The sequence below is a fragment of the Cygnus olor genome, chromosome 17 (genome assembly GCF_009769625.2).
Source record: "Cygnus olor isolate bCygOlo1 chromosome 17, bCygOlo1.pri.v2, whole genome shotgun sequence".
Lineage (NCBI taxonomy): Eukaryota > Metazoa > Chordata > Aves > Anseriformes > Anatidae > Cygnus > Cygnus olor.
Genome location: NC_049185.1, coordinates 11,338,722 through 12,407,380, shown reverse-complemented (window position 1 = coordinate 12,407,380; position 1,068,659 = coordinate 11,338,722). Strand labels below are relative to the sequence as shown.

General features: G+C 48.1%; 32 protein-coding genes, 7 long non-coding RNA genes and 5 other non-coding genes across 122 annotated transcripts; 17 read left to right on the top strand and 27 right to left on the bottom strand.

Annotated features, from left to right (window-relative positions):
- Positions 1 to 7,774: 7,774 nt before the first annotated feature.
- Positions 7,775 to 52,923, top strand: ATP2A2 (ATPase sarcoplasmic/endoplasmic reticulum Ca2+ transporting 2). 2 transcript variants are annotated; one of them, XR_005825066.1, is made up of 21 exons: positions 7,775 to 8,620; positions 9,685 to 9,702; positions 9,790 to 9,872; positions 17,808 to 17,912; positions 20,766 to 20,904; positions 31,751 to 31,831; positions 33,626 to 33,711; positions 34,615 to 35,079; positions 37,721 to 37,809; positions 40,333 to 40,435; positions 40,972 to 41,103; positions 41,190 to 41,312; positions 41,489 to 41,707; positions 43,006 to 43,341; positions 43,578 to 43,798; positions 44,473 to 44,675; positions 45,105 to 45,190; positions 45,640 to 45,773; positions 46,805 to 46,922; positions 47,037 to 48,581; positions 52,142 to 52,923. XR_005825066.1 is itself a non-coding variant. In XM_040576913.1 (20 exons), the coding sequence occupies exons 1-20, from the start codon at positions 8,503 to 8,505 to the stop codon at positions 47,304 to 47,306; spliced, it is 3,129 nt and encodes a 1,042-aa protein (XP_040432847.1). In that variant the 5' UTR covers positions 7,775 to 8,502; the 3' UTR covers positions 47,307 to 48,678. The 2 variants fall into 2 exon arrangements, 1 of the variants encoding a protein (XP_040432847.1); XM_040576913.1 differs by lacking the exon at positions 52,142 to 52,923 and having other exon boundaries at positions 47,037 to 48,678.
- LOC121079533 lies at positions 48,206 to 61,892 on the bottom strand. Its single transcript, XR_005825071.1, has 2 exons — positions 59,028 to 61,892; positions 48,206 to 58,835 (listed from the first exon to the last, which is right to left on the bottom strand). It is a non-coding gene; the product is annotated as an uncharacterized LOC121079533 (long non-coding RNA).
- A 2,063-nt stretch (positions 61,893 to 63,955) lies between these two features.
- ANAPC7 (anaphase promoting complex subunit 7) lies at positions 63,956 to 72,671 on the bottom strand. 2 transcript variants are annotated; one of them, XM_040576922.1, is made up of 11 exons: positions 71,292 to 72,671; positions 70,739 to 70,925; positions 70,295 to 70,414; positions 68,732 to 68,843; positions 68,328 to 68,481; positions 68,080 to 68,222; positions 67,607 to 67,724; positions 66,959 to 67,155; positions 66,272 to 66,496; positions 65,687 to 65,837; positions 63,956 to 64,834 (listed from the first exon to the last, which is right to left on the bottom strand). In XM_040576922.1, exons 1-11 carry the CDS (start codon positions 71,390 to 71,392, stop codon positions 64,645 to 64,647), a joined length of 1,698 nt encoding a protein of 565 aa, XP_040432856.1. In that variant the 5' UTR covers positions 71,393 to 72,671; the 3' UTR covers positions 63,956 to 64,644. The 2 variants fall into 2 exon arrangements, with proteins under 2 accessions (XP_040432856.1, XP_040432857.1); XM_040576923.1 differs by lacking the exon at positions 71,292 to 72,671 and having other exon boundaries at positions 70,837 to 70,925.
- Positions 72,672 to 72,676: 5 nt separating this feature from the next.
- Positions 72,677 to 77,577, bottom strand: ARPC3 (actin related protein 2/3 complex subunit 3). The gene is made up of 7 exons (XM_040576927.1): positions 77,213 to 77,577; positions 76,247 to 76,346; positions 75,373 to 75,449; positions 75,021 to 75,089; positions 74,642 to 74,768; positions 73,982 to 74,076; positions 72,677 to 73,202 (listed from the first exon to the last, which is right to left on the bottom strand). The coding sequence occupies exons 1-7, from the start codon at positions 77,216 to 77,218 to the stop codon at positions 73,140 to 73,142; spliced, it is 537 nt and encodes a 178-aa protein (XP_040432861.1). The 5' UTR covers positions 77,219 to 77,577; the 3' UTR covers positions 72,677 to 73,139.
- A 526-nt stretch (positions 77,578 to 78,103) lies between these two features.
- GPN3 (GPN-loop GTPase 3) lies at positions 78,104 to 82,494 on the bottom strand. Its single transcript, XM_040576925.1, has 8 exons — positions 82,333 to 82,494; positions 82,147 to 82,255; positions 81,870 to 82,037; positions 80,984 to 81,108; positions 80,211 to 80,326; positions 79,451 to 79,547; positions 79,155 to 79,283; positions 78,104 to 78,584 (listed from the first exon to the last, which is right to left on the bottom strand). The coding sequence occupies exons 1-8, from the start codon at positions 82,378 to 82,380 to the stop codon at positions 78,522 to 78,524; spliced, it is 855 nt and encodes a 284-aa protein (XP_040432859.1). The 5' UTR covers positions 82,381 to 82,494; the 3' UTR covers positions 78,104 to 78,521.
- An 897-nt stretch (positions 82,495 to 83,391) lies between these two features.
- DENR (density regulated re-initiation and release factor) lies at positions 83,392 to 89,425 on the top strand. Its single transcript, XM_040576926.1, has 7 exons — positions 83,392 to 83,500; positions 84,499 to 84,518; positions 84,764 to 84,848; positions 85,469 to 85,552; positions 87,221 to 87,337; positions 88,301 to 88,440; positions 89,154 to 89,425. Exons 1-7 carry the CDS (start codon positions 83,395 to 83,397, stop codon positions 89,196 to 89,198), a joined length of 597 nt encoding a protein of 198 aa, XP_040432860.1. The 5' UTR covers positions 83,392 to 83,394; the 3' UTR covers positions 89,199 to 89,425.
- Positions 89,426 to 89,968: 543 nt separating this feature from the next.
- CCDC62 (coiled-coil domain containing 62) lies at positions 89,969 to 104,792 on the top strand. Of its 10 annotated transcripts, none has more exons than XR_005825067.1 (15): positions 89,969 to 90,051; positions 90,192 to 90,347; positions 90,615 to 90,807; positions 91,440 to 91,606; positions 92,335 to 92,436; positions 92,768 to 92,936; positions 93,022 to 93,123; positions 93,979 to 94,067; positions 95,085 to 95,188; positions 95,786 to 96,520; positions 100,270 to 100,450; positions 100,617 to 100,748; positions 102,407 to 102,499; positions 103,524 to 103,833; positions 104,602 to 104,792. XR_005825067.1 is itself a non-coding variant. In XM_040576917.1 (14 exons), exons 2-13 carry the CDS (start codon positions 90,312 to 90,314, stop codon positions 102,491 to 102,493), a joined length of 2,094 nt encoding a protein of 697 aa, XP_040432851.1. In that variant the 5' UTR covers positions 89,969 to 90,051; positions 90,192 to 90,311; the 3' UTR covers positions 102,494 to 102,499; positions 104,602 to 104,792. The 10 variants fall into 10 exon arrangements, 7 of the variants coding, with proteins under 7 accessions (XP_040432851.1, XP_040432850.1, XP_040432849.1 ...); XR_005825068.1 differs by having other exon boundaries at positions 102,386 to 102,499; XR_005825069.1 differs by lacking the exon at positions 103,524 to 103,833 and having other exon boundaries at positions 102,386 to 102,499.
- Positions 104,658 to 127,448, top strand: HIP1R (huntingtin interacting protein 1 related). 5 transcript variants are annotated; one of them, XM_040576912.1, is made up of 31 exons: positions 104,658 to 104,792; positions 111,320 to 111,383; positions 111,791 to 111,933; positions 112,127 to 112,183; positions 112,509 to 112,589; positions 112,747 to 112,823; positions 113,162 to 113,223; positions 114,319 to 114,459; positions 114,654 to 114,711; positions 114,798 to 114,873; positions 115,065 to 115,202; positions 115,294 to 115,425; positions 115,731 to 115,914; positions 116,005 to 116,093; positions 116,358 to 116,474; positions 116,875 to 116,976; positions 117,132 to 117,326; positions 117,520 to 117,667; positions 117,867 to 117,953; positions 118,243 to 118,350; positions 118,498 to 118,634; positions 119,425 to 119,535; positions 119,657 to 119,715; positions 120,013 to 120,043; positions 120,177 to 120,239; positions 120,743 to 120,843; positions 121,237 to 121,342; positions 122,151 to 122,274; positions 122,360 to 122,421; positions 122,591 to 122,794; positions 122,874 to 123,779. In XM_040576912.1, exons 8-31 carry the CDS (start codon positions 114,342 to 114,344, stop codon positions 122,919 to 122,921), a joined length of 2,598 nt encoding a protein of 865 aa, XP_040432846.1. In that variant the 5' UTR covers positions 104,658 to 104,792; positions 111,320 to 111,383; positions 111,791 to 111,933; positions 112,127 to 112,183; positions 112,509 to 112,589; positions 112,747 to 112,823; positions 113,162 to 113,223; positions 114,319 to 114,341; the 3' UTR covers positions 122,922 to 123,779. The 5 variants fall into 5 exon arrangements, 4 of the variants coding, with proteins under 4 accessions (XP_040432846.1, XP_040432845.1, XP_040432844.1 ...); XM_040576911.1 differs by lacking the exon at positions 104,658 to 104,792 and adding an exon at positions 107,332 to 107,535; XR_005825065.1 differs by lacking the exons at positions 104,658 to 104,792; positions 122,874 to 123,779 and adding exons at positions 107,346 to 107,535; positions 124,243 to 124,324; positions 124,563 to 127,448 and having other exon boundaries at positions 115,731 to 116,093.
- A 339-nt stretch (positions 127,449 to 127,787) lies between these two features.
- On the bottom strand, positions 127,788 to 142,688 carry VPS37B (VPS37B subunit of ESCRT-I). The gene is made up of 4 exons (XM_040576924.1): positions 142,519 to 142,688; positions 133,966 to 134,137; positions 133,243 to 133,325; positions 127,788 to 132,089 (listed from the first exon to the last, which is right to left on the bottom strand). Exons 1-4 carry the CDS (start codon positions 142,621 to 142,623, stop codon positions 131,592 to 131,594), a joined length of 858 nt encoding a protein of 285 aa, XP_040432858.1. The 5' UTR covers positions 142,624 to 142,688; the 3' UTR covers positions 127,788 to 131,591.
- A 6,149-nt stretch (positions 142,689 to 148,837) lies between these two features.
- Positions 148,838 to 162,871, bottom strand: ABCB9 (ATP binding cassette subfamily B member 9). The gene is made up of 12 exons (XM_040577541.1): positions 162,784 to 162,871; positions 160,730 to 161,413; positions 160,232 to 160,346; positions 159,700 to 159,830; positions 158,135 to 158,340; positions 157,381 to 157,578; positions 155,656 to 155,784; positions 154,509 to 154,697; positions 153,749 to 153,922; positions 152,228 to 152,387; positions 151,631 to 151,767; positions 148,838 to 150,592 (listed from the first exon to the last, which is right to left on the bottom strand). The coding sequence occupies exons 2-12, from the start codon at positions 161,334 to 161,336 to the stop codon at positions 150,254 to 150,256; spliced, it is 2,385 nt and encodes a 794-aa protein (XP_040433475.1). The 5' UTR covers positions 161,337 to 161,413; positions 162,784 to 162,871; the 3' UTR covers positions 148,838 to 150,253.
- Positions 162,872 to 168,779: 5,908 nt separating this feature from the next.
- OGFOD2 (2-oxoglutarate and iron dependent oxygenase domain containing 2) lies at positions 168,780 to 174,105 on the top strand. Of its 4 annotated transcripts, XM_040577545.1 has the most exons (7): positions 168,820 to 168,959; positions 170,104 to 170,214; positions 170,672 to 170,811; positions 170,960 to 171,059; positions 171,910 to 172,034; positions 172,528 to 172,785; positions 173,429 to 174,105. In XM_040577545.1, exons 3-7 carry the CDS (start codon positions 170,746 to 170,748, stop codon positions 173,699 to 173,701), a joined length of 822 nt encoding a protein of 273 aa, XP_040433479.1. In that variant the 5' UTR covers positions 168,820 to 168,959; positions 170,104 to 170,214; positions 170,672 to 170,745; the 3' UTR covers positions 173,702 to 174,105. The 4 variants fall into 4 exon arrangements, with proteins under 4 accessions (XP_040433476.1, XP_040433479.1, XP_040433477.1 ...); XM_040577542.1 differs by lacking the exon at positions 170,672 to 170,811 and having other exon boundaries at positions 168,780 to 168,959; XM_040577543.1 differs by having other exon boundaries at positions 170,104 to 170,811.
- A 661-nt stretch (positions 174,106 to 174,766) lies between these two features.
- Positions 174,767 to 178,959, top strand: ARL6IP4 (ADP ribosylation factor like GTPase 6 interacting protein 4). 3 transcript variants are annotated; one of them, XM_040577547.1, is made up of 6 exons: positions 174,767 to 174,904; positions 175,341 to 175,531; positions 175,901 to 176,236; positions 176,675 to 176,792; positions 177,772 to 177,841; positions 178,076 to 178,959. In XM_040577547.1, the coding sequence occupies exons 2-6, from the start codon at positions 175,354 to 175,356 to the stop codon at positions 178,130 to 178,132; spliced, it is 759 nt and encodes a 252-aa protein (XP_040433481.1). In that variant the 5' UTR covers positions 174,767 to 174,904; positions 175,341 to 175,353; the 3' UTR covers positions 178,133 to 178,959. The 3 variants fall into 3 exon arrangements, with proteins under 3 accessions (XP_040433481.1, XP_040433483.1, XP_040433482.1); XM_040577549.1 differs by lacking the exon at positions 174,767 to 174,904 and having other exon boundaries at positions 175,034 to 175,531; positions 176,007 to 176,236; XM_040577548.1 differs by lacking the exon at positions 174,767 to 174,904 and having other exon boundaries at positions 175,045 to 175,531.
- A 138-nt stretch (positions 178,960 to 179,097) lies between these two features.
- On the bottom strand, positions 179,098 to 315,117 carry PITPNM2 (phosphatidylinositol transfer protein membrane associated 2). Of its 19 annotated transcripts, XM_040577523.1 has the most exons (28): positions 314,685 to 315,063; positions 299,993 to 300,092; positions 274,760 to 274,915; positions 248,240 to 248,412; positions 232,669 to 232,883; positions 231,009 to 231,130; positions 229,098 to 229,331; positions 221,593 to 221,916; positions 218,479 to 218,574; positions 214,834 to 214,938; positions 213,883 to 213,953; positions 210,602 to 210,846; positions 209,940 to 210,129; positions 208,794 to 208,913; positions 208,298 to 208,509; positions 203,175 to 203,350; positions 202,643 to 202,813; positions 199,782 to 199,931; positions 194,706 to 194,870; positions 192,435 to 192,641; positions 190,518 to 190,666; positions 187,834 to 187,950; positions 186,995 to 187,111; positions 186,494 to 186,642; positions 185,592 to 185,741; positions 185,319 to 185,502; positions 183,873 to 184,001; positions 179,098 to 183,584 (listed from the first exon to the last, which is right to left on the bottom strand). In XM_040577523.1, the coding sequence occupies exons 4-28, from the start codon at positions 248,315 to 248,317 to the stop codon at positions 183,237 to 183,239; spliced, it is 4,224 nt and encodes a 1,407-aa protein (XP_040433457.1). In that variant the 5' UTR covers positions 248,318 to 248,412; positions 274,760 to 274,915; positions 299,993 to 300,092; positions 314,685 to 315,063; the 3' UTR covers positions 179,098 to 183,236. The 19 variants fall into 19 exon arrangements, with proteins under 19 accessions (XP_040433457.1, XP_040433456.1, XP_040433460.1 ...); XM_040577522.1 differs by lacking the exon at positions 274,760 to 274,915 and having other exon boundaries at positions 314,685 to 315,075; XM_040577526.1 differs by lacking the exon at positions 274,760 to 274,915 and having other exon boundaries at positions 194,706 to 194,867.
- Positions 315,118 to 317,054: 1,937 nt separating this feature from the next.
- MPHOSPH9 (M-phase phosphoprotein 9) lies at positions 317,055 to 345,326 on the bottom strand. 3 transcript variants are annotated; one of them, XM_040577185.1, is made up of 25 exons: positions 345,190 to 345,326; positions 343,287 to 343,419; positions 342,340 to 342,490; positions 340,878 to 340,967; positions 337,314 to 337,834; positions 336,303 to 336,426; positions 335,179 to 335,307; positions 334,238 to 334,328; positions 332,875 to 332,981; positions 332,358 to 332,483; positions 331,103 to 331,539; positions 330,059 to 330,217; positions 328,857 to 328,944; positions 327,858 to 328,073; positions 326,963 to 327,010; positions 326,524 to 326,588; positions 324,702 to 324,803; positions 323,901 to 324,038; positions 323,028 to 323,203; positions 322,087 to 322,251; positions 321,629 to 321,749; positions 320,731 to 320,834; positions 319,647 to 319,858; positions 319,033 to 319,101; positions 317,055 to 318,412 (listed from the first exon to the last, which is right to left on the bottom strand). In XM_040577185.1, exons 2-25 carry the CDS (start codon positions 343,391 to 343,393, stop codon positions 318,311 to 318,313), a joined length of 3,648 nt encoding a protein of 1,215 aa, XP_040433119.1. In that variant the 5' UTR covers positions 343,394 to 343,419; positions 345,190 to 345,326; the 3' UTR covers positions 317,055 to 318,310. The 3 variants fall into 3 exon arrangements, with proteins under 3 accessions (XP_040433119.1, XP_040433120.1, XP_040433121.1); XM_040577186.1 differs by lacking the exon at positions 345,190 to 345,326 and adding an exon at positions 344,088 to 344,875; XM_040577187.1 differs by lacking the exon at positions 335,179 to 335,307.
- Positions 345,327 to 345,547: 221 nt separating this feature from the next.
- On the top strand, positions 345,548 to 349,993 carry MTRFR (mitochondrial translation release factor in rescue). 6 transcript variants are annotated; one of them, XM_040577099.1, is made up of 5 exons: positions 345,548 to 345,634; positions 347,203 to 347,297; positions 347,441 to 347,751; positions 348,390 to 348,631; positions 349,658 to 349,993. In XM_040577099.1, the coding sequence occupies exons 2-4, from the start codon at positions 347,288 to 347,290 to the stop codon at positions 348,600 to 348,602; spliced, it is 534 nt and encodes a 177-aa protein (XP_040433033.1). In that variant the 5' UTR covers positions 345,548 to 345,634; positions 347,203 to 347,287; the 3' UTR covers positions 348,603 to 348,631; positions 349,658 to 349,993. The 6 variants fall into 6 exon arrangements, with proteins under 6 accessions (XP_040433033.1, XP_040433032.1, XP_040433034.1 ...); XM_040577098.1 differs by having other exon boundaries at positions 345,556 to 345,634; positions 348,390 to 348,630; positions 349,661 to 349,993; XM_040577100.1 differs by having other exon boundaries at positions 345,559 to 345,634; positions 347,203 to 347,342; positions 348,390 to 348,630; positions 349,661 to 349,993.
- Positions 349,944 to 365,354, bottom strand: CDK2AP1 (cyclin dependent kinase 2 associated protein 1). Its single transcript, XM_040577105.1, is given in 5 exon segments — positions 349,944 to 350,772; positions 353,550 to 353,676; positions 354,541 to 354,647; positions 365,054 to 365,223; positions 365,225 to 365,354. Coding segments are annotated over 5 exon segments (525 nt in total). The 5' UTR covers positions 365,278 to 365,354; the 3' UTR covers positions 349,944 to 350,704.
- Positions 365,355 to 367,828: 2,474 nt separating this feature from the next.
- Positions 367,829 to 377,933, top strand: LOC121079410. Its single transcript, XR_005825012.1, has 2 exons — positions 367,829 to 368,022; positions 369,482 to 377,933. It is a non-coding gene; the product is annotated as an uncharacterized LOC121079410 (long non-coding RNA).
- On the bottom strand, positions 373,641 to 409,459 carry SBNO1 (strawberry notch homolog 1). Of its 3 annotated transcripts, none has more exons than XM_040576606.1 (33): positions 409,369 to 409,459; positions 403,184 to 403,317; positions 402,486 to 402,590; positions 401,433 to 401,742; positions 399,640 to 399,681; positions 399,161 to 399,261; positions 397,950 to 398,046; positions 396,691 to 396,851; positions 395,903 to 396,036; positions 395,677 to 395,767; positions 394,600 to 394,761; positions 393,904 to 394,039; positions 393,725 to 393,830; positions 392,297 to 392,450; positions 390,637 to 390,819; positions 390,413 to 390,510; positions 389,660 to 389,811; positions 388,873 to 389,070; positions 388,404 to 388,574; positions 388,141 to 388,310; positions 386,955 to 387,086; positions 385,612 to 385,747; positions 385,103 to 385,215; positions 384,927 to 384,998; positions 384,368 to 384,467; positions 383,767 to 383,841; positions 383,359 to 383,505; positions 383,186 to 383,280; positions 382,874 to 382,966; positions 382,313 to 382,450; positions 381,527 to 381,603; positions 380,766 to 380,959; positions 373,641 to 379,965 (listed from the first exon to the last, which is right to left on the bottom strand). In XM_040576606.1, the coding sequence occupies exons 2-33, from the start codon at positions 403,313 to 403,315 to the stop codon at positions 379,823 to 379,825; spliced, it is 4,218 nt and encodes a 1,405-aa protein (XP_040432540.1). In that variant the 5' UTR covers positions 403,316 to 403,317; positions 409,369 to 409,459; the 3' UTR covers positions 373,641 to 379,822. The 3 variants fall into 3 exon arrangements, with proteins under 3 accessions (XP_040432540.1, XP_040432539.1, XP_040432541.1); XM_040576605.1 differs by lacking the exon at positions 409,369 to 409,459 and adding an exon at positions 404,945 to 405,293; XM_040576607.1 differs by lacking the exon at positions 399,640 to 399,681 and having other exon boundaries at positions 409,369 to 409,438.
- Positions 409,460 to 410,414: 955 nt separating this feature from the next.
- Positions 410,415 to 431,220, top strand: LOC121079364 (U11/U12 small nuclear ribonucleoprotein 35 kDa protein-like). 9 transcript variants are annotated; one of them, XM_040576487.1, is made up of 8 exons: positions 413,235 to 413,379; positions 413,709 to 413,803; positions 415,858 to 416,014; positions 417,155 to 417,371; positions 418,137 to 418,221; positions 418,552 to 418,611; positions 428,490 to 428,738; positions 430,026 to 431,220. In XM_040576487.1, the coding sequence occupies exons 1-8, from the start codon at positions 413,235 to 413,237 to the stop codon at positions 430,824 to 430,826; spliced, it is 1,809 nt and encodes a 602-aa protein (XP_040432421.1). In that variant the 3' UTR covers positions 430,827 to 431,220. The 9 variants fall into 9 exon arrangements, with proteins under 9 accessions (XP_040432422.1, XP_040432426.1, XP_040432421.1 ...); XM_040576489.1 differs by having other exon boundaries at positions 413,313 to 413,379; positions 417,056 to 417,371; XM_040576490.1 differs by lacking the exons at positions 428,490 to 428,738; positions 430,026 to 431,220 and adding exons at positions 419,621 to 419,811; positions 420,935 to 423,187 and having other exon boundaries at positions 413,322 to 413,379.
- Positions 411,437 to 413,353, bottom strand: LOC121079368. Its single transcript, XR_005824996.1, has 2 exons — positions 413,217 to 413,353; positions 411,437 to 411,685 (listed from the first exon to the last, which is right to left on the bottom strand). It is a non-coding gene; the product is annotated as an uncharacterized LOC121079368 (long non-coding RNA).
- On the bottom strand, positions 424,984 to 429,310 carry RILPL2 (Rab interacting lysosomal protein like 2). Of its 2 annotated transcripts, XM_040576498.1 has the most exons (4): positions 428,872 to 429,289; positions 427,954 to 428,105; positions 425,755 to 425,865; positions 424,984 to 425,303 (listed from the first exon to the last, which is right to left on the bottom strand). In XM_040576498.1, exons 1-4 carry the CDS (start codon positions 429,211 to 429,213, stop codon positions 425,279 to 425,281), a joined length of 630 nt encoding a protein of 209 aa, XP_040432432.1. In that variant the 5' UTR covers positions 429,214 to 429,289; the 3' UTR covers positions 424,984 to 425,278. The 2 variants fall into 2 exon arrangements, with proteins under 2 accessions (XP_040432432.1, XP_040432433.1); XM_040576499.1 differs by lacking the exon at positions 424,984 to 425,303 and having other exon boundaries at positions 425,836 to 426,352; positions 428,872 to 429,310.
- A 968-nt stretch (positions 431,221 to 432,188) lies between the features above and the next one.
- On the bottom strand, positions 432,189 to 456,464 carry RILPL1 (Rab interacting lysosomal protein like 1). Of its 2 annotated transcripts, XM_040576497.1 has the most exons (8): positions 455,970 to 456,464; positions 452,408 to 452,558; positions 447,119 to 447,237; positions 445,714 to 445,932; positions 442,211 to 442,383; positions 441,675 to 441,767; positions 437,509 to 437,596; positions 432,189 to 435,044 (listed from the first exon to the last, which is right to left on the bottom strand). In XM_040576497.1, exons 1-8 carry the CDS (start codon positions 456,273 to 456,275, stop codon positions 435,039 to 435,041), a joined length of 1,155 nt encoding a protein of 384 aa, XP_040432431.1. In that variant the 5' UTR covers positions 456,276 to 456,464; the 3' UTR covers positions 432,189 to 435,038. The 2 variants fall into 2 exon arrangements, with proteins under 2 accessions (XP_040432431.1, XP_040432430.1); XM_040576496.1 differs by lacking the exon at positions 437,509 to 437,596.
- A 2,473-nt stretch (positions 456,465 to 458,937) lies between these two features.
- On the top strand, positions 458,938 to 464,944 carry TMED2 (transmembrane p24 trafficking protein 2). Of its 2 annotated transcripts, XM_040576484.1 has the most exons (5): positions 458,997 to 459,242; positions 460,149 to 460,341; positions 460,759 to 460,779; positions 462,480 to 462,587; positions 463,436 to 464,944. In XM_040576484.1, exons 1-5 carry the CDS (start codon positions 459,063 to 459,065, stop codon positions 463,558 to 463,560), a joined length of 627 nt encoding a protein of 208 aa, XP_040432418.1. In that variant the 5' UTR covers positions 458,997 to 459,062; the 3' UTR covers positions 463,561 to 464,944. The 2 variants fall into 2 exon arrangements, with proteins under 2 accessions (XP_040432419.1, XP_040432418.1); XM_040576485.1 differs by lacking the exon at positions 460,759 to 460,779 and having other exon boundaries at positions 458,938 to 459,242.
- A 301-nt stretch (positions 464,945 to 465,245) lies between these two features.
- Positions 465,246 to 472,054, top strand: DDX55 (DEAD-box helicase 55). Of its 2 annotated transcripts, none has more exons than XM_040576479.1 (14): positions 465,246 to 465,422; positions 465,686 to 465,736; positions 465,825 to 465,911; positions 466,186 to 466,277; positions 466,391 to 466,453; positions 467,172 to 467,321; positions 467,804 to 467,993; positions 468,097 to 468,194; positions 468,659 to 468,790; positions 468,912 to 469,004; positions 469,566 to 469,680; positions 470,439 to 470,607; positions 470,948 to 471,240; positions 471,732 to 472,054. In XM_040576479.1, exons 1-14 carry the CDS (start codon positions 465,315 to 465,317, stop codon positions 471,897 to 471,899), a joined length of 1,809 nt encoding a protein of 602 aa, XP_040432413.1. In that variant the 5' UTR covers positions 465,246 to 465,314; the 3' UTR covers positions 471,900 to 472,054. The 2 variants fall into 2 exon arrangements, with proteins under 2 accessions (XP_040432413.1, XP_040432414.1); XM_040576480.1 differs by lacking the exon at positions 468,097 to 468,194 and adding an exon at positions 468,251 to 468,333 and having other exon boundaries at positions 465,249 to 465,422.
- Positions 472,055 to 472,074: 20 nt separating this feature from the next.
- Positions 472,075 to 478,421, bottom strand: EIF2B1 (eukaryotic translation initiation factor 2B subunit alpha). Of its 3 annotated transcripts, none has more exons than XM_040576481.1 (15): positions 478,394 to 478,421; positions 478,041 to 478,070; positions 477,724 to 477,786; positions 477,319 to 477,482; positions 476,809 to 476,918; positions 476,288 to 476,367; positions 475,956 to 476,135; positions 475,762 to 475,863; positions 475,533 to 475,669; positions 475,331 to 475,447; positions 474,740 to 474,852; positions 473,809 to 473,877; positions 473,284 to 473,359; positions 472,956 to 473,081; positions 472,075 to 472,519 (listed from the first exon to the last, which is right to left on the bottom strand). In XM_040576481.1, exons 3-15 carry the CDS (start codon positions 477,728 to 477,730, stop codon positions 472,364 to 472,366), a joined length of 1,437 nt encoding a protein of 478 aa, XP_040432415.1. In that variant the 5' UTR covers positions 477,731 to 477,786; positions 478,041 to 478,070; positions 478,394 to 478,421; the 3' UTR covers positions 472,075 to 472,363. The 3 variants fall into 3 exon arrangements, with proteins under 3 accessions (XP_040432415.1, XP_040432416.1, XP_040432417.1); XM_040576482.1 differs by having other exon boundaries at positions 476,812 to 476,918; XM_040576483.1 differs by having other exon boundaries at positions 475,965 to 476,135; positions 478,394 to 478,420.
- Positions 478,422 to 481,952: 3,531 nt separating this feature from the next.
- TCTN2 (tectonic family member 2) lies at positions 481,953 to 492,812 on the top strand. 2 transcript variants are annotated; one of them, XM_040576477.1, is made up of 18 exons: positions 481,953 to 482,121; positions 482,452 to 482,565; positions 482,847 to 482,920; positions 484,000 to 484,195; positions 484,424 to 484,524; positions 484,766 to 484,962; positions 485,197 to 485,320; positions 485,921 to 486,056; positions 486,751 to 486,816; positions 487,501 to 487,629; positions 488,278 to 488,355; positions 488,651 to 488,731; positions 489,123 to 489,234; positions 489,631 to 489,734; positions 490,153 to 490,309; positions 490,998 to 491,123; positions 491,632 to 491,720; positions 492,521 to 492,812. In XM_040576477.1, the coding sequence occupies exons 1-18, from the start codon at positions 482,037 to 482,039 to the stop codon at positions 492,634 to 492,636; spliced, it is 2,085 nt and encodes a 694-aa protein (XP_040432411.1). In that variant the 5' UTR covers positions 481,953 to 482,036; the 3' UTR covers positions 492,637 to 492,812. The 2 variants fall into 2 exon arrangements, with proteins under 2 accessions (XP_040432411.1, XP_040432412.1); XM_040576478.1 differs by having other exon boundaries at positions 485,921 to 486,065.
- Positions 492,813 to 493,269: 457 nt separating this feature from the next.
- Positions 493,270 to 511,106, top strand: ATP6V0A2 (ATPase H+ transporting V0 subunit a2). 3 transcript variants are annotated; one of them, XM_040576474.1, is made up of 20 exons: positions 493,270 to 493,507; positions 494,612 to 494,690; positions 496,108 to 496,205; positions 496,768 to 496,905; positions 497,434 to 497,534; positions 498,262 to 498,388; positions 499,499 to 499,581; positions 499,939 to 500,032; positions 500,362 to 500,574; positions 501,000 to 501,150; positions 501,931 to 502,070; positions 503,041 to 503,198; positions 504,699 to 504,789; positions 505,089 to 505,207; positions 505,665 to 505,875; positions 506,407 to 506,526; positions 506,814 to 506,933; positions 508,137 to 508,254; positions 508,854 to 509,025; positions 509,927 to 511,106. In XM_040576474.1, the coding sequence occupies exons 1-20, from the start codon at positions 493,391 to 493,393 to the stop codon at positions 510,027 to 510,029; spliced, it is 2,553 nt and encodes an 850-aa protein (XP_040432408.1). In that variant the 5' UTR covers positions 493,270 to 493,390; the 3' UTR covers positions 510,030 to 511,106. The 3 variants fall into 3 exon arrangements, with proteins under 3 accessions (XP_040432408.1, XP_040432410.1, XP_040432409.1); XM_040576476.1 differs by lacking the exon at positions 493,270 to 493,507 and adding an exon at positions 493,595 to 493,833; XM_040576475.1 differs by lacking the exon at positions 493,270 to 493,507 and adding an exon at positions 493,595 to 493,997.
- Positions 511,107 to 511,298: 192 nt separating this feature from the next.
- Positions 511,299 to 570,874, top strand: DNAH10 (dynein axonemal heavy chain 10). Of its 3 annotated transcripts, none has more exons than XM_040576861.1 (78): positions 511,299 to 511,630; positions 512,689 to 512,834; positions 513,638 to 513,743; positions 515,097 to 515,212; positions 515,717 to 515,909; positions 516,611 to 516,768; positions 517,499 to 517,729; positions 518,386 to 518,576; positions 519,030 to 519,228; positions 519,956 to 520,150; positions 520,786 to 520,956; positions 521,698 to 521,874; positions 522,204 to 522,377; positions 522,701 to 522,870; positions 523,592 to 523,743; positions 524,141 to 524,305; positions 525,009 to 525,216; positions 526,095 to 526,251; positions 527,260 to 527,733; positions 528,190 to 528,348; positions 528,747 to 528,863; positions 528,936 to 529,038; positions 529,265 to 529,443; positions 530,125 to 530,336; positions 530,646 to 530,802; positions 531,216 to 531,449; positions 531,549 to 531,671; positions 531,821 to 532,054; positions 532,562 to 532,785; positions 533,268 to 533,537; positions 533,627 to 533,810; positions 534,092 to 534,226; positions 534,830 to 534,982; positions 535,554 to 535,742; positions 535,852 to 535,998; positions 537,213 to 537,404; positions 537,574 to 537,692; positions 537,866 to 538,024; positions 538,338 to 538,473; positions 538,599 to 538,721; positions 540,035 to 540,169; positions 540,478 to 540,694; positions 541,163 to 541,282; positions 542,192 to 542,337; positions 542,762 to 542,914; positions 543,478 to 543,738; positions 544,411 to 544,583; positions 544,964 to 545,057; positions 546,188 to 546,355; positions 546,679 to 546,867; positions 547,365 to 547,536; positions 548,462 to 548,665; positions 549,456 to 549,536; positions 549,970 to 550,167; positions 550,822 to 550,983; positions 551,520 to 551,694; positions 552,543 to 552,724; positions 553,491 to 553,627; positions 554,538 to 554,755; positions 555,140 to 555,361; positions 555,989 to 556,136; positions 556,662 to 556,941; positions 557,331 to 557,560; positions 558,658 to 558,931; positions 559,377 to 559,481; positions 559,978 to 560,132; positions 560,871 to 561,025; positions 561,262 to 561,445; positions 562,070 to 562,270; positions 563,621 to 563,830; positions 564,227 to 564,322; positions 564,998 to 565,169; positions 565,669 to 565,800; positions 566,306 to 566,517; positions 566,600 to 566,767; positions 567,044 to 567,224; positions 568,323 to 568,468; positions 568,733 to 570,874. In XM_040576861.1, the coding sequence occupies exons 1-78, from the start codon at positions 511,399 to 511,401 to the stop codon at positions 568,877 to 568,879; spliced, it is 13,767 nt and encodes a 4,588-aa protein (XP_040432795.1). In that variant the 5' UTR covers positions 511,299 to 511,398; the 3' UTR covers positions 568,880 to 570,874. The 3 variants fall into 3 exon arrangements, with proteins under 3 accessions (XP_040432795.1, XP_040432797.1, XP_040432796.1); XM_040576863.1 differs by lacking the exon at positions 568,733 to 570,874 and adding an exon at positions 568,137 to 568,169 and having other exon boundaries at positions 568,323 to 568,356; XM_040576862.1 differs by lacking the exon at positions 549,456 to 549,536.
- Positions 569,141 to 654,309, bottom strand: CCDC92 (coiled-coil domain containing 92). 7 transcript variants are annotated; one of them, XM_040576865.1, is made up of 8 exons: positions 654,267 to 654,309; positions 653,723 to 653,874; positions 628,025 to 628,088; positions 594,339 to 594,518; positions 588,179 to 588,322; positions 573,825 to 574,032; positions 573,447 to 573,488; positions 569,143 to 572,028 (listed from the first exon to the last, which is right to left on the bottom strand). In XM_040576865.1, exons 6-8 carry the CDS (start codon positions 573,952 to 573,954, stop codon positions 571,253 to 571,255), a joined length of 948 nt encoding a protein of 315 aa, XP_040432799.1. In that variant the 5' UTR covers positions 573,955 to 574,032; positions 588,179 to 588,322; positions 594,339 to 594,518; positions 628,025 to 628,088; positions 653,723 to 653,874; positions 654,267 to 654,309; the 3' UTR covers positions 569,143 to 571,252. The 7 variants fall into 7 exon arrangements, with proteins under 7 accessions (XP_040432801.1, XP_040432799.1, XP_040432804.1 ...); XM_040576867.1 differs by lacking the exons at positions 594,339 to 594,518; positions 628,025 to 628,088; positions 653,723 to 653,874; positions 654,267 to 654,309 and having other exon boundaries at positions 569,141 to 572,028; positions 573,825 to 573,971; positions 588,179 to 588,794; XM_040576870.1 differs by lacking the exons at positions 588,179 to 588,322; positions 594,339 to 594,518; positions 628,025 to 628,088; positions 653,723 to 653,874; positions 654,267 to 654,309 and adding an exon at positions 587,079 to 587,214 and having other exon boundaries at positions 573,825 to 573,971.
- Positions 654,310 to 686,071: 31,762 nt separating this feature from the next.
- Positions 686,072 to 688,352, bottom strand: LOC121079496. Its single transcript, XR_005825044.1, has 3 exons — positions 688,209 to 688,352; positions 687,520 to 687,692; positions 686,072 to 686,254 (listed from the first exon to the last, which is right to left on the bottom strand). It is a non-coding gene; the product is annotated as an uncharacterized LOC121079496 (long non-coding RNA).
- Positions 688,353 to 694,432: 6,080 nt separating this feature from the next.
- RFLNA (refilin A) lies at positions 694,433 to 725,082 on the top strand. Of its 2 annotated transcripts, XR_005825082.1 has the most exons (4): positions 694,433 to 695,036; positions 705,144 to 705,253; positions 707,095 to 708,655; positions 712,165 to 725,082. XR_005825082.1 is itself a non-coding variant. In XM_040577006.1 (3 exons), exons 1-3 carry the CDS (start codon positions 694,818 to 694,820, stop codon positions 707,426 to 707,428), a joined length of 663 nt encoding a protein of 220 aa, XP_040432940.1. In that variant the 5' UTR covers positions 694,433 to 694,817; the 3' UTR covers positions 707,429 to 725,082. The 2 variants fall into 2 exon arrangements, 1 of the variants encoding a protein (XP_040432940.1); XM_040577006.1 differs by having other exon boundaries at positions 707,095 to 725,082.
- LOC121079557 lies at positions 695,063 to 705,252 on the bottom strand. 3 transcript variants are annotated; one of them, XR_005825084.1, is made up of 4 exons: positions 705,153 to 705,252; positions 704,512 to 704,602; positions 700,829 to 700,936; positions 695,063 to 698,589 (listed from the first exon to the last, which is right to left on the bottom strand). It is a non-coding gene; the product is annotated as an uncharacterized LOC121079557 (long non-coding RNA). The 3 variants fall into 3 exon arrangements; XR_005825085.1 differs by having other exon boundaries at positions 695,063 to 695,385; positions 696,159 to 704,602; XR_005825083.1 differs by having other exon boundaries at positions 700,829 to 704,602.
- Positions 725,083 to 734,202: 9,120 nt separating the features above from the next.
- On the bottom strand, positions 734,203 to 957,427 carry NCOR2 (nuclear receptor corepressor 2). Its single transcript, XM_040577005.1, has 40 exons — positions 957,124 to 957,427; positions 889,239 to 889,450; positions 875,904 to 876,031; positions 866,814 to 866,994; positions 846,281 to 846,460; positions 840,018 to 840,131; positions 828,877 to 828,933; positions 824,578 to 824,630; positions 813,878 to 813,944; positions 808,644 to 808,831; positions 807,377 to 807,473; positions 805,213 to 805,391; positions 802,371 to 802,425; positions 800,307 to 800,405; positions 786,781 to 786,905; positions 785,705 to 785,877; positions 781,612 to 781,674; positions 772,274 to 772,416; positions 767,292 to 767,439; positions 763,875 to 764,439; positions 758,722 to 758,842; positions 757,609 to 757,849; positions 753,514 to 753,669; positions 752,871 to 753,010; positions 752,689 to 752,794; positions 751,913 to 752,017; positions 750,903 to 751,006; positions 748,408 to 748,558; positions 743,918 to 744,070; positions 743,443 to 743,529; positions 742,716 to 742,993; positions 741,640 to 742,003; positions 738,907 to 739,134; positions 738,506 to 738,751; positions 738,235 to 738,384; positions 737,655 to 737,795; positions 737,385 to 737,547; positions 736,271 to 736,703; positions 734,496 to 734,639; positions 734,203 to 734,344 (listed from the first exon to the last, which is right to left on the bottom strand). Exons 2-39 carry the CDS (start codon positions 889,341 to 889,343, stop codon positions 734,598 to 734,600), a joined length of 6,129 nt encoding a protein of 2,042 aa, XP_040432939.1. The 5' UTR covers positions 889,344 to 889,450; positions 957,124 to 957,427; the 3' UTR covers positions 734,203 to 734,344; positions 734,496 to 734,597.
- LOC121079558 lies at positions 775,109 to 781,601 on the top strand. The gene is made up of 3 exons (XR_005825086.1): positions 775,109 to 776,835; positions 778,817 to 779,048; positions 779,687 to 781,601. It is a non-coding gene; the product is annotated as an uncharacterized LOC121079558 (long non-coding RNA).
- A 4,002-nt stretch (positions 957,428 to 961,429) lies between the features above and the next one.
- Positions 961,430 to 1,013,197, bottom strand: LOC121079554. 2 transcript variants are annotated; one of them, XR_005825081.1, is made up of 4 exons: positions 1,012,929 to 1,013,197; positions 1,012,396 to 1,012,569; positions 964,998 to 965,122; positions 961,430 to 962,455 (listed from the first exon to the last, which is right to left on the bottom strand). It is a non-coding gene; the product is annotated as an uncharacterized LOC121079554 (long non-coding RNA). The 2 variants fall into 2 exon arrangements; XR_005825080.1 differs by lacking the exon at positions 961,430 to 962,455 and adding an exon at positions 963,448 to 963,689.
- Positions 1,013,198 to 1,014,952: 1,755 nt separating this feature from the next.
- On the bottom strand, positions 1,014,953 to 1,033,525 carry SCARB1 (scavenger receptor class B member 1). Of its 2 annotated transcripts, none has more exons than XM_040577169.1 (12): positions 1,033,317 to 1,033,525; positions 1,029,510 to 1,029,667; positions 1,027,671 to 1,027,812; positions 1,027,005 to 1,027,208; positions 1,026,645 to 1,026,740; positions 1,026,194 to 1,026,306; positions 1,024,346 to 1,024,512; positions 1,023,735 to 1,023,853; positions 1,021,988 to 1,022,061; positions 1,021,099 to 1,021,150; positions 1,020,506 to 1,020,652; positions 1,014,953 to 1,015,465 (listed from the first exon to the last, which is right to left on the bottom strand). In XM_040577169.1, the coding sequence occupies exons 1-12, from the start codon at positions 1,033,434 to 1,033,436 to the stop codon at positions 1,015,343 to 1,015,345; spliced, it is 1,515 nt and encodes a 504-aa protein (XP_040433103.1). In that variant the 5' UTR covers positions 1,033,437 to 1,033,525; the 3' UTR covers positions 1,014,953 to 1,015,342. The 2 variants fall into 2 exon arrangements, with proteins under 2 accessions (XP_040433103.1, XP_040433104.1); XM_040577170.1 differs by lacking the exon at positions 1,014,953 to 1,015,465 and adding an exon at positions 1,016,966 to 1,017,547 and having other exon boundaries at positions 1,033,317 to 1,033,517.
- Positions 1,033,526 to 1,035,538: 2,013 nt separating this feature from the next.
- Positions 1,035,539 to 1,041,226, bottom strand: UBB (ubiquitin B). 2 transcript variants are annotated; one of them, XM_040577172.1, is made up of 2 exons: positions 1,041,209 to 1,041,226; positions 1,035,539 to 1,036,313 (listed from the first exon to the last, which is right to left on the bottom strand). In XM_040577172.1, the coding sequence occupies exon 2, from the start codon at positions 1,036,305 to 1,036,307 to the stop codon at positions 1,035,618 to 1,035,620; it is 690 nt and encodes a 229-aa protein (XP_040433106.1). In that variant the 5' UTR covers positions 1,036,308 to 1,036,313; positions 1,041,209 to 1,041,226; the 3' UTR covers positions 1,035,539 to 1,035,617. The 2 variants fall into 2 exon arrangements, with proteins under 2 accessions (XP_040433106.1, XP_040433105.1); XM_040577171.1 differs by lacking the exon at positions 1,041,209 to 1,041,226 and adding an exon at positions 1,036,835 to 1,037,024.
- On the bottom strand, positions 1,040,033 to 1,040,104 carry TRNAA-UGC. Its single transcript has one exon. It is a non-coding gene; the product is annotated as a tRNA-Ala (tRNA).
- Positions 1,040,546 to 1,040,617, bottom strand: TRNAD-GUC. The gene has a single exon. It is a non-coding gene; the product is annotated as a tRNA-Asp (tRNA).
- On the bottom strand, positions 1,040,831 to 1,040,903 carry TRNAF-GAA. The gene has a single exon. It is a non-coding gene; the product is annotated as a tRNA-Phe (tRNA).
- Positions 1,041,227 to 1,041,390: 164 nt separating the features above from the next.
- TRNAD-GUC lies at positions 1,041,391 to 1,041,462 on the bottom strand. The gene has a single exon. It is a non-coding gene; the product is annotated as a tRNA-Asp (tRNA).
- Positions 1,041,463 to 1,041,658: 196 nt separating this feature from the next.
- Positions 1,041,659 to 1,041,730, top strand: TRNAA-UGC. The gene has a single exon. It is a non-coding gene; the product is annotated as a tRNA-Ala (tRNA).
- Positions 1,041,731 to 1,043,730: 2,000 nt separating this feature from the next.
- Positions 1,043,731 to 1,059,787, bottom strand: DHX37 (DEAH-box helicase 37). The gene is made up of 27 exons (XM_040577168.1): positions 1,059,645 to 1,059,787; positions 1,058,751 to 1,058,920; positions 1,058,476 to 1,058,588; positions 1,057,792 to 1,058,110; positions 1,056,933 to 1,057,081; positions 1,056,340 to 1,056,432; positions 1,055,780 to 1,055,876; positions 1,055,211 to 1,055,324; positions 1,054,401 to 1,054,502; positions 1,053,787 to 1,053,901; positions 1,053,374 to 1,053,469; positions 1,052,701 to 1,052,777; positions 1,051,838 to 1,051,976; positions 1,051,501 to 1,051,577; positions 1,050,685 to 1,050,917; positions 1,050,153 to 1,050,264; positions 1,049,456 to 1,049,562; positions 1,048,637 to 1,048,825; positions 1,048,127 to 1,048,251; positions 1,047,763 to 1,047,879; positions 1,047,472 to 1,047,644; positions 1,046,963 to 1,047,077; positions 1,046,627 to 1,046,764; positions 1,046,182 to 1,046,276; positions 1,045,665 to 1,045,738; positions 1,044,728 to 1,044,825; positions 1,043,731 to 1,044,137 (listed from the first exon to the last, which is right to left on the bottom strand). Exons 1-27 carry the CDS (start codon positions 1,059,751 to 1,059,753, stop codon positions 1,044,058 to 1,044,060), a joined length of 3,426 nt encoding a protein of 1,141 aa, XP_040433102.1. The 5' UTR covers positions 1,059,754 to 1,059,787; the 3' UTR covers positions 1,043,731 to 1,044,057.
- Positions 1,059,788 to 1,059,969: 182 nt separating this feature from the next.
- Positions 1,059,970 to 1,066,009, bottom strand: LOC121079627 (BRI3 binding protein). The gene is made up of 3 exons (XM_040577166.1): positions 1,065,769 to 1,066,009; positions 1,064,815 to 1,064,917; positions 1,059,970 to 1,064,165 (listed from the first exon to the last, which is right to left on the bottom strand). The coding sequence occupies exons 1-3, from the start codon at positions 1,065,964 to 1,065,966 to the stop codon at positions 1,063,747 to 1,063,749; spliced, it is 720 nt and encodes a 239-aa protein (XP_040433100.1). The 5' UTR covers positions 1,065,967 to 1,066,009; the 3' UTR covers positions 1,059,970 to 1,063,746.
- Between the last annotated feature and the right edge of the window lie 2,650 nt (positions 1,066,010 to 1,068,659).

Below are 1,068,659 nucleotides of genomic sequence, written 5' to 3'. Positions count from 1 at the left end.
AGGATTAACTCACAAAACGTGGATGGCATTGCCAATAAAACAGCTAGAATCATTTCAGCAACCTCATTAAAAAATGAAGTAGTCTCCTTTTATCCCTTTAAAAAAATCTTTTAAGCTTTCCTTGACAAAGAAGACGAGATTTTTGAAAATCATGTGATAAATGTCTTATAAAGCTATACTAGAAACTATCTAGGGTGACTGGAGAAGGAACAGGACTGAGAGCCAGGAGACGATTTCTATTTCTAGTTCTGCCATAGACTGTGTGACTTTGAACCTCAGCGCCTGTTTTTGTGAAATGGGGATGATAATATTTACTGTTCTCTCAGGGATATTGTATAATATCATTTTCATCAAGGTTTATGGAATGCCTAGGATCTTAGATTAGAAGAAGTTTCAAATTATTAATAAAATAATAGAAACCACAATATCAGCACTACTATTAAAAATAATGTTTGTTAATGTTATTAAATTATAAGCTTGATAGCACGGTTCTCAAGAAAAACCCAACCTGGTCATAGCAGGAATATCATTCTAACACACTTCTAGGAACAAGAAAGCTGCCAGCATAGTTTCAACACGGGAGTGGAAAAGAATTCGTGAAGTTCTCTGTCTGAGCAATTGTAGGTGGTAGAAATGAATATCTTTTCAATAATGCTTTGTGACACAGGAGCAGAAGCAGCTTTAAGAGCTGAGCAGTATTTTTAAAATATGACTCAGGAGAGGTTTTCTTTTGCTAACAGAATTGGGAAAAAAAATGCAAAAAAAAACGCCCAGGAGTCAAACAATCTTTTAGAAACCAGGAACCTTGAAATAGAACAAGTATTGTAGGTCAGGATAATTTGAGTTCACATGTAACACCATTGGCACAGAAGAAATCTATGCATAATAAACAGAGAAAAACAGACCTGATATATTGGAAGCCTTGAGCTCTAAGAGATTAATCATAAGAATTTTTGTTTTCTGAGTGACCAAAAACTACCACAGGTAATTTGGGAGGTTAAAACCCCCTTCAACAACCTATCATTTTCATGAAATACCTAGATAGATTGTATTGAACAGCAGAAATGAGATAAGGAAGCAGAAACATGAAAGATCAATACAGCAGTTATTCCACTAAAGCAAAATGCATTCAGATTTAGTTAGAGTCACATTAACAGAAAATGAAGGCAGTCCTGCAGCTTCTCTTTTCTTCCTGGACAGCCCACATTAGGAAGCTGATGTGAGGACCTTAAGAAAGGTAGGGGAAGGTGACAGACACAGTTTAATTGCACCCATTAATTGCACACTGAAATATCGCCTTTTTAAAAATAAAACCCACAGACTGTGGGTTACACAGATTTCTGATGGTTCAGACTGGAAGAATTTAACTGGTAAACCAAACAGAGCATTTGGGTTTGATCTCTGTTTTTTTCCTATGTCATGGGAAAGGAAAAATATTCAACGTAAAAGAATTTTAAAGATTTTGGAAATTCTATATAATGTATCACATGACTAACAAAAGGGCTTGTTTGATGGTATAGCAGAATTTTATCAATGTCTGCAAACTGAAGTGTGTTCCTTCAGTACGTTGGTAGTAACCGAAAATGAAGTAATCTCCATGACTAAGGTGCTACTCACCTACATGGAGCACATAAGGATGTCGTGCTTTCAGTCTTGAAAAGTCATAGAGAGTGTGACTTCACTGTGATTCAGCGAATATATTAAATGATAGATATGCATTGCACAGGGGAACTGATCATGGCACAGTACTATAACACCGAAAAACACCCAAAATATACTGTGTACATACCACCCTGATTACAGCCTCTGATAGTGGCAAGAGATGCAAAACAGAAAGTTTTAAAAATAAGTAGTTCAGATAGTTCACTTCAACCTAAGACTCTTACTACACTGAGCTTAAGTAAATAGAAGGTGAAAGGACAAAAAAAAATTGGCACCTATGAGCTACGTTCTGTCTGTCATGGCTGCTCACAGACTAATATGAACATATGAAAAGTATGTACTTTTCTCAGCCATCCTTCTTTCTTTCTCCCATCCTATCACAGGCAGGATTGTGCAAAGCACTGTGTATGAGTAATTTCCATTCTCTTTTCCTTTCAGTGTACAAGACTGGTTCTGTCCCCATAAATATCTACAAAGCAGAAAAGGAATTTGAATTTATAGTGCCCCTAGAGACGGATACAATGGTACTATTAATCTACAGTAATTATTGCCCTACCTTGTAGCTGGTAGTTTCTAGGACTTGTCATTAGCCTGCTAAGCACCAGACTAACTCACTTATACCTGATTAGTATAGAAACAATGTGCATTAAATGTTCAAGAGAGCACACAGTAAAATCTGAATGCCATGGTTGCATTTCTAATACACTCAAGAATCACAAAAAGAAAACCATCCAAAATAATTATCTTAAGTTTTAATACTGTGAGAAACCAGGCTGCGTTGTTTGTTTGTGTGTCCAACTTGGAGCTGGCACTCACTGTTCTGAATGCCAGAGACTGACGGCTTCAAACCTGAAGCAACTTCCTTGCTCTGAAACCGGTGGCCCGCTAAATTCTACAGGTAAGTAATCTGTAGTGTGACCACAACTATGACATCCCAGTTAGCCATCAGCTTGTTACAGACATAAAATATAGGGCAATTTTATAACGCCTCCCAAACAGCAAACTCTACCATTTGATCAATATTGTGGCTGACCCCACATCCTTACGAGCTTGGCAGTATCCCTAGCCACTTCTACAGATAGCAAAATTGAGCTCCAGAAGCACACAAGGGATATTTACAAAGGAGAAAAACGGCAGCTAGCTGCCAAATTAATCAGAATTAGACCTTAATTAGATGGAAAATTCAGGTCAGGATGAGAACATAATTCAAATCTCGTGGGCACCGACCAGTGTTTTATTTCTAAAGTTGTTGTGCATTTTTAAGATAGCAGTCAAGCCGATTTGCCTTTAAGAGAAATGACTCGGCCAACAAATAAAGATAAAATTATTTTTTCAGATATGATGGGTCTTGGTTCTGATGCTCTCTCCCATACTTCTAGATCTCCTATTGACGTCAGTATTAGGACAGGCAGATTTTTCCAAACAGGGAAATGGAGATGATCGTGGTAAATACTCTAGTGGATACTTCAGTGAGAAACCAAGTGACTATCAATAGGACACAGAAATAAGTGAGGAAATCTACCAATGCAAACTGTGATCTCTTATTGCTATTGGCACCAAGATCAGAATCTGGCTCGCTGTCTCTTTTACACTACCAAGGCAGCAAGCAGCTGCTCTGTGCAGGAGCAGTGATCCAGTTCTAGAAATCTCCCAGCAGCAACCCTACCCTTTGTGTTCACGGTCTCTCAGGTCTCTATGGTAGTCACATTCTACCTGCTGCTGATACAGGAATGCACGTTGCCTAAGCAGAAAACAGATAAAGAGTAAACTCAGATTATCTTAATTGTCAAATTTCAAACTCATATTTAATCCCTTTTCTACTGGTTTTGTGTAACTGTTTCATTGCAATATTTTTTGCGTTTTGCTGTTTAAGCCATAAGCTTCTTAAAGGGAGAGAGGGGAAAAAAAAAAACCTTGACATAATACCACGAAATCAAAGAGCAAGCTGACTGGAAAAAAAAACGGTTACTATATTTAAACTGCATTATCCTATCACAGATTTGCAGTTTTTAAACCTTTCCACTTTGATACAGCATTTTTGCAGTATTTTAATACGTTTTGGTAGATTTCAAGTGGCTGAAATATTTTAATAACTGTAATTTAAGAGGAATAAAATAGTACCGTGGGAGGAAGAAACAATGCCCCCGTTTGTCACTCATGAAGATGTGTGTTTGAAATCATCTGGGGTAATAAGAGCAATGAGTCTGGTGGTTTCACCCTAAGTCTCATTAGGCAATTAGCCAATCTGCAAAAATCATTACACATTTTGGCACAGTTAAGTAGTATAACTTTGTGTCCACTGAAAGAGATCCAGGCCTGGAATAAAAGGCTACTGCTGGTCAGCACAACAAACCGCCATTTTGTGTGTGGGATGCCTCTCTCTGCTGCAGGTAGATCCAGTAAAAACTATTAATCTTTGAAACTTGAGCTTGAACTTGATGTTTTTGTGTACAACAAGACATAACCCACGTTACAACCAGTAACTCCGCTGCGAATCTGCTTTGCAGCAATATGGCTGAGTTAATGTTACTGCAATTTGAAGGAAGGCATCCTGCAGTCCTCTCTCAGGCCAAATTCCCATTTACTTCAATTAGTAAGCATTACAGGAACAGTTTTAATACTGCTGCCTGATGTGTTGGCTTCTTCTTCTAATATATTACACTGAAAAAAAAGATAGCAGGCCAAATGTATGAATGGTGTACTTCCATTATGTGAATGGAATTTCATCAAGGCTAAAGCTTGTTGTGCGCCTTTCCAAGGTAACACTAAAAACAAACTGCAACTTTATTTTGTAACAGCAAATTAAACTGGTTTCCCTCTTCCTTACAGATGGAGAACATAAAGCTATCTCCACATGCTGGAAATACTAGTCTCCTGGAAGCTTTCATCGGGCTTGGACAGCTTAGGCAGTGCTGAGGTGCCTTCCTTCTGATTGGGGTCAAGATAACCATATTCTTTGAGAGACAAGACAAATTTCTTAGGAAACTTTGTGAATCCCTTGATAACAAAAGATGGGAAGTAAGACTGTCTTCAGTTCACAGTTTTAAGTTTATATGATATCAGTTTATGCCAAAATTATCAGGTGCAGATTCTGTTGCAGCATCTACATGGGTATTTGTAGTTCATTCTGCACTATGTTGTGTAGGCCAAGCACTGTGTCTGCAAATATTTTTCAAATTTGCAGTTGACAAATGATCTTTAAGGATTTGAAAGGTATCACTTGTGTAGAAATCCTCAGTGATCAGCTAGCATCAATCTTGCACATCTGTGGAAAGGTGGGGAAACCACCATAAAGGAAATGCAGAGCTTTATTGTGCTCTGGAAGAGAAAGTCCTGTAGAGCAGTCCTTGATTCAGCCATTCTTCTCCTGATGTTCACTGAGCTGTAACAACACCCGGTGGCAGAAAAAACACAGGCAGAGGACTATACTTTCGGGTTCTTTCCACATTTTATGTAGGGTCTGTGTTCAAAAGATGCAAAAGAATGGGAAGGATCAAGTCCTCTGTTCTCAATGGAAGAGAGAGAAACAAGGGAAGCGGAGTTGTCAAGCTGTAGCTGAACTACTGAATCCTACAGAATGCAAAGAGTTTACCGGGATTTGGTAGAATGCAAACTCTACTCTCCTAGCCACATTTCTGTCTGTTAACAAGTTGAAAGGACACCATATCTACTTTTTTTTACACATTCTGCCAAGTTCTAATTGCACATGCCATTGTTCTGGTATGCTTAAATAATTTTCCGTAAGCCTTTTTGGAGGCAGGCACAAAAAGGAAAACAATAATGACATACAAAATATATAACAAAGGGAAATAATTATGAAATATGACCAGTTTTTTTCCTAATACCAGTTTGTTTTGAAAATTGTTACTGATGCTTAATTATATTGCTTTTTCTATAACATTTACAAATAATACTTCAAAGTAGTAAGAAAACAAAGTGCATGACTTTCAAGTGCTTTACAGGGGTTCTTGTATACAGTCTAGTAAAATATGCTTGTGGGGAAAAATATTGGTGTGGTAAATGTATTTTTACATAATGTTACATATAATGTAAGCTGTGTTAATGTGGTAGAAGATTGGAAACTACCCAGACATACCACACTGTCAGTCAGTGAAATATATTAATTGAAGTAGCTGGGCTTACTGTGTATATATCCATTGTGGAAATGACATGTCTCTTAACGTTGCATATGCACATACTATGGGGACCGACACTGAGCCTATCATTTGGAGGTGTTTGATGATAGAGGTACATATGTACTTGTGTGTTGGCAAACTGAAAACTTAGGTGTGGCTTAGCTGGGCCTGTGACAGGCATTCATCAGTTGTTCTGTTGGCACTGTGTTTTTTTCTAGGACATTGTTTTGTAAGAATATGAATTTCAGATGCACGTGTACCTTCTGATTTCAGTTATGTTTTTGGGATGATGGAATCATGTATTCATACAGTATCAATAAAAATATCAAAACAGCAACAAAAATAGACAGTAAACTGTATGTAAACTATATAGATTCTCATGTTGACATTCTTGCCCCTGTAACAGGGTATGTGTACGTATATGCAGGGGATGCAGTGGTACAAGAAGCAACATAACTGTATTCAAGCAACATTTGGCCATGCAGATTAATCCTGCTGCTAAGCAAGATAAAATTAATACGAGCATGCAATAACTAATTCTCATACTTGAACTAGGTCATCTGATTGTAAGTCATGAATTTTATTCAGAACTGCCCTGTGAAGTGCAGACATGCAGTCAAGAAATCCTTATCTGGACATTGGCTGGTTACACAGGAATCTCTTCTAGGACAGCTGTACTTTTGCTAGAAAGGATAGAGGGCAACACACAGCTTAGAATGTCATCATTTAATATTGGCTGTCCCCTCTCCTCACTTCTCGTGCCAATACAGAGGTAAGATTAAGAGATTTTCCTTCCAGATCAGCCAGTTCCTCATAGCACGATACTGTGGGTGGTTTTTAACACTGGTGGATATGCAGATTGTATGTAGGATCTGCATTTATGTAAGCCAGGACACATGTACAGATCAGCTTTTGCGGTTGCACACGCATACACAGGAGCGTTGGTTGGAACCGAGTGCGTTTAAGGGAAGGTATTTATATTGTGTCCTGTATTGTTTGCTGTGTGTTATGTATAGCTGGTGTCACTACTGTCGGTCAGTGCTGATCCCTCTAACAGCTTGTGTTGTGTTCCCTGAAGTTTCTGTGAATTGCTGGGGAGGATGGCTAAATCAGTCAGTTTTCTGTATTCTATATTAGTTTTTCAGTCTGTGTCACTTACCAAGATACTGCGCTGAGGAGGGCTGGTATCTCACACCACACAGGCTGCTGAAATCACACCGTGCAGTTTATACCTCCTCATGTTATCTCGGTGCAAGCCAGGGCTGAGTGTGCGTGTTACGGTTATGCTGGCGGGGCAGGGTGCGACGGCTGGAATGGGAACTGGGGAAGGCTCGTGGGAGGCACTGCTCTGTCAGCACAGGCCCCATCACGGCCGGGGCAGGACCTCTGGGGTGCAAACCCCTCGGTGCATGCACAGGGGCACACACCTCGTGATTTTTTTCTCTCCTCGGGTGGATTCAAGGCTGGACGAGGTTCCTGTCACCACAGAAGTGGAGACAGTCCCACTCCCACCCTTGGGTATTTGAAGCTCCTGTCACGACACAGGCGGGGGCAACCCCATACGCGACCCCAGTCACGACAGGCCGCTGCACTGAGGCGCCTATCGCCTCATCCCTCCCTGCTGGGCGGCATCCCCTCGTCCCCTCATCCACCAAACACGGGTCGAGACAGGACCAGGAGGCGGCTGCGACCCGGGGCCGGGCCAGCTCGCCCCCCGCCTGCGGGCCTCATCCCCGGCAGGGCGGAAGCTCTCCCGCCGCCGCATGAGGCCTGCAGCGCCCGCCTCCGCCTCCTCCCCCGGGCGGAGGGCGGCCGCCCCGCGTTGCGCAGGACCGCGCCAGGCACCGCCACCGCCACCGCCATCGCCTCAGCGGCCCGGGCGGGGCCCCGCCATCCCCCGCCCCGCTCCGCTCGCCCCGCCAATGAGCGGCGTCCACATGCCGCGGCGGCGAGTGGGGCCCCGGGCGGCCCAGCTCCCGTAAGTTACATTAGAGGAGCCGCCGCCGGTGTGCGACCGGACCCAGAGAACCGAAGGGGGGGGGGGGGGGTTGAACGAGCCCGCAGCCGTAACGGCGGCCTTGGGCTGTTGAGGGGAGGATCGAGGCGGTGTGTGTGTGTGTGTGAGGGGGGGCGTAGCGACCCTTCCCCGGCGGGAGGCAGCGAGGCGGCTGCGCCTTTTTGTGTCCCCCCCCCCCCCCTCCCCGCCTCTCGGAGCCGTTATCGCCGTCCGCGGGGGCGGCTCGGAGCTCGGGGAGGCGAAAGGCGAGGCGGCGAGGCCAGCCGGCCGCGCTCTGCCCCGCGCCCCTCAGGCCGCAGCGGCTTTCCTCAGCTAGGCTTCGGGGGTGCCCGAAGCCCCGCTCGGCTCCCTCAGAGGGCGTGTGGGGTGGGAGGGGGGGCGGGGGCTTTTTTTTTTTTTTACATCGGTTTTCCCCCCCCCTCCTTTTTTAATTTTTTTTTTTTTTTTTTTTTTTTTGCTTCCCCTCCTGCCTCCTTCGGAAAGAGCGAGGCGGTGAGGTGGGCTCGAGGGCTCCTGTGGTGCGGGAGGGGTCTATGGTGATAGCACGGGGGCGGTGGGGGACAGAGCCAGGCGCTGAGGGGGCTGAGGAGGGGGCTGAGGAGGGGGCTCGCCGCTGCGCCCGCCGCTGACGAGGAGGAGGAAGAAAAAGAAGAAGCCAGGCACCATTTGCTGCTCCTTGTCCCAGCCATGGAGAACGCACACACAAAGACTGTGGAGGAAGTTTTGGCTTATTTCGGTGTCAACGAAAGCACTGGGCTCAGCTTGGAGCAAGTCAAGAAGCTGAAGGAGAAATGGGGCTCCAACGGTAGGTGAACCGGCCCCCACAGCCCGCTTCCCTCAGCCGCGGGGATGCTGTCGCTGGCATTCGTCTTCTTTTCTCCCTCCGCTCCCTTTTTTCACTCTTTTCTCTTTTCTGCTCATCGTTCTCGGGGCCCGGTTTCAAGGCCTGACGTGTATGTATTTGCAAAGCCGGCATCTCTTACAGGACCCGGAATAGGAGCGAGGGAGAGAAGATGGCTGACTTGAACTCCACCTCGTGGGTTTCTTTCATACCCCGAGCTCGCAGGGCTGCTTTGGGAAGGAGGATGTCACCTCCGTTTCCTTTCACCTTAACGGTGGGAAATCTTCTTCCATTCTGAAATGAAACACCGTGGGTTTTTTGTCCGTCTTGACCTTCATTTTTCTATGCTTTCTGATACCTTTCTGTCCCTCATTTTACATTCTTCTCTGGAGTCGGGACACAAAATTCATCAGATAGGGTGATTTTTAAAAAAAATCTTCATTATTTGGCCTTACTAGTCCCTTTTGAACTCTGATGGCATTGCGTAAAGATGAAAAGCTGTGAGAAGATCATATGTATTTCTTTTTCTTTAGCTTTAACTCCCCTTTCATGCCTCTTGTATTGCTAAATGTAGTTGTGGGGAAATAGAGAGCAGAAACGAGAAAATCCTGAAATGGAGAAAAGCACTTGAAATATTTTGAACCAAGTTCCTTCTTTTATTTTTTTTAAGTGGTTGTGGAGGAAAATTCTTGTCAGAAAGCATTTGAAAAGCGTTTTAAGCCTTTGACCCTTTGTATGCAGTAACAGCAGAAGTCACACAGCTGGCTGGAGTGATGACTTGGCTGAATTTACAACCCTTAGCAGCTCCCAGCTAACCTGTATGTGTCTTAAAATGCAAGACTAGCAGGCCTATTCAGTTCTTATAATGAGAAGAGCCGCTTTAATTGTTCTTAAGGTACAGCTCTCAAACCCAACTGAGTTGGGTGTACAATGCAGAAGCAATATCTGGTGGATACATTATAATACTCTAACATTTCTTCAATGATTTCTTCTCTTTGACATGCTTCCTGAAAAAATCTGACTGACAGAATTACCAGCTGAGGAAGGTAAGCATTTTTTGAAATCTTCTAGTTCTTGTCGATAGTTCATCCTTTTTTATATTCATGACTAAATGTCATCTTTACACATTGCAGGAAAAACCTTACTCGAGCTTGTGATTGAACAATTTGAAGACTTACTAGTTAGAATTTTGTTGCTGGCAGCTTGCATATCTTTTGTAAGTATGAATTGTTCTTATTTCATTGGCTTGTATATTGCAGACTCAGAAATGACGTATGTTCCAACATATAGGAACTGTACACACCTCTTCAAGAGGTAGAAGCATAAGATACTAAGTAAATCACTCTCTTTTAAATTGGTTGCCTTGTGAATGGATTTTTTCTATGCTAGAGAAGAAAGTTTCAGGGAATCTTTCACTGCATGAGTCAGAAGTACGTAACTACGCTAGGCAGGTATTTTAAAAGTACTTCTCATTCAACCCCGCTTGCTTATTTGAAGTGGGGTTTCCCAATGCTTTTGTTGGCTTTGAAAACTAACCTTGAGTAAGTGTTTAACTGGTCATCCTTCTTGCCTATGAGTTAATTGTTATCAAGCTCAATGTATAATCACTGCAAGACATTTTTGGATGCAGTGCGGACTGTAAATAGAATTTACATGGCGAATATTCCAGTTGCCTTCCCTTCCTGATAATAGCAAGGTGACAGTTGTTGCTTTTGACAGTGACAAGAATGATGACGGCTGTGATGGCACCATTGTTGACCAAATTTGGTAACTGACCTTTGGATAGTCTAGTCATAAAATGAACATTTTGCTTTGCGTACAGGATTAAAAGAACAAGAATGAAACTTTTTTTTTTAAAAGCACGTTTAGTTGGTCATCTTATGTAATATGTAAAGGGCATGCGTTTACAGAAAAATGGAAATCTGAACGAAGTTGTAAGTCTAGAAGGAAGATGAAATCTATGCATCTTAGGGAGCTGGATGACAGGAAAAAAAAGTGCAGAATATTAAATTGTTTCGGTAGAAATAAAAGTTTATAGTAGACTTTGCCCTCAAGTTGTAATTAACTACTTGGAAAAAAAAACCTGCAGCTGTTGGGGGTGTGGAAATTGTGACTCTAGCTAAGGGCAAGGTAATTAGATGGGCAGAGGAGAAACTGTTCTGTAATGGGGGAGGATGTGGAGATGGGGGAAGGGTTGACCTGTTGTGGCTGCTGCCGCATGCCATGGTGCTGATCCTTGACCAAGGGAAGCTTTATCTATCCCCACACTGACACCTCCTTTCAAAATGCGCTGGGTTTTGGTATGTATATACCGTAACCAGCTGAGCAGTGGTTGGTGGCATTGATCTTGGCTGTGGAGACATTGATGCTTTACTCACTCCTGTTTCCTGGGGAGGAAATCGGGCTGCCCATAGAAATTTGAATAAACAGGTCATTCAGAAACCATTTTTCCTCTTCTCTTTCTCATTTCTTTTCCCAGAGGATGGAAAGGGGATGAGATAAATGACAGTACAGAATATTGTTAGCCTTTCCTTCCAAAATATATTATTTTGTTTTTATTATAACCAAGTGAAGAAACCAACTTCACCAAACTTAAAGATTTCATTGCTGAATATGAGTATTCAGTACAATACTAGACAGAAGTCATATAATACACACTGCCAAGCACGCTTTGCAAACTTTATTAGTAACTGGATTCAATTTCTTTTTTTCAGTATGCCTAATTTTGCTGCCTAATTAAGGGGAGACTGTAGTCGAAAGGAGTGTAGGGTGTATCTGGGTTCTCTGCTTTTGTGCAACTGGCATGGTGTATGACCTTGGGCTACTGCTCTGCCTTTTTCTCTGTCTCCTATTTAAGAGTTATGGCTACCCACTGTAGGATTATTTTGGGAATAGCAGGGATTTTCCTTTTAATGAAATGTAAAGGAAAAAACTTGATACGTTTTATTACAGCACTTCAAAAGCACTCCCCCTTCCTGTTTGTTTCTGGCTTTTTCCCTGTTCAGAATGTGATCATTGTCTGATTTTATTTTGTTTTGACACTTTTTCTTGATGAAAGCATATTAGAGACTTTTGTAGCAGCTGTAAGGAACTGTTGAATGTGTTCATAGATTGTATTGCTGTAAAATTGGGTGGAATTAACATCAACTAAATTCTAGGGTTCCTGAAAACATTTGAATAGAGTGTGTAGCTGTGTTAAGCATGTGGACAGTAGTTTTTCCATGAGAGAACATGAAAATATGTACGACTCCATTATTTAATGTAGTAAAGTTGAGACTAATAAATTATGCTAAGCCATTCTTATGGTAGAGCAGCTTAATACTAGAAGTTAACTTAAATGCGTGTATTACGCTGTCTTTTGCAAGCTTTAGGAATTCAGTCTTGCCGTTTGTACTGTTGGAAAGCATGCAAAAGTTCCTGTACCGTAGAGATCTTGAAATGGATAATTAAACTTAAAATGGAGTCAGCTAAATTTGTGTTGCTTTAGGATATTGAGTAATACCACTGATAGCTGCTCTTTCATCTAATGTGACTTTGCCTTTCTTGGGGACAGTGTCAGACCCCTCAGACTTAGACGTGGGACTGGATGTGCGGATTCACACTTCAGTTCAGTGACTACTTCTTACTATAATTTATCGCTTGATAGACACTAAACTACAGTACTCAGGTAGGGTGTTGGATAGTGTACCAACAGAAGTAAGACTGGATGATGGCTCTGGTTTGAAATAACTTCCAGCTGAAGACTTATAGACCTGGTGTGTATCCAAAAGGGAGTTTCTGTCAAGATGCTTAAATGAATTGTTTACTTTGAATGACAATGAATGGGGGAAAATGGCTTAACGAGCTTGGGCTTAAGGATGAATGACCCCCAAATCTTGCTAAGTCTTTGAATTACTAGCAAGGGGGCCGAAAGTTGAAATTAAGCATGAGCATAGAATTGACTTTATTTTTAAGCTTTTCTGAGTTTGTCAGTAAAACTTGCTTGAATTTGAGCAGTTGAGTTTACTGAGGATCAGATGGAGAATGTGCTTCACCATGCTAGTGGCAGCAGGTTGGCATTGCGTGCTTGCGGGAAAGGCATGGGTGCTGTTAGGGCAGTGAAAGCAGTGGAGTTCTTAATTGTCAGTTTAAAGAAACTGTTGAACTGGAAGGTTCAGGTGTGAGAGATGGGACCTCAAGGTATGTTAGGGTACTAGTTTGTATCATGGAAGCTTCTCTGGTAATTGTGTTGTGATCTTAAATCGTATTAGATTTTTACTATTATGATTGATGGCTCAGAAAAAGTCTTTAACATCAAGATCTGCCTTCAGCTACATTTTTGTGTAGAAACATCACCTATTACATACCATAATATTCTGTGTTCAGAGTGCCTTTTGTGTCCTCTACTCCCACAAGCCCTGTCAGGTATGTGTCAGTAAAATAAATCAGACTAACAGCTGAATCCGTGTCACCCTAGCTGATCGCGGGGGTCATATGCTGCCTGTTGCCTTGGCTGCAGATACCGTATGCTACATTCCAAGTCGGAACTGCTGTTACAGATGTGCCAAGTTAGTAACAGCTTCAATTCTTACACTATTGTTTCTCCAATATTTTTACTGGCCTTAAGTATGGCTTTTGAAGAGAAACCGTGTAATTTCTGATTCGAAGTAAATGGATCTACACACGCACTCGGATCTTGTCCCAGTGTTTTGTCAGACATGGTGAAGCTTTTACAGAGGTAACTTGAGAAATGCATCTCAGTGGTTCAGGGGCCTTTGTAGCTTGACTTTCTAGGTGTAAGTAAGAGGATGTTCAATTTACCATGAAATCCAGCTTTTAATTCTTGCTACTTCAATAGCACACACCAAAATCTACAGTATTTACATTAAAAATAAGCTTGCTTTGCTCTATAAATCACTTCAAGTTGTAAAATGTTACTTGTGCCCCTGATTGGGAATAATGCTTTGAAGAATGTGATGTACGCTTAACTGTACAGTCTTAACTCTGCATCACGTTTCTGAGTTTTCTCCTACAAGATGAAGTATGTGCTAGAACTAGCAAAAGCTTGTATTTTAGTTAAATCTTCAGCGTTCTGAGAGCACTCCTCTTTAGTTCAATTACTTCTGTAATGCCTGAACTAACTTAAAAGTGAATGTTCTGGGTCTCTTTCTGCTAGTGGATGTGTGTGTTTAGATTAAAACGATATATTGTGATTTAGGCTGGAGAAGTTGATTATATCCTGGAAATTAGCATGAGTATAGCCTCATCTGTGTTAAAAGGTGAACAAAGCTGCTGGTGAAGGGAGTTAGATGTGCCAGTAAAATGTTGCAGGCTTTGCCCTGGGATCACCCCAGAGCTACCTGGTAAGGTCAGGAGCTGTATGTGACACGAGATAAGGGTTGCTGAAGTACATTGCATTGGCATGCTTTTAGCCAAGCTCAGATTACTCAATAGGACCCGAGACACCAAATGATAGGTGGGGTGACAAAGGAGTAAGAAGCAATTGTGATTCCATTTTAATTTGTATAAATTAAACTAAGTACTCTGTATCTTTATTTTCACTGGTTTTGCTACAGTAATCACAGGAATGTACTTGCATTTAGAAGTACGGAGAAGCATAAATGTTGGGTATTTACAACCTGCTGACCCAATAAAATTCTTGATTTCTTACTAATAATTCTGGTCAAGATTTCTTGGGTAGCAATTAAAAATAAATCTGTTAGCAAATTGGGGATTTTACCTTTATTATTTCCTGGTGTTCAGGATAACTGTCAAGTAACTAGAACAAGTATCAGAACTGCTAAAATAGCTTGTATCTGCTTAAAATTAAGTAAATTTGTATTGAGAAGAAAAATCATTGAAAAGACTTTTGAGCAGTAGTAGTTAGCACTCTGTCCAGAATGTACTGAATCTTAACTCAGTGTGCCCTGTGAGAAGAGCGCTCTCTTAAAAGCTTTCTGTAGTTCTACATGACTAGCTTTAATTAGTCTAAGACTTTTTTTTGTCAGGATGAGGTCTTAATCTGCTTGCTCACTTCAGAGTTTCCATTGTCAAATTGAAAACCAAACAAAAAAAAGCCTTGTTAGGTTGCTGACAACAAACTGTTTGCTTTTCCTCTGTTAGTAGGTACAGCCTGCTGGGCAACAGAATTTTATCTTGAAACTTCCATTCTTCATTTTATTCTGTTTCTGTTACTTAATGACAAATGGACACCTGAGGCAGTTTGCCACCGTAACTTAACCTCACAATCCACAGATATTAATTTGTAGAAATGCAAAAGGCTGTAAGGACACTTCTGTTCTTGTAGCTGTATTGATCAGTAGTCTGCCTCATTGCTGGCTGACTTCTGCATTGTACTTCTGACCCCGTTTCTTTAAATAACCACAAAAATTAAGTGCTGTTTGCCTGTTGTTGCATGTTTTTGGACTTAGTATCCTGCAGGTCCACTCCATTATGCTTTGGATAAAGTAGGCGTCTGTAAGCCATAATTCTAGCAACACTAAATCAGATGTGCTGAATGAAAGTTGTCCTCAAAGCTGCTTATGTTAGCTGTTGGTATGGGACTGGTAGGTCTTGCTATTGATTTCCCTTATGCTGTCAGGCTTCTGTTTCTCTTGAGCAATTATTTTATCTTTTTCTTGCTTTTTAAAACTTAAATGATAATTTTTCCTACTGACCTGAACAGTACAGTGGAGATCGATGATGTGGTAATTAAACTTTTCTACATGTGAGTTTAAGTGGCTAAAATATGGTGGGGCCCTTCTGAGTAGCAGCCAAAGGTCTTTCATGGAAAACCTCTTCAGGGTTTTAAAGTGTGCTAATGGAAGCTTTTTTTGACATATAATTCTTGCCCAGGGCATTGAGTCTAGTCTCCACTAGGCTTTGACTTAAGATCTGTTACCAAAAATGCATAACGAAATGCTCCTAAACTTATGTGTATTCCTTGCTCTACCTTCTGAGCTTGCTGTGTTTTTGTTAATTTCAGGCTACTATCAAATAATAACCCTCATTTGTTAGTACAGTAAGTCTTGTAGGTCACAAATGTCCTCAGTGGAGTGCTAATGTAGCAGTAGTTTGCTAGAGCAAAACCAAGGACTCGCATTCAGGTGTTCTGTTATTTACACGCCTATGTTTGCACTCTAGAACTACACAGTGTAGGTTCTGTTCCACAGTTAATAATTGTGTGGAAACTTTGCGGGCGAGATGTGTGCTGCTCGCCTCCAGGATTAACTGGGTATTTCATTTTAATCTAGTTACAGATTGATAACTTTGCCAAACAAGCAACAGTGAAGATCTAAGGCAATTTAATAGATTTGTACCGTTAGGATCTCTGAGTTCATCGGCTCTTTTTGAAATAATGGCTTATTGAAAGAAAGATCTCAAACTTAATTTTGGCTCTCCTTGATGTGCGTGGATCATGCTGTTCTTGTAGCTGCTTTCCTTCCCTCTTGAAGTTGCAGGCTTTCTTGGTGTTGTTTTACAACCCACATGGTCTTCAATCTGCAAAGATTATGGTTTAGTATTATGTAAAGCAGATGTTTTACTCCAGTTAACCTTGCGGTTGTCTGCTCTGTTAACAATGCTAGAAAATGATTGAATTTCCTTGCTTTTTTGGAAGCAGGATTGGCTGTGTGGAATCCCAATAAAGAAAAGGAGGGAAGAAACAGATACTAAGCAGCTTTTCTGATGGTGTGTGGCTTTGTATATGCCAAGGAAACTGGGACATGCTGTTAGCCATTTCTATAGCTCTGCTAGAGGCAACAGTGCTGGTGAAGAGTAAAAGCTGTCCGTGATATAAGGGGTAACGTGTTGAGTGAAAACTACTGTGTAGGCTGCGCTTCAGCGGGTCAAATGGCAGAAGCTGTTACTGGGGATTGAAGATACGTGGTGTGGGAGGAGGGAAGAGGCATCGAGATGTGAAGAGCATAAGAATTCCTAACTAAATCCCTCCCTCTCCAGAGGGATTACGCAGACCCTCCAAATAATGCATTGCCAGTTGGAGTGGTTCAGTCTTACTAATCGTAACCTGGGTCTTGCAAGTTTATTCTTTTGTCATAAAATTTGTTGTTGCATTGGGTTTGCTTGACAGTCTGCTTTCTGCTTGAGGCTTTCATGCTGCTGCTCCTTCTTCCTTTTAACGTCCTGGAGTGTTTCACAATTGAGCAATAGCTCTGAGCAGCATGTCAGTGGAATTATGGTGCTTGCTTTAGTAACGGTTTGCTCACTGCAGTCAGTGATTCAGAGTGCTGCTGTTGCCTGACTACCAGCCCTAATTATCTCAACACGTTGTTCCTATTTACTGTCACTTTCCAGGCTTCCTGTTGCTCAATATGTTGACGAAAAAGCTCTTCCTCTCTGGTCACATTAGCTTGACTTTTCTTCAGTAGCTACAGAACTCTGCAGAGGCCCTGACGCTTACCCATTCTCCTGAAGTCAAATGAATGGCAGAAGCCTAAAACTAGAACATAATTCGAAAGCAAATGAATTAAAATCTTCTTGGTGTCTTTTATGCAAATTTTCCAGTTGATTTACTTAAAAAAAAAAAAAGTTTAAATTTTATTGGATCCTTGGCTCCGAATTCAACTTCAGATGTAATTGTACGGTTCACTTAAATGCTTCAATAGAACATCACTTATATTTTAATTAGTAGATATTTATTTTTCATATCTACTTACTGAAAATTTGTAAAGCTATTTTAATTTGTCTAAGTTACTGATAAAGAACAATTTAGTTAAAATTCAGAATCTAGCTATGCATAAACCTTAATCATGCAAAGCTTTAGTGCTCTAAGTAGTCAAGCTAATCAGTCTGCATCTTGTTTTAGACAGTAATGAAAAATTTTTGCAACTTTTCAGTGCTGTAGCCATTGTCACGACTTCTGCTTTCGGTTTTGAAGCAAGAGTAGCAGTATGGTTCCCAAATAAATAGCTTTCTCCTTTAAAAGAAGAGCAGGCTTCGGAATGAACTTTGTACTGTTTCAGTAAAGATTCTTTTTCTCCTTTTCCATTGCATATTGCCAACTCCTTCAGGAGCTACAGCTTGGAAGATTTGAGGGTTCTTCAAAATTGCTGAAGTCTGAGGAGTTGAACCTCAAGCTGAAATTTACGGTGTCTTAGGTTCGCAAGGTGTCTATGTAAATCACTTGATTTAAATCGGTGTTTCTCTCTTACAGGTCCTGGCCTGGTTTGAAGAAGGTGAAGAAACAATCACAGCGTTTGTAGAGCCATTTGTAATCTTACTTATATTAGTAGCCAACGCAATTGTGGGAGTGTGGCAGGTATGCAGATACCTTTACAATACCAAGTCACAAATGTCGTGGAGTTTCTTGGTTTAAGAGGAACTGTGCGCTGTAGTGTCAGGTGCCTCATACAATGCAAGCAATACGTATGGGTAGATTTAGATTTCTGAGAGTCTATGTATCATATAAATTCTAGACAGAAAGCATTGGCTAAAGGTGAAATGAAAGCTTCAGAAGTATTGCCAACAAGGCAAAGTGCCCGTCAGTGTGTTTAGCCATACACTGATCAACGCATCAGCTCAACAGTCTAGAATGAAGTCCTGAATTCAGGAAATAAACATTGCAAAGCTAAGAAGCAATCATTTTTATAGGTTTACAAAAAAAGTGGCTTTGTCCCAGCTGAGGAACAAAGGATGAAACACTTGTAATTTTGTTTCCTGTCTGTTTCCTTTTGAGAACAAATACTAGTTTTAGTGCATTTGTTGACGGAATTAACACAGTATTCTTCTTCTTCAATTACTACAGTTCTTAATTCTAAAATAATATTGGCAATAATGTGTACTGACACTTCTTAAAATAGTCAATTATACGAACAATTTTGTTTTGCCAAATTTGATCACTTCAGATGGAACATTTTATTAGATTTTTTTTCTGCAGATAAAAAGTATTATGGGGTTTTAAGGTAACTTAAGTCCCTTGCAGATTTTTTTTAAAGGGGTGGTGTTAATGTAACATATGTACTTGCTATCCTAGCAAGTTAGGCTTCAGGCTTAAAAAAAAAAAAAAAAAAACCGCAACAAACCAAACAAAAATGCTGTCCAAAATAACAATGAAAACTAAGGGAGACACCTCTTAGCATGTTAAAACATGTTGCAGTCGAGCCTAAACACTGTTAACCACCAGAAGTGTCTTTCAGTGGCATTGCTACATGTTTCTACCCTTTGCTTTGTTCAAACACAAGTAGCAGAATATCGATTTTCTAGTGGAATCCTGCTTGCTGCACAACAGCTAGAGCTGGTAATGGACAAAGAGGTGATGTAGAGTGAAGAATGATAGCAGTGCACCCTTAAGTGTCACTTTGTATTCAAATCTTCATAAAGCAGTTGTGGAAGAATTAATCTTTAATAACTTGAAACTTTGTGTTACAATTCGGCACATAATAATCTGAAGCCTGAAATGTAGGGTAAAGCTATCCGTTTAGTTTGGGAACTTGGTTGTGTAGTTGGATAAACTCTTGTATGGAATAATTTTTTCAGATGTGCTAAGTGTGCAGAGAGTATCTATACATCTACATGCACCGAACTTAATTGTGAAACAGAATTGCTGCACAGATTAAATGACTCATTCCCTTGTTTTAATGGGCATGGAAAAAAGTCACAGTACGTAGTCTCCACCCATAACTGTATCTGTTTCTACAGGTACTGTGAGCAACTGAGTCATTGCCTTAGCTCTGCCCTTTTCAACCTTTCTTTCCATGTGCACATTTCCCAAAGCGCCATCTGCTAGTACTTAAGTGGTTGACAGGTCAGCGTACCTACCTTCCAATCAAGCAAACTGGGAGCAAAAAGATATGGTCTAAGATGCTGAGCTGACTATCCTATCTGAATCATGTAAATTCTTTCTCATTTCTCCTTTTTGAAGTAAAAGTTATATTTAATGTTCTCTTTGTGAGACTTTCTCTTGTACCTTAAGGTTTTGCCTAATGTTAAGTCTTAGCTAATGAATGGAGAAGTAATGTCAGCATTATGTTGTTGAGGAGCAGAATCAATTTACCTGGTGGAATATGGGCTAGTATTACTAACAGCTTTTGGGACCTGCACTGGTACCTCTTCACGGCCTGGCACAGAGCTGTACCATGTAAACAAAAGTCCTTCAAGGTAGCTTTCGTGAGCTGCTTTGTTTTGTGGAAACACCTCATACCTCAACCTTGGACTTTCTGAGGATTAAGTGTCTGCTTTGATACGTGCTGGGTCAAGTTTTTGCATCTAGAAAGCTTGGTATCTATTTGAAGTGAAGACTTTCTAAAAACTAGGTGTACGAGCTGCACCCTTACCATTTTCAGGACTGTATGATGCTTGTACTTTCAAATTGAATGGAAAAATGAGAAATAAGTTGTTATTCCTTGAGCTAAAGGAGCAGTAATGATAGGCTGTTGGTTTCTCACGTTGCCCTATCTCTGGGTAGCATCACTGCATTGACAGCAATCTCTGGTAGTGTTAAGCTGAGGAAACTGCAATTGAGATAGGAAAGTTATTGTGCTAGTGTTTGTGGAAATAAAAACCTGTGTGTGGGGATTCATCTAAGTTTGTAAACTGCTAGACTCTGGGGAAGCTTCTTGTCAGTGTGCCTAAATTTCACCTTAGTGTGACTTAATTTGCTGAAATGAAACTGATAATAATGCTGTTGGGGAAACTTTGAGTATCTTAACTTGACACTTCTATTAGTAAGTGAAATTCAGTGTTGCTAGCCCACTCCAGTCTGAATGCAAGCTGCTCCAGCTAGTAAGGTACAGCTGAGACAAGACTAGGATTACAACTCATGGATATACTTATGGCTGCTTTTTGACATGAAAAAAAATCACTGTTACATAGAATGGTTTGTGCAGTTCTCTATAACAAGACATGAAGGATTTTCTTGATAGGAAATACTGCTGAGTTTGAATAAACAGCATCTAGCTTCTAAATGCCCACCAATATCTGAATTACACTGTAATGATTTCCAGTCAGCAACATCATAAGGGGATGGGTCACATAATTTTTGTTGTGAATAAATGTAGCTGAGCTGAGTCTAGTAGTATTCATACGATACTGCATTTGAAAAGTCAGGTCTGACATAGTTACCTTTTCTTACCTTGGAGGCTTTTTTAATTGCATGGTTTTTTTTGTCTTTTAGGAAAGAAATGCTGAAAATGCTATTGAAGCTCTTAAAGAATATGAACCAGAAATGGGTAAAGTATATCGACAAGACCGAAAGAGTGTTCAAAGGATTAAAGCAAGGGACATCGTCCCAGGTGATATTGTAGAAGTGGCAGGTAAGGCTCATTTATGTGGTACATACATGTATTAGTGTATATTGGAAAACTGTTGTGGGGGCCTTGTCTTAATAATTTGAGGCCCTGGGGGGAGTTCTTAGAGAAGTCTTAAGTATATGCTTCACTTAAAGAACAACTTTGCTTCTGTTCATCTGTAATTACTTTAAATGTGCATTTGCACTGAGGGGATTGTTTTTCAAATTGCCACTTAGTTTAATTAGCAGGTCTAAAAGCAAAGCATCTTAATTGGAGTACAGGTTTTAAAACACTTGTCACTACTCTAAAACTGTATTTTCTGCAGTCTGGGTTCAGACTATCATATAACTTGTCTGTTTTCTATCACAACATTTTTTCCTTGCTCTTAAATGTGATGACTTAAATTTTGAAATGCAGAGATTTTTTTTTGTTTAGTCACACTCTGTCCTTTGGATAAAGAAAGCTATAATTTAATTTGAAATTTTTTCCAACTCTTACGCTTGCAGCGGCAGTTCTTTTCAATTTCTCATTACAAATGTCTTCCTCTGTCCTCAGCTAATATGTGCCTGGCATGTGACATCGTTGGTTTCTCATCTTTGATAATGCCTTAGCACATCTTTCTTTTATGTATTGCTGTACAGGAGGCTGCAAATAGAATAATTATTAAATAAAGTAGAGCATCCTGTTCTCTACTGTGAGCATTTGAACCCCATGCATTCATCGCTTCTTTTTAAAATAGATAAATAAAGCCCTAGATCGAAAGATTGGACTCTTGCATCAATGTTTTCAATAGACTTGTCCTAAAAGATGTATCTTTGTCTGGAAGGAGTGCCAAAATAAAAGTATGAAATGAAAAATGTAAAACTCTTTCACTTTGGTGATAATGCCACAGCAATATCTCTTTCACTAAATTGGACTGGTCAGTGACTTTGTTTCTGATTTCTTCCCAGATAAAAGTGGGTGGTTCTTGTTAAATGTCAGGAGTAATTGCATACTCATATTTCGTAGGTCATTATCAACTGTTAACTGAGCGATTGCTCCTTCGGGAGTAATTTAGGGTGTACATCAAACTATTTCTTTTCCCCTAGCCTTCCTTTGCTTTTAGAAGTGGTAGCTGTCAAAGGTGGAGATAAATATATACCCTTAAAATTGACTATCCTGCTGTTTTAATTAGTAGGCAGAGAGAGAGTATGCACTCGAAATGAAGTTGGTGTTGGCTGGCTGCCCAGCTTTCATTCCTTGAGAAACTTTAATGTTTGCTAAGCCCTGTCCAGAGTCTCAGTCCTGTGCACAGGATGATTCAGCTATGGCAGCTCTGGCTGAGGTGACTGCGAGTGAGCGTGAATCTCGTCAAGGCTGAGGCTAGTTTGCTCTTAGTGTCCGTGGGTGAAGAACAAGTACAAATACAAAGTGCTGATAGCTGAAATAAAGGGTGAATTATGATACCTTGTCACTTACTCTGTTTTACCTCACCATTACCGTATTCTACAGTCAATTTAAATCCATGAGTTCTGCAGTGAGATTTTGTTTAAGCAGCTGAAGTTTTCTTTCTCCCAGTTTTAAATGCTTGCAATAGACCGGTAGTTCTGGAAGCAGTTTATCATGGGAGTATATTGATTTTTTTGGGGGGTACTTAAATTAGTATTGGTAGAACGGCAAACTGATGACTGTATTTTATACAGGTTTGGGGTATCCAGCTAAGGAAAAATGTTGGATTTTGTTGCTCTGAGAGGTGCCTAGAGCACAGAAATTTCCCAACTCGTTCTTTGTTATTTCAGAAGCGGCAGAGAAATCCCATTTTCATCTTGCAGAAAAAGACAAAGCTCAGGTTGTATGTGAAACAGCTGGGGGATGTGCAGGCTTTACTTACATTGGTGTGCGTTGTCAGTATCAATAAAATCAATTGCTTGTGACTTTAGACATCTCTTTGGAAAATCTTTATCTGAAGGAGAAAAATGAATTGGAAATAAATTGCTGACTAGCATACCTATATTGCTAGGCCGTCTTTATCAAGCATGGTACCCTATTTTTCACAGGGGAACTACTGCATTATTTTAAAATCTGATTGTAGATCAGTGATAGTTTGCATGTGGAATGGATTTAAAAAAAAGGAAACTTAAACTAGTATGCTTAGTAGAAAAACAATTACCCAGCTTTTGTGATTGTCCTTTAACATAAATAGTCTAGCCTGTCGACTGACTGTAGAAGCACATACTAATTAAAACACTCACTTAATCTGGTGGGTCAAATAGTCCTAAGCTAGTTTTAAGCACTCATTTTTCTTATATTGGCAAATATAGTCAATTGCATCTTCAATGAAGGTGACTATATGGGTTATATTAAGTACGTCATGTGGTTGTTTTATACAGAAAACAAGTGCTTCAGTGTAATATGAACGCTGATATCGAAACAATATAAATTCTAACTTGTAGTCAGACAATGATGAAATTTTAATCGTATCAAACTCAGAAAAGCTCCCAAGCAAGTTGAGAAGAGCAATACACTATGTACCACCGTTAGTGTCAAGACCTGGAGGTGAGGGAGAGTGTGTGCATGCCCGTGTCTCAAGCGCAAGAGTATTGTGATGGCCTTTGACATGGTGTTTGCAAAAAGATGACCATGTAGGGAAGTGACGGAGCACTTCATACTAGGATACATATCTGGGTATGGAATTCTAGGCAAAGTGCCAATGACATTTGTGTGTCCAGGCGAATATCTCTCAACCGAGTGGTGTAAATAACCAGGTGATAGGTTTCTCCCCTGTGTTGATATCTAATTTTAAAGAACTTTCTAAAGGTCTTCTATTACAGAACAGTTAATGCTATAACAGCTTTCTTAACTTGATGTAGTTACATTGGGGTCTGATGCAGAGAGAACTTGCTGTAGGAATTGGTGGATTGGTATTGCAACTCATGCAAAAGTATACATTTGTATTTGCTTCTTTACACCGCAAGAGTTCTCTGAGAATAAGTAGCATTGAACCATTTCCAAAATCATTTGGTCGTTCTTGTAGTTTTGAAGCCATTAAAGATAACCTGTGCAGTTCAACATAACCAAAAGGCAATACAATAATGGGTAATACCATTACTCTTTTTTTTGGCTCCTTAGGCTATTCCACGGAGCTTGACTGTGTTCATTACATAGAAAGCCACGAGACACAGTAGTCTAAAATAAAGCTACATGAAGATACTTCGTTTAATTGGTCCGTCAACCAGGGAGATGGATGCTGGTGTATTTGACTTGAAGTAATAGGGGGAAACTGCAGGTCTGCATTGTCACTGTGCAGTAAATGTGGAGTACCTTGAAATAGATTAGGCCATCTATCTCTTGAGGGGTACTGTCTTATGCTTATCTTGGGAATCAGTGTGCACGCAGGCACTGTGGAGCGCTTGATGAGCAATTACTGGTTATTATGCCTGGCAGCTAACATTCGACATAAATGCCACACTATAATTTTGCAGGTGTACCAGCAGACAGCTGATGGTTTGAATGCTTGGAGACTATGCAGACATGAATTGCTTAACTGTATACGTTCAGAAAATTTTCTTCCACATCTGCCTAAGCAGAGCCAGTGGAAAAGATACTGTATAATCATCAGGAAATCTTTGGGATGGAGTTGGAGTTTAGGGGTTTGGGATATATGCCTTAAATTGGCTTGCAGAGCTCTAGGGGGCATAGTTCTCAGAACTGTAGTGTTTAAGGGTTACTTAGCTACACTGTTTGTTTCTTAGAATTGATGAACTGAAAAAAAAAGTCCAGATGCTGTCCTCAAATGGCTTTTCAGTGTGCCTGTCTTAAATGGATTACCACTCTGCTCTAAAACCTTAAGTTTATTGGAGGATGCACTCTGAATTGGTAACTAGTCGCTGCCTTAATAGATTAAAGATGTCCTTTGATGTTTTGAGTTTGTTTGCCTTGGTTAAAGTAATATTTTAAAGAGAAACTTAAAACAGTAAGGCTTCAGTTCTTAAAGTTTTATATGAAGCCCAGTCTGACAAGTTGGGATAAACTGGTTGCAAATTGCTTAATTTTAAAAGAAGCACATTGTGAATAGTAATGAATTTTGTTCGCTTTTGTTGCATTATCCTGTCTAAAATGTTCTGGTTTAGATGGGGTATCTAATTAGATTTCTGTGATTTAATAAATGGATGTTTACTAGTTGTAATTTGTAAGTGACCAAGCTGGAGTCACAGTCATCCCTTTTTCCCTGAAATGCTGAATAGTGGTTCCTGTCATCTACTGTTACATCTGTAAGTACTCAACAGCTTAAAAACACACAGACTTCCCAGAAATTAATGCCTATTTAATTGGTGGATATGCTTGAATACTCAGTTTTAAGTTTATACCTGGCATAAAGTATGCAAGTGCTACTTTCCAAAGCTTTTAATTCCAACTGCAGAATATTTCAAGATACTTTCTAAAGCATAAATACTTTATAATTAAGGGAAGATATATTTTGGCATTAAAGTTGGGAAGGAATATTCTTGAACTGAATTACGTCAGACTCCAATGTGGTTATTAAGGAGCCACAGGTTATCCGTGTAGTATGAAGAGCAGACATCGATTTATTCTAAAGCAACTTGGTCTCTGCATCTGTGTTACTTTTTTAATGACTAGAATTGATCTTCAGTGCTAAAGATACAGGTTTATTTCTTGTGGAAAAGTAGCTGGAAGGGGTGAGGGTGGCATACAAAACACCTACAACACAATGGAGTGAGGCTTCAGTCCAAAGTGTTGACCTTCTGGTAGCTGTCCTAAAAGCATACTGCTGAAAGCAGCTCTTGATATGGGGGGGGAAAAGTCAGCTGTAGGTATTTCTTGCCTAGCGCAAATTATCGGGTTTGCCTCGTAAAAATGAAGCACCAGCTGTTCTGCTTTTTCCATAAAGTACTGCTTTTGCACCGGAAAAAAACATGGAAATAAAATCAGTGGTTAATAAATACATGTATGGATAGTACATAAATCTCTGGGCTGTGGTGAACATTTTGGCTGTAGGACTCTTCTAACACATCAGAGGCAGTTCTGAGATAAGAGTGCAGTCCAAACTTCACTCGGTACTCCAGTGACATCATTACCACATTGGTGGTTATGCATGAGGTTCAAGTCAGGGCACAGCCTGAGCCCGTGTCACTCACAGCACGCATTTGAAAGTTTAACAAACTGCTCTTGTTTTTTTCCTGGTTCTTACAGCAGTTTCCTCTGGAGTTGCTGAACTGTTAGTAAAAAAAAAAAGTGAATGTAATTCTATTTTAATTGTTGGTATTCATAGTATATCTGGTGTTCTATACACTGAATAGAGCTGATACTGCAGTGGGGTTTTAATATAAGCACAAGTAGTACCAAACAAAATGCTTGATCATCAAGATAATGTTCAGCTAATACCGTAATTGCCCTCGCAAAGCAAGCCTTTCCTTTTTTAAGACTAAGGAAAACTTGCCCTTTGGTGCTGTGCTGCACTTCCAGAATGCTTACTGTTTGTTCTTGGATTGCCCAAATGCAGTCAGATTTGGAAATGGGACTTCAGCTTCAGCGGGGAGATGTCACCTGCTGCTCTACCTGATCTGGCAAAAGTTGAAGCTTAATGTAATGGTTTCTTCTTTCTGCTATTAGGTATTTTTATAGGCTGGTCACAAGAGTTTCCAATCTAGAAGGTGGTGTTATAAATAAATCCACTGATTAAAAGCTGAAGCTAGACTAAGTCAGATTAGAAAAAAGTGCAGACTTACAGGCTGGGTATCACATTGGCACAACTTATGAAATGTTCTGGTGCCCTCTTCAGAGAGAGTGACACTTAAATATGATTTTCCAAAATGGAAGAATTAAAATAGGAGTAATTTGTCTTATGTACTGCTCAATATAGTATATACTTTTTCTAAATAAAAGCCTCAGTTCTGACTTTAAAATATTTTGCTCTCAGAAAGCTGAGCTTTTTTCTATTTTTCCCTGTCTCCTTGGTTGTCATTGATGAGAATGCAATATAAATAACTTCTGTATGATTTTTTTCTTCTACCTCTAACAGTTCTTAGGTTTGGATATTAAGACCTCTATATGCACTGTGCAGTAAGCTCCAAAGATAATTTCTGCCTGTCCAGAATGGAGAACAGCATGTGGTAGAGAGGGCTGTTTTGTGAATGCTCTCTAATCTGTAGCATGTGTCATCAATGCAAAAAATTGACTCAGAATGTATTGTTTTGCTGTCTTGGCAGTAAAAGCAAATGCTGTTTTACTAGTATGGTTAAAACTGAAGGGACCACTATTTTAGTCTACACCTTCTTGAAAAGAAATCCATCTTAACTGTCTTTGGGTGTAAATTCAGGTTTACAGTGTATTTCACAGTCACTCCTCATTTTGATAACTTGACGCTTCTGACCTTGTATGAAAGAGTAGGTGGACTTAAACTTCTTATTTTGAAGACTTCCTGATTTTCATAGCGTTTTTATTACGCCCTATAAAGGAGATGTTAAATTTTTAACCTGTTGTTACAGGAATAATTTGTGGTCAAACACAATAGGAAGACTGGGTTGTACGTGAGAGGAAGACTAGTATGTGAGGAGGGAAGATGAGCTAAGCTGAGTTTGTTAAAGAAGTTTAGTATCAAAATCGTGCTGCAACAAATAAACTTCCAGATAGAAGCAGTTCATTATGCTCAGATGTGAGTTGCAATTGTTACTGTCTGTCCAGCAGAAAATACTCAGCTCTATCTAAGGTCCCATATTGTGTTACTTAAGCCTGCTCATTTCAGTTCTTAAAACTTGTGGTGGTATCTGTACTTTGGGGATTCTTTTGATTGCTTGTTTCAATTACCTCAGTTTCATTGGCAGTTAATTAGTAAATACTCCCCACTGGTATGTATTATAAATTAGAAGATAAACTCTATTTTTGGGCAAGAGTGGACTTGGAAATAGCAGATTCTTTAAGAGGCTAAAGATCTCATTAGGAAAAGTGGCCTAAATAACTGTACCCATAATAGTATGTAATGTTGGAACAGATAAAGAAAACGGTTCTTAACCCTTAATGTTCTGGCAAAAAAATAATACTCCTCTTTTCTTTTGATGGCTTTAAGCAAGTGGCTTTAGGTTTTTATTTTTCCTCTAACTTCATGATTTATAGAACATGTCTCGTCACTTTGTAGCTTCCTGGGCTGTTGGAACCATAGGCTTCAGGGTGCTAAGTGCATTTCTGCTGTAGGAGTCTCCCAGTAACTGTGTTCTGACAGTTCTGAAAACAAATGTTTAGTATTACTGCTATCTTGGAAACTGGTAAAGGGATATCAGTTCTCAAATTAAGCATTTCAATAATGAATTGATCATTCCAGGACATGGTCACAGCGAGACATTAGATTGGGACTTAATGTGTTCTACACTTGAAGTCAGTTTGAGGACTTGAATCATTCAGGGTTACTTCCCAAGTCCAACTGGGCAGCCTGTGTGCTGGATTGTCCTTAAGGCTGTTGTTCACGAGGAAGCCCTCTTTAGGGAACTGCAGTCACATCCGCAAATGGCACCTGTTTTACTTGAAGTGTGCTCCTTTGCCAAGTAGAGTTATGCCAGGCTTCAGATTGAACACATGTAAATGATTGCACACACATGGAGTGGAAATTGACCCATAATGCTACCATGGCACTGGGAGGAGTCAGATAAGAAGTGGGGAGCTTTGAACTCCAGAAGAAAGGCTAGGGGGCTAGGTGTAATCAAGATAACATTGCTAGGTAGCTGTAAGTAGCTGTAAAACTCAGTATTTGCAGGTATTAAATTGTCCATATTTTCAGTGAGGCAATATGTCTTGTTTAAAATACTTTTAACTTGTATTGCAACTAAATGTGAGTCCAGTTTCTGTCAAGGAGTAGAAACTGTAAATCATCTGCTACAGTATAGATTTGCATGCCGTTAAATAAGTGGCTTTTTTTGACCCCTTTACATGGACTAGACTTTTTTAAGATTCCTTTGTGGGATAAAGCTCAGTATTATAATGCCAAAATACTATTTGGTGCGTGAACAAAAGGATTGTGAGGAAGGCTGTAATGATTTGAACCAAGCTCTGCTCTAACTGTTCCAAGAAGCAGTCACTTTTATAGTTACAGAGGCTGTTTTCTTGGTTGTTAAGTATTTGTCTAAACTATGCTTTAAGAATACGTATCTAAATGACTTCAAAACCAGCTTATTTGATTTTTCTGGAGCTGCCGTAGAAATCAAGTGACTACTTGGCATTAATTTTTTAAAAATAATAGATGAAAATACTTCTGTAACTGACTTGTGCTTTTAGGCTTAAAGCTATGAGGTTATCTGAAGTTAGACTGTAGCAGCTCTGTGTTAAGCAACACAAATACTTATTCTCCTAATTTCTTGTTGTTTTCCAAGTTATGGCTTTGGGTAATACTAGTAGTTGTTCTCTGGTCTAAAATAGATTAATAAAAAGCAACAAAAGCAACATGAGATTGATTTGTGTTAAAGTATATGGAAAAAAGCCTTCTACTTGTAGATGAGATCTGTGCTAGACTGCTCACCAAAGAATTTCCTGTCTATCATAGGATAAATTCCTATCTATAGTAAGTTTCACTTATGCTCATGAAAGTGTATTTGAGACCATAAATGACTTAGTGTCGTAGCTGTTTTGCAGAGAGCTGCTCAAAATAGTTCTGTAATAGATCCTGATATAAAGTTGTTTGTTTTTTTTACATATTGGAAATACTTCGAATGTTTTACTCCAGCCTTCTCAAACGGAGGTGGTGAGGGAATATAATGCATCTTACCTTAAATTGTTGAGATAAACTTACAAGCAGCAGTATTGTAACATTAAATGCTTCAGTTCTGATGATCGAGGCAATAATAATCGTGAGTAGCTCTTGTGGCAACGTTGATGCTTGAATATCAATCTACAAGAGCAGGAGTCTCTCCTGGCACGTCAGATTTTTGTGAATATTGTGTTTGAGTTTGAACAATTTAGAGCTATTTGGAAGTAGTGGACTGGGAGATGACTCTTGCACACTTCTATCCAGTTACTTCAAGATACTTGTTTGCAGCTGCTTTTTGTATTAAGAAGTAATGAAGACTTCAGCATAGTCTTGGCAAATGCGGTAGTGTATTGGAGTGAGCCGTAGCTCTCCAGCTGCCATAAGAACTGCAAAAATGTGTACGTGGATTGACAGGCATTATGCCCCCATCGCACTGAGGCATTAGCCTGTTGTTCAGTGATATCTGAAAACCAGCTGCAATTACATGTCTGCATATGAACTTCCCCACGATGTCAGGAGAGCATATTGAATACTTCTGCCATTTTTGGCTGAGGTCACTGTTTGTCTAATGCTATTTTCCCTTGCTGCTCAAGGGCATGGTGGCTTAAATTAGTTTTCACGTACTATAAAGATACGAAAAGACAATTTGTGGCTATTTATGGGATCCCTTCATATACACATGCTTATAAAAAGATGTGCAACTCCTCAAGCTAAACTGCTCAATCTCTGCTGGTTTTAATGGTGGTTGGGGCTTTTTTGATGTTATAAAAGGTCACGTGGTGCAAATTTACTCAATGTTCAAAGTAGCACTTAATTCTCTTCAGCATTTTGTTCCTTAGCTTTCCTGTCTGAATGATTGTATGTTTTAAGGCTGTAACACCATTGCTGACTTTCTCATGGCGTTATTTGTTAACGTGCATCATTGCTGTTAGTTGCATAAGCAGTTCCTGCAGGAATTGCAGCTTGTTTTAATTTTACTGCTGGGACGCAGTCCATTTACTGAGAAAATCATCTCTTATTAGCTAGTTATTGAAGCATTCTCCCTTGTCCCTATGCATTCTTTTATAATAAAAATGAATTTAACACTTGAATAAGTGCATTGCTAAGTCACGTTAGGAATAAATGTGATTATATGCATTTGTTAGAAATGCTGATGTGTAAATGTAGACCCCCCTCAAACATCGGTCAGAAATGTGACAACACACCTTTTTAGCAAGTTAAGTTGCTTGCATGCAACCATTTATTTGAAGTAGTCACAAAATAGCGAGGCTTAGTTCTTTTACTTTCCTTAAAAAAATAGGAAATAGTCTAGATAGGAGAAAGTAGCTCTGGCAGCTGACTTCATCACTCTGTCATCTTTAGGAGTGTGCTGTTAACTTTTCTACCACCTGCTGCCTTGGTATCTCAAACACTTAATAGAGGAGGTGGTTTATTATTATTATTTTCATCCAGTGTTGTGCTCTACAAAATAGAAATGTATGACAAACACAGCATAGAGTTCTGCCAAAATTTTATGGGGATTTGGACTGTGGTATATTTCATACAGTAGCATTACTGAGAAGTAAAGCTAGTTTATGATCTGAATTTAGCTTTCAATTCTAAAATATCTGGCAGTATTCAAAGGGTAACATTAAAAGAGCAGATCTGCATAAGCAGTTTCTAAATAAATAAACATGGATAATGTTCTGATCTTTGGAGAACAGAAAACTGACTTTGGGCATAAAGAAAACAACCAGAAAACTGGCCAGGACGGCCTTTCTGAAAAGGGAACTTGATTCAACTTATAAATAACCAAAATTTGTAGCTATGTATTTTGAAATTGGTATCTTTCTCCTGAGAATGTTCTCCGTTTGCTGTAATTAGTCATGTGATTAAAAAAACAAAATAGTGATTTGCAAAATGTTTCTTTGAGGTTAGGTAGGGGTAGAGATCTTGAAGACAAATATACAATTTTCAAAGTGTATATTGGATACGCATAAAATTAGAGTATTGCAAACCACAAAATCTGTAAGAAGCTGTTAATAATCTTAATAACCTAAACAGTGGAAAATTCATTTTCCTGGCTGATAAAGCTAATAGTAGTTTGGTTAGAAATCTCACCAAAAAAAAAATAACTTTGTCTTATTCATTTCTTTGTAGTTGGAGACAAGGTTCCTGCTGATATAAGAATTACATCTATCAAATCTACAACTCTAAGGGTAGACCAGTCAATTCTCACAGGTACGAGTTCTGTGACTTTGGGATAATTATGTGTACATTTGGAAGTGACTTTTTACTGTTCTAGAATAATATAAACTATTTCACTATGGACAATCCAGAAGCTATAAAAGTGCAATGTTGCACTTAAGTGCAATATATTTCTGATCTAGTTAAATCTTAGCGGTTGAATGCGTTAACTTTGTCGTTTGTGTTCACATTCGTGGGATGAATATTCTTCTGAGACTTATAATACCTTTTTGGTATTTTTTTAGTCAAGAAGCACAGGAATCTTGTGGGAAACAATTTCTTTCCTAGTTTATGCATTCTTCTAGGTCTGAACATCCTGTCACTGCTTGAATATGAAAGTATGGAAATCTTACTAAATGTCTTCTGTAACACCCATTTTCTCTCACAAGAGCTTCTAAAATACAGGCAGCTGTTAAATTGCTGTTACTAAAGCCTTATTTGCTGAAATTCTGTCCATGCACATTCATGTGTTTTCCGATACTAGCTCTCAAGCGCAGGAGCTAAATTTAGAGCACTTTCAGATTAGTTGAAAACAAAACAAAGTAACAGTACTTCTGAAGCTTCTGAATATAGGAAAGAAGCTAGGAATCAACCAAGCATGTTATAAGAGTTTTCTCAGATGGAACATGAAGATCTATCTGCCTGTTTTGGTAGCATAAATAACAAATGTCAACTAGCTCTGAATTTTGAAACATAAATTTTTGATGAATAATTTACTTTTTGATCCTTAAATTCGTCTTGAAAAACAGGCTGCAAATTTTCTTTGTACATATCCTGAATAGCACAAGACTGGTCAAGCTTACTTATGTTTAGCATAAGAAAATGTAAGCACTCAATGTTTGTAAAGCTATCAGAACTGGAAGAAGTAGAAGTAGTCAACTGGAATCTTGCATAAGGGAAATAGTGAATTCCCTACCATTATTTAAATAACTGAAAATATTTACTTTTTTTAAAGAAAACACTTTTTCAGACTCTTTTAATTTGATATTTGAGTCTTCTAATTAATAAAACAGGGCTAAAGTCTAAGATGCTCATCAAACCTTTTAAAAGCAGGAAGCTTTGGCTTTCTTAGGCTTACAAAAGGTAGTATGCTTTTAGCTTCAGTCACTGAGTTACCACTATTTGAAATCTGATGTAGTAATTTACATCTGTTCTTACTGAAAAGCAGCTTTGTATTCCTGTGTGATGTTTATGGAAATTGATACATTGAAGGTTTTTATGGAAGAGATTTCAGAAGGCTTCCAGCTGAAGGAGTTAACTGACAGATGGCTGCATAGTGTTAAAAAGAGAAAATCAAGGTTTGCCAATAAATGCATAACTGGTAACGTGTAATTATTTAAATGAGAATGTAACTCTTCCAATGCATAGAGAACATAAACGCTCATGAATGCATGAGAAGCACACAGTGACACTGAAGTAGAAAATTCTTGGTGAAATAATGATGAGAGGTTATCCTTGATGCAGTAGAGCTTGCTATGTTAAAGGAGGGAGTGGAGTGACTGCCTGTGTGACCACTTTAACATCTCTTTAAAGACGTGGTTTATGCTTCGTTGATTCTAACCCTATAAAATGTTTACTTAAATCCTACCTTATTTTCATTAAAAGCTAGCTGTTCAATTCTTTGGTCAGTTGAAATATTTCCTATTTCACTTAAGCGATTAAAATAATTTGAAGAAAGCAGTTTGACACACATTCTTTTTAGGACTGAAGATTATAACTTTTGATTCCCTACAGGACTCAAGATGATAGATGTATAATCTCTTCTTAAGGCTGTTATCTTCATTTTAGGTGAATCTGTGTCTGTTATTAAGCACACTGACCCTGTACCTGATCCTCGTGCTGTAAACCAAGACAAAAAGAACATGCTATTTTCTGTAAGTTGTTTTGAATGTTTTAAAACATACAAATTGATACAGATAAGCTGATAAACAAAAGTGAGGAGAACTTAAGGTCTGAATCTAAAGGCCATATGACTTTTGTCTTATTCTCTGTGCCATCTGTACGTAGTCTCCATGTGCATCAAACGGAATGAATTAAAAGTTAAAAGTAACTTTTAATGAAAGCTGTCCTGATGCTTGTTGAAACCAGTTTATATGAGGACACTTTTGTCCTATACGAGAAAGTCTTGAAGGCTGGAGTACATGCCCTTTTAAAGTACGCCTAAATGACTACTTTTTCTAAAGTAATTGTTCTCAAGACTGATAAGAAAGCGTACCTGAATTGTGGTATTGTGTTGTTAAAGCTGAGAACTAGCTTGATAAAACAGAAATACAGAGTTGATTTGAAATTTGTTTGAAGGAAGTGTTGAATGCCTTTCAGACACTGAAATAGTTCTTACTGTTGGTGAACTCCTTGTAGAAAACCTAACTTCTTGCTCAGGTTAAACATGTTCACACAATCCCACAGAACATGTCTATTACTCACAGTAAATAACATTATTAGGATTGGTTCTTGCCAGGCTAAAACAAAACAAACCCACTTAAGATTCCAGTAGAAATAGGTACTGCTTGCTTAGCAGCTGGGTTTGATTTTGGTGCTTATAGTAGACCAGTATGGGTTCGTATTGGGCCTAATTTGTAAATAGAAATTATTCTATATTCTCTTGCATATACTGGGGGAATGTCATTCTTCTTCTCTTCTCCATTTTCCATATCCTAAGTAAAACATGTTCTCTCTAGTCTGGCCTTGTATAAGTGTGTGTTTTATGTTTTCTTTATTAAAAGAAACTGTTTACAGTTTGAATGCAAGTTGTTTTCTCTTCCCTTTCTGTACATTAGGGTACTAACATTGCTGCTGGTAAAGCTATGGGAGTGGTTATTGCAACAGGAGTAAACACTGAAATTGGCAAAATTCGTGATGAGATGGTGGCTACTGAACAAGAGAGAACCCCTCTCCAACAGAAGCTGGATGAGTTTGGAGAGCAGCTGTCTAAAGTCATCTCACTTATCTGCATCGCTGTTTGGATAATAAACATTGGTCACTTTAATGATCCTGTTCACGGTGGCTCCTGGATTCGAGGTGCTATCTATTACTTTAAAATTGCCGTTGCTCTTGCTGTTGCTGCTATTCCCGAGGGTCTGCCTGCTGTCATTACCACCTGCTTGGCTCTTGGAACCCGCAGAATGGCCAAGAAGAATGCTATTGTTAGAAGTCTTCCCTCCGTAGAAACCTTGGGGTGCACCTCAGTTATTTGTTCTGACAAGACTGGTACCCTGACCACGAATCAGATGTCAGTCTGCAGGGTATGTTGAATTGGCTTGCTCTGTTTTTCTTTCTCTCCTCAGCCATTCAGTTTGAATTCTTTTGATCAGGAGTTTTTTGGTTCTCATATCATGAAGATCTTGCTTTATTTTCCTAAGATAAACTTCTACTTTTAATTCAGTTTTCCAGCGTGTAGTGCTTAAAGGCTTTTATCTCTTCCCTTATTTAGTCATGGCCAAAAATAGCTGTACCCGCATTTGATGAAAGGAAAGGTTTTTTGCAAGCAGATTCCTATTGGCTGTCTGTAAGCACGTCAGACTACCGGCAATTAGTTGGTATGATTTGTCCAGTTTCAGAAAGTGGTAGGATATGTAGAAGTGTAAAAACATTCACTTCGACGTAGGAAGATGACAATGGTGGAGAAGCTTAGCAGTGAGAAAAAGGCAGAAGGTTTACTAGCAGTAGCTTGGATGGTCTGAGTTATCTTTTCTACTGTTTCCACCTTTATTTGGTTCTTTGCTAGCTGCTGTTGCTCTGATGTAGATCCCTATATTGGTTTCAATATGTATGAGTAATCCGACAACTTGAGGAGCTGTTGACCCTGTCACCTGCATTGCCAGGGTCCTCTTCAATGTATGGTGCGCTTTTATGTAAGCGTAAGTGATGTGTGCGCCTCCCTTTCTGCTAGTATTCTTTCTTGTGATGATTAATCGGAGATTTTTATAGATAGTCACCTGATACAACACATGTTGTGTTGCCAGTTTTCCATGCTTCCCATGTACTTGATATTCTGAGCAGGAATTTTATGGAGAAAACACTAAGTTCTTTTCATAATTGTAGATGTTCAGCAGCATAGCAAATCTATGACATCAAATGTTTGTTCAGAGTCATTACATCGGGTTAGAATTCCAAATGTGTAAATGTTGAGCACTACAGACGGGTATTTTTGGCAAAAGTTTATAAGTCTTAACCACTTTATTCTCATGTGATTGATTTTTCTTTTTAATTGGTGGTTGACTTATTTTACATGCTTAAGTATTGTAGTATTTATACCTAAGAGACACAAAGCAGCTGCTCATCAGTATTCCAGAGGAGGTTACTTGCAGTAGAGTTGCATAACTGCCCTAGTCTTTGCAGAGATTTTTCATCACCAAATGCAAGCTGCCAGAAATGAAGATGCCAAAAGCAGAAGGCTTCATGGTTAACTCATTTAAGAACCTTCAGATGTGTTTACGTAAAAACTCAAATGCTCTACTCCTTATATTCAGAGGGCTAAATATTCTACATCTCTAGCAGTACAACTTACTGTGTCAGGCAGCTACAGAAAAACTTTAATTGCTTGATTTTGCAAAGCACAGCAAAATCCTAACATCTGTAAACTGTGTATTCAGTTTCACTTGAAGCAGAGAGATGACCTAGCTTTTAAAGTAGTATTTTCACAATAGTAATTCCCTTTGCAGTTACAGTTTTCATAGTGTTAAGTAGTAACTCCTGAGTGTCCAAAGCAATGTTTCTTTAGGGGAAGATTTGAAGTCTTTGTTTTAATGTCCTCCTGTCCTGTTATCTCCCACAAGAACACATTTACTCTGTTTTGTGGCCTGTTAATTTATCTGCTTGTTTAGCTTTTTGGCTTTTAAAATTACTTTGAAGATTACAGGGACTCCAGACATTGCAGATCTAAATACTAGGCTGTATTTTGTGAATGCTTGCCTGAAACATAAGGCAGCACAGTGAGGGGAAACGAAGATATTAAGATGAGGTATAGCAAAATGGCTCATAGTAACCAACTAGTAAGAAGTAGTATTAAAATACACTATCAATCAGTGAGGAAACTTTGTCCTCTACTACCAGCTAGTCCTGGTAGAGTATGACAACTTCAGGTGCCATGTTTTTATCTCCATTTTCACTGATTTGAATCTGCTTGCAGCTCTCCCAAAATGGAAACGGAAACAAAGGAAAGATGAACGGATGCATGTGTCTTAGAGCACAAATGCATCCTTCAAATTAGTGTATTCATTTGAAAATAACTTCAGTCTGTGCTCTATGGACACTTGAGCTGTCTAAATGGTTCTAATCAACCAGTGTAGACTGATTGTAGATTAAGTCATTGCAAAAGACTTAAAGAAACGGTAGGAAATGCTTTAACTGGTGTTAAGGGAAGCTTGTAGTCTGCCTCTTGCCTTAAACCTTGCCTGGTACATACAAAAGCTTCTTTTATTTGTAGATTCTTTGTATTTTTGCTTTGGTAAGAATTGTCAGTGTACAAGCTGTCTTGTGCTGCTTTTGATTGGAACTGCTACTTCAAACATACACAGGAGAATTAATTTATGAGTCTGAAGCCAAGGAAGAACTTAGGCACGGTCAGGATTGTGAACTAGTCTAGTCCTAATAGCTGAAGTTAAGTGTGCGCTCTATAGGAATTTTTTCAGCTCTTCGATCTACTTGTGCCACAATTCGGTTTTCAAATAAGATCTGCTGAACTGAAGTGCTGTGTTCTGTACTTCATGCTTCAGTACAAGGAGCTGTTCAAACACGTATGGGAGTGAAGTTCAAAGTATTGTCTGGTTTTGTCTAGTTTGTTTACTGAACATGGACTTGCTTCTTGTACCTGCATACTTAAGGTTTAAATCTCATGCATTAATTATTTTTCAAAGGCAGTAACACTTCTAATTCTAATTTCAGATGTTTGTCCTGGACAGAGTCGATGGAGATAACTGTTCTCTGAATGAATTTACTGTAACTGGTTCAACATATGCTCCCATGGGAGAAGTGTAAGTGTTAAACATTTCTGTTTCCTCACTGACTGTTACTTTAGACTAGCAAAGTGATGTGTATAATACTCAATATTAATAAATGAAACTCAACCAGAGTGCAAACTGCCTCAGAGAAGCTAGGAGATTTTTCTTAAAGTATCTTATGAATGCGCTGAAGTTTTCTTAAATTTACTGTAAATTCTTCTGTCCTGCCCTCAGCAGTTTGTGGGGCTTGATGCTTCTGTACTCGGATAGGTCTATGTGTTTGTCTCAGCCTGTGGCATTTGAGCTGGTATTAAACCCACTCACTTTGAAAAGGCACAATCCATTTATGTTTTACTTTTATCAGTTTCAAGTCAAGTCTCTACTAGTGGAATAGATGGTTCATCCTGACAGCTTCTAGAATCTTAGGGTTCTGATTCTAGAGGGAGAGCCTCTTTCTATTAGGTTGTTCCTGCTCCTTGTCTTTGGCCAGTCTTTCACATATTTTTATCACTTCAGTTTTACGGAATTAGAATTCTGCTATGTGTAAAGTAGAACTAGATTCAATTATTTTAAACATCTCGACCTTATGGAGTTTTACATACAGGCCTGTGACTTCATGCAGTCTTCACCAATCTCAGTAGCAATTATCCCTGTATCAAAATTAATGTTCTCAGCAGCTGGAAATCTTAATTCCCCAAGTCTCTTTTTGTTTCAAAGCTAATTGCTGTCAAAAGCTTATGCTTCTGTTTCAGCAGACAGAATTAGACAAGGTGACACTCTAGATCCTGAAAAGCATCTAGCTGTTATGCTTTTGCTGCTCTCTCAAGAACTACAGATAAAAGAAATAATTAAATTCAGTGAGGTGACAAATGTGACTATAAGAGGAGTCACCAATGTATATTAATGTATGTTTTTACTTGCTGAAACTGGGGAAATATGAACAAGTGTGTGAGAAGCACTGTGTTCATGTACATAGCATTTTGTAGTGACTGATAAACTTTCCTAGTGACTGATTTCTGTTAGGAGACTGTGTCCTGAGGCCTGACAAAACACTCTAAACTATTTGACAGTGTGCATGCTAGTTTGCAAAACGAGAGCACAAAAGTAAGTGATTGTTAAGGACTGCAGCAAAAGCTAGTGGACTGCATTTCTTCACTTTTAGCTAATCAAAAAACCTGAAGCTTAAGAAAAATCTTCACCTAGAACTGACCCCAGCAACTTTGACTCCATGTGTACTTGTGTTACTTCAGACATTGTGATTGCTGATAAGGAACAGGTGGGGGAAAGCTGGTATAACAAGTTAGGGATATTCAAATATGCTGGCTGTCTGCAAGTTCAGAACAGGTGAAAGCAGGATGTACCAGCTGTGATAGACGATGTGACAAACTGAGAGCTGCTGAGAACTTTAAAGAGTTAAAAGCTTAGAGCTGCTAAATTTTGCTTATGACTGTAGGATTATATGCAAAATGGAACTTTAAAGCATACTTATTTTTTAAGATGCATTTTGTTCATACGCTCTTATGCAACACTGGATTTTTTTTGCAGTACTACAAGAGACTGAACAAAAAGCTTACATAATCAGACGTCATAGGCTATGTTAAGCATTCTTATGGAGCAGTGATCCATTTCTTTCCATCAGATGTTTTTCTCCTTGAGGGCTTTAATAAGAGATGTTACATGAGAATTATGTCTTGTTGATTCTGGTAAAAATAACAGCATTGAGCACTTCTTTTATGGTTCCTTTGTTTACTCTAGAAGTGTGCTGATGCTTCACAAAATGAGTTCATTTATTACCCATTTCCAAATGTGAAAGCAAAGAAGTTCCTTTTATTTGTGATGCCTGAATGGTATATTACTTCAGGAAAATGTACCTTTGCTTTTCCTAAAGAGCTCAGATATTCATCATTAAGTATATATAACTACTAGAAAAGAGTATTTCTTTGCTAGTGGAATTTGTATTGTGAAATGACCTAGCTTTTTGTTGGTTTAGGAGATTCGCATACAGCACAGATCAATTTTTAAGAAATGACCAAGACAAAACCTACTGCCTGTCCAGTTCATGCATAGCAGTAAATCTGCAGAATGTGCAGTGAGACTAAGGAAGTTAAGCTCCTAATGTATCCGGCAATATCCCTTTCCTTGGAACTCCCCTACAAGTTGTACATGCTGTAATACTGATTTCATATTCTTCTTTCACTGAACTCTTTACTTCTGTACTGTGTTGCTGTATGACAGTTGCTGGAGGAGATAATCTTTTGTAATTCAGGTAGTAATTTCATCAGTAATGTTGTTCTGTTCATTTCTGACTTACCTAAAATTCGGATTTCACCTTTATCAAATTTATATGATAGACGTGTATCACAATTTATTTTTATTGTGTCAACTAACCGCATATCTCTTTAAAGGTATTCGGATTCTCTGGTGAACTCTGTAGTTCCAAGTCCTTAATAAGCATTGTACTAAATGGCAATACAGTAGAGGGTTTAAAGAGGGGAAACGTGAAATGCTAATACTAAATAACTAACATAAATTTCCCCCTTTTCATCCTCTGGGAAGGCATAAAGATGACAAACTTATTAAATGTAGCCAGTACGATGGCCTTGTGGAACTTGCAACAATCTGTGCGCTCTGCAATGATTCCTCTTTGGACTACAATGAAGTAAGTACATATCCTGGAAATATCCTGGAACAGAGAGGAGTGTGAGAATGAGGATAAATGTTTGTTCTCATCTGTCTATGTAATACCTTTCAGTGGTAAATCCCCTTCTATTCAAGGAAGAGTATTTAGGTCTTCTTAAGTATTAATTCTGGGAATGACTTGTTTGTTGAACACTGAGGAAACTTAAGCCAGGCAGTAAGTGTAATCTGGAACTTAGAGATTCTTGCTGTGTAGAATGCACTGCCGCTTTCTTGCTTTGCCTTGCCTCCTTTAAGGTTGCTACATCTAAAAACAACTTGAATACTTGATAAAATACTGACATCATTCTCTGCTGGTATTGAGAGGAAAGGCTTGAAATTTTCTACAAGTTAGACTCCTCAAAGTTGCTTTTTAAAAATAGTTCTGCTTGTTTCATAAGCCATATTAAGACTTGTTAAGCATTTTATTCCATTGCGAAACTTGAACTTTGTCTCCAGTAGGTTCCAGTTGAGGGTTAAAGTAAACTCTTGTGTTTGTTTGCTTTGTGTTAACTAAAGGCTAAGGGAGTATATGAAAAAGTGGGTGAAGCTACAGAAACAGCACTTACCTGTCTGGTTGAAAAGATGAATGTATTTGACACAGACTTGAAAGGACTTTCTCGAATTGAACGTGCAAATGCTTGCAACTCGGTCAGTACTCCTTTATCTGGAATTCATTGGGGAGTGAGTTTTGTTATATATATTATCTAAACGTATTGTTACTGTCGTCTTAAAAGGTGATAAAACAACTTATGAAGAAAGAATTCACTCTGGAATTCTCAAGAGACAGAAAATCTATGTCTGTCTATTGTACACCAAATAAACCAAGCCGCACATCCATGAGTAAGATGTTTGTTAAGGTACGTGCCATGCCGGAGAAGTGCAGTTATGAAATGGCTGCAAAGACAGCATAACGTTAGAAATTATGGCCAAACTAACTGCAGCTTGGATGTGAAGAACTTTGGTAGTTTAAGCAAATGCTGTGTTGGAAAGGAATTTTTTTAACTAAGATTTTTTTCTTTTTTGCCTCTGCAAGGGTGCTCCTGAAGGTGTCATTGACAGATGTACACATGTCCGTGTTGGAAATGCTAAAGTAGCACTGACCACAGGAATTAAGCAGAAAATAATGTCTGTTATTAGAGAGTGGGGAACTGGTAGAGACACATTGCGTTGCTTGGCTCTGGCAACCCATGACAATCCACCTAGAAAAGAAGAAATGAATCTTGAGGACTCCTCAAACTTCATTAACTATGAGGTAATTTTAGTAAAATGTCCTTTTAACATTTCTTCCTCTCCCAAACTGGGAAATGGTGACTCCTTATGTTTGACCCTTTTCTTGAGGTAGTTAAAGCTGAGAATGTCTTACTGGGTGTTTTTGATGTCAGACACAATAATTAGCCACATCTGTGGAGGGAATTGTCAGTTTATAGAACAGATTATATGTAGCTCTGAAGAAATTCAAAGGATACAGTCTGGGAATGTTCTATGGTTTCTGGTAACTGTCCCCCCCTTTTTTCCCCAGTTAATTTTGGGTTTAAAAGAAAAATGTGTATTTGTTCTTGATGGCTGGTTATACGTGCTGTCACTTGGCTAAAAGCAGGAGAAATCAGCTAAAAAGCCACCTACAAGTTTTACTATTTTGCATATATGCATACAGTCCTGAAGGTCATAAGACTGTAAACTGTTTCAGAGACTGAAAAACCTTCCCAAAAGTGCATTGTGGTTTCGGCTTCAGTGATTTTCAGTTTGACGCTGCTCAACTGCGAAGACCTCTGGGGATTTTATGATGAAACCTAACTACCATTTTGTGCTCTGAGGATCGGGTTTACTTCCCCTCCTCTGCACTGTCATCTGCGAAAGCTGTCCATGATTATCATCTTAGCTACTCTGTAATTTTCCAATGAAATCTGTATCAAGGACTTGGGCTGGGGTGGAGTGTTGGGGGGTGTGACAGCAGTTGGTGAGTTTTGGCTTGTGCACTGTGCTGCTGGCTCTGATTGTGAAAAAGAAAGACTTGACTAAGTTGAATTTGCAAGGGTGACAATTAGATCACAGCTAATGAAATGAGCATATTTGAGGCAAGATTTGAAAATGTAGGATCCCATTTCAGTGTGTGCTTGTGCTCTCGGAATTAACTATATGTCCTCCCATGTGCCTCTCAAGCATGTGATACCATGTAGCGTTGTGATTCCGAAAGCACCAAATGCTGCCTCGCCTCCTCTTACTTGTCAATGTGCATATAGATGTGTGACATTTTGCTTCTCCCACTGTCTGAATTAAGTGTCAGACCTAAAGCGCTGTGAAAATTTAGCCTGGTGAAACAGGTAATCCTTCCAGAATGAAAACAACAAGTATATCATGCATAATATATTGGCTTTGGCTAAACATCAAGTTGACGTAGGCTTCAGTGTCCAATTGCCCAATATAGAATATTGGGAATGGGAGTAAACACAAAGGTCACTATGCTGAGATGTATGCAAGTAAAATGATTGTTTTGCAAGTGTCAGATATCTACAGGTTTTTGTGCTAAAACTCAGTGTTGTATTGTTTCAGACCAATTTGACCTTCGTTGGCTGCGTGGGTATGCTGGATCCCCCAAGAATTGAAGTGGCTTCATCTATAAAGCTGTGTAAACAAGCTGGTATTAGAGTTATTATGATTACTGGTGACAATAAAGGCACAGCAGTAGCTATTTGCCGACGCATTGGTATCTTTGTGGAAGATGAAGATGTGTCTACAAAAGCCTTTACTGGCCGTGAATTTGACGAGCTCTCACTTGCTGCCCAGAGAGATGCTTGCCACCATGCCCGTTGCTTTGCTCGTGTGGAGCCTTCCCACAAATCTAAAATTGTGGAGTTTCTTCAGTCTTTTGATGAGATTACAGCTATGGTGAGGAATTGAACTTTTTACTTGATTTGAAAGGCAGATACTGTGTTTAAATCTAAATTATGCCCTGTCAGACTGATGCATTGTTCAGGACTTGTGCTTTTTCCTGAACTCCATCTCGTAATAGTTCTGTGCTTAAGTGATTTGTGAAGATGTAAAATACCAGACACTATGCAAAATTCCTTTCTTGTCCTATATACAAGTGTCTGTTCTTTTTCAACTTTAAATTCTTGTTTTAGACTGGTGATGGTGTCAATGATGCCCCTGCATTGAAGAAAGCAGAAATTGGAATTGCTATGGGTTCTGGTACTGCAGTGGCTAAAACTGCTTCTGAAATGGTTTTAGCAGATGATAACTTCTCTACTATCGTAGCTGCTGTGGAAGAAGGACGTGCAATTTATAACAACATGAAGCAGTTCATCCGTTACTTGATCTCTTCCAATGTTGGAGAAGTTGTTTGGTAAGTTTCAGGTGTTTTCTTTGGGCTAGAGTAGCGATGATGGAGTCTTTTATTATTATTATTAATTTACTTCCAGTATTTCTCACTAAAACCAGAGAAACAGGTTCTCCAGGTAGTGGCTCATTGTGACTGTGTGGAATGAGGTCTGTATACTTCTAGGGTCAGTAGCATTTACTGGAGAATTTTAGCCTACCACGAAAGATAAGCGTTGCATTGCATATAATACTCTAGCTCGGTAGGTGGCTAAAATGCTTTACAGTTATTTCTGTGTTTGGAATACTTCTCTGTGGAACTTAATTTTAAAAATCTGGTATTTCAGATAACATAGCCACAGATACAACTTAAATGTTTCTGTAACTTAAACCTCAATTTACAGAAGAACGTGTTGTATGTGTCCTGGGGAGGAATTTTGCCCCAGTGCCACAGAATGTGAGTGTTGATCTCCTAACTGTTGCTTACATCGGAGCATACTTTCTCCCAGAGCTGAATATAATACAGCATTTGTCTTGCCCTATTTTTTGTAAACTTTAAAGCGTTAAAAGCTTTAATGCTGTTTGTGATACGAAATGGATAACTCCATGTGAGAGAACAGAAAGGATGCTTTAAGCTTAAGCATTAAAAAAATGTATTTGCGTTCACAAGAATAAGCTTATAATTGGTGGGTTTTCTTATAGTATCTTCTTGACTGCTGCCCTGGGTTTTCCTGAAGCTCTAATTCCTGTCCAACTGTTATGGGTAAACCTTGTGACGGATGGTCTCCCTGCTACTGCTCTGGGCTTTAATCCTCCTGATCTTGATATCATGAATAAGCCACCCCGCAACCCTAAAGAGCCACTGATCAGTGGATGGCTATTCTTCCGTTACCTAGCTATTGGATGTAAGTAGTAAGAGCTTTCTTATTTTTCTTAAGTAATTACAGCATGTAGATTTTTTGAGGCCCACTTTGAAAGCTATGTTTAATATTTGCTAAGTTCTGAAAACTAGCAGTAGATGATCTGTAGAATTGGTATTATCTTTTGAGATTCACTGTTTTGTGTATTTGCAAACAATGCCATGATAGAATGGTAAAGCAGTATTTTTTCGTTGCTAACAACAGAGGCAGAAAATCATAGTTGCCTAACATCAGTAAGACATCTACCACTTCACCAGAATCTTTTGATTGGATTCTAGATTTATCTTTTAGATAAATTAGTCTATTTTTTTTACAGTACTTGGAGGTCTCGAAGTAGAAGTTCAGGTGTGGCAAGTGAGATCTTCTCTTGCATAGAGTTTACAACACTGAAAAAAGTTCTTTGTTTTCCTTAAGGTTATGTTGGTGCTGCCACAGTGGGTGCTGCTGCTTGGTGGTTTATTGCTGCTGATGGTGGTCCAAGAGTTACCTTTTATCAGCTGGTACGTGCTCTATTTAATTTCCGGGGGGAAAGGGGCACATTCCTTTTATACTTTTTTTTCGTGAAATGACTGTAGAAAAACAGTAGCTTATTTTTAAAAAGTTTTATGTAACGAGATATTCTTTTGGACTTGTTAAAGTAAAACTTATTTTAAAGGCTAATCAATTTTGATCAAGCTCAAAGGTGGCATACCTGAGCTTCTAAACAATTTGGAGGACTGAGTGGTGTCTTGTAAGTAAAAGACTAACAGGAATCTTTCTAAAGCTGGCAAAAACTTTTTGGTTTTTTGGTGCTTGTAGTGTCATATTAGACACCTGTCTCTCCTGTAGTGTGGTGCTTGTAGGATTCATATTAGAAGTTTTTTCATAATACTACTTACTTCCTAATAGCTTATTTTACATTTTAAAAGTTAACAAGCTGTAAAAATGAGTTCACGTTGTTCTGTTGTAGAGCCATTTTCTGCAGTGCAAAGAGGACAACCCTGACTTCTCTGGTGTTGACTGTGTCGTGTTTGAGTCTCCGTATCCAATGACAATGGCTCTTTCTGTACTTGTCACCATAGAGATGTGCAATGCTCTCAACAGGTTTGTATCTCTGCATCAGAAAGCAAAGCTTTTGCGTAGCTTATCCAAAATCACACCTTCTATGCAGTTTGGTTCCGAGTGTGTGGACAGCTCAATGAATAATGAGTCATACTTCCTTTCCAAATCCTGGCAGTGCAAACAAAATGACTCTCTTGTAGATAGCATTTGAGATCCCTTATCATAAGGTGTATTTTTAATTCTGTCAGTTCATTCTGGTACTTTACTAAGCATAAGCAACTGATATATTTTCCGTTACTTTTAATCTGAGCTTAATTAATCAGATTATCCCTCCCATGTGATATCAAGGAGAACTAAAATAAGAATGTTGGAGATACGGAAAATAATTTTTCCTGCCTGAAGGGAGTGTGGGTTTAGCCAATTAATGTTGTTATAAATGGAAACCACTAAGTAGCACAATGTCAAGGGTATTTTCTTCAAATATCTTAGAGGTCACTTAATTTTAAAAACCAACTTTAAATGAAAGTGTACTGTGGTAGTCCTACATAGTAAGGTACTGCTCTACATTTGATGTTCTATATCTCAGACTCCCCTGCAGATTGAATCTGGAGAGTGGATTTAAAGAATAAGCATTAAGAAGGTGCAAGTACAGGGCCCCCTCTGTATTTCCAGTCTATAACTGAATTTTGGAGGAAATGGGAAGGGAGGAATAGGGCCCCAGCAGCTGACAGACAGGAGGATTCTGTCTCATGCTGTTGTACCCAGCATTCCCTCTTCACACCTGTGGAGATGGTGTCAGGGTCTTAGCAAAAAAAAAAAAGATTAGGTCAGGAATGGGCAGAATGCACAAAAGCTGTCAAAAACAAAGGTGAGACTGAACTGTGGCCACTCTGCGAAGCAGTCTTCCAGGGTGATTTAAAGTTGTAACCTACTTAAACCATGTTTTGGTGTCTTTTCCTTCATGACTAGGATAACAGGGGCTTGCCTTGCTGCTCTTTCCAGCTATTTTCTGATTTATTGAATTTCCTATTGGTGTCTTGTATGTACGCACATGTACCGTGTTTCTGTTGCAGTCTGTCAGAAAACCAGTCCTTAATGAGGATGCCCCCGTGGGAGAATATCTGGCTGGTGGGCGCTATTTGCTTGTCCATGTCACTCCACTTCCTTATCCTTTACGTGGAACCGCTGCCAGTAAGTGCTTTATATCCTCATCCCTGAGCTTGGAGATGGAGCAAAAACTTGTCGGGAGCTTAAGGCAAGGGGTGGAGGAGGAGCAAAAGGTGTAATACTTGGCTTTTCTTTCAGATTATCTTCCAGATCACACCTCTGAATGTGACGCAATGGCTGATGGTGTTGAAAATCTCACTACCTGTCATTCTGCTGGATGAAACACTTAAATATGTGGCCCGTAACTACCTGGAACCTGGTAAAGATAGTGTGCGGCCTGCCACCAAACCGTGTTCTTTGTCAGCATGCACCGAAGGAGTTTCCTGGCCGTTTGTGTTCATTACTATGCCCTTGGTTATCTGGCTTTACAGCACAGACACTAACTTTAGTGATATGTTCTGGTCTTGACTGACATGGTGACAGTTTTACATTGAAAGAAAAAGTTTAACTTAATCAATTTTTTTATTGTTTAGAGCAACTGTCTATTTCTGCTGAATTTTCACATGAACATATTTGCCGGTGATGGAGGTTTCATACTCTAGATTTTGGTTTTTTGCTTTTTTCTGACTTCAGTGGGGGCAATATATTCCTCTTTTATACACAGTTAAAGTGTCCATTGACATGTACAGAGAACTAACACTATTTTATGCAATTTTTTTGTAGATGAAAAGCATGTACAGTGTTCTGTTCAATAGTCATCATGTAAAAAAAAAGTAAATTTTTTTGAGCCAGCGGACACTATCAAACTAAATTGGCAGCAGATTTTAGGGAATGAATGTGTGTTGTCTAAAACTAAAAAGAAAAAAAAAAGCATGTAACTGTTTGTCTTCTGCATGATCATCCAAACTTAATTTGTCATACAGTCAGGTTTTATTTTTTCATAAGCCGAACTTTCTGCACTGGGTAGAGAGTACTGCTACCTTGGTCAGGATTTCTTCTGTTTCCCCTCTTCCTGCTCCCTTGCTCTTGGTTCTTGACTGTCCTTGTTTACACCAGTTTCTGTATGAGGTATGCCTAATCTTGCTCGTGCAGAAAATACCATTCCAGGTGCAGCCTGCTGGGGTTCTTCCATATTCTCAACACACAGTTTTTTTAAAGATTATTTATTTAAGTCTCTATTGTATTTTTATTGTAACAGACCTTATTTTGCCAGTGTTGCCCATGATGCAGGGATAGGGAGGTTTACTTCTGTCTACTTAAATCTAAACCAAGCCTTTTTAACCAACAAAGTCTGTTTTAATCCCAAAAGAGGGTTTAAGTTGAGTTTTAATACCTGAATTACATGTGTCAGATCTTTTTTTTCTTTCTTCCCCCCTTTAAGATCAAAACTTGTAATGAGACCTGGAAAAATAACTTGCACTGCATAGCTAGAAATTGGATTTCCTACACTTAGGGCACTAATGCTAAGTTGTATACATGGAGTTACTCTGCTGGCCTGTTGTTAGCCTGACTTGAAGTAACAAGCTCGTGTGTGTGTTTTGTAAAATCTGTAAATAGCACATGACCAAATTGAACATATTGTATAGAACTATTTTTATTTTAATGTGGCACTAACCACCTTCATTATTACGGTAAATGTTAAAGCATGTTTTCAAATTCAGTCCTGTATCAACAACGTGTAAGTCATTAACAGTCCTAACTGTGGTGTTTTTCTCCAATGCCTTCCAACTTTCATCGACTAAAGTGAGTATTTCTCTTCCATTTCACCATGCCAGTGGTGACTTGCTGTAAAATAGCATATGCTGTATACATGTTGAAGAATAAATAGTAATTTCCTTCATTCCCATGCTGTGTTTTGTCAAATTCTGCTGTGCTACATTATTATCACCACTTTAGACTCTCGTTCTGTGGTGTGAAGCTCAAATTACTGATTCTGAAGGTAAAGCGCTTGCTTTTGTTTTAGTGCATTTTAGAGCAGCCAGGAGCCTTAGCGTACCCCAAGATCCTACAGCTTTTTTTTGTCTTAAGTTCGAGATAAAATTGGATAAATCTGTAACTTAAGACAAACGACAGGTGTTTATATGACTGTTCAGTGTGCAGAACACTAGTACTCGTGGTCAGGTGCTGGTTTACTCTGAGGCTTTTTCCTCCTCTGAAATGGGGGAGGCCCCTCTGAGCACACCAGCCCTTCTCTAGGAATAATCCACACAGCGCTCAATGTGCAGGTGCTTCTCTGCTCCTCTTTGCAAAAACAGCTTATTGTTTTCAGTGAATGGAAACACTTTGAACAGTGGTCATACAAAAAGACAAAAGAACAGTCTTGGCTTCACAGGATAGTCTTTGAAAATCGTACTAGGGTCATAATGCCTTTGTTGAGTAGCAGGTGCTGTGTTATCTTGTGTTGGCTCGAAATCTGCTTTAATAACCAAATTCAAACAGCTTTCTTACTCCTCGTAGCTTTTAACTACCATTTTCCTCTCTGCTCTTTTAGTGCCAGCTGGAATCCAGTGAGCACAGATTAATCCTTTTGGTTTCAAGCTTTCAGATATATTCAGATATACGTGCCAACCTCAGAATACAGACCCTATTTGAAAGTCCACTGCATTGCAAATACTCACTGTTTATGTAAATGTTGATATCCTTTAACAGATGCTGAAGTGACTCAGGTAGGGGGAGATAGATGTGATGATGTAAGAGGTGTTTTGTAGAACTGTAAGCATTGAACTCACTTGAATGCCCTCTATGCAAGGAAGAACCTGTCTTTGCCAACCTGGATGTTATGCATACCACAAAACCGATGGCCAGCACCAGTCAGATGCTGTCTGAATACTAACTGAGCATTTTAAGGCTTGAAACGGGAAACTTATAGGTCATGTTATTTAGCATTCCTTGCGATCAAAATGTGTATCCAAGTCCACTGTCACTTGTTGGAAACAATGCTAGCAAACCTGCTCCCAGAATTGTGGCTAGATTTTTTCAAGGGGGCAGGGACAGCCACCGAATCTTTGAGCAATGGCTCTGTGTACACCTCTAGAGCACCCGTGTTGGTGGGCTTTTCTAAGCCACGTATGTGGCAATATTTGTGAGCGATTCTTCTTGTACAGTTCTTTTCCTGTCTATTACACCAAATAATGCTGCTATACAACACCTTTCTCCGCATCTCTAAGACGCTGAAGGGGAAAATGGATAAATTAAAATTCAGTCTTTTGACACCTTCTGTTGAATCTTTGTCTGGCACACTCATTTGTGCATGTTGAAGACAAATCTTGCTGAGGGCTCACTCGTATCAGTCATCTCAGGGTCTCACTTGCAGTAGGAGCCTTCTGTTTCTTGGAGTTTACCTTTGAAAGCTAGACTGCTGCTGGGTGAATGGAGTGGTGTTTATCCCTCCTGACTTCTGCAACCTCAGGAGCCTGGTTTTGTAGGGTATGCCTAAAGAGCCCAAGCAATCTTAATCTACCTTGCTTTTCTTTATTATTTTTAGATGTCTCCTGGTCTTGCTGTCTAGCCTTCTTTGCAGAAGTGGAGCAATAGGGTTCCCTATGATCAGTACTAAACTATTGCTGATTCAGTGGCAACTGCTGTTAGACTTCAGTACTTCTGTTCTCCAGGTGTTGCCACTATAAGATGTAGGCCAGCCTGGTGTGGTCTGGACTGGCCAAACAGCAAGACCTACCATGTGCTTCTCCCCCTGCGGTCAAGCACCCAGCCCTAAAATTGCTCTGCTGTGGGCTTTCAGGTTTTATTTCCCATCTTAATTTTAGAAAATAACTTCATACCTTTTGTTTCCCTTTGCTCTCATCTCACTGAGCTTCATCTCTCTGGTTTTCTGAACTCCTCACACCTTGCTGCTTATTTTCTAGCATGTGAGGGGTGTGTAAGATTAACATTGATTGTGACTGATGGTACCATATGTGAGAAACACCAGGAAGGATCCCAGCTTATGCTGGGAAACCAGTGGGTTTTGCTATGACAGCAGTGCCTCCTGAATTAAGTGTTCTGTAGGCTGGTCCAAAGCAGAGCAAAGATGATGGTCAGGCAGCTGCAGTCATATGCCAGCAACATGGAGACAAGGGCTTTTATCTTTGTTGTGCCCCAGGTGCTCTCAGCTTTCCAATGGGAGTGATTCAAAGTACTGGTTTTGAGCTGCACAACTGGCTGCTCCTTCCTGCCTGTACCCAGGCACTAAAATTAGTCCATGGTTGGTTTCTCAAAGCATTACTGCAAATACATCAGTATGAAAGAAGCTGCAGAAAAATACATACCAGTCTCTCAAAGTGCTGCAGAGCTGATGGTTGTAGAGAGGCCGTTCTGGAGAAGGCTCATGGTAAGAAAATGAGTTTTTAATCTGATGATAAAATGCAGTACAGCAGTCCTCTGTCACTGTTCGAAGAACACAGCTGATGCACAGAATGTACATGGTAAACTGCTTAAAGATGGTTAAATTTGCTGAGATGAAGGGAGGTAAAACTGATACAAAGTTGTCTGTCTTGCACCTGTCTTGTTTACCTTCTTGCACTTCTAACCATTAACTGTTTCCCTAATCTCTGCTAATTACATCCTTAATTACATTAATATTATGCATTCTCAAATCTTAGCAGGAGAGCCTAAATTTTAGTGTTAAGCAGTGTTTTGAAGAGCCACCATTTAGTTCTAGGCAATCAGAGTACACTTTTTCCAGACCCAAGGCTAACCTTATGCTGTATTTCAAGGGTAAAGTACAGTAGTAGTTATACTGTACTCTACCCTTTGCCTACGCATTAATCTGTGTAGTTTAATGACTTCTTCAGAGCTTTCCTACTGCTTCCCAGAATAAGCTGCATAACTTGAAAAAGGGACATTGTTAGGTCACTTCAGGGCCAAATTTGCACTATAATGCCTTGATCAGAAGAACACCAAGTTTTTTTTTAAAAGGGGAAAAAAGTAGCTCAAACTGGGTACTATGAGAAGCTGAAAGAAAGACAGATGAGTCTCCCGTTACTTTTTACTATTACCACTAGTCAGGCAAAGAAATGCAAAAACTATCCAAACATACCTCAATTCTTTTTCATTTATGGTCTTCTGGAGGAGGTGCTGACTTTGATGAAGGGAGCTCTGCTAAAATCGGAAGAGCTGAGACATAATCCAGAGTGTCCTGGGCTTTAAGAACAAAGTAACCTGAGAGTGTCCCTTTAATGACAGAGCAGTCATTATCAGACTTAACATTCTTTCTTCTGTCACTGTTGATCTTAGTCTTGCTTTTATAATGATACTTTGCATTCATCCTTTTATTAACTGTTTCCTTTTCTTTCTTTCCTTTTCAGCAATACTGGAGTAATCGCTTCTTAAACAATTTTGCAGAAATGTAAGGTTGTTTTGTTGCGTGCATGTGTTTTTAGCAACACATCTACCAAAACTTCTGCATGTATCATGTGTAAAGATTCTTTGCTTTCCCTAAAAACAAAACTCATTGTGTTCTCTGTGGAAGAAATGTGTGGTACCATTAGGACTTCAGATGTACAAATGTGCAATATAGTTACAGAATTGGAAACTCTCTGCAGAGAAGTTTGGGTTCTGTGCAGCATGGAGAAGAGTTTGTTTATCTTTGAACAAGAATCGCCGAGCTGTCAGCCAATTTTCCATATTCCTGTATGTAAAATGTCAGTTTATAAAATGTACAATATCAAAACTGCATGCCTTCGGTTGTAGACAAATCTCTGTATTGTATCATCCAAACATACTACTTATAACAGCTTATGTACAATGCTATCCTATTTATAAAACTCATTGAAAAGATTACAGATGAATGTTAAACTGTAAGCCTCCAGTTCATACCTTTGGATTTTTTTATCATGTGTGCAAATCAACCTGTTTTGCACTGTAATGTAACTTATTTAAATCTAAGGCAGTAAGACAGATGTTGGTGCAATACAAAATATTGTGATGCATTTATTTAGAAAGCAGCAAATGACTTAGCCAGTTACCACAACTGCATGTATGACCTTTAGAACTTGTAAATAAGATCAGTTGTCTATTTACATGCTGACAGTAAGAAGCATCACACCTAGTTTCATTTGTATCAGGTAAATAAATTTATTCTACAATACATACTTTGTGTGTTATTTTATGCACTTTGTTTTCTGCAGGTACATGCGTACATACTTCAGCGTGCTCTTGTATTAATGCCAGGATGACACATATTTGCACCAACAGCATTGCAATCTTTCCTTCTAGAACTATGCAGATGCCAGCTGCTCTTCCAGCAGTATTGACCTCCTCGCTGGTGTGACTTCCTCTGTCCAGGGGCTTGTGTGTGTGTTTAAGGGACACTGTCAAGTACTTCGATCACTCAATTTTTTTTAAAATGCTCCATTGTTTGTAAATCCCTCTGAGAAACTTAAAATAAACATTTCTTTCCCAACTACATCTCTATTTTTTGTCCTTCTCCATTTCCTAAATTGTCCCAGCCCTCAGTAGCTGCTAGCCTCTACCCCTTCCATAGGTAAAAGGAAGATTAACCAAGAGTGCCTTTGCTACGAGCCATGAACAGCCTGCTTACGGCTGCTTCTGTTAGTCATGGATTATTCCCTTCCTCAAAACTTAGGCAATTTTGCCGGTAAGCACGCTCCAGCAGTGCAAGTCCCACCAGGTCACAGCGTCAGAGCCCTTGTTACAGCATTAGGCAAGGCTAAAGCACTCCGAAGGGTAAAAGCTGGGTTAGCCAAGTGTCCTGTAATGCTCTGCTCTGACTCCCATAAACTACGTTTTGTTTGGAGTAAGCGGAGGGAAGTAAGGGCACAAGCAGAGCCTCTCTAACTATTAAACTGCAGCCAACTTCAAAGGGGAGTAATGCGTTTTAAATTAACTGTAATGCCTCTCGAACTAGCCCATGATGCCAGCAAACAGCGTTATCCAAATTAGGTGACATGTCTAAGCCCCTTCAAACACAACAGCACGAGGTTTAAAAATACTAGAGCTGAATTCCGCGGCTGAGCTCCGCTATATGATGGTAGGCGCTGCATTAATACATAGGGCTGGAGGAGAAGGCTGCTTCCTACTATGGTAGTGTTGTTCCCAGCAAGCTGAGCTCTGCTCCTAACCTCTGGGCCAAGGCTGTCAGAACCGAGTTCAGCACAGCTTTTATCTGCAGCTGCAGCTCTTCCCTCCACCTTATTTATAGACCGGCTCCTGCGCACACCAATAGCACTGTCACCAAATAACCTCCCGGAGCTGCTCCCAGCACAGGCCAACAAACAGCAGCGGTCCGTTACACTGCACAGACACCTGAGCTAAACTATTAAAATCATTTGTTCAGCCCATTAGGGAAGAAATTGCCCCATTAACAAACATCTCTAGGCTGGTGTTCAGGAAACGATGAGAAAAACAAAGCTCTCTATCGACTAAAGGCAGCTGAAGTCCAGTTTCTCGGAAGAATGCACACACGTAGTGTACCAACAGCTTGTAAAAGTTACCCCTGCTGCCCAGCTGAGCTGGTACCCTCTTCTACTTGCATCAATATTTGTCAACAGCACCGATACCAAATGTAGACTGGTGATTATATTAATTAATCCATTGTTCAGAAAACAGCTTCAGCTTCCACTCAGTACTGCTGCCATGGCTAGTTACAGTGCAAGGATGGTTTCAGCATTTCTGCGTTGACAGCACAGCACTGGGGAGTGAACCGAGACCAAACCCTTAACTTATCTTTAAACATTTTTTTTTAGTTATGATCTGCAAGCATAACTAGTCCCCAAATGAACTGCAAGCAGCACTTCTGGAGTAGAGCCACACAGAGAAAACTTTGCGAAGCTCAGTGGGTTGCTAGGTACTCAAGTGCGAGAGCATGTCGGGTAAGAGATGCTGAGATAAACAGCTTCATCCCCCCCCCCCCCTCCTCCTCACCTCGCTGCACAGCCCTGGCTCCAAAGCACCGCATGGATGGGCCCCGTTCTGACGGCTGCGGAGGGAAGAGAAATGGTTCCCAGCACCCTCAGGCATTACAGGCAAATTACATCAAGCTCCAGTACAGGGGGCAGAAAACAGCCCCGTTTTACACTGAGGTGAATGTGATTGCGTAAGATCCAAACCCACAGCCACCCCCAGGCTGGTGGGTGAGAAATGAGGAAAGCACTTGGTAGAGGAGAAAGCTCATTTGTTTCACAATCTCAGCTCTGAAAAAAAAGCCTCAGGAAAAACTACAGGCCAAGCCCGCAGAAGCTGCAGAATGAAGACGAGCATCCCACCCTCTGCTCAGCCTGCAGAGCCCTGAGCACCTGAAGACAGCTTTCTAACATTTCATCCCCAACGATTCAGCTGCTCTAAACCAAACTCTACTAGAGCACCGGGTACCTTCCTCACCACCGGCCAACTTCTTTCCCCAGCAATCTAACACAAGCCTGCTGCTGTGTTGTTTAATGCCCAAACTGAAGACGCACAAACAATGCCAAAGAGAACCAATCTAATTGCAGTCATGGCCTCAGGTTCTGCTATCAGCCACGGACACCTCAGAAGCAGTTAACTGCAGCCGAGAGCCGAGGCTCTGCAAAGCCCGTGGGACGCTGCACAAAAAGCTCTTAGCTAAGTGGGGCAGCATCGAGAGCGGCGACCAGGGGCTGACATGGAAAATGTAGGTCAGCTCTACTGCTGCTGAAGAAACCCTGCAAGTTCACCTCAAGAGGAAAATGGGCTGGGCTCTGTGGCAGAGCGAGACGCCCTGCCATGCCCCCATGGCGTGCAGGATGTCTCCTCGCACACACACACAGCCCTGACAAGGTCGACCAGCCCCGACTGCCAGGAGCAGAGCCCAAGAGACTGCTGCTTCAAGGCGCCCGCTCCAACCAATCCCACTTGGCCTGTCATCGGCAGTCACCAGGCTCGGAGTGCTCAGGAGCCTTCTGACATCGGTTTAGCGGGCTCAGCTATTCACCTAACAAGGTCAAGCCCCCTGCTATTTGTTTAAATAGAGACAGAGAGACCTAAATTCATATGGTAAGAGTTATCCCCATCAGCCTCCTGGAGCAGCTTGAGGGGAATGTGCAAAATCATGAGAGCACCCAGAAACTTCCCTTTTAATTAGTTCTTTTGGAGGCAGTACAAACTCACACTTGCACATAATCCTAGGAATAACACAGGATTTTGCTGACATCACCAGCTTTAAGAGCAGAGGGGTAAAATTCTCTAGCCTTGCTCTTCAGCAATGGCCAGCCTCCAAGAGCTGCTTGGCATGTCCAGCTCAGTGTTTCTCTGAGACTGAGCACTACCATAACCAACTGAAATAGACTTCAGCAACAACAACAAAATCCCCAGACCTGATAAGCCGGGGCTGCTATAAACCCATGCTATTTTTGCAGGTGGCGGAGTCAATTTTTCCTACAGAGGCAGGCAAAGAACACTGCTTTACTGTTGGGGTGAGATAACATCAGAGGCTAACAATCAAGCTGCGACCAGCTCATGCATTCAGAACCAAGTCACACAGCTCCAGCGCATTGTGATTGCAAAACATCGACGCTTTGGTCTTGCGCTTGTTCCTGCCCTGCCCTGCATTCAGTGAGGCACGACACCCCAGACAGAATTTGTAACTTAAAAGTCAGTTTCTCTTATCATTGCCCTCCTGCAGGACTCGAGCACTAGCAGAGACCTTCAGTTGAGGTTTGAGACCAACCTTCACCAAGCAAAACAGGGGCAGGCAGAAAAGCTCCCCCCACCCCTGAGCTCACCCCAACGTGTGTCCTTTCTGCTCCTGGAAGAACAAACTCACTGTCCATAGCCAGGCTGATGTGCAGCTGCCATGCCAACAACAGCCCCTATTCACACTGCAACTCCTCAGTTTTCCAAGAATTCTTTCCCCATACTCCTCATCCCACCACACCGCAAACAGCAGCTCTAGCCCTGTCCTGCAGTGGCTGCCTTGCCCAGGGCACACTTTGTCTCATGATACAGGTACCAAATTCTGTGCCATCGTAAAATCTAGGCCTAGGGTTTGTGGACATTGCCAGCTTCTTCTCAGGACATCCACCACGAGGCTTTGTACCTTCGCTGAACTGCTAACACGAGAATCCACCCACCCGTGCTCACAAAACAACCGGCAGGTGCTGGAAATCTCAGCCTCTGCCAGGCAGCACTGGCTGGCTACGGACTGCTTGCCAAAACCGTGCTGCTCTTCAACACAGCTCCCAGGCGTTTCACAGATCAAAAAGAAAACCAGAAGGAAATCGCTGTAGCATTGACTCAATCTCCAGTCCATCAGACGATGCATGCAAACCGCAGCTGGCCTCTCAGAAAACAAGGTCAAGTTCCCAAAGCACCCCGAGCTTGCTTTAACAAGTTCTGTGCCTTGCGGAATTATGGAATCTCCCAGAGCGACACTGCAGACCTTTCCACCGACATCCCAGCATTGTGTCAATCAGATTCCGCAATAAAACAGCAAAAAGCTGCAAGTAACATGCCAAAACTAGCCCGAAGAATGACTGTGTACACTGCGCAGCACTAGATCTGTATCAGCGCGTGGAACAAACAGAGGAAGGCGAGTGCTGCTGGTGGCTGCCCACAGCAGTGGGGAACAAGATGTTCCCTTAGTTTGGGTTGAGGGACAGACATAATAAAGGTGTTGAAGTAAAATTCAAGCACCTAAAGTCCTGGAAAATTCCTTTCTCCAGTTGACGCTGACCCCGGAGCACACAGACTCCCTGGGATACTTCTCTTTTCTTCCTGGAACTGCTCTGACACCTTATGTTGCCTTTCTGCGTGCACTTGGAGCTGCACTGGTAAGACCAGTTCAGCATTTAGCTCTTCCTATGCTAATCAGGTTCCACACGCTCATTAGGCAGTTCTCAGCCTGAAGCACAAGGGCTTTTTTTCTGACAGACGTATGCTGGAAGACTTAACACCATCCAGCCTTTCACAAAATGGAGTTGCTGTTGCCCTGCTTTTAAAGCATAATGGGATTAAGAGCTCGTCTCCTCCCCTCACCAGCTGCCATTTGTCTTTGAAGTCTTCATCAGGACACTTCCATCTCAGTGAAAGCCCCACTGGCAATGTCCCACAGAACTACTCAGTTCCTCTCGCTAGCATCCTAGTGAAAAAGCAGCCGTCACGGGGCTGGCACTAGGGCTAATCCAGGGTTAGAAATAGGACACACGCTTTTCCCTCCCCTCGGGGCAGGGGTGAGGAAGAGCAGCCTCACCCGCAGCAGTTTCCCTTCAGGCCAGGGCTGCGTGCCCAGGAGCTCCGTTTCCTTCCCAAGGCCAAGAGCCCAGCAGCAAATGAGGTTAGCCCCTGAAAGAGTCTCTACACCCGTGTAAGGCCAGATGGTGCACGTTCTTCCTTCTGCCATGTAAAACCTCTGGATTTATGGCACGGATGGTAGATCACAGCACAAAGGGAGATCAAACCAACCTTCTTCCTATTCGCTCTTTTCAGACAATAGAGGCAGCAAGAACAAAAGCTGAAATCAAAGCACAGCACGGGAAGAGTTAAACCCCTTTTGCAAAAACTCAGATATTTCCAGGGCTGGAGTGTTACTGGGTGGAAGGTCCTTAAAACTTCTTAGAGCCCAACATTTCAGCGAGGAAAGCGAACATTTGACAGAATCCTGCAGCCTTATCTAATTGTCTGAGTTGCAGTGTGACATCCTCTGCAGAACAGACAGTGGTCAGCTGGAGCCACCTTCCTGCCTGCCTATTAAAAGCTGTCCTAGAGAGCTGAGGAAACATTAAAGTCAATCTCCATACACAGTTTCTCCTCTTGCAACAATCAGCAGCAACACCAGAACCCAGCAGTTATCTAGGTCAGCTTGAATTTACACTAACACAGGAGTTACTATTTTTCAGAATAATGCCAAACTTTCCCCTAATTAAACAGATATTTCAGCAGATGAGACAACTGAACTTACAGAAGGCATGAACTGCATGATCTGGGCCACTTTGGAAGTTGCCTGCATTCCAGGTCACTCAGGTCTACCAGACTGACAGCCCGCTCAATCCATGCGAACGTTGCCTCCTTCTTGCTTTCACTGTGGACCTAAGGAGGAAAACCAAAATCTGAGGTTAGGCTATCTGCCAATTTGGTCTGCCTGCACCATCGCTGGCTACCAGCCCATCAAATTTTCCAAGGCAGAAAAGCTCCTAGTCATTGACTGCAGATACTCGCTGGCTTCCCAGCAGACAGGCTTTACAAACATTTATTCCAAGAATCATATGGACTGCAGCTTACCCAGACCAACCAGGGTAAAGAAGATTCATTTTATGCATGCTGCTGTTCTTGCTCTACTGATGTCATCACGCTGAAGTTTCCTGGAAAACCACTTAGTATCCAACAAGATGAAGCCAAGTTACCAGCTTCAGCTCTTCAAACCATACTACACATCAAGGGAGAACACAATATATTAGACAATAAACATTAGGCAAAAAGCAGAACAACAGAAATCTGATAAATAGTTCAGGGAAAGAGCTGGCATCTTAGTGACCTTTACAGCAATGCACAAGCAGTGTGCTGTCTCTCCAGCCAACACAGGAACGGGGCCTTTTGTGCCGCCAGATCAATCCAAGCTCTTGGATCAGATGCCAGCATACAGATGTCACCTCTGCCAACTGCTAAACCCTCCCAGCCCAGGGAGCCCAACTGGGAGATGTTCCAAGCCACCAAAACCCCTCATTAGCTGAGCATCGTGTGCTGCTGCTGCCTGCCCATCAGGCGACTTTGATGTAATTGGACTTTCTGTTCTCTGTAAATATTTTAGAAATTTATGTCAAGTCCAAGTCTCAGGATGTGGGCTTTTTTCCCCTCTTTTTCCTCTAGACAGGCATTCTGAGGCTCACCGTGCTCTAAAACACACATCTGACAGCTAAAAAGAAGCAAGTTGAAGTGACCAAAGGCAAATTTTCAGAATGCGAGGTCACTTTTTCCTGCCAGGCCACGCACTTGTTAAACATAATAACGTAGCCAGGACACAAGCAGGACAGCCAGTTCAGTAGATGTCATCTATTGTCCTTTAAGAAATGGTACTGTCTGTGAACGGACAGATGTAGAAAACTCAATCCTTTTTAAAACCTGTATGTCAGGAATTATACTGCTGTTGTTAGATCCCCAAACCATCTGCATGCATCAACATTTTGATAGGCGGACAGAGAAAGAAGGAAAAGGAAACGAATCTCCAAATCTCCAAACTTACGAAGCCCTTTGCCTCCCCCGGGAGCTCGTTGGAAGCAGGGAAGCTGTTTGAAATGAAGGCTTTTACAATGTAAACATCTGTCAGCGACCCGCCACCGTGAAAGCTTCCCCTGCACATTCCATATAGAGTATTAAACAACCATTAGCATTAATGTTAGCTAAGTATGCGCAAGGCTTGAGACAGCAAGTGAAAACATAGATCATTCCTTCTGTTTAGCTGTCATCAACAGTGATCGATGTGGACTAGCCAAATAGCTTTGCTTAATATATAGATATAGGACATTTTTATGTTGAAATTCTCCACGTGAACAGTTTATTCTTCACCAAGCTGTGTTTGCACCAGAATACATCAGAATACCTTCTCTTTTTGCACCCAAACACCCAGCTCTGTGTACCTCCCTGCCTCCTCCTGACCAGCTTCCAAATGACATCTTAACCAGTTTGCCAGTTCTAAAAACAACCAGAACTGCAGCAGCTGCCCAGTTCTCTCCCTTTCCACATCACCACACCAGTATTCTTCCTATCTTGTCATCCTTCCCTCCAAGATCTGGTCACTGAACCGTCACAAACCTGTTAATTATCAGCAGGGCCTCAGGCCAAAGCTCCAACACAGCAATTCAACAGCATCACAGTTCCCAGCCCCCTCCTCTTCAATATCCTTGAACCAAACAGCCTTTTGTGGGGCCACAAAGCAAGCAGATAAAAAGTAAAAAAAAAAAATAGGATGGGAGAGGAATGTGAATATTTCTGAGGGAATTTCAGGAATCTTGTCACAGGATTACTTTTCAAACTGTTACCCTGGCAAAGCGGGCAGTACAGGAACATGACTGGTAAGGGAATAATTCCTTAAGCCCACACTGAATCCTTTCTGTGAAGAAACTACTACAAAAGTGACTGCAGTGTAATTGCTTTTTACTGGGTACTACATAAAGTTGTACCAATTTACTACAGTTAATCCCACCTAAGACCACTAAATTTAAACCCCCTGGAGACTGGCATTAATATAGATGCTTTTTTTAAAAAGATATTTGGCTACAATATACTTGTGTAACTTGAAATCACAATAGCATGACACAGCCTTTGAGGTTTCCTTACAGTTGACATCCGAAGGGAGAAATAGGGTTTGCTGAATAAAAAATATTCCTTGCCTCTATCTTGGACAGATCAGTTTCCACATCACTGAGCTCCTGAAAAGTAAGGATAGAAGAATCACTACAAAAAACAGGCTTAATAAGACAGTTATTGGGGAAAAAAAAAAAAAGAGCTCTAGTTAATCAAAAATCTCTCCATAATCAGCAGTAACAGAAAAGGAAAAAGCACCTCAATTAGACAAAAACATTTATATTGGCCAGCAGTCCTCAGTTCTTTTCATTATCTCTGCTTCACAGTTCCTAGATTCTCAAGATCTGGAAATCAGAATTCTAAATACTGCCAATATTTTAGTTGTTATCAGCACATCATAGAAAGCACTGGCAAGTCACTTGCTACACAACATATATTAGATAACTCCTAGCCACATCATTGATGCATGATACTTTTAGATTCCAGTAAATTAAGACTTTTACCTCATACCCAAGTCTATGTAAAGGCTTTAGATTTGAAGAAATTCTGTCCCCTTATACCACTTCTGTATCTTGCCTATCATAAAGCAGTCAGGAATTAAGAACCTGTTAATGATATCTGTGATTTAAACGTCAAACAGCTCGCAGGGTTTCAAGCAGTCACTCTATCCTTACCCAACCTAGAGGCTAGCACTGGCAGACGTGTCAGTGCTGTAAAATACAACTGGATAGCAACAGCTTCTTGCCTCCCCTAAAAATTGCTTCACTTTTGGGAGCTTACATCACAGATTTGACACAGCCTGAACTTCAGGTTTTGGCTTTGCGATCTTTACTTCTAGGGTGCAGAGCACATGATTAATGGACAGAATGAGATCAGCTACTTATTACAAGCTAATTGTTCCAGTCCCTAAGCTAGAATACCAGTAACTAAATTTGAGAGTACAAGATTTCTGCAAAACCTGAGATCACATTCTAAAAGTAGAGCACTCATGAAGGCTCATTAATAGGCAAGAACCCCCTTAGAATTCTCAAGCTGGTGCTAAGTACATCTGTCTACATAATCTCAAATGCTTTGGCACATAGGATATTTTAAAGTTCCTTATTCTCTTACAGTACAATTACTAGCAAAGACTACGAACAAGTGATATAACCCTAAAAAATCAGGTCCTTACAGAAGCATTATTTACAGGCATCTTTTCACTGGAATTTTCACTTCCATTAAGGAGCAAAATTCTCAGAAAAATAAAGCAGCAAGGATTTGATTCCATTTTGACAGCTGTCTTAAGGTGTTCTTTGGTGTACCTGGACTTGTTTGCTAAAGTTGCACATAAGGACACAGTTTTCTTTACAGCATGCTCATTTATCTTGTAGTTTCATCTCTATTCTACAAGAAGAGGTTATCAGATTATCTACAAAAACACTACAGAATGATTTAGTAAAACTGTGGTTCTCAGCCTTCCTGTTCTATGCAAATGTTGTTTCAGAAAAACGTGTTAAGAGTAGTGGTCTCCACCTGTGACTAGTGATGTATTTCAAGGAGTCATTAGAACAAAATAGCCAAGCAGCTCACAAAATCTACATCATGTACCTCATACACATCTCTCATCAAAAATTAAATGTGTCCTCTCTTCAGTTTAATAACACTAAAAACTCCATTCTTTCATCCACAGCGGAGGTTTGAAATAACAAGAAAGCTAATGAACCTAGCTAACTTTCAGACAAAGAATACAATTTGATGAAACCTTGAGTGTGAGGAAAACACAAGGGAGGTGAAAAAAGAAAAAATGCTTTGAATTTGCTTGTACGTGTATATTTTTATACCATTGTTGTCTGATGGAAAAACACTTTTTTTAAAGAAAAAACAACAAAAAAACCCCTAAGATTCAGGCCTCTCATACACCAGAATGCAATTAACAAAGTGTTCACTCTAACTGAAATACAGCCATTTAGTGTATTTATTTAATTAAGGAGCAGTCACAGTTTCTGCCAATTCAATCACCAAGATAGCAGCATTCTGTTCTTTTCTGTTCTTCTCATATATTCTTCAATTAAGCATAACTCAGTTTGATATGTTGGAAAGTCTAAAGCCCCCAGAATTCCAGAGAGAACACACACCCAGCTGCTTTTTTTTTAAATGGATAAACTATTAGACTCCTTTGTAAGATGTGACGTAAAAAAATATTTTCAAAATAGACTATAATAGGAATAACTGCCTAGTCTTTTTGTTGTGCATCTTTCTAATTCATGTAGTACATGTTACAGAGGAAAAGAAATTTTACCCTTATCTGCATTGTACTTCCACGATTAGGGGGAAGCTTGTTTTCCATCTCACATATTTGTACCAAATAGGCATTTTTCCTCCAGCTGATACTCAGATCTACTTTTTAGTCTTGTAATAAAGTCTGTCTGCTCCAGCATTAACTGTGGTAACAGAATAAATACAAAAGGAATTAAATTGTCAAGATAAAAAGATGTTTTCGTAAGACTAAGGAAATCAGAGCTGTAAGAAAAGTAAGAGCACAAAGTAATTCCTCCTCCCACACATCAAGCCCACAGAATTGAAAGTTTCTGGATTACACGAAGAAGCTCACCCTTGAAGAGATGATGCTGAAGAGAGAATGTTGAGAATCTGTACGCAAAGCAATGTAACTTGGCTTCAAAAGGTGAAGGAAAACACAGGAATTCAAACATTATCTCCCAAAAACAGGAAGTATCTAAACATGGCAAAACCAAGACAATACATACTTGTGTAATTTTAACATTTTTACAGTAATGCATGTGGAAAGGGATGAATTCTTTTTATATCATTTTAATTGTCATTGCTGTATGCTGAATGTGAAGTGCTTTGAGTCACTGATGAAAAACCATTTAGTAACATTCTGAAATAAAACTAAAGAGCATTTAAAAATAAATTTTAATGTACAGACTTTATGTGATTATAGGGTTGAGTTAAGGACTGGGCAAACTGCTGTAATTCTCCAACACTGGTACAATTCTGTACACACAAAAATCAGTCAACTACAAAAATGTCCTCTAAGTCAAAGCGGCATGGCGTATCAAACTTCTCCTTTACAGCACACAGGAGATAAAAAGACATGCCTTATAAAAAGACAAATTAATTCAACAAACACAGCAAGAGAAAAGTGCTGCTTTCAGCCACACGGAAGCAACTCCTCCAGACTTCAACAGGAGTGTGAGCCCAAAAGGTAGCATACAAACCTTTTTCACAAAGGAATACAAACCGCTGTATTTACAAATCAATCAAGCACACTTAGCCCTGAACACAATTTAGACAGTTCCCATCATAAACAATAGGCTTATTATGCACTTTAGATTCTAATGCTTTTAGTTTTAACAGGGATTTTTTTTGAAAGTAAAGTTGCAAATAACCTCCAGTACAGTTAATCCCTTATACTTAATAAATAAGAAGCATCAAGAATCTTCATGGCATTGAGATGCATAGAACTATTAAATGGTTTCAGAGTCTATATTAAAAAAAAAGTCTTTGTTACTGCAAAAATCACAGCTGAAGTTCTTCAAAGAAGAATGGCCCCAGTGGTATGTTCATGTGCCAAAACAAGCCTCAGGAAGAGAGGCCATCACTGCATGCCAAACCACTGTTCTTGATCTGCCCACTGGGCTGCTTCACTATCACTGCCTTCCAAGTCCCCCTCTTCTCCACTTCCCTCCATATCGTCCACATCTTCTTCCTGGGTTGCATCTGTTGGACTCTCCTCTTTTTCCATTTTCTGCATTCCTTCTAGTGACTTCTGATCGTTTGGATCCAAACTGAGGGAAAGAAAAGAAAAGAAAGCATTGACTTAAAACTTAGTATTTTTTTGTATTTGTAATGCTATCATAAAAAAAAAATCATCTTGTTTTCTGCACTTCCTGTTTAGCATCACCAAGAGTTTCAAATTAGTAAACTTCACCTCAGGCTGACAATAACACCAAGTATTGCATCTTTATACAAAACCATTTTGAGCCTCACGAATGCACTTCTCTAAACATCCCACTCTTTAAGGAAACTTAGTCAACTCCTTCAGACAACACTAATTATAAAGCAATGTGGAAGTAATAAAAATTTAAATGACTATGACTAAACGCATCATTTACAAGATAAAAATAGCTGATCCATTTACGCAACATGAGTTTATTGTGGATGTAATGTGCTAGATTTAAGGTGAGTTTAACTTTTTGAAATCGAAATATGTAACATTTAACATAACTTTATAAGATAACATTTAGGTTCTTTATTGAATCACCTATTTAAATTTACATAATAGCTCATGCTCATAGAGCACCTTCTATTCTAAAGGAACAGATCCTAAAATTGCCAATGTAATAATAAATAAAAAAATCCATGCCTTAATCCTTTTATCAGTCAAAGAGCTGTATGCCTGGTGACATGTTTACTGTTAATACCATCCCTAAATTTTGCACTTCTCAGTTCAAAGCCTTACGAGCAACTAATTCATTATCAGCCTATAATGCGTTATGTTTCTGTTTTAAGGGAGAATGATGTAGAGCTAACTCTGCTGCATATGCCCTAACCACTTAGTGACTCAATGCTCAACTTTTTACTTGAAGTTGATTATTGGTTCTTATAAATATGCTGCAATTTTGGAGTCTCTGGGTTACCTTAGGGCAATACTGTACTGGTCCATTGCTTCCTGGTATTCGTTGACAGCTACAAGAAAGTCTCCGAGTATTCGATGCAGAACACAGTCACTCTGATTAGCCAGTGCGTTCCTCAGCAAAGCAATTCCATCTTCATACTTTTGTTCTCTACCTGTTTATTTGCAAAACTACAGTTTTAATTAATAGTTTAGACAAATCTATAAAAGTCAGAGTGTGCAGTAAAAGCCATCACAACACACAACTATTTCTTCCCTCAGAAGTGACAGCATGAAGGATAGTAGCAATATACTTTTTGTAAGCAGTAACTGCTACACTCATGACTACGTACACTTTGAAGTCAAAACATTTTGTCTGCAATTGTTTCAAGTGCTGCAATGTCAGTTGTGAGATGCAATTAATTCTTGTGCTTTTCCCTTCAGAATAGAACTGACAACCCCCTGGGCTGCAACATCACTATCACATTCCTCGCATTGATGAGGCTGCATAATACTACAAAACATAACTGATGTTTTAATTAAGTTGAAAAAGTGGAAAATTTGGAAAAAGAAAAGTGGAAAATGAATTAAGTGGAAAAAGTGAACTTACTAAGAAGTTCTGCTTTCTTTACCACAGCTTTAATGTAATCAGGTCTTTGTGTCAGCGCTTTGTCCAATAATGTTTTTGCTTTTTCCTGTGTGACTGGGTCTTCAAGACAGACTGTTGCTAACAGAGTGAGGGTCTGTGCGTTTGCTCCCAGAGTTTTATATACATTATTTGCCATAACCATAGCTTCTCGGATACTGTTAGATGCTAGGTAACATTCGATGAGACCTGATGATGAAAAAAGAAAACATTTTAACATTACTTTTAACTCTGCAAGAAAATGCATATTCCTCTGAAAATGTATTTTCCTTAACTACTTACCATATAAATTTGTTCCTATTTAGGAGACAGTATGACAAAACGAAGTTCCCAGTGCAACTAACTATCCAGTTACCATCATCTGAGACTGATTTGATCAAAACATCGAAGTCTCTTTATACCCAGATTAAACAATTTAAAAACAAACATCTTTTTTGAAAATCATTCTTATAAATACATGTGTTCTCTGGTATCTCTCATCTAACCACTTAACAGTTTTGGGGGTAATAATAATTTATTTACTAGAAAGTCACCAGGAGAAAAAAAAAATAAAATCTCCTATTTCCTTGCTTGACAATAGCAACAACCATCATCACCACCACCACACCACCAAACCAATGCTATACGTTTGAGTAGCTTCACTTCACTCACCTTCATAGCAATCCAGCCTGCAAGGCGCAAGACGTATCGCTTCACGGAAGTGTATAATTGCTTCCTGTACCCGGCCCATGTTCCTAAGAGCAGCTCCTTTCAGCAACAATGCTTGAACGCTATTACTATTAAGCTGGATAGCTTTGGCTCCTAAATATAAGGCACGGGAGTATCGTTTACTATAGAAACTATGACACCTACGGAAACACAAGACAGATTGTAAACATGTACTGCCTGCATGCATTCACAGAGGCTTAGAAGAGAGAGGGAAAAAAAAAAAGATTACAAGCAACTGTTGAGCTTCTTGGATTTCAAGTTAAAAATATATGTTCAGGTAAAAACATACTTTTCTTTTCAAAAGCTAAAAAAAAAAAAAGAAACCAACAAGAAAACATCAATATGAATATTAACCGTTACAGCTATTTAATAGATCATTGCTATTGCACAGGTACAGTAAATCAAAGAGGTTTAGATGTACTGGAAACAACCAAAATAGGTATTTATTGCTAGCTAAAGTTACCCCAAAACCAGAACATAGTTAGAAAAGCACCCTCTGAACAAAAAAAGCTGAATCCACTGTATAACTGTAACCCACCTCATGCAGCAAATCAAGAGGGTCAGGGTAAGAAAGGAAAGAGAACATCTTACCCAGACACCACCCAGGGCTCTGCATGTTGATCAGAAATATTGAAGAGACGGCAGCCCAAGTTTTCCACATCCTCCAGTCGACCTTCCCGTGCCAATAAATAACCATATACATCCATTCCTGAAGCAAAATGTTTGAAGGTCAGTCATCAAGAAACAGAAAGCTCATTCACAACAAGAAACAATAAAAACAAACTTCTTAATTAAATTATTTTTAATATATATGCTTCTTTGGCAAACCACATAAATGGCTACCATACCTTTTAATTTTAAATGACTTACAACACAAACACCTACTATGAACCGTGCAAGTACCAGCAACTGGTCAATGTACACAATTTCCAAGTGTAAATTCTGAATTAAAAGCCAGGTACAACAATATTCAATATTCTACTGAATGTTTGTGTGTATCTGCTACTCTAATGTTACTCACCAGATCATCACACCAAGTAAACTTTTTTTTAGGATTTACTCACCTTTTATTAGGTAAGGATCCAGCATTTGTGCTTGTTCAAATTTTAGAATAGAGTTTTTATTATCTCCAGCTCTGAAATACAGGTCTGCTAAGCTCCCCAGTAAATCTACATTATCCCTCAGCAATGACTTTTTCTCTAAAGAGCTTTAAGAGAAAAGAAACGGCTGTTATTTATACAATGTCATTTTAATGTAATTATACATAAATATTTTATATTATTTGATTACATCATGCTCTTTCAACTCTTACCAAATGGTATTGATTGCTCTCGTGTTATCTCCAGTATGCACAAAAGCATATGCCTTGATCCACACTGAAAGCCAGTCCAAGTTAGGAATACTCTGAATTACATTCATCGTCATAGAGGCCACTTCTGCACCTTTCACCGACAGCGAGAGCAAACCTATTCAGAAAGGTATAAAAATCAATTTCAGTCACCATAAACTGCCTTTAATACAAATTAATTGTCTCAAGACCAGGAACTCCATCCCCTGGCAAGCATAAACAAGCAGTTTGTCACAATGTTCTTTATAATTTGCATAATACAGGCATTATATATTATATGCAAATTGCAGTCAATTACCTAATCCTAAAGATAATTCAGATTATAACACTTTTCAGTGCTGAAGTACTTACAGTATGGAGAAACCTACCTAGTATGGCATCAAGTGCTAATGGGCACTGTCTCAGTACTTCTTTGTAGCTTGTAACGGATGAGCGTTCTTGACCCGCTTTCTTGTACAGATTTGCCAGCATCATGTTGATCTGTAAGGAACACAACAGCACTAGAGTCAGGTATGAGAAAGGAGAAATCCTCACTAAGAATAGGTCACAACTTTGCCTTCAAGCATTGCTCCCTCTCTCCTGTTCTGGGTAGAAGTTATAATTGCCAGCTTTTCTTCTGAGATCACTATAACATACCATATACTATAAAATTAAAATTGATTATTCTGAGCCCAAATATAAAATTTGTATTCTTCTGTATTGACATAATACATCCTGAAATCTCAGTATTTTGCACACGATGTCAAAAAATGGGCAAGTATTTTACGTATGATGCCAAGAAGGACCTGTATACCCATTACATTAACTTTCAGTGTACGTCTCTGACCAATAGAAGTTTTAAAGAGTTTAGGAAGGCAGAGAAAGTTTCCGTTCAGCTTCTGAATAAAGTCATGATTGATGAAAGAACAAAAACGATTTGAGCTCTACACAGCCCAATTACTTTTCTGCTACAATACTTCATTTTACTAGTGTGTATAGGTTAAAAGTTTTCTTTCCTTAATCTTTTCTTCTTTTTCTGCTCTGCAATTCGGTCTTTAAACAGAACACCTATACATTACCAGAGCCTAAGCCACATACACTGCTTTAAGATAAAACATAGTTGATTGAGTTGATGCATTTATCTTTTAAGCCCTTATGACATAATAGAGCCAGAAGGCACAGACTCGAACATATTTAACACTGCAGTCCACAATGGGATCTAAATATTTAGCGTTATCTAAACTGTTATTAAGAAGGATGGAGTGAATTGGAAAGACAGAGCATTGGCGTTCCTTCTATTTGCCAAAGTCTTCATCCTTTCAAGCATCTCGCGTTGCTCAAACCATACAATAAGAAATGATGTGCTACTCCCTACACATTCTGGATTCAAGAACGTATTAAAACACTTGCTCAATTTTAACAATCACAGTTTAGCAAGTTCAGTTGACTGCCTAACAGTGAAACAGCACAGAACAGTCAGCCTTGCAAGGTAACTAGGCTACAAGTGTATCCCCTTCAGCTCCAGCTGGTGACAGCATGCCTTTCCTGTCCAGCGATACACAGCTCTTCCATGGAGGCTAGGACTCTGCCTAGCTACATCCACAAAGTAAAGTACGTTACGTTAAACCTGTACTTGGCTCTCACTTTTAGAGCCCCACTTCAAAACCAGAGCAAATTTTTCGGATATCTTGCACTCACTCGCTAACTTGCCGTAATTGAACAGCTTACAATCATATAAACTTTTTTCCTGGTAGAAGTGACACACATTTGTTGAGAGTAATCACTCTTTGCCCTATGAAAACTACTCATAACAACATCCAAGAAAGAATGGACGATGGATGGATGATACAGATTTCAAGCTCTATTATACTCAGAAACGACACTGTTTTACTGGCCTAAGGATTAGAAATACACCGACCAAGGACTTGTGACAAACATCTGCCAGAACAAACCTTTGGGGTTCTCTGTCTGGAAGGAATCCCATCCAGAATAGCAATGGCATCTTTATCTTGCTTCAGCATTGTATAGCATTCGGCCATTTTATATTTCACTTCAATTTCAGACGGTAAACACTGAAATAAAACACAAACATTAAGCACTTTACAGTCACATAAGAAACGTAAATAAGGTCTCCTCATAAAATGTTTAAAATATGTTAGAAAAGTCTAGTGCAAGAAAGTTAAAAACCCAACTGACTAGTTCTCATGTCTTCAAAAAGCATGAATTGCACATATAAAAAACTCACGTTCCAAGACCAAATTAAGCTTTCCATTAGAAAACATGCTTATTTGACATGATAAATCCACAATCTAACACTACATCATTAAATCAGCAACATTAACTGAACAGAGGGGGCCTGATCATTTTATGCAGCACATTAGTCAGTTTTGAAATACCTGGCTTTGGGGGGTTGATGCAGCATTCCCAGTAGAAGGTCTTACTTTTGAAGTTTTACTTAAAGCCTTTTTCTGCTGCAAGGCCATTGTGTACTTACTGACAGCATTTCTATATTCCTTATCATGGAAAAGAGAATCCGCGTGATATACGAGGAGTTGGTATTTCTGAGATGGTGAAAACAGTTCCCTAGGAAAAAATGCAAACAGACTGAGTTCAGCTAAGAGCCAAAGAGATTCCAAAGCATGTGAAGCTTGCTTTGCCTGCCTTCAACTTCCAAATGTTGCTGCTCCCTTGCTGCACTGGGAGGGCCCCTGGCTAACAGGTACAACTCCTCACAAAGGTGCTACCTTCCCATGCTGAGCAGTAAGGGTTTCAGAAGGGGATTATGGGGTTAATTAGTACCTCAAACAACTCTCCAAAACATACAGGCGCACAGACCACTGTAGGCAAGGAGAGCCCTAACACTGAGCTCTCCTCCTCCTCCTGCCCCAGCCCCTGCCCGCAGGCTCCCCGCGGGCCTCCCCCTCAGCCGCCGGCGGGAGGGCCACTCACGGGTTGTTGCCGCTCATCGTCAGGAGAAGCCCGCTGAGGAGCCGCACGTTCGAGTGGAGCCCGGCGGAGGCCATCTCCCGGACGTGCTCCACCACGCTCATGACGGCGGCGGGAGGGCACGGCAAGGAGAAACGGAGCCGGGAGGGGACTGAGAAGGGACCGAGAGGGGACCGGGAGGGGACCGGGAGGAGACAGGGAACGGACCGGGGCCGCCACCGCCGCTTCAAAATGGCGCCGTCGCAGGGGCCTCACGCGACGCCGCCTCCGCCGCTGCCCTGACGGCAGGCGCGCGGCCCGACAGGCGCTCGGCAGGGCAGCCCGCGGGCGGGGCCAAGGCCCCCCGATAGCTCCGCCCGCGCAGCGGCGCCTTCCCTCAGTCGGCTGTAGGGTAGGCGGGTGATAGGAGTAGGCGATTGTGTCAGGCTGGGCAGTGTGTCATAGGGGGCTGGAAGAAGCCTTCTCCGGCTCAGCAGTGTTTTGTGTAGAAAGATTTAGACTCTGTATCTGCAGAGCTCTTAAACCTAGCCGTTTTTCCTCTCAAAACCGAATTTTCTACCAAAACTTCATTAGCTATTGGCTGTGGCAGCTAAGTGTGACAGAGGTCTTGGAGATGACGGAGGTTCTGCCTGTAAAAATAGACAGCTGAGAAGAAAGACCCTTTAAAACCTTTAAAACCTTTAAAAACTTTTTTCTTCTGGGACACAGGCAGAAGAAACACTTTAACTTGAGCCACCATAACTATGAGGCATGGAACTGCCTCTCAGAGGGGTCGACCTCACACAGCAACAAGATAAAACAGACGCGTTGGGATTTTTTTCTTTCATCAACTTAATTTTTTCCACTCCCTTACCTACTGTGAAAGGGAGTAAAACGTTGAAAATGTAAAACGTGGCTACTCTACAAGCATTACTGCTACTGAAAGCAGGAGGAGCTGTCAGCTCGAGGCCACCACAGCTCTCAGTGACTGTGCCGAGCAGCCCAGTGTTAAGGAATGCAAAGTATGGTGGTGCTGTACGGCGGCAATGAAACAAGCATTGCCACAACGTTTTGCCACAACTGCAATTTTCTGTCTAGAAAATAAAATGAACTCACATTTGCAGATCTTCAGGAAGCCATCAGATTGATCAAAACAATTTTTGCTGCTACCATGTGCCATTATGTTTGACCAAATCTGCCATCACAAAGGCAGCCTTGGACTAAGGTGTATGTAATCTGCCCGCATTACTCTTTGAAGAAGTTTTAGTACGAGGAAGCACTGCTCTGCAGATGTTAAATAACTGGGACATTGCTGGAGACTACAGCCTGTGCATTAATCCTGTTTACAATAAGAATGATTCACTTCTTTCTGATTACTTTATCATTACACAATAATGATGGCCTTTTCACCAAAATTTTGATTTTATTTCTTTGAAAGCTATCCATAAGACATAAAGCAGTTATCACATTAATTACAAGCTAAGTTTATTGAAAAAAGGTAAAAATCATTGTACTTTAACACGTGATACTGAGACTCTAGCCAGCAGAGCAATTACATACGCCCCCAGGCACACACATTTCTCCTGTTTAAACAAAAGCCCTGTTTTAAATGCTAGCTGTAACCACTGATAATAAAGCAGCCTGCATCTGAAACAGCACATTAGAAATCTTTTATTAAGCACCAGCTTAATATTTGCTTACAGTACTCAATGATCTTTTTGCTTTAACTTCTTTTTACCTCTCATTGATTATTTTTTTCTTCATAAGCACTTAATTCTTCCTTGGTACAAAACATATCCAAAAAAAAAAAAAGGCAAAATCCTTTACACATGTTCCTGTGGAAATGCTTAATGTTGTTGCTGCTTTGCCTCTTCACTGCCCAGGACCTGACAGACTCTTGTTCATGAACTGTCTCTTCACGAAGCAGATCCACCACTGCAGAAGAAAGTACAAAATAAGAAAATATGCAAAAGCAGTTTCAGTGCAGTAAATGAAATAGTGACTTGCAAGTATTCAACCACTGACAAATAACAAATGTTATGGGTCCAATTTTGCACATACAGTTTTCCCTATTGGTTTCTATTGGAATTTAGGAAAACAAGATGTCAGGAGTGGATCCAGTGAGTTATAACATAGAGCTGCAGACTCTGAATTAAAGCAGGATATTATCCTTTCTACTATTTCAATACTATTTTTACTGTTTATTCTGTGTATGCATCAGAAAGCTATGCCTTTGAAACTAAATTTGCCTAAATACTTTCAATGTTAAAAACAGTCATATTTGCACATGAAACATATAACCAGGAGGTAATTCATGGATTGATTGGCTATTTTTTTAATCTGGGTATGAGGCAAAACGGTCTACTTCAAGGAAGCTAACAGATCAGAACCACTCAGGAAGATAAACAGCATTTCTCATGCCCACAGATTTCTGAAAACCTTGAGTCCTTAGCCAACAGTATGCAACACTTTGAAGAACTGATTGAGACACCACTTATTACTATCCTGCTTTTAAAAGTATCCAAAATCGTCATTTGCTGTCTTACAATATTACAGATGAAATGTATTGAAAATTTACAGTCTGATAGCCTTATAAAACCAGGGAAGCCTGCTCCAAAGTTATCCACATCTGATCACTCACCCCATCATTTCACTTCTCTGAAAAAACAAGCAAGCCTCTCATTAAATCTGTGTTGATCACACCAAAGCCTTACCTTACTAGGCTTGTCACTCTGAGGATCAAATACTTTTTCACAAAGCCGAAGACCAGTTTCTTGCCTGAGCTGCTGCAAGTAGGCTCTCATCACCTCTGAAACACAGCACAAGCACAAAACAGCACCAAGTGAAATTGAATTTATCATGGAAGCATTGGACATCAATGCCTACAGTGGAAACTGTGAGCTTTCACAGCTTTCAGCTTGCTGGCTGGCTGAGTTGGTTCGTTCAATGTACAGCCACACTTGGGATTTTTATATTTAATTTTATATAATATTAATATAATTTTATATAATTATAAAATCAGTAAAAAGGATCATCCAAACCATTTTTTTCTCTTTGGTACCTTTGCCCATCATTGTGGACTTCCTCTTTTCCCAGTGCAGAAGTTAGCTTGGGCTCTGTTACAGAATTTATCTAGCAATTATGTTGATGCAAAAGACTCAGACCCCTATTGCTCTGTTCTGTTGAATTTATGGATCCAGGGAAGTTTTTGAGCCCCTGAGGTCAAAAAATCCAGCTCATGCAGCCCGCAGAAGACAGAGCTACAGATTCAGAAGATTCAGTTTTCAGGGTCACTTTTCTAGTCATAGTCACAAAAATGCAGCTGGTAAACTATGGGCCAAAGGAAGCCTTCAGAGTTCTTGGTTTAGTCTTACCTTCCTCCTGCTTGTTGGTAGGTTTGGCATAAATTGCATTAAGTGGAAAGCCAGGTTCCCCAGGGATTGGGAAGTTTGTGATTCCTAGTGTGTACATCTCCTTCTCTCCTTGGCCTTTGGAGTTACACTGGAAGAACCAGGCAAATAATTGATTAAAATTTACAAACAAGAGCCTTAGACTCAAATATTTTACCAGACACTAAAACTTAAAGACTCATCAAGATTAGCATCACGACATCTCTTTGGAGATCCACAGCCTCAAGTATTTGTGGCTCTGACAACTGGGACTATGGTGAGCAGTGTTAGTTGTGCCCCTAGGAGGAGAACATCAGCAAATACTCTCGAGTACAATCCCAGAACAGACTGTTTCCCTGCTTACCTTTTGCAGCTTTTTCAAGCACTCAGAAATGTAGAGAGTTATGTAGATCAGTGTTCTGTCAGCCTCATTCTGCAAAATAAGAGCGCACACAGAGCCCAGACACTGTTAGACTACAGGATGCTTTATGGAACTGGTAAAAGTTTGAAACAGGAATGACTTCAAACCATTTGGGATAACAATTTCCTCATCAGAGAGGAACTTGTAATTCATAACATTTATCCAATTAAAAAAATTAAGCGGGAGGAAGGGGAGGTTTTCTTATCTAATAGAACTATTTAACCTGCACAGAAATGTATATCTGTACCACCAAATATCCAAGACTTACTGTATATACAATATCACAAAAAATTACCTTAATTTCATAATTTTTGAAGAAAACATTTGCTTTGAAGTAGTAGATGGCTTCATCTATAATATCTACATCCTTAGCTTAAAAAAAAAAGAAAAACAAAGTTAAACGGTGTACCAGTACACCACATTTGATCATAACTTTTATTCACTGAAGTACATAAACAATGGTTCTTGCAAAAGCAAAATCATTTACAAAATGCAGAAAACTGGGCTACACTATAGTGTTTGCTATGTGAAAGACTGGTGAACTCAGACCGTAATATTTAAGTTTCCTACTCTTAGCAGGAGTTTTAACTCCCTTTTCTTCTTTCCACCATGACTTCTCACTTCACAAAGGGCAGCAGTTCAACAGTTCCCCAGTTTCCTACCAGCTGAGTAACTTGAGTGTTCAGTTTTGGGATGCCCAAGACTAAAGTTTTGGGTTTTTGCTACCCTACAGTGCTGCCTTTCTTCCTCATCATCCTGTAGCTTCAGAGCAGCCAAGTGTCCTCAGCCTCAGCCCCAAAGTGCAAGTTCTCTGCAGTTAAACCTCTGCTTCCTCTGACATGAGAGGGTTTGCACCACCACGTCCTCCTCAGAGCCTGCTGACAAGCACGCTGAGACACTGGAGGAAGTGTGAAAATAGTAACTGTAGGCTTCCTTTTAATTACTAAAGTAACCAAATCAGGCAGACCTGTTCCAGATAACAATTGTATGATAATTTTCTATGGCTTGTAACACTTCAGCATCTGAAAACGTCATCTACAAAGCAGTCCATTTCTAAGCCACAACTCCTCTCCTCACTCTTACTGTCTGGGACAGTAAGGGTCTGGTCTGGGACAAACTGTGAAATGACTTCAAACAATATGCAAAGGGGCTTTCAGAGATAAACTTACTTTCCCGGGGCGCTGGGCCTTTGAACTGGCTTCTGATGGGTAACAGCGCCATGTTCCCAACTAGCTTGGTATCAGAGTCCATTAAAGTTGAGTGGTAAGCCTACAGACAGGGGAGAAGGCTTGTTATCAATGCCACTGAAAATGGGCATTTCAGCATCCCCTTGGCAGCACAGACTGATCATGGCTCTCTCCTGTATCCTCACCGAAGTCAGTTTTGTTGGTTAGCTGTGCTTCCAGCAATCTTTCTTTGCACAAACAACTTACATTTTTTAACTGAGCCCATATCTCAGCACCATTCCGGTGATGACCATCCCCCCGGACACCATTTATGCTAGCGATGGTGGAAGACAGGACAAAACTGGTCCATCCAACCCATGTCCACTGCTCCATCCCTGGGCTGCCTGAACCCAAGTTGCAGGGCTCCACGGGAGGAGCAGCCCTGCAGTGGAGCATTCCACAGGTCATGAAATTGGTCATTAAACGAGTTAGTTACTCCATCATTAGAAAGGGATTTTGTTGCATGTCTAGCTAATAATAGTAGATAATAATAACTAAAATCAGGCTTATCGCATACATGCTGAAGAAAATTTCTGTGTACTACAACAGGTGTAAGCGGGGAAAAAAACCCAGCCCTCTGAATATGACACTTCCTGGAAAATTGGCTTTGACCAAGTGACCATTTAAGAAGCCTTCCCCGCCCCGCAGCCCTGCCTTTGCGGGGCCGTAGCAGGCTGCCGCCCTCCCACGGAGGGGAGGAAGAAGAAAGAGGAAGATGAAGGCTCCGGCCTTGCAGCAGCCTCCCACCGACACCAACCCCCTCCAAAGCGCCAGGCTCCAGCGGCTACGGCCCCGTTCCTCCCCTCAAACCCGGCCCCGTTCCCTTTTCACCCCCGCCCCACAGCCGAGCCCCGGCCCCACAGCGCCCGGCCACGCCCGGGCCTCCCGCGGGCTGCCCGGGCCCCTCACCGGCATCTCGGAGGGCAGGGGGCAGCTCGGCGGGGCCGAGCGGCTGGATGCCAGGGATGGGTTCACGGCAAGCCTTCCTCTTCCTCTTCCTCGGCCGCCGGGGCTGCAGGAAATGAGGCAGCAGGGCGGTGCGAGCAGGGGAAGCCGCAGCCTGCGCCGCCCCGAGAGGCGCCGCTCCCGGCTGGGGAAGGAGCTGAGGTGGGGAGCGGGGTGAGGCGGAGCGGGGTGAGGCAGCGCGGAGCCAGCCCCACCGGGGTGGGTTTAGGGCGGTGAAGTGTTTGAAGAGACCCAGGTTCGTCTGGCACTAGCGACCCATGGCCCTCCCTGGGAGCCAGTGTGTCTAATTTCACCCATAAATGACTCGTTGCGTGAGTCAGGCAGGAAAAATTGGGGGGATTTGAAGCTGAAGGGCTCGGGCTTTCATGCGCCATGAGCAGGACACGGTCAGAAGGATGCCCCAGCCCGGCTGGATGGGGCTGGGGGCAGCCTTGGGTCTGTGAGGCCCCTTTCCACCCAGACCACTCCCTGATTCAATGACTCAGCCCTAGGATGTGCCAGGGTGGAGGTGAGCTAAACCAGCAAAATTTAATTCAGCCAGATCAGGCCCCGACGTGGTGGGATTAACCCCAGACAGGCATCAAGACTTGCCACATCATGAGGTTAACCTACTCTGTAACTATTAAAAAATGAGTATGTTTTTTGACTCCATGTTTCAAAATCCTGAAGAACTATTACTTGGCTGATGTTCAGGTTTTCTGAAAAAAAAAAACAAACAGACCCAAGGCCCCTTTCTTAATTTTTAATACACAAACTATATATCCTATATAGTGAGAGGTGTCATGCCTATACAGAGGCACCCACTGAATTTAAGCATTACATAACCATGAGACCTCTATGGAAAATGTTTTAATTCAAGGACTCCATGAGCAAAACTCATTCCTTAGGGTTAAGGAAAAGGCAAGGTTGATAGGTACTTGGACATGAGCAGCAGAAAAACATCCTCCAATTCAGCTGAAAGTAGCTGAATAAATAATAAATTGGTCTAATACATTTTAGGAGAAGAAATACAAACAAAATAAAATTGAAACATTTAAGAGAATCCAGGAACTTTCTGTACTTATAAAAGAACTAAAAACAACAATATAGTTCATAATATTCTGTCATATAAACTGACCTATAACCCACTTCTCAGTAGAAATTTTAGTTATCTTACAGATAAAACATCAAATATATTTATACAGCAGTGGATTTTTTGTTGTTTTAAACACACAGGCAAGGTATTTTCTTCCTCTTTCTGAGCATCTATTTTTCACTCATTTACATGATCTTGAAAATACTCATCCACAAGAGCAGATTTATCTTCTTCATATTCCTGCCAGAAAGAAAACAAAAAAGGTAAAACCTGACTTTTCCCAAATGGCTGTTTTACATTGTCTGTTCTGCGATGCTTTATTTTAGAAACCACATGAACAATGTCTAACATTGTTCCATAAAACAAATAGCAAAACTTTCTGAAATGTATTTTCATGTATTTTACATGATAGATGTATGACAGATATAGATTAGGAATAACTTTACAACACGAGATACAGATGCAGAATTTTTTAGGGGAGTGTGAACAAACATGCAGGAAGAGATCTTAATTCTCTTAATGGCCCTTTCTGACCTTTAAAAGTTAAAATTATATTATTTTTGAAAACAAAAGCATTACTTTCAACACAACCATTTGAACGGTACTTGCACACGCAAGACAATATTAAAGAATCTCATTTTTGTAACGGTAAATGAAGATGATATAAGCATTGTCACTAAAAGACTAAACATGGCTTATTTTGAACCATATGAAGGCAATCATTTATTAACAAGGCAAAGAACACATTTATATCATGATTTGTATTATGGAGCCCTTCTATTTTTCATCTTATCATCAGAAGTACCTTACCTTTGGTTCTTTAAATTCAAGATCTTCTCCATACTGAATGGTAAGGTCTATGTGCTGCAGAACTATGTTTATACTTTCCTCATCAGAGCGATCAAAAGGTAGAAATCGAACCATACCATAATCATCAATCTAGAGAAAGGATTCAAACGACATTAGAAGCAGAATGCACTAAGTCTCCTCACAGCACTCTAAACCACTGCCTTATACTACACTTATATTTTCCTTGCCCAGACTGCTAAAGCCCTTTGAAGGAAAACTGCAAACTAATGGTAGTTCCCAGATCAGAATATACGTACCAATCCACATATGGATTTAGTCAGTTTTTTAAACATTTTGCTTTTCAGTAGATTTGTAGAATCTTCAATCATAGAATACATATCCGGATCTAAGTACCTGGCAGAAAGAAACTCATCATTAACACCGACATACAGAATGCATGAGTCACTATGCTTTTAGACAGCTACCAAAGCCACCTATCCTTCTGTGATCTGAATGAACGAACTTATTATCATGGCAACTTACAACCCCTGTTAAATATAGATTTTGTAATTATTTTTAAATTTCAGATTATGATTGCGAGTAGAAAAAATGTGTTGTTTTTTTAAATTTTCTTTTTACTAATATACTTTTATACTTAAGAAAGCTTTGATGAAGACCACAGGGAACACTATGTTTTCAAATTGTGGTACAAATGTAAAAGTAACACAGAGGTAATTCAGTATGTTCAGTACCAAAACAAGTTAGGATCACCTCTAGTTTAGGTTTTCAAGGAGGTGCAGTACCCCAGAATGTCATTCAGAATGATGCAAGTTATTCAAGATAATTTTTTAAAGAAAAATCTAGAGATATGTACACACATGGAGCTAACCTTTTGACTTTGACTAAACTGTACACATCCTATCCAGGCATTTAAAGACCACAGTTGATGCAGAACAAATCCGTCTTTTACCGTTCCAAAAAGAGTATATTTTAAATGGGGGAAAGATTAGACTGAATTCTGAGTGAAATTTACCTCAAGATATCACACTACAGAGTAAGTAATGTTTTGGAACTTACTTTTCTATTTCCTTCTTAGCTTTCTTGCTCAACAAATCCATTTTAGTCATGATGTTAATCTGTGGAATCTCTAAAGAGATCATTGCACTGAGTGCTGCCAGAATTCCGGAGATAAACTGAAGAAGTATGAAAAATAATATAGTTAAGTACAGAAAAACACAAAACCATCACGCAGGTCACAATCTACTATACAGCAAGTCTAGCTAATGAATACATGAAACATGGGCAGGAGGCCAAGTGGGGAGTCATTATCTCTGTTAGAAAAGGGAGGTGCCAAGGTTCCCATCTGCCAGCTGTTTCCAGAGCTTTAAATCTGGATCTGTCACTGAAAAGGACTAACAAAACTCAAAGCCCTTCTCAGGATTCTTATTGCTGGATAAGGGAAGGGTCATGCTCTCTCTCCAGACCTGAGAAAGCTCTCATAGAATCACAGAACAATTTAGGCTGGAAGGAACTTTTAGAGGTTATATATCAGTCAGATTAGGTCGCTCGGGGCTCAAGTTTTGAACAACTCCACAAATTTACATTACGCAGCCTCTCTATGCCCCTGCTCCCGCCTGACCATTCTCACAGTGCAGGGTATTTCCTATACGTCCAGCTGGAACATTCCTTTCTACAACCTTTGTCTGAGGCAGCTAAAGACAGCAATCAGATATCCCCGTTTAGCATTCCTTCCTTCGGCCTAAACAAACCCAGCCCCCTAAATCGATCAGATTCCTTGTTCTACATCAATATGAACTTTTACAATTGTTTACAAGATTTCAAATGGATACCTTAAAAGATTCCACCATAAATTGAGAGTCAACGAGAAACACTCCACAGACACGGAATTCCCACTGCTGAAGCTGCTCCACCAGCTGTTTCATCACTGGCAAATGTGTATAGAGTTCGATCTGACCTAAGACACACTTAGAATATTAATATGCAGAAATGTAAAGCTAACAGAAACATTTCAGTTATCGGTTATAGAAACATGGGCATTACACTTAGTATGAATAACAGCTGATAAAGAAAGCCCAATCTTTCAAACAACTGTGCCTGTATTTGGATGAAATTATACTGGCAAAATGGAAATGAATTCAAAATTTTCTTTTCCTCCCTTAACCTCCACTTAGTATTAGTTAGTAGTTACCATAGTTTTCTCACACTACATGATGCTAACAAAAGTCAGTGCTGTCACCCAAATTAGAATGGAGACAAGTTCACTTCTGAAGCATCTGGAAGCGACTCTGACAACTGTTAATAATACAAAAAAATACATAAAAAGGAGGCTGAAGGAAGACCTCATTGCTCTCTACAACTACCTGAAAAGGTGGCAGTGAAGAGGGTGTCAGTCTCTTTTCTCAGGTGACAAGCAATAGGACACAAGTTGCACCAGGGGAGGTTTAGATTACATGTCAGGAAGAATTTCTTTGTGGAAAGGGTGGTTAGGCACTGGCCCAGGGAAGTGGTGGAGGTATTTAAGAGACGCGTGGATGTCTCGCTTAGGGACATGGTTTAGTCACGGGCTTGGTAGTGTTAGGTGATGGTTGGACTTGGTGATCTTATGGGTCTTTTCCAACCTAAATGATTCTATGATTCTATGACCAGCACAGAAATCATATTGAAAACATTATGCTGCGTCCAAAGCACAACACCAATACATAAATGCGTGTTTACCTGGGCAATCAAACAGTATGTAGTCGTCCTCCACGTGCCCCAGGCTCTCCTCCAACCAGTTGAAGTTATTGGCGAAGTACTCCATGCAGAACACCAGGCCCCCGTTGGGGCCAAACCGCAGGGAATCATCCTCCATAACATCATCCACCTCGATCAGCTCGCGGATATCTGCAACGACGGGCACACACGGCGCGTCTCCGGGGGGGGGGGGGTGGGGGGGGTTCTCACACCCCGCCGCCCCCCCCGGTCCCCTCAGGAACCCCCCCGGTCCCCTCACCTGCCATCACCGGGTACCCAAACAGCTCCGCCGCCGGGTCCAGGTTGACCACCTGCACGGCTCTGCCCAGCGCCTCGCAGTGCTGCACCATGGCGGCGCAGTACGTGCTCTGCAAGGCACACGCGAGCCGTCAGCGCCCTCCTCACCGTCCCGTCCCGTCACCTCACCGACCCTCGCCCCCCTCACCTTCCCGCTGCCCGCCGGGCCCATCACCAGCTGCGCGTAGCGCGGCATGGCGGCGGCCCGGAGCGGGGGGGGGGAGTGGAAAACTCCGCGAAACGGCCCCGCTCGGTCCCTCCGCCGCCCCGTAGCTGGGTCCGGTCGCCTCACGGAGCGGCTCCGCCCCGAGGCTCTCGCGAGAGGGCGGCGGCGGGGCCGGGGAAGGCGCGGGGCCCGGGGCCTGCAGCCGCCGCCGCCGCTGGAGGAGGGGGAGCCGCGGCCTGAGGGGGCCGCCCGGTAACGGTGCGTGCCGCCCGGCTTTACCTCAGCCCCCATTCCCGGTCCCCGGGGCCCTCCTCCTTGTCCCCGGTGCCTCATCCCCGCACCCCCTGTTCCTCCTGCTTCTCCCTCCCGCCGTCGCCCCCGCGCCCTCCCGGCCCTTCAGGTGCCCCCGCCGGCCCCCAGCCCCTCACGGCACCCGAACCCCATCGCCTGCCGGTCCCGTTCCCTCAGCGCTGTCCCGGCCCCGCGCTGCTGCCTCTCGATTCCTCTTCGCGAGCCCTGGGATGTGTGTGCTTGTAAACCCTTGCGAAGTGTGGCAGGGGGTGAGGGCGGTTTGCTTGCGGGGTCTTTTTGCGTTTTGTTGGCTTTGGCGGTGTCCCAGGATCAGATTTGGACTCTTCAGCTGATAATCTAAGTGATCTCTTTAGTTAATTTGCTGGCGGTCCCTCCACCTTTCCACACAGCATGCCACCGGTTTAACATAATCCCTCACGTTTCGCTTAAAACAGTGTGTTCCATAATCCCACGTGCTCTTCTTGCACATCTTTCTTTATTTTACGCTACGTTTTTTGCCACTTTGCCTTCTCTCTTGCATAGTACAGTTCCAAACTGCTTGGAAGCTTTTGCAGCCATTTTCCCCTCATGGTTGCTCCCTGATTTCTGCTGCTGTTCTTATGATCACACATCTTTTCTCCGGGCCTTGTGCTTCTGTCAGTCTCCGAGGCTTTTGCTGAGTACAGAAAGATGTGAATAACACAGAACTGTTTCGTTTCATTCATTTAATTCTGTGACCCGCAGGCTTGTGACATGGCCACAGACGTAGCTGATCCTGTGGTCCCTGACTGCAAAGGAGACGTAAGGAGCGGTGCCAGGTCAGATGCTGACTATCCTCTTCGGGTTCTCTACTGCGGAGGCAAGTGCTGAAGGGGCAGTGGGCCACGATTCTTGCAGTGTGCTGTTTGTGAGGGCAGCCTAGTGGAAAGAGTGAGAGAGTTGGAGATTTTCTTCTGGTCAGCTTTTGTTGAAAAGATGGGCCATGGTCAGCGTGACCTTTCTGAGCTTCTTTCTGAAGTAGTTCATGTGGTGTATTTTATCCAAAGCGTTTTTGGTGAAAAATGGGGGGCTCATGTAAAAGTTACATTAGTAGGAGTGGTGCTCAGACCACAAACTTCTGAGCAGATTTGTTCCTGCAGAAAGCTAGTAAAAAGCTAGTACCTTTAGCACAGACGAGGTCTCTGAACATCAGTATGATAATAAATAAAGTAACTGTTGCATTGCGTTTACAATTCTGTTTTACTCATTACATTTGTAGCTATGTAGATGAATTTTTAAAATGAAACAATGTATTTATCTAAAACATATCTGTCAGGATTATTTATTTTGCATTGTGCTTGAACACAGTTGCAGGGGATTAGAAAAGAATCCCTGCTGTGTGTGTCTGCACAGTTGGCTTGGGTGTGTTTTAAAGTCAAGCCCATCCAACAAGTTACCCATCTTCTTTGATGAGCTTGGGCCTAGATTTTCTCGGATCTTTGGGACATAGGTAGCTCTTGGAAAATAGAGAGCTATCTGAATCATGTGGTAATTTATTAGGCATATTTTTTGCCTCATGTAGAACTGGTGTTTCTTTCTGTATCTTTTCCCCGAACTATATGCATCTTCTTCCCTTCCTTCACTGACTGATTGCTTTTGCTGTGATAGTTTTATTCTAACACACAGCATGTGAGCAAATGACTAATGGGAGGAATGGTATCAATAAAATAATCTTTCGAGTCAGCATGAGGTTATAACCAGAAGTTACAACATAAGAAGTCATCCCTGACTTCAAAATACCAATTTGAATTAACACCAAGGTTGTAAGTTGAGAACTTTTTGTAATTTGTTTTTTTTTTCCCTCCCCTCTTTCTCCAGTCTGTTCACTGCCAACAGAGGTGAGTTATTTTTTTGTTTCTTTCTGTCCTATGATTTCTATGATGATTCTTTCTGACCTTTTCTGGCTTTTAATTGTGGTAGTTCTGTGCTTCAGCCGCTCTCATCTTTAGCATGCCATGAGGCTCCTTATGTGCTACTAGAGTGTTGGTATTGAGTCACCCTAAAGAGAAATGGCTGAGCTAAATAGAAAATGTATTTTGCTCTATTTGTTTGTGACAACATTCCTGTGTCCTTTCTTCTCTAGTACTGCGAATACATGCCTGACGTGACTAAATGCAGACAATGGTTAGAAAAGAATTTTCCAGATGAGTTTGCAAAACTTACAGTAGGTAAGAATCTTTCTCCATTTTCTGGCTTATATGTGTACTTAAATGTATTCAGAAGTCTTTGAGCTTGTCCATTTCTCACCTTTCCCATCTTCCAGTTGTCTGAAAGTTAAACCGTTTTCTCAAAAGTCTAGGGTGTTTTTGGATGCTGTGAAAATAAGTTTGTCAGAAAATCTCAGAAACGACATTTGATCTTTATTAAGGTTTCTGCTGTAACCAGTCATCTGTGCATTTGTTTCCTGTCAAAGTTAATTTATCCAGTTTTATGTCTTTCCAGTCGACAGTGGATTGCTGGAGGAAAGGTCATTAGTGATAGGGAACTTGTCGATTTAGAATTTAAATGTTAAGACTATTGTTAATTTCTGTCCCTTTTTGGAAATTATGCAGAGACTGTATTGAAACTAACTGTATCCTCAAGCTGAATGTCACAGATCTAATTCATCCCAGCACTAGAACGAGGTTGTAATATGCATCAGTCAAGGAACCGTGGCGCTAAAGCAAGCCACTTAAGGATCTATCAAAATGTCACTGTGCCTTACTTCCTGTTTCTGTAAGGTCATGTGGTAATCTGACCGCTAATTTTGTTCTCTTTCTTCTCACCACTCCGTTCTGATGTACGTAAGAAAATTCACCCAAACAGGAAGCTGGGGTTGGAGAAGGCCAAGGAACTGCAGGAGAAGAGGAAGAGAAGAAGAAGCAAAAGAGAGGCAAGGTCTAAATAGTTGTTTGTGGAATTGATTCATGAACAGTTTGGGACATCTTTTTCTCATCTGTAGGCCTGGACGAGGCATGGCTTTCTTGTGTTTTGGTTGTGTTAGCTACCCTTCGACCCCGCGCAAAAGATACCAACTGGAAAAAGCGTATGTGGTAGCAGGGTTGGTACAGCGATGTGTGCTGTGTTAGTGAAGAGACCTGGGTTGTGTATCTGATTGTCCCGTCATTGCAGTGGCACTTATTCAGGGAGTAATTCTTTCCATCCTAAAATCATCTGGCATACCTCCCCAAATGCCTGTTTTTACCCTATTTAATGTGAGCTTATAGGTTGCTTGCAGAGTAGAACAAAGGTTGCTTGCCTCTAGAAATGCCTCATGATGCTGCTTTTGCCTTTTTACCTTCCATCCCTCCCCAGTATTGTTAGTTATTTCTGTTTAACGAACATACGTTCCATCATAAATCAGAATGCTGTGGTTGTTAATATGTATTTGCCTGCTTATTGTCAGCTTTCTGTAGTGCTTCATAAATGCTGGTTAACAGCCCAGTAGGATTCAGATTTTAAGCCACATATCACTGCAGACGTTTTATTTTTGTGTCTTGGTAACCAGTTATGTTTACTTTGTCAGTGGGATGTGTGTAGTGACAACAGTAACTTAGAATCTGTAGCTTGGATGCTTCTTCCAGAGACTTCAGAACATTTTCTTTCAACATTATTTTATTGTGTGGGGTGCTATGACTAGTGTGGTTTTAGTTATAAAATAAGTATTTAAAATCATTGGAGATTTTCTCCTAGAGTCTCAAGTTTCATGTAACTTAGGGTGTGGTGTTAAGTATGATGGTACAAGATACTCTAGAAGAGAGGGTGAAGAAAACGAGCAAAAACTTAGTGCAGTTGTTGACTGAGGAAACTTTGAGATAACTGATAATCTAAGACAATAAATTGCTATCAATTTATAGTAATGTAGAACTGAAAGTGCTGCACATTAAGGGAGAAAAAAGTATTCTCAAGGGGTTAGTTTGCTCATAAATTCTTGGTGAATTCCTGGCTTTCCTGGTGAGAAGGCTCTAGAACAAAACTTCGCTTACCCTGGGGTGACTTGAGTTTATACAAAGTCAACTACTGTGGCTGGCTTCTGTTTGAGGCATATTTTTTTCTACCACCCCATATATATAAAATGTTTCATACGTGTCCTGCATGAATATCTAGAACTTAACGTGCTGTTTAACCCAGCAGCCCGAGTAGGCAGGTTCTCCTGGCCTTAGTGAATGGACATGAGTAAGTTGCTTTGCGTCAGACCCAAACCGTAAGGATGTTAAGCTCATGAAAAACATTAAAGTAACAATTCATTCCTAAGATTACTACAAAAGAAAAATCCCTGAAAAAGGGGGTAAATGTAGACCAAAGTAAAGTGTTGGGGAGCCCCCATTTTTATCATTGTAACAGGGTCCTGATGTGCGTGCTATGCTTTAATGCATATTTGACATGCGTAGGTTATTTTTTGTAATACAAGGCTTTTCTGTGCAATGTATCTTTGCTTACATACATAGATGGGGAGAGAGGTTTCTTTGTTTACAGGGGTGGTATCTGACTTTACAGTCTTTTTTTTCTTTAAATGTTTTGTCATTTAACCAATTATGTAATCTTACCTTCTGTTTTAAAGGTGGAAGAGGTCAGATAAAACAGAAGAAGAAGACTGTACCACAAAAAGTTACGATAGCTAAAATTCCTAGAGCAAAGAAAAAATACGTCACAAGAGTATGTGGCCTTGCAACCTTTGGTGAGTTGACTTTTGTTAGGTGTATTTTGTTGCTTTTAGATGTGCCTCTAACCAAATATTACCTAGAGTCTTGGCTTGTTTCCTGTGAGTAAAAAAGGTTTCAATTCTGAAAATATTTTCCACCCACTGTAGGTATCTTGTCCTCTATTCTGTTATCTTCCTTTTAGTTTGTATTTCTTCACAACCTTTTTTTTCTTTTTTTTTTTTAAAGTTAACTTAAGGCTGGGTATTGTCTTTTATTCTCTGCTGGTATACCTTGTCTGAAATATTTAACCATTACTTGGTTAATTCTGCTTAATTCTGTCAGTCATTACCTGTTTTTTTTAAAAACTTGTAAATATGTTATTCGCTTTGGTCAGCTGCAGACATCTTAGCCACTTAGTGTTGTATCTGTAATAACATTTTGTTTCACACATGGATCACTGGTTTTGTCAAAGTTTTAATCTTGATTATATTAAAAAGGTATGTTATGTATTTCCTGCATAAGAGTTTTGTTGGTTTTCTTCAGGGACCAGTACTATTGAGTTCAGATCAAGCTACTGAATATGTATATTTGTGTTGGAAGCCAGTCTCAAAAATCAGTGTGACATGTTTCTAAAAGAAACATACTGAATCAATTCTGTGGGGAAGAAATAGTTAAATATCTATAGAAGTTACGCAGAACTGGAAGGGGTTTTAATCTGCGTTTGTGTTTTTGGTGAGTGCGTGCAGCCTAGACCTGCAGAAGCAGAATGTCTAGATGACTTTTAGTGATTTTGGCCTTGAAGAGTTTGCTAGATTTGTTAGGTCAGTTGCTTTGTATGTAAACATCAGATTTTTGCTTTTATTGGAAATTATATTAAAGTTTTAACTGTAAAATACCACTAGTCTTTCAACAGTTAAGATGTAAATTTTGGTTGTAAAATTGAGGAAAAACTGGTATGACAATGACTGTACTTACACTGCCAATTTTCCCATAAACAGAAATCGATCTTAAGGAAGCGCAAAGGTTTTTTGCTCAGAAATTTTCCTGCGGTGCCTCAGTAACAGGAGAAGATGAAATAATCATTCAGGGGGATTTCACAGATGACATTATCGATGTAATACAAGAGAAGTGGCCTGAGGTAATAAACAATTTCTTTTGTAAGACTTCTAGTTTTGCACAGTAGCCTGTGACTTTTCCAGTGATTTTCAAAAATGGGTGTCATCTTCGGTAGACTGTTGTGCAAAAATAAGACCAGTTGTTGCCCTTCCTCCTACATATGAACAATTAGGTTAAGGAGTGATTAAAGTTGAAGCTGAATGTTGCTTCCATTGTCCAAGAAACATTAAATCCTTAAAGATATAGTGCAGTGAGGAAGGTGTATCAGCGTAAGAGCTGTCAAATATCTACAGCTTCTTCCTGACCATTTCTTAATGGTGAATGCCTAAGTGTTCTTGTGCTGCCATCCTGTTTTTCAAAATACCTTAAAATATTGAAAAAAAAATTGTCCTTCAGAAGAAGAGGTGAACTCATTTTGCGTTGGGCTGAAGTGTAGATGGTTGAGAGGTTTGGTTGCACTGCTGTAGGTGCAGACAGTTTCTTTGACTCTCCCTTGTTCTGGTATTTCCTGGTTTGAATTCCTTCTGAATAACTCTGTAGGCTTGTCCTTATGCAGAGCCTCGTAGGCTCAGCTGTGTGATACAGGCATGTGTCACTCGCTTGGTATTTACAGCAGGGAATCTCAGATGGCACCGTGTGCTTCTCCTGCACTTCATTACATGTACAGTGAAGAATATCGAGTGAGATGCATAAGAAGGAAATATACTTAACCTGTTTTGGCTTTTTTTCCCGTAGGTGGATGATGACAGCATTGAAGATCTTGGAGAAGTCAAGAAGTGATAGTGAAAGACTACCTTTATTTAATTTTATGGTTATTAATGATGTAGCCAAAGTGAGGCTTCTAAATCCATTGACTCTGCAGTGAAACTGTGGAGAACCCGTATCCTTGGCATTTTCACTGTTCTGTATAGGCTGCTTCTTTTTTTGTTGTGATATTTGCCAAAGCTAAATTGGGGTTCTATCATGCTTACGCATGAAGTAGATTTAAATAAAATTACTGTTCCTCACTGAGTAGTGTTTGTGGTCTGTAGAGCTACTTTCCATCCTAAGCTCATAGGAAAATAGTAATTTAATTAAATGTTTATTTTTCATCTGCTGCCCTTTCTGCTAAGTATTTAAAGTATGTATCCAATGTACAGAAACTCATACCTCTGACTTACCTGCGTAAAGTCTGACTGCTTGTTTGCTTCTGCACACTGCATTCACATGGAAGGTACAGTGAAGTGAAAGCTTTACAGCCTTCCAGGCTCCTAGCAAAGAGCTCTGAGCACAGGTTTGGTGCTCTGTATTTCGCTGCCCCATTTAAAGACGTTAAATGCTCCCTGGTGACGTTGTCTTGGAATTGCCACTATAAACTTATAAGAGTTCAAACCCATTGTGTACGTTATCCTCTGCCAAGTCCTTTTCTCTGCGATTTTTGATGATAAACCCGTAGATGCAACTAGATTTAATTAACGCGACAGCCGCCTCTCTGCAGCTGTTCCACGACAAACCCGAGGGGGGCGCTTACCCTTCGCTGACAGCGCGTGGCGGGCGCGGGACTCGAACCCGCGGCCCTTCCCCTCCGGGGCGGGGCTTCTGCCTAACGGCCACGGGGGCGGGGCGCAGCCGTGACGTCAGGGCGAGGGCGCCGGTGGGTTTGAAGGGGGGGCGGGAGGGGCTTGAGGGGAGGGGGTCGCCGCTTCAGGGTCCTGTGGGGGGCTCCCCAGGGGGTTTTGCGTTTTTTTCTGATTTTTTTTTTTTTTGTCTTTTTTTTCCCCCCTTTTCTCGCAGGGCTGGCGGATGAGAAGGCGGCTGGGTGGCCGTGCGGCGCCTCAGCCAGCGGGAGCCCCCGAGGCTCCATGCCGGCTGCTGCCCGCTCCGGGCTAACGCCTGGCAGCGGCCCCGGCCCCTATGAACCCGGCCCGGCCGCGCTCCGCTTCGCCTCAGGTAAAAAAAATAAATAAATAAATAAATAAATAAAACGAGAACCGGCTCCGTGGGCAGGGGGCTGCTGGAAACGTGAAGCGCTCAGCGTGCTGCTGACGGCTTCGGGCAAAGCCCACAGGTGGCACCAGAGCCGCAGGGAGCGTTTAGGGGCGGTCTCTGTTCCTAACACACAAATATTTCAATTTCAACCGACCCGGAGTTTGTTATCAGGAAACTGGGTCGCTTGTTCTTCGTGCTGAAGTGTGTCCTCCTTGTTGGCTTTCCTAGAAATTCAGCCCGAGCTTTGAGAACAGCACCATTGAGAAACAGAGGCGAGAGCTCCAGGCTTTAATCGCAGAACTGAAAGACCGTGATGAGGAGCTGAACGCCATGGTTGCCGTGCACCAGACGGAGCGTCTCGCCTGGGAAGATGATCGGCAGAAAATACTGACTCTGGCGGAACGATGCGCCTTATTAAACAGTAAGCGTTGTCTGTAAAGAATAGGTCCCTGGTCTTTTAAGCACGTTTGGATGCTCTGAGCCCTTAATGACAGCGTTGCATCTTGTAAGGAACCATTTCTTACACTTCAGCCTTACGTTTAGCTGTCTTCTTTCTGAGATCAAAACTTCTACAATGGTACTAAAATGGTCTGATCATGTAGCACGTTCATTTGAATTTGTAAATTGCTTCTGTGGACTCTAAAAAATAACTGATGAAGTAACCATGGCGAGAGGGAGCAACTTGCAAGCATGCCGGTGGTCTGCAGAGCCCTGTGCCCTGAGGTTCTGCTGCAGAGCTTTGATATTATCCACGAGCCACCTGGACAAATCACCTGGCGGCTCCGAACAGCCTTGTTTGACAGCCATACCACAGAGGTCACCATGGAGTTTGTATTCTGTCTGACCTGGGTAACTGGAATCCTGATTCGGAGTGCACAAAGTGAACATTCATTTCTGAATTACATGATTTTAGTTGAACACTCATTTAATTCATGGACCCGGGATTAAATTACTGTCCATACATTAACATAAAATCACCATCCGGTAATTAAAATCTCAGAAATATCTACCCTGGTTTTTCACAAATACCTTGTCTTTTTTTTTTTTTTTCAGATGAACTGAACAAGAGAAATGACGTTATAAAATCACTAACCAAAAAGTTAAAGCTCTTAGAATCTCAGCAGAGTGACAGTAAGACAATATGTGAAATTACGCAACAGAAGTTTAAAGAGCTGTCTCAAAAACTAACAGACGTGACTCTTCACTGTCAGGGTCTGGAGGTAGGAGTTGAATAATGGTCTGATTTTGCAGTCCAAGCATGTGTGGAATGCCAGTGACACTTGTGAATTTCACTGGTGAATGAATATTTCAGATTATCAGGCTCCTGAGTTGTATTTGTCTTTCAGTACAGTAATCTTAGATCAACGTATCAACCTAAATTGTGGGGGGGGAAGAAAAAAATTATTTCCTAAGCTAGGATTTGGAATTTGATGTTTGTTTGCTTAGTTTTGGAGAACATTGTTCAGAACCAACTTGCTTCCAAAAATCTCAGGCACCATGACTTCATGTTAACCCCCAAAACTGTACTGATACTTCACTGGGAAGTTCCAGAAAGTCTTACTTACGCCACTGGTTACTATTAAGAACTGTTAATATCCTGTAACTGGTTTAAGGATATGAAAATAAGTTTTTATTTTATTATTTTTTTTAAGTGACTTGGCAATGATGTGTTTATTGGGATAATTTTTCCCCATGTCCAATACGTTAAAGCAGTATTCTGTGTTTTCATCTATCTAATAGTTTTAAGGAATTCAGGCTATTAAGGCCCTTGATCACAAGCAAGTTTAGATGTAAAGAACTGGGGAACAATTTTTATTCCAGCGTTCTTTTGTCCAAATCCTCTGTTGCCATTTGTGATTTTTAAATAAAGTTGTCCATACATTTGCTGGCAAAATAGTAACTTTGAATTAGTGAAGTAGAAATTGACATTGTCACTTCTGTTCACTAGGAGGAAAATCAAATTCTCCGCTGCTCAGTTTTGGAACTGTCTGCTAAAAAAGGCCAGCTGCTAGCTAGAGAACAGGAGCTTCTTAAAAAGCTTGAGCTGAAGGTAACATCTGTTGTCTCATCAGGCACTAACTGTGATCAAAATGCAGTGCATTTATTGGTGACTGACACAGTGCTTTAGTCTGTGTTGATTTCACATCTGTTTAATTCTCTGGCTTGACTGAGAAGGAAAAAGTGGTCAACAAACAATAAACTGGTTTATTTTCATAAAAAGGCATGTTTCCTGGCTTTGATTTTTTTTTTCCCCCTCAAAAACCCAGAAGGAAATTTGTGAAGTAACTACACCTACTGCGGTAAGGCATACTGTTGTTTTGTCAAGATCCATATGTGAAGGTAAAACAATAATCAGGAATACGTTTTATTTCATATTTCAGGGAGAGGCTATACTTGAAACAACTGATTACATTACTGAGTTTACATCTAAATTGAAGCTGGAGAGTGCACTGCGTGCAGCAAAGGCAGAAGAATTCAGTCTCAACAAAGAAAAGCAGGATCTCAGACTGAGACTGAGAGAACTAATACTTGAAACAGATGAGCTGAAAGGTAAATGTTAATACTAGGCACTTAATTTAGTATGGACCAGCGTGATTCCTTTTCATTCTGGGAAATACTATGTTTTGTTTTAAAGATGACCTCTGTGAAAAGATGAAAGAAAATAATAAGCAGGAGGAAGAAATCATTCACCTCAAACAAGAAAATGCCTCCTTGAAGAATGAGCTTGCGCTTAATGGTAAGTGCGGGCAGTTGGCTTTTCAAGCCTCGGCTTTCAACAGATCAGAACCTTCTACATGACAGCAGTTCACTGGAATCTGAGGGAGGCAGCTTTCTTGACATTTAATAAAGGTATATGCCCTTGTGTGTTATTCTGTGAAAGTAGTATCTAGGACTTCTGCAGAGACAGTTTATAAAATCTTGTAAAAGCACAAAGTTTACCAGTGTGATGATGTGTGGAGGAGTAAATGGTTCAGAGGATTCCCTCTTGAGAATTTTTGAGACTTTCATGTCTCTCGTGGTATTAATACAATAAATGAGGGTGGTGTTCTTCCTTCTGACTTAGGTTGCGTAGAAGTTGGTGATCTACTGAAAAGATGCAACATGCAAAATCTAGAGCTTACGCCACATGAAATTACTAGCCCGTTCACTCCCTCCTGTGGGCAGTAAGCAGGTGTTGCTGTTGAAGCAGCAATATGTTCACAAATTCAGTTTGGTACTTTGGTACTCACTATTTCCCAGCACTTACCTGTACAAGGCATGTTTTAGAATTAATTACTAAACTTGTTTTCCATGAAAGAATGTAAACGTGGAAAAGAAAAATATATCAATCAATGAAGTCAAATATTGCTACTAGTAAAACTAGATGCTGGTTTATGTGAAAAGCCCAAAGAAAATACTTAATAAATCTGTGAGACAACTTATTATGTTTTTGTTCAGAGGGAAAAGAGATCCTGTTGATCTGAAGAAATGCTTTTATTTTGTTTAGGTACTTGTTTCTACTGCTACAGACATGCATAAACAAATTTGCTTGACTTGTGTCTATTCACTTAAAGTAAGTAATTTGAAAACTATATAATATGTTTTGAAACAGTTGAGAAAGCAAAGAGAAAGGATCAACTTCTTCAGTTTGCCAAGTCTAAACAAGTACGGACTGACACAGAACTATCAAGTTTGCGACAGGTATGACCCTAATTGTGTTTCTACTCTTAGATTATAAAGATGTTTTTCAGTAACATCAGATTTCTATAGAACAGTATGAAAGTTAAAACTGTCTGTTCTTAAATAAGAAAGAAAAAAAAATCAAATTTGCTGTTGCTGCCTTGTTGAGATCACAACAAAATGTTGATTTTTTTGTTGTTGTTGTTGTTAAAATTAAAAATCTGTGATACAAATCCTTGTATTTACACGGGCTTTTGGCCTCTATTGTGTAGTTGTATCTACTTAGTTCTGCAATGAGTAAACATCCCCGCAGCACCCTGATGAGGTAACAGTTCATCAGTGTGTGTATAACCAGAAGGTGCTATGCTCCGAAGTCATCTGAAAGGCAGTGGGAGTTGGGTGTGCTGGCTCACGAGTGCCCAAGGTGAACCCCTGCAGCATAAAGGGGCAGGGTGTGCCAAAAGAGCTTGCTTCAAGGGAGGCTTAAAACCAGTGTTTTCACCTGCACTTATTTGAGGTTTCCAAGGCAAGTTCAATTTTTTTTTATTGCAAATAATTGATCAGTGTGTTATCTTTCAAGTTAGCTATACAAAATATTCCGTGCAGTGAAAACCAAAACTGCAGTTTGATTGATTCCTTGTCCTGTAATTTTGCTTTGAACAACATAATAACTTATGCTGAGTACCGAATAGCAGTAATGATACTGTATTTTTGGTTCATTGTGGTTCAGTTATAGAAGACCACTCCAGTCCTGTAATAAAAATACTGTTTATTTCAGAAAAATGTTTTTGTAAATGCATGGAGAGAGAGCCCCTTAGATTTGGATGGCTTTGACAATAGTTTGACTACAGATACATAAAAATGGTTCATTTAAAAACAAACGCACAAAGTAACAACAACAAAACCTGCATGTATATTTTAAAAAAAAGTTTATAAAAATATTTTGAGGATATATTTAGAAGACAAGCAGTGTGTTAGTGCCTGACAGCAGTGTTCTTGCATTCCAGAACTTCATTAATGTGCCTCACTATCTTTAAGCAGATCTATGTAAAACAGCAGCGTGACTTGCAGTTTCTTCATGTCAGCTTGGAGAACTCTCAGGAATTAAGGCAAAAGCATGAAAAGGTGGCATATGAAAGGAGGTATAGAAATCTTTTTTTTCTTTTTTATATATATATGTACTAATTTACTCTCCAAGAAACTTCACTGTTGAGCCACAATTGGCATTCTGAAATAGATGTTTGCTGTGTCAAGATGGCTTTGCTGGACTTGACCACAGATATCCAGTGCAGTTGTCAGATAGCTGTTTTACATTGTCAGGACACCATGAGTATCAGTCACAGAATGAAGCATTATATGGAGGTCAGAAAGTTCCTGATCTTTTTTAAAAACTGGAATATTCTGGTGGTACGGCTGTTAATCTGGCCCGCTATTCCACATTTGAAAAACAAAGTTCAATTTGCTTTCAGATTAGGAAATTGGTACACACCCTGAAAGTTCAAATGAAATTATCAGTTGGATAAAACATGAAGGAACTCTCAAACTCTTTTTACAAAGTAACATGGTCAAATATGGGCAGGCTTCTGTTGGGTTTGGGCAGGATGCAGCTGTTTGTTAGTATATAAGCCACTGTAGAACCATGGCTACAGCCTCTAGTTAATGTATAGCTTTATCCAGAGTAGTTACGTATGCTCTTTAAATACACTGCTTCTGATGGTTTCTTTTTCACACCACTGTAGCATAGGTACGGTATTCCCTGCTCCTGAAAGTAACAGCCAGACAGAGTCAGTTAGGACTGACGGTACCCACAGGGTACATGAGGATCATGGAACTGCACAAGTTCTGAAAAGCAGGGTAGAAAACACCTCTGAGATGTGTGAAGTAGATAATAGACTGTTACTGGATGCATCAGGCTTGGAGAAAACTACATCAGCACACTTAAATCGGTGTCAAAAAGTTGTGAAAGGCTTGGCAATGGAAGAAGAAGAAAAGCAGGATGTTGCATCAAGCTCTGATGAGCTAGACAGCAAGCTATTTTATGAGGCTAACAACATGAGGCTGTTGAGAAACAGGGAAATCTCCGAGAATGAAGTGGAAAGCAGAGACCAGCAAACTTTTGAGTCATCGTCACCTGAATACTGGCTTAACATCACTTCTTGTGTAGATTCGCAAAATACCTTGATCCAGAAAGCCACATCTGACAAAGCTGATAATGAAAATAAAACCTGGGAAGAGAGAACTGGAATTCTGTTTGGCCAAAAAAGCAAAGAGACTTCTGTTGCGATTCACGCATCTGAATCTGATTCTTTTAGTAGTAACGTCATCATTAAAAAAGATGCAAGGTGGAAGCCAATATCAGATCCAGAATGGCTGAAGATTTTCAAACCTATAAAAGAAAACGGAAGTAAATTGCAGAGAAAAGATTGCAACTGTCTCAAGACTGCAGAAGAGATGAAATATGCCAGTTCAAAAAGGTTACGTACTTGTTGCGTTTAAGAAATAGACAGGGACAAACTAGAGTTATGGAGAAACTTGACTGGACAAGCTCTCAATAATTTGTATTATTTCAGGGGACGTTTAAAGTAACTGCTGTCTTAAAATTAGACCACCAACTTGAAAAGTGGCAAATTTAAAATAAGTTAAAATAGCTCTAAGGTATCATTATTCTATTTTTATGCTACATAACTCACCAAATAAACCAGTTGAGGAGAAAAATGCAGATTTTCAAAAATCTTTTGATTTTTGGAAATCCCAGATGTTGCTTGTAAATCTGGTGGGTTCCGATTCAGACCAGACATGGACTTGTACAGTGACGTTACTGTAAGGCAAGAAACAAACCCAGATTTTGTGTGATGTTTTACTGACTGTGTTATTTCTGTTGAGAAATCACACAGCAGCTGGGCGAGAATGTAGGACATGGCTCTTCCGTGCAGGCTGCTTTCCTCACTGAGGGCAAGAAAAAGAGATGGCAAGATTTAAAGGACAGCATCTTTGTTTGTGGGGCTTTCTCCCTGTGTTTATACTGGGGGAGGAAAGCGGGACGTGTGGTTGGGGACAAGCAGAATGAGGTTTCTAATTCTGAGAAGTGTCAGAAAAATACTGAAGTGTCTTAGTGGCACTGGAAGGTGTCTAAAGTATAAATGCTGCTTTGCAGTTATAGAAGTTGTTTTTATGCCTGCACAAGCAAGGGCATTCAGAGCTGTGACTGTTTCTATGGATTTTTTGTGCTGGTTCCTCTTCGTCCTTTTGGAAAATTGACTGGCTTTCCAGTTAGCACCTCCGCTTAAGAAAGATTTCTGAGGTTTTGCAAAGCTACTTCATAACTGCTTTTTAAATGGGCGAAGAAGAGGTAGCTTTCCAGCTGATAGCTACATGTACAGTAAATGAACAGCTGTTTAAACCTGAAAAGAGTTTTAACCAGCAAGTCTGGCCCAATATCCAAACAATTTAATGTTATGGAAGGGAAATATCTGATTGTACCGATGCTTTTCTTCTATATTGCTTTTAAAACAAAAATACTATAGAAATCATTACTGCAGTGGGACAGACCTGTTCAGAAACAAGGTGAATGGGCAGCCGCTGGAAAAATAGTGCTGTCTTGGCACATTTCCACTCAGCTTAGCTGAGCTTCACGTTGTGTATTGGCTGTTTTTAGTTTCCACTGTCCACAAGTCATAAAACAAGACTTCCCCTTACGTCTGCCCTCACCTTTCTGTATTTACTCTGTCCGGCAGCACAAATGACCCACTGTCACCCCTACAGATCTCTTTTGAGGCTGAATCATTCAAACTGCTTTCATTTTTTGACTCGTCCTTAAGAGGATGTTAGGGGAGAAGGAAAAAGTAAACTCTGGAAGTGCAGACAGAATGGATGGGAGGGCTGCTTTAGCCAGTCGGAGTTCGCTGAGCTATCAAGTTTTGATCCTAGGAGCTCTGCGAATTGGAGACGGTTTGACTCAGTGCCTGCCTGCTCTCCAGCCATTGCTGATTCTGGTTTGCCACCAAATGCGTTCTCACCCTGTAAATGGGAAGGAGACTGTGTAGTATTGCAGTCCTCAGCATGGGCATCTTGTTTGGCTACTGCCATTAATGCCTTAACACAACATTCCTCCTAGGACTTGAATCTGGATCCTCCAGTTTCCCACTGCTGGCCTCATAGTGCTGATGATGTATTCTGTGTGTAGGGAAGGGTGCTGGCACCTCCCTGTCAGCCCAGCAAATATTTTTGACATGAGTTCTTGAATTCTGGACAAGCCAACAAGCAGGCTATTAACTCTGCCAAATACCGTAGCCAGCTGCAGGAGCGATCGTGAAGTACTGTAAGGCAGGACTCCTTTCTGTGTGCTCTGGCTTAAGTGACTCCATTTACGTTGGACCAACATTTCCAGGCTTGGGATGTTTATCTCAGTTCTGTTTTTAAAGACAGCAGTTACTTGTTCGGTGTGCCCCTGCAGGACTAAGCCACCCGTTCCTTGAGCCAGCTCCCTGCCTCAAAATCCAACCCGTTTCTCCCCACTCCCTCCCAGCCTGTGCAGTTCTTCAAACCTGGCTGTGCTCACTGCCTTACCTCTGTGCCCTGCTGCGAGGAGCTGCAGCTTGTTCTGTCACAGCTCTCCAGAGCCTGCTCTTGTCAGAAGCTCGCAAACATGAGCTCCTCTTTCTTAAAAGCCTATTGTATCCCCGTGTTTTACAAGAGAAGTGGAACGAGACACAGCATACAGTTCTCAGCTGGCATCTCTCACAAGGGCTTTTTCTTAGGTTGAGTGGCATTTAAAAATAAACTTTTTTGTAGCAGCCTGGCCAGGTATGGAAACCAAAACAAGTATCTAAAGAATACACCAAAACAAGTATCTAAAGAATACTTAACCAAACATTGGAAATTTGCAAACAGTCTTCTTTAATGGATGTGTATTTAACTGATTCAGGCAGTGCTAGCAGTCATGTTTTGTTCAGAAGAGTGAGGAACATGGAAATGTTTTATTTGGGGAGATGGTTGCCGTTTTATTTACTTTTTGAAAACTTTATGAAGCGGAAATAGCAGCTGAAGATGAAATGCACTGCAGAGCTCAAACCTGCTAGCAGAATCCAGGGCACGTCTTTGAACAAGTTGCAGACTGCATTCAGTGTGGAGGCCAGGTGATTTCAGGGAAGAATTTCTTACGTATATTTGGGCTGCTGCTGGGTTCCCGTACTGCTTGAGCAGATGAGCCAAAACAGTTTCTAACATGCTGCAGCCTTTGTTAGTTCTAGGCTTGATTTGTGATCAGTTGTTGCTGGAGCTGGCAGAGGGATGTGGTACGTTCTGATAAAATTCTGAGTTAAGCCACTGAAATTGAGAACTGTTTTTCTGAAGGTTAGGCTTGAATCAAGTAAACTTTTAGTAGGGGAAAGTTGTGAGAAAGTTTCAGTCCTTATACATGCATATTAAGGGTTACAGACCCTATCAGGGCAGGCTTGTGATGTTTATAAGTCAGTGTTGGGACAGTAATAATGTTCTGGGCCTGATTTGTTGCTTTTATTGACATTTAAATTGCTTTTCAGATACTCCTAAATATACTCAGATACACCCAGTGCTAAATTAATATTTTGTTTTGCTTTAAAACCTAGGGGAAGACGCATGCCAATAGCTTGTGTGCTTCAACTCCACTCTGAAATCGTAGTCAGGCAAATGACTTTTGGGTTTAATCACAGTTTACCCAAACTGAACTTTAAATGTACTGTTTCCTCCTGTATTTATAAATAAATATAATAAAGCCTCTTTAGGAAAGCTCTCCCATGATCTCCAAAATGAGATAATGGCTTTAAATGTCTGAAATTCTCTTGAAAAAGTATACCTACAAATATTAATTTGCCTAAATGGTGATTTCAAAAAAAAAGAAAAAAGGAGTAGTGTATGAGAGAAGGAGTACCACCAGAGTACTGGGAGGAAGTAGATACTGCCTTTTGTATGCTCTTTGTGATATTAAATACATATTCTAGCACACGGCAATATCTTTGTTCTTGAAACTGGTTGAATGTCAAACCCTTGCCCTCAGAGACTGAAGCTCGTCTAGTGAAGATGTCAAACATGGAACAGCTCTGAGGAACAGAGCAATCTCACACGTTTGGTTTTCTTGGGTCCAGGCCCATAAATATTTTTTGTCCCTTTATTTTTCTTTGCAAGTTTAAAAAGAATGGTGATGCTGTTTCTGGCAATATCTTATTTTTAAATTTTTTTTTAACAGTGAAGAAAATGTGGATCTGAATTCTTTTCACTTGGATTCTCCCCGTTGTTTGACTTCCACCCAGAAAGGAGACAGACCTCAAAGATGTGAGAAGTTCTCTGATGCAAACTCCCCTCTGGACATCGGTAACCTTTCAGTGATTGAGCCAAAAAATAGATGCTGCAATCCTACCATCAACAAAGTGAGTACTTTATTTCAGAATGTGTTTTATTATTTTTATGGGCAATTGTGACTGATTTTGAACTGAGGCATTTTAAAATGGAAGTGATGATTCTTGCTGTTATAAGTCTTCAGCCTATTCTAGAAAGATGATTTCATAACTGTGGCTCGCTTTCTGTCTCCTCCAGGATGCCCGTTACCCCACAAGTAAGCTGCAGCGTGCGTTGGCCGAGTCTCAACAGATGGTTGCTGATCTGGAGCTTAGCACTCTCCTCCACATGAGCCCTCACTGCAGTCCAAACAGCAGCAGCATTAATACGGTATTTATTGCTCTTCTGTGACTAGATTTAGGTGGCTGGGAAGAGTCACTGTGAACACTGTGCTTGACCTGTGTGACAGCATTATAAGCAATATCTTCCTCGTGCTTTGCAGTAGAGAAAACGCCTGCATGCCTTCATATGAAATGCTTGGATTTTTTTATAGGATTCTTTATGGCTCCTCAAGGTCGTGACAGGATTTGACTTTTGCATGTGTCTAAGCAGATGGAAGGAAGAAGGCATTTTGGAGCAAGCTGTAGGAGGTCTAGAAAAAAGCAAGCACAAGTATGACTTGCACTCAGAACTGGTTTATTATGCTGGCTATACTTGTGGAAAGGAGGACAGTACGGGAAATGGTGATATATAGAATAGTTTTGTGTCTGAATTTAAGCCTGACTCTCAGTGTAAATAACCTTTGAATTTTTGTTGGTTAATAGTTTTAGTTCTTTCATTCCAGGGTCAGAGAGCATACTGAAGGGGCAAAGAACCCGTATAATAGCTGTCACAGCAATGCATTTTATGAACATGAACTCTGATAGGAAGTTTCTGTCCTGAGTATGTGAGCTACAGGAGTAATTGGAGAAGGGGGCACTTGTTTGTTTTCATAAATAGCCTTAAGAATTTCTGCTTCATTTGACAAGATTTGTAACAAAGGAGATTGTATCACTTGTCACTAGGACTGAGTAAACTTGTGTTGATATGTATCACAAAGGGAGAATTTGGGCTCCTAATGACAAAGCTGCATGCTGAAACTTCATCTGTGCTTTCCTCTGGAAGTATTACCTCTCCCTAAAAATGTTGCACTCCGTAAGGCCTTAGATGAACTTGACCAGAACAATGTTCCTGTAAGTACCAGACAAACAAAAGTAATTCTGATAACATTCAGAACCAAAAAACCTTAGTTGTGCTGGGACCGACTGATGGAGGATAAAGGTTGTGTGCCAGCATTTGCATAAGCTGAAAGGATATTTTGTTCAGAAGTTCATCTGCAGGATTTCATTCAGCCTGAAAGACGGCAACAGTGTAGTCCTTTGCAAAGACTGTCTTGTGGGATGGATTCCTGAAAAGCCCTCTGCAAAACAGTAGTTGCTTGTGGCTCTTGCCCAGCCCCATCAGATGTCTGGCTCCTGCTCTGATTGGCATGCCACAGCTCGGCTGAACCAGCCGTCCTTTAGGCGAGAGCACGACTCTGCTTTACAACCTGACACTGCGTTTTTGAGCTTGGGAATTGGCTTCTCCTTTGGAATGGCTGTTGCTTCGGCGGGTAGAAAATAAAGCACGCTCATATTTGCTGGCAAGGGTAGCTTCTGCACCACATCTGTAGAACTTTGATCTACTTTCAGAGCAGTTCTGGGCAAAAACTTGTCAAGCATGTTCTGGTTAATCTATGCAGGCTAACTAATCTGTGCTTAAAACCAGGTCTACCTGAGGCTGTTTTAAACTGCTCTTTAAAACACGATACATGTGAAAAATAACCCTTAAAATTTAATCAACGAGAATTTGTGTCTGATGAATTCTGTGCCCTTTTTGGGGGAGGGGGGAGAAGAGGAGGGAAATAAAAAGTGTACCATTGCTGCCTGCCAGTTTGAATCTGGGACCTCTGTAATTCTTATTGTCTGAGTTCCTTGATTTCCATGTAGTGTTTTTGCATTACAATATAGACAACAGAACTTGCAGAGACTCTTCACAGGACGCAGTTATCTGGTGCAGAAGAAAGAGGTGCTAAGCTTCCGTTCTTTTCTCTATGATATTTTGTGAGTATGCTTTTCTTTTTTTTCCCTCACTTGATTTATTTTTGTTTGTTCTCATTATAAATGCATCTGCAATATTAATACAAGTCTATGGGCTTCTGAGATGAGCCTGGCACAAGACTGTAAGTGCACTGCTCTGAATGCATTTCCGATAAAACTCTTGTGAGTACTGTAGCAGCAAACAGATACTAAGGCAGCCAGTAATTCCTTTAGTCAAATAATTAAACTTCTCTCAAGCATGTTTCTAACGCTTCCTGCTCAGAAAAAGTCTGGGCTGTCAGATCTTGCAGGTCTGTTCCCGAGCCTGCAGCCTTTGTTGTACCTGCACACAGCTTATTGTAGTTGGAGTCCTTCTGTGTGTTACAGATAACAGGATCAAGGATATGATCATTGTTGAATAAGAGATTGGGAAGTGTTTTTCAATGCTACGGCCAAGGGCTGTTTTAGCATATTGTTCCAGGGCTCAGAGCTCCAAAAGTAGAATGTATTGAGTAGAGCTGTTTCAGAATATAAAAAAAAAAAAAAGCAGCCTTGCCCATACCAGATTGTTTTTCCTTTTTTAAATCAGGAAATTTCTCACTATCTGATTATTTGTTCTACCAATGTGAGCTGTATGCTTGCAATAGGCACCATGTCGTCTGGTTCTGAGGACAAAAGGGTAACCAGATATGGTTAAAATACAGAAAAGCACATGAAACTGAGTAACAGCTAGCAACAATGGGGGAAAAAAATAGCAAAAAGGAAATCGTCCAGTGCTGACACAACCCAGGAGCGTGTCTGCAAGGGGGAATTATTACACTGCAAGCTGGAGTGTGAAGCTGTGTGGCACTGGCTTTCTTGTACTGGTTCTTCATGGGGACACTGGGGATGCTCTTACGCAATTTTGGTCCAGTGGAGAGCTCAGTTCTTTTCTCAGTATATTCAAACTGCACTCCCTGGTCTGTGTCTCTTCTGTGGAGCTGAACCTCTCGTGCCCCTGGGGAGTGGTGTTGGTTTACAGCACCCCGACGTTCTGCTGTTTCGGCAGGTACGCTTTGCATTAAGCGCAGAGACACTGAGTCTTCTCTCAAAGTGAGTTGGGTCTGCTTACTGCACGCTAATGGGGCTCTCAGAGGAAATGGATGCTGAGTAGCTGGAATGCCCTGCCTCACTGTGCTGTAATATTCCTGTGTAGAGATCTCTTCTTTTCCTATAAAGATAAGCCCCAAGCTAAAAGAAGCAGGAGGGTTTGTAGATCGAAACCAGCGCTGTGACTCGCATCCTGAAACCACTGATGGTAAAAAGTTTCAGGAGCAAATCCCCAAAATTGCTGAGCACCGTGCTGATGCAGCAAAGTGGTAAGCACATGCTTAGCCTACAGAAATAATCTCATTTGCTTCAAGTGAGAAAGAACTGATGGAACAAACGTACCCACAATTCACTGTAAATCCATGACCAGGTTTAGTGACTCTGCAAGTCACTGGCTGCTGAATAAATCTTAATTTTTTCTCTTAATAACAGGCATTGAATCAACTGTGATCAGTTAAAAACAAAGCAGCTTTTGCAGGTTTAGAAGTAACTAACATATTCATGTAATTTCGTATTGAAAAGTGATGGAATTTATTTTTTTGATCGCTTTTAAATCACCTGATGGCAGGTGCAGTGCTAAACATTAGGTTAATTTCCTGCTGACAGTGATTTAGCTATTTTCATCAGTCAGTCATTTTCTCTTTAGAGAGAAACTGAGTTGGGGAGATCTGAAGAGCCACGCAAAGGAGGAAAGGGTTGGGAAAAAGGACCTGTTTGGTTTTGGACAGTGTAGCGTGTGCCACTGCTTGTAAACTGTGACTCAGTAGCAGGCCAAGGGCACAAAGATCACTCCTTTTTGCAAAACAAAATGAAAACATTTTATTTCATAACACGCGAGTGGTATCCCTGAGACTGTTGTCCTTCTGTGAAGCGCTTCATTTACAAATCTGTCTCCTCTTTATATTTTTACTGTAGTTTTTGGTCTGTCTTCAGTATGAAAATGTATATAGTAAATTGACATATATGTGATTGCTTAATGTATTTCAGAGGAAATAAAAGCCTTCTGTCTTTTAATACAAGTCTTTAATTTTCTGCAGTGGATGAAGACATTTCCATTATAGAATTATTTTTGAGAACTGAAGATCACCAACCCGTCAGCTACAATGGAAAGTTACCTAACTTTTTTTTCCATAGTCCTATGAGTGTTTGAAAGACTCACAAGTGGCAAAAGATGTGACTCTGCTGGAATACATTTCAACTTGAAATAAAACATGAGAATTATGCCAAGGTAAACAAAACTATTTTTTATAGCTGTGAGGTCAGGTTAAATACTGGCTTGTTTTTTTAAGAATCTTCAATGTGTAATTGTTACCACACAGCAACTATTTTTCTTACCTTTTTTATGGTGGTTCAGAAATAATTTTAGAGTATGACACAGCCAAGCATTCATTTTTGTTAGTTTATTGTTTTTGTTCTGAACTTCTGGCCATGTAGAGATGAATAATGTTTATAGGAAGTTCCCAATTAGTGTTGTAACCAGGAAATGCCTCCTACATTGTTGAAATTGGACAGCTGTCACCCACAAGGTGGGCAAAACAACTCTTCCTCAGTCAGCAGCTATTTATTCTAACAAAAGCTTACAGCAAGATCAGGTGTTTGTGTGGACTGCTTTAGCACTGTATGGCAACGGCTAACCATAATGTGACTGGCTTTTTAGCATTTAAACTCTTTTTTATCTTTGACGACTGAGCAAGACATTTAATTTTCAGTTTGAACTTTTTTTAATGAAAAGGTCAAATAAGCTAATAAAACAGATTCTTTTCTTACATCCTTCTTGCATATTTCACATGCTGTCCAGCACATCCAGTACTTATTATGACAATTCTCCGGGACACGCGACACCAATGGCCAGAAACACGAGCGCAGGGCAGGCTCTGGGTGGCCACTCAGCCACGTGCGGCTTACGGGCAGCCTGGGGCACCTCTGCCAAGTCCACGTCCTTGTGCACAGTGCCAGCGCTTTCACTGTGTGGGGGCAGCTGAGCAAGGGGAGTCTCTGGCCCCATCCACTGCCACGAATTAATTGCAGTGAAATAAAACACTTGCACCATGGTTTCCCCTTGTTAACTTTCACATAATTCTCCGCTTTCTCTTTAATTACCTAAATGACAGCCTGCTTTCCATCCCGTACTAATGGCCTCAAAATTAGTTGAACAATTCTGGTCACAGCTGCCGTCCTGCAAACTTTCCCTCCTCTGCCTACAAGCATTACAATCGGAGGGAGTCTCTTGCTTCTTTTTTTCAGGAGACAAAGGCTATTTTCCACAAGCCTTTAAAGCACATTTGATTCCTGTACCTGCAGAGAAAATTTCTAGGCTCAGTCTTCAAAATGTAATGCTATGGGTATGACAAAAATTCCCCAGAAAATGTCTCTGACAGCAATAGCATGATGCTCACCCTCTAGCTGTCCAGCTGCCACCCGACTGGCCAAGTCAAAGTCAAACCCAAGAGAAATTCTTGCAACTTCCTAGCATGAGCTGCGCTTTCTGGCTTAAATGCATTGTGTTAGCAGGCAACTGTACTGAACCCTCTTGTGAATTTAAAATGCTCAGCTGCTGGCATTAAGATCGGAGTGGAAAAGTGAGCTCAAGTGATATCACAAGGATCAGAAGAGCCATAGGATTTCTTGTTGGGGCTGCCCTAGATTTCTGTTGCTGTATTTTCCTGTTGAGTTCCTGCCTGTGGAAAGCACAACCCTCCCACAGCACCCGCATGCCCTGGTTCGCGGTTGCTTTTCCAGCATGCGTGGGGCTTGTTCTGGAATGGGAAGAAGTGGAATATTGGGGCAAATTTATTCAGGCATTAAGTGACTTACAAACCAGCTGTATTATCTACTGCACTCTGGAGCTTGCATTGAAAGTCAAGCTGTATCAAACTTGGCTGCCTTATTTCTGGAAGCATTACAAATACTCCAGGGAGCGCCTTTGCTATTGTACTCTCATACTGAATTATTATTAAAGAAAACAAAGCTCCTGTTCAACTGCAGCTTTCCACAGGGGTGGACGAGCCCTCTGCTGCTTGGCCGTTCTGAATGGAAGGCTGAGACGTGGGCAGTGATGAAACTGAGTCCCTGAAATGTGTGGCAGGGTTTAGGGAAGGGTAAAGAAGGGCTGCAAAGGTGGTGAAGGGCCTGGAACACAAGTCCTGTGAGGAGCGGCTGAGGGAGCTAGGGGTGTTTAGTCTGGATGAGGCTCAGGGGAGACCTTATTGCTCTCTGCAACTGCCTGAAAGGAAGGTGTGGGGAGCTAGGGGTTGGCCTCTTGTCGCAGATTACTTGTGGTAGGACTAGAGGGAAAGGCCTCACGTTGCACCAGGGGAGGTTCAGGTTGGAAATGAGGAGACATTTCTTCTCAGAAAGAGTGGTCAGGCATTGGGATGGGTTGCCCGGAGAGGTGGTAGAGTCACCGTCCCTGGGAGTGTTCATGGAGAGGTTGGACGTGGTGCTTGGGGACATGGTTCAGCGGGTGACATTGGTGTGAGGGGGACGGTTAGACCAGATGATCTTGAAGGCCTTTTCCAACCGTAGCGATTCTATGATTCTTCTGTGAAGGGGCTGACTCATGAGGTGAAAGAAATAGGAGAGCTTGGTCAGGGCGTCGGGGCACAAGCCCCCAAGGCCGTGAGGCGACGGCGAGGTGGCCGCGTGGGGCCATGTGAGACCGTGTGGGGCTGTGTGAGACCGCGTGGGGCTGTGTAAGACCGCGTGAGGCCGTGTGGGGCTGTTTGGGACCGCGTGGGGCCGCGCAGGGGCGGGTGGCGGCCGCCAGGGGCGCCGTGGGGCCGGGCGCAGTGCGCGGCCGGGAGGAGCCGCGGGCGGCGCCGCTCGCTCGGTGCCCGGTGCGCGGTGCGCGGAGCCCGGTGCGCGGAGCGCGGCCCGCCATGAACAGCATCAAGAGCGTCCCGGCGCGGGTGCTGAGCCGCCGAGCGGGGCACAGCCTGGAGGCGGAGCGGGAGCAGTTCGACAAGAACCAGGCAAGGGAGGCGGAAGGGGTTGGGGGGGAGGACCGGGGATCCCGGGGATCCGGTCCCGGTCCCCGCGGCGGCTCGGGGCTCGGGGAGCGGCGGGGGCGCTGCGGGACCGGCCCGCTCTGTGGGGCAGCGGCGCTGCACAAGGGGCCTGGCAGGGGGTGGGGTGGGGGAGACTGGAGGCCACCGGGCTTTGGGGACCCGCTGTCCGTCTGTCCGTCCGTCCTCGCTGCCGCTTCCTCCCCCGTGGGCACCGGGCTTCAGCACGGGTTTGTTCTCCCCTTTCCCCCCCGCGTCGCCCACCCTGCCCCGGCCCCCGGGCTGGTTTGGTCGCGGAGAGCCCCACCGAGAGCAGGTGCCGGTTTCGGGTGTTGTGCCATCACGGGGCAGCTCGGCCACGCTGGGTAAGGAAGTGGCGATTGTTGGGTTTGGGGAGCAACACGGGAAAACCTGCAAGTCCTGTTCCTGCGGGACCTGTCTCCTTCAATTGCCCCACCGGGCAGCGCTGATAAATAACTGCGGCGTGAGCGCTGCCTCGTGCACCCAAGGGCAGCCTGTGCTGGCCGGGCAGGAGCGCGTCCCTCCTCCTTCCTTCCAGCCCTTCCAGCTTTTCCTTCCCTTGGCCCACGGCACGCGAGCAAAGTCACATCGTACAAGCACGCCGTGTCCCTGCACGGATGCAACTTCGCTTGCACGCCTTGGGCAGAGCTGCTTACGTTGGACGCTGCAAAACGTCCTACAAAAGCTTCATCCTAAGCAGAGCCTTTCCAACATCCTTACGGGGGTATCGATCTGCCTCTTCCATCTAATTATAGCTGCGGGGATGGCTACCGGGCAGTTGAGGCTGGTGGCACGGTGGATTTCACGTCCCCACGATGCTGCGGCACCGGGAGGCTGAAACCAAGCGCTGCCCCATCGCCTCTGCCCCGCGCCGCTGGTGCAGGCGGGGTTGCTGGCCCTGGTGTGAGCCTGGTGCTCGTGGGCAGTGTGGAGGCCACACACTTTTCCTGGAGATGCTTTTTGAGGTCTTGGTGAAGGTGTCCCCCTCAGAGCGGCTGCGTGTGGGAGCTGGGACCCTGCTGTCCCCGCTGGGCCCTCCCGCTGCAATGTCATCGGAAGCAAAACTTGTGCTTTTCTGTGCCCAAGTTTTTCCTTCTAAACACATGCCAGAAGGTAAAAATCCAACCAGCTAAGCATCCACGAGGTGTATAGCACACATGGCTTCTGAGCGGTACTTTTCTGGTATGATTTGGGGAGGAGAAGTATTAGGAAAGGAGCTCCGGAGAGGATCTGCAGCTTGGCTGATCCAGCAGCCCCTGGGTCGCCCCAGGGGAAGTTTCCAGCCTGACATCCTGCTGCCAAAAATTGTCCTGCTGCCAAAAATCGCTCCCCGCTGTGGTGTCGGGACCTGGCATCCACCTGCCGGGTGGGGATTGCGGCACCACAGGATGCCAGGGCTCGGGGGAGCTGTGGGCGGGGAGGATCACGCTGTAATTAAAAACAGCGTGGAAAGAAAGGGTGGATGTAAACTGCGCTCCTTCATTTGGGCGCTTTGATCCCGGCTTTAGTCACCAGCTTGGTACGTGAGGGCTGTGAGTAAGGTGTTCGGGCTGTGCCCGTGTGGGTTCCCGGGGCCTGCAGGCAGGCAGGTTTCGGGGTCTGACCCCCCCCTAGCTATCAGCGCTGTGGTGGCAATGGGCAAATCGTCCGCAGGTTGCATAAAGGTTTCAGCCAGGCTCTTTGTGCACCCACGCTCACAACCAGGACGTGTCCGTCTCCAGATGTCTCTGTTTTGAACCACTTTTTTGGGGAGCTCCTGGCCAGCCCGGGGAGGCAGGAGAAGCGCATCCAAGCTGCTGTCCCCGGGCAGTGGCATCGTTTTGGTGCTACCTTGGTTTAGTTGGGACCAAGTCGGATGCGGCATTTCCCATCATAGCAGTGGTGAAGGTGGGCTGGGGGCTGCTCACCTGCTCCGGATGTAAATCAGCTCAGTTCAGCCCTCAGCACTGAATCACTGAGTAAGAAACCAGCCTCTCCAGCAGCCCCCGGGCTCATGGGCAACGAAGGCAATAAAACCACCTGCGGTGGGGACTGTGGTCTGGTTTTGGGACAGGCAGGCTGGTCCCAGCCTGTCCTGCTGGGCAGACATGGGTGGACGAGCTTGCATCCCCTGGGATGGATCATCCCCTGGTGGTGTTTCCCTTGTCCCGGCCCTGTGGGGATCGAGGCTGAGCCTGGCTCCCGCTGGTGATTGGGGCCGAGCTTGCTGTCACTCCTTTCAGGGCAGGAGATGGCTTTGCCCTGCTGCCCCCTGTGCAGAGCGCCTCGATAAGATGCAATAAACCACCCTTAGGGGCTCGTTAGGAGCCTTGGGGCTCGTTAACCTTCGGGGTTAAGAGGATTGCATGAAGTCGCCGGCTTAACTCTGCTGCTGCTTTACATGGCAGGGGAACGCCAGGGCTTCCCCGAGCGCAAGCAAAGCGAAATCACTGCGGGGTGGTTTTGCTGCCGTCGTGCCCAGCTCGCCCTGCGGCCAGCAAAGCCTCACTGGGGAGGCACAGCTGTTTTGGGCTCACTTTGGGCAATTTGGGGTGTAAACGCCTTCAGCATCACCCCTGTGGCTGGGCGGTGGTGATGCGAGCCCCTGAGCCTGCACCTGTGTCCTGAGGGCTGCTCGGCCCCAAAATGCTGGTACGAGGAGCGCGGTTAATGCCCACGGGGGGATCAGCTCCGTGAGTTTCTGGTCCTGGCTGACGTTTGACGGGACGGCGGCGTGCTGGAGCTCAGGGCACCGGGTTCCTCGTGCATGAGCTCCTCTCACCGTGCAGAATGCCAGGTGACACAAACCTGGGGCTGGTGTCGGGAGCCCCGCGTGCTGCCGGGAGGTAAGGCTGGATCAGGTTTTATGGCTTGTGTACAGGGAGGGACTGCATTTCTCTTCCGGCACGAGCGCCAACGGCGTGCTTGCTTCCTGCCTTCCTGGCCACTTGGTTTTTCCTCCATGAAGGCACCGGTGACAAAGGGCTCACAGACGCAGGCATGGCCCCAGCGCTCGTGCCAGGGTGGAGCAGCCCGGGACGGGGAGCCTGGGACGGGGAAAAATCCTCGCGGTTTCCAGCAGCTCGGTTTTGGAGCCTGGCGTGAGCTGAGAGATGCAGCTGGCTCCTATTTTTGGGACAAAACCATAATTTGAAGTGTGATTAAATCCATTAGTATATAGATAATCATCCTGATAAGGGCGGCATGTGGCACTCCTCTCCATTAACCTCACTGCTCCGGATTGTGGCGTCGCAGCCCTGCTCCCTCCTTGCTCGGGGGCTGCGTTTTCCCGGAGCCGCTCGCCTGCGGGGCTGCCATCAAAGCCGTGGAAAAACACCCAGTTCAAAGGCTTCTTGTGATTACACAAACAACCCGAGAATTTGGCATCTCGCTGTCGTGCTCTACCACTCGCCGTCGCTGAGTTCAGGCTCCAAAAATGCCGTGTGTTTACCAGGCCAGCCGAGGGTACCAGCAGCTCTTGTCGAGCCGCCAGCCGTGCGCCGACGGGGAACGGGGAGGGCTTCCAACAGGCTGCTTTGTTCAGGGATAAAAAAAGCCTGGGTTTGCGTGTCATGAAGGGTTTCAAAGTGACAAACATGCTGTAAAATTCAGAGTAGTCCCCAAAAGCCCCGGGTGGTTGGGCCGTTCCCAGCTGGCAGTGCACCCGGCTCTTGGGTTGGGGGGGATGCGGGTTGGGGACGGGGTGGCCCCGAGGTTTGCTGCTGACAGCCCATCTCTCCTCCTCCCGCAGGCCATCAGCATCAGCAAGGCCATAAATACGCAAGAGGCACCGGTGAAGGAGAAACATGTGCGCCGTATCCTTTTCCTCGGCTGCCTGGTGGTGTCCCACCAGGGACGAGCTCCAGCCTCGTCCCCAGAGGAGATCTGATGCCTTTGAGAAGTGTGGTGCCTGGGCAGGAGGGTTTCGTCCTGCAGGAGGTTTGGGGTGTGGGACAGCTTGGCTGGGGTGGCATCTCGGAGGTTCATCCAGCAGTGAAAATGCAAAGGAGGGAAATACTTCACGGGATGATTTCAAATGCTCGTGGCAAGAAAACACAGGGGGCCCTGGTGTACCCACAGCCAGGACAAATAAATGGGGGTTCGTCTGTGGGCACAGCTCCATGCTGGTGGCCTCTGAGCCCATGGTGAGCTCTGAGCCCGCAGCGCGTCCCCCTGCAGCCTCACGTGTGTGTGTGTCCGGTTGGCCTTGACTGCCGGGAAGGGATCATCCTGGGGACGCACCATGAGAAGGGGGCCTTCACCTTCTGGTCCTATGCCATCGGGCTGCCCCTGCCCAGCAGCTCCATCCTCAGCTGGAAGTTCTGCCACGTCCTGCACAAAGTCCTGCGCGATGGCCACCCCAACGTGAGTGTCCCCTCCCAAACATCCCTCCCGCCAGCTCGGTCTCTTCTGGGGGAAGCGCGTTGCGTCCCTTGGCAAAGCACCCCGTTAGCTCACAGCCCTGAAACCTCCCCAGCCTCTGGCGTTTGGGGTTGAACTTTGAGCTTTGCTGAGAGGGGCCGGATCCCCGTGCCACTACTCCCACTTCTGCCCCTAGGTCCTCCAGGACTGCCAGCGGTACCGCAGCAACATCCGCGAGGTGGGAGACCTGTGGGTAAGTGGCAAAGCTGGGGAGATCGGAGGTCGGTGCCTTGCTGGGGGCTTGGGGGTGGGTGCCGGGTCCCAGCGGGGCTGGGACTTCCCTGGGGAAGAGATTTGGGTGGGGGCTGAGCCCCGAGCACCCGCAGGGGATGGAAGGGCCAAAAAGCATCACGTACATGGGGAAAGCAAGCCACCAGCTGAAATAACCTGCTGGGCAGTGGGTGTGCGTGCAGCGAGGGGCAGGTGGGAGAGGGCGAGAGCTGTGGGGCTGCTGTGGGTGGCAGGTGGTTTTCTGCATCACTCCAGATACCCCAATTTTCCCCTCGTGTCTCCATCAGGGCCATTTGCACGACCGCTACGGGCAGCTGGTGAGCATCTACACGCGGCTCCTCCTCACCAAGATCTCCTTCCACGCCAAGGTGAGACCCTCCGCAGCGTCTGCACCCCAGAGCTCCCTCCTTGCTGGGGCACCCAGCGGGGTTTGCAGGGGCACGTGCTGCACCAGCAAAAATATTAGCAGCAACAGCTGTTTTTTTTGTTTGTTTGTTTGTTTGTTTGTTTTTTCCTTTTACAAAGCACCACGAGTTCCCCCCGGGCCTCGAAGTGTCGGATGAGGTGCTGGAAAAGACGGCGGGGACGGATGTGAATAACATGTGAGTGTCCTCGTGGGAGCAGTGTGCTGCCCGGGTGGGGGTATCCTGTTAACAAAACGGCCCTGTTAAAGGCAGCCGGCGGCGTTTTTAAATCATTCCTGGTCTGTCAGGGTTCAGCAGTGCCTGGTTTCTCCCAGAGCAATGAGACACAGTGTAAACACAGGGAGCAAACACACCAAAGTCTTGTAAATCAGAGGGAGGTGGGGGAAAAAAAGGACTCAGCGGGAGGAAATGCAGCCTGGAAAAGTAGCGTCCTGTAGGAGCACCTGTAGCAAGCATAAACAGCTGGAGCAACGATATCCGTGCTGCACAGTGACCCGTTTGTTTTTTTTTGGCAGCTTCCAGCTGACGGTGGAGCTGTTTGACTACCTGGACTGCGAGCTGAAGCTGTCAGAGTCAGGTGAGGAGGAGGCAGGTCCCTCCCGGCCGCCCCAGGGCTCTTGAGCAATAGTTTCGCTCTTTGGTCAGGAAGCAAGTTCCAGTTTGGGTCCTTTCTCCTCCTCCTCCTTCTCCTCCTCTTCCTGGAGACTTTGGAGAGAGTTTCTCAGCTGGTTTCCCTGTCGCTGTTCTGTAGAGGCAGTTGTAGGAAAATATTTCAGAAATGTGGCTATTTTTAGCACACCTGAGCAGTGCAAAGTGTTGCACAGCGCTGCTCTGAGATGCCTTTTTATGCCTTTTCAGCACAACGATGTTAATTGTGCGCATTACCCAAATCCTTTCCACCCCCCAAAGCAGAGGACGGGGGCTGTGTTCCTTTATAAATATTCATTTCCTCATGTTGAAATGCCTCCAGCAGGGCTGGTGGCCCCTGCCCGTGTTTGCTTCCCTTGCCTCATTCTCCAGGAATTTTGAGATGGCTTAAAAATGTGGCGGTTTCTTCCCCTCCATCACACGTCAGGAGTATGATGCTGCCCTGGAGAATGGGGCGCAGCGGAGGGGCCGCGCTCCCGGCTTCGTTAGCCATCCACATCTCCTTGACCCAGTTATACGGAGCATTTATATTCATAAATATTTCAAAGCTGAGCGGGGAAGAAGTCAGTCGATGCGCTGGCTGGATTTCTGCCAGGGGAAGGGATCCATTTCGGTGCCGGGGCGGGCGAGGCTGCGGTGACAGCAGGGCCGTCCCCTGCCCTCGGATCCTGCCCCGGCTCTTTGCAGGATTAAACAGAGCAGAGCAAAAACCATCACCTTTCCTGGCCACCCCTTGCGGCAGCGGTTACTGATGGCAGCTGTCCTGCCCATTTATCATCCCGGGTTAAATCCCTCCTATTTGGGGTCGGGGATATCCGTGGCAGAGCTGAGCCCCCATTGCTTCTGCCACCAAGGTCTATGTGGGTGTTTTTCTTGCACGGAGCAGGGTTGTTCCCCGCTCAGTAGGACGGGACGGTGGTTGGCAAAGCCACAACTGTCATGGTTAATGATCAAGCCGAGCCAGCCAGAGCCAGGTGGCTCTGCAAACACGTCCCTGGCGCCTCACCGTGCTCTCCCCCTCCAGTTTTCCGGCAGCTCAACACCTCCATGGCGCTCTCGCAGATGTCGGCGGTGCAGTGCCGCCTGGCCCCCCTCATCCAGGTGATCCAGGACTGCAGCCACCTCTACCACTACGCCGTCAAGCTCATGTTCAAGCTGCACTCCTGTGAGTCCCCACACCCCACGGTTCCCCTCGCTGCATCCCCCGTCCCTGCCACCGCAGTCACCTGGGGATGCCCCGTGCCCGCCCCGGTCCCACCTGGCCTTTGTAGCTGGAGGGATATGGGCACGTGGGAATAAATTCACAGCCCGCGTGGGGCAGAATTTGCAGTCACTGCTGTCTCCTTCCCATCACCACAGGTCTGCCAGCTGACACGCTGCAGGGCCACCGCGACCGCTTCCACGAGCAGTTTCGCAGGTACCCGGGGCTGACACAGGGCACTGGGGTCCCTCCAAGCCTCCCCGCATCCTCTTCAAGCTGTGTCTCTTTCCTCCCCCCTCCAGCCTCAAAAGCTTCTTTAAGAAAGCCTCCGACATGCTGTATTTCAAGCGGCTCATCCAGATCCCCCGGCTGCCAGAGGTACGGCGGGGTTTCAGCATGTGATGGTTTGAGAGGGTTTTTAGGGTGCACAGGGGTGTCCCCACAGCCAGGGGGCCTGGGTGTGCTGCAGAGGGACACGCCGGCACACTGTGGCAGTGAGGGGCCGCCTCCCTCCCCGTGGCACTCCCCAAAAGCCATGGAGGTGTCACCGTGACTTCTTGTCCCCCCAGAACCCCCCAAATTTCTTGCGGGCGTCCGCACTGGCAGAGCACGTGAAGCCGGTGGTCGTCATCCCCGAGGAAGCCCCCGAGGACGAGGAGCCGGAGAACCTCATCGAGATCAGCACAGCTTCCACCACAGAGCCCCAGGTGGGGGCACGGGGATGGGACGGGGACGGGGAGGGGCAGAGACCCGTGGTGGGGGGCAAGGACTCAGCCTGATGCCCTCTGTCGTCCCCAGATCACCTCGGATATATTTCAGCAAACCTTCGGGCCACCCAACGGCATTCGGGATGACAGGGACGCGCAGATCGAGAGCCTGAAGAAGGAGGTGGACACGCTCCGCGCGGAGATGGAGAAGATTAAGCTGGAGGTAAAGCTGGGCGGGGGAGCAGCTGTTTTTCAGCACTGTAGTGGGGAAACCCAGATGGGACGTGGCAGGATTGGGGCACAGGGTCCTGGCACCCTGTTTTGGGACCTCTCCCAGTGCCAGCACCCAGCTCCCAGGGAAGCAGACAGGACAGAGGACAATTTTAGGTGCTAAAAGGAGACTTTCCTGGGGCATCTCGCGGCTGCTTTGCCCAAACTGCAGCTGGGCACCTGGGTGGAGGTTTTGTGGGGTAGGGTGGGTGCTGGCACCCCCTCGGGGCAGCACCCGAGCACCGTTTGACCCCGCAGGCGCAGCGGTACATCACGCAGCTCAAGGCGCAGGTAAACAGCCTGGAGGGCGAGGTGGAGGAGCAGCGCAAGCAGAAGCAGAAGGCGCTGGTGGACAACGAGCAGCTCCGGGATGAGCTGGAGAGGCTGCAGCAGGTGAAGCAGGACAGCGACCGGTCCCTGCGGCTCTGCGCCGAGGCAGAAAGTAGGTGCAGGGCAGCTGCTTCGCCCAGCAGCACCCGTCGGCTGCGGGAAGCCCCTGCGGTGGGCGCTGATGTGTTCTCACCCCCTCCAGAGAAAGCCAACGCCACCGAGATTCGCTACACGAAGCTGAAGGAGAAGCACAGCGAGCTCATCAACACCCACGCCGAGCTCCTGAGGAAGGTAACGCCACTGTCTACAAGGACCAGATGCTGCCTTTGTCCCCGTCACTGTGTCCCCACAGCCCAACCCTGCATCGATCCCATCCTCCTGCACTCAGAGCCCCCCGAGCATCCCTTAAATTCGTGTCCACCACCAGCCAACACTTTGGATGCCATGAAAAAGGCATCGCCCCTATTGCCCCATGCAGCATTCGGGCAGAGGGAGGGTGGAGGTGGTTTTGTGGCGAGGGTCACCTCTCCGAAAGAGCCCCGTGTCCCCGCGCAGAACGCTGACACGGCCAAGCAGCTGACGGTGACGCAGCAGAGCCAGGAGGAGGTGGCGCGAGTCAAGGAGCAGCTGGAGTTTCAGGTTGAGCAGGTCAAGCGGGAAGCAGAGATGAAGGTGAGCAAGCCCGTGGGGCCACGGGTCCTGCCCCGGCCCGGCACGGAGCCCATCGCAGCCTGGGGCACGTGGCAGATGAGGGGTGGTTGGGGGCAGTGCCTGGTCCAGGAGGGAAGGAGCTGCCCCGGCTCTTCATCAGGGTGTTATTTAATGCGTGCTTTGTTCACCTCTTGCCCACTTCTGCCATTTCTTCCCCCAAGAAAATGCTGCGCTCCAAACCGCTGGGTTCGGGTGTTTTCATTCCAGCAACCTGGGGGTTGCTCCCCAAACTCCTGCCCTGGGAAAATGAGCCCTTTTCAGGAGACCCCCCCAATTCCAAGACCCCCAGACACCATTCTGCTCCCACAAACCGCCACCAGGCTCGTTTCCACTGAGCCCTGGCGTGGGTTTTTGGTTGCAGCTGGAGGACCAGAGCGTGCAGATGGAGCAGCTGCGGCGGGAGCTGGACGCCCGGCGGGACGAGCTGGACCAGGCGCAGTGCTCGCTCAGCCACGCCAAGCAGGTACCCGGGGAGCACCCAAATCCCTGCTGAGCCCAAGAGCAAGCTCGCCGGGGTCTCTCAATGTGTGTCATGAGCTGAACATGTTCTCAGCCCCCGCTGTGTAACCGTGGGGCAATGGCCGGTGGGTGACAGGGGTCTCCTGGCCCTACTGGCAGGCAGGCACGGAGCTCAGCGCCCAGGTGGAGACCCTGCAGGCTGAGAAGGAGCAGCTGAGGCGCTCAGTGAGCGAGAAGGAGCGCGAGCTGCTCTCCACTCGCAGCCTTGTCCAGGAGAAGGAGCTGCAGCTGAGCCAGGAGGCCGACAAGGCCAGCAGGGAGATCTGCGAGCTGCAGGGCAAGCTCCTGGAGAAGGTACGGGGCTGCGCCCCTCGCTCGGTTTTGGGGAGGGTGCTGAGCATGTGGGGGCTCAGCCAAGCTGGTGCCAGACGGATGTGACTTGCACCACCAGTAACGGGATGCTGGACTCTAATCCTACAAAAGGGGCTCTTGGTGACGGGGTCCCTGTGCCCCGGCTGCGAGCCCACACATCCCTCCCGCCCCGCAGAGCAACCAGGAGCAGAGCCTGCAGCAGAAGCTGCTGGACGAGCAGTTCGGCATCCTGCAGGAGGCAGTGCGGGAGGCCGAGGGCATCCTCCGCGACGCGGTGGCCAAGCTGGACGACCCGCTGCATGTCCGCTGCACCAGCTCCCCAGGTACGCCCCGCAGCCCCCCCTCCCCCCGAGACAGGTAACGTGGCATCCCCCAGGCATCCTCTCCCACCAGACATTAAGCCTGAGGAGTTTGGGGTCTGACTTCCAGGGAGGGAATTTTTAGCTCTCCCTGAACTGGTCTTTAAGGGTTCCTTCCAACCCAAACCGTTCTGTGATCCTAATGAAGCTAAATTCCTTGCAGATTACCTGCTCAGCCGTGCAGAGGCGGCGCTGGAGTCCACGGATGCTCTGGAGAGCGGGCACGCGCAGTACGTGGCCTCCATGGCAGGTACCTGGGTCTCGGGACTGGCAGCATCGCTTGAATGTTGCTTTAATTTTTATATATCCAGCAGCCCCTGACCATTCTGGGGCTGTCAGCAAGCATTCACTACCTGTGGCGGGGAGAGGACACAGGGGCTGGAGCTGGTGGGTCCCCACATGCTCGTTTGAGGAGCCATCTGCAAGCTGGAGGGGTCAACACCAACCTCTCCAAGCCCTCGTGCTGACCCTCGGATGCCTTTGAGGGGGGTGACGGTGCCCTGGGCCGGCTGTGCCTGACCCTGTTCTCCTGCTGGCAGATGCTGCAGCACTGGTGGGGGCTCTGGCTCTCTTCACACACCTAACAGCTGACACCATCGTGAACGGCAGCGCCACGTCCCACCTGGCTCCCACCGACCACGCTGACCGTGAGTGGATGCAGCGGATGCTCCGGGTGGGGTTGTGCTTGTGGGGGTTGGGTTTTGGTGCTGTTTTTGGTGCTGGACCCTTCGTCGGGTGGACGTGGGACATCCCTGCGCAGCGAGGGGCCCGCCACTGACCTGTCCTCTCCCCAGGGCTGACGGAGACGTGCCGGGACTGCGGGCAGCGGAGCCTGGACTACCTGGGCGAGCTGAAGGACAAGCAGACGCTGGGGCGCGCTGAGCTGGGGGACGTGCGGCGGGCGCTGCGAGGTGTCCTGGGGCTGGCCCAGGTAGGAGCTGGAGCCCAGCGCTCCCCTGTGTTGGGTGACTTGTTGGCAGGGGGATTGCCTGAAGGAAAAGTCAAAGCAGGTGGTTAATGCAGGAGGACGTTGCCTCCCTTTGTCCAGGTGGGATGTTTGCTCACAGCCTGCTGGCTGCATCCCAGGGAGACAATGGAGAGCTGTTTTTTATTTTAAAAAAAAAAAAAGGAAATGTGGCTTTTCCTGTTGCCCAGAGCTGAAATTGGAGATGCTGGGTTGGAGTGAGCACTTTGGGGTGGTTTGTCCCCATGACTTGCAGGTTATAGTGCATTCCCTGAGCCCTCTCAGCTTCTGAGCACTGAGACACTTCCTGATGCATGGGGATGGTCACCCTCAGATCAGCTGAAGTCTTTCAGCTCAGTACCTCTGTGGTACACTCCTGTGATATCAAACTTCCCAGCTTTCAGATATTTCTTCTCACAAAGCCTCCTGTTAGTCTTTTCCGTTAAAATACTTTGAATTCAAAGGCCATCAGCTCTCTAGAGCTCTGCCATGTTAGGTCTGCCACAACTGCACCTGTATTTGAGTTTTGCCACCTTGGTTTGGGATATTTCCTACCTCTGAGGTCCTTGTGTCGTGTTTGCTGCAAGGTGCTGACACACGTGCCTCTGCCCTTGCTGTCTGCAGAATGCTTCTTCTGCAGCTTTATTTGTTTAGGGGGAATAACAAGCTGAATGCCTTCTTTGGTTTTATTCTTTACAAATACTTTCTTCTCTTCCTCTGCTGAAAACCCCCTGGCTGTTGCTGCCTCCTCTGGCAGGAGCTGAGACCGAAAAGCTTGGACATCAAGCAGGAAGAGCTAGGGGACATGGTTGAGAAGGAGATGGCCTCCACCTCTGCGGCAATTGAAGACGCTGTCAGGCGGATAGAGGTGAGACGAAGCCATGGGATGGGCCCATGGGCAGCGAAATGTCCACTGGTGCCTCCTCTCCTCCTGCAGCTCTGCTTGCAGCAGTGTGGTATCCCACCTTCCCTTTCCCATTTCCCAACAGGAGATGATGAGCCGGGCCAGGAACGAAAGCTCTGGCATCAAACTCGAAGTGAACGAGCGGTGAGTGTTGGGGGGGTTTGCCATTTCGGTCCTGCAGCGGCTGTAACAGCGGGGCTGGGTGGTGTTCTGAACCCTCACGTGCACACTCTGGACCTGCATTTTTCTAATGCTGAGCATAAAATTGCCTTTGGAAGGGAGGGCCTTCATGTTGCACATCTAAGTTAATATTTGATGGCTTCTCTGTGGGCTGCTTAAAGGTAACCTTCAGCAGGGTGGTCTCTGGAAAAGACTCATTCATTAACGCAGGCCAAAGAGGGCTCTCCTGGATGCTCAACCCTTTTTCTTGTTTCCCTACAGGATTCTGAACTCCTGCACGGACCTCATGAAGGTCAGTACTGCAGGAGCTGAGCTTCTCAGGGGGTCACAAACTACACAAAACTGTCACTTCCCACCACTGGCAAAATCGATCCCTCTGTATAAAACCCGCATCAAACACCAAAACCTGTTCTTCCTCATTCCAGGCCATTAGACTTCTTGTAATGACATCCACGAACTTACAGAAGGAAATAGTAGAGAGTGGCCGGGTAAGTCCTCCCCTATGCTCAGCCCCGTGCACTGATGTGAAATACCCACAATTTCCCACAATTTGCAGAAACAATTGCAGCGTTTCCCACAGTTTGCAGAAACACCAGCTGAATTTCTCACTTTCCCCTGTTAGTGGCACGTTTGCAGCCCTGCTGGCTGGAGATGGGCTGCTCAGCCCCGTGCTCTTTGCAGACCTTGCAGTCTCCTTTACAAATCTTTGTTCGTCTAAAGATGATGGCCCAGACGTGTCCTAAACCCAAACCAAATTCAGTCTCAAGGCTTCAAAGTTAGTTTTCTTGGTCCATATTTAAGTAGGCCAACGAGAGCAACCTGAAGGGCACAGAAATGATGCCAATCCCTTGATTTATGGCTTTATATATGGCTTTATACATTGTTATATCATATGTGGATTTTTATGTATTTTAGTATGATTTATGGATTTATTACATGTTTATATGGTAGAAAGAAGCTAATGCAGGCCATAATATTCTCATAACAACAGGGGGCAGCAACAACTCAGGAGTTTTACGCCAAGAACTCACGCTGGACTGAAGGGCTGATCTCTGCCTCCAAGGCGGTGGGCTGGGGAGCCACGCAGCTCGTGTAGGTACCTGGCTCCAGAACATGGCTGTTACCCCACTCAGATACTCCCTGGCTGCTGGAGGGGTCGTGTGTGGGTGGTTGGGGTCAGGGCACCACGTCCTGAGCTGTGCTGGTGTGGAAAACATAGGGGCTCGTTTGGAAAAAGCTGTAAAAATCTTGTCTGCCCTATTGCAGGAGCACAGTCCTGCCCCCTGTGGTATTTTATCCCCATCCAAAACTTCTGGATCTGGGGTTTGAGTAGTTTGCTTTGTAAATGAGCTTTAAATAACGAGACAAAGCTGTGGTTTCAACATCTGATGCTGATTTCTGAAAGTATAGTGGGAGGCAAATAGCCCACACTTGTGCTGCAGTGCGAGGTGAGTGTCTCTAATACGATCTCTCCTCCGACTGCAGAGAATCAGCAGACAGAGTTGTCCTGCACACAGGCAAATACGAAGAACTGATCGTCTGCTCCCATGAAATCGCTGCCAGCACGGCTCAGCTGGTAGCTGCATCCAAGGTGAGCGTCCCAGCAGGGCTGGCTGCACACTACGTGGCAGGTTTTAAGTCCTTTTGTTCCCATCGTTTTGTTCCAGGGATGCTCTCAGGCACTGGTGCGTGGCAGTCCTGCCCATGGCCTCCTTCCCAGAGAAGGGAAGCTCTTAATTGGAAGGGGATTATTAAAATAGGAAGGGGATTATTATTTTCAAGTTGGTTTCTGCTTTTAATATGTGTCTTCACCTGCATTAATGCTCCCACACTTCGCAGGGCTTGCCTCTGAAATGAAGCTAAAACCTCCCATCTTCCTCCTGCCCGGCTGATTATGTAAAGAAAATGTTCATAATTAGTGAGAAACCCAGGGGGAGGTACTGCAGAAGGTAGCATTGAGAGGGATGAATTTTTGGTCCTTACCACTTTTCCTCTTCATGGTGATGGAGATGTGTCAAGGTTTCAGTGAGCAGAGGGTTGGAGGGAGGTGGGCCGAGACTGATTTTTGTGGCAGATGATGTTAAAGTGAAGAACGGGGTTGTGAAAAAATTATCTGTGCACCAGTGCTGCTTGTTTGTGTGTCCTTGGCTTGGATGGGAGCAGAGGTGGCTTAGTGTCCCCAGGCTGAAGGAGGTCACCTTGTCCCTGATAGAATCAGCAAGTCCATTTGTCCTTTTCACATCTAGGTTGTCATTCCCACTTAGACCACTCTAAGGTGCTGTGATCGGTGTCCCTGCTCCCATGCAGGATTTGGCCGCCTTGATGTGCACCCGTGCCCCCGAGCCATCAGGCTTTGGGGCCACACTGGGGATCCGCGGCCATCTGTGTGTTCGTTGCAGGTGAAAGCCGAGAAGAGCAGCAGAAACTTGGGCAAGCTCCAGGAGTGCTCACGCAACGTCAACGAGATGGCTGCCAACGTGGTGGCTTCCACCAGGACAGGGCAGGAGCAGATCGAGGAGAAAGGTGAGGTTTGGTAAAGCAGGAAGGGAAAGCTAAAACCCTCAGTTCCTTTCCTGGCCTGGCAAACACCCCCTGCTTTTCTCCCCAGACACCATGGACTTTTCAGGCATGTCCCTCATCAAGCTGAAGAAGGAAGAAATGGAGACACAGGTAAAGCCTCCACCCGGGGAGGAAATGAGGGCAAATTTGGTGCTGCCATCCTCAGGCAGCGTTCATCCTCTCTGTGGGGGACAGCACAACATTTTTTGGGGGGGTTATTGCATTCCCATGGCAGCTGCTGCCGGGCACTTGGGGAACCAGACATGCTCTTGTGGTGCAGGTGAAGGTGCTGGAGCTGGAGAAGTGTCTGGAGGGCGAGCGGGTGCGCCTAGGTGAGCTGAGGAAGCAGCACTACGCCTTGGCTGGCGCCTACGACGCGGCGGAGGACGGGGAGACCAGGCCGGCGCCGGCCCCCAGGCGAGGCATCCTCAAGAAGCCGGCCCTGGCCCAGAAACCCGGCCACGTCCTGGGGCCGGACAGGGAGGTAGGGCCCTCAGAAGGGGGACACGGGGCTGGGGCCACATTTGTGCCGTGATCTTTGGCTTTGTCCCCTCTCGTTGCAGCCCGAGCAAGACACCAGCCTGCACCGGGCGCACGCTGTCAACTTCTAGTGGGACTGAGGGGACGGAGCTGGGGCCCAGCCCCGGGCTGGGGGCAGCCACAGCAACGCTCTTATGTCTGTGTTTTAAACAGATCGCCTTGCCTCTGCACTGGTGTGCCTTCGTGTGCGGGGGGGGTCTCCTCCCTGCCTGGCCTCAGAAACTGGATTTTTTTTTTTTAATTGACTTTTATTTTTTTTTTTTTCACTCAATTCCTCTCAGTAGAATTGTTGGGGTCCTGCAGCTCCCCAAGCAGTGCAGGATGCCGTCCTTGTGGCCTGCTGAGCAGCTCGCCCAGTTTAATTTAATTTGGGATTCTTTTGGGTTGATTTTTATTTTATTTTTTATCAGCACTAGACATTTTCAGTAAATGTAGCGCTCTACTGTACTGCTTAGACCCTTTCAAAGAACTGTGAAATGTTTTTAAAGTAGGAAATTGCTGGGCTTTTCTTGCAACTGTTTTTTTAAATTCCCCTTTTTCAGGAATAATTTGACTTTGTTTTAGCGTGGGATCAGCTCTCAGCAGAGAAGGGGAATTTAGCTTTAACAGGCGTGAGGAACGTTTTGTAAGGGAAAAAGCAGGTATTGACACACTGGCAATAAGGATACAAACATTTTTATTTCCTTTTCTATTTTTTATTACTAGAGCAACAGCAGGGGATCAGTTGCATTATGTTTTATATGTAAGATAATTAGCAGAATTAAACCTAACTGTGGCCTGTGGGAGCCAGGGGACATTAAACGTGGCGAAGTCTGCAGCAATAAGGAAACACTGATGGGAAGCGATGGGGGGCAGAGGAAACGTAATCAGCTGTATCTTCTCTTTGAACTACTACCACGATGTAGATTATTAAAGCAGCAATATTTAAATGAGGTGTGGTGCTTGGGCAGCAGCTGGGGTTGGTACTAAAGGGGTGCTCCAGCAGGTGCCAAATTGCAGGGCAGCGCTCGCTGAGGTGCCTGCTGGTGGGGAAACGCCTCGGAGGCGTTCAGTGATGGTGCAGGGGTGGGATGGGTGGGACATGGCTGTGAGCTGGAGGCTGCTTGCTGCCCCTCTGGGCACACCTGGGCAGGAACAAGACACCATGAAGAGTTTTGAGCCATGGTGGCTTTGTGGCGGACTGTACGTGTGATGAAAGCTGTGGCTGGAGGCACAGGGCCGGGCACCTGCACCCAGGGCTTGCTGCCGGCTGCAGGGCACCCGCCCAAAGTCAACAGGGAAGTTTTTGGCAAACCGAAGGGTTACTGACAATTTATTTGAAATTGCTTCCGCTTTCTTCAGCCCCAGGAGGACAGGAAGGAGATGTTTCAAGGAATCTCATTTATGCTGCTGGGCTGAGTTTCACTTCAGCTCCTGGCGCAGCTCAGATGCACCAGTGAATGTGGACACCTGAAGCAAAGACACCCACGCGAGGGTGAGCACAGCACCCATGTAGATAAGAGGAGTACCTTTAAAAAAATAATTATCTAGAGTCAACATTTTCATCCAGTTCCTCATGACACTAAGGCAATTATGATAAAATTTCATACAAGCCCCAGTACAAAGCATGTAGTTCACATGATTAACAATAGGCTGTAAACCTGTTAAAATTACAGCTTGCTATATCTAAAGAATGAAACCTTTACAAGGTGTTTTATTATTCAATGTTGTAGCCGCCTCTTGAAGACCTGAGCTTTCTGAGGTTGCACATCACAAAACAGATGTTACCAGGTTATGAACAACCAACCCTGGCAGCGTGGTGAGCTGTAATTCTCATTTCCCAACCCATCATACCCAAAAAGAAGAGAGCCCACATCTTGAAAACAGGCTTTGGTGTTAAATACTGGTGTCACTGGGCAAGACAAGCAGCTAGCTGAATCCTGCAAGCTACAGCGAGTGCTTCTCCAGCCTGACAAGGCGCATCGTTCCTTGGAAGGCAAGGAGAACCTTTTATCTGGGGCAGCACTGGAGGAGAGGCTTTAATTTATTGGGTGACCAATAAATACCACACCGTGCTGTCACGTTACCGCAATGACCGTGGCCAGCCCCGTACTTCTAAGTTCCGTTTCTTTCTGAAACCCTTTCTCTTCACACAAGGAAGTGCTTGCTGCAGTAGCTTGCAGTCTATTTATAGGCGGTGATAAAGCTGTATTTGCTGGGAGACTGACGTCATCCTGACCACTCACACCAGCACATCTCATAATGGAAATATTGATTAATCAAGAATGCTAACTTTTAAATTGCGCTACCGTAAATCTAGCCACAGCTCTATTTAAAGTTTAAAGAATTCAAAAGCAAAGTGATGTTGGCTTTAAAAGCAGTCCTATGGGTGAATGGAACTTGTTCAACAACACTGCTGTTTCATTATGATTTACTTAAATCAATACTTGCAGAGGCTGCAGGTAAAGTGACCCATGCAAGCATGTACAAAAAGTCAAAAAAATAACAGCAGAAACCAGCCCCAAATGCCACTTAAAACATAACTTATATTCTAAAGTAGTTTTATATCAAAATTAAGCTTGTTGTCCATTCTAAGACTTCCTCAATTGCCATAATTTTTGGAAAGTATGTGCTAGTCATAGCAGCCATTAAAAAAATAAACCACACCACAAACCGTCTATGCAACGGTTTATTCTAAGATTCCATCAAGACACCCTGCTGTACAGGATCCAATTTGCTAATGAGTTTTAAATGCCATTATTGTATCTGTGGAGCAAGGAAGATGCTTAGAACTGTGCCGAGAACAAATTTTGCTCAGTACTTGCAACAAAAACAGTGGAAAATAACCAAGAGAAAGATGTGAAACATGACAGTCCGCTCCCTCCTACCAAGGTTAGTTCAGTGCAGTTTATTTTTCTTGAAGCAGTTTTCAAGCAGCCTCTTATCAAAGCCCTTCTCTCCCCCACCCTTTGGCTCCCTCGGCAGCCAAATCTCATGTAACCACAAATGAGTTTGGACGCAAGCACACAAAACAGCTGAAGTTCAGTACCTGCACTGCTAAAGAGAGCAAGGTTTACAAAACACAAGTCTCTTAGATCACTGAGAAGAACAACTCCATTGAAAGTAAGCACACAAATAGAAAATGCTGCCATTACCCGCTCTAGGAAATCAGGTAAGAAAGAAACTTCTGTAAAAATGTTTTTAAGAGCCCTTAAAGCCATGAGCAGCAGCCACCCACTTGCAGGGTGGGTTATTTCCCTTCTGAGCCTAACCTGCAGGGCTCCAGGTAAGTGTGTGCTTCTGTGCAATGCTTCTTGGTGCAGGCATTCCCTGAATGGCCCAACTGGGAAAATTGCTTGGGAAGTAAAGAAATATCAGCCAAGACAGCCATTTTACAAACGCCCCCAGGGTCAGCTAGCTTAATTTAAAACAGCATGATGCAAAGAGGCCGTATATAGCCCTTGCAAAACGTCACTGGTAGCGTGAGACAGCTAACACACACACACCACCCCAAAGGGCAGCATAAATTTCCACAGCACGGTCAGTATTTTCTCTCCTCAAGCAGCGGTCTCCTTCCCCTGCCAAGAACCACATCCACTTTGTTGACCCCATCCTCCAAGGAACGTGGCTGCCTTCTTCCCAGCCTTACCAGAGGGGCCAAGAACATGCCCCAGGCTGCCCAGGACCAGCCTTCGGGACATCAGTCAGGGCACACAAGTGTCATAAAGCTTCACTGAAGCTTCACGTGAGAAATTCTCTCTAAAGAAATCAGTCTGAAAAGCAACACGTGTTTCAATCGCAGTGACAAAGCCTCAGAAGTAAACAGACAAACCTGTGGAAGATTCCGTCGGGGTCGATTAACGTAAGAGGACTCAGATTAGAGGAACAAGTGTTACAGAAGGATGGGTGTAGGCTTGCGTGACCTCCAAAGCCAGCTTCCAAAGAGAAAGGAGGGCTCAAGACATGAAACACTACCAGTACATCACCAATACACCACTTAAGGCTTTGTTACCCGTTACACAACCGACATGTAGGTCCCCTACCTGGCAGCATCTCACCGCACCGGCTCTCTCTCCTTTGGCTAAGGAATAATCCCACCTAGATCAATGGTTTAGCACATGGTGGCCCCATGGAAAGGCATCCGAACACCCCCATTTCGGAACAGGCACACCTTGAGGCTTGGTGCACACCAAAACATGGGTGTTGCTGCAGATTCTTAGAAGAGCGGCATTACGGAGCTGCAGCTTTTACATAACACCACCTCCTTCCCTCGCCCACCTGCACTGAGTCAGCACAGCAAGCTTTCTGTAGTTGTAGTTTCCTATTTCTGCATTAGAAGAAGGTGATCAAATCTCTGCAGCCACCACAAATGGAACACATCAAGAAGAAAAAGGAAAAAAAAAATAAAGGGATTTTCTCCCATATATTATTATCAGTTATTCTGCAGCAGGACTTCTATTTTACATTGCTATTAAAATGACAGATGTTACAGAAAATTACATCAGGTTCTTTCTGTCGTCTGACTCATATTCCTAAATAATTTTGCATGACTCATTTCTCCTCACTTGGCTGAAATCTAAGTTTTTCCTTTATTAACAAATAAAAGCGGGCTTCCCCCTTCTCTCAGCTTTTCCAGGTCAAGACTAGACACTTCCACTGTTCTAGGTAATTGCAGGAAACAAAACTGCAGAGATTTGACCTGGCAAAACAGCCCACCCACCTCTTCGCTATGATTAAGGTGTGCAGAACCTGAGTATACCTGTCCTGTATTAGCTGTGCACACACCGTATATCCAGTCACTAAGAAGATGAGCAATGGATTTATTATGAGCAGTTATATTCTTGTAAATTTAAGTTCCACATTCACCTACAACTGTATGTGATGTACATACATCATTAGTATTAAAAAACATGAGCATTATCTCCACCATTGAATGAAGCTGCAATGGGAACATGACACCAAGAGATATGATATTTTATTTAAAATCAGACCACAGTAGATTACAGAAAGACTTATTATGCAAACAAATCCACTGTACATTTCACAACTTGCTAGGCATATAAAATTGCCCCTTTATTCAACTGTCCAGCATTACACAAAGAAACCATTCAGGTGCAGGACGACTCTACCTCCTCTGAACTCAACGTTTGCCAAGAAGCTCTGTGTTCAGGCTCGAGGAATTGTCAGTTGGAGCTCTACGTCTAATTCACTATTCCAGTTTGAGAGGGCAGAAACGTCCACAAGAGGTGGAGACTGAGGTTGTGAAGTGGGAGCACTAAACAAAACGGCCACCCACGACTGGACTGTGCCCAGGGCCCTGCCTCCTGGAACCGCATCAGAGCTTGTATCCTAAAGAGTCCCTCCAGGGTCACGGTACAACCGCGACCTGTGTGGATCAGCTGTGTCAGAACAACTGACTCCGCTTCCTCCGAGAGACAGCACTGAGGTGCAGTGAAACTCATCCTAGAGTTAGAACCATTCAATGCTGACCATCATTCCAAAAAAACCCCAACAACCCTAACCACATACAATTGAATTAGTCATAACTTACAAAATCTGCGTACAAAAGACTGGCAAACGTAATGCCATCCAAAGAGAGCATTTTCAACCCTACCAACACTCTAAAGCCGTGTTACACATCAAGTTTAAAAGATTTTTCTCCGCTCCAATTGCTTTGGGGAAGTATATGCTATTTGCAGCAGACATGAAAAATCCTCAAGACAACATAATATATATTTTGGCAAGCACACTGAGCTACCCCATCTCAAGTCTCAGCTTGCCTATGGCATTTTAATCTCACTATCTTATAAACAGTGCAAATTAGTACAATTCTAAACATCCTAGCCATAGCAGAATTTATTAACTATAACAGAACAGGAGAAGCTGTCAAAGGGCAATGGTTCAAAGCACTGACAAAGCTCTTGCCCGACTCATTCAGATTAGTGTTCTGTAACATTTTTTTTCTGAAAGGATTTAAACAGCTTTCCACAGTCATCTTTCTCCTATACCCTTAAACATTACCAGCAGTCAAGTATGTATTTACAGTTTGTGCGCACACACACACAATTAATGGCAAAAACATTTTCCATGAGCAGCTGGATTTCAGTTACGGGACTGCTATAACTGAAACATCACATTAGTTGTATCACTTATGTTCAAACTAACCCATCAGTGAAGGCAACTATACGCTCACAAATAGCAGATACAGCCTTTCTTGATTCTAACGTATGAGGGTGAGATTTTTGTTTTCATTTTTTAAAGAAAGTGCTCTTGAAGAGCCCTTAAATTAGAGTTAAACAATGGCTATTCATATGATAAAAATGCTAGTATCCTAGTATTACAATCACAGGTAGTGATCCTAAGGCACATCAGCCACATGCATATGCAATAATGCATTGTTTTGCTTTCAGACAGAAAAACTGCATTAGCTTTGTCTGTATTTAGTTAGCACAAGAGTCTGTTTTTAGATAAAGTATCCCTGAAAGATCATGTTATCACAAAAGTTACCAAAAGACAGAAAATTTAACAAGTAGTAAAAATACTTTTGGACTACTAATACCAATAAAGTTAGATACATAAAATGCAGTGCAAATTCACAATACACTTATCGATCACCTCCATCACTTCTGAGGATTTGCAACTCTCAGAAAAAAAGTTGTCACTTGATAAGTGTAAAATATACCTGGTTGTTTTTATTAAATGTTAGCAAAACTAATTTGGGATTGTTTTAGTTTGTGTAGCAGGCTCAACGTATGAATTTCTATACTCAATCACCACCCTGATAGCCCCCACCAACTTTTATTCTTCCTAGGACACAAATCATTTCTACAGCAGATTTATGTTTAGCATTCAGATACGACAGTTGCCATCCAAATACCAACACTAATAGCACAGCAAAATTTTTTGAAACAAGTCATGATCAACCATGCTTACACAAATGCTTCAATGAGAAAATAATACCAAGAAAAGATATTACACTATTTTAAAAAACACATCCTGTACCATCACTAGATTACAGAAAAAACACACTTTGCAAACAAATCCAATGCACGTTGCTTCACAAACTCCCCCATCTACAGAAACTTTCCAGATTTACACTGGGGAATTGGTTCAGATGCCAGTAACACTGACCAACCTTCTGCCTTTTGTCTTCAGAAGGCAAAACAAGCCAAATAACCATATTTTCAGAATAGAGAGTTTCCTGTTATGAGATTAATTTCAGATCAGTATTTGCTAGCAACCACCACACTCCAGAGGAAATGATTAAGGGACAGTCAAGGGCCTTATGTAAAGAAAAAAATGATCAGATATTCTATTTTTGACTGAAGCTGTTCGTAGCACAGACTTCCAAACAATGTAGTGCATTCCAGGACAATGATAAGAATGTTTTAAAATAGTGAAGAAGATATGGCAGATTCTGGATCATGTCTTCCTTAAGTTAGCATGAATTAGTTGGAAGTTGTTTGTGGGTATGAAAAATTGATAATCAATGTGGACATATTCTGCACAAGCAACAAGTGTTAAGATTTGCCTCTCCCAGTGCTAGATTAGATTACCAGCGCGTGCCTAGAGTCATATTGAGAATGAGATCTGAACTCCCCTAGGCAGCCTCCCTCTCCAGTGGTATAAAAAGTCAAGAAAGGATTATATAAGAGGCAAACAGCTACCATGGAGTTCAAATTTTTTTTTCTGTTTTGACTGCTTGCACAGAAATGTTAACTGCAAATTCCAGATAGATAAGCAGGCCAAAAACTGCAAGACGGAAGGAAATGTAGAAGTTAAAAACAGTTCTGCCAAGCAAGAGATGGGAGTTTGAGGGACAAAATGAAGTTGTGGGTAATTACATGATGTGAAAATCCAACACTTAATTAAGAAAATACCCTGCCTGGATTCCTGGAATCACATGATATCAAAAGCTAAGCACCGGTGTATAAAAAAAATTAACTTCTGTATCCAAGGTGTGGAAAAAAAAACATATGAAAATCTTAATAGGTAAAGAAATAAAAATTCCTGGTAAAATTTCTATAAAACCCTAAACTGGCTCTACAAACAGTTTAGTTTAATTTCAAGAGACCAGGACTTTCAGAATATCAAACTATTTAGGAATGGGAAGAGTGCGTACTTTTATTATGAAAAGTCTAAGGTAACAACTGAAATGTAGAACTGAAACTCTTGTAACTTTTACTGTTTAAAAACCATAGAACATTATCTGACAACAGTTTCAGCTCAGTGAGCTCTGAAAGTGTTGTGCACCTGGCCACAAATGCCACTGTCTGGGCACACTGCAAAGGCTGCTGATGCAGTCCCCTCCAACCCTTCGCCCAGCATTCAGATATAGCCGTTACCATCCAAACACTGGCACTGGTAGAGAATTCTTTAGAGAGACAAATAGCTCCCGCTTGCTACACACACATCCAGCTGCGACGGGAATACATCAGAACAGAAAAGGATGCTGATTTACCATCGCTAAAGAATTTGGAGATTTATAACATCAGGAAATCCACTGTGCACTGTTTCACAATTTGATGGATTTAAAAAATTTAGCCCCTATCACCTTCCTAGAAAGTTCTTGCTGTCACTGGTATTTGAAAACAAAAATAATCACATTTACTAAACACAATTTCAAACCTCTGTGCCAGAGCTCAAATTTTATACTCCACTGTGCAAAAAACAGAGGCTTTCCATTGCCTATGTTAAGTCTCTGACAGGGAGAGAAAAAGGAAATATAAGCACCAATACATAAGTCAGGCGCACCAAAATATTCACTGGAGGATAAAACCAGGATGTGGTGGGAAGCGAGGTGGTCTTTGGGGAAGAGCTGGAGGATACGGTGGTACGAACTGAGATGGGTATCCTGGCTGTGACACTTGACTTGCAGACTGAGCTCCCGGTCGAGGTGGGAGAGGAGGATATGGAGCACCTGGATAAGAAAGAGCCGGTCCTGAACTCATGGCTGCAGTAAAGGGAGTAGGAAAGCGTCCTGCTGGGACTGAAGGCGGAGGGGGTGGTATTCGTCGGGGCACAACTGAAGGAGGAGGGTTTGCATCCGAAGTGTAGGAATCTTGAGGTGCTGGTGTCGTGTCGGGTGCTCTCGGCTGAGCCAGCGGCTGAACCTGCGGAAGTCTCTGTCCCTTCAGCACCATCTCTTGGAGCTTCTCAATTTTTACACGTCGCAGGTGAGCCAGTTTACGCTTGCTCTGGTACTCGTCAATGAAGGAATCCAGTGGTATTTCACCATCAAGAAAATTTTCTGCCATATTCTATCAAATATGGAATAATCTCTTAGAAAATGGCATACTCTGAGACAACCTAAAGGGCTTACATCCTAAAAATAGTGTAATTTTGCCTGTGATTTTCCAGCTTGCATATGGAGGATGACTGGCAGACTAAGAATTCTAAGCAGAATTTTGAATTAATTATTACTTAGAAGCAGTGGGAGTTAAATACCATTTTTGCTGAAATTTATGCTGAAGTAACAGCAGTAAGAACATCTGAATCTGTCTCTGAACATTTCCCTGATCATCAGAGGCAGGACTGAATCAAGCTCAACAGCTTTCCAGATTGCCAGCTAAGCTGAATTATGGTTTAGTACTGCTTGCAATGCCAACAGAAACACTGAGAACTCTACAAGCCTCACTACAGTGAGGTAGATTATTGCTAAACCAGATTTAATACTCATGCTTACTTGTGGAAAAGCAAAGCTTTGGGAAAATGATGTTTTAATAATCAAGAGAGGTGACCACACGTATAATCATGAAATTCAACTTGCCCTGGGAATGTTTTTTTGTAATCACAATTCAAGGCCAATAAGCAGATCTTTTCCCTGATGCTAACAAACTATGTAGTTATACAGAATGTCCTACAGGCAAATCCACTAACAAAACTAACCATTCCCGTTGCTCTAAAAACAAGCCACCCTTCAAGCACTTGTAGTGACCATTGGCACCTAGACAGGTGCATTGAAATCATAATGGAATATTCCACCAAAACTACTGCAGAGTCATCCCTCTCATCTTACAAACCAGCACAGGCAGTCTTTCATTAGGTTACTAATTGACATTTGTAATGGATTAATACATATACCAGACGAACACCATTAAAAATATTTCCACATTTAGATGCTATTAGTTTGAAGGCAATGCCAAGGAACTAAGAGAGTTTGGCTTTCTCTTCTGAAAAATAGTGTTGTGTCTTAAACCTCAAAGACCTTAAGAATAAAAAAAAAATTATTCAAAAAAAGCGTCACTGAAATCAAATGACTGCTTATGGAAGTTCAAAGCAAAGACCAGACCATATACTTAAAAATATCCCTTTAGACTACTTATTACATGTTCAACGGTATTATATACTTCAGCTACCCCAAGACTTCACTAATGGGTAAAAAGTGGCAGAATTGAAGTGTACTGTCATTACCTCCGTGTCTTCCTCAATCTTAGCCCCCTCTGTCTGAAGGAGTGCTAGCAGTGTCTCCAGTGAAGCATTACTGGATTGTCTGTCTGTAACGGCATGAAAACAAGTGTAAGTGACAGCTGTTTGTAAGTGACTTTTAACTGAAGCTATAAAGTATCATCGAGCATAAAAATCTTCTCAGGCACATCTGTATAAACAGCATACTCTGCTGATCTAGACAGGATGACTGTCAGACTACGGTGAGACAATACGACATTTAAGTAGTTAGGAATATTGTCACAGTGCTAAAACCAGAAATTATAATTTATAATAATGAAAAAAGTACTTCAGCAAGTGCAGTATCAGACGCACAATACTTCATAATTCGGTATTTAATGAGAACATTAAATACAAGATTGTTTGATTTATGATTAATCACTGGAAATTCAAAACGGGTTTTACTATTTAGCAAGGTGGGCAAACTTGGTCATTTAGCAAACAATAGCTACGTAACCACATCAGTAACAAGGAATCTGTAGTGCATATTTCTGGGTGTAAGAGATATTATTTCTGGGTGTAAGAGCCATTAGGTGTATGATCTATTTCAGAACTACGTGAGAGTAAGTTTTGATTTTATACCCTAATGCACAGAACTAAAAATGAGGGAGTGAAAAAAAAAAAAGATGCACGACAGATTTAAATTCAATTAGAAAAGAGCAAATCATAATAACCAACAGAAAACGTTACCTAGTTTTGTTTTCTTTATCTGGTATGCTTCAAAAAGAACTTGCAGCTCTTGATATTTTTGAGTCAAATTTGCTTTCAAAGACTCCAGCTTCGGCTGGAACAGAAGATTGTCCTCTGCCAGACTGCGGTTGCTGGCAAGAGTCATGTCCTTGCTGTGTTGAACATTTTGGGCCTGCAAAAAGAAAGGTGTGTGAAGTGACAGCGACAAACGATATTAATCAAGATTAACGGTTATGTAGACAACACAGGAATTTCAAGACTACTACATAAACAGCAAAAGTAAGCTCTCTGCAGAAACAGTACTACTGCATTGGAGCTGCAAATAACAATACTTTGGGACTTTTTATTTGTGAATGTCTCCTGTTTTGGCAGGTATGGTCAGCTCCAGCTATTGTGCCCATTTCCACTCTCTCTTCTGCGCCAAATCTTTCCTCGCAAACTCTATTTCTGCTGCTCCACAATATGCTATTTTACTAGAAGAAATAAGGCCTATGATGCAAACAGCACATTAAGGACATCTACAAACACAAGCTCGCACACAGGGAACATCCCCTGAGCAATTCCACTATGAGCGTGGTTCTCCCTGCTCAGCCAGCACCACCCGTGAATTCATCGCTTCTGAGCAGGAGTTACCGCCCACCTGAGGGCACCTTCCCACGTGTATTTTTAACCCCCACATGCAGCAGATGGTTCATTAAGCAGTATTAGTTCCACCTTGGAGAAGAATTACTTTTATTCCAAGCATTTGAGGAGTTTGTGCTGTGGGAAAGGACTCCCAAGAGGAGCCTCCCCTCTGACAGGGGCAGTGGAGCCGGCGACGGGCCCTGCAGGTAGAATGGCTTTTGCTGGGTCAGGACAAAAACGTGAGTTCCTGCTACACCAAACGGCCCTCAAGAGACCCGTTTCATCCCATTGTAGTGGTTACTGACTGGAAATCAGTGCCTGGGCACCCATTTGGACATCTCTGCTCCATGGCAGTGGAGCGCAATTTGTGTCACCTGAGTTTCCTCTAATTCTTGTCACAAATTTATGTGAGGCCTGACCTGTTGGCTGCCACGGCCTTGTGAGATCAGAGTTTCTCCAGAATATTCTTCCCAAACGATGTTAAATCAAACCTGGTTTAATGCCAAAAGCCTGTGTTTCAGCTCAATCCTGCTGCTTAACATATCCTAGCCCAAAGACATGGTTCTTAAGGAACAAATGACAATTTCCATAAAACCACTGTCAGCAAGATTCCCAGTTTGCTCACACACGCACAATTTTATCAAGACAGTCTTTAGGAGCTTTGGGAAAGACGAGTGTTCAGAGAAGCCTGCCCTGGACGTCACATTAGATTCATTAAAAAAAATCAGACATCAAAAAGAAGGGAGGAAAAAGCAAAGGATCTGATTTCAGTCTGAATCAACAAGTGGGCTAATTTTCCCATGGCACAACAGACTGATTCTATTAAACTTTCTTCAAAACCAATTAAATGTTTGGTGCACTTCTCGTGACCTCCTACATTAACGTGCCCCTTCTACCCCACCTTCAGTGCAGAACAGTGCTTTCTTCCTTTCACACTCCTGGGGGGACATAGGAGAGGCACACCTTTGAAAGGGCAAAAGAGGAAACCTGAATGAGAGGAAACCTGAAAATCCATGAAAAGGAGAGGACCAGAACTCGTGTTCCTGACAGTCTGAGCACAAGGACATATACAACAGGTGAAAATATTTCCCAAGCGTAGCAACAGTGTCTTCAAAAACAGTTACTTGCTTTTAAAATATTTATACACTGCTTTAACCTGCTAACTTCAAATTTAACTCGGTATTGCTTAAATACATCTTTAATACTTAAATACATCCTGAGATATTGCTCCTCAAATACCCAAGTTTTATTCTTTTGTGCTGTTCTTGCTAAACCACTCAAAAAAAAATATCATCAAGTCAAGGATAATGCCGAGTCCTAAACTGTGCATCAATCAAAATAAAAGTCTATTCCAAGCTGTACAAATGGGAGGAACTATTTGTAATACTGTTTTGGCTTCTCAGGATTCTCACATCGAGCCTAAACAAGCTTTCAACCCTATGCTTGTGTTCAACTTGAATACTTTCCAAGAATAAAAAGAAACTCCTCTCTTCTCACTTTTGATTCCAATGCAAAATAATTTAAATTAAACTCGTTGCTTCCATTTGTTTGTTCTCTTATGATCCAACGCAGTTAGACTCAATTTTAGTAAGCTGAAGTCCTTGTTTTACATTTTTTCCTAACAATAATGAATGGAAACCAAGTACACACTATTTAACAGCTTAATTACTGACATCCAGCTTCTTACCAAATTACCTGCCATCACCACAAGTTTTGTTAACTAGCTGTCTTGTGAACTGCCAGCCAAAGAAGATTGCGTGCAAAAAGATTTGTGTTTTCTGATGCCTCTCCTCTTTCACCATTTTAACGAGCAAACTACTTCCTTCAAGTGACTTAAATTTGATCTGGTGATCACATTTTCACTGCTTGTAGGGCTGACATTCTCATTTCAAAGTAGTTGTGCAGTCAGGCTAGGAAGACGAGTTTTATGAGCGGACTTTGATCTTTCTTCAGGACGAAGAACATGTTATGTACATTTTTTTCTAGAGAAGAAAAAACAGTGGAATGAAAGATACGCAAATCTATAAACGTTTCAAGAGTACAAATCTCTGGGAAAGGGTATTACTCAAATCATACATGTAATAAGGAAGAGAAGAACTCCAGGTAAATAGGCAGAGTAAGAGAAAAGGCTTCTTTAAGTGATATAAAACTTAGGCTACTTCTTAAATAACTCTCCTCCTCAGGTACCATAATGTACTTAACCATGTACATAGCGTGCAGCCGGGCTATGGACGTGAACAAGGAGACAAACACCTAGCTTTCTACGACGACTTGCTGAAGAACTTCACTTCTGAATCATCATGAATGCGTAAGATGAATAAACATCATCATAATGGGATATACTTGTCTCGTAGGTGTAAGAAACAAATTAATATTACAACAGCACTTGGAAAGTCAGAGTTACCTGGTTTGATGGCAAACAAGTACAGGTAACCCACCTCCGTCTGACACAGTGACGCCCTTTCCTGACCTTGCCACCTTATGTCTAGCAATTACGAACTAGTCTACACTTAACTGAAAGTCTTAAAAATATTTGTTTTAAAGATGACAAAAAGTTGAGCTATTCTTAATCACATTGTAAGTTACAGTGCTTGAAATTACACAAGCCTTAATGACTCAACTTCTTCTGTATTATAGCACTTCCAAGAAGGGCACGTTTTTCTACAGAAACTGAACAAAAAACACAATTCATATTTAATGTTCAGGTGTTACTCTTGAAGTCTTCACTTCCAGCTTTAGTCTCTGCATCAAACTTCTTTTAAAAACATGGGCAGTTAAACAGATGAGAAACTTGTATTAGATCTTGCTCAAAACCATGAGAAGAATCAACTCTTCAATTACAAGGTAAACTTAAGAACAACTTCTTTCCAAAAACGAAGGTGAAGACCCATTCACCTATTTGGGACATTTTAATGCTTCACTTCACTGGAAGAAGTTTGGGGAGGGAGTAAATTCTAATTCCTAACAAACAGAACTAATATAAACCCAAGCCAATGCAACTTTAATACCATCACAATTTTACAAACCAGAACAATCTCTGGCAAAGATGTAAATTCAGTGTAATAAACTTCTCTGCAACTGTTCCACTACATTTAGAAGTTAATTCAAGGACTCAGAAAAGCAAACACTTAAATTTGCCTAAAAAGCCCTAAAGAAAAGCTTTCAAAAATGTTGCCTGATTTAAAACCAAAAAAATAAATAAATTGCACAATCATCCAAGGGTCAAAGATACAGTATAGCGTGACCAGTCTACTAAGAGTACCAATGCAGCACAAAGCACGCTTTCAGCATCCATTCAATAGCTGTAACAGAACAAGGAAGGAATAAATCCAAACCAAGTTATTTTGTTGTCAGATCTGCTCTGCAACAAAAAATTGTATTAAGAGGGAACTGCTACTGCATCAGATGTTTGCCTGCCTAATGGAAGTAGAGCGAAAAAAAGTTACCAACAGAAATAAGCTAAGAGCACGCAACCCTAGCAGAATTGCTAAGATGACTGTTGAGGTCGTGTGCACTTCATCAGGCAGGAAACCTGAATCTGAAAACAGATGAAAAATACCAGCCAGAATCATGAGACATAATGAGACAGGGCGATATTAAAGTAGAACATTTTTTTTTAACTTGTTTTCCTTTTAACTATCAAAGTCTCACTATGAATTCTGAATGGGACGAACAGGGCAACACGGAGCTGCTTACAACGGGATTTTGATGGCAGAGGGATTGCTCAACACTGAGATGAGCACTCGAAACCAAACTGTGGGCAAGGCATGGTAATGAAGTCACATACACATGGAAGTTAAAGACAAAATCAGGGATTATGAAGTTATTCAAAACTTAAGATGCTTAAATAGTTTCTTTAATAGACATAATTTGAATAGTTTTACTCAAGGATTTACTTAATAAGCACTTGTAAGAACAGGCAGCAGCAACGGCTTTGGGAATGGAAAACCTACTGATCTCCTGAACTGCAGCTTTGTTTCATCCCACTTTTAAAGTGAAGAAAAGCGCTGGACAAAGTTAAAATACAAGCAAGTACTAGGACTAGCTTAGCAACATTTTTACTGTTTACCATTTATTCCAAAATGTTTGCCCTAAGAGTGGTTTGTTCAAAATGACTCTGAGAAGCATCCCTCCTGTTGATCTAAGGTACGCTCCCAGTAGAACACGTCCAGACCAGGTCCTTCTGCCACGGTCCGAGCAACTGAAACCCCAAGGAGCCACAAAGTGCACCCAGTGCTGCTCTAATTACAGGCTGGCTTTGGCAGGCGTCAGGACAAGTAGTCCACTGGTACTTTCAAGAAAAGGGCTCTCGAGGAGCTACAAATAAAACAAACACTCAAACTCTCTCTTTCACTTGCATTACATACTTGTAATTTAGGACTCAAATGCGCTGTCACACTGCAGAAGTATAACTATGCACGGTTGGAGTGACAAATTAACCCTTGAAATAGGAGCCAACAGGTGCAGAGGAGGAGAATAAAGACATCTTTTACAGAAGATTTAGGAATGCTTTTCATCAAGTACTGGTGAACCATAACGCACCCTCTAATGGCATCTGTTTGGTAATAAATATTAAGACATATTCCAAAATAATTAGGTTTGCTAAATTTAGATATTCTGATTAGGCAATTACTAGCTTAAAAATGAGAAAATAGAGTTTAAAAGGTAAGTTGCAATTCCTAAATGTTTACTCCTGCTGCCCAGAACTGCGGTTTGTGCCCAGCAGACACAGGCAGGTTATTCATTCCGTGCTTAGCTAGAAAAGAAAATCCTATAGTTGTCACCAAGTCTAATTCTTAACTTTGTAGCTAAATTTCATGTTTGGCAAACGAGAACATAACCACTCACACCATGCGGTTTTAGGACAGGATAAGGAATCCAAGAAATCTGGGCATGCATTCACATCGTTTGAACTCAAGACTTTCTGCGCTGCCCGATCTTTTCGAACAGCTTTTGAGAAAAGGGTACACTTGAAAACCCCTTCTATGCCTGCCAGCGTATTCTGAAATGCTGGAACGAGAGGAAGGCGATGCATTTCTGACGACTTCATTTCATACGATTAGGGTTTTGAAAAGCAAATAATTTTGGCAGCGGATATTGAGCATTCAGTAACACAATGCTGCACTGTTAAAAGCACAGTCCTAGTACAGGTCACGAGACGACCAACTCTCACCAGAGAAATTCATCGAGCTACCACCAGCATCCCATCACAAACTCACCTGCCCTGTTTAGAATTACCATTCTGAGATTGACTTTTACAAACAATGTACTTCTATTTCAGGAAGATGAATACCGTCGATGTACTACAGAAATTAACCTCAAAGGATTATCAAAAAACCTCCTCGATTTCAAAAGACGAGGAGTACCAGACAATTGGCTTCCTTCCTCTTTCTGCCAGACAAGATGTTCGTTGTTCAAGCGCTAAAAGCCCAGAGGCTTCAAAAACAACTTTGCAGACAGAAAAAAAAAGCAGCTTAGCTCTTTGATGCCACATTTTTACACACCTGGGGTTATAGCATGAAGGACACTGCCTAAGCACATTACCCTGGTGAAATATATCTGCACGCTAGCACACGCACACACACACATATATATATATTTATATATATATATGCCTACACCCCCACAATGACATATACAAATCCTGCTCAAGCGCTGCACAGGAACACATTCCCTCTGGAGCTGGAAGGAGCCTATTTTTAGCTATTAGCAAGAAAGCCAAGTGGTTTTCCAATCCCTTCTCTCTGTGAACAAAACATTGTTTTTCTGAGCCGGGTTTCCCTCGCAACGACGAGTACAAAGGTTTTTTCAATTACGGGATAATCAGCTTTAGCCAATTTTGCCACTGAAAATACGAGTGACCTCAGAGAAGTGACTCAGGAAACATGATTTCATTGGCATGCCCCAATAAAATTACTAATTTAAGGACTTTGGAATAACGCTACAACCTAGATACATCCAGACTGAAAACCAAATACCTACACAAGCAGCAGTGAAGTTACCATGGTTCCCCCTTAATGTTCAGGATTTCCCTCTCTCCCTCTTCCTGCCACATACTTCATTGTGAAAAATCAGGAGCCAGCAGCACAAACCCAAGGAGTAAACAATTCAATGAAGGCAGTAACAAAACAAGGAAGTATTTGAGCAATTCCAGGATAGGTAAATGCTTTTGAGTTGAACAGACTCTGGTAAAAGCCTCCGTGCACAATAAAAAAGGATTATACCCAACAGTAGTATAGCCCTATTTCCACACAGCTCAAACACCTTCAAACCTAGCCACACTTTCCTAACACCACAAAATATTCCCTCGGGCCCAGAGAACTTTACTCTACAATTTAAAAGCCTTCTGTTGCCAACTAAAGAGGGAAACCGGAGGATCAGATTGAGAAGACGGTGTAATCCCGCAGCGAGAGACAATCTTTGCCACGAAGGTCAAGAGGTTTTTTGTCACTTCTGACCCACAGTCTGAAGTGTGCGTTGACTGAAAACAAGAGGCTGGCTGGGCCAGCCCACCTACCGCTGTACCTTGCCAGAGGTCACGCTGCAATCAGCAGCACTGCACCCATTCATATCTGCACCAAGTTAAGCCCGTTATGACCCGCTGGCTTTCCTTAAATCCTCAGTCTTGCCGCAGAAGGGTTCTCCTGCCTCCCAGTGAGACGCTGGGGTCTCCAAGATCTTTTCACGTTTTACTTTTTACAGCAGCATTTGTTTCTTCAACGATTTCTTAAGTCCTCAACGTGTAAGCTTGTACGGAAAGCTAATACATCCAACCCCATCTCGCAAATCTATTTACACAAAGTTCAAAAGAAATGCTGCACAAAAAAGCAAAGAGCAGCTTCCCCAGGACTCCTCGCTGCCAGCCTCGACCCTCGGAGGGCCCCTCCGTTGTCTGCGATACTTTAACGCTGTGGTGATCCTGAACCGCTTCCTTGGACGTACTAGAAGGGCAGGGATCGTACTTCCAGGAAAAGCAACAAAAAGGGATCTTACCCAATAGATGAGGCTTTTTAATTAGCTATGCCTTTTTTTTTTTTGTTTCCCCTGGGACTTTGGTCCTCTAATTTAACACAAAACCAATAACACCAGATCCTGGCAAATACAGTACACTTGCTTCTTTCAAAAATGTTCACAGCAGCAGCGGATCCATCTTACTTGCCGTCAGCTGACTGCTCGGAGCCTTTTCGGGGCGTTTGGTGGAGCACAAAGCTGGGGAAGGCTGCTCCCAGCACTGCCCTACGTTCACCCACCGGCACCCAAAGCCCCCGTACAGGGGGCCCCGCGGCAGCGAGGACGCAGAAGAACGCTTCTTCTATTTGGTCTCAGCAAGCCCAGACCTGAACCCATGGTTTTGGGGCTGGGGCGCTGACAAAGAGGCTCCAAGAGGGCACAAAAGGCCCCAGGAAGGCTGACAGCCTCCCCTATTTCGCCTCTTTTTGACTTAAAATCGCGCTGAGCTCGAGAGCACAACCGGGACCAGCTTCACCCCACGACCCCCCCCTCCTCAGAGTCCGGGCACAAAACGAGGAATGCGTTAATAGGAAAAAATTATATATATAAAAATAAGCACGATACCATCCGCCTCTGCCTCATTTAGCCCAAACCGAGCGATTTCAGCGCTGCCAGGCCCCCTCCTCTGGCAGCCGGCCTCGGGCTTGGCGGGGGCGCCGGGGATCGGGGGTGGCGGCAGACAAAGGGGGGGGGGACCGGGAGGGACCGGGAGGACACCGGGGGGGCCGGGACGGGGCTGGAGGGGGGGACCGAGGGAACCGGGAGGGAGCGGGGGGAACCGGGACGGGGCTGGGGGGACCCAAGGGGAACGGGAGCGGACCGGGGGAGGGCCGTGGCACGGAGCCACTTGCGGCCGGAGGGCTGAAGGTCGCCGGTACCCCCCGGACACCGAGCGGCGTGGCGGGGGTCGCCGCTCACCTCCTCCATCTCGCGGGCCATGTCCTGCAGCCGCTCCTCGTCGTCCAGCAGCGCGCTCAGCTCCTGCAGGCTCAGCGCCTCCAGCCGCCGCGCGTCCAGCGCCATGGCCCGGCCCGGCCCGGCCCGGCCCCGGCCCGCTGCTGCCGCCGCTCCCCCCCCCCCCAGCCCGGCCCCGGTTCCCCCCCCGGCCCCGCTCCCGCTCCCGCTCCCGCCGCCGCCCGGAAGTGGCGCGGCCCCGATGGCCCGGCCCGGCCCCGCCCCGCCCGCGGCGCCCCCTGCTGGGAGGGGCGGGGCGGGAGCAGGGGGCGGGACGTGCCGCGGCCGGGGCGGGGGACGCTGGGGCGGTGCCTCAGGGGAGGCTGGGGGGGGGGGCAGGATGGAGGCGCTGTGGGTCACTGCCTACGGCCTCCAAGGGCTTGGATGGGGCATTGGGGCAGGAGAAGGGCCTGGAGTGGTGGTGGTGCCCCAGGCTGTGGAGGGGTGGGTGGGTTTCCCTCAAGGTGCCAGGTCTTGGCCCTCAGAGCCGCTCGGTGCTGCCTGACCTGAGGGGCTGTGGGGCTCACTGAGGCGTCAGGGCTTGGTGCGTCCATTTTGTGGTCACCCCGCAGGCCCCCGACCAGCTCCGAGCACCCCACGAGTCGTGTGCTGAGCCGTCACGGCATGACGGTGCTGCTGCCTGACAGGCCATAGGCATCCTTGTTCTCCTTTTGTGTATAGCTGCAGCTGTAAATGAGGAAGGAAAACCAGTAGAATTATTTAATTCACACTTCCTTACCTGGTAGGGAGTTGGCCACAGCAAATCTCAAAAGAGTGACTGCGTTATTGTCCTCAATCCTAGGCCGAAAACCTATTTACGCTAAAAATAGCTAAAAATCGCATCTTAACAAGCTTCAGTACTAGTCCTTTTGTCCATCTGAAGCACTTCCTTCATCAAGCATGAAGGTCAAGAAGTGATCTTTCTTTCACGATGTATTTTATAGTGGATTTAAACAATTTTGAAATAAAACCTGCAAGTTTTACATTAAAAAGCATCAGTCGAAACATCATGGCTCAATTTGGTTTGTTTCTGATTTATATCCGTTAAGTACACTTGCAAATATATATATATCAGTGACATTTTGCTATGTACTTTGTGGTAACACTTTGGAGCAGTAGCTCTTCAACTACTGCTGATGCTGGAGCATAGATGATACATACAATTATGCCTGGAAATAATGAATCGTGTAAATATAGCCTAGGCTGTATGAATCTCTAGGCATGCACCACCTTCTGGCCTGCTTTCGTAGCTAATTGTGTGTGTGGGTGCGCCTGGTTCCTACTGTGTAACTGGAGGGAGAACCAGGATAAGCACGTGAGCCAAAGGAACAGTGTGGGAAATGGCCATGGGGTCCTTACCCTTTGTATTTGGCTTTTTTGATCTATCTAAAGGAAAAAAAATCAATGTGGTGAACTGAATCAATCTGTGATGTAATCCTTCTCAAACAGAATGACATTAGTCACGTTCGGGAAGTGACCCAGTACTTCCTGGCAGACCTGAACGAAGACATAGCAGCATTGTGTTTGGTTTTTTGTCCTACAACTAAACTCAGCTCTCCATCTCCCCCAAAAGCCCTCTCTGTCACCTCACAGGTCGCAAAGCCTGACAGTAACACGCTGCCAGCGGCAGGCTTCCTGGCCTTCTGGCTGTTTAGTGCAGGGTTCTGTGAGCTCAGTGCATTCAGAGGCAGGTAAGAGAGGTCAAAGCATCCGGCAGCTGAGCTTGCCTAGGGTGGGGAGACCGTGATTAGCGATATGGGCATGTGTCTGCTCTTCCACGTCAACATGCCTGCGTATCGCTGCGCTATGTGCCAAACTCCTCCTTGTGGGGGTGCTCTGCCCGGAGCGAAGATGAATAAGCAGCTGTACCCCTTGGCTGTGACATGGCTTTTCAGGGCCACTACAGCCTGACCTTGTTATTTAAAACCAGCAGATAGCTGCCATGTCAACATGCTATCGCATGCCGTATTTGCACATGCCCATCAAAAAGACAGAGTTGTACCCTGGTGTTAAACCAGTCTTTAAATCTCTACATGCATGCATGCAAACACATACACATATGTGCGGACACACACACATAAACAGAGGAATTAGCTGAGGGATTAAAAGAAGCCCCTTCTTCTAAAGAACATTAGTGATTCTAACTTCATAGCATAGCAAGATAATTGGTATGGGGGGAGCGTTGTTTAGAAGAGTCTGACTCAGCTTCGTGTTGTAAATCTAGTTTTACCACTGCCTCTCTGTGTGATCCTGAGCAGAGTTCTCAGCTTCCCTCAACCACAGGGCCTTTTGCTTAAAAGGAAAAATCAAAATAACCTCTCGGACCCATGCAGAGAGTGGAGGGGAATAGTTCACAGTGAATAGTGCTTGTGGAGGTACTGTGGGTGAGTATCTCAGGTGAAGGGCACTACAGTATTACCATAATTGTATTGTCAATATGCTGATGGGAAAGATGATTCTATATTACAGTGACCTTTTAAGGGGATCTTCTACATAATTACATAATTTGTTCTTGTTTATTTTGCATAGAGTTGTTTCTGGAATTGTACTGCTGTAGACGTCAAGGAATTGATTATTTGAATTTGTCAATGGTAAACAATATTTAATTAGTTAGGAGCCATATAATGCAGAACAATTAAGTCCTCAGAAAATGCACAGGGAAAACAGAACTCATTTGTGCTCAAGTACAACATATATTGAAAATACTGTTTCTCCCTGTGTAGATAAATTTGCATTCTGGAGGTGCTGGAGAGGAATGTCAATATTAAACATCTGGTCTGCTTTTTAGTACTCTGACCAGAATCTGCATGTGATTGAGAATTCAAGTTTGGCCAGAGAAACAACTGAGGTTGACAGACAAAATAGGGGTCAACTGCTTTTGTATAATTACCTATTCTACTTGGATAGGTTGGAAGGTGCCTTTGCATTCAGCAGTCTTCACGAAAGATTAAGGTTTTGTGACAGCACATCACTTCAACAGAATGTGAGGGATAGCAGATAAACTAGGATTTTAGGCTACAGGGATTATCAAATATTGCAACGCTGCAGTCTGAGATTTATCAGCTGCCAAGCCCTGGTTCCTCTTTACCTTTGCTAAATTCCTTTTGAAAGGTGACAGTACTCATGAATGTTAAGAATGTAAGCAGGCAAAGTACAGAAGCCAGGATTTCTTATTAGAAGAGAAATAGAACAAAAACTCTGGGAAGACTACAGTGGAAGCCGTGTCATGGTGAATAAGAAGTCAGGCCACAGTCATGGGGAGAACTGGCATCCAGCCCGGTTTAAATTAAATGTTAGTTGTTTTGTTTTTTATTTTTTTAACCTGAGCCTAGAGATTTCCTTCTGTCACCTCACATCTCTTTATGGTCAATAGCACTGTGTCCATGCATATTTATTAGATTTAGACATATTTTGCAAGTCACCTTCACAACTTCTTTTCTTTTCCTGGACAAACTGGTTGGTTACGTAGAGACTGAATTTGCAAGTCTAATCTTTGGAGCTTATTAACCCGTTTTAGTCTGGTTGCTCAATAGGTAGATAAGTTTTCAGGCTTCTTTGCAATTTCATTTCCTCATTGAAGTCCACACTTGTGTCTAGATTTCACAATTTAGACTCCTTCACACGTGAAATTACCTTCATATCCAGCCTCCTGGGGGAGAAACAGCAGTTCTGCTGTTAGTACTTCTTTCATTTAGAGAGCCAGAGGCGTGAAATGAGCAGGTTTATACACCTGCATACACATTCTTTGCCCTAAGCTCCCAGTGACGCTGGAGGAGATGAGGCAGACGCTATTTCTCCTCCCCACACTAAGGTGCAGCTCCAAACCTGAACTGGAAACACTCTGGGTATTTATTTGCTTGTGGTATTTCCAGCTCTGCTGAAGGCCTAGAAAGCCCAGCCGCTGAAATGCACACAATTGCATATTGAGGCAGAGTTTGGGGTGCTGGGAGACAAGTTGTAGGAATAAACACAGCTATGTTTTTTCCATTACACCGCATTTACATTTACCTTCTCTGTGCAAACGTACAGGGGTAAATACATATTGTTTGGGAATCGCTAAGACTGTAGGATCTGCTCTTGAACTTTGTCTTGGATAGGGTTCTCCAATGTTTAAATCAAATAAAGCTGTGGCTATACTTATTACAGGGCATGGTTTGAGCTTATTAACAGTGAGAAAAACAACCTATTACAGAGCATAGAGTCAACCTTTGTCATCACCTGTGCTTTCAAATGACCATTTGCTTCCAACTCTGCTGTGACAGTCTTTAAGCTGTGCTCCACGAGTTAAGGTTTCAGCGAAACCCATCTGAGTTCCCTGTGGAGAAAAGACTCTCCCCTTCTAGGAGAATAAACTTAGCTGCCTTACTGTCATCCAGAAGTGCCTGAACAGATCTTCTTTGTGTTCCCATGTAAACATCAGCTCCGAGCAAACATGCAGCCACAAAATATTACGTGTCAGGGTCTCAGAGGGAACAGCGGCCTTTTCTCCAGAACAGCCTGAAATTTGGAGACTGCACACAGGCCCAAGGACAAGGGCAGCTCCAGATATAGCACAGAAGGAACTGCCACTGCTGCACCAAGTTAATACAGCCTCACTCTTGGGCTTTGCTTGGCCAACAGGCATCTCTGACACCAATTTTTACGTTACAGACAAACCCTGAAGAGGAGACAGTGCTCCTATGGAAACTTAGCACAGTGTTTGTGCTCATATTCTAATTTAGCTTTCCAAGGAAGTCTTTATGAGTTCAGGCACTCAGTTCCCACCCAAGGTTTCTTCTTCGGCTCCCTTGGGAGATCCAGGCTGTGCATGAAAGAGAGCAAGAGGTCTGAAAAGAATGCTTTCAGCTGTACCAGATATGACACTCCTCGTGAAAACAGATTGAAAAATGCTGAGCAAGCAACTTCTGCTTACATGGAACTGCAGATGAATGCAGCACCCCCGTAAGGTAGGGGAGTCCCATCATAAAAAGAAGTCATAGCTGGAATGATTTTGTAAAGCAAGATTTCCTCTGCAGTTACAGGGTTTGTACAGGTTTGGGAACAGGGCCAGCAGAAATGCCTGTGTTAGATTAGTATTGCTGGAGCCCTGGTGGTGTGTGGAGCTCCCACCACGCTTCCAGGCCCTAAGAAAACCCTTACAGCTTTAGCCTTCCAGCAGATCCACTTGTCACGTGCCAACAGCACAATAAAAGGACTTGTTCAAGCCCCAAGATGTAAAGCTCAGTGGAAGAGTAGCCTCGAGTTATCTGGATGCAAAAGAGAGAATTCAGCACCTGTGGCAGTGAACAAAGGCAGGCCCTGTTATCAGCTTGGCCTGGTGCCACCACAGAGACAATCTGCCCATTCCAATTCCTATTTCAATTGAAGCTTTTTGGACCCGAACTGGGAGTACAATGCTGGGATTATCATCACAACAAGCTTGGAAAGCGGGGCTCCCTTCCCCAAATTCACCGTAGCCTTTGCAATAAAACTAATCCATGGGTATCCTCAGATTCTCCTTATTGCAGCACTGCCTGGGAGGGCACATACATCAGGATCTAATTCTCTTTTCTGCCACCTCACATAATAATGAGCATTGTCCTAACAGCACTTCCCAGGGTGTTGGCTTCCCTAATTCCCAGGTTACCTTACTTTATTTTTTTTCCTTCCAGTTTTTCTATTAAGCAGCAATCAATTCCACTTCTACAATCTGCTGGCCATGTTCTGCTCAGTCGTTGATAAGAACGCAGAATTAATCGCTTGCCCTCCAGCACTGGGTGGAACCCCCAACCTCTTCACACCCACAGTGAATATTGTCATCAGGCAGGAACATACTGGCCATTTACTGAAACGGTGAGGAGGAATGATTTCAGTGAGCTTTTGCAGCGTGATAGAGGTTTCCCAAGTGGAGGAAGGTAAGACAAAGAGAGCTCTCTTCCTTCCGAGGCACAGATTTGCATCCTATCATGAAAGCAAGCAGCTGAAAAGACTCCAGCCACAAAGCCCTGTGCTTTGAGAACGGGTCAGACTGCCTGTCCTTTTGTGTGAGACTGACTACCAGATGGGATCCGGGATGAAAACAAGTTCTTAAACAGGCTATACCTAGTGCTATGGTTCACGGTCATTATCAGATGCTGAAGGCATTTACATACCTCATTCTCTGTAGGTTTCTTGTTATTCCCCATGAGGGAACCAGAACATGTGTGGTATGCAGATGTATCCATCCATCATCCCAGATGAACATTACCTTGAAAACCCAGATGTTCTGAATGCAAAGAACACCCCCCACTAGACTGGCTCAATGTTGAGTGGCAGAGGTAGTATTTTATTTTTTTTTTTGAGCATCCCTCCTCAAGGACACTAAAGAGTTTGTAAAACATCACTGAACGAAAACAAAACAGTGCCAACAACAAAACTGCAAAACTGCCAAAAAGTAAAACACAGCAGCATTCAAATATTGAAAAACATGAGAGCTAAAGTGCTTGAGATCATTTCTTAACTATGCACAGTCTGAGTCAATCTTTCCCACATAAAAGCCAGTGCTATTTTTCAATAGCATCTGCCTGGCTGCATAGGTTTCTTCACCAATCTATGGCAGCATAACACTACTAAGCCAGAGCCATCACACAAAAGGACTAGGAGCAACATCTTTCTTTCCCTCTTACTAAAAGTTAATAAATAGTACTCAAAGAAACACATTTCACAGTTCAGGCAGCGGAAGTTTGACTTCCAGGAAAGTGACTGTACGGATTTCCCATGCAGTGAAATCACTTGCATTGCCTGAAGCTGAACAAAGCTTTGGTGGGTTTTATAAAGTGCTGTCTTTTAGTATTTTATGCCTGTCTTTAGTAGTGTTTTTTCAAACCAGCACCGGGGTTGTGAGTTTAAAAAAATACTGAAATAACAGACTGAATTTCAGTGGACACTGGAGCCAGACAGACATTGTACAGTGCACACAGAAATATAATAATTAAAAAAATCCCTAACCCAATTATGGTAAAACTCTTCGTCCTTAAAAAGAAAACCAAACACCCACCAAGCACCAAGAGTAAATCTGAAAGCAACACCTGCCTCCTGGTCCCCTGGCTCATTCCAGGAAGGATGATTACTACATGAAACAAGCTCAGCAGCAATGGTTGTGAGCCTGAGCCTGCAGGCACTCAGTGCAAAACTCTCCCAGCATTCAGCGCCATGGAAGTGATCCCATTTTCACCGAAGCCGAAGGGAGCTCCCTACAGACTTCAGCAGACTTTGGACTGACCCCATAGATTGACAGCAGGAGCAGGACCTTGTTTTACAGTCGCTGCTTTTCTACCCAGCCAAGAAAGCCACCCCCTGAAATTCCTGGAGGGGTTTTCAACCTTCCCCTCCATGCATGCATTTAACATCCAGTACAGTTAATAGCAGTTACACATGCATATCAATGGGAGAAAAGTCCCAGTCGAGAGGAATTACTGGTAGTAAGAAAAGAAACCCGGTAGAAATGCTGAGAATTGCTAAAGACCCAACTCCCCAATCGGTTTCCCTGTTTAACCAGCAGGCGTCCGCCCACCGGGCTGTACTGCAGGAAGCTCTATAAGTGCGTGGTTTTGTGTGCACGGGTGCATGGTGCACGCGGGACGGACGAGCGGGCAGCATTGTGCGGCGTGCCGGCCTGTTGGCAAGCTGCCTTCTGCCTCGGCATCCCAGCAAGCGTCTCGAGCGCCAGCCCTCGCCGCTCTCACTTGTGAGCTGTGTTGTTATAATCGTCCTGCACCGCGGCCGGGAGGGAATGGTCTATCCTGAACTCTTCCTCCAGCCCGCTGGGTGCCTTCGCTGAATCTCCCCGGGCTTCGGGTTGGTGGCCGCCCGTGCCGCCTGCCTCGAGCCCCAGGATCTGTCTCTGCACCAGCTTGGAATAAAGACCTCCTTCTTCCATCAGCTCCTTGTGCGAGCCCTGCTGCACCACGCGGCCCTTGTCCAGCACAATGATGTTGTGTGCCTTCTCCACAGTGCTCAGCCTGTGAGCTATGACGAGCACTGTGTGGTTCTGCAAGTCGCCGTAAATCGCCTGCTGAATCTGCGTGGGAGGAAAAGCTATTAGTGCACGAGCATCGCTGGCACCGCTTTGGGAGGGGAGAAGAGCAGCTTTGTGGCTCTGTGTTAAGAAATCTCTGGGCAGGAGGTTTGCTCTCCTCTGGCTACGCAGAGGACACGAGAGCAGGACTCCCTGTAGCACTACCAGCACCGGCATATCCATCCTGGCTCTCACTGCCTAGCCACAAATCCTCTCAGTCCAGCCAGCTCACGGATGCGGTATGCATCCATCCACTGCCAGGAAAGGGCTCTGGTGGTTAAATGACAGGTCTGCTCTTGCAAGCTGGGCTCTTGTTAGAGCTGGGATGCAAATAAAGGCCACGCAGTGTTGGCACAGACTGCGGGAAGCTGATACCTGGGAAATGCGGCTGCTCAGAGAGGTGGGGCTGTTTCCTGGGAGGATAACAAGGCAAACCAAGAGAGCTGTTTTCCAGCCAAGAGACAGACAAAGGCACTAAGATCTGAAGGCAGGCAGATGGCCACCGGGCACACATCGAATTGACACCCCCAGCTATCCAAAACCAGCCCCAGGATGGCATCAGATACCACGGGTGATGCTGAGGGCAGTGCCCAGGCCTCAGCCCACGAGCTGCCCCACAGGATCAGACTGCTCCACACCGTGGGCCAGCAGTGCTCATCCTCCAGCACCAGGAGACCCACCCTCACACCAGCATTTTGACCTAGCTTTTCCTTGTGAGGATGAACCAGGCAGGCCAAACTCTGCTGCTGGTAGAGCCGTTTGGTTGTCACATCCCAGCCAGATAAACCACGGCACGGCTCACAGAGAGCTCAGGGCCTTTCCTGCAGGCATGGCTGGTTCGGTGCCTCAGCTGGGATTTCAGCTCGGGTAGTCCTACCCTGCCTACTGCAGAACCATTTTTAGAGTCTTCCTCTGTGTCTTGTGCTAAAAGGCTGCACGGTGTTGCTGTATGCCAGCTAACACTTTGCACGCTTCAGCGACTGGCAGGGATCCCAACCTGACTGGGCCTGGCAGGCCCCGACACCCGGGTCGCCCACTCACCGCGTGTTCGCTCTCTGCGTCCAGCGCGCTCGTGGCTTCGTCCAGGATTAGGATGGGGGGGGTTCGGATCAAGGCCCTGGCAATAGCCACTCTCTGCTTCTGGCCACCCGACAGCTGAGCTCCTTTTTCGCCTGCTTCTGTTGGATCAAGAGAAAGAAGAAAGGGGCAAAATAAAAAATGAAGAGCTGCCACCAAGTTCAGCGCCCAGCCAACAGCACCAGGATGATGGCATGCTTTGAAGCAAAGACCGGGTAAATGCTACAGCTCCTGCTCACTTAGCAGAGCAGTTTAAATGTATTAAATAACCACAAGGTTGCAGCCCTTCCCTCCAGCAGCAAGTTCTCCAAGTCCCAGGGTGTGAGGGACTGATGCTCATGGAAACAACCAAAGGAGGAAGTCCCCGAGCCTGGGAGATCATCCAGGTCCCAGCTTCCCTCTTGCCCTGACCCATGTGGCCGCGTTGCTGCTGTCTGCCCCTAGAAGATGGGCTCTGGAAGCTTTGAAACCGAGGCAGCAGTGAGAAGCTGCACCCTCTCTGCCTTCTCATGTTTCCCTAAGCACAAAACAGCGTCAGTGCAAACGGAGGGATGTCAGTACCTGTGTGGTAGCCGTCCTGTAGCTCCGTGATGAAGGCATGTGCGTTAGCCTTCTGGGCAGCCTGAACAACCGACTCGAAGGAGGCCGAAGCTAAGCCGTAGGAAATATTATCAGCAATGGAGCGAGCAAACAGCACTGGCTCTTGGCTCACCAAGGAGATCTGCAGAGAGGAAGGGACGAGCAGGCGGTTGGAGCCGGAGATGCAACGTCTGACATCTCAGATCATCAGCATTTGTTCCTGCCAGGTAAGGACTTGAGTGGGCAGAGCCCCGCCATTAAACTGAGACACAGAAATGCCTCAACATGAGCTTCCAGCAACGCTGGTACTGACAGGGTGCTGGGAGGCTGTTGCATAGGAAAGAAAACGCATGCAGTGCTGGTATGCTGGCACCTGGGATGGGCACCCCCTGTCCAGGACCCTGCTGTGGTTTTGCTCCAGGCCCATCATTCCCAGCACTGTCTGCTCTTCCCAGTATGGGAAACCAGTTGCTGGGACGAGGCAAGCTGGACAGACCTTCTCCCAAAGTCTTGCTAATTTCCCATTCAAGGCTAGTTGTCACAAATGGGCCCTGTGAATAAGCCCTCCTGCGTCTTTTAATCCAAAATTAGGAAGTTCTGGACATAGCTGATGCAATTCCTTAATTGCTTAGCAACGGTCTCCCTGCCCTACTGTACAGCCATCGCTGCTCACTCTCAAATTCAGCCTTTGTTAAACAGTCTATATTGAAATAAATTGAACCCTCCAAATTATTGCTCAGAACAGGACGTGAAGAGAGCCAGCAGGATACGGTCATATTTTAATTGCCTTCTCCCCATGCTCCTAACACCACACCAGGCCTGCTAAGCTGAAAGACTTGCTTGTCTTTTAGTTTTCACTCAGTACAGGCAGGGAATGTAAATTAGTCACACTGACTTTGGCTTTCCAGCCTGCTTCTGATCAATTGTTTTCAGGTTTTCCTGCTGACTCGCGAGGCCATTCACTCTGAGGGCAAACAAAGCGGGCAGTTACTTGCAGAGGAGATGGAGACTGATCTGTGCTGACACGCAGACAAGAGCCAAGGGGCCCGAACCCCTCTGCTGGGCAAAGCACCCAGCCCCTCCACTGCTCCCGCTGCTGCTGGCATCTCGAGCAGTTTAAATCCCAAAATCTCATCTGAGAATTACTTTAAGATCTTAAGGTAGAACATGCTGGAGGACTGTAAAACACTTTTTCCAAACTCAGCTTAGACTGTAATTAATCAAACAATGAAAACTGTATTTCTAATGGGTTGGCCAAACAAATACAAAACAAAACATGTTGCTTGTTCTGGTTTTGGAAGACTTCCCCCTCCCCACAAACCGATCGCCTCCCCTTTCCCTTCTGCCCCCACAAATTATCTAAATTTGTTTCCTGGACCACCTCCAGCTTTCCGGACATTTTGGAGGTTGCCAGCTCGAATCCACAGCCACATGCAACACTGCCATCCATCCCCTCCGACCACGGCAGGCGCTAGCTAGAATACACGTAGCAGTCGCTCGTACCACTGAGTGCAGGTACTTGTGATCGTACATGTTAATGGGATGCCCGTCGAGCAGCACCTGCCCTTCTTGCAGAGGGTAGAAGTTCTCCAGGATGTTGACGCAGGAGCTCTTCCCGCTGCCTGATGGGCCCACCAGCGCCGTCACTTTGCCGGGGTGCAGGGTGAAGGACACGTCCTGCAACATGGATGGGAGATTGTGGTGAGGTGCTGGCCTTCACCGGGGTCCTGGGGCAGTGTGCAGAGGATTTAGCCAAATTGTGGCCCCCCCACCTCGATGGCGAGCTGCTTCAGCCATCTCGCCTGCAAAAGACTAGCTGTTTGCTCCTCCTCCCAGCTCCCTTCCTCCGAGGAAGCAAGAAGCCTGCAAACTCACTTTGAATTTGCCTGCTTGCGTGGCAGGACCTCCAAAAACTGCACTGCTTTGCTGTCTCGCCCTGCCCTGTGACCCCAGCCCCTCTCTCACATGGAAGCAGCCTGAGACAACCTGGCACAAAGCCCTGTACCATGCTGACATGTTCAATGTCTGAGCTGGGAACAAGGGTCTTATTAATAAAACTCTTTCCCTGTAAGGAAAGCCAGCCCTAGACACCCACTGTTCATTATGATCTGTTTGCCAGCATGCCACTGAGCCTGCCTTTGTGCATCTCCAGAAGGGCAGCTGACCTTCCCTGTGGGCTGGGGATCAGTCATTGTCGTGACAAAAGGATATCGTGATAGGAATATCCTCCCAATGGGGAGCTCTCCGCACTGGTGGGGCTCACCTGGAGGACCTGCGTGGCGGAGCGAGTGCGGTAGGAAAATGTCACGTTTCTGAACTCCACCTTCCCATCCACGTGGTCTGGGGCCAGCGACCCGTCGTTCACCATCGTTGGCTTGCGATCGATAAACTCGAACACCTTCTCAGCAGCTCCCACTCCTTGCATCAGGCCACTGTAGACAGAGCCCACGGACTGGAAGGGAAGAGGCAACGATGAAACCCTCTCACGGGATGGAAACAGCAATCATGGCCACTCGTAAGGAGAGCGGTCAAAGCGTTTCCAAATCTACCGTCTGACGTTAACTGGAGGCAGACAGAGAAAGCAAGCTCTTACCCCCACCCAAGGTATATTTCTCTCTGGAATAACGCCCCATCACGCTGGCCCTTCTCACTGTTAAACCCAGAATTGCTGAACAGCCTGTAGTGCAACTGCCCCTCCCATCGGAGGAAAAAAAACCCAAACCGTAAGAAACACACACCAAAACCACAGCCTGAAAACACCACCAGAGCCTGCAGTTATCAGCGCAGATGGTGAGAGCTGGGCGAGCTGTCTCCGGCTCTGCTCTGTCACTGACGCACCACTGAAACCAAGCTTGGCTGCGAGGAAACCTGGACTTGCTAATTTCTGCCTCAATTAGCCAAACTGACACCTTGGCAAGGGGGAAGCAGCCCTGGGTGGGCTCCACCATCCCACCCACAATCCCATCTTGCTAACGCGCTGCCAACGCAGCAGCTTGCAGCCTGTTCCAGGGAAGTCTTTTTTTTTTTTTAAATAATGTAATTAAGCTCTTAATGAACCCTGAAATTTAACAGGCAGCCGCACAATCTCTGCATCCTTCATACCAGGAAACGTGCTTGGGAGACAGCCAGGACTCTCCTGTTCAGCGGGGCCAGCCCAAACCTTTTGGTGCTGATTGCCTTATTGGTGCTGAGCTCCTCTGGGCGCTTTCAGGAGTCAAGGCATTAGCAGAGGCCTTATTCAAGGGGCCATAATGGGATGGGAGCGGGGAGCAGAGGACACACAGGTGGGCAAAGCCACCCGTGTGGTAGGGTAGGCAACACCAGGTCTAGTCCTGCAACTGCAGAGACTGGGAACATCTGGAAGACAAACATCACCTTGATACGGGGTGTCCCAGAGGGGTCAGGCTCACCTCCATGCAGTCTCCCAAGACAAACTCATAAATGATGAAGGATATCAGGTTTCCGCTTGTCATTTGCCCAGAGATCACGAGGTGCCCGCCGTAGTAAAGGATGCTGACCTGGACCACCAGGAGGGTCAGCTGAAAGCAAGCAAACACCCCCAAATCAGCAAGGATGACCGACGTTTTGGTGTCGCTGCAGTTACCCACACAACAGCCCACAGTTCAGGAGCTGACATTTATTCTTTGAGCCCCAAACCAAGCATCCTTGACACTGCATGGCTGACAGCAGTGAGGATGGATATGAAAAGGGAAAAACAACTCGGGTACCTGGGATGGGATCTTTCAACAAAACAGAGTCCAGAAGGGCAACAGCCAAGGAGGGAGAATTTATCTGAAATAGCAGTGCCTCATCGATGTCTCTTGGGCTAACATCCTCAAGGATAATAATCCACGCTCGAATTATCCAAGACATGCAGTCACCTCGCCACTAAAATAAACTGTTATAGGACTGTGACACATTTTAATTTAGAGCACCAAACCAAGCCAAGAGTTAATGCACAAAACCCCTGCATATACAAGTCCCTGCAGCACAACCTCAGCTCTCGCTTGAGATCAGTGTGTGGGGGTGCCACCTACTCCGCAGAGACAGCTCAGCCCTGATGTGACAGATAACAGCCCCGTGCCTTTAGTCAGCCTGTTTCTTTCCACGCAATGCCCAGTGCTCTGCACAACGTTTGCCACGCAGGCTGCTACAGGGTTACATGAACGTCCAGAGCCTTCCCAGGATCACAGGCGGTGGGAAGGGCTGCTGGCTATAAAGTCATGCAGAGGAAGATACTGGGAAGAAGTTCCTTTTCTCTCCACCAAGATCTGACCTGAAGATCCCCAGTTTCCTCTGAGAAAGGCTCCGCTAGGGCTGTGCTAAATCTGTCAGCTTCTTTTTACGTGAGCCCCACAGGAGCAGTTTTGATGGTTTTGGACTCGTTTGACTCAGCGGGATCCGTTCTGACCCAGTTCTTGCCGCTGGCTTCACCTGGATGTGCAGGAACAATGCTAGAAATGCTCTGCTTTTGCTTCCAGCCTTGGGAACCTGCAAGCCTCCCACAGCTGTACGAGGGCGTCATACCTCAAAAAACCTTTCAGCAGCATCCCTGAACGCGCGTGGGTAAGGGCAGCCCGACGCGAGGGCTTTGCGCTGCCTTAGCAGCCAGTGCAGAAGCCCCGGACCATCTGGTCCCAAGCAATGAAAAAAACACTTTGAAAAAAAAAAAAAAAAACACAACAAAACAAAAAAATCAGCAGCCTCCCCTCGCCACTGCCCCCACACAGAAGATCTCTGTTTCTGAGCAGAGTCTCAACCAACGCAGAGGCTGCTTCCCGGCTGGAGCAGCCGGAGATGAGCTGGCACAGGCATGCAATGCAGCAGCCCGAAAACACGGGGTTTTCCACGACCTTGAGCAGTTATCAGTGATATTTTTATTTACAAGAGAAAGCAGACTGTTCACCGGCATGATGCAATGCTGCCCTAAGGGGGAACGGAACATATTTTTGATGAGTTCAAAAAAAAAAATAAAAAAAAAAATATCAAGAGATGGTGGTTTACTGGCAGAGACACCAAGGCTGGGCTCATCCCAAAAAGCTCCCTGAGAGCGTGGAGCAGCACGGACATCACACCACGTGTGGTTTGTCACCTGAAGTGATGTCCCCCGCCCATCCCTAGTGCTGGTCACCTACCCCGCTGGACCACACGTAGTAGGTGTAAGCCAGGGCCTCACGCTTGTTCAGTTTGTACACCTGCTGCAGCTTCTGCCAGTACACGTTGGCCTCTGCCTCCTCGTTTGCAAAGCTGCGGACGGTCTTCATGGCAGAGATGGTCTCCTCAGCAGTGTTGTTGGCCTTGGCCAGGGCATTCTGCACGTCCTTGGAGAGTTTCTGCAGGGAGAAGAAGCAGAGGGAGCTCAGCACACGCCCGGCTGCCTGTGGCACCTCTCTCAGGCTCAGGAGAAGGCACGGTGACATTTTCCAAGGCCATGGACTGAGCCAAGGCTGAGCACTGGGACGTATCCCCCACCTTGGGACAGCGGGAGAATGTGGTGCAGGACTCGCATGGGCCACAGGCCGTGGCATGAACCACGGGGGACAGCCCCTGGCGTAGAAAGGTAGCTTGGGGCTAGGTTTAACCCTCCGCCGGAGTCATTCCAAAGGGAGAGGAGAGGACAGACAGCATGTATACGAGCAGGCACATATGGAACATCTCGTGGCCAAGCTACCTCTCCCGTCAGCTCCCGAGCACGAAGATAACAGCCAAGCCTATGCTCATCTGCCCATGCAGGTGCAATGCTGCCTTCCTGCCCCCACTGCGGGCAGCAAAACACCCAAATATCAATCCCTCCAGCTCCAAGGCCGCCCACAACCCCCACAACAGCTTCCCAAGGGGACCAGCCCAGCATTGTGGCACACGACAGCCACAGCAGCCCCTCCTGCCTACCTTGTAGTACTTGCCGTAGACGTCGGACACCAGCATGATGATGGGGAAGCCCATGAAGGTGACGAGCGAGAGCTTCCACGAGAGGCTGAACATGAAGAAGATCACCCCCGTGGCCTTCACGACGTTGCGCAGGAAGATGTTGATGTTCTGGGAGACCAGGTCGCTCACGATGGTCGTGTCCGACGTCAGGCGGGAGATGACGTCCCCTGCAGGAACGAGGGGTTGGGGAAGGGAGAGGGGGGACACGTCACCATGGCAGGTCGCTGCCTGGCCGTGTCCCGTGTCCCATGTCCCATGATGGGACCACACACAGCGGTCCTGGCAGATGGAGCTCCTCATCCAGCCCAGGGCCTGGCTGGGGGGCAGCCGAGCAGCATGGATGGGGATCCACAACAGTGGATGTGAAGCAAAGCAGAGGAGCTCAGACTGCTGGATGCACAAGGGACATGAAGTGCATCCAAAAGCACAAACTACATCCTCGTGTCACTCGGGACATCTGCAGAACAAAGGGGACTGCCTCCGCACTACACCCTGGAGGGCACCCCGTGGGCACACAGGCTGCCACGTGGGTGCATCGTGGGTGTTCACTGGGCTGAACACCCCTCTGGAGCTGTCACCCCAGCCCCCAGCTCATTTCTGAATGATGCCAGGAGCCCTCCACGAGCCTGCCAGGGACTGCTGGCACCTTTCCCTGCTGTCCTCGCAGGACCAGAAGCACCCCTGGCACAGCACGCCCCGCAGAGCACGAGGCAGCTTTGGGTTTAGCTGTGTGTCCTGCAGCCTGGAGGAAGCCCAAGTGACCTGGAGGATGTGGGTGCGGCGACTAAGGACAGAGCTCCTGCAGTGGAGATGAACATTAAGAGCCAGCAAACACCACCCTGCATTTCTAAGCACTTGGCCAGTCTTCGAGTGCAGCCAGGGCTGAATCCCCATACTAAGCAACTGCTAGTCCAGGGTTACTGGATCCCACTTCCAATAACATCTCCAGTGTCCTCAGCTACCAGGGCAGCTTGCAGCGATTGCTAAATACAGCGGTAACCTCAAAACTAAAAATATCGCCGGGAAGAAATTAAGTGTGGGAAAAGTTGCAGCCGACTGGGACCACGCCAGAATGACACAGCCGGGGACAGGACTGAGTGGCAAGCTGGGAAAGCCACAAGCAAGCACAGCAAGCTTTACACGCTCAAGGTTTCCAGTGCCTGGAGCAGAGATGGAGGGCAGCTATCAGTGGGAAGGGAGGTGCAGGAAGGGGAAAGGAGGTGTTTTGGGGATGAGATGGCCAGAGATGAATGTGTCAGCCCCGGGGTTGCTGGATGTCAGGTTGGTCAGTGGCAGAGTGACATCCTCAAGGTGCTGTGCAATCCTGACCCCATGGCAGGGAGGTACCCAAAAGGTTAAAAAAAATAAAAATAGAGCTTTCTATCCCCATTTCTAAACATGAGCATTTGGGTGCCACCTCCAGCTACTGACAGCTAATGCCAGGAGGGCAAACCAAAGGGAAAAAATACCGTAGGCTAGGACAGGATGGAGGGACTAGAGCAAACCCAGGGGAAAGGGGAACCCACCTGTGCGATTCTCATCAAAGAAACTCATCTCTTGGGACACCAGCGACCTGAAGAGGCAGTTGCGGAGGCGGATGTTCAGCCTTGCAAATATGAGCGTAAAAACGCCGCCCCGGATACCTGCGGCAAATGAGCTAATTGCAGATAAGAAACGTTATAGACCAGTGGACACGAAACCCACTCCTCAGCAACACAAACACACCAATGCCCACGCCAAGGGCTTGGGCAATGCTGTGCCGGTACTGTTTTCCACCCCGGGAAGTGATGGTTTTACCAGCCCATGCCTCCACGGGGTGCTACCAGAAGGGGACACTGGTCCTAACCCCAGTAATGACACCCGTCAGGAAGGGACACGGTGCTGCCAGGACAGCCTTCCCTGGGGGGCCCGTCCCCTGTGCCTGCTCCTGCTCCGCCACCGTGGGCAGACGGATGAGGAGGGCTATGCGATGGCCTCCCCACCACCACCACGGCCTCGCAGCGCCGCGAAGCGCCGAGAAGCCAAAATGCATCCCTGGGCTCCAGCCCCCGCGATTACCTTCCTATGGCGAGCAGTGACATGACCAGCACCGCCGTGGAGAAGCGGTCCATGCTCTTCTGCACCACGATGCCGTCGATGGCCAGCCCTGTGTAGTAGGGCAGGAAGGTCTCTCCTGCACAGAACCACAAGACAAGAGGTTACAGACCCACCACACACAGGACCAGCACGGAACCTGTAATCCCAACCACGAAGGCCCTTGGACAACCCCATCCCCACCATGGAGATACTCCTACCTCACACAAGATGGAGGCACGGTACCTCACATGAGATGTACCAGGAGGCACAGCCCCTAGTAGCGCACAGAGATGTCCCATTTCCCATTGCATTTTACCCCCCACTATACATTTTGCCCCATTTAATTCTTCCCCCAGCCCATTTAGGAGGTGCCACCCATCTCAGGAGCAAGCCCAGGGTGCCACTGAGCCCCATGCATGGCTCCTTCCCTCCTGACGAGGGGCAGAGCACCCCACGGCCCCCTCCAGCCCCTTCGCTCACCCAGCGCGGCCACGAGGAGGAAGAAGGAGGCGATGCCCAGGAAGAAGGCGTCCGGCTTGGTGTACGACAGCAGCTTGTGGATGGTGGGACCCGCCGCCTCCTCCCGCTTGTCCCGCGGGGCGTCGCAGCTCTCCTCTGCCTCGGTGCGGGACTCGGAGCTGGGCCCCAGCGCCTCGCGGGAGGACGTCACGCAGGCCAGCAGCTGCCACAGCCCGAAGGTGGCTGCCAACGCCACGTAGGTCCAGGCAAAGAGCCCCCAGAACCAGGGATCCTTGATGGTCCTGCGCACCTCCGAGTAGAGCAGCAGCTTCACCATCATGTAGATGCCCATGAGGAGGCAGACGACGGCGATGAAGGTCCGTGAGGCCCTGAGGCGCCGTGGGCCATAGGCCGTGTTGGTGGCGACCCCGATGGCAGCCCCCAGCAGCACGCAGCTGCGGTAGAGGCAGCCCCCCCAGACGTCCAGCAGCGAGTTGAAGATGTTGAAGTGCCGCAGGTCCTGCAGGATGTCCCGGCCGCCCCGGCCGTGGGCGTAGAGCAGCGTGGTGACCGCCACATCGGCCCCGCTCAGCGCCAGCGTGCTGGCCACCGCCTTCCAGGCACGCATCCTCCCGGCCGGGCTGGGAGCCACCGAGGCGGTGGGGGGACGGTCCTAGTGCAGGGAGGACATGGCCACGGTGTCCTCTGCGTGGGGTGAGAAGAAGGGGATGGGGTTGGTGTTCGCCACCGGGAGGTGGTGGGGAAAGGGGAGCAGGTTGCAAGTGCCTGTGGGGCAAGCCGTGGCAGCCACCCAGCATCCTGATCCCAAACACCGCTCTCTGTTCCTTCGTCCCCTCCTCTTCCCCTCTATACACGCTCTGAGATATTTCATGGAACTGGAAGCCCAAATGAAGACAAATTCCCCCTCCCAGATGTCTCCATCCATCCTGAATCCTGAGCCTGAAACCTCCCCCTGCATCTCGGTGGGAAACTTCATCCTCTCTTACTGTGAAGGCTTCAGGCCCACCCCGAGGTCCCAGCTGAATGATGCTGGGACACGGGCACAGGACCACAGGTCCAGGACATCTGTGCAGCCCTCAGGCCCTGTGCTACGGAGCCGTGGGGTTACTGAACCCAGACATTTGGAATCTGAGGGTCCCTCCCTGCTTTTCCTGGGATGAAACTGAAATCAAGCACTTGATCAAAACCCTACTGAAACCTTATCAAAGCATAAGGGAGAGCAGCTCTGCTTTGCAACAGCTTCTCCTCTTAGAAAACCAACAAAAAAAACGCATTATCTTCAAAAAAATGCATTATCAATGATGTCTTGAGGTCCCTTCCAACCCCTACAGTTCTGTGATTACAGCTCCAGCAGCCACGGCACCCTCCCAAATAACCATTTGGGGCAACCCTCTGAACGTGCTACATAAAATCCAGAGACATGCAATAAAAAAAATCACGAGGGAAAACTACAAAGCAGCTGGAAACCCACACCCACATCCCACGGGAGAGGGAGGCTCCGAGGCGGGACACCGCCCTTGCCGCCACGCGTGGCTCCGACCCCACGCAGGGATGCTTGGGACCAGCTCCGAAGTGACATAAAAAGCGGTAAAAAAAAATAAAAATAAAAATAAAAAAGCGGGACTTCCTTCCTGCCCACCTGCGCCATGCCCAGAGGTGCTGCGCTTCAGGACGAGGCAGCGTGACCGATCCACGCGAAAGCCGCCCCGTGGAGCAAGGAAGGGCCGTACAAAGTCCCCTCGCGATGCGTGGGCACCGGGGCGTTGCGGGGTCCACGGAGAGCCCGGAGGGCTCTCCGTGGACCCCGCAACGCCCCGGTGCCAGTGGATGGGGCCTTGCCCCATCCCAGCCCCCAGCATCCCCCCACCCCACCTACCCGCGCAACCCACGCAGGCACCCCCGTTTTCCCACCAACCACCACCTCCGCCCATCCCTCCGTGCTCCGGCCATTCCGCAAAACCCCCCAAAACCAGCGCGGAGCCCCAAAAACCCTCCCAAATTCCGCCCCCCCCCCCCCCCCCCGGAACGCAGCGCGCCCCCGCCCCGCTCCCTACCTGCGGCGGCTCCGGCGCCGGCGCGCCCGCTGCGGGAGAAGGTCGCGGGTGGGCGGGGCTTATCCCAACAAGCCACGCCCACCTCCCCTTAGCCACGCCCACTCGCTGCGGCGCTTTCCCGCCGGCGCCACCGTGCGCCGGGAACGGGGGTGACCAAAGCGGGGCGGGGGGGCACCGGTGTCGCCCTCCAGCGTCACCCCACCGGTGTCCCCCAGCCCCGCACCGCCTTGGCCAGGGCAGCCTCAGGGTCCCCCCCCCCCCGCACCCTGTAAAATTTCACAGAATTTATTTTATTTGGGTAGGAAATAAGAGGGAAAAGATGAAAGGGCCCTAAACCAGGCTTGGTGGGGTTTTAAATTGACCCCAAATACAAGGAAACGTCAAATCCGGCTTGATGGGGTTTTAAATTAACCCCTAATAATTAACCCCTGCTACAAGGAGTGCTGTGAGGGGTCCGTTTTCAAGAAATCCGGCTTATAAATGTTTTTGTCTTCGAGCCGGGACAAGCTCGTGCCATCCAGAGGGCTGCCAGCGCTCGGCCTCTTCCCCGCTCAGCACCCAGGTGGGTGACAAGTGACAGCCGGGTGGCCTGGATCACCTGTGGTCAGGGGTCCCAGCGCTGGACTTCAACAGGGTCCGCAACCCCGGCAGTGTGGGACCTGCGGGAGTCCTGGAGTTCACCCCACGTCTGGGGAGAACAGAAGGAAGAAGTCAGTTTCCTCTGCCTGGATAACCAAAAAAAAAAAATGAAAATCTCACGTTTCGTTGTCGATTTTAATTCTGCTAATGAGCGCTTACAACTAAACAGCTCGCTTCAAGCCATCCCCACGGCCACAGGGATGCAGCCAGACCTGGCGTGGCTCTTCCCGGGTCGGGCTGCCGGCGGGGAGGGCAGATCTAAGCCGTAGGAAGCAGACTGCAACCTGGCGAACGCCGTCTCCTTTCTGGTCCTTTCCCCCTCTGCACCCAGATCGCCCCCCAGGCCTCAGCGCAATGACTCCCGTGTTCCAGGTGGAGGCTCCTGGCACTACCGAGCCCCCTGCTGCCCCCAGACGAGGATGGTGCCACTTCTCTGTGCCGTAGGGATGGTCCAAACCCGGACCAGGAAGGGACGGAGCAGAGCCCCTTGTCTGAACCTTCCCCTTCCTCGCTCCCCAAGACAGAGCAGGTGAGTCCGTGCCCTGGGCTCCCACACAGCTGGGACAAGACCCTCGGGAACAGTTCGCTCTGCTGGCCCCAGCCCCGCAGGACCCCCGGAAAAGCCCCAGAGGCTAACTGGTTTTCTTCCCCCCGGCCATGCTCTGCTCAGGCGGCAGGACTGTCTCGATTTGGAAGGACACAAACTGGCCCTTCTTCAGCTTCTTCAGGGGAGAGGCGCCGTTGCTCCCGAACACGTTGTCTTCCACTTTGAATGCAAGAGAGGGCAGGCCCCGGCTTTTCCTCTTCATGCTCTTGCGCTCCCGCTTGTAGGCTGTGGTCATGTTGGCGATCACCTGTAAAGCAGATGGTTTGGGCCTTGAGGCTGCTTAAGAATCAGCTCAGCCCTGCTGCAGCTCTGCTGGCAAAAGCTGTAGCGGCAGCGGCAGCGCTGCTGGCGGCACCTCGAGGCACGGGAGGGACCAAACGAGGTCTCTCCACCTCATCTCATCACCCCCAAACTCGCAGAACTCATGCTAAGAAATGACGATTTGTGGCTGTGCTCAGAGTTCTCCATCGGTAGAGGGCAGAATGGGATCTAGGCTGGAGCTTCGGGAAGCTCTGAGCACCTCCTGTCAACCACAGCTCCTGCTCCTGCCCTGCTCCTGCCCTGTTTGCAGGTGGTACCAGCGACCCAGACACCAGACGGGGCAGGAAACCTCAGTGTGTCCTTGTCTAGCATTTTTTGGCACACAGGTCTCCCAGCACTTTCCAAAAGACACTGAGGCAATTTTTTGAGGCAGGAAACCTTCATGGGAGAGAGCCCACAGGCAAGGGACTCCTGCGGGGTGGCATTTCTGGACAGGCAGGGGGCCCAGCTGCAAGACTTACAATTTCTTTCACGGCGTTCTGCTGCTCCTGAACGGCGGCTGTGAACGGAGGGAGGCCGTCTGCCTTGCTGGAGCTCACGCCCTGCTCCTTAGAGTCCTTGACAAAATCCACCTGCAAGGCACAGACACGTGGGCGTTACCCCGTCACCGCGCCGGCAGCAAACCTCCTGCACAACTCCGCTCTGCCGAGAAGTTACCTCGGAGGACAGGCAGACGTATCTGTTGAACATGAGGAAGAAGGGGGTGTACTTCGTGGCGGAGTTGACCGAGGTGCGGAAATCGAAGAGCACGGGGTCGAGGTGGGCGTCCCACTCGCCGGGCTTCTCGCTCACCACGCTGCAGATGGAGGATCTGAGCAGCTCGGCGCTGCGGTCGTCCAGGCTCGCGCAGTCGGCGGGGTCTGCAGGGGTGAGGATCTGTGAGATGTTCCAGCGCTCGCACAAATGCCGGCTGACCTGCAAAGGTCACCGCAGCAGTGAGCGGCGCCCCCCCCGGCACGAGACACGGCCGTGCCACGTGGCTGCAGGGGAGGGGACTCACAGCGCTGCTCGTAGCAAAAAAAGACTGGAGCAGAAACACTCCCAGAAGCCTGAGGTACTACAGGAGAGGGAGAAAGGTGTTGCTGGGCATGGCAAGCTCCCTGGAGAAGTCGTGGCCTGACCGAGTGTTTTGCAACAACCTTTGTTACTGCGCTTGAGGCTTCTCACAGCACTGGCAAACTGGGTTAATCCCAGCGCAGGGCGGAAAGCTTACGGGCATCATCCCACAGGGCTCTTCCTTCCGAGCAGAGAGGCTGCAGTGCGGCTGCAGGACTTGCACCACCTAACTGCGGCCTCAGATCCCTACAGCGTGAAAGCTTTGGAAAGCACCTACTGCTCAGGCAACGGGGCTGGGAGGTGGCAGCACCAGCTCCTTGCACCCCGTGCGCGGCGTGCTGCGGCTCTGCCAGTTGGACCTGCTGTCCAAAAAAAGCTTGAGATCACGTTGCTCTTCCCTGAACCACCCAGCGTGTGACCTACCTCCTCGCAGAAGTCCCAGCTCTGACTGGCGTAAATGTTCTTGGACGCTCCGAACCTGAAGGAGAAGAGGACACACAATTGGTTTTACTCCACAGGTCACAGGGCAGAGCAGCTGATCCTCACAGGAAATAGGGTACAAAAGGGACAGAGGGTCCCCAGTGGGGAGAGGCAGGCGTGACCTCGCCTTGCCAAGAGCAGAGAGAGCTCTGCTGGCCATATCTGTTCCAAAACAGCCAAGCCCGTTTGTTCAGGAATGATAAGGCAGCAGCAGAAGCAAGCAAAGTTTCTTGCTCTGAATGCAGCCTCTGCTGGCTCCACGCATTTTCCACGAGGTACCGTGGTGAGAGGCACCACAGGAGTGCAAAACAAACACCTCCTGGAAGGGATCAGGGTACAGTTTCGAGCTTCTGCAGGGAACTGGGGCACAAACTCTCCTGACCTTGGAGCTACACAGAGAATCACTTCTGCCTCTTTCTCCCTTCCCCTGCTAACAGGAGGACACCAAGCTGCTCCCAAGCACTTTGTAAAGAGCAACTGCGAGGCACTGCATGACCTCTCCTGCGGGAGAGAGGGCGTGCTTTTGTGGGGAACCATCTTGTGGACACAGATTCTATCTGCAACACTTCCCAGCGTGCCCCACCTCACTGCAGAGGCGCAGTGTAACTAACAAGAGAAGAGCCCACCTGTAAAAAATTGTAGCTAGGGCTTTAGCCACTGACAAGGGATCTTTCTTCTGCAGAGGAACAGCCTCAATCCACTTAGTGAAATAGTCGGTCACAAGGAGGACATGTGTATTGCTCTGGCTTGTCTCAGGAAAAGGTCCTGCATAAACAAGCACCAAGAAAAATCAACGTGATGCCATATCATCGCCCAAATGAGGAAGGTAAAAACCGAACCCAGCAAAACAATCGCTGCGACAAGGCAAACAACCCCGATTCTGTTCGGCACTGCCATTTAGACAGTACAACTCTGTGACCTTTGTCATCAAAAATCCACCCATCACAGCCTCAATCCTGAGAAGTAATACACGCCCACAACTCCCATTGTGTGTCGAGTGGGAACCGTGCCAGTCACTGGATCAGGTTGCACCTCGGTAAGCTGCTACGGCCTCCGTGACACCTCCTCACCGCAGAGCGAGGTGGCTTTCACTCACATGTGGCCCTAAGTCTGCCACGCTTCCTGATGGCTGGCGCGGAAGCCTTGAAGAGCCTGTTTGACAGCCGCAAACACTCACCGTGAACATCTAATCCCAGCACTTCCCAGGGAGATTCCACTTTAACAGGTCTGGCTTTCCGTGATACGTTCTTGTTGTGCTCCGCGTTCTGGCACGTTTCGCACATTTTGATCTGGAAAAGGAAAAATTCGTATCAAAGGACTCTAAAATAGGCTGACAATTTCTGTCAGATTCAGACTGAACAGGTTATGAATGGGTAGGAGGGGCAGTAACTGTGAGCAGCTTCCTTCTACCCTTTAAAAATAATGGGACAAAAGAGAAAGAGGACAAAAGACAACAGGCTGACACAGCTCACCTCTGACAAAACTCACCCAGACAGCTTTTGCAGACACAATAACCAACTTTCTGAATATGATCTATAGCAAAGACATTTCTCACCCCACTTTGGAGCAAATATTTACTGTATTTTAAACAACTTCTACTGGCTAGAAAAACTGTCAGCCCCAGGGTGCTGGAGGGGCATGGACTCTCGGATCATGCAACGTAACTGCGGTTCTCCAAAGCAGGCCGTGCCACAGAGCCCTGCTGCAGGGGACTTTCAGCAATACTCCGGGCGAGGCATAGCAGCCCGGAGGAGCTGACAGAAACAACAAGCACCTCTCATTGCAATAGTTTAGCGACCTGAGGAGCTCTGGCAGGAATCCATCCTGCTCAAAGCCAATCCCAGTTCCCATGCTGGCCAAAAGTGCCCTGCATGAGGATGCCTACCTGTGTAGGCTTTCTCAGGCTCAGGGGAAAGACACCCAATTTATCCAGCTGTCTCAGGCTGTTCCAGCAGTTTCACCTAGCATGTAGCTTCAAAGCAAGAGCACCAGAACTGAAACCACCCCTGCATTAGGGCTCTTCCAGCTGCTCTCTGGGGTCTCCTGCCTGAACGCCTCGGGAAACGCTGGTGGTGCCGCACTCACCCAGTCCACCACATCCTTCACGATGCCCAGCCAGTAGTACCGGCTCTGGATGCGGTGCACGGTCTTCTTCTGGCCCAGGTGGTTCCCGATCTCGGTGAAGTGGCTTTCCAGGAAGACCTGCCGCCTGCGCTCGGGGTCCACGATCACCTCGCGCTTCTCCTCCTTCTTGGGCCCCACGTAGTAGAGGCAGCCGCCTGCGGATGGCAGAGAGAAGACATTTTCGTGTCACGCGCCTTGTGGCAGCTGTCCCCCTGCCCCAACCCCACAAAAATCCCCCACCCCACAGAGACAAAACCCTGCTACGGGCAGCATCACCCCCCCCCCACCACCACCACCTGGAGGCCCCCCCATCCCAAAAGCACCTCACAGACCCCCGGGGGGTGGAGAATTCCTGTCAGCACCGTGCCCCCCCCCTCCCCCCCCTCCGTGAGGCGGTTGTGTGTGTGGTGGGGGGGAGGGGTCGCTGCCCACCGTCGAGGACGAATTTCTGGGCGTAGCGCTTGAGGTTCTTCCTCTGGATGGAGCAGAAGCTGGGCGGGAAGCAGCCCTCGGCCAGCAGCCGCTGGATGTCGGCGAACTTGCTGCTGGGGCCGCCCGGCTCGGCCGCCGCCGCCGCCACCACCTCCTCCTCGGCCACCTGCAGCGCCGCCTCCATGCCTGGGCTGAGGGGACCGTGACGGGGCCTCGCGCGCGCGCGCGCTCCCGCCTCCCCCCGCCTCCCCCCCCTCCCCCTCCCCCCCCCCCCCCCCCCCCGGTGAGCGCGCACCCTGACGGGAGCGCGCCCTCACACCGGACCTCCGCCCCTCCTCGGGAGGCGGGCGGGCGGACCCGCCCGGGAGCCGGCGCTCACGGTCCGGGCGGAAACATGGCGGCGGCCCGGCAGTTCCGGGCTTGCTCCTGCTTCTTCTCGGACAACCTCTTCGTGAGGCGCTGCGGGCTGCACGTCCGCTACCGGCACCGCGAGCAGCTCCGCAACGACTACGGGACGGTAACGGCGGAGGGCTGCGGGCCGCGGGGGGGGCTCGGGGTCCCCTCCCGGGTCGCTGCTCACCGCCCTGTGGGTTGCAGGCGCTGAGGGAGCGGGGCTGCGGCAGCCCCGAGGCGTTCGAGGCCGTGGTGCGGGAGGTGAGCGGCGGGGAGACGGGGGGGGGGGGGGGCGGGGGGGGACAGGGGGGGCCGGGGGAGGCCTCGTTGCTGCTCTATGACTGCCTGAGAGGGAGGTGTGGGGGGCTGGGGGTTGGTCTCTTGTCGCAGGCAGCTGTGGTAGGGTAAAGGGAACGGCCTCACGTTGCGCCAGGGGAGGTTCAGATTGGAAATTCGGAGAGGTTTCTGTCAGAAAGCGTGGTTAGGTATGGGGACGGGTTGCCCAGGGAGGTGGTGGCGTCACCATCCCTGGGGGTGTTCAAGGAAAGGTTGGACCTGGTGCTTAGGGACATGGCTCAGTGGTGACACTGGTGGCAGGGAGATGTTGGACCAGGTGACCTCGGATCTCATTTCCCACCCTAACAATTCCGTGATCCTGCTCGGTTCCCTGGCTCCCCACGCCAGCGAGCTGTCACACAGCCGCCGCCAACCTCACCCCTCCTTCCTCATTTTCCTAAAGCATGCTGTAACTAACCTCACGGCGGGTTATTAACGACGAAAAGTTACCCAAATCAGCTGCTGCTCCAGCTGTTTGGTCTGCGATGACAGATCAGCCTGTTCCGACAGCACTTAGCAGTAATCCTTTCCTGACAAGTCTGGTCTCCTTCCTAGCAAATGTCTTCATCCTGGACAACGCTTGTACTGGCAGAACATAAGCCAGACTCTCAAGGCGTAGGCCGGTGACTCACGAGGTGTCAGAAATGCCTGAAAGGGTTGAAAACTTGCAGCTCCACATGACACATCTGTGGAAAGACTTCAGTTATTTTTTTAAGCCATCCGCTGTGAGAGTATGTCTCAAATCTCTCTTACGCATTTGAATTTTTAAATATTTATAGGGCTTGTCTTGACTACAGAAAAGCAAAGGCACGCACTGTCTTCCAGAGGTACCCTAAACAAAAATAGCTGGTTTGAAACAATGAGCAGGTTCTTTGAATTGTTTTAGTTACCCATTTTGATTTTCTAACCAGATGCTTTTTGTTTATTCCTAGATTGAGGCAGAAGTGCAGAGAAGAAAGCAGTTAATCCATCAGTCGGCAGAACGCAAAGCCATCATCGCCAGCCGTTACAAACGAAAACACCCTGAAGTGTACATTCTTCAGGTAGACACTGGGTTTGAAATCTGTTTTGCACCCAGGGAGCTGGCTGAGAGTTTATTTTTGCAGTAGGGAGCCCTCTTATCATCGGGATTATGCACAGTTTTAGAGCTGTGGCACCCTGGCTCGTTCTCCAGGCAGGATTCTGCCACGTTTGTAGCCAGATGAGGGTCATTCGTTGTTGAAGCTGCACCAGCACCGGGTACTGAGCTCAGAATACCATCAGTATTGGATCTGAAGCGTCATTGCGGCACACAGGGTTAGTGAAGGCTGAGGGACAGCTACAGAAATCAGCGTTTGTGCCCCTAACACACAGAGAAGTTCCGAGTTGCTCTCAGCTGGAGGGTGGCAGCAGGCTGCCTGCCTGTGTGCACTCCCCCCTACCCCCCCAAGTTGCTCTGTTGTGCTGAGGCCAGGACAAGATGCGAAATCCTTTAGGAATGACTTTGCATTTATCCATTAGGTGTCCATGCTGTGAGTCAGGCTCTTTCCCGTCGCGTTACGGATAAATCTGGTCGGTTATATTTAGAAATACCCATGAACTACAGGAAAACGCAATTTACTAAACCACTAAAGACAGCAGTATCATTTTCCGCCACAAAAGTAACCCAAGTGTCACCATCAGCCTTGCTCCCTAGACTCTATAAAATTTCTGTGCCTTTGTGGAAGCCCGTTTCCCTCTGGGGCTGTAAAAGACAGTGCAAGCTAATTGTGTGTCTGTTTGTATTTGTCTTCCTTCCCTGGATGCCAGGATTCATTCCTGGCCCCGGAATTTTTAGAAATCGTTAGCTACTGCAGTTCACCAGATGCTCATCTCGATGGCCTCCTGCGCTACACCGAGTCCTTCTCAGGTAAAAAAAAAAACAACCCATCATCGACAAAGAGCACCCGCGTGACGCCGAGCCTCAGCGATGACAGCTGTTTTCAAGCCCTGTCTTTAATAGCTCAGATTTGATACACAGCTGAGACGAGCAGGATGTTATTTTCTGCCTGATGAGAGTCTCTGGAGAGGCAGTGTTGTGCAGCAGTTGTGCTCTGGATGAGATCCTGTGTTCTGCCTTTCCAGTCCCAGCCTGCTGATGTCTCAGCAGAGGCTCTCGCTGCAGCAGGGCTGGGGTTTTGGTTGTACCGTAACCTCACAGGGGAGCCCGCTGAAGGAATCCTGTTTGCTAGGGGGGCTTGGTTTTCCCTCCCCAGTGCTTTCCCATTTCAGACAATCCCCCTAGGTTAGTCTGAGCTGACATATTTTCAGTCTGGCTTTCAGGCTTTTTAAAAGAGATCTGGGTTTTCAACTTCCCTGGTGGCATTCATGAAGCTCTCTTCCGACCAGAAATGCTGACAAAAGCTGAAAAGTTGTCTCCTCAAAACAGAGAAAAATGTGTGTGCGTGCAGAGCTCTGCTCTCCAGAGTTTCTCAGAGCGTTTCCGTGGCACCTACAGCAGGCATTTAAATCGGTGCCAGGGCTCACGGCTGGCTGGAGAAGCCTGGAAGCAAGGGGCCAGCGTGCAAAATAACAAATACATCCCAGAGCCGATCCTCAGGACCAGCGCCAAGCCTTTGAGCAGCTGGAGCACGACGCGAAGCGTGTGGGTGCTGCGTTCTCACCAACACGAGCACGGTCTAGCTCGGCAGCACAACGGCCAAGCATACTCCTGCCTGTTTTTTTTTCCCCAGCATAGAGCATCTCCCTTCTCTTGGCAGATAAGAGGATCTATCGGCTGCCAGTGCTCACGGAGGAGTTCTGCCGAGCCTTTGTTGAGGAGCTGGAGAACTTTGAGCAGTCGGACATGCCGAAGGGCAGGCCCAACAGCATGAATAACTATGGGGTAGGACTCAGCAGCTCTCGTGCTTCTTTAGGGGGAGTGTTCGTGAGCAGACTTTGTATACCTCACTTCACCGTCCTTTCTGTTCCAAAATGTCTATAATCTGAGTACAGCTTTGTTTGGGTACAGCCTCCTTAAAGTGAAAGCGCTGAGGGAATGTGCGTGAGTTGTCCCGAGACAAAAGGACAGGGAAAGGCAGGGAAAGGGCATGGGAGCTGCTATCTCAGAGCAAAGAGCACGTTGCATTTAAACAATACACATTTAAATCGAGGCGTCTGTTTCTAAAGAACACTCACCTTTTGATTTTACTCTTTTCACCACCGCTTTCCACCTGATCTTCTTTCCTCTCCCTGTAGCTGGAGTCTTTGTTCTTTGGTTCTTTATCTGAGCAAGCAGCAGCGTTGGAAGAGGACAAGGCAGCTCTGCAGCTTCTCTGATGAAGCAGCAGGGAAACCAGCTGTTGGTCAGCTGCTCCCAGCTCCTCTCTTTGTGGCAGGTCTTGCTCAACGAGATAGGGATGGATGAAAACTTCATCACGCCCCTGCGGGAGAAATACCTGCGGCCCATTACGGCTCTGCTTTACCCCGACTTGGGGGGCGCCTGCCTGGACAGCCACAAGGCGTTCGTGGTCAAGTACGCGCTGCACGAAGACCTGGATCTGAGCTCTCACTATGATAACGCAGAAGTCACCTTAAACGTTTCGCTGGGAAAAGACTTCACAGAAGGCAACTTGTACTTCGGGGATTTCAGACAGGTACTGGGCACATTCCTCACCTGGATCCTGCTTCTGTTCCCCCCTAATCCCAATTTCAAGGCACAAACTGTTCTAAACCACAGTTGTTCGCTTCTGACAGTCAAATCCGCCCTGTCCCTTCCCCTTTTAAAAAATGTAGTGGTTATACAGGAACCTTTTCTGCTGCAAACAAGATCTCAATGTTCAAGCTAACTGCAGCCGATTCAGAGAGGAGAGAGCTGTTGTAGGAGAAGCTGGAGTGAAACAAACCAACCCATCTTCCCTTAAGGGACATAACGAGCAGGGAGGTGCTGAGAGCGAGGGAAAGAAGTCATTTACTTCATGTGAGACTTACGCCTAATTCTGTAACCCCTGTTCTCAGGGGATTCTTCACAAGAGAGGGGTTAAAAAAAACACCATACACTGGTGAAAGAGTTATGTGATTGAAACTGTCTTTAAGTTCCCTCTGGACCTGTCACTGGGAATGCCTTACCTGAAAGCAGTTGTACCAAACTGCTGCCCGGCCACCACTGAAGTGGCTGCGTTTGAGGTACAGCCCATCCTCTCCCTGTTGCTTGTTTAAGAAGTCAGAATTTCAACTCGCTGGACACTGTTCTTCAGGGACTTCCTGGTGTAATGCCGTACCCGCCTCCCTTTGTTCCAGGATCCCAGCCCTGTGCCGAACTACATCGAGGTCGAACACGTGGGGACGCAGGGGCTGTTACACAGAGGAGGGCAGATCCACGGGGCGCTCCCCATCGCCTCGGGGGAACGCTGGAACCTCATCGTCTGGATGAGAGCCTCAACCATCCGCAACCGGCTTTGCCCCATGTGCAACCAGAAGCCCGAGCTGGTCGAAGCAGAGGGGTTCGGAGACGGCTTCACGGAAACTGAGGATGACGTGCCTGAGACTGTGGATCTCTGTTCGCTGTGGTAGCAGGTGGTAGGGCATGATTTCTTCGGACCAAGTTGCCTGAAGCTGCTTTCTGTCCTCTCGGGCTGCACTGACAGACTCTGGTGGATGCGTGAGTCACGTCACAAGTCGCTGTCACCTTGGCAGGGGATGCAGAACCAGTCCTGCCGGGCTGGGGAAGCCGGCTGCGTCCCCTGCTGGTACTCAGGCAGGCAAGGGCTCCCCCTCGGCGTGGCGTGGTGGAGGGATGCTTGGAAGATGTGGAAAGCCTTCAGGTGGAGTCACTGCAAGGGCTCTGTGAATATTTTCAGGGGTACAGGAAAAATAAATGAAGCTGCTTGGCCTTTGTGGAGACCTCTGTGCCAACAGCAGCATTGCAAGGCTCTGTAAATGGAAAAGAACAGTGCAATAAAACCACATACCCCACAGAAACAGTGCAATAAAACCCCAAATTTGCCACTTCTCTGCTATTTGCGGGGAGTCCTGGCCTCTTCCAGGAGAAAAGCTTTTGGTTGTGGGGCAGCAGTGAGAGATCTGCCCCAAACTGAGCTAATGGTGGCTCAGAACAGGCTGCTGGGAATGGTGTGGAGTTATCACCACCGGAGGTTTGCCTAACGCAGGCGCAGAAAAATCCATCAGGAGCAGCACAGGAAGCGTTGATCCCCTGGGGCGGCTGAGGGGGTGCCTCGAGGGCTCCACGAGCTCTTCTGAGCAGGGATTTCCCTCTCAGAGATGCCGCGAGCGTCGAGTAAGCGAGGGGGAACGGGCCTTGGGGAGAGAGCTGGGGGGTACCTGCAGCACAGCCGGGCTCTGCAGAGGGAAGCGAGGGCAGGAATGTGACTCCCTTGGGACAGGTGGAACCACAGAACGCCCGTGGCAGTACCCAGCTCCTCCCCAGGGGGCCCCAGTGTCTGGAGGGGCTTTCCCGTTATTCAATTATTCCCTTATTCACCTGCAGGAGCTGCAGGGAGGGGGCTTTGTGGCGGCAGGACCTGGGGAAGGCTGGATGGGGCAATAACAAGGGGACGATAACAGTGGGGCACCAACAAGGGGACGATAACACGGGGACAATAACGATGGGGCACCAGCGATGGGCCCGGCCGAACCCCGGAACCAAAGAGCGCGGCGCTGTTGCCGGCCGGCACCGAGCGATGGGGACCGGAAGTGAGGGGGGGACGGGACCGGGCCGGAGGAGCGGCGGCGGTGGCGGCGCGGCCCCGGCCCGCGGTGAGGCCGGGGGGGTGGGGGCGCGGGAGGGGAGGAGGGCGCATGCGCGCGGCGGCGGCACCGGGGGGCGGGTGAAAGGGGCCTTAAAGGGGCCGCGCGGCCGGGGCCGAGCTCTTAAAGGGGCCGCGCCCCTCTTAAAGGGGCCGCGCCCTGCGGGCCGCCGGCGGCCCCTGGTGGCTCCCTGGGATCCTTGGGGGGGGGGGGGGGGGCGTCGAGGTGTGCTGCGGGCGTCAGGGCGGTGATTAACCGGGGGTCCTCGCGCCCCTAATTAACCGGGGGCCCTGGGAGCGGGCCGGGCTGGGCGCAGCAGAGCAGCGCCGTCCCCCGGAGCGCTGGTGGCTGCCCGGGGACGAGGCCGTCACACGGCTGGCCGAGGCCGGCCAGGCTTCGCTGGGTCCGGGCAATTTCGGGGATGCTGACGGCGCTGTCCCCGCAGGGGCTGAGGCGCCATGGCCCGCAGCCAGTCACGGAAGCGATCGCGGAGCCGGAGCCCCTCTCGCAGCCGGCAGCGGAGGAAGGAGAAGCGCAGGAAGAGCGGCAGGGACCCGCAGCCCGGCAGCGGCTCGCCGGGGGGGCGGCCCTCAGGGCCTCACAGGCGCAGGTCGAGCTCAGCAGCCGCGAAGGAAGGTGGGGAGAGGTCCGCGACCCCACCTTTTTACCAGGTTTTCTCGGGGGCAGGTGGACAGAGGGGGCCCCGGTGGGAGAAAAGGATCCCTGCCTGCAGCTGAATCGCTGTCCGTCACGTCAGCGCGCGCTTTGCGCCCGTTCTGGTGGGGCTCTGGCAGGTGCAGAGCCCCGCGGCCCCCTCCTCGCGCTGCGCTGGCAGAGCGGCTCCGCACCCTGACGTGTTCCAGGTGGCAGCACAGAGGGGCTTTGCCCCGGGGACTTTGTCTTCGGGCTGGGAGAGCAGGGCAGCAACAACTGCAGGGGATAACGGGAATCCCTGCTGCCACGGGGCCAGAGCTGCTCTGCTCACCCTCTTCTTATGCATTGCAGAAAAGAAGAAGGAAGGAAAGAGCAAGAAGAAGAGGAAGGCAAGCACGTCTTCCTCTGAGACATCTTCCTCCTCCAGCTCCTCCTCCTCGTCTTCGTCTTCTTCCAGCTCCTCTTCCGAGGACTCCAGTGACAGTGAGCCCAAAGCAAAGAAGAGTCGACACAGCAAAAAGAAGCAAGCAAAACACAAAGAGAAAAAGAAGAAGAAGAAGAGAATAAAAAAGAAATCCAAAAAGAAGTCAAAAGAAAAAGCTAAGGAGGAGAGAGCCAAGGCAGAAGTGGTGCCTGGCCCCTCGCTGGAGCAGTGGCAGAAGGAGTCGCTGGTGGACTCCGGGCCAGGTAACGATCGCATTTCCCTCCTGCTTAGCCAGAGCTCAAAACATTGCACTGGGGAAAGGCCCCTGCGTGTCTCCCCTGTGGGATCCACGCGGGGTGTCAGTAGCAGAGCTGTGCACAGAGCAGTCCCTGACTCTCCTCCCTCCTAAGTGGCTGCCTTTGAGCAACACCAAGTAAAAGTAAGGAGCTACGGGCATAGATTGGTGAGTTGGTTAGCTCTAATTGTGGCTGTAAAGTGGAAACAGAGAAGCCAAATGAAAAGACACAGTCAGCAGTACCAACCTGGCAGAGCTTTGGGGCCGTACAGCAGCCATTCCTTGGTGTGGTTTGTCACTGAACCAGAAGCACCGCCGTGGATCCGGTGCTGCGTTCCTGGCTGCTCGTTGCAGGCGCGCTGCGGTGCCCCACGAGCACAGCTCTGACTATCTTGACACCTTCCAGTCCTGACAGACGAACAGAAATCCCGCATCCAGGCTATGAAGCCGATGACGAAGGAAGAATGGGATGCCAGGCAGAGCGTCATACGGAGAGTCGTGGACCCCGAAACGGGGAGAACCAGGTATGGGCCCTTGGGGTAGAAAGGAAGCAGCACGTCCCCGCCCAGGCGTTGTGGGGTGGAGGCCTGGAGGAGGCTGTTCTGCAGCACTGCAGTGCCTGCACGGAGCCACGTCCCCTGCGGCAGCAAAGGCCTGAGCTGAGGCCTCGCAGATCCCTCCCGTCAGCCCTGCAGGTGGCACGTTGGACATTGGGCACTGAAGTGTGACATCGTGCTGGGTCCCCATGCAAAGGGCACTGGGCTGCCTCCCAGCAGGGAGCTGCAGGCAGCAGAGCTCCTTCTTATTTATTCCTTGGGGTGTGACCGGTTCAGCTGTTTCCCATTAAACGGGGCCCTGCCCCTGCAAATCAGGAACCAGAGGGGTGATGGTGCCTCTATACCGCCCCCCCCCCCCCCCCTGCTTCATGCTCCTGCCTTTCAGAGCTGAAAAGTGCCGCCGCTCCCAGCCAACGCTCAGCCCGTTAGCACCTGGGGCTGAGTGGGCAGGGAGCGTGTTCTGCTTGGGGTTACAGACAATCAGCCTGAAGTTCGTTTGGCTGCCAACTAGGAATGACCCAGTTTTTAATAAACTGCGTCCTCCCAGCGAGCAGAAAACATCATGCTGAAGAGAATTGGGCATGACAAGTCCGGTCTTAAAATAGAAGGCAGCCTGCGGGGCTTAGGGAGGTGTGGAACTAAGGTCAGTTCCCCGGTAAGCACGTAATGAAGACAATTAATTCCTGCTTGTGGTTGGAGGTGGGAGCTGCCTCTGACACTGCTGGAAATTTGCTCGGGCAAGATGTTCTGGGACCTGGCTGCCTTTCAGGCCCAAACTGGCTCCCATTTATGAATGGCCCCTGCGTGCTTTGGGCAGTCAGGAGCAGACCTGAATTCAGTGTAAAAAAAAAAAAAAAAAACAACAAAAAAATAAGGAAGGGGTTTTGCAGAGGCTGGGTCTGAAGCAGTAGCTGTCACAACTCGTGGCCCTGTCCTTGTCTTCCAGGCTTATTAAGGGAGATGGAGAAGTTCTAGAAGAAATTGTCAGCAAGGAGAGACACAAAGAGATTAACAAGGTAATGGGGGGGCTCGTCACCATCACTGACCACTGGTGGGTAGGGTGGGGGGTGGCCACAGCCAAGAGGGGCTGCTGCACCCAGAGACGTTGTTGTGCCTCCTGGGGACCCGAGTGGCTCTGCCAGGGCAAAGCGAGCCCTGGCAGCCCTGCAGCGGCCCCAGCAGGTGGGTGCCGGTAGTTTTTTGTCCTCGGGAAGGCCGTGCTCTGAGCGCCCGTCTCTCTCCCTTTCCAGCAAGCCACCCGGGGGGACGGGCTGGCCTTCCAGGTGCGGACGGGGATGCTGCAGTGAGGGCCTGGGCTCCAGCCGTGCCGGGGGCTGTTCTGCAGGCACCAGCCTGGGTGTGAGCCCTGACGAGTGGAACCCTGCAGGCAGCACCGCATCAGGAGGCTTCCCGGGGGCAGTTTCCACCCGCTCTGTAAGTTACTGACTGGGAAGGAGAGCACCTTTAATGGTTCGTCTCCCAGTAACCCCCCCTCTCTCCCCTCTCTCCTGACTGGGGCCAGCGTGGCTGTAACGCACTTGGGTCCTGCTTGCCCTGGTGCCCCTGTTAAGGTCCGAGTTGCTCAGCAGCACCGAGAGGTGCTCCTGCCCCTCAGCTCTGGGCTCTGGCTGGCAGGAGGCATCGCTGTGGCCGGGCTATGCACCAGGGCTGCAACACTGGCAGCTGGCTGCCACGTCTTCCCTTCAGGGGCTGCTCTCGGTCCCATCCTTGTGGCCCTGTGCGTACCCAGCTCGTGAGCCCTTCGTGCTCACCCGCCCTGCTTGGAGCAGAGCGCCCGTGGTGCTGCGTGGCTCTGCTCAGGCTGCAGCACCCAGCCTGAGCCCTCGAGTGCCACCCTGCGCTGTGCCCCCAGGGCAGGGGCTTTACTCATGCCCCTTTCCCACAGTGCAGGTCCTGGGCAGCAGCAAGGCTCTGGGGGGTCTCGGGGCCCCTGCCCACAGCAGCTGTGATGCAAACGGCCATCATTTTTCCCCACTGCAAAGTCCATAAAGCTACGAACTGTTAAAAAGTGGTAGTTAACGGACAAATGAGTCCTGCGGGACTGATCCGCGCAGAAGCCCACTGTGTTGTGTTCGTGGCTGTAACCCTCCATTAAAGTGGCGCCTGCTCCCGTCCCGGGCTTTGTGACTTGTGTTTCTAGCGGCTCCCAAAGAAGCAGACGAGAGACGAGCCTTCCCATTTCTTTTAATCTGTGTAACTCACAATGATACCGTACACAAAGCACACCCAGGCATTGGAACGATGCACTAACAGCAAGGAGGAGAAGGAAGTCGTACAGAAGGTTTGTCACACACAAGCACGTCACCTGCACGGTGCTGCGCACAGAGGGGCGTACCCAGCGCGGCCCGGGAGCGCCGGCTCGGGCTGCTGCTCGGCCCGGGCCGCGGGCGGGCGGGCGGCCGGCGCCCTCGGGCATTGCCCTCCGGTGGGTCCCCACACGCGCGTCTGTTACCCACCCCCCCCCCCCCCCGAAGCAATTTTTTATAAATAAAATATAATTAACATCGTCGAATATAAAATTGACAGTCGAGGGTATCGACAGGCAGAGGGTGCTCAGGACAGGGAAGGGACCGTAAGGCTTCTAGAACTAATAGGAAATGCAGCAAACGGTGGCAATACCTGAAGAAGGGGCTGCTACAGCAAGCACGGCGGCTGCTGGGCGGAGCGGGCGTTTGTTAGTAACCCTTTGGCTAGTTACTGCTCTCGGCTCGCGTATCGGACACTGTAAACGTTTTTGGTATCAGAATTTCGCCTCATCTGATGGAGTGAGCTGGCCACCCAGGGAAACAACTCGGCGTGAATGCATGGGGTCCTTTTTTTTTTTTTTTTAAAAGACTTGAAAGGGACAGCGTCAGGTAGAAAGTCTGGCCCAATAGTTCCGTAATACAAAAAGCTGCTTTTTATAAAAATCTGAGCTCCACAGCAGAGTTTGATTCCCATGGAAACAATTAAAAAAAAAGGAAGAAAAAAAAAAAAAAGGAAAAGCCTGAGGCAGCCTGTGCAGTGCGTGCTGTATTGTGCTAATGTGCGAGTACAGGACGTGGGCTGCAGCAGAAGCAGCGCGACTGTCAGCGGTCGTGCTGGTGGCTGCCCAGACAACAGCGACAGGGAGGAGTACGGGAAACTTTTAATAAGCTTTCATTTCAAAGCAAACGCGTTCTTTGTAACAAAGATAAGTTAGGTCTTGAACCTGACAGTGCCCCTTTAGTAAGGATGGGATCATACATTCATCTTTCCCTCACCGCATCCAAGTGGATCCTCATCCGTACACGTGGAAAGACATCGGGTCACATGCATCGCTCTCCGAAACAGCTCAGAACAAACAGGTTACAGACACAGAATTCAACTATTGCTATTGTTCTTTGAGTGAGTAGCACGTTGATCTTTGCTTCAGAGAGATGAGTGCCAGATGGGGGTGTCTGAAGATAGACTGATGCAGACTGTGATGGACTGAATCGGTGGAGAAAACTTATTGGCCTATTTCCTGGTAACTACACCCACGTCATCTGGTATTATTGCAGCAATAAAGGTCCTGCTCTACAATTGCTTCTCCATGTTGGATTTGTACAATGGCAACAGATGGGGGGCCGGGGAAAGGACCCGGGGAAGTTTCAAGAAGCTCAATAACGGATGAGGACGGAGGTGCTATGATTGTCAGTCTAACTGGTTAGTAGCTGTTTAAAACATGAAGTGATGGAGAGGTGAGTATAATATTGCACTTCTGCATTCATTGACAGTTACATTAACTTGGTCCATGAAGTAATTGCTTTGTACATAATGCCTGAAACAAAAAGCTACATTTTTAAATATTAATAAACCCTGAAGGTTCCAGTTCCTCCAGACATTTCTTCCTCTACATAAATAAATAACTTTCCATTTTTATATATCCACTTTTTATGTTGAACATTTACATTCGCCTCTGTTTTACACTATCTACACATAAGAAAATGTGAACATCTCATCAGCATTGGAAAATGTACAGACCATGCCTTGGTTGTGGGCTTTGAGGAAAAGTCGAATTTTGCAAAGGCCATATCCAAATTTGCAGAAATTGTTTTGTGATGTGGTTTGGTGACTTCACAGGACGGATTGTGGCTTGGCTTCCTACTCGGATGGCAACTGTTTGATAGAACATTCGACTAGCAAAAAGCTGTGGGACGATTCACATTGTTTGGAAACCCAGTAAGCTCCGGCTGTACATTCAGAGAGAGCTTAGCTGGGCCCACAGAAAGGGAAGTCAGTTTTCGGTAATAAAACTCATCGGATACATTCTGCAATTGAATAATTATCAAAGAGAAGTGGTTAAGCAGTTTGCAGTCAGGCTGCAAGGACGTGGGAGATGCACTGTGCGGGCGGGCAGCTGGGTTTGAGCGCCCCGCAGGCAGCTCAGCACTGTCCCTCCGCTGGCGGCGCAGGCAGCGGGCGCACTGCGTCCGCATCGACGCCCCGAACACGAGGTCTGCCTTGGATGCCTGATGAGTTTAGGTTTGCCTACTGTGGCCCGGAGCCAAGTAGCAGAGCAGTGTTCACAGTGCTGTGTGTCTCAGTGCGGCCGTCCTGCACTTCATATTGAAACAGTTAATAAAATGAAGCAGCCAGTCTAAAAAATTTTGTTATAAATAAGATCCTTGTAAGTAGAAAGTGATATAAATACAGGTAAGTGTGGTGGGGGAAGCAGGGTTACACACAGTCGAGGAGCTCGGTAGGACTATAAAATCTCCACGTGAAGAGGCCAACTGGAGGCTGTAAATGGGCACCCCGAGCCCCCCGGGGGGGTGCCCCTCTGGCCCGGGAGGTGTGTGCAAGGAGGGAACCAGGCCCCTTGCCGCGGCCAGAAGTCCCGGCCAGGCTGACCTGGGGGGGACAGGGCTACGGGGCTTTCTGGAAGCCCCCGTTCTAGGCACTGTTCTCCTCTGCAGCACGACACACCGCTCACCGTGCGCGTCTCGGTGTTACCAGTGGGGGTGCCGGACAGCAGCGACGGTTTCCCCCACGCACCGGGCAGCTCCGTCACCTCGCACCCAGCCCCGGCTCACTCCGGCAGCACACAAACCATCGGCTCAGGCACAGCCGCTGAGAAACACACCAGGAAAATTAAGATATGGCCTTTTCTTAAGCTCGCCTGACTCTGTTGGCACACTTCCTTACAGTCTCCTTACTGCTGGAAAAACTTCTGCACAGAGTTTTGTTTTTTTTTTTAAATATATACATATACATATATATACGTGTGTGTGTGGGCATATGTATATGCACGTGGTTGGATATATACACACACACACACACACACCCTGGCTTAGCAATATTTCTTTGTCATGCACTACAAACAGTTAGATGTAGCTACATGAGATGGTAACAGGTTTCCATTCTAAAAATCATCAGTGCAAAAAACAATGAGGTTTTACAGTTCAGTAACTATCGGTAAAAGAAGCGAGTCTAGTTCCCATTGAAGCTGCTACTGAACTTGGAGAGAACCTGGGAAGAAGAAAATGTCTCAGAGGTGGGTGTTGAGAGTCAGACCCTGCATTTGGATGAGAAGAACTGCTTGCAAATATATGGTAGTTAGTTTTGGAAATAATATAGAGCAATATTTGGAGACTTTAACAGCAAATTAAGTGTCTGAGGCTTGTACAGCTCAGAGTTGCTTGTATTCTTCTTTTAACAGGTCAACACGTTAAATTCCATCAGCTTCTAAAATGTCTCTTTAAAAAATAACAGTAATAACGACCCCACTTGCTTGGGCGTGAATCTGCCGACATTCTGCCCCTACCAACAGCATCTTTCTGCTTTGCCACTGCGCGTACTCCTTGCGAAAGTGGCTGAACTTGAAGCTCCTCGTACAGGTAAAGCTCTCAGTTGCTCTGCCTGGTGCAGCCCATGGTAAATCCCTCGCTTGGGGCTGTCTGTGCCGGGGAAGCAGCGCGCTCACTGAACCCCAAACCCACCCCGTGCCAGCACTGGCAGAGCACCTCGGTCTGACTCCTGGGACAACCAAGAGCAAGTTCCCCCAGCCTCATCCCCGTTCCTGTGGCTCTGAGGACAGCACTCGGTCACGCGTATCGGAGCGATGGCTAACAAGGCGAGGAGGCACATATTTACAGTCACTAAACCTGGATAAGAGAAGGAGGCAGGAGAGAGCGCGATCTTGACCTGGAGACTTTTCCCCCCCCGATTTCCAGCTGTTCCTTGGGCTCATGCTGCACAAACCTGACGCTCCCGCTTGCAAGGCCTGAACGTTCCGTGTGGGAAACATCCCATCTCTTCCCAGAACACCACGATGTTATTAGAGTAGCACCATATTTACCCTTCCAGCCCGTAACGCCGGCCTCGTCCCTCTTTCCTTTTGTTTTCCCCTCCGGTGGCTACAGCCGACAGTCGCTGGCTCTGGCTTGGCTACTTCTGCCCCAAGAGGCCAGACTCCAGGCGGGATGCTGTGCTCCGGCCCCAGCACCCCGTGGCGATGCTCATGCTTCTTTGGCTGCGTTCCCTGTCCCTCTCCTTGTCGCTGTCGGACTGGCTCTGGGTGCGCTCGGGGCGGTGACCGGCGCTGCCGCCACCGGCAGCTGAAGGCTGGGAGGAGATGGTGCGCAGCAGGTGGTTCCTCTTGCGCAGGAACTCCGTCTGGCTGGGCAGCCCGAAGCTGCCCTTCCGCAGCGCCATGCGCGTGGTGTTCTTGGCAGGGCGCGAGCGGTGGTTGTACTCCAGCTGGGCCAGGTGGGCCGCGTACCCCTCCGTGATGAACTGCGAGACATGGAGGAGAAGGGCAGGCGTTAGAGGGACAGGACGCGTTTCCCCGCTAGGCTCTGGGAGCTGAATGCTTTTGCTGTGCCAGGTTCACCGGGTGATGAACAAGACATGCAGCCACCCAGATAGACGTGACAGGTCCTGCTACATGGGACCTTCCTGTCTTGAAAAGCACCAGGTCAGAGAGCAGTTTTAGGGTGACCAAATCCCCACTGCTCTCCCTCCCACGGGAGGCCCTTGGCTTTTCGGGCAGCACCCAGGTGGCTCCTACGAGCTGGCTCCTACCTGACACTGGCTCTGCAGCTTCTTGGTGGGTCGGCCAACGATGTAGATGTGGGTGGGCGGGAGGCTGATGGAGCTGTACACGGAGATGTCCTTCGTGGAGCCGTATGCTGCATGGATCCTCATGTGGAGCTACAGGGAGAGAAAGCAACACGCGGTCAGAACATACGGGCGCTCCTCGCTGCTCAACAGGCAGGGCTTCTTTTTTTTTTTTTTTCTAAACAGCATTTGTAGGAATCTCAGGTCAATAACTTATGTAAGTTCCCAGCTGGATAATGCACCGCTGAGCAAAGCATTAATTAACAGAGCCGGGGATGTTTACAGGCCGGAACAAGAGGAGTAACAGCAACAGGAAAGCAGATCTCCTCTTGCTGAACGGCTGCGGTGCCTTGAGGTCCGCAGGGGGCAGGGATGCCGCACACTTCACTGCCTGCTTGCCGCTAGGGGAGAGGAGTGTTTTGCAGCCCCCTGTGCAGCCATCAGCAGCACGGAGCCTTCCCCTCCGCTGGCCATGCTGCCACACGCGATACCGCTGCTCAGCGCTGCGGGACGGAAGGAGAAGGGACAGGCAGCGACACACAACTGCCTTGCGGGGCTTCATCCGCCTGCACTCCCAGCGGAGAGCAAAAGCAGCTCCTGGCCAAAGCCTTCATCAGGGGGTTGAAGCAGGGGAGGTGCTGACATTGGTGCCACCACAGACCAGGCTGCTTTGCCCCCAGAGCTGCAGGCAAGCCAGAGATATGGACTCTTTGGCCCTGGTCACAGATTTGTCCTCCCAGAGGACAAGGAAGAGCAGCGAGCACGGCCCTCGTGGCAGCGAGTCAGAGACAGCTGCTCCTGCCTCCACGGCTCAGGCCAAAGTGAGAGTCCAAGGGTTAATGAGGGGGTTCCCTGCTCTTCAAGGCAGGGCACAAGTGCTCTGGAAGCTGACAGCTACTTCACTTGCCAGGCAGAGAAAAGCTTGTTTTATCTGGAGCTTTTCTGAGCCTCTGGGCTGAGTGACATTACGACCTCCCTGGGGTGAATGCTCGGGAAGCTGCTCTACGCAGTCTCCCGTCAAGGGTAGGTGGTGCAAGGCCACTCCCTGTGGCAGCCCCACGCCCTCCAAAGGGCACCTCAGACCCGCAGGTCACACGACGGGCAGACAGAAAGCCACTGAGCAGGTGACAAAAGCACACGAGCAGGGAAGGGGAGGCACTGCTCCCTGTTTCACTTGGCATTTGGCGTTGGAAGAATCAGTGATGAGATGGGACAGTGCAGAGCGGAGATGACAGAATTTAACAGCACAGACACTTTGTGGAGCAATAAAAGGATGAAAATAAAATGAACAGAGATTAATCTTCCACTGCAGGTCGCAGTGCTGCCAAGAGACTGGTGCTGACAGGGGCAATTGGACGAGCAGCAATCTAAACCCGTGCTACGATCATATTTCAGCAGACGCAGGCTTACGTCTGTGATGAGGGATTTCAGGAAGTTGGCCTTGTGCCGCAGCGGGTCGTGAACGAGCCCATCGCAGAACGAGACGATTCCATGGGGGAAGTTGTGCTGTGCTAACCACGCTACCACCCTCTGCTTCTGCATGTCGGGGCGGCCTGTGACGTAGATAATGAGGTAGCCAAGGTCTTGCCAGTGCCTAGAAGAAAACCCACAAGTCCAGGGATTACAGACCTAGAGCAAAGCTACGGGCAAAGCAAACCGACTGCCCCAGCCCCTGCCACTCACCGTACAACGTCGACCGCTCCAGCGCGGACTTTGGGGTCGCTGCCCATGATGGAGACACTGGCTGCAAAGGAGCCGTCGATGCTGAACACCACAAACTCCGTCCCCTTCGGCAGAACTGTGATGTAGCTGTCGGCATAAGTGTGGTCACCCCTGAAAGGGAAACAGGTATTTATAGGTATAAAGATACTGAGGCTCTTTCAGGAGTACTGAGTGCACCAAAGCAGCCCCAGACCTGGCCCAAAGGCTCTAACAGCTGTGCTACCCTCGGTTAGAGCAGCGATGGGCAAGGCAGGAAGGACTCTGTGTTGAGGTAGGGTGGGAAATAGTGCTCCGGAGTCCTGGTGTCAGTGCCCGTCAGTAACTCAAAACACACTCCCAGGAGAACATAGCCGCATTCACCACTAAAAAGATGCTCCTCTTCTCCCCCTTCCAAAGCTGAATGCCAGCAACTGGAGCTGAGCTGAAACCTCTTGGGCTGTGAATTACCATGAGAACAAAGTTCTGCCTCTCAAGGACAAGTTTATAGTCTTTAAAATATGCTCGGCTGTGCAGTTTTGCAGATGACAGTGAGGCCATACACCTATGGTGCAAAAGGCGTGCAAGCTCCTGCAACCAGAGCTCAATTACCATCCTGTTCATGATGTAAAAGGCAGAATAAAACATGAATCTTCCTTTTATAGCTGTAGAGTACAAATCATTTTGCTCCTGTTGCTGGCAAACCGGGCTCTGAACACACCCAACAATCAGAGCTGCCACGCAAGGAGGGACTGTACTCTACAATTATCAAATTCCTCTTTTGTTCTGGGTTACAGGTCTATGACTTTGTCACGCAATCGCATGGCCTGTTTCAAGCCTTTTTTGTCCTCTTGCAAACTAAGCCACAGCCATCCAAGGTACATCACCTGACCACCATCTTGACAGGGTACACGCCAATGCCCAGGCGCCGATTCTCAGGGATGACGTAGGAAATTCTGCCACTGCTGTTGCTGATCTCAGTGTCAAAGTAAACCCACTCTCCTGACGGCGGCTGGGTCATGATGTGGATGTCCACCTGGGGAGACAGCAAGTCTGGGTCAAAAACAGCGATAAAGATGAGTTGTACAATGGGCCGAGCACAGGGACCTTCCATCCAAGCCCCTTCGTTCAGCTGGGCTGGGTCCTGCTTCCACCCTCTGTGCTTTGCAAGGTCCGAGCTGAGAAGCAACTGAACATCGGGATGCTGGAATGAAAGCCAGCCTCCAGGATCAGTGCTGTCCCTGGTAGGAGGCACCACCCAAGCTTGAGCAGGGGAACCGGGCCAAGGCACAAGGGTAGGAAACCCAAGCAGGCAGTGAGGGAGCAGCCTATGCCCCCGTCCCCTCCTCTTTTCACCACACGGCGCACAACCCCATAGCAGACTGTACCTTTTCTCCCGTGAGTGTGACCATATCTAATGGACCGTACATAAACCTTCCAGTTAAGGTCTGGGGCCCATCTTCATTAGCAATGGTGTCGTTTATCCTGTGGTTGGCTGTGACATTCTACACAAAGCAAGAAGAAAAAAAGTTCAGTGACGAACAGTCTCAGGGGGAATGCCAAATACGACTGCACAAATCAGTGTGTGGGTTTCTCTGTCATTCCCCACCCTCTCCCCAGTTCAGTTCACTCACAGCTCTCAGCTTCACAAAATAATTTGACCTGTAGGGGAGGTGAGACTTTGTGCCCTGCACCGATGGCGGGTGCAATGTACGTGGCTGAAGAGCCCATTTAAAAGGCAGTTTGTATGTGCAATGCTGCTGCTGTCCGTTAGGTCTTACACTTTCGATTTAAGAGGCAATACAAACAGTTGCCAGAGAAATTTGCTGACATTGTTTCAGCTCTAGCAGAGAACTGCCCTCTTTCAGGAATCAGAGACATTTCCTGGGAACGAAGGGCATTCACATGGGACTTGTGTTCTTGAACTTTGGAAGAAGCTGCTTCTCCTTCCCTGACCTACAGCCACACTCGCTGCATTTTACATGGAGTGAAGGCCAAGACCTTGCTGATACAGATCTTTTGGGTGCCTTTCACAACTATCTGAGTGAAATATCACTAACATACATCAGCAGCATAATGTCTCTGTCTATATATCATGGCAAGTGCATGGACAGACACAGGTGCCCACGGTGGCTGCCTTCAGCACTGTTCTTGCAGCCCAAAAGTCAAGCCCCCGTAGGTGACAGAGTGCCCTGCTGCAGCAGAGGCAGCCCCCAGCCCCCCTCACCCGCAGCTTCACGTGTGTCCTCTTGCGGAGCCACTTCTCGCGGGGCTTGGAGGGGGTGAAGACGGACACCTCCTTCCCATCCAGCTCCAACACGCTCGAGTTCTCGTGCCTCATCACCTGTGGGAGGACAGGTCCCGTCTGCATATCAGCCACTTGCACAGTGCCCCCCTCATCCTGCCTGCACTTTCCGCATCTCCCCAGCCTGTGCTGAGGGAGGGCAGTGCCTGGACAGAGACGGCCGAGTTCCCCTGCCGGGCATTTGGTTTGTCAGCTAGCACTTTGAGAGGCCGCTCCCTTAAGTGCAGGGAAAATCGGTTTCTTCTGAACTAGCAAAGTCTGTGGCCAGCACTCATTTAATCCTGGCTGGGATGCAGGTAAGAAGGGCGGGTTATTTAGACCGTCAGGAGGTACAAAACTGGCTCAAACACAGCAGAAAGCGCTGCACTTCCCTTCCTCCAGGCATTCACTAGTCCCATGGCCTGGCAGGGACTGATCTCCAGGCCAATAGGTGTCACTGCATGGGAACAGAGATCCAAGAGGGACAAGGTCACGTCCCCCAGCCAGCCTTTGGGAACAGCTCCTGCCAGCCAGGGCACAGGCAAGAATGGAGAAGGAGGAACCTGGAGAGAGGAGGGTTATATCCTACCTAGGTTGCTCTTCAACCCCAGAAGGGAAAGGGAAGACTAACACCACAGACCTCAAAGGCGAGGAGGTGTCTCAAAGGCTGCTCTAAGGCTGGGAGGTGACCCTGCAAAGAGAACTCCAAAATTGGCAGCAGTCTTTTGTGACCCTGACCCTCCAAAATATTAAGAAGACTCTTGTGTGTCAGCACAAGCTGACAGCTACAAGCTCTTGAACGCAGCCTGTGGGGTCAGCAGCTCTCCAGCTGACCCAGGCAGTAGTGGTCTGGCACGGACCAGCTCGCTTTGCAGAGCTGAAGTTGTTTTTCTTCCCCGGGAAACAGAAAAAGGACCCCAGGGAGGGTGAGATTGCTGGGGAGGGATTTCACAGAAATCCAAGGCAAACAAAATAACTAGTTTTACCGAAAATTATTTAAATCGGGAATCTATTTTGAGTCCCATTTGGGGTATTTTAACAAGATTCAGTCTTTGGAGGCTAACACTATCCAACAGCTTTCTTTTACACTTTGTCCAGAGACTAGAAACAAGTCCTTATTAGGGGAAGAAGTGGTGTGGTGCTCTGGAAGGACAGCAAGAGGGGAGGGCATGAGAAAAATGACAGTCTCGAGGCAGAGATGAGCGAGTAGAGACAAGCACTGGGGAAGCAGGACTGCCACACTGCAGAGGCAGCCACTGGCAGGCTTTGAGCAGACGGAGAGCTGCGAGATATGAAGTACCACACTGTGCTGCAGCCCCAGGTTTGGGCTGAATCCTGAGTAATTGGCTGTGCTATTTTGGGAGGGGGGCCTTTCACGTGTGAGACCATCGCGGCTCTTCCCACTCAGGCACAAATTACGGGTCCCTCACTGCCTTCAGCCCCGCTGGGCTAAGTTTGATGCAGGGCTGTGGTTTCACAGCAGCTGAGCTGGCGAGGTACATGCAAGCAAGGAGACGTCTCGCTGGGCGAGATACAGCCAGAGAAGAAAGGGTCTCGCTGGATTATCGCTACTGCTCTGCTGCCACCAGCACCGACATCTCTGTTGTTTATGGTTCGCACACAATTTGGAAAACAGCACTGAAAGAAAGTTTGCCAACAGAGTCATAAATAATTGAGAGCTGCAGTCGAGGAGGCTGGAAGAGAGCGGGGACAGCTTAACAGCTGAGCTAACACAAAGCAAATCCAAGCGCCGTAGTGGGCAACACAATCCACAGAGTTGCTTTTTGTTTTGTTTTTGTTTTTTTTCCACTTCCATGCTCTAAGTACCTTTCCTTGAGGGGGTTCATACTTTGTAAGGCAAATAACTCCCCTTCATCCCCCAAGGAACTGAAGAAAAAAAATTGTTTAGGAAAAACATATTTTAAACAGTGAATTTAAATCTCAGGCCAAATTTAGGTTGACAGAGTCTGAGGCATCGGACTGCAGAAATCACCATTTACCTAGCCCCAGGAGAACTGCTTTGTACTGGAGGAACGAAAACAAAATCCCAGCACAGTGATGATGGTCTGGGTTCCTAGAGGAGACCGCAGTAACTCAGAAAGCCAAAATGAGAAACCCAGCCCTATCTATCAACTCATGTCAAACTCATACAGAACTTCGTCGGTTTTATTGAATTTGGTGCTTTTTCTATTTAGACACCAACAAGTTTCTTTAAGTTTCGGACTTGGGATCCAAACACACACAGAGAACAGCTCACTTGCAAGAAACAAGTGCCTCCATCATTTGCCACTGTGGTCTGATGGGAAACAGCCCCAGGCTGCTTGGCTCACTCCAAGGCTCCTTGGTGAGGCTGCCTAAAGCCTGCTTTGATGACAAAACCCAGACCTGAACTAACCGGGTGCAACAGCACCCATCCGTTAATTTTGCATGGGTGCAGCTCTGCTAGTGACGCAGGTCAGAAACAAAAAGACAGGGAAGAAGATGGACCTGCCCAGAGGGTATTTTCTCATCTCTACAGATCAAGAAGAGTCATGGAAGGTACAGTGGAAAAATAAAAATCCTCCCCCCCCTTTTTTTCCCAGCAGAAACAGATCCCAAGGGAGATCAGGGTGGGAGGATGACCATACCTGTCTCAGCAGGAAGGAGACAACGTCTGTGGACTCCCAGTAGCTCGCGTGGAAGAGGTGAGGTAAGGCAACCGTGGGGAAAGCCGTCAGGGCGTCAGGACAGTAGAGAGCATAGTCGATCCTTTTGGTTCCCCACCATTTGGCAGCAACTAGAAGGAAAAGATTTGTTCAAAGCGGGTTCATGTGCACGCACAGTCTGTCACAAACGGTATTTCAAGGCGCTGGCCCCTCGCTCCAGGTAGGCCAGGAAGTTGCTCCCCTGACGGTCGCACTGTTAAGAGGGAACAACCAACCCGGGGCTTATTGTCTGCTCAACCCGAAGGAGGAAAACACGGAGGCAGCAGCACTTGAGCTCTCCTTTATTTAAGGACATACAAAAGCACTAGGGGACAGGTATTAACTCGCCGTTCATCCAGACCACAGGGAAGGGATCCAAGGCTCACATGCAGCGAGCCTGGGAATTCACGATCCAAAGCAGAAGACAAGACATGTCTCCTGTGGGATGTGGCAGGAAGGATGTGCATGCTCTGCCCACTGCAGTGTGTGCCCAGGTTATCTCCAGCCCTGCTTCAAACTCCTTTAGCTCTCACCAGGGAGTGAAAGACTCTTTAGCACCCAGATCTCAGCAACGTTGCACAGGATCTGAATGCTGGGAGCCCACGTGAGATGTTAAAGGCTCCACAAGGCAGGGTGCTACGGCACATGCTGCCAGGATTGGCAATCCCCAGTAAGTCCTCGTTGCCTTCCGAGGCCACCATGGTGCAGGTGACAGAGACGCCTGGCCCAGCTCTGGGCCAGGGGCTCTGGGACTCCACTGCATGGGAGACTTAAAAATACACTGAGATTTGGGTGGGCAAAGTTACAGAAAATTCAGGAAAGTTTCTTCCACCGAACAGCTCACGCACAAGTGGCTGACAGCCACCATTCGCACACCACCACACTTCAACACTGCCCTGAACACACACACATCCTTTCCAGCTCCAACACAAGCACGTTTCAGCCCAAAGCCTCTGACCCTGACGGCGTGGGCAGCTCTCCCAGCAGCAAGGAGTCCTCAGCTCCTGCACGCTCTGGCCTGGAAGAGCAGCCACGGAAAGGAGAAGATGGGTCAGGTGAAGACAGCAACAGGAAGAGCTGAGTTTGCATGCAGCTCGCAAGCTGGGGTTTTGGCAGAGTTTCTCCTCAAACTTGTTTTTCTCTGTAACAATTTTCCCTTTTTATGGACTTCCAGGAAAGCTGCCAGGCATAAGGTACAATCCAACAAAGCCTTCTTATTAAGGGAAAGCTGCTGGTGATGAGCCCCGATGCTGAACTTAAGAAATGGACCCATCAGCTCCTTCCAGAGCCCAGCACAACCACTGAAAAGTGCAGAGACTTACAGCATCAGCACTTCCCCATGGCCCCAAACCTGGTGTGCTGAACGCCCAGGCCACCTGAGGACATCCTAATGGCCCTCGAGATTTTGAAGAGCCAGGGAAAAGAGAAGGAGGGCATTGCTGGATCAACACGGCTTTTCCAGATCACACAGGCACCTCCTCGCAGCCACTTCTGACTCCCTGCCTTCCAAATTGGCAGCTCCTGGTCACATCCCAACCTTTCGTTTCTCATGCAAGTCCCCAGCTTGGGTAATTCCAGATTCTTTGTACGAAGCAGCCAGGATTAACTCTTCTGAGCTCAAAAGACAATACGAGGGTGGTAGAGGCAGAAGTGTTGTCCCCACAACTCTGCCTAGAAGAACTCCTGCTCTTGCCAGATGTTAGCAGTGTTAGGAGTGACCTTTGGAGCAAAGTGACAGAAGTACTTGTTAAAATGCAACCAGAAATTGCAAGTGCCTCAGTGAAAGCGCATAGATTTGTTGTGAAGATCTGTGACCACTGAACGAGAGGAGGTTGACTGGAGCAGGTCTCTCCAGAATACCTTTCTTGATGTCCAGGTTGGGTATCCGAAGAGCAAAGTCTGCATCCTGACTTGACGGCCCTTTGAGTTTTCTTCCCTTTGAAGGGACTTCCTCATGTTTATGCTGCCTGGGTCTCTTGGATGAAGTTTGGGTGGGGGATTTGTGAGGGAGTGCAAGTTGGGACAGAAGGCTAAACCCTCTACAATGGTTAAGGTGGTGTTTGGTTTCTAAAAAGAAAAATAAATACAAAAGCAAACAAAAAACAGAAATCATACTTCTTACAGCACACACGATGCAGGCAACACCACTTCCATCCTCCAGAAGCTCACGCTGCGAGGAAGCTGCACCCTGGGGAGGGCTCCCAGAAGGGAAGCGCCATTTTGCAGCACCCTTGTGGCCTGCAGGCCACATCCAGCCCTCAGTGTATCAGCTTCAGGCAGCCACTGCGCTAACATAATTGAGCATATGAGCTGCAAGGCCGGGGCTGAGGGGTTGTGCCAGTACGGGGAGGTGAAGGAAGGGGCTGAGACACCCTCACGGCAGGGAGAAGGAACGGGGCTGGCCACAGGCCGGGTGCTGGGGACAGGCATCCTGTGTGGCCCTGTGCTGCCCAGCATTTCGGCAGCTTCTCCCTGCACCTGCTGGGGCCTCTGGAGCGCCAGGCATGTGCTGAGGGCTGGACTTCTCCCCTCTGGTGTCACAGACAGGTTTTGATGGCTGTGAAGTGTGCGCAGGAATACCTCACACAAAACGTAAGTCAAAATAACTGGAGGAAAGCCGTAAGACTGCCCAGACCTCTGCAGGCAGGCAGGGGGATGCGCTGATGGACACGAGGGCAGCAAAAGGTGCCCCCCCCGTTCGCCAGCGGGTTCCCCACCTACGCAGCACGAGCGCCGTGCAGGCCTGACCCTGCCCTCAGCTGGCGGAGGCAGGATGGCTGCGGGGCCTTACGTGGGGCCTTCAGGCACCGTCCCACCACAAACCCTTCCTAACAAACAACGGCAGCCCCCAGCTTCCCTCCTGGGCCGACCGAGCTTGGCAGCTCTCCGTGGGTGTGAAACAAGCACAAAACAAACACCTTCTCCCCGAGTAGCCTTCCTCCCGTGCAGATTAAAAGTTAGCAAGCAGCTGGCGAGAAAGCTCGTCAGGACAAATACAAGAACGCATGCTGGGCTTACAGCATCGGCTCTCGGATGTGCTTCAGGGAAGAAAAGCTCATTTATCCAAGGGCAGGTAGTGTGTTCCTGCTGCAAAGGTCGCCTCAAACAGGACAAGAAGCCTCTGCCCCATGCCCACGCACTTCCAACAGCTCACACTTGCCTCAGGGAGCGTTACTAAGCTCGGTAATTAATTACGAAGCAAGTTGTTCATAGCCCTGTAATTTAACGTGCTGGGAACGGACTATCTCTAAGTTTTCACCACCTTCTGGGACAGAAGTTTGGGCTGAAGGTTTTTTGGTTTTTAAATTTGTTTGGCTTTCAGCCTCTTTCCATCTGAGTTTATCAGAGGTCCGTGAGGATATATTCTGTTAATCTCACACCTCAGCTGAAATGAGGAACGGGCTGAATTGCTAACAAGGGCTGTTGTCCCTCACTATGTTAGCTGGGAAGCTATACAGGTTTTGATAAAAAATAAAAAACAACATCCTTTTTCTCCTCACTCTGCTCTGGGACATGGCTCATAATTGACTGACTCTTGGAGCTGCCCTCCAGGCTACAGAAGAGCTGAATTTTCGATGCAAAGTAATAAATAACCCAAACCTTTTCCTGCCTTTCAGCATTACAGAAGGGCTTACTTGTCCCCTCCTCTTGCGGATCACGTTTAAGTAATCTGCATCAAGCCACGCACCACATCCTGCATTATTAATCTAGAAGTGCTGATCCCCAATAGTTCTGCCAGACTCTTATCAACAGCAGTGCACAAACATCCCTTTGGGTTAACCCTCACCACACACAGCAGCCAAATGGCGCTCAGAGTTATCAATTATTACCATTTTTGAACAATTTACACCATAATCACCAGCACAGTCCAACATGCATAACGCGGCAATGGCCCCTGTGTCATAATCTGGCTCCTCCAGGGGGTACGATAACACGCAGCACTGACTAGGACAAAATCAGGTGAAGGTGAAATAGCTCCAGGTTTTGTTATAAATGGAAAGCATACCCCAGACAGACAGACAGACGGACAGAAGCTGCGTGGCTCTGAGCCAGAGCGGGACGGCTTGGTGCACGGCGCTGAGACAGCGGTGTGGTGGCGAGCAGAAGTGTCAGAGGGGGTGAAACACTTACTGTTGGCTATGTTGGAAGCAGTGTAACTGTCTGCCATTCCTGAGACCTGGCTGGCAATGCTGATCTCACTGGCTCTCCGGAAGCCCCTGAACTGAGGGGCTGAAATGGGGGTGGACAGGGACGCGCTTTCCATGAAGACGGCACCATGAGACTGAACAACATCTGCTACAAAGTTGAAACAGGGAAATCAAAATATTAGACCAACAGACAGAGGCTGGGCAAGATGAACTTGAGAGGAGGAAGAGGAGGCAAACAAGGCTCGTAGATGCAAAAACCTTTCAAAACTGATTGGAATGAAAAACATTTCATTGGAGCTCTAGTTTGAAAAGGAAGCAAACACCACAGCAGGCAAAGAGGCATGTGGCAGGAAGAGCAGTCTTTGATTGAGAAAAGCAAAATAATTAGCTAAAAAAAACAAATCCAAAACCCCAAACCAAAATCCAGGCAGACTTATTTAAGCAGCAAGAACAGAACCATGTGTCATACATACAGATGTGAATATATACAACTTTATATATTCACATTGAGACAAAATAATAATCAGGGGAAGGAGAACAACAAAAAAACAACCTTTAAAAGGGGATATTTGTTTTCTTGAAACATTTAGACTTAAATGAACATCTCCAGGATAGAAGCATTAATGCAAAAAAATATCAAGAAAACATTTTCATGCCTGGCAGGGACTAAATTTGAACTTGTATTTTATTGCTGATGGATACAGCCAACACTCGTTAAACTAAAACAGGGGCTATTGAGGAAAAAGGAGCCTGGTGCTGAGCACTTACATCTCCAATCGGTGTTGGTGGATCGGGGAGCGCTCAGTCTCTGTGAAAACAGAGCTTCTTTTGTACAACATGCAAGTCTGGATTTTAGATCCCAACCTGAGGTTTACCAAGTGTGGCTTAACCCTCTAGTACATAAATATAGAAAAGGAGGATTTAAAGGCATGCTCACGTGGACCTTATACATGTATTAGAGGGAAATGGACCTAAAAACGTTCAGGACTGGCAAACCAAGAGATGCTGAAAGTCAAGATAAAATCTCTGCATTTCATTTTTCCCCCTGTAACAGTGGTATGAGCACCCACCCCTCTGTGGATGCTCTGAGGCCAAATTAAACGTCTCTGGGACATCCTGCACTGCAGAGGGTTTGTAGTGCCAATACCACGTGCTTCACAGCAGGCAACACAGGTATGACAGTAACATGCAGAAGCAAAGCTATTTACTATCGCTTTGATGTTGCCCATCTCTGTTGTACCTGAGTAGCAGTATCTGAGCTTTTTTCCAGACAGGGCAAAAGTTTGTGCCCAGCTGGGCAGTGGACGCCACGGGGAACACAGGAAAATTACTCCCCTGCACCAACATCCTCCACCTACTTCAGCCAGTTTGGCAATCCCTGGATTTGATCCCAGTGTGCAGCTGACACGAGGCGTTGTTTTGGCAACTGGTTTATTTTAATACAGATCTTTTTGCTTGGGGCTACTGCTCTGCTTCCTCCGATCTTTCAGTTCACAGCAGCAGTGTCTGTGCCCACACAAATCCTGCTGCAGCGGAGGGAAAGAGAATGTATGAAGCAGAAAATGTGTAGATAAGTGTCGGTAAAAGAGTTCTGTTCTCTGCAGGGAAAATCAGGCCACAAGCTGCTCTGTGTAAAAGCTTTGTGGACTGCAAGATCTGAGTCCTAGCGGGAGCCTGACCTGATGATGAGCTTCACACACTGCCCACGTTGTGCCTGAAAGGCCATTACCAGCATCACTTTCTCAGCACTTTCCTCCACTTTTCACCTTGCCTCAAGCTGCTGGCTGTCAAGGCTGCTACCAGCATCCACAGCCCAGCCAGCCCCACTAGGCCAGCACAGTTTTCTTCCTGCAGAAAGCACCAGCACGAGGCAGGAGAGACAATTCGACCAGAGGCTGTGCTTGGGGAACATGAGCCAAGCCAGGAGCTGGCTGAGTTCAACCCCACAGACAGGGTAAGGGGTCTCACTCCCACTGCAGGTACCTACTGACTGCGTGACCCGGCACAGCCCCCTCACCTCTCCGAGTTACCCCTTCTTCTCCTTGCCTGTACAGACTGTGAGATCCTTCTGCAATTATCCCTCCCATCACACGGGTGCCCCGACACAGCTGCAACACAGATGATGACTGTCAGCTCCCCTGAACTCGGTCAGATGCAAGGAGAGGTTTGGCTTTGTCCAACTAGGAAAAATGCCAGGCTCAGGTTTAGCTTGCACCTACCCGCGAGGCCTGAACTTCTTTTTCTCCCTTAAAAATAAACATCTGTGGCTTGAATTAGGAAGCAGCTGGAGTCTTACACCAATGCTACACAGAAGGAAAGGCTGGGCCAAATGGGTTGATCACGGCTCTGGCTCTTTTAGCTTATCTTCGCTTAGCTCTGTGTGAATTTTACCTCCTTTTTTCATGGGCCCGGGAACTGGAAATAAGTAAAGTTAAAAACAGTGGCACTCTGGGCTTGCTTTCTCAGTCATCTGGCTTTCTGTGCCTAACTGCGGATTTCTGAGTCTGAAGAAAAAACAAAACAAATCAACACAAAAAAAACCCACTTCAACAGCCCCTCCAGCACCACGCTAGCTAGTGTCACCACAGGAGTCATTCTCACTCGTATAAAAACCTAATCTGTTTTACTGTTACCAAGCTGTGTGTCGGTGGCAGGAATCTGCTCTGTAGAGGCTGACATGCAGCCCAACTGCAGCGTCCCTGCGTCCAGCCCACTTGGGTTACTGTCATGTTTCTTCCTTTTCCCAAGCTATGCACCCTCTGTCCCTGAAAGATTACAGTTTCTAAGAAAAATGAGGGCCAGGAAAAAGCAGGGCAGGAAACGTGGGCAGAAAACTGCCCCTTTAGCCAGGCTTCCTCAACCCCAAAGCTGCTGTGACAGCGACTTCCAGATAAAACCCTGTGACCTGACTCACAGGAAAAAAAGAAAAGAAAAGAAAAAAAAAAAACGAAGAAACAAACTAAGAACATCTTTCCTAAACTCTGTGTATTCCTTGTACCAAATCCCTCGGGCAGGAAGGTTCTTGCCTTTTTGAAACCAAGGGGGCTGTCTGTGGGAATGATGTGACCGGGGCAGGACGCAGCAGATGCTGCCACACCGGCACAAAGTGACCAAGCCCCTGCGACTGCTCCTGCTCCAGAAGGGCCCTGTGTTCTGCTTTTCACAGGTGGCAGCCCGGGAGGTTTCTCCAGCAAACACTTCCAACCCAATCCCGATGCCTGGAACAGGACCAGCACCAGAAAGATCAAGTTTAGCCACCAACCATCAAGATTAGCTGTTCCTTCTGGACATTAGATACAGGTGGACAGAGGTGCCACTGGTTTACTGCGCTGGCTGAAATGTGCTTTGTACCATGTCTGAGAGCAGGCCTCACCAGAGCGAGGAAGATCCCAAAGCTGGAGACCTGGCTCGAGTGGCACCCTGAGCACCCCTCTCCCGGCAGCACATGGCAGACCGATGCGTGAATTGAGATTTAACTGCAATACTACAAGAGCTGCCATAAGAAGCAAAATCACTTTTTTTTTTGCCTGGCTATGGGTCCTTAATACTCATTTCAGTGCTGTACCTTTTTGTTTATGGACCCATTCGTCGATGTTCTTACTAATTGTTTCGCACTCAGTGAACGGCACTGGGCCATCCTCCTAATGTACTGCTGGCACCAAGTTAAGTCCTTGGGGCATCCAAATGGCACGTTTCGGTATATGCTCTTTGCAGGCTGGGCTGTGCCACCAAAGCAGGGAATACTGAAAGCAGTTGAAGATATGGAAGGTTCAATAACAAAACAAAGAAGCCAGCCAGCTGCTCAGCACAGGCCAGACCCTGCCTGCACCAGTCACTAGCCAGTGCTGGGCACTCTGCAATTGCTACCCTAAGATCAAGAGCCACACAAATTTCAACACAAATTTCCGTTGCCCTTAAGTCGTTATGATTCTGGAGATCCATTCCCAGTGGCTGAACTAGGAATCAGCACCTGCTGCAGTCAAACCAAGCACCGCTTGGCCACGTTGTGCTCTTGAAACACAGGGTAGAGAGCAGAGAAGCTTCTGAAAGCCCTGTCCTGACAGCAGGATGTATCAGATAACAGCTAACGGGCATTTCATCACTGACCTCCAAAGTGCTTAATTAATAGTGCCAGATCCTTTCCCTCTGCTTTGTTACAGAACATCACAGCACGGGCAACATGGCAACTGCACACCTGAAAATCATCAGGGAGAGACTATCTGGGATAGTCAGCGATGTTGCCATCCTGTATGACCACATAACGTAACTGGACTGCTCATGAACAGCAAGGGTCAGCTTGTTAAACAAAAATAATAAAAAAAAAAGGCGGCTGAATCAGGCACCCAATGCAAAATAAAAAAAAGGTGAGAATGGGCAAGTAAGACACAGGAAAGAACCAAAACAAAGTCAACTCTCATTAAAATCACAGATGCAGCACCAGCCACCACCAGAATAAATGAGGCCATGCAGCATTTACAACGGTAAAATAAGGCAAAACGAATGCATCAAAGTTTGCTTTTTAAGGCAGAAGTCGCAAAATTAATTTTCAAAAGCCAACACATACAGCTACCTTGGGGTCTGAAAGCCTCAGTCAGTGTATTCAGCAGAGCCACAAGGACTGTCCAAACACGATACTCAAATGGACAAAATCTGGTCCGACAGGCATTAGACTTCTGGCCACGATGCAGTGTGGCTGAGCACTGGGGAGTTGCACGCTGTGGACAAACCGAGCTGTTCCCAGGGGATCCTGCACATGAGCAGGGCCACCCGGGGACTCCACGTCTCTGTGCCAAAGCCTCTTCCCAGCAGCACAGCCACCACAGAAGGAAAAAACCTGAGCATGTGGCAGCAGGCTCCCCTTCCAAACTCAGCACTGTAATGCCAACTCATTCTTTTTCCTGCTGGGTCTCCCAGACCCCAAGCACGATCCCAAGCAGTTTGTTCATGTGGCACAGCCTGAGACACAGCATGAAGATTTCAGCTCCAGGAGGTAACAGTGTGATCTCCAAAAAGCACCCCAAGTACCCAAGACAACAATACAAAAGTGTAGATTACACACACTCAGCAAAACCGGCACTTTTATTGGAAACATCTTGCCAATTCAGTACGGGAACGGGGATACTTGTTTCCATGAAGCTGTCCTGGTGCTGGAGAGCACCCAGAGGGCTGCTTTCCATGAGGAGGATGGGATTGTTCTGGATTGTCTCAACTAGAAGCAGATGGGAAAATAAAAAAAAAACAACAAAAAACAAAAAACAGAAGGACAAAGAACAACAGACATGCGGCCACAAAGTGTTAACATACAAACAGTTACAACTGAGCACTTCAACTATGAGTCAGGGTCTTCAATGAAAGGAAAACCTTCAAATAGAGGAAAAGAAACAAAACATGGGTGACTTTCCATATAGACCCACATCAGAGAGATTAACTGGTAGCAGAAGAGAGCAAAATGATGGCATTTCAACAACAAAAGAAAAAAGAGTCTCTTAACCAGCTCCTCCAAATGAGCCGAATCCATAAATACCCAGCAGATCCAGAGAAATCTTTTTTACTACAAGGAAAAAAAAATATGCTCTAAGGGAGATTTACTTGAATGAGACTCAGCCTACACAGTGCAAAGCACAGGAGTAAGCAGGGATGTGAATTTGATTTCACTCTGCATGTCGGTTATAATCAAACAGGGACCCAGCATTAGTACAGATGGCAAAACAAGAGCCTAAGAGGCTTCCTGAGCCCTGGACAAAAATAAATAAATAAATAAAAGCCAGCTATCTGTGCAAGGAAATACACACAAATAGTGTTACAGAATGTTTAGTACATAACTAATTATAATTGAGCACCTGAATTGCACACGATCACTAAATCATATCTCTTAATTACAGCAACAATTAACTTTTCTGGAGCACCTTACGGTGAACGCTCCTGCTTTAGCAGTGGCTTTGCAAATCATGGTCAGAACAGTCCTCCTGGGTAATGCATAAATCTCAACATAATTTTTACTCTAATGGAAAGGAATAGTCCGTTACTTTATGATAAGCTAACGAAGAGGCTTCATCTTACACAAGAAGAGAATGTAAAGTTGCTTTTTTGTCAGTCCTATTCACCATGCCAAAGCAGCGTCTCTTTTAATAACAAAGCTCAAACCTGGAGAGGGTTCTGAAATCGTTCTACCCTGCCCATAGTTGAGCTAATTGCTGTGTAACTCCTCTCCATTACATTACATGGAAGTGTCTCTCTAAACTTAGACACAACCAACTTAACAAAGGTCTAGGGAGGCCCAGTAAATTAATAAGATCACTGCTTGTTGCACAGAATGATAACCAGAATGAAAGTTGCTCAATGGCAACGGGGCTTTTGCTTCAGGCTTCGCTGAGAACAGGTGACTTGAAATATATTTAAGGGGAAGAAGGTAAGATGTTCAGGATTTTTCATTTTAATTTCTATAAGAAGCCACTTGCAGCTGATATCTAAAGCATACCCCCAAAAAAATCTGCTTTTCAAGTTGCTACAGATTCCCCAAGCTGTTGTAACTGGACTGGGTACAAATGCAGTTGTGGGTGGATCCATTTTTAAAAAGTGTTGCAGCAAGATCTTTGCCAAATTTGATGAGTGAGTAGGGCCTGCAGAAAGTATTTTATTCACTCCATTAAACATGGATTTTAGTTTATGCCCATTTAAACAAATCAGATTCAGCAATTAAAACAATCCTTAAAGATACAGATACATACAAGACCACTGTTTTGCATTTTCAATTTAAAAGTGATGCAGAGTATCATTTTTTTAATTCACCTCTGGATACATATTTCTCTTCATTTGGTCCTACATGATTAAATAAATGGAAAGTTACCAGAGTTTTAGAGAAAAAAAAATCCCAATCCTTCTAGCTGATGGCTTTCGTATTTGACTCTTGTTTGCCAGCATGATTTCTTGTATGCTGTAAATCTAGTTTTACAGTAGAGACTCTTAATTGCTCTGTTTACTGTAAGTAGGCTTTGACTAACAACCTACATGGGAAAAATTATGGTGAAATAGTTCTTCCTGCCCCAAAGCCTTGACCCTGCAGGGAGCCAAAGCTTTAGGTGAAGCAGAAAGGTCAAATTTAGTTCTGCACAGTGCTGAGCTTCCTGAAGAGCTCCTTGCAATGAGATCTTGCACTGAAATGGCAACAGACCATGAGAGTCTAGGCACAGAAGTGAGGTGAAGATGGTAGGAAATATAATTTATTTAATTAGATCAACTGCAAGAGCACTGATGTAATGGGAGCTGAGGCAGGGCATGGTCAGGACACAATTGCTTCAGATGCAACCCAGGCAGCCAAAAGGACATGCACACAGCCATTTTAGATATTGTTACTGCTGCAATTGGGCTAGAGCAAGTGAAAAGGCCACTGGTGGCAGAGGAATCCTAGGTGTTCTAGGAAAACAGTGTCTCACTGGCAAGGTGGCAAAGGCAAGGCACTGTCACCAGCCCACCCGTGTGCAGTAGCCAGTCCTTTGGCTGGTTCCATGAAAAAGCAAAGGGTGCAACCAAGTAAATCATCTCATGATGTCACTATTGACTCTGCTCCTTCCAGTCTTCACTGGCGTCCCAAACATCAAGGTCCTAAAACTCAGCCAAGTTAATCATGTTTCATCCAGTCCCAACCACAAGCGCTAGCTTGGGTATTAAACAGGGACCTTCAAAGAGAGGTCACCACATTTTGACTCTCAGCAGCTGCTGGCCTTTGTGTGACAAACGGCAGGCATTTGAGTCACAAGGCACTGATTTTGTTGGAAGAAATCTACTTTTCCAATAAAGCAGGAACAAGGTTAACATTACAGGGCCAATTCCCTTTCTTGGCCTTTCCAATTGCTTTGATAACCTCATGTGAAGTGTGGATATAACCCTTCAGAAAGCTAACATGAATCCAAAGTGACTTACCCAGAACAGCAGAATTGCCATCACCCAGTGGGAACCTCTGGTAACGGGGAATATTAAATGGGGGCAAAAGGTAAAACTTTCTCTCCAGAAGAGGCTCGAGGCGTGAAGCAGATGGGTCTGCAGGGTGGAACAGGTTATAGACCTGCTGGCAAGCTGGTCTGAGCTGAAAGACTAAAGAGATGGAGAAAAAAATATTCAAGTATCACATGGCTATTGGTTAGGTTAGTGTAATTATTTGTGTGTAAAACAGGTAACAGTTAAGTTTACAAAAACAGAAAAAGCACTGAAGATTTATCATCTCCCTCATGTTCCAGTTTAATCAATGGAAACAATTTATCAGTACATCATTTACAGATTCAAAAATTTCACAGTATTTTTAATGTTTTGAAACTAAATGACAAATACATTGTATCATCAGTATCGGCTAGAGCATACAGTGATCTGATTCCTTATGGTGCAGTAAATGTTATACATAAATATTTGTTTTTTACTGGTTTACTCAGTGAGCTCAGCAGTTTACATCAGGACTTACTGTCAAGAGCTGGAATGACAGTTTTTCGTAGTGCAAGAACCAGACCCAGGGGAGAACCAAAGAGGAAGAAGTCCGTGATCTCAAACTCAAACTTTCCAATATTTCCTCCGTCCAGCATAGTGGAGCTACTAGATCGCCTGGATCCCGGGTCATTTCTGAGAACACTAGAATGTAAACTAGAAGAAGAGCAGAAAACAAAGACAAAATTTTATTCATGTCGGTTTTTCATAATTGATGACCAGATAAATGATCAACTGTGAGAATTCTGTCTCTTAAGTGAAGAAACAGTGCCAATCAACCCACCATGCCTCTTCACTGTAGTTTATTATCCAGCAAAGTGTCCCCCCAAACAATGACCCCATTTCATTTGCATAATGTAGACTGTACAAATCCAAGCGTCAAGTGGGTTCATTTACACACTCCATGCTCCTCAAATTTTTTTATTTTTTTTTTAGGAGTCAGAAACTTGGTTACTGCTAGCAGAACAGTCATTGGCAAGCTAAAATAACCAGCAAAGCAAAATTACTAGAGCACCAAGGGAAAAAGCAGATTTACAGCGATTCACTCTATTACGCACATCACTGCTATGCTTTCTAGTTGTCAACATTTGAGTTCCTTCCACCACCTTACTCTCAAATGTTACGGAAAGTTGTGCTTACCCATTTCTTCCTCGTGCAAGTAGTTGGACAAATGTTACAGTATTAAAAAGGAAAGAGAAAAAGAAAATGTGAGGGGAAAAAGAAAAAGAAAGATCAAAATCTGCAAGAGGGTTTCTAAGATCCTCGTGCACCAAGTTTGAACCACAATTTCCAAGCATGTGCATGGCACACACTGGGAATGGAAATGTGGGGTAATTAACTCAGTGACCATGGGGTAAATTGTTTTTATCATGCACCCAGGACCCTCCCACCTCTCTTTTGCCCAGGAGACCACATGTGCCAAGTTGTTACCACTCAAACTACCTCTTAACCCCAGCCCAACAACTCCAGGTAACTGCACCTAGAAGATACAGAATGTGTCTAAGCTTTTTTCTGTTCCTTCCAGTTGTCAAATCTCCTTGAAAAACTCAACCTGTGTGCAGTGCAGGATGGCCAATACAGAGGTTTAAAACAGGGATTTGACGTCACATATCCTTTGGACACTGAGACAGAGGAAACAGGAACCCTCAGATAACAAGCCTGGGAATCCACCCCCGTGCTAGGAAGCAGTGTTTCTTTGCAGGTTAGATCTGGGATAAAGCTGAAGTGGCAGATGTGTAACACTAATAACCTGGTTCACAAAAGGTTTTCTGAGATCATTCTCTCACGACCGAAAAGCAATAAGCTGCAATTTCTTTTCCTCTCCAGGTTCTGCAGATTCAGACTGCAGCCTTGCTGGGCTCTCACTGCTACAACTGCAAGTGGAGAGCTGCAGACAGACTACCAGCAACATCTTAACAGGGTGTTTTCAAACACTTTAACAGGCATCAGAACAGAGTCTATAAAATATGTAGGATAAATGAATACCACAGCAGTTGGGCTGGATAAAAGGTTTACTGGCCTGAAGTCAGGGACGATGCAAATGGAAGTCTCTACCCAGCCCCACGACGAAGTCCCAGGTGCTCCGCAGCACTTGCCTGGCTCTGCGTGCCACAGCACTGGCTCACTGCTGCTGCTTCTGAATGCGGCGTGTGCCTGCCCAGCTGGGCACTGCCGTGCTCAGGGAAATGGGGATGCTCACTCCCCACCATCTGGAGCCCTGGAACCGTTGCACTCGCTCACCCCTGCGCATGCTTCCCCTCTGGGATAGCTGTTTTTCAGTAAAAGAAAAGCTGCAAATATGCAGATGGGAAGAGAAGCGGGTTTCACATGGACCCAGTTTTCTTGGCAAACAGCACGTTGCCCCAGAGACAGCACCTCTGCTCTGCTGGCCGCTGCTCCCAGCGGTGCTCAAAACCTTCTTTCTCCTCGTGCCCCGCTGCCAGGTACTGCCTAAAGGAGCCCGCACGCACACCTGCGGTACTATTCTCCTGGTTACCATCCGCAGGGAAATAATAAGCTGACTTATGCCAGACGTACAGATCACAGAAAGTCAAAACAGTGATGTCAAAAGCGAGAGGAACAGGAGGTTACAGCAGTGACAGCTAAAATGAGTATGTTCCCAGTTCCGTGATGTGAACGAGCCTCCCCGAGATCACACTGCCAAGATGTGCAACACTGAAACAGATTTAAAAACAAGCCACCTTCAGTGAAGCTACAATTATTTTAGCTGTCAAGACTGCAACACATTAAGTTTGCCGTGTGTAAGGAATACAAAGTTATTTAGAATAAGTTGGGTTTTGCCAAAGACAGGGCAGCGGCAGCGTGATCCGAATGAACGCACCACAGAAAGGATCCTGACGACGGACGTGTTACGGCAGGGCAGGTACGAGGCTTTTTGTGTATTTGCTCCTCATCCCGTGGCATCTCTTCGTGGGGAACGGAAGAGAATGAGAACAGCCGTACCGCTAAGCAATTTGGACAGCTCCTCTCGTTTTACCAGGAACTTGATAGTCTTTTTTGCAATCAAAAGAAACGAGAGCCAAGGGGAACTCTGAATCCATCATGCTCCAAGCAACCTACAGCGCCCTGTTCTCCCTTTAAAAAGCAGCAGATGTACTGTGTGCATTAATTAAACAAGAGCTTATGGATTTCAGAGGCAAATCAACTCATTTACAATAATACAAGTACAGCACAGCCAGAAATAATGTAGTTGTGCAGAAGGACTGAATTTAAAAATAAATGTGTGATTGTAATCTCCAGATGCTGCTCTGGCTTGCTGGGCATTATCCCAGAGAAGCGGGTAGGTCTGATACATGAATAAAAATGAGTGTCTTTGGCACAAGCTGAAATCTGCAATAGGCACAGACAGAAAGGCCCCCATATGCCAGGCTGCCAGTATGCGGTGCCCATTAGGAAAACTTGGCTCTGCTCCGCCAATCTCCTGCACGAAGCCGTGTCACATCAGAGCTTAGTTTTCATATGGGAAAATCATTATTTAGTGACAGCGGGAGCGCTGGGGCACTCAGCCCATGACTGCGCTGCTCAGCGATGATGGCTGTGAGCATGAGGTCTGAGGACAGGGCCAGGTGTGACACCCTGCCAAGATGCTGCAGTGGAAGAGGAGAACCCCCTGCCCCCGAACCACCCCTGCGCCAGGGACCGGAGGGGGAGAGGATGCAAAGACAATTCGTGGCATCAGGCTGCTCTTTTTCATGAATTAATCTTGCTCTTGAGATGTGGGAGAGGCTTATTTTTGACCCAAGGTCTAAAGAATGATTAAAAAAGATACGAAAGCCCCAAAGAAGTAAAGGTGCAGAAACCCATCAGCGCACTGAACGCTGACGGCCCTTTCCAGGCTCCCCTCGAGTGCTTCCTGAAGGGAGCAGCCACGCTCCTTAGGAGATGGAGCAAGAAGGAGCAGGACAAAGCTATCTGAAGAGACAGATGGCACCGTGCAATCCCTCAGCCATCGCAGGCCCACCGCTTCTGCTAAACCAGATGCAAAAATACAGCAAGACGCCAGCCCACTTCCCTGCGCTCAGTCTGTGCTCTGGAGGTCAAGAACAAGGAAGAGAAAGCACACTTTTGCATGACTCATATTTTCTCCTGTAATACAGGAGGCTGGTTCAACAAGGTATGAACAATATCTGATTGCCTTTTATTAACCTGCTAGAAATAGCTGGGAAGCTTATTGTCTTTTTTTGTTGTTTTTTTGTAAATGCAGCTTATCTTTCTGAATATAGCAACTCTGTGCCCCGATGACGTTCCCTTTGGTGTTTTCTCTCTCCTATGAATCTTTTGCAAAAGGGCCCCTGACGTGGCAGGACAACAGGAGCCCCTGGGCTGGAGCAACAACTGCAATTAACGAAGAAGCAGAAATTCAAGACAGGATTTCAGCTCAGTACAGGACAAAAAAAACAGCCTTGGACACAGTTACAATGCAGATAACAGCGTTTGCTGGGGGGAGACATTGCTCCTCAGCACCTGGGACGTGGGGGGAAGAGGGATTAAGAGGATGATGCAGCCTGTCTGGTCCTGTAGGAGAGAAAGGGATGGGCTATCCAGTTCCACAGGCGAGGCAAATGAGTCAGAAAAAAAACAGTCAGAAAAAGCCTCTGGGCTTACAGAAGTAATCCCTGAATGATCAGCAGCAATGGAAAGACCGCTATGAAAATTTTATCAGTTATGTTAACAGATATGTTTCTGAAAGTCCATTTGAAGAAGCTTTGCAATGTGATACTGAGGGCTTTGACAGTGAGTAACATATCTGAAACATGACCTTGGTGCAAGGGTGCAGCCCTGGCAGGGGACAGAACTCAATCCCCTGTCCCTGCTTCATGCAGGGGCTCAGGTCACTTCGCCAGATAGTCATGTAATATAGTCATGTAAGTCATCAAATAGTCATGTAAGACAGCAGAGAGACAACAATCCTCGTGTGTAGGTGAAGGCTGCTCCCTGAGTCAGCCAACCATCGAGGGCTGAGAACTTCTTGCCTAGAGCATCTAACTATCCCGGCAGCATAAACCTACTCCTATGACAGGAAAGGGCACTGCAATTCAATCTCACACTTGAACTACGCCAAAATTAAAGGACACTCAACACATGCTCAGCTTTCCCAACAACAGGTCAGCTTTCAAAGATGCTTAGAAATTAAAGCAACACTCGATCCCCAATCCTGCTTCACTGTTTTCACTCACGTTATTTATGTATTTGCTTTATGACCTCCCTGCCCACGGCAGGGGGGTTGGAATTAGATGATTTTTAAGGTCCCTTCCAACCCAAACCATTCTATGCTGCAACTGCAGCACAGCAAAAAAGCAGTTACCTGACTGCCTGGGTTGTCAAGAGACAGGATGAAGGGCTGCTTCCTCCCATTGTAATACAAAGGCAGTAGAGCAGCTGGATTCTCTCCCTGCCACTAATGGTGCTGTTAATTTTTTTTTTGTATATACAACACACTCAATGAAATCTATACTCCTCCAATCTAAAATTACACTTTCCTCCACCTTCCTTGTCACAGGATGACAAAGCAACATTCAAGTTTCCTAGGTGCATTGATCTCAGCTCCAGAATATTGCTGGTTCTGTTTCTTCTAAATCTTACCTTGAAAGAAAGGCTTGATGCTGCTTGATTGTGTCCAGTTCGTAGGTGGATGAATCACTCCTTTTTCGTGGCAGCTGCTTCTTTGGATCTTCTCCATTGCTACGGGGAATATCGATGTTGCTCCTGCTGAGGTGTCTGCTGGCTTCCAGATTAGAGCCACTGGAGCAATAGGTGTTGTTCACTGTTATTCCAGGAGACAGGAGGTCGGTATCCTGGGATTTGAAATACATGGATTTACCACTCTGGCAGCTGAATCAGGAATACACCCACATTTATCTTCCTCCTTCCATCCTCCCCTCCCCATCTACACAAAAATCCCATTCAGAGCAAAGCCACCAAGTCCTGAGACATGCTCTAGGACATACCTGTTGGCCCGGCCACCAAGTAAGAAGAGAGTCTTTGGTCTTTCATGCAAAGATCCTTACTAAAATCAGGGGCCGTGGAGGCGTTGTGGCCAACAGACCCATTCCCAACAGACACTGAGAACCAGCATTACCTGGACACTCACAACACTCCCTCGCCGACTGCTGTTCTGGCTCTCGGACACTGTCTGATTGCTGTAGCATAAGGCATCAAATCCCAGAATTCCTCCAACACAATCTCCTACCAAACAGACCTGAAAAAGGCAACAGAAGTGGGGCGGGGAAGAGCCCTTTGACTTCAGTTGAGAAACGACAGTTAAAAGGAGTGCTGGATTATACCTGGGAAAGCTGCTGTAACAGGATAACCAGCGCTTTTACCAGTAAATCTATTTTGTCAATGAACATCCATTCAGACCCCTACTAGCTAACACAGCTAATATGTTCTGGCTGTCCCCACCAGCCCACTGGAACAGGGTGAAAGCAACACAGAGTGCTGACTATGGCCCTAACTCCAGCCTCAAAAAGACAAGCTCTATTCCCTCCTCACCAGCTCTCTGTGCTACTTCAGGCAAGCTTCCCTGTGCCTCTGTTCCCTGTTTGCGCTGTGAGGAGATAATGCTGTCCTGCCTCCAAGTGTGTTCAGCAGATAGGCACAATACAGCACTGAGACCCCTGAGCAGGAGAAGGCCGTCTGGGGCCGCAGGGCTGGGAATAAACTTGGGGTGGATAAATCACACTGCAGCAGAGCAGTGGGTACAGCCTGTTCAATAACTTAAATCCCACTGGGCCAGAGAGTGCCTTTGCTCACAGAGGTGTGATGCTCAGCCATGGTATTTACAGGGCGCAGCAGCTGTGCTGTCTCAAAAAAGAAATCCACTTTTGCAACAGGCAACCCCAGTGAGAGCTGCTGAAGGTCCTTTAAAGACAGGAACACTCAAACAGCCTTGGTTTGCAATGGGAGTAGAGATCACATTTAGTAACAAAGGTAGCATTCCTGATTTGGAAAGGTGTGTCATGCTGAAAATTGATTAACTTCACAGCTTTGTAGCTTCATTTCTGAACACAAGCTCTGACTTTGTTTGGAATCCCAAAGGTTCAAGACAGAGCAAAAGCAATAATCTCTCTCTCTTTCAGAAAGAAATGGAAGCACGCTTTCTTACTGCAGCTCAACACTGTCGTGTTTCCATCCCTCCTGAGAGAGTAACGAAAATAGAGCTTCAGAAGGAAATTGCTTCGCTTGCTCTTCCTTTCATTGTGGCTATAAACAGCTGCTGGCTCACCTGGCCATTGAATGACATGCCCTCCTGGGATCTGATGAACTCGCTGTAGGCCTGGTTGGCTCTGACGATGACTGTGGCTACTGCTTCTTGGTACTGCGGGGATGATGTCGCTAGCAGAGGGAGTGCAGCAAGGGGAATGTGGTCCTGGCTGTTGGATAGGCAGCCTTCATCATAGCTATATGGGCTGAGGCTGGAGAGGGCAAGAGAGATTGGAAATACTCAGCCTAAGATGCAGAGTGGGGAAAACCATTTACAGACAGTACAGTTAGTAATGAGGATCGCTAAAAAAAAAAGCAAAAAAAAGCACCAAGATAAAAAAGGCCATTTACTCCAATGTGAATGGTTGAGAGCTTAATAAATCTTTCCCTCCCATCAAACGTAAATCTTCAAGGACAACATACTTACAGTGATAGAACAACCCTCAGACAAGGAATTAAAGCCTTAGTATTTATTGGATTAATTAGAATAAATCAATCACAGAACTCTTGCTGCATGATTACTGTATTCACTGCAGCTAAGTATGAAATCGAGATTGAATGCCTCTCTAGTATATTAAATAAGTGCATTCTCAAAGTGTGGTCAGAGCTATCACTACCACATACAGAATATTTCATGGATAAAAAAAAAAAAAGGCAAGCACAAAATTTAACCCATCCACTTACCTGGACACCAGCGAAAAGGCTTCGGAGCAGATGGCTGGGCAAGGGACTAGCCTGATGGCAATGTGTCCAAGAGCAGCTGGGTAATGTACCCTCATCACTGTGTCAAACACGGTCGTGATGGTGTTGACATCCCCTTGCTTAGAGCTCTGATCACCACTTCCCGAGTCCAGGATGTTTCCCCCGTGGAGTACCAAAAGGAGGACATGGATTTTACTTGGCTGCATTAACGGCTGCACTGACTCGTCCTAGGTGGGGATGAAACAGAACACAGTAGGAAGGCTTGTTCTGCAAAGAAATTGTATTTGTCCCATGTGCATTTTATGCAAATTTTATCACATTTTCTCTCCCCAGCTAATACATGGTACCTATAATACGTGCATTAGCCACATCAATGCCATAGAAGGATGAAATGCCTGCTCTCAAACACAGTGGAGATGAGAAAAGAAAGCTAGGGAAGGAAGAGAGATACTTAATTCAGAGGACAGTGCAGGCACAGGAACAAAAGAGCATAAACTGATCCTGAATAAGCGTATGCTGAAAATAAGGTTTCTTAAGGCGGGAAGCATGAAAATTTAGAATAATCTCTCCATGTTTTGGGTAAGAAACTAAACTGTCTTGAAGAGGGAACGTGCTTAATTTATGGAAATGGTCCTCAGATACACCTAGATGCAACAGCAGAGAACCTGACTCCTCCTTTCAGGTCTTATTTCCCACACAGGTGCACGCACAAATGCCCACACAGCCTCAGTGTAATTGCCTGTCCCAAGCAGGTGGAATGCTGAAAGTCAAAACCAAGTTAAATAAATTGCAACCAGGCAAAACATGGCAGAGGTAAAGACTTTGCTTTTGTGAGTTAGGGTGGAAAATAAAGAACTAAAGGATGGGTGTTGCTCTATGTTGGGGTGCTGTGCTCAGCAGCAGCTGACAGTAAAACCTGTATTCAGCAAAATTAACAAATGAGGTCAAACAGGTGTGCAAGTGGGAGGTTACTGGGGAAAGAAGATGTAAGAAGAGATCAATCACTGCCTCTGCTTGCCTAAGAGAGAAATTAGAAACATGTTTAAGGCTTCAGATTTGCTTGTATTGTTAGAAAAGAGGAACTGAAGACAAAAAACTTAAGTTTCCTGTAACCGAGGACTGGCCAACATCTGTCTGGGAGGCTGCTGCATGAACACAGTAAGGGCTTTTATCACGGCTGTCCAGGTACTTTGCTTCCTGCATCGAATAAATTCCTTGCCTTAACAGACAGCCTGTAGTTTGTATCTGAACTGGAGAGGATTATCACCACCAGTACAGCTGTACACCCAATTCTGATGCCCCAAGAGCAGGTACAACAACATCCACTTGTGCTGGTTGCACATTATAACACAATGGAGCACAAACTATTTTTAATATCTGTCCACTGTCAAGGCTTTCAGTGTTAATGGCTCCCATGCAGACTCAAATCCCACTACCCCTACACCTCTGAGACATGTGGAAGCAGGAGGTGCTGATCTTTTCTCCTGTGTCTCATCCCACAGGCTAGCAGAGAACATTTGAGAACATCCTGGCTACCTCCCCAGAGGAAAGCAACTCCCTGTAGCCATTGGGAGGGGGTAAGGAAGGGGTAAGAGGCAGCAGGATTTTCTATTTGGCAAATTCTTTTCATTTTAGCATCTTTAGTCACCTGTTGTCTTTTGAGCAGTAACTGAGCCCCTGAGGAACATGCTGGTGGGAGGGAAGCATGCCCAGGCACACATTAGCAGCCTAGCAGCTAGCTTGCATTTTTACCAGATAATGTTAAAGCATGTGTTAATACACAGCCCACCAGAAGCATTAAAATTCACATCCAAGTCTGTAACAAAGATTTTCCAGACTTCCTGCGCAAGAATGGCCTTTAATTATTTAGTACCATTACATTGTGTTAATGTCTGCTCTTTAAACCTCTGATTCCAGTTTACAGTGCTTGCAAGGTGAACTTTTGCCTGGCTGGAGGCATGGGAGGAGTTCTCTCTACATCTCAGCACCGCTTTTGCTTTCAGCCAAATGTTTAAGTGCTCATTTGGAGAACAACATGAGTCACCAAGCTCAGGTCATCTGGAGGCTTATCAGCAGTCATTTGGAGGCACCTTTCCCTTCCAGTTCATTAACCTCTGCCCTTAAAGGAAGTGGGGAACACGCAAGCAACTGCTGATTAGTTTGGGGTGGAGGTGGCTGTTTCGAACTTTCTTGTGAGATCTGGAGTCACTTAAGACACCTGATTCTTGGACTACCTTTTGGTAAACTGGAAGTCCCCGCAATGGTGGCTAGGAATTTTGAACTGTTTTAGTGGACTATTTGTGAACAACTACAAATAGCAGGCATTTTCACTTCACTTTCAAGCTCTTTTTCTAAAATGAAGCCAGAAATGGGAGGAATCCAAGCCTGTGTAGCAAGACAGCAACTTCTCTGCACCTTTTCAGCCTCTAGGTGAAATTTTAGGGCTGTAACTTGTGGATGGCTTATGTTGAGTGGGCTGGAGCCATTCCCATACCCAGCCACCCACTCTCCCTATAGCCCTCGGTCTCTAAAGCAAAACCAAAGCACCATGAACGTACAGCTTGGCATGCAGAATAGTACCAAAGACCATACCACACTCATGGTCTTTGACTGTGACATAGCTTGGGCTCAGCAGGCACTCTGCAAGCAGCTACATCTGTGCAGCACAGATGCTTGCAGGGTAGGATGAGTACAGCCACTCCATGACACGCGGTCTCGCTAGGACTCTGAATTGTAAAAGCCTGTATATTCAAAATCTGGAAAGCCAGGGGGGTAATTATTTATTATTTTATCCAAAACTCTGATACAAGCTGTGCTATAACTGGTTTCCAAACAAGTCCCTGAGCAGCTCAGAGGAGTGGGCTACAGCACAGCTGTGTCAGTGGGACTACGGCAGCCTGCACCGTGGTGCTGCAGGAACACGGCTCTCCTGCTCCCACATCTCCACCAGCTCATTTGGCATTATCAGGGCAGCTCTACCAGCAGTGCCTCAGGCAGCAGTTATCCCCACAGGATCTGTGTTTTTTCCAGCTGGATACCTGACACTGCCTGCAAACGACAGAGAATTTTCGATATGATGTTCAAAAGACAGGTGAAATAATCCCTCAAGCCTAGCCATGGAGTACAGAGCATGCCAGCATGGCTCCAAACAACACACAAAGACAAGACACCGCTCGCAGCAAAGGAAACAGTTTACCCCATTTACCCCACAGGGAGACTTTCCAGCAACAAGGGATCTCATTATAAGAAACCAAAGCACTTACTTCAATGATGCTGAGCCTCTCTACGCTGGAGCCAACGTGGTACTCTGCTGATGTCTCATGATACAAGTCACCTGGAAGCACAGAGGTTTTAAACATCAGCACTGCAAGACACTTTGGCAAAGACGGTCTTCCCATACAGGCAGATTGTGCCAATGCCTCTCAGCCTTTTTGCCTCATAGCGCTTTAATTATTTCATCTAATTGCCCTCTCTTTCCCACCCGCCTCCCTCCACCAGCAAAGCCTGGGCAATGGCAGGTCACTTATTTTCCAGCAATTTCTCATAACCTCAGTAAGCAACAGAACACGAGCACGCTATTCTCTCATTACAGCAACCCAGCATCCTTACTGCATTAAGCATGGCAACAACGGGAAATCCCTGCACAATTGTCAGAAAGGATCAATTTGTGGGGAAAATAAAAGGAATGGTTTGAACTGTTCGGGGGGAACAGAGATCTGATGTGTTCGTGTGTCTGTGCCTAAACAGACCGACTTTGTACCAGAAAGCCTAGGTGTCAGCTTCTACTGTGCTGCTACATGAATCGATCTGGTTGAGGAGTCACCTTCTTTTCGAAACGAGCAGAAAATAAAACCAAGGCAGGTACAGATAAGAACAAAGGATGGAGCAAGAGGAAAGAAAAGCCAGGAGAAATTTGAGTAATTCAAGACGGAGCTGGAATATTTCATCATTATATGAGAGAATCCTGGCTGTGGCACAAAGGCACCCAACCAACGTGGAAAATAAAGAGAATCGAGAGCTTCCTTATCCCAGCGCCCACTGGGCAATTCTTTTTCAGCAGCACTGGGCAGTCATTTTTGTGCTCTGTCTCAGCTTTTCCTCTTATGAGACGAAGATAACAAGTTTTACGTTTTTCAGACTGGGGCTGTAACAATTACCTGGAAATACTGTGAAATATCACACGCAGCTTTGACTAAAAAAAAAATAAAAATTACCCTGGACATCATCGCATTCTGGGGTTTCGATTTTATCCATCAGATCATTGGAACTCCATTTGGTTATTTCTTTCGGGAACATTTCCTCATTGTCAGACAAGTCCTCTTTAAAAACAGATGTTTTGAGAGTCACACACATACAAATATGTATACAGGCAAGAGCACAGAACAGAATTTTAAACAAAAGACCCCACAGCTCTATGTAATCTCATAAACATTTGAATGGTTTAAGTCATAATAAAACATGAGACTTTACCAGCTTTTGTTAAACATAGCTTTTGTTATACAATATATTCAAAAGCCTATTCTGAAATGAAAATAAGACCTTTTAGTTGCATGTTGGTAAACAAACAAAAATCCTAAGATGTGGAAAAAATCCTATGGATTTTTAACACTACCATTTGAGGCACCAAGTTTGATGTTATCCTTGCCATGCTTTCTGCTTGGCACCACCTTGTAACACCGCTCGAGGATGCCAGAGCAGCCAGTAGGTTCCAGTATAGGAGAGGACAAAGCAACGTTCACTACTAGGATCCTCCCTGAGTTGTTTGAAAGCTAAGTGAGGTCTTTGGGGGAAGCAGCGATAAGGATCACTATTGTTAATAGGACCGAATACCTAAAAAGGCATGAGTAATAAAGGAAACATAAACTCCCTAGGCTATCTTTAGCCCAATTTCCTTAGGAGACAAGACCACACTGCCTGAGTGTCTGCCATTTCCCTCCTACCTCGAGATCCTCTTCCCTGGCTAATTTTACTACAGTTGATAAAGAACGAGGGTCCCAAAAATATGATGTTCCTAGAAGCGTAACAAAAAGGAACAGGCATATGAAGGGCAGTCCCTATAAAACACCCCCCAGCAATATCCAGAAAGGGTAACAGCCTTGCTCTGTATGAGCCCCCAGAGGATCAGTGCCAGGCTGGGGGACAAGGACAGCAGGCTCGTGCTCTACACCCACACAACACGTGGAGGCACTGCACAGCCCTAACTGCCAGCAGCAAAAGCCCAAATTGGGCTTTCTGGTGAAAGAAACAGAGCCCAGAGCCCCGGAGCTGCCGTTTGAACCCACAGCAAAGCAAACAGCAGCAGTTCAAGTCTTACAATGATGCTTTTGGTATGAGCTGCTGGTTTCTTTTTTTTTTTTTTTACATTAAGGATGCATCTTTTACTGTTGCAGAGGTTAATTGGTTTCTAATTTATTTATTGTTCTGTGCTTATTATTTCTTTCCTGAAAATTTTGGGCTTGTAAATTTAATAAAGAGCTATAAACATAATAATAACAGCAGCATTTACAGATGTCTTGACAATCTAAAAAGCTGTAATCTTTAGAGACCCAGCCTCGGATTCCCCCTTGTTGCTGTACAGTTACTAAGAAGACAATTAGTTGGAAGAATCCTAGAATCAGGAACAAAAAGACTATGAGATATATTATTCTTTTCAGCATATCTGAGCTAGCAGCTCAGATCTAAGTGCAAGCCAAGCAAAGACCAGTCATTTTTAGGAGTTTCTATTTACACATTGACCATAAAAAGACAGCAACCTGGAAACCTGGTATCAGCATGCCATTTCCTTTTTCAGCTATGGAAAAAGTCTGAGTAAATCCCCCATTCCCTGCACGAGGCAGTGCAGAGCTACCTGTTAAGAGCAAGGGGAAAGCATGTGCATGCGACATGCGTGCTGGCAGAGAATTAGGGGGAAGATAGCACTCCAAGCTCCTTCAGCAACTTAAGCTAAACGTTGAACTTATTTCCACGAGAGGTTTAATTACAGCTCTTATTACTGCTTAAGTGATCACTGAAAGGGATACTACTCCTGTTATTAGCATTTATTACAGGATAGAAATTAGATATTACTGTATTTGTCACCATCTTTACCATAGCATGCCAGTGCACGGGGATGAGTGGGAAGCCCAAGACAAGGCGGCTTCCCAGGCTCGGGGTACGCCCACTGCACGGCAAGGAAACACGTGTGTATTTGGGAAGCACTGCTGAGGAACTCGGCTGGGTGTCGGCTCGCATCCTGATCCATGCCAGTTCCCGTGGCACCGACCCTGAAAGCCTCCTGGGCAGGATAAGCCGCACCGGTGCTCAGCCCCTGCTCGCAGACCCAGAGCCAGGAGCTGACACCTGCATTGAGAGGTCCCTCCCGAAGAGAGGGCTGTGTTGAACAGCACGCTCATAAGCCAGAATCCCATTAAATTAGGCAGACTTTTCAAACCCAGCTGTGCGGGGACTGCAGAGCACAGCCTGTACGTAAAGGGAGGTGCACTGTGTACGAGCAGAAGAGGAGCTGCTGCTTTTCCTTGTAAACTCCTCAAAGTATTGCAACAGAGGGGCAGATGCCAACCGACCGCAGCACGCATTTTTGTTAGTTCTCCTTCCCAGGCCCCTCAGGAGCACTCCAGGGATTCCCTGGGGGCCTGCATCCCAGGCAGAGCCGTCTCCATCTCAGTTTTATTACTGAGTAGTTAAAAAGCCAAAAAAAGAGGGTGGATAGCAGCGATGCCATTTCAATGACTCACTCCCCTTTTCTTGTATGTATATTGCTACAATAAATCCCTACAAAGTTTTTGTAGATGCTACATAAGTTAATAGAGACACTTAAATGAAGTTGGCCCTTCTCTTTCTGGGCAAAAGACACATTCATCACCTTGATTTACAAGCACACTGGCCACTTGAGCTGCTATTGTGCAAGTCCCAAAAGCATGCCGCATTTTACCCCAGAATTTAGGATGTGTGCCTAAATACTTGATGAGACAAGTCTTCTGGAGCACGACACTATCAATTTTTTGAGACTGAACTTTAGCTGAACATTACTGAATTTCTGCTTTACAAAACTGGGGTGTGATCTTCTAACAACTCCATTTCACAGAAAGGTCACCAACTCCAGCTGCACGCGTTGCGCACAGAACTTAGATTAGCATTACGAGCCGAGAGAAGGGTCCATCTGTTGTCAGCAGAGATGGAGCCTCTCAGGCTTAAAACACACATTAAGTACAATGTATAAAATGAACGCAGTGGCACAAAGCTTCTTCACAAACATGCACAGAAAAAGAAGGAAAAAAAAACACCACAGCTTTCTCCTAATATGAACAGTCAAAATTATTCTGGGAATTCTGCAATGAACACTGATGAATTTTGGCACATGAATTACCCCACTGCATTCATTACTGTATTTCTAGGAACAGGAGAATAAGGAGTTAATAAGGCAAATTTTGGTCTCTTCAAGCCCAGACAGGACAATTAATCATACCTTTTACTGATTAAAAAATAATAAAAAAAATCTCGCCTTACTGAATCAGAATCATTAAGACACACCCACCGTCCAGTTAGCATTGCTGAATTTTACCCACACATTTGCACCAAATCAAATACAGCTCCAAAAGCTTACGACTGCTCAAGATCACTTCAGACATATCACACAATCTGAAACGTTGCTGTTAAATATAAGAGTCTGCTGAGTGATGCTGGGGAAGCTCGAAGAAGCTGCACTGACACTGCACACAGCTTGGTTAGAAAGGAACAGACTTTAAACAAAGCCAAAAAGTCTTGCTTCCTTCCCCACTCACCCCCCAGCCTCTCATGCTTTCCGTCCTCTTCCCCCACCATTTCAGGTAATAAATGATGGTAATTTAGGCTCCACGTACCATGTGCATCAAAGTATTCATCATCTGAGCTGTCATCCGAATCCCTGGCAATGCTCTGCATCCTCCACTCAGAGATACTATGGCGTGAGGGACTTGCTGGAAGAAACAAAAAAGCCTTATGCGATATGCTACATTGACAAGACAGAGAGTTCCCAACATGATCTTTGCTGGAGGAAGAGTCGTGTGTTCTCTATGAAAATTCACTGCTGCAATATTAAAAACACAAAACCCCGATGATGCTGGTGTGATGTCAGTGTACCGTTTTACAGATCCTGTTTGTTTACTGTTGTTATAACCTGCCAGCAAGACGTTACATTAAAGCAAGCTGTTTGTATCACTCTTAAGCTATTTTGAATGGCAGCTATTTATAATTGTTAGTAGGACGTGCAAAATCAGCTGGGTTTTAAAGTTTGCAATTAGGAAGGAAGCAGACTGATTGGAAGCTTTCTTCGTGCCTTTAATCAGCACACAAGCCAAGCCTCTGCTTTGCTAACTTTTGGGTGGGTAGCTCAGCAGAGCAGCCTGGATAGAAATAATCTGTTTTCTGGAAGGAAATTGCTTCCACACAAATTGGATTAGAGATCTATTTAAACTTTAAACTTGAATGATTTAAACAACATGTTATCCAACTACTTCATAGGGGAGCTGACAGAGCAGCTGTCCTGGTGTAGCGAAGAGAAAACCCAACAATCCCTCTGGTTCCTCCTCACTCTCCTTTCCTCACACCCACCTGCTCCCTTTTACTTTCCCCTCCGGAGCTCCCTGCACCATATATAAACGCATTACAGCACTATTTTATTCAGATATATTTTAGTAATGATGCAGCCTGAACTCTGCTTGACTGAACGTGTCCCAGAAACGCAGTCCGATGAAGGAAACTGCTCAAAGAACAGGAGACACAGTTCCTCCCCTCTTTCAGATCGCTCTTGCATGTCACAGACGGAGCACACACAAAGCCCTTGCAGCAGCCACCCAATCTAACACAGCAAAAACCTGAGGAGACTGACAAATTCCCATTTAGCGTGTGCAAAGACACTGAAATGCTCCAGTTCCTGCGAGAGCTGCACGAGCTCTTTCAGGCTGTTGTAACAGCATTGAACATGTGAGCAAAACGCTTCTGATTCTAATTTTGCTCCCTGATTGTCACATGCAAAGACGCCGGAGACCCTGTGCAGTCATCTAATTGCAGCTCAGCGCCGGCTGGGCAGCCCCCAGCTACCCCACCGCCCACCCCTCTGGGAGCAGGGGGAGCTCGGCAGAGCAGCGCTAATTCACGCCGGCGTGACGTCAAGGCACTCGCATAATAGTTGCTAAAAATAGAGCACATAACAACATATAGGACGGCGACAAGGGTCCTGCTATCACCAGAGGTCTCGCTCGCATGGTATAGAAAAGACTGAGATCTTCTGGGGAGTGGCGGTGCTTTTTTCAGCAGAAGGTAGCGGTTCATCGAGACAGCCCTCCTTGCTTCCATATGTTAATACGCTGCCAGCATGAAGAAGGATTAAAATATCCGTGTGACGTACTTCTCAGCACATCACAATTCATTTCTTTCATTACTTTTTCCTGTAAAAGCCGAGGCAATCTGCAGTTTAAAGCAAATTCACGCTTTGCTACCAGCGAAAACCTTTAAGTAAAACCCTAAAAGGTCTTAAGCTACAGCTGCCAATGAATGTGTCAGCACTGGAAGAGGGGTTTCATAACAAAGAGCATAATGAGAGATGGGCACATCGCTATAAAATCCTGGTGCAAGAGAAGTAGCCAGCATTTTTATCTTTATCCAACAATTTATGAAGCGTCTGGTAGGTTCTTCCCCAGGGCTCACTCTGGTGAGTCATCACGAGGCAAAACTACTGCTCATATCTCATTCACCCTGTGATGAAATCAGTGATAGAGTGGTAAATAAAAATTGAGAATCAACTCCCAATATTTAGTACATATGAGAGATGGATAGATAAGCTTCGCTCACTCAGATGCCCCTTCCACTGTCACTGGAAGAAATGCTGCCCCTTGGGGTTTTCAGAAAATTCAAGATTTTTTTCCCCTCTTGCTGCGAGAGCTATTACCCAGATATCAGCTGTGCCTGACTAAAAGGAGAGGGAACTGTTGAATATTCAAGCCTTCTTTCTGTCACTTGCTGAGGATTCACCCCTTTGTACAGAATGGTTCAAAGAAAGGAGGAGTTTAACATGGGGGAAAAATAAAAGAAAAAAAAGATAAAGGTGACTGCTGGTGGAGAGGTGAATGATGACGTTCAGGACTCAAAGCTGAGCCCTTACAGGGGCTTTAACAGCAAGATCCTGAAAACTTGCTGAATGGTATTTAAAGGGGAACGTAAACTTGATCCATGGTCTCACCTAGTCCCAGACTGGGAGTTTTGGTCCCCAAACAGCCACCACGCAGCATTACCACCCACGAAAGGCAGCAGCCCCCACCCACCCAGTTTCAGAGTACGGTGACCTGCCTTAATTTCTCCAGCAGCCGATGCGGTACCGTGCTGTGTAAGCTGTGCTGTGGCACCCACGGAGCCAAACGCCCGCTTTCGAAATGAACGGCATGTGGTGAGGTGTAACCACAGCCCAGGTGCCCGGGGTGCCTGTTGGTAACTGCCTCCTGGAAGACGGGAGCAGTTAACAGCCACCCGCTGCCGGGCTGGTTCCATAGAGCCAGGCAGGTCACAGCACACAGGCAGGCATCCAGAAGGGAACATTCCTGAAGGATCAGGACTTGTAAAAGCCACCAGTGGCTCGTGGGTAACAGGGACTAACCTTCTCTGCACTGCTTTGTTTGTCATCTTCTGACACCCAGCACTGCCACCCAGCTCCTTCCTGCTCTTCTACCGTTTTTTATAATTCCTCTGCTTTTGAGATTTGTAAGAAGTCTGCCACATGTCACTTTGAGAGTCACACTTGTGGGATAACTACAAACATTCCCAGGCCCACAAGAGGCCACCTGAGAAGACTGAGCCTACAACACCAGCAGAAAAAGCCTCCTATGAGAGCTGAAAGGACTCCCAGGAGAAATGTGTGTTGTCCCAAAAGTGCTGCCATGGTCACGCTTCTAAAGCCCAACCTCCACACAGTTCAGAGGAGTAAATCATCATCAGCATCTTACCTCCTCTCTTTGAAGACCGTGAGGACTTGGAAGAGGTGGACCACTGCTTGGTGAGTGATCTCCCAGAGGCTGTTTCACTGTTACTAGCAGCATCTTCTGTGTCCACAGGTGAAACCGTGTCGGCCTCAATATCCTTCTCACCAGGAGTGTCCTTCACTCCATGCTGCTCAGTATCATTTTCGCTGCAGAACTGGGCCATCTTCTGAGCCAGCATCAGCTGTGCCTCTTTCTCCAGCTGCCGGATATCCTCAATGGTGAGCCCGTACCACTCGTCCTGCCAGCACCATGCCTGCCGATGTGCACGGACCATGACCTTCCGCAAGCCTGCAAAACCAGAATGGCCCAGTCACGAAAGCTACAAAACTGCAGGAAGAGATGCGTTCCCTTCCCCTAAACCTAAAGACACCGTGGCATTGATATTACAGCAGTGTCGACAACATAATGATGCAAGCCGCAGAAAAAGATTCATTGCTTTTATCGACCGTGAGGATGGCAAATTGGTCATTTCTGTAGTGTAGCTCTGCAGTTCTTGCTAACCAACCATCCACTGAAAAAGCAGCTGGTATTTTGCTACTGCTTTGAACTCTTGGGAAGGGATTTCCTAATTCCAGATCCATGACTTTGCTCTGTGACTGCCTGCTCCACAAGGAAAGAGCCAGGCACAGACCACATATGTCATTCTCATGAAGCTCTAGGAAGTTGCAACATTTAGATCCAGCCCTCAAAATGAGGCATGTTCCCAGAAAAAGGAAAAAAAAAAAAGCCAAAACCAGCAATTACTGCTTAAAAAAAAAAAGTAAAAAAAAAAAGTTGAGAGATTCAAGTGGTTCCTTCATGAATACAACACAGCCCACCACAGTATGTGACATGACAGAAGCACTTCCCACACTGCTTGGTGCTAAGACAACCAAAATCTCTCCTTTTCTTGGAAACCTGGTTTCTGCAAATGGTTTCTATACATCAGTGAAACAGCATCACAGATATGAGATAATGGGATGGGAAGCAAAGGAAGGGAGGGAATGAAGACGCTTCATTTTGCAGAGACTGTCTTTCTTCAGCAGCATGAGGAAAATGAAGTGTGTAAAGCTAATTTAAAGTATTATTTCAATGTGTCACATATCTGAAAGGAAGAACCATCTCAAAAGCAACACAAAGATCTCACAACAAGGCAAGAGAAACTTTCCACCAAGACTTAAGCATATTGGCTAACATCATCGTATCACCAAGACTTTTAAAACCGAGTATTCACTGTGGATTTTTGACAATATTGCTGCTTAAAAGCTCATGCCAGGTCCAAGCTGCAAACAGCTATTTATTACTGATAGGAGCACACAGCAGTAACGCTGCTTTTTAAAAGCTTCTATAAATACTGACAAACTAATCCTCAGGTGCCCTTCTGAAAAATCAATAAATATTGTTCCCCTTTTCATTCTCCTGGGAAACTGAGGCAGAGAAGGGTTGATGGACATGCCAAGAGCAGCAGTGGGTTTATGGATCTACAGCTCTCCACTGCAGAGCCTGGACAACAAAGCCAGCAGGCCGGGAGCCCAGGCACTCGCTCTAATGAAGGCCCTGGCTGAAGACCACAGGCCGCAACACCACCGCTGCTATTACGCACCAGAAAGCGATCAATAGGCTACATTAAAATCATTTCAGTTTCTAGAGTGGCAGACTGAGTTCTCTAAGCACCACCAGAAGTGAAGATGGCTCCCACAAGCCACGCTCCATTTCCAGGAGCAGGGCCAAAGCTGAAGGGTCCCACTGCACGCAGGGTTTCTGAGCTGGTCCCAGCCAGCAACGTTCACTTCACTGTGGTAAAGAAAGTCTTAGACCTCACTGCTGCCATAGTTTCTGTGATCTTCATCCTAAATATCCCCTTTGTTTTCAGCAATTACTTTTTTTTAAGCATAAAAAGCTTGTTTTTATATATTTATTTCCTTCCAGGCCTCGGCACTTTATTTTCTGCGCTGCACTTTGGCTAGTCCTTAATGCCACCAGCTATCGCCAGTCACCCTATCAGGAGGAAATAAGCAGAGAGATCAGCAGCTAATAGGATGGACCAGCTCAACCTGAACTTCATTTGCACAGTAAGATTAAATCTATCAATATTTTATGTACTTCTCTGCCTGACTTTCAGATGGGAGCTCCATGTAACAGAGGCAAGTTTGAGCCACCAGACTGCGACCTTCTGGGGGCAGAGCAAGGGGCATCAGCAACTTAATTCTGTTCAACCTTAGTCAAGATTCAGAGTTATTTCCTTCACCAGATTACTTTTTGCAGAGCTACGGCAGAATGTTTTAGCCTCTTCACCTCCTGTTATGATTGACAATCAGCAGAGCTTAAAAACCAGAGATTAAACTCCCATCACATCCACCCTGAAAGCCAAGAAAACGTTCCCTTGCTGTAATTCAGTCCCTCACACTAGAGCCATTCTTTAGGCTTTTTCGTCTACAACGCGCAATTCTGCCTCGCTTCAAACACCTTGAAAACAGACTGTGATCAGACACAGAGGCCAGCGGCCCCCTCGCACTCATCCAGAGGCTTCCTTGGCTGCAGGGCTCAGCAGGATCGTGGGCCCCCAGCCTCTACTCACGCTCCTGCACCCAGCCACAATGCCACCAACTCCTCAGAAATTCTGTGTGAGGGCACAGATGCCACCGACTGCATATATTTGTTTTAATGGACTAACATCCTAGGGAACACAAAAAACACTTGGGGCGATAAAGTTCTCCTTAAGTTCTTCTCTGCCTTCTCTCATGTCATCCCTTAGATGACCAAAAAAAAACCCCAAACCTATCACTACCCATCTCCCAGCCTCCCAGGCCAACAGAACCCACAGACCTCCCCACACTGCTCATGTCAGGCTGATCAGACATCCCAACCACCCTTTCTTAAAGCCTTTTCTTTTGAAAACAAGATGGCATTATCCACCATTCTAGATCAATTATAAACATAAAACTCGAGATTATTTTCCTAGCCTCCAGCCTTTACCTGGGACATGTCAGCGATGCTGCTTTTTTCTTTCTCAAGCACAGGGAGAAAACCTGGAAGAGAGTGAGGCTGTCCAGGTACAAAAGCAATTGAAAAATAAACGTCATGGCTCGCAGAAAAAAAATCTCCACTGCTAGCAGTGGAAAACTTGAGCAGTCCCTGTAGGCACACACAGCACTGAGTACATCGCTGAATTCTACTTCAACTTGCAGCACTGAAGCCTTCCAGTGGGCAGCAGAGACCCAGAGGAAATGCGAAGTGTCCCCACGCAGCTACATGAATTCAAGATCCAGCTACAAATGACGGACTTCACCTGTCAGGACATGGCTTCCCTCCCCATGCAATGGAAAAAGTTGAGTTTTACAGCAGTTTTTCCTTAAAATGTCGGGGAAATCATGCTTTTTATTTGGAAAGTGAAGAGGGGATAGATCAGACCCACGAAACAGAGCATAACTGGGAGCAATTTTCTTTTTAACAGATCAGAGATGCCCATCAGGACAGTGCTGAAGGCAATTTGTGGGCCAGTTTGCCTTCATTTTTCTCTCTGGCAGGCTGGGAGGTGCAAAAGCCTCCTGCTCAGCCCGAGAAGTCACTGTCCCATGCTCAATCCCACACGTGGTGCTTCCAAGCTGTGTCTCACGGCCGGCTGCAGCCCCCTTGCCAGTTTGCCTCACAAGCCTATGACATGCTGCTGGGCTCTGGGAGCTGGCTGGGGAGGGCAGGAGGGGTCCAGCATCCCACCCACCACCTTATTCCAGGCCGGACAGACCCAAGAAGCCCAGTGGAGGGCAGGCTCCGGGCAGAACAACGCTCCTGTGTCCCACCCAGGTGCCTGTTCCCTTCTCACATAAACATCTCCTGTCCTCACAGAGCAAACAAAATCAGCTATGTGGAAGAACAGGGGGTAGGAGGTGGTCTCCCAGAGAGGTCTTTTCGCTGTGAAGGGGGAACTGAGAGCACAGGAGAATCAGGGCAGATGTTAGAATAGGTTTTCCCTTCCACCCGGTGTGCCCCATGTTCATCTCAGGCTTCTTTTCAAGAACTGAAGGACAACCCCCCAGTCTAGGGCAGGCAGGTCACCCACTGAAGCCAGTCCAAAATAAAGGGAACAGGATTTGTATAAGGATGCAGGTAAAAGCTGATTCCACTAATGTCAGTAGTTAACAATACTTTGTTATTTCTCTACAGAGCACAACACTTTGGTTAAAAAAAAAAAAAAAAAAGGAAACCACACATGCACATATGTACACATGCAGATTGAGTTCAGAGGTACTCGTCATTTCTGTGTTGTTTTAATTACAACATTTCCCACTGCGGCGTGCAGAAAGATGATCTGTGAAGAGTCTAGCAGGGTGCAAACACTTAAATCACTCACCCTTCAACTCACCACCTCAACAACTCTGCCGCAGAGACTGGCTAAATCCTTGAAGTGCTGACTTTCGTAAGTGATTTGCTTGCATATTGTAGTGTTGAACTTAATTTCACAAAAGGAAGTGTAAATGAACATGAGACAAGCCAGGATAGATGAATTTAAAAAGCCTTTGTCTACAGTGCTGGATTTGTTTTTCAATCTGAAGTAAAAATAGCAACTGCAGAAAAAAATCAGTATTAAAAAAAGAAAAAAAACACCACTCCAAATCCTGCCCAAACCTCTCTTAACTATCTGCATAAAGCAACTGTTCAGACACCCATTGATTATGTACCCAGTAGCAACATCCCAGAGCATTTTATAATGCACTCACACAACTTCCTGGCAGCCGATAAAGGATGCCTGATTTTCCTCAGGCAACATTATTTTGTTGATGGTCACAACAGATCCCATAACCTTGTCAGTACAGTTCTGGTTGTCTGACTGTTCTGATCAAGGGTAGCAAGCAGATACAACTCCTGGTTGCCTTATCTTCCCTTGCTCAGGCCACTCGCAAAGAGAAGTGTGTGGTCACACCTGCGTGGTGCTAACCACAACCTGCCTTCTCTCGAAAAGGCGAAACCCGGCTGCAGGCCCCAATGAGCAGATCTCATTTAGATGAGCTTTCGCATTTTAGTGCTCAAGTGAAGCAAAATTTCTGCAGAAGAGCTTTCTAAAACCTCTTCCTCTTCATCACTGTGCGACAATTTGGGTATATTTAGCCTAAGATGCACTGGCTTAGACAAAGCTCCAGTTACTGGGCCGGGAACACACTTTGCCATGGTGTATAATCAATAACCCATACACAGTCAACACACTTGTTAGCAACAAAAGAACCAGAGCCCACGTGCACAATTAGGAAGCAAGTGGGAGCAGAACATTATGCAGTGCCAGTCCAATTAAACTTAAATTCTATGGGAAAGGAGTAAAAAAGCATACAAATATTACAGCCAAGTAGACTAATAGCCCACAATTTTAGTCTGTGTCTCAGGCTGTCAAAGCACTGAGTAACTGTCCAATTAGTCATCAGAAAAAATGGCTGTTGCACTCGGAAAGACTGAGAACATTTCAACACCATCCCCCAGAGTCACTCCCTCCACACTCAGTAGCCTTTCCACATATTACAATCCATCCATCACCTAACTCAGAAGTTTTCTTCTTTCAAGTCATTCTCTAATTTTAGTTTGCACCACCTCAGGAAGAGTTTTATTCCTACTCTTGGTTTCTGCCTCAGTTTTCTTACCATCTTGACGACCCCATGCAGGAAGGGCTAATTCCCCAAGAAACAGGCTCATGGAGCCAGGAACCAGCAGAGAGATGTCAAGGAGGGGCTGGCAGACAAGAAACTCCTGGCACCTGAGCAGCTTGGTCCAGTAGCACAACACACAAAGGTCTCCACCTGCTTCGGGTCATCAGCTGAAACCCCAAAACTGGCATCACTGTCTAAGTCATGTCTTAGCCCCCATCCTTCCAACTTACACATCCTCACACCTAGCTAGCTGTCTTTTCTACACAAGCCCTGATGCTTTTCCCAGTCACTAACAGCTTGCCCATGGCTATCCCACTGCATGGGGAGGATACACGTCTCTGGGCACCCAAAGCTTTTGCTTTCATTTTTCACTCACTCAACTTTGTTGCGCCTTAAAGACTTCTCTGATTTTATGCATCTTAACCACTTTGAAAAACAGTATTTGCCATCATTATAACAGAGTGGAAAGGCTTTTGAAAGGCAGACAATGAGCTGGCTCGGCTCTCTGCAAAGCCTCAATCAAGAGGGAAATGGCAGGCAATCTTTTATGAAATACAAAAGAAACATTTCTAAGAGACCACAGTTTAATCTATGCCAAACACCTCTGAACAACTGGAAGAGTCACATGCTTCTTTCTCATTTAACAGATACAATGGAGTTGTTATTCTGCCCCCATGTTTTGCAGCATACACTAAATTAACCCGTGTCACTGAAACACCAAGGGAGTTCATTGCAGAGAGGCACTTGTAATACAGCCTGTAACAGGTAAAAACTTTCATCTAGGCTAAAGTAAAGCCAAAGGAGCTCTAGCAAAGGGAACAGACTATTCGGAGAATGGTGTGCACCATTCACCACTGCTCCTTCAGTGTTTTTCACACTAGGAGCTCCATTTAGGAGCACAGTGTAACTAAGAAGAGCTGTAAAATCATTTATTTATTCCAGCATCAGGCACTTCAAAGAAGCTTTGCGTATAGAAAGGGACAGCTACCCAGGTCATGCAGGAGAATTCACTGCGTACAGAAAGCAGGAAGCATCATTTACAAAGTCTTTCTTTGGCCTTTTCTTTGCCAGAGGACAGCCATAGCTCTGAACTTCTCTCAAGATGGGAATGTTTCTTTAAAACATTCTTTAAATTATGCAGCTGGCCATAAGGCTTGTCTCCTCTGGCAAGGCTCAGAAACTGTATCAGTTGTGTTATAGATTTTCTGTGGAGAACAAATTACTGCAACCACCTGCACAGTCCCCACTTAGTTACTTCTGGGACACAAACAATAGGCTACCTCCTTAAAAGCATTGACCTAAGAATGATACACCAGTCAAAGCAGCACATTTACTCACAACCAAGAGCTGTCACTGACCCATGGAGAGTTATAACACAGCGAGTTGAGGAGCCCTGAACACCACAACCTGGAGATGTATGGCCGCATAAAGACCCACCTGCCCTACTGCAAGCTAGTGACGCTGCAGGGACTGGTTTCCTGGAACCACTTGTGACACAGAGTTGAAGCTCATTTCTTTGAGCAGCCCTTGAGGACGTTGTCCAGAATAAAGAAAAAATGGCAGATTTTGAAAAAGATCTACGTTAAACAGACAAATCCTGATTTGAAAAAGAAAATAGACTTGAAACCCTTTCAGTAGCTACATGTGATTAGGACTTATACATACCACAACCACAAGTGATAGAATAACGTTCTTTTGAACTGACCGACAGCTCTGCAAAAGAGTAATCGGGTCTGAGAGTCTTTTCACAGACATGCCTTGAGATACCATACATTGCACGTACCTCACCATTGTATTTCAATTTGGAAACAACATTAAGGAGTTGATTGTAAACCTTGCAAGACTATAAATGCTCACCAACATCATGGATAAACCGCTCAATTTTCGACTGCATCCCCCAGTATCTGAACTCGACTTTACAAAGTTTATATGCACACATGATTGGGTATTTCCCAGGGTTGTTCTTGTACTCTTGAATCCAATCTTCTGAGAGAGGGCCTCTTTTAGTCTTTACTGATTTATACAGCTTTGGATCCTCCTCAGCTTTGTATTCATGTGGAGGGATAGGATCTTTAACAATATCAATAGGATCTGTAGGAAGAATACAAACAGTTAGACATTTCCTTTGCCTGAACAAAAGAAGAAAGTACATTTTCAGGAGTTATTTCTGTTTTAGTAAGTACCAGAAGCATTACAACAATATGTGTTTTTACTTAAACAACTGATAGTTAAATTGTTTATAAGCTGCTGCTGGGTAGTGATCCACTCTACCAGAGGAGTTTCTGTGCACACTTCCAGCAAACAGAGGCTTTGCTGTAAACATTTTTGCCCAGCGACTACAGGTCCACAACAGATCTGCTCATGCCATATTTCCAGCTCCAAAGAGTTCTTTTGCACTTTCCATCTCTCAGCTTTTGTAGTATCACTGACAGTATTACAGCTCTGCCTAATCTGAGACACTTAAATACACCTACCCCTTTTTAGTACTGTTATGGAATAGATATCACCACTGAACATCTTATCTTTGGCGTCCATCAAGTGAGGTTACTGTTACCTCAAACTTTACTGTTACATCAGATATACTACAGAAGGCAGAAAGTTTAAAGCAAGTCCAAATCGTCCTCACTAACACTTCAACAATGAAGAAGTGGAAAGTGCAATGGAGTGAGTGAACATATTTTTAAAATCTGCATCCCCCAACCCAAACCTAAGCAGCAGAAGTTTGGATTGAAGGGCAGGATCTCACTTCCCAAGGAACAACAGCTCTCCCGACACTTCTCTGAGAGGCAGCATGACTCAGGCCTATTTGTTCAGGACTGAAAACCCAATCAGATAGGCTTTGGAATGTGGACAGTCAAACTGAAGTTCAAAATGAAGCAGTTTAAACCAAGTAACACTCAAGTAAAATTGCATGGGGTTACCACCGTGGCCAGCATGTCAACAGAGCTTAAGGAGTCCGAGCAGCCACTAGGTGTCCTTCCCCAGAGCTCCTTCTGGGTGAGCTCAGCCCTGGGACTGCCAGAAGTCAGCCCGAGCTCAAGTCACTTCTCCAGCCTCAGCAGCTTCAGAGCAAGGGATGCTTCGGTTCGGTGAGGCTGTAATTGCCAGCACTCCCTGCTATGCAGCTGGGCCTCCAGCAGATGCTATGGGCATGGGCCATGATGGACAGCAAGGCAGAGGAACTGCTCTAATGCTTGCCATTTTCTGCCTTCTGATATGATGTTCCGTTCTACCTTTTCTTTTGTTAAATCCTTAAGTATATCAGGTTCATTAACCCAACCTCCCAAAGACAGCTGTGGAGCTGAAGTGTTAACTTGCATAAGGGCAACAGGAGGGGAAGCAAAAATTAAATGCACCTTCATGTTTTGGAAATGCAGCTAGGAACGTTCTTTCATATACCCAAAGGAGATATTTAATTATACAGCTATATTTTCCTCTTCAGTAGTTATTTCTATTTATCATCCCCAAAATCATTAGCTGTCCAAGTTCTCTCAGGAACTGCACAAATAATAGAGAAAAGCAGCAGCTTCATTTTACAGACAGGGGGATTCAAATGGATTTCCAGGTGCTTTACATCAAGCCTGGAAGAGAACCCAGCTGCCCTCTCTCTACTCGATGTAACCCTACCCAGCAGGCACACCACTGATGGGGTTCACACAAGGGTTAGGAGTGGAAAGGACAGGCCAAGGAGATGGGGCATACCAAGGAAAATCCTTTACACAGCAAAAAGCAGAATGAAGGAAGAAGTAAAAGAAAAGGGCTACTCACCTAGAATGGTTTGTCTTTTCTCTGCAGGAGAAAGGTTGAAAACGTTGACGTGCTCTCCTGGATCAGTTTTGTAGTATGTCTCAATATCAATAGAGAACTTCTCCACAAAAGGGCACGTATACCTGAGAGCAAGAGCAATACAGCTTGGAGTAAATCCTGCTCAGTTTCGCAAGCAGAGAAAATGCTTTCCTAAGATGTGTAAAATCAGCCTGAAATCCGAGTCAGCCTTCACTCATATTTTACTTCAGATATACTTAAAATACTGACTGTACAGATTAGAAAGATTTTCTTTATTAAATTCTTAAGATAGGAGCTTGCCTTGGACTTGTGGCTTCAGTGGAATAGCTCTGGTTTAGTGAAACCCCAACCTCACAGCACAAGGGGGTTTGCTCCCCCTGTGCTGTTACATGGATTTATGGGTGAAAAGATTCCAATGCTCCCACACTGTTTGGGTAGTCTCACTTTGCAGAGACACTGACAAAAGCCTGTGGCTTAGTTTGACAATGTCTCCTCCTAAAGACAATTATCAGGGCAGACCACATCTGAAGGAGCAGTGTTCAGCAAGGAGATAACTTTTGGGTCTGCTGTATTAACAAGTTTTGTTATCCGTATAGATATGACACCAGGACACCTTGGAAGTGCATTTTTAGCAGGAAAAAAGCAGAATTCTTGCCTGGAATTTGCAGGAGAATAAAATACAGACTGGTTCTGCCCAAGACCAGGTTTCCTGGCCAGGTTACTGACTCACAGACAATTCAAGAGGATGGATAAAAACAAACTGAAAGTGGACTTTAATCACTGGAAAGTCACAAGTTTCATATTATTTAGTCATGAGCAACTGTCCATACACACACACTGACTATCCACCTTTCCCCAAACTCACGTTACTTGTAGAGGCCAACTAAAACGGAACTATGAAAGTTACCTAGATTTCTGACAAAAATCAGAAGATCCTAAAGCCTTTTTATTATGACAGATGACAGAAACACCACACTTGCAAACCCGGAATAGGGGAAATGCTCTAAACCAGAGTAACTGGCATACAGGCTATTTAGTCCAGGGCATCTGAAGTCCTCCCAGACAAAAATCAGATGAAACAAAGAAGAGCAATCACCTCCCTGAAGCCTCTGACTCTCTTCTCAGAGTGAAAACCACTGGGCATAGGTTTGTTATTTTCTAGCTAAAAGACAGTAAGATAGTTCCCAGAAAAGAAACATCGTATTTATTAACAATTTTTAAAGAATTTTCTCTCCCTCTTCTTTCCCTCTTAGGGCAAGTGAGTCCTGTTTTATTTGATAGTGTTCGACATGACAACTTTCCCATTACTGTGTACATTTATAACTTCACTGAGCTAGCAGATAACTGCAACGTTAAGTAGAACACAGTGCAGGATACCAGACTAAATAAAAACCATTCAAGATTTCCCACGCTTTGATGGACAAAACAGCTCACATTTTAAAGCAGCCAGTCACAAATTCTCAAGTACACATGCAGTCAGCCCATGCAACGCTGATGCTTCTGAGATAAAGCACAGTGTAAGAATTTCAGGACTCGACACATGTTTCTCTAAAGGATATTACTGGAGATGTAAGAGATGCCACCGCATCAAAACCTCTCCCTGAAGTAGGGAAACACCTCTGGTCATTTTTCTAAGTTTTACCTTGTCCTGGTATAAGGATATGCATTCCACGATTCCTCTTCAACTCGCAGAGCTGCCTTGGGCAATATTGACCGAAACCAGCTGGGTATGTGCATACCAATGTGGTACACTTTGTGAGTATACTGCCCGTTGCCTCCTGGTCCATCCATGTACGGCCTGTTTTCCAGGATCTCTACTCCACTGCCTTCCCCACATGTCTCCTCTCTGCTCTTTTTCTGAAAAAGGAAAATATATCACACAGTTAGGCTTTCCAGTGTTTTGTACATACCAAGTCTCAAAGCACATGAAGATCGGGGTGGTTTCTCAGACTCCTGCTGATCCTGGTTTTATATAGCCACAAGACCTGTAGCAGCACCCTGGCAGTAAGATTACCAAACCTTGAGATCATAAATGACAGATTTAGATACTCATCTGGCCAACAGAGGAACCGGGATGAGATTTATTACAGATCCACTACAAATCTGGATTTGACATCTCTAAAGCTATGAGAGAATTTGCATGGAGACCTCATGACACAAATCCCTCCTCTTATAATAGGTAACACATTGCTCTTTCCAGGAGCACACTAAACCTTGGCTCCAGCTTTGAACCACCCAACGGCACAAAAAGCTTTCACATCAGTGGATGACATGGCGAGGGGGAATTTGTCCAACTTGGCACATTCTTGTGGTGGTGTATCAGCGTGAAGAATCATACACACACACACAGCACAACACTGCAGTAATAAAAACTGTTTTATGACCTAAACCCACAGGATTTAGGGGCTTGTTGCTTGTGGTCTGGCAGAGCAGCAGCTCTCCAAGAACAGCTTGGAGACTACGCTCTGCTAATTAAGATATTTAGAAGAAAGAACTCAAGTTTGCCAGAATGCACACAGTACCCCCTGGCAGCTTCAATATTTTGGCTTATTTGTAGCACTGTCCCTCATTGAGGGACCTGGCAAAAGCTCCCTTAAATAAAACAAACAAATAAACAAACAAAACACCTAATTCCAGTGCTTCTAAGAAGAGCTAGAGGCAAACCAAATATTTGTTCAGCTATAACACGTTTCAGCAGATTGGATGATGGATAGCCTTCATCATTTCCAACCAACAGATTCATATTGTTAGTGTTTTTGAGTTTTTCAGTTACTGTCTCTGTTTGAGAGGACAGTACTCTGGAAATTAAGGAAAAAAATGGAATTATACACAAGAATCAACTGTGAAATATAATGCAATAACAACCTCTCACTTCTGGCAAACAAACAATTCCAAGGAAAACAAGACTTAACAGAAAATGATTAATAAGATGCAAGCGATCGGCTTCTCATCTTTTGAGGACAGGATGATAAGCCAACAGAGCTATTTAAAAAGAGGGCTATTTACTTCTAAATAACTCTCAAGCGATTTTAAATTTAAACAGCTGCAACCAACAAATCTAAATAACTGACAATCTAAATAGTCATTTTTTCCTACCTCACAAACTGTGAAGTACCGCAAAAGAGAAGCACTTTCTTAAAGTTTATTTCTAACATTCAGCTGGCAGTTCATTAAAACACACATCCTCTTAAAACAAATTACTGTCTTTCAGTTCTTATATAAGCATTGACCAAGTCCTGTACAAATATTTATGACAATAACATTAAATAATCTTGATGACCCAAAAATCTGGTTAACTCGAAGGTCTTGGAAAACGAAGCAACCCAGCAGGCATGGCGAATGTGTCAGACAGAATAAGAGCGCAGCATCTGCTCTGAACAGTTGATACAAATTATGGAGATCTAGAGTCTTACTATATGGCAGAAGCACGTGGAAATCATAAGCAGAGGAAATACAGATTCTCCTTGTGCCAAATTACCACATGTGGACTCCTACATCAGCTAGATTGAAAACTACTGTTCCAGGTTATGTGGTTACCAACAATTCCAAGTCCAATCTGCCGGTCCTTGTTTCGGACCAAAACCCATTTAGGATTTTTCAAGAAATCCACAGCACCGAGTGGACTCAGCACCTGCTAGGATGGTGCAAAGCCAAACCTGCACAGAAGAATCCTGTCCCTAGACTTACAGCTGCTTGTATTGTAATGGAAAACCAAAACACTGAAGATTTATTTTGTTTTAATAGCCACAGTTGAAATTGAAATTAAAATGGATAAAAACACTCTTAGGTTTTCCTTGTGGGAACGTGATTTCATGCTTTTCTTTTCAGAGGTATCTCCGAGAAATGCCTTATCCCTCTCCAATAGTTCTCCACTTCTCTGTCTGATCGCTGGAGATGGGGCATGGTGTCACGCTCCCAACACTTGGAGAGGGAACGAAGAAGGGAAAACCCCAAATTAACTGAGACTCTTTGGGGAAGTCAGTTTGCATCCCACTTCTGATTTCTGGTTATTTTATTCACTTCTGCACACCTGCAGGAGACCACGAACCCTGTTCTGAGAGCAGTGCATGCTTCCTCCCTCAGCCTTTCCAGATGACCAGCTCCAGCCCACAGCCTCTTTCACCCAATTGCAAACCTCAAGCAAGTTTTGGCCCTATGTGTTCCTCCTGCTTGTCACTTACCTACACAAAAGAGGACAGGGGACAGCAAGAATATTCTCTTAGATGAACGTGAACTAAGAGCTGCACCTCTGCATGACAGAAATCAGAGCTGCAAAGTTTGCATCTTGAACTATCTTTTGAGCAAGGACTGAGTTAGGTCAAACTATATTCAAAACATACCACAATTTATCACTGGGAAGAACACTACAATCAAAGAAAAACTCTCAAGAAATCCCCACAAAGCTCCCTCCCAGTCCTGCAAGCTCTCAATTAGCATACAGAGAGGGCTACAAGCACAGCGAGGTCAGGAAGGAACAGAGGGGCCAGGTTGGATAGTAAATGGTACAATTACTAACCTGTCATAAAGACAAAAATAAGACACATATCTCAGACAATAAAATAAAGACATCAGCAACGCACACTCAACAGACCAGGATGATACTCTGCGCTAAGTGGTTCAGCGAAAGTACACCACTTCTGGAAGTGAAGAGCAATTTGCTTTCAGCCATATAGCCTCTTCACGTCTATTGTGACTCAGCTACAGCATGGAGAGGGCTCGTTACAAGGAAGTGGTCTGTAAACAACAATTAAAAAATAACCATTGATTAGGAAAACATTTGGCTTGAGAAGTGTCTGGCAAGCCCTCTCCAAAGACTACCCGTCTGCTGGGAGTGGCTGCTGTGCAGGCATTTTAGGGTCAGTCTCTAAGGTTTCAGCCTCGTAGACCTTGCCCCTACAGAAAGAAGATGCTTTATTTAGCAGATTACCTGTGTTACTGCTACTTGCTACTGACAACAGCATTTTCCCTTTGCATAAACATCTGGGGAACAGTCCCCAACAAAATCAAAGAGTAGCTAACAGCCTTTATATGCAAGACATCTAAGCTGTAATCACAGTAAACCATCTTATATTGTATTACAACAGGAAATCCAGTCATCCCTTTAGAAGTCCCTCTCCTCTGCTGATGCCACTCGATGTTCTGCACAGCCCCATCAATAGCTTTCCAGGACAGATGGTGACACAGATCCCTCCTAGCTAAAGTAATAGTATTAAATTACTCATAACAGGGAACCCAGAGAAGCAGATGCACCATGATTAGCAAGAATGCCAGTTACTTAAAGGGTTCTATTAAAATAAATCTCTTGGCACAGCAGCATAGCATGGGACACAGCACATGACCTCACCATCACAATTACGGAATGAATAACTCCGATGAATGTCGTTTAAACATCGGGCTAGCCTAACCCCATTCATCATCTGTCCCTCACAGTGGGAGACAAGCGGCTGCAAACAAAGCCTTTCACGAGCGACGATGGGGTGATCAGCTTGCAGGTCCTCCATCCCCTTGCCCAGCGAGACACACGCCTGGTGTTTCATCTCCAGAGTAAAGCACAACTGTGTATGGGCTCAAGTCCACACACAGAACATCTCTGCAAAGTCTACGGTTGTGTTGCAAATGGTTCAGTGCTTTCATTTCTTCTATTTTTATTTTTTTTTAATTGTAACTTACTACTTTGAGCAATGCTGCAGAGGAGTAAAGATGGGGTGGGTTGCATGGTGATAGCAGGCAATCCAAGCATTGTTCTAGCTTTTAAAAACAGGTTACAGCTATAATCTTACCTTGTTTACCACTGATTATTGTTTACACTTCAACTCCTCAATCCAAATAAGTTAGACAGTGATTATAAAGGGTTGACATGCTCCAGCTTCACGGTGAAGTTTCTTGGTGCGTTACCGCAATATATTTACACAGTGCCGGTGGCTTATTTCAATGACCCATGAGAGTTTTGATTTGAGATTATTCAAGTTATGAAGACTGACAGCGCTACACTTGGTAGACCTATTGTCCATGAATAATGAGGACACAAAACCATTGTCTGGAAACAATAACCAGAACAATTTTTTCCCCTCCAGCTCCCATTAGGCAACGGGATATTTTGACAGTCCAGACAAATTCTCCTGGGAGAATCCATTAAAATAACACTCAAGTCTTGGGATTTCTCATCCCATTTGGACACAGATGCAAGAAGCTTACTGCTGGTAGATGGTTTCAGCTGATAATGATAGCAAAGGCATCTACGTATCCACTGAACAAGAACACGACAGCAAATTTCCCCAGAGGATCCTGCTAACACTTCCTCATACTGTTGTGGCAAAGGAGGCTGAGATAACATTCTCTATGGCCAATTACTGGGTTTTGTCGTTTCAGATCCGAAGGCTACCATAAGTGGCAATGAAAACCCCAGAAACAGCCTTGTCCTTTGGGAACCAGAGAACGCCTAAATTGCTTCATGCAACTCACCAGAAAACAAAATTCCTGAGGCTGCTTAGGATGGATGAATCTGGCCATTTTTGGATAGCTTTTAAGACCTGGTTTCAGCAATCAGAACTTTTTCCCCAGTTCTGTTTTAGAAAGGAAGACCAAAGGCTCTGAAGATGTAAAGAGCTGAGGAACAAAATTTAGGATGGGAGATCAGTAAGCTACCTGTGTTCAGTTTCTTCTATATGTTAAGGGAGAAGTATTCCCAACCATCTCTGGTTGGATGTCATTTAGGTTGACCATGATTTCACTCTTCTAATTGATTTTCCAAAGCATTGCCCCCTTCCCATCACCAACCGCCTGCCCCTGATGTGCTCCTGGCACGCACTAAGAAGGTGCACACACTAAGGGGCACACCAGGGCTGCACACACCAAGAAGGTGCCAGTTACACCACAGCTGGTGCATTGCAGGTGCATGTAGTGTGATTGCTATTTTACACCTTTCTTCCCTCCCCTCATGAGAAGATCCCATCCCTCACAGTTTTTTCACTATTTTGTTAGGTCACAAAAGTCAAGTGTTAAGTTTAGGCAGGAAATGAAATTCCCTCCCCTTCACTTTTATGCTTAAAAATTACCTTTTTCCCCCCTCGTCCTTGATAGACAGGAGTTCAACAACCCTTTCAAGAAATGCTGGGAGAGCTTAGAAGCAATGCAGCCTGTTAGCTGGGCTCACTGTGGCTATACCAACATTGAGCACCACAAATAAAACAGCACGACAACAGATGCACAGCTGCAGCCATAGCTGCTGCAAGCCTGAATTACACAGCACCTAAAACCAGAAGGCCAACGATAGAGATGCTGGAAAATACCACGAGGTCCCGAACCTAATACATGGCTTATTCTTCGCGCATTTTTCCAGCAGAGGATTTTTGTACGTGGATAACACGCACACTGACTGTGTGCACACACATGGGTGTATCCTTTCTGTCTTCAGCTGTCTCTTGCCGCGGTATGACTCAGCGCTGGGTTCTGTTAGCCACTCCTTTTTGATCATTTGAACTGACATCTAATTCATTACGAGCAACCAGCTTTCACCACCACCAACCTCCCGTCTGCTGACACAGATATCTCATAGACCAGGCACCGCTCGTGCTCAGTATTTACTGCAGGTACTCCAAAATCAGGTCTTTGACCATGAAAACAAAATGTTTTTTTATCCTAAAAGCGTAGTTGAGCCTTATGCCTCAAACCATTTTTTTCCCCAAAAAATGCATGTGTCAAAGACCATGAAACATTCAGTCAAGGTGTTATCACCTGAATCAGTCTAATACCTGAGGAAAAAACTTTGTTATTGCGAAAAAAGAAGGGAGCAGGGGAGACGGTGCTCTTCCACTCTTACAGAAGCCAAGAAGGAAAACTTTTGATCAGATCAAAATTGGCATAATTTTATCAGTGCACGGCATCTTCTAAGAGCAAACAGGAAGTTACATGAACTTAATTAAAAATAAAAAAAACCCGCCCATACTGTTACTAATACGTTAGGCTGCTGAAGTAGAACAGCACACACAACCTTTGGCTGTCAGTCGAAGGCTTTTGTACTACACTCAGTAGAGCAAAGTGCCATTAGTGCTACGCATTAGAGAGCACAGGCTCGGCAAGGGAGCAGCCTTTTAAAGAGGGAGAAAGTAACTTGAAGAGACAGAGCTGCTGGCAGGGCTGTGTGTAGCATGCAGATCTTTCAAGCCCCATTTCAACAAATTAACTGTGATGTGGCAATCTTCACCGGGCTTGAGTTGGGACCCAAGATACAGCAAAACAGTCTGCAGACACTCAGCAGCCCTGAAGCAAGGGAAGGCAGGTCAGCTTGTCTGCTCCTGGTGTGCAGGAGTCGAGTGCATGCTTACTGGTTGTATTGGGAAGACAATATTAAAGGAGGCAGGAGAGAGAAACCTTGTTCCCCCCTAGGGCTGGGTTTTAATGGTACTTCTGAACCTGTGCTTTGTGAAGTACAAATCAGAAACAATCCATGTCAAGGGGGACTGACAGGCCTGCAGCAACATTGCTGGAGGATAGTGAGGAACTCATGAGTTTGGTTCTTGTTACTCAAACGCAAGGCTTACTGTACCTCTTTGTGCACAGCGACGGTGGCACTACCCAACTGGCAAACCAAGTTCCACCGCAGTGGGATTTCCCACTCTCTACATCCTCTGAGAAGTTGCGGACGCCACAGGACCCTGATTTTGTATACACCACTTATTTATACATATACACCACATTATGAATGCAGGCAACTCCAAGCTGCACCATCCGTTTCCATGGCAATGGGACTGCATCAGCAGTCGGCTGGGTTGAGTTTAGGCCGTCCTCACCTCGGCTCCAGCGCTGCACACAAATCCCTGCTGCTAACACAAACCAAGTGATGTCACCAGTAACCATGGTGCCTGCGCCGTGCTTTCCATGTGCCCTTTGCGCTCTAACATGCATCCTTCACGCATGACAATTGCTTTAATCCAATTAGTGATTGTAAAAAAAGACTACACGAAGGCCAGTGTCAATACTTATTTAGCAAAGGAAGGTTAGTTCGAGTCAACAGGACAACAATCCGAACACGAAGCTCTACGATAGCACTTCCACTTCTCATTGCGCTGTACATGTAGGAATGACCTGAAACTGGAGAGAGGGGAAGGAAATCTGTTCCTCGTCAATAGTTTTAGTAATGAAGGCAAAGGAGCAGATGTTTTAAATATCCTCTTTCTAGGTTTGATCAATAGCTGGGCAATGCACAGTGTTTCCTTCCATCTGGGCAGTATCTCTTATCCCAAACATCAGCACTTCGCCGGCTGAATATAAAACCTGGTCTTAAGTGCTCCTACCATCCATTCGAAAACAAACAAAAGGAGTCCTAAAGCGAGAGTGAGTTGTAAAGAGTGCACATGGAGAACTCAGAAGGCTGCCCAGACAGGCAGGAACCCGGCCACCATACCACGAAAAGACCCTGCCATCTCCCATGCTGCTGTAGCAGATGGCCACACAGGACAGCTCTATCACGACAGAGACATTTCACAAAGACCTAAGACTTTGCTGGCCACTAGCACAGCCTCGTCCAATTCACTCTACCCATTAACAAACCACCTTCACGTCTCCATCCAAGACTGGATTTGGAAGGAATGCTACTTCTTGACAGATCAGAAATCAACAGCATCAACTCTGTGCAGGAAAGGGCTGTCCTGCATGCTCTGCGGCTGGGGGTTACGCTCAGAGCCACCAGGAGAGCCAAGCACCTCCTGCCCTTCCCCTTCCAGCCAGTCTGGTTTCACTGGGCGTACCCAACCACATTACATAATTTGGTAGAAGATTTTGAGAGTAACCATAAAGTCGTTGTCATCTGTCTTCCCAATCGAGCATCGCACAGATGTAATTTCCAGGAAGGCTGACCATTTAGGTCCTCCCATGCTCTGCAGGGAGCTGCCCTCTGATCACCTCCCTGCCAGAAGCAGGGATATTATGGGGCTCTTCCCTCGAGTTTGCCAAGCAAGAATTGGGACTATCACACACTAATGGCTGGCCTTTTGTCCCCTGCTTCAATCACTGTGTAATGCTGCCTCCAAGGAGGCAGTAAACACACCAGGAGAAAGAAAAGGATGTCATCCCTGAAGGGTCTTCCTGTCAGAATAGCCACTTTCTGGTGGGAGGTATTTTAGTGTCCAGGAGATTCTGGGTCTGCTCCTGCCACCCCTTCGCTCTCCTGAGAGGTGCCTGAGGTGACGGTCACAGACCTTGGCATCGCACCCAGCCCCAGGCATGACCAGCAGCTCCACCAGGCTCCGAGGGCAGAAGGGCATCGCCACCAGGAGAATTCAAGATACAGGGAGAATCCTGCAAGAAATCCCAGCCAGCAGAAGCTGAACGAAGCTGGACCTGCAGAAGGCCCTGTCCCAAAGAAAGGACTGTTCTCACCCAAGCAAGCACAGGTTACTTGTGCCTCATCTGCAGCACCATCACTCTTGGCTGCTTTTCTTGCAATGTAAGACATATTCCTAAAAAAAGCCCTAAAAATTAAAGCTGGGACAGGTTGTCATCAGCAGGCTCTTGCAAGACAGAGCACAGGTATGCACAGCATCAACTTGTAAAATATTGTATGCGCTGCATTATTTAGAATCGGGTCTAGAAATTAATGAAGCTGTTTGTACAATACCAGAATATTTTGAGGACAATCAATTGCACAGGACTATAAATAATTTACAGCATTAAGAGAACCGTTCTCATGGCCACTCATTAATCACTCCGCCTTACAAAGACACCCAGCCACACTCCTACAGAGCCAAGGCTGTATGTGCCAGAGGCACATGAATTAGGAATCACTTTATTATGGAGATACCTCAAACTTGTTTACCCCACACGCTCCATCTTTCAAAATGTCTGCTACACTTCCAGCACAATATTTCATCTTACCTCAAGTATTTCCTTCCCTGTCTTTAAATGGATTTTTCACTGCGTTAGCTATTCCACAGACACTGTCCGTGAGGATTACTGTCCCTAGTTTAGAAGGAGAAAAAGCAAGTTGCCCATTATTATGCTGTGAGTCAGAGATGAAATTTCAACTCCCTGTTTTGGATCAATTCTGATCCTCCGACTACATCCCAAATTTTAGGAACCTAGTGCAACTATTCCCCAACAGACTGTACACTAAACTACCAGAGGACTGGCTCAAAGAAATCCCCAGAATTTTCCTAATACCTAATTCATCACTTGCCTTCAGATCTTAGAAGTAAGGACCTAATCCAGATCAACAATCAATATTTTGTTCACAGGTAGACAGATCAAATTTTCTTTCATAAGAATAAAAATGAAAAAGAAGGAAAAAGGATTTTTGACAGCCGCAAACCCAGCAGGATTATCAGTGCTGCATCTTTTATTAAAACTAGTACAAATCTGAAGTTTAAAATCATGCTTTGTTATAACCTTATCTCAGCTTCACTGAGTTTTGTTGGAGAGCAGAAGCATGCAGACTGTAAAAGCACCATAGCTCATTACTCTAAAATAAAAACTTTCTTCACCAGGTATGGAATAGCAGCCAATTTAAGAACTGTTCCAAGATAACGACTACAAAAGAAAAAAAAAGAAAAAAAAAAGGAAAAAGTTTGCTATTTCTGTAGGGTTTTCCAAAACATTAATCCATATGGTTGTCAATGTCAACTCCTGCAAATTGGACTTTAAGTCTAGTAACACCAAATGCAGCCCTCCCTTGATCCAGAAGCAATGCAAGTGTGAGCATCTCAGTGTCCTCTTTCATAAGGGCACAAGCCTTTGTGATCACAGACAAAAGGTTATGAAAACCAGAGGAGGAAGAGAGAACATAAGAGTCACAGGTTTTGAATCCTGTAGCATAGAAATTCACTAAAATCCTCAAACCAGGATTTTGCTTTTAGGAGACTCTGCATCTTCCAAGGTCTCCGGAGCTGTCAGCGGTGTCACCTGCTTTTGAAATTAAAGCATACATGTCTATCTGTCCAGATGGCCAAGGCATCTGCAAACGAAATGAAAAAAATAATCAGCCATCCTGTTCTTCGGTGTCCAGAGATGAAGGGTTGGTTTGCTTTCCCCCCCTCAATCTTGCACCATCTGCTGAGCCTGCTGGCAATTGCCAAGTGTAGCTAACAGTTTAAGGGACAAGACTTTTGCACCCAGATATCAGCACAAGGCCTCAAAAATTACCGAAAACGTGCTTTGTGGTGGAGCCTGTTCCCAAAGGCCCTGCCTGATTGCTACAGCCAAAGAAAGGAGAACGCAGGGCAGCGCGGGGGTCTGGAGCCCGCGATGACCGACACACCACCGCTTTTTGGAAGGGAGGAAAGCGACTGGCGGCGCTCCAGCAGCACTATGACAGGTGAGCACAGCACACCGCAGATGCTTGGAAACACACTCTGAATTTTCAGCAAAGCCAATAAATGCAGAGCCCTGAGGGACTGTAGAAGACGGGCCCATGTTAAAAGATGCGAAGAGCCCTCGACGCCCAGGATCCCGGCCAAGTTCAATGGATAGTGCTGAGCAGATGGTTTTTCCTAAAGAGATTGCCACAAACAAGGGCCAGAGTCCTTCCCCAGCTGTGGACCCTCAAAGTGCTGAATGACAGAGTATTACTGTTACTAGCTCATAAGGATGAAGTAGCATCTTAAAATAACTCCCAAGACAATCACTAGGTCCGAGCGAGTCTTTCTAAAATACGCTGTCTTGGGAGGAAGGTCACAAGTACCCAAAGAAAACTGCTTGGAGCAAGAGAGGACTGAAGCTGTTTACAACAGAGAAACAGAGAAAGCAAGCTGTGCATGCTGGTATAAATATAAGATTTAATAATGTGAGGAATCCTCTCGTCTTATGCAGGGGTCAGAAGGGCAATGGTCTCTCGGAATTCCATGCCATATGGAACTGCAGTAATGAATGGTATTAAGACGATAAATGGGCTGACCTTTGGCTAATAACATACTGATCTTCCTACGAATGCATTCAGATCTTGGAATATAAGCTTTTAGGAGACAGAGACTTAATATTAAAATGTGTGTTGTTTCTGGGGCAAAGGGGAGACACAGAAAGTACATTCCCTAAACACACAAGAAAAGAAAGCATATGTTACAGGACAGGATAGCTGCTGAGACAAATATGCAAACATCTAGAAGAGAAATAATTAAGACTTCCCTTAATAAGATCTATCTAAAGTGTCACAGAGAAAAAACAGAGCAGTCCTATCCTTTGTGACCAAGAGGCTTCACAGTCCTTGCAGAGACAGAAACATTGCACATGACTTTGGGGTGATACACAGAGTCAGAGAAGACATCCATGACAGAGTCCTTGGTTCAGCATTTCTTCAGAAAGAAATCCCTCCAGATGCTTGGAACAGTCCCCTCCATCAACTGTTTGTGCTTCATTTCGGGTCTCCACTGCCAGCACTTACCCCAGTAGCTTTCTGCTTATGTTAGGACAGGAGCCTGCAGTTCCTCCAGTTTCTCCTTGCAGTCCTGTGGGCAAGTCTGCAGGTCAAGTTTATCTAGACATCTCTCCCCCTTGGAAGCAGCAATGGGATTTTAAATGTGTGCATACAGATCTTATGAAAAAAATTACACTGTAAAACTCTTATCTAGAAAAGAGATGCAAAGAGTGATTTCACTGGTTTGAAATATTTTTTGCCTTTTATGCACCAGAACAACAGGCCACACTAGACAGGAAGATCACTGATTCTGAGTTCAGATATAAAAATTAGTATGTTTTAATTGGATAGAAAAAGAGAGAAAAGTGCAGCTATGATGAAAAAAAAACAAACCACAACCACTGTGTACATGGAGGAGTTGAGACCTAACTGCTCCGTGGCTAACGCAGCAAGGGCTCCCAACCCAACCACGCCGACAACACTGCATGAGAGGTTTCCCATGAAAACAGTGATATTGATAGACTAAAATTTAATAGAGGAAAGCTATTCAGTTTAGACCTGCTAGGCTTCAAGCAACTGAAAGGTACATTAAGCCCTTTGCTGTAATGTAAAATTAACTTATTTATGGAAGAATCTAAGTGCTACTTAAAGTACTGAAACCACTGTCTCTGTAGATAATATTTCAGAAGCTAGCAGAAAGCAATACTTGAGAGACTCCTTGTTTCTCCACCCTCCACCTCCCTCAGAAAAGAGGAAAAAACCAAAAGAAAGCAGCAGGCCACTCATCTCAGTTTTCACAGGTTTACAAACCAGCTTGGGGAACTTTAAGCATAAGAGGAGCTTCAGAGCAACGTGGGCACGGACACAATGATTTATTGTATGTCTCGCCTGCCGAGAGGCACAGTGTACCAACAACAGTTTATAATAATGTGCAATTTTAATTCTCCCATCCTGCAAACATGGTAAATGCAAGTACAGCCTGTCCTGGCTCAGTGGAAGGATCCTTTGCTACTTGGGCATGACGCTGCTTACATCAAAACCAGTGGAAATTTTGTTATGGCTTGCAACACGACGGAGGGACTGTTTCTTCCTGAAAGGAGATGAAAGGACCTTCCACTGCAAAGGCAAAAACCTCCATAGAAACGTCTTTAAAACGTGACCACAATATTACAGCTTGAGTCTGAACATCCATGCCAACATGGCTTGGAGGGCCTAATTCTGCAAAAAGGGTTCCCAGAGTAACTGCATGGAGCAGTTGTTTCATCCCCAGGTGGGAAGATCTTTTTGGAGATCTTTAGTTGGGAGGATGCTGAAATCCGGGAGAATGATTTGATTGCTCTTGAAAGAGCAGCTTTCTACCAACTGGTTTGGAGCTTAATAGGGAGCTTCACTCATGAGCTTGAAGTTAAATGAGTGATCAGCTCCAAGGACGTGCTTAAGACTGCCTAAAACCCTTGAGGAATACTTGTGACATCTCCTTTTTACCTTGTTGGAAAACTGCTTCTTACAGAACGGGCTGATTGGTGTCTCCAGTGGTAACAACACCATACTGTATGCAACAAATGTCTTTGAAATGAACCTTTTGCTCTTAAGAATCGCTCCTCTCCCCAGGAACTACTTTAAATGGTTCTGTTCTACACATTTCAGACAAACATTTTTAAGAAATGCCTCTACACTGCTGTTTTATACAGCTATCTCTGCTTGTTCCCCTAAGGAGGCTCAACCTACACGGCTTGCTTCTCCTGTGGCCTCCCCACACATTTCAGAGGCAAAATAAAAGACAGACACGAAGCACTTTCCCATTCTCTGAAAGGAACGCAAGTCATGCTCCCCACTGCTCTCTCCCCAGCAGCTGTCTCACAGACAAAACCTCCACTTCTAAATCACACTGAAGAAAAAGGACATTTTATAGCATGGTCTAGGAAAAGCTCCCATTGAAGCCAGCAGGAATCTTTCCACCAATTTCAAGAAGCAGATCCCTACCTAATACTAATAAACAGAACATAAACTCCGTATACTACTGTAAGTGCCTTTTCTGGTTTTGATAATTTTATTTTTTTATTGTTTGAGCTAAGACTACTTTCAGAGTAAACTGCAGCTAACTTTTCCTCTTGTACTACTCATACACATAACAGAGTAAAGTCTCTTGCTTGCCATGTACTTCACTTCTGTAGCTCACCTGCATCTTGGGCTACATCCAGCATCTCTTATTGCCCTGTGCCGGGTAGGTGGAGGGAGATCAGAGACGTGACAACATCACTTCCCAGCACACCAGCTACTGCACCTGACCTATGAGGAAAACTAATTTTGCTGCATATCAAAGAATTAGAAAATTAGAAGCAGGGCTGGATGGCGGTGTAGTTTCTGATGTAGTTTCCTGGGCCAGTGAACTTCCCCCCTGCACGAGGCCCTAACGGCATATCCAGTCCTTTGACATGAAGATATGGCCAAAATCACTGTCAAGTGAACAAAGTGGAGCCCAGTGCTCCACATTAATTATTTTAACGGCTGAAAGTGAACAGCAAACTCATCCCACTGACCAAGTCGTCCAGAGTCACATAGTTCGTCTGACAGCAGGCCTCACGCAGGCACTCCCCAGTTAACAATTCATCCTCCGTTAAATTAGGTGGGCTCTTCCTCCTTAATCACATCGTTCTCCTGCACGCTCTGCCGCTCGCTGAGGAGTTCTGCACAGCTAACACACTGCTTCCATTAGCCAGCTCTTTATTTAAAACAGCTGGGCTAAATTTGGAAGAAAAAACTTGTGACAAAATAGTTACATCAATATTCAAAGCTACTACAGCATCAGGAGAAGCTAGACAAAAATGATGCCACCTAGGAATAACGTTTACTCATTTATGTTTGCATTTAGGCTAAACGCACAAAGATGATACATATCCTGTAGTAGTGTCAGAAAAAAACACTGTTATCACTCGAAAACACGTACCATACGCTGTTTTGGCAGTCAAGTCTAAGTGTAATAGTCCACAAAGAAATATAGTTGGATGGTTGGGGAAGAGAAGGGGTAGAATTGTGCTTTTGTTATATTTTTTTCCTTAAATTTAAGTCATTTTAGGTTTTAAACCAAAGTGGATTCTGCTAGCATTCATCCCACCACAGAAAGAGGAGGTCTACTGCCAACTCAGTATTAGACGTGTGCTTTGTTGGATAAGCAAAATTAAATTTTATTTAAGGTGCGGGACAATGAAATAACTCTTCAAATTCATTTCCTTTTAAAAATGCTCCCAGTTGGATTTCAAACACTGGGAGAACATGGGCACAGAGGATTTGAGTTATAAAAAACCAACATTTTTATTAACTGTTTTATTGAAGAGAGGGGATTTAACAAAAAGTCCCACCAGTATTCAACAGCCTATTAAAAATAACATAAGTTTTATGCCTCAACTGATTAGTATCTGTCTCATAGTGGCACATAAGAAATACCACATCTAGATTTTTTTCCCCTAAATTCCAAGTTACGCCTGTTTCTTCCGTGCAAAAGAGCACAAGCCTTTGGTTTGCAGATGGAGCTGGCATCACCAGTTACGACAGCCTGGCTGGGAAGCAGTGGCTGCGTAAGCCCTACAGCCCAATCACCTCCAGTTCGGTACCCAAAGCCCTAGGCTCAATACTTCCCTTCTCTTGAACGGCCTATCCGTGAGCCATTATTTCCCCAGGCAGGACGAACAGAGATTTTCTAATTTAAGGACAAAAGGAGGCAGAACTTCAGCAATTTATAACTGGAAGTTTGTATTCCTTTTTCCCCCTGCTCAGAAAACCGCAAATTTAAAATAATTCATTCTCCACATGCTCTTCCACACAAAGCCCTGTGTCAGCCTGCACCAAACACACCAGCAGAAATATTACTGACCTGTATCATGTACAGCTGCGCGATTCGATATTCTTCCACGCTCATTGGAAGAGGAATACGATACTCCTTTATAAGCATTTTGAATACAAAATCTTTTGTCCTCTTAGAAACACAATCCAGAAGCTTTTAGTAAAGGCTCCTTAAATAATGGCAAGCAAACGCATTGAGGATCCCTGAAACAGAGCAAGAGAGAGCAGCAGTTATTTTCCATTCTTATTGGAGAACATCCTACCAAGAAAAAAATAAATAAATGAGCTCAAACGTTAATTTTTGTAATAGCAATAAGCTTAATAGCAGAGACAAGAATCCCTGGAGTGTTACCAGACCCTTAATATCAAAGTGAACAGAATCTTTTAGAGGAATTTTGATTTGCTTCATGGGACACCATTAAAGCTATTACCCTCCTGACCTTTGCCACCGTATCAATCAGACTTTCATATGCAATAGCATCTCCATGGTAGAGATGTGACAAAAACTCAAAATGAATAGGCAGACCTTTTGTTGCTAGACAATAAAGTATCTCTCCAATGTCAGCAACACACCAGAGATGCATCTACTCAAACGTAGCAGGTTTTATCTTCTCGCGTTCATTCAGCTGCAAGGAAAGGCAGTAATTGGACTCCTTCAACCCTCAGAAACTCCATGGCGAAGAATGTCATTTGGATTCTAACAATGAGGACACCCAAAATGTATTTTTCTTCCCTCTTTTATTTGGAATTACTGTCTTGGTAGGATCCATTCTTTTCCACCTCCAAATAGTCTACAGGCAAAATCCTCCCATCATCGATGGCAACGTCAAGACTCATTTTTACACTCTTGCTGCGTAAGAATACAGCCAAAGATCAAAGTGCAAGCAAAATATCCCATCATACCCAGCCCTGAGGCAATTTAATAAAATTATTGCTTAAGAATATAGGGAATATAGCATTTACTACACTAAGGGTTAAAGCAGTTTCAAAACAAATGTCCTTAAGATTCCCCAAAGGCTGTAGATAAAGGCAGCGAAATAATCTAAGGAAGGGGAAAAAACAACACTAGGGAGGAAGAGAGGGCACAAGGGGTGAAGTTGCCTGCTATCAGCACTTTGATGGCTGCTTTCCTAGCACAGAAAGCACTCACCTGGTTCCTTCTCATCACCAAAACTCCCCTTTCTGCTGTGCCTGCTTACTGGGAGTCCCCGGAAACAGCTGCTGGAGGGAACATGGCCCCAAACCCTATACCTGGGGAAAAAATCCCCTAATCAAACCACCGACTTATCTAGCGGATTAAACTGCAGCCTGGGAACCAGGAAACTCCCCCCCCGCTATCACGGCTATCCATACATCTCGCTGTTTGCACAGCACTTCACTGACCTTTTACGAGGTTCAGAGAGGTTAAAACACATGCCCGTGGTCACAGAGCAACCAGGGACGAAACGCTGCGGTGTAACCCAGGTCTGTGACTCCTGATCTGCTCCAACCTCTCCGCCACACCCGGCCCAGCACCGAGCTCATGCAGGGGCACAGACCACCACCACCACGGGCCAGCCACAGGCTTTGCACAACCTGGGGCTGCTCGCTGCCATTCGATTGCTGCGTTTCTGGTTTGGCCGTAAAGCCCATCCATCCTGGACCGACTCTTCTGGAACGAGCTATCCGTCTGGTGCCACACCAGCTGAACAATTTATTTTCAAATTCAATTCCGTTTCATTTTATTGCTGTCAGAGTAATCTGTGTGTATGTATGCGTGGAGGGGGGGAAATAATAAATAATAATAATTTATCTTTGCCATGCAAACTCCGTGGAAAACAGTTCTGGGAGGGCTGCGCTCCCCAACGCTGCCGTGCCTACACGCAGGCGTCTGCATGTCCGCACGCACGTGCAGGATTTCCTCCATCAAGCTAATCCTCCAGAACAGGTGGGGATAATCTCATTAGCTGGGTTTTAATTAGTGTCATGGCAAAGAACAACAATAACCTCCGTAAGATGGATCTTAAACACCATCCCAGATCTGCACTGGTGAGATGCCAGGATCCCAACTCTTGGAGCTAATGGCAGTGGGAGACTCAGCAACGTGGCTGGAGCAGTTCTTTATACTTTAGAGATCTTTGAAAATCTGATTTAAAAGCTTCTCCCCCCAAAAAAATGCTCTGAAAGTGATTCTCCTCTCACCAAAAGAACGTCAGTCACGTCTGCCTGTGCTGCTTGCTAAAACCAGGATATTTCCTATCGATTGGAAGAGATGAATAAAACAAAAATACAACCTTAAAAGCAATGAAATGGCAGGAAACCAGTACCAAGAAGGAAAAAATGTGTTTATAATGAAGTGCCAGGCAGGCAATAATTCAGATGGCCAAGACACGGGAGAGACTGCTTTATTACAGGCACAAAACCCAACCGTTTTGGCCCCAAGCAGCTCAGCAGCAGCCACCGACAGCCACCGACTTGCTCGAGTGCACCAGGCTCGAGGAGCATGGCTGGTCCCAGCCACAGGTCCTGGTCCAGCTGGCTTCAGCTTTCCACTTTCCTGTGGTCAGTAGGGTTTGGTTCAGCCTGCAGGTCCCCAAGGGGCAGCGGGACCTGCTGCGGAAAGGCAGCGCTCCCAGGGACTGCTCCGGCAGCTGCCCTTTGCAGCCGGACCCGAAGGCTGGACAGAAAGCGGCCCTGGAAATACCCTGGGCAATAGGAAGAGGCAGCTTTCAACCCCACACTGACTGTGAGGGAGGTGCAAAGAGCATGCAGGACAAACCTGCACTTTTAGGCAACTCACAGTGGCCTCCTTCCAAAGTCTTGGGGCTTTACGGAGAATCAGAGCTCACCAAGACCGCTTACTGTACTGCCCAAACAAATCAGAGAGCACGGCAAACACTGCAGAGAGAAGAGAGAGCCCTTCTGGGAGACGGGGAGCCACGACACAGCTTTGGAAAACACGTCTCACAACGTGGTTTGTGTCCCTGGCACTCACCCCCATCCAGCCGCGTTTCGATGGCAGGCTGGGTTTCGGCTGCCCGGCCTCCGAGCACCAAGCTGCACCTTCCACGGGCAGCACATTCGTGCAGGCCGTTATTCAATTTGTACACAGAGCTGTAGTAACTGTGCGAGCCAGGCGCATAATTTTATACCTCAATTATTTTAGAATCAGGCTCTCAAAGCATCATAATTATGCCACAGAGTCAATATCCTGCCGCGATGAGTCAGGTCCACCTTTGAGCTGTTGTTTCAGGCTGGATGAAGGCTAAGGCACCGTGTGCTGCATTTCCTTCTCATTTTCACATTTTCCCTCGCAACAATGGCAAGCTTCTTAAGGAGGTGCCCTTTCTTTAAATGGGGGAACCATCAGGATCTGCAGAAGCTGAGCAGATCGAGAGAGCCAGCGAAATCCTCAGCTTAGACCCCGAACCTGGTGTCTGGGCAGTCACTTCGGGAGCATCAGGGCCAGCCTCCCCGTTGCTAAACGAGGTAGCAAAGGGCTGATGACAACCGACAGCTTGCAATTAAGGACTAAGAGCTAGTGTGTGAAGGGTATTTAAACTGGGCTATTTAAGTCCAGGAGGCCAAACCATGGCCAGGCTTGACAGGCTGGCCCTGAAGGGCATGGAAATTGAGCGTTAGAACAAAAATCCTGGCTCCTCTGCACGTCAGCTGGGCCCGGCGCAGGAAAACCGCTCACACCAGTACATTGAGGCTATAAAAGGCCCGTTCCTGCTCCGTTCCCAGCTGACTCTCCGAGCTGTCACCTCAACAACTGATTTTTGACCAGCTCTCCTTTTCTGTGCCCCGGTTGCTGGGCACAGGCTTTTTTAGGACTGGAAGGAGCTAAAGCACTCCAGCCACAACACACCTCATGCCAGGGCCGCCAGTTTCTGTGTTCAAGAAGGAAGAAATAAAGTCCTGGAAGCAGAGAGCAGCTGTAATGAGCTTTTCCTAGCCTCACACAGGAGGCTCGTTTTACACTATCATAAAGTTTAAGGACTCACGCTAGGGAAGAAAAACCCATCACGGAGGGTCACACAGCAGCCAGCGGCAGAGGCAGGTCCCAGCCCTGGGACTGCGGTCTCAGGCTCTGATAAACCATTGCCTGCTCAGGGCTGTGCTGCCTTTTGAAGCTGGGAAAGCCTCTCACTCATCAGCTCAGCTACTGTACAATTTTCCTTGGAATATTTTCACTGAGAAATGACAGATATTAAAAAAACAAAAACCTGTAAGAAACAGTTAAAGGTAAAAGGACAAGCAAAGATATTACCTGGAGTCCTCACCTACCTTCCTAAAGACTTTCTTTGGGTTTTCTACATCTCCTTAACCCCCTAAACAAATGCCTCCTTGAAGAAAGTGATATTTAAGAGATGTTAGCGTTGGTCCCAAGTGTATCAAACACTTGCACCTTTGGGAAGCAACACCAGGCTTAGCAGCCTGGCCACCACCACCCCGCTGCAAAGTTCCCTGAAGGAGAATACGGTGCCCTCACAAGACGGGAAGTGCTGCATACATATTGCACTCTGATTTATTTATGCCATTAGAAGAAGCTGCAGAAACGTAAAAGATCCCTAGGACTTAAGTCAGCATTTTTTAAAGGCAGCCTCAACACTCACACCTTGATTAATGCAGCAGCCTCCCTGCTGGCCCAAAAGCAGCCTTGCTCAGCCCTACCCATGCAGAATATCACTGCTGCAAAGACCCTTAGTTATAATTTTGACCGTATCACCCCTCTTATTGGCACCTCTTTGCCAGCAGTATCTCCTTTACCACATCAAACCTCTACTCACTCTCACCTTCAACCCCTTCAGTCCATCCCTCTCTCATTCAGCACTTAGTGGTCGACCCCGGTTTCCAAGGAAGGCTGCCAGCCTTCATTTCCCTGAACAAAAAATCCCAGAGAAGCTCCGTTTGTCCGTGCTCTCCCTGGCTCTCAGAAGAAGCTCCCCGTTAGCATCTGGGAGGCATCACTGCCAAACCCTGCTCAGCACCCTGGCTGGCCAGCGCCTACCTGACCCGCGGCAAGGGCTGCGGTGCTGCAGGGCACAACCCACCACGCCAACCAGCCTGGCCTCACGACTGCCAGCCCCATCCAGCTGCTGTCTGACGGCGAGGGTCTCCTCGTCTGGGAAGGCGTGATGCTCACTGCAGGATCGGCTGGAGCACGACTGTCTCCTCCGATCACAGGAATGGCCATCGCTACGTAAAGGTCAAGGGGAAAGCACAGTTTATGAGGGCTTTCCAGGCAGATGAATACTGAGTGCTTGTGCTTTATAATCCCCTCCTCTCTACCCTGCTGAAGTGATCACCCTGCACAGGCTGGCTGAAAGGTTAAAAAAATAAATAAAATCTATTTTGTGGCTATTTGTGGCTACCATTATTCGCAATAACACTCAACGCTGCATGCAAAACTCTCCCTCACACACACACACGCGTGTGCAATATATAAACTGAAGAGACAGAACGAGAGGCTTTTTTTAAATCAGCAGTTTTCAGTTTTAGTAGTCTGGTCATGTCTGCTGACTGGCAGCTACGCAGATTTAAAAATTCATCAGGCCTTGAAAAAAAAATAAATTAAATGTTAAAGTTCCTTAAAAGTTCACGGCTCATGCTATTACTGATTGAAGGATACCGTGTCGGTAAGTAATGTTCTTTGTAATCATTCATCTTAATCATCCATCTCATCTGTCACATCTTTTTTAAATAAAGTTTTTTATGCAGATGCTTACGCACCCGAGTTTCAAGACTGAGTTTAGGTCACGCCCAGAAGTGAAGGAGAAGCTAGTGAACATTTACTTGCCCACATCACAACAGCATCACCCAGCCCTGGGAGCCCAGGGCTCCTGTCCTGCCCCCACCGTGTCCGGCCATAGCCTGCAATGCAGTCAGTAAAAAAAAAAAAGGGAAGGGGGGTAAATAAAATAAAAAAGGAGGAGGAGGAAAATGCAAGCATGCCTGGAGAACAATTTTCCTCAGGTTTAAGCTTCAGGACAAGCTCGCCAGGGTATTTCAAATGCAGGTAGCAGTGCAAAGGGCTGAGGACAAAATGCTGCTCGAAAAGGAAGGCACAGAGAGTGAACACAACTCGCATTTACAGTACTTAATCTTTTTTCCATTATTAGATACAATTTGACGTCACTTATAGAATTTAAGAGCTCACTGTAAAGCAGACGTTTATTACAACAGAAGGATGGAATCGGTCCAAATGCAATATAGCTACACTGGAGCTATTAAATCTTGTTATAGTTCACTGGGCAGCCAAATACTAGCTTGAAGCAATGAGAGGGAAAAAGAAAAAAAAAATCATCACACCACACCAAAGCACCTACACACCCTTTTCTCTCCTTAAATATTCAATGATATTGTGCTGTCTCTTCGGATTTTCCATTCCTGTTACTTCTTTAACATTCGGGGAGAAGCACAAACCTGACTCCCTCCCTTCGGCCTTACAAGCGATGCTGCAGTGGTGCTCAGCAGCCAGCCCTCTACTCACATGCTGACTTTAAGGGGACCAGGTAAAATCCATCAGCAGAACTTTGGCTGGAAAATTAATGTTTCAAGTCATGCCATGCCTGGAGGTTATACAATAATGAACTAATAAAGAAGCCATTAAAAGGACTAATATGCACAGTGAAGTCACTGATGAGTTCGGAGGGAAAGACAAACCAGTCTCTAATCCTTTTGCTGATGCTGAGGGATAAAACTGAATATTAAAAAGAATGCAATAGAAATTAAAGGTTAAAAGTTTCCAAGTAGTCTCTGTGCTCTGCACAAGCAGGGCAGCTGCAAACCCCTGAGTTCGGTGGCCTTGCGCAGAGCCAGGCTCCTCCACTTGGCTGAGCTGCAGAACCCGGGCAGACCCTGCTTTTCCCCGGCTGCTCCGAGCCCAAGTCCCTCACTGTTACCTGCTGAAAACAGGCAGAGATTACACACACGCATGTAAATAGAGATGTGTCATATAGATTTTATGTATATCTGTATATATAGACACGTACATGTACACACACACAGAAACAAAAATAAAAGCACTGACGATGTGATAACTGCAGTGTGTTGGCTGAAAACAGACTGCAAATTGCTGGGGTGGGATAAAATACTGTAAAGAAAATCTATGCAACGCTACAGGCATACAGTGATGGACAGTATTTTGCTTTTATCTGGGACACGTCCATTAGCTGAAGGCCACTGCCATGCAGAAGTCTGGGCACTCAATGGGCAGTGGTGGCAGGGAGATGGGATGCTGGCCAAGTTAAATAAATAAATTAAAAAATTAAACACCAAACATGCCTAATTTCTAAGATAGCCCTGGGAGACTATTGCATTTACACCTCACACCTTTGGTTGCTACAATCCCTCATCCTGAAGGAATTGAGGAGAGTGAACAGAGAGAGCACTTAGTGCAGTCTCCACTAGTTTTTCAAGACCTTGCCTGGATTAAAGAAGTGAAAGAAAAGCCAAGAACAAGCCCAAACATAACCATGCTCTTCACGATCCATGGAACAACCCTTACACCTAGCTCACAGAAGTGCTGGCAGCAGCATGACACAAAAATTTAACCAGGAGAAAGACAAAGAATGAACCAGAGTCAAGGGACGACCTCACCTATCTAACTCAAGCCATCATCCACCTCTCTCTCCATTAGCTGCTGCATTAGAAATTGCATTAACACTACAACATACCCTCTTTTTTTCTTTTTTTTTCTTTTTTTTTTTTTTTTATAATTACATTATTATAATGACAAGAGCAGGAAGTCACGAGAGCTCCTACTCTGTCATCTTAGCAGTCACCACGCATGCAAGTAATTTCAAGGGTAAGAAGTTCTGGGAGCAGCCAGGCTGAGGTGCAAGAGCTCTGCAAACCTCTGCTGTGCAGCCCCCCAGAAGGTGCTCAGGATGAGCACAAACCTACCGTGCTCAGACCTGCTTTGAAAACAAGTGGTCTTACAGCTAGAGCTGCTCAGGAACCAGGTCTATTTCTCTAAAAAAAAAGAAAAAATTGTGAATGAAGAAATATACTTCAAGCTGCAAAACCAAGGAGTCTCAGTCTGCAGATTATTTACAGATGTAAAAGGCTTTTGCTGCCTAACCTAAGTTATTCTCACTACAGTTCATGCCTCTCCTTTTGTGCCAGTCTCAGGAGAGGTTAACTATTCTTCTGCAAATCCCATTTTCATATTGAAAAATATATGCCTCTCTCCCTCGTCTTTCTTCTGAATTACAAACTTTCAGTCTCTCCTCAAGGGTCACATTTTCCAGCCCTCTTCTGATCCTTCTGCTTCTTTACCCCTCCTCCCACTGATCCACCACCACGGCAGACCTGAAGAAAAAGGATAACATTTCTTTCATACATCTTTCATATGACTTTTGCTCATATATATTCCTGCATGCCATTTGCCAATGGCATAAAGCAGCTGATGGCCACTCAGTCCAAAACCCATTGCAGCCTCATCTCATCTCCCGCAGAAAGGCAACCACACCAGTCATTCCCCATTATACGGTTTATTCATGGGTCTTTGCAATCATTTTACCAAATTATAGCCCATTTCAGACGATTGCTCAAGGTTAGTTTGAATTTTTATCCTGTCCTCCGAATACCTGCAGACCCACTAAAGCTGACTTTGAGACACTAGATGTCTGTTTCCAGTTTCGGGATTTGAGTCAGCACTGAACAGACCCCAGACCGCTTCCTTTGTAGCTCCCTATCACACTGAAAGGGGACATCAACCACAACTCCAGTTTTTCAGTAGTTACAGTCTAGATAGAAATAACATTTTATTACCTCACTTATGCAAATATCACGTGGAAAAGGGAATGAACATTCACAGCTGGTTTTAAAAGACTATTTCATAGAGGGAACACTGTATGATTGCAAAGTCAGTGTTATAGCGCCGTAATATTTCATGCTGGTTTCATTAGGCTGAGATTTGCCTTGCCTAAAGGGAAGATAGGGAAAGAGAAAATAAGTCCTACTCTATCAGAGGAAACTTGGAATGACACCTAGATCCTTGCACAAGAAGGCAGACAAACACAGCAGTGAAGCTTGATGAACAACGCTGCAATTGAGATGGAAAGTAAGAGGCCATTTTGCACAAGAGGGGTAAATGTTTAATATCTCTATTGCTTCTTTCATCCATAACATCAATAGATTAACACTGTTTCTGTGGCTGTGTAATTTCTTTGGAGTTTTGATCTTGGAAATAATTACACTAAATATTTCATAAGTGCCTTTGAAAGTTTTTTGGTTAATAAAGAAAAAAGAATTGCTAGCTGCTCTCAGATTGCAGCGGGACAATGAAGGTGCACGGATAATCAATAACCATTTTCAGTTCATTATTCAGCATATTTTGGGCTGGTGCTATTTCTTTCCCTCTACCATTCCGCATCCCACATGCGGAGTGACAGAGCATTTTTAAACCATCAGGTCTTACCGCTTTTGAAAAGCATTCTTAATGCTAACCACAACGTGGAACCCCCAGCCTCTAATAACGCCTACAAAATTTATAGCTTTCCAGGGTGCTTTCAGCTGAGCAGATTGCAAGCTGGGGCAGAGGAGGCCAAACTGAACTACTTGACGGATTGTTGGAGTTTCTTCTTTGGTGTAGATAACAAATCGCTGCATTTCTTCAGCAACTCCCAAGTGCATACCAGCTCAGACTGGATCTTGCATTAAGTTCCCTTTCAATTTGGGTAATTTCTGTTGCTTGTCCCTCAACTTTTTAATAAGATGAAAGAAAGGCGAAGTTTCTGTTCTGTTAAGTCACTTCACTAGCCCCTACATATAGCAAAAATACTCACTCATATTTTACTTGTATTACCGCTTGGCTGCTCGGGGCCATCATGGGGCCGGGCCCTTTTCCTTGGCCCCTGATCCAGCCACTGCATTGGGACTACACTTGCACCTCCATAAAACTTAGGGCTTTGAAGGTGTTCCCTGGACTTGTGGGATATATCTGCCAGGAAGAGAAATGTCATTGCCTTGCTGTTGGAAGGGACTGAGCAGAGTCACAGCTCCAGCCCTGCCAGCAGGTCTGACTGAGGAGAGCGCAATTTCTGCGTGCTGCTGAGTGAGACACAACTCAGTCATGCGAGGAGTAAATCAGGAGCCTTCTGGCAGGAGGAGAAAGTCCTGCCAGGAAGAGGCTGACCTGCCTTCCCATCGGAGAGCACGCATTTGCTAAGCTGAGGCAGTATTAAAGCCCTAAAAGAGGGCAGCTTTTCCCAAGGATTACACACTACTGGGCACTACAGCTATTAAATCCAAGCCTGGCCTAAGCAGCCTTGATTGCTAACCCCAACGCGAAGAGTTATTTTCCATCAGGTATCCAGGGGCGATCTCCAGGCAAGATGCCCCACAGAGTTCGCATAATGGCAAAGGACAACTCCTGGTGCTGGCTCTGCCCTGAACAGCCCGGTGACTGACTGACTGCTGGAGTGCTGCTGGCTGCCAACATTTCCCTGCGCTGCCGCCCCGTCACCCCCGAGCAACAAGGCCCGCAGCACCCGTGGTCGCCATCCCAGGCCCAGGGCCATCGTCCTGGACACCGCCGTGCCTCCTGCACCTCAGGAGGTGAGAGGCCACGAGGCGAGATGGAGGCCTGCAGCTCCATTTCTACTTCTCGTCAACTGAGGGGGCTCCACTGGCTTCTTCCAAACCAGAGTGCCTGCGACAGCCATCGCTATGAGAAACCCCAGTGACACTTCCAAGCGTTAACCCGTGTGCCCAGCCTCCCCTGGGAACAGCCAGCCCCGTTCCACCCCCAAAAACCACCACAGGACATGCTGTGATCGCTTAAAATATAGCCAGAGCTGGAAACTGAATCTGGGACTTAGGAAGGAGAAAGGCACACGGATGAACCCATCGGACCACATTCACTTGCTGAGAGCATAAGCAGAGGGAGATGAAGCCATGTTGCAGAAAATTCTCTCCTCAAGAAAAATCAAAACCTCTTGATTTTACAGAGTGAAGTTAAATTGGAATCTGCCCGAGACATCAGCATCCCCAGTATAACCTTCAAAATCCCATAAGATCTTGATTTATTAGTTTAGCTAGAAACTTGAGGGAAAGAAAAAAAAAACTATTTATTGGTGCCTTCTTTTTTTTTTTTTTTTAAATAACCAAGTTTTCATGGCAAAGAAATGAAAGTGGACACTTTTACAGACACAATGCAGGAGGCAAATTGAACATATTCTTTGCAGTCAGATACAGCTGGAGAGACAAGATGACAAAAAATGACAAAAAACTGCTGTACGGTATTGGAAGGGAAAATAAAAGCCAAATAACAGCTACACCTTCCATGCAAGCAAACCTTGAGGATGAAAATTAAAAAGCACCCACAAGAGATACCTGCAAAGCATTTAAAGTGCTAGTTTAAAACAAACAACAGCAAAAAACCCACACATTTGTCTTCACCTACTTGCTATGTTTTGCTTTTTTAAATCACCTCTTTTTCTCTGACCACTTTCTCAACAGCCCTGTTATTTCTCCACCGCCACAGTCATCCATCTTCTGATTCCCTCCAACACAGAGAAACCTTCACAAACCTCAAGGCAGAGGACACCTGCAGGAAAGCCGACCATAATAAAACACCCAGGTGCTGAGACAGAATTGGACCAGCGGAGGCTGATTACACCGCCGAGTGACATTGTCCCTCCCAGGGGGGAAGCCAGCTGCACCTTTGTATATTTAACTTCTGCATGAGCTTTTCTGAGCACAAAGTACAGCGTGTTTCTACAGAATACTTATAAACTCTCCTCTGATTAAACTCGGGGCCGGCTATACAGCCTTGCGCTTGTTTGGATTTCTCGACATGCAATTCAATTACTATTCCTGTCATTTTGCAGACTCGTTGTGAAACAAAATCCAATAAAATAGGGAAAGAAAATGGCACTGTGGAAGGAACATGAGCACCTCCAGCCAGTCTGGACACCCATGGGCTGAACTCCCCCTGGTTGGGCGCTGCCCAGAGGGTTTTCTGCTGCTGCTCTGAAGTGGAGGGAAATTGCAAGAGGGGCAAAAAGCAGGGAATTCACTACAAGCCAAAGACATTGAGCGCTGCTACAGAGACAATTGGAGGTACGAAGGTAAGTTCTGGCAAGAAAAAAGAGGAAACAACACTGTTTGACTGAGTCACCCAACTGGAGTGAGTGTATGCAGCATGGAGTGGCTGCTCCAAATCCAAAAGAGCAGCACTGCCTGGCTGGTGCCCAGCTGTGCTCCTTGCAACCACTGCACAGCACTTCACAGATGCATTAAAGCTTTGCCCTGGCCTCAGGAGCTAGGGCAAGTATCATTATCCCTCATCTGTTGGGAAAATTGAGCTACAGAGAGAAGTGATCTGGCCCAGCATTCAAAAGAAAATTAGTGAGAGCCAATTCAGGAGTTTCTGGGTTCTGTAAAAACTTCCTTTTTTTTTTCCTTTTAAATAAAAGGGGAAGTCAGAGAGCTCAAATAAATCAAGTTTTGCTGATAACTGGCATAATTCTGCAAGACTAAAGTAAAGACTAAAGCCCACCAGCTGCAGGGAAGTGCCTGGAAGCCTCAAGAACTTTTCTTTTTAGAAAGATAAGAAGCAGATAACAAGCACAATCCATGGGCTTGACTCAGTTGCTTGAATGCAGCCTGCCACAGCCTGTGGCTTCACGGCCCTCAGGACGAGCACGGCCACAACTGCATCCCTCCCTCTCCTACAAGGGCTACGAATACCCTCAAAGTTTCTGTAAGTGACAGGGATTAAACCAGCCAGAATGAAAAGACAGTTAAATCCTCACTTCAAGCAGCATCCTCACAGAAACTTGTGCAAATAATCCTTGCTGTGGATAATGATATCAGACATAATTAAGTTTTGCTCTGAACCCAACAGGGACATTAACATCTTGGGAATCACAGAAGAAACTAACTTTTCAGTTGTCAAATCCACATGAAGAAACTCTGAAGCAATTCCTGCCTCCTGCTTTAGCCTTTTATTCTGGCCTGTTCAGCTGAAGAACTCCTCTCCATAGCCTCTCCCCACTCCCTTGAGTTTCAAAAATCCAAGGGCTGAGTTTACTCAGACTCCTCTCATGGAAACAATGCTATTTCCTAAGGAGAATTTCTGGATGTAACAAAGCGTTCAACTGCCCAAGACCACATATTGTGGTTTCAGTACAACAATACGAGCAGAAAGTCTTCCTAAGGGCAGATTTTCATGTTCCTTGAGGACTTGTGTGGAATTCCGTGTGGTTTAATTCCTCAAATTAAACATGATTTCAATTGTCTTCTCCAACCAAACATTAAACCTCACAAGTCAATCATGGTGCCCTACAACAAAGAGTCATTCTGTGCCCATGGGACAAAGGAAAGCTACTTAATGAGGACCAAAGCTAAAAATCTGTTTCCTGACCTGCAACGCCAGTTCAAATAAACTCTTCTCCTCTATTCCCCATCAAATATCCAACCTGTGTCTGGAATGTCCTTTTTTTAAGTGTCCTTTATAAGAAAGCATTACAAAAACAAGTCCAGAAAAAAAGAAGTCCACGAAGGTTTATGGCACAACATTTTCCTTTTCATTACAAGTAACATGGGATGAAAACCTTACTCCAGCCTGACAACAGCTGAGGAGGCAGAGCACACAGCAGAAAGTGTCAAATCCCATCAGTTCAGGGACAGCTCTGAAGGCCTCGACTGCCTCGTGCACAGCTCCTCTCTCCTTAAACCCCTCCTGGCCCCATCAGGGCAGGCACACTCATCAGGTTGTCTCACCTGACTGGTGCAGTTTCCAGTCTTGGTTGTACAGTTCTTGCTCCACTCTGGCCCAGTGTTTTATGCCTTGAGAATTTCTCATCCTCACTATTTCTGCTTCATGTGTCAGCTGTCAGAGAGCAGGAGCGCTGCACGGCTTTTGCGAGAGCCTCACATGCCCTTCATTAAAGGGCATTACAGCTGTATTTATATCTGACATAAATCTGCTTTGTAAACAGTGACCTGATTCAGGATCTGGACTTTCTTAGACTGCGACATCAGGAGCGCACGTGTGCTGGCCCCTAACGGGCAACACCAGACCTGCCTGGCCCCGAGAAGAGGCACTGCCCACCTCCAGCCGCAGCTGTTTTGCTTTGCTGCAACCCTGCAGGTTACCTTCTTCCGCTGCCCATCTTCCTCGCTCGCTGCGAACGTGATGGGATCTAGGAGAGGAGCCAAGGGGCTTGAGATGTCAGCTTTGATCAGAATACGGCACAAAAAAAAAGGGGAAAGAGAAGAGAGGATGATTATTCTGAGCAATAAGAGTGACCTCCATGTTACAGGTAATGCAAGTGTCCGAGGGACAGTTAAGTTTGGGCAGTTTAGGCCAAAACACACTGCAAGTGCTGTCTCACCGTCCGACCAGAAATAAGTAGCTGAACTGAAAATCAAAGGCGTGCTCTCACTCCAGGCACCAGACTGTTTTCTCATCTCATTTCTATTTGCTGCCAATTCAAAACGCTATGACAAAAATGTCAGCTCATTAGTCTTGTTCTTAGAAGTCTTAAGCTCTTATATATGAGGTTGGTATTATCAACAGAGTCCATAAATTGCAGCTAAAGTCCATAAAGGAAGCAGTCATGACACAACCCCAATTTAATCTGAATCAAGTTGCTACAGTCAAAGAAGTGTTTTCCACAATGGTAATTAATTTTTAAAAGAATGGATGAAAGGGGTTCTCAATTAATAGAATAGGGAGACAAGCTAGAGACGACTGTCCATTTTACTAATACTGCAATTTAACAGCTATTCAGCATCTAATAACTTCTCATTAAAAGTCAACCCTCCCCTTTTTCCAGCAGATTAGCTCCCCATTTGTCAAACACAATACAGCCTCATTAGCCTAAAAGTTCAATTTCTGCTTTCCCACAGATTTGCTTTTATTTTGCTGGTATCAGTAGGCTAAAACCCTGAATGACAGCAAAGTCCAGAAACCAGTAACACAAACACTGTTTGTTTTTAACGAGTTCTGGATGGCATTTCGGATGTCACGTTCCCAGCAACTCCAACTGCAACACCACATACAAGCAGTTGGAGCAAGAGCCAGGTAGGAAACCCCTGGGTCCTCTTACACAATGCACAAGGCAAAGGAATGTCCATGAGCTGGAGCTCACCTGGAAGAGGAGACTAGGGCTGCCTTTTCCCAACGCCTGTTCCACCCAAGGAACTGCCCCGTAACACTGCACAGCCCGTCTGGAACTGGAGGGTATAGCTGAAAAGGGGACATACAGCAATTTCTGCTTTTACCACAAGTTTCAGTTGCCATTATCTTGAATTTTCAGATTCAGGATGTTCTTCACCTATATAACACAGAGGTGGATGCGTTGTTCTGCGGGGTTGTTTTAACCACCACTGGTGCTCCACAGACCTCGCAGCAGGGCGGGCTGGCAGCAAGATAACTCCTAGTGGTCAGAGCTCAGGCAGGACAGCAGCCACAGCCCTGCAGTACAGCACCAGCACCCTCCACTCAGCACCTTTAGAGAAATGTATACCTAGACATACCACGAACACAGGCAGGAGACACATTAGCAGAGAAAAGCTCCTGCCAGGGCAACCCTAAAATAAATAACAACAACAAAAAGCCCCCACACCGTGATGCCAGCAGGGAGGACTGGGCTCTGTCGAGGAAGGCACCACACAAGAAGAGTACGGCCGCACAGCCGTGCGGCGGTGGCTGGGCGCATTATTGAGACCTAAGACCTCAGCGTAGAAAGAATCCGTCTGCACGGATTTCACTGCAGGATCAGAGCTCCAGGAAGTCCCTATGAAAGATAACAGAAACTGAAAGAGGTTACAACTAAGGCTAATACCACCCAAAAGCTAAAGCAAACAAAAACATTCCAGTCTATCGGCTTTATCTGCAAAAACTATTCAGCTGTGTTTAAAGCTGTAACAGCCATATGCACGGGCTTCAATACAAGGGACACCTTTCCCCCAGCTCCTGCTGTTGTAATTCTAAGGAACGGATCCAGACATCAGCAGAAGGGGAAGTTCAGGATATATACAGCATCGGTTTCCAAGAGAATATTTCTCGTGTTACGTGAGACCAACATTTTTAGCCAACTTGGCAGAAAATAGACAAGCTGCAAAGCTATCCTAAAAATACCAGTCCTGCTAATTACAAGAAAGAAAAGCAAAGCATAAGCAACGGCAGCGCTAACAATCCATACTTTTAGTGACACCCTGCTAACAAATTTTTTTTTTCCTAAATCCACACCATTTCTAAAAGATCATCTCAGTTGCTCGGGTGTGCAATAGATGTTTCTAGTTTTATGTCATGCAATTGAGACAAGCCAAGCTCATCTCAGACTGACTTATGGCTTCATCTGTGTGATTTACTAACATGTTTGTCCTCCTCCACCTCTCCTCAGCACAGGGAATATTTGTTTTCTTATTCTGGAATTCAGCTGCACTCAACAGGGACCTTCGCAACACACCCCCAGGTGCAGGCAGGGCACCAAGCCACCATGGGAGGAAGAAATGCTGGAGGGAGATCGGGAAAAAAAAAGAGAGAGAAAAATCACCAATGTACACCAGCTCCACGATCCATCTCACCGGGCAGGGTGTCTGAGAGCAACACACTGCATGCGTCAAGGATGCCGATAACTCACCCGAGCAGTTACTTGTATCCTCCCTGCCTATACAGGAAGCTTTTCCCAAACCCCAGCCTGCCGGAGGCAGGCTTAAATCTTAGCATAACGTGACAAAACTGTCTCCTACCAGGAGCAGGAACGCCATCTGAGGCACAGCATGCCAGCTGGAAGGAAAGGGGATCACAGCATCGATATCTGAACTGAGGAACTTTGGAGCTGAGGGCAGGTCTTCGGCTCGCCCAGACCGACAGCTCCAGTGGGGTCTGTGCAGCCGTGGCACCTTGCGGCCGAGAAGCTGGCCCACGTCTCTGACCTCTGTTCGAGGCAATTCCTTGCAAAAACAAAGCAAGCAGAAAAAAAAAAAAGTGGCAGGAAGGAGCAGAAAAGGGTAGTTTGAAATTGCTGACCTCACGCCTCCCCAAGAAGCACGAAGTACGAGGTCCTAACCACTCTCCTCGCTGCTCTTCCCCTGAAGATAAGTGCTGGAGACCACAGGCCATCTGCCCTACTGATGTCTTCCACTCATTCACCACAACTTCAGTGTAATTATACAGAGAAAAGATCAGAGAAGAAAGCAGAAAAACGTTAAGACGACATCAACAACCAGAACCCAGAAGCTTATTCTCTCTGTTCTCCCACTAAAGCAGGAGCTTTTGCCAACGAGCAGCTACCCCTCCTTCCTGAGGACAGCACCAGACAGCCTCAGCATTTTTAATAAACTGATAAAGATCAAAAACCTCCAAAAGCTTGTAAAAAGCTTAACATCTTAGCCTGGGCTGGAGGCGTGCTGGTGACAGCCCGAAGCACAAGCCAGAGCAAACTCGGGCCTGTGCTCCTGCGCTGAGGGTTGGCAGAGCTCGCAGGAGTCTACGGCTGCAAAAGAAAACTTATTTTTGTCACTGAAATCAGCAAGGGTGACTCACAATAGGCTCGGGAGCCTCGTTGATGAGTTTTTTTTTGTTATGCAGTCACTTTTCACCCTTAATTTTCAAAATACTTTGAGTGACAATAACGACAATAGAGCATAATAGCCATAATTAGCTAGTGTGAGAGAAAACTTCCAAGTTCCAATCTAACCAGAATTACTACTTCTAAATAGGCCTCACAAATGAGTAACGCAGTCAATCCCCGTTGAGCACTGAAGCTGGAAGAGAACAATCTCAGGGGACTGTCCGTCACCTTCAGCACGGTCCCAACAGCCCTGGCAGCAGAGAGCAGGAGCAAGCACTGCTCAGACGGCCGCTCTGAGGGCAATTTACTGCTGAATAAACCACTGGAAGCATCTCCAACTTACCAGATAAATGGGTCAGACTGGACCAAAATCAAACAAATCGCTGCCTTCTCGAGCACAGGTTAATGTATTTTTTTTTCTAGCAGGACTAAGAAGGTAGAAAGCACACGGGCAAGCTTTGAAAACGACTTGCCAACCGATGGCTCGGCATGCACCTTTTGGGAATCCTTCCCTCGCACATTCTACACAACCCAAACCGCTCTCTTAAAAGGACTGAAAGCACCAGCAACACTGAGAAGCCAACGCGAAACTTGCTCCATCGCCTTGTGTTGTCAGAGGGCAGAGAAAGGCAAGGAGCAAGTGTGCAAAGAGACAACTATGTGGATGTTACTTCAGCCTTTCTTTCACCTGCGCTGCTCCCTGGGCGCAGCAAAGGCCAAAACCCAGCCCCATCCCCAGGGCTGTCCCCAAATCTGTGTGCTCCCCCCCAGGCAAGCGCTACCTGAGCACCAGCACAGACCCTCTCGGGTTCAGTGACAAGCATCAAAGGTTTGAGCACCCCATACAAGCAGGCTCGTAAAGGCAGCAGTTGAATTTAGGACAACCACCTCCGCTTCTCAAAGCGCCAAAGTTGGCCAGAATCTTTATTTAGGACTAAAGTCCAGTAGCTTTCCTCTGAAGAGGGGATAACATGGAAACTATTCTTGCAGAGTTTATTTTGAGCTGAAAATATTTTCCAGTTTCATGTTGACAAGCTGGGATTCTAACCACGCTGTGTTACAGGATAACGACTGAATTTCCAAGGCCTGACATGGGGAAAAGCAGAGAAATCTCCGTTTTCCTCTTTAAGGTGTTTGTTCCTGCAAGAATTTTTATGCTTTCAAAATAAGGTCATGCGCTCCTGCAGCACAAAAGGGCCCCAAAACCAGACCACAGCTGATGCCATCTATCATCCCAGGTAAACTGTGATGATCAGATTAGCCAAACAGTTATACACTGACCGTATCTAAAGGAGAAGGAAACAATTTTCTCAGATTCCTCCCCCTGGCAATCACCTCGGTGATTTTCCAAACAAGCGAGCAGCGTCAGCCTCCCAAACACGTCCCAGAGCTGAGCTCCTCTGGGACTCAGAAACAAATTCCTTCAGCCCTGCTGGAAGCCCGGGTCAGCCTGTCACATGTACTGAAGAAAACACTTTGCTAGAAGGACGCAGTAAAAGCATGCATTAAAACCTCTCGTTTTATCCACACCTCCTGCGATGCCTTCAAAGAGCATTCCTGCGAGTGGCTACAGAAACCCCCCGGGAGAAAACCTTCCACTCCTCACCCAAAGCAACGTGCTTTGGTGCTGCGCGAGGGGAGGTTGCAAGGGCAGAAGGGACGATTTGCTGCGTCTCTCCAGCACCTTCCCTCCCCAGTGGCCCAACACATCTTGCTTCAGAAGTGCTGCCAGCCTGAGGACACCCACAGGGGGAAAGCCAGTGAGCGCGAGGAGGTTTTGAAGGTCCAACGCAAAGGAACAGAGCGAGCTGCACAGCACAGCAGTGGCACCAAAGGCACGCCTCCGAAATCCCACCTGGGCTCCTTATTCAGGCTGTGAGGTACCCACGGACCAACGCTAATTACCACTTGTACTCTTACTCAAAGTGAAAGGGGTTAATTAACTGAACGCATACGCGTACCTTCGGAGCTCAGTCCCGGCAGCTGGAGGCACCTGGGTGATCTGCCACCCCCACTCCTTGGAAGCAGCTCCCCGAGGGGGCACGGAGGACGAGCGCACGCAGCGACAGCAGCAGCGAGCAGGGCACTTGTGGCTCTTCAGCTGGGAGGTGGCAAAAAGCCTCGCTCGACACGGGACCATCAGCTAGAGGATACCACGTGCATATTTTTTTGTGTGAACAGGAAGTTGCTGCTTTGCTGGAACACAAGGTGCTTCGTTTTTCCCCTGTAACACAGCCCTGTTCCTGCAGGCAGAGCTCAAATATCTCCGCTGCCCTGCTCTCAGCGTTGAGAAATGCTGTCAAAGGGACTGCTGGGGCTCGAACTAGGGGTATCGGAAAGAAATGCCATCAAGTTTTTATTTTAAAACGCATTTAGCTTTGTGCAGAGAGCTAAGAACTCTCCCTCAGCTCCCTTAGATGTTCTGGCACGCAGCAGTTCTGCAAAAGGCGGCAGAGACAAACCTTTCCCTCGACAGAAACGCGCTGCTCGGGGTCAGCCACACGGGTCCCTGTCCTCTTCCACTCCCAGAGCAGCAACGCCCTCCCTGGGACTGCTCTGAGCAGGCATCAGCACCAGGGGCTGCAGAGCACAGCAACCATCCGCAAGCTGCTTTTTGGCTTACTCTTCTCAACTCGACGGGATGGAGGAGGCGTCCGGTTCGGGCTGCAGTCTGTAAGTGGCACCTCTAGTTACTGTGACCTTAGGCACTCCGAACGTTAATGTCAAGCACCCTCTGCCCCTTTCCCGAAGCATGATTCAGGCACAAATTTAGCACAAGCTAAGCAATTCAGAGGGTGACTGTGCTGCAGTCAGGAGGGTTACTACACACCGCCCAAACCCATGACATTTCCATAGAAACCACAGTGGGAAAGAGAAAAGCCTCAAAAAGCTGACAAGAGAAAAACACTTGCTGAAGTAATTCTGGAGGGAAAAACACACGCGCGCGAGGTCCTCCCCGGCTCTCCAGCAGAGCGGGCACTCAGAGGTAAGAGCTAGCATCACTTCGATGCCAACAAAACTTGGTGAGACCCACTTGACACCACTACACACCCCTGATGCAGAGGCTGACCATCCAGAGCATTATGCGGCAGAAGAGGAGAAAATTTGGCTTTTTAAAAAGCATCAGGTCAAAGCCGAAGGAGTTCTGGCTTTCACGATTTTAGCTATTAAGAGCAGTGCCACACTTTGGTCAGCGTGCCATTAATTTCCTCCACGTTTCAGTCCCTCCCGCTGTCTGATGGCAATAACCACGCATACCCCGGGGGGAGATTTCAGAGGACAAACTTGCTGAGCATTCCAAGCAGCACTCCCTGTTATCTGCAGGGGTATTTTTGCTGTTAATGTGTCACCAAACATAAAGGAACCTCCTTAACTTTTTCCAAGATTGGGTAAAGTCTTCCAGAATACATGTGGGATTGATTAAGCAAATAGATACTGGGAAAAGTGTAATGGAAGCAATTGATTCTTTTGGTCAAACAACCTCCCTGCTGAGAACAGGAATAAAATAAAATTAAAAAATAACATTACTACCAGGTGCACACATTTTCAGCTGCAAGCTAATAAGCCACTCCCAGCAAAAAAATAGCTTAAGTATGTTCCATTACACACTTGCCCACTCCAGAGAAGTGTTATGTGACATCAAGGAAAAAAAAATCAGTCAAGAAAGCGATGGCTTTTAAATAATTCAGGATGCTCTGCTCTTGTTCTGGAAACCAGTCACATTCCAGTGCTTGGCAGAAGCGAGCCGGCTCTACTGGGAGCGACGCAAACATGCACGGAAGGAGGCTGTTTGTTCCAAACTGAATCACTCGGTGAGATGCCTGCTGCATCTCCAACCCTTTCCAGGCAGAGGAAAAACATCCCCAGCTTGCCTGGTGCTCAGCTCAACCGACTGCACACCCCAGCACCTTTCTCCAAAAGCCAGAAGGAAAAGCCACGCCGAACTCCACGAGGTTCGAAAGCAAATCTGCACGCGAGCATTTCCCAAAAGGTCGGGGAGGTTTGGTTCAGGCTCGTTAGCTCAAAGAACAACACGATTCTCGCGTCGCTGTCGGTGGGACGGTACAGAAATCCCTGTGACAAACACCCTCAGCGTGCAATAAAAAGCCAAGTCGCTTACCGTGGCACAAGGCGAAGCTGCCGGCAGTGCTCGCAGACACAGCGCACCTCGAATTAACGTCGCTGGCTCCAGGCACACGTCTCGGCTCATGTGCGACCTGCACGCCACCGAGGCTTCGCCGTTCTCTCCGCTCAGCTCGTACGTGTCTATGAATCGCGCCAGGCATCGAACGGGGAGCTGCACGAGCACGCGTGCGACGTGTGCACCTCGCTCTCCTATCGGGGCTGTGCTGCTGTGAGACGATTGCCCCCGTTCCTCCCTTTGGCAAGCCAAAGCTTCCCTGCTAGCATCCTTCACAGACAGCACATGACTTTCTGCCTAGGAAAAAAACGGGATTGCTTTTTGGGTCTTGAAAAATACTTCAGCCCGACGGATGCGTTTTTCTCTGGAATTAGTTTCTAAAGATACACTCGAGCTGCCACTTCATCCAAAGCAGAGCTAAAGACACTAAACAAGTCAATACATTAAATGGTTTGTCTTGTTAGAGGCTTTACAGCTATTTAATAATGAGTTCTGGTAACTGCTGCCTGTATATGTTTATTATTGTATGAGAGTCTTTAAAAAAAAGCCCTGTGTAATGGCGCAACCTCGCCTTTCAGCTGCGTAAAAATTCCATGCTCCAATCGATATCATCATCATTAGCAAGAAACTAAAAAAAGATCAGCAGAAGCTATAAAATACAGTAAATTACATTCTGGAGAACAGCTTTACTGCCACCATATTTTACAGAAATCCTATTTAAAATTCGCACGTGGAAAAAAAAAATAGGTACACACAAAAAAGCAAATCTGGGCAGGAGACAGAGCAAATACGTTGTGTTCTCTGATGAGTGGGATAATAAAAGCCGAATGGTAAACTCCGAGCTGACCTTTAGGGGTCAGTCACATTTTCCATGTGCTGTTAAATATCGCTTGCAAAGGGGGGGCAGCGGGGGGAAATCAATTCAGAAAGAAAGAAATAATGCGCGGTGTTTACACGGAGCAACCAGCGAGAAGTTGTTACTTTCCAAACCAGAGCGAATCGCCCATCGCTTCTCCGGACCAGAAGAAAGCTTCGCGTCCCTCTGCCGATGTGTTGGCACTTAAAAGTTTTACACACCGCGGAGTCTGAGCCTCCGAAAGCAGGCAGGCACTTCCATCACGCAAACTAACACACATTCCTCCCTCTCCCAGCACGGAGGCACTGACGGGCACGGCAGCTGAGTTCACAGAGCACGAGAAGAGCGTAAGCGTTTCTTCGGCCAATAAAAACAAAACTCAAAGCTACAAATATAAACCCAACCTGGACCACGAGCCTGCTGCTGAGGAACGAGCCGTTTACCCTTCAACTTCAGCCGTCTTCCCAACCAAAAGGCACTGAAGGATGCTGACACGTGTTACCCAAGTTGCTGCCGCCTCATTACCTGGACTAAGGAGCCAAGGCTTACACCACAAAGCCCCCCCCTTCGTTATCTCACATCAGGAAGAAATCCAGAATTTATCGGGAATACCTAGTTATGAGAATTTCACCTTAAATAAAAACAAACGGGTCCGAAATGTAGGTGAACTTACTCCAACTCTATTCAGCGCCGCACGAAGTGCCAAAAAAAAAAAAAAACCCAAAACATAAAAAAAGGGTAAAAAAAAAAAAAAAAAGCCACTGTTTTTTCTGGCTGCTGGTTTCACACAGGCCCGGAGCAGCCGCAGGAGCTGCCTCGCACAGGAGACACTCGCTGGGTGCTCTCGGGGGGGTTGCAGCCCATCTCGTCGGAGCTGCCGTGGGGCCGTGGCCACCCACCCTCGGCTGCCCTCGTCCCATCTGCTCCTCTCGCCCCCGGCCATGGTTCCCTTGGTCTGGCTCCTCCAGGCTGAGGCTAACGTGGGCCAGGCTTGGGCAGATGGAAGGGAAGGAGATGGAGGCATGGTTAGAAGGAACTGGGATGCCAGGAACCAAACCAAGCCCGAAGGCATGGGTTGTGGGGAGGCCACCTGCTAGTCTCAGTCTGAGTGGATGGTTCTCGTTTTATGGTAAAGGTGGTTCTCGTTCTAAAGATGCTCTTTGATGAAAGGACTCGATACCTGATATAGGGAAAACCCAACTCTCAGAGTTAACAAGCGAGCCGTAATTCCATTTATTTCCATTTACTTTGCTACGCCAGGCGAGGCTACCTTCAACACCCAGTTCAAAAAATCAGAAGCATCCCTAATTTAAACCTAAAATAGGGATTCGAGACAAAATAGCCAGGTGATGCTTGCGTGCAGAGCAAATACAGCAATACTCCATTTCTCTCTGAAAAGTTGGCTTTTTCGGGTTGGCTTTTTCCAGGGATTTTTGCGTAACGGCACGCTTTTTCCCTTCTTACCTTTATGCCAGCTTCTCTAGAAGGAAAGCAAACAAGCCACTGTGACTAATCCTTAGCTTTGCCAGCTGACAGAACCAATTACATTACCACACCGTGCTTTAAAAAAAATAAAAATGACAATTTATTAGGGGGGGAGGAGAAAACGTGATGCTCCGGGGGATCCTGCCCTGGTCCCTCCATGCTCCCCCCGAGGCATGGCCCGGTGCTGCTCCCTCGGCCCCAGGAGCCTGCCCGGTTTGGGGACACACGCCGGGCAGAAAAGCCCCGTTCAGGCACAAAAAGGGAAAACTGTCTCTCTGCGATACAGGAACCGCCACGGTAAGTTGCCATGGAGAAAAGGGAACTGCTGAAGTGTCTTGAGGTACACGGTGCCGAGAGACATTACTGCAAAAGCCAGAGGGAATACAGAAGCAAATGGATTTAAGTGCTCCCACAAACCTGAAGCTTCCAGACAAGAAATTACCAGTAATTACTAATAATATAATTTTCATGCAGCACTCATCAGTACAAACCAGTTCTGTCCTCACAACAAAGAGGAACAACAAAAGCCACAAACAGTTACCAAATTAGCTTATTAAGATCTCTGGGATTTTTTGAACCTTCATAACCATCAAAATTGGTCTGAACGCACAAACACGATTACAATAAAGAGGCCCAGATATTTTCTGGGCACAGCAGCAGCAGATGCAGCATCAACCCGCAGGCAGCGGGCGCTCAGGAAGCTCTTTCACGGGCACGACGGCTGCTGCCCCGGAGCCGCTGCTCGCCTCCCGCGCTGCTCCTCAAGCTTAGGAAGCTGTTGTTGCTCCTTTTCCACACTCGCTCCTCTATTTAAAAAATAAGAAAGCACACACTGAATGGCAGAGGTGGCTAAGCAGACTGTACAGCCCACAGCCCACAAGACAAAGCTCGCAGCAGAGTTAAGAGGTGCTAAGTGGGAGAGCCCAACGGGGGTTGCTGATTTTCTTCCCATGTCTCTCCCTGTTCCCCGTCAAGGCACGGCCCCGTAAGGCAGGAAGCCCAGCCACGATCAGGCGCTCGCTTCGTTAAAATCCAGGCACAGCAACGCTCGCTATCAACCAAAGCAATCTTCATCCGTCCAGCGGGACCTACGCACATCAGAGATGGAACCGCTGGGATGAGAAGCCCCCACGGTGCCTGGCTGGCTCGGTGAAGAAGCTGCAGTCACCGCACCAGCAAGGCGAAGAGGAGAGAGGTGCAGCGGGATGGAAGCAGCTCGCTCTGCTCCAGCTTCTGGCCAGGAAAAGGGGAAGGGGAAGAAGAAGGGGAAGAGGAAGGGGAAGCTGCACACAGCTCGCTGTCCCCAGCCACCAGAGCAGCAGCCAGACCAGGACGAGGACGCAGCTCGCTCCAGAGACGTTTTTAGCACTCAGGGAAGGGCTAACTATCCTGTACGGCTGCATCCACTCAGTTTCCAGAATCTCAACCTCTCTAATGATAACAGTTCCTGGAAGAGCACTTCTAACCGAATTAGAGGACGTCTCACGAGCATGTCCTTGGCAGCAAGAAGCCCATGATGTGGGAAGACGCCTGACTGCGTGATCCAGGCCCTCCCTAATTCAGTTACGTGCCCCGTCGAGCAGAGGTGAGAGGCAGGTGTTGGAAAAGCAGTCTGCACTCAAAGTCGTGGTCTGTGGGTTGTGTGCGTGTGTTTTTTCTCCCACGCACCCCATTTCTTTTAAGTAGTGGAATGAGTTGCTGGTCTTTCACCTTTACCAGCACCAGCTGTGCTGCTGAGAAAGGTGCAACGCTCATCTCCCATTGAAGTTAAAGCAGGGACCCAGTTTTGTTGGAGGAGGGAGGACACAGAATGGAAGAAGCTTCATCCTACACTAATTGGGTTAGGCATTGCCCAGACATGCTTGCTCAAGGAATTTCTATGCAGTGGAAGAAGAGATTTCCCACAGCGACAGATACTTTGTACAGTTGTCCAAACTAAAACATCCATTTGACAGCGGATTCAGCCCATCCTCGGACACACTCGTGCTCTGAAACATGCCCTTAAAAGGAGAGTTGTTCTTTTGCATTAAGCAAAGCTGTGTTAAAATGTTTGTTTCCAATGGAAGAGGGAGACAGACATCAGGAGGAAGCAAGCTGCGTCTGAAGAGCAGAATTTCTGGCAGATGGGTCAAGAGCAGCAGCTGTGCTCACAGAAACACGCGCATCTTTGCATACTTAGGGTTGCCATTTGGAAAACATCACAGAAGACAGCCTACAGCAGGGGGAAAGGGGGCCATTTTTGGCAACAGGTGTCAGGATACACTTCTCTTGTACCTTTCCAGGGGGTGCTGCAGACGGACGGCCCGTTGAGCAGGGAAAAGGTCAGCATTAACAACAAAGCTGTTCTGGTTAGGGCAGTACCTGAAATACCCTGCAGAGATATCTATCTTAATTGTGGTGTGATCGACACGTTGCCTGTGTCCAAGTCGAGCTGCTGCTGTTCCCAACCAGGCTTCAATTTCCTTGGCAGCCCTCCAGCCCCGTGCTGTGCTCCCTGTGCACGTTGGCAGCACGTCTCTCCTCCCCCAGGGAGAGGGTGGAAGTTACCTTCAAAATGTGCACGGGGTGTGAACAGGGAGAACAAAAGGCTTCCATCAGAACAAAGAAGTGACACATTTTGGCCTGCGCCCTTGATGAGAAGCAGGTGGCGAGCACAGGGATGACCAAGGAAGACTGAAGCTGAGGAGCTGGCATCCAACAAGTCTGCAGCGCAAGAACTTGTGTTTAATTTCTACATCACCACATCCTACTGTGCCCGCTACACGCCATTTTCTGCAGCAGAGCCAAAAAGCAGTGCCACAGAACTCTGCGAGGCAGGCACGGTCGAGGCAAAGGGCTGCTGCTGGATTTACTAACCTGTGTCACGGAAAGAGCTACAGATGCCTTATCATCGCTGAAATGTTACAGAGATAACGTGTGTGTGTGTTAGCTGCCTCCTGGAAACGCAGCTAAGGGCACTTCTGTGCTTATCCTGCGCCGAAAGCAGTGCATCAGATCTTTTAGGCTAACAAAAGTCCCAGGCACCCAGCAGAAAATGAGAGCTTCAGCAACAGCACCACTGATTTTGAAACAGCCTGGCCTCAGCAGGCTCTCTCTCAAGCCTCCTCTCCCTCCTTTCAAGATGGTATAAATGGGTTATTTTCCACAGGTAGGGCCAGGAAGACCCAGGAATTGTTACAAGCAGGATCTAAGTAATGAGTTTGCCAAATCCCACGTGCCAATGACACTTAAAATGCTGCCCTAAACACACGGTGTGGTAACAGTAATTAAATAACCAACAACTTTGTACTGCTGTGACCTTTTCCTTGAAGGATTGGGAAGTGCTTAGAGGAGATGCTTTTGTCGTGCCGGCACAGCTTGGCCATCTCGCATCCCGAGGCCGGGGAGGCAGCTCTCCCCTTTCAGAGGAGCCCTGCACAGGTTAATGAGCTCTCCTGCCTTCTCCCTTACAGCTCAGGGATACAGAGGAATGTCAAGTGTGATGCTGACATCTGGTACAGCAAACACGTACAGGAGGGCTGCAGTAAGAGGAGGAAGGGCATTAGAGAGGATCGTGTCAAAGCCAGAGCCAGTCCTGCGAGCCTTTTGTAGGTGAGCGCGCCGAGGATTACTCCTGAAAAATCAGCCTGATGTAAAGGAGAAAGCGGGGCAGCAGGAGGATGACTCCGCCAGCAACACTGATTACAGACAAAAATAAATCACCACCCTATTGCAGGTGCCCTCAGCACCATTTCTAAAGATCACCCTACTGAAAGCCTGGAAAGAGCAGCAGGACTCAGGAGAAGGAGATCACCTTGAGTTCAGCTCCGGCTGAACCCCATTCTGCGGGACAAATCCCATAACCTGCAGGTTACCCCTTACCCCAGCCAGAGCCAGCACCCAAAGAGCTGGCAAGCACGAAAGCCAGTTGCTGCATCAAGTATTCAACAGGGTCAGCTCTTGGCAATTGTTATTCCGAGGACCCGGTCCTTCAACTACTCGCTATTTATGCACATTGCTCATCTGAGCACGCCTCGCACTTGTAAGCATTCACAAGGCTCCAGATAAGACTTGCTCTATTCATAAACAGCGAAGCTCAAACAGAGAAAAGATCCCTGCGTTATTCAGGGCTATTGAGAGAAGGGAAATTAGATAGCAGGTACCGAGAGAAAGCCCGAGCATGTGTGTTATGTATTTAAATGGAATCGACGTTTCTTCATTGGCTTGGGGTTTGTTTTGTTTTTTTTCTTCACGGTTTAGGGGATTTCTTTGGCTTTGGTGTATTTTTTTTTTTTTCCCTCCAGAAGGCTGCAGTTGCAAAGGTAAGATTCTTAACGAAAATGATCAAACAGCTACTCTTGTCACAGCGGGAGAGGAAGAGGGTAGGAGAGGCTGAACGCCACATACGCGACACGAGCAATAGCCGAGCTTACTGGGGCTAACAGGAGGAGGAAAGTCAAGGTAGAAACCAAACAAAAACAAATAAAACCACACGATCTAGAGAGTTTAGACATTTAATGTATTGTCACAGGAGACAGATTGCCCAGAACAAAGCAAACACAGAGGAGGACGCACGATGCAGGGTGCTCAGGCAGCGGTGCCGAGGGTTCAACGCTTCCTCGCCGTGTTCCCCAGCCCGCAGCTTGGGCTGGACACGGCCTCTGCTCGGGGCTTAACATGCCAAGGGGAATTCTCTTCAGGGAACACAGTAAGTAATAAATACAAAGACAAGTCAAGAAATTTGCTATCGTATCTTCTTAATTCCTTACCTCATTAGCTCAACTGTAAACTAACCTTTTTTCTTCTGTTAAGATTTTCCCCCTGTAACTGCCATATTGCCATATCACGTTCTTGTTCCACTGTCATTTCAAGAACTTATCCCCCTCAGTCCAAGAACCAATTTTGTCACTTTAAGCCCCAAACCTGCAAACACACGTGCTGACAGCTTTCCTGAAGTTGTGACTACAAACGTCGGCAGGGAGCACAGGCAGGGTTTGTGCTGCTTCAGGAGAAAAAGCAAGCGAAGCCCAGCACACCTCCACCTTTAGAGAAACCCTGCTCCGCCAGCTGCTCAGACTGAAAGCAGCTTCTCACGAAAAGGCTTCAGCAATCCCCCGCTCCCTCCTGCTGCACAAAGGGAACCGATCCACCTGGAGCATCGCACCGCATTGCGGGCACTTCTCTTCCAGGAGCGCATACTCTCGATTTTCATCCTCTGCTTTACATGGGCGCAGTAACCTCTCTCCAGGCTAAAACCCACATAAAGCAGTTACAGGTCGAAGAACATGCAGGAACAGCAAAATAAAACTAGCATTTCTGACATTATTGGGCTGGTGAGTCATCAATTAATTCTTGTTTGTCAGCTCCTATAAAGGCCGAGATCTTCAGAGGCAGCTGGGGCCAGCAGACCCTTGACTGAGCAGGCAGCCGGGCTCGGGCCAGGCTGCCCAGAGGCACCAGTGCCCTTCCTCCCCCTTTAGCTGCCAGCAGAGGCAGGAAGGGATTAGAGAGGAACTCCAAGTGACAACATCCTTCCCTCCAGCCCTTCTCCCAGCTCCGACCTCCACCACGAGGCGCCCAGCACAAACCCCAGCAGCGTTTCGGCCGGGCCAGGCGCTGCCATCAGTTCTGTCCCTCCAGGGAGGCGCCTCTTCCACCACGAAAGCCTGGGGCTTGGCTTTTGTCCCTGGCATAGGGTTCCCTCACAGCTGTGCTCCGGATTCAGAACAGGACCATCCGTCACACGTCCAGGAGCCCGTCACTGCAGGCAGCAGGTCTAACCCATGCCCAAGCCCCGCGCAACAACAGCTGCAGATCAGAAAGCACCACTGCAGATGAGAGGCAACACAAAACCCAGCTTGCTTCAAGCTAGGCACCCTTATTAAAATCCTCTTGGTCAGGATGCAGAGGGAAAACGAGGGATGTATTTGCATTTAATGGCAGGGACCGCATAGTAATTGGCAGTCTCTATACCCCGCCTCACAAATATAACTCGTACTGAACGCACGCTTTATTTCTTTTATTCTTACGTTGGAGTTTTTCTTTTCCTAAGGCAACCCACTGAGCCCTTCCCATGCTTTTCCTTCTCCCCTACCATGAACTCTGTTTGAGAATAGTTCTGCGGAACAGAAAAAAAAACTGTCCCCTGCTGGAGCCAGCCAGATCAGACTATTTTCTCTAAAGGTAACAGCATTTAAATATAATAGTAATCTTTCACAAGCAGGAGCTAAGAAAGCTGGTGATCAACAATACCAAAAAAAAAAAAAAAAAGTACATCTCAGGGACGAAGAATCAAGTCTCTTATACCTGAGAACAGTTTCCACACATGCCCATCGCCTTGGAAATTTAGATCAGCTAAAAAAGCCCCACCACATGGGGAAAGGAGCTTGTTTGGGGCTTTCTCTAAGTGGGATCAGAGGCAAAGTGTTCAGAAGTCCTGTTAAGAAAGTAGCAGCCTCTTGACGTTTAAGTGGCTTAATGCTTTTGGGAAGCGGGCCCCGAGTACACTGGTGACCCAGGGTGCTACTGGAAAATTGTGCTTCTGGTGCTTAAGTTTTCCTAGAGCCACCAGCTTCTAAGTTATAGGATAGCTTCAGAGCAATAAAACCTCACGTTGAGCAGCTTGAGTTTTCCCGTAGCTAATTATCAAAAGCCAATGTTGGCAAGGAGCATTACGTGCTTATCCAGTGGAGTCAATAAGAGATTGCTCATTTGTGCACATTTTGAAAGGGCAACCCCGTCTGCCTCGCCTGTCTTTCACTGTTATATTTAAATACATTAATATTTTAATCTTCTAAAAGCAAAAGCAATTTATCTCTTCTTTAAAAATAAATAAGGTGGGGAATGCGATCATTTTTAGACAGTGGTATCTAGAGAAACATTTTAACACAGATGCAGACACGCTTCAATACCCCTAAAGCATACAGAAAGTCAGATCCAAAGTCACGCAGGACTAACAGTTCCGGATGCCCAAACTCACACCTTTCACAAGGAGCCAGGCTTTTAAAAGAAAAACCTGCAACCACGAACTAATCTCTTGAGAAGACAGGAACAGATAGACTTCTATCACTTCAAAGAAATAGATCCTCCCATGTTTTACAATAGGAGAGATAAATAATAATAATAAAAGAGACAGGAAGAGACAGACAGACATCTGGGTTATGTTCTAAATGTAATTAGAAGCCTGACAACAGGACAGAATAATGTCAAACAAATTACAAGCAATGTGTTTTCATTCACAGGGTGACAAGTCAACAGGCAGTCAGTTAATTTTAAGACTGATTATGTACCAACTCCTTAAATAAGATAAACACACTCACATACACGGAAAGCAACAGGGAGTCCAAACACACCATCGATTTCCCTTTGGGTAAGGCTGAACATCGCAGTTGTATCCGAGAAATAACGAGAGAGAACATTTTAGGAGTTTTGTTTGTTTTAAAAGCAGTTGCCATTCCCTTCAGGGTGCCCAAGCCACCGTGCTTCAGAGCCCAGGCTTGGGGCTGCTGCACATCCCCAGCGCGCACCGAACACTGACACAAGCTGCGTAGGAGAAAATCAGGTATAAAGGCACTATGGGGCACAGCTCCCACGGACAGTCCCACCTGATGTGATACCTTTTGGGAAGAAAAGCAGCAGGGTCCTGAACAAAGATCTTTGGAGAGCAGCACCCTGACGCTGTGTCAGGTGGCTCCAGGCTCCCCAGCGCCCCTGGGCACCGCGCAGAGGCAGGCAAGGGCTCTGCCACATGAGCACACTTGGGGGCTTTTGCACATCTGCTCTTTTATTTTGTTTTGTTTTCCCCCACCTTGGTTCCCCCCTAGCCCATCAGGGTAGGGAGATGCAGCCCCTCGTGAGCAGAAGGGAACCTGCTAGTTGGCAACTGCATGCATTTGATGGTGGTTTTTGCCCCTTTTTTTTTTTTTTTTAAAAAGCAATCAATTTATCAAGTAGCAAAGGGGGAAGATGCCCAGCCCAGGCAGCTGGGAACAAGCAGTTGCAGAGGGCATCTTTTCTATTTTCTTGCAGTGATAAGAACTCCCTGTTTGTTTGAATGATGGTGGCTTCACGGGAACACCAATGCAGAGCCAAAAGACGACAGCTGTGACGTAAATAGAGGAAAAAGCAAACAGACTCGGTACTACGCGTTAAGGCAGCAACGGGACACGATGGTGGAGACGCCAGGCTGCAGGGAGAAACAATGCAGCAAGACAGAATGACAGATGAAAAAAGAAAGGTTACAAAAGCAGAACAGACTAGAAAGGCACTTATAGGATAATAATCCTTGCCTCTGTTTCTAATTATATCTGTAATACTTAAAGCTGAAAGGATTTTAGAAGGCCAATTTACTTTTCGTCCTCTGTGCCATTTTCTGTTGGCGTTTGCCCCAAATGCCTGAAGACAAATGGTTGGTTTCAGCATCTGCTAACACACGCGTGCAGCTGGGGTGAAACACTTCCCAGGAAACTCCACAAGGGACGGAGCCAAACCGGGGATGGACACAGCCCCAGCAGACCAGGACAGGGCAGGAGGTGAGGGGTGGGCACAGGGCTGCAAGTGCGTAGCGCTGGATGGCAGCACTCACTGCACCGAGTGGTAGGAAAAGGAGCCACTGCCTGGGGCGTGCTAACCACCTGCAACGGTCTCCAGATTTCTCGAGGATTTTAAAAAGGGCAAGGGTTTATTAGGAGAGTGCTGGTAACATTTCCTCACTGCTCTGTCTCAGCTTTTGAGTCTGGCTTGCATGGCATTCTCTGGTCAACAAAGCCCACAGGGCAGGCACCAAGGCAAGCACAAGAAGAGAAGCATCCCTGGGGGTTAAAATCCTCCCACTGTGGCCAGGGCAGGCTGGGCAGCCCCCATCAGACATGTCCCTGTCCTCAAGCCCGCCCATGGAAATGCAAACCCAGCAATGCCACTGCAGCGACTCTGGGCACCTTCTGGTGATGGTCTTAAACCAGAAAACTGTGGAACAGCACTAGACTGTAAGTTAGACATCAGCTCAAAACACTGTGTACTGGATTAACCAAGTAGAGATAAAAATTGTAATCGCAGAGCTATTCGGAGCAGAGTACTCTGGAGAGGAAGCCGTACTTAGCTTATCTCCTCACGAACAGTAGTACTTTGGTTTCATCTGGAGCGTTGTCACTGTAAAGAGACGCAGCGCTCTGAGAATTTTAATGCCTTATGCCCCGCTTCAAGAAATCAACCCAAGTTTCAGAACACCAAAGCCTGTCCCAACAAGCAATCAGGACAAACCATCACAACTAGAAACATTTAAAATTTGGAAATGCACAAACATAATGAAAAATGCAGCAGCACTGCCAGTACACTGAGAATTAATACTGCTATCCGGAGGGAAGGGGAGCATCTCTACGCTCACTATTTGCTGCATGATTCACCTGAATCTCTCTGCTAATTAGCGTTTTCTACCAGAAGTAGGGGGAAGGGAAAGACTTTTGGAAAAGAAAAACTACACCAGAGATGTTGTTATAACAGTTCTGAATATTTCGGGTAATGCTTCAGATGCTGCAGTGAGAGATCTTACCCAACAGCTTTTGGAAACAAGGCAGTAATATTTGTCATCATCACCTTCCCCAGCTCAGTATGCTGAAAGCTGAACAGAGAAAAAAACCAGACAGCCTTGGAACAGTTAAATGTTCGGGGGGGGTTGTTTTGGCTTATTACCGATAACTGAACCAAACCAGAAAAACAGTCTGAGGGGACAGGCTGCGTCCACCGCACTAAACCTTGTCCCACAACAAAGATAAACACACTTTTGCAAAAGGAAGAAACTGTTCTAACGTTGTTGAGATTTCTAAAATTATCTTTCCGACTGCCGAGCCTGAATCCTGTACTCCTTACAAACAGCACTGCCCGAGACTCGTCCCCCCGCAACACAACGCGGCATCCCCACGGCCTGCCCACGCCAGGAGGCTCGGTACATCCAGGACATACCTGCTCCTGGAGAGGGCTCTTCCAGGTGCTCTTTTCTTAACCTGAAGCTTATGAACAAAGGGCCCCACTTCTTCCCCAGTCAGCCACGGGTCAGATCCCAAACTGAGGACAGATCGGAGCCAGCATGAAGCCCGCGTGGAGCCGGAATGGCATGAGGGGCCCAAACCAGCCAGCCACTTCCCAGAGCCACAGGGAAAGGCATCGGCACTACCGCGTTGCACTTGCGATTATTTTAAGCAATCAGCTTTAGAAAAACACTAATAAATAAGGTTCATTACTCCTTTCGCATAACAGTACAACTTGTACTTAACCTTCCTGTCACTAAAGAAATATTACATTTAAGAAAGCATCAGAGTATCAATTTAACAACTGAGCAAACAATACCTTCACGCTGTTATGCCTGTTGACCTTTGATTTACAGCTACATTTTTGTCAGGTTTCTTTTTTTTTTCTCCCCCCTCTTTTTAAATTAAGATGCTTATATCCTGACAGGTAACAAAGTTCACTCTATTAAATTAACATCTGCCATCAATAATGCACTGAGAGTCAAACATTTACAAAGCATCAAAAACAGGTGACCGAGCATCGAACGGTCTTCCTCTGTATAGGTTAAGAAATGAAAAGCCAGTCGACACCTGGAAGCTAAACACATCTTGCACACATTTTTGGTCTGTGAACAATGGGCTCCAAATGCTTGGCTTTGGGGCTGCCGCCAGAGGAGCCCAGCGGGACGGCGCAGGCTCCTCGCCGTGCTGAGGTGACCAGGCTGGACGCATCATTGGCCTCATGTGTAGAGCACTGACTGGTCTTCCACGGCAATTTTGATTAAAATAAAGTTTTCGAGAGCAGTCCTTCTCCTTTCCCAGCCCCATAGGAAGCTTTACACAGGGTTCCTGGAGACTAATCCTGCCCTCTTTGCCTTTTTAAGATGGGAGAAAGAAGTTCAGCACTTTCTTACGCTACATGAGCGGGGGTATTAGCAGAAACCAGTCCGTGGCTCGTATGGCCTTGGCTTCCCTGCTGGTTAGAGCGTATGTGCTGGGTGTAAAAAGTTGTATTTCTTTGCATGAATCCTTGTAGCTCACTCCTATCATACACAAGTACCCACTGTCACTTCTGCACCGTTTAAAAAAGGCAAAGGAAATGAAATGAAGTTATCCTCCTAAAACAAGCGCTTTTTTTGTGCTAAGGCCTTCAGTGAAAGAAATATAAAATGCGATTGCAACAAGAGCTCGGATTGCTGCTTTAGACTCTAATGGCTTCATAACAGTAATTAAGGCTTCTTCCTGACTTCATAACTATGCCATAATGCATTTATCAAAAGCATATTACCACAATGGACACATTCACTCTTTCTGCAATATTCTGCAGCTCCCTTTGGACACTATCAGTAAATAAAATCTTATGTGGTCCAATTAAAGAAAGCATAAATCCAAATCATTTCTCTGTGGCTATCTTTGTTTTGAATGCACTGCTCTGTCAAATTTCTAAAGGGAAAAATGTGCAAGCATTTTGAATATAAAAAAAAATTCCCCAGAACAACTCCAGGATGCTGAGTCTTTCTTTTCTTAAGAGCCATAGGAAGGAAGGAGGAGCATTACTCAGGAGCTTTGTTTTTATCACAGAAGGAGAGGTTTTGACAGCAGAGAGACTATTGTCAAGTGCATTTGGACTCACGTCAAGTTTCTGCCTTGACAAATTGGACTGGGAGCCCTCTCACAGTGAAAGTGCACGAGAGAACATAACACGCAACGCAGAGCCATTTCTCCACTCCAGTGAGCAGCAAAAGGGAATTACAGACCTCTCCCCCCGTCCAATTCCCTCCAACGGGCTGCAACAAGCGCAGCAGAGCGGCAGCGCTCCGCAGGGACCTGCTCACGTGCGTGTGTCCTCCCACCAGCCCCTTGCCCACGCAAACCCCACTATTTTATTGTGGGGAACACACGTCGCTGCTGCCAGCTGAGCTGCAGGAGAAGCGGCACATGTGTGAAGCTCACACTGTGTAATGACTGCTACCAAAAGTGCAAATGCAAGTGGGTGAGTATTGGCATGAACTATGCTGAATGTAGCTAAAATTAGGGCTGGCAATATGGGGAATCCATAATATCCTCTGCACCTGGGTAGCTCAGGGGACTCGAGCCCAAACATGCTTTAACTGGAGGCTGAAGGGAGGGGGAAAAAGAGGGAAGATGCAAAATACACATGACCTTCCTCACCGTTTTTTTTCCTCCCCAGCAGAAGAGATTTTGCATTAGCCATCCTGCAGAAACAACAGCTAGGGTGGAGATATTTGGGAACACATTACCATTTCTTTGAGCAAACGAGATATTTTAAACCTAAGTGGTACTCAGTTCCAGCAGCAATTCTCAGTCCTTGAGATACTCTTTTTGTTATATGCTTCTCCCACATCTCTTCACCACTACCCTAGGAAAAATTTGGCAATTTGTTCAAATATAGATCAATTATTATTGAGTACTCAAGCCAGAAGTAGCAAAACCCACTTCACATAAGGGAAGCAGAGTGCTTAGCATCCCTTACTAGTTAATCTGTGTTGGGTGCAGAAGGTTTTACACCGAGGAGCTCTGACTGCTCCTTGGTGCAGGGACAGCTGTGGGCAGGAACCAGACCAGGCCTCTTCACAGTGTAGTTCTGCTCCTCTAAATTTAGTACCCTATGCAAAAACCAGCACCGCATTTCCCTAGCAGCACCCGAGAGGTGAGGCACAGCAGCACGCAGAGGAGCTCTTCGTCTTTTTTTGTCTGTGCGTTGTGGGGATAGGGGGTTGGATCTGTCAAGAAACCTTCTAGAAACCCTGGGGGTGAAAGGAGAGAGTACTAGAACTGGCCGCAGCAAATGAAAAGCGTAATTCAAAATACGGACATGTGCTTCACCAAGGTGAAGTTCTATTAACTACATAGGAAGGAGTTGCACCAACCTCTATTTAAAGAGAAAATAAAACCCTAAAAAAATAAAAGCCCTAGGTTCAGCATTATCCAGGGGCTGTTCCTGAGGCCACCAGCCAGAAACTGACTACCATGCTTTCATTCAATAAGGTACTGCCACAGCAAAATTACCTCTTGGTGCTAATGGGGTCTTAGTTATAAACCACCTCTTTGAATAAGAGAAAAATTAAAAAAAAAGCACTTATCAAGGAATTTACTACAGATTTCCTTTAATAAGTCCTTCCTCCCATTCAGTGTTTCCCAACAGGAGCTGGCCTACCAACTATCATCACAAGTAATTTTTCCCCACCAGGGAGACAGTAAAATAAAGAAATTCAGACCATACAAATGCAGCTTTCATCTTGGGAGAAAGTTATTAGGGGCCTTCTCGCTGCCTGGCTGACGTCTGTACCCATCACTGGCCCTTTCCTTCTCCACTAACTGCTTGCAGAGGTAAAAAGGAAGAAATGCTGAACACGTAAGGCACAGTCAGAGACTCAAGATACACATACTCATTTAGCTTTATTTATAGTAGCAATTATTTTAGTTAGTTAGTTTTATTTACACTAAGAATAATAGGCCCAAAGGCTCCTGGCAAAAGCATCCTGCTAGGGCAGCTAGCTAAGTTGCCATCGTGCCATGCCAGGTATTCCCTGTCCGAATCGCCTATTCTTGGCATATCCCAGAAAAGAAAAAAAAAGAAAAAAAGGACAAAAAAAGATTCCCCTCTAATTTCCCAGAGCTCCTGACAGTTCCTACCTGCTCGGGCTGCTCTCTGCCAGCTCCATGTCGCTGCCAGCCCGGATCTCTTGGCCAGTGCCCTACTTCAAGAGTGCGTGCGGGGCAGCCAGCCTGCAGAAACCCCGCAGAGCTATCAGTAGGGCCACGCAGGGAACGCACCGACAGGTTCCTATCCAGAGCTCAAAATGCCTGGAAACCCCCCCTTTATTTCACACTTTTGCAGCAGGTGGTGATGGAGCACATCGTGCGCCCTGGGGCTGCACTTGCAGCGGGGCGAGCACGCGTAGCCTCCCAGGTACAGACCCCCAGACAAGAGCTTGAGAGCAGCTGCGTGGCACGACGAAGCGCCTGAGGAAAGGAGCACTGCCCATCCTACAACCCTGGTGGTGTGAGAGCCCTGCAGAAGGACATCACACTGCTGCAGAGAAGCAGCCTGGACAAAGCCAGGCTGCCTGATTCAGGCTCCGGTGCGCCCATGGGGACAGAGGCAGAAGCAGCAGCCCTGGGCCAAGAGCTGGCAGGGCAGGGAATAACATCGGTTTTTCCTCAAGCAAAGCCCAGCCTGGCAACTTTTGTTCCACTGTCCTTCAAATACATAAACACACTCCTCATAAGGAGTTTACCAAGAATAAAGGAACTAACTCTAATAAAGTTTTATTGCTTCCTACACCCGGTCCTCAGGGGAGGACCGGCAAAACTTTGTGGGCAGCCCTAGCAAGAGTCTCAGATTATGCTGGGACCTATCTACAGTGGAAAAATAGATTCCTGCTGATATGCTGGCAATCGGAAGTGTCAAACATATTCAAGATATGTTTAGCCCCAAACCAGAGAGGAAAAAAAAAAAAAAAAACCTTCACCCTCGCTTGTAAGCTGGTCACACCCTTGAGTTCCCAAGAGCTCGTAAAATCCTCACAATCCCTTTGGAAAGGAACCACAGGCTGCCCTGTGGCCAGGGAAGCGCAAGGTTTTGCAAGAAGAAGGGAAGCCACAAGGAACTGGGTATTGAAGGGCAGGCAAAGAGCACAAATTCACGTCAGGGCCCAGCTACAAACACAAAGGAGTAAAAATCAGAAGGGTTTCTGCCCCTTATATCCACAAGGCACTTTATGCATAGAAAAGCACAGCGCTTTATTTATACAGAAACCGTCTTTTCAGCCTGCACCACTTAGCTATCTATTATCAACCCCAAAACAACAGGGCACAGGAGACTACTTTAATGAACAGCACGAGCAGGAAACACAGAGATATGGAGCAAGCTTTAAAGCTCAAATGATTCAGGCACTGTATTTTACAGGAGGTCATTCCCTGGGCCTTTATACTTCATTCATCAAATTACATTTGAATTGGTGCAGTCATCCTGATTCAAGAAACCATAATGCACCTTTCCCCTTCAAAAAGGGGAAATAAATACTTTATTTTCAAAGCATTTTGCACCAGAGGATCTCGGAGTCCTTCCCTGCCACCGTGCTTTGTAAAACCACAGAGGCAGCCAGCTGCTTACCTGCGGACGGCCATCAGAGGTGCCAAGAAATGCTCTGCCCGGGGTGGCCGGCATCTCACATCCAGTGCTCAGCCCCTGTCTGAGCCACTTACCCGGGCTGCTGCCTGTAACAGCTGGCATCTCACAGCCATAGTATTTTTCTACTGCTTCCACTCCTCAACACCCCGGTGTTTGCTCACGAGCCGTCCCATCACGAACAAACACGCTGCGGCTCCACGGCAGCGGAATTTCTGCAGAAAGTCATGGTGAGCAGCGCTGGCTTGCCAACCACCTGCACCACCTCCCCCTTTAACTCCAACCCAGAGGCATGTTACAATTGCATTATTCCTGCTAAATAAAATTATTTTCCCCTGTTCCAAGACATAAAACAACCGCGTTATTATAGTCATAGCTACCGTGATTTAATAATTTGAACAAAAAGACACACACAATGATAGGAGCATATTAAGTAGCCCAGCACTTCATTACAGCTGGAACCAGCATTTATGATCCCCGAAACCAAAGATGGTCTTGAAAATTACGTGCCCAAATGCGTCACTTCAAAATTACAACTTAATCATATAATATTCAGCGCGGAGCTTTAAAAAAACGCTGATCGCCTTTTGTTTTTTTCCAGGGTGAAGAAAAGCCCTGAGATAATAAATCATTTAATGCATCGGTGGAAGCAGATTACTTACGAAACAGGATTTGCAATGCAAAAAGTGAATCATGAAGCATCACCTTCACACTTCACCCTTCCTCACGCACGGCTGCTGAAGGCTGCCTTCCCAGCTCGCCCACCGCCTCCCACGGCGGGTCAGGGACGGGGCCAGCAGCCCATTCCTCCAGCATCCCTCTGCACAAAAGGGTTTGTCACACTCTCGGAGCCACGCGAGGAACGAGCCGAAACGCAAGCCAGCCACCCCAAATCCCCAAGTGCCACGAAAGCCCTGGGCCAGCTGTACGGAGAAGCTAATCTAGCAGAACACTTCGGGCACTTAGCTACAGCCCAAATCCAGTTCTTCGCCAAGACCGAGGACAATATGTTATTAACTGAAGTTTAATTATATCCACAAACACACATTTCTAGCTGAGGCACACAACCACAGCTTCGTAGATTTGTTTGCTCTTCTAGTGGTCCCATTAAGAAATTAGTTTTGTGTTCACTTTCGTAGTCCAGAACACGCATTTATCTGGTATTCAATTTGCTCCTGTTTTGTTTCCATAGGAATTTCACTGGTTTCATATTAATTAAATTATGTCAGCAACAGACAACACTTCACAAAGGACCCTCTAATCAGTGGCTAACAAGGGCGGGCTGTAATACAGCATTTGTGTAAAATTGGTAAGATTATTTTCAAAAGACAAAGCACAGTCTCAAAGAACACACTGCCGTCTCCCCACCTATCAAGCGCAGAAATTAAGTAGATCTTAATTATTACGTTTGCAACGCTTTGGATAAGGTGCGATCGATTTCCAACCGGTGTCACTCCCTGTAGGAGGAAGAATGGAGCTACTCGTAATCTATGGACGATGCGTTTTGCTTTTACGAGAAGATCTGCAGGAAGGATGAGTCAGCAGCAGACACCTAGCCAGGTCTCCACAGCCAAGCAACAACGCCACAGGAGCCTCAGCGCGGAAGCCTTCCCACTCCGAAAGACCCGAGTGTAAGAAAAGGCTGAAAGGCTGCCCACTCTCCCCAAAACAACCCGATAACCCAACTGCCGCAGGGGCAAGGCAACTAGCTCTGCATGTTTTATATCTTCCCACACTCTTTCAAGTGCATCGAGTGCATGTGCGAGCAAAGAGCGCGCGCTCCCTTCTAATGGAGGGGGCAGAATTCATTTAATGACACCGATCTTTAAAAGTCAGCGGAGACTGCACAAATGGCTCATTCGGGAAATTCTTCTTTCTGAAAGCTTCCGTGCACCATAATAAAGCAACCATTGCAGGCATTCATTTATTAATACAGAAAGATTTATTTATGAGAGATCTGCAATCAGCTTAACCTCTGAAAGCGCAGCCTGATGTAGCTTAGCCCCTGGCTAGAGTTTTTCGGCTGCTTTTACGTCAGGAAGCGGCGCCCATTAGCTCCGGGATGAGCTGAGCACAGCCCAGGCAACACCCGGGCACTCGCTCGACTTGAGGCAGCCAAAGGCAGCGGGCACCCAGGCTCTGCTGCGATGCTGGGCTCCGACAGGGCAGAGGGACAGCAGGCAAGGAGAGCTAGGAGGTGGCACAGCCTTCACGAATGCCGTGGTGCAAGCCCTGGAAGCTAGAGAATGCTGGCTGCTTTCCCTTAAAGGCTGCTAACGTGAGGCTACATTACCCAAACCCTGCCCTCCTGCTAGAGGCAGGCCGCTCTCAGCTGGTTGCAGCACGGAACAGGCAGCACCTGCACATCACCAGGCCTCTGCTGGGCACAATGCTGCCAGAGCTACCGGCAGCAGGAGGTTTGGCAACGATAGAGCCACTTTATTCCAAGCAACGGTACGATTAAGTTCACTTTTATTCATGATATTAGCTAGCTTACATTTAAGAGCAAGAGAACGGCACTGGGAGCTACTTTGATTCGTAACAGGCAGCTACTAAGAAGTGAGGAGGGAAGTTTTCCCAATTTTTATTTTTATTTTTTTGTGGGAGATGTTCTTCCATCATTTCACAAAGCCCAAGGAGTCAGGAAAAGCATACTTTAGGTCCTTAAGGAAGCAGATCCACATACCACCTCAACAATCTCATAAAAGAGACAAGCCCAAATGAAAGCATTGTCTATTTCCCAAGTATCTGGACCCCAGCCTTCCTCAGCTTGGCTTTTATCACTAGCAAACAGCCCCGGTGATAACGGTGAGGCTGAGGACAGCTGCCTAGAGAGACAGCAGGGACTGCTGAACACAGTATGAACTCAAACACAAGTCTCACCACAGCAAATTCAAAAGCCAGAGCAGTTTTTCCACCCGTGGTAGCCCAGGACTGTAGTTTTCCTTCCTGCCTTCCACCTCCTGAACTTCCTGCCATCCTGTTTGGGGAACTCCTTCGTCCCTGGCCACGAAGGGCAGAAAGCAGCCATCGCACAGGCGCGAGCGCTCCGCAGCCCTTCCAGCACACCCAGAGGGCTGGGCCAGCCCCTCCAAGTTATTGCAGTCCGGCTCTGCAGGGCAGCAGTGCCCTACACACCATGGTTTTGCCAGGGGACACCCTCTCTGCCCCGCTGCTCCTGGCTCCGCACAACGCAGGCGCTGGTACCGGGCCAAGACTGAGCATCCGTGTCCTCAGAACGCAGGGGGAGAGAGAGAACTGCTCAGCGCTGCCTCTAAGAGAAGAGAGCCAACAATTACAGTGGATGACATCTTGCACGTAAAAAACCTTTGAGATGTTAATGTTTGTCAGCCCCAGCTCTGCATCTCCCCCAGAGCCTGTCCCCTGAGCCCCAGGAAAAAGCAGCAGGGTGCTCAAAGCAATGGGGAGCATGGGCCAAAAGGGTGACATGAAACGAAAAATGGCTCAAGAAGCTTGTTCCACATGCAGAGGAAATTACCAGGAAGGACAGAAAGTAGTACCAAAAACGTCCACCTGAAAGAAGAGCATGAAACAACTGCCTAAGAGGCGTCATGGTCACCACAGCTGCTGGCTCCACAAGCCACAGGGATGCCCTTGGCCGCTGCTGTTGGGGCAGCAAAAGGGACGAGAGGGCTCAAAAATCCTCGAAGGGTTAGCAGCTGGGGGGGCAGTCACCTCCCAAGGGCTTGGGAGACCCTAAACCACCCCAACAGGAGCATCTCTGCCCACATCCCCTGCTCCCACCTCACGCGGTAGCTCCTCACCAGCGGCTGATTAAAGCTTGCGCTGACATCTGAGGACTCAGAGGCAAATCGAAAACCCTACACTTCTTAATCTGATTCATGCTTTTTTAATGACTGGAGTTGGTATCATGCGGAAAGCGTCTTTTGCAAGACAGTACTTTGACCACTGCTGTTCATAAATATAAAAAGACTTGCTAATGCTTTGCTAAACTCCTCACAGAAGTATTTATATCAGCACCCCTCTATTTTTTCCAGCAATAATCTAATTCATGTGCCTCTTATCTTAGCCATGAAACAGAATGTTAAATCCAAGATCACAGCTCATTTAGATAAATGGGATTGGGCACATCCAGCAAATCATCCCTGCTGTGACATTTCTACTATTGACAGAGTTATTTCCAGACCCAGCGTGGGCAGGGAACTGGGAGGACTCGCACACTTCAGCACAGTCCCTGCCCCTCTTTGAGGTTAAACAGGAACGGCCAAATTTTCAAAAGGGCCTGTACCTGGGTCTGGGCACGTGTTAATAAGCGTTCTGGCAGCCTTTCCCAGAAATAACCTTCAGCAGTTACCTAGAAACATAATCCATCAAAATAAACCTCATCAAAAAAAAAAACCACTTTTCAGTGGTAGATTGCATTCTAGCTATATACAGAAGAATTAGTACCCAAACTAGAGCCATTGATCAAGGAAATGGAGCAAATTAATTTCAAGATTATATATGAACTGTCTAAGAAAATAATCACAAACAGTGCTGGCTGAAAGCTTCCCTTCCATCATTCTTTGTTACTCGACCTCAGTCCTTAAGAGCAAACCCAAACCTCAAAGGACCTGAGAGCACCCAGGGGAACCTCAGCACCTGGTAGGTGATGGCCTGAAGCAAGCCTATTGCTCTGGAGCTTAATGCCCAAATTGCTGAGAGCAGATAAACCAATCTAGTCGAGTAAACTGAAAGTTCTCCTTCAGCATGGAGCCATTCCCCTTTCCTCTAGGACTCCTTCCCCACGTTCCTTTCTAATCTGAATAAATATGGTATTTGCATCTCCCTCCTCTTACCCTCTTTTTTTTTTTTTATATAAAAAGAAAGGCAAACACGACTGCTGGGATGATGCAGATACAGCACGAAGATTTTCTTCAGATCCTCGGAGCGCTCCTGATCTGCATATTGATTTTTAGTCATCATTCTTCACAAACAAACTGGATACACAGGAGGGTTTGTCAACCGATCTGCTGGAGCAGCTTTCTGCCTGCTCACAGCCAGCGGGGCCGGGCACGGGGACTGAAGCAGACTCACCGTGGCAGTAGGCTCTGCAGTACGAGAAGTGGCGCTTTTTGGATCACTTCCACTTGAAGCTTTCGAGCCGACTCGCAGTCAGAAGTGGTCGCAGCCGGTCAGCCACACCCGTCACAGCGCTTTCAGCGCTAGGGTTATCTCGCTGATAACCTGCAGGCACCCCGGGGACAGCCGAGCCACGTGCACATCCCCATGCTGATGTTTCATGGGACATAAACCAAACTTGGCTGCAGCACGCGATTTCCCAGCATTGCTCCTGAGCACTGCGCGAGACGTGCTCCACTCGGTCTTCAGCAGGGAAGACAGCGCTGATTTAGGGGAGCGGACGTGCTTTGTATACAGATGCAACACAACTGCTTGCTAATACCATTAACAGCTGTACACCTTCCTAAGAACCAGATTTTGAGCCAAAGGAAGCACACCTCACTATTAAGACAAGGATCTCTACACCACATGCTGCAGAAATTAAGTTATTCCTAAATCAGGGAGCTGGTACTCCACTAAGACCCATCACAGGTGGTCTGCTTCTAGGAATTTAACTGCTGTGGGCCAGTCAAAAAGACACACGGTCTCAGGATTTCCGTACATTCTCCTACTCGGGTAGAATTCACGCTCTAACCCTTCTCTGCAATAAGCACTTACTGGCTCTGGATACACGGCCAGCCCCTGCTGCCCATCTGTCTGCTCGGAGGGAGGTGTGGTGGCTCCACCTATCTAAAGTCCTAGGGCAGGTTCTGCTCAAGTCTATGGAGTTTTGCTTTTGGCCTCAGTAGCAGTGCAATAAGACTCTAAACAGGTCCACGGACAACAACGTAGGGCAACCTGAAATGAGTGCAAGAAACCAGTACTAGGAAAGAGAAGCTCCAAGGAGCACAGTTTCTGCAAATAAGGGTGTTTTCTATGCAATAACAAGAAGTTAACATCCCTCTTATCTGCATAACACCAAACATCCTTTGCTTCCCAAAGGCTTTAAGGCAGCAGTTTTCAGTTACTTTTCCCCCACCTCTACCTCCCCTGGCATTACTGTTCTTCCTGGGAAGCCTGCTGGCAGCCCCTGGGAGGTCTCACTGGAAACTGTGAATTAAGTACTTGGTTGTCCTGGCTCTTTCACAGTTAGAAGGACATTTAACAAGTTAAACCCACATTTATTTCCGTCTTACCAGCAGAGTTTTGGATGACTAATCAAAAGACTGAATACATTCTAAAGATCTAATTCCCCCTTCACTATTTATACTAGTCAATGTCACTTTGACACGATGCTGGCTTTCGACTGCAGCAAACTTTCCCACTTAACAGCCCCATAAAACGAATGTGCTCTTACAAGCAGACAGAAGTGCTTTTCGCTCCATCTCTCCCTCTCCCGAGTCAGCTCCAACTGTCACCAAAACCACAGTAAGCATTTTCCTTCTTGGGAACTCTGTGTTCTTGCAGTAATATTCAGTGGACCAGAAGAGTCCGGCATCAGAAAAATATCTGATTTCTTGGACTAACTGCCAGAGAACCTGTCTTGGCCAGATAGTTATTACTACCAAGAACTAAAAATTCAGCTGAGTAGGTTAAAGATGCCCTCGGCAACTAATACTGGCATCGCAAACAGTGATCAAGCATTCAGACACTGCAGATACAGCTTGGGCCTATGACTGCTCCTTAAAGAGTGTTTCTTCCTGCAGTTTTTTGTAACCGTGAGCAAAATGTTCACTTTGTAAGTTAGTGTAAAGATGTGCAGAACGCCCAGCCGTGAATCGCTACCCCTACTTCAGTAAAAAGAAAAGCAGTCGATAGCTGTGCAAGAACCTTTCATATTTTTTTATCTGTTTTTAGATTCGAAACGGTATTTTGCCTTAAGTCAGACTAAGCATTTAAATCAAGATTGAATTTATTATTTTTATGCAGTTTGTAGCACCTTAGACCTACCTTGAAGTACCGACCCTGAGAGCATCCTGCACATCTTCCCCTGCAGGGAAGAGAGCTGCCGCACTCAGACGGCGAACGGCTTGCCCACACGTCCCTCGGCCGTGGCAGGGACCGCTACCTCTGGGCAGCGCTGAGGAATAAGAAAGAACTGGCTTGTAGGAGTCAGAACAGATACAAACTGGCTTCCTAAAAATCTGCTCAAGGCAAGTTTCTCCCAGATCATTTCAACCATGTTTTCGCGTCCCAAAGACTGCACTTGTGTGTTGGAAAAGATGGAAACCACCTCTGAAAACTTCCCAGCAAGTCACGTCTCCACCCTGATCTCTCTCTCTAAGGAGCCTTCAATCACTTCATGAACCGTCCCTTTCTACCATGCTGCTAAGGCATCATGAAAGAGAGTCTGCAAGCACATGTCCTGCTGTCTGTCCCCTTCAGGAAGGGTCCTACTCCACTTCACAGGAAGGCTGCCATTGGGAATTTTATCACAAATTACATAGCACCTCCTCTGTGCTATGCCCAGGACAACCTTCTCTACAGAGCTTTTCCATGAGGGGTCGTTCATCAGGTCTTTTTTTTTTTTTTTTAAAGAATCTGGGCCAAGTCATCCCTGCTGTAGCTTTAATGACGTCAATGAGCTACAGCAGGGGTGAAATTGGGCCATTATTTTTTATGGCCATATGTCACGTGCCCATTAAAGAAAAAAATGCAAAAAGATCAAGCAAGAAGAGTTATTGAATCAAAAGACTATCCTGTGCAAAGATTAACGTCTAGATGTGGAAAGTTTCTCCTTTGTTCCTGCTGTGCATTTCTGAATGTAATAGTTTATGGAAAAAGAAATACTTCTGTAGCATCAAGGTAAATGCAGCTCTGTAGTGACAAATTATATTCACATTTTATATCCTGTTTTGATAAAAGTAACAAAAAAAAAATCTTTACCAGGAAAAGGCCTCTTGAAAACTCAACAGAAGAAGTGACACAGTTGCCAGTAACTCTTCATTTCTCCCCGATAAGCCAACATTAATCATACTCTGCATACCACCAGCCAGTAATAAAGGCCACTGGACCTTGTTTTGAGCTCATTTCTTAGTAAAACCTAACCAGGATTATACAAATGTCAAAATCAAAAAATATGAAACAGAAGTCTAAACCTAAGCAGTGTTTTCTGTGAATACTCAAAGCCTTGAACACCAACGTGGAAAGGAACACAGCTGGGGAGACCAAGCCCGCCAGATGTAGGGCACCAGGCGTGAAACGCAGCCGTAGCAGCCACCGCAACCCATCTGCCTGCCGCCAATCGGGGCAGAATCGCAAACCGCACCGCGTGCCTGGAGCGGGTGTGCGTGATGTATTTTCCACCGACCGTGCCCCAGACCATTGGGTCCTGCCCCAGGCTGTCAGCAACGACTCAGACCGGCCAAACCACAAGATGCATCACAGCCAGCGAGACCCACGGGCAGAAATTCTCAGCCCCGTATTTAAAAGCCCACTTTACTCACACGCTCAAAGGTCACTTAACATATTAATGCTGCTCACTCATGATGAACAGCAGTAAAATTACTCACCAATATGCATATTGACAGGACTCTGCAAGCCTTTAAAGCTAGACAGTTTTTTCAGAAGCATCCAGGAACAGCACCAGATCACAGGAGTGTGGTGTCCAGAACCTCTCCTTTGTAGGTGACTTTTCATTCAAAGCTTAATAGGAGATTCCTCTGAAATGCTTGACTAATTCTCCAACTCTCAGCTTTACTCAAAGACTGTCTTTCTTTTTCTCCAACTGCTTTCACTTATAATAATGAGTTGTTTTCCTCACAATAAACCAGAACAATTTGGGGTTTTGCTTTTTTTGATCCCTGACCCCCCCACCATTCCAGCACCGGAATCAAAATAACTTGAGATGGAGAACGTGTGACCTCCCAAGCCTTTATTTACAGTATCACAAACCACAAGGGAAGGATCTGTCCGAGTTTTCCAGCTGGAATGGGAACAGCAGGGAGAAACGTGCTCTGGTTTTTGCGGCCGTGATATTTAACACATCACAGGAAAGGAGGATGGGGAAGAGGAGGAGAATTAGAAGCACGTAACGATGCCACGGAAATATTGGATGAAGAGGTCTCCGTCAGGCATGTAGGTTTATGTGATTACATCCTATCACCCCAGAAATAAACAGCTTTATGCATGCAAATATAATTACAAAGCCATTCTGACACATTTAATGGTGCTGCTTCTTGACTTCTACGTTACACGAGATCTGAAGATACAGAAGCCTTCTGGACCTCACCAGCCCTGAATTTTTATTAGATCTCTAATGATCTCTCTTCACGCTGCCACCCCCCAAACTGCTACAACAGAGCCTTCATCAAAAACAAGAAGCCTAGAAGCAGTGGAATCTGCCTCAGCTATTTAAACAGCGCAGACAAACATGAGTGAACGAGGTTTAGGTCTATAGAAAGTTACTTGCAGCAGGAAACCGTCAGTTTGTGGTTAGAGCCACACCAGTGTTACAGTTCTTTCCTCCCAGTTAAATACGCATGTCCAAACAGTTCCTCATGTTTAGGGCTTCTATTATAAAAAGGAAGAAAATGACTGAGAAAAAAAAGAGAAAAGCCACCCTAGATCCACCAGAAATTTCACGTCAGACCATTCAGGAGACTACCTTTTTTAATAGGGATATTTCTGTGCCTTTCCAAATATTTATGACCTGGACTGTCAGGTCTAACTCAGCTCACCTGTAACCACCTCCTACCCGTACAAGGCCCCCAGTCCCCCTCCCTGACCTGCTAGCAGCCTAGCCCCATAACATGTGCCACCCTAACCCGTAACCTTTACACGCTGAGGTACGGGAACACCGCGCTTGTAGTGCTGTTATGCTACCAAACAGGGTTCCCCTCCTTGCCGGTACAGCAGCAGCCCTCACCCAGCTTTCTGAAGTGTTATCACCTCAATCTAACTCACTGTACAGTGTTTTTGCAGTATGCAAAGGATCCAACTTGATGACAGATTGCACAGAATTCAGTCGGTTTCCTTAAAGCCAGCCCTCACAAGGGGTACTACTGTCATGTCACAGGTCATGCAGCAAGGCCCCTGGCAAGTACAGGGCAGAGAAAAAGTAAAATTTTGCCCCAGTTCGTCTCCATGTAGAAGGGTACAGGGCTCTGGGAGAGGAAAGCCAGGCTCTGCCTCTTCTGACAGAGAGGCACTCACTCATCCCATCCAGCTTCTGCTCTTGCAGGAAGGGAGGAGACAAGAGGCAGTGCAGTGTCCCTGACAGCTGGAGGCAGGATGCTGAGGGATGGTGCAGGCGCCTCCGCGGCTGCATCAGCGCCCTCCACCTCCCCTTACCGTTTCCACAAGCCGGCTTCTCGCTCAGGTCCCACAGCCACGATAGGAGCATCGCAGGCATTCAGATCCTGCTCTGCCTTTCTGCTTGTGCCAGGGATTCAGGTCACTTCCCTAGATTTTTAAATAATTCCATGCAAAATACTCCCAGGGATGACTTCCAGAGGACCGTCCTCCCGTTATTTTTGCTGGGTCCTGCTTCAAAGCCTCCGGGCTGCACAGGGACGCTGATAGAATGCTACAGCATTTTCCTGCGCTGTGGAGATTGTTATTCGGCCCTTTGTTTTCACGAATGCTGCATTCCCTCATGATGTTTAAAACCCATTTTTCTTATGTTCCTCACCTGCCAATCCAGGGACATTACTTGCTCTCCAGCAATGCAAGCAGCACGGATTTGTTTCGCTGGGAACAACACTGAAGGCACTTTCCCCTCACCTGCCCAGGCTCTCAACCACCACTCGGGCACCTCTTGGAGAGGAAGATCAGCCCTGCGGAGTGCTGAGTCCTTCAGGCAAGTGAAAAGAGCCGTGCCACAGTCCCAAAGCAAAGCGAACCTTAAACATCGCTAAGGATTGCGGTTCTTTGCTGTTACCGTTAATCCAGAGAAATACTCTCCTCTACAACACCCTACAGGGGAGCAAGGGGACATCGAGTGATCTATGGCAAGGGAGGCATAGTTTTTGAGACAGAGATGTCCTCCCTCAGCACGGGAGCACAAATTCACATGGCAATTAATGCCACTACATCAACTCCTCTGGTAAAGCTGCTGACAGCGGCGTCTGTTCCCGGAGAGACCTGTCCACAGCTCCACCACAGGGCTGCAGTGGGCAGAAGAGAAGCTGCTGAGCTCTCTCTCGAGAGAAAATTAGGTATCCCACCGAGGGACAAGCTGAAGCATTGTGAGCAGCCTACTCGAGCCAGCCCTGGGCTCTGCTGATGCTAAGAGAGGCTTCAGGAAGGGAGTCAACACGGGGAAGGGTAATGAATTCACTGGGAGCCAATTTGCTGACAGGAGATAATTAAAGTATTCAAGTGACCCTTAATTTTCAAGGATTTCAGGTATTGCATGTTAATACAAAGCTGGTGTCACCGTGGTTTCAGCATAACTGCTGCAACTCAGAAATGTGTTTTCAATTTCTCTGGATTTCCTCAGTCTGATGTGTGAGCAGTCTCAGATCCAAACTCATTTACCCCTTCTCTGCTCTTCCCTACAATCCATTACTCTTAAACCAAAAGTTGGGAATTTTGAGTTTTAGCATCCTGCAGCAAAACTGCAAAATTGCTACGTCACCGTGTCACTGCAAAGAGAAACCTTTGGTGGAGTTAACAGTTAAAAACACTTTTTGACAGAGGGGAAGAAAATAAGTGGCAAGAAACTCACTGGAGGAAAATAAGAAGATGCAGAACTACCCATTCTGGTAGTCTAAAGGCTGACACCCCATCTACTGAAAAAAATTCCTGTTCAGCCACTAATTTTGTGCACAGTTTTAGGAGTGTGATACACATTTCTAGAACTCACACAAAGAAGGTTTAGTGGGAGCTGGAGACGCACACAGTGAACCCGCAAGCAATACTTCAGAGGTTAGAGCACAAGGGAGTAGCAGGTACATACATTCATAAAAAGAAAAAAAACTCTTAAGATTTACTTCTCAAAAAAAAACAACCACACAGGGTACTCACTTCCCCATCTACACTCTACTATGGAAGTTTTGCATGGCAATCCTCTTGAAATGTAAAGCAAGTTAGAAGTTCGGACGATGGGGGAAAAAAAAGAGGGAGGTAGAAATTAACAACAACGTTATGGCAGCACCAGAGGCTGCATGCTGTTTATTTCAGTACAAATAAAATGCAATAAGGTTAAGTGTTATGTTTGTTATTTTTTTTCCGGGGGGGAGACCCACTAAATATTTAAGTACACGCACAAAGTTTATGTTAATTGCACATCCTGCACAGCCATTTCCCCTTTTGATCTATTTATTTGAAAGATTTAAAATAAACAAGAATACTGACTGAGCAGAAAAAGGTGGGGAGCACGAGTTTTCCTCAAAAAGAGGTTTATCGCCAACACGTCTACGTAATTTAAGCCAACCACGTCCTGTGACTGCCAAGCCCTTCTCAAAGGCAACTCGTACAGCCATTCCTCCAGACTCCATTTTATCACGTTTCCCCTCGGCGCATATTCAAGTGGAACCCAAGCTAAGGTTAATCCCCTCTCTCACCAGCAAGCTAGTATCCACCAGCCTCATTACCATTCTCCCTAGTAACATGTAAATGTTTTCTTTTTCTAGTATAGGAGAGAAAGAACAGCCATCCAGCTGAACTGCCAGAACCTACCTTCTGCAAAAAATCTCTCTAGATGCTTCTGAATGCAGGAGGGAGCAAAGACAGCAGTGCTGGAAAAGGATGTCACTGTTGGTCCACATGTGTCAACATCCTAAAGAAAGATAAAGCACAGTTGCTTAACTGCCTTGCCCATGGGAAATCAACAGCAAGAATAAAGCTGCATTATTTTCACAGTTATACCATGCTAATGGCTCCTATGCAAACAACATACAGCTACAACATTTTATAATTGCACATCAGAGTTGCTCTGCAGACATCCCTCCGGTATGTCAGAAATTCAATACGTGATGGTAGGCGGCAATGAGCACCTCAGGGATTTAAAGTGCGTTCCAAGCTATGAGTCATCGCCATCTCTAACTCATGGAAATTTAAAAAAAACGAAAAGAAAAAAGAGAATAAAAACACACACACCGCACTGACCACTCGTTTGCTCTCTCTGCACAATATCACAGCTTCCCCCCAAAGCACTTCCCTTTTAAGTAGAGTGCTGAATGCTTTTCACGAAGGGGAAACCATCACAGACCTCACTCCAGAGGAAAATTAAAAAAAAATCATTAAAATCAAAAAGAATTAAAAAAAATCAACACAGCAGCATTCTTCCAGACAGCTCCCTGGGGAGCGGGCAGGATCCCATGTCCCAGCAGCGGAACCAGAGCTGGGGCTGCCTCCGCAGCCACCCCCAGTCCTTTCACCGCGGCGGGGCCAGGCCCGCAGGACGGCGAGGGCAGGGTAGGAAGCAGCAGCACCCACACAGCTCAGAGCTGAGAGACGCCAGGCCGAGGTGGCCCCTTTACACCTCGTCTCGCCACCACTGGCTTCCCTTCAGGGCTGCTTTTGTCAGGGGAGCCAAGGGCCGGGGGGCACTCGCATGGTTTGCCTCGCCAGGCCGGGCAGCACGCTGCTCTCCTGCAGGACTCCTCCAGGCAGAGTCCCGTCGTTACCAGGAACCTCAGGGAACTATTTTTAATGCTGCTTTTACAGCATCTGGCGAGCACTTCGGGTCACACACACACACACGTGCTCCCCCCTCTTAAATCCTCCCAAGGACATTCAAGATCCTTTAGGTCTTCTTAATTTCCTCAGCCTTTATTTCTGCCTTCGGTCTTGTCCTCGGTCCCTCTGCCCCTGCTGCCACCCAGGTGGGGGGAAGGACAGCAAAAGGCCCCAGGGAAGCAGGACAAGGGACCAGAGCACCTGCAGCCTCCCCCAATGCCAGGGGGCCGCAATATTCCTGTCCCTTTTGAGGACAGGCGCAGCCATCCCTCCTGACAGCAGGAGCTGTGGTTTGCACTACAACATGCAAATCCAGGTCCACACGCAGGCAAAAAGGCCTGGACTTGAAACGCCAACAAGAACAAGGCCTCTTCCCTTCCCTCGCACACTCCTCAGGGAGAAAAGCAGTGCTAGGATGGCCAGGGACCAGCTGAGTACCTCTCAGAGCAACCCCTCTGCTGGGACCCAGATCCAACCTCTAAGACCAGCACCCAGAGACAAAGGGTTACAAAAAAATATAACACCAGCACACTGCTTCATGAACCAAAGGACCTGGAACCTTTGGAAAACATGGGTATCTTTAGCTGTGGCACCCCGCTTCAGTCAACAGATTTAGGTCTCATCAAGACTTAAAAAAAAATAACGTAAAAAGTGGGATTGCTCTTTATGCTTGTACCTTCCTGCACAGCAACTCCAAAAAATAAAAGTGCTCGCACGGGTCAGATTCATCCTGGAGGAAGAGCAAGCATGAGTAACATTTCAGGACCATTAATCTCGGAGATCTCACCAAGAGCAAGCAGCCAGACAGCTTAAAAATATATTTAGTCCACAAATGCTTATTAACGTCATTTGCTGATTCACAGCTGAGCCAGTCGCACGGGGCCCAAACGGCACTTCTGCTTTCCCAGCCCGGGCAAAAAATAAAATAAAAAACGTTGAAATGGTTGGACATCAAGTGGCTGAACCTACCTCCAAACCTTCTGCAATGCAACTATTTGCTCATGCACACAGCACGGAGGCAATATTCACACCACACAATGATATTAAAGGACTTCCTTAGCTTTGTCAGGCACTCTGGAAGGTGGAAACACCAAGTATTGCCCGCCAAGCTATCCAGGATGGACTACAAATCAACGCTGGCAATCGCACGGCCAACGACGCGGCGTCACACGCTCACTAGATGGCCGCAGTGCTGGGTTATACAGATGAATTTGTCTTCTGTCCCTTCACTGACTGCAGTTCTTCCCCAACACTAATGTGGTCCAGAGCAGATCACATTTAAAACTAACTCTGCAGGCTTACAACAAGACAACCAGTGAATAATTACTATTCTTAAAGTTACATCTTGAAATCAACTGAAGAACTACTTGACAGAAGATTTGGTAGATACAAACCTCTGTAAGGCAGGTTTCAGGTCTCCGCTCTTTGGGGCGGACATAAACCCGCTGAATTCTCATGGAATTCCCAAGTCAAAAAAATTTTGAAATGGAAGTTTAAAAGGGTTTATTCCCCTACTAGTATACGTGATGCCATGATTTAAAGCCCAAAGGATTTTTTTCCCTAAATTACTTATTCAAATCTGTACGATGGAGATGTATTTAAATATAAAATTTTAATCTCGCTTTGCATTTGAACTTGTGCTTTTCTGGAAAAGCGTTTAGTCAAATTCTTCATTTTAACCACTCTAACACACCGATCTGTAAATAAACAGGAATCCTCACACTCCCTTTCTTTTTTGAGAGGATTAATTACATTCACAAGGTTTTACAGACCAACATACATCTAGCCAGATCAGGTCTTCCCACTTTTAATGTTTTACAATAATTCACTCCTCAGCTGCATCAGGATTTGGTAATGTCCATTCCACGCTTGCCGTCACCAAGTAGACGAGTTTATAAAGCCGCTGGATACGCCAGACGATATCCTCCCAAAGGGCACATCCACCGCACTGTACGGTTAAACATACAGTTTATTTACACGGTGCCAGCCCAGAGCCTCATCTCAGCGGCTCTGCAAAGCAAAGTGCAGTTCTCGGAATGAGCAGGGGCGTGTAAGAACAGGTTTCGGTGTTCAGTTGACCCATCACGGGGACGACCCTGAAGGTCTCACCACACAGCTACACAAAACTGCACAGGCGGCCACAAAACCTCCTCAGTTTTCAAGCAAAGCCATCTTCCTACCTGCTTCAGCCTTTCTTGTTTCGGGGTTGGGTTTCTTCCCTTTTTTGGAGGTTGGGGAAGGATGACAAACTTTCTTACTTTCAGTGACAGCGAGTCTGAAATGATTACTCCAAACAGAAAGAGCTCTCTATGCACTTGCTAACTGTACCGAAATCAAAAGTGATTAAAACCAAAGCATTTCTGAGCAACAGAAACCGAAACTACACCCTTTGGAAAAATGTAAACACCAGCATTTTCTCTACAGTAAACACTGAAAGTAACAGATAATGAACAGAGCCTAGGACATTATGACACATATATACACCTTTTTCTGGAATAATCACACAGGATTCACCTTGATTGCATGCCCAAGTCAGCACTTTTTAAACCCAGTGCAGCTTGCAGAGGCCTCACTGATGCTATTCTTACTTTTATTTTTAGGCATGAGAACAGCTTACCAACTCAAAATTTAAACTTAAATGTTATGCTTAAATCTTAATTTTAAGTAGTAAGGCTCTTATAGATTAGTAGTAGTTAACCCCACCCACATTTCAAACACGTAGTGGTACGTGGTAATCAAATACAAGTTCAAACTGCTTCTGCTCCACAACTGCACTTCTGAAACCCAGGGGACCTCGGGTCCCTGTTAAACAAGGGGCACAGTTGTCCAAAGCAACCGAACAAAACCATTTAGAAGTGCAAGTTAACGCAAGAGTTCCCAAAAAAGCTAGAAAAGCATTGTTATTCCGGGTCATCAGCAAAAGAGGATCATTACAGGCTTCCTCCCTTCAGGCAAGCTTCTCTCCAAGGAAGTCCTGGGGAGCTGGGGTGGCTCGGACCTGAACCCACAGCGATCACATCTGGCCTTGGAGCAGCCCCATGCACATCACATGAAGGAAATGAAAGACGCAGCTGTCGGCGGACAGATTCACATGAAAACACACTGTGCGAGGAGGATGAGGTGCCACCCAGCAGGTGGCAAGCAGCTCATTTTTAGCTGAAACATCAAAAACACTGCACTACACTGGTAGAACTGGCATTTGCCTTTCCAAGGAGGACGATTAATTGCAAGATGCTTTCTCCTGGCTTCTGAAGGCTTGTCTGCTTAACCGAAGTGTTGCACACCAGTTACCTGTCCTCCTAAGAGGCGCAGTCAGTGCCACCAGTAAAACACTTCATACTGGTGGGCCGGGCAGAGCCCCCACCCTGCCATGCCTGGACAAACACTCGGTGGCAACCCCAGAGCAGCACACGCTGGCCTCGTGCCCAAGAGCAGAGACCTGCATAAATCCAGCCACATCCACACGTGCAGCAGCTCTTGCCCTAGGAAACACCCAGGCTCAAAACTGCTCCTAGCAAACACTACAGCTGCTTGAGCTCAGCCTACTGCCTTTGTACCATCTGCATTACTGAATACTTAGCCCTAAAAAGTGTCGGCTGTGCTCAAACCCTGCCTGCCCACGGCTCGCAAGCACCAGTTTCAGACGATGGGGAGTCAGAGGAGTCCTTCATCCTCAGTGAAGGTGTTTTCCATTCTCACATCAGTTAGTCACCCTAAAACAATAAGGGGATATAAACGAGCAACTAAAAAGCAACAAAGCAGGGAGAAATAATATCAAAATCCTAAATAACTCTGTAATCACATGAAAAGGCTCCAGGATGTGCCAGGAAACAGAGGAAATTAATGAACAAGCAAGACAAACACAGCGGTTAACTAGAAAATATGAGCAGCTCAGAAAGGCACCCAGATAACTCTTCCCACCTGATGCCTGTAGCACCTGGCCCCTCCAAAGCTCCCCGAGGTGGCATTTCCCCAAGGAGCACCGGGTCCTGGCCTCGCTGCCAGCAGCCAGCCCCAAGGGGAGGGAGAGAAAGCAAACAGTGAAAAGGTTTCCAGACACGCTCTGGATGTCCCTATAGCTGTAGAAAAGCTTTTCACCTGCAAAACCCCCACCCTCCTCCAAGAAAATGCATCAAATATACGTACGCAGCTCCACTCTCCGTCACCCAGTAAGGTGGGAAGGGTTCAGGTGTATCACCACACACCAAAACCTGCTCCCCACACCCCCCAGGACACCTCACCTCCCCAGACAGGCGCCGACCTTCTGCCTCCACGGCAGGATCCCAGGAACCTCAAACAGCAGCACCTGCACCGCGCGGGCATGGCATTGCCCTGAGGTGGGCCCTCACGGATTCAGAGCTTAAAAGCTGCTTTTACAAGCATTTATTTACAGCCAGGCTCCCAACTTCCCCCTGCGAGCAGCATAACCCAGGTGATTTTTTCCACGAGTGAAAGCACAGAAGTGGAGGAAGGGAAAAAAGCCTCGTGGTGGGCTCAGCACCTGCGGATGCTGAATACACCTGATGTGTTATGCATGAGAACGCTACCACCACATAAAGATTTCTAAGTGAATCGGCCAGACAGGGTCTCTACAGCCTGCTTTAGGAGGACTTCATCCCCACACCAAATATTTGGATCCAGCCCCGTGCTTTATGTTACTTTCCAGTCATTTCTACTGCATGTATTTCAAGCAGAGAACTCTGCATCAGCTTCCACCTTGCCCTTTCCCATATAAAGGTGGCAATTAACAAAGAAATTAGTCAACTATGCAGCATTTCACCTTAAATAAAACGGCTCAAGCAATAATACACCATTTAATCCATACTTGACAGCCAGGGAAGAAACACTGTGTCTCAGTAACACGCTTAGAGAGGGTTCAAAATCCATTCTGTAGGCCTTGATGGAAGCCTGTCCTTGTCAACGAAAGCCACAATCCATAATAATTCTCGGTATTGTGCTTTTATCCTCCTTTTTATCAGAGCTCATCTGCTGATCAATGAGGAGTCCCAAGGAATAGCACTTTGAATTTCAATGTCAACACAGCAGTACTGTGGTAATGATTGAAAATATTTACATATTGCCTCATTGATCGTGGGGTGTTCTTTTCCAACCATCTGGCTACTGGGCACTCTTTTTTTTTTTCAGGGCTTTAAGCAGTTATAAAGCAGGTTATTTGAATGTCTTCGGAGCTGATGTCCAGCGTTGCACCTGAACCAGGCTCTCCTGTCATTTTTAACCCGAAATATTAGCAGTAGCATTAATCCATTTCATCACATTTCAAGGGAGGAAAGAATTCTCCTAAGGAGAACAAAACCAAAAAGCCCGCAGACACATGCTCCGAGCCTACCGGAGTGCTATGCCAATTCAGCTACAAGGTCTCATTTTTAATGTGACTCAAGGGTGTCACCACTTTGACAACAGATGAGTCAAATGGAAATATGTCACTCATTCTGCACTCTTTGCCAGCCTCGAGATAAAGCAGCCCTGGAAGGTTTGTTTCTTCCACCTCCAGATGGAAAACCTTCTGATAGCTGCAGTGCCGAGCCCCTGGGCTCTGGAGCACGTGGCTGTGCTTACACCACCTTCAGGAACTGCTCGAGTTGTCCAAACCAGGCGGCTCAGGCCAGTCGCTGCCACGCAGGCTGCAAGGACGAAGCCTTGACGAGCACCCAGGAGCCTTCCTCACCTTCCCGGGCTGGGGTCTGCACGCCCAGACCCACCAAGTGATCCCCGGCCGCAGCAGGCTGCTCACCGCCCCACCGGACACGCAGACCTGGGCTACACGCAAGAAACTGCGACGAGAAACGGGAATTTAACCTCAAGAAAACCCAGGCAAAAGCAAAAAGGAGGAAACATGGGAACAGACGTGCTCCGTGCAAAGTGGTCGCATTCTGCACGCTGCACCGAGCCCCGGCCACAACACTGCTTGTGCTGTGCTAGCTCCTGCCTCGCTGGTGCCAGCTTTCCAAATATATCTTAAAAAAAAGCTTTGAAAAGCTCATCTGCATACAATCTCCTGCAAAGTTTAGCAGCAGGCTAAATGAAACGCGCGGGAACGACTGACATCTACAAGTTTGCTGCAGGAGGCCTCTGCAGAGGGCTGGGTAGTAATATTAAGAAGGCGGTTCTCAAACAGTTGTTGAGCTGATTTCAAGGCTTTTTTGATGGCTCCAAGCCTGTTTATAATCAGGAGGAGACTCTCTGAGCTGCTGGTGCCACACACTTGATTTAGGAAAAAACGGAGATCTAAAAGTCAAATTATACTCTGCCTTAAACCAGGAACAGGAATAGCCTCTCAATACCGTTCAGCTGATGATTCTGATAATGATGTTTTTAAGATAAAACATTCTGATCTCTTCTTCAGTTCTACTTTACCAACAAGGAGTAAAACACAATTTTTTTTCTGGTTTGTTTATGAGACACTAACTGATAAGCTTTGCTACCCAGGGTCCTCCCCCTGCCATCCTCGCCCCGACACAGCGATGCTGCATTTCCAGTACTAGTATTTCCGAGCAGAGCCTCAAATACCAAAGCATGCACCCTCAGCACGCCAAGTCCAACCATCTCTGCTCTTCTGACCAAAGTGACGCCTTCAAACTTGGAAGCCAACACGCAGGAGCTGTCCTGAAGCATCAGCCTGTTAAGTAGGCTTACCCCGTTTACTTCCCTCAGACGGCGATAGTGTGTCAGACAAACGTGCCCTCTTGAAATGCCTATTTATAGCAATTAAATGTAAACAAAAAGCAGCATTAGAAGTGGTTTTCTAGTCCCAAAACAGAGGACACATTGTGTCCACGCTGAATGCGTTTTTAAGGATATTCACTGAAGGACGTTTACCATCTGTTGAAGTTAAAACCTGGAACAATGTTTTACAATCCGGATACAGGTTAGACAAACAATGGGTCCCAAGAGCCTGGATAAACGATGCTTAAAAACAATGGAGAGAGGGAAAACAAACGAGCTGTTTGCTCTTCTCATTTTCCATCACTTTGCTTTGGTGGACTTGTACAAGGGGCCTAAAAGCACCGTGCCAGCCCTACCCAAAAAAATACGAGCCCACCGGGAAACTGGGTCCATCCACCTGGCCCACACCACTGGGTGCTGGACCACACGCCAGAGCCACTGGGATTTTTACTGCCCCTTCTCCCAAGTCGTGCCCTGCAGCATCTCCCACGCCTGCTGCTGGTTATCTTTGCTCAAAACAGAAGCCATCTTCCATCTCTGTTTGTAAAAAGCCCGGGAAGTCAGGCACGGGGAGTGCTATAAAGGAGATGAGGATGACAGAGAAAAAGCAAGCGCGAGGCCTTCCTCCCCCTTCTGTTCCTTCCCACCAAATATCTCCGAGTTATTTACATCCTCACGTCCTGAACTCCCCCTCCAGTTTCACAGTTTGCAGTTAACCGCGTGCTGCTGGAGATAACACATGGTTAGCTTTCAGAATGTTTAGGCTAGAACACCCTCCGAACGTAACGCCAGGTCGCCAAGCCCACAGAGGGAAGTATTTCCAGCTGCAGAGACTGAGGAGAAGCTCGCGACAGAACCACGAGGCTCCTTCTCCCCAGCACCCGAAGGGAACCAACCCACTCAGCGCAGTAGGTTGACTAACAGCTTGGGAACGCCTACAATTGGTTCTCAACCTCAGATCCAGCAAAAAAAAAAGATGTAAATATTTAGATTTCGATTTCATCGGATATGATAAATATAAAATGCCTATTTCCTTTGTTAAAAAAATAAAGGAAGAGAAGTAGCACTAAGGTAGGTAAACCACCCACACAGGCAAAGCGATTCCATGGCATTTCTACCTTGAGGAGGTTACCTACGTTACAGTACCAATCGTAAACCAAATTACAATCCCAAGTGAAGTTACACCCCCTGCACTGGACACATAAAGCATAATTACACCCATGCCCACATATAAACGCATAAGCAAAACCCTTGGTTGCTCACTGCAGGCAGCCAGTGCCTGACAGTCCCTACCTGCGCAGAGAAGCCAGGGCCCTTCGGGGTTCCCGGTGCCGCCACCGCTCTGCCTCCGTCCCAAACCAGCTGCAGGAGCCCCGGGGGCAATCACCGAGCCCCGCAGCAGATTTGTCGTGGCCAACCTGGACCAGACACCCAGGAGAAACCGAACTACAGCTTAGCACAGCTGTGCTATAAGAGCCTGAATCCTTCCACAGCCTTTTAAAGCACCTAATGGAATTACAGCCCCACCATGCAGCCAGGTTAACAGTCGTGCAAATACCAAACTTTGCTGGAGCTGCAGATAACAGGGCCTCACCCCAAACGACCAAGATATGCCCAGGCACTCGACGTGCCAACGTGATTACACATTCCCGCCTTCCAAATTAGTTATTGCTGTTAACAAGGAACGCCTTCAGGTCATTGCTCCGTGGGTTAAGTCAGCTAATACGCCTGAATTGGTGTCCCGGGCTCGGTGCTTCTTACGTAAGTGCCGGAGATCCAAACAAATCACAGCTCACGTCCTGGGCCGTCACAAGAACCGCTGCCGTGAGGATGGACCAGGAAACTCTCAGCTGATCGCTCGCTGCTCCCTTTCCTGAGCACCCACGGCAGCGATGAAGCTGCCTGCCCAGCTGACACCATGCCCCCTCTCACCACTGGCTTGCCCTGGCCCCAGCCAGGCTGTGCCAAGTGGGGAAAGAAGCCCGAGGAGAAAGCCCCCCGTGAACCCGAGCTGCATGAAGGCACAGAAAGGATGAGGTGAATCCCTTTCCCTCGTGGCGCTGAGGGAGGCTCTGCAGCCTCAGCTTGTCCGCTTTGCTGCGGAGGGGAGCTGTAAGGGTCCTGCTCGCTGTGCTCACCTGGCAAACAGAACCGAGTTGGGACGAAACCCCGCACAGAGCCCTCCTTACCCAGAGCATTCAGCACTCTTTTTTTTTTTTCGTGAAAAACACTGAGGTCCGCAAGGATGCAGGTTTCGGGATGCTGTAAAGCCCTTCCGATCTACCTGAGCGAGATCTCCTGGAGGCTGCTTAAAAATGCTTAAGAAACCCGGCGACAAATCTCCCGTGGAGCCCTCAGGCACTAACTGGGCTGGGGGAAGCTTTAGAGCAGCCGCAAAGGGTTACATTGGCTGCTCGGCCGCCCACGCTGCTGCCCTGACAGCTCTGCTCTGCCCAGCCTCTGCATCAGCCGAGGTGTTCGCCTTCCTCCCAGCCTCTGCGGTGCGGCTGCAGGCAGCGTGCTGCCCCACGGCAGCCCTGACCCCAACGAGCTTACGTTGAGCCCCAGCACGCCCGGCCGGGCTGCAGCCTTCGGCAGCCTCGCCACCATCCCTGGCGCGCTGCAGCCCGCACGTGGAGACGCTGCTGGACCGCTCGGGAAGAGGCGCCGCGGTGCAGCTCCTGAATTCTTCGCTGCAGAGCCAGCACCGAGGTGCTGGGGACTCCGGGGGATGCTGACTGCGTCTCCTCCCGCTGTTCTTTTAATTTAAAATTAAAAATAAATGAAAACTTTCCTCTTATTATTTTTTAATTTAAAAAAAATCGTTCACAGTTACACCTGCAAAAGCCCTCACCTGCAGAAAACACGCGATCACTCACGACTTCAGGCGCCCTGTGTACCGACTTGGCACTGCGCTGACCGAAACTCCCCGATGTGACAGGATCTGAGCTAGCTCCGTGCTAAATTGCGTTGCTGTTCCTACATTAACAAATGATATTTACACGTTCCTATTTTGTTCACTTAAAGTTTCACAGAACTCTTGGCACAGACGCTACCAAGAGAGAAGCCACGTTCCCTTTCAGGTCCTGCGTGAGCTCACGCTCAGACTCCTCAGCCCCAGCACAATGTTGTGGTGTGTGGATTTCCTCCAACATCCAGGAAACAAAGTTAAAAATAAAGTGTTTTATTTATTCCCTTCCTCGCCCCTCACCCTCCAATTACTCCATTTCCATTCTCTTTGGATACTACAGAATATTGTTGAATATACGATGCTTTCGGGCTCAAAATTAAATTTAGACATATCTCACTAATTTGGGGATAAACAGAAATATTAATTGCATCGTATCTATATCAGCCAGCTTTAAATTTAAATTAGAAGATATCTTCACCATTTAGAGAAATTGACTACTAAGAAAATCATGGTTTTCTTATGTTGCTTTTTGTTTCTAAGAAAATTAAAATCAAAGAAATAAAGAAATCGATATTCATTCCTCCTCCCTTCTCAAAGCAAGGCACGTCTTTCGTAGAAGAAGCCTGAAGAAAAACTGCCAAGAATTGTTTCTCAATGGATCGTGCCTGTCCTAGAACTGGTCGCTATCATGAATAAGCGAGAATGGCATGAGTCAAGCGACATCCAGGAGTCAGCAGCAGCTTTCATTTGCCATTTTCCGAAGCTTTCTAGTCAGGCTGCCAAGAAAAAAACTGAATGGCAAGATTTTTATTTGGGTGTGAGGGGGACATTAATGCTGGCTTGGACTGATGGAAGGCACCTTCTTTATATGAGGGATGTGATGCTCTGTGGCCAATTTGCAGAAGCAGTAACAAATTTTGAATTTAAAAAAAATATAAGGAGAGACTATCTAAATTCAAAACCCCTCAGCACGACTGTCAGTTATAAGTTTTGAGAATTTCTTTAAAAAAATAAAAAAATCAGGACAAGGTCTTTCCAAACTGGTTGCTGTCAACTAAAATGAGAAGTTAGATAAAACTCCCACATGCCAGATGGTAAATCACAATAAACGCTTGGGCTGTTAGATGCACAACAAGCAGCAAGTGCATTGAAATGCACCATCAGAAGCAAGCCCGAAATAGAAAGGATATTTTAATAAAAAGTTATAATCTGGGGGAAAGTTCCTTGTTGAGCTCACCAGAAGCAAAAATCCTGCACCGAGGGCTTCTCGCTTTCCTCACCACCTCATGTAACTAATGATTTTAGCAGAGTTATCTCAGGCTACTGTCAGCAAGAGCCTCGGAGTTCCCTATTTAGGCATCACTTTTGACCCTTTCTGCCAAGTTACTTAAAAATACTGTTAAAGTATACCAGAAATTTGTTTACTCAAACCATTACTGTTTCCTGAACACAGATGCAAGAAAAAGTTATATTAAGAAGATAAAGAGCTGCTACTGTATGCTGTTTAAATGGCAACAAAAGCATCTAAGGGCCATAAAGGGAATAGTAAGGGAATTAAAACGCATTTTTATGCATGAAGATGGCTAACATCCGTACATTCATTAAAGTGATATCAACCATGCTTTTAATTAAAAGTTAGTGACAGAAACTTAAATATGATTAATGAAATCTAACAGCCTACCAGAAGTCAGCTCCATCAAAAGCAAGAAACACAACAAGCGGCGTTTTCAGCCCTTGCTCATTTCCCATCCCTCTCAGAGATGCTGCCACAAGCAGAATATATCGCAAGGACAACAAAGCAGCATTCCTGTGAAAAACAGCAAGCTAGGGCAAGTTTGCAACCATGTTTTCGTGCTTGGTCATTCTTGATTTTGTGTATCCCAAGGAGGCGTTTCAGGTACCGAGCAACCCAGGGCCAAGCCGAGGAGCTGGTGACCTGTCAGAATAGCCAGCTACGCAGCCACCTCTCGAACGTCTCAGGCACGAGGTCTGCAAAGGACAGGAAAGGCTGTCCTACAAACACCAGCCTCCTACTCAACAGTGGAAAAAATCACTCAGAAGCCAGCGCTGAACTCTGTGACACAGTCAGTCTTCTTGTGTTACTTGGGGGCACAACACAGTCACGACAAAAATAAACTACACGATAAAAATACAGCGCAAGCAAAAAGACTAGACACAGGGAGGGAATCGGTATGCGAAAAGGAGTCCTACAAACCATGTATGTTTCAACACAAGACCAAACCACTGCCCATTTAAGTCACAATACCTGTGTGAAAGCTGATCTGTGACCATTGCCCTACTGAACTATTGTCCCGTGCAGAGCCAAGCATTTGCAGATTATGTCTTCAAGACTTAAGACTTTTTCTGGCATCATATTATCTACTTTGCTGCTTCCAGAGCACATAGAAGATGGAAGTTCTTACTTCAGAGCAGTTATTAACAAAGGAAGAAGTTGTTTTTGTGTGGTTTTTCTTTTTAAATGCACAATTCGAATAAACTTTGTCTCAACCACAGCATTTCAACACAAAACGTTGATCGGACTGCGTTGCGTGGCTGACTGCACAGGGCACTGCTCTGCACCGGGAGATGGGCTCCTCGCTCCTGACTCTGCTCACAATGTTGCAGCCCAGCACCCGCACCTCGGCACGCTCCTCCGTGCTTCTGCTGCTTCTTCAGTGAAGCAAGAGGGGTTGGGGAAGTGAAGGAAGTGACATTAACCCTCCTGCAGCTGGGCAGGGAGCTAGAATTGCTCATGCTGTAGTCTGCTGGCACGGGGCAGCAATGAACGCTTCAGAACCAAGCCCAGGGTTGTTCAGGGGCACCAACACTGGGCCCTTTTTATCAGGTTGAGCCCTTTTTGTCAGGTGGAGAGGCAACAAGGGACCACCAGGCCCAGCAGCCTCCCAGCAGAGGGATCTCTTCTTGTAGCCCATCATCCGGCTACAGAACAGCACCGCTGCTTGTTCTGAAGGGAAAATCTCTCCCTCCCGCCCTCTCTGGTGCGGACACTGCCTCAGGAGCCTGGCCGATGTCCCCAGCCACTCACCCAGCAGTTCACCGGGGGTGCCTAAGGCCCAAAAACCCATGAGGATCTTCCCAGGCTCTATCTTAAAGGTGTTCCTCCTGCACGGCTGCTGCAGGTCTGGCCCCTGCTCTCCTGAGGCAGACCCCACAGGCACAGGCAGCACCTTCATCCTCTCCTCACAACATACTTCAGGGACTCTTGGGCTGCTGCCGCCACCCTGACCCTTCCTGACAACACCCGGTGCCTTGCCAAGAACTAAATTCAGGTAAATTCAAAACCCAGAAGTGCTAACTGGGAAATCAGGATGAGGAGGGCCATAGCCAGAGTGAAGCACCTCACAGCACGTGCTATGGCCTCATGCCTGGCGTGCTTGAGGGCTGCCCTGACACCCAGTGCAGTTTTGTGCGGCCACGATCCCACGACCCCACACTGAGGGTGTCCCTCTGCCGAGCGTGGCAGGGGGTTCATGGCCGGGGACTGAGGAGAAGAGCAGCGTCTGCTCCCCGCCAGTGCTGAGGGGAAGGCTGGGGCACAACCAAACCGCACTGACGCACCGGCGGGCCGTGTCCAAGCAAGGTTACGCTCGCTTCCCAATTTCACGTGAAATAACTGAAAACCGAGGCACGGCGCTGCTATGGCTGCAGCGCCAGGCGCATCCCTCCCCTGTCATTTCTTCCGATATTCGGGAAACTTTCCCCGCCGAAGCATCCCGCTGACCGCAGGAGACGACCAACGCGTCCCATCCCAGCCCATCCCCGTCCCCCCGACCCCGCGGCACCCCCGGGAGCCACCGGCCGGGCACCCCCCGGCGCCGCGGCCCGCAGGGGCCGTTCCTCCACCGGCCGCCTCAGCCCCGCCGAGGCCCCGGGGAGGAGCCCGCCGAGCCGAGCCCAGCCGCCCCGGCCCCTCGGGGGGAGGCTGCAGCCGCCCCTCGGGCCCGGCCTTTCCCTCTTCGCCCTCCCCTCAGTTCCAGCCCCCCTCCCGCAGCGAGGCACGGCCCCGGTGCCCGCCAGGTGCCGGTGCCCGCCCCGCCGCCTCCCCCCCCACCCCAGCCCCGGTTCCTCACGCACCGGCTGCTCCCGGCCGCGGTTCCCGCTGCCGATGCCGCCGCGGCTCGGCGGCTTCCTACGAGTCGCTGCGTGCCGACATGCCGGCGCTCCGCTGGCATAATCCCCCGGCGAGGGTGGGCCGGGAGCAGGCGGCGGCGGCGGCTCCTCGCTCGCTCGCTCCCTCGCCCGCCGGGAGCTGCGGGGGGGAGAGAGGCGGGCGGGCTGCCGCAGCTCGGCGCTGCGGGGCGGGGAAAGCAGCGGGGAAGGCGAAAAGCCTCAGCGCACCGCCGCTGCCCCAGCCCCTGCCCCTGCTCCTGCCGCACGGTTTTATTCCCCAGCCCGAGCCGTGCCCACCGCCGCGGGGAGCCGCCACTTCCTTCGGCGGGCCGGAGCTCCCGCACGGCGGGCGGCTGAGGGGGGGGCGCCGCCTGCCGGCCGCGGCTCGCCCCGCTCCGCCGGGGCCGGGCGGTGGAGGCGGGGTGGGGGGGGAAGCCCAGGAACGCGGCCCTCCGGCCTGGGGGAGACGGCGTTACACCTGAGGCTTCGCTCCCTCCAAAATCCGGGGGGGAAATCACGGTTTCAACAATTTCTTGCATTCGGAAGTCTCGGAGAAACAACAGCAAAATGGGCTGTTTTAACTTTTAAACTGTTGTCAGTTGTCTGCTTTTGTTTGTTTAAGGGTGCATCGCTTCTCCTCCCTGCTGCAGCTGCAAATTATTATCAGCAAGCAGCCCGTTGGTAAATGCTGGGTAATTCCAAACTCACCAGCCTCACGGGAGCTGCACAGCTGCCGTCAGCTCCGTGCTTTGGCCTCAGCCTCAAGGACTTGCACACATCTCATCGGGACCTGCTCCCCCAGCTGCTCCGTCTCAGGTCCCATCCCTGGAGGTTACCGATGCTCCTGGGTGCTCAACATACCGTACTCACTAAGCATCATCTCTTTTGTAAGGACTACCTGCATTGCTGCTGTAAAATCTAGTCACTTTTTATTTATTAAGAGATAAAGTTCCCAGTGAAATGCAGACCATAACTAAAGCTATCAATGGTATAGAGACTTTTTGTTTGTTTGTTTTCTATAGAAGGGGACAAATAAAGAGACTGTTTTCCAACAGTTAAATCTCAATAAACGTTACTACTCCTGCAACTCTCATCACAGAGAAACTATGCACGGGAGGGTCTCGCAAGGTCAGTCTGAGACTAAGAAAAGCTGGAGATCTGAGCAAAACCTAGTAGGGTCAAAGAGGTGATGAATGTCTACATAGCTGACAGGTGCCAGATGGAAGAATGCAAGAGGAAGACCATTAAAGTCCTGCTCAGAAGAAGCCTAAGTTTCTGCTTCTCTAGGCCTTATTTGTCCTCAGCTATGGAAAGAGACAATATGTTTGTGTTCAGGCAAAGAATTTTGAAAGGGCTTAAAATTTAAAAATTTAAAAAGACATTATCCAGAAGAGTGCACAGCAAGTGCAGTCATATTTCCCAAACGTGCCCCACTTTTTTTTTTTTTTTTTTTTAACGCTTCAGGTCTGATTTTCAGAAGCACTAAGCATTCAGGCCTCCCACTGATTTAATCTGGAACTGCAGATTCTCTGCCCCTCTGAAGAATCAGGCTGAAGGCACCATACTGAAACAGGTCACCCTAAGCCAGACATTTATTTGAAAAGGTTGTCCTAGAAGTTTACGAAGAGCAACACTTAGATATTATTTTTTCCCTTCAGTGTTATAATAGAACAGAAATAGCCTAAAGAGCTCCAACAGATGGAGGAGGACTTTTGATTAAAAAATAAATTCTGACTCACACTTCAGTTTTCTGGATGTAATAAAAAAGTACATGAATATGAATAGCACTGGAGAGAATGGAGTGAAAGTAAAGGGAGGTTATAAGGAAAAGGCAGTGAAAGGGCTGAACCAATTTACCTGCTTGTTTCAAATGCTTGTCAGGGAAGTTCTGTTTGGTTTTGCTGCAGTGCTCATGAAAGAACAAGACCATTAATAGACCCACGTTAAGTTTTCTAGTGCTGGATTCCTTGTGAAAAATGCTGCTTGCTGAATGCTGCTTTTGAAGGATACTTCTAAATTCTGCCTGTTAATAATTTAAAATGGTGGAAAAAACTTGTTCAGCTAAATACTGGAGTTGCACTGGGAAGTCAATGTTCTTTTTTTTTTTTTTCCCTCCCTCAATCCCTCTTTTGAGGGAAAATGTTAATTAAGAATATGAAATACCATGAAAATTCTGAATCTATTGATGTAGCCAGGAAGTATATTCAAGCAAGTCATCTCCAAGCATTCAGGCCCAATTTCAACATTTTAGAGTAAAAGCGAAAATGAGTAATTAGCATCCTTGATTTCTCACCAATTCTAATCTTATATTAAAAGCAACCCACATGGCAGAAGTGGAGGCACAAAACACTTTATATAAAAAAAATAAAAAGACTGTGCATGGGTAGGACAGTTCTTCATTAAATATCTTAAAACAAAAGCACTCTAATTTTAGAAACAGACCTTCACAAGCTTCCTTTATGACAGCTATTCTGGCCTTTCCACTGCAAAATAATCACATAATTGGTGGCTAAACATCTTGAACAAGGACAGAATTTGAAACACACAATATGATTAAAACCTACATTATCGCTGATGTAATATCCCAGAACCTATTATTGTTCTTGGGCTAGAGGAAAGAATCTAATTAAACATTTATTTAATATTAAAATGCAAACGAAAATATCAATGTTGAACAGTAATTCAACAACATGCCAACTAGCAAGTACATATTTTTCACCAAGAAAAATGCATGTATGTTCACAAAAATAGCTTGGATTTCATTTGGAAATGCGTGCTTATAACTGCGGTCAGAACACTGGCGTGGCACAAAACCCCTAACTAGCATATTAAAACAGGAGCTTCGGCTGGGTAGCTACAGGTCCTGGGGTGTCGGCTGGAGTTGAGCTGCTCATTGGGAGACAAGCTGGCCGCTGTCAGTCTCATTAATCCCGGTCCTCGTGATATCAAAGTATTACTCCCTGAACTGTTGGGAGACACCAAATAATTTAGAGCAGTATTTTACAAACATAGCCAGAGGCGGCCAAACCAGCAAAACATATACCAATTTGCAGCCAACCAGCCATAATGAAAGTATTCCTCACAGTTTTTTGTCACAATGAAAAATATCCAAGTTATAAGACTTAAATTAAAAGGATTTACTATACAGCAGTGGTTATCTAACACTGGTAATTCATGTTGCCTTTTGTATGAAAATTCAAAATTTACTATTAGCTATATTTACAACATAGCATAGATATTTATAAAATGGTGAGGAAAATGAAGTGCAAAAAAGATAACACGGTCATTTTCCAAAAACAAGCTGCCTTTTAGTTTCTTCTTATTATACACTGAATATCATTATTTAAAAATAATTAATATTTCTAAAAATATTACAATACAGGATAAACATCGATTCCTCAACAGTAACAAAAATATGTTTAAAATATAGGCGGCTGTTTGAAGTACAAAATATTGCTGTGTGTAAAGGGTAACATAGTTGTAAAACTACTATTTAGGGTTTATAAAAATACAAAACAATTCTGCATTTACTGAGTGCATAATTATATATTAGTGCAAAAAAAAGCTTATTTGAATTCAAGAGTGAATTGTCAAAGATTTGCAGAGGTACGTAAAACATGAAATCTTTTCAGAGTCATGCGTATTGATCCCAAATCCCTGTTAATCCTTTCCAAGCGATCTTCCAGGGCTTCCTAACAGTTAAAGAAAAGAAAGGGAAAAAAAAAAAAAGGATTTAATAACGTACAACAAAAATCCAGTGATCCTTCTAAAATGAATAAACTACTGTTATTCCTACATTCAGCTAGAATCCTTTCTGATATATCGTTAGCATATTCTGTTAGCATCCAAAAACTAGAGCCAGACCTGTAGATTTATCATATTTTTTTTTTTAATGTGTGTGTATTTGTGGGTTGTTGACTTTTTTCTTTTCCTTCTGCTCCCATTCCCTTTTTTTCTTGGCTTGGGCATTCCGAGTCAGACCAATAAAAATATTATATAAACATATAACTATTATTTTTTGAATTATTGTCATAAATCACAAACTTACACCTTTTACAAGATAATTCAGAGTGTGTTTATGATTAAATTGAGGTAAATTCCCCTTTATCTTTTAATGCTTTAAAGTCTAGACACAGCATTTTAAACAGATTCACAATTCAGCCATATTCAGGAACAACTCTCAGTGGAATAGTAATTTCCATAGTAATTGCACTTATATCGATTTCAAAATTTGAACTTTCATGTAAACTAGGTATCCTCAAATTGTGGAAGAGCAACTGAAGAGAACAGTTGTAGGTAAAAGTTTTTGCACCTGATTTAATCTTGCTTGCAAAGTCATTCTTCCAGCAGAACAAGGAATTCGACTCAATGCAGCCTCAATCTAGTAACAGAAAATATTTCAGATGTAAATTAGAGCTTCAAGAGCCAATATATTCCTTCCTAACTAATCTTACAGAGAGAGAGGGGTGAGGTACATAGGCTACAGATACATGTCCAATACTGTTCTTAAACAACAACTTATGTTACCATAACACAATGCCACACCAAACTAATACAAAAGTTAATCGTATAAGTAGACACTCAAGGAGCAGTTTGAAGAGAGCGCTCTTAGTTGCCAAAATAACCTTCCTTGTTCGAAAGGCTGAGTTAAGCCACTGTCCATTAACGAAGAAAGTAAGTTTACTCCAACCCTTCCATCCACACTGTGTTCATGTTAAAATGACTCTCCTTTAACAAAATTAGGAACAGGAAAGGACTGTAGTGTCAGAAGCAGAGCAGGGAAAGATAATGGCACATTCCTACATTAACGATGGAAATTACACGTGAACTTCAGCCATGCGTGGGATAGGTTATACAGCTATACCCCTCACCTCTCATACAGTAACTATGTTTAGTCACAACTTTAAAATAAAAAATCATCTTTGCCTGTTGCTTTTCTTGAGTCAGCTCATCAAAAAGCCTCTCCGTTTCAGCCAGAGTCTTAATCCTCGGTGCATACTTGAAGTCTCCCTCACAAGGTGACAGCAATGGCTCATAGTTCTGCGCTACGCTCCTCTCATCCCATGCTGTTGCCTTCTTCATTCCAATATTGACGGATTCAGCACAAGAGCCATGTCTGACACCTGAATGCTGCCTTCCTATCAACAAAACATGGCTCTTTTATTTGTTTTGTAATTGTCTATTAAATTATTAGGTAGGATAGAAAAAAAAAAAAAACAACAAGAATAGCAGCGTGATCTTGGAGGTATATAAAATGATAGGAAGTAGCAAAGCCTCATTTGCTTGCCTTAAGCAAACTTCCCAGAAGAATGCAAAACATTTGGATGGGTCATCTTTCAGCGATCTTTATAAAACAGCATATTTTTTTTGTTAACAAACGGATTAATGTATTGTGCTCATTAAGAATTACTGGTACAACATTTCTAAATATCACCATGTAGACTAGCTGTCATGAAAACACCCATCTAAATAATTACATTAATAAAAACAAAAGCAGAACATTGTGACAAGAATTAGAAAATTAGAAAGATTTGGTTCAATCAATCATTTCAAAAAAATTTTAAACAACTGGCTTTATTATATTTACTCTTTCTGTTACTAAACATTGCATTACAGATAGGAATTTTATTAGTTTGACTGAGTATGTACATCTTAATATAGACTCTAGTAAGATATGCATTGCATAACTGAGTTAAGCATAGGGAAACATATTGCCCTTCTTTCTCAATTTAATTATTTTTGTTTTTCTGTTGCGTTTGTGCACACACGCATATACATAAAAATAAAATCCTGTATGAATGGTATTTCTCAATCTACAGTAATAAGACAAGATAGAGATGATTTTTGGAAATTGAACCTCATAGACTAACATGTCAGCTTTCTATTTAAACAGCTGTTACCAATGTGGAAGAAATTATGGTAAAAATGTTTCTGTTGGGAGATAAAGTACATTTTATAAACTCAAAAAAAAAAGTACAAAGAAACATTTTCCCCTACTTTGGAGGATTACCTTCTGTATCATCTAGTGAGAGAAACTGGAGCCTTTTTCTTGGATTATTGTGCTGTAAAGTAGAGGCAGGACCAGTTTCCAGGTCATCTAGAAGTATGTCAAATCTACAGAATGAGAAGCACACAACAGCTACTCGCTAGAAATAATTCATCAACTGATGCAGTATTTAGCCCAGACAGTTAAAGGTAGGAAATAAACTAATTGTTTATAAAACAATTTCCATAGTAGTACCATATCCCAACACACTCCCAACTGCGTATACCAAAATGCTTCATTCATGTGTCTTTCTTCTGGAATAGGCCAAACCATCACTCCTGAACATACTCAGCTCCCACACAGTCATTCTCAAAAACCAGAGTGGTGCTACACATTTCTTCTTCCTCACACGTGTCCTATACTTTAATCTTGCAGCTAAGCTTGCTCTCTAAAACTCTACAAGCTTTGCCAAGCAAAGACCTCTACAGAAACCATATTATGTAGCCCGGTTACCACAAAATTCAGCTTATGCATCTTCTAATATGCTTATAAATGACGCAATAGTAGATACTATTTTCAACTTTTATTTACATTTCGTGATAAGCTGCCTGTAAATCTGGACTTACTCCACAAAACAATTCTGTTATAACCTTTTTGTCACCGATCAATGTCATTGCAAGATATGTAACAATAAACACAACACCTCTCCTTGGTAAATGCTAAGTTACAGAAATCATTCCAGATTTTTCTCGCCATGTTTTAAGAAGTAAAACTTAGCTTTATGTTTAGAAATCTTCACATGACTCAGATTTTCCACAACTTTTTAAATGAACAAAAACCAGCAGGAACAGTATTAAGCCTGCATAAACATACTGCTGCTATTACAATCGTCAGAACACAATTGTATTCACAAAATTCATACCTTGTCACCGTGTTTTCATTTTTGCTAAGCAAATGGCTAAATCCAGGAGAGAGGTTTTCTTTTGGAGATCGTTTGGGGCTGTACGTCACAGACACTGGCGCCAACATTATCTCTCGTCTTGCTGTGAGAGACAAAGTACATTCAAGTACCTAAAATTCTCCCTGCTCAGTGTTTCCCATTCACGTGATCTTATGTTTACATCTTTAAAGGATGCTTTTCAAAGCTGTCTATGTTTATTTAAATTATATGAAAAGGTCATCACAATACAGAAAAATTAAATTCTTGTGTTTTCTATGATTTTAGAGCTTTTTTTTTCCACATTGTCTACTAGAATAATGCAGAAATCATACTTTTATTTTTCTTTTTTCTAGAGCAACCTTCCATTATTTATATACCTTCACTTGTGTGCGTGGGTGTGTGTGCAAAAAACATGACCCAAACTTCAGGAAAGCACTTACTTGGAGTATTCGATTTCCTGTTTGAAGGAGGAAGGGATGATGACCTCTGGCCACAAGGGGAGCTGTACCGTTTTGGTCTGTGTTGGTCTTTACCTTTCTCTGGGGATAGGTTAGCAACACAAGAAGTTTCAACAAATCCAACTGTTTGACGTCGAGTTGTTGTTTCTAATTAAAAATAAAAAGCGACTACATTAATCAATACTTTTTGGATACAAGAGCTCACAAATGTTCTCTTGTACTCAGCTTTTACAACTGCACTTAGACTGCCTCGTGCAAACATTTGTGCTGTTTTACTTAAGACTCATTTCCTGCCCATCATATTCATGAAACTGATAGTTTTCCTAACTTATGAAAAAGGGTGCTTTGCAGCACGAGGGACATATGATGTTAAATAACAGACAACGAAAAGCAGGACAAAAGCTTCTTTTGGTTAGGAAGGCTGGAGTACCCGCCTGAACCGAGACCATAAGCATTTAAGAATGACTCGATGTTTTGTAACTCCAAGGCTTCCCAAATCAACATTATTAGAATGTCTCAGTGCAGTTCCACAATACATATGCCAGCTTTCATAATAACATTCTGATACAGCACTATGGGAACAAAACTAAAATGGATTTAGAGCCAGCCAGAACTCTGTTAGGGCTCCATTAACTGTTTATAAATACTACGTTATTCTTAGAAAAAGGACATCAACTACTCTCTAGCTTGAGACCTAACAGCAACCTTTGCATTCCTTCTATTTTAAACAAGTCCTTTAGCTGTATCATTTTGAATTTTCTTAGGAAAACTTCAGAAATCTGCATGCTAAAAACCACATTCATTTCACCCCATCACTGAAGACGGATGGGCCTTCATGGTGAGAACAAAACCAAAAGACATGCAAACAAAGAAAGGCCCATAAAGACAAGTTTAGGAATATAAAAATAAATAAATAAAATTACTAGCTGACGTGTCTTCTTTTTCTGTCTGTGTACCCCAATCTTTAAACGCTTTTCCTTCTTCAAGTTCTTTAAAGGCTTTTATAATTGGTGCTTCTGACATCCCATTTTCCTTCTTTTCAATTGTGTTTGTTGAAGAGTCTTCTTGTGAGGAGTCCTTTTCAGGAGGAGAATGGTGCCTTAAAGAAAGGAGCAGGAAGAAAGATAAAATTTTCCAGCTTTATTTCAGCAATCCAAAAGCAAGCTGAACAGAAAAACTGGGAGAAATTTATTTTGAGCTTTACAGTTGCCGAAGCAAGATTTTTAGAGTTGTTCTTAATTTCAGCCAAGAACCTCAGATGATCGTATTACAGCCAATCCAAGAATCCAAAATATGAGTTAAGCTTGATAATTTGACATCTTCTTGAAAGTAAATACATACCGACAGAGGTTTTAGAAACTTCTGAGGAAGAAGGTAAACTACCGAGAAATGAAACTACACCTGAAGCTTCACACTAGCAGCAAGTTGCAGCCAAGCACATCAGCTCACGTCATATACAACAGAGCACTTCTTTGTGTCCAGGCTCAGAGTAGAATTGGACACAAACATGGAGAGCATAAAGGCAGCAGCACAAGATGCAGTTAAAGCCTTCTGATATTTCAAGGAAGGTACTGAAGGCTACAGCTGTTTCTTTCATACCAGGTTCCTTCATACTAGAAAGAAGGTTGTTTTGCTTTTCAGGGATGGTTTAGCATCTATAACACCGAGACATGTTTTAGAACTCTACTTAGCATCCGCAAAATCTGGAAATATGAATCTGGTTTATTTTCAATAAAATTATGTTTTAGAATTGTTCAACTTCACATCACAGTGGAGACTGAAGGAAACCAGCTCACCTTGAAGGAATATAGGTTTCTTCTAGTCTGTTGTCTTTCGGGCTTTCCTGGACTTCCAAGGGCTGGCCAGTGAAGATTGAATACTCTGCTCCTGGTATCAGCCACTTTCGCCTGCTGACATCAGGTGTTGCCAACTTGCTGTGGGAACAAAAAAAAATTCTGAATTATGAATGGTTTTGATTTTTTTTTTAAAAAAAGAATAAAATAATATTATTTATTTGTTCTACTTAGAAACAAATAACAAATATACGATAACTTTGTAAATACTGTAGAAAAAAAGCAGCTTTTCAGGTCTTTAAGACATGGAAGCACCAAAACAGAAAAGAGACCAACTTCTTATGTCCTTAACATACATTCACAATCCACACTGGAGTATGCATTATAACTGAACTTCCACACTACTCACAGGATACCTGTACAAACTACAGTTAGAAAAATAAAAAGCAGTAATCAGCCTCCTAAATCAAAGACATAAGGGCACAAAGAAAACTTCTAATGTCTAATTGGACTATTAGATTTTATTCCCAAGATCTTTGCTCAGCATGGAGATCTCTATTCATCTTAGCAACTGAGACCAACCTTCATGTAGGAAGACTAGAGACAGTCTGCCAAATAACACATGCATTATCTGATTTTTATCTTTTTAATAATTTCTTGGCATACGAAGGCTTGGGATTACATCACATGTGTTTAATCCAGTTTAGCGTATGGGCTGACATCTTTATCCATTGTTACCCAAAACACATTAAAAGTATTCTAAAGCACATGACCTGTTTTCACATTACTGGAATATTCACTTACTTGGCACAAGAGGTTCTTAAACGACTTTCAGTAATATGGCGAAGTTTCAACATATTTTCATGTTCTACCTGCTTGAGCTGAGCTTCAAGTTTTGAAATTGTCCTAATGTAGAAGTAGCAAAGATGCATAATAAGATGATTTAGAATATATAAAGAGACATCATATTTCCTGGAGTTTACTCATTTTTATTCAGATATCCTGAGTAGAGCAGAAGAACAAGAGTAACTACGAGATTTCTATCTATCCATAAATACGTAGATAAATATGTGTTTGTATTCTAAGTCAAATAAGTTCGGTGACCTAGCTAGAAAGACAAGACCAGGAGATATTGCTGTGGATCAAAGCGTTCAACTCCTAGGGGTTTTGGGAGGGGTAAACAAATGTTTTTCCTCCCTGAAATGAGGAATCTACACAAAGGACTCCCTGACTCTGATTTTAGTGGGTGGCTCCTTCTCATGTGTGTCACTCAGGTAACGACCAATCTGCTGCTCATGCAGTCCACATCTTCAGTGCAACACAATTTTAGGCACTCCTTGCTCGGAGGATAGAAAGTCAGGGTTTTGGAACAGGATGTAAAAATTGCTTTTTTCCACTTTATGGGTATGGAATGATCCCTAGCTAGCAGTATCAACAGTCAGGCAAGAAAAATAGAAGCACTAATAGAAATACCATACTGAACTTTCTTTCACACTATCTTCATTTCCTCAAAAGTACAATAAAAATTGAAGGCAAAGTATTTTTGGCTTCTTTCTACTCCATCCTTAAATTCTTGCTATTCATTCTTTCCATTCTTTTTCTTTAAAAATCAGGTGATCTGAGTAACAAAGGATTGCAAAACATATGCCTGAAAATTGCATTTGCTTTTTCTGGTTTTAGTTTTAACTTTACACAGGTTAATGCCTGGTTGCTATGACATTTGGAATGGATTTTGAGGTGAAACTTGTAGCCACACATTTCTAGAAGAATCATCAAAAACCATGCACAAAAAAAAAAAGATCTATTTCTAACAGGCTTGGTTTCAGCTGCTCATATAAAACAGGAACGAAAATAACAGCACATGTCCCCCAAAAAAGCTCAGAGGGAGATGAATGACGTCACACCTCACCTCGCTGCAGTACTACAATGCCTGCCCTAGATCCCTCTCAGAAGTCCTCTCCTCCCACACTTCTCTAAACTCCACTGAACAACTATGCTTATGTTTAACACCCTTGACTAGGAGTAGCTGAGAAATCCCAAACTGGAGGACACGTCCGTAGCTGTAAAACCCTTGATGGTCATGACTCTTGCCTAGTGCCTGCCCAGAAAGCATAAAGCTCAGTACGTATCTGTTGTCCCAACCACGAGACAGATCCAGGCAGCATGAGGGACATCCATAGCAGGCGTTATTTCTGCTATATATGGAACACTTTCTGTCCTTTATTCACATTCAGGAGCCATAATCTTGAATAGTGGATTCCTGCCAGCATCCTCGCTCCTGAAAACCTGCATAGAGACTGGTAAACTGAAGATGGGGGCTCCTGAGGAAACAACTTCAGTAGCAAAAGCTTGAGCAGCAGATTGGCTGGGCTACCTGACTGACAACAGAGAGGAAGCAATTGGAACCCACTGGAAGAGGTTGTGATCAAGGAGGTAAAAGTACACACCACATTTCTTAAAAATAACAAGATTCTTCACATTTGTGCAAAGCGACGTAAAGCAACATGAAATACTTCATAAGATGTAATTAAAATTGCAAATATACAGACTTGATAGTCTAGGACTAAATGTTTGGGCCACAGGATACATTTCATATTGTTAAAATAGTAATAACATTCACACTTACCTTTTCAAATCAGAAATCTGGGCGTTTGCATCAAGCAATTTGTTTTCAGTTGCATTTAACGTATCCTACAAAGTACACAAGGAAAAAAGTAACAAGTCTAGAAACTACATAAGTGTCTACAGAAGAAAAAAAAAAGTAACTTCAATCTTGAAAATAATACACTAAATATGCCTTCCTATTTGAAATAGAGTTCCATTAAATTTCTTTGGCTTTGACTTCACAGTATTTTTGCTGTCTACAACTAGAACACAACATACTCTAAACTCAGTCTTCTTCCCTTTCAGGGACTCTGAAGGTGCAGTAAAAAGCTTTCAGGAAAAAGATATATGGATATTTCATTTTGTCTTTTCCTAAATACTTACGTTAAGTCAGTTAATTCTATGATACATTACAAAAGATTTTACCAGCTTGGGTTTTTAATTAACTAGTGCATACTTACCTTTACTCTTTCATGTTCTTTTCCAAGGGACTCATATTCTCCTAAAAGCTAAAACAAATGAAAAACCAAACAGATACGGAGAGTAAACATAACTAACATTTTTGTTGAGTGCTATAAAATAAATTCCTTGTCTAACATGCTTATAAGCACTATGGGATATACAGAGTGCATTTAAATATTATTTGTTAAGTTCTAGCATCTTCTAATCAGAAAAAAGTTATAGAAGGGACAAGAACTACATGCACAACATATTTCTAATTGTCATATAATTTATCTTTAAAAGGAAATGACGAAGCTGAAGGAAACAGTAGAACTCTTTACCGGCTTTAAAGTTGACTTTGTATTTTGAAGTTTATTTGGAAAATAAATAAATATATAAAGGATTTAAAGCATCAAGTTGCTTTTCCACCTAGTACCCATTTTTCCAAAACAAATCAAACATTCCATAAAGCTGTTACTGAAGAATCAGAAGAACAATTGCTTTGATTCAGTCTAAAATTAACAGTGATGACTTACAAAAGAGATTCAGTCCATTCCACATAAACTCAGGAGAACAAAAAATAACTTGTCCTGAAATTACTTCCTATATTACCTCTACAAAAAGATGAACTAATAGTGCATAAAGTAATAAAATACCTGAGAAAGGATACAGCAAATGTTATCACATCAAGTAAATAATTGCTGCCTTATATAACTGTTTTAAAATATCTATCAAGTCTGTAGTATAACCTAACACCTAGCCTACAAAGTAGTCTACTGAATATTTCTGTTCCCTCAGATGTGCATTAAGTCTTGGAAAACTACTCAGAGTATACCACTGCAAAAACACCCAGGACTTGCTGTGTTGGTAAAATGCAATGCAACTGTAAAAATCATTTCACATTTTCTTACTTACGTTTTGAAACATTTTATTTTCTTCCTTTAACCTTGCATTTTTATTATCGGATAATTTATAAGCTTTTTCAAATGCTTCCTCTAGATCTTTAAGCCTGGATTTTAGTCTACTGATTGTGTTATCCTTCTCTTTATTATTTGTGCGCATTTCTTCAATACGTTCCTGTAAAACTTTGGAAGTATTACTAACAGCATAAAAGCGTTCTCTCCAATCTGTCTGTAGAAGAAACACAACATTAATTATAATGCTTACCTAGCAGATTTTTAGTTCAGAAACTAAAATCATCCAAATAGAATAGTTCATCTACAGATGTACAAGATTATGCTCATTTCTGTGAGGTATAAAGAACGAAAATCAAGAGTCAAACCCCCAAAAGACGTATATTCATTTTATATAACTTAAAACATCTAGAGGTTACGTCTCTAATCCCAACTTACTGTCTTGCTTCCCAGCATAGAAAAAAGTCTAAAAGGTAGAATGAATTAGTCTCTCCAGACATTTAACTTCCAAGACAGAATGCCCTGTTCTTTCACCAATAAATTCAACTATGCAGTCATAAACAAACAGGTCTGACCTAGCCAGAAAGACTGTATAAGTACACTTATACAGATAATATTTTTGCCCCAGTGCAAATGAGATTTCCTCTTAATTACACAGCTCTAATTAGAAATCAAAAAGGAAGTAATTAGATTTTTTTTTTTAATTGATTCTGGTTTAGAGTGAGACATCAGAAACAAATGACAATATTTAACTATTAAACTTCATTTGGCCCCTATAAAGGATTGTTTATAAACAAAAGTGATTATGATTCATGCAAGGGTCCTTAAGAAACACGGCTAGGAAGTCGCCTCTGTAACATACTGCCTGATGTCATATTAAGAGAAAGGTTGAAAATAAAATACAGAAATACAGATTAGCTTAACAATGAATAGGTGCATTTCTTACCCTTTCAGTTAAAAAGCAACTTGAATTAATATGTCACCATAAACATACACTTACCACTTGCTTTTCTAGCATATTATTCTTATTTTCAAGGGCTTTTATGCGAGCACTTGCTTCATTCAGAGCTGCATCTAATTGGTCACACCTACTTATAAGATAGAGAATACAAAAATCTCTTAAGCTTTCAAATAATAAATCTACCTTTTATAGCTGCCTTTCCTTCCTCAAGCATCCCCTCCAATTTTGGTTCCCAGCCTGGGACTTCTTCCCATAGTCTACAGCTGTTGCAGCGAGCACCCAGCACCTCTGCACGGAAAGGCTGCGGTGCTCGGAGGGCAAGCAGCAAAGTGGGAACATTTGCTCAGAACCATCTGGAGTCTGTGCACAAGAGCTCCACGACCAGAAGCAGCTGAGAGGCACCAGAGTGGAGTTCCACTTGAGCTAATTGATGATGCTGTGTGATAATTAATGACTGAAAGCATACCACAAGCTTCTTGTAACTCAGTAAATGACTGCTCAGAAGTCACTTTTCATAGGTAGAACCCACTAGTGCTAGGAGAGAAGTACAAAAGAGTCCCAGCTACCCACACACGTTTTCAATTACACTGAACGCCATAAATTTTGTGAAGTATTTTAACTGTCTAAATTTTTAATATGTATTTTGACTGGCAGTAATGATATAAAATCACATAGAACTTCTACAGCAATCACCCAAGTGGCACCAAGTACACAGGTGAGGCACACAGCCTCCGGCAATAGTATCTGGCCAAAGAGCACTGACCGGTAAATTGGCTTTGTAAAGCTACCAATGAATTCAAGACTTTTCCTGTAACATCTGGAAAACATCTGGTAGCTTTGGTGTGAAAGATAAAGTAGGATGATGTTCACCAGCATGACAGGCAAATACTATCTTACAACACTGATACTTCCATTACAGGTTGCTTAGGACTACCTCAGCCTGTCAGCCAGCTGTTTTTAAACAAAACTCATCCTACCTTCAGCACAAAATCAGGTCAAACAAGACCTCTGATCCAAACATCCCACTTACCGCCTAACAATAATTTTAAACCAATCTTAAAAAGATACATTAGATAACGTAAAATGTGCGTCTAGTAGTAAAATATTAGTATCATAGATGCATGAAACATTCAGAATTGAGGAATGACAAACATTTCAAGATATTCTAAACAAGCATATGTAGTTTTTAAAGTAGAAATAATATCCTGTAACAGAGAAAGAAAAAGATGGATAAACAGTACCTGTCAGCAAGATTTTGATTGATTTTCTTCAAATCTTCAGAAGAAGCAGCTTTCTGGCTTGCCTCTAGCTGCTGTTTTAAGCTATGTATCTCAGCATCATAGTAAGCTCGTAGATCAGCTATGTGTCGAGCATGTTTTTCCCTCAAGTTCTGCCTAATCCTATATTCAAAATTAAGAACAAAAAAAAGTTTCCAGCTACCAACATGACCACGCACTGCCAGCTACACTGATTCAGACATAATGAACTCAGCACATAAATATCTCTTGCAGAGCTTTGTTACAGTCAAATTGAAGGAAAGAAAATTTGTCATCTAAAGCAGTGGTGTCAGACACCCAAGGCTGGCATGGAAGTATTCACATTAATAGCACGAAGCTTAACTCTTTCTCCCCTTTTCTACCCAGTAGAAAATATGCACAAGAAATGAAATGGGAAACTCACAAATTGAGCTGTCTTGAAACCATGGCCCTCTGCATGAGCCCTCACACATGGAATATATGCCACGTCTGCTTGTCGCTGTGCAAATCATGAGAGCTTCAACAGTGATTGGGGGATATTTATTTTTCCTAAGTACAGGAATTCTGTGCTTATCCTACCATTTGACTCTAAATTAAAAACCATACCTACCACAGAACTTTGAAATTCTCTACCTAAATCAACACCCTCATACAGCCTATGAAGTAAACATGTATTTTTATTTTAATGTATACACAGAAATAATAAAAAATATAACATGGAAAACTGTTTTGTGTTCCAGTTAAGGCTCTGATATTCATGGGGATCAAGGAAGACGGTACAAACACCGTGCTTTAGATTAACTAGTATGGTCTCAAAGACATTTATAAGAAGCGGAAAATGACCGTTCTATCTCCACGCCATTTCTACTTCAGGAAGAAGAGAAAGAAAGAAAAAAAAAAGCAATGCCCAGCTACATTCTAAGCTCACAGAATGTGCATGTTTTGTTCATGTCACCAGTACTGTTCTTTCATGAAGGGACTAACTCTACAACTTAAAAGAAAAAAAAAAAAGAAGAAAAAAAAACTCACTTTGACATTATAACAGGATCTTCAACAGATGTCACTGAAAGATTATATTCTGGTAAACTGTTGTCAGCACACTGAGTAATAGAAGATGGAGTTAGAGTTAATGTTTCTTCCTCCTCAGGGTTGAGTAAAATATCACTATTAGCATCGGTATACGCCATTGGAAAAGGACAGCTGGCCTTGTTTTCATTTGGAATTGTATGATTTTTCCAGAGGTCCAAATGCACAGCTCTGCTACCAGCAGGATATTTTGGAGAATCATCACACTGAGATGAATTGCTTGTCCGTGAAAAAGAGTCTGTATCACAATGACTTGAAAATCCAGGTTCTGCCATAGAGTCTGGAGAAAAAGGAGTAGTCTCTTCAGGAATATTGAAAAAGCAATGTCCTGGATTCTGCTGACCGGGTTTCATATGCAGGGTTGGGTCCAACGTCAAGATCTAGGAAATATGTTACAATACTAAAAAAAATTGTTTTAACTTTTGGTCATGTAAACGGAATTAATCTGAATACATTAGTCATCTATATAATGTATTGCAGGAATTATAATGAATATTACTACAATTATTTGATATTTACAAGCAAGTGCAAAGATGAAGAAATCTGCAGCTCAGAAGATGATACATATACCTAATGCTTGCAACTTGTGTTTCTGAGTTTCTGGCAGGAATAAAAGATATATCCAGCATCTGTAGCTGTCCAGAAAATTTCAGTCATATATATAAAAGAATTAGGATGCTTGCTTGCAGGCTAAAGCAATAACATTGTACAGTTACTAAAATCACTTTGTGGATTACATAAACAAGACAGACACATAATAGTCACTCTGTAGCCTTATACATTATGTGCACAAGGAAAAACTAAAGGCTATATCCTGGAAATGGGTACAAAAACAGATTTGATAAAGAATATTCCCACAACCCATGCCTATTCACTGTCTGAGGTGGAAGGAAATTGTCTTGTAGGAAGTAGAAAGAAAACCCTGCTTCTGCAACTGCAGTCCCATGTGCATTTCTGCAGCTTCAGCAGATTCACCCCTGCATCACCTTCAAGGGTGTGCTGCAAAGGTGCTCGTTTACCCAGAGTGTTCCCAGGGGTTCTTTTCAGCTGGATCCCCTCCCAGTCTGGTTCATCGCAGCTGCAAAAATTGCTGTTCCAGCATGGCACTGGAGGTGGCAGCAGGTGCCAATTAACATGAAAGCAGCCTGTAAAAACTATCATACCTTCAAACTGAGATGTGGAACAAAGATAACGTTACCTCTGGTGGGTGACTTGACTGGGAAGAAGGCATAAAATTCATGTCTGGCAGCTGCTTGTTTTCTCTCTGTCTTTTATGATAAATATCCTTCAATGACGATAGCTTCATTTCATCAGCAGAAGATGACTTAAACAGGCAAAATTGCTACATTAGTCTTTCTGAACACAATCCTTCATCCCCAGTTAAATAACTTTTTTTTTGGCCAATGAAACAGTTCAGAAAAAAAAAGGCTCTATTCAACGCACCCAATTTAAAGAACTGTCGTTAATGAGGCAAATACACCTTTAATATACTAGTTAGTCTCTTCTTGTCTCTTACACCATTTCTTTTAGATGACAGAAGAAGGTCAGTAAATTCCAAGTGGAGGTAGCCAGGGTAAATGAATAATGAAGGAGACAGTGAGCTAACAAAAGGAGGCTTCACGGAAAACTCTTCTGAAGGGCTGATTCTTTCCATTTGTAGAAAAGGAGAAAGATGACAAATATAACACATCTTTTAGAACATGCACAAAGTTTACCTGATCTGGTGATACTTTTGTGGAGAAAACATCAGTGAACTCACTTCTGAGGTTCTCTGGTAAAGAGTGATACATGTCCTGTTCATCTAGTTTCCAGTACGAAAGTCCTAATGAAAAGAATCATTGGAGAAAAAAGGTTACAAATTTCAATCTCACAGCTATGGAGCTGGAATCCCCAAAACCATTAGAAAGATGTTACTCTGCCAGCTAACAAGAGTAGTGTATTAATTATTAGCATCTATTGCTTAGGGATTTTACTGAAGTATTTGTTAGCAGAAGTTACAAAAATCTCAACGCAAAACATAAGCAACATACATAATCAGTATTATATCACACAGCATCACTAATTAAAGGTGCAAATTAGTGAAAATATATACTCTTGGGTGTTTGAGGTCATATCCTCATTTACTATTAACTGCCACATTTCTAACAATGCCAGTATAGCTCTTAAAGCTTATACTGCCAAAGGAATAATTCTAGACAGCCACTCAAGGTTACAAACTCTTCAGTTTGGTGCTCAACAGCACACCATAACATGCAAAGAGACAGCCTACCGGGACCCACCTACTGTGGCATGGCACAAGAGGAACATTTAAACAATCTTTATCCCACTTCAGTTTCTTATATGTGTGGTTGTGTAGAAGCAATATACATCATTTGCAGGGCTACATCTCCGTATCCCTGTTTGTTACTGAAGTGGATTCACCATGTTACGATCAAAATACATAAACTAGTTGTTTGGCCTTGACAAAAAATAAATAAATAAATAAAACACCCAATAAAACTGTAACAACAAAACCACACAAAGCTCCCCCGAAAAGAACAGAAGCAAAACCTCACTAAAACAAAAAACAACCCCCTTCGCACAGACGCACCCCAACATAAAAAAAAAAAATTAATCCCCACATTACACACCGCATGATTTTGTTCTTGTTTATTCACAGAACTACTGAATCATTCCTTTGACTTACAGGAATTCTGCTTCTATTACCATGCACTCCTGTGATTACTAAACCATCAGTGGTGCTAATATTTTAAAAGGTCATTTCATCCCCTACCATGATTTTAACAGTAATTACATTGTGAAACAGTTTTAAATACAAAGCTCAGCCTTGAAGCACTGAGAAATTTGAAGAAAAATAAAATTGCCCAAAGTCCTGCATCTGCCAGCAGTGATGCACAGGAGCCACCATCAGTTTGAAACAAGACTAAGAGCAGCAGAATTATACTGTATCAAAAATTAACAGCTTTTCTGTGCTTATACCCTCCGTACCTCCCCAGAAGTATTGGAGGTATGTTCTAGTAAGTTCTAAAAACAGCAATCAACAGAAAAGGAAATTTAAGGAGAAGATATTAACAATACCTGAAGCTTCGGACACTAAGGAATTTGGGCTTTCAGTTGGTTGATTGAGGTAAAAAGTGTAAGGTGGCAAAACAGCGTCAGTAGAGTTTGTCTAAAATTAAAAAGAGAACACAAACTTATAACAAAAACTGCAAGGCAAGAAAAAAAAATTGAGAGTCTAATTTTAAAAAACTGTATGTAAATGCTGTTAGCCTTTTCACACAAACGGATTAAAGTTAGTTATGGTGATCCGAACCTATACAATTTACATTCAGGGCAATCAAAGCCAGAAGGGAAACCAAGATAAGCCATATAATTAAATGATACTGGTAGTTTCTAATTCATGTGCCAGTCCACTTATGGAGCATTTTTTAGATGAGGTATTATAAAAATACACATTTTGGACCGTCATCTAAACTTTCCTGCTCCTTAAAAGGTGCGAGTATATAGAGGGATGATGACTTACCGATAGTGTTACTCCTTCCTCATCCTAAGACTGGAATTTCTTATATTCAGCTGTTATGCCTCCACCTACCACAGATCAGGAGGTAACATTGTCTACCATCTCAGACAGACAAGATACTACATACCCCCGTGTAAGATACTACACATCCTCCTTCTCTTCACTCCAAACTTCCTCCTTCCCTTCACTCCAAACTTTCTAGACAACCCCTCAGCTAAAAAAAAATGGAGTTTAGAACTAAAACACAACTTTTTGAATTATGTAGGGTATTAACTCAAGGCTATTCTGTCCCTTTTAATGTTTTTCTCTAGGTATTCTCCTTTGTCTAAGGAGGAAGAAAGGAAAGTGAAGGGGCAACAACTGAATTCTTACAAAGGAACCCAAAGACAGATTTTTTCTTTCAAAATCTGTGTTTCTGACACTAATTTCCACTAGCCAATCATGCTTCCACTGACAATAGAAGACTAGAGAGAGAGCAAATCCAAACTGCTATGATTACCGTTTCTGGATCACCCTCAAAGTGACCACAGGAAAGAAAACTGACCCTGCCTTGTATCAAGTGATTCCTATTTTCTAGCTCTCCTATTCTCTTGTAGGTGGAGCCTTTCAGAGTTTCAGGAATTATTTCCTTTAAAATAGCATAGAGACACTTGTGACAATTAATATACTCAAAGTAATTCTAAAAATTCACAGTTACATGTATGATGAATACTCATACAATCATGTTGCATACCGTCCTTTTGGGTTGGAAATGTTTTATGTGGTTAAACTTCCCAAAATAATCAGATTTGTGAACATACAGAAGGAAATATTGAATTGTGGGGATGGGGAGGAGGAAAGGGACACACACACACAAAAAAAAAAATCTTCTCAAAAGAAGCATTTTGAGCCTATTCTGTAATCACGGCAATAGGCGTTACCACAAATAGTTCTAAAAATACAAAATTTCTCTTGAACTTTTATTGTGTGGGTTATTTGTTTTTTAGTAACCAGTGCTGCAGCTGCATTTGGAGTAGTTCAAATTAGCCAAACCATGATCATATACAAGCATAAAATTTAGTATTCTTACATAAACAATACAAGAAAGAAAAAAACTTGTTTGGATTTTAGCCTAAGAGTTTGCTAAAAACACACACAAAAACACTATTAGTCCTGAACCAAGTGGCTAATGCCTCAATATGCAAAAAGTGGAGCAGCTTGCATTAAATTCCGTATACCTAAAAGAGACATCACCAGCTGAAGTGGAAGACCAACATCTGTAAAACAAAGATGCTTTAAAAAATGATGGGACGCAGTAAGTTACCATGACCTGATGATTTAGTTGAGAATGTGACTGTTATCTCTACAAGGAAAGAACGCGTGCCACTGAGGCAAGCTAAGACAAAAAAAACTAGGCAAGGAATAAAACAAGCCAAAAGAGCAGTATGTGTAGCTATGGAACGATCCAAGCAGTAAACTCTGCCCACGTGAACTTTAGACGTGTCAATGGAAAAACCACTACTCAAATGCTCAAAGTATGAAAGCAAACACTGAATCAAACACTGAATCAAACACTGAAACTTACTATAACTCTAAAAAATAGGAGTGACGAGAATAAAATTTAAAAAATAAAACTAAACTTACATTCTCCAATGGTAATTTCTTTGCTTGCTCATTTCCTTGCATAGAGGTTACTTGTACTTCTTCTGCATTTATTCTTTTGGGTTGGTTTTGTTTCAACTTCTGTGCCCATGATGTTAAAGACTTACTAGATGATAAGAAACACACACATACACCATAAATACATATTCCCCTTTTCAATGGAGAAACAATTCCTACAGAAATTAACTTCAATAGAAAGGAGGAAGAGAACAAGCACATCAATGGCGTTATGATCTACCTTGTACGTTGAGATAACACATCTCCAAAAGCAATCCTCTAAAGAAAGCTGGTTCTGTGTTTCCTAGCATACTAGCAAGATGCAAGTTCATTTTCACGATTCTCCATTTTTCCAACAGACAGAATGTTTTTATCTCTGCAAAATACTATCACGGATTCACAGGCAACATGCTGCCCATGTGAGCTCTGATATTGGTCATGGCTGTATGAAGCCACTGCCTTTAGTCTAGCCTGACAGGGAGAGTGACAAATTCTGTGCGACTAGAGCAGAGTTTGGTCAGTTATTATGGCTTCCAGATGAGCCAAAGTAGCTAAAAAAAAAAAAAAAAGTTTACTAGATCCACGCACCTACTGGACACAGCAAAATAACAACAAAAATTAACTAAAAAGAAAATAACAACAAGAATAGAAACAGTCACACATTTGGCTGTTGTCTGATACAATTTATGACTGTAATACATGCATATAAGCTGGCAAAAAAAGGCTGAGTATCATAGCTAAATGTGTCATATAAAATTGGTAATCAGCATCTACAAGAGATAAAACACTGCAGAAGTAAATATGCACCACACAGAAACGTCAGACTAAAGAAACACATTTATCTACCAAGTACCTTAGGTTTTGGGGGGATTTTCACGTGTTTACTTTAGTTTTTTTAGTTCTTACCGTCAAGAAGTTCCATTCAATTCCTATGTGTTTCTAATTACCAAAAGGCATTTACGGAGTGGGGACTGTATAATAAAGTTTACCACTTACCTGTTTTTTTTCCCACATTGCGCTTCATTTACCTCACGTTCACATTCAACAGGAAAACCTAAAATATCATTCCTTCCTGATGAGCAGTTTTCCTCTATTTTTTTTGGTAAAAGTTCTCTTGTATTTTGAACACTGGCTACAGCTGCATTGCTCTGCAATACTGCTGCATCACCCTGTCCTTGACAAGTTTTCTCCGTGCAGTCTGTGCACTTGATAACGTCATCAGATTTGCTAGCGTTCAGTTCAGAGGCAGAAAGGGTGCCATACCCACTGTTCATCGAAGCATCATTTGCAAAACATTCCTGATACAGATCAGATGCATTTGGCTGAGTTTCTGATTCATTAGATCTAAGCTGATTGACAATGCATTCATTTTCTTCAGAGACTTCAGATTGCATCCCCATTTGACTTCCTATTGACGAAAAAGTGTCTGTAACCTTCACAGGCAAACTTCTGCTCTTGCCAACACCCCAATTGCTGATCTGCAGTTTCACTAACTGCCTTATTTCATCCTGAATCAGCTAAAGAATAAAAACAAAAGGTAAAATTCCCATGAGATCATGCTACAAGTCATATTTATATCTTGATCCATCTTCAATTCACGTTATTAGTGAGGGACTTAGTGTACTTCTTTCAAACAATTCCAATTTTTCAATGTGTCCACATCTCATGCATAAAAGTAGATATATGCATACTGTGCATAACAGTAAAAGGTGAACGGTAACAACTCTGTATCCAAGCAGTGAATTACAGGTCTCAGTAGTCATTTAATTATGTAAAAAAACATGCATGCGTGTATTGGCTACATGCCTTCAGAACTACAGTTACCTATCAGCCACCTAAAGAAATACCAGTTATCCAGGCATATCATTAGAAGTGGACAAAGTCCTTGGCTAAATTTAAGCCTAAAAGACTTCATAATTTGGATTTACATATTTAAAGATTGTAAGGATGCTTTAATGGAAGAATAAACCATTACTCTGTTACACGAATAGGAATAATGTACCTCTGTAAGATTATTCACATAAAACGTGGCTTCAAAATATCTGATTTAAGTAATGCATTATTGGGTAGTTCATTTAATAAAAAGATTTACGTTTTGATTTATTGGTTTTTGGTATCTGATAGAGCGGAGCAAATCTATAACAAGGTCACCTGAAGAGACTTAACAGGTTGTTTAGTCTGCAATGCCTGCAAAGAATTATTTCATATGTATATAAACTCATCCACTATACTAAATTGTTTAGTAGTGTGCTAGTATACTGAAATAACTAATTTTTCTGTCAAGAGCTATGAAAAGACTTCATGCTAGTGCCCACGGCTGTGCCCTTTGGCCAGGGAGCTGCACTTCCACAGAGCAGTACTGCAGTTACTGAACTCTCTGTGGGCGCACAGCTCCTATTACACATTACAAGACCAGAGTATATGGTAGCTTTCAAGAACACATTTCAAACCAATTTCTCCCTGGAAAAAGAAAAACTCAACTTTCAATAATTTTAAGAACATGAAACTCTAGTACTGCTTTATTCACAGAGCTACAGTACATTACTCACATACGAATAGCAGGTGCAAAGCACAAATTGATCAAAACTCATCTGTTCTTTCAAAATAAGAAATTTTTTAAAAAGGCTTAATTCTAAAGGAACCTACATGTAATGCTAGTCAGAATCAAGCCTTGTATGTTCTACAAACTTGCAAAACAATTAACAACTGAATTTCAGGTCACTCTTTCTATTAAAAAAAAAACAGGGATGATGTTTCTGCAATAACAAAGTTTTTGGTGATTTGAATCATGACCAAAGCAGTAATTTAGGATTTAATTCTGTGACTCAACTCTGTTGAAGAAGGTAGGGAAGGGAGAATAAAAGGGAAGAAACAGAGTTGTGGGGGAAAAAAACTGATCAGATTCCCTGCTGGCGTTTAATCTTTGTCAATAGTACTTTGCAGGAAAGGTGAAAGACTATTATTCTAATTAAACAGTACTTCTACTTCTCCTTGCGTAGTCACAAATAGTTTCAAGAGAAGGAAAGACCTAGGAAAATGAAATTTAAGAAATTTGTATAGAGTTTTGGGATTATAGGTAGGTTTCTTATGTTTTTAAATTTTCTTCAGTAAATCCTGATTTTAGGATGATACACAGTTGGTGACAGGATGTCATTAGCACACTTGTATTTTACTGTACAATTTGCACCAGCTGAGGGCTGACCCCAGCGTAATTCCAAAATGAACTCAAGGTCTTTTAACTCATATTTTGGTATGACGATATATTTTCATAAGTTGGTCTTGAAACACAGCATAGAGCAAGTCTTATCTCAGAGCCACGTCAATGCTAAAGCAGCATCTTGCTTTTCTACCCCCAAATAGTAGGTTATTAAATTGGGGTTTTATATTTATTATTATTAGAACACGTTGAATCCCCTGTGTTTTAGAAAATTCACTAGCCTACCAGTTTAAGTTTGGAATAGTTCCATCTGGTTTACCTAATGCATTCATACAACTGAAAATATGTTACAGCCATTGATTTTTACATTTAGTGAGGCAGTTCATGCAGTTAGTTAAGTCCCTGCTGATATCACGAACTAAACTCTTCCAGAGGTAGCCTTTCCTATTAATAAAGACAAAAAAACAGCAAAGGCAACACAATGGATTAGTCAAGACTACCATTAGCAACAAGTGAATCAAACCACTACAGTAAGAGGAAAAGAAATACGAGGATAAGGAAACACTGGTGGGACAAAAGCAACAAGATGGGAGAGAAAAGAAAGAAAGGTGGAGGGGGAGAAACAGGAGATAGGATAAAAGGACAGTACCTCTTGTTAATTCAGTTCAGGAACTGTTGGTTACTACTAGTGTAGAGGGCATCAGGAAAGGGAAGGGAAAAACAGCAACCAAAATGATGAAGACATTAGGTATTACATAGTTAGAGAATACTGTCTTTTATACATACATATACATTTCTTCTGGTTTAATGGATAAATACACTTCAGCAAAAATGTGAATCTTCGTGTGAGCCATCTTTCTTCCTTAGAAAGGAGACTGTTTAACCAAAGGGTGAAAGAGGTGTTCAGCTATTACAGTGAACGTCTTCCTGTGCTATGTACTGACTAGGGAATGACAAGTCGCGCAACATTTTCTGATGAAAAGAAAACTGCATTGTTTCAATATTAGAAATGATACAGTCTAACAGATAACATAAAACAGCTTGTCCAATAATTGGACAAAGTCCAATTATCACGCAGGCATTCTGAGCCAACCTTTTTGACAATAAACACCTGAAAACAAATAATCCAAGAATCTTCACTTCTGAAATGGTTCCTACCAGTTACTTGTTTAATTAGCCAAGGTTATCTCAAATATGCACCCTATAAATTGCCAGTCCAGTCCCAGTAACCGACTGCCTGAATTGTCAGGCCCAGTACATTTACAGGAATGGAAGGGAGGGAAAAAAAAAAAGAAAAAGAGTTCCCAACACTGTAGTGTGCTGTTTTGCATGGCAGTTGGGAAAGGAAGAAAGAAAAAGAAACATTTAACCTAACCCACCCACATGAACAAATCATTACTCACTTGGATTTGATGGTGGAACTGTTCTTGCTGGGCAACTATTTGTTCCTGGCATTGCTTCTCTACCAGTCTCAATAACTGCAGCCACCTTGTCTATTAAATCACAAAGTAAAATAATTAAGGCATAGTCATATTGAATCTCTTACCTTTTACTCTAGTTACATAATGGCTTTGCAATCTTATACTTAGGCGTTGACATAATACAAATTTTTCATAACATCCCTCTGGTTGTGCACCCCACAATACATGCAGACCCCTGTCACATCAATCACAGCAAACAATTCACTATAGACATATTCACTGGAGAAAAAAAAAAAAAGAAAAAAAAAAGACCCCTCTACACAAAAAGATAGTATGTCCCTACAATTAAGCTTGGCTTTTAAAAAAATGAACAAGGGAAGTGAGTTATTCTATTTAAAAAAAAAAAAGAAAAAAAAGAATAACTTAAAAGAAAACACAGCTGGCAGAAAAATACAGTTGAAGTTTGGAAACGCAGGTTCCAGTTCAATAAGATCCAGGCAATCTTAAAATTGATAATTAAGTATCCTCACATCCAGTGAACCACTTGCTCCAATACAGAAAATCTTCTTTTCGACAATTCAGCCAAAGAAAAAGATGCATAACTGTTTAGTGAAAACTGAAATATAATAAATAAATATATAGGGTTCCTAACGTGTGGTATTCTCTGAATTTTTATAACTAGTTTTATGCTAATGTTTATGGAGCCTGGTATTTGATGCCTAGGACACAGGACATAAAACACGTGCCTAAATGCAGATATCTACAATCTTTTCTTGGAGCTGTTAAAGAGCACCAAATTAAGCATCTGTCAGAAGACATTTTATTGGAGAGCAGCCAGAAAGCTCAAAAATTCTGCAAGAACCAGCCCATGGTGTGGAAACTTGATGTTCCCTACAGAGACTAAAAATAATGATAAAATATAATTTTTTTTTAAAAAAGGAAAATAGGGATTGTGAGAATCAGCTCATTGCACCAAGATAATGGTTTTTGTGTTGTTTTAAATCTGAAAACAAACTAATAATCTACGCCTCTTTACAAACAGAATAAATAAATGATGCAACTGAAACAGATTCTTTTTTAGAAGAAGAAAAAACAACTACTTTCTAGGATCTCTTCAGACTTCATCTTGAAGTGCTGCAGTTTTAGAGGTTTAAAATTTTCAGTTTAAAAATTTGCAGTCTCTATCTTAACACTGAAAAAAACATTCACGCCAGTATCGTAATTGTAGAACACTCATACATAAAAAGCGAAGATGAAATCGCAACAAAATCCATCCACATGATTAGTTCACAGCACTGTAAAAGCATTTGTCCCATCACAAAGAACAAAGATGTATTTAATCTCTTACTGCTAAACTGTACTATCACTAGATCCGTCTTATACAATGCAAAGCTGATACAATATTATTTTTTTCTTCTTTTATATAAACATGAATATCAAATACCTCACAGTTCTTCACAATTTCTGAGTCAGCATTTCCAACGTTCTGGATATCTCGCACGAAGGAGGAAAGCAGCTCAATGGAACCAGGTATTAATGGGGACCTGCTACTCCCTGAGTAACCAGAAACCCCATTGGGATTGGACGAGGGACTTCTGGCGAAACATGAGGAAAAACATTTGAATTATTTATTGTGCCACCTGTCCAACATAGTGGCCAAAATAATATACCACAGACCCTATACAATCATAAAAGAATTATATGCTTAATTTACATTGTGACCCTAATCATGCTGAAAAAAGCGACTTCCATAAGAACGAGGTTATTTTTCAAGAAAGTGTCACAGAATCTACAGTGTTATCTTACATACCATTTAAATACAGAAGCTTTCCAAGACAGACAGCATAAGCAGCACAAATGTTATTGCTCACTAGTACAAATGTCAATAAAGACAGCTTTTCATCAAATCTATATGCTTCTTCATAGACTCTAAGGTTCTAAGTTTACAGATAGAAGCTTCTGAGAAACAAGTTACAAAATTCAAGACTACTGCCTCATTTTGAGAAGCTGTACATGCAGTAAGCGACTTGTAATTCTTACCTCAGCAAGTCAATGAAGAAGAACTTCTCCTAATCTGACACTTGGGCCATTAGTCCATATTTGCCCTTCTTATTCATTGAATATAGCTTAGACATTGAAAAGAAAAACAATCCCCTCCCCATTCTAAGTTGCACAAGGCAACAGAAGTTATAAAGTTTAAGGAAGATTTTAACACTTCTTTCATTAAGGCTTCTCATTAAACATTTTACCTGCAATTGTAAAGAAAACTAAAATACATTAGAGTATTACATATTACTTCACCTTGGTAACAACGTTATATCAAGCATACTACCTATGAAAAACAAAAATAACAGAAGCATTTGTTAGTAATTCCTTCAACATATCATTTACCTGTTACAATTCAAATTGCAAACAGAGCTGTGGGTATTTCTTACATCAGAGTCCACAGAAGCTGAAGGGACTTCTTGCACAGCATTCACCAAGTCACGGTTTTCCATATCTTATGTCCCAGCATGAAGTGACCCTGCAAACATAAAGAATGAAGTATCACCCTCCTATTTCAAAAAGCCATTGGACTTTGTTGTTTGAAGAAACAGAATTTGATTAAAGCAGCAATTTTTTCAGCCGAACCACCCCAGGAAACGGTGGCATTCCAAACCCAACCTCTCCTCCTGCCCTGCGCTATGCCTGCAAATAGCTGCTAGTTGGTCAGCATTGTACTTGCCGCGGCTCCTCTAACTCAAACAGAAATCCCCATCACACGTTGAGGCTGGGACATAAGGGGGTCTCTGAATCCCAGTACTGCAAAGTTGTGGGGTTTATTTGTTTAAAATCTGGGACTCCGCAGTCCATTTCTGAGACTTGTGTGAAGCACAATTAAAGAACGGGCCTATTGTCACTGCATTTACATCTGCAGAAGGGGGCTCTGTGCCTGCACTGCACCGAACACACTCCTCAGAAACAAAATCAAGAGCTGAGCTAGGCTGCAGCTGACCGGTTCTACCACACAGTTACGTGAACACTTGTTTTATTATTACTGCAGAATGTTGATTCAAAAATGCATTAGAACTGGTTTGAGATAATTCACTTCATTGTAAATTGGTAAAAAAGAAAAGAAGTCAAACAGGAATCACAGTTGAAAACACCACAAATAAAACACGTGCACACAAAACACTTGAGCGATGGACTTACAGCACTCAAAGCAGCAGTTTACAAGAACGGCAGCATAAAAACATGCTTCCAGTATCTGTACTTCCATCGAGAAAAAGGCTTTGAAACACGTTGGTTATTCAATTTTCCTACAGTGCTTATTTCAGCATCTTCTATGCCCTAGCGAATTCACCCTAAGCTCTACCACTGCAGAAAAACCTTATGATCATCTTGCAGATGGAGAACAAAAAGAGGCATTAAGAAATAAATGTCACCCTGGCGGTCTGTGACAACACCAGGAATAAATCCTCGTTGCCTCACGGCAGCCTAGTGCCTCCAAAGTGTGACCATTCCTCACAGGGCTCACAAGGACACGCAGGTTTAAACTTTAATTATTTTTAAGTATCCAGAGCCGTATCTCACAGAGAGTTTTGAAATATAAAAACTCATTTCTACACGAATTAAATTGATGGACAACCGCTGCCTCCTCCCTGTTTCCCTGGAGCCAGGGGCTTTAGCACGTTCTCCAGGTGGCTTCTCCAGCGGTTTCCCTTGGGTATGGCCGAAAAGGGGCAAACTGGAAGGAAGTTACCCAGAGACACACACCCCTCTGACAGAGATTTTGGAGATAAAGCGGGGGGGGGCGGGGGGGGAAAAGCTTTATTATTTTTATAACGGCGCAGAGTCCCGAAGAACTGAAGGTTATGAGGCGGCAGAGGCACCCCGAGAGCAGCTGGGCGCCAAGGGGGGGAGCTCTGGCAGCCACCGGCGTCGCCCGGGGCCGAGATCCCCCCTCAGGGCTCCGCAGCCCCCTCAGACCCCCGGCACCCCCTCAGGGTCCCCTCACGATCGCGGCGCCCCCTCACGTTCCCGCCCTTCGCCCCCGGCCCCGCGCGCAGCCGCAGCCCCTCAGCGCCCCCTTACCGCGCCTCGACCCCGCCCCTCCTCGCGCCATAGCCCCGCCCCCGCCGCGCTCCCATTGGCCGCCCGCGCCCTCGCGCTCCTGTTGACAGCGCCGCGGCTCGCGATTGGCCGGCGGAGCTGCCGCTCAGCTAGGAAAAAGGGGCGGGGCGCCGCGGGCGGCCTGGCGGCGCTGGGGGCTGCGGCCCCGCCGGGTGCCCCCGGGGCTGGGCCGGGCCCTTACCCGCATGGCCGGCGGCGGCCTCCCTCGGCGGCCGTTAAGCGACAGCCAGGCTTGGCCCCGCCCCGTCGCCGCCGATTGGCGGTCGCTGTTCGAACGCGGGAGGGGCGGAGGGAGCGCCCGCCGGGGTTCCGCTCGCTGATTGGCTAGCTTGGCCGGCCGCCAGGCCGCGCCTCCCTCCGCGATTGGCTCGGCGGAGAAGGACGCGCGCCGCTGCGAGGGGATTGGCCAGCGCGGCTACGCGCCGGACGGCTTCCCGCAATCCGATTGGTGGAGGGCGGGGGGGAGGGCGTGTACGAAGCTCGATTGGCTCTGGGAGGGTGTCGATCAGCCCGGCGGTGCCGCCGCCTGCGGGGGCTGCGCGTGCGCGGATGCGAGCGGGCGCGTGAGGGGACGCGCGCGCATGCGCAGTGAGACAGGGGGGCGGCGGCCATCCCGGGGCGCTGAGGTGAGGGCGGCGGGGCCGGGACGGGACCTGGGGGGCGGGACGGGACCGGGCTGCAGCGGGCCCGGCGGTGCCCTGAGGCCGAGAGGGGGCCGGGCGCGGTGACCGCGGGTCCCCGCAGCCGTGAAGGCCGTGGTGCGGCGCCGCTGAGGCCCCGGTTCCCGAGCGGAGCCTCCTCAGGGGTCCTGCCGCCGCTGGCGCCGTTCTTGTGGGCCCACAGCGAGCCGCTGCTGCCGGGCAGCGCCCCCGGTAACCGGGCTGCTGGGCAGGGGCTCGCTCAGAGCGAGGTAGGGGCTCCGCGAAGTTCGTCTGCGGGTTTTTTTTTTGCGGTTAAAATAATAAAAGAGTTGCCTTCTAGTGCCGCCAAGTGGAGGTGTTTAATTGCAAATAAAAGCTTTCCTGAACTTAACGTTGGCTTCATCGGTGATGTTTAGCTTGTATGGGTATTTACTGCTCGGTGCTGCTGCTGCTTCGTGTGCTGAAGTATTTTCTGCTGAAACAAATGAAATATTTCAAGCATGAAATCATTTACTAACTGCTTACCTAACGCCTTGTTGAAGAATGACACTCGAGAGCAGTAGAACCTGACGTTCCTCATCCTCCATGAGGGGACGAAGCGTAGTGCCAGCTCCTGGGGCTTTGTTAACAACCTGACCGGGAGGAAATCACCGTGTGAAACCCTGGTGGTCTCCTTACCTCTTGGTTCTTTCTCCCTCAAAGCTCTCTGATGGGTTGCATGGGAAGTTACGAGAGTAGAAAACGAAGCTTGTTAACAGGGTCAACACGGAAGGATGCTTCTGATTTGAAATGGAGCTCACCCCATCAGACCACTCACCAAGTTCTATGTACGCTGTATAGCCTGACCCCAGCGCTTGGAAAACAGCACCTTAATGGGGCAAGTTCAAAAGATAAATCCAGATTGTCTAATCCGTGTAGGTAGGGATTACTCAGTATCCCGTACTAGCCTAGCATAAAATAAAATCTCAGAATTCAAAATCATAGATTAATCTAGAACTGCAGATGTACGTCCCCAAGTTCTGCCCTGTACCACCAGGCAGCTGTCTTGACTGACCAGTCATGCATCGTTCTGAAAGGTAAAAATCCCCCTTCCCGTTCTAACTTTAACTGCTCAAGATGTGTTCTCCCAAATCTGACTGTAATATCCATGTCTTTGGGACGGAAATGTTCTACTTTTTTTTTTTAATCGTTATTGTTTTGTTTTCCTTTCACCTCCTCTTTGCAATCTTCCGTGACTTAAAGCCAATGAACATAGGAAGTCAGGACATGAGGTCAGTTACAGTACGTAAATTTGCTGCTTCTTCCAGCAGGTTTCTTTCACTAGTTTTGAGAACTGTTTAAGGCAACCTCAGAGGATTCCTGTACCCGCAGCAGTCCCCCCCGATGTAGTTCAAGCACGTTTTGACAGGTGGATTGTAGGTACTCTTGCCAGCAGGAGAGAACCAGGGTGCACGTGGAGTGTCAGCAAAGGCCTTCCTGTTGGCCTGCAATATAAATTCGGTATTCTCCAAGTGGGGTAGGAATACTGATTTAATTTATTTACTGTTTTCCAGATCCATTTCAACAACACAAAAATAATCCTGACTATTTTAGGAAACCTAATTGCAATCAGAACTGAAATCCCATGTGGAATGGTAAATGTTTCAAGGCAAATATCTATGAAACCAGTTCAAAAAGCCTTGAAAATAAATCTGTAAGTAAATAAAAATACCACACAGGATGTGCAGCTAAACTAGAACATCTTAAAAGAAGGATTCTGATCCTAAACCCTATTCCCTACCTCTGTTTCAGGTTTCTTTCCAGAGAAACTCTATCTTCATTTCTGTATGAATGTTCCAAGTTTATTGCATTTTACATTCTTACTGAGAGAAGCACGTACAGCATCTTGGAGGCCATGGATTTTGAGGAAGCAGCAGTTTTCCCTGCTCAGAATGCCCTTGTTTCAGGCAGCAGGAAAGAAGAACTCTCTCAATCTCCTTGGACTAACTGAGGCAGAATTAGAAGAACAGTTTGTAAGAGGTGATGGCCCAGGAGGTCAAGCCACTAACAAGACAAGCAACTGTGTTGTCTTGAAGCATATTCCATCTGGGATTGTAGTGAAGGTAACGACATTTTATCTCATTAAGTCACAAGTTGCATCATGTCCTCCAGGTCTCCGTTTATAGTGGAGCATAATCACAGCGCAAGCGTCACAGAGGAAAAGTTTATTTATATGTATTGTAAAGAACCTCAGCACAAAGCAGTTTTGGTTAACGGTAGATAAATAAATGTGGGGTCGCAGCCCATCTTCCTAGCCTTGGCACGCAGTACTATTTTGTAGTTTCAATAAATTGTATCTCCCTACCCTATCGGTGACAGCCTTTGCGTTTCTGTCTCCCACGTGAGTCAGTTAAGAATGTACTCATTAACTCATCATAATCTGCAAATTCTTTTTAAGCATTACTCTTAGGTACCTATTGTGGGTTAATACTTTTCAATTAATCTGTACTTCCTTATCATAAGAAGGAGGAGACACAGTTCAGTTAAACTCAGAAGCAGGCTTCCAAGGTAATGTGGAAGCAATCTTGTTTGCCAACAGAATTACAGATTAATGCCAAGGCTGGTCTGACAAGTTCCAGTAGCAAGTCACTATCAGGCAGCCTCACCAAAATACATCATCTGGATACAAAAGTTCTAGCAGGAAAACAGAAGAATACACAGGTCAAAGTTGCAATAAAAGTGTCCTACTGTGTTTCTTCAGTGTCATCAAACAAGATCAGTGGAGCAGAACCGAAAGATAGCCAGAAAAATCCTCCAGGAAAAAGTTGACCTCTTCTACAAAGGTGAAGATAGCGATGTTTTTAAAGAGAAGAAAGCATCAGAGAAGAAGAAGCAAGAGAAAAAAAGAAGAGCAAAGGCAAACCTAGAGAGGAAAAAGCAGTTTAAAGAGATGCTACAATTGGATAGCAAATAAACGTGGAGAACCAACTGGCTCTAGTAGGGTAAGGGAGAAGTTTGTCATGCCTAAGCACAGTTTTCCTACTAACTATAATGTAGGGTTTCATAAGCACAGCTGAAATATTGAGTAGTGACCTGCTATTACAGTAAGACTGAAGTGTTAAAAGCAGTATGTGTTCTTACATCTGTCTGCCATCATCTCATTGCTCATATTTAGTAATCTGTTTTCTGCCAAGTTCAAAAGATGATAAAAAAGCAAGCAGATCCTTCTGCCTGATAATGATAACTTACGCTGTTTCGTAGGAGTTCCAGTAAATAAGGAGACCAGACCGTAAAGGTCTTTCCATCCTTACTCAGACAATGCCTCCACTGATAGAAATCCTTCAGAAACAGTGGCCAGGTTTAGATGAGAAATGAAAAGTTGCTTTGTGCTGTTGGTTCTGATGATGGAAACAGATGCACTGATACAAAGAGCCACCAGTCACGGGCTGTCTCCTTCAGCTCTGTTAGCTTAACTGCCTGCACAGATGCTCCATCCCTCTCAATTCTGAAAGAATTTTAAACAGTAGCTTTACAACTCTTACCTAGAGTGGTGATGAGCATTGCTGGGGAGCCAGGGAAGGCGTTCCTGCAAGCGAGGGCTCGTCAGACATTTTCTTCCGCTTCAGAGGCAGAATTAGGTCATTAGAAGTAAAGAACAACCTGCATTGGGAGCTGCCTGCTGAGGCAACAGAGTCCAGTTCATCCAAGCTGTGAAGCAATTAACTTTTCTTCTTAATACTATATTCTCTTCAGGGATCCATAGCTCCATATGTGTTAGATATCCCAGATATCTTGTCTTCCTTAGCATTTAGATTTGGTTGTACTCTAGTGAACAACAGTTCTGTTTATGCTATGCTGCAGTTAAGCTTGGGTATTTCTGTAACTTCACTCATTTTGATAGTTTCCCATTTTATGCACCTGCTTTTCCTTTGTTACTGTTACTTTGGCGCCACCAGTGAGGTATACTTTCCTATTTTAATACCGTTAAAATGCTAATTGCTTAACCAGAGCTTCTCTTTAATTTTCGGACAGAACCCTCACAGGCTGCCACTGCGTTCTGCCTTTCAACAATGAAGGGAGAGAGCTTCAAGAACCAAAGCTGTTATACGTATTTTGAAAGCAAGGTACACTACTAGCAGCTGTACCACCCGCTTAGAGACATCGAGCGCATCAAGGGAAACTCCCCAGCAATCCGCAGGCCCGTTCCCTTGTCCTGAATTTGAGCCTCCTGCATGAAGGTTAAGTCTTTGCTTCTCGTACATTGAGTATGGATCTGATTAAAGTGACTGTAGATACTTTTAGTACAAATTGTTAATGAAAATAAGCTTTATTACATCAAGTAATAAATACATACAAAGATGCAAATAACAGTTTTAGTAATTTATCCAGAATTTTCTTTTTTTTTTTTTTTTGTCAAACAAACTGAAATCTCCTGCCTTAATGTAGAAATTAGCCTTTCAGGACCTTGTTATTATTTAATAGGTTTCCCTATTTTCCATATAACTCATGCACTTTAAATGGACTTCAAAGCACTAACAGTCATGCAAATGTTTATGCAAAACGAACAAAAAAGGAAAAGTAAGAGGAGGGGAAGGTTATTTCTAAGCAGGGTCTATGCTGTATGACAAATTGTGACATAGCAGACTACTAGGTACAGCATGCTATTCTGCATTTATTAAAAAAAAATCCTTAGAGCTTATGTCAAACTTTGAAAGATTGACCATTTGGGGTTAAGTGAATATAGTGAAAATTAAAATAAACAGAATGGGACTGTGACTGGGTAAAAAGAGAACTGAAATATAGCCTGGGAGAGAGAGCATTCCTCTGCATGCAGTTCAGTTTTCATGTTTTAGAAACATTTAAGGGAGTTTTAATGTCTTTACAAAATGCAAACCCTCAGTAAGTTGAAAAATCCTTGTTTTATCATTCTTAACTATACATTTTTGTAAGGGCAAAAAAAAGAAAGATAAAACATTCAAAATAAAGGAATTTGTCTGAACGTTTCAAGAGTCAGAAGGAATAGGTATTACTTTTTCTTCATTAAGAGATGGAAAATCTTGCAACTGCATTGGTGGGCTAGGATCTTGCGTTTCGCTCAGTCTCAGCCAAGCATTCCCGAACTAATCCTCTAGCATGAATAATGCCTGCAAAAGAATTGGACATATTTTACATGATCTCATTAAGGTGACACTTGCAATGACAGTCCACAGAAAGGTTTACGTATTTCTGTCCTGAGTTGCTAAGGCTACCACAGCTTGCCACAGAAAAGGGAGAGATCCCTCACTTACCTAACATCAGCCGCTGCTAAAGAAGTTTGCTTTCCCAAACTGGCATTATAAATTGAAAATAGCCCAAACCAGCCATCAGAGCATTATGAGCTCTGTATGTCTGCAGTGAGAGCTATATCTTAACGTGCAGTGCAGGCCCATTTACAATCAGGGACTTAGTTAAAAAATAAATAAATAAATCTTACCAACCTGTCAGTTATTTCGCTACAATGGGGTGAAAAACAAATCCAAAGTTATTTAGGGAATCATTTTAGCAAGGTCTAAAAGTCTTAATTAATACCTTGGAATAGTTTTCCAAGTGGATGCATCAAAATCCAAGCCTTCAAAAAGTTGCTTAAACACAAGTTGCATCTCTTGTAAATATAAGAGGATTTTTTTATGCTGTGTGTGGAAAGTCACCTCCTAACTGGCTCAGCTCCCAGTGTAAATCATCGCTGCCTTACATGCTGCCATATCTACTCTAATCTGATAGACATAATGTGGAATTTTCCACTAAGAGTCCTGTTGCCTTGAGTTTCAGCAACCTGGACCTTAAGTCTTAATCCTGGATCTGAATCTAGATTCGTGTTCACAGAGCTGCCCAAAGAATAGAGCTCGGGTTAGATCTTACAATAGGAGACCGACAGATTTCTCTCCAACAAGGTTATGTTTCAATGTCAGGAAAAGACAGGTGATTTCTCTGCTCATTCGTGCTCCTTAACAAGGGTGGACAAATGACAATAAGGCAATAGATGAAGTTTAATCTCTATTTAGAGGTAATAGATTCTGTCTCTAGAAGGCTGCTGGCCCAGAACAGCCTCCACGTCCAAGGAGTGATTTGGGACTTGACGTGTGCCAGGCTTTGCAGAGGGTTAAATCGACACAGACAAGTAAAGCTGCATCCTGCAGCTGTGGGAGGCAGAAATGCACACTCAAACCAGTATGCTGGGCCTGGATCTGGTGGCAGGACGCCCGGTTTATGCAGCAGAACTACCCTGAATTATGTAGAACGCTGGGAATTTGGCCAATTTTAGAGGTCAGCAGCCTTTGTGCTTAGAAGCAGGTGGAGCTGAGGACAGGGACTTTATTCAGCAATAACCTCCACATGGCCATGGAGGCTGCCGTCACATGGTTACTCTCAATCACTTCTACTCTCACACTTGCCCATGCTCCTTCAGCTACATGGCTCCCAAAATGCAAAGAGAGGTACGTTTGTGACCAAAAGATGGCAGCAGAAAGTACTTATTTTGGATTTTTTGCAACATTTGCAAGTCTGTCGCAGTGGCAGCACTGAATCTTAAACCTACATTAGCTAAGTAAATACTCACTGCAGGAAGGAGCAAAACAACTTTGTCTCACCGAACCGAACCGTTCCGTTCAAAGAACGTCTGCATCTCTCCCGGTCCCTGACAGGTTGTCCCTGTTAGCCTATTGCCATTTATGATCTATTAATACTGACTCAGGCGATGCAATAAAGAGAGACTCCAGCAACATTGATTTTAGCTGGGCCAGATTCCACTTACCACTCATCAGCAGACTTTATTGCATCCTTTCCCAGAACAGCTACTAGTCATTTTATTGCATGTCACGGCAGATATATTACTCTCCCATAATGGTTGAGCCTTAAATAAAGCTTTGTAGTCCTGAGTGAACGTAAGGGGGCGTTGCGAGGTGGTGAAGTTAGTCTGTTACAATAACATTCCTGTTCAGGTTCCAATGCATGAGCCAAACTCAGCACAAGGACCAAGGAAAGGGAGGAAAAGGTAACTACACATACTGGCAAAGGACAGGGCTGCCAGCGCAACCATTGTCGGTGGCATTCAGGGTCACTCCAGGAGCTCGAGCAGTGGAATGTCCCACTGCTCCTTCAGAAATATCCCTTGCACGTCCCCTGCAGGGGACAATGTCAAGCTGATGTCAGCAGTGGGGAATGTGGGGGTTTCTTTTACACTGCGAGGAAAGGGCATTTCTGTGACCCCTTTTAGCTGACTAAGCAAAGCTAAAGAGACCTCATCAGCCAGGCCTAAAAGCTTCTGCGTCCCTTACGAGCAGACTGCTAATGACATCCACTTGAAGCAGGTAATGGAGCCTAAGCAGCCCGACGCTCCACGGAGAGCAGGAACACGTCTGTTTGACATCTCGGTCTGAACAGCTTTCGCTGATGAAACCACCTTGTTTTGCCTGTCTCTCTCTCCAGCAGCCTGAGTGATTTACCACCGTGTAATATTTCTCTAATCAAAATGCACTTCAGTAAAGGTTCTTGGGTCAAGTAGGTGGGTGATGTTTATGAGAGGAAGTAAACGATGCTTGGCTGTGTATTTCTCAGGTTAGGGAGGAAAGGCAGTAGAAGGGGCGAGCGAGTGACTAGGAACCTGGCAGAACACCGCCAACTGACAACATAAGGGTTCTAAAATAACTTTGAACTATTAACTGAAAACCCCCTTGTGCACATGAAACGCATTTGGCCACTAGTTTATCTATCAAATCCAGCAAGAATAGAGTATACCAAAGTTTCAATTACTGGTTAATACACCTCGTTTACTAACAAGCTCCAGACAGCTGTCCGCTTTCAAGGAGAAGCACTGTTACGAAGCTGTATACAAGCAGTCAGCACACAAAGGGCATGGGACATTTAAAAAAAAATCAAACATTACCTCGTTTTAGCCTCTCCATCGCGCTTTTACTCCCAGCGTACGTGGGTCTGATCTCTTTCCCTAATTCTTCTATGATAGCTAGAAGTTCTGCATATTTGCTTTGCGGTACTTGACTGCTGCTGGTACCCTGTAGTTGAAAGTAGATTGATCTCAATTGAACACTGCTAAAAACAAAACAACAAGAACAAACAGCAACTGGAAATTCACAGAGGACCAGAAATAGCCCTGGAAGCCATTTTTTTTTTTTTAATAAAATTTCGCATTTGTTACGTAAACATTATTTTCTTTTTGCCCTTCCTGCTACAGTTGGACACAATGCTACGTGCCCTTCCAAAATCAGAATTAACTGGGAGGATGCAACTACAAGATCGGAACCTTACGTGAAACAGAAGTTAAATCAGGTCTACAAAACCAGCAAACAGAACTACTTATTTAACCCTCTTTCTGCTTTTATCAATGTTCAGATGTACATTTTGTGGAGGAGTTAGCTAGGTAGGGAAAGTGAGGCGTAAATAAAACAAAACTGCCCATATGATAAGGGGAATCCTATAAAGTGGTTAACAAATTTCGCAGAAAGAAACCAGCTGGATTCCTGAAGCTGCCCATAGGAATGTCTGTAACACGCACTTCATGAGACTGTAAATCTTACGTTATCAGTTTGCCCAAGGAAAACAGTTAAAGGTGTAGGAATATCACTTTTCTAACAAATAATTTTTTAAAATGCCACAGCCCTTCCTAGCAGAACATAACTCAAGACATGGTTCACTGTGACTCAGAAGGGACTAACAGTTAATTAGTAACTAATCTCACCCAGCACTCTGCCTAGTCTAATTTGATCCCAAGACATGTGCGATGAATCAGTCTGCCATTTGGGTTTGATTTCAAACCTTGGTGGGAGGGAGGAACACCTCAGATTACAGGCCACAATCCACGCAAACCATGCAAACGTAGGGTCGGTGACCTGGTTAAAGCAAAACAAGCAGAGCTGTACCTGCATCCCTTGTGTATACCCTAGGGATGGGGGTCCGTAGTCGTTTATAAGCTGTCTGTATTGCGCAGACGTTGCCATACTTGTGGAGGGAGAGTGAACACTCCCAGCTGTAGAGAAAAAAAGAAAAAAATCTGTTATTATGTAAAGATGGATTAGCCGGTTACCTTGGGACACACCCTAGGTAGCTTTTCTCTTTTCTAAAGCCGTAACCTCTCACCTTTGTCCAAGCCGACTAACGCCATTCCAGAGCCACACTGTTCGCTAGGAAGAGAACAGTTAAATGAACGCTTCCCTAATGTTTGCTGTACATTTGAAAATGGCACAGCCTGCAACATTATCAGCCCAAATTGTTTGCCTAAAAGTGAAACGGTGTAACATGACAGGTTGTTCTGCCGAGACAAACCAAATATTAAGGAGCCCTATTTTTGCATATATACATTCCACAGAGATGAGTCTAACGTACTGTGCTATTTTTACTTTTTCAGTGCAAGTTATCTGAAAGCAATTTTGCAACTCAAAGTGTCATCACATGGTCAATGCAAGTTACCCTCGGTACTATTTTCAGCTGATGCCAAAACTATTCATAGAGAACAGTCGGTTGAGGTATATATCGGATCTGCTGCTCATTTTGTGACATCGGAGGTGAAGAGCACTAGCGTTATTCCTCTTTGTGTGATACCAAACATTTTTAGCAAGCCAAACAGCGCCGCATAAACCTAAGGAAAAATAACATCTCTTTGGGTTATGGTTACTTTTTCTAGTGTTATAAAAAAATATGTATATACATACCAGGTTTTGACTCAGCTAAGAGTTAAAGAAGCAGACTCAGATGTGATCATTGGCGAGCTGCTCCAGAAATGAGGAATCAAAACACCTCTCCACCCCGCAACGGGAAGAATTTGGGGTTGAGAAGCAACCTTTAGATTTTTCTTGAAGGCCTTAATTATGCTGCCCGTTTTACAACCGCTTTAGAGGACCTGCTGGTTACAGACTGCGCACTCAGGACTAAGGCGATGTTCGACCTAGCTGCTGCTCTTCTCCACTCTTGCAGCTAAGTGCCCCTGCATCCACTGATGCTGCTGTCTTCGCCTGCAGGCACAGACACAGCCTGCCTGCTGTCGGAAAAAATCTGCCCTCTTACAAACTTCCTTGCTGAAAATTCCCAACTGCCTTCCCCACGGGGAACAGATCTTATTCACCAGCCTTCATTTGAATCTAAATTAAACTGATGCCAAAAGTCACTGGGGCTCAGAACTATGTAAATCACTAGCTTTGTTTAAAAGTTGCAAGTGATTTCATTCCCTGTTTCCCCTCACTACAAAAAGAAACAGAAAGCCAGTAGTTTGTGAAAAGCGCCGCTGAACAGGCTCTCCTCCTCAGTTGGGAAGTCTCTTTCCACTTCAGAATTAATCACAGGATATCATTGTGGTGGCGTCTTTGTTACGAGAAGAGAGCGTGTTCTTAATTTTAACTAGACGTGAAATCCTAACGAAGGTAAACTGGGCTGGTCACTAGGTCAACTTAAAAAAAAAAGAAGGTTTCTCTGTCTTTAACTAAGCTGGTAAATTTTCTGGCATTACGTGTGTTTCTGTTACTACAGTTTCACGTGGAGCTAATTGTCACATTTTGCTGAAGAATAGTAAAAAAAAAAAAAAAAAAGAAACCAAACTAAACACACCCATGGAGTACGGCTCCTGCACTGTGAAGAAACAGCACGGATGCCAGCTCTGCTCTCAATCAGTTCTTCACATTATCAGCTCGAAATGCATGCACAATTGCAAGATTTCTGTACTTACAACTCAGCCAATATTTCACGTCCAGATGACTGAATTTCAACACTTATCAAACGCGGCACAACAGCAAACCGCATCTTTCCTCCAAAGATTTCAAAATGCTCCATAAACCTTAACGAACCCTTTGTGCTATAAGGTAGGAAAGTTTAATTACCTCGATTAAGTAAAGAAAGACTTAAGCGATTTTTCCTCACGTACAATAAAACAAAAGACCCGTCCTGTAAGGACTTGTTCCTAAGCTGTTACTGCAGGCAGTCACCCATCATGCACACAAGCCCTGGGAGCTCCAAACTGGTTCTGAACCAAGGCCAGGACTCAGATGACCAAGCTCAGGCATCCCGCTTTACCCACTCAGCAGAACAAAAACCAAGACCGTTTTCCACCACCCTCTCAGTTAATGACAATATAGATGGTAATTATTTCAGGTCATGCTGAGTGAAACAACGACACGTGCTTCGTCTGTGCGAAATAACACCACAGGGCTCGTCTAGGTAAGAGAGAAAGCCCTACTAGAAACACGACGTGGCAAGACAAAGCAGCGAATCCGGGGCCAACCCAAGCTTGGCAGACGCAAGGCACTGCAGTGGACAGGAGCTGGCCTCGGCATGGGAGCGCGAAGCCGGCAGTGACTCAGTCGGCACGGAACTACGAAAACAAACGAGGAGAACTTGCAACAGGCAGCGATGAGTAAGGACCTGCCGCTGGAGTCTGAGCATCGCTGCCGATGGGAATTAGCAGGCAGCTCGGTAGCGGGTGCCGCTTCGCAGCCAGGGGTGCTGTATTGTCTCCCGTACCCAGGCGTATGCAGAGCTGTGCTGCAGACACTAGAGGCCATCGCTGAGTACGGCGTGCCCTGCCAAATGACAGATCGTGGTAACCATGGTGAGTTTACCCGTTTCTTTGCAGTCTGCATCAAAAATGTAATAAGACATAATGCCATGCGCCGACCACTTTATCAGCAGCAGCAGGCCCTGAGAACAAAGAAAAGGATTTGACTTGGCCGTGGCACCAGGCTCCGCACACCCATGCCAGAAGTTGCGCCACTCAAACTCTGCTGGAGGGAAAGGAAAATGAAAAATCCCCGATTTCACCTCAGTTTGGGATGATGCAATCGTGAAACTGAAATTAATTGTGGGGGTATTATTATCTCGCAGAGGTAATGGACCTTAGGCTTTTTGACCTATCGCTCCGTACGTTAATCTCGAGGAGAAGCCCTGGGTCTTAGATGACTATTAGTCAATTAACCCGAAATACATCTGCCATCTGCATGTCTGAACATCCTGTACGTCCCAGATCTAAAAAAAAAAAATATCACCAGCTACTGCTATTACTGTTAGGAAGCAAAATTAGGCCAGCGAGTCTCGCAGTCAAGACCCAGTCAAAAATCAGTTTGATGATTAGGTATTCACTAGAGAGGAAAAAAGGAGGGGGGATCTAAACTGAGGCTTGCTATCTCATGTTAAAATAACAATGGAGACAAGACAGTTACGAATTGACAGAATCGAAAAGGGAGTGTGCTTGGCACTGAATTCGAGTGACACCGTGTATCACCTCCCAAATTGTCTTAGCGCTTGCTGCTGTTTAAAACCTAAATTAATATACACACTTTCCTCCCTCCGCTTTCCTAATTAAATGTATACAAAACCTTTTATATACCCATTTATTCTTGTGCCAACAATGTCTTTTATTTCCGTATTCACACAGAAGACTGACAGAAGTGTTTTTTTCCCCACAAAAATACAGTGATTTTCTCGTTAATCAATATTACCCTTTACCAATGGGTGGGGGAGGTTTACAGTACAGCAAAAAGAAATTAGACTTTTTTGGCAAGATCTCTTCCTTCCAGCGGTCTCTCAGAGCCCCACTGAACACCCTGGAAGACAAAGGATCAAGAACCAACCTTTGTTTCCCTGAACTCCCACTGACCAGGAATCTCCCCACTAATTTCAGATAGGTTTGTAGGGATCCACTCAGTTCCTCCGCTACTGCTTCCGAGCCTGAGCAGCAATTTGCTAGTCTTGAGTTTTAATTCTTAATTGCTGTTGCTTGCTGGAGAAGTAACTGGAAAGGCAGCTTACTGTGCACCCCACAAGGAAGCGGTGGGAACAGGAACGCTGGGGTACTCTCACCTGATCTGCTCCCAGCAGATGCCATGGCATCCACACAGCTCCAACAGCACCCTGTTTAACTTGCACAAACAGCAAGGAAAAATCAGGAATAGTTCCTCAACTCAGTGAGTTACTCCCATAAAACTGACTTAGGCAAGTAGAGCCAACCCCACTGGATATGTGTTTCTCTACCACCTGCACTTTGTAAGGTCCTATAAAGCTGCAAGTGTAAGCTGCTGCCATTTTACCGACTCTGTACTCGGGAACACGACAGTATCTAAGAAGAGATCCCTGCAGGTATGCAGTATGAGACAGCCAGGAGTTTACCTGCGAGGATGTAACTTCTGCCCTAAAATGGCCAAATTTGCAGCGGAACACACAAGGAGTGTTCATGTGAGCTGCTCCCAACGTACACCGCGGGGCAAGTACCTTCCAGCCCAGGGAGAGACGTAACCCCATCGCAGCTGTTTCTGCAACGAGTCTTTGCACACAGCCTGAAACACGGTTGTAGTGTTCTGCCTGGCTACGAGAACATTTGACTCCCTAGCCCTCCGCACACTTTGGCTGAAGTTCAGCGAGAGCTCCCTGCCATCCGTGGGACACCACATGCGTGTCTGCACAAGCAGATCTACTGCACAGCCAAGCAACACGCCGAGCTGTACAGGAGCTGCCAACCCAGAGCAAAAAATGCTGACAACCCCCATTTCCCCCAGCCCTCCAATAAATTTTTTTTTTAATTTAAAATAATGGAACCCGTTCTCATTCGCACAAAACATTCCTTACAGGACTGGCTGTGAAAGTTATATTTTCACCCACTATTTCCCCCCTCAAACAGCCCATGTGGTACAAACAGACCTTTCTTTGAATAAAACTATTTCATTAAAAAAAAATCCAGCACACACATATAAATATGTTCTCAAGAACTAGGACATTCTTTATCGTAACAGCCAGAGGCCTTGCTCTTTTGATCTGTCACACTCTGGGCCTTTCCTCTGGTAGTCTTGTTCCATTTAATCTTTCCATGTGGATAACGGCCATGTTTTATGTCTGCTCTTTCTTCCTCCTCCCTTTTTTTTAATCAGAAAAACAAAACACAGTCCCTCAGACTCCCCACCATTCTTCTTTTCTAGCTTAAGACGGGCAGTTTCTACATTACCAAGTTATCTGGCACAATGGGAATGGTTCAAAAGATCGAAGAATTTAGGATGTGTACACCACATGTAGCTGGAGTGAGGGGGTAGGATTTAGGTCTAGATTTCAGTCAGGTCCCCCAGGCCGAGTGTCTGCACCATGGATATGGCTCAAAGTTGCCTTTGGTTTGGGCCCTATGTTCCCATTAAAGGATGCAGTGCCAGCGTTGCACAACTGGAGCGCAGCTTCTGGTTTACTTTTATGCAAAAGGAATGAAGTTTGCATGAACCAAAACCACCCTGCAACTCAACCAACAAGTGGTGGGTGGGGACGATGAGGAGATTTGCTGGTTGAGAAAACCATACCGTTCATTGCTTTGAACCTAAACGCTCTGGTAGACAAAGCCAAAAATGCCAGTTTTCTAAATGTCCCAACAAGTCCACTCAAAAACTGCTAATTCTGAAACATGCTTACTGTGTTTCTTTTCAGACTGCTCTTAACCTTGCATGGATTTCAAGTGACCAGAGAACCAGCAAATTTCAGTTTGAATCTTGAGGGTTTGGGGACAGAATATCAGCTACGTATCCTAAAAACTATCCCCTCTGCTAAGATGTGAACACTTTGCTCCCTGCATTGCTTATGACAGCATTCCTTCCAGCACTCCCACTCTAAAAACCAGCTTCTCAATCTGGACAATATGAAACTTAAGCTGTCTGTAAAGGGCGACAAGGAAGGCATTTGCTCATGCAAGTGTGCACTGCGGTCTTAATAAGGAATGACCTAGTAGTGTGCTCGGTTTCACCTCGCAGGACTGAATGAAATTGGTCTCTCCAGTTGCAAGCAACAGCCCTGGTTAGCGAAGTTCTTTCTGGTTCACCTCTCAGCGAGAATTTGTGCTGTCCACCACGAGGCTCCTGGTCGCTGTGAGGTGCAGCAAGTGCTCTGACAGCCCCGTTGGTCTCCAGCTGCCTGCTGCGCAGGTCACCATTCAGTAACAGGCAGCCAAGGCACAGCTCCTTCCTTCCCTTGTCACAGTCTGACGGAATTTGTTTCTCCAGATCCTACACACGCAGGTTTTTAAGCTTTATTACAGGAATAGGGTTTTGTCTCAAAGCCTGCCATTTTTGCAAGAATTAGAATAAAACCAAAGGAACACCCCAAGCTCTTTCTGCTGGCTTCTGGATCTTAAAACTACTGTTCTCAAACCAGTTCCTACTCTGTATAAAATGCTGGTTAATATCCACAACAGAGCCAGAAAATGCCTAGAAACAGGAAAATCACAGAACTATAGAATCACAGAATGGTCTGCATCAGAAGGGACCTTCTGGTTCCGACCCCTGCCACGGGCACGACTCCTGCCCCTGGACCGGGCTGCCCCTGACCCCATTCAGCCTGGCCTTGAGCACCCTCAGGGACGGGGCACCCACAGCTCCTCTGCCTCGCCGCTCTCTGAGTGAAAAATTTCTCCCCAATACTTCATCTAAACCTGCCCTGTCTAGTTTAAAATCATTCCCCCTGGTCCTGTCACCACACCCCCGATTACAGGTCCCCCCTAGGCCCTGCCAGCCGCAGGCCCTTCTCCTCCCCAGGCCGCGCGCCCCCAGCTCCCGGCTGGCCCCGCAGCGGAGCCGCCCCAGCCTCCCAGCACCCCGCGGCCTCCTCTGGCCCCGCTCCAGCAGCTCCGCGTCCTTCTGGCGCTGGGGCCCCTCCAGGTGGGGCCTCACGGGGGCGAGCAGAGGGGGACGATCCCCTCCCTCGCCCCGCTGCCACACCGCTTTCGATGCAGCCCAGGGGACCGTTGGGTGCTGGGCTGCCAGCAAGCCGTGCCAGCTCGTGTCATCTCAAGCCTGGGCAGCCCTGGGTGGCAGCTCTTCCCTCTGAGGTGTCGATGGCACTACAGAGCTCAGGGTCACCCACAGACTTGCTGAGGGTGCCCACAATCCCACCGTGCATGTCACCGACAAAGACATTAAATAGCACCGGTCCCAACACCGCCCTGTGAGGGACGCCACCCGTCACTAGTCTCCACCTGGACATGGAGCCGTTGACCACAGCTCTGTGAGAGCGGCCATCTGGGCAGTGATTGCGACCATCCAGCCGAAATATAAACTAAAAACCAGCAGTCTACAAACTACACGGCTGGTGTAAAGCTCTCTGCTCCCACTGAAGCCGGTGGAGAAGCCCCACTTTACCTCAGCGCAGCGGCTGGCCCTCTCACAGAGGAGCTGAGTTAAACAATATAAAGCACAAGACGAGGAGGATTGTGCCTTGCAGGATTCAGTACAATAAGCAAGAGAATAAAAACAAACTGAAATGCTGCTAGAAAGGGTAACAGAGGTTCCCCTGGTACACGGCAGGGCCAGGTGAGGCTGGAAGGAAAAGCCACAGCAGCACAGGTCCTGCTTACCTGCCGTGCAGGGCAGGTGCTTGTGCGGGAGGTTAAATGGGGCTCCCCGAGCACAGGCAGTTTGGAACTGACAGCACTACACGCAGGGGCCTGATTCGCAGAGCACAGGCTCCCCAGGAGGGAGGTGAATAATTTGGGCAAAACACTACAAGCCTGGCTGCAGGCACCCCTGAAGGGTGTCACCACTGACCAGGGCAAGGCGAGGAGGAACAGGCACCGAACCCTGCTGTGACACCACGACCTCCTTTCCCACAGCCTGGTGTGAGGCAGAGCAGTCCGCACCCGGATGCTCCCAGCATCCTGACTCACTTGCGGAGCAGCTGCGCTTTCCTCACCTGCAGCCATCCCCGACCTGCCCACGGCCCCACGGAGGCTTCCTCCCAAACTGCCCCCGTCCCGAGGCAGCCCCTCTCCCCCAGGACTTCAGCCCAGGTTTCCCAGTCCCCAGCACGCTCCCATGCCAGAACGGAGCACAGTCACCCACCGAGCACAACTGCTTCACCTCACCGGGCCACTCACTGAGCGCAGTTTAAGCACGATTTCGCAGAGCAGCCGCTCTCGGGCTAAACTTGAAAGGAGTTAGCTCTGCAGAGAGGACGCGGCTCCAGGAGCTGAGCAGACGCTGCCTGCCCAAACACTCCTGCACCAGAAGCCCTGCACTGCAGGGAAGCAGCGTTACCTCCCAGAGGAAAATCCCTGCGCGATCCACAGCTGGCCAGAGCCCTCCGTCGGCTGAGACCAAAATACTCAGCATGCACACGGAGAGGCTTCTGCAGGGCTGGTTTCAGGCCAAAAGGGACAGATTTCCTGTTTTCCTCTCCTCTGCAGGACGGGGGAGGGGGGTTCCTTCACCCCAGGTTTGGAAGCGACCCTCGGATTTCTGCTCCTGGCTGGGGGCGTTCAGTGCAAGGACAATAGCGAAGCAATCTCCTCCAACTCAGAATCAAGCTCCAGAAAGGAGGGGGCCATCTGCAGTCATATCACTCCAAATGCGATATGTGCAACTGCAAGGACTGCTTTGTCTAACTCCCTTGGCCTTAGGCCACGGTGCTGGCAATACCACTAGCTAGAGGAAGAGCTGGTGCGTGAGGATAATGGCAGAAGACAGGGAGGGAAGAGAGAGCCCATTTTGGATTCCGAGGAGGACGTTCTTTCATTGAAAAGATTCTGGGGGTGTTGAGGACGATCCGAACTGAGGAGAGAGGACAACTTAGACAAGAATAGTTCTAACATGACAGCGAACTGCCGCTAACTTGCCATTACGGGGGGGATAAAAAAAAAATAGGAAGGGGGGGGGTAGGAAAGATAAAACTGCATGAAAGAATCTAAAACCCCGATCGCAGCAGGAGCGTTAGAAAGCACACGGGCACGGCAGCAGGAAGACCGGAGGCAGAAACTTCACCGCTCAGCTCGCGCTGTGAGCGGCATGTTCGCAGCCCTCGCCGGCGGAGCAGCCAGCCCCGGGTCCCCCCGCGGCACGACCTAACCCGCACCCCTCACCCACCATCGCAAAATACCACCTTTGTTCCCCTTGCAATTTTATGGCTGTTCCGGAGCGCCAGGCACAGGTTCTCGCGGGAGCCAGCAGGAGAACGGTTTCCCTTGCTGGGCTTTGTTTTGTTTCTTTTTTTTTTTTTTTTCCCCTCCGGTGACACTTCTGCTTTTTGTCAAAAATCCTGAGCACATCCCCTGCTTCCTGACCCCTTCGCGGGGCAGCGCGCGGCCCCACGGCAATCCCCACGCTGCCGCCCGGCTCGCCGAGCCCTTCAGCGCTCGCAGCCCCACCGAGCTCAGCTCCGAGCAGGATCAGAGCTTCTCCTGCACGCAGGCAGCTGAGGCACGGGGACCTCGGCTCATGCACCAGCTGGTGACAATTCCTCGCCGTAAAATAAGACCGCCGCTCTCCCGGTAGCTTGGGCAGAGGTGCATCTCGTTAATCCCTTTCGTTCATCGACATCCCAGGATTACGACCACGCACCGGGGCAGATCTCCCTCCCTCCTAAACCAAGCATCCAAACTTTCCCTTCTCAAAAATAAAAGAAATTAAAAAAATCAGCCTTTCTGCCTGCGGATGGACTGGTGGCATCCCCGCAGGCTGGCGCAGGAGGGAAAGGGAGACGGGAATATTAATTTTAAGTCAGCACCAACTTCTCCATTTTGGTTCTGTTTAATACGAGCGAGATCCCCTCCAAATATCCCAGCACCAAGCGATCGCCGCTGCGGCTTTGTTCGGGCTGCAGTGGGGCAGCCGCGCACCCCGGGGCACAGACCCCAGCGGGCACCAGCGCCCGCCTGCCCTCACCTCTGGAAGGCGGGCGAGGGGGGGGGGGGGGGGGAAAAGGAAAAAGTTAATCCCATCAAGGAAACTTTTTAGAGAGGAAAGTTGGAAAGGCTCTGTATGGATCCAAGGGGGTGGGGGGGGATAAGGAGTGTTTTTGTAGGAAATAAAGAGGAATTCCTGTGCCCCCCCCCCCACTTCCAAAAATATTTGGGGGTGAGCGGGGAGGGCTCGCCCGCCCGGGCCGCCCCGCCGAGCCCCGGTCGCTGAGGGGCAGCGGGGACCGAGACCCCCCGGCGGCGGAGGGCGCGGGGCCGGGGTCCCGGGCGGCCCCTCAGCTCCTGAGGAGCGCGGCCCGGCGGCGGCGGCGGGCGTGAGGCGAGGCGAGGCGCGGGGCGAGCGGCACTTGCGGCGTCCCGCCAGCAGCGGTCCTCGCTGAGGCGCCGCCGGAATATTCCTGATCCAGATCAATCAGCCGCCCCGGGGAGCCGGGCATGGAGGAAAGCCGGCGGCCGGAGGAGCCCCCCCCCACCCCCCGGCGGCGGCGGAGGCGGCTCGGGGGCCGGCCCGGCGGCTCGCGGCGCCCCCGCGGAGGGGCGGCGCGGGGCGGCGCGGGGCGGGCGAGCGCCCGGTAATGGCGGCGCGGAGCCGGGCGCGGAGAGCTCGCTGCCCCGCCATAGCGGGACCGGGCAGAAAAACTCGAGGCCGGGGCTCGCCGCGGGCTGCCGGGGCGGCACGGCGGGGCCCCCGCCGCACGCCTCCCAAACTTGCCACCCAGTTGCCGCCGCGGACTTACCCGGGGTGAGGGGAGTCCCGGGGATGTGGGCGTTCAAGTTGGGCTTGTAGGACATTCCCAGAGACATGGCCAGCGGGGCGAGCAGGAGGAGGAGGAGGAGAGGCGTCCCGAAATTCACCGAAGCGTCTCCGCGTCTCCCAGACACTTTGGGTTGTTTACAGCGGTAGCAGGCACCGGCAAATATGGCCGTCAGTTATATTGACACCCACAATGCAATATATCATCCATACATCATGAGGAGACGCCGATCCCAAAACTTTGGGGGAGACGAGGCAGCCGCCCGCCGCCCGCCGCCGCCGCCCCGCGCACCGAGGCGCGGCGGGGGCGCGGAGGGGGCGCGGCGGCGGGGGGGTGCCGCCGCCATCCCCTCCCAGACAATGGAGCTCCCCTCAGGGACGCCGCCGCCGGAGGAGCCGGGCGGGGAGGGAGGGAAGGAGGGGAGAGGAGGAGAGAGGAGGGCTGGCGGCGGCGGCGGCGGCGGCGGCGGCGGCGGGGGGGGGGGGCCGGGGGGGGGGGGTGCGTTTTAATGAACTTCGCAAAGTTCGGCCGCAAACTTCGCCTCCGCGGCGGCCCTGCCCGCGCCGTGCGCCGGGGGGGCCGCGGCCGCCAGCCCCCGGCTGAGGAGAAGGGCTGCCGCCTCCCTCAGGGCCCGCACGCGCCGAGCCCAGCGTCCCCCCCGCCTCTCCCCCCACCAATTTCGATGGAAAATACCTGTTGATAATTTTAGAATATTGTATATATATATTTTTTTTTTCCCCTCGGATGCCGCCAAGGAAAAATCTGCCTTTCCTTCATTTTTCTTTTTCTTTCAGACCACTATTTTCTACCCGCCTGAAGGTTGAAGGTCGACGTAGATTAATTAAAAAATAAATATTTTTGTTCACAATTGACTCATTTTCTGCTTGCGAGCAGCTGTAAGCTTGCCCACCAAAGATATATATTTATTTTTCTAAACTTGCAGGAGAAATTATGAAGCTTTTTAGCCTGCATCTGCCACTCCACAACTCATCTTCTATCCTCTGTCATCGTTAAATTACTTGTTTTTTACCAATGTACAACCACTCAGGACCTGGACAGCCCCTCCAAGGGTACGCTGTTCGACCTGAGACCCCCAAGGTGAGACCCCCAAGGTGAGACCCACATCTGCCTTACCAGAAGCCACTCCGGGACCGGTGAGGGCGCCTGCAGTTTTATTGCCCAGGCTAACGTCTGCCCAATGCTATCTGCTGCTTTTAGTGCCAGAGATGGCAAAGGCAGGGAGCCCAGTCCCGCTCCTTGGAAGTCAGGGGCAAATTCCTTTGAAGTGACGCTGGTTTGGGCCTGTAGCATCTCTGGTCGAGGACTGCTCCGCCAAGGGAGGCAGAGAGCATCTCCCTCGCACTGACACAGAAAAAATCACGGGGCAGCTGGGTGATTTCCTCAGCAGGGAGGAGAATCAAGCAAGCCAGATGCTGAGCTCCCCTGCTCATGCCATAATGACTGCACACGGCGTGAAAGAAACCTCTGAAAATTAGGACTGGTACCAGATAAAATACATTAATTTGTTACAGTTTTGTATTTTACCTCAAATCCTCACTCTTACAAGTGATCTGTGCTCTCTTCTCTTAGAGAGGGGACCTGAGAGCCCCAAGCACAGAATTATATGCAAGTGACAGTATTTTCACAGCAGTGCACTAGGCTTTAAGAGTGTAATTCTCATCAGAGTCCTGAAAGATAGTGCAGGTAAACCCTCACACCCTGCGCTGTGTCATTTAGAAGTCTGCATCCCCAAAACTCCGCATTCAGATTTGTAAATCACTGCCTGCCTGCTGGTTCCTGGACAGGCAGTGAAGTCCTGCAGGCGAGGGGCATGCCACGCTGGGATTTTCCATGGCTGCGCGGTTGTTTACAGCCACACCAAGTGAGCGCGAAATGGGAGTGTTCAGAGCTTGCCGTGTTTTTCACGGCTTTGCACCAACTCTAAAAAACTGCGCTCAGGGCAGTGCTGTGAAGAACAAGACCTCCTGTGTTTTGCCTGGTTTTATAGTGATGGCTTAAAAATATACAGTATTCCGGGACATGGGTGGGGTGGCATAAGGAGATGATCCTGTAAAGATCAACCTTTCTTCAGCCCAAGTTATTACTAGCTTTGGAGCAAACTGTGACTTAGCATGAGATGGTCAGGCTTGTAGGGCCAGAGTATTTGCCCCGTAAGTGGGAACCCAGCAATACCACAGCATTGCTCAGTCTCAGTATTTTACGTCTGCTCTGCTGGTCTCCAGGCACAGGTAGCAGTGGCAGCATGAGCCACAGGACCCTGCTGAACGACAGCCTTACTGCTTGGCCTCTGAAGTTATGCAAGCTCCAACTGCCTTTGCTAGCTGCCTGTTGATTTTTGCAGATACTGCGTACGTTGGCTTGGGTAGGAAGTACCTACAAGTTCTTCCTATCTGCCAAGTGCTCTGTGGAGTTACTGAAGTTATTTTGAGCCAGGTGTGACCACAATAAAACCACCACCATGCCTGGGCCCCAGGATGACAGTTTAGCTGGGTGACCACAGATTCGAGCTCCCTCGGAGGGGCTGCCTGCAGTTTAAACTTCTTTTGCATCACGGCATGGCTTGGCACTGCTGAGGGTTTTGTTCTGCCCCTGCATTGAGTGTAACAGCTACAGTTCCAGCAGCCTTTGTGCTCCAGGCTGCTTACAGCAAGCTGCAGGTCTCTGCGCTGCAAACTGATGGCACAGCCTTGTTTACTGACAGCAAAAGCAGCTCTTAATCACCGAGTGGCCAAGTCATAGTGCAGGAAATACAGCAGAGCAATTTTCTCTCACACGTGACGTTTTCAAGCCTTCTCCTCGCTAAGAAGTAACTTAAAAATAAATGTTCTTATGTTTTTCAGCAAGGGAAAATGGACAGTAAGAGGTGCCTGTCTCTGCAGTCATCTGCAAGTCCGCTCACACACTGCCACAAAGCCTCCCATATTTTCCAGGTACGTCAACCTCTTTCTCAGTGGTGTTAAGATCTGCAACTTTCACCATGTTCCCCCCTTTTTTTTTCCTTTGTATCGTCTCAGTTTCCTCTCCTGGTTTGACTTTCTCACCTCTGCTCCTCCCAAACCACTGGGAATACTCGGCAGCCAGGGTTTCCACAGAGTGAGCCTTCCAGCCCCTGCTCAGCCAAGCTCTGACTGACATCGAGGAGGTTTTCCCTTCGCAAAGCTCTGCGAGGTTGGATGCCGTACCCCTCTGGCAAAGGTGTAGGGAACGCAAATGCAAAGTGTGATGTTGGAAGGCGCAGGCAGCTGGCTGTCAGGACGGCTCTCCAAGGCAGAGAGGGGCCTTGGCCCACGCTTTGAGGCAAACTCGTTTGTCCCCTTGCATCTGGAAATCAAACTAATAGCCATCAGTGCCTGCAGAGCTATGCTGCAGCACACTCGGAGACCTGCGAATACAGAGTGTAAACTAGTCGTTTCTTATCTTCTTGGGTTAAATTATCAATGAGAAGAATGAAAAATGGCACAGCAAGCCCCTGTTTTTTTCATGGTATGTCATCGACATGTAAAACATTACATGTGCGCATTAATTTCAATGTAATTAATTGTTGTCAAGTTTAATGAATTGAGTGACTTGGGGATGTTCTGACACTCACCACAGAGACCCGTGCAGCAGAGAGGGGAAAGATATGGGAAGTTTGTTCCTTTTTCTGCAGGGAGTTCATATTTAAATACTTATCCTCACATTTCCAGGGAGGCAGCATCATAAATAGAATAATCATAAATGTACCCACAAGTTTCTGAGCACTAATTTAATCTGCAAGTCTCCAAACTGTTCTTTGGTGCTAAAACTAAGATGAACATCCAAAACAAAGTGAAAAGTCTCTGCTTGGCCCAGGCTGAAAACGAAGCTTTTGAATTCCTGAGTGTGGGTGGGTTTAACCCCTTTGAAGAGCACAAGTGGTCGATGCATACCCCGAGGCTGCTCCCTCCAAATCGGTGAGGCTGCAGGCTGGGAATATGCAGTGACTGCAGCAGGATTTACCCAGTCTTTGGGCAAAGACATGCAAAGCAGCTTCCTGCAGCGCTGCTTATTTTGGCTGATACGTACCAGCAGCTCTGGGGGCTCAGCACCACGGATAACCTGAGGAAGCCCAGGCCTGTGTCGTGCTGCGCTGTGCTGCATGTACAGCTTGGGCTTCGGGCCCCTGCTGTGCTGCACAGCTCCGTGGCTGCAGGCTGACCCTGGCCAGCTCACAACAAAGGAACCTGCAGGCGAGTCCCACTTCATACCAGCGATTACACCACCTGCGTGGCCTTGCCTTTATCTAGAAGTGCAGAAGGTTCTCATGTGAACATCCTTTCTGTTTGACAGAAAGGACAAGCAGAATTGTTTTCTTTCGAGAAAAGCCTGTAACAGCTTGAATGACTGAAAATGGGCTAACTCTTTACACAGACCCGGCATGCTGCACGCTGATCAGAGAGCCTTTCAACGCTGAACAACTCCACGTTCCCGGCATCTGAAGGGACGTAAGTGTATCTACACTATTTTCTCTTTGTTTTTAGCGTTAGCTCTAACAAACAACATTTTAAAAGACACTTTCCAGAGCCAAACACCTTCCTTACTGATGGTACTGAACCAGCACTTCCTGGTGCAGAACACCTCCTGCTCCAGGCCCTGCTCCAGGGATGCTCCTAGGGTCGTCTGGGACGCTGACAATGAGGGCAAATTGTGCATTTTATCCTTTTGGGCTCCATTGTTGCTCCCTTATCAGCTTGCTACAGCTCCTCACGCTGCTGTCTCTGTTCCCTGCAACTGCATCCTCCTGACAGTCCAAGATTTCCGTCCTGCTCATTTTGTTTCCAAGAGAGAGCTGACAGCCCTTGGTGTCCCTCCACTTTAATCTGCTTTCTGGCTGATGTTAGCTGCTTACTGCCCCATCCTCATCAAAATGCACAAGGAACACTCGATCCTGGATAGAAATAGATTCCCTAGTTCTACTCTGATACCTTTTCTCCCTGAAATACCCCTGAAAGGACTGGATTGCTCCCCCCAGCGGGAAGCAGCCCTGAGACCCTCTGCAAGGGGGGCTGCGATGCAGCGTGACGAATCCAAGAACTCTGCCGCAGCAGCAGCGAGCCAGGCCCCAGGAAATCCTCTTCCAGCGCCTGGCCCGCATCAGCAGACAGGCTCGCTATGATTTTGGATATAAGTTTGGACGCCTATTCCGGACAGACTCTCCCCAGAAATACTGCCAGATAAACTTTTTCCCAGCCGAGCCCTGCTCCCCACTTTCAGATGGTTCCTCCCAGGCCAGATGCCATATTATCTGGAGCGACTTTTCCCTCCCAGCCTTGTTTTCCTCCTACTCCTGAGCCCTTTGTCTGTCTGCCAAGTGGAACAGCCCTGCCAGGCAGACAGCTGCTCAGCATTGCTGCGCGGGTGCTGCCCTATGGGCCGAGGAGCTGCTTCCAGGCTCGTTCCATCTTTGAGGGGGATGCTGTGCCTGAGAAACGGCGTGTACAGGAAGGAGGGAAAAACCAGCACCTGTAAAGGTGTCAAAAGAGACTGGAAATGTTTAAGATAAAGAGGCCTGAATGCTACTTGGGTTTGCCTTAGAGACAGTGTGGGGAACAAGGCTGCTCTCTCCTGCTCTGGCTGGAGGTCTCCCTGGAGGACCACAGCCCGGCAATGAGAACTTTCCAAGCCCTCAGCCACAAAAGCGCAGGCCTGGAATCTCTCTAATGAGAGTTTTCCTCTTTGCCGTTTGCCGGGCGAGCAAGCACCAGGCACCAATATCAAAACCAGCCAGATTCCAATGAAAACCAGCAAAGAAAATAAGAACAGAAAGGAAATCGGTCTGCTGGTTAGGAACAGGCAAATAAAGGCACGGAGCCCTGCAGCCAGCAGGACAGCCCTGCTGGGAGGGAGAGGCCGGGAGCTGCGCCGAGGCTGTGGCCACGCGGCGTTCCTCCTTCGCTGCTCGCAGGGACAGCTCACCGCCTAGCCCCACGCTGCAGAGCATCCCGCATCGTCTTCCCAGACAGGCAAGGGCTCCACCCTGCCTGATGCCTTCAGTTTGCCTGCGAGGACTCTCCCTTCTTGCCCTGCGGGCTGGACTCCTGCTTCCCTCCCACTCCCGAGCCCTTGAAGGCCGTGCCAAGGCGGGCGGCGCGGCCCAGGGCGCAGTCAGCTGGCACCGCTGCCCTGCCTCTGCCTCCCGCCCTGTGGGCCCCGGGCGGCAGCACCCCGCCCTTTGGCTGGGGCAGACGAGGTTTGGAGACTTGCTTTCATCCCAGCCCTGTCTGGGAAAGCTCCTGAACCTGCTCGGCAGCTGAGAGTGGAGGGATCCACAGCAAAGCTGGGCGCAGGGCGCCTGAAGTGCTTCCCGTACGCGGGCTGCGACCAGCGGTGTCAGACACCCACGTGCCCAAATCGAGTGGTGCGCAGTAAGTGGGCACGTGACAGCTGCGAGGTCTGCAGGATCTCGTTACCTTCTGGAACCATGCACTGGGGTTAAGCTTTTGGCTTTTGCGGCCTCACAGAAAACCTTCCCAGTGCAAACCAACTGGCAGCAGACCAGTGAGATCTTCCTGAAACAAATGATGGAGGGACACCAACTCCCCTGTCCCTCACAGCCTCATTGCGACATCAAGCTTCGAGCCTGATGGAGCATCCCCAATTGTTTTGTTATTGGTCATTTGAGCAGAGGAAGTGGAAGAGAGAGTAGAAGCAAAGCCCAGGGCTGGAAAATGGAAATGACTGCGAGGAAAGGAATGTGGAGCTTCACAACAACTTGGGGAGAGGAGAGGAGAGCAGGGAGAAGGGGGAAGGAGGAAAACCCGAGGGTAAATCGCAGCAACACCATTTCAGGTTTTTGCAGAGCATGGTCTGAAGTCAGTGATGGGCTGTGGTCTCCAGGCAGGCTGTGTGATACTGCCTGCAAACCTCTTCTCCCCATACAAAAGCAGAGAAAGGCTCAGGTTCCCCCATGGTCTCCCTGGAGCAGAGATGCTGTGTGTTATCCCCATGGAGCCACCAGCCAGCCTGGCAGCAGCTGTGCCACCTCAGCGGGGGCTCTCCATGCACAGAGAGCAGGAGGGACAATCCTGGATGTGGAGGATATACAGCCCTGGCAGATGCTCGTCAGAGGAGTGAGCATCGCCTGTAATTTAAATAGTGCAGGCTGAGGCTCGGAGACCTGACAGCGGTCCCACACGGCATGGCTGAGGCAAGGGCCCGGTGGAAAGCCCCCAAGGCCCTGAAGGAGCCACTGCCCTCCTGCTGCTGCCCAGAAGAGGGAGGCCACGGCATCCTCCCCTCACCAGGAGCACGCTGGCCTGGGACAGGCTTTTCTCCTGCCAGGGAAGGGAGGAAATACCAGCGTTGGCTCAAGTCCGCTCTGAGAATCGGCAAATGGCCAGTGGCATGTGTGTGATTCGGCTGCTGTCCTGCAGCCCCGAGGCCCAAGCTGTGGATGGAGGAATTGAGTCCCCTTCCAAAACCAGCAGGTAGGAGCTGTCACCAAGAAAGGCCCTGTCCAAGAGGTGCAAGCACGGCGCAGCGCTGGGCGCTCCCGCAGCCTGGCCTCTTGCACTGAGGGCAGTGCCGGCAGGTTGTGGAGGCAGCGGCAGGCCCAGATCTGCACTCTGGTTTTGTTGCTCACATCTACGTTTTTATTCACTCCAACTAACTTCAGGGGAGATCTTACCTAGAAGTAATTAAATTGCTTGCACCCTGGTTTATGACTTAACTTGGCCACTCTGGCTAAGCTGATACAGATCTCTGTTTCGTGCCCTGAAATTCACTGCGAATTCAGCAGGCACAATCAATTCTCCTGGCTTATAAATGTGTAACGGGACCTCACGTAAGGAACAAATAAACTAGACCTGGACTTCCAAGGGTAGAGGCCATCAGCTCACTGGCTGCCTTTCTGGCATTTTTAAGGCGTATTAAATATATATATATATAAACAAACACACACAAACAAACAAATAAAAAACAACCACTCTCTTAAGACATTTCTCCCTTACACACCAAGGTCTACTGCTTTATGAAAATTACTAAGTTCTGAGGTTTGGGTATCTTCATTTATTGCTGAAATCTTGGCATCATCACTTTTCTGGATTTGGGGAAGAAGAGAATAAAAATCAATATAAAATGATTCACAATGACAGGATTAGATTAGCCTGTTTATCCCAAACCAGCACTTTGGACATAGGAAAGATACTTCCGTGCTATGCACAGAATATAAAGGAGTTGATACTTCCCAATCTTGATACAGCTTTCATAAACTCTTCTCCCCTTTTTAAGATTACTGCAGTTAGCATTCAAAGAATCCCGTGAATCTGCTCTTAACTACCAGTCATGCCAATGTAATGAACCAGTGAAACACCCTCTATCGTTTAAGTGGTTAAGTGCCAGGTGCCTAAACAGATAGCAACAAAGATATTTGGCTTATTACAGCACAACTTCTGCTACTCTGAAGGATCCTAAGATGGAGCAACAATTCATATGTTTAATGCTCGCAGAAGTTTTGCTGAAAGGCATTCCAGTGTAAACAACCTATGTGGGTAAGTTCCACAACAGAAAATTAAAGGGAAAAAAAAAAGTAGTAGTCAGTTTAATTTATTTAACATTTTTTTTACCAAAAAAACCTCAATACATAATTTGTGTTCCACAGTTTGTCATTTTTGTGAATATAAATCATTCTCAACACTATTTTATTGCCAGGCACTCACAATTCTGCCACTTTGTATGAGAACGGTTGGCCTGTACAGGTATTGTCTGCTCAAATGGGGAACGCGGGGACATGCGGTGTAACACTGTGCTGTAGGGTGAAGTTTTTAAGGTTGGCAAACCTTTCCCATTAGGATAGGCAACAACAATAACAAAAATAACCATACACAATTCAACTTAAATGTTACATGTCTTTGGAATTTTGTCACGTTGGATTATTAAAGCTGCAGACTGAAGTAGCATTAATAGGGAAGTCCTGCTTTAAAAAAATAGCGTATCCTTACTGCAGAGGTAGTCTCACAGCAGAAGTTATTGCAGGGGTGCAATACAGTCCCTCCACAGGATTGCCAAAAGATGCTGAGGCAAAGAACACCCACCTCAAATAAAATTCAGTATGCTGTGGGACTTTATGTAAGTAATTAATAAATCAAATGACCTGGCAAATAAAAATGCCATCATGTGCCTGCAACGAATCTGGCATTTTACTGAAGTCAACCTCTCCAAATCAGAAAGCAGATAGGTAAATATGCTTGCAGAAACGTCTCTTTATCCTTCCCAGTGCAAATCAAACATAGGAAAACCATTCCTCTGCAGGTGACCTGTCTAATTATGCCCTACGAGCAACTAGGTTCGGAAACACTAGCCAAACTTAGTTCTTATAAAGCTTAACACATGTTGATTCAGCTACTTCACCACTGGAGGAGTTTTTTTTTTAAATACACCATTTAAATCTGGATGTATTTCTATGTTGGTTAAGCTAACCGCCTAAGTGCATCGAATCCTTTCCTTTCAGTCTGTCCTCCCAGCACAGCTACTTTTTTTTTTTTTTTTCAGGAAAGAAATGCCAGTCTTTTACACGCGCAGCGTGGAATTCTGTGAAAACCTGCAGTGTCAGTTCGTAACACAGCAGACTGAAATTCTGTTTGCTAGTTTTGGCTTCAACTTAAACCTGCCCAGCTCCTATTCTGCAAGCTTATCATAGCCTCAAACTTTGTCCCCTCAAAAAATGGTTTGGGACCAATTAAGACATAGTGAAGCAAAGCTGATTAAGAAAGTTCTTACTAGAGGTTTTTACTTATCAGCCAATTCAGCATAAGCTTTTAGAGGTAATTTGCCCTCGGCTGTTCTAATTGCAGCTGAGACACTCCTATTTCCAAGTCTTTTCTTCTCTCCTTCATGTTTTTCTCCTCAAAAAGAGAATTGTTGCCTCTCAAACTGGGTGTACAACCTAAGCAGCAAAGGAGGCCAACACTGCTCTCGGCTGTCTGAAGCGTCAGCCCCGGAGGTTTCCCATGTCTCATTCTGCACTCATGCATGTTTGTGGTTGCATTACTTCATTACTTCTGCCAACTTTGTCAGCCTTTACCATGAGACTCTGCGACACAGAACCATGCAGCTACCAAAACGCTTCTTTCTCAGCATTCATTTTTAAGCCTGTATTGACCATAGAAACTACCAGAAGTATTTTGCTGCTATTTGCAGCTGTACGCTTCTTACAATGACTCTCCAGTCAATGGACTTTGCAAACCACTTAATTCTGGAAAAAACTGTATGGGCACAGTCCATCCCAGCATGAGCAAAAGGGGAAGGACAAAGCTGGTGTGACAGCTGCTGGAAGCTTAATAAGCTAAATTAGAAACAGACAATTCAATGAAATTCTCATCCATCTCTAACTTAGATCCAAAGATACGTGTTTTTATCTGGCAATTAAAAATGTGCACCATTTTCCAAAGGTATAGAAATTCCATTACCTCTGTTTCGCACATTTACGCATTACAGGAAGCTCAAAACTTTCCCAGGAAACAATCTACAAGAGCAGCATCTTTTCTACTGCCAAATTATCCCTCTTTTCTAGAGTGCTTTTAAGACAGTTAATATTTAATATGGATATAGTAATCAACCTTTTACATGTTAGGCTAGTGGGCAGGTTCTGTTGCTGATGTATTTAATTACCTAGAACTCTTCTTGTAGGAGCTCACTGAGTGCATAATTTGAGATACCAGTAGGTGGAAGAAAACTGAAATTTACCTAGGACTGAAGCTTAAGATCTGAAATGCACTGAAAAGACTAAAGAAAAACAAAATATGTTTCTTTCTGATACAGGCACTAAAAGCGAATAGTACAAGTCAACTGGAAGGTAGTGGGAACCAATTTCTTGCAAAAAAATGCATTATACACTAAAAATATCAAATAAAAACACACAGCATGAAAAGGACCGTGGAAGACAGACAACTGATAGTTTTGAAAAAAATGATGACAACGTATAAACATCTACAATGTATGCAGACATCCCTTGGAAGTTTTATATATGCTATATATATTTCAAAGTACACACAAATGGCCTATTTGGCAAGTTGAGAAAATAGGAATACATCTTGGGAAGGTCATGAAGAAAAAAAACACACAAAGGAAAACAAGAGTTATTTACATTCATTAATTCAGTAGCCTTTAACATCTCTATATACATACATATTCTTTCTATATATGTACAAACTGCAATAGGATCTGAACGAAGCTTATTCCAAACGCAAAAGAAAAATACAAAAACCCCTTGATAATTCACTTGACAAATGTTTACAGGTTGCAGAGCTTTCTTCATTTACAAAGAAAATACCACACATCGAGTAGACAACTAGCATCTTTGGGGAACTTTAAGTCCTTACGAGAAGTGTATATTCCTAACGCACCACACAGCAATTGGAAAAAATCCGAAAACTTGCTGTGCAGAGTGGGTTTTTAGGGGTTTATAACTGCATTTGCTGTGTCAGACACATCTTAAGTATGAAACTGGTTAACAAGTCAATATTCAGTAGCTGTCAAGGGACGTTTAAAAAAAAGAAAACCCAAGTTTTTTTATCCCTTCATTTCTCAAGTCAACTTAAAGAAATATCCTCCCCTTCTACAGCATGCTTCCAGAACTCACCCAGTACAGGAATTACCACCAGCATCTTACATTTAGGCTTGCCTCTGTTATCAGAAGCATCTATCCTTTATACATTTAACATCCATTTCAGATGCTGATTTTTGTGAAACAGTTCTGATGTTCCAGAAGTAACAAAGATATAGATACAATTCTAGCCTTATAATTTATATGACGTGACAATTGGTCTCTCCTTTTTCCTCCCTTTGAGGATGCTTTTCTTACAGGCAGTGCTGCAAGATGTTAACACATAGCTGTCCTTATCTCATCCATAGTGCTATTCATAATCCTTTTCTTCCCCAAGTCTTACCAGCAGTTAATACAAAGACATATTAGCAAATAACAATTTAAAAGATCTAGCATGATTTTTTAAGAGAATGTTTCTGTAGCTTGAAGACCATCCTTCTTTGATGTTAACCTTTGGGATGTTGCAACACTCTGGACTGTGGATGCAGCTGTGTTAGTAACAGAATGACAGAGCCAAGGAATTGATAGTGGCAAGTGGGAGAGAACATGCAAAGAAGAGCAAGTAGGGGGAACCCGTTACTGGAATAGGAACAATTCTTACAGCTCTTTTAGTATGGTTTTATTTTTTCCTCCAGGTAACACAAGCCTATGGAAAATTTAAGAGGGATGAATGAACAGTATACACCTTCAAATCCTGAAATTAAGTGGTGGTGTTTAGTTATCAATACAGGTAACATCCAGTTAGTTGTTGCTCAACCCAACCACCAAACTTAACATAATCGGGTGAGAAGAGCACTCAGGAGCTGAAGCGTACTTAAATAACCACTCATTACAAGAATTGCTATTTCATAGAATCAGAGAATAGTTTGGGTTGGAGGTTGGAAGGGGCCTTTAAAGATCTAGTCCACCCCGCTGCTGCCAGCAGGGACATCTTGTGAATTTACTACTCCATTTTACTGAGGATTAAGATGGAAAATACCATGTCACCCTCAGAGTACAGAAGTTATTTCTACATTGATTAAAAAAACAACTGAAGTCCACATACACTGCTTGCTGTTACTAGCAATTTGGTTCACTATCTGTTGCAATAGTAATCTGTCAACATACTTCTCAAAATCCCATTGCTTTTCCTGGAATGGATGCCAAATACATCCAATGGTGGGTACATAACACATGAACATCCTCCCCCACACCCTGTCTGTGGTCTTGAGTTTTCCAATGCATAATCAGCTTCTACTGATATCACAGCATTCAGGCAAGCTTCCCTTCGCTACCAGAGGATTAAAAAAAACCTCAAGACACACCTACCACCTGCATTACAAGTACTTTATAAAGACATAGCAGGTGCTAGAGCAATAGCATGCATGCCAATTTATTCTGGATCTGTATTTCCAGTTAGTCAGAACTGTGTGCAAGAATAACCCCCCGACCATTTCAAGTCGTGGAGCTGAGGAGAGCAGGCTGAGTGCCTTCCCCAACAAGCACGTGCACCATTACTACATGGGGGTGCTGGCACTGGTAGCGCTAACAGAGCCTCAAGTGAAATAATCCATGCAAGGGAGCTCACTTCAGCCTGAAGTGATGGAACTTCTGGCCCCATTACTTACGGAAAAACTCTGTGACACTTGAATCTGGCTCCCTGAAGGTTTACAAAATGACACGCTACGATGAATTGCTGCTCTGGCAGGAGACCCTTATTTAAAATTTGCATCAAGGTTTAAATACAGTTTACCTCTTGCCTCACTAATGAGTTCAACTGAAATATTTGGACTGCAAGACAGAAGCCTGGCTAAAGCAGACCAGAACATGCCAAGTCCTGTAAATTCCAATTGTAAAGACTTGTTAGTTTTTTTTTTTTTTGGAATACAGTGATTGCCTAAACAAGACTCCACTTCTTGTTAGTACAATAACTTTTATTTGACATCTACAAGATCATTATCTTGTAGTTTTTTTGGACAGGTTTATACAATCTCAATTTTTCAATAGTGCAACCTGTGCAAGCAAGAAATGACAAACATTGTCCTTCACTTTCTTATAAACATCTACTATTATAGGCAAAACAAAACTTACCCATATTATAGATAAGTGACTATTCACATTTGTACATTACAATTTCTTTTAAACAGCTCCAGATAAACTCTACAATGTCTTACAACATATTGAACAGTATTCAAGTTACTGGGTAACAGAAACAGCACATACAGCGGAACCCTCAAGTGTTTCCCATTCTCTAATTTACAGCTCAAGTAAGGTTTCATCTTACAAGTGACAAATTAAATTACATTAATGAAGTAAAAAATATAAGATTGTATGCGAGATGGAAGTGAATTTGCACTTAAGTTTCCATAACCACCTCGGATTAAGGAAATGCTTCAATTTAAGGAAAAATAGGCATCCAGCCATCTTTGCAGTACACATTAGGAATACCATTAATACATTAAAAATGAACTAATTTTAATTTAAGATGTTTATCACAAAAAGAACATGTTGTAGACTCAAATATATAACCCCCAGGAGAGAACCAGAAAAAATGCAACACCTGGGTATAAACACTATAAAAATGCAATAACCAATGCTGTACAACTAAGATTGTGTTTCTCTCTGAATTCCTGTCTCGTGTATTTATCCTGTCCATGCCCGTTTCCAAAGACATGCACTGTCAAACAGAAACTGGGAAGGAACCTGAATGCATGATGTGCAACCTCTAGGTTTCATGCTTTTATAAACTTATAAATTGAAGAGAAAAACCCAATATATATTTTCTATATATATACTCAGTACATGCATTCAAGGATATCTCCCACAGCAATGGCATTGATGCACTGCGTTAAACCCTGAGCACTGTATGACAAGATAAAAATAAAGCCTGCTTGGGGACTTTCAAGCATTTTCAAACAAATTGTGGTTTGTAGCTTAAAAGGCCAAAAGTAAAAGCAAACAGGAAGCACTACAGAGAGCATAAGGAAAGACAGATGCACCACCATGAACAACTGCTGGCTTTCAGTTCTACCAACCTTTTTAGATCTCTTTATTTCCCAAAGTATTTGAGAGCACACAACTGAACTGAAAAAGTTATATTTCTTTGGAATCTGTCCCTGATTTTTATGCAAGTGATATGCTTTTACAGCCTTTTCCTCAAACACCAAAGTCAACACCTGTAGTTTGTCCTCTTATGCATTGTTGAAATTGGTGATGCTTTGTGGGTGATGCTGCTGCCATATCTGCTGCTGTTGTACTGCAAGCTGTTGAGACTGGTCTGACGTCGACAGGAGGTTTACAAGGGGCGATACACAATTTGCAGGAATGATCAAGCCTGAAAACAGCAAGAAATCAGTTGTTTCACAAGCATACAATTTTGTTCCTTAAAACTTCAGGCCAAAGGCTGATGATTCCACCATTTAATTTAGGCAACACAACGGTGCCTGTTTCTAACATCAATCTAACCAAGCACAGCTACAAGCTTTGCCACGTAAAGCCAGAATTCAGCTGTTGCTGCTTTTTAGTCTCAACACAACAGCATGAAAATTGAAACACAGAACACCTAGTTTCAACATCTTATAAAACTGGCACTATTGTGACTTTACAGATAATGGAAAGTCAACATTTGGAAAAAAAAAAGGAGATTTCAGGCTCTAGGGTATCTATACTATGAGAGCTTCCCTAAACGGTTTAGCAACAAGACATTACACACTTATCTCAAAGTCACTCTAAGCTACTGGTTACATGTGCTCAAAAACCATGAAGGCAACCATTTCAAGGGCTCACTGTTACTTGTGAGAAATGGAAAAAAGTTGAGCCCTTATTGTTTCAAAGGCAGGCTGGCTGGAACATGCTGAATTTTGGTGCTTGTGAATGAAAAGAACTGAGAGAATAAACGTTCCAAAGCCTGTCTTGAAAAAGATTCTTCCTTCTTTAACTTGAGTCCAAACAGTGTTTGTATCCCCAAATCCACATTTTAATAGTACCTTCTGCCCCTCTTCAACATACACACAAATAAGCCTTTTCTCTTGTAAGCATCTTCATAAAAAATCTCCTACATGGCTCTGAGGGACTTCTAAGTTACAGCCACCTTCTACCTCAAAATGGAAATAAAGGAGCAGACAAGCCACTTACCTACGATCCTCTGACCGTCTTCTGTTCTTAGACGAACTATTTGCATTTTCACATTTGTACCACTCACAGAGGCTAGAACGCCTTCTACTTTTGTCCAGACGCTCAATACTGAACCACACAAGACATAGTAAGTTCGACAGCGGAGTCCCACTTCACAAACTAATCCCAGGCCTGCCTTCTTACAATTGCCTCTCCTAGAGGAAAGAGGAGGAAAAAAAGCTTTCAAACCAAAGTTCAGTTAAAAATAAGCCTTGCAGTTATTCAATATTATTCAGAGTTAAATAAGTGCTCCAAGTATACAGTAAATGGAGGATACTCTATCCACAGCCACAGAATGCTTCTGCTGGGAAAGTTTTGAGAAGTTTTTGCCTATTTATAACCTCATCTTCACAATGTACGGCTTTAAATCAAAGATACTACTCATTTAAATCCACTAAATCTGTTACATATGAAACCAGTACCTGATCAGCAAGTTTCAGAAGTTCTGATATTAACCTGAATGTTTTGCCATAGTGCTGTTCCTCTGGAATGAGGACATCAGCTGCTGAGTTCAGACACTGCTAGAAGAGGTAGCATGAGAGCAGCTGTTGCTGAACAACTATTTTGTCTCTACATGAAGTATGAATATTCCTCCCCTCCCCCAAATAATACCTGAACTATTCTACCACAAACAAGGTCTCACAAAGACAGAACACCACAAATGATAAACCAGTTCAGGTAAAACAGCTGAAGAAAGCATCTATCTGCATACAAATACTAACCAATAAGCATGTGTGCAGGTGTCTGCAGAAGAATTGTACTGCTCTAACCAGTGTGGTAGAGCATCTTCAGAAGGTACCTGGAGAAGTAATTCAAAGCAGAATTAGTAAGACTGATAAGTAAAACACATCAAGACTATAATAGAACAAATCCAATTTGTTCATTATTATGAGAAAATGGGGAGCACCAGTGGTGAAAAAGGTACAGTATTCTATAATTCCAAGAATATTCAATCAAAATGCAGTCTTGAAGGATAAACAAAATACTTAACACAGTAGAATCTCAGGAAGAATCGTGGAATTTCAGAGTTTTCCAGTAATTAACCTAATTTAAGTTTCACTTCAAAAAACAATTAACATCAAGAAGTTGTTTTTAAACAGAAGCTAGGTATATGACCAGCCTCTAACCAAAATAATCCACTGCAGTATTTAAGAAAAAAAACACAAACTCATTAACAGTAAGCAACTGAAGCATCAGAATCATTCCTTAGAATACACCATACGTAGCTGCTTATTCAAGAACATGCCTGTACACCTTACAGAGAAGTAAGGCTTTTCCTTGCCAGCCCTGAAAAAACAACTCATTTTATATTACCACAATACAAATTACTTGTATTCAGAAAGCTTTGGATATAGCAATACTGAAAGCCATACTTGCAAAACCTCAGATACAGGCTGTGCTATGGAAAAACAATCCATATCTTTGATTTGACGCAACTGTATACAAACATCAGAGAAAAAAAGAAAACTCTTTTTTAAGTTTGAAACTAGCATCATTTTAATAGTTACCTTCTTATATTTCTTTTTCAGGTCTGCACATGTTTCTAGTTTGAGTTGTTTCCCAGTATTTGGTCTGTATACTAAAAAAAGCTTCTTTTTAGGATTCACTTCCTTCACAAGAATAGCAGTTTTCTTGTTATTTCTTATCTGGAAAAAAAATAAGTTTCAACATGCTGACAAGCCCTACGTTAAACAAGTCCATACTGTGTTCTTAGCCACACTTGATAATAGCGTATGCTCAATAAATAACAACTTTAACGAGTATCACTATATCAAGTTTTCCTTATAGTGAAGGCACCTGGCTTTCTTGATGAAGGTTTTAAATGAAAGCTCCTCACTTAGGCTCACAGTTCTATCCGCAAATACCCAGAACTATTAAAAATGAGTGCTTCATACTTAAAGAGTTTGAAAAAAACTTAACATGATTCTTGAAGTAAAATTAAAAGCATTCTGAATAAACTGAACAGTGATTGACTTGAACATTACATTTTTCAAACTAGACAGCTTATTTGGTTAGCCCCAAAACAGACTTCTCTGAACATACTCATAGACACAAGCAAAGGATCTTACCTGTAGTGATAAATAAAACCCATCGTCTGGACCTGTCTGTTCTGCCCAGAGCTTAGTTGCTTCATCCCAAGACATTCCTCTCTCTACGCTGATCTAGAAGAAAGCCACACAGGGGCATTTGAAAAGGAACAGGCATTCGAACAGTTACAGAAATGGGAACTAAAGGACCACAGAACCTACTATCACCCAGTGAAAGGCACGGAACCCCTCACTCAATGCAAGCTTAGCTCATCACAGTATTTTAAGAACTTGCTTTTCAGTAAGTTTTACTAGTTCATACCAAAGAGGGGGAAAAAAAGGAAAAAAACTTACTGTGTATAATTCTACATGTCCAGAGGTAGAATATCCGGGAGTTAAAAACTTCTTAACATCTGCCTTCCTTACTTTCTCGTCCCCAGAGCCCAAATCTTAAACGGAAGGAACAGCGTTATTCCTCTTATCTTTTCTTACCTCATTGCAAGAACATTGAGATGTTGAGTACTCACCTAAGATGCCCATATCATATCTTCCATTCTTTTTAGCATTTTGAATAACAGCATTTAACGTGTCAGAAAAGTACTGGAATAAAGCATTCTGCTGATGTACTTCCATACCAAGAATTCTATTCAGAAATTTTCCTATATTGTTATAATCTAAGAATAAGAAATACATACATCAGGTCAACAAAGACTAAATTTAACGACAACAAGCTTTCAATGAATATTCAAAGCATCTCAAAAGGACTACTTAAATCCATTCTTTCAGAAATGAAGAAAACATTCAGAAATTCTTCAAAGAAGTTTTGTGTTTTTTTTTTTTTAAAGATAGTTACGAATTCAGTTCTGCTGTTAGGAATCCACTATCGTAATATGAGCATACAGGTGATTTTTCACCTGTAGGCTAAAAACAAATACCTTTATCAAGCGTTAGAATTCCAGATCTGTCTTCTACATTTATCAAGCCTACACCAATCAATCCTTGACGAACATCTAGGGGGAAAAAAAAGTTAGATCACAGCTGCTTTGACATCTAAAAATAAACCAATGACGTAACAACTTGTTTAATCAACCTTGTTTCAAGATTGAATCCCAAAACTTCGATACCGCCAAATACATCGCTTGCAATTACTACGTAATATATTGATAAGTAAGACAGAACTTCGCCTTCCGTCCTTTCAGAAAGCACAAGTAAGGAAAACTACTAATGACATTATACATGAACCCACAGGAGAACAAGATACTTTAACTTTGACCATTATCTGTTATAAAAGAGCTGTACTTAATACTTTGGCCAACCTGATACAGAACATGCGTTATATTGATTGAGAGAGTTCACTTATCTTGTTTCATATGTGAACTTCAACATTCAGCAAAAATACATAGGAATAAAATCCAGTGAGAACCAGCTGATCGGTTCAAAGAGCAACAATATTTTCTAGCTCTAGAAATACCTGCATTTTCTGCATTCTGCAGAATGACCAAAACCAAGTAATTAAATCCAGTGGATTAAAATTACCTTTGAAGAAGTCTCCAGGAAAATCAGGTGGCGGAGAGACCATTGGGGAGTCTAAATTCACAATGGATTTCATAACAATCTCTAAAGCATTCCTGCCATACTGCATAAGAAAAAAAGTTGTTTTAACAACATGATTCAGTGTTTGTGCCTCAGCTCCAAGCATACACGGGTTAAAACAAGCATTTCTGATTCACGACAAAACTTTTCACTCTTTATTAGCTTTTCAGTTATAAGTTACACTACATAACAGCCCAGTGTTAATTTCTAATTACAATTGCCAAATTAATCTTTTAATTTTAAATGAAAAGACATCATTCACTTCTGACCTGGATTGTTAGCAGATGCAGAGAAGTAACTTACATGCGTATTTCTGCTCTATGTTTTCTGGCTATTTGTAAAGCCACGATCTTAATTCTATTTCAAGAAGAGGCCTTTCATCAGAAAGTAGTAGTTAAAAGTATAAAATGCTTCACATGAGATGGAAGAGATCCTTCCTCAACAGGTCATTTGTGGAATAAGCACCACAGCATGAACTTTCAAACAAAAATAGAACTGTCACCTTGTTGTCAAAATTGAATCTGCTGAGGTCTCGAGTTTCTGTAGCCCGTCTGTCACCATGGGTGAGGGCTCCCTGTTAAGACACACCTTTGTGATTAGAACAAATTAAGGAAACAATAACTTAAGCTCTATTTTCTCAAAAGAAGGATCAGATTTCTTGGAAGGATCAGATCTTACCAAGCTTTCCAGTCTTTTTGCAACTATGGATGCAAATCTTTGCTCTCCAGCCAACTCAGAAATTAGGAATACATACTCTGGAGCAGTCACTTGGTTGGACCTGTGAGTCCTTCCTGGATAGTTAAATAGAATCACATATATTAAATAAATTCCACTTCAATGAACATTTGAATTGTTGAGAATTAAGAAAATAGTTTAATCCTACTGAAAATCAGCTTCTGCTGTAATACAACCAATGGAAAGCAGTACAAAAAATAGAGTTTTGGTAACTTCATAAAGAGATTTGATATATGCAAAACAAACTAAGCTGTGGTGTAAATTTGTTCACTAGGTTTCTTTCAAAGCTTTTGAGACTATTAGCTATGACTATTAATGAAGGTGATTCTGCCCCAGGTGAAGGAGATTGGAAGGGTTCCTTAAGAGGCCACTTAGTCATTCTTCACATGAATTAACTGTAAATTTAGCATTACTGAATCTGCTAGGAGAAAGATACAAGAAAAGCTATTTACCAAACTGCTGTATTGCTCTATCCGCACTCCATGGCAACTCCAGAGTCATGTGAACTCTCCGCCTCTGATTCTTAGCTCTACGGTCTGCTTGCAGTGAGATACCAGAGCTGGCAGCCTCCGAGATTATGGCAATGTTCTTTTATTAAAAAAAGAAGATATTTAGTAATAAAGCCGAGATCAAGTTTCAGTTTTCAGTTTCTAAGAAAAAAATGATGTTAGAATTACTAACATGTCTGGAATAGTATCACTGTCATTTGGTCTTAGTATCTCAAGAAGGGAAAGAGGAGAGGGAAAGAAAAGTCTGGTTCTCTATCAGTTAGAAATGCTAACAATTTTTTTTTGAGAAAGTGTTTTTCACTTTCTGGCAACACCTTTCTATGCAAATGAAAAAAGGCAGTTGTTACAGTCTTGCCATTCTAAAGGACACATTTCTCTGATGAGAAGAGAAAGAAAAGAGAAGGGAGAGAGGGAGACCTGTTCAACAGCAAGCAACAGAAAAGAATTACAAAAAGTTGTGGCTAATACCGCATATGGAAGAACACGTGGCCATTTTGGTATCTGCATTTGACTTGAAAGAATTTAAGCTCTTGGACTGTGTGCAAGTCACTTACAGGAACATGAATATTTCCCCTCGAGTGTAATAACAGATCTCAGAAGTTCCACGCAACAGCTACATTTACTTGATTTGCCCTCTTGTGGTAGCATACCCAAGTGAATCATTTATGGTGTTTGTTTTTTCCTCCTCCTTTTATCAGCTCCAATTCTATTATTTTAGTCATTATTTCCTTTCAGAGTACAATTTAAAGGACAAAAGCTATTGCTCTTTCCAGCATTACTTCTCCATCTATGTTAAGGTTAACAAACTCCCACCCATTCTCATTGAAACTTCTTCTCCCCCTATTGCACCAAGTCAACCTAGTTTTTCCCCCTCTCAACTGTTTTCTCTTTGTAGCAGAAGTACACGTTAATCCAGATGAAGGAAGCTGGAAGACATGGAAGGTTTATCTGCTTTTTAAACACATGCTGTTTCAACAAGACTAGTTTAAGGGTGCTAGCTTTCCAACTGGCACATTTGTACATGCCTCCTAGGAACAGGCCTCCATGCCCACCCAAACAAGAGCCTGACCTATGAAGAATGCTGTAGCCACATATTAGATAGGACTACTCATCACACTGGTTTGAAAAACAGAATGCACAGCACTGAATAGGAAATGCTTTCTAGCTGGTACTTATCGTACTTAAAGTCACTTACAGTGAGATAAAAGTAGACTGAAATATTCAAGTTGTTGCTCTATGTGACTGACTCATCTAGCAAGTTCTTCTAAATCGTATTTAAGAGCTACCTTATCTCCATCCATGAACCTCTGCTTTTCTGTGATGTTCAGAATTTCAACAGGCACATCAAGTTCAGATCTTGACTCATAAGATATGCTGCCATCATCATTGCTCACAACTCTCCCTTTGCGGCCTGTCATCTTTAAAAACAAAAAGGGAACAAACTCATTATGGTAATACCAAAATTATTACATGACCCAAACTTCAAGCAGTGATGCTATTTATTCATATACCAACCTTAAAACACAAATTACTGATTCTGAAATTTACCAAGTACAATACTCCAAGCACAAAGCTACCTTTGAGAACCTGCATTATATTTTTTGCTTGATGTCATTATCTGCTATGTGGAACACTTATTCAGAGGTGGCTCAGGGAATCAAAAGTACAACAAGAACATACCTATGAAGAAACATATACTATACCACTGTCCATAGCAGAGTTGTTAGTCATCAAATAATTCTACAGACTACTGTTGAAGTTATGTCTTAAAATGAAGAGTCTAATGCCTGTCAGAAGTGAAGAAAAGCTCTCACATACTAACATACTAGCTTGCTATTTTTACTCCTGACAACAGCAACTGGGGACATATAAAAATGCTCACAACTCCAGAGGACTCCAAAGGTACTAAGAAAATGAGCTAAAATGGTAGCTGAGATTGTCAATGATTTTAACAGCGTCTTTTAAATCATGATGATGTTTCTATCTGAAAGGGACAGGTAGCTTAGAGACATGTTCCTAAGATTTTTGAGAAAGAGATATGATCGCTCATCTGACTTTTCACAAATTTGGTTTTATTATACAGGTTCTTAATCTTTATTGCTCGTATGTACCAGCTTCAAACTGACAACAGCTAGTTTGAACTATATACCGCTATTAAGAGAAACAGAAACTAGTGTTATTTATCTAATAAGAAACCACTACCAATCTCAGAAATAACCTGTTCATCCATCAGAACTCTTCCCTGTATTCCAGTAAAATCTTCAAGTTTCTCCTTCACGCAGGGGCATTCAGCAAAAATAGGTTATATTCTCATACCCGTGAGATGTCTAAAACTGATGAACAACTTCTCTTTTCAGATACTTAGGCAATACATAATCTTGGATGACAACAGTGATTTACTGCTGCCAGATCAGTAACATACAGCTGCAGTAGAAAAAACACTATTTTCTCTGAACGTAAACATCAGCCTACCTCTGCAACATTTTCAGGACCACCCAGTTCATCTATAAGCTCATCCAGTGTATTAGGTGGAAGATCTTCAGCCAGCTTTTCCAGTTTATCAAGCAGTTCTTTCTTCATTTGTTGGGCCCTTTCAACAGCATCCTGACTTGTTACAAAGCTGCTGTTTGCGTTACTGTTTGCTGAAAATTAAGAGGAAAACCTTTGATTAGAATTTCACTGCTGAATTGCTAAGGTGAACCAAACAAGTGAATTCCAAAGAAATTTATTCTTACCTGATGTGTTGGTGCTAGAAGTAGTGGTACCAACAGTGGAAGTAAAACAGCTAGGTCGTTTTGAGCCAAGACCAGAAGCTAATAAGGCACTTTGTATAGAATCTGGGTCTATACTTTTCTTCTTTTTCTTGTCTTTATTTTTTTTATGCTCTTTTCTAATTAGCCAGGGATCTAGGATTAAATGAAATATTTTCAAAAAGTTTACAAGAATTTAACAAAAAAATGCATCCCTTCCTTTGAAAACCAATGTTCTCATTACAAAAGGTGACTTACAGAAGCCTGAACTTTAGTGTGTAAAAATCTGCCGAAGAGATGCAGATCACTCTAGAACTAATTCCTGTCCCAGTAGGATTTAACTACACACTTATCATTCACAATCGTATTTTTGGGTCACTGAAATATTTAAGGCTTTACGCTTACTATCTGTAAGTACAGATACCTGCTTCATGAAGCACTTAAACTGCCTTACCATCTTCATCATCTTCACTGGATTCATCTCTGAATGGGTTGAAGTCGTCATCATCTCCAGAACTCAAAAATCTGAGGCTCTCATTGTCACTTTCTTCATTGTCTGAAGCATCAGACTCACTTTCACTCTCATCAGAGCTGCTACCTGCAAGGCCACCTGTTTTACGAGCTTTTTTGGCTTCTCTGCTTACTTCTTCACCTAGTTCCATCACCACCCCAGGACAAAAAGGTAAAAAAGTTAGTTTAGACCTTGTAGTCTACTTTTGACATTTGTTTTCACCGCCACTATGTACAAACTGAAAAAATATTCAACATTAAAAACAAAATTGTTTAAAATAAATTTAAGTTTTTCCAGTAAGCCCTCCCCCCAACACTTTTAAAATCACTTTTTTTTTTTTTGGTAAAAGTATCACCAGCCTGTGGAAAGACGGTACCAGGCTTCTCTTTTCTTAGTCATGAGAACAAGGAAGCAGTTATTTGCTTGACTGCATCAGGAAGTGGTCTGATATACAAGCTGCTTTGGGACACAATCCCACACTAGTTATCAGCCCAATTTTTGAATGAAGTAATAACTAAAATTTACAGACTATTATTTTGGCAGCAGTTTTAAATCTATTAACAGAAATTTGTAACAAAAGTCTTAGAGACCTGTAATACACGCTCTTTCATGAATATTGGTACTGATGCTTACATTCCCATAATTTATTTTTTCCCCTCAGAGTTCACTTTACAGCAGTTGTAAAACTGCTATTTTCACTTTGATATTAGTGTAGCAACTCAAGCGTTACCTTTCCGTTTCTTTATTTTGTTCTCCTTGCAAGGGCTGTCTCTGGGTGAATTGTTGTTGCTTTGAGCAGTCAAGTCAATTCCCAACAAGCTAAACAGTTTCTTCCTGTCAGGAGCTGGAAAGTGCTTTTCAATAAGAGACTGGAATACTCCTCTGTTTAAGGAAAAGAAAGTTCAGTCCAATTTGCATTCATCTAAAGTAGAAACTTGTAACATTTGAACAGCTTGACTTCTGTGAAGAATTATTCCTCGTGAATGCAATTACAGATGCACCCTGTATAATTATCACCCATGTTACTGTGTTTGTCACCCTCTAAAAAACAGTGGTAGGAGACATTTACTTTACAGCACTGTTACTTTTAACTCATTAAATTGGATTTTGGTGTCAAGTGTTATTGCTACTGACATTTTCTTACTGCTCAACGTTTAAATGATAGATTAACTTAAATTATTAAGATCTTCAGCAAGGTAGTCTCAGGGTTGGATCTGGCTCATCTGATAAAAAGTTTTTCTGTAAATGCAGCATGCGCTTGACACATCTACCCTCCCTCCCACTTTGAGGTAGAACAGTACCAGCTGTTCCACCTGAAAACATCATTTAACATGGCATCAGCAGAACCAGGAACTAAAGAACAACTCATATAAGTAATCCTGTCAGACTTCACATACAGGCAGCTTAAGCACAAATTGCTACATGTATTCCAGTTTTCCAGTCACTTTGCTAAAGCGCAGTCCTGACAAACATCATATCTTACTTTGCTGTAGAAACAAAGTCATTCAGTTCACCACCACCTTCCTCCAAAGCTTCTAGCGTCCTTGCTTCTCCTGTTGACTGCAGGCCAATAACAACACACTAAAAGACAAATTAACACAAGGTACATGTTTCAATACCAGAGAGTACAAAAGCATGTTGCTACCATGCCTTTTAGAATATTTGTTATAAACAAAAATATTTAGAGGTAAGTCTTCATCAACTTACTTTCCCATTTTTGATTTCTTCCCGAGCTAGCTGCACCACCCTCTTCACTTTAGATGCTATGCAAAGGTACTTGAAAAACCTCTGATGAGCTGACCAAAATTGACCCCACATAGACTTTTTCATTCGTTGTTCTGCATCAATAAGATCAGCCGCTTGTTGAAACCTTTCTCTAGCGCTGACCCACTGAAAAAGAGAATGTTAATTGCTTTGTGTCACATTTCAAGGCTATATAGATACATTCTGTAGTATCCAAATAAAGACAGAAGAGAAGTGTAAAGTTAGGATACTATGGGACTGCAAGTCAAGAAACTCCTTGTACATCAAAGCTCACAAAAAGAAAAGTTATGGCTCAGTAAAGTGAAAATGTAATTACTTTCATAATGAAAAGCAGATATTTACATTACTGCCAATGCAAATACACAGTTTTTTCTAATTATCTACTTTCTCCATTAATATATTCAGGCTGAGAAAGCCAAGAGAACTGCCCATAATTAGGCATAAGCAACAACCAAAAAAAGAAAACTACTGCTTTCACATTTACAATGTTTTGTTATACCCTTTAAAACTTGTCTAAGACAAGAATGTTAAAGTAAGACTTCTGCATGCTTTTAAGTAAGCTTTGGATACGAGTCTAATGACTTTTAAACAACTTCATAAAGTAAAATGCTGTTTTGAAGTTGATGTTATAGCTGTCAAAGAACAATTTTAATTATTGTAGCTATGCAACACGAATACTGAGTCATGCTTAAGCATTTATTCAGCAGGTAAAGACCCTGTTCATTTTAAGCTATATCCAAGGAACAATTAAGTCGTGTCAGGAAGTTCAGATTCCCTATTAGGAAAAAAGTTCTTCACTGAGAGGATGGCAAAGCACTGGAACAAACATCCCAGGCAGGAAGGAGATCATGGCTCTAAGCCTGTGTTCAAGAAGCATCTGGACAACACTCTTACATATATGGCTTAACTCTTACGTTGAGCTATGTAGAGTCAGGAGTTGGGCTCTATGATGGGTCCTTTCCAACTCAGGATATTCTCATTCTAATATTTTTCCTAATACAGTGGTGATGCTGTACAAGAATGTGTACAAATGAATGTGTTTTGTGGACAACGTTAAGAACAAGAGATAACCAGCCAAGAAATAAACAAAAACATTAAAGGCAACGACAGCTTTACCAATTTAGACTTGATCCACTGCACATGTAAAACTACTGTCCTGCACTGTTTAACTACAAGCACAGCTCTACCATACTGCTTCTGTGAAGAAGTGTGTGCAGTCTGTCTAGTGCTTTTGCAGCTTGTTTTCAGCTCAGTTGCCTAAAGAGGGAGGACTGCAGCAACTATAACCAGCAGGAGAACAGCGTAATCTAAGGCAACAGTGACTAAGGTCTCTGAAGCGCTGCTAGAGGGCTGTGAATCTGTCAGATACTGGAAGATGCACCCTAAACTACAGCTTTTATGACTCCAAACAAGAACTAGCAGCTTTTGCCAAAGTCTTAAATGCCAGTCTTTAAGCACCACTAAGATGGTACAAGTAGATGCCATTCCTGTCTCTCAACAAGCAACAGGACTATACTTTATTTCAGAAGCATTTAAGTTTAATGCAAGTAACTTCAACCTCTCAGAACTCAAGACAGAACCAAATTTAAAGAAGCGTTCTTACCAGTTTCACAGATTTATTGTACATTTTAACATATTCCTGTGAAAGCAGAACTTCATCAATTTTGAAAGTTACACCTGAAAAACTCAACTGTCTAGCTATGTACATTCCTCTCAGTTTCATATCCATAGCAACTATTTCCATGGCACCAACACCTCTAAAATAAAACAAAAAGTGAATGTTAGCATTTTCAAGAGCAATGATTTGTTAAAAACACAAAACAAAATTCAAGTTCTTTACAAATAAATAGCATGCTTACATATGTGGAGGAATGTTTTCAAAATCATTAGGAGTGTTTAACTAAACAATACTAATAAAGAAGGTCTTGAAATCTAGCCTCCACATAAAACTACATCCCTGCTCCATGAGTACTACATGTACTCCAACAGGTATAAAAAACTCAGATAGCTACTTTTTCCCCAAAAATGACCCAGCATGCATTAGGATATCAACTTATTAACCGTAAGCGAACAAAGAAGTTGGTCCAAACATATAACAGAATCTTTTATTGCAATTTTATGAACTCCAATGAGGACTTAAAGTAATGGATACAAACTATATTAAGTTATTCAGATTTATGCTGGTATGAAAATAATTAAGTTACCTAGTAACTTAAGTTCTCTTTAACAGAAACACACCTTCAGCAATACCTCAAGAGCACTGAAGTCAATTGCAAAGCTAAGCTACTCACAAGCTCAGGCCTGTAATTTCATTATTGCTCATTTGATGCATACTCAGTAATAAAGCAGAGACTACACTTGCACAGTCTAGAAAAAGCATGCATCATGTAGATGGTATGTGAGAAGATGCATACTAAGCCCTATTGTAGCATTCTGAAGTGTTCAAAAATCCTTGTCAAGTAGGCAAAACAGAATATATTAAAATGCTCACCTACCAAAGAATGCAGCAGTGGCATTATCTCCCGACCTTGCACATTTAGTTTTCTTTGAAAGGTCTGAAATACGAAGTACCTTTCAACAGCACACGTCATTTCTCTGAACTGGGTTCTTATACCAGAAAGCATAAGAACAAGACTTCTTACTGTTAAGCTGCCTAAGCTGAGCGCATAAACATTAGAGGGCTTTTGCATATAGGGAGACGCTGACTATACTGAGTGTACTCAGTATATACAGTGTGTTTTCATGATTAGCAACAAAACATTTTCACCTCATACCACCACCCATGTTTTGATAGGGCTATTCTCCTAGCCAGCTTCTAAAGCTCTCAAAATCTTCTGCACGTAAGGGAAGCATCTCATCTTTCACCACGTAAGATAAATTACATTTTTGCTAGATTTAGAAGCTAGAGGCAGAAAGTCCTCAGTGACAGGATGAGTTTGGGGAGGACTCTGTGTGAGCAAAGACAAAGGAACTGGAAAGCACATTCAATCACAACCATATGTGTTCTTGCTATAGCTCTTCAAATTATTACCTTCTTTCGACAGCCTGAATAAAGTCACTGAATTCCCTAAATGGAGTTCCTTCACCCCATATTCCAAGACGGTTCATGTATGCCATATTTCTTGGCTCAGATGCACCTAGGAGAAGAACACACTTTGTACCAGTGCCAGTAAAAGCATAGACATTTAACGCGAACCAAGTAGTACATACCTGTGGCACTAGCATAAACAACCCTAGCTTTTGGAAGTTTATTTTGAAGTTCCAGTACAGCCAGACCTGTTTTTGTCGGTTTTGATGAACCAACAGGACACAGATTCTTGGCTTTATGACACTCATCAAATACAATCTGAACCATAATTAAGGAAAAGGTTTGCTCCACTGATTTTTTTGTGTGAACTGAGAGTTAAGAAGAGAAAACAAGAAAGTCTACTAATTAGAGATAGGTTACAACAGTAAATTGCACTTTTTACTAGTCACATTTAACAATTAAAACTTTAGGAAAAAATATTCAGCTAGTATTTAATAACACAACTACCCATACTCTTCAGAATTGGATCTGTTAGTGTCGTCGATACTCCCAGACAAAAACACTTAATATATTGGAGAAAGGGAATGTGTAAGCTTAAGATTCTTAAATACCATTTTAATTTTGTGTTCTTTATAGAAAATACAAAAGCTCATCTCTTGTACAAGAGTTGTGTGGTAACAATATGACAGTCGTAGACTGCCATGAAGTTTGTAAGACTTCAAGTCTACTGTCAAAGCATGAATGCAATTCATTATTGTGTGACAGTACTGTGAGAAAGAACAAATACAAAAGTACCAGAAAATAAAAACATGGGATTGTCTTTAAGGATGTGCGCTCAAACAATAGCTTTGTTACAACCAACTCCAGATAAAGGATACGACTCCATCAAAGTCTTCACCACACCAGTGAAGAAGCTGCTTTAATCTGGTTTTGTATTTACCACCAGACTGACTTTCACCAATAAGAGAGGAATACGTGGCAAAAATGACACCCTTCTTCACGCTTCCATTGTGTTTGGAAGAAATCTTCCCATACTTGAACTGCCACAGAGATAAGAAAAATTATTCAAGGGATTCCTCCTCAGGACCATCTACCACCATATGACTACGGCATGCTGGTGTTCTTAACCTTATGGTTTGTATACTTTGAAACCCCTGGACCCTACATCGCGCTTGGGGTATATCTGGCTTATGGGAAGTTGGTTAAGAGGTTTTACAGCACTCTGCTTAAACATATACTTAAGAAAGACTAGATCTGAGGCCTCGAAGATTAACAGCCAAGTTCTTCAACTTGACGATTTCCTTAACTTAAAGACAATTAACATTTTTGTTCCAATGCATTCCTTAAAGCTAGAGAGTGTATTTATGGCTGCTACTATAACTGACAATTTCTAGAAGCTTTACTGTATTTTAGAAAAAAGCAAAAATACTAACTCAAAAGGAATTTTAAGTTCAGACAGTGAACTCAACCAGTAATCACACTTCACAATTTATGTAAGTGGCTAATCCTAAGCAGACAGCACAGAAAATAACTTCACACGCTGCTGCCGCTTTAATACATTCTGAGAAAGTCTATTATACAATAATTATACACAAAGCGTACTACATACAAACTCTGCACTGGTGGGGTAAAAATGAAAAAGTGCTACAAAGTCTAAATGATTTAAGGATTATTTCAACTTCTAGAAGACACTCTACTAGTAGTATCAGTAGTGGTTTGAAGAATAATGTTTAAAAGTCGCATGCTAAGATTTAATCCTACAAGGGGCCTATTTACATGATTATCTTAAAGCACTGCATGGCTCTCACAAGATTAAGGCCTGTCAAACAAGACCTAGACAGCAGTTTTATTGAAATTAGTACGTTCTTGCTCTTAAAACAGTTAACACGCACAACTTGTCACACAAGCGTACCTAAAGTTTTGCCTCAACTGTACATAGTAAAAAGTTTCCACACCTTGTTTAATGAATGAACCAAAATGTTTTTTGCTCCAATATCTCTCAAATCTCTTTCAGCATCATATTTCAGATCATTCGACACGCTAAACCTGAAGATATAAAAAAGCATTTAAGTTACAGCAGTTCAAAAAGCAGTTGCTAAAACATTTCTCAGAAGAGATTACACTGAATTTAAGTGCTATAGTTACTACAGTGTCTGCTCTAACAAGTCCTTACACACTTACCAGACTGCTCTTTTTCTGCCTAACAAGTAATTTTCATAGATTATCCCAGCTATGGTCCTTCCTTTTCCTACACCAGCACCATCACCTATCAAGAATCCAGCTCTGTCTCCATTGGGCAGGAATGTTTCATGTTGCTGTAGGAGAAAACAAAAACTTGTACTCATTCTCCAAAACACATCACTGCGGATTGTCATAAATAAGCCAACATAAGAAACATCCTATCGGATGAGACCAGTGGTCCACCCCACCAAGCAGTTTCTGACAGCATGAAGAGGTTTTATTGAGAGAGCGTATATGAGCTTGACTGCTCTACATGGTCCTGATCCCTGCCTCCTTTCCTCAGCACCTGGAACTGCTGTAAAGGATGTGCATCTGTCTAGTCCTTTTAGCAGCCACTAATAGATCATTTTTTTAAACCCTTCAATACAGTCACTGCTTACTGTGTAAAGATTCTCTTATCAGTTTCACCAAGCTCCCATTTGTGCCCTTTTTGTGGGATCTGATGAACAGTTCCACTGCCTTCTTGATTATGTTATATTATATATATGTTATGTTATATTAAATCTTGATTTTCATCCCCTTTTATTCTTCCCTCTTCTCCAGCCTTAGGCCTACCCTTTAAGTATCTTTTCAGGAAGCAACTTCTTCCTACGACCATTTTAGTTGTCCTCTAACCTTCACTACCTTCCTGATTTACAGAGAGCTGCATAGCCAGTATCAGACATGTGCTCACTGAAGTTTTCAATACAGCAGTAAAACACACAAAAGAGACGTAACATCTAGCATACCTGGGCTGCATAAGTGATCGCTTCAAGTTGCAAAGCTGACAACCAGCCATTATCAATTGTTTCTTCTGATATCGATGTCTGGTACCACACATCAGGAGGAGTTACACTGGATAACGAGCTGGTTTCCACTACCGGGTCAGGATGACGTAGACCAATTTTTACTGGTTGGAAAAGTAAGGGGAGGAAGGAAGAGGATGAGAACATCATAAACAGATCTGTTGCTACAGAAAAGGTTGGTTTATTTACTAAAACAAACTGCAGTTGACCACTGCAAAGGTTGAACTCAAGAAATACACTTCAATGTTTACTCAAGTCTAAGTTGCTTTAAATTATCACATACAAAGGAATACATCAACCTGGGTTTACATAACTGCAATTCTTAACTGTTTCTCTTTTAACCACCTTCCCCCAATTTTAATTAGGCTGTATAAAAGCTCGTTGTATAGAAAATTAAAAATATTTATGTACTCGATATGTTTGAAACTGCCCTGAACTTTGCCTTCTCCAAAAAATAGAGGCAGCCTCAAATGTCAGAATCACAAAAGCAACATTCTTCTAACTATTTATACAGGGCTGTTTTTAAGTAGTACAAGAAGAGAAAAGATTTAGAACAGACATGGTTTAATTACTGACAGATATCATCTCTGACAATAAAAATTAACCATTTAGCTGCAAACCCCACACAATTTTTTTTGCTTTACTTTTAGAGCTGATCATCAAGCAACTAGTAAATAAGATTAGGCCTTTTTGTCCCTAATTACAATAAAGAGGGGAAAGGAGAAAAGAGAGGAGATGGCAATTAACAGCTGTAAGAGATTTGCTTCCTTTTTAGAAGAACAAAAAGGCAATTCTAAGAAATAAAAGTCAGGAACAATACAGGAAGAAAGCACTTAGGGTAAACTTCGCACTGAAAGACTCAAAATGGATTTTAAGGATAGTAGTGACCACTCAAACTTTTTATAAGAAATTCCTCTGCTGAGGCAGAAAACTTAAAGGTAAAAAACCCGATTTCAGTTCAACTCTATTTATGAAACAGGCACTGCTTGATGAACTCCTTTCCTATTAAAGGAACATTACCTTCCAAAACTAAGTGCTATAGAAGAAAAAAATCCTAGGAAAAAAACACCATAAATTCAGATTTTTTCTTCATTCAGATAGAAACCTAAAGGACTTATGGTGTATGCTATTCACTCTTCTATAGGTGCTAAAAGATATCAAAACATTTCAGCATTTTAATGCAATTAAGCTTTAGGTCATACATTTTATTGGCATGTACTCAGCGTAAGTTTCTGCGTGGCCCATTTCTTCTTCATCTTCTTCCTCAGGTTCCTCCTCCTCTTTCACTGCTGGCACTTTCTAGAATAGAGGAATATCTGCATTAGAGTACTAATAATGTGCTGTTTGACTATGTCCTGAAAATTAAACTGAGAAACGTAATGAACATAAACTTGCACTTGACTGTTTTCTTAGCACATGTAATAGAGCAGCTGGGCAAACTACAGAAGGAAATGTACATCTCTTAAGCTCTGAAGAAATCTTCAAACACAACGTCATGGAGCTTCCTCTCCCTTACAGAGGGAATCACTACTACAGCATTTTAAGTCCAAGCTATGACTTAAAGAAAGCAACAAGTTAAAAACCTAACTTTCAGGTACTCCCATGAAGTCTCTTCTAGTTGCACATTCATTGCACAATTTCACACCTTCAGGGAACAGTCACGATAATAACCACAGTTATATCCAGTATTCTCCCAAACTTGACAGTTATCCATTTTTACTGTGATTTTGGTTAATGTAAATATACTAATATTTTAAAACACTCTCTAGACAACAACTCGAAGTCTTTCACAATTAATATTTAATATTTCAAAATTTGCCCAAAGAAATTTTTTGTGCCAGTTACTGAGGAGCACTGCTCATCACAAACTTCAACCCAATTCCATCAGTGATGATGATGAAACTCTAAAATACGTTCTGGTGCTGTAAACATCTATTAAAATTTAAGGCTATTGAATGATACTCTTATATCTTAAATATCTTAAAAAGATACTTTATATCTTAAATCAAACCACCCAAAACATCAGTCATGCTAGAGAAAGTCTCCTAGTTTTCTTGTTGCTAGTTACACAGAGATACTTTAAAAGAAAAAGGTCTTAAAAACACACAGCAAGTGAGGTGTTTATCAGCTGTAACTGGAGCACATCCTTTCGCGTCCACACAGCGAGGTCCTGTTAAAGATAACTTCAAGAAGTTGCCATTTAGTATGCAGGCTGCCTGGTCTACACAGCTGTTAGTTTTAGTCATCTAATCAAGTACGCTTAGTGGAGAAGCAAACCTTTTGAAGAAACAGATGCACTCAGTACAATTCTACCACAACAGGCAAATACAAGTAACCACCGAAACCAGTCACAGTTGGCTGGGGCCGATAAAATATAAACTCATTTAGCAGATTAACTACTTGTACTACTTACCATAGTAGGTGAAAAACTTCTCATTTTAATATCATTTATCCATATTCTTGCTACCTCTTTTGTGGAAGCCTCCTTCTTCACTGCACCATTGCTTAGATCAGCTACAAAAAAAAAAGAAAAAACACCCGCTGTGTTTTACAGGAATTCCCTCTAAACGCTGACTCAGATTTCAACACTTCTCTTCCAGCTCATTAACAGAGAAGGACACTACTGTTCAGTAGGACACAGGTGCTTCATAATGCTATCAATATTTGTGTCCAAAAATAACGTGTCTGAGCACACAAGGAGTTAAGTCCCACTACTACTTAAAATTTCCCATGCAATACCATCACATCTGACACAGGCGTGCATTAGTTTCAAAATAAAAAAAGAGACCTTCACCAAATCTAGACATAGTGTTTAGAAGCACTCCACCTTGTGAACCTCGGGAGTTTAACAACAAACCAGAAAGCCCCGTGTTTCAACAGAAATGAACATACCTGGTTTGGTGGCATTTACTACCTTAGGAACTACAATTACGTCTAAAAAAAAGAAAACCAACTTTGGTCTCAATTGTTTAGAGTTTATAACAGGATCCTTCAAGATGGAGATTTACTAACTTGCCTGTCCTCACCCACATTTGGAATCAACTAGCAATAGGGCTCAGTACAGAATTAAAAGAAATTCATGCAAGGATACATGTAAAACAATTAAAGGAGCTGTCAAGCTTCCATGAGGTCAATAGTCAATACATATATTAGATTTCATGCAACTGACCCTAGAAAACAATTAAAACAATTGCACAGAAAGCATTTGCCTCAGAGAGGCTGTATAATTTTTTTTTTTTTTTTTTTTTTTACAATCTAGAACTTCTGCTGCCTGAGTTGTATGAAAAGACCACGCTTCCTTCCACAAGCTTCTCTGCCCCGAGTTTTCTACAAGTACTTACCAATTTTTTTAATTATTTTTGAATAATAACGAAAAAGGTCCAAAACCACAAGCACATAAATAAGACTAGAAATGTGGTTCTAAAAGTTGTGTCTCCTTACTTGAGGAGATGCATATTCAACTACTTTCTGCAGCTGTGCCATTACACCACCTATTGGGTCTTGATAATTCCTTATTATTTACATGCTTCTGTTAGCTTTCATTTAGTACAAAGAGGTAAGTCGGAGATCCTATAAAACTCTTTCCTGTTCTCCCTCACTGCTTTTCCTGCCTCCCACCCCTCAACTTCAGTTGGTTTTTCAAGTTCAATTTTTGTCAACCACTTCAGAACAACGAGCAAGGAGGAACATTCTTGTTTCCATCCTAACAGCTGGCTTCGTTTAGAGCGCATTCTACCTGCATATGAAAAAAAGGCGTACTTTCAACTCTGCCTATAAAAATCATTTATTTCAGAGACAATGATAAAATAGTAACACAGAAGAAGTCTGTGTACCTCTCAGGAAAAACAGCAATAGAGATATTTTCAAACTCAAGTAGCCCAACCTTACCTCATGCTAAAAGCAGAATAACTCAAAAAAATGAAACCAGTACATTTCATGCAATACTTTAGACATCAAATTGCAATTTAAAAATACATATGCATGCAGTTTTTCCCCTTTTAAGCTAATCATGCAAGTTAACTACATGTTAGAAATAGCATACAAGAAAAGACTATGAAAGGTATCACAAGGTGAAGATTTAGAGCACAGTAACAAAATACTTCTGGCTCATAACACCATCTTTAAGCGGTAACATGGAAGCAAAAAGTTTTCAGCACTTTTTTTTTTTTTTTTTTAAAACACAACAGGTCTGATGCTTCCCATGAAATATACAGGACTACCACGGTTCTCCTTTCTTGGGAGATACTTCAGAGAAACACCGTATGATAGGAGTACTACAGATCTTTTTTGGAAGATGCAAGGGAACAAGCCCATCTGTCATAGTTCCACAGCAAACATACAGCAGAACAAGAACTCATAGGCTCAAGAAAGCTACACCATCAACTTCAGTAATGCCCACAAATTAATTTTACGAATTTGCCAGCTGCATTTTAAAACATCATCTTCCTCATTCCTTATGGTAAACTGAAGGCATAACTTTCTTAAAGCCTGTTATTTTGTATTACTTCACCCCAAATTCTAACACTATTAGAGTTTGAACAGAATTTATAAGGTTTCTGCACACTTTCATTCTACTGTGACATTCCAAAAATCAACCAAAATATAAGATGCACAAATATCTTCACACGAGATTATTTTACCATTTATCCAAAATCCTGTAATTATGAATAAAGAAGAACACTCACTTGCTGCTGTTGCTACTGGTTGGGCAATGTTAGGAGGTGGCTTCAATTTCATTAGTTCATTAAGACTATTATTCTTCAGAAGATCTTTCAGCTGAATCTGGTCCTTCGAAGGTGCAGTGGTCAAGGCATTCCGTACTGCTGGTGCTGCAACTGAGGGTCGAGTAGTTGTGCTGGTCTGAATGATTTTTGCTACAGTAATAGTCTGCCTTGTGGTTGTAACAGGTGTTGTTTTTGTCATCACTATTGTAGTCCCCAAAGTTGGAAGCTGATTTATTTGATTCAGCACAAAGGTTGTGGTGGATGGTGGTTGCTACCAACAAAGAACCAGGGAGATTTTTCAGACGGCAGTGAAAAAAGCAGACTATTAGCCTTTCAGCTAGAACACAAGAGTCACCATTTACGAACTCTGTTAATAAGAATTGCCTTGTGGTACAACAGGCTGAGCACAAAGTGTCTTTCAAAACATCTACCACTATATTGCTGTTCATGTTTTCGCATTTTTTTTTTTTTAAAGGCAAGGTAAAGTAAATAAATAGGATGAAGGATTAAAAGGCACAAAACATAACTTCCATGGGTATAGAAACTCTAAACTGAAAAAAATTTCCAACATACAAACTATCTCCATAGTTGTGGAAGTAAATAACTTGAATTACTTCAAGTACTTGGTGCAACCTTTCAGACACACTGCAGGTCTGCCTTTTATATTCTCCCTTCAGGTGCAACTACCACACTTGTGGTGCTCAGAATTATCTGCAGTCACAAAAGGTGATGCATAGTTCAGGTACAGGATTCAAGTTCCCAAAGCTTTCATATAGCCAGAATATGCATGCAGGGGGAGTTAAAGGCACATTGGACACCCCAAAACGTTTTTCTGCATGCTGCTTGTCCTCTTTGGTGCTCCTTGTCACGAAAATCCTATCAACCCATGGGTCTGTTCAGCTTTCACAGGCTCAAAATACACAATACTGATATGATGGCTAACTGGCATGTTACGGTCCCACGTCTTTTGTGACATTTCACTAACGTACACATACAAAACCCTGAAGTTCTTACCCGAACATTTAATAAGGCTGGAGTCGATACAGTCTCTGGTTCTTGTTTCACAGCAGCTGTGGCCTCAGTTTCCAAGCCTAGCTCTAATGCACTAAGTGGCACTGACTGCAGAGGGAAGAAAGAAAGAATCACTAGGTACTGGTATTAGCAGGAAATCAAATTCAAGTCTGAACACCCACCCACAAAATGAAAGTTAATAGGGAAGTCCTTAACTGAGCTTATTAACAAAGGCTGCACTGAAAACAAAGGTCATCAAGTGGTTATTTCCATCCAGAAAAGTTGAAGACCATTAGTTAACTGCAGAGAAAACGTTATTAGGTTCGTGACGTCACTGACATCTTATAGGAAGCAGCCAGAGTCCAGTGATATTAAGAGTGCGCACATTTTAAGGGAGAGCAAGACGACTCCAGTAATGCAGAGTTCTCTATGGACACATGACAGTACTTCCCCATTTAACATAATGAAACCAGGCAAGTTAAATATATGACTATACTGACCTAAATAGCGTGTTTCAGATTGCGTTAGTATAAAGTTTAAAATGAATTAATAAGTCATTTTCCAATCTCAGCACTATGAAGCAATAAATTTATGAAAATTCCACATTCTTTGAACATTTGCTATGGACCCTCCCTCCTCTCCCAATACATCAAGTACAAGCTCTTATGTCCTCTAGCAAACAACAATGCTCTTGTTTTAACCTGCTGAACAGCTGGAGTTGGAGCTGGATTTGCAAGAACCACGTCCGGAGAGTCAATATCAAATAGATCATTTGGACTGATTCCACTCTCACTCAAAGCAGCAAGCAACAGATCTTGTCCTGGCTCCACCATCTCTAAAAAATTAAGATCATAAACGCAAGTTACATTTAATTGTGACTTACTGTGCATGTGCACACACATTTAAAGTTTCCTTCCCTAGACTTAAGAACACATGCAGTGCAGTCACCTGCACACATAGTTTCACTTTCTGTATTTGCTCCGGCTCTTTTGTTCATTTCAAAAAAATATTCTACAAATCTTCTCAATATGCCCAAACTTAGAAGCAGGTAGGAAAAAAGTTTGCTACGCAGAATGCCATGACGCTCATTAACTTACAGAAAAAAGATGGCCTTTTTAGTCTTCATCACACTACATTTTTAAGCATGACAAGAAATATCAAGTGGCAGAAGTGGCGAGACTATTATACTAATGATGCGTCTGTCAGTAAAGCACACCGCATGAGGGAAGCACAATTAAAATTCATTTAGTTTATCTTGTAACAACAATTTAGCGATAAAAAGCTTGTAAGGGAAGCTTTTATTTCTTGCGTACCGTTTCATTAGGTAGTAATTCATTCATGGGAGAAATTTTGTTTTGCATAGGGGAAAGAACAAATGTTCCATATAGCAGTACGTTAGCTACACATTAAATAGGACACCAGCATCAGGTCACAGGCTCCTTCACGTGTAGGACAAGCAAAATTAATTCCAAAAAGCTACGCTAGGCAGTGTATAAACTTCTGAAAAAGCCAAATGCTGTTCAAGACAGATGTGTTTTGCTCTCCTAAGGAAGTCCTAAGAGAAAAACTGAACTTCACTCGTTACCTCAGCTGTTGCTTACATATTCCGAAATACACCTTAAGCAGAAATTCATCTCACTTGCTTTCCGCACCACCACCACCCCCCATTGGTAACAAAACAGAAAACTAACAAAGCTGAACGCATACTTTGAAGCAGATAAGAACACAAAAACATTTGCCATTTCAAACACATTCACAGATGAAGCAGCATTCAGTCGCTTATCCTTCTCTACGGGTACACTAAGCCACAGCCAGCTGGTCGGTCACACACATTACCTAGCACGTTTGGCAGAACAGGTAATTCTTGTAGTAAATAAAGCCTCGGGCATTTAATTCTTGTTCTTCCTAGCTCTAGGATGCCCAATAATAGGGAGAGACCTTCTTCTAGTGGACCAACTCTCAGACGGTGGCACCGCAGCTGAAGGAGTGGACATATGGTACAGGGACAAAGGGGAAGATGTACTTTTAAGCCTCAAAGACTGTTCTGTCCAGAAGAATACCAAAGCAACAAAATCGGTGGAGCTCCTACTAACCCAACGCAATCCCATTAAAGGCCATTTGCTATGTCAGAACTATACTCTGACCTTTTTTTCCCTAAGAAAAATAAGGCACTTGAGGTGATCAGCTAAGTTGGCAGAACGGCCTACTTTGTAGTTTATTGGCACGGCAGATCTGAAGATAGCGAGCAGACAAGTTACGTGTCAGCTCCTTCAGAGGATGTCACCTCCCACGAGTCCATCTCCTGGAGTCCTGAATGGGTCAATAAAAGCGAGTAAAAGCAGACTGCTGGCTTTACCTTTCAGAAATATTAAGCCCCCTATCTCAGAAAAGGGGTCTATAAATGCATACAACCATTGAAATGGGAAGGATAAATCTAATTTTCATCAGACTAAAATACTGACCGATCATTTTGTTTAAAGGCTTACAGCGCTGTTCCCTGATTATAAACTGGTGGGAGGAGAAAGATGAAGCCTGCAAAATGAAGTTTTGGCTTCTCGATCCTTTTGGTGTTCGGAACTTCAGCCATTGCAGGTGAGTTTGTACAGTGGGGGGAATTAACACTGGTCACCCCTTCAAACTGGCGGCCCTGAAACACTTCACAATTGTAACTTTGCAGCATTCATTTGGGAAGGAGCAGGCACTCTTCTGTACAGCGCAAACACCTTTGCTCAACACAGTCAAACAAGAACATCTAAATGTACAAAAAGAGCGACAGTTAGGTCATTGTTCAGCCTGCACGTAGCTTTCCTCGAGCCCTCTCTAGAGGGAGGTATGGCTAGAGCCCAGTTGAGAGATACATATGCCCCTCTTTACAGAACAGGGGCAGAGGAAAACAGAAGCTTGGAGCTGTTTACTTCAGTATTCTTTTGTCCTAGTTCTCTTTAAGATAACTTCTAGTCTAGTATTGCAATACGAGGCAAGGACTTCCTATGAAATTAAGGCTCAAACCGAGGCTAGGAAAAATAACAGCACCACGCACACAAACGCACCTTCCCCAACCACTCTAAAATGGTGCCACAACCTATCAAGTCTGTTTAAGGTCAAGTTTAACATAACAATTGCCCTGAACACTTCCTTTTTAACCCTTAAAAACACAATGGCTTGGATATTTGAATCAGTCTGAGTTCCGAAAATCAGTCACAGAAGTAATTTGTTAATTGCTTGCTTCAAAGTTTCTGCGAGATGAGCAGCAATAAAAACTAGCATAGCAATTCCTAGAATTCCAGAGTGCATACGGTCAGCTCCGAACCCCCACTTTCCTACCAGAGCTGTCTTCATACGAGAAATCCCCCAGCTGTATTCCTCCCATGCTAACTCCTATTTTAACAGTCTTAAAAATTAGCTTTGGCTGGACTGTTAGCAACCGTTAGGAGAAACAACAGCAATTGTTTACTTGTCTGTCAGACAGCTTGGACAATGAAAGTTTGACTAACTAGTTTCATTTATTTTGTTTCTGGATGGTAGGAACAAAGCTGCATTGTTTGAAACTAGAACAAAAGGAATTCTGAACTTCTAGAATTTTTACATTAAAAGCCCTGAATACTTGGCACCAGTTTTAGATTTTGTGAACCTTCCAAGTGCCACCGCGCTGCCACCCCCCCCTTTTCTCCCATGTAGCTTTAGATTAGTAAGGAAGAGAAGGTTAAAAAAAATATATAGGAAAAGCTGCATCTTGATAGCTTATTTTATTTTTTGTGACATACACTAGTCAAGCCTAAAATGTTATCAGGCTGAAACAGCCCCATAATCTTGCAAGGTAGGAGGCTTCCTAGTTAACATAAGTGAAAGCAACTTTATCAGGCTCTGCAGCTCAGCTTTGGCAATACTATATAAGGACCTGTTTGCCACATCTTAAAAAACTCCAAAAGAAAATATTTATAACAAAAAGTTGTGAATATTACAAGCTGTTCCCTGAGCATTTCACCAGTCGAAGAGCCGTTCTGAGCATGCAGAATCTTGCAGACAAGGTTGTCTATGTTTAGTCAGGCTGTCCAGTGTCACAGAGCAAGAACCAACCTGTTAGATAAAACTAAAAATATGGATATATAAAATTTCAACGGTAGTATCCCAGCTATTCTTTGCATTAAAAAAGAATACAACCTGCTGCCATTTCAAGAAGGCCTAGGAAAATATACCAAACATTTTTGTAAGGTGCTATACTGCTGAAGAACACGGCCTGAAACTTTGACAAAACGACAGTTTCCCTACCACTGTGCATTATGTAAATAATTTCTGATTTAAAGAAACAAAACCAGAATGCCATGTTTAATATTACAACATGTATCCATGCCAACCTGGCTCTCTCCCTCCCTCCATTTTAGCTTTGTTAGAAAGACAGAAAACACAAAAAAAAAAGCTAAAACACATGGTAAGCAACCTGCTCTCCACGTCCCCCAAGAAGAGTAGGGTAGAATCTGAAACCATGAAAAGGTTTCACTCCTAAATCTGTCAGTTACACATTGTAACGCTCTATAGGGTAAGAGCCTATAAAAGGCACAGAACTACAGTATCACAACTTAGCCTGAAGTTAACATCACAATCAACTAGGGAAGCTATTGCTAAACCCTTCAGACAACCTGCCTCCGGCATGCCCAACCTGCAAACTCGGTTTTAATGCTCAGCCTGCGACAGTACCACAGTTAAGCAACTAGTTCTCCTTTTATTAGGAGGAGCTTTCAGTGGAACACACGTCACTTAAGCTATATTAGAAGCCATGTGAGGTATCATGCAAATCGTGATGCAGCCCAGAAAGGCAGATGTGTCCCCCACTGCCTGACCTGTGCACTACTGGCAGCAGAAACATTTCACAATCCCCTCGGCAGCCTCGCACAAGAGACGTGTGAGGGCTGTTAATTCCCAGTCCCACTCAGTGGGGTTCGCTGGATATCCATGTGGGTTCTGCTCATCCCAGCTTTTGCCTCTAGAAAGTAGCCTGGGTAACAACAACAGAAACAAAAAACCTGAGCTCAAACCCAATCCCTTCTGTTCCTTTCCAGTCACTACCCAATCAAGGAGTACAAGGCTAATTACCCCACTCACCCATCCTTACACGCTTCAACCTCAGGACTACTGGTTAACGTTGCAGGTAAATGTACAAAGTTATCTCTAGATTTCTGTGAAAATCAGTCCAGCCCTGTAAATACCCTACCAGTTGTTCAAACACTACTTCTCTCTCCAAAGAGAAGCTTAGGAGGACACGAGGCACAGCTCAGGATACCACACCGTGGGATTCAACCCTGCCCTAAAGCTCTCTCCCAACTGCTTTATGAATTTTACAGCAGGCAGGACGTACAGAATGAAGATGGGAAATCCAGTTTTTTTCCTTAATATTAGAAGGCTGAACAATACAACGATTTGGTGTGAAATCAGCTTTCAGACTAGATGTATGGAGGTTAAGTTAACTGACAGGAAAGGTTTTTAATTAATAAAAACCCAGAAGAGATGATCACAGCACCTGAACACCAGAACCCTTCCTCAGTTTTGCTGTGGGAGTCAGTTCCAGGTGTAACCCAAGGCGCAAGCTCCTAGAGCAGCTATCAACCAGTTCTGACACCAAAGAACTTGTCTGAACAGTAAGACAAACTGCCCACATTTTATTTTTAAAGACTAAGATCACTTTCAAATATAACAGCACACCAGCAAGAAAGATAACAGAAAAGAATCTGAATGTCAGGCTGTTACACAACTACCGTAGTAAATTATTTGCTTGACATCATCATCAATTCAAGTCCTTCAGTTTAAGAAACTAGCAAAATATCCAGGCATTTTTACTCGCTACTTTAATCCAGACAATTTATGTACTTCAAAGGCAAACAGTCTATCGCTGAGTTAATTCTTAACTAGAGGTTTTGTGTTTCTGTGTAAGAAATCGTCGTTTATTCATGCTAATAATCTAACAGATTAATTTAACTGCTTTTTACGCGTAAGGTACTAACCTAACCTTCAGCGGGCACCAAAGACCAAGAACCACGGCGCAAGCACCTAGAGAAAGAGCTCCGTACTCCTCGTTTCTCCCCTCCAACAAAGCGCGGAACCCGGCCGGCTAAAAATAACAGCGGGACGAACGAGAGGGAGCCCAGCGAGGCCTCCTCTCCCTCGGCCCGTCAGGGACGCGGGGAGCGCTCCCCGTGGCAACCCGGGGGCGAGGCGAGGCGGCCCCGCAGGCGGCCGGGGGGAGCCGGGGGGGAGCCGCCGCCACGTGGGGCGGACAAAAACTTCCGGGTTGGGCCCGGAGCGGCTGCGTAACCCCGGTACCGGCGGCTGCTTCGGCTGCGTAATGCCGGTACCGGGAGCTGCCTCGGTGCGCGGCCCCCACCCCGCCGCCGCCGCTCCGAGGAGCCTGAGAAGAGGGGAAAGGGCGCAGGGCGGCACCGCGGGGCACCGGGAATCCCCTCCGCGGGCGGCACGGCGGCCCCGCAGCCCTGAGGCGAACGGCGGGGGCCGAGCACAAAGGGCCGGAGGGAGCCGCGGCGGGGAGGCCGGGGCCGAGGGGAGAGGCCGGGGACCGAAGACAGAGACCGGGGGCCGAAGGGAGGCCGCCCGCCCCCGCACCGCCCCGCTCCTCACAGCCCCCGGGGGCTTCGCCGCCCGCCCGCCCGCCCTCCCGCGGCCCAACCCGGCCCCCGCCCCGCTCCCAACCGCCCCCCGGCGAGGCCCGGCCCGCGCCCAGGCGCCGAGGCAGGCCCGGGGCCCGCCGCCACCCCCGGCCCCTTCCCCCCGGAGCCCCCCCGGGCCCCGCTGAGGCGCTGAGGGAGCCCCGGGGGAGGCCCCTGCGCGCAGGGAGCGCCCCTAGGCGGCCGCGGGGAGCGGCGCGGGGCTCACTCACTCGCTCGCGTCTCGCTCCCGGTCCCGCCGCGGCCGCTCCCCGCAGTGCCCGCCGCCGGCCCCGCCGCTCTCTAACTGCCGGCCGCCATCTTGGCCCTCCCTCCCCTCTCACAGGGGAGGGGAGGCCGGAGGGGAGGGGGAGGGGGGGAGGGCCGCCCGCCGCGCCGCCCCACGTGACCGCCGCCGCGCGCCGCCCCCACGTGACGCCAGGCGCTGCCCGCCGCTGGCGCGAGCGCGGCGAGCACGTGACCCGCTTCCCCCCCCTCCTTCTCCTCGCCCCCCCCTCCAAGGCCGCGCGCGCGTCACGTGACCGCCTGGCGCCACCGCCTCGCGCCCCTCCCCCCGCCCCCGCCGGGCGTTTTGGCGCGCTCCGGCTCGCGCTCGGCCATCACGTGACGCGCCGCTCCTCTTCCCGCCCCGCCCGGGCGGCGGGGGAAGGCAGCCGGCCCCCGGGGGAGCGGGGGGGGAATAAAAATAAAAATTAAAAAAATGATAATAAAAAAACCGGCGAGCGGCTCCCGCGTTCTCAAAAAGCGCCGGGCCCAGCCCCGGGGCGGCGGCCGGAGCCGGGAGGGGCCGGGCCGGGCCCGGTTCCCGGGGGTGGGGGAGGGGAAGGCGGAGGCGAGCGGCTGCAGGCGGTCACGTGATCCCGGCGCCTCCAAGATGGCGGCCGCGGCGGGGACGCGAGAAGCGGCGCTCTCGCGAGACCCGCCTCCCGCGGGGCATCATGGGAAGGAAAAAAAAAAAGGGGGCCCGGGGCAGCGCGGCGGGGTGGGAGCAGTGCGCATGTGCGGCGGCAGGGCGAGGGTGGTGCTCGCGCGCATGCGCGCTGCTGAGGCGACGGGGAACTGTGCTTGTGCGCATGCGCGCTGCTGAGGCGCCGCCGGGGGGGGGCGCTGTGCTCAGGCGCATGCGCAGTGCTGAGGCGGCGGAGCGGGGCCGGTGCTGAGGAGCCGCGGGGGGGTCGGCCCCGGCCCGCCGCGACCCGCGGGGCCGTCCGGGGGTCCGCGGGGCCGTCCGGGGGTCCGCGGGGCCTGGGCACGCTCCTGCGCCCCCCCGCGGTGGGGATCGCCCCGTTCCCGCCGCTCCCTGACAGGAGCTGCCCGGCCCCCTGAGGAGAATGCGGGCGAGGCCGGCCTGGGGGCGCCCCCCGGCCGTGCCCCCCCACGGCTCGGCCCTGACGGGTGTGCTGCAGGGTGTGGAAACGGCTGCCGCAAAGACCTGGCTGCTTGAGACCCCGCCGGCTGCACAGGCTGGCTCCACATCTGGAAAGAGCTTTGTGCCACTGAAAGCCCTCAGACTCGATTTTTTGCTAAAAGGAAGTCTTCCGTCAAAAGGTTTACCCAGTTGTGTAAGACTGCAGCCATTTCGAAGGATTTTGACAAAGTTGAAGCAGGCATAAAGCGTGGGTGGTCATGAAATCTGCTTAAAATGTTAAGGACTGCTCGTTCAATTTTACCCAAGTCCACCCCCTTCTTTTTATTACACAAAAAACAAGCAATAAAAGTTAGGCAATTTAAGGTTTAAGTAATTTAGATTAATCAGTGACGCTTCAGACACTAAATGGAGGAAAAGATGACAGACGTCTGGCCAGAGATGAGAACAATTTAAATGGCACCTCACATCTCGACTGTTGCCCTCTACGCACCTCAAGTAAAGGCACAAAGAAGTCCAGGTCACGTGCCGTGTATTTAACGCTAAATGCATCTGTACGGCTCCAAACAGTCATGACAAGAAAGTGACATTTTTGATGTCTTGGGTTGAAAAGAGGCCTGGGAGCAGTTTATGATCATCCTCGACTGGGAGGTGAGTAACCCGCTGGTGGCACTGCTACTCCCTGCTCACGTGTAATTGCCACATGAAGAGGTGTCTGCAGCACTATTTCCCTATGACCTGAAATACGAATTAAGTATGTCACCGAATGTATTTTGGTTAGAGAAAATATTTTTTACCACTGGGCAGATGCTACTGTGAATGTATTTTTATAATCAGGGAAATGTAATTGATGCCTACTAACATTTTACTGTACGACTTTGTAAAATAACATTGCTTAGTGTAGCACTTAGCAGTTACCCTCCAGGCATTTATTTTTACTTGCTTTCCAAGGGAGAGGTACAGTGGCTGAAACACCAAATTGTCGGCATTTCATCTCGTAGAGAAGTAATCTGCGTAAATGTTGTGATGCTTCATTGCAAATTTGACAGGCGAGAAAGTGAGACGTGCAGCAATCACTCGTGCTCAGTGGGAAATATTTAACAAGCACGTCTTTGCGGCGTATCTGAAAGAAATTGAACTTTCAGATTCAGAGGCAACCAGTCCTAAAAAAAAAAAAAAAAGAAAAAAAAAAGCGTTTAAGAAACGAGTTGAAGTGTTAATGGAGACTGGATGTATTTACTCTTTAAGATTTTCTTTCCCTTCTGAGCAAACCCAGCGCCTTGCTCGCTATTTCTCTTGCTGTCCATTTCACGTTTCGCTGTCGGAAGGCAGCGCTCCGAGGAGCTGCTCCGACGCTCTCGGGGAGATGAGATTTGGGTGCCTGGGTTTCACAGCTGGTGCGAGGAGGGAGCCCCGCTGCTCTCTCCGGAGCACCCGGGCAGGCCGACGCTGCGCGCCCGGAGTCGCTGTGACCGGCACCGGCGGCAGGCGCAGCCCCCGTGGGCTGCGGCCCCATAACGCTGGAACTTCCCCTCGGCGCCGGCTTTTTGGCCACAGCTCCCCGAGGAGCTGACGCGGGGAAGCCGGCCCGTCCTGCGGGCTCACAGCGTGAGCGCCCCGTGCTGCGGAGCGGAGGCCACCTGGGGCCGACGCCGTTTTCTTTGTTGCTCTAGAGATGAGAATTATTTAGCTTGCTTTGCCCTCTAGTGGCGGCCTGGACGGCTTCGATGCAAACCCGCTTGCTTTGTTTAGTATACATCCATAAAATAATCAAGAAATACCTGAGATTAAAAAATAAATAAATAAATAAACTGAGCAAAACTATAGGAAAGGAATTTCCAGAGGTTGCCCAGGGTATTACGAGTACAATTCCCGAATTACTGCAGGAAGGGAATCGTCGTTAACAATGTATGCGGGATTTTTCCCCGCGACATCGTAGTCATGTCAAAAGCACGGCGTGAATCGGGGTGGAAAAACCTGCTAAGGCGCCACTGGGCAACCACTCGCCACGGTGGAGGCTCAGGGGTCGCTTGGCTGCCGATGCACGCCCTGGGCACGCAGATAGCTGCTGTCAGAGGAGTCTTGTCAGGGAAATAGGGCAGAAAGAAGAGAGCCAGGCGGCGCCTTGCGGCTCGGTGGCACCGCTCTGCCTACACAGCGAGGAGGCCGTGCGTGGCAGCTTCCCGCCTGCATGCTGACAACGGAGAGGAGCGTTCAGCCTCCCGTTGGTGCCCCCCCCGTGTCCCGGGTTTTATTGCTAGTCCCGTCCTGACATCGGTAACTTCCCGGTATTTCACCGCAGGCGCTTCGGGCTGAGGGCAGGGCGCTGACAGCTCTGCAGGCACTGCAGGCGGCAGGGGAGGCCCCGCCGTTTCCTGCTCGTTTGGTCCCGGTCCCGGTCCCGGTCCCGGTCCCGGTCCCGGTCCCGGTCCCGGTCCCGGTCCCGGTCCCGGTCCCGGTCCCGGTCCCGGGGGCGCCCTCCCCGCCCCCACCCACGTGGCGCAGCCCCGCGCCTTTGGGGGCGGTCCTCCGCGCTCCGCCAATCAGAGCGCCCGTTGCCCTTCGCGCGGGCCAATCAGCGCCCGCGGAACGCGCGTTTAAACGCCGTTCCCGGGAGCCTGCCCCGGCTCCGTTTGACACGGAGGAGGCGGGGTCGAGCCACGAGAGCCAATCAGAGGGCGCGGCAGCGCTTACCGACAGCGCTCTGAACCAATGGGGCCGCGGCGCAGGGCGCGGCGTCTCCCCGCGGAGCAGTTGGCGGCGGCGGGGGAGCTCCCGGGGAGGGCGGCGGCGGAGCCCGGCCGCGGGGGGCTGCTGAGCGCCGGGCCCGGCCGCGCCGCCGCCGCCATGGCGAAAGGTGCCGGGGTTCGGGGAAGGGAGGCGGCGGGGCCGGGGGCGGCGGCGGGGCCTCCGCGGCGCGGGGCAAGGCGGCGCCCGGGGCAAGGCGGCTCCCGGCGGCGCGGGGCGGCCGGGGCGCGGAGGCTCCTCCCGGGAGGTGCCGGCGGGACTCCTCCCCCGCGCGGTGTGCGCAGCTCGCCGGGAAGGGGCTGGGCCGCCGCGGCTCGGCCTGCCGGGAGGCAGCGAGCCCTTTAAACATGGCGCAGGCCGCGGCTGGCGGGCGATGAGGGCGGCCCGGAGGCAGCGCCGGCCGTGGCTCAGCCGCCGCTCTTCTCCTCTCGCTCCTAGGGAAGAACATGCCCAAGGCCAGGGCGGGCGGCGCGGAGGAGGCGAGCCCCGAGAACGTCGAGAGGAAGGGCCCCGGCCGCCCCCGGGCCGGTGGGGTAAGCGCTGCCCGGGCCCGGAGCGGGGCGGGAGGCTCCCGGGGGTTGCCGTGCCCCCCGGGTCCCCCCGCGGGGCAGGAGCGGCCGTGCGGAGCCTCAGCTCCCCGGGAGCCGGATGTGTGGGGCTCCTGGGGTGGGTCAGGAACGGGGGGAGTGCGGGGGGAGCTGGGCTGCGGCCGTGTCCCTCTGTGCCCTGCTGCCAGCTGCCCTGCGTGCGCCGGGTGCTGCTGTCAGCCAGCAGGCAGGCCCCAGGCTGGGCGACGTTCGTGACAGCGTCGGTGCCCTGTGGTCGTTCTAGAGGCGTCTAGCCAGAGGTTGGTAATCCCGTTGCATTTAAACCTCTGTGGAAATAACCGTGGGTATTGCATCAAAACCCAGCCTTTCTCAGCAGTTCTTAACGTGCTGTGCTGAGAAAATGTTCGCTCTGGGTCTGAAGCCTGGCACAGACAAAGACGTGGCAGCCGTGCCTCTGTGGCTGAGAGCGCAGCAGGCAGGGAGATGGGAACGGGGGAGGAGGCCGAGCTGAAAAAGTGGCTGTTCGCTGCCTGTTAGCAGCGTGCTCAAAGCCAGGAGGCTTCGTTGGCAGGTGAACTGCTGCAGTTGGCTGCTTCTGGCTTTTTCCAGAAATGCTGATATTTCAGGTTCTTGCTAAACCTAAAGATTTTCTCAGTGCAGGATTCACTGCTTGCGTTTTTTAAAAGGCAGTGTTTTTGCAGTACTTAATCCTTAAAGTACTTTTTAAAAGAAGCAAGTCTCATTTCTTGATAGACTCTTTGGTAATATTTCAGTGGGAGGGAAGGCTCCAATGGACTTGCTCCTTCTCAGGTTGTTCTGCTGTAATCTTAATTCTTACTGAAACTTATTTATGGTCTAAGATTTGAGCCTTTAACTGATCTTACTTTGAGTGTTACTGATGTCGTATTAACTATTAAAATTATCTTCTGTATTCTATTGCGTGCTTTGTTTGCTTTACTAGTTTTATGGGACAGCATACACTGGAGCATTAGTTTAGTCAAGAGGCATCTTTGAGCTATTTTGTTTTTTTAACCAATGGGAGCCTTGGTGTGCTTAAAAAGGATGCAATTTTTTTGTTGTTTCATCTGGGCCGCAGTGCCTGTAAGTGCTTTTAGTTGAGTCGAAATATGCCAAGGCAAGCTTGTTCTGGCTGAGCTGCCCCTGTTTGCCCAGATGCTGAGGCTCGCAGTCGCAATCCGTGTGCCCTCTGCACGCAGCACGGTCAGGCCTGGCCAGGCGGCAGAGACCATAAAAGCAAAGGCGGCCCAACTCTACGGAGCTGCTAAATCTGTACTCCTCGCCGCTGATGTTCTCAGAGCCTGAGCCCCCACACAAACCCTGGTCTCTGTGGTGTTTAACCACACCGGAGCTCTTCACCACTTCCCTCCTGGGACCAAGCGTTTTGCCCAGGCTCTCTTGTGTTTCTTGTGCCATGAACAACGTCTACGCTTTACTTTGTGTGTTATAACGGATAAAGAAAAGATAGCATTGTTTATCTCCCAGACCTTACTGAGAGATGTCGCTCAAGGTAGGCTGTCCAAAACTGATTCCTGTCTTCGGTGTTGCTCAGTAGAGCGTATAATTAATGGCAGTGATATTTGACGCCTTATGAGAGTGTTCGGGCAAGCTCGTACCTCTCTGACTGTGAGACATACGTCCGAGGCTTGGGCAGTTCTTGCTGTGTTATTTGTACTTCTCTTGGCTTGCACTCTGGGTAGCTTGGTTATTTTTTTAGTCCCAGAGTTCATGTTCTGAAGCACAGGACGGAAACTGTAGTTATGAAATGTGGTAGGATGGGATATTCATGTGAGCGTCGTCTTGAACTGAAAGTTTGCATTAGTAAAGTTCTCCAAGTGCTTACCACAGTTATGTTTTCATGTAGTAGAAATAGCAACGGTAGCAAACATGCGGCATTACAGCAATATAATTTCCGTTGGCACAGTCAGCTGTCAGCCCTGTTTTTGCTGGGCGTCGTGGATGCCAGCTGGAAGTTCCTGGCACGTCTGTAACGTACTGACTTTTGTGTGGCTCTGTTTTAGGAGAATGTGTTTATCGGTCAGTCCAAAATCTACAGCTACCTGAATCCTAGCAAAACTCCTGGTGCTCGCCCCCCACTTCAAGAAGAAAACTCGGTCATGTATCACGAGGTGAAATGTCAGGGCAAAACACTAAATGAAACCAACAGAAAAGGAGATGGTAAGCTTGATATTTGGATTACTGGCTTTACGAGACATTCTTTTTTCCCCCTGGTTTCAGAACTTCAGGAGACCCGGCAGCTCCCCTGCCCCAGTCGCTTTCCCAGTCCTACGGCTCTTATCAGCAAACTGACTCTGCGGGGGTGATGGTGTCCTTATCCTTTTCAAAACTTAGGTCATGGATTTACGGGGCATTGATGAAAAAACAAATTAGCTGGTTTCTGTTTAAAGGTGTGGTTGTTAACTGTAGTAATCTGTCAAAATGTTCTGATGCAAACAGTTGTAGTCAAGTAGTGTAAGCCCCATTTAACGCAGGGAGCATGAGGCTTTCTGGGAGCTTACAAGCTTTAGCTCCCCAGTTTCAACAAGAAGGTGAAGGTGGCTTTAGCCTGTTCTGCAGTGGAGCTGTCGCCTTTCAGCTGTGCTTCATTTCTCTAGGGAGATTGAAGCATCTGTTTTGTCATGTGGGGCTTCAGCCTGGCAATTTGCCTTATATAAAAACTTTATTCAGTCTTAAGGCATGCTTATTTACCTCTGAATCAGTGAGCTGAGCAGGAGGATGTGGTCAGCTCAAGGTACGATGCGCTCAACAAAGAAAATGGAATGGGTGTGGATTAGGCTTTTTCTTGCAAGTGCCTGTCCTTTGGGTTCCTGAGTGGTATTGACCGCTTTGTACCAGCGTGCGAGGCTATCGATCACGGCAGTGCAGGATCCAGAGACTCGCACTCCTTCAGTGCGGGGTGCTGATTCATCAGCAGCAACTTGAACTTAGAACGCCGAAGGCGCTGACTGGCAAACTGAGCACTTGGCTCAAATACCGCGCTGAAGGTGCTATGGGCTCAGGTCAGGTTTGCTGCTCGGTTTTCCAGTCAGGACAAAGTACTTGAGCTCTGTTTTACCCTTTCCCTTTCTCTGTTCATGCCTCCCTCTGTGCTGCATGTAGTGTAGCAATGACTACTCAAGAGTCTAGTAACGGTCTGTCTGGGTTCTAGCACAACGAGATTGTATCATTCATTCCCTTCCTCTTTCTCCTGTTTGACAGAACTAGAAACTTGGACTAGAAACCATTGGAATTCATTTAAAAGCACTCTGGTGTAGATGATCTTGAGTTCAGAGCCTTACTTTATTTTCCTGTCACCAGAAAAAAAGAACGGTAGCAATATAATTGAAGGTGCTATGAAACCAGACGACCAGAAAGATAAAGAAAGTGGGTGCAATACTTCAGTACCCTCTTCGGATCAAAACCAAGAAACTGCAGAAACTGAAAAGACACCCCTGCCTTCCGATGGTGCTGATGAGACCAATGCAAAGCCAGCTCAGAGAAAGATGGTTAAAACAAAACGTGGACCAAGGAGAAAGTAAGTGGCTTCCGAATTGTAAAAGTTGTTCTGCTTTATGTCCTTTTGCACTGGGGGGCGTTTTCTACATCTTGTGCTCAGGGGCTACAGTCAGACTTAAAAAAAAGAGAAACATTATTTATAAGCAAATGGCTATGTTTGAGGGAACAAATTTTAAAGATGACTTTTCCTCAAGACTAGCATGTTTGAAAGTATAAAATAGCACCCAAAGTAAAGTACGTATCTTCTTGCAGATGACCTTTTCTTGCAAGCAAGGCTTGTGTATTTTAACTCAACTGAAATACTTGCTGATCACCTCTAGAAAATGAAATTAACAAGCCATTAAGACCTACTTTTCTGTTGACAAATGGGAGTGTTTCTGGTCAGAAACAGGATATTGGATTAATTGCAGATGGTGGCTTTCTGGCTGAGCTGGAACCCTTTCTCATGTCATTGGAGTAATATAACCTAATATTATTGAATTCTTTGCCAAACAGTTTTTATTACCTAAATTTTAGAGAGCCTTCTGGAAGGGCCAACGGGGTTTCAGAATTGTAATGTGACTTTCAGTTGATTTCCAGTGGTATCTTATTCCTGTGGATAAGGAACTAGTAGAGGATGTAGCTCTTGGCTTGGGAGGAAGAGCAGTGATGAGAAACATTGATTCATACTGATCAGCTTTCAACATACCAAGCTGAAAGCAAAATCTTTTCTACAGATACTTGTTCTAGAGGTGTAACTTCAGAAATGGTCTGATGTGTGTTCCCTATTTTTCTTCTTCCCTAGAACGCAAGGAAGAACACCAAATCGAAAAGTGACAGATTATTACCCTGTTAGAAGGAGTTCCAGGAAGAGCAAATCTGAATTGGAGGTAGTGCTTCTTGTTAACATCACATTGCCTGTAATGTTGCCATTTAGTTGAACATTTGAGAAGGTGCATAACTGTCTGTAAATGGTTTCCACTGGCAATAGCCAGTTCACTGGAAGTATCGTTAAGAACGCTAATAAAATACAGAACTGTTGATCCATTTCTTTTAGGATAGAATCTACGTTTTTGGGGGTAGAAATCTGATTTTAGGAGGATGGGATGGTTTGGAAAAATGAATGTCACTGGCTAATCATTTCCTCTTAGCTGTGGTACAAACTACAAAAACTATGAAAGAATAACGTGGTCTTGTGTTTTGTCTCGTTTCTTCCCCAGACTGAGGAAAGGAGGAAAATAGATGAACTAATTACGAGTGGGAAAGAGGAAGGAATGAAGGTAACTGCAGTGCCAGCCTGAGTAGCCATGCACAGTCTGTTGCTCTTAATCTGTTTAAAGAGAAAGTTGCAGCACTCGGAACTGCTGCAGTTCCTTGGTAGAAAGATGAAAGTGGAGCGCACACGTTTCATTTTGAATGGGTAATATTTGACTCTGGAGACCATATTCTTCCAAAAATGGGGTTAGATATATCCCTTTAATTGTAATATGTATGAAAGGTAATGCCCATGTATCCACTGAATGGTAACAAATTCTCTTATCCTGTCTGCAGCTAGTTGCTGTGGGTTCTTCATTATGGCACTGAAGCTAATTGATTCTACTGGTTCTCCTCCCAATGTTAGCAAATGTTAGCTATTGGCACCAGCTGCTTACTGTTTGGGTTACTCTGACCACCCCTTCTAGAGTTTAAAGCGGAAGTAGCTCCTGGAAGTGCAAGAGAGCTGTGATTCTCAAAAAAAAAAAAAAAAAAAAGCAAATGCCACCACCAAAAAAAAACTAGCCTGTAGTTAACACTGGATCTTCTAGGATAGTGACAGGAGAACTTTCTTGGAGTGGGAGAGTTGTCCGGGTTAGGCTGTGGGCACAGGGGGAGTAATAAAATACACTAGTGAGTGACAAATTTCTGATTGATCTTTCTGTACCTTTGACATTTTTTCCTGTGCCTGCTGATGGTGCCCTTGAAATGGAAAAGCTTAGTCCCTCAGTAGGGGTAGTTTAAAAGGAAAAATGGATAACTTCTGTGTATGTAATTTATTTAAAGTGATTCTTAATTCCTTGATTAGATGACATTTTTTCAAAATCCATAATTCATAGGTTGCATTCTGAACTCATCCTGTTTCTTCCATGATATCATGCATTGTGCTTCCCCGGCTCTGTCTGCAACGCACAAGTACCATGCTGTAGCAGTTTTTGACAAATGTGATGCACGCCCATTTCCTAGTAAATGGCATATTTGCAGTCATGTAAATACTTTGTAATTTCCCAGCTGATTTTCTTTTCAACTCAACAGATTGATTACATTGATGGCAAAGGGAGAGGCGTAATTGCTACTAAACATTTTAATCGAGGAGAATTTGTAGTTGAATATCATGGGGATCTCATAGAGATCACTGATGCTAAAAAGCGGGAAGCTGTGTATGCTCAAGATCCATCCACAGGCTGCTATATGTACTATTTTCAGTACCTCAGCAAAACGTACTGGTAAGCTTCTTTTGACTTAAGTGTAGTAGTTGAGTGGTAGAAATTTTGAATGCTGGTTTTTCTTGTGTTTTCATACAATTTTTTTATTGGGAGCCATGAATTAGAGAATCTTCTTGGAGCACTGTTTCACAGTCCAAGAGCCTCCTGTATCTCAAGGCTAAAAGGAATGGCGGATGACTCAAAGCCCTCTTCCCTGAAGCACAGCACAAGCTATGTGGAAAGCTGTATCTGCTTGGATGAGACTTACAGCTTTGCTGTGGATTTCTGCCTGAACTCACTGTTCTGTAAAATTGATTACTTCTCCTGAGTTGTAATGACTCTTTTGAAAAGCAGTACGGACAGACCCTGGAAGAGCAACACCTCCTTCAGCCATACTTGCCTGGGTCTCTTTTCTCTAGTACCTGGCAACAACCTCATGTGCATGCTTTACCACTGTTTGCGGTTTTATTTACCCCAAACTCCAGTTCTCCTAAAGCAAATGCTCAGACAACCTTCTTTCTTCTTTGGCTGATGCTACTGTAGACTGGAGCGTGGGTTAGTTAACCTGTCTATTAATTACCTTGAAGAGCTCTGTATTCTGAGTATCTGTCTTGCAGTCTAGATGTCATAGCAATAGCTGCCACTGCAATTCTTAGGGCAGCGAGGCACTAGAGCTTTAGGATGAGCGTCTCTGGAAGCGGGACGTGTAGCATTTGGGTATTCTCAGTCTCCTCTGTGAGTAGAGGCTTTTTTCACTTGCTTACTCTGTGGAGACTACTTAGCTTTGACACAATTTTCTTGAGGGAGATTTTTTGAAGGTATCAAGCCTTTCTGGTGTTATCCTGCGTTTGGTTGTGCTATTCCTCGGGAACAATTGAGAGCTTCTTAGAAACAGGCAACTTGAGAACATAGTCTGAAGCATTCATTTTTCTGGTAACTTACAAATCTCCCAGAATTACTTTGGTTAACCTACATAGTTATCTTACTGTTTAAACATATGAATATTCTGTAATGATCTTTTCTTTTTTTTTTGAGGCTTGCGTGAATTCCTAAATCTTTATCTGGCTTGCACTTTGGTTTTTGTCCCCTGACGTGACTTGTGCGTGACATGGAGCAATCCTGCACTCTGTTCTTGTTCTTTCAGTGTTGATGCTACAAAAGAAACTAATCGTCTGGGAAGACTGATTAATCACAGCAAATGTGGCAATTGTCAAACAAAGCTCCATGACATTGATGGTGTGCCTCATCTCATACTGATAGCTTCCAGAGACATTAAAGCAGGTGAAGAACTGTTGTATGACTATGGAGACAGAAGCAAAGCTTCCATTGCAGCACATCCATGGCTGAAACACTAACTCTTCATCTTTGGGTGTGGTTTTGTGTGTGGGTTTTTTTTTGGACTGAGCGCTCTACAAGGAGTCAGTGGATTTTTATTTTATTTTCTCCTGCGCTCATTTCCCTCAGCTTTCTTAGTGGACTGCTTATGGTGTTCTGAGCTCCTTGAAAACTACCTTTTTGCTTTGCAGTTTTTAAATTCCTACTACAGATTTCCAGGCAGGCTTGAGTAATTGACATTAGATTGCCAAAACTCTTATATTGTAAAAGGAAACCCTCCCTAAAAACTGAACAGTTTTTCATAGTGACCAGTGCTACCTGAGCATGCGAGGACTTGCACAGATTGAAATGTAATCATTTGGGTTCTGCTTCTACTTTTGCAATGAAATCTCATGCTCCGTTTTGTGGGGTGATGAACTTGGCATTAGCTTTATGACAGCAGATGAACTTTTGTATGCTGACTCTTACATCCAATGGCTTGTCCGCTTGTCAGACTTTTTTTACATCCCAGTGCTGACAGGATTTTTTTTTGAGATGATGCTATTGTTTCTATCATTCTCAAATAATCTGTGTTAGGGATCTAAGTTTTTTCCAGTGCGGTGTCTCCGGCAATGAACTTTAAATGCACTTGTGCTGAGGGAAATGGATGGTCAAATTGGCTGCTTTCATCAGAGAAATGACTCCAAGCCAAACGTGGATGGATTTTGATAGACTGGGTTGATACTGATTACAAATGTGGAGCTGTAACTTCACAGTGAGAATCAATGCTTGACATTACTTATTTTCTAAATTTGAGATGGTACCTTTTTATAGTTGACGGCTGATTCTTGGAGGTGTCTCCTAGAGGGTTTTAAAGAAGCAAAAGAAGCTCTCTCCAAAAATTTTTTATTGCCTTTCTATGCTAACTAGCCACATCAGAAGCTATTTATTTACTGTGAATGCTTGAAATAGAGCATAGTGGTTCCAAAAATAGGAGTCATCTTCATATGCAGCTTCGAACTGTAATGATGGAGTTCATGCAATGAAGAAGGTAGATTCCTTATTGTCTGTCCAGCACGGTCTGGTCCCACTGTCTTAAATGGGAGCTGAGCGCTTAGCATCTTACAGATGTTTGTAACACGACTGTTGGAGAACCAAATGTGTGGTATAGGCGGGCAATATACAATGCAGGTCCTTTATGTTAAAGATTAATTCTTACCGGTTGGAATTTTTGCCAAGGCAGGCTTGGCATGTGTGTAGATGAAGATGGCTGTGAGCCATCAGCCACGCTTGCTGCTGGAAGATGTCAGCAAGGGATCTGTGGCTCTGTTAATGTCTTCTACTCCTCATGTCTTGAAGGCTGCAGCTGCTCCAGCTAATGCCCTCTAGGACAATCTTACATGCTTGCCTATGTGATAGGTTAGACAGCAACAACATCATGGTTGTATGCTCCAGCAGCAAGAGAGGTGGCTTAGTGATGTATTTTTTAAATTAAAAACTTGAAGACAATGTCTCTGTAAAATAAAGAATATATTTATTATTGATGAAGTGGCTGCTATAGTACCTGTCTCCATTGCAGATCGTTAGCATTTTGAAAGAAAGCTGTGAAAATCATTAGCCATTAAATGCTTAATGTTATTTACCATTTAACACTAGGCAAGCTCAGCAGAGAAAGCCTTTGTATTTTCACAATTTCTGAAGGATTAACTGGAGACCTGTTACCTTACATGTACTGAGTTACAAGTAAGCTGCTTTGGCTGACTTGTTCTAGTTGGCAGTGATTTCTCTCCAGTCTCAGTAACAGAGACGCTACAGCAGTGTACAGTACCCTGTCCTAGTAGAGTGCTTCCCTGAAGTCAAAATTGGAATCACATGCTTCTTTATTTGTTCTTTATTTAAACATTTGCTTGTTCTCTATCAGGTTAAATAGCTTAAAACCTCTGTTCTTCGGCATCACTTTCGTAAACGAGAAAGGGAGAATCTCTCCCTATTTTACATAAACAGGAAAATGTCTTTTCTGAAATGCTTAACTGGTAATCAAGTAGCACTGCATCGGAAGATGGTAATAAAGCTGATATTGCACTGAGAATGTATCTTTTACTTTTCTAGGAGCTATATATACAAGCGTATGTGTATATATGTGTGCATATACATGTTTGTGTATATATTTCAAAATAATTTTAACAGGAACATGCAGTTCTGATTTTATCCTTGTGCCTTATAGGAAGGATTCGTCTTCTAAATAAAGTTTAAAGCACTTAGCAGGGAAAGATGCCCTTGGCTTGGGAGTTAAACGTCTTTCATAAGGCTTGTTCCTCTTTACCAGAGGCAGCAAGGTTGCTTTAACAGGGCTTCGGCCCGCCATAGCCAAGGAATTTGCTTCTCTTCTGAGAGAAGCTGGGCAGTTCACTTGACACCAGATGGGATGCAGCTGTGATGGTGCCAGAAAAGAATTGCTCCAAGAGGTTGGGGTGCTCTTCTGTCCACTCTAACTGGTGAACCCCTGCTTCTAGTTTTCAGTGAAGAACATCTTCAGTGGCAACTTGAATAACTGCAGCATTCGTTGTCTCCTTCAACTAACAGTAAAGAAGGGCTATGTTACAGTCTTCTGTATCTCCTCGTCAAGCTGGTACTCTTACAGACGTCTGTTTAATTTCTGTACTTTATCTGAAGTTGTTTCATTAAGATTTGATAGTGTAATTACTGTGGTTTTGGGCACCTTCCCCCCCCCCCCCAAGGATCCTGGAAAATACATCTTTGGATGAACCACCCAGGAATTTGCATTTCAGAACACGTTTATATCTTTCCCATTCAGAGATGTATCCTGGCTGTTGCCAATGCCTGATACTTTCTTCTTTTCATTTAACTATAAACCCTTGAAAGAGGATACAGTGACTTCCTTCCCTGCTGCCACGCTCTAGAAAATCTCAGGCATGTGAGCAAGGCTTATCAGTATTCTGAAGATGACAAAGTTACTTCATAATTTCAGTGATAACTTCAGTGCACTGGCTGTGTTAAATGTAAACTAACCTACCTAGGTCAAGCATCTTTGTCACATTGCTAATGGACAGTTGCCAATAAATTCTGAGCCTGCAGTCCTACCTTCTGCAGAGCCACATTCGCATTGTGTGTCTGAGCAGATACAAGGTGCCCTACATTTTTCATGCTGCTAGCATACGAGAGGGAATCAAAAGACTTCAGAACCCGCTTTTATTTCTGAAGGGCGTAAGATCATAGCTGGGTTCCTGTCACTTCTCTTTTTGTCTGTTCTGACTCTACTGCTCTTGAAATTCTGCTTTTCTAAAGGTAGAATCTAATTGGTATTTTTCAAGCTTTTTCTACTCTTCTGTTTGCCCTATATCATTGCCAGTGATAAGTGTCATTACTTAAGCTAATACACAGCTCCTATCGGCTAACTGAAAAGTAGAGCTTATGAAAAATAAAACTGTCTACCACATAAGGCATTCGGCTGTCAAATGAAAGGGCTGGTGCATCTGTTCCAGTTTGAGTTTGTCTGTGCCTCTGAACTGTTAGCAGTCCTTGATGTGTGCGAAGCACAATGCATCAGCTTTTCCCTTGCTGGGCTGTTCTCTATCTTTCATCTTGACCCCAAAGGGTTGCTCCTGTGTATGCCCCTCTAATGCAAAGAGGGGCAGAACAAAAGCAACCGGGACCCTTTCTTCAAGCAGTTGTGTGTTAGGGTGAAGTAGGGAATTAGGTTCCATATAACATCAGTGAGAAGTACAATTGGAATGGGTGCTTCTTTCCCAGCGCTTTGCTATGAAGGCACTTGTGAATGGCATATATCCTCTATAAATAAAATCTTAATCTCATAAAAATCATTTTGGGCTGAGCATTTTGATAGGCAGACCAGATAAATGTGTGGCCACAGGCTCTTTTAATAAGAATAAAAAACCACTCATACAAACATTTATTCTTTCCAGATGGGTAATGTCTGGCAGGAATCCAACAATGCAAGAAGTGTCAAACAGTTTCTAAAAAAGTAAAGTAAAACCTTCTGTGAAAGAATATTATACAACAGAATTCTTAGGAGATTGCTTATTCTCTACAGTAAGAGTGATGTTTTATTTTCCAGTCCTTGACTCCTAACTCCTTCAGAGGCTTTCAGCAGTGCTATTTCTGAACACAAGGGGTTAAAAGTTCTCAAGGATGTTCATTTTCCGTGTTTAAAAGAGAACCTGCAAAAGAAAAAAGTACAGATGGAAAAGAAGGATCATACAGTGCGACTGCTGTGTCCTGCTATTTTGGGGAACTTTTAAGGACAAGCCTTGAGCGTGTGGGTACTGCATAGAGCTGCGTGCATACAATGTAAACAAACCTCCAGAGACAGCTGGCATGAGCTTTCATGTGCTAACTGGACCCAAATCACACAGTTTTGTTCTGAAATGCTGATTCTTTATCGAAAAAAGTGATACCCTGCTTGCCAGGGTGGAGCTTGCTTTCCTGTGGAGTACTTTTTCCACAGGAAAGGATTTCCCTATCAGGTTTTAATTTTATAGAGAGGAGAAAACAATGTCCAGCTAACTAGGCCAAAGTTCAGATTTTATCCCTGGATTCACTAAGTGTGAGGCGTGTCCTTGTCCCATGTTCTGCCAAAAAAGTTGGAAAAAACAAACAAACACAACTTACAGACGTTTGGTGATTTTCTTCTCTTCACTGTCCTTTCTGGTGCTTGGGCTGCTGCCACAGGATTTTTTTTCCAATTTTTGAGTTTGATCCTTTGTCTGTGAGATGATCCCACTGGCAAGAGAAGTGGATTTTTTTTTTGTGTGTGTGGTTTTGTGCATAGCATGGTATAGCATTGCTGTCCCCAATTAGTCCTTCAGTGGGCAGCCTGGGACACGGGTGAAGGGGTGTTCCCAGGACAGGAACGGCAGCCTGGCCCACTCCTTTTACTGAATTACTCATATTTTCCTTGAATAACTACTGCATTGTAATTTTGCTTAGGCTATGCTGTGATGAGAACACTAAAAAAAGTAATGAGCTGACTTTTCAGTGAAGGAAAAATGGCAAACCATAACACAAGTGAAAGGGAAGTGTAGTTACACACTGGGTTTGTTTAAGAGTCCAAAGACAAAAACAGGATGCAGACACAAATAGTGACGTTCTGCTTGGGTGGATCCATGGTACCTTCAGCGCAGCCACGGAGGCTCAGGCCACGCAGCTGGGAACAGAAGGGAGATTCCCAGCTTTCCCTGCAAGGCAGGTGAGTGTTCCTCTTTCCATCCTATAGAGCAGAAAAGAAAGGCTTTGCCTGAGCTGTAGATTTTGTCAGGCTGCTGTCGTGCTGTTAATACTTTACAAGGTTGTAACCACATATTCTTCAGCTTCACCAGCTTCTCCTGCTTGGAATCAGGCTAAAATTTTACCAATTGCATATTACACTGTGTTTTCGCAGCATGCTAACTTACTACCCTGAGCTGACCTCTTCTATCTGAAGAACCGAGCGGATCAAAGCTTGTTACTGCAGTAGCTGAAGGCCGAAAGTAGCTAAGCAGCACTGGTTTCTGGCCATCAAAAATACATACATTTTAGAATACATGTTCAGATTTATCCTCTTCCCCTGCAGTTTTATGTGAATGCTTAAAGGGAATGTGGTTTTTGGCTTAACCTGTAACACTGTATGAAGAGAAAACCACATAGCACTACTTGAACCGAAAAGTAGCCTTGATGCCTTTTCTAGGTACAAAGCACCGTGACATTCACTCAAAAATGTAAAACATTCATACCGTTAATTTTTAACTTGGCGTGTAGTAAGCTGTATAACACAGCTAGGAAATCAAAGGCAAGAAGCTGTTCCAATGGTTACACTGCAAAGGTAGTCAGCTGGGACGGGGAAGTTGGCGCCTCACTATTATGTGAGAACTGCTGCTGTGCAGACAGTTTGTAAACTGACTTTTTGGATTTAACTTTAACTTCTTAGCTTAACTTGACTCTTACAGACGAGGCAAAGGGCAGGCTTAGCAAATCTAAGAGGTTGTTGCTGAGATATCTCAACTGAAATCTTATGTGCTCAGACATTTTGTCTAGATTAAAAAGTAATTTCTTGCCCCAAAGAGCTTATAATACAGCCAGACGATGAGGGGCACAGGTGGGTGGGGAGAACAGCCTCGTAGGTGAAGCAATTTGTAGCACCAAGAGAAAGACCCTTCCTACATCCCATCCTTTGGACCACACTGATTCTCCCAGGCTGTTCCCTTTTAGAAAGACAGAGATCCTTCTCTGAAAGAACTTGTTTTGCATCATTTAAGTGTCTTACACAACTCCCTGTTGGTACTCTTTAAAAAATAAAATCTTCTCAATGATAATGAAAGGACTTAACAGTCTGCTTCCTACGTTAATGCAACACTCACTCTGGGGACAAAGGAACAGTAGATAAGCTAGCATACCCCCATCTGTACCCAACAGGCACGTTGGAGGAGGAAGGAAATTTTGACTAAAGTGAGATGGAAATCCCCATGATCTTCTGGTATGTGGCTTTAGACAAGAATAACACGTGTGCAACTGCTGTAACTATGTAGGTTAATTTGTGTGCATGAGAATCCAGCTTGTGTGTGGAGTTGCAGTAACCGTATGTGGGCTTTCAGTGGGACAACCACCAGAGCAGGCGGCTAACTGCACAGACTAAGAGGGAGTTTGGTTTTAAAAATACGTTGCATAGATACTTCACTGTTCCCCCATATTTCTTTGCTCATTTGTAGGCTCTTAGGAGCACAGATGTATCTTACATGTTTGCACAGTGCCCAGCCCAAATTAGATGCTCAAACCTGCAATACTTTGATTTGATAAGCTCCCCAGACAATGTTGTTAGTTCTTTGCATGCTGTACCTTTTATAGCACTGTAGCTCCTCTTGCACCACTAGAAGCTGAGCTTTCAGCTGGTTACGCTCCTGTAGCACTTCTCGCAGCTCTTGTAACGTGAACCGAGGGCGATTTGGATCCGTGAGGTCTATTACCATTTTGTCTGGTCCAAGGTTGAGCTGTAAAATAAAGGGGTGAACGTGATCTTGTAACCTTTCAAAAACTGGGCATTCCTAAAGTAAAGTCTCAGAATTTTATAAATCATAGTAACTCTTAGTATCTGTTTTTCACAATCCTGACTTTTTTCAAGCAGTTATTGTTTTTCATATTTTCTGTCTTCCCAAACCAAGTAGGGGGCCTACCTGTGAGGCTCTGACCACATCTAAAACCAGCCTGTTCCAAAGAGTTTGCGATCTCATTTGCCAGGAAGCTGAAAATGAAAGCAACTTTTCTGGTGGTGAGAGAGGCTGAGAAACCTATGATCACACCAAAACGCTGTAGCAGAGAGAACAGAATTCTGCTTTCTTAAGGCCTTTTTATTAATGTCTTTTTTTTTTTTTTAGTCACCTTCATCAGCTTCCTTGTGCAGAGCACGAAAGCTTTATTGTACGATAAATGGCAAAGTGTCTGCATGGGACAGACTGGTGCTGAGAGCTGTACAACTGTGGATTTGTACTCTGAAAACCTGTAGCTGCGTGTTTAAACTTCTGTGGGCTCTACACGTAAACCTGCAGCGAGGGATCCTCAGCGGGGGATCGTGGCCCCTCCGAGACCCCTTGGGCTGCGACAAGAGCCTGCTGACGGCGACAAAGGTACCCTCCAACCCCTCTGGCGTTAACGTGGGTTTCCTGACAGGCGTGTGGCGGCTCCCAGGGCCTGTCCCGGGGGCAGGGACCCCCGCAGCTCCCTGGCAGCCCCCAACCCCCGCCGGGGTCCCGCACCCACCTGCCGGGCGCTGCCCGGGGCTCCCTCTCCCCTCAGCGCCTCCACCTCCTTCCTCAGGCGGTCCCGCTCCAGCCGCAGCCGCTCCTCGGCCAGGCTGCCGCCGCTCACCAGCGCTTCCAGCATCTCCAGCACCCTGACGATGCTGAACTGCAGCCGGGCCGCGGCGGCGGACGCCCGGGGGCCGGCGCTGAGCTGCAGCAGGTCCCGGCCCACCACGGAGGAGATGTCGTACACGTCCTCGGCCGTCAGCTGGAAGGGGCTCTTCTCCAGCGCGCTCTCCGCGCCGCCGCCATCCTCCTCATCTTCCTCCTCCTCCTCCTCCTCCTGCCGGCCGTGCTGCATGCCCGCCGCTGCCTCCCTTCCCCGGGGCGGGCCGGCCGGGCGGAGCGCCCCCCCCCGCCGCCCTCCTTCCTCCTTCCCGCGGGGGTTTCCATGGCGGAGCCCGCTCCTCGCCCTGCCCCTTCCCCTCAGCTCTCGCCTCAGCTCGGGGGCGGGCTCGGGGGAGGCGGTCGCTGCTCCTCGCCTCTTCCTCCCGCCCGTGGGGCCGCGCCGTGAGGAGAGGTGAGGGGAAGGGAAGGGAAAAGAAGGGGCCGGGGGGAGCCCTCAGGTCGGGGGGCTCCGTCCCGCCGAGCCCCGGGGCCCTCAGCGCCCGCCCGGCCCGGCTGCAGCGGGGCAGCGCCGGCCGCAGGCTCCGGGAGCCGCGAGAGGGCCCCGCTGGGCCCCGGGCTGGCTTTGGAGGCTTTTTTTTTAAATTTATTTCTAAGGATTGTTGTATTCTGGGAAGAGGTTTTCAGCGTAACGCCGTGGGAGGTGGCCGGCACCACCCCGTGAAGGGTTTCGCAGCGTTTTATAAATGTTTGTGCTCACGCGAGCTGATAGCTGCTGTGGCGGCAGAACGCTGCTGCTGAACAGGCTGGGCCTCAGCACAAGCCCACACCAGGAGTGTACGTAACGCTGTGGTGTCCTGCTGAAAAATTAGGATCTAACAGCAGTGACATGACCGGTTTGTCATACTTTCGGGGATTCTTGGATGAAAAATGCTGTACGGCAGTGCTAGAAGTGCTTCTCACACTACCTGCTTCTGTTTATAAAATGTCAGCAGTGACCTGTGAGTATGTGTAATGTTTTTCTTTTTCTTTTTTTTTTTCCTCTAGACAATGAATGACTGGGCCCCCATAGCAAAGGAGTATGACCCCCTCAAAGCAGGGAGCATCGATGGCACGGATGAAGAGCCCCATGACCGTGCCATATGGAGGGCTATGCTGGCACGTTACGTACCCAACAAAGGAGTTACGGGAGATCCTCACCTCACCCTGTTTGTAGCAAGGCTCAATCTTCAGACAACAGAGGAGAAATTAAAGGAGGTCTTTTCCCGGTACGGAGACATCAGAAAGATCCGTCTGGTTCGAGACTTGGTCACAGGATTTTCCAAGGGTTATGCGTTTATTGAGTACAAAGAAGAACGTGCTCTGTTGAAGGCCCACAGAGATGCCAACAGGCTGGTTATCGATCAACACGAGATCTTTGTGGACTTTGAACTGGAAAGAACTCTTAAGGGATGGATTCCTCGGAGGCTTGGAGGTGGGTTTGGAGGCAAAAAAGAATCTGGGCAGCTACGGTTCGGAGGACGGGACAGACCTTTCCGAAAGCCCATCAATTTGCCAAACGTGAAAAATGACTTCTATGGAGAAGGCTCAGCAGAGAAAAGAAACTGGTCTCGAGAGGGAACAAGGGACTGGAGAACAAGGGACCGAGACCATGAAAGAAGCAGAGAAAAGAGATGGCCAGAAAGGGAGCGGTCATGGGCTTGGGGTGAAAGTGAGAGAGAGAGGGACTCCAAAGAGGAGAGGAGCAGGGGAAGAGACAGGAAGGACAGAGACAGGAAAGACAGAGAGAGAGACCGGAGCAGAGAGAGAGATACCAAGAAGCAAAGAGATGATGATAAGCATCGATAGCTGACAGCACCTCATCTTATGGGAACGATGGGAAGTTTTATCCTCCCCTTCAATAGTGTGAGCCAAGTCCTACTGCCCTTAGTGCTGCCCGGGACCTGCCTCTGCTGTCCTGGTAAATGAACTGGCATGGAGGAGGTGATGCAGCAGGTTCCCGTCTCCGCAGTCTCTCGATAAAGCTGCTGCACCTTCTGGAGGACATGGACATGATTCAGTTGCAGATGTCACCATCAGCTTGGGGCTGTGCGCTGCGTTCCCTGAACCATCAGTGGTCATGTTACTGTCTTGTGCCTATGACTTCCACCTGCTAGCAGCTCTCTGTAGTTTGGTTCCTAGTGCAGTTACGATACCTTTTGTTGAAATTGTTCTTCAGAGAAATTAAACTTTTCTATTAATATTTTGAAGTGGTAAATACTGTAAGAAACTCACTACATGTACTGGCACCCCACTGAAATTGAGTACACACCTCATTTGATACTCATTTTGCTGCTTGGATTAGTGTTCGTAAGAGAGCTCCATATTTAATTCTTTACGTGTCAGATGTTCACACTCATTTTGTGAGACAGATGCCCTTTATGAAGTCACTTGTGAAGGAATAGAAATGAAACAATAGCAGCAAACTAAGCTTTTGAAAAATGTGGCCTAAACCAGACGCTGAAGGGAAGTGACTTTATTTTCTTGAAGATACTGGGACAGGTGAGATCCTTTGTAATACTCCATCCTTAACTAGTTCTGTAAGGTGTGAGAAGCATGTAATAAGAAATTTATTTTTAACATCACGGGAGGGTGTAATTCCCTTTATTAGAGGAATGCACACCACACAGGAGTAAGCAGGTCAGAAAACATCCCCAGTCATTATGCGAGCGGTCACTGAAGGACGGTGTCATGGCTCGATGCTGTGGTTGCAGCTGCATCCAGCTCTCCTTTCCTCCTCTCTGCAAGTGAAGTCCTATCTGCGCAGGGTTTAAATCTTGTTCTGGCAACTGGGCTTGCTGCTGGTTCTAGCTGAATTGGGGAAACTAGAGGGCAAAGCCCCCTCTATTTTCTGTCAGGATGTGTGTACAGGATGTGTATCCAGACATGCATCTTCCACTGAGGAGCTTACAGTGCTCCTCAGTGAAACGGAAAGGATCTGTGGTGTTCTTTGCCATCATCAGCAACTCCTAAATATGTGCTAATATATTTTAAATCATATTTTTGGCAGTTTTTGAATGGCAGTATCCTAAACCTTGCTCGGTTGGAGGCTGTATTTCCATTTATAAGCCTTTTTCAGGAGAGAGAAGACAGACCTGTACACTGCATCCCCAAAACAGGCAGTATTAGACTTCCACAAAGAAAAAGGACACAAGTCTTGCAGAAATGCTTGTTTTTCAGAAATATTTATTAAACCGTTAAAATTATTTACTGCCCAACCAAAACAAAACCAAAAAAAAACTTCAGTGATCCTGCACTTTGGAGACAGGATTGTTATGACCCATACCTGACAACATCCCGGCCCCTTTTTTAAAAGCAGATTTTAGTTAATATTGAGAAACTACACGACAGATCTTCAACTCTTTACATACTCATCCCTATGTGCCATCTTCTCAGATGACGCTTGGTGTGTATAAACTCAGCGCTTCCAACGTGAGAAGGAGGAGCGAGGTGGTTAATACTAGCAGGTCAGGAGTAGTGACTAATTAGATTTTTGAGGTAATGGGCTACAGAGATGAACGGGGAAGGTTGTACTGCTTAGTGCCATTGTTCGAAATTGGCTGCAGATTCGACCCAACAATAGCGCACTGGGCTCTAGCGTATGGGACTAGCTGTACGTGCACTAGGCCAGGAGAGTTTTTAATACATGAGCTTAGATGCTGGGGGAAAACAGTTCAGCCTGGGGGTTTCTATTATCCTAGCTCAGTGCTCTTAGCTGATTTGAAAGCGATGTGCTTATCCAGGCTGGGAATCTGCTGCATTCTTGCATTGTTTCTGATCACTGCACCTCTTCTGAATGTGTCAAATGACTGTAAACTACGCTAGGGAGAGACAGGAATCATTCACAATTTATTTAACTGCCTGATACAACTGTAGTGTGCTTTTTATTCCTCCGCCCCCGTGCGGAAGTGAAGTCAGGACGTTAGCAACTTAAGCGTTACAGTAAGACTTCCCCCATGTCAGAACTGACTCCCATGGCAGGGGAGAAGGGCTGCTCTTTTATGGATACAGCTTTCTGGAAGCATAAAACTCATGATGTGTTACCAAAACGTAACCAGGCAAAATTATCTCTGCCTAATATTAGCATCAGATGCTAGTGTCACTATTTCAAGTGGAAATGCCTTCCGTGTAAGGCCACATTTCCCCCTCCTGCCCCGAACGGCAATGATGCCTGGCAGGCACAGTAAACACTTCTCTACCTAGGACCCGCTGAGGGTCTGTGTTCAAACGTAGCAGTTACAGGCGGGAGCAGAGCAGCGTTCAGCCCACCGCGGCAACAAAATGGTTCCCTGGCGCAGCTTCCCAACAAGTGAACCGTTTGCTGCCCATACACATTTAGGAAGCCGGTTGTGGATCATCCTGGACTAAAAACAACTGCCCTGCACTCAGCACCGGGCTCTTCACAGAGCAGATGCAGTTGCTGCACTGCCACCAGCAGCCCCCAGCGCCAAGCAACACGTGCACAAGTTGCCCGCAGCCTTGCTCTAACTTGAGAAACTCCTCTCCAGCAGTGCTCTGCTTCAGCACAGGCTCTCCTGGCAGGCAGCAACGTTCACAGGTGACCTCCTCACCACCTCCCTCGTGAGGAGCAGCCAGGGGGTGCATTTGCGCTCTCCCACCGGGGCAGAGCCTGGTGAGGTGCCGAGCCAGGGTGCCACACGCAGCGGTTACGCTGCATGGAGCTTTAGTGTTAAGTGTTTTTTTTGTAAGCACAACCTCAGGCGGTCCCAAGGGTCTCACACTTAATTACAAAGCAAATCTAAAACCCACCTCCTGGCAGTTCAGCCGTGTTCACATGCGGGGCTTTAGGGGACAAATTAAGGCCCCTGTGATTGTGGGTTACCCAAACGTCAATCAACAGCAGCAGAGCAATCTGCATATGCAGAATTTGCCCATTCTGCCACCCAAAATAGTGTTCAGACTAGTCAGAAAAAAGGTTTTGAGTTGGGGTCATCTCTAAGTCAGTTAAAATAGCTCGTGTCAGCTACTTGAGGATGTCTTTTACTCTGAGTTAGGCAGTCTTCTCTAGGCAGAAAAGTGGAGTCTGACTTAAATCTAAACCTGGCTGTGGGAAGGGGACCTAACTCCTTTACAGCAACTGTCTGCTACTCTAGGGGGGAAGTCCCTGGTAAGAAAAAAAAATAAGTGTTAGAATTCCTCATAGTAAGCAATTTGTTTTCCATTAATACTGCAGAACTCATGGCAAAATGCAAGGCACGCTCACCTCGTACATTGGTTTCTTCATGCTTTAGGCACTATAAGCAGCAAGGGAAATGTATACACTCACTATCCCTCTCAAGGCTACTCCAGTTTATCGATTTGTATCAGGTGAATTTCCAGGTGGTTACTCTGCAAAACGCAGGTGCCAGCTGAATGTAACAGGACAGAGCAGTGCTAAGACCTGCCACGGAGAACGGCCAGCTGCGGTGTTTTCCTCTTGAAAAAAATCCTAGCAAATTAAGAAAAAGCAAACAACCCAAAAATTTAACAAACAGGGTAACGGAGTCTTTGCCAATAGATATTGTACACTGCAAACAAACTTCTATTAATGGCACAGGTCCTTTTTTTTGGTTTAGAGAAGCTCGTGTTACTGTAGTTAATGCGTGAACAAGAACGTAGACTTGTTATTCAGCACGAAACAAGTCATCTAGAAGCTTCAACGTCCCAGGGCATCGATGACTGTTACTGCAAAGCTTGGACTCTGTTTTCAACAGTCACCAAGTGAACAGTGCGGGATCCCTTTGGAGGAGTACAGCTGAAACACAACCACCGAGGTGTGCAAGGCAAATAAAAACGACGAGCTGCCAGATTTGTTCACAGAAGCTTCTTGTTACTAGACTGTCGAGATCTACTGCAGGAAGCTGACCACCTCAGGGTTTTAGTCACAGGTGCTGCAGGGCTTCTTGTCCTTGTTCGGTGTAGGTGTCATCTCTATTTGAATTTGACCATTCGCCAAAAGTATCCTGGAAGTGGACATTTTTCTGTGATGCCTGCATACGTCTCTTATCACGAGAGAAGAAACTAAACCTTCCGGGTAGGAAGGAGGAGGAAGGGAGGGGAGGGAAAAGAAAGAAGACTGTTTACCGTCTTGGAAACACTTCAAACCCCCGACACGATACACAGCACAAAAAAACACAGAGCAAAAAAATCCATTTGCATCTGCAAAAACTAAGGCAGTGAAGCCTGGTGGGAGTGCATGTCAAAATGTTATTAGAGATGAAGTCATTGCAATCTCAAGCAGCTTTGCTACGGAAGCTTCACATAAGCTCTAAATGCTGTTGACTCTGCGAGGTGCAGTTATTGTTTTAGGTGTGTAACCCGCCCCTTCCCCAGCCCTGAGATACAAAAGCAACAAAATACAACACGTTAGTTTCTCAGCATAAGTAAAGTGGTATCTTTAGCATTAAATCTGTATAATTTACCATGAAGCAGAAATAAAGAGTATTTTTAGGGGTGCCAGCAGGGAAATTCTTAAGATAAAAGAAGTGAGCCTCCACAATTTTTTTTCCAAGTGAACAGATTTTGATACATAGACTAGATTCCTGCAAAAATAATTGAACAAATGCACATGGGCTCTCAAGAGTTTGCAGGATGAAGGCTCTGAACAAATGCACACAAGTGTGCACGTCATTTCCTGTCACACAGCTTGGGTGCTCTAAGATAATGACGTACGTGAACCAACAGCCATTAAATACAACGACATACTGCCAGCTGACAACACAGCTAAAAAATAGTCGGAAAAACCCTTAGTGTCATTCTCATTTGTATGGCGTGAAGTTACTTGATTAAGCAAAGTCAATATTCACAATGAGTTCAGTACAAGAGCTGTTAGTGCAGTGTTTAAGTCTGCTGAGAAATGCAAAAGTTTTGGTTCCAGCTGCCGAGGGTTCGATTTGGCTGCATGCCCTTTTGCCCTCACTGGTGCACTTTAGGGGGAAGCACTGTTTTGCTTGCACAGGACCACGCACAACGCGGTGCTGATCCAGGACAGGAACTGCTAAATGCTTCTACAGTAAGAGATTACACAAATATAAGCGCAGCTCTTACAGCAGAGGGACTATTTCCCAGGGCATAAACCTGGCCCTATGTCTATACCCCACTGTCATCAGCGTTCCTCCTGTGCCCGCGCACCCTTCAGCCTCCGCTCAGTACCACGATCCCAACCATCCCGGCTGTCTCGTGCAAAACAGGGCATTCTGCCTCTGATGTCACATAGGAGGGTGAATTTGAGCATCAGGTGAGGCTTAAGGCAGCTTTCCCACAAAGACATCCCATCATATGTGCAGGTAAGGACACTGATAATTATTTATAAGCTGTTCTTGACTAGAAAGTGATATAAAAGGCTACACAGGTGCACTGCAAGGTAACGGATGTTGCTAGCAGGACCTGAACTTTTGCATTTCCTGGCTTCAAATTGCAGCCTTAACAGTGAAATAAGTCTTTTGCACTTAATTAGTCTCGTACTTTTCTACCACTTCCATCACAGGAGCTGAAATTCACACACATATGCTCTATCTTTTCAGGGCCAGGTCCAATTCCAGCTGACACGTGATGTGTGCAGTCACTAGGGCTTTCTGCTGGGCACCTTCAGTCCTGCGTGGTCAGGCCAAGCACCCCAAAGTCCACGCAGAGGACTGCTCTATTTATGCAGTAAGTTTCAAATGTCAGCCTTCAGTAATTTTTCACTTTTTATCATGAAATAAGAGAAAAATGTTTTCGTAAAAATCTCTACACCAAGCAGAAGGATTAGGGGGTTTTATTCCTTCTGAAACAATGAAAATGGTTCTTACAACTTGAAAATGTTTATGGAGGATGTTTCAAAAAAGCATATTTGTGGAGAGGAAGGGAAATCTGAATACTGTGTTGCTGCTGTAGATATAAAGACCTCTAAAGCAGCAGTTCTAATGCAAAAAGGGTTTGGTTTAACAATTATCAGCAAGCACCTCCTCCAGGGACAGCCAAGAATAGGGTGACAGAATTGATTACTGAGTGTATGCTCTATTCCAAAATACGTAATGAGAGACAAAATCTACAGTGCGTAGAGAGAAAGAAAACATGGAAGCAACAACCTATAATTAAAACTGGAAATTACTGTAGGTATCAGCCACTACATTCTGCAAATCTAATTGATTTGTAACAAGTCATTAGAATGACATTTATTTTTTTTAAAGGCATTCGTGTGAATTATGAATAGGCTGGCTTAGTAAGCAAAATTAAGAGATTCTGGTTAAAAATGCATATTCCAACAGTTTTCTAAGGAGTAATGATTGGTTTAGCATGGTAACAGTAAGGCAAAAGGTGATCAAATGTCAATAGTTGAGGATGAGCACGGAGGACTATGACAAGTTGTGCACTGACTGGTCATTCTGATTGGCACTTTGTGCTTCTGCGATCCCACAGGCAGCCGATGAGAATGCAACCAGCAGTGCATGTTAACAGAGGGTCATGCAAAAGGAAAACATGGTACCAAACATTTAAAAAAAATTCCTACAAGGGACACAAGTCTTCTTATTGGCTGCAATGTGGGATCATCTGGAATCAATCCAGCTGCTACCATGGGCATTATGGCTGTAAAGATCCTGGTCAGGAAAGTACAGACACAGAAGAGGTAAGACTAGAGCAAGGGAAAGAAAAAGCATTCCATTAAAAAGAAAAGAGGCAAACATGATACACGGGGTTACTTTGAATTATCACACAGGACATACTACAGGGAGAATCACCTAAGACAGCTCTTCTCAGTGAAAAACTCTCATTTAGAAAAAGCAGTCACTGAAACAGTTTAAATTGCTCTTGAATTTCTAAAAGATACCACTTTTCCGTTGTGAGGCAGCCTGCAGTCTGGGTTGGATTTCATCAGGGTATCACTACCTCTAGCAATGCAGAGCAGAGTGCACATTTTTCTTCCCAAGAAACAAACAGGCACGGACATAATGAAATGAACGATGAAGGTGTATGTTAAGAAATACAAAACAGGACTGTGCTGTGACTACCGGCTATTTGCACAAAAAACAGGGTTAGACAGGACGGGCATTACAGTTAAACGACTTTACAAATTAACGTTCGTTAATAGTTGATAGTTTCGAGTTAAAAACCAACACCACAGCTGAAATCTTAAAATCATCTCCTGTGCAAGCTACTTGGTTAAAGGGCCTTGGTACCTCTTCCAGAAGAGCCTGCATTGTTTCACATGCAGAAAGATGCTAACTGCAGGCAGCTCGGTACTGGTTTGAGACCTTGCAACTACTCCAGCAGAAAGACTTTCTGGCTGGCTAGCAGCAAGATCATTTCTTTGTAAGGATTCAGCACTTTCACTAGGCATTGGACAATTCATGCAACTTAGAGGCTGAGAGAGCATGCCAGCTGGGTGCTCAACGCCCAGCCAGCCCCACGCAAGCCTGCCAACACACCTTCATCCGTACCTGGAACACCCTCTGTTTTTCTAAGGGTTCTCCTCAGAGGTTCTCCCTTGTGCCAAATATTTTTTTGAACTGTGGACTAATGTCAATTGAAAATCAAGTTGAAATCACGAGAGACATTTCACTTGTGACCAGCTCTCCCCAACACAGCCACCCTTAACTGCTATTCTTAAGATTCCAAATGAAAACAAACAAACATTGTTCTACCATTAGCAGTAGCTAGGACTTGTACTTTTACACATTGTGGCACACTCAGTTAGCTGCAGCAATCAGGCAGACACATCAGCTTTTGTAGGCTGCAAGAATAGGAAGAAAACGTATGGCTGTTTCAGGCATTACATCAGTGACAAACAAGCACGTATCCGTGAAGAGAAAACAAAAGGGTGTTTTCTGCTCAAAACAGAGGGAGCATTTTTAGTCCTTGTACTCTTCCTCCTCAATAAAGCCTCCTGGTTATGTTATTTCATCAAAATTCTGACATGTGATGTGGTTGAGACAAATGCAGTATGATGAGATCAGAACCCAGTTTGCCCCAAACCTGTAAACTCTGGCAGTGAAAAAATGTGGATTACTGTGACTTCTGTTTCCTTTTCTTTATGTGGGTGCTGCACAGAAACATCCGAGCACATCTTAGATGGCACAAGCTACATATATCTAATTCCCTGAGATACTACATGGTCAAAGAAAAAGGGACACACCACACAGGCAAGGATAAAAACTTCTCCTGAGATGACAGCATCAGTCTCTTACTTCTGTATTTCAGCTTTTTGTTTAGTTAGGAGGAAAAGCCTGAAACAGAGGGCAAAAATAAACTACTTTCATTTATAAAAGCACTCTGCACGCAGATATCAGCCTTACGAGTTTTCCTCACGCCATTAGGGTACGCAGAGTTTGTGTGTCAGCCTGTTACAAAGGTGTCATAGGTGAGGTGCTGAGAGTGTTCGGCCTGTGACAGGGAGAAAGCAGCTCTGGAGACAGCTCACAGCAGGCCAGGAGTGCAGGTGGAGGTGTTAGAACAGGACAGGACAGACGCTACACTTGGGTTCCTTGTTTCTCCCAGCAGTGAAATTTCCTGACTTTTTAAAGCCGACAGCTACACCCCTGCCACCAGCCCCTTCTTAACCACTCTGAGGACTGCTTGGGTTGCAGGAGTAACCATCTACAAGCACAACTCTGACGAGACACACAGCAGAGGGGGGCAAGGAAAATAAACCCACACTTGGCAAATCCCATCCAGACAGGCTGCAAAAACACGATAAATCCGAAAACAATTACTGTCCTTCAGGTTACTTAAGTAGAAGGTTTTATCTTCCCTTACTTAATGTGAAGGCTAAGTAAGGAGAGAGCAGAAAAACTCGGGGATGGAAGATGGCAGCTAAAGAACGTAATTCCATCCCGACAGCAGGCTCAATACGCCCTTTCACTGTCCAGCAGAAGAGGACTGTTACCTTCTCTGAAAGGGGCCAAAAGAACACGTTTTCACTTTTTATTGTGCGAGTTTTCAATTATATAAATTTAACCCAGAATCTGAGAAACAGGAAGATTAGATAGGCACCTGAAAATGTGCATTGATCAAATGGCCTGACGCTCCGCGGGTACTCGCTGATAAATTAACTGAGAGGAAGAAAGCAGCAAGCACCACAACTAGTTGAAGACCCAAATGTTCCTCCTGCCACGGCTCCCTGCACTGTGATGTCTGCATGCAGACGGCAGAGCCAAGGCTGACACCCAGTCAGCGTGTGCTTTGACTTACAACATCTGGTTACGGTTTTGTGCTGCCTTTGCTTCATAAATCGAGCATGGGAACTGCAATCAACACAGACTGGGTACGCTGAAAAGAGCCACCCCCCCACAACAGGGCAAGCTTTAAAAAGTACTAAAATAAATTTAAAAGAAAAAGAAGCATTACAGGGGAGAGATCTTGTGAGACAAAGTAATATTTCCATGTTACAGAATGAGTCCAAACTCAAAGCGTGTTTTCCAGTCATACGAGAGGAAGGGCTCTCAGCAAACAAAGCAGCACAGAGGGAAGCTGGAGACTCTTGAAATAATCAAAAGTGCCCTCCTGACTTTATGGTATTTTGGACCAGCACAGATCTTCCCATGAAACTTACTCTTACAGGGCTGCTGCTATTATTAAACAAAATCTGGAGGTTATGGACATGGAGACAGGATGGAAGAGCTTTTTATGTTGAAACAAATGATTGTTCCAAAATCATTTATGCAGTTAAAAAAGCTATGCTTCTGGTATCAGAAGAAAATCCAAAGACTTGCTGTGAGATTATGAAACTTAATTTGGAATAAATCTAGAAGGAAGGAGTTTCGACTTCACTTTTGGGCAGCACCATTAAACACTTCACCAGGAGAGGGTGGGGTTCTTTCTAGCCAAGAAAGCTGGCATCCTCTCCAGCAGGGCAGTTGTTCAGCAAACAAAAGGTTTTGTGCTGTAACAGTCAGAATCTAAAGACTTTGATCAACAGGGAAACAAGCCCAGCAAGGTCATGGTGAAACCTTATTCTCCACACCCAACTGCCAGAGGTCTGCAGTTGGCTTTACTTGTGAACATCTTCTTTACACATCTTCTGAGCATGACCTGGGGGCCAGTGGTTTGCGACATTCCACCACCTTAGGGACTGTGCGTTAAGGAGCTGGGGCTTGTGCTTGAACAGGAGCAGTGCTCCTACAAGCCTTGCATGCTGAGATTGGTGCTGACTTCAGTTCTGGGCACACAGGACAGGCTGAGTGGTGCTCTGGATAACACCACAACTATTAACACCTCCCTTTGGAGTATGACTGCATGGTGGAGACAAAAAAAGTCCTCTGGGAAGATCAGGTGTCTGTCATTAAGAGCTCACTGGCTCATACAGCTATAATGAAACAAAGCAACACATGCTCTTTTGGCTAGCCTGAATTGCATACTTAGGAAAGAAACAGAATTGGAGTGGGCTTCTTGCACACATCCATCTTGCCTATAAACACAAGCACATGGAATAGTTTTATTCTGTACTGCTGTCTGCATGGAGGGAGCAAATGGTGGCACAGCAAAATCTGAGATTGGAAGCTCACCTATAAGTAGGCTGGAGTTTTGGCCAAAGCCAGCTCTTGTTTCATGACACCTATCCAACGTTCCTTTCTGAAGAAAACACCTGCAGACATTCAGGATCTCTCCCATATACGTTAGGGATGTGGCTATTAGCATTTGCAGACTATATCCAGTATGCTTAGAAAATACGCTACTTACAGTCTTTTGATTCCAGATTCAGGCTGAGTTGAGGGTTTTGATTGAATTATGGGCGGAGGTTGAGGGGTTCTAGTTTCTTCTTCTGTTTCCTCACTTGAAAGAAAGAAAAGGTAATTAATATTGTCCTCCAAGCCATGGAAGCACTTTCAGTTCTAAAATTCAATCTGAAGGTGGACTGTTCATGAAGAAAGGGTCTCCTTTCAGTATTTTCTTCCCATTTTGAAAAAAAAAAAAAAGTAGAAGAGGAATGCATGGAATGTTCTATAATATGTTCTATTATATGTTCTATTATATCCATTTTAGACCCACTATTACCCCCATTTTTTAAGTTCAATTTTTTAAAATGCTTCTAATCTTTCCAAGATTCAGGGGGAATCTGGGAGCTGGGAGTTAGGGAAGGATATAAGTTTTTCCCAGTGTTGAGAAACCAGATATAAAGCTCATTGGAGACTATTTAAGAGCACATTTATTGTTTCTAGACCTGCCCTATGGCTCCTCTGTGCATAGCATGCAACAGGAGAGAAGACCTAACCTACCTTTTGTAATATAAAAGCTCCTCTTGAAGTAGAAACACTTTAGATTTCAATTCATTCCTCTCATGAAGGACATCCCGGAGCTCCTGCAAAGTGAATCTTGGACGATTTGGATCTTTTAAGTCCATTGCCATCTTTTCCGACTCCGAGAGGCAGTCGTCATTGTTCGGTTCTGGCTAGGAAGCGAAACACAGGCTTTAAATTCACTGTGCGAATGCATTTCTGAGGAGTTTAAAATATTTATCGGTCTAATCCCCGACCTCTTTCTTTTCAGCACTATTAAATATTGTTTTAAGAGGAACAGCAGTTTTAAGAGAAAAAACACAAGTGTTTTTTATTTTATTTTTCATGTTAAAAACTGTCAGCAGGAACAGCTCAGAGATCTGATCGCTTTGTTCTTTCTTGTGCTCAGATCGACTGATGACACACACAGGGCTGGTGATACCATGGCAGCTCTCTGAAAGACGATCTGAGCGCTGTTCTACCTCTCTTCCCTCGCTGCTCGGGGAACCTTGCAGATGAGGATGACCTAAGTGACCTTCAGTCAAAGCCCTGTGCTCACAGGAACCTTTCCCAGAGTTGTATTTTTGGGACAACAAACACACAGCCCAATTGTTCCTAGCAGCCTGAAGACTGGGTCCAAAGTGGGCCACCACACAGGTGTAAGCTTTCTTGTGGAGAAACTCCTGTGGAATCCAGACTGCTAGAAAGCCTATTGAAAATGTACAGCCTCATTTTTGATAAACAAGTCTGTCTAAGGAATTTATACTTTTAACAAATAGGGTAAATCAAACATCAGCCTTTTATATAAATACTGAAAAAACAGCATCGCGAAAATCATAACAGTTCCTTCCAGTTCTCCCACAAAGAGAAAGCTCGTTTGGATGTAAATATATTAAGTGGAGATTTAAGTTCTTATTGCCTTAATGCCTTTATTTAAAAATGCAGGATTGGTATTAGCACTAGGATCTAGCTACGAAGTGGAAGAAACCTGCAGACAATACAGCAGAGCAATGTTCATCTGTCCATTTGTTTGATTCACCCCATGAATCCAAACGCATTCCTTTACACAGATTGTACTAAATAAAGATAGATGCACAAGAGGTTCAAAGGAAATTACCCAAACGCTTTTCTTCTTCACCCTCCTAGACTAGAGTCTGATCTGGCTTATACAAATAACCTTTTTTTTTTGCTAGATTTTGCTCAAATCAGCGAAGACCGAGGGCCAGTAGCCAATGCAAATGTACTTGCCCGAAGCCAACAAGCGATGTCCATGGCAGAGCACGCAGCTATTCGAGCTGCACGCTTGCCACTGCAATTCCTGTCTAACCATCAGCCTGGCACAGAAAGCGGGGAACGGCTCTAATTAGAAGAGGCACCATTGCCACGGAACAGATGAGTTAGAGAGAGGTGAAGAATGCATCCTTTCTCCCCAGAGACTGAAGACACTTTCACTCCTGCTGGCTTCGGGCCTAGGCTCGGTGGCCCCGTTTACAAAGCGGGGTGTCCTGGCTGAATCAGCAGCAGTGAAGTCATCCTTTCTGCTTTATTAATACACTGCTTGCCCAATTCAGCAGTGACATGTTAACAGTGGCTGTTACATTCCTGGGGGTACCAGGGCACCCCATCAGCCTTTGCCTCTGCTTCCTGATGTATGGCCCTGCCTCCTACAAGAGAATTAGATGGTTTGCTCTCTGCTGCAGTCCCTCAGGCACGTAAAATGCTGCTGTGCTTCTTCAGCAGCTTGGTACTGGAGCTCTTACCAACACAAGCAGCCACACAGCTCTATACCATAGTGCTCCTTGAAGTTCTTTCATCCTGTAATATCCCTTATCCTACTTCTTACTCTAAGAGCAGCATTAGGAAAGGGAAATACAGCACATTTGCTTGAATAAGACAGAAGTAGTGTCACATGCACAAAGGAAAGTAATAGGAACCATGAAGAAGACTAAGGGATACAGCAGAGCGGAGAAACATCCCCTTGGATTTGCATTCTTACTACTCTGATCTCAGCACCAAGCCAATTTGCAGATTTTCATTTTGCCTGTTCCAGCAAGTATTTGAGTATGCAAGCAACATTTGCTTTTCATGAACATTTGTGCTAGTAACACTTCACTGCACGAATTCTAGTGGGAAGCAAAAGCAGGAATAGGGCCAAAGTTGTTTCCTCTAAAACATGCCTTCAAATATTTATATGTTGATTCTGCAGCAATAGAGCAGCTCTGTCCCAACAATTAGATCAAAATGCCATAAGCAGTGCAAGAACCAAGTGTGCTCTCACTCATTTTCGCAGCACAAGACCCCAGCTTTCCTGTCACTTCTTGGATTAAGGAAATCCTTATTCAGTTGTGAACAATCAGTGAGGCAATGGATAGAAGCATGGTCAGGAAGAACAGAAAGCACAAGTCTCTGCAAAGCTTGTATTTTCAAGTCTCTGGACACATACTCATGGGTTGCAGTGAAATGCTGTGTTATTTGTTGGTCACAATACAGCATAGCATGGAACTGTGACTGCACTGTGTTTTGTTTCTACCCCAAAGGCTTATAGCTATTAATTGTAAAGCCACGGTAAATGAAACCCGGAAGATACAAATACAAAAATTAATCAACAAAATACGCAACAAGCAGTTGTACCGGAGTTGCAGAAGGACGTTAAAACCGAGTTGCTCAAAACAATATTCAGAGGAAGGGGGAAAACGCCATTCTTCTCCAGACGCAGAGCCACAGCTACCAAGCTACAAACGCACAGCACAACTTTGGTCTGGACGTGGTAATGGCTGCGTCTCATGCATGGTTTAGACAGGAACCATTCTAACCGCAGGGCTCCTCAGCAGTCACAGACCCAGAATGACCATCACGAGCATCACAAGATTCATCTCCCTGAAATGACTGAATGCCAGAAGCCGGACTAACGTTCAGGCCTGTTCGTCCCACTGCAGACCAAGATGTGAGACAAATCTGGTGTTTGTAAAGACTCCGCAGAGACTTTTGTAAAGAGTGTTTGTAAAGACTCTTGGAGACGCTGTTCCTAGTCAAGTCACCGGCACAACCTAGGCTTGCCTGCGCACACAGCCAGGGAGAGCTTTAGCAGGGTGACAGCAGCCAGCCCTCCCTTCACCCTTTGTTTTTCATTCTTTACGTTATGTCCAGAGGCCTGAAGAGGACAGGTAGCATTTTAAGATTATGAAACAGAGCAGAGATTTCAGGCAGAGCAGGCATATTCCACTGCATGTGAGCGTTCTGCCCTCAGGCACTGTCTGCCTGCAGAGTTCTGCATTGCCTCTGGGACCCCTTCCGACACAATTTCTTTTCTCCTGCGGTTCTCACGCCACCACTGTCATAGTGCTGTGCACCTTCAGGACCTGTTGGGGCTTGCAGATTTGCACGCTCAACCACCACTGCTCCTGATGCACATCGATCACATTTAGCCAAAGAAGAGGTGCTTGATACAAAGACTGAGGATCTGTAAAAGGCTGATTTTAAAAGTGATTTATACTGCCTCTTACCTTTATTTCCTCCCCATTTTGGTTGTCCTCACCCTGCAGTTTTTCCCTCAGTTTCCCCAGCTCTGCTCGTAGGCTGCCCATCTCCTGCTCCTTGGTTTGCAGATATGCTTCTAACTCCACCTTCTGCTCAATCAGCGCCTTTCCCTGAGCCTCAACAACAGTGATCCGGTGCCGCAGGTCGTGGTTAATTTTCATTAACCTGTTCTGTTGCTGCTGAAGCTGCAAATGTAGAAGGTCAGTAGAAGTTTAGTATCCATTCAGCCATCAGCCATAATGGCCAAGTCACAAATATTACGTTAAAGACCAAGTACTGAGTTCCTGTTAAATCTGATCTGGAAAATTCTCCTCACCCCCTCATTCATTTTTTAATCTCTTATCATCTAATACCGTTGCAGGCACCAAAGCTTCTCTAAGTGCTTTCTAGAGTAAAAAAAGAGGTACTTTCCCCAAAGCACAAGGAATTCTCCAGCTAAAACCAAATCCATCGCTTCCAATATGTTGTTTCAAAAAAGCAAAATTCAAGGACAGGGTGGGTTACAGGATTCTGAATCACATCTTAAACCCGGAGCAGAAAAGAGAAAGACAAGGCAGAGAAATCCTTACTATTCAATTTGTAAGCACTTTCCTTTGAGCCTGTAGGTGAGGCTGGGAAGCAAAATACATGTAAGGAGGTCATAACACAGAAAGAACCACGACATCAAGTGATCGCCAAGGTCACGATGGAGTCTGTGACTCACTTAAGACTAAATAAACTCTTTTATCTTAAATCTTTTGTGCACTCCCCATCCCCTCGGGGACCTTCTGTTCGTTGCTGGCAAATGTTAAGTGACCCAGGCTGGGCTCAGGCCCCTTCCTCCCTCCCTCCTTCCCCTTCTGTGTGCACAGAGGTAATCCACATCGCATCCCCGGCGTGCGAGTGCATGAGTGGAGTCCCTGCTGCCAAACTCTGTGGACAGTGTATAAAAAATACGTAGTACCTGCTCACCCAAAGCAGGGGTGGATGGGAGGGTTGAGGCATGGGGGTGCTGAGGGAGACTGCACTGCCAAAGCAGAGATTCGTGAAGCCAGAGCAAGTTACCTGTCCTGCTTCCATGAAAGGAGGGAGGTGTCAGGTCTTCAAGGAAACAAACAAAACAACAACCTGTCCTTCTTCCTCCTTCCTCCCTTGTCACACTGGTTTCCAGTCACGTTCCGAGTGTGCCTGGTCCCTCCAAATGCAGCAGAGGGCGTGTGCCTGCACTGCCTGCCTAATCATTTGAGGCATTCCACAGTTATGCTGGACACGTCAGTTTCTGGACTGATAATCTGACATTGCTTAAAAATTCCACGTTAACTTACATTTGAAAGAAGGCTACAGAAGCATGGGTGAGAAGGAAGGGAAATAGGAAGAGCAAGAGCCACTTACAGCCTCCACATCCTCATTTTTAAGTCCGAGTTCCCGGTCCTTTGCCCTGATTTCATCCCTCTGTTTATCTACGACTTCCTTCAGCTTCTTCATGACTTGCCGCTCTCTCTCTGACATTCCTGGTTAAAAAAAGGAACACAGAAAACAAACTAAGGACAAGCAGGAGCTGCTGAGACTGAGAACAATAACAGTGAGAAATATTTGGATAAAGACTCTGCAAGGTGCCTGCTGGTGGAATTAAAGAGAAGCTGCTGGGAGGTGCTTTGAAGGTTACTCTGAGGGCAGCAGGGAACACAGATGACAAAGTCCGCTCCACAAAGCCTCTGCACGGAACCTCCTTGCAAAAGGAACCAACACTCCTCAGAAACATTTATGACAGCGGAGTGACACTGCTGTATCTGCTGCCTCCGTGGTTTTACATCAGTGTTCACATCATGGCCCTTGGAGCTGGTTCATTTGTGTGACAAGCTATAGAAGCAGCTGGCCAAGACCTCAAATTGTAAAAAAAAAAAAAAAAAAAAAAAAAAAAGAGATCATTTGGACCCCTAGCAAGATCTGAACAACATTTCACTATTGTGGACTGCATCTAGATCTAGAACAGCTGAGGTGCACTGAACTGTTTTTGTATCAAAACCCAGCTTTGTACTGGGTGAGACAGAGACGAGAGGGGAGCTTCCAGAGGGTACCTCCACCCCAAATCCAGACATTCAGCCTGAATTATGGTCGCTTATTTTGTCTGCATGTCTTGCAACCTGTTCCCCATCCTACTGTATGATAATTCATCTTCAGGGTACTTGTACTTCAGAGAAAAGTACCACGGGGCCTTTCACTTCGGAAAGATGTTTGGAACATTGCCAGGATTCCAACATTGAGCCTGTTTGAAGATGACTAAAGGATTAGCTTAACCTGAAGTCTGACCAGGGAATCATGAAGAAATGTCATGAATCACAAAACAGAAAGCGTTACTCCATAAGCCGCTATTACAGAGATGACCAAGAACTCCCGGACTACAGCGATGGGCTCTTCAGAGCCCAGACAGATTTACCACAGACCAGAAGATTTACCGTGTTAAGATGATAAATCTATATAAATCTATTGCCCTAACTTTTTCTTGTCATTGTACAGAGATGTGCAGTCTGATGATCCTGAACTGTCACGTAAAATCACCTTGCACAACATCCCAATAGCTTGAGGACGAGAGGCAGCGACCAGGGCAGCGTGTGGCTGCTTGTCTGTTACCTCTGGCAAAGCACTTAAGTTACCTGGGTCCTCGGCTTCCTCCACCCATGAAAGCAAGTACTGATAATTCACTCAGCTCCCCGGGATGGCTGGAAAGCTACTTCCTTCTGTATTAAGGCAGTTCCCACACGAAACCCACTGCACGCACATCCAGTGGAGCCAGCTGCTCAAGTCTCTACCTTCTGACATCAGCTCTGACTCCTGCTTATGTTCTTTCTTCATCAGAGAAATCCAAAATTGCTCCCATAAGACGGCGTATGTTGCATGCCTTTAGGGACTCCAGCTTACAGAGCTTAGGAACAGTAGCTTACAGCTACATTTGAACTGGTGGATAATACAACGGAGCAAGACAGACCTGAGAGAGACAAAGGGAGCAGTAACTCTGGTGGGTGTGCACTTCTGCAGCAGCTGGGGGTTCCCATGTGGGTGTACAAAGTGCATCACTGCAAACAAGGAGAAGAGCAGCTCCAGTCCCTCATTAAAAAAGCACCTGGAATGTCCCAGAGCAAAGACCGGGTAACTGCTCTGCTGGGAAAAGGACGGGGGAACAAGGCTGGCTGGGAAGCTAGTTCAGAGGACGTGTTCCCATCAAAGCCCAGAAATCAGCTGAGTGACGACGTGGTGTTCATGTTCTCATATTACGTTCTCATCTTTTTAAGTTCTGTGATAAGTCTTCCTGCTCTATTTCGGGAGCCTGGTCCTCTTTGTCTCTGTGTTGCAGGTTCTAGTGTTTTGCAGGATACTTTTCATCCTTCACTGCAATAGTGGCTCACACCCACTCGGGAGGACAAGTAGACGCTGACACACGCTGCCACTTGCTCTCCTAAAAGATCCACGCTCCTATCACAACACAGGGCTGGAGGGCTAGAAGCCTGTACCCAGCTCTGACACCTCTCTGATCCCTAAACCTCTGACTTAGTTTCCTGACTTGCAGGGACATAGGAAAAGACAGGAGAACCTTGTTAACATCTGAAGGGAGCTGTGTAGGAGAAAGAAAAACCAACCAAACAAACAAACAAAACACAACCAACCAACAACCAAACAAAGAGCCAGACAAGGACCCTTGCACCAGCCAGCACAACAGAGCACTGGAGCCTTCCCACAACTTGTTCTTGTTTACTTGCAGTTCTTGACCACCGCTGTATCTGCAAAACCCTGCTACAGGCTCTTGGATCCACCCCTTCCCAGCCACTCTCAGGGCTGGGGCCTAAAACATCAGCTGTATCAAAACAAAACAAAACTCCAAAACTTTGCCTTGGGGTACGGAGGAACTGCAGTGAGACTGACCAGCAGTTTTACCCCGGTAGGAGCTAAGAATAGTGAGTGCAGCTATATTCATTAGTATTTGTGCAAAGCTTTGAGATTTCTAGAGAGCAGGTGCTATTTAAAGAATAAAGTACCATTTCAGTGCTGACTGCTTTTCCTCCCACTGTACTCAATTTTCTCTATAACATTTGGTGAGCATCAAAGACTCAATTGTGTGCACGGATCACTACATTATCCTCTTTATTTCAGGAGGAGAGGAAAGGAAAGGTGGGAAGTGTTTTGAAACAGTCACATCTTCTTCCATTTCCCAGGCACTAGGGAAGAGGAGAAGGAAATCACTAAGTGTCCTAAATGTAAAGTAATTATCTCTAAATGACTCAAACTCTAATATCTGCAACATCTTAAAGGGCACACCCAGCTGGCTTCTACAGGCACATCCTATGAATTCAGAGCTTCCTGTGAATTGCTGCGATCACAACAGTGTTCTAAGGAGCAAGAGAAAGGAAAGCATTTTTAAAAAGAAAAGAAAAGAGAGGGAAAAAGACCATCCTTTATGTTCATGCTTGGGGACCTGTTTACTGTTGAGTTTATCCGTCTGTTGCAAGAAGCCAAAGCGTGGTCAGGGTCTGTGGCACTTCCTACACATTCAGAAGAGAAATTTGCCTTCACTTTGGAAAGGGAACGGCAGGCTGCTCAGCAGCCGAGCCCGAGAGGTTTACACGACGGTCGGCATCCCGCTGCTGGTCTGTATTACCATCGCCAGCCCGAGAAGGCAGCTCCTCTCGCAGCAGAGACGCAGCAGCCTGCTTGTCCTGTTTGACACATGGGTCAAGTTTGCTCGTGGCATTTCACTAGGATATTCTGATCAGTCAGCACCAGCAAATAAGCGCTCAGTTTGAGCTCAGGGAGGAGGAGTATTAATGGAGGTTGCAGATTCATCTGTAACCTCTCCTACGTATTTTGTATTCTGCCACATGGACCCTTTCATACAAACACTGCTCGGCTCAGACTCTCAGAGAGCGCATGCTCCTCCTATTTATATAGGATTGTTTGCCTTTCTCACAAACACCTTCATTATGCTAAAGCAAGGCTCTGTGAACTATAATACGACTATTAATTGGCAAGATTGAATCTCAAAGCCTTAGCACACCCAGATCGCTGGCCTCTGTTACCCGTACTAAAAACAACTCCTTTAACTAACTGTCTGGTGAGCAGGCAGCAAGCTGCTAATCCCAGGAGAGTTAGCCACTAAAGGAAGACATGAGCACACCACCAAATCATGCTGAGATACGACTGGAGTCTGGGCGAAGTTAGTCTAGCCAACAAAGCATTTAGCTTGAAAACCTGCCTCTGTAGAGTCTGCCTGTACCGGATCAAATGATGGAGAGGGGAAAAAAGCAGCATGACTGCTTTTTGACGTTATCCAAACGAGTAGTTTGAGACAAACCTGACTCCACTCATTAATGACAAAAATTCCTAAAAATGAAAAAAAATGGGCTTGTTATAACAGGTCCCACTAACAAGCTGAGGTTACTGTAAGTGAGGTTGATTTGACTTAAACTGATAATTTCAGCTAATGAATATCAGTGATCCCAGAATCTCATCTCTGGAATGGGTTTTGTTTGTTTTGTTATACTTGCGTAGACACAGTAAAAATAACATGAAAAGCATGTGTGGCATTTGCTTGGCTAGCCGAATGTAAAGAGTATGGCTATATTTAAATACAAGCACATGAGCTGCAGCGAGCTAGATACCCACTGGAAAAAAAGATGAAAAAACAAAGGGGAAAATGGTTCTTTATAAGAACATGTCAGTCTCTGTGGCCTGTGACACATCACTGCCATTCTGACACTTTCCATGGAGTTTGTAGGCTGGCATAAAGCTACTTCTTAGAGATTAATTGACTACTAAATTGAAGGAGCTGCATTTGTTTTAGAAAAGTGGAAATCTTTAAAAGTTTTAATAATTTTTGCTTTGAATTGTGGAGCAAATAGACATCTGCTCCTCTGCCCCCACTCTTCGGAAAGAGCTGTTTGCTGAGCTGTGGGTAAGAGCTGAGGACAGCAGCTGTTTCAGTCGCTGCAGCAAAATCTACCTGCAGTTGCCAGTCAGAACCTTTTGTCTTGAAATTCATTCTGCCTCCAGAAAGAAGGTGCTCATGAATTAATCAGTTATTTCAGCTCTTCAGGATTCACCCACTTCCTGGTTTATAAATCTCTTCACCTACTCTAAATTGGATGGAAGCGTCCTGAACAGGTGAGAGAATCCTAAAGGGAAGTAAACCAAGTACAATCAGTCTCTCAACATATTTTTCTAGCGTATCTCTGCATGACGGACTGATGTAATTCAGACAAATCTTGATTTGTTGCTTTACAAACAATTATCCTGGGTAGATTGACAGTTACACTTATTTTTGTGCATAACGGTGTGAAATTGCTGAATGGATTATTTTTTGTGTTAGAAAACGTAAGGAGGGATTAAGAATGTTTTTAAAAAATGCTAGCTAAAAAGAAGAAAAAAAAAAAAAGCAATAGACCAAAAAATGATGCTAAACTACTTTCAGAGATGCTTCTCAGCCAAACAGAAAGCTGTTCAGGCTTCTCTTTTCCTCCTGCCCCCACCTCTTATGCCTCCAGTGTAATCATGTGTTCAGAAATTTTCAATTCAGAAAAAAACCTGCATTAGTCTATAGGAAAAAAAAGCCAGAATATCCAGTCAAAATATTTTGGTAACGTATTGCTTTTATAACAAAAGCAAGTACTGAATTTGAAATACCAAACTTGCCTTCATGCTTCTGAAATTCCTCTTCCGTGAAATTAATGTCTTTGTGAGACAAGTTTGTCATCAGTTGTTTATTCTCCTCCTGCAGCTGTGCAATTTGGGTAAGAAGGTCCTGTGCTTCCCCTCGCCAGACATCCTCCACCAGTTCTAATTCCTAAAGGGTAGATTTAAACACGTTAAGAGTCTTGGACTGGACTATTTACAGATCAAACCAGTAACAATACTACTTCAATTCTTATGGAAAACAATTAAAGGAGACTACTTTGAATTTCTTGGAAGATATCTACTTTTGTGATGCTAGCATCAAGAAACCATCTGAGTACCAGTCTCCATACGCTGAATGTAAACACACGAGGAGTCAATTCCTGATGCAAACGTTTTTGACGTGTGAGTTACCCAAAGAGTGCCTACTTACTCCCCGTTTTTCTGTGAGAAGATTAAGGGGATTGCTGCGTTAGACAATACAGCCAAACTTGAGCAAGAATTCCCTCCTGCATCACAGAAAGCAACCACAAAAGCTGTTATAAATGCCCCAGAAACATCACAGCACAGACAAGGGGAGGCAGCGTTAGGCATGCTCATTTGGAAGGAGCAGCATCTCTAGTCTGAATTTCTGTTACAAAGCACAAGTGTAAAACAGTGAGCGCCTGAGACTGTGACGCAGACCCAGAGCTCCTAGTCCGAATGGTAAACACAAGACAAAACTGTGCTGCTTCTTACATAAATCGTTCTGTATGGAAGTCTTGAGGGACATCTACGTGAGCGGCAGCGAGAACGGTCAAAACACCAGCTCCCATTTGTCAGGACACCGTGTGTCAACAGCAGCTGTCACCAATCCCAGTAAAGGTCAAATTAGGACAAAAATTATAAGTGCTCAAGGAAAAATGGTTGTATTAGAGCTTCACTTGTTCCAAACGTCTTTGCCATAAACCATACTTCTGCAGTGGGGGCATTCTCTACTCTGTTTTCACGTATGTGCTTCAAACAGAAAAAGCTGCATGCAAATCACTGAAGCCGGGCTGAGTCACTTGCTGACTTTCGCATTCATCCAGCAGGCCCCTCTCCTACCTAACAACAAAACACCCAGACAACAACCCTGCCAAGCACAGCCCTAGGCTAAAATAAGCTCAGCTGAGAGATTAAAGGATAGCTCTCTGCTTTGAATGCACGCTCTGACACTGGGAAATCACGTTCCTATTGATTTCCGGGTCCAAATAAAATGCTATTTTATTCCAGCATTTATTATTGCATCGCTGTCATTTTATAACGTCTGTTAGTGTGCTATGAGGTTTGCAGAAAACACTGACAGATAAACAACATATAGAGCGTTGTAAACTATGCAGACTTAAGAAAATTTCATGAATCACAGCTATTTTTACCTGAAACTCTTTATCTTGAGAAATACAAATCTGCAATGAAACTGTTTATTGCCCAGTAATACCTAGATGATTTACAGTGATGCTGCATGTTTTAACTCTGTAGCTAGCACAACGTGCTGACCTAGTTTAGAAGATGAAACAGCACATTCATCAGTTATAAGCATACTGATAAAAAATAGAACACGCAAAAACCCAGGCTAGATAAACTTACCTAGTGTACAGGGAGCTACCCTGTAAACACACAACTATGCTAAGGTTTAACCTGGCAAACGTTCTTATTTATTGCTACTGAAGAGCTCAAGGAACTGGAGCAGAAGTGAACTTCTGAATCCTCGCTAGCAGAGGTGTCCGACAGAGCAGGCAGGAGACCCGTGGGCCAGTAGGCGCCAGCCAGCTCGGGACACTCCAGCCACGCTCAGCCAGGCAAGAAGGATTCCCACCTGAAGACTGAGTGCTCTGAGTGCTAAAACCCCCATCAGCTGCTGCTTGCCAAGGACCACTAAAAACTGCCTGGATTGGCTTTTGGATGCTTCTTGTTCACAGAATTTCTCCGGTATTTCCCAGTCTCTGGCCTTTTCTGCTTACCAGTATCTGTCCTGTGAGAGTTCGCCTTGAAACGCTCGCACTGGAAGGCAGCAGGATGAGACACTACTGGACTACAGCAATGCAGCGTGCTGGCAATGAACTTACTTAAAAAAATGCATCGTATGTTTTATTTTCCCCATTCAATGTTTTCACACAAGTTTCACGTGGATTGTCTGAACGCTCCCTGAGCCACTCTGTGACTACTGGAGAAACCGGCAGAGTAAAGGTGGTTAGCTGGCAGGGGCTGGGTGGCACCTGGCAAGCACAGCTGTACGCGGCTGACGTGTTTAGAAAACTTCTTAACACAGATGTGGACTTCAGAGGCATCTATGCAGACTGTCAGCTTTTCCAACGATACTGGCTGCTGCTGCCAGGCCCAGGTCAGTGTCCATTTCACCAGGCAGCATTTTTTTAGTATCCGGAGGTAAAGAATTCCTGCTGGCTGACAGTACAGCGGTCTCTGGCAAACCAGCAGAGAGATCTGACTGCAGACACAGTACGGGACCAGCACAACAGCCCACCAGCTTGCTTGCATGATCTGTTAGAAGGGCAAAGGCACGGGTTTGGGACATGCAGTAATTGCATCCATTCTCTGGACCAGTGGCCTTCATACTCTGGAGACTTACCAGGGCTTTATACACTAAAGATCTTCTACCATCCTTTTCAGGACCCTGTCCTAAGACTCCTTCTGCAAACCGTTGCAAGAATTGTCCCGTATTTTTCTTATGCTAAGCAAAAGTCCTCTAGCTGATTCTTTTAAACAGATGTAAAACTTCTTCAAATAAATTTAAACTAACTCTTGGAGCTTGGGGTCTCGCTTCCAGAAGTTCCCCATGTCCTCTTTAATGTGGACCTGTCTGTGCAAGCAGGGATGGGACGAGGCAGCAGCGACGATTTAGCAGCCCCTTGCTAGAAGAACCATTTATTTCAACCAGTTATCTGCCTGGTGTGAAAATTAGATCTGGCACTTCCATTGCACCAAGTGGAACAGCTCATGCTGTCCTGCTGCATGAGGGTAACAGGATATGGGAAATGATCTCCGTCCACCTCGGGCTTTCACGGGGTCAGGGGACACTGCACCCACCCCGGGTGAAGCCGAGGGACATCGTGCTGTCAGAGGATGGAGCAGGAGCCTGGGGGAGCGGAGCGCTCCTCCCTACTCTTCAGCTCAAACACTGACCTGAAATCCTCAGTCCTCTGTCTCTCTCCTATACCTTGCCTACCCGATGAGCGTACCAGGAAGACCGGAGGAGCTCCGGAGAGACAAGGGTATCGCAGGCACTGACTTCTCCTGGCCTAGCAGGAAGCGGCGCAGTCAGGAGGGAGGCCGGAGCGGGGACTTGGAGGGAAACGCACTGGGAAGGAAAGGCGGCGACTGGGGAAGGGCTGGGGGACGGGAAGGAGGCAGGGAACTTCCAGGAGGGAATTAAAACACCCCGATGACAACCACACACCCAAACCCTCGGCGGTGGTGAGGCAGCATCCCCATGGGGCTCCCCTGGCCTCCAGCCTCTGGTCCCCCCGGCCTCCCCCTGGCTCTCCCCGGGGTCCCGGCTCTCCCCCAGGCTGTCGGGGCCCGTACCCCCCGTACCCCCCTGCACCTTCTGGTGCTTCCTCTCCTTCTCGATGCGGTCCATCCTCTCCAAGCGGAGCCGGTCGAGCTCCAGGCGCAGCTCCTCCAGCTCGGGGTTGATGTGGTTGCGGCTCACCAGCACCTCGAGGATCTCCAGCACCCGCACCACCTTGGGCATGAGGCGGGCGATGGCCTCGCAGCCGTGCTGGTCGATGACCCGCTCAAACTCCTGCCCCACGGCCGAGGCGATGTCGTACACGTCCATCACCGTCAGCTCCGCCGCGTTCTTCTCCAGGGCGGGCGGCGCCACCACGCCAACGCCGCCGCCGTCCATGGCTCGCCCGGCCCCGCGGAGCCCTCATAGGCGGCGGGGAGCCCCCTCCTCACGGGGCGCTCTCCTGGCCGGGGACCCCCTGCCCGGCTCGGCTCGGCCCGGCCCGGCGCTGCCTGCCCCGGGGGGACGCGACTCGGAGGGCTGGGGGGGAGCTCGGACTTGGCCGGGAGGGAGGGGAAGGGACAGGGAGGGCAGGGGAGGGCGAGGGCTCCCCGCCGCCGCCGCCTCCTCCCGGCCTCGCCCCGAGCTCGGGGCCAATGGAAGGCACCGGGAGGGCCGGGGGAGGCCCCGCGCATGCCCGGGACCGGCGAGGGGAGGCCGCCGGGGGAGGCAGCCGGGGGCTCGGTGCCCGCCCGAGCCTGCTGCGGGCAGAGGGGCCCGGCCGGCGGAGGGGTGCCGGGCGCGGGGTGCCGCCCGCCGTGCTCGTGGCTTCTGCCCGGGGAGTCGGGAGAAAAGCCTCGTGTGGGTGTTGGAGGGAGCGCGGTGGGGTTGGGGAGCCCGCCTGGTGCTGCTCGAGGCCGTACGCAGCGCTGGTAAGGCTTCACTGCGGTGTCTATGCTGCTACAGCACCCAGGGGTGACCACAGCCCCCGTGTTCAACGCTGTCCTGTAGGCACCAGGACAGGAGGCAGGGAGATGATTCCTGCCGCAAAAGAGTTAACGAGGGCTGAGGTAACGGGGTGGATCCACACAAATGTAAAGGGAACCACAAAACCAAGTTTTATGTGATAGTAATGGTCTCGCGCACGATGTTGTGGGGTTCAGGTCCTTGCTCTGCAAGAGCAAAGAGAGTCTTTATGCTCATACATGTGTTCAGGGTATCAGTGGGGATGTCATGTACAGAAGTAGTTTGCTGACACAAATCAACTTAGTGATGGATTATATTAAACCAAGATATATTTTTTTCTGGTTAAGATTTTCAGTATTTCTGCCTTCAGGGACAACCATGCACTTTTGAATGTTGTTAGAGTGTTTAGTAAGAGATCCTGTGGATGAGACTTTAGAGATAAATGTGTCCTGAATTGCTTTAGGTCTCAATTCCACCACTTGTTGTACGCAGCGCAGGAATACTGCGTTAAATTTTGGACCAGAGACTGAAAGTGATGTCAAACATAGGGATTAGTCAATGGAAATAAAACTGAAGTTACAAAAGCAAAGCTTGGAATGACTAATACGTGCTGCATGTTGGGAATTATTCTCTTATTCTCTTTATTTATTTTATTTTTATTTTATTTTTATTTATTAATTCTCTTATTTTTGGCAGATGCAAAATGCCAGTGCAAGTGAATGGGAGGTTTAAGTGACATGAAAAACAGCACTGTGACACTCAAACTTATTTGTGCCACTGTGTCAGCGTTGCATTCTGTCACACGTGTCAAACTAGCTTATGTGCTGCCAGCCGGCTCTTGTGTTTGTTGACCTGGACCAAGAAGGTAAAAAAAACAACAAAAAGCCTCCATACATCTGAGTTTGACATTCAGTTGCCTATTTTATAATAATAATCAACGATATCCTGTGAAAATATATCTACGTGTCGTTTGTGAAGCTTACTGCCAAAATGGAACACCACAGGAAGTTGCCCAAAGTTCCAGGGAGAGCAGGAGGATGAATAATGGCACAGTCATCCTTTCCTGGCCAGCGCTGCTTACGAAACCATGAAACGTGGTAGCAGCGTGAGCAGAACGTTTGGAGAGGGCTCTGCAGAGCCTCGGGGGATCAGATGTGATGGGAAGTGAGAATTTTGTCTGAGTTAGCAATGAGAACGTGTTCATACCACCAGCATTCGGTATCAGCTGATTTCCCGTTGTTATGTACAAATGCATGTAGAGGAAAAAAGTAATAATTTAGAGAACGTGCTAGTGGCAAACTACTTTGAGATAGATGTAAAAGCAGCACGGCACATTAGGCTACTGAGCGGGGAAGATAGAGGGTGGGCTTGATCCGAACTGTGACGGCAATGGAAGTTTGGGGTGACGCAGTCAGGTCTGGTACTCGGTCCCCAAGCGACCTGCGGCTCCTCACGCTCGTGCTCCGTCTCGCTGGAGGTTTTCCCTCCCGTGTGCCCACACCCTGCGCCTGCCCTGCCTCAGCCAGCCCTGCCAGCTCTGCCAGCCCGAGGTGACCGGGGCGTGCTCACACGCACCGCGTTTGGGTTGCGCCCGTCAGGCACCTGAGGACACCTGAGGAGAACCTGGGGTGCGGTGACTTGGGGGGCTCGCTGAAACGCGTCCATATTTCTCAAGGAAGCCGGTTTGTGCTTAGGGTGTAAACGTTACGGGGCTAATCGCAGCGGCCCGTCACGGACTCGAGCGCAGCCGCCTGTCCTGACGGGGAGCTCTCCGGGCTTCCCCGCGGCCGCCCTGACCGTTACCGCCACCCCCCCCCCCCCTCCCGGGGTCGCCTCAGCGCCTCGGGCCCCGCGCTCCCGCCCGCGCCGCCCGGTTGCCAGGCGACGCCCCCCCCCTCCCTCAGCCAACGCCGCCCCTCTGCTCTCCGATAGGCCCACCTTCCCCGCCTCGCGCTGATTGGCTCCCCCCTCCTCCTCTCCGCGCCCCTCTCCGTCCTCATTGGCCGCTCCGAGCGCAGGCCCCGCCCCCCTCCCCTCCCCGCTCTTCCCCACCCCGTCCTCCCCTCCCCTTGTCCCTCCCCGGCCGCCGTCTCCCCGGCCCGTACGTGGCAGCGGCGCGGCGGCGCCCAATGAGCGTCGGCCCCGTGCCCCCGGAAGCGGCGTGGCTCGCGACCGGAAGCGCCGTCCCCTCTTCCTGCCGCCCCGCCGCTGGGCTCCGCCATGTCGGCGCTGCGGGCGGTGCTGGCGCTGCTGGCCGCGCTGGGCGCCCCAGCCGCCGCCTACTTCGTCAGCATCGACGCGCACGCCGAGGAGTGCTTCCTGGAGCGGGTGCCGTCCGGCACCAAGATGGGGCTCATCTTCGAGGTGGCGGAGGGCGGCTTCCTCGACATCGACGTGGAGGTGAGGCCCGGGCCTGCCCGCGCGGGGGGCGCGCTGAGGCGAGGAGCCGGGCCGGGGGGGGCCGGGGGGGGCCGCGCGTGCCGCCGGGCGGCGGGGGGCTGCCTGCGGCCCGGCTGCGTGCCCGCCCGGCGCTGCTCGGCGAGGGGTTTTCCGCTGCAAGGCGTTAAAACCCGTAGAGGAGTAACGAACGGGAGTTGCTCGCGTCTCGGTGGAGGGCGCATCGCTGCTGGCCTGCGGTAGCGTCACCGCGAGAGAGCTGTTGCGGAAACTGAGTGTAATGCTTTAAATTTGCCCGTTGGCCCGAAGCAGGAAATAGTCAGGAAGCTGCGAAAGCCCGCTCGGTTATCGCCGGTGGGAGCTCAGCAGCTGGGCCTGGTGGCCTGCTGGGATGGGAGATGTCAGGCCACGGCGAGCCCGAACATTCGCTGCCCTGGCCCTGTCAGAGAAGGCAATTGCAGCACTACAGAGTATTATAGCTAAAGCAGTCTTGACGTACTGCAGTATACCCTTTTTTCTTTCTATTTTCCTTCAAACACCAGAGGTAAGGTTTTCTCCGCAGTTGTTAATTTGGCTAACGGCCAGCCTTGTGGCGTTGCAGCCAGCGTACGTCTCCCTTGTTGAGTGCCTCTTATCTTGAGGACAGATGGCCAGTAATCTCAGCCAGAGGGCGAGGCTTTTCCGCGGCTCGCCTTACTTGAGAGTGTTTTAGAGATTGCCGGGCAGAAAAATGCAGCGTTGCTTTGGGTCATGGGAAGGAAAATGCAAAGAATGCCAGGCCAGTCAGAGCACGGGTGCTGTTGGTGAATCTGACTGGATAGCTTCAGGGTATGCACGCGGTCTGTAATGATGCATTTTAAAGCACTGTATGTTAAATAAAATGTATGATATTTTGTTTTCCCCGTCCAGATTACAGGGCCTGATAATAAAGGGATTTATAAAGGCGATCGAGAGTCCAGTGGAAAATACACATTTGCTGCCCACATGGATGGAACTTACAAGTTTTGCTTTAGTAACAGAATGTCCACTATGACTCCCAAGATAGTGATGTTCACAATTGATATCGGGGAAGCTCCAAAAGGGCAAGATATGGAGACAGAAGGTGAGGAAGACTCCTGGAAAGAAATTAGCTCCGGCTTGTGAGCTTTTCTGTGCATGCATGACTTGTGAACTTGGCCTGGGATTCTCAGAATTCCCGTTTCTTCAGGCGGTCTAGTTAACTGTCCTCTTGCACAGCTAGAACGGATACGGATGTTTTTAGACCTCGTGACCCAACTTAATGCAGAATCACCAGGGAATCTCTTGGCCATCTGCAGAAACTAATGCTCTCATCCTTTAGTCTTTTCGTCAGTCTCATTCTCTGATTTCTAGTTTGCTCAGCAGTACGTAGATTACCACGTGCGTTAGCTGAGCTCTTTGATAAATGTGCTAATAAAAAAAGCTCTTAGCCGTGTAAGTTACTGTGTTATCTGCAGCCTTTTGTCCTGTACTTGTGTTCATCTCTTACACTTTTCTCTAGGTGGTGGAGATACCTGGGATGGTATGTGTCCTGATTTTTGAAAGCTCATTAGCATCTTGTCTTTTGCAAATGTTTATTCACTAACAGCTAACGTTTGCTTTTTTCTGTAATGTTTGTTTGTAGCATGAGAATGTCTCTTTAATAAACTACATAAAAGGTCTGATTCTGAGCAATGCTGAGCACCTGCAAGCTTCCATCGAGGCATTTATGTACTTAGCAGCTCTTGGGATCAGGTCCTTCAACTGGCCGTGATGGTTTGTCTTCAGGTGGTTACTCGTGGCTAGTGGAAGACCTGATTAGGAGGAGTTTTTGGGGGAATTGAACTAAAACAATGAACGTCCAGGAACGTTAGATATTTTAGACAGTGTTTACGTTCACTGAAACTCGTGTTGGATAATCAAGGGCTTTTGGAAGCAACAAATTCCATCTCGGTTATGAGTTAGCAATAATGTTACAAGAAAACTTCAAACTTGTCATTTGCTGTAAAGTAAACCTCTGGGTATAGAAATCGCTAACTGGAGCTAGGAAGAAGAGAAGCCTTGTTTTCTATTTTAGCAAGCAAATAACGGTGTGCCTTGAGTGCTTGATAGCTCTTGACAAAACTTAACATGTTCCTAACTTGAACTTTTTATAAGTCTAAGTTAAATCTTTTTACTGAGTCTGAAGAGACACTGTAAATATGCATTGTAAAGAATATTAATACAGCTTTATTTTTTAAGGCAAACACTTTCCCTTGAGTGTGCTTTTAGTGGGTTTAAACAATCCCTGCAGCTGTGGTTTCTTCTCTTACTAATAACTGCACGCATTGCAGTGACCAATTGGCCACGAAAATAAGGCATTTACAATATTAGCAAAGTGAGTGTGGTTTAGACATCTATTTAGGTTTTAATTATAGCTTGTATGAGTGTTATTCTGTCCATGGAATGACTGCTTGAACTTCCCTTGGTGCTAGAAAACTTTGAAAATCACTTGCATCGTTCATAATTTTTGTAAGTGAACAGTTCTTTGAGCATGAAGGTGTTTAAAGGACTCTGTGATTGGCAGGGCACTAAACCTCGGATCTGTGGTCTGTCCGTGTGCTGAATTATCTCAAGCTAATTTCCTGTCATTATTAGTTTATTTTCCTATTCTTCATGGCGTACCAGAACCCGAGGCCGGTTCCTGCCCTCTGCCAGGCCCCTTTGGCAGTGTTTCTGCTGAATGCCGTGCTTCGGCTAAACGGGAGGATCACAAGATGTGCCACTGCTTCAGAAAGTCATCTCGTTTTGCCAGCATCATGATCTTAAGCTAATTCCTCAGTTGTTCTATTTTTGCAAGCTTAACAACTAGAAAAGGCTGTTATGTTAAGATAACTTGCTTGGAATATATTGGAAGGTATTTGCGAAATAGCTAATGGTATGGTGCTGAGCTTGTGCTCTTACGGAGAGGTATGTCCAGATGGGATACGAGCAGGCTGCGCTGCCTGACCTGGGTGTCCTCTGCCACCTAGTTGGATGCAGAGAAAGGTGTTTTCTCACTTGTTAAATGCCGTGGAGGTGTGTTAGGAAATGTGGTGATACGATAACAAAACCTTATTGTGCTGTAAGGCTGGGAAGTGCAGTTGTACGGATTGCATTTCTCAGAACTTCCCCTGTGACAGGAAGCTAATTACAGCTGTTCGTATGTTCTAACAAACTGGTTTTTGAGTCAATAACAGACTTTCTTCTGAAATTATTCTGCAGCTCATCAGAACAAGCTAGAAGAGATGATTAACGAGTTAGCAGTGGCCATGACAGCCGTAAAGCATGAACAGGAGTACATGGAAGTTCGTGAGAGAATACATAGAGCAAGTATGTGTCTTTGACTTAAATGCCTTGTCCCCTCTCAAATGGATTTTAAATCTTTTTTTTTTTTAGGTTCAAGTTCATAGCAGCTTTTTCATGTTACTAAAAAGAATTCGGAACAAGTTCTGAAAGTTCTGCCAATATGGTAAAGAACATGATTGACACTTGCTATCTTCTTTAAGATACGTCTCTCGCGTAATGAAGGTTGTTATGCAAAATAATCTTTGCTTAATTGGTGTAAATTCTGTAATTCTTTGAATGTCTTACTCATGAAGATAGCAGTAAAGGTATGGTTCCTAGCACCTGTCAAGAATAAAGGGCGAATGTTTTTAATGTGGAAATACAGCATTACGTTACAACACGGGTCTCTCAACGCTTTGAACCTATGATTATTTCCAGTTTTATGACCGTTTTTTCTTTTGTTACTAATGGTCTGACTTAAAGTACCGAACCTTTTAGAACCAGAGATAATGAACCTTTAGAGATCTGCAGTTCCCCTCTTGACTTTGAGACCTTAAAACGTGGCTGTTGCTTGAAGCAGCAGGTGACATCTGGTTGGCAGTTACGTGCCTCTGTCGGCCTCTTTGAAGGTGGGCAGAATACTGAAAGATGTTGCAGTTTGTGTCCAAAGGTGAGGTTAACACCTGCTTGCGTAGCATAGTTTGAGCTGTTCAGAAAAATAAGCCCCTGAGCTCTCATCCCTAAGACTGCAGAGTCTCGGAGCACTTGTACTGACATGATACAAATATCAGTGATGTAACTGGAAGGTTTACGTGCAATTGTTCAGTTCCTATGACCAAATAAAGTATGTTTAAGTTTGTTTTAAGCTGTTGTTTATTTTTTTTCCCCAACAGTTAATGACAACACAAACAGCAGAGTGGTCCTCTGGTCATTCTTTGAAGCTCTTGTACTAGTTGCCATGACACTGGGACAAATCTACTATCTGAAGAGGTTTTTTGAAGTCCGAAGAGTTGTTTAAGAGTACTGTTCCTGGTCCTGGATTTCAGTTCACTATCTACCAACCATCCTGGTCACAAAAAAAAGTCATTTAGTTTCTAAACCCTCTTTACTGAACTGTAAAACTTATGTTCCTTCCTAGTTAAAAATGAATTGTTTTTATATATCTTCTGTAGCAAAAGCTATGCTGAAATCTCATCACTTGATTGGCATATTTTTTTTCACTTCAGTCTGCCTAGTCTGTATGCTAAGCGAGGTCCAAGCAAGCTGCAAATGCTGTAACTCAACTGTAGTAACAAGCAATGTCGGTGTCTTTTCTAACTTTCTGTTTTCATAAGTACTTGCAGTTCTGTCTAGGGAAAAAAACGGTACAAGGCCCTAATGTGACTTGCATTTTTCACGTCTTTAACCCTGCAGTAGGTGTTATGAAATTGAAAGAGTCCCTTCTTCACGTGTAGAAACTGCCAAGGAGGAGCGATTGGAACTTTATTCTGAGGAACTTTATTCTGATAATGAATGGAAGACAGCTGACAACTTCCACTCTAGTATGTATACCTGGTTAAAATTGGAAAGGAAGTCTTTAGTAACTGTCCCAAGTACTCCAACTTATTTCTGAAGCTTTTTAATTCAGTAGTCGATATCAAGATACGTTCTCTCCTCTACCGAGTGTTCACCATATGGTTTTTAGTCTCTCACCGGTTTTATATCAAAGCCAATCGTGCAGTGTCTTGGCAAACAGTAGTTGGCCCTTTGGTTTTTGCAGCTCCAAAGCTCAGACTGTTGGTGCTATTGCAGAATGCAGTAGTGTTCAGGAAATCTGGATTCCAGATGCCAAAGGGTTAATGATTCTGGGGGTTTATTGCGATGCTATGCAGCCCTTGTATTTAAGTTCAGTGGCAGCCTCTGCCATTATCTGGTCATAATTAGCATAATGCTAAGTACTGGTGTGTTTTCTTTTCCAGGCACATGTAGATTTGTTTTTGTATAAAGTTACTTTCCTTGGTATCTGATGATCGGTTTAAAATTAAAGCAGCGTCTGGTGTGGGTGCTGAGCCAGGATTATGTTGTGACTGATGTACATTAGTTGTAATCATTTTTGGGGTGGGGGGGGGGACCTTTTCCAGGGGGGAGCCTCTACAAGTTACACACAACAGTTTTGTACAATTAATTTAAAATTTGTTACAGGTTTTCATGTTCCAGGTAAAGATTTTTCAACCTCGGGCAAACACTTGCAGCAGTTCTTCAGCAAGGTGGCTGTTACACCTTATTGCAACTGTTGTGTGCCAATATTTTTGTGTAAAACACTCAAATTGAATTCTAAGATGTACATTTAAAATTGCTTGTGAATCTACATATGACCCAGGTTCGATAAAATAAACAAATTCTTTAAAAAAAAGAAAAAGAAACAAGAGATCTTGTCTCTTTCTTCTTTGACCCTACGAGGGGCTGCTTGGCACGTGAATTTTTTTTTTCATGAAGTGTTTATTTGGGTGTTGGGAAGTTGTTAGGCTGCTGCCTTTGCGTTGAAGGAAAGAGACGTAATTGTACACTGGCGTTGGTGCTACTGGGCTCTGGCACTGCAGGGCCTCCGGCAGCGCCTTAATGGGCGATTTCCCGAAAAAAGGTTTTTTTTTTGTGGTGCCGGAGCGGCCGCCGTGGGGCATCGCGCAGGGCCGGAACCAAAGCGCCGCGCCGCGTGTTTCCGGGGGGGCCCCGCCGCGGCCGGACGCTGTGGGGGGGGGGGGGGACGGGGCCTGGCGGCGGGACCGGGCCGAGATGGAGGCGGTGACGGAGGGGCGCTGGGAGGCGCTGCCCGTGGCGCTCAGCCCCGGCGTGCTGCGGGCGCTGCGGGGCCTCGGCTTCGCCAGCATGACCCCGGTGCAGGTGAGGGGGGAGCCCCGGCCCCGGGGCTGGGCCTCGAGGGGGGAGGAAGGGGGCTCCGGGCCGTGTGAGCGCTGTGCGGGCCCTCGGCCGGGGCACCGGGCTCGGTCGCAGCCCTGAAGCCACCCCTCAGGTTTTGCCCTGGGGTGTCCCCTCGCTCGGGTGGCTTCTAGAGAGCTCTGGTGGCTCCTGGGGGAAATCTGGGCTCTGTGAGATTTACTTCCAGCGGAGCAGGTTGAACTGTTGGTGTGCTGTTTCTCTTCTAGTCCGCAACCATTCCGCTCTTCATGAGTAACAAAGATGTTGCTGCGGAAGCGGTGAGTGTTGTGAACCGGGGCAGCCTCTTGTTTTTCTCGGTTTGTCTCTGGAGCTAACGAAGGGCTGATTCTCCTTCCGATTTCACAGGTAACAGGCAGCGGCAAAACCTTAGCCTTCGTAATTCCCATCCTAGAAATTCTTCTCAGACGGGAACAAAAATTGAAAAAAATGCAGGTAAGATTAAGTTGTTCGGTTCTGAATGGTTTACTATGTTCTTATGATCCCTCAGTAAGATTGAGGAGCTCAGTGAAAGCACCAGTCAGTCAAACTGAATACACGTAAAGTGACTGTGTGCTCAGCTCAGGTATACCAGGAACAACAAACTGCGTAAAAATTGAAAACAAATACTGGGTTGCTTTCTTTGCACTTACCGTACAATGGACAATTTTCCCACAGTCTGTCTTCTATTTGGTTACTTTCCATAAATTCCTTTTGTCTTCTTGTGCAGGTTGGAGCTATAATTATCACACCGACAAGAGAATTAGCTATTCAAATTGATGAGGTATTATCGCACTTCACAAAACACTTCCCCATGTTTAGGTGGGTGAACTTCAGGCTTTTCATGATCTCGGTTCCCTTTCCTTTGGACTTCTGTCATTTGTAAACTAGCAAAACTCAAAGATGACCTAAATCTTTCTGTTCTCTTGTTTTAGTCAGATTCTTTTAATAGGCGGTAGGAATCCCATGGAAGATGTTGAAAAACTTAAAGAACACGGGTAAGTTGATTGCCTGTAATTTTTACCAGTGCCTTGCAACTGTGGTTTTGTCCGTCATTAAAACTTACAAATTATGAATTTGGGTCTTGCTGGTGGTAAAATTTGGTGGTTCTGCATAAAACTGTTGGGTATATGGTAAAGAAATTGTGGATTCTTGAGTGGGACGCGCCATCCTGAGATGGTAATGAGATGACAGGAAAGGCTCATATGTGAAATTGGTACCATTTACATGCTGTCCTGGTAAATCACAGAGTACAGCGTGGTGAATTGAAAAACTGTCTTCACCGACAGGTTTTCAGTTCCTTCTTTTGTGTCAACATTGTACTAGCAGTAGAGTCTGACAAGATTGAGTCTGTGTTGAATAATTTTCTGGAACTGTTTGGTGCTGATGGGGAACCTTTGGAGCAATTGTATTTGCTGCTGGCTTTTTCGTGGAGGCACCAAATATTTCTTCTAGCTAACGGTTGCTTTCCGTAGTCGATGTTCTAAACTTTTACTGCTGCAAATAGCGTGCTTTCTCCTGAGGGCTTTTTCTCCCGTCAACGTACTGTCTGAGAGCTCCTGAAATAGGAATACGGTGGGAAATAGCACAGAAATTGTTTTATTGAAGAGTGCAGTCAGTTTGAGTGCAGATTTGTGCTGCGTTAATCCTAGCAGCTCCTCCGAAGTCCTTACCTTGCGTGGTTACAAAATTGCTGTATGTCCTTAACCCAAACAGCGGGAACATCATTGTAGCTACGCCAGGCCGCTTGGAGGATCTGTTCAGAAGAAAAGCAGATGGGCTGGATCTCGCAAGCTGTGTGAAGTCTCTCGATGTGTTGGTGTTAGATGAAGCAGACAGACTTCTCGATATGGGCTTTGAATCAAGGTATTCAAATAATAAACTCCAGTTATACTTCTGAATTTTTAAATGAGTTTGTATGTGATTGATGTGAATGAGCCTGGCCTACAGCGACCTCTGAAATGAGATTTGTTCCGTTTTGGTCTTTTACCTCTCTTGGCTCTGCAGACTACATAAAGCAGTTGCTAAGAGGGGAAGAGAATCAGGAAAAGGTGATTCCTTGATGAGTACAGAGTTCAAGATTTCTTTTTTTGTGATGTATATTAGCATGTACTCATTTAAGGATAGGTATTTACACACTATAGTGACTTGAAACACTGTAACAAAGAAACTCTGACATCCTTTTTCTCTTTCTTGAAAAGTTACGATGATTAACTGAATAGAAGAGGCTGTAGAGTTGGCGCTCAGTAATAAAAACTATTTTGTTTATGAACTCATAGTTCCAGTGATTAAACTTCTTTCTGAGGAAGATCTTGGGACATTTATGTTTTACATGTGCTTACTTGCAGTTTAAATGCCATTCTGGACTTTTTACCCAAGCAGAGACGGACAGGTCTCTTCTCAGCAACTCAGACTCAAGAGGTGGAGAACCTGGTGAGAGCAGGTCTCCGGAATCCTGTCCGCATCTCAGTGAAAGAGAAGGGAGTGGCAGCAAGCAACACACAGAAAACTCCAACGCGCCTGGAGAACTACTACATGGTGAGAACTCCGGGCCTTGTGGTAGTTTGTTGCTCCCTCTCCCTTTTCCCTGGTTCCATCAACAGGTTTTTAAATCGCGGCCGGTTAATGGCCACATTAGCAGGGGAATCAGAAGTCTCAAAGACACAAAGCTCTTGCAAGTCCTCTGAAGATCAGTAACCATGATGGGGAAAAAACCCCCACTAAACTAGCAACTGGCAGGTCAGTTTGTGTCAAGTCCATTTCCTTATGTATTTTTTTTCCTTTGCATTGTGTAGATATGCAAAGCAGACGAAAAGTTCAATCAGTTGGTGCACTTTCTTCGACAGCACAAACAGGAAAAACATCTAGTCTTTTTCAGGTAATTCCATGTAGGTTTTCTTGTGAAAACAGAGTGGTGTTTTATTACCTGAATTTCAAAACTCTGCCCTGTGTTGACAAGGACACAACTACTTTAAAAGTGTTTCTTTTTAACAGCAGTCTTATAGAATATGCTAGTTTTATACATATTTTTAAAGTAAAATGTATGTATGTTATATATGGTGATTAAAAAAAAAGTACCTATTTTAAATAAAAATAGGCAAAAGTGGCTATTTTTGAAAGGGCTCAGACTGCTCTAGCTTGACTGCCTAAATCAGATAAAAAATACAACATAATCTTTTGCTTTTCTGTCATCATCACAACAGCACATGTGCCTGTGTGGAATACTATGGGAAGGCTTTGGAGTCCTTAATTAAACAAGTGAAAATAATGTGCATTCATGGGAAGATGAAACACAAACGTAACAAGATTTTTACCGAGTTTCGGAAGCTCCCAGGGTAAGGCCATACAAATAGGCTAAGCCAGCTAAAAGTAGTAGTACAGGATATGGAATTGTGTCTGAAAATAAGCTCTTCTCAAATGACAGTCTAATGAAAAAATGCTTTTTCTTCTTCCCAGTGGCATTTTAGTTTGCACTGATGTGATGGCCCGGGGCATAGACATTCCAGAGGTACACTGGGTTTTGCAATATGACCCACCTAGCAGCGCAAGGTACAACTTCAGATCTTAAGAACCTTTACTTGTGCTCATGTTACTGTACTGTTTAGATACAAATTGAGAACACACAGCTGTGGAAAACACATTTACTTGTTGCCTGAAAATTGGTCTGAGTTTGTGCAAAATAATGCACGAACAAGGGAGGATCAAACATTGCAATTTTTATTGTAACTGCTGTGAAGTTAAATGGCTTTGTGTGTGTCGTGCAGAAGTCAAACAGGTGGTCACCACTTGCATTTGTGTGAAGAGGCTTTCTGTTCTAAGGGTTAGTATGAGAATACCAAAGAAGTAAAAAGGAGAAACACCAGGGTGAATGAGAGCAGAGAGCGGGTACAGAGCTCTTCAAGGAATGGTACATTGGAAGCTCACTTGAAAGGAGCTTTTCCATGTGTTTTAACTTCTACTGTCATAATTCCTGGTTGCTGAAATTATTCGTTTAGTTCAAAAATAACCAGCACTCTAGGTTTTCCATTCTGTTAGATTTGCCCTTTTGCTCACTAGTACTTTTGAGTCAGACCGAGCGTCTCCTCTTAAATGAGCCCTGTTTTGTTTCAGTGCCTTTGTGCACCGGTGTGGTCGAACAGCACGGATTGGCAATGTCGGCAGTGCACTTGTATTTTTGCTTCCCATGGAAGAATCTTATGTTAACTTTCTCTCAATCAACCAAAAGGTTAGTAGACTTTTATTCTGTTAGGCAAGAGGACAGGCAAGCTCACCAGAACCTTACTGACAGTGATGATGAAATCCAAATTCATAGGGCTTAAGGTCATACGCGTAGATCATGTTTTAGCAGAGTCACATAATTAAAAAAAAAATAAAAAAAGACGAGCTGCTTATTAATCACCAAACTCAGCTGTTAGAATGCGATGGCTACCTGTGTTTTTTTAACTGAATCTTTGATAGGAACATGTGGTGCATCGATTAAGGAAAGGTTTTTCTTTTCTAATGGTGTGTAGGTTGAGCATTTCCATAAGGCAGCACTGCCTTACACCGCTTCTGCCTCAGATCCTGCCACTACCACTTTGTATGCTACACCCTCGGTGCTGCTGAAAAATGGCCAGAACAAATTTATTTTTAACTTGAATATTTTAACTTGAATTATTTCCTGGTCCTGCATTTATGGGATTAATTGTATGAGTTCTCTAGAGGCCTGCTAATGAGAACATAGCTTGATAAGGCATGAGATGAAGGTGTTGCCTTCTCTTGAGCTGTACTGTGTGAGCTCTTCTGCTGGGCTAGGATGATTGTTTGTGGGGCTAAACAGTGAACTGGAGTTTTAAAATGACACCGTAAAAGACGGAGAAGGGGGCTCAAAACTTACTGAAGATTAACTGGGAAGAAGTGTGCGTTTGAAGTTTCACAGTACATTTTAAATTGTTCAGCTGAACTTTTCGTTTGAACTTTTTCTGTTTCTTTTTTGTTTTTCAGTGTCCCATGCAGGAAATGAAACCACAGAAAAATGTGTTGGATCTTCTTCCAAAACTGAAGTCTATGGCCCTGGCTGACAGGGCAGTGTTTGAGAAAGGGATGAAAGCATTTGTGTCTTACATCCAGGCTTACGCCAAACACGAGTGTAATCTGATCTTCCGAATAAAAGGTAATTCACAGCAGGGCTGGTCCCTTTTACTGTTCTTCAGAAGACAGTGTTTGATTTGGCAAAAAAACATAATCGTGTTATTCAGCAGCTACAACTACCCATTCCTGTTCCCAAAGTTACTTTCTGCAGCATCAGATTCTGACAAAACTCCTATTTTCTCAAGCAATTCAGACAAAACATTTAATTAGCAAGCTTGACTAAAATAGACATAAGCGCAAGTAAGTGCGACTTAGCATTGTTACTAGTATAAAGTATAGAATGCAAGATAACTTTAAAAGTCACAGAAAAAAGTAACTTATTATCCAGGAGGAAACTGACTTTATAATCTTTATTTTAACAGATCTGGATTTTGCTAGTCTTGCCAAAGGTTTTGCCTTGTTAAAAATGCCGAAGATGCCTGAACTAAGAGGAAAATGTTTTGCAGACTTTACTCCAGTCGCTGTTAATACAGACTCCATTCCATTTAAGGATAAAAATAGAGAAAAACAGAGACAAAAACAACTAGAACAACAAAGAAAGGAAAGACAGGAAAGTGGAGGAAAAAAGAAATTCATAAAGAACAAATCCTGGTCAAAGCAGAAAGCCAAAAAGGAGAAGAAAAAGAAAGCAACAGCAAAAAGGAAACGTGAAGAGGTAAACCGTGCCCGTTCTATTAAGCTACATGTCGTTGCTATAGCATAGGTGCCTACTTTCAAAAGGCAGGGAGCAATGGGATTTTAGTCTGACGTAAGTGAGATGCGCTGCAGAATTACAGACTGAAAGTTAACTTTCTAGGCCCTTGACAGGCAAAGCACAAAAATAAAAAGCACAGAAGCTTTTTAGAACCAAACACAAAACCAACTTACTAATGCTAGTGAATAATGCTGCCAGCATAGGCTGCATGGGTTTTTCCTTTTAAGAGGTCCAGCAGCACTTAATTGGACAGTACTTCGTTGTTGTTATTGCTTTTTTAATTCTCAATAGGTGTAACAGAGTTAGAATGTTTCCTAGGTAGAACCTGAATATTATTTCGTGCTTGGATACTCCTGGCAAAGTCTGGGTTGTAAAATTCTGTTGTGTTCAGATGTATAGAATGAACGTGGTTTGGTGTTGAATTTAATTGTTTGTTTTTCCACTGCCAACAGGGCTCTGATGTTGACGATGAGGACATGGAAGAGTTGCTGAATGACACAAGACTCTTGAAAAGATTAAAAAAGGGGAAAATTAGTGAAGAAGAGTTTGAGAAGAGACTAACAGGCACCCAAAGCAAAGTGAAAGCAGAAACTGTTGCTGACTTAGAGTCTGAATGTTGACTGTTATTCTAACCAGACTTTTATGTTGATACTGCCTATTTCAATAAAACTGTATATTTATAACAAAATAATGATGCAGAGAGCAGAACTGATCTGATTTCTTCATAAAGAGACCTGACAGGTGTCTTTTTTCAGGTACGTACCACAGATCAGTAAGTGACACCATACCTCAGAATGAGACTGAATGCACCATAAGGTATTTTATTTTACAGTATCAAAATATTCCACCCATCTTTAAAACAATTTATTTCAGGTCTTCAGAAGCTGTAGCGACTTGGATTTTTTTTTTATCAGTGGTCCATCCACTGGTACTGCTTTGCCTTAAATTCAAGAAGGCTCATAATTACTTTAATCCTTATAATGTTGTCTTCTTACCACATCCATATAACTTATATCATCTTCCGATTTCTTACAACTGTGATAGTCATTGAAGATGACACATTCTGTACACAGTGTCCTTTCTGTTACAGATAGAGTTTAATAAGTTCATCACTGACAGCTGACGGAGTTAACACACCAAGGTCTGTAAACAGTAATGTGATTAGTGATGGTGATGTGTAGTCAATCCAGGGATGTTCCTCTGTTAGATTCTGACCTGTTTTCAGAGTGTCTGCTTTGTACTAGAAGGAAACAAGACCATCAGTTATTACACAGCTGCAAGCTAAAACCTCTTTTGGGCAAGGGTGGTCGTGAGCAGATGTTTGTGGTAAAACTGAAGGAAGTCAATTTAAAAACAAGGCACAGGCTGCCACCTTGGTCTCAGCTATTTTATCTTCTGTACGAACTACAGTTTGTAGCTCTGAAGTGTCTCAATCCAGCTATTTCTTGCCCTCAGCTACTCTTCTACCCCAAAGGAACCACTTTAGGAAGTCAGTGACACTATTAAGACAACTTATGGCTGTCTGACGTTTGACTTTACAGTGGAGCAACTCCATATTACGTCAAGTAAGCTAGAGTAGAGACGTCCAAATAAATGAAGACATGCTTAGAAGAAAATTATTCATAGACACGTAAGTGGATCTTAGCCTGCTAAGAAAAAAAATGTATTCCTCTTACCTTAAACTTATCTGGGACATCCTGCTGATTTAGAGGGAAAAGCCTTACAAACTTGAAACTTTCTGCTACCACATAAAATGGTTTATTCTGAGCTTTGGCGCACACAGCAATTTGATTTGTGCCTATCTGTGGAGACATACAGAAAACAACATGCAGACTTGGTGCTAGTAGGACATAATATTGCAATATTTTCAACAACAACAAAAAAACTGACATAATGGATAACACCCCAATAGAGCAAAGATTTTTCAGAAATCCCTGAATTCTTCAAATAAATTTTAAGAGTCCAGAGTTTACAGAACGTTATAGTAAAGTCACTACCTATTACCTTGTTAATAATGCCTCCACTTTCAACTACACCTTCAGCACCAACTAAGACCAGGTCCACTTTCTCCATAATGTAGCTGTTGAAGGGGAAAAAAAAGGCATTTTGCACTTAAGCAAGAAGTGAGATTCAGATGTGTAATAGTTTCTTTTGTCATGGTTTGGATTTATACTAAGCAGTAGTAATTTAGTAGTTAGCTTAAAAAACACGACAATGATAACACATGGAAAGCAGAAAAAAATGTAGCCTTTTTGTTTAGCACCTCAGTTCCTTTTTCCAAATATCCCCAAGCCCTAAGATCCCTTAGGTCTGCCTCCATTCTCCATTCTAATAGGCAAACATCAAATACTTGTTTTGTAGCAGGCATGTTCTGCTAATCATGCACCTAAAGGTGTAACTTGTTTAGCTTGTTTGATGACTATGACGAACTAAGGAACAATTTCTGTAGAAAGAAGCTGCTAGGAAACTTACACAGAATGTAAAATAAAATTGTGACGAACAGTATTAAGATTTAATGATCAGACTTACCCAACTGCAGCATCCAGAATCACAGTCACAGGAATGTCCAGCTTCCTCAGGGCTTTTGCCATTTTTTGCCTATTAAAATAACACATTTGAAGCTAAGAAGACTTTTTAAAGAGAATGCTAGAAAAATATTGTCTAAGAGACTGAAACCCACAACTGCCCGTATTTGCTTGCCAGCAATTTTGTACCCCCTAATAGAAAATAAGTTATCACGTAGAAATCGAAACAGATGACAACAAGCCCAGCAGAAGAAAAGCGAGCCTGTTTTAGCAGTCAGGAATTACAGCTATAGAAAGATGAGTCAGTGAACTATTAAGATGACAGATTACCTAAGCCATCTCAGCTTTTCCATCAACGTGATATAAGAAATAACTACCAGCAACGCACCCCACGCTTTAAGCGAAGCTGATAAATCATACCTACTTAATTTGGCTGAACATACTTGATTCAAGTGAAAGTGGTTAGCAACACAGTGTGCAGGATATGCTCTGAAGAGGGAAAGCTTGCTCTCTTGCTATCGGTAACATAATTTATTTGGCATCTTCAAACAATGTCATGTTGTTATCTAAATGTTTTACTATGTGATGCTTAAGACAATGCTGATTATTTTAGCCTACTTTTGAAGAAGGCAACTAGAAATCAATTATTTACTGTCTCCCAGGGGAAACATAGGTTGCTTGGCATGGATTGAGAGGTTGTAAACCGTTGAGGAAAACCTACGTAACACTGTAATGAGGATATTAGTATGGGAAATTGCTTGCCGATACTGATTTTTCACTTTTCCAGAATAATGTGGTATTATTAGTCACAGAGTTATCATTTAAAATGCTACAAACAATCCTAGTAGCTTTTTTTTTTTAAAACATGGCAGATTTGACACTAGCTGAAACTTATCCTGCTAACCAAGATCAAACACAAATTAATGAATACTTGCCCTGCTTGGTCTGGCTGTGATTCAGTAACATAAACGCTGAATCGCTTCTTTGACTCAACAGCTGCTTCTAACACTCTGAGGACCACTCTTGAGTAGGCATGTGTCAATATCCGCTGTCAAAAAAGATCAAATATTACTTTTTGCTGAACTTTAGAAAAACCTTTAGTTCTGTTAGTGGTGCCAGAGCTTTTACTTCACGCATCTGTCAACATTAAATAATAACATGATGTTTGTATACGACAAAACACAGGATGGCAAACACACTGAGATGGATGTTACGTGGCCAGCCCTGACGCTGCTGAGGGGTGACAATCTAATACTTTAAATGGAAAGTTGATGTTGTGATGCTTCGGCACCTCATAGCAGTAGACCACAGCTTAATGTTGAATTGCATGGGAACTGCAGTGGGTGGGGGCATGAGTCTTAACAAAATAAAGCAATGGGTGATGCTATCCGTATGTACTTGCAAAAGCCACATCAGACAACACTGACACAAACGTGAATGAACTTCACTCCCCTCCTCCTCTGTTTTTCCATCAGTGCAAGCAGCAAAGCGCCACAACAAGAGCAGCCCTGCCTCGGCCTACTTACAGCACCGTCTCTGATGAAAGGATGACAGAGCTTGGCGATTTTGTTCCTTGAGAGCGAGACTTTCCTCAGGAAAATCTCCCCACGCTCGATCATGATTTCTTTGCATTTGGAGTAATCCTGGAAGAGACAGCGAGACGTCTGCTGCAAGCCCGCCGGGTCTCCGTGCCAGCAGCACGGCCGAGCGGGAGGCAGCCGCCCTTACCGAGTACTCCAGCGAGGTGAGGCTGATGAAGCGCAGGAAGAGCTCCCCGCCGGAGGACACGGCCACCGAGGAGTCCACGCGGGACAGGGTCTCGATGGCGTCCAGCAGGCTGCTCCTCAGGCCCTGGATGGTCTCACCTGGGTGGGGACGGAGGCAGAGGAGCGCGGTCAGGGCTGGGCCCCGGGGCTGGTGCCCGGCCCCCGCCTGGCCCCGGGGGCCCGGCGCCCACCTCGGTCCCGCTTGAGGAAGCCGAGCAGCGCTCGGATGGCGGCCACCGCCGAGGCCACGTCGGGGTCGTCCCTCAGCTGCGCCCTGAACGCCTCGATCAGGTCTGAAAGGCAAAAGGAGGCGCCTCAGGCCCGGCCCGGCCCGGCCCGGCCCGGCCCGGCCCCGGCCCGGCCCCACCCCGGCCCCGCTCCGCACCCCCGTTACCGTCCGTGCTCATGGCCGCAGCCCCCCCGCCCCGCTCCGCTCCGCTGCCGGCCGCCTCGCCGGAGCCGTGGGCATGACGCAGCGCCCCTCGGCGTGACGTCACGCCGGGCCCTCGCGTCATTTGCAAGCGCCGGGAGCGGCTGGCACCTCGCGGCGGCGGCATGAGCGCGGGTGAGGCGGCGGCGGCGGCGGCGGCGGCGGGCGGGAGGGAGCGGGCCCCGGGCAGGGGGGAGCTGAGGGCGGCCCTCAGGGGGCCCGGCCCCGGCCCCTCGGAGCCGGTCCTGCCCGGGGAGCCGCGAGCCACGGCGCTGTGTCTGTTGCAGACGATGAGCTGAGCCTGCTGGTCATCGTCATCGACACCAACCCCATCTGGTGGGGGAAGAGGGCGCAGGGGGAAGCGGAGGTACGGCTGCTGCTGGTGGTGAGCCCTGAGGGAAGGGCTCTTATTTCCTCAGTCTTACCGAGTGGGCAGTGAACAGGGGTAGCCTTGGGTTTCTGAGCAACGTTTGTCTGATAGAACGGATGTTGGAGTGCGTTTTTAAAAAGATGTGCTGCTGTGTGTCCGTCAAAGCCTTGTATAAATTCTCCTTATGAAGAAAGGAAGCTCCACATCTTAAAATCCAAGTTCTTCCAACTGCAGTTATTTGAGAGCTTTCTTGTGAATTGTTTAACAGTAGATATTATTGTACTGTTTCTGATTTCTCTTTCTTTCTTTCTTTCTTTCTTTCTTTCTTTCTTTCTTTCTTTCTTTCTTTCTTTCTTTCTTTCTTTCTTTCTTTCTTTCTTTCTTTCTTTCTTTCTTTCTTTCTTTCTTTCTTTCTTTCTTTCTTTTTTTTTTTTCCAGCAGTTCACCCTATCAAAATGTATCGATGCGGTGATGGTACTGGGAAACTCACACTTGTTTATGAATCGTACCAACAAGCTTGCTGTAATAGCAAGCCACACACAAGAAAGGTATAGGTGCTTCTTACCTACGTAAAAGTTTAAAGTGGGCTTTTCTATATAAATCTCCTGATACAGTGTAGGAGAAATAATCTGATTTAGTGCCTTACGCAAAGCGAGAAAGACAATGAAAGTGACAAGTTTCCTATTTAAGTGGGTATTTTTTACCCAGATGTTCATGAGTCTCAGGATCTACCCCTAAGTGCAGGAATAGTATGTATTTGCTTTTTTTTTTTTTTAATATCTTAGAAGGAAGACGGTGAATGTTGGTATTACACCATTTGGGGTTTGAAGATTTCCTGCCTTATGTTGCATCTTTAATGTCTAAATTATTTGAAATTGCATTTCCGAATATTGCTGTCTAACAAGGTTAAAGTTGAAACAGTAATGCTTCTTACTTCCTTTCTTTCAGCCGTTTCTTGTACCCTGGGAAGCGCTGGGCTTTTGCCGATCTCCTTGGAGATGGCGGTAGTTCTGCGGAATCTAATTGTTCTGGCAGCAAAGATGGAAAATATGAATTGTTAACAGCAATAAATGATGCAATTGCAGAAGAGATTAAAGATCTCATGACAAAAAGTAAGAAAAATAAATTTTTAGGTTTAATATATGGAATTGCAAAGCACTTTGGCTCTCAAGGAGTTGTAGGAATTTCCTTTATTTTGATAGCATGAATTTTAATATATTTAAAGTAGGTAAGTTTATTATGTTGGCACTTCGAGCCTCTCTATTAATCTAATATGCCAAAGACAAGACTTGTAGAATTTAGTATGGTCAGATTTAGCAACTGTCTTTGTAATTTCTGTAACTTGAATTGCAGCTGACATGAGGGGCCAGCAAACAGAAACTTTGTTAGCGGGATCACTTGCTAAAGCACTTTGTTGTATCCTTTCTATTATGGAACTTTCAAAACCTTTATCTGTTTTCTAAGACTGTTTCCTGTAATATTAATTGTGCTTCAATATAGGCTTTACTATTACTGAATTTTATAATAACATTCAAAACTGAAATGTTCGCTTAATAAGTGTGGATTGTGCTTACTAAAATGTGTGTTGGCTACGGTGGTGAATACATGGTATGGATGCTGCGGTTACTTCCAAGGAAGAAACATAAAGTCCTTAACATCATCTAATGTAGTTATTAACAAGATGAGCAAAGAGGTAAAAGGTAATACCTTTCTTTTGAGTACTTACATAAATATTTAAGTCAGAATAATAGAAAAAAATGCTTAATGAACAACTTTGAAATTTCTAATCGATATGTAATTGCTTTTGGACAATAAATGAAATGGGTTTGCATTCGTAACTCTAAATTAGTGTACAGATACTTGTCACGTGTTTCTGCTGCTCTCTCTGCCACTGGGGCTATAAGACAGTTTCATATACATATTTGAACTGAAATAAATTGAAATGCTAAATGCTATAGAATTACAAGGGCAAGCTACAGGGGATGAATGTACTCATGCATTGTATTTTCTTTTCAATACTTAGCCAATCAGGAAATGAAATCAAGGATTTTGGTAAGACCTTTGCTGTCACTTTTCTGTTAGTCTTTAAATCCAAAGATACTATGTAGGCTAACAAGTCTGAATTGCTTTATTTAGGTCATAAAAGCTGCAGAAGACAGTGCATTGCAATATATGAATTTCATGAATGTGATCTTTGCAGCACAGAAACAGGTGAAGTTGTCATTTCATGTTGATCTTTTATTAATATGTAAAAGCTTAAAAAAAATTGTTCATATGATTGTGATCTGGTTAAAGAGTGCTTGAAACGAAACCTGTCATGCCCAGGGGGAAAGCTAATCAAGCTTAAAAAAAAAAAAATTTACATCATTACATCTTAACATAAAGGGTTTGCTAGACTAGTTTAAGATCACTATGTAAGTACCGACAGTAGCCTTTTGTCGCGCCTTGCAGGTAATGTGTATGAGGTACTTTTGGTGATAGTTCTTTTACTGCCATGTGAGAGAAGAGAGATGCTGGAAATTTGGATTTGTGTCCTGACCAAGGGAAAGAGCTTTGTTATTGCTGTGGTGGTTCTGCAGCTGTAAAAACATGTATGATGATAACAGTGGTGAGGGTACATTGTTCATAGCTGAATTTCTGTTATTTTTTGTTTTTTCTTCATGCTTTTCATCTCTTTGCTTGCAGAGCATTTTGATTGATGCCTGTGTCTTGGACTCTGATTCAGGTCTTCTACAACAGGTACAGACTTTATTTTACTTGCTGTTTACATGAATTCATAGGTGCTTGATGCTAGACAGTTTGTCATATTGTAAAGGGAGACATTATACCTTTTTATGACATCTTTTGTGCCCTTTTATTGTGAAGTAGATCTGTATTCATTTGTTCTTCCTTTGGAACAATTACTAGAAATGGTTTCCTTCCTTATAGGGCTAAACATATTTCATAGCAATTCACTTTGTGTTTTTGTTGTTCAAAAACCATAATGTGGGATAACACAGCAAACACTGTGAGCTTACTAGGGTGTAAATTATGCCTCATGGCACATTATTTGGAGATTCTGTTTTTCAGAATTCTTCTCAAAGGAGGATTGGGGAGGATAATTAGCAAAATCCTATAAATTTTTAGGTATCACAGAGAGTATCACAGAGACTGAGATAGTTGAACTATTGAGATGAATGAGAATAACTTTTCTCTTTTCATTTGTCTCTGGATGTGAGATCATAGTTTGTTTATTTATTTTTACACTTCCAATATTTTTCGTTTCATAACAAGAGAATGAGAGATACTCCATGATGGGAACAGTTGCTCCCATTTTAGTTTTTGTCAGTACTTTCATTTCTAGTTCTTTGAAAAAATTTGGTTAGAATTTGAAACATGCAGACCTTGAGCAGCATGTGGATATTTAAAATAACATGTTAATTTGATCAGACATAACAATCTGATCATGCTTTCTGTTTTCCAGGCCTGTGACATTACAGGTGGCATATACTTGAAAGTGCCCCATATGCCATCCCTTCTGCAGTATTTATTGGTAAGTCACTTAAAAAGCACTTTGAATGCTTTTTTCTGTGTCACACACGAAATCCTACTGACTTCATTGACACGTTCATACAGCAGTACCCTTGCAATTTCTAAAATACTTTTTCCTCTGTTTGTATAGTGGGTATTTCTCCCTGATCAAGAGCAAAGATCACAGCTTGTGCTTCCACCTCCTATTCATGTTGACTACAGAGCTGCGTGTTTCTGTCATCGAAATCTCATTGAAATTGGTTATGTATGCTCTGTGTGCTTGTCAAGTAAGTTTATAAATGTCTAAGACTATAATTTCTTAAATTTGAAAGGAACTATTTTAATGACAGACAAATCTTTTATTTTCCAGTATTCTGCAACTTCAGTCCTATTTGTAGTACGTGCGAGTAAGTGTTTCTTCTTGTTTCAGAGTTGGGTATGAAAATACGTTCAGTGTATCTGATAGCTCCTTTTTTATGTTTTTTTCAGGACTGCTTTCAAAATATCACTGCCACCTGTCATGAAAGCTAAGAAGAAGAAATTGAAGTTAGCTGCATAACAACACTACATAAATACACCATTATCTCCTCCAGTAATTCCATGAAATGGAATGTACTAGAGAAATTGACGGCACTTTTTATAGGATGTGAAAGAGAACTGTATGCAGTCTTATGACTTGTTTCTTACTGGATAAATATTTAAATCGTATATTTTCTACACAGTAACAAATCATTGTATTACCATGTAACCTGTGCTGTTTTAAGTACTAATTCTTAATTGTAATAGTAACCAGAAGTTGCAGCTTGTTAAGATGCAGATCTTACAAAGTTAAAAGGTATTCTTGCCATTGCAAAGCTTCATTCCTCCAAGTTATTTTCAAAGACAAAGCTCTGATTGTTTTTAGTCCTATGTTGGTGTAAAGGTAAGTTATGACTACTCCTGATGTGTAGGTTCTGAGTATTAGCACTGTGTCATCTGGGGACTTCAAAATTCTGTTAGCCTTTGCTACCTATTTTTTGAGTGAAACAGGGTCAGTTTCAGAATAAAGAAACCAATATTTTCAAGATGGATTAGAAATTCCCCCCTTCCATTTAAAGATGTTAATTCCCCTGCATGTGCATGCTCACATTTTTCATATTCTTTCATTCCCTTTGATTGTGATTTTCTCCCAGTTGGATATCTGCTCTTCTAGTCAATATCACTAGAATAATACTGCCTCGTAATACGGAGGTAGCTTTCCAAGGAAGTTTATTAACAGAAGACTCTGCATTCATGAATTACCTTTTTTTCTTTATTTCAAATGACTTCAATAAATGCAAATTAGGTGGTTAGTCTTAACATTGTATTTTGAAACTGGAAAACACAAATGTAATTCTCTGTAGTAAGACAACAGACATATCTTTGCTTGTTTGTTTTTAAAGTATCATGGTTTTTACCTTTTGGCATTTGACAAGCAAAGAGGAAAGATTTTGGAATAGTGCTTTCTGTATCAGAAGATGAGGGTATGCTGTGTATTTCTGAATGCTGTTTTGGTTTAAAAAAAAAAAGATTTCTTACTGTAAAAGGTAACTGCATAGTTTGCTGTTTTATCCTGCTGCTAGTAACTGATGTTTTTAAAGGAATGCAGAAAGTTGTTATTTCCTACTTAAAAGAAACTTAACTTTCCTTTCTTAAGGTGCATACAGGAATTTGTGTAGTCTCAATGCTTGCATCATCAGGTTTTTGTCAGTGTAACTTGTAATCAGGGCCCAACTCTTACTGGCTTGTTTCATCACCAAAAGCCATTTTGTTTGAAGCCTGTATTTATAATTTCCTTTGTATAAACCATTTGTAATAAAACCTGCTCCTTTTCGCATACAGTTATTGCTGTGGCTATCAGATATTTTTAAGGGTGAGCCATACGGACTTGTTACAATTCCATTGCGTAAGAGCAGAGGAGGCGTCTTGGGGAGGGAGGATGTCTCTGTGGAGGATTCAGGAGGGACCCCGAGGCCCCGGGCCCGGCCTTGTCCCGCTGGCGGCGCTGCGGTGCCCGCCGTGAGGTGCCGAGGGCCCCGCTGCCTTCCCGCCCCTTCCCGTTGCCATGGCGACACGTTGCCGCCGTAAAATGGCGGCCGGGCGCCCGGCTTCTCGGCGGCGAGGCCCGCCCTGACGCGATGGCGGCGGCGGGGGGTTTCGGGGCGCTGCTGCTGCTGCTGCTGCTGCTGCTGCTGGCGCCCGCACCGCGGGCTGGGCAGCCCGGTGGGTGCAGGGGTCGGGGGGTGAGGGGAAGGCTGCTGAGGGGAGGGGATGCGGGGGCAGAGCGGGACCTTCCCTGACTGACTGGTGATGGGCTGGGGCGGGAGGACACGGAGCCCCCGACGGGTGGCGTGGGGACGTGCACAATGTAAACGCAGCCCTGTGGTAGGCAGCACGAGATATTTTGTGCCTTTAGGGACAATTTAAGGTACGGCAGGGTGTAAGAATCCAGTCTAAGGGTGAGACCTGAATGCATCTTACAGATAGTGCCTTTTTCAGTCTCTGTGCGTATTAAAATGTGTTCCCCCCCCCGTTTTTTTTTTTTCTTTTTAGTCTTTCAGCCTTCGTTTATCCATATGTCTGGGCTAAGAGCTAATTCGATTTTTCATGGAAATTCTTCAGGAGTTAATTTTTATATAATTTTAAATCCTATAGATGAAGAGACAGGTAAGAATGCTTTTTTTTTTTTTGCTCAAGTAGTATGTAAATTTTTTTTTCTCCTGCTAAAATTACTGGAGCAATACAAGTTCATGTAGTGCTTTAACAGTTACTAGAACAGTAACTCCTAAGGACTTCTGCTGGTTAAGCCCCTAGTCCTCTGTTGTCTGCTTGTTAGCTGAGCTTAAGGATGTGCCTACTTGAAGCCACGGGAGAAGTTTAAATTTACTACTGATTCTTTTGAGTCTTTTCTAAATGAAAACACAATATATATTTTTATTTTAATATAGGAAAATTGCAAGTTTCAAATTGCAGTGGAAGTAAAACAGATGGTGATTGGAATTTGAGCGTAACGCTTGGTGTGGTATGTAAAATACTGATTCTTCCCTAAAATAGGGAGGATTGAACTATCATACGTTAAGGGCTAATGAAATGTCAACAAAATGTTAATTTACTGACAACCTGGTTTGCGTGTTGTGCCCTTGCCATTTTTCCTCGACATACCTTGACATACGAAGCTGGTGAAGGGCCTGGAGCACAAGTCCTATGAGGAGCGGCTGAGGGAACTGGGGTTGTTTAGGCTGGAGAAGAGGAGGCTCAGGGGAGACCTTAGTGCTCTCTACAACTACCTGAAAGGAGGTTGTGGGGAGCTGGTGGTTGGTCTCTTCTCACAGATACTAGCAATAGAACAAGAGGGAATGGCCTCAAGTTGCGCCAGGGGAGGTTCATGTTGGAAATTAGAAGAAATCTCTTCTCAGAAAGAGCAGTCAGGCAAAGGAACAGATTGCCCAGGGAGGTGGTGGAGTCACTGTCCCTGGCGGTGTTCAAGGAAAGGTTGGATATGGTGCTTAGGGACATGGTTTAGTGGGTGACATTGGTGGTAGGGGGATGGTTGGACCAGATGATCTTGGAGGTCTTTTCCAACCTTAATGATTCTATAGTTCAAGACTGTTACGGATCTACTGGAAGGAGCTGGTAATACAACAGCATTTTTATATAGCATGAGCTCTAGAACATGAACATCTATTACAATTGTCTTCAGCGTTAGTTACGTTACATATAATTCTTTAAGGCTTTTGTCAACTCTGTAGTCATTTCAATTTTCAGCTGAAGGTAGCTATAAAAACTGAAATTTACTTTTTTGGTTATTTGTTCTTTTCTTTAAAACTGTGTGCGCGATTTCTGAGGGAACTTGTTCTGCAATGATTCCTTAAAATTCTGTGTACAATTCTTATACTCACTTTATTTGCATATTCCAGTAGCATACCTTTTGTCATTCCGACTTCAACAAACACCTGATTTTTATATTGGAAGAATATCATTGCATTGTGGCACTGACAAAGTGGTACCGAAACTTCTCTTTCGGGAACTGATGAGTGATACAAATAAGAGTAATTTAATATAAGCTGTCATATCTGTCAAACTTTATTCTGCATTTTTCAGGATACATCCAAAGTGATCATAGACCTGACTAGAAATCTTCAGTTGTGTTTGCCCAATGCCACTGACTGCTGCACAACACCTCTCTGTGTGCTGGAAACACTTCAGGTTTTAGCTTGCCGTGATTCGGTGGTTCTGGCACATCTCCTGATTCAAGCTGAAATATATGCCAACTCTTCCTTTACAGGAAATGTGTCAGGTAAGTGTTTAGATATGCTAAAGAAGAAATTGTATTTTCTTTTCCTGTATATATGAAAAAAGAAAATCTGGGATTTCAGCAGCAATGATTGATCCTTATTAATTGTTAATGAAATTTAACAAAGGATTTATACACGGTTGGAATAAACTGTAATATGCAGGGCCTACTTCTTGGGATTCCAGTTCATGTGGTTTGATTTGTCTCTTCTTTTTTGTAATTCTTTTATAGAAGATGCATCTGTCATCCCTAACCAGGTGTTTCAGCCCTTGGGCCCTTGTCCTTGTGACTTGACAGATGGAGCTTGTGATATTCGTTGTTGCTGTGATCAGGTACTTACTTCGTACTAAACTTTGAAATGTTTTCAAAATTTCTAGGTTCTGGGGAAAGTGAGGAGAGGGAGAGGTACTGAATGTTTCAAGCTAGAAGGAGGGCTTGTCTGTGTGTTCTGGTATTTCTAATAGTATCTAACACATCCCTCTACAAACCTGGTTTGTTTACCTGTGAGTAGGCTATAGTGGCTATGGTAATGCAATTACTGAACTAAAAAGTGACCGCTCTTTGCCCTTTCAGGAGTGTACACCAGATTTGAAGCAGTTATTCAATGGATCATGTTTCACTGGAGTGTTTGGCGGGGATGTAAACCCACCTTTTAATCAGCTGTGCTCTACAAAGACTGATGAATATACTCCCGATTGGTTTCCCTTCCTTTGCATACAGTCTTCTCTTAACAATACACCATTTCTTGGCTACTTTTATCATGGCTCTATGTAAGTTTTATGATTTTTTTTTCTCGACACATGCATTAGCCATGCTACTGAAACTGTAACCTGTTTTTTATAATGAAAGTTATTTTGAAATTGGAATTTTATTGTGTGAACTTTAAATGCAAATGGAGAAATGTAATTGGTACTACATGAGAACATGGTATTTGAGAGCAGATGCATAATTATTTGCATGAGATAGGGAGTAAAGAACTGTTTAATTTTTGAACTTAATTGCAGATCTACACCCAGAGTTCCTTCATTTAAGATCCCTTTACAAATGTCTCCTGTGAAAGTTTTCACTGGTTACAGTCAAGGAGATCCAATTATGACAGAAGAAAATGAATATTTTACCATCCCCCAGGTAATCATGTCCTGTTTAGGAGCTTCTGATTCCTCTTGGCTTGTTTGACATTCTTTATCACATTCCTTATGTCTTTGTAACCAAATTCTGCAACTTGCTGTTGTGAACTGGTAGATATATTTTTCACCTAGCACAAAATCATTATTAGAAATGAACATTATCCTTCCCGTTTCCCCTACCCAACTCCCAAAGTGGTAATGTTTTAATTATTTCAAGAGCTAAAAACAAGCTTGGCACCCCAATTAGTAGTTTATGGCTTATCATATTTCTGTATATATGTTATTTGTCCGCTGTATTATGGAGTGCCCCTTGTCTCATTTGGCTGTATTCTTTTAATTCCTTCTGCGTTTTAGAGAGAGGCTTGTTAGTTATGATTACTTTGACGAATTGGGATGGAGCTAGACTGTGCATTATAACTATTTTGAAAGCTGTCCATTTTAAATTTTAACCTCTTTTGTGATGTTTTGATAACATCAGATCACTTGTTTGTCAGTCATATATGGCTGTAGTACATATTTGGAGCATTTCACTGACAAATAGTTTTAAAATGAAAAGCAAGAAAAAAGCCCAATGGACCTATTTCTGTTGAATTACCTGCAGCAATCCATGGCGGGGCAGTGTGTTGGAAATGCCCCTGTGGCTTATCTCCATGACATTGATGTTAAGTGCCTCACTGATCTAGCATCTTACAAAGAAGGACTGCCCCACGATGTGAGAATAAACAGTGGTACAGGAGGTATGTTGGGTAAGCCCTAACAGAAATGTATTGTATGTTCTCCCAGCTGATAGAACAAAATAAACCAGAGGACTTTTGACATGGCAGCTACGTGTAATGTCATTGATACCTGGTAGCTGTAGTTCAGCATTTGGGGATGTTCTAATCAGCATTTGGGGTGGTTTCTGACAGCCTTCTAACAAGCTTCCTACAGTTACTCAGGGCTTAGGATATAAGAAATGAATGGGAAACAAAAGCCAATCCCATTGTCTGTTTCTGGTGACTCATACTGAATGTGGCTACACATGACAGAATAAAGCATCTCTTGCTGTTCTCCAATTGTTGCAGAGCCATTTTTCTGTCAAAAGGGTGCAGTATCATTTTAGAATTGGTGAGAAGTGCTTTTTTCTGCATTAACAAAGCATATACTTATGAAGTGTCTTCCCGGAGTTTGAGATGGCATGATTACCAGCATGAAGATAATTTATTTTATAATGCCTAATTAAGTTGTCTAATTTTTTAATCTATACTACCTTTGTAAGATCCAGAGATAATTAGCTATGCTCTCATAATATATAAATCATTTGGTCCTTTACCAAAATTAATTTTCTAAATAATTTTCTGCTCCATTTCCATAATAAAAATGATTTTACCTTGGATGTGAAAACAGTATCTATTAGTCAGGATTACTGCAGTGTTTGTTTTTTATTCTCAGACTTCATCCAACAAAATGTGATCTATAGGACCATTGCTGACATGGGCAAATTCATTGCTAAAAGCGGTATGTCTCAACCATTTAATAAGTGCACTTCTTACCTAACCTGGATGATACAGTTGATTTTGATGCCTAAAATGTTTACCTGCACTGATTCTTAGGAGGGATCTTGTACGTCTTCTAGTACTCAAATAAATAGATGGCAGGACATGTGGTCTGTGTAAGCAGCAGCTGTATACGTCTGTATTTTTGGAAGCTCTTGTGCCTCTTTAAGGACCTTTTTCAGCCAGTGAAGCAGCTCTTTGATGTAGAACAGTGGCTCCCAGTTGGTGGGGGGTTACTGCAGCACGGATGAAGTGTTGAAACCAAGCTGGTGTGTTTGTTTTTTCTGGGCAGTTATGGTCCTCTTAGAGGGATGAGATGAAATGAGAGGGAGTCCTGAGTCCAGAGAGCCCCATCAACTGATGAAATAAAGCCCAGTGCTGGGCTCTTGAGGGTTAGCTATGAAAGGACCTGCAACTACAGATGTTAAAATATTGATAAGCTAGAGGACTGTGCTAGAGGACTGTGCTGTAAGTGCAGCATTCTGGCCTTATATGATGGGACTTAAACAGTAAAATAACTCTCCAAAAGATCGATGTTGTAATTTCCAGAATTTTGGTAGAGATTTTTAAGGTGGTGTTCTTCATTTACAATACAGCTTTCTAATTAGCAATGCTTTTAATTGCGTGGTTTTATTTTCTTCTGCAGAAAGCCTTCCTACTACTGAGGTTTTGTGTCAAAATGTAACCTTTGCAGAGAATTATACGTTCATTTGCAAAGATGAGAACATAGAGGGAATAAACGTCACAGTCTTCCTCGGACGTTTATGTGATGGAGGTATCATGAGATTTCTTTTACAGATTTTTAACTTACTTTTATAGAACATAATAGAATAGTTCAGTTGGACAGGACCTTTGACGAGCATCTAGTCCAACTGCCTGAGTACTTCAGGGCTAACCAAGAGTTAAAGCATATTAATGAGGGCACTGTACAAATGCCTCCTGAACACTGACAGGCGTGGGGCATTAACCAACTCTCTAGGAAGCTGGTTTCAATGTTTGACCACCCTCACAGTGAAGAAATTTTTCCTAACATCCAGTCTGAATATCCCCTGGCACAGCTTTGTGCCATTCCTGCACATCCTGGCATTGGCTACCAGGGAGGTTCCTCTCGTTCCCCTCCTCGGGAAGTTGTAGAGAGCAATGAGGTCACCTCTTGCCCTCCTTTTCTCCAGACAACACAATTTTTTTTTCTTCAGCATGGAAATTCTCTGATAGACTGTGTTAATTAGTAATTCTGCTTAAAAAGAATTTCCTTTGGATTCTGGAAGAAAACTTAAGGGTCTGATTTCCATTAATTTCTATTATTTTGAATCTTGTGTTACTAATGAAGGATGGAAGTTTGCATCCTATATAGAGTTGAACAGAATACTTCTTGCTAATTGACTTATTTAAAAGTGAAGGTTTTTTTTTCTTATTTTACCAGAAATACTGACGCAGAGATTCACAGCCAAATTCGTAAGCTTGAAGAGTAATAATGCAGAAGAACTGTCTGGGAATCCAGGTATTAGTTCTTTATTTTGCTTCTTAAAAGAATAAATTTTTGTACTGGACTGATCATTATCAGTGACCATATTTTATACCTCTTTCATACTTTATGTTGCTAGCCTCACTTTCCTATCTTTATTGTACTGTCAGTTGTAATAGTGGTGATTGGCTTTTAGGCTAAATATTGATTATTTTAAGTGATGCTACTGTAATGGAAAAGTGATTACTGCAAGACTGATGATATGTATTATTAAAACAACCTTAATGCTTGTAGATTCTTACAAAATGTTCGCAATTTCTCCTACATTTAGGTTATCAAGTTGGAAAACCAGTGAGAGCTGCAAATATGAATGCTTCTGATACTTCTGGCAGCCTAAACATTTTGCAGCCAGGTACTGACTTGTGAGGTTGCGACTTCAACTTCTTTTACTGCTAAAATGCGTTTTTTTTTTTTTTTGTATATTTTACTTCGGAATCTCCTTTATGCCAAATTTTGCCTTTCCTAGACTATTTCCTAGCCTTCATTCAAACTTCCTTGAGGAAGCCTGTGTTTAATACCGGTGTTACTGAGCGCAACGTACTTTAGGTATCCAAACATATTGCAAAGGAGACAATTAAAATGGAATTTAATATCAATATTTCCAGTTGAATGGACTTGAATCTATTTGAATTATACTGCTTAGTGTTTTGCATTCTAGTATTTGATGTTTTTGCACAAAATTGAAAACTAGAGATGAAAAGGTAAATATGAGAAACCTTAAATAAGATGTTTTTGATTTACAGCTGGGAGAGGTTTATGTGCATCAGCAACTGATACACCAGTTTTGTTTGGATTAGATTCATTCACTGGATGCATACTAGAAGTTGGTATTAATGAAGACTGCACACTTTTAAGGTGAGCTACATAAGATGAATTGTTTTTCCCTGTATCCCTCTTGCTGCTCCTCACGTGATTTTCTACAGGTTTCTACCAGCAACATTGACACGTTCTTTTTAAATGTTCTTGCATACATTTCAGCTTTCTGTGGTTGACCCTTTTTTTTTTTTTTTTTAAAGGGAGATTATAAAAATTGTTTCACTCAGATTTCCTCGTATTCAAGTGAGGATTACGTTGGAGCGGGATGCTTTGTCATTTTGTACCTTTAGTAGATAACTCAATAGTTGAAGCTTGTTTTAACTAAGTGATAGCATCTTTCTGAGGAAACTGATGTTATGATATAATAATACTGTAACCCAGAGTGGTTTACACTATAGATTTACTTTCTGCTTAATATGATGTTTTTATTTTCAGAGGAAATGTAACTGAGAGATTGAATTCATTAATACAAGCTACTCATGTTGGAAAGAGGAGCAATTCAAGTTACAGTGATGTAAATGACTGGGTGGAAATTATACGTAAGTGAGGTTTATGTTGTTATTCGTAGTCTAAATGTTTAAAATATGCTCTTGTAGTATAATTAAATCATCTTAAAATAGAATCCAAATGTAAAGTCAAGTGCCTGAAGATACTGATCTGTGTCTGGATCCATCCATCCATACATGTATACATTCACGTGCACACACACATATAACTTCACATGTATATGTATACTGCAGTAAGATGTGTACAGCTGTCAGTCAGTAGATACAATGATTTGGTATTTTTAGTTTTCTGTGGATAAACTATTCCTTTATGTATATTTATATAGAGAAAATGTTTTTGCTGTGTTCCTGTGGGACAGTTAACAATGTTTCACTGGAATGTGATGATAATATAATTACTGAAAAGATAGTATTTTCTATAATATTTTCATTTAACTCTGTTCTTCCACAGGTCTTGATCCATTTAATCCTAATACAAGTGTGAGCACTGGAAACTTGAAAGGCATTTGTCCAGATATTCCTGCAAATCTGAATATTCGCATAATTTTTGCTGATGTGGGTGCAGTACAAGGGATTCCCCGTCAAGAGATACTCGCTGTGCAGATCAGGTAGAACAGAGCTGTGTGTCTGGCTATTTGACAAATGAACGTTTCATTTTGAGACTCATTTTTGTGTCATACTCAGATTAAACTTTACAAACATACATATTATTTCCAATTTTTACATGCATTTTACTTGTATTTGGAACACAAATTCTTTTGAACCTAACCAGAGGCTGAAATTTAGGTTTGCATATCTCCTTCTGAAATTTAAAAAAAAAAAAAAAAAAAAAAGGCACAAAGATTGCCCACTGGTCACCATTAGTTTCAGTGAAGTATTAAAAAAAAAAATTTTTGCTGCTGCCAGTAATAGGCGTATGCAGGGCATTCCATCAGAAGTATGTTTCAATTCCTTGCTGTGGTGGAAAGGACAACAAAACAAATGTCTTGTGTTCTGCCTTACCCCAGTGAAGAGCTGCTTCTTGAGAGTTGTGGTAAATGTTTTCTTCTTTCCTGAAACTGTGGAGTTTCATATTGCAAACACTCTTTTTTTTTAAAGTCAATCCAAATCAAATAAATAGGATTGTGTTCAATCTACCTCTTTTTCCAGCCTTTGCACATTCTCTCTGCAGTGTTGAAAATCCAGCGATCATCAACCTCCTTCAAAATCCTGTCTATTTTGTCCTTTCATGGTTACGTTTAGGCTCTGCATTTCCACTTTACAGCCCTTTAGTAATAGTTATTCATGTTCTTACAGTTACTCGACTGTCATATGGCAATTCCAGTGTGGGCTTACCTGTGAAAACACTGTCAGCTTTCTTCCCATCACTGCTTCTGTTCAGTTCATCAAAGTGCCAGCTCAGCCACCGATTCCAATGACAAGGTAATTCTTGTATTTAAAAAAAAGCAAAACACACAAACTTGTCACTAAGTTAAGCAGATGTAATGTAAAATGCATAGATCAAAAGGTTATTTTGGTTTGCTGGAGTACAGAGCATGAAGGACTGCTTCTAACACTTATTGAATAACAGTTTTGTAGGTGAGGATCTCCCCCAGAAGCAGGCAGTGTGGGAAGGCCTGTAAATTACTCTGCCAAGTTGTCATTTGGTTTTGGCAGAAAGCGTCCGTGCCTTTTATTTGAGTGGGCAAAGATTGTTGTGCGAGGCTCCTAAACTATCTATTGTCTGAAGATTTGCTCATCACAAAAAGAAACACCTGGCTAAAAATGGCAGACAGGGAATAAAAGGGAGGCCTCTGGTTTTGTTAGAGGAACTAGAAGCTTGTGGTTTTTTTTTTTTCTTTCCTGTAACCTGGCCACTTTTCCAACTCTTTTTTTTTCTACTTGTCCTGGTGTTCTGGTGGTACTGTAGGTAATAGACACGTTTTTTCAGGTTTCAGATTAATTATACGGAATTTGACTGCAATCGAAATGATGTGTGCTGGCCGCAACTCTTTTATCCGGTGACACAGTTCTACACAGGTAAGAATAATAAGCAATGCAGAATGCCATGAACTGGCTGTATTTCTTGAAACATAATTAAATGTGTGGACTTGTTCTGAAATAATGGTTTGCAGTAGGAAATTGGAATTTCAAAAATGTGCTCCAAAAGTCGGGTTAAATTTTTTTCTTGATAATGCATTAATTTCTTTGTTAGGCTTGTAGAAAAATAACTGCTAAGAATGCTTTGTTGATTGAAATTTTGTGAGCATCTGTTCGACAGATTCTTTTTCATGTCCGTTTAGAGTTGGGAGGGGGAGGTATGCTTTCTAGGGAAAAGGAGAGAATGTTGCTTTATGATAGGGTTCTGTTTCTGTATCTTGTGGTAATTGTGGCATTGTGTTAGTGTGGGCTGTTGCCCCTGAAGGGAGACTCTCTCTTTGCCAGTACGTGCTGTTCTGTCTGCCCACGGAAGCTGCAGCAAAATCTTGCCATGTTGGTAAGAGAGAGAACTTTGAAGTTTCCTTCGTGAACAACTGTGATGGATTATGTCTCGTGGGAGGCTGTATAGATTAAATATCTGGCCTTTCAAAGGGCATCAAGGCACTTGGACTCTGTTCTGAGAGCTGCATGGACAGAGGCACCTGTCTGTTCTGTTATCTGCGCTTCAGGGACTCAAGTTATACAAAGTACAAAATTTTATAAGCGCAAAGGATCTTCCTTGTTTTATGCTCTTTTATTCAGGCTATGTATTTGCTTGAATCTGTATCTGACAGTGGGTTGATGTCCAAACTGAAGCTTAGCATGTGCTTATACTTTGTTTTCTTTATCTTCTTTTGCAGGAGAACCCTATTCCCAATGTCTTGCTAAGGGCCTGTCACTGGCATTTCTTGTATTCCTTGCAGCAATTTTGAGTAACCCTTGGTTTTCTAAAGTATGGGATAACTTCTTGATTTAAAAATGTTGATGTAAAGAAAACCACTTTGTAAATATTTTAAGGACGTTTTGGTAAAATTTATGGACGGATATTGTATTTTGCAGACATTTTTATATGAACACTTAAAGATACATGAAATAAGTTCTCTTACAGTGCGCAGAAACTGGTTGTATTAATAAAAAATGAAAGTGATAGAATTAAGTGTAGTTGCTAGAGCATTTGGAGCAGCAAGAGCACAGAGCTGGCTTCAGCAGCGTGAGGTCAGCTGGAGCGGGGCTGGGGGGGTGTCAGTCCGGGTGAGCGTGTGGTGGGCCCCTGGGGCAGCAGACCCACGTAAACCTGGTGTGCCCACCTCTTTTTGGAACAAGGGAACCGAGTACTGCTGCCTTTGGACAATAATAGCAAGGCAGTTTTTTGAGGGGCTGTAATTTGATTTGGTAACTACCTGCTTGGAGCTGCCTATACCCCACAACACACTTCCTACCGCTTTTCTTGCGGTTATTAACCACTGTACCGCCGCAGGCACGTTCCCCTGACTCAGACGGGCCCCTTACCACCCTCAGCCCTTTATTGTCTCCTTTCCACTCCTTCCACGTGGACCCCCTTGGCTCCCCCCCCCCAGGCCCCGCCTTTCCCCGCTCGGCCCCCGCGGGGCCCTGCCCCCGGAAACAGCCGGGCCGGGCCGCCATGGCCGCCGCAGCGCCGGGCAGAGCCGGGCTCCGCTGAGCTCCCCCCGGGTCCCCCCCCGGAGCCCCTTCCCGAGCCGGGCCCCGCCATGGGCTCGCTGTTCCGCGGCGAGCCGCTGTGCCTGGCGCAGCTCTTCCTGCAGAGCGGCTCGGCCTACGAGTGCCTCAGCGAGGTGGGCGAGCGCGGCCTGGCCGAGTTCCGAGACGTGAGTAGCGGTGTGGAAACAGCCCCCGGTGCCCCCGGCTGGGCGGCGGGTGCGGGCCTGGCTCCGCGGGGCGGGGAGGGAGGGCCGTGGAAAGGTAGCGCGGGGCCGCGGCCTTCCTGAGGCTCAGGGGAGGGCCCGATCCCACCCGTCACACGGGCGGTGTAACCTCTGGGTTTTGTGGAGCATCCTGTGGAGAGCCTGCTACGCGCCTGAAGCCACCCTGACTTCGGTCTGTAGGTGCACAGCCGGATGTGCCCACCCCGCTGGCAACCTGATGGAAACATCTCAGTTCTACAAGCTTATTCCTTCACCATCACACACTGCCGGTTTGTAAAGTGCGTCTGCTCCCAGAGCAGCAGTTCACCTTGAAGGAAACCAAGTGCCTCACTAATAGAAGATGGGTTGGGCAATAATTAACTTTGTTTCTGCGTTGTCTCGTCGTAATTATATGATGTTTGCTTGCTGACTGAGACTTTGGAATTTCTCTCAGGTATTCTTCATAAATATAGGTTATAAAATCGTAGCAAGGAAAACTGGGAAAACTTAAATAAAAATAACAGCTGGTTAGCAAATACCGCAGGTAGGAGGATCCTGTAAGAATCATTACACGGGTATTGTGTTTAAAGGCCACAGATGCCATTTCAAGTAGTCCTGATTTTAAAGTTGAACATGTAGCCAGAGACAATGCACGCTCATGGAGAAGTGTGGAAAAAGATCTCGTCAAAGCTTAACATTTCAAATAGAATTTATGGAAAAGTATAGCAAAAAAATGTTTATAGATAGGTTCACGTTTATTAATTTGAAGTCTTTAAGCAGTACTTTAAAACTGTAGGAATAATATGGGGGTGGTTTCTCCAGTAGACTTGAGTTAGTTTGTTATCAGTGTCTTTCATTCTTTTTACTCAAATCATTCTGTTTTAGTAAAACCTTGCTATTTGAAGACTTCTGTCTTTTTAAAAATAGCTTCCTAGCTGAAAAGCAGTTTGTAGAAAGAGTGCACATACGGTACATGCAAAACTGGCTCCATGAAATCAGAGAAACAACTATGTTTTTTAGGGGTATTTTTTTGTTTCATTACCTAATAAATGTTTTATCCTCCTTCAGCTCAACCCAAACGTAAGTGTATTTCAGAGAAAATTTGTGAATGAAGTAAAGAAATGTGAAGAAATGGAAAGAATACTTGGTGAGCTTTATTTTCATACCTATTTTCATCTCATCTGCGGCTTTATTAAAATTCACTTTGCAAGAGGAACTACAGTGGAGGTTTCAGCTAGAGCTTTTCTTGTTTTTTCCCAGTGTTGCACCATTTTAACGTTTTGGAATCTTACAAATTTTTCCTATCTGTGAAAAAATAAAATACATGTACTCAAGTACGTAGCCTGCAGCTCTTCGGAGCTGGAGATGGCTTATTTGACTGCAGTACTGAATTGGGTCAGAACATACAAGTATGTTCCTTAATCTGCATTCATACGCTGTGTCAGCTTTGAGCGTATCACATGATTGTTTAGGTTGGAAGGGACCTCTTAGTCCCATGTCCTGCTCTAGCAGAGTGAGCTAGAGCCCATTGTCCAGGGCTCTGTTCAGTGAGGTTTCGAATACATCTACAGGTAGAGACTCTAGGGCCTCTGGGCAGCCTGTTCCAATATTTTACCACTACCCGTTTCTTAGTTTTGTAGATGTAAAATTTACATATGGTCCAGCGCGTGTGTTAAATATATCCGTGTTTATTTTTTTTTAAGCGTAGAAGTGAAGAAGAGTTGTTAATGCGTTGCTGATAAACAGTTGAGACCATTTCTGTATTGACTGCTTAAAATACTGCTTGGACCATGGAAACGTTACTCTAGATATTCCCTTGACTTATAAAATAAACCCAATTTCTCATGTAATGCAACTCAGTGCTGTTGAACTTCCAAGTAGTCTCCAAAACATTTTAAGTTACTAATAATTGTTTTCACATGATAGTCAAGGAATAGAGAAAGGACATGAAGAGCGTTACAGCCAAGATGCAGATAACTTCAGTATACCCAGAGGAAAAGCTGCTGTTGAAGGATTCTTTTATTGGAATCTCTTATCAGAGCCACGTGCTGGTCATGCCAAACATCCCAGTAGCTATCGTGGCAATCTCACCGCCCAGCATGAGTTGCACGCGTTGTCAGGGTTTCTTAAGCCTCCTTGTTTGAACACCTTTTATTCCAAACATGGATTGTTGAGCAGCACATCAGTTTTTGGCGGATGGCATTAGGAGCAGAAAGTAGCAACAAAAACATATTATGAAAAGTCAAAAGCTTCTTAAAAAGTGCTTGTGGTTGGAAAGTTTCAGTCTGTGGTCTCTGAAGATAGTTTACTTCTGCAAGCGTCCAAGGGAGCAATGCTGTCTGTCTTGTATTGCTAGCACTTCATAAGCCGCTCTTTTTCTCCATGGAGCACTAATCTTTACCCTTTGTTTGTGTTCATTTTGAAGACTCTTTGTGTATTGTTGCCAAAATAAATTAATAAAATAATTAGGGCTTGATGCTGCAGTGTGATCAGTGCCCTCAATAAGAGCTGAAGATCAACTGTGCAATTTTCAGTTTCATTTCCGATTCTTTTTTTTTCTCCAGGGTATTTAGTACAAGAAATTAAAAAGGCAGATATTCCTCTTCCTGAAGGAGATGTTGCTCCTCCTGCGCCCTTGCTGAAACACATTTTAGAAATCCAGGTAATTTTTTCACACTCCAGATGCCCAAACTGTTTTCAGTTTAAAATATAAATAAAAAAATAAATAAAAATAAACATTTCAAAAAAAATAAACAAACACAGTAAAAAAAAATAATAAATAAACATCCATGTTTTCCAGGGTGTGTGAGAATTTTATATGCCCAAGGCTCTCTTTTCCCATGTTGGTTGTGTAATGAAACACGGTGCTCTTTTCTGTGAGTGCTTATAATTTTGAATGGCATTCTGTTCTGCTCTAATTCTATCGATAGAATAGGTAGCTGTCTCACCCTCACATTCCAAGTTCTAATTCCAAGTCTGCCTTACTTAGCTCAGACACAAATTAGGGTTGTAACAACAGACTTAATGGATGCTAGTGGAGGATCAAGCATACTCAATACAAAGCAATCTTTGGCAGGCTGAGGAAGAAAATCTATGGAGCTTAAGTTAATTAAGAAATTGAAAAGTTCCTGTTGTTAAGCCAAATTAACTTGCTTAAAATTCATCTTCCCCCAGTTTCCAAAACGGTGTAACTGATTCTGTATCATTTTTATTTCATGTAACAGGAACAGCTGCAGAAGCTGGAAACAGAATTGAGGGAAGTAAATAAAAACAAAGAAAAGCTGAGGAAAAATCTGCTTGAACTGACAGAATACACGTGCATGTTGGATGTCACACAAACGTTTGTCAGGAGAACAGCAGAGGTACTACTTGTGGTGTTTGACTAGAACTGTGTCATGTGATGGTTCTGTTGCGTGCTGTTAGTGCTTCTAGTTAAGTGCACGACTTCCTGTTGGGCTTTACAGCACCATACGTTGTTTGTTTGTGCTCGGTACCTAGAGAAGCTGGCTCACAACTGCTTGTGCTGTATGTACAGGCATTAGGCATATGCACAGCAAAACGCAGCCCTGAAACTTAGGAGCTTTGTGATTTCTCTGTTGATTCATCTGAATGTTACTGCTGATGCCAGCAGAAGATGAAGTCATATTCGTCTTATTTTGATGTGTAAATTGTGCTGAGAAATTTATCACGTAACCTTTGCAACAGTGACTATAATTGCTGAGTGACTCACTTGAGATCCCAAGATATCTCTGTTGTCTGAATTGAGTGCAGGAAATGCTTTTGTATTTTCACTGAAAGAATTTACTTAATTAGCTTTTCCTCTATAGAATAATAAATGAACCGAAATATTTTTTCTGAATGCTGTGAATGATATTTCTTTTATTTCCTAGTATGAATCCCATTTACACATGAATTATGAAGAATTTCCATCTGTGGAAAACGAGCCATTTGTGGATTACAACTGTATGCATAGACTGGGTGCCAAGCTTGGGTAGGTATGGTTCAGCCGAGGTATGCCAGGTTGTCGTGGTGTGCTGTTTCAAAACTGCTGGATGAGCTGCTGTAAATAACAGGCTAGTTTCTCAAGATGAGATGTTGTGTGACTGCAGTGATTTAAGATGAGCCAAACCATTTTAGACCAGGGGTCCCAAATGCATCTCTGAAACAAAGCTGGATTCTTTAAAGGGATAAGTAGGACTGCACCAAGTATACTGTCATAAAGCTTTCGTCAGACCAAGTATGTGTGTTTAGAGCATTTAAGACTTTCCTTAATTTTGGTACTTCCTTCTACTGTTCAAACTGTTTTTTTAGGATAAACACACAGTTTTTCAATGAGCTGTCTGAGTCAATTGTAAATGTAACATTATTAACGGTATTGCCTACTTGTCTTTAAAATGATATATGGAAACAGCTCCCTGCAATGTCATTTTTAGAGTGCCTTACTGAATAAAAAATTAAGAACCTTACTACTGCAGAAAGAAATTACATTAAATATTCTAGTTGTTTGTTCGGACCTATAATCCATCTGTTTTCCAAATAGAAATTGTATCTTTATTTTACATACCAGTTAGTTCCTATATAGGGTGTGGTGTTTCCTTCTCTGGAGTTGCTGGACGTGAAATTCTTGTGACTGTGATCTGGAGAGATGATATGTTCTGAGATTTTACTTCATGGATTTTGACTTACTTTTCAAATGTGTTTTTTTCTTTTTTTCATAGATTTATATCTGGGTTAGTTCATCGAGCAAAAGTTGAAGCGTTTGAAAAAATGCTGTGGAGAGTCTGTAAAGGATACACTATTCTTACATATGCAGAGTTGGATGAATGTCTGGAAGATCCAGATACAGTGAGTAAACATTGTAACTATCGGTTTATTTTGTTTGTACTCTTCATATGACCTGAAAGAATTGCTGCTCAGGTCTGCAGTGAATGTAAATAATTTCCTAGAGCCTTTGGAGAGAAAATCACTTTCAAATATTATAACTGGCAACTTCAAAATTAGAGGTCTCAATTCCATCATAACACTAGGAACGGTTCAGCTTGATGCGTGCAGAATCACAGAATATCCCAAGTTGGAACGGACCCACAAGGATGATTGAGTCCAACTCTGGGCTCCACACAACGCTACCTAAAAATTAAACCACGTGTCTGAAAGTGTTGTCCAAACACTTCTCGAACTCCAGCAGGCTTCATGCTGTGACTGCATCAGACTGTGCCTGGGAGCCTGTCCCAGTGCCTGACCACCCTCTGGGTGCAGAACCTTTCTCCAACACCCTTTCTCTAACACCCAGCCTGACCCTCCCCTGTCCCAGCTCCATGCCGTTCCCTCGGGTCCTGTCGCTGTCCCCAGAGAGCAGAGCTCAGTGCCTGCCCCGCTCCCTTTGTGAGGAAGCTGCAGGCTGCCATGAGGCCTCCCTCAGCCTTCTGTCCTTCCAGCTGAACAAACCAAGTGACCTCGGCTACTCCTCATATGTCTTGTCCTTTATTGCTGAACTTTATTGTGGAATAATTGTGTCTTCGGCTACCTTGATCAAAATGCGTGGCATAGATGGCTGCTTGGATATTTATTAACCAGGTCTATACAGGCCATTATCTTTTAATAACCCTTTTATTTGTTCATTCAGTAGTTAAGGAAATATGTCGGGAATATAGTCAGTCTTCTATGAAGATTTTTCTCTAAACTTACAAATTCCCTTTGTAAATTAGCAGCTATGGCTGTCCAATATTAATTTAAACTTTACTTTGATTTTTTTGATTTTTTTTTGTTACTAAAAAAATCCTTTGAAATATTGGTACACTTGAATTTTATTTTTTGTTCTTAACTAAAATGGTGGAATGTTAATACTACTAACACTTTTCTAATTACACAGTAAAATAACAAATTTGAATATGTACAGCATAGGAGAGTTGTCTGTTAAAAATAAACTTTATCAACTTATCCTTTTTTTTTTTCCAGGGTGAAACCACAAAATGGTTTGTGTTTTTAGTGTCCTATTGGGGTGAACAAATCGGCCAGAAAGTTAAGAAGATTTGTGACTGGTAAGAAGCAAATTTTATATATATATATCATTTCTTTATGTCTGGATTATTTTTTTCTTTGTTTTCCCCCTCGTCCCGTTCCTTGGAAATGTTGATTTCGTGCAAGGTTTTGAAGTTAAATTTGTTTTTTTTCCTAGCCCCTCAGTTGCATCTAGCTTTATAATTATCTCACGTACAAATAAATGTATGAGTCATTTTATCTGCAGTCTTTATTAAGTATTGGCAAAACAGTGACTGCCAGTTGAATCTGGTCCGTGGCTATTAGACAGCATGTTGCAGATTTGACTAGGGCCTGGGGCTGGCTGTGTTATTTTTCTTTAGGTTGGTTATTTAGTACAGACTTCTGTGTTTCTGTAGTTATCACTGTCATGTGTATCCCTATCCAAATACCATGGATGAGCGCACGGCAGTTGTTGAAGGACTAAACGTTCGTATTCAGGATCTTCGTACTGTGAGTAAATTGTAATAGTGTATTCCCTTTGCTGTAGTTACTGCACTATAGGAAATCATTTAATGTATCATAGTATTAAATACATTAATATATTTCTAAAATACTTGCAGCTTTGGATCTGAACTTGACCCTATGTAGTGTCCATGGTCTGGAGTTGCATGTATTTATTACACTTCACGGTAATTCCACTGCCTAAAACAATGCAGTGCTTATTGTGGCCTCCCACAAATGTAGTTCATCATTGAAGAAATACTCGGTGCTTTGCTGTTGTTAACATAATTGTTCCTACGTTTTCAATGAAAGCTTTTTGTTTTTCTTCTTGGATGAAGGTGCTGCATAAAACCGAGGATTACTTACGCCAAGTTTTGTGTAAAGCATCTGAATCCATCTATACGTGGGTTATCCAAGTAAAGAAGATGAAAGCCATTTATCATGTACTCAACTTGTGCAGTTTTGATGTCACAAATAAATGTTTGATTGCTGAGGTTTGGTGTCCAGTGGCTGATCTGCAAAACTTGCGCCATGCGTTGGAGGAAGGTTCAGTAAGTCAGCTGAATGCTCACGGATGTTAGAACTTCTGTCTTCAACTAACTATACACATAAGGAAAGAAAATATTTAAAATAGGGTGAAAGTCAGTCACAGGCAGGTCTCGATCTCTGTGTACTCATATTAAACAATTTCTTTATGGACAGAGTCTTTTTAAAAAGTTTTTAATAAGGAAATTATTAAAATTTGTTATTTCCTATGAAGTAAGGATTAGAACACTGTATGTTAGTGCTTTTAGAGGAACAGATTAATATAATTTTTATTTTTTAAAGGCACAAAGGGATAAACATTAAATTTGAGGGTTACTTCAGGCATGTTTCAAGATCAGTGAAACTGTCGATAGAGAAAATATTTTCACTTTGATTAAATTGTCAACTGAGTTTTCATATAAACGTATCTTCTCTTTCTGTCTGGAATTAGAGGAAGAGTGGAGCCACAATTTCTTCATTCATGAATACCATCCCAACAACACAACCCCCTCCAACTCTGATACGTACCAATAAATTCACTTCAGGGTTCCAAAATATCGTTGATGCTTATGGAGTTGGAAACTATGGGGAAGTTAATCCAGGTTGGTCCTCCAAAATCTGAACTGTGAGCTGTGCTGCCATTATTCCTTGCCTTGTAAGGCTCTGTGTTTAAATACCTTGCTAAACTAGCCACCAGTGATGGCAAAACAGTGACAACCGTACTGATTATTAGTAGCTGTTTTAAAACTTCAGCAGCTCATCAAAAGTACAAATGGTGTTCCAAGCAGTAAGATGGGATTTAATTTTAGTGCGTTATTTCAGCGTTAAAACAGCAGTAGCAATTGCATATTGTTTCTTTATATGCTTTACCTTGGGTAAGAAAAATATTCAGGGAAAAGAAGAAAACTTGGTAATGGCTACTGTTCTTGCTCAAATGTGAAGCTCATCACTTGAAAAAATCCTGCTTGTTGTATAGCCCAGTTAGTTTAATATCTTCATGTATTTTTATAGCTATCTTGGGTATGAGAGTATCATGTCACGCTGTACAGGAGAACGTAAGGTATACTACAGAGTCAAAGTAACTGGAAAATAACTTTTATTTCCTGGGTTCATATTATTATCCTTAGAATTGTCATGTCAGCTGATGCTCAGCTGTGGAGTTGTCACTGCTAAAGGGTGTCATATATATAGATAAGCAAGCTTTAAACTGAATTACATTTATAGTGTGGGTGAGATGTCTGTTAGCATGGGGTGAAATGTCTTTCAAACTTAAAGCTGAACAAATCGAGAGGTTAAAAATACTTTAATTGCTCACACATAATTCAGATACCACCATCATCTATTGTGCTATGTGCCTGAAGTCTGTTACGTTGCCATTTCAGCTCTCTATACCATCATCACTTTTCCCTTCTTGTTTGCTGTTATGTTTGGAGACTTTGGGCATGGTCTGCTGATGTTCATCTTTGCACTCCTGACAATACTGTATGAAAACCATCCTAGGTTACAAAGATCGCAGGATGAGGTAAAGAAAATTATAAATAACTTAACCTCCACCAGCAAGATAGTTTCAATTGGATAGTTACTGCGTTTCTGGAAAGTAATATTTTTTGTGCATGTATTAGACAGTTTTTTCTTTGTTTTAGGATTTTCCATGTTTAAAATTACCATATTTTTCAAGATTAATGCTTGTTAAGATTAACAATGCTTGTTAAGATTAATCTTAACAAACTATATTTTTATTTGAGAGAGGGGGCTTGTCTTTCCCTCTGCTAAGGCTTCTTAGTGATGCGTGAATTTTACAGAATGTGGTTACAGTGACTAACCTGAGGAGAAAATGGCTTTTCAAATTCTACCTTCTTTTATTGTTTCTGAAAACGAGTTGTAGTTTGAAATTCATAAAACTTGATTTTATCTAATCTTTTAATGACATAGGCTTGGAAAGCAGGAACACTTGCATGTCTTATTAAAATTATATTTAATTAAAATTAACTTCACTTCTTGAAAAACAGTTCAGGGGAAGAAATGTGTCTTACAAAGACTATTCATTAGTGTAAGGATATCAGTAGGAAAAGTCTCAGTTTGTGTCATGGGAGCTTGCATGGGGAGTTCAAATCTCTGCATTCACCTTAAACCAAAGTTGTAAACCAAAGTTGTCTTTCTGAATATACTTGCCGCTAGCTCTATGTCCTAATGCAGCCTTTGCATATAAATCGCTTGGCATAAAGTTGCAAATGTGGAGAGATGAATCTCAGGCATTTAGTGACTGGTATTTGCAAATTGCATGTTTGCATGCTTAAGGAAAAGGTCTTTGTTCCATTTTGATTGATCTTGGGTTTCCTCGTACTATTTATAGGCTATTTGTAAGAATTTTTAGTTTTTAGAAGTTTTGTGAGGCGAAAAATGTTTCTTTTAGAAAAGTGTGGATAGCAATTATTCATATAGCAGATGATGAATGATGTTTTCTTTTTTCTTTTTTTTTTAAATACTTACAGATAATGAAAATGTTATATGAAGGCCGATACGTTATTTTATTGATGGGTTTGTTTTCTGTATACACTGGACTGATTTATAATGATTGTTTTTCAAAGTCATTAAATATATTTGGTTCTGGATGGAATGTTTCAGCAATGTTTGAGCAGAAGGTTTGGCGGTGAGTAGCATGCCTTCATTTGCTGTATAGTTAAAGCAAATCTACTTCCTGCAACAGTTTAACCCTTTGGCTCTTTAGCTGTCCTTTTATTGAGAGTAGTAATGAAATCTGGGAAAATCTAGTTAAACTATCAAATGCTAGTGTGCTAAGCACTAAGTTTCTTCTAAAGTTTCATCTACTCTTAAAATATAAAAAAGCAGTAATAGTTATTTAGAAACAAAATGAAATTGCTTACTTAAATTGGAAAATCCATAGAGAACACAATTTCTTCCAAAACTGCTGTTGGAATTGGAATATGTATAATTCAGTCAGTCTGTCAGGTTAATCTCTTATTTACCAATGCTGCTTTACTGGGTTATCTTGCTGTCATGTTCTCAGTCACCGAGAACATTTTCTAGACTTTTATAATTAGATGTAGATGAAAATCAGACTCCTCCTGGGCCAAATCTTGTTGCAGTACCCTCATGCTATCTATGCTAGCTAGGAACTTCTATTAAAAAATACAGCTAGCATAATTATCTTATTGGAGGTAAGAGCTCACATGCATTAATTTTAGAGGCAATATTTCTTGGATTTATTCAGTCTCTAAAGCTCCTTAGAGGTGTTTGGCTTCTTGTGGTCTTCTTGAGATTAGTTCAGGATGTTTATTTACTGGTAGCCAGCAGTTTTCATTTAAACTGTTAAAAGTGTACGACTGTTCTGCTGTAACTAATTAAAACAGATAGAGCAAAGTTTTTGAGAGAAATTGAAAACACAGGGCAAGTTTTGGAGAAACTTGTCCCAAAATACGGTTCTGGAATTAGCCAAGAAGCATTGGTATCTACTGTAAAGGTACTAACAATGACATAAATTAATTACCTAGCAAATATTAGTCTATGCACAGCCTTTCTTGATATCGCAAAAAAAAAAAAAGGCTGTGAAAAAGTAAGTCTGAATCACATAAGTTGGGATAACCTCATTATTTTAGGGTGTTAAGGCCTTTTGGTATTTAAATGATCACAGCTTGTATTTCAAAAACAGGAAGTGGCTTAAAGTAGAGTCAAAAGTACTGACTTTGGTTCAAATGTGAAAAGGTTGTGAGTAATTTGTTAATTAAAAACAGTTTGAAGTTATAGTGGAAACTATACCTTATTTTTCCCTTTTACATTTGAATATTTTCTCTCAAAACAACCTTTGAGTGGTTGTTAGTGAATTTTATGTAAAAGCAAATTGGGAGCTTTTACAATGAAGCTTTATTCTAGGGGAATGCGGAATTAAAAATTCTAGAAACTTTCCTTTCAAAGACAGTGAACTAAGCACAGATTCAGAGCCTAGATTTTTGTTGTTATTTTTACTGGCCGGATCCTTTGTACTTAGAAGTTGCTTTATCCATTTATAGGCTGAATCTGGGTGAATGTTTTTGTAATGGAAAACAGGGGTAGTGTCCTGCAGAATGCAAACTATATATTGCCACAATGTTTAAACTATGTTAGATCTGATTGTGATTTTCTTTCTCTGCAGTCTTGAGGATCTGAAGTCTAATCAATTTTTGACACTGGATCCAAATGTTACTGGTGTATACAACGGAGCTTATCCCTTTGGAATCGATCCGGTTAGTTTTATTCTTTTAAATTCTCCTTTGTGATGATCACTCAACTTTAAATTAGACTTTGGTATGTGTATTAGGAAGATAAACAGATTTTTTTTTCCCATAGTATGTTTTTTCTCTCAATTCAAAAAGTTTGTTCATTTATGAATCAAAGAAAGATTTAACTATTTTCACAAAACTCAGACTTCAGTTGTGATTTCATTTTGAGGTAGAATTCTGGTGTCCTAATAGAAAAAGAATACAGTTTTATTCCTTCTATTACATTGTTCTGAAATGTGTGTTTTGTCTCATTTCTTCCTCAGATCTGGAATTTGGCAAGCAACCGTCTCAGTTTTTTAAATTCTTTCAAAATGAAAATGTCTGTGATTTTTGGAGTAGCTCACATGACGTTTGGAGTTGTATTAGGGGTATTTAACCACTTGTAAGTACAAGAAGTTAAGATAATATTATCATTACATACTTTTTGTCAAGTCTTGAATTATAACAGTTAACATGGTAAGAGAAGTGATGATTTATTATTATTATTTTTAAAAACAGGATAATAGTAATTGTATTAAGACGGTAACAGGGAGATTTCCTTTCACATAAATTAGGTAATGGGTCAGTATTATGCCAAAAAAATCTGAAGCGACTGATAAATATGGTATTTTATTTTACTTTTTGTTAAATACAAATACATGCTTCATATGGTCTTGATTTCCACTGAAATACCTGGTTTAAACTTTACTGAATACGAAGAAATCATTTTTTTAATTCTAATTTTAGTCCGACTCTATAAAAGCGCAACCACTGTTCTGTTTCATTGAAATCATGTTTGGGCCCCATACTTATCTTGATCTTTCTTGGTAAAACTTTTTTTTTCCATTTTTATCTTTCAGACATTTCAAGAAGAAGTACAATATTTATTTGGTTTTTATTCCTGAACTTTTATTCATGATGTGCATCTTTGGCTACCTTGTGTTTATGATCTTCTTTAAGTGGTTAGCATACTCTGCAGAGGACTCTACATCTGCTCCTAGCATTCTGATTGAGTTTATTAACATGTTCCTGTTTCCTGGTGGTGAAACAGATGTCTTTTATACTGGGCAGGTTAGTAATGTTCTTGCAAGCTTCTGATGATCCTGTGTCCCCTGTTCATTTAACTGCTTTACAAGTCATGTTCCCCTACGAAGGGGAATGTATCAGACGAAGGGGAAAATGAATAAACAGTACCATTAAATAATATTTTCATTCTTTAATTTTAAGATTTTATGTAGTGCTTGTAAAAATATGTTTCTAGAACAAAATCACCCAGTTTAGAGTTGAGGTTAGAGAACAGAGCCATATTCTTGTGATTTTGATTCTTTCCTGTGTACTGTAAATAATCTTAGTACACTGTGCATCAGTCATGTATTAACTTAGAACCAAGTCCTGAAGGTGCTGCGTACCTATAACCCCATTTAAGGGCCTGATTAAGTAAATACTTGCATGGATTTTCAATTTGGAGCACATGCCCACTGAAATCAGTAGTATTTTTCTTGTATTTTGCTCAAAGAGGTTTTTAAAGGAAAATGGGAAGGCTTTTACTAACTTTGATTTTGGAACCTGATCTCGTTTTCTTTCTTTCCTACTTATGAACAGGTTGGTCTACAGAGGTTTTTACTGAGTCTTGCTTTTCTTTCTGTTCCCGTAATGCTTTTTGGAAAACCACTTTATTTATATTGGTTGCACAGTGGAAGACGAGGCATTAGAACGTACAGGGTGAGCATTGAGATACGTTTAGATATTTCTTCAGTATAGAAAAATTCAGCTAGTATTATTGCATACAGAATAATGTCCATAACTAGATGCTTCTACACGTGGAACATTTTCATCTGTAATGTATGATAATGTTTTGTTCCTCTACACTCTGGTCATTTTTGCCTTTGGGAATGTTACTTCTTGCAACTTCTCTAAACAAATTTTAACTTCGAGAGTCCACTCTCAAAATCCATTTTAAAATTGAGAGTCCACTTAGCAAACAGACATGATGCATTTCAATTTTGCAGAGTGGCTACAAGCTAATTCGAAAAGAGAGTGAAGAAGAACTCTCTCTGCTGCGATCTCATGATGTGGAAGAAGGAAACAGTCATTCAGACAGTGGGCACAGAGAGGGGGATGAAGAGGAGGTAACTATCTTATTTAATTTCTAATTAGTATGTCCTTGAAAGAAAATTAGAAGTTGATAATCAAGAAGATAGTTTGTGTACTGAGTCCATGGAAGTTTCTAAGAATATCAGCCGAGCCTTTACAAAGACCTTGATGCATGAATGCAATTCATGTATTTTCATTTGTTGCTATTTTATCATTATTTGTTGGTATGTTCAGATTGTGGTACAGCAAACCATATCTATCTGTAGCGGAGAACATGAGGAGAGCTTTATTTGAATCAGACTACAGCTTTTTTTTTTGAATTGAAGAAGCGGTATAAATTTTTTTTTCCTGCATGCTTTTATGGATCCTTAACATTAAGGAAAGAAGATGACTGTGCAATTTCCTGTTAATTAACCTTGACTTTTCACCTAGAGAAAACTTTTTATAGTTGAATATTAGATGTGACAAAGCTTATTTCTAATGGGGGTTTGGAGATGTTAAATTGAATTCCTAGTCCTAGCTATTATTGCTATCTACTTTGGTCAAATCTTTAAAAGTATTTACTGTTTCCACTGATTTCATGTAGATTTAAAGCCAGGAAACTGCTTCAGTTTCCCAGTGTGTGGTCTACGTATAGTGGTTACTTCTCTGGAGGCAGTAGAATTTTGCTTGCTACGTGTAGAAAATAGAAGAATTGTTTGCTTAAATAAAATGTCATAGTTTCTTGCAAAGTAGTTGAAACTTGCAGTGGTGTTAGGCTTGGTGCTCTATTAGCAACAAGCACGTGCATTTAGATTTTACGTTATTAATGTAATTGTTTCTCTGTCACTCGTATTACTAATAATTAACCCTGGTTTTAACGATTCAAAAACTGACATTATAAACTTGCAATATCAATAGAACAGGAATTGGAGATGTGGTTGGTTTTACTACCTTTATAGTTCAAGTATTAGATCATATTCCTTGCGGAAAAAATAAATTTGCATACATCTTTATCTGTCCACAAAATAATTGGGGAAACTAACGAGAAAACTATAGCATCTGATTTTTTGTGGTGGTTGTTGTCCTGTAATAAGGATTTTAAATGTGCCAGTGGCTTTTTTTTAATTTGATATGAAGTCAGTGTATTATCCCTTAATGGCTTTTCTGTATAATAAGATTTACAGATGAATGTTTTTGGTTTTTTTCATGCCGTGCGATGTTGCTCAAATGAATACAAATATATTTTCATATTTTAGTTTAATTTTGCAGATGTTTTTATGAATCAAGCAATTCATACCATTGAATACTGTCTCGGATGCATTTCTAATACAGCCTCATATCTGAGACTCTGGGCATTAAGTCTTGCTCATGCACGTAAGTATTTTTGTCGTTTTTTGGTTGATTTTAAATCTGTTTTGATTTTTAATGCCAGGTGGGGGGGGGCTGGCCTGTTGAAGTGATACTACTATGAAATTATCTTTTACTTAATTAAAAAAAACAAACTATTTAAACTAATAACTATCTATGGAAAGCCCGAAAACTAAAATTGTAACTTACTGTTTGAAACGTAGTAACATTTTTCATTGACTGTTCTTGGCTGTGTGAAGGTTGATTTATCTGGGTACAATGTTACATAATATTGTATCAGCATCCACAGTACCATTTTTTACTTTCCGTTAATTGACCAGTTTGAAAGGTATTTACGACTTGCTGAAGTCTTACTATCATAGTGGAAAATGTTGCCAACAGTAGACCTTATTTTGAAACTCAGATGTACCTTTAAGCATTTCTTGAAGGAAAGGGGAAAAAAAATGGGGTAGTGTAGGGGATTGCTTGTAGTTCCCATATTCAGCAAATCTGTAATCCTGGTTAAGCTACAGTACAGGTCAGGTACAGTAGCTCACTTGGTGGATGTGTGCAGTATCAACATGAATTATGAAAGTTTTTTTTTTTTTTTTTTTTTTTTTTTTCAGAATTATCAGAAGTTCTTTGGCAAATGGTGATGAGAGTGGGTCTTCGTGTGGATACAACATACGGTGTCTTACTGCTAGTCCCCGTTCTAGCCTTTTTTGCTGTGCTAACAGTTTGTATTCTTTTGGTAATGGAGGGGCTTTCTGCTTTTCTCCATGCTATACGACTTCACTGGTAAGTTTTAACTCACCGTTTTATAATTACTTCACTACACTGTATACTGGCTTCTTCAGCGGAATTTTTATTTCAAAATATTAGGTGACTTTTTAATGAGTGTAAAGTTTAATAGTCTGATGTTATTTTAATAGATTTTATCTAATTGCATCAAATAAACGGCTTGTTAGTTGAATGTGAATATTCCTCTGGAATATTTTCAGTGCAAATACTATATCCGCTTATGATGTATATTGACCTCTACCACATTGAGTTGATTATTATGCGAACTATGAACGAGGACATTTGATTTATAGTATTTTAGCTTTTCATACTGTAGAATATTAGTCACTTTGATAAACGTTTTTAATTTCCATCTGGCTATATCACTGAATGGCTCCAGTCTGTTTTATTTATTTGGCTCAACAGAACGTTATATTAGTGAGCAAAACTTGATAAAGTGGGACTGCCCACCCTTAAATATTTTAATCCTTTTTAGTCTAAGCATCAGGAGCTCTGCATGTTAGAGTGGATTCTGGTACTTAATTTGAAACTTGATAAAATTTACAATGTAAGAAAAGACAGACACTTAGAATCTAAACACATGATACAGAGCTATTTGCATTGCTAAGTATTGTCATGATACTGTAGATTTGCAAAACAATTAACTGCAGTTAATTCAAAAATTAATAAGACAGAAGTGAGATATGAGCCATAACAGCAGAATGTCTGGATCTTTGAGTCTCTTGAGAAACATCAAATTTGCCTGTGATTGTGATAGGAAGGTTAAGCAGCTGCACAGAAAGCGTAAGTGATGGGATTAGGATTGGTTTCGTTTGGTTTCCTGTGTTGTACAGTTCTGTTGTTTGACAATCAGTCATTTTGGATTAATATCCAGATTCTGTTTTTTATCTTGTTTCAGGGTGGAATTTCAGAACAAATTCTACACTGGTGGAGGATACAAGTTTACGCCCTTCTCTTTTAAGCACATTTCTTTACATTTTAATAAAGATGATATGGCATAGTTTGGTTGCTGTCAGCAGAAGTGTTTGGGATTGTCTGTCCTAGTAGGACAGTGTTTTTCACTGAATGCCTTATAATGCAGCCAAATAATTTTGTAATATATACCTCCCATAGAACTACATAACAAATTTGGAGCATCTTGGAAAGTATAGGTATAAACTGTACATTTTTCTTGATAAACTAATGTTGTAAATTAATTTTATTCTTAAAAAAAGAAGTGTTACTGCTTGTCCTAAAACCAGTGTAGGCATTTTTTTTGTTAAAGCTGTTTATTTTCTTGACCAATCATTTCTAAGTTATCTGAAAGACTTTCATCATATTCAACATTCATTACTACTCATATAATCATATACTTAAGCAAGCTACCATCTCATGTACTTTGGGAACAATTTAGCAATGCAACAGAAGCAACGTCTGTTTTCAGTATTTCTTCCAAAAGGATAACAAAACATAATATAAACTTGTACATAGCAACACGACGTGCTCTTCTTTGGCCGTATTTAAAATTGCACTAAAAATGTTAACTTCATGTTCAGAGTTCTGCCCTGAATTACTACTTTATTTCAGAAACTACAGTCACATTTAATGTTACAGAAGGAGGCAGGGTTAGGTGTGGGGATTTAAAGTTACTTCTCTGTTGTGAAGAATTTTGTGATACCTGCTGGTCTGTAAAGCACCTGCAGTGATCTTGATGGGTAAAAGCCTCAGAAAAACTTTGCACTGTCTAGAAATGTTTGCGCAATGGGGTGTCGTCATGTAGAAAGTTTCTACTCCTACGAATAAGTTTCTCACCAAGAATGAAGAACGGGTCTTAAAACAGGTGTGCTTATGTTTGGCTACCCCCTGACAGGAATGCCTGGTTTGTCTCATGCTGAACCAAAGCTGTTTTTACCCAGCTGGATGGGGGAAGGCTGCAAAGGGGTCCTTTTTTTTTTCTGTGTGTAACAGTGGGGATATTGCCATAACGCTTAACAGCTGTGAAAGGGAGATATTGCCATACTGTTTAATAACTGTGACAGTTAAAATTTGCACTTATTTCATACTAATTCCGAATAAAAACGCTGTTTACGCTGTTCAGAGCCGGCCCTTACAATCCCTACGTAGCCATTTAGGGCCCTGGCCGTGCCTCACACAGACCCCGCCGGGCGGCAGAGGCTGAGGTAAACGCGATCGGGAGGGAGCCGCGCGCGAGGCGGCCGTTGGGCGGGAAGGGGGCCGGGCGCGAGGCGGCCGTTGGGCGGGAACGGGGCTGCGCGTGAGGCGGCCGTTGGGCGTGAGGCGGCCGCTGGGCGGGTCGCGGCCGTCGCTCCTCCCCGAGCCGTTACCGCGGCCACCGCTCAGCGTCGGGCGGCCGCCCGGGGCCTTGCCGCCATGAGTCTGAACGACGTGCGAGTGCGGTGGCTGCGGGACCGAGCGCTCGCGTCGCTGGGGCTGAGCGATCCGGCGCCTTTCGAGGAGCTGCTGAACCGCCACGGCGGTGAGGGGGCGCGGACCGTGCTGCGCTTCTTCAGCCGCGGTGCTGAGGATGATGAAGAGAAGAAAGCCGCGGGGGTGTTGCTGCTGCGGGTCGAGCGGCGCCCCCAGGAGACCAAGGAAGCAGCGGGTGAGGCTGCCCTGCTTGCCCGGCCTGCGGGACCCACCCCTGGGTACTGCCTAGTCCTGAAACCCTTCCTGCTGCCCTCTCTCTAGCTGTTTCTCCCTCTTTCAGGCCCCTACTTGTCCCATCTGGAGTCCCAGTCCCTCTCCTTACTCCATTCCCTGTTCCTCCATTCCTTGAGCTGTGCCTAGTTGATAACTCAAAAGCTTCTGAAACAGTTACTTGCAGAAGCAGAGAGTCCTGCTCCAGTATTTTATATCCATAAAAGAATTTTGTTCTTACTGTGTAAAAAAGGACCATCAAAGTTAAGCATGAGGTCTGACGTGTGTATAAGTAGACTAAAGGAATGATGTGACCTAACTTTCCACTCTGCACCTCTCAATGGATGCAGCTACAACACTGCAAGTTGGTGCTTAAAGGCAGCAAGATGGGGAGAATTAATATTGCTTCATAATAATTATAGCACACAAAGAAGTGTGATCTTTCCAGTTGGGGATGCAACTATGCTTCTTCCACCTTTTAAGTGTCTAGAAACCTGTGCTGAAAGGGGAAGGAGACAAGGCGCGACGTCTGAAAGACAGGAAAAATAACATTTGAAATTCTTGAATGGCCCTGGAATTCACGTAGTTGTTTCTTGTGTTACAATGTCTTCGCCTTTGCTTCTTGGGTGTGGCATTGCTACAGCCATTTTCACATCATAGATCAGTCACAAAAAAAACCTAAATTGTTTGAAGGTTCCTTTCGCAAAGTGCCTTCATCTTGGAATTTGTTAACCTACTTATTTTATACTAAAAAGTCAACAGTGCTGGAAAATGCTGATAAGGATGTTCTAGATAAAGCCCAATTACCTGTAGAATTTAGCATGGTCTTTTCCATGTTTGGATTCAGTCCTTCAGCAATAGTGCTGTCCTGTGGGAAAATGTACGGATGTCTGATTGTTGAAAGGTGGTGCTGTAGGGAGAAGAAAAAGCTCGGTTACTTAATTTTAGAAGAAAATTGGAAGGATCCATCTTACGTGCATGGAATACCTGTTCTTTAAGTGAGCTCTCTTGTGTTATTCTTAGACACGACTCAGAAAAGTAAGACATCTGATCCGGAACCCTCAGACACTAAAAGTGTGTCAGGTCATGTATCAACTCTCTCTAGTGTGTCTGAATTGAGTGAAGTAGAGCAAAGACTTGCAGCTGACAGTGTGGAACACGCACCCCATGTAAGTCTGTTGTATTCACTCTGTTCTTTTGGGATATGAAGATGCTGGCTTTCTGATGCAAATATTTCAGTAAAACTGATGGGCTAATTAAGGAGGTACGATGCAGACCAAGGACTCAGAGCAGAACAGAACATTTTACAAGAACAGCAATTTTCATTGAAACTGCTGGCCTGTGGTGTCTGCCACAGCCTCTGAAATTGACTGACATTACAAAGGTAATTTACTTGGCAAAACTCTATGTTTTTAGTGAGGAAATGCGGTAGTGAGTTACTCAGCTACCACATTAGCTATTCCCAGGTTTGCTTGTAACAGAAAGGTTGGAGTTAGAATGATTGCTAGGTAAAGACACCACGGGAGGATCATGTAAGGGACAGTGAACAAAGGCTTTTGTACCTCAAGGCTTTTGCCTAATTAGACACTTGGGATGGAGTCTGATGTTTATAACTAAACTTAGTTTATGACTGAGATGCAGTGGGAGGGGAGTAGGTGCTTGCACATTCTCAGGAAGGCTCTATGGGGGCATTGAACTGTGGTCCATTTTTTTATGTTTCAAACACTGATGCTCTTGGTCCTGTTGGTCTGGAAATTAACATTGTTTACAAAGGTGATGCTTTTTACTGTTAGTTGAGTGATTTTTTTAAACTTTTTTTATGACACCTGTTTACTTGGACAGCAATGTGAAGATAATGTAGTTAAAATAATGCTTCTGTTCCATTGCTCATAGAAGGCAAACATTGTCTTGCTGTTAGGAAACTTGGCAGCAAATAGTAACAGTCATTTTTCCTTTTTATTTTGTGTTTCAGTTAACAGAACAGAAAGCTGACAAAGTGTATTTGTATGTGGCTCTTGATGAAATTCCTGAAGAATTTGTCTCAGATGTTAGTGTCTATTTTTTGAGAGACACCAAAGGTATTTGTCCTAAATAACTGCTGGCTCTGTGTTTCCAGACTTTTTATCAATTATAGAATCATTTAGGTTGGAAAAGACCTTCGAGATCATCAAATTCCATTGTTAACCTGACCTGCTGAGTCCCATCACTGTCCCTTAGCAACACATACATACATTTCTTAAATATTTCCAGGGATGGGGACTCCACCACTTCCCTGGCCAGCCTATTCCAATCCTTGACCACTCCCTCTGTGAAGAAATTCTTCCTAATACTCAATCTAACCTTCCCCTGGAGCAATTTGAGATCATTTCCTCATATTCTATAACTTGTGATCTGAGAAAAAGGGACTGACAACCTCCTCACTGCGACTTCCTTTCAAGGAATTGTAGAGAGCAGTGAGGTCTCCCCTCAGCCTCCTTTTCTTCAGACTGAAGAACCCCTCTTCCCTCAACTCCTCCTCATAAACCTTGTTCTCCAGTCCCTTAAGAAGTAGTTCATACTGAGGAAAAGTGATAATGACTGGGATTTAGGATAGTGCCTATCCATTCCTAACTGAGTAGGAATGCTCTCAGAGTAGAGCCAGGAATCAAGAACACTTTTCATATTAAATATTTGGAAAATTACATATCGTCCACATTTCGCCAGCAGGGATGAAGCTTTCAAGCTGGTCTCGGAGGAACTAATGAGATTTAGTTACTGTAACTGCTAGAACTGTGTGAAGTGCCTTGAGAATGAGGAGCTGTATGTGAAAGGTGGACCACAAGGTGGTGATAAGTGCAACTGGGGTATCAAACCTCCTGGCCTGACTCAATTTTTGTTATACAATAGCAGCATGTGACATAGAGGTTCTATTCTGATAGTTCATACTTTTATCATAAAGCCAATGACAATAGCTACTGTTTCTGGTTACAGTCAGACTTCAGTATCTAGTTCCACTCCCACAGTAAACAACTTCTAAACTGAAACAAACAAGTATTTCCATGCCTATTTCCAGGAACAATCAGCCGTCTGTTAACTCTAACTTAGTGCCAGCCACTGATCCCAGCATACCTTTATGTGGATTCACTGAGCAGCAGCATGTGTGGTTTAAAGCTACAAAGTATTTTGTATGTGCCTATTACTTTCAGTTTTTCTAAAAACATGAAATTTGAGAAAAAAAAAACATCAAAAAATCTGCAACATTAAAACCAGCAGCAGTTTTGAAAGCGGCTTGCATCAAGCCTAGTTTATTATTACCATGGCAGTTTGCTTTATTGGAGTTTTAACTTGTTATGGAAAAGAATTTATACAATTGTTTTAATAATTGTGTTCTGTACAATTATTAATTATTTAATTATTGTATTCTGTATGCTAATTGCTTGTATACTGTTTAGAAACAGTTACTGAACCTAATGACCTGACTGAAGCTAATGAAGTTCTTCCTAAAATGATAGAATTTGGTTTACTGACTGATGATACTCTTTTGATGCTAAAGAATGTCATCTCACAGGTAAATGTTTTACAGCTTTTATATGTGAAGTTTTCAGTTTTCCGTGAGTGATTTGCCTATTTAGTATTCTGCTGACCATGTAGACTACGTATATGAAATCCTTTCATGAATGACCTTCTTATGCCAAAATGAAGTTTGGGGTAATGCTTTTTATTTTGTTTCCCAAAATTTTATAAGGATGTGGAGACAGTCACTATTTCATTGAATTGCCTGACCCTATATAAGAAACATTTAAGAATGTGACACCATGTACCTTTATTTTGTGCTGATAGACTTTTGTGAAAGTATGCTGGAGCTATTCTCCTGCAGAACTTGCAGAGAGAATAGTCCTGAAGAAGTGAAATAGAAAGAGATGTATTTAAGTTAAATTTTAGAACAACCTATCCAAAGTGAATTAGTAGTAAGGTGTTTGTTTGTTTGTTTGTTTATAAATACGAACCATCTAATCTATGGTACCTGTTTGAATTATACTTATTTTTGCCTGCTCTCTCCTATAATTGACAGTGGGCTGAGGAAGCTTCCTTACATCCAGATAGCGAAAACACAGACTCTGAAAAAATAAATTTATCTGAGACTGAGCTTGCAGGAAAGAAAGAACAGTCTGTGGAGTACTGTAATGTTCAGATGAGGAATGAGCTCCTAACCAATATGCAAGAATTTTCAAGTGTTATTCAGCAGACGGTACAGCAAATTGAAGGTGAGTATTCTGCCTATGCCAGCACTGTGTTGATTAGAGTACAGAACAATAGAAGGAGGTTCACCTAGGAATGGCTTTGTTTAGAATAGCAAATGCATACAATTTCTGGGGAAGCTCCAGATCTGATTAAAGTTTCTCTTGCTGATCACAGTAGTATTTTTACTGCTCTGAAGCATAGCAGATAGTATGGGGAAATGGACTAAGTCAGTTTCAAACAGCCTGGAGTAAGAATAGCAGGGAGGGTAATCATGCCTCGTTTCTTCCCAATGTTCAGGGGACTCAGGCCATAGCAGGATATAGAAGGCAGAAGGCGAAAGCAGACTTTCACACGTAGTTTAGCATCGTGTCTCTGACAGGGATTAGTGTCACGCCATTGAGGAGAATGTAATGGTCTTCAGTAAACAGACCGATAATCTTCTTCAGCAAAGCCCTAATCCTAATTTTTAATACTTAGAGGTTGTGTTGAAGCTTGAAAGCTGAGAGCTTTTCAGTTATTTCTAGGAATATATCTTTGTTTGTACTGTATTAACTGTGAAGCAACTGGATGCTTTTTGTCATATTCTCAAATAGGCAGAGCAGATGGTATGTTACCTATACTCAAGTAGCTAGCAAAATGGAAGGTGTAAGCCATTTCAGTGATGTTACCTTAACAGTGCTGGTGGAACAAGACGGTTAATTTCAAATTCCTTTTCTCCCAACAGGAGAGATTAAACTGGACATGCCAACTATAAATCTAAACAGCGATGCGAGTGTTCTTGCCACAGTTCCAGAAGTGGTTGAAGCTCTTGAAAGTTGTGCAATGACCTGGCAAAAATTAATATCCACAGCTCTAGAGGAACAACTGAAAAAGGTTCCACAGGTGATGTTGCCCATAGCACCAAGCTTGTTTTGCTCCCAGAGACATTTCTTCATTTCCCACAAGAATCTCTCTGAATGGTTTGTGCTCTGTTTTAATCAAACTTAGTGTTTGATTGCTGGAAAGCCCATTTACTAATTGAAGTAAAGTAGAACAAAGGTAGTGAGTACCTGTGTGACTGCAGGAAATAGAATATAAAGCAATTCTCTGCAGATCCTATCCACCTGGGAGACTGTGGAAAACCAAGGCACTTTAGCTAGTTGCATTCTTCTAAAACCAGTGAGGTAGACATGAAATATTAAAAATGCAATGCTTTAAAAAACGTATAGCATTATATTTTCCCGTGAAAAATCATCTATCTCAAACAAAATACAATCTAATTGTAAGGTTCTGATTCTGCAAACAGTTACACATATGAGTAATACCATTAAACATAATAAGACGTTTCATGTCTACGAAATTAAGTGGGCATATATTTTTGTAAGCATGGAATCTTCAGATCCAACTCAAGGATGTAATCCCCATGAGCAGTTCCCCTCAGCGTGTGTAAAACTTTTGATTTCAAAGAGTTTCTTCTTTTTCTGTTTTTATTTTTTTTCATAGTTGAATCACATCTGGGTTTTCTCAGTATACAGCATATTGAAAAAAAAGAACAAATATAAACCTTCTCATAGGTTTTCATCCTCGAGTAATTGTAATTTAGAAATTTTATTTTTCTCCACATATCTTGTAGGGCAATGGTCCACTTGCAGAAATTGACTTCTGGCGTGAAAGACATGCTGCTTTATCTGGTCTTACTGAACAGACAAAGCTTCCAGGAGTTGAAAAAGTCTTGGCAGTACTACAGGAAGCTGAATCTGAGCATAGCAAAGGTTTACAGGCAGTCTTAAGTGACCTCAGAAAACATCATGTGGAAGCTCTAGATAACGCTAGGTTCCTTTCAACTCTTGAACGCTATTTGAAGGTATGTATCCTTAAGAAAACTGTGGAGTTGTAGCTGTATTTACCTGAGTTTGTTTTCTTTGTTGGTCAACTATTATTATTATTATTTTTTTTTTACTTTTTATGATCAATAAAGATATACTCCAGATTTTTTATATTTAATAATAAAAAAGCTTGCTTATTTTGTCTGAATTGCTGCTGTTCTAATATCTGAAAGCAGAAGCACAGAGCTGTGAACAGCTTGGTTTGTAAATCACAGCTTTGGAAGAACGAGATAGCACAGCTGAATTAAGGAAAACAAAGATTTCTCTACTCCACTTTTTGAGGTAACTTCTATCACTGGTTAGAGCTGATATGTCAAGTTTAAGTTCTACTGAAGGTTATCCAAATAAACAGTTGGGCCAAAACCAGTTTTAGGACATCTTTTTCAGAAAGTAGAATACTAATGAGACAGTACCTGACAAGCATTTGGAGCAATAGATGCAAATCTGCCCATCCTTAACCATCTGTGTAATTTGGTCACCAGGGTGTTTCCTTGACTGGGTTCTTTATTTACTAATGTCACAGATTTTCTTAACTTCAGCTATCTGTAGAATATTGAAGAGAATATTGGTTTATACAATATTTATCTGTATTTACATGACAACTTGTTCAAATTATTTAAAATATATTTAATAGAATTTAACACATGGCACTGGGTTTGATGTTGTCTTGGACACAATTCCTTTGCTGATGAATGCCCTGAGAATGGTATGGATTATCTCACGGCATTACAACAAGGACGAACGGATGGTACCCCTCATGGAACGAATTGCGTGGGAAATTTCAACACGGGTGTGCAAAGCCGTGGATTTACACACACTGTTTAAGTAAGTACTGGATTCCTATTTAACTAGGCTGTATTTGCTTGTTTTACAGAAAGTGTGGTCGATAACACTTGCATTGAATATGTTTCAGTGTTTTTCACTATCTGAAGTTGTATTAGAAGGTCAATTAAAAATCAATTAATGTTCTAGTTTTCACAAATTACTGAATCAGCCTGAAGAAATAGGTGCTTGTCCTCTTTTCTCTTGAAAGGACATAAATCAATAAACACAATGCAAATACTGTGGTACAGAAGTGACATAAATATCGTAAAAATCAGTCCTGAAATAACTCTTTCAAAATCAGTTTCACTGGAAATGAAGACCTCGCAGTTGTGAGTTTTGCCTAGATCTTGTACAACTAGAAGATACTAAACCAGGATAGATTGATCCAGTTGAAATATCATTTTATATCTATAATCTTTCTGTCTATAGTATCTTAACTCTTTTGATTAATAGAGAAGATAGAGCTGCTGCAAAAAAGAAAATAGCAGAAGCAAAAAATACTCTTGAACAATGGAAGAAATCTTATTTTGCTGTTCGTGCCCAAATTGAAGCATCAGGAAGAGAGCAACATTGGGAATTTGACCGAAAGCGTTTATTTGGAAAAACAGATTATATGGCTTCCATCTGTCAAGATCTGTATGACATTTTGCAGGTACTAATATAGACAGTAATTAAAGAGGATAGTTTGTGATCAGTGTCTTCTTCAGGAGGGGAGATTCTTTGTATTATAGTTGTTGAAGTGTTAATAGCCTTTTTATTTTTTTGTGTGTGTGTGTATGTTTAACCTTAAGAGAGATGAAATAACTCTTCTCAAGGTACTGGTTGGTGCCATGAGAAAGGTATTGCTGTGTACAGTACTGTTATCAACCTGCAAACTTGTAACAGTTGTTTCACAGATTTGCAGTTTTCACGTCTCGTTAGTTTAATGGTATCATTTTAGATAAAGTAATCATTTAAGTATATTGTAATATAAAATTTGACTGTATATGAATCAGTGTATCAACTGCAGGATAATATACATGAAAGATATGTGCTATGTGTAGGCTCCTTTAGGGTAGGGTAACTAGAAATACTAGTTGTCCATCAATGGCCACATGTTATGTAGACTGTGTATGTAAAATCCCTAGTGGAATAAAAAGAAGTAATAACTGAATGTTATCTGTTTTGACAAATGTGGTGTTGGGCCTGTAGAGTGTTTTTTTTTTTTTTTCCATAGAGATACTTCATGTCTTGCATAGGAATATGCAAAAAATCACAGCAAGAATTGATTGTTCTCTGGGCTATAGTTACCTTTAAAGGAAACAATAACAGAAGAGTATTAAATAGCAGAGAAAAGCATTAAAAATAAAGCTTTCTGTTATGTTCTTCTGAATTAACAGGTTGTTGAAGAGTTTTACAATATATTGGGTTCTGAACTGAAAGCTGTCACAGGTGATCCAAAACATATTGATGATCTACTGAGAAGGGTAGATGGACTAACTAGTCCAATGGAAGAACTGACTTTTGACCCTTTTAGCATCAAAAGCGCACATAATTGGAAGTTAATTATAGGAGAATTTAAAACAGAAGTTTCAGTAAGTACCGTGTACTGTGATTTTTCCCCCTTATTCCTTCCTATATAAAAATCTTTCTAGAATGTCAACATTTTCATTTAAAGAATGAATGATATGCTTTTTTTTTAAAAAAAAAAAAGAATATATGAACAAATATATAAATGAAAATGTGAGAAATTTTACCAAATTTTTAAATTCAGTATTTTGTGTTCAAGTTCTTTATCACCTCACTTAATCTTCTAAACCAGTGAAACATGCTTTATGTTCATTGGGAAAATAACTAGAGCATGAGCGGAGGCTATATATGACCTCCCTATGCTCATGCGCTGACATATCTCAGTCATGTTCTACAAAGAAATCAAACTTCTTTCTGGATTTATTCCTCCCATTCAGCTAAGAATACCCACAAATGCAAGTTGTTACAATGCCTTCTATGACTTATATAGCTGCCCAGCAGACACTGGGTTAACACTAATTTCCTGTAGCTTACTGGAAAGCCATCAGTTTACTATTTGGTCTTATAAATTACTAACAGTAAAGATATGTCTCAACACTACTAAAAAAAGATATTTTAATATTGCCTTCCTTTCTTGGTTTTGCAAGATGAACCTCTAAGAGACAGGATTTCTTGGCCTTCTTCCTTTGTCTCTGTCTAGGTTATTGAAGAAGAAGCCAAAAACTTTATTGATGAATCTTTTAAGACCCTTCGATCAGCAGAAGCTGCATTTGACATGCTGTTAAACTTCAAACACATCTGCACTCGTGAAACCATTAATAAGCAGATGATGATGAAATTCAATGACGTTTTGGACCAGTACTGTAAAGAGGTATTTAATTTAGCATTTCTTAGGTAGTATATGAAATTCTTTAGTGAAAATAATAAATCTGTATATATGTCTAAACTCATATGTAGTGTCATTTACCATCCAAAACACTGACAGGTTTTAAAAAAAATAAACGTAGTAATTGTTCTCACTTTTTTGGAACCTGTACAAGAAATAGTATGGTTAATTTGCTGAAATTATGTGCATATCTGTATATTTGTAGCACAGTACAGGAACTGAAAGATGTTTGCATGTGCAACGAGGATTGTGGCTATTCCTTTACTTTGTGAGCAGCAGTTCAACAGCAGTCCTTCCTGAGAAAAGCCATCTTTCAGCTTTCTTGTGCTGGACAATAAGTTCACAATATGACCAAAAGGAGTCAGAGATTAACAGTGAAGGCAGAAAGAATAACTTATGTGAAGCCCAAATATTGGAAAGTTTTTGCTATCATAGCATTTCTCTTGGTAATTCAAAGAGTTTAACACTCAGTTAAACACTGAGTTTAACAATAAGATGTAATCTCACAAAAAACACTGACAAAATAGCGGTTCCACAAGACAAGGAAAGGAAGGTGTTCTGTGTACTGCAGTTAATGCAAACAAGAGATGAATAAAAAAAATAATGAATTATTTTTATCGTGTTGCTGGAATTAGCTTCAGAGCCTGTGCTATGTACCAGGTTAGGTACTTACCATGGAACAACAGGTGGAGAAATGATTCTTTGCAATGTTTTATTCTCTTTTAGGTCGAAAATGTTAAGCAAATCTTTGTTCAGAACCTCGAGGATCCGCCTTTGTTCAAGAATCATCCTCCAGTGGCTGGAGCAATATACTGGTCCCGATCCCTTTTCTATCGGATCAAACACACTATCATTCGATTTCAAGAAGTAGAGGAGTTACTTGCTAGTGAACGTGGAAAGGAAGTATGTTGTTTCTTTTGCTGTTTAATGAAGGAAGAATACTTTCCTCATACCATTCTAGGGAGGTGAAAACGCTCTTATGTGAGCAAAAATGTCTTTGCACATAGTAAGCTATGTGAGACGTGAAAAGCTGATTGGTACCTTCCCACTGTTTCCTGGAGAAATAGTGTCAGAATAAATGACAGAACTCAAGAACCTGAATTCTTCATCACCTGTATTACAAGGCATTATTTGCCCTCTCATCTGATAAAGATCAGAAACCTTATTAAGACAGGATAGTGGAACATTTCTCGTGATCTTTAAAATGAATTAAACAGAATTTTTCTTTCTAGGTAAAGCAAATATATCTTCAAGTGGCCAAGAGGATGAAAGAGTATGAAGATCAGAAATATGATCAGTGGAGAGAAGGAACAGAGCAGATGCTCCCACTGTTACTGAAAAAATCTCTGCTGATGGTTGTTACTGGTGGGGCGGCAAACCATATTAATCAAGAGACTTCTGAGCAGGTGAGAGAGGAAAATAACATACCTGATTTCTCTGTGGGAAAGAACTGAAACCTATTTGATGATCGGTGAGATTTTTCGAAGAATGATGTCTTAAAGAGAAACACTGTTTTTTAATGGAAAATTTAAAAAAGTACTGAGATCAAAATTGAAACTAGAATGCTGAGATTGCTGTCAAATTTTAAAGGCATTTCCACAATCTGAATGTTAGCTATTCTGTCTGACTTTTACCTACTGTCTTATCAAATGTCTCCAAGAGTTAACTTTTTCCTTGTGTTGTAACAGTCTGGTGTTTCTATGCTTTCTGCTGCTTTCTTGTGTTGTAGACCTCAGCAACAGAGGAGCCTCTCACCACAGAGAAAAGAGTGCAGTTCATACTGAATTTTTCTCCTAGACTCCAAGAGATTATAACTGAAACAAAGTACATGGAACAACTGGGGTTTCCAGTCCCAGAAATAGCAAGAAATGTGGCATTACAGGAAGACAAATACCTTGGGTAAAGTTATAACAGAATACCTGCTCTCATACAGACTTACAGCAATGTTTCAAGTGATTTCACTCCAAACCAGAGTGTGCCATGAGTCATCAACTTTTGGAAATACGAGAGCTCGTAGTGACTTTTTTTAAGGGTAAAATTGCTGATGGCCATGGTACACTAGCAGTCTTTTCTCTTTCGCTGTCTGCATCCTTCTCCCTGTAGCACTACGTTTTACAAATGAAAACCTCCTCAAAATCTGAAGGAAAAACAAGGAAAGAAAGTACATTTTTTTTGCAATGAATTCTTAATGCCATTTAGATTTCAGTTCACATTTGAACTCACTGCCACTTTTTTGTACAGCCTTGGATAAGTCACTTTTGCCCAAATTATCACAGAATTTAGGCACACAGGTGCAATAAGAGCCCTAACTGGATTTTAAAGTTTACCTGTTGAGTTCATGTATGTGATTCAAACTGAGTCTGTCTTAAATACTTCTTCTGGGTTGGGGCAGGAGAGGATGGTCTAGCTGCTACTGGAGTCATACATGATTTTTCTTTTGTTTGTGAGAGGAAGTGAATTGTATTTATGATCAATACATAGTCATTATTTCTGCAAATTTTGGTTTATGTGGAAGTTTGAACAGAAGGAAGAAAGTGATCTGCCTTTTTCAGAACTGTGTTTCCAGAAAATCATGATTTTTATTTTTTGTTGTTGTTGTTATGTTTCTTACACTCATTAGATATACAAATGGATTAAAAAACATGCTGGATCACTATCACAACTTAATGGGAACATTGAGTGAAGCAGAAACCAAACTTCTTGATGACCATATTCAAGAGCTCTGGAGAGTATTCAAATTAGGGCACGGAAGACTCAACTGGAACTCCCTAGGTAATGGAGATACTATTTTATAATGGCCTTTTCTACTGATTTGCAGTTCAAAAATTCTCTTCAATTCTGCATTCTGTTTGATTTGTCAGATAAAAGCTATGCATCCTTAAACAGGATAGCCTATTGCCATGGTGTAAGTCAGAATAGTATGTTAGACAGGGTCTGATCCAAGTGGGTATTTCTTATGTTTTTATTACATGTAAAACACTGAGTGGAAATGGATATAGACTGTTAGAGCTAGAAGGGAGCTAGATGAAGGATTAGGTGAGAAAACATCTAATCTATCTTTCTGCAGAGTATCAGTTCATTCTCAAACATATCCGGTTGTTGACAATTTTGATGCATTGGTGAAAGATTTGGTAAAAGAAAGAAAACAAATGATTGTAATTTATTTCAGGTATTGGTGACTTTACAGTCCGATGTACACAAGCCATCAGGAAGTTTGAATCACTCGTCCATCAGATTCATATTAATTCTGAAATCATAAGCAACAAACTTCTGTTGATAGAATCAACAAATCTTTTTAAGTTTCCACTTCCAAAAAATGGTGATGAACTTCCTAGTAAGTCTTCGTATTTTCATTTCTGAGCTCCCTGATGTTTTGTTTTGCTCTATCTGCTACTTCGCATTTTTAGTTGCAAAGATCAATCCTTATAATAGTTACCAGAAGAAGTTACAGCAGTAACAGTATTTCCTGGTTTAACACAGGAAGCACAAGCAGAACTTCAGTACCCTAAGCTGACAGTGTCAATGAGAGGAACATAGAGACAGGTATATAAATAGATCATTTGACCTGTGTTTACCTTGCTTTTGATTACTTTCCCCCTAGCTTTCCCTTGGATTCTTCTTCCTTCTTGTATGCAGTAATGTAGTCTTAGAGTTGCAATCTGCATGGAGTGTCAGCTCCCATCTGGGCTATCTCAACTGCACTCTTTTCCTCAGAGGGAAATTGCAGTGAGGTGATTGTCTCTCAGGCCTCCCTTTCGCTTCCAGTGACAGGGTAGGGGTGATGGACCACATTTCTTCGAATGATTTGTGAGTCTTACAGAGGTTACTTTTGCATCTAATGGTTACTATTGAATAATTGAATCCATATAAAATCAGAGGGCTGAAATATTAATAAATTAGCATTACTAAATGAAGATATTTTTCTAGTGTGCAATATCAATTTCATGTTTACAAATAAAGACCAGCTAATTGTTCCACTACTGAAATCCGTTAGATCTTTTGCAGTTATTAACACTATTTTTTGTGATCTTTTGCAGATATGAAAGATTTTTTTGTATATGTTAAGGGTGAAAGAGCAAAAGATACAGAACTCATGGTTAGAAATTATACTGCCATTCCAAAATCATTAACAAAAGTAGAAGGACGGGTTGCCAATACAAACAGTGGCAAATCTCCAAAGTTAGCTTCCTATTATGCATACTGGGAAAACAGGATTTATCAGGTGTTGACAGAGTTAATTTTGAAGTAAGTCAGTTGTTTGCTTTAATGGGTTTTTACTCTTTCATCTTTAGTATTTTCTAGATCTGTTGTTCTAAACTCATGTATACTGTTTGAATTCCTTAGTGATTTGCAGTTTGAGACAGACTTGTATTTGTACTGTTTTATTTGTTTGTTTGTGCAAAGAATGGAGAATTGATAACAATGTAGAGAAGAAACCCAAATTCTGAGAAAATGGATATTGGACATGTTGTTGGCAGAAGAGAGAAATGCACCTCTTCCGCAGTGTATATAGTTCCATATCCCAGCTTTATTTTTAAAGTCAATGCCTTGTTTTAGTAAAGAATACAATTTTGAAAATTTGGTGTCTGGGTGCCAGATGCATCCCTGTAATGCAGAGAACACCAGTACAAGAACAAAGGTTTGTTGGATTACGCTTTATCTGGGCCCAAGGAGGTTCCTGTAACTAGATATTACAATGGCTTTTTACAGAACCTCTAACAGAGTGCTGCAGTGTTCTAGAAGCTTCCCAGCCATCTCCCCTCGTGATCCATGTCTTTGTATTCTAGTCCATGCTCAGCTGACTTCTGTGGGCTTCCCTGTCTGGGCTGTTGCGTAGGAGTTGACCGTAGTCTCAGGGTCCTTTTGCACCAGTGTATTCCCATTCCTTCCTTCCAATAGCTTCTTTTAGCCAGCCAAATTTTTGCATTAAATCAGTCCTAGTGGGACAATTTTGCTTAGATACACATCAGTGTTTCCCGCTGAAATAACAGTTAACTGACTTCTGACAGATCTGCTTGCAAATCTAAGTGCATACCTTATAATTGCAGTCTCTGTTGGACATTCTGTGGAGGGATCAGTACCTGATCATTACTGTCTGTGACATGATTTTTTTCCTCTCCCAGGAATTTGCGAGCTTTTAATGAAGCTGTTCTTGCAAATGTGCCGTTGTTCCAAATAGAAGCTGTTTTATCTCCTCCCGAGATAATCTTGCAACCTAATGCCAACAAGATTGACAAAATGATGGCACAATGTATCCAAGACTGTGTTGAGGTCACTAAGGTGATTTTTTGATTAAAATTTAATTGTTGCCAGATTTTGCTTGTGATGATTATGAATTAATTGGGCAAGTGTTAATGACAAAGGGAAGATTCATATTGCTCTTTCTTGAAATCAAAATATCCAGTACATAGTTCTAATTTTACAGTCTTTTTTAAAAGTCTTTTAAAGTCTTAACTTTGTAGCCTGATAACAAAGGAGAAAAAAAAAAAGCAGAACATGAAAAAACAAACCACCATAAAGCTTTATGCACTTTTTACTTAGGCAAAATTATTTGCTACTCTTCAGCAGTTTTACCATTGTAAGGACATCATTTGGTTCTATAAATCAGCATACATCACAAGGAAATAGTTTTCACTGCAGATGTTTTTTTTCTGATGTTTAAATAATCTGATGGAGTAACAAATACGGGTAGCCTTCTCCATATTACAGCTCTCCACAAAAGTAACAAAAAAACAGTTCAGAAAATGTTAGGAGAAGGACATCTAGGACAGCAGGTTAGCAGTAGATGGAATATATAGCTTGTTGACAAAGATGTGGCATTATTTTCTTGCATGAGTATGGTCATATTGAACTGCCTTCCAGAAAAGAAGCCAAATATTGTGGCAGTGGTCCTGCCCTCTGATGATGAAGAAATGGTTCCAGATATCACATGAAATGAATAAATTTAGATCAAGTGTGCTTCCTGTGCTCAGATTTGCTGTTCTGTTCTACTGCAGCATCCAGCCTTTTTAATGTAATACCTGTTTCCCTGTGCAATGCTATATTGCCATTCAGTGGAGATTTTAAAACAGACTGAATAATGCATGGGAAGATTTTGTTAGGATGAAATTAACTCTTCTCTCAAGTGTTTGTGAAAATACAGTCTCTTCTCATGCTGTCAGAAAAACAATTGATTTGAGAAATCATTCACACCCCTTCCTACATAGTCTCCTAAATAATAATGAATTATTTGACTAATATGACTCTCTAAAAAGTAATTATTTTTCAACCCTGTCTTGAAAACTCTAGCATTTTGTGCGATGGATGCACGGCACATGTATTGAGTGCCCTCCTCAGCATGTCGAAGATGAAGTTATCACTTTCAGCTTTTACAGTGACATCTCCCAGAACCCTCTGATAATTGAGCAGGCTGCTCTCATCACTCAGAATGTCCACAAACTCCTGGCTTCTCTCAGCAAGTACTTGAACCAGTGGAAGAGGTATCGCTTTCTGTGGGAATTAGACAAAGACATAGCTATAGAGAAGTTTGCTGCAAAAAAGCCTGCTTGTGTCACCTTTGATGAAAAGTTGCAGTTCTATATGAAGATAGCTCAAGAAGTGACTCAACAGCCCTTGATTAAAGATGAGCAATTTATCAGGCTTCAGATGGGTCCTTTAGTTTACGTGGTGGAGGAGAATGCTAGAGACTGGATGATTTCATTTGGAAAGCTGCTTAATGAGTCTGCAAGACAGGAACTCTTCAGTCTTCAGGAGGAGATTGAGGTAGGTGTTCTCAGTTCTTCTTGTCCTATGCAGCTAGTACTGACTAGCAGGTGACCATTTGAACTACTCTCTGAATTGGTTGAAACTGCCTGGTGTACTCTGGTATGTCATACATAAAGAGGTGAGCCACCACTCTCTGTAGCTGGTAAACAAGAGAAAACAGTCACACACACGAAAAAATAGGACTTTCTCACTCCTGTGCTTGTGAAGGGTCCAACTAAGTAATTCTGAGTTCCCTTTAAAACACTGCTTATAACTATTTTTTGTAGTAAAAACATCCCTACTGTAGTGGTGTTTACTTTGTGTTGATTTGTTGTTGTTGTTATCTTTATCCCATAGACTAACAATGTAAATGAATCAGCACATTATTTACTTGTGTTTTGTGTTTCACTAATAATTATAATTTTGGCTAGGTGCTTTCCTGGTGTTGCCTCTGGAAATTATTTGTTTTTACAGAGACTATCACAGAATCTTCAGATACAACCTGATTCCCTGGAAGAGCTCAAAATTGTCCTCGGTACAATTGCAGAGATCAGAGGCATGTCACTCAAGGTGGAACTGAAATATTTAGACATCTGGGAGAGATACCGAACTCTTGCAATGTACAGTATTCCAGTAAGTGAATGTTATGCCTTGTCTCATAAAACAATTTGAGTTGGAACTTGGGGCACAAATGCTTCACATGTGAATGAATGTTTTCCTGTTAAGACATTTCACAGAATCATGGTACTGCTGAGGTGAGAAGGGAGACTGTCTAGTCCAACCTCCCTTCTCAAAGCAGTATCTCTGCTTTAAATGGACATATTGCATGTGTTTAAATCTGATTCATAGAATCATCTAGGTTGGAAAAGATCTTCCAAATATCCAATCTAAACCTCCCCCAGTGCAGCCTGAGACTGATTCAGGTCACTGCAAAGCTGTTTTCATGTTTTGTACATTTACAATGTGAGTACATCTTCTTTATTTTCTTGTGACTAATTATTGCTTGTGTGAGATTACTTGTTTTGTTTTAGAAAGCTGAAGAAGAGCAAGAGATGGCAGACAAGATTAAGGAAAAGTGGGAGGCTCTCTTCTTTGAAGCATCAGAAGTTGATCACAACCTTGGAGGCATAAAAAAGAAATTCACAGAGGTAGTATTTGTAATTAATTAATTAAGAAAGTAGAAATGGAAAAGAAAACAACTTAAACACTGTTCTCTTTAGATGACACAGCAACAGATTGAGGACTACAGTAAGGAGATAGCAGATTTCTTCCATAAATTCATGGCTGAAGGGCCTGGTGCTGTTGGGGAAAATCTTGATAAAGGTAAATGGATTAATATATGTAAAATGATGCCTTTACAAAACTAGTCTTTAGAAAATTCTTCAAAGGTTATATAAAACAAGAAAATTATTATTTTCTTATTGACATAAAAACTATTCAAATGGAAATGTGACATTTTCGCTGCTATAATTTCTACAGAAATGCCATCTTACTTATTCCCTATGGTTGATGGGACTGTTTATCTAGAAAAATTTCTCTCCTTTCCCAGGATTGGAACTCATGGCCATTTTTGAAAAAGAAGTGGAGAAACTGGAAAAAGTTCATCAGGAACCGGGCAGTGTTGAGAGACTTTTTGACTTGCCAGCCACAGTGTACCCTGACTTAACGAAAGCGGAGAATGATATGAAAGGTCTAAAGCAGATCTATGAAATTTATGAATTACAAAAAGTAAGTGTATGCATACACATATGTGTATTCGAAGCACATACCACGCATAAAGTTGGAGGATAGAAGAAGAAGCTGATTTAATTACTATCAACCCTGTTTCTGAGCCTTTGCATGAAATAAACTGTGACCTGTAAATGACTGTCACCATGAAATGAGTTTAATGATGTTAGCAAAGAAGCAAAACAATGTCTCTGGAGTGAACCAAACACATGCTCTTATCAGATAGGAACAGACCCTGGTCCCCCAGAAATTATTGGGTGGCCTTATACTGCACAAGTCTCCTGATTATTGCAGTTGAACTACATTTAGCTATAGTATGTGTACAGGTGACGATGTGTTTCTCAGGCTTTAATTGATCTTAACTATTTTTAATAATTTTTTTTTTAAATTAAAATGCCTTGATAGCAGCAGCCAGATCAATCACCTGTAAAGTATGCTCCGACAGATGATTTTCCTGTTGTCTGTATTTTTTTTGGATTTATTTGTTATACAACTGCTTGTGTTTTGTTATGAATCTGTCTTGAATGTGAACCGGTCTCTTCCTCTGTTTGTAAAATGTTAATACAATTATATGTGCATACTGACTGTAGTTTCTAGATCCTACTGTACTTAAATTTTTTTTTTTTTTGGTCAGAAATAAAAAGAAATATGATTTTTTCCTTCTGGTGACCTTGTTCCCAGGCAGCTAAAGAGGAATGGTCTCGGACACTCTGGATAAACCTCAATGTCCAGCTTCTTCAGGAAGGAATCGAAGGATTTCTTAAAGCCTTTCGAAAGCTGCCCAAACCAGTCCGCAGTATGCCAGTGGCCTTTCACTTGGAAACAAAAATGAAGGCATTTAGAGACTCCATTCCTTTGTTGCTTGATTTGAAAAATGAAGCTTTAAGAGACAGGTTTGATTTATTTAAAAAATAAATAAATATATATAGAGAGGAAGATTTTATTTGTTTTGTTAGAACTTCCAATTTTAGTTACAGGGGTCATGCTGTGTCCTGCAGCTTGAAACTTCACTTTCTGCTTAATGAACTGGTGTAATAACATATACCGTGATTAGGATGACTAGAGTACTTTCTGTATTTAAAATGCTAGTTCTTTAAACAATGCGAAACATGGTTTCGTTATTATATTTTAAATTACAATTGTTTTCATTTTTACTGTATTGTGGTGGTTGGTATAGTTGTTGATGTGTCAATTTAAAACAGGCATTGGCAAGACCTTATGGAGAGAACAGGCACAAGTTTTGAAATGACAACAGAAACATTCACTTTGGAGAATATGTTTGCTATGGAACTTCACAGACACTCAGATATTATCAAGGAAATAGTTGGAACAGCTGTTAAGGAACTTAGCATTGAGAAGGTAATTTAAAAATTGTAATAAAACTAAAAAGACAGATGACAATAGTTTGTTTTATGTGAGATCTCTGTTGGAATGGCAGAAAGTTCTGCCATCTTCAGGGAGCTGCTGTGAAGTAACTAATAGATCAATAGCTCTGTTAATAAGCTACAATGTGGCACAGAATCTTAGTTGTCTTGACTTCTGCAGCAGTATGTTGGATTTCTGCTATTACATTAAGCAAGTCTAGTTTATGAAAAAGCATCTGAAATGGAATTTATTCCGTTTTCATCACGATGTTGTGAAATAGACCTCCTTATATACCAGGGGTGAAAATCTGTGCAAAAAACTTTTCTGAATTAATTGATTTTAAGTTAAGATTATAATTCCCTAGTTTTTGAAGACTGAAATATGCGTCTTTTTATGCTCACATGCAGGGTGTGAAGGACATAGCAGAAACATGGGAACAAATGAAATTTACCGTACAGATATACTTCAAAGGCACTGAGAAGAGAGGCTTTATTCTGGGATCTGTAGATGAAATTCTAGAGGTTCTTGATGATAACAATGTCAATCTTCAGAGTATCTTGGGTAGTCGTTTTGTGGGTCCTTTCCTTTCAACTGCTCACCACTGGGAAAAAACACTGTCATTGATTGGTGAAGTAATTGAGGTAAGGAGGAAAGTGCTGGACTAAATAATTAATGCTTATTTATAATCAGGGTTTTCTATTGTATTTTTTTTGTCTTTGATGGCAACATTTGACTCTTAGATCTGGATGGTGGTTCAGAGAAAATGGATGTACCTGGAGAGCATCTTTATTGGTGGAGATATAAGATCACAGCTTCCAGAGGAAGCCAAAATATTTGACAGCGTAGACAGGATGTTTAAAGAGGCAAGTAACTGACTTGACTTGTGATCAGCACAGTTATTTAGTGTGTTTTGCTTTTTGTTTTTGCTGTGTGTTTTGTCATTAGCTAAATATACTTTAGTATAATCTATTGCTGTTTGGTATTTTCTAGTTTTTCTTCTCTTCCCATGTAGATAATAGATGAAACTGTAAAAGAACCAACAATAAAAAAAGCCTGTGAAGCCCCAAATCGTCTATCAGACCTCCATCATATAAATGATGTGCTGGAGAAATGTCAGAAAAGCTTGAATGATTATTTGGATTCCAAGCGAAATGCCTTCCCAAGATTTTTCTTTATATCTGATGAAGAGTTGCTTAGTATCCTTGGCAGCAGTAACCCACTTTGTGTCCAGGAACACATGATAAAGGTACAATGTCTGGCTTTCCAAAGTGCCCTGTGCTTTTAGGTGCTTTTAAAAGTTGAACAGACTATACTGTACATGCTCTTAAGGGTGCAATAATATTTCTCGCATACAAAGAACATCCTGGCAGCTTCTTGAAGAAACTTCTGAATAAATAAATCTAATCTGATCAATGGTCTCTCCTGGCTCTCATACTGGACAGTAGTGGTTATGGTAGAGAAGATTCAAGACACACCAGAATGATCAATCATTAAAGAACCTTCTTGTAGCTCCTGATAGATCTTTATTTCCTAGAAAAAAAAAAAGGAATTTGAGCTAGATCATTTGCTTGTTTACGGTGCAGTTGGGCTGCTGAGCTATACGTCAGCATTTGTATTTGATTACTTAGAACCAGATCCATTTTTGCTTTAGAGTCCATGGAAATTTCCTTTCAACATTAAATGGGGGCTAGATATACTTAAATCTCCAAAGCCTGGTTTCTCAAATGCTAGTGAGTTTCTTTGTTGATTTCAGATGTATGATAACATAGCTTCCCTGAGGTTTCAGGATGGTGATAATGATAAGAAAATCGCAACAGCCATGATTTCAGCTGAGGGGGAGGTGATGGAGTTCCGGCAGGCTGTAGCTGCAGAAGGCAGAGTGGAGAATTGGATGACAGCAGTGCTAAAAGAAATGAGACGAACAAACAGACTCCTTACTAAGGAAGCTATTTTTCGATACTGTGAAGACAGAAGCAGGTGAAATGATCGGTATCAAGATAATACAAATACATTATATGTTATTACGAGCCTGTAGCAATATAGAAAATGAGAAACTTCTTTTTTTAATTTGTGCACAGTTTAGCCTGTATTTCTGTAAGTGGAGGGGATATACATGCATATCCAGCATTTTAACTGACCAGAAAAAATTGTTATCTATTGTGTGTTATTTCCTAAGCCTTGAATTTTCATTTTTAGTGATGTGTGCAGTGTGTTTTTCTCAGTATGGATTCTACTTGGCAATTGTTACACATGGAGTAGATAGTTTTTCTCTGAGAGTATTTCTTAGGCTTTAGAAATAAAACATCACACCTTGATGGAATTCTATACATCTTTATAAACCTTTGTCCATGTTGTAGTTGTTGCAGAAATAGGAGGAGCTTCCTTTTCTTTTTTTGTTCTGATGAGTTACTTAAAATAAACAGTAACTCAGACTCCCAAACTATATCTTTTTCCCACAGAGTTGATTGGATGTTACTCTACCAAGGCATGATGGTGCTGGCTGCTAATCAGGTGTGGTGGACATGGGAGGTGGAAGATGTCTTTCGGAAAGTGAAGAAGGGAGAAAAACAGGCAATGAAACTGTATGCTAAAAAAATGCACCAGCAAATTGATGACCTGGTTACTCGCATTGCAGTGCCTTTGAGCAAAAATGACAGGAAAAAATACAACACTGTTCTCATTATTGATGTTCATGCCAGAGACATTGTTGATACATTTGTAAGAGACAGGTAAACTCCCCAGCCTCTTGAGAAAATACCATATCCACAAATTGTATTTCCATCCTTTTATCTCATATAAGCACATCTCTCTTGTGTAGTATTCTGCAGGCTCAGGAGTTTGAATGGGAAAGCCAGCTGCGTTTTTATTGGGACCGAGAGCCAGATGAACTGAACGTGCGGCAGTGCACAGGCACATTTTCATATGGTTATGAGTATATGGGTTTGAATGGACGTCTTGTGATCACCCCGCTTACAGATCGTATTTATCTTACACTCACACAGGTATATATTAAAGTAGATTTTTGCTAACACACATTTTTAAAATATACTTCCATGCAATCACATAACTGGCAACTAAGAGATAAAGTTGAAAAAAAACTACAATGTGAACACAAATATATCTGAAATAGGTGTCAATAGCCTTCTCAACTGATTGCCTCAAAGATAATATAGAATGTATTCACAGATAAGATTTAAAGCTTTTTGTACCCACAGGTTTGTTCATGATTTTGCTACCAGCTTAATACAAATGCTTTTCTTTGCTTTTTGGTCTATCTTCAAAGGCTTTATCAATGTTTTTGGGAGGAGCACCAGCAGGGCCAGCCGGTACAGGGAAAACAGAAACAACCAAAGATCTGGCCAAAGCACTGGGCTTGCTGTGTGTAGTGACGAACTGTGGAGAGGGCATGGATTTCAAAGTAAGAATTTAAGATCTGTATTCTCTGACAGCAGTTACTGTTCATTTTCAGTGCCCAGGGTAAGGACATAATTTCAACTTTCGAATAAGAGTAGTTGGACCTACTGAAGGTGTCAGATCTGTTGTCATTAATGCCTTGTGCCAGGCCCCAAACAAATGAGTATATTTGATAATTTGATACATGGAATTCAGGTTGTAAAATACCATAGACAGCATTATTCAGACTTCTGTAGTCATGACATGATCAAGAGTTAACCATTCCTCCTGTAGAGATACTGTACCAATTGATAATGAAATATAGTAAAAAAAAAAAAAAAAAAAAAAAAAAAAAGTATATTTTGAATAAATTCTCAAAGGAGTTTCAGGATTCTATCTATGCTTTAAGCAGGGAAACAATGACTAGGTGATATGTACCTGAGCTCATCATGGGCTATCTGCACTTGACAAATAATTATTGAAAGACCTTATGACAGATTGCTAGTTCCTGCATATATGGATATCCAGAGGCTTTACCTGGTCATTAGGACTTTTAACATCAAAATTTGCTGATGCTGAATTTTTTATGTACTCATTGCTGAGATATTTTTCTGCTTGTTTTTGTTAGGCAGTTGGTAAAATCTTCTCTGGTCTTGCCCAGTGTGGAGCATGGGGATGCTTTGATGAATTCAATCGTATAGATGCTTCTGTGCTTTCAGTCATTTCTTCTCAGATTCAGACTATTCGAAATGCTTTAATGAATCAGCTGAAAACATTTCAGGTAAAGATTAAAAAAGAAGAGCAATTGTGAAGGCTAATCTTGTGCTTGAAGCCAAGATTCAGGGCTAGACACCATCATTAGATCAAAGGGCTGTTTCTTTGGTAATTACTTTGTGCTGAACATTTCAAATTCCAGAATATGTACTCTTACATACTTTCAGAGATATTAAATCTTTCCTTATTTCCTAATCCTTTCCTAGCTTCTTCCTTTGTGAAGTGGGATAAGAGTAATCTAAATAGGATAATAGTAACTAAATGGGATTATAGTATAGTAGTAGTTAGGGAGAGGATTAACTTAACTTGATGTGGATTGTGAGGCTTAATTTAATGATGTTTATAGGAATTCAAAACCCTCAGACAAAAACTTCCATTGAAAAATGTGAAATGTCTTGATGTTTATGTCCAGGATGCAAATAATGAGTTGAATGTACCTACACGACTATCTAAAACTGAATTTTTAACATGTTGTGTTTACTGGGTGCCCCAATATTTCTGTTTTTCTTTTTTATCGAATGATACTATTTATTTCAGCTCCAAATGCACGTTGTTCTAAAGTTTTCTTACACTTTCAGTTTGAAGGACAAGAAATTAACCTCGATAGCCGAATGGGCATTTTTATTACGATGAATCCTGGTTATGCTGGCCGAACTGAGCTCCCTGAGTCTGTAAAAGCTTTGTTCAGGCCTGTGGTTGTTATTGTACCAGATCTTCAGCAAATCTGTGAAATCATGCTCTTTTCTGAAGGATTCCTTACAGCAAAGGTAAGAAAATTGTATTGCTATCCATACCCACATATACACCCATGTATGTGTGGTCAGTGTTTGGTCATGACTTACATATTTGTGATTATCTAACTTAACTCTTAAACAGATCCTTGCCAAAAAGATGACAGTGCTATACAAGCTGGCAAAAGAACAACTTTCTAAACAACATCATTATGATTTTGGACTGCGAGCCCTTAAGTCAGTGTTGGTGATGGCTGGAGAACTGAAAAGAGGATCAGCAGACCTCAGTGAGGTAGACTTACCACTTAGTTACCCTCAGATCATTCTTTTTCATTAGGAATAGGATGTGTTGACACATCTGCTGTTTGTCTGCTTTGGAAATAGCAACACTGGTGTTATTTGTCTCTATTTTCTTACTGAGTTTCATCATGCCCTCTGCCAGCAAGTTAGTATCAGAACTCAAAGTAGGGAAACCTATAAAGAATGAGGTGCTTTGCTTCTTTGTATATATTTCATATGCAGTTTTGATGTTAAATCTAGGACGCAAATAGCCTCTGGGTGAATAGCAATTGCTGGTTTCTGAACATAAAACCCAAATTGTGTGCTCCAGTCATCATACCATAAAACCATAGAACAGCTTTGGTTGGAAGGGACCTTAAAGAACATGTAGTTCCAACTCCCTGACATGGCCAGGGATGCCAGCCATTAGATCAGGTTGCCCAGGGCCTCATCCAGCCAGGTCTTGAACACCTCTAGGGATGGGGCATCCACAACTGCCCTGGGCAACCTGTTCCAGTGCCTCACCACTCTCTGAGTGAAGAATTTCCTCCTAGTATTTAATCTAGATCTCCTATCTTTTAGTTTAAAACCATTCCCCCTTGTCCTATCATTATCTGCCTGAGTAAAGTCACACAGTTATTAATCATACAGCTCAAGCATTACATCATACTTATAAATGAAAGTTTTTCAATGCTGCATTGATTTTTATGGCTTTCTTTTACACTTTTTATTATTATTTCTATGTGTACACTTGTGATACCCAGTTGCTTAGGGAGATTACTATTCAAATTTCTGCCTAAAACTTGGAGAAAGCTGAAGGAAACTCTCCTATACAGCTATTTACAGACGCACAATGCAGGTTGTCAGGAAGTTGGGGTCTAAATAATGCTCTCAAGGGAACTACAAAACTTGTGAATGTTTATAAAACAATTGAGTATTTTATTGTTTGTTTTAACATCAAATCAGGGAAGCTATGGAATGAACCACTCAAGCCATTTGGCATTTGGTTAATATAGTAGAAAAAGGCAGTGTATTATTCTTAGCTATTGGTCAGCTTAATCCTTACAAAACGACCTTTATTTCTACTAGTTAACTGATGCCAAGAAAGCATTCTCAAAGCTGTACTAAAGTAATCAGGTAATGGTTTTTAGAGGTGTTTGAAAGTACTACATGTTAGATAATTGGTTAGCTATTTGGTAGAGATTGATTCTGCTATATTTTGTTTAGGAGGTTGTACTGATGAGAGCTCTACGAGATACGAACCTTCCCAAATTTGTGTTTGAAGATGTACCTCTCTTCCTTGGCCTAATATCTGACCTATTTCCTGGCCTGGATTGCCCTCGAGTCCGCTACCCTAACTTTAATGATGCTGTAGAACAAGTGCTGGAAGAAGGAGGTTATGTTGTTTTACCAGTCCAGGTATAAAAAATGTTACTTGCCTGACTTTTGTTGTAAACATTAGGCTGGGTGTGCATTGCTGCACTTTGGAGTGGTTCCAGGAAAGCTAAGCAGATACAGACCAGCTGCTGGTCTTGTCCATAGAAGATTTATGGACAGCAGTCTATTGAATTAATATGTTTTTTTTTAGGTGGATAAAGTTGTTCAGATGTATGAGACAATGTTAACTCGGCACACTACAATGGTAGTTGGACCTACTGGAGGTGGCAAATCAGTTGTCATTAACACTTTGTGCCAGGCCCAAACCAAGTGAGTATATTTGATAATTTGATACGTGAAATTCAGGTTGTAAAATAACATAGACTGCATTAGTCAAACTTGTGTAGTCATGACAGGATCGATAGTTAACTGGAATATTTGCTTGGGTTAACATGAGATGGTACTGTGTCATCTTAATATTGGTTTTCTTGTTGTGTTTCTAGGCTGGGATTATTGACAAAACTTTACACGCTGAACCCTAAAGCTATGAGTGTGATTGAGCTGTATGGGATCCTTGACCCTACCACACGAGACTGGACAGATGGAGTACTGTCAAATATTTTTCGGGATATCAACAGGCTTACAGATAAGAAAGAGCGAAGGTAGACTGCTAGAAATCATTGTGATGATTTTTAGATACTAAGTTTTACGTCAATAACTTATTTTAAAACAAAATATTTTATACTGTGCTAGTTCAGAAACAAATGCAAAATAAAGTGTCTAGGGGGTCTTTCTGTCTCTTGTGAGTTTCCAGCCTCAGTGAGATGGAGAGAAACCATGCACTTATCAAAGATGCATGGGAGGCTTCAAAACACTTGGATTGACATCGGTACCTTTCATGGCACCTCTGGATAGTGAAATATGTAAGTAAAATCAGAGATTAGTCACTGTTTTCCTTGAATCCTGTATCCACAGGTACATTCTGTTTGATGGAGACGTAGATGCTCTCTGGGTTGAAAACATGAATTCTGTCATGGATGACAACAAGCTACTGACCCTGGCAAATGGGGAGCGGATTAGACTTCAGTCACACTGTGCTCTGTTGTTTGAGGTGGGTAATGAATATACCATTCAATACATAGGAAGGGTTAGATACAGCTGGGTCTACAAAGCCTGAAAAGCAATTAGTCTGGCTATTCTTTAAGTGTGTGGTTATCTACTATGTTCATTTTATAGGTTGGTGACTTACAGTATGCATCTCCTGCCACAGTATCCCGCTGCGGAATGGTCTTTGTAGATCCTAAAAATCTGAAATATAAGCCTTACTGGCAGAAGTGGACACAAAAAAGAGAAAATGAGGTGTGAATTTCTGCACTTGGTCATAGACTATTTATTAAATACTGAACTGTAGACAGATGTTAAAAAAAACATATCACCTTTGTAAAGTCAGTCTGATTTTCTGAATTGCCTTCCAGTTCACTTGTCGTTAAGGTCTCTGTTACTGAGTTTCATTGAGTGTGTAAGTTGTCCCTCAGTCCTTGTTCATGGAAAGATGCTCTATTAGGAAGGACACCAGTGAGAGAGGGCCTGATTTCTAGAGTTAAAGGCAGAAAAACCAACTCACATTAAAGAATATTGAGTCTATGGCCCTTTTAAATGCACGTTGATACTTTCTTTGCAGTTTTATGTTATACTATGACAAAAATAAAATACAACATACTAATGTAGAACAGTTTATTTGAAGAGAGAGCCTGTGTTCTATATCAAGTTTAATTATAAGCCCAAGTACCCATCTTCTCCTTCATTCCTAAATTGATTTCCTATGCATATTAATTTATTTGAATATTTTAGTAAAAGTTACAGGGTTAATTAATGATCTTTCGTCTTTGTGTGGTATTACCTGCTTTTCATGTAAATCAAATTTTAATTTTAATATGAAATGCTCAATTTTTGCCTGTGTGAACTATTGTGTTTTATAGAATAAGTATCTTTTGCGCAAACAAATATGATTCAAAGTCTTACGTTCTTTCCAAAAGTCCACACTTAACTGACGCATCAAGGTCAGGAGAGTAGTTGCCTTACACTCTCTCCCTAGTCAGTGCAGTAAGACAGGCACTTCCAGAGCGTTGTTAAGAGCGTTGTTGTCTTAGCAAGGAGGAATTCCATGTTCTGTACCTGTCTTTCTCCGTTATGTAGGGGGTAGCCTAATGCAAATACGATCCAAATGTACAAACCTCAGCTAAGTACTTACAATCTGGGACAACAAATCTAATCGCTAGGCCCGTGGCAGAGGGCTAAACAGAGTTCCCAGCTTTTCTAACTTGCGGTTGCTTCTGAGCAGAGAAGAAACAACAAATCAGTTTACGTGATCTCCAAAGAGTTAAGTGAGATTGCTTAGGTCCTTGTTTCTTACATTTAGATTAAAAATTCAAGTCCACAGGGAACTAAAGTAAGACAACTTAGTTGCTACCATCTGATGAATCCAGATCCTCACCTGCTGAATACCCAGTCCAAACAACAATGTCAAATTTCTCCATGTGACTGTACCCTGTCATTGGTAGAAGTGATTCCTATAACAGCAATTGTATTTGGTTAGCCACATGTTGATGGTAAGCTTTGCTTTCACAAATCAGCTTTCCGTGGGATGAATTCTTGTACTTTTATTCCTTCAGCAAGAGAGAATTGAATTGAATCGTCTCTTTGAAAAATATGTGCCCTGCCTTATTGATATGATTACGGAAGGAATTGTGGATGGCAAACAAGGAGAAAGGCTGAAGACCATTGTTCCTCAAACAGATTTAAATATGGTGAGGAATAGAAAGTAAAGGTTGAAAAAATTTATCTTAAAAGTGAAACTGAATAATGAAGTGAACTGGATAAAACCTCCGAAGGAAATCACAGGAGTAGAGTTCACACTTGAAATGTCAGTTTGCTAACAAGAGACAATAGAAAGAGTCAGTTCCTAACAATGCTCTTCTGTCATTAAAACTTATATCAGTAGATATACCTGTAAGAAGAAAAGATCAGCAAACACTCAGGCATCTGAAAACATATTAAGAGTTCTTATGTATCTAAATGGTGATTCTATTTATAGTTTTGTCTTGTTTTTCAACAGGTGGTGCAGTTGACTGTGATGCTGGAAGCTTTAATTGTGGTACAACCTGATGATCTTGATGTTCTGGAGTGCTTCTTCTTGGAAGCTTTATATTCCTCCTTAGGTGCTGCTCTTCATGATACTGGAAGAATTAAATTTGATGAATATGTTAAACATATTTCCTGTATGTCAACTGTTCATGATGACAACATCCTTGCTAAGCCAGGGGAGTTGCCAGGTAGGATTTTGTCATAATTTACTCTGAATCCCTTTGATTATGTTAGGAAAGTCCTAGTTTCCATAAAGGTACAACATTGTTCTTCCTTCCAGCTAGCTATCCTGGCTGCAAAATACGTTTGATGTTCTCTATCAATAAAAAACCCTTATAGTTACTGATGCTAGATGACTCTTAGCAACTGGTTTATCCTCACAGAACAGTACTTTTCTATGCCAACCTGAAAAGATGAACAGTGAAAGGAAAAACAGAAAGGGAAAGGAAAACCAGTGGAAGGGTGCTAATAAGCAATCCAAGTGCAGGACTAGGATAATTTTATTTCATGTCTTGCTGGGTTAAATGGTAAGTAAATGGAACAGGGTTGCACGTTGTGGTCCAGAAATCTTACCCTTCATTTTCATTTCAGTCAGGTTATTTTCTTATGAAATATTTCAATGTCCTAGAAAACTTCAGCTCTTTAATGGTTTGCAGGTCAGCTGCCAACTTTGTATGACTTTCATTTTGATGGTATTCAAAAAAAGTGGGTACCTTGGATGAAACTTGTTCCTGAATATATTCATAATCCTCAAAAGAAATTTCTTGACATTCTAGGTAAGTATAAGATAAAATATAGTGATGTTATGCTTTTAATTTATAATGTGTGGCCACTGAGTGGGTGGCACTTAACATACGACCTCTTTCTGTGTTGAAGGTCATCTACTCATGTTCAGTTTCTTGTGATGGCAGAAATCAATTTCTTTAATGTTCTTGTCATCATTTAACAGGGATAGAGTTGATATATACAGCACCGTGTAATAATGAAATGAGGAAAAGATTAATATATTTTTTTCAGTGCTTAAAGCTTATTAGGAGAGTTAGAAGAGCAGAAAATAGATTCACAGTCTGCTTTTTCAGAAACCCTAGGAAAAATCTCAGATCAGTGGTTCAAATGCTCAGTAGATAAAAATTACATTCTTAAGGCCATTATTGGTTGTTACTTATAGCACTCTGTAATGGTGAAAAGTGCGTTCCGTAGTTAACGGCAAATTGACCCAGACTGTTTTATAGTAGGATTCAGCAAGCAAAGGTTAACTTCACTGACACAAGAGATAATGGTATGATCTCTGAAGTTGCTCCTGATGGCAGGCTATTCACAAAGAACAAAATTAATCTCTGAAGAGTTCAGAGAAAATGTTTAGGATCCAAATAAGTCCTGATTATGTCCTTGAAATAGGGATTAAATGGAGCTTAACCAGTCCATGGCCCTCCTATATGGAGGAAAAATTATTTTCTAACAGATCTATAGTAGAAAAGATCCCAATGATAAAAGCTGAAAAGAGGTAGTAAAGCAATTAAAAATTTCCTTCGACATTGGTAGTGAATTGATATTTCATATTATGTCTTTGTGCAACTGCACATTAATACTTGGTGAGTATGATACAGCACTATTCTATAAATATAAATCCCCCAGCTGTACTGCATTTTAATTTAACCTGCTGTCCTATTCATAATCTTTTTCAGTGCCTACGGTGGAGACAACACGCACTACTTGGTTGCTAGAACAGATGGTAAAAATAAAACACCCAGTTGTTCTTGTAGGTGAATCGGGTACTTCTAAAACAGCAACTACACAAAACTTCCTAAACAATCTGAACAAAGACCTTTATGTATGTATGAGTCATTTTGCCTTTTTTGTAAAGCTGCATTTTCATGTTGTGTCCTTGTGTTAAATTTCCATTATGAAGCCTGAGCCTGTGGGTAGCAATATTAACTTTAGCCTCACATGGGTTCAGAGATCTGACTGCAAGCTCAGACCCAAAGTATGTGGATGATTTGAGAATACCTAAAGATCAGAAATGTTTTGTTTTGTTACTTTATAAAGTAAAGTAAATGTATATTGTCAAAGATTTAAGAACAGGAATTTTACTTTTTTTTGTCACGTGTAATTAAAGTGAATAACTGGACCAGAGGAGTGTTTCCTGTATGTCCAATAATTTAACACCAAAAATATTTTCTAGAATGATCCAGTTAAAAAAAAAGAAAAAAGAAAAAGGTAAAAATCCATTCTTAACCATTTCCTCCCCTTTGCAGCTGCTGCTAGTGATTAACTTCTCTTCTCGTACAACATCAATGGACATTCAGAGAAATCTAGAGACAAATGTAGAGAAACGAACTAAAGACACTTACGGCCCTCCCATGGGAAAACGTCTCATTGTTTTCATGGATGATATGAATATGCCAAGGGTAAGTTGCCAATGGTTTGCAAGGTAGTTTAGAAACATCTTGGGGGGCACTGCTGTGGTGCCTTCATATACAGATCCATCTATATGAAGACACAATATCTTGTATTACAAGTCAAGGAGATTCGTGGTAAGTGCATAACTGGATTTCAGCTTAGGAACTTCGCAACAGTTGGACTTGTGAGCAGCATGAGGTATTTCTGTCTGTTACAATATTCGTCTTCTATATAAAAAGTATCTCCTTTTGGATCACTTCTTTATGCCAATAAAATCATTTTTCTGTGGCCTGATACTGGTTGCAGGTTGTCTCCTGTAGAAATCTTGCCTTCCTCTTTGCAAATGGGTCAGGAGAGTATGCGTGTATGAAGTTTATCTTGGAGAAGAGGCACTTCTGCCATACGAGACATTGAAATGAACATTCACAATCAGTGTCAGAGCTTTACAAAGTGTCACTTAGTCCTTGTAATGTTCTCTTGAGTAGGGAGCACAATGTTTCCACATTTATAGCAGTATTTGGCATGGTGATGTACTGTGCTCAAAATATCTTGCCTCTTTTCTGTTACAAAGGTTGATGAGTATGGAACACAGCAACCCATTGCCTTGTTGAAGCTGCTACTAGAAAAAGGTTTCTTGTATGACCGTGGTAAGGAGATGAACTGTAAAATTCTCCGAGACCTGGGTTTTATTGCTGCCATGGGGAAAGCTGGAGGAGGTCGGAATGAAGTTGACCCTCGATTCATCTCACTCTTCAGTGTTTTTAACATACCTTTCCCTTCTGAGCAATCACTGAATTTGATCTATACCTCCATCCTAAAAGGCCACACTGCGGTAATTTCACTTTTTAAACGATTGCTTAACATGTTAATAATTTTGAAATAGACATTTATTTCTGTATTGTCACCAAACCTGAAATCATCTGTTATTTCCTGTTTATTTAGAATCCCATGCAAACTTTTCCCTTCTTGTATTTTTCAAGAGATGTGTTTACAATTTGTAGATAAATTCTTGAATAATATGTGAATTTTCAAGTAAGGAGGTAATTTGTAAAACTGGTACTTTTCATAGGTTGAAACCTGTGAATCAATTGGTTGTGGTTCCTATAACCAAATACACAAAGGTCAGCAAAGTCTATCCCAAATGACAGTGAAAAATTCAATGTAATGCAGTAGACTGCATTACTATGCAAGTGAACTGCAACATCAAATTAGAAGAGAGCAGTTTATTTTTTCTCCAATGGAAGTGCTGTAAAAAATCCCAGTCATGGAGTATGATGTTATTTTCAGCACTGTGCAAGCTTGGGAGTGAAGATGGACCCTGCCCAAAACATTTAACTTCAGAATGTTAATACTGCACAGGAATATGAATTTCTAAAAATATTTGCCCTTAGTTACTTGAAATATGCCAAGTAGGGTTAAAAGCTAGAAAGCAGAATATGTTTGATAGTATTCAGTTTTGTCTGGACAGTTGCATGAAAACATCTCTTCTTTCTCATGTTTGCAGGTGTTTAATGAGTCTGTATCAGAAATCTCTGAGAGGATGACAGACTGTACTTTGAAGCTTTATAAAATGATTGTCTGTGACCTACCCCCTACTCCTTCCAAATTCCATTATATTTTCAACCTACGGGATCTTTCCAGGGTCTATAATGGACTTACTCTTACAACCCCAGAGAGGTAGGAATATAAAAATTACCTTCAGTGGTCCTAAACCTATTTATATGGGATGAGGCTGGGTGAAAATGAGGCAGCTTGGTAGTATGAGAAATCAATCACATTTTGTCACTTTTCTTTAAACTTTCAGCAAAATGAGAAGATGTTTAGGAACATCCTAAATTGTGATATTACTACCGATGACAAATATTGATACATTAGTCTTTCTTAAGTAAGATATCTGGAGGTAATAATGCAAACTATTTTTTCATTCTTATGAAGAGAACAATACCAAAAGAGGTTTTTTAAAAAAAGCCCAGACTTCAGTCAATGTTACTAACTCTATGGCCTTAGGAATCCTATCAGTTTGTTTGGTGCAGTTTGATATTTTGATGTTAATGCAGGTTTCAAACAGTCACCCAGATGGTGAGAGTTTGGAGAAATGAGTGCCTGAGGATTTTCCATGATAGGCTGACTAATGAAACAGACAAAGCATTGGTGAGTAATTTCCTTCATTTTTTTAGTAGTCACTGAGTATTACTGTGGCAACTAAGCAGTATTACCACCTGTAAAGCAGTATTACCAACTGTTGCATTCCAGTCTTGCACTCATAATGCAGATTTGTCTAAACACTATGTTGCTCGATTAATTTAAAACTTGGTATGAGGAGTTTTCGTTTCTAAAATAAAGTTACCATGGCAGACTAAGCGAGCAGATCTGCTGAAGGAAAACAAAGTGTGACTGGGTTTGCCTGTCCAGGAAGGTTGGTTAGCAGTGGCACAGGTGCCAAAGTGTGAGAGCTGTGCAGGAGAAATCTCAGGAAATCACTCCTGCTTCAAATCAGTATTTTCCTTTAGGAAGGATTCTATCAGAATGTGACTTTACAAACAGGTCGGAAAAAGAGAGGTAAGAGCTAAGTTTCATTTACTCAGTTTTCGTCGTTACGGAACTCTAAAATGCTCCAAACTAAATCAAGATGAGAGAATTAAGCATTAAACATTAAATCAGGAGAGAATTACGCCAGTTTTATAGCTTGAGGATTAGGAAAGGAGTTGAGTAAAGTTTACTTGCATGTAAGCTACTTGCAAAGCAACTTGCTTAGATAAAAAGAAGTAGACTTAGGTGGCTTCAGATTTTTCAGCTTAAAACTTTTTCCTATAACATACAATGACAGATTTCCAGATCAATTTTCACAAATCGGGGTAATTATATTGCAGCTTTTCTGTATTTCTACACTTAATTCAGATTTGCGAGATTTGTGAGAAATCTTGGTGATAAGACATCAATATGAATGCTGAGAAGAACGTTCATTAATATAATATTAATACAAATATAACATTTTTTTAATCAGGTTTGTCCTTTTTTGTCTTAAACGTCTTCAGTCCATTGACTTGAATGGTTTCTGAACTTCCTATTAGATCATTTTATATCATAGAACATAAACAATAGGAGGCTGTGGTCTGTGGATCTTCTGGTGACATACTATTCCCTTGAAATCAGTCAGTGTTTGAGCAAAGACTCTGCATTATCAGTGTCACCCTTCTGAGTGTTCCTGGACCTAGAAATACCTGCTTTGTTGTATTGTACCTGCTTTGTTAGGTTGCCTGACTAATTTCATTTATTTGAAGGTACAAGGCCATATAAAAAAACTGATCAAAGAGAATTTCAGAGATGAATTGGAACAGGCCATGAGGGATCCTATTCTTTTTGGAGATTTCAGAATGGCACTGAGTGAAGGAGAGCCTCGTATTTATGAAGATATCCAAGACTATGATGCGGCAAAAGCTCTCTTTCAGGTAGTGTGTTTCAGCTTGGTACTGTGCATGATTTTGTCTCTCTGCATGCAGAGTGTGCTGGAGCCTGCCTCAAACAGTAAGAATTCTCTTCTTCTATGTGCACATTGCAGCAGTGAGCATAGAACAACCACCCTCCACCCCCTTCTGTGGTCTGGAGTAATGAAAATTGAGGATCATCTATGGAGTTGGCTGTGCGTTCCAACTGTTTCTTTTCCCTGATGATCTTTTGAAGCAGTAATGCTGCAAAATAGATTGTTATTTTATTAAAATTATTTATTGTTTCCTAGGTTTCCTAGTAACATTCTGACCACCTTTCTCTGCAGGAGATTTTGGAAGAATATAATGAAGTTAATATTAAAATGAATCTAGTCCTTTTTGATGATGCTTTGGAACACTTAATCCATGTGCATCGCATCATGCGGATGGATCGTGGCCACGCCCTGCTTATAGGAGTGGGAGGCTCAGGAAAGCAGTCTCTTACAAGATTGGCTGCCTTTACAGCTGGATGTGAGGTTAGTGACTGTGCATCTTTGCAGTGAAAGAAGAAAAGGAAAGCGATACTGGAATCAGGATTAAATTGAAGAGGGTTAGGAAGAGAAAGTCAGTCAAGATACAGTCAGGCTGACATCTCTTCCCTGTGAAGAGAAAAACATTGCTTGCAGGTCTAGACAGTGGATGATCTAGGCAGGAACCCTGCTGTGATTGATACTGTAATATTTTAGATAGGAAATGTTCCTCCCTCTTACAGAGGCTGTTGGCTTGGAAGGGAAGAACAAAAAAGGAGGGTGAATGCAAAGTGCAATCAAATTTTGGAAGTGCGATCCTGCAGGGCTGTACAAATGTAGTTGTTTAAAAGAATGTAGCACTTAATTTTTTTGATACTTACACATTTAATGAAGTTAGTATATAAACCAAAACCTTTGATCCAATCTAATTAAAATTGAGTTTCATAGTCACCATCATGTCTTGCATCCATCTTTGTCTTCTCAGTATATGTTTGCATCCTTAGGTATTTGAGATCATCTTGAGTCGAGGATACAGAGAAAATAACTTCCGAGAAGACTTGAAAGATTTGTATCAGAAGCTGGGTATCGAGAACAAGTCAATGGTCTTCTTGTTTACAGATGGCCACGTAGCAGAGGAGAGTTTCTTGGAACTCATCAATAACATGTTAACTTCAGGTGACACAGGCAGCCTGAATTACTGCCAATTAGTATGCTTGTGAATTGTAATCTTGTGTGCACCCTTGGTCCAGCTATTACAGTTTCACCCTGTGTCCTCTGCTGCTTTAGTTAGTTGCACCTTTCAATACTACCTGGAATTATCTTGGCCTTAATGATGGCTTTTTCACATCGTCTTACTGTCATTTATATGCATCTGGGCAGGCTATAAGGGTTAGTTCACACTGATCGTAGTGTTGCAGGAGTCTCAGATTTCTTCCAAGACTGGACCACATCTTCAGTTGCATTTAGTCACAAGCCCACCTTTTCTCTCATTTGCTTTGGAATTGCATTCACCTGAAATGCAACAACTGCTTATATGTATATTCTAAACTATAATTTAGTATCTTTTATTGTATACAGCAGCTGAAAATGAGCAGCAGCTGGCACTGTGTGACCACCCTCCCTATATAAGTTCCTACAGAGTCTGATTTGAAAGGAGATGTATTAAATCTCAACCCTTTCCTTTGTGTAGTTCTCCATGTTCCATTCTGCGTATGGCAGTCATTAGGTAATTTATGCAATATTACCATGTGACTGAGAGAATGAAAATGTGAATTGATGGTTTGCAGACACTAATGACGATTTCCTCTGCAGAGTTAAAAATGTTTTGTGTTCTTGTGACATTTTGTTTATGTTGCTGAAGCCCAAACAAAACCAAATTAATTCTTCCTCTAAATCCCTTAGCATCATCCTAAATACTCTATTTTCCATAGTGGCCTGGGATGGAGAAGGAGGAGAGATTAATAGGTTCATCCAAAACTGCCCAGAATCATTTTTGCTGAACTAAGTTTAAAACCTGTGACTCTAGTTTCTCGTCTTCTCTGTCCCCAGCACTATGGTTACAAGTTGTTCTCACTAGCATTCTTCTGTCCTTATGTTCCAGGAATGGTGCCAGCCCTTTTTCCAGATGATGAAAAAGACACCATAATGAGTCAGATTGGAGATGAAGCTACTAAAGCTGGTGTGAATCCAGCTAAAGAGAGTGTCTGGCAATATTTTGTAAACAAATGTACAAGCAACCTTCATATTGTCCTGGGAATGTCCCCAGTTGGGGACAATCTGAGAATGTGGTGCAGAAATTTCCCAGGTATTAATTGTATACACTGGTTAGTCCCTTCCCTGTGAAACACAGGTTTGCAGGCAAGAGAAAATCTCCAGCAGGCACTCACACTTTATGGCAACTAAAGCTAAGAAGAGCAGGTTTCATGATTAGACACTTGGGTAATTTTTTTCCAGTTAATTACCACATATCAGTGTGTATTATTGATTAACATTTACCAGATCAGTTCATTTTCCAGCTGAATGGTTAGAAATCAATTAGTCATCTTCATTGACCTGGAAGTATACAGGCAGCCTATGTCTGCAGCCTCTCTTCTGTACTTACAGAGGAATGCATCGTATCAAATCATTATGAAACTAGGATGGTGGTAAGTGAAACATTTGTGTATCGAAAAGCAAAAGAAGAGCAGGATGAGAGGGACACCTGCTGAGAGAAAAACCACCTGAGCGAGGTGGACATTGCTGTATAACAGGTGGCTGAAAGAAGTCCTCAGAGACAGGAGCCCCATGAATGAGGGGTACTGGTGGGAATCCCAGCCCAGATATTAAAATATCTAGTTGCTGCTCTTGACTGTATCCTGCAGAATGTTACAGTCTAAAGAATAGTATGATAGTGTTAGCAGGACACAGATGCAAAGTTGACTGTTTACTATCAAAATAGAAGCATTGGCTTTGTGATAATTATTGTTCCTAAGTAGGAGTCAAATAAGACAGATCCTGCAAATTCTTTATGCAAATGAAGCACAGGACAATCTGGCAGATTAAAGTCTAGTTTTACAAAGGAATTGTTTCAGGTAACATTATGCTTTTATTTTAAGGTCTTGTCAACAATACTGGTATTGATTGGTTCTTGCCCTGGCCCCCCCAAGCCTTGTTTGCAGTTGCAAAATCATTTGTAGGTATGTGAAGTGTCAGTATTTTAACTCCTTAACACTTGGGCTAGCCTAAGAAATGTGTTCTTTACTTTAAAGTTATTGTAGGTCTCATTTTCCCATTGTCACTGCTATTGTAAGTCTACATGGGTAATGCAAAATCCTGGTCAAAAATGTTTTTGGATGCAATTTTCCTACTCAATTAGATTTTAAAAAATTGGTGAAATTCAGTCTCCCATCTCTGGAGACAATGTGACCTGGCTACCTGCTACCAGGAGGCCTGTGTTCTCTTCTGAACTCTGTCTTGGCCTTGCTTTTTGCTCCAGAAAGCAGACTTTTTTTTTTCTTTCTTTTTTTTTTTTTTTCGCCTGGCTTAAATGTATGTTAAAGAAGGAAGATGGTAATTGACATACTCTTAAAAAAAGTCTGATTTGTTTTTATTTTCTTGGCCCAATTTTAGGAAGTAACACACGTGTTCCAGCAGAGATTTCCAAGCCGGTGGTTGAGCACATGGTCATGGTACATGAATCGGTAGGGGATTTTAGCAAGAAGTTTCTGCAGAAATTGAGACGTAGCAACCATGTTACACCAAAGAATTACCTTGATTTTATCCATACTTATTCAAAATTGTTGGAGGAGAAAAATGAGTTCATTTCAGGTAAGGCTGTGTAGCCGTTTTCTCCTTTTTAATAAACAATTTAAATATTTAAAATAAAATAGTGTGAAATGTGGTGAAAATGGGTGAAAATCCCACATATTACCCACATTATGCAAAAATAATGTTATCTATACTATCTCAAATGCTGTGCTGACGTCAGTTTTTGACATTGGACCAATATCCTGGCCATATATGAGTGTTCATAATCTGTCTACTGGTATGTTTTTCCCAAAGTCTTTTGTGGATGAACCTGAGCCAGAGTTTCCAAACCAGACACTCCTCTGCTTGGGAAAGAGTGATTAGATTTAATACCAGCTCAGCCTAGCTCAGGGTTTCACATTCTTCCTCAAGCAGCAATTCTTACTCGTACTTCTGTGGGCACTGAAATATGTGAAAAGGATAAAACATCGACAGTGTAGTAGGAAAAATAAGTTGTGGTGCCTGGCCACTATGCGGCAGCTCAGGTGACATTAACACCATCTTGGTTGAGAGGTTTAGGAAACAAAAAATCTCTCACAGTGATTTTCCTTTCACAACTGAGGTTGCCCTGCTACGAAGTGCACCTATAAGTGTATTTACCGTCCATGACATTGTCTATTGCTGTGCAATAATGCCAATGAATCAGTAATATTTCTCTCTTTTTTTCCTCACTAGCACAATGTAAAAGGCTGGATGGGGGCTTAGATAAACTGAAAGAAGCTAGTATACAGCTGGTTGAGCTGAACAAGAAACTTGCAGAGCAAAGGATTGTGTTAGCAGAAAAGTCAGCTGCTTGTGAGGCTTTGTTACAAGAGATTTCGGCAAACACAGAAGTAGGTAGGTGGTTTACAAATACTGAAGAGTCCCACAGGCTAAGCAAGGCTTACATAGTCTGTGTTGGGTCAGAAGACACTCTAAGAGCTCAGACTGCTTCTGGAGATGACCCTCTTGTTCTGTCTGTGCTGATTTAGTATCTTGCTAGAAGAGTAGGTCCTGTATTGTACTCAGATTGCCATTGCTTTGCACACCTAACTACTGTGTCCTGCACTTGTCTTTCCTTACCAAGGTATAGGGTGTAATGTGGGAAAGAGAAATTAGCAAGAAAGGGACCTTGTCATTCAGAAAATTGCTTTTAGAGGAAAGACAGAGGGAAGCATAGGAGGAAAAGAGATTATGTATGCTTTGTGTGGAACACTAACAGTGTTCCTAGACTGATGATGGATGGAGCCCTGTAAACATTGGCAGGCTAGCAGTACAGGGTACTGAGTTGATGGTAATTTCTGATTTTCAGCCAAGAGCACATCTATATTTGTACATGTTCTGCACACAAATTTTGAATAATCCAGTTATGGTCCTGCTTTTACAATTCATAGCTGAGGAGAAGAAAAAACTGGCTGAAGAAAAAGCTGCGGAGATACAGGAACAGAATAGGATTATTGCTATGGAGAAGATGGCAGCTGAGACCGCTCTGGCTGAAGTCATGCCTGTTTTAGAAGCTGCCAAACTGGAGCTGCAGAAGCTTGACAAGTCTGATGTTACTGAGATCAGGTGATTCATTTGGATATACAGTAGCATAAACTCTTGGAAATTCACTGGGAGACCCTTGTTTGTAGGGTCTGAACTTTAGCTTCACCTTCCTCATATTCACAGTGTGTGGGTAAAGGTCAGGACATCAGTTGTCCAGGAGCAGACACAACAGAATCTCCTGACTCCTAGCCCAGGACGTCCCCTGAAGCCTGTTCTTCCTGTCCTTCATTTGATGTCTTCTCTGTAATTTCTACCCTGTGTCTAATGCACTGGAAACTGCTTTGCTTTCTGCTCGAGCAGTGGCTGTCCAAACCCCTTCATTCCTCCTCAGTTTTTGTTCTGCATGAGTAGGAACACATAACAGTTACTTTTCAGGGATGCTTTGGTAGCATCAAAGTATACTTCTCTGCTGAATTACTTCCTCCTTTGTTTTTATAATACACCTTGTATTTGGGGACACATATGAAAGTACATCCAGTCCTTGGCTCTCCCAGAAATAGTAACAGCTTTCTGTTCCCTGTCACGCTTGTTTATTTTCTTTTTTCTAGTAGATCTGTGGATTCATCCTGTACTGCTCCTCCCAAAGGACAGTTGCCCCACTGCCCTAGGGAAAAATACGGATCAGGGTTTTAGGCCTTCCACTGCTGAAATCCTTTAGTCTGTTATTGATCAAATTGCCCAAATACAACAATTGGTTTTGAGCTCATATCTAGTTATTTGTTTCTTGTCTGCGCTGGATTATGTTTTTCACTTTGCGTAGGATGTCTTATGTACTAGCTGTTGTTGTATTGTGATGGCAGTCTTAATGGCAAGCACGTTTGGCATCATGTGCTTTGTCTCCTCCATTATCTCCTTCACCTGTTTTCTAGATCGTTTGCAAAACCCCCCAAACAGGTGCAAGCTGTCTTGGAATGTGTTCTTATAATGAGAGGGTACAAAGAATTAGACTGGAAGACAGCCAAGGGAATGATGTCAGAGGCAAATTTCCTGCGATCCCTGATGGATATAAACTTTGATGGAATTTCTCAGAACCAAGTGAAATCTATCCGAGGTAAGTAACTGACCTGTGTACTTGGAATGAATGTAGTAACTTGTTAACGTGGTTAGCTGTGTCAGTGGCAATCCTTCTGGTGTTCTTTGGAAGGGTAGGATTCACTTTGTGCAAAGGGACACCCATGTCTGGGGTGCTACAGATGTTGTGCTGTTGGCATTACTGGATTTTTCAGAGTACAAACACCTTCTTCTCTGTGTTACATCCAGTTTGTGCCTTAGCTAGGGTCTCATACACTTTGGTTTAGAGCAGGCAAGATACAAACAGGACAGCTGAGCAGGCCCCCTGTTTGCTTTTAGATACTTAGAAAGTAGCATTACAACCTCAGCCGCGTGGTTACAATTAAGATGTGATATGTACACAGTGGAAGAAGATAAGCGATATGTAAAGCTTATTGGCCAAACTTTGCAGACACTCCCAAAGTTGTAATCCATAGCTCCATTAAGAGGTGAATTTGATTCTTTCAACAAAATGGCATCTCACTTCTGTGGAGAAAATAAACCATGATACTGAGATATGCTTAACAACTCCTGTATGCACTCCTTTTTTGGAGAAAGAACTTGAGAAATCACTAGCAGTATTTTTTTGGTATTGTTCTAGCCCAGTACCTTCATCTTAAGTTCAGAGTCTCTTTAATATTCTGACAAATGTTTCATATTTTCTGTCATATTATTGCTCAATATTGCTGGTATGGAAACCTTATTTCTTTGAGGATTTCTGCAGTATAATTAACTCACTTTCAATATTTTTGTTTTTGCCCATTTAGCTCTGTTAAAGAATCTTAATACTACTGCCACTGAAATGGAACTTGTTAGCAGAGCAGGCCTGGGAATGTTAAAGTTTGTTGAAGCAGTGATGAGCTACTGTGATGTAGTTAGAGAAGTCAAGCCGAAGAGAGAGAAGGTAGAGTGTATGGATTCAAACTCTGAGGAGGACGAAACATGATTGTAATTAGAAAAATAACACTCAGAAATTTCACAGACAGCCCCATTTAAGAACTCTGAAGTGCTTAAAAAGAGGTGTTTATAAATATTGCAGTAGGGGTGAGGAATGTGATATTCAGTGATAAACTGCTGTGTTTGTTGTGCTGAGATGCTGTGGTATGGGTTCCCATCCACTCCATTGCTTGAAGAAGGTGGAGGAATTTGGTCAGGTGGCATTTGGTAATCTAACATGGTTAGAAAAGCACAGTTTTTAACTGTCTACTAAAAGCATACTTCAAAATGAATGGCATTTGGACAGAGTAGAGCTCAGTAGTACACAATATCCATGCCCCTTGAGCACAGACCTTTCTATTAACTTTTTTTTTTTTTTTTTTTAAAAAAAAAAGACTGGAAACTTAGCTGTGTTACCAAAGGAAATCTAATGTCCAGAAGATGATGTCGGAAAATTTCTTCAAGAAAAGCTCTTTATATGCATCTAACTACTGATAAACTATATTCACTAAATGATGGGCCTCACAATTTTTGAGGTCATTGTTACTGAGCAGACAGACCTCCCTTTTTGTACAGGGTAATAGTCTTGCAGACCTACCAGGTGTTGGTAGGACTGCTTACATGCTTAATATACCTTATGTGTTGAAAGATCTAGTTTAGGAGATTTATCTGCTCTGTAACTGCAGTTTCAGACCACAATATATATATTTAGGATGGGGGGAGGTGGGTGAAAAACTGTGCCAGTTATTTTGACTTATACTGTTTATTACCAGGATGCTTTAAAATACATGAGATAGCCAAAAGAAATCTGAGAATTTAAGATTTCTCTCAAAAGCCTTTCTTTCCTCTGATACTCTTATATTTCCTTCTTAATGTAGGTGGCGAGGCTAGAACGGAATTATTACTTAAGTAAGCGGGAACTGGAAAAGATAAAGGCAGAACTAGCTACAATTCAGGAAGAGCTTAAAGCTTTGGGGGACAAATATCAAGAGGCAATAAAAGAAAAGCAACAGTTACAAGAAGAAGCAGAGATTATGCAGAGGAGATTAGAAGCTGCTGACAAACTCATCTTTGGCTTGAGATCTGAGAACGAGAGGTAAGTCTAGATTCAAAGAGGATTGTTCTTGACATCAGAGGGCCATGTGCCAGGAATAAAATATATCAAACGGAGACATTTTTGGAAATGCCTCTTCCCGTGATTTTTTTTTCTGTGAAGAGTTAATATCCATTCTAACTAATATTCATGAGACCTTGAAAAATAGTAACAACAATTTTTAATGCAGAAGAGAAAGGTGAACTAAGATTAAAAAGGAGAAGGTTCAGACCAACTCAGTGTCTGATGCCATCACAATAATGAGAGAAATACTGACTGTAAGTTTCAGGGCTGTCTCAAATTGCAGCTAAATTAGCAGCAGTTAATGCACATAATCCCCATCCCCCTGGTACAAACTCACTCAGGATTCCCTTATTTTTCTATCAGGTGGGCAAAAGAATTAGAGGACTACAAAACACGAAAGTTGAAGTTGCTTGGAGACTGTCTGCTCTGTGCTGCCTTTCTGAGCTACGAAGGAGCATTCAACTGGGAGTTTCGTAATGAAATGATTTATCAAGTGTGGCAAGAAGATGTCCTTTCACGAGAGATCCCTCTCAGTCAACCATTTAGGCTAGAAAGCCTTCTGACTGATGAAGTGGAGGTTAGCAGGTACGTCCAGTAAAGAAGTCCAATGACTACTGTATGTGAAATCATAAAGTAAGGGAGTCTGGATCTGAATCTGTAGCATAGAATTGGCATTGTGGATGGAAGTGCACAGCCATTCTAGGGAAGAGAGCATTTTACTTTCATGCCTCAAACATGGCAAGGAAGGAGACTTTTTTTTTTTCCTGGTTAGCAGAGGCTATTTGCTATAACAGACCATTGTTCTCTATGTTCCAAGGACATTCACTGAACCTGCACACATATAATACCTTTTCATATTTTTTTTTTGTGAGTTACCTATAATATGTGTTCAACTCAAGGCCTAATAGGAGTCTTTTCATTGAATTCAGTGAATTTGGAAATAAATGCATGCCCAGGTAACCCATATTTCAACTGCTGTAAGACTCTTCAGCAAATACAACAGTTGGTGTTTTGAGTGGTGTAGTTACAAATGACTCAGACAATGAGTCAGTTCGAGTTTTGACGCTGCTCTTGCAATCCCATACATCATATGTTTGCTTGTGTTTCTAATACGATGCTCAATGGATTGCATAATTTTACTGACTACTGAAATGTCCTGCTCTCCACTCAAATTTTCATTCCAGCTTAGTCTTTGATCCATTGCCTTCCCAGGTGGGTTTCCCAAGGATTGCCTCCAGATGAGCTCTCCGTCCAGAATGGCATCCTGACAACATATGCAAGCCGCTTCCCACTCTGTATTGACCCACAACAACAGGCGTTAAATTGGATTAAGAAGAAGGAAGAAAAAAATAACCTGAGGGTAAAGATAAACATTTCACCTCTTTACTTGTTGTTTTAAAAGCTTCATCAGTACTTGTTACCTTGAATGGGGAACAATTATGCAGTTATATACAGACAAATGTGGTGACTACTGTGTCTCTGAAATGGATAGGGAGTTATCCCTGTTCACATGACCGTCAAGTCCTTGGGACTGATGATTTTTTTGGGATCTTGGACAGCCTCAGTACGAGAAAAATAATACAACCAAGAGGCTGGTGTTGCTTGTGTTCTATCTCAGCTCCAGGATGGAGTTTTCATGTAGGACAATAACACAGTCAGAGGCATAGTTGGAAGAATAATTCTCCAAATGGAAGTCACTCTCAACTGATCAGAAAAAAGAGCATTTTTACTGTTCTGTACCAGTGTAGTTTATATCATTTATAAGAGTAAAGGCAAAGAGCAACATAGAGCAATCTTCATTAGTGCTGGCAGCTATTGTAAAAATAACGGTGTTCAGAAAATTGAATCAGTCCTGTTTGCATATCTTCCCATTATTCTCTTGCAGATGGCTTCCTTTAATGACCCAGATTTCCTTAAACAGCTAGAACTTGCCATAAAGTACGGAAATCCTTTCTTGCTGCATGGTGTTGATGAATACATTGATCCTATGATAGACAATGTCTTAGAGAAGAATATCAAAGTTGCACAGGGGCGAACATTCATTGTCCTGGGTGACAAAGAGGTTGACTATGACAGTAATTTTAGATTGTACCTGAACACCAAATTAGCAAACCCAAAGTATACTCCCTCTGTGTTTGGCAAAGCTATGGTTATCAATTATACAGGTAAGCAATAGTGTGTGTTTAGTAACAAAGTAGTGATTATGCTGTAGTGCAAGTTTAGGGCCTGTGTGGTTATCTGAAACGACAACAAAACTCTGAAATTTCATGGTCTCCCTTATACTTATCATCTGACTTAATATAGAATTCTTCTCACTTCTCTCTCTTAATTTGAAACGTAGCTAAACATCTGTTCTTAGATCTGCCAGGTTAGGATGCATTGGTAGAATCAATATATACAATTACTAACCAGATCACTCCGTTGTATTGCTGTAGTTTTATGAGATGATTAAGATGAACTGTCTAAAGGCTGTCCTTATTTAAAAAAACAACAACAAAAAAAACAACCAAAAACGAACAAAAAAAAACCTGTGTGCGCTGCGTTCTATCTGTAGTTACACTAAAAGGCCTAGAGGATCAGTTGCTCAGTGTCATTACGGGTTTTGAAAGAAGGGAATTGGAAGAACAGAGGGAACATCTCATCCAGGAGACAAGTGACAACAGAAACTTGCTGAAAGATCTGGAAGACTCTCTCCTTCGGGAGCTGACATCTTCTACAGGAAACATGTTGGACAACTTAGACTTGGTGCAAACCCTGGAAGAGACGAAATCCAAAGCTACTGAGGTACCAGCTCTGTTTTTTTTGGGAAGGATATCCGTTTATAGAACTTCTTTCATTTTCATTGTGCTTCATCTTCTTTCATCCTTGAAGCTAGGAACTAGTTTGAAAGCAATGAAGAAATCTTATGAGTTTGTTGCATCTTTCAGTATTGGGCAGTATTTTTTTGCATCAGAGAAACAAATCCTACCTTCAGGAAAGTCCTTATAAGGACCAAAGTAATGGTTCTTTATAGTTCTAAATCAAAGGGTTTGTGATGTATTTCTTTCAGCTCTGAAACAATCTTCATGTTGGATTGTATCAGATCTGAAATGAAAAATGAAGATATTTGTTATTCAGAGAGGATGTCGAATCTCTGTCCTTGGAGGTTTGCACCGCTAGATCAGGTCAGCTGGGCAAAACCACAGCTGACCTGATCTAGTGGTGGTGATAGTCCAGTACTGTGCAGAAAGTTGGACTAAACATCCCCAGAGGGTTTGTCCCACACTATTTCCATGATTCTGTGTTAATCTTTGCCTTTACTTTCCATAAAAATACAAGGTGGGACTCGTTTATTCTAACCTTTGATTTTTACAGTTCACACTTCTTCTTTAGGGTTACTTGCCCAGATTCCCTATATAGTCAACAGAGAGAGGCAGGCACTGGTAGGGCATGATTCTTTTTACTTAGTTCATATGGCTCCAGTTGGATGGGGACTGTGCCTCAGCAGTGTCTTTTTTAATCCTCAGACTATAAGGGGACATGTAAGATAACTAGCCCTTATTTCTCCACAGAGTCCTGTTTGCCTTACTCTAAGAGAAATTTTGCTACAGTATTTAAAAATCTTTAAATCTATGATTTAAAGATGACTTGCATTTTTACATAAATATAGTCTTTTTAAAAGTAAGTTAATATATGGATGTTACTAGTCTTTAGTATCTTGCCTCCTGGTGTTCATATGGTTTTAATGCATGCCATTACATGCAATATTTTTAGGTGCTAAATGTTCACCATTATTATTTCAACATGGCTTAGCCACAGAATAGCTTTGCTTATTGTGACATGTTATATACATTATGGACCCGTGTGTTAATTACATGTGCATAATATCTATATATGGCTAGGTGATCGAAAAACTTAATCTGGCTGCGACAACAGCAGTGGATATTGATCGGCTTCGAGATGGCTACAGACCAGCTGCCAGGAGGGGAGCCATTTTATTCTCCGTTTTGTCTGAAATGTCAGTTGTCAACATCATGTATCAGTACTCCCTGGTCTCCTTCTTAGATGTTTTTGGACTCTCTCTTCGGAAATCCATGCCCAGTCCTATTCTTCTGAAGAGGTTAGAAAACATCATGGATGCATTGACTTTTAACACCTATAACTATGGCTGCACAGGTTAGTGCAATTTAGTGATGCTGTGGTGTTCAAATGCTTGTTAAAACCATGCTTGCAGTTGGTTTACATTAGAGGCAAATTACCAAACACAAACAAATTCACTACTGTTCAGATCTCAGCATTGTTCCTGGTTTACTCTTGCTACTTCTATTTGTGTTTGAAGAAACTATGCATGTTACAAATATAACCTAAAAAAATGCTTTAATTAATGGATTTACAAATGGCAAATTGCTGTTATGGATCTCGCATTCCCGGATATTTCTCACAGATGCCATTTTGATTCCAAACATGTAGCTGGTCCATACTTCTGTAAGCCTGACCCAAAGCCCTATCTTTGATCACCCAGATCTTTGTGGGGTGACCAGAGGCAGGATGTAGATTTAAAGATTGCTCCCGTTCCACGTTTTAGCACCATATTTTTGAAAATATTCTCCTTTTAATGTAGGCTTGTTTGAGAAGCACAAGTTATTATTCTCCTTTAATATGACTATCAAGATAGAGCAAGCTGATGACAGAGTTCCACAAGAAGAACTTGACTTCTTTTTAAAAGGTAACATGAATATTTATATGTATAAATGTAGAGCTATATGTGGTGATAGCTAGGAGATCTTTCAAAGGTAGATTTTGTCTAGATATGATTTGCTGTGAGAGCTAGCACCTGAAGTCAGCTGAAATATGTTGGTTTACACGAATTGTGGATTTTTACTTTTTTTTAAATTTGTTAAACACTGAAGAGACTAATCTGTTTTCACTTACAGTTGTTGACAAATCTTGTATTAGCCATGGACAATTAGAATGTTACCTGAGAAAATAATGTCTTGTTCTAACTTTTTATGAATAATTTTAGAAATGTTAGAGAAGATACAACTTTGGCTTTTGCAAGCACTTGTGAAATGGCATATTTACTTTAGCAGACCGGTTTAATCTCATAGTGCTTCCAGAGACAAATTTCCAAATGGTTCCTCTGTGCAGTGGGACTATATGTGTGGTCATGTATTGGAGAATTTATGCCATGGACAGTCACTCTGGTTTCTGAATGTGACTAGGCAATATTTCCCTGGAGAAGAGTACACGAAAGAAACCGTTCACTTGGCTTCCAGATCAAGGCTGGGAAGACCTAATTCGCTTGTCTGAACTATTTCCTGAGCAATTTGAATCTCTTCCAGACGATGTGGAAAAAAATCCAGATGTATGGAAAAATGTACGTGCTTTTCTGCAATCCTGTTCTCTCTCCTTGTTTTTCTTCTGGAATTAAATGTTCAAGTATGATGCAATGTGCCATAGGACTCTGTAGGAGGCATGTCACCACTGGCTTTTTCTGTCAAGGCCTTCCTTTTCTTCTTGAACTCAGTGATTGGCTTATTTCCAGAAGAATTAGGGCTCTTATTTAAATGACAACCCCCCCAAAATTGTCTCTGATATATTGCACATATTTTATTTTCCAGTCAAATGCCTTAGATGAGTTCTTTGTGCCATTCGAGTCAGTGGAATTTTTGCTGTCAGATTTCAACAGTCAATATTTCGCTGTTGTTTTTGTACTGCTAAATTGTACTTTGATCTTCTTGTGGCAATGAGTTTTATAGGCTAGTTACAAACAAAGGCTTTCCTTTGTTCTGCCTTCAGTTTCATTCCATGTCTTCTTGCTTTATAAGAAGTCTTTCTGTAGGCAATCTGTTAATACTGTTTGTTGCTGTTTTCTATATCTTAAGAGAATTACTTGTCATAAAATTAAAGTACAGATATGTTTCTGGACTTGAATGCTTCATGTTGAAAAAAGTGTAAAATCTTTCAATATTTCTTTGCAGCTGGTTGAATTTCTTCGTTCTCCTTGAGTCTCTTAGCCCTTACTCAATCAAATAGCTTTGCTCTGCTTTTCCTAGTAATTTCATTGATAGATCCATTTGATCTGTCTGCATTGTCTCCCACCTTTTCTTGCCAGTGGTATGACACAGATGCTCTGGAGCAGATGCCATTCCCCATGCAGTACCAAAACAGTCTCTCAGACTTTCAGAAACTCCTACTTTTGCGGTGTTTCCGAGTGGACCGGGTATATCGGGCAGTAACAAACTATGTTACTCTGACAATGAGTGAGAGGTAAGTCACCCTCGTTTTAAATCAGAATACTACTGTTCAGGTATTTCACACAGAACTGGAGTTGTAATCAATTATGTAACTGGTTTGTATACTTTGTCTAAACAGTAGAGCATGTTTTGTCTCTGTTCCATTTCTATGTAGTCTGCTATGAATGTTGATGTCTGTTTAAGAGTCATCTTTTACACATGATGGCTACTTTTTTGTAGAGCAGCTTATTGTGCTTCTTTTCCTACCAGGTATGTGCAGCCCCCTGTGATCAGCTTTGAAGCTATCTTTGAGCAGAGCAGTCCCTACTCACCAGTTGTTTTTATCTTAAGTCCTGGCTCTGATCCCATTAGTGACCTCATGAAACTGGCTGAGAGGACAGGCTTCGGAGGGGACAGACTGAAATTTCTAGCCATGGGACAAGGCCAGGAAAAGGTAAGTTCAGTGGGAGGTTGGGACATTCTGTGGGCGGTGAGTTAGTGTGAGAATGGCATATCATGCTGTTATTGTCACGGGCCTGTCCAAATTTCCTTTCCAAAGGCCTGCTCCATTTAAAATGGAGTTTCTTTGCGCTTCAGACATAGCGTACAATATGCCAGCCTGGGAATAATGCTTTCCTGTAATGTGTGAGAGAGCATTTGGCTGTTAGGCTGATTTTATGGGTTTGGTTAGGCTACGTTCAGAATGAGGTTTTCATGTTAGAAAATAGTTGAGCTGAAGACATTGCTCTGCAGCCTTTCAAAGGTTAATCGGTGACCCGGTCTCTGTGTAAGGACATGAGTTGATTGGAAAACAGTGTCCATAAACAGGATCCTGCTGCTCTTTCTGTCTTTCTTGTAGCTTTCTTTTTTGGTTGTGGTCACAGCTTAGCAGCTGACTGAATTTGCTGTATTTTTGTTCAGTGGGAGAGTTCCAATTAGCTTCGCTTAGACACCACTTCCTAGGCTCTGATCGCCTGCTAGCAGGAAGAAATCTGTTGCGCTAACCCATTAGAGCCGGTTTGCTTGCAGGATAAAGGGAGAGTTACTAACAGACGGTTCTTTCTTTCTCTCTCTTAAGATTGCTCTGCAGATGCTGGAGAACGTGGCAGTTAGTGGAGAGTGGCTGATGTTGCAGAACTGTCACCTTTTGGTGAGGTGGCTTGTCACTCTGGAAAAGGCCCTGGAGAAAATTACAAAACCTCACCCAGACTTTCGCCTCTGGCTGACTACTGACCCTACCGAGGGCTTCCCAGTTGGAATACTGCAGAAGTCATTAAAGGTACCGTGCAGTGGGGAAACCACAGTCAGGAAAGCATGGCCTGCTTATTCAGCAAAACAGAGGGGCTTTGGGAGGAGCATGACCTGAATGTAGGATGTTGACTTGGGCTATATGGCTTTTTGGCTTCATAAGCCAAATACATTTTTCATCAACCTGTTTATCTTCTGGTGATTTTTTTTTTCCTTTGGGTGAAAGCTGTTCAGCATTTTTTTCCTGAAGCAGTTATTTCAGAGTAGAGGTTTGTGAGTAAACCTGGAGATGTGACAAATGCTCTTCAGACTGAAATGCTGCCACAAGTATATCCAGAGTCAGAAATAATCCTGTCAGTCCCAGATGCTGAAGTACAGAACTGAGGTCTGCGCCTAGCCTGGCAATAGTACCAGCGGAGCAGACACTGTAATAGTATAATGGTTTCCAGCTGCTAGTTCACAAGCAAGCTGAGCTGATTATTTTGAAGGCGCAAGCCATGATGCTGTCCTAATGTTCTTTTCTGTGGCTGCTTTACTTGTGTTGTGGTGAACCACTCCTGTAAACATAACAACTGTATTTCACAGATTTGAAGGCAGTGGTATAACAGATCCACCCAATATGTGCTCTACTGTATCAATGACAGCTCTAGAGTATTCATCTCCAGTAGTGCCTAATTCTGCAGCGGGGAGAAGTGAGCATGAACGTATCTTTGATTTATGACTGCAGATACGCACTTCGTAGGTCTAGCCATGCGCGGTGAGATCAAAGGTTTTATAGCACTTTGAAAATGTTGCCAGGAAGCTGGCTCTGCCTTCATTTGATCACCAGTAAAGACATGTTAGAGACTGTTATGACATTTTACTGTCATGACATGTAGGACACAGCAAAATGTGTAAAGTACTGATAATATTTCAGTAAATTTGATCTTCAAGTATGATAAAATATTAATGTCTTTCCAGTAACATGGCTATTTCTAAAATAATATCAATTTTCTCTTTACATATGTATGTTTACCTTGATGTACTTAAAAGGTCAGTTTCATGTCTTTATATAAGAAAAAATCCCATGTTGATATGAATTCAGGAAGCTGATCGATTTTTTTTTCAAGTTTGCATTGTGTAACTTACTTAGAGAATGTGATACATTCGCTGTTTATTTTCCTGAGGCAATTCAGTAATTGATTATTGTCATTGTATTTTTATATTATTTATTTATTTATAATATTTATTATTATATATATAATATATATTATATTATATATTTATATATATTACTTATTATAAACATTTAATTATTTATTATATATATATATATATATAAAAATATATATAAATATATATATAATTGATTATAATTATAAGTCCCTGATTATTTTCATAGGTTGTAACAGAACCACCTAATGGTCTGAAGCCAAATATGCAAGCCACCTACTTCAAAATTCCCCAAGAAGCCTTAGAGCAATGCCCACATCCTGCCTTTAAATCCTTAGTCTATGTCTTGGCCTTTTTCCATGCTGTGGTTCAGGAGAGAAGGAAGTTTGGGAAGGTTGGCTGGAACGTTCCCTATGACTTTAATGAATCTGATTTCCAGGTAAGAAAATAGTGACGATAGCTCTTATATTCTTGACTTGTTCAAATTATTTTTGAAAACATGATATATCCAGATTTAATCGTTTTTCACAGTAACATTTTGCCTCTCCCTTTTCCCTTTTTTTTTTTTCTTTTCTGCTGCTGTGGGCTCACGTAGACTCATGATCTTCTATGATGTCAATTTTGGCCACTAAAAATCAGATTCCCCAGTCCTTCATGATTATATTGCCTCCGTTGTGGGCTTCCTTTCTTAACAAGATGTACATTTAACTTTCTAATTCTTTGAGGAAGAAACTATTGTTAGCTTTCAAACAAGAACTATGTGAAGTAAAATCTATGGACATGTATAGATGATTTATGAATCTTCTTATCTCACACATTTAAAAAACTTTATTAGGTCTGCATGGAAATTCTTAACACATACTTGACGAAAGCTTTCCAGCAAAATGATGATAAAATCCCCTGGACCAGTCTCAAGTATCTTATTGGTGAGGTGAGTGCCTACAATGTCACTAAGGAACATGGATGGTTAAAGAATCCTGACAAATGAAGCTTCCTTTCTGTATGAGCTGCATCATAAAGTAAAGCTGGTTGAGAATCTCTCCTGGGCAGTTGTCTCACTGCCTGAATGAAACAGGGCCATTGTGTTTAACTGCACAACAGGGGAGTTATGGGGCTTAATTAATTTGGAGTGAAAGAGCCCTTGGGATCCTCTGATGAAAGGTACCGGACGGCACAGTGTTACAGTATTAGTAGTAAAGTGGAGTACTGCTGATGTGAGCTGTATGAAAGGGTATTTCTAAAGCTCTTGCAGTGCTGTATGTGGTATGCGCTGTGTAGCAGCTGGCCAGTTCAAAGTCAGGACATCTTACAAGATGGTGTTATTTTGCAGCATTTAATCACAACTGAGATGTTACCTAAGGGAGTTCCTGTTGCACACAGATCACCAAGACTGGCTATTAGAAGTGGGCCAGAGCAGTTACCATACTGAGTCAAACGCTTCATGTGTTCCCCTTGAGAGGGAGCTAGAGAAGCCTTGAAGGGAAACAGCATTAGTCATCCAGTCACTGCAGCAGCAAGTGCTTTGGACCGTTCAGTGATTTCATTTTTTAAACTGTATTTGCTGCCCCAAAAGCCAGTGGTATAACATTAGTATTATTATTTCTAGGTCATGTATGGTGGACGTGCAATTGATAGCTTTGATCGTCGCATTCTGACCGTCTATATGGATGAGTACCTTGGTGATTTCATATTCGACACATTCCAAACCTTTCATTTCTATAAAAATGATGAGGTTGCGTATAAGATTCCACGAGGGACTGTAAAAGATGACTTTGTTGGTAAGCAATGCTTTTCCTGGCACATAAGTTAGCATTAAAAATAAATAAATCTACTTACAGTATTCCTGCTCTCCCCATGGCCAGTGGTGGACATGAGAAATTGAAAGTAACTTCAGGCGTAGTATTTGTACATATTGCGAAGTTATAATCCACAGCTGATAATGCTTTTGCCTTATATGAGCAGGCCCTCTTAACATGTGAGCTTACCAGCCAGCTCTTCACAGTTCTTAAAAACTCCAACAAAGCCCTCCCCAGGTAAACAGCATGTTTGAAATGTGGTACCTTTCCATGGTGGGGTGGGTGTGGCTGTCTGTCTCTATTTCATGCTCTAAAATGTTTATTCAGTCCTTGCAGTGTTTCAAAACCAGCTATAGCATTTGATTTTTTTCAATCATAACAATAACAAAAACCACTCATGGAATTCTCTGCAGCATTCTTTTGGTCTGGTAGCTGTGGCTTAATATATGGCATATTATGAAACATGTTTTTTGTATTGCAGTAGCGATAGAATCTCTGCCGCTTGCTAATACTCCAGAGGTGTTTGGGCTTCATGCAAACGCTGAGATTGGGTATTATACAAAGGCAGTTCGTGATATATGGTCTCATCTTCTCGAGCTGCAGCCTCAGACAGGTACATTCACCATGCCTTTGGCCTGTTTTCACAAATAGGAACTAAGGTGGCGAGCTCTGTGCTAAGAGACTGTGATGCCAACCGTGCCCCTGCCCACTTCAGGGGGTCTGGGGCCTGGCACGGACGCTGCAGCCAGTAGCGCTGCCTGCACCCTGCACGTTGCCACAGGCTGGCATGCAGAGGTTTCTGCAGCTGCACAGGTTAGTGTTTGCCTGCCAGCACAATGTGTAGTGGCCTCGTGGAGCAGAGGCAGCAAAACAGCAGGGACTGGGAGGCAAGCAAAGCAGCTGAACTGCTTAGTCCTGCCAGCATGGAAATTGTTCAGCATGTGCCCAGAGGCACAGTTTGAGGCATGCGGGAAGTCTTCTAGTCCAAATGTCAGTGCCACAGGGACTGGGCAAAGAATTTGGTGCCAAAAGGTGAGTCAGCTCTCAAAATTGTCTTACAGAATAATAGAAGGGGTAATTTATTCAGATATAGTCTCACTAACCCTTTTTTGTTTTAGGTGAATCTGGTACAGGAATCAGTCGAGATGAATATATTGCACATGTTGCTAAGGATATAGAAAGCAAGATACCACAAGTATTTGATCTTGCTCAGATACGAAAAGGTTTTGGACTAGACATATCCCCTACAACTGTGGTGCTGTTGCAGGAACTGGAACGTTTTAATAAGCTGATCATTCGCATGGCAAAGTCACTGGCTGAACTACAGCGGGTATGTAAGATCACAATAGGTGAAATCAGTCAGGCTTTAATTGCACCAATTCAGGCACTCAGGACTCTCACTGTCTTTCCAGGCCTTGTCTGGGGAAGTTGGAATGAGCAGTGAACTGGACGATGTGGCCCGGGCTCTCTTTAATGGACAGATTCCTGGAATCTGGCGGCGGCTGGCCCCTGACACACTAAAAACACTTGGAAATTGGATTATTTTCTTTAGAGCTAGGTATAACCAGTACACCAGCTGGGTGAGTAAGACACTCCAGAAAGCTCTTTTCTTTTGTTAATCTGCATGATATGCTGTGCAAGTTAGTGCTGGAGTGCAGAAGTCATTGAAACCACCCTGCTTTAAATAAGTTACTTGAACTAATGTCAATTACCACCTAGAATGAGACTGACTCACTGCACAACGGTGGAGTTAAGGAAGCCTGGCCACTGGCTTTAAGCTGGCTGGCCTCTGAGTTGAGTGAGGTGGTAGGAGAAGAGAACAAGTGCTGCAGGTTGTCTTCTCTGACTGATTGCAGGTTAATGAGTGTGAACCACAGGTGATGTGGCTCTCAGGCCTGCACATTCCAGAATCGTACCTGACAGCTCTTGTTCAGGCCACCTGCAGGAAAAACAGGTGGCCCCTGGATCATTCCACTCTCTACACTGAGGTGACTAAATACAGGACTGCAGAAGACATCACTGAAGGGTCTATACAAGGTAAGTGGTTTTATGATCATTTGAGGGGGAAAAAAAAAGCAGTTAATTGGGGCCAGAGGAGTGGGGGAGAAGGAGAGAAATTGCGTCACCTACTGAGTGGAATTACTTAGATCATACCTCTGCAGACAATACGCATGGTTATGGTTTTAATAGTCTGCATGATTACAAGCTGGAAATCAGCTAGGTTCAGGCTCCTGCTTTGCTGCCGAGCAAGTGTATACACAAACGATGATCTTCTTTCTTCAGCTTCTTTCACACACACCCCCGTATATTTCTTCAACTTCCAACCTCTCCTTGGCTCTCTCTCTCTTGCTTATATCTCTGTATGCATTTTCTTAATGGGAGAAACATTATAAACTTGCTAAGACTAAGTAAAAATGCATTTACACTGCAAATAACGTATTTAAGCAAAAAAAAAGTAAATACAACTACGTTGTATTACGTATTGTGTATATATCTCTTAGAAATGTCAATGTTCTAATCACTAAACGCAACCACCTCTGGCTAAAGGGCCAGGTAAGCAACTCTTTTTGAATATCACACCTGACTGGAAATGGAGAAGAAAAATCTGTTTTTTGCCAAATATAGCTATCAGCTAACAACAACAACAACAAAGGACACTTCAAGCCTAGATTATTCTGTATTTACCAACATTTCAACAAAAATGCTTGGTATTCATTTGTATTAGAACAACTCTGTCCAAACCCACACCTTTTGTCAGCATGAGCTAACCTTCAGTCCCACAAGAGTGAACAAGTTCTCTCATACTTTGGCTATTACTTGAGCAAATAATGAGGATGGTATCCACTGTGGGGAAGAAAACTGGTAGGAAATTGGTATTTATTCCTGTTTATCATATATAATGCAGCTGAGCCAATTTTAATTTGAAAGTGTTTTTTTTTAAACCCACAGCTCACAGCTGTATTATATGAACAGACACCACAGGTAAATATACCTCTGTGTAGATGCAGTTTGAAAGGGTAAGTTTTGTCATGACTGTATTAATGCCAAGGACAGCCACTGCAGGAACAACGTTGCCTTACACAGTGTTTTTTAGTAGCTTGACTTACACAAGGTGTTGCATTTCTGCCTTTACAGGCTGCTTTGTTTCTGGCCTGTTTCTGGAAGGAGCAGACTGGGACATAGAGAACAGCTGCCTTACGAAAAGCAAGCCTGGAGTGCTGGTGGTGGAGTTACCCATTCTGAAGATAATCCCCACTGAAGCGCACAGGCTCAAACTCCAGGTACTTTTCCTCTGGGGACTCTGAGGTAGATTTGTTTATTAACTTCTTCCTATTTTTAAATCTCAGTAGCTGCTAGTCCTTTCCCTCTTAGCACAACCGGAACTACCACTAGCATTTTAAAGCATGCAGTGTGAAACTTCTCCTTACATTAACAGAATGAGTGAATTTCTGAAGCCAACCATCTCTCATAGAGACTCCTCTTGTTTCCGCTTTCACACGCTTTAAGAACTATTCAGTGTCTTCCTTTCCTCCACACTCTTCTAGAATACCCTCCGGACACCGGTGTACACCACCTCCATGAGAAGGAACGCGATGGGCGTTGGCCTTGTTTTTGAAGCTGATCTTTACACCACAAGGCACATGTCCCATTGGGTGCTTCAAGGTGTTTGTCTCACTTTGAATGCAGATTGACAGCTTGAAATTAGGCGCTAGCTTTTTCTCATAGAATTCACTGCTTTAGGGAGGGAAGGAAAAAACAAACAAAAAACAACAAAGGCAAAGATTCAGCACCCTGGGTGGGGTAGTGTTCACTTAGGCGTACCTGACCTTAAATAGTATGTTACAACTAAGCTAGTAGTCTCAATAAACACATTAGAAAAGGAAGTGTTTTTCATCATTTGCATTTTGTTTTAGAAACACTCCAGGTTGCTGTGTACAGATATAGGAAAGATGTAGTAAGTTTGTCACACACACAAAGACTAAGGTTTGCCTGTATGGTTGTAAGAAACATTTTTAATTGCCCAAAGCATCGCTTCTGCTGTGTTTAGAAGCGATGCCTTCCATCAGCCTTGAACAAGTGGCAGGGTAGGTCACTCATACAATAGATAGCCATCGTAATATGGCAACAACAACCAAAAAAACCCCAAAACCGAAACCACTGCTGGGTAATGCAATACACTTAGACGTGGTAAACCCCGAAATAACAAGCTGTCTTTAACCAATCATTTTTCAGGAACACAGCCTTCTCCCTGTCCCTCCCCACAATTCATGAAACAAATCCTACCACACAGCTGACAAGGCACAACACTGACGAGTGTTTCTTGGGCTTTAAACTAGCAAGTGACTGAATTGTGAAGGTGCACAGGCAGAGGACACGGGAGGCCTTAGGGCTAGTGGACATTCAAATCCTCTCTGACTGGCAACAACCCTGCTGTAAGTTATCATGCTACACAGGAAATTTAGCAGTACCACAATTAGGAAGAACAGCTGTCTTCGTCCTGCCAGTGCCTTTTTTTTTTTTAGGGAAGCTGACAAATAGTTATCCAAGGCTCCCGAGGGACACACACACCAACACACAGCTGCAGAAAAAGCTTACAGGGTTAAGACTACAGCTGGCAAGAGGAAGGAAAGAGGGCAGGCAGGAATCCTTCACCAGGTTTCACAAAGGTTACATGTTCCAAGTTTTTGAAGGCACATCATAAGCTTAGCAGCATTTGGGAGCCATTTTTTCTTGCTTGTCCTACTCGGAGGCTGCAGACAAGAGTGAAGCAGAGGTGAGCTGGAGGTGCTGATCAGAATTTAAGAAAAAACTGTCAGATTTGTGCTCCCTTCCCAAAATTACATACTCACACTGCTCTCAGTATGCCTTTCTTTCCTAGAAAAAGAGAACAAACATAAAAATCAAGTAGTCTAACAAGAGATGTTGGGGCTACCTGTTGCTAACTAGGCAGGAGTAGGGGAACCAGGACAAGTACAAGGCAAGCGTGTCCCAATTGGCTGAGATGAAACTCGAGGATGCCAGATTCTCCTCTTGTATGAATTGGTTAAGTCAGTTACATTTCAAACTAAATGCACACATTTTGAAGGGACAGCATGGGCTTCTAAGCTCTTAGAAGCCCGTGCTGTCTGATGATACCCAGAACAAGTCTACAGTTTTCAGGAAACAAAAATAATCCCTTTATAAAAAAAAAAGTGCAGGTTAGAGCATAAGGAACCATTCCCATATTGGATAGTCGGTTACGTTTGCTCCCTGAAAAAGGAGCTCTGAGCCAGTATGGAAGGTGCCACAAGTGCAGTGTACTGACTAGTGTAAAACGTGCAATGAAGCCATTCGATTTAAAAAATAAAAAATAAAGAAGTGTTCATACTCTTTCTGTGAGAACCATTAACCATTGAAAAGAGTGCTTTATCCTCTCCTTCCCCATATTTTTTTTTTTTTTTTTTTTTTTACTTAAAGCCACAAACCAAAGTATTTAGGACTAGTAAGTAATACTTGCTGGGACTCTCAGGATTTTTGAGACAGAGAAACTATGAACACAATTTGCAACCAAAAGCCTATGAAGGTAAAAAGTCCTTAGTGCCTTTTAAAGTATAGCTGCAGCTGCATTATTTTCAATGCTACCATGAGAAAAGGCTTTGTCATGGAAGTTAATGTTTGTGTACGAATTGCTACATACACAGTGGAGACAAAAGACCTGTTGCTATTTTAAATGCTAACAGCCAATACCTATTGCTGCAGGTTTAGAGCTAAGTTTGTTTTCAGTAACATTAATAACACAGCCTGCAGCCTGTGCCTTTGTCCACATGTGTAGTTACCATAAATGGAGCAGTGCTCAGAAGCAAGCAGTCAGGTACCCCTGATTTGGCCACAGCATTTAGTAGTTATATGCCTTGCCATATGAACACAGTCCTATTAGGGTTCATTAGAGGAGAATAATCTATTAATGATGTATCTGGAAGAAGTTTGGCATGCATGGGGCATCAAAAGAAACTTTACTGCAGGTGCTATTTATCCTATAGGATCACAGTGCATAAACAGCAACAGAATAGAGCAAGTGATTTTACTTAAACAGTTCTGTCTGTCCCTGAGTGCTTTCTGACCACTTTGCTTCCGTTGACCTGATCCACTGCCAGCGTTTCAACCTCCGGCTGAGGCTGGGACGGCGCGACGTGGTGGATGCGATGCGCCACCCCAATGTGTGCCTTGTGTGGCTTCTCTCGGGCCGGACTGTGTGATTCACTGGATGCTCGATCTGAAGCAATCGGTGGAATAACCAACGGCCTCTCCTTGATAAGGTGCACCTCTGCCGTTTCTCTGGCCAACAAAAACGGAGTGGGATCAGGCATGGCATCCACAGGCTCTCTTAACAGCAGCTTCCGGCTATCCGATCCTATTCTGTAGGCCTCTTCAAACTCAGGGTTGAGTGGTGTTGACAGGCTCTTCTTCATTCTGCGTCGTGGAGTCTCAGGCAGTTTATCTTTGGGAGGGGCTGGCTTATAGTTGGACAACACTGGACTGCCAGAAGGGGTCCCCTCTGAAGTCCCACTGGAACTCAGCAGCTTCTTCTTAGTAGCGTGGAGTTGGGAAGTTAAATAAGCAATAGTGCTTGCTCTCTGCTCCAGTTCACTTGACAGCATATTGAGCTTATGGCTTTTCATTTTTAACTCTTCCAAATACTTCTTTTCTCTTTCTTTAATAGTGTTTTCCAGCACCATTATCATTGCATTCTTTTGCTCCAGTTCTTTCAATAATTCATTGTTTTCAGCCTCTTTGCTTTTCAGTTGAGCTTCAAGATCCTCACACTTTCTTTTGAGTTCATCACTTCTTGAACTACCATTTTCTAGAAGAACAGGAAAATAAGAAGTGTTTCAAGTTAATGATAGCCGTTAAGTTAAACAGTGGAGCAGGGTTCCTTTTGACAATTCACACCCATAAGACGACCCCAAAGGCTAACTTGTGCTAATAGTGTAAGAATCACTTTATCTTCAGAAGCACTGGGATGGCTCTTACATAAGAGATGAAGAGCTACTGCCACTCACCACAGCTTAAAAGAAAGCTGTTGACACCAAGTAAAGATGCTTCATGCATTGAGTTAAACAGGGATCACAGAAACCATGCTTGCCATACTTGCTCAGAATTAGAGCCTTTTTGCAAACTGGCTGGTCATTAAGAGGATCTTCTCTCCCAGCAAGCACCAGACTGGCTGGTGAGCAGGCCGGAACAGCTGTCCCAGCTCACCAGGAAGGCATGCCCAGGCTTTAGCTTTGGTCCCCCGTGGACAGCTGAAGCCTGTGACTGTAGGCAGAGACGTTCCTCTTCGCTGCTGTAGAAGTCTCTCTGGGGATGAGGTGTCTGAGCCTGGCTGCCTTCTCTTCACAAGAACACGCCCCCCTGTACACCAGGGGATCTTGCACTGTGGGCATGCCCTACAGGCTGACCCCGTCTCCGCACCTGTGCCCTCACACCACACACGGGGCATGTGGGGTGATTTTGTCACTCTTCAGTTTTTACAGCTGGACAGCTTTCCAACTGTTCAGCAGGGACCTTCAGCCCAAAATTCTCCAATAATAATCACTCCAGTCACAGAACTTTCAGCTATAAATTGTTAGACATTGTCCCCTCCACAGCGGGACATGTTCATATCTGTCACAGCACCAACATACCGGCATTACTAGCAGACCACCTACTCTAAAAATCCTGTGATGAAAAGTATCTGACAAACACTGCAATATCAAAAATTAATGCTGAGCCCATGCAAAGCAGCTCAGTTGCCTTGCTAGATTTGCCCGTGTTCGCTCTTATCCGCAACACACATCCTGTCCTACGCTGTCCCTGATCCAGGAGGTTACACCCAGGGAGTCTCTCATTCCTCTGCTTCACCTGTTGATAACATCACAGAAAGAAGAAAGCTTTGTGGTATGATAACAATACCAGCTAAAATTCCATTCCTGCTCGCAATGCACGCAGCATACACAGGGAACTAGGGAACTGATTGTCTAGAAACAGAGAGGAGTCAGCAGTTCTGCACTCTCTTCCTTGGTCTTTCGAAGATGACCTTGCTAAAGAACTTGTGACATTTGTTCCATAAATAACCATAACTCTGGAAAGTAGAAACCTACTCTTATATCTTTTGAATTTACAGAGTCAACATCCCCTATGCAAAGTATTCTCACCTACTTATAATGGAGAAAGTAAAACATTAAGAAACATGAGGCAGTTTAACGTGAATACTAAACAAAAATGTTACGTATTCCTTACCTGAGAAGTCTGAAGTCTTTACAGTCAGCTCATAGGTTAAATCTGAAGGGGAAAAAAAGTTGTTTAGCTTTCTTTGTTAGAACAACAACAAATAAACCACTTGGTGAGCATGTTTACAGTAATAGGAGATCCACTGCAAAAGATCAAATCTGTAAAAAACCAACCCAACCACAGAACAATCCCATGACAGTTTTTTTTTTTAAAGGCAGATCTCTGCTTACTGACCACACTGTCATGCCCTGAAATACACACACCCTAACTATACCCCAATGGGGGCCTCTGTTGCAGAGGCTTCACTGCTCAAGTAGGAAGCAGTTACCCCATTCTTGTGAAAAGAGGCAAGCACTGACCCAGCGTATCAGCACGCTTTCCAGTTACCTGTGCAGTGCTGCTGCAGGCGTCGAATCTCAGCGTGCAGGCCTTTCAGTGTGTTGGCGTGCTCCCGCTGGAGAAAGAGTAGATTCTTCTGGGCACTGTGTAGCTGGTTCTCCAGGTTTGAAGTTGCCATCCTGGCATGCAGTCGCTCTGTCAGTAAACAGATGTAGAACGGTAACACGCAGTTATCTTGCGGATATAAAGATCCTCACTACAACGAGAATCAACAGAAATAATTGAATGATACTATTAACGAACTGATATGCAAGCAAGCAAATGCCCCAAAAGTATTAATGTTTTCCTGTTTCATGACTATTTCAATTAGTAGTGCTCTTGGTTCATAGAAAGCCTAATTTAACTCCAGGCCAGAGCAGCACAGGGAACTCATTTGTTTGGAGTTAACACATTTAAAGGATTAACTTCAGACAGACAAAGTCACTAATCCTGTTACAAGGTATAAGTGGAGTTCTGAGAAATGGGCTAGTATGTCCCTCTGTCTTGTTGGGCGTTTTCCATGTACCTCCTGGGTTACAGGACTCAGTAACATCTCTGGACAAGAAGAGGAAGAAAGGACTGTAGAACTGCATCATCATTAAAGAGAAACACAAAGTAAGGAGCCCTTAACACCCATCTGAGCCCAGCAGCGTGCGTGCATGTGGCTGCTCAGGGGCGCCTTAGCTGAGAAGCACACACTGGAAGGGGGAGGAGAGCACTCTGGCTGCTGCTGCATTTCAGCTGCACTACAGCATGGACGCAGGCCCCATGGCACTGCCGCCTGGTGTCCCACACGGGCCCCAGTGACACTGCAGTGAGGCTGTGGAAAAGCACAATGTCCCATTTAAAGACAAAACAAGCAGATATTTGTTGCTCAGGTTATGAGTAAAAGGAAAACTCTTACACCACTGGGGTTTCCTCGCAAAGCAGCCCTTAAAACTACGTCCCTGGCCACAGCAGCGCTCAGATTCAAATAAAGACAGAAACGGTTTGCAGTACGATGCTGGGAAGCATCTTTGAAGACCCCTGCTGTGTTACTACTGCTCCTTGTAAGGCAACAATGGTTTTAAAACATTGTATACCCACAGGCCAGATGACAGAGAAACACCTGTCTAGTAGAGCTGAAGACACAGACTCCCAAATGAATTCTCTGATAAAAGGTAAAAGTGTCTCCTCACACAAGGTGCAACCAGATGCTTCCCTGGGGCTCCCTCTGTGACATCTGAAGAGCACCTGGTGAGCTGCGGTGGCAGGATCACGCTCCAGAGAAGCATGAACAGAAGTCACCAGGTCCCTGGTGGATCTAATCACTCAGTCTGTCATGACACTATTTTCTTTATTGTCCTGCTTCCTAGGGAAATTTCAACTGTAAAATAAGTACGTTAATGAAAAAGTGCAAAGATGACAGCATGCCACCCTCCTGCAGCCTCAAAGCACAAAATCACTCAGCACAAAATACTTCTAGTTGCTCTTGAACTTCACAGTATGACCATTGCCCCTCTCTGCATACACAGGGTGCTGTAACATGAGCAGCACTGCCACAGCGAGGGCACACAATGCTGCTCCACCTACAGCTGTTTTACAGAGGCTGCTGGATCTACCTGAAAAGAAGGTTCCAGAAACATATGCCCTCACTTCCTCCACACTGCTAGATTTCTCCTTTCTTTAGCAAGGAATCTGTCAAGCTTGGGAAGCCTTCTCCTCCTCAGACAGCCTAAGAGCACAAGGACAGCACAAAAACAGGTGTACAGACAAGTTCGAGAGAGCCAGGCTGGTGGGGATACTGGGGTGAGGGGCAGTAGCTCATGCTGGATGGGAATCGCCCAGGCCATGCTGGGAGAAGTGCCATCTTTTCGGAGTGCCGCAGAGGACAGCTGCTGGCCTGCTCCCAGGAGTGAGGAGGAGAGGGTTCCCAGGCGCCCTGTGGCGCTCTGCACACAGCTGCTGCTGCCGCCCACCATCCAGCAAGGAGACGGGACCAACAAAGCCGCTACCACACTGTGTCAGACACTGCTGCTGCGTGAGGAGCATTAGCTTTGTCATTTCAGTACTAAGGCTAAATTGAGTTATCTGTGTAGCTTTGTAAAAGCAATTCCAGCATTTAGATTGCAAAGATAAGACTCGGGACTCTCACTGCCTGGACAACCATCTGCAATGGCATTACAGCTACAGACTGTAATTGTGGGACAACGTTGTGCAAGAGATGGACCTTAATTCTGTCCCCTGGCTACCTCACAGGCAGCCTTAAGTGGTTCATATTGCTAGGTAAAACATTTCCCATTGGGCTCTTTGGGTATGTAGTTTTGTGACAAAGATTTTATTCTACAAGTTTAAAGTTAGTAGAACATACAGTCAGAGAACACAACATGCATTTGTCATTCCTTAAGATAACACAGACTCATTTTTAATTTTATATCTTTCATCCCAAAGATGTAACCCGAGGAACATCCAAATGACCCCAAAGAAACACCAGAGACAGAACCTTGATAAAACATTTGAAAATTAAAAATGTACGTATATACACACACACAATCTTCCTGACTTTATGTGTAACCGTAACTGACATCATCATCGATGACTTATCCCTACCACAAAAACATATATTTGACTGTCAAAAAATAAAGCGAGGGTGTAAGAGACTTTCGCAGAATCAATTTCTATGCAAGAAGCAAAACAGAGCTTTCGGTTACTTTATAACGAAGATGAAAGATCAGGTTCAGTGCTCAAGAAGAATGAGGGAAACAGTGCCAACGTGCTTTATTGCATGGAACTGGTCAGTTTGCAATCAACACAATTAAGAAACAAGCAAGGTACAGATCAAAAACTCTCAAAAGAGGTTCCTGGGTTGGCTAAATAAGAAGTAACCTCAGTCGTGCATTCAGGCTCCTGTGCAGCCACTACATGAGAGCGGCTCACTGAGCCGGGACTGCTTTCTGCCCTCCGGCAAGGGGACGCACTGGGAGCCTCATGGCCAGCCCAGGAACCTCTCGTGCTGCAGCCTCAGCTGGTGCCTCACGGTCACAGCAGTTACTGTGGGCACTGTTAGTTTAAAGGATTGTTGATGCTTTTGCTGTTACATTTTCAAAGTGACATCATCTTGTCTGCAAAGCTGACTTCAGACAGACAGAAGCTACTGAATCATCCAATTTTGTAAGTGATCATAATACTCTTATCGACTGAGTATGACAGCAGAACAAAACCTGCTTCAGAGTCCATTCCCTTAACACAGCTGGAGCTGAGACTGCGTGGTACACCAAGGCTCAGAAGGATTTTTACTAAGAAATGTATTTTCTAAAAAACACGAAGCACTGACAGTGCTATGTGACAGAACGGTCTACATATAATGTCCTGGAACCTTTCCTATCCCACTTGTTACTAACCACTTACAGGCTTTATGCTTCTAACTATAATCCCAACAGAAGAAGTCTTCTTCACCAGCAACAAACTTTGATATGAAAAGTTCATAACTCAATTCTTGAAAATAAATGCATTTTTAAACTAGCTCTGAATGTGAGAACAAGCAAAACAAGGCTGTCACTGTTGATGCCTTCAATTATTTTTTCACCTTGATCTCTTCCACACTAAAGATCACACTAGGATTACCTCATCTGAATAAAAACAATCAGAGGCAGGCTAGTTTTATGGGTTTGGGAAGAAAAAAAAAACAAACTATCAGCACCAGAGCATCACCTCCCCTGCAGCACTGGTACGTGATCAGTGAGAGCAGTTCTATCAATCCACTAGGAGTTTTAGCTGCAGCCCCTCTGTGGTAAGTCGTTCCTCCCTCCTCCGAGGATAAAGGACCAGAGGGCTGGCGGCCTGCAGGCCTTCTGCAACCCTCTGAGGCTTTCCTTCCTCACTGCAGCCTTGCAGTCTGCCTCTCCTCTCCTTCAGCCATTGCAGTGGTTGTCTAGGAAAGGGAAAGGCCGCTGTGGTAAAGTCACAGTTTCCACAGAATTCATGGGCAGCCGCTTCAATCCAGTCCCCATTCTGCCCTGCCCTGTCATGTCTTTGTACACAGCACATAAAACACCGCACAATTCGGGCACCTGTACTCAGGAACAGGTGAAACAACCACGGAAACAGGGAAGGTGTCTTGCAGAGACAGTCACTATACAAAGCCACTTATGCTGAGAAACCTGCTTCAGCTACACAAATTAGTATTCATAAGAATATACTCCAAGACACTATTCACTTCGTAGCTACTTTACACTAAATCTTAAAACACAAACGTAGGCTTATTATTAAAACCTGGGATCTGGATGAAATAGATTTCTACTGAATCTGCCAACTGAGTTCATTAATACAATATTAAAATATTTTAGTTTCTTTTTCTTCCCTCATTTGTGCATCAGAAATTTCCTTGTGAGTTCAGCTGCGAATATGTTCACACCAGCACCCCGGATAGCTCTCAGATACCAAAGGATCACATGCATTTCACCCGCCTCTTGTTTTTCCCCATAGGAACTTTTTCCAGCACCTAACCAGAAAGCTGGCCAAACTACCAAAGCAGAAGCCAGCCACAGAGAAAATATTTATCTCCCTAGAATAGCATCGAGTCCTTTTATGTCCCTAGAGATAATACAACCGAACTGGACAAAAGGTAACTGGAAAACACGGACAGATGTGCATTACATCAGGCAAACCTAGCCAACTGATACGTTCTGGGGCAAGTTTACCAAACAGACCATGTCAGAAGATCAGAAACACAGCACTAAGAGGAGGGAAAAAGCCTCCTGGCACAACATCCCAGAACAGCGCTCCTGAGAGCTGGGAGCTCCAAGAGCTGGACACCACTGGTGCTCCCCCTGGGAAACCTAACACGTTACACACTGTGCTACGTACAGAAAAACCTACAATTCATGCCTCTAACACCACCCTATTTACACAGCTTCCATGGCTTGTTCCGATTTCTTCAGCTCTGTCAATGGAGTTTCATTCTTCTTGCTTTGCTGGTGCAGCTTGTCATTTTGGAATTGTTTACTATCCTAAAAGTACCACCGAGCAGACTGATTGCTTTTACTGAGGAATTACTCCGCAATCGATACGAAGGACTTAACTTCCCTACAGAGAATACTGGCTGGCACCACTGTTTAAAGACTATTCTGGCTATGGCCTACTCCACCTACTCCAAGCTCCCTAAAAATTGTTAACCCCCTGTTTTGTGGTACCACACGTAGCCACAAATCACATCCAACAACTGGTCTCACGGGCAGCTGAGATCTTACAGAAACGACTACCAGTCTTCAAAATCTACTCAGGTACATTCCTGTTGGAGTTTCTAAGAGGAAATCCTATAAAGTAGTTGCGGGATTGCAATAAGCTCATTACATCTCCTGCTCTTCCAAGCCTTAAGGAATGTGAAGCCATGGATATGGTTACAATCAAAAAGCACAAGATAGATACGAGAAATGCAGACGTCACCCAAGTCCTTAAGAGCCAGATGAGCAATCTTTACTCTCACCATGGAAATCAGCAGGACAGATTTCAGACCAGCTAAGGCAATGCTGGGAAGAAAGCTGTAACTGCATACCACAGAGTAGTTAGGTAGGGCTCTATGGTTTTTCTTCCTTCTTTCGTCTCCAACACAACTTTTTTTTTTATTATTTTTTTTAAATGCTTGCTTTGTTCTTACACAAAGGAACTGTGAAACACAGAGCTAGGCAAACTCCAACTAGGAATGCATGTGTCACTTGATAAGGTTGATAAAACATTAAAAGGGGCATCGCAGTATTCAACGCTGCACTGGTAACACACCTGGTTCACAGGAAGACCAGCACTAAAACCAGTTTCCAACCTGTCACAGTCGCAAAGCTTTATCTGTATGGTGTCCTGCATTCCACCCTTGAACATACGGTATTTCTCATTTCCTGATCACTACAAAACACTTCTAGATATAGCTAGAGATTTAGATCTGGAGACAGCCCCCCAAGCAGTGGATTTAGAATTTCTTATGAATACAGTCGGGAGAACAAACTGAATGAAGCAGCACTCCTTCAGAAACGTGAAGTGCAACACTAATCCCTGCTACCCTAAATCCTCATCTTCTCTTTACTACGGAAGGTAATTGAACATTCTTGTAAGCTCACCCTAAAGGAACTTTTCCATCTCTTTCCTGAGTGTGTTCGCCCTTAAAAAGGGAAAAAACATCTTAATTTAAAATAAAAGAAGGAACAAGAGCTTCCAATATCCACATCATCACACGCCACCAATAAGCAACTGCTAACATTTAACAGCCAAATCCTACCTTGTAGATGGTGAACAGGCTCCAGGCCTTTTCTGATCTCAGTATTTGGATAGAATTCAAAACTTTTCAATGAATGAGTTGTAATTTTCTGGCTGTGTATTATTAGGTGCCGGTGCACAACATCAGAGCATATCCATATCTCACTGGCAAAATAAGAAGAGGGAGATGCTAATCTATGATTTTAGACACAGTCTAAAGGAATCTACTGCAACGAAGCCCAACTGACCACAGTTATTTAACTTTTTCATTCCCATTTGGTATCCACCGAACAAAATAGAACAATCTCCTTCAAAATAGATGGGGCAATTATCACCTGGAACCACTTCAGCTCCTCCCACCAAATATCCAAGTCTTTTTGGAGAGACATTTGGGCAGGCTAGCCTTTTCCTCTGGACTGGTATCTAGCTGTTGCCCCCTCCAAATGTGACAAAAGCTGCCAAAACACTTTTGCATGCTGTACAAAATACAATTTCGAGAACTAATTAAGGACATGGGCTCTCTCGGAAGAGCCTTGTAAGTGATAGTCCCCATTTTTACAGACTGTCACTGAACTGACCAAACAGTGCTCAGTAATGTGGCTCTAATGATAAATGCCCAACTGCTGGACACTTAGCTGTTCTCTGCTTAGATCAGCTCTGCCATCTCCAGAGACTTATGCCATCCGAGAAGTGTTTGGTCAGCTTGTTTTGAAGGAACACAGAGAAAGCCTGCGGTCTCCACAGCCAACTCGAGGGCTTTGCTGAGTGTCCTTCTGCTCAGACATCTCCTTTACCTGCCCCTGCCGACCCAGTACCGCTGCATGTCTACCGATGTAGATCCAGCAGCACAGCCCAAAGACAGCCTGCTACACAGGAGCAGATTTATGACCCCTCCCCATGCCCCTGAGCATTAGACCGGACCACGTTCACTAGTCAGCAGCTCTGAAGCCGGCCCTGCCTTTCAGACTACACTCTAGGCCACTGCAGCCACCTTCAGTACGCAGCACAGCTCGTAGCAACAACTCTGGACCCTATTCCTGTGCTTTTGTGTCAACGCGTATCAGTTCTTATCGCATCTAACTGTGGTCCCAGGACACTGTTCTCACGCTCTTTTAGTTTATGTCTTTAAGCCAGACAAAATTAGTTCTTTCCTGGAGACAGCTGATGGCAAAGACAAAATGTGCCACCCCCCTCCCAGAGGAAGGATGACTGTTTTCTCAGCACCCTTTCTATTTCTAAGACTTTTGATGTTGTTTTACTGGGTAGTTTTTCTGCCCTGTTTCCTCTTCATTTTGTGATTAGGGATTCTGCAGACTCTTTACAGGGAATCTCTGAATATCCCTGAGGAAGCAAAGTTTTAATATTCTAGTAAAAAGAATAAAATTGTTTTGTTACTGTAACAGCAGTGGGTATGGCAGCAGGAAGAATAATTAAGAGGACACATCTCTGACAGCAACGCTTTCATTCCTCCAGATGCCTTAACCTAACAGGCTGGTGGTGCAGGAAGCCACGAGGGCTGACAGGGACAACACACACAGTCCCCGTCCTTGAGACCGCACCACCCCGGGGCCGTCACAGTGGAAGCAGACTAAAATAAGTCAACAGTGAGACCGCTGCCATGCCAGAGACTGGAAGAGAATCAAATCAAAGAGAAGCAGTCCTGCAGCGGCATTTTAGACCTACGTATTTCTGACTATTACCAAGGTATCCTGACGCTATAGCAACCGATGCTATGGCTGTCAAGAAGAAAGGGCTTACTCTGGCAGAAGACATTGAAAATGACTAAAGTTGGGCATCAGGGAAATGGTGAAGGCATCGCCTAAATAGCACCAATTACTTCAAAACAATACTCTTCTTTAACGGTGATTTTTTTTAAAGTTATATTAAAACCCCTCATGAGTAAAGGGGTAATTTAGCAGAACAGGCAGGCTCTCATCAGTAGCTCCTGATGAGTGGATTTTCTATTTTATTCACCCCTTCATTCATCCTGGGGAGAAAGGAGTTTGTCACTGTAATACAAGCCTCCATCAAAGCTTTCACAAATTGCACCCCAATCACAACTGGTTGGTTATAATACTGCAAAGAAACATACTACTCTTTCTACTAAAGCCAGTTTCTTTTGTAAGAAGGGCAATGAAAAGGAAGTTAGTCTCCCAATTCCCCCCAACACTAACATAATATCAGTGTTACATGTAAGAATGATTCTGATCCTATTACTTTCACAGCCATTAAGTTCTCCGGCTTCAGTTAAAGCTAAATCAGGACTTCACCTTGTATAGCACCTGTGGGAGGTGTACAAGGATATGTCAAGTACAACTCCAAACTCACGCTTAGAAATAACACTGTGATGGAAAAGTCAGTTTTTTCCCTTATGAACACCACTTTGTGTTATCTTTTGAGTTCACTATGATCAGTGAGCGATGCGTGAATCACAGAAGGAAGTCACAGAAGATGTATTTGTGTCATTTTTAAAATGTCCCAGTTCTAAAGGCTTAATGAAATGCCAGCCAAAACAATTACTATGGCTGGTTTCACATAAGTGACTTTTTTCCCCTCCCACTTAGTAGGAAAATAACCTGCCACAATGCAGATGTGCAACTATTCAGCTCTCCAGCCTAGCCACGACTTTGCCTCACAGCTTCCACTCGGATATACTGAGCAAGTGTACTGCCACATCTGTGAAATGCTCCAAATCCACCTTCCCCGGACTGCCTAGTGCTGCAGGCCAGGGAAGTGGTCCCGCTGACACAGAGCCACCTTCCCACTGACTGGTTTTCACTGAGGGGTTCACACTGCAGCCACCTGAAGGGGAAGGGGGGAAACGGGTGAGCAGGGCAGGCGGGTGGGATGGGCACAAGTGCCTCCTGAGGCAGCGGTGCCAGCTCCTGGCACTGCCCTGAACTTGAGCTCCCACTGCGAGGACAGCAGAGGGCATGATTTTCAGAGTTCACCCGGGATGAAAGGCGTCGAGAGAACTGGCTGGACCCAGCTGCAGAGCACAGCTACTCGAACTGCTCTGCAGAATAAAACAACAATTTTCCAGGCAAGTTTAACAGGCCGAGGAGTATGTTTGTTCTCTAAAGCATTCTGCGACAGTCTTTTCCTAAGGCATCGATTTGATTGTTTGAGAACAATCAAACAGATGAAAATTACTCTCCATTTTGCTGAAGTAAAGGTTTTGAGAGCTGCTGCTGACAGGAATCTAGGGGCAGTGATTACCTATGTCTAAGTTCTCCCCTTAAAAAGTACAAGATTTGTTATTAAATAATATGATGCTGAGACCTAGGTACCTTGTACTCTACCTACATAACCCAGGTACCTGGAAGACAGCAGGGCTAACAGAGCTTGAATCAAGTTTTCATGAGGAACGGAAAGCAAACAAGCACACATACTTGTGTTACAAAGGAAACCTGCCACTAATGACATCATTCAGGCTTTTTCCACACAGACACCTCCTGAGTGCAACACCTCTGCCCCACAGCAGTGCGATCGATGGCACCTTGTGTGCCCTCCCTCTGGGCACCGCCTCGGATTACCGGAGCTACCGTCCCTGGTGAACTTTCAGCCTTTCTACAGGCAGGCACTGTTCTGTTGGGTGGAAGTCATGAAAAGTTTCAGTTTTCAGTCAAGCAATACTTTTAAATAACTTTGATCTTGAATCCTGGCTCTCACCCACATAATTAAGACTGACAAGCAGCAAGATATTTTAATGATATTTTCAAGTAACACCCCAAGTTTTCCTAGGAGTGAAATGAGAATAAACGTGCTCCTCAACACCAGGAAGGAAAGGGATCCAAATAAAAGGCTTTCTTTTTTTTTTTTTTTTTTTTTTAAAAAGACTATTTTAAAACCAGCTTGCAGATATTCCAATACACTCAGAATACATTGTTTTCAGAAAAGATTTGCCACATCTCTAACTTCTCGTAGCATGTAAATGTACTGCTCCCATTTATAATACCATGCTCCTTAATATCATCAAGGGAAACGAGCTGGTGCAACATCCTCAGACAACGTTACTCACTGATCCCATGGAGATACTGACCGACACCAATTATCAGACTGCTGGACAGCTTCACGTAGAGAAAAACAATTTTGCTATCATTTAAAAATGAACACAGAGACAAATCAGGCACACGCTCGCTGAAGATACTACAACCAGATATATAAAGGATGCCGGCTCTCGAAGAAGTGCAGGAATCGGAGACAAGGTACAGCAGGCAGCACCTGAGCACCAACACTCAAACCTGGCTCTCCGAAATACAGCATTCATCATCTTCAGTCGCTCTTTCAGGTGGTGCCTTAGACGCACGCACACGAGAGGAGCCGGGAGTGATCTGGCATGCTGCGGATGCAAAGGGAAGCCAGCCTCCTGCTCGAACAAAGGGCAAGCGGCGCGCTCGGGCTCCACCCCGGCGCTCAGCACCACGTCTCCAAGGGACAGGACAAGCGCTGCCATAGCCTGGCCTGCCCACGCTGCTGGTGGCTGCCCAGCACCAGCTGACTGCAGCATGCTTGCACTGCCGACAGCGTGGAAGCAGAAACAAGGCACACAAGCCTGCGCTTTTCTATGTCTCACAGCCACTCCAAGCACACGCAATGTTTTATTGTATGCTGCAGCAAACTGACACGAACAAAGCTGCAGACAGCCAGACCACAGATGGTTCATGCAACTGCCTTTTCTCAACACCAACACCCTTAGGTCTTTCTTTTCTCAACCTGTGACTTTGTTTTCAAACAACCAGCAGCAGGAAAACAAGGAAGATCTATGCGCTTGTCTACTCAGACTACACCTATTTCCCCTAAAGCACAACAGTAAGCTACCCGACACAGGATTTCTTCAGTAAGTCGCTGCTCATTAAAACCCACTGCTGTTAGTTACTAACAGACACATATACACAGACACACAAATATATAGTGTCACTTGTTACTTGTCAGCAAAAAAATTCTCAAGCATTATGAACTATTTCAGAAAGATGTTAACTACAATTTGCTACGTTTTTTTTTTTACTACAAAAAATGAGGTTAAACATGAACTTGAGCAAAAAAATGAATTACATAACAGCATTCTGTTTACACAAGTAAGCATTGCAATACATTGTGAATCTTGAGGATATAAAAGCAACCCTTTAATATTTTGCAATTTTAAAACTCAATTTCTTAACCCATGGAAAAGCAATAACACACTTAGAAATTAGTGCCTGATGGTATTAAAGGCAAACTAGTTTGTAAACAGTACAGTAGAGGGGCTGCAGTTGTAGTAATGTTCCAAAAATATTTTACCGTACATTATGCTTCACATTCTGCAATAATAGGACAGGAGTTTTTCTTCTCCCTGCTGCTGTTAAAGGACCCACTAAGGTGGCAGATCTGAATGAACAAATATTTTGTCCTTAATACCTACAGCCCCTTGAATTACGGCACATGGAAGAACAGTTTGATTTTTGTAATTACAATGATAAAAAATTATACATTTTAAATACATTAAAAAAAAAAATTAGAAACCTTAGAAGCATGCAATTATACCTGGAATCTTAAGTAAAGGAAAGAGCTTTATGGAATGAAATAAGGTTGCTATTTCTGAGTTTACAGCAACCGCTGGACCTAAAACTGCATAGAGCATTTGGACTGGTCACGAGGCCTTTGTCTTTTCTAAGGCGATAGGGGCGGAAACTTTACAGATACACAAAGCAGAAGTATGGTAATAGCATGAAAACAAGCAGTTATGCATCAGTTTAGCCAATTTCCTAATATATTTCTACATATTATATAATCAATATTTTCTGCTTAAGCAGATGATACTTTCCTCTGTTATGGCCCTTTTTCACTAAAAATCACTGCTGGAACCTCAGCACAACATTCACATAATTACAAGTCTTTTATTATCCGTTCATAAAATGCTAGCCTTAAACAAATCAAAAGTGATGCTCAGTTCAAGACCATGAATGTCCGTTTTTGTTTAAGAGCATAAATGTCCAGCTTCCCTCAGAGGTTCAGTCACAATAAAGCACTACAGGATTACATTCGCTAACGAGCAAGTTATACAGAGAAAATGCACCGTATTTAGTCTTATCTGTTTATTTATTTATTAAGTTGAGGAGCATAGTTTATATTGCCTCAATAAAATAAAAGCCTCAATAAAGCCTTTTAAGCTTGAGCATCTTACCATCGAGGCAAAGCCAACAAGTACCCTGGGTGCCTCCTGTGCACCTGCAATGCAGATCAAAACGGGCAATTCCACCCTCCAGGCCGCCTCAGCGTCTGGGCTTTCATTTACCTTCACGGGCTCGGCTCTGCCCAATTTTGCTGCCAAGCTCACACCCCGCTGCTGTCACCCATGGAGGCAAGGCCCCTCCTTCCTCCCCCGTCCCACCCCAGGTCCCGGGTGGGAGAGCCTCCCCGCAGCTGGCAGCTCTCCATCTCTGAAGGCGCGCCGCATTTCTTTGCTGCCAGACCCACGGATGACAGGCGTTCCCTCGGGAGGAACCCGCTCGTCTCAGCCCAGGATTGCTCCCCACCCGCCAAGCCCACGCACCTGCTCCTGCCTTACCAGGAAAAGGGCAGCGCCGGAGGCTGCGAAGCAAAACCCCTGCCCGGGGCGGGGGGCGGCAGCCACGGCGGGGCCGAGCTGCGTTTTCCAGACAGCGCCACCAGGGAGGGAGGGACGGAGGGAGGCGGCTCCCCGGGGCCGGGGGCACCCGGACGGAGGTCCCCGGCCAGCAGAGCCGGGGGGCCGAGGGGCAGCAAGGAGCCGGCAGCCGCCTGCCTCCGCCGCTCAGGAGCACGAAGCGGAGCCGCCCAGCCCCCGGCCAACTCGCCCTGCCTTACAGCGCCCGGCCCGGCCCCCTCACGCCGCCGCTCCTCACCTCACCGGGGCCGCCGCCGTCCCCGCCCCGGAGCCGCCTCCTCACAAAGGCCGGGGTGGGGGGGGGCGCTCCCCTCAGCCCCTCACGACGGCGGGGGGGGGGACGCGGAGCCGTTAGGGCCGCATCCCCTCAGCCACAGCCCCGCCACCCCCCCCCACCGCCGGCCGCCCCTCACCTGCCTTCGGCCCCTCCGCGGCCGGCAGCGCGCAGCCCTCAGCCGCGGCTCATGGCGCCCGCCGGAGCCCAGCGCCCCGCGGGGCCGGCGCTCACCGGCGGCGGGGGGGGGGGGCACGGACGGGGCCGGGGGCGTCGGCGCAGGCGCCGGTGCGGTTGCGGCAGCCCGGCCCGTCGCTATGGCAACGGGGGGGGGCAGCGCGGCTCGGCGGCGGTTGCCGCGTTCCCGCCCACGGGGGGGAGCGCGCGCCTGGGCCGCGCGCTGAGGAGCGGGAGGCGCGCGCGGGGGGCGGGAAGCGCGCGGCGGCTGCGGGGGGCTCGCGCGTGGCTGCAGCGGGGCGCGCGTGCACGGGCGCGTGTGCAGGCTGCGGGCGGGAACGGGGCCGCGTGTGCTGCAGCACTGTGACAGTGCGCACGGGGGAACAAAGGAGAGCAGCCGAATTCGGGGGACTTTTGCGTGTTGGGTACGTGTCGGCACCTGTCCCTGCGCGCCCAAGTAGCTCCCGGCGGCCACACGTGCGTGCGTTTTGCTGCAGGACATCCGAAATACGCACAGCTGCATCAGGACCGCTGCATGGGCATGCTGCTAGGGGTGGCTGTGCGCTCCGTGCCCACCTCTGCACGTGCACCGTGTTTCTGCGCTGCTCTCTGCACCGACACACGCGCGTGAGCTGCACTCACACCTGCTGGGCAGGTCCAGGATGCGCAGCGCTGTGTGCTGGATGTCTGTGCTGTGCATCTGTGTTGGCTGCACGAAGCCACGTGAGATGAGGCCGAGTAACATCATCGTATTTCTGTCTGCTCACACAAGTTATGTGAGCACCGGCAGACGCCCAGAACCCCCCACACCCAACAAACGCAGTGAGGTTGGGCAGTCGGGGACTTGGCCATCCCCAGGACATTGCCCCCGGGAACACACGGGGAGAGCTGAAGCTTTGCATTGCATGTAGATTGTGGCTTTTTTGTGTTTGTAACGGAAAGAAATACTTCATTACAGGGGACTTCAGGACAAAGACATAGAAACTTGATAATATTCTAAGGAAAAAGAAGCATACCCAACACAGGTTGGGTATATTTCAATATATATATTTCAAGACTTACCCCAAACCAGACTCAGCACGAAGCAGCAAGCTGGTGGATCTATGAGCCCTTCAGTGGTTCAGTTGCGCGTGAGCAAATGGAGGACGTGTGTGTGCTTTGCACCATGTGGCTCCTAGAGCTGGGGGAGATGCAGCACGACATTGCCTAGAGGGAAATATTTTTCAGAAGGCTTATTAGTTCTTAGTTAGCAAAACTAAAACCAAAAGCAAAGGATAAGTTTTAAATGGATAAGCTTTAAGTGGGAATCTAGGAGTGAAACGACGGGCAGAGAGGAGGCTGTGCAGACAGGCTGGCAAGGTCAGACAGAGCCGGAGAACAAGCCCTCTCCCAATCATGGTTCTCCTTCCATTTTATCTCAGATCCATCCAGCTTTTTATATAAAACAGGCCGTAACAGGGTGGACTCTTAATTTAGGATCCCGTTAGGTGATGAAGGAATGGTCTGAGGAGCTGATTCACTTAGGACTCGTGCCAAAAGAGAAATGCATTTGCTGTTTGACTCATCCTGGCAGGGAAGACAGGAGGATGTTAAATTCAATATGGGTCCCTAATAACCTAACGCAGATGAAGGAACCCCCCAGCTGTGTTGCTGGACAGAAACTGCTTTTTATGAACTGCCCTTGGGAGTGTGACGTTCAGCCAAGAGAAAGAGACGCCTGCAACCCGACAGTGTGTTGGAAACAAAAGGACAAAAGCACATCCATTTAGAAATGAACTAGAAATAGTGCTTAATAGTGCCATTTTTTCAGCATGTCCCCTGGTTTTTCTGAAGTTTTCAGTTCTGTGAGGTTTCAGCCTGCAAACATCACCCCGATTTGTGGCTCTGCTTCAGCAGCTGCATCGGCTGCCCCTCGCCGGGTGAGCGGCACGCTGAGCTGCTCCACTTCCGTGTTCAAAATGGGAATATCTTGGTCATGTAGGGTGCTTGGTAATTATGTGCCATGAATATCTGCACAGCTCTTTTAAAGTTCTGAAAAGGAGGGTGCTGATTAGTACAGCTGATTGTCCTCAGTGGCTCCTCATTGCAGAAGGGGAGGAAGTTCAGGCCCTGACCACAACTCTTGGCCAAGGGTTTTGTCCTCGAAATGCAAATCACCAGTCCGGCAAAGGGTAAATCCAGGCCCTTGAGATAGGAGCGCCCTCCAGTAAAATCTCAATCAGGGATCACAAACAGCTGTGACTTGCTGTGCAGCAGTCCTCCAGGCGCTACCTGCGCTGCCTGTGTCCATGCCTGTCGTCTAATTGTCAGTGCTTCCCAGTTACAGCTTCCTCAGAAAAACGCAGGCACCCTTTCACAGATGGGCTCTAAGCAACCACCCCAGGGTCAGATGAGGAAACTGAGATAAATCCCAGATCTGACTCCCATGATTTGATCGGATCAGGAAGGAAATCCAGTAAGCAGCCACCCGATCTGAGGACCTCCAAGTCCTGGCTGTTGGTTCAAAGACCTCTGTCCCTTCATGGCTTATTCAACCATACAGTCAGGCTCTGCAGAGCGGGGAACTCCCTGCAGCGGTGGATTTGCCTGGATCTGACGGGATGCAAGCGTCTGCACAGACTGCCAGTACCCTGCTGCTAAGCTCAGTTTGGCCAGTCTGCCTGGGAGCAGCTGGAGAAACGCTCTGATTCCACACCACGCAGCCCTGCGTGCCCTCTGGGGGCTGGCCGGGCCGTGCTGGAAGCATCTCCAAAGTTTATATATAGAAATAAACCAAGCGGCTGCAAAGCCTGAGCAGGCAGTGTAACGCCCATGCAGGCAGAAGGCTCCCAGCAGTGCTGGGTAAGGATGAGTGGAAATCTCTGTGTACTTGGCGGAGGGGCCATGTGCACGTTAAAAGGTCCAAGCTAATTAGTTAATGGGAGATGGGTGTAGGAAGATGTCAGGGAGAGGTGGGGGCAAGGCTGATGCTGTCCTGTACCTGACTCAGACGATCTGCCTCCTACCCCGTGCTTTCTGTAGTCTTGGGTTTGCTCTCCAGGCCTTCCTAGGAGCAGGGACAGAGATTTTCCAGGACCTTACAGGCAGTGTATCTTCTCCCTGTTGCTGGCTATTTGTTTTTTAAGGTGCTTCTCTCTCCTTATTTTCTGTCACTTGCTTTTTTAAAGAGCACATATTTCAAGGACAGGAGACAGCAGCAGGCTGGAAGCAGAAGGGGTTCGTCACCTCTCCTGGGACGCTGCATGTGGATGTTGTTTCACTTTGCCATGCATCTGTGACACCAGCACACACTGCTGGCCGCGTTTTGCTTCTGGTGATGCAGATCTAAATCCAGACTCCTCCACTCCCTAAAGCCAAAGGCGTTACCGTTAACTAGATCAGTGTGGCTGAGACGAGAAGCTGGGATTAGCTTCACATTCACCCTGCTGGAAAGGAGACAGTGCCGGAGCAGCTGGCACCCCCTGCATGCAGGCAGCCTGCAGGTTGCATGAGTCCTCTCCTCTTGGCAGCAGCGCGATGCTGGGAGTGGGACGAGGGAAGAAAATTGTGCAGAGCCTCTCCCAGAGCTTGGGGCAGAGAAGGGAACAACAGCTGGGATGAAATTCAACCAAAATGTTAAAATCTGAAGGGTGATGCGATCCCTCACAAATCCAAAGGGAAGACTCCAAAAATCAGAACCAAATGTACATAAGTGCGTGTAAGAGACACGTGTATACTAGTCCTCATTTAGTACCTCTGCCATCAGACATGCTATTGGGGAAGCATCAGTTAAAATACCCCAGTTGTGGCAGTGACACCGGCCAGGCCAGCGTTCCTTCCACAGCGCTGTGCTGGCACGTTGCCTTCGGTCCCTTCGCTGCATTTTACCAACAGCCTCTAAGATAATTAGCAGTCATCAGATGAGATCTGATCTTTAACAAAATTAAGATTAAGAGAAGGAGGGGAAGACTTACTGAATGGCAGGAAAAGTCGGTGTCAGGCAGCGACAACAGTTCCTTTTATTGTCCTCTGGAAAACAGTGCCATTACCACGCATTTATTTACAGCAGTTGAAAGAAATAAGGGAGGTGCTGCCAGCTCCTTAAGGCAGAGACTGGTTTTAGTTATTGTTGTTTTACCTTTGTTTCCACAACACTTAGGCCAGTGGGGTTCCTGGTGCAAGAGGAAGCCTCCTGCTGCAAAACAAATAGCATCTAATGACAGGGGCTGAGAGGAGGCTCAGGCATCTACTGAGGAACAGAACTGGAGAAAGCGGGTCAGGATCCAGGAGGTGCCTGATCCGGGGCTGGAGGATGGGAGCAGGCTGCCGTGAGCCGCATGCATGCCTCTGTGCACGGAGGGAGGCACAACACCGAGATCCTTCTTGCAACTTTGCTGCAGCATGGCTCGCTGTTGGTGAAACAGTGCTGAGCACAGCGTGGTCATCAGCCGGCTCCCAGAGGCAGCACACTGGCCCCCGCTGCCTTAAGCAGTCCTTTGCTCTATAGTGGGATGCTCAGGAGCATCCCTGTTTGTTTTTAGTACAAGAGCATCATCTCCAAATAGATCTGCCTGGCCTTGCTCTGAAAGTACACACAGGCAGTTCCCCGCAGCAGCAGGCAGCCAGAAGGGCTTTGCATCCTTGATATCTATCATACATTCACCAGAAAGCTAATTTAGTGCAAGCTGCCCTTATCTCATCCATTAAACGTGCAAGTGAATTGACCAGCTCCCTGATTGTAAAACATTGCTATAATTGCTGCCTGGGAGAAGGCAGCAAACCCTTGCTGGATCAGCTCCCTTTTCTGCACTTTAGCAAGCACACACTTAGAAAATCTGTTATTTTTCAGTGCTAATTCGTGGGGTGGATGTTAGCCAGAATTCTGTGATTGTACAAATCCTAACAATCTCAAAAGCAGTCCCCACCTTTCAATTATACGGGCCTTTCCCAGGGACCTGGGGAGCAAGGGTTCCCATTTCAATTAGAAACGGTGTGATTAGGGCCCAGAACCGCTTTCAAAAAGCTCTTCAGCTACACAGCTGAGCTTAGACAATCTGTCCACAAATGACAAAGGACAAATTGTGAATACTTTGTAAGTAAAAGAAGACAACTTTTTTTTTTTTTTTTTTTTCTTCTAGGGCAAAAGGTGACCTGTGCCATCTGCATTTTTGTTTCTAAGGCTTTTCCAAAATAAATAAATAAATAAATAAAATAAAATCTATTCTAAGTGCACAAGCAATCACTGACAGATTTATGTATGTATGCCTAGGCTCTGCCTACTGGGTTCTATCACGTATCAGCAGGATAAAGGCCAGTGACCTCTATGTTCAGGGAGCAAAATACAGACAGAGAACCTTGTCCGTTTTGTCCAACCCGCTAGATATGCTGCAGCTATTACCATGCATTAACTCTCGTCACATACATTTACACACAGACCGTGATTGCTTCCTTTCAGGTCAGTGATAAAGCGGCTTTGGAGAAGCAGATTTGCAGTGGGAGATGTACCCTTGGGCCAAAGAATCGTTAAATCATCAGCATCAAGAAACCTACTGCAATGCGACTTGACAGCTGTACGGTGCTAGGCCGGGGCTGTGTTTACTCTAGACTTTTTGCCCTGGATTACACTGAGCTTTTTTTCTTTCCTCTGAGTAATTTCCCATCATTGCTACCACATGGGTTCATTTCCATGGCAGAGGAAGAGACGAGTCACTGAAGCTGTCGATAGCTGAATCCGTACCATCATCTCAGCAGGTCCCGGGGTCAGCGGGCTGATGCCTCCCCCAGCGAGGCGGGCAGGCAGGTGGAGAGCTCCAGATCCTGGCTGTACCCGAGAGCAAAGTCAAGCACAGAAGAAAGTGCTAGCCCAAACAACTGCAGGGGGTCCAGAAACTCCTCCCGCAACCACTCTCTGTGCTTTATAATCCTGCTGAATGCTTTGTGTCCCACTGAATCACCCACTGGCTCCACGCACAGTCCCACAGCCAGCCCAAGGTCAGGCTTGTCTTGCACACAGCCAGCCCGCTGCTGCCACAGTTCCCCCTTGCCTCCTCTTAATAAGCAAATGCCCACCTTGAAGAGCTTTAAGCCTTGTTGGACAAAGGGTGGGAGGAATACGGCATTCGTTTTTGCAGATGGGAGATTCAAGGCATGGAAATATTAAATAACCTGCCAGAGCACACTGGGAAGCTGAGCTACATTGCCTGAGGGCTTGCCTCACATTTTGAGAGAGATGATCTCTATTCCCATGAACGAAACAGGCTTACTGTTAGCTAGGGAAGTACAGATGCCTATAATCTGGTTTGCAAAGAAAATGGGTTTAAATGATCAGGAAACAGCACGAAGATCTGAGCTTGCTTTGGGAACCTAAACTAGGTACTGGCCTAGAGGTGCAGCATCCTGCTTCCACACAACTCCTGTCTGTGGTCTCCAGGTGAGGAAAAATGAAGGGATTTTGTTTTATCTTCCCTGATGGTGAATGGAAATGACCTGCAAATTGGTGTCATGTATAGTTTTCATTTGTTTGTTTGTTTTCCAGGCTGTAAGACAATTAGGCCTGTTCCGCAGTTATAGTTTTGCTCCTTGCATTCGGGAGGGTTTTGTGCTTGCTGCTGGGGAGCACTGTGTGTCTGGGAGTTGTAAAGATGTCTGTGGTTTTACTGCTACACTTTTACAAACCTCAGGTTTGTATTTTTATTATGATTGCTGCTGTGAAGACATTTTAAAAATACTGTGTTTCTCTTTGCTGATGTTCCTCTTGATGTTTCAGGGAGTTGGGAGGTACTGGCGAAACATGCCAGGTTAGCCAGGAGGAACTCCTTCACCCCAAATCCTACCTTTACTAAACTGGGGAGGCACAGGATGTTTTCATTCATTAATGTCCTGTTAATAATTATTTATATTAGCAGATTTCAGCAATTAACATAAATTATCGTTGTTAAACCACAATACATTTATTATCTTAACATAAATTAACATAAATTAACATGCTAGTGTGAAGCAGTATCAGAACAGAGCACCGTATGGGATGTTGTTAGCAGCCCAAGATAGTGCCATTTTCCCCCAGCCTTCCTTTTTGCTCATCCAAACCTTACGTAAGTACTCCTTTCTTGGGGGTAATGGACAAAGTGCACAGGCATTTAACTGTCACTGTTTCAAACCTGTTTTCAGACTGGCAGGGTTGTGTTTCAGACTGATTAAGCAAATTATATGCAAAGAGGAAATCTCTCCATCCCTTCCCTCTTACCTGAGGTTAATGGTAAAACTGAGATGCAGAGATGCACTCACATTTGGCTGCTGTAGAGCTGCATCAATTCTCTCTTGTGACTAGTCAGGGGAACTCTGAAACCTCATCATCCCGCCTTGAAGATACAGAATTGTTTCCATTAGCTTGCTTGCTGAAAAGACCAAAAAGGCACGTAGGAACCTGCAGACATGAAACGTGTGGTCAGTGTTGGCTCACATCTTTCTATTGTGTTTGGTTTCAAAGGGCTCCAAAGAACCTGGCAACTATTAAGGAGTTAGTGATACAGCTGTAAATTACATGGCAGTGTTCTGAAAAGAGCCAGTTTGCAGTATTTGGTGAGAAGAAAGTTAAACTGCATTTACTGTATAAGCTGTTGCAAACACTCAGCCCTCCTGATCGATAGGATGAGGATGGGAACAGCTTAAGATAGGATATTTTTAGATGCTGGGAGTAATCCTGTATTATTTATTATCAGAGATGGTTTGGTCCAGCCAATGATAATGACAGTGCTGCAGTCGCTGAGTCTCAGCCTTAAATAAAGTATTCATGGATGCCATTAAAATGCTGCTGCTCACGTCCTCAGCAGATTTTGCAGGGATGAACTCTGAGATAATGCTGGGAGGAAAGGCTGTGTGAGCAAGTGGCAGGAACCCCTAGGGGGTCCAGAGTACTGATTTTCCATCTGGCCCTACCACTGATTTGTGACCTTTAGCGAGGCAGATCCCTTCTCTCCACACACCTCCTGCCTGGCCGGGACTGGCAGTGGCTGTGCAAGCCTGCAGCACCTGGAGTAACAGGACCGAGGTGTTGGTAGAGGCTTCGTGGCATTAGAGGGATGCCAGCAGTAGATTTTCACCAGCTTGAATCACTGCATGAACACAAAGCTTCTCTGTCAGACACAAGGCTGTGCCCTGGCCACCCCTTTTCTGGCCTTGCTGTGAAAACCCCGCTGGTGGCAGATCTGCCCCTGCTGCAGGTTCCTCTGGGGGCCTCCATGCACGGCCAGGGCACAAACAGAGCTGGGCTCCAGGGAACGTTTCTGAACAAAACTACACAAGATAGAAGGCTTTGTATTTTGTTTTGTGTTTTTCCATACAGGGTATGGTGGTTTGGCATCTGTCAAGCGAACAGATTAAGAACAGATGGGGAGAGATGTGAAACACCATTGATCTCTGAGGGATTATTTCAGAAACGCAGAGCACAAGCGCATGCTGGATTCCGGCCCCTGCTCTCGCGTCCTTCCTGCAGGGACTGCCCGAAATGGGTTTCATGCTGCTGGGGAGTTCCTCCGCTCCCGTGCCTCGGGCACCTCCGATCTCTTGTCCCTCTCCTGCAGTTGCCCCTTCCAACCTGCAACATCTCGTGTCTTACAGGGGATGTCCGGGGGGAACTGCTCGGGGAGAAGGGCTGCATCCTGCCCTGCACTCCCAGCCTGAAGGCACAGACACCCTGACACCCCTCCTTTGTCCACGCTGCGTGCTGCAAGCAGCCGGCTTGTAGCTTCATTTCACAGCTGGATTATTGTCCATCTTTAAAACAAGTCAGGTTGCAAACTCTACATAACGTTCCTACTCCAATGCTGTCCCCAGCCCGGGTATCACCACATGCATTTTTTGCTTGCAGCCAGCAGAGGACACTTGCTTTCTTTGCAAAGAGTTTGCCCTCCACTTGGATGCAAGAAGGCAAAAGATGCAGAGCTTGGCCACATGTGGGCACTGGAACAGCAAGAGATGGGCCCGTCCCAGGCTGCCTTCCAGCCCCAGGGCTCTGGTGGTGCCTTTTTCCTTTAGCCTTTTATGAGAAGTTTGAGATGTGCCTGCAGCAGGCTGTGAACCAGGCAGGCTGGCTGTGCTGTGCTCTGGCAGGTGAGGCATTACCGGGCTTCGTGTAGCTGTGCCTGACTCCCTGGGTGGCAGGAGGACCTGTGGGGGAGGACTTGGCAGCGTGGATGCTGGTAGCAGTGCCGATCTGAGTGCAAAATGCAAAGCCTTGGCAAATGCTCTGTTGCTGAGCTCTCTGTTACATGGCTGTGCAACCACACGAGCTTCCATCAGGATCAGATGTGTAACTGTAGACACGGAGCGTCTGAGGTTCAGACAGCTCAAAAGACTGTATCAGAGCCAAGCCAGGACTAACCCCTGACCTCTGCAGCCTGCTGGCTGCTCTGTCGGCCTGCAGGAACATTAAAGTTCCCCAGTATTCAGCTGTGCATCCCTAGGGAGTGCTGAACGAGCCGGGGTTGCAGCCCACAGCCCCACGGCTGCGAAGGCAGGTCCCAGCAGTTCTGGGGCAGTGAACTGCTGGGGTGAGAGGTACTGGGGCTCCCAGGTGCCCGCAGCAGCTCAGCCCTCTTGGAAGAAACCTCCCTCCCATACATGGCCCACAGCCCTGAGCCAGGCTTGAATGCAGGACAGCAAAGACCCCCATGTGGCAAACGGCTAAGCCCACAAACTGCCCCTGTCCCTTCAGGGGCTGATCTGGTGAGCAAGGGCAGGGACATCTGCAGGGCAAGGTCTCATGGTACTGAGCTTTGCACTGACCTCGGTGTCTCTGCTTGTAAATACGCTGCTCCTGCTCTCCTTTTTTCAGGCCAGCCCTGTTGTGTTTGCAGGGCATGCCTCTGGGGAGAAGGAACTCAAAAAGGCTGCTTTTGTTTACGCTAATGTTTTCTAATTGTGAGTAACTTTTCGTTTAAGGGTTGCTACTGGCTTTCCCCACCTCATGTGGAACACTCAAGTGTTTTAACTCTGGTGATTTATGGGAAGAGAACCAACAGAAGAAGGAAGAACACAAGTGAAATCTCAGCAGAAAGCCCAGGAGGTGTGGGCCACGTTTGCAAACACTGCACTCACTGTGCTGTGTAAAACCGACACAGTCCTATCTAACCAGTAACCACGTGTCTTTAAATCATCTTTAAATCACAGCAGAAAAGCGAGGTACAGGAGATGTACACGCAGACCTTGGGTCCACACCAATCAACTGAAAAGCTTTGCCCAGTGAAGCCTGACCCTGCTCTGACCATAGAAGTCCCACGCTGTGCTTTAAAGATTTGCTAGCTAGGATTAAGCAGCTTTCTGGTCCCCTTCTGGTCACATCAGCTAGATGTACCAAGCCTTCCCAGACCATTAACAAAAAGAGTTGGCAGGCCCAGATTTGATGGCTGTCTAAACAATATGAAGAGGTGGTGATTTGCTGGCAATGTGTAAAAACAGGCAGCAAATCAGCTGGCAACATGCGCTGGATTGAAATTAAATCAAAGCAAAAGGCAGATGACTTTGAATGGGCTCCAAAGGTCACAGAGAAACAAGCACAAAACGATACGGTTCGCTGGAAAACAGAGCAAGCAGAAGGAGCACCGCATCTTCTTGGCACTGGGAGCTGCTGGCATCTATTTGCAACAAATGTATTTCTGAGTTAAAAAAAAAAAATTATCTGGAGGGAGGCTGGAGGCATAAAAAGACAATTAACTGGTACAGAGAAGACTGCCATGGCACTGCGGAGAGCGGGCAGAAACCACGGTGCTGGGAAGGGCTGAGCGCACAGCGGGGTTGTGATGCCGTGGGGATGGTGGTGGTGGTCACGGGCTCCAACGGTGGCCGTGCAATGGGCACTCCGAGGGGCCGGCTGCAGGGCCGTTACTGTGCCCCACTTGTGCTCCAAGCTGTCCCAAGCATTCCTCACTCACTGGGAAGGGCCTCCTTCACGCCATATGGGCTGCTCGAGTTGATGGCTAATGGGTAATTGAACGTGTAAATGCAATTAACACGGAAGAAACGTCTCCAGCACTAGAACACTGAGGCCAATGGTCCCATGCACAAGGCGAGATGTAACCAGCAACGAGAAAGAACCAAACAAGAGACTTTGCACCGAGGACGCAAAATAACCGTGCACCAAAGTCAGTGGCAGAAGCACCCTCAGGCCGGTACGAGGAACAGACGGGTCAGCCTAACCACAGTGGGATGTCTAAGCAGGAGAATGTGAGTGTCATTTGGTACTTTCCTTATCACAGGGCCTGCTCATCTATGCTAAGGTATGGTCCATGCAGTACCATTGAAACACAAGTCAAAAGTTTTCATCACCTGGCACTTTGGTGCAGAGCATTAAGTTCTCTCTGCAGCGTGGGGCTGGCAGCAGGCGCTTTTTGTATACCTGGATGTTCTAGCAAGGATAAAACAGGCAGGAAAAGCGCAAATATCCCCTTCTCTCTTGGCTGTTAGCAAGGGCAGACCCTAGCTCCCCTAGTAGCTCCTACACAAGGTGTTTCCTCAGTATGGAGTGCATTCATTCCCATGCGTGCCCCTTGCCATGAGGCTGTGAGGGATACACAAGCTTCATCCAAGGGAGGGATCGCCTCAGTGCTGTCTGTCTGGGTGGAGGAGTGGGTGGTGGGTGATGCTACTTCCAGTTCCTAGCAGGAATCTGGATGTGTCTGTGCTGGGAAATTGCAAAACACTACGTTGTACTAATTAATGCCAAACAGGAGGGCTTTGAATATACATCATCAAAATAACCTTTAGCAAACCCCAGATTCCTTCCGTCCACGGGTATCTCATAAAAAACATTCATATTTATTACGTGGTAATGGAAACACACCTCGAGAGCACCCTGTCCAGCACAAGCATAATGCTGAGTTAGTCTTAAATTGTCTAACGTGCACAGAAGGAAACACCGCTCTGTTCATTCATGCTCCAGGAGTGCTATTTTCACCACTGGCAGCTCCTGCTGCACTAACTAAAATACTTCTGATCCAGTCCAACAAGTTTTTTTCCAGGTTTGCTTCTCCACAGCGAAACCACAGATCGTGCTATATGGAAAGCTCTGAGCCTCGAGAAGTGTAGAGTTACTGTAGGTTGCAGCGGTTGGATTTGATCCTAAAACAATGAAACCGAATGTGAAAAAGACACAGATGGCTGTCGCCTCTGTGCCATTTGGAGTGGTTTTTGGTTTCCAGCCAGTCAGCCCCATGCCACAGTTATGCAAATAAAGGCAGCAGAGTTCGATGCAGTGGTACACACATCTCCAACAGGCTGTGGCATGAGGGATGAAATAGCTGCGTGTTTCCGAAGAGGGCAAAAAGATCAGCACGCCAGTTTGAAGGACGGAGGATTTAAGGACACAGAGTGAAACCTTGTTTTCACTAAGGCAAAGGAGGCTTTGCTGTGGCTTTTGATGCACCTGGATACCTGTGTCCTATTCTGCAGAAGCCTAAAAGGGCGATGAAACCTGGAAGCTCTCCTCCATGGGCCTCAGCCCTGGGGAGCTGCTTGCTTGTCCTCTCTGTGCAGCACCAGCTCCTTAGGACGGGGGCACACGTGAGCAGTTCAGCCCTGCTGCCCTACCACCAGCAATGAGAGGCAGAAAAGGCAAGTCTGATGAGAACAGGAATGAGAAGAAGCCATGGGGAAAAGGTTCAAATTGCCTTGACAGAGGGCACACTGCTGAGGTCAGACCCTGAATTCTGCAAGGTGTAAGGGGATGTACATGAAACTGCATCCTCTTACTCCAGGGCTACATATAGCCCTGGTGAATTTCAAGAAGAAACACACAGAACTGCAGACCCCTTTTAAAAACGCTGCTCTTCAGTGAGACACCAGCAACAGAACAGATTTTGATATCTGATAATTAAACTCCTAATCAACCCCTTTTTAAAGATGCCTGATGGTTTCCTTCTCAATCTCCTGTAAGGATCGGGAAGGCTTAGAAATTTAATACAATTCTGTGGCTGAGTTAAACATCAGGCAGGTTTCAGACTGTGTTTTACTAGAACCAGATGAATTTCTAAGCTTGAAATCCAGCATACAGAATGCTGATTAAGTTTGATCTGGTGACCATCTGTCCTTGTGTTTGTAGTATGAGTAGCTAAATGGAATTCTGGAAAAAAAGGGTTATCTTAAACACACACAGGATAAAGCAAATTGAAGAAAGCCCCATTCACTGTTGCTATGTGAATCTTCTCAGCAAGAGGGGAAAATTAGGTCTGTCTCTGAAGTTACACATGCTCAAACTCACTTTTTTGACTCTTGGAAGCTGAAACATCAAGCTGTAAGATTTGGTTTAATTGCGTCTTGTGAATTTTCCCTTAGCTGCACACTAAAGCCAAGCAGACAATACATTGATTTCTGGTAATTAGAAATGTTTTAGAGCAAGTCTGTGTCTTGGAAGGTATAAACTGGTGCTGCTCGATGCAATTTCTCACCCTTTCTGCCTCTGCTTGGGCCATTAATCACCACAAATTACTCCTCCTCTCTTTCTCTCTCTTCACCTTTATACCCATCTATGTATCTATCCATCTTTTTATTTAGATAGAGCAAGAGAAGACAATAAAACTGTGAGTAATATCTCAATAATCAACCAAAGGTCATCAAAGAGCAGAGGTGATGGCTGCCAGATTTTTTTTTTCCAGTCATAATGGAAACTTGCTGGAGAAAAGAACAGCATGAGAAGTGGTGGCATAACATAATGTCCTCCTTTGAAGAGAGCCACTAAGAGGCTGGGCCCATCAACAGACTGAAAGGGGAAGAGAAAGTATCAGGAAAGGCAGAAAAACAGCACTGTGGGATCCCACATACAGAAACAGAGACAGTGCTTGTGAGGCTGGCTAACGGAAATGGTTTCTGACATGCAAAGGCACCGACTTCTGGTCCCCGAGCCCCAGCTCATGCCACGCGGTTCTCCTCCCTTCGTGTGAAGAACCGCAGCGAGTGCAAAGCAAAACCAAATTCAGTCCGTGCCCTGTGCCAGTTTTCCCCGGCTGCCCACGGGACTTTGCTCTTTGAAACGGAGGGTATCTGTTCTTTAAAAGTATTTGTTCACATGTCAGCAAGTCCGTCTGTGTACCAAAGGAAAGACGCCGAGGATGACTGCAGGGCTCGGGCTGGGGCGCGGGACAGCTGCACAGGAGGAGGCGGCTCAGCAATAACCACAACAGAACCGACCGGCTGGGATCTGGGGAGCACCTTGGGTGTGGGAAGCTCTCTGCTACTACGGGAGCTGCCTGCTCCAGGCTTTCCCACCGCTTACCCTGAGCCCGACTGCTCGATCTGGCAAGAGGGAAAAGTCTGCAACTGTGATGCTTTTCTGGGGGAAGAGAGAGCCACGAGAAGTCTTCGCAGGGGATAGAAAGGAATTTGGCAAGAAGAGCCAAGCGGGCGCCTTTGAAACTCCGAGTGTGTTGGCTTGTCTGCTCCGGTGACTCCCTGCGTCCCCAGGCACGTGGATTCCACAGGTGTTAATACTGTTAGGTGGGCCCTGCTCATTTCCAATGGCCAGGAGGGAGGTCGTAGAGACCGTACCTGTGCAAGTGCATCTGGCTTCGATAAAACCCTGCTATTAGCATTCAAAGTCTCTGGCTGACACAAGAAAATCCAGTCGTTAGGCTGCTTTCTACCTCAAACAACCTAGGAAATGAACGCATTGGGCATCATTGGACTAAATTTATGCTTTTTACATGGCCATTTTCTTAGCATTTTTTTTCCTCTCTGAAGTTTAAGAGACGCTTGTTTTTCTTGCTAATTCTTTCCTCCCGGGTGCTGATAGGGATCTCTGTAACATGAAGCCAGCTGGAAGAAATTCAAGCTGCTTTCTAAATGCTGTTATGATAGAGTGCAGGGGAAGTGTCTTTGAAGCTGCTGGACTCCAGAGATGTCCCTGATTCAGGAGAAACGCAAGAGGCAATTAAGGTCTTTTTCTGGACCAGGCTTGGAGTCCCTCCATGCAAAAACACAACCACTTGCTGCTGTCACCCCACACTGACCTCCAGGGAGAAGATAATTTGGGCAGCTGTTATTTAGTCTATCTGGGAAGATGGGGGTGTTTGGCAGAGCCACCTCCTGGTGCTAGGGAGGCTGCTTTGACTTTGTTCAAACTAAATAGCCCAGGTCAAGTGGAGGTGTGAAGATCCCCTGATTTGTGCTTCACATCTCAGACATACTACGTCCTCTGTTAAGCCTGGAGTAGGAGAAGGAACAAGGGAGACCCATCTCTCTGCCTTCAGAGAGTCAAAGTCTCTTGTTGAAAGCAGAACCTGTTGCTGGCAAATGTGTGAGGTGAGTCAAGGCAGCAAATTTGCGACAGGACACGGGAATTGTGAAAATTTTCATGGGGGAGATATTGTTTTTTTTATTTTTATTTTAGTTCCTTTGCTTCTATTTGTCCTTTCTTGCTGCACTGATCCTGCTGTACCTGCATGGATCCCTGTGGGATTGGCCTCCATGACACTGTGCTGTGACGAACAGCAGCTGCCCCTGGATTAACGGGAGTCCATGTGTGGGACAGAAAGGGGGCGATGGTCACCATGACCCTACCTGGCTTCTGCTCCTGTCCCGTCCCTCTCTGGTGGGTCCTCCTCAGACATCACCACTCAAAACTGATTGAAAAGGGACCACGGAAAGGGACAAGGAGCAAGTCCCACTTCCTGGTCACACAGACAGCTCTCTTTAAGCTCAGTGAGCTGACATGCCTTACTCTGCCTCCCCAAATGGGCCCAAAACACCCTTGTTTAAGGTGAAGTGAAAACCCTGGCCTCGTGCCTGGAAGCTTCAGGTGTTCAGGCCCAGGGGCTTGCACTGCCTAAACACAGCCCTGGCTGCTGGAAAAACTGTCTGGTTACTCCATCCCTCTGCCAGGGAAGGCTTGTTCCTGGTTCTCTCCTTCCCGGTCCTTTCTGCAGACAGGGTTGAAATCCCCACGTAATGGGGCTCTGTCGGTCCTGAGGGAGGGAGACAACTCCACGAGGCGCACACATCGGTTATCCGCACCTTGAAGCAATACAGGAGGCAGACAAAGAAAAAAGTCCTCTAGGGAAGAGATAGTCAGTCTAACATTTGTACTACTGGTTCAGTCCTAGTTCAACTCCAATGCATCGTGAAAAAAAAAAAAAAAAAAGGAAAAAAGCAAGCAAAGGGCTTTCCTCTGAGAAAAGCCCAGTGGTTTATTGAGCTCTGGCCCCGTTTGAAAATCTGGCTTCAGTCATAGCTACAAGTTACTTCTTCAGAGGAGAAGAGGCTTAGCGGGACTCCGGCATGGTGGGAGGCTGACAAACCGTCGTGAAAGCCATTTGTAACGTGTGGGGCCTCGGAAGCAAAACGAAGAGACAGCCAACAGCCCTGAGGAAGTGCAAGGGAAGAAGCTGCACATGGGCTCCCGGTCTGCAGAGATGAATCCAGGTCTGCACCTTCGCCTCCCTCCCCGCTTCCCTTTGTAGATATTTCCTGCGCAGACAGTTTCTATAGGCATTTCCTGGAGAGGCTGCCCAGCCAACGTTGCATTTTTGACATTTTTTTTTAAAACCACACTTTGCAAAGTTAAGGGGTGTGTGTAGGGGGAGCACAGAAGCATAATGCCGAGGCAACTTTATCTGCGCAGACAAAGTGTAAGCAAGTCACCAGCCAACTCTAACAGACTCTGCATCAAATCGTACAATCTCCTAAAACACGCAATGGCAAAGGCATCAGGTTGCCTGTCTGGAGTCAGCCTCTCTTGAGCTTTCCAGGGCTCTGCTCCCTGAGCTCGGCCATGCCCTGCTTTTTGCAGGGTGCAAAGCAAAACCCAGAGCAAGGAAAAGCTGGCACCTCCGGCAGCCTCCTGGCCCTGGGTGCTGCTACTCCCATCTCCCCCTGCTCACACATCCCTCCTCCTGCACCCACCTGCTTGCTCTTGCCTTTTCCATGATGCTGTGAGCACTTTGGAGCAGGTCTGTTTTATACAGCTGCGTGCAGCAGTTTCTGTGAAGTGGCCCTGTTTCCTGGCTGAGGGCTCCGCGCACTCCCGTATCTACATCTGTATTGATATTTCAGTGCTCTGCCTTGGGAAGAGAGAGCGCCTGGCCATTTTCCCTCCCATCAGGGTGCAGGGAGGCTGGGCCACGGTCTCAAAACTGGATGTATTCGCTTTGCTGTGGGTGCAGTGCCTGTGGCAGAGCCCCAGGAAAGGCTCCCTCTGTTGTATGATTTCAGGGTATGTTTACAGCTCTGAGGAAAGATGTGCGCATCTCTGGTCCTGCCCCACAGGGTGGGGAGGAGCTGGGACACCATCACCAGGGACACCTAATTGCTATAAATAATGGCAGCTGAAAGTAGAGAAATCAGACAGACAGCTCTGGCTCTGCCTTGTTTCTCTTGGCTGCACAGATGAACAAAACTAGGATGACTTCTGACAAGTCTAAAGCCAAGGCAAGGCAGGCACGTTAGTCTGTGAAGGAAAAGGCCCCCTCTGGACCATCCTGTCTCCCATATACATACTTGTTTACAAGCATCAAGCACAGGGAAAGAGCTTCAGAGGATTTCAAGTCCATATAAGACCACGTATGAATGGATGCCAGGCTGGCCCTAAGGATGTGGTTGAGACCTGCCAGCTAATTATTTCATTAATTATTTTAAACAAGTGACTCAGCCAGGGCCGATCCCACCCGCCGGTGGCACCTGTAATTAACATGACAGACAGAACTGGGTGAATATCCACAGATAACATCCAGGGATGGCACTTGTGTTGCTCTCCCTGCTTGAACTTCTCGAGACGTAAAAACACAGTACAGCAGCCCAGGTTGAGCTGCTCAAGGAGAAATAAAAAAGAGGGAGCATCCCGGCAAGAGTGCTAGCGGATGAACATGTCCTATGAACACCCTTGGGACCACTGTGGGCAGGAACCGCCTTGTCCTGAACCATGTTCAGCATCCATCCCTCCCAAATCAGCGTGCTGAGCGATGCTCAGCCCCACGCAGCGCAGCCCAGCAGCTCTAACCCTTCCTCCCCAGCCTGGAGCAAGCGAGCGCCCGGTGGGTCTCACTCCTCTGACTGGCAAACCTTAACACCAGGAGCGCGAAGCAGCCTCCTGAGTCGCCGCCCTCGAAACCCAAAGTAGAGAACATGTTTCAAAATAAAGGCAGCTTAAGCGGTGTCAGCTCTGCTTGTGTTTGTTTCTATGGAAAATTGTTACTCTAATGTGAGTCATGGGAGTAATTAAGGGATAAATAGCAGCACTGCAGTTCGTCAACACCCTGGTGCCATTGCAAAAGCGAAGGGAAGTGTACACATTCTTAGGGAGACACAAACCCAGCCAGGACGCAGGCAAAATAACCATTCCCATCCTTTGGGCTTTGGCAGTCTGCTCTGGTCTTAGTCAGGCTGGTGTCGATCTGGAATAGCCTTGCTGATGTGATTTACCAGGGAACCAGTGAGGTCAGGGTTGTGACAGTTCAGTTTATGTCAGGGTGTACCAGACAGAGAGACCAGTGCAGGAGCCCAGCATCATAAATGGTGTAAGCCCAGATGGATGTTGTTAAACTGGACAGTAAGGGAAAGCGTACTGCACCTTTGCTGATTTTTTTTTTCTTCTTCATGATATGCTGGACAAAAAGAAGAGCTTACAAATGGTCCCTGCAAAAGCACTGAGCTGAATGGGAACTGTGACAGTCCTGTTTTAGCCCTGGCATGATCGCTGGAGCTGCGCTAGGGCAGGGAGAGAGTGCATGAACAAGGAGCTTGAGCTGGACAACTGAAGCCTGAGAGCCAAATCTGGTGCTGAAGGCAAGAGCGAGAGGAAGAAGAAGGGCCCACTCATCAGGGACCACTGATACTTCTGAACCACACTGCCATGAACTAACATGAAGTTTCTCTGAAGACAAAGAAAACAATGCAGTGAGGCAGGAAATAGTGGTTGGAGATGAGCAGGGAGCTAGACAGTGATGGCAGTGCCATGCTACTGCGAAACAGGTCAGTGTAGACGGAGTCTGGAAGCGAGATGGCTCTCGGATGGGCATCGGCACTCGCCAGATGTAAGAGGGAGCCCCTGTCCCAGCCATATGGCTGAAATGGCAACTTTCCAGGCTGGCTGGAGGCTGCAGCAAGTGGGTTAATGTGTTCCAAGTCAGGATCCCCCCCGCTAATTAATCAACAGTTTGGAAAACGTTTACTACAGCACCCTCGGTGCTTCTGCACACATCTCCCTGGCACAATGAGCACCATTTGGACACGGCCAATTTACCTGGCTTCAGGGCTGGCTCACCTGGTGCTCAGCAACCTGTGCTGTCCTGCAAGAAATGCCTGCAGCCTCCGTTCCTTCTGCCCAGCAGATCTGGCACCACGGCCCCTCGGGGGTGCTGGCACGGGGGGCACTGGCGGCTGCTCTGAAGGGGGATCTGAAGAGTTAGCGATGTGTGCTAAGTGCTCTGTATTTGCACCTGTCCACGTGGAAAGACTGCTTCTCACCTGAGATCCATACTGTGAGCCCTTCCTTCATTCTCCATTCTCTTTAGTTTTTGTGGATGATTTCAAGCGACCCACTTTTCTACTTTCTAATAAGCAATTTAAACGCTAAAGGGCAGGTCCTCTGCTGAAGGCAACTGAAGCCAAGAGAGCTGTGACAGTTTATGCCAGCTGAAGCGTTGCCTTTAAGTAAATGTTTTAAACTTTCCACTAAGGAGACTAAAATAAGCCATAGCATGAAACATTAAGAGCAAAGAATGAACTCTGGAGACCAGAGGGATTTGGGAAATGAAATGAGATCCATCTTACTGGCACATTTTTCCCTCCTGTCTATTTTTGGAATTTAAAAAATTCCCCCAGATTCGTCTTCGACAGACCAGCTTTTTGTTCAGAGACCAGCAGTGAGCAGCCTCCCCTTTCACACAGAGCAGGTGAGCTTTGGCAAGCCAACATACAAAATACAGACCTGGAAACTATTAATATCTTTTACTGCTGGAATATGGCAGGGCTTGGCACAGGTGCTATTTGTTTTCTTTAACAGGCTTTTCAGCTATGCAACTTGCAACCAAATACTAGATGAACAAGAAGTTTTCAAGTTAGTGAGCAAGCCGTGATCAACCCAGCTCTTCTCCAGAGTGCTGTGACACCTACCATGACGGGGTGGATTTTACTTCAGGCGTTAAATCATGGGTTTGACCATGTGGCTGTGCTAGTTGTGTTTATAGGATGGAGTGGAAGGCAGCCTGGTCCTGCTCATTGGACTCTGGACAGACTCAGGAAACCTGGGCTCTAGCTCCTGGCCGTGGTATTAACTCTCAGTGGGACCTCAGCAAGTCACTTCAAGCTCAGTTCTCCAGTTGGCTTGCAACCCACGTTTTCCACTGACTTTAAATGGGGCAAGGGATCTTTGTTGCCTATGAAAACTGAGCCTCCAAACACTTCAGTATCCCCATGTTTAAAACAAGGAGGAAAATATTTTGAGATCAATGGATAAGAACACCTGCATGCGCTAATACCTATGTACCCTGCCAAGATACTGGGAGATTAAGCAAATATTTTGAAGGGCTGTAGGATCTTATGAAGCGGGTAGGGGGTTGTTTAGTTTGTCCAGGATATATTTTTCCCTCCTTTTATTTTTTTTTCCACAAATGGGGAGATTTCAGGCAGAGAAAAGAAGAAACATATCCTTTGCAGGTTTGGTTTCAGCCATGCTGATCTGCTTTGTGAAAACTAAACCAAGAACACCTGCACAACCCCTTCTGAGACACAGCGGAGGGACTCTGAACTGAGGAGGAGCACATCTGATGGTGCCCTAAGATTTGGCCTGAATATCTCCAAATGGAACATAGTTGGAAAAGCAAATCATTTTGGGAATGCTCTGTCTGGGTATCATAGACCACAACTCCAAACAGGATGTAATGAAGCTGATAAGAGCTCAGACGAGATTTGCTCTGTAGTGGGAGACTTGATCCATACAGTGTGAAAGCTAGGTCCAGTTTGGGGCAGCGCGTTTCAAGGAAGATAATAGACTCAGTGGAGCGTGCACAAAGAGAATGAAATGAACGATAAAAAGGTTTTGAAAACATGACCTGTAAGGAAAGGTGGAAGGAAGTGAGTTTGTTTAGTCTAGAAGAGAGAAGAATGAGTGGAACATGATAATGGTTTTCCAATATTTGCAAAGGGGACAGCGACTGCGCTCCAGAATTCGGGAAGGGCATGAAGAAATCAGTTTAATTTATAGCAAGGAAGTTTAAGACAAGACTGTAGGAAAAGCCACATAAACAGAAAACGCTCAGACGAGCTACCTATGGAAATGTACATCATGGGAAGTTTTTAGGAACTGGACTGTAGCAATTCATATGCAAACCCGGGAACTTTATAAATCAAACAATGGTGTTTGCAGATGCAGAGATATTAGACTGTGCCAAGTACGGGCAGACTGTGGTTTACACAAAACAGTTCTGAAAGTCACCCAGGTGTGACAACACTGAACACAAGTTGAATCATTCCAATTAAATAAATATAACTGGTGTGGAGGTAGCAAACAGCATTACTGTCTCCAAAATTGCTTTCAGACCTCACCTCATAATGAATTCCTTAAAAATCACTAATGACAAAGGAAATTACAAAGAAGGGTGACTGCGGTACTGACCTCAACAGTAGAGTGCTACAGCACCTGGAGGGCTTTCACATCTGGCACATCACAGAATAAATAACTTACTACATTGCCTGACTCAGGTAATGCACCTTTCTCTTTATCTCTATTCTTCCTCTCACGTTCTGTGTCTGAAGAGTGAAAATAGCAACTTTACATATATTTTCACCCTCCTAATCACTGGCTTAGGTCACCATTCTCACAGCCCTGTCTCCGCAGCATGGGCAATTGATCTGCCTGCACTGCAAGATGGAGAAGGTTTAAGTGTGTCACCTCCAGGGCTGAATATGGAAACGCTACAACAGCAGAAACACGGCGTGCAGGTGGCTCACACAGCCACCAAACGTGTCTGCAGGCACACAGCAAGGCAGGCACACAGAGGCTACTCGCTTCACAGCCCATGCAGAAACCTGCAGGCATCTCCTGACAAACTCCCCAGTCCCAACTCTGATTTCCTACGTGCAATAGAGACCCTTCCCAGAGAGCTGAGCCTTGAGTTTTGTGAATGCTGCTGGTGCCGTTGTTTTGAAGTGACAAGAGGATTTGCAGAAGTACTGCTCTCCTCTGATCCTTCCAAAGGGAAGTTCCCTGTTCCCCATGGGAAGAGGCAGCAGCACCTTGGCGGAGAGAAGACTGCAGTCTTCTGACTGGTTGCTGATAAGATCTGGGTGAAAATCCACTCCCAATTCTATTATTTGTCCCTCACTAGTCCTGCAAAATCTCCTCCTCCGCGGCTGCTTTTTGAATGGATAAGTTCTGCTAGCGGACAGTAGCACAGGCCAAAGTATGAGTCAAAACCACCCACTGGTTTTAAGGAACTAAGTAGTCTGCAAGGACCGGGCACTATCATGATGAAAGCTGGTTGTGTGGCACTGCCGCACAGCAAACACATCTCTCCAAAGCTCTAGGTAAGAATAAGGATAGTTACCCCAATCCTGCAGACACAGCCTTGCTCTCTTCCCAAAGCAAGGGCAAGGTCTGTGCAGAGCCAGCTTCTCTGTGGGAAGAGAGATGTGTTCAACACCAAGATGAATGAGGGTATTTCCAGGATGGAGTTCACAGTCGCATGACAGTAACACAGCACTGCTGGGCAGGGGGAGTTTGCTACAAGCACTGACCTACCTAATCCACTGAAGATTGCCTGGCCTGTCTCGTCTGCTTACCAGAAAGGCTCTCAGGTCTGCGCCTCACTGCAGGGATGCCCTGTGTTAGTTCCTCTTCCATTTTTCACTTTTTTTTTCTTTTTTTCTTTCCTAGGAATCCTCTTGTTAGGCAGGACTGAATGTCCTTGAAAGCACCAGTTATAACAAACAACCAGGGGCAGATCTCAGGCGAACACTGCACGAGTCAGAGGTCACAGCTGGAACTGCTTTTAGGGGAAATTCAAAATTACTGTCAAAAGCAGTTCCCTCTCATTTTAATTGTAATTGGTTAATCTCATTTTATTTGCCTTGTGGCTATGGCTGTGAAGCTTAGGAAACTCTTGGGCCCCTGCTCCACTCTCAGTTACCCTGGGAGCAATTCTGAAAACTTCAGCAAAGTTGCACTGGATTTATTCCTTGTGCCACTGAGAGCACAGGCTAGTGCTTGGAGAAACCTTCGGCAAAGGAGGGGATGGATGTGGCAGACGGCTGTTCCTTTTTCAGAAATGAAGACAAACAAATGGCATTCACTGGTTTAACCCTCCTCATGGCCCCTCTGCTAGGAGTTGCCAGTGGCCAGTGCGGGGAGCTAGGGGACAGGCAGGGCTCCAGGTGGTGCAGCTGTTCTGGTAAGGGGTGCAGAGGGTGTCAGGACAGCATCAGCCGAGGATACACCCCATTAGATTTGGGGAACAGAAAGTCAGTGGGAGCAGTCTGTTCCTGTAAATATGTAACACACCACGCACAGTGCTGCTGGCAAATTCTCCACTAACAGGTCGAACCTATCTCTGCAGTATGCTAACAGCAGGGCAGGGCTTGTCCAGTGGTAGCTCAGCAAAATGTGGAGCACACAGAAAACAAGGGTTTGCACAGCAAGACACTGCTGCAAGGCCAGGCGGTGCACTAACAACCTGTGCCTCGCCTGGTAAGAGGCTGGCGAGGATCGAACACGTCGCTGGCTTGTCTGAGGCCACCACCTCCCCGGCCTCTCCTCGCACACGTGCGCAGTCACAAGGAATTTGCTGCTTTGACTTGCAGGCAAGTCAAAAAGCTGTCGAACAGCAATCACATCTAATACCACTCATCATCACCATCAATTGTTCTCCAAATGAAACAGCCCCCGTTGCCAAGCAAAATGCTTTGGACGACATTTTTCCAGTGGACGCGCATCCAAAGTAAATACAGGAAAATCTCCTTCTCCAAGCACTTCTCCTGATTACTTTTCATTTGAATCATTAGTAAACCCGAGATACACACACAATAGCACAAGGCTGATGAAAACCCACTTCAACATAGTGCCCCCTTTTTTCCTTTTTCCCGGAGATTAATCCTCTTTGTTGCTCTCAGCCTACAAGAAAAACATCCCGTCAGCCTGTCCAGAGCCAAGACGATGCGAACATCTTCACATAAACTGCCTGTGAACATCCTTCGCTAGATGACCTGCCAGTTCTGATGGGACCCTGGTGCTGCAGCTTTGGGATTTTGCTTTCAAGCAACACCATGCTCCACCCTTCTGACTAAATCCCATCTCATCCAGAAGCCCATGTTCTCTGCCTTGGTGTAGAATGAGTGGAGGGAAATTCTTCCTTCTCTAGGGGCTGGGAAGGAGCCCCTGTCTCCTTGAGGACTGAGAGCAATCCCCCATCTCTGACAATGACAGTTTGGGCCCATGAAGAGCTGAGATCTGCAACCAGAGCAGACGCAGAAGGAGGGGAGAGCTTGGAACAACAGCCATGGCTTTCCCTCCCCGACCAGCCCTCACCAACTAGCCTCGTCAAGGCTGAAGCTTAGTTCTGCCAGGATTTGAGTCCAAACCACACACAGCCTGCTAGCTTCAGTGCATCCCACCCAAATGGCCCAGGTTCACTCCAACCTCAACCCAAGACCTGGCCCCAGGCTCTGCAGACAAGAGCTTCTCTCTTCTTCTCTTTGCCCAAATCCCTGCCTGCAGCAGATGTCCCGGAAATCCTGGCTCATGGTTTGAGACCATAAAGAACTTATGAAACGTTCACTCAACTCCAGTGGCCCAGAGACGGCAAAGACAAATTACAGGCCTCTAGTTCCCGGCTTGTGTGTGCCGGCATTGCCTTTGTGCTAAATGCTGTGGGCAAGAAATGTTCTGGTTTACAGGAAAGTAGGCTTCCACCCAGTTGCTTTTCCCAGAGGATTTTCTAACAAATCAGTTCATGTCTCTGCACTTGTCACCGTTTCAGTGTGACGAGACAGATCACAAGACCTGGATGCACTGAGCATGGCACTTGCACTGCACAGGCAGGTGGGACTGAGGATTTCAGCAGGCTCCTTTCCAGACCTGCTGTACCAGACACCAGGCTGGCTACATATTTCTATGCCAAGTACTAGGCAGCCCAGATCCTCTTCTGGAGGTGCCTGCACTTAAATGGAAGACATTTCTTTCAGTCTTCCCTGACCTGGGCATGCAGCAGAGCCCTGCTGCATTTGCAGTTGGACCGGGAGTGTTCAGATGTTAAACATGCCAGAAGCTGAAGCTAGGATTGTACCACTGCTTGGACAATCAGTATTTCCGGCACCTCCGGTCGTAATTCCTAATGCAATTCGCTTTCCCCTGCCTTTAATTGCTTCCTTTGCAAGAACACTTGGCTCGTTTCTAGCCGGCTCTCTGTCTTGCAGTGAAAACAGGCTCGGGGCCCTCCCTCAGCTCTCTGCTGCGCTCATCCCTGGGATGCTCCCTGCGAGTGGCATGCAGCTGGGGGCCTGGCAGGGACGTCTGCTGCAGCGTCACGGCCCCGGCAGCACCGGGAGGCACCAAACCAGAGCCCTGTGCCAAAGAGGCTGTGCTGTCCTCAGATTCTCCGTATGTGCTGGAAGTGCCCGGGGCAAACGGGGCTCTGTCCCCTGCAAAGGCAGTTGCAATCACTATCTGAAAAAGAAAAGCCCTTTCTTTTTGACATCTGGATGCCTGTCCTGATGAGCAGGACCTCAGTGCTGAGGAGCCTGGCGGAGCTCTGCTTCAATCAGCAAGCCTACTGCAGTCAGTCAAGCCTGTGCTGCCGCTCACCCGGACCAGGAGAGGCTTTGGAGATCTCTGCCCTTACTCCTCCCTTTCTCTCCTGTGATTTATAGTGTAAACTCTCCCCCCCAAATGAAGGTTCCCTGTATGGTGGCCTCTGAGCCACTGGTGACATCCACCCCTGATTTTTCTCAACTGCGCTGACAAGGTGGTGGTGCTTCCCAGAGCTGCTGGTGACTACAGCCCTCAGGGCAGACCGTGTACCTGGCAAGGCTCTGCCTGCCCCTCCGGCTCCACCGGCATCAGCCTGCAGAGGAGGGCAGTGCTCCCAGCCAGGCGAGGCTGTGGCAGCCCCTGGGAGCTGTGCCTCAGCAGGAGGCCTTGCTGTCTGTGGTACAAGATGACAGGGACCCGGGGGAGAACTGAGACGCCTTCACAGAAAGCCCACCTGTCAGCAAACCTCTCAGCCCTGAGACTTTCTTCTGTGCAAATGCCTGACATTTACTAGCATAGCCTGAATTTTGGGCAAGAGTATTTTTTTCCCCTCTTCTTGCCCCATAGCTCACTGCTGACATTTTAAGAGCAGCGATTCTGATCTCACATGATAAGCTAAATCCAAACCTCCCGAGGCTGCAGCCCAGAGAGCAAACAGCTCTGTCTTTCACCACTTGGAAAGTGGGGCTCTGGAAGCAGCCTTCTGGGAGCACAAGAGCTTTGCCGAACCATGATCAGCTATAACATAACCAGGAGCCTTCCCATAACTAGTTAGCAGCCACCAGCCAGCCTGAACACATTGTTCAGACTGCTGTCTCACGAGCAGGGCTTGCAGTGATGGATTATGTTCCCGTAACAAAAGGAGGGAAGAGGTAGCAGCCGTGACAGTGACTGTGGTTGGTAGGAACTGGTCATAGCTGCAGAGCAAGAGACGAAGGGAGGAGGGGGCTGGAGCTGCATTGTGCTGCTTTGTTAGTGCTGACACCACGACAAACCAGAGCTTGGAAGAAATTCGATTTTGTGTTTTCTCCCCCTTCCCTCTCTCAACCCACCACATTTCTCATGGAACAAGAATCCTATCCTTTGCCCAGCTCTACCGCTGGAGCACTAACGCTTTGGCTGTGGCGGTGAATTAAGTCTGGGTCCCTGAGAAAGCTCTTCCAAGGCACAGTGAAGATTTTGTTTGTTGGGGTCTAACCCATGCGGCAGCTCATAGCTGCCATGGTTGTGAAATTGTGCTTTTTCTTTTCTTTTTTTCAAGCAGCCCGTATGAAGCAAGGATAGCAGGGCTGTTCAGAGAGACTATTCTTAATGGTCTGAAAATAAACCCAGTATTTTTCTTGGCTTGTAGAGGAAAATGGTTACCTTGATTGAAACTTGGTTCTAACATACATTTCAGACAGTAATGAAGACTGCAGATATGAGACTTGTACAGGCTCTGTTACACAAACCTTCACAGATGTATTTTTTTTCTTTTTTTCTCCTCCTTTTTTCCCTTCTCTACCCAAAACACTGCCTGGTATAGCTAGGAACCTTCAATAGCTTGTTGGGAAAAGGAGCTTTGAGGTGCAAATGTTGAGAGCCACCTTTTATTCTTTGCCATACTGACAAAGGTTAATGAAACAGCTGGCATTTCATCAAGGCCAGCACTGAAAATTAGGGACAGAGCTGCCATTAAAAATAACCAGATGCATGTGCTTCTATCCCTGACACACCGGTCTTGAAATATCTCCCTCTTGGGCTGTACAGCTTCCAAGGAATAGCAGGAAATTGCAATTGTTACACTGTCCAGAGAATGGATTTAATTTGTACTGTTTTATCCTCCCTGTTGGAAACTATCCTCTTTTTTCTTCCACGCCAGCTAAAAAGAAAAGGAAAAAGGAAAACAATCCAACAAAACCAGCACATTTCTCTATAAAGCTTTCCATGCAGTTGAAGCATGGTCTACCATAAAGCATGCACACTTCCTCTACTAGAGGTATGGACTGCATTCTGCAGGGCTTCTTGCAACATAGCCATATAGATCATTTTATGTGCAATATTGCAGCAGTTTAATTAAAGCCAGTTTGAAAGCCACTGGTTAGTTAGTTCAACCAGCACACAAAGTTGATGCTAGGGATGTGGATATATATTTGCTAAAGGAAGGGCTGCTGTCTTGTGATGAGAAAGAGCTGGTAAAAGGGGTTAAATAAGTGCTGTCTGGCCACGTGAAGGCAAAGCCAGAAGATTACAGTTAAAACAGTCTGCAAGGGGGGAGTTAAACCGACCTTTGGATAGAAGGGAGGAAAGAAGCTGCTGTACAAGTAACACTTTGAATTGCCCAGCAGAGATTGTCCAAGCAGGGGCTCAGGAGCTCTGGCTGGTTTAGATTAGATCAGCAGGCACCAGTTTCTTACTAAGGCCATCACATTGCGTAAGTGAAGTTTAAGAGCTGGGCAAGTTAAGAGCATGCACACAATGGTGATGTTGCTCCAGCTGAAGGGCAGTTACTTGTTGAGCAACCATAATTTAATTGCGTTTCATCACATGCCTGTACAAGGAGGTTTGCATTCATCTAAGTCACCTGTTTTCCTTAAGTAGGTACAGCTCTGGCTACGCAGGTGGACCCAGCCTTCGGAAGGACAGGTTGCTGGCCTGGGCAGACAACAAAGAGTTGAAGGTTTATCAGGGCTGAGCAACGCTAGACACATTTTTCAAAGGGGAATTTTGTATTCTTGTGACATCACAGTGGGAATATATTTGGCCCTGTTAAGACTGGAAAGATGATTGCAGTGATTGAGTTACAGAGGCGTAATGAATTACCACTGCTCATCAGCTGAGCTGCGGTAACCGACTCTGCCTGTTGAATGCACAAAGTACAATGTGTTAGCTCAAGGCTAATTTCAAGCAGAGTGAGGCATAATGTGGTTACCCAGAGCAGAAGCTGGCCTGAACCCATATGCTAAAACCCCCTTGCTTTTGGAAAAGTACCTCGTAACGTTAATTGGCTCCAGAAGGGTTGGTTTAACAGCTTATCTGGCTCCAGAAGTGCAGCGATCCCCAAGCTCACATGAGGACCAAAGGTGGCTGCTCACTTAGAGATGTGCAGTCCTGTTCCAGCCGAGCTCTGAACCCGTATCGACAGCACAGTCCCTAGTCTGGCACCAGAAGCAATTTAGTACCGACTCAGGTGGGAGGAATTGTAAAAACGCAGTGAATCATTAACAGCCCGAACCTGGGAGGTCTGAAGGAGGTCAGCAAGAGGGACGGCGGCTCTGCAGCGAGGCCGTGAGGAAGCGCTGGAGCTGCTCTGCTCTGGTGCTCCCACCCCGAGGTGATCTGGCTGGAAGCAGATGAAAGCAGCCTGGGGAGGCATGGTGAATCACTCCTGTTGGGAGCCGTTCCCTCTTTCAGCAGCGACTGTAGCCAAGAGCTGAAGTGACTCATGATTGTTTCGGCTGAGGGTGGGAGACAGACAGAGGATGGCACAGCCCTAATCAATGCCTGTCGTGGGGCCAGGCCACATCGGGTGCGACAGCGGACCCAGGGCAGGAGAGCTGCAGGCCCAGCACTGCTGGGGCTGCCATTGCCAATGTTGCTGGCTCATTACTTAAACAGTGTTTCTGGCTACCTCTTCTGCCTCCTAAAGCTTCATTCTCCCCTCTCTAGAGAAAAATAGGAGCTTCAAGAAAACTTGTCTCTCCAGCTGTCTTCAGCCCCATCCTGTCCATGAGGGGTGTTGAAGGAGGGAGGACGTGGAAGAGAGAGGGGATCAGAGAGCAGGGGTGGGAAAGTGAAGCAAAGGAGAGAGCGGGGGTTGGAGGGGAGAGAGCGATCTGGCAGGGGGCAGGCTCTGATGCTGGGGTCTGTGGTACTGAAAACCAGCACTGAAATTGGGCAGTGAGGCAGAAAGGAGGGGTTGCAAGCACAGATGGGGCTCTGGCTGCTGTTCGTGCAATCTCCCTTGAGGGGCTTCTAGCTTGACGTGGCCTGCAAAAATGTCCAGAAATCCTGGGCACCTTTATAATGGTCTGGATAAAACTTCCAGCAGGAATGAAAGGCCCAGAAAAACCTGGTTCCATGGAAGCCCTACACAAAGAGCAGCTAATCCTGGACCTTGCTACCTACCACAGCACATTACACCCCCCCCCACAGCTGACCCCCAGCATGGAGCACTGCTCCTTCACGTAGCATCAGGACCACAGCCGACAGATCTGCGTTACTGTTCAAGAGGGCTCTTACCAAAGGGGAGCTCTGGGAGGTGGGGTGGAGAGCAGGCAACCATCAAGCCCTTTTATAGCTGGTCCCAGAGGATTTTGTTTTCCTGCTATTTTTAAGTTGAACAGGATTGAGTTTCACTGCAGGAAATAGTTCTTCTCCTCCCTCCCACCCACCTTTCTCTTTTCTACAGCACGCTGGAAGAGCAGTCTGCTGTCTGCTGCAGGTTTCCGAGAACCAGACAGTCAAAATGCAGACAGGGCACTTGCTATCTGCAACCAGGGAAGCAAAGGGCGAGAGGCTTGAGAAGAGATGCCCGTCTGCAAATGCACAAAATGTTAGTGTGTATGAGCTGGTGAGATTCATCATTCCCCATTCCTTTTGACTGGGCTGAGATTGTAACTGGGGTCTCAGAAGAGGTTTATGTGAAGCCCCTAAAGATGGGTTGTTCATATCCATGGAAGTTGCCCCGCCTTTCCTAGCAGAGCAACATCACAGAAAGACCTCAGGGTGTGAGCACAGCAACCTGCACTCCACGAATCTCTTCTGCATTATATCACTTGCAGAGCTGGACATTTGCAACAGACCTCAAATATGGGCTTAACTTTGCATTCCTGTTAGAAACAAATTCATTCAATCAGTGCAATGCTCCTAAAACCTCGACATGTGTGGGCTGTGCTAACATCGTGACATGGATTCCTGCACACCAATAAATCTGCACCTTGTTGCAGATGCAAAATGGGCAGGCAGCACTCATGTTCTGGGCAAGATACACGTAAGCCATCAGACTTGAAGCTGGAGCTCAATTCCCAGCCCATAACCTAGGATTTAGAGCAGGGGTCTGGCTAATTAACAACAGCCTGTCAGACACTGTCTACAGTACACCAACTTTTAATCCACAGAATTCACAGCCCTGCAACAACTCCCTCAGTCCTTCCCCATTCTGCTGATACCGATCAATGTTGCTCATCAGACACAAACCCACCTTTACTGCAGTGAGCCCGAGGCAAGGCACAACTCATTTCTCCCATTTTCCTTGCAGTGACAGTGCAGACAATGCCTCCTTTGTAGGTGCTTCTACATGCCTGGTGGAAAACCTATTGGAGACTAGCACAGTTATATCAATAATCTCCTGTTTATTATTCCTCCTGGCACAGGGCTTGCCATTACCTTCCTAGCTCAGGCAATGTTTTCCATTCATCTTTTCTCAGCCAGGTGTTTGCTCATTTGCAGCAGGGGGCTTCAAAAGAGACAAAGCTGCAATTGATGGGAAAAAGAAGACCAGGCTGCTGCCAAGATGGGTCCTCCCTGGGGATGTTCATAGTCATAGAAATGGTTATTACAAAGCCTTTCAACCGTGGTTCTACACACCTGCTAAAAAAGCCTTGACTTCGCTTTCATTGGACCTGTCTTTCTGATGACCTTTGTTGGGCACCTGTTAGTCAAACACTTTTTGGGTTCACATCCTTCCAATGCAGCCAGTCTTGTGCAAATAACTCCTTCCCACTCTGCTGAACCCAAAGGCCCAGCTCCTCTGGGGTATGCAGGAGGGCTGTGCCTGCAGTGGGACAACCCCCTCAAAGCGCAGGGTCTGATACTGTGTTTCTGGCCTACAGCGTGATGTTAGTGTGGTTTCAGATAGATTCGAGCATGGGCTTAAAGTGCAATAGCTCTTTCTTATCAGCTCTGTGGGCAAAGAATTCCTTGTCTAGGGTAGGGGAATCCAAAGACAGCGAGTTACTACTTGGGAATAACTTCACACAGACCAAAGCAGAATCAGGTGCTGCCATATGGGCACACCTGAGCACAGACACTGAGCAGCAGCAGGTAGGGCTACTGAGTACACAAACCCAAGCAAGTGCTTATTAACGAACATGCAACACAACTGCAGAGCAGAATCCAACAGAGACTCATCTGCAGAGACCTGTTTCAAGAAAGTTTAAGCACTTATCTGCTCTCATTGCTTCTATTAGGATAGCACAGAATAACTAAGTACATGCATCTCCTAGGATCTCTGCTCAGCATCACAGAGGTTTAAGGACTAAGTTAGGTAAATTTATTGTTACCAACCTTGGATACCTTTCTGCACATCTGCAATGTATGGTTGTAGTCTGGAAAGACCGAATACCTGATCATACACGTGATTCAAAGTAGGAATTCACTTTGCCTGTTTCAGTACCCTTTGTAAATTTGTACATCCTTTGTACAAAGAAGGGATCCTTTTTGCAGAAGGGCTCCATACTTAAGGACCAATTTCCTTTACCTTATATGTAAGGACCAATTTCCGAGTGGCTATACTGTCTTGTCTCCTATCCCACGACCTTCTGGCTCTGCTAGTTAGCTTGTGAGGGTGGACCCAGAGTTAACATTTAAACAAAATCCAAAAGGGCACGTCAAATTAACCAAGTTTTTGGCTTTGGCTTGCGTGTAGAGCTTCAGAAACACCCACTCCCTTCATGTGACACATTGGTCTGGGAGATACGGCCTCCTCTCCAGAGCTGGGTACATTTCAGGTGGATAAAACTTGAACAGGGCAGAACCTTCCATTTCTCATTCAGTCAAAGCTCACAGTATGAGCTGCAGCAGTACAGCTGCAGATGTGGCAAGCCTTCTGCAAAATACTTTGGGCTAGAAGACTTCTTGGCAGGGTCTGCTTTTAGAGTCACGGTATCTCCCCCTTTTTAATTGCATGAGGGCAAGTAGGATAAGTCAGATACTTTGCTGGAAAGTGGTGGAAACATGGAGTCCTGAAAACTGAGCAAGATGCGCAGGACAAACTAAGAAGATCAGATTTGAGCTTGCAAAACAAATCCAGCTGGTGGAGGGAAGACGTGAATTAGAGCAGACACAGAGCAAGAGTCCAGCTGGGAAACAGACCACAGCTATCCTGGAGGAAAAGAGAGATTTTCCAGCCCACCCTTCCCTGCACTTTCACGGCAAAGACTCACAGATTTTGAACTAGAACTGCCCTCTTCCTCCTCCTCCGCTCCCACATGGACGGGCTGTCTGGGACATTAGCTCAGCTCTGCTCAGGTCCCACTAGGTTCTCTCTTCCTGCAGCTCCCAGGCTCTGGTAACAGATATCTCTGAGGCATGAGATGAACCCATCACATTGTGGTTATTTCAGTTCCTTCCCTTTCGTCTGCTTTCTGGAGCCAGCACGGGCTCCTGGACACAGATCACCCGGCTTGGCTAGGGTCCTCACCAGGGAAAGACCCAAGTCATTGCTGTTCAGACTCTACAAGTGCTGAACTCTCATTAGTAGTGTGAAATTGCTGCCTCAGTCACAGGAATTCACTCTGGTAATCCCATGCACAATCACGAGCTGGCTGCTCAGCAGGATTCACATCTTATGATCACAGGGACAAGCTCCTTCTCCATTCCCTTGGCCCTCCAAAAAAGCTGGAAAGGAGCTGCAGTAAGCTCTTTGTGTTCCAGCAGGGTCACTCTTTGCCCTGCCTCCCAGAGAAATGGGCACAGAACCTGGGCTGCTGGTACAGCCCAGCAAGTGGCAGGGGCACCCACATCCAGGAAAGACACTGGAAAAAGGCCCTAGGAAAAAAAGTGAAGAGCACTGCAGGGCAAAGAAGAAAAAGGAGGGGAAATGCTGCTGGCTAAGTCTCTTCATTCAGAAGTTATTACTTTGTAAATACAGCTCTTGCTCCTACTATATTTTCACCCCTTGGCATCACAGAGGAGCTATAAATATAGGTACTGATTATGCCAAAGTCTGGGGAAGGTGCTACAGCCTGCCTCAAAATGTGGGCTGGCACCCGTCATGTGCAAAACAAGAATGTGCTGTTCTTCTATGCAGGTCTTAACATTTCAAGCCAGACAGAGGGAACAAATGCCCACAAACCACTTTATCATCATCAGAGACTAGCGAGACCTCATCTACATGCCTGCAGCCCTAGAATCTTTCCATGAACATTTCCAACATGCATACTGCTAAAGAACATTTTTGTCCTTGGAACAGCACCACGGCAGGAGACTCTCACCCAAGGAGGGATGTCTAGGCTTGGCTCACAGCACTCTCCAACCCTGAGCACAGTTTGTTTTTCTTCTGGGTGCAGGAGAAGGTAGACAGCGAGGAGCTAGGTCCTCCCGTTCAACCTTCAGAGCTTCTTCACAGCTCAGTGCTACTCAAATTAAATGCCAGCTCTGCTGCGCGACTGAGAACCCCAAGAGGTTTACACAAGCACTTTGGGCAATTTGGAAGTTTACCACCAGGCAGCCCCTGGGTAACAACATACCTGTAAATACCATGGGCAGGAAAATGGGCTTTTGTGTGTGCATGCAGTAGGTTCATAGTGATAATGCTGTCTGGATTTGCAACTGTCTAGACAATGGGAAAATTAGCATCATGAAACTGGATAGTTTTGTGAAATGCCCAGCCAAATATCTGGGAAATATTTTTGTAATGGTTCTCCTCAGAGGGAGATATGAGCCTGAGCCGTCCTTTAGAGATGCAGTTCTTTTGTCTTGCTTTCTGGTCTGGGACAGAGGGCTTTTACTGAGCCTGCTGAGCCTCATCTGCCATGCTTTTCAGCCAGATGCCGGGTGCTACTGCGGAGGAAAATAAGCCCACAGCACAAGCATGGCAAATGAGCTTTCTGTAGGATGGAATTGCTGCTTTTCTCACATGGAAAAGAAATTTCATCGTTAAAACTGGAGGTTAGGACCTCATGAGCAGTGTTTTACATCTGGAGACAAACAATTAAAAGCCTGCGTCTCCCCAGCTTGTTTTACAGCATACAACAAAGTCCAAATGATTTCTAGATTGCAACACTTAGCTACTGCTTCCTGTGGGGTAAAAGCTCACAGAGAGCAAGCAAGACTCATTCTGAACTTCCAGCCTGGAGCCCTGGGAGCCATTTTCTTAAATGATTCATCTTCTCAGAGAGGCACGGGGATCTCTCGTCTCAGCTAGGACAAGAAGATGCAGCAACCAGGACTGTGTTTATGGCAAGGGCTCAGAAGTGATTTGTCTCCATGGTGTCTGTGAAAGGCCCTCCTCAGAGCTGTAAAGACAAGTTCTGCCACTATGGTTCTTGCTCCTGTAACAACCCTAGAAGCACTGGTTCAGAGTTGGTGCCAGTGGGAAGAGGGAGGGAGGCAGGACCTTTCCTTCCTCAGATGGCAGATACGTGAGGCTCTTGCAGTATCTCCATCCTGTGAAGAAATCAGAACAAGCTCAGACCACAGTGGTTCTTGGGAGTCCTTACACAAAGGTAACAAGCCTGCTGCAGCCAAGCCCTTCTCAGAAAGGCACCAATGTCCACAAGGAGGAAACATCAGATCCACACCTGGAGGTGGGTTTCCCCAGACCAGGAATTTGCTTCAGTTCTGGTTGTCACTTCATTGTCCTGACATTTAAATAAAAAAACATGGATGGAACAGGACAATACAACACCACCTTCCTTTGCTTCTCTGAAAAACCTTCAAAAAGGGTAGGGGAGACCAGACAACAAGCACCTCATATTTACAGAGCAAGGATGTTATCTTCCCTTGAAAGGAATGGGCTGTCAATTCATCTAAGGACAGCAGAGTTTAGGTAGTGGCTCAATGTTATTGATGATTGTTGGCCAGGGAACCTTTGGCTTGGTTTACCTTGTGGGAAGCTTTGAAAAACTGCTCTGAGCTTTCAGTGGATGTGTTATACAAATAAACAGAATAATATTTGCAAGCCCTGTGTAGATTCCAGGAAAATGTGGTGCTCAGACTGGGGCTTCTCCCTATGAACGGCAGTGGAGGCTTTCTTTCAGTGTCGACAATGACAACCAAAGGTCTGGATACAAAACACTGAAGGACTTTTAATGCAGAAGCTGAAGTTGCCATAGGTCACTTTTAGAGAGAACTCACACGTTCTTCTGCGAGGGATTGTGCGATGTTTCTGGATGCTGTTCAGCAGCAGTTGAAAGAGATCTGGAAGGAGAGTGTGTTGTAGCATGGGGTTTTGAAAGCAACAGACCTGGCTAATCTGGGGAGGGAGATGTATGGTAAGGGATAATTTGCTGTGGGAGGCATGGCCAGAGTCACGCTGGTGCTAACAAGAAAGTGCCAGGAGAATCAGTACTTGTTTGGGTATGGGTGGCTTGGCTGGCTAGGGCGTTAAGCTGGTGCAGTGCCCCAGAGCACCCACAAGAGGAAACTTGAAACAGAAGCCAGAGCAAAGGATTGAGCTACTGACCTTTTCTGTACTGAAAGACTCCTGTGGCATGGGGACACTGCTGATCCACAGCCAAAATCAAAGCCTTCAAAACACAGCATGCAGGAAATGACTGGCACACAGCATGTTGTCAACCAGACCTCCTTGTACCCAATGGGTGTGTGGAGAGAACCATATGAGCCACCGGGGACAGAAACAGGTCTTCCCCTCCAGCAGGGCACAGCTAAAGCACTCACAAAACCTGAGAAAACTGGGCCTGGGGTGTACTGAAAATGAGAAGATGCCTCACACTGATCCCACCACGTCATCTGTCAGCGAGGAAGGAATTTTATTACAGTTGTGCTGGCCTAGCTGAATTTGTTCTCTCAGAGACAGCGGAGGCTTAAATGGAGAATCTGGGGTTCTGAGAATAACTGTTATGGGAAAAGCTCTTAGCTCCTTGACTGGCCCTGATTTCTGATGAGACGCCCCCAGTGCAGTGACACACGATGCAGAGCAGCACCCACAAGGCAGCCCCAGCGGCACCCTAAGAGACAGCTCGGATGAAGAAGGGAGGCCAGAAACAAGAGCAGGTAAATGCAATCTAATGTTGAATTGGCCTGCAATATTTGGAATTCGTTCAATGGTCCCAAGGGGTTGCACTTTGCCTAAACTGACCCAAGTGAAACATTTTATTTGTGTTTTCTTGACAGAAATATTGAGAAGTTGCTACAACAGCACAGTCTCAGAGAAAGAGGGGCAAGGCTTCGCCCCATATGTTCAGTATTCAAACCAAGGAGGCCTACTTTGCTCTGGAGATGAGTGCAGAAGCAGTTCAGAGAAACCGAACAAAATAAAAGCCTCTGCCCCCCATTTTATGTCAGAGGAAGATGGTATTTAAATACTTTTCAGATATCTTTGAAAGAATTTCCTACTCATGACAAAACAGCAGCACCAGAAAGCTAACATTCTTGTGCTGCAGATTCTGTTGTTGTTTGACTGTTCTGAGCTATTTCCTTTCTCCCATCCATCACAACACTGACTGGCTCATTTTTTCCCCCCTCCAGTTTTTGTAGAACTAATCTTTTAAGTTTTGTGGAGTTGATCTTGGCTCATGGCACACACCCCACATCTGTTTTTTCTAGGCCTTACCATTTGACTCGGAATGATTGTGTTTTAACTTCATCCCCCCACTGCTACCGTCAAGTTTCAAAACAAAGCACTCCCACCACCAAGGCATACCCAATGCCTGTGAAGGCACATGTCCCCTCACCTCCTGGTACTGAAGAGTGGAAGGTTACTCTAAGAATTTCAACTGCTTATTTATTATTCTTTAAGATGATATGGTGAGAGCTGACAACATAAGTTAAGTACAATTATTCTTTATGAATGAATTTTCAAAGCTCTCCTTTTGGTTCTTACCCAAGATCCTTTGAAAGCACATTGTTAAGCACACACACTCGTCAGTGGGACTTGACATACTCTTACTGGGCATGTTGTTCATGCTACCTTTTGAAATCAAGACCTGATACATGTCCATCCCTGTTGGGCAAGTTGCCAAAGACTTTGAGGAGAGCCTGGCTTTGGACCAAAGACCTCACCACTGCATGTCCCAAAGTGACCATGACTTGCCAGAACCAGCAGGTAGAAGGTACTTGGTCTTTCAAGGTTCTCCCAAAACAAGCTTTTAAAACTATTAGCCCTCTTTGAAAACGTAAGGCCTTAGCTGCTTAACGCCCTTCTTGAATTTCACTTAGGGCAATTGGAAGGGAAAAATACTGGTTTCACTAGGATAACTCCTACATTAGAGATAGGATATGCTTAAGCAAGAGCATGTCTCCTGAGCACGTAGTCAGAGAAGCTCTGCTGAAGCTCTGCAGACTCGTGACCTTCAGTTAAATTTGGCTAAATATATCTGGAGTGGATATGCTTTCTACCACTCTGCATCTGGTAAGACAGTTAATAAATACTTCTTTCAGCATCATCTTTCCTGTGGTATTTTGCTCATTCTAATTCTGCTACTAGGCAGAACTCAGAAATGCAGGAATGTGAAAGTTAGAGGGAAGGTTTTGTCCCAAGTGCAAACCAGTCTGGGCTCCAGTGCACATTTCCTTGGGTGTGGGAGTCAAAACCCAACAGAAGAGATGAAGGCCACAGGTTAAAGGCAAATCTCTGCTGGGGTAACCTCCCTTTCCTGGCCTAACTCTCAGCACTGCAGAGTCCTGACCACCTCTGCTGGGTTAACCCAAGTGCTGGATGGCTACAGAACTGAAATAGTAGCATCAAAAAAAAGTGAAAATAAATTTTGAATGCTGCTATTTGGTAACTTAATTACCCTGAAGAACAAACAATGAGGGAAACAGTTTATCATAGGGGCAAACTATTATTTGGGGAAAAAAGGTGAAGTCTTTAAACTTTTATACAGAGTAAGCTCTCTGGTTGCAATTAGGAAATGTTAGCTCAGTCAGGCATGGAGAGCTCTTCCTTGCCAACGTCCGAGTCTTGTTTTGTCTCTGATAATTCCACACACTACTTTTAAGAGACAGCTCATGTTTGATGGTAGTGGGTTCAACATATAAGGCTAAATGCTGTCCTGGCACGGTATGACCCTTAAAAAAAAAGATAGGGAGGGAGAATTTTCTTTCTTTTTTTTTTTTTTTTAATTCTCTTACTCAAGCACAAGGGAACAGCTTCTCTAAAATATCTTAGCTGTGTTTTGAAATGCAGAAAAACGAGGGATCTTCAAAATAGCCATTCTTTGCTATGAATGGTACCAGAATATGGCTTGTATCAGCATACAGGGCCAAAGCAACGCCTGCAAGAAACACTGGCATTGATTTCAGCCGAAGCAGGCCCCATGCTTGTTCTCTCTTGGTTTGTTATGGGAGACATGTCCTTGCTGCAGATACTGTTCAGTGTTTCCACTTTCTCCATTCAGGTTTCCCTGTTCTGTTCCCTGTTCTCAGCCCTTGCCAATTATAAGCCCAAGAGTCATTCATGACCATTAGAAGAACAGCAGCAACTGACTGAACCAGCGGTACCACGTGTTTCTTGCAACAGTGACCCCACATAACTCTGTTGTTATGCCAACAATAAATGCCACATAACAAGGAATTAATCCACTCCACCCTCAGTCAAACCCTGCTGACATTAATCCTTACAGCTCCTCACTGTATAAGGAAGCCTGGGGCAAAGAACAATCCATTTCTTAGAGTTATTCTTGCAAGGGGTTGTGTCAAAACAGGGAAAACTATCAGGCAGAATAGCTGTGTTTGAACACCTCCCTCTAAATATGTACTTGGCTGCAGCGAGGAGGAATTTGGAGAGATGGCTGTTGGATGGACACATGGATGCATTTTAGTGCAGTGTAACACAACAGGACTCCTTGGAAGTGAGCGTTCCTCACTTCACTTGGCCCAGAATTCCTTGTGTCTCCTTGCAGCAGGTGGCCGTTGAAGTCCAGGGAGCTCCAAGCCACCCTGCTGCTTGTAAGATGGGGTTGAGCACCCATACTGCTCACTGGCCTCAAGCCTCCTATATTCATTCCTTCTTCCCACCCCCCAACACAAAACCCTTGACAGAGCAGGCGCACCTTGGAACAACTAAGAAACCCCAAAGATCTAGACCTGGGAAAAAGCAGGTGGAGAGTGAGAGCAACACATTTACAGTGGTCACCTGAGTGCAGCACTACACAAAATACCAAGAGGAAGAGTTGAACATTACTTTTTTTTAAACTACAGATGGGCTGCATTAACCACAAAGGAAACACAAGAAGAGCTTGTATCTGGAAGTAATAACAAACATTTGCATAACATGCACGGTGCATTCAGTGCTAGCAGGAGGTGCTGCACGAACAGTCCAACAGGCTGAGGACCTCCTTTGTCAATGGAAGTGCAAAACTAGAAGCCTCCTCCTAAATGCGGCCCGAAAGCAGCTAATTGGAAAAGAAGGTAGGTCAGTCTCCCAAGCACAGAAACCGTTTCATCTCTCAGTGTCTACACAGCTTCCATGTAACCTCCGTACTGTGTGGCAACCACTTTCAGGATTCCATAGGAAGATACATGGAGCAAATTCATATGACCCAAAAAAACTACAAAAAGTTTTGCTACTTAAACCTGTGCTGAAATTTGGGCACACAAGTGCCCTAAGTGGTGGTATAACAGCCTATCACACAGGAATACCACAGGCTGGGTCTGAAAGCTGCGTAAGTGCAGCGATACAAATATGCTGGCGTAGCAATACCAGTCTTCCTCTCCACTCTATCCTGGAGATTGCCAGCACAGCTTCTTTCCACCACTCTACGCTGCCTCTCTCACATGTGTTGAGGTTGTAATAAATTCCAACTATTCTCTCCTGCAGGCATCAGTCAACTGTAGATGGCTTGAGTCAACAGAACTTCAAGTCGTTTCAAATAAGTCAGACTCCTTTATCTACCATCTCATCCCTTTTTTCTTCAGAGGATGATGTAAGAATGGATCCATCAGGCCCGTAACATATAGGATCACCCAAAGCTACCTCCTCACAAGCTGTTGCCACATGTAACATTAGGGAACAAGCCTTGTTCTTTAGCATAAGTAATTAAGGGGCTGTGTTTTTGGAGCAAAGGGAGTGTGGCTGAAATTCTTCCCTTGCTGACATTCCACAGCGCTAAGCTGTTGTGGCAGGCAGCAGGAGCAACAAATGTAAAGTCAAAGGCATTGTAATGTAAGGAAAGGTTGGAGAAACCCAAACTGAGTTGTCATAATAACATAAGCCAGAATTCATTACCCTTGTAACCAAAAAGAAACTACTGACATTCCAATTTCCACCCATAAATAGCTGTAGTTGGGGCTCTGAGCTTAAAAAGAGTTGAATGACTTACCATATGTTGTACTGGGTGGTTTCAGTCGGAAGTCCACAAAGGTTCAGTTAGACAGCAATTTTTCCTGTTGAGACAAAAACTAAGAGGTAAAAACTGCCTTGCCAAGCCCAGAAGATAAGCACAAAGACACATTGTTTTAAATCACAGTGGAGCAGAGTATGCTGGATCACATAAGGCACAAAGCAAATACAGACTCTTTGGGTGTTTAGACTACCGCTTGTCTGCGTTTTTGCAAGTTGGGTTGAATGAAAAACAATTTACAAGGAGTTCAGGATTACTGCAGACATGCCAGAGAGTCTCAGCAGCACAGTGAGTTGTTTAAGCAGGGAAGCGAGCTTATTTACAGGTAAAGGTTCCAGGCGTTTAAAAGGCAATGAGGAGATGCAGCTCAAAGAGTGTGGTAGTGAGGAGCTGGCTCACAACCTCACAGCAGCTAGCTCTTGTCCTGCTTTTCCCCTATCACATGTGATGATGTCCAAACCTCTTGGCAAATGGGTCCCACGCAGCTTCCTGCCTTTATCCTGGACAGTTTCATTCCTGGAGATGCAGCAGTGAAGGGCATGGCCAGCAGGAGACATCCCAGGTTTTCCCTGGCCTGTTTCTCTGTCAGGGATCTGCTTTGTTCCCGTGCCCTGAGCATCCCATTTACCACCAGAAACAGACCTGGCATCCAGGTTTTCTAGTCCAGGAAACCATGAGTTTACTGATGGAGGAGGCGTACAAGAGGCATGGAGAACCAGCAGAGGCCTTGCAGATGCTTCACACCGGTTACTCAGTAGATCAGTCCTGGTGCCCTCCATGGGAGAGGCAGGTTGTTTCAGTCACAGAAGACTGCAGACAGCGATTGATGGTGGCTGTAGCAATGTCTGAGACTCAACAACTTCTGCCTTCACATCTCTTCCCCTTTGCCTGCAGAGACTGCAGGTTCTCTAGGGCATGGCATATCTTTTACCTTCTACGCTTGCAGGCAGCATTGCAACGCTTACCAGGATCTATGGAGTATCCATCAGCAAAGCAGTAAGGGGAGACTTTCCCTTACTCCCAATTTACCCCAGCAATAGACCAGTCCAGGACATACCCAGAGTGTATTTGCCAAGCTGGTTTGAAGAAATATGAGGAAGCTCCATGAAGCAGGTCCCCTGGCTTCCCTCAGACAGCTCTACCTAACCAGCTCCTGAAGGCCCCAGCCCAGAGGTTAAAAGGCAGGAGGGGAGCAAACAGCATTGGTTTTGTGTGACGCAGAGGGCTGAGAAATTTTGAAAGACAAATTATTCAAAATAAAAAGTGGTGCAAAAACAGATTAGAAAACTACTGTGCCGTGACTATTAATGAAGCGATAGAAAATATCAATCACTCCCCAGCCTCTGAAGCTTGCTGCGAGAGAAGAATTAGGAGATTTTATGTTCCAAGTACCAGGAAACCGCAGGGCCCTGGTGCCTAGTTCTCAAAAGAACACTGTTTGAATCACAGGGAGGAAAGCAGAGTGCTGCAAAGAGAGCCAAAGGCAGGGTTTAAAAATAGCAGCTTTCAGTCTCGTATCTTTTTTCTTCTTCTTAAAAGCCTGGATATAGGATCAAGTCAGAGGGTGGATGAAGAGAGCAGATTAGCCCTTGTGGAGAGAGTGTTCCTAAATACAGTACTGCTGCTGGGGCGTGGTGGTGGGGTCTCAATATCTGGGGAAAATGTGGCACCGTTCTACCACCTCCCATCCAAAACAACACAAGAACACATTGTAATTCTGGAACGATTCTGACCCTGGCTGCATTTTGGGACTATGAATGCAGACAGCAGAGGAGAGGGGGACACAAGAGGGACTGAAGTGGAAGGCTGGCAGTAATGATGGGTATGATGGATGCTTCCCCCGAGTCCAACCTAGGAACAAGCCATGCACAAGGAATGCTGCATCCTGCTTACACTTCCCAGGCATGCCCTGGACTGAAATGCTGAGGGATTTCTGTACCCTATTAGTGGTGGCTGCAAAGTGGGCTTTCTTGTAATTTTAGAGACCAGCAGCACAAAGCTACTTTGGAGAGAACGATGCTGTTAAGGTATATTATGGTACAGCAGCAGGAAACAATTTCTGGTGCAGCTAGAAACATAACACTTCTCCCAGAACTGTTTCACTTGATGGAACAGCCAACCCCCAGCACCCCAGCTCCCCCCCCCCCCCCAAAACAATAAACAAACCCCAAACCGAAACCCACCAACGCTATCTCCTAACACACTTGGAACAAGCATTTGCGTAACCCAGCAGTTTGTAAACCCATGGCAAGATGTTGCATGTTTAGAAACTGTGAGGCAGAAAGGAAAAATTCCTTCCAGGAGGTGGAACTCAACTTCTCCACGTATCTAAATTACAGTCAAGGGCTGATCAGGCTCCTGGTACCAACCTGCTAGCTTCCTAACATCATCTGTGGCATATATAAAACGATATGGAAGAACTGCACATCTCAAATCTCCTTTCTCTGAGTTTAGAACCTATAATCTAGGATATTTGAAATAGCCTTGCAAAGTTCTGGCGGAATCACGTTAAGAACAAATTTGCATTTACAGCAAAGACCTGGGTGTCCAACAGAGAAAAGCAATTCAGTTGCATTTTGACACAGGAGAGTTCATGTCATGGCCTGGTCCAGGATAACCAGTGGCAAAATTCTTTTCTGCAGGAGGCCAAGTGGTTTGAACCATGCTTATGCCAGCAGACACTGGACCTGGTTGTCTTACCAGCTACCAGTTTCATGCTTTCCTTCTTTGTTCATCAGATAACTGAGGCAACAATATCTCATTCACCTCCCATATTAAAGAAAAAAAAAAAAAACCCTTGAGAAGCCTTCAGATGCTGTTCTCTTCCCATGTACAGCTCCAGCTGTTTTCACCTTTGCATTACCAGTTCTGTGCAAATCCAGGTCAACTCTGAAAATAACTTCCTGGCATTTTTAATGGCCTTTCACTCTGTGATTTTTAGGTGGAATTTCAAAGCTTTCCAATAACATACTTGTGATTGGCCAGGAAGATCACACACTTCGTCCTTTCTCTATCCCTGGATTGGCTGAGAAGTTCCAGGATATATTTGCCAGGTGATATAAATGGTGTTTTCCACATATCCTTGTATTCAGATTAGCTCTCCGCTAACAGCAATTCACCAGCAGTAAAATTGGCTATAAAACTCCATCATCAGGTGTTTTGTGAGCCAAATCTCTGAAACCTTACACAGGATGACCTCCTGTTGCCCAGACCTAGAGAACAAGACAAAACTACTGCAAAGAGCTCGTTTTCCATTATCACTGCACTGAATGGGCTGGATCATCATTAAGGCCCCAGTGGCAGGAACTGCAAGGCAGCCCCTATCCTCAGGAGTTTAAGATCTGAGCCAGACAAAGCAGAGAATAGTCCTGAATTACCTTTTCTTGTGCTGGAATATTTTAGATGAATAAAGCTGCAGGTTTTGGCACGCAGCAGCCAGCTCTGACCAATTTGCTTTGTATCCAGACTGCTTAAAAGGTACCAGGGTGAATTCATCCCTTTGATTTTTGTTTGGGCAGAGTCCCAGGTCTCTGATTGAACTCCCATTTTTGATTGCACGTCATAACTGTGCCAGACAAATGTCCATCCAAAGCAACAGCAGCACGTCTAGCAGATCCCCTGGGAGATTACATTAATGTCAGTGGTGTTCAGGCACCTTCTGTCCTTGTTCCCCCACTCAGGACCATGTGGCCAGTGCAAACTGATCAACAACACTTTACGTGTGTGCAGAAGCAAACCTGAGCTACCACAGTTATGACCTGATGTCAACATGGCAAAAAAAAAACCAAACAACTCCACACCTGTGCTCCTGACATGGTCTGGAGCACTGGAAGCCTCCCCTGGGAGCCCAAAACAGTTGCTCATGTCTAATCTCTGCCTCGGTTTTAGTGGGGAATTTCCTCTCTGCACTTCAGGTGGAACAATATTTTAAGGAAACCTATTTCAGCCTGATGACTGAAGAGGCAATTCAAGGGAAGGCATCCAGTAGCTGGAACTAAAGCTCCATTACGTTATATTAACTATTGAGCTCAGTGTAGGAAGCCAGACAATTGCATACTGAATTAATAGCGTTATTTATTCCATTTGGTGGAGTACGGAGGACACTTAATCGTCACAGCATTTTAGGTCACAGCTGGCATCAACAGCTCAGCTCTGAGAGTATTTTATGGAAAACACAGAGGTGGATTGAGTAGCTGGAAGTGAAAAGAGTGTGAATGTGTGAAATACAGCAGGTTTGGTAATAATAAAGTTATATGGCCTCGATTCCTCATTTCACTTCTAATACTCTGGCAACACTTTGTCTTAGGAAAGAATAACCAAGTCCCCAAAGATAAGTTTGGGTTGGAGCTCGTATAGGATCTGCAGGCACTTCACTTTTTTTTTTTTTTTGTCAAAACATTTATTATTTTTAAAGCGAAAAGTATCTGCTCAACCAAAGCAAGATAGTGTCATAGAGAAGCGCTCTTCTTTTGGGGGAGGAAAAAAAGTAAATAAAATAATAAAAGCTTTGAAGATGAAGAATTTTATTTGGAAGGATCAACTATTAAGTAAATGTGTGCAGGAAGTTTCAGCTGTAGGAACTCTACTTTTTGAAACAGAGGGATTAAAACATTACAGAACTACAACAGGGCATCCAAGATATCTCCCCTGTTATTCTTCTTTCATTTTTCTACTTCTTAATTTTGGGCTCTCCAATTGCCATCTCTTACAGCCATATGAACCAGCCATCATGAAAGAATCAGCATTTTTCCCCATCACTCAGCAGGAACAGCCTATCACTACTTAGCCTATCACTACATTTCTCAACCCTAATCACCTCCAACTGCTGTGGGTTCTAAAATTCGGTCTACTGGAGAAAAAAATAACTGATCTGCCATTTCCTGGAACTCTGATTTCCATGCCTTTCATGGAACAATTTCATTGACTTCACAGCAGCCTATCTGGATTTACACCTGTGTAAAAACAAGGCAAGAAAACTGACCCTTGGTGTGGAATATCAAGTTCATAAATGCGTTTTGTCTCTCCATGAATCTCCCCATCTACAAAGGTGAACAGCTGTTGCTATAAATCAGACAGTCTGAACTGGCCATTAGAACTTCATCCAGATGATCCGTTTAAAATATACAAAGGCAAGGTTTTGGAAATAAAATCTACCCTGATGTCCTCAGGGACATCTTCTGTTGGAGAAAATCTCACAATTCAAAGCTAAAATTAGCTCACTTGAATGCTTTTTCAGGAGAGCTATGATACTCAAGAGTAACATTGCCTTGAGAAGGCCTGTTAGATGACTTAAGGGATCCTAAACATCTGGCAGCTTGGTACATACTGCTTTGGAGACATCTAGCATCTTTTTCAACTTCCCTGTGGGTGTAACTCTGGGCTGTTAACTAGAATGGCTGTATCTGGTCCAGTTCCCATCAACCATTCTCTCTATTTGAGAAGGAAACACTTGCTAAAGTCTGGAAACAGCTGGCAGAGTTGGGCGTAGCTTGTATTAACAAAACACGCTCTTGTTTCTGACCACAGGCTGCCCTTTAAGTTCTGGCTGCAACTGCCAAGGGCTCTTCATAGCTTTCAGGATGAGACCATGTAACCCAAGACGTACAAGCTGGCTGTGTTAAAGGTTGACTCTTGGAGCATAATACTCACTGTCAGGACAGATAAAGCTTTATGCAAAGGTAGAGGGGAGCAGGATGAGTCCCGTTTTACCAACTGGGAAACTGAGAGACAGGACGATTAAATTATTGGCCTCGTATTACTTCCCAGAGAGAGCAAGAGAACAGTATCTTCCTTTCTCAGGGGGTATGCACTAACTCAGGTAGGTCAACATGCAAGACCTAGCTACGCACCATTCACCAGCGGTTTAAATCCAGTCAGGACAGGGCTGCTGGACTGAACCTCCCGCTCCTTTCAGTACATAGCACACATCTTCTGCTCTCATTCATATAAAGAGCTTAAATGCAGCTCAAAGGGGCAAGATGGTTGATCAGTCTTGTACCAACCACTGCACAGTCACCTATTCCCACAATGGCAGTCTCCTCTGCCTTCATGGTCACTGCTTTGTCCTGAAAAGCAAGAGGTAGTACGGTGTCACCATCCTGTTAGGCTTTGTTGTTCATCTTTCTAAGGGTATTGGAGTGTCAGACACAAAATGAACATGGAAAAAACAATTAAACAGTCAGAGCACTACCTTGAGCCTCCAGACAGTCACAGAGAGTAACAAGCTCAGCTTCTTTTGCTCAGTTTCATATGTTCTGAGACCATGAAAAGGAACTTTATGATATGCTGGAAGGGATGAAGTATTAATTATCGAAAACTAGACTGAAATAACCAAGAGTATGGATTATTTTTTCTTTGATACATGCTTATGTAAATTCAAATACATATGCTTAAATGCAACCTTTCTTCAATTCCAGCAGAGCTTATTAAATCTATTTAAGTGAGACAAGCTAGGCTCCGTGTAATGCCAGGAACTCCCCAGACAGTTTTCCTTCCTACTTAATGTGATGCTCTACAATTACACATACCAGAGCCTTTCATTCAAGCATTTTAATTTACAAATACTTTTTACATTTTTTTTAATGTCCCTACGGGCAGGCAGGCATTAAGAGTCCACTTTATTCGAGAGCAATCAATCGAAGTGAGGAGAGGCGGCCTGTTTTGCCCCAGATCACGCACTGAAATACTACCAGAGCTTAGAAACCTCCTTCCTTGTCCCTTCTTAGTAGTCACTCAGAAATACAATTTCCACAATTTAATAACAGATACATTCTCTGAATACTGGGCCAAAAGCTCTGAACAGAGACATAGAGAACAAACTCAGTAGCAAAAAAGCCATAGGAAGCAGAGACTAACCTTAACCAAAATTGGCCACAGTGAGGACCCCCTTCACCCTTTCTTTGGTAAGTTCCCTTACCAAGGGAGCACTGCTCTCTGTCATGCAAATCTGTTAGACCTTTCCTCCACAGATCTTCCCAGCGCCAAGCATTTTCTAGGGGAGAGAGAGGTATCACTAAATACTTACTAAAATACTTGAACTCAGCTGTGTGTTTTCTCAGCTATCACACAGTAAACTGCACAGCTGCATACAATCCTAGCTCCTTCAAAAGAATGGCAACCCAACACTCAGGCACATCTTTTCTTTTTTTGACTTGTCAGTTCCATTATTTCTGGAGTTTACGATGCATTTTAAGAACATGATTTACCCCTCTCACATGCCCAAAGATGGAGTCAGGTTAAATCCAGCCTATACAGCTTGGTGGAGCTTACAGAAAGCAGCCCAGTACCAGGAAATACAGGTTCCAATGGGACTCTTACCTGAGCTAACCACAGGGCACCAGCTTGTCTTCTGCTAGGACTTCAGATTATCTCTATCACCCCCTAAGCACTGAGAAGCACTGAAGAGACCCCCCTCCAAACTCAAGTTTTTAAATAAACACCACATGGCCAAGTACTTTCTGCTCAGGAACGAACTCCCATGTGACACCTTTGCTTCACACCTGCAGGAGTTGCACCCTTGGGGTGGAGCTCAGCTGCCTGGGGCAGGCAGGTGATGCTTTCTTTGTTGGGGTGCAGCCAAGGGTTTCAGGTGACATAGACTTCAAATAACAGGCAGAAATGAAGGCTGGAGATATCACTGCAAGTCCAAACCAAGTTGTATCGGTGTTTTTCCATATGCTCTTTGTAAGTGGAGTGTAATTGTACAGATGAGGAATCCCCTGCCTTTACACCAGAATTGCCTATGAGAGGCTGTTCAAGCGACCTTTCTGGAGAGGTCGAATTTAGGTAATTGGGGCCAGCCGTGCTGGTTCAGGGCCATGGAGCATCAACAGCTCCTAGGTATTACAAATTAAACATCTACCCTGTCTTTGCTTGGGCTTTACAGGGAGACAGTGACCTGGCTGCAGCAGAGACAGAAGATTAAACCCAAGGTGCAAGGGGCAGGTTGTATCTGTATGAAGTGATCTGGGCTGCAGCAGTGAAAGCTGGGAGATGAACAGCCCCAGGGATGGCTCGGAGCAAACCTTGCCCCAGCATTTATGTTTGCAGGTCTGTTCCTGAAACACTCTGCACACAATGTTTTAAGGGGATAAAATGAAATCTGCCATCCCTCCATGTAGATAAAGGGATTTGTCATAAAGCTAACAGATCCTGCTCTTAAGTAGTTCCCAAGAATATGAAGTGACAATGAGGTGCCTAAGAAAATAACTTTCCCACTGCCTGGGAAAAACCACTCCTAGGACAATAACTTTACAGCTGTGATTGATACAGGCTTTGAAAGAAAGCAGGGGTCTGAAAGACTCTGTGTATGGTCTCAGCAAGGAGAACAAAGACTACAAAATAAAACTGATATTTTTTAAGGGTCTATGTCTTACCTTCAATTATCATCTTAAGGAAAAGTTGCTGGAATGATTACAGCCAGCCAGTTGCTCTGTGGGAATGTGATATGCACCTGGCAAGCACAGGGAGCAGTGAGCTGCTGCTTGTAGCGTTTTTGTAGCGTTTTGCCCACCCAAGGGATCACCCTGGCAGGTCAGGTTCATCGTGGGTTCCCACTAACTGTTCCAGTGCCACTCTCTGGCTGCCATATCACTGCAAAGGTGATGGGGACTTTTTTTTTAAATGCCCCCACAGAGAATTTTTAGAGTTGCATTGTACCTGAGAGGCTGAAGCAGAGAAACATGAACCTGTGACCTCCAGAGCTGAAACTCTGGGGCTCCACAGGAGTTTTGTGGTTCATTTACTCTGAGGCTGGATTTGCTGCCAGGTTTGAACCCCCAAGACTTCCTAGTGCTACACCCTGATGGTCTCCCTTTGGGATACAATGCTTTCTCCTACCATTTCCTCATCTCTTCCCGTGGGCTTGTGAGAACAAAGCAGCTCATGTTTGATAACTGCTCCACGCAGAATAATTAGGCATGATCATGGAATCCAGCAATGGAAATCATTTACCCAGTGGGTCAGTCTCACTTTCCCGCAGAAGGCCCAGACCGCTGGCTTTTGCTTTTATTGAAGGAATAAGTGGCTGCTGCTTTTTAAGAGCAAAGTTCTTCCAAAACTAAAGTTATGATGGACAGAGAACAAGCAAGCTCAGTTCATGAAGAAATACAACGGCCACTCTTCCCTCTTCGTGTCACTCCACTGACTCCAGGGCAACTGCAGCAGCACTGACAGTGGACTTACCCATCAAGGGGAAAACAAGGCTTCCTTCAAATCCTCTTTTATTTACTCCAGTCAGCTGTGTTGAGTGTATTGATTCAATCAGCTATTTCCTTAACCATAAAACCAGATGTGCGCCGTCATGGCCCATCTACAGGGACTGAATCAATGCCATTTAGAAAATGCAGAATAAAAATAAAAAAATCCCAAGAAAGCTGAGATATGCTGATGTTTGGAACTCTCAGAGTTTCATAGGTAAATTGCTTTTCTTTTGAGTCCCATTTATTTTTGTTACCTCCAAAGAAATGCTGTTTTAGCCACATTTCTTGGAAGCAGCATTGAGATCTAATGGGTTGTTACTGATTTGAATTCTCAGGGGAGAGGCTGGAGAATAGAGGGAATGTAGTATTATCTTTGCTTCTGGGCATCAGCAACTTCTGCAAGCAATATGGTGTGGTACATGTCATTCTTTGCTGAAGCAATTAATTACCTTGGTCCCCAATGAGAAGAAATATTCAGCTTAAAAAAACACTGCAGCCCTTTGGACCTGGCTTAACTTCTGGGCGTCTGGGTAGATGTGTGGATTAGGGAGGCTGGAGCACTCCATTCTTCTCTTTCTTCTCGGAGCATGTTCTGATTTTCCACTGTAGTTCTTATAGACACCGTCACCTGAGGCAGTTCCTCTTTGAGAAGAGTCCCATAAGAAACGTGGCCTGGCTTCTTCCCAGCTTCGAGTTCTGGCTACCAGGTCTCCAGGTCACCTACTCCTAAGGAGCAGAGGAAGGGAAGGATCTGAGGGCTGTGATGAGTTCTCCATCTGCTGGGTCATTCTGCCATGGCAAAGGTGATACAGGTGGGGTCCACACACCCACCAACACCTGATGAACTTGCCCGTAATCCTGCTCTTGCCGGGATAGAGATGCAGGGTGAGCAAACACTGCAGGAGACTGGGGCTGCTATGTCTCATCAAAACCTGCAGCTACAAAGAGAGGAATTGTGCAGGAGTGGGGTGGAATTTGCTCACTGCAGAGTGCTTTAAGCAATGTGGCTGTAATAGGCTATATGCCAGATTGTAGAAATTCCTAGCGCAGCTTTTCAGAATGTGAATAAACTTGAGATGTATGTACAAAACACCACACATTGTGGGCCCTGAAATGCCTGAAGAGTACATGGCATTGCCTTTGTGCACTTAGAACTTGAAGGGATTTCCCGAAGGCCAGGTGTCCCCTTCAACTCTAGTATCCACGTATGCTGATCAATTCTTTCACTATATTGAGAAATTATCTCATAGTGTCATACCTCTCTAATGCACAGACTCATTTCCCACTGAATTGTCCCTTAATTGCCACCATAAAATAATGTAGCCGTAAAATACCACAAATATCATGAGTAGGGAGGCAAAGGGAACTTGAGACTGTGTTACTTAGGAAGGCCTGAGTGGGCTACAGTGTCTCAGAGTTGGTTCATCCTGAGGTCCAAGCCACAAGGGTAGAGTCACAAGTGATTCACTGCAAAGGGAAGTGTTATCTCAGAAAACGGATAATTCAAATTTAGGAATCACTGCATAACACTCAGGCGAGCCATATCCTAACATCTACCTAAACTCTATGCCCAATGTACTTGTCAGCTCTATGTCCAGTCCTGTGCCATTTTAACACTTCATGGAAAAAAACACAGGGGGAGTATTTGGCATCACAGGTAGCAAATGTTCAAGACCAATACAGGGTAAGTCTGTCTCTAACAGCTGAGCAGTCTCTGGGGAAAGTCTGCTGCCATATAGATGTGAAATGGTTTCCTCTGGTACAAGAGGCAGTGGGGGTCTTTCTGCTGACATAATAATAATCCTTCGTATAACTGAGCACTGCTAATTAAAACCAAAAGGAATAGAATATTTTCCAAAGATGACTTGCTATTTTCCCCCACTTAAGAGACTTGTTTGACATCTGAAGAGTGGAGCTCTGTGTTGGCACGGGGCAAACACTTAAATTAGTCCAGAGGTAGCTTGTGCCCCTTTATAACTGTCATAATTGCAGAAAGAAATAAGTCTACAGCAACAACAACCTCTGGAAACACACACAGCCAAATGCTGGATTTAAAAGCAGGAAAATGGCCTATGTACTGTTCTGCTCCTGACCTGTTCTTTACACTGTACTATTTTGCACATTGCTCTTTCTCTTGCCCAGAGTGGAGAGAAACCAGATCTTAAAACATTCACTACGAATTTTCAAATCAATAACATGTGAGACTTTGTCTAAAAGGTAAAGTTGTTGTAAAAATCAATGTCAGAGAGAACGCTTTGCCAATTCAATTATACTTGTTCTTCTCAAGCTGAAAAAAAAAGACAAACAAAAAAAGGAAAAAGACGTGGGCTTATTTCAAGCCCAATAAATGTTCCTTGGGCTAACATCCCAATTTTGTAAATATTCTCAGGGTTTCTCAAGCCAGGTCCCCTCAAGGGGTCGTAATTAACTCTGAATAGGGTTACCTTGATTTAAAATCAGCCTCATTTCAAGCAGTGTTTCTGCCTGTGTCCACAATTTTAAAATAATGTTGTGTCCATTAGATGGCATGAAAGCTTACCAGAAATAGGAATCAGCTTTCAAAACTTAAACACAAGTGTGATTAGACATGGCAGCTGTCTAGAAAATATTCAGCTTTATCACTGAGTATTGGGCAAAATATGAATGATTGTACCCATTCCAGTAAGTGCAGAACCAGAAAGGCTCCCACATTACCCTCTGCTTCTCAAGGCAAGTTTAATTTTAAAGCTTGACCCCAAATAAAAAGAAAACAGCAGATATAAGTATAAACAGCTGTGCTCCTGCTGGCTTAGCTGGAGACTTCAAGGAGCTTGTGAATCACTCACCCGAAGACATGCTGTATACAGCACCCAGCCAAAATGCTGAATCCAGGCCACCGCGGGTAGGAGTGAATGGCGCAGCAAAATCCTCATACAGCTGTGGTATCACAAAGGTGCATGTGGCACAAGATTTCCTTTCTGGCCATGATCTCTCTTTGTCCCATACTACCTGGTACGCACCAACCTCTCTCACGCTGCACACAGAATGAAAGTTTTTTTGGTGCAATAATAATCTTTTTGATCTGCATTTGTAGAGGATAGTCCTGAACTGCATTTCAGGTGCTGGAAGCTGCTTCAATGCCAAATAATATAGACAGAATCATGAGTTCCAGTCTCTGATCTGGACTTGCATTTTTTGCCTTCACATGGACAGGCCACCTCTGTGCCTTGTGGATAGGAAATAACACGTGTGTCCGGCAGGGCTGACTAATGCACGCCCTGATGTGCGCTATGTGCAGTTTAATGCCGGACACTTCTCCCTCCACCAGAACAAAGACATGGGAATGTCCTTGCGTCCAGGTATAAGGCTTGCCACATCCCACTCCTTGTCAAAAGGCTGTCAGTAATGTTCCCACAGCTGAAAGAAAATGCCTAGGAAATAAATACCAACACCAGTAATTTAGGTGCAAAGCCAAACTCTGAATGACCCTAGCCTCTCTCATATGACAGAAATCTCTTACAAATATACACCAAATACAAAATCAGTTACAGAAATACCCTGAAAAATCTGTACTTGGTTATCCTGAAACTAAACCATGTCAGGAATTTGGTTTGTTTTTGCTTAAAGACTATCATTATTGGCACTTGATCAGATACAGATAAGTTAGATTTCCAGCTTGTAAAGAGAATAACACAAAAGGAATTGGAGTAGATTAATTTCACATGTTCCGTTTCAGGACAGGTAGTTTTTTAAAGCACTAAAGCTACATTAATATAAATCTGCATTACAATGGAGCTGTAATTTACAGGAAAAGTTTTAAAGCTTCTAGTCCATGCGTGTTTGCAATGTTTAAAAGGCTTTTTTATTTTTTTCCAATATGGTGTCAAGCGAGTAAGATTCAGAAGTTGTCGAACACATATTTATTACTGTTTTTACCACACACTTGATCACATTCTTTTGTTTGTTCCTCACCAGGAGAACAGAGTTCAAAGGTCTATTTTGTGATTTTTTAAGTGCTCTCCATAGAGTACCTGCACTGAAGAGTTTACTACTGCAACAGACAAAAAGACCAAAGGCAGAAGCACTCCTTGCATCTCACACACGGAAGTGTGACAGGGACGTTCAATGCTCTATCCAAGATCCTGTGGTACCTTTGGGAAAGGGAGGCATACAAACTTTAAATCCCTTGAGCTTTGACCCGCATCCTTAAACACGTCATCTGTTGCCCAAGAACGATACAGATGGGTCTCCTTGGAGGAGGAGTGATTGTTCCCTGCAGATGTTCCTGACAGCAGCTATCCTACCACTGTACAGTTTCATGGCTGTCTTGCAGGTGATGCATATGAAGTAAGAAGCTGCTGGTCATTTTCCTGCTGTGCAAGAGGACAGCAACTGTGAGCATGAAGTAGAAATAGGGAAGTGAATAACTGCACATGACCATGAAAAATAGTAGTGGAACACAGTAGTTTTCAGAGGAGGTTATGAAGAGCACAGGAGCATGCTTTGAAAGGATGTGCCCATTTGGAGTAACTGAATCTAAGGTGCTAGGACCAACCCATTTATGACTGCTTCTTCCCAGAGCAATCACTTCAGGGAAAACTGTGTTCATTCACGATGCCTTACAGGCTGTACACAAGTCAGTCTCCCTCCAGCACCATACTGAAAATGCAGTGCTAATACACTTCTCACTAGGATACTGAAGACAAGTGATGTTGATAAAGAACTTTGGAATCTGCATTTCTAAGGAATGGGATTATAGCACCAGGATTTATGATGAAAACCTCAGTAGGCAGAGCACATTGCAGGACACAAACCTCAAAACATCCCCATCAAGCCTCCTTTTCTCCAGAGATCTCTGCTAACACTGCAGAAGCAATAAAATACTTTAAACATGCTGCATGGACAATAAATAAAGCCAACTGTCAAAGTACAGACCAACAGATCAACTGGATACACTCCCAAAATATCACAGTGCTTTTAAGCTATTTCCTTTTCTGTTAAAAAGGTATCGTATCTGGTTCTTTACCTAAAACGTTGCTAGACAAGAGGGAAGAGATATTAAAACTCTTGCAGACATTAAAGTATTAGAACACTCTAGTTTTACTGGGGAAGAAACACACTGCAAGGATATCCCCTCCCCATTATCTTTTCACAAATTAACTGGCAGCACAGAAATCCATTTCTTTCCAAAAGCCTGGACTGATGTTACATTGGATCTCATGAAGATAGCCATAAAGTCTGATTTACCAAAATGACTCCAAAAGCTTTAAGCCTTGGTGAATAACAGAGAACCCTAAAAGTAGTGTGAGTCTATAAAATCAAAACAAAGTTTGATGTAAATATGGTTTTGCAAGTTAAAATGAAAATACTGAATTTTCTATTAAGAAAGCACAGATAACAGACCAGCTAGGAAAAAAACCAACTGTTTGAAGACCATGAACTTTGTAGATACCAGTATGAAAGGCAAGCTTTTTTAGAGTATAATCTCATTTTTATTGATTGGCAGAAAACTGAAAAACTCCTTGCACAAGGTGATGGAGAAGTCCTACTGCGACCTGGTTGTAGATACTGGGACTTGAATTAATCTTGTGACTTGATTTAACTGAGCTGCTCCTGCATGGTGCTGGTATTTCTCTCATCAGACATCCCTGTGAGCCAGACTCCGCTGCCATTTCTACTCTACAGGTGGGGAGCAAGGGCAGACAGGAGTAAGGAGTAATGGGCCAGAGTTCTAACTGCACTTGTTTAAGGAAATTAAAGTATTTGTTGAAACACAGCTCAAGCATGCCCATACACGGTTTGATTTTTTCCCTAGCCCACCCAAATGGGAGTGTACTGAATAGTATAAAATACAACACCTGGATGTTATGATGAAAGGTCAGAATCACCCGTTGCAGAATATGCCAGCTACTGTGATCCCAGTGGCTTTCCTGTGCTCATCCTCACTGTGACTATCCAGCAATATCAGATCAGCAAACCACACGGAACAGCTGCAGTTTCACTGACCTCGAGACTGAATGATGCAGCTTGTAAAATGCAACACTAAGGATGCCATTGGTATCTGCTCCAGTCCGTTCATATGTCAACAACCACACCACATGGAAAGGTGTCCTGAATGCCTAGCAAATGGTTTCCACATAATTTTAGGGAGGAATCTGGCTTTTCAAGTTAGTCCCTGTAAATTCTGAAGACAGCTTAATAGGTCAAGGATTTTCTGCCAAAGGAGCTCTGCCTCTGTTGTAGAAGAAATTCACTGAAATTTGTAGTCATTCCCTTGGAAGACTTTCTGAATTATGTCTTTAAATAAAAACAACACCCCAAGACAAAGCCAGTGTCACTCTCCTGGTGATAATGGTGCTTACAGCCCTTAAGAGAGACTGTCCACAAGTACAATTTCTCAATTTCTTGCTCAGTCTCCCTGAGCGAGACTGCAAGCTCCCAGAAAATGAAGGCTTGTAGGTGCACATTCTGCCAACAAAGTAAGCAACCTTTAAAAATGCAGGCTTACAAATATGATCAAAAGGCCAGGTAGTCTCTAAGAAGAGAATAATCTTTCTGTCTCTGTGAAGTCCCTTCCTTTCCAGCGGCTGTACTGGCTGTTGCGGCCAAGCCAGAATGAAAGATGCTTTGCATGACTTTCAGTATTTACTCTCACAGGAAGCTCAGTATCCTGTCTGGCTGTTGGTATGCTCACCACCTGATTCCAGCACACTCCAAACAGCAAAGTCTTTTTACACAACTGGAATGTGCTGCAGTTCAAACGCCGGGAAGAAAACAAGCAAGAAGGGCTGCTCCTGATTTGGTAGGGCAGCGCACTATTTGCTTAAGCGTTAGCATTGAATCAGGCTCTTTCTGCAGCAGCCCAGCAGAGAGGCACGGCACCGTGTGCCCTTAGTGACTAATGCAATGGGGACTCCCAGAGACCTTGGAGTACCGTGGATCCTCCATGCTACAGCCTTCAGCCGTTTCTGAGGTGGCAAGGACCAGGTCAAGACCATGAAAGGGAGTTAAGGTCTGTGCCTTACTCTTTAGGGCAACAGATAGTTAGTGTGTGCGCAAAAATTGTCCTTCCAATCAACATTTCTGTGATTCTGTGGTGGGACTTAATCAGTAACAAAGAGTGATTTCATCACCTTTGTGTTTGGTTCTGGTGCATTTTGTGGTGTACAGTGGGCCTGGGCCCACCACTCAGAGTATGCTGATAGACTGGAAAGGATTCAGACAAGAGCTGTGAGATGAATTAAAAGGCTGAAAAATAGCTTTCAATCAGAAGCATCCGAGACTGCAACTTATTCTTCCTGTTACGGAGTGATCTTGTATTCTGTTGAAGCACAAATATGGGGAACAAAACTGATCATAGGCTTTTCATTCTGGCAGACAAGAGGTATAATGAGATTTGGTGGTGGGGGCCTGAAGTGAAAATTTCTAACAGCTGGAGCAATTTATTAAGGTAGCAATTAACTCTTCACTACTGGCAACCTCTGAAGCAAGATTGGACTCCTTTCTCAAACACATATTCAGTTCAAAATAGATTGATCTGGAATTGATTTTGATTACTGCAGCCTGCGTTATATGGCAGACAAGAACTGATGACATAGATTCTCTCTTTATGCTTCTACAAAGTTAGGAATCTTCCAAGAAATTTAGCAATCCTCTGATTCCTTATTTTTACTAATATTCGTTGACTTTAAGATACAGGTTACCAGACCTACCCAACTGACCTGAAACTACAGCCCAACCACAAGTAGCATCTCCCAGGGAGGTGGTTTATTGCTGAACCCATGCAATTTCCCCCCCCCCAGCTGCATTTTTGGAGTTGAATAAACTTAGGGAAAGTTCACAGGTAACATGTGACCTGTAATTTCATACAATAGCTAGCTGTAAGCCCTCTGCCTGTGTTAATTCAGAAACCGAAAAACCCCCAAGATACATTTCTTAAAAAGCGATTAAGAAAACCCTCCCAACAGCACACAAATGAACAATCTCAGGTTGCACATAACACAAAACACACCCGGCATTTTAATTCCTAATAAGCAGAGCAATGGAAACACAACTACAGACATTGTTTTCTAATTAGGAGAAGGTACCACGGGATGTTTACAGACCCCTATGGAAATGCATGGACGTTTGGTTGCCTAGCAAATGATGGAAACTGAAAGCTGTCTCAGCTAGGACATTCACAATTAGGCTGGCAGGGGTGGAAATAAAAGCTCTAGGAGCAAACGTAGGGAACAGTCCCACATTGACCCAGGAAAGGCAAAGACAGTGCTAAGGGGAGTTATGTAGAAGTATGCCTTAACAACTATTTTTATTTGAACATTAGCTTACCACAACTCTGCATGTGCAAACAGCTGAATTCGGACTGCCTGTAGGAAGGATTTGGTGGGAGCACCCACACGTGGATGCTGCTGCGTGGCCTGGGAGCTCCTTTCCTTCAGGGCACGATATTGCTGGGCAGACGGTGCATTCATTAGAGACTAGAGTCCAGTCTGCTCCAGCATGAGGCAGCAGTGTGTGTGCAAAAAATCAACAAGAGAGGCTCATTTGCCATGTGGAGGTGAGAGCAAAGAGATGCACGTGGCACACCACCTACAGAATGTGCTTCCTGATGGCTGGGTAGCAAAATGCTTGGGCCAGCTGGATTTATGAGCCTGCACCATTCATGACTGTGGCCTGGGTCTCCGAAAGGAGAACCTCCTGGGGTCTCAGGCACAGCTGTGTCTGAGAACTAGTTCATACCAACCCCTCAACCCTGCCTTTGCTGCAAGCCATGGAAAGCAAGTTCCTATGCTGCTGGCTTTTGTGTTTCAATAAACAAAAGAATTTAAATGAACAATTTAATTTTTACTGCCATTGGGGCTAGCTCCAAACTACATATTCTGTAGTTTTGTTTTTGTTGCTGTCACAAGGAAACTGTCTCCTCTTGCACAGAGCAGCCCTACTTCCAAACTTTCACACCTTCATGCTGGTTTCATCCTCTTGGAAAGGGGAAATAACAAAGCCTGGTGCAAAGAAACATGATGTTTTCCTTCAGGTTAAGCGGTCAAATAGATGTGGGAAGATGGATCACGCACTTGCTTGTGAAAGGAACAGTTTTCCCCTGCATCATCCCCCATGTGGTATTGGTTACCGCAGAACAAACCTTTTCCATCCCAAATGCAACAAAGAAGTACATCAGAAAGAACTACCTCCAGACTACGTTGTCTTCACACAACATTCCTTCACCCTGGAAAAGCAGAAGGAAACCTACCTATAGGGCAAGCCAATCACACAGCACTGCTGCAAGCATTTCCTGCCTTACTAGTTTCACCCTCTGTGCTCCTACAGCTGAAGGGTTTCAACTCATAGAGCCTGGGTTTGAAAGGAGACAGGAGCGTAAGTTTGCTGGGATTTAAAGGTTGCTCTGATTTACAGGAGCTCTTAGTGCCCTGTTACATGACTTAAGTTACCAAGTTACTGGATATAACTTGAAGAGAATTTGGTTTTAACCTGAAACACCGAATTTTGTGTGTGTAGAAAAAAAAACACTTTTTTTTAAAATGATGAGGTGGCAGGAAACAAGGTGAAATTAACTCCATAATCATTAGCCAGTTCTGCTCCTGGCCAGACAATTTCTACAAGTAGTAAGTGGTGTTTGCAGCAGTTCTAATCCCTCTAAGAAATATTTCAGATCAGCAGTTTTCAACCCTCTAGAAGTTTCTTTTTCCAGTGCAAATGCAAGGCTTTAAATCATGAAATTTAACCTGCTGATATCACCTCTCTTACCCATCACAGACCTTCAGCAACAGTCCACTGCCCTCACTAGGTCACAGCTGCTGCTCATATAACTGGCCATATTTGTGTCACTCAGCACCAGCATTTCTACACAACTAGAAATTTTGCCTGCCTTTATTTTAACACACAGAAATATAAGGTGTGGTGGAGCAGGGGGAAGGGATGTTTGCAATGGCTCTAATCTGCGAAGATGGTTTCCAGCTGCATTTCACATATGATTTGGGGTTTGGATGAAGTTTTGACAGAATTTCTCCATGAATTATGCAAGAGGCTGCTGGAACACTGTGAGTACACAGATGCACAAAGAGACTTGTTCAGGCAGCGCTCAGACAACACACTGCCATCTGACACGTGAACCAAATCAAAGCCCGCTCCACTCTGGGGAGGGAAAGGGAGCAGTGGACCCCAGGACTGTGGGGTGTCGAGGTGGGGACAGGCAGGCTGCTTGCAGTGAGGTGCTGCAATGCAGCACTAGATGGTGCTGTATTTTAGAAATAACTTTGCCTTGTGGGTACGTTGATATTGGATGGGAGCTCAAAGATGTGGCAAACACACACACATGCTCCTTTTAAGACACTTTGCTGCTCTCTCCAAGGAAAGTATGGATTTTGCTTGCTGGCTGTTTTATAGCATGGGATTTAATATGGGTTATTGACTTCACAACTGCTGAGTGGTCAGTTAAACTCTCCAAGCACTGCTGCTTTCCTTTGGGTGGATAAAGGCAATTTCAGGGCACCATGGAAAGAGTGTCAGGAACAATGCCATGTACCCATGTCTGCTCTTCTCTGCCTTAGCCTCTTCCTCCTGATTTACGCTGTGATAATCTCCAAAAGCCCAGCAGCAAACCTGGGCTCAGGTTTTGTACTCCCTCAACAGAAGCTCAGAGCTGGTGTTCAACTGCCGAGAGAGCTGAAACAGGGTAGCATTGGGCATGTGGCTTGTGCCAGGAATATCCTCAATGGTGCCTTTAGAGCAGCATCCTTCTTAGGGTTGTCACATTGCCACAGGCTACATGATGTGAGGTGCTAGAACCCACCATGCCCCTGCTAGAAGCAACATCACTTGCTGGGGTAGGGCTGTCAGATGTGACAGGGAAGTCAAGGGCACCCAGGTCAAGGGAAGGCAGAAATCTTTGAAATTAGTGGCCTAAAAGTCACATCTGAAAGGAGACAGGCTGCCTCCAGGGTTCACTCCTACTGCTGTTTCTGTCCTTGTGCTGGATCTGTTTGGTGTGTTTCTAAAGATGCTGGACACGGATTCAAGGCTGGCCAGTTACCCTCACTCTCAGCTGCTCCAGCAGGCAGAGCAGGCACTCAGCAGTTGGCTGGATCCAGACAAGGCTGCAATGAGCAAAGCCTTTTAGGAGCTCTCTCTGGGATAGGAAGGACTCAGACACCTGCTTATTGCAGTGAGCTGTCCAAGGAGGAAGACGCACTCTCTTTCCTCCTAACTCCAGGCACAACTAAGTTTGGTTTCCTGGCTACAAAGAGGGCAATCCAAGCCAGGAAAGGGTAATTAATGTCAGAAAAGATCAGGGATGCAGTGCAGCAGAGCTCACTTGGCAGGAACACAAAGTAGGGAGGGGGAGATGTCTTTCAGAGAATCTGCAAAGTGCCAAACCAGCCATACAGTGGGCTGGGCCAGGCTGTTAACCTAGGAATCAGTCTCTTCAAGGGGTCTTTCAGCTTTCTCTACAGGGCATCAGCAGTCTAAGCACAGTTTCTTAGAAGGTAAGGATGGGCCAAACACAGGTTTTTGGTTTGTTTTAAGGAGAAGGTAGTTCTACATTGAAGTAGTTATAGAGGGAAATACGAGCCTGTACGAAAGGCTGTGTAGAATGGAGGCTGGCATAACCAAGGTGTCTGCAGGGATGCTCAGCAGAGGCCCACCTCTGGCTGCATGCTGAGCAGCCTGTCCCACCATAAAGCATGGCAAAGTTTAGTTTGGCAGCAGAGGTGGTATCTAGCTGCCAGGGCCTTTGAGGGGAGTTGGGAGCAGTTAAATGGAGATGAAAGGTTTGTGATCACATTTGCTTCCTAGTCTGCAAAAATCCGCTATATTCAGGGGGTCTGAAAGGATGGGATCGCCCACTGCAGATAAAGCTCAGCTATAGGATGTACTGTGCTCTAATCCCAAGAAAAGTTTGGTAGCTAAATGAAGTGAAGCCATTCCAGGACATGCCTAGGAGCCCTCCGAGTTGCATCCTTGTGCTGTGGGAATTAGCTCTGCACAGCAGACTCCAGTGACCTCAGCAAGAGTTGTCTCCTCTTATCTCCAGGTCCCTGCGCCATCTCTAATAGGGGAAAGGATGCCATTCCCAAGGGCTATGTACAAATTGGAGCACGGATAAGCAGAAAGAGGAGACTGCCTACGGCAGGGCAACAGAATATGTCATGTCACACCTGAGGATGCCATTTTGAGAGCTCAAGGCAGGTTGAAGAAAGTAGAGTTATTCTGCTCACTGGGGAAAAACGTTGGAAGGGGCTGGCATCTCTCCCAGACTGGAGCGAGTGGTGCTGCAAACAGCCCAGGAAAAACAAAACACGCTTCCGTTTTGTAAGGAAGAGCAGCCAAACGGGGACTCACAGCCTTGGCTCAGAGTCCATCCACAAAGTGTCTGCCACAGTCTGCCCATGGGTTGCGTGGGCAGGAGGACGCTGTTGGTAAGAGTTTGGGGCAACATGACCAAGCCCTCAGAACCTCTCCCTATCCTGTTCACAACTAATTTTAACAAATAGTAGGAATCAGAGCCCTACAGCACTCCAGGCGTTGACCTCCCCTCACTCATCTGCCAAACAAATAGGCAATCAAGGGTACACCATGCCAGTCTCCCATTCTTTTCCTTCCAGCCTCACACTGTTCTTAGGTCACCTGGCTTTCAGCTCAAGTTTTGTCTTTGTTACTTTGGCTGTATAAAGCACAGTATTTTTACAGGGGATTCACCACATGTTCCATCTAGACAAGGCCTGTCTTCTATTTCTATGATTAACTCTGCGGAAAGGAGACAGATCTATAGAAATCCTCAACAGAAAATACATAATAGGAAGACATTAGAGGCTACTCCCACTAAAGATTACTTTGGGGAAAAAATGTAAAAAAAAAAAAAACAAAACATTTAAGGTTGCTACTGCAAGCTTCAATGCTGGAGGAAAAAAGTCTTGAAGCTAAACTGCAACAGCCCACAACTTGGGGAGAGACTGAGGGACTGCCATGCTGGGGTACTTGATGTCTTCCAGGATTATCCCCTCAGAAAACCAAGCTAATACAGACCCCTGGCTGGCTCTGCAGAGATTTTAGATCTCGCAGCAGGACAACCTGATGGCCAGGGGACACTTAAGCAGAACGGAGAGGCAAAATCCTGCTTTCAATTAATTGCATCACAGGGGAACTGGAGGGCAATTTGGATTAAACTATTAAGGCTCTTTCAGTCAGTTCCCAAGGGAAGATCCGAGCATGGAGAACACAGCCAGGAACGGCAAAGAGGGGAGTGAGAGAAACATGGTAAGGGTTGTGAGGAGGGACTGACATATATCTGCTCTGCATAAAACTGTGGGCTCACACGCGTCTGGACCCCACCGTTGCCAGCAGTAGGGATGTGGGGAATTTGAGGCAGCTGACATGAAACCTGTTGTGTGCAGGTAAGGAGGTCATTAGGGAGTGATTTATTGCGTGCTGACCTGCCTGGAGATCCCTCAGCAAAAGAGAAAGAGTGGTGCCCTGCTACCCTCATACACCCGGTTTGTGTGTGGCCCAGTTTCTAACTACTTATAAAGTAGCCTCTGTTTTAGAGGATCCAACTTCTCAGTCTCTCCATGGGCAAAGCCAGGATTTTTTGGGTTCGCGCCTGTTGCTGTCTTTGGGATCTGCCTTACTGCTCCTTCTTGAATTAGAAAGTATGCACTACTGGCAGCTAGAAGCAAAGTCTCCTCTCCCCACGTAATGCCAAAGACTCATTTCTTCTCCTCAAGTTTAAATAAAGCTCTACTGTTTTGAAGTGCTATAAAGGGCTGGCTTTTGTTCTGTAACTACTGATCAGAGCCTTGCAGCTCCAGGCCATCAGGCCACCACTCAGCTCCTCTGCACCACGCAGCCAGGCCAGCTGCCCCTGGCTGGACAAGGGAAGCATCTGTCTTACTCCCACTTGTAGGACCAGATAACCAGACTGGATCCCCTGTTGGAAATCAGCCTAGAAACTGGGGGTGAGACAAGTGCTTTTTCTGTACCCAGCTTAAATTCCTAAGGTACAGCATAAATACCTGACTCAGGCTGTGATATGGCAGCTTTTTTGGCAGAAACATGGAGGCTATGGACTTGGGGATGGCTCTGGTAGTGTTTTCAGGCCTTTAAAGGAGTCATCTTGTGCAGATAAAACAAAGGCAGATGAGCAGAGACAAAAGAGTAGGTTTGATGAAACAAAGCTAGTTTGTTCATGGTATATAATTAGAAAAGTGGCCTGGTCCAGACCATATCCAGAGCTACAACTAGGAGCAACTAGAACAAATCTATCTGAGTTCAATTTACTAAAATAACATCCCCCCAGAAGTAGCTGGAAATCCCTGTATCTGCATTTTAGTTGTGTCCCTTCTCTGCCTTTAAAACTCAATGAATGCCAGATGTCCCTGATTTTGCTCTCCAGCAAACAGGTATCTTGCCCAAACCATCCCTTTTAAATTAGACACCATTTGCCGGAAAGTTAGTTTTGTAAAAGTGAAAAGGGGACAAATGGGAAGGGACAAGTAAAACCCAAGAACTGCCGGCATCTATCATGTGGAAAATGACTGTGGAGGAAGTGGGGGACATGCTGCAGCTGTCATGGCAAACAGCAACAGATTGAGGGCATGGCATAAAGATGCATGGAGCTCTAATGAACAGGAAGAGCAAAGCCAGAGCTACAATTTTATCCCGTGTTGATATTCTACAAGAAAAATGATCACAGAGCATTTATTGCCCCTCTAACAAGATCAAGCTTAATAACAAAGCTACACATGTTATTTACTACAATGTTTGCCTATTGCATAAGCAGAAATATCTGTTGCCTGGATCCTTGCTGCCTGCTGAGGTCCTTTCTCTAGGAAGGTGGGTCGAGAAGACCCCAAATCAGTGTTTGCGTGAGAGAGAGATTGATGCTGGGGAAGGGCATGCATATGTGGATTACACTGGACACCAGCTCAATTACAGTACGGACAAAACACATAACACAAAACCCAGCCCATCAGGCTGCTTCCCTTGCCCATAGCCCCTGCACAGCTCCTATACCCTACAAGACACTGGTAACGAACAGGCCACAATTTGCATAAGGCAGCTTAACCCAAAGTGGGCTGTCATGCCCAGCAGGCTCAGCTTCATATCGGAGTGACTCTCTAGCATGTCCACTTAAAGTCCCTGAAGGCTTAATGTTCATGGGGCCTTCTGCATAGAGGCTGAATCCCATCCTTGTACAGAAGCCTTGGATAGAAGAATGTGCGCTTATAATGCAGAGAAATAGAGGACACAGGAAAGAACACAAAGATGTGAGATGCACAAAGAACAGCAGAGAGGACCCGGAGCATCCGGGCTGAAAAACGAGACTCCAGAGCTGCAGGGAGCAGTGGTATGAAGTCTTTTGCTCAGACAGAAGAGACACACACAGGTGGGCAAGTCACGACTCCTGTACTTGGTGGCTTCATGCCCCAGCACTCACAGCTGCAACACGTGCTCTTGTTACATGCGTTTTCCAGAGTGCTCCCCCTCAGCACACTCCCTAGAAGTGGCACCTTCTCAACAGTCTTGCTGTAGAGAGCAGTGGGCTGGTTACTGTCCACTTGCTCACACTGTGTTCCAAGACCTGGACAACTTGAACTTGGGCCCTGCTAGAGCAAGTGTGCTGTAAGCCATCTCCCCCCCAACTTTCTTCTATGTTTATGAGCTTCTGCTGACTTTGTCCACCTCCTTACTCAGAGGAGCAGGAGGCAAAAAGAAGATCCTGATGTTTAATTTTCATAAGACACAGTATCTGCTTTTATCTTATCTGCTAGAATATGCCTGGGTGTCAGGGAGGGGAAACTGGCCCTAACTCAGCAAAAGCAGGAGTTCCAGAAAGTCTCCCAAACACAGCACAAAAAAGAAGGAAGAAACATCTTTATCTGTCAGGCACTTTTTTACAGTTACACCCTGTTGGTGCACATGATTGATTGATTGGGTATGTTTGCCACATGTGAAAGCATCCCAGGAGCAGTCAAACAAGAATATGAAACTATTGTATTCTTATACTGATATAATTTTCCCTCCTCATTAATTTTTTAAACATCCAAAAGACATTAAAAGCCTGCATTTAAACAAGGCACAGAGGACCTGGGCAGAGTGATAGAGGACACACACGAGCTAAGTAACAGGATAGGAAGGTAGGAGATATCAGTGCATATCAGCAGAAAGCAGGGTTTGGAGGGTGCCGGGGACATGGAAACCTCCTAAGGTGGCTCAGTAGTGAAAAAAATGGCTGATACTGCATTTACCTATGAGGTAATACTAGGACATTTTCTCTTCCAGGGATGAGAAAGGAAGCAACAGGCATAAGAAAAGAGAAGGTGAATAGGAGAACGTGGTGTGAAAGGATGAGGGGCTGAACTGTACTCTCAGCAAACACAGATGTGGACAAGAGGCTCACGATTTTCTAAGAAACATTGAGCCCTTTCAGGACTGGTCAGATGCATAGAAAAGGGAGACGAAAGTTGAACAAGTGTCTTACTTCAGGCCATTGGCCCTGGTAGCAATCTGCACAGCCTTCTCTGCTCCTCCATCATGGCAAGCTCTCTGCTCCTGAGCAGAGTTTGGGTCCAGATGCTGTCGGGTTAGTGTACCAGGGTGCTGCAGGGTCCAGCTCCAGCAGAAAAGTCCACACTGTGAAAACAAAGCCAAGTCTCCCTTAGCAGCTGGTGAAGGAGAAAACAAAAAACGAACAGCAACAACAAAAAACTGGGAGAAAGTGATTTTCTTCAGCTTAGAAACAATGTCTAAGCAGTTCTGTCATGCTGCTGCCATGCTGCATCAGGCAACATTCCTTGCAGCACTGCTGATACAATGCAGAAGGAAGCAGGAAGAAATGAATTTCTGATATGCCAATTACTCAAAGACTTGCAGCATCAAACATGCTCTCAGCAGTCATTTCAACGGGGCAAAATGCTTGCATGGCCCTTGCATTGGTTCAGCTTCTGAAATTCTGCTGAACCACATTATCATTGTATTGCCAGTGTTGGAGCTGCCAGGAAAAGGTGGACCCAGTTAGCTCTTACCTGCTTTTGTTATCAGTTGGCTCAGGTTTTGGTGGTAACTCTCTGCCTGCAGAAAGCCGTGTGAAATACAGCAGGGGTAGCATCTGGCTGGGAGGTCTTTAGAACAAACGCATTCATCTCGTCCTTCAGTACTGCTGTTGTACTGGCAGGTCTAGCTGCTCTGAAGTTCGACAAGACAGATTCCCAGCCCTGTCAGAGTGAATCAGTTCCTTTAATTCCTGAATTCAGCTCCTTTAATTCCAGAGCTTGAGCATAACTCTGGGATTCTGAGCCTGCACAGGCAATGCGCAGTCCTCATCAAATAAGCCCCATAGTATTTCCACAAGGTACAGCTGCTGCTATACAGCACATCTAGTGATGACTCGCATTTACAGATAAAACTGTTCTTCTGGTGATTAAGTTAGTTTGTAAATATCGTTGTATGGCACAGATCTAGTCTTCCTTTTTCTCAGACAGTGGCTGGTGGGTATGCTTCAGTTCTTGTCTCCTGCAACAGGGTTAATCAACTCACAGTGCACCTGAAATTCCATAGAAAATAAACATTTCAGTTTCAGAACTTTGACTCACAACACCCCTGCCCAGATAAAGAATTCACGGTAAAATGTTGGCAGCACATGGTGCTGCTTGGCAGAAATGAGGTAGAACCACTCCCATTCCCAGGCTCTAAAATCAAAACCTCCCCATGAACAGAGACTAGAGAGGCAAAACTGATCTTACATGTAGGAGCCATCTTCCCCCCAAGTCACCACTACAAGGCACATGAGAGATGCTGGTTTCCTCCCCATGGAAAACACACAGACATGACAAAGAATTGGTAAAAATGGTAAAAACAACACTAGAGAGCCAGTCCTGCTTCTCACTGATGCATGTGTAACCCTCTTAGAGCTAGTTGGGACACATGCATGAAAATAAAGAAAGAATTTGGCATTTGGGCTTTGAAAAACATCTAAGAAAGCTCCACCCTACCAGCATTATTTTTTTAAATCTGTTTTCCATGGGGCAGAAAGTTACATTATCTTAATTTAACTGAAGGAAGGATGGAAGCACAGAGAGCCCTAAGGTAACCCCATTTCCATGGTAGACTTGCATCCCTCACCATGAGGAAAGCTTTCACCAAACTATTTTGCTTCAGCTCAAGCCTGACATCCAGAATGCTTTCTCTGCTGTCTCTTAACCCCCTTTACTTCTCCTAACTTCTCCAGCAAGCAGACTGTGAGCGTACCAGCCACAGCATCTCCATTTCAAATGGTTTGGCTTTCCTTTCCACAACACTATTTCCTGACTCTTTTTTCCAATCTGTAGCTTGCCGAGCAGAGGATTAGGAGAAACTGAATCAGGCAGAAAAATGTTTTCTCGAGGCTGGCCTGCAAATACCACCTTTTCCCTCTAATCTCAGGTACCCAGCAGCTCCTGCTTTGTACTGGATACACAGAAAACTCCCTAAATTATGTGCATGTGAGCAAAGGGATTGTTTTGAAATCAAACCTTCTGAAGTGTATCTTGATCCCAGCTCAACTTTGGACACACTGTTGAAATTTGGATTTAATTAATTCCACTTGAGTTTTGAAATGGTGCGATACATTTTTCAGAGGTTTTTTCCTCCCATTTCCTGGATCAGAGCCTCAACCACATTCATGGAAACACTGAAGGGAAAAAAATCCCTAGCAATAATTCACCAAGTGGGAACTGAAAACATTTGCTGAAGAAGGAACCTCTTGGTCTTTGGATGCTGGGAATAATTCAACCTCTCCTCCCAATTCCCTGAGGCTCAAACAACCCTTTTTCCGGCAGAGCTGTGGTTATTTGAGCAAGCTGCCCTGGGGACAAGTGCATGTTACTTGTAGGATTTGGGCTGGGAAGATCAAGCACATGGATTTGTAGGCAAGAAGGGTTTTGTGTTTTAATAACTGCCAACAGGCCCACAGAAGAGCCTAAGCTTGCAGGAAGAAAAGCCTGCTTGGCAGAATTCAGCTCAAATATCTTGGAAGCACGCAGGGAAGCGCAGACATGTCTGTGAGCATCATCTCCTTCAGCAGTACAACATTTTGCATGCAACAAATGTACCAATCCAGGACTCACACGATCTCCACTTTACGCTTCTCTCCAATATTGCTATTTTCTGAAGATGTTTCCCAGCGTACCATGTGCCCAATCAATAAAATTACTATCACTCAATAAGCAGTAAGCCGTCTGCCCTGCGTGCGCTATTTGCAGCTGTACAAACAGGACCATGAGACATGGTATTGGAGTAGTGCTACCTCCAGAAACAGACGCTGTAGATTTCCAGGGCAGCGAGGTGTCTGAATCTTTGGGAAGAGACAGAGCAAACAAGGATGCTGCCACAGCGTTCCCTCCATCTCCCGCAGGTAAGTGACTCTGAGACATACTTTGATTGCAATGAAAACCCCATGCAGGGCCACTGGAGGGTTCTAGCATTACCCTTCAGCTTCTCTCTTCTCCTTAAAAGAAGGTGTTGGGTTTCCACAAGTGATTTTCTTCCTCTGCCTTCCAGAACAGTCCCAGCAACATCACAGGGGCCCAGGAGGAGGCTGAAGAGGACAGGAGACCTCAACAGGGAAAGTGAACAAAAAATTTGTGTCATTTTGAATTCTTTGCTCCCAGTGAGTTGAAACCTCTCAGAGCATCCATTGATCTACAATTCCAGCCATTGTGGGTGGCGAGGAGACCCTCTCCACTTCACCCCAGCTCTAATAGCTCGTCTCTCTGCTGGGGTGATGGAGGTTCTCCTCACACCTTGACAGAAGCCAGATACATCCTGTAGGTCTACAGAAGTGGTTCCAGTTCCTGGTGTTCAGCTATGTTATTAACACACAGCATCCATTGCCTGAATTCTCCCTGACAAACACCAGAAACACTCAGAACCTGAACCTCCTAGGCCATCCTCGTGTTGTTGACAGAAAATCAAAACCAAACCCTATTTACAAACAGAGCAGGAGAGGCCAAGAAGCCCATATGTAGAAATGTAGAAGAAACTTGGTCCTGATATGCAATGAGCATGTTTGCAAATGGTCTGCAGGGTGAAAATAGGTGACCCAAACTAATCCCAACTAGGAGTTGGGCTCACAGTGATGTCCTGAATACTAGTCTGACTACTAGGAGAGCAGATTTTGAACTAAGTGCTCTCTTCTTCTTGCAAAGCACACTGAGAGCAGCAGAATGTGTTAATGCCTGGTCATCACCCAACCTCCACTCTGTGAGCTGCTAGCAGGTAAAAGTACTGCCAACCTGCATGGAAAACACATCCATCTACTTCCCATCTGTCATGTTTTCTCAAATCCATTACACATAAACCTAGAATACACAGAGGGCGATGTATATACCAATTGTATAAATTCCTTTTCAAAAATATACAGCATGACCAAAGACAAACCACAGTCCCACAACTGAGCACACATTCAGGACAGATGCACTACACAACTCAAGTTTCCTTTACTGCCAAGAAATAATTTCATCAGTTTTGTACTCCTGTGTTTTGTGATAGCTAACTGGGTCTCACCCCAAGATCCTTGTCACCTCTAATGACTTCTGAACCTAAAGCAAAAAAATCAACTGGATTCAAATTTATTGGACCGCAGACCAATAGTCTCCAGTTTACATGGTACAGAGTCTGTAGATTTTAGCCTTCTGAGTGCCACTTGGTGATGCAGACAAGAGACAGCAGTGGAATCTGACACCTCTCTGGAACAGCCATTGTCTCCCTCCAAACACCTATAGCCCAAGAATTGAATTATGGGGGGGGGCTTTCTTCCTCAGCAACTGAACCTAATATTTTCAGATGAAGCGTTTCCAGGGTAGAAATTCTTTAAACATTTTGCCACCAGTAAAATGCTTGTTCATTGACAGAAAATATTTGGGTGTAATTAGCACCTTGAAATACAAATGGAAGACAAAGCACCTTTGTTTTGATCAACTGGAAACAGAAATGATCCAGTTTCATTTGAACATTTTCATCCTTTTGATTTGAAGTGACTTTACCTCAACAGTTAAAAACAAACTGAAAAAAAATTAAAATGAAAATGAGTTGAGGCTTTTACTTGAACCAAGATGCCTCTTAAATGTTTTGGCATGAACACTGAATTTCCCAAATCTCTTTACACTGTTTATTTCTAAATACCGGATGTCTGGTTTGCTTGGAGAGAGTGTGTGCGTGTGTGTGTGTATAAAGTATTTGCCTGGCTCGTCTGTCCCAATGTCACAATCATAAAACACAGACTTGAACTCCTGGCACTGGGGGAAAACACAGCAGACAAAGAAAGGGCAGGAGAGAGCAGAAATTATGTTTGGAACTGCTTTTCCAGTAATATGTGCTAGGGTTCTCCTCCATAGCAATTTCTGGGAGCCTAAATCACTTGCTATGGTGGTATCACCTGACACAGAGGGAGAAAGGGATCAGCACAGGGGATACAAGTGAAGACGCAGTTTTGCTCCTTAGACAAGCTGCTGGTTTTCCATATATCCAGCTGAGTTTCTTTAGAAAGTTTTCCTGCATTTCTAGGGAGGGGACAGGCTTTGTAAGGCAGAATAAAAACTTACTTTCTGAGTGTAAGCCCCGTGGGACAAGCACTGACTTCTCACAAAAGCTTTGCCCAGCACACTCCCCAGCAGGGCAAAGCATGGAATAACTAACACTGCGTAACCATGTGAGGTGTCACGAGGCATGTTATTCCATCTCGGTCCTTCCAGCACCCTGAATGAAGAATCTATGGTAATTACTCATAATCAATTCCAGATTGCATTTCCAAGGACCTAATCTTCAGCTTCATAGCAAAAACACAGCACCTAAGCCCAGCTTGAGAAAGATGCTGGTCCTCTGCCATCCAAAAGGCACGAGGTGGCTGGGCAGGGAACACCAAGCCTTTGTCTCCTTTCACATTTAAGAGAAAAGCACTGTTCTTGCTGTTGGGCTGCTGCCAGAGCTATTTCTATCAAGTGAACCCACCGTGGACAGCAGACTGTGTAGTCAAGAATTTAACAAGCCAAAACGTCTCCCCTGATATTTGGGCTACTAAAGACACACAGCTCAGCACAGCAGGTTTCTTCCAGCAGCTAAACTGTCAGCCACGGGCGTCCCTTGCTCTCTATGCACACAGGCTGGGAGCACAAAGGGCCAGGCACGCTCTTCAACTTAATGAACCACAGAAAGACCAAGCCAGCATGACAGCAGATGCAAACAAGAATGTAATTAGAGGTGGATTATAAATCTCTGGCTAGGTACCTGGAAACACTTGCATTGTGAGAGAAAGCAACAGCTTTGCTGATGGCATTTGGACTTAATTTAGGTCACGATTACAGACAGGGTGCTCTGAGCTGGCAGGGGTCAGATGGCAAATCAAAAACAGGCTCCTATTTGTCTTGACTCCTGCTGCTGGCCTCACCTTTCCAGCCCCACAGCCCAGACAGAAGCAAGCACTGTTTTCCCCTGGCCAGCTGGTGAGCAGCAAGTGTGGTGCAGTTCATGCTCATTCTACTTGCACTGTGTCTGTCTGCAGAGCAGAAAAAGCAACAACATAGTTAAGTTCTTTTGCTCTAAAGACTCTAAAGAACATTTTTAATATCCAAAAAGCAGAGGAGAGCTCTAAACCCAGCAGGGGGAAAGCACAGGTCAGCTGCTCCATAGGGAACCCCAGCTGAAGCCACGGGCCCTGCATTCTCTGACATTCAGAGAACCCAGAGGCAGACTTTCGAAGAGACCTCCATGCCACCCTGCGCTTCCAACTCACAGCCTGGAACATTTCTTGTCAGCCAGGGTAACACCCCAGAGCATGGCAGTTCCAAGACCTCTACTGGCTTGTTTCTTTCTCTGTACAAAATGGGATAAGCAGCACAAGCTGGTGGGGAGACCCTCAGCCAGGAGAGAATCGGTGGAATGCCTGCCCACAGGAGCACTATTTCTGTTCAGAGCTGTTCATCTGCCTTGTGATACAGTTCCCAGGTGGATCTTTCTCAAGTTTGGGGCTGTCACTGGAGTGTTTCTTGCTCTTGGTGTTGAAATTTGAAAACATCTACTTTGAACTGTCTCCCTTACACCGTGTCACACTTTCTAGATAAGCCTGGCATAAAGCTTAAACCCGCACACGCTGCCTCAGGCAGGTGCCAGCGAGTGGGAGTTAGCAGCAGAGCACCGTGAACTTAAAAACTCTGCTGTTCCCAGAACCACACCGTGCCAGTGGTATCTGCAGCCAACTAGGGGCAGGCACACGCCTCTGAAGCAGTCTCCAATCCTTGATACCGAGTGGAAGGAGCCACAACTCACCCAAAGCTGAAGAGCACATGCTTGGCAGAGCAGGTGGGAGACTTCAGACCTCCGTATCCCACCATCAGATCTCGCTGTCTCTCCTAGAGCATCTCGGAGCTGTTCTTTATCCTTGTCTGTGTAGGACAGAGAAGCCACAGTCTGATCAATCCAGGAGACAACCCTATGAACAAACAGAGCGTGGAAGGACATTAATGGACACATTAATAAATGAGCTGATTTTTCAAAGGGCTGGATGGCATTTGAAGTGTTAACGACTGCAGGCTACTGTATGATTTCAAAGCTAGCTGCTGTGGACACTGGCTTTGTTTGAGGTCATTTGCATTTCAGGCCCACCAGCTCTCATTCATCTCCAGAGAAGCACACCTAGTTGCCACTTGAACTGAACCCCGACTGACACTTCATGCTGATTTTCTCAGGCATTGGGTGGCTGGTCAGTGAGTCCTGGCAGGAGAGCAATACAAAAGTAGCTGCAAAGGTTGGGGTCTAATCTAAAATCCCTCAGAGTCCCTGCAAAACATTTCTCTGCTATCAGTAGCCTTTGGATGGGGGCCATCACAAACAAGACACATATTATAGTACATCACAGTTATTTCAATCCAGGAGAGCAAAACATGTTTCTAAGGGACAACTAGCAGCTGGAGAATGGAGTGAGAGTCCAGTCCCCTGAATTTTACTCCTAGCAACAGCTCGTGACCCATCAAGTGGTTTCCTAGGGAACCCTGCTCACTCTGTTGGCGGGGGACCCTTAAGACCATCAGTTTTACTACTAAACCTTCACATGGTCTTGCCCCAGTCCCCTTCCCTGCTATCACACCACAGTGCAGAACTGCTGCTTGGACCAAATACACACATTGCTCCTAGCCAGAGCCACTCCATCCCTGGCAGGCATGGCTCTTCTGCAGAGCCCCACAGGGGCCATTCGATGCCTGAGTTCACAGTTCTCTAAACTCGCTGGTGCCAGAGGGCACATCTGCTCTACACGTGCTCACCAGCAGACAGGTGAGGTTTGGTATCATCTGAATAATCCAAAAACATTGTTTGCTTTCTGGGGGTTTTCTTCCTTCAGCTCCATTTTCTATGTTTACCTGAAAGACATCAGGGCAGTGTGTGGAGGTGCAGGGCCTCTGAACATGAGGGGAAAAAAGATGACCAGAGAAAGGGGCTGGGAAATTCAGAGAAGTAAAGGGATAAAAATAAGAGGAACAATACACACTGCATTCTGGGGTGAGCCTCTGTGTGTGTGGTCACCCATTTGTTGTTTATTCCTTCCCAAATTCAAAACAGCCCTGTTGTTGTGTTAGTCACAGAAACAAGCGTGTCTGTCCTCCTTCAAGGGATCTGCTCCCACCACACAGTGGCTGTACACTTTGCTGGAGCCATGTTGGCTGGGGAAGGACAATGGTCCCAGCCTTTACTATCATTGTTGATGCTGAAGTTGGATCCCGGTCTCTTGGGCACGTCTGGAGCTCTGCCAATACGCTTGCTGATTTTTAAGCATATAGGACAATACATTGGCAATTATTCTCCTGCAACAGAGCCACTGCCCTTGGGAATCCAGGGCTTCACTTGGCTTCTGGAGCCACTCTTGATGCAACATTCTGCTGATGTTGTTTTACTGCCCTTGCTGACCAAATTGAAAACCTCAGCAGCCTCTAAAAATGCAGCCTGTGTGGGACCAGTGGATCACCTCACCTGTTGTTCAGGGATGCATCAAACACAGACTTTTTTCCCCGATAGAACTAGAAGCCATATAAACTAATCTCACCCCCTGTAAAGGGCTTTCCATTTCTTGTGTTCTGCCGGTTTGCAGATATCCTACCACCTGTAGCATTTTAACTCCTTAATGCCACAATATTCTGAATAGGACTGTAAACTAAAACAAGCAGCACACTGGGAGGCGGGCAGCCCAGGTTTTCCTCCAGCAAAGCAAGGCAAAGAAAAGTTAAGCACATCCTGAGCCTCAAAGAGCAGACAACTTCTGAAGAATAGACAACTCAAAACACAGACTTCCATCACAGCGCACAGTTGTAGCCCTTGACAGAGAGAAGACTTAAAACTAAAGCTGTCCTAGGGCAGACTGGGTCAAGCCCAGCCAACTGGGAGATCTTCCCCGCCAGAGTGCAGCATGAGACAATTAAAAGAGTAGTAGAAGGCCTTACTAGAGGGATACACATATCCTTCTAGCTATTAGCAGTTGGGGATGAAAGCTCTTTGTGCACACCGGTTGTAGGAGAGGATTTGTGTTTTGTAGTGCCGTTCCCCATGGCTCCATCCCCCATGGCTCTGTGCTCAGCCAACTTGAAAAAGATCCTTCTGAAACCCAGTTACATCAGCACTCGTGCCACAGCCAATTATTTCTCTGTCAAATGGTGCCTAATTATGGGCAATCAATTATTTAGTGCAGAAGCTTTCCTGCTTGGCAAGGTGGGAGGCATACCTTGCCTCAGGGCTCTCAGTGCTGTCTGCGCCCAAGCAACGGGGGTTGCTGGGGGTTCACAGACAGATTACATTGGAGTCACGAGCCCAGCAAACACAAGGAGATAATCCACCGAATGTGGTCAAAGAGACCAGCAGCATGTGTGAGCACACCCTTCGGTATACTCTGCCTTCCAAAGCAGCATGGTTTAAACCGGATGGGCCCATGACAATATTCAGTGTGCTATCTTGGATTAAAAATATCCTTCTTTTCTGCCACTTATTGCTGTCTCCGAAGATGTTGCAGAACACCTCTACACATAGGACTTCACCTGGACAGTCTCACATCCGTAGTTAGTTGTCTGGGGGCTAACCTGGAACAAATGCCCCAAATCCAGTCTGATCTAGGGGAGTGACCATATAGGTCACACACTGGCCAGGCCAGTAGGTGGGAGATAGCTAGGAATTCCCCCATTTTATTTAGCATCGATGAGGACAGCCTACCTGGCAATAGCCTTGGATCTTCTTATGCAAGATGGAGGGAACTCTAGATGGTTTGTGAAAAATAAGTCATGGCAGTAGGCATCAGATGCTTTTCCCACTCTAAAATATACAGAAAAGGTATTATTTTAGCTAATCTAAAAATGCACTAAGAGTACATGAATAATCCAGTTACAGGAAAAAATAGGGCAGATGCCAACCCTGTTAGGGGAACAGGAGGAAAGCAGAAATAAAAGCAACTTATGCACTTTAAAAATAAATCGATAAATTGTTTTACTCTTTTCCTCTCAACCTGCTAGAATATGCAGTTAGCTCACTTACAAATCAAACAGTGATGGCTTACAGAAAAATTGCTACAAATTCTTGTTTGCTCCCCTTAACTTCTGAAGGGTGAAATTAATGCTCCCATGGAAAAATTACTAAGAAGTTTCTAGTTTGGTGTGTCTTCCAAAGTTATATGAATTTCAGTAAAACCAAAACATTTTCTGAGAAATTTTCAATCCCCTCCAACCTCTGTCAGCTTTCCACACCTCCCAAACAAATCTGTGAAAAAGGATATTCGTGGTAAAGTTTCCATCTGGATAAAGAACGTTTCATTAAGGAACAGAACGAGACACTGAATAAAGAGTTCAGACCAATTCTAGTTGAAACACTGGCTAGATGTATTTCCCCAAATTGCTTTTCTTCATCTACTTTCATATTATTTTCCTGCATTTTTTTAAATGGAAAAAATATTCCAATAAAGAGGACTTGGAGGGTCCCAGTTTGAACTATAGAGCTTTTATAGCTGCTGGGCGCTTAGTAGATTGGGGCTGTGTTTGTTTTAAATATGCATTACATTTATTCCAAATAAACTCCATAAATCAATCTGAGTAATAGAAACCAGAAAAGTTTATGCAAAACAAATATAGAAAGTCATAAATACTGTGTTTAAGATGTCATTTTTGTGGCTGGTATATTTCTATGGTATGTTTTACTGTTCGTGGGATAAATTTTTCAGAAACATTAAAATCTTTCCTCCCCTCCATTCTCTATAGGTTTATCCCAAAGAAATAATGAGGCTAGCTCTATAAACCAGCATTTATTAAATCCAAATGGACACTTCATCTTACAGTAGCTTTCAATATAATCTATTTGATCTTTCAAAGTAGTTGGAAAATGATTTCAAGGGGAACTTTCACAGAACAAATTAACTTGAAAGAAGATAACACTTTATACCCCAAAGAGGGAGGAAAGCAATTTCCTCAGTTTGTCTGTCTCCGGATTCCCCTTCGCCTGATGGCAGATATGCATGCTTGAAGAGGCACTCTCTCTGGCTGCTATTGCATGATCTCAGCAGCGATGCCAGGATCCTATGGAAAGCAGGGTCACAGACTCACAGACCCGTAAGACTACAGTCGTGACAAGTTTATCTCTGGTGAAACTCCAGATTGCAGAAGAGATAGGAAAGAACAGGCTCATATGGAAACTAAAAACTGTTTGTCCAAGCTGCAATTAAATTCTACCTCTTAAAAGTTATCTGTTTTTTTTGAAGGGACTTTATTACCTGCTTGCTACAGCTCTTCAGAGTAAGCAAAACCAGCACTGGGGCCATAACCTAGTCAGCAGATTCAGGGACTTGGATTTTAAGAATCCAAAGCTTAAGGCATTACAGGTCCTCAGGGAGAGGTCAAGGCCCTGGGACAGATGAGGTGCCAGTTTTTGGGGTGTTCCACCAAGCACTAAATCCATCAGCTGGGGAACATTATGACTCCCATAGCCCAACATTTCTCTTTGTATTCCTTCAACTCCTGCATGCATCAACAACCCTGTCTGAGCAAGTTTCTCAGTTAACCAGGATATTAGAAGTCTCCATCCAGCCTGAAAGCTCTGTATGAATCATCTTCATTAGCCTATTTACAAATGCTAATTTTCTGTCTCCACACATGTGAAGGCTGCAGGAACCAAGAAGAGAATGGAGCCGAGAAGGATGAGGCATTTGGGGACATGGGGTCGAGGAAAAAACAAAGAAGGTTTCTCTGTTTGAATGCCAGAGGGGAGCTCTTGGACTGCGGGAGCAGCCTGGCTGAAACATTTCATCCTAGGCCAGGATAAAGGGAAGAAATAAAGAGCCGGAATTGAACTGTTCCCTACAGCACACTGAACTGATGCTCTCCATCTCCAGTGTCTGCTGTTCTACGGTCCCTTGGAAGGTTAACAGGTTTATTTGAGGAGTGCTGCCTTTACCTTCCAAGGCTGCATAAGCTCCCAGGAGGAAAACTTACGATTTTGAAAGGCTTTAGGAAAAGATTTCCTTAATTTGTTCTTTCAGAGACCAGATATTTTTGTTTCATCCTCTTGGTGAGGTTAGGAATGGTATGTACATAAAGCTTCCCTATAAATTGATTTCTTTTATTGGAATGAATTACTGTTAAAGGCATACAGTACTGGGAGAAATATTGCAAGATCTAAACCAGTACCTACCAGGTTTTCTTCTATAACTGTACGGTGGGGTAGGGAAGGGCTGATCCTTATTTTAGATGTGGGGAAACCAAGGCATTTTGTGAGGACAAACGTGACTTGGCCAAGTCAAAAAAAATAGCCAGTGGCAGGTTCCAAAAGCCCCATCTTGGTATCCTAGCAATAACTACCTATCCTACTTCTTTAATGATTAGGTTGCCTTTGAGATCTCCAGCACCGAAAGGGTAGAGGAGGCTGAATATGCAGGTAAGCCTTTCTTGGCTCCTGATGAAAGCTTTGTACCCCACTCAGCAATGCCCTTCTGGCAGACACATACCGGAGAGATTGCCTGCAGGCAGGCACAAAAGTAGGATCCGCCAAGAGCACAAACATTATCACCTCTCACTGGACACCTACCTTCTGCAGCACCTAAAACCCTACCCAGAGCCAACAACAACCAAACTCCAGACAGGGATTACCTACTGGCTCAGGGCTGTGAGGAACCTCAGTTCACCTATAATCACCTTTCCCACCACAAGCAATCTTTGTCCGAGCTAAGGGCCATGGCCTGGCTTCTCTCTGGGCCAGCTACAAAGTGCTTCCCTATAATCTCTGTAACCTTCCAAGAGAGACAAAATCATTTGCTGCTCTGTGTTTAAGCCAGACAGGTGGTTTTACTACATGCTGCTCAGTGGATGCCGTGTTCCAGCCCTGCAGTGGCTGTATGTGACTAGTTTAAAGCAGGACTGGGCAACAGAGACTAGGAAAGGAGACATCCCTCTTGTGTGTTTCCTGAATGGGTTTTGTGAAACTTAACTTACATTTGAAAGTCTCCTGTTCTCATCTTACAATTAGAAATAATTCTCCCCTCATTTCTTTCCTAGGTGAAGCAGAAGCAAGTTGCAGAAGTAACATGGATACCAGGAAACCCATTCAAGGGCAAGGGATGCACTGAATAGGCTGTCGGCCATGTTATTAAATTACAGAAGTAAAACTAGATGGCTGGAGCAGGTACGGTTCTTCAGGACATCAGACTTCCCTGCTCCAGTCAGGGAGCTGCAGTCACGCTGGATCAGGTGCTCTGGGCATTTGCAAAGAGAGCTGCGTGGTGACAGCCTCTCAGAGCTATTGCTGCAGCCAACTTTGAGAAAGGCTGTTGACAAGGAGAACTGTAATAAATGGGTAACTCCCACGACAAGGCAGAAAACTATTTATAGCAACCTTGAACTCCACGGCTGGCTAAACCTACTGTGCTACTCTGCAGATGCAGAGAAACAAAACAAGACACCCGTTCTCTTCAGGTGGCTGGATAAATCAAGCAGAGCATGAAAGCATGCACAGGGAGACTGACACTCCTGTGCGTTGATCCAGGATCAACAGTACAGGATCAAGCCCATGAGAACTTGGAGAAAGTCTCCCCTCAGAGCATCTCTAAACATTTGCCCTTTTCTACTCCAAATAAATAAGAAAACAAGAGAAAGAAGAGACATTTGGAGAGTCTTAGACGGATCTGAACTCCCCAAAGTGTCTGTATGTGGGCCAAGGTTTTGCAGAAGACTGATGTTTCAGGATGGAAGTGCAGAGAGCTAGGGGTATATGTAAATATATCAGAGATACGGGGCCAGGGTAGCTGGCCAGCAGGCTGGATGTAGATGTGGAACAGCTCTGCTGTGCCGTTCAGCAAGCTGCCAAGGAAGCAGAATTGCCATGTAAGAAAGTAAAGGCAAGATGTACAGGAGCAGGGTCTCCCTCGTGCAGCCTTTGGCAAGCTGCTGGAGGGAAGCAGCATGCTTCTGCAGATGCAGAGGAGCTGTCAGGGGACAGGATGCTCCTCCCAGTTCTGGCTGAGGCTCTGCAGATGCTCTAGCCAAGTCACGTTTTAACAGCCCCATGCCTCAGTTTCCCCAGCTGTAAGCTATTATAGGGATGTTTTGTGGCTGAATACAACTCCGTATCCACAAAGCAGAGCTCTTTGGACAGATGATCCCGAGGAATATAAAGCATTTACTTGAGATTTTTTCCTGTGCTTCTCTCTGATCTTTGATGCTGTCACCTAAATAATTTACAATGTGAAGAAGGAAAGAAAAGACCAGAAGCAATCACACCAAAGCATCCAGCCTCCTCCAGGCATGGCCCAGGAGTTTTGAGTTTTGGGGAGAGAAGGAATGTGCTCCCACCCCACCCCCTCATCAGACTTCTGCATGATGACATGCAAGTGATTGCTGATCCTTTTCTGGCTCTGGGGACTGACAGACTTTGAAGTTGGCTTGGCATCCCCAGTTATAAACTGGGACTTCAAATGATCAAAGGTGCCAGCATTTGCCGAGGCCTCATGAATGAAGTGGGAGCTCAGAATTTGGGATTGGCTGCTAATGTCCCCAACAGCACCATGAGCACACTGCAGGCAATCTGGTGGCCTTTCCTTGCCTGCTTGACATGTCACAAGCAGCAGAGGGAGGGCAGGCTATGGCACTGTGAGACATTGTTTCTTATCTGTTTCCTAGCATGAAGGACATATTCTGGAAGTAATTCTAGCACAGGATTTCCTACATGAAAACCAGACCTTCAACAAAGAGGCACTACTGACAACAAAAATTGTAGTTAAGCTTTTTAGATCACAGCTGGAGCTTGCAGATGTGGCAGGCAAGGGAAAATACCCCTTCTTTTCATGGGAGTGACTTCGGTTTAGGGACTACACTCCATCCTGGGTGCATTACGTGGACTGAGACTGGACAAGAGCTCTTTGGTGTCCTAATCCTTCTCAAGTGAATGGATTTGGGCTGGAGAAAAGGAGAAAGGAAGACATGGAGTGGCTCTGAGTTCACAACTGCCTGTCAACAGCCTGAGAGCAGCCCTCTTTCATGTGAGGCATATGGGACACAGATATGGGTTGCTTCCAGCCTGATGTGGCTGGAAGGGGTGAGGAGGGCAGGATCTGTGCGAGAGGTTTTACAACCTGCAGCCCGAGTGCCAAGCCACCAGCCCCCATGAGCTGTGTCAGGTGCACAGGTATAAATCAAACTCCTGGATGTGAGACTTTTGATTAACATGTCCATGGACTCTCACGTTCCTTGCACCGTGCTTTGAAATTTGAACAAGCAAAGCTCTATACAGCAGTTAATGAGGGTGCTGGGACAAGCACATTGCCTGGTGGAGACAGGAGCAGAAGGAGCACAGGCTAGTCAAATAGCCTTTTGATAGACCAGACTCACTCAGCACAGAAATGCTGGCTGAGCCTGAATTCCAGCTATGAACCCTGACTGCCCTCATCCCGAGGTCCTCTTTGGGAGAGCTGCTCAGTGTGACAGCAGACCAGACCCTGACCCTTCGCTGACTGAATGGCTGTCCTTCCAATTCCAGCCCTGTAGTTTTGTAGCATTTCACACATTCAGAGCCCTAAAATTACACCATCATTCACTACCATGAAGATACTTGCACATTACACCATGACAGTCTGTCATCCTTATGATCAGAACCATGTCATGTGTTTTTTTCTGGATTTATACATGTTAACCAAAAGCCATGAATTCCAGACTCCCCAGGCACTAATAGATTTTAAATGAGCCAAGTGATATTCATTACATTGCAAAGGGACCACTGAGACATTACCAAGAACACCTCTGGAGTCCTCTGTACACCTCCTGAACAGAGCTTATCAGTATCTGTCCTAACTAGGAAGCAGTCACAGGCTGTAAAATTCACATCACATATCCTGTTACTGAGATACTGTTCTTGGCCTAGAGGTTCAGTTCAAAGACACCCAAGCCTCATGCTTGAAATTCAAGACCACCTTTCTGTTTCCCCTCCACCCCATGATGAAGGGATCAAATTCACCCTTTGCTGTGACTTACCTTTCTTTTTTTAACTGGAAAACCGTTAAAGACTGACATGCTGTTCACAGACATGTCACAGCTCTGAACTCAGTCTGGTCTTGGTGAAAAGTGGCCCCATACTTTACACTGCCCAACACAAGTCCAAAACAGTCTGCCTGAAAAAAAAATATTACTAACTCAGACAGTATTAAGACTGGGAAGGCTGCATTAGTCCAAATAAAATGTCTCCTGAGACCATTCAAAGACCACATTCAGTATGAAAGCAGAGTGTATACTGAAAGCAGAATCTACTCAGTTATAAGGCTTAATACGTGGACACAGCAAGTGGGAGACTAGGCTACCTCTATGAGCAGACCCCCAGTTTGACCCTGACAGCACAGGAGCTTTGGACAGAAGTCTCCATCAGGCTGTTATTACCCTGTCCTGCAACGTATCCAAGAAGAAATCAAATGCCTTCGCATTTTCCCAGCTTCATTAGTGAGAGCTTCCAATAGCAGACAGACAAGATTGTGTTCTCACCGTGTTTGCCTCCTTTCTTCCCCTTCTCACTGCTGCTTTTTCTTCTCTGGCTTCACACTACGCATTCTGGTTTCACCATTCCAAAGCTCATCTTTGTTTGGCCTTATGCCTTCTAGGAAACAGTCAAATTCCAGCAACAGCAGCCCAGCCCATCATGATTAACTTCTTTTCTCTGAAACACCATTTCTTGAAAGCCATCTGAACAACCCTTCAAAAGTTCTCTACAACTAGAAAGGAATTAGTACTTACATTAAGAACCTTAACCTTCCCTGTTTTACACCTTAGCTGCTTTGCACACCTGCTCTGTTTTGAGTGATAATTTTATAACTTAATTCAAGGAGGTATCAATAATCCAATAGGCACATACTCGGTCTTGGGAACCTAAGAATTTACACTGATGTGCAACCTAGTTCATCTCCCTTTGATCCGAAAGCTCCTTTAAGTACACACTTTGGCAAAACCTTGAAGAATACCAGGCTTTTGAATAAGAACTGAAATCAGAACTACTTTTATGAAGCACCATCAAATGAAAAAGGTCATTCAGAAATCTTGTGTGATTTAATAAATACATATATAGTTTAGCTGCTTGGGTTTCTTATTAGGGAACTTAATTGCTGTATTTTAGTTTACTTGCCATTTCTTAACTAAAAGCATTTTCATTCTTTATGAGGCAGTCAGCAGGTGTACACCTAACTTTATGTCAACATCTGAAAACTACTTATTGCTCATTTAACTCAGAGAAAATTAAAAAAATTGGACCACGTCTCAAGAAAAATAAATAAAAGGAGAATGCTGTGGAGTTAGAGCAGAGGTTTGAAAAAAATCAAAAACAGGAGAGGCACTCTTGAATACTTTTTCCAAGCGCTGTTGTTATAGGTGTTTCCTGAGGAAGTGACTGACTTTTCCCTCCCCTACCCCCTTCAAGACTTTTTTTTTAAAAGCAGAGTCTGAGAGGTATAAGCAAACCACAGCAAGCAAGCATAGTGGATAGTTATTTAGCTTTGCTGCTTGAATAAACTGATGGGAAGAGAAACAGACCTTTTCACTCCAGTTCAGTAAAGCAAAGCAGGGAATAAAAGTAGTTGTGTGCTTAATTTTAGGCAGGTGCCTTGCCAGGCTATGGCCTCTACAAAGCCATACAAAAGCATCAGTGAAATTAATTGCCATCTAGTTATTTTATGACTGTGCTTCAGTGCAGTGCTCTTGCAACTGGAAGCCATCTGGCTGGGGATGGTTTCACGTTCTCTGATTTCACAGCTCCCTGCCCAGCAGGTCAGGGCACAGGGAGGACTCCTAGGACCTCCAGCAGCATGATTCTACCTGAGCCGAGGGCTTGGCCTCTGTCCTTCACTGCCATGAACAGCCAACAAACCAGCCCTGTTGGGAGCAGTCCTCCTCATATGAGGGGGAACGTGAGCCTTCAAGCATGTACAAAAGCCAGCTAAGGGTAACTGTTGATAAATTGGCCACTGCATAGTGCCACTAAGACCTGATTCTTGCTTCTTCCCCCCAGTTTGGAGTTCTCAGCAACTTCACGTGACCCTTAGTAGAGAAGGTGACAAGCTCTGCACCTGACCCACAAATCCTGTAGTTGAGGGTGGAGGGATCTGGATTCAAACTGCTGCTTTAGCTCCTTCACCAAGAGAAGCAGCACATCAAGGCAGAGGTTCTGGAATGTCCAAAGCTTTAGAGAAAACACCTCTCCCAGCCGTTTGAAGTGCAATACTCAGCACTGGGAGATGCTTCTGCGACTGACAAGTTTCCAGACTGCTAAACTAGAATTGCCACGGGAAGGCAATATTTTTTCCCCTTGGATTAACTTCCTTACATTCAACTACGCAGAGTCGTTGAAACCAACTCTTGATCCTTTGATACCCTGCGTGCCGAGAGCTCAGAATAAAGCTATTACAAGGCCCGAGCTTTGCTCTTCATAAAAAGATTCCAATTAAGCTCAATCCAACATATGCCCAGGTTGGATCCTACAAAATTCAGGCCTTGGTGCCAGCTCTGCGCATCCTTCGAGGGCAGCTGCCCACAGAACTGGCTAAAGGAAAGCACCAACAGTGTGCAGAAGCACTAAGCTGTGAATCAGGGTAGAAGGCAAAGCTCAGATCTTAACTCCCAATGCAGACACATAAGCAGCTGGCAAAGTTGTCCTCTGGTTTTACACCGACACACCTCCTCTCAGCTCTGCAGAGTGACTCCAGATTTGTACCAGCACCACTGAAAATCAAGCCAGCAACCCCTACACCTCAGCTGAGGTTGCTAGTTAATCAGAACAGGGGCAGTATATTTTGGGCAACAGAATTCCATAGGCTTTTGCCATTGTTACTTAGCCAGCATTGATCAGAGAACTAAAAAGGGTTGCCAAGTCCTCAAAAGATTTTAGTGTGAGCGATGCAGACCACATGCGCTGAATGGTAAACAGTTCTTGAGGATCAGAATAAAAAGGTCTTTATAGTCCAAGCAAACAAAAGTAAATGCCAGAATCTAAATGAAATTGAGCTTTCCAAAAGCCTGAGGCTACTAAGATTTCAGCACTGCAAGTGTAGCCTTGTTTGTTTCTTAGGAAGTCCTAAAGAACATCGCATTATCAAGAGGTGACCCTGTTCCCAGCAAAGCAGTGTCGTTTGATTCTCTTCTCGTTTCATCCCATCTGAAAAATGTCAGTCCCTAACAGACTGCTTGAGCCTCCTGTTAAAGCTAAGTGTCATTGATTACTTTGTAAGTGGGTAGCCAGCAAAGAGGGGAATGCTGCCAATGAAGTAAATACCATTTATTACTGAACAGAGTAATATGGAATACAGCAATCCAGTCTAAGCCACACCACCCAGAAAGACAGTCCTAACACTGAGAAAGCTTTGAAATAGTTTGCTATTCAGTTTTAAAGATGTCTGTGAAAATACACAGACCAAATCAGAGGAAGAGTTGTTACATTTGGGGACCACAAGTCCCCAAGAACCGAGTAAAAGCATGTGTGTTGGAAAGGACTCCAATCTAGCCACTGTAGAACAACTGGTGCTGCTCTGTCCATGCTGGGCATTTAGAATTATTCCACAAAAATCCTTGGTCCTGCTTCAAACAACCTCAGAAGCAGATCCTTCCAGATCAGTGAGCCTGTGTGCAGAAGACTGCCTAGAATTTTAATCCAGCTGAGAACCAAAGGCTCCTGCAGGATAAATCCTCAAGCAAAAGTCCCAGTTGGCCCCCGGACACATTGCCTCTGTGAAGGCTGATGAATGCCTGCAGCTTTGAGGTTAGACAGCTTTTGGTTTGTTTAAACTAAGTTTTGGCTGCTGCAGCATAAACCTACTACTGCTCCTGTAGTCCTCATAGGCTGTGCAGGGCTCCCTCCTCAGCACAACTGGCGTTGCAGCTGCCAGCAGCTGCTGCTCGGATTCCTCCAAGTGCATTTACTCCATGCAGCTCTGCCCATGGCTTCAGAGCACTGCTGGCATGGAGCAGAATGGAACATGCTGTCTCCCTGCCACCTCTCAGCCCAAATCCCTCCTTCTTTGGCTCACTGCTCAGTCTTTCCCTATCTGTTGTTTTCCTAAGGCACTACCTTGCTGATTTAAGTGGCACTGCTCTGAATCCTTCAGTATGAAAGCGCAGGTCCAACCTGTGCAGTAGGTCTCTACAACTGTGGCAAAACAGGGCGTGAAAATTCCCTGTGGGAGTATGTCCCATCTCTGGCAGAAAACTCGCTTTATGTGGGCAAGGACAGCTCAAATCAAGGGCAGGGGAGAGGGACAGGACATGAAGAAATGCAGTGTCACTAAGGAGTTTGGAAAAGATAAAGCGGTTCACACAAGGAGAGAGATTCCAAGCCCACTAGCATGGCTGGGAAGATGTTTTAAGATTAGAAATGCTTTCACACTTGAAGCTCATCCCACCCCCTACAAACCATACAGATATCATTTTGAGATTAGAGGAAGAAGCCCTGTATTGCATCCTCTGCCCCTTTTCTTTCTCCCCAGATCTGTACCCGGTACACACACCAACTATGGTAGAGTTGACAAGTTAAGAAAGTTTGTAAAGCAGCACCAACCCTATAGCTCTTTAGTTAGCTCTTTTATGGCCCTATGGGTGAATGGGGGAAAAAAAGTATGGTTCACCTTGGGCCTCTTTCCCCACAGAAATTCTTTCCAGTATTATTTTACAGGTTTGCACATTCCTGCAGTGAACAGAAACCCCTAGCATAACAGGCATTTAAAAAACATGCTAAGCTACCGTGAAGTAAATTACTGACTTAACAGCCAGGCACCTACAGGTATAATTGGATTTCATTTGAAGAACAAATTAAAGCAATGTGCACATTAGCCTCTGAGTCTGCAAGGGGCAGAGAGATTCTGGAAACTTTCCAAAGTGCACAAGATTAGAAAAGCCCTACCGAAAAGCCCCCAGAGATAAGTCACACTGAAGAAGGACCATCTCCTCCCAGGGATGGCCAGACCCATGTCTAGCTACATCTGCATCCAGGCGTCCACAAGATAGGCACTGAAGGCTGCATTTGAACTATGAACTGCAAGGCAGGGGCAGAGAAGGCACATCAATGGAGCCTAACAGGGACACACAAGGAAGCAGAGGGATGAGCAGTTAGATGGATACTGCAGTTACTGGCTCACGATGCTTCATATTCCACTGAACTGTGAAGTTAAGAACCCTTTTCTGAAAGCCCAGAGGCAGCCACGCTGACTTCCCTCTCCTCCTCCAGTATCAAGTCTAGCACTCCACCGTATCTTAGAGCTTTAGTAGTGCCTATACTCCTGTCACATCTCAGTTCACACACTACTGAAGACTAGGATAAAGCCCCTGAAAAACTGAAAAAGGCACTCACCAACATTTTCTCCCAGCAAGATACTCTGCTGCAGTGACAGTATGCCACAGGACAGTCTCCTCAGATATCAGTAATCGCCACTGGAGGAACGTTGACTACACGATGAGTTTCTTCAGGATGTCTCTCCGTAAAGGGATGGGACTAGCTTCCTTGCTGCTTTGACTTCGTCCATCCACACCTCTTCTCATGCTTGCCATCTCCTCTTTTCTCCTGCCAAAGAGAAGAGAAAAGGATGAAAACAATTAACCAGCTGAAAAAGAAAATAAATAACAGCCATTGAGGGCTTGAAAGTTAAAGCAAGGAAGTAACTTGTGGAACAGCTGAACGAAGAAGGCGTCAAGGCAAAGTGTAAAACAAACAAACAAAACAAACAGATGAAAGAAGTAGAGGGAGATAATGAGAGAGATAATGAACGGTCCATTAACAACTTCAAGGCTGGTCTTGGATGTTATCCTCCAGTTATTTCTAGGTTTCTCTTTGCAACAACTCTGTCCCTAGAAGAGCTGCTTTCCTTCAACCCTATTTCATTTCTGAACACTCTGCTTCATGAAAAGGGCCCAGATCTCACTGTTGCTTTCTCTCTTCTGACTGAGAAGGCCACTCAAAACCTCAGCACACAGCTCACCCAGACAAAGCACCTGATTTCAGCTGTGCAGCCCAGTCCAAGTTAGGCAGCGAGTAACCGCAAGGCAGTTTTTTTCCTGACAGCACTGTTCACAGTCCTGCCCTGTGGAGTCAAGGGACTCAAATGACTGTGCTGAAGGGCACAGTCGTCAGATCTTTGGAGAAGGGGAACAACTTGACATGAAATCCTGCTAGAGCAGTCCAGAAGGATGGCTTGGCTGGTGTTGATTCAGAATATGAGACTGTAATAATATTTGCCATCGGTTCAACCTCATATACTGCGTACAAAAGCCTCTGTCTGAATAAAGGAATAGCCAGCGAGACATGAACTGAGAAGAGCCAAGAAACTCAAAGCAAAGTCCCAATTCTCTTTGTCCGGAAATTTAACTGTTTTGGAAAGAAACAAAAACACACTGAAGGTAGACAAGGAAAGGGCAGGACAGATTTCTTGCTGAACTTTCTCAGCTTTCCTTGACATTATTTAAGAAAGAATGAGCAAATGCGCGTTCCACAGAAAGGGTTCAAAAGATTACTTTTTCCCCTCATTGAGGGGGACTTGTTTGGCTCTCTTAGACCAGCCTTAGTTTCCTGGATAAATAAAATTGTGGTGTATTTTAATAGCATGCAGGGTAGAACGGAAAAAAGAACCAGGAATCAGGCAATCTAGGCCTCACCCTACCCCTAGGACAAACCACTTGCTCATACGGCTCACAATCAGTCACGAGGGGACACGTGCCTCTGCCTTTGTACCTGTCTAAGCCAAAATACCTTCGACATCTCCCAGAGACCTGCCTGAAATGTTTTCAGAGAGTTGGCGTGTAGCACATTGAATACCAGAGCCTTTATTGATATCTGATCCTGGAACACCAGAAAATCGTAAAGTTGATTATCAGGAGAAAGGTAAACATGGTCCAAGGCCAGAGGGGTATCAAGATGGAGTAAAGTTTCTCAGGCTCCCACCTAGACCAAATTACTTTTAGCACAGCATTCAGATGACTTCTGCCAAGGCAGTTGTTTTTGTAGCTAGTGACTCAGACTGACCATCTGGGAGACATTTGAGCCTGTACACAACAATAAATATAGCAGGTGATCAGTTTGGTCATATGAATGCTGGTAACAAAGTTTTCAGGGCAACAGAGACCAGTATAGCAGTGCTGAGGCACCGATGTTAGGATATTCCATTTGACTGTGTTTTTCCAAACATGGTAGAGAAGGCCCAGGCAGTCTTACCTGCTCCAGACACTACCTCTTTCTCCTTGAGGTGTATTTAGCCAGATGGCAGGAATTTTGCATTTAGAAAAACATTCATTCAATAGGAAAACATTTCTGCAGGGTTGACGTCAAAGGACTTGTTTTCTTTCTCCCTCTTTTGTGGGAGGAGAGAGTCTAGCATCAGACTCTGGAACTACTCACACCTAACACTGTCTACATGTGAGAAGTGAGACTTGGGCTGCACAGCCAAGGCACTGGTGGAGGACAGCAGTACAGCCAGCTCCAAAGAGGCAGCATGCCAGCGGACTTGGCAACAGCAGCCCCTGACATTGGGGTAAGATCCAGAGATACCATGCCTGACAATCCAGATGTAACCTGGATATGCACACAAGAAGGAGCTCCGAACAGTTATATCTACTTGCATGATTTTTTATTTTTTAAATGCTTCGGGATTGTGTCCTCAGCTCTCTGGCCTCCTGATGGGCTGGAGAGGGCAGTTAAACACAGTTCAAATGCAGCAGCCCAAGAAACTGAGCAGCACATCACTAACAATGCTATGAAGCACCGATGAAGCTCCGTCAGATTCCTCCAGGCACCTGATGCTCCATTCAAAAAGCAACAAGAGCAAACCAGTCTTGAAACAGGCAGAGAGCCTCACATAGATCTGGCTAGGAAAGCAAGAGAAGCCTGAGGATGCTGTGACCTAAAAGGCTACATTTAGCCAAGATAGTTCCCTTACTAAAGGGGGCATCCTCCATGCAAATTTCTGGCAGGGAGCAGCAATAGGCAGCTGCTCCCTACAGGGCTGGGCACCAGATTTCAAGCATGGTTTGTGCCAGGCTCCTGGAAACCCACTCCCAGCCCCACAGTACCTGAGAGGGGTGAGCAGGGCAGACATGGTAGCAGCACCCAACTTCAGCTGAGTCCAGATCATCATGAAAAAACCCATGCTGATGCAGTAGGTCACACATTACTACAAAAGACCTGAGAAGGAAATAGAGGCCCAGGTCTGAGCTTATATACAGCCATGCAGAACAAAGGCAGAGAGGGGGTGGTGGAGGCCCCAGGTGAGGCTGGTCAGGATCACTAAGGTCTATTAACGTTCTCAGGGGCAACTGGCTGCTTGAACTTGGTGGATTGGGTAGAAGTGGGGGCAGCAACTTTAAAAAAGAAAAAAAAAACATGGGGACAGATTTCAGCTCACGTGATTAGAGTTTATGCTATAAATAACTGAAGGGGTTCCTAATGTGTGAGGATTTCAGCAGATTGAAATTTGGTAAATGGTTTGTCTATAATATTGTGATAATAGGTACTGCTACCAGCATCTTCTCTAGCTTCTGTCAGATGCTGTGTTGTTCCCATTCCCAAAATCATTCCTAGTTTCAACTCTGGTGATCTGCATCTATTTGCTAAGGAGAGAAACTGAACTGATCAGTGTTAAAGCAAACAGCAAAAGAGAGTGCTATGTCCTCTGTGATACAACAGGAAAATACGAGGCACAGAGAAGTTTCAGTAACCCTGCTGGTCTAGCCTCCTGGGGGATCCCCGTCTGGTGCTCTGTCACATCATGTTGCCTTTAATTTTATTTACACACTGCTCTCCTTTCTCATAGACCAAGATTTGGAACCTAACATCCTCCTCCATGTTTGCTGCGGTCTGAAAATTGGATGCAAGCCCTATCATTAAAGCCTATTTCAAAATAGCTGACTAATTTGTCTTTTCTATAGCTTTTCTTTTCTTTTTTCTTCTTCATTTTTTTTTTTAATCTCCAGGTCTATTCATAGTTCAGCTGTTTTCCAGAGATAACTTGTTGCAGTTTGCTTTGGTTTGAATGGGGCTTTGAAACTAGTGACTATGGTGCACCACACTTCTAACTTCTACACAAGATCTTGAGGAAACAGCAGGGTAATTTACGAGACAAGCTACTCGTCTTCAAAGGATAACATCTTTTTAGCAGAAGTCCCTTTTCTTCAAAGGAAAATTTGCTTTTGCCTTGTGAACTTGCATTTATATATGTAGTTTTATGTATATTTATAAATAAAACCAATATTTATTTTACACTTATGTCTGCATGATGTGTGTACAAAGGTCAAATGAAAGCAATTGTCCTCAAAGTTTTGGAAGAAGTATTGTCTGAAGACAACTGCTCCCAGCCCCTCCACAACCAAATGAGGGACTGTCACACGCTATGGAAGCAGCCAGCAGGGGCTGGCCTCCCACGGTCCAGTGCTGGAGCGCGAGCAGACAGCAAGCCAGCATGTGCCAGAGAAATTTAACCTGTGGGGGAACTCTGCCGTCAAGGAGTCTCCACGGAAAAGAAGCTCAAGCAGATTATTAGAAAGGCAGGACTGCAGTGTTGGCCTGGGAAGTTGTGGCTCTGCCCTGCTGCCCCCCTTTTGTGACTAGAGCTATCTGGAAAATACCAGAATGTTCCTAATTTGCCCCCAACAAAAAATCCTTAATGCTCTCCCCTGCTGCTAAAGAGAGGGTTGAGGAATGGCCCTGGATACAGCCTCTGGCCTCATTTGTCTGCCTCCTTCCTATAGCAAGGCTTCCCGGGAAGCAACCTGCCTGCGTGAGCAGGATTGCTTGGTCATTGTGGTGTGCTGAAGGGCAGCCTCAGGTCGTGCTCACAGCTGTGCTTCCAGTTCACAGCCTCGATGGGTGACAGACCAGGCCTTGGAGGCGGACGAGAGGTGCCTCAGAAACAGTGGTGATACTGTCCTGACCCAACACACTCCGATTCCTGGCCCCACCAAAAAAAAAACAGGACATAATTCTCAGAGGCTGAAGCAAGAGAATGTAGCTGTAATGAGGCAAATGGGGCGTTCTCTACACCAGGCAAAGATCATGAATGCATCTGCCAAGACCTCTACACGTTAAAGAATATGAACAGCCTGGGAACAGCCTGGATGTGCAATGCAGTGCTTCCAACTCCATCTTCCCTTCCATGTGTTCCCTGGAACACCTCTCTCTTTACTTAAGGAAAGCTGCATCCTTACACAAAATGCCTTCTGCTGAGTGCTAGGACAATGAAAATGGATCACAAGCATTGCTGGAATTAGTCCTAACATGGGGACTCAACCATTCTGGAGCACAGATGGGGTCAGGTCAGGTTTTTCCCTACAAACAGGAGAAGCCATGTGGTTTTCGTATAATTTGGAACGTTTTCTTACAGAGTGAAGATTGATTAGATGTCTGGAGTTCCCCAGAAACAATGTTGATAGTGTTAGCAGCCTGCACACTACAAGAACCCATTCATGAAAAAAAAAATCCTCATTTTTTATTTTTTTTCTTTAACTTTATGTTCTTGCAAAAAGAAGCTTATTGGGTAACTATTAGAACTCCTCTTTCATCACCTTGTCATAAATCCCACAGGCTCTGAATTCCTTTAACAAACTCTCAGTTAAATTGTGACCTGCCTATTCTAATAAATAAACCCTTTTTCCCCCACAAAAGCTGGAAACAGCCATGAAGTTGCTCCCCTTGCCCTTACTCCAAGTTCTGCTAATTGAGACATCAAAGCAGATGGAAAATCAAGGTTGTGACTGTACAATCCCTGAACATTAAACTCTCTCTCTAGACCATTTCCGAACAGGGCAACTAACTTTTGTCAACACAAATCCCCCTCTGAAGTTTCAGCCATATGTTATATTCTTTTATCACTATTTCTGTGAATGATGAAACAGCTGCTGTCTTTCACCCTGAGGTGGCTGTACCTTGAGGGCCGTTGATGCGTTCCTGCTTATATCTCGTGGAAACTCTGACTGTCAGGCAAACTCTGACATCCCAACCCAGTTCCACGTCAAAACCATGCTGTAGTTATAAGCAGCGAACATCCCTCCCCTTCCCTCCTCAGTGGTCACATGGTGCAGTGTCTAATTCACAACAATATATAAACATTTCACTTACATCCCAAGAAAAGACAGTGCATGGTCTCTGGGGCAAGAAAGGGTCCACATCATTTTTTTGTAGCTGGTTGGATGGGGTAACATATGTGTACCCATGTTATACAGCACAAACAGAATGCATAAACTAAGGTTGCTGTTGGGTAAGAACGGATCATGCGGTGCTTGTTTTCCCCCTAATTTGCTGGCATCATTTTTCTGCTGATGAATAACCCCAGCGAAGTTCCCTGGCACATTTTCACTCAGATTTATCTCAGGCCTCTGAACACTGAACAATTAGGAGAGAGACTGAAATGGGACCAGGTTTCAATGAAAAGTTAGCACCTAACACACATTTAAATGCTCTATGCACTGAACAACTGATTATGTTTAGGACAACATGCTGATCCCCAAAAGGGTTTGCAGGTTTCCTTGTAAAGCAGACAATGTCCAGTGACCCAGTGCCATCCTCGGCCTACAACGATGCACACCTACTGCAGAAATCCAGCAAAGTTTGCTGGGTGTCCGAGTCCTGGAGCAAGAGCCCAGACATCCACAGTCAGCTTGGAGCACCAGAGCTTCTCTCCAAAGCTTCCTGGCAGGCTCTGACTTGGAGGAGAGGGAGGGAAAGAAGAAATTTGAAAACACCCTTTCCTCTCTCAGAGGAGTGTGCTGCAAACAGCTCTGCCTGCCAGCTCTTGCGGTGCAGTTGCCAGGCAGTAGTACTGCTCTGCAGTCCAGGATCAACAAACTACACGTTTGTATTCTCACCAGAGCCAGCATTATTACTGCCACAACTTAACACCCTTCAACAGAAACTGCTGCAGCTGTGAGAGCTGCCTTGGGAATCAAGACAATTGCAGCAACCAGTGGACGGAGGAAACAGAAGAGTGGCCGCTATAAACCTCATGGACGAGGCAAACACTTTCCTTCCAGTTATGGGTAGGAAACAAAATATCCAGTACTCTGATGGATGTAAAAAGATGTGTAGGAAGGAAACGGACCAACCAAACTGAAGATTCAACTGAAGATGCTGCAAAAAATGTGGCCACTCGTACAACCTCAGCAACAGCAAGTGACCAGTTACTTGAGTTCAGCTTTAAAGACTCACCAGCCAGCAAGCAGTGACAGACTGTTAAACTCTTGTGTCGGTAGAGATGAACTGAAATTCTGGAAACACTTTGCTTTTTCTGCGCACAGGTCAGACTCAGGCCCTTAAAGACAGTTGGAGCAGGCTCCAGATGAAAGAGTTTAGGCGTGGTAATTACAGTATGAGACTCGCTGTCAGTATTTGTATCGCAATCTTTTCATGATGCATAGCAAGAGGAATGGGTGGGGTGAATGAGATGATAACAATTCATTGCAACCAGGGTTTTTCTTCTTGCTCTCATTTGTGTGAACCTCTGAGACCATGGACAGGATACAAATAGTGAAAAGCACAAATTCTGTGCTTTGAGCAGTTCTTTTTCTCTTGTGGGACAGCACCTTTTGCTGGCCCCCAAAACTACTGGTGCAGACAAACTGCATCATGGAGGGACCTCTCCGTTTCCTAAACCTGAGGATGACAGCATTACATATTCCAGGAGCTATTACTGCTGCAAAACCTCCTGAGCAGAAAACCAGATCATCTCCTGAGACAACATCTTCCATCTGGAGTTGATGCTTCACAGGGAAATTACACATAAAGAACTCTTAACATTGAGTTTGCAGAATGCTCTCTCTCTCCTTGTTTATTTCAGCAAACAGAAGATAACTGGCCACAGAGGTGGCAAAATCATCCCATCATCTTCTCTCTGACAAGCTCGTACCTTCATACCATCGTGGTGGCTAAAAAGCTGTGGATGGCTCCAAATCAGGATTTATTTTTAGGTTTCCAGACTGTGTATATTCCTGCCAAAAAAGCCTGGTCCAAAGTTTATTCAAGTCCATGATAAAAATGTCTAATGGCGTGAATGACCTTTGGATCAGCTCCAAAGAGTGTGCACTGATATTAGCACTGGGGCTGGCTGGGGATTCCCTTTGGGAAGGCTGCCCAGTAAAGAGGTGGTTTTCACAAAATTGAAATTTTCAGGGAGAAAAACATCCTGATTTTGAACCCTCTTACCGTTCAGAGGCAAGAAATAAAAATACACTTTTTTTTTTGTTTTGTTTTCAATTAAGGAAAGTCAAGAAGCAGCATTTTCTACAGGGCCAGTTGGAACAAAATCAGAAAACTATGTTTTGGTTTGAATGTGTTCAATAAACCTTTAAAACCTCATTTTCCTATAAGTACACTGCTTCACTGGGGTTGTGGTTTAGATGTCTCATCTTTCCCACAGGCTCTTTCCTTGAGGACTCCATTCTCCATGATGCAGAGTGGACTCCAAGGTCTGCGAGACACGACAGCAGCTACACACTGTCCCCTGAGAAATATGGGTATTAAGTTCCCAGATGAGAGCTGCCAGGAGGAAATACGATTCAAGGCTGTTGCTCAGGGTTGAATGTAGTTGAAGCAAAGTGTTTTGGGTTAATTGAACAAACTAAAGTGAAGCATGTCAACTTGGACCACAGCAACACATACTTTTGATCCAAAAATGTCAGAGTAAAACTTACTGACCTCTGCAAACCAAGATGTTTTGAAATTTTTTGCTATGAAAAATTTGGAAACATCAGTGTTTCTTCACAGCCAAAGACGGAAACAAAGGTTAAAAATTCCCAAGACAGAAATTCTGCATTTTATTTCTCTCTCAGTAATGCTACAAGGAAGCAAAACTTCATGTCATTGCAAGTACCAAGAAATAAGAATGGTGAGACAGAAAGATGTAAGAAGCTAACTGCTCTGTAGCTGAAAAGCCCTGCAGAACTGAGCACCAAACATCCACCCTCTCTCAGCAGCTGTCTGTCCCATATTTCAAGGGTTCTTTCCCAGGATAACACACAATCCCCCAAGCTGGAGGGATTTGAGAATTGCCTGCTGATCAAAGAGCAGATAGTTTTGAGTAGCCACTTCCCTGGATGCCCCAGAACACCATGGAAGGATGCATCTCTAGGGCTTTGGAGGAATCTAATTTGACCTTCGTTGCACCATCTTCTTCCCTGGAGTTATTCATGGTTCATCTAAGGGAGGCCAGCAATCGTCCAGTCTCACATACTCACCACCCAGGTGACAGGCAATAAAGTGGCATGTGTAGCAAGCACTGGGAAAATCACCTTTTGATCTCATTGAAGGTGGTCCTCAAACCAGGTCACGCTTGAGAGAACTGGCAGGGAGACTGAGGAGAGGCTGGGCTGCAGCTGTCTGTGCTGGGGCGGTCTCCAGTTCAGCAGAATATTTGCCTTTCTCTTGCTGCCAATTTTGGAGCCTTTATAAATACCACACCTAAATAAAATGGAATAAAATAAATGATCCTCTTCAGGCACCCCACACCCTTCCATCACCCTCCCTAAGAACATCTCAACATCCAAGGGCTGCAGAGATGCACGGAGGAGAGAAATTATTGTTGAAAATCACTAGTCTGTGGAGGAAAACTATGCTGGATCTGGAGCAAGGATGAGGTTCCATTACCTACTGATAATCAAGTGAAAAATGTCATCCCAGGGCCTGCTGTGCAGTCAGCAGTGACTTTTGCAGCACAGCTTGTAACTTGCGGCAGCAGAGATGCAGTCAGGACATGGTGTGGGGGAGCAGCCAGCCCCTTCCCTGTCACTCGTCCTGCAGCAAATACTTCGCAAGTATCTCATCATGTCCTCACTAGTAAATCTGTCCCTTGACATGCTCGGTTCTGTTTTGCCATGAAGCACAAAGCTTAATATTTGCTAATTATTTGGCAAGATGCCTTTGTCCTTGTGAATGCTCCTGGGCCCCATCACGGGGCTATTCCCTGGGGGTCTTACACTCACAGGGCAATATTCGCCAAATCCCAGCATGTAAAAAAGAGCTCTTGATATTTAGCCACCTGGTCTGAAGAAGGTGCTCAGCCAGAGATGGGACTGAAGGTAGATGGGACACTAATTAGCTCTGAATCAAATGTGGTTCAAAACACAGCTCCTAGGAAAGGGTAATGCCACACACCTTCAAACTGGACAAACTATGCAGTCCATGAAAGTCAGCTCTGGAACATACACTACAGTGTGCTATTTACAGCACCCTTTTATTATTGTTATTATTATTGTTATTATTTTCCTTTTTGCCTGGGGACTGAATGTTTGGGGACTGTGGAAGGAGAAGGCCGTACATCTGGAAAGCGTCAGATTTAAGGCCCGGAGTCATCAGCCCAGGTCAGCTAAAAGTACATGTTTGCTTCCAGCAGCAGCTGTGCAAACTCCTGTTGCCTTGGTTGTGCAGGGCTTATGTAAAGATTCCTCAAAGACAGTGCCCTCTTTGTGAGCCCAGAGCTCTGCTGATCCCTGGCAGTTCCAACCCCAGTTTCAAAAGAAACGGGCCTAAAATGGCACTCCCACCGCAAACAGATGTGTTTCAGCCTCTGTCTAAGGCAGCATTCATTTCATCATGAAAAGGAAAACATCATAATTTAGGGTCACACGTCTCTTGCCTGTCAGTCAGGCACTGCCAGCTATTTTTACAGCATCCCAGGGTGTTGTGGCAGTCTAGAGAACAAGTGACACACCTTTCCAAAGGCTGTGCAGAATGATACCACGCAGTGAGAAGCTGTGAGCTCCGAGCTTTGGTTTTATCCCTGACTTTTTTTCTGAACAGAAAATATCTCTGTGTGTATCGTGTGTTTTTTTTCTATTGCACATTGATTTTCTTTGCTTCCCATTGCTCCACAGACTTGCTCTACCCGGTGCAAAATATGTATTGTAGTGTTAGAACTTTTCTCATGATGCTGTGGCATGTGGCTGGACCAGATGTACCATGAAAACAAGCTCTCTCACAACAGTAGCCAACAGCCGAACAAAACTATACATACTGTGAGAGAAGCCAAATTTCACTCCCTGACTTCAGTAGCTTTTGGTTGCTCCTGTTTTACATTGTGATTGAGTCTGGCCAATTTATTTAACCTAATAAACAAGATTATAATTATAAACAGTCCGGTAAAAATACTGGTCATCTGAAAGAGGCACAGAGACCATTATAGAAAACGATCCCAAGCTTCCCTGCCTTGTAGCCAAATATTATATCTGCAATGCAAATAAAGCACCAACATATTTACAGTTCAGCGGGAGTTTTGATCGTGTAATAGCTTTACGGTTCAAACCACTGTTGATTAAAGTCAATAAGAGTCTTTGCATTGACTTTAATGAGCTCTGAGCCAAGACTGGAACATGCAGAATTCAAGAATTCAAAGTGGAAAAAACCCCACCTTTGCCAAAGCTCATAGCTTTGGTCTTTCTGAAAGCTGAATGCCTGAAGGGACCTTGCTCCTCTTTCTGTGCAGTTTCAGCCTCCAGGGGCAGAAAGCCCTGCTGTGCCCCTCCTGGCAGTGCCAGAGTTCCTCACGCTGGAAAATCCGCCAGCAGACTTCATTACAATAACTGCACTAGAGTTAATACTACATTGCAGAGAAAGTAGGCAAGAAAACGCAAGGGAACAAAATCCAGATGATCAATCATCCTTTTTTACTGACACTGTCTTTATGTGGGTTGTTTTCACTGGAAATATACACCTAATAATTGCCCAGGTTCCTTGTTTTTTCAACATCATTTCTATGGTAAATGTCATTAGTTACTGTGCCATGGTGATTTAAAGCTGAAAACCTACTGTGACCTGAACCAAAAGATAGATTAACTTATCTGCTTTAACAAGGAGTTGCTTGAAAGCCTTATAGGAAATATTGTACGAACTTAAATTTCATATGGCCAGTAATTACTTTTCCTGTTATTTTCCTATTAAAGAAATACAAAAGGAAATGGGGGCTCTGTGCATAAAGGGGACTGGGTTGTAGTGCTTTTAATCTGCAGGTCATCAATTCAAGGTAATTTAGCTGATGACTCCAGTGGCCTCAGCCCAGCTGAGAGGACTGTCTGGGGACAGGTGACCTCACTTGGCCATCCACCATTGCTAAATTCTGGAAGGCAATTCGGTACACTCAGAGGACTTTGACTGACCAAGCTTAAGCTTGTATCCCGTGTATGGGGCTGTTGTTTCAGGCCCAGCTGCGAAGCAGCTGGATACAGCATGGTCAGACACCAGGGACCTAGGTCAGTCCCTCTGAGCACCACATACAGAGGGGTCAGTCTGTCTGTAATTATTACAGAAATCAAAAGAGACTCCCACTGATACAGGGTTATTCCCGGACAGCCATGGGGAAGAGCATTGTGAGAGTGATCTGCTGAGAGCCTGCTGATAAGGATAAACAAGAAGAAAAATGGATTTTCATCTCAGTGACCTCTAAGAATGAAGTTACTGATTTCCAGGATCTATGGTCTGATATCCTTGAGGAAAGTTCAATTCACAGCTTCCACTCTTTCATTAGGAAAGATGCTGAGATCACGAAGCAACTAGTTTTCAGTGGGATATTATCTTAGAACCAAAGACTTTTAACTTGAAAAGTTCCCTAGGACAGTGGATTCTAACTTTTTTTCCCATTTGTGGACTCTCAGCAATGATGCAGCTCCTGTACAGTGAATTTAAGCTGACTGTAGACTTGTTTTTCTTGGCTTCCTTCCACAAGTGACAAGTTGACAGCTACTGCTCTTGGAAGAAGATGGCCTTCCAATCCTCAGGTCACCATATGGTGCACAAATCATTTCTTTCATGTCATACCTGATTTAGAGCTGTAGGAAATAGAGCTAGGAGACCAGTGAAGCCATCTCCCCCACCGTCCATCACGTGTTACTGTGTCATGCCCTGTTTTCAGCGTGCCATGTCTCAGCAGGCAATTTGAGAGCTGTGGCTGTCCTTCCAAGCTTTATAAGCATGCTAAATGGGGTGGATACCTGGAGAAGAAACGTGCCATTGACTGTGAGACATTACAGAAGGAATAATGTGTCGTAAATCAAAGAGACACAACACTACACCAATAGACTAGCCAAGAATATGAACTATAGGAGTCCTTACAATAACATCCATTTGTGGAATCAAGAATTTAATCTGTAAGTTGCTCAGTGAGGATTTACATCTCCCCTCTGCTCCTGCATTCTAAACAAACACAAAAAAAATCTGAAAAAAGAATATTCTTGGGGAGAGTTATCCTCACTGTTATTAATGCTTCTTCAATTCTTTTAAAACCTCCAGAAAATCATAAGCTATGAATCACTTGCTTTTTTGAATTATTATTTTTTTAATTCACCAGGGTAGCTTTTGGTGTGCTCATTTTTCTTTAACCACGCTGAGAACAAAACTGTCCTTCCCAGAACAGTATTTTTCCCTTGCTTGCCACGAAATTAAGTAGGATAGAAAAACAGAAGTAGGAAACATAGTGTATGTCTAGAAATCAGGGAGTGTAAACATACCAGCAGAAAGCGACCTAGTTCTCACTCTGAATGGAAGAGTAACCGAAGGAAAGCACATTAGACATCTTAGCAGCTTGTATTCCTCCACGTGGTCTTTCTCCTCTGGCTTTCCCATCTGACCGGTCATTATTAGCTCTCCTACTCTGCCCTACAGATGGAAATGGAGACAGCTAGAGTCAAACATTACTCTGAGTAATTCAAATAGACCTTGCTATAGTTAGCAGGAAAATATGCTGTAAACAGTTGTTATCCCAGACTTGCACTTGAACGGGCAGGGTCCATTTCCAGCTGGGCTGTCTGGGAATAGCCATGAGCATTATTCCAGAGCATAAGACTAGCTCTTCTCAACCTAAAGAGAGATGCTGTGAGCACTGCTGGTCATCCATGGCAGGGAGGGCAAGAACTGCACAGAAACACTTCCCCTCCTCTTCCTCTGAGGCATAGCAGTTGGTTCAAATGAACAAAGCAAGACAAGACACAGTTTGGGTCAGACAGGCACCTATTCTCCGGCTGGAGTGTCAGTCCAGCCCTGCATTCACACTTGGCTATAGATTTCACCATACCCTTACAGCTTTAAACACCACGATGTGCAAGTACAGAAAAATTCTGAATGCATTCTTGCGCCATGAAATGGCACCGGTCTTATTTCCCTTCTGCAATCAGACCCAGAGGCATGCTGCACTTGAGCTAAGAGGGTCTGGTTCTGTGGGACATCCTGCCACTGCCTCCCAGATGCCCCATTTGGCCTCTGCTGGCACCCGGCAAAGCTTTAGTTCTTTGCTTTTGATGCCTTACTAAAATCCTGCTGCAGTCCCTCCACACACCCGTTTGGTGCGAGAACAGGCCCACTGGGGTTGCAGAGCACTCCCCGCAAATGGGCAGAATGGCCATGTAAAAATCAAATCCACATGACTGTATTTATAGGCAACCAAAGAGAGGGCTGCTCTTCCAAGAAAAACTTTTCCATGTAAAAGAATTCTTAATCTCCCCTTTGACTGTCATTGTTGAAATGATGGCTTCGCAGGCTTGAAATTTAAGACCCTATCGGCGTCTTTTCTGTTAGCTGTGATTTATGAATGGTTTCGCTGTTGATTATCCCCCAAGATTACAGCATGTCAGCCCTGACAGACAAGCAGAGGAAATTTCACAGGACAACGGGTAGATCCTTCGCCAAGGCAGTGAGGCAGTGAGGTGTGTTTTGACTCAAGCGTGTAACAATATCAGCAAATGCTGACTGGACTCAACAGGCAATTGAACAGGCTACATGCAGCACCTTACTCAAAGCCAAGCAGAATCAGCAGAATTCTTTATGATGGTTTCTCTGGGCTTTGGACCTTTTGCTCTCTGTGCAATATAGCATTCAGTTATTTCGTTTGCCTTGGTTGTGGCACAAGCTGTACAAACTGCAGGCAAAAGCGAGAGGGTAACATTTGCTGCAATGTAACCATCAGAGATCATCCTTCCTGACTGCAATATAAGTCTACTGTCTTGTCTGGGAGATACACTGTCTTTCTGTCAAGCCCAGAATATTCAAAGGAAATTTGCTACCTTTGATTTATTGCCAAGAACAGACACTCCTGACCCCAGAAAAGATTTTGTGGCTTTGTTTTCCATTTCTTGCTAGACAGTTTGTTCCAGGTCACTGCTAGGAGGGAATGTTTATCTGGTGAAGGTAACAGGGCTAAGGCAGGTGAAGCCACAACTTGAGGGAGCTACACAGCATTCTGGTTTCTCCCATAGTACAGTACTGACACACTGCTAAAGGAGACAGAAACAAGCTACAAGCCCTTGTGGTGGCTTGGCAAAGCTGTGCATGAGAATGTTCCAAGGAGAAGCAACCGCTTACGTTAGTTTGGTTCCTTCTGGGCTGTGGCCTCCACTTGACCAGACAGTCAAGGCTCCAGGTTGCAAGAATTTCTGATGTGGGGGCTGCCTAAAAATGAATGAGCAAGCCTTCTCATGAGAGAGGTGCTCTCACCTCCCAATAAACAGCTTCTGCTTGTCAGGCAGAAGGCTCCCTTGATTTGAACTCTGCCGCACTGTTCTGTAAAATGAATTGTTATTGACATGTGGTTTCCAGGTCTGGCACTATGGATGTGCTTCCTGCTGCCTGTAACATCATCTGGACCTGTGCAGTGAGTGGCAGTATAGCACCCTCGTGCTGTGGATCAATTTTTGCTGAGGTTAAAAAAAAAAATCCAGGAGGTATCAGGCAAGGGTGATCTGCACCTGATGTACCTGGATCCTGCTCTGTGGCTGCATTCCCCTCAGCTTGAGAGATGCTGCTGCTTTGGGGCCTTTCAATACCACGGTCACGAAGACGCTACAGAGAAGAAAGGCTGCACCTCTTTGGAAGAAACCAAAGAGCAAAACTACATCCAACTGTGTCCCAAGCCATTCTTACTGGGGCTAGTTATGCTGTGGGTGTTCTGAAGGATCGGGTTCGACTGTGAACCAGAATGGACATTCCTAGCATTCTTCCAATTTTGCCACCCAGCCTGCTTCAGAAAAAGTCCCGATGTAGGTGTTTATATCCTGTCTCTTTCTTCTCTCACAGTATTTGTCTTTCGAGCCTGGCAGCAGTGGAAGGAAACTTAGCACGTGATGCTGACATTCTGCCATGTCTGTGGGACTGCAGATTCCTAAAGTACTCAAACCTAGCTAAGAGAATAGCTAGGGAAACAGGAGGCAGAGGACCTACCCAAGCATGCAGAGGTTGGAATCCCAGTGGATTCAAGGAAGTGTGTAGGCTTTTATTCAGCAGCTGGGCTGCTCACATCAGGAAGGCTGTTTGGGTTCTTGCCTCCAATGCCCACACAGTCCCTTTCTCACAGTTTCCCACCTGTGCTACATCATTTTGTGCTAGTGATCTGATCATTCATATGTCTTACCAGAAGGGTATTCATGGGCATAAAGGGCTGCTGGATATTGTAGCACAATTGTGCTGGACAGATGAGCTTTGCTAGAACCTGGACGTAGGGAAGGGAGGCAGAGAAATGGTCAGGGTGGTGGAGAAGCTGCAAGGGGAATCCAGGAATACCAACAGTAGGAGCAGTGTCAGACATGAGTCCCGTGGTACTTGGCAAGGCAGCCAGTAGCAAGTGGAAATGAACATACAAACATGGGGACAAAGTCCCAGCACTTAACTGAGGGATCTGTGAAGACCACATAGCCCTCAGCAGGTCTTGGTTTGTAAAGCCTCTCCTGGAAACCTGGGTCGTGTTCTAGAACAAAATAGACCAATGGAAAAAAAAAAAGTTGGAGAAGCTGTAAGAACTGCGTGTTTCATAAAGACCTCTTTAATCAATGTTGGCAGAAATACACCTCTGTCTGAGTGTGAATCTTAACAGATACAGTCCAGCTGGAATTTTCCCTGGTTTTCTGCTGCTTGACTCGCCACTCCTTATTTATTGTTGTTTTACACTCAAATTCCCAGCTAAGTAGGGTTATTCCTCCAGAGTTAGTGCTAGTAGTAGGGACTGCTGTGCTACAGTCTGTGCCTTCACACACTGCTGCCCTTGTATCACTGTGTTTGCACCTGTTTGTCTACACTCAGCTGCTTCAGAAAACTTCCCTCCAGACTTTTCCTTCCTCCTTGTCCCACCATACACACAAGGGCCCAGTTTCCCTGCTCCCAAGCCAAGACACAGGAATGTACTAGTCCCCAGTGATTCCCTCCAGCAAATGAGGAATTGCTGAACCAAGCAGGGTTTCAGTAGAGCAACATAGCCTCAACTGAAAATCCCCTGCTTGCTGTTTTTCTTCTTCAATAGGGCACCATGAAATATTTACACCCAGTTTTGACAGGGCTAATTCTACTGCCCCATATATACATCTGCGTCTGCACACTGTATCCTTCACTGAGTTTCTACTCAGCCAGATTTTCACTGGCCAAGAACCAGACCCTGTGGCTTCAGGAGGACTTCTGACCAATGAACAAGTCATTTCCGTCACAGCCATCAGGACAGGAGGCATTTCTTACTATCTGCCACCCTGTGGTTTGCACAAGAGCACTCCATCTTGGTTAAGCTACACAGTACTAACTTTAAACAGACAAATAATAACGCCGTAATACGTGCATACACATGCCCTGCAGCACCCAGCAGCAGTCTAGCCAGTTATAAGTGAAGTCAATACCCTTATAAAGGCTTGGGGCTGCTCAATGGTGCCTAGCACATCAACGGTTTAGAGCTCGGCAAATCCTAAACCATGAACACCCACTTTTGTGCTGAACACGCATATTGTGCTGAAATTTGCTTTTAAAAATTTACATTATTTAGCTCCAGGAAATACTCGATTATAGCTTCTCAAAACAAGAATCAGACCCCCCCACCTCCAATTGCTCCCTAAATTAGAATATTTCTGAATAGGAGTAAAGGATTGCATACTCACCCCTGCCTAGAGTTCCAGTCCTTTGTCCTGCTCTGTTCTTTTTCCCTGGAGGAAAGCAGCTTTGAAGATGCTCCTTCTCCTTGGACATGCAGTCTCACCAGTTCAGGAGAGGGGTAGGGGAACAGGACTGCAGGGGAACTGCTGTGCTGAATGTCTGTAGTTCACAGCACTAACTGGCCAGAGAATCCTATTACGTGATAGGTAACAATCCAAGGCCTAATTTATGGAAATTTTGACCTTCAGTCCCCTTTGACATATTCGGATCAGCCACAGCCTGTGTGAGATGTTAAAGCTCTTACAGTAAGGGGCTCTAAATCAGCCTGTGCGGCTGCTGGAGCCAGTGAGTGGGTCAGAGGTAAGAATTCACTGAGGTTCGTGTGTGGGCTGCTCGGAGCCTGTTTGACATTTATAAATCAGTGACATTCTTCTACACAGCTCAGTGCATACAAATCGCTTCAGTCTCTCTGAGGAGGGCCCCTCATGTCAGTAAAGGCTGGATTTGGGCATCCTTGGCCTTTCCTTTTGACTTGTGCAGAATAAGCCTAAACAAATCCAGCTTTATTAGCTAGCGAGGTCACCTACCACCGTGTGACCTGCTCCCTCAGGATGGTGGAGTGAAGGATCTTTTAGAATCAAACCGATCTCCAAGGACTTTGTGCCATCTTCAGGGCTTGGTCATGAAAGTTGTCAACACCAGGTGCCATACCAGATGCCTCACGCTTTCATCAGCTGCCATGACAAATGTTGTGTTCATTAATATTGTTATTAGTGTAGCACAAGCAGCCCCGGTCCTGTTCTGCTCAGTGCTGGGCCAAGAGGAGGTGACCAGCTGGATGTCAGCAGCTTCCCAGGGAAACCTACTTGCCACAAATAAAGCTCCACCAGGCTGAGACCTTTGAGTAGGCCTGCCCCAAATTTCTCACACTCTGGACTCTATGTAGAGAGAAAACATAATGAGAAAAACATAACCAGGGCTGCGGACAAGGTAACGTTAACATCAGCCAGTTATTGTGCAATAAACGTCCATCTTGGCTTCTGCAAGCCTGACCTGTTTAACCACCGCTTGCTTCTCCAAACCCCGAGGGTTTGCATGGACACCCTGTTCCCTCAGCGCTGGCAGTGCCCTGGCACACCCTGCTCATCCCTGCTAGCGGCTGCGCTGGCCTTTGGGACATCCTCCTGTTGCATTTAGGGTGGCCCCAAGCACATGATGGTGGACATTGAGGTCAGTTCCTCAGCGGCTGTGGACCAGCAGCCATGGAGCTGGTTACAAAAAGACATTTTGGACTGTGCTGAGCCAGAAAGGGCTGGGCTAACAGAGAGGGGCCTATGGTGGGCTCATACACTGTTGGGTACACTGCCATGGCCACCTGCTGTTGCCCTGAGGTGAAGAGGGACGATGGCCCTTGGGAACAGCTCTTCCCTCATGCCCACGCACCTTCACGCTGAGGGGAAAAATCTGCTGGGGGGGGGGGGGCAGAAGGTGGCAAAAGAACTGAGGTAAAAATTTGGCAGAAGTGAGGTAAAAATCTGACAGAAGTGAAGGAAAAAACTGACAGAAGTGAAGAAAAACTCTGGAGGGAGCAAAAACTCTGAAGGGAGAGAAATCAGCGTAGGGAAAGCGCAGCTCCGCGATGGCTGGGGGCTGCTCGGGGGGCGAAGCTCGGGGGGGAGAGGGCGGGCGGTGGCCGGGGTGCTCCCCGCCTGGGAAGTGCCTGAAAATGTCGGGCCGGGGCAGAGCCGGGGGGCCGGGGAAAGGGGAGGGCGCTCCCCGGCTCCCCTCCCACCCTCTCCGGATAAATGGGCCGGCGGGAGGCGGCGGGCGGGCGGCAGTAGCTTGCGGCGGAGCGCGGCCCGTCCGGCCTCGGCTCCCCCGCCGCGCCCAGCGCTCCCTGCCGGCGGGGCCGACCCGGGCTCCGCCGCGTCCCCCCCTCCTTCCGTGGGGCCGGGGGACCGCGCCTGTCTTCTTCCCTTCTCGCCCTCCCTTCCCCGGGAACCGCCTGCCGGGCTGGGGGAAGGCAGCCGGGGCAGCCCGTCCCGGCCGATGCCGGCTGTCCCCGCCGCGGCAGGCACCGCCCGGGCTCCGGCAGGCTGGTGGCGGCCATCGGGACTCGGGGCGGGGGGCCCCCGGGCGCCCTTCTTCCCCTTCCCTCTCTCCCTCCCTGGGAGGCGCTGGAGGATTTTCTCCCGCTGCGTCCCCCTCGCTGCCCCCCAGACATGGTAGGTCACCTCCAGCTGCAAGGGATGGACGAGAGCCTGAAGGAGAAGAGCCGGGAAGGCTTGCTGGACAGCCCGGACTCAGGGCTGCCCCCCAGCCCCAGCCCCCCTTTCTACTCCCTCTCGCCCGGCAGCGGCGAGGGCCGAGCCGGGGGGGGCAGCAGCGGCGCGGACCACCCGGCCCAGGGGCACCGGCGAGAGGCCAAGGACGGCAAAGTGGTAAGAGCCGGAGAGATGGGGGAGAAGGGCCGGGAGAGCCCCGGAGCGGGGGGCCAGCGAGGACGGAGCCTGGGGTCCCTCCTCGGCTGCGGCCCCCTCGGCTCCCCCGGGGCTGCGGGGCACCGCCGGGGGGTTCTGCTGTGCTCCGGGGTGGCGGCACCGCGGGGGGACCCCAGCAGAGGCACCGGAGAGCAAAGCCAGGTCTTCGCTGCCTTCCTGCAGCACACAGCGTGCTGGCACCGCGCTGCCCGGTACGTGCAGGCTGCCTCCAGCATCGGCTCCCGGCTGCGCGCCTGCATCCCGCATTCCTCCGGGCCTGCCCGTGCAGCCACGTCTGCTGGAGCCCCCGCTGAAAAGAGAGAGGGAAGAGTTTGTTAGGACAGGGTACAGGCGTCTGTCCGGGGAGTCGGTGTGGGGACGTGGGCTGGGGAAGGCTGCGGGTCCCTGCCCCTTGCTGGAGCTGGGTTTTGGGGTGTGAGGCTGCACGGACAGGGTGGGTTTGGTGGTTTGTCACGCAGGCAGTAGGACCATAGGTTCTGGTTAGCCTGACACAGTGCCTGGCCAGCAGCTGACTGCGGGGTAGGATTTGGGTAGGTTTCCCGTGACTATTATTCAGCTTTATTTTATTTATTTCTGTCCCTTAGCCGTAGAAAGCCTCTATAAAACACAAAGTTTTGAACATAAGTGATGGTGGGAGAAGTTTTTAAAGGACGATGAAAGTTCATCCCCAGGGATCTTTCAGATTTTTTTTCTAACATATAAAAGGGTTTTGTAGGTGGAGTCAATACAGTTAATTGACTGCTATGGAGAATAAAAACTGCAACACTAATCTTTCCGTGGGGAAAACTTATCTGCCAATGGATTAGTGACAATTTGGAGACTTCTTCCCAGTAGAGACACTTTGCAATAACTTAGCACACCCTTATTTTCTTCCTCAAGCTCTAAGGCTATTTTAGCTTATTGAAAACTGCTTTTTACTCTCAAGCATGCCAAAACCATCCCCAAGAACAATGACTCCATCTCATCAGAGTATGGTGGGTAGGGTATGAGAGATTAATTATGAAAATAAAATCCCAAACCCTCTAACAACCACTGACTGTGGATCCAACTTCACAGCCTTACCTGCTGTTGCCTGGGCGTGTGCGCCGTCTTGATGGGACGGCTTATGTTCAAAGAGTTACTCACATGCCTCTGATTTGGCAGGATCAGGCTGTTGCTGTGCATTTGTAAAATAAAATGTGGGAGGATGATGAATGAAGGTTTGCTGGACCAGAAAACAGCTGGGGTGGAGGTGTCTGCAAAGCTCCATGATGGGGATATAACAGCCTCCATTCCAGTAATCGTGACAGTCAGCCACGACTCCTCTCAAGAAAGCCCGTAGATATTGGAGACGAAAGATCATAAGAACAGAAAAATCTACGTCTTGGACTGCTTGGATTGAGAGTTTTAGTGCTCCTAGAGGAAAAAAAGTTATTCCGGTGATCTGTGCAAAGCAAAACTACATTTTTCAAGTTACTTTTCTTATTTTGATCACAAATTAGTATTTTAAACATTACAGAGGAACTCAAAACTGTGGATGTTTGATTTTTATATCACGTTGCAACAGCATGGGTAGCCTTGGGCCCCAGCTGTTAGGGTAGGGGTTTCATATACTGTGGATATTTCCATGCCCTTAGGTCCAGAAGATCGCATAGGTACTAACAGTGAAGCCAATTTGAGTGCATTATTTGGAACGGTGCAGGACTGTGCTCTCTAACTCTGTTTGGTATATTGCAAAGTAAAGAACCAGGCAAGAGTTTTCACTCCACTTGACTGCACAGAGAATTTCACTTCTCACTTCCAGCCTGCAAATACTGTACGTGCAGCTGCTATTAAGAAAACAGGAAAAATACAGAGAGCATTGCTTGCTTTGTACTTCTACATTTCAGTGTCTAATTAGCTTTAACCTTACCATTTAACAAGGACTTGCAGATCTATGAGCAATTATGCAATCCATGAATGTGCTTCTGTTTAACTCCACTACTCTGCTGTTCATCAGAGCATGCAGAATTGGCAAATCAATAATTGCAGCTATTTGCACACCAACACATGCTTTTTTAATTGCTGATTATGTTAGTGTTTGTTTAGCTTATAAACGTGACAAAACCAGGAATGCAGTCACCACTCTTTGTGCTATAATACTATAGAACCATATGGAAGCTCAGTTACTAATGGCCAAAATTCTAGTATGTACAGTTACAATTAATTGCTGTCAGGTGAACAAAACAACATTCCAGATCTGTGGGAAGGATTTCCTACCATTCCTTGCTGCAGACCTATCAAAACCCCCAGTATGAACCCAGTTGGGTTCTTTTGCAGTCAGCTATTTTGCTCCAACTTCACAAATATGTTGAAGAATTCTTCTGCTCTAGGATAGCTCTTCTCATACAGACCAAAATGAGATTGCATGCCCTTATCGAAGACTTCTTTTGTGTGTGTAAAATCCATGCTCTCCCTGCTTTGTGTCATTAACTGATTCTGAAAAAGTAAACTCTTTTCTCTTTAATAAGCACGACTTTGTTTCAAAGACAATGCACCATTTATTCACATTTAACCAGCCAATTTGGCTACAGCTTTGGGATCCAAGAAAATATGAAAGGCAATTTAGGACCAGAGTCATAAATACCAGAAGTTCAACACCATTTAGGGACTTTTTTTTTTTTAATTTTTATTTTACTTGCAGTGCAGCAGGAATTGGCTTTTATTTCTTCAAGTAAAGTCTACGTAGGGAATTTGTCAGTTGTTTTCTGCTTAAGTGCTAATATCCTAATGAAAACAGAAGGTAACTTTGACCTAATTCTGCCTTTTAAATCTGAAACATGATTAAATTGATCTTTCGGCTTGGGTTACTGAATTCCCTAGGCTTTTCTTGTAATGCTGGGCCAAGGGGAACACACGTACCATGGAATAAATGTCTAATAATACACACAAAGAAGCAGTTGCTGGAAGGGTAGGGAATGAAATGGCATCAAGATAGCCAGATCTGCTTAGAGTTTTCCTTCTTGTTGTTGCCCTGTGATATAGTTTTAGGCTAGAAGGACTGATTTTGAGCTCTTTCTAGTGCTGCACTGAAATAAATGCTTGGCATCTGATAGCATCACTCCTAACGGATACCAGAAGAGATCAGGACCATGTTCATCTGCAGAACTATGCATCGTGCCTTCTCGAAGCAGCATACTTCTTGTCCCTTCCCAATGCTGCCGCCACTGCAACAAGTTCATTTTTATTTGAAAGTTTAAATATTTATGAATTCAACACCAGCCTCACTGTGCACTGACTTCTGTGGGACTATCCCAGTGGATCAGTGTTCAGATGAATGCCCCCATATAGGGAATTTCTACTTACGTTCAGGAGCTGTTTGACAACAGTGTGGTGCCAGAATATGCCCTCTGTGGTGGGAAGAGATTCCAGCTTCATCTTTCGTACCGTGGAGGAGGAGTGTACCTTGCCTCTTGGTGTAGCTTTCAGGGGCATGGTCCCATCAATAGAGTCCAGGTCAGCGTGTGTGCTAAGCCTGTTGGATTTTTTGTCAATATAAAACAACAACAACAACAAACACCTCTCCCTGACATGCCACTTATTGAAGAGCCTTTGGGGCGCAGAGCCCACATCTTGCTCTACACTGAAGGAGCTCCAGGAAGGGGGGCTGTGTTCTGGGGACTGGGTGAGGAGCGTGGCCATGGAAGCGTTTCCAGGCAGCACGTAACTTCCAGGCCTGCCACCCCCTCCAGGGAAAGCACCTGGAGAGAAAGGCCCAGCACCCCCAACCTGAGCCAGCTTGCAGCCCGCACACGCAGCAGGTGACACGTCTTCCCAAGTCCTCGTGGGTCCCAGCAGCTCTGAGGAAAGCCCCAGGCTTGTGCAGAGAGCAAGGCAATTTCCTCTGTTGGCACGGTGCCTTTTGCCCCAAATGCTGTTCAAATGAAGTGGAAATGGGCAAATCTCTCAGCAGGCATCAGTCTGCATCACCGGTGCAATTAGCAGCGAGAAGGTAGTGTCAGTACACCTAAGCTGGTGCGCTCTGCAGCAGCTGTGGGGGGGGCAGGCATGTATTCTTGATTCAGGCAGTTCGTGATAAAAGCAAGCAGGGAAAAAGGCATAGGACTCTCATCACCTATGCTAAAAATGTGCCTATAGCTAGGGTGATGTCTTCTAGCTGTTTAATTTCTGTTGCATCTCTAACACTGGACCATAAGTGGAGTAATACTTTTCCCACTTGAAGTAGAAGAGGCAGGAAGGATTAATTCTTTGAAATAATAAAGCCCTGCTTTATACTTGAGGTCTGCATTTACTGTTATCACTTCCAAATAAAATCTCATCCGGCTTTAGTATAAATTACTTGTAATGTGCAATACATAAAGATATTGGGAAAATAAATGGTCTGTAAAACAAATACTGCTTATCAGCTAGTGCAGAGAATGTAGATGTGTGTCAAATAACTCAGCCAGATCTTTCATTACAGCTGTAAATAACAGCTGAGTAAAGTGACATTTTCATGGGCCTGACATGTTACCATAGTGGGAAAATGTGGTGAGAGATTTGCTTATGCCCTAGCGAAGTTAGGAGCTGGGAATTTGGGAAGCTGTATCCTGTTTGTATCCCTGATGCTTGGAAAACCATTTCCCCTTACAGTCCCTAGGAATCTAATGCCAAATCCTGGTGCCTTCCACATAACGACCATGCCTAAAGGAGTCAGTTCTGGTCTGTCTCGCTTTCTGGGGAAAAGCTGTTTTTTTTTTTTTTTTTTTTTTTTTTGGGGGGGGGGGGTATTTTTTTCAAGTCACATTAATTTCCTTCCTTTCTTTTTGCTTTGCTGCCTGGAATGTGGAAGCTATGAGAACAGCCAGTAGACTGCAGGCCCATTTCATGGCACGTTATTTACCATAACTCTGCTTCCATTCCTGTAAAATACCCCAAGCGAAGAGCATCTTAACAGAGCCCACTAATTCTAATTAATTATTAGGGGTAACAGAAGGTTATTCTGCCCACCGTATTATTTTTGCCGTTGTTCTCTGAGGTCTGAATACCCCCAGGAACCAGTCGCTGAGATATCACTCCTGGCAGGTACAAAACAGTGACATGGAACTGAAGGACGTGCATCAGTCGTAAAGCAAGAAGTCCTCTGCAATACTAACGTCAGCACAAAGGAAGTACTCTTGATCAGCAGTAGGTTGAATTCTGTTCAGCAACTGATTTTGTGTGTATTTATTTAGGTACTCCTTGAAAAAAGCAGAGCTTAGCTACCCAGGCCTTTACATGCCTGAAAGGCATCAGAGTTAAGGCAGAGGGAAAAATGCAGCCAAACAAGAATCACTTCAACTTTTTAATAATACTTTAACCCTTCGCTGGTTCAGACAAAATTAGGTACTGGAAAGGAAATAAAAATGCTGACATATTTACCGCTTAATTTTCGTCCACCTTGGCTCTGTTTTAAGGGCATAACATGTACTTCTGCCTCCTCAGGCTTCCTGGACTACCAGACTCATGTTCTCCCTGGATAAAGATACGGGGTTGTGGTGGCTTCTGCAGGGTTGTGCTGGTTTCTACTGGGCTGTGGAGGATGGTAGGAGTTGCTCAGTTTTCTGCTGAGCATCTGCTAAGTAGCAACACAGCTCTAATTACTGGGGACAGATTAATTAGGTCCCAGCCGTAGCCTTCCAGCACAGCAATCCTAGGGTTTCTTTGGATAGACAGACCTTGACCTGTGGGCAGCCTGCTCTAAAGGGCTTGTGCAGGGCTACAAAGAAACTCACCTTATTGTGAAGTGTCTTGAGATCGCTGAGTGATTGCTAGAGATGAGCCAAGGATGGTCATTTCTCTGGCAGGTCAGCAGTCCGGTGCTTCTGTTCTTTCAACCATTCCTGTGCAGAAGGAAAAAGAATTGAGTCAGTTTTTGTTGTTGTTTTCTTTTTTTATGACAGGCTGAACATTTTTGTTTTGTTTCTACCTTAAAATAGATTTGAAGGAGCTGCTGTCAAACTGTTGCCAAAAAGCCAACCTCTGGCGTGTGTCAAGCATTCGGCATTTCAGCCCCAAAGACAAATCTTCTGGAAAGCTTGGATGCCCTGTTACTTGCTTCCAAGCTCCAAGTGAGATTCAGAAGCAGGTATTTCAGGACATCACTGGAGGCAAAATGAAAAGTCATCTGAAGTGCCTTACAGTTGCTGCTCTGTAAAATCTGCGCTCGCTGTTTACTGACCCTTCCACACTGTGCAAGCAGTTCAGTTGCTTGGGGAGCAGACTGCAGGGTCTTGCTGATGATTTTTAGACTATCCTTTGTAAGGTATTTACATCTTCCATCTGCAGAATTCCAGGTGACTTCCGAGGTTTCCCACCTGCAGCTGCTGATGGTACTGCTCATGGTAGATGAGTGTGAATCTGTAACGGTCTCTGCTGGGTGGCACAAGTCACTCACTGGCTTCGGCTTACCCATGTCCACAATTGTCCCAGCTTTCTGAATTAACAGGCTTAGTCTGCAGGTCTGAAGTTGATGCTAGTTTACAGCATGGATGTATGAAATGTGTTATCGCCTTTTTTTCACCCTTCCCTGCCCAGATCAAGGTTAACTGTAACTCACAGTGGAAGTAGTCTCATCACCTCTCCGGCCAGAACTAACCTGGAGGGAAGCGAATCCTGCTCTCACCAAATGCAGTGGCAACTTTTTCACTGACTGATTTCAGTCATACATGAGAGATCCTCCGTGCCTCCCTGCATGCTGGTACTGTTTCTGCAGCATGTTCTGGTTTCCTGTTCCCTGCTGTGGGGCTTGTGATTTCAGCAGACAACGTTTGCCTCTGTCCCCACGTTGTGACGGAGCAGCAGCCCCGGCACGCAGCAGGCTGCAGAGCCCGTTCCTTTACAAATGCAGGGGGCCAGATGCCCGCGAGCATTCCTGTGAAGCCACAGAAAGGACCTTGCCTCCTGCATCCTTGTCTCCAGGGGTGTTCAGAGCATGCTTACTGTCAGCATATGTTAGCAAGAAGTGGGAAGGTTTGTTGGTTTGTTTGCCTGGGAGCACTGAAGTTGCTTCTTTAAAATTGTTTCTTTAAAACAGCACTTTACAGACACCCTTTGCGGAGCTCTTACGAGATCTGGATTTCTGTTGTGTTAATCCAGCAAGGATGCTCGTGGTTACCACCCTTCCAGCTTTGTTATTTGGTGTTCTAGCAAGCCAGTCTGGATCTTAAAAGCAGCTTAACTCACAACTGTTCACAACTTTCCCTATGGAAAAGGCGCAAATAGAAACAGACACGTGTGTTTGTCTGACACCAGAACAGCTTCATGGAAGAAACTTCAGCTGTAGCACAGGCTCTTTTACATAGGAAAGAAAATCTCCTGCAGGAGGGTCACATGTCCCCAGCCCTTCTGCCTTCACCACTTGAGACAATCTGCGTCTCTTTGCAGCTGACCCCCCAAGAGAGCAGTTTGCCTGCCTTTAGCAGAGCCCACGAACACGAGCACACACGAGTTTGATTCCAGCACCCAAATGAACCTCTTCTCACGCACAAGATGTCTTTAGAAAGAGCACAGGATGTTTGCAGGCTGTTAAAAGCAAGAGATCTGCACCCTTGTGAAGTAAGGCTTGTCGGATCTAAACAATTCACATTTCAGAAGGAAAGGGCTTTATTTACAACCAGAAAGGCTGCCCTTGCCCTTCCCTGTAAAGAGTGTTGAAAGCAATCCAGGAATGAACTTTGCCTTTTAGCCAGTGTTTGCTAGGGAGAGTGAACACATTTTCCTCCCCCCTTACAAATTTCCCCCTTTTTTCCCCTCATCCCTTGTACAAATATTGTCCTTTTTTGGCAGCGGATTAGAAACAGTCAAAAAGAGTGGCTGGCCATTTTACCTTACAATTTAACACAGTAGTAAAGTGCAGGGATGTTTCAGTATGGAAAGAGTAAACAGCTTTGTGGCTTTGGGACACAGAATTGAAGAGCTTGGAGAATTCAGATGAAGCAATGACATTTTTTTGCCTTAGCCTAAGGCAGCGTGCCCAAGCCACCAGAGAAAACCAGACCTCAGCTAGTGTGAGCTGACGCTGTCGAGTGGACTCCAGAGGCTGGCCAGTTAGCAGCAGCCGAGGGGTGACCTGGTGAGCATCGTGGGGGTCTGCGTGGTGTACGGGGCAGGGCACAAGGCGAGGCACCTCACCCAGCACCAGCGGTAGGAACAGGGCCACGGCTCCAGGATTGCCCCCTGTTCCTCCCAACCAGAAGGTGCTGGGGAAGGTGGAGGGAAATGGCACGGGAAGAGCAAGCCCATTTCTCTGTATCCTCAGCTACCTTCAGTGGACACCGTGAGTCCTGAGACGATCTGACTGACCAGGAGACCGATGAAAAATCTGTGTGATTCTAGCACACGTATGGCTGACGTGTGGTGGAAGGTGGAAAAACTCCATGAGCTTTTCAGCCACCTAGAGACCTCTCAACCCTGCCCAGTGGCTGCCAGCCATCTCCTTTAAAGAGACCCTATGTCCCTGTGTGCCATAAATCACTGCTGACAGAAAAGCGGTGGCAGGGACCAAAACCCACAATGACATTTTTCCAGGATTAGGCTTAATTAGCTGCTGGGCTGGGTCCAGACACCAGACACAGGACCCCTGTATGTGGGAACTCATGTTTAAGAGCGCTCCACTATAGAGAAGTAGGATTATTCATTTTTGTGGTGGGCAGGGGAGCCTAGGCTGGACTGTGACAATTTGTCAGACTAATTAACTGCGGGATGAAATTAATCTTAAGAACCCACTTTCAGTGGCATGATTTGGAGCAGCTCCATTCATTAAGAAGTCCTGGCTTGAAACTGGCTCCCTGCATCGCAGCAGCCATGGGGTGCCCCAGTGTCTCACCCCGCGCTCACTTGTGCATGGTTAACGAGAACATCCCTTGGAACAAGCCAGCTGCTCCTGGCATGAAGACTTCAGCAACAGCTCATCTACCACATTCCCTGCTTGATCGTTCCAAGGGATACATTATTCTCAGCACACATACATATTTATGTGTCTGTATAAAACATATAGAAGCACTACTCACTTAAGTAGAACCACATCCTTTAAGTCAGCAGACTTGGGCCCTATCTCTGTGTTACATCAGACTTAGAGCCCTTCTTCATGCTTGGAGTCTTTGTAAGAGCTCACAGGCAGACAAGCAGTATTTTGTTTTGTTTTGCTTTTTGGTAAACCTGAAGCTTACATCTACAACCTGGTCTAGAAAGCAGCTAATCTTGCCTGTTTTGCCTGCGAAGTCCTGGCTAAAAACCTAGCTCATGAGAGGCTGTGATAATTCATAACAGAGAAGGCAACAACATCAGGGTTAAAGAAGACACGTTAAGAATTGCCGTTCCTATGAGAAACGAGAAACGAGGAAGGAAAGGAAGGGCTAAATTTCAAAGAGCAGATACTGCAGCAGGGAATGCCAGAGGTCTGGGCAGAGTCACTTACCTGGGCAGTGAGCTGGGCAGAGCGAGGTTGGTCTTGGTGGGACCGGAGGGCAGCCCGCTGCGCTGCATCAGTCCTGTGAGCTGGAAGGCATCTGCAAACAGAGACAGGAGGGTGGAGGTGTCTTAAATGCAAGGCCTGCGCACGGTTTGTCTGTGCAAGGGCAGGGATTAATGGTCCCATTCCAAGCCAACCATCCTAAGGCTTTTTTTTTTTTTTTTTTGGCAACTTGACAGTGGTCCTCCCCTTTGAGCATTCTGCATGGGGAGGAGTGCCTCCCTCCTTGTGGTGAGCACCCCTCTCACCTGGGGCCCTGCTCCAAACCTAGAAAGAGCAGGGATTACGGGAGGGAACTGGATGATGCTGAGAGAATCAGCAAGGTGAGCTCAGCTTGTGTGCAATTAAAATCAGTGCTGCCGCAGTGATGTGTTCTCATTGCTGAGGAGCCTGCCACCTGCAGTGTCCCCCGTGGGACTCTGAGGAGACCGAGTTCAGCAAGCCTGGAGGCACTGGTGTCCCCTGCCAATGCTGAATGTGCTGTTCCTGACTGCTCAGCTCTCAGCCACAGCATGTTAAGAACTGTGCCAGCCTCATCTATTGTGGCACAACGCTCACTGTGCTGTTCTTCCCTGCAGATGCCTTACCTGCTCCTGAACCCGACCACGCCGGAGATGAGGCCTCGAATGCACCCTGTGTTTTTCGGAGAAAGCATTGAAGTCAGCCCTGAGCCCGTGCAGGAAATTAGGTACAGATGGGACTGGGTAGGTGGGTGGGGATTTCTGTCCTTTTCCTTGTTCTTTTTCTTCTGAAAAAAATAATAAATGTGTTTAAAAATGGGAGTCATGGTTATTTTGATGGAGAAGGAGGGAGGGACAGGTAGGAGGCTAATGCCTGAATTAAAGACACTGACAGCAGCAGAGGTGGAGGCGACTAGGCAAGAACTAGGATGAGGCTGTAAGAGAAGAAGACTACTTCCAAGGCCAGCTCATTTCCAAGGCTATGAGAGAAAACTGTTACCATCTGTAGGCTTGCCAGCCTGTACTAAGTAACTGAGTGGTCTTTATCCTGTTCCCTGCTGACTTGTATCCTCAGAAGAAGCAACCCCATTATACTTGGCACCTGTTTTTGTTAGCCCTTGCAGCAGAGAAACCAACATTAGCTCACAGAGAATTATCCTCCTCTTGCTGGGGTGGTCCCTCAAGCCAGCAATCGAGGTGTTCTGACCTCCTGCGGGACTGCAGGCAATGGCCTGTGGCTAAACATTCCCTGCTCTTCTTTTGGTGTGGAATGTACTCTGCAAACAGCATGGAGCGGTTACACACAGCTTGGGGCACGGCCGGTGGGAGGACTATAAACCCAATTCCCACCCCGCACAACCTATGCAAACGTCTCTCTGGAAATGTACCCCAGTAAATCTCTGCTTGCTGAGGAACTGCCGGCGGGCATGGTTTTATGGTGATTACATCGGAGTCTTGTTTTATGTGCGCTGAATAACTTGCTTACACCCTAGCTGTGCAAAATACATTACAGCAGCTCAGATTACATGCAGTGCACAATCAGTCAGCCCCCCTCCGGGTGGAGGTAATGACAAGCACACACCCAGCTTTTAATCTTTTTTACGTGGAACTGCACATTCCTTGGCTGCTGATTGCCAGAGGAGCGTTTGGGGAGTGGGGAAAACAACTGAAAGCCCTGCAGTTCCCCATGGCCAGGGATTCTAGCAAAAGCACTTTATTTGACTTGGTTTCCATCCATCCCTTCTGGAGGCCAGCACAGAACATGCAGGGCAGCGACATCCTGCATTCTAGGGGGTTCTTCATCTGATAGCTTTGATCATGGCCGCTTCCTTGGAGCCCAACAGCGTGGATCTTTGTCAGACGTAGCCCACAGCATCTCTGTGCTTTATCAGCTATTTGACCACTGCCTGTATTTTCTGTTGGCTCCAATAAGCAGCCTCACCCCTCATCTCCTAGTACCCTGATTTTGGCTAGCTTGGGTTTCTCTTCGGGTTCTGATGGCAAAGCAATGTAAAGAGAAAAAAAAGAAGGACAAACACACAAACATGACAACAAGTGTCTGTCACACCATGTTTCTGCCACCCATGAAAACCTTATTTATGGCATTATTTTCCTGCTGAGATGACAGGCACTCTGAAAGCAGCAGCAGGTGTGTTGTGCAGGGAAGCAGATGCCCCCGACCCCAATGGGATGTTTACCTCCAGCATAGCTCTCACGATTGAGCTGAAGCCCCAGTGGGCCCATGGAGGAAGACAGAGGAAGCAGCAGGCTGCCCGGAACCTGTGCAAGAAGGTCCTTTCTGTCCTGGCACAAACAGACAGACTATCCTCTGTGAACACACACTGCAGAAATAGCTTCACAGCAAGGTGGGATTCCACCAAGATGCACCAGCAGGAAGGAGCCTTCTTGGCCCTCTGCTTTGGGTTGTAGGGTTTGCATCAGTTCCAGTGTCTGTGCACTAGGAGGTCACAGATATTCCCAGCTCCATACGGTTAGAGAAGAGTCCTGCTTATCCTCTCTCCTTTGCTGCCTGGTGTGTGTGTTCATGACACCTTGCTGTCCTCTGTAGGTGCAATTCTGAGGTGAAGTACGACTCTGAGAAGCATTACCGGGATGACATCTTCTACGGCCCCATCCCCACTGTCACCACCTACAGCGAGACGGTCATCGCTGCACCCAACTGCACCTGGCGGAACTACAAGTCCCAGCTGATCTTTGAGCCTCGCCAGAAGCCACTGAGGTTTCAGAGCACGACCATCATTTTTCCTAAGCGTGCCAAGAACATTTACCGGACCACCCTCAACTACAGCCTGGGCTGTGCCAAGCGCTGGTTTTCTTCCAGCGTGCAGCTGGAACTTTGCGAGGAAACCAGCCCGTGTGTCATCTACAGCGAGACCCTCTGATCCACCCTGCCGCTGGCAACCTTGTGACCTCAAGGAGGCCGTGGCCTTTGCTGGGTCTCTGGTTGGGCCCTCATCAATGACGACTAAATATTAATGGCTGGAGAAAACGTCATCTTGGGTGAGGATGAACTGGCTGGGAGGAGGCTTGCAGGGCATGGGATGGTTTTGATCAGTGAAAGGCTGGCTTGCATTTTGCGACGTTCCTGACATTTGTGATCTGGATTTTATTTTATTTTTTCCAAGCATATCTATTTTTGACTTGTGCTTAGATGAAATCAAGATGACTAAGGACCCTGTTACCCGTAGCAGAGTGCTGCCTTGTGAGCTCTGTAGGTCTTGTCTAGCACATGGGTGAGACTCACTTCAGAGCTATTTTGGTCTTCTTCAGAGAAGACCAACTGCAGAGTCAGCATCCGGCCTGCCCAGCACACACCAAGCCCGGTCTCTTGGAGTTTAAATGCAGAGGAAGATATTTGTGTCAATACTTCACATCCTGCATCCAACAGCTTACCTGGGAGATAGCTGCAATATTACACCACTGCAAGAATATCAGGCCTAACTTGCTTGTGGGAGTGGGGACTGTCACCAAGAAAAAGAGGAGGAAAGCAGGTGCACAGTGCTTTTGCCAGCAGCTAGCTGTTTGCATACTATAACAAGGCATGGCACAAGCAGGTGATGGGAGGAAGGCCTACCCTGACCCACAGCCGCCTCTTCTGTAACCCCAGCCTAGCCACGAGGATGCAGGGGAGACTAAGGAGACTGAATAGCTATGGGGCTGTTTTCTAAAAGTGTCCAAGGGGCTTAGGAGCCCTTTTTCAGAAGTACTGGCAGCCCAAATGTTGCCATGCTGTTTGTTGTACCTAACACCCAGTTTGCAGGGATCTTTATGCACTCACTTTTGAGGTTCAGGATATTACAGAGAGGAGCGTAGCACAGCAAAATGTTATCTAGCTTTAAAAAAGCTGGTGCAGGTTTAACTCGAGAGTAAGGTTGCTCACCTTCTCAGTAGTTTCCATAACCGTGTCATGGACAGCTTACCTGACTGTGGAGGAGCATTGAGACTGTCTCTGTGTAGAGCCTGAAGTATTGAAGAGCCAAAATCTGTGCAGGATTTTCTTAATCAGCCAGGTTGTAGCAATTAAACAGGTGTTACACAAACAGCTGAGCTGTCCCTGCAACAGTATCAAGAAGCACAGAGATAACAGGAGTCACTACAGCCATCCTAAGGTAAACCATTCCCACTCATGAATCACATCTCCCAATATCTCTTCACTTTGTTAGCTTGCTGAAAATCTGCAGGAGCCTGGATTCCTACAGACATATAACCTTTGAAAATGGTATGGAATTGTCTCCAAAAATCATACCAAGAATTTTTGCATGCTGCTCAGAAGAGTCCAGACTTAGAAAATAACCACATAGATCTGGAAATTAATTTCCAGCTTTCATTCTTCTAAACTTTCCATTTTTTTTCTGACTTGCTGCAAGTCTGATTGAGTTATTTCAGAATGCAGCTAAGAAGCCAAGTCAGAAAACCTATTAACAGTGTCAACAAGACACAGCTGATTGCCCAGAACAGTTGACGCACAAACCCACAGAGATTTAAAAAGAAATCCCACAAAAAAAATACACAAAAAACAGTCTGACAAACTTTAAGAAAAATAGTGACCTACAAAGATACTTTTTTCCATCAATTTTAAAAGGCAAATGGTAGGTGTGACCAGAACTGTGACCTTTATGAAACAGAGTTCTCTTATTTAAAATGAAGCACTTTTTTTTTTTTTAACCTTAAATCCTGACAATTGAAGCATCAATAGTACTGAAAGTCATATTCTGTGGTAGTGGTGAGCTCTGCCTCTGTCTGGGAGTTAGATCTGGGTAGGAAGAAATGTCTCATAGGATTTCCAAGGCTTCCACCTACTGCAGAATTATTTTCAGCAACACAGAAAGGAGGGCTGTATTTATTACTGGTCAGATTTTGCTGTCACTCACCATCAGCAGCAAAGCCCAGAGAAGCAACATCTGCCCCCATGGGGATCGATTCCTGAAGCAACCCTTCTCCCCAGCACTCCACCAAATGTGAGAGCTGCAGAGTTAGACAACAGTGCACCTGAAACTAGGGTGAACGTGGCCCTAGTGCAATGCAGGCTGGTGATACACTTACTTGCTAACCTGTCTTGAGGACTGTCCCGTATCTCCTAGTGCTGTGGACGAGACGTATCACGGAGTTGTTGGGCCAGTGGAAACACTTGTCTGCCTTCCTGGGCATGCAGTGAAGGTCCGGGAGGGCTCTTTCCATGCACCCTTGAGAGTCTGTGGCAGAGGGGAAGGTTTCCAAGCTGAGCGACAGTGTAATCCAGGTTCAAAAGCAGCTCAGGGCCAGGCAGGACTGGCTTGGGTACAAATAGGAAGTTCTGTCAGGCCAGTCCTTGCACCCAGGAAACCCTTTTGTGACGACAGATCAGATTGCAGGCACCTCCACTGAGCAAGTGTGGGGACAGGCTCGTTGTGGGCCTCTAAGCTGAAGGATTGCCTGAGACTCCTTGTTCTGACCACCCATCAGGCTTTTCTGCTGCTAACAGTTGAATTACGCCCTTGCTACAAGCACAAAACTGCAGTTTCTGATTGCTCTGGTCTTTGAGCAGGGCAGGTTTTCCCCCAGGGCCTGTCTCCTTGGGTCACAGTGAGAGGCCTGCCCAGCCATGGGCCTTTCCAAGCAGACGAGACCCACACAGACATCCCTGCACTTACAGGAATTCTGCCATGTATTTATTTTGCATGACAGACCTGGCTTCAGCTTTTCTGCAAGTTCTTCCTGTCCTGTACTTGACAGAGCCAATGTACCAGGTTAATCTCATGATCATTTTTATCCTGGCCAACTGCAGTCTTCTACCTGCTTTGTCTGCTATTAGTTCTGTTTCCTCAACATTGGCTGCAGTGGAAAAAGAAAATTCAAAAAGGTAGTGTTCAAATATAAGTCCAGTGGGTTTATATCCACCACAGCCTGGTCTTTGACCCCACAGGGATAGGGGCTGCTAAGGCAACGTCTCACAGGTGGACGTGGCCCCCAGGAAGGTGCAGGGGAGGGCTGCATCCTTGGCAGTGCAGGGCCTCCACCCTCCCAGGCTGCTTTGAAGCCTTACGCTTTGTTTTCTCTGCAAATAGACTAGGAATGACCTAACAAGCTCCCACTCCTTTGAGCTTAAGCAGGTTTTTTTGGTCTCGCCATGTCAGGAAAAAAAAGCCGAGCTGCATAGCCAGGGACAGGCTGTGGTAGGCTACTACCCTGGGCCACATCCAAAACTGTGATATTGCCAAGTAAGTGCCTGTAGGAATTTTTGAAAAATACCGTCTTAGATGGTGTCTCCCTCGGGCCCATCACAAGCTGCTTTTCTTCTCCGTGAAAGCTGGCACTGGAAAGAGACTTTGTTCTGTGCAAAACCACAATGGGCACAGATCCCACCCTGCCTGCCCACCCTCTGTCCCTATTGCTCCTAGCCCTGTGGCTGGGTGAGCAGTGGTAAGAGACAAAAGTCATCTTGCTCTGAATTTGTGAGTGCTGATTATTATTATTATTATTATTATTATTATTATTATTATTATTGGTTTTGCTCAAACACCAGAAATTGAGTTTTGGGTGCATGTTGCCAATAAACCGCTCCCAGGCACCAAGTGCTTTACTTTAGTATGTTTTGTGCACCTAGAAGAAACGATTAGTTCCACTAGAGAGGTCTCTTTCTTTTAAATGGAGCATTATTTATCTCAACCAACAGATCTTTGTTCAGGTGTATTTTCTCAAAGATACAAATGATAAATCTAGCCCATGGAAAATGCTGCTCAGAAAGGTGAATTTCCTTGAGCAGCTGGGACTGTGACAACATGATTTCTCCCCAAGATCCTAACACGCCCGTTGCCCACAGCCCTGCATGCCTGATGGGTAAATCACATTCTGCCTTTAGAAATTATTTTCCACCAATAGTTATTTTGGGACCAGAATCTTTCTCACAAGCCTCCTGGTTTTGGGTTTTCTTTTCTTTTTTCTTTTTTTATTTTTTATTTTTGATTTTTTGTGCTTTTTTGGGAGGGAGGGATGTCTAATATGCTCTGTTTTACATCAGAATAGAACATTTCAGAAGGTCACTCTCTGAAAGGTGAGGGGTTTGCCCTTCATCCTCTTCATGCCTGTGATCATTTTACCCCTAAATGCAACAGAGTATGCTTGTGTCTGGTCTGCCTGCATTGCTGTCATTGCATTTGGGGCCAAAAAGGGGAAACCTAGCTAAATATTGAACTTCTAAGAATCTGCATAATACTTTGCACAAATGCAGAGAACAACTTTGACCAAAACAGTTTACGGCTTCTTTCATTTTTTTTCTCTTTCCATTTTTTTTTTTCTTCCTAAGCCAGCTCTACTTTTCTCAATGTGAAACATATTCGCACCCTAGGTGCAGACTTTCTGGGAATGATGAAAATGAGGTTTGGGTGTTGATAGCAGTGTTTGAGTGAACTGCTGGTCAGAGAAGTGAATGCTATTTACTATTTATGTTGAGTGAGTCTTACAAAAAAAAAAAAAAAGGAAGGGTCACTAGGAGGTAAATGAACGAAAGACTTTGCAGAGCAAACTGAGGACTGAAGGCTGTGTGAATCTGAGCTAGATGTGAGTGGGTCTGTGTGTGAGCACTGTGAGCTAGGATACTTAGCCACTGTAGTTTTAACCTGCTTTTTTTCCTTCCCTGCAGGGAAGGGCATCCTTGCCTTCTTTAGAGCTGAAACACAGTCAGATCCATCCTCTGTCACAGTCACGCAGTCCCACTGAAGTCTGTGGAGCTCAGCGTTCCGCAGGCTTGCAGGGGACTCTGTGCAGAGCTGTGCCTGTGTGCAGAAAGGGGAACACGTTATAATGACGGATCTGGGTGTGGGATATTCACATTTCTACTGCCAGATAAAGTCCGCTCCCTGAGGATTACCCCATCACTCACAAGTTGCTCAGTTCTGAGAATATCCCCTACAGCTCACCAATAACCATTGTATTTGATGACTTGGGAGGCACTCATTCCTCTTCAGATACTGTGATGGCCAACAAAATGAGCAAAGTATCCTGCCATGTGAATCGTGACCTGAAGATGGGGGTTGAAAGATGTTTGAGGGTTAGAGAAGGGAGAACATATTACTGGTGGAAATGCAGAAGGATGTGTCATATTTTTATTTTTGTAAGTCTGATTCTCTAAGTGCTTGTAAAGTACTTGACTGTTGTATATGTGGTGATGCAGTAGTTCTCAATATCCTTTTATTTTTGTATATTCCCCATCTCCACAATAATCCCTTCCTGTTCAACTCATAGAGAGTAATTTAAGAAGACAAAATTTATATATCATAATAAAACGTGCAAACTGTCGTGCTGATGTATGTGAGCTTCCTTCATCTTTCTTACCCATTTTCTTGGTGCCTAATGCTCCTTTCCCATCCAGAGGGAATGTTTTTGGTGTCCTCCTCCTGCACCCATGGGATTTGGCCCAGCTGCCCCAGGTCAGGAGGCTGTTGACCCATATGGGCAGCACCACGACCTGACACCTGCTCTGTCCCATACGTCCCGTGAAAGTTTAAGTGACTCAGGCAAAGGGCACGAAACTCACGCTTCCTGCAGAGGCCGTTTTGCTCGTCAAGATTTCACTGGTCAGCAGTTTTACAATTTCTTATCTTAAATTTCCCTCTTCCTGCTCAATCTTTTTCTACCCAGCTATGAAGCCCTGGTGCTCAGTCTGGTTAGTTCCTCTCCCAGCGTTTCCACGCCCTTCAAGGGCAGGCAGAACCAATGTAATGCTTCTTTCATGGCCAGGTACCCACATCCTCGTACACTACCAGGACCCCTGCTACTTCCTGGCTTTTCAAATCACGAAGGCAGATGGGTTTCATCAGGGCTAAAACCCTGCCTAGCCATGAAGTTTTAAACCCACTGCTATAAATGCCTCGGGCTCACCAGCCAGCTATCAGTAGAGCTCTCAGCTGTCTTCCAAGACCTAAGATGTCTGCAGGGAGAATCTGACACTAATCCTTATGGAAAAATCATATTGGATTTATAGGGATGAAGTCAATAGGCTTGGACGAAAACAGCTGTTAAATGCTAAGGAATGGAAAGAAGGAAAGCCACGTTACGCAAGAGGCTTGCTTCAGGTGCACGGGAAATGCCCGTGTCCTCATCCCAAGTTTTTTTGACACAAATTATGGTTGAACTGCTCCTAGGATGAAGGATGGGAGATGCTCGTGCTCAAGCACCTGAGGAATGGCAACAGCATAACGAAGGCAGGGGCTGCACGGACTGAGCGAGTTTGATGGTCGAAACCCAAATGCCAGACGAAGAACACGTGCATCCACTCCTGTTATTTAAATAAAACCGTAAGACATGAATGCCGTCCAATGAAGATTCCTGAGGTGGCAACTAAATCCTCAGAAGCAAAAGCAGTATTAGATGCAGGATATGTGTTTTGGCAAGCGCACTCAGATGAGCTAACTCCTAGTGGCTTTTACTGTGCCATTTGGATGTTGTAAATTTAAGCAGATGATGCTTGGTATTAGTTTTGCTCCTGGGATATTTCAGAGAGTAATTGCACATATCTCTGAGGGATTACAAGGTGCTGAAGTTATAATGGATGGACTTTGAGTTTGGACGAGATGCCTTTTTGAACAGAAGGAAAGGTTTAGGCTGGTTTTACAGACAGCACGAATGCTGTGTGTAAAGTGCCAAAAGCCTCACCTAGAAAAGTTGCTGATAATGGGCAGATACAAATTAATAAAAACCCACATGCCGGGATCCCAGTTCCACAGATGCCTTTATCAATCTAACTCCACAGTTAGGTACAGCCAACAAACAGTGAAGGGATTTGACAGAAAAAAAAAACCTTACCTGACACTGGAGTAGGAAAAGCCCCGCTGCCAATCTGCCAGCTTGGAACTGCCACGTGCGAGGCCTTGGGCTCCATCTCCGCTCCTGTGGCTCAGCAGATGGCAATGTCACAGCCTGGACCCACAGAAATGTCTTCATAAGATCTAGGTGGTACCAAGCATCAGGAAAGTCATGTCACAGTCCTTAGAACAGTCACAGGCCTGTGCCCATGCGGAGGAGCCACCAGCAGCACGCCTGGGCTGAGGCACGGACTGCCTCTGCTGTGGCACGGGACCCTGAACGGCCACTGAAGGCAGCTCCGTGGGGAGCAGATGTGGGTGGGTGGCAGGCTGTCACTGCAGCAGCTCCCAGCCCCAGTGGCAGATAAGTGCTGGCACCCGACTCCTGCCTGCTCTTGCCTCTCCCAGCTCATTGCAGAGGAGAGGGCCAGGACCTGCCCGGCCCTGCACAGCTTCTGCTGAAGCACTGAGTCCCCTTACCCTGGCAATGTGCTCAGCCATGGGGGGCAAGTGATGTAGGAATAGTTTGTTCTCAAATAGGATAGAGGGTCCTGGAATTGTTTTTTGAGGGGGCGTAAGGATGGAGTTTTTATGAGCTCCATTTTCTGCTTCTAATAATGATGCTGGATCCAAACAGCTCCATGCCTCAGAGTCCAAGGCAGACAGGGAGTTCACATCTATGAGGATGAAAACGCTCGTCCTGCCAAGCCTTTGATGGTCATCGTATCCTTCCTACCCTGCAAACAGGCGGACAGCACATTTCTAGCATAAAAATATCCTCCTCTGCAGTTAACCACCTCCAGATTCCCTTCCTGAGCCCATCCTCAGCCCGGTGATTAGACATTTCTGTACACATAAACATCCAAATCATCTCCCTGGGGCTCTTCCTCTCTCGCAAGCAGATCCTGAGACCAGCGGCTATTTGCAGCTCCTTGAAATACAAATGGGATCAGGGCTTCTTCCAAGCTGACCGCTGCAGTCGGGGGCCCACTGCTCTGCACAGAGCACTGGGTTTGCTCCTCGGCCACGCAGCCTCCCAGCACGTTGCCCACCACTCTGGGGATCAAGCTGCTCCAGATGCCCTGCTCATGGCTTTGGGAGGCAATGCCGAGGGGGCCACATGCCTTGGGAAACCTATGGTGGCACCAGGACATGCAGTAGGGGTGCACAGAGGAGGGACAGTGCAAAGCACCCCAAGTGCAACGCAGTGGAGGAACGGAAAACATGCACGCACGCACACACAAATGTGCACGCAGGCACACATGAGTACTAACTTCTCTTTGATGGGGGATTGTCAAAACGTTACCCTCCCTTGGGGCTCTGCAGTGAAATAATCTGATTATTCATAAACCAGCTAGAACCATGAATCCCTCATTTATCATTTTAACATAAATAATAAGGGCAAGAGGAACACGACAGCAAGAAACTAGCTATAGATGTAGTGTTGAAATCTGCCCGTTTCTTTTAAGCATGCCCCACTTACTGATAATAAGCAGTGATCCAACCAATTCCTCGTCTGAGTCCGCAAGCATTGGATTACAAAGGACACAAGCCAACACCCTGCTTTATGCTAGTGGAAGTCCATTTGGGTGGGAGGCCAGCTAAGAGAACGCAGCAAATTTAAGAAAACACATTTATCTTACTGACAAATGCTCAGGAAATAAAAGCCTTCGTATTCTTCTTTGACCTCTTCCACTCACAGATGGGTTTTTGCTGTGCTTCTGACGGAGTTTGTTTAGCACCTGCCCCTCCAGGATGTTCGCTGTAGGATGGTTTAGGAAGGGGCTCCCCAGTGTCTGTATGCTCGCAAGGTGCTGGTGCCCACTGCTGTGTTTCGGTCGGGTGCCATGGAGCTGTCGGCCCTTTGTGGTGCAGAGCTGGCACAAGGTCGGGTTTTAGCTTTGGGTCCAGCTTCCAGCGGGGCTCTATGGGATGGCAGCAGCACAGGCCTCTTACAGCATCCGCGGCTGGCGGCTCATGGGCTTTACCCCGTAATATAGATGGAACCAAGGGATACAGCATCCACAGCCACGCACTCCCTGTCAGCTGGGAGAGGAACTGAGCATCTCCGCCCCCTACAGCTCCAACCTGAGCCCGCTGTCAAAGAGAACGCGGGGAGCAGCCGAGCAGCACCCCAGGCTCAGGGTCCTTTGCTAAGCATGGCGCTGCTCAGCCTCCGGCTCTGCCCTTCGACTTTGCAGCCTGGGCTCTTTGCGAGTCCCCCAGCACTTGTAAACATTTTGGCAGCGCCAGCCCTGTGTGCAAGCCCCAGCCGTAGCCAAACGCACTATTAACGAGCCACGTGTTTCCACAGCCTCCAGGCTTGGCACCAGACCCCGGGGACCCGGCCGAGCCCGGCTCCAGCAGTGCCCGGCGCAGCTCTCGGCAAAGCTCCGCTGGCAGAGGGGCGAGCGCCTGGCTCGGGGAGAGCCCCGCTGCGTACCCCCGCCCAGCCCCTTCCCTGCCGCTCACCCCCTCCAAAGGTCTCTCCTCGATGTGTGCTCAGAAAGAAAGAAAGAAAAAAAATCTCCTATATTTTTAAACACTGCCTAATGGTGAGGAGTAACATCTGGAGCGCAGCCTTGCCCCTCACGCACAGTCCTCCCTCCGCAGCGAGCGGCTCGCCGCATCACCCCACGAACCCGGCGGGACATCACCCAGAGGGAAGCACGAGCTCCTCTGCGCTGGCCCTCCTGCACCTGCTGGTGGCCCAGGGACAGCGGCTACCAGAAAGCCCTGGGGAGGTGGGTGGCTGGTAAAAGCCTTGCTTGCAGCTGGGAGATTCTTGGTCACCGAAGGGAACGGGGCTGCTCAGATCGCCCCCATCGCTTGTGCCTGTGCCTCCTGTGCCGGCCCCAGCTGGCCCATCGCCCTGGTGCACCCAGAACATGGGGTGCAGGAGAAACCCTGCTTCCTTCAAGCCTGTTTCCAGCGAGGCTCTTCCAGCCAACATTAACACACGTTGCTTTACTTCCCAGCACGGCCCGGGGCAGAAAGGAACATCTGGACCTAATAAAAAGGTTGTTCCCCCTGCACAGAGACCCAGGAGCAACCTCTGCTGCGTGGTTCCAGCCTCCGCTGCTTGGTTTCTCCTTCTCCAGTGGATGGAGGAGGCAGCTCTGCAGGACGCTCCGGCAGCCCATGGGGACTGAACTTTTCCTGGTAGCTTAAAAGCGGGCCCAGCGCAGGGCAGTGAGATGGGTTTCACGTCTCAGGAGCCAGCACCACGTGAAATGGTTGTGACTTGTCATCTGGGTCTGGAGATGGGGCATAAGGATTTGTTGAACAGAACGGAGCTCTTTTTCTATTCCAAAACCACAAAAGCTGGAGATGGCTCTAACCCAAGGCCCAGGATTAACATCCCTGTGGGGAGGAGCTCTGATTCGGTCCAACTGGAATCCAGCTCCAGACCTGGCGCCCACCTCCAGGCACGCACCGGCCAGGCTCCTCGGGCCTGACCTCTGGCAGCCATTTTGCTTTCTCTGCAGGGCTCAGGATGAAGCAGCAGCAGAAAACATTCCCTGCATCTCAAGCAGAGCTAGACCAGGATTGCCTGCCTGCTCTCCAACCTTCCACAAACAGAAGAGCCCACACTTCTTCAGCACCTGCCTCTCACCAGAGCTGATTCGGGGCTGTTGCAGTGCGCACAGTGGAGCTGCTCTGAGCAGAGTTTGGGACCACGCTGAGCCGGCACGCAGCGTCCTTGGGAGCAGACGTTTGGATGGGAGAGCGGCGGCGTTTCCTGCCCCTGCCATCTCCTCAGCAGTACCACCACAGAGTTTCCTCCCAGCTGGCACATAGCCAGCCATCAAAGAGATCGCGAGTGACTAATAAGTATGAAAAGAAGTTGGGTGAGGGCAGCAAAAATGTCTGGCCAAAGATCAATCTTCACTGACAATTGCTGCTTTTTCTACGTGGAAGTGCCCTGCTGAGCTGAAAGCAGCGTCTGCTTAAAGCAGAGCACCCTGTGAAGGAGCTCCCTGCACACCACACTTCACCAGGCTGGGGACGTTTGCACCATTCACACCGTTCCTGGCAAAGGGAAGCACCCTGTGCTCTTCAAAAGTATGCACCAGGAACAACGCATGGCTGCTGCTCTGCTCTGTGCCACACAGGTGGTGGAATCCAGCACCGGGCAGTGCCGTGGGCAGTAATCCCTGCCTGCTCTCTGCTCACAGGGGCTGACAAGAGGAACTGAGAGCACTGCACTTGTACTGGTGGTGACACCGACCTCACTTCGGACACTGCTCAACCTCCAGTCGGTGGCAAGTGATTTATTGCCACTCCGCTGCCCAGAGCCCCGACAAATACTCAGTTTGGTAATTACAGGAGGCCAAAAATGAGAGGATGAACAAACCTGACGATTAATTCAACTGTTACATGCACACAGTGACACCTTTCCCAAGTTTTATGCGAGCCCAGCCCTTCCCTGGCCCGGCTCACAAACCAAAGAGCATCAGCCAAAGCTCCCTGTGCCCTTGCCCAGCACCGATAAGAGCCAGGCATGCATCAAAAGCCACTCTGGTTTCCTTCCAGGGCACTCACCAGCCTGCGACGTCTCATCAACTGCCAAAATCATCTCTTCAGCCCCCCGTCCACATTGTTATCAGAGAGCATACATAATTTCATGGCAAATCACAAGAACCGGTGAGTGGCTATTTAGACTACCACTGCGGGATGGTAGCAAACGCTTCCTGCTGCAGGGCTCCTAGGAGCCGTTACCAATTTTTTGCTCTCTTGCAGAGCCCATGCTCTGCTTGGGGCTGCTGGGTGCACACCACAACCTGCCTCCCGGGGAGGGCACAGGGATGAGTGCTAACTCCACGTGTCCTTTGTATTCTGGTGCGTTTTTACCTGTTTTTCTTACCGAGCCCATCGCTGGGTGCCACAGCCACGTCTCTCCCTGCTACCAGCAGGGTGCACGGGTCGATGGAGAAGCTGGAGCACAGAGATGCAGGGAGGACGACCGCTGTCTCGCTCTGTTTCCTCATGGATCTTCTGACTCGTCCAGGCCTGGCTGAAAAAAATATCTTCCTCTTGCTTTAATTCTTTCCAAAAGAAAAGAAAACAAAGGAAAACACCAGCCCCATAATATTAACTGAACATCAATTCACCACCAGGAGAAGGTCACGGTGCTCCCGCACCTCCTTACAGCCTCTGTCGAGGGCAAAGCCTTCAGGGAACATCTTTTATGTTTCCCCTCCCCTCCAAAAATTGCTGTTTGCCACCAAACCAAAACCCGAGTGAGTCTGGGTTTCTGACATTTTTCTTTATTGCTGGTTTTTGAAGCCATCTGCTTTTGTCCCATTTCATTTTCATCTCCTTATGTAAGAGCTTTTCAAGTAGGCCTGAAGTTTTCCATCATTAAATCATAAGTGCTGGCCTTGAATGTAGCGTTTTCCCACCTTCTGTTTCTTCAGCATCAGTGTGAATTATTGACCAGGGCAACTGCTGTCAGCCCTCATCACCACTGAAATCCTGAGGCGGGAAGCTGAACAGCCTGGCTTCTGTTTGTGCTATTTATTAACTTCTAATTGCCTTCTGAGCAGCAAGACTTTCCAAAAGAGGAACTTCAGCAGAAACCACTCTCATTGGGCCTGGAGATCTTCAGGCTTTAGGAGCCAGCACATCTCTACCTCGTGCACGCGGCTGCAGGCTCGCTGCGCCTGGGTGCTGGCAGGGCTCTCAGGCTGGTGTGGATCCTTCTCCAGCCCAGGGACAGGAGCCTTTCGGACACTGTGCACCCCTGGACAGACAAACGGGGTCACACAGGACCACAGACAGCCCAGGAGCATCCCCTACGACTTGGGGCACCCTGAACGGACCTTTAGGGTTTAAGCACCTGAAATGCTGTGCCTTATGCCTGTAAGCAGAGATGCCCATTGCTCCTTTCAGGAGGAAAACGGTATTATTATTATTATTATTTTTTAAAACCCATTTCTGAGCCCCAGAAGAGGCAGCTGAAGATCATCAGTGGAAAACCAATAACAGCCCTCTAACGGGTTAAGTTCCATAGAGTCACCCACAGCCATACCCCTCAGCCCAGCACCGCAGGGGGAAGCCTGTTCCCCTTCACCACTTGCCCCGTGAAACAAAACCTCCTCCACATTCCCCCTGCAGCACAGCCCCAGGCCCCTTCGCTCCTGTGGGCCACCTTCTGAGACAGCAACGCAAACCCTCGTGCTCCAAACAGCCCCCAGACACCCCACACCACAACCTCCCATGCCAAAAAATAATCCTGTGGGTACATGGGTACAGATGTGGGAGGGGGACTGATGGCTGGGGCCCCAGCCAAAGTCAACCAAAACCCACAGGACGGACATCAGGGGTAAAGCAATCCAGAGCAGCAAACAGCTACCAGCGCTCCTGTCCCAGCTGCTAATTAGGTAGAGCTAATTAGCTTCCCCAATAATTCCCTACAGGGCTTGGGAGGGTTTATCCATCACCAGAACTTTTTATTTTTCCAACCACAGCTGAACACTGTTTTGCTTGGCTGCAATTCACGGAGCATTGAAGCCAAGGTCCATTTGGTGGCATTTGGTTATGGGGTCCCAGAGCCATCCTTGGGGCTCAGGGTCCCCCAGCCCCTGGGCCCACTCCCCACTCCCCAGACCCAAACAAAGCTCCAGGAGGCTGTTTTGTTTTGGGAGGGTTTTCTGTTTCCCCTGTGAAAAGCCAACAAATAGTCTGGGGCACGCAGGGTCGGGGGAAGAAGCCTCGGTGGCCAAACACATACTGCTGCCAGGAGAACCCAGGGGCTGTTTGATGTCTGGGGAGCTGCACGCAGCAGCTCAGCAAAATAAAATGAAAATATAAATAAGAAAAATAAAAATAGAGGAAGAGGAAAAATCCCTCTTCTGAGGTGTTTCAGGCTGATGGGAGACACATTAATGATAGGGAAAGACAGGGAAACCGAGGCAAAGAGGGGGCTGTGACTTAGCCAGTGCACCCACCTGCAAGCCGTAGGAGAAGCGTGCGAGGCCCCTCGAGCTCCAGCCAGCAAGCTCCCCCCTCAGCCACCCGGGGCAGGGTCCTTCGGGCAGCCCCAGCCCCACCGCCAGGCCCCGGGGGGGGGCACGGTGCAATGTGGGGCCAACGCTGTGTCAATGCCAGGGCCAGCCTGGGGTGCACACCGCAGCTCCCACCTGCAGAGCCACCAGCATCCCTTTTTCCCCCTCTCTCAGCCCATTTTGCCAGGGGTGCTCCCAGCTGCACCCCGCCACCACGGGGTCCCCAACCCGTCCCACTCCCACCCATGCTGTGGCATCAACTCGCTCTTCCTGGGCTTACGCACGGAAAGAAGCAGGAGAGCAGGAGAGCTGTATTTTGCTGGCAAAGAAGCTTTTTTTTTTTTTTTTTTTTTTTGGTTTGTTTGTTTGCCTTTTTATTATTTAAACAGTCAGGCAGTGTTCGGCCACTGCTGCCCACACCGCTTGCTGGTGGGCACGCTGAGCAAAATAACAAGTGAACAAACCCTTCACCTTCAGTAGAAGAAAACCACCCCTTCAGAGCAAGCTGCGTAAATATTTACACCTCGTGGTTTCTATGTACAGCCCCGTCTATCATACAACTCACTTCAAAACAGCTATGCACAATTTGCTTGTACAAAAGATAGATATTTCCCCCCTCAGTACAGTTGAAACAATAAATTGCCCAATAATTTGCTTGCCAGTTTGTACAAACTACAAAGTTGGTTAACGTTACCTTTAAACTGGGGTTGTTTTGTTTCTCTAACAGCTTAACATGCCTTTCTCCTCCTTGGCTGCAGGATGGGGATGCATCACGGCCGGCAGCACGACGACTTGGGTGATTTGGGGCAAAAGCGCGTGAAAACAGAGCTTTTGGCTGGCAGGAGGACGCGAGGGCAGGACAGGGGGGTGTTGCTTGCAGTGCTCGTGACCTAGAGGAGCAGCAGCTCCCCACTTCCAGGTTTCCCCAAGGGCAGGACCCCGCTGAAGCCAACCCCACACACGTATCCCACACAGGCTGCCCCAGACAGGGCCAAACCTCCAGCATGGAACCGGTGCCACCAAGGCCTTCCCAGCCCTGTGGCACCACCAACCCCTCCTCAAAACACCGCCCTGTGCAGGCCATGCGCCCACCGAGCCATCAGCCCCACGATGACTAAAAAGTACCTCACAAACCTCTCACGCCTCTTGAAAACGCAGCGAGGCCCTGGGCCAGGCCTCGGCTTTGCTTCAGCGCTCCCAGGCCTCTGGGTGAGCCCACCAGCTCCAAGCCCCTCCTCCAGGCACACGAAGCCATGGTGGAAAGGGCAAAGAAAACAGAATTGGGCTGTGTAACCTCTTCCTGCTGCATGGCAGCGGTGAGGTGGTGCCTCGGCAGCTCCTCGCTGCCCTTCCCCACCTCATCCAGCAGGCCCTGAGCCCAGCCCAGCCCGTGGGGTCGCTTCTGGCTGGTGTGGGATGTCCCAAGGGGCTGTGCCCTGGGGCAGAAAGGGACAGGACTGCCCTGGCTGGGTGGTGACAGGGCTTGTGAGGGCAACACCAAGGGGTGAGGAACCCAAACGCTGCCCGACGCCTCCCTTCGCGCACCGCAAGGTGAGGGAGCGCCGGCAGCCCCGCGCATCGTCCCGCCGCCCGAGCTCAGCTCCGTCTCCACAGCCAGGGCCAGCGGGGCCGGGGCTGCCCCTTCAGCGGAGAAAACGAGCCCCAACCATGGAGAAAGCGAGCCCCAGCCATCCTCACGCCACCTCCACACCGCTGCTCCACGCTTCTGGGCACCGCGGCCCTGCCAATCGCATCCGCTCTTCAACAGCGACCTGCCCCTGGCTCGGCCTCTCCTCAAGACACCAAAGCAGCACACAGTATTGCTACTGTGCCAAGTGGTAACTTTATTCTTTGTTGTGTTTTTTTTTTTTTTTTCTCTGTCTGAAAAGGTTAAGGAGGCGGCTTTGAAGATGGGTCGAATTTGGATTTTTCCCAGCAAAATCTGCGACACTTTAATAGCGTTATGCCCAGACATCAGCTCTGTTAGCTTTACATCTCAGAGCCATGAAGACACCAGCAGCAATAACCTGGGAACTGAAAGACTTCCACATCGCTTGTGCATTGTCTCGTTTTTTTTTTTTTCTTAAAAAAAAAAAAAAAGCACAACAGAAAAGACACAAACATTGATGAACATTAAAAACCTGTACATTGTAAAAAACGAAAAACAAAACAAAACAAAACAAAAAAAAAAACAAGCCCCAAACAAACAACAAACACCATCATTCTCTTGCTTTGAAATCAGAATCACCCTGGGAACATTGCAGGGGGAAAAGAAATAACCATCGAGAACGTGACAAGGCGATCCTCGCTGTCTGACACGCGGCGGATCAAAGAGCTGCTGGAAGGCGGCGCGGGCTGGCTCCCCCCGCAGCGGGAGAGGCAGAAAGTCTGTGCCGTGGTCTTGTTTCCTCTAGCGTATAGAATGCAAAGCATTTAATACATTTTTTTGTGTTTTTTTTTTTTTTTTTGCCATTTTTCTCCCCCAGAGCGAGAAAGCAGAAGTGAATGAAAAAAAGTCTAATATTTTGTTCTTTAACCATGTAACTGCAGATATGATCCAACATCATGGAATGAAAAAAATAATGTAAAGTAGAGCATTCGTGTGTATCACAAAAATACAATAAAAACTTTTTTTTTCTTTTTTTTTTAAAGTTTCCTGTGAACTCCCTGCCATGCCGGCCTCCTGCCCGCGCTGCCCCTGCACCCGGCCAGCTCTGGAGGGCTCTGGAGAATCAACGACTGCAACCAGCAAACGGATTCTGCTGAATTAGCAGAGGTGTGTGTAACGGGGGGCCCTGCAACCATGGCAAGATTTTCTTTTTTTAATCTAAGTTCATACATTCTCCTGACTTACAGACGACTTTGATGGATCACTGTTACCTTCTTTTTTTTTTTTTTCTTTTTTAAACATTTCCATACAATGGACAAACACATCAAAGCCTGTGTGTAAGAACAGAACCTCTTTTACAGCATGTAATACTGTGTTTTGTTTAAGTCCTTCCTTGCGTAAAATATTGACATAATTCACTGAAGGTATCAAAAATATACCCTGTAGACCAATACAATTTACAATTGCCTTTTCTCACCATTCAGAAAACAATGCACTTAAAGCAACCGAGCCCGTCCCCAGGCGGTGCGCGAGCCCCCCCGGGGAAATCTCTTCCCACTCCAATTGCAGCCCGGGATATCCATCACCGAAGGGACCAGCTTTTTTTTCAGAAACGGATCTTCCCTCCCTCTCCTGCTCCTCCCAGCCGCGTTCAAAGCGCGTTGAGGCCAACGTGTCCCGCGCGGCCGGGACGATGGGCTCCCCACCCTCAGATCAGCCGGGGGAAACCAAGCTGGGTTCGATCCTATTCGACATTTTTAAATCTTTTTTTTTTTTTTTAAACCGTCTCAAGGTTTTGTGTTTCCGTGGCACAGCCCCACGGAGCCCCTCACTCGGCACCGTGGGAGCAGAGCGTCCGTGTGCGCGCGGCCCCAGGACTTGCACGGCCACTCGGTCCCTCTCTCGAGCGCGGGGTCACTGCTCAGCCATGCTGGCAAGGACGAATGTGGGATCCTTGGGTTTTGTCTCGTTAAGGCTTTTTTTTTTTTTTCTTTTTTAGACTGAAGAGGATGCAGAAATTTCCAGATGTTGAGAACAAAACAAAAAAAAAAAAGGAAAAATAAACCAACAACAAAAAAAAACATCCCCCCCCAATTGGCTGGTTGGGAGGAGAAGGTTAAAAAAAAAAAAAATTAAAACCCCAAAAAAAAGAAGCTCTGCTCCTGCGTCTTTGCTCGTGAGAGCCAGCGGGGCCGGGGCGCTGGGTGCTCGCCCCGGGCGGCTCGCTCGCTCCCCGCGCCGTCGGTTTGGTCGCCGTCTCCCTGCCCCTCGCTCGCTTCATTCACTGTCCGAAAGGGTTTCGTACTGGGAGCAGAGCAGGGGCTTGGGCTCCTCGTCCCACGCGTGGTGCTGGCTGCCAGGCGTCCCCTGCGGCAGGGGGGCGGCGGGGGCCGCCGTCACCACCCCGCTGGGGAGCCGCATGGTGAGCGGGTTGTAGGGGAACGGCGTCGAGCCTGCACGGGGAGGAGAGAGCGGGGGGTCAGCGCCATGGGGCTCACCGGGGGGCTGCTGTGGGGACATGCAGCCCCCCCGGGCCCTACCTGCGGACGATGGCCGGTCCTCCCAGACGCGGTTGGTGAGGGGCGTCCTCCGGTTGCAGTCCCCCTCCGAGTGCACTGAGGACACGGACGGCGGCCGCTCGCCGGAGGACAGACCCGGCGCCGGGGACTTGGCCTTGCGGCTGTTGGGCCTGGCAGAGATCTTTGGCTTTCCCCCTCCTCCTGCAAAGAGAAGCGCCCGCTCGTCACCCGGCCCGTGGGGAGGCGGTCGCGGGAACCGGTCCGCGATGGATTTTGGGGGTCGGGGCAGGGGGGAAGGAGTGCATGCACCCAGCGCTTCCCCAGCACCACGCGCGGTTTGAAAGCCTGCAGCTGCGGGTGGTGGCGCAGGAGGGACGGGGATCCACGTGCCACTATGTGGCCAGCTACGGGGAGCCTGTGGCCACGAGGGTGCCGCAGCCCCGAGCGTGTTCCCCGTCCCTGTGGTCCTTAATCAGTTCTTACAGCAAAATCAGCCAGATTTTGAAAGGCTTAAGGGCCAAAAGAGCCTGTGCCGGGTATGTTAGCCCAGCTAAGCAGGAGGAAGCTCCCGAAGGGGGACGGATGGACGGGCTCTGTGTCCCACCCCACCGGCCCTGGGCAGCCTCTGCCGGGCGCAGGGAAGCACGGGTGGAAGAAGCTGCTTGGTTCATGCAGTGGCCAGAGAAGCTTTTCTGCAGCAAGCCGGGGAGCGCCTGCTCTGAGCTGGCCCGGATGGTAACACGTGTCCCCGTGGCTTTGCCCTGGCATCACGCGGGGTGGAGGCCGCCCCCGGCACCACCCTGCCCTTAGTGGGCTTGCGGGGGACAAACGCCTCCCTGACCCATCTCTGGTTCCCTTCCTTAGCTGGGGGCGTGCGGAACGACCCTCCCGGCTCTGCTCCAGCCCCCCCAGCGCTGAGCGACCCCCTTGCAGCGCCCAGCCGGGGCCCTCAGGTGCTCCGAGCACCCAGGGGCTCGTCCCCAGCCCTGGTCTCTGAAGATGTCCCTGACCTGTCCCTTCTGGTTCCCTTAAGCTCTCCCTCTTGCTCCAGGCCCTGTCTGTCTCAGCCAGACCCTGCCCTGACACTCCTGAGCCCGGGGTGAGGAGGGAAGCGTGACCCTGCCCGGTGTCCCCATGCCTGTCCTTTGGGAAGCCCAGCTTCGGGCACGCGCTGCCCGCTTGGACCTGGCGTCCCCTCCTGCTGCCCGGGGCCGAGGCACAGCAAAAGGGGCTTTGCTGGGTGTGCTGGGCACGGGAGGGGGTTTTACAGGCGGTTTGGGGTGGCTCTTTTAGGTTATGGCTTTGGTCTTTTGGGTGTGGGGTTCCCCCACCCTCCTTTACGTGATTAAAAAAAAGGGGAGATATTAAAAAAACTGTAACAGATGGGGAAAGAGCACAGTCAGTGGTTTAGAGAAAGCAACAGCACCTTCTGAGACTATTAAATTAACATCAAACAAGACCAGGATTAATCAGCGGATTCACAAAGCTCAAAGCTGGGGCAGGGAGAAAAGAAAACCAAAATGAACAAAAACGGGGGGCGGAGGGTGGAATAAATCCACCCGCAAAAGGGGAAAAACAAAGGCTGAGAATTAATAACACAGAGAGAGCGAAGGTGGAGAGGGCTGCAGACCTGGCAAGGAGCGCACGTCCTCGTTTCGTCCATCAGCAGGAGTTATGGGCATAGCAGCGGGCAGGCTTGCACTGGCATTCAGAGAGTTAAAAGCATTGGCACTGAGAGGTGAGCGCTCTTCCCACTGCTCGTCATATTTACCCATTAGGGCTTTCCTAATTATTGCCTCCAACCCCATGTTGGTACTGGAATTCTCTTGGACCGACTGGCTCCTACAACTGATTAGCCCTGGGAGATACGGGAGGGGGAGGAAAGAGGGGGCGGGAGATGGGGGGGCCAAATGAGAAGAAAGATGGGGGGACGGGGAAAGGGGAGAAAGGAGACAAGGGAGGAGGGAAGAAACAAACAGTCAGCACATTCTCGCAAAGCAACAAACTTTGTCATCTTGTTCTGTAAAGCTCTGCAAAGCACTCGGCGCGGGTTGGCCCCCCTCCTCCTCCTCCTCCTCCTCCTCCTCCTCCTCCTCCTCCTCCCCTCTCCATCCCACCCCAGGGCTTGACAGGGGCTGGCGGTGGGAAGGGAGCGCTGCGTACACCATCTGCCTGGGGCCAGGGGCTTGGGGAAGGCTCGGAGGAAGCAGGGAAGGGGAGAGGGGTCTCTGCTGCACCCCAGGGGGTGACAGCACCAAGGGGGCTGCGCTCCCCACCCGGCCAGGAGCAGCGCATGGGGAGGAGGAGACCCCTCCCCGGGGTCCGTAAACGTAGGCGTGCGGAGAACTTTGAGGCTGGGGCAGTTTTCCATGGAGGAAGAGACAGGGTAGGAAGAGGGGGCGTTTGGAAAAACCCCATGAAAAGTGGATGGGAAAGAGGTGCCCAGATTTTGGCCCTGGCATAAGAGGTGGGAAGCAGCCCCCGGAGAGGGGCACGGACCCTGCGGGGCCAGGCTACGCTGGGGGAGAGGGCAGAGTCCTTCCATCCCTCCTCGTGCTCGTTGCAAGCCCCTCACCCCTCACCCATCCCACTCCCTTCCTCCCCATGGGGCTGGGGGCCCGCGGCGGACCAGGGCCCCCTCCCAGGCTCGGCCGTGGCTACGGGACAGGCTGCAGAGGCGAGGTGGTGTGTCCGAGTGGTTGTGAGTGTCAGAAGCCATGCAGTTATGGTGCAGCGCCGCACAGGGACCAGAGGGCACTAGGCTCAGCCACGCGACCGTCATTCCCAACGCGGCGGTTACAGGGAACAAGCAAGGGCAAAATACAGACACAAAACCAGCAGGCTGGCGAGGGAAGCCCCCCGACAGCCCCCAGCTCGCCCCGTCCCGGGGGGGGGTTCGTGCTGGGATCGCTGCCTCTCCGCTCACAAAGGGACGGCTCCCCTTTTCCTGCAAAGGGGCGAGGTCTCCCCGGGTCCCCCTCCAGCCAGACCCTGCTCCTCGGCTCCCTATGCTCTGCTCCTCCCTCCGGCACAGCAGGAGCAGCTTTTACCAGGGGAGGCTTTGGGGAGGTCAGGCATCACCCCTCAATTCTGTCTGCCACGGACCATCGGGTCCCAGCTGCTGACAGGAGCCACTTCTTCCCAAGGAGGACACCACTGATGGCTTGCCTTGCCCTCCTACTCCACAAGTCCTTGCCCCCCTGCACCACAAGTCCTTGGCCCCTACCCCACAAGTCCTTGCCCCCAGGCCGGGGCTCGGACCTCACCCCAGGGCGTATCAGCATGCTACGGATGCAGACCGGCACGGGAAGCGTGTGCGGCACCGGTGTGTGGCACCCCCCTGCTGCTGTGCAGCCCCCGGCTCCTTCCCTCGGTCATTCCTCCTCTTAATTATTAATATAACAACCTGGAGGTGTCTCCGCTGTAGGAGGGTGTTAATACTTGATTAAGTATTAATTAATACTCGTCAGTGGGGATTCACGGGAGAAAGCTGCGCTGCTGGCAGGGCTGGATCCCCAGGGGTGATGGGGGCAGGCAGGCAGGATGTACAGGATGTGCCTCCTGCCCTCTGGGACACCAGCCTGGTCCCAGAGCCCCAGCCACGCCACGGGACCTTCACACAGACGAGATGGCAAGGGCTGGGTGCTGCTGCGAAACCCCACAGCAGGCTCTCCTGGTGCCATTTGTGTGCCCACACCGACATTTCTGCAGCTATGCAGGACGCAGGTGGCAGCAGCCCAACAGCCTTCGTGCCACCCTCCTGCCTCGGGCTGGCCTGTCCCATGTCCAGGAAGCCCACCCTGCCTGCCCGACCCTATGGGGCTGCTTTTGGCCCCATTTTTTTTCCAAAATCCCTTCCTTAAGCTGCTCGCTTTCCTCTTCTCCCAGCTGGGCTGAAAGCTGTGGGTGCAGCAGGTCTGGGCAGGGTGCAGTGCCTCTCAGGAAGCTCCTAACCCCCCATTTCAGCTCCTGCGCTGCCCTTCAGCTCAGCTTTTAACCTCTCCTCAAACCCTGCAAGGCTTTCAGAGGAATCACACTGGGAGCTACAGAGAGTACCACGGCTCCACTCTCCCACCAGCCACAACGCTCGGTATTACAGCAAAACAAAACAAGGAAATGCTGAAATCTACCGAGCCTCCTGCTCTTCACAGCGGTGAGCTCTGCATGGAATGAGGTACGGTACAGATACAGCACGAGAGTTACCTGCTCCGGTAATCGCTGGCATATTGAAAATCTCTGTCCCAGGCTGCCCAACATCTGGAGAAAAACAAAGAAGCTCTTCAGTACGGAGAGCGATGCACGCAGGCCGGCCCGGCCCTGTCAGCCCCGACGAGACCTCGCTGTGCCCACCACAGCACCGGGGCTGGCAGCAGCAGGAGCAGGTCTGCGGGTGCTGGCTGGGACCATAAATACCACCTGGGCCACAGCAGGCACGTCGCGCCAGCCGGGAAGGGGCAGAAAGGCAGAGCCCAGAGACCCAGGGCGATGTCCATGCCCAGTGCTGAGCTCCTTCCCTCCCTCCGGCGCTGCGGATTACGAGCTCTATGAAGTTAAACCCTCTCCTGCCTATGGGATTTCCAAAGGCTCACATCCCCACATCCACAGAGCATGTCTGGGCAGTGGGGAGGGCGAGGAGGAGAAGAAACGTTAAATCAATATTTTCCCTTTTAGCTGAGCTGTTTGACTTGGATATCGCTTTCCTTAGAATAACAGAAATCCTCATCAAATGAGAGGTGTTCCCTATTTCTGTATATTTTCCCTTGATAAGGAAATGCGTGGAAGGTCACAGGGTTCAGCCACACGTCCCCAAAGGGGCATAACAATACTGTTGGCTCATGGTAACATCATCCAGGAGACGAGACAGCTTGGTCGCTCTTATCCAATGCAGCTGTTGTAAGATGGATTCAAATTGAATTAGTATTGACTGTATAATGCTGGGCTAAATTAAATTATGATCCTATCTACTCTATCAGTGGTTAATGAATGAATGGGCTGAATTTCTAATATAAGCCAGCCTGGTTAGTTTTACAGAGCTATACCAATATTGATGTAAGGATTAAAGTAACGGTTGGGGGAGATGCATCTCAAGGAGGGAGGATTCAGCTTGGCTGGCCATTCATTAAAATATCAGTTGTTCTTAAGTCTCCTCCATGCTCAGCTCATTATTTCCTTCCTCTTGAGGTTATCTGACACTGCCACACGGGTGAGACTGACAGCCCCACAGCAGGGTGATGTGCGGCTGGGAGACCTCCCAGATGCACACTGCCACTGCTGGCACCAGCAGGGCTGGGGAGGCTCAACCTAAAAAGCATTTGGCACTTGCACTGCCCAACAAAGCATGGGTTGGTTCTGGGAGCTCCCAGCCTGTAACGCAGCAGCACCCGTTCCCTAATCTCCCTTGTTTAATGTGTCCTCAAAGCTTTCCCCCTAGTGTCCCCATATACGCTCCCCACATGTCCTTACTGTACTCCGTCTCATTTTTGTTGGTCGTGCTGAGCTTCTTGATGATCTCCTGTTTCTTGGACTTCACCATGGCAGAGTTGCTCTCTGTCAGCTTGCTGAAGAACGCTGGAGGCTGAGTGTTGTTTCCTGGGGACTTGGACCCCATCCTGCAAAGCAAAAAGCCATCAGAAACCTCTGCAAGGTCCAAGTCACAAAGTCCCACCTAGTGAGGCCTCTTCCCTTAGGGCAACTCTTCCTAATCAGCCCGGGGCTCCTGAGGTATTTGGGATTTCCAACCTTTCTCCCTGTCCCTGCCATGAATGTACTGCACAGAGCTGAAACACCCTTACAGATGTGTGAGGATCCGGGATGTGACACTGCTTTTGGATGCAAGAGAAAATCTTCTGCCTGAATACTTCCCGCCTTGCAACGAACGAGCCCAACTAAGTGCCCTTCTCAGACCTAAAACTCAGTTCCCTACCAGCAGATCTATTGCTCAGCCAAACACTCAGGAAGACGGTTTCTATAGTGAGATGTTTCAGCTGGGACTGGAGGAGGGGGTCTGGGGGGACACAGGGGAGCTGCTGGGATGCAGCGACAGAGGGGGACGGGACGTGGCTGGGCTGCGGTGCAGAGCAGCGGGCAGGAAGCGTGGCTGTATGTCTAGGAAGAGGATGAGCACGTAGGCTAGCTCCTCAGAAAGATTTCGGTAGCCAGCTGGCCCCTGCTGCTGGATTATCGGAGCTGTGAGGAGGGGAGAGCCCCCAGCGAAGCGGGGATGGGGCCACGTCTCAGGGCAAGGCAAGGCCGGTTGTCCTCCTGGTCCAAGCGACCACGGGGCCGGGCACATCCCCAGGCTGTCACCACCGTCCCCTGGCTCTGCGATACCTCTGGTCCATCTGCTCGCCCTCGCGGTACAGGATCGGGTACGTGGCGCTCTTGGCGTGCTCCGGTTCTCCCACGCCGTCTGGTGGAGAGACAGGCTCGATACAGTTGTCCGGCCCGCCGCCGGCCGAGGCTTTGCTCTGCTCCGGGGACCTGGGGATGGCGTGGGGAGATGCAATCGGTTTATTGCAACATCCTCTGTCTCCGCACGGGGCTGGGGGGAAGGACTAAAATAGCTTGCTGTACTGCAGGGAGAAGAGCCAAGCCTTCCCCACCCTTGCGGGCTCACGCCGCCTTTTGACACAAGCCCTCGGAGCAGCGCAGCTCGGGCATGTTTTGAACCACAGGCGTGCGGAGCAGGGCTGAGCTGCGGCCCACATTTCCAGGCAGCAGGCCAGCCAGCAACTGCCCCAAATTTCCCAGGAGATGCGAGGGGGCGGCCCTGGGACCTTCTGGCTCAGCCCCAGCGTCCCCCTGCTCCACAGCGCATCCCAATCCCTTCAGAGGGCTGGGACGCCAACCCTCCGGGGTCACGGCTTCTGATTCTCCGTCATATTTCCTAACGTGAGGGGTGTAGGGGCAGTGCCTGCCACTTCCCATCCACCTCGTGGCGGGGTCAGGATCTGGCCTGGCAGGGCTACACGAAGGCAGCCTGGAGGGGATAGATGCAGCCCTCCAAGTGCAGCCGGTGCCTGGGAGGCGGCCAGGGTTGAGTCTGTGAGGAATTCCTCACGGCCAGTTCTGGGAATTCACGTCTTTGTTCTTTCTGTGGTTTCTTTTTCTCAGTTTTTTTTCTTTCATCTCTGGGTGGCCAGGGCTGGGCTTTCTCCCCTAATGTTACGAATCCAATTCTAAGACCATACAGAGCTGCGGAAATAATCACACAATGACAAGGAACCACAGGTCTGGAGACCTCACTGTTTCCTGGACACATCTGGGTCTCGCTGAGCTGCTGGACTGAGGGTGGAAGCACAGACCCTGTTCTCAGACTCCCAGGCAAAGACTCCCGTTTTTTCCAACTCAGCACAACAGCAATCAGACTTTCCTCGTGCTGCTGTCTGCATGATTTAAAAGTGACTTTAAAAGAAAGAAAGGTGTTGCCTGAAATGGGTAATTAGAGTTGAGACATGGCTTATGTGTCTAACAAGCCTCTGATTCACTAAGACTGATGAAAAGAAAATTAACTCTGAACCAATGGTAAACGTGTTTCTTTGGGTTTTTTTTTGAACCATCTGTGGTCTGAAAGGTCTGTGCCAGAGACTGAGGACAGTGACAGGACAAGAGGCCACAGGCACAAACCAAAACACATGAAATTCTACCTCAATGCAGGGTAACAATTTATTTATTTTTTACTGTAGGGTGCTCGAGCACTGGGACAGGCTGCACAAGGAGGTTGTGAGCTCTCCATCAGTGGAGATGCTCAAAACCCAACTGGCCCCCGGACAACTGGCTCCAGCTGACCCTGCTTGAGCAGGCGGTTGGACTGGAGGATCTCAAGAGGTCCCTTCCCACCTAAACAATTCTGTGGCACCAGCCAGCTGGGGAAGGATCACAAACAGACTCTAACGGGGTCTAGAAAACATCTCTAGAACTACAGGGATGGCAAGAGAGGCACCACAGGGCAAAAATGCCTGGATCAGAAGGCAGTTTTACACTCTCGACCATGTAAAGAAGTGATCCATGCAAGCCCCAAGCTGAGGACCCTAAATCCAGCAGTGCCAAATGACAGCCTGCCCTACACAGCGCCTTACTGGGGTGCCATGTAACCAAGGGCATCCGCCCAGCTCCTCAGCCCCGGTCCACCTGAGGCAGGGTTTGCACTGTGGCTTGGCAGATCCCGGCTGTGCTCACTGTGGCTCTCTAAGCTCACCTCTTGCCTCCTTCGTTCTGCGGGGAGATCCTGGAGGCTGCTGCGTGCTCCTGCTGCTGCAGGTAAGCCTCGCTGGGGGTGCGACGCAGGTCCAGCACGGGGCACGCGGCCCCAGGGAAGGAGTACACCGGGGTCTGGATGTGGGAGTTGAGCTGCTGAGGGTGATGGCGCGTGTAGTCCTGGGTGATGACCTCCTAGAAGAAACCCTTGAGTCAGAAGCAGAATTGGTCTCTACTTCTCATTTTGCAGGACATAACTAAGGGCAAGCAGGAAGGAATCAGGCAGGTTTGTTCTTGCAGGGCTGTAACTTCTGCCTCCTGCCAGGAAGCTCTTGTGATGGGCTTTATTTGTGATGCAAGGACGTGGGATGACCGTGCCCAATGCACCCTGCTCTCTCTAGCCCTAGACCAGCAGTGCTGAGGTCTCTAGCATCACTCCCAGCCCTCCCCACCAGATATATTTCACATCGGCTCTGGATGTGGCCCTTCCCTCCTCCCCAGGCACCCCAGGGGAAGGAGAAAACCAGGTTAATTACACTGATGTGCTGGGCCAGTGTGACCACCCGCTGGTTCATGCCCTTGACGCTCTGGCTGGACTGCAGGGGCTGGCACTGGGGCTGGGGGCCGTCGGGCTGCCGGAGGTGCTGCAGGTGGGCTGCTTCGGGGGCCGAGGCCTTCAGCGAGGCTGGAGGAGGCACAAAGAGCAGAGCTGGAGCCAGGTGACACCCGTGTCCCCCTCCTCGATGGCCGAACACCATCCTGGTACGGCACCGGGGCACCAAGCCCACCGTGCCAGCCTCAGGCTCATGCTGGGCACCGCCGGTCCCTGCCCTCACCTTGCTGCTTCTGCCTCGGGTCGTGCTCCCCGTGCCCCTTGTCCACATCCTGCAGCAGCTTGGCCCCTTTCTCGTGGGACAGGCTGGGCGAGCTGACGGGACTCACCGCTTCGATCCGCTCAGGGCTGTAGCCACCGTGAAAGCCTGGGGAAAGGGAGAAGGGCGTTAAATCCTGGTGCTGCGGCTGTGGTTGCTGGTGGGCAGTCGTACAGTCGGCAAAGGGGTCAGAAAAGAGATCAGGGGAGGCCTGGCAGGTTTGGCCGACTGTATGGTCCCCTGGGGCTGCACAGATCTCAAAGTGCTTTACAAAAAAAATCCCCGATGATGCCAACAGCAGGGACTTGAAAATGGAGCGTGAGGCCCTGCAGACCTCAGACCCTCACACGGGGTGTGAGGATCCTCCTGCAAAGACAGCAGGCTTGCAAGGGGCAAGAAGGCTCCTTGACCCTTCTCTGCCTTTTAAACCCATTGCACAGACTCAAGCTCCAATGAAACGTGCGGAGCTGGAAAGAAAGACGAACATTATCCTACAAGAGAGGGAAGAAACTGAGGCACAGACAGGTCATGCTTCCGGGGACCAGGGGCAAAGGCCCCAGGGGGCCTGGAGGAGGCACCCGCCGCCTCCTGCCAGCTCAGCGGGTTTGGTAACACGACTTCTGCCTCCACAGACCTTCAACCTCCTTGTGCTCAATTCCTAGAAGCTGCCCATTGCAGGCTGAGTTGGCAGGGGACCTGTGGCGCTGCCGGGAGGCCCCGGTGCCCGGGGCGTGCTCTGCCCCACTGCCCTGCTGCCCCTGCCAGCCCCAGCAGGAGCGGCTTGGACTGTGCTGCTCTGGCATGGGCACGCGCTGGGGGGAGCCACCCTCACCCCCATGACCCTCCCGAAGCCTTCTGGTGGCCAACAGGCCCTGGTGGATGCTCCAACACGAAGAAGAGGCCTCCCCCTGCCCCCATGTGCTGCCTGCTGCTGGGAGCCCGCATGGGTGCTCTGGGGGAAGGTTTGCCCCACCAGGAGTAGACTACACCTTGAGTCCATCCCATTGCCATCCGGAGAAACTTGTCCTGTTGCTTTTGTGTCCTACGCAGGATCGCAGTCAGTGGTTACTGCGATCTGCTGGGGGAACGACCCCCGAAATGGCAGCCCTCTGCACGTTTTCTCACGGGGAGGCCAACAGAGCCCCCCTGTGCTGCAGCCCCCGAGCCCTCGGGGATCCTGCAGGCTGGATGGCACAACTGTGAGCGGGGCCGTGCGTGTCGGGTGGCCAGCAGCCCTGTCACGCTCACACACCCAGTTCTCATCTTAGCCCCTTTGATTTATTACCCACAACTGTTTCGTACAGACTGCATGGGAATTGCTAATCATGGGGAAATCAGAATTAGCAAATTGCTGTTGTCTGTAAAAAGCAGTACCAGGAACTGAACAACATTTGCAAAACAGGGCTTGGCAATGGAAAAAACTAAGAGAGTGTGGGAGAAGGGAAGATCCCTGAGACACACACAAATAAAGACTGGAATAACGTAACAACTGGGAGGGAGAGGGACAAGCACACTCGGGGAGCTGACAAAGCCAGTAGCCAAAACGTGCAACTCAAAATACGAAATAACGAAATAAAATCAGTCTCAGGCCACAGCTGTCTCGCCCCTCCCCTCCAATTTCTTACCATCGCTAGTGGAGTCGTTACTTAGCGAGCCTCTTTCTCGCTGCCCCTTATCGCAAGAAATTTGGCGCATGATAATCACATCTATGAAGTTGGCCGCTGTCGTGGTGGTCTTACCGAGTGCTCGGAGCTCCTGTTCCTGCATTGAAAAGGGTTTACTTTGACTCTTTCTCTACTGTGCTGCTCGGGGCCTGAGGCTGCATGCTGCTGGTCCAGTGGGTGATGGTGCTGCTGGCTTTTCCCCTGTCCTCTGCTATAGTGATGAGAAGAACCGGGCCCGGAGGCGGGTAAAGGCCTCGACTCCATGGCTTTAATAGGCGAAGGCGACTGTTCGAGGGTGGCCCCGCTGGGCAGCTTTGAGGTGAACACGTTGTTGTCAGGCTGGGGTCGCTCGGCCTTGCCTTCTCGTGCCCTCGAGGCCTCTTTCTGCAGGACGGCCGGGTCCATCATGGCTGCGTAGCCGTCCACCGCACCGATGGAGGAGCGCAGGGCGGAGGCCGAGGGGAAGCCCGTGGAGCGGATCGGCGACGTGGTAGTGGTGGATGAGGAGCTGGGAGGCGACAGAGGACGAAGCAAAGATTAGCATGTGGCGAAAGGGGAGTGCTGCTAAGCACCTGGCAGAGCCCAAGTGTTTAGCCCGGGTATTAGCCCTGTCTGGCCGAGGCACTCAGAGTTGCTCTGAGCATAGATTTGGCCCGTGCTGGAGCAGGTGAGGAAGGCTCGGATAAAACCTCTGCCACCCATGTGCCCACCACAATAACATGGGGTATTTGCTGTGGTCTGGATGGATTGACCACAGGGAAGAAAACCCATGGGACAAGCCCATACACCTCCATAACGCCACAACCAGGAAGCTTTCAGCAAGAGCAGTGATACCTGCACTGGGACACATCCTGCTTTCTTTCCTGGTAGCAGTAAAAGCCACCAGGTAAAGTGAAGGGACTGCGTACCAAAACCCATCTCTCCCCATCACAACTTCCCCGTTAGCCCCAGTCCTGCTCCTGCTGAGACTGAATCACAGAACCACAGAATCATTTAGGTTGGAAGAGACCTCCAAGATCACCCAGTCCAACCCATGACCTAACACTAACAAGTCCTCCACTAAACCACAAGGCCCAAACAACCCTTGCTGCATCTCCGAGGTGCCCGCGTGGTGCTCATTAATTAGCCACTACATCTGCCCTTGGCAGCAGTCCGGGCAAGGGGCAGGGAACGTGGCGTGGGGACGTACCGCAGGACGGAAGGGGTGGGGGTCTCCGAGGAGATGATCTTCATGTTCGTGTTGTGGAGCACGCTGGGGCGCTGCTGGATGGTCTCGTGGGTGCGGGGCGAGACGGGAGAGTGCTGGTGGCTGTGAGAGTGCGAGGAGGAACGGCTGCTGGACTGCTCTGTACCTGGGGCAAATACAAGCAAGGGCTTCAGCCCCTTGTTTTAGAGTCCCAGCCCTACCCGCACCCAGCAAGGGCCCCGGGATGCGGAGCCAGGCTCCTCCCCAGCCTACCTGGTCTCCAGATGGGTGCATGCTCCACCGTGGTGGATACTAGGATGGATTTTTCACGCTCCCTCTCACGTTCACGCTCCCGATCCCGTTCCCGTTCAGACACCGATGATCCTGACTGTTTGGTCAAGTGCGTGGGGCCTCCTGAAACCCAACCGAAAGGCAGTGAGAGGGCTGCAGACAGCGCAATTCCCCGCGGGGAACACAGCCTGCCCTTCACATCGCTGTGTCTGCAGAGCAGATAACGAACGGCTCCATCCAAGGTCACCTGGAGCAGGACAGACCGGGGCGACCAGCGCGACAAAGCCCGGGCAGATCACGCAATAGCTGTCCTGGCGCCGTCTCCAGGATATGACCTTCCACAAAGCTGTTTGCTATCTGCCACTTCGGGGAAAAAGGAGGAAAAGCAACGAAGCTCCCAACAAGCAGAATCAGAGGAGCTGGTGCGAGGAAGCCGGAGCGCTGGTCCCCGAGCAGGAATGAATTTGGGCTCTGCCCCAGCACACCGAGCTCACGGCCCCGAATTGTTTAAGGGAGTCCTGCCCAACCGCTTTCCCACGGAAAAAGCAAGCTGCAGCGTTACCTGGGGAGAGCGGGGAGCTGCTGTGTCGGCTGCTGAAGGTCTGGGGCGGGCCGGGGATGTAGGTGATGCGGTCCATGGAGGTGGCGGAGGTGCCGGGGGTGGGGGGCACGAGGACAGGCAGGTGCGGCACTTGGGACAGGTCGATGATTCCTGGAAGAGAGCAGTCAGAGGGCAGTCAGGGTGACACTGAGCCGCTGCTGCTTGACCCCGGCCACAGCTCCCAAAACGTGGGAACCCCCCCCCCGACCCTCCCAGATGGATTCACAAGGACCTGCTGCATAGTTGAGGGCGAGCGAGGGCTCCCGGGGCGACAAGCCGCGCAGCATGTCCGCCCGCTGCGCCATGGCCGTGGCTGCGGCGTTGTGGTGCATCTGCTGGGACGTGATGTAGTCATTGATGATGGTCTGTCGGTTCTCCATGGCGGCCGTGTCCGGGTACCCCCGGATGAGGTACGGGGGGTAGAGGTGGGGGTACGTGGGGCTCGGGGCCAGATGCCTCGGCAGGTAGTAAGCAGCAGCTGGGAGAGAAGAGGAGGGAGAAATGAAGCGGCTTTCCCCAAGGATGGGTTTTTGGGAGGCAGCAGGCCGTGCTTTTGCCTGGCGCATCCTCAGGGTTTGGAGCATGCCAAGGAGAAAACGATCCCAAACCAACCATGCTCCCTGCCGAAGGTACCTGCTTCCAGTTGGATTCCCCTTGGGATGGCGGCGGGATCGAAAGCCAGCGGGATGTGTCCTCGGTACAGGTCGACCCCGCTCACGCCACGGAGCAAGTGCTCATACGGGGAGATGGGGTGGTGGTGGTCGGGCACGGGGGCGTGTGGCGACTTGGAGTTGGTGAGTTCTCTGGACGTAGGGGTGATCTTTCGGTCCTGGGACACTGGCTTCCCAGCAGTGATGCTCCCTGCAGCGAGCAGAAGGAAATGAGTCAGAGACTGAGCACCATGGCCAAGCCACGTCCCCGAGGGGTACCCACAGCCAAGAGTTTCCTCAAGGGAAGCCCACAGCTCCTCCTGAACTCAAGGGACCCTTCTTCCCTCCTTGCTGCACTGCCGTGACACATTACACCACCGAGACCAAGGTGGCCAAGCCCTGGTCTCAGCCAGGAGGAGAACCCTGTCCTAAACCCTCCCGTGTGTACCCCTCGAGAAATGGAAAGGGGCTCCCACCCTCCACTGTGCTACCTGGACCTCTCCCTTTGACATCGCGCTCTCACCTTCCACCTCCCACGAGCAGAGGAGCAGGACAGGGCACAGGTACAAGGTGCAACACGCTGGGCTAACACATCTTTGCTACAACAGCACTGTGAACGCGGTCACGCAAGACCCGTGGCAGCCCTGTGCTACTGGCAGGGCCGTGCATGTCCCCTGGGCATGGCTGTCCGTGCAGCATTTGCACAAGGAGGATGCCAGTACTTTCCTATTCATCCATCCCACCTACATACACACCGGGCAACCTCACCCTGCCCTGCACAGGCACCCCGTGACGGAGCCTGGCTGCCGTGCTCCTTGGTACACCAGCAAGGAAGAGGTTAGGGCTGCTGGGCAGAGCCGGGGACCCCAGAAACTCCCGGCCACGGTAATGAAACAGTTCAGAGGGTTCAAGCACCAGCTGCCCTCTGGAGCTGTCAGCTCTTTCCCAACACACGGAGCGAGGTTGGATCAATGTCAGGGCCTTCCCTTGGCTCTCCCAACCTGCACTGGGCATTGGTGGCACTTCTCGCCCCACCTGGGACAAAGGGCACTGGCTCATGGTGTTCTTAACAGGCCGGGGACAGCAGCTGAAAGCCACCCCAAAGCAGCGTGAACACGCTCCTCTTGCACCAAATTGCACAGAAATGAGCCCAGAGCCATTCAGAAAAAGACGCAGCCAGCCTGTCCCTCCCCATCAGCCAAACACATGCACAAAAGCCCCATCTCTGCAGAGGGACAGGGACACAGACTGTGATGTCTGGCCGAGCCCTGCTGGCCCTGGCTTGGAGAGCAGCGAGCCATCCCTGCCCGCCTCCGTGCGCCGGATCCAGTCCCGCTGGTGGGGACTTGGAAATAACCACAGCTCCAACACAGGCCGGGCACACTGCCACGCCTGCCCCTCTCACAAACCTCAGTGTCTTGGTGTGGCCACGAATAAATCAAACCTACTGCAGGGACAGGAGGAAAATATAGCTGGCGTGGGAAAGCTCCACTCCAGCTCCGATCTACGACTCCTCCTTGTAGGACCCCACTCCTGCAGATCTCCTGCGTCCCCAAACCCCATGATCTCCAGACAGGCAGAAATCTACTTTGCTGCTGGTGCTTTACAGGAACGCTGATTTTTCCCTTGGGATCCCTCCCCACAGCCTGGGTGCTGCCTCCCCCGCGCCATCCTCACCATATGTGCAAATCTCAGAGCGCTGCCAAGCAGCTGAAGGCTTCCCCAGCAGCACTGACCGAGCTAGAAAAACGGCTAGAAAAGGCTGCGGCAATGGGATCTGCTGACCACGGAGACCCCTGGTGTGCCCAGCCGGCTGTGAGTGACACCGGTGGGTTTTTGGAGAGCTCTGCCCTCTGCAGCCCCATCTCATGGTCCTCTCAGGGGAGCTGCATCCCGGCCCTGGTTTTTGGCAGACTGCAGTGCCTTGTGCCGCACGCCCCCAAATCATGAGACTCTTGGTGTAGGACAAGGGTTTGCAGGTGGGAGATGCAAACCTCCTGAGAGCGCTGCCGCAGAGCTGGAGGAGAGCGGTGCCCCGGGCTGCTGCAGCTCCCCGTAGCTAGCAGGAGAGATGACAAGGTGTCCTAGGGACATGGTTCTGCACTGCCCACGGGTGTGCCATAACGCCAGAGGACTTTGTGGGCTCTAGATCCGAGTGGGTCTCACCAGATCACCAGACCTGAGCACGTGCCTGGTCCCTGGGAGCCCCGGCTCTGGGGCCAGGAGATAACTGGAACCAAGGGGAGCAGGCAGACCCCCCCCAGAACAGGCTGGGGAGGCTGCAGACCCCAGCAGCCAGCCAAACTGCCTGGATCTACCAGTTCAGGAGGATTACGTGTACCTGGCGGTGAGGTGTTTGGGTGCCAAGGTGATGGATAAACACACAAGGCAGGCAAACAAACACCAGATCGGTGAAAAGGGTGAAAATCCCCCTGCCCAGCGCACGGAGCACTGCTCTCCTGACCTCCTTTAGAAACAAGGGTGCCCAGGGACCACTCTGGGACAGGGAAAACACTTTGTACACAGCATCAGCTTCACCAAGGTCTCCTTTCAGCCACCCCACTGCAGGCATGCCCCAGCTCCCGTGAGTCAGCCCCAGCTGAGGAGAACAGGAGAGCAGGTTGGACGGGCACCTGCCAGGAACAGGTGGGGTCAGCAGCGACTTCCCGTGCACCTTGCTATAAATCTTAGCATCCAATAAAAGGCTGACAAGTACCTTCATGCTGCCGTGGCGTGGATTCCCTCGTGGAGACCGGAGACCCTCTGTGCAAGTGGCTGCTGAACGCCGTGCTGTGCCCTGCTTGGTGGTCCTCGTAGGCGAGGGCACTTTGGTGGGGTTTTCCCGGCTCAGGCACAATCACGGGAGCCCCTCTGGCGATCGATCCGCCCGAGTTTGTCACTGGGCTCGGCCTGTTTTTCAGGCTCTCTTCGTAGGCTCTCTCCAGATTCCTTGGGTCTTGTATGACGTCCAGAGAGTGTACAGAGTGAAAAGTCCTCCCGGGACTGCCGATGATGGACCGCACGTCATGCTTTTTGGTACTCGACGAAGAAGAGCCGCTGTCGTACTTCAGCGGGGTACCCTGCGGACACAAGGCAGGTGAGATGTCAGAGGGGCACAGAGCAGAAGGGGATGCAGTGACTGCACCCCACCGAGCTTCAACGGGGCTTGCGCTTCCCAGTTCAGCGGGTCGGTACACCAGTGACACCAGTTTACTTGGTGAAATGGCAGCAACCATCAGCACAGCAGAGATAACAGCACCGAAACGGGCAGGGTGGGGTGCCCGCTCTGCATGTCGTGTTGTGCTACAACAAGACGAGGATGAGTCACTGCCGAGGGCTGGCTGTGCCCATCACGCCTCGCTCCTACACATGCTGTGAAATGAGGTAGGCCTGCGAGGTGCCATGGGAACCCTCCAAATATTTGCAGCCCGACAGGAGACAGCACGCAATGCTTCATCCTAAATACTGGCCTCGCTGGGTTGACTCTTGCCCATAAAGTGAGGAGACCAAGGCTATGCACACCCAGCCACAGCTGCTGAGGGCACCAAGTCGCCTCTGGCCTTGAACGTAAGCCAAATGCAGCTACTCCCGTGTGCGTGGACAGAGCACTGCCTTCTTCATACGCCAGGGAGCACGGAGGTTTTGTATTTATCTGCTTGAGGATGGAAAAGAGGAACCCATACCCAAGCAGGGCCTGAATACCGAGCAGTTTGCAACCCCGAAGCCCTCTCTTCTCTCCTGTTGGGAGCAGGCCCTGCAAGGGCAGCAGGCTGAGTAGGAGCAAGCCCATACCTGCGTGATGGAGCCTTCCTTCAGAGGCCTCGTCAGGGAGATGTCTGGGGTCCGCCTCAGCTCCTCCCGGGGAATCTCATGGATTGACCTTCCCGCTTCTTTCACCGTGGCCACCAGGCCTTCGTGGGCTGGCTTCATTTTCAGGGGAGTAAGGCCCTCGTGAGACCTGACTTTGTAGGCATCAGATAAGTCCCGTGGTGGAGTGTTTTCCCTCTTGAGCTGTTTGGCTTCTCTTCTGAGGTAGTCCTCATGGGCCTCCACGTAGGACCGAGGTATTCCTGCAGCCCCCGAGCAGACAAAGCAGAGGGTGAGTCCCCAGCCACGCCCTGGGCTCCCAGTCCCCATGGGGATGCTCAGCACCAGGGGCCTCCAGTTAATGCAGGTAACTCACAGACTGGTACCTGACTGAGCACACATGCAACTACACTAACCCAACAGGACCCCCTCCCATTACCACCAGTTTCTGGACGCGTTTTGTACTACTTTCAGCCTGCCTTCATGCGAGTCACTGGGAATTTTACCCCTGACTCGGCGACAGCTTAGGGTGGTAGAAGCTGAGCAAGACTGGCAGTTTGTCTGAGCACAGAGCAGATCTGCAGCTGGACCCCAACGTGTCCATCTTCTGTTCCTCCTGCTCTAACCTGATGATAAGGACAAGGGGCCATGCGTGTGAGATATTTCCCCGTGTTACTTCTGGCCATGGCCTTGTCCTGCCTGCAGGCATTACCTTGTGTAATTGAGCCGCGGATGTGGTGCTGCTCCTTTAGGTTATGGGGACTGTGTCGGTCTGGAGGGATCGCTCGACCCATGAGACCTAGGAGAGATCCAAGGGGGAAAGCTGGGTTGTGACACAGAAGTTCATTTAAAAAAGAACGCACAGTGACGGTGTTACCAGGGCTCCGGGGAGAAAAAATACCAACAGTTTCTAAATGACTTGATTTCTCTTTTTTAAATGTGCTTCCTTTTTTTGTAGTCCTGGAACTGGTTTACAAGGGCAGAAGCCAAAGGCAAACAGGCCAGCCTGTGTCCCTAGTCTTACCATGCCTGTCAGATGCTGTCCTGTTGGGATGTGCCATGGGATCCCAGCTAACCACTGCCAAAACATTGGCGTGGGAAGGCTCATCATGTAGACAGGACACAAGATGGGGTCTCTGCAGGTCACTGCTGACACAGCAGGGGTAAAAGTTTTCCCCCAGACCCACCTTCAATGCTGGCAGACAGCGGATCGCGGGCTGACAAGCCCCGGCTGATCCTCCCCTCCATCATGTCGTAGGTCCGCTTGGTTCCCGTGGTCTCATGTGAAGCTCCTGAGCTCCTGCTGTCTTCTTTGGGACACTGAGAAGCAGCAACCCCACCTGGGGAAAGGAACACCGAGAAGCACCATCAGGAGCACAGAAAGCTGGCACTTGATGCAGGAGGGTGTTTACCACTGTCTGTGTTACCAAAAGGTCAGATCCCATCTGAGCACCAGCCACCGCTTGGCACTGCAAGAAATGTCGCATGAGGTTGACTTCCAAGAAATTCAGCTGATGTCTTCTCCCCTCCCTGCCTGCTCAGATTCCAGATCTGTGCCTCCTGCCTGGGTAGGAGCATCCGCCCTGTCGTGTCCCGCTCCCTCCCGCCCTGCGTGGGCCAGACGTAGGCAGTGGGACAGCTCGGAGCTGGCACAGCCCTGGTGTCAGCAGCTGCAGTTCCACTGAACTCAGCCCTGCAGTGCTGGGGAGGTTTTTTTGTTGTTGTTGTTTTGATTTTTATTAGACACCTACTGTTTGGGATCTTGTCCAGTCTTAATATTTGCTGAGACACTCCCTGGGTGAGAAAAACAGGCAAGAGGGGAGAGGCAAAGCAGAGAAATCCTTTGAAGCAGCAATGAGCGCACACAAGAGACGGCGAGAAGTCCCACGGGTCCGAGCCGGAGCGATGGAGCAAGCACCGGCGTGACTGCAGGCCACGGACCACGTCCTCATCCAAACTCGGACCAGATTTTTCTGCAAAGTCGAGCTCGAGCCCTCGCCTCCCTGCTGCGGGCAGCATCACGCCGTCCCCGAGCGCTGGGCTTGCCAGTGCAGCCCGCCCGTGACCTGGAAAGCCGCTGCCTTGCCTCCGCGCCTGCCCCACCGAACCCATCCGCTGAGCCCAATTTCCTCCATCGGGTGCAGTGAGCTGTGAATCTCACAGGCCGGTTGTGATCCAGCTGAATGCCTCGTGTTTATGTAACGAGCACTGAGCGAGGATGTTGGCTCGGGGAGAGAAACGCCTCTGCCCATTATCTCTGGCCTGGCCGCGCCTGCCAAGGATTGCTGGTGCCCCGCTCCTCCTCTTCATGGGCAGAGAATGTGGTTATACAATTAGGAAAACGGAGGAGAAGTTAAAAATGTTAATTCCATCGCGGACAATTGGGAATAAAAGTTGCCCTTTGAAAAGCCAGTAATTAATAAAATGGGATTATCACAACTTCACACCCACTGTTGCTTTCTGCAATCAGCATCCACTCGATCCAGAAACGGTTTGGGGCTGCACGCAGGGAAACAAGAGGCGATCGGGCTCTGAGCCTTCACTTCAACGTCATTCAAGGGGAAAAATCCGGGGGTGATGCTCAGAAAGGAGCCAAGCACCTTGCGGCAGACGAGGGGTGACGCTCCCACACCCTGTCATCAAGGCACATCTGTTGCAGAAGTCCCTGTGCAGAAGGGAACACGGCCCTGGGCACCCTTTGTGCTGCGGGGGAGCAGGGGGAGGGCACAAGGGAGGAGAGAGACTAAACAGAAAGCAAATCACTCCAAAAACACGTCCCTTGCCTTGCAGAAGCCCTCAGCAATCATATGCGGAATGAGAATAACCAATCTAGCACAATTCAGCTCGCACATGCTACAGGATCTCGTCTCATTACAGCTCTTTTATTTTAAGCACCCTCATGACACTAAAGAATTTGCAATTTTTTTTTTGCTTGCCAAAATTCATAATCACCAACAATTTCATTTTCCTCTTTTTTTTTTCCCTTTTAACTCTTCGGCTTCAGGCTGTGAAGCCTCGCCAGGCTGCACGGGGGAAGGAAAGGCAGCGGGGCTGGCTGGGCTGCCGAAGCAGACGAGATTACTCAGGATGCGATAAATGCTATCGAGCATGGAAAAGGCTGCCGTGGAGGGGAAGGAATTAATTCCTCGTCCGCGTCCCCCACAGGGGGTAGGATGAAAGGTGATGGCTGCAGCCGGGGAGGCTCAGGTTGGGCGTTGGGGAGCTCAGCTCCTCTTTAGCAGCAGCCAAGTCCCAAAGCAGAAACTGGGAGGGCGCGATGTCCTCAATCCAGCCTCAAGGGTCTCGTTGATGCTCCCAGCACCTAAAGGATCACCTGCTGGTGGCTCTGCAGACCCACAGCTATCCCCGAGAGGGCTGCGACCTCCTATTTTATCAAGTCCTGTCCCTGGGGTGGCCGTGGGAGGCACAGGGGAGTGCATGCAATGGGACCAGCTTTGGGTCCCAGCTCTGCCCGGTGTGGGATCCCCTCTTGGTGCGCAGCTCCGGACCCAGGGGCCGGGGCAACCCTCGCCACCCAGCAGCCTCCCCCGTCTCCGCCCCGGTGGCACCACGTTTGTGCCCAGCCTCGTTCGACTCCAAGCCCGGGCAGAGGAGATTAAAATAGCTCGTTGCACAAACAAGTCCCGAAACACTTCCTGCGTCCTCGCTGGGACGAGTCCTGCCAAGTGTCCCAAAGGGCGCGCAGACACAAGTCTACTGCGGTGACACTTCTTATCTGGGCGAGAGTTGACAGCAAACACGGGCGGGTGCGGGACGAGGCGGCTTCCACGCGGCGAGCAGGAGGCAGAGCCCTGTCCCCACAGGTCCCCTCAGCCACCAGCAGGGAGGTGGCACCTCACAAGCCTTCCCCATGGCACGACCCAAATGCTGTGTCACCAGCCCGTGGTGAAACCAGCTCCTGGCCCTGCAGGGCTGCTCCCGGACAACCTCTGCCCCGGGGGGGATGCAGCCCGCAGGCGTGCGAGCACAGCAGCCGATGGGAGCGATACCTGCTGAGGCAGGCGAGTGCCACCAGGATCAGGCTCTGGGCTTTGCTGTCTCCCTAAGTTTGACTCAGAGGAGAAGCGACGCATCCCTGCTGGATGGCTGTCGGCGTGCCAGGACTCCAGCATCTGGCTGTTTTTACACCGAGCCCTGAGGGATGAGAGGCCCCGGAGGACGAGGGGCTGCGGGGTTGCGGCGCCCGTAGCTCGGCTCTTCCCGATGCCAGCCCTGGGCGAGGAGGAGCCAGGCACCGCGCCAGGGGCAGCTGCAGCCCGGCCATGCCTGGCCCAGCGCAGAGCGAGAGGCGAGCACGGAGGAGTCGTTTCCAGCTTCACTGGAGATGAACATCTGCTTATCTCTAATGGAAGCCACCGGGGCTTGCAGTCAGGCTTTTATGGCCAGCGCTGCTATCTGCTGAGCAGGCGCAGAGGCGGGAGGAACAGCTGGTGGCTGCATGCTGATGCCGCTAACGCAGCGAGGCAGCTTCGGCACGTACCGAGGCAGCGTTCCCGTACAGCAGGGGTGCGGGCTGCAGCACAGCTTTCGGGTCTTCCCAGAGCCTCCCGAGAGCATCCCGGTCCTCAGGCTCCTTGCAGCCACTCGCCCACGTTTGCTTTTGGCAGTCCTGCTGCCGCACGGCTCTCCGGCTGGCCGGGGGTCAGGTTGGTTAACGAGTGTCACCGGCTGTGCAGAGGCGTCTCCAGGCAGGTCCTTCACGGCTCTGCATCTCTGGGCAGCTGGGAACAGGCAAATGCATCACCCAGAGAGGCTCCTTGCTGGGTGAGGGAATGGCCTTGCCCCATCCAATGGCTACGGGTGCTTTAGAAAACTCACAGGATAACGTAACGCGGTCCTGGTGACAAATACGGCACCCTGACTCTGTCCCATCCTGGAGCTGAAGGAGCAGGGGCTGACTCATTCCCAATTTTTAATGCAGTTCAATCCATATCACATTGCACCAGCGCCGTCCTTCCTGAGACACGGGACAAGAAGCCAGCAGCCGGAGGCACAGGAGCCCCAGCCACAACCCTGCATGCAGACGGCTCCGTGAGCGAGGTCACTTGCATCACAGACAGCTGATCGTGCTCGCCTCCACGGTGCTGCTTCTTCTTCAGCCCTGTGCAGGTCGGGGCTGTCTATCACAGGCCATGCAGGAAAGACACACCAAGTGCCCCATACCAGGCTCCTGATGACCAGGGAGCCACAAGCTCCCCTGTGCCATGGGGAAACTGAGGCACAGTGCTGCAGTGCCCCAGTGGTTGCAGTTTCCACGCTTGGAAAGCCGCATGATGTCCATTCCAAATAGGAAGCCTGATATCACGATAAATCTTTATGCCAAACTACCTGACTTGCCTCCATCCTGTAGGTTCTTTGGGTTCCACCTTGGCCCAAGACCTTGGGGACCCTCTCATGGTGTGGCATGTCCCACGGGCATCCCGCACCGCGTCCCTGTGTGGCAGCAACGCCACCTCCGAGGCGAGAGGATGGCACGGGACAAAGGGAAACCCAGGCGCAGGGGGGAGAGGTGGGATGGGAGAGAAACCATGCTGGAAGTGAACCTGCGAGGTCATCCCATCGCACGTGGTCAGCCTTGCCCCAAATGTCTCCCAACACCCGAGCACCGTGGCACAGCCCCCAGCACCTGCCCGAGAGGCAGCGGGTTCGGACTTACCGTCGTAGGACAGCACGTGGCCCTTCTTCCCTTCGTAAATGACATGTCCTTTGGGCAGGGCATCCTCCCTCACTTTCTCTGCTCTGCTGGGGCTGTCTTCTCCGATTATCCTGGTAATGGTTCCTTTGTACAGCACTTCTGCCGGGGTGCCCTTGGAAAGCCACCAAGATCCATATTTAACAGTGTCACAAGCAATTAAGCAAGCAGGCGCGCTCGCACACAGGAACACTCTGTTCCGCCGGGGGAGCCGAGCGGAGGAGAGCGCGCCCGGCCTCCGCTTCCTGACACAGCCAGCAGCGAGAAACCTGCAGCTTAATTATTGATGAGGACAATAACGGCGAGCGGTAAGAAGGTACGTGATCCGGGGAAGGCTGCTGGGAAGAGGTGGGGGTGAGGGCAGCGCGGGGACGGCAGGCACCAGGCTGAAAGGGGCGACGTGCTGGGGCCAGCCCGGCTCTGGCTGGGTGCTGGTATCGGTGCCGTGCTCCTCACCTTGGGGCAGCCACGACCCTGGGCCTCTAAACCAGCAGCTCTGTTCTTTGCTGTGCGTTTCAGAGCAAGCTATCCGGCTTGTTTCCATCCCACAGGTGTGGGGCAGGGCTGGCAAGCACTGCCTGAGTGCTGGCTTTACCCACAGCCTATTTCCCTGGCTCAGCACCACGAGCTGCGAGGCGTCCCGCTGAGGCAGGGCAGGTGGGGGAGCGATGCCTGCCGTTTGGCTCTCCAACGAAAATAGGCTCCTTACACAAACTCGCATGAGCAGAAACCTCAATTTCCCCTGGGGCGCACATGAACGTGGTTCACAAGCACCTGCCCTCCCTGACTCCCCCTTTGAAATACCCGGAGCTGGATGTCCTTGAGGATGTCGCTGCTGATTAACGCTGCTCTGCCATCACTGCCTGCTCGGTGCCGAGCGGGAACAGACACCGGGGGATGATGTCCCCCCGCCCATCGCAGGGGACGCACAGCGGTGCTGTCAGAGCCCAGCTCCTGCCTGACATCCCCCCGCTCAGCCTAACCCCACCGACTCCCAGGGCTGACGCCCACAAGAAGCCCTGGGGAGCAAAACCCACCCGTGCTGGTGTTTGAGATTCGGCAGACTCTTTTCCCACCCCACCCTGGAGATGTCTCTGCTCTGTACCAAGCTGTCTGAGGGCCACGGGTCCCCAAAATCCCCCCTACAGCTGCCGGGATGTGCCTGTGTGTGGGATCAAGGCCCTGACTGTTGGTGCTCACGGTACGCCCGGTGCTGGCTCTCCCAGCCCCAGGTAAAGTCGTCTTCCTTCTGCGGACGTGCTCAGAGGGGATTTGAAAGCAAGTGATGACAGATGGCTTCAGAGCAGAGAGCATATATTCAAGATCTGCCTCCTGCACACTGGATGACTAATCCGAGATCAAATATCAGCCACGGCACCGGGAGCTGCTGCAGGAGCGGAGGGACGCAGGCTGCCAGGCCAGCCGGTGCCAGGCAGCAGGAGGGATGGGAACGCCAGGAGCAAGGGGCAGCCTGCTCTGGCCTTGGGACCTTAATTCCCCAGCCAAGGGAATCCAGACGGATTAAATAGCTGGATGTACAGCATCGTACAAACTGCTCGTCTTTCCGAATTTGGGCACGTGGAGCTCAGGACACTTCGTGCCCACCCATGGCTTCCCAGAGCTGCTGCAGGGGCATACAAGGGGATGCATTTGCTCCACGGGGTTATTTGCAGTCGTCAGGCATCCACTCCTGGCAGCTGCTGGATGCAGGGCACCTGGCAGGAGAAGCTTTTGCTCTGAGCCAGGATTTAGGTTCAGGTCCCCAGGGCCAAAGGGAACACGGTCACTCTCTTTGAATGAAGCAGGCAAAAATCTCAGCACGAGTGGCTTTGAATACCTGAATGACGGCCAGATAAAATCCCCAAGGGAAACAGGTGATTTTTTTTTTATGCTCTCTGCTCCGTTACCAGATGAGCAATAACTCACACGGCAAAAACTATCGCCCGCTTGCCAGCTGCTCTTCTGAAGATGGATGGTGGAGATTAAGGCCAAAGTATCTTCCTGCTCCACAGAGCCTTTGGGCAGGACCCCCAGCACTGCGCACTCAGCACTGGCAGACCTCATTACCTGACGTGCACCTCGCAGCCTCCTCCTCTCCTCTGCCCAGACAGGGCCTTCCACCCATCTCCTCCTCATCACTGCTTGCTTGCCCTGGCAGGATTATTTTCCCAGAGCCATTTAAAGCTGCTTTTGCCCGTGCTCCTGACAGCTACTGAAAGCAAACGGGGAGCTCAGACACGCTGCAACTCTTTGCATCGCTGCTCGCCGAGCTCTGCACTCCTGCAGCCTTGGCTGATGGGACGGGGCTTGTGCCAAGCCGAGCTCAGGCTGTTTGCGAGGGCTCCGTGATGCTGCAGGTGGCTCAGCCCCGTGCTCAGCGCACCCACAAACACCGGCACCCCAAGCTGCGGTGACCAGCACCCGGGAAAAGCAAAGCCCGACGGAGACAAGGGACTTACGTGCGTGATGGAGCCTCGGTATGTGATGGGCGACTCCGGAGGAGGCCTGGATGTGGGTGTCCCCTTGGTGATGCTCCCTCCTGAGGCAGAGCCGAGGGAAGTACCTGCAGGACACAAACACAGCGAGTTGGAAGCTGGATTTGCTGTTCAGCACAATGTCTGTGGGGCTAAGAGTGCTGACGGCTAAGCCAGCAGGATTCGACCCAACCTCTAGCGAGCTGAGGGAGCCGAGAGGAAGCCCACCAGGAGATGTCAGCGTTAAATCCAGCGCCTTGCACAACTCTTCCCACCCTGTCCCCCTAGGGACCCAGCCCCGGGGCTGGGAGGTGCAAACAGTTCTTTTGAAGCTATCACCTCCCTGCTGCCTTTGTGGAAGGGCCAGGCAGATTTATGGGACTGAGAGAAAGCACAGCCTGCCGCAGCCTCTGCTGATGTGATCGGAGCACATCTCCAGAGAGATGTAGCTCAGGGTGGTGTGAGTTCTGCTGTGTGTTATCTGGCTGGAGCCGATCCACTGCACACCCTGCATCTGACTGCAGTAAGCTTGGTGACTTCACAAAGCAGAATTACCTAAATCACTTAAAAACAATGCATCTGTACTTATTCTCTAAAGAAAAATGGGAAGACTAGATTTAAATGAAATGTGCTCCCTGCCCAGCTGCAGCCCCAACAATGAAAACCAGTCAATGGCATTTAACTGGTCCTGCTTTGCTGTCTTGAGCAACAGATTGCGGGGTGCCCCACGCACACAAAACCCCTGCCAGGATCAAAGCCCATGCCCTGATTCCGGGCTGTGGCTAGAAATGTCTTGGTGTCCCACTGGAGATGCTACACAGACCTATCTGCCACCGCTCTGGCGATCTGACCGGCTGCAGAAAAGGGGCAAAGAGACCCCTCTGGCTGGGCAGAAAGCCCGAAATCCACCCAGACCTTCCCAGGGCAGCATGCGCCTGGTGTAGCAGTGAGCATCCCTCCTGCCCTCCCACACTGGGGCACGGCCGCACGCTCACCCCGCAGGATGGAGCCCTCCTGGGACGGCTGCATCACCAGACTTTCCGGCTGGCTGGCCTGGCTTCTAGGAGAAAGTTGTTCCTGCTTTACTCCAGGAAAAGGCACTGGAAAACACGAAGCACAGATCAGCGTGGCCTCCGACAGCCTCCAGCTGGCACCTCCGGTGGCCTGGGCCACCAGGATCACGTCTCAGCCCCGCCTGGCACCAGCTCTTGTACCCGGCAGAGGCAGGACTGGGGACTGGCTGGACCAATGGCCAGGTCTTTGGTGGGGAGCCGAGGAGGAGGACTTGGAAGCCCCCCTGCAAAACCCGCCGCTGGCCAAGAGCCTCCTCCAGCACCGCTGCAAGCAGCTGGCGGGTGCTGCCCAGGAGCAGGCACTGATCCGATCCCTCCTTGTGGGGTCGCAGTGCAAGGCTGGCACCCACATCCCCCATCCAGACCCGGTCCTTTCCCCAACTCCTCATGATGTTAAGAAATTTTTCCAAATCTGCAGGCTGAACACTTTCCTTGTTCACTTCAGGCCATTTATTCTTTAACCCACCAGCCTGGGGAGTGGCAATATGTTTCCTTCCTTCCATCACAGTATTAGCCACAGGGTATTTGTAGACTGGGAAGTGTCCCTGCCTGAGTTGTCCCTTTCCTATACTGCATATATTTAGCTCCCTGTCTCTGCTCTCCCCAAAGACAACTGCTGTCATCCTCGGATCACATCTGCACCCTCTGCACTTCCTTGCTGTGCCCTGCGAGACATCCCTCGCCTCCCGATTTCTTACCCAGTTTCTTGGGATCCATTGTCAGTGGCAGGCCCATGGTGATGGAGCCGACGGGGACTTTTGCATGCTCGGAGCTGTAGGGTGTGTGGAGCTGGATGGGCATGCCCTGCGGTGCGAGAGGAGAGGTCAGGGAGCAGCTGCGGGCCCCCGCCAGCCGTCCCTGCCGCTCGCACCCGACGTACCTGGGAGATGGAGCCGACGGGTCTCTCCAGCACAGGAGGATGCTTGGTGGAGGAGATGAGGGGAGGAGGGTTGGAGATGCTCGCTAGCCGCTGCAGCCCTGAGCGAGAGCTCTCATGCAGGTTTAGCGGGATGGGGTGTCCTGGGCGGAAAACACAAGCATTAGGGAACTGAGGGACAGTAACGTGGCTCTAGGATCCAAGCAGCACAACCGCTTTGGAGAGGACTGGACTAGTTTCAATTATCACCTCTTCCCTTTTGGTTCTGCACCTAAATTGTGTGCCCTCCAGATAGAGAGGGACAGCAGAGTGAGGGCTAAAACCCTTCTGACTGCACCAAGGGCGGTGCAGGGAACACTCGTGGTGGTCTGTGACGAACCACGTCCCTTATCCTGCCCCGCTCAGGGCTGGGAGACCTGCCTGGCTGCTCTCAGCTGGCCCCACCAGCTGCGAGGGAGGCTGCTCTGTGCTGGAGCAAAGCAAGGGACCGGCGGGTTTCTGCTGAGCCCTCTCTCCCACCCAAAAAGAAAATAACTGCACTGATTTAAGGGAACAACCCGTGATGCTGGCTGCAACCGCAGCCTCTGTCCTCGGCCGCAGGTCAGGGCAGAGGGGACGTGCCGTGCAGATGGTGGATTGCACTTGCCTGGTGAGTTATACTGGAACAAGTGGGGCTCCGCCTGGGGAGAGGTTTTTATCACATCCCGGGAGTAGGACAGGACAGGGGGCCAGCATGAGGCGGCCGTCGGCTCTGCGCTCAGCTTCTGAGCCTCTGCGATGGATGAGAAATGCACCGACTTTTCTGCAAGGCAAAAGGAAGACAAACAGCTTGCTCAGCGGCACCCCACGGACAGGCAGACGCGAGGAGGGAAGGCTCAGCGAGCAGCCAAAGCCACATCCCTTCACGTGGAGGCAAAACAACCTTCCTCCAGGCTCACACTCCTCGGCCGGGGGGGCAGGATGCTGCCAGCACCCCGCGTCCCCCAGCACGCAGGGACATCCAGCGGGTGCTGCCTCGCTTCTGACAACCCCTGTGGTCTGCTGATGGGCCAGAAATAAAGGCGTCAGCTTGTCGGATGGCAAGGGAACGATGCTCAGAGCCTGAAGTGACCAGCTGTTCTCCCAGCACCTGGGACAACTGCGCTTTGTGAGACCGTCAAAGGCAAATGAAGTTCAAGACGGGCTCGGCGTGACGACTGGATGCCTCCGCTGCAAGGCAGCTGGGCTGCAGGCAGGGGAGCTTTCGGAAATGATCTGGCTCAGGTTTTGCTGGATGCCAGGCTGGGTTCGCCCTGCCTATAAAAAGACTGATTCGAGGCCAAGAAGTGCCTGCTGGCTGAAGAGCCGTGCTGGGGGTGGTTAAAGAGCGGCTCTCTTCTTGACCTGAGAACCCTGCGGGGTGCTGGGGAAGAGCTTTATCTGCTCCATCCCGAGCGCATCCTCACGGAGGAACGCTTTGCTAAGCAGACAGATGAGACAGCCGTTTTTGAACAGATTAGAGGCGGGTTTGGTAGGATTTGCTTTTAATCGATAACCACTTAATTTTGCACTGCCCTTCTTTGTCAGACCCACCTGCATAACTCCTGCATTGACCAGAAATTAGAAACTGGGCAGTAAACAATAGCAGTCACAAATGAACCCAGCCTTTAACCATCAATTTTTGATAAAAATAGATGCCTGAATCCTGCTAAGCCTAATAATAGGGCAAGTAGATTATCAGAGGCCCAATTTAATGAGGCTTTACTGCATTATCATTATTAATGCTCAGTGTACTCAGAAGCTGGGAGATTATTCTTGTCCTCTTCGGTGAGACAAGAAATCCATTATCAGCACGCAGAGGTGTCTGGGCACACACACAGCTGCAGCCTGGCGGGGCCAGACCTCGCCTGCAGCAGCTTCCCTCCCCGTGAAGATCCCATGCCAGGTCCCAGAGAGGATCCTCCCGGCACAGGGGATCCAGGAGCATCCTCCCCACTGACGGAGGGGCCGTGGCATCCCTTCATTTTCTCCCTTTCAGCTCAGCCCCGCTCAGCTCCCTGGGGGCTGATCCAGCCCACGGCATGCGGGGCTGAAAGGCGCTGGGATGTCCCAGCTGGAGCTGCTCTCCGGAGCCAAGGCACCACCAGCCAAGGCTCCGCGCCCCCTGGACGGCTCCCGGAGAGCCACGTCCTCCTCCCCGCCCCGCGGGTGCCTCTCCCTCCCCTCCGTGCCTCTGGAGCCTGTGAAATGTGGCCAGTTCTTAATTGCCCCCGCATTAGAGGGCGGCTATAACTCAGCCAGCTTTTGATAAAATAGCACTTACACGGGGAAGAGAGAGTTCCTATTACCGTTTATCAAGCCCCTGGAATCGGAGCGAAGGAGTCAGAGTTTATACGATCCGTCATCCAAATTAATGCTCTTGGCTCCCTGTCTCCTCCGAAGGCCAACTGAAACACGACTAAATCAACACACAACGCACCGCCGGCTTTCCAACCGCCGCGCGATAACCCGAGATATGCCCGACGGCGGCTCGGCACCAGGGGAAGGGATCAGGGATCCGTCTGCCCGACCGCGGGGCTCTGCAGGGCTGCCTGCCCCTGCCCGGCCCCGCGCTCCGCGGCTCGTCCCGCGCTCTGGAGGTACGGCTCTGGCCTGGCCGCCCTCCAAGGCGATACGGACCCAGCCAGGAGCCGCGAGGCAGCCAACGCCTTGGCCAGGATGTGTGCAAGACTGCTTTGAAGCGGATCCAGAACGGTGTGAAGGACGTCGATCCCCCGAGCGGCTGCAGGAGTTCAAGCTCTCTTATCGAGCTGGGCCTCAGCGAGCCGCGGAGGAGGCGGCGGACCTGCTGCGGGGAAGCTGGCCCCTGGCTACGAGGAGCCTCAGGGCTGCTCTGATTGAGGTTTGCCGGCTGGGCTGGACTCTCCCCGTTTAACGAGGCCCCTGTAGACGCGGTATGGCAGCCCAACGTGTGGGGTGTTGACACTTGTTGCCCCAGGGGGAGGCCTTGGAGAGCAGGGGAGGGAAGGGGCGCTCCCCTGGTACACAGACCGCCCTGCCTATCTCTGGGTATCCTGCCGCAGAGACAGCGCTGAGCCACCACCCGAGTTCATCGCTGCACTCAAACAGGGCTTTGGGGACTTCGTTTCTCCCCTCGAGGTGCCTCTCAGCACAAACCTGCTGGTTTTCACACGGCAGATGCATTCACGCCATGGAACGAGGGCTCCCGAGGGCCCACGTGCGACCCAGGCCCCCAGCGGTACCAGCACACAGGCACAGGTACGCGGTGTTTGGAGATCACCCGAGATGTTTGCTCCGCTCCCAATCCTTGTCATAGCCTGGGCAGCCTACTCCATGCCTCCGTGTGACACAGGCCAGGTGCTGTGCACCTTGCAGGGTAATTACCTTCATTAACACGGAGATCTGGAGCACTGCAGAGGTGGCCCAGAGAAGAAAGCGCTCCATACTATGCACTGCGGTGCGGTGGTGCCGAGCTCCAGGCTCCAGCACTGGCCGTGCCATGCGGCTCACCATGAAGCCGAGCTGTGCAGGACCAGATCCGCACAGGATTACGGTGCAGGAGGAGATCAAACCCATTAACCCATTACCCACCACCGGCGGGGAAGGGCTGGAAGGGAGCTGATCTGCCCGGGCAGCAAGCACCAGCGCGGGATCAGCTGAGATGGGACTTCACGGGTGGCAGCACCGTGACTCAGGGGAAACTCCCTTCCTCAAGGTGAGCAGTCACCTTCCTGGCTTACACGCAAAACATTCTGGAGGGCTGATCCACACACGGTGCTATTTATTGTTTAAGGAAAAAGAAAATCTGGCAAAGAGTCAGCAACCAACTCCTTCTGCAAGCACATCCTCCTGTCCAAAGAGGGATGCGGCTGCTCTGGGGGCTGAATGAGGGCACCAATTTTCCGGCGATGACCACAACCAGCACCTATCTGCCTCATCCATGTGGCCTCATCCCTCCCCACCTCCTTGCACTGCAATCCCAGTGCAGGACCCACTACTGGGGGGCATCGCCCCCTAAAAGCCCAGCCTCCCGGCTCCTCTGATGGCACCGCTGGTGGCAGTGTCTCGTCGACACACAGCAGGCTACGAGGGGCAGGGACGCCGACGCCGAACTGGAACAGACTGTCACCGAGATTAAAAACACATTTAGTCTCATCAGGACTTCCCGACTCTCCTTAACCTTGATCCCCAGGTGCTCAAGCTAATAACACTTCAGATGCTCTACGGTGGGAAACTTGGGGTTGCTCATTAGGCAGCCAAACCACATCACAGCTATTCCGGGGAGAAAGCACTGGGAATCTTTACAGGAACCTTTGGACTCCAAGTCACAGTATTAGCATTGATTTTAAATGAAATAATGGTCCCTGCTGAGCATTAAAAGCATTCTTTATAAAAAGCCAGCAAGGTAGAAAAGAGCCATTGTACCCAAAGCCCTGGCATGCCTCCAGGCCCCTTTGCTCTCAAGTGAATGGCAGAGACGCTAATAAAGGCAATCTTCACCTCCTCGGCACTCGACACTAGCTCGGTGTTTGCTGTAGGCTCAATGAGACATGATGTACTGTCTAATGAACATGGGAAATTAGCCATGCCTCTCCGGTCCCGCTTCGAGATGCTATTAAAGAGCTTTCAAGGGCTGAAGCAAACGTCCACCTAAGAGGAGGCAAGCTGCTGGCTGCGTGCAGCTGCACACGGGGCACGTTGTGGCACAGATAAACGCACACCGCCACGCACACCGCCCTACCTTCCTTGTCACCAACAGCGGGGCTCCGGCTCTTTCCCCTCGGGCTGCTGCTCGGCTGCTGCTGCTCCTTGTCAGCCTGCTGCTGCTGCTGGGCCTGCGACAGCTTGCTTGGGGGCACGTCCTCGCGGGCGGACTCGTGGGCTTTAGTGATCTGCTGCTGGTAGAGGGCCAGGGCGTGGGGAGGCACCTGAGGCTTCACGCTTCCACTCTGCAATATCCCCTCTGAGAAACCTTCAGAAATCTGCAACAAAACAGTAAGAGGTGGTGAAACTTGCCATGTCCCGTTAACATCCCTCGCAGCCGTGGAGGCAGCAAGGTGTTACGAAGCCCCACAGCCCAACCATCCCGAACGGAGCTCCAAGGCTCACCAGCCACAGGAGGTTAAAAAACCCACAACAAAGAGCACCAGCTCTGTTCTGGTGACACCACCGGAGAGCCTCAGACCTCCCTTGTTTAGAGCCTCTAATCTGCAGTTCAGTGCCCGTAGCTTTTGCAAGCAGTTACAGGACAGCAGCCACATCTTTCGCTGGAAGAAGGGAAACTGAAAGAGCACCAGGAACGGGTCTTTCCTGAGTACTTGAAACCCAGCACACACAAGCAGGGATTTTCTCTCCCCACCCCACAAATGCTCCTCCTCTGGCGCTGACCCTGGAGATAAGAGGGTGCTTTTTGTCACAGCCCCAGACAGGAACCATCAGCCTGTTGTGGCTCTCCAGTAGCCTTGTACTGAAAAGGGGAGACCAAGAAGAGCTTCTGGATGAGGAGGAGCATACATATGTTTTACGTGGTGACTTTAAGCACGAGACCAGGAGAAGCACAGGGCTGGGAGGGTGCACAGTTGCTTTTTAAAGCAAAGGGAGGCAGCAGTCATGTGGCAATGAGGAGCTTTTTCTGTCCAGACCTCCCACTACTTTCTGATAGAAGAGCTCAAAGGACATCCAAACATCGCTGGCAGGCCCTCCGGCAGCTGGGAGCACGCTGCGCACAGGAAGCACCTTGCCTACATGGGGCTCAGCCACCCGCATGTCGGGCAGGGGGACACGTCCCAGTGCAAGTGTACGTGCAAGGCACGTGCTGCGCCCCCGGCCCCAACCCTCTTTTTGGGGCACTTACGATGGGAGGGATGGCAGCAGCGCGCTGCTTCAGCTGTTTCAGGTCCAGCGGCTTCTGCGGCGAGGAGTTCAGCCTGGCCTCGCTGGCGGTGTTGAGCAGGCTGGGCCGGGGGGACAGCAACCTGAGCACAAAACACAGGTTAAGGGGGCAGTGCCATGGACGAGCTCCACGTCTGATCGCTCCCCCATGCCCCACACCCCCTGCTTCGTGCTGCCGAGACGGAGAAACATCAACGAGGGGCGAGGTGGACCACTGCTCACGGCTGGGACCCCGGGCTCCTGAGCACACCGTGCACTTGGGCTGCTAGCTCTGCAATCCGCTGCCTGGTCCCAGACCTGTTCAGGTGGCTCCAACCATGCCACAGATTGCAGGGTTCACCGTGAGGTTCACTGCCCGGAGCACGGGGTGTCTGCAGCCCCGGGGAGGTGCCTGCGTCCCCGGAGAAATGCCTGCCACCTCCACCTCGGTGGGCTGCCGGTACCTCAGCTCCTTTTAGTCATACAAGGGCCCAGGGGACCCGCTCCCCACTACACGACGCAGACCAGCAGCACCAAGCGAGCTGCAGAGCGCTGCCACAGCCAGGGCAGCTTTGCCGTGGGATAACCAGGCCCAGGGAAGGCGGGGAGCGGGACGGGATTTATGTCCTGCTTTCCAGAGACAACAAGTCCCGTGGGACTCAGTGCTCTGAGACGATTATGTCTGCCTCGAGAGGCTCTCAGTTCCTCTTTGCTTTAGCTACTACGCTAATTATTTCTAGCAAACTAGCTGCTGTTGTCCAGAATAAGCCCGAGGGAGAAGCGGAGCCCGGAGTCACGGAGCAGGGCGACCCGTTCAGACTGCATTTGGGCGCCACGCCACCCTCCCCAGCTCACTCAAGCATCACCCAGCACTCGAGATCAGCCTCGCGCTCCTGTTCAAGGACTGTCTGTCTTTTATCAAGGCTCTACAGCCTGGGCAAGTAACCACGCACACGCGGCTGGAGCACTTGGACCACCTGAAAGGCGAGAGCTTGGATTTGGGTGGGATTTGGTGCTCAGCTTCGTGGCTGCACAACCCCGCGCCCTCTCCGCTGGCTCTTCCCCGTGGCTGAGCTGTGGGGCGGACACTCAGAGGATGGCTGTGCCGAGCCCCTTGCAAAGAGCAGGAGCCCCAACACGCTGCTGTGCTACAAAACCTCTGTCTCTCCTCCTGGGACAGGGTTCTCCCTGCCGCCGAGCACCACAGCCCTCCTGCAAGGGCACAGATGCAGCCAGGAGGGCGAAGGGGATTTTGGGCATCGCTGGGATCTCTGCCTCCCACCACCCCGCTGCACAGCTCCCAGCTGTAGGGACCAGCTGATGCCTCGTTTCCCTGGGGCGTTACCAGCACCACGCTGCTTTCCCCCTCCCAACTGTTCCACCACGCTGCAAGGCGGGTGGGCATCTCCTGGGTCCCCCCAAAAAGGGATGGGAAAGGAGAGAGGCAAAGCCCTCGGGTCGAGATGTGTCCATGCTGAGACCCCAGGGCCATGTCGCTCCAGGACATCTTCACTTTCTCTCCCTCCCAGCTCCCATTTGCTGAAGCCAGTTCATCGTTTCTAAGTTTTACAGCGTGATTTGTTTATTTTAGCTGTTATTTCACTGCTCTCTCCAGCCTATAAATTTCAAGGTCATTCCATGCTCACCCTTGGATGAATAAACAAGCGTGGCTGGGCCATGTGCAGGGAATAAATACATCGCAGCGCTGGGGCTGCCCCAGCCCTCGCGGCGCGCAGTGCCCTGCATCGGAGCGGGAATGGGACCCACCTCGGGATCTGCCCCAGAAGTGGGAACAGGGATGCTCTGGGGGAACCAGGTGAGGGGCAGCTCACCCGAGCTGCTCTCCAGACAATCGCGGCGATGTCCGCCCACGGGACAGCAGAGGTGGGGTGAAGCCACACCAGAGGAATGGGGGCAGCACCCCAAAGGCTGCTGAGAAGTGCCTGGGGACAAGGACACCCAGCACTTGCTCTCAGGACAATCACGCCATGCTGAGCTGCAGCACGTCTGTACTGGGGCTCCCAAACCAGAGACCACTGGGGAAAGCCCACGGTGGCAGCACGCTCTGCAGCCCTGGGCTACGTTCCCAGACAGTTTGGGCTCTGATTTTACCCAAGAGAAGCCAATCTTCAGCCTGGTTTTCTGCAGCCCGGCGAGCTCCATCAGCGGTGGGAGAGGACGGAGCTCTCCCTGCCGCAGGCACAGCTCTGTCGGGTGGATGCTCTGCCCTGAGAGGCACTGGTCGTGTCCGCACACAGCAGGACAGGGGACAAACAACCCCCAGCACCTCTCACTTGGGGGCCCCAAACCCAACGACCAGTCCCTACGTGTGGGCGATGGCACTGGGAGGAGCAGCGAGCCCTCTGCAGGGTGTCAGCATGCCCGGGGTGAGCCTGGGCAGTGTGGAAGGCTTTGGGATGACCAGGGCACTGCGTCCTCCCAAATCCTTCAGCTTTCACCATGGGGACCGGTCCAAGACCAAGGGACTGGTCAAACTGCTGGACAACCCAATACACCATGACCCCTCCAAGGTGGTCCAAACTCAGTTTCCTGCGCATGCAGTCATTGCATAAAGGGGACAGAGACCGGGGGCAGTCACCAGGTTGCCCGGGAAGCTCAGTGCAGTATCTCCTTGCCCCGCGCTGCAGACCGGCAGCGGGTAAGTGTGCGCGGCCTCGCACGCGCGTTTCCATCTGGCCTGACCTCCCACTGAACCGCGGTACTGGCGGTGCTCGCGGCAGCCCTCCCAGCACATGCTGCGTGTAACCACGGACACTCAGCTGCCTCGTTCAGCTCTGACGAGCTAAGGCTGCGGCTCCTTCTCCCAGCCTAGCCTGTGCCAGCACAAACAGCAGGAGGACCCACGGTGGCCAGTGACTGCCCCTTCCCCGTGGCCGCAGGGACCCTCGAGCCACCCCCATCCCCTTCTGGGAGATGCTGCGGCCACCCCGGAACTTTCACAAGCTCAGCAGCGCAGGGTGGGCGGGCGAGCATCGCCCACATGCCCGGTGCCGTCCCAGCCGGGGCGGCTCACGCGGCATCTCGGCAGCCCCGTCCTCTTCGTCGCCTCTGCCCGCGTGCTCGCAGTCACGCGGCGGTGGGGCTGCGGTAGCCGCCCGCGGGCACGCGGCCTCGGCTGGCTGGAGAAGCGAGGAACCAGGGCAGCTGAACTCCCACGGCTTGTTAGAGGGCTGCAGGCACGCACCGGGAGGCATGCCTCTGGTTCTGTGAGATCGCATCGAAAAGGAGCGAACGAGGAAGCGCGCGACATCCCCGCGGGCACCACGGCGGGTACCAGCTCCCGCAAACTGGTTGCAGGACACGGTGTGGGCTGGCAGGGCCGGCTGCTTCGCCTGGACAAAGCCACGGGGCTGCTCGGGCCGCAGCTTTCCCTGCCCGCAGGCTCTGCTATCACCTGCGCCTTCCCACCAGACTGCTACGCGGAGTGGCCGGGCAGCAGAGGGATGCCTGATTACTGTTTGATATTCCCGGGAACTGGGAGCTGTTTGGTGGCTGAGATATTTGCACTGACTCAGTGCGGAGCCCGGATGGAAAAGTCGTTCCCAAGAAGAGCTGCTCCTTTGCAGCAGGGAGGCTGGTAAAAGCTGCTGCCGCCCCGTTTTCGGCTGGGTTCGTGTTAAGCAGAGGAGCGTAGCCCTGCTGGCCTCGCTCCCCCTCGCGGGGAGGTTTCTCCCAGCTGGGAAGGGGAGGGCGGGGAGGGGTGGTGCTGGACTCCTTCCACGCCAGAGAGGAGCTCCCCAGCCAAGAGGCCCCGGCCCCAACACGGCGCCAGGGCCAGTTGCATCCCCAGCGCCCCCGTCAGCATCCGCGCTGCTTCCAGCGGGGGGCTGCTCCCAGGGGGCGTGCAGGCAGCACGAGGGATGCTCCTGCACCCTCCTGCGCCGGCAGCACTCACCCACCTACACTCACCCACCGCAGTGCCCTCCTGAGAGCAGCGCTCCCGTTACGGGTGGCAGATCACAGAAGCATGACAGCTGCCTGCTGCCTTGTCCTGCCGCTTTCCTTGTGTGTGTTTTTTTTTTTTTTCTTTCTTTTTTTTTTATGCAGCCTGCCTGGCCTCGGAGAACCCGTCTTGCTGCCAACCGCCCCCTGCAAGCCCTCGGGAGGGATGCAGGATGCTGGATGCAGGACACCAGCCTCCGGTCCCAGCCCAGTGCAGAGGCAGGAGCCTGGAGGGGCTTCCGTGCCCCCGTGCCACGGCCGGGTGGATGCGGGAGGTCCCTCCCGGCCCAGGAGCCAGCGTGGATGGAAGTGGGAGCCATTAGAGAAAATAGCACTACAAAGAGGCACGTATTTATATATATTCTTTAAAAAACAGGAAACCCTGTCCCGTTTGTGAGGCTCTTCGGTGGGGAGGGCTCTGAGGCTGTGGTGGGAAGAGACGGGAGGGGAACAGGACGTTTCTCCTCCGAAGAGGCCGATGTTTCCCCTCTCTGTCCCAAGAGCCACCCGTGGAGGGTCACAGACCCCCTGGGCCACCGGCCAGGGTGGCTGCGGGGCTCGGGGCCGCAGCAGCTCAGGTGAAGCCCTGGTGGTGTTTCCGCAGGAAAGGTCGCACATCCCTCACCGTTCTGCCCCCTTTATGGCCAGGGCGGATATTTCACCCTCGCGGATCCCAGCAGCATCTCCGCCAAGGCAGCAGCTCGCCCCCTCTCTGCGCTGGGAACACGTCCCCGAAGTGACTGCTCCCCTGCCAGCGCCGACTCAGACAGAAAAACCGTTCCCAGCCCCGGATGCAGGCAGCCCAGTCTACGCCTCTGCATAACTCAGCTGTCCCCAAGGGCACGTCCGGCTCCATTGCATCACCCCGCAGGGCTGCGAGCAGCAGACTCAGCGGTTCTGCACCCAACACCTGTCTGGGGCCATTGCCCAGCAGCACCCCCGCGTTGGGACATCGCGCTGCCCGCGGGGTCACGGACCCTTTGCAAGCGATGGCCAAAGGGCCGCGGCCACGCAGGGACACAGCCGGGCACGTCCCTTCGCCTGGGGAGCACCTCAGTGGTGACGCTCCTAAAAAAAGAGCTCAGGAGAGAGCACGTGGGCACTGCCGCACGCAGCAGACGCCTCGCCTGGCCCTGGGGCCACGCAGTGACCCGCCTCTCCCCCCAGCCCTACCTGCTCTTGTCCACGGCGTCCTGTTCGTCCATCTCATCGGCGCTGCAGGTCGCGCTGGAGTCGCTGTCGGGGTTCACCCCGGCACCTTTGCTGCCTTTATGGCTCTCCTTCTTCTCGGCCTTGGGCGTCCCCTCCGCCCCCGCCGCCCCTCCGCCGCCGGCGCCGCTTTCCGCCTTCTTGTCATTCCCTTTGTCCTTCTCCTGGCCGTCCTCGCTCTCCTCCTTCTTCACCTCGCTCTTGCAGGGCTCCTCGCTCGCCTTCTCCTCCGGCTCCTCCGTTTTCACCACGTCCACCACCAGCTCCTCTTGGGCCTTCTCCTCGCCGCCGGGCGCCTCGGGAGCCGCCTCCGCAGGAGGGCTGGCAGCGGGAGCGGGGTTGGTGGCGGGGGCCGCGGGAGCAGCGGCAGTGTCGGGGGGCGTGGAGGCCTCTTCCAACTTGACTGCCGGTTCTGCGCCGGAGTCACCTCCCGGCCCGGGTGGTGCCTTGGCCCCGCTTTCGCCTCCCTCTTTGGCTTCGGGCCTCGGCGAGGGAATGCTCTCAGTGTCGGAGCTGTTATTTACTGCAGCTGAGAAAAGGGAAGAAATAAAAATAAGGATCGGGCTGAGATTCTCACTTCCCATACCGCTGCCTCCGCCCCCTCCCATGGGAGGAGAACGCCCTCGTTGCTCCGAGGGGGAGACGATCCCGGGGCTCGTGGCGCGGGGCTGGGATGCCCCGGAGACGCACCGGGGGTCTCCCGGCTTGCCCAGCTCAGCATCTCCTGCGGCTGCTGCAAACCCCCACCCGAAGCCGAAACCACGCTCCCAGCAACTGGGAAGGAGGGTTTTGATGGAAAACCCTGCTGCTCGCTCCTGGCCTCCCTCACCCATAGCTCTGGAGCTCGGCTTTGCTCTGCGGGGCCCAGGAGCTCTGTGGCTCGCTGCCCGCCCGCTGGCACGGCGCGGCCGCCGGCTTACGTCCCGCGTGTCCCTGGCGCTGCCACCCCCAGGGCAGCTGGGGACCATCCCAAAACACTGCTTGTTGTTGTTTGAGCCGCCAGAGGCGAAAGAAAGGAGGTCAGGGTCGGTGAGAGCAAAGCTCTGCCAGTGCTGCAGGACAGGTTAATTATTAAATGTAAAGGATCGTTCCTCAGATCTGCTCATGGCTTGAAATGGGCTAGGAAGGCCAGAGAGATGGAGGTGCCGCGGGAAGACGGGGCCTGCAGTTGGAAGAGGATTGCTCCCTCCTGGCCTCCCTTGTACAAAGGAAGGCAGCAAGGGCCAGGCGACCACACAACGCCCCCAACATGCCTCGGCACGGCCCCTCGGGGCACAGCTCTCGTGCTCCTGTCCAAATGAGCTCCTTCCCAGGTGTCCCTTTACCTGCCTCTCTCCACAGCAGCCCATTTTGCTTCAAACGCCAGCAAAATCGGGGACACGAAGATGTGGCTGTCCCGGGAGCCACGCGTTTGAGCACGCCCGAAGTCTTCCACTTGCTGGGCACAGGACTGCAGGGCAGAGACGTGCAGCCGCTCGGTCCCCCCGCGCCCGGTGCTACCCGATGTGAAAGGGGCAGCTGAGGCACAAAAAGGCTCAGCCGGGCGCTGGGCTCTGCTGCACTCGCTCTGGGCCCTGAATCCGTGGCTGGGGAGGCGAGGAAGGGAGCTGGGTGGAGATGGGAGCACCCGGCCGGCTACAAAGCACCGGGCACTGGGCAAACAAGCACACGTGCCTCGCATTTGCAAGCAGACGGCTTGGACACAGGCGATTAATCACACGCTACAACCCGTGCCAAGTCCTTCTCCCCACCCCAGGGCCTGCCGCGTGGCCCCCGGCCCCAAGGTGCTCCCCACGTGTCTCCAAATGTCACCCCGGGGCCCGCGACCTTCCCGAGCAGAGCGCCGCTCTGACATTTCTGTGCCCGTGACATTTCATCAACCTCTGCTTCCACGTTCGCTCTGCTCAATAGCCCACTTCAGAACCAGGCCCCCTCCGCCCAACGGGAGGAATTAGAAATGAGGATTGGAGCTCTAGGAAGGTAAAGCTTCAGCGAGTGTCAAGAGATCTGTCTTTAATCTCAAAACCGCATTGTTTCCTCTCAGCCACTCTCACAAAGAGCAATAACTACCTTTTACTCCGCGGCTCTGAGTCACATATCACCTCGCACAAAGATTTACCTGGAATCTGCCTTGTAATGAGTCACTTCCAACAATGATTTGAAAAGATTTCCAATTTCAAGTCCCATTAGCCTGGGTGCTAAGGCCAGGAAGCAGCAGGGTGCCAGCAGTGCTGGTTAAGTTATTAAATTACTTTGACAAAAGTCAAATGGGGCTATTGTTGGAAAATTATGCACATTTTCTCCAAACTCGCTGCCGTGCTTTCTAAGCGATAAATAGCTGAAAATTGTCACTTTCAAGTTGTTTCCTTCCTTTCGTACGGCTGGGAGAGAGGAAAAATGCTCCCTTAAAAGGGGAATGGGGGGGAAAAGACCCGCTGAGGTCCATCAGCCCTGCTGGACAGGGACTGTGGCAGCCCTGGCGGGGCTCAGCCGCCTGGGGCAGTGGTGGCCACGATGTCCTGACGGGACGGGGATGGGCTGTGCGAGCCCAGCGGGTTGCATCCATCCCTGTGCATCACCCAGGGGCTCTCTGCTTTGTTTCCTCCAGCAGCCTCCCCCTGGGCCTCTCCCCGAGACCCCGCAGTGCCTGCAGTCTGCCCCGGCTCGGCCCTGCGCCCTGCCGAGCTGTGCAGGGCCTGGTTTTTGGAGGAAAACAAGAAGAAAGCTGATTTACGAGAGCCAACGCTCTGGGGAGCGTGCACTGATGGAAACTGGAAATAAACTGGTGCAAGCAGGGCACTTCTTGCTTCTGTGGGGCGAGAAGGAGCCGCTGGGCATCACCCCAGGTGCCACCCTGCAGGGACAAGGTGCGCACGGGGTGGAGAGGGGCCTGGGGAGCCCAGAGCTTTGTCACACCACAGCTGCACTGGGAAGGACTGGGAATGGCAGTGACTTCAGGTGACAGTGACTTGGTATCCCTGGTCCTCAAGAGCTCAAGGCAGCAGCAAGAGCTGCTCCTCCCTGCACAACCCTGACTCCTGAGACCCCCGGGGGTCCCCAGCAGAGGCCGGCTGGTGACCGAGCCTTTGCATTGCACAACCTTCCCAAAATAAACATCCCTCCCGACGGACAGGGGAGGAGGGCAGCGATCCAGCGCAGTCCTTGCAAGCGTGAAATCCCGAGGCATCCGAAAGGTCACGAGTGCCTCGTGCTGCGGGACAGCATCACCTCGGTGCGGCTTCAGGGTGGCACACGCGGCCCCCTGGGAGCGCTGACATTTGCAGCCCCAGAAAGGCCACACACAGCACCTGAACTGCTCCGCCGTGGCTGTATGGCAACGCTGGGATGGCTGAGCACGTCCCCCCCCTCGACCCGCCTCACCTTCTGCCTCCTCGGCCATCTCCTCCTCGTTGCCGCTTGTCCCCGACACCTCCATCTCCTCGTCCTCGGTGGCGGGAGGGAAGGCAGCTTCTTCGCTCTGCACGGCGGTGCCTTTTTTCTTCTTCCTCTTCGCGTTCCTTTCCTTCTCCTGGGGGAAGAGGCAGAGGAAGGTGAGAAGGAAAAGCCCAGCGGGACGGGAGCCGCACGGGAGCGGCCAGCACCCCTCCTGCCCAAAGGGACGAGAAGGGCACTAACACCACTCTGAGCCCCAGCTCTGAGTCCTGATGCTCCCCACGCAGACCCTGCAAAAAGTGGCCGCCAGGACCAGACTCGCCTGCCCAAAGCCCCATGATGTGGTCTCGCCCAGCCAAAACCCTCGGGGCAGAGCAGGACACGGCGCACACCAGGCACTCACTGCACATGGGGCTGCCCCTCCAGAGGGAGCACGACTCCAGGGGAGGCCCTGGGGATGCTGCACCCCATGCACGGAGCAGATTTGGGGTTGGACAGCGGGTGAAGGATCCATCTAGCACTGCTGTGGCCGGGGCACAGCGTCCCCCTGCTCTCCCTCCTGCAGAGCTCAAGCCCCAGCAAGCCCCCGGGGCAGGGTCAGCACTGACACACGGGTAAAGGATGCGTGTGCAGGAGCCACTGGCACAGGGCTGCTTGCTCCTGTTTGCACTGCGTGCTTCCAGGGACTACCTCCAGCTTCACAAACGCCCACGGCCGCGTCCTGACGCCCACCCGCAGGTAGCAGAGCTGATGACCCACGTGCAGTACAGCCAACACCGGAGCACACCGGCTTTCGTGCGTCCCGCCGCAGGCGCTGCCGAAGGACTTTGCCTCCTGCTGCTGGTGGGGACACTGGATGCGTCACGGCATCCCGAAGGTGCCCAAACACCGCGTGCCCCGGTCCTGCTCTAGGACAGCACCGTCTCTGCTCTCCAGGGCACGTGCCACGGCCACGGGGCGCGCACACACTGCTCCCTCCCTCCCGCCCGCCGGCCTCAAGGAAAAGTCTCGCTTCTGCTATTGTTTCCTGCTCTTGTTGCTTGAATAAATATTACCAGTAGGAACAGGCCCATCATCTCCGGCTCTCCCTGCAAGCCCCACACGGATGACGTGTGTAGGACGTTTATTTACATGGATGAGAAGATAAAGCCGTGGCGGAAACGTTAACTTTGCTGCTGGATCCCTGCGCTGGGAAGAGCCGGTCCCTCCCCTCCAACCCAACTTTCCAATCCTTTAAAAAACTTCCAGATAAAACAAACAAATCCAACGGCTTTTTGCTTGGAAACGCTGCTCAAAGTCTATTTTTATCAGGCTGGGCAGGAGAGAGGGAAAAAAAAAAAAACAACACTCGAGAAACTGCTCTCTGAGGGGCTGGTGGCACCGTGGGAGGCGGGCAGGGCCCCTCCGTGCCCTGTCCCACCGCGGTGTCACCCGTGGTGGCGGCGGTCACGGCGCCCCAGCGCTCACACCTCTGTCAGGGCAGCGATTCGGTAAGTGCACGTTTTTGTCTGAAGCAGCAGTTCCCCGTCATGCTAATGCGATGACAAAGCTCCTACGTTACTATGGCAAAGACTTCTCTGCCTCTTACTCACGGGTCCGTGACTCAGTCGAGGCTGGGAGCAGGCTTTTTGCTGGGGAAGCAGCCGGGAAGCAGCCCCTGCCTCCACACCGCGCTCGGCTGGAGCCTGCGGAGCTGCCCGGGGGCACCTCAGGTCCCGGCCGCGGTGAAACCCAGCAGCAGGTCCCGGCCACATCCAGGGACACGTTCGAGGCCACCGCCTCGCCTCCTGCCATGCTGGCAGCTCCGTGCCCCCCGTCCTGCCTTGCTCACGGGCACGGTCCCCTCCTGCTCTGTGCTTTTGCCAGCGCTGGGGACACAGGGCCCCCATCCTGCTGACAACCACGGGCACACCAGGCAGGAGCCCCTGCAGCCTGAGTGAAGCCAGCCGAGCGTCCAGGCGTCTCCCCCCACCACCGTGTGCTCTGCTTAATCCAAGTGACCACCAGCGAGGCCACGGGAAGGCACCAGGTCCATTCGCTATGCTCAGCTTTGGGTTATTTCAGCCCACGGGGGCTCTTCTCTCTGCCTGCCCCAGGTTCCTGCAGGACCACCCAGCTCTTCAGGCCGTGGTGCCCCGGGAGCAGTCTGTCCTGGGGAGGGGATGCCAGCAGCCCCCGGTTATGGCACCTCTCTGGCCGCCTGCCCTGCAGGGGAAGAAGCCATCCCGACATGTTCGGCCTCTCCTTGCCACCACCGACTAACGCAGCTGGAGCAGCCAAACCAGCTTTCAAGCCCTGCTACCGATATGGCAAATCCATCGGTGGATTTACCTCCCAGCCTCAGCCTCTCGACAGTGTGACCACACTCCCACGCGGGTGACAACGACACGTATTTGACGCTGCGCTGGGACCGATCTAACCACAGGGTGACAAAGCACCTCCAGGCCTGGCCCTGGGGACAGCCAGCCCGCCCCTCAGCCCTTCGGCCCGCGGAGTTTCGCGGGCCCTGGGTGAGCCCTGACGGCGGCAACACGGGAGATTCCCCCACTGCTTTGCTCCAAAAAAGCCCCAATTAGGGCCAGCAGAGACGAGTGAGAGACGCAGCACCAGAGCGGTGATAACTCCCCCGCCGTAGCTCCACAAGCCAGAACAAGCCTGAGCAGTCACCAGAGCAAAGCAGAAACCTCCCGGCAAAGAGGTGCTGGTGAGGACGGCGCCTTATCTCCACCCGCTGGCAAACAGAGCGGCTCCGGGAGGACACCCCGTATCCGCACGCCCCGCTTTCCTTCAGCGCCGAGATTAGAGAGCACAGCACGCAGAAGGTCAGGGCTCAGCGACGGCAATGCCCGGGACGCATCCGAGCCGCTCGGCAGCGAGAGCGAGCCAAAACACGCCGCAGCGCAGACAAAGCGAGGCTTCGAGGTGGCCTGACGCTGCCCAGCACCAGCAGGCTGCCCGTCCCTCGGGCACCCCGATCCTCCGGGGACCAGGGCGAGGATCTGAGGTTGTGCGCATCCCGATGGACCCCGCAGAAAGGGAGCACCGCAGCGCTGGGCACTGTTGCCAGCTGCATCCCAAGCCTTTTTCTCCCTAATGCTGGATGCTCAGAGCGGGGGGGTCCCCTGCTGGTTCTCTGCCAAACCCCGACGTGTTTCAGGGCACGAGGGACATCCCCAGGCTCTGCGTCCCATCCCGACCCGGGGACTGCCACCTGCTCACCCCCAGCTCCTCCACACCACCCGCACACTGTCAAACCAGAGAGAGACCTGGGCTCGGGAGGGAGCCCTTCAGCCCTGTCACACCTACCCGGAGGAGGAGGCTGTAATATTAACGAGCCCCGTTTGGGGAACTAATGAGATCTGCTAATTGAGTTTACTCTCATTAAGCAAGAGGAAGAAAAGCAGCGCCAGTTTGTTTCCTCACGCACGATCAGCAATAGCTGGCGGTGGGGAGGTCAGGGAGTAATTTGGGGATTTCATGGCAAGCCCACACGATGACACACCGGCTCACCACGTGCCTGCTCGGCAGAGGTCAAGGCTGACTACTGGGTATAGGAGATTAGGAGGCTTGGGTTGCTCGTGAATATATTTAGGAGTCAGGAAGGAAGGTCTATGGCAATTTAATCTCAGTTGTTCTTTCATTTTATTCAGCTCTCTGGCATCTGCTGTTGCCACAAAACAATAGAGCACAATAAATAACAGCTGAACGTTCATTGTTCTTCTACAAAACCGAATCCCATAGCCTCGAATGCTCAAAAAATAAAATGATGATGCTGATATAAACTGCAAGTGAGAGTGAGCAATTAGACTGGAGAAGTCTAGCGGCTGCCTTGAAGGGACGGATGCAGGGAAAAATGTGGTTCTGCAGAAAAACACTTCTGTGATATAATTTCTGAAACGTTAGGAAGCAGAGTAAATTAATATACACCGATCCCACTGCCAGCTAGGCTGTGTGATCTGATTTCAGATCCTCCTCGGTAATGAACAACGGCATCTTTATAACATAACGTTTTATATTTGCAGGGCTTTACGCATGTTTAATTCCAGTCTTTATACAGTTTTTTTTGGTCTTTTGTATAGTTTGTTTGCTTTGTCTCTAAAAACAACTCGGTGAAACATAGGAGCACAGGAGTGTCTCTGTGCATAGAGAATTAATAAAAAAAGAATCGCCAATGCCTTCTCTTTCTCTCATTCCTATAGACTGACTAGGATATTAAATTCCTGGGTGAGTCATTGAATGTTTTCCTGTCTTTCTTTTTACTCTTGCTGTAATAGCTTGCTTGGAGAGATTCCTGCATTGAACATTGTCCTTTGCATTTTCAAAGCACCCCTTGGGGGTTTAAGCCATGTGAATTCTATTAGCCAGAAACTGGGAACCCCAGGATACTCTACAAATGAAATAATTATAATCCTTAGCTGCTCTTAGCAGTCTGCCCTATCTCCTGAACGCTGAATGAGCCCCATTTCATTCATGCCCTGCACTTTAGGCCAGAAAAGCAGCGTCAGCCCGTTCGGACGGGGAAACTGAGGCACGGAGAGATGCGTGTATTTGCTCGCAGCCACAAAGACAACCAACATCCACGTCAGGATCAGCCTCCTCTGCACAATACCTGTCCCACCACCACAGTTTTGGGCTAAACCCCTCTTTCCCTTGCATTATCCTAAAACCCTGTATTTTTCGGGGGTAAACTGCCCTCAGTCTACTCCTCCCCTTCAGTCTGGGTGCCCCTGAGCATCACCACGCTCCGGGAGCTGAGGCACGCTCCCACACGGCACCTCCCCTCCTACAGCTCCCCGGGGGGCCGAGCAGGCAGATGACCCTGTCCCACATCACTCGCACCCCCAATCCCCTGTGCTTTCACCCCAGAATGTTCTCCGAACCGAGGCGGTTCCCCTGTCGCTGCGGGACCGGGCCGGCACTCGCCGGGAAGTGCCCGAGGCACCTGGCGCGGGCAGCGAGGGGATTCTCACCATTTTCAGTTTGTGCTGCTGTAGGATCTCGTCCAGGTTCTGCCTCTTCTTGTAGTTGAAGTAGAAGTTTTTGCACTGCGACACGGTCTTGGAGCCCACCATCCTGGCAATGGCCGACCAGTTCCTCCCATGCTCAAGGAGACCTGCGGTGGAAGGAGGGAAGGGAGAAGCGTTTAAGGCCAGATAAAGTCGCACAAGGGCAGCATTATCCGCACAGGATGGGAAACACCCACTGCGCAAGCCAAACTCCACAGGAACAATATGGTCACTAGCACCCGTCTGCAAGGCTTCCTAGGCCAGGGGATGACCTACAACAGCCTGTTTTTCTTTCCAAGGGGAAAAAAAAGGCACTGGGCTGTCTAGCTCAGGAACAAAACATCCCGCAGCCACATCACCACTGCGGGTGGCCAGGAGGGGCTGCCTGCCCTTCGGGATGGGAGCAGGAGGCGCTGCCGTGCCCAGGAGAACCCCAGGAGGCCCTACCAAGAAGCAGCGGTGCTCTACACCCTCCTGTGCCCCTCCGGTGGCTTACACCGGGGCGACAAGGCGGCTCGGCGGGTTGGAGTCCCAGTACGGGTGGGGAGGAAGAGCCCGGGCAGGGAAGTGTCAGGAAGTGCAGGTGAGGTCCCCGCTGGGACCTCAAGTCCACAGGTTCATGCCCTGGTCCCGGGGCCGTCGCGGGTGGGACAGACGCCTGCCACAGCCACCCCAGAGGGACGGGTGCTCAGGCTGCACGTCTCAGACCTGGCAAGACAGCAGGTTGAGGAACGCTGCGGTGCGGGAGGCTGGAGAACACAACCCATCGCCAAGCCCAGCGAGGTGTCTGCTGGACACGGGAGACATGCGGTCACGTCGGAGGTGGGAGCTGCAGCCGCAGCCCCGGGCCATGTGCACCGGTACCTGCTCTGCCTGCCCCAGGCTCCTGGAGGTGACCTGGGCTGGGGCCACCCAGGCTTTGGGGACAATTAAAACCTCGCAGCTTGCCCTCCTTCCCATGACCTGATTTCCCCGTCTGGGGCCATCCCTGGCCTGGCAGCTTGCGAGCTCTTGCACAGGACAGCACGTCGGGGGCCAAGCAGCCTCCGAATGGGGCGTCCCTGACCCCAACCCCCCGTGATGTGGCAGCACGTGGCACAGCTCCCCAGGTCCTCCCCAGCACCTTGCGTAAAGGACGGGGGGACGCTGAGCCCAGGGGCACGGCGCTGCCACCAACGGGGACTTCAAGAGCTGAAAACCTGCAGGGAACAACCTGCCCAAGGCACCTTCCTCTTCTGTAAGGGGTTTTTCTGCCCAGAGGTCACAACAACACACGGGGCCTGGGAACGGGGACTGCCTGGGTGTCTCCGACCTCTGTCCCCACACCGCTCACTCCCTGGCTGTCCCCAGCTCTGACACCGTGGGGCTCGGGACCCCAGTGTCCCACCTTAGGGCTCCCATTAGTGGCCCTGCTTGTGCCTGGGAGTCACACAGCCGTGCCCCAGCCGTGCCCAGCCTTCAGCCCAGCAGGGGACGGGGTGATCTCAGCACCAGGGCCCGAGGGATGCACCTCTGAGCAGGAAACGTGCAAGGGGAAGGCATGCCTAGGGGGGACACAGGTGAGCCTGCACTGAGTAGGTGGCACCACGTACCTCAGGACAGGTAAAAAAGAACAAAACAAACAAAAAAACCCAGCCCTTCCCAGAGGAAAGCAGCTGTACTCAGCACGGCAAGAGTTAACATCCCGGCCGTGCCTGTATCCTGCCCTGTCCCAGCACCAGGGCTTATCAAATTGCACGCAACACGCAGGCATCACACAGAGCGCTGAGCACCACAAAAGGCCGGGGCCAGCCAAGAAACAAGTTTGAGCTTTAACTCTGCAGCTCCCAGCGCCGCTCCTGCGAAAATCACGACCTCTGCCGCGTGCAGGAGGGCTGGGGCTTCTTAAAAAGAAAAAAAAGGGACGTCCGGCCACCAACCACGAGAGGTAACGCGCCGGGGGGGCGGCAGTCCTCCCCCCGCGTGTCACAACCCAGCGCCGTGGCCAAAGCAAACAAGGCACCCGGCCCCCTTGGCTCATCGCGGCGCTGTGCACCGAGCACAGCACCCAGGGCTGGAGCCATTTGCTGCACCCCGGGCAAAGGCTCCCGACGTTGGCACTGCCCCCGGTCCTGGCGGTGCCCCGCGAGCAGCCACGGGACCCAGCCCGGTAAACGGGGGGGGGGGCCCTGTGCTGCCCACGGTCCCCAACATGATGTGACCTTCACCGGCTGTGCGGTGCCAGCTCCCGCTGTCCTCTCCCCTGCCATGCCGGCTGTGCCACCCTGCCCACCGCCGCGGGGACGCTGGGGACGCTGCCACGGCCCCGCCGGGAGCTCGCAGCTGGCCGGGCAGGTGGCCGCATCCGTGCCCGGCTCACGAGGACAAGGCAGCCCGTGGGACCCAGCAGGGTGCCCAGCCGCCCTCCTCCTTACACTCAGAGCAGAGCAGAAGAGCAGCACCTGCTGCCCCGCAGGCAGGGATCGCCCGACACGCGCCCCGGGACGTGCCGTGGTACCCCTGCCGCGTGCCCCCGGCTCGGCAGCCCCCAGCCCCGCGCTCCCCGGCACTCCAGCCCGTCTCGGCGCGGCCGTTCATTTCCCAGCGCAACTGAAACTATGACTAACTGAGTTATCAGATCGTACCGACGGCTGCGCTGCTTGCCGTGCCGTGGGTGCTCGGCATGGCCTGGGGGCTCGGCACGGCGTGGCCCTGCAACCGCGGGGTCTGCCCCTGGACACGCAGCTACAGCTCCACGCCAGGCACAAGCCCCAGTGTTAATTAACCCCGTCCTCGGCCCCCCCCCGCCGTACTTACATGCCGCGGGTCTGGCTGCGCCGGGCGGGGAGCGTGCCCGGAGCATGCAGCGGGCGGGCTGGGACGGACGCGGGCGTTGGGGCGCGCTTCAAAGCCCCCCCGGGCACGCCAGCTCGCGGCGAAGCGCTGCGAGTGCTCCGCTCACGCCCGCCCCGCTCATTTTGCTTTCGCTCCCTCGCAGCAGCCGGAGAAAGAGAAGAAAGCAAAGCCGGTTCCTTAAATCCTGGGGGCGAGAGGATTTCAGAGCCATGGGCGGCGGAGAGCGGCGAGCGGGCACCGAGGCTGGAAACCAGGTCACAGGCGGGAGAGTCCTGACCCCGGCGCCAGAAGTTGGAGGGGACACATGCTCTGTCCCCAGCTCTCCTCCAGCGGGGCGCGGGCGCTCGGTCCTCCCGCTCCTCCTGCTCGCGGCAGAGCTTTTCCAGCCGGCTGCAGCCGCGGTTGTTAAGGTGGATGGAAGCGCCTCCGGTATTTTCTCCCCTACCTCCTCGCTCAGCAGCCTGGGGCTACGGGGAGGGGAGGCTGTGCAGTTTCAGGAGATGCCCGATGTTGCCAAGAAAGAATAATAAATAAATAAACCCACAGAAAAAAAGCAGCAGAAAGGCGCAGGGGAGGGAGCAGCCGACGGCGCGCTGCAGCTCCGCTCCTGCCAGCCCAGGGACGGGGAGCCGGTGCCGTCGGTATGTGGCGGAGCAGCGAGCGAGCTCTAATCTGTTCCTCTGGCTGACCCAGGGCTCATTGCATCTGAATGTGACCTCTAGACAGAGCATTAATAACGAACGTGGCACTGACCCAAGCTGACAAGGGGTGCGGCCGCTTGGCACCGGCTCCCTCCCTCCCTCTCTCACTTTCTGTCTCCCTCGCTCTCATCTGAATGTCAGCGGCAGGGGGAGGGATCCAGGAAAACAAAGCTTGGCTAATAGTTTCCTCCGCTCTGAAGTGAATCAAAGGCGCTTTTCTTTGGGGAGGTGCACGCCGGCGAGCCCAGCGGGGACAACGTGCCCCCAGCGTGGCTTGGCCCCGCAGCCCGCGCCGCTGGAGAGCTTTGGGAGAGGACGCGGGACGGCGCAGCCGAGCCGAGCCAACGCAGGGGCTGCGTGGGCAGCGGTGCCACCACGGCCTCTGCCTTGGCATGAGCAAACGGCGGCTGGAGCGTCGCAGAGCAGGAAGGAAGAGGAGCCCGGAGAGCTGGGAGCACCTCAACGTGTGCTCGGAGGGGTAGATGAGGGGGCACCGAGGCGGGTGGGAGCCGGCCGCTCACGGCCCCTTGGCTCTCCGCAGCTGCGGGTTTTTACGTGATCCTTTCCAAGGCTCCCCGGCACGGCCGCCCTGCTCCACCCAGCTCTGGGAGAGGGTGGAGGGAGCCCGTAAAAGGGTCCCTTAATGGGAGCTCGTGCGGATTAACAGGACGGGGTTACAAGGGAAAAAAATAAGTGATCTCATTCCCCTACGCCTGACGGTACCTCGAGCAATCCTCCAGCACCCCTCGCACCCACTCCCCCGCTCGGGAGCGGGGATGGGGACACTCCTGGCACAGCCAAAACTGTAACCCAGCCCTGGAGAAAGACCAGCACCACGCAAACCATGGCATCCTGAAAGCGTGGTCGGCGTCGCTGGCAACCAGCGCTCTGCTGCCAGCCAAACTAGCGCGCCGCAGCGATGCTTTCCCCCGCTGATCTCAGAGAGGTTCGCAGCGTGCGGGCGCGCGTGGGAGAACCGACACAAAGAAGGTGAGTAACCGCTCCGGGGCCGCGCAGGCGGTGGGAGGCAGAGCCGGGCGAGCACCGGGCTCCTGACGCCGCGCCAAGCCAAGCAGCGGGGACGACGTGCACGCGGCCGGCCCACGTCCCCGCGGGAGGGGACATCGGGCAGGCAGGGCGACGCTCGCCCGTCCTCGGGAACGCAGCAACCAGCATCGGCCTCCTGCCACGCTCCACACCTCCGGCAGCCCCGTGCTTGAACCTCCCCGACTCGTATTCCTACCGTCAGGCACCTCGCCTCTCCTCTCGCCGTGCTGCGTCCCCTTCCTTCCAGCCCGCTGGCAGGGACGGGAGCTCGCCCTGCTCCCCGCGGTTCCCCCGTCCTGCCGGGGACGCGGGAGGCTCCGTCCCACGGCCGAGCGCACGCGGAGCCGCCGCTCCCCTCGGGCCCAAGTGCTCTCACCTGGCTCGGATATTATTCCTGCTCCCTTATTGTTGAAAAAATAATGCTCAAAATTAAAATGTAGGCTGTAAATTATAGTAATTACCCAGCAGTTCCCCCTGACAGGCCTTTTGTGTTTCATTCGCTGACACTCACTAAGCAAATCCTCGCAGTTTTCTCCTACATGCTTGAGAAATGTTCAGCCAACTGTGGCAGAAAGCGCAGCGCCGGGGGGGCACCACGGCAGCGACGTTACGGGCGTTATCCCGGGGGGCCACGTTCAATACATGCTGCCAAACACCTTGGCCAAAGGCAGTGTGGCCAATTCACGCCTTGGATGCGGTTTTCCCCTCGTGGCACCCAATCCACCCCACCCGAATCGCCCCGATAATTTCCGCCTGCTGCCTCCCCGTAGCATCACACGCGCTTCGGGGCACGCGCACGGTTCCTCGGCAGCATTTGTGGGGTTTCCCTGGCTCTGAGCACCCAGGGCACCCAGCCTGGATGGAAGGACCCCACGGCTCGTCCCACCCCACTGCCTGGTCCCAGCACGAGGGACAACACGCAGCGATGGGCACAGGCTGCAAACCAGCTTCTCCAGCCTACACTTATTAACATCATCTTTTTTATTTATTTATTTTTTTATTTTAAATTTTAAAGTATTATTTAAAATTTCATATTGGAGAGGGAAAAGCTCCAGTGTTGAGTGCAAGGAAGATGAAGAATGTACGGGGCAGGGCTCAGTCCCAGCTTCCCATGAAGACAGCATCGCCTGCTCCGCACCGGGCTGCAGCCAACTCCTTTTAAGAGCAAAGGCTGCCCTGCCAGGAAGAAGCGATGGAGGAAGAATGCACAGACCTACACAGACCTACCTCCCCCCGTTCAGCCAGCTGTTCGTTCAAATAACAGTGCAAAACCAAATTAGGGTTGGAAGAGCGCATGCTTGCGTGTGTTTACACACCCGTTCAGGCTCCAAAATAATCCTGTGCAGCGCGATAGCGTGCTGAAACACAGCTGTGCTCGAAAGGCGATGGGGGACGGCTGGTTGCTGCCACGGGCACGCGTGTTGCTGGGCTTGGCAGTGTGTTAATTTTAAGAAATCAACATTTAAAAAAAAATCCTGCTTTTTTTTAATTATTGGTTTTATTTTTCATTTTATAGTTTCATGGACAAAATGGAACTGGGGAAAAAAAAATGGCTCAGGTTGGTCCAAAATTCATCTCGCTTTCTAAGTTGTTTTTTGGCAGAAGTGAAAATCAGCCCTCAAAAGAAAACCTGTATCCAAGGAAATATTTTGCATCCACCCAAAATGAACTACTTAGGAGTTTTCATGGGTTATTTAGCTCTTTGACATTGGCTTTTTACGCTCTAAAATAAACATCAAAATGCTCACACGAGCAGCACGCACACGGCTGGCCCGCCGGCCCCGCTGTGCTCTGGGTGCCAGGACCGCTCATCAGTGCCTCCGACACGACTTAGGAAGGGTCTCGGCCCCTACCCAAAGCCCGTTTCGCTGCTGTTACACATTTACTATGATAGAAATCAAACACATGCCATCTCCTCCGCCAGCCCTGCTCGCCCAGGAGCTGTGTGCCCAGGAGGGCCCCTCTGTCCGCGCTGCTCGCACCCGCCCCCGTGACGCCTCCATCCCAGTGCTTCCATCCCAGAGCCTCCATCCCAGCGTCTCCATCCCAGCCCTCCCCGGCCAGGCCACACGGAGGAAAGGCGTGAGGAACACGATTTTGGCTCTGCCCCTACAGCGAGGAGCGCAGAGCCTCGGCACGGCGTGGGAGGAACTCAGGTGAGCAAGACACTGCCATTTTTACGTGGCCTCTTTTCGGAGTACAAAACCACTTGTTAGACTCCAGGGGGTGGGGGGTGGGGGGGTGGGGGGAAGCCCAGAGCCGGAGCGAGAACAGATACGAGACTAAAGATTAACGAAGGTCGCGCTGAAACCTCCTGGTTCATCGGGTTCAGCTCTGCCGCTACCGCGGGCTGCTCTGCGAGGCGGCCCCGCTCGGGCACGTACCGCTGCTTGTGCTCAGCACAAAGGGGGCAACAAACCCTCCTGGCTGCTGGGGCGTGCCGGGCCCCCTTCCCAGCCCACCGGCTCCTGCCAGCGGGTCCCCCCCAGAAGCCGAAGCTGCCTAAACATTGCCCTGTAAGGAGCAGCGCCCGGCCGGCCCCGCAGAGATCCGGGTAACGAAAACCTCCTGCTTCCAACTTGGAATCGCGGCCCCTGTGCGACGAGGCAGCATCAGAAAAACACGCTAGCTACCCCGTAATTACACCAATCTCAGCACATTTTGACAGACTAGTGAATCAAAGTTTATTGCGTAATAAAAGTGTCATTAAGCAAGAACTTTCCTCTCGCTAGGTTTTCGTTCCCCTAGTTAACTTTAATAACACGGTACTCCCCTTTATTGTCTCTCCCCACAGACCCAGTCCTGCCTTCTCCTACTTGGAAGCCCTCCGTGCAGCTCTGCCCTTCCAGAGCTCTCCAACTCACTTCCAGAGCCCTGCCTGGTGCGGCCGCTCGGCTCTGGCGTCTCGCTGTCCCAGGGCTGGTTCCCCTACGATGCGCCTGCCCGACCTTTCCCTACAGCAGAGGAGGGGGGTTTCATGCCACGCACAAAAAAGCTGATGGTGAGGCTGATCTACCCACTTGCCAGTGCCAAGAGCAGAGGTCACCATCCTCCTCTTCCCAGGCACACCAAGGCGCTAAGCCGCAGCGGCTCTGCAGCCTCCTGCAGCCCCTGAGGTTACCTCCGGAGTTTGGTCGCGCTGCGAGTCGGAAACCCCCAGCCTGCCAGTCCCTGGAAATGCCAAACAGAGCCACTTCGAAGCAGCAGCGCGGCTACTTCCTGGCAAAGGGGAATTTGGCTTCTCTGCAGAAGTCTGGCGTTGAAACCTCGGTTTCCCGGGTTGTAGCAGGCAGGGGAACGTCAGCCCAGCAACCAGGCTTTGCAACAGCAAATCCCCCTGCCCCAGCCTGGCCCCCGGGCTGGAATAACGGGGTCAGGCTCCGCTTACGCAGGAGCAGGAACCACTACGTGCTCCCACACTTCATCTTCCACCCAGGCTTTGGCGGCTGGTTTTAGGACTCCTTAAGCGCACGTCCAGCATCCAGCACAAAACAGCGAGAGGCGCTTTTTTCCGACCAGATGCGATCTCCAAAACAAAGCAGCGCTCAGAAAAGATCCCTCCAGCAGCACTCCCCTGCTCGGCACCTGCTCACCCCGCTGCCTGGCTCCGGGCCAGGCTGCTTGATTAAAGTCTATCCATTAAGTTTTGCATCCGTAGAGAGCTACGCTCAGCAACGCGCGAGATTGGCACCGGGCTGCAAAGAGGGTTGGAACAGCTCAAAGGCGAGCGAGCCAAACGTTTTGGGATATTCACAGGCAAAGTAATCCGAGTCCACAGCTCCCACCGGCACCTGGGAAGCCGGAGCTCCAGAACGTGTAATCGCCATCCTTGCAGCAGGTGCATTTTCCAAACCGAGCTGAAGCCACTAACGTGCCTGCCTGCGCCTGCCATCCCCGAACGGCGCTCATTTCCATTTTAATTTCGCATTTACAATCCTCACCGGGCCAGGAGAATCAGCAGCCACGCAAGCAGGATGCACGGGCTGGGGATGTGAACCCGGCAGCGGATCGACAGGACGTGACTTTGGAAAAAATTAAAGCAGCGAGAGGGCTGGCACGGGAGCTGCGCGGAGGGAGGGGGAAGTGGCAAGCGGGGCTGTGCCACACTCAGCACTTTTTCAAAACGGTCTCAGCAGAGGCTCTGAATCAGCTCAGGATGTCGAGAGCCCCGCTCCTGCCCGCAGCTCTCGCGAGCTCCCCACTGCACGCCAGGGAGGGCTGGGAAGCCGCAGCTGCCCCCGCACGGCGGAGCGCCGGGGTTTGCCACCCACAAATTGCTGAACATCAGAGTTACCAACACAGGCGGATGCCCTCAGCACATCTGAAACCGATCGCGCAGATAGGACGAGGCTTCAGAGGGCGAAGCCTCATGCTACGCACAGCAGAAGCTGCAGGAAGCAGCAGATGAAACGTCTTCCCCATTTCCTACAGCCGGCTCTGCTCTCGCGGGACGCACGTGGGCTGTGGCCGCAAGGCCGCCGGCACAGATGTCCTGGGGGTCAGCACAGCTCCCGGGGCCACTGAAGCTGGGCAAGCACCGCGCACCAACACCTGACACCCCTCTCGTTTCCCCCCAAGCCGCCCACTGAGGCTACTGCGAGAAACCAGCAGCGAGACAGGCGGGATCTGCCCCACCGCCCTGCGGTCAGGCACCCTCCATCGCCAGCTGCTGGGTTGGCTCCAGCAGCACCAACACAAGAAAGAAAACAAGTGGCTTACCTTTTTTAGCCGTCTCCATTTCCTCTTCAGTCCAGCGAGAGCTTTCGTTCATCTCCAGTGAAGCTGGGGAGGAAGAAGGAAAGGAGAGCAGTCAGTGGGGACCCAGGGCTGAGTGACCCCGGCGAGCTCCGAGGGGCGCAGCGGGGGGAAGCAGTGGGTGATTGCTGGAGGTGACTTAGTGAGGCTAAACCTATGTCCACTTCTTAAGAGAAGGTTCGGCACTGAGGAAACTTCCAGGGTGAGATGTGGCAGATATGCAAGGAATCTGTTCCATGCTAGTCCCCTCGGCAGCATAACTCACAACCTTGGGTGCTGGTGCCACTGGGGAGCCTGGCGTGCTGACTCCGAGAGGTGTCAGAGGGCAGAGCAGAGACCCCGCAGCCAAGCTCTGTGCTGTCGTGGCAGGGATGGGGAACCTGATGGCACTATGGACCTGACAGATTGCACGGCCAGCCTGAGTCTAACTGATAACCCAATCATGTCCTCTAGGTGAATTCTGCTCATTATAACCTCATTATAATGCCAAAACACACTTCCATCCCGAACACTACCCGCCTCCGAGGTGTGACCACCCCTCACTGAGCACGTGCTCTGAATTTCCCCGGGCCTGTGACTTCAAACCAAAAGCAAGAAGTTGTTATACCAATCACAGCGAAGACACGTATGACTAGAGTCACTCAAGCTCCACCTAAAGGTAAGAAAATAGCATAAAAATGGCTCAAGAGAGGAAAATGTCAGGGAAGACACCGTCACAGACAAGTTGGAAGGACATCGCTGACTTGTGGGGTCAGCCGAGGGGCTGAACCTCTCCTCCCCCCACAGGGATGCCTCTTGGGTGAGATTCGACCTCTTGGTTATACCGAGAAACCTAACGCCGCTCCCTGCTGAGTTGTTTCATGAGTTACCAACTACCACGTGTAGTCGGTTGTTGATTGTATTCCTGGTACCTGCACGTGCTTTGCAGCCAGTGCGTTTATCACCAGCAATCCAAAGAACCTGGACTCCTCTTGCTTCAATAAACTCCACCAGTCGTTTGCTAGGCTGAAAGTGCACTGTGCTATTTGTGCACCTGGCTGGTGCTAATTCAATACACCGAATGCGACCTACAGTGCCAACTTGGGCATCGCTCGGAACCCAACCCTAGCCGTCCCCAGCCCCTCCGATATCTCAGGACAGGCTGGAACACAAGGGGTCCTGCCAGACTTCCCTACCCTTTAGCCCAACAGAAGCCCAAATGCCACTCCATGGACACCCCGTCCTGCACCCTGGTCACCGGAGGCACAGCAACGACAACCCCCACGGCAGCACCCTCCCGGGCTGCTTCTGGGTGATGCAAAGCCTCCCCTTTGGTTTCTTAGGGACTGGAAGCAAGGCCAGATGGCTTGAGGGAGGCAGCATATTTCCTGCTGAATCGGTGCCACGCTCTCTGGCCCGCCAACAACAGGTACCTAAGACGGAGCCGACATCGGCTGCGTGCTTTGGAGGTGGCAGACACGGGGTGGGACCGTCACCCTCAGCAGAGACGGAAAAACGGCGTCACCTCGGTCACTTTGGCCTGCCACCCGCATTGGCCTAGGGAGCCAGCCCTGCTAACAGCGGGCTCCCTCGGAGAGCTGGCACCATCACCACGCTCTCCAACACCTCAGAGCCACGTCCAGAAATGACAGGGGCTCGGCTGATTTGGGGCCAGGAGCAGCTCGGGGTCGAGGGGGTGCGCTGCTCCCACCAGAGAGGAAGAGGAGGGCGCCAGCACCTGTGCCCCCGTCCCCACGCCCCGCTCGGTGCAGGGACACCTAGGTCCTGTGCAAAGCGCTCGCTGCGCGCCAATCCTGCTGGCGGCCTGGCACCAGCGAGCAAACCCTACAATAACAAACCGGGGTGTGAGTCAGAGGCAAAAAACAACTCGGTAAGGAAACAGATTTCCGGTTCAGGCTGCCAGCGGGTTATTACTCTAAACAACAGGCACAGCGTTATTTCAACAGCGATGAGAGATGTTTTGACAGTGTCCTTTCAGAATGGAGAGCAGGCTGATAGGTTAGGCTAGAGGATACGGGCGAGGGGAGAGGGAGGCATTTTCTAAGGGGCTTTACAAAAGCTGGGACCCTGCAGGAGGACAAGCTGGGCTGCGATGCCTGGGGCACATCGGAGCCAGACCAAGGAATCTCCTTCCCAGCTGGCTGAGCACAGCCGCAGGTGTCCCCTTGCCGCTTCCCCCTGCCCTGGGTAGATTTGGGGCTGTGGCTCTCCTTTACTTCAAACCGAGTGTCCCAGACACTTCACAAGGCCCCTAACTCAGCTTTGAGACGACTGTTATTGTATGGTGAAGAAACGTCAAAGAAATGGCCCGTTTGGTTTGATTAATGATATTTACTGAGGTTGTGCAGTTATGTAACAGATGCCTACTGGGAGCTCCAGCACGCTGCAGTTAAACCACAATATGGTTTTGTGTTGTTTTTCAATGTTCAATTGGTATTTAAAATGCAATAACTTTCTTAGCCAACCTAAATTAAAGCAGTAGTGGAGAGACATAAAGTGTAACCAATTGCTCAGATATGCCACTGGAATCAATCCGCTTCCTTTTCCCAATTTAACATGGTCTGAAGTCTTTTCTGTCTGCCTGCCGTGAAGTTTATCAGGGGCTCTGAGATGCTGGGATAAAAAAATCCCATCCAAGTCCCTGGCATTATCTGCTCCTTCTTTGCAGCATTGCTTAACAAGTTGGAGACAGAGATCAGGGCTCCGTTGCGCCGGGAACTATTTATATCGCCTGGATGAAAACAGCGCTCGCAATCAAGGCTTCAGCCAGTTGTCAGCAGAGGAACGGGGAGGCGAAACACCTCCGAGTGATTTATAGCACATGGAACAGAACAAGCAAGAAACTGCAAAGAAAGGAAACCGAGAGGAGTCACCCTGCTTTTATTTTTGCTTCGCCTTAGGTAGCGCAGCAATAATTTTGTACTTGATAGAGTACAAAACATCGGAAAATCAGCCAAATTCCTTGATGTATTTGCTTCTCCAAGTCAATACATGAGCAGTTTCCAAGGGTAACCACTACCGGAGCTGCAAATGCCAGAGGCAGATGCACACGAGGTGTGTCTGGGGATGATGTTGTGAATTCCTGTCTGCCCCCAGACAGCTCTCCCCGACTGCTGCTCTCCGCCAAGTGCTGGCCGTGGTCCCTGTGAGCCGGCGGCTGTGCCATGTTATGGGCAGCATGCTCTGCCTCATCCATCTCGCCCTGCAGCTGCTCGTTCCCCTTGCTGCTGTGCTCAGCACCCTGCAGCCCTGCACACAGCCCGGCCATGCCCCGTGGGCAGGAACGTGCCGAACTCTGCGCCTAGCCCACGGATGGGGCAGATGAGCAGGGGCACTGGGGATGAGCACGGGCAATGTGTGCCAAACAAATGCCACCTGGGGTGCGTGGCACGAAGGCAGCCAGTGGGGAGGCTTCTGAGCAATGAACCCTTCACCACCTCACCACATCCTTCACAGCAGCCGGGGTAGCGGCACGGATGAGGAAGGAAGAGCCCGATTCCCAAGGCCATGGGGTTACGGACCCCGCAGGCTGCAGCAGCGCCGGGCGCAGGTAAATTGGACAACTGAGAGGGGAAGGAGGACTGCGGGGAGCCAGGGAGCCCCAGCACCCAGCAGGGCGGGACAGCGTTGGTGCTGAGCAGCCCCGGCAGCTGAGGGCACTGAAAGCCCGAGCCTCTGGCAGAGGGAAGCACACCTCCAGTGCAGGAGGCGCACGAGCCCTGCACGAGCCCAGCTAACGCACTGCTAAAAACAATGCCTTCCCTTTTTCTCTTTTGCAATACTTTCCCTCCCTCCAGGGTCCTAAAACACATTAACGCTGGGCTAAGACAGTTGTCGCAAATGCCTCCGGGTCACCTGGGCGAGCAGGTTAACAAATGGGCAAGAGAACCCTTCCTGCTGCCCCTGGAAAGTGGGTGCACGAGGAAAACCCTCCTTTGGGAGCTGGGGACGGGGAGCAGAGCAGGGCAAAACCCCTTCCTAGTGCAGAGCAGGGCAGGCACCCTGAGAGCCGTGCCGCGGCGCCTCCTCCCCGCTCCCGGTGCCGGCGGCTACGCACCCAGCTCGGCGCTCTGCTGCGGGGCGGCCGCCTCCTCGTTGTTGGCCTCGTTGGCCATGGAGCGGGTGATGCGCCCCTTACGCCTGCCCTGGCTGTTGGCGGTTTTGCGGCCCTTGGAGGTGACGGTTTCCTTCTCGTCGTTGTCTTCCCCGGACGTGTCGTCGTTCTTGTCCCTGCAAAAAAAAACAAGGAGCGAGGAAATCACCATTGGGTCGGGAGGATTTGGAGGTCAAGTATTCCTCTGCACAAGTTTGGGATTTTTGCAGTGGTCCTTTGGAGAGGAAAGTCTGCTTTATTTTATTGTATTTTTTTGCATGCATAGACCCCTTTCCTGGCTAATTTGGCGGCGGGGTTATTTGCGGTGGGGTTTGCACTCTGCAGATGGCTGTAGCTCCACCACCAAGTGCACGCAGAGACCTGACAGAGACAGGTTTAATACCAGGCCATTCAAATTCATCACTGCCTCCTCCTCATTTATCTTCCTGAAAAGGACCTGCTGGTAAATGTCTTAGCAGCCTAGATATAATGAAGCCAGATGTTCTTTTAAAGCAAGTATTAATCCCATTACAGATAGCTAGCAGCCTGCGTGCCAACCTTTCCCCGCCGCAGCTCTGATGCTCCCCTGTTAGTTATGATTGTGTCAGGCAGGGAGGCAGGCGCGGTTATAAAACCGGCCGAATCCCTTGATCTGGAAGCTCTCATGTTGACATCAATAACACTAAAGGTGAAGCGCCACGCTCGGCTGGGCTCCGAGAGCTCCTCCGACTCTGGGAGGTTCTCGCAACAGCAAAACAAGCCCGAGGATCAGTGCAGCTTTGCGGGTTGATCGGGTTTAAAAATAAAAGCACATCAGAGAGCTGTTTTCCAAGCTTGGGAGCAGCAGGGGGGAGGGACAAAGAGGAAAGCAGGCTCTCCCCTTCCCTCCCTGTGGGAGGAGATGGGCACACGCAGCCCAGCACCGCATCGGGCAGCCCAGCACCGTGCCGTGTCCCACCCCATGTCCCAGCAGCACCCCGGGGAGATGCACAGCCCTCGCTGCAGGCGGAGGGGAGCCAGGAGGGGAGGGCTTCGCTTACTTTGTCAGTTCTTCTTTGTCATTTTCTGTTTCCTGTTTGTCTTCCTCTTTCTCTCCCTCCTTCTCCTTTTCTTTCTCTTTTTCATCTTTCTCTTCTTGGCTGCTCCGGGGCATTTGCTGCTGCTGCTGCAAAACAAGGGACGTAAAATAAAACAAACCTCAGCGGCGGGGCAGATAAACCTCAGCACCTGGGCCAACCTAAACAAACAAGGCCAAACAATGCCGGGGGGCCAGCGGCCAAGAGGAAAAAGCGCTGCACCGCCACGGGGTGCCCGTCTGCAGGACAGGGTGCAGCCAGGGGGCCGAGAGCATTACGGGGAGATCAAGGCGAGGGGGTTGGGACCTACTGTGGCAGCCGTGCTCCGGGTCCTGCGGGACAGCCCCGCTGCACTCGCTGCTAGCTGTATCGGTCACGACCTGCACCGGAGACGCCCCAAGGCTCAGCGACACAGACGCTGCAACCTTTTTCCCAGTGTCTGGTCCTGCGGGACATTTTATGGTCTCCGGGTCCCCGAGGAGGGACGATGCCCCTGCTCCCTGCTGCCCTGCATCGCCCGGCCCCCTCGGCAGGGGCTGTGTGCACCAGCACCCGGACGCCGCCACCGGCACTCTGGTACCGACCACGCCGTGTTACGGGGGGAGGGAGGGACGTGCCTATTAGAGTATTTCTGGATTTTGTTTCAACAGCTGCAGGAAGGAGGATGCTGGGGAGGCCTGGTTCCCCTGACCTCCCTTCCCTCTGGCGACCAGCAAACGAGAGGAATTTCATAGAGGAGTAAAAATCAGAGACGGAAATGATTTATTAAAACCCTCCTGCTCCTGGCTAATGCAGGGCTGCTTGCTCCAGTAAATCCACCCGGCTCACCCAGCCCCTTCCCAAGCAGCAGCGCTCCCACCAGCCCCGAGAAAGGGCTCGGCGATGAAACGGAGGGGGGAAGCTGGCTTAAAGGGGATTTATCAGCACAAGCCTGATCCCGGGTAGCCTAGCTGTCATGTAGACGTTTGGAAAGTGCCGTGCTGATGAGGTGTGCTCCGTCCTGGGAGCCTGTCCCCGCTCCACGATGCTCGAGCTCGTGGCTGCCTCCAGCTGCGGCTTCCCCCGCAGCAGCCGCGCTCAGCGTGAGCTAAACCCTCAGCCCCAAAGGGCTGCTGCTAAAATTAGAAGCACGGAGCCGTCAAAAAGGGCTTCAGAGCACTCCAACGAGAAAGATTCTTAATTCTTCCAGGCCCCAGCTCACTGCAAGTCCTCGAAGCACGCGCGTGACAGTGCCATCAGCTGAAACCCCAGGGGCTTTCAGCTCCTCCCGGCCCCTGCGGCACCTCCCCGCCAGCAGTGCCCGAGCTGCACCCACCTGCGCCCCGGGGGCGACTCCGTGGGGTGCAAGGCACGGGAGGGCCGGGATGAGCACTCGGGTGCTGAGGATCTTCCAGCGCCCATAAATCTCTGGCGCTTTGGGAGCGGGCTGGCTGCTGAGGCGTGCAGAGCCCAGGGATGGCTCCTGGGAGCCTGGGGCCACCAAACTCCCCGGGCAGGGATTTCCCCAAGGCAGGAGGCGGTCCCAGTGCAGGGAGCACGGCTTAAAGGATTGAACCCAGCAACCGCCCGAGACCAGCGCCGTACCTGGCGTGCCAGGCGCTGCCCCCAAAACCTGCAGAGAAGCACGGGGGCAGTCGGCAGAAGCCTCGCTGCGACTCGGAGGCTGGCAAGCCCACGCGGGCTGCAGCGGAGCAAGGGGCACCCGTCACATGCGCGCTCCCAGCGCTGCCCTGAACTCTCTGACTCCTGTGAGTCACGCCGCGAGTCGGCGGTGAACCCGCGCGGGTTCAGCCCAGAAAAAAGGGCCACGAGGGGACGGCGGGGACCTGCCCCTGTGACCCAGGGCTGGGCTGTGTGGGGAGAGCACGGGGCTTTGGGCAGGCTCTGCCCCGGCCCCCGGCCGTCACCACCCACGCTCCTTCCCTTCACCGAGTGCTTTGGCAAGCGAGGGGTACCCAGATCAGTTCTGCAGTGCTTCTGCCGCTCCTTCGCGAGTATTTTCTTCTGGGGGTGGAGGGAACCATGCATCCCTGAGACACCAGCTCCATGGGGTGAAGACGAACAGCCCTCGGTACCGAGCTGCCCCTGCACACACACTCCCCAACCCATGGGACAGTTTGCCTGTCCTAAGCCCCACAACACCTAGCCCGAACAAAGTCCCCAGGGACACCCTCCCCCAGGGACACACACCAAGACAGCAAGGAAGCTTAGGGCACTGCCGAAGAGGTGTCCCCACCCAGAAGCAGGGACACGAGCATCATGCTCAGAGGGGCAGGTGCCCATCCACAACCCTGCGCCCTACAGGCACCGACCGCCAGCAGCCGGCCCTATTCCTCCGGCCTTAAACCAGCCCCTGCCCCAGCAGCAGGCTCGCAGGGGCTCCCTTATCGTTTCATCTCGTCTCCGCACTCTCTGGAAGCAGCGGGCTGTAACCCCGAGCAGCCATCGCAGCTCTTCCCCATAGTAACAGGCTGGGATCGCGGCGATGCTAATGAGCTCCCCGCGCCAACCTGCAGGCACAGGGCTGCGAGAGGCAGGGAGAGGCACGAGAAGCCGTGGAGGCTCACGCCCCAACGCACGCACCTCCCAGGATGGCACCGGCCGAGCTCCAGCCCGCCAGGGAGCTGCCGAGCCCTCCAGCCCGGCTGCAGGGGATGGATGTGTGCCACGGGGCTGCCAGTCCCACCGCGTTTCCCCATTTCCTGGCTTACTCCCACGGAGGTTTCAAGCCGAAGGTGGTGGGACACCAAACCAGCGCTCCTACCACCGCAGAGGAGCATTTTAATCCACGGATGCCCTCTAGTGATTGCCCTGGGCCAGCCGGGGCATGGTGCCCGATGCCAGGAGTGACATCTCACAGGGCAGAAATGCTGCGTGGGCGCAATGCCCTGCGTGGCAGCGTGACGGCTCCCATCGGCCTGCGCTCTCCTGCGTGGCCGAAAGGCACAGAGCAGGCAGCGCTGTCACCCCCAGGCCACGCTGGGGAAAACTGCCCCCGGCTCCACCGGGAGCTGCATTTGCTCCTTCAGCCCCGAAGAGGCTCGCGGGGCCGACGGCAGCCCGAGCGGCTGCCCAGGCCCACCGACGCTACGTGCTCGACCTCCAACCTCCCACCGCACGGCGTCGGAGCCCGGCACGGCCCAGCACAGCGCTGGGAGCCGCCGGGCACAGGGAAGCCACAGCCGGGAGCCGGCCCCCAGCCGGCCGGTCCCCCACCCTGCCCGGCACCGGGCTGCCCCCGCGGCGCACAGGGAGGCTATTCTTAGCTCTGGACACGGACCAGCTCTGGATGATTCAAGGGACGGGACGCCATCCCGAAGCGTGACGGGCCAGGAAATGCTTCCCCAATTACCAGATGATGTTTCCTTCTGATTCACACTGCCCCACTTAGAGGTGGACCGGCAGGTGGGCTGGCGCTTATTGGAAAAAAAGAGGGCCAGGACTGAAACTGCTCCACTCCGACAAGCTCCCTCCAGCGACAGTCCTGTCCCCCCAGGCTGAACCCCCCAGGTGCAGGAGGCAGAGCAGGTCCACGCTCCCCACCTCGCGCAGAAGGCTGAGGGATGTGCCCGAGGCCTGGGAAGAAGCCTGTGGCAGAGCAGGGCCGTCCCTCCCTTCCAGGTCAAGTGTTCTCCTGCTGCCGGACCGCCCTTCCTCCCCAGCATCGCTGCTGTTTGTTTTTGCTGCCAACACATCCTGTTTATTTAAAAAGGCCCCGGGACAAATCGTATGCGGGACGCGTGAGCGAGAGGCAGATCCTGCTCCGAGCCCCGGGGTGCGAGCCCGCGGAGCCGTGCTGCCTCGCTCACGGAGCGATCGCCGTGCTCCGGCACGAGCTGCTCCCTAATTACAAACATCTGCTCACCTCTACCCCAATTCCCCAGCGGCCCCGGAGCAGCTGGAGAGGAGCAGAGCGGTGCCAGCCCCGCCGGGAGCAGCGTGTGCGCCTCCAGCCGCCCCCTGGCCGGGGCGGCGGGCAGGGTGGCACGCTCGCACCCACCCACCCAACTCCTCGGAGCGATGCGTGGCTGGCTCGCGGAAATCTGCTCGCCCTAGCCAGCCACCCCCGTCGGACTGGCACGTCGTGCCCAAGCACGCTTTCCGGGGACACCGGCTTGCAGGTAGGTCCCGGCCACCGAAGCGTTGGCCCCACCGAGAAGCGACCAACTCGCCGCGCGTCCCGGCAGCGCTCGCCGCAGCCCCCCCCCCGCCGCAGGCCCTGGGTCTGGCAAGGAAAAAGCCACGGCGAGGAAGAGGTGCAGCTCCTCCCACTCTGTTTACTTCCTCCGCTCAGGCACTGCCTGCTTCTGGCAGGACAGGAGGGCAGGAGGAGGTGGGAAGCAGCTCCCCACCTTCTCCCTCCCCAGCTCTGCCGGAGACGCCCTGGGACAGAGACGGGGGAAACCGGCCAGAAACGCCTTCCCGACCCGCAACGCGCCCCCCCGGCTCCCCGAGCGCCCCATCGCTCGCTCAGCACCCCCCCAGCCCCTCGCTCCCCCCTGGCGCTCACCTCTCTGGCCCCGGGATCGCGCGAGCGACCGGTCCCCGAGAGCCCCATCGCCGGCTCCCGGCCCCTGCTCACCGCCCAGCCATCCGGGCTCGCTGCGCCTTACGTTCTCCAGCTCTGAAGGCTTCCTGACGATTTGCATAGTTAAGCCGTAAACTAACCACAACATTCCTCTTATGATTTTGCAATCTGCTGGAATAACGTGGTGGCTCTAAGTCGAGTCGATGAATCATCATCTATAAACCACAGCTCTCGTCACCGGGGCTCTCAGTGCTGGCTGCAGCCAGCGTGATTAATCTGCGAGGATGCCAAGCCGAACCTACGGCGCAGGGCTATTTATTTTCCAAACTTCCAAGCCTCTGGAGAACCACTGCTCCTGCCTTCCCCGTCCCCTCCGCGGTGAGACACGCCGGGCTGTGGCAGGGGCTGGGGACAGTGCCAGAGCCAGGCGCAGACACCTCGCTGCCCTCAGAGCATCCCGGAGCTCGCTGCTGGCCCCGCGCACCTTGCGCCCGAGGCACCCGCGGCACCCGCTCTCCTCCAAAGCCACATGGATGCTCGGGGTGCTTCTCACCCCGTGCTTTGTAGCTCCAGCAGAGCAAACCAAGGCTCAGCTGCATCCCCAGCCCTCATGCTCCCAGGGAGGGGGACAGGGATGGCCATCCAGGGATGGATGAGCTCACTCCTGGCCAGCTCCTCCTGTCTGGCCACGCCGTGTGCTGGTGGATGTGCAGGTGGGGGACTGGCTGGGTGACAGCACCGTGAGTCCTTCACCAAGCCTTGAGAGCTGGCTGGAGGTGCTGCCTCCTCTCTCTCACCCCAGGTTTTGAGGCTGGATCTGCTGCCCATGGGATGCCATTTGGCAGGCGGATCACGTCACCTCCAGCACCGTGCCCCAAGTCACCACCTCCTGCCTGCTCCTCACAGCAGAAGGAAGCAAACTGCCACCCCTAATGCCAGCCACACACGGAGCCGTGTGCGTGCCAGGGTTGCCCCATGGGACATCTTGGTACCTTACCTCTCAAACTCATCCTAGGCATCACAGGGATGAGCTTTGAGACTTTTACTCAGCCGTGACTTTCCTGCCATTGCCGCCAGCTCGCTCTGAGCCTTCTGCGGCAGCGTGGAGACGTGTGCCAACGCTCTCCCCACCCACACCGCAGCCAAACCTGCCTCGATGGGGAATTTGGGTAACGCTGTGCCCTGCTGGCCACGTGGGCCCGAGCCCCCTCCCCGCCTGCAGACCTGAGACCCCTTGGCCGTGCCTCCTACCGCACACGGGGTGCTGGTGCCTCCCTTCTCCCGTGGGTGACCTCAGACTCACGGCATTTACGGTGCTCTCCTGGTGCGCCCGGCTGCGCAGCAGGCTCAGGCCGAGGTCACCGCATGCCATCAGGGAGTCGCAAATTAAAACCAGCTCAAGACAAGCCGAAGGCAAAAGGCCCATGTTTTGCTGGCCCGGGAACGCTTGGGGTTTGCTTTACCGCTCTCCCCCTCCCCGTGCATCCTTCCACTTGCTTTCAGGCTCTCCCTATACCCAGTACCCCTTGGAGTGCCCTGCCGAGGCACAGCCACCGCCCCAAGCACCCGCAGTGCCAGCCCCCTCGCCAGCCCCCACTGAGTGCTGCCCAGGCTCCTGAGCCCCCCCGGAGCATCCTTCCACCTCTGCCAACCCCGCAGCAGGGGCTCAAGCCCGTCTGCCACCGAGGTTTGGTCCCACACAGCCGCTACAAACAGCACCTCCCGTCGCCCTCCCAGCAGGGAGCTCGCAGACAGGCTGGATAGAGAGCGCAGGCGGGAGGGCTTATAAATATATATATATATATGCATCACGTAAGCGACTCCCAAGGCCCAAAGCCTCTGATCTGACAGTCTGGAATGCCTCAGTCCTCGCTGCCACCCACAGCCGCGGAGCCTGGCTTCTCACGACCGCGCGCAGCACCCTCCGCTCATGGGAGAAACCACAAATCAAAACAAGCCGCTGCCAAAACACGGAGGGGAAGAAGGAGGTCTGCTGGCTACTCCGCTTTGATTGCTCACAGCCCGGGCTTGGGCTTGATGCTGTTGGCCGTGGAAGCAAGTCAGAGAACAGAGGGCCAAGCTGGGATTTGATAAGGAAAACGATAGCGAGCGCGGGGCTCGCTCGGTTTGGCTGGGAGCAGGAAGGCTCCCAGCAGGGAGCATGGGGCAGCCCTTGATCTGTGCTGCTTCTCCGCTGGATGCAACCACTGCTCAGCACCAGAGAGCGCTGGGCACGGCACGGATGAAGGACTGGGACCAGTAGGGCTGGGGCCATGCACCTGGGTGTGGGCTCATCGCTCTCCATGCTGGGAGCCTCTCGGGCACGTGCCTCCTGGCCTTCCTACCGCACGGGGATCCTGCTCGAGTGTGGCGGCGATTTTACAGGACCCTGCTCGAGCGATCCCTCCTTAAATCACCGAGGGCTTTTCCATAAGAGGAAATGTTTCTTTTCTGGGTCACTGCTGAGTTTTTTGAAAAGTGATTTGACTGCTTACGAAGGGAAAATGACCCGAGGGGAAGAGAGCACAACATTTGGAAGTGGTGAAGACGAGCCCCGCTCCGTCCCAGGCAGGGAACACGTGTTTTCTCTTCTCTGCGGTTTGCTTTGCCACACTCTGCCCTGCTGCCAGGCTCCAGCTCTCCGCTGGCTGCTTTCCGGCTCCGCAGGGACCCCCCCCCCAGCGCAGTGCAAACAGTGGCAGGGGCTGGGCAAGAGGCTGCTGGGCCCCACGCGCACGCACCGGGGCAAAGAAAGCCCTCCGGGATTTTCAGCTGTGCCCGTTTCAGAAAGCACCGTAGCCACGACCTGACCTGCCTCCCTATTTCCCTTCGGCTCCAAGCTTCACACGGTTCCCAGTCAAAACTGGATCCCGACTGTAAATAAAACAACTTATCCCCAGATCCGTTCCCTATCCGAGACCCACGAGGAGGACGCTGCGTTCCCCAGGCAGCTCGGCAGCTCCCGGCCCCCTGCAGCACCCAGGACTACTCACGTGAGCGCAGGCGCCGTGGGGCACTCGCCCAGGGGCGGCATGGACCTGCTGCCGCAGAAACACCAGTCCGAGCGCGGGGTGAGCCGGCGTGGGGCTTCACGTGGCTCCTACGCAGCTATTTTATTCTCACCGAGATGTAATTAAGCTGCACGGAACAGCCAGGACATCGTGGCTACGCGGTTCATCAACGGCTGGTCTGCGGGCAGCCCGTGCCGGTGCCACCAGGGTGGAGTGGCCGCATCCCCGCGGTATCGCCACCGTCCCGGCACAGCCTGCGAGGCTGCCGCGGGGTCCGGGACCCAAGCAGGGATCCTCCCGCAGCACCACGTCCTTGGGTTCTTTTCCCAAATATGGCCACGTAGTTCTGGTGTAATCACCCCCAAAACTGCAGCTGGGATTCCAGGAATGCGAGTTTCCATTGTGTTGGCCCGACCGCGCTGTCTGGAGGGGTGGCAGGGCGGTGGGAAGGCTGCGGCTGGCTCTACCGGGGACACGACACCTTCCGGGGTGTGACCAGGGATGGGGTCTGGGAGCATCAGGAGCCCAGACGGGAAGGATCTTCACCACTGTCCTGCTGCCATGGCCTGCAGCATCGTGCAGGCACTGTCGGAGGGTTACAGGAACAGCACCAGCCTGAACACAGCCACGTCTCACACCGTGCCTACCTCCGCTGCACGTACACTGCTCAGAAGAAGCACACGATGGGCATCAGACCCCAGACAAAGCCCCGAGCCCTTGCCTGCACCTCCAACGCACCGAGCTGTAGGGAGAGCACGAGGGACAGGCTGTTCTCCCAGAACCAACCACTTTCCTTAACAAAAACCGGCTGTTTTGCAGGGCTCCACCACTTCCAAGTGTCCTCCGGCATGACCCTTGCCTTTGCTACAGGACTGATTTTTGGAGCACGAGGTTTTGGAGCACATCTGAGGTTTCTGGAGGTTAGGTGGTCTTGTTTGGGTTTATTTTGGCTACGAGGAGATGTGGATTTAAAATGTGAGCACCTGCACCTGGCAGCACACACGAGCTCCCAAGGTGTTAAATGCTCTGCAAGACGCTTCTCTCCCCAAGACCACAGCTCAGCCAGGACCAGGACCATGGCATCCATCCAGGTTCAACGTCTTCTCATGGGTCCTTCCCCCCCAGCCAGGCCTGGGGAATTTTCCAGCCCTCCTTGGCCACCAGCAGTGCTGTCAGACTGCAAACCTGTCCGGAAACCGAGCCAAATTCAATCCCCTCCAAAAATCCCAAATCAACAAGGTCTGGGGGTTGTTAACACAGATGTGGTTCCTAAAACGGTGGGAGAGCCCGAAGTCCACACGGCTGCCAAAATCCCGGTGCCCCGCTCAGGCTCAGAAGCAAATGGGGGGTCCCAGGGGCGCAGCGGCAGGGTGCCTGCAGGCTCTGCTCCGCACCTCCCGCAGCCGGCGCCTGAGAAATCAGCCCCTGAAGGAAAAGAAATTTGGGTTGTGCCCAAGCGGCCTGAATCAGAGCGTGCACGGTGCTGGACGGGGCAGAGAACGGGGCTGCGCAGCCTCACCGCAGCATCCCAGCAGCACGGTGTGAAACCGTACCCCAGCACCGAAATCCCAGCCCTACACACTGCTCTTTTACGGGGCACGTTGCAGCCACAAGCCCGCAGCCCTGCTGCTGCTCTGATCATCCCGGTGCTGCTTAAAGGCAGTGCTGGAGCCGGCACACACTTAAACGCCCGCAGGATAATTTATCGGTATTTGTGGCATAAAGTTTACTGGTCACATCCAGGCATGTCTCTGTGTGACGCGCTGCATTATTAAAGCAGCATTTTATGACAAATCTCTCCGCTGGTCTGAAAGAGAACTTGTCAGACCCGTTGGCGTTAACACGGAACTGCTCCCCGGACTGATGAAAATCGAATGCTTCCCAGAAATAAATACCCATCAGTCAACTCGTTAGCCGGTGCGGTTAACGGAGCGAGGGTCCGAGCGCAATTTACAGCCTGTGAGGCAGTTCGCTGAGCTCCAGACCCGCTCCTGGCACAGGGAGAAGAGGAGGCAGCAGGACGAGCCCCGTCTGCAGCGCGGGGCCCCAGGGCCGGATCCTGCGGAGCCACGCTGAGGCCCCGAGCGCCCGCCTGGCAGGCTGAGCCTCTGCCAGCACGGCAAGCCGCGCCGCCACGCACCGTGTTTACCCTAAAAAACTGAACGGCTTGTTTATAAAAACCCGGGCTCGGGCTGTTTATCCTCACCAGCGTGTGAGGATGGGAACGGTTTGCGTTTGGGGGAGGGCGGGCCAGCCGTCGGTACAGATAATTCGATTTGGCTTTTGGCAGGGGGCACGGAAGAAGGTGGGGGGGGGGGGCTGGGAAAGCTGTCAGCCCCGGCAGGGGAGCGCGTCGCTGCCCGGCCGCTCACGCTGCGGGGCACAGGAGCTGCCGTGCCGCCGGTGGAGCCGGGGGGCCGCGTGGGGGTCCGGCCCCTCGGGTGGGATCCTGCTCCAGAAGCACCGCCGGGCGAATCCTCGAAAGCGTCAGCGTTACCGGCCGGGTGACGTCCCGCTCGCCGTGGAATACGTGAGCGCTGTCTGACGGCACGTCCCGCGGGGCTGCCAGGGCCCGCGTCCTCCCGCCGCCACGCATGACTTCACCCGGCCCTGAGTCACCCCCGGCACCGCGCGGGGACGGGTGGCTTCAGTCCCGGGAACCCACCAGCACCGCGCGGGGAACGCGACCGCCGCGTCCTGCTCCATCACGCGGGCGCGCTGCTCCGAAACTCGGCATGGATTTATTCTGGAATCAAAGCCCCGCACGGGATCATTGCGGTGAAACAGACACTCTTCTTCCAGCTCGGTTTCGGCACAACGTTGTGCTACTGCAGCCGGGCTGAACAGCTTGCCCGACCAGCGCAGCACATGGTGATAGTTGCTGAGTTTCGGTATCGGTGCCCCGCTCCCTGCACAGGATTAGGGGCATTAACCAAGAGATGCTCTCTGAAATACCCTAAGGAGCGACTGCCACAGCCCCCCCAGGAAACACATCCAACACAAGGGGTAGCGCTGCGCAGCTTTCGTTACACGATCATGCAAATTTATGCTTATTACTGCACATTGAGGATTGGATCAGATCGTTTTTACCATGACTCAAACTTTTTTTTTTTTTTTTTCCCCTTCAATGAGAAATTACACGCTTGGAAGCGATTACTTCTAGCACTGATTCCCTCCTTTCAGGGTTAAATGACATTTTTCCTACCCGAATGCGGAGGATTATTTTAGAAAGGATCCTCAGCTCGGCAGCCTGAGCGCTGTGCATAACGATGCCTCGGATGCGTGCGCCTTTCATTCATTCGCTCAAGGGGAGGCAGCGCCGGGAGCATGCGCCGCGCCTTGGACCGGGAGCCTGCTTGTTTTTATGACAAACTGGAAGCAGAATCATGTGAAGTCCCTGCTCTTGGCAGGAGAATTTGAGCAATAAGTAGCAGCTTTATGAGGAATATCCTTTGCCAGGGGACCATCAGCCAGGGAGCAATGGGATCCTTGTTTTTTAATGTATTTTTAATAAGTAGGCCACAATGATAATCCTGATACCAGAGTAGCTTTATTTCTACTTGCAATTATCCCTGTTTTTCTCTCAAGCTCCCCGCAGCCTCCAACAGCAAATAAGACCACCAAGCTCTCCGTGAGAAAAGGAGCGAGACGACAGCGCAGGGCCACTGGAGAAGCACTCTGTGTCGGACCTGAGCCGCTCCTCTCACCCGACAAAGCACACATCTCCCTCCCTCCCTCCCCTGCACTAAACCCACAAAATCCCACCTCTGGCGTTTAACCACTTTAACCCTCACCAGCAGGACCGACCAGGTCAGAGCCCAGAGCACGTGCAGCGCTGGGAACAAGGCACGACGCCTCCCAGCGTCGCAGATGTCCAGCAGCCCCAAGCCCTCCTTGTCCCTTTTACGGGTTGCCTGTCCCCGTGCTGTCCCCCCTTGCAGCCCCGAGCCCTGCTGCCCTTCTCCGGTCACCATCAGCCCGGTGTCCCTGCTCCCCGCCCTGTCCCTCAGCGCACAGCCCCGGCTCTTCGGGAGGCCACGCGGGCAGCAGGGTGAGGTGCATGGGGTTAATGATAATCCAGGAAAAAAGGAAATTATTTTTTAGCTGGGATTAGGCCCTCGCCGTCCAGCTCAGCAGACGGCCCCACGAATGGCTGAAGTGGCATGGTGTGGAGGGACCCGACAGGAAGGCCGGGAGGGGACACGAGGCTGAGGTGCAGGGTGACTTCTCCTTCAAAAGCAGCGACGTTCTGGTCGAGCTCTGCTCCACCAACACTGCAATCAGCTCACCTCGGGGCCCAGCAGTTGCTGCCTCTTAATGATTTACAAATATTTCTGTCCCCGAATTGCTAAAGCAGGCCTGCCTTCTGTTACGGCTGATGCAGCAAGTCCCCGTTTCCACAGGCCGGCCCCTCAACGAGGCTCCAAATGGCAGCGCACGACCTCCACCGCCCCCGTTGGACCAGACTCACAAGCAAGGGGAAGCATCCCAGGAAATTCTGCGGCCAGGGCTACTTTGGGTTCTTCTAAAAGGCAAAATACAAGCAGTACCTGCTGAGCGCAGGACCGGCGGGTCCGTGGCCACAGGGCTCGTGCAGAGCAGGGCGGCAGATTGCCTCTCTCCCTCCACACTTGTTACTTGCTCAACTTAACATCGAAGCCAGAATGAGCTGTGCTAAATGTCTCCACTGCTAACAAGAAACAAATGTGGCCTCATGTTCTAGTTGCTGTGATCTAACAAAACAGACCATGGTAAACACTATAAAAATGTACTGGAGGGAACCACCCTGTGTTTGCTGGGAGAGGGACTGGATAATCTAATAGGGTTTTATCCATCTCTAATGTCTCTGAAAAAAAGAAGGGAAAATTGGGCCCCGTCCATGACATTCGTCATGTGCGAACTATTCTGATGTCTTAATGCTGCAGAAATCAAATTGGAGCAAGGCTACCTATCTGCCTCCCAATCAGCATCTAGACCCAAGTGCTGCTTTTTATGGCCATGCAGCACGAGGAGCTGCTGATGTCAGCGGTGGTATGGGACAGGCCAGTTTTTCCATTCCTATCCCCACGTTTTCCAGAGAGATTCCCTGTGCCATCACCTCACTCTCCTCACTCCATGGATCATCGTTGACTTCACCAACCTGGGGGCTCACCACGGGATCTCCCTCTGTCTGCGAGCATCTGCTGGGATAGGGTTCCTGCTCTTAGCACTTATCTTGGCACCTTGGTATCAGCAGCAACACTGCCAAGGTCACGTCTCGTTTCACATCTAGGCCACGTAACTCCATGGGCTGATCCATCACCTACCCCCAGGCACCTCGTGCTGTATCTGAGGGACCTGCCTGGCCCTCAGCTGGCATGCCAAATGCGTTAAGGGTCTCCTCTAGCTTCAGCACCAAACCTGCCAGCCCCCAAGGGATGTCAGACACCCTCAGGCATTTCAGAAGGCTTTACAGACCCCTGGCTCAGTGGCCAGAAGTCACCGAAGCCATTCCCCTCCCATCCCAATGCCGGCAGAAGAACCTCGGGCAGTCCCTGCCAGGCAGGAGCACCCCTGCCCAGCACACAGCCCAGCACCGTCCCGCTGGCATGCCAGCTGTGGAGGGCAGAGGGAAACAGCTCGGTTCTCAGGCAGGACCGACATCTCCTCCGGGCAGGCTGCACAGGCCACCCCGGGTGACTCCTGACGCGTGGCCAGTTTTTCTGCATTCGCTCCAACCCCTTTTTTCAAGGGTTTGCTTTTTAAAACTACCGTGACCTTGGCATGGGGACGGACAGACATCAACCGACAGAAAAACAGCATGTTCTGAAAAGCTTACACAGAGCAAAATCACGGCCCCGCCGCAGCCTGTAACCATTTACGGGGCGGGGTGGGGATGCTCAGCCATAAAGTGCCACCGAGAAGCTGCAGCAGAGACAACGTTTCCATGCACTTTTCCCTCCGGCTCTTACCTGGCTCTTGCCCCGCCGCCGGTAATTCCTTCTCACGAGGTTCTTGTAATTCTCATTCTTCTTGGTCAGGTAGTAATACAGGACGCAGTCCGCCACCGTCTGCAACGACACGGGGAGTCAGGGCGCAGAAGGACCTGGCCCCTCGCGCTGCGGGGGCGCAGACCTTCAGGAGTGGCAGCGTTCAGACCCTGCAGCTGCCAGACCCCCTGCCACCCCTGAGGCTCTGCAGCCACAGCAGGCTTCCCTCTAGGACCCTAGGGAAGCCCTTTTGGGATGCTGGTGTGGGCTCTGCCCGCTGGAAGAGGGGGACGAAGCACATCGCCCTGGTAAAAAAGGGCACTTCCAAGTGACAAAGCGGGGCCCTTCCCACAAGCGTGCCGGCTCGGAGATGGGGATGCAGAACAATGAGCACCCTGTGTGCGAGGCAGAGCGCGGGGCCACCCCGGGGCAGGGGGCAGGGCTGACCCCAGATGACTGTGGCAACTAAAAACAGAACAAGGAGAGCTGCCTGTCACCCTCTGTTGTGGTTATGCCCCGCACAACCTGCCACGCGGCTGTCAGCCAGCATTACTTCCAGCCACCGAGCTCGCTGGCTGGAGCGCGCCCGGCCTCCTCGCGGACGCCCCACGCTCCCGAGCTGCCAGCCGAGCCCCGGGTCCCACGGCCAGCTCGGGTCCTGCGTCGGGAAACAAGCAGCTGGGACGCGGCTCTGCTCCTGGTCAGCAGCACGGAGCTGGACAAAATTCCTGTGCCAATTCCTTCCCTTACCGACGTGGGCACCTGAACTGTACCCGCACAGGGGGGCTCGGCGGGGTGTACGAACAGAAATAACCCCACAGACCCCGCACCTGCAAGTGCCCAGGCACGGGGTGCTGCCGAGCGCTCCCAGCCCGCCCCTGCAGGAGAGGTCCAGGCTGCACGGGGCTGCACTTTCCCCATCCCTATACAAAGAGTGGAACCATGTGCAACAACAGATTGTAACTTTTAAAGCGTTAATTGGATCTCTTTCTAATCTAGCCCTGATTACACACACACACACACACAAACACAAAAACTTACAGTCATCTGTTCCAAGGGCTAAGATCACTTTTTTTTTTTAATGCAATTTAAAAATCTATTAATTCATTACATTGAGCCATACTTTGCATCTCTCTCCAACGGGATAATGGATGTGTTCTGTATCATAATTACAGCCTGATTTACAAACGAGTACAAATAAAATTAGAAGACATTTTACAGCTTGGAACACAGACTGGATTGTGAGCATCATCCAAGTCTCACCACTTTCGGCTTTAACAAGGGAGAGAGGCTGAAAAGAGCCTGGTGTCTTACAGCATGAATGGCAACAGAAGGTTGCTGCTGCCGCACGGCTTGCTTGCTGCTTTGGACAGGGAAGTTGAGCTCTTACAAATGATCTCCCCAGCCTGATTCATGCAGGATCAGAGAGCAGTTTAAGCTGGAAAGGACCTCGCAGGCCACTGGGCCCAGCCCCCTGAAAGCAGAGGGCTCCCCCCAACGCAGCAGATGCTGGGAGGATGAAACACGGCGTGAGATGGGCAAAGGACACGAGTGACCACAAGAACCAGGGAAGACAAGGGCTGCTTGCTCAGGAGAGCACCTGGCCCATCTGTCCTTCCAGGCTGGGTCTGTCCAGGATTTGCCCGTATGGCCTGTCCTATAGCAGGTACCTGGCCTCGCTCAGAACAGGAGCAGAGCCGTGCTCTTCCTTCAGATCTTCTCCAAACCTTTCTTCCATCAGCCCAATTAACAGCAAAAAGGAAGAGTCCGAGCAGCACAGTGCAGAGCCTTGGGAAAGTTCAGGCCCTCCCGCCCTCAAACCATTCCTAAACACCACAGGCATACACAACGCCAGTCCGAAGTGCTGGGTGAACTGGGACTCACCCCACCCTCGGGATCCCTCCCCGGGGCGAAGAGGGGACCCCCAGGGCCCTGAGCCAGTGCCACCGAGGGGCCAAGGATCTCCGCTGCCTGCTCCAGCACCGAAGGAGGTGTGACTGAGAAGAGGCAGTGCGAAGAAGGTTAAAGCCGCGCAGAGAGGCTTACCTTCCTGTCCAGAAAGGAGGCGATAAGGCCGAAGTTCTTCGGGTGCTGCATGAACCTGCGGGAGCAGAGGGACAGGATTAGTGCGAGCGCCAGCCCCAACCCCCTGCCCATGGGCGGCCTTGCCCTGTGCGCCTGGAGCAGCGAGACCAGCTCCTTGGGGGACCTGCAGGTTTAAGAAAATATTTGCCTGCTGCTCAGCTTCCCAGAAAGATGGGAACTTTAACTTTAGCCCAATGGAGCTGGGGCTCCACCAGGCAGTCACCCACACACCAGCACCCTTCCTGATGCAGGACCCCATCTCCCCATCTGCTTTGGGGGTGCTGCGAGAGCCTGCTCACCGTAAGAGGGGGACCTAATCTCTGCAGCAGCCAGCGCGAGGCTTTCGTGGGTGACAATGAGGAGTGGGGGGGACGTGGGAGCGTGGAGGGCAGCCATGGGAGCGGGATTCTTAACGGGGACTCCAGACTCTGTCCCACGTCCAGCTGCAGCCTTTCTTTCATCAAGTGTTTTGAAGGGCAAAACTTATCCAAATATAACACAGACACCCATGGGAGATCCCCCAAGACATGTGACTAAATAAGTATGTGGATGAAAAAGAAGAAACCAGAAATGCTAGGAAAAAGAAAAAAAAAAAAAAGACCTGGGCTGCTCAGGCAGACTGGGATCACCCCACAGATCCTACGTGTGGTGCTGTGTGTGGCACAAACCAGGGGCTGCTCAGGGGATGGGGTTTTCATGGCCACGTTAACCATGACAATAACACAGATCAGAGGGCAACTCGGAGGGCAATCCTGTGGTTTTTTGCCAGGCCAGGCTGTGTCCCCATGACGAGGGAAGGAAGCTGCACTCTCACAGTGTCCAACACCATGGGGCCTCTGTGCTGGGCTGGGTTAAGGGGTTGGGTTAAGGGGTCCCACAGCCACTGCTGCTGCTCTTCTGGAAAACCATGGTCCGCCTGGGATCAGGCCAGTGACTTGCTTACAGGAAGATCTGAAATGCTGCCCAGCAGCAAATCAGACCAGAATCTTCCCCATGGTTAAGTTTTGATGGCTAAAATGGGTTCAGAGCTGGAGCTTGCAGGCCTTGCAATGCCTAGCTGCTTTTTCCGAGAGCCCCTGTGACCAGGGCTGAACAAAAGGCCACGCTAGGTTTTCACAAGCTGAGAATGCTGCCTCTGAGCCACCATCACGGAGAGCACAACCCACGTTCACCCCAAAAACCTGGGCCAGCACTGCAGCACCCAAGGTAGCTCAGCTCTCCGCGCACTGGGATCAGGGAGGGCACCGAGGCAGTCCTCCTTGGGCCTTGCTTACAGCTCCTACGTACCAATCTCCGCGAATGAGTTTTGTGAGAGCCCCAAAACCCTTCTGTATTCATGCCTTGAGCTCCGCATCACCCACAGCGATGACACAGAAACCACCGTGCACAGCAGGACGCAAGAGCTGGGTGTGGATCCTTCCAGCCCCATTAGCCAGGCATGGCCCCTCCATTAAAGAGCGAGTAATTAGCCTTTGCGTCATTTGCGTGCAAGCCTTGCTGTTTGGAGTGTCACATTTTAAGGCTAATTAGCAATGAGGGTTCTCCTCTACAATAGGCTTGGAGCTGTTTTCCTTGTTTTGTTCATTTTTGGTCCGTCCCGACAATGACTTATTTCGGCTGCAAGCAGGGGCTGTCGCAGGCAGGGGAAGGGAAGGGAAGGAGACTTTCCGGCACAGAGTGGCTTTCGGTGTCGGTGCTCCCCTCGTTCACCTGGGTGGCTTCCTGGGCTCTTGCTGGGTGCTGTGGATCATCTAAATTATACACCTAATGGCCACCACCACCTCGTGATCAGAGCTGTGCCCAAACACGCAGCCTCCCCGCCACACCTAACACGCTGCAACCTCCCGGGGAAGTGCCTGCTCCGTGTGTCCTGCAGAGCTCATCCTGCTGCAGGCTGAACTCCAGCTCGGTTTTTAAGGACACCCATGGCACGTCGGGGGCACCCAGTACACTCCGGTCCACTGTGCAACCAGCACCGGGGTCCCCACTGGGGTACGAGGTGAGGGGGAGGCTGGACGTGAGGCTGAGCTGGGACCCACGCTCGGCTGGCAGCGCAGTGGTACCCTGGGATCAGAAGTCCCCAAAGCGATCCCAGTCGTTAGAGCCAAGCTGTTCTCAAGCACTGCTTGCAAACAGGAGAAAACAATGCAGACAGAGTTTGCTCTGTCTGGTGTGGGAATGCAGCCATGGAAACAGCAGCTGGTGGCAAATCCTACAGGCAGCGGGACGGTGCTGAGGGAAAGCACCGGATGGAGGCTGTAACCTGAGTGGGCTGCACGGCTTTGTTTGATGTTGGCAGCCCCGAGAATCCCCCCGGACATGCAGGTAATCCAAAAATATCACGCTGCACGCAGCTCTGAGTTTCACTGGCTCTGAACCTGAACTGGCTGATACAACAGGGGGAGCGAAAACAGAAAAACTTTGGGCCTTCTCCCTGCCGGGAGCGGCAGCTTCCCAGATCTCTGCAAGGGAGCAGGCAGAGCGAAATCACAAGGGCACGAACACACCAAACGTATGCAAAGGCCTGATGGATAGGTTTCTGCCCACCTGCATCGCCCTGCCCCCAGGCCCAAGGCGAACACAGCGACAGAGGCTGCACCACAGCACGAGCTTCTGTCTGCACACCGAGTCCCGGGTGCGAGACAAGTCCTCGGGGAACTCACCCAGGGCACCCGTGCCGGGGCTGCTCTCTGCAACCACCACACGCTGCCTCAGCAGGCTGGGGCCGTGGCCAAAGGCAGCAGGCAGGTCACATCCCGCGGTTCCCAAGGGCTACACAGAGATGTCTGCGGGCTGCACTCACTTTTCGCGGAAGGTCTCCTTCTCCTGTTCGCTCCACATGTTCATCACCTGCCGGTCCTTGTAGACCTTCATGGGGTCGTCCATGAGGCCGTTCATGTTGATGAATTTCATGCGCTGCTGGTCGGCGTCATAGAGCATGGGCGGGATGACGGCGAGCTGGCGCATCTGCTTCTCCAGGTTCTTGGGGGAAAGCAGAGAGAACAGCCGGTCAGCACCGCGGGCCCGCGGGGACCGCAGGGGACAGATGTTCGAGAGGGAAGGACAGGCGGAGGAACAGGAGAACTGAAAAGCAAGCACTGGGCAGCTTTAGTGCTGGAGTAATTGTAAATTAAACGCTGAAAGAGGCTATTGCCATCAGCCAGGAAGCAATTAATCTTTCTTTTTGAAATTAAAGGCTTTAAGATACGGGGTGGAAATGCCTGGCTTAAGGAAAACAGCTCCTATCCGCAACGAGAGACAAGTCAAAGCAGCAGTGGCACAGGGACCAGACATCACAGCCACGGCCACGTGGAGGTTCAGTCCCCTCTGAGCTGCCCGGTCAGAGGGTCAGCTCTGCAAAGCCTTCTGAAGGGTGCGCAGAGGGAGACCTTTTCTGACCCACAGGAAACCCCACAGGATGCCTCCCAGCACAGTCTCTGCCTTTCCTCCCTCCGTTCAACCTGAAGTGCCTCTGAGCTACCCCAGACCCCCAAAGCTTCGTTTCCACGTGCTCTGGGTTGCTCCCGGGGGCCAGGTTCCCATCACTGACAGCATCAATCCCTCGTGAGCTCACACCCCTCTCCTGCCAGCTGTGCAGCTGCTCTCCTACCACCCGGCCACCTTCTGCCACGTGAGCAGATCGGATGTCACTGTGACGGGGCTGCGATTCCTTTCTTCCCTGCTAGCAGCACACCCTGGGACACAACCTGACACCCGTGCTCCATCCAGCTCAAGCACTAAGCCCATCCAGGGCCCAGGCTGCAGGCCAGGCCGGCGCAGACTGGGCACACTGGTTTCCTCAGCTATTCCCAACACGGTGGCCAAATGACGTCTCACTTGTGCTGTCCCCTACCTGAACGCTGGCCCTGCCCCTCCAGCTGGGCTGCCCGTGGTCCTTCAGCACAAATCCCCGATGTGGGGACGACGGGACACTCTCGTCACCCTCTTCTGTTTGCTCTCAGCACCGTAACCCTGAGTCCTCCCTGCCACCCGGGATGGCACTGGTGACATAAATCCCAGCCGTTGACCTGGGAAGGCCAGGTCCCAAAAGCAGTTACGTTAATTCACAGCGAGATGCTGGTTCCTTGCAGAACACTGCCCAACCTCCCAGCAAGCTGCCCCCTGGCTCCAGCCTCCCGGCTTCCCTCAGTCCCAGGAAGGGCTGGAGCCTGATGGAGGCTCTTAAAGCCTCCTCTGAGCAAAGCAAAGCGGAGCCTCTGGGCTTAGTGGAATTTAGCAGCATGCGCTGTGCGGGAGGCCAAAGGCAGCCACGCAACACTCCCCTTGGCCACCTCCACTACAGACACCTCCCTCTGCTCCTCAGCCCCACGCCTTCCATGTGGTTGCCTTCACTTGCTAACAGCAAGCTGCCTGCAGCCCAGCGCCGTGCACAGGCAGCAAACATCTCAGCTATTGCTGGGCAATGGCTGCTCTCCCCTCCCAAGCGCGAAGCCATTCACTGCAGCTCGCCTCCGTGCCAAGTGAGTGGAACCCTTGTGAAACCAGATCCAAACGAAGCCAAGGTCACGGGGATGTTTCAAGATGAATGGAGCACTCCCAGAAGATGTGGGCCAACTGGCTCACGTACAAACCATTCATTCCATAGGATTCCCCTGTGTCAGGCTGCACAGCCCATTCAAAACACAAGGAAACAGAAAAACCCCTCTGCCCCTCAGCCAGGGCACCGGCTCCCTTCGCTTCCTACCTCCACCTGCAGGTGGAACCAACGGCAGTAAGGTGTTTGTGGGGCGCTTAGGGTCCGATGTCCCTAGAGGCAGTCACACACCACTAACTCCTACCTACTGGCCACCAGCTACCAGGGAAGCCCGCCCACCCTCAGCCTGACCTGGAGCTGGTGGGATTTGGCATCTGAATTCACCATGGGGCTTGGTGCTACTCCTCCTGGCCTCCCTGGACAAGAGCGGAGTGGGAGGTAAAGAGGAGGAGGAAGGAAGAGCCAGCCTCACCTCTTGTTCCGAGAGCCCATCAATGATTTCTGACACCTCGTGTTCGCTGCGCGCAGCCGACATGGAGAGCCCTCCGCTGCCCCTCTGTCCTACCCTGCTGGGAAAGGGCAAGGAACATTCAGAAACTGGTGCTCTGCTTTGTGCTGTGCTCCCCGCTGCAAAACGCACCCCGTGCCCCTCGTTCTTCACCTGTGCCAACAGCCGCCTCCTGCATCGCTACAACGGGACATTTCACACCCAACCAGACCCTCCCACCGTATTTTCTCGTGCCCACTTCATCGCCCCAGAGCAACAGCACAAAGGTGCCAGTGCTAGGACTGAGCAACCAGCCCTGTGCCGCTGCGTCTGGTTTGCGAATCCTGCAGGAACACTGAAATCAAGGTCAGCCATCAACATCTACTTCCCATCCTGGATCGCCCAACGTAACAGCCACAGGTCCCAAGGAATTCAAACTTTTCTCATTAAGCAGGTACAATTTTAAAACAATTGTCAGTACCACTTATCCCCTTCTCTTTAAGATAAAAGAAAGCCACTGATTAGGAACTTTTCACGCATCCAGCTGTTTGCAGGGCACCAGGCAGCGATGGACACAAGCAGCTGGATTCTGCGCACAGCAGGTGTCCCTGGGCTGCAGTGGGAAGGACGGGGAGTTTTCAGCAAGAAGGGCGGGGATCACAAAACTGCAGCTCCTCCTGGCAGGAAACAACGTGACCTCAGTTGTGCTTTCAATGAGGAGGAGAAAATGGAGAGGGGGACAGCAGAGCCAGGGACACCCCTTTCAGGGAGACACTGCTCCATTCATATCGTCTGCAGTCGTTCCTATAACCTCTGCAGATGTTTCTTCCCCCTGCCCACGCTCCCATCAAAGCACAAGCGTGTTTTAAATCCCTGACACGACCAAATACATCTGCAAGCCTCATACATCGTCATTTGGGCTTAGCAATGAGGAACTAATTAGTGCCATCCCAGTCAGGTGGCCTGAAAAGGGAGCTGCCTCTGTGCTCTGCTGCAGCCAGACGGGAAATCAGCAGCCAGGGGAGCGGGCAGCCACATTCCTGACATTTTTCCTCCTGCTGGAGCTGCGCGGAGCCGCCCTGGGGAAAAAGCAGCAGGTGACTTGTCTGCTGGCTCCTGCACTTGGTGCATCCCACAGTTATGGGACCAGAAGGGGAGAAATGGGACTGACAGCCATCCCAGCCCGTCCTCCCGCCGCCCGTCGACAAACAAAAGAGAAAGGCTGTCCGATACCGGCCCAGCCCCTTCCTACCGCTTCTCCTCTAACCTCTGCATGCGCTCTTGCAGTTCCCGCTGCTTCCGGATCTCTGGGAATTGCTTCTCATAGTATTCCCGCACTTTGCTCTCCTTGGCACGGCGCCGGGGGTTATTTTCGATGCGCTCCACTTTCTTTTCCCAGGCCTCCATCAGCTGGTCATAGCGCTGGCAAAACTTCTGTTCCTGGAAGGGCAGAGCGAGAGGGACGTCAGGAGATGTGCCTGGAGAGGGCAGCTCCTCAAAGCCCTTCCCTCGATGGCTGAGCGTGAGTCACACTGCTTGGAGAGACGCGGGTTAGCAGGACACGGACACGCTCCGGGGTCTGGGGCCAGCCCAGGGGCAGATTCGCAGTACAGCCCATCGGGTGCCCTCAGGCTTTTCCCTCCCAAGCCCGACATCTTTGGTAGAACAAGGACTGTCGCCCGGCGTGCCTTTGCTCACCCGCCACCCCTTCTGCTGAGCAGCCTCCGACACCCTGGGTGCTTGATTCAGCAGCCAGAGCCCCAGAGAAACTCCTGTGCAGCTACACCACGGGCTGCTCTCCGAGTCCACGGAGCTGAGCTCCGCACACGCCTCAGCAGGTGGACGGGGAGCTCGAGCACAGCACAGCTTGCTGTTCCCAAAGCGCTGGGCGCAGGCACACGGGGCTGTGCTCCCAGAGGCGCTGTGCTCAGACTCATCCTCACGGGCTGGAGCTTTAGAAGGAAAAAGCTTTTAAAGGTGCACGGAACCCTCCTGCTGCAGTCAGTGGGACAACGCGATTTCACGGCACTAAGGATTAGCTCTCGGATGCTAATGTGTGGTTTAATGTTATTACTAGCAGCGTTGTCGGGATGCAGCACGTGCCTGGCACGGCCCCGTCATCGTTACTATCATCAGAGCTCACACAATGCCTTCCACATCATCACCGCTTCCAAACACTTACAGCAAAACCCTCTGGGTGGGTTGGAGACCTCTGATGCCAGATAAAAACCTCCAAGGTACTGCAGTGCGGGGGCAAGGTGGTGGTGAGAAACGGATCCCAAATATCTGGGATTCCTGGCTAGGATGTGTGCCCGAGGCTGCGCAGGCTGGGAACGGCCTCCCCCCCGCCTGCAAGCGGGGCGTGCACACACCCGCAGCACCGCGGCGGCTCCGAAGGCACCCGCCTCGACTTCCCCGAGGTCAGGCGGCCACAGAGCTGTCATTTAGGAGACGCCGCCTCCCCTGGCCACAGCTCGCCGTGCCGGGAGAAGTTTGCCACGGCGGCGCAGACCGGGCAACCCCTTCCACCCACGCACACCGGCGCTGGCACTCCAGCAGCACGGCGCGGTGGCAGCCGGCCCTCGGCCGCGGTGCCCTCGGCTCCTCCACCCCAATTGTGGCAACCGCGCTCCTCCCCGGGGGTTTTGGGGAGCAGCCAGGTACCCAGAGCATTAAAATCCCGTTTGCAACGCAAACGAGCCTTCCCGCACCGCCACCCGAGGTGGCCTCGAGCCGCTCTGCCTTGCTGCGGCCAGCCCTTGCGCCGGAGCAGGGCACCCACCACCCGAGGTGCCTGCGGCGCCGTGCCCCCGCCCCGTGCCACGAGGGATGCTCACGTGAAAGCAGCTGGGCAGCCAGAGGGGATTTTAAGGTTTCGTTCTGAGCGAAGCAAGTGCCTCGCAGGCCCCAAATCAGGAAGCGAAAGCAGATGGCGCTTTGCAAAATAATCAATGGCAAACCCCAGGTTGCCTCCCTCCCCCTGCGCTACTGATCTGAGTCCGCGGGCTGGTTTCAGGAGCCGCGGGTGCGTTAGTCACCGCAGCAGCAACGGGGCGAATCGAGATTTCAAAGAAATAAACTCATCTCTCGCCGCCACCATCCTACGGCTGGAAGGAAGTCCAGCGCTGCAGGACTTCCCAGACGCACCCTGCTCTCATCTCACTCTCTTAGCAACCAGAAAAAAAAAAAGCAGGGTGAGGTAAAACCCACCAAAAGGATGGAAACGCCCAACTTCAGCCCAGGAGGCAGCTGGGTGACCCTGAGCCAAGTGGATCTGCTGCGCTATGGCCCCGGCCACCGGCAGCTCCAAAGCTTGGTGCTGCTCCCATCCTGGCTTACGGGCTTGGTCCAGGCATCCTGGGCCTGGCCGTGGCCCAAGCAGACCCATCTCATGATCCTACGGCCTCCTGGGGGCAGTTCTCAGGGCACCCAGGACAGACAAAGCACCTGCAAACCCTGGGGTGATGCACGCTAACCCTCTCCCCCCAGATAAATTAATTCCCGCAGCCAGAGGCGGTCCTGCCCCCGATGGAGGCACAGGAGGCACTCGTCTCCATTGGGAGCCGAAGGAAACGGCTGCAGGATGAAAGCGAGGAATGAGAGCAAAAATGAAAATGCCCTGGAAGCTGCCAAGGGGACTCACGCTGCGAGCGAGAAGCCGTAGGTAACGCGACCGAACCGCGGCACCGCGGGGAAATCGCAGCTGCTGCGTTTTCACCCCTCCCGAAGCGATGCCGTCTCGGCCCGACGACAAACAAGAGCTCCCACCCTGCCAGCAACGCCGCTGCATCCTCTCGCTTTCAGAGCGTCGCGTTTGGGAAGAGGATAAAAATACCCCGCAGGGTTTACTGAGCCGGGGCGCCGGGAGGCAGCTGGTGGCCGGGAGCCAGCTCCACAGAGCCTGAGGACACCGAGTTCGCCCAGGACAAGGGCTCGGGGAGGGCTTTTTTCCCTTCCTTGATGCAATTTGTTATTATTTGTGCTTACAGCTGGAATGAGCAGCACCAATGTCACACATTTCCTCAGCGGTGCTGGGCGCAGCTCTCCAGGAAAAAAAGCCCCTCTCCAGGCGCAAAGCCCCCACACCTAAACCTCCCGAGCGCAGCTCCTGCGCAGGCCGGCTGAGCGCTTCTGGCCTGCAGCTGCTTTCCGAAAGCCCCTTCCCACCCAGCAGTCGGAGCCCAGAGAGCCGTCCCCGCCTCACAAGTGGCTTGCTCCAAACCCCCAAATTTTCCCCCTCCAAACAGCTGGGTGGGGCTGGGCCATCCTTGTCCAGTGCTTTGTGGTCCCGCTGGGACCCGTGCTCCACGTGATCTTCTGCCACCCTTCAAATGCAAAGATCAGAGGCCCCTTACAGCGCTCTGCCCCCAGGTTTTCGCAGCTCGAGCACCAGGGGAGGCTCCCGGTCAGGTGCTTCAGGAGCAGGAGCATCTAGTCCTTCTCCGAGCAGCCCCGAGCCAGCGTGTCCTCTCCCGAAGAAACGCCTGCGCCGGCTTCTGGCCTCGGTGCTCCCTCTCCTCCCCTTCCCGGCTCATCCTCCCGCCAGCCTCTCCATCACACGAGCGGTGGCGAGCCCAATCGGACCTGACACGCTGATCTAAAAGCGGGTGAGTAGTAACGCTGCCGTAGCAGCTGAAGGCAGCCTGCAGGCTGCGCCAAGCCCAAGCCCTCCTGCAGCCCACGCTCTCGCAGCTCGGGGAGCGGAGCAGCTCCTCGGTGGGGAGGAGAAGAGCGAGGGTGGCAGGAGGAGCTGCTCCAATCCTACACTAGCCCCACCGTTTGGCTTCCCTGCTTGACGGAGATAAACCTTTTGCGTCCAGAAGGGCTCCCTTTACCCTGCTCTCTCTGCAGCATCACCTCTTTGATAGCAATTCAAAGCCTTTTGCTGTGCCGACCCTGGTGGAGCAGGAGGAATCCCTGCGGGCTCCTCCGGGGGGGCTCTCGTGGCCGAACCCAGGGGTGTGCTCAGCCCCTGCTCCAGCTGGCCCCGGGCAGTGGCAAGGCACCAGCAAGGGCAAGAGCCAGCGAGGAAGGCTGGCACGTCGATGGGCTTTGCTAAAAATAGGGCCTGCTACAAAACAGGCAGAAAAATAGCTAAGCACACCCATTCTGCAAACAGAATCAGCAAATGTGTTCGCTCTGCAAATTCAGCAACCTTCTGTTGCCTGTTTTGTAGAATAGGCAAAACGCTTCCCTAAACTGAAAAATCCCCTTTCAAGGACACTGAATAAACCGGCTGGCAGAAATTCACCTATTTTGCATGACAGGCGACTTTACTGCGGGCCGTATTTCAGGAACCGTGCTCCTGCAGCCTAATTAAACCTTTTCCCCCAGCTCCTTGATATTCACAACAGACTCAGTCTAGCTTTAGCGCAGTAACTGGTCGTTTCCCCCAGCAAACGGCTCCCGTTCGGTTCCCTCCTGGTTCCAGTAAGGCCGCAGCAAGCTCTGCCGTCTCTGCTCTGAGGAAGGGGACACCGATCCGCTTCCCACCGCTGCAGAAGCCATCAGCTGTGGCAGGAGAGCTCCCCTGAGCAGTGCCGGAGAAACCAGCACCAAAGAAATTGCTCAGACCTGCAACATTTGCAACTCCAGACCCTGACGCTGGCACCGGAGTCCGACCCAGCACAGACACGCATCAGGAACCGGTGTTGGCACCTTGCAGCTGAAACCCAAAGCCCTCTGTGGTGAGCTGAATCACCCTCCGCGCTCGTAAACAGCGAGATACCACAAAATCCACCTCGCGCTTCCCGGTCGGGGTCGTTGGTTGCTTCTGGCATTTCCCCTCCTCTGCGCAGCACAACCAGCCAGCTGCTTTCGGCTTCCAGCTCCCGCTGGCTACTACAGCAGGCAACTGGCAGCGCCGAAAGCAGCAATTCTATAAATCCCACTTGAACTTTCTCCTCTAATTGCCAGGGCCCTGGAACAGTGCTCTGAAGTCTCCCTACAACACCCACCTTCCCCCTGACACAACCGGAACCCCCCTCCTGGAAGGATGCTGGAAGCGATCTTGCAGGCAAGGCTGTCCAGAAATGACCTGGCCAGGGCCTGGCTTTGTTCTGAACCACACATTCCTAGAACACCGCTCGGTGACCAGCTGCAAAGAGGCAGCTCAGCCTCCAGACCGTTTATCAGAAGCGGAGTCAGCTTCTCTCACGAATCTCTCGGGGTTCAATTACTCACAAAACAGACGTTTACCCTAGGAAAAGTCTCTCCGAGATCGGTGTGCTCCCCTGTGACGGAGCCAACCCCGTGTGCATGCTCCGCGCGGGGTGCTCGCGGAGGGAGGTGCTGCACGCAGCAGGGCCGGGGACCTCTCCTTTGCATCCGAGCTGCTGTTAGCATCAGAGATGCCACGGCAAGGAAAAAGACAATGCAGCAGGCAAAGTGCTCAGCAGGTCTCTGCTGGAAAAATCCCTTTTCTTTCTGACGTAATGAATTATGCTGCTTTATACTCATAAAATAGGGTACACGGGAATCACTTACCCACTGCTTGCGAGCATGATTTCTCCTCTTAAAGTACAAAATTAACTTTTTCCGCATTGCCTGGTTTCTGTAAGAGGAAAAAAAAGATGAGATCTGGTTAACGAGCAGGCTAAAATTCGACGCCTTGCACTCCCCGCTCACACAGGAGGTCACAAAGCCGCTTCCACCTTAGCTTGGAGCCGAACCAACGTCAGAGCAGCGAGCGCGGCTATCTGGGGACCTTGCGCCAGCTTTATGGAAAGATCAACAAACTCTCAAACGCGAGGAACACCGACCACGTCTGCTGGTGAAATCAGGACCAAGGTTGAGAGCTAAGCTCATAAAACCCCAATTCTGCTACCAGTTACTGTGCGCTCAGCACGGAACCAAGTCCCACTAGCACCAGGTGGCCATCGCACGCCGCCCAGGGCAGAGGCAGGAAGGCTGGGACGTGAGGCCGATGCCTTCTCCCTTCCTCGACCTCAGGACACCACCTCTTCCCTCCTGCTTCCTCCTGGGCACGAGCTTACGAAGGCTAACAGGACACCGGCGAAGCGACGCCACCTGCAGGGGCCACCTTGGGGCTCCCCAGCCCCCGGAGGTGGCAGGGAGGGAGCTGTCAGCACGCACACACCGGGGTTATTCACCCCGGGCACCGACGTGCTGATAGGGAGGCCGGATTGCGGCAGTGCTCGCAGCACATATCTCCTGACCTCTTGCTTTCTTGGAGCCGTGCCTAACAAAGCTGCAAACAAACCAGCCAGGAAAGTCCGGCCACTTGCAGAAGTGTGACCTCAAGAGAGAAAACAGCCAGTACGACCACAACCGAGCCGGCGTCTGCCCAGATACCTCCTCGGTTTCTTCTTCTTTCTGCTTTTTCATGTAAGCACGAAACGATCTTGCAGAAGAGAAAACACCCACCAAAGCAGCGAGGTGCTGGAAAAGCTGCAGGAGCTCCGAGAGCCTGCACGAAGCCGAGAGCTGAACGTTTCAGTTGTTCCTGTTACAGTCACAGCAATAAAGTCTCTAGGTTAAAGGTAGGGACCGGGGACAAAGGAGTTTCCTGAAGTCTTTCCTCCTGATTAGAGGCAGAGCTGCGGCGTGTAATTACTGACCAGGAGCTTAGCAGCATCACGCAGGCACGTTCTGCGGGATTTAGCACAACGAAAACACACCCTCCCCGATCCCTCGGTTCCCTCCCGTCCACATCCCCTGGCTGGGAACAAAAACCCACCTTCCTTCCCCCCTACATCCCTAAACGTAGCCTCAGCGACCTGTTGAGCAAGGGCGTGGATAGCAAACCTCGTCCTTCCATTCCGTTTCAGAAATCAAAGGGGCATTGGTCATCGGGGGGAAAAGCTAATAAATCCTCACACGGGGCACGTTCTGCCTCTGCTCTTTTTTGACGGTACGCTTACAAAGGACCCGCTGTTGTTCCAGGCTGCACTGCAAAGATCAGAGGCCACCTCATTAGGCATATTAACAAATATCACTGCCAAAGGCTTCTTCTCCCTGCTGCATCGCACAACGCCACTGTTTTTTGTCTCTGTCTGCGTGGCACCATCCTCCGAGGAGCCGCAGAGCGGCTTGGCAGGCGAGGGGCTGAGCTAAACCTCGCTGCTCAGCTCTGGGCGAACGGCGATCACTTGCCCTAAACAGTTAGGGAAACTGAGGCACGGAGCTGCAGCCGCTTCTGGCTGCCCGTGCAGGAGGAGCGGCATGGGAAACCGTGCCCAGGGCTGCTGCAGAGCATCCACCCCCGGCAAGGTCAGCCCAGCAGCACCCGTTTCCCAGCTCCCCGCCTGCCCTGCACACCGGGAGCTCCTCTGTGCACCCGCAGCCTCTCCTCCCCCGGCTCCTCGCGTGCTCCCACGTCCCGTTGCGCCCGGCGAGCTTTCTCCTCCGGCTCCAGCGCTGCGCGGTGCCGCAGCGGGCAGCCGTCCCTTCTGCAGGGACCCGGCTGATGGATTTCGTTCCAAGGCTTTAGTTCTGCGGGAACAAGCTCCGACAGGAGACCGTGCCCAAAAGACACATTCCCATTGTTTGCTTGTTTATTCCAACTCTGATGGAAACTCTGCTGGAGCGATGCTAATGGCGGCAACTTCGGCACAGCCCCGGGCTGACTCCTGAGATGCGCCTCGCTCCTGGGCTCCTGTCAACTTTGGCTTACTAAAACAGCCCGAAGCATGAAAAAATTGGTAACCAAAAGGCAAACTAAAAGGTGCCTGGCTTGTAGTCCTCTTTTACGTGTTTTTGTGTCTGCTAAAGCAATCCCACCATTTTTAAACCCCTTGTTGCTCAGCACAGAGTCCAGCATCGCTCCCCGCGGTGCGCAGCCCCATGCCGCACATCATGCCCGCGCACAACAGAACAAACCCACCCAGCAGCAAACTGCTCGCACCTTTCCTCCTCGCCCCAGCAGCACAAGCAAAGCCACAAAGCAACGCTGAAGCTCGAGTCACTAATTCACTCCGCTATGGCTATCAAACCAGATGAGCTGAAGGACCCCGGGCTGAGATAGGTGCTTGATGGCTGACATGGGCTCAGCTGGAATCCCAGCGATGGGTCACTGGGGAAGGATTTGGCCCTGGAAGGGCCAGCACAGCCAAATCAATTCCTGCCCTTCACGTGCCAGCCCAGGCGACACCCAGGAGCGGCGTGGGACTTTGACACCGCTGCTGCATCTACCACAAGAGTCAGCAGCAGCCAGGAGAGTAAGGGAAGAAAATCAGGAGCTCTTACACAGCCGATGCATTGCGTCGAGTTTTGCATCATGGCTGACCTTGAAAGTGCTAATACAGGCAAAGATTTAATGGCTCTGCAGCTGTAAAAATGGGGAATGCCTTGAACGCCAGTGGATGTTTACCCCTGCCAAGGCCGAAACAATCAAGGAGTGAGAGGATTAAAAACAACAACCACCCCCTGCTAAGTACCCAAAATGTTTTTGCCACTTTATCTTTTTTTTTTCTTTTTTTTTTTTTTGCATAAGGTCAACCTCTCAAAGGTTAATAAAATCTCGGTAAATATAAATAGGCTTCACAGTTTATCTTGCTACATGTACTGCTGTTACTTAGAAACCATTTGCAGAGAGGTTAATTCAGGCCACATGTCTCCGAAGCACACGCTGTGCTCCCTGGGCGAATCAAACAGGGAAAGAAAATTCCTGCAGCACAGCCAGGGAAGGTAAAGGCTGTCTGCTGGTAGCCCTGCACAGACACAACCAGCGTGGAGCAGCCTGTCGGAAAGGTCGCTCTTGCAACGTGCCAACCTTCCTTCATCATCCTCAGCGGATGCCTGAATCCTTCCAAAGCCCCGCCTGAGGCTTGCCAGTGAAGAAAAGCGTCGCATCTGGAGACCTGGCTGGCTGGGAGAAACCACACGGTCCACAGGCAGAGAGAAGGGAGGCTCCTTAGATAAAGCAACAGTGACTCTTGTGGGCAGTTTCAAGTACTGCTGTGCTGCACAAGACACCCACGTCACACGGGCCGGGCGGGCTGAAGCGCTCGGTCCCTGTCCCGTCCAGCTGCTGCGGCAGAAGGAGCCAGGCTGGGACGGACACAGCCCGCTGGCAAGCTGGGTTTTGGGGTTGCCAGGTGGCACATCCACATCTTCGTACGCGACAGCCCTCGATGCAGCTCCCTTCTGTGACCTCGTCTCACCGCTGCTGGAGCACATCGGTGTTTCTGCTCTCCCCGCTAGCCCGGAGCTGCTGCTGCTGCTCTCTGACTGCTCTCCCAGCTCCCCGAGGATTTTGGTCCCCACTGCTGGCGAGCTCGACCAGCAATAAACCCCCTTCTGTCCCTGCTGGGAAGAGCCCAGCCTGCCATGGAAGTGGTGGGTGATTTGGGATTTTTCACGCTGGGGCCCGTCTGTTTGCATGCCCAGGGAGGCAGCAGCTCTCGAGGCAAACCGCCCAACTCAGGGGCTGGATGTCAGCCGGACAAGCCCAGCAAGAACCCCGGTCCCAGCAGTGCCCAGCGCCTCCCCACGAGCAGCAGGGACAGAAGGAACCAGAGGCTCAACCAGTTAAACCAAACTGGGAGCGTGCTGCTTGAGCGTCACCCGCCACCGGTGCAGGAAGCGAGGTTCGGGTATCTGTAATTTGGGGTGTGCCCCAAGGACGGCACGTCCTTGCATAACTCATCCTCATCCCACGGCCCCACTGACCTTGCTGGTGGGTCCCGCGCCTCAGCACGGTTCTCAGAGCCGATCTCCAGCCCACCGAGCGCCCAACAAAAGCCCATCTCCCCCTCTAAGCAAAGCCGGGAGCCCCGTGGAAGCCGCCGCTTCCACCTTAACGGCCTTGGCGCAAGGTTGCTTTTGTTTTTTGGCTTTCACAATGGGGCCAGTCGAGGAGAGAAACTGTAACTCTGACTTCTGAGTCACTTGGCTCGGGCCCTCATGAATTACTTGGCTGCGATCCTTCTGGGGGTTGCAGTCCCGTAAGGATGTGCGCAGCCGCATGCGTGTCGGTGCCGGCGTAGGTGCGCGCGGGCGCTGCCGAGGCGCCGGGGGGAGATTCCCGAGGACACAAAGGGCCCATGTACTGCGGCACACCTGCCCAGGAGACCTTGGGCCAGCGCGAGAGGAGATGAAAGGAAGTTTGCTATTTGATCAGAACTAATCACGGGTATTTAATTACACAGGGACGTCTTTCATCAGACAGCCAGTGCAAACAAAGTCGGGATCAAGCCCGCAAAGAGCGACGGGAAGGAGGCCGCCAGCAGCTGGCAAACCCATTGTACGGCGAGATTTATCGTGCAGGGCCGGAAACGGAGAAGCCTCCTGGCAACTCGACCCAAACAAAGCACTGCCAGCGAGACTGGAGATCTTAAATCACGGGACCCGCAGAGCACGGCAAGAACGCTCCAAGGTTAACCCAGCCAAGGGAGCAGCGCGGGCACACAAAGGGATGTTGAGATGTCCGTGTCCCTGGGGGCAACGCTGGCAGCAGGGTGCCAAGCCCTGCCGAGAGGGCAGGGAGCAGGTCATCCTTTCCACGGGTGGCTGCACTCAGTCGTTCCCTTGCTCTGAAATGGCTGGGGCACAGCGATGCAGTGTCACCTGTTAGCCCACGGGCACATCACGTTCCTGGAGAACAAACTGTTCAGAGCTTTCTTGCAACACTCAGGAGCTCTTTCTGGGGAAGAAAAGTGAAGCAGATCTTCAGTTAATTCGCCTTGGAGCATTTTGGTGGACTAAACCAAGAGCACCCTCATGCTGCTGAGAAGACAGTGACGGAGGCACGCAGCCGGTCACGCAGCCAGCAAGCTGCAGCTGTGCCTAGAAACTAGTCCAGAGAAAGAAGCCATCCGGAGGTCTGCCAGCTTCCTAAATCACGTCCTGCAGGTCCACAATGCATTCGGCTTTGGAGGCCCGAAGTCATCACCATAATTCATCCATTAACAGTGTGAAAAAGTTGGTGCTGGTAGTTCACCTGGCAGCTCAGAGGGCAACGAGACCGCTGCGCTCCGAGGAGGGGGCACCTTGGTGACACCACCTGGCAGGTCCCTGTGATGCCACCTCCTCGTGAAGATGCTCCCAGCGGGATGCCCAAACGCCTCCCCTGGACAGCAGGTACAGCCACGGCCACGGCTTTTAACATCATTTTGGAAATTCATGTCCATCCTCTTTAGCACCTAAGAGCTTAGGACCAACAGGAGACAAACCCAAGTGAGTGCAGAAGCACTTCTGGACATCAGCTGGACACGTGTCCGATGCCTCTGCCTCTCCTTGAAGCCCAAGCACTTCAGGATAGTCCATGCAAGAGAAACATGGACCGGCAAGAGAAACAAGCAGAAGGCTGCAGTGTGGCTCCATCATTTAGAAATTCATCACAAGGTAATACTTCTGCCCTAGTACGTGCAAATAGAGAATAAAAGAGATGAGAAACCTTGAATGGGATGAGCAGGGAGCTGCTAGGTGAATTTCTAATGAGGAAAATGTCTACAAGCTCTAATAAAAAGAGCTGAAAGAGAATGCATTAGTAATTGCAGGGTTTCGAAGAGCATTTGTGTTACATGTCAGGCTTTTACTATGAATTTAGAGGCAATCCATTGCTACTAAAACCCCTAAACAGCCAGTAATGAAAAGATGACTTAAATTTGCCAAAGTGACAAGTGATTTGGAAAGCTGTAGTTAGCAGCAGATTTTCAGAAGAAAGCTATTCTGCTTTGGGGAAAAAGGGGGAGAGGCAGTTCAAACAGAAAAAGGCATTCAGAAGCCCCTGAACCTCTCTGAACATCCAGATGAAAGATTTCAGTTCTGCAAATTTCCCCCCAAGAAAAGCCATCAGCTGCAGACAGCAACACAAACGGGCGTACTAACAGTACACACAGCTGGGCTGCCGCTGGATCTAGACATGCAAGAAAATCAGAATCACACAAAGCTCTTGATCAGTTTTGTGCTAAATGTAAACTCAGACACCTCTGCAAGCATCTCCTGGGAGCGCTGCCTGGTTTCAGCCCAGTATTTCTGAACTGCAGCACAACAGCAAGGAGCGGCTCTTGATGAGAAGGCTTAAAGCAAACTCTGTAAACAGCACCTTGCATGTGCTTACCCTGGGCTTCTCAGTTTTCCTCTCGTGCGCTTGTTCCGGGCTCAGAAGCTCACATTTTGCTTTCAAACACAAATCCCAGACTGCGATTTCAACACGACTGCTTCGAGAAGGGGGAGGAGAGTCCTACCGGGCTGCTCTTCACAGCTGACCGAGTAGGAATCCACTGCAGCGGAGGCGAAGGCCCCCTCGGAGAATCTCTCTCCAGGAGGACGGCAGGTAATTGATCCTGCTCGTGTGCACGCCTCGCCTTTGCTCAGACGCTTTGCAGAACGAAGGTTAATGCCTTCGGTGCCAAGAGTCTGGAGAACACACAGCACCCCTACCAAAGCTGGGTAGGAAGAGCGGCTCTCACCCCTGTACATCCACCAGCTGGCAAAACACCAACACGAAGAGACACAGAACAGATGCGGTGGTGCTGAACTGGAGCACAATTCGGCCTCCTCTCTGCTTGTTGCTGTTTTTCAGCAAGGTCTAAAAAAAACAATCATGAGAAGTCTCTGCAGTCCCCTGACCTGCTGCAGAATCGATCAAGTGGCCTCCAGTTGGCACACTGCAAAGCTGGAAAATTCATAATGCGAACGAGTGTGGGCCAAGCTAGCTATGGGAACAAGCTCACGCCATCCCTGTCGGTATCAGGGCACTTTAATGCTATCTTTGCTTGACGAGAGAGCTGCCAAGCACTTCCCTCCAAGGAAGCAGGTATTACAGGCACGAAGGACCCCGTCCTGCCCCAGGTAGGTCAGCTCCTTGGCACAAACCCCTCGGCTCTGCCTTCGGTCCCGCAGCAGCTGTAGCATGCAAAATTAAGCATGCTTGCTGGAAGCCTGCACTCGCAGGTGAAGCAGAGGGACCCAAGCAGGCGGGTAGCAGAGCACAGCGAGGCAGTCAAACAGGACTTAAAAGGTTCTGAAACTGCAAACACTGGAATGAACTGGGGCATGAAATTAATTTTAACTGCACTGAATAGGAGACAGGGCATAAAACTCCGCGGAAAGAAGAGACCAGGAACATTTGAGGAAGAGCAGAAGATCTTCCCGTAACTCCCCAGTCAGCCCTATGAGCAGAAGTGACTCATCCCCGCTGAAAAGCAAAGCAAACAAGCAGGAGGAATTAAACCAGTGTTGCAACGCGCAGAGTATCGCTGCAGAGAAATCGAGGAATTCTGGCTTTGTGTTATTCAAATGCCTTCCCACTGACGCTTGCAAACATTCAACTGAGAAAAAAAAAAATCACCCTAGGAAAAGTTGGGGGGAAAAAAAAAGGCACCTGTGAGTAGAAGCAGCCTGATCGTCCTGGTGTGGCCAGGTAGGAGGCTCCTAACCCACCTCCCGTGGGATCGGTTTATATTTAGGGCAACACAGTCGGCATACAGTGAGACCTTGTGGACAGAATCGCAATCTGGATTAATTCCCAGCAACGTGCCAAAAGACTTTTTCATCATGGCTAAACCTGCTTACGGTGAAGCTGTTCAGAAGAACCTGCACCCCGTTCCACCCCAGCAAAGTACAGCCTGCGGTGCCCTGGCAGCTCTCCCGCTGGTGCTGCAGGGCGTTGGGCTGGTACCTCCAAGCCCCCGGCGGGCTCCCTTCACCTCCTGTGGGTGCAGCCACCCCCAGGCCAGGGAGCAGAAGCTGCTCATCCAGAGCAGAAACGCACACGAGGAGGCTGTGGGTGGGATTTGGACACCCAAGCAGGATTTGGCCAAGATGCACAAGTTTAAAACCTCTTCATCTTGGGCACACGACCGTGAAGTATTTGCTTGCAAGAACTGCTGAGACCTCGATTTTGTACCTGGCCCTCAGGCACCCAAATATCCTCTACCAGACATCTACCAATATCCTCTATCAATATCCCTACCAAATATCCTCTTTGCAGCAAGGACACAAGAGATGGGAGGACAGGACACGCCGATCTCCCCACACTTCTCTGCAGGTAGCACAATAAAATCCAAACCCCAGGACCTGAGACAGGCCCACGGTTAAAAGCAGCAAGCATCTGGAGCCCAGATAGCTCAAGGGCCTTTCCCTGACCTAGATCTGTAAATGCACCCGGCTGGCATCAATAACCAGCTGAAGACAGCTAATTGCAAGGTTTCTGGAAGGAGGAGATGGTGGCTTTTCATTAAAATGTGTGGTTTCCTTCCCATGCTTTTGCAGCATTAATCACCGAGAACATTAACCCCAGGGCTGCCTGCTTCAACCTCACCTTGGTTTTCAACCTCGCCTTGGTTTATCACCGCTACGGCCACGAGGGAGGGGAGCCCGCGGCAGGGCTGGGACGACCTTCCTACACGTCAAGGTCTGGAGACGAGAACCTGCTTGGGAAGCTGCTCCGACAACGCTTCGTGTCCCATCACCAGTTTCACTCCTGCCCCGCGCAGTCACCGTCCCCTCCTGTTTGTGCCCGTCCTCCACGCAGCAACAAAGGACAGGAAATCATTTAAATCACAGGAAAACGTAATTCCGAAACCACAAATATTGGCAAGGGAACGGAGAGTGGGTGAAGTAGCTGGATCTACTTTTAACTCACTCTTCCGTGGACAAAACTAGCCAGCAGCTTGAAATCGCCACCTCCAGCGCCCAGCTGGTGATGGAGAGCTTCAAGAGGAGGGGAGGTCGGGGGACCCTGGAAGGTGGTGGCATCCACACGCCTCAAGTGCCTGGGGTGGGTCACAACCTGCAGTGACAAGGGTACATCCTTGGGCCAGCACCGACGCTGCACAAAATGGTTCATCAGTTGTCAGCTCCCTGAACCAAGAGCACAACGCGCTTCTGAAAGCAGGGGGCTGCGGGCTCACGGTGAGCACAGACCCTGCGCCAGGCATCGTCTCTTCTCCCAAGAGTATAATCAGCGGTACCTCGTAATTCATGGCTTCAATCAGTAAGCTAGAGGGGGTGGCTCTGGTTCCCTTTGCTCTTTCACATCTCCACAGCTAGAAGAGCACAGCTGAGCGCGGCGTGCTGGGTGCCGGTGCGCAGGGCACACGTCTGCCCGCTGCACAACCTCCGAGCACGAGCACCAAACTCCTGGGGAGCCCTTGCCCAAGGCTCCTGGCAACGTATGCCGAGCTCCAACAACCAGGTAAGCGCAGTACCGAGGCCACGTTTGCTGCCTCCTCCTCCCCGCAGTGCTTGGGGACAGCGGCACTTCAACACCGCCAGCGCCTGACGCGCTCCCCTGAGCCCCGGCAGCAGAGCACAACAGCAGGAGCCCGTTAACTCTTTCCCTGTAATTCCCCTGGCACCAATTAACATACTGCTGAAAAGCAAAAGATTATTAACTTTTGTTAATAGATTATTAAAGATGATTATCAGCAGCTGACCGAGCCTGTACCGAAATAGACTTGCTGCAGGCAGCGCCGAGCAGCCCGCTCACAGCAATCATCGGTTCATTCAAGCCAGATAAAAGTTTCAGATCTGGTTTGACTATTCAAATTTCCAACAATAATCACAATTATCACTATTCTCATTATCTGTTATATTTCTTCTGTGTTCAGGAAGTCGTTGTGGTTATTAAATGCAAGTTGATGATTAAATCATGTATTGAGGTGATAAGTCACAAATTACACGATTGCTAAGTCTCAGTAAGTATCTCTGAAATAACCAGTTGTTATTAGACATTCAAGAGGTGCTTCAGGAAAATCTAATTGTAATTGCAACTTCTCATTTCACTTCATCTTCCCCGCATGCAAACACACACGCGCGCACGCTGGCGGCTGATTTCGTACTTCGGCATGCGTGAAACAAGCCGAAAAAAGCACCACGCATCTCGTTTCCTTCCCAAACGCCCCTGGGCACCGGCGTCACCCACACGGCAGAGCCGCCCCCGAGCTGCGGCACCGCGGGGCCGTGCCCCCCAAGCGGGTCCCGGTGCCCTCCAGCCCCCCGCAGCCAGGGTGACAGCCCTCCAGGAAAGCCCTTAGAGAGGAGCCTGGACCTGCTCCCACCACCCCCAGGAAAATCCATCGGCACCTTCAGCATCTGTCTCAGCTCTGGCTCCCAGCTGCTGGGCTCCCAGAGACGGTTCGTGCTTCGGGCACCCCGAGCAGCGAGGCAGCAGCTCTGGGAAGGTACAGACGGGGTCTGGGAGCAAGCTAGCATCCCCCGCCGCAGCCTAACGCACAACCTGACATTTAGAAGAGCCTTTATTGCCCCGTACTTACATTTTAATGTTTTCATGGTATTGCCTGGTGTCTGAAGGCTGGTTGTATAACGGCTGAAATAAAGAAGAAAAATGAAGGCATAAATGGTACAGTCTGACATTTAGAAACTTAAACCTGGCTGAAGCGCCGCTGCCTCCCGTCCCCCCCAGCCTCATCAGCCTGGGCACGAAGGGACAGCACCCCCCAGCACCACCCGGCCCCGTCCCTGTCCCCGTGCCCCCGTCCCCTGCCGGAAGGAGCTGGCTGCCGGCGGCACCGAGTCCCCGCGCATCCCGGCGCAGCCCGTGGGAGGGCAGGCAGCGCTCGAGCTGGAAGCGCTTTGCTACGTAATCCCCACAAACACGGCCCGGCGCGGTGCCTGGCTGTTACGCGCCTGGTGCAAACGCGGCGCGCCTTGGAACATACGACACGGGGGAGGCGAGGGGAAAGGGGGGCTCGGGGAGCGGGCAGAGACAGCCTGTGCGCTGCGCGTTGTTACGTCTCCGCGGCAGCAGCCTGCCTGAGCTCGGCGCAGAGCCAGGACAAGTCCTTGCCCCTGGGGTTTCCAGCAGTGCAAGGGGTGTGTCGGCCGCGGGGCACGTCCCCGCAGCCCCCCGGCACCCACGTGTTCAGTGGTGCTCCTGCACCAGCCTGCACGTGATTTGCACAGAGAAGTGAGAGGTGTAGGGAGAGCTGCACCCTGCAGCCCATCACTGCTGCGCCTTGGCACCGGCAGGTCGCCAGCTTCTTTTTCCGGCTGCCCTCGGACGCGTCCCTCTTTGCTGGGAAGGCACAAGTGATCCCTCGGGTGCAGGCAGAGGTGGGGAGGGGAACCAGCGTGTCCCTGAAGGCACAGCGGGGCTGCTGGCAGGGTTCGGGCATCTGGCACTCTGCAAGCGAGCTGCACTGCTGCCGGAACAACCCACCCGGCCAGCGAGGAGACACCGTGCTGGCGATGCCCTCGGAGAGGGGACAAGCCCCAGAAGGAGGCGTATTCCCTAGGGTTATTTATCAGGAATGCTCTCAGATCTGCTGGTCCAGCCCCAGGCTCAGGGCTGGGCACTTCTCACTTGGAAAGCTCAGGTGGACACGGACACCCGCCTTATCGCGCAGCTCACGAGAGGCAGGCCTGCACCATGGGGAGAAGATAGCAAGCCGTGGCTCTGGAGCATCACGTCTGGGCTGCCCTGACCTGCCACTGCTTCCTGGGAGGGCTGCAGGAACTGGTAAGCCTGGTAAAGAAGGTGCCTTTCTCCCCTCCGTGCTGACAAACAAAGCCAATAAGCTGGCCCGTGACGAGGCGCAAATCTCCTCCTCTGAGAGAAGGGGAGGCACGCGCGTTTTGGTTTCTGTCTGGGTTAGCAGACCCGTGTGCGCATGGGACGTCACGGATGCCCTGATGCTGCTCAGCTCACCGGAGGCTGCTGATCACTTCCACTGCTCCTTACCTGGGACACGAGCAGCCACCTACACCCTCAGTTAGCGAACCCGGGTGTTAACGGGCAGCCCCCGCACGCAGCACTTGCGCAGAAACACCCGACCGTTCAGAAATAGCAGACTGGGACCCAAACCCGAGTTCCACACAACAAGACCATCTCGAGGAGATTTCCGTCTGCCCAGCACCGTAACCCAGCCCGTGCAGCAGAGCAAGCCCAGGAGACACGTTTTACCTACCCCATAACTAAATACTACAGAAACTTCATTCTCAGCAGGACAAGGACCAAGAGACACCATCTCTCCTTCCTCAGAGCTGTCCGCAACCTGCCCAGAACTACAACTTTCTACATGAGTAAGCAAAAGCAAACCTGTCAGGTCGGATGGCACGGGGACACGCTCACAACGTGCACAGCACTGCAGCACGGGAAGCGACGCGTACCGCGTTCCTCTGGGGGAGGACATTTAAGGAACACAAAATCGCCACGCAAGCTATTACTGGGAAATCCTTGGATTTACTGAAAGCTCTTTAAGAATAAAACAGAATGGAAGCCCTCGATTGCTTTCTGGTCGCTGCAGCATTCGGAGTGCAAATCTCAATGAAATTTCTCCCTAGGGGAAACACGGGGTCATTTTAAGATGGTCTCAGCTACACTGCAGGGATAACACGAGCACAGTCCTGGCTTGCTAAGTTGCCTCCTCCCCACCCTTCCGACGTGGGGGCAGTGCCAGCATCCCCGGACCTGAACTGCCTTGTCCCACGTGCCAAGGACACAGCACCTAACCCTGCGGGTGCGAGCCCTGGGGATGCTCGCGTTCACCAGCCACTAGAAAACCGCAGCCTCGGGGGCCTTGGCTGCTCCGTCACCGCAGCACGTACATCCCTGGGGGGCCCCTGCTGCCAGGTGCCCCCGGTCCCAGTGCGGGGGGGTGATTTCACAGCCAGGGAGCCCAGCCCTGGCATGGGGCACGGGTCACGACCACTGTGCTCCCCAGCGCATCCTGCATCGGCTGGCGTTGACGTGGGGGCCCTGGGAGGAGGCGTCAGGGCACCGAAAAGCCCGACGGACAGGTTGGAAAGGCACCAGTAAGGGGCAAAGGGATTGGGGTACAAATCTGCATGTTTAAAACCCGAGGAGCACAGAAATGAGGATCCTCCACAGAGAATCAGACATGAACCAAACCTCTTAAGGTAAAAAATGCAGGGCTGGTTCTTGTAGGTTCAAAGCAACGAGCAGCTGGGAACAGGAAACCAACACGAGCTGCTTCCTTAAGGTGTTCAGCTCCCAAGGACACAAATTTCAGCACAGATCTCACAAGCCCAAAAGCTGTTTAAAAGACTCAAGTCAGGAGCTAAGAGTTTCCTACCAGAGCTGGGCCAGTACCCAGCAGCTTCCAGCTCAAGGGGAAATCCGTGCCACAGCCCCAAACCCCTGGGTAAGTCCCTACTTGTTCTATACTGGATCGCTCTCAAAATCCCTTCTTCCATCTGATGCTGGAGCAGCTTCCCTTCCAGCTCAGAAGCACACCTCGCTGTTCATCTTGTCCCTCAGCAGCACCCAGAGGCCGTTGGCAGGTCCGTGGTGCTCTGTGCCCGACCCAGCTCGGGGGCCGGGCAGCGGGAAGGGTCTCTCTCTGGGCAGGCAGATGAAGACAGCCTGTGCGAGGCACGCAGAGCACAACGAGGGGCTGGCAGCGTTTGCTCAGCAGAGGTTTCCCCCCCCCTTCGAGGAACAGGGCAGAGAGGCAGGGAAAGGTTTGCTCTGGGCTCTGGCCCAGCTCCCAAACTCCCCCGAAGACACAGGCTGGTGCTGGAGCGTCAGCGCCCGAGGGAAAAGCATCAGCAAATCCAAAAAGGGGGGAGGAAAAAAAAAAAAGGTGCGTGGGGGAAGGGAAGGAAGCGCACCATCTTTTGGATGAGGAAACACCAGTCCCAGGCACCGCCAACCTTCAGCAAAAGGCCAAAGGGTTTGACCCCGGTGACTCAGAGGAAAAATAACGCGCCCTGCCTCCCCAGCAGCCTCCCCAGCAAGGAAGTGGGCTCCGACACGCAGCAGCGACCACTAATTCCCCCGTGACCTCTCCCTTCCGCACTTGGGGAAGACAGTGATTAGCCCCACCTCCGCACAGCAAGTCCAAATTACAGCCGACGAGCACAGCCAGGGCCGCACACCCACCCTGGCAGGACAGGCTCCCTCTGCTGCGCCCCGTGGCTGGTGCAGCCTAAGGGATGCTGCCAGACCCGGGTCCGGCCCGCTCTGATCCTTCCAGCCGCTTCGCTCTGCAGCATCACTGCAGATGCATCTTTTTTTCCAGCACCTTTCTCGTCCTCAGCCCCTCAGGGGCTGTTCCCAGCCGCCCCTCCGGCAATCGGCTGCTCGACTTCCAGGGAGGTTTTGCTGGATGATGGAGCAGCCCCAAAACGACAATTTATTAAACGTGTTTCTCTCGGTTTCCCTGTGCACGAGACAGAAATAGGACGCACGCAGGTCCCGATACCTGCAGGCAGCTGTGGCTGCGACTGGCGTGTGCTTACAGAGCCCTTTCCCCAGCACCCTCCTGCACCTGCCCTGGGTGCCCCTGGGTGCCAGCGTCCCATCGTGGGGCTGCGCGGTGCCAGAGCCCCCCCACATCGCCCTGCCCTGCTGCGGCGTGCGACGGAGGAGCCGAAGGGTTAATGCTCTCCGAAGAGGGCTCTGTGTGTGCGTTTCAATACTCATCTCAGCCACTTCGCTTCCTGCCTTGGTGCCGCGCCAGCGAGACGTCCTGGCCAGCAGCACACTTCCTTCTTACGGCTTAGACACACGCCGCTGGGGCGCTCGCCTCCCGGGGACCTCTCCGAGGCTGGCCCCGCTCCAAAGCCCCGCGGCCAGAGGTGACACTCACCAGCTCCACTTGGGGACCCAGTCCCTCCAGGATCCGGTGGGCAGCTTCTGCCTTCTTCTGCAGGGAGGGAAAGCAAAGAGGGGAGGAGGGAGAGAGAGGGGGAGAAGAGAAGTTATTTCTGCTGCTGCTTACAGCCGCAGCCCTCTGCTCCAGCGCCCCACCTGTGCCAAAACCCCTTCCCAAAGAAATCCCACCCCTGCCTGGAAGCAGGAGGGGGACCTGCAGGCAACGGGCAGCGGCAGCTCGAGTTACCCCGAGTCCAACACACCGCCGGGCGCTTCCGAGCCCTTCCCAGCACCCCAAGAAGCCCCCCCAAAACCCCCAAACCCCGTCCTCGCCCGGCCGCAGCCCCGGGCTCCTCCAGCTTTGGAGCTGCTGAACCGTGCACGTTACCTCGGCGCGGTCGCAGTGCGAGGAGGAGGGCGGGCGAGCCCACATGCACACAGAGATGCCCTTTCTAGGATTCATCGCTCCGCGAGCATGTGATCATTATATTCGAGCTGCCCTTGGCTCCTCGTCTTGCTCTCTCTTCTCTCCCCTCCCCGCACCTGGGGAGCCCTTCGCTGCCCCCTCCCTCCCTCCCCAGCCAAACCGCCCCGCGCGTATCAGAGAAACCCCGAACACGTGGCGGGGCTGCGGGGTGGTTACTAATTAAACAGGCCTGAAAAGAGACGTGGGCTCGCTGCGGCAGGAGCCTAAATAAAAGATGACATTTTCAGTAAACAGCACTTCCTCTCAAAGCCAGGCTTTTCAATTACTGTTACTAACAGCCCGATAAATCCAGATCGCTTTACGCCGCCGACGAGACGCGAGGCTGATCCAACAGAGCCGAGTATCTGGCAGCGAGGGGGACAAGGAGATGGATTTTCAGAGGCGTATTGTTCAGTGACATGGGTTATTTTACACATGGGATAGGGGGAGAGAAAGCTCACTGCTGCCAAAAAGAGGGCTGCAGCAGCAGCACGGACAGAGCTGAGCTTCCCGGGATTTAACCACGGGGAGGGGAGAGGGAAGAAGAAAAAAACAACCCCCTTTTTTGAAGCACGTCGCAAGCTTTAACCCAGTGAGCACTGAAGCTCTGTAGGATCGGGAGCTGAACCCCCACGTTTGAGTGCCGGGACTTCAGCTCGCTGGAGAGGCTGGGCACGACTCCTGGGCTGGGGAGGGGACGGGCTCTCAGCGCCCGGGGCTGACTCACGCTGCTGCCCGGCCCACGAGCATCAAGCACCCGTCTCCCTTCGCCCCCACGCCGGCTCCCAGCAGGATGCGCCCTCCAGGCTCGCAGGACACCCCACGTCTCACCGACCCCGCGCCTCGGCGGGTGCCCCGAGAGCCACGAGCTTCGCCCCGCCGCTGAGCGTGGCCGCCCCGAAGCGCGGATGCAGACAGTACGTGTGCAAGCTCCTGGCCGGGGCTTTGCACACCCACACACGGGCTGAGCTGCAGGCGTGCACTTTTGCAGCCCCGGCCCCGAGCCGTGAGTCACCGTGCCCGCGGCCACGCTGCAGCTCCCCGGCACAACCCAGGCCAGGTGGCTGACGAGGACGAGCCCCCAGCCCCTCCATTTGCTGCGCTCTCAGGAGGATGTGAAGCTTTGTGCGATTCAGAAGTGACCCCAAGGATGCTACAAGAGCCGTAACCACGAGCTGGGATGGCAGAGCCCGTGCAAAATTAAGCCGGAACCCTGCGCTCCCCACCACCGCCGCCGCTCGCAGTGCCCTCACCCCTCCCGCGGGCTCCTGGGGCAGAGCACAGCCGCCTGCAGCAGATTTCGGGCTTGAGAGCAGGACACGAGACCAGGACACCCGCCCGGGACGCAATTTGCAGCCGGGCACCGCAGAGGCGCAGCTCGAACCCGGGCTGCAGCCCCCCAGCGGCCTCAGCCTGCATAACCCGCGTGGCTCCGCACGCCCGGTGCCCGTCTGCCCGCGGCTCCAGCCCCGATACCCGCCTCTCCTCCTGCCCTCTGAGGACACTGCAGCCACGAAATCAGGCAGACCTGCGTACGAGCCTCAAGACTAACTCATGCCTGAGCCACTCCTATCAGCAAGCTGTCACATTTGACCTCACACAAGGAAATAAAGGGAAATCGAAAACAGCAACACTGCCAAACCCAGCCCATGCGGGGCTCCCCAGAAGAGGCCGGTGAGCATTGAATGTTTCCACCGCTGTGCACCGGGCTTCATTAACGGGAAGGAGCTACGTCTGCCCTGGGACCTGCCTGCTTGAAATATTCATCGTGCTACGGAGAACTCGGAGCCAGAGCTTCGTACTTCAGTCTCTGAGAGCAATAAAACCTGCAGATCTCACAGACCATCCGCACGGTGCCATTAGGAAGTCTTAAACAATTAAAACCAGGGCTAAGATTTGGGGCAGGGAAGGAAGGGGGGCATTAAAACTGGTACAAAACACCCCTGCATCTACTTCCAAGAGGGGGGTTTGGGCAAGCACCCTCCTGCACACCAGCAATTCCCGGCGAGTGGGAAGTATCCTCTGAGCAGAGTTTTTTCCAGTACGTACCCAGGACAAAAACCAGCGCCCTGATTAATTGCAGGCAGGTTAAATAACTGCGGGTTGGGGACTGCAGGCACAGCCAGAGGCAGCCTCTCCCAGCAGCACCGGTGAAGGACGCACGCGGATGCCCCAGCCACGAGTGGGTGCTGCTGGAGGCCCGTGTGTACACCGCGCTCAACGCGGAGAAAAAGCTGAACGCATTCAGCTGCTGCGTTTGCCACGTTTAGACAACTTAATGAGACAGCCCAGAGGCAAATCACCACCGGCAGAACATGTGGCGAATCAGGAAGAATGACATGATTTGTCTTGCATTAACTGACTGTAATGCACACGTCTCCAGAACCAAAGATCAGGAGGGAAAGCTATTCTGAGCACGTCATATCTTCGTACGCACACAAAGAAATGCCTCTATCATGAAAGCCGCCCAATTAACACTTGACACGCACCGTAATTGCTGCTGCTCCTTGCTGCATTTATCAGATGGTAACGGAGCTGTCTGGAAGGCCAGGCAGAGCCACGCGGGAGCTGGTGGCAGAGCCAGGAACGACGGGTGGCACCTACAGACGGGTCGCACCGCGCTGCGCCTCGTGCCAGAGGACAGACGGCTGCTGGAAAACCTGCTCCCGTGTGGCCCAGCTACCTGGAGCCCACTCGGGGAATTCAGGCGAACCTCAAATCTGCAGGCCCCAGCTCCTTCTGCACCCACAGGATCCTTGCAGGAGACCAGGGCCAGCCCTGCCGAATCCTTTCCTTTCCACAGGCACGGCCACCGAGGACTCGATTCTGCTACTGATTTCACGAGGCAGATGTTTCCTGGCTGACCCTCCAGGAGGAAACCAGAGAGTTCATCCCCACCTGCTGAACAACCCCCGCCAGCAATCCGTCTGCGCCTGCAATCCCTGTTATGTGTCAGAAGGGGATGATCGGGAAGCAAATCTAGCCATTACTTCCAGCGCGACGCCCGAAGATCCCCGCTGCTTTATAGTCCCTCCGCTGCTCCGCAGCGAGCAGCTGATGACCCCTTTTCCGGATTTGGTGCGGATCCTGAAATATTGCCACAGCGCCCAGCGCGGAGGCGTTCGCGGCAGAACCGGAGCCCCGAGGCTGAGTTTTGCTCCCGTTTACATCGGTTGCTTTGCTTGGGGTTTCATACCGGCACGGGCACGAGCGAACCAGGGGCGCATCCCTCCAGCGTGTGGGCACCATTCGTGCTGACGGGTGGAGCTTCCCATCACATACACGTTTTCTGAGGGATGGAGGGTCTCAAGAAGTGTGGCTGAGCCACAAATGTCAACCAGCGTCACCACAAGTCCCGCGGACAAAAAAGGGGACCCGCAGGTGTGGCAAGGAGCAGCACCTGCCCCCAAAACCTCCCTCCCCAGCTCCTCCTGCGGGCAGGGATGGGCAGACGGCGCTCTCACCCTGCGGGGACTGGGCTCACGCCTGCAAATAACGGGATCTTCACCCACAACAAAAACCTCCCTGCATACTACAAAAACCTCTGCTCTCCCCTAAAAAGCATTTGGCTTCAAAGCAAACTCCAGCCCCTTTTTTTTGATGGAACTTAAACGAGGGGTGGGAGGGAGAAGGGGGCAGGAGGGCAGCTTCCCGGCCACGTGAGCTCCGGCGGGGACGACGAGCTGACCCCACGAGGCAGCGCCGCACCCGAAGCCGAGCGGCTGGGCTTTCACATGGGCTCCTCTCAAAGCAAAGTTTAAAAAGGGAAGATAAGGAAACACGGGGTTATTTTGAGAAAGCGGATCTGAAATTAGGAGGCGGCATTTTCTTGGAATCGCCCCAGCCATCATTCCAAGCCGCTCCGCGCTGCTGCCGCTGAACTGTGCTCCCGGGGTTATTTATAGCAGCCCGTAGGCAGCAGGCTGTTGGCCGTGCTGGGGAACGCCAGCATTTCTATCTGGGACCCGGCCTGTCCCGCACGGAGATAAGCAAACCTTAAAGAGGCAGCAGTGCGGAGAGGCAGGGCAAAAGGAAAATTTGTGCGCTGCCCTGCTGGGCCCAGACCGTCACCTTGCAGTGCTGGTTTCACGTGCAAAGACTTTCATTCCTGGGACCAAGGGTACCCATCTCTTCCCCTGCAGTCCCGGCCCCCTTCCTCCCACAGGAAAACCACCCCAGAGCTCGCTGCCCTGCCAGAGGCAGGGGATGAGCCTGCAGGACTCCCCTTGCACCCCTCCTGCCGCAGCAGCGGCGGCAGACCCACCGCCGGGGACTCCCCGCCGCGACGCACGTAACGGAGGTGACAAATGACTCATCAGAAAGAGCAAGAAACCCGAGGAAAGGCGGCTGTGTGCTCATACCCGTCCCCGCGCATCCTGTGCGCAGCGTGACAAGCCGGTGGCTCTCCTGTCCCCCCCCGCGGCTGGGCACTGCCGGCCGGTTTCTGCGCTCAGCGCTCTCCCGCTCTGCCCACGGCGAGGGCAAATCCTGCTCCGGGGCTGGGCCGAGTTTCCACGTGCTCACACACCAACACAGCACCACGCTCCGTCATCCAGAGGGTGATGGCGTGCAAAGACTGAAAGCGACGCGCTGCTGTGGTGGGCACAGCCTGCCAAAACCGCACAGAGGGCTTCTGGAAATCAGGCTCGGCGCTGGGGCCGCTGTGGGAAAAGCTTGGTGACTCCATCCAAGGGGCAGGCACCGTGCTACGGGGTTTACGCTCCTCTCTCCTGACATATTTGAGTTCTTTGCACTTCTTGTCTTTAAATCCAGGACCTGAAGATGCATGACACGCGGTACCTGGACTGGACTGGTCTCAGACAAAGCCTATAGTGCAGTGCACCACCACGACCTTCGGATCTGAAGCAGATTATTAGAAATAGACACCAGAACAATTTCAAAAAAAGGCTATTTTCTTTAAAATCTGAGGAAAAGTGAAAGGATTCTGAATGACTCCAGGCTAAGCCTTTGAGTGTTATTTTTTTGGAAATCTTGCTGTTAGGCAGCAGTGTTAATAGCTCCTGACCTCTGACCTTTCCGATTTTCCCCTGGATTAACGTGCACCACTGAGCCGAGGTGAGGCAAGCCCAGAGTGAAAGTCATCACGAACAAAAGCAAAACGAATGAGGCCCTTCCAGCAGCCGAACACAAAATGCCCCCATCCTGGCTATCACATCAACCAGAACTTGGAAAAAAAAACACAAAAAACCCTGCAGATTTAATGTTCAGATGGCGTTTCACTGATAAGGTTTTATTTACTGCACCAGCTCCGTGCTGACGACGCGGGCCTGATTCTTCCCTTTCTAATGTAAATCAGGAGTTCATAGAAAATCAGTTACAGACATAAAATCACCATGGGATCTGAGTCACGCTCTGTGCCTTTGAGTAGTTAAAGGCTAGATTATACTTTGCAATGCTAAAAGTGTTCATTTATTTATTCTCGTATTTATGGATGGGGCATTAATGCTTCATGAACGCATGGATGAGGGCGAGCGGGTAGCCAGGAATACGCTCGGCGCAGACACAACAGCAGCAGGGGGTGGAAAAAGTTCAAAACAACCCTTTGAATTCCAATTTTACAGCATAATGCTGAATTTATAGATAGATAGCTGTGCCCTTTTGAAGGAACAAGCACTGAGACAGAAAACGAATTAAAATTTAATCTTATTGATTTCCACCAACTCAATCCCCAGGGCGAGACAGACGGTGCTGCCTGCTTCCCCTGCCTGCACTGCATCAAACCGGGTTTTTCGGAGAGCTGACAGCAGAGCGGGGAAGGGCTCGAGCACCCGGGAGCCGCCGGCACCCGCAGCACGCGGGGGTCTCACCGCAGCCCTCGTCACGCTGCTGCGGGTCGCAGCGCTCGGTGTCCCCGCTCTGGCACCGCGGTGACGCGGAGGGCCAAGTCACGCTGCGTCCCGATGCGACCTCGCCGATCAAAAAGGGAACTCGGTGGTTTAGAGGAAAGCTGGCGTGCACTTGTTTGCAGGGACGGAGGCTGCCTTTTCTCTGGCAGGCACCAGCGCTGCCCCACGCACGGTCTGCAGGAACCCGCGGTGGCACATCCACACTGCCACAAGGGTGGGAGAGAGGGTGTGAGCACGTCTGCGTGCACGTGTGCACGGTAGCTGATGGGGAATCTGGGTATCAAGGGGACTCTGAGGACTTTTAACCCAAAGCCCTGCACCAGAGGGCTGCCGGCTGCTCTGCACAGCCTCCTCCAGGCAATGCTGGTGCAGGAGAACTCAGCGAGCCTGAGACAGGGTGAGGGAGCAATTCAGAGCCACGCTGCCCTCCGTGCATGCCTAACAAGGGGCCTGCACGCTGCAGCTCAGAGCACAGAAACGTCTTCAAGGCCAGGTACGTCACATCAATTTCAGGGGAAGCTGGATGCAAGGAATCCCACGAACAACCCAGCAGAATAAAACCATGGCTAAAAATACAGACAGAGGATCTGTCCTGGTTATGGGGATTTGACACAAAAGGAAGATAAATTCTCTCAATATAATAACGCATCTCAGAGGTGCAAATTAAAGCCCATGAACAGTCTATGCCACAGCTACTGTCACAGAGGTGTCAGACCCAGCAGGAATCAGCTTCTCTCCCACAGGGATGACACTGAAGGTCGCTCGCATGGTTTAATTTAGGAGATCTGTACTGTCTGCACTGCAGTCAACCTCTAGCAGCAGATGCCCATCATGATCTGGTTTCTCCAGGTAGCTCAGCACCACCCTGCTGATGTCCAGCTCCAGGAGTGACAGAGGGCTGGAAATTGCACCCCACCACTCAACCACATGCCCAGCAACCAATGCCACCCAGCCAAGGCGGTCCTGAGCTCCCCTCCGCTCACAAATAGGCTCCCTCTATCACTTACTAAACCATCTCAGCCATTCCAGCACCTATCACTGTTTTCAAACATTCTTCTGTCTCTTCAAGGGCTAAAAACCACTTTTGAAAATAGGACTCAGATGCTTTTGAAAATGCTACCCCGTTGTTTCTTCTTGTTTTTGTCTATGCAAAATAACAAAAATATTAAATTGCATTCTCATACATCCTTTTAGGTATGTTTAGACAGTTTACACTCACCGTTGAAATTCTGGCTTTGGGACATGTATGTGTGCATTACACTGCATTGCACTGCGGACATTTCCCAAGAGATATTTTTTCAGGTGCAGTTTCTCAGCTCATCTTGAAGACAAGATAAAGTGGCTCTGGTCGGTATATACTGTCCAGGGCAGGAGGCACCTAGACATCAGAGACCATGAACGAGACCATCAACTGCCTCTCTGTAAGAGCTGAGACCCTGAAAACCTCCCCAAACGCAGCCACGGCCTCGCTATGCGGCATTTCACTGTGCTCAATAAGAGCTTTTCTCTCTCCTTCCCTCCCAGAATCTGTACAGTCAACTTTTTTTCTGGAAATCAATTACTTGTCCAGCAGAGTGTAGCGAGAGGGGATTACAGGTCAAGTTCTCCACAATTACGCTCTCCAGTACTGAGGAACTTTTCAAATCGCACGCGTTAAGTAGGTCGCAAGAGGGAAAAGTGGCATGATGGGTGTTTAGCAGCGCAGCACCTGCATTTTGAGAAAAACAGATACACGCCAGCGCCAACCTGCATCTCAACCCCTCGGCCATACCCAGCACGGCGGTGAGAAAAACATACAGGCTTCCTTGACGAACCATAGGCTAAAATTAGAAACCATTCACCCCTGAAAAGCCACAGCTATCGCCAAAAGGAAAGTAGGTCAGAGAACGGCTGGCTAACTTGATTTTCCGGCGTTTCTAGCAGCTCTGTCCTCACATAACCTCCTCTCTCCCATGCACCGCTTTCGCTCCCTCCTTTGTTTGCGCTGTGACTGCACGCAGTGTGCAGCTCCGGCACCGGGCTGGCAGCGGTGGTGGGAATGGGCACGGCAGCACCCGCGTGCCGGGCCGGCACAGAGCCGCGGTTCATGGGGAATTAATTAAAGCAGAGCCAGACGAGCGGCCCCGCGCGAACCGCGCCGCCTCCCACCTGCTCTGCTACACGCACAGGCGCGGGCTTTCTCCCCCTGCCACGATACGGCCCGTTAAAAACTCACCGGGGCATTGCCAGCCCTTCTGGGGTGCTTTGCTCTCTCGCCTCTTCCCCAGGCCTCCATACCCTGTTGCTGGTTGTGCTTCTCCCAGGGCGGCCTCCCTCACATCAGGCTGTCCTTCCCCTGCACGCGGGCAGCAGGCAGCCATTACAGCAGGCTTTCCTCCTGCGAGCAGGCCTCAAGGCATTCAGCAGGCCTTCACTGCTTCTCCGCCACACACACGAGGCAGAAAGGCTTAAAATTTGGCTCCCTGACCTTCCCCACCCTCGACCATTCTGTCTCTGTTCAGCTCACAGCCCTTTACTCCTACAACTTACCTCTCCAGCCCACATGAGCCGCAGTAAGGCTGCAGGGCAGCACGGCAGGGCCCACCCCATGTCCCAGAGGGCTGGGTTCACCCCACTTGTGGTGATCAAACCCACCAAAGGAACCCGATGTGTGACCACCAGCGGCTATTTTCCGTGTGAGGGCCTAACTGTGGGTGCTCCATTTCCAAACATGGGGAAAATCCAGGCCCTTCCGCTGCTTTAAACATGTCCAAAAATTGCCATCGCTCGGCCTCAGCTGTTACGTTACACTTGGCCTGCTGACTGAACAGATCACGTCTTCCTCAAAGGAGGAACTCCAGCCTGCTATGGTTTCTATCAAGCAAAAGGGAAGGATTGTTTGGCCTGAGCCTCCTACCCACAGACAGGCTTGCTCACACGCTATTCTCAGTGGGACTCCACAACACGGAGGAAGAACCTTCGTTTATCCATCACAGAGATCGCACGGACATGAACACAAAGCCAAACTTGAAATTATGCAGACATTTGGTGTCAGACGTGACCTTCCCTCGCTGAGCACCCACCTGGAAGGTGTGCAACCTGTTGTGAAGGTTAATAACAAAAATGCTCCTGCTTGCAGCCCAGCCTTGCGGATCAGCGTAGCTTAGAACCACGTCAGGAGCATCACAAGCAGATGCCACCAGCCTTGGGCACTGTGTGCGACACCTTCCCAGGCATCACAGCTGTTCACTTTCAAATGTAAAACCCCACACTTGTTCCCTGCGCTTTGACGCTACCCGTGGGACCAGCAGCAGCCCTGAGGGACTGGCAGGGGCTTTGGGAGCAGATCCCAGCTGCCACAAGGGAGGTGATGCGGTTCAGAGGGACAGGAGGGAACGTGTGGCCATACCGCTGGGGCAGAAGCGGGTGGAAATGAGGGGTGAAATAGTGGGACAAGGGCCCAGCAGGACACTCAGCCCTGCACCACGTCCTGCTAACGGGGACCACTCCAACAGAAGCCTTTGGAAATACAACATCTGAAGATCACCTTTCCTTCCCTGCCTCACTGTTATCACCCATTTCTTCCCCTCTTAACGTGGTCCAGGTGCATGACAGGGTCCAGGGAGGATGCAATCAACAGAATAGGGACAAAAGTGTTCGAGATCTCCTTCTGTGAACCCAATCCTTGCACAGGATGCATCAGCCACCCAGCCCAAGCCTCCTGCTGAGGACACTTGGTGGTGCCACCAGGGAGAAGTGCTTTAGAAGCGCTCGGCACCTGCCCGCAGTGCCCTGTGTTGCAAAGCCACCACCAGCTGGCGTGTGCTCACACTTCAAACGCGCCGACCTCAGCCCTCGCCCACTTGCACAACAGGCTGCGCCAATGCCGGGCTTCCGATTGCTAAGGGAGAAAAGCAGATGGAAAAAGTACAACCGGGAAAATTGCACTGCCTGCGAGCACAGGGTACGTGGGGTTTTTGTTGTTGTTTTTTGGTGGTGGCGGCGGTTTTTTTGGAGTCAGGCACCTGGATTTCTGCAGCTCCCAGTGAAATCGCAGGCCTCGCAATTCAAAATAATTAGCGACTGGTAGTTTTCCTTTTATGCAAAATCATCCTTTTTATCCAACACCTAAATGAAAATGAATGTGCTTGATTATCTACCAAAGGGCCCAATTTTCTAGCATCACTCCAACGCGCAGCAAAATTCATGTCTCCTAAGGCTGCTATTACAGGCGATGGCTGAGCGCAACAAATGAGCGGTCAAGGCAGAGATCCAGAGGCAGTGATGCCAGCATGACCTTTGCTAATGCCATTTACAGCATCAAATATCCACAAATCCAGCCAGGGCTGCATCCACGTCCTTTCTGCTCCAGCCCCGTGGCTCAGGGGCAGCCAGGAGGGCTCGGAGCTGGCTGCCAGTACCTGAGCATCACAGACGTCCCTCTCCTCTGTGCAGCCCACTCCCCCAAGCCAAAGCCCATCGTTCAAGGCAATTTTCAACTAGGTTCGCTCCAGGGGAGAGGATGAAGTGAGCTATTTAACAGACAGGGCTCTGAAGCACCTCCTGAACGCTTCAAATCTAACACTTATCACAGGAAACCCCGACAAGCAGGTTCTCGCAGGGCTCGGAAGACATTTGCACTTAATCCACACAGCAGAGAGAGCACCTCAGGGCTCAGCCCTCTGTCATCACCATTCCCGACGGGCTCCATCCATCACAACTTCCCTCCCAGGGCTATCCCCCGCCCGCCCCTCACCCAGCCCCGCCATCCCTGGCAGGGATGACACAGCACAACCGCACAACCTCCGTCGTTTCCAGACTCACCCTGTTCTCGTCGTAGATGATCTGCACCAAGCTGCGATGTTTGGACTCGATTGGAGGGGGGGAGATGGGTTTCTCAGGCTCTGGTGGTTTGGCTGCTTCTTCCTCCAACTGTTGCTGTGGAAGGAGAAGGGGGGAGGAGGAGAGTGAGTCACAGCGAGAAAGGCAGCCGTCCCCGTCCACACGAGACTCTCTGCGGTGCTGCGACCGACGCAGAAACCGCCATCGCAGTTCCTGTGAGCTGTCACGGGCAGCTTCAGGCCGCAGCGACGGGGAGAGGGAGGAGGGCTGCGGGCAGAATCGCAGCGCTGGCCTGCCCTGTCCCCGTGCTGGTGGGCTGGTGCTCTTTGGGCACAGACCAGAGGAGGAATACCACCCATCAGCAGGCCTCCTGGAGCGCCTTAAGGCTAGAAATAATGGTTTTATTAGAAATCGTAGAGGGGAACCGCAGCCCTTGCTTGCCTCCGGAGCTGCCATCTGCAAGGGAAGCTGTGGAAGCGCGAGGGTGAGTAACGAGGCTGCTCTCTGCTGTCAGTTTTCTCTTTTGGTGCTGCGGTTGGAGGAGACACCCCGGGATGACTGGTCTCGATGAAATGACTTGTGCACCTCTGCTCTGCTCCGAGCAGGAGGCAGCTGCCCCTGCGTGGCCAGATGAGCCCGAGCACGGCAGAGAAGGCCAAGTGGGAGACGCAAAGTGCTCCCAAGGGAAAGCAACAGCTACAGGACTCCCTGCAGAGAACAGCACGGGGCTCAGACACAGGCCACCGAGACAGCCTCTGCCTTTGGTGACCTTTCACAAAGAGCCCAAGTCTTACAAGGTGAATGCCTGCAATCACTTCTCACAGCCCTGGTCGTCTCAGCAGGCCCTGGAGACCTGCTGAGGGCACCGTCACACAGCACCACCTGCCCCCCAGCCATAAGCCATCACACCGTCCTGGGAAGGCAGCTCTGAGAGCCGCTCCTCTCCTCCTTTCAGAGGGAACAAATGGTGCTGAGCACAAACCACCAAGTCAGTCCGAACTCCAACTAGAGAAAGCCCACTAGGGGTGGACGGCCATCACCAGGGTCTCCTGCCCTCAGAGCCAACAGTGCCAAAGGGGGTGGTTTGTTGGCTCCTCTGCTTTCTTACTGTCTTTACTGCATTGCCACAGCTCTGTGTTTCCTGGTATCCAGGCTTCGAGGTGCAGCAGCCGTGAACAAAACCACACCGCGCTGCTCCCTCCAGCACCACGGAGGCTGCCACGTCCCCATGTTCAGAGCTCACCAGTCTCCTCATGTGCTCCTACCCACCCGCGAGCTGCTCAGGTCATGGCCAACGTGCATTATAAACCATCGGATTTAAAGGAGCGCTTTCGAACATCGCCGCCATCGGTGGGCGTGTGTCCTGTACAACCTGCGCCTCTGGTCCTCCTGAGTGCTGCGAGGCAGGAGGAGACATCTGAGCCCTCTCACTGCGTTTGAGGAACTGCTCGGATGGAAGAGGAAATAACAGATTCCTCCAAGCTCCTCCTGTGGCAGCGGCTCCCTGCGAGGACGAGGAGCTCACGGCAGCTGCGGGGCAGGGCAGACACAGAGAGGGAACGTTTGTCAGAAGCCCCATATGATTTTTTTTTCTCCGCTCAGCTCCAAACCTCCAAATCTTTCTATTTTCCCCTGCAGCTAGAGCTTTCCCTGTTGAAGCAAAGGAAAAATTGACCGCATCCCTTACTATGAAAAAAACGCACCTGGGACTGAGCAACCTGCCTTCATGGGAGGAGAGGAAACCACCATCCTCCAGAGCCGGCGGTCTCTCCTGGTCTGAGAAGAGGGTGGGCACGTATTAGTTCCTCACATCACCTCTGCTCCCGCTGAGGATGAGCTTTAGCACTGCTTGGGCTGCAGGATGCGGTCCACGAAAACACTTAAGCACGCAGCTAGGTCTAGTGGCTTGTCCGAGATAACTCACAGCCTTTAAATGAAACATGGGGCTCAGCGGGTGAAGCGACCCCATGCTGTGGGCTCCGCTCCTGCTCTGCCTTCCCACAGGTGGCCACCTCTTCCGCGGGGAAGATCAGCAGCACAGCGAACACCCCGGTACAACCCAAAAGCCGTTATCGGCTGCCAGGCCACAGTCCCTGTGAAACCCAGCTCATGCCCACAGCCAACCGAGGCACACCAAAGGCTCCGACCGCGCGACAGAACGGCCCAGCAGCTCCCCTCGCTTTTCAGCCGCGGCTGTTCCTCAGGTGGCCCAAATCACCACGCACCAGGGGGACGCCAGCTCTTCGGGAAGCCACGGCTCGAAGCTCAGGCTGCCAAGGAGCTGTCAGCACGCAGCGGTGCTCCCAGGTGCCTCCCCGCTCCCGCGCTGCTCCCCCGGAGCCGCGGTGTTCGCGGATTAGCGAAGGCACCCCAGCGCACACCGCCGCCCCCGAGCCCCAGCTCCAAACACGCAGAAGAGAGAGCCGCAAAGGCATCAGTCAATCTTGTCCTCCTCTCGGGGAAAATATTTGGGTAAAAAAAAAAAAAAAAAAAAAGCCAGAAACTTGGCTGCATTGTTCTGGAAACCCACAAAAATTCTGCGAAGTGGTCGGCTCTGCTGTAATTGATTTCAGACAAGAGGATTTGATGGCATATCAGGAAATGAAAGTTTGCCAGTAAGTGGAGGCTCATTAAAAGCAGCTCGTTAAAAGAAAAAAAAAATACAAATCTAATTATAGCTGAAATACAGCGGAGAATTAGACTCCGCTCTCCATGGCGTAACGCTGCACAGTTATTAAAGGGCCAGATGCTAGAGGCTACGGATGCGGGCAGAGTCTGCGGGCGCCGCAGCCCGCTGGAACGGCAAACCTGACCTCAGCAGGTTCAGCCCACGACAGCTACCCCTGGGAGCTGTGGGAAATGGCAAAGCGAAATAGGTCAAGGTTCTCAGACACGAACAAAATGGATTTCTTAAAGGTCTGCCACAAAAGCTAGGCTGGGACTGTGACCTTTACAGGGAGAGGAGCGGGCTGAGAGATGAGACCTGACGGCTCCACACTCTCTCCCTCCCCACTCCCGGCAGCGACTGCCCGAAAGTCCTCTCCTCTCCCCAAAAGCCAGAGCAGTGATGTCAAAGGGATGCAAAATGTCATCATTAGCCATGGCATTGGCTCCCCCGGGACCTGCAGGCCAGCCTGGCTGGAAGTGAGGGAGATGTCCTGTCCCATCCCTGGGCAGGAGTCCCTTCGGCTGCACCACGCACCGCAGAGGGGCCACCAGAGCCAGGCGGGCGCTGCGCCGCACCCAGCATCGGTGGGCTGGCAGGAAGGTGGGTGACACTGCAGGAAGGTGGGTGACACTGCAGGAAGGACCCATCCTGCACAAACCTGCCCACGTGTTGCCTGACGAAGGCAAGGTGGTTACGTGCATGTCCTACGCACCCAGCACGGCGTGCCGGGATGGGTTCTGGGCTGCCCAGCGGAGAGGAGAGGGCTCGTGGCCACCACGCGTTTCTGAGAACTTCCTTCAAAGAGCCTGGGGGAGAGGAGGGGAAACCCAGCCAGGAGATGGAAGGGGAAGGTCCCGAGCTCCCAGTCCAGCTGGACGCCACGCAGGGCTCCGTGCAGCCGCCGGCTCCACCTCCATCACCAGGTGGGAGTGTTGTACTCCCGGAGAGCCCTGCGCGGAGCTCGGCATCCAGGGAGGCTCAGGCACAACTGCGAAGAAAAGCCCAGCAGTTTATTTCTTGTTAAGATTCCCAGTGCCACTGCCAGGAATAAATGCATAAAGATTATCCTGCGCTGTCAGAACGAGGGGGAGAAAGAACTCAATGGGAGATGGAAGCACATATGGCACATGAATGAGCGGGGGATGGCTGATCAAAGCGGCCTTCTGCCAGGGGTGCGCAGGACTTGGGGAAGGTTTCTCAGCTTGCTCGAGTCTTTTGCTTCTTGAAACCCCTCCTGCCAGCAAAGCCCGGCAGAGCCTTCGTTGCCATTTTTGGAACAACCAAAGACAGAGGAATAGTGGGTTGTTGTATTTCATTTTTTAGCTATTTTTTTTTTGCGCAGCCTTTCCTTACAAACGTATTTAATTACCCCAAGAAGGCCTCCCAGAGACAGAGGGGGAAAGCATTAGGAAATTACGGCCGTGCACAATTCCTCCCCTGCTCCACCCCCTGCTCCAGGAGGAGCGGGATCTGTTTCAGGCTGATTGCTTTTCCCTCTCCCGTGCTTCTCCTGCGCTGACAGCTCAGAGGCGCAGACGGACAAAGCGTTCCCGCAGACCTCCGGCAGGAGCCCGCAGCAGCCCCCGTGTGCCGGCCCTCCTGGAGGAGGGGACGGGCGGCCGGGACGGGCGGGGATTTGCCACAGGTATACCCAACGACTTTCCCACCACGTGCCTAAATAAATAAATAAAAGAGCGGAGGGGATGACTTTGCTGCCAACAACCACTTTCGCCTTCTTCCCCACTCATCAGAGCATTTTTGTGGGGAGGAAGAATCGTAAAATTTGTTCAGAGGGAAGAAATAAACCAACCAAGCAGCCAACAATAAAAAAAAAAAAAATCCATTTCCTTACGGAAGGACAGCTTGATTTTAACGGCAAGGAGCACACGCTGCTCCCGTCAACTTCGGCAGCAGCTCCTTGGCCTCTGAAACAAGCCACCAGCGGATCTGCAGCGATCAGACCTCTCGGCTGCCGCCGCAGCAGGCGCATGCCCCTCTCTGGAAGCCCCTCACCTTGCGGCAATGGGAAACGAGCGTGTTTCGCACCTCCCTTCTCAAACACCAGTTAAACACATGGACCGCTGTCCCCTCTGTGGAAGCTGCCAGGTGTCCGAGGACAGCAGTGTTTTGCCTGCACTTCCCAGGGAGGGAGAGGGGCAGAGCTGGACCCCGCAGCTCCCACGGGACCGAAGGCGGGCAGCCTGTGGTGTGTGTGCCCCAGGTGCTCCAGCTGCCCCCTGCACCGGGCTGCTTCCTCTCACCCCCATCACAGCAGCTCCTGCAAGATCTCGGCTCCCTTTCCCTAAGCACCCTGATACCTCTGTAGACAAAACGCAACACAAAAACTGTCCCTCGTGTTAATTAAACCATGTTGTTTGAAAACAAAACATCCTGCTTTGACTTGCAGGAAAGAAAGGGAGAGTACCTGGTACATGAAAATATAACTCCAGCAAAGAAAGAAGACGTGGCGTGTTCCTGCATTAGAAATATTAAAAAAAGAGCCAGGCACAGGACAGGAGCTGGGCTATAGTTAGGGGGTTTGGGAGTCTGGGAAGCACATGAAGCCTCTCGGGCCAGCTCTCTGCGCTCATTTTTCCTCCTCCTGCTCCACTTGTGCAGATGGGGAGGAAGGTCAACAGCACACTTGGCCTCGAGGAGCACTGGCCTCGTCCCCACCTCACACACAGTGACAGACCAAGCACGCGTTTCGCTCCATTCACAAATTCTTGACAAACCTCAGGAGAGGCAGTTTGGGATTACCGGCCTCAGGGTTTTTAGAAATTTGCCATGAGCAAAGGAAAAAACAATTGGAAAGAGAGATACAGAAGTGATTTGGTTTAGGAAGTGAAAGCCTTTAAGTCCGTGGGTTTTTCAGACATCCCCCAAGGTTTTGTCATATTAATCTCTTAATGGGTTTATGGTAATCGTATACGTGGCTACAGTAAGGCGGGTGATCCTTCTGCTGGGGAGTGCTCTTGTGCAGGAAAGGCACTGCCCGAGATCAGGTTCAGGTCCCTGGCTCAGGCACAGCTCCGACCGCAGCCGGACCGGGCGCTGCCCACAGCTGCAGAGCCCTGGAGGAGCAGGCTGGACGTACAGGAAGGCTCGAGCATGCAGGGCCGTTAGGGTGCAGCAGCAATGTTTTAAATAGCCCAGTACTACAATGGTGGCAGCGACAGTGCTGGGCAAAGACAATTGCTGGAAAGGGAAAAGAAAAGGTCTTGTGCTGGCGCTGGGCTGCGCAGAGGACTCGGGCAACCCAAACTGCATTTCCAGCTCTGCCACTGACTGCTTGCATGACCGTGGGCAAGTCACTAAATACAGATTTTTCTCCCTTTATCATATTCTGACGTGCAAGAGAGCCCAAGGCAGAGTTTCCAAAGCTCCCTCATCTCGCAGCTACCAGCCCCTGACTGTCAGCACAGCAGCCACGTCCCCACATCACGAGGAGCAGGGACACAGACCATCCTGGTGGCACTGCCACTTCCCCTCTGCGGACGCGCACGGGAAGGGACAGGGTGCAAGTCAGCAGGCAGAAGCAAGGACACGTGCTCCCCTCCAGACCCCAGCCTCTTACCTGCTTCTTCTTCAGCTTGGAGATCTGCTGCTCCACCATGGTGATCTCGCGGTCCACGCGGTCCATGTTCTGAATGAGCTCCTCCTTGGACAGCCGGGCCGGCAGCAGGTCCAGCTCGGCATCGGGGTGCGTAGGGCTCACGGGAGACACAGGCTCTAGTTTGCCAGGCAGGCCGCGATCCTGAGGAGCACAAAACGAGCAGGTCAGCTTTCCCAGCGGGCTTGGGATCCTCCTCTCATCCTCCCATACGAGCTGTTGCGGCTCCCCGGCCCAGTCCCAGCCCTCTATGACACACACACACCTCAAAAAGCTGCTAGGCTAAGCGGAACCAGCTGCTACATCACATCACTGCCGTGCGCTGCAACCCTCAGCATCTCCAGAGGGCACCAGCTTAGTCTCCTGGGGACGCTACAGCAGCTTGACCTCCTGCCAAAGCCTCCGAGGCTCCCACCACCTGCAGTGGTACCCACGTTCCTACAAGGACCAAACCCATTGTTTGCAGGGCTGAAACCCTAAGCACCATCCCTTCACGTCTCAGCAACCAGCTCACGGCTGCGCTTCCTCAAAAACGAGGTAGCCACGGGCTTGTCCTCCTCTGACACAGCCCCGAACAAGCTGGGGGAAAAAAAAAAACAAAAACACATTAACCACACTGGCTATGAGGGCAGCCCCCGGGAGGCGAGGGGACTCCCAGCTCCTTCGGGTCCTCCTCCACCTCCCGAAGTTCTTGGCAGGGTGCGGGGAGCCCCAGGTGCGAGATGTCCAACATCCTTCCAGAAACGGAGACCACAGAGATAGCTGAGCTCAGCTCCGATAAAAATAAACGGAAGTGATGGAGAACAGACTCTTGCACACTCCAGGTAAAGCAGCTCTCAGCTCAGCAAGACCTTTCAAACCAGAGACCAGATGGATCAGCAAAACCTCTGCGGCCGTCGCAGAGGACAGCTCTCATTTCCCCTCTGCCTCCAGCTCGTGGTAAACACATTGAAACTTTCAGCTCCTTCTCCAGAGAAGTGACGGCTTTGCTGATGCCACCGAGCCAGCATCCCACGAGCACCCTAGAGCCACAACCCCTCACCCACACACCGCCCTTCGCCCCCCAAACTCCCAATTACTCGGAAGCCCGGCTCCCACAGACACGAGTTTCGTGCTTGGATGAGTTCACGCAGCCCTGATGAACGCACCTGGGATGAAGCAGCTGTGTAACAGCAACCGGCCACGCAAACAAAAACGCGTTTTCCCTCCTGAGCAGCTGCTCCAAGGGCTCGGCGCTGTCCTTGTTAGCGCGGCTGCTGGCGCACACGGCCCCGACCGAGCACGAGCAGCTCGAGGTGACCGCTTCCGAGGGGAGCTGGGAGAATTTCGTAGCACGAAGGGATGCACCTGAGCTGGAGGAGGTGGTGCAGATGCTTCCTCCTGCGTGGTCACCGAGGGATGTGCAGCACCAGGTCCAGATTTGGCGCTGTGCACACCCAGAGCACCGTGGCTGTAGGCTCCAGCCCTGCCCTGACACAGCTTTGCTGCGAGGTCCAAGGGGACCCCGGCACGCCCTGACCTGGGGCACCGCGCTCCCGTCTGGCAGCTGCCCAACACCGCAATTAAACCTTTATCTCTTCGGTTGCCGAGCGGGAGGATGGATTTTCTTTCCCCCTCAAGGGGGCAGGAAGCGGGGAAGAGGAGCTGCGGCTTGGTTTGTAACCTTAAACCGCTGCCAGACTGCGCAGAGCACCCTGCAGCTGCTCGGGAGGGGAGGGGACAGGGAAAGTAAACAGGGGAAGAAGTTCGCACAACCTCGCTACCTTAATTACAGCGCGGGGACAAAGGCGACCTTGTTCTGCACCAACTGGCGCTGCCGTCCCGTCCTCCCCTCCGCTCTGACTCACGGCCACGGGCGAGCGGCCAGGTCCCACCACCGGACCCACGGCAGGTGGGCCGAGCACCAAACCCGAACCAGCCTGGCCCTCCTGCGGGCAGCAGGCTGACACGACGGAGCCCGGTGGCTCAGGGGTGGCACAGACCCCTCTGTGCTCTGCAGACGGCGACGCGCATGGATGGTGGCCCTGGGTCACCCGCCGACCGCGTGGTTGCTCACACCGAAGGCTGGCGCCGCGCACGCAGAGACACCGTGGAACAGTTTGAGTTCAGCACCTCATTAGCACGGGCTCACCGGGAAGCGGAACCTCACACGGGGTGTCCTGACCACGCTGCCGGCGGTGATGAAAGAAGCACAACGAGCTCCGTCCCGGGGAGCCATGCCCACAGCCCCGCACAGTGCCAGGGGACCTGGCTTCGAGCCGAGCTCTGCACTTTGCCCCCACCAGAGATGGGCAACGCCACCCACAGCAAAGCTGGAACTCAAGGAGGCAAGAGGATGCTTCTCAACGGAGTGGCCGTGCCCTAGGACAGCATCACCCAAGGGCACAGAGGCCCTGGAAAGCTAAGCTGGCTGTCGCCAGCTGCCCTCCAGAAGAGCAACTAGAGGAACGCTGAAGGTCTCTGGAGAATCCCAAAGAGCAGATCCCGTCTCGTTTTACGTCCCTACGATTAGACACCAAAAACGGTCAGCCTGCTGCAGTGGGCAGGTAAAGTTCTCAATGTCTTGTCCACAGGTGTGGTTTTTGTGCTGTTTTTTCTTTAAAGCCAAGAGGAGCAGCACAACCGCAAGAAGCAAAAGCAATCAGTTGCTCCTGTAATCTGGTTCAGATTAAGAAACAGGGAGGGAAAGCAGCAGTGACTTGTAGGTGGGTAAGCTCTTCTAAAAGCCAGAAAGCTACCTGCCAAAAAGGCAGGACAGAAAGGCTTCCCACTGCGCACGGGGAACAAAAGATATTCTCTCGTGTTGGCCAATATACAAGACAGGGCATTTTTAATCTGCTACTTGGCACAAAACCCTTTGGTAAACTTTTCTGATAAAATTGTATCTTTTTACCTTTCAGAATGTGAAGCAAAATAGCAGCAAAGCTTTGTAAGGGGAAGAGCTTCAAGTTAGAGCACAAAACCCATCATCACCTGGTACTGAGAGATGATTACAGCAATAAATAGAGGCAGTGTCCCTAGACCTCAAATAACTGGTCCTTGTCGTTCCACCTCAAGTGAGGAGCAGCGAGAGGAACTAAAAAACAAAACCAAAGGCAAAAAATCTCCCCCGTGCAATCGTGAAGTCCAAAATGCAGAGCTCCTGGAGCGGGGTGACAGAACACGAATGAGACATACGGCTTTTGGGACGAGCCGAGGAAGAGAAGAGGTCTCAAGCCCAGCAAGCCCACGCAGGCACGCACCGAGGGACCTGGTGCCGGCTGTGATCCTCTGCTTCCCAGGGCGCCGGGAGGAAGGACTGGAAACTCAAACCACCAGCACGGCTGGTGCCTGTAGAAGCAGCCCCCAGCCCACCAGCCTCCCTCCTGCTGCCAGGTCTCCAAAGCACCTGCCGAGAGCAACGCCAGGGGACCGAGGTTGCGAACCAAGCCTCCGGCCCAGTGCTGATCCCTCGCAGCGCAAACCCCGCAGCCGGGGCAGGCACCGGGACGCCTGCGAGGAAGGACCTGGGGATGCCAATGGGTGGGGGCAGCTTTGCTTGAACTACTGCTGCTTCCTCGCCCTCCGAGTCAAAATAGACTCCAGCGCTTCGGATGGCATCACAGCCGGGCTTTGGACAAGCGTAGCGCGGAAGGTAAAATCCTTCTGATTAACGGGAAGTCACAGGCTTCGAGACCAGCACAAGGGCGAGAGTTGGAATAAATCTGCTGGAGGGAAGAAAACAATTACGGCATTACTCAAGTTGGTATTTTCTCAGTAATTATACCGTTTCCACGTGATTTGTTTTTATACGTGGCTAACAGCTACTGTAGTTCCTGTTTATTCCTGGCCTTATTATTATGTGATTTGTATGGTAACGAGGGTGGGCGAGCGGGGGGCAGAAGCTGCACGCACCTCCCTGCAGCAGGAGGAAGGGCTGTCCCACGGCCCCTCGTACAGTGCTCGGCATGGACAGCGAGCCCACACCTCCATCCCCTGGGCATTAAGGCAAAAACAAGTCTATAAATTCTTAAAAAAGCCAAATACAGGCCAAAGGTTTCTTTTTTTAATTGGAAAAGCGTCAAATACCACCTGACATATCAGCAACCCCAGTGTGACGGCACTGCACCAACGCTGACAGGGGAAAAACGTCAAAAGGGCCCAAAACCAACATCCCCCGTCCCCGGAGAACAGCACAAACACGGCGTTAGAGAGCCCGAGCGGTGAAAAGTACATCGAGTTATTACAATTCCTTTGTTTGCAGCCATCTGCTGCGCTAATGGCTCTTTCAGCAGCCCAATCCTTTAAACGGAGTTTTAATTCTTAACTACTTCTGGCTCGCAGCTCGGCCGCGGCCCTGCAGCGGCAGGCGAGGCAGGCTGGGCGAGCGTGTGCGCTGCCGGACGCGGCTGCTGGGCGAGCTGGCGGCACCGCCTGCCAAAACCATCCCCGAGGAGAGGGCCGAGCAGCTCCGAGGACCAGGGGAACGGGACGAGGTGGATGTGGGACCTGGGGGAATGGGACGAGGTGGCTGCAGGACGGAGCGGGCTCACCGCGGTGCTGCAGACCCGAGGAGAGTGGCGCAGGCAGCACCGAGGCATCGCCCTCCGTTCCCACACGGCAGGGCATGCGCAGGCAGGGCAGGTACCCAAAAAACATTCGCCTTGCCCGGACGCAGCCCGGCACGATGTCTCGGGGGACTCCACGAAGCCGGAGATGAAGGAGCTGTCTGAAGACAAAGTCGATTTTTTTTTTTGGTGTTTTTATTTTTCCTTTAAAGAAATGTGGCTTTATGAGAAGGCGTACGAAATTCCTTTCCCCTGTAACCCGGCTGAATTCCACAGAGCCGGGGCAGAAAATATCCCAACAATTTTTTCAGCTTGCACGAAAGTAGGTCAAAAAACTTCCCCAATGTTTCAACAGCTTGAAGCAATTGAATTGCAAAACCAGGAACAAATGCTGACCCTCCCTCCCTCCCCACCCCCTCCAGCAGATTTACGAGGGTGGTAAAACCTTTCCAGTCGGCGTTACAGTTAAATGCACTAACCAAAGCAGAGCATCTCGTCTTGCAAAACTTGCCCGTGCTTAAAAGAGCCGTTCCGCAGCATTATACTTAACAGATGCTGCCTCTGGACCTGAGGATCGTGGGATATTACAGAAGCAGCAACAAGCGCGGATATACGCGGCGAGAAGCTTAGGATAACGGGTCAGATCTGGAAAACCTTGCTCAGACAAACTCCCACCGAAGCCTAAGGCATTACACTGACAAATGGATGCCGTGCCTTTCGTTACCTTCTTGCATTTCCCCATTAGTGGATAATAATTGCATTGAACTCGCATGTTCCCTACTGACTTCGCAGGAGTGATAATTCTCACCTACCCATCTCCTCATTACAACGAGGAGCTAATGGCTCCACCTCTCATTAAGGATTGCCCAACATTTCCTATTTGAAAATCCTGGATTTTCAACTGGTTCTAAGTTTGTTAAGAAATTAGCTATCTGGACTGAAATTTTCCATGCTGAATATTCGCTTCAGGCTTTTTTTTTTTTTTTTCTCCTTCTAAATAGTAAATTTCAGCCAAAACAACTCTGCCTTTTCCAAGAACAAGTTTAGAGGAAAATATGCCTCTCTGCAATGCTGGGAAAAATTCTGGAAACCTTTTCTTTGAGCATCTTCAGCAGCCCGAAGCTACGGAGCGGAGTCGATACATCTGGCAGGCTGCTCTGTGCCAGCGATGTGCCTTTTGCTAACTCGGGAAAAAAATAAAATGCCCGAGTCAAGAAGAATAAAAATCTCCTTTTGAGGCCCGCTTGCTCAGTGGAAGCGATTCGGAACTGAACGAGCAAAGGCTGTCCCCAGGGGGCGGGTGGCAGGGAGCTGTGGCTCAGGTCCCGCACTCCTGCGAGGCCCGAAGCTGGCATTCTGGGGAGAAAAACACGGATCTGGAAGGCAGCCCTGCCCCAGCCCCCCCTGCCTGCAAAGCAGGGCTCGTGGCCCCCCTGCGTGCCGGGGAAGGAGCTCGCTGGCGCGCCGGCAGCGGCAAGTGCCATAGAAGCTGCGAGGAAATGCAGGGCTGGGGCTGGGGCTGGGGGGGCGCACGAAGCCCGAGACCACCCAGCAGGCGGCGGGGACGGAGTAGAGGAGCAAACCACCTGCTGCTCGCAGACCGAGGCGGCCTGGGCACCCAGCAGAGGAACCAAAGGCAAAGCGCAGGTCACAGAAAGCAGAGACTGCATCCTGATGCTTGCAGCAAAAAAAGCAAGGGGGGGAAATTAAGGTTGTCAGCGTAACTCCCAGAGCGACAAGCCCTCCGACTCGTCAGTTCGCAGCTTTTAATAATTCATGGACCCAGCGGCCACCCAGAGCAGCACTTCACCTGCGCTGCTGTCGCCCCGAACGACGTATGGCAGAGAACATCCTTGTCCCTGCAGCACACAAACCCCAAATCCTGGCCTGGCCTTTGCAAACCCCAAACCATTCCTTTAAACGAGCAGGGCTCCTGCTAACCAAGTTACAATCAAAAAAAACAAAAACAAAACAAAAAAAAGAAAACCACACACATCAGGAGCTACTGGAAGAACACAGGGGGATTTTCTGAGAGGCTAAGGAAGAAAAGCCAGCCCACAGAAAGCCGTGCTGTGGCTTCCCACCAGGACTCGTGCGCAAGGCGCCCCGTGGCCAGGGCTCGAAGCAGCCCTGCTTTCCCTGGAACCGGCCAGCTTCTGGCAGCTTTCACAGGAACCTCTGAGTAATCGCCACGGCCTTCCACGGAAGCGCCGGACGCGGTGGCACGGCCCCACATGGCTGTCACCCCCAGCCCCGTGGCTCGGGGGGGTTTCTGCAGGCAAGCCCCGAGGACTGCAGCGTGCGCAGGAAATCTGCTCGCTGCCTCCGAGCCTCCTCCAGCGGCCCCGGGAGCATCCTGCCACCAAACCGAGCCGCGTGCAGGGGAACCCGGCGTCCCCGAGTCGGGTGCAGTGGACAAACCCAGGGAAGAAGCACCTCCAGCCATCCCTGCTCGAGATGCCCCTTGTCTGGAAGGATGTGGACGCCTCGCTCACTCCGCGCCACTGAAAATTTTAGCCTCCCCCTGTTTTGTTTTGGTTTTGCGACGCCACCTGTCCTCTTTCGACTGCCACAGGCAGCACAGCAAGGCCTGAGCCTTCCCAGCACGCCAGCCGTGCAGGGTTGTAGCGCCGAGGTCCCGCTAATCCCTGCAGGCACGTTCCCTCTGACTGAGTGTTTGAGGACGCTAGAACTGTTCCCTGGAAACCTGCGATGTCCTAAGCGGCACTCAAGAAGCTAGAGAAGCCCTCAAGCCCTGTGTGCCATGCTGAGAGCATGCTGGAGTTTGCCTTTTGTCAAAAGGCCTCTGCAGAAGAAATTCTCTGCTTTTATACTAGCACAGTCCCCATCTCACAACAAATGCAATCCCACAAGCTGGCATCAGCGTGCGACAGTCCTGCAGAAGCAGGAGGCAGGCAAACGCATCCTCTTAAATCCACCCTCCACTAGGCGCGGCACAGAAACCAAAAAACAAAAAACCATCCCACCTGGCATGGCTGCTCCAGCCAAAAAGCAGGCGGGCTGCAAGTCAGCGCGATGTGAGACAACGCGGCGACACAGGCTGCGAACGTGGGGCCAGGTCCTGAGCCAGCTCAGCACTCGCCGCAGGAGCTGGGACACGCCAGCCCTTGCTCAGGACATCCATGGTGCTCCTGTTCCCCCCTGTGCTCGCAGACGGTGCTCCCGGGTTGTCACCTGCCTGGCTGAGCCCCCCGGTTCGGGACCCCCAGTTCGGGACCCCCGGCTCACTCCCTGGTGCCACCAGGTGCATCCTGGCACGGGGCCACGCAGCCGGGGGAGGGAAAGCCCACCGTGCCCGCTTCTGAAAACCTCGCTCGTTTGAAAATAAAAAATTGAGGGGAAATGGAAAGACAAAAGCCCTTCTCAGCCTGGTGTTATCAAGCAGAGGAAATGAGACTTCTAAAGCTGCCATTCAGAGAGGAGCGGGGGGGGGGGGAGAGAAATCCCACTCCAGACGCACTTGAGCGAACAGCTTTTGAAATGGAAATGTCGCTCTTCAGAAACATTTGAATTTCCTCCTATTGCCAGGGAGGAGGAAGGAGGAAGAAGGGAGCGGGGACTCCTCAGCCATGCAAATTCCAACGCGGGCCCATTCACGCAGCACCCAGCCGGCTGTGCGCAGGGGATTTGTCAGGGAGTTCATCAGGACCAGCACGAACACGGGGAAGCTGGCTTGAAGGGGCATCAGATTTAGAGGGAAGGCAATGAATGAAGACAGCTCTATTTAATCGCTGCAAGTAAGATATCCTCTAAGGCTGCCCAGTTCGTGTTCCCTTCCTCCCTTCACCCCTGGGCAACGACCGGCCAAATTGTTTTTCCCCAAACCCAGGGCAGTGTGCTATGAGAAAGAGCTTGGAGATGGAAGAAGGAAAGCGCGAGGAAGACCTACGATGGCATTAGCAGTGGTTGAGGCGTGCTGCGGACCCAGCCCAACTCTTCTCTTAGCACCTTGTGACCAGCTAGGCATGGGCTGGGGTCCCAGCACCGAGGTCCTGCCCACTTCTAGCAGCTGCTCTTCAAACCGTGTGGGTTCTTCAGGGAAAGCCGTTAGGTGCTGCTCCTACACCTGTCCACCGAGCTCCTCTCGCCAACCCCACGCCACCAGTTCATTGCTGTGGCACCTGTAGGGCCATTTAGCACACGTGTGTTCCAGCCATGCCCTCATATCAAGCACCTGGAGAAGTCTTCAATGAACTTCTGACTCCACTGCTCACCCACCACATGGCAAACTATCTGACTCTGCAGGTCTTGTCTGCAAAAAACACAAATTCCAAGGCTGCCAGAAAACTGGACTTAAAAGCAATCCTCCAAAGACCTTTTTTTCCCCAAAATCTAGTTAGATCTCAAAAGTTCAATTTTCACCAGTGAGGTCTTGTTATTTCTGTTAGAGCAGCTTGGTGCACACACACACACACGCCTTTTAAGACTCGAACACACACAACACAAGGGGCGAACTCGACGGCCTGGAAACGGCTACGGGTCAGCGGTGAACGCGACCTGTGAACTTCACCAGTTGAGATAATAAGCAAAAAAACAAGCCCCGTTTTGATCAGGAATCCGAGCTGGTCTGCCTTCCATTTAGCGGTGGCTGCACTGGGAAACTTGTTTAAGTGCGAAACAAAGCACACAGCGCCTTGGACGCTTTTGAAAAAAAAAAAAAAATCAACCCATGTGAATAGGCTTGGGGGGAACACAACCCTCCCCTCAAACAGCTTGTCTGGGCTTTTAATGAAGCTTCTCGTGGCCTCGCGGCTCCCCAGCACTGGTTTTGCAGCTCCCCGCTCGCTCCGGCATCACCCCCTTAGGCGTCCTCAGCACGTGCACAGGACACGGGGACAAGGCACCCGCTGTGACAGCAGTGCCCGCGGCTACCCCTTGCACACACAGCCCCGACATAGCTCAGGGGGCAGGGACAACCCCAAATAATGCCCCCACGGAGCCGGGATATTCGCTGACAGCGGAGCACGGGTGGTGTAAAGCGAGCGTCAGCTGCGCTATCAATCACGGCCGGCCGCCGGCTGGGCTCAATGGTTTATTGTTCTAATAATTGTGCAGACACGTGGAAGGGGGAGCCTCGACACCGGCTGTTTGTTTGAGTAGCCGTTTCCTGCGCTGCTTTCCGTCAGGAGGCCGCAGCCCGAGCCCCGGCGGGGCTGGAGACCCCCAGGACCCCACCACCGCCAGGCCCGGGGCAGCCCTGCTCAGGGTCTCAGGGTTTAGGAACCACCACACCTCAAGTGCGACACTCCTCGAGCATCAGAGCATTGCCTTCGGTTAAAGACCAAGTGGGAAGAAGGCAGGACAACAGCTCTCCAGGCTCAGGGGGCAGCGCAGGCCTAGCTGCAAGGCCTGCGGAGCGGCCCGAAATGCAGGCCCTGGCCTGGGCCCTTTCTGCAGAACAACATGAAGGCACCCCTGCCTTTCCAGGCCAAGATGTTAGAGAAAAAAACTTAATCTCTCAGCTCCCAGAGCAAGAATAAGCCCACAGTGAATGTGGTACTATCTGTTAGCAAAGCAGCAGCTTCCCACCAAGGCTGGAATTTCCATCTCGGTTTGGCAGGCACAGGGCTATGAAATGATTACTGTGTTTACTTTTCCTTTGCTAACTATAAAATCCCATTCCACTGCCCTGCCAAGAATGACTGAAGCTAATAAAATTCAGGCATTTGGAAGAAAGCAATAATAAACTTCCCTTTTGGGGCCTTTATGATGAAATTTCCCCACTCCAATCAGAGATTATGCTGTATTCATGAACACCAGTGATGTCTCCAAGTGCACCTAGATCGACTCAAATCAATATTTAGCTTTGCTAGAGACTATAAGCCTTTCTTCATGTGGCTGCTGAAGGCTAGATCATTGAACGGCACAGCTATAAGAAGCCTTTGAAAACACAGCTTGCAAGGAGAAGGCAGCATATATGCGTGTATACATATATATGAATGCAGATTTTTCAGTTACTTAAACTGTGAAAAATATATAGACACGAAACACGTATGTATAATTTACATACCCCCCAAATACATTGGAAGCTATTAACAGAACAGTCTATATATTTAATCACATACCTGCATGTTCTCCAGTAGCTTTTGGCACTTGGAGGCCTATAACGCTCCTGTGTTTACGTCTGCCACTCGCCTGCCGCTGAGGCAGGAACACGTTAGCTGCTGGGGGCTATCTGCTCTACGTCATACCTGCGATTGCTGGCACGAGATAAAATGAGGCAGACCTGAAAAACAGGCTGAAGTAAAAGCCTGCACTTGCTTTGGTCCCATAACCACGTGGGCCGGCCCGCTTTGCACCAGGCGACTGCTCTCTCTTCAGCAGCCATGGGCAGGCCGACATCCCAGGCGGCGACCAGAAGGCAGGAGCTATCGGCGCTCCTCCTCGGGGAGAAAGAAACCAGCCGTGCTCATTGCCAGCACGCCGCCAGGGGAGGAGAAGTGCCCGGCAGGCAGAGGAGAAGCCGGCTGCGGTGAGCACCGCGGGCTCTGGAGCTTGAGGGACCCCTGGGGACACGGCGGAGGCTCCAGCACCACAGGCAGGGAGCTCGTCGAGCCGTCTGAACAGACGAACTGTCCCCCGAGCACCGTGCCTAAGGGGGGGCCCGACCAGCAACTAACATGAGCACAGCCCAGGAGGAAGGCAGAGCACTCGCACAGAAGATGCTTGGTCAAAGATGGCCAAAGAATAACAACTAGACACAGGTCAGGACCGTGAGGAGGTGCCCCAGGTCATTTCACCCCTCGCTGCTGCTCCCCCCTTAGTTTCTGCCTTGGACTGACCAAATCACGGGGCAGGACGGAGCACGGTGCTCCTGCCCCAGGCCAGCTCTGCAGCTGGGTAAAAGCCCATTTCCAAGGGCAGAGGGAACAGGCTCCACCGCGTTCTCACTCTTTATCCTCTTGGAGAAAGGTGCCAAGAATTAGAATTACATTTTTTGAGAGCAGCAGAACAAGCCAAGGGCCTGTCAGCTTGTCCTAAAACAACCCCTCTGCTCGCAGAGCAGGCAGCCAGCATTCCTGACGCACACAAGTGTCCATCGGCCCCCCGCCCCCCCCCGCAGCGCAAAGCTGCAATGCATTTTGTCATGGAGCAAGCCAGCAAATCCTCCGAATGTTCTCTGCCTAGAACACAGCCAAAGAGTTTTTACATTTAAAAAGCAGGTTTGGGTCCAAAAAGCAAGGAGGTTTTCAGAGTGATTATAACTAGGGCCTTTGGCACTCGACGGCTCCTCTCGTTATCGACGCTGAGGGTGTTGTTAGGAGATGAGGCTCCACGAAGCACGGAGGTGAAGTTACCGAGCTTCAGCAAGGGCTGTTGCCATGTTCAATATGTTATTACAGCTCCCAGCACCACAGGCACAGAGAGCAGCAACTCCTCTCTGCCAAATCCATCTCTGAAATCACTCCCCCACTCCATCCCCTCCAGCAACAGCAGGCGAACACCATCGATCGCTGCTGCAGCTCCGGCGCTTTCCGCCCAGCGCGGCGGTGGAAGGATTCAGCACGAAATGCCCTCCTCCTCAGAAAGGCAGCACGCAAAATTAATCTGATCGGTGTCACAACTCGCTGGCTTTTGTTGCATGAGTCAGAACTGTGGATTTACTGCATTTCATAACGATGGAAAAGTACAGCAGGGCAGATGTGCTAGGTGCTGTACGTTCATGGCACCGATGCCGAAGCGCTCCCAGGGCCTCTCGAAGCCCCTCGGCGAGGAGGGGAGCGCAGCCGTGCTGACCGAGGCAGCCCAGCTTCATCTGTGATAAGATGTACGTGCTTGTGAGTCGGCAATAACTTCCTGCTGCCTCGTCGTTTGCACGAACTGGGCAGATCCCGTGGAAAAATCACATACCCCGACCCGGAGCGTGATGCCTCCGGAGCGAGCCGCGGCGACGCTCCCCGCCTCGCAGCACACACAACCCCCTGCCAGCGGATTAGGAGCGAAGAATCCCAACGTCGGGCTGAAACTGCAGGGGGGAAAAGAAACAGCCAGACCGTCACAGCCTCTCGGTACCGGGACTGAATTCTTTCCTGGAAATGTGCGCCAGGCGTGGGTTTCTTTCCGCCCCAACTGCTCAAAACCTGACATTTCTGACTGACCGTAGGCGGCCGGCACCGGCGGGCAGCACAGCCCTCGTCACCTGCGCCGCTCCTCGCCTTCGAGCCAGGGCACAGCTCCTGACTGACACCAGGCACAGCTCCTCCACTCCACCTGAGGGCTCAAAGTTAAGCAGCAAACTAGCTCTGGCTATCGGTTTCAGGAAATAACAGCGGGGCACATAACAATCCTTGCTGTTAAAGAAAAAATGGGCTTCAAAAGCATTTTACTCCATGACAGATGTACAAACACTTCAAAGACAGAAAAAAAAAAGCCAATAATCACTGTGAATCCATCCAGCGCACAGCTCGCAAGGCTGCCCTGCTGCAAGCACAACCACTGGCTGTATTTCTTCCAATTACAGGGGTGAGGCACGGGAAGTCAGGGGACTTTCTTTCCCCCAAGCAGATCGGGGAGATGTCACACTACGCGAGCCTTGTAATATTGACCGAATGGAACAAAAAGTGCATGTAAATGACAAAGCAAGTTCCCAAGGAGCAGCCGGCCTCATCCCGCTGCCTTCTCAGTTTGAAAGCCGACTTAAGAGGTCGTTTCGGATGTCGATCAACACAAAGGAGCAGGAGGAAGCAAGGACCAGCCACCTGCGCTCGAGGCACAACCGGTTCACCTGCGGGTTTCCAGTGGCAGCGGGACTGGAGCAGCCGGGCAGAGGACAGCCAGCTGGGAGAAGGTCAAGCTCAGTTTTTACACCTCATCTCCAGAGAGTTCCTGCAGCCCTTGAGGGCTTTCCCTGCCACGCCCACATCTCTCAGGCCATAGCTCAGTTTTTCACCCACAGGGACTTCACAAATCCGTCGTCTCACCAGTCAGGGCGCTCCCCGCCTCGAGGCCTGCTGGAGGAGCTGCGCGCCTTGGAGCAGGATGCGATGCCCAGCAGCGCCTTGTTTTCAGACAGCACCAGCGTGAGCCCACGCGTGGCACCGACCCGCCCTTCCAGATGCGATGCTCCTCCTGCTGCTTGGTGCCTCGGCCGCCTGTCCCGCCTCGGTGAGCAGCACGGGCCGCTGACAAGCCCTCGCAGCTCTCCTGACACAGCCGCTTGGCGAGGGGCGATGGAACAAACTCCCGTACCCACCACGAGTGCCAGACGGTTTGCACAAGGCAGACGTGTGCTGCCCAACGTGTGTGCTCATGCACAGGTGGGCAGGGCTGACGCACACCCGTGTCCTCCTGTTGGAAACGGTCTTCTGGGGAGGGAGGAGAAGGCAGAGGAGAGAGGAACCCAGCCAGAAGTGTTTGCAGCGTGACAGCATGAACAATGCAAATATTTCAGCTTTTAAATATGTTTGGAATAACAGAGAATGACAACATCTCCCTCATCTTCCCAGAAATAGCTTTGAATCATTGCTGTCCTAACGCAAAGTCCTCCCCCACCCCACAGGATCGTTCTGCAATTAGATTTTTATCAGGCACAAGACAACAGCGTGAGCGGCCGCGTGGCAGATGGGCGGATGCTCAACGCGCTGCGGTGGGGTGCTCCTACAGCTCTCCAGCTCGACAGCCCCATGCCGCTTGTTCCCGCTGGATGTCCGACTGCACCACGGGCCTTGGGACCAGTCAGTACTGCGGGAAGCCCAGAGCTCGTCCCAGCGAAGGTGGCTGCAAAGGGAGTTGATAAAAAACGCTGCTCCCTGCTGGGGAAGGAGGACAGAAGCCGTGGTGAAACACTTGCGGCATTTCACCTGTCGCAGGGCAGGGAGCTGGAAGTACTGGGGTGTCCTCTTTTCGCAAGACTCCATCGTGAGCCTGATCTCCTGCCGCTCAGCGCTGCACAGCCACAGCCACCTCGCCTCGGGACCCGCTGCCCGGGCACAAAGGCCGCAGCCTCTCCCTGCCCGCCAGAGGCGCGAGGCCAGGCCCAGGCCTGAGGAAATCGCCTCTCCTGGGGTAAACGTGCCAAGGAGAAAAGCCCCACATCACCACTGGCTCCCCATTTCATCAACAGCCCCGCTAACGAGCCCGGAGCTGTTTTTGCCAAGTGCAAAACAACCCCTGGAGAGGAAGGGAGAGCCCCGTGCAATCCGCGCCCCAGGCTGGGAGGCTACGGGAGGACGCGCGCCCAGGGAAGGCCGAGGCTGGCAGCTCCGCTTTATTATCCAGCCGCTTCGTGCCATTGTTCCACGGCAATAAATCTGGGGAGGCACCGGGATCCAACGCCGCTTTCTCCGGGGGGGAGAGGCCGGAGAGCTCGGGGGGGGGGGGCCCGAGCCGCCCAGCTGATGCAAGCGCGCCGCCGTCGCCTCGCTTCTCCTCGCTCGCTCCCTCGCAGGTCGCCGTGCTCAGCAAGTTTGCGAGCCCCACTCCTACACATCCTGCTCGAGCGCCGCAGCTTGCCGAGTTCAAAGCGCTGCTGCGCTTCCACCCCCTCCGCTCCCCTCCCCCTGCGCTGGATTACTCAATTAGAGATTATGCCTTTGCCAGCTCCCTCCTAGCCAAGTGGGGCCTCTGCCAAGGTCAACACAAGTTCCAGCCAGTTTCATTAATAACTGTGAGACCAGCCCGCTGGAAACTCTGAGAGGTTAATCCCAGCAACAGATCAATGTTCCCATAACAAAGCCACGCAGAAAGCACGGAGCGGAGAGGAGCCTGGTGATTTACCAGCCCGGCTAGCGGCGCTGGGATCGGAGGCACCCACCTCCCCTCGCCTTGCAGACCGGGTCCCAGCCAGCGCTGAGTCCCCCGCGCACCCCCCTGAGCCGAAGCCAGGCAAAACCCTTGCAGGAGGGAAGCCACAGCCTCTGCAGCCCCTGCTTTTGGAGTCCCCGGCCTCAAACCCTTCCCGAACCCTGGCACGTTCGGCAAGGAAGGGAGCAGGGAGCAGGGAGCAGGGCTCCCAAAAGGCTCCTGCAGCGCCCTCGGTGCGCGGCCAGGCTGCGGCCGGGGCAGGAGCGAAGGGGCTGGCCGAGCGCCCCCCCACCGCACAGCCTGCGTTCCAGGAGTTTGTTGGAAACGGGGCTCTGGAAGGGGCGGCCGGTGTGAAATTTGGCATGCACGGTGCTGGCTGCGATGCATCATTAAAAATGCATTTTAAACATGTTAATTCAGCCTTTTTCAATTAATTGCTTTTAAAGCTACATTGATGTGCATCAAAGCGTAATGCCCTTTGCCCTAATTTCTGCTTGCCGTATATATTTCCTGGCCTTGCTGCTGCCTGTTCCTAGAGTCCCACCTTCTCTTTTCGTATCCCAGCTTTCAGTCCACAGCGCAACAAAAACATTCATGCAGAAAGGGAAGAAATTAAATCCCTCTGACAATGTACAGCCGAGTCCGAGCACTACCACCACATGGCCTTTTAACAGCCTTTTTCCATCGATAGCTGTTAACTCTTTTACAAAAGAGGGAAGTGGCATTGTCCCTGTTGCAGACGGGGAAATCTGAGATACAGAAAAGGGAAGAGACTTACCCGGTGACCAGCGGCCTGCCAGGGCGGACGGCAGTGAGGTTTGGGTTTCCTGCGCCCAGCCCCGTACCCGTGATCCTACAGGGCTCCCCGGCAGCACGGCCCTGCCGGAGCAACGGGCTCCGAGAAGTGCAGCCAGCCAGCCTGGCGAGGGCACTAAACGCAGATCACGACTGACTCACATCCTATAGGAAGAGCAGCAAGCCACATACGTGGTGGAAAAGCAGTCTCAGAAATGGGAAGAGCAAGTGGAAGCATAGCGGGAATAAGAAGAGATGGAAGGGAAGGGGAGAAGCAGGACTGGCCTCCGGCTCTGCTGAGCAGGCGCTGCACGGCCAGGCACAGCACGCTGACCTGGGGCAGGACCGCCCGCAGCGCCAGCACGCGCGGATGCACAGAGACAGGGCATCACGCAGACACACGGCTGGCCTGCTCGGGAGCAGCCGGCTTTATTCTTATCTGGTGTTACGTGATGAAGGTCCGTGGCTTTATCGGAGGAAACGCAGAAGCCACCGAGGGTCCTGGGAGCCAGCTCCAGCACCTCTGCCAAGAGCACGCCCGGCAAACCCGCGTCACGGCAGCTCTTCAGCAAGCCTCTCATCCATGCTTGCAGTGATAGAAAAAGCAGCTCTGCTGTACTTTTGCCTGGCTATTCTCAGCCAGCTCAAGGGAGCACCTTCTCGGAGGCAACGTCAGCCTCTGCTAACACGGAGGGCATGCGGGGATTTCACTTCTCTTCCCCCCACACAGCCTGAGCTCACCTGAGCCTGCCTGGCTCCATCCAGCAGCAGCAGCGGGCTCCGTGCCCTGCAGCAACGTGACAGCCACCTCGCCTCCAGGGAAAGAGATGCTCAAGTGGGAAAAAGCAGGCAGGAAGACAGCCTTCTGATTCTGGCTTGCAAAGAAATACAAGCGCTCAAGGATATGAGCGAACCAAGGTTCAGAAGAACAGGTAATGTCTTTCTGCAAGAACAACTGCGACTTTGCTGTAAAGCTGCTGCTTTTGAGAGGCTCACTGCCCAAAAGCATGCCTGTTTCCTCCAGACAGAAGGAGCTGATCTAATAACAGACACTGCCTTTGCCTTACAAACCCATCCTTACTTAAGTGAGGCTGCTGAACAGGGTAGAAGGGCCCAGCTCACCCTGTATTTGGGAAAGACAGACGAGGAAGCGATGAATAAAAGCCATACAGGGTCTACTTCTTTTCTGGGGGTGTTTATGGGGAAAACTCTGGGACCTGTTACAAGGATTTGCCACGTAAATTACTTCAGTAGTGTTCACAGCACAGCTCATGGCCCAAACCAACGGCCTTGGAAACGTGCAGGGCTGTGTTACTTCTCCCCGGGGCCGACAGAGGCCGGTAAGCCCAAAACAACCCGCAGTTTTTGGGGGTGTGCTTAACTTGCACCACCACAGACCCAATCCTGCATCTCAGGTCCAGCGCTGCTCTGAAACCAGCAGAAACCAAGGGGCATCAGCTGCTCAGGAGCAACCCCCATCACTGCTGCATTGCCGTGGCTCCTTGGGAGGGTCAGGCTGGCAGCAGGAGTGCAAATGCAGAAACCCACCATAAAAACGGTGCTGGCTGGGGAGCGCTCTGCTGTGCAACAGCTAGCTCAATCCGTAAAAGCACCGCGAAGAGCACTCCTAGCACTGATGAATAAACGGAGCTCCTCGCAACACAGTGACTGCAGCACCGTGGAATGGGGTGAGGGGTAAGCGGATGACTCCTAGGACACTGTTTAAGTAAGCACCAGTGTGTTTGGTAATACTCGGCTCACGTGGTGCATTTTACCCCAAGAGCTCAAACCGTTTGCAAAGCTGCCCTAGATAAAGCATCGACTGCCTCCGCCACGCACTGAGTCAGCAGCGGAGGCAGGAATAGCACCTCTCGCTCTCTCTCTGTCTGTTCCAGGCTGCTTGCTCCCATCGCTGGTCCAGGCGTCCTGCAGCTGTGCGCCACCGCTCTGACTGCCGCACATCTCGCGGGTCTGTGCCAGCCCTCCAGCAACACCCTGTGCCCGTGGGGAGGGAGCGAAGCTTGTGGAAGGACCCCGAGAGTGATGGGATGGGATGAGAGAGCAGGGAGACGAAGGTGCTGCTAGAAGCAAAGCGAGGGCCAGCGTCTGCAGGGAGGAGGCGGAGTGGGAATTATCTGCTTGAAAGGAGGCACCGTGCTGTCTCGTTTTAGGAGGTTACATCAGGCATACAGAGCAACTAACGGCGGTGATGGAGCCCTGCACAGCTGCTCGTCAGAAGGTCTCTATCAGCTATTACTGCTGCTGGCTTAGCACGGAGACAAAAAGTAGATTTACGCATGTAAACAGCCGAGATATGCACGCGTCCAGAGCTCACGGCCAAGGATCGGTCTCAGTTCTCAACCCTTCCCCTGGACGAGCACACCGAGAACATGTCCCCGAACACTGAGGCTCAGAGCGATGCGCAGCTTAGCTGCACGAGCTTTATCACGACCCTCATGTCCACAAGCAGTTTACAAGGATGGCTGCTCAAGAATGAAGCCAGAAGTCTGCTATTAACCCAACTTCCAAAGCTGCAAAGGCAGCGAGACCTTCCGAGGGGTGGTCCTGCACCCCAGGCTTGCCTTCTGCTCCCAGCCACTTAACAGCACCGAGATCAGCCCGGTCTCGCAGCATCCTCAGTCAAACTCAGTCTGGAAACAGCCCTGCCAGTTTTGAGCAACTAACCCCAGCTCCACTTAGACGCTCCCAATCATGTTTTCCTCTTTCCAGACTTAGAAATTACAAATGACTCCACTAAAAGCATAATCTTGTCCTGCTGAATTGTCTCGCCCAGCTTTCTCTCTCTCTCTCTCTCTTTCATTAACAAATGTTTTAAGCCCCATAAAATGCACGTAATTCTTGGAAATGTGTCACAGACCAAGAAGTAAATGCAGCCCCTAAACTCGGCAACTAATGCCTCAAGAGTGGCTTTGCCTATTAGGAACAAATAGCTGAGACAATACGTGGTTTTCTGGTGAGAAGCAGAACAGAACTGCTGATGGAAATAATGTGCAGACAGAAAAGCTGTCCTGGTTTCCCCACGTCTTTGGAAAGAGGATATTTTTTGTCTCCTGGCCAACAGTTTATTTTCCCCATCAGCCACCCAGCCCAGCATCCGCAGAGAACGCTCCCCGGTTCAGCGCCGCCACGATGCGGCTCGCTGCGGCGGGCAGCAGGCTCCCAGCTGGGCTCAGCACCACCTCATTAAGATGCATCTCCGAGGGAGCAGCAAAAATGGAACAGAAAAGGGCCACGGCACCTCAGAGGCATCTTTTCCACGGCAACACGCTATCGAGAGCGAAAGGAGAGAGAGCTGAAGCGTCCGGTGAGTTTTTCATTTTGCAGTTGGAACACGGCTCATACGCAGCAGCGGCTCCGTCCCTTCCCAGCAGCACGAGCGCTGCCTGGTCCCAGCCTGCGGCCACTGCAGCCCTCTCCTCCGAGGAATCTGCCCACGCCCCCCTCAGAATCCTAATGACCCTTGTTTTCCCCAAGTTAAACATCCTTCTCAGCCGGGACGGTCTCGTGTAAGGCCCACCAGCCCCGTTAGGACAGAAGTCTGAATATCCTGGCACTCCCAAGCACAGCTGCTTGCCCACAAGTTACTGCATCAGCTCCGGCAGTGATACGGGAAAACGTCCCTCTCAGCCTGGGTACGGATGCCTGCCTCCCTTCCCTTTTATTGATGGCTCAGAAAGCCCCAAAGCCCAGCCTGCAGCCGCATTAGCCCCCAGTGCCCACGGTGCTGGTGCCCCACAGCAGCACCTTCCCGCCAGCCAGGAACACATCCGAGCTCAGGGCAAAGTCAAAGACAACTTACCCCAACAGCACGCAGCTAAACCCGAACAGGCACCCGAGCAAGAGATTTTTCTTTGTACTATTTATCACACATGCAGAGGAGACAATTGCACGTAAACAATTTGCTGTGTTACAAGAGACTAAGGCAAGGGAGGCTTTCCTGGGGAAGATTACATTAAGGAACCACCAGCAACCAATTCCAGCCCTTCAAACACCAATATTAAATAAAAGAGATGTGATAAATGAGAAAGGTCAAATAAAAATCAAATCAAGGCACAGCATCCAGAAAAGCCGGACACAACCAACCCTAATTCAGCCAACAGAAACTTCCCAAATGCTCTGGTGCATCTAATAGCTTGGTAAACACAGGCCCATGACTATAATGGTTGAGGGGAAAACCCTATACGCCTTCCTTTCCCTGAAAAGGTCCCCCCATCTCACTGAACACCATCCAACAATGCCGAGCACTGTGTGATGACGCACCAAGAACCGCCACCTACACGGATTTCAGCAGCGACCGAGCCTCAAAGACCCCTCTACACAAGATGAGGATCCCAAGGCACAGAGCCCCCCCCCAGCCGCCGTCCCCGTACCTTTGAGAGATCCTCTGTCCCTGCCTGCTGGCTCTGGTTCAGCAGAGGCGAGTGCCGCATCAGCGGGTCCTGCAGCAGGTCCAGGCGCGGCCGCTTTGTTTCAATGAACTCCAGGTCTGACGGCTTGGTCAGGTCGGAGAGATAGGAATGCGCCTCGGTCCTCAGGTGCAGCTCCTGAGATCTGGGAGGACAGAGAGAAAGGGGACTTGAGAAAACAGGCCCCCCGGCTCCAAGACACAAGCCCTTCAGGCAGGACAGAGGGCTCACCCATCTCCCGAAGGACGGATGAAGGGAGGCCACGGGGCCGGGGTTCAGGCACCTCAAGCCCTTGCACCACGCATCTGCTGGAGCCCCTACATCCAAGGGGAGGCTCCCTCCCATCGCGCTTGGCTTACTTAGCCAAGGCTACCTGCACCGCCACTTCTATTTAGCATCTCGTACCAAAGATTATACCCCGGGGAAGAAACGCACCCTCCTCTGCGGCTAGAGGGAAGGGATTTATTTTCTCAAATAGAGGAGGACCGAAAGGGGCCACGCGCAGCTGCGTGTATCCGACACAGAGCTGGCAAGCCATAGAGGCATATTATCCAGCAATAACAGCAGTACTGACTACTCACATCAGGCCAAAATGTCTTTTCACCTGTTAAATACGATGCAGTTGGTAATACCTGGAAACTGTTTGTTTTGTTTTTTTAGACAAGCATAAAACTTTTTGTAGCTCTATGTTTCCTAGCAGGATTCTCCTGTGGGAACCGTAAAGGGATCCTACAAAAATACACTAAACCTTTTACTACGCCCAAGGATCAGCTTCGCTGAAGCAGCTCCAAAGGTGTTTTTAACACCTCATGCAGATGGCTCTCTTAAAAATTAAAATGAAACACAGAAGATTCAAAGCTTGGAAAAAACAACATGGCTTTTTTTCTTTTCTCCCTTAAGCAAGACTGTTCAAGTCCTCCTGAGTTGTGTGGTGCCAGCATCCTCCCAGCCACCAAAGGACAAGCTGATGCCTTTGATGCTACTCAAAGGGGAGGGAGGCGTTTTGTTAAGGGCGAGCACAGAAGGTGGGGGGGTCTTGTACAGGGCTTGGCCCCCACCCACAAACGGGGACCGCTGGCGCTCATTTTTACCTAGCTAACTGAACACCTCGCACAGGAGGACAGAAAGGGAAGGACCCAGAGCCCTCTGAAGGCAGTGGGAGTCCCCCCAGAGGATGTAAGGGCTCTGGCCCGCATCCAGAGAGGTGGCACCTGGCACAAACCACCTTCCTGGGGACATTCCTGGGGAGCACGGCCTGGGAACAGGCGCAGCCGCTGTGTCCCCCACCAAACCCTGCCCAGCTCCGGGCACGTGAGCCACGGCTACTTCTCTCTCACTCCCTCCTCTTTTTTTTTTTTTTTTTTTTTTTCCATTTGAACACCAGCACTGGTCCCAAAGCACGCGCAGGCCAAACTCTGCTGCTGTGGGTTTGGCACAGGCGCGCTGCGCTGGGAGTCGGGCACAGCTTGCTGCTGACACACAGAAACAGAATCTGGCTCGTCCTCTTCCTCCTTCCCCGCAGAAAGGGGATGAGAGAGCAGAGAGCCTCTCGCACTGCTTTTGCCACTCAAACCCGGAGCCACGGGCACACAGAACACAGAGCGAGCACACAACCAGTGCAGCAAGACTTAGAGCAGGGCAGCCCCTCGGTTTGGCACTGAAACACAGCTCACCTGCACGCTCTTCCACTCCAAATGCAGAACTTTTCTCGGCAAGCCCAGAAACATCCCGTGGCACCTCTCGAGTTTCCTGCTGGCTTGCCCCAACCCCTTGTGCAAACCCTGCCCGCCCGCAGCTGCACGCCGCCGTTTCAGGCTCTGCTGCAAACCCCAGTGACAATGAGCAACTGTTGAGCTGGGCAGGTGTTAAAATATTCCAACACCCAAAGCTCTACTGTACCACGGCAATTAAAAATCAGATGTATTTATTTTCACTTCTTCCCCCCCCCCCTTTTTTTTTTAAAAGGCTGTACTACCAAGAAGCTGCTAATTGATGCAGGACAGCTCCGAGACCTGTGCAGCTGCCAGGAGCACGCCGCAACCCGCTGCACCGAACGCACGCGGCTTTAAGGTAAGGGCAACGCTCAGCTTCGCAGAGGCAGTTACTTACGGCGCGGCTGGGGCCATGCTGGGGAAAACAGCTGCAGTGTTACAGGGAGCTATTTTATTTCCATTTCCACATCCACTGGAGCTGCTGTTAACTCCATGCACTGGAATTTCCAGCCGCTCCCAGCACGACTTTGCCCAGCACAACCCGCTCAGCCTGTCCCGGCTGCAAACAGAAACGCTCCTGCTTGAAGCCTTCACACCTTTCACTCCTCACATCCACACCCGCAGCGAGCTCCTGACAACCCACTTTTACATAGCGATGACGTTGCGATCGGCATAAAAATAGCCCTGCCTAACACACCAACGTCCCGTTACACCGAGTGTGGGGTTTTGCTGCGTTTTCCGACTAGTTCCCACCTGGCTGCCTTATTCCAGAGATCCCTACTTCGCTGAAGGGAAAAAGAGGTTGTAATTGCAGGGGAGTTAGGCATCATTATGTGAAATAAAAATGCCAGCGTTAATTACGAAGCGGGGCGGGTCAGTCCTCACCTGGAGTCCTTCCCCAGGAACCCAACGCGACCTGCAGGAGCAGCCTGCCGATGCACCAGCGTTTGCCCTCGTGCCCAGCCGTCTGCACGCAGCTCTGCTTTGAGCCAGAAGCCCGGGATGACCCGAGATCAGACCTTTGGTTTCTCGCTAATCTAAAAAGTTAATTGCCCACCGCCAGCTGCAGGGCCGGGTGACTCACGGACCAAGTCTCTCCCCGGCAGATCCTGGCGTAAATGGCTGGATTCGTGCAGCAAGCGCTCAGCACCTGCAAGGTGCTCAGCACATCCTGCTCACTGCAGCCTGGGAAAACATCGTCTGCTGCGCCGTACCTACAGCAGAACCACCTGAACACAAAACGGGTTAAAAAGGGGTTGAGCGCCAGCTGGGTATAAAGGAGGCTGAGCGCATCCATCACCTGGGAGAGAGGCTCCAAGCAGACATCCCGAGCTGCCCTCGGGGAGTTTGTAGGAGCAGCCCTGATTAGATCTAAATGGATCTTACCTTTATCTTCCTTACTTTGCTGAAGCTAAATCACAGGGAAATGGGCAAGTACAAACTTTTCCTGAGGTCAAAGAGAAGCTTCCCACCTGCTAACCCACCTCGGGAGCACTGCCCTGCTCTGCAGAGCAGCAAACCCCCTCCTTTCTTCAGACCTTCCCTTTCTCCACTCCTCCATCAGCCGAGAAGCAAAAGGTGGCAGCAGCAGGCAGACCCAGAAGCAGAAGCCCCCTCTGACTTCAGGCAGCCTTGTCTTCAGCACCATGGGCTCCCAACACCAACAGGCACTCCAGGCAGGCTCCCGCTAACTTCCCAGCAATGCTGTGTTTTAAGTTTTGCTTCCATCCACAAATACTGTTCCCTACATCGTGGGGCCAAAGACAGGCAGGTGGGAAAACTGGCTCTCGCTGACTCCTGGAACAAGAGCGAAGGTAAACGATAGCCTCAGTGCAGCTGCCTATTTCCTCTGGCTGAGATGGTTTGGTGGGAAACGGTCTCCAAAAATAAGTCTAAAAAAAATGTCTCCAGCCCCCACAGGTACAGACAGACAATAAAATGAGCGAGTACTACAGAAAACCACCAGTGCTGAAGTGAATTATTTATAGCCAATGCTAAGATTTGCAAGAGGTTTCAGCAAGCTCTTTACGGCCAGTGATATCCAGAGTAGGAGACTGGGCAAATTGAGACCTGTTAAAGAGAGAAACCAGAGGGTTCGCAGGAGCAAAACTGCCACCAGGCAGCTAGAAAAACACGCACAGGGCCGGCTGATATATTCCCTCTGTCATACAGCTGGAGAGGGAGGGGAAAAAAAAAAACAGCACGACTTGTCTGGGTAGGGAAGGTGGAGCTCTCACGCCCTGAGCCACGTCTGCCAGCAGCAGGGCTGTGTCTTCACAAGCCGAAGGCGTGGGACCGCCCCGAGCGGGACACTCCGCTCACCGGGATGCTCGAGCACCGCAGGTCCCCGCTGCCAGGAGGTCCCCCGCGTGTCCTCGCCGTGCTCCTGCATTCCCGCACACACGGGCAGGCGGCTGTGCTTCGGCAGCCCCCCGCAAACCCTTCAGCCAACTTCTTCCGAGCCAACTGCGATTTGATGGGAGCAGATGCTTTATTTTAAAACGTGCATATTTAAGAGGGCCGTGCGTGGAGCCTGAATTATTCATGGCCAGGACCAGCAGAAGCTTCAGCACCGTGCCACACAATGGCACTGGCTCACTCAGGTGGACGAACACTTGTGCATCCCTGCAGCTCCCCGACGTGCTCCTCATTCACCTTTCTTCAGACCTTTCTTCCCAAATCTGGAGCCCTGCTGGAAAAACCTCTTGGCAGTCCTGGGTCGCTGGAGCATTCCTTGGCCTAATGACTGCAGGGACATCCCGTGTTTCATCAGACCTGCTGCACACAGCACAAGATCACCTTTCCTCCCTAGAAACAAATCTGGTTCAAGATTACGCATGGAAAAGTTGCTCCACCAACTGTTACGCCTCTGTGGCAGCCAAGGCAAAGCCCAGGTTTCCCCTCACACCCACCACGGCACAGCGACCCGTCCCACGAAGCCTGGTGACCCCACACCTCCTCTGAGGCACCTCGGTCACCTTCTGCGCCCACCCGCGGACGTGCCCGCAGCCCACGGAGAGCAGAGGGTGCTTGTGGGACAGAGGGCTTGCCGTGACACCGGCACCGAGCACCCACGCGCCAGCAGCCGCCCTCCCCAGCCAGCATTTTCCCACGTTCATCTAAGGAGGGAGAAAATCCATCTCCCAGGACACAATTTCAAGTGTGAAAAGCCACCAAGATCTATGGTTGCAGGGGATTTCAGCCGCACCGGCGCTCGCTCCCGAGAAAAGGGTCACCTTTAAAAATGGAAACTTTAATTAAAGACCATGAATAAAATCAGATTGGTCGCGCCGTTAACTCCGGAACAGTTGGTGCCATTTGGCCCGGCACAGATGAAGGCTGAGAAGTGCACATTATTTCCAGCGGCCACGCACGCCGCACCAGCTCCCCACCCGCTCCAGACTCCCACAACTCCCCGGGCTCCTCGGCCAGAAGGATTAATCACGTCCAATAAGCGCAGTAATTAGGCCTGCTCTCATGCTGTACTGCACATGGCTATCTCGGATGGCTGCAGAAGCACAGCAGCTGCTCAACGTATCCCAAATATCATACTTGAGATGAAGGCTGGGCCAACTCCTCAAACTCCTTCTGACTGCTGAGCAGAAAGACTCCAAAAAGAGAGCACGGTCTCATGAACTGGTAAAATAATCTCCTATGAAAATAGTGACTCATCTTATTCTGGACAAAGGCGGAACACACCGCGTTAACATGCATACCATTTATTTACGGCCACGTTTTCTGCCAGTGAAGCCATAATCCACCCCAGCATTCCTGCGTTAACAAGGAATCTCGCTTCAAAACTGTAACTCGCACAAAGCCAGAAAAGCCCAGGTCTTTGATTTTTCAGACCCCTCGCCCCACTGGCACCTGCCACTTAACTCGATCCACTTTGTCTCCTTTCAGATCAAAATACATATAGAAGAGGAAAAAACGCTAATTCCTGTCACCTTGCCAGGACATTCCTCTGCAGGCATTCATGGTACGACTTGTACCAACAGCGGATCCTGAAATACTGCTCCTCGCTCCCGCAGTCCAGTTGGCACAGCCGGCTGAACAAGCTGAGGGGAAGTCGCTGGATCCTTCCAAGAAAAAGCCTGCTACCAAAAAAGTCATCAAGGAAAGCAGCACATCCCTGCAGAGGGCCACGGAGCCAGGCGGCCCTATAGCAGCGCGTTCCGAAGGGCTCAAGTTTCCTTCCCTTCTTCCAAGCCAGGAATGCTACACAGGGAGCTCGAGTCTCTGCCCATCCACCAAGGGATGACGACGGCTCTCAGGGCTGACTGACCCAACACTCAGGACTGTCTCAGAGCCCCGTTCCTTCCAGCACGTTACCACTCGAGTTTTTGCCACCAGCACCTGATCTGTACCCAAAAAATCACGTCCATGGTGAACTAATCCACTGCTTATTCCCTTTTCACCGGACTATTCCTTCGTGACCACAACAAAACAGCAGCCTGGAGAGGCAAAATAACCTGCGACGCTACAGGCAGCCCATCTAACCACCTTCCACTTGCACTGCACTCACAACTTTATTCCTTTAAGGGGTGGGAGTGATCCTGGAAGAGCATCAGACAGCACAACCAACACCAGACAGGCTGCTTCCTCTCCAATACCCAAAGCAGAGGGGACTGGAAGGGTTTCCCCCCCGCAGCCGACACTTGCTTCAAGGGGAGGAGGAGGAAGGCAGGAAAAGCAGCCTGGAAATTCATAACCAAATGCCTGACGCCCACCACCGCTGCGTGCCAGGCAGGGCATCGCACAGCTAGACCCAGATGAGATTCCTCCTTTCAGACACAGCACACCCTGTGCTTCCCTCTATTTATTCCCCCGTGCCCGCTTTGCAGACGTTATTTGTTTGCCATTGGTCGCTCCCTCCTCCCAGCCCCTCATGCTGAGAGCCAGCTGCCTCTGCTCAAAACCCATCAATCCCAGCCCAGGAACAAAGCCAAAGTGCTTACAGATGCGCCTGGCGTGAACCTGCCAAAGGGGACTCAGCTGCAGAGACGGCTGCTTTCACCGCCCTCCCTCGTCCTGCCTTTGCTCCGCTGCAGGCAGACCCAAAGCTGGGTTTTGGGGTGAACATCAACGTCCAGCCCGACCTGCTCCAGGAGTCGCAGGGCCCCGCAGCTCTCAGGTGAGCGACCACGCTCCCAAAGGGCTCCATTTACAGTGCATCAGGCGCTGTTTTACAGCGGATCCTCACACTACAAAGACGGAAAAGCAAAGGCCATGGGAGAGGTTTTAAAGCACAGCACTTAAGGATGCAGAGAAACAGCAAGTGGCTTTGTGAGATAGACTGGCACCTCCCCAACCTCAGCTTGACTTAAAATGACTTCAATAATTAATTACACTAGGTTGAAAATTTCTGCAGACCCCTCATTTTGCATCCCCAGATGCGCAATTTCAATTCATTTATTTTTTTTAAGTTTATATCCAAGCATTTTGGTACAAGATGCCAACCGGGCTAAACTTAAGTGGCAATGCTAGCTTTATTATCAAGTCTAATTTTTGCAAAAGTTCAATTCTTCAAATGCTACAGGAAAAAAAGGATGCAAAGTAAGTTGGGTCTGCCATTAAAAAGTATTCCTTTTATAGCATGCCAAAACTTAATCATTCAGGTTGAAAGTGCTGAAGCAACCACCATAACCGCTTGGATGCGTATCCTGTGTACCTGACAACCCCAATTAACATTTGCCCACAGTCCACGTGATTGTCAACAACAGAAAAAATAAGTCTGGGGAGTCTGAAACATTTGTAAGCCGAATGGAGATGCTTGGATGACCACAACAGATGAGGTGTGTGGCACAGCGCACACCAAGGCTTGCAGCTGTTTCTTCAGTTATACAGAACAACCAAGATCTTTTTTTTTTTTTTTAAACAGCATATTCAGACCTTGAAACCTTCGTTTTACTGGAGAGCAGAACTGGTTCTCCGTTCTGCAAACCATAATTAGTGTGAAAATCCGAAGCAGGCAGGAACATGTTGCCAGGTCCTCTCTACCCATCTCCCCCGTATTTAGCTGAGCCTGGTCTGCTTCCAACTTAACCGTGTTACACTGCGCTAAGGAGAAGTCGGCGCTGGGGAATCAAAGCAAGTCAAGGCAGCGTGTCACGCAGCCGTAAATGACTCGTCGTCAGAAGTGACATTACGCCTCTGTACGTGCAAGGGTCACAGGCCTGTCCACAACCCAGAAGAGCCCGTCCAGTAGGGCATATGCAAAACTAACTTGGGAGAATGGTTTTTGCCTCCAAATTATCACGGTTTTGTTTCTGCTGAGCACCAAGCTAAATCCATCCCACTAGAAAAAGAGGGTCCTGTCGGCATCTCCAGCAAAGTCCCTGGTGCCCTGGTTACTCTGCGTCCTTACTCATTCAGCAGCCTGATAAAGAACAGAAGAGTTGGGTTGGAGGGGTACTTCAAAGACCACCTAGTCCAACTGCCTTCCCTCTCCCCTAACAATTATGATTTTAGAGAAGCAGATTCATTTCTGGCTGGCCACAGGCAGCGGCTCAGTGACTCTGCACTACTTTTATTCTTAGCCTAGGGAGCGAGCATCAAAAAAATGCTTTGCATAAACCTACTGCTGCAAGGTTCTTATTTCACTTCCAGGCAATTTTTTTTTTTTTTTTTGCAAAACCACTAAGCATCAAATGCAGAAGAGAAACTGTGAGAGAGCAGCATTTTGTGATGAAACAGAGAGCGAGAGTGATGGCCTTTAAAACAGATCAGCTCCCGTGGTTAATGCAGCTACAGCACCGCGAGCCTCATGGCACTTGCCTGAGCTGCACACACAAACACCGAGAGCCTGACGCAGGAGGCGACGAAAGCAATCAGCGACACGAGGAGAGCCGCAAGGGCATCGGGCAGGGAAAGCAGCACCTCAGAGAAAGTGGCGAGGGGAATACAGAAAGAGAAACAAAACCAATGAAAACAGGGAGGAAGAGCAGCAGAAGAGGAAGCGGAGGTGCATAATGGCAATGAGCTATTCTCATCCCTCCCTTCAGCCCAGGGAGCCACATACCAAAACCAACGGCACATTTTCTATGCTGGAGGGAACTAACGCAGCACGTTGTAGCTAAACAGAGATGTGCAGCTTCATAGATGGTGTGTGTGTGGTGGGGTTTTTTGGTTGTTTTTAAGATGTCTTTAAAATGCATGACAGTGCAAGGGGAGAAACCACAAGGCAAAGGAGCCACTTGAGTTAGCTAAGAGAGGCGCAGCACCTGCACGCAGTCAGTACCAATAAGTAACCAGGTAATAAGTTATAATAAGTTGCCCAGGTCTGTGCGAACTCTGCTGACACGGTCGGTGTGCCCAGCGGCCCCGGAGCAGCCCGCGGTACCTTTCATTGCCCGGCTGGAACTCGGAGAGCAGGGACGGCCTCCTCCGTTGCGGCTGCATTATAGACCCCGGCGGGAGGTGGGAAGCGTAATCCCTGGAATGATGCTGGTACTCTAACAGCGCGACATCCTGCAGGAACAAACAGAACAGCTCGTTAGGACGGTGGCAACTTTCAGGAAAGCCGTGAACCCCAAATGCTCGGAAGGAGCGGTGCCAGTGCTCTGGGCCCCCACAGCCTCCAGCCCCACAGCACCCAGACATGAGCCCAGCCCCAGCCCCAGAGCAGGCACACCAGCACTTCTGGCATACCAGCAGTTATGATGGCTTCAAACCCAAGACTAGGAACAAGTAAGGAGAAAATGAAAAGTCGCAGGATACTTTCAGCTTCCACACAGCCATATGGAGAAAGAAAGGGGAAAAAAAAAAAAAAGAGGAAAAAGCACAAATGTTATCTCAATAGGTCCCTTTAAACACAGCTCCCCTGGGCTGAGCTAGAGGGGTTTGAAAGGATAGTTCGCTACTTATTATGTGCACGTCCCTTTTGTTCCTTGACCCTTGGAGAGTACAGTACAGTATGTTCCTGACTTTAATTAAATAAGAAGCCCTCCTGCTCTGTGCCACAGACTGCTTCCAGCAACAGCATTTCAGCAGCTACGTTTCAATTGCTATTTTTTATTTGCAGATAGATACTTGACCAGAAAAGAAGAGTAATCATCTAATTAACTAAGACCTTCAGCAATGGCATAGAAAGCCCTGCCACAGAATATCCGTGGTAACACTGACACATATTTACATTAGAACCAATCCCACCTGGGAGTCTATTTCGAACAGTCCTCACCCAGAATGACACCGAAAAAAAAAAAAAGGCAGCTCCAACTGCCTCAAAAAGAGAGAGAAACATCAGGGTCAGTAACAAAACAAAAAACACCCAACAAATGAAACACCAAGTACTTGCAGTTGGGAGGGGAAAACCTCTCAGCCTGAACAGCTGCAGCAGACGTTATTTGATCAGATGTAATGAAGACTGATAAACGCCAGCACAGCAGGGACGAACCTCAGCGAGGCTGAGTGGCAGGCAGAGAAAGGGTTTTGGAGCTTACACTGCACCACGCTGCACCTCCAGAGCCCTTCCCGAGGTGTAAGCGAACGCAGCACCCAGCACTGGATGCCGTGCTCCCCTCCAGCCGCGGAGTACGAGGAAGTATCAAAGCCCAACAGCTTTGGCCAACACAGGATAAAACTACGCGTTTGCCCAGTAACTTTCTGGAAAGCCAGGAAGAAAAATAAAAATGCTAAGCACTCAGTCGAGGGGAGCCAAGAGAACCGGAGCCCCCGCCCCAGGTTCGGCCTCTCTCACGCAAAAGCCAAGAAGGTCAAAGACGAAATGGAGGAGGAAGGGCGGGGGGTGTCCGAAAGGCATACCAGGATATTTTGGGAACCAGGTTTATCTTTCCCTAGCATCAGAAGCAATGCTGTGGTGGTGCTGCTCTGAGCGATCTGAGGAGGGCCCAGGAACCAAGGCCCCAGGCAGCTCCAGGCTCCGGCTCTGCCTCAGGCCTCAGCCTCCGGGGCAGGCCTCGCGAGACGAGGAGCAGGACACCCCTGACCCACCTGATCAGGGATGTTTGGCTTCTGCTGTGAATCCGGGTACTACGAGAGGGAGCTACCCTGCTTTTCGTAGCTCTGCAGTCCCCGTATGTGAGGTCCCGGGGTCAGAACACACCGCCGGCCCAGCCACAGCCGGGAGAAACTCAGACGCCTGAAAGGCAGGAGCACTTTGAGCACTTGGATCTCCCTGCCCCGGCCAAAGCAGGATTGCTGCCCACGTACAGCAAGTTTCCCCCCGTTCACGCTCATCACAGTTTTAAAACAAAACCCAGAAAGCAAGCTATGCAGCTCCTGACATCTGCACACAAAACAAACACGCGACGTCTGGGAAGGCACGCCAGCAGGCCCGCAACCAGGCCCGTCACCTGCTGTGGGCGTACAAACGAGAATTACCCGTCTGGGAGGCTTGGAGGCTGTGCCCTTGAGAAAGAAAAAGAAAAAAAAGGCTCAAGTGTCCCGAGAACCATCTGTTTTTCCTTTCCCTGTGCCCACACTCAGCTGAGCTTCGCCTTTTCCTCCTCTGCCCCCTTCCAGAAAAGGATTTCATGTGGCCAGGAGACTTGATCCGTGGTGGGGCCAGGACCACAGGCACAGCTCGCTGGCTTCAGCACCAAGGGCACCAATTCTGCTCTGCCAGGCGTCCCCCGACGCTCCCCGATCGGCTCCACTTCTCACATCGGCACTCGGTTTTACCGGAAAAAAACGTAACACAAAAAGCTACTGAGGGGGGATTAAACGTGACAAATTTCTGTGCCCTGTGATGAACTGTCAAAGGAACCGTGGGAGACCTGGCAGAACGTAGGTGGATTAATTGCTCCGAAAGTTACTACAGTAAATTGCACTGTGAGCTATGGCTGTGTTCTTCAGACGCAAGTGCCGGAAAGGTTTACGAGCTGCCTCCAGAGGAGACCTTGATGTTGTTCGGCCGCGTTTTGAAGGCTGACGCCGGGAGACACCCTGCTGCCAGCGATGCTGCATCCTCCGCGCACGGACAGGAGCAAAGGAGCGGGGTCCAGCGGTGCCACGTGAATCGCCCCGACACCACAGCACGATGTGGTTCACCCCACAGCCTGACCCACAATTTCTAGCACCATTTTGGCACCTGCTCATGGGCAGCTATAAGACAACTGAACTACGGCGACTCAAAACTCTGCAGCCCCGAGCTACGCATTGCTCCTTTTCTGTCCGCTGTTTTGCTGAGTCTTGCTCACTTGCACATGTTGCTCATGTTCTCCCTTCCTTGTCTCTTTGCATCTCTTCTTGCCCCGTGCAAAGCCTCCTCCCACTCCCCCAAACCGACTGAGGGTCAGAGCACCTTCTGCAGGGCCCTCAATTCTCCTTCACCCACTGCCTCCTGGTGGGACTTTGTTCCTTTCCTTTGTTCCTTCCTGTGGCTCCGTCTGGTTCAGGTGCTCCCACACGCATGTACTTTGTGACTTGGGGAAGGCTTACAGACTCTCATAAGCTCTGTAAACATCATGGAATAGAAATTAAGAAAACAGAAAGAGAGTGGAATGCCAGGTACTCTGACACATCAACAGGTCTGGGGAGCAGGAGGATGGTTTGCCAAAGGCAGGAAGAGATATAAAGAGAAGGAGAGGATGAGCAAAAGGTAGAATCGAGCACCTTTTCCACTTGTATTGATAGAAGTTACGTTTCTTTACTGTGCCAAAAGAGGGGGAATGTTTCCAAAACAAAAACCAAAGCAAAACAACCAAAGTCACTTGGGAAGTTTCAAATTCAAGACCTTATCACTCTCCTGATAAAACAGCAGCTTCCCAAAAATACAACCCTGGGTGAAAGGAACTGTGTCAGCTCCAACGACGTAGGCAGAGGATAAACAAACAGGCCAGAGTTTCCTCTCTACCATGACTGTACCGTCTGGAGCCGCAGACGGTTTGAGAACGTTCAAGGCGATGCCAAGGCTGAGCTCCCAAGCTGGGGGTTAGGCTCTTCTGTCCCACACCACCAGAACACTGCTGCATTAGGCACAGCCCCGGGGCAGCAATCCTAACCCATGGAGGTGGAAGCCAGCCTGCACAACACCCCATGGCGTCAGCTCTGTAAGCAACGTCCCCCCAGAACGCCTCTACAACAGAGCACAGGCAGGATGATGCTGTCCTCTGACACCGGGGTTTGTTCCCCAGCATCCCCACAGCCCAGCCCTGGCACACAGGTCCTCGCGTGGGTTCACAGATCACTTAACGGTTGAGGGTATCTGGTGCAACCCCTGCCCAGGCAGGAACAACCCCAGCAGGTTGTCCAGGACCACGGCTTCTGAATATCTCCAGGGACAGAGACTCCACAACCCCTCTAGGCAACCTGCTCCTGCAGTAGCCCCGATGCCCAGCCAGCCCTGGGGACCCACGGGCAGCAGCACCCTGCCAGTGGGCCCGGCTGCGGGCAGACTGACAACTATGGATGTCACCCAGCCAGCAGAGGAAGGCTGGATCGCTGTGCCTGGGAGCAGCTAGACATCCAAGTGCGGTGAAGAGGCCGAGTTTTTCCGTCTTCCAGCTCAGAAATGCATTGCTCTCTTCGTCCTTCACAAGCCACCTGGTATTACGCCATGCTGGATCGCTGCCCCGGCCCAGGCCATCAATCTTGCGTGCAAGGAACAGACACTTCAAAACCAGCATGCCGTATCTCCAAAGCTTAGGGCGAAGCCAGCTAAGTAAAATTAGAAAAATGACAAGGAAAATCTCCATTATCCACTTTCAAACCATGCACCTGCAGTAGCGCTGGAACAAGTCACCTCGGTGAAATCCAGGAGTGAGCTCTCCAGGGCTCGGTGCCCTGCTGCACTGCCCCAGCTGCCAGCGACCCCCCGAGGAGGGGCAGCCCTTCTCCACCAGGACACCAAACAATGAAGGGCTGTGCAGCGACCACTAAGGGGGCAGGGGACACAGGCAGACAGCCGTCACTCCCAGCAGAACTGCAGGACCTCAGATTTCGGATGCCCACGGCGTACCCTGCACGGTGATTTAGCAGTCTGGCTGCGGCCCCAAGCAGCCTCGGGCAGACTTCAGCACCCAATGCCAAGGCCAAGAGGCTGCTGCGAGCCCCTGGCCTCTCTGGAGGGGCTGGGTTCACTCCCCAGCGGGCCCTCCTGAGCAGCTCCTGGCCCCACAACACAGAAAGCGGCCGGCGGGGCCAAGCCAGCAATAACAGCATCGCCCGGAACGGGCAGACCCGGAGTGCCTACAGTGCCATAAATCACCGTCACAGCGCGGCACAGCGCACGGCCAGCGTTTAGATAAATAAAATGCTAACAAGCCAAAAGCAGCCTCATTAAAATACACTTCTTCATGCAGCAGACTGAAAAGATGCTCTGGCCCCGTCAGACTTCCAGAAAGCTGTCCTTCGCTGCCAGCGAGGGAGGCGGGAGGCGCTTGCACTTCCCCTGCCTGGAGGTGCTGGGAGGGGGAGCTGATGAAAGCGCTCAGTCTCAAGGTCTTTTTGTGTTATTACTCAATTCTGCAGCACTGAGAGCGCCGTCTCCCTCCCCTTCCTGGTAAATCCTGTGACCCCAAATAACCCGAGTCTATCAGGCTCATTTAGATACAATAATCAAACTGTCTGAAGCCAGGAGACTGAATGCGCCGCTACAGAAAAGCCTTCAGTGGCACAAAAACACAGACAACCCCACGGGAGAAAAGGAAAAAGAAAAGCTTTTTCTTATCTTTAAACTCTTTTTCAGAAGCTTTCAGTCTGCTGCCTCACCTACCGTAAGCTCTCCAGCAAAATTCTGCGTGTCCTCTGACCTCGGGATAACCCACGTACCACACCAACGACTGCACGCAGCCGCACAGGCTCGCTGCTGCCTCTCGCTTTCTGTTTTGACCGTGTGCACTTGCTGGCGTGCCTCGCTTCTTCCCCCTGCTCGCAGCTGCCTGACCTCCAGCGAGAGGAGGAGAAGGAGGTTTGAGAGCCATGCTGAAAGCACCCCAGGCTCTGACCTGCAGCACAAAGAGCGTGGCCACATGGACGGGGCATCAGCCAACCGCTCCAGCTGGACAGCGTCCAACCGCGGCTGGAAGCAGCCCCTGAACGCGAGACCCCAGAGAAAGGAGGCTGGAGGAAAGCAAGAGCTGGTCTCGCAACAACAAAACTGAACCGCTCCTCCTCTCTTCCTCCCACCAGCAGAAAAACAAGTACAAATACCCAGCGCTTTTGGTTCCCTTGGGAAGCAGCTCAGGAACGAGCCCGCGGAGATGTCGAGCGCAGCCAGGCGAGCACCTGCGACAGAGCTCAGGCTGCCTGAAGCATCAAATCCCTCCCCGGCTGCTTACCACGTCTCCAGCTGAGAAAGCAACCAGGAGCTCCCCTCCGAGTTTCAGTGCAAAAATAAAGACGGCTCCGCTTAAAACCACCACTCTTGTTTTGCACCGACACCCAGTAGGAGCGGTCCCGGGGTCACTCACCACATCCGCCAGCTGAGCCGGCTCCGCGCGCAGGGTGGCACTCGCTGGAGCAGCCGCCTCTAATCACGGCTTCCGCCGCGCCGCGGAGGCGGCTCCCGGGGCCGCGGCACGGGGCTCCCGGCACACAGCGGCCTCGTCCCGGCCCCTCGGCTCCCCGTGCCCTCGCCTCCCGAAGGCAGGCGAGCTGCTGGGGCAGTGGGGCTGAAGCCAAGGGCTCCAAGCACCGTGTCGCTCGCGGGCTGCTCAGCACCAGCCTGCCCAGCATCACGCTGCAAAGAGGTGCTGCAGCGGCTGGGCAGGAACGAGGCCGGTGATAACGGTGCGGTGTGAACGGGGAGCCAAAAAAACAAGGCACTGCTATTTGTTCCCCTATTTGTGAAGTGCCCCTTGACTAATTTTTAGATGACAAGGCCTGGAGCCCGTTCCCACTGCTCACAAGCAGCACACGTGCTGTCCTGGGAGCGCCTCTGAACCGCGGGGACCCGCTGGTGGGGCCGGCGTCCCCCCGGGCCACGGGGCTCGGGGCAAGCAGAGCCGGGCACTTTCTGGCCGCTGCCCCGGCGTGCCCTGCACGCCTCCCAGCAGAGCTCGTTTCCCCACATCAAAGGACACCCTCTGACACCCTGAGCTACTCCCCAGACAACAAGGCCGGCCAGAGGTGACACGCCAGACCGAGAGGTCGAACGCGGCGTTTGGGGCTCGAGCGCCCGGCACGGCACGGCACGCAGCAGGTCGAGCAGGCTGAGCCGAGCTTCCCACGCCCACGAGCACACCGCCAGCACCGAGCGGCGAACCCGAACGGGAAACCTGCGAGGGCCTGCGACCATCCAGCAGCTACCGCCTGCGCTAAGCAGCTGCTCAGGCCGCTTTACGTAACCCTGGCTGAGCAGGAGCTGGGCTCGCGGTCAGTGCCGCCAAGAGCTCTCCAGCCCGAAATGGGGGGTCCCCAAGGAGCAGGACATGTCCCTCACCCCCCCTTTGTACTTTGAAAAACAGAAGTCGCTTTAAACCTCTTTCTGCCAGCAGCAAGTGTGACCTATTTTAGCAATAAAAGGAAAAGCTCTCTGGTGCCTGGATACCCCTTGGCGCTGGCAGCAGCTGCTCATCAGACCGAGAAATGCACTTTTTAGCCGCTGCCTGGAGAAAACAATTTTTTGCCCAAATCCGATTCAGGTAGGAAGAAGGGGGAAGGTCTGGGAGGAACCAGCACGGTGGCAGAGCGCCCGCTGCTGCCCCAGCACTGCGGAGAGCCATCTTCTCTGGGAGCAAGAGGAAACCTCTGCAGATCGTCACTGCTGAAGCGCAGAGGAGGTGGTTATTGATCAAAGCAGGCTGGCCCCAAGCACACTGCTGTCTGCCCCACATCCTCCCCAAAACGCTGGGAGGAGCTCGCTGCGGAGTCAAAAAAACAAAAACAAACAAACAGCTCCTCCGCAATCAGCTATACTGCTGGAGATAAGGTCAGTAATAAAAACCTGCCTGAATACGTGCATTTTTATCTTGCCTACGGGGATGCAACATGTGCTGAGAAGACAAATGCCCCCATTGTTCTGACGCGGTCTCGTTGCCATCCATCTCTCAGACGCTGCTGAGTTGGCCTTTTGTTTTAGGAGGTGACCACACTGCGCGTGGCCTCTTCTTGGAAGGCACTGATTTCTGCTGCCATCCCCGTGCTGAGGCCACGGCTGCTGCCAGCACCATTAGCGCCTGCAGCAGCTGCACAGTAACGCGTCCGTCCTGACGCCTTCTCCCCCTCCCTCTCCAGTGAGCCAGGGCTGTCAGCGATGTTCTGCTGTCCTGTCTGAGTGTGCCATTCACGGACAAGAGGTCGCGGCGTGGTGGGGACAGCTCTCGGCGACGCCGGCCTCCTGGACATCTGGCTGCCTGGTGCTGGAGCCGGGCCCCGGCAGCCAGAGGTGCACGCAGAACAGCAGCACGTTCATCACAGGGCTACGCTTGGATTTCTCTCCACCACAAGGCTTTTGGCCCCTTCTTTCGTCCCCATCGTGCCCAGGCACCGTTGAGCCGGGGGTGTCCCACCTGCCCTTCCTCCATCCCTCAAGCTCACTCTGCTTCCAGGAGCCGGTCGGGGTCACAAACGCTTCTGCGGGATGAGCAACCCTTCTCACACCACAAACTGAGGCTTCCACCTTAAAAGCACCAGGTCACTCTGCTCATCAGCACAGCCCTTGTGCAGGAAGCCCCCCACCATCTCCCACCACACGTACTGACACACAACACCCAGCACCTACCTGGGGGCCCGTGCAGGACCTCGCTGCCTGTCCATGTCCCCCATTCAGCTCTCAACTACACTTCCTCCTGCCCCCACAGCAACTTCTTCAGGTCAAGGGACCCGACCTGCTTGCCGTTTTGAATAAATGTGCCAACTAGAAGCAGCCCCCCGCCTTGCAGGAGGCGTTTCCACCCCGGTGGCTGCAGAGGCTGGTGGAGCAACGCAGCCAGAGGCAGGCTGGCAGCACAGAAAACCACTGCACGTCTCCAAAAGGGGCATTAGTGGGTCTCTACCTATGCCAAACCGCATACGCAGCACAAGTTTTTTCTTTCCCTGTGGCTTTACAACCTTGAGATCAATCAGAAGCAAAGGAGTACCCTCTACATCAAACCATGCCCAAAAAGCAGATTAGGGAGCAGCCACAGACATTTGCAATAGCTGGAAGAAAAAGAGCTCTTTTGGCTAAGCGCTGTACCCTAGGGAAAACGAGCCCTGCTCACAGCAGCTACCGTAAGCCAGCTCCTTGTTCCTGGCACTGCAAGAGAGACCCCAGGGCAGGGCATTAGGTGTTCTCTTCCTTCGCTTCCAGCTCTCCCGATCCCGGAGCACAAAGCCAATTTTCCTAAAACCGCTGCTCAGCTGCTCCGATCTCGTAAAGTACTTCAGAGCAAATGTCAGGGCAGTTCAGGAGAGATGCTCTGAGCTCTCGTGACAGAGCTGATCGGAGGGGGTATTTCCAAGGCAGGTTTTTGCACTCCTTCAGCCATCAGCTGGAGGCTGGCAGACAGAGGCAGGAATCGCCCCCCGCTCAGCTCCGCAGCCGGTAGCAGGAGCCTTTCTTATCCGCGCTTGGAGGTGGTTGGAGAAGGCTCCTTGCAGCCTGGGGGATTTTAGCATTTGGCACTGTAAACTCTTCCGTTCTGCAAGCTCCGGGAGCTCTGACACAGACTGGCATCTTGCTCCCAGTAGATAAAAGAGTGAATAACCACTCCGAGAAAAACAACACTGCAGCAAGGGCGCCGTGTGCTTGTAATGCAAAGCACGCTACCTCTCTACGGGCTTACCTGATGTCACATTGCCACTGATCATTTCACTGCAAAGACGAGCCAGCTCCTGCCATCTCAGGAACTTGCAGCTCCTCGCACGACAGGACACTCGCTTTAAGTTGCTCTACTCCAGCTGCCGGGAGTTGTTTGGGCAGGGAAGGCACACGTTGCCCCCAGGCCACCATTTGGCCAGGACATCACATCACCACACCAGTTTGCACCGAGCTCGTCGCTGGTTCAGACACACGGGGAAGTAGTTATCACTGGCCAAAAACCAAACAATCAGCTGGGGAGGCTGCTGCACAAGTGCTGTTTTGCAAACAAAGTTTTAATGCAGGAACTACAGCGGCTTACAGGGAGCTGCTCCCACACAGCAGAGGTGGCACGGCAGGAAGCATGAAGTCCTTGAAAGCTGGAGCATGGCGTTAAGGAAGAGGAAAGCTCACGTTTCCACCTTGCTGAAGCATCGTGAAGGCAATGGGGCCACCCCAGCCCACATCCCAACACTCCTTTGGCAGCAAAACATCAGGGCACCACCAGCAGAACGACCGCCGGGGCACTGCAAGCGGCTGGACACCTGGGGAGGAAGAGCAGGGAGCCCTTCTGCCCCCAGGGGACATCCATCACCAAGAGGCTTTAGAGGAAAAGGGGACGTGTGCTATGCACGTGGGACATTGATCTGTTTACAGAAAATACCTGCAGGTTGCCTGAAAACGAATATCCTTCGTGCCAAGGTTTCCTTTGAGAGCATGAACTTCGGGCACATTAGAAGGTTAAGAGTGTAAGTAATGTGTTTGTTCACCTCTAGCCAAAGGTCGTGGAGCATTCAAACCATTCTTCTGTTCCCAAGATGAACGTGACAGAAACCGGCTCAACGCCCCAGTATTACAGCTAATTAATATGGAAAACAAAAATGTTTCCCCTGCAGTTTGGCCAAGAACCATGTAATGCTCTTCAGAAAAAAAAACAAACTAAACCCGCCCACCCGACCAATTGGTGATTTTTTTTTTACGTAAAAAATAAGAAGTCCAACTAAACCAGAAACTTTTGACCAAGCTTCCTTCTTACCTTTAAAAGCATGCACACTTGTCAGCGGGTTTTTTTTAAAGTAACGTTTTTAATAAGATGGAATTAAATCTTCACGCCTGCCTCCCTGACAGCTGCTGGCACCCGATGCCTGCCAGCGAGGGGCAGGACGCCCCGGTACAGGTGGGGACCAACCCACCCTGCAGAAGAGAGCTTCTGCATCACCCAGCAAAGCTCAGTCTGGATCCGGCCCGTGGGCCCGCAGCCCTCCCCAGAGCTGGCACCGAGGAGCGAAACCAGGCAGCAAACTCCTTGCTGGTACCGGATCTTCTCCATCAGCTACGAACACAGCAGCAACTCCTGGACCTGGCTGCCGGGAGATGCTGCCCATCTGTACGCAGCACATTTCTGTTTGCTCATTTCAAACACATCTTTACCCCCAGGTTTTGTACGACAGGAGAAGAAAAATGCCCGGCCTGCTTTCCACTGCCTTCTGCCCCTTCATGACGCCCACTCTCGCTTGCCTCATCTGTGAAATCAAACAGCTGCAATCCTTTAAATCACTTTTCATAAAGTGTCTCCAAGCCTAAAATAATGTCACGGCTCATTTCTGAGCTCAGTACTCCTGCCGCACCGCATCTCCCTGGGTGCGACCGTCACAGTTGGACTGTAATTATTTATTTGTGTTATAATGGCATTTGCAGCCCTGCTGTGCTCAGCCCCACGCACGTGCCCAGGAGGAGGTGACCCAGGGAGTTTCCCCAGCCAGGGGAAGGATCCCAGGGCCGACAAATTCCCAGTTCTCATGAAAGGCTGTCGTGGAATGCAGCAAACCAGAACCAAGACCTAATTAGATGCAAGGCACGCTAGCGTTGGGTTGGTTTTGGCCTCCCTCGCTCTCTTCCAAACAAGCTCTCACTGTGCAAACACACCCCATGACAGGACTGACCTGGCCAAGACATGCGAGCAAATACCACGGACTTTTTTTAATATTAAGCAGCACAGAGACTTCAAAGCGACTGGGCTCTCCTCTCCTGACCGACCCCAGCAGGGACCAGCCCCAGCCCCAGCACTGCCAGGCGAGATGCTCGCGGGGGTGAGCGGCTGAGAGTGAGGGCAGACGGCACGGGGACAGGAGCCCGAGGAGCACCTTCCACCCTCTCAAGCAGAGGCAAGGTGCGCTCGATCCCGCGGGGCTGGCACGCCTCCACCGAGCGGGCGCCAGGATCCTCCTGGCCTTCCATCTCAAAACCTCAACCTCCCCTGCGTGCAGACACCCAAAAGGTATCACGTAACTTTGAAAGATTGCGCGCGGCTGTAAAAATAGCTTCTAGCAGCAACTGCCAGCACCGTCTTCCAACATTAATAGGACAGAATAAAACCGGTATTCACTCTAGCCAGGGAGCGGGACAGGTTGGAGAAACCCAGAGCTCAGACCTGCAAACAACTGCCCCATTTGGTTCGTCCTGCTGTTGCGACACGAAGGGGAGCAGTGTGTGTTGGCAAGGGACGAGGACTCAACCCCAAGGCGAGGAGCTACTTGCGCTCTCCTAAAAATCCCTCTCCTCACTAGGTCTTCAGGCCTTGGGATTTGTCTTTAAATCGGCTCTGCAACAACAGCAGATCTTGCTCACCTGGGCACATTCTGCTTCTGCTCCTGCTCGAGTTCCTGATAAAAAGAGAACTGGGATTTTCTTGTTCAGACAAATGCTCTCGTTCCATCCCACCTCCCAAATAAACACGCTCACACTGATGGAAGCAAATCCCCGCTAGATCAAACCAGGTCAGCCTGTCTCACACCCTGGATGAAAAGCTTCTTTGTGCAGAACCATGCAGACCCCAAGCAATCTAGATGAGCCAGTTAATGCAGCCAAGAGCTCGCCTTGCACCCTCCTTACATTTCTATTTCAAAGCCTTTCCGAGCTCCAGCTCTGCTCTACGCGCTGCTCTGCTGAAGCCCAAAGAGGGCAGACAGGGAAATTTCACCCCTTCAGTGACATACCTTGGATTTCCAGCCTTTCAAGTCAAACCTTCGATTCGGCGCAGCAGGAGTTTTACAGTTCAGCAGCCTTTACCATCAGACAGGTAACCCCGAGACAAGGTCACCTCGCTAACTCGCCTTACGAGCGCTCTCCTGGCTGCGGTCACCGCGCTGCAGCTCACCACGAAGCTGGCTCCAGAGAGCAGCCTTACAAGTGAGCGCCACACTCCAGCACCTAATAAGATTCATTTAAGCAGCCTGAGCTGACTAAAGCTGTTCCACTAAGGAGAGTTTTTTTCCATTAAGGGCTTAAGCCTAAAGCATTCAAACATCCAGGATGAGCAAGCACAGACGTGAGTGACAGGGCACACAAGAGAGAGGCTGGATCTGGGTGAATTAACCCATGCGAGCTCCAGCGCCTTCAACAAAGCACAGCCAGCCCTCAGCTTATGGCTTGATCCAGGGGGAGACAAGAGCACAGGTCAAAGGGGAGGGAGGGAGGGAAAAGTAGGGGGAAAGATAAGACGGAAAAGATCGCGGGGACCTGAGGACCAAGGAGGAGCGTGCTGGGGAGCGATGAGCCCACACCCAGGAGAGGATGCCGCTCCTCTCGTGGTGCAGGGCGAAAAAGGTCACGCTGAAAAAGGCCAGAGTCAGCGTGCTCCAGCTCTGGGTGGGCTGCAATCCATGCTTCCCCTCTCCCCCAGCCTTCAGTGCTGCAGCACTACCCCAGTGCACTCCCTGGGTGGACAAATGGTCTCCAGCACTCAGAGGTGATGAGCCGGAGCCCATCGCAGCAAGGGCTAGGAGGAGAAAAGCTGAAAGCGCCGTGCAGAGGAAAGGAAGAGGATCACGTGAGAGAGGAAGGATGAAATCCCGTATTGCAGACGCGGAAACGGCCTGATTTCTCTGCACCAGCCATATCAGAGCCAGCGCAGCTGCAGCACTGCCCCGGCCCTGGGGACACCACGCAGCCCCCGTCCCACGGGTGGGCGCTGAAGGAAGGTGTCCTGCTTACCGCGTGCGGCCGTGCGATCTGCACCGGGTAGGACATGGCGTGCGGGGGGTAGCGCGGCTCAGCGGCACGCCAGTTCTGTGTCACCGGCTGGGTAGATCCAGACATGTCGAAAGAGCAGACGCGGCGTTCGCTGCTTCCAAATCACCGACAGAGGATTAGGAGAGCCGAGAGCTCCTCTTCATCATGAGTGTGCTTCCCACGTCACGCAACAACTGCAAGCAAAAGAAGAAAGCGGCAGATTAAAACTCAAGTCGACCACAGTCCTACAAGATAGCTGAACATCAAGCCTCGGGTGATCCCCAGGACCTGACCACTCGTGGTTCTCCACCAGCCCTGCTCCTGCCCCGCGGCGTCCCTCCCGAGCTGCTATCGCAAGGTCCCTCCTGCACCCCCCGTCCCTGCTCGCACTTCCCGGCATCTGCAGACACGACGCCCTCCTTGCCAAGCTGTGGTAGTTTCTGCATCCATCTGAGGCAAGCCCCGACGTCCCGGCAGGCAACTGGACTGCCCAGCAGCCCTCGCAACCCCCGGGGCCACGCTGTGTCACGCCTCCAGAGCCACCCGAATATTGAATCAGCCTTGCTGATTAGGATCAAGTGCCACAGAAGACGGCATGGCCCAGAAGGTATTTTCACAAACATGTCGCCCACATGTTCCATGGTTTATCATGTGTCGCAATCCCTTTCGCAGCTGTAACGCAGTCAGGAAAACCAGCACAGTGGGAGGACGCCCCTCACCCCCAGGAGAGGTTTACGAGTTGCTGCTTTTTACAGATACCTCAAGCGGCGCGTTTGGAGAGGACCTTAGGCCTCCACTCGGTCAGGATTTCAGCTAAGAAGTAACAAACGTCTACGTGCTGCCAGTTCAGCAGGCACTAACCACTATTCTCGTACTAATGGTTAATTACACAAAGTGTACATTCCCACTGCTGCCTGGATTCGGAGGATGCTGCCACGACCGACCTGCGCGGGGAGAGCTGCGGCACCGCTCCCTCCTCCTCCATCTCACGCAGAGCCGCGCACACCGCCTCCTCCCCAGCGGAGGTGCTCATTAAGTATAGATTTGTGCAAGCTCCGCAGTGGTATCGAACTCTTTCATCAGCACACAAGGAGCAGCAGAAAAAGCTTAGGGTGCTGCGAGCTACCCGCTGGCCTCTCCCCGCCGCTCTCCGGGGTGCGCTGAGAGCCCGAGCCAACGCGATTTCAACTGAACCAGCAGCTGGCATGCACAAAAACCAAGAAGGGGTGGGAAAGGAAAAGAAGAGGAAGCCTTTTTTTTTTTTTTTTTTTTCCCTGCGAGACCACAGATCAGCCCGTGCTGATAAACCACTCGCTATCTGCGACGAGCAGGCACAGGACCGCCTCGCTGCTGCGCCTGCATCCACGCTCTGCTCGGCAGCCAGGCACAAAATCAAACCAAACCAACGGCCCCAGCAGGGCCTGGCAAGCAAAGGAATCCCCCTTACAGAGTGCTCAAGTTATATGAAAAAAAAAATGAAATTATTCCCATTAAGGCCTAAGGATGGCAGAAATGTGGATTATCTCGATGTGGATTATCAAGGTTTGCCCCTGGTACAGAACAGGACGGCTGCCTCGCAGGGCTCGGTGCCGCCCGCCCCCGGGCAGGAAAGCCCCTGAGCACGCCGGGGAATTCAGAGACACCCAGAAGGCGGTGGGGACGCGTTTCCACTTCCACTCTGACTGCCCCGCTTCCCCTCGCACGTCCGACGGGATGCGATGCGAGCCGCGATCCCCCCGAGCAGGCGGTCGGACACCTGCTCCGCTCACCTCCATGGCCACCACGCTCCCAGGGCTTGCAAACGTGGCCACAGGGCCGAGCTGTGTCCCCAGATCGCCGGCCCCAAGCCTCCCTGCAGCTGCCAAGGAAGCATGCGCAGCGCTCGAGAGCGCCAAAAGCCAGCTGGGATCTGCACAAGTTTCAGGTACTTTCCCAACAACAGATCCGAACTCGGGCACCCTCGCTCGCAGCCACCTGGGGGTTAATTTGCACACACATCCGTACACACGCTCCACGGTGAGGGGACCCGGAGCCCTTGGCGGGCTGCACCGAGCCAAGTGCCCCACTCAGAGCTCACCAGGAGGACTGGAGCACACCACGGCAGCTGTCTGCAGGGGAAGAAACGCAATGGCTTTCTCTTTTTTTTTTTTTTTAAAAAAAAAAACCCTCTTCAGATCAGAAGTTCAGCTTTAAGACGCAGCGCCAACTGCCAAGACACACTGTCACGCTTCAGAAGAGTTTAAAGGCTTTTTGCTTCTCTTTGTGCAGGCAGCGAGCAGAACCAAAGCCCTCCAGACATTCCCCAAACTTCTCGGCGCGGCAGCAAACGGTGACCGCGCCAGCAGATCCGCGGGCACCGCGTTGTACGGGGAAGTGACCGAGCTCAGTTATTGGAGACTGCAGTTTCTAAGGGGTGGAGATGTGGGGGTCCACGAATGCCGTTTTTACCCTCGGTGCCATCTTTGTGCTCATCAGTTCCACGCAGGCCAGCTCGGGGAGCTCCATCCGTGCACCAAAAAGCAGCGGCTCCCCAGCTGCAGGAGGACAGGTCCCCGAGGGGAGCCAGCCCCAGCAGCCGGTACCCGTGAATTAATTGTTTGTAAGAGAGGAATGCAAACAATAGGGGCAGATTAATGGGAAATGAAACAGAAATAGCGCAGCCAGGCTCCTTAAATCTTTAAGGCTGGGCTGTTTGGTTACTACTTTTCTCAACTGATTTTGATGAGGAACAGACATTGTCTCACAGGAAAAGTATTTCTCCCCCCTGGTTGGAGTCCTGATCAGAGAACGTTTTATCCACAGACCTGCGTTAGCCATTACGGTGCTAGGTACGTGGAGATTTACAGCCTGATTAGAAACAGGAGAAAGCGGGAGGTTACTGGCAAATCCAGCCCCAGGACGACAGCACAGAGCTGCGGCCGAGGCGAGAACCTGCAGGGGCTCCTGAACCCGCTTCTTCCCTCCTGTCTGGGAGCCTCCCAGGCCCCTGCCCCCCTGCTGAAGCCTTCAACACCCCCTCGCCATGGGACAGGCGCTCTTGGCACTTGGCCGCGGAGCCGTGCGTGTCTGCGCCAGGCCAGCAGCACAGCCCCGACCCCAGCAAAAGCACACACGGATTCTGCCCATGCCAAGAAAAGTAGCAAAGATTTAAGAGTCCGTTGCAAGAAAGCTGTTAACAATTAGAAACGCTCAACGCACTTGTTGCTCTTCAGAGTTAGAGTGAGCCCGGCGATCTGCTCCGTGATCCCAAGGGAGAGCTGGATCCCCGGCTTGCTGCTGCCACGGTACGAGCGTGGGTGAGCCGCCCTAATTACCCCTGCCTGGCTTCGTCTGGCTGAAAGGTGAGAACAAGGCACTCCCAGCTCTCAGAAAGTACCGCTCCATCCCTGCTTATAGCAGTTTTAAAGATCTCATCGAGAACAGAGTGCTCAAGTTTAAAATAAACATTAAAAAAAATAAGCAAAGAACCACTGAAATAAGATTAACAGGCTGTTCTGTTTCTGAAGTGCAAAGTAACGTTACTCAACTTGTGGTCTACAGACCATGATGGTCCGCAGAAGACGTTAGAAGGTAGCCCGCAAAATGACAGCAGAAAGACAACAAGAAGAGACAACTTAAAGGCAACAGCCAGTACCGCCCCGCGATGCATCCCCGGCACGGGGGAGTGAACGACGTGCTGCTAGCACTCACCGGGGTACATTTAATTGAAAAGTATTGACGCTACAGCTAATGCTTAATTGCAAACAAAACGATGCAAGTTTTAGGAAAAACAAACAGCTCTTCTTTACTCGGACGCCAAATACATGACGATTTTCCTCTTCAAACACACACTCAAAAAAGATGTATCCTCCAGTCAACTCGTGCATTTCGAAACAAAAATCAAGGAGACCTTCGTTTATAACGCTTAATTAATACCAAGCAATACCGTTCACCTCCAGGAGCCCGACCAGCCACCATGCCTAAAACCCCAGCCCGCACGTGTGCGCGGCCCCGCGGAAAAGCCCATTTATTGCCGGCAGCCGCCCCGCAGCCCGTAATGGCATTCACATGCCATACATCCCCCGATCAAAACCAGAGCTCAGAAGCAGCCGGAGACTTACCCCCGCTTTCTTTAGAGCGCTGGTGGAAGCAGAAAAATAATTAAGACGTAATGAAAATGGGTTGGAGGACATTCCTAAGAAACGCACCACAATGTAACGATAATGGATTTGTCTAATCAATATGTGCATGAAATTTTCTTGGAAGACAGCTGACATTATCCACAAATATTTGTATGTACTGTATCTATCAAGGCCTTTCAATAGGAAAGGCGGCCGTCTGCCATAAATTTAGGGCTCTATTCAGAATAACAAAGAAAACAATGTCACTGTCTGCAGCCCAGGAATCCACAGTAGCATTCAATCCCAGCGGGGTACAGAGGTTTTAAATTAAAATAGCAGCACAGGGTCAACACGAAAGATCAGGCACGCCCCGAGCTCCCCGGCAGGGCTCGGGGCTCGTTTCAGCCCCGGGGTCGGGGCCTTCACCCCGTGCCATCTCCCAGCACCGTGCCTGCCTTGGAGGAGCAGAGCAGGAGGCAGGGGCTCAGCACAACCTGACAGGTCACAGCACCGCGATGGCAGGATGTTACCCTCATGAGCAGGCACAGCGGGTCCTACGGCCACGGAGGGGATGGCAGCAGCTCAGGAGCTGTGCCCGGTGTGCCGCCGTGCCTCCTCCTTGCTGGAGTGGCACCAGTGGCTCCGTGCAGCACCGCTTCTGAGCCCCGACGAAAGGCGACTTCTCCGCCCCGCCCCTGTCACTGCCCGGAGCAGCAAAGCGGGATTTGGGACTTGTGTTACCGCTTTTCAATCTTTCCGAGCTATTTTGGGCGCAGGACCCGCGTTTAGCCCTGCCCCGAGATAACCTCTGCCGGCGTTTGCGAGCAAATCTTGGCACCGCGGCCGTGCGGAGCGAGGTCGGAGGGTTTGATTTTGCCAGGCCCGCTCCCGGCGGCGTTTCCCAAGGCAGGTTTTCCAGGCGGGCCCGCTCCGAGCAGCGGCACAGGCTGGGCCTCGTGCTCCAGCAGCAGAAAGCACACCCTGAGCCGGTGCCGGGACTCCTCGCGCTCGGCAGCCCCAGGGCCAACAGCCTGTTTGAGGGGTCCCAAGTGGTAAAGCACGCTGCTGACCCCCGGACGGCGAGCCCACGGTGGCAGAGCTGCTCCCGCACCACATCTCCAAACCCCTTCGCTCCCTTCTCCATGGCGAGTGCCGGCGCACGGGCACGCGGCCACCCACGACACGCTGCTGGTGAGTGGCAGCTGCAGGCTGCGTGCCCAAAAGGGACCCTTCAAACCCTTAAGGATACTGACGAGGAACAGAGGGGGGAAAAAAAGAAACCCCACAGAAAAAAAAAAGGGGGGGGATTTGGATCCAGGCACGGGCCATTCATGAAACAAAGGGGTTATTTTAAGTGTAGGCTGGAAATAGAAAACAAATTAGAGCATGTGAGGCCTTTGTTGAAGATGATCTGCAAAGACAAATGGAAATGCCTGAAGAGGAAATTTAAAAAAAAAAAAACACACACACACACACAACCACCCGGGCGCTGGGACTGCAAAGGGAAATCGGGCAGGAGGCTGGAGGAGGAGAGGAAAGGAAAGGAGTGATGGTCAAGTGCCAGAGCACAGATGGGACAGAGGCAGCCAGAAAGAGATAAGAAAACCAGTGCAGGACAACAGGAGGGAACCAGCAGAAGTGACTAGTGAAGCCCTAGGGATGGAAAAAACGCTGAAAAAAAAGCCCGTTTTCTGACGGGAGCCCAGCCAAAAGCTCCAGCCCCACACACGCCGGGTGAGTTCACACCGAGAGGTGCCCCCGCTGGGACAGGACGACCACGGGGTGCTGGTGTGCAGCAAAGCCCCTGCCCCTCCAGCAGACCCCAGCCCGAGCAGCGTGCCCCCACTGGGGGCAAAGGGGAGCCACGTGGCCCCCCTCCCGTGTACCACCCCGCACGTCTTTCCCACTTCGGCACCCCCCTTACATTAAACATGTGCTTAAATATCCTAACTGTTATGCAGTACTAATCTCAGTTTAATAAACACGCGCAAGCAGCTTTAAATCAAGAAAAAAAAAATGCAATTCCTTGCCAACACGCGATAATGATATAGTAACTGTAGGCCTACTTCAGCCCCGCTTCCAAGCACATTAAACAGCACATTAACAACCCTCGCTGTAACACCACATCATCACTGCATCCACTCGAAGCTCCCAGGAGCTAACCTAGCCCCAGACTAGCCAGATAAACACGGCTTTTAGAATGCGAGGGAGCTTACAAAGCACCTGTGAGCCTTATTTATTTATTTCGCCCGGCACATGCTGCTGCTCATTTGGTTTTCAAACACTTCAGCTCGCATCGCTGCGGAGACAAGTCCTCTGATGTCTTGGGCACACCATGAAAGCCTGGGGAGTCATCTTCTCGAGATTCTTTTGTTGAACAAATTACGCAGCTTGGGAGTGACATTTTTGATTATTTACATCCCGCATAAAGAAGGGAAACTCATTTTCTGGATTCCCTGAGATAAGCTCTTTGAGGAGGATTGCACTGCTAAACACTCTCTCCTTTCGCACGCTCCCAGTTTCAAAGATGACAAAACATCTCCTTGTTCTAAATTATTCTTTTTCTTTCACGATCCTCTAATGATTCAGGAGTCTCAACTTCACACAAGCATCTTTGAAGAGCCCTGGCTGCCAGCGTAAGAGCTGAACTATTGTGACAAACTGCACAATTTAATGCCTCCATAGGAAGACGTGCAAAGGAGCAAAATTACCCTAGGGAACTGAAACAAAGCCTGCAAATAAATTAAATGACCTGTAAACTAAGGTACTCAAAAACATGAGATGCTGTGCGGCTGTGCCATAAAATATCACTGAAGAATGGAGCCACTCGAGGCCGGAGCTGATCCAGACTGACCCGTTTACTCCAGGTTGGGGTGAAGGAGCCGTACTTACCCAGCACGTTACCGCACCTCCGACGCCGGACAGCAGCTTACGTGATGCTAACTCAGTTGCTCGTGATCATCTGTCAAATAGCAGCTCTGAACCCTCCACCAGGCCGTTCTCCTACTACTCCCCGGGTAATTACTAGTAGATTGAGTCAATTTTCAGCCCAGGTTAATGACCAAATTCCAGCCATTTGTTCCCGCGCATTTCTGCTTCTTTCATTTCTCCCCAGGAAACGCGATGAGTTCAGGCTCACCGGTGGCCCAGTGAAAGGAGCTGCTCATTAGCTCAGAGCAGAGCAGCCGGGGAGACGGGTGTAAGCGGTGGGAGCCATTAATTGGGTATGTGTTCTGCTTTCCTCAGCTAGGTAATTAATAGCTTCTAGACAGAAAGTCAAAGCCTCTCTAGAGGCACCAAAAATATTTCACCGGTTGCATCCGAGGCGTAGCAGCCCGCGGGATGCCGGACAGCCCGCAGCAAGGGAAGGGGGACAGGAGATGGCGACCTCCTCTTCCTCCTCCTCCTCCTCCTCCTCCTCCTCCTCCTCTCCCCCTGCTCCACCAGCTGGCACCTTTTTAATTTCCCTTTCCCAGGCTCAGAGCAGTGATTTTGAGCCTGCGGTTCGCAGCCCTCTGGGACTCTGCAGACTCCTCTTCAGTCGCCTTTCAAGGACTCCTTCAACTCCTGCTCCACAGATAGGACACGTCTCAGGGTCTGCCCTTCCACTGGGAAGCTCTACGCCTCCCCGAGTTGGAGAGGCTGACAGATCTGGTTTGAGTCACGTTGTCAAGCTTTTCTTTCCTGGGCAGAGCTTTAAGAAATTTCTCCCAGGGCTTGCACAACGTACAGATTGCAAAAGTAAACCTTGGGGGGGCAAAGGAAAACATCGTTTTGACCGCCACATATTGCATGACTTGTGCTACGCTTTTAAAATCACAATAATTGACACCACCACGCACTGGAAATTTACTCAATGGCCTCAGAAACTGAGCCCGTAAAGAGGAAGCAAAGGCAATGAACCTTTTCTTTGCCCAAACTCAGACAACTTTATCTCTCTTACGCTCTCTGGTTCATTTGAGAGAGCAGGACATGACTTTTTCCTAGATGTTTAAGTTTGGGTATCCGACATTTTCATGAAAATTTTAGCTTCAACTATAAAATTAAGCAAGGTGAGCTTGCACAAAGAGAAAGGCTGAGGCATTAGGCCTGAAAAGCTCTGAACTGTACCTGCTGCAGCTATTTGTAAGTTAGAATAAACAAAGTAAAACACGTTTCAACAACTTCAACTACCCGTGCTGCACATCTGAAAATAAAAAGCAACATGAGCACATGAAGGAAGAAATTCCTTTCCCTTCTGTTGTTCTGTTTCTTAATAAGAGATGTGAGTTTTAACCTCACTCTATCTTACCTACCAGGGATTGTTCACAAGAGATGGTTTTCATAGCTTCTTAGGGCCGCACGCACATTTTTTGTCAACAGTACTGCAGGTAAAAACCTTGAGGAAAGGAAAATTTGCTCCCAAGAATTCAAGAACTGAGTTTCTGAATTGGCTTCTGTCCTGGTAACCAAAAGCATGATCCCACAAAGGCTTTTTCATAGGTTGCAGGAAATCAGTCTGGGAATGGGTGTCGTGCCTTCAGTGACCACTGCCTACAACCCCAAATCCAGCCTCACGGCGTGCACCCAACGGCTGCCAGCAGGACGGGGTCTGAAGCCTTTGGCCCACCCGTTCCCTGGTACCGGAGGGAGGTGAGAACTTTGCCTCGTTTCCTGGTGAAATTTCCGTTTCAGTCCCTGGGCTATCAGCCTGCCCTGTTTTGCAATCGCTGAACTCAGAGCTATTTATTATTAACAACTATTGCTACTAAAAAAACCCTCAGCCACCCAAGTCACTCCTCAGATGAGTCACTAGTCCAGCTCGCAGCCGAGGCAGCGCAGGCACAAGCAGATACCCTCGGTCACCCTGCGCCTACCTACCCTGGGGCTGAGGTTTCGGCTGGTTACTCATCCTCCAACCCTTGGCCACATGGCAGGAACGAAGAAAAACCACGAGGGAAACGTCTGACGCAAAGCGCTCCTCGCCGGCTGGGAAGCTCCTCTCGTGGGCGAGCGGGAGCCCTAGCAGCGAGTCGACGAGTTCGGACAAAACTGGTCAGGGCAAAAGCACCAGGGAAGTCAGCACAGGTAGCAGCAGTCCCAAGGTCAAATTTTGCGTTTATGGAGCTACAGAAACAAATTACAGAATAATAAATTTTTCAGAGTGCATCTGAGGGGTACTAAAGGATGTTCCCCTTCATCAAGGTGATGAGCTCAATGCATGAAGGCCTCAGATTTAAGTTGAGATGAACTTTGGTTACCCACAGCAAGAAAAGACACAGCATCTGAAATTATCCCTGGTATGAGAATGAGTTTTCCTTGGTACTGGGCTGGCACAGGACAGCTTACACAGGGACAACGGAGGATTTCCATCGCCAAATCTCCATCACCTTCGCTTGGGCGGCTGAGCTGCTCGTGAAACAACTGCAGCCAGCAGCCCTGGCGTGTTCGTGGAAGCAGCCAACAACGGTGGTTTTAGCTTCAGATAGCTGTGGTCCTGATGAGGACTCTGCACGGGGAGGGCACCGGCAGCCACGGCCATTCCCACCACCCCGTGTGAGCTCCCCTCTCCTCCGGAGCCCAGGGGAATCAAGCCCTGCTCCACCTCACCGCCCGAGCCAAAGGCAGCAATAGAGCACAGCGTCTTTAAAATAACCAAGAGGCAGCTCGTAAAGACCTCCGAGCCCTCTCAGCCCCCCCAGCTACTGCCAGCTGGCCTCTGTCGGGCTCCCCGGGGAGGGGACATCTGCACCTTGTCCCCCCGGTGCCCCAGCAGCAGGGCCAGCTGCCACCGGCTGCGCCGGGAGCAGGAGAGGAGCCGCCGCCTGCCGTGGTGGTGCCCGAGCCATGGCCTTGGAGCAGGAGGGAGCACGGCTGGAATGAGACGTGCACTCGAGAAAACTCCTGCATTTCCCTTCAAATCCCCAAAGTAAATCAAGGCGTTAAAGTTCCTTGGGTCTGTTCTGTGGACATGGATAAAACTAAGATGTACTTCGCAAACATCCGAGGAATGTTTAAACAAGGAAACCCTAAGGAAGGGGTAACACTCCAATTTTACGTTGCGCAGGAACTTTTATGGATGAACATAACCACCCCCACCTTCCCCCGCTAGGTTTTGTTGCATGCTTTGTCCAGGAAATTGTCTGTTTTAATGCAAAACACTTGACCACAATTTCAACCGATGCAAGATGCTGCAGAGCTGCGTGCCCTGCAGAGGCAGGGTGTCACTCACCAGCGGTCAGGAAATTCCGGGTTTCCTCTGCAATCACAGCCAGGCTGTCCCAGCGCCTGCTAACAGCCTCCCAGCTGCTGGGTGCTGCTTGGGGGAGCCGAAACGACCCCAGTGGGAAGTTGCTCGCTTACGCGGGCAGGCAGGACAGGGAGCTCTTCTGTCCTCCTCCCACAGCTCTGGTTTAAGGGGTGTGGAATGGCTTAATTATGCCCCTCCAGGTAGGAAGAAGTCGCTTGTCTTTGAATACTCAGGCTTTTATTGAGTTAACGTGTTTTAACAAGGTCAGGGCACCAAGGGTAAGCTCTCACCCACCAGGGAATTCATTGCTTCCCCCCCTCACAATTAAGCAGCATCTACCATGCTCAATTCAGAGGCTGGGGTTAAAGTTACACACTTTGCAGATAAAAAGTCAAGAAAAATATTCAAGCAGTCAGAGAGGGCAAAGAAACCTTCCCTTTCTTCGTCGCATCTCAGTGTCCTGGAGAAGCACCCAACACCCAGACCAGCACCCAAAGCCGTGCCCCTGGAGGGAGCCAGCTGGGCAAGGGGCGCCTTCGCCTCCCACCACGGGGAGTGCTGAGCTGCTCCAGGCTGCTGCGCTCGCCTTTTGTCAGGCTGGGCAATCATCTCCTTTATTCCTGTAGGGCTACTGGAACAGCAGTTCTGTACGTCATAGGGAAGCTACCTCTCCAAAAGGCCCATTTATGCGAAGAGGATCGGTGAAAGCTGGCAGAGTGGGGATAAATTGCGCATCTCTGACCTTCCGCACACTCAGTCCTCCTGGAAACAAGTGCCCATGGACCCAAGTCTTATACACGGCCTGAAATAGCCCATGAATTCACCTAAACAAGCAAACTGTAAGCAACACTGTACCCTGGGAAGCCACCCCAGTGCTCTACCCTGCGGGGTCTCTGCAGAGGCCCCCCGAGCCCAGCACGCCGCTGCTGCCGCCTCGCTGCGCCAGGGTTCCTGGCTCCACGGGGATTTCACGCCTGGGGAGCGAGGGAAGCTCCCAGCTCGAATCCCTGTGGTCCCAGCAGTGACAACAGCTGCCGAGCAGCTGGCTGGGGGCTGAACGAGGAGGCACAGGCCGTCAGAGCCTACCCGCGCCGCTCCGCTCTTCCCACGTCTCCTAGGGCACGGCTGGTTGCCCATTGGTAGGAAGTCTCCAGGAGCAGATAAATATTGCAGATGAAACGAACAGATAAATATCGCAGACAGATTCTGGAAGTAAACGCACGAATGAATGCTGAGTTGTTTGACAGCATGGAAAGAAATATAAATTGCAGCTTGCCCCCAGATCATCTTCCTTCTCCCCCAGCCCTTAACAAGCCTGGGTTTTGTTTTCACAACAGCCCTCCACGGGGCGAGACCATTCCCACAGCCAGCGAATCCCCACGTGTTCATTTCCATCGGCAGCCTCGCCACAACATTACCAAGCCCTACAAGCTCCAACTCCCAAGGAAAACCGCACCATTACCTCCTTGAACATATGCCATTCATCACGGCAGATCATTTAACCACGTAGAGCGGAAAGTCGCTTGCAAGGCAGGAGCGGGACAGACTGAAAGTTAGCACGTTAAACAAGCAGCACGTCCGTGCCAAGCTTCTGCTTCCAGAGCCCAAGCGCAGCCCCGCTGTTGATGCTCAACAAAGATCACTGCACTCAATCATTAAATAGGTGTTTTAATAAATAGGTAAATCAATCGTTATAAGCCAGAGCTCCAAGACAGCTATCAGGCTTCATAATAATCCACAGTATCGCCAACGAAGGTTCTTACACCTCCCTATACGACTTCCTCACGGCGCTGATCTGAAGAACAGAACATGCCATCTATCAGTTCTCAACCATTCGTACGTAGACCTTAATGTAAATACAGGCTATATGCGGCCACATTTCATGTAGGTGATGCTAAAAATACAGATGAAACATCGCAGAACGTTAAGAAGCAGTCCTTCGGGATCGCGCTGGAGAATATTTAATAAAGTCAAAAGCTGCAGGCTAATTTCCCCCGAGAGCTGCCACTTAGAGCCTGTCGCAGTGAGGATCCATCACGGACAACACCGATTCACCCACACTGAAGAAATAAAAAAAAAAAAAACAAAAACCAACCCTCTTCTTCCTTCCTTCTTGCCCGCTGCCAGCCATTAGGACATCGCCTTGGGTAAAGGAAGGACGCCCCCGGTCCCGAGCGCTGCCTACATACAGCACAGCCCCCCAGCAAACCTCAGGGACTGGCTCCGGGCTGCAAAGCCCGGCGTTACCGGTGCCTCCAGGGGCAAACATCACCCGAGCTGGATGCTCAGAGGGGAGGGAGGGCACCTCCACCTGCTCGCCTGCTTGCTCAGCTCGGAGGAGCCGCCGGAGCAGCGGTGGAAGACGAGAGCCCCACCGAGCTGGAGAGCAGCCGGTGCCTGGGAGCAGCAGCTCCCGTCTCCACTTTTTGGCTGTGCAGGTGAGCAGCTTGTGCTCTCTCCTCTGAGGAGCTCTGAAAGCAGGCAGAGACAGAAGGAGCACCGCAGCTTTAGATGGAGCTCTTGACGCTGAGATATTTCCTGTAGCGTTTCTCAGGAGAGAGGGGGAAATAAAAGCAATCAAATGCCTCAGGTCGGCTGCGCTCCACCGGCCTCCCCGGCAGGCAGCGAGCAGATGCCTCACCTGAGCTCAGCCTGGCGCTGCTACGTGACTGCGAGGCGTGGGAGGAGAAAGGGCCAGCCGAGCAGGAGGGGGAATATCTCCAGCTCCACCACCACAAGGCCCACGCCAAGAAGCGCGCTGCCAGCTCCTCGTCTGCTTTAACTGAGCAGCTCAAACAACGAGCACGGAGGCGGGCAGCTCCTGCAGATGTTTTCGGCCCTGCTCCCAAGCAGCAGCTCAGCCCCTCCTGCTCAGCAGCCTGCCCGCCCTGTGCCCCGAAGCTCCCACCCCATAACCTCCCCGGGAGGATCCATGATCAAACCACTTGCTCCTCGCTGTGATTTGGGCCATGCAGCCTCAGACAGCGCTGCTTTGTGAACACCTCTCAGCGTGCCCGGCTGTGAAAGATGCAGAGAGGTCTTGTTTAACACGGCCTGGCTCAGTAACCATGCTGCCAGAAAAATAAGCCACCTACCGCTACGCTGCTGCTCTCTTGGGCACGCCGACCTACAGGTGAGTTAGGAGGGGCACTCGGATTTGGAAGTAAAACCGCCAGCCTTCAAACCACTACAAAGCCTGAACGACGCTGCTGTGCGCAAGGGCACCAGGGGAAGGCATCTCCCGTCCACCGCTTTAAAAGGTGGATTTCGGGTCACTGTCCCTTACGTAACAATAGCTACTCAGGGAGGATAAGATCAGCCGCTAAGCAGGATTACAAATTTATCTTCCCTCAGTAGTGTGATCTTCCACAAATAATCGTATCACGGAAAATAATACAGAAGGTATTTTTAAGAATCGCACTTTGAATCGCTCGTAAAGCATGAAACACCCACACGACAAAAATCAAAGTCTTTTCTTTTAAGTGCAAGGGCAATGTGCACCGTGGGGCGTTTGTGAATGTTGCACCTCTTCCCCATCAGTTATGGGATGGCAAGCACAGACGCAGGAAGCAAAGCACAACGATTCTGGTGTCACCAATAAGCCCCAGAAAAACCAGGCAGCGCTAAGAGGTGCACATCAAGCCAGCCGGGCTCGGTTCAGAGGGAAGAAGTGAAGCACCACCAGCCGATGCACCATCGGGAGCTGGGATTTGATGTGCTCTACCTTCTGACAGCACTTCCCCGCTGTATCTCCAACTCCGATCTGGATAGCAGCTTCCTGCCGCAGGACTGCAAAAACCGATACAGGCACAGCATAAGATCCAACCCCTGAAGAGGATGAAAGGCAATTTTTACACTCTCGCTCCTTGCTTGGCACTGAGCAGAAGCAGCTCAAGGAGCTAAGCTAGCAGAAAACCACCCTACGAGCTCCCGGTGTAGGTACAAAGCTTCAAACCAACACTAAACTTGCAAATAAGCTTCCAGAGACCACAACTGAAATCCATAAACCTCTACCTCCTGGACTCAAACCTAGTGGTTTTGAGGTGGGATCAGAAGTATTTTCTGAAACTGTGCTGGAAATTAGAAACTCTATATGTAAATAACACAATTTAGAGCTGCGGACTTCCCAGTTTCCCATCACCATTTGCACAAAGACATCATCTCATCCCACTAATCACTGCACCAGGCAGCAGTGGACTACTCCGTCAGTGACATCACGGGCAGATCTGATTGCAGGGCTGGTTACATCACCACCCACAAGACATCGCACAGCTTCCAAAAGGCCCCAGCAGCTTCTGAATAACTTTAATTAAACACCTTAAATAGATGAAGCCACAGAGGACACATGTTTAAGAAGTCTCAAGCTATTAATTTAATGGAAGTACTTCCAACACTATCTTTTGGAAATATCAACAGGCGAAGTCTTGTCACACGTCACTGCTATGTCACTGAGCCAGCACATGCTCATGAACGTTTTGTTTCCAGGAAAAGTGACAAACACGCGTTGTGACTAAAGGACCCCGCAGCAAGGCGGCCGAGACCAAGACTTTGCACGAGCGTAAACCAAGGACGTCATCGCTGGCGATGGGAAGAGGAGAGCCAAGATTTGCCAAGTACATGACAAGGTAAGTGTGCTCTGAGCCATCTCTCCAAGGGTGGGAAAAGTACTCAGAAAAGCCTATTAAAAAAAAAAAAAAGCATGACTCTCAGCAGAAGGTAACCTGAGTTTAACAACAAGAATTCCATTGAAATCCAAGCAGCCATCACAGAATCTGGCAGCGAGCAGCTGGGAACGTGCGCAGGACAGTGTCTTGCTGTCCCTGTGCCACACACCAGCCCCAGATCCGTCACGGGTAGCTGCTCCTCGCTCGGCTTTCCCTCTGCGTGGACTATTTGCAGCAACAGCATTAGAGCAACCATCAAGCAGATGCTTAAAAAATGCAGAATGACGTTCAAATGACATCTATCCATAAATCAGCCCAAACCACAAACATCTGAAGAAGATTTTCACTTAATCCAATTTACTGTAATCTCTCTCTTTAGCTAAAATGACAGAAATGTCAAAATGGGACTTTACTCCTCTGTCAAAGCATCTCATGGTGAAAAGGAAAATAAGCAGGCTCTCACACGCAGCACCACTTATTAGGTTAGAAATGTCAAAACTGTACTTTGATTCTAACTATTAACAGTCACATCCACATGCTGCGCCCTTCTGTTTCACTTCATTTCCCCCAAAAGCGGGCACAGAGCATATGCTCGATGCCAAGCGTCGTCTACACAAAAACACAAGTCACACATTTTTTGTTTCCGATGACCCCGCGCCCATCTCCGTCCAAGGGCACGCAGCCTCTTCCGCGGGTCTGTCTCATGCTACACCTAAGTCTTGTTTACCATCAAATGTCTCAGGAAGACTACATTCTATTCCCTAAAAAATAAATAAATAAATAAATAAACCAAACCTTCCAAACAGACCAACCTTAATTTGCTTTCCCCCATCTCTCCACGTTAATTAGCGAACAGGATAATTGATTCTGTGCCTGGGAGAAGCCAGTCCACAAATACATTTCTGCCTGCAAGTATATGCATATTTTTCCCCAATGGTCACAAAAATTAAGCCATTATCCCAGAGTCCGAGAAAGTGAAAGAAAAATACCTACTGTCAGAGGCGGGGGTCTTCATGCATTATTTAATGAGAACTCTGTTGGCAAAACTGGTGTTGTTTTTATATAAAAGCTAATAGAAATTGTACCTCCAGGTGTCAAAACACTGATGGTAATTCCTGCTGCCTCAGACATCTTGATGTTTCAATTTTAGCAGTATGAGGAGCCTGCAGGGAATCCAAGAGGGTAAAGTGCTTGTACTCAAAGAGAAGCAGAGAGAAGGAGAGCCTTTTTATTTCTTTATAAAGGGCTCAGGGGAACAGTTCTACTCACTGGAATTATCAGATCTGGTTCCCCAGCTCCTTCCCTTCCTTGAAAGAGTAAAGAGCAAGGTAGGCTAACAAGGAGAGATTGTGTCGTGTCGACAGGAAAAATCAACGAGGCTGCTAAGCAGAAGCGTCAAGACAACGAGAAAGTGAGCAGAAGACAGCGTTGGGGTGCAGCAGCACAGGAGCAGCTGCCATTAATGGATTAATGGGATGCTTAAATGGCTTCCAGAGAACAGACAAGCTGCGATGGAACGGCAGTTTTATTTATTTTTTTCTCCTTCAAGTTTCTGCCTAAAAGCACAGCAGCACGTTGGATCCCAAGCCCCCTCCCTTACCTCCCAGCTGCACTTCTTCGGTCCTGCCCTCGGTGCCAGGGAAGACCAGCACCGCATCCCCAGGCACAGCACCGGGGGACTTGGCTCACACCGCTGGGCCCAGGGCCCTCGGGCACTGACTTTTGCCCACAGCAGCTGCCTCCTGGTTTTCCTCTTAAGAACCACAGTTCTGTAACTTCCTGGTGTCAGCGAATGGAAGCATCCCCCAGGCCTCCCTTGCAGACCTTCCCAAAGCACCGCAGACGCTGGCTGACCCACCAGTCCCACGTTTATTCTCTGCTCAAAAACCTCTAAGGTCGCGGCTGACATCCCGACGGCCTCCTCCCACTCCTTCCCCTTTTCGGCCCCACACCAGACTCACCCGGTGTAACCCCTGCAGAAGCGGCTGCCCACCTCTGGGACTCGGAGCCGAGGCCCCGCACGGCGCCTGGCAGCACCGGGGAGCAAACGCGTAGGTACAACCCACCGCGGCGCTCGCTTCCTGGGGCACTGCGCACATCCCTGAGGCAAGCAGCTCTCCGTTTCTCACTTTTCCAACTACCCGCTCACCTTCTGTCACCTGCCGTCATTCCCCTTTCTGACACGGCAAAGATTTGATTTCCAGACCACAGCGCTGACAACCCGCACCCCCCGGGCCAGCTCTGCCACCGGGATCACGCAGAACCGACTCAGCCCAGCGCCTCCCAGCGCCGTGATGGGGCACCAAGACAAAAAACGAAGATGCGCAAAGCACCCCCACCACCACACACCCCTGCAGCGCACAGCGAGCTGGCCAAAACGAGACTCACGGCAAAGGCACGAGGCAGCAAGCATGCTTTCACACCATTTCGGTAATTAATTTGTTATGGGACTTAGGAAATTGTTGTTTCAGACCCGTGCCAATTCAGCAGCCTCCCCGTTTTAAACTACACCCGCTCCAGGTGTACCACTGCCCATGACCCGAGCAGAAGGTCCAAAACCCCACGCTCCAGGGCTGCAGCTCCTCGGGAAGCCCCCAGGAGCACGTCGCAGGCCAGGCGCCCCCGCACCGCTTCCAGCCAAGGAAAGAGGAATCCGGACGGCGGGAGGGGAGGGAGGGCTGGGGGGGACAGACGGGGAGAAAACAATAGCTCAGGAATTCACCAGCAGCTCCGCATGGTGTTCAAGAAAATAAACAACTTCCCCACGCAGCCGCTCAGCCGGGGACACAAAGGTCTCGGAGAGATCCTCCGCTGGGTCGTGAACTCCCGCAACCCCGGTTTCAAAAACAGCGCCGAGGAAATTCCCAAGGAAAAAGTCAGTCAACGCAAGAGCGAGCTCAGCCGAGCAGTGCCAGATCGGCTGCCGATCGCCTTCCACCTAAGCACACGCCAAGCCCCTCGCACGTGTGGGGTCCTCGCACCGACCAGACCCGCGCCCAGCTCCCATTTCACCCCAGCACAGCACCAGCAGCCGGGGCACAGAGCGGACCCCTCGTACCAAATCTGCGTCCCCAGGGTCTTCAGGCCCCCCCAGCACCCTCGCTTACAGCTCCGCTAGCAGCGCTCCGGGGCCGCCAGCCGCTCCGAGAGGCGTTTGTTGACTTCTTGCTTCTCCAGCCGTGTCTCACAATGCGTGGTACAAACTTTGAGAGGCAATGACCTCATCCGAGCTGGGAAGAGGGAGGCGGGGGAATTGGCTACTTGCCACCTTCTCATTTTTCACATTAAGAAAAAAAAAATAATTTATGAGAGAAAGTCCATTTTATTAGTCTAAAAAAAGAAAAAAAAAATCCCATTAGAACAAGCCGTGGAGCGGGCCGCTCGCGCAGCCCCCAGAGCGGCAGCACCGTGGCTTCAGAAGGGTGCCCCACAGCCGGGGCAGACCACGGCCCCCTGAGACCCACGGGTACCCCAATACACGGCCTTGGGGACACCCCAGCTCTGCAGACAGCTCAGGAGGCGCGATGCTGCAGCACAAGCATCTCTGCTGTCTGGCCAGGCAGACTTACTTCCCCTGCAAGCACGGGGAGGGATTTCCAGCTCTCTCCAACACGTAACCACTCCAAAAGGGCCATTACGTACTCACTGGTGACTGCAGCTGGGGTTCAGGTACCCGGGAGCAGGCCATCAGCCGCGGCTCTGCGGCGAGCACCGACTGCGAGGCATGCCCTTCGCTCTGCCCAGACACGCAGCGCGGCCCTCCTGAACACACACATCGCATGTGCGCAGCGCGCCGCAGACACGGGACGCATGAATTCTGCATACTCACACATTTTATATACTCGTATTACTTATGTTATAGATTCACACATACATTACTCATAACTGTTAAGAACAGAACATACAGTTCATCTTGGCACAAATCCCAGAGGAAGAAAAAAAAAAAAAACCTCGCAGCAACAAATCTAACTCGAGTCCAACAGCATCTGTGGTAGGAGCTAGAAGAGTATTATGGATCATTAAATTACTGAATTATTTTGTATAACACACCCGTGTGTCACCAATAACACGAGTCAAGCCTGCTGTTGGAAGGAGCATTTCCCGACCTGAAGCACTCCCCCAGCCTCTGAAGTTTTTGCCTGTAACTGCCGAACACACGCAGCAACCACAGGAAACACTGGGAAAAGCCATTTATTTCTGTAGCGTGCCTTTGACAACCCCTCACACACATCAATCAGCTCCACGCCTTCTCTGTGTTTCAAGCTAGGGGCCAAACACATTAACGTGGGACTGTAATTGTACCCAAATAGCAGTTTTTTTCCGCAAGTTAGGCACGCTGGCCAGAGCCAGCTGCGTTCCCCAGTGGGGACTGTCACAGCCGTACAGATATTTCCTCTTCACACCCCACACCACGATGACAAAGTCAGCCCAATCAGCACGGACCGAGAACGTAACTCCCTAGCAGGTCACCATGCGATGAGGCAAAACATAAAAGGCACAGCACACCGAAGCTTTCACGTGCTTTTTAACTGCTACAGCAAGTTTCCCAGTCCCGCTCCCCTCGCCATCCCGCTGGGCACGGGATTCCCACCGCACCACCGACATCCTCCCCAGGGACTACGGTGCCACGACCCTTGGACCCAGCGAAGCCATCCAACCTCAAAGTTTTGCGGGCTAAAGGGTTTACCGGCAGTAATTCCCTTTCTGCAACAGCCAGCACAAAAACAGCAGCTGCAAACTCCCACTGGCCTGACCGAAGTCAAAACACACCGCGTGCTGCTTTTCAGGCAAACCCAAATTACAGCGTCGTCTGCTGACTGTTCCAGGGACGAACAAACCCACATTAATTACAGGCTAACTTCGCAATTCACCTCTCAAAAGCACAAAACATCAGCAAAACTGCTTTGATCACAGCGACAAATCCGTCTCCAGCCGGCACAGCAACGTGTAAGACCAAGACACTCGGGGGAAAAAAAGAAAAAAAAAGGAAAACACAAACTTTTTCTCCCCGTTCTGCTTGCCCACTACCCTCCCCTCCTTCCCCCAAAATAACGTGCTGCAAGCCAGCACGGGCTGAGGGACACAGCCACGCCTGAGAGCAGCAGAGGCTCGCGAGCCCTCGCAGTTCCTCTCCTCCAGCCAGAGGCCGGCCACCTCCGGGCAGCCGCAGGAGCGCGTTCCCAGCCTCCAGCGCCGCAGGCTGCTCCTGTGTCGCAGGGCCAAGTCCCGGTTTCTCAAAGGAACTTCCTTCTGCCCCGGCCTGCTTCAGCTCGCCAGACAAAACGCCCCCAAAACAAAAGCAGCCCGGCCAGCCCGGGGGCACTCACCTAGCGGCATCCCCGCATCACCTCCGCAACCTCCCGCATCGTCAGCAGCCACCGTCGCAGCTCCGAAATAAATAAATAAGAGAGGCCACACAGCCTTAAAACTGAGCTGGAAATGAAATGGAAAGCCTGTAATTATTTCTCAATGCTCCTGCCAGTCTCAGCCTATAAACACAGTGGATTACATAAGTCCACCCCTCCTGTTTTGAAGCCAAAAGTATGAGCTTTTCCTCCAGCTCTGGCAGCAAGTAATAATTCCTCGTAGCCATGGCAACGCTGGCTGGCTTCCAGCAGACAATGGGTGAGTTGAAATACTGCGAGGCCTTTTTATAGCTTAGCTCTGAAACCCTCTAAAATATGAGCTATCTCATGGCTAACCCAACTCGACAACCTCTCTCCTCTTTAACCGTTTCCTGCCGGCCGTGCCCGGGATCGGGGATGGCGGCGAGGGGCTGCTCCCCTCCTGCTGCCCTCACGCCCCGGGAGCGCGTCCGAGGCGAGGCCCTCGGTGACTTCTCCTCATCCCGCGCCGAAATCCCCGCCAGGAGGGCCTGCAGCAGCAGCTGCGGTGACCGCCACGGGCTGCACGCGGTGTTTGCGTTCCTCCTGGTTTATTTCAGGCCGCTGCTCAGCAGGTAGGTTTTCTCTGGCGTTTTCGCTCCAGCAAGCTGTGTGAGGTGCTCCTCTCGGGTTCGCCTCGCTCGAGAGAAAGCAGCCAGACAGCAAGGTAACGCTCACGTGTGCGTTACGCCGCCCTTGCTGTCTCACGTGAGTAGAGCTGGGGTTCGTGGGGCTCTGGGCACGACCTCCGGAGCAGCAGGAAGCCAGCAGCTTCCCAAGGCCTTCTTGGCAAATCCTGGGAGACCTCACCTGTCCAGGCGCCCTCTGTACCCGCAGCGCGCTGTCCCCATGCAGCTTGGACGCTGGCCGAGGGAAAAGCACAAACGCGCCCCGCCAGCCCGGGCCGGACTCAAGACTCAAACAGAGAAGGAGAATACACTCAATGGCGCGCTTCAGACTGCTGAAGTCCAGGGGTCTGGTGACTGAATTTCCTCCAATTCCTCCAAAAGCAGAGGCTGATGGACACGCAGCAGCTCCCAAGACCACGAAGTTAGTGTTGGGCCTCCAAAAGCACGCCAAGCTGCCCAGGACAACTCCGCAGCCCCCAGCCAGCCCCACATCCACCTCTGAGCGGGATCGCTGCAGCTCCAAGTAACGCTCACCCCGAGGGCTGGGAGATCCTCTGCAATCTGCCGAGTTTTGCAAGTTAGTAAATAAGCAAGGAAAACAATAGAAATTAAAGAGAAAAAAAAAAAAAAAAGCAGAGCCAAGGCCACCGCAAAAACACAGCTAGCTCACTTGTGAGTGCTCGAAATAGCGCTGCCAGCATTCAGGACCCGGCTCCAAGCCTGGCAGCAGCCCTGGGAAACCCAAAGGCCCCGTTCGCTGGTGACTCCGCGGGGCCAGCCCCGAGAGCAGGCGGCCTGCTGCCCCGACACTCGGGAGGAAAGGCTTGAATGCGTGACCCATGGGAGCCTTTCGCACTCGGAGACTAGAAGGCAAGCAAAAAAGACCATTTCTTTCTAAATCTCATTAAACTGGAGAGCACGATTATGATTTTTTAATGCGCAAAGGTGATAACATTGCTGGGAGCTCTAGCTCAATTAATTATTTTATGGGGATAAACACACGAGGACACACTAAATGCAGACCATCAAGGTTTCCTGGTACCTGGCCTCGCAGCCTTACAGCTGCTCAGTCCTTGCTACAAGGCTGCATCTCCTTACGCCAAAGAGCACAATTCTCACCGGAGTGGGAATTACTCGTCAGGATGCATCAAGCTGTAGCTCAATTTGTAGCGCTGAATTCTCACAGAAACTATCCGGGGGAAGAAAAAAAAAAAAAAAAAAACCTCAAACAATCGTCTTCCACCTCTTAGCACAAACCAGGATGTGGCAAACCCTGGCAGATGCTCGTTCTTGCAGCGAAACCTCCGAGATGGCCAAGAGTAGCAGTTGTTGCCTCAGATAATTGAACGCACGTTGTGCTACTGCGGCGCCAGGCGAAGCCACGCACGGGGCAGGAGCCGCAGCCGGCACGGGCTGCGTGCCGTGGTCCTGGGAGCTCGGGGTTAATCGAAGCCAAGACTTGGCCGTCACATCTCTTCACGCTGCTTTGTCACATACACGTCTGGAACACTTACATTTTCTAGGCGAGAAGAGCAGTTCTTTGTTTTGTTTTTTTTTAAATGACCAATTTTCTGGGTTCCACCCCGGTAAGTAACAGGCGAGCAAACCACAGGGAACTGAAACCCAGAGAGCTGCTTAGGGGCGGGATCCGGCCCTGCCTGCCCGAACACCGCAGACATTTGGCTAAATTTCATGCTTGGCTCCTGGGGTGAAATCTCAGTGGGTCTCGGGATATCTTCCTGAACAGACGGCATTCGATCCCCGCCCCACGTCCCCAACCTGCTTCAAAACTCGCCATCACCAAGATGACATTTAAGAGAACGTGGCCACAAAATGCTCTCCCCCCAGTCTGAAAATAAAATAAATAAAAAATACAAGCTCTTTGGGAAAAAACAAACAGACGATGTTTTCTCCTGGCTCTGAGGCATCACGTGCACGCGCCTGCAAAGACGCAGGACCTTCAAAGCAGGCTTCGGGGGCCACAGGAAAGAGAAGAAAATGAGGTCAGAGCCAGCAGCTCTGGAGAAACCCCGCTGCCCTTCCCCAGAGCAGCCTTCCTTCTCCGGGCAGGGAACATCCCCACAACAACCCCAGACACTCGGATGTGCGATCCAAGCTGGGGAGTAACGAGTCGCAACTACAAAGCCCCGCTTAAACTTTAAAATGGCATCGCACTACACACGCTCTTCCAGCTTAGCCCCTTAATTAAAGAGGCTATTCTTTACAGCGCTGGAGCCGCTCCAACTCCCATTGTTAAATTTAAAATAAAATCCTGCAACCCCACAGCATCTGTAAGACATTAAAACATCCAATACTGACTTCTTTATTCAGCTTTAAGACATCATTTAATGATTTTTCCTCTCAAACCCCAAATCTAAGGATTTAAGGGAAATAACCAACAGCACCTTTTACAGGATGCTTTTTTTTTTTTTTTTTAAACAGACCTTCTGCCATAACATCCATGACCCTTACCAATTCAAAACTAATTGAAAACACTTGATCACGTACAGCTTCTGGACAGGCTGCAAGACCAGAACCCATCCAGCTCCGGGGGTCAGGACAAAGCAGGCCCCGTAGCATGGAAGCCAGCTCCAAACACGATCCATTCGTGCTTCGGGACAAAACATGAAGCAAGCAGATTCGACCACAGAAAACCACCATGAGCACAAGAGAAATACATCAGAAAGACCATCCTGGTCATTGCTAATAACGCTGTGCAACCACAAGCCAGAACCTTGTTATTATAACCACCAGAGCACTGCAAGGTCGGCCTTTGCTTCCCCTGCTCCCTCCAGAGAGGAGCCGCACGCAGTTGTGTACAGCCACTGCTCAGGTAGTGTCTGAGCCCTGGAGAACAGACGTACAGCTACCGCAAGGGGTCTGGACACGACGCCTTTCCCGATGGGACGCGGAGATCACCCTGGGCTGAATGCCAGGCCTCTGCAAGTCAGCGGGGCCTCCACGCACTGCACGGGGAGCAGGACTTCAAGCCTGGTGTCCGGCACTACCACCTCTGAGCACGTGCTGGCAGGCCGTGGGGCTGCTGACGAGCCCCCGCGTTTCCACGAAGCCCGTACGGCTCTAACAGCACTGCCGGTATTCCTCCTGTCAGCACCTCCACAGCCCCTGAGACGTTTTGGGGCGACGGGTGGAAGAGCAGGAGACCTCAAGACTAACATTTAAGCGCAGTTCAGGAAGGAGAAGGATGCCTGTGGCCTCCTCCCCAAGACAAGGTCATGCAAGAAGGTGACCTGGGCGAAAGGGGCAGCTCCACAAGGCGCAGGGCTCCAGCTGGGTGTCCCCAGAGCACCCTGTCCCCGCCACGAGCCTGCCTGCCGCCCTGGGGACCATTCCCATCCAGCCTACACGCCAGCGAGCTGCAGTCGCTTCCGTCGCTGTCCCAGCGATAGCATCCCATCGGCGCTGTGCTCGCGGTCACTCCTGCCTCCTCGCTCACCGCCGCTCCGCTGAAAACACGAGAAGGGCAGCGAGGTTTGCAGAAAATCCCGGCGAGTTATCTCGAGCAGTTCCCACAGCTAATTAAACCGTTCAGTCACGCACGCTTTAAAGTTCATAAAATTAAAAAAAAAAAGTCGTCACAAAAACAAATACAAAAGCCTGACAATTAGTGGAAGCAGCTTTGTTTGATCAACTCTCCCCGTCCTGCCAAGCAGCTGCAGCCACAGCACCAAACCGCTCGGGCAACCCAGCCCCGCGCTGACCGCGCCACCGAGCTCCTGCCCCCAGCCCAGAGGCGCAGCCACGCGGCCAGGGCTAACCCTCCTCTGGGTCTGCAAGCCAAAGCCTTCAAAAGCACAGCCGGCCCCAGGCGAGATGCACACCGGGCATGCCTGCCCCTGCAAGTGGAGCCTGTAGGGGAAAAAAAGCTTCGCGTGGGCCAAGCGCGTCGTCAGGAACCCGCTCTGACGTCAGGGAATGCTGCTCGCACAGGCAGACCGGGGAAACACGTGGCACGTACATAGGGACCGAAGGATGCTGGAAGAGGAACACAAAGAAGGGAGGAGATGGAAAAAGACGACTCATTCAGGCATCGATGCAAAAGCTGGCATTCCCAGGCAGCCTTCCTCTAACTGGATCAAGAGACTCGGCAGCAGAACGCAGCCCGTGCACTTAGTGAGCCCACGTCAGCGAAGCAGAACCGAGCTTACACACGGCCCGAACTGGCACATGGCAAAGAGCCACGGAAGGAGAAAATCCACATGCGTAGGAAGGCAGCTTAAAAGGAAAAGGGGAAAAAAATAAAAAAATAAAAAAGAGGGGAGCAGGGGAAGCGTTTCATCATGCTTTTTAGAGCAACAAATTAGAAGGGAAGAAAAACAATATCAAGAACACGATCCAAAGCTGTGCTACAACAATAAGTCTTCGCAATTGTTTCAGGGAGCTCTGGATTGTACCCTTGCCAAAGGCACTGCCCAGGCTATTCAAAAAACTAAAAAAGCGTGAAGAAGTATTCCCCCCCCAGGCACACCGCTATGGTACGCGGGACCCCGCGCATCTTCCTAAGACGTGGGACAGAGGCAGGGAAAATGTAAGAGGCCACTTGAACAAACCCCATCTAACAGTTCTGCAAGCAAAGCGAGAACACGGAGAAGATATTCAATAGCTGGTTACAAAACATATCAAATCCCAGAACAACCCAAAAAAAACAACTAGCTCAGGCTGGATGTGGAAACAGGAGGCAAGTGAGATCAGAGGAAGCATGAAAATCCCTCTTGTGCAAGCCATAAAGCTAGGTACAGATTTGAGGACCCATGTCCAGCCACCAACCAGCAGCAGTGGCTTCACACAGGTTTGGAAACAAGGCTGAAATCCATAAAAATTTTCCAACTTCTCTCTTAATGCAGGAAATGGTAAGCCCCGAGCCTACCAGCCATCATACCGGTCCTCTTTCAGGGGATTCATCATCCCCTTATTTGGGGTCTGAAATGGAAATATCAAAGAAAAAAAAGACAGAAAAGCAACCCGAGGACAGGGCTGAAGCCTGGCCACGCAATTCCGATGCCTCCAAAGCGCACGGCTGCTTTCTGCTTATGTTCAGCCACAGCTTCCCCTCCACACCCCCCTCCTTCCCCTTACACACTGATATGCCGTTTCAGATCTCCTATCTGCTGCCTCTGCCCGCTGCATCCTCAGGGTTTAAAATAAGAACGCTATGACAAATGCAGGGTAAACCCAGTCGCTATGAATACTGCAAAAGCAGCGCGGCCGAGGGATATTGCAGCCTAGTCATATGCTTCGATATTTTGTCCCCAAGAGCTCGGCCAATCCATTTAGCAATAGAGCAGGATTCTAATAATAGATACAAGGATACACAGGAGATAAATGTACACAAGCCAAAAATAAACTCCAGCCTTGCTATAATTTCAATGCAGGAGCTAAACTGGGAAATGATAAATGAAGACAGTTTCCACAGTTGAGTCAAGAGGAAAATTTAACTCCCACCCTCCCAAGAGCAAGCACGTTGCACGCTGGGTGGGAAACTTTCAGAAAGCTGAAGGGTTGGATGAGCATTACTTTTTAAATACGTTTCTCATTACTTCAAACGACACCAGAAAACACTTTACAGTGTTCCAGTGAAACTAGAAGCAGATATTAAGCAACTGTGCATGTTCTCAAACAGCGAGCTGCCTGCAGTTGCGGGGCTAACATCCAGCTCAAAAGCTGCCTTCAGCTCCCTGAGAGCGGTGTAGCTGCGCCGAAGCTCATTTCGATCTCAGTAAACGATCTCAAATTAAAGCTTTAACACACTCGCACACGGCTCTAAAACTCCTACATACGTTTTTCCTTTATGAGTTTTAGCCTGTCTCCAGTCTACGCGCTAACCACGCTCCCCCCGCAGCCCCTGCCCTCGCTTCAGAAAGCCAGCCCTGGCGTTTCACGAGATTAACCGTTTCCACACACAAGTCACCCGAGGGCTAACTCTGCCCTTCCCGCAGGAACACCCGGAGGAGCCTCAGGGATTTCACAACCCTAAGCCACGTGACGCCACCCGTTACACACAGCCACCTACTGCGTGATCGAGCCAAGGCGCGCACACCGCGGGCCAAAGGGGAGCTGAGATCGCCTGGCCTGCCCCCACTGAGATGACTCGAGCCCAGGGCTTCACCCAGCTGCTCTCGGATGTATCCCAGGCTCTGGGCTCCCCAGCAGTCTCTGTGCCCCTCTGAGCCCACCCCAAAGGGGCTCCAGACCCACAACACCCACGGGCTGCAGCGACCTGCCCGGGGCCCACAAGGCGCCCTAAGAAGCGGCACAGCCACACCAGGGCTGCAAGCACTGCCGCCTTGACAAGCTCTGCTTTTAACCCGCAGCTCCCAGGATGGTACCAGGTCAGCCTTCTTCTGTCCCCGAGCACCTGAAGGGGACCCCAAGCAGCCCTGATATTTCTCCCATCTGATTCTCTCAAGCTCTCACTTCGCAAGTCAACAGGCACAGGGTCGTTATCCAAGAGCAATGCAAAATGGGCCAGAGCAGATCTTGAACCACATTCAAGCCCTTCCTCTGCTGCATGACTGCTTGATCCTCTCCTCCCTTAAAAAACAGCCCTGCCCGTGGCTTTAGAGCCCATTAAAGGGCACATCTGGGGGCTAACAACCACATGAGCATCCTTCTTTGGGCAGCTTTTGGGTCGGAAGAAAGTCATTACCAGATCATTACCAGATTGATGAAGGTGTAAGAAACTGCTCAGAAACCCTGTCCGAACACTAACTCGAGGACAGGTAGGATGGTCCCAAAGGTCTCATCCAGGTTCAGAGCTCATTCCGTGAAGCAGAACTGGACCGTTACCTCTGCTCACCCAATTAAAAAGGAGCAAACAGCCACGCTCAAGATGGAAGAGACCCTTTGCATCAAACCGGGGACATCTGGCACGCTTTGCTGAAGGTCTCCGATCATGCACACAAGGTATAATGCTATCTAGTAATCTCAGGAAACATCCATGGGTTTTTCAGCCTCCTCTAGAAATTGAGATTCAACAGGAAACCACAAATACACCAGGCAATTAATTTTTCTTTACCAAATGTTTTCAGTCATGTCGCAATTTTAACAGTAAGCAAACTCTTTGGGTTCCTTCCAGTTCTTGTGCAACGATGTTCCTCATTTTTCATTTTTATTTTTTTTTAAATAATCTGGCTGAGATTTTCAAAAAGAATTTAAAACAAGTTAGGAAGCCGGTTCGAACGGAGCATACTCTCTCCACTAAATATTTACCCCCCAAGAGGTTTTTATGTCACACAGCGGAGGTTTTCTACAAAGAAAACAAATAAAGACTTTTCCCAGCTAAAAATACCACGAATAGCCTAAGAAACAAGAGCAGAAAAACATATCTACCGACACAGGCAACACCAAGCTCTCTGAACCACATAAATAAAAGTCTCATTCAAACATTCCCCCCTTCCCTCCCAGCACCATTCCAGGAGAACAAAGAAACATTAAGTCTTACTTTCCTGGTGTACATTTGATCAGACCTTCTGTTAACACAATATGACAACAGCAATGAGGGGAAGAATATCACAGCTAAACAACCGTCTACCATTCCCCTTCCTTCTGCTGAGTCCTTGCTGACGCAAGGATGGAGCAGCTGCTGTCTGTTTTTAAACAGCTCCATATTTCATAAGAAGCTGCTGATTTCTGAAAGGACAGAAAACCCAGCCAAGGGCTTACAAAATAAGAACCAAATGAAAGCAGTTCAGGACACAGTATTTAAACATCATGTCCATTTGCTCAGCTTCCTTCCAAGATACCACCACAGCTGAAATCCCTGAGACGACTTCATCCTCTACCTTAGCCCAACGGCCTCCATTACCCCATCAGCACAACTTCTAAGTATTCATTTAAAAAGAGCAGAAGACTCTGGAAAACCTATCCCATGGCTCTAGAGAAGAAAATCTTGAAATATGGGAGAAAAACCAATGCCTCCAGCTCGACACAATCATAGGAACTACGACAGCACCAAGTTAACATTACCCTTCCCAAGTCCTGCCTTCTGCTGCCTAGGGGCACTGTATTAACATTAAATCGTCACTTGGGATGGAAAGATTCTCCTTGCAGGACCCAGCCACATGTCTTGAACATCTGAACACTCACCAGCAAAAGATACAGATATAGATATTTATTTTTAATCAGGGATGTATCAGATCTCTGGAAAGACTCATCACTACTGAAATTCCATACTTGGCTCTTAAAAATCTGCATCATAGGATACAGGTCACTGAGTATTAGGATCTCAAAAGAAAGGATGTTAAGCCTTTTCTGTTCTGACTCTACAGCTCTCACTTCGGCTGTTAAAAATAATGTGTTATACCAGGCAAGTCCTTCCTGAGAGGCTCCAGATGCCTGCTGTCTCCTTCCCAGTTAATAGCCGTAGTAACAATACTGCTTTTTAGACTGTTTGTATCATGTTGATTAGCTTGGATAAAGACTTGGGAAAGGAGGAGGGAAAAGAGAACATGCAGTGGGAGGAGGACTTAAAAAAAAAAAGTCTTTCATCTGCTCTAATAATTAGCAGGTCATGCTGAAAATGATCAGCATCCCTTTAAAGCAACTGTGCATGAAATGTGCAGAGCCCTGCTCAGGTCACTGCACCCATGCAAGTCACTTAGCTGTATCAGTCACCAAGACCTCGTGGCTCGCTGAAGTCCCCTGGCTTCCTGCGGGCTCCAGCCGACATCCTTCTGATCCCTTATCCCCTCTCTGGCAGAGGCAGGGTAGCAAGGCTCGCCAGTCTTGCCACAAGGGCGGCAGGCACAAAGGTGCTGAGGCAAATCAAGGGCTAGTTATAGGTTTGCAAAGGGCCTTCAGATCCTCTGATAAAGCACAGGGCAATGTATCGCAAAGCATTTGCCATCCCTGGAGAAAATTAACTGAGTGCAAGAGCCTCGTGTTCTTTGCCTGTAGGTCCCTTTTCCCAAGGAGACAATCAGCAAAGAGGCAGACTCTGCCCAAACATGACAAGATCTCTTATTATTCATCGCTGTAGCTGCAGTCCCAGACGTCTCTCTGCAATGCCCACGTTGATTCACCCAAACAGCCTTCCCCTCCCTGAGGTGCTCTGCCAGCTGTGGATCCCCAAGTCCAGACAAGCTTGTATGCTACCCTGAAGACCCTGCCTAGGACTTCGTACACAAGCCCTAGCCCAAAACTAACAGCAGAGAAGAAAAAAAGCGAATTAACAAGCCAGTAACAGCTCCGTGGTTATTTGGGCTCCCTCTCCTCCCCACATCTACCCTCACCTTTGCCAAAGCTGGCACTCTTTGTGGAGGGGCAGAACCAGCTCAGCTGGAGCACAGGTCCTTTAACAGAACTGTCCTCCTCCAAAGAGGTGAGGAGATGGTTATGATGACGATAATTCTTTCTCTCATGTACTCACATCCTTCTATTAAGGACACATTACCTCAAAGGTCAGTAATTGCAAGCCATAGACAGCTCTGGCCTTGACAGCCCATCTTCGAAATGCACTAAGTGCCTGACCACGGGACTGTGCCCAGGATAGCAAGAGACTGCTGCTAATGTGCTGTCTGGCAAGAGGAGAATTTCCTCTGGCAGCTGTGATGGCTGTGTCTTCTCAAGTGTCTTTAATTTCAGCGGCTTTCCTCCCCTTCAAAATAGTCCTCCTGCCTCAGCTTAATGCTTATTCCGAGACAGGCTGACACGCACCTTTAAAGTGCTGCTTGAAAGAAGCCTGGAAACACGGAAGTTAAGAGATTACTTTCAAATAAAATGACGGGTTATCTTGTCCGGCCATGTCCCCGAGCCTCACCGCAGGCACGGCTGTCGAGCCCTCTCCCAGCTGCTTTACAAAACCAGGAGCAACTCCCCAGGTATGCGGAGGGACAGGAAGGACGGGGACAGCCAGCGTGGCACAGAAACCAAGGAAAAAGCACCAGGATGGCCTGACTCTTCCCTAGTCACCTCTAAAAATGCTGCCTGAATCCTGACAGCCACCAGGGCCTGTCTGGGAGAGCAGCAGGAGCAAAGCAGAAACCCTTGGCAGGAAGGGAAAACATAGCTTTAAGCTGCAGAGGCTGAAATCACCCAAACTCCCTCCGGTAAAGCAGAACACCACCACCGCAATGCTCACAAGGGAATCGGGAAGGAGCCGAACCAAACTGAAGCATAAAATACTTCAGTTTTACTCTGTGGTACCTGCGCGTGTTCATCTGAGAGAGGGGAAACTTCTCCAAGGGCAGCGCGGTGTACGGCAATGAGAAACCGACAGCAATGATCAGAAAGGCATTGTCCATACATAATTTTGAATTTAATGCAATTAGGCACCCTACTAACTTCATTACTTGTTTAACCGGACCGCTCGCTCGATTTGTGTTACCGCGGTTCCAGCCGCCGGGCCTGGGCCCGCCTCAGCGGCCGCACACTCACAGGCCGCAACTGGGAAGCGGCCCGGCACAGGCGGGAGCCCCGGCCACACGCTCACCTCTCCCGGGACAGAGGCATTTCCCAGCTCCTGCGTCTTGGGTTTTATGCCCTTGTTGGTCTACCTGAAGGCAAAGAAGCCCAGAGAAGCTGAGGAGGAAAAAAATAAAGCACAAAAAAATGACCAAAACACACAATAGATTTATCATTGTTAATGCCAGTCAAAGCAGCAGCCTCCTGTGCAGTTGCCAGGACCTTCTTTTTCACCTAAAAATACCCAGAAATATTACCCTAGAGGTCTGAGAGGATATTTATCAGAGCACTTCACTCATCATCCAAGATTACACTTACAAAACTATCTTCTCCAGTGCACAATGCACCTGCTCAGGACAGAAACCAAACAAGGCCTCACATAAGCAACTGCTCTTCAGCAGGCCCCAATGGGCCGGGAGGTCGGCAGCCCGAAGGGGTCTTCCACCCCGAGTCAGCCCCAGGAGCAGGGGACGTGGCCCCCTGAAGCATCTGCCTGCCCACCACCCAGCTGGCTACTCGGCGGCGTTTGTCCTGTCGACCCTAGGAGCCTCCTCGGAGGACCAGAGTCAGGAGCCTCGGTTCCCCTCTGACCAGAAGGGAAGGAGCACCACGGCTGAGACATGGACAGGAGGAAACAAGCAGATCCCTGAAATAGCCTGCAGTAGGTAGTGAGACTCCTCAGGCTTTGACTGCAAGGTCTGTCACAGCACATTCATACTTATAAAGAGAGGCATCACCGACAGGAGAAAGGGTGAAACGCTACAGACAATAGCTTGAAATTAACGTGATCCTCTTTGGATTTTTTTAATTCCTTCTCCAGTTCAACATTTCTCTTGAAATCAACCTGCTGTGAGTACCCTGAGCACCCACAAAACTCAAGAGGAGAAGCTGGGCGGCAGCACACGGCCAGGAACACCCCGTGCACCCCGCCAGCACGGAGGTGCACTGCTCGCCATCAGGCGCGCGAGCTGCAGGCATGGCCTGGGAAGAACGTCATTGCCTCCGTGTCCTGGAGACAGTGTTGTGATACCCATTTTTCACACTCCAAATTAACTCCAGGCCCAAAAACAATTTAAGAGCTTAGGAGTTCAACACAATTTGCTCCAAACACCACGCAGGGCTTTTGTTTGAAGTGTCAGACGTTTAGAGGAGCAGCCTTATGGAGAGACCATTCCCCACCTGTGGGCTGGGATCTGCTGCGTTAACAGGGAAGATACAGACCCACAGATAGCATCTCTTATTGTGATGTTATTTGTAAACAAAGGGCTGCAATCATTACCACATGGATTGACAATCGTCACGAAGCCAACATGTAGCCAGCAGCAGCAATGACCGCAGTCCCTGCAGGCTTCCAAGGCGCACCAGCACCAGAAGTGAAGAGTTTTCCAGTTAGCTCTAGTAAAACCAAAACTCTGTGCAGCTCGCAGCCCCTTGCTGGTTTTGTGTTCAAGGTGCTCAAAGTTAAACCTCATGCCAAGAAAATCTGGTCTTCCTTTTCATTCGTGTGCAGCCTCCCCCAAACGTAACACAAACCACTTGCCTGTTCCTTGTGGATGAAAGCCACGGGAGGATTTGCACAACGTTAGGAGAAATGTCAGTGCTCAAGTTCCCTCCGACCGGGAAGGAGGTGCCACCTCACAGCAGAGCCACCTCTGCTGCCCTGGGGATAGCAACAGAGGCTGATCCCTGCATCACAAGCGGGGCCAGGCTTTGCTATCCGGCCAGGGAAGGGGCTGAAGTGGCAGGGCCAGGGTTATTCCATCCGCCCCAAGGTGAAGAGATCACGCAGACTCCATAGAAGCAGAGGATCTTGGCAATTGCTGCTTCCTACGGCAAATGGTTCTCAGGGGCCTCGTCCAAGCTCCTCCAGCAGGAAGAGGGGAACTTCTAGCACCTAATTGCTGACATTTAAGAAGGCGAAGCTCCAACCATCAAGTTGACACCGCAGCAGGGAATGAAGCTAACAGGTATACGGTTGCACGCTCCCCAGGGTGTGGATTTCAAGTTACAGTTTAAAAGGAAGAGAGGAAACTAACCTAGGAAAGCAAGCAACTTTATCTGGGATGTATTTATCCCCCCATACATGTGGCCATGCCATAATGTAAACACCTGTGCGGATTACACAGCGCTCCACCAGCAGTGTCCGAAGCGTGTTCACATCTGGAACCCTTTATGTTTTAAATACCACTGCTACCTTCCCCCTGGTGCCAAAATGCACTGAGGAAGCAGCACGTGCACAGGGGAGGAAAGGGCTCAGGGAACATCTGGCACGGTACTGAGATGCTTCAGCTCTCGGCCTGATGAACACAGCCCATGTGAGGGGCAGGCATCCGCCCGTGCGCGCTGCGGGCAGCAAGCGCTGGAGATGCTGCGGTTCGTGAGCAGGTCACACCAGGTGAAAATTACTGCTCTCCTGCGGTTTACAACAAAAAGCAAATCCACACCACTCCTAAGTAAATCCAACGTTTGTTATTTCCGGTTCTCTGCTTGCTATATAGAGCTCCAGAGCCGAGCAGCATCATTTCCTGGCCAGCTCGTGTTATCCTCGTACAAATCTAGACTGGCTTTTGGATTTTTCTGTGTCTTGAGAGTTGCAATTAATTTCAGACAGCCCCCAAAGCACGCAGCAGCCCACAGCACAAAGCAGCAGAAAGCAGCATGCGAGTCCTCCCCTCCCCAGCGCTGCCCCTGCTAGGCTGCCTGGCAAGGTCCTTTCCAAGCAGCAGCTCCGTAATGCGTCTCGCTAGCTGCTCAGAGACAGCGTTAAAGCACAAGGGCACACAGCTCCCTAATGCTGATGTTTCCATCTGCTCAGGAACTGCTTTTATTTAAGAACAAAATAAAACCAAGCGTGCCGTGCTGCAGCGCTGACCCTGCGCACAGACACTGGGTGCCTCCTTCCTTTTAGGCACCCCAGAGGTTTTCAAAGCGCCCTGGGGACACGCAGATAAACAAACCTGCAAAGGAGATGAGCGTTAAGAGGCCCACCAGCAGCTCTCTAAGAGACGTTTGGCTCAAGCCAGAGCGCTGTACAGAACCCCTTTGCCTTCACTCATCTGGGCTGACCTTCGTGGCCTGCTCAGCTCCCACAGCTGGCCCCTTGTCTTCTCCTGAGCCGCCGAGGCAGAGGCTGGTGTGACCCCAGCCACCCTTTCGGCTCTTTGCTTTCAATGCCCAGCCTTCAGAGACCTGACCCAAAGTCCACAGGGTTAAGGGACAGGCACACGCTGACGTCAGCGAGGTCCCTGGATCAGGCCACCGCCGCGTTTGCCTTGTTCTTGGAAGCAGGGCTGCTGGAAGCCAAGAAACAAAGTTAAGACTGAGCAGGGGGTTCGAACACAGGGCTCACGGTCTTGGTCTTCCGCAGGAGCGGCCCCTCTTCTGCACGCACGCCTGGCAGGGCTCAGGCAACCGAGAACAGACTTGGGAAGGTTTTTTCTATACCATCTGCACCAGCTTTCTCCACACCAAGCAGCCAACAAGGCCAAGCTCTGAGACCCAACCCTAGAGCCGAGACACCGGGTTCTGGGGAGACCTCCACACAAAATATCGACAAGAAAGGGTAAATGTGCTCTTCTGACAGCATTTCACCCCAAAGTGCTGGGTGCAGGAACATCCCCGGTCCCCAAAACTTCCCCAACTCGGGTACGTAGAGGTTCAGGGGTTACACCCAGCACCCGTCCACCTGTAGCAGCCGACACGACCTCGTCTGAACGCGGCACATACCAGCGGGACTGACGAGTCCCAAACATTTGCCTGGTAAGGCCAAGAGGTTCGCAGAGCAGCTGTGTTATTTACTTTCCGAGTTTAATTCTATCTAAGGAAATTTTTGGGCTGCATTCCAGAGACATTTACCTCCTGTACCAGTCTACCCTACCACAGACACAGCAATCCCCTGGCAGAAAGAAAATAAATTATATAATTACCAACCCAGCTCTTTGATAGAAGCTCCCTGAAGATCCTCGCTGCCACGGGAGACAGGAGCTCCGAGACAAGTATTCCTCTTCTCCCATGCCAGGACACCTGTTTATTTGGATGCCAAATACCAGTGGCTCCAAAAATACAAGACGTATGAACCACCCGTCTCCCCCCGCTCCTTTTGAAGATGATGGATGTGTGCTGTGGAGAGCAGAGCAGCAGCAGACGGAGAGGCCTTTTTAACACCCCCACGGCCCGCTAGCAAGACAAGCAAATCAGTCACTAACAAAGATCAAGTCCTAATTAGACCTGAAATACGAATGGATCATATAGAACAATATTTGTGAGTATTTGTGTATTAAAGCCACTTTTCTGCAGCAATGAAAGCCAGAAGAGCCTAAGGCAGTCACAGACAGGAGGTGCAAGCTCAGGGAAAGAGCTCGTGCTTAAGGAGAAAGAAAAACAAGCAAACCACCCTCCTCCCCTGCAAATAAAATGCGCCTTTTGATACAGGATACAGCACAGGGGCTGCAGACACTCAGCACCGCGTAACCTGCCCCGGGCTGCTGGTATGGAAGCGGTGATGGTTGGCTGGGCGTTAGCACGGCTTAACGGGGATTCGCTTCCCGGTGTATTGCTGCCCATGCAGCAGGGCCTTCCCCCAAAGCAGGCAGCGCAGCCAGGACCAGGCGGTGCTCAAATAACCCACGGGCAACTCGGAAAGAACATTAGGACGTAGCCACTGAACGTCTGCGAGTCCGCACGGCACAAAGGCAAACACCGATACAGGCAGAAGATGGTCTGGGCAGCCTTCAAGAAGCCCTGTGCCTACCTGTGACAGCCCCAGAGAGAACAGAGCGCGGTTATTTTAGGGCCAACTTCCCCATCCCATACCAGCAGCTCCTAGAACAGAGCCTGAGGAACACAGCCAGGCTGCCAGGTCACAGAACCGAACCGCACGGTGCCCACAGCATCACCCGAGCGAGCTCCCGGCGAGGGATGGGGCCAGCAGAGCGGGGCGGGAGGCGGCCCTGCGGAGCGCGGCGCATACCTCATCCTTGGGAAAGCAGCAGGAATGTGGCACAAAGGTAACTGCTACAGCCCGGGGCCGCCAGATGAAAGCGGGATCAATACTCCACTATGTTGTTTAACCCGTTTATTAGCGGGAGGGGGCAGATAACCCAGCAGTCGCGTTGCCAGAGGGTACACTTTCACCCCGATCTGAGTCAGCCAGATGCGAGTTCCTGCCCAGCAACACCATCGCAGCCAAATGATTTCAGCCTCACAGCTCGCTTAACCGCAGCGCACAAAGCCAGTAACCCAGCAGTCAATAATGGAATAAACTCGAGGTCAGTGACCGGGGGAAAACACACCGTTTCCAATTATTCCAATATTGACACGCACAGGAAACGCGGGCCCGTGTTTTTATTTATTTATTTTAACAAGCCTATCTGCTCAGAAGCGGAGCCGAGCCAGCTGCTAAAATTACAAGGTTAGGTTTTCAAAGGCTGTGGGGAACCTGCGCGGTGCCAGCACACGCTTCGATCCCTACAGCAGGCCACTTGCGAGCGGAGCTGGGCCGGTGACCGGCCACGATGCCGCCCGCGGGTTAGGGGGCACCTGAGCGTGCAGCACGGCTCTGCCAAGCTGCCTCGGGAAGCCTGGCCTCGAGCCAGGAGGGAGAACACAAACTCCCTCCAAACAGCCGGCCAGAAGCCCGGCCAGGCGCATTTATACGGCTCCATTTCCTCTCCAGGCCGCTTTTCCCCGGGAAAACGCTGCAACGACAATTTGCACCTCGAGATTAAAAATCTCGGCGGCTCTCTAGCAACTGAAAACATTCAGAAAACATTTTTCCCCTTTTCCCTTCCTGCATACAGGGAACGTTTTTTCCACCAGACGTGAGCAAAGGGAGGACGCGATGACACCAGCCACCACAGGCCCCACACGGAGAGCATCTCAACCGAGTTCGTGTGGTTCCGTGCTCCAGCACAACGAAACAACATTGCTCCAGACAGGAAAACAAAACAACGGGCACGAGGCAGGACCATTCGGACAAGCAGCAGGCACTAAACACAGCCAGCCTCTCTGCCCCATGAGGTAAAGCCAAACCAGTTGCCCTATGGGGCTTCCAGCCTTTAGGATCGACATTGGGTACCATTGGCACAGGGTACCATCAGATGCTTGCACCCAGCAGCAACTAGAGTTGAAATTTAACGCACACAGCTGGATCCCGATGCCAGCTGGGACTGTGCAGAGCTGGCTGCCCTCTCACAACCTCCCCAGGGCGCTGCTTGGCCGCTTGTGATGCGCGGTGTGCGTGGATGCCATGGGCAGGGACAGGAGCGTGGCACCAGAGCCCCACGGCCGGAGCAGAGCACGCACGACGCCGAGATTAAAGACTTCTCCAGGAGAGCACCGAGTAAATAAATCATGCTGCTCCCCAAATTCATTTTTCTCCAAAGTACCTGCCTGCCAGAGGGAAAAGCCTTCGGGGCTGAATTTAGTGCTCAATAAAAAGCCCAGATTAAGAGCTGCAGAGGCCGCTTCCTCCGTTCCTCTCCCGGCAGCAGCGACACAGAGATGCAGCAGGGCAGCCTCTGCGTGCTGCTGAGGGGAAGCTGCCGACACAAAGGGCTGGCACGGAGCACAGCCTGGTGCCCCAGCTACGCCTTGGCACCCCCAGCACCGCCGTTGAGCGTCCCGCCGCCGTTCCCAGCAGCGGGAGAGGCACCTGCCCGCATGGAGCTGGCCTCCTGCCACCCCGCACGGCCGGGCAGCCCCCAGGGCCGCAACGCTGCAGGGATGGGGCAGAGCCCGTGGGACAAAACCGAGGGCCTTTATGCAGCACACGACGTCTCACTGCTCGGGGAAATAGCCAGCAGGTAAGCACCGCCCAGCTAGCAATTCGCTCACAGGCAAAACCTCTGAACATTTTTCCCCCAGCTCCCCAGTAACAAAGCCCTAAAACAGACCCAACAAACCTCCGTGGAGCCTGGCTGGGCTCGCTTTCACTACAAGCAAATCAATAGCTTTCCTCTATCTTGCTCGGCTCGGGGGGGGGGAGAAGGGGCCATTTCTTCTTTCCCAGCCAAGACATCTGCACAAGGCATCTAATGTGCCGTGAGCCAGGACCCCTAACGGGGAGAGCTGAAAGGAGCTGAAAGAGCCCTTTGGCACAGCGCAGCCGCCTCCTGCCCTCCTCGCCGCTGGCACTGCCGGAGCCTTGCATGGGGAACGTTTTCGACACCAAACAGCCCCCCCTGACCACCGGCAGCCCGGTGCTGGTTCGTGGGTGCTGCTGGTTACTGGGTGAGGTGGGAGGAAGGGGGAACCGCTCCCAAATGCTGTAGGTAGGACACAAGGCTCCCGCTCTGCCCAGGCAGCTTGCGACAGAGCTGCTTGTTCTGCGGGTCATGAAGCAGAAAAAAGGAGGTTTGGAGGCCCTGAGGAGGAGGCGGATAGGAAGGAAAGCCAGGCCTGGCATTCAGGAGTCCCCACCTGGGGGGGAGATGGCTTCACAAGTCCAGTCACCGGCCAGACGGAGGAACCAGGGGTTTAGGCTTCATGCAACCCCGCGTTACAGCAGAGCTGTGTCAATTAGATCAGGCTCTGCCTCGTTACCCGTCATGTTTACAGTACACGTGAAGGGTTTCTAAAGAGCAGATGCTTTTCAAGTTTAATAACTCTACCATTTAGAATTGCGCAGTGAAAACCCCGCACATGGAAAGAAACGCATGCAAAACAGAAGTCTTTTTGTTGGTTTCAACTTTTCTTTAAACAAGCCACCAAGAATACCAAAAATATTTGGTTTTGAAGAATGACAGGCGAAGAGGACGTCTAGAAGATTGAAAGCACAGAGAAGGAAAAACAAACACGAGGCGACCCTCAGACGTATCCTTGTGGGACAGCTCCCGAAAGCCACATGAATAAGTAATGCAGGCTTCCCTCGGAACAGCAGCAGCAGAAGCATCAATGGACTGCGTCACCAGGGCTCGATCTCTGCTGCAGATCAAATGCCATACGAGCAGGAAGCAGCTGACACTCAGCTCAGCCCAATTACACACGGTGCCCTTTCCATTAAGGGGCTCCTCTGCTGCAAGCAAACTCACGTCGGCAGCCGCACTCCCCTCGGTGGCGAGCGGCGTTTTCTGTGCCTTGAAGGAGAAAGGCGAAGCGGGCGTTTGTGCCGGCCGCCAGCCAGCCAGAGCTAGCAGGTCCCCGGATGCCTACCCTCTCTGTGAGGACGCTGAGCAGCACGAGCACAGAATGGAAAGCCACAAAATACCCGATGGCTCATCTTGGCTCCGGTACCATCTTCCTGTGTCAACTGGAACGCGTCACTTCAGGCCTCCAAGCCTCAATTTCCCCATCTATGAACAAACAGCGAGCAAAACTTCACCGCTGCAAGAGCCAAATGGAAAACACCTGTAAGAAAGACTTCCCAAGCGTAGCGTGCGCTCTTTGTACTCGTTATTATCAGGGCTTGGACTGTGAATTGTTCAGGGCACGAACTATCTGCGCTGGGGGCTGAAAACAGGGCAGCGTGCTGTTAGCACTCAGTGCTCAGCGTTATCCGCACACCCGTCTCGTCACCTCAGTCACTTACACCACGACTAGCTGTTTTACATTTACTCTCACATAACCACATGAGTGTGGCATTTAGAGCGCTGCATTATCACTACAGAGAAATTACTGTAGGGGACAAATTAATTACGTATGCAAAGCAGGCTAAGAATAGGCAGCAACATACTGTACCGCCGCCACGTTAAACAAAGCCTCCAAGAGAACTTCCCTCGCGCGGAGGATTACAGATCCTACCCATAAAAGGCTCAAGTGTCCCTGCTTTATCTTCATTCCGTTTAAAAGGAAACAGACTTCCCTGAAAACCCGATATAAACACGCCTTTACAGAGCGAATGCAAACAGATTAATGCACGCATCAGCAGCAGGCTGGAGGGGAGGCGCACACACATTCCTCCCGCTGCCTACACGCTCTGAGATACTTCTCGTTAAATTACAGAACACCATTAGCTAATGAAAAATTCGGGTCCGTCGTCACACAACCCTCCTGCCTTGCAGGTCCCCATGGTTTACAAACCTCCCCAAAGTATTTCAAAGGCACGGCAAGAGGCAGGATGCTCCTTCCCCCTCCGGAGCATGCACATGAGCGCGCCACGGCCCCAGCTCAGCGCTCGGCCGGCAGCTTCTGAGTCCCAGGGGGAGCGGAGACCTCCAGGTCTCAGTAGCCCGTTAAGTGTCTGTGCAGGCAGAAACCGTCATAAATTGTTGGGTTTTTAAGTGCGTAGCACCGGCTGAGGGCTTTAACAAGCATCTACCAAAACGCTGCCTTGTCAAGTTCGGGAGCGTCAGCATTAAATCCTGGAAGCAGCCAAGACAGAAATGGCTCCAGAGGCAGACAAACGTGTCTCAGCATTTTTCCCCTGCCTCACCCCCTCCGTTAGCCAGTGCGTGTTTGCTTTCGCTTCTAAACTTCGCTCCCCTGCGCAAACCATCTGCTCCAGGAGGTATTTGCTCAGCCCACAAGTTTTCTGCATTTTTCTGCAGGGCCTGCAAGTCAGGCGTTCCCAGCCTGGAGGCCCCGGCTATGAAAAATGACCTCAGCCCCGGCCTCCTCGGCAGGCCCGGCAGCCGGCACGGCAATGCCGCCCTTACAGACCCGGTCACCCGGGGAGGCCGTCCCGCCGCGGTCGTCTCCCCCAGCACCCGGCTCCTGCTGCCTTTGCCAGCCTCCCCCTTTAGAGAAACACGCCGGGATTCAGCCTCGACCTCGGGTGGGAAGTTCTGCCCGGTAAGACAGGCAAACGGGGCCCGGAACGGGGCAGGCGGGCTCTGCAGCAAGGCAAAAAGCCAAGTGACCCGAGCATGGTGGTGACAGAGGGGTGAGGAACGCCACCCCAAATGAGAGCCCTTCACACCTCCGGTGGGCCGAGCTGCACCACCACGGCGCGAGGCAGAGCTGTGGGTGCGTACGGCCTCTGCCCACGGCCGAAACAAAATCAGCAGGTGCATCACCGGGTGTCAGATACAGCTGTTCCTGCGCACTGTTAGCCGAGGACCAGCGCAGGCGTCGGGGATGCTGTGGAGGACCAGGGGGCATCAGAGCCCACAGAGACCCTGGCCTCCTCCCTCAGGGGCGGAGACACCCAAAGCACCACGTCTTTGAAGGCACGCTCTGAAAGCACAAACAGCTGGGAAGCCACAGCACAGTTCTCAAAGCTTTCCTGACAGCCAAAGAGACTCTGCCCCGGGTCATGCTTTGTAGGGAAGCCAGCTCTGAAACCTGGCCCGTTTCAAGTCAGCTTTTATATAACCATCTTTATTCTGCATGAGAGGTTTACACCACACCCATCACCACGTTGTTCCCTGGGTTTGCGCGCTCAACCTCTTTAAACGCAGTCATTTTCCCTTTTCCCAAGGCCTCTTACACCCACGTCTTCCAACTGCTTGCTGCAGCTACGAAGAGCCACGTCGTACCTAACGCACTGACCAGCTTCTGCTTGGACCAGCACCAAGCCCCATCAGCCCTCGGCAGGCCCTGGATGCAACTCGAATACACCGAGGAGCGCTCCAGTTCAAAGCCCAAGGGACATAAACAGGATCTCCAGTTGAGCAGGATTTGGTGGATGGAGGTTATTAGCGCATTACAAATAGAACAGAAATTCAGGAAGCAGTTATCTCCAGAAAAGAAAGATTCATTTCCTTATGATGCTTGCAAATCACACTGCTAACTTCAGATCGGAAGAGCTTGCGCTCAGTAGAATGAAATTAAGCATGTTGGATCACACAGGACACCTGAGTGGATAATAGCAGAAAATTAATGGAAGCATATGTGCCTCAGGCAGAGGACTGGAAGACCAGCGAGAGAGCTGCGCACAACTAAACTTCATCATGATAAATGAGGCCCACTGAACACACCGCAAATGCAGAAATACAGTGATTAGACGTACACCGGAGGTTCAACGTCTTAAACATTAATTTGTATTCTCCAAGAGCATCTCTCCCGGCCAACATAAGCAGATGTAGAGTCTCCCTCCAGAGACAAAAGGATGGGGGGGCGAGGAGGGGAACCAACAGTAACACGCTTTTGGAAAACACTTGCCTCGCACAAGGAATTTATCCCTGGATCACCTCCAAACAAAGCCTTCCAGAGCAGCAAATGAAATGGCACTGCAGAGATGAAGTAAGCGGCCCCTTAGCTCCTCTGCTGACGATCAGGAGCCTGGCACTTTCGCAGGCTGGTGACGTTCGAGAGCTCACTTTCCCCACGTGGCCGAAATCACGGGGCAGCTCTTCCCACCGCCGCGCCGGAGCGCGGATGACGATGGGAAGGACAGGGCACTACCAGGACACGGGCTGCAGCCACCGTTCGGCCGGTGTTGAAGGAAACCCGTGCCCTCGCAGCACCTACCTGACTGTTCCCGCCACCCTCCCGTGCCGTCCCCTCTCCTCCACCAGAGCACCGAGCACTTCGCTTGCACATTTCCAGCAATCTGTTGTTTTCACCGATGCAGACTCACTCCCTCCGCGCAAAACTAAATCCCGGAGTCTCCCTCTGACTTGCCTTCACAAGAATGCTAATTAGGTCTTTACTATCCTCAGGCTTTCTGAAAGCAAACAGGCATCTGCCATGTGCACTCCCACTCCAGCTATGTTTTCCCACTCCAAATCAACAAAACAAGTGTGTTACTCGGTCAGTGACACGCAGAGGATGCAGCCGGCGTGAAAGAAAGCGCACCGGGAACCTGGGAGAGGAGCTGCACCACCCGCCGCGCTTCGTGCTCCCGAGCTCCCCGAGGAGCTGGCCACCCGGAGGAGGAGGACACGCACCTCGCGGGGGCCTGCAACAACCGTCCCGCCACCCACTGGGTCCTCGCTGGGTTTCCCCCAAGGACCAGGCTGCTGCCATGCCCCTGCGCCCCCACGGGCTCTCCAGCACACGTCAGACCCTCCCCGAGCCGCCCCGGTATTTTTAGCACAAGGGGCACAGCGTAAGGCGATCTGCTTCCATCGACCGGTCCCACCGACGACATCCCCCCAGAACTGCCCTCCTGCACGGCCGGCAGCCACCGACACCGCAGTTTTATGGCCGGGGCACCAGCCGGTTTCTCCACGCCTCCCTCGTACCCAAAAGGGGGGCACTTTCCAGGAGCAGGCTGCCCCCTTCCACGCAAGGGGATGGGAATCAGGAGGATAAAATGTCCCCCGGCTCCCCCGCAGGTAAGCAGCCCCGCTGCTGCTTCTCAGCTTTCCGATGCACGAGGTGCCTCGCGGTCCTCCCTGCCCACCTCCAAAGGGCCGCGAGTCCTCCCCGGCTTCTCTGCGTTGTACTTGGAAAGCAGACAGCTGAAACGCAAGGAACGTGCTCAAACAGAAACATGGCACAAGTGGCTTTGGGGGAAGTGTTTCGGGGCTGGAGAGATCCTTTAAATGCAGGGTAGAGCCTAGGCCGTGCAGCTGCTGAGCCAGCTATCGCATTCCAGGGGCAAGACTACTTCCCGGCATGAGAGGTCCTCTAAGCTTCCTAACGCCAGCTGCACGAACAGGACTTTTATGGATGACGCACAAATATCCTCGAAATTTCAGAGCTACTCAGCGAGTGCGCGTGCCAGTCGCCTGAGTTAGACAGTTCAGAGACCACACTAAGAGCAAAGCTTTCTCCCAGGAAGCCTGTCCCACCTGGGACGTCCCGCTGCCTACAAGACATCCTCACTTGGGAAGTTTCAAGCCCAAGCAAACTTTGCTGCTTCAGCTCCCAGACCCCGTTCCACCGCTGCCTTCCTCGGAGCGCTGCACGGGGCCGCTTTGTCCACGCAGCGTGCCTTCGAGCGCGGGCACAAAAGGACGCGAGATGAGCATGTAATCAATAGGCCTCACCCTCGCTGCTCTCCCGCTGCCGCTGCCATTTCTCAAAGGGAACTTTTCCTTCCTCCCCCCCCCCCCGGCCCCGCGCCGTCTCCTTTTGGCAGCCAAGCCGACAGCTGCGACCACGCTAAGCCGGATCTGGCAGGCTGCTCCGCGGAGCCGTGCCTGGGGACAATGACTCGCCAGAGCCAGCACATCTCCACGGGCTCCTCTCGCTGCTGTGTGGGAGCAGGGCTTTCCGCTGCAGCTGCGCCGCTGCCCCCCCCCCGCGCCCGCTCTCCCACCCTAACCCCAGCGGATCCGATGCAGAAGCCCAAGCGTGAAATCCTCCCCGCTGTAAGCAGCGGGGCAGGCCCCAGGAACACCGCCACGTGGGCTCACTTCTGAGCGTCGTACGGAGATGCCCAGCTCGAAGGCACGGAGGGGATCCATCCTGCATCCGAGGCGCAGCTCCGCGGTTATCCCCAGGGAACGTTTCGTCCAAGGCAGCCCAATCCAGCAGCGTGTCGGTGAGCGGCTGGTCCTTGCTCTATGGTTTGTAGCGCTGCTTCCAGCCCTGCTGCGGTCCTTCGAGGCTGCCTGCCAGGGAGGCTCAGGGCACACTGGAGACGCGCCCGTCCCTGCAGGGAGGCGCAGAGGGGCTGAGCCGCCCGGGGGCTGCGCGGTCCCAGCCTCCCCGCTGCAGCTCCTCCGGGGACTGACGTGAGGAGCGCAGTGGAGGAGATAAAAGCTCTATTTCTCAAATGCGCCACTGTAGCTGTGAGACATCAAGAACAATCTGTACTGTGTTTTCAGGAAATCCTCTCTCTTTTCCATATTCATGCTGTTCCAAAAAACTCCTACATGACATCCCCTCTAGAGCAGCACAAGCTATTACAGAACTCGGGACACGCAGACAAAACCCTGAAGACGCTCTCGCAGCACATTCGACGAGGCTGATGGTTTATCCCCCGACTGATCTCCGCCACTTGTCTTCAGCAGCTCCCAAGGACGAATAAGGACCTCCTGGGACTTCTTCCCAAGCGCAGTCTCCACTGTCTTTCCCTGGGATCACGCTCTCGGGATTAAAACTCAAGGGTCAGAGCACGGAAACACACGCGAGAGAAAGACAAGTGGTCAGCATCAGCCGCATTTCTGCGCCTGATGCCCCGCTAGCAGCAAGCGCAACCCACAGCCACTGGGTTATCACACAGAAGCCTGGCAGGGACATGCAAGAGCTGAAGAAGATCAATAACACCAGCCGGGTTTTCGGCAGCTCAGCTCCCCCCTCACCTTCCCGGTGTCACCGAGGATGTCTCACTCGGTGCCTGGCAGCCACCAGGAACAGACGGGACCACGCAGGCGAGGCTGCGGTCCTGCTGGGGATGCCTCATGGCTGGGACACACACGGGTAACCACGGCCTGCCCCGAGCCTTCCGCCAGCCCCCCCGAGGCGGCAGGTGAAATCGGTACGCCCGAGACACATAAAGGCTAAATATAATTCGGCTCAACGTGCACCTGTCCTCCAGACAAAGCCCGCTGCTGGACGTCAGGCTGTGCCTCTCGGTGTACAAAGACGGGTCTAAATCTGTCTGTAATGGAGCTTTTCAGGCTGACTGAGCAGTAATGTTCACAAGCTGCTCCCCTCCAGGGAATACTGTATCTTCCTCACTGCATTACCCCAATCAGGAAGATCAGTGAACAGCTCAAAGGCATCGGTGGAAGAGGCACTGCTGATACAATTCCACTTAGAATGTATCAGAATATTTTATTCCTCCCTTTGAAAGCGACAGATTGGGTATTTCCACGTCTCTTTGAAGTCTGGCAGAACAATTCACACCGGTGGACCAAACAGCCCTTGCTCCTCGTTCCTCGTGCCGTGCCAGGTACTGCAGATCGGAGAAAAGTCTCTTTGAAAGCCCCCCAGAGCCACCCGAGGCAAAGCTACCTCTGTAATCAAAGCCTGGACGCCCGGCCAACAGGTACTGATTTCTCTTCATCACAGCAAGCTTTATTTCCATCACAGCATCTTTATTTTCAGAAAGTCTCCTGGAAAATGAAGCCTGGTACACCTCCATTCCAAAAAAATCGTTCCTTGGCAAGTGCTTGGTTCCCCCTTTCTGGCAGACGCTGAAATTAAATACAGCCTCCCTGTTTATTTCCTTCTCGCCGCGGACATGCACGTCCTTGCTGAGCTCTGGAAGTAATTTGTTAGCTGGGAAAAATACAAATTTCTTGCTCCTGCATAAACCACGGCTGGTGACAAGAGGGGAAAGAGACCGGGCTGGAACATTTCTCGCGTTTTATTGAGGTGTCTCTCAGGGTGTAGCAGAGCAGACAAATAGAACAAACCCGACCAACAGACCCAAACAGCCAGATCTCAGAAGGGTGCTGGGGAGATCAGCACCTTCTCCCAGCACCCAGGACCAAGTCCCACGTAGCCCAAGCCTCTGCTGGCCCCCGGACCAAGAGGGGCAGACGGAGGGGCTGGGCAGTTCCCAGCACGGCTGCCTGCCCGCACCGTGCTCTGCTGGAGCGGCGGAGCCCACGGTGTTGTGCTTGCCAAACGTACCTCCTCTGCTCTTGAGTCTGAGTGCTCGGGGAAAAAAACCACAGCCTTCCCTCGCTACATGTGCAAAAGGGGAAAATAAGCAACTCAGTCACTGCTTCCTCCAGCCCAGAGCACAAATTGATAGGATCACGCTGATCTAATCCAGAGGGCATTCCCCTGCAGATTTTAACAGCCTTAAAGTAGGTCATGCTTGGGCCTGAATTTCTCAGCAAGCCCGACTCTGACATATTTCTAGAGCATGTGTAGGTGCATGTGTGTTTTTCCCTCTCCCTGTAGTACCTCACCGCGTGAGGCTCATAACCAGAAACCCAAATTAGCTCAGCCACTTAAGGGAGCCAAGTCTGAGGGCTAGATTTCTGTCTGAAAGACAGACTGAATTTCTCCAGTCCAGAGACCCTCCTCTCTCGCACGTGCTGGTGGCAGTTGTTAATCTGAGAGGGCATCCTTCCTACCCGGGCCTTCCAGAGGGGTAAAGCCCACCGCCAACCAGCTGAAGCAGTGCACACGGAGAGGAGGAAAGCGCTGACGTGCCCAGGGCCAGCCCAGCTGGGAAGGAGAGCAGGAGCGTTGGAAGCAGGCCTGCCAGGCCCCACGCGAGGTCCCAATCCTCCCTCGCCTCCTCTGTGGCACTGGACCCAGCTGCTGCTCTCCCCAGCTCTGGGGACACCACTGGACAAAGCTACTCCTCAAAGCTGTCACCAGTTCCAGGCTAACCCAGCCAGTCTGTTGCACGTTTCAAGCTGTAAAAACCAAAAACCAGGAGGCTTTGACAAACCCACGCTCTCCACTGAAATCAGGACCGCGGGGCCCCTGCCCTTCTTCGCCTCCTGTCACTCGGAGCAGGACGGATCCCTACAAAACAAGCAGTAATTTTGATTTGTCAGGACGTGAGAGGAACACATCCCTGCTCTCCCTTCATTACCCCAGGACTGCTACAAACCAAACAAAAATCCCACACAGAATTGCTCTTACGACGACGCACTCGGAGCCCTTCCCATTACTTTAATTTAAGATGCTCCCAGCTGTCGCAGCGCCTGCCTCAGCGGACCACAAACGCAGGCTTTCTTCAGGGTCCTGGGCTGTTGATGTGCAGAGCGAGGAGGAGAATTGCATTTGCTGAGGCTATGAATGATTTATCATCGCACTGACTGCAAGAGGAGCGGGGTCCCAGGGCTCTCTGCATGACCGGAATCGCGCAGGCGGGCTGCATCTGCAGAGCTGTTTGTGCGCGCTCCTCAAATCATCATTAACCATCAGGACCCTCCAGAGGAGCATTTATTTCCTTGGGATTGCAAGGGAGATGGCTGCTGTGAAAACAGCTGGGCAGGATTTAGCCCCATTATATCCGTCTGTCTTGTTCCGCTCTCCCTCCCCTCCACCTCCCAGTTTAATTGGGTACAAAAATAGAGATAATAATGAAAATACAGCAAAAAAAAAAAAGGGGGTGGAGGGGAAGCACAGCACAGGCCAACGGCGGGTCACAGCTCTGCTCGGTGGCAGCGCACAGCTGCGCGGGGCAGGGTTTGTACTTCCCAACACCCCCCCGCCCCAGGCTTTAGGAACTCGTCCCATTCTCCCGATGATTTGCGCAGCGCCGCGAGCGCAGGTGTTATAAATAAACAACGCCGTGCCCACGATGGCACACAGCTCTCAGCTACGAAAATGGGCATCGAGTATTCTTAATGAAATGGGTTTGCGTTTCCCGGCAGTTCTGCGTTCTCTGGAGACAGGGCGATTAAACAAATACACAGAGCGAGAGCCCGGCCTCGGCTCCATCTAAGGGAGTTTTGCCACAGGCTGAAGCGAGGCAGGAATCTCAGCGCGTGGGCTTCCACCACCAGCTGCACAGACCTCGTATAACCTAATATTGCACCTCCCTTTAAGGGTGAGATACCAGCAGCCAGCCATATTTAATACGGCACGCTGCACCTAGGGATCAAGCGGGATGGAGCCAGGCATTAATCACCGGTTCTCTTTCCTTGGGGGGATTACGCAGGCGAATCCTACCGCTAGGAAATATTTATAAAGTAGTTTTTCAGTTCTGGACGCTGCAGACTTTTTATAGTTACTATATTCCTGTATTGTTATGCACAAAATCCTCACCTCAAACCCAGTTACTAAAAAAAGCGCTGCTCCCTTGAGAAACAGTCCTCAAATTAGCTGCAGCACACCACCCTGCCTCCATCCCCACAGCTCTGCAGCCCGCTAATTACCCTGCAGACGCTCCCTGTAACGAGGGAGATGGAAACCTGAGCGAGGAAGCAGAGGACCAGGCAGGGTGCAAGCAGCCCTGGAGTAAGCCTCCCCTTGTCACTACCTGCACACGCTCGAATCATTTCCTCCTTCCTCCCCAGGCAACCTGTGGATTACACGCATGGAAGTACAGCAATTACCCTCTTCAATTACCCTAAAGACTCAGGAAGAATAATTGTTTGCAATGGAGAGCCCTCTCGCCTGCTCCCCACACAAAGCCTAACCCTTCCTCCACCGACAGCCAGCCTCCAGAAATCTGTATGCTCCGCAGGGCGCGACCAGCGCCAGGCAGTCAGCTTTAATTTCCTCGCAGTCATCGATATGCAGCAGTGTGGCTCACGCAGCTATCTGCCACGGCCTTCGGAGGGTTCATTTCTGCTCTCCCCCTCTCCCACGCATCACGAAATGCAAGCGGGAAGACAGGGGAGCAGGGAAACTTCTCTAAAACAACCTCCACCGCCCAGGCTTGAGGATGCGGTGCAGCACGAGCCTGGAAATGAAATCCTTGCTCCCCGCAGCCCGCCGTGCTTCCAGGGCCGGTCGGAGTAGCAGCACCAGACATCAGCTGACACCGGCAATTACATCCAAATAGCAGATACAAGGTCTGTTATCGATCTGTTCCTAGAGGGAAGGACAAGCTATCCAGTAAAAAGGGGTGTCACGTTATTAAATTCTGAAAGGATAATAACCCAACACGAAGGGCACAGCTGTTACTGGTACACTTCAGGCTTCGTTTCCGAGTCTGACAGGGAGCAAAGATCAGCGGAGCACTTCAGCGTTCAGAGACAGGCCTAGAAATTGCAGGAATAAATTAACATATCCATATCCAAATTACTGGGCTGCAGGGGTTGCCGAGCTGCTGGCAGGGACTGGCCTCCTGCAACCACCAGTCACTCCCCGCAGCCGCCTTTCCCTCTTGCTAGCTGGCACCGCGGTGCTCGGATGGAAAAGCAAAACACTTCGACCTTTCCTACCTCTGCAGCTTTGCCTCGGAGCAGGAGGTTTAACAGCCCCAGCCCAGAGACTGGAAAACACAGGGCAGACACAACAGACCTCGGAGAAGGCACTCGGGAAGCCAGATCTGCCCGCAGGAACCCGAGCCAGGCGTCCCGGCGAGGACAGCCAGCTCCGTGCAAAGCCTGCCTCGGTTCTGCTGCGAAAGGAAGGCACGGCTACGGGAAGCAAGCGAGTCAGGGCCCTTCAACAGCAGCAGCTCAAAGGAATCGGAGAGTTTAACCAAGCTGCTACTGAAAAAAAAGAAAAACAGGAAAAGTTATCGATTTGTACGAGCTTGGAGTCGAGAGAGCCATAAATTATTCCGCAAGGCAACAGAGATGGCAGATTTCTTGGGCACTTCAGTGGCGCGCCACGGAGAATTACGGGCTCGGCTCATTTGGCCAGACTGTCCTACGAGCAAGCAGCAGCGATCCCTGAAACGGGCACCGGATGAGTTACGGGCCACCACCCCATTAACAGCATTGCAGGGCACGCCAGGGGTTACAGGCGGAGCCGGACAGACAGAGCCACGACAGACACATGATTTCATAGCATACTTGGGGGATTTTCCACCCCGCTGCAGACAGCGGGTCGCTCCGTCTGCATGAACAAAATTACAAACATAACACAACAAATTAGAAGCAAAATGCCCCCGCGCCCCTGCCCAAACAGACTAGGCTGGGGAATCCAAATCCCTCCAATCATCCTGAAAGGCATTTGGAAATCAAGGTGAGAAGAGCCCTACAGATACCAGCCCTCATCCCAGATGTCACAGTCCGGGCAGAAAACCGGGACTTGGGAGCCCTGCAACGTATCCCCAGCTTCACCACAAGCCTCAGGCGCTGCCTCTGGCAACTCAGCTCTCCAGGCCCCTTCATAGAAGGAAAAGTAACAGTTTCCCTTCCCTTCGAGCAAAACGCGTTGACACGGCCGGATGCGAGCGCAGCAGAGGCCAGGCAGCGCCTCAGATCCCAGCTATCTGCACAGACCTCCAGTGCCACAACCAACCTCCAGTGCCGAAAGCAAGCGGCCCCTTAGGTTTGTAGTGCTCAGAGGTCCTGAGGAAAGCCGGGATCATCCCATGGTGCTGCCAGCAGAGCAGGGAGCAGGCGCACACCCTGCCGGGCTGCCACTGCCTGCGGCACCACAACCCCAGGGACCGCGGTCCTGGGGGGCTGCCCCCCGAGCCAGGCAATGCGCCAGAGCCCTCGGTACTGGGGAGACCGGCGTGAAAGCAGCGGCTCGGAAACTTCTGACACGGGTAAGCCTGTATGAAATGCAGTGAGGGAAGATCAATATTTTCTTTTGTTAAGTAAATCTGGCCACTGTGAAAACACCGGGGCAGCAGCCCAGAAGGCAGGTTTTCTGTTTACCCGCACCACCAGAAGCAGAAGTGGGAACAAAGGCAGCCGTCCTCACCCGCCGCCCCGACGGGGCCCCTGCAAGTTCCACGCGCGAAAGGGAAGCGCAAAGCTCCCCGCGCTGGTGCAGAAAGAGCTGGGGGCTTCGAGAAGTGGCAGAGGGGGAAACAAACCGGTGCTATTCACCCTCCCCAAACTCCAGGGACTCAATGTCTGCCCCTAACCCCAATGGGAGCCGCAGCACCGACACCCAGCACCCTCCGGCCCAGCAGGCAGGCTGACGGCCCCGCAGAGGGCTCTGGCAGGCAAAGGCAGCCCCGCTGGAGTTTCAGGCGGTGCAGAGCAGCACATCGATCCATTTATCGTCTGTGGGTTGCCATAGAGACCACGAGCCCTCCCCCACCACCCCCCCCCGGACCCCCCCACCGCTTTCCAATTGATAGCCGGGCGCTGGGGAAGCTTTTGCAGCACCATGGAAATTAAACCCCCGCTGGAGGAGCGGGGCGGTCAGAGCCATCACGGCCAAGAGTCCGCAGCTCGAGGCAGTGTGTCCACCCCTCCCCACCAGGCAAGTCTGAGCAACGAGCCTCTCGTGAAATAACTATTGCTGGGAGCAAATGGTATTAAAGTGGGGTTTCACACGAGCCGGTGGGCCATCTTCAGCCGCCAGACTTCTTCCTGGCTGCTGCAGGAAAAGCCACCCCTTGGCCTGCAGAAGACACGCAAGCCACAAACTTTTGGGGGCAGAGAGGCCAGCCCCAAGCACATCCCCTAATCCCACCCTTCAGACACGATTTCTCCCGTCCCGCTCCCAGCGAGGAAGGAAAATACCTCACCTAGCTCTGAGGCAAACTCTTCAGGGCCTGGACCGCGTCCCAGAGCGGTGCACAGCAGCACCTCCCACACCAAAGCAGCCCAAGGCCCCACCACCACAAAGTACCGCAGGTGCTTAACTAGCCTAGCAGCACCGCTTATCAGCACAAGGCACCGTGCTATTTCCTTTCTCCCACCCCGCTTGGGGTAGAGAAACACAACAGTCAAGACAGACGGAGAAAAATCTTCAAATCCCAAGGCCGGGGGTTCGGCCTTTAGCCCCACACGCTGCCACGCGAGCAGGTCGCCCTGCAGACAGAAGAGCTGATCCCAGGTGATTCCCTCACACGTCAGAGGAGCTGCTCTGCAGGCACCGCGCTCCTCAGCCCTTCACACTCTGCACAAAAGCGTGAAAACACGGTGCTGGCTTCACCCACGGCCCCACAGGGGCCTCTCTGAGGAGACCACAGGAGAGGAATTCGGTGCCACACGCAGGGGCAGAGCCAGTGCCCGCAGCCCCGCAGCCAGGCCCGAGCCCAGGCCATGGGGCAGGCGGCAGGGCCGAGGCGGCTGCAGGCCTCAAGGGAAACTGGAGAAGCGTGGTGTAAATGCTGTATGTGCCCGGAGCCAGAAAGCTGGGCGCGGGCTGCGCGGCATTTCCTGAAGGTTCCCTCTAATGAGCGCTGTCAGCCCGCCAGCCCCGCGGAGCCCTTCCGTGGGAAGCACGGCGCTGCCGGGCCCTCGGCGGCACCCTCACAGTCTGTGACAGCGGGAGCTGCAGAAATGAAATTCCTCCCACGCAGCGCAGAGGCAGGGGTAGGACATCCAGGAAGCAAATCCACCCAAATCTGGTAGAGCTGAAGGGGAGAAACTGCCCGGGAGCAGCGCAGAGCACCCACGGCACACGAGCGGCTGCCTCACCTCTCTGTCCCCAAGCACCAGCACATTGTTCCACCCCGACATGCCTTGTCAAGTGCCCTGTCAAGCTCAGAACAACGCAGAAGCTTGCGATCTGCCCCAGTCTCCAGCCTGGACACGACGCTTTCCAGCAAAAGCAGCAAGTCCCCAAGCTCTCTCGCCAAGCCTCCGCAGCCCTCCTCTTCCCACCGCTTCCTCAGGTGCCGGGACCTGCTGCAAAACGCGTAACTGAATATAACTGAATATAACTGAAGGCCAGCAGTACCTGGGAAGTACATGCCAGAAAGCAGAAAACACAGCAACTGCTAGAGGGAAGGAACTCGAGAGATCTGTCATTCCAGCGGGGAGGAAAAAAAGCCATGTTCAAGGCCTCCTCGGTTACGTAAACTTCATTTCCATGTCTTTTATCACTGATAAGATAAGCCATTGCTCAAGTTCAAGTTCTGTAACAAGTAAACCATGATAATCCTCTTAGGAATTCCCCATGCCCCAGCTTGAACAGACCTGCAGAAAAGAGCTTAAGGGGTTGCCTTCGGCTTAAAAAAGAAACACACACAAGCATGCAGCCACATATTTATAACGTAGGCAAACTGGGGCCCGGTATAGAATAGGAAAGGCTTATATGGGGCTGCCTGAATAAAGGGATCTACTCCTGCCCTAGTTCATCAAGGCTACGAGTCACTGCTCCGTCATGCACCGCGCAGTCAGCCACAAAGAAAATCGCCCTTCCGAGAAGGATTCCTTGCAACAACGAGGACCTGGAGGATCGGATCCCGAGAAGCAATTAAAGTGATTCACGACCAGCCCCACGCACTTTGTGCTGGATTACGCCAACAAGACTTTTCCAGGCTGCTGTATTTTTTATTTCTTATTACAACAGAGGATAATTTTACCTCATCTGAAGCCAGTGGCAGAATTACAGTGATTTCGAGCAATTACCCCCCCCGCTTCAGGTGTAAGATTGGAACTCGCCAAGACCACCCCCTCCTGTTGTACCCCTTTATAGTACCGTCAGGACATCCAGATGTGAGCCATTGTCTGTATTTGTTCGCCTGTAATCTGACCCAATCTAGCAACTGGATATTCTTACTAACCATTTAAATGTGCACTTGCACACACTGCCTCGTAACACAAAAGGCCACTTCATAAACTGCTGATTGCAAGATAGATGACAGAAATAAACTCTTGTCCTCTGCTGCTGCACACCATCAGGATGCAAATTACCTGGGCCAGCAATTTTATCACAGCATCTTCCAGGCGACTGCCTGAGCCTACAGGCAGCGAAGGCCAACTTTTGAAGCCTAAGGCTTCGCTTTACGGGGATAGCTCGACTTCATGGGGCTACCCTTGGCCACCCCCAGGCACTTCAGTGATGTGCAGCCACAGACCAGGAGGGCACAGCCTTGCACGACCGTGGCAGGCACAAGAGCAAGGCGCAAGGCAGTGGTATCTGGAATCAGGACTTAAAACAAAAGCTTTGTTCAGGCCTATCTACTTCCCTCAGGCAGCCCAACGGGCTCAGGTACCCACAACTGCTTCTTACTCACTTCCAGAGAGCGAAACTTTCATCCCTCCAACCCCAGAAAAAAGAAAAACTGCCTCTCCCCACCACATTTTTCTCAAACGTGCCTGGGTATTTTGTAACACGAACTAAAGACGCAGCACATCGATCCAAACACCTCTCTCCTCCCCACCAGCAACTTCAGGATCCTTCAGCGCTGACTGACAATCCACAAAACCGTGGCAAAGGTTGTTTTCAAATCAGCTGCCGGAAAAGCTCTTCCAAGATAGCAGCTGAATTCAAATCACATAGCAATTATAGCTCAGGGGGATTTCTAGGTTTTTCTTTCAAGAAACCTATCTGAAAACAAAACAAAAGAAAAGAAAAAAACTGCTTTAAATCTCATTAAAAGATTTCAAAGTGTGTCGCAAGCATGCCACATTTTCCACCAAGGCAAGCAGGAACAAATCCAACCATCTCCACCCCAGCCGAAGAGGTTTTGTCCTTTAAACCCTTGCTGCGTGCCCCCCATTTCAGCAGAGGAGCGGGACACGGCAGGGTCCCCAGCTGCTACAGACCTCTCGGCATCACGCTCGCCGCCCTGTCCCGCGCCGTTCCCACACGGTGAGGTTCTCCGCGCCGCCCTCCTTGGGTTTTCGCCCCTTGCCTCAAGGCCGCATGCAGATGACCGTGCTTTTTCTGAAGCCGGTGCCAATGAGGCCGCTGCATTCGTTATCCGGGAGGATAATGACAGAGCGCAATTCAGTCAACAGCAAATCCTCCCCGGGGAGATGCCCTCTGACCTCTCCCGAGCTCGGGGATGAAAGTAGACAGCCAGATCTCAGACAGGCGGCAGAGCTGAGTGAATAATTCCTAATGAATCCTTTCATCTCCCCTTTTGTTTTGGGGCGGGGGGAACGGAGGGAAGCGGTTTGGCGCTATCCACCAGCAGAAAATGATTTTCTAGGGCTACTCCAAATCACTGTCAGCCGCAGCACATTTTTCACGGGCTCGGCTCGGTACGCGGCGGGCGAGCTGCTCCCTGCGGGCGGCCGGGTCCAGAGGGGGAGAGCAGAGCAGAGCAGCGCAGCCCGGCCCGCAGCAAGAGCAGGGATGCTGCTGGAATCCCAGCCTAAGAGCCCCATGGCAAGCAGTAGGTTGAATTCAAATATCCACTGAAACCACGTTTTTGCCAATAAAATTCGATTCCAGCAGCACAACAGTAAATACGTGAAGAAGAAGAAAGTTCCTTAAGTAACGCCCACAGAAAGCCATGGACCCAGGGACCTCACCTCTCCCCGCGTGCCTGTCAGCCCTCACCAGCAGTTCTCTCCCGGTTACAAACCCACGAGCCGGAAAGATAGCGAGCGTGTGAGACAAGCCGATTATTATCCCCAACAAAAAGCAGCAATTCTCCCTTCTCCTACGTGAACTCAGCGGCAGAATCAAGTCCTGCAGCATCTCCTGAGTGTCACCCAGAGGTTTTAAGGGAAATAAGGATGGAAAACAGAGGCAGAACAAGAACCTCCAAGCTGCTTTACAAGCTTTCGGTCACCCAAATGGCACCCGTCCCATCCATGGTTCTCCATCCGTGCAATAGTACCAGCTGTAGGTGTGCAAATTTCACCCCCATCTCTCAGGCCTGAAATCAGCCACGTCTGAAGCAGTCACTTCCTCCCAGCTGCTGCTACACTTAGGAGGTCTGCCCTCACCAGCACCGATATCTCACACTGCTGACAGGAATTACACGCAGGGCCCACAGCCCCGGGACGCTCCCTACCCTCCTCCGAAACAAATGAACCAACGTGAACCCGCACGCTCTAATCGAGCTTGGCGAGGGTATTTATAAAGATGCCAGATCCCAGGGGTATCGATGACAATCTCTTCCCCAGTAAGGCCCGACTCCAGCCCCGGGCTCTCTCAAACCCCCCTGCTATCTCGCACGCCGCCCGGGACGTCATGCGCGGCCACGCAGGGAGCAGCCGGCATCCCCTGCAGGTGACCAGCGCACGGGGGCCGCAATGCCAGCAATTAGGCAGAGCTTCAAAGGAAGGGAAACAAGAGTCCTAGTCAATGACTGACCAGAGGAACGGCTCAGGCTGCTCTCATGTGCTCCTCTCTCAGCACATTTGTTTGCCAGGCTGCCCGAGAGGCTCCCAAGGGTCAAACCCAAGGAGCCGCGGGGTCAGCGACTGCGCCGCGATGGCAGCTCCGCCGAAACAAACACAAAATCCCGAAACTGCCAGCGAGAAGTTCCCAGCCTTTACAATTAAAGCTAAAAAGACGCGGATCTGCAAATCCTCTAAGCTCAAACATGCCAGAGGCAGCATCAAAAAACTGAAAAACCACACGTGATTGCTGGAGATCAGAGGTTAACAATATTTAGTGATCCGCCTCACATTCTGACCGGCTCGCAGGGGCTGTGGAAAGCAAAACCGTGCTTTCAGGCTATTTTGAGAAGCACTCACAAGGTTTATCCCAGAAACTGCTCTCTGCCTACTCGGATTTCTCAACTGAACCGATCACATGGCGCTCCGACGGCCTGCCGAAGACACTTGAGAATAGCAGTGCTGCCTGCCGCTCCCCGCCTGCCACAGCGCCGCTTTTAATTGAGGCTGAACTCCTTTAGCCCCTGCTGCAGTCTGCAGCTCCAATCACTGAAATAATAATTAAACCCAGGAGAAACGGTCCAAAGCAGCGATGCCCTTAACTAGCGCGTTAAGACGGGGAGACCTGAAGACGTGCGCAGGCACCTCCAGGGCGTGCTGTTTTGTTTCCAGCCTGCGGATCTGCCTGGGTTTCGGATCTGCCTGGGTTTTTAACAGCGACGTCGGCGCGGCAGGGATCTCGCAGTGCAGCACAGAGACAGAGGAGAGGCAGAAAAGCGTCCTTAAAACTTGCTTTCACCTCACCAAGACCGAGGAGGAAATCACAGCGAGTTTTACCCGCTTCGGGACCTTCCTCTAATTCCTGGGAACGCCGCAGCTGATGATGACCTGAGGCGGGCGTTCAGAGCAGGGCACGCGGCCCTGCATCAGTGCAGCTCGGGCACTCGCCCCAGCTCACGGGGTCCTAGGAAGGAAACCCGCTGCAGACAGCACGCTGAGAAGCACTGGCTGCGAAGGCCGGTGGTGCAGCAGGCAGCACTGCCCTGAAATCCAAAGGGGAGAGACTCAGCCTGGAAACTGCTCTTCGTTAGGTTAATTAGTCGAGTTTGCTGTAACCAACTCGGTTACCATAGCCACGGTGCCCGGAGAGGAACGCTTCACACGGGTGTCCCTGCGTGGGACCGGGGCCGGGGACTGCTGGCCCTTGCTGCCACTGCGCAAACACCGCTCGCGGGAAGGCTCCTGGCCACAGATCACACGGCTGCTAAAAATAGTGCTGGAGAGCAAACAGGTTAACGGCACGGCGAGAAAACGCATTCACACACGGAAATAAACAGAACCCGTGCGAGATCTGCCCCCCAGCCTGCCCTGTGCGTGTTAACAACCAAAAAGATGCTGAGTGCTCTTAAAAACCCAACCCCTGCCGTCAAAGAAGTGACTGATAGCTGCCCGTCTCCCCACACTCCCTGCACACACAGCCAAATCTCTTTCATCTGCTCCGGTGCCTGGAAAAAGTCCAGAGTTAGAGCATTCCCCCAAACAAGCACATATTTTAAGTGTCATTAGCTACACTCTGCCCTTTTATGATCAACATCATTTCAGTTGCTCACAAATCTGCCATGCAACACACATTTATCCCTTACTCGAGGCACGCCAGCAAAACTCCACTGCTCATAGAGAAGAACGGCAGATTTAGGAAAGTGGGAGAGAAAAGGCAATTTGCAGTTCAGCCAAGCTCCTTCAAAAGTGGGAAGCCCCGAAACTTATCCTAAAATCAGCAAGAGGCAGTGGAAAAAGTCAAAAAGCTCAGCCTTGCTTGACAGATAGCCCCAAACCCATTAAGGAATGCAGCTCAGCGCCACCTTTCTCAGCAGGTTAATGTTAAGCTGCCACTTTTTTTTCCCCTCTTGCAGATGCCTTAATTGCTTGCTTAATACAGATTTCGCTGCTACGCTTATCGCAAGGCTCCGAGCCGGCCGTGTGACGAGGGTGCAGAGCGCAGGGCAGACCCATTTGTCTCCGTAACTAATTGTTCTGACTTCTCGACGTACACACCAAATTGACTTGGCAAGACCGCCAGGCAAAGCTGCTGTATTTATTTAGGCATTTCTTCTGCTTCATACAACAAGGCTGCAATCTGGGCTCCCAGGCCAAGACACCATGGGCGTCTTTATCACATTTATGCAAAACCGGATCGACTGAAGGAAGGATCAGGCCCCAGGTTAGCAACATTCCTGGGCACGTCCTTTACACCAGGTATTTTAGCCCCGGTTACCTGGCTAAGAATTAGCTGGCGAAGCGTTCCAAGTTCACGAAGGCGAGCGCCAACACTCTTACTCCTGGCTGCAGCCTCCCCACGCCAGGGACCAGCCTCCGCACGACATCCGGGGCGCGCAGCCTCGCCGATCCCAGCGCGGGGAGCGCCTGCGTTAGCCAGGCACGTCCGACCCCGGGTAACGCGGGGCCGCCGTCGTGCACGGACACGTTCTTCCTGGAACAGCCCCGTGCCTGCAGCCAGGGGTCTGCCTCCGCACCCGCCTTCCAACTCCGCCAAAGGTTCAAGGTGTTTCCGCATGAAACAAGGAACTAGAGCGAGGCGAGCACAAGGGCGCATTGTGCGGGCAGCAAAACCTCCTGCAGAGAAATCCGCAGGCTTTTCGAAAGCACGACTGGACAAAACGGGGCGGGGGGAATGCCACAGACAGAACTTAAAGTTCTTGTCCTGTTGAAGCTGATAGCAAAACTCACGTGGTGGGGAAGCAGGAGCAACCAGAGGGCTTGCACACCTGTGTCTGGCTCCGCAGCACGACTCTGGGCAAAGCAAACTCATTTCCCAGCTTTCAGGACATCCACAAAGCGTTCTGGATTGCAGGAACACCAGTCTCGATGGAGATGCAAGCCTTAGCTTCCCGCAGCGAGAGAGACAACAAAAACACAAGCCTTAAGGTACGCACTTACGTCTCTCTACTTTTGTTTCATAATGCTGGAGAAAACCCCAAATCCTGCAGCACTTCAGCCCGTCACCACGCAGCCCTCAGGAACGCTGCAGGCAGCTGGCTGGGTGCTGGACCAAAACCGCAGCAGCTCTTTACGTGCCTCTCTAGTCACTGCACCTTGAGCCCCAAAAACACCAGAAATCTAAAGACGCAAAAATTTTTAGCAGCTACCCGTCAAGACAGCAAAACAAAGCCAAGACTAAAACCTACAAATGAAGAAAAAAAAGAGAGAAAGCAGAAACAAGGGCTGGCTGACACCTCCTGTACGTGCTGTCAGCAGGATCACCTACTCCGAGAACAAGGACGCGGCGCGATGCTCGGTGCATCTAACACGTGACAACTGCTCCACGGCCCCAACGCTGGAGTTGCACAAAACCCTCCGAGCGCCCATTGCCTCGCAGCTCAGTAACAAACAGCCACTTACACTCGCTCAGAGCACTCCAACACCACACACTTCCCCCCAGTCAGATCTTCGGCTCTTGACCTCCTCTCGAGCATCCACCCGGGGCGTGGAGAAGCCTTCCACCCCGCCACCAGTCACGCTCAGCAGCTCCAGCCACAAGCGTGCAGCTGAGCCAGCAGCACAGGGGCCGTGCGAAAACATCTCACCAGCAGCCCACGGTGGCCACCAGGTCCGCAGAGCACACGCAGTGGCACCACCACCAGCCCCAGCCCCAGCCCGGGCACACGGGGCCACCTCCTCGGCACCCTCCAAGCGAGTTAGTTAAGACTAGAAAGCCTCAAGGAAGAATACCGATGGCTTTTTCCACTGCCAGTTCAGAGTTTTTTCCCAAAACACTGGATACACAGATTCCCATAACGTGCAGACTTTGCTGCGTTTTATTTCTTCGATGGTTTTTAATCACTTCTGGTCTAGCATTTGGAAATTATTATTCACACACACACACACACACCAGGAACAAGGCTGCAGGGAAACACGGATTTCACCGGGCTGCCTGTTTTTGTCTGTGGACACCACCTCACGTATTACCAAATCAAAACAAGCCGGCCAACTTCAGCATGAGGGGGGGAAATGAAAGGGCAGACGGGTGACCTAGAAATGAAGCTGAGACTTTGGCATGAGCTCGAAACTGCAGCAGAGGCAAAAAGAGGCAGAGCTTTCCAGGCTCCATTTTGAAAGCAGCTACCAAATGGAATTACAGGACACGGTACCTGCAGAAAAACAAGGGCAGCGCTTGATCGAGGAGGTCTTTCCAACAGGTAGGAGTCACCCCCTTCAAAGAGAAGAAAGCCTTATGCCAAAGCAGAAGGGATGCAGTTATTTAAAGCCTCGATGCAGGAACCCCCCCGCGAGCAAACGACTAGAGAGACTTCCCAAGTGCACAGCTCTGATAGCAAACACCACGGCTGCTCCACGCCCAGGATTTACATACCACATGAGATCACGAAACGCATGACTGTAATGGCGAGGGCTTGGCGAGTCAGTAGCCGAGGCTGCAGGGCTTCGAGCAGCGGCTGAGGAACGCTGCAGTCACACGTCTGGCAGCGCGGATCCAATACAAACTCACCCTGCCAGTTATAATTGGTTCGAGGAGGGTGTTAACGAGGCACCTCTGTTCCAGCAAGTCTCAGGCTCCGTCAGGTAGCGTCCGCAGCGCTGGCACAGAACCGACGCAGGCTGTGCATCGCCCCCGGCAGGTCTGGCAGGGCAGGCCGCCACTTGCTCGTGGCCCAGGCTGGACGTTGTTATACCACTGGGTGGCCCGGGGTAAATCGCCGGGGGCTCGCAGCCTTAGAACCGGCTCCTTGCAACACCAGGCCAAAGAGATGACAAGGGCTCGGTGGTAAACACTTGTCCAGGGCTGCAAAGTGCCTCTGCTCTGTGGGCCAGGTGCTGCACCGATAAACCACGCGCTAAGCAGAGCTCCTGCAGCACTGGGAGTACCCGTTCCGGGAGCCTGCAGAGCCCCGAGACTGAGCTATTTACCCAGTGACCATGATGAGACCTGGTCCTATAGGAACGCAGCTGTCGAGGTCATTTCACACGGTTTTAAAACGTTTTCCTATGGAAAGCCAACTTCCCATTGTTTGCCGCAGCCCGAGAGAAGCCCACGCATCCTGCGGCGGAGAGGAAGACATCCTCCATCCTCCGAGCCAGGGCCGTGGGGATTCTCGGGAAGCCTGGCTTCGCGTGCCGTCCCAGACAGCCCTTCACTCTCCCCTACCAAAACCCACGGCAATGCGCTCCGAGGAGGATGAAGGCTGCCCGGGGGAATGCAAGTCCCCGGGGACCGAGCACAGACGACGGGATGATCTCCATCAGGAACCTTCCCAAATCCTGTCATCCTCCACCCACGGGGCTGACACTTTTCTTTCATTTCGCCTTCTTTATTGTAAAGACACGGCAAAAATGAAAGATCACAATACAAACCCTTCTGCCCAAACACGCACAGAACAAACATTAGCCGTCTTGCTCACGGAGCCGGTGGAAGGCGTTCAGATCACGGCGCTGAGCACCAGCCCACAGCCTGCAGAAAGCAGGACTTAGGCGAGGTAGAAGCCCCCGAAGCCACACGACAGACGGACACGCCACCGGAGAGCTCCCGCAGGTTGCCTGCACAGGCAGGGAAAAGAGTGGCCAGGCGGTAAGGGTTAACGCCCCGGGGATTTGGGGCCGAAACCGCGCTTCTGGGCACCGCCACAAGGTCCGGCGTTACACCGGGGAAACAATGCTAAATAAAGGTTACGCTGAGTGGTATTATGTAAATAATTCTCGTCCACAATGAAAGGATAAACCCAGACTGCTCGGTTAGTTATTAACTCGGGAGCCAGCGCCGCAGAGAGGAAATCCTGCCGGCTCTCCCTCCCTCGACATACGTACCGGAGGGCTGCAGACGGGCCTGCAGCTCCCCGAGACAATACCCACAACATCCCCTGCCTCCCCAGGCGCTGGCACTCTCCCCTGGAGCACTTCCCACCGGAGGAAACCATGTCAGCCCCACCACATTGTCTCCTCCGAGGGCAGCCCGCTCGTCCTGAATCCTGCCGCTGCCCGGGCTGCGTTCAGAGCCCTTCCTCCTCCTCCCCGACGGCTGCCTGCCCTGACGGGAACACGCTCCTCGCCACGTCCCTCCACGTGAAGCCGGGCCCAGCCCTTCCCTTCCTCTTGTAGGCTGAACCTGCTGGAGTTTGCCTTGCCAGCACCATTTCTCCTGCCCAGAATAACTTACTCAACCTTTCTGTCGCCTCCTCCCCCCCCCCCCCGCAACCTCCCTCCAGCCTTGGCCTCACGACTGAATGCTTTATGTTTGTCATACAATTTCAGATCTGTCAGCAATTCATCCATCTGCTGCCTCCTGGGTTTTTAATGCTGCGAGCGGCTCCGGGATACAGCCTTGCATAAAACTCTCCATGGAAAATGAAGCTGTATCTCATTCAGAAACGGAACCAGCTTTGAGATCATTTCTTTCCAAGGTGTTGGGCTGTTTCAAAGGCTGGCTTCTTCCCTACAGCTAGCAGAAAAGCAGTGATGCTATCCGCTCTAAAATAAACATTATGGGAGCGGCGATAAGGGGAAATATTTCAGCTGACTAAGAGCAATGCGGGTTCAAATCCAAGCGTAAGCTGATATTGCTTGTAATTTGCTCCCAAGCCAAAAACACAGACCGGGAGTGAAAAAAAAAATGGATGGCATTAAACAACGAGCAGCACACTCAGCGACTCTGCACAACTTCAGCATTTTCATTTGCATTTTTTTTTTTTTTAAACTAACCTTCAGTTTCACGGGCCATAAAGTTAATTTGGAGCGCGCTTCCCTTCCCTGTAACTAGACAAAGCTGCCATCCTTTACATGTGTTAACGTTTGCTCGGTGCTCCGGGGCTTCAGAGCAGTCGGAGGCATTCCCCGCGCCACCCGCGGGCACGTAGCCACGCCGGCTGCTTTGCTCGCCCCGTCGCCCAGCCCTCACACCAGGGCAGTAACCGCAGCCCCTCCACGTCCATCCTGGCCACGTCTCCTCCAGCACCGGTCACCTCTCCCCCGCAGGCTCCTCTCAGACACCTCCAAGCCCAACTCGGCCCACTGGCCAGGCGACTGCAGCCCCTGCTGGGGCAGGCTGCTGGCCTTCGGTAAGCCAGCCCGTGCCCCCGAGGCTTGCTGGTGGCTTGGGAAGAAGGGAAGTGACAAGAGGGGTGGGCAGGGGACTGGGGGCACAACCCGGATTTCTCAACTCCCAGCACAGTCCCGCTGCTGCCTCGTGTGTGGGTCAGGGCTCACTTCCCAAAACTGCCAAATCACGCATTTCCTTCTGCTGCTCTGCCCTCCTTCCCTTCCCTTCCCAGCAGCTCCCTCCCTCGCCTGGACCAGGCTCTGGGGGCACTTTGACGCCCGCTGATCCAGAGGCCTGGCTCCCCTCTTCAGCCGTCTTTTCAGGAAGCATCTCTAGTCACGCTCAATAAATGAGACCCATTTCCATTTTCTTCCACGACACAAAAATCTGACCCTCGGGCACCACAGGGTAAATCCGCGACCCTGACACCTGTGTGCCAGGACAAGTCCAGCCATAAGGAGCAATTCCCCACTGCTCTCACACGTCAACATGCAGCAAGGACCCCAATTAAAGCCACGCCAAAGCCTATATCAAGGCATCCTAGATGAGAATCCACGACCCCACGATGCCTAAGTCCTTAAGCAACCGCAAAAGCCTCAGCCAGTGATCACAGCGGCGACTGGGTGCTGCTGCGCCTCGTTCCTAGCTCCATTAGAGCCGACCCTGCTCTCTGCTGAAATCTCTCCGCGAGGACTGAACCGCGCTGCAGCTCACCGAAGTGCCGCTGCACGAAGAAAACCGTCCTTTCAAGCACACGTTGCCCTGGATTCCCATCCTCATCCGCCCCTGCACATAGCCCGCGGCCTGCACTTGGTGGATCGCTGCTCGCAGCCACAAAACCCAGGAGAATCAGCCCCTCGCCGTTCGCAAGAAGGAACCCTTGCAGTGAGGACAGAGCACTCATGGGGCAGGGACTCCTCTTCACCACCAAAACAGTTCGAAACGTTGAACCACACGCCACCTCTCTGGCCTCAATTTTCAGACTTGTCCATAAATCTGGTTGGAATGAGCCATCAGGTCAGGGACAGGTAGCGCTGCACCCCAAGCACTGCACCTCTCAAGCCCAACACCTTTGCCACTGCTCAAATCACCTGCCCAAAGCCCACTCCAGAAAATTTACCCCTTTAATCCTCCTTTCCTACCCACTCACATAGAACTGGGGAGATGACAACTGTCCTCCCTTCCAAAGAGCCAGAAGACGACGCTCACTCACACACACAGGTTACGGCTGACTTTAAGTGGGCTTCTCCCACGACGACCCACCTGTACCCAGGACTGTATTTCGGCAGAGGCACATTCCTGGGTCACCAACAACCAAACCAGCAGCAGGAGAAGCGCTGGCAGGCATCAAAGGGCCAAATAACGCGCAAGCATGTCACAAAACACGAGGACGTCTGCTCCGACCAATTCCAGCCAGCGCAGCCCGGAGCTGCCGTGGGGATGAGACGGGCAGCTCTATTATTACCACGTGTCGCTATCGGCACAGCTGCATGCATGCCTTCATCGCCAATCATAACAGAACTGCCTTCACCAGACTGGGTCTTGTAATTACAGGACAGGAACACAGCTGAACCAACCCCCCTCTGGATTTGGCGCGGGATGGCTCCAGGGACGGGTACAACCTCCACTCGAGGCGGCTTGGTCCAAATCCAGCCACAGCCGTTAGCAAACGAAAGGTATTGCCAAGCAGCAGCTGCTTGGTGGCTTGCGTGAAGCGAGTTTATGGTTTCAGTCCAGATCTTGTCGTGAAGAAACGCCCGTCACCTCCCTGGCACCCAAGCTGTGAAGCCAGAAGCATCCACCCTCCTCTCCAGCGTGGGAGCCCCGCCGCGGGAGGCGGTCCTGCACGGAGCTCCACAGCAGGCCCTGACCTCTGCAGGGCTTTCAGAACCAGGTATGTTTTGCAACTTGGCAGAAACACACAGCTAAATAACAGAAACCACCACCCACATAAAGCCAGAAGAACAAAGTACCAGTGTTTTCCTGCCCCAGACATGTGCATGCCCCATCTCCTCTCTCGCACCAAAAATAGCTTCTACTTTTTCCCTTTTGGCAACAACGAAGTAGGGTTTGAGTGCATTTGCTTTCAATAAACTAAACGCGTTTTGCAAGAGTATCTCTCATACTGAAACTTACCCAATTGAAGTTATAAAATATTGTCACACGCAGAACTTCCCTTCCCTCCCGTGGCACCTCGGGACTCGGACTGCAAGCCCTTCGCAAGCCTTGCTTTCCGCTCTCCCCACACGAGACACAGCATCAGGCACACCGTGGAGCCAGGATGGCAGAGCTAAGCCCCAGAGTCACCAAACGTGTCAGCGGTGAAATTCAGAGGAGTAAGCACAACTTCACGAAAGCCATCCGGAAGTTTTGTCGCCACTTTCACAGGAGTTGGAAACACTAACCCAGTTGTCCCAACTCACTTTCCTCCCCTTTATGAATTATCACCATCAAACCATCTCTTTAAAATCACACAGCAAGCCTTAACCTTGCTGATAAAACCTCAGCCAAACGCAAAAACTCTCACCCCACACAGCCGAGGAACACCACTGGAACAACATCACCTCCAAAGTCAGATTAAAAACACCGGATTCAGCAAAACCCCGACGTCTCCAGGCACTCGAAGCCCCAACCTTTGCTTTGTGAGAATACCGAGGGAGAGGTCGCAGGAGAGTTCAAACCATAAACGCGTGCGAGCCGACAGGGCGGCGTGAGGAAATACCCGCTGCACAGATCACCTCCAGCGCCACGGCCCTCCGGGGCAAATTCTTGAGCTGACCCAAAACACAAAGTTCAGGGAGCAGACCCAGCCGGGCGCAGGCCGGGGCATCCAGCGGGTTTGAAGCAGTGGGAGGCGGGGGGGGGGCGGTTCAGAGGGTCAGCATTGCCCATGGGGGGGGGGTTCAGAGGGGTCAGCACGGCTCCGATCCCCCAGCCTTTGAGCTCTGCGGCCCCGGCGGCTCTGGCAGCAGCCCGCATGGCAGGCAGCTGCCCGCACCCACCGCGGCCCGCTCCTTGTGCATCGCCAGGGCACGGCAGCAGCAGGAAGGGCAGCGGGAGAAGTGGGAACGGGAAATTATGAGAATCTGCAGAGGAAAAAAGCATCGCTCCGGAGGCTGCAGCTGGGAGAGAAGCGCACACTTGTTGCCTGCAGACACCGGCAGACCGGCCCTGTTTACCCACCGTCAATATTTACACGGGAACCACCGAACGCCGCATCTCCGGATAAGTCAGCCCTGGAGTTTGCAGCTCCCCACGTCTGGGGGCTCGGGGCCGTCCCTCGCCACCAAGGGACCCGTTTTGGGGGCAGCGGGGCGAGCCTCGCCTGGGGCTGGATTTCCCACTCGGCGCCGAGCAGCGCCTCTGATGCAGATTCATCCCCCTGGGCTCTCACGGCGAGCGTGAAACCACCGGCTTCAAATACGCGCGTCGGGCGGGAGCCCGAAAGAAATAAAGCAGAATTGAAAGGGATTTTTTAAAAAAGAAAAAAGAAAAAAAAAAAACAGCCAAAAAGCACCGCCACGCTGCGGGGGGGGGGGGGGGGCTGCCTGTCCCCATAGCCCCCCGGCCACCCGTTGCCACCAGGCTGCCTCGCGTGGGGGGGGCTTTCCGTGGGGGGGGAAAGGAAAAGGAGAGGGGGGAAAAAGGGGAGAAAAAAAAAAAAGGGGGGGGGGGGGGGGAAGAAAGTTTCTTCCCCGCTCAGCCGCTCTCGGTGCACATTTTCATTTTTACGTAACCGCGGCTGGCTCGCCGACCTACCTGCCTGGCAGCCCCTCCGCTCGGCCCCTGGGCGCCGCAATTAGCAGCAATTAACACTGCTCCATCCCCCCCCCCAAAAAAAAAAAAAAAAAAAAAAAACACACACACAAAAAAAAACACATTTCCCATTTCCCATTGCTGCCCCCCCCCCCCCCCCCCGTGGGCTACCGGCGGGTCCTGCGTGGCCGGGCTGCAGCCGACCCCCCCCTCCCCCTTTAACCCCTCGCTAATTAATTAGTGGGGGCGGCGCTAATTAGCGGGGGGAGGGGGGCGCTGCGGGGCAGGCCCCCCCGCGGTGCTCCTGCCTTACCTAATCCCGCCGCCGGCTGCCGCCCCCCATGGCCGCTCCTCGGGTGCCGCCGCCGCCGCCGCCGCCGCCGCTGCTCCTCCTCCTCCTCCTCCTCCTCCTCCTCCTCCTCCCGCTGCGGGGCCGCCTCAGCGGCCGGCGGGGCAGCGCTGGGCGCGGGGGCTCGGCCCCGCCATCTGCGCCGTGGTTATAAATCCAGAGCCATGGGGGCTGCCTCTCCCCGGGGAGCCGAGCCGGGCCGGGCCGAGCCGAGCCGTGCCGTGGTAGGCGGGCGCAGCTCCGCGCCGTGCCGCTCCGAGCCGAGCCGTGCCCTGCCCTGCCCGGGCGGGAGGGAGGGAGGGAGGCGGGCGGGAGGCGGGCGGGCTCCGCTCCCTGCTCCGGCCGCCGGGCGGGGCCGCGCCGCCCGCCAGCCTTAAAGGCGCCGAGGCCGCCTGCAGCGCCGGGCACCCCCCGGTGTCGCTGGGGGGTTTTGGGGGGGGTGGCCCCGCGTACCCTCGGCAGAGCTGCTCACGGCCCCGGCCGGCCCGGCCTGGGGTGCCCCCGGGGGCGCCGCCTCTGGGCAGCCCGTGCCAAGGCCTCGCTGCACTCATGGTGGAGAATTTCTCCCCGGTATCTCATCTAAACCTGCCCTGTTTGGTTTAAAATCATGGAATCATTAAGGTTGGAAAAGAGCTCCAAGATCGTCTGGTCCAGCTATTCCCCCCAACCACCAATGTCACCCACTAAGCACCACGTCCAACCTCTCCGTGAACACCCCCAGGGACCGTGACTCCACCACCTCCCTGGGCAACCCGTCCCAACGCCTGACCGCTCTTTCTGAGAAGAAATGTCTCCTCACTTCCAACCTGAACTTCCTCTGTTGCAACTTGACGCCATTCCCCCTAGTCATATCACTAGTTATCTGCAAGAAGAGGCCGACCCCCAGCTCCCCGCAGCTTCCTTTCAGGCAGTTGCAGAGAGCAGTAAGGTCTCCCTGAGCCTCCTCTCCTCCAGACTAAACAACCCCAGTTCCCTCAGCAGCTCCTCACAGGACTTGTGCTCCAGGCCCTTCACTAGCCTCGTAGCCCTGCTCTGGACACATTTCAGGGCCTCAATGTCCTTCTTGTAGTGAGGGGCCCAAAACTGAATACAGCACTCGAGGTGCGGCCTCACCAGAGCAGAATACAAGGGGACCATCACATCCCTGATCCCCCTGGTCCCATCACCGCACCCCAGTTATGGGTTCCCCCCTAGGCCCTGCCAGCCGCGGGCCCTTCTCCTCCCCAGGCCGCACGCCCCCAGCTCCCGGCTGGCCCCGCAGCGGAGCCGCCCCGGCCTCCCAGCACCCCGCGGCCTCCTCTGGCCCCGCTCCAGCAGCTCCGCGTCCTTCTGGCGCTGGGGCCCCTCCAGGTGGGGCCTCACGGGGGCGAGCAGAGGGGGACGATCCCCTCCCTCGCCCCGCTGCCCCTGATGCAGCCCAGGGGACCAGTCACTGGGTGCTGGGCTACCAGCACACGGTGCCAGCTCGTGTCCAGCCTTTCGTCCACCAGCACCCCCGAGCACTTCTCCTCCTGCTCCCTGTCCACCCTCCGCCCAGCCTTGGGGCTGCCCCAGCCTCAGTGCAGCACCTTGCGCTTGGCCTTGCTCAGCCCCATGAGGTTCACCCCTCTTGCACCTCCCACGGCCCCATGCGCGTGCCAGCAGGCGATACGACACCCCAAAACCTTGCAATGCCGCGCTCCTCCCTCCTGCTCTGCGAGGTGCTGGCAACCTGCTCGGGCTTGGCACCAGCAAAGGTGCACGTCCCTGCAAAGGTCGCAGTCACTGCAAGCACAGCTTTGCCCCGCATGCCCCTTCCCTGCATTTTTCAGTCCTTGGTTGTACATGTCCGTCTGGCAGGCTGAGCGCCTTGTGAGGCAATGTGGCGGATCAAACCTTCCTCTGGAAGATGCGATTATCTCTGAAGATAAAGGACTGGCTCTATCAGCCTTGCATTGTGGGGTGTCCCTGCTCCAGCCGCTTAGCATTACTTGAGCTGTGCCTTGTTTTATTTGTTATCTGCGGTGTTTCTCAGGGAGCTTTCATTTAATGAATGGATGGCAAGTCCTGTACCACTGCAAAAAGGCTTCAGACGTTAATTTTACTGCAGCCAGGAGCCAGGCATTTTGATTCTACTGACCTCAGAACAACATTATAATCAAATGTATTTAAAAAAAAAAATCCGTAAGGGTTGAACACACTTTTCAGCAGGGTTGCCTATCCTACCAGAGCACAGATGGATTCTTTGACTGCATTTCTACAATCTGGACGACCACGGTCCCGAAGGAGAAGGGCTGGCATTGCAGCATCAATACAGGCTTTTAGTAGAGGCATTGCTTTTGTAATAGAGGGGATGGTTTCACCGCATTTCTACATCTTCCCCTGCACCTGGCTGTCCTGTGGGCCCAAACACAAGGGTTGCTGGGGGGTGCATGCCCCCAACAGAACAAGCAGCGAGTGATGGCCTGCTGTGCACGGAGCTAGCCTCGTTACGCCCCATCCTTAACAACCTTTCTCAGGGCCTCCCAGCTTGGAGTTTCCAAGCTTTTTCCCAAGCAGCAGCGGAAGCTGGGAGTTTCTTTTTTCCATGGAAATCCCTGAGCAGCTTGTGGCAGGACCACGAGGTGCCAGGAGCCGTGGCCTTGCCAGGACGAACCTCCCCAGCGCCATACCGAGCAGGGGACACCAGCAGCAGATCTCGGTGCCAGCCACGTCCCTGCACATGAAACGCCCGAGAAAGAGCAGGGCTGCTGCTGTAATCACAGCGTGTCTGCGCTGCGAGGCTGGAGATAGCTTACACAGATTTTCCGTAGCGTTTCACTTCTAAGCTGCCGTTGATAGCTATTCCATCAGATAAAATGGTAATGCAACGCGCCTCTGAAACGGCGCATCAGCAAAGAAGGGGATTTCAGATCTCAGCGGAAAACTGGAGTCCTGCCTCGTATTCTTGTCTTGCAGTGTTTCGGCATTAAACTCGCATGATCCCCGGCACAAATGCAAGAAATTGGGGCATTTTCTCACTTGGGTTCACCTAAACTCCTCCAGGAAAAGCAGCGAGATGCAAAACAGGAGCCACCCGCACTTTGAAACCGCCCTCCCATGGAAAGCTTCAGGGGAAAGTAATTAAATTTAATGCAGGCTGCAGCCTTTAAACTAAGTCATCCTGTAATTGCCTTTATCAGAGCATCAGCCCAGTAGAACTAATGCTCGTGAAAACCACTCCAGGGGAAGGGGGGGGTCCCTCCAGGAATATGCATGGCCCATGGCAGCTGGCAAGTCGTGAGTTATCAAAGTTAGAGAAAGGCCTGAATCCTGCAAACAGTGTGCCTGTGTCCTTGGGGAGCTGGGGCTGAGCGAGGGCAACACCACGAGGACTTCCAGCACGCGGCCCCATGCTGTCCCCGATGTCCCCGCTGGAGCATCACTGACATGGTACGGAGGGCTTGTGCCAGGGCTGGGGATCACCTTGGGAAAATGGATCCATCTCCAAAAACAGCCAAAAAAGCCAAAAAGGCTCCGTCTCCAAAAAGCCAAAAAGGAAAGAAGCCTCTGGTGCTGCTCTGTGCAGGGGCTTGCTCCATGCCCACCTCCCCATCTGGAGTCCTTCACCCAGCCACTGCCCTCGTTTCGAGTCTCGGTCACGCCAGCATCCCTGCCGAGTCCCCGCAGCCACTCGCAATCTGTTGCAGACAGCTGCTCTCGCCTCTTCCACGCTCGCTTTCAGGCTGGCGGTGGTTTACGGACGACGAGATGTGGGTATCCCAAAGTAGGTGGCATTCAGCGACATGCGGAGAGGAGAAAAACTGAAATGATGCTGGATGGCGGCTGTAAGCTGGGAACAAGAAGCACCAGGAATGCCTTCGGCTCCAGCAAGCGCTGCAGGGCAGACACATCAGGGCAGCCAGGGCTGGTGGGGCTGCGGGGCCCCTGGGACATGCACCCAAAAGGGCCACATCTCGAGGATCAGCAGGGGACCTGGCTTTTCAGCTCAGATACAAGCAGCAAACACAGCCACCGCATAAGAGCAAATGTTGCCCTCTGCCCTGCAGTGGGGATGGGCAGCGGGGCGGGGTGGGGCTGCAAAATGAGGGGCTGGAGGGGCATAGGGACGTAGGGACATAAGGATAAAGGGACATGGGGACATGGGGACACCTGCCAGCCTGCGTTTTGGCCGGCACAGGGGTGGGTGCCACCAGGGCAGCTCTCACAGTGAGTACCCGGGCTTTCCCACAGCAATGAATTGCTGCAGCTTTATTAAATCAATATTAATTCATAATCTTTAGCACACAATTACAGTTATCTCACACACAAAACTCCCCACCTCTCCAAATCTCTGATCTGACAGGGTTATAATTAGCTTATTACTGGCCATACATCTGCTAATAACTTTTCCCTCAGCCCTGCGAAGTGAATTAAGGAGCGCTAATAAACCATGGCAGTTAATCCATTTATATGTCTTAGGCTTTTGTCTAGGTACCAAGTTTAAAGATCCTTTAAAGGGGGTTCTCCGGCCCTTCCTCCAGGTGGGGCTGTCCCTGGCCGCGCGGTGTGGACACCAGGGGTGGCTGGTGGCACAGGTGATGTCCCACTCACTGCCCCAGCGGGTGCAGTCCTCGCTGGAGCAGGATGCGGGGAGAAAGTCGAGGAAGCGTTTGATAAGCTGGGGAACCCCAGAAGATGTAAGCACGGGTCCCTTTTCCCCATGCCTTCCTATTCTCAGCCCTGCTGCCTGTGCCTGGCACAAGGCAGAGGGTATTTCGGGAAGGTCCACGGCGATGCGGTGAACCCCCAAAATACCATTTCTCAGGGAACAACAGGCACGGATCCCTTTCAGCAGAGCTCCAGCGCTGCCCGCTCCCCTTCACCACGGAGCATTTCTGGTGCCATTCACTGGCAATAAGGAAAGTGAGATAAGACATGGCTGCGGGGGGAGGGAAATGTTGATCTAAAACGATGGCCGGTAATAAAGGGCAGCGGAGAGGCACGGTGTGATGTGACGAGATAAAAGCAGATGGCTGGCTGCTGCTTCTAATTATAGGTCCCCACTAACGAAGAGGGCGCTGATTAGACTGACATTGTCCTAGGACGCGCGCTTCTGGAGGGAGCTGGCTCTGCGTCGGTGCGCACGGCTGCCCCAACCGGGGGTCCCACGTCCTGAGATGTGTCCCCACCATGGGGACAGCTGGGCCCAGGACATCAAGAGGACATCAGGAGAAGCCGGCGGCGATATTCCCTGTGCCAGGGAGGGGACTGTGGACACGATGGCCACCGCCGGGCCACCTCACTGGGCACTGCTCCGACTCTGAGGTCCCAGTGTCTGGAGACAAAAGGAAGCTCCTTTTGAGTAAGAAATGCGGTCGAGTCTCATGGGTGAATAATTTATGATGCTTACTGTAATAAGACAGAAAAAAGCCACATTCAATTCTGGTTTCATCATATTTTTGGCTATGAGTAAAACAGTAGAAAATGATGAGGGCTTCCCACAGCAAAGCCAAGTGCCTGAGACTGAAACTGGTAGCCAGGCCACTTCTAACCAGAGAGTTGATCTTTTGCATATTTTCGGTCATGTTGGCTCTTTTTCTCCTCCATGGAAGAAACTTGACATGCAGTTAGTTAAAGCACTGTTGTGTCTCCCTCACTGAGCTCATCCGGCCAAGCAGGGCGATGCCCCGGCTCACATCCATGCAGGGCAGCCCCTTTCTAAGGGCTGGAGGAAAGGTACTTCCCTCTTCTGTACCCACTAAAACTCCATTAAGAGCCCTGCTTTGGGTTGGAGGAGCAAAAGATCTTAACAAAATATCCCAGGGACGAGCCACATAACTGAGGCAGAAACGTTGCGAGGTCTGCAGAGAGAGCCGGGCTGAGCGGCTGGCGAGCAGCTGGGCAAAAATGGGGAAAGACTTAAAAAAAATGAACCAGTAAGCCGAAAGTGATGTTTGGGAGTCATTCCCTAACTATTCAAACATTCACGCAATAACTCTTTCCAGGTGAAGTCCGCGGGAATTACCCGCAGGGCCTAGATCAATGTCGGCATGGCTGGGAGGGCGCAGAAGAGGCACAGGAGCAGTGGGGCGAGGTGACGGTGACACGGTGCCCGGTGCCCCGAGCAGCTGTATTTGCATAAATCGGAGCAGCCTTTTGGGATGGGCCCCCTGGGACTTCCCGCAGGAGGCAAGGCTCGCACCGTGCCCGTGCTGTGCACACGCACACGGTGCCAGGCGCTGGGCACCCGGCTGAGGGCGTTTTCCCATGGCCGCGGAGCTGGGCGAGCGCCTGCAGATTTTCCGACTGGTGACTGCAGCAATTTCAAGTCCTGCTTAACCAGGAGAAGCAGTTGCCAGGGCACCCAACCTTTTGACATCTTAATGAGCGAAGAGCTCAAAAGGAACCTCGCCAGGATTATTTCTTTTTTTTCCCCTCCCTTCTCAGAGGATTCAACTTTTCATCTCCCTCCTTCCAAGCATGAGACGCGGGGATAACGAATGAGCCCGAGGAGTTCAAGCCGCAATCACCCAAGCTCCTTGTAGCTGCAAACAGGCAGGAAGCGTGCGCTGGAGAGGAGACGTAATTAGGTGCAATTCAAGAACAGCTCATGAGCTATATTTAACAGAAGGGCCGAGCCGACTCTTCAGCAAGCAAAAATCTGCGTAGGAAAGGCGGTGGCGGCTGAGCCGCCCTCCCTGCAGCCCCGGCGTCCTGCCCTGTGCTGCAAACACCGCTTTGTTATCGGGCTCTGATGGCTGTTCAGCCCATAAACAGCTCGTGGGAGCAGGACCCCTCGTGGAGGAGATGTTTTTTGGCACTCAGGGTTTTCCCTTTGGTGGGATTAGATTTAGCCAGAGGGAGAACAACCCAAGAGCTTCTTTCCTGCTCATCCTTCTTGCCTGGCACAGATGGGAGAGCCCTGCTGAGCCCCCCAGCGCCACGGCAGCGAGGACGCGGAGATGCTGTGCTTCTGCTGGGGGAGGAAAAGCCACGAGTGCACACAGGCACCGGGTGGGACGGCAGCGATGGGCGCCCACCTCCCCTTAGCGGAGACACGGCGGTGCCGAGTCCAGATTTACCTGTCTGCGGAGGCCTCCTAAACACACACACTCACCGAAGTTCCATCTTGAATACAAAACCCATGGAAGCAGCCTGTGAAGCTCCCGGGAGAAACACTCCTATTTTCCTTACTAATGAAAGCCACCAGGTGGATGCTGAATTTGCATGCCAGGCTTTGGTGATGCTTCCCCAGGACCGACGGGCACCAGCAAGATGCTCAACAGCTGCAAGGAGCAAACCACATGGGCTGCCCAGCAAAACCCCCTGTTTTCTGACAGCAACCCCCAAAATTCGTGGGCCCACTGGCAAAAAGGGACAGCAAACCTTCCAGGGCGGAGCATGCGGGGATGGTGCTGAGAGCAGGGCACACCTGGCTGTGCAGGAGGGCTGGAGGAGCCGCTCCCTGGGCACCGCAGCTCCCTGCGAGCAGAGGGGAAGGAGCTCCTTGTGCCGGGACATGAAAGCCGGGAGACGGGGGAGCGCTATAAATAGGGCGTATAAACTTTCAACTGACAAGGCTCTGATTTTGTTATTGTAAAAAGGGAGGGAGAGAGAAGGAGAAAAAGTGCCTAGATAGAGCTGACAAAGAGGGAAATACATGCAGAATACAGGTTTGTTCCCAGTAACGCGCTTATTATAAGTCAGATGTAGTTAGAGCTATTACTTTAGCTTCAAATGAATGAAAGGAAGGAGAATAAATCCGCCTTTGTGCCAGGCTGCCTGCAAATAGCATCTCCCTCCAGCAAACCTGCAATTGTGTTTGCATGAGACATTTGTTAGAATAAATGCAATTTAAGAAGAAAAACAGCTCCCACCTACAGCAAGGGAAGGCCGCCGGTATGAATGGCAGCCGGCAGAGGAGGAGGAGGACCAGGAGCGCCTTCGTCTGCAGGGGAAAGGGCCTCCCGTATCTTCCTCCTTTATCTTCTGTGTGAGCAGACTGAAAGAGAAAAGCACCTTCTTAAAAGTTTGTGAGTCTGCATTTCATAGTCCTAAACTATTTCCCAAGGTACTGAAAGTGCTTGCGGGTTTTGCTTGATTTTTGTTTTAAACAAACAACGTTGGTTGCTCCCAGAGCGTTTCTCCACCCTCAGCAGCCCCGGTGGCTTCGGGGAGGGGACCTGCAGGGCTGCCACCCCCAGGGCTGGCACCCCCCAGCCCCATCCCGCGACGAACCCTCGTGCTCACCAGCTCCACACCTCATCACCCCGGGGCACCCGTGCACCTGTAATAACGGGAACAAAATCTGCCACCGGCTGCCCAGAGACACCCAGGCTGCCTGCGGTGCCCGGCAGCAGGCTGAGGACAATGCCCAGCACGGTGCACGTGTTTCGCAGTGCCACCACCAGGCTTTGGTGCCTGGTCCCGTGTTCAGCTGAGCCCCCTCCCCTGCCTCCTTGCCCACCACTTGGTTTCCCTCTTCTTTTTTTTGACTGGAGAACCCGGCTTCTCACCCAGGATGCGGCCCAAGGGAAAGGGGAGAAACCCTCTGCAAAGTGCCCTCCTGCCTTCTTCTGTTAGTATGATTTTTAATATTATCCCCGTTGAATTTATAGGAGCAACAGCCTGGGAAAATGACTTTACCTCTGGTTCCTTCATAAATTTTTAATAGGGCAGAAATGGAACCAAAAGGGATTTAAAAAAAAAAAATATGCGTTAGCGTCAAACTCTGGCTCTATTCATAATTAATTATACTTTCAGGGGGAGGGGAAAAAAAGAGGAAACATAATTACAAGCTTCTAGTGAGAACATTCATTATCATGCTAATGCCGAAATCAGTACTGCTGCGCCTCTGTGTGTGTGTGTGTGCGCGTTTGCTCTAATTACTCAGCAGCGGTGTGCGGCGTTCTCCAGCCACCTCGGTGCCGCACGGGGCTCCAGAGTCAGGGGTAAGGCGGGACGACGGCGCAGCCTTCATGGCTGGGTTTTGCCCCGTGTTTCTCAGCATCACTCCCCAGGCGCCCCGGCAGTGCTCGTTAGCAAGCAAGATCCTGACTTCGTTTTTTTGGGGCTTGCAGTGCACAAGAAGAGCATCAGGAGGGTTTCAAGGTGCAAAGAGCCAGGGATGCACAAGGCAGGCTGGGGGAAGGAGCCCAAAGAAGGGTGCAGAAAAACAAGGCAAAGTTTCAGATGTTTGGTGCCTGACAAATGCCTGGGTTTGCTGTGCCTGGGACACCTTGCAAAGCAGATCCTGTGCTTCAACCCTGGGAAAAGCATTTGGGCTCAGCCAGGGTACAAAGGTACCCTGGGCAGGGCAGCCAGCCGCAATCTGGGGAGAAAAGGGCAATTTTCTACGCACTAAAAAAAAAAGAAAGAGGCTCAACTCAACCCTAGCGCACTGGTGTCACCAGCAAAGGGTTTTTTCTTTGCTATCCCGATCCACTCGGCACTAGGGATGCCCCAGCACAGGACCCAGCCTCCCCTGGGTTCGTGCAAGAGCTGGGCACGGGGAGGTGTTGGCGCCTTCCCAGCACCCCCAACCCACAGCAGGGCCTGGGGGTGCAGGCACGGCCGCATCCTGCTGGCCGTGGGCTCTCGGAGCTCCAGCTGACGTCTGCGAGGGAAAAACGCAGGCTTGGATCGGCGGCTCCAACACCCCGCTCAGTCCCAGACATGTTTATAGACATGAGTTATCTTAATTATATTAAACCTAAGTTAGGCATCTGCACAATCTGAGCATTTCTGTAGAATAATTAAACCGATCTCCCATTATTTCTGGAGCTGCCAAGCGGATGCCCTACTTTCCTCAGCACAAGGACTGCATTTCTCCAGCGACAAATCCCCCGGCAGGCTGCGGGAGCCGTGGTCCGGCCGGCAGAGCCGAGCAGAGCGGGGGGCACGGACCCCTGGTCGCCCCCAGCAGCTCTCCAGCCCTGCTCTGGCTCCTCGCTCCCATCTCAGCGCTCAGCAGAGGGCAAAGCCAGCCCGGCACAGCCCCCTACCTCCCCGCACGGGGCTGTATTCGCAAATTGCCTTAATAGCCTGAGAGCAAACGAGGCCCCAGGGCTGTGCCACGGCCCTCACTGCAACCTACAGCAGCGGCTCGCAGCCCGCTGGGGACAGGGCAGAAATGGGAATGGGAGGAACTGGGGCTGGAAGAGGGGACTGCTGGAGCTGAGCCCCGGTGCGGGGCCGTCTCTGGGTCACTAATCCTCTGCTCGAGGAGGACAGCGATAATTAGAGCTCCTCTGCTTGCCTCGCTCACGTGGGAAAAGCACCTGGCTCTTGTAGCGAAGTGGAGGGAGAAAAAACAGAGACAGAGAAGAATGTGCATTGAATTTAAGTGGGAAAGCGTTAACAAAACCGGGAGCCGATTGAGGCTACCCCAAATGAGCAGCGCAAGGAGCCAGCGCACCCCAGGCACGACAGCAGCTCCCGTCCAAAGCCACGCCGGCTCCGAGACGCTGCACAGGCAGCACCGAAGCACGGCTGTCTGCATGCGAGGCGGGGAGAAGGCAAAGCTAATGCTGGGAGTCCCCGGGATGAGACTAGAGGCTTTTTGTTCAAAGGTGGGCTCTGTGCAACATCTGGGAGCCATTCCTGTCTGTGTGGGATCGTGCAGGCAGGCGAGGGGCCCCTCTGGCCTTGCTGGAGCTCCAGCTGTGCCCAACACCAACATTTGGGGTTGCCTGCGAAGCTCCGCACCCGCACCAGCCCCAGGGGCGCACGGTGGTTTCGGCCAGGGGTGGCAAAGGGCTGCTGGGGACCTGGAGTGTGGTTGCTCTGTGAGCCAGGCAGCCACTTGGAAAATGCTCACCCCACCTCAGCACGCGGCTTTGTACCCAAAATGTATTTGGGAGGTGGAGGCCAGGAGCCTCGAAAAGAGCTATACAGATGTGTCGTGGAAAATGAAGGGTACGAAGCGCACTGTGGCACCTATATGGCAGGGGGCATTGGCACAGCCGTGCTCCTGCACCTGCACGGTCCTTGGGGTCGGGCTCGGATGTGCTCCGCAGCGTCCCCAGGCACCGTGGCACCACGCGGAGCTCGGGCACGATGCTTGGGCTGCAGCGAGTGCTCGCACGGGGAGAGAAACCATCGCGGCCCCCCGAAAGCCCTTCCCCTCCCCGGCAGATAAAAGGGCCTCGCTGTTCCTCAGCGCGCTGGAGCCAGAGCCAAGCTCCCTGAAAGAAAACAGATGACCTCTTGTTCTGGGAATAGCTACAATCCCTCCCTTTAGCTTTATCGCCGGTTGAACCCTGCCCAAATGAAAAGTAATCAGCCATGACACGAGCATCCGCTGCCCCGCGCAGGCAGCCAGGCGCTCCCCAGCCGGCCCCTAACGAAGCTGCCTCGTTAGGGCTAGCGGGGCCGCGGGCGGCCTTGCACGTCCCATGTCTGCCCACATCTCAGCCCTCGGAGCAGCCCGGGCTGCCCACACCGGTCACGTTTTCATGAGTGTGCCAAAAATGCAGAAAGGTCGGGCAGCACGTCCCTGCCCGGTGCGCAGAGGTGTGGAGATGCTGCACGAGGCATTTTGGGGCTCACAGTCCACGTACGGCCACCGCAGCCCGGGCTCATGGTCAAGTCCTCGCCTCTGCTCTTTGCGTTTATGCTGGGAGAATACAACCGCACCGCACGTGAGCTTCTGAGAGCTGGTTTACGATGTATGAAAATAGCCCTGGAGCCTTTGCCAAAAGCGTCTCTGAGGTGGGTTCTCGCTTTGGGAACGGAGCCCACGGAGCTGGGGCTCACCGGGGCTGGGATGCCATTTCAAGCCCCGCAGGTTTCTAAACCCTTTTTTCCAAAGTTACCAGCAGCAGCATTTCCAAGCCAGCCCCGCAAAACCGCAGGCTGCCCAGCAGTGTGCATGAAGCAGGGAAGAGGCAGGGAGAAGAAGAGCCGTGTCCCCAGCAGTGTCACCCCGTGGGCCAGCACTAGCCAGCACGTCTCCCCTGAAGCCACGGGGAGAAGATAACACCCAAACCCCGACCCGCGGCGTTTTGTGCAGCCGTGGCTGCGGTGGGGCGTGCGAGCCTGCTTAACCTTCAGATCCCGACCTCGCTGTTCCGGTACATAAAGCAATTCATTAGTCGTTACTGCTTAAGAATAAAGGGGATTAGGTATTTATTCAGCATGATGCGATGGGGATCGTAAATTTTTACTGTGCTCCTTGAGATGGCCCCGGGAGCAGTTAAGGCGGCGGGGCCGGCCGCAGCCCCTGCGCCCTCGGAGCCCGGAGAGGGGCCCGGGGCAGGGGCTGGGATCACACACACGGACAGACCAACGTCAGGAATGTCTTTTTCCTTGCTGCACTTCGTCCATCTGTATCGAACAGTGGAGCTATGAATATTCAAGAGAAAAAAAAGTGTTAAAAATTTGTGACATTTTCAGGATTCGCTTGCACTATCCAGAGAACATCATTCACAGTAATTACGAATAAAATCCACAGCTCTTCACGGATGACAACAAATCCAAATGGCCTTTTTACACAGTGAAAATATTAGCCTTAACACATTTTTTTTTAAAATATCTTCCAACCAGTTGCTGCTTTCACAGGCACCTCAGAGCAGGCTGATCTTTTACAAACTCCTCCCGTCGCGGTTACATGTGCTGCCTGTGCTCTGTGCTAAGGCCAGCAAATGAATAGCACTTCTTTTTTTTTTTTTTTTCCTCCCTCTCATTTGAGAGTTTTCTTGGTAGGGATGAAACCACGGAACAGAAGGCCGCCTAAATGAAATTATTAACCCAGAGAAACCACTGAAGGAACTTGATTAATTTGCCGAGTAACAGAGACTGGTTTGTTCTTTTAGGCAACACATCTTAAAGTAATTGAATCACCCCTTGAAAAAAAACAGTAGATGATTGAGCCCTGAGGTACACTCGTTCACTATCCTTAATAAATCTCTCTTTATGAAGGAGGTAGTATGCTTTTCTCATCAGAAACCTGTTAATTTTTTTCTCTTCTAAGTAATTGAATACAAAGTTCAAAATCTATCTGCAGCATCCTTCAAGAAAAAAAAAAATCAAAGGTTTATCTCACGTTTCATCTCAGCAAGTTAATTATGCTCTCATAATTGAGTTAAACCAGCAGGTTATTAAAAATACCACAGGACCATTTTTATTTTTTTTTGATGACGTACCACGAGCCCCAACTCCTTGGCAGAGCCAAGAACCCAAAGACCTGGCTCGTGCCCGGCACGCAGCAGGAGGCGCCCAGGATGGACCGATCCCACCCAGGTTCATTTAGGAAAAGCAGCTCTTTGGGCTTTTCTCCTCCTTTTTTAGATGTGGGACAAGGGGATGGTGTCCAGCTGCTGTCATAACCTCTGCTGGAGCAGCGGGGCCGATGCACACAGGACGGCACAGTGGGAGCACCCAGGGCAGATGAAGTATCAGGAGACTCCCAACACCTCTCGCCCAGCCCTCGTGCTCCTGCCTCGCTCCAGGGAGGGTCTCCAGGATGCGTCCCCTGATCCAAGAGTCATCGCCCTGAGTGGCACCAGTCCCCAACATTTGGGGCAGGCTGGTCAGTGCCCCTGTGGCAGTGCTCCCCGGAGAGCTCACACTCAACCAGGTGCGTCACAGCCCAACCACGGCTCACCGAAAGCCACGGAGCATCTCCATCCCAACTTGGACAAGCCTGCCGGCCTCCCGCGACCCAGCTGACACCTTTCCATGAAGCAAGGGAACAACACCGAAAGGGAACACGTGAAAAACACTGGTCGTAAGCCCAGCCCAAGGGCTCACTAGGGAGCTCACTTCACACAGGCAATCCCACCTAAAAGCCACTGCAAAGCCAGCAGCCAGCACCCGCTGAGGCCAGAAAGCTTCAGAGACTTCAGAGCAGCTCAGGACAAAGCTGTCCCTACTGCAGCCGTGCCCAGGGACGGACGGGGAGCGCCCGACGCCGCACCACGGCGCACATGGCGCTTCCGACACCAGTGTATTTCTAATCAGCATCTCACTTCAGATTTTACTCATTCAACTAATTCCACTAATTCTAGGGAATTACAGAAATAATTGCTATTTTCCAATAGATGCAGGCCTGCCTCTTGAGACAGAAAAAACAAAATAAGGCAAAAAAAAAAATCAATGAAGCACTGTTTAAGAAAAGTCAAAATAAGCTATTTCCATCTCCTCATTTGCAATTAACTTCAGAGCATAACACAGTGGGAGGTGGTTCATGGGAAAAGTGCGACTTCATTGTAATCCTCCCTCCTTTTAAGTGGAAGGAGCGGTGGAGATGGATGCGCCGAGGCAGCCGCCGCTCCCTGCAGGTCGCAGCTGCCCCGTGCCCCCCGCGCTGATGCCACGGCGTGAGACGAGGGCAGCGGGGCCACCAGCCCCACGCTGCAGCCCGCAGTGCCACCCGGCCGGGCGAGGGGCCACGGCTGGGCTCTCATTGCCCGCGGTCACCACGTGCACAGCAGGGCACCACGGTCCTGCACGAGATGCCCGTCCCCATCCCCATCATCCCCACCACATCCCTACCCCCGTCCCCATCCAAATCCCCATCTCCATCCCCACCCTGTCCTAAGAGAGGGCCACCTGTTACTATCATTTTATTTTATTTTATTTTAATTAAATTGGGATTTTTTTGTACGGCAACTTCCTTATCTTCTCAGCCACCAGTGACGGTACCAGCAGGGAAGGGGTGGCCCAGCAGCACGTCCTCCCCTGGGGAGCTGGGCACAGCTGGCAGCAGTCCCAGCAGGATTTGTGCACCGTGGGGCACCCCAGCACCGCTTTGCCTTGCGTCAGCCCTGCTTCACCACAGGAGACCTCTCCGATTATGGGCGTTTCAGCCCCGTTCCCCCCAAAAATAGGCAAAGCAACAGTTTGGGGGCAAGAGGCACCTGAAAGAGCCGGTTCCCCCGCATTGCCTGGCAGGGATGGGTGCTTCTCCCTCCCTGCTGCCAGGCAAACGCTCCTGCGGGGCAGAGGCGCAGACCCAGCCGAGCGCTGGGAACCTCCCTCCAGCCCCTGCCTGGAGGCAGAGGATCCAGACTGCGAGGAGGACGTGGGTCGGGTGCCTCGTCTGGCTCGGGGGTTGGTTGCAAAGCAGCGGCTCGGAGGCTGATGCCCATCAGGGGAGAAGGCACCCGGCTGGCTCCTGCTTCCCAGCAAGAGCAGAAACCTGCTGCCGTTGCAGGACCCGTCCTCAGACCCATCCTCCAGCGCCCGGTGACCTCTGCCAGAGATAAGAGCACTCGGTCCTCCAGCAAGCACTTCCCATCCCTTGCCCTACAATATTCTCCCTGCGGCTGACGTGGCGACCTGCTGCTGTGCGTTAAGCATTCACCTACGTGAGGCTTCCTTTGAAGACTTTTCCTTTCAACTGTTCTATTTTCATCACTGTCCTCATCCCTCCGTAATGCTCCGTCTTCTGCTCAAGTGTCATCTCCAGATTTTCTTCCCAATTAATATTTCTATGGCAACTGCATTTAATTTTGGAATCGCAGCGCTCGCTGGGTGGCGGGACCAGACCCTCCTCCCCGCCTCGCCTCCCCGCGCCTGCTGCGGACGTTTGAGCCCTGTTCATTTCCGAGGGGCACGGCTCTCGGAGCACCTTGCCCAGCCCTGCCTCGCCCCCTCGATGCCAGCCCCACGAGGGTTGGGCCAGGCTGAGCTCAAGCTCGTCATTTATCTCGTGCTCCTGTACTGCTAATTAGCCCGTGAGTACATTTATTGGTCAGCGCCCGGAGCAAAGCTCAAGCTTTTGGGAAGTGCACCCTGTAGGATCCAGACTTTGGGAGCAATACGGACACCCCTGGATGCCCTGCGGGGGAGGGGCATGCTGGGCAGCACAGCAAAATGCTGTGAAATGAGGAGAGATTGGGACTTCAGGAGGCAACAGGAGGAGTTAGAGATTCTGGAAACCCCGTCCAGCCCCGCTGCCAACGATGGGTGCAGAGGTTTCTCCCCAGCGCTGCCCAACCCAGCATGGTGGGGTGCAGCCCCCGGTGCTGTAATGTCACCGAGGACAACCCCAGGACCCTCCTGCAGGGCTCTGGGCAGGGCAAAAATGGGCGCTGAGAGGTTCAAATGAGCCCGCTCGGGTCAGGGGCTGGAATCAGAAGCATTTGTGTGCGCTGCTTTCCCTGCCAGGGCTCCCTTTTGGTCTGCCTGAAACCTTGCTGGCATCTCAGGAATGCCAGAAATGCCGGAGCTCCTGGTAACGGGGCTTTGCACCCTCAGCACCCGGCGCTGGTGTGTGCCCAGGGACCCGGCCGACGGGCTGGTGGCTGGGACGCTGCGTGTCCAGCACACAGCTCAGAGGCTGAGCACCGCCCTGTGAGGCGTGCATGAGGGGCTTCAGGGCACTAAGTGCATTTTAGGGGCTTATTTTGCACCTTTCAGTGTCCCCCTGCTGCAAAAGGGGGGTGCTCGGGTCGGTGCCCTGCATGCAGCCCCCATGCACCCGCTGCAGGCTGGGTGCTCCCGCCCGGCTGCGCTCACAATATCGGCGTTATTCCACGTTCAGATGAGGGAAGCGCGGAAAAATGTGATTTTGGAAGCTGAGTAACTCAACTCCCCGCAGCTGTGGCTTCGGCTGGGCTCCAGCTGCTCCCCTGCCGCCAGGGCTCCGCCGCTCTCCCCCAGGCACCGGATTCCTCCTGAAACTCGCTTCCCGTGCCGGGCACTCGCTGTGAACGAAACACCAGCGGAGCAGGGAGCCCGGCCCTGCATTCTGCTCTCGGATGTCTCCTCTGGACCTTACCGTAGTGGCTGCACGAACACGGTTTGGTTGAGCTCCCAGCTGCCCTGCCCCGGGGGCTGCCATTGCCCGAAGGAGCCAAAAAAGAGAAAACTCCTGGGGGAGGGAGAAAACTCCTGGGGGAAGGGATCCCCGCCCTCTGCACTGCCTGAGCTGTTTTTTCCCTGCTGCCTTCCGCAGCTTTGCCCAGCTCGTGCCTAGGCATCAGCTATGGACACAGCCCTCCTGCGAAATAGTTACCCCTGTTGCCATAACACGCACATCTCACCCCAAACCATGGCACTGCTTTCTGGAGGTGACCCATGGGGATAGGAGAGTTCCCAAGGTGCTGTCCTTCCTCCTGCCATTGCTCAAGGATGCCTTGGGGCAGGTCCCATGCAGGTGACGACCTCCTGGGAAGGACGTCCCTGCCTCTCAGCAGCTGCGGACACCGTCCCCATGGGTGCAGGCACACGGCATCCCTCACGGGCGTCACTGCCCCGGCTGGAGTCAGTGGGTATTTTAGGCTAGGGAGGGAACCATGCAAAAAGCACTCCGTGGAGATGGAAAAAAGGGATGGAAAACAAGCAGCATCCCCAGTGGCTGGTTGTGGGTATCTGTCCCCCCCAAAGGGCTTGTGATCAAGATGGAGAAAAGGCAGGGAGGGAAGGACGAGGTGATGGATGGCACCGAGCTGAGAAGGAAAAGCAGTGGTGAGGGAAGGGAGAAATGGGGGAATGGCAAACCAGCAGCACAAACGCGACTGCAGCAGGAAGATGAAACCCTTGGTGGATCTCCCCATAGGAAGTGACCTCTCCCCATGCCTGATTTTTCCTGACATTCCCTCCAGAAACTTGTGGTCCCCTGCATGCACACAGGGGCACTGCAACCTTGACTTCTGCCAGGGGAGCTGAGGAGCTGTGAGCATTCCTGGGCTCCCAGCCTGGGCAGCGCTTCCCCCCCCCAGCCCACACACGGGGCCGGTGCTGTGCAGTGCCTGGGGCTGCGGTGCTCCCGTGCAGCCCCTCCAGGGACCGTGGTGGCTCTGTGCAGCCTTTCCTGGACCCTGAAACGCTCACTGCCCTTCCCATCAAATTGCCCAGCTCGGCAGCGACGGTTGCCCTGCAGCACCTGCAGCACCCTGGGGTGCTGTGCACGCCTCGGGGGCTGCTGGGCAGGCTGGTGGTGGCACACGGTGCTGGGACGTGCTGTCACAGCCAAGCACGTCTGATACTGGGATAGCCAGCTCAGGATCCCAGCACCACTCGTGCCCCGAAACCCTCCCCTGCGCTCCCCCGGCCGTGCAGCGCAGCGCGTCTGCCTTGCCAATGACAACAGGCACCGACTTCGTGTTTAACCTGCGATCCTCGAGCGAGATCAGCAAGTCTGAGGGGCCAATTAGGGAAAATCATCACTTCATTAGTTCCCTGAAATGCAGCCACCGCTGGAATGACAGGCGGCAGTGCCTGCGAAGCTCGGCACGGGGCTAAAATCCAACGAAACGCGGAGAGAGGGGAAAACTGCGCCGGCCCCCGGCAGCTGCAGCGAGGGCAATGAGCCTCACGGAGATGCTGAGCCACAGACTGTGAGAGCCAGAAAAAACAGGGTGTCCTCACGTCCCCAGGCCCCACCAGCTGCCAGGCTGCAGACCAGCTCCGGGGCAAAAAGAATTAAAAAAGGTCCTCGCTTATTAAATGCTGTGCAATGCTCCCGAACGGGAGCCCTGGCAGCCAAACAAGCCACCTCTCCTTCCCTGCACCCCCCCTGCTTTGTGGCAACGCTCTGTTTTTAAGTCAGCCCTGCAAAAAACGGTGAAAATTGAATCGCCCCAGCACAAAACCTTATGGCTGCTCCTTGTGGCGGGGGCAAGAAGCACCTCGTCACCTTTTATTCTGCTGCGAGCAGCCATGCAGGCAGCTAATGGGAACGGCTACCACGGGCCCAGCTTTTGTCCCGATTCCTCCTAAAATTCACCGCCTTGTGAGAACTGCGGCCAAAGACGTGGGAACACCTAAGCTGGGCACCCCATGCGAGCGTCTATAGCTGTACCAACACAAAGGCTGCTAAAATGCCACGGGTGGCATTTCACGGGTCCCTGCAATGCCCTGCAGGTGAGTGCCAGCCTGCCAGCACCTGCCTGGGGAAACCTGGGGGGAAAGCTCGCAGCCGAGCGGTGCGAGATGCTCGGTGCCGCAGGCTTTGGCTCCTTCTCGCTGCTCTTTAACCTCCTCCTGGACTTGTACTCAAGGAAAGCCGTGACATTTATCATGAGAATATCCTTCGGTTAAAACCGGAGCCCCTGATTATGTTAACAATTTTGTAATGAATTAATGAAATTTTCCAGTGGAAAAGAGATTGTGAAACTCTCCCGGGAGCTCCCGAGCCGACCCAAGCAATCCGTCACAGGACGACAGCTGCAGTCTGGCCGCTTGGCGTCTCGCGCGGGCTCTGAGCTCATGGCCAGCCTAACGAGCAATAAATAAGAAACCAGAAGACGACTGCGGACGCCAGGGATGAGCCGGGGGTCTCTGGCTACATCGGTGCAGGTTTCTGGGTGAGCTCAGTGTGCGGGATGGGGGCTCCTCTATCAAAACCTGGCCGTCAGCACCTCCGAAGCCAGCCCCGCGCCAAGAGGCAGTCGCTCCATCTCGGCACTGACATCCCTGGGCATCATCAGCAATAACATCAAAAACCTGAAGATGCGTAAAACGACCAATATAAGGGGCTAAAGGAGAGATTATCATTACCCAAATGGCCTGCTCCTCGGAGGGAGCTGAGCAAACTCCCAAAGACACAGCCTGGGCAGCCAGGGATGCCACGGCTGCCCCGAGCAGGGTCCCTTCGGGGAGCCTGGCCCCATAGCGCAGCACCACGCCTGAGCCCCACAGGGCAGAAGATGCTCCAGGGAGGATTTCTGCACTCAAAAGGGGGTCACAGCTCATTGCAGTTCCTCAACGGCATCGTGGTTTCATCAGGATGGAGTGAGAGCACGAGCATGCCCAGCGTGTGCGTGGGTAAATCCCCGTTTCTGGAGCCGCGCAGCTACCGCGCCCGTCCCCACGTCCCGAGTCCTCCGACTTACAGCTGGGAAGTTTGCACTGACTGTGCTCGGAATCATTAAGCTACAAACCATACGCTAATTATGGTGCCCTGGGCAAAAACGTTAATCCAAAGAGCATAAAATTGTAATGACTTTCTTGGCATAATTAGACCAACCAAGACAAACAGCCCAAACAGCAGCCGCGGCGACCGCGCGGCCCCGCTCCCGGCTCAGGCGAGGGTTGGGAGCTGCTGAGGACGGGGGTGCTGAGCTTCGGGTAGGCTGCCACTGCAGCAGACTCTAGGAGGTTTCTCAGCCCCTTTTTGCTGCTGTAGACATCAGCCTCAGGGTCTGGCGGGGACGCTGGCCGGGTGCTCCTGGCTGCCGAAGGGGCTCGAGCACTTTCCCTTCCAGCCACCCAACCGGCGAGCCAAAAACAGCTCCCGCACCGCAACCCTTATTGTTGGAATAACTTGAGTTTCCTGTGAACTGGAAAATTTTTTGTTAAAGCACAGTGTGCCTTGAAACAGCAAAGATTTCAAATTGGGGGGAACGATCACATCTACGCTGAGCCACAGACATCACCCGAGCAAAGCACGCCTCCCAGGTACTGGAAAACTTTGCCTTTTTTCAGTAAAACCTCAGATTTAGCAATGAAAGCAGAGCGAAGAGGAAGGAACACAGCATGGAGGAGCTTGCTGAAGCCTGCGTGTCCCGCGTCCGCAGCCAAAAGCCCACGCCATCTCCTGCGTGCGCGGAATGAATCGCTCTTAAGTAAAATCTAATCAAGAACTTTTCCTTTCTTCCCCTTTTTCAAACAAGGGCACTATGTGATGTGTGCAGTCTCGAAAGGAGATTTACTAGACACCGCTGTGACTAAGGCAAGATGTAATTAGAAGAGGGGAGGGACATTTATCATTTGCCAGAGTGAATTAGGTATTTCGACTTCTCAAAAGAATTGAAAGCAGAGGGTGAATTTTTTTCCAATTTCTCTCACATCTCAAATATTATTAAGTTCAGCTAGAAAACACTCGAGACAAATTGACTCATCTGAGCCCATCTCTTTATAATTGTTACACATTTTAAATTGGTTTAGTTAAATGAATGCTTCGCATAGTGTTTGACAGACTCCATTGTCTGGACGCGATATTAAAAATATCAAAATCAACACAAGAACTAGAGCAGAGCTTAGGGATATTGCTTTTCTGAGTGCTGCATATTGCTTTAGTTGAAATGTAGCATATTCACGTAGCTTTAAACACGGTTTCAGACATGGATAAAGAGATATTATTCCTTTCCTACTAATAGTAAGGCGTTTTTTCTCTTTCCTTGCTACTTAGCACGAAGTTTGCAAGCTCACACGCCAAACCATCGGGCTGAGCAGCCATGGATTCGTGCACAGAAGCCATCCTCCCAGTGCTTGCCCACAGAGCAAGTCTGCACAGTGTGATGCCTTCGCACGAGGCCTGGCATCTCCCCCCAGCCCAGCAAATTCCTCCTGCCAGCCCCTTTCTACCGCCCCGGTGCGCACACGAGACGTGCCACGGCTCTCGTCCAAAGGCTCCTGAAAGATGCAGGGAGAAGCAAAGGAGAATTGGGGTCTGCAGCTCGCCAGCATGATCTCAGATCGCATTCTCAAGGCTCAAGAGCTTTGCAAAAACCCCAAGCCAGGCAAAATAATTGCTGATAAGGAAACATTTGAGCAGCTCAGGCATGCATTAGATAAGGGATCTTGTTTCTTCTCACCCTCCCCTTGGCTTTCGTGCTTCCTTTCCACATTGTTTTATCGTGAACAGAAAATAACCAGAGAGAGACAGAAAGAGCGAGCCTGCCAGCTGCGTGATTTATGCTGCTTGAAGCCAAAAGCCCTGATAAAGCATCCACAGCCTTGGACGGCGACGAGCGGGGCTGCAGCAAAGCCGGGTCCCGGCCCTGCCCTGCCCTCAGATCCCCCGAGATGCAGATCTCAGCGCGTGCCCACGGAGGGGTGGAGGAGGGATGTCTCTGCCTTGAACAGCTGAGGCTTTGTGACTCCACAGCCCAGTTTGTTGCTCCCTCACATGGATAACACTCAGCAAAATTTTTCCCAGAAACAGGATGGGAATAAGCGGGGAAGATGGGAATCAACCTGCCTCCTCCCTGAGACCGACGTGTGCTTATTCATCCCTATCCCAGGAGCGAGATTTCTCCCTGTTTAAATAGTGTCTCCAAGGGCCTTACCCTTACTCGTTTAATAAATAAGCGTGTCAACACCAGCTCTGCATAGCGAAGTGAAGGGCACTCAACAATTCCCCCACGGGACAATTAAATAAAGAGAGGAGAAAACAAAGGATGGGCTCAGCGTGAGCAGAGATGTCTCCTCGCGGGCGGCGCAGTGCCGGGACAGCAGGCTTTGCCCACCTGCGTGGGCAGGGGGCTTAATTCGGGTTTTCCAAGGAAACACTCAAGTGCTTTTCGCACATCTCTGAGCTGCCCGCTCACCACGAAGGCAGACAATTTGCACGCGGAGGGCAGAGCTGTCCCGACCCGTCGTCACCATCGGGAAATGTGGTATTCACATCCCCTTCGCGCAGGGGAAGGGGGAGAAGGCCCCCTTTAAAGTGCCTCGAAAGGAATTTAATTTAAAATGGATTTCACTTTCGCGTTTGATGAATTAAAACCAATGTGGTTTAACAACTATGTAATGGGTTATATATATGATCTGTTAAACAGGTGTTTGAGGTTTAGCAATTATCTAATAAGAGACTCATACATATTACAGTAGATAAACTTCAATAAATATGTTCTTAATCAACCGGAGAGCACTCAACATACAATTACCATCCCTGCCACATCTTGTTGAAATGAGCAGCTGATTCAGTGCAGGATGGGGTTTTATGTGCTACTTAAAAAAAAAAAAAAAAAAGAAAAAACATGCCTCTCGCTCGTACAGCCGCTGCGTGGTGCCGGTGCCGAGGTCCCTGCACTCGGGGAGCGGGGACACCTCCGAGAGCACGGGCAGGGCAGTGGGTACGGGAGGATGATGGTGCTGGTGATGGGAGCAGCGCTGGCCCTCGCCTCCTCTCCCATCCTGTTGGTTTCACCCACTGGGGTGCCTCACACAAACAGGCACCGGGAATGGAGCAAAGCCTCGCACCGCAGTGCCCTGAAAGCTTCCCGGGGGCTCAGCGGATGCGCGGCCGTGCCAGGACCTCGCGGTGGGTCCAGGGGGGTGCAGGAACAGGACCCCACCGGGGGCGAAGTGCGGCGCTCTGGCTAATTTGCCACTTTCCTAGCTCGGGTGTTAAAGCTCATTAGCACATTAGCGCTGGCTTTCCCAGCCATAAAACAGTGGGGGGTTTCACCAGGAACCCCTGGAGACAAAGGCGCCCGGTGCTTCAGCAGCTTCCCTGCTGCCTGTGGCCCAGAAAGACGGGTTTCACCCCAAACAGAGGGCAGGAAAATAAACATGGGGAGGGGAAAGCACCCAGAAAGCACCCTGGTGCAAGCTCCTGTTAGTTCGTTTGCTGGTGCACAGACCTCGGGTAAAAGTTCATGGTGGGTTTGAATCACTGGGGAGAGAGCAAAAATTTTTCTCGAGGAAATGCAAAATTTTTACTTGTAGCAACAGGATCTCTGCACAAAGAGGCTTCTGAGCATCCCCAGGGGGAAGCATCATGCCCCCCCAGGTGGCTGCACTGGGGGTCCTGGCTGGTCCTGGGGTCGGGGGGCCAGGCCTGTGTTTCCTTGTCTGGCATCGTCCACATAGCTCACAGGTCAGCCCCAGCACACTAAAAGCTGTGTGCGCACAGCCACTGATCTCCCCAAAGAGCTATGAAATCCTCAAAACCCGGGGCAGCCCGAAGAGCCGGGACTCCCCCAAGCATTCCCTGGGGGAAGGCAGCGACCCCTCGTCCCGGGGAGCTTTCCTCTCGCTCCCCTGGTATGTGCAGATGAGCACATCGTTAAATATAGCAGCCGAGCTGCCCAACAGCCGGCTGGGGAACCCGAGCTGCTCTCACTGATTTCGCAGCAGCTAAATGCTCCGACCCATGCGCCCCGCGGGGAACGCGGCTCCTCCGATAACCTGCCCCCACGCAATGCCTCCTGCCCACGCGGGCTGTGCACGAGTCAGGAGAGCGTGGTCTGCTTCTGGTGGTACTCCTGCCATCGTTACCAGTGCGATCCTATCGATCGCTGCATTGCCGGCTGTTTAATTATTCCCTTTTAATCCCTTTAAGCAGACGAGACGTAAAAGCAGAGGCCATTAGTGGCTCTGGAGCGATCCGCATGGCCCTAGCCCCATGGGGTGACCGAAGCCCGGCCGGATCCTGCCTCCTGCCTGCGAGCTGGACGAGGCAGGAGGCACGCCGGAGGGAGCGGCACTTAAATCAAGATGTCACAGGGACAAAAAGCAAGGAGGTGGCGGGTGCCGAGGGTTCCCCACCACCGGTTTCCACCCCACCCCAGCTAGAAGGGGCACCTGCTGCAAAAAGCAGCCAAGGGCTGAGCATCCTTGGTGGGTTTCTTTGCTGCCCCCCCGTCTGCAGCCCCCAGTTCTGCACCGCCACAGCCCCACCAGACGTTCGTCCCCTCTGACCCTCGGGACAGCCGTGGCCACGCTGGGCTCCGGCTCACAGCACGGGTGAAGGGAGAATGAAAGACGCTCGGTGCTTTTTTTAGACCCGAACGGAGAAGTTGTACAATCTCGGCTTATAAATAATTGAGGGGCTAATGTGATCTCAAACTGAGCACTTATTAAATGGAAACGTCCCTGTTGACAGATGAATTCCTGTAAATTTTCTTTGGTTGAGCTCAGATGCCCATTTTCTGCTTTGAAGCAGATGAGGTCACCCTTGCTGGAGAGAACATGCTGCGGCGAGAGGGATTTGGGCCTTTTTTTTTTTTTTAAGAAAAAAAGAAGGTAACGCTAATAGCAGTGATGCAGGACTGAGATGTGAAAGGAAGGTGAACGCAGGCTGTGTGCACATCCCTGTGCCCTCTTTCACCAAAGAGCATGGCTCAAACCAGGGTCTGGGGGGTGTCCCTGGCAGTGGGGGGTGTCCACAGCGAAGCCCCCCCCGTGTCACCTGGGGGCCGTGGTGCCGGCAGCACCGGAGGGGTCGGGGGGCTCGGGGACGCCCGTGAGTGGGCAGCGCAGAGCCCCGGCCGCCCCGGCGCACCCCTGCCTCCCCCCGCGCTGCCGCTGTGTTTACGTTCTGCCTTCCTTCAATTATAATTAATAGCGGCTCATTATCAGGAGGGGACCGTTTATAAGATTCAATTAGAAGCCATTTATTTTAATGCTTTTGAACACAAAATGAGTTTGATCTCAGGAAACATTTCATTAGCATAATCTTCCCATAACGAGATCATCTTCCGAGCCTGACGTATTTACCGGCGGGTGCCAGGAGGGGACCAGGGCCAGCAGCACGGACGTGGCTGTGCCCACCGGCCCCGGGGCGATTCCTGCTGCTTGGGAACTCGCAGCCTCAGCCAAGCCAAAAACCTCGGAGAATTTATTTGATTTGACTCCCAGGGACAGGAGGCACTCGGCACCGGTGGTGCCAGAGCCGTAAAGGGCAGCAAGGAGGCACCGAGAGCCTTTCACCCGTCAGCAAACACACACGGGGTGACGATGGCAATGCCCTCGCCACCACCCCAGCTAGAACCCAGCCTGCTGGGCTGCTCCAGCAAAGCGAGAGCCTCTCAGCAAACCTGCAACATGGCACGGGGAGAGGGTGAGGTCATTTTGTTCAACTGCTCAGCTTAGGAAATTTAGTCATGAAGCAGGAATGAAAACTTGCGTCTACTCCAAGTCCGAATACTCAATGCAGCACGGCTGTTTTTTTCCCCTAGGATAATAATCTCTGATTTGTTGCCCATATGGAAGACGTATTGGTTTTCCATCTACCGGATGAGTTATACGTTTCATAAGCTGAGCTGCCCGTATATTCAAAGTAAGACGAAATCATTCACCTAAACTGTGCAGTGCACCACCATGTCGTTTGGGTATAAAATTATGCCATGGACATATTTTTAAATGCTTGGTGTTTATTGGAGCCCTGTCTGGATCTATTGCATTTCAGAGAACGATGCTCACGATGCCCTGCGACATCCCCTGCAAAACAGCTGGCGAGAGCACCCTGGCCCTCCGCGAACGGCTGGGCAGGGCTGGGTTTGGCTCCAGGGCACGCGGCTTCAGGGCTGCCAGACACTGCTCCGGTGTTAGCTGCTGCTGAAGGAGGCAAATATTTTAAATGCATGGGCCATACATTCTGGGAAACGTAACACGCACAGCGAAAAAAACATTGCTTCCCCAGATGGGCTCAGAGGAGGCAGGGACTGCAGCCCGCCGAGCCAGATGGCCGGTAACTCAATGCAGCTGAACAAAAATCTCTGGGCCAAATTCATCTTCCCGGCAAATTCATACCTGTCCTGAATGTGAACGGCATCCAGCGCTGTGCTCTGGGGGTGGACGAAATCCCCCCGTGGCTGTGTCCTCCCTGTGCAGGACGGGCACTGCCCCGGCACAGCAGGGTCTGGACCACACCAACATGGGGTCTGGGAGCAGAGCAAGTTTGGCTAACTTGGATAACAGCTTCAGGAATGCCTTACTGCAGCAAACAACCTCACGCCGGAGCCATAGGCTCCCCGGTGGTCTGCTAGGTGGCCCCACCGTGCCCAAGGGGAGCCCCGGCCCGGGGCAGGCGCCCACCTCCTCCATGCAGCCCCCAGCCAGGAGCCCGCTCTGCTCTTCAGTGCCACGCTGAAGACCCCACCTGCACCTTGGGGGCTTTCTTTGATGTTTTGACCAGAGTAGAGGAACAGAAAATCTACTTCTGTGCTCAGTTTCTGCTTCTGTGGAAACTTTGAGGCTGTAGGCCAGCCAGAAGCTGCCCTGCCAACCCGAGCAAAGCCCAGAGCGCTGCTGGTGGTGACTGAGCCCAGGATCAAAAACCCCAAGTCCAGCAGCACCTGCAGCGACACTGACCAAAATCACTTCCCAAATAACCCAAACACGCGAACAAGCAAAGGGGCTCCTGCCTCCATCAGCAGCCTGGGAGGCAACGGGGGAACAGATCACATTTAGGGACTGACAGCCAAGCAGTTTCACAAAAGCTGATTAAAACACCCTTCGATCCTCCACTAGATTTGTTCTCAGCTGTTGCAGCGGTGTAATTGGGAGGAGTGAAGGCCGGAGCTGGAGCTCCCTGACCCCGCAGGGCCGAGCCCCCTGCTGCTTTCCAGCCCCCGGTGCCGAGCGCGCCGCATCCTGCAGCCGGCGCTGGGCCCGCCGCAGCCGGCACTCGGCACCCTCCTCCTGGTGTCACTGCAGGTGTGAATCACTCGTCTGGGCCAGGACCCCAGATGGGTGTAAATATGAGTCACTCGGAGGAGGTGAAAGGAAAACCAGACCGGCCACGTGTTAAAGCTCACCAAAACGACAGGAGGAACACGCATGTAAATGAGTTCATTTCATGAACTTCTCGGTGCCACTTTTCCCAGAAGGCGCAGAGCGCAGGCACCATCCCGCGGCCCTGCGACGCTCCACCAGAGGCCACAAAACGCAGCAGATTTGGGGGCTGAGACGGGACAGGGCCCCCACACAGCCTCGGTGCTGCCAGGACGGGCTGTGGCAGAGCGGGACTTGGCTCTGCAGGTTTCAAACAGACACGGAGCAGCCCTGTGTGGATGTGCTGCGCGTCAGTAACGCACCTGGGGCTGCCCAACAAAAACCCCACCGAATGGAAACCCCCAGCCTGGTGTGGAGGCAGCTGCTGGAGCACAACGTGCCCACCCAAGGGCATGCGGGGCCAGAGACTATGGGATTAAGACCAATTTGCTTTGTTACACGGATTTAGATTACCGGCTGGTGCCGGTGCGATTAGACGGGCTCGCCATCACCCTGCAGGGGAGGGAGGAGAGGAAGGGAAACGCTGCAGAAGAGCCCGGCCACACATTAGGGAAGAAAAAGCCAAGCACTGGCACCCCGGGGAAGGGATGAGGGTGCTGAGCTGCTGGGTGCACCCTGCCCTGCTCACTGCCTTGCTGGTGTGGTGAGAGGCGGCCTCAGTACCGCCGGCTCGTCCCAAATTGTTCACATTCCTCTGCTAATCCCCGGGTTACACCGCGGAGGAGCTGGGGTTTTCTTCCCCTTGCCCTCCCGAAACCCGCAGCGCTGAGAGTCCAGCACGACCTGCCGGGCTGGGGAAGGAGCCTCTGCTCCCAGAGAGGGCTGAGGATGGGATGGAGACCAATTTGGGGCTCCAAATCTGCCCTTGCTAGAAATAACAGCCCTCCTCCAGTTAAAAAATTGCTACACCAGAGCAGTTTGCTGCTCCCAGGGCCGTGTATCAGGCAGCCACGTGGTGCAGCGCTGTTTGCACGCTCGGGAAGGCAGCAAGTAACAAAGTACAGCCCCCAAAGCCCTCACCTGGCTCCTGCAGGCAAAACAGCCGGGCACACAGCCCTCGCCAGCGAGCAGGGTGCCAGGAGCTGCCCGTGCCCAGCCTCTCGCGTGGGGAAGGCAGAGCGGAGCAGGATTTGGAGCGGCACGCGAAGGTACGCAGAGCTGCGTGCGGCCCCCGCGGCTCCGCATCACCAAGGGCTGTGCTTACCGAGCCAGCTCCCTCCTTGCCAAATGCAAACACGATCCTTAGGGGAACAACAGAGCGAAGAATTTGGATGAAGGAGCTTTAAGGAAAAAATAAAAAATAAAAAAAAGGAAGACATCCAACAAACACCGAAGGGAACAGCGAGCAAACAGATTTCCAAAAAATCAGCTGCTAAAGTGGTTGCTCTCAGGGGAGAGCCAGTTCGGAGCATTCCCATGAGCTGCTGTTTCAGCGCTTCCTCTCCCTGGGACATCCCCCGGCCCCGAAGGGCCCCGAGTGTGCATTAACTCCGCATCTGTCCCGGCCACCCCGTGCCACTGCTGTCCCCAGGCCCCCGCGCCGCAGCATCCTCCTCCTGCATGCGCGGCGCTGAACAGCCATTGAGCGGCATCGCTCATGAGCATTTAAATAAATGATGCTGCTGCAATATTGATTCAGCTGCGCGGCCCGCTGAATGCTACATTAGCGTCCTGTTAGCAGACAGAGCAAGAAAAACCTCCGTGGGCCTGGCCCGGCAGGGCTGCACTGCCCGTGCAGCGCTCACGGTGCTCTGGGTGGGTGGGGACGGGAGGCTGCCTTCGAGCTCAGCCCAGGGCTCTGGGTTTTCCAGATGGTTTGGCCGTCTGGGGATGCCTTTTCATGCCTTTCACAAGAAAGAGCCCTCCCTGGAATATGTGAAACGTGAACAAACATTAAAGTGCGGAGACAGATTGCATGAATATTTCCTTCTATTCAGAGCCGCAGACTAAAAATACAGATGTGTCAAGAAATCGGAGGGCGGCTTTTCCCCTTCACCACTACAGTTCTGGGATTCTTTTTATAGCCTGAATGCTGATGTAAAACGAGCCTTCCCTAAAAGTCAAGAGCCCGTTTCTGCAGGGGAAATTGCTGTTTCAGCGGGGGTTAGCCCCATGCGTGAAGGAAAGGGGAGGCTGGGGGAAGCCCAGCGGGGTCCAGGGGAGGACATCCTTGGATACACCACAGCCACCGAAGGGATGTCAGTGTAACAGTGCTGGTGGCCACCTTGGAAGCAGTGAGAGCCCTTCCAGATGCCCGTGATCCTGCGTGCCAGCTCGTGCCACCACATCTGCAGCTGCCGGAGCCATGCCTGGGCCAGCGTGGGACGGGCTCATCCCATCCATGGCACTTGGCAGCTCCCCGAGCCCCCAGGGAAGCTCCCGAGCCACTGCCCCGGTTCAGCCGTCACCCTGGAAAAGCTCGGTGCCCGCTCGCTGCGTGCAGGCAGAGCTCCTGCAGCGCCGGGGTCAGCCCTGCGCAGGGAGCAGGCGCGCTCGCTGGCTGGTTCGAGCAAGAAAATCCATACATGGTAGGAAAGTTTTTAAAAGGCACAATCATTTCGATCTCAGATAGAGCCAGCATGCTATGGAAAGAATTTCACAATTGGCAGAGCAGGAGAATCAATTTAAGGTGTTTACACAATGCAAAGCTCCCAGCGTATAATTACCATTTTATAGTCAATCAATTGTAATTCTGATCCAGGAGCGCGGCACATGAAAATTTGCATTTGCGAGCACCTTTGATAAATTAGTGGGGATTATCGAGTCTGTATTTGCAGAGATTTTGGTCTGGCACTAGGGAAGGATTTAAAAATGGCAAAGTTTTTGCTTCTGCAGTTGAATACACCAGGGGCTGAGGAATTCAAAGCCATTTAGTTCTGGAAGAGAAGTGGGATTAAAGCTATGGAGAGGGCAGGGATCTATTCTGTATTCGATTAGGAGTTTTATGATGCAAAGAAGCTTTGGGGAACGCTTCAGCTCTCCCTGCACGGGATTACAGACACGGCCGTATTAATTATTAGCATTAGGCTAACACCTAGCAGCCCCCGAGGAGAGCAGGAGCTGCTCCCTGCTGCGGGCACCAGGGACACATTGCTGCTGCCAGCGCTGCGGGACCAGCACGGGTCAGGGCGACGCCAGCCCAGGGGGCTGCCTCCTGAGGGACAGGCAGATAAAGAGGAAATTACCCCAAATTACAAACCCATGGCACCCCTAGCCCAGTGTATGTCCCTGCCACGGGCCCATGTCGTGGCCCTGACGATGCCAGGAGCAGCAAGCATCGCTGCTCCCCACCGAGGCTCCGTCCTGCAGGGGATCCTTGCTGATCCTGATAAATACACCGAGGGAACCACGCGTGAGGAGCGGTGCAGGGGGTCCTGGGTGCGATTCCCATGCAGAGAGGGGTTCATCTCCAGCACCCAGCTCGGCCAAAAAGGTCGATGCTGGGCTCCTTGCAAAGCTCATGACTTGCCCCATGCGAGTGGGGACCCGCACGGCACCACTGGATGCCACAAGGCAGCTGAGCACTAAGCTGCCCCTTTGAGACCAGGATGAGAAGAGGAATTTGGAGGAATTTGGAGGAATTTGAAGGAATCTGGAGAAACTCAGAGGAATTTGGAAACCTGCAGCCCAGACAGAGCCAGGTGACCACCAGCTCTCCCCACTGCTGCCAGCCTGCCTCATCTCACTCGTGTCCTAAAGTGACTTTTAGCAGCGCAGTTAATAGACCAAAGGGGAATAAAAAAATTTAAAAAATGAAAAATGGCCCCGAGGAGCAGCGGGCCCAGGAACCATGCGGCTGACAGCCTCTCACCGACCACAGGGAAGCAACAGGCAGGCTCTGCAGGGTGCGCAGGGGCAGCTGCTCCGCAGGCACAGCTCCCTCCTCCTTTGTGCCGGCTTTATCATGGTAATACCAGGAGCCCAGTCTGGTGGCGATAATCTCCTCTTTCTCTGCCGTTTCCTCAAGGGGGTAAAGATCATGGAGCATTAACACGGCGGATGTGCACTTTGAACCAGAAGCTGTTCCCTGGCCTATAAATCAGGGCCTGCCACAGCAGCACAATGGCCCTGCAATGAATTACCCCGGCGGGTTCCCAAGCGGCGAGCACGGGGCAGCCCCACGGACGCACGCAGGCGGTGGTGGCCGGATCCAAGCCCTCGCTCCCGGGGCAGGGCTGGCTTGGGGCAGGCGGCTCCCCGAGGGCTCCGGGCAGGTCGCTCCTGCTGCCTGCAATGCTGTTGCAGCCCCAGGAGAGCCAAAAAAATGCCAGGTTGGGGCCAGTGCTTGGGGTAAATCCCTGCAGTTTTGGTCCTCATGCTGACACAATTAGCTCGCCCACGTTGCAGAGAAGCCTGCTTTCTGCAGGCTTGGAGACGGGCTGTGGCTACAGGGACGCCTTGCTGGAAGGCAGACCTCGAGAGCCAGCTGATAGCAAAAAGCAGGGGAAGAAAAACGTCTTCAAGAAATCCCACAGGACAGAAGACGTTTCTGATCGTCTCCCATTTTTCCCTGGCAGCTCATAGTCCCTGTCTCCAACCCCTGCCCCTGCCCTCACCCAAGCCCATGCCCTTCAGATCTTTGGCCTCGCTGCCCAAGAGGAGGAAGGGCCCGGGCTTGTTGCTCTCCAGGAGCACTCACCACCTGCAGCTCTCCGGGATTTCTCTCCGAGAAGCACAACCCCGCCTTCCCCTCCCCGCAGCCAAAAAGGTCGTATTAAGCAAGTCGCTAGATTTCCATCTCGAACAGACTGTTCGGGGGTTGTTTGCAGCCTTTTTTTTTTTTTTTAACGTCTCGAGAACTGGTGCAGCAGTAACGCACACCGCGCTTAGTCCTCGTCTCGTCTCGCATGAAATGAAAGAGAGAAAAGTGCAGCCGGTGCCTCGGCGGCGCTCAGCGCAGCTCCTGCCCGACGTCCAGCTCCATCGCCTCCTCCCCAGCACGCGCCCTGCCCTGGGCTCTTCCCCACTCGCCCTCGGTGCCGGCAGCACCATCCCCGTGGGAACTCTGTCTTCGTGGCTCAGATGTGCCGGTACTACTGCACAGCAAAATCTATGTGAAATTGAGACCTGAACACTTGGGTGCTAATGGAAGGAAGAGCGTGCGTAGCGTGAATAAAAATATGATCAAAGCGACGCGCGGCGAAATGGCAGCATCCATCAGCGCCGAGATGTTTGCTTGCCGCGCGTAGGCTCAGACTATTGCTTTCACAAACGTTACACAAGGAAAGGGGAAATTACCACGCTTTTGCCGCCTGGCTTCCCTCCCATCTGTGCTGCACAACCGGTCCCTCTCCATGCTAAAAGGTGTAAAAGGACGGAGAAAGAAGCGCCAGATGACTGAAACATAAGCCGCGGTAAAGCGAGTGCATTTTTTAAGAGACATTTACATTTAAGGAAGGAAAACTACATCCATCACCAGCCGAACGGCACTTTCCCTCCGGCACGTCCCCCGAGGCTGCCGCCCCTCTCCATCCCGCTGCAGCCCGGCACCGGCAGCACCGTGAATAATGCATCGCGTCCATTTTTCACCCGGCGTGAGAACCGAACGCCGCTCGGGCAGCGCCTTTTGGGAACCTCCCGCTCGGCTCTGCTGGCCTGCGGCACGCTGCTTGCCAGGGGAAAGGCTTTCTTGGAAAAATGGTAGGGGAAAGAAAGAAAAGGGAGCGCGGCGCTGCAAGCCGGGCGGCTGCGTTGGAGGCGGTGGGTGAAGGAGGCCGGGAGGAATTGCACGCATGGAGGTGAGGACGCGTATCTCCAGGGAGAGCCCTCCATGACATGACCGTGTTGTGAATGGCTCTGTTCCTCCGAGTGAAACCCCAAAAGTGCTGTCCGGAGCTGGTTTTGGGGTCCCTGGGGGGGCCATCCCTCCCAGCCCTGCACAGGTTGCCCATCCAGGCTTTGCTACTGCCTTAGACACCCAATTATGCTCCCCGGCACTTGTGTGACTTGAAATAACCTCCCGATGTACAGAGCAGGAAAAATACATTTTTAATTAAGTGCTTTCTGCTGAAGTTTTTATAACCGAAAGGTCCCGGAATGAGAACAAAAGCTTCCTTTCAGGCAAAATAAACGTTTGATGAGGATTTTAATCAAAACCAGCACAAGTTTGAGGAGAAAAAAGGGTTGTGCCAAGGCAGCACGCTCCTGCATTTCGGAGAACATTAGGTTCCCCAGCTCGGGCCAGCTCACCCCATTGCCATGGGGTCTGCATCCCCCCGACCGCCCCGTGGAGCTGGGGCACCCTCCCTGCATCACCCCACTGTCCTGGCCTTACAGGAGATCAGTGACTGCAGCCCAGGCTCTCATCAGAAGCCCATCAGGGACCAGGGCTGGCCCCGTATATCATCCCGTGGGGACCCCATCCCACCTGGCTGCGGAGCCCAGCCAGCCCCGTGCCCTCCCAGACCAAAGCTGCTGCTCCAAAGCCCCGGTTTCGTGGGGAGCAGCTGAATGTGGGGAGCCATCGGCGTGCTTATGGGGTGAGCTTGGTCTGCTGGAGAGGGTGCTCAGGCCCCTTATCCTCTTCAGCAGGTGACCCACACGAGCACCACCTCATCTCGCTGTAGAGAACAGCCCTCCCAGAACCCTGCACCAAAGACCTGCCGCGAATATATATTTTATATACATATATATATATATGTTTCCTTCTAATAATGAAACATTTAGTTCTAGGTCACTAAGCAAAGGAGATGGAAAAGGAGAGGGATTGCTGCTCTGATCTCTTTTGCTGCTTTTTATAGAGAAATGTTCTGCTTAACTGCCTTTCTGGGGAGAGAACTGTCCACCGCATAAATGGGGACTGGCTCCCAGCCAAGGCTCCCGGCTTTAACCTGCCCGTGCTATCAGCTCCGGGCTCTCGCTGGTAACCAAGGGGAAGCAGTAATTTACAGGTGTGCTGTAAAAGCCCAGTTTCATCACGGGAATAGCCAGATATTCACAGGAGAGCTGAATGGCCATATCCATCCCCCAAAACCATCCCAGCCCCAGGAATGGCCCTATCCGGACCCGCAGCACTTCCCCGGCAAAAGCCTGGCTCAGGAGCCCCTTCCAAGAGCATCGTCCCCACCAAGCGCTCTGTGTTTAGCCTTTCTTTAGTGCTTAAGCATGGGCAAATACTTCATGCCACAAAAAGCAGTGTTATTGCAGGAATAATGCTGAAGAAATAGAGGAAAAGGGAGTAGGGAGCTAGCGCCGGGATTTGCTTGGATTAAACAGCAACTGAATCTAAACTCCTGGAAGTTCATACACTCCTATAGCAATATCCTATAAAGCCTTATGCAACATGATTTATATAAAGAGCAGTTTGCTTATTTTTTATTCCACATTACGAACCAATAAGCAAGCAAAACCCAAGTCATTACTGAAAAGCACGCTCTCACGTAAGCCTTACAGAAAATGTCTGTCTCGTGGCTTGATAGCCATAACAAAAATGATTAATAATCTGCTGCAGACACTTATAATTGTGATAGCTTCCTCTTGTGAATTTAAATAGCTTTCTTGAATTACTGCCTTTGACATAATCAATAAAGCTGAGTTATTGCTTTATCAGGCGGTGCTGGGGAGGCAGGAACGGGGCCAGACCCCCGCTGCTGCCCGCTGGGGGTGAGATGTACACTGGGGTGGGGGGCACTGGGGGGACAGAGGGGACAGCAGGACAGAGGGGACAGGCCAGGAACCCAGTGAGGGCTGTGCCCCTGGGGCCGTGGAGACCCCCCGGGGTTATTTACGTCCCTTCAAACAGACTTGACAGCAGGCTGGAGAGCGGGTGGGACCCCACCGCCTCCCAGCAGCAAATATTTAACGACGACTTGTAAACCCAACCAATATGTTTAACTTTTCCCATTTCCTATAAAAGGGCTCTTATTTAGCCTGAGCGGGCTCTGACGCTAAACGCGGGGTGCTGAGGCGTGCCAGCGTCCCCGGGGGCACACGGAGAGGGTTTCTCCACCAGGATTTCCATCCTCCCTCCGCTTCGCATGGAAAACGGCGCCAGCGGTGGGTAACCCACAGCAGCAGCGTGGGGCAGCGGCGTGTCCCTAGGGGTGGCTTTGTACCCACGGGCTCTCCCCCCCTCGCCACGCACGTGTCCCCCGCCAGATTGCTGCACGGCAGGAGAGGAAGCAGCAAATGGGGCTTGAGCGAACGGCTCCCGCCAGCACCAGCAGCATGGAGGAATATTTTATTTTCTCATTTCAGCTTAAAACCAGAAACGTATAGATTTTTTCCCCCCTTCTCTGCAGCAAACAATAATATTTCTTTCTAATAGGTAGGCAAAAGCAAGAACTCATTTCGAGCTTTCAGCAAGGCGCTCCGATTTGGCAAATCCCTGCTTTAATTCAATACCCTTTCACGTCAACTTCATAAATTAAAGAGAAACACTCCAAACCCATCACATAGGTAACTAAAGGGCCTGAGCAGTGTGAAGGAGAGCGGGGCTGCACTACGGCCCCCAGAGCACCCGCTGCCACCCCTGGAGCCAAAAAAACCCAGCGAGGGGCAGCCCCGACACCATCCCATGCGAGGCACCAGCGCCACCCTCACAGCAGCTCTTTCCTCTCTTCCTCCCCAATACAAGAGCTTCAGGAAGGTTTTTCTCTGTGTCTGAGCAACGCAAACAGCCCTTAACCAGCCCAGCAATGTGCTGGGGGCAGATCCCATTTTCTGGCCCCATCCCTCTCTGGTGGGAGGTAGCCTAGCAATCAGACAGTCCGAAAATAACCCCCCCGAGGTCAGCAGCATCCTGGGGATCGAGCAGTTTCACACAAGGAAGAGGCTTCAATTCTTTACGCCAAGCTAAATATTGACTTTTTATTAGCTTTTTTTAAAGCTGGTCATCTCATTCCCTGACCGGGGATGGAAACAGCCACCCTGGTGGGAAGCCCGCTCAAAGCTGGCTGCTAGCTGCAAATAGATAATGCATCGACAAGGTTCAGTGGTCAGATAAAGTCGTTTTTGGCTTCTAAACTTGTGCCTTTGATAGGTGCTTTGAAGTGAAAAATATTTCCAGGCCTGCTCAGCCCAGAGAACAGAAGGTTCAGGAGGGATCTGATCAATGTGTAAGAGTTTCTGAAAGGAGGGCAACAAGAGCATGGGGCCAGACTCTTCTCAGTGGTGCCCAGCAATAGGATGAGGCAACGGGCACGAGCTGCACCACAGGAAGCTCCGTCTGAATGCGAGGAAAAAAAGCTTCTTTACTGTGTGGGTGAGTGAGCACCAGCCCAGAGGTTGGGCAGTCTCCTTCCCTCAAGACATCCGAAAGCTGCCTGGACCCGGTGCTGGGCCACGTGCCCTGGGGGACCCTGCTCAAGCATATGACCTCCAGAGGTCCCTCCCATCCTCAACCGTTCCGTGAAATGCTGCACTATATTAGCATTAAACTATTTTTCCATGAGAACCCTCTGCTAGATCCCCCCAGTGAGCAAAAACGCCCCCAAAATTAGGAATAAAATTCTCCTGAGGCTTACGAGGGCTTCCCATAACTCACTCTGGCTCTCTGCCGTGATAGAGATGGATGAGTCACAGGTGGGGCCAGACCGAGGAAATAACATTTGTCATTTTGACGGCACCTTTTAACAGGAGCTCGCAAAGTGCCTGAAAAGCCCCCGCTGCAGCTCCACAGCCAGGCAGGAGAAATTCCCCTGCGGGCAGAGCACCAAGCCAAGCCCCAGGCCTGCTGGCTGCTGGAGCATCCCACGCTGTGCTGTCCCCCTCGGGAGCAGGACAAGGTGAGGGCCCCAGCCAGAGCCCTGAAATGTCCCAAACCACCAGGGGTTTAACGGGAAAATGAACCCGAAGAAGGATGTGGGGGGCTGCGAGTCAGAGCTGACCTTTATTTAATGCAGCAAAACGCGATGGGAGTGAAAATACTTCCTACACGATCACCTATTTTAAAGAGACAAATGAGCAAAATCTTTTAAGTTGGAGACTTAGAGACAAGAATAAAGTGGGACTCTCCAGTCTTGGGAGGAAACGTTCCTTTTCCTTGACTAACCAAGCTGTGCCACATCTCTCTTTTTGCCCTAATCCCTCAGGCGCTCACACCGTGCACGGAGCAAAGCCCCACGCCGCGGGAGAGCACCGAGCGCCCTCCCGGTAACATCTCCGCTGGTGGGGAAAAAGGGATTAAGGCACGTAATCACATCTCAGTTTTAGCAGAAACCGTTCTTTAATTTAATCAGCACCACGGGTGTCACACGTGTGACACGTTAAGCTAATAGACAGGGACGCCGCTGCTACAGAATTAAAATGATCGGAAAGCAGAGGCAGGAGCCGGGCGGCTCACTGAGAGGCTCAGCCCCCACCTGTGGGTTCAGAGTAAATCCTGCAGGGCGATGCACAGAGGGGAGATAAAGCTCGATTTAGGAGCATCATTCTGGGGAGAAGCCGGTTGTTGCTCTTGGACTGAGGTCAGGCATTAACATGAAGTACCGAACAGCAGCTCAGCGCCCCTGGCAGCACATCCCCAGGGGGTTTGGCTCCCGTTGGAGATGGAGACCGCTGGCACTACCCCACAGGCATGCGTTGTTTGGGGAACAGGATGGGCCCAACCCATACCTCAGAGCAGCCCCCCTGTTCCTAGCTCAGCACTGGAAAATCTGAGGAAATTACAAAAGCAAAAGCAAGGCTATTGCTGCAGCAACATCCACCAAGGGGGCTCTGCGGGGACGGCGAGTGCTGGAAGCAGAAGGCAATGTTCTTGCCCTAACGCCGGAGCGATTATGTCTTCTGCAAGGACAGAAACGAAGATTAAGGCCCCGCAGAAATGACTGACGATTTGAAGGGAAGGCACAGAAAGGGAAAAAGGAAGAGAGAGAAAAGAGGAGACTCCGGCTCAGGAGCACTGCGCAGGGCAGCGCTGGGCCAGATCCTGCCCCAGTCTGCGGGGAGGCCGCCTCTCACCGGGGCCTCTTGGCACCAGCACGAACAGCCCCCTCACTCCTTTCCCCCACGCTCTGCCTTGTGGGATTGTGAATTTTAGGTCGTTTCCACACTAAAATGATTTGAAAAGCAGAGGGGCCAGCCCCTGCTCTGGGCTGCGCAGAGGAAATTCCTGCCGGTGCCTCGGGGGCTGCTCCTCGCCCCAGCACCGCCGCCAGGAGCTGTCAGCTCTCGCTGCCCCCAGCCCCTCGCTTCGTGAACCACCAAAAAAGAGAGCAGCCAAAGAAAATCTTTAAAACCTGTTAATGCTGAAAGTGAGCCTCCCGAAAGGCTGCAAATGTGAGAGCGAGCAGTGCAGAGCAACTGCCTTGACATCCCCCGCTGGATGGGCGTGCGAAGGACCTCGCATTTACACCAGGGCGTCCTGGGGACCACGAGGCACGGCCCCCATGTGAGGAACGTGCTCTGAAGAAGGAAAAAGCCAGCACAGAAGTGTTGGGAAGAGAACAGTTTAAGAACCCTCGGCACCTCGGTGCAACCCCACGGGGAATTACGGTCGTAGGAAATGTGTTGACACGGCGGTACGAGGAGCGCCGCGCAGCCCACGGTGCCAGGCCACCTCAGTCCCGTCGCTGTTCGCAGGACCGGCCGTGGAAAAAGCCCGCCTGCGTGTACCTGCACGCGCAAACATTCTTGTGCTGAAGCTTTTACGATTGCTTTAGCAGCAAAAATGCAAACGGGGCCTGAAGACAGAGCGAGGCGGGACTTGCCCACGGGCCATGAGGCGGTTGCAGAGCCCTGTTCCTCCCCACCACCCTGCCCATGCTGAAGCCCACCCAGGCCTGGCCCAGCCCCTCCAGCAAGGGCACACAGCCAGCTGGCTGCTCTTACAACCCCCCTGAAACCCGATCAGAAACCTGCAGGCAGCCCCAGAGGTGTGCGAGAAGCAGCATCTGCCTGGAGGCTGCCACTTGCTGCGGGGACGTTTCCCCCGTGGGGCAGCGACTGCCCCCGCAGCCACACGTCTGGAGGGATGTGCTCAGAGGGAACGATCCCGTAAGAGCAAGTCGGCCTTGACAAGAACCAGTTTCCCTATTTCTTGGCTCTTGCCCTGAGCTTGCGGGGAGGTTTAAGCTATCACCTGCTATATTAAGCATGATATGCAGCTTAATGGCCAAAAAGCACGGATCTGGCCTTCTGCCGCCTCTCCCACCCATGCTCCCAGCTCTTAAATAATTTGCTCCCTTTAATGTCTTTATTCGAACAGGTTTTGAGGCATGGCAGAAATCCACTGTCAGCATTTATGGAGAGAGAAGGAGAAGGAGGCAGAGAGGCACAGGCAAGTTATCTAAATCCAGGAAAGCCTTGTTTGAGGCTCGAGATGAACAGGCGCCGTATAAAACACAGCAGGCAGCGAATCCACAGCTCCCTGTGCTGTCAGGACTGTGGCCCTGTGCCTCGTGAACCCCCACCAACGTCTGGGGTGCCCAAGACCTCTGCCAAAATGCAGACCTGCTGCGAGACATCATAAATCCGACGCCCCAAAATAAAGGCACGCTGAGCCCTCGGCAGTGAGGACGAGCCGCCTCCTTGGGGACATCCTCCCCGGAGAGTGACTGGGTTATTTAGGAATCTGCCGGAGCCGGGCACACACCCAGCCCCATGAAGCCCCTCCGTGGTGAGGGGAGGAAGAACCACGGCTCCACGGGGTCCTGCAGGCCCCTTGCCCTGCGTGGCACCGCGGCACGTTGCCCTCCTCCAGCCTCCAGCGCTCCGTCCAGAGCGTTTATCGAGCCGAGAGCATCGCTGCTGCCTGAAAGGGAAAGGAGGTCAGGGAGACCTTAATGCCGTAAGCGTATCCTCTAATTAACAGTGAGCCGCAGCGACGATAGCCCTCGGAGGGGGCTTTGCTCTCCCTGCTGCACACACCGCCGTGCGAAGCTGCCCCAAGCACATGCAATGCACACCCCAAAGCAGCAGCAGCTAAAGGCCAGGCGATGCTGCAGGGACCTGCCAGAGCAGGTGAAGGGGGGGAATAAAGCCCAGAGCAGCCGAAAGCAATTCCTAGTGAGTGCAGCAAGTGTCTTTTCCTCTACAAGCACGCTTGGAGCTTTCGTTGCCAAGCTAAACATTATTCTAACTGTGAAACTGAGACCATAATACGTGTCACAGTTGGAGACTAGCAGGTTTTTATAACCAAATCTGGGAAACAACAGTCACACACTTACTTCTAATACATCGCAGCTTTTCCCTGGCTGGATCCTTCCAGCAGGTGAGAGGAGGAAATCCCTCCCCGGGCCCCAGAAGCTGCCTGCAGGCAGCGGGTCCCTGAGCAAAGCCACCGACGGTGGAGGGGACACACAACGGGCTCGCTGCCGGACTTCCCCGACCGCTAAAACTGCGAGCACACATTAACTATCTTACTGAGACCATCAGCACATACGTTTTGCGGTCATTAAATGCATTTCCTTTATGTTTCCCTGAGGCGAGAGCAAACCTTGCTTTCAGATCATTTGCGAGAAAACTCTCCAAAGACTATAATTTACCTGCTGCCAGCACCATAAATCTTTAAAATTAGTGAGCTGACTGTTTGCTAATGACCATAAATGTGTTCGCTAATACAGCCACTTTTTAATTAGCTCGAAAGAAGAGCTCTGGGCATCGCGGGACGCTCGGCGCTCCAAGGTGCAAGTCAGCACGTCGCGAGGCGCCGTCCCGGTGCCGGCAGCGTGAGTAGCGGCTGGGGACCGGTGGTGCTGGGCATTATAAGGGGGACAGGGCTGAGCCCAGCACCCCACCACGGCCGGTGGTCTCCCTGTCGAAGCACCAGCTCCATGGGGTCACGTTCGCCTCCCACGCCAGGCAGCGGTTCTGCCTGAATTCCCGCGTTTATCCTTAATTACCTTGCGAAGAAACCTGATATATTGACCGCCGCGTGTTGGCTGCATAATTCACGTGCCAGGAGAGGCGATTTCCAAAAGTTCACCTTGTTGCATCCTTCCCGGGGAAGGGAGCGTGGGTTTCTGGGCGTCAGCAATCGCACACCATTAACGGGGATGGATCCTGCCCGCTGACAGCCCCGACTCCGTGCCTGCAGGGGCAGCAGCTTTCCAATGGCAATCACAAAAGACGGGGCTGCAAATATTAGTGCTCAGAGGCATTTTGCAAGGAAGACATTTTAATTTAAATCAATGAGTTATTGATTCATTTTTCATGCTGGAAAGAGAGAGCGCAGTGTGTATTTCTGCCACTCGATCTGTACTTCTGATGACCTCAGGCATACAGTATAAACCTGATGTAAAATATTTCCTTTCCTAATAGGGGAGCTTTTATGGCCTTGGACCTGAGCGAGCAGAAAGTCATCTGGGAAAGGATGCCTGGATAGGAAACCATGGCAAGGAAGGTAATTAATGTGCAGCGCATACTCTCAAATTAGCCTATCCCTGAAGAGGAAGGAAATGAATCACCAGCTGAACTTTTATCCAGCCTCGGGGTCTTCTCAGACACTTACAGAATTTCCTGGTGCAGAGGAGCCGATGCAGAGCTCGGGGAAGAGCAGTGACACCAGGGCACGGAGCTGGGACCCTCACCTCCCAGGAAGCCCCCCCGTGCCTGGTGCTTGCTTTTGGCAATCAGAGAACGTGGGCACTCAAATCGCTCCGTGACCCCAAATCGGGGGGCTCTGCTAGGGGGCTGGGGGCTTGTCGGTGCCAACAAGCTGCACCATAAAGGAAGGGCCAAAAAGTCCCTTCAGAAAACCTGCCAGGGCAAGGTCTTCGCCGCCACCTGCAGCAGGAAGCGCTGCTGGTGGGGATTTTTCGGGAAGAATCTGCTTTAGGAAGCTCGGGGGCAGCTTGCTACTCTGCGGGGACAGGGACAGCCATCATCCGAGCTGTGACACGGAGGACCAGCCTGGAGGAGACGCCAAGGACCAGCGTGGCACGGGTACCGGCCGGACCCCAGAGACCCCTCACCCAAAGAGCCAAAACGCCGCGGGGGTGGGACGTGGGGCAGGACGGAGAGCCTGGCACCGACCTCCTGGCTGCTCGCACAGCCTGCACTTCCCTGGGCTCCAGCCAAGGAAGGTGACGATGACCACAGGCACCGATGACCTTGTTTTATGGCATTCCGCCCCAGAAATCAGGCATTTCGATCAACCTATCGGAGGAACAGCCTGGCTGCGGAGCAGGCTCTGCAAGGAAGGGTTTTTCCACAGCTCCCCACGAGGTACGGGCAGGGCTTGGCCCAGCCTGCGGAGCTGCGTCCTTTGAAGCCCGGCTCATAAAACAGCCACAACAACCAAATGGCTTTAATGTCTCCAACAAAGCAGAGCTATAAAACCGTGAGCGAGCTTCCGAGAAAAGCTGCCCGTTGTGAGTCAGGGCACCAGCCGGGCTCTGCCGACCGCGGGGCACAGCCGGGGAGGCAGCAGGATACCCCGGGGTATTTGCAGCACCGTGCTGTGGCAAAAGCCACGGGCAGGGGGAGGCACTGCCACTGCCCCCAGGTGTGCCGGGGCTGCAGGAAGGGGTTTTAGAGTCAGGGAGGAAAGGCACAGCCCCTCCTTGCACCCCGTGGGTCTGGGGGTGCAGGCACCCTGCTCGCCCCCATGCACCCCCCAGCACGGCGTGGGGAGGCATTTCCCTGGCTGCCAGAGATGCGAACGGGAAGGTGCAGCCCTGAAGGAGCCCCGAACGCAGCTTCTCCTTCTGCAAAACCTGCGTGCAGGCAGCGCTGGCTGCTCAGGGTTTGTCAGGGTTTTCGGCGAAGGAGGCGCCGCATCAAGGGCAGTTTTTCTCCTCTGCACGACAGCATCGAGCACTAGCTCAGGCAGGGCACCAAAAACAAGCCAAGAGAGATGCTAGCAGGTGAAGGGAAGAACTACCCAATATAATCTGGATAATCATTCGGGGGCTGTTTGTAGAAGAAACCCTTCTGGTAATATTAAATGATAAATTGCGTGCCAATAACTTCCACGGCGCCGATCAGAAGACATTTCAGAGACGAGCAAGATACGAGGCCGGTGCTGACAGTGACAAATTGGAAGTGCCGACAGACACGCCGCCCTTCGCAACGCGACGGCGAGGAAATGCCATGTGTCAGCATTTACAAATTAAACCTGCAAGCGGCTGCCGCAGCCTGCAGGACGGAGCCTCCCCGCGCGCCGGATAAATTCCTCTGAGTCACTGCTGGTTCAGAGGCGGCTCTCTCCGAAATTAGGGTGGCTCTGGGCTCATTTGCAGAGCGAAATGCAAAAGCCGCATTTGTCATGCAGCAGTGTCCCAGCTGGCATCCCCGTCCTCTGCTTTTAACCCCTTGCTCTCCTTTCTGTACAGGGACATGGCATTTTGGCCACGGCCCTGGCTCTGAGGGAGGGTTTGATGCTGAAGGACACTAAGGGATTTGATGCTGGGCAGGATGGAAACCCAAATCTCAGAATGTTTCTCCCACGAAGACGACCCCAGGTCCCGTCCCTGCCAAAAGGTGGGGACGCTTTTCAGTGCAGGGTCACCGTGGGAAACTTCAGGGTTGCAATCAGGAGAGGCAAAAGAGGAAAGCGAAGCCCGAGCAGTGCCTCTGTCAGGGAGCACGGCTGCTCCAAAGGCACCTGCACTTGCCAGCAGAGCAGAAGGACCCCAGCAAAACCCGCCGAGCGCTCCAGAAGCAGAGGTACCTTGCCAGAAGAAGGATTCCTGAGCAAACAATAGGTCTTTGTATTGTTAAAGAGCACCAGATGGCTGCTGTTGGGGTGATCCAATGTTAGGAGATGCACTAATCTGTTGTCAGTGAGGAACAGGGACAAGGAACAGAGCAGAGCAACCTCGCACTTAGCCAGGACTTGGTGGGTGTAACCATAAGGAGAAAGGTGCAGAGCTGGTGTAAAACGCCTCCCTGGCTCAAAACCTGCAGAAGTGCTCGGGGCCAGTGAGCCTGGTCTGCAAAGGAACCAGGGGAAGAAGCAGAGCCGAGAGGAGAGGGGATCTGGCAGACTCCCCAGGGAGGTACACCTGCGTCACACCAAAGCGGGGCGCATGGACGGGAGGAGGAAGCCGCAAAGGCTTGTCCCCAGCGTGTTAGAGGGAAAATCCTCTCTCCAGATGCGTCCCACATGTGGTACCCCACACGCTAACGGCAGGATGACATTATGCCAAAGTCTGTAGACCAAAGGGGGGGAAAAGCACCAAGTACTGAGTCAGAGGAAGAGATTTTGCCTATAGATGGTAGAAACGCAAGCCAGAGCGCGAGGGATGTAAGGGGCAGGTGGGGGAACGGCCGCCAGATGAGGTGGCACGGAGACACTCAGCGAGCCACGCAATGCCAGCTGTAGAGCGGGACCGGCATGGGAGCTGGCCCCAAGAGCTCCGCATTATGCAAGGCAAGGCAGTAAAACCGCAAGAGCCAAGCCAAAAACTTGCATTCTGCAGCGCTGTTGTCATAATCCCAGCGGGCACTATAAATTGCAGAACAGCAGAGAGAAGATACAGGCGGATATTTTAGGTAGTAAAAACCCAACGATAATTCCAGCTAGAACCAACCGAATCCACGAGCCAAACGACCCCAAATCTGACGTGTGTGGTTGCTGTAAAGGGAAAGCCAGAACTGCCCGGAGCTGCTGAGATTCGGGGCCCCGAGCATCCTCCGGGCACGGCGGTGCTGGAAAGGGAGGCACCGTGCCGATGGCACCCCTGAGGGTGGGATCCTGGGCTGGAGGTGAGATGGGAGCACGACCCCCTGGGGGGATCAGCCGGTGATGGGCTTTGGGTGACCACGCTTAGGGGAGCAGGGAGTCGGTGGTTTGCACACCGAAGCCGCGTTCTCCGAGGGAACAGGGGCACACCCAGCCTGCAAAGGAACGTGTGCTCCCTTCCAAATAACCAGAGAAATGGCTCGTGCTGCCGAGTGTCAAACAGGGGCACCAGCTTGGAAAAACACAAGCTTGCAGCCGTGGATCACCTGGCAGGGACTGGGGGCCCACCGGAGGGGACAGACACAGGCAGCCGTTGTCACCCAGCCGTTGTCACCACGCACAGCCCAAACACAGCGACGGAACAGAAACACGCTGCCTTCAACCTAAAAATACTAACAGAGCCACGTAAGTGGCTATTTCTTGTTCCTGCCTTGAAACGATCCAAGACAAAGCTAGAGAGGACAAAGCCCAAGGTCGAGCCTTTCGCCAGGACGTCCACGGAACATGGGAAAGTTTTGCTTTCTCCCAGGCAATAAGGCCAATAAGGTCTCAGGCGTTGCTGGCCGTCTGGGGACAAGACTGGGCCACCGAGGGCAGCGGGAGCAGAGCCACTGCCTGGGTGACGCTGCTGGGAGTCACCTTGGCTCCGTGACACCCAGTAAATATTTTGTGGGAGTGGTGAAGGCCTCTGGAGATGAGCACGGATGGGCACCAAGGTGATGGGCAGGGGCTGCTGGGGGCGGTGGTGGCCGTGCCGGAGCCATGCCGGAGCCGTGCATCCGCTGCAAAGCCCAGGAGTGTCCCCAGGCAGCGGGCTTGGGCAGCCGGCCAGCGTGAGGCTGTGTTTCCACTCTCTCATACCTGGCACCAGGCTGAGCTCTCCCCGAGCAGCCTGGAAGGAGTTTAACGCTTCCCTCGGCCGCCAAAAGCTGTGCGGGGACCCAGCCACAGCCCGCCTGCCCCACGGGACGGCTGCGCCCCTGGTGCCTGAGAACAAAGCCCCAGAGATTTTAAGCCACAGAGCAACAATTTCCTGTGGATATGTGCAATTTGTCCCGGCAGCCGGTCTGTGCTCGGCTCTGAGGGCGCAGCACCCAAAATCTCCTCCTGGCACCTCGTCCGCAGCTGTATTTCTGCAGCCCCTGCTGGCTGCCCATGCCTCACTTTCCATCCCCAGGTCGCACGCGCTGCTGCGGCTCTCATCGAGCTGAGCTCTTGGTACAGAAGGAGAAAACTCCTCGTGATTTATGTCTTGAACCAAAGCTAATGCCTTTAGAAGGAGGTCTCTCACGCCAAGTCCTAGCTTAAAAAAAAATAAATAAATAAAATCGCATTCATTAGTCAGCTCACTTGGCTGGATCCATAATAAGAATGTAATAAACTTTCCATATGTCCCTGATAAACTAGGCAGCTTAAGTTATGAGCAGAAAAAGGCATCAATTTTTAAAATGTCAGAATTTGCCATGCAACTTGGGCCAAGCACTTGTTCTCAACGAGACAGTGGAAGGAGCCGGGTCCAAGTTTAGAGCCGAAAGGGAGGGGGAAGGCTGCGCCAGCTCCACGCTTGCCGCTTCTTTCAAAGCCCTCGTTTCCACCAGCCACGTCCACGGCAAGCACCGACAGCCAGCTTTGCCGGTCCCAAGGAGGAAAACCTCCGTCCCACCACAGCCGTGCTGTGCCAGCACCCTAGCAGGATGCTTAGGGGACGGGGTGGGAGGTCTCAGCACAGCCACCCCTTTGCTGTAGGCATGTAGCTGTGGTTTGACAAAGGGCTTCGCATTTCCTACGCTTTGCCTTGTGCTTTTTTCCAGGCTGGATGTTCATTCCCCATCTCCATGCACCTGATGCACCTCAAATACCCATGACTATCACCCCCAAGTACCAAAACCGAGCACTTCTGAGCCCCCAAAACCTCCTCAAGCTCTATAGGGGTCACCCTCTGGACCACTGGCTGGAGGGGCTGCAGAACAGTGTCAGGATCGCACTGCCCTTTGGAAAAGGGCTCTCGAGAAGTGTCGATGCCCACAGGGAGAGCCCAACCTCACCCCAGCAGCCAGGCCAACACGAGACCTTCACGTGCCAAACTGGTGAAGCTGGGCCCTGCCCCTCACCCTGGTCGCAGAGCCATGGGCGCCGCTCGCGGCGCTGGAGACGCGGCACAGGCTAGATGCAGATTCAGGGCACGTATTTCAAATCCCATTAAAAGTCTCTTCCCACTGCACGGAAGCCGTGGGAGATGGACGCACACACCCTAAAGCAAGCAGACCCCAGCCCCGGTGACCAAACCCCCTGCCCACGGCGCAGCCAACACCATCTGGTAGCAGCACCGTGCTTGTGGCCAGCCGAATCCCCGAGGAAAACCCGCTCTGGGGGAGGAGGGCACGGGGCAGACACAACACCAAACCCTGCACACAGCCGGACCTCACCCGGGCCCGACCAGCCCCAAAGAGTGATGGTCTTTCAGCACTTTAATTACAAAGCAGTAGGCGAGAACAGCGTGTCTGATGTTCAGCAGGAAATTGAACTGCATAAGCAAGTCAGACATATTCCTACACGGCTCCCTTAGCAACTCTGGGAAAGTTTCCAAATTCCTGCACCATTAACATTTAAGGAATCGTCTCTGAACTCTGGTAGTTAAACAGTGAGGAGAAACAAGACGCTGTAAATGGATTTGTTCGGTGTAGGTCAGTTGCTGAAGGGGCTGTTTAAATCAGGGCTTGCTGCTTCACAGTGACGGCAAAGGTCTGGCCCAAAGCACTCCATCATTTTAAGTTTACCACCTTTTTATTTTTTTATTTTTTTTGACCACTACCAGGCAACAGCAGCACCCTGCACCCAGAGCCGCTGGGCTGGGGGCTCCCATCCACACCCGCCCCGAGGCCACAGCGATGGGCGGCCCTGCAGTGAGCCAGCAGAGTATCCCTGACGCCGCACCAAGAGACACCTTGATGCTCTGGGCAGGAGAGAACACCGTGATTTATTCCCCCAAATGCATTGGCTTGACATCTTTATCGGTGTTTGCAGCAGGAGCAGACGTCGGTGCCAGAGAGGGACTGCACACACCGTCCCCGACAAGCAATCGCGTTTCTCTGATGCCCGGCACAGAGTGCACCAGGGGCTCGGGACGCCCTTGAGCATCCCTTGTTTTGACTGAATCATTTCCTGGCTAAATCACCGCACGGCTGCAGCTGCCAGCACCACTACGTGTGCCTCAGGCTGCTGTTGGCAGCTACAGACCACGGTGTCGGTCTGTTTTCTCTCCAGTGCCCACCTTGTACTTGAGCACGGTCTGAGTGCCCACTTTCCGAGGGCAAGTGGAAAGGTGGTGGTGGAAAATGTCCCTTTCCTAACAAGCTGGAGTTCTCTGGCCTGAAAGGCGAGCAACAGCCCACAAGACACACAGTTTCTTCCCCTGCTTTTCAGTTATCCTGCCCCATGCTGCATGGAAGCATAATTGTAGTTACAAGCCTCTGACTCAGTGCCCTCAAACCCAGCTGGGAACCAGCTCACTGTTTCCTCTATCCTCTTGCAAAGGTGCCAGACCCATGGATTTGGGCATCTAAATCTGGGAACCTATTTTTTCATTATTATTTTTTAAGCCAGATGTGTGAAATGCACCCACACTGGCAGCCGGCAGGTTCAGGGGATCCTAGTGTCCCCAGCACCTCCCAGATCCCAAGCCCAGCTCCCAGCCACACCAGCCCGCAGCACGGAGCAGTGCAGAGCATCATCCATCCATCCAGGGCGTTTCTCCTCCTGCCTGGCTGCTCACAGCTCTGGGCAGCCCTGCAAAGTGGTGGGACACGGGGCTGGGAGCCCTCAGGAAAGGAGAAGCTCCATGGGGAGACTCGAACCACGCAGAGCTTCACAAGGATGGAGCCTGTGCCTGACAGCCCCCGTGCACCCCAAAGCTTGTCCTGCATCCAAGCTGCTGACGGCATCTCAAGGCGATGCACTGCGAGCAGCCGCACAAGGCACAGAGGATGAAGGGAGCAGGGAGAGGAGAGGAGGTGCCAGCAGAGCAGCTCCCATGGCTGGACACTGCCTCCATGGGGCTCGGGTCCCATCGGGCTCCCTGAGACTGACGCAGTGCTGGGGAGCCATTTCGCACTGGGTAATGAAGTCAACCCCAGCTCCAATTAATTCTCCCGTATATAAAATAAAGTCGGTCATGTCCAGCCTCATCAACCCATGGAGCACACTGCAGGAGGGGGCTGTCGCCTGTGGGGCCAGGGGCTCCTGAGGACCCAACGTGCTTGTGCAAGCAGGCAGCTTCTGTGCACGGGGTACCAGAGGCTGCCTCGGAAAAACACGTGCCATTTGGAGACGGTACAAAGCACTTGTGTTCCTCTGCTGCCCAAATGTTTGCTAGATGTGTAATTCTCTCCACTAACAAACCCAGAGGAAAAAAAAAAAGTCTGGAAGGGTTTTGTACACCCTCCTGGGACCATGTTTCAAGTCTAATTGCCACTACGTGTCTTTAATTTCATGTGGTGACCTTGCAGCTTCTCCTAACGCAAACTGGGGTTATTTGTACCCAGCAGTGCTTCAAAAACGCATAAAGCCGACTGCCAGAAAGCTGCTCAGCCCTGCGCCAAGACCCCAGCCAGAAGGGCCCCCAAAAAGCCCCAAAGTGAGCTTCTGCCTCGGGTGTGTGGATGGGGCTGGGGCAGGCTCTGCGCTGGGGAAAAGGAAAGAGCACGGCTCCACGGCTGCCGCAGCACCAAAACACAGCCCGGCAGGCCCCGGCACTGCTCAGCTTTAGAAATAAAAACCAGACTTGCTGACATGCACCCTCATCATCCCCCGCTCCTCGATTTACTGTTATGTATTTGGACATGTCCAAATCCACCTGGTCAATAGCGCTGCACCAAGAGCCTATCGCTCAGCCGCACCCGCGGCTCTCGGGCAGCGATGCTCCGGCATCAATCACCGGGCGCAGGAGAAATAACAGCGCCGGAATATTGTTGTCCCAGGATTAATGCCTCTTGCTGTGAAAACAAACGTCCCAGGCTTGCCTCAACATTCATTTTTGATAAATGATTTGACTTCGCCTTGACACTTCTGTAGCAGCAGGAGACCATTATCCTGAGACAATGTTTTATTCTATTGACATTATCTCTTAATTATAACGTGAGCGATATCAAAGAGAGAGCAAGAGCCCACCAATTCCTCAGACAGAGCTCGTGCAGTTTACCCTGTTAGGGTATCCAGGAGAGATTTTCCTACGGCACTTGGATGAGCTGTGGCACAGGGGCAGGATCCGAGCGCTGCCCTCCCATCACTGCGCCAGTTCGTGCTCACTAAAGGGCCGGGCATCTATACCCAGGAGCAAGGTATTTTTGGTTTTAAATTTGCAGAAGTAGGGAGGTGTTTGTTTTGTTTTTCTTTTAGAAAGACAGAAAGGTTGTTTGCATATTTTTAAACAAGACTTTAGCAAGATTCAAAAGGGATTTGACATTTACTATAACTCAGAACACAGTTAACATTCAGGTGAAGTTTTTCTCAAGGGATCATAAGCCTTATGCCTCAGGGATTCTGTCAGTCGCTAGCTACTGGCAGGAGAGCACCCACAGGCGAGCTACGCACTCACCTCTGCTTTTTTGGGGTTGGTTCCCCCAGAAGCACCCAGAGCCCAGGCACTGCTGTGCAATGGCTCATCCCATGCTCCAAGCCGCTGGAGCCTGGCTGTCAGCGGCTCCGATTGGCATTAAGTGTTTGCAAGATTTTGTTCTTCAATACCATTTTGCACACAGAGAATAACAAACAACAAGACGGGAACCACAGCGCTCTCGTCCTTAAAGCCCTGAGCCAGAGGAACCACGTCTGCTCCCTTCAGAGCAGCACTGCTCTGGGAGGAGGAAAATGTCAGAGAACAGCCCTTTTTATCTTTAAACCGAGCCAACTTAATTCACTTGCAAGAAGCAGCATGGCACCTTGTTTCTCCAAAGCACAAAGCGAATGCCCGGGGCTGGTGCCCGCACGGTGTGGCAGGAGGGCTGGAGCAGGAAAGCCCGCGGTGATGTGTTGGGTCGAGCGGGCACAGAGGGAGACGACGGGCTCGCTGTTACGTCTTCCTTCCCCCTCTGCACCTCCGAGCAGGACACCTCGGCTGGGGAGAGGTGGCGTCTGGCACCCCTCAGCCAGGCGGTCCCTTGGGTAAGCGATGGGGCAGCGGGGCCAGCTCCTGCCCCACCGTGCCAGCAGCACGTGCTGCTCTCACTCAGTCCCTACCTGGTTTTCCATTTGAAACCAGGAGTGCAAAGATCTCCGTAGGGAGCACGTGCTGATTTGTTTCACGATTTCCATTAATTACCAGGTAAATGAGATCCCCGCGCACTCCTTGGGCACCTTGCCTCGTTCGTTCGGGCTTCTGACAGCTGCTGGAGCAGCCAGGACGTCTGCATCACAGCATGCCTGGCAGGGCACCCTTTCGCTTGCTCTGACCTCCACAATCAGCCCATCTGCTTTATTTCAGCATCGCCCCTTGGAATTCATTCTCAGAGGCTAAAATCCACCCCTGTGCACGCAGGGGAGCTCGCGAGGCCCCAGCTGGGCAGGAGGAAGTGCCTGGGAGCCTCCTGGGCAAACACCATCGGCACACTCAGCTCAGGTCCTGGCCAAGGGCTCGTGCCCAGCAGAGGCAGAGCTCACACACAGGAGGCACCGAAAGAATCGATCAGAGCCACATGGCACTTTAAACACTGAAACCTTCCCCGGAAAGCCAATTAACAGCACCTAGTAATTAAAGTCAGGCCACTGCTGAGCAACAGCCACCTTTGGGTGGAGGCAATGGGGAAGAAAGGAACAATCTCTGATTTATTACACGGGAGAGAGCCCGTGGTGCGGCTGCACGCGGGGCACGGAGTTGCACAATTTATGAGTTACGAAGGACGGTTTCTTTCTGGGGCAGGGGGACGCTTCAGCTCGGATTAAGGGGTCAGACACACTCGCGTAGCCATGTGTGACACGCCCCAGTGATTTACAGGCACGCAGAGGGGCTGCAGCCGACCGACGGACCGCGGCTTTCAAGGATTACTTAACGCAGGATGAAGTAGATCAAATGCAAATGGGTGGATGGTATGTGAACAACCCCAGCCAGCCGCGGCCGCTAAACCCTCTGGTTTCTTTCACGAGGCTTTGAAATGGGGAAACGTAGCTTCAGATAATTTATTTGCCAGGGGCACCGGGAAGGGCAGGGGAATATTTACGAGGCAAAGAAAATCCACAAGGTATGTCTGTGGGGATGCGCCCGCCAGGGCACCGAGGGGGGATTAGGCAGGGAGGGGGGACAGATCCCAGCCTCCACCCCTGATTGCCTGCTCGGGAGGGCAGCCAGAGTCCCCAGCCCTCCCCGCAGGGCAGAGGCCAGGCTGGAGCAGCACTCACGGGGCTGGCAGCAGTACAGCGGGAGCAGATGGGGCCAAGGCTCAACCCCTGGCAAAGGCAGAACCTCCCGGCTCCTGCGGTGCATGTGCCAGCTCCAAGAGGTCCCCGAGCCCGGCTGCAGAGGGCTGTTGGCTGTGAAGGTACAGGCCATCCTGCCCCAGTCACCCCATGGGAATGAGTCCTGCACACACAGCAGCTGCTAGAGAAGGGGGAAGAGCAAACACGGGGCTGTTTGGCAGCTCTCTGCAGGCAGGGTCCCACAGGTGGTCTCCCTCCACTGCTGCAGGATGCGCAGCACAGCTGGACCCACAGCAGCCCTGGTTTGGAAGGACAAAGCCAGGGGACGGAGCTAGCAACACTGGGAACTATTTGCTAGAACAGTGCTCCAAAAAAATCCCAATCTCCCTTTATTTTTGTTGGCACTGAAGGTGGCTTCGCTGCTCCTCGTGGTATTCAGCTCACTGGAAACAGTGCTCACAGGGGACGTAGCTAAGAGGGAGCAGCTCAGCATCTTGACTCGGGGCACTCGATGCAGATAAGAGCCGTGCACTGTGAACCTGGCCAGCACCGGGCGCCAGCCCCCAACGTTCCCATGGATCTGCTCCGCTCCGGTTTCCACATACATGGCCCCAAGCCAAAGGCTTACTTGGAAAAGCAGAGGAAGTCTCCAGCGAGGGGGGAGAGGGTAATTCCTTGAAGTGCTGTCTTTGGGGAAGGGATTTGCAGTTGCTGGAAATTCCTTCCCTGGAAGCTCAGTTGCAAAGCTCAGCTCCCCCCGGCCACTGCCAGCACCGCGCTCAGCACTGCGAGCAGCGGGACACCACGACCCACGGCCCTGCGGGCTGTGGGCACAAGGGGAAGCCTCCTGGCAGCAGCACCAGTGGCTCAGCAGGCATTTTCCTACAAAAACTGGTCCAGAAACTGGTTCAGATGGAAAAGGCAGAAAGCAGCTGGGTCACAGCGTTGTTTTTTAAATAAAACAGAGCAGTGCGGCCACAAGCAACGTAATTAAACATAATGAAATTAATTCAGCTCAACACCATGCAGCCAGACACCCCCAGAAATGGCGCTCAGCAGCAGTCACATGGCCGCTGTCACAGCGGAGATGGGAAGGATTGCCAGCCTGGGTCATCCCCTGGCCCTACAGGACCAGGGCCAAGCACAACCCTGCAGACCCTCCTCATCCTGCAGACATCACAGACACCCGAAGCGCAGCCTGTGCCATCAGCATCACATCTGAAGCCAGCTCAAGTCTGGGAAAATTGTGAACTTACAAAAGGAGAAAATAAACTTTTTTTTTTTTAAATCCCTCCAAAATAGCATTGTGTGCTTGTGTCCTAACCCCCAGGAACCACAGGCTGAGAGATCAAACCTTATTTCTCAGGGGACTGATATCACCATTTGGTATCAATTTTCCATCCGACTGCTCCTTTTTAGGAATTGTTTCTCTTGCTCCAGAAAACGAGCGCTCCCAGGGAGCCACCGAGCGCAGGGAGCCCTGGCTGCGCGCCGGCCGCACGTCACTGGTCCCTGGGGGCACCTCCCTGACGGGCACACACACCAAGATAGGAAGGGGAAATGGGGACTTGGGATGGGTCCCTTGGGATGAGCCCTGCACCGGCTCACCCTGGCTGGGGTTCCACGTGTGAAGCACCACAGGGACCCCCACACCCACGGCAGCAGGGATGGAGCATCCCCAGCGGAGCACCCCGCTGCACGACGGGGTAAGGCTGGGGCTCTCACCACCAGGGCAGGGTGGCACCTTGGTAAAAGGAACTGCTCAAAGCAGGGGGGATGTCATGTTTTTTTCCTTCCCGTTTTAAAGGGCAGGAGAATTCCTGACGGTGCGGGGTCGAGGAGCTCGTGCACAAGTGTTTTTTCCCAGAAATGGCCCAGCCCTGTCTCTGGTGACTAGCGAGGCGGTAAAGTTAAGCTCCTGCGTCCCTGCTATCAGGAGGAATAGAGAAGTTCAGTCATGCTACTTAAACAAGGCAGTGAACGCCGGGAGGTTTAACACTGACATCCAACACACACTTGGGAGCAGGGACTTCTTTGGCAAAGCCCAGCAGCCCTTATTTGCTTTCTGCAATGGTAACACCCTCGAAGCAGGTCTCGGCAGGCAGGATGTACCCACGGCACAGCTCATGCTGGGGGCGATGCCGGGGTCTCCCAGCTCTGCCCCTCTGTTTGCAGCAGGGGAAGGGACACGACAGAGCTCTCCGCACCACCAGTCTGCAGCCAAGGCAGCAGAGGGCTGTGCAGAGCGCTGCGCTGGCAAGGCGCAGAGGGCAGCTGGGGACCGAGGCTGCCGGGCACTGCTCGCGCCAGCACTGCGGCACAGAGTGGAAAAATGCTTTCTGCTCAGTGTCGGACTGAGAAAGGGCTCAAACCAGGCCAGATCACATAAGACAGCCTGGAGAGAGGGGGTCAGGCTGGACCCCCAGCTCGCGTGCAGGAGGAATGGTGGTTTAAGCCGCACGGGCATGGCCAGGACCCAAGTGTTGCACCACAGTGTGACACAGCAGAGATCCCTGTCCAAAACAGGATTAAAACCAAGCAGCATGGGAGCGCGGGCAAATCCCACAGTGCCCAGCCACGGAGAAGCAACACAGGCTCTGCTCCGAAACCCCACGAGCAGTTTGTCCTCCCTCCAGATACTTCCCACCTGGACAGAGGGGTTCGTTGTAGCTCAGTGTAAGACAAACCAGGTTCCACAAACCCCTCAATCCCCTCCTGGCATCTCCTACCTGGGCTTTGGGATCCGCAGTCCCACACAGGCAGCTGCATACCCATAAAGCTCAGAACCATATAGTGGCTGTGGGTTTCCCCACAGCACACTCCTGCAACACAATGCCACCCCATAATTGTGACTGCATTACCTACATACTTTTTTTTTAAATTAAAAAAAAAAAAAAGTAGTAAAAAACACAGACAGGAAAGCAGCATCCAGGCTGTAACTGTGCCCCAAAGACACCCATTGCGCTTTCCAAGGAAGGGTGCCCAGGGAAGCACCCAGCTCCCCAGTTCAGCAGCGCTGGTGGTGCCTGGGTGACTCAGGAGGGTGCTGGTGAGGCAACAGCTGGGTCCAGTCACAGGGTACCACCACTCTGCCCCATGAGAAACACACTATACACACACATATAGGAGCTTTAGGGAAGCTTAATGCAAACCCTGCCAGTTACCTGGAACCTGGCTATCCTCCCAGGCAGACAAAATGCAGGAGGAACCACCCGAGGGCACAGAGGCAGCCCTGGAGCTCTTTCCATCGCTTACCACCCTTCATTGCTGGAGGAGTTTATCGCTGCTGTGAATCCTGCACCCAGGGGACCAGAGCCACAGCTTGTGCAGGAACAAACCTGGATGCAAGAGCGAGAAGCAGAACAATCACATCACGTGGAGCAAAACAAAAACTTGTTCCCAAACCAAGGCTCAACACCCTGCACCTGCCAAGCTTTAACCCAGCAGGACCAGGCGGGGCAGGCAGGCACCTGGCAGCCCCATGGGCACAGGTGTGGGTAACGTGGGGGCTGCTCCTTGCAGGGGGGTTCCCAGAGAGGTCTGAGCCCCCCCAGCCCCGTGGTGCCAGGGGAGGTGGGATAGGGCTGGAGGGAGGGCTGGGGAACAGCTCCCGGGCTGCATTTATACCGTGATCATAAAAACACCCTGCTGCGGGTGCAGGTGGTGGGGGGGGGGGGAGGGCTGTGCTATCGCTCACCTGCCCTCAGAGGAGCTGGTGGAGGCTCTGGGGGGAAATGTTGTGGACACCGAGCCCTCAGGGGAGGCTGTGGGCCAGAAGGCACCCCTTGGCTGGGGGTGGGCTCTCTCCTGCCATGGCCTCACAGAGCTGGGACGTGGCACGCCGTGCTCCTCCGGGCAGCCTCCTGCGGCTGTGGGCATCGAGAGGAGGTGGCTGTGGCAATCCCTGAGGCCAACAGCAACCCGTGGGAGAACACAGCCGGCCGGCAGCAAGGCAGGGGGAGCACACGGCAGGCCTCCACAGGCCGCTGAGCCTCCGGCCCGGGGCCTCCGCGGCACCACAGCTCCCCCCGGCGGCCTCAGCGCGGCTCAGCAGCGCCCCGACCCCCCCAAATTTCCACACGGGTCCCCCCGGGCAGGCCGGCTCCCCCAGGCACCCCCCGAGCACCCCCCGAGCCCCGCCCAGCACCCTACGAGCCCCCCCCCCAGCACGCCTGGCAGCAGCGCCGGGCTGCAAAGGGCCGGGAGGTGCCCCCCCCGGAATCTGCGTTAACAAAGAGCTCTTGCAATTTATTTATTTTTTCCAGTATTTTATTGGTCTTACCTGTACGACAGCAGTGAGCGCTGGTAGCTCAGTTTCAGTCGCTGCTTGCTGAGGTGGCAGGCTGAGAGCCACAGGTTGCAGGTGGATAATTTTGGTTTCAAGACCAGGGAGAGTTTACAGCTGTGGTTCAATTATCTCCCTGTGTGAGGACTCGTGCCACAGAAATGGTCCAGCAGTACTACTGGCCATAAAGAGACTTGGCTAGTCCCATCCTGCCTGTGAGACATGGTTTGGGCATCTAGCTCTGCCTGTGGACCAAGTTCTGGGTTGCTGGGATCCCCCTTTATCACCTGGGCTATACCACAGCTATTTCCATGATAAATCAGGCTAAGCCCAGCTGCAGAACCGGGGACACGGCCAGTAAGGAACATGCCAGCTACGGAGATGGTGGTGGTTTCATCGCCTGTTCTCTTTCTGTCCAATAAGAGGGATGGAGGTGTAAGAGGAAAAGTATTGTTTACCCCACTAGGAGGTCACAGGGCTATCTAGACAATTGCAGTGGTTTCCAGTTCACGGTAGCATCCATGCCACATGATGTGCAAGACGTTCTCTGGTACGAGAGAGACTAGGGACGGCCCCACTGTGTACTTTCCTTGCCAGAGGCACCATCATTGACCCCTTTGGCTTTCCCAAGGGCTACCCCGACTCCTGGTTAGAAGCAGTGAAGGCAGATGTAGACAATTATTGCTTGGTAGTTAACCAAGAGCAGCCCTGGGCTTTGAGCTTCTTTCCCACCAGAGGATGACCCCATCCCCAGCTAACATCCAGCCCCGGATCCCACAAGACCTCATTTCAGAAATCTGGAATAGTTTTGCCAAATCCCACTAAGGCGATTGTTACTTTCATTATTGCACATAGCTTCCTCCATCTCAAAAGCAGAAGTATTTTCCTTAACACTCGAGGAGAGGCACAGCTTCTGCCTGCTCGCCACCCGCATGCTGGTGGCAGGGGCAGAGCGAGGCGATGGCCTCGCAGCATCGATGGTGCATGGCCAGGGCGAGCTGACACTGCGGGGCTGAGCACGCAGCACAGAAAACTGGTCTGGCAGGAGCAATGTGGCAGGTTGGATATGCCAAAAAGCTTTTTGGCAAAGCTCATCTCTCTGTCACCTGAAGCATGGAGAGAGCCAGCAGGCCAGAGTAAAAAGGCTTTGGACTGGAATCACTGGAGCTCAAGGTCATGGCACAGAATAGGGGCTATAAAAATCACCACTGTGCTCTCCAACGCAAGCAAAGGCAGAAGCAACACTGGGCAGGCTCCAGGTACCCTGGAAAGCCTTTAGGAGAGACATGGCTGCTGTGACAGCACCCATAATTGATTTGTAGTGTAGCCTGGTCACATCAAGTGGCAATAAAACCGTAAGTGGCTTCGGGACAGCAAGTCCCATTTGTGTGAGATGAACAGAGGCTCTAAAAAAGATCACTAAATCCCACCAGCGCTACGTATACAAACCTTGTTTATTCTAAAGACTCCTATTAAAGTGCCTTTTATTCCTGGCAATAGACAGTTTTAAATTGCAAAACAATAGATCAGCCAGCAGCAGTCTTCAGTCCTGCCTGCCCTCAGGGACAGAGGGACTGCAGTGAGTGTGGGCCCCTTTTGGCCAAGGGCTCTCGAACGCTGTGTTTCGGGGGGGCTGGACGAGGACATTCCCCACTGTGTGCCCAGCGCAGGAGCACTGGTGCAGAGGTGCTGGCCCGTGGCTTTGCCGAGCAGTGCAGGGTCTCTGCAGAGCTGCCCAGGACAACGTCACCTTCCAGAGACCCCTGGGGATCCAAAGTGGTTCTCGCCCCGCGCGCCTCAGCGGGAAGCATGCCGGGGCCGGCAGCTCAGGCTTCAGCGGCATCCTGGCACGGCGTGCTGGCGTCTTGTAGGAGCGGCGTTGTCTCAGAGAACTGGGGCGGCGCACTTGGCGTGGCAGGGTCACGCGGGTTCTTCTCGTCGGCGGATCTCTGGGAGGAGAGAGGGCAGCAGTCACAGCCCTGCAGTAGTGCTGCAGTCAGACCCTACAGCATGCACACCGCACCCCCACCTAGGGCACTCGTGCCCCAAAACCCCTGGACTTCCACGTCTACCCTTTTCCACCTTTTTCTGAAGGCATCTCAAATTGAAGATTTTTTCATCTCCTCTCCTAACAGCGTGAAGTTATTTCCATTCCTGCCCCCCAATACTTGTAGCATCCCCGAACACCCAGCCTGAAGGGCCATGTCACCAGGTAGAGGAGCTGTGGGGTAAGCCAGCAGGCTGCACAGCACCAGAGAAGGCAAGAGGGAGATGGGCAGGGTCTTCTCATGGCCACAGGCCTGCATATGGATGAATGAGTTGCTCCTGGCCAAGCGTAAATACCAAAAAGAAGCAAAGAGAGGGTGGAAGGAGAGACAGGTAACCTGGAAGAAATACAGAGACTGTCCCAGCATGCAGGGATGAGGTTAGGAAAGTCAAAACCCAGCTGGAATTCAATTGGGCAAGGGCTGTCAAAAGCAACAAGAAGTACTGCTCTAAGTACATAGGAGACAATAGGAAGATGTGGGCCTGCTGCTGAAGGGGGCAAGGAACCCCAGAGACCCTGGAGCAAGGAAGACATACCCTTAGTGAAAGAGGATCATGTCAGCATATTTAAGCAAAGTAAGTCCACAAGCCCCGACAGAACGCACCCACAAGTGCTGCTGGCATTGCAAAGCCACTCTCAATAACCTCTGAATAATCACGGTGACTGCAGAAGTGCCCAAGGACTGGAGGGAAGCAAACGTCACTCCTGTCTTCAAGAAGGGCAGGGAGGGCCCAGGGAACCGCAGGCCAGTCGGCCTCACCTCAGTCCCTGGGAAGCATTGGGAACTGTTTCCAGGCACACCAAGTCATCAGTCAGCATGGATTGATTCACAATGGAAAAGTCACCTTTGCCCAACCTGGTAACCTCGTCTGAGGGAATTACTGGCTCAGTAGATAAGGGCAGAGCATGGCCATTGCCTCCTTTCACTTCAGTAAGGCATTTGACATGGTCTCCTGTGAGATTCTCATAGAGAAGCTGGATGGGCAGTGAGGTGGGTTAAAACTGGCTGAACAGCCGGGCCCAGGGGGTGCCGATCAGTGCACAAAGTTACCAGAGGCCAGTAACTGCTGGTGTACCTCAGGAGTCAATCCTGTGTCCAGCCCTGTTTAGGATCTTTATTAATAATCTAGATGACAGGGGCAGAGTGCAACCTCAGCAATTTGCAGGTGACACACAGCAGGGAGGAGTGGCTGATACGCCAGAGGGACCTCGTCAGGTAGGAGAAATGGGCCGGCAAGAGCCTCATGAGCTCCAACAAGGGCAAGTGTAAAGCCCTGCACGTCGGGAGGAACAGCCCCAGGCAGCTGGCTGGAAAGCAGCTTTGCAGAAAAGGACCTGGCGGTACTGGTGGATAGATACCAAGCTCAACATGAGCCAGTAATGTGCCTTTGTTGTGAGGAAAGCTAATGGTATCCTGGGATGCATCAGGCAAAGTACAGCCAGCAGCTCGAGGTGATTCTTCTCCTCTGTTCAGCACTCAAGACACAGCTGAAGTACCACATCCAGTTCTGGGCTCCCCAGAACCAGAGAGACGTGGAGCTACTGGAGATACTCCAAAGCAGAACCATAAAGATGAGTAAGGGACTGGAGCATCTCATATGAGGAAAGGCCAAGTTGAGACTGTTCAGACTGGAGAAGACAAGGCTTGAGGGGATCTCACCCATGTATTTAAGCATCTGAAGGGAGTGTGCAAAAACAACAGAGCTAGGCTCTTTTCAGTGGTGTCCAGGGACAGGACAAGATGTTATGGGCACAAACTAAAACACAAAAGGTTTGAGCTGAACATCTGCCTTTTTTTTTTTTTTTTCTTTTTACTGTGACAGGCTGCACATAGCAGTGAGGGGTATCCCCATCCTCGGAGATACTTTAGACATCTGGACATGGCCCTGAGCAACCAGGCCTACGTGGCCCTGCTTGGGTAGGGGTGTTGCAGATGACCTCCACTGATCCCTTCCAACTTCAATGATTCTGTGATTTTGTGCTTCTGTAATACAAACCCAGATATTTGATACATAAAACTCCCTCTTGAAAGCCTTTCCATCAAGGTTCTCTGCATGCAAGAGCGAAGCAAAACCCACCAGCTGGGTGCCTCTGTTACCCCCATGAGTTTTGCCCTTTTACGAACTTACCTCTGGATCTCAAACACTTGAAGGGAAAAAGGTGAGAAAAAACATTTCCTCACACCAAACCTATTTTTTATCTCAATCCCTGATGATATTATTAGATCAGGTACACAGATAGAAACAATATAAGCATGTTCTTACAGCCTGGGTAAGTGCTAGTATTAAGATATTCAGCCTGAATACTAAAGCCAGGAGACAACACCGCTATGTCAAGGACTGCCAAGAAGACACCTCTGGAACACATGGACCGTAAACGTTTCCATTTGATTGGTTTTGAACAAAGTTTAATCAAATCAGGATGAGAGAAGAGTGTGTTACCTTGACTGAGTACGCACCTACAGTCTGGCTTCCCGCAACACTTTAACTGGAGGCAGCTTTCTGGCAGAGGAGGCCTGGTTGGCCTTATTACTGTCTGAGTTCTTTTTATTGCTACTCCAAAATAAAGAGCATTTTTCCTAGAAGATAATCAGGCTAGTTTATGGTGCACTTTGACATGAAATCCATGGAGGGTCCAATTTTAGGAGGAGATTTTAAAAGATGTTTCAATCAGTGTTTAAGTATGATCTAGTTATTAATGAAGATTTCAAAATCTAAGTTAAACTAAGCCCTATTTAAGATTTCGGCATCAAGCCAGTTTTAAAATGGTCTGTTTGCCTTTTAAATGTGTCATTACACAGGCTGTAGGTCATGTCAGCTGAGGAGAGCTACAATGCTGCATTGGGGCATGTTTTATGCCTGCACAACAAATATGCACACTTCCAGGTGCAGGTCCAACAGATGCATTTTAAAAGTGGCTCCACTGTAAACTAGACTAAGATTTAAGTGTCTCACAGCACTTCATCTGGACTGGTTTTACAGCACACCGCTCCCTCTGGAAGCCAGAGACATGCAAGAAACTCTAGGAAGGAACTGGATTAAGCAGGACCTTCCCACTGGCAGACACGTGAAGGTGTGGACAATGCCCCTCTTCAGTGTCCCCTCTGATATCAGCTCTTGCCCCAAGAGGGAGGACTGTGCACGATTAAGCAATCATCACTAGATCAGCAACACTTCAATCAGAGGAACATACCTTGGCTGCAAATTGCTGTCGTCCAGTTTACAAGCTCTTATCTATTCATTAGGCAGAGACTTTAATGTGCTGTTGCATAGCTTCCTTAGAGATTTATAAAGTCATTAAGGCTTTTTATTTACTTTTCAGGTAGTCAGACACTTCCTGCAGTTTATTTTTAGTTCCAGCACTTCATGACGCTTTGGCTGAGCACCCAAATACAGTTGTCTTATACCTGGGTTTGGGACATTTCAAACTGACCGAACAGCTGCTTTTGAGTGAACTTTAAAGCCAGCTTTTCTTCCTGACCCCAGCTGGCATGGTTAAGGCTCTTTGACACCAGGAAGTAAAACTTGCACAAGGCAGGGCGAGGAAATGCCAGCCCAGGGCTGCAGCAGGTCTCAAAAACAGCTGACCAGCAAATACTGACTTTTTTCAGATATGCTGGTGCTATGCTGAACCCACTTGCATTTGCTGGAGCCACGAGGTTCAGCACACTCAAAGGCTGAGCATTTCGGAGCACAATAAGGTTTAGTGCTGAGCCCTAGCCCCTAGCACCGCTCTCACACCACAGGGGAGCCCGTGGAAGAACAAGGAGATTTGGAATCATGTGTTTAAGTCAATTAAGCAGTTGTAGGCTTGGTAAAAATCCAATTACATGATACTTGGAGAACCCTAGAGCTATTTAAAGTGGGCTTGTATTAGCATTTCAGTGAGGGCAGTTACAGGTTGAGCAAAAGCAGCCTCTTGCACATGCTCTCACCTCAGTCCACTCATCCTAATCTTTGCCTTTTCATCCCAGCATGTAGCCTCTTCTTATCTGCAGCTTTAGAGCCAGCTCAAGCCATTTGACTGTAATGCCAAACTAAATAAGCTTGCTTTGATATAGGTTAGGGTAGAGAGCTAGATCTCTACTTCAGCGCTAAGCTCTCTAAAAGCTTTAGCTCTTATCAGATGAGTGTTTTGCAGCTGGAGACACAGATCACCATCAAGCGTTTGAGCTGTTTTATATTCTGTCCCCACAGCCTCCTGCCCAGACGGATCAGACTCGTGTGCCAGCCAGGCCCCCACACTGCTCTCCCCTCGTGGGGCAGCTCCCACCAAGCTGCCAGCTCCTGCAGCCTTCAGAGGTCTTGGCTTCTTGGTTAGCCTGGACCCACAAAGGTCTGGGGGTCTAACTTCCACAGCTATTTTGGGCAGTTTCACTTGTAGAGAAACAAGTGAATTTCAGGGAAAGACAGGGTCTGGTCTGGGTTGAGAAGCAGCCGTGGTATCTGTGTCCCTCCTGTAAGAACACAGCTACTACATTTAATTTGTGAACAAATTGAACTTAAGTAGCCATCCCCTCGAGAAGGCTCTGATTAGATGAGAGAATGTCTGGGACCCTGCAGAGACATACGTATTTGGGTGATAGCACAGACTTGCTGCTTTACATGGAAACCAGATTGAAGAGCTAGGCTTATTCTTTCATTAGCGGGATGAGCTGAGAAATGTTTCCTCCTATGGGAGCCCACGTCAGTGAGTGCTGCATGCTGAGATGGCCAGAAATGCTTTTAAATTATTGACTTGCAGCCCAATTTCTTGATAGCTGAGGAAGTCCTGCTGTTATGTACTAGCACCATCAGGACATGGTTCTGCTTTAGGTTGTAACAGATTCACGGCATCAGCCAATGTTTCATCAGGATTGTTAGATCGTCAGCCCAATCTACATCATCTGATTAAATCTGATTTGGCTAACAGCATTTCCCATTTGACATCTGCAACTTCTTACCTGACTCATCATCATGAGTACAGCAGCTGAGATGATGAGCGGGACGCTGAGCCCAAGGAAGATGTACTGCAGGTAGTCTAGGATGGATGGGATCAGCACCAGGCTGGTGTAAAACTGCTTTAGGACTGAGCCTTCAATGTATCCACTCTGCTCAAGAAAGCAAAGTTGTTATAGGCATTTCGCTTTCATCCAGAGCCGAGACAGACCATCTGTGCAACTCCTCTCCCACCACAGATTAGGAAATTTAGGAAAGACTCACTAAGGCCAGTAGCTTCTACCAAATAGCTGGACATGCACACATCTGTAGGACCGCACTCACTGGCCCACATTAGCGTGCAGATGCTGGCAGCACTGTTCTGGGCTCTATTTAACCCCACATCTAGGGCAGAGCCAGAAGTTCGCCCAGTATAGTGCAGGGTTTGTTCAGCTCAGAGGGATTAACCACCCAGCCAAGTATTGCAAAGCCTGCTGTTGGCTGCTTAATTAGTCTGTCTGGCTTAAAGCTTTATTCAAAGTGGAGTTTCCCCAGCAATGCAGTTTCCCCCTTCCTGCACAGGACAATCTTCAGAAACAGGTCAAGGAAGGCAGCTCACCTCTGCGAACCACAGCAGCGGCAGCACCACTGGCTTAATTTTCCCTGTTTGACTGTGGGGATGGAAAAAAGAAATACACATTTAGATTCCCAGTTGATCAGGCCACAGCTACTGTAATCCTTCCTAAAGAGAAGCATCTGGCAGACCAGCAGTGGCCAGGTTACTGGTGCAAGGATGCAGCAATTCCTGCTGCTGCAGGGAGCTCCCTCCCCTCCAAGGACCAGGTCCATCTAGGGACTTCCATGCAAGAGCGGAGGTGACATTTCCATGTGAGCTTAACTGCCCAACGACAGCAATAAGTGCCACGCCAAATCTGGGCTACAAATACATTAACTCAGTGAACGGGAATGAACTTTTTGCAGCTCCAAGCTATCTCAGTCACCTGCACGGTACTACAGGGTGATACAGCCAAGCTCACAGCATCAAGGCTGTCTGCTGCTATACACAACAGAGGCAACCTCCACAATAGAGCTGAAAGCATCTTTTTGGAAAGAAGTTTTCAACTATCAGCTCTGTGAGCTGAGTGTGTTCGGTCTCCTCATTTTGGGGGTAACTCCTAAACAGCAGCACAATGCAGGCAAACTGCCGCTGTGCCCCACCAGGAGCAGTGCATCCGTATTGCATCGGCTGCCTGGTCGGGTGCACAAAACACTGCTGGGGCTGAGCAAACAGGCAGGCACATGCAGCACTGCTAGAGGATGGCAGTTTGAGGTCATTGGAACAGCTGACATTTCACCACATCAGCCAGCTGGCCTCTGCAATGGTGACAACTGGTGACAATGTCAAAGCTGCCTCATCTTTGAGGAGAGTAAGCTCTGCAGTGACCCCAGAGCCAGCAGCACTCCCTGCTTGAGGGAGAGATGGCCATTTGTAAAAGATGATCACTTACATTATACCAGACACCTGCTTCAAGTACTGATTCAGCTGGAGCCTGATGGAGCAATTCATGGGGATGCCCGTCATCTGCACAGGAGAGAAAAAAACAGTTTGTCAGTACAGCCCACATTTATCATGAGAGCTTTGCAGAAAAGCAGCCCTTCGCTTTCCATCACAGCTGCTCTGGGTGCTGCCTTCCAAAGCAGTGAATTAGACCATCCAGAGATCCACTGCAGCTGCTGCACATGGGGCCAGGAGCAAGGCTGGGGTTTCCACCAGTGTACCAGCACTGGTCAATCAGGTACTGCTTCCCAGGCTCATGGAGGGGCAGCCCTGTCCCCACAGTACTTTGGGGTCTGTCCCCTGCACTTGAAGACCCACTAGCCAGTCAGTGAGCTGCATGCAGCAGCATCCAGAAGGAATCAGTTCCCTCGGGGTGGTCCGAAGGCAAAAAGCTAAGCTAAACAGGCAGGACTGCTGCAGAAGGCAGCACACGGTCAACAAGCAGACAGCATGAACTCAGGGAGGTGCTTTATGTGACACAAGGCTTGTAGGACCAAACCTAAGCAAGTTCAAATTACCAAGTAGCATATGCAACCTGCAAGTGATTCCCTAGGCAGAGCGTTTTAACAGAAACTTCATTTTTTTTCTAAGTCTGATGAGCCTCTTCTGTTCCTCATCCTACCTGCACTAGGTTTGAGAATGAGAATACACCGATGCCAAGATTCATGCACACAAAGGACACTGAATGTTTCTCTTAACTAGGACTACATATCAACAGCTATCACTGTCCAATAACACAAAGACCACGAAAACACCACACTTCAAAGTTGGGTCTTTTGGCACTGGTTTCTCATGATGCTGCAGTTTTGCAACACATTAAGGGCAGAGAGTTTTCATTGGATTGTCCCTGCTTGTTCAAAGCAGACTGCAGCTAGATAAGACTTTAATTGTACTGTTATCAGAAGAGGTTTGATACTGTAATAAACTTAATTAGATTTCCTTAACTGTGATAAGAAAAGCAGAGAACCCAATGCCTAGGTAAGAAGCTTACCTTGCCTTGCCTCAAGAGGGAGATCGGTTTCTTGCTTGAGCTATTACTGAATGTTTGGAAACGTCCCACCCATGGCCACATGCAGGGTGGGCTGCGGGTGGAAGAGCCCAAAGTCTCCTCCCCATCAGCAGCTGGGACAAAGATGACTCAAGACACCTCAAGTCATCACCATTGGAGTGGTGACTTCACCCTTACGTTTAGATATGCAAGAAGCAGCCCAGTACAGAAGCAGCCAGCTAGACGGGCAAGTTGAGATGGTGGAAAAAAACAGCTCCAAAATGGTGGCAACAGCTTCAGCTGCAAAATGGTCTTCAGACTTTGCCAGTCAGCTCTCACAGCAGTATGTGTTTACAGATTTGGGGTGTAACTGGCTGCTGCTGCTAGATACACCTCCTGGTGTTGTGGGCCTTCCTGAGTCAGTGGAAAGAAGCTGACTGTGCTTATCAAAACAATTATGCTTATAATTAGTCCTGCAATTCTCTAGAAGGCTGGCCAGTTATTCAATTAGTTTATGGCTTTAGCGTTTTTATCTGCACATGTCCTCGCCACTTTGCACTCTGGAACCTGCTCAAGTCAGCGCCACGAGAGCAGAGCAAGGCCACCAGGCCGCAGTGACAGGCTCCCCCCACCACCACTTAGCCTGGGCCTGGCCCCGGTGCGAGGAGAGACCCCTCCGAGAGGGTGAGACCGCAGCCAGGCCCCCCACCGGGTGCACGTCGAGGAAGAGCGCGTGGTGCTCCTTGCTGGGATGCAGGCCTTCGACAGCGTTCACCAGGCTTGGGTCGGCGTTGTAGAAGTGAGGATGGGAGATGAACATCGGTGCATCTGGATGAGAACAAGGACACCTTAAGCCCATCCAACCCCACCTGAGCATTTTGTGTTGACATTTTTAAGCCCTTGAAATATTTGAGCAGGCTTTTATACCCTTCTCCTTCTTTCCCTCCTGGCAGCTTATTCCACTGGGAAGGTTAAGAGCCCATGTCTAAGCCTCCTTCTCCCCCATACACCACTCCACACAGCAATAATTCACCATCCAGACATGGGTTAGGGCACTGAAGCCCGAATTCTCACTCCTGCATGACCTATACTCACTGTCCAAAGTTAAAATTTAGTTTGGCAGTTAGGCGGCCTGCCTGCTCCCAGCCTGGGGGAGGTGATGGGCCTGGCCAGCTCTCAGCCCTTCCCACAAACAAGGCTGCTGTAGGGCCATGGACACAAGTTTGGGTTCCACGCCCTCCCCCCCTAGGTTAGCTTGTCTCACATATCTCTAGAGTTTAATATTGGCACAGCAAGGAGGAACCACAGCAGAGCACTCACTCAGCCTACAGGTGCTGACGTTCTGGATGCCGGACTGCCTGCAGGGGCAGAAGCCTTCATTGGGGGGATAGTCCGTGCCATTGGCAAAGAGTGTTTTCGGGGCCACAAAGCGATAGGTGGGCACACCCTTAAACTCCCCCGACTGCTCGTACACCAGTGTCATGGATCTGGAAGAGTTTCAGTGGAGAAGGATCAGGATTAGCCAACAGGTTCCCAGCCCAGAACTGGGCTCTTATCTTCGCTGGATAAGATGCAGTTGCAATGTAACTTAGACTTTGAGATCAAGATAAACACCCAGAACAGAGCTTTGGATCAGGAATATGTATCTAAGCCATTTGCTTTCCATGTTTTAAGCACAAATAAAGGGCTGGTTGGGACTAGTTATGAAGAGAAACACACAAGCTTATAAATCTGTTTGCAGAATCCAGATATGATTTGTTTAAGGGCATGTAGTAATCCTCACGGCTGCTCTGCCAGAGATAATACCTTCTTTGTGCAAGCACTGGCTCTGAGATAGAAGTGTTCTGTGGCAGGGGATGGACACTGACTAAATCTGTTTTGCAGCACAGCTCCAGCATATAGGCCATCCATTTTCCATAGTGGAAGATTTTACCTTTTGACCTACGTTACACAGCAAGATTTTATTTTGGGTACAACAGACCAGTGATTTGATGCTGCATCATCGATACCAGATGTCCAGGATAGAAGCAAGTTTCCAGGAGGGAAGTTTGCTTCCTTCATGCTCAAGCAAGACTTGTGTGGATGCAGACATCCCAGGCAGGCCAAGGGGACAGCTTACTGCCATAGCTGCCTTCTGACACCAGGACTGAGGAGGGGAATTCAAGGCACGTTCAGCAGTTCAAGGCAGTTCTGGCTGTGCCAAATCTGGGGAGAACAGACTGCTCTGCCTTGTGAAGAGACGGATCCACTTCCTCCACAGGACCCACACCCACAGCGCTGTCCTGCAGCAATCTCCTGGGCTCACAAGAAACTCAGCTTTCCACTTCATTTTATGCCTTGCCAGGAAACATACTTCATTTCCTAAAAGACTTCTGTAGTTCTTCAAAAACAGGTATATGTATTTAAACTTTGATTACTAGTAAACTTCCCTGAACGTCCTTGGCTCTGGGTCATTTTGGTATTTGCTGATGCCTCTTGTGTAGAGGAATTCCTGCACTAATGCTTGGCTCAGCTGACTTTGCTTGTTCACTGAAGAGGTCATTGTTCTCTGTTCAGCATGAGCACTTTGCTTGTTTTGCAGCAACTGCAAAGCCTAAATTAACATTATCTTCCCCAAGCTGGGGACATGGCTTTGTGCCAGGCTGGCTGCCTCACTTCCCCTCCTTCCAGCCTCATGGAGCTTCCACAGGAGCAGGGCAGACTCCGGGGGTACTTTAACCTCCGTATGATCAGCTAACTCAGGGTGTCATACAGATGTGCACAGCTGACCATGAAGTATTGCATTCACAAAAAAAAATAATGAAGCAGCCTGGAAGCAGCGGCACAGCCCCCAGCACTGCTTGTGCTGGGGCTAATGCAGCATTTCCTTATGACAACCCTTATTTCTCCCTCCCTCTTCCCACATCTTATCTAGACAGGTTATATTCTGCTCGTTCGACATATAAGCTTCCCCAGTGATCTAAAAGGTATTTAGAAATGCCATTAAGATGCAGCTAGACAACTATACTACTTGCAAAGCTCAGACACTACAACACCGAGCTGCAGCTGAACCTTTACCTACAGAAACTAGTCCTCAGCACTCCGCCTCGCTGCACAGGTACTCTGCATGCACATCACAAATCCTGCCACCTGCACGGGGACAGCGTGCCTTGCCTGCTGCAGCCTCACCTGCAGGCATCGGGGCTGTAGAACTCCAACGACGTCGGGGACATGAACGGCGGCCACATCTCCCCCGCGGTCCCATTGATCATGTTGCACCCGGTGCTCCGCCAGTAGTTCACCTGTGGGGTGGATGCAGAGAGAGGAGCTCAGTACTGGAAGCTCGGCAGAGAGCTGGCTTTCACCTCTGCCATTCCTTCCATAGGAACTTGAGGTAGCAGTACTGAAGGTCCTTCAAGATGGAAGAACTTAACACCTGATGACAAGCCTCTTGCCATCTGGCTGCCTTCTGGCAGTTTTGCAGTTGCTTTGACATTAAATCAAAGTTGTGGTAGTTGAGGTCCCACAGACATTTGCTTTCAAATCTATGACCCAGCAATACAACAGTAACAGCTTTCCGTTTATCTGGCTTGAGATCAGGCACCGTCCCCATATTAGAGGTTTGCCAGCTGACACTTACCTTCTTTAACCCATTCCATGAATCCACCATGTGAACTCTACTGATGTTCTTCATGCCCGTGTACACGGTGAACAATCCGGTATTGGAGTTGTTAAACTGTAGAGAGAAGAAACTTTCACTTTTTTCACTAGCACTAGGAGTGCTTCATGTACTGTAAGCTATTGAAGTTTTATTTTGGTTGCTAGAGACAGCTTCCAACACACACATTTCTGCTTGAGGGGAAAATTAAGGCAGCCTTACACAACCACCACCAATTACACATTGCTGCTCTAAGCAGTTTGTGAAGCGGACAGCCTGGACTCTCAATAGCAAGAACAGTATTTCTGTGATTTTAGCCTTCCCAAGCAAGAATTTACTCACCCCTATTAACATGCCAAATTTCCCCTTGAACGGGATCAGGCCAGGAACAATCATATTTATTGTGTCTAAAAGAGGGTCGTCATAGCCCCACAGGATGTCCCCCACCGTCCGGTTCATAAAGGCCTCCTGTTTCAGGCCAGCCAGGGCCCCGCTCAGTAAAAGCTTCACAAAGTTTGGCAGGTTTTCCATCATGACAGATGCTCCCTGGGAAAGAAATCAATCTCTGAGACAAAAGCCTTGTATTACCAAAGAGAAAGCAATGCATCTTCAGTGCTCAGCAACCTCCCTCTGCTGCCGCGCTCTTCAGTTTTGCAGAAATCCTTTGGACAGACTGAGGCTCACCATTTATCCCACATTTGGGCAGAAAACAGTCTGTGGCAACAGCCACTGAGTGCTCACAGGTTTCATTTCCCCAGACAATGCTCTGCTGAAGTTGTAGTCATGAGACCAGCTGCTTTGCCAGCCCCTCTACACATTCTGATTTTGGCAGGGTAACAGCCCAACACAACCACCAACACCCAGAAAACTGCATTCTGTAAGCTTAACCACCCCATGGCTTCACCAGACTCAGTCCCTACAAGAAAGTAAGCTGCAGGTTAGCCTTGAGCATCAACACCCTCCCGACAAGCTCGGAAGCCAGTATTTCTCCAGGGAGCAAGTCCTTACCAACATCAGGATGTTTGGCATGACAATGTACTCATCTTCGGTGCCATTAGACAAGTCTGGCTGGAAGAAGAGCTTCCGATATTCCAGGTAGGAGACAGTGTCATTGTCATGGAATGTGATGTTTGTTTTGTACCTGAACTCTCTGCAAAGAGATAGGAGGGACCATGGGAACCTTCCCCCGCACAGTGCCGCTGCATTGCCCATGGAGCAAGGATGGGCTGCACAGGCCCGGCCTTGTTCCTGAGCGGAAAAAGGAGACCAAATCCAAGCAAGAAGCCTCGGGGCAGCGGGAGAGGCAGTGTGCCAGGTGCCAGTCACACACCCTGACCATGGTCCAGGTGCGTGGCAGCACTGCAGCCTGCAAGCAGCACAAGGCATCCCTGACGGATGGGATTCGGCAGCAGCCTGCAGGCACCACGTGTTTCCTGCCAGCTCAAAACCCAGCTGCTGAGAAGCACGAGACAAAAGCATTTATTCCTGACGGAGGAATAAGCCCGCTCTGTCACTTCTCCTACAGCTGTTGAAAAGCCCAGCCCTACCAGCGAGATGCCCAGATAAGCAGATCTGCACCTCCCCACGTGCCAATGCAACCTGCGTGGCAGGAGGGGACCAAACAAGATGGCGCAAGCCCCACTGTCAAGCCCACACAGATCTGACACGGAGATCCCGAGCGCTTGCTGGGTCTGGGCACCCTGTGTGCTTCACACCCTTTGCTGCATGCTGTGGGGACAGCCCAGCCTCACAGTTCTGCCACGGCACGAGGCTGTCCCCAGCATCACAAGCCGGTTACAGCTCCCTGGGGAGCTGCAGCTCAACCCACCAGCAGAAACAAAGTCCTTTATTGTGGAGCCTCTGTTTTATGGTCCATGATAGGGAAGGGCACTAATCTTGCTCAGCAGGACATTAATAAGCTTTGCCCCTTTGCTTATTCTTATTCAGTGGAAGTGCAGCCTTTCCCCCAAGCCAAGCGACTGACGTGATCACAACATACAGAATCCACATGGTCTTACAGTTTGACCCAGCAAGCCCAGGGGAAATGAGGGCATACACATACTGCCAGGCTTCCCCCCAGCACTACTCAAACAGCTTTGGATTAGACCAGTAATCTTCCCGCATGAGCTTGCTTAGGCTGCTGACCTGACTTTGCCTACATGTGCATGCGCTAGCATCTTGAATATTGTTATTTATGGGTAAGCTCACGTGCTCATTTCAGCATCTCCCATTACTTCGGATACCACGTCCACAGAGACATCTGGGCTTCAACTATCTTTAGACATGGCAAATGGATTGAGTCCTGCTCTAGGTGGACCCAGCGAAGTCTTAGTGCTCCACACTGGTTCTCATGACCAGATCATTCATTTTAGGCAGATTCTGCATCTCATCATGTTAGATGGTAAGTCTTACAACAATCCATGAAGTCTGAAACTTCATATTGAGGCGATTCCAGCTTTGGAGCTGGACTCTTAAATGCACTGTGAAGACCAAACTGAAACCCAGTCTGGAGATGGGATTTGCCCACCACCATACCAACACCCCTCACACCTGCGTTGGGACCCTGTCAGCCCAGGTCTGGTTGTACAGCCCAGGGTCCCAGCACAGGACCAAGCTCCACGACTCACACTGAAGCACCGACCAACCTCACCACCCTGTTGGCCAGAGGTCCCACACATGGTTTTAGCACGATCAGAGCAATTGCCTCACATTTGGGTTGCTTTAAAATCTTGTGCCACCAGGCTCATGCCAGGTGTGCTAATACGGTGCTCCCCTCCTGAAGGGAGCAGCCAGAAGCCTGGCAGGCAGCAGATCAGCCAAGCTCACGGACCACAAGCGGTACCTGACCTGTAAACGTATGGCCCACGCTGGTTCAGGATTGGTTTCCCTCCCTCGAGGACCTCGTTGGGGTTCACCACTTCGAAGAGGTGCACCGACAGGTAAAAGGGGACTGGAATGTCTTTCCACATGCCGAAGGAGATGCTGCTGGGGTTGATCCTCACGTTCTGCAGAAAAAGAGAAAGAGGCTTGGTGGCCCCAGCTGAGCACAGCCACCCTCGCCTCCCGCATCGGGCCTGGCTGAAGGAGGCAGTTTCGGCAGGGGATCTCTAGAGGACGCAGAGCGTTTTGCAAACTGAAACAGAGCCAGTTCTAAAATGGGAACTTATGTATGCAGAAGCACCACGTTCGTGCCACAGGATGTCTGTAGGCTTATATACTCAGACTCAGCCTGCCAGACTCCTACCCACAGGGTTTCAAAGCCGTTTCGATGTGCTGGAGGCTTTCACTGTGCTAGACAAGCCGGCACTGAATTCTTTCACAGCTCTGCAGGTTTGACTTGCCTGGCACGAACAGAAACCCTGTTCCAAAGGCTTCCATTCACTTACCAGGTTTGGTAGCTCCACACTGCCAGAACCAGACAAGGGCTGGGAGAGTTGACTAGTCCTTGGACAACACAACTGTTTGGGTACCAGCAGGGAAGACCCACTAAATTCCCCAAAAACAGACAAAGAGAACCGCGATGGCAGCCAAACTGTGTCCAAGTTGCCTTTGCTTCTCCTCACTTGCCATCCTGTGGTGACTCATATTTGTCGTAAGGCAGGTCAAAGGCAATCCATGATTGTGTTTTCCATATCACTGTCCCACTTGCTGGGAAATGCCTGCAGAAACTCAACCCCACACCTCCTCCCCAGCACCTCCAGGTGCTGGCACCTGGCCACTTGTGTCTCTGCTCCCTCCCTGCCTCCTGGGGGCTACTTTATGGACTGGCACACCCAGAGCTTGATCGCTCTTAATTACCTATTTCTGAGTGCATTCCACCATTAGCTTTGCTATCTCTGCGAGTACAAGCCCTTGTTACAGTTAAGTAACCCAGCTTGTTTATGGAAGCGGGTCTGACCCACTAATCGGCAACAACATGTGAGCATTATCCAGCTGCAGCTCGGCCCCACAGCAGCTTGGTTGGGCTCCGCACATTTGATGCTGTGGCAAGAGTGAGAAGTAAGCTGCCAGAAACCTCCCCACGTCTTCCCTTCGGTGTCCCGTGGCCAGGCTGTGCCACCTGCGAGCAGCAGGACTTTGCATCCATCCCCCAGCAAACCCTTCCCACCTCCGCATCAACCTCAGCCCTGCCAGCCTCACAGACTTCATAACAAAGGAGTAATTTTAGGACAAGAGCAGCCAAGATTTTATTTAGGCTGTTTTATAACCCTTACTCCTGCGCGTCCAGCAGAGCCTGAACAACATCTGCTTTCTTTCACTTGTTTGTGCTGTTTGGCACTCCCTGGACTCCTCATTGCATATGCATGCATTTATATAACCTGCACATAGGCAGATGGAGCTGCATCCCAGCTCCCTGCTGCCTTTCTCAGCCCTCTCCCATCCAAACCAGCAGCTCCAGCTCCCTCACGGGTGTCGCTAAGTCAGATCTACCCAACAGGGTGGCTGCGGAGTCAAGCTGCTTGTAAGTCAACACGAATACGGTCATGTGTCTGCAATAAAAATAGATTATTTTTTCACTTAGATGGGTTACAAAGTGTCGCTGAGAAATCTGACATCTCCTGACCGTGCTGCTCTGTGTTCCTGAGGAACTGAAAGAGGCTGGTTACCACTCGTCCCATTCAAAGACAGCACTGCAAGTCTGGTCCTGGCTTCCAGGTGGGAGAGCGCGGGAGTTCCCACGCGGAGAAGGAACGCTACCTGCCAGCATCTGCTAAAGGCAACGAGGGTTCTTGCCTGGATTCGTATCTTAGGCAGGTCCATGGTGCTCCAGGTGCCTCCAGGTTTTGCAGGGCCAGCTCTATAGGCACTCACAACAGTTCCTCTACACTCCTTTACCAAAAATATCTTCAAAGCTATAACCTCGTTGCGCTAGGTGGTTTTCCACCAGCATGCACCATCCCGACCTCCCACGCAGAGCTCAGCGAGGCAGGGCTGGCAAAGCAGCCTCCACCCGCCTGCCCAACCCTGCTGCCCTCGAGGCCCCGCTCTTCCTCTCACCCACCACCCCAAATACCAACCCAGAAGTTTCGGCAAGCCCCTGGATACTTCTCACCACCCTAGACATCAGCACTCAGTTTTTCCATTTTACTTTAAGCTATGTAAGAATTTGGGACCCTTTGGGTCGTGCTGAAGATGTGGAGCCCAAGTAGCTGAGACAAAAGGAGACCTGAGGAGAAATAAAGGTTGGTCTTTTCCCCTTCTTCTGTTCTCATTGCAAGGTACCAGGGACTAGCTAGTTGGGCAGAAAGAATTAAGATTATCTAAAGGAAAGGAAGTTTTCTTGCACTGAGCACATCACCCCTGTTCTAGAGGTGCCTTCAGCCTTCTGTTTGCAGGTACCAGCTCCAGATGGACACAAAATCAGACAAAGACTGACCGGTACTGCTTGAGCCAAAACCCTGGTTGGCTTTGCCCAGTCAGCAGCGCTTTCAGAGGATACGTTTCAATAGAAGCTGGTTCCTAGCAAAGACTTTTTGGCACGGGTAGCTCCAGCCACTCGCTGTTCGCCTCCTCTGCCAGGGGCACACAGCTAGGGGCCGGCTTGGGTAGGCGAGAGCCTGGAGAAACAGCCAGGCAGTTTGGCAAAGGGGGAAAAAAGTTGGTTGGGTATGAGCCCAGGCGCTGGGATCGGCAGCAAGGATCCGGTAGCTGCAGGGGTGCCCCTGAGCAGAGCCCAGCAGCTGTCCCAGGCCAGGCACGGGCTCCAAAGGGACCCAACGCTGGGCAGAGCCGAGCCGGGAGCGATGCTGGGGAGAGCACGGGGAGGGGAGCAGCCCCCGTTCCCTGCTCCCTGGGCTGCTTGGGGAAAGGAGGTAGAGGAGGGTGGATGGGGATGAAGGTGGTTTTGCTTTCAGCTTCTCTATGTTCTTGTCTGTTATTGGCAACAAATTATATTAATTTCCCTACATTGCATCTGTTTTACCTGCTATGGTAATTGGTGAGTGATCTCCCTGTCCTTATCTCAGCCCTCGAGCCCTTTCCATTGTCTTTTCCTCCCCCTGTTCTTCCGAGGACAGGGAGCTCGAGAGCAGCGGGGGGAAGCTGGGCTGCCCAGCACAGCCCGCTGGCTCGCTACTGGGGATAACTGGTGTGCTGCCCACCAGGACAGCCTCGCTGGTCCCCGGGGCTCTGCGCAGCGGTTCCTGAGCAGAGCAGCACCTCGGTGCACAGCCCCACACCCACGGGGGGACAAACGGGGGTGCAGGACCTCTCCTGTTGGTCACGGAGGTCTTCACGGGGCCAACTCCAACTTCTCAGTCTCGGAGATCACCCCACAAAGAGCTTTTCCAGAGCACCCCAGCACGCCACCCGTGCCACCGCCAGTTGGGAAAGCGCGCTGCACGAGCGAGCCCGCATGCACGGGTACGAAAGGAGCGCCCAGCACCACCAGCGCCGTCACCCCCTCGGCACATAAACCCCTTGCTAACGGGGTCGAGCCCCCTCTCAGCCCCCATCCCACTCGCCATAACCAAGCACGGAGCTGCCCGGGTACAAAACCCCGACAGCATGCCGAGCAGCGAGAGCGAGCGACACCGAAGCCCCTTCGGGGCCCCGCTCTCCCCTTCCCCAGCGCCGCACAAAGAGGGGAGCGCTGCCCCCGGCCCCCGACCCCACATTTACGGGGGGACGTGCCCCCGTCCCGGTCCCGCTGACCTTGACCACCTGCTCCTTGACGATGGCGGGCCCGGCCAGCAGCAGGCAGACCCCCAGCAGGGCGCAGGCCGCCCCGGCCAGCCCCAGCCCCACCGCCGCCCTGCGCCGGGCCGCGGCCATGGCTCGGCGGAACGGCGAAAGAAGCGGACCCGAGGCCCGGGGCCGCCGCTTTATGGCCGGGCCCCGGCGGCGACGGTGGGGCGGGGACCGGGGCGGGGACCGAGGACCGGGGCGGGGACCGGGGACCGGGACCGTGGCCGGGGCCGGGCAGCCCCCACCGGCCGCAGTCCCCCAGGCGCTGGCCGGGGGTTCCTGCTCGGAACGCAGCGCTCCGGGGCTGTATGGCCTCAAAGGGTTTTGTTATTGTTGTTGGTTTTTATTTATTTTTTTATTTATTATTTTTTGCACTGACGCACTTATTAACAACAACAAAAAAATATCTTAAAGCACTGCACTGCTTTTTTTTGGTCATGGCGGGGGTTTGGCCATGATTTGTGGTGGCCAGTTCATTACTTGCCTGTGCATGGCTTTGTTCAGAATAGGAAAATACTGTTCAAATCAGTTCTCCTTCCAGCTGTTGTTCTTTTTTTTTTTTTTTTTAATCGTCAGATTTCCAGGGAAAAGCTTCACCGACCTGTGATGGGGACCTAAGCAGGGTCCCCCCCTTGGGGACCTCAGAAAACCTAACCGGGCTGCAGTGCCTGATTTTTTAGATTGCCCAGTTCTCCTCACTCTCACCCATACACCCACCCCCAGATGACCTACCTGCATTTAAGGAGCCCCATTACAGATCACCCGAAGCTCTGCCGAAGGGCTTTTGGACTTTTAATTGTTACCTAAGCTTTAGTGAGTCAAGAGGGCAGAAAAAGCAGGCCACCATGAGCTGTATTTGCACTTGCTCGGGGCTGTTTTATGTTATTTCAGTCCACCCCTCCAGCTCTGAGCGCCCTGGGGCAGCACGGCGCGTGCAGCTCCCACTCCACGGGTGTGAATCACCCTTTGGAGCTGGTGACATTCGAGGGCAGAGCCCAGGGCCAGCCCAGCAGAGACACCCCGGGACATCGGTGATGGCACGGCACACTTACCTGGCACGCAATTTAGTCCAAAGGCTTTCTCCAGTTTAGCACGAGCCTTGATTATCCAAGCTCATTCCTTGAAGGCCACAAAGCCCCAGAAGTTTCTTTCCTACCACTCTTTCAACCCAGTGTAAATTGCCATTAACATCACCCAAGACAAACCTTGCTTTCCCTCCCGGAATCCCACCCTTCCAACCTCGATGCTGTAAGATTACTTCGAGTCCCACTGAGGTCCGTGCTCAGCTGAAAACATTATTCCAAATCCTAGCACGCCCCCTTCTACCCGCCAGCACATAACACTGCCCAGTATTGCCTGGAATACTTCTGATTTTTTATTTAACTCCGGGCCCTTTTCCCCCATTTCCCTATCTAGGGTGCAGCACACTCAGCTACTTATGACCTGCAGCTTCCTGCGAAGTAGGTTAGTGGAGATTTCCCTTCTGTCAGCATTCCCGGAGTGTGAGAACCGCCCCCTAACACTTCAGCTCACTAATACCATAGTATTTCCGCTTCATGGAAAGCTGGGATCAAAGCGCATTCGCAAAGGTACCCCTTAAGCTAGTACTTCTTAAAGTTACAGTCTGCTTAATAGGCTCAATCTGGGTAAAAAAAAAGTCAACCCAGTAACTGATTGAAGGCTTAAAGAACATCAAGCATCTGGTTCAAGGGATGCAGGATCCCTGTTGACATTCTCACCACTGCACTGTGCAGCACTGTCAGATGAGTTTGCCGGCCTTTGAAGGAACTTGAGATTACCATCCTGATGGCTGTTACTACATTAGTGCATAAACACTACGGGCAGTACCCAGCCCGCCACCAGGAAAAGCAGTGTTATTGAAGCCTTCCAGCTCAGGAAGGACTCGCAGTGTTATGTTCCATTACAGATGCATGCTTGCACAACACTACCAGCTGCGTAACAACCGCAACCAGCACTGAACTCCTGTCAGGGCCTTTGATAGTTACAGAAACACTTACACATCCACAGGAGAACAGTATTGCAACTGTTAGTCACACTTGCCAAGCATATGTAAGCCTTGCATAACAGAGTTTTATAACACCTTTGTATTCAGAAAGTATGTAATTATTTCGTATCTAACTGCAATTAAACAACTGAAAGAACTTCTCGCATAATTTAAGAGACACCAGTTTTGTGGATGCAACAACTTTATTGGAATGAACATCTGCAGAGAAATTTCTAGTTGGAAGCAAGCAACAGATCTCCAGTTCAGTTACCACCCCTCAGGCGCAGCACGAGATGCAGGGTAGACTCCTTCTGGATGTTGTAGTCGGACAGGGTGCGCCCGTCTTCCAGTTGCTTGCCAGCAAAGATCAGCCTCTGCTGATCTGGGGGAATGCCTTCCTTGTCCTGGATCTTGGCCTTGACATTCTCAATGGTGTCGCTGGGCTCGACCTCCAAGGTGATGGTCTTGCCTGTCAGGGTCTTCACAAAGATCTGCATGCCACCCCTCAGGCGCAGCACAAGATGAAGAGTGGACTCCTTCTGGATGTTGTAGTCGGACAGGGTGCGCCCATCTTCCAGCTGCTTGCCAGCGAAGATCAGCCTCTGCTGGTCGGGAGGAATGCCCTCTTTGTCCTGGATCTTGGCCTTGACATTCTCAATGGTGTCGCTGGGCTCGACCTCCAAGGTGATGGTCTTGCCTGTCAGGGTCTTCACAAAGATCTGCATGCCACCCCTGAGACGCAGCACGAGATGCAGGGTAGACTCCTTCTGGATGTTGTAGTCGGACAGGGTGCGCCCGTCTTCCAGCTGCTTGCCAGCAAAGATCAGCCTCTGCTGGTCGGGAGGAATGCCTTCCTTGTCCTGGATCTTGGCCTTGACATTCTCAATGGTGTCGCTGGGCTCGACCTCCAAGGTGATGGTCTTGCCTGTCAGGGTCTTGACGAAGATCTGCATGTTTGCCTGGAAGACAAGACGCAGAGCTTTAGGCAGGTGTCCCCTAAGGGCTGCAGCCCGGCAGCCAGCAGCCGCCTGCCCAGCGCCCACCGCCCGCTGCCCACCGCAGTTGGAACCCAGAAGGACCCGGCCCCGCGCGGTGACGTCACCATGGAGGCCCCGCCCACCTCACAAGGGGGCGGGGCCAGGCCCCGCCAGCTCCCTCCCGCTCCAGCCCCACACGCCCGCCCTCCGCCATCTTGAGCAAGGCCGTCGCGCCTGCGCGGCCGCCATTTTGCCGGCGGCTGGCCGGGCTCCCTCCCTCCCCCCCTCCCTCCCCCCTCCGCCGACGGTTGACGCTGGAGGGGGCAGGGAACGCCCTGGCCCGCGGCCCGCCCGCGCCCCGCCGCCTTTCTCACCGCGCCTCCCTTCCCTCAGCACACATCCAGCCCTCTCCCGGCTACCCGGCCCGCACCCAGCCCCACGCACGGCCTTCGCTCCCCCTTCACCCGCTGAGGCGCGGCGGTGCCCGGCCGCGCAGCACTCACCACAGGACCCGCGAGCACAGCGTACCTCACCCTACCCTCAGCCGGCTCCAACTACGCCACACACGCCGTTCCCGCCCCCTATATAGCCGCCTGCGCCCCGCCCTCCGCGGCGCGGATCACTCCGCCGCGCACTATTTTGCTGCCGTTCCGCCGGGCGGGCGCAGGGGAGCGAGGCCCGGGGGCGCGGAGGGATCGGCGCGCCGTGAGGTGATGCGGCTCTGAGGGGCGGGCGGGGGGGGGAGCGGCGCCGAGGGCACGATGCGGGGCGTCGCAAAACCCGGCCTGGAGCTCACGGAGCGGGGCTGGGGAGTGCTGTGCCTCCCTTTGGAGACGCCTAATGTGGCTAAAAGCTTCTTGTCAGCCTCACGGTTTTATTCAGGGATTTTATTCAGCCCCAGAAGAGGCGTTCCATTTCAAACGTCCCTCGGTTTTCTTGCCGTGGGCACGGTGAGGGGCTGCGCCGCTCGCAGGCCTTGCCTGGAGGCTGCTGAGGAAAGAAAACACTTCTGTGCAAAAAGCTGCGTGGTGTTAAAGTCTCCCATGTTCATCACATTGCTAAAGGGAGAGAAGTGGCAGTATGGTCTCCCCGTCCTGGGCCAGGAGCGGTGTGAGACAACACGAAGTGCCAGGTAAAGCCTGCGGACAGGGCCGTGCTAAGGCCCTCTGTGCTGCCATCACCCCTGTAAACGTGCTCCTGGCATGGAGCAAAGGACAGAAAAACAAAACCAGTGTCCAGCCACACACACACCACCACCACCACAGTGCTGGGACGCCCACCAGGCCCCTGGCCGAGGCAGATGATGGGCAGAGACCGGGCAGAGACTGCGTCAGGTCAGGGAGGCTGCAGGAGAGGCCTGCAGGGAGCGGCAGCAACCTGGCAAGGGAAATAGGATGTGAGGAACAAGTGAGTATGGAGTATGTATCTGAGGTATAATGGAGTTTGCAACTCAGGGATAAGGCCTTGCCAACTGAGGTAAAATCAACCACAAATAGAATTAATAATGCTTATTTTTTAACTGTGGTCTCACAGAGCATGGTCTGTTAGGTCCGTGTTGCATTCAGTTGGCTCCTGTGCCATCGTAGTCAAAACGTACAGCAATTCAAGGGCAAAGCTGAGAACAAAATGAGGCTTTGTTTGCAAGATTCACTGGATGCCATTTGGTTCAATCTGCTTACAAAATCCTTCGTTTCTGTGCACCCAAAGAAAAACGCTGCCTACCGAACTGACGCGGCTGACACCCAGGGCTGCACACCAGTGGGAAGGGAGCGGAGACCCAGCAACAGCTTTGTGATTGGTTTGGGGGAAACCGGCCTGCGTTTGCCTGACACATGGAGCTTTTACAGGAGGGGAATGCTCTGGGGATCTTCCCAGCCTCTCCTGCCTTGCATTTGTATTAAAACACAGCATTGCAATAATAATCATAAAGAAAAAGCAGCTCAGACACCCAGGTGGTTTATCTGAAAAAAAAAAAATAATAATCCACAAGTCTTTTGATTTTTGGTCAGAATGAGGTTGGAATCATGCTCAATGGCTTACAATGTATGCATGTATATAAACTAAATATTTGAATAGACTTTCCGTTTTAAGAGATCTTCCATCATCTGAAATTGAAAAATAACGCTAAGCTTATTCTTTAGTTACAGAATGTAACTCTGAACTAGTCTGCAAATAGTTGAAAAGGCACATGCCACTCTATTTCATTACAAGATAATTTTATAACAGCCATAAATGAAGATGGTACAGTGCTGTTCTTTATCTAATTTGGCTAGGCAGCCAACCACTGAGCGCTGTGGGTGAATTTCACAGAATCATAGAATCACTCAGGTTGGAAAAACCCTCTAAGATCATCTAGTCCAACTTTTAATTTGTACCTGAATTCTGAACCTTACAACCGAATTGTGGAGCAACACACTCCAAAAGCTTCAGATTCATGTTGTGTTCAGACTGCAAGGCAGATGTTATGCCCTAATGCAACCCAGTCCTTAAATATGTCTGGTGGCTTGCAGGAGAACAATGCTTTCCCTTGCTGGGAGGAGCTTTCCATGAGCACAGCCACTTCATGTTTCTCCTACACCATCTTTGCAAGTAACCCCTTGCTAAGATTTCAGGACAAGCTTGGTGAATAGCAGGACAGTGTTCCTAGCAGACCATGACATATTGTACGGACAAATATTGATTTCCTGTGCCCAAAACACTCGCACTTTGTGCCTATTATTATAAACTCTTTGGGGCAGGAACTGTCGCGTTCTTGTACCCCTGTGCAGCTTATACTCCAGAACTACAGCTGCTCAGAGAGATCCTGTCCAGTGAGCTTACAGCAGGGATCTGCAGACATACCAGTAGCATAGCCAAACTAACACCACTTAATAAATAGCTTTAACTACTCCGACAGGAAATGTCATTTACATGTGTCACTAGTCAGCAGTCCCCTACCAGAGGGAGCTGGACATGCTGTTGATAACTGAACAGGGTAAATAAAGCAGCTGGTAACTGAACTGGGTAGATAAAAGCTGCTTTGAGATCTGCATGGGCTCAGGTTTCTGAGCTGTACCTTTCATCCCTCGCAGCTCTGATGACTTTCCCAGTCCAGACACAGCCGTGCGAGCCAGGCCAGCCCAAGATCAAAGCAGTGAGTTGTCTCCTGAGAAGTCCTCACACCCTGCTCCGGGCAAAGCCTGGTAATGCTGCCAAGACTCCAGCTGGCCCAGGACAGCCGAGATGAGCAGATACCACTGAGCCAGCTCAGAGCCAGCAAGGCTTCAGGAAAAAACTCCCACAACCATCTTAGCTGGTGAGTACAGGAATCTGCCATGTCCTGGCTTTTTTTGCCTTCTCCTTTGTCTGTTTCTGGGAGCGTGGTGCAGAGAGCCCTGAAGCAGCTCCGTGCTGCCTGCAGGGTTGGGTGGAGGCGAACTCTGGGGCTGCGGCGGTGTCAGGCAGGGTGAGCCGTGCAGCATCCCCCAGATTTCAGGGTTTGCATCTACAGGTCCACAGTTTGGCAAGAAAATATCCAGCTAGACATAAAAATCTTGTGTTTGCATAGTCCTGCAGAGAACCAAGTGACGAAAGAGCCATCTTGTGCCCCCGCGGGCCTTTCTGGCCTGCGCATTCAGGGCGCAGAGATTTCTCCTGGTGAGCACGACGCGGCAACCCTAACCCCAGGTAACGTACGGGGCGAAAAAGGGGAAGGGCACCGCTGGAGATGCCGGGGATTGAACCCGGGGCCTCATACATGCAAAGCATGCGCTCTACCGCTGAGCTACATCCCCCTGCCCCGCGCTGCCCGCCCTGCCTGGCGGCCAGGTCCGTGCCCCCCGGGCTGCCCCGGCGGGCACCCAGCGCCCGGTCCCACCCGGGGGGGCGGCCGCCGCTCGCCCCTGCTCCCTCGGGAGGCACCGGCAGGGCCAGGGCACGTCTGGCTGCACCGGCCGGGGCCTCCCCGGGGAGCGGGCGTGCGCTTCGTTAATTCAACGGGTGGGGAAAGGGGCGACGGGAAGGGCGTGGGGGGGAATAGGACGGGCAGCGAGATCCCTGGGCATGTCCCCCCGAGATCCCTGGGGCTGTTCGGCCCTGGGTCAGGCTGCGAGTGGCACGCAGCAGCGCGGCACCCGTTTGTGTATTTATTTATTTATTTCCCCGTCTTCGGAAATTGGAAAAGTTCAGGAGGGAAGAAAAAAAAAATCAGTAAGTTCAAAAAAACGGATCGCAACCTCCCCGTCGGGGAATCGAACCCCGGTCTCCCGCGTGACAGGCGGGGATACTCACCACTATACTAACGAGGACGGTGAAGGCCGGGCTCACCGCGGGCCGCCTCACCGCTGAGCCCGCCGCCGCTCGGGCACCGGCCGCCTCCCGCAGCTGTCCCCGCCGGGAACCGCCGCCAAACGCCACCCGAAACTGCCCTTCCTTCGACCGGGAACAGGCTGCAGCCCCGCTCGGCGGCAGAACGACTCACCCGGGCGAGAAAAGGAGAAAGAAAAGAGAAGAAAAAGCTCTGCCGAAACCCGGGATCGAACCAGGGACCTTTAGATCTTCAGTCTAACGCTCTCCCAACTGAGCTATTTCGGCGGCTGGAAGCCCCCACCCTGGCTGCGGATACGACCCCGCCCCGCACCCGTGGGTGCCCTGCCCGCAGCGCAGTTCGGTCGCGAACACGCGGGGGGCGCCCACTCGCGGCAGCGCCCGCTGCCTGCGGGACGGGGTTTGCCGTGCAGGTCAGGGCTTCCCCCGCCTGTCCGCGCTGCTCTGCTAACCCCGGGAGAGCAGGGCTGGGTCCCCAGGGACCCCACAGTAACAGCCACAGGGGTGCCCGCAGGGCGGCTGCAGCCCGCTTCCCCCGGCAAACAAACAAAAAAAAGTAAAAAATAACAAACCTGCAAAAAGCGTGCTCGGTTTTAGCAGTCTTGAGACGCAAAGCAGACAAACGCTCGCCTACAACCCCAGCCTTACTGCTGACCGAGTGAGGATCCCTGCAGCAAGCACGTTCCCCGCCCCGCCAAATAACGGCTTCGAGCATGTTCCAGCACCATCCACGGGGCACGAAAAAGCTCGCAGCCTCCCCGTCGGGGAATCGAACCCCGGTCTCCCGCGTGACAGGCGGGGATACTCACCACTATACTAACGAGGACGGGCGCTGGGGGGAGGCCCCCGGGTGCCGCTATAAGGCTCGAAGGCGCTGCAGGCTCCGCTCCCCGGCCCGGCCGTGCCGCTGGGTACAGGGGGCGGCGGGGAGCGGGGGCGGCGGGGCCGGGAGCGGGGCCGCACGGCGCGGGGGACGGCTGGGTGCGCTATGTCTGTGCTGCCAGGACGGCTATTATCACCGAGGGGATGTAGCTCAGTGGTAGAGCGCATGCTTTGCATGTATGAGGCCCCGGGTTCAATCCCCGGCATCTCCACTTTTCCGTTTTTCTTCTTCTTTGTGGTTTAAAGCTTGCTTTAAGCCAGTTGCTTGTCGAGTTTCCGAAAGATCTGTAATTTCAGCTTTGTAAATAGACTCGATGTTTGTTTTCCTGACCGTGGCTGCCGCTCCACACTGTGGCATTCCAGCATCTGTCACACGCACACACACCCAGCTACAACAGGGTATTTTCCTTGCTTGAAAACTAAAGCTGATCTTTCTGCAGCACTACGTATTCCTACCACTTGTATCCTGGCCTGCAGCATCTGGCACTGACGGCAGTTCCTGAGGGGCTGGTGAGTTACTGCCCGCACTTTTCACGTTGCGGTGTTACATGCAGCAGCAAATTACTACAGTGCGAGCAGGGGGGCTAGAAAAGGTGAAGAGTAGGTGAAAGGAAAGGGGAACTTGAGCTGCACATTTTCACACGAAGCTTGAGCAGTTTGCTTGTGCTGAAATTCAAGGGCAGAAACACAGCTGCCCAGACGTGTTCAGAGTTTAGCTCTGAATTCCTCTCAGCTTCAAACTACTGCATCATACCAAGCCTGAACAATGCTTCCCGTGCCCTTGGACATAAAAGTGAAGAATTTCCCCCATGGTGGGAGTCAGCACAGGCAGGCAGCAGGAACCACAGACCCCAACGCAGAGCAGATTTATTCTCATTACCTCGCCAACCAGGGGATCCCCAAAGCAACACCCAGGCAAAGGCACGGAAGAGGGGACGCAGGAACCCTAAGCTGGGTCCATGCTAGGAGAGCACCAGCCTGTTGGTTTCACCTGTTTATCAAGGGTTTGCACAGGCACAGTTTTTACCACCGTGCTGTGATCCTCGCTGTGCTTCTTTGATCTCCTCTGTGCCAAGGCTGGGAGCTGAAGCACGTCCGATAGCATGCCTCCGAGTCCACCGAACACCTCTGTTATCTGTGCACAGATGTGCTACTTGCCAAACACACAGAGCACAAACAGCAGTGGGTACAATTTCTGTGCTTTCCTACATTACAATTGTGCAGACTTTATTCATGCTCACGACCTTGCAGCTGGAAATATTTACAATCCTCCTCGCCAATCTTCGCTTTTAACCCATTCCTCCCAACACCACTGCTGCACACGTGCCTGCGATGAAGGATGTCACCCGAGTGTCCATTCAAGGCACTGCCCAGCCAGTCCAGGGAGCAGACCCATCTCATCTTTTTCCTTACCACCACAAAACCACAGAAAATAGTATCAAAGCTTAGTTAAAAAAAAAAAAATCCACCCTGTGATCATGTTTTACACTGTTGTACAGAATACAGTTTAAACAAGTGTTTGGAGTGCAGGACTACTGTCTGTGCTAAGGACTAAAAAGGCCCGTTTTGTATCTAATAGCTCTCTAGATTGTTAAATGTACAAACTGTGCGGGTCTGCAACAGCTTGCTCTTATTTAAAACATCTGTCTACACAGGATGACTATTGCTTAAAGCTTCTTTCACAGCCAACACCTGTTACCTGATTTAATTTTGATAACACACTCGTGTTTTGGCACTTGCTGAGCAGTACTCACGCAGCAACAAGACTTTATTTTTCCCAACCTGCCCCACCAGGGCACAAGACAGGTGGGAAGAAGCTCGGGAGGGACACAACCAGGAGAGCCGACCTGGCCGAAGGGATAGTTCTGTGCCACGTATCATCCTGCTAGGAGCCTGGCTGGACATCAGCCTGCTTGTAGGAGGTGGCAAGAGGTTGCCTTTGCATCATTTGCTTTGTTTCTTACCTCTTTTTAACACTTTAATAAACTATCTTTATCTGAACCAATGAGTTTTCTCACCTTTGCACTTATTCTGCTGGGTGACAGACAGTGAGCAAGCACCTCTGTGATCCGTAGCTGCTGTCCAGGGTCAACCCCTCACAAGGACTGAAGGTTCAGTCTGCATGGGGAGCTGTAGTCACACATCAAGGAGGACCCCACAAAGGTCTAAAATTGTACTTTTGGAACATCCTACATAGAAAACATTTCTCCCATCCAAACCAAGAATGATACATATTTATTGTAGTCCGTATGACTAATGTAGTCCAAAGAGAAACTTTAGCAAACGATTGGTAAAATACAATGGATAAAATTATCCAAACATTAATATTACAAAATACCAGCGAAAGAGCTGGTAGGGCTTCTGAGAACACAGTGGGCTTCCCCAAAAAAACAGAGCTAACAGCTGGTTCACTTATGAAAAGGTATTGCTAGCAGTTAGCAAGTGTATTTGCATCATCAGATTTCCAAGGGAACCCAAGCTCTCAAAACACCTCAGAGAAAAGGAGTCCCCCAGGAACAGACTCGGGCACTTCACAGTGCTACTGTACTGGTGGCCAGTTCTTGGCTAGATCATCATGCATAGCTTCGGGGAGCCACTGACGATAGGCTGCGAGCAAATCTGAAACAAAAGAGAGGAGCGATTAGATGGCTGCTGGGAAGAGCAGACCTGATGGCATCAGCCTGCTCGCAGACAGGCTGAGGAACGAAGGCAAGACCCTTGTTGAGAGCAAGAGCCATCCTTCCATCACTGGGATAGTGCTGGAGCTTGGACACCTGAACGCAGATATAAAAGTACCGAGTAAGGAAGAATTACTGCGAAAGCCAACACTGCAATCCACGGGAATTTTTACATTTCACTGCTGCTTGCATCAACAACTCTCATAATCTGGTACCCTAATATGGGTCAAAATCCATTTTACCAGGCAAAGAATTTTTCATGTATCCATTGACAGTCTAGGCTTTCAAAAGCCCAAACCAAACAACTTCACTGTGATTAGAACTAGAGAAAAAAAGTTTTCTTAAGATACAAAGAAATGTTTCTTTCAAAAGTACAGGAAACTCCAGCCTTTCACAAGAGCCAAAACAGACATTATTTTTCCTATACAGAGCATATCAAGTGAAACAGCCTACCTTTTTAATTATACTTCAAAATGCCAACTACAAAGTCCCCACTGATATGACTAAAGATTAAGCAAGTACAACACTTACACTTCGGATTTTTCTTCCATGCGTCCAGTAAAGCATCACGATTATCACATTTTTCAGCAACTAGAGCCTGCAGGAGGGCTTCTGTCCTGGGCTGAAGTCTAAATGAGTCCAAAATAAAATGGTGCAATAAAGCAATGTTCATTAGCTCAGTTTAGCGAAGTGTTACAGCATTCAACTCACCTTTCCGAATTCATACTCTAATGTTATTAAAAGGCTAAATACAAATGTAAAAACACACGGCCTCTGGATACACAGACGCGTCGTTAGCTCAAAAAAGTTGACGCGGTAAAGAGAAAGAAATCCAGAGGTCCCATGCTGAACGCCACACTGACTACATAAGGAAAATACTTTGTTACCCAAGGGTCCTACAAATTAAAATTTGTGACATCAATCGTATTTAGGGAACGCTTTCAAAATCGTTGAATCTATCAACTCCGTGAGAACTCAAACAACTCAGAAAAAGCTTATTTTGGTAAACAGTAGAGGACAACAAGGGGAGATCTGCAATAACTGACTGTCCTTTTGAGGGTCACAGTTCTATAAACACAATCAGAACCATAAGAAAAAACATGGTTGAAGGTAACTGGAAACATGTTTTTGAAAAGAAGTAAGGACAGTGTAATTGGCCAAATCCCGAAGAGAAATGAGAAAAGTAACGGCATTGATCCGACACACGTGTGAGCAGTTTACTTACACGAAGCAGCCAGCAGGGGTCAGTGCAACCAGTGGGGCTGTGTGTGTGCTTCCACACTGCCCTTAAAATAGCTCAGCTCTCTTGAGACACAATTTGTCTTGGTAAGAAAACTGATTTTCCCCTCCCTACAACTACATCTTAGATCACTATCTAGTACACCCTTCCCACCATTGATTTGTGTTTTTTTTTAAGGAAGTTAAAAGTGTTCAGTGCTGAAAACAAACTTTGCTTTTTACAACTTACTTGGACCATGTCTTCAGCATTATGAGAGGACTGGAGAGCAGACACTGCTTATAAGAACCCAACTTTTCAATGACCTGGAAGAAATGTCATAATAAGCATACAATGAACAAGGTAAATTGTTTTGTGGAGACAACCATCAATGAACATGTACTGCTGTAGATTTCAGTCTCATATCCTCTACTACTGTCTCTCTCCCATGCATGACTCCATACCAATCTTGTCCTGACTGGCTTGCTAGACAACTCTTGTCTCTCAGAATGGACATACACGAGCTATAGCTTTTCTCCTTTGAGAAAACAGGACTTAAATTTGGGTGTCTTTCACCCAACATCTGATTCTCATGCCATCTCATACTTTTTTAAAGATATCTTCTCCACCTAACGTGGCAGATTCCTGCAGCCATTGGCAAGTTATAAGGAATAGGTACACAAAAAGAAAGAAAACAAGCCTCAACTCCTCTGGAAATTGGGCTAAAAACATTGTCAGTGTCAAGGAAGTGATGCAGCTGGGCACTTACCTCTCCTTCAAGCAGGAACCTGGCAAAGTATTTATAGCGATCGATACCTTCTGGATAATCAACTTCCACAGCAGGGAGCTTCCAGCTAACTCGATCTGGAAAGAAAGATCACATTGAATCTCCTACACACTCAAAGAGGAGGGTAAATTTTCACATGCAATGTGCCAATACAGGTGCTAACAGAACTGGAGAGGTACTGCCACTACCCAGGCAGCCTTGCTCCTGAACACGGGTAATTGCTGGGCATAAAACAGCCATGCCAATGGGAAGATGCTGATATTTAAATACTTCTAATCCCATGGAGCTACTCAAACCACTGTCAAGCCCTTTGAACAGTCCATTATTATTATTATCATTATTATTACGGACAGTCTCATTAAGAGACACTACAATAACTATAGGACAGCTCTTAGGAAAAAATAGTGAGACACTTCAAGAAGCTTACAAAAGACACTTGGCCTGTGGCATCGAATCCTGCCCGTTTCAGGGTAGTAAGATGGAGGAGGATTTTCCAGAGGCTTCCCAAAGTGGCAGTATGGCGGCAACAGGGCAGGAATCCACTCGGGTTCAACTGCAGACACACCTTAGAACAGGAAAACATACTGGAATGAAGGCTTCCTGCCAGGAGCTGCCACTCATTAGCAGTCGTATGAGGAAAGGACACGGTCAGGATCTCATCTCCACGGTTGTTATATGTCATTTTTCAAGTCAACTTTCTGCTAAGGCACCTCTGCATTCCTAACCACGTCTGCAGAACGGGTGTGGACCACAGCAGCCTCACCTCTCATATACAGTTTTGTAGTCTCAACAATTTCTTGGTACACCACAAACTCCGGGAGTTGCTTGAAGAGGACAGAGCTTGGATGGATGAACACTGGGTCGTCCAGAAGAGCAGTCTTTAAGAAAGCACAGAGGATTGAAGCAGAGTAATATGAGTTACTGGCAATCCAATTTCTTGATTGTATCACATTTTCAGCTCTCTCAGATGGACATCTATAGCGTTTCCTTAAGTGATGGAGGTTTTTAATAACACCATACTTTTCTGCTTCACTTTCTCTAGAGACATCAAGCATTCTGCAAGATGAACTAATGGTATTTCTTAGCTCTTTTATAACAATTCCTACATGAGGACTGGGAAATTGCAACACTGGGAACTTAAATTGTATGGAGAAAAGCCAGCACTCACAGCCCCAATGCTGTAACCAGCCAGAAGCCCAGGCTTTGCAGAGGAGTGCCTCTCTGCCCCACAGACATGAGGGAAGAGGAATTCAGGCAAATCAAGCTGTTTACCTTGTAGGCATTCTTCCACTTTTCATCCAGGAGTTCTTCTGCCTGAACCCTTCGGGCAAGGTGGTCCCCCAGCCCTGCTAACACAATCTGTCTCAAGTAAGTTGCTTGAACTTCTGTTGGGGGCTTCATCTTTGGATCAACATAGAGGCCAGTATCAGCGCAGACTGAGTTCACTGTGGGGAAAAAAAAAGGTGAGTTACATTTCAATAGTAAAGGAACAAAGAGACCAGTTGAATTTTTGCCCCCCAAAAAAGAGGATAAACATGGCATTTCATCTCAAAACCCATTTACCTGCTGTTGTTAGCTGCCCTCTCAAGCGCCTGACTTCCAGCATGGCTTTGTATCGGAGCCCGTTTTCTTCACAGAACGTAGGAGTACACCCAGCATATTCACAGGCCCCCACTGCTCCTGGAAGTGAACAATCAGGTGGAAAAAATGGCTGTCACAGTTGGCGTGTGCATACCACAGTTCCCCCTCATTTGGAGCTGTGTGTTAGCCTGGGACACTTGGAGGCTGCCTGGAGAACAGCCTAGAAAATACACTTTTAAGTCAGTTCTACGGCAGGAGGATGGCTTTGTATGAAGCTGAGGTCAGAGTGATGGGGAGGACAAGAGAACAGAAGTTAACAGCACAGGGAAATCACTGTCTGAAGTACCTAACATCACCATGAGGTCTCCAAGCTTTTGCAATGCCCCTTGCCCAGCCCAGATCTTTTGAATCTGTAAAAGCCTTGCTTTCTTCCCCTTCAGCTTTGCTGTCTCTTCCTCGCTCACTGCTGGCCTGAAAGAAACAGAAGACAGCATAAATCAGGATTGCGCTTACATGCAGATGGGCCTCAAGGTAACAGAGGCATCAACATTCCTACTACACAGTTCTAGCACAGGACTAAGACGGAGCTTGAGGGCAGGTTTAAAAACAAGCTACAGAAGAGCTCAGTGCCACCAGGGATTCGGAAGCTGGCGCTGCAATATCACTGAGCTGTGACAAAGTGATGCAGCCTATACTTTTTCAAGACCAGGTTGGATGGGGCTTTGAGCAACCTGATCTAGTGGGTGGCGTACGTGACCATAGCAGGGGGTTGGGACTAGATGGCCTTTAAGGTCCCCTCCAACGCAAACCAGTCTATGATTCTATATAAATAAGGACGTTAGGGTCACTCACTCACCTGTCAAACTCTTCAAAAAGCTCCCGAACGGTCATTGCAGACACTATGGTAATGGTGTAAGGCAGGCAGTCATGCTGCTTGCTTAATGCCAGCATCTTTGCATAGCGGGGGGCTACAGGAAAAGTTGCCATTACTCTACCCAGGGGACTAATAGGGCAACTCAGCTTTGCTGCCTGCTGTTCCTTTAGCCTGTGGAAGGAGTTAAAAAAAAACACGCAATGAAGTTCTGCATTAATACAAGTCTGTGTTTCTGCCTTTGCCAGCCCAATTCATTTGATGTCACAACTTTGTTGTTACGTGCTGGTCCACAATGCTAGGGCAAAGATTCATCTTCCTCACGTAGCTCCCACCTGCCCTGCACCCAGCACTCCTAGCAGTGCCTTTCCCTGCCCAATCCTCAGGCTGTGCCAGCAGCTATGAAACCCTATGCTTCAGGGCTGCAGAACTAGAAGCATTCTGGTTCCCGGCAGAGCAGCCCAGCAGCCAAATAGCATCTTCAGCTGCTCAGACCTGCACACAACAGAACACCACGGTGGTGCTTCAGGCCCTTTCTGCTCCAACTCTGAGCACAAAGACAATTGCTGCAGAGTGGCCTGTTCCCAACGACTCCAACAGCCACGTTCTAGTACAGAAAGACACAGGGCCAGCAAAACAAACCCAAGCAAACCAGGGGCTGTTATTACGTCCATCTGTCTGGGTAAGAAGGCGCACTGTCAGATGCAAGGGCTGAGATGGAAAAGCAGGAGGGAAGACAGCAGTGCCCACTGCCTCAGTAGCTTCATCACCATGAGGAAATCCGTGGGTGACCACAGACATTACCTTCCTGTCAGAGGGGGCTCCTTCAGGGCACCCAGGGCTATCAGTAACTCCTCAGCTGCTGCAAGTGCTTCCGCTGGAGGTGGTGTTGGGAACGGGAAGTTGATTACCTACAGACACCAAGAGAAAATGCCTCTCAGTACATCACTGACATGGCTCTGACCAAAAAGCAGTCTAGCTCAGTAAGAAGTCCTAGAAGGGAGTGAAAACCTTCCCTTCGTTTACGTGTACCAAAGAAAAACATTTAGGATGCTTGCCAGGAGTGAGAGGAAAGACCATATAATAGGAGGAAATGCTTAGAACAAAACGATTAGGACATGGAATACCAGCATCACCATTAGCTGCCACTGACTCCAGCCACTGCCTAGGGCAAGCTGTTTTAAGGTCTAACTGTAAGCAGTGTGCTTTCTGAAAGCACTCAACTCTCAAAACCCAATCCCTATTTTGACAGGGGGATTTTTTATTAGTGAGAATATGATGTGAAAGCTCTTATTTCCAGAATAAACTTGTCTGATAAGGTCTAGTGGAATTCACAGCAGCTTCTGCTATTTGCAGAATGAAAAGGGAGTCCCAGGGCTCTGCCTCTAACACAAGGCACAGCTTCAAGCAATGATGATAAAAGGCATTTGTGTTTGTTTCTGGCTCCTAGGGGCAACCATTTTTATGAGCTCTGTAGCACAAAGCCAGGTTTACACCTCACCTTTTCTATATTCAGTGCCTTCATTTGCAGAATCAAGTCTTCCACTGGTCGATTTGTTATCTCTGGAGCGGAAAATTTCTCAAAGTCCATGAAGACTGCTGAAGAATATAACCTAGTGGACCAGAAACAGGCTTAGAAACTTGCAAAAAAACTTAACTCAGGAGATGTACATAAAAAAATGGCAAGGGATTTAAAAAAAAAAAAGAATACACAAATAAGGCACTTGTGGGTACTATTTACATAATAATGTAATTATTAACATGGCTGAGACATAAAACTAATCCATGCTGGCCACCTAAATAAGGGTGTTCAGCAACAGAAAAGCCCCTGAGAAGCCAAACTGCCAAACCCACGTTATCAGCGACAATTTACATTCAGCTTCACCTCTCCCACTGGAATGAAGAGCAGACAAACCCAAATGTTTCAAGCACCACTGGGTCCTTGTGAAGGGGGACAAGGGAAGCTGTCCAATTCACAGTGACACTCATTGAGCTTTTTGTTTTGCCTAACCCTCTTCCAGCAGCCAGCTAACCTGTAACAGTGCCCCGGTTCAGTCCGGCCAGCCCGACCTGCCCGCTGGTTAGCTGAAGCTTGAGATATCCAGGTGACTCTGAAAGACGAAACCCCAGTAATTTTGTCATAGAAACGTTTCTTGACTTTTCCACAGTCAACCACGTATTTGATGCCCGGGATAGTGAGCGATGTTTCTGCTACGTTGGTGGCTACAACACAGAGTCTCGTGCCAGGAGGAGGAGGCCTGAACACCTGCAACAAACAGATAGATGTGTGAAATGCATTGCCAACAAGGGAAAAGAGACAGGCAGTCAGCTCATGTGGGCCGCAGGAAATTACGATGCGTATGGCATTGCAGGTGAAACCCAAGAGCATGACTACGGACTTACTCTTTGCCTCCAGCTCTGGAGGTCTCTGTCCAGCTCAGTTAATCCCTCAGAGAGGCATTTGTAGCACATGGGCTCCAAGTGGAGCAGACACCAGTGGCCAGTCATATTTAGACACACTGCTGTCACCTCTGAAGCCCAAGAGGAAATGCAAGAATTCCTAAAAAATCCAGGATCCTGATGCGCCCCATGGCTGTGAGTAATTTTAACGTGCTACTGGACTGTTGCTTTTCACCTCTCCCAGCCTGCTGAACTAGCACATCAGGGAGATCACAGCCCACACGAGGCTTGCTCCAAACCCACCCCAACTTTCCCATCGAGCCATTCAAGTCTGCCCACTGATGGACAGTCCAAGGTGGACATTTTAACTCACAAAGCACATGTGACTTAAGACGACAATGCCATGTACCAGTAAGGGCCATTTGCTCTTGTGAATATGAATCTTTTACCTTTGCTTGTTTCTCTGGTGCTAATAAAGAATAGAGAGGGAGCACATAGAGTGGAAGCGATGAATCTGGTTTCTCGTCTGTGAAGAAACAAAACAATAATCTTAAATACACAGTGAGTCAGCTTCCAGGCTTATCCCCAATGTCTCCATGAATATAATTTCATTAAAAAGCAGCAAGAAATGATTTGGCATAAAGCTGAATCTGGAAAACCTTACTAGCTTTTCCATTACACAGGTCTGATGTGCTGTCACACCACATTAGCTAAGGATGGCTATTTTATGTCACACATCTCACAGATGACTGCAGATGAGAAATTTTAATTTTTGAAGTGCCAAACCTTCTTCTGAGTCTCCATCTCCTAAATCAAGGTCAACATCAGATCCTGCAATATCATCATCCGTTTCAGCATCTCTATCTTCATCTCCTTCATCCACTGGTACAACAGAGTAATTGTCCAGATCAATCTGGGGAAGTGCCTGAGAAGGACAGGAAAGAAGACCACAAAGTATTAAGTGGGATACAGACAGCACTTCTTAATGCTTATTGCAAATTTGAGCATTTATTCCAAATGTTTGTTGACCTGAAGCTGGCAGAGAGATTGAGATTTCATTTGTATTTCAAAACAGAGAGTAAGGGGGGAATAACCCAAGTAAGTAACCCAAGTAAGTATTTTAAACAGCATCCTGCGCTGAGACAAGTTCCTTCACTGGGCAGACGGTGGCAAAGGGTAAAACTTCTTTACTTCTACCGGGATCTAATGTCAGTGGACAGCAGGTTTGTAACATGACGACCTCCTCCTAACAAAGTGCATGTTGGACTTGGGTGGAAGCCAAATGCTACCCTCCATCATAGACATATCAGTCTCAATTTTGGATAACAAATGGCAAGATGAGGAACAGTCCTGGAGCCAGCAAGTCTGGAACTCCTTCCATTAAAGTTTTAATCATCAGTACTTAAGGGAAATCAGTCTCCCGCCCACAATAGCCAAGGGCACATTTTAGCACTCTACTTCTCATAATGTAGTAGCTATGAGTGTAAACAGTATTGCTACATTTCCTGAGGGGGACACATGCATGCCACAAGTCTTCATGCAAGTCTAAAACAGCCTGACAGGAAACAGAGCTATGCAGGAGTACTCTTTCACAGGGAGGTACCTGCTCCTTCCTGTCTCTTGGAGGAATTCTAGCCATCACACATTACCGTAGTTTTCTTCCGCTTCCTCGATTTCTTAAATTTTCTGATTTCTTCCACTGATTCTTCTTTGTCATCAACAACTCCTACAAAAACAGCCAGTGGAATTACCATTAGCCAAGCATGCTTTCCTCTCAGAAAAGAGAGCGTACAGTCTACTCCCACTCCCACCTTTTTTAGGATTCAAAAAGCATCACGGTATGAAAAAAGTAAACAGTCACATTGAAGGCAGAGGGGACAGGGACGATGCACAAGTTTAATATTTCCTTTAGGAAACATACTGAGGATCAACAGCAGCACATACAGCAACTGTGTGCCTTGAGAATTAGGAGATAATTAGCTGAGCTATATTAGAATTTAACTTTCTAAAATCGCCTCGGAAATCCCACTATCCCCAAAACAGTCTCCAACAGGAAGCAGCACTTCCACTTGTAATTCACACCCAACAGAAAGTGAAGAAATGCAGTGCGTTCTGCGGAGCAGGAAGGCATCATGCACACAAAGCTTTTCCCCAAACTCAAAACGGCACAAGCTTAACAGTTATCACACTCATCCACATTAAACCCTCTCCCAACCCTTTTTAGAGGCTTTTAAATAAAAGCTCTTATTTTAGGTGCAAAGCAAGCTCATTTCTCAGAGAGAGAAATTCCAAGTGTAACAGTCCTTTATGCTGTAGCATTACCTGCACTGTTGTTTTTTTGGAAGGGAAAGGCTTTCCTCAGCCTCCTACAGAGAGAGTGAACTTCTGCCTGGCCTGTTAAAAACACCAAAATCCCACCTGCAAGAGAAGAAATCACTCTAAAGGTCAGCATAAGTATTTCACCTCAGGTTTCAGATCTTTGTCTTGAAAAAAGACAGGTCAAATGCACTGTGAAGTAACAAGGAAGAAGAGTGTGTCTGACTGCATCTATCTTCCACTACTCCTTCAAGAAACATTCTAATGTAACCGTGACTTAAGTGAAGGATAATTTTCACGTGAAAAAGCTGCTATGATGCACAATACATCATTAGTTTCCTGCTGAAGTCACCAAAAAACTCAGAAAACTCCAGATATGTGAAGTGTGAAGAATTTGAGAGGTTCCACGGTGACCTTACCTGAGGGTAACATACGATGGATTTTACACACTTTTCTGAAGCATTCCCCACTGTAGTCATCTAGGGGGGTTTTCTTGTTAAAATGGACAGTTACAGGGAATTGCCTTGCATCTACCTGGAGTGGAAATACAACAGCAAACAAGCCATGTTTTGTAACTCCAGCACAATCGTTACAGCTACCATGGGAGAACTAGATAAGCTCACCCTGAATTCTGTTCAGTTCTGGGTTTTGGTAACCTACAAAACACTGGACCCACAGAATTTATCAGTGTTGTCTGTGCTGAACACCATGAAAACAAGATAGAAACCAGACCATTCTCTCTTTCAGATCATCAGCTTGGATTAAGGCTTTCTAATTCCACCAAACTATAACTTCGAGTCTTTCAAAATAAACCAATTCTGCCAGAGGAAATTTTGATAGAAGTGGAGAGAAAAACACTAAGTCCCCAAAGAAAAAATAGTCTAAACAAAATAACCGTTTTTTAAATTGACATCTGAAAGATTTCAGCACCAAATGGACAGATTAGTGTCTCCTATTTTTTATTTTATTAAGGAAGCTCTCATTGTATTTTAGCTGTTATATCTGGCACAGATCCCAGTGACAAGAACGATACCTGAATAACAGGAGGCGTAACAGAAAACAGCCTGTTGTTCTCCGTGAAATCTTCAACGCGAAGGGTAGCTGACATGATGATCAGCTTCAGTGGCAGCCCTTTCTGCAGGGACACAACGTGTTATTCTTTGCCTGAAGGCATTTGGCACTTACGCTACACAGCACACAAACCCAGAACTGTTAGTGGGACTGGACACAAATGCCAGCACCAAAGCACTCGAAAGGTAAGACAATGAAAGCACCACGTCAAGTGACAGGACACACACCTCCAAGTGTAGCATGTCTTCAGACACACAGAAACCTGCACTGGCACTCCTGATACTGTCAGCAGCTTACCTCTAAACCACTGCATTCTCTCCCCATTTCTTTTACATCCATATGAAAAGCAAAACCAGACACCAAGAGCTGCCCTGCAGGGACCAACCCCAGTCTCCAGCATCTCCCAGGACTAAATACTTCAGTGTCTGCAGGAAAAGTCTCCTCCTAAACACTGTTAATGGCTGGCTTATTGCAGTGCAACAGTAAGCATCTTGCTTTCTAACAGGCAGATAATTCTAATTATTTACATGTTTCTTGTGGCACTGCAATAGGATATGGCCTGAGAAGGTTATTGATACATTTACTATCTTTCTCTATTTGTAGGCTCTGTGCTTCTCTTATCACATGAAAAGAGAAACACATTTTCTGAGTGTTATTTCAACATTTGTCAGATTTCCATCGATTTTCATGTCACAGAGTCCCCCCCACCCTCACACAGAGCCCCTTCCTGTCTAACACCCCCTTCCCCAGGACACCCGCTTGTAAAACTTACCTTCTCACGAAGAGGCACGATGCGAGACAAGAGGCCTATCAAGATATCCGTGTACATACTTCTTTCGTGGGCTTCGTCAATAATAACCACCTTATACTTTGAAAGCAGAAAATCCTGAGAAGAGAGAATATTTTCACCACAGGAAGCCTCATTTGAGGATATCTTTAAATCACGACAACCCATGGCTGCACAAGCACTGACCCCCCCAGTCTCTTTCACGTTTGAGCACAGTTTCATGCGTTTATCCTCGTGCCATCTGACAGGGAACTATGGCACCATCTCTAGCTGAAAGTCCTATGCAAGTAGTGTAGCAGAGACCTGAATCCCCAAGGCTACACAAAGCAGCCTATTTTCCAAGGCTCCCTTCCTTGCTCTCATATAACACAGCAAGATAACCTAACGTTTGGAGGCTAGGGCAGGAACATAAAGGGTTGAGATGAAATATGTCTCCAGTGCGGAAAGGGATTTTGCTTTGAAAGGCTGGCAACAAATGCACGCAAAGCAACTGGCACCTCCTTCTAGCAGCACGAGACACCTTCCTTTTCCTAGCACAGAGAAGAGCAACTTACCTTCTGAATTTCTTTCAGCAGCACGCCATCTGTCATGAACTTGATTTGTGTTTCATCTGTAACATTTCCTTCATATCGTATTTGATATGAAACCACTCTGTGAGGAAATACCAGGGCAGCCACAAGAAAAAGCATGGAGAGAAATGGGAAATTTCAGACCAGGAAGCAGCCTTCAACCTAACTAAATTAAGACTTAATGCCAATATAAGATAAAAAAGCACCCCATCAGCTCACCAGAGCCTAGCACACATGAAACGCTAGAAGCTGGGGTATACAGCGATTTTGCTTTAAATTATTTGACTGCTGTGGGACACTTTCTCATATGGAGACAAACTAGGGCCACTTCCCACACACCACCTCCACAAAACCCTGCCTAAAAAGTTACGTACAACCACCATTAGCACCAAATCTCCACGCACTTTTTTACCCCACAGAAGAGTTTACAAGTAACCCACCACAGCTTCTCACCAGACAGAACAGCAATACATAAATTTCTGTTTCAGTCTATCACATATGCAGTGCAATCTTCCTAGCAAGGTCTCATCTTCTTTCCTTCTCACCTGTGGGACAAGTTCATTTCCTTAGCGACTCGCTGAGACATGGACACTGCAGCCACACGCCGAGGCTCGGTGATCCCAATGATACCATTTGAACTAAAAGGGGCAAGGAAAGAGGAGGAGGATTTTTTGGCTGTTTGTTTTAAAAAGAAAAGCTTAGAAAGATGACAATAGGATTTCTGCACAACTGCTCTGAAGTTGCAGCACAGAAACTGGATGCATCTCACAAGAAGCATCTTATGAGGTGCCCAAGCTTATAAAATACACATTTTCTTGCAAAGGTAAAAACAAACGTCTGTAAGCAAAAGTTAAAGTATGTGGAACAGGTAGACCTTAAAGCTCCTACGCGAAAGACAGGCCAGTGACTTTGAAGAAAACTTTTACCTGAGAGGTTTCAAAAGATTGCTTACGTGAACAGGGTTTTCCAAGTCACTCCTTCACATTTTTAAAAGCCAATTCAACACGGCCACTAATACCGCACAGCAGAAACATGGTCAGTTCAGCCATTTCAGAGTAAAAGAAGCTACATCTGAAGTGACTGAGCTCAGCTTCAATTTTTCTAATCACATTTGCCGCATATAAAAGAAGACTCCTACCTGGTATAACCAGCCTCATAGAGGAACTGGGGTACTTGTGTGGTTTTACCACTTCCCGTCTCTCCACATATGACGACAATGGGATTCTCATTAATGGCTTCCATGATTACTTGCTCTTCAGCTAAGATTGGCAGCTTTAGTCTTGCTTCCTAAAATAAAATGGTACATGGTTTACTCACATCATTTTGTGTCTTGCTCCCTTTTTGTTCTTCCCGGGACCAAAAACGGTTACGTAGCTTAGATTACAAAATCCACGGAAAGGAATTCTGCAAGCTTTGTGGCTCGGAAAGCTCTAAACCAACTGATATCAAACCATCGTGTCCAAGAACTAGACTCATCAAAACATCTTGTCAGAAAGCTGGCAATCTGGCAATTCCTGCACTTTAATTTGTGAAACTTCAGAGTCCCTTGAGTTTATTAATATAACACTTGCAACAACAACTCTGTTCACAACCTTGCCTCGTCTGTTCAAAGACACGCGAACTCTTCCCAGTTCTGCAGAATACCCTACCCACGTCAAATGGAATAAAACTGCGTCAAATACAGCACGATGAAGAGCTGAAAGTGACTTTGCTAGATTTCTCAGAGAAGAATGATAAAAGACTGCTAGTGGATTATACATTAAAAACTAGAAACAATGCCTATATCCTAAAACAAAGCTAGTTTTCCTTCTGCTGCATTAGACAGGCTTAGAGCTCAGACATGTATGTTTACAACTTGCCTGACCCTAAGTGCACCCTGCTCCACGCAGTATATTGCCAGACACGAGATAATGCTACGGTGTCTGCAGTGAATTAATCTGATGCAAGATGCTGTAATTTCCAAGGCCCTTGATAAGCGCTTTACTGCTCTGTCTCACCTGAATCTCAGGAGACCTGTCCACTGGAACGAAAATCACAGGCTTGCAAGACGGTTTGTTGGACGCTGTCTGGCAAACCGGGGCAGTAGGAACAGCCTGCTGGTTAGCCACTGGCTTCTTCGTGCCTTCCTCTGGCTTTTCAGCAGCATTCAAATCACTGGTGGAAGACTTTTCAGTTTCTTGTTTCTGTTCTTCCTTCTCCTCCTCCTCACTACTGGATTCTTCCTCAGGCTCGGATTCTGAGCTGCGTCTTCTCTTGTTTGCACCACTGATGCTCCTGATCTTTTCAGGTACAGCACTCCCTGGCTCCTGCACCACCCTAGAACAACACGTCAACTACAGTTTGGTCAATGTTCTCCGGGACCTCAGGCCAGACACATCTTCCACACAAAAATTCATCACCAGAAGTCACTGCCCGGGCCTGAACACAGGTTTTAACCAAACAGGAAAAACTTCTACACCCTGTGTGTGGTGCAGCGCTACAGCAGGTTACTCAGGGAGGTTAACTCGTTCCTCCGAGGATCCCACGTTCCTCTGTATTATCACATAAAAATAGAAATTATTTAAATCAATCCATTCTGAAGAACCTGTATGCACTAAGAGGAAAATAAATAAAGCCAAGAAGGTTGCCCAGTTATCAGGCACTGCAATGGATCAGAATGGTTCTTCCCCATAACGCCTTACCTTTTGGCCTGATACATGCGTTCCCCAACGCCCAGTTTGGACGTAGTGTACAGAAGCTTCATTTCTGCCTCAGAAGCCTGGACCTCGTTCAGCTTGCTGAGCAGTTCGGCTCGCTACAAGGGAAAAAAACAACCAAAGTCCGAGCTTATTTTCACCAGCAAGTAGTTTCATTTAAAGATCAGCCCTTGAGTTTCAAAGGATGCGCTCTGGCAGATCTTGCCGTGAAGTCACCTCAGGAGTCGCGACACCAGAGGTACTACCAGGCAGCCACATACCTGCTGCTTCTTCTCCTTCTGCTCTAAAATCTTCTGCAAGTTCTTCTTCTGTTTCTTGCTCAGGGGTTTCTTCTGGCGTTGCACAGCACTCGGTACTTTTTTTGGCTTTGCTTTTTTTGCTGGCAGGACCAGGGCATTACTTTCGTCAACTCCCTTCAGCGGTGCCCCATCTGCAAGCATTTGTTTGGTTACTCGCCTGCGCCAGGCCGGTTATTTTCAGCACGCTGCTGGACAGCCTCACTGCAAACCTTACCAGATTTAGCTGCACAAACACAACCCTCACCCCCAACCAAAAAATAGAAAAATCCCAGTTATCAGCAAGGGCAAAACCCCATGAAATCGGCGCGTCGATACTTGGCTGGTAACAAGAATGCGAAATTGCCCTTTTTACTTATTTTTTAACCCCCCAGCATCAAAGGGCACGGGGGCAGCTCAGGACGGGGGCGAGCATGCCTCTCCCCAGAATAAGCCACTTTTAATAACAAAAATCTGCACTAATGACGTTTTTATGATAGTAGTGTAAGAAAAGAGATTTTTGACAAGCGACATTTGTTCTGACGGTGCAAGCGCCCACCGCAGAAGTGCTTTAATAAATGAATCGCCTTAATAACCAACGGCATATGAATAAGCGATAGCACATTAACAGGCAATAGCTTACTAATAAGCAATAGCTTATTAATGACCAACAGCTTATTGGGCTATAAGCTCCGCTATTGCTATTAACGACCAACAGCACGTTAACAAGCAATAGCTCATCGAGCTCAATAACAGCTTAACGAGCAAAAGCGCTGCCCCGGCGGGGCCGCAGGGCTCGGGCAGCGCCCCGCAGCCGCCACGCGGCCCGGTCCCAGCCCTCAGGTCCCGTGGCCCCGGTTCCCGGTCCCGTCCCCGCACCTCCCAGCTGCAGCTCGGCGGGCGGGGGCTGCTCCCGGGGCCGTGCCTGCGCGGCGCCGCGCGCCCCCGCCCGCGCCCTCCAGTTGTGCCGGCGGCGCGCGCGGCCCATGGCGGCGGCGGCGGCGGGAGCGGGAGCGGGAGCGGCCCCGGCCCCACGTGCGGCTGCGGCCCCTTCCGGGCCGTGCGCGCTCTCGCGAGGAGGGGCGGGGCGAGGCCGGGGGGCGAGGCCGGGGGGCGGGGCCGCGCCTCTCCTCCGCCGCGGGTTCGAGACCGGCCCCCGCCGCGTTCAACCCCCCCACACGCCAGCAGCAAAGACGACCACAGATTAAAAAGGCAATAAGATTTTTTTAATGTGCTGTCATCACAGGTGGATGGAATTATCCAAAAGTTTAAAATACATGCGGATACGATAAAACCTTTTATTTTCCAACCCGGACATAGAGAACGTACGGTCGTTTACGTCATTAGCTGCCAAATACAGATCAGTACGTGAGGCAAATCACACCTAAAAAACTTGCATACCACCAAAGAGCTAAGGTTTACACGGGTCTATTTTCCACATTCACTACGCAACGAGTCTGGAAAAGCAAACCACGATTTGAAGGACGCGCTATTAAGTACAGCATTGAACTACACCAGGTTGTATACATGGTACTCTGACATCCAATACCACTTAGAAAAGCGTTACACTCTGCGTACGACGGATCGGTTATCTATAGGTGAGGTGTCTACTCAAAGAAATTGCTAAATTGTTAGTTTAGCAAAGATGTTCATGTATTGAAAATACTACAGTAGTTTCAAACGTCAGGTCTCGAAGCATGGAGCTCACAACACTTAAAGACCTTCCTGGGATTTCTGACACCAGACAGTTTGAAGCCCATCTTTCGCTGTTGTGTCACCCAGCGAGTAAGGTGACACTCCTCCGAGCAGCTGCTGAAAACGGGAAGGTAAATAGGAAGCGTTCGAGGTGCTGAGCCTTCGGATCTGAGGGCAGGCGTCGCGGTTCCGCGCGTCTCCCTGCCCTCAGACAGCCCAGCCCGTGCTGCTCTAAGGGCTGCTCGCCAAGGGGACAGCACTGCAGGAGCACAAACGCTGCTGCCCACCTCCTGCAAAGCTGCCCAGGGGCTGGAGCCAAAGCCTGGGAGCTGCGGGTCTGGGCTTGATTCCCGTCCTCGCCACTGCCACAGGCAACACAGCCTTGGGCGTGTCTGGCAGAAACCACATCTGGGCGCAATTACCCACGTGCGATACCTGCACTTCTCTGCATTAATACAAGCTGCTCACATCCATGGCAATGGAAAAGCAGTGCGACCACTGTCACTGGAACGAGTTCTAAAAAACAGAGCAAAAACTGGATGGATAAACTAGGTGACTCGTATGGGAAGCATCCGTAAAGGTATTTACAAAAGTAAGTTGAAAGAGATTAAATATAATACCACATTCATGTCCCAAAAGCGTTTTCACTACAGTGCATGTTTAAAAATACAGAGCATTTTAAAGTATACATATCGAAGACTAGATTGTGCTTTAAAAAAAATCATTACTTTTGAATTTGTCTAACGTGAAAACAGAGCGCTGGGAAAAATACTGATTAAAAATATCCAATTTTATATATACTGCTTTTCACATAACATTTTGCTATACATGGGATGCAAGTGAATACAAAAATATTTTTTTCAAGCAGCAGGGTGATCAAAATTAAGAGTATTAATATAGGGAGGGCTGATTTTTACAAAACTAAGAAACGATTACAGACACAGGGAGAAACTACAACCCAAACTAATTTTTATATAGTATTTTTAAAGTAATCTTTATAATAGACAGCTCTTAATATATAAATGATTCAGTACTTTTAATTTCAACATTAAATATGGATTACATAAAATACAATCTATGCAAAACTGGCTCATGCACATCGTTCTGTCGAAGTCAATAGAGCCGCTTACATGAGCAAGGTTTGCAGACTTTGGTCCTCAGGCCTCAGATTTAGCAAAACACAAAGACTTGACCATCTTTGCTAATCAATTCCTAATTTCCAGGTTGGTGTTTTAGCTCCGTCCTCGGTGCACAACAGCAGGGAAAACAGAGTTCACAGGGAAGACTCTGTAATACTAACGGAAAACGAGCTGTAAAAATGCATATACTGTAAGTTCAACTTCCAGCTTTACAAAGCAGGCTGGTTGTTGCCATAGTACTTATCTGTTTATGGGAAAGACTAAGTTATAAAAAGCAGTTGCTTTGCAACTCTGTGCATTTCTTGGGTCAGAGTAATTTGCAGATGCAATAAAAAAAAATAAAACTGATTAGAACAATGTCAGCTGCACGTGAACTTCAACCACGCTGAGCTGAAGTGACCGCAGGTCGGCGTGAAGGCCATAAAAATGGATTTTAAAGTAATCATTCATGTAAACATCACATACAGACCAAAAGAGCTTAGGCAAGTAACACATATTTTAAGAAGAGTGCTAAACTTCAGCACGAAGAGAAAAATAAATTCACCCCACAGTTACATTCAGTTAAGCGCCACATCCAGCGGACTTGTGCCCAACGAGACAAGAAGCTGAAGACCCAGCACCACGCCCTGCTCAGCCGCACGCGGGCAGTCCCGCCGCAGCGGGCACTCACCGGCGAGGCCGCAGCACGTGCATCATCTACTCGTATCTGTTCCCCTTGCTTTTTGGCCAGTCCCTAGCACGGACCAATTTTTGTTGCAGCTTTTCTTTACCTAATCGTTCCGGTATTAGGAAGTATGTTTTTCTTCAGCTGTGGTCCATTTTTACCTCTCCTGGTATTGGTACTGCGCTCATCACTAAGGAATTAGATGCTTCCCTCCCCTCCCACCCCCCGTTATAGCCTCGAATGCTATCGGTTACTACATTAAACCACTTACAAGACCTTCCTCCCTGAGGTTACCTTTGTTTCAGTACATTTCAGCAAACCTTACAAAGCCAGTGGTTGCCTACCAAGCTAGTTAATTATAAGGTTACAAATACATAAATCCTTCAAAATAAAATCGCTTCAAAGCTCCTACATCGCTTTGAAATACGACTGTTTAATACACCCTTCTCGTAAGGGGATTCACTTCCCGAAACCCAATAGAGTGAGGACACAGACTTCAAGCAAAAAGCTCCTATAAAACTATCACAATTTTAGAAAAAAAAAATCCAGATCTTCCTGAAGAGAATTTATTGCCGCTTATTGGTCCTGAGAAAGCTTTAAGCAACAATACATTTGCAGGTGTTTTAACTGCTGCCTTTTTTGAGAAAGTACGTGGGTCCCGGTGTTAAAAATCATGTTTTATTCCATGCACTGATGCTTGGAATGTGCTTCATTATGAAGATCAAATATAAGTTATGATTTGTCACACTACATCTCTTCCTTTGTGTCAACTTATTAAACCGGATTCCTTCCAAACATCAAATTTAAGTTCCTGATAGGAAAAGCAATGAAATAAAGCCACATGTGCACTTCTCAATTCCTCATATGGGACTGGCATTTCAGGACTTCAAATTTATGAAATCATCCTTCTCCCTCATCCCCCACCTCCTATTAAGAATCTATGGTGTGAATTTTTTGGCCTGCATACCAGAAAATTTGTTCATCCGCTACTCTATGAAAGGCAACTTTGAGTCAATGAAATAAGCCAACTACAAAAGAAGAACATTTGTGATTAAAAAAAAAAAAAAGTGGACCCACAGCAGTTACTTCTCAATAGAAGTGTTTGGTAGCTTGAGATTTTTTTTTTCTTTTTAACTTCTTAATGTCAAATTTGCATATGTTGAGCTCAATTTCAATATTTGAAAGACTACTCAATTTGCTTTATAAAAAATTTACAAAAGATGTTTTTAAATGCTTGTAAAAGTAAGCGTTTATCTACTGATAAAATTCTAGTACTGGATAAAACTCTGAATATACAGCTTAATTTTTCTTCCTACAAGTATAATGGCTGAGTGTATAATCTAGGTAAATTAGTCTTACACATGATGAAAAGTTATAACTTTGCACACTTTTTACCATGTGATGCTTTGTTGCTTTGTAACTTCGAATGAGACAGTGCTTAGGAATTTTCTAGAGCTGGTGTACAGTGGTCTGTAGGGTTGGTTCATTGGTCACTGCCTCTGTCCAGGTTTTCAATCACCCTGGAGAGACGTATATTCAGAAGTCTGATCTGACTGTCCAGGTGGTCCATCTTCTCCTCAAGGCTGCTGTTGCTGTTTCTTCTCCAGTAAAATCCCACGGGCCCCGTCATGAAGTAGACTGCTACAACAAAGCAGAGAGGCAGGACTGCGTGTTCTGGGTCACCTTCATACTTCTGCAGGATGTACACGCATGAGAGGGTGAAAAGGGCAACCCTTGCAATCCAGAAAAAGCGACCAAACAGCATGTGCAGGAGATAGAAGAAGAATCCAAGGAAGAGAGATAAAAACCAGTAGGCAAGTAAAATGGCACCAATCAGCAGAAGAGCACGGGTTGGGTTGTTGGCAATTGCTGCTGGGCTGAAATAATGAGTCAAGTTGGAGGCTGAAAAACAAAGGAAAATTTACAGAATATTAATGAGGGCACTCAAAAGCGAGAATGGAAAAAAGCAAGCACAGCTTCCAAAGTCACACGGTGGGGCCATGACTGTGTTTTTCTAAAATAAGGGGTAGAGCCAGTTCATCCATTTCTGGATGGATCGTCCTCAAAGCACTGGCCCAGTTCTAATGATGCGACTGAATTCCTTTGAAGTAGAGACATTGAAGATTCTTTAAGGACAAACTGCCGTCAGGCATAATGTCCAAGTTCACGTTAAAGATAAAAAGCCTGCTTTGTAAAATTTATATTCTAAAGGCTCTCAATTGCATCTTTCCTTCTTCTAGCCCTTCTTCATTTTTTTGTTTTTGTGTATGGCTCCTAGCCAATGGAATCCTTTTAATGACGATAACAAGAAATCAGCCATGACCTGTAACGCGTTTTACAGACATCCTGTAGATACATACACCAAAACGGAGTGGTTGGTTTTACGTCTCTTGTTTGAGGTTACTAACAGCAAAGTCAAAGCCACGTAAAATAGATAGAGATAATACTGGTGAATGCTTTATACATCACAATAAATCATAATTATTTTCTCACTCATGTAAGCAGTGATACATGTGATAATCTTTTAAGGGTTAACAAGCATCACACTTACCATCAATGCCAAGAACATCTAACAAATCAGTCCATATTCTCCAGAATGTGTCCATTAATATATCCACCCCATTCACAAACCTCTCTGTCAACCTTGAGAAAAACTGAGAAATAAAACTGAGAATTAAAAAAAAAAATCCTCAATTCCTTAAACACACTTGCAACTTACTAGTCATTAGTAGAATTCATGAAACAGAAACTGCAGAATATTTTCAAGTCCCCAAAACAAAAAACATAACTGGTTTTTTTTTTTTTTTAAGTCTGCAGATCATAAACTTACCAGGTTAATTTAGGTATTTTGGCATGTAAGCCTATATGTTAATAGGATTTTGAATGGATTTATTAGCTTTACTGTTGTGCCGAAGTATAAAGAAAACACTTAGCACAAGGAATGGACAGGGGTGAAGGGAATCAGAGTTTCGTCGAGCAGCTGGAGGATGCCCCGGTCATCACACCAAGGCGCTTCCAGTGGCTTCCTGGGTGCATCCAGCATCTCCTCCTCCTCCTCCTCCTCCTCCTCTCCCCGGCCAGGGGGAGACCAGGGGACGGATTCCCGTGCCTGCCTGCCCACCTCACCCCCTTCAAGCCCCCACGGGGGCTGCGCCGCTGCAAGCCGGCCGCATTCAGCCGGAGGGAGACAGCGGCCTCCCCTCCCCTCAATCAGAGGCCTCTTCGTCCCCACTATTCCGCCGCCTGCCCCACGCCGAGCCTCCCCCTGCCCCTTCCCTTCCCGCAGCGAGGCTCCGGCCGCAGCGGGGGCTCGGGCAGGGGCCGAGGCCCAGCTCCGGGCTCCGACGGGGGGGCGGCCTCCAGCGAGGCTCTGCCCCTGCAGCCTCCGGGCCAGGGGAGGCCGCGAAGGGAGGGAAGGGCGGCGAGAAGGGAGGCAGCGGAGGCGGGGGGGGAGACGCGAGGAGGCTGCGCGGAGGTGGGGGGGGGGAAGCGCCCGCCGCCTCACCTTCTGCAGGGCCCGCACGTTGTCCTCCCCGAAGAGGCCGCTGACTCCCTGGTAGAGGCCGCTGGCGGCGCGGCGGAGGCTGTTCTGCTTCTCGGAGCCCCGGCTGCGGGCTGCCCGAGCTCCGGGCCCCGCCGTGCCCCCCAGCAGCAGCAGCAGCAGCAGCAGCAGGGCGAGCAGCAGCAGCCTCCCCGCCGCCATGGCCGCCCGAGCCTCGCCGCGATCGTGGCGCCCTCCGCCGGCCTCCCCCAGAACCCCGCCGCCTCTTTTTTTTTTTTTTTTTTTTTTTTTTTTTGGGGGGGGGGTGCGGGGAAGGGGGGGCGGTGCACTTTCGTGCACCGCCCCCCCTTCCCCGCACCCTCCTCTCCAAAAAAAAATTCCCTTAAGCAATTAACCCCCTGAAATCCCCATCATAATCTTTTTATCCATCGCCTCTTGCAGCCTCCAAGCAGGGGAGGCCATCCCGCCCCGCCATCCCGCTCGCCCCAGCGCGTAATCTCAATGCCCCATTCGCATCTGTTGGCTTCGAGAAGGGCCTGGCTCCGCTTCTGGAGGCAGATAAGGTCTGGCCTTGCCTCCTCCAGGAGCCCCGTGCTCCAGCGCCCTGCCCTGCTCGGTGCCGTCCCTTGCACCGGGTGCAGTGCCTCGATAGCCTCCCTGTAGCGTGAGGCCGTGCTGCTCCAGCTGTGGTCTCACAAGTGCCAAATGGAGGGGCAGGATCCCTTCCCATGACCCGCTGGCCATGCTCTTGCTAAAGCAGCCCAGAATGCTGTTGGCCTCGCTGTAAGGGCACGCTGCTCACTCATGATCAATTTCTTGGCCCCCTGATCCTCTCCTCCCCCAGATCCTATCTGTCTGGGCTCTCGGGACTTGTCACAATCCCCAGAGTACAGCGAGCTGCCTTTCCAGTCTGGGTATCCCTCCCCAAGGATACTCCCAGGTGCAATCCTCCAAAAACAAAGGGAATATTAGAGGTTTAATGCCAAAAAATGGCATCTGTCTTTTCAGTGCTTTTAACTTCGGATCAGGGGTTTCTGAACGACTCTCATGTCCTTCACCCTTGAGATACTTTGACTCAGATGTAATGCCGAAAGCCATCACACCTAACGGCATGACTCCCTCTTCTGTCAGGTTTTATGTTGATCCTCCTTGAGTAACCAGACCAACAAAAGACCAGCTGGCGAGTATAGATTAGACAATGTTATCGGCTCCTTCTGGGTAGTGAAACCTGGACGTTAGCAGAGTGAAGTATACCCTGGAGTTACAAAAGTATTTTGTTGGCTTCGTGACACATTGTGATTCATTGGTAATTGACAGGAGCCAGACTTAGACAAGATAGGAGCACAACGACGGCAATATACATATAAAAAAGATCTTTAGGGTTGAAATGTAGATTCTGCAGCGAGTGATGATGTGAGCTGGGGCAGAAAATGTTTGCTAAATCGACTGACAGTAAATTCAAGGCATGGGGGAAACCTGACACTGTGACGCTCCACAGGGCAGACCTCTGCTGCCCCCTGCCCCGTCCTGGGGAGTTGCCACAGAGTTAGGGTACACCCTGTGGCTCTTCCAGTCGCTGGGTTAACTCCATGTATCTCTTTTTGATACTGCACCCAGTGTCCTTGGTGCTTCAACCTCATAGCTGAGCCTAAGCGTGATTATCAAGCAGTTGTGAAGACATCTAGAATATAGATTTCTTGATTTCCTTTATCCTGCTTTTAGTCTGGCCAAAACACTTATTTTCACATTTAGTAGAATGGCCTGGACCTTTTAACATTTATTTATATTTGGCCCTGAAAGGGTTGGGCTCAGATCCAGGAAGGTACTTAGGCTCTTAATCGATTTCGGTAGGATATAGATCCTTTATATATTTATAAAGGGTGCTTTCATTCTCTTTTAAGATAGTCCCCAAATTGCAGATCTGTTAACAGTCGTGTATATTCTGACATCTATCTCATACTCTTCCAAAATGAGTTGGTAACTAATGACAGGTTTTTTTGAGGTTCTTTTGAAGTGTCTGGTTATCTGCCCTCAGTGTCATGCTCTGCCTTGACTCCCAGCACGTGGTGTCCACTTCGGGGGTGTTTCTTGCATGTAAAGAACTTCGTGGTACAAAACCACGACTGTAATGTAACATTGTTTTCAGTGCCAGTTATAATTCTTCTATTTGCTTCCAGTTGGCATGGCCTTCTCTGGATCCCCTTGTGCTGTTTCTGGTCCAGCAGGTCTTGTTTCTGAGAATTTGGGACCTATTCCTATTTGTCTGCTTGAGTTTTCGTCGTGGGTTCCCCCTGAAAACCACTTCTGCAAAGCTTTTGTTGTTTCTTTCCATCCAGTCTTCACAGAGGCTTGGAGGCCTATTTTAGTGGCTGCCTTTGGAAGCCTGCGCTCATGGTTGTCCTTCATAGGAGGTCAGGATAATTTTGGAGTCTTCCCTGGTATGTAATTGATTTCCTGACCTGTCTCAATGAACCTGTTTCAGATCAACTCACCTCACCATATCCACAGCTCTTATGAAATTATGCAGTATTTCACCTTTCTCTTGTTTAAATAAATGAAATCATGTCTGCTCAAAGAATACATTGCATCATGACATGAAATATTGATCTAATTTTTCTTTAACCACATTGAACTTTTTATTAGGACAACTGTGAGGCTTCTAGAAAGATCCTCTCCTGAGGGTCTTACTACACAAAAGAATCATGAAAATACTTCTGTGTTTTCCTGATCTGGAGACCACATAAATTGTCTTCTTCAGATATAGAGATTTGACAACATTCTGAAATGGTTTGGGAATAAATTGGGGTCTTTGAGATGTCAAAGTTTTGTCACATCATAGAGTTTTCTCTTTTTAAGAAATAAATTGTCATAGCCTTTAAGAAATCCAAGTGGTG

What these genes read in the sequence shown, in the direction of transcription:
- LOC121079364 (XM_040576487.1), top strand. Translation starts at nt 413,235, where the DNA reads ATGGGGCCGCGGCGCAGGGCGCGGCGTCTCCCCGCGGAGCAGTTGGCG. An exon ending in AGAGCAAATCTGAATTGGAG is followed by an intron (nt 418,222 to 418,551) that starts GTAGTGCTTCTT and finishes TTTCTTCCCCAG; the next exon opens with ACTGAGGAAAGGAGGAAAAT. An exon ending in GGAAAGAGGAAGGAATGAAG is followed by an intron (nt 418,612 to 428,489) that starts GTAACTGCAGTG and finishes TTTTTTTTTTAG; the next exon opens with TCACCTTCATCAGCTTCCTT.
- VPS37B (XM_040576924.1), bottom strand. Translation starts at nt 142,623, where the DNA reads ATGGCGCTGGACGCGCGGCGGCTGGAGGCGCTGAGCCTGCAGGAGCTG. An exon ending in TGGCCCGCGAGATGGAGGAG is followed by an intron (nt 134,138 to 142,518) that starts GTGAGCGGCGAC and finishes TTCTTTTTGCAG; the next exon opens with GCCCAAAATGTTCAACACAG. An exon ending in AGATTGAGGAAGACACGGAG is followed by an intron (nt 132,090 to 133,242) that starts GTAATGACAGTA and finishes CATATTTGATAG; the next exon opens with AATATGGCAGAAAATTTTCT.
- MTRFR (XM_040577099.1), top strand. An exon ending in CATCTGGGATTGTAGTGAAG is followed by an intron (nt 347,752 to 348,389) that starts GTAACGACATTT and finishes GTGTTTCTTCAG; the next exon opens with TGTCATCAAACAAGATCAGT.
- SCARB1 (XM_040577169.1), bottom strand. Translation starts at nt 1,033,436, where the DNA reads ATGGCCGCGGCCCGGCGCAGGGCGGCGGTGGGGCTGGGGCTGGCCGGG. An exon ending in CGTCAGCACCTGTAGGCTGA is followed by an intron (nt 1,023,854 to 1,024,345) that starts GTGAGTGCTCTG and finishes GTTCTCATCCAG; the next exon opens with ATGCACCGATGTTCATCTCC. An exon ending in AAGCAGGTGTCTGGTATAAT is followed by an intron (nt 1,021,151 to 1,021,987) that starts GTAAGTGATCAT and finishes CCATCCCCACAG; the next exon opens with TCAAACAGGGAAAATTAAGC.
- OGFOD2 (XM_040577542.1), top strand. Translation starts at nt 168,837, where the DNA reads ATGGCGGCGGCCCGGCAGTTCCGGGCTTGCTCCTGCTTCTTCTCGGAC. An exon ending in TCCGCAACGACTACGGGACG is followed by an intron (nt 168,960 to 170,103) that starts GTAACGGCGGAG and finishes GTTTATTCCTAG; the next exon opens with ATTGAGGCAGAAGTGCAGAG. An exon ending in CTGAAGTGTACATTCTTCAG is followed by an intron (nt 170,215 to 170,959) that starts GTAGACACTGGG and finishes CCTGGATGCCAG; the next exon opens with GATTCATTCCTGGCCCCGGA.
- PITPNM2 (XM_040577522.1), bottom strand. Translation starts at nt 248,317, where the DNA reads ATGCTTATAAAGGAGTATCGTATTCCTCTTCCAATGAGCGTGGAAGAA. An exon ending in TGGCAATTCTGCTGTTCTGG is followed by an intron (nt 199,932 to 202,642) that starts GTAAGTCACTTT and finishes ATCTGCTTCTAG; the next exon opens with TTGAGACAATCCAGAACAAT. An exon ending in TCTCCTTCCTGCTGAGACAG is followed by an intron (nt 187,951 to 190,517) that starts GTATGGTCATCC and finishes GTCCTCCCACAG; the next exon opens with GTGATGAGGCACGAGAACTC.
- ANAPC7 (XM_040576922.1), bottom strand. Translation starts at nt 71,392, where the DNA reads ATGAGCGTGGTGGAGCACGTCCGGGAGATGGCCTCCGCCGGGCTCCAC. An exon ending in AGAGCAATCAATACCATTTG is followed by an intron (nt 68,223 to 68,327) that starts GTAAGAGTTGAA and finishes TTTCTCTTAAAG; the next exon opens with CTCTTTAGAGAAAAAGTCAT. An exon ending in GGATCCTTACCTAATAAAAG is followed by an intron (nt 67,725 to 68,079) that starts GTGAGTAAATCC and finishes ATTTTGCTTCAG; the next exon opens with GAATGGATGTATATGGTTAT.
- UBB (XM_040577172.1), bottom strand. Translation starts at nt 1,036,307, where the DNA reads ATGCAGATCTTCGTCAAGACCCTGACAGGCAAGACCATCACCTTGGAG.
- MPHOSPH9 (XM_040577185.1), bottom strand. Translation starts at nt 343,393, where the DNA reads ATGGAAAACCGTGACTTGGTGAATGCTGTGCAAGAAGTCCCTTCAGCT. An exon ending in TGCAATTTGAATTGTAACAG is followed by an intron (nt 342,491 to 343,286) that starts GTAAATGATATG and finishes ATGTTTCGCCAG; the next exon opens with AAGTCCCTCGTCCAATCCCA. An exon ending in GATCCTGTTATAATGTCAAA is followed by an intron (nt 330,218 to 331,102) that starts GTGAGTTTTTTT and finishes TTTTGAATATAG; the next exon opens with GATTAGGCAGAACTTGAGGG.
- LOC121079627 (XM_040577166.1), bottom strand. Translation starts at nt 1,065,966, where the DNA reads ATGGCGGCGGGGAGGCTGCTGCTGCTCGCCCTGCTGCTGCTGCTGCTG. An exon ending in ACGTGCGGGCCCTGCAGAAG is followed by an intron (nt 1,064,918 to 1,065,768) that starts GTGAGGCGGCGG and finishes TTTATTTCTCAG; the next exon opens with TTTTTCTCAAGGTTGACAGA. An exon ending in AGATGTTCTTGGCATTGATG is followed by an intron (nt 1,064,166 to 1,064,814) that starts GTAAGTGTGATG and finishes TTTGTTTTTCAG; the next exon opens with CCTCCAACTTGACTCATTAT.
- RFLNA (XM_040577006.1), top strand. Translation starts at nt 694,818, where the DNA reads ATGGTAGGTCACCTCCAGCTGCAAGGGATGGACGAGAGCCTGAAGGAG. An exon ending in AGGCCAAGGACGGCAAAGTG is followed by an intron (nt 695,037 to 705,143) that starts GTAAGAGCCGGA and finishes TCTTCCCTGCAG; the next exon opens with ATGCCTTACCTGCTCCTGAA. An exon ending in GAGCCCGTGCAGGAAATTAG is followed by an intron (nt 705,254 to 707,094) that starts GTACAGATGGGA and finishes TGTCCTCTGTAG; the next exon opens with GTGCAATTCTGAGGTGAAGT.
- ATP2A2 (XM_040576913.1), top strand. Translation starts at nt 8,503, where the DNA reads ATGGAGAACGCACACACAAAGACTGTGGAGGAAGTTTTGGCTTATTTC. An exon ending in AAAAGAACATGCTATTTTCT is followed by an intron (nt 33,712 to 34,614) that starts GTAAGTTGTTTT and finishes TCTGTACATTAG; the next exon opens with GGTACTAACATTGCTGCTGG. An exon ending in ATCAGATGTCAGTCTGCAGG is followed by an intron (nt 35,080 to 37,720) that starts GTATGTTGAATT and finishes TTCTAATTTCAG; the next exon opens with ATGTTTGTCCTGGACAGAGT.
- TMED2 (XM_040576484.1), top strand. Translation starts at nt 459,063, where the DNA reads ATGTCGGCGCTGCGGGCGGTGCTGGCGCTGCTGGCCGCGCTGGGCGCC. An exon ending in GCAAGATATGGAGACAGAAG is followed by an intron (nt 460,342 to 460,758) that starts GTGAGGAAGACT and finishes ACTTTTCTCTAG; the next exon opens with GTGGTGGAGATACCTGGGAT. An exon ending in TGGTGGAGATACCTGGGATG is followed by an intron (nt 460,780 to 462,479) that starts GTATGTGTCCTG and finishes ATTATTCTGCAG; the next exon opens with CTCATCAGAACAAGCTAGAA.
- CCDC92 (XM_040576865.1), bottom strand. Translation starts at nt 573,954, where the DNA reads ATGGCAACTTCAAACCTGGAGAACCAGCTACACAGTGCCCAGAAGAAT. An exon ending in CCTGCAGCAGCACTGCACAG is followed by an intron (nt 573,489 to 573,824) that starts GTAACTGGAAAG and finishes TTTCCCCTTCAG; the next exon opens with ATTTAACCTATGAGCTGACT. An exon ending in AAAGACTTCAGACTTCTCAG is followed by an intron (nt 572,029 to 573,446) that starts GTAAGGAATACG and finishes CTGTTCTTCTAG; the next exon opens with AAAATGGTAGTTCAAGAAGT.
- SBNO1 (XM_040576605.1), bottom strand. An exon ending in GAAGTTTTTCACCTACTATG is followed by an intron (nt 398,047 to 399,160) that starts GTAAGTAGTACA and finishes CCTCTATTCTAG; the next exon opens with AAAGTGCCAGCAGTGAAAGA. An exon ending in GGCAGAAAAAGAGCAGTCTG is followed by an intron (nt 395,768 to 395,902) that starts GTAAGTGTGTAA and finishes TTATATCTTCAG; the next exon opens with GTTTAGCGTGTCGAATGATC.
- ABCB9 (XM_040577541.1), bottom strand. Translation starts at nt 161,336, where the DNA reads ATGCGTGCCTGGAAGGCGGTGGCCAGCACGCTGGCGCTGAGCGGGGCC. An exon ending in CCTCCTCGTGGCCGCGCTGG is followed by an intron (nt 160,347 to 160,729) that starts GTGAGCGAAGGG and finishes GGTTCTGTGCAG; the next exon opens with GAGAGACCTTCCTGCCCTAC. An exon ending in TCTACGGCAAGTACTACAAG is followed by an intron (nt 157,579 to 158,134) that starts GTAGGCAGGAGG and finishes TTCTCCCTGCAG; the next exon opens with AAACTCTCCAAGGACGTGCA.
- GPN3 (XM_040576925.1), bottom strand. Translation starts at nt 82,380, where the DNA reads ATGCCGCGCTACGCGCAGCTGGTGATGGGCCCGGCGGGCAGCGGGAAG. An exon ending in GCTAAGAAGGAAATAGAAAA is followed by an intron (nt 79,548 to 80,210) that starts GTAAGTTCCAAA and finishes TCTTTCTGCCAG; the next exon opens with GTACTTAGATCCGGATATGT. An exon ending in CTAAATCCATATGTGGATTG is followed by an intron (nt 79,284 to 79,450) that starts GTACGTATATTC and finishes TCCTTTCTCTAG; the next exon opens with ATTGATGATTATGGTATGGT.
- DNAH10 (XM_040576861.1), top strand. Translation starts at nt 511,399, where the DNA reads ATGAGTCTGAACGACGTGCGAGTGCGGTGGCTGCGGGACCGAGCGCTC. An exon ending in ATGAAACAGACAAAGCATTG is followed by an intron (nt 545,058 to 546,187) that starts GTGAGTAATTTC and finishes ATTTATTTGAAG; the next exon opens with GTACAAGGCCATATAAAAAA. An exon ending in AAGAAAAAAATAACCTGAGG is followed by an intron (nt 556,137 to 556,661) that starts GTAAAGATAAAC and finishes ATTCTCTTGCAG; the next exon opens with ATGGCTTCCTTTAATGACCC.
- NCOR2 (XM_040577005.1), bottom strand. Translation starts at nt 889,343, where the DNA reads ATGTCTGGATCTACCCAGCCGGTGACACAGAACTGGCGTGCCGCTGAG. An exon ending in TACCATGAAAACATTAAAAT is followed by an intron (nt 813,945 to 824,577) that starts GTAAGTACGGGG and finishes TTCCTCTTACAG; the next exon opens with AAACCAGGCAATGCGGAAAA. An exon ending in CCCACCCCTTCCGTCCTGCG is followed by an intron (nt 736,704 to 737,384) that starts GTACGTCCCCAC and finishes GTCGCCTCCCAG; the next exon opens with CTCCTCATCCACCACTACCA.
- CCDC62 (XM_040576916.1), top strand. Translation starts at nt 90,312, where the DNA reads ATGAACCCGGCCCGGCCGCGCTCCGCTTCGCCTCAG. An exon ending in TTCACTGTCAGGGTCTGGAG is followed by an intron (nt 91,607 to 92,334) that starts GTAGGAGTTGAA and finishes TCTGTTCACTAG; the next exon opens with GAGGAAAATCAAATTCTCCG. An exon ending in AAATATGCCAGTTCAAAAAG is followed by an intron (nt 96,521 to 100,269) that starts GTTACGTACTTG and finishes TTTTTTTAACAG; the next exon opens with TGAAGAAAATGTGGATCTGA.
- DENR (XM_040576926.1), top strand. Translation starts at nt 83,395, where the DNA reads ATGGCCACAGACGTAGCTGATCCTGTGGTCCCTGACTGCAAAGGAGAC. An exon ending in TCTGTTCACTGCCAACAGAG is followed by an intron (nt 84,519 to 84,763) that starts GTGAGTTATTTT and finishes TTTCTTCTCTAG; the next exon opens with TACTGCGAATACATGCCTGA. An exon ending in GTTTGCAAAACTTACAGTAG is followed by an intron (nt 84,849 to 85,468) that starts GTAAGAATCTTT and finishes GATGTACGTAAG; the next exon opens with AAAATTCACCCAAACAGGAA.
- TCTN2 (XM_040576478.1), top strand. Translation starts at nt 482,037, where the DNA reads ATGGCGGCGGCGGGGGGTTTCGGGGCGCTGCTGCTGCTGCTGCTGCTG. An exon ending in ACCGCGGGCTGGGCAGCCCG is followed by an intron (nt 482,122 to 482,451) that starts GTGGGTGCAGGG and finishes TTTTCTTTTTAG; the next exon opens with TCTTTCAGCCTTCGTTTATC. An exon ending in CCACCGATTCCAATGACAAG is followed by an intron (nt 491,124 to 491,631) that starts GTAATTCTTGTA and finishes ACGTTTTTTCAG; the next exon opens with GTTTCAGATTAATTATACGG.
- ATP6V0A2 (XM_040576474.1), top strand. Translation starts at nt 493,391, where the DNA reads ATGGGCTCGCTGTTCCGCGGCGAGCCGCTGTGCCTGGCGCAGCTCTTC. An exon ending in ATGCGTTGGAGGAAGGTTCA is followed by an intron (nt 500,575 to 500,999) that starts GTAAGTCAGCTG and finishes GTCTGGAATTAG; the next exon opens with AGGAAGAGTGGAGCCACAAT. An exon ending in TTAGGGGTATTTAACCACTT is followed by an intron (nt 505,208 to 505,664) that starts GTAAGTACAAGA and finishes TTTATCTTTCAG; the next exon opens with ACATTTCAAGAAGAAGTACA.
- RILPL2 (XM_040576498.1), bottom strand. Translation starts at nt 429,213, where the DNA reads ATGCAGCACGGCCGGCAGGAGGAGGAGGAGGAGGAGGAAGATGAGGAG. An exon ending in CCCCGGGCAGCGCCCGGCAG is followed by an intron (nt 428,106 to 428,871) that starts GTGGGTGCGGGA and finishes TTTATTTTACAG; the next exon opens with CTCAACCTTGGACCAGACAA. An exon ending in AAGAAAATCACCAAACGTCT is followed by an intron (nt 425,304 to 425,754) that starts GTAAGTTGTGTT and finishes TTTCTTTTGCAG; the next exon opens with GTTCTCTTTTAAACACGGAA.
- DDX55 (XM_040576479.1), top strand. Translation starts at nt 465,315, where the DNA reads ATGGAGGCGGTGACGGAGGGGCGCTGGGAGGCGCTGCCCGTGGCGCTC. An exon ending in TTCTCTCAATCAACCAAAAG is followed by an intron (nt 469,681 to 470,438) that starts GTTAGTAGACTT and finishes TTTGTTTTTCAG; the next exon opens with TGTCCCATGCAGGAAATGAA. An exon ending in TCTGATCTTCCGAATAAAAG is followed by an intron (nt 470,608 to 470,947) that starts GTAATTCACAGC and finishes TTATTTTAACAG; the next exon opens with ATCTGGATTTTGCTAGTCTT.
- ARL6IP4 (XM_040577547.1), top strand. Translation starts at nt 175,354, where the DNA reads ATGGCCCGCAGCCAGTCACGGAAGCGATCGCGGAGCCGGAGCCCCTCT. An exon ending in CCCGAAACGGGGAGAACCAG is followed by an intron (nt 176,793 to 177,771) that starts GTATGGGCCCTT and finishes CTTGTCTTCCAG; the next exon opens with GCTTATTAAGGGAGATGGAG. An exon ending in GACACAAAGAGATTAACAAG is followed by an intron (nt 177,842 to 178,075) that starts GTAATGGGGGGG and finishes CTCCCTTTCCAG; the next exon opens with CAAGCCACCCGGGGGGACGG.
- RILPL1 (XM_040576496.1), bottom strand. Translation starts at nt 456,275, where the DNA reads ATGGACGGCGGCGGCGTTGGCGTGGTGGCGCCGCCCGCCCTGGAGAAG. An exon ending in AGGAGAGGAAGCACCAGAAG is followed by an intron (nt 452,559 to 455,969) that starts GTGCAGGGGGGT and finishes TCTACCCTTTAG; the next exon opens with GAATTAGAACTGGTGGAGGA. An exon ending in GAGCTTTTATATTACAAAAG is followed by an intron (nt 441,768 to 442,210) that starts GTAGGTTAGGTC and finishes CTTTCTTTCAAG; the next exon opens with TGAGGAAACAGAAGAAGAAA.
- EIF2B1 (XM_040576481.1), bottom strand. An exon ending in CAGCAGGCTCAGCTCATCGT is followed by an intron (nt 476,136 to 476,287) that starts CTGCAACAGACA and finishes CCGCCGCCTCAC; the next exon opens with CCGCGCTCATGCCGCCGCCG. An exon ending in ATGTCCCAGATAAGTTTAAG is followed by an intron (nt 472,520 to 472,955) that starts GTAAGAGGAATA and finishes GTTTCCTTCTAG; the next exon opens with TACAAAGCAGACACTCTGAA.
- DHX37 (XM_040577168.1), bottom strand. Translation starts at nt 1,059,753, where the DNA reads ATGGGCCGCGCGCGCCGCCGGCACAACTGGAGGGCGCGGGCGGGGGCG. An exon ending in CCAAAAAAACAACAGTGCAG is followed by an intron (nt 1,052,778 to 1,053,373) that starts GTAATGCTACAG and finishes CTGTTTTTGTAG; the next exon opens with GAGTTGTTGATGACAAAGAA. An exon ending in AGGCACTGAATATAGAAAAG is followed by an intron (nt 1,049,563 to 1,050,152) that starts GTGAGGTGTAAA and finishes TGGTGTCTGTAG; the next exon opens with GTAATCAACTTCCCGTTCCC.
- HIP1R (XM_040576909.1), top strand. Translation starts at nt 107,443, where the DNA reads ATGAACAGCATCAAGAGCGTCCCGGCGCGGGTGCTGAGCCGCCGAGCG. An exon ending in CGCTCAGCCACGCCAAGCAG is followed by an intron (nt 116,977 to 117,131) that starts GTACCCGGGGAG and finishes CCCTACTGGCAG; the next exon opens with GCAGGCACGGAGCTCAGCGC. An exon ending in AGGGCAAGCTCCTGGAGAAG is followed by an intron (nt 117,327 to 117,519) that starts GTACGGGGCTGC and finishes CCCGCCCCGCAG; the next exon opens with AGCAACCAGGAGCAGAGCCT.
- ARPC3 (XM_040576927.1), bottom strand. An exon ending in GCTTGAAAAAGCTGCAAAAG is followed by an intron (nt 74,769 to 75,020) that starts GTAAGCAGGGAA and finishes TGGTTCTTCCAG; the next exon opens with TGTAACTCCAAAGGCCAAGG. An exon ending in TACCAACAAGCAGGAGGAAG is followed by an intron (nt 74,077 to 74,641) that starts GTAAGACTAAAC and finishes GCTGTGTTTCAG; the next exon opens with AGGTGATGAGAGCCTACTTG.